Source organism: Homo sapiens, chromosome 8 (assembly GCF_000001405.40).
Source record: "Homo sapiens chromosome 8, GRCh38.p14 Primary Assembly".
Classification (NCBI taxonomy): Eukaryota; Metazoa; Chordata; class Mammalia; order Primates; family Hominidae; genus Homo; species Homo sapiens.
In genome coordinates, this window is record NC_000008.11 from 18,447,059 (window position 1) to 19,300,177 (window position 853,119).

Genomic DNA, 853,119 nt, shown 5'->3' on the forward strand with positions numbered 1-853,119 from the left:
AGCTGTGGTTCAGCGGAAGGTGAGAAAGCCTGAGTGGCACTGGGCCACAGCAGGCAGGTCAAGGATGACGAGCAGGAAACCACTGGCCAGCAATGAGAAGCAACACTCGCTGGTGGCTGAGCACCCTCATGTGCCCTGCAGGCAGGCAGCCGAACCAAAAAAAGCAAGAAATGAGAAAGCCCACTGAAACCCGGATGAGAAGCCCCTTCCTCCCAGAATGTGCCTCCAGTGGCCCCTACAGGCAAAAGCTCAGCATTGTGCCAGCTGGATAATGAGAAATGTTGGCAGGGTTCAGCTCTAGTAACACAAAGCAGGGAAAAGAACGGCAGACGTGGACCTAAAAGACAACACACAATAAATTGATAACTTACATAACCACCAACCATTTATTCTTCTTCTGATAATTGTACCCCAATTTTTCATATCTACTTTTTTGCTCTCTTTTTTGTTGAAATGAAGTCTTGCCCTGTCACCCAGGCTGCAGTGCAGTGACTCAATCGTCGCTCACTGCAACCTCCAACTCCCAGGTTCAAGCGATACTCGTGCCTCAGCCTCTGGAGTAGCTGAAATTATAGGTGTGCACCACCACACCTGACTAATTTTTGTATTTTTAGTAGAGGCAGGGTTTCACCCTGTTGGTCAGGCTGGTCTCGAACTCCTGACCTCAGGTGATCCTCCTGCCTCAGCCTCCCAAAATGCTGGGATTACAGGCATGAGCTACTACACCTGGCCCTATCTACTTTTTTAGTCAATATACTCCAACCAGATTATCACATCTCCTTAGCCATGGTGATTGGTGTGAAGATGATATGGGACCCAGGCAGAGATATCTACCTGTCTCTCTATCTATCTATCTGTCTGCCTGTCTGTCTGTCTTTGTATCAAAGCTTATTCTGAATCCATAGACTGAGTCATTTGCTGGTTGAACAAGGAATAATGTCAGTCTTTTGCTGCTGGGCACAGCACACAGAGCGATGCAGCTGAAAGTATGACACCAGAGGGTCCTGATGAGTTTGTTTAGGCCTTAAAGCCAGCCATCCATGGACTTTTCAGTTACATGAGCCAATACGTTTCCACTTTTCTGTAGCTCAGTTGAATTAGGTTATTACGCTTTCTGCTACTGGCAATGGAAATGGCCTTGACTAATACAGTTCCTCAAGTGTCCACCCATATTAGTCATTTTCAAAACTCTTAATTTATGTGGTCACGATTTTTCCCAGTAATGTTTGGACATGGCCTCTCAAATACGTCACTGTCAACATAGGGTACAGGTACGTATGACTCATTACTCATTTCATAATACATTAAATCATTCATTCAGAAAATATTGATTGAGTGACTGATATATGCCACATGCTCTGCTAGGCACTGGGAATTGATGTGTAAACAATAAAGATATTTTCCTTATTTTTCTGGGGTGTATATCTTGTGGGTATTATGGAAAAGCAACCAGCCAATAACAATACAGGATGAATGTCATGCTGGGAGAGCCCTAGGTGCTCATGGTAGCATAGAAGTGGGACATCCACCCAGACTAAGGAGTGAGGGTGAGAGAGAGGTTGAACAAAAACTTCTCAGAGAAGATAATGTCTAAACTCAGACTTTGAAGGTGCATTTTACTCCTTTAATAATCACTGATGTAGTCAGTACTACTCTAAGCACATTACAAATATAAACTCACTCAAATCCTCACAACAACATGTGAAAGGAAAATAAATCTTGGGGCTCCCAATTCACTAACCTAAAGGGAAAAGTCAAGCTGGGAACTTCTTAGGGCCAACCTGCCTCTGAGTCTATCCAAAGCCACCCTCTGCTCACTGAGATAAATGCATATCTTATTGCCTCCTTTGGAGAAGCTAACCAGAAACCCAAAAGAATGCAACCATTTTTCTTTTATCTACCTATGACCTGGAAGCCCCCTCCCCATTTCAAGTCTTCCCGCCTTTTCTTCGAGTTGTCCCACCTTTCCAGAGTGAACCAATGTTCATCTTGCGTATGTTGATCAATGTCTCATGTCTCCCTAGAATGTATAAAACCAAACTGTGCTTTGACCACCTTGGGCACAGGTTGTTAGGACCACCCGAGGCTATGTCATGGGCATGTGTCCTCAACTGTGGCAAAATAAACTTTCTAAATTTCTAAATTAACTGAGACCTGTCTCAGACTTTTGTAGTTCACAAATCCTATGACGTAGATACTATTATCCTCATTTTACAGATGAGGAAACTGAGGCATGGAAAAATTAAGCGGCTTTCCCCAGATTACACAGCCAGTAAGTGGCCAAGTCATAGTACAAGCCAAGGGAGGGTGAACTCCAGAGCTCATGCTTTTAATCAATTCCCCATGTTGCCCTTCAGAGGAGGATGAGAAGTATTTAATAATCAGTAGATGAAAGGAAAAAAAGGAATAGTATACATGTCATCCTGGTAAGAAAAAGGGAATGACATGGTCAAGAAGTCAAAAGAAGGGCAACAAAACTGGACCTAGAGTTGGTAGGTGGCACAGGAAGGTAGTGAGAGGAGAAGGCAAATGATGCATAGCTTTGTAAGTAAGATTAAGGAACTGTGGACATTATCCTAAGAGTGAGATGTCCTCCAAAGGCTTCATAAAAGGGGAGCAGCATGATCAGATATATGTTTAAGATGACTCTGGCTAGTGTGAAAGGAAATGGGGGTGTTCTATTGGGAGGCAATTCTGATAATCCAGGTACCTTAGGCTGCCATAGCAAAATACCATGGACTGGATGGCTTAATTTATTTTCTCATAGTTCTGGGGGCTGGGAAGTCCAAAACAAAGGTACCAGTAGATTCAGTTGCCGGTAAGGGCTCTTTGCCTGAATTGCAGGTGGCCACCTTCTTCCTGTGTCTTCATATGGCAGAGAGAGAGAGAGAGTGTACCCTGGTGTCTCTTCTTAAAAGGGGACTAATCCCACCATAAAGGCCCCACCGTCATGACCTCATCTAACTCTAAGGCCCCATCTCCAAATACCATCACATTAGAGGTGAAAGACTCAGTATATGAATTTGTGAAAGATACAAACAGTCAGCCCTTAACACCAGGTAAGAGATTCCAATGGAATCAATGAAAAGTATCAGGCCACTGGGGATGAGATGACAGATTACGGATGCCCAGATTTGAGACATATTTAGGAAGTAAACTTGACAGAACACTGAAATGGTTTGATATACTCTTAAGGAAGAAAGAGAATAAGGATACCTAGATTGGCTTGGCACCATTCACTAAGGTAAGGAATAAAGAAAGATGAACATGTTAATGACTTCTGTCTCTGATCCACTGGACATTGAGAGTACCTGGAGGAAATTCTAGTAAGAAGATGAGCACATGACTCTGAGGTTGAGGGTGTCTTGCACGGGAATAAAGATATGAGGCTCATAAGCAGATAGTAACTTTAGCAGTGAAGGAACAGGATGTCATTTGTAAAATTATTACTGAATAAAAAGAGAAAAAAGCCAAAGGCAATCAAAAAATGCTTGCAAAATGGTCAGATAAAGAGGAGCTCATTAAAGAGACTGAACAAGCAGGGATAGAGGTGGGAAGAAAGGGTATCAGTGAAGGAGATGGGCAACGGTGTCAAATCCCACTGAAAAACATACATTTAGGATTGAGCCTTGGAAATTAATTTAGCCATAAGAATTTCATTGTTGATGTCAGCAAGGACAATTTCACTAAAGTGAGGTGAGTGGGATCCACATTACATTCATGTGAAGAGTGAATAGAAGTAAAAAAGTGGAAATAAGTTAACATTTTTCTTTTAAGAAATTTCTTGTGAAACAAAGGAAGAGGTAGCTAGGAAGACTTGAGTTTGAAGGGGACATATTTAAAATACGTGTTGGACATATTTAAAAGTTAACAGGAAGAAGCCAGTTAATAGGGAAAGGTTGGATTTATAAGAGAAAAAGAAGGCAATCAATTGATAAGATCCCTGAGAAGACAGAGCTAGATGGGGTCCAGAGCAGAGATAGAAAGATTAACCTGCAACAGGAGGTGGGACATGCCCTTTGTGATAAGAGGGGGAAAAGGCAACGAGGGGGGAAGGAAGATGTCCGCAGTTTGGAGGATAAGAGATTGAAGATATCTGAGGACTCCTATTTTCTTTGTGAAAATGGAGGCCAGCCCATCTACTACGTGTAATGGTAGAGGGGGTTTGAGGAGTGTAGGGGAGTTTTAGGAGTGCAGGGAAGGCCTGAAATAATCCCTGAGGAAAATAAGCAAGAACTGATTAGAGAAACAACGGAAGGGCTGCACTGAGGACCCAATTGCGGTCAGGCCCACAGTTGTTGAGAGGCACAGGGAGCTTTAAGTCGAGGAATTTCCTCCAGCAGCCCTCACCAGCCTCCGTGCAAGAGCAAAGAAAACAGGCAAAGCATGTTAGTGCCGTCTTTAGATTTCCTACTCTTTGCTCAGTGTGATCATTTGTAGTTTTCTAAAAACTCAATCATCCACTTCAGTGAGATTTAAAAACTTAATTAGCATTAACCCTTTGTGGTAACTCTTTATGAATTTATAATGCTGTCTTTTGCAATAGTTTTGTTTTTTTTTCTAATTTCCTTTGACAACATTTCTGAAAAGCTGGGATATCCTGTGCATCATTTCCCTATGGCTTTTGTAACAAATCACCCCAAACGTGGTGGCTTAAAACAACACAAACTGATACTGTCACAGTTACCTAGGTCAGAAACCCGGCAGCAGTTTCACGGGTGTCAGCACGGCCACACTCACTCCAGGGTCAGTAGGGAAGAATCTTGTTTCCTTGCCTTTTCTAGCTTCTTAGAGTCCCATCCACTGCATTCCTCAGTGCATGACCCCTTCCTCATTCTCCAAAGCCAGCAGTGTAGCATGTTGCTGGAGTGGTCCCGTTGCCTTCTTCTGTCTAATCAAATCTCCCTCTGCCTTCCTTTCGTGATTGTATTTAGGGCCCACCTCAAAACTCCAGGGCAATTTCCCCAACTCAAGACTTAATTGGATCACATGTGCAAAGTCTCTTTTATGATATAAGAGTCACAGGTTCCAGAGATTAGGGCCTGGGTGTCTCTGGGGGTCATTATTCAGCCTTCCACATTCCATGGTCTGTGTAAGACCTGCCAGTTCTCCCCGGCACTAGAAGATGTCTGGAAACACTAAGCCCAATAGGAAACAGCTACTGATGGCAACCTGTCACCCTCTGAAGTCCCTGGGTGGGGACAAGGGACAGGTCATCAGGCTAGCATGCAGATTCCAAGAAGGGAGATGACTAGAAAGCTTGAATCCTATGAACTCATTTTGACCTGTGTTAAAGCCAACTCAACATGGCCTGAGAATGACTTCGTACTTCTTGAGACCTTGTGTATGAACTGCAACCTAGCTTAATAGGTAGGCAAGGCTGAAAACTTAACTTAGGAGTGTGTGTCTGTAACAATAGCTGAGTCTTGGCCAATCCCAGCGGCCATACACTGGGGACTGTTCAAACGGTGTTCAAATAAGGCAAACGCAGAGCAGTAACCAGTTGAGCCGTACTGTACCTTGCTTCCGATTTCTGTGTGTCATTTCCCTTTTTTTGTCTATAGATCTTCTTCCACCACGTGGCGTGCTGCAGTCTCTCTGAATCTACTGTGATTCTAGCGGCTGCCCGATTTGCGAATGGGTCATTGCTCAATTAAACTCCTTTAAATTTAATTTGGCTGAAATTTTTCTTTTTTTCAGCTACCTAAAGGAAATTAAGATACATCCTTTTGCGGGTGGAAGAGTGAGCTTGAGAGATGAAGAGAATGAGACATGACAGGAAAATAGTCACCTACACCCAGTAACGAAAACTACACTCCAAACTTTTCCTCTCAGTGCCTCTAAACGGTCATGGTTTATCTGCACCTTGGCTAGTTATTATCTCACATGTGCCTAAGGATTTGTTAACTTTAACAACAACAACAACAAAACATTATTATACTTCTAACATTTCATCCTTTTGAAACCGCCTTTGCAAAATTATAACTGAGGAAATTATGACCGTGAAAGAAATCAGACCTAACCGACTCCATCTTGCTTCTAACCCTTAAGCTGTCCTTGTTCATTCCTGGCTGTAGACCAAACTAGCTTTGGGAAGGAATTCAGTTTACGGTTTGAATCTGAAACAAAACTGATGGCAGACCTTTCTGGAAAAGACCTCCTTCTTCTCTGGGGTCGAGACTGCTTTTGCAGGACTAACAAATTAGCTTAGAAATTATAGTTTAGGGGTCACGCAGCCTCTGGCTCCAAAAGCCTGAACCTTCCCAGATTGCTCCTTGGGGTAACATCACTATTGTAAAACCTACAGTGCTTGAGCATCAGTGCTTGAGATATTTTGCACACTCTGCACTGGATGGATCAGCTGACACCACCCAGACTGGTAATGTGGCCCAACCAGTCCTGCCATCATACCCAGGAACAGAAGAACCAAGAAAAACTCACTTCCACCCCCTATGATTCCATCTCCAACCTGACCAATCAGCACTCCCCACTTCCCAAGCCCCTACCTGCCAAATTATCTTTAAGAACTCTGATCCCCGAATGCTCGGGGAGACTGATTGAGTAATAATAAAACTCCAGTCTCCCGCACAGCCAGCTCTGCCTTCATTACTCTTTCATTGCAATTCCCCTGTCTTGATAAATCAGCTCTGTCTAGGCAGCAGGCGAGGTGAACCCATTGGACGGTTATGCCCTTTTGACTTTCTCTCATGAAACTAGTAATTTTCTGGGACAAAGAAAGTACTTGACTGGCATTACCACGCAGTGGCTCTGCACCAATTTCAGCTTCCCTTCCATGTCACAGCACCCTTAAAGTCATGCAGTCCAGCTCTGTGTAATCCTTTACCGAGAGCATATGACAGCAGAGCACAAACCCAGAGCATTCCAAGAAACTCATCCTGGGCACAAGAAGGGCTAGAAATGAAAATTATTTTGATTGAGGAACTCTGACGTCATTGTCATTCTTATAAAGGTATCTGCTTTCTGTTCAATGGTTTACAGAGCAGAGAGGACTGGACAATTGCCAGAACCACCGCTTCTTTCTGTTGTTCTTACTCTTAGACAACACGAATTAGGAGACCCCAACCTCTTTGGTTTGTATCCAGAAATTTAGACAGAACAATCAGGGACAGTGATGTTTATATCTCAATCAACAGCTTTCCAAAAATTATTAATGACATAAGCTTATGTGTTATATAAACATAGATGTGGGCCATGTGAGATGGCTCACACCTGTAATCCCAGCACTTTGGAAGGCAGAGGTGGGCAGCTCACCTGAGGTCAGGAGTTCGAGACCAGCCTGGCCAACATGGCGAAACCCTGTCTCTACTAAAAATACAAAAATTAGCTGGGTGTGGCGGTGGGCACCTGTAATCCCAGCTATTTGGGAGGCTGAGGCATGAGAATCACTTGAACCTGGGAGGTGGAGGTTGTAATGAGCTGAGATTGCACCACTGCCCTCCAGCTTGGGTGACAGAGTGAGATTCTGCCTCAAAATAAAAACAAAAATCAATAAAAATATGCTAAACATAGATGCGTAAAGAGGTGGCTATTGACATAGAGGCAGGAGACCTGTGTTCTAATGCAATTCCAGCCCTGGCCCTAGCACTGTACTGTGCCATTTTGATAAAAATATTTTCTCCATCAGGACTTTACTTTTCTGGGTTGTAAAATAGATGAGTTGCACTAAATTATTTGAATGGTTTATCTCTCATAGGCCACTATTGCATGATTTTGCCTATGTGTCAAAAGACATTAGATTCAGGACAATTTAAAGGTCTGTAAAACATTTAGCTGGATTTTTCATAGAAAAAGTAGCTATCAATCAGATACCTCTGCACAGTCATTTGATTCTTACTTTGTGTTTGTTTGCATTAGTGAATATGAGCAAAACAGGCATTTCTGAAGCCAAAATCTAAGCATATTTTTCCTTTACAAGCCTTTTTATAATGAAAGTTTCCAAATCTTCCCAAGGTTTGTTTGCTACCTAGGGCATTTTTTTTGAAATGCTTTTGAAAATGCTTAAATACTTAAAAAATAAGGCATCATGTCCTATTAAAGCAAAGGCAATATTGTTTCTATAAAATAAATTTCATCTCTTTAGAATTGAAAAAGTTATCTTGAAGACAATAGCAACAGAATATATATCATATACTTAGCTTGAAAAATATCTCACAGGATTTCACAGCAACGGCTATTTAAACATTTGAATTATGAGAAGGTTTTCAAGTTTGTCAAGGATGAAGAGATGGCTAAAATCAGAGGTTGGAAACTGCAGGTCAGAGCCACCTGAGGTTATTTTAGTTTGGCCCACATAGAATCTTAAGAATTCAAAAATTTCACCAAAAAAAAAGTACATTTGGGCTGCTCTTGAAAAATGGAAAAATCAGGCCACCCTGGGGATGTTTTTCCTACTTATGCCAATCAGCAGCCTGGGTAGTGGGTGTTCTTGTTATTAGAAGCAGACAGACCAATGCCACATTCTGCATTCCCAGCACTCCCAACTGTACCACCCCATTTATTTCTTTTATTCACATAACTTTCTGCTCCTGGAGATATTCAGGTTTTCTCTCCATGCTTTGAACATACAAACAAGAAATAAACATTCGACTTTTATGAACGTGATCCATAGATGAGAACACAGGAATTTCTCCCCTATCATCACTTGTGGCTAGCTCTTTTAAGCTGAGAAATGCCAAACGGCCAGGGACAAACTACAAAAGACCTCCCAGGTGGCATGAGGAGGAAGGGAAATGGCAGAACAGCCTCAGTATGGCCAAGTGTTGAGGACTGACTGCATTCAGGGGAGGTAGCTTAACTACTACCCTAACATGAGCATCTCTGAGCCATGCATTGCAGAGATGCTTATGAAGACTGCAGTGGGAGTTTGAATAGCGCAGGGAAGGCCTGAAAGAGTCTCTGAGGAAAATAAGCAAGAACTGATTAGAGAAACAATGGAAAAGCTGCAGTGAGGACCCAATTGTGGTCAGGCCTACGATGGTTGAGAGGCACAAGAGCCTTAAGTGAAGGAACCTTCTCCAGCAGCCCTCACCAGCCTCAATGCAAGTGCAAAGAAAACAGGCAACGCAAGTTAGTGCTGCCTGGAGTGACAGCACTTGCGGAAATGATTCCCATTCCTTTATTTTCATTTCATTTTATTTGATTTTTGAGACAGAGTCTCACTCTGTTGCCTAGGCTGGAGGGCAGTGGTGCAATCTTGGCTCACTGCAACCTCTGCCTCCTGGGTTCAAGTGATTCTCTTGCCTCAGCCTCCCAAGTAGCTGGGACAACTGCCACGCATCATTGCACCTAATTTTTTTATTTTTAGTAGCGATGGGGTTTCACCACATTGACCAGGCTGGCCTCGAACTCCTGACCTCAGGTGATCTGCCTGCCTCAGCCTCCCAAAGTGGTGGGATTACAGGCGTGAGCCACCGTGCCTGGCCTCATTCCTTTAGTTGTCTCCAACTGGATGGGCCACATTCATGATGAAGCACTGATATCAGTTTCTCCTTCTGGAAAATTATGAGGACATGTGCTACAGGGGCTACAAAATGGATCTCTGAGTGGCTACAATTCCTAAGTAGAAGCGAAAATAATTCTGGAAAGATAGACGCTCATGTGTTTGAAAATATATGGCTTAAAATGAAACAGGTCCAGAATGCAAATGCTAGAGGAAGGGTAAATTACATTTCCATATTTTTAATAGCTTTAGCACAATTGGGCATAGATATTTTACTTGATTTTTTGGATAGGTAATACAGTTATGTGATTCAAACAGCAAAAAAAAAAAAAAAAAAAAAACCAAATCCCCCAATCCCCTTTCTCCCACTAAACACACATAGTTCTTGTTGGTTTTTTTGTTTGTTTCAGAGAAACTATATGCATATAGGAGCAAATAGAGATACATATTTTTTTCTTTCCCCTCCTTTTAAAAATAATTGAAACCATAATCTGTACTTTGCTGTACCTCGCTTCTTTTCCCCTAGCAATATGTCTTGGAAATTGTTCCCTGTTAACACACAAACAATCTACTTATTCCTTTTTACACTTATAAAGTAGCCATTGTATAAATGTATCATAATTTATTTAGTTATTTCCTTTTGATGGACATTTGGATTGTTTCCAATCAATCTTCTGCTACTACAAATAATGTGGCAATAAAAAACTTTAATATGCCTGGCATGGTGGCTCATGCCTGTAATCCCAGCACTATGGGAGGCCAAGGTGGGCTGACTACCTGAGGTCGAATATTCGAGACCAGACTGACAAACATGCAGAAACCCTGTCTCTACTAAAAATACAAAACATTAGCCAGGCGTGGTGGCACATGCCTGTAATCCCAGTTATTCGGGAGGCTGAGGCAGGAGAATCGCTTGAACCCAGGAGGCAGAAGTTACGGTGAGCCGAGATCGCACCATTGCACTCCAGCCTGGGCAACCAGCAAAACTCCATTTCAACAACAAATAAATAAATAAAACATCAATATGTGCCATTATATTATATATATATAATTGTGTATATAAATACACAGACATATACACACACACTGGCATTACTATAGAATAAAATTCTAGAATGAAATTGTCAGGGAACAAGATACATTCATTTGCTGTGCTACATATACACCATAGAATACTACGCAGCCGTAAAAAAGAACAAGATCATGTCCTTTGCGGCAATATGGGTGGAGCTGGGGCCATTATCCTAAGCAAACTAACGCAGCAACAGAAAACCAAATCCTACATGTTCTCACTTATAAGTGGGAGCTAAAAATTGACTACACATGGACACAAAGAAGGGCACAACAGACACCAGGACCTACTTGAGGATGGAAGGTGGGAGGAGGGTGAGGATCGGAAAACTACTAAACCTATTACTTGGATAATGAAATAATCGGAGCACCAAACCCCAGTGACATGCAATGTACTTATATAACAAACCAGCACACGTACCCCTGAACCTAAAAGCTGAAAAAAGATACATGCATTTGTGATTTTCATAGCACTGCCAAATGGCCCTTCATAAGGCTGACAACAACTTATCCTCTTACCACTAGTGTTTAAGAGTGTCTGTTTCCCCACTGCCTCACCCAAACACATGAACAAACTTTTGAAATTATCTTGCTCCAGCAGTCTGTCCTGACTACGTATTCGTGCACTGTTAATTTGTGGTTTCCATGATCAAAACTCAAGAGGTTTTTTTGTTTTTGTTTTTGTTTTTTTGAGACAGCATTTTTGCTCTTGTTGCCCAGGCTGGAGTGTAGTGGCATGATCTCAGCTCACTGCAACCTCTGCCTGCCGGGTTTAAGTGATTCTCCTGCCTCAGCCTCCCGAGTAGCTGGGATTACAGGCACGTGCCACCATGCCCGGCTAATTTTTTTGTATTTTTAGTAGAGACGGGGTTTCACCATGTTGGCCAGGCTGGTCTTGAACTCCTGACCTCAAGTGATCCACCCAACTCAGCCTCCCAAAGTGCTGAGATTACAGGCATGAGCCACCGCGTTCTGCCCAGGAGTCAAGAGTTTATTGTTTGTGTATTTGGTAAGACTATTCCCTAATCATTGCTCTCATTTATAGAACTTTTAAGAAAGTCTCAATTATTTCTTTCTTCTGTAGAAAGCTAGGTACCACCTTGACTGGCTCTTCTGGTTGGATGGGTTCTTCACTTCATGCTAGCTGTGGTGAAATCCAAACTCGGGTTGGCTCCTGAGGAACAAGGAGGCAGTGGAGAGCCACATCGATTCACCTGTGTTCTTGATCTTACAGTGTTCTTCCACTGCTTGTTTATGAGTTCGGTGTAAACTAAAGTAAAAGCAACCTAACCCCAACTTTCAATCCCTGTGCAGCGATGCTCTAAGGCGAAATTCACAAACCTTCCACAGTCCAGAAGGTTAGCTTAGGTCTCTCTTCTAGGCTCCAAAAACACTCTTGAATTCAGCACTTCTACCTGTAGTTATCTCTAATGTCTGCCATCCTCACTAGACCGTAAGCTTCTAGGTCTGTCCTAGGTTACAATTATATTACCATAGGGCTTCCCACACTATAGGTGCTCAATAAATATTTGTTGACGGATGTCCCCTCCCAAATCATAAAGCTACCAAATAGGAGAAATAGGGACTAGAACCCCAAAATTTCCACTCCATTTCAGCACTCTCCTCACTAAACCGCACTGCAACCCTACACCTCAAAAATCACCTCACACATAATTAGGAGAGGTATGGGAATTGGTTTCTCTGGAGATTCCTGAGAGCTCAAATTTGTTAACATTCAAAAAGCAGTATCTTATTAGATTTTCAATGAAAGAAAGTAAAGAAAGGATGGCAGAATGCATGTACCCTATATAGAATGTCTTTTTTTTAACTAGTGATTCTTTGCAAGAAATCTAGGAATTCGTCCAAAAGGCTTCAGTGATGGGCTACCTAAAATTGGAGAATTGAGAAAAGCTCAAAAAGCTCTGAAATGAAATGATACTATTGTGATACTGTTCCCTTAAAAAAAAAGAACTGCTTCAGCTACATTGATTTAAAGCATTTGAACGCATATCTAATTACTAATTGATAAACTATGATTTTATAAGTTTCCTCCACAGTGAATGAATCCTCAAGAATATAATGGTTTATATTATCATCACATCACTAGAAAAGAAAGACTGCATTGCAAGGGAAAGGGGAAGAAGTCTTCTGAGAATAATGAAGCATCCTAATTAAATTCAGAGGCCGAGCGTGGTGGTTCACACCTGTAATCCCAGCACCATGGGAGGCCAAGGCGGGTGGATCACGAGGTCAGCAGTTCGAGACCAGCCTGGCCAACATGGTGAAACCCCTTCTCTACTAAAAATACAAAAATCAGCCGGGCGTGGTGGCGCATGCCTGTAATCCTAGCTACTCAGGAGACTGAGGCAGGAGAAGCACTTGAACCCGGGAGGTGGAGGTTGCAGTGACCTGAGATCACACCACTACACTCCGGCCTGGGTGACAGAGCAAGACTCTGTCTCAGAAAAAAACAAAAACAAAAACAAAAACAAAAAAACACGGGCTGGGCGGGGTGGCTCACACCTGTAATCCCAGTACTTTGGGAGGCAGTTGATCACCTGAGGTCAGGAGTTCGAGACCAGCCTGGCCAACATGGTGAAACCCTGCCTCTACTAAATATACAAAAAAAAAAAAAATTAGCTGGGGGTGGTGGCGCGGACCTGTAATCCCAGCTACTCGGGAGGCTAACGCAAGAGAATCACTTGAACCCGGGAGGCAGAGTTTGCAATGGGCCAAGATCATGCCACTGTACTCCAGTCTGGGTGACAGAAAGTGACTCTGTCTCAAAGAAAAAACAAACAAACAAAAAACACAGTGCCACAGTGTTGGCACTGAGGGACCTCAAAAGATTAATATTAATAAGTGATATTCTCTGCCCTCACAGCTTGCAGGCTGTCGGGAAGAAGGGCGTGCCTGTGAATAACTATGATAAATAGTAAAACATAGTAAGTTCTATGATTGCACTGTTGGAGCATGCAAGGGAGAGATGAAATCTGAATGGGAGTCCCAGGAGACCCTGAGGAGAAAGAGGTGGCATCGGCTGGGCACAGTGACTCATGCCTGTAATCCCAGCACTTTGGGAGGCCCAAGCAGGTGGATCACGAGGTCAGGCGATCGAGGCCATCCCGGTTAACACGGTGAAACCCCGTCTCTACTAAAAATACAAAAAATTAGCTGGGCATGGTGGCACACGCCTGTAGTCCCAGCTACTTGGGAGGCTGAGGCAGGAGAATTGCTTGAACCTGGGAGGCGGAGGTTGCAGCGAGCGGAGATCGTGCCACTGCACTCCAGCCTGGGTGACGGAGTGAGACTCTGTCTCAAAAAAAAAACAAAAAAAAACAAAAACAAAAAAAACAGAGTTAGCATCTGGGCTGGTGTTTTATAGTAAGTAATTTGTCTGGTCTTTGTCTCAGTTTCCTGGAATGGAGTTTCTAAAACCCCTTGGAGAGGCTGAGGTAGGAGGATCACTTGAAGCCAGGAGTTCACGACCAGCCTGGGCAACACAGCAAGACTTTGTGTCTACAAAAGAAATTTAAAAATTAGCCAGGTATGGTGGTGCATGCCTGTAATTCTAGCTACTCAGGAGGCTGAGACAAGAGGACTATTTGAGCCCAGGACTTCAAGGCTGCGCTAAGGAATAATCATGCCACTGCATTTCAGCCTGAGCAACAGAGTGAGACCTTGCCTCTTTAAAAATAAAAATTAAAACAAGAATTAAAAAGTAAATAAATAAAACCCTTGGCATACCCTGAGTGATAGGAGTGTCTTTGTTATTCACGAACCTAATGAAACGTGCCTATATTTATGCTAACAAGATGATTCAAGAGGGAGCTAGTCATCAGAAAGACCAACTATGTAATTAGAAGGTTGGGGCTTTGAACCACATGATATCAACCTGACCTCCCAACCTCCAGCGTATGAGAGTTGGAGATTGAACTGAGTCACTTGGCCAATGAATCAATTGATTATAAGGGAAAAGAAAGGTTTTTCTCAACCTTCTTTGGGTCAATGATGGATCTGAAAATCAAACTGACAAAGACAGATTAACAGGAATAAAGCATACAATTTTCTTTAATATGTTTACATAAGGAAATGAAAGCCTAAAGAAACAGTTAAACTTTACTGTTTTTTAATAGGTTTGATGAAGAGTGGACAATTGTGGAGACATATAATAGAGCAAAAAGGGTATGATCTAATGGTAATAAACTGGATAACGCGGTTTTTTTGTTTTTTGTTTTTTTATGAGACGGAGTTTTGCTCTGTCACCCAGGCCAGAGTGTAGTGGCTCAATCTTGGCTCACTGCAACCCAGGATTCAAGCAATTCTCCTGCCTCAGCCTCTTGAGTGGCTGAGATTACGGGCGTGCACCACCACACTCGGCTAATTTTTGTAGTTTTAGTATAAGTGACAGGGTTTTGCCACGTTTGCTAGACTGGTCTCCAACTCCTGATCTCAGGTGATCTGTCCACCTTGGCCTCCCAAAGTGCTGGGATTACAGGTGAAAGCCCGCACACCTGGCTTAATGGTAGTAAACTGGAGGAAACTGAACAAGGCCTGTTTGTTCAGAATCTTCTCTGTGACCCTTTGTCTTCAGAAATAAGACTGTTCCTTTCTTTTCGTACAGAAAACAGATCAATGGTTGACTATGGATCAAGGCGGGTTGGGGGACTGACAGGAAAAAATTACAAAGGAGTATAAAAACTATTGGATGTGATGAAAATGTTCGAAATGTTCATTACCATGAATGTGTTTTTCAAACTGTATACTTTAAATAAGTACAGTTTATTTGCCGCAAATTATATTCCAATAAACCTGTAAAAATGTAAAATAATTAATTTTTTAATTACAGAAGACATTCTTTGGGGGCAAAAGAACATTATAATACTGTAATACTGTAGAAACTGTAGACAAGCGCCTGTAATCCCAGCTACTTGGGAGGCTGAGGCAGGAGAATTGCTTGAACCTGGGAGGCGGAGGTTGCATTGAGCTGAGATCGTGCCATTGCACTCCAGCCTGGGCAACAAGAGTGAAACTCCATCTCAAAAATAAATAAATACATAAATAAATAAAAGCTCTGAGGTACAGAAACTTCCTGATTCTCATGGAATAATAGCAGCAGTCTAGACTGGAATCTTTCCTACATTCCTACATCATATAAAAACTATACAAATCAGCAAAAAAGCACAAGTTAAACTACCCCAAATATGTTTACAGTGTGCTTTTCTCTACAAGAGAAAAAAAGTCTTAAAATTATATTCAGATGTAACCAGGAAGAGAAACATCTGAAATGAGCCAAGGCAATTCTAAAGTTCATGCAAAAGTAAAGATGAAAGTACAGAGAAAAGAGAAGACAATAACTGGGTGTGGGTGGGGGAAGAAAGTATAACATTTCCATATACCATCTTCTTCAAGTTGTTCACATTTTTGCTAGATTTTCTTAATCATTCTTTTTCTCTTCCCTCCATGTTATTTTTATGAAAATTTTTAGTATAGAATACATGTATCATGAATCATTAGCCCTTAGGTTTCACTGTGTATTTTCATAGAATAATGGTATTTTCTTTTATGACTAGAGTACAATTTTAAAATTCAGGAAATGTATATTTGATTCAATGACAGAATCTAATCATTGACAGTTATAGTTTGAGTTATATATGTCACTTCATAGTAATAATAATAATGTCCTTTAAAGTAATTTTTTATCCCAGCACACATTCATGTCTAGAATACTTTACTGCATTTAGTTGTCATTCTCTTTAGTTTCTTTTTTCAAAAACTTTTAAGTTCAGGGGCACATGTGCAGGTTTGTTTTACGGGTAAACCTGTGTCACAGGAGTTTGTTGTACAGATTATTTCATCACCCAGGTATTAAGCCTAGTACCCATTAATTATTTTTCCTTATCCTATTTCTCCTCCCACCCTCTAACTTCTGGTAGACCCCAGTGTGTGTTGTTCCCCTCTATGTGTCCATGTGTTCTCATCATTCAGCTCCCACTTATAAGTGAGAACATGTGGTATTCGGTTTTCTGTCCCTCATTAGTTTGCTAAGGATAATGGCCTCCAGCTCCATCCATGTTCCTGCAAAGGACATGATCTCACTTTTTTATGGCTGCATAGTATTCCATGGTGTACATGTACCACATTTTCTTTATCCAGTCTACCATTGGTGGGCATTTAGTATGATTCCATGTCTTTGCTATTGTGAATAGTGCTGCAATGAACATGGTGTTCGTATCTCTCTGTAACAGAATAGTTACTATTCCTCTGGGTATATACCCAGTAATGGGACTGCTGGGTTGAATGGTAGTTCTGTTTTTAGGTCTTTGAGGAATTGCCACACTATTTTCTACAATGGTTGAATTAATTTACAGAAACTAATAAGCATTTCTTTTTCTCTGCAAGCTCTCCAGCATCTGTTATTTTTTGACTTTTTAATAATAATCATTCAATTCTGACTGGTGTGAGATGGTATCACATTGTGGTTTTGATTGGATTTCTCTAATGATCAGTGAGATTGAGCTTTTTTCTATGCTTGTTGGTTGCATGTATGTCTTCTTTTGAAATGTGTCTGTTCTTCTCCTTTTTTTACTTTTTAATGGGGTTGTCTGTTTTTTACTTGTAGATTAAGTTCCTTATAGATGCTGGATATTAGACCTTTGTCAGATAAATAGTTTGTGGAGATTTTCTCCCATTCTGTAGATTGTCTATTTACTCTGTCGATAGTTTCTCTTGCTGTGTAGAAGCTCTTTACTTTAATTAGATACCATTTGCCAATTTTTGCTTTTGTTGCAGTTGCTTTTGGTGTCTTCACCACGAAATTTTTGCCTGTTCCTATGTCCAGAGTGGTACTGCCTAGGTTGTCTTCTAGGGTTTTTATAGTTTTGGGCTTTATATTTAAGTTTTTATTCCATTTTGAGTTGATTTTTGTATATGGTATAAGGAAGGGATCTAGTTTCAATCTTCTGCATATGGCTAGCCAGTTACCCTAGCACCATTTATTGAATAGGGAGTCCTTTCCCCATTGCTTGTTTTTGTCAGTTTTGTCAAACATCAGATAGTTATAGACGTACAGCCTTATTTCTGGGCTCTCTATTCTGTTCCATTGGACTATGTGTCTGTTTTTCTGCCAGTACCATGCTGTTTTGGTTACTATAGCCCTGTAGTACAGGGCTATGCCAGTACCATGCTGTTTTGGTTACTGTAGCCCTTTAGTATAGTTTGAAGTCTGGTAGTGTGATGCCTCCAGCTTTGCTCTTTTTGCTTACGATTGCCTTAGGTATTTGGGCTCTTTTTTTTGGTTTCATATGGTTTTAAAATAGTTTTTTCTAATTCTGTGAAGAATGCCGTTAGTAGTTTGGTAGGAATAGCATTGAATGTATATGTTGTTTTGGGGAGTATGGCCATTTTATTTTAAGAATATTGATCCTTCCTATTCATGAGCATGGAATGTCTTTCCATTTGTTTGTGTTATCTTTGATGTCTTTGAGTGGTGTTTTGTAGTTCTCCTTCTACAGGTCTTTCACCTCCCTAGTTAGCTGTATTCCTAGGTATTTTATTTTTTTGTGTGGTGATTGTGAATGGGATTGCATTCCTGATTTGGCTCCCAGCTTGACTGTTGTTGGTATATAGAAATGCTAGTGAGTTTTGTATGTTGATTTTATATCCTGAGATGTTGCTGAAGCTTTTTATCTGCTTAAAGAGCTTTTGGGCTAAGACTGTGGGGTTTTCTAGATATAGAATCATGTTGTCTACAAATAGGGATAGTTTGACTTCCTCTCTTCCTATTTGGATGCCCTTTATTTCTTTCCCTTGCCTGATAGCTCTGGCTAGAACTTCCAATACTATGTTGAATAGGAGTGGTGAGAGTGGGCAACCTTGTCATGTCCTGGTTCTCAGGGGGAATGCTTCCAGCTTTTGTCATTCAGTATGATGTTGGCTGTGGGTTTGTCATAGATTGGCTCTTATTATTTTGAGGTGTGTTCCTTCAATATCTAGTTTATTGAGACTTTTTAACCTGAAGAAGTGTTAAATTGTATTGAAAGCCATTTCTGCATCTGTTTAGATTATCATGTGGTTTCTGTCTTTAGTTCTGTTTATATAATTAATCACATTTACTGATATGTGTATGTTGAGCCAACGTTTCATTCCACGAACAAAGCCTACTTGATCTGGTGGATTAGCTTTTCGATGTGCTCCTGGATCCAGTTTGCCCATATTTTGTTGAGGATTTTTGCATCGATGTTTATCAAGAATATTGGCTTGAAATTTTTGTCGTTGTTGTTGTGTCTCTGTGAGGTTTTGGTATCAGAATGATGCTGGCTTCATAGAATGAGTTAGGGAGGAGTCCCTCTCCCTCAATTTTTTTGAATAGTTTCAGTAGGAATGGTACCAGCTCTTCTTTGTACATCTAGTAGAATTCAGCAGTCAATCTGTCTGGTCCTGGGCTTTTTTTTGTTTTGTAGGCTATTTATTTTTGATTCAATTTCAGAGCTCATTATTGGTCTGTTCAGGGATTCAATTTCTTTCTGCTTCAGTCTTGAGAGGGTGTATGTATCCAGAAATTTATCAATTTCTTCTGGATTTTCTGGTTTGTGTGTATAGAGGTGTTCATGTTGTTGTCTGATAGTTACTTGTATTTTTGTGGGGTCAGTAGTAATATCCCTTTTGTCATTTCTAATTGTGTTTATTTGTATCTTCTCCCTTCTCTTCTTTATTAGTCTAGCTAGCAGTCTATCTATTTTATTAATTTTTTCAAGAAACCAACTTCTGGATTCATTCATCTTTTGAATTTTTTTGTGTGTCTCAATCTCCTTTAATGCAGCTCTGATTCTGATTATCTTTGTCTTCTGCTAGGTTTGTGGTTGGTTTGTTCTTGGTTCTCTAGTTCTTTTAGTTGTGATGGAAGTTTATCATAACCCCAGAGATAATGACCTAATGGTCAGTTTTGTGTATATTCCTTCTTTCCGATTATTTTCTGTGTATATACCAACTCACACATTATCAAGGTTCATTATTAGATTTCACTAATGTGATTCTATTTTATGTCTTGTTTTGCATACTTTTACATTTAGCCAATAAAACTTAAATGTGTTTGAAAATACAGCAGAGTAAAAGTGTCCACTATTCTAAGCAATCAGATTTACTTCTTAAGATTTGGAGTTATTGAGCCAGAGTAGTTAAGCCAGCCAGGAAGAGAGGCAGGAGTTTAAATGGAGCCATAAGTCAATTTGAAAATAAAACAGATTAAAAATGTTGATGTCAATTGCAATAAAAAGTATAAAGTATCTAGAAACAGGGGTCCATTCCAAGATGGCCAAATAGGAACAGCTCCAGTCTGCAGCTCCCAGTGTGATCGATGCAGAAGACATGTGATTTCTGCATTTCCAACTGAGGTACCCGGATCATCTCACTGGGACTGGTTGGACAGTGGGTGCAGCCCACAGAGGGTGAGGCGAAGCAGGTTTGGGCATTGCCTCACCTGGGAAGTGCAATGGGTCGGGGGATTTCCCTTTCCTAGCCAAGGGAAGCCATGACATATGGTACCTGGAAAAACAGGACACTTCCGCCCAAATACGGCACTTTTCCAGTGGTCTTAGCAAATGGCACCCCAGGAGATTATATCCTGCGCCTGGCTCGGCAGGTCCCACACCCATGGAGCCTTGCTCACTGCTAGCGCAGCAGTCTGAGATTGACCGGCGAGGCAGAAGCCTGGCAGGGTGAGGGGCATCTGCCATTGCTGAGGCTTAAGTAGATAAACAAAGCAGCCAGAGAAGCTCGAACTAGGTGGAGCCCACTGCACCTCAGCAAGGCCTCTGCCTCTATAGACTCCACATCTGGAGGCAGGGTATAGCTGAACAAAAGGCAGCAGAAACTTCTGCAGACTTAAACATCCATGTCTGACAGCTCTGAAGAGAGCAGTGGTTCTCCCAGCACAGTGTTTGAGCTCAGAGAATGGACAGACTGCCCCCTCAAGTAGGTCCCTGACCCCTGTGCAGCCTAAAAGGGAGACACCTCCCAGTAGGGGCTGACTGACACCTCATATAGGTGGGTGCCCCTCTGGGACGAAGCTTCCAGAGGAAAGATCAGGCAGCAATATTTGCTGTTGTGCAATATTTGCTGTTCTACAGCCTCCACTGGTGATACCCAGGCAAACAGGGTCTGGAGTGGACCTCCAGCAAACTCCAACAGACCTGCAGCTGAGGGACCTGACTGTTAGAAGGAAAACTAACAAACACAAAGGAATAGCGTCAACATCAACAAACAGGACATCTACACCAAAACCCCATCTGTAGGTCACCAACATGAAAGACCAAAGGTAGATAAAACCAGAAAGATGGGGAGAAACCAGAGCAGAAAAGGTGAAAATTCTAAAAACCAGAGCACCTCTTCTCCTCCAAAGGATCACAGCTCATCACCAGCAATGGAACAAAACTGGACAGAGAATGACTTTGATGAGCTGACAGAAGTAGGCTTCAGAAGGTTGCTAATAACAAACTTCTCCAAGCTAAAGGAGGATGTTCGAATCCATTGCAAGGAAGCTAAAAACCTTGCAAAAAGATTAGACGAATGGCTAACTAGAATAAACAGCATAGAAAAGACCTTAAATGACCAGATGGAGCTGAAAACCATGGCATGAGAACTATGTGACGCATGCACAAACTTCAGTAGCCGATTCGATCAAGTGGAAGAAAGGGTATCAGTGATTGAAGATCAAATGAACAATATAAAGTGAGAAGAGAAGTTTAGAGAAAAAAGAGTAAAAAGAAACAAACAAAGCCTCCAAGAAATATGGGACTATGTGAAAAGACCAAATCTACGTCTGATTGGTGTACCTGAAATTGACGGGGAGAATGGAACCAAGTTGGAAAACACTCTTCAGGATATTATCTAAGAGAACTTCCCCAACCTAGCAAGGCAGGCCAACATTCAAATTCATGAAATACAGACAACACCACAAAGATACTCCTCGAGAAGAGCAACCCCAAGACACATAATTGTCAGGTACACCAAGGTTGAAATGAAGGAAAAAATGTTAAGGGGAGCCAGAGAGAAAAGTCGGGTTACCCACCAATGGAAGCCCATCAGACTAACAGTGGATCTTTCAGCAGAAACCCCACAAGCCAGAAGAGAGTGGGGGCCAATATACAACATTCTTAAAGAAAAGAATTTTCAACCCAGAATTTCATATCCAGCCAAACTAAGCTTCATAGGTGAAGGAGAAATAAAATCCTTTAGAGACAAGCCAATGCTGAGAGATTTTGTCACAACCAGGCCTGCTTTACAAGAGTTCCTGAAGGAAGCACTAAACATAGAAAGGAACAACCGGTACCAGCCACTGCAAAAACACGCCAAATTGTAAAGGCCATCGCTGCTAGGAAGAAACTGCATCAACTAATGGGCAAAATAACCAGCTAACATCATAATGACAGGACCAGATTCACACATAACAATATTAACCTTGAATGTAAATGGGCTAAATGCTCCAATTAAAAGACACAGACTGGCAAATTGGATAAGAAGTCAAGACCCAGCAGTGTGCTGTATTCAGGAGACCCATCTCACATGCAGAAACACATATAGGCTCAAAATAAGGGGATGCAGGAAGATCTACCAAGCAAATGGAAAGCAAAAAAAAAAAAAAAAAAAGCAGGAGTTGCAATCCTAGTCTCTGATAAAATAGACTGTAAACCAACAAATATCAAAAGAGACAAAGAAGGCCATTACATAATGGTAAAGAGATCAATTCAACAAGAAGAGCTAACTATCTTAAACTATCTTAAACATATATGCACCCAATACAGGAGCAGCCAGATTCATAAAGCAAGTACTTAGAGACATACAAAGAGACTTAGACTCCTGCACAATAATAACGGGAGACTTTAACACCTCACTGTCAATATTAGACAGATCAACGAGACAGAAGGTTAACAAGGATATCCAGGACTTGAACTGAGCTCTGCACCAAGTGGACCTAATAGACTTCTACAGAACTCTCCACCCCAAATCAACAGAATATATATTCTTCTCAGCACCACATTGCACTTATTCCAAAATTGACCACATAGTTGGAAGTAAAGCACTCCTCGGCAAATGTAAAAGAACAGAAATCACAACAAACTGTCTCTCAGACCACAGTGCAATCAAATTAGAACTCAGGATTAAGATACTCACTCAAAACTGCACAACTACATGGAAACTGAACAACCTGCTCCTGAATGACTACTGGGTACATCACGAAATGAAGGCAGAAATAAAGATGTTCTTTCAAACCAATGAGAACAAAGACACAACATACCAGAATCTCTGGGACACATTTAAAGCAGTGTGTAGAGGGAAATTTACAGGACTAAATGCCTACAAGAGAAAGCAGGAAAGATCTAAAATCGACACCTTAACATCACAATTAAAAGAACTAGAGAAGCAACAGCAAACACATTCAAAAGCTAGCAGAAGGCAAGAAATAACTAAGATCAGAGCAGAACTGAAAGAGACAGAGACACAAAAAACCCTTCAAAAAAAACAAAGAATCCAGGATCTGGTTTTTTGAGAAGATCAACAAAATTGAAAGACCGCTAGCAAGACTAATAAAGAAGAAAAGACAGAAGAATCAAATAGACGCAATAAAAATTGATAAAAGGGATATCACCACCGATCCCACAGAAATACAAACTACCATCAGAGAATATTATAAACACCTCTATGCAAATAAACTAGAAAATGTAGAAGAAATGGATAAGTTCCTGGACATACACACCCTCCCAAGACTAAACCAGGAAGAAGTTGAATCGCTGAATAGACCAATAACAGGCTCTGAAATTGAGGCAATAATTAATAGCCTACCAACCAAAAAGTCTGGGACTAGATGGATTCACAGCCGAATTCTACCAGAGATACAAGGAGGAGCTGGTACCATTCCTTCTGAAAACATTTCAATCAATAGAAAAAGAGGGAATCCTCCCTAATTCATTTTATGAGGCCAGCAGCATCATCCTGATACCAAAGCCTGGCAGAGACACAACCAAAAAAGAGAATTTTAGACCAATATCCCTGATGAACATTGATGCAAAAATCCTCAATAAAATACGGGCAAACCAAATCCAGCAGCACATCAAAAAGCCTATGCACCACAATCAACTTGGCTTAATCCCTGGGATGCAAGGCTGGTTGAACATATGCAAATCAATAAACATAATCCATCATATAAACAGAACCAACAAGAAAAACCACATGATTGTCTCAATAGATGCAGAAAAGGCCTTCGACAAAATTCAACAGCCCTTCATGCTAAAAACGCTCAATAAACTAGGTATTGATGGAACATATCTCAAAATAATAATAGCTGTTTATGACAAATCCACAGCCAATATCATACTGAATAGGCAAAAACTGGAAGCATTCCCTTTGAAAACTGGCACAAGACAGGGATGCCCTCTCTCACCACTCCTATTCAACATAGTGTTGGAAGTTCTGGCCAGGGCAATCAGCCAAGAGAAAGAAATAAAGGGTATTCAATTAGGAAAAGAGGAAGTCAAATTGTCACTGTTCGCAGGTGACATGATTGTATATTTAGAAAACCCATCGCCTCAGCCCAAATCTACCTAACTGATAAGCAACTTCAGCAAAGTCTCAGGATACAAAATCAATGTGCAAACAAGCATTCCTATGCACCAATAACAGACAAACAGAAAGCCAAATCATGAGTAAACTCCCATTCACATTTGCTGCAAAGAGAATAAAATACCTAGGAATCCAACTTACAAGGGATGTGAAGGACCTCTTCAAGGGGAACTACAAACCACTGTTCAATGAAATACAACAGGACACAAACAAATGGAAGAATATTCCATGCTCATGGATAGGAAGAATTACTATCTTGAAAATGGCCACACAACCCAAGGTAATTTACAGATTCAGTGCCATCCCCATCAAGCTACCAATGACTTTCTTCACAGAATTGGAAAAAACTACTTTAAAATTCATATGGAACCAAAAAAGAGCCTGCATTACTGAGACAATCCTAAGCAAAAAGAACAAAGCTGGAAGCATCATGCTACCTGACTTCAAACTATACTACAAGGCTACAACAGCCAAAACAGCATGGTACTGGTACCAAAACAGAGATATAGACCAATGGAACAGAACAGAGGCCTCAGAAATAATACCACATATCTACAACCATCTGATCTTTCACAAACTTGACAAAGACAAGCAATGGGGAAAGGATTCCCTATTTAATAAATGGTGCTAGGAAAACTGGCTAGCCACATGTAGAAAGCTGAAACTGGATCCCTTCCTTACACCTTATACAAAAATTAATTCAAGATGGATTAAAGACTTAAATGTTAGACCTAAAACCATAAAAACCCTAGAAAAAAACCTAGGCAATACCATTCAGGACATAGGCATGGGCAAGGACTTCATGACTAAAACACCAAAAGCAATGGCAATAAAAGCCAAAATAGACAAATGGGATCTAATTAAACTAAAGAGCTTCTGCACAGCAAAAGAAACTACCACCAGAGCAAACAGGCAACCTACAGAATGGGAGAAAATTTTTGTAATCTACCCATCTGACAAAGGGCTAATATCCAGAATCTACAAAAACTTAAACTTACAAGAAAAAAGACAAACAACCCTATCAAAATTGGGCGAAGGATATGAACAGATGCTTGTCAAAAGAAGGCATTTATGCAGCCAACAGACACATGAAAAAATGCTCATCATCACTAGCCATCAGAGAAATGCAAATCAAAACCACAATGAGATACCATGTCACACCAGTTAGAATGGCGATCATTAAAAAGTCAGGAAAAAACAGATGCTGGAGAGGATGTGAAGAAATAGGAACATTTTTACACTGTTGGTGGGACTGTAAACTGGTTCAACCTTTGTGGAAGACAGTGTGGCAATTCCTCAAGGATCTAGAACTAGAAATACCATTTGACCCAGCCATCCCATTACTGGGTATATACCCAAAGGGTTATAAATCATGCTGCTATAAAGACAGATGCACATGTATGTTTATTGTGGCACTACTCACAATAGCAAAGACTCGGAACCAACCCAAATGTCTATCAGTGATAGACTGAATTAAGAAAATGTGGCACATATACACCATGGAATACTATGCAGCCATAAAAAAGGATGAGTTCATGTCCTTTGTAGGGACATGGATGAAGCTGGAAACCATCATTCTCAGCAAACTATCGCAAGGACAAAAAACCAAACACCGCATGTTCTCACTTATAGGTGGGAATTGAACAATGAGAACACTTGGACACAGGAAAGGGAACATCACACACTGGGGCCTGTTGTGGGGTGGGGGGAGTGGGGAGGGATAGCATTAAGAGAGATACCTAATGTAAATGACGAGTTAATGGGTGCAGCATGCCAACATGGCACATATGTACATATGTAACAAACCTGCACGTTGTGCATATGTACCCTAGAACTTAAAGTATAATAAAGCAAACAAACAAAAAAAAAGAAAACACACTTCAGAATATCGTTAGTGTAGCTGATTAAAGACATATTAAAGACATATGCAAACCCAAAGTATAAAATGATGTTTAAATGTGTAGTTATATTTATCACCTTTAAGTAGAAAGGATTTCTCATATAGCTCACAGACATCGAACAAGTCGTGAAGCTGAAGACTAACTAGATGATGAATGGAGAGTGGGAGAAAATATTTGCAGTGTATACAGCAGAGCCAAAGTTTTACCCAGATCATGTAAAAGGCTTCCATCAGAAAAGAAGACAAAAGTTCTGATAAAAGAACAAAAGAAAGGAAATTTCCAGAATAAGTAACTACAGATGGCTACTAACATGTGAAAAGACATGCAATATTGCTAGTAATTGGGAAAATGCTAATTAAATGAATTAAACGATTGAATGAAATTAAAACAGTAAGACATTCTCACCCAACAGATCATCAAACTGGCAAAATTACAAGTTTGATACAATAGTATTGGGAAGATTCAGTGCTGGTGAACATGCAAACTGGTACACATTTCATTATACTGACATTGCTTATGATCCCAAATTCTATTTCTGTTTCCTAATTCATCTATGTAGGTGCTTCTTGGTCGCACTCATGCATTGAAGGATTCAGAGTAAAATTTCTAAAAAAGCAAGAGGCCATAAGCCTGAGGCTGTCTCTGTATTTTGAGTTCCTACATAATAAACTGTAATGTAACTTAGTATGTAAACAAAACAAAACAAAACAAAACAAAACAAAACAAAACAAAAAAACCTGAAACCTAACATAGGAGTATATATTTTTTGTAACAGATAGCGGTATTTCAGTCAATCTCAAATAGCCACGCTTCATTCCGCCAATTACAGGTAGCCAGCTGATCACACTGTGCCCAAATAAGGCGGATGCCCAGTTGTAGCCAATCAGGTGATATCTGTACTTTGCTTCCATGTCTGGCCTCCAAAAGCTCACGCTGCTAGGCAGAGCTTTGTGAATCTCTTCTGGTTCTGAGCTGCCCTCTGTTCATTAACTAAATTGTCCTTTACTCATATAAATTCTGTTAAATTTAATCTGTGTAAAGTGTTCTCGTTTAACAATGGCTAAAGATGTTTATGACAAAAATTTAGCAAAAGTTTAGAAAGTGTACAAATACTTACCAATAAAGGTAAATTATAATCTACCTACACCATGCAACAATAAGCAGCATTTTTTAATGGAGATCTTCATAGACTCACATGGAAACATGCCAAAATGTATTGTTGAGTAAAATGTACAATATGATACCTTTTATAGAAAAGAGTCAAGATACTATATACTTCTATAAGTGCCCATACTAAATGCATTTAAATGCAAAGAAAAAACTGTGGAAGACACTATGCCAAATTTATCATGACGGTTTTATCTGAGAAGGAAGGATTAACAACTAAGGAAGATAGTTAAAGGTCAATTTAGCTTGATCTAAATGTCTTAATAGTCTACAAACAAAAATGATTTATTACATATGTAACTAAATATTAATTTTAAAACATTACCTACAATTATAAGCCAAGAAACATATGACCACTATCATCACTCAAACTAGTCCCTGTAAGTGTATGAGGGGATACAAAAGCACACTCAGAACTTTTTAGAGGGCTCTGAGAGATGTAGTAGGAAGGCATTAAATCTACCCTCAAAACATGACATCTCAGTAAAGACTAATCTGGGGTCGGTTGTTATTTTCTATTAGAGCCTATAAGCCTCATATAGCCCTGGGGATGGGGATGGGTCAAAGGGCAAAGATACAGAGGAAAGGTAAGGAGCAACAGATGGAATATTAGTTATCCGTTATCCGTTATTGCATAACAAGACAAACGTAGTAGCTTAAAACATTTATTACCTCACAGTTTCCGTGGGTCAGGAATCTGGGTCTTCTCCAAGGCTGAAATAAAGGTGTTCCTTTGGGCTGAAGCATCATCTGAGGCTCAAAGAGGGAAGCCTCTGCTTCCAAACTCAGGTGCTTGTGGGTAGAAATCAGCTCCTTACAGCTGAAGAACTGGAGACCTCATTTTCTTGCTGGCAGTCAGCTGGAGACCACTGCAGGCTTGAGGCTGCCCTCAGCTCCTAGAGGCCACCTGTAGTTCTTTGTCACTTGGGGGTTCCCTAACATGGCCACTTTCTTCCTCAAAGCCACTGGGAGTGGGGAGAGAGACTCCAGCAAGATAGGTGCTTTAAGCTGATGTAATATAATTACAGAATCCCATGTACCTTATCAGTTTTACTATATTCTGTTGATTTGAGGTGAGTCAGAAGTCACATCCACACTCACGGAGAGGGGATTATACAAAGGCATGAATACCAAGAGGAAGGATCATTAGGGGCCTTTTTTTTTTTTTAATTTAAAGAAAAAAATCGTTGAGAATCTGTAAAACAATTCCTGAAAGATCAAGTTTTCCAGAAAACTAGCTACAAAAATGCATTGTGTTTATCACATTAAAACGTGCATTAGACCAAACGAAAATCATGAAAGAAGCAACCCTTCTTCAACAATGCAAGCAAAGATAAAATGCCTAAGGGACAACATGGATGGCTTGCAAAGGATGAGCTCTTTAAGCACCACTTTTCAAAAAATGATCACAAGTAGGTGAGTGTGCTCAGTTACATACACTGAATTGAACTTTTGGCACTAAGAATCAGAGTATTTTATTATATCGCACTAACTCATATTATAGAAGTGCATAGTGTGGCCCGGCACAATGGCTCACGGCTATAATCCCAGCACTTTGGGAGGCCAAGGCAGGCGAATCACTCGAAGTCAGGAGTTCAAGACCAGCCTGGCCAACATGGCGAACTTCATTTCTACTAAAACTACAAAAATTAGTTGGGCATGGTGGCGCTGTGCCTGTAATCCCAGTTACTCGGGAGGCTGAGGCAGGAGGATCGCTTGAACCTAGGAGGCAGATGCGGAGGTTGCAGTGAGCTGAGATACTGCACAACTGCACTCTAGCCTAGGTGACAGAGTGAGACTCTGTCTCTGAAACATAAAAAAAAGTGCATAGTGCATTGGGAGCCATTTTTAAAGCAACCTACAGCACATGTCTTCTCTTTTGCTCTGGCATAAACCTAGATATTAATCCTAATATTCAGAGCCATGCCCTATAAGAAAACTTCAGGATTGATAGGAGGGAGAATGAGTGCGGGTCATTCAAGATGATTATGTTTAGGAGAGAGAGGAGGCAATGGAGAGGAGTATCTTTTAAAAGAAATTGGGGCAGGTAATGCAGAGGACATCTGTTGTCTTCGCCTGTCGTTTCCATTTTATCTTCAGTTATCAGCTCCCTGATCTTTTCCTTGAAAATCACCCTTCCCTATTCTCAACCCATGTAGTTCAAGTAAGGAAGACTCAAATCCAAAGTCTTCCAACCAGAGTTACAGTGATGGGTTTAGAAATGGAAATGTTCTGGCAAAATCAGCATGTACTACAACCCAGGGCAGTCTGACTCAGGAATGGAACTTCGGTATCACAGAGAAAAAGGCTCTCAGCGTTCTGGGGTGGCTGAGCTGGTAGAAAGAATAACAGACTGGACCTGCTGGCCACCATCTCTGCCACCAGCTGGTGTGAGGAAGCCAAAAAATAGCTATGGAGGTGGAAAGAGGAATATTTTCAATTACATCATCTGAGTACCTGGTTCCACCTGTGTGTGAAGTTAGCCTAAGTTATGTAAGTCAGTCTCTCCATTACTACTTTGCTTGAGCTAATTTAATTTAGGTTTCTGTCCTTTGCAGCGGAGATGACATTCTACAAACAAAAAGAGCAATGTAAGGGGACAAGGAGATTGTCCTACTGGCAACATCCACTTCTCACCATTTTTATTTGCTCCTTGGAGTCTGAGCTGCCTTTTTGTCCACTTAGGGTAGAATCTAAGTGGCTGGTCCAGGCTTAGTTGATCTTGATTCTAAGAGTTTATCACCACAGCTATTGGTACCAAGTACTAGCTCTTGTTTGGAATCCAGTCTATGAGTTAACAGAGTTGGAAAATGAAGTCAAAGAAGTAGAAGATGTGAAAAACAGGAAGTCAAAGGAAAAGGGGATGTTTAACAGTGTAAAGTGCTTCCTACAGAATAAATAAGAACTGTAAAAAAAAAATCACCTTATCTTGGCCAGGCAGGGTGGCTCATGCCTGTAATCCCAGCACTTTGGGAAGCTAAGGCAGGTGGATCACATGAAGCCAGGAAGGAGCTCATGACCAGCCTGGCCAACATGGCAAAACCCCATTTCTACTAAAACTACAAAAATTAGCTGGGCATGGTAGTGCAGGTCTGTAATCCTAGCTACTTGGGAGGCTGAGGCATGAGAATTGCTTGAGCCCAGGAGGCGAGGTTGTAGTGCGTCGAGATTGTGCCACTGCACTCCAGCCTGGATGACACAGTGAGACTCTGACTCAAAAAAACAAAAACAAAAACAAAAACAAAAACAAACCGCTTTATCAATGATGATTAAGAGGCTGTTTGGCAACTTTGAGGAAATGTTTTCACTAGAGTACTACGGAGCCTTTAGCAGAAATAAAAAATCTGATGTGTGGTAGCAAGTGTATATTTCTCTTTTCTTTTGGCAAAAAAGGAAATGACAGAGATGGAAAAGTGGCTCAAAGAGAAGTATGAGAAGAAAATGTGTTTTTGCTTGACAGAAATATTTGTACAAGTTTATAATCTGAAGGAAGAGGAAGGAAGGAAGAGCTAGGATAATGGATGGAACAAGTTCATCTATGAGGTGAGGTCCAGGGAAACAGTTAAACGGTTCTCCTCAGTCTGGTATTCTCAAACCTGTCTGCACTTAGAATCACCTGGGAGGTTGTAAAAAACGAATAAAAACAATGTCCATGCCTCATTCCAGACAATGTAATAAGATTCTCTGTGGGGTGGGACCCAGGCAGAGATGTACTGATGTGCAGCCAAGGAAAGAGCACTCCTTACACAAACACGTCATTTCCTGGGTCAGTGGGAATGAATACAGTGTGAGACACTTAGAAACAAAGAGAGCTTAAGACAGATGGCATTGATCTCTTCAATAAAAAAGAAAATACAAGGTCAACTGTTAAGAACAAGTGGAATAATGGCCAGTTTGGAGCCAAAAAGGACAGCATAAAAGGTTTAGAATGGTCATTAGGTTAAAAAACAAATGTCCGTGGAAATAAATGCCTCTGTAGTGTTTCTGCTTACGTGCAATTAAGTCATGTAATGAATAGTTCTCAAAATGAAATACAGCTACTGCAACTGGAGAACAATTCAACACCTCATCAAGTCTGCAAACTTTAAAACTTAAGAACAAGGAAAGTGAAATGGTTACATCAACTTTGGAAAATAAATCACACAGAGGGTAACATTAGCTGTGAGGATTAAACAGTAGAAATATGTAATATCCACTCAAGCAGTCATTGAAATATAATGCTTTTTTTTCCTTCTAAGGAGTTCTGTGGATGAAATTACACTTCTATGTTACATTTTTATGAAGGGCTTTAATGATTCATTTTTTTTCATTTTTGAAAAGACTGTGGGAGTGGGTAGATGGGTACAGAAAATATGAGTTAATTTGTCCAGGTTTAAAAGGAAGAAAACATAATTCTATAAATTCAACTCAAACTTTTTCAGGGCTTAAGAAAAAAAGAAGAGGACACAGTGTCTGACTGACCATAAAATGCATTTAATCTATAGAGGGTTTAAAATATAACTGTAGAACATAATGAAAGCCATGAAAAAGATACAAGTGTTATGAAACCACAAAAACAACTCAAAAGACATTGCTTGCATCTGTCCAGTTTACCAGATTTTCCTGTGCATGATGATAATTCAGATAGGCCTTGAAATGTGTGGTGTATAAATCAAGGAGAGTGAGGAAGCTGAGACTGCCAAGTATGCTGTTGTGGGGTCAATTTAAGGAGTGTAGGGGCCAAGAAAAATCTTCCCCTCCAACCTCCAATGGTTCACTGAAAATAAACTGACAATGGGCAGACTAATAGGAGAAAAAGGCCTACAAATTTATTTAACATGCATAAACATAGGGGAATAACAGGAAGACAATTACCCAGTAATGCAATGCGGTTCAGGTACTGATTTACCCTTCTTCATAGGGAAGGGGAGATGGGGGAAATGTGGCCATTTTGAGGGGTAGTAAATAATTTTTAGAGGAAATGAAGAAGCCCAAAGAAAAATGGCCTGGGACAAAGTTCCTCTGAGCTCTAAGGGAGGTAGTGGAAAGGTGAGGGGTGGAAGTTCACTGTGAGCAAAGGTTGTCTTATTGTGGAGATGAAGTCTCCCAGGTGATTTCTCAAAAGCTGCCTTCAGAAGAAAAGATGAAAAGTCTTGGCATGGTACAAGATTTTTTGCCTCTTCTCTTCTGAGTGCTTAATCTTTCCAGATTACTTGATAAGAATCTTGGAAAGGGTGCAGGCAGATCTTAAGACAGACAATTGTATTTCTTTTAGAAAGAAGTTTTCTTAGTCAGATAAGGGAATTTCGGAAAAAGTCCCTGCCTGCCCTTTGGAGGTTGGGGGACAAACAAGAGAAGATTAGTAAATTTTTGGTTCTGAGGCAGTTTCTAAGCCTTTCTTATTTCTTTTAATTCGAAGTGCTCAGCATGCCAAAGCACCATACTTTGTGGTATCACTCTTTGCTCCCCAACAGGAGAAACTAGAATGTCATGTCATGGACTCTGTAAGCAACAGGGAGCCATGAAGACAGGCGAGCAGTGAAGCCATGAGATTGGAATTGTTACACTTGCAGGAATACTAATTGTGAGGCTATTGCAATGTTTGGGTGAGAGATGAAAAAGAGTTAAACTAGGGTAGAGGACTGGGAAAAAAAATCCTTGTGAATGACTGCAAGAGGCATTGCAGCTATAAAATGAGTGAATGATTGGATATGGATAAGAAAGAATCACCAAGGAGTCATGGGTGATTCTGTGGTTTGAATGAATGTTTACATTGTTCCAATTTTCATTATCATAATAATATTTACTCATTTTTTTAAAAATTAGAAAATATAGGGAAGTATATTTTAAAAAAGAAAGAACAAATCACCTGCAATGCTATTATCCAGAGATAATCACCATATTGTATTTTCTTAGTTTTTTTCTATGCACATTTCTTTTTAATTTTTTTAACTTTTTATTGACGTATAATAGATATACAGAAAAGTGAACAAATCCTAAGTGTACAGCTCAATGAATTGTTATGAAATGAATACAACTGTGTAATTACCACTTAGATTAAGAAATAGAATATTAACAGCATTTCAGAAGTCCCTCTACCCCCTCTCCCTAAGCACCCTACCAATCAACACACCTCTTCTACTTCAAAAGTAACCACTACTTGGACTTGTAACATTTGTGTGTTTTTTATATAAATGGGTTCAGAATATTATCATTAAATTTTTGTCTTCTTTTACCCAGTATTATTGACATAAAATTATCAATGGCTTTGTGTGTACTTGTAGTTTATTTTTCTTGCCATACTATTCCATTAGAAGTATGAATATAGCATAATTTATTCCTCCATTCTACTACTGATGAACATTTGAGTTGTTGCCAATCTGTGGCTATTAGGAATAATGCTATCTGTTCCTCTGCAAGTCTGTTGGAGCACAACTACATTCATTTCTCTAAATATAAACTAGAAGTAAAATTGCTGGTCATAGGGTATCTTTCACCTTCAGTACACACTAACAGTTTTTCAGGGTGGTTGTAACACCTAAACTCCCACCAGGATATAAGAGCTTTCCATAACCTCCGTTCCATAACCTCATCAATACCCGGGCATGTCAGCCTTCTTAATATTTGCTACACTGTGAATTCTCTAGTGGTATTTATAGTGGTTTTAATTATCATTTTATGTATTTCTAATAAAGTAAAGCATTTTTAATAAATTTAATGGCCATTATGTTATTCTCCTTTGTGAAGTTTCTGTTCACATCTCTTGCCCATTTTTTCATTAGGCTGTCTCTTACTTATTGGTTTGCAGGGAATCTTTATATATTTTGAATATGAGCACATTACCAATTCCACCTGCTGCAAAAATTTTCTTTCACTCTGCAGCTTGCCTTTTTATTCTTTTCATGCTGTCCTTTGAAGAAGAAAGTTTCTTGATTTTAAATACTGTCCAACATGTTGATCTTTTCCTTTATGTTAAACATTTTTTGGCTCTTGCTTAAGAAATCTTTCCCCAGCCAAAGGTTAAATTAGATTGTTCTAGCAAACTCTGATGCTCTGAAGAATCAAATCACTGCTCTCATTGATTAGTGATGCCTCTGGCAAATGATCCCAAGCTAGTAGGTTCGGCTTTAACCAAATGTCAAAAAAATGCATTAGTGCTATAGCTTAGTGTTCAGTATTTTAAGTAATAATCAAATCTAAGAAAAAAATTCCAAATAAATCTGGGAGTAAAAAATATATATCAAGATATAAATTTAGTTATATTAAGAACATAGAAAGGACAAAGATAAAGCAAGCAAATAAACGAAACGGTGAAAGAAGCACCACAGGAGAAATTTATCCTGAAAACATGATCCTCTGAATTTGAATTTGAACTCAGGAAGAAAAAACAGTAAGTTTTTTATGTGTTTTTTTTTTCCCCTTCTTGAGTTAATATTGAGTCATTACTAAAGTGGTGTATGTCTCCAAGTATTTTTTTTTTCTGAATTCTATTTTCTTAATGCCTTTCACCTTTGAGGATGTCTTTCAATCGCCTTGACACATCACATGACTAAATGATAATATTATTGGATCACTATTGTTTCTCCCCAAACTCTATAGATAGCCCTATTTTTAACATGCTAACTGTTGCAAAGTTGTCCGAAGTTAGTGTGATGTTTTTTTCATTTACTCTAAGTTTTTTTTTTTTTCTGGATGTTTACAGGGTTTTCTATTTGACATTATCATTGAAAAAGTCCACCACACTGTGACTCTACATGAGTCATTTTTGGTTGATTTTTGCCTAGAACATAGTGAACACACTTCTGATCTATATACCAAATTACTTTATTCAAATCCGGAACATTTTCTTCAACAAAGCCCTAATTATTCCTGCTTTCCGTTTAGTTTGGCCTTTTCATCCTAAATACTCATAGTTCTTTGGCTGATCCTCTGTTATCTATGCTCTTTACTTATCATCATTTCTCTGATGATTTCAATTTTTGTGTCTTTTTGTTCTGTGTTCTGGTCTCCAGGTATGCGCTTAACATCGACTCAAAGGTTCTCCAGTGTTAAGTTTGTATTCTTGCCTCCATTGAGGGCTTTAATTCTGCTACACCTTTTTATATTTCTTTACAACCCTAGAAAAAATCTTACTAATCTTATATTTTGTCTCATCTTATTGTTTTTTGTCTTAGCCTGATATCTGTTTCACAATGGCTATATATAAAATATATAAAAATTAAAAAATATATTTTTTAGTTTTTATTTTTAAATTTCCATAGGCTCTTGAGGAACACGTTGTGTTTGGTTACATGAGTAACTTCTTCAGTTGATGATTTGTGAGATTTTGGTGCACCCATCACCTGAGCAGTATATGGTGCACCGTATTTGTAGTCTTTCATCCTTCAGCCCCTTCCCACCCTTTCCCCTGAGTCCCAAAAGTCCATTGTGTCATTCTTATGCCTTTGCATCTTCATAGCTTAGCTCCACGTATGAGTGAGATCATATGATGTTTGGTTTTCCATTCCTGAGTTACTTCACTTAAAATAATAATCTCTAATCTCATTTATGTCACTGTGAATGCCACTAATTCATTCCTTTTTATGGCTGAGTAGTATTCCATCATATATATATATATATATATATATATATATATGCCACAATTTCTTCATCCACTCATTGATTGATGGGCATTTGGGTTGGTTCCACGTTTTTGCAACTGTGAATTGTACTGCTATAAACATGTGTGCAAGTATCTTTTTCGTATAATGACTTATTTTCCTCTGGGTAGATACCCAGTAGTGGGATTGCTGGATCAAATGGTAGATCTACTTTTAGTTCTTTAGGGAATCTCCACACTGTTTTTCATAGTGGTTGTACTAGTTTACATTCCCCCCAGCAGTGTAGAAGTGTTCCCTATTCATCACATCCATGCCAAAAACTATTATTTTTTTATTTTTTTATTATGGCCACAATGTCCATACATTTTTATGTTCCATTAAAGATGCCAAATAGTTTCCATGAGTTTCTTTTGGTTCTTGTAGTCAATCATTTTAAGAGACTCATTATTTGTCAGAGTTTTCAAGATGCTCCTTCCCTTCCTTGTCCTGACTACCTTTTCACAAACTCCGTGTTGTTCTTTTCCCTCGTTGTTCTCATCCTTGAACAAGGAGAGACTTTTCTCCTTCTTCAAAAGTTTCAAGAGTTATAATTGAATAGAACACAACTGTCTGACCTTATAAATCTAAAGAGTTATGGTTTCAGGCCAGTAATAGAGGGAGCTCGTGCAAAATAATTTAGGCTCTTACACATAATAAAATTTTCCACCAGAGTATCATTACAACTAACTTGTGCATAAGGCATTGGAAATGTAAAAAGCTCTTTAAATATTTATTTAATTGCATCTTCAACAAGTCTGTGAGGTACAGATTAGCATTGGAATTTGATGAACAAGAGAACAAGCTCAAGGATATTTTGTGATTTGCTTAAGATTACACAGCCAGCAAGCCCTAGAACGAGGATTCAAACCCAGCTCTTGGGAGTCCCCCAAACCCTTATCCTTTTGCATGGGATAAAGATATTCCCTTTTATATGAGATTTGCAAATTTTATAATTTTAATAAGAATAGCTTATTTTAAAAATCACAGGTGGGGAGAAAGCCAGGTCACTAAGATCATGAGCCCATAACCTAGGCACTTTCTCATGATGGTTACCTGAACAATGATCTCAGTGACTGTAAGGCAACTCGCAGAGCAGCAGCCCTGCAAACCCAAACAAGACAAAGACAGAAGGTTGCTGTCATAAAAATCAACCATTTAAATGGATCAGGGTTAATAAGTCATTCTTCATCTTGCAGGTTTGGGGTCATCAGACACGCTCACTTCACACTCCCAACAGTCTCCCAAAGTATCTGATCAAGCAAAACTAAGATAGCAAATAAATAGATTTACAATCCTGGAGTCTGTTTGACAGAAACAGTGAGCACACAGGAGAATGAGGCGGTGATATTTTCTAACAGTCCTCACAGATTCCTCCAGAATCCTCTCACTGGCTATCCGCCTCCCATCCTGTGCTGTATCTGAATGCCCCTGAACCAGGCAAAACGTGCCTTACAGTCTAAGCAGACCAGGCTGCACCATCACAGCCAGCTCCTCCCTGGACTTGCTCTCATGCTTGCTGTACCATCTCCCTCTTCTCCAGCCATTTTCTACCTTTCTGATTTGTTTGAAAACAATGAGATTGATTTTAGTAAATAATATTCCTTTACATTTGTCAAGTGTTCCACTGTTTACACAATGCTTTCATGCACATAATTCTCTGGGGACGTGGGTACATTCCTTTGGACATTAAAGAAAACTTGCTGACAATCAGAAATTGTGTGTTTAGAAAGAATGACATTATATGGTGGTGGTGAAATATTTTTGGAAACAAACAAACAAAAGACAACTCCTTAACCATGACCTCATCGGTACCAGAGCTGTCTATCAGTCTTTACCTATCCTCCCAGCAGATATATTCTGCTTTTTAACAACAACAAATGGGAAAAGGCTGAGATGATGTTTACTTGAAATTCCTTCCAGTACAAAGCCAAGAAGATGAAAAAGATTAATTTACACCTGAATTTTAATTTTTTTCTTGATGTCCAATGTCTGAACCTGTTTGTTGAGCAAATCTGCAATATTTTGCTCACCCCAATAGGATACATATAAGACAAGAATTGATTTCTTAAACAAATACAAATCCAGAAAATAATCAGATTGCTCCTTTCTTCACAGAAAAGAAGAAAAACCCAAAGGCTCATGATGTCTAAAGTGATGCTGCTCTTCCCATTAGGTACAAACTTTTCATTTCTGTGTTCATTTACAACATTAAAATTATTACAGGTCAGTTTCAATATATAACAAAAAATATACCAGAATATTTAATATATGTCATCCCTGGTACATATAATACAAATTTTAGGGTGATGACAATTAGAAATTGTTTATCTAATGTTATTATAAACATTTCTAATGTTTCTAATGTTATAACAATTCCATAGTTATAAGAACATAAGTTTCCAAGTTCTGTGTTACTGATTATTTTTCTTTAAATTCATATCCAACTGACTTCCAGTCTCTCCTGCCACTTATACATCAAAAGTATCTGATATTAACACATTGAATTATTTGTAGCTTCCCACATGTTCAAGAAGGTAGCAGAAAATAGGATGTTTCCTTCAGGTGGTAATTTCAAACAACAGAATTTCAACATACAAATGGTTGGGCTCTGACATTATAGAAGTTTCATTTCCAGGCAACATAGCCTCAGCCATAATATTTCACCCACAGTCCCAGCAGGGTCAGAGTGGAGCACTGGGTGTCTGGGTGAAGAGAAGAGCTTCTCCTAAGGGGTGGCTGTAAAGGGGTTTCAGCACAGGAACGGGTTAGACTAGCCAATGGCCAACACTGAAAATTGCCTCCAGTCCTGAGATTGTGATTCCAAGGACAGTGACGGAAGTGCCCTCACCACATGTTGGATGTCTACTGGCTTCTCCGATGCCTTCCTCTCATTCCTCTCAGGAATTTCCTAGAGTGAAGTAGAAGGCACAGAGTTGAAGATTCCTTAGCTCCTCGCCTGAGCTTCTAGGGGAGGAGAAGAATGAACAAAATGGGATTTATTTCTGTGCTTCTATAGGTATAGAAGGGATCTTGGAAGAGGCTCATGGAAGAAGGAAATCGAGGATGAGTGGTAGGAGCACTGGGTGATTTTGAAATGGCAAAATGAAGAGCTGGGTCTTATATAACGAGAAACCAAAATAAGCATGTGAATCACAGGAAATGGAAAAGTTCGTGTCTGTGGGAGCGCTCTGCCAGGCATTGCTCCCATGCAGGTTTAGAGGCATGCTGGAGTGGAGCAGTTCTTCCTCCTCATTGTCATCATCATCATCATCATCATCATGGTGAACGCTGACATGCACTGAGCATTTGCTGCGTGCCACCTTTCCCATCATGATTTCACAGTCACCATAGGTAATGTTATGTCCTGTGCCCAATTCACACAAGAAGTGGTGGGGCAGGAATTCAGCGCAGGTGTGTCTAATTCCAGAACTGACACTATTAACTGGCCGTGCTTGGTCGTGCTCCATCCTTTGCCAGAGGTACCCTTCCCCCAGGCTCCAAGCCAACACATCCCCCACAGTCCCTGAATATACACCTCTTCTCACCATACTTGTCACAATTCCAGAATAGGGACTGTGGTCTCAGTACTTCTGTATCCCCACCGATAAGAAAAGTCTGGGAAGTGTTCAGTAACTATGTGAATGGAATTCAATTGTGATATGGTTTGGCTGGGTCCCCACCCAAATTTCATCTTGAATTGTACTCCCATAATTCCCATGTGTTGTGGAAGAAACCCGGTGGGAGATAATTGAATCATGAGGGGGGTTTCCCCAACACTGTTCTCATGGTAGTGAATAAGTCTCACAAGATCTGATGGTTTAATAAGGAGTTTCCCCCTTCACTTGGCTCTCATTTTCTCTCTGGTCTGCCACCACGTAAGACGTGCCTTTCACCTTTTGCCATGGTTGTGAGGCCTCTCCAGCCACATGGAACTGTGAGTCAATTAAACCTCTTTTTCCTTCTAAACTACACAGTCTCAGGTATGTCTTTATCTGCAGTATGAAAACAATCTAATACAAATAGAGAGGAAGAATTAGAAACGATCTAGGAGACTGCCAGGACCAGGGCATAGGGATGGAGGGGGAAATATAAATGTCAGAAGGGGGAAGCAAGGCTGCTGCATACAAGCAAGCAAATCAGTGATTTTAAAATGTTGATTCTCACAGATAGAAACAGACTAAAAAAAATGAAAGCCCGTTTAGCAAAGAAGAAATACCATGGTTCTTCCGAACACTGCATATCCATTTCTCCTTTTGTTGTTGTTAATTTTTACTTTTAATTGCAAATTGACAAATTGTAGTTATATATATTAAAGGAGTACAAAGTGATGTTATGATTTATGAATAAAATGTAAATAATTACATCAAACTAATTGCATATCCATCACTTTTTCAGAGAGCCACTGTGGAAGATGATATTCATAGTTGCATCTGCCTATTTAATGCTATTCTCATTAACAGCAAATTTCAAGATCTATTTCAAATTGGTTTTGAAATTGCATACTTCTGAAAGACGGATTAATAATAAGACTAATTTTATATCTGCCCGGCTGCTTGAGATGGAATCTCTAAGATCCTGTGAGGAGAAAACTCACAAGCTCACTGGAGGTGAGAATCATGTTCCTTGACTGACAGCATCTCTTCTTTGTCTAATGTGCTTCCAGGGCCATGGTCCTTCTGTTTTGATGACCTTTCAGTACTACTCTTGAAAATACCAGATGGCCTCACATCTATCAGAATGGCTATCATCAAGAAACAAAGGAAAGCAAGCGTTGGGGAAGACGTGGGTAAATTGAAACCCTGTACCCTGTAAGTAGGAATGTAGGATGGTGCAGCCACTATGGCAAACAGTATTTAGGTTTCCAAAACATTAAAATTAGAATGGCCATATGTTCCAGAAATCCCATTTCTGGGTGTATATCTCCAGAAGAATAGAAATCATGATCTCCAAAAAAAATCTGCACCCCCATGTTCATTGTAGCATTATTCACAATAACCAAGACATAGAAACAACCTCAATGTCCATCAACAGATGACTGCATAAAGAAAATGTGATATATATATATGTGTGTGTGTGTATACATGTAATAGATGTGTAACATATACACACATGTATTACATATATATACACACCCATACATGCACAACAGAATATTATCCAGCTTTTTGAAAAGAAAGAAATCCCGCCACTTGTGACAACACAGCTGAACCTGAGGATATGGTGCTAAGTGAAAGAAGCCAGTCACAGAAAAACACTGCATGATTCCACCCACAGAAAGTATCTAAAATAGTCAAAAAGAAAACTTCAGGTCAATATCCTTGACAAAAATAGACACAAAAATCCTCACCAAAATACTAGCAAACTGAATCCAGCAGCACATCAAAAAACTAATCTATTACGATCAAGTAGGCTTTATTCTTGGGACAAAAGGTTGGTTTAACATACACAAACCAAAAAATGTGATTCACCTCATAAACAGAACTCAAAACAAAAACCACATGATCATCTCAATAGATGCAAAAAAGGCTTCTAATAAAATTCAACATCTCTTCATGTTAAAAACACTCAGCAAACTAGGCATAGAAGGTACATACCTTAAAATAATATGAACCATCTATGACAAATCCACAGCCAACATCATACTGACTGGGCAAAATCCAAAAGCATTCCCCTTGAGAACTGGAACAAGACAAAGATGCAATATAAGTCTTGGTTGCAGTTTTAAATAAACCTAGATTAAATAACCCCTCATTCTATCCTATTTTCTTTCTCTATATATAATAAATATGCATATAAATAGCTACATGTATATGCTTGTTAATATACATATGTATATGTGTATCACACACACAAAGTATGCCACTGTCACCACTCCTATTCAACATAGTACTGGACGTTTTGGCCAAAGCAATCAGGCAAGGGAAAAAAAATAAAAGGCATCCAAATAGGATTCTATACCTAGAAAACCTCATAGTCTCTGCCCAAAGCTTCCTAGAGAGAAGAGAGAGAAGAGAGGGAGGAGAGAGGGGAGAGAGAGGAGGAGAGGAGAAGAGACCAGAGGGGAGGGGAGGGGAGAGAGGAGTGAGAGAGAGGAGAGAGGAGAGGAGAGGAGACAGGAAAGGAGAGAGAGGAGAGAGAGAAGAGAGAGGGGAGAGAGGGAAGAGAGACTGGAGAGAGAGAAGAAAAGGAGAGGAGAGGGGAGGGGAGGGGAGAGGAGGGGAGGGAGGAGAGAGGAGAAGAGAGAGAAGAGGAGAGAGAGGAGAGGGGAGGGGAGGTGAGAGGAGGAGAGGGGAGGGAGGAGAGAGGAGAAGAGAGAGGAGAGGAGAGAGAGGAGAGGAGAGAGAGAAGGGAGAGAGACTAGAGAGAGAGAGGAGAGACAGCAGGAGAGGAGAGAGGAGAAGAGAAAGAGAGAGAGAGAGGGGAGAGAGATGAACAAACAAGCAGGAAAGAATTAATCAAAACAGGTAACCTGAGTGAGGGCACCCATAACAATATCCGAATGAATAAAATTTCCCTACTAAAAAGACAAAGACCCTGTAATTGGTGGGAAATTCCAAGAGCCACTATAAATCAGAGAGACAGTGATTCAAAATAAAAGGATGGACAAATACAAACCGAACAAATAAGATTAAGAAGAAAGTGGGAGTGCAACATATGTTAATACATTCATTTGTTCAAAACTATTTCCTGTGTGGATACCTATGTGCCCAGCCCTACTCGAGGTGCTGGTGACATAGACAGAATTTTGGCCCTCGACAAAAACCATGTAAACATATTAACAATATAATTTCAAAAAATATAGCTTCAAATATGAAGAAATATTATTCACGGAAACAGGATTTAAGGCAAATAGCATTAAGTTAAGAAAAAGTAGTATACCTTCTTTGTCTATAGTATTTTAAAAGCAAAAGATCCTGCAATAGCTGAATTTTAACATTATAAAAAGAAAACAATTTTTTTTTCTGTTTAGCGTATGACCCAACAATTCTACTCCAAGGCATTTAACCAAGTGAAATGAAAGCATATGTTTGCCCAAAACCTGTACACAAATATTTATAGCATCTCTATTTGCAATAGCTCAGAACAGAAAACAACCAACTACCTGTTAATTTGTGAATGGCTAAACAAATTGAGGAACATCCACAGACTGGAATACCATTCAGTGTTAGAAATGAATGAAGCAGTTATAGGTGCAGCAACTTGAATGAATCTCAAAGGTGTTATGCTAAGTGAAGGAAGCCAGACTCAAAGGATTGTAAGCTGTATGATTCTATTTCCATGGCATTCTGGAAAAGGCAAAACTATAGGGATAAAAAGCAGATCAGTGCTTGTCAGGGACCCAAGGACCTTTTTTGGGTGACAGAAATCTTCCACCTTGATGTCCATCAAAGAAATGTTTACATGACTGGACACATGGATTTGCAAATGACGGTATTTTCGTGCCTGCACATGTTTTTTCAAACTCCTTCACACTAAAAGGGTATATTTGCCCAGGCACGGTGGCTCACACCTATAATCCCAACACTTTGGGAGGCTGAGGTGGGAGGATCGCTTAAGGCTAGGAGTTTGAGACAAGTCTGGGCAACATAGTGAAACCCTGTCTCTACCAAAAATACAAAAAATTAGGTGCACTTCTGTAGTCTCAGCTACTTTGGAGGGTGAGGTGCAAGGATCACTTGAGCCCGGGAAGTCAAGGCTGACAGCGTGCCCCTGCACTAGAGCCTGGACAAAAGAGTGAGACCCTGTCTCAAAAAAAATAAAAATAAAAAATAAAATTAATAAAATAAAAATTTTAAAAGGGTAAATTTTAATAAACCTGCATTCTTTACAAACTGGAAAACTATATTATCCAAATTTAATGAGAAAGACTGAGCTGTGCAGGAGAAAGGCCTGAAGATAAATCAGAACATTTCACATCTTCATCTTTCTTGACCGTGAAGCAGCAGTTGGCAGGATGGACCACCACCCTTCCTCTCGAATTGTACGTCTTCTGGCTGATGCCATTTTAGAGTCTCCAGGTTTCAGCTCCACAGTGAAGCTTACATTTCCTACCCCCAGGATTCATCCGAGCAGGAGGTCTCTGGAATTCACGCTTCTGCATGGCATCCATTTATCTCCCACTGAATTTTCCACTGCTTGCCATTGTGCACATAAACTGTAGCTTGGCCTGAGAGTGGACCTTACCACTTCTCAAAAGGTACGTGTTGCCATGAAGAAGAAATCCAAGTTGCATGGAAAAGTTCCCAGAAACCATCAATTCAGTTTTGCTTTTTGAGCCTTCATTTGCGCAATCCATTGATGCTATAAATTACTGGTAAGGCTTATATGTCCCCTCATCTCCTCATTCAACAAGGAATTTGCATCCCAGAGGAAAAAAAACCATAAGATAAAAGAATAGAAGAATGGCAATGAATTCCTGCATGCTTCTTAGCAGTGAGAGGGAAGAATTGGGGATACTGAGAGATCCCCCAAACCATGCCATTTGGATCATAGCAGAGGTGATATCCAAAATATTAAACTACGTGTACATGATGGACACAAACAATCAGACAGATGCCATCTGAAACCTCCACTACAGCCCCATGATGTGAGTCCTGGCTGCCTATCCCCTCCGGACATTGGCTGGAGCTGACGAAGTTTAAGACAGCAACGTGCCCTCTGCTTATACTCACTCCAAACACTCTGCTCTTGGTAACAAATAATAATAGAGCTAATTGTTAGAAGTGGAATACTAATAATAAAGCATCCCACTGCTAAAATCACAAACAAACGACTCCAAACTCTACAAGTTATCAGCTACCAGGAATCATAAAAAGCAAATTGCATCACTCCTTTCTATCCAAAGTTTTTAGGTGCTTTTAGAAGCAGGACAGAGCTTCCGGGGGCCGCCAGTGACCATAAGCTACTACATTGTTGTTCATCCAGGACTTGCAGAGAAGAGAGCCCCAGGGGGAGAGTTCAAGAATTCTAAAAACTGGGGCTTGTGTGTGGTGGCTCCTGCTTGTAATTCCAGCACTTTGGGAGGCCAAGGCAGGCAAATCTCTTGAACCCAGGAGTTTGAGACCAGCCTGGGCAACATGGCAAAACTTCGTCTCTACAAAAAATACAAAAATTAGCAGGGCATGGTAGTGTGCACCTGCAGTCCCAGCTACTCAGGAGGCTGAGGTGGGAGGATCACTTGAGCCTGGGGAGGTCGAGGCTGCAGTGAGCTGCAGTTGTGCCACTGCTCTCCAGCTTGGGCAACAGAGCGAGAACCTGTGTCAATAACATTTTTAAAGTTAAAAAAGAATTCTGAAAACTGGAAGCGGGGAGTGGGCAGACCAGTTGAAACTCAACGAGGAGGCAGTGAAAGACAACCTGGCCTGTGCAATCAGGCACCTTTGCTGCCTCTTTTCCTTCTAAGACTGGCTGACGATGTGTCTATCCCCAGGACACAGGCCCAGTGTCAGGCTTCCAGAAATGCTCTACATCCCGAGATGTGGGTAAAAGGGAGGGGAAGGGCCAGTCCATTCCCTCTTCCACCTCCGGCCAAGAACATTTGCAATCCCCATCAAAAGCCAAATGGAAGGAGAATGCAAGCTCATGAGCTTCCTTTTGCAAGGGGTTTGGTGTACAGATTATTTCATCTAGGTAATAAGCCTAGTACCTAATCAGTAGGCTTTTGATCCTCACCCTCCTCCCACCCTCCACCCTCAAGCATGCCATGGTGTCTGTTGTTCCTATCTTTATGTTCATGTGTACTCATTGTTTAGCTCCCACATATAAGTGAGAACGTGTGATATTTGGTTTCTGTTCCTGTATTAGCTCACTTAGGATAATGGCCTCCAGCTCCATCCATGTTGCTGCGAAGAATGTGATCTCATTCTTTTTTATGGTTGTGTAGTATTCCATGGCATATATGTACCACATTTTCTTTATCAAGTCCAGCACTGATAGGCATCTAGGTTGATTCTATGTCTTTGCTAGAGATTTAGAAGGTAGAATTGTCAGGACATTGGATGTGGTAAGGAATAAAAGAGAAAGAAAATTGTACATGACTCAAAGTTAGATGGTGGATTACTCAGCAAAAAATAATAATGAATCGCCAACACAGTAACAAAGATGAATAAGCTACATAGTGTACAATTCTATTTATATAACATTCTGGAAAAGACAAAACTACAGGGACAAAAAACAGATCAGTTGTTTCCATGCACAGGGGCTTGGGACACAATTTGGGTACAAAGGGCATGAGTGAAGCTTTAGGGGTGGTGGAACCGTTCTGTACCCTGAGTATGGAAGTGGTTACATGACTATAAGCTTTTATTAAAACTCACAGAGCTGTGCACCAAAATGGCGAATGTTAATCTATGTCAATTATATCTCAATAAATCTGACCTAAATAAATTTCTGTCTTGGGCAAATGAGTAGGAAATGATGTCACCCATTGATAAAGAAAATACTAGGGGAGGAACAGGTTTTAGCTGTAGAAAGACAGGCAGAAGAGGCTTTCTATTTGGATTGTTTATTTAAAAATAGAGACAGGGTCTTGCTCTGTTGCTCAGGCTGGAGTGCAGCGTGTGATCACGGCTCACTGTAGCCTTGACCTCCTAGGCTCAAGTGATCCTCCCACCTCACCTTCCCAAGTAGATGGGACTGCAGGCGGGTGCCACCATGCTTTGGTGGCATTGGCTATGTTGAATTTGAACATCCAAGAGATTGGAAGCCATCAGCAGCTGGACACATGGGTGTGGAAGAGGTAGTGAGAGAGGTCAGGAGCCATAATACAGAGTGGGCAGCCATCAGCTCACAGGGACACAGCCATGAGAATGGAGAGCTGGACCTGGGAGAGAGGGTCATGCTTGGGGGCATTCGGCAGCCAGCTGTCTTCCCTCCATGTCTTCCCTGAAATACCTCCATCCTATGCCTATATATCCTTAAATAATTTAACTTTAATTTTTCCATTAGCATCTTTAAAAGCAAATATTCCTGGGAAAGGTAATGCAATGAAAAAAATAACCCTAATGTAACGATGGCTTAATGTACATTATAGAGGTCAGATCCTCTTATGAAAGTTGAGTTTGAATTTAGGGTGGTTGGCCAGGCACAGTGGCTCACACCTGTAATCCCAGCACTTTGGAAAGCCGAGGTGCAAGAATTGCTTGAGGCCAGGAGTTTGAGAGCAGCCTGGGCAATATGGCAAGACCTCATATTTACAAAAAATTATTTTAAAAAAAATTAGGGTGGTGCCCTTAAATACTTCAAAATGTAGAGCATATTTATCAAATTTGTCCAATGATTGTGATGTATTATCTCTCCAAACATAGTTGAAAATGGAACGTTTCTTATCCTATATCATTTTTTTTTCCTTTTTTGAAACGGAGTCTCACTCTATCTCCCAGGCTGGATTGCAGTGGCACAGTCTCAGCTCACTGCAACCTCTGCCTCCCAGGTTCAAGTGATTCTCCTGCCTCAGTCTCCTGAGTAGCTAGGATTACAGGTGCCTGCCACCACACCTGGGTAATTTTTTGTAATTTTAGTAGAGACAGGGTTTCACTATGTTGGCCAGGCTGGTCTCAAACTCCTGGCCTCAAGTGCCTACCTCGGCCTCCCACAGTGCTGGGATTACAGGCGTGAGCCACCATGCCCGGATACGCTATATAATATCTATTAACCTCCTAGAGAGGGTTCTTCTAAATGTTAGTTTGGGAAATTCTGCCTTATCTCAAAGGATGAGGATTGAGGCTGGCAGGCATTCCCCATGAAGTGCTGAGTCCTGGGTTAGACAAAAAAGCATGCATGCAAGACCCAGGCATCCCCTAGTCCTCAAACTGGGCATCAGACAGAAACCAGCTATGGCGGCAGAGCAGAGAGGGGAGCCAGCCCTCTCCCAGGTCTCCCAGCCAATCCTCGCTTAGCCATACGTCAGCCCAAAGGATAGTTAGCCCTGACTGCTGATTCTGGAATACTAACCTCAAAGGTTTTGGGTTTCAGATTCAGATAAGGAAGAAAAAAGAAACCGAATCATGAAATTCAATGGGAAAACAAGTAAAAATAAATAGATAAGTTTAAACTTTTACAGCATTTACATGATTAAACAAATGATGTTCATTGTAGTTGGTGATATTTTCCATACATAACTTATCAAGTAACAATCCAGTAATCTATAACTTCATTTAAAAGAATTAAATACAGATATATATATACATACATATAATATAGATAGATAGATAGATAGATATAGATAAAGTGAAAAGGTTTATTATGAGAAATAACGTAACAAAAGAGAATGTGCCTGTTGTTTCTTTTCCTCCTCTCTTAGTGTTTTTTTTCCCTGGGAGACCAAGTAACAACATGGGAGTGAGCTGATAGATGCTGATCTGAAGAAGTGGTGACCGTGCCAGTTAGCAATTTGTAAACGCCAGGCGGTGGCAGGTGCTTAATTATAATTGTACAAACTAACAATGTACATATTCCAGTTATTTTTAACTCAGTATCCTGAAATAATTGTAGACTCATAGGAAGTTGCAAAAATAATACAGAGAGGGTCCTGTGTACCCTTCACCATCCTGATTCCTGCAATGCTAACTGTACAGTACAGAATACAGCACATCAGCAAAAAGCTGCTAACTGGTCTATAAATCTTATTAAGATTTTACCACTCTAGGCCCGGCATGGTGGCTCACGGCTGTAATCCCAGCACTTTGGGAGACTGAGGAGGGCAGATCGCCTGAGATCAGGAGTTCGAGACCAGCCTGGCAAAAATGGTGAAACCTTGTCTCTACTGAAAATACAAAAACCAGCCAGGCATGGTGGCAGGTGGCTGTAATCCCAGCTACTCGGGAGGCTGAGGCAAGAGAATCGCTTGAATCCGGGAGGTGGAGGTTGCAGTGAGCCGAGATCACACCACTGCATGACAGAGACTCCGTCTGAAAAAGAAAAAAAAAAAGATTTTACCACTCTAAAGGGGAAATTGGAGTTTTCTTATTCTGATTTGCTTTGGTTTATTTCTCCTTCCTCTTCAGAAATACTCACTTCAGGGACTACAGGTACAATGCCAGACAGACCTGCAAAACTGCATTGTTACCTAAATTTTGACCTTACATCCACAAGGAGTCTTGGGGACAGAATCCAGTTAACTCCACCCAAATTTGGCTCCAGCTTTGTTTATATCTAAATGCCTATGAGCAGCTCAGGAGTTTCCTCAGCTAGAACAGGCGAATTCTGATTATCAGAATAACGATATTCTGGGCTAATATCATTGTAATGACTTGGCTTTTAAGGCAGTTTCCCTGTATATGGGGACACGTGGAGGCTGGAAGGCAAAAAAGGGCCCAATTTTTATCCTTCCCTGAATCACACCCTCTGCAATGTAACTTTCTCCTACCATCAAGGGGTAGCATCTATGGCCCATCTCTTGAATTTGCACTGGCCCTGCAACTTGGGTAGGTCAGTGGTATGTGAAGAAGTAACAGGGAGCCAGGCAGTTCTGAGCCCAGACCTCAAGAGGCTACAACTTCTGTACTTCTTCTTGAAGCCCCGCAGTCCCCATATGAACAAGGCCAGGCCAGCCTGCTGGAGAAGGACCATGAGGAGCAGGGCCGACACAGCCCATCTGAGGCCACCTTCGATCATGCAGCTGACAGCAGATTGCTGAACCAGCCCCGCCGAAAGCAGCCATGCCTAGCCCAGCAATAAACACCTCACCAGCCCATAGACTTGTGAAACTTATTTTGGTAAGTTACTGGTTTTGCGATTTTAGATAACTGGTACAGGCAAAGACTTACTTGAGTGGGGTACAGAAATGTGCAGATGAAAGAGGAATGAGTTTTTAGCTAAGAGCTGGACTAGCCAGGTTGCTCACTGGAGTTCATGTGACTGTCATGAACACCCCAGAACAGCAAATCAGTTGTGAACTAAATGTTTACTGCAGGCTGAAAATAAGAATGAAGTGGGAGGACCCCAGTGGTCCTTAGAGCTAGCTGAAAGGTTTTCTCCAGGGAAGAAAGAAAGTTTATACAAGGGCTTTTACGCTGGCCTTATGCTAGCCCCTGAGAGCCAGGAAGAAAAGAGCGAGCAGGAGACTGCTGAGCTATAAGCAGGGGGAAGCTGCATGGCTCCTTGGGGCTGGGGAAGTTTTCCTAGGGTAAAGGGATTTCCAGCCTAAAGGTAATAAAGCTTTTATCTCTCTTGTCTTGAGGTTTCATGCAAACAACAAATATTTGTTGAATGTCTACTGTTTTCATTGCACTCACCACTGCCCTTCCTCATGTCCTGTGCAGCGATTGGCAAGCAGTTTCTGCCTTCAAGACTCAGTCTAGTGAGGTGCTACCAGAAGTCTAGACAGGGAGCCAGGCTGGGGTAAGGCCCTACTGGTAGTGGCACCGCTGGAGGGGATGCAGAGAAAAGGCAGAGCCCTCTGATTACTTTCACTGACTCTCATGGTCTGAGGGCTGTTGGTAAAGTTCCTATTGAACAGAGAATGCAAAATCCTTTATCGTATGGTCATGCAAATTATTACTTCAATACAGAGCATTCAAACAAGTATCAACAAGGCAAAGCTTCCATGACCAATCACATGGAGGGACCTCCAGGTGTCTGGCTGCAGGGCCCCTTGGGGGAGAGGCAAGCATCCAACACGGACACTGATCCATCAATACAAGCCGGGATCACACCTCCTAGGGAAAGTGAAGGTGCTCTGAGCACATTGAGGAGCAGAAAAGCCTAGTCAGAAAAGACTTCCCATGAAACTGGCATTCAAACACATATCTGAAGGATGAGTTACTTGGGGAAGAGAGGGGATCCTTCAGGAAGGGCACAGAATGAGCAAGACTAAGAGGTGGAGAGGTTGTTAGGAGAATAGCAGGATCAAAAAGTATAGCCGTGAAGCTGGACAGAGAGTTGGGGGAGCCCGGTGGGCTCAGTCAAGAATATTTGGTCTTAGGCCAATCACACCTGTAATCCCAGCACTTTGGGAGGCTGAGACAGGAGGATCACTTGAGCCCAGGAGTTCGAGAGCAGACTGGACAATGTAGTAAGATGCTGTCTCTACAAAAAATAAAAAATTAGCCAGGCCTGATGGCAGGCACTTGTAGTCCCGGCTACTCAAGAGACTGAGACGATGATCACTTGAGCTCAGGAGTTCAGGGCTGCAGTGAGCTATGATAGCACCAATGCAATCCAGCCCAGGAACAGAGCAAGACCTTGTCTCAAAAGAAAAAAATAAAAATAAAAAAATGGTCTTTATTCCAAATGCAGTGGGAAGACTTAGAAGGGGAATCACCATCACGTCAGTTTGAACCATATGAAATTGACATTTTTGCTGGTCAAAAATGACCAACGCTGGCAGTTTTATATGGTTCAACCTAATACAGGTTTGAGCATCCCAAATCCAAAAATCTAAAATGTTCCAAAATACAAAACTTTTTCAGGGCGGACATGATGCTCAAAGGAAATGCACGTTGGAACATTTTGGATTTCAGATTTTCAGATCTGAGATGCTCAGCCAGTAAATACAATGACAATACTCCAAAATCTAAAAGTCCAAAGTCCAAAACACTTCTGGTCCCAAGCATTCTGTTCTATCCTCCATCTGTATTTCGAAAAGAGTCTTCAGCCCGACCCTTCCAAGGTTGACTATTTGTTGTTGGTCTTTTAATTCCAAGGTGATTTTCTCATTTCCTTTCACAGGCAAGTCAAGCCTTGGCACCAACAGAGCAGGGAGTGAGAAGTGTGGGGGCCGAGGCCAGATGGGCCCTGCATCCTACTTTCTGGAGCAGCAGCGACACTGTCATCTTGCTCACCTTTCTTCACAGCCTGCAGTGCCCCACGTGGAGGTGTGGGCTCACCAGGGAGGACTCTCACCTCGGACAGCTGATCCCTGTCCCCTGTGCCCAGGGACATTCTTCTTGCCAGGAGTTGATGAGTTCCCAGTGGAGGTGGAGGACTCCTAAGCTTTTCAAGGGATGGGCTCAAGTAATACAATGCCCCCACACACCCAGCCATCGGCGGCCCCTCATTCTCAGCTTTCAGTTGCTTCTGTGTATGCGAGACCAGAATCCAGGTCACAGCTCAACTGGACATCATGGCACTGACATTGTTCATTTTCATTTTGGCAGCACGCACAGAGCTGTTCAAGAGAAGGTCACAGTGAGATCATATAAACCAAATTTAGCCATCTGGGTACAAGGAGAGACTTAGGTGATTCGTGTCTGATAAGGAAAACCAGACTTTCACAAAGCATCCTTTAGTGGGAGCCTTTTAGAAACCCCAGAGATGACACCTGTCAAACTTCACAGCACACTTGGGCTTGAGGGGACCGGAGAGTGCACAGGCTCCCTGTGTAGATGAGACCCCGAGGAGATGGTGGTAGTTTTCTCATCTTAGACTAACTCCTACATCCCAGAGTCCCAGAGCACTTTATGTTCTCTGGTCACACGTTGAGGGAGGCAGTTTTAAACTAACTGGAGCAGAGGGGCTGGGGAAGGGCTTAGTTCACTTCCACTCATGGTCTGTGCTCACCTTGAAGTCACACCTGGCACTAAACCATTTTTGTAGAATAGGTGCCCCACTCTGCCACACGTTAATCCTGAAACTAAACAAGAGATTTGGTTGAGTATGGTGGCTCACACCTGCAATCCCAGCACTTTGGGAGGCCAAGGTGAGCAGTTCACCTGAGGTCAGGAGTTGAAGACCAGCCTGGCCAACATGGTGAAACCCCATCTCCACTAAAAATACAAAAATTGTCCAGGCATGGTGGCGGGTACCTGTAATCCCAGCTACTTGGGAGGCTGAGGCAGGAGAATTGCTTGAACCTGGGAGGCGGAGGATGCAGTGAGCCGACGTTGCACTACCACACTCCAGCCTGGGCTACAGAGCAAGACTCCATCTCAAAAACATATAAATAAACAAACAAGAGATTTGGCAGGGGTGGGGTGGAAATCAGGAAATCACACACCGGATAGCAAAATCTCACACAACTTTTCTTTCAATATCTCTCCTCATTTCCTGAAGACCCTTCCACCAAAATCTATCCCATTATTTCTTCCCCCTCTCCCACACAGTTCCTCAGATCACCTCCAACTGCCACCGCCCACTCAGCAAGGCAGAAGCCAGACATGTGGCCTCCTCATCTTCATTCTCCATCCTTGGAAGCCACTTAGTGAGGAATTGAGAGAGATGGGGTGGTATGGGATGGGGACAGGGGGAGTTTGATTTATCAAGTATTCACTCTCCAGTATTGGCCTCTTCTTAGAGGAGAGAATTTAAAATGTCCTATATTACTATTATTTCCCATATTATAATATTATTAGTAGTAGGCCAAAGAAAGCAGACTCAAGGAGACAAAAGGACAAAAATTTCAGTGTACAAACACAATCAAATAAGCATTAAGTGAGAACTGTTCACGGTCCAGGGTGACTTTGAAAATGGCCTCTTCAATGACAGAGGAAAATGAAGTTATCGGGAAAGCCATCACGTGTCACACACCGAGATTCTGTGACTGTTAAATTTTAATACGTTCGGTGCAAGGAAAATTGAAATTTCTGAAGAAAAGAAAAGCCAAAGGGCAAAGAGAAGAGAAATGAAACCAGCCTGGAAGTGGGGGAGTGGAAGCTGGGGGTGACACGAGGCCCTGGCACCATGACCTCTTTCTTGTAAGGGAGATAGACGTGCTCTCAATCACTGTGGGCGCAACCAGGGGGTCATGCCTTTGAAAAATGACAAAAACTACTGAAACTAAGGGGAAAACACAGAGCGAAGGCAGTTAACTCTCAGTTGTTCAAGGGCTGATGCTGAACTTGGGAATGATCTAGACTTTGCCTTTCTTTCTCCTCCTTTCCTGAATGTTGGCAAACTCACTGCTCACAACCACCTTATCCTGATGTTGAACAACCCTGCACCTAGCACATTAGTTAAATATTAGCATCTTTGATTAACGTTCTAGAGAGCCAGGGAAGAGTGTTTAAATTTTCAGTATAGCCATGAATTTTTGACAAATTTGAGAACTGACTCCATAGGAGTGAATGTGCTATTCCCAGGAACCCACACCTTGACAGCCGAAGATCGGCAACGCAGCTATTAAGTTCTGCCTTAAGGAATTCTCACCATCAGCGTGGAAGGAGATGTCCAGAAAAAAATGTGGGGGGATTAGGATCGTGCCAAGAATAAAAAGGAAAATACAGATAACATCTAACTACTTTTGTAGAGGCCCTTCCTCCAAATGTTGCACCACTTTCCCCAATACCCAAAGAAAAAGATTTTACTTGGGGAAAAAAGTCAGCAGCAGCACACACAAAAATGACCACACCACAAGGTGCAAGCATTAAAACCACGAAAAACGTTAATGTATATGATTGAGAACACAACTGAAATAATCAGTAACAAAATATTGATCACCTCGTCCGGGATCTGATAGGTAAATGGTTGAGTGAGTCGCGCCAGCCCTCAAAGAGTTTATAACTGTGTTGTAGGCTGTACAAAAAGACTAACACCCAGGAAGCAAAGAGTATTTAGGACAGAAGGTCATTGCCAACGAAATTGTTTCATGCCAATTGTAAGTTGCTGTAGTCCAGGGGCAGGGGTGGTTGATGGGGTTTTCTAGGCAATAAAGGGCTCAGCTTTGATTGGTGAAAAGAACAAAGGCCGGTCAAGAAAAGAGGGGAAGGAAATTTAAAGTAGAACAGCCGAATAGAACATCAGATGGGGGCTAGATACAGCTCCTCTACTTCTAGACAAGAAGTAATTACCAAGTAAAGAGAAAGCAGATGCTTGCCCGTGGACATACAGAAATTAAACACCCTGCCAGGTGCAGTGGCTCACACCTGTAATCCCAGCACTTTGGGAGGCCAAGGTCGGAGGATCACTTGAGTCCAGGAGATTGAGACCAGTCTGGGCAATGCAGTGAGACCCCTCAAAATTTTTTTCTCAAAAAAAGATTTAATTAGCTGAGTGCAGTGGTGCTGGGACCCCTGTAGTCCCAGCTACTCTGAAGACTGAGGTGGGAAGATTTCCTGAGCCTGGGAGGTCAAGGCACTGTGGGCTGTGATTGCACCACTGCACTCCAGCCTGGGTGACAGATCAAGAGCCTGTCTCAAAAAACAAAAGACAATGAAGAAAATAAATTAAACAACCAGCTAAGTCTCACTCTCCAGAACAATCTTTTTGGAAACTGAGGATGGAGGTGGAAAAGAAAGACCTTTTGTGGCTCTATTTTAGCCTACCCAAGAAAAACAATCTCAGCACTTCAAGTTTCTATTGAAAAGAAGATCGCTGAGTTTGGTTATCCATCCTCAGAAGGAGAGGATGGGACATCATAGTTTTGAGCAATGGTCGCCTCATTGGAAAAACAATTACTGCCATGAAGATCTGCACAACAGGAACTTATGATAATAGCACCTACTACATGGAGTGATTGAGAGGACTGCATGGAGTCATTTCTCTGAACTTTGCATCTTCCTCTGCAAAGTGAAAAAGCAGGTCAGGAAACTCACTGGAGGTCACGTAACAGGAAAGTCTTGTTGGACAAAAGTCTAATGATAAAGCCTGTATGTTGGGGCTGGGTGCGGTGGCTCACCTCTGTAATCCCAGCACTTTGGGAGGCCAAGGTGGGAGGATCACCTGAGGTCAGGAATTCGAGACCAGCCTGGCCAACATGGCAAAACCCCGTCTCTACTAAAAATACAAAAATTAGCCGGGTATGGTGGTGCACGCCTGTAATCCCAGCTGCATGGGAGGCTGAGGTAGGAGAATTGCTTGACCCCGGCAGGCGGAGGTTGCAGTGAGCCAAGGTCGTGCCACTGCACTCTAGCCTGGATGACAGAGTGAGACTCCATCTCAAAAAAAGAAAAAAAAAGCTTTTATATTTCCATGGAGATACTTCTAATTGTTTCAGTTAAGAGAGGCTCTGAGTCCACAGGACTTTCATGGAGGGTAAGAAACTTGAGAGGAGAACTGCGCTGGGGTGGCTAGTGTCTCTCTGGAATGGCCTTTGGGTCTTGCACAGGCCTCCTGCCCGGGACCACAGGAATAGTGGCCTTCCAGGAAGGCCAGAGGATTCAGGGGTTGCCTGAGGTGTGCAATGTGAGTATGGCTTTCTCCAACCACAACCCAACGCACAGCTTTATCTTGGCAAATTTGTTGCTCATAAGCTCTTTGTCCCAGTGGTGAACAACCCTGCACCAAGCACATTAGTCAAATATTTGCATTTTTGATCAAAGTTCCAGAGAGCTGGGGAAGAGTGTTTAAATTTTTATGACAGCCATGAATTTTTGACTATTTTGAGAACTGACTCCATCAGGAGTAAATGTGCTATTCCCCAGAACCCAGCCCCTCCACCCCGACGAGGCTGCCTGGGTGGGAAGCCCCATACTCAACAGAGAGCAGGCAAGGGCCAGGCTTCTGTGGAAGACTACCTGGGTCTCCATGGGACCCCCTGGAGCACTGGGCTGCGGGCTTACAAAACCCAATCCTGACCAGGTGGGGTGGCTCATGCCTGTAATCCCAGGACTTTGGGAGGCCAAGGTGGGAGAACTGCTTGGGCCCAAGAGTTTGAGACTAGCCTGGGCAACAAAGTGAGACACCATCTCTACAAAAATTAAAACAATTAGCCAGGTGTGATGGTGCCTGCCTGCAAATTCAGCTACTTGGAAGGCTGAGGTGGGGGGATCGCCTGAGCCCAAGAGGTCAAGGCTGGAGTGAGCTATGGTTGCACTACTGCACTCTAGCCTGGGCAACAAAGCGAGACCCTGTCTCAAAAAAACCAAAAAAATCCAATTCTCTCTATTTCCTTAGTCAGCAGGGAGATTAAAATGAAAACAACAGCCATACTACTACACTTCCACCAAATAGGTAAAGTGAAAAGACAGAAAATACTATTAATGAGGATGTGGAGCAAACAGGAAGCTCACACACTGCTGTGTATAATCGTTTCCATCCTAGGAAACCAATCGGCAGGATCTATTAAAACTGAACAGGCCTGGGCCACATGGCCCTAGAAATTTGACTCCTAGGCATGCACCCAACAAAAATGCATATACAGGTTCACCAAAAAACATGTATAAGAATGCTCATAGCAGCACTACTTACAAAAAACCCAAACTGGAAATGCCCAGCAACAAGAAAGTGGGTAAACCCATCATGCATCTTTAAACAAAGGGATATCGTGAAGTAAAAAGGATGAACAATCTGCAACTATATACATCAACATGGCTGAGTCTGAACAACATAATATTAAGCAAAGGAAGCCTGATCAGGTGTGGTGGCTCATGCCTGTAATCCCAACACTTTGGGAGACCAAGGTGGGAGGGATCGCGTAAGCCCAGGAGTTTGAGACCAGCCTGGGCAACAAAGCAAGACCCCGACTCTACAAAAATATTTTTAAAAATTAGCCAGGTGCAGTGGCATGCCCCTGTGATCCCAGCTACTTCGGAGGGTGAGGCGGGAGGATCGCTTAGCTCAGCAAGTCAAGATTGCAGCGAGCCAAGATCGCATCACAGCTTTCCAGCCTGAATGACAGAGTGAGAACCTGTCTCAAAAAAAAGAAAAAAAGAAAATGAAACCAGACACAGAAAAGTATTCACTGTGTGATTTCCCATTATGAAGTTTGAAATGGGCAAAACTAATCTATAGTATTTGAAGTCAGGATAGTAGTTACCTTTGGAAGTGAGGGAATAGAAGGAAATACCAGGGGGGGAGTTAAGGGATGCTGGCAATATTCTGCTTCTCATTTTGGATACTGGTTACGTGGACATGTTCAGTCCATAAAAATGTATGGAGCTGTACACTTATGATGTGGGCACTTTTTGTATATAGATGAAACTGTAAAGGGTGCAAACATAAGAGGCTGGGGAGTGGGCAGGGCAATCATGCTTGTAATTGGCAGCAGCAAGGGGTGGGATCGAGGGTGAGGGAAGAGCTGATGAACCAAAGAAGTAATTTAGGGTGGGCACAGCATTGCAGATGGTTAGGGCACAGTCTGACTGAGAGGGCAGGTTGGGCCCTCTCTTACTGCAGAGCATGTGGCCTCCCATGCTAGCCATGCTGAATGGGGACAACAGGCATTTGTGTGTGAAGACACACGCTGCCCACCACCATCCCACCCGGTGATGGTGTAGCTGTAGTCTCCCTTTGTCACTGCCATCTGCGCTCTTCTCTTTCTTCCACCATCAGACGAGGGATGAGATGTGTTTCTCAGGAAATGCATGTTTAGGGGAAAGTAGGAGAATGAACCTCACGGGCTGGCAGATGATATATATCTGAGAGCTGCAAGGATAAGGCAGGACATGTAGGTAAGGCCTGGTTCTAGAGGGACTCCAAAGTTAAGCAGAGGCCTCTAGACTTCATCAATGGGGAAACTGATCAAATGGAGATTTGATCTAGGAATGCTAAAACGGAAGTGGTGAAACCAAATATATTAGCTACTCTCAACTGAGTGGTCTCTCCAAGAACAGAGAAACCGCCCACAGGCCTGCCTGCTGGGATGTTATTAAAAAGCTACCACACATACATTAGGATTTCTAGGTTTTCAAGTAAGTTCCAAAACGCCCCAGCTGATGACTTTAAACCATAGTACAAAAGTTTCTAAAGTTGACGGAGAAATTCTATTTCAAAAACACTATATTATTTGAAAGAAAAATAGTGCTTTTTATAAACCAAGCTATACAATAAGCTTTTGAAATAAGCTTTTGGGAGGCTTGGCAAAATTGGAAAAGGAGGCCAGATGCCCTGCAGCTCAGGTCAACAGAAATCTATGACAAGGTTTAATGTCACAGAGGTGAACTCCATCCATACATACTTAAATGAAAGGCTTCACTTGGGAGCTCTGGAAATTATTTTCGTTTTATGTATATATTTATAAAATGCATGTTCATATAGAACACACACACACACACACACACATTCTGTACACCTAGCACCAAACTTAGCCAAATTTAGAGCATCACCTATCTTTGTTGCCAATGATACATTTGATAACTGCTTAGATGTGCAAAAGCCCTCAGGGAAGGGTTGTAAAGAAGATACTTGGGTTACAGAGAGAAATGGGAAAACAAATTATTTATAGGTATTTACCTGTGCACCAGGAATATCATTTATGCTAATCTTTGGTTTGGACTTGGATTTGAGCTCTATCTTCGGCAAGTTTCTGTGGTGTCTTCCCAATGTCATGAAAGTTGCATCATAATGCAGTGTGGGGAAGTAGAAAAAGCCTTGGGCTGAGAGTCAGGAGACATGGGTCTTAATACCCTAACACCTGGGACAGTCCTAGTTTCTATGCGTTGGCTTGATATAATTCTAAGGAACATCTCCTTTCATTCTCAAAAGTGAACCAGTTTAAGAAGTGAATCATATGACAGGGAATATCACAAAAACGGCTCCTCCTCCCTGAATCAACATCTTCTCCAATGAGACTTTTCAGCTTCTTCATCAAACAGTGGGATCTTTTTCCTTTGCCTTGAATCTGGACTCATCTTATGACTTGACATTGGCCAATAAAACTAAGCGGAAGTGGCTGGGTGTGGTGGCGCACACCTGTAATCCCAGCACTTTGGGAGGCCGAGGCAGGTGGATCACTTCAAGCCTAGGAGTTTAAGACCAGCCTGGCCAATATGGCGAAACCCCATCTCTACTAAAAATACAAAAATTAGCCAGGCGTGGTGGTACATGCCTGTAATCTCAGCTACTTGGGAGGCTGAGGCAAGAGAATCGCTTGGACCTGGGAGGTTGCAGTGAGCCAAGATTGTGCCATTGCACTCCAGCCTGGGTGACAGAGGGAGACTCTGTCTCAAAAAAAAAAAAAAAAAAGTGACAAAAAAACTCATAGTGGATGTCATGTGCCAGTTCCTAGCCAAGGCTTCCACATACCTTGCCTGTTTTTACTGTTTCTCTTGGAAGTCTGCCCAGGTGCCATGTGAACATGCCTGAGCTGGCCTCTTGGAGCCTGAGAGACCATGTGGAGTACAAACAAATCCTACTGGCTGAGGCCAACACAGGCCAGCTGACCCCAAAATGACCTGGTAGCTGACTGCAGATGCCTAGATGAACTTATTCCACAGCAGATACACTATCCAGGTGAGCCTAGCTTAAATTTATGATCCATTGAATCGTTAGCTAAATACATTTTTATTGTTTAAAACTAGTAAAATTGAGGTTATTTGTTATGTGTCAGAAGCTAACTGATACATATGGCCTCCCTAGTTCTAATGACCACTTTGTCTCTAACCATCCTCGCAAACTTGAGCAAATCCCTTAACTCTGGAGTTAAAAGTTAAGTGAAGGCTGGGCATGATGGCTCACACTTGTGTTCCCCGCATTTTGGGAAACCAAGGTGGGAGGGTCGTTTGAGGCCTGGTGCTCAAGACAAGCCCGGGCAACAGAGTGAGGCCCTGTCTATGAAAATAAAAGTTAAGTGAAAGGCAAATAAATCTTGTAAAGAGGTAAGTGCTGTCGCCTCTATTCGTTTCCTATTCCTATTGTTGCCGTAAAAAAATTACCACAAACACAGCGGCTTAAAACAACACAGATTTATTCTTTTCCGGTTCTGGAAACGAGAAGTCCCAAATCAGTTTCAATCAGTTTCAACAGCAGAATCTGTTCCCTGCCTTTTCTGGCTTCTGGAGGCCACCTGCATTCCTTAGCTCTGACCCCTTCTTCATTCCAACCTCTGCTTTAATTATTGCATGTCTTACTTCCTCTCTGAGCTCCTGCTTCTGTCTCATAAGGATCCCTGAATTTATATTTGGCCCACCCAAGTAATCCAGGATTATCTTCCCATCTCAGGATCCTTAATTTAGTCACAACTGCAAAGCCCTTTTGCTGTACGATATAACGTTCACAGGTTCCACGGATTAGGAACTGAATATCTTTGGGGACCATTATTCAGCCTACCACATTTCCCAGCAACTCTACATAGTAGGCACTCTCTTGAGAACTAGAGAAATAGAGATACAAAGAACAGTTCCTATGCAACAGTAGGAAGCGGACTGCAATGACTTTCATGTATTCTTGAGCAATAATACTCTGGTGTTCTTCATTTCTGTGTTGCCACAATTGCCCCTTGCATAGCATAAGCCATTGCTTGAGGGGTGATACAAGAATGAACATTGTTCATTAAGGGCTTGAGATCTAAGGATCAATTTTTTTCCCAGTGCCTCATCCTAAGTGAGTCATACGGCCAGAATGCATTACATATATATATGCATTACATTCTGTTACCTGCTATATAGTCCGTACCTGAGATGGTGATGGTTTAGTAAGTGCAGCTGGAAAAAATGAGAAACTGAACGAGGGACATATATTAACTCCAACCTGGGAAGAGAGATGCTGTAAATGGAAGCTATCCATACAAATTACACACGCTAGAGTAATTACCTATTTGTGGTCAAGGGTGCAAGAGAGGGTAGATGGTAACAATAGGGAGAGAGAGTGTGCAAGAAAAGGATGAGACCTCAGGAAAAGGGGACTGAAAAATGCAAAGGAGAAGAAAGGAAAAGCAGCTCCATTTGGAAGAATGAATCTTATAAAATACCAAATGGCACAGCGACCACATGCAGGTAGCGCAGGCTGAGTGAAAGGCGGAGCCACCCGCCCAGCCCTCCTGCTGGGACCCATAAGGCATGTGTAACCATTACCATGCCATCTGCTTCTATGATTAATTGCTTTTGAGGAAGCACTTATTCTCAGTGGGAAAAGATCAGAATATTACAAAAAGGATTTCTAGAAATGATAAAAATGACTGCTTGTCAAACTCGAATTGGGAAGTAAAACAGGGCTGGTATATGTGCTACTAAGAGAGAATCTAGAACTGAGACTCAGATGAGCTGTCCCTGCCAGGGGACCTTTGATGCATCAGGATCCTGGGACAGCAAGCAAAGTAGGGAAGACTCACAACATGAATCAGGATAACAATAACAACAAAATTTGCTGAGCACTTACTATGTGCTAGGAGTTCCATATGCATTAAGACACTTGGTACCAAAAATGACACTGGGAGGTAAGTTCTACACACCCTTGTCTTAAGATAAAAGTGGCCAGGGGAGGTGGTTCACGCCTGTAATCTCAGTACTTTGGGAGGCCGAGGTGGGTGGATCACCTGAGACCAGGAGTTCGAGACCAGCCGGATCTCGATAAAAAATTAGCCGGGCGTGGTGGTACATGCCTGTAATCCCAGCTACTTGGGAGGCTGAGGCAGGAGAATTGCTTGAACCCGGGAGGCGGAGGTTGCAGTGAGCTGAGATCGCGCCATTGCACTCCAGCCTGGGCAACAAGAGTGAAACTCCATCTCAAAAATAAATAAATACATAAATAAATAAAAGCTCTGAGGTACAGAAACTTCCTGATTCTCATGGAATAATAGCAGCAGTCTAGACTGAAATCTTTCCTACATTCCTACATCCTACAAAAACTATACAAATCAGCAAAAAAGCACAAGTTAAACTACCCCAAATATGTTTACAGTGTGCTTTTCTCTACAAGAGAAAAAAAGTCTTAAAATTGTATTCAGATGTAACCAGGAAGAGAAATATCCGGAATGAGCCAAGGCAATTCTAAAGTTCATGCAAAAGTAAAGATGAAAGTACAGAGAAAAGAGAAGACAATAACCCGGTGCAGGTTGGGGACTAATTGTGCAAAACGCTGAAAAAAAATCACCCCCAGAGAGATAGAGACCCACTCTGATTGAAGAAATTCTGAAAACAGGGCTGGTAGAGCAGAGCACTGGCTAAAGGAGACTTAGAAGGAAAGGAGTTGAAAGTGCTCAGAATACATGATGGCTATTTTGGAAAAGCACCGTTTCTGGAAGAGGGGGAGGCAACGTGGAGCAGAATGCTTGTAGGTGAAAGGAAAGGAAGAACCACGTGGCAAAAATTAAGGGGCCTTTAGAAAAAAAAAAAAAAAAGGAAATGACAGAATCAGTTAACATTTCCTTCCCAGAGGCACTATTTATTAAAAAAAAATTGTACCTTACTACGCCGAGAAAAAAAGTACTTAAATTAAGAACCCTAGTAAGTCCAGCCTGGCCAACATGGCAAAACCCCTTCTCTACTAAAAATACAAAAATTAGCCGGGCATGGTGGTGTGCGCCTATAATCCCAGCTACTCAGGAGGCTGAGGCAGGAGAATTGCTTGAACCTGGGAGGCCGAGGTTGCAGTGAGCCAAGATCACCCCATTGCACTCCAGCCTGGGCGACAGAGTGAGACTCCATCACAAAAATGAAAAAGAAAAGAGAAAGAAACCTAGTAAACCACGCAAACTCTTTACACCTACCTTTAAAATAATCACGTGTTATTACTGGTCTATGAAAATAACGTAATGTATTTCAAATAACAGAAAATTACAGCTGATATACATACAAAGTTACTGTAAGAAGAAAACACAGCGTGAGAATTTGACTGAAGTTTTCTAGTCCTCCTCCTCCCTCTCCCCACAAAAGGCAGGGAAGACTCACCTTTCAACCAGCATTAAATGTAACTCGCCTTGAACAAACATTTGAAGATATGAAAGACATCTCAAGATGTTCCATGAAATCGGGAAATACAAAAAAACAGTTGTGAAATAAGAGTTAACCAAACTAAAGGGAAAAAAGGAAAATCATCTCAAAAATTTAGATTACAAGAAAAAATACTGATTCAAAATATAAGGAACACTGAATAGAGGAGTAAAGATAGCCAAAACAAAGAAGACAAAATAAGAAAGAGGTGAAGGGATCCAAGAGAAATTAAGATAGCTATAGAAGGTCGGCAAAAGAGACTCAACATACATATAATTGAAGTTTCAGAAAATGGAAAAAGAACTGCACTAATACTTAAATATAATCCAAACCAATATTTCTGAAATTGAAGAACTAACTATACATATTGGAAGGATCTCCTGTGGACCTGGAAATTTTGAATCAGAATAGCCAACCATGAGATATCTCAGTAAAATAATCAGACTTGATAAAGGGAAAAAAAAATCCTTTAGTTCTCAAGGTTAAAACCCAAGCTGTTATAAAAAAGGAAATCAGCTTGGCATTAGATAGCCTGACAGCAACATCCAAAGCAAAACAAAAGTAAAAGATTTTTTTTTAAACTCATGAAAATGTGAGCCAAGGATTTTATATTTAGCCAAACTGTCCTTCCAATATTAAAGGTAAAGAAAAAGTTTTGAAAATGCAAGACATAGTACAACATTTGGGAGCCCCACCTAAGAAATTTAGTTGAATATGAGCTTTATCCAACCAAGAGAAAGTCATGGAAACGTTAACAAAACATCTCTTAGTGAGCACTGAATTTATTAATCTTTAAAGACTAAGACAAGCATAAAGACAAGAATGGAGAAACAATATGAAACTTACATACATATTCAAAGAAACAACAAAGCCGAAAACCTGGGAGGAGAGAGAGGAAAGTCAGTGTAAAATAAGTTTAGTAATTGCCAAATAGAAAATAGAATTAAAAGATTTGATTTACAACTGACAATTCACATAGAATATGTGCAAGTAAGGAAAGGGGAGGGGTGACTTATCTTTATAAAGAACAGTAGTAGAATAAAATAAAAAATGCCATAAATATAAAAATAAATATGCATTTTCTAGAGAGTGAAAAGACAACCCACTGAATAGGAGAAATGTTTTTTTGCAAATTATATATCTGATTAAGGGATAAAGGTTTAATACTCAGGATATATAAAGAATTCCTACAACTCAACAACAAAAACACAAAAAACAAAATAAAAGATTTGAATAGAAATTTATCCAAAGAACTTATAGAAATAGCCAATAAGCACATGAAAAGATGCTCAACATTATTAGTTCTTAGAGAAATGCAAATCAAAACCATAACGAGATTACACCTCACACCTACTAGGATGGCTGTAATCAAGAACACAGAAAATAACAAGTGTTGGCAAGAATGTGGAGAAACTGGAAGCCTCATACATTGCTGGGGGGAATGTAAAATGGTGCAGCCATTGTATAAAACAGTCTGGCAGTTCCTTAAAAAGTTAAACATAGAATGACCATATGATCCAACAATTCTACTTTTAGATATATACCCAAAATAATTGAAAACTGGGACTCAAACAGATACTTGTATGAGAATGTTCATAGCAGCAGCATTATTCACAATAGCCCCAAAGTGGAAAAAACTCAAGTATCCATCACCAGATGAATGCTGAACAACATATGGTGTGTACACATGGTATATTTCACCATAAAAAGAAATGAAGTTCTGATAAAGGCTACACATGGATGAACCTTGAAGACACTGTGCAAAATGAAATAAGCCAGACACAAAGGGACAAATATTGTATGATCCCATTTCTATGATGTATCTAGAACAAGCAAATTAATAGAGAAGGAAAGTAGAATAGAAGTTACTAGGAAGTGGGGGGAGGAGAGAATGGGGAATTATTGCTTAATGGGTATAGAGTTTCTGTTTGGGATTATGAAAAAGATTTGGAAATAATAGTGATGGTTGCACAACATTGCAAACGTAATCAATGCCACTGAATTGTACACTTAATGGTTTAAAATGGCAAATTTTGCGTTATATATATTTTACCACACACTCAGAAAAGCAACGGAAGATCTATAGAGACAGATTGCAGACTGGCGGTTGCCAGGGGGCTGAGGGAAAGAAGAAAATGGGGGTCAACTGCTTAATAGGTACAAGGTTTTCTCTCTGGGTGATAAAAAATGTTTTGGAATGAGATAGAGGTGGTGGTTGCACAGCATGGTGAATGGATTAAATACCACCCAATCGTTCACTTTAAAATGGTTAGTTTTTTTTTTTCAGTTTTGTTGATGGAGGTATAACTGACAAGTAAAATATATAAATATGTAATGTATACAAAGTGATGTTTTGATATACGTGTACATTGTGAAATGATTTCCATCAAGCTAATTAACATTTCCATCACCTCACATAGTTACCTTTTTTTCTGTAGTGAGAATACATCAGTTCCACCATCTCTGCAAATTTTACATATACATTATTAACCACAGCCATCGCAATGTACATGAGATCTTCAGAACGTATTCATCTCATAACTCCAAGATTGTACCCTTTAGCCAACATCTCCCCATTTTTCCTACCTCCCAGCCCCTGGAATAACTGCTCTGCTACTCTGCTTCCTTGAGTTCTACATTACTACATTTCATATGAAAGTGAGAGCATGTGTATTTGTATTTCTGTATCTGGCTTATTTCACTTAAAGTAATGTCCTCCAGGTTTATCCACATTGTTGCAAATGACAGGATTCTTTTTTTTTTTTTTTTTTTTTGAGATGGAGTGTTACTCTGTCACCCAGGCTGGAGTACAGTGGCACAATCTCGTCTCACTGCAACCTCCACCTCCCGGGTTCAAGCAATTCCCGTGCCTCAGCCTTCCGAGTAGCTGGGTTTACAGGCATGCACCACCATGCCCGGCTAATTTTTGTATTTTAGTAGAGATGAGGTTTCACCATGTTGGCCAGGCTGGTCTCGAACTTGTTACCTCAAGTGATCCGTCCACTTCAGCCTCCCAAAGTGCTGGGATTGCAGGCATGAGCCACTGCACCTGGCACCCACACTGCTTTTTTTTAAGTTGATTATTCCTGTGTGTGTGTGAGTGTGTGTGTGTGTGTGTAGACATCACAATTTCTTTCTTTATCCAGGGACACCTAAGTTGATTCCATCTCTCGGCTATTGTGAATAATGCCGCAGTGAACTTGGGAGTACAGATAACTCTTTAACAAACCAATTTCATTTCCTTTGGATAGATACTCTGTAGTGGGATTCCTGGATCAAATGGTAATTCTGTTTTTCATTTTTTGAGAAACTTCATAGTGTTTCCCATGACAAGGTATAAAGGATCCCTTTTCTCCACATCCTCATCAACACTTGTTACCTTTTGACATTTTGATAATGGCCATTACAACTAGAGTAAGGTTATATCTCACTGTGGTTGTGATTTGCATTTTCCTGATGATTACTAATATTGAGCACCTTTTCATATACCTCTTGGCTATTTATATATATTTTTTGGAGGGATGTTTATTCAAGTCTTTTGCCCATTTTTAAATTGTCCTATTTGTTTGCATGCTATTGAGTTGTATAAATTTTCAATATTGACTCTTTATCATATACATGGTTTGTGACTATTTTCTTCCATTTCGTGGAAGAAATATTGCCTTTTTATTTTGTTGACTGTTTCCTTGGTGTGCATATATTTTTAGTTTGATGTACTTTACATTGTTACACTGAAAGTCTTTAATCCACTTTGAGTTAATTTTTGTGTGGCCCGTAAGGTAAGGATCCAGTTTTTCTTTCTTTTTTTCTTTCGCATTTGGATATCCAGTGTTCCCAGCACCAGTTGGAAGAGACTATCCTTTCTCCATTGTGTCTTCTTGGTGCCTTAGTTAAGGATTAATTATACGTGTGGGTTCACTTCTGATGTTTCTATTGTGTTCCAATGGTCTATGTGGCTGTTTTTATGCCAGTATCATACTGTTTTTATTACTCTTGCTTTGTAATATAATTTGAAATCAGGCAATGCGGTGCTTCCAGATTTGTTCTTCTTATTCAGAGTTGATATTTGTGGCTTTTTTGGAATTTTGATGGGGATTGCATTGAATCTGTGGATTGCATTGAATCTGCAGATTGCTTTGGTATTATGGGCATTTTGATAATATTGATTATTCTGATCCATAAACATAGGATGTACTTCCATTTATTTGTGTCTTCTTCTATTCCTTTTACTAATGTTTTACAGGTTTTAGTGTATGGATCTTTCACTTCCTTGGTTTAATTTGTTCCTAAGTATTTTACTCTTTTTGATGCTATTGTAAATTGGATAGTTTTTTTAAATTTCTGTTTCAGATAGTTTGTTTTTAGTGAATAGAAACACAACTGATTTTTTGTATGTTGCTTTTGCATCCTGCAACTTTACTGAATTTATTTATTAATTCTAACAGTTTTATGATGGTCTTTAGGGTTTTCTATACCTAAGATTATATCATCTGCAAAAAAAAAAATTAAATTCTACTTTCCTATTTGGATCCCTTTTATTTCTTTATCTTGTCAGTTTCGTCTGGCTAGGACTTCCACTACTTTGTTGAATGGAAGTGGTAAGAGTGGGCATCCTTGTCTTGTTCCTGATCTTGGAGGAAAATCTTTTTATGGCAGCAGCAGTGGCATTGGTGTCAATGAGTGGTGCCTGTGGAATGGCCATGGAGCTGGAATCGTGAGTGCATGCATGTGTAAGGGGACGACAGCTCCAAGCTTTGCTGTGGCGGTGGCACTAGCATCTTGGGTGCAGGAGCCCTCACTGCCTCATTGGCAATGGTATGCAAGGTGTGGGTACTCTTACAGTGGCTGTGGAGTTGGACTCTGGAGTGCAGGTATGAGCAGGGCTACTGCTGCTCCAGGGACATGCCTGTTGGAGTGGTGGCTCCAGTGTCTGTCGTGCAGGTGTTCATGGAGCTGTCATGGGGCCAGGGGCTCCAGGGACTGGGGCGTGCTTGCTGTGGCATTGTCTCTGACGTCTGAGGCACAGGAGTTCATGTCGCAGTGGTGGAGGTGGGGTCTGGAGCATGGTGTGCACAGAGCAGCCACAGCTCTGGGGTCTGGGATGGGTAGAGGGTTGGAGGGGTGGGTGGCAGTCCTGGTCCCCACTGGCACAACAGTGTCTAATTTCTGTGGGAAGGTAAAGAGCAGCATCTCCTTCTCTGAGGGGTTCATGGCAGTGATGGCTGTTGGTTACATCAGTGGCAAAAGCTTCTGCTGTTCTCTGAAGAGCAGGCCACTGGGGGCTGTGACAGAACCGACTGCATAGCTGAATGATGGCCCTTCCCAATTTCTTTGTTCCTAGCCATCTCGATGTGCCACAGCTAGGCTGTCTCTCCAGTGATCCTTTAGCGGGGGTCATTATCCATCCATTGTTCCACTGTGTTGCTGGGCACATTCTTAATTGGACCCTTGAGCCCTCCAAAGGCTTTTTTCATTTGTGGATAGCTGCTTAATTGTTGCCCTTTGTGAGGAGATGAAGGCTGGTATCTCCTACTATGTCACCTTGCTGACATCACCCTCCTAAGATGGTTAAGTTTATGTTATGTGAATTTCATCTCAATTTAACAAAGCGATTAAAGAATGTAAAAAGCCAGGTGTGGCAGTTCCAGGGAGTCTGAGGCAGGAGGATCCCAGCTACCAGGGAGGCTGATGTGGGAGGATCACTTGAGGCCAGGAGTTGGAGACCGGCCTGAGCAACACAGCAAGACCCATCTCTAAAAAAAAATTTTTATTTATTTTTTCATTTACCAGTACCACTTGCCAATTTTTTTTATTTTTTTTTTTAACTTCTAAAAGGGATAGAAATAATCCAATGAAACAGATCACATATAGAGAAAAACACAGTAAATACACAATGTCATACGCATGCTAAAGATAACATTAGAAAAGATTACATATTTGAGACCAAATATACCAGTCACATCAGTGAGTATAAACGGAGTTGATTCACCTATTAAAAGAAAGTTTTCAAAAGTGCCTCACAAACCCAATTCTATGATGCATAGAAGAGACATACCTATAACAAAGTTATTTAGAAAGGTTAAAAATAAAGGTCTAGGCAAAGGTAACCCAGACAAATATAAACATTAAGGAAAAAGTGTTATGATTCCTATAGAGAACAGTAGAATTCAGGGGAAAACTATTAAACGATTAAAAATGATAAAGTTCAAACTTCAGAATGAAGATTTAATAGTTATCATGATCTATACACCAGCAAAATAGCAACCACCTTCATGAAGCAGAAACTATACTAATAATTGAGAGAAGCACACAAATAATAAGAGATTTGAATGTGTAACTCTCAGTCCAAGGCAGAACAAGCTAATGGAAAATACTTAAATATTTACGGACCTAAAAAACAAAAAGAGCCCACAATCACTAAGGTAGAATCTATCGATATATGTAAAACTTTAAACCTTAATATTATAGAACATACCTTCTCTTCAGGAGCACAAAGAACATTCATGAAGATTATCCATACTGTGTTACAAAGGGATATCAATCATCTATGAAATAGATATAATATAAACAATCTTCTCCGATCACAACACATTCCAATAAGACATTAATACTGTAGAGGAGGAAAATATAATTTTCTCTCTACCTTTAAAGTTCTCAGTTGGAATGGGTCCCTACAACAAAAAAGACATTAAGAGGAGAAAAACAAATTAATTAGCATGCATACTTCAGGTAAACATGGGAATATGAAAGGAAAATAAATCTTGGGACCACCAAATCACTAAGCCAAAGTCAGGCTTGGAATTGCATCAGGCAAACCTGCCTCCCATTTTATTCCGAAATAAGATAGCTACAAAGATAAGCTACATACCTCCCTCACAATTTGTCCACAAAGTAATTCCCCTAAAACAGTTCTTTTGAATTTCAGTTTGGCAATGTAAATTGATAGCTTATTTTCACAGGTGCAGGACAAAGGACAGAACTCAAAATCATCCCTCTACTCACCTAAGACAAATGCATATCTGATTGCTTCCTCTACCCTATTGTTCATGGAAAAATGCAGATTCACTGAGGCAGTCTAAGGCATAAGTGACTATTATTCTATACTCCTCTCACATGTAAATTGTGTATTCAGAGAAAGGATGACCAAAGACTCAAAAGAATGCAACTGTTTGTCTTTTATCTACCTATGACCAGAAGCCCCTGCTTCGAGTTGTCTTGACTTTCTGGACCAAACCAGTGTACATCTTATACATATTGATTGATGTCTCATGTCTCTCTAGAATGTATAAACCCAAGCTCTGCACCGACCACCTTGAACACATGTCATCAGGACCTCTTGAGGCTGTGTCATGGGGGTGTCCTTAATCTTGGCAAAATAAACTTTCTAAATTGATTGAGACCTGTCCCAGATACTTTTTGGGTTCACGGAGATACCCAGAGAAATGAGTAAATCCCAAAGTGGTGGCTGTGTGTATTAGTCTGTTCTCATGTTGCTAATAAAGACATACCTGATACTGGGTAATTTCTAAAGGAAAGAGGTTTACTTGATTCACAGTTCCACCTGTCTGAGGAGGCCTCAGGAAACTTACAGTCATGGCCGAAGGGGAAGCAAACACATCCTTCTTCACATGGTGGCAGGAAAGAGAAGTGCTGGGTGAAGGGGGAAGCCCCTTATAAAGTGATCAGATCTCGTGAGAACTCACTCACTATCATGAGAACAGCATGAGGAGAAACTTCTCCCATGATTCAATTACCTCCCACCAGGTCCCTCCCATGACAGGTGGGGATTATGGGATTACAATTCAAGATGATATTTGAGTGGGGAAACAAAGCCAAGTCATATCACTGTGAATTCAGGTTTTAATACCTTAGCCTACTGAGCAAAAAAAGAATGGAGTGGGAAAGGCCATTTACGGGTAAGTGCCCAGCACAAGCTTGGCAAACGAGGGTAAGGTGTGTTATGCAGATCAAGTCCATGCTTTCTCCATTGAGAAGACTCTCTAGTGATTCTCCTCTTCCTGGTACAGAGGGAGACACTCTTACAAATGAAGGTTTCCTTTGTACATGTAGATTTCCTCTACAAAAGGGTAACTTCTACCCGTTTTTGGAGCTTTTCCTCTGTCTGCAGTTTCTCAAAATAATCAGCTCAAAATAATCATCATGCTAAACAGGCTTATTTTGGGGTGGCATATTCTGGTCTCCTAGAGTCATATTTTGGGGTGGTATATTCTGTTCTCCCACAGTAACAAACATTTAACAAGGCCCTTCAACTTAGAAATGAAAAATATCTCTAACAAACAAGCCTGGGTTTAAGCAGAAATGGAAACCTTAATTGCAAAATTTTTTTTTTCAGTTACAAGAATGAAAACATGATATAATCACTACATTTCACAGTTAAAATGGAGATGACTCACTTATTAAAAGAAATAAATTTTTAGAGACAAAGTCAACAATATTTATTATTAAATGCTTAATAAATTATCTAATAAAATATTAAATACTTAATTCATTATATAATAACCAATATTTATTATTAAATACTTGAGAATAAAAGTAAAGGAATTAAACTTCCAATTCAAAAAGCGAGAAAAAGAAAATCCTATATAAAGAAAGCATTAAAAAAATACAGGTTAAAACAGAAATTAACAGAAAAACCTTTGAAAAAGGCAGAGAAATAGACAAACCAGACTCTAACTTAACTACGGAAAAATTGAAAAATCCACAAATTCACAAAATAAGAAATGTCATGGGGAAACTAGTGCAGGGGCAGAAAGGTGTGATACCTTTCCTCACCCATCGTAAAACTCATGGCCAACACTCCTATAACAAAAGACAGGTTAAAGGACAAAAGCATAAAAAATTTATGTAATTAAAATTTTAGGTGACACAGGACACTTCAGAAATAAAGACCCAAAGACCAAGAGAAAGCTGTCTATTTTTATACTTTGGTTCAATGAAAGCTAGCAGTGTGATTGGACAAAAAGGGTATTATCTAAGAATAGTAGACTGATGAGGAAAAAGCAGCAAGCCCTGTTGGGATTCTTCTTTGCCTCTCTGGGTAGCATTTCTTCCTCCTGGATGTGGGGCAGGACCCCTTCTGGAATGAGGGTCTTATGGTCAGATAAGGTAGGTTAGAATTTCTTTATGGAAAGGTGGGGGAAGGGTAGAGTAACATTTCTAGGATTTTTTGGCTTGCTTTGGGCAAGAGGGATTCTGGTTTCTATGACCCAACTTGGGGAAGAAGAACTCTGATTTCTATGGGTCAGTTTAGTGGGGAATGAGGGGAGAGAGCCAGGAGGGAAGAAGTTCAGAGAGACCTTGGTTCTGAGGCTGCTTCTAAGAGCCACACTTTGGCATATTATCTTCTGAGCCCCAATACTAGTCATTGAAACACAGGGTATTGAACAAAAACCATGAGAGCTTACTTTGCACAACTTTATGTAAAATACATTTTAAAATGTAGATGGAGTGTATAATTTCTTAGGAAAATACAATTAATCAAAATTGACCCTAGTAGACATTAATGCACCATACTGGACCAATTTCCATAAAGGTAGAGGATGTTATTAGACATCAACTCTGTAAAGAACTACTGTACCCAGATAGTTCAAAGAGGCAGCTTTTCAAAGTCTAGATAATTCTAACCTTCTGAAATATAGACTAGGAAATTCAAAATTCTTCTTATGACACAAGAATAACACTAATGAATAAATACAGATAAAGAATCAAACCAATTTTACTTATGAATATTGATGCAAAAGTCAAAAAAATTAGCAAAGAGAATCTGACAGCACATTTTAAAATAATGAATAATGACCAATTGGATTATTTTGTGTAGGTGTTAAACAAAATTATGGGAAGCCAGTGTTTGGGACTGAGCTCCTGCTTTAGACGCCAACAAACCAAACCAAAATGGAGCCACTCATGATAAGTGCCACAGAATAAAACTGAAACCTGAAGGAATCAGGTAGATCCACAAACAGAGCTGTTTTTCCTGAAAATAGGAGATTCACAGCAACCAATCAGAGAGGGCCCAGTCAACCTCAGACAGTGTCAAAAGGAAGTTTCTTCTGCTTTAACCCTTACATGAAAAAATAAACTGAAGTAACCTGTTGGTAACCAACCCACTTTTTTCTGTTTCCCTGTTCCCACCTTCCAAAAACCAACTGCTCTGTCATGCCTAGTTGGGCGCTCATTCTATAGAAAGAAATGCTGCCTGATTCTAAAATGGCAAACAAAAATCAGATTTTTAAACTATATTCCTTGTAATTGTGTCTTTTGACATAGGTTTGACCTAGAAATATAAAATGGTTAAAAATTAGAAAATTTGTCCATATAATGCACCATGTCGGTAAAGTTAGGGGGAAAATCATACAATTATCTCCACTGGTGTATAAAAAGCTTTAACAAAATGTAATACCCCTTGCTGATATAAACACTTAATAGGAATTGCAGAAATTAAATTTACCTGACTTGAATTTAAATTGTCACATGTGGTTAGTGGCTACCACACTGGAAAATGATGTTTCTAGAGGATCAAGATCTTAACAAAAATAGACAATATAAATGATAAATGATAATGTTCACCTCTATGTGCAAGCTAAGGGTTAGCAAAGTAGCCTTCTCCAAAATTCTGCTGAGTTAAATTACAAAGTCAACACACACAGTGGATGAGCCCAGGTATGTGCTAAAGGCATAATTCTTTCTGGGCCAGAAGCAGGAAAAAACCAGCTGACAATGATGATTAATGGAATGAATGATGTTAATAAAGTAATGTTAGTTAATACTGTTTACCATTATTATAGCAAGGGCTTACTAAGGGCCACGTGCTGGGCTGTTTTGTATGCACTGCCTCATTTAAGCCTCATAACAACCCTATGAGCTAGGTGTTCTCATTTTTGAATGTGAAAACAGGTACAGATCAGGTAACTTGCCCGAGATCACTTAGTCCATAAGTGGCAGAGTGGGGAGTTATAGGCAGGTTCTCTGGACTCCAAAATCTCTGTTCTTATTCTAATTTGACTTCCACTGTACATCTGCCTGAAGGAGAAAATGTTTGTCACCACAATACCTGTGTTCCAGGCCACGTGATGGTTTTACATCCATTACTGGCATTTAGCTTTACACTTCATTTCCTTCTGAGTTTGATCAGTGTGAAGAAGTTTCTGCAGGTGCAGAAACGGGGTGATCTGGAATTCTGGCTTCTATGCCGCAGTTTGGGTGAGTGTCAGGGTGAGAGACAGCAGGGCAGGAGGTAAGAGAGACTTGGATTGAGGCTGCTTCTGAGGCCTTCCAATCTCCCTTAGTTCAAAGCACTCAGCATGTCAAAGCGCCATATTTTAGGGTATCATTTTGTGAGCCCCAACACCTCCGTAAGTCTGAAAAACCAAAGATATTGCCAGTATCCCCTTTCAAGCTGAGAAAGGGAAAATTCATGAGGAAATGCTACCCTAGGAGGCCTCCTGGGTAGAGCTGCCAGATAAAATACAGGATGCTCAGTTACATTTCAATTCCAGATAAACAATGAGTACTTTTTTTTTTTTCTTTCATGAGGATGTTCCAAACATTGCATGGGGCATACTTCTGCTAAAAAAGTATCTTCTTTATCTGAAATTCAAGTGTTACTGGCCATCCTGTATTTGATCACAGTTGTATTCCCAGGAGACTACCAGGTAAGTGTTCCCTGGTTATACTCTTCCAGACCGTGAGTGCATTTTGCAAATTGTAGCGGTGTGGCCAGAATTCTGTAAACGGTGTGCTTACCAGAGAATTAGCTCTAAATAGCCAGGGAAGGTTGCCTAGAAAGGAGGAACAGGTTGTCCTTAAAGCATGAGTGGGAACATGCACTGCATTCCATTTCAGGAGGGCCAGGCCAGGCCAGGTGCCTCAAGGTGGATCCGTGGGGATAAGCAGCGAGGGAGGCTTACTTCTAGACGGGAAGAATGGGCCAGGGCTGAGTCTCCTTCACTCCTACATACAGGGAAGCCCTCTGGCCATCTAAGTAGCACTCTCCAGTTAACATTTCATTCCACAGTGGGGATAGCCTCGTCTCCCTTCTTCACAAGGACAGTTAAGAGATGCAAGTGACAGCGGGCAGCATTGCACCAAGCACAAAAATGGCGGAAAACTCCCTGTTGCCCTTTGTGAGCATGAAGGGCTTTGGTAGCCATGGAAGTTACTCTAAACAGTGTGTCTCAAACTTTAGGGGCATCAGCATTTCCTGGAGGGCTTGATCAAGCACAGATGGCTGGGCCCCATCCCCAGAGTTTGTGGTTCAGTACGTTGGGATAGGGCAGAGAAGTGCATTTCTTTGTTCTTATTTTTTAAAACTTTTAGGTTCAGCGGTACGTGTGCAGGTTTGTTATACAGGTGAACTCGTGTCACAGGGGTTTGCTGTACAGATTATTTCATCACCTAGGTACTAGGCCTAGTGCCCAATATTTATTTTTTCGGATCCTCTCCCTCCTCCCACCCTCCACCCTCAAGCAGGCGCCAGTGTCTGTTGTTCCCTTCTTTGTGTCTGGGTGTTCTCATCATTTAGCTCCCACTTATAAGTGAGAATATGCGGTAATTGGTTTTCCATTCATGTGTTAGTTTGCTAAGGATAATGGCCTCCAGCTCCACCCAGGTTCCTGCAAAGGATGTGATCTCATTCTTTTCTATGGCTGCATAGTATTTCTAACCATTTCTCAGGAGATGCTGCTACTGTTGCTTCAAGGAGCACACCTTGGGAATGCTTTAAAGCGGGGCTTCTCACAATTGAATGTGCGTACACATCACCGGGAGAGCAAGTTAAAACGCAGCATCTATCTGACTCACTAGGTCTGGGAAGGGGCGTAAGATTGTTCTTTTCCCACAAGCTCCCAGAGATGCAGCAGGAGCAGGCTGAGTTGCCAAACTCTAGGGAAGTGGTTTTCAATCCTGGCTGCGCATGTTAGAATGACCTGGGGATCTTTTAACATTTCCAGAGAAGCAAGATGTGGAGGCTCCCACGTCATCCCAGCGCTTTGGGAGCTCAAGGTGGAAGGATCGCTCGAGTTCAGGAGTACAAGACCAGCCTGGGCAACATAGTGAGATGCCATCTCTAAAAAAAATTTTGAAAATTATCTGGGTGTGGTGGCATGCACCTGTGGTCCCAGCTACTTGGGAGGCTGAGATGGGAGGATTTCTTGAGTCCAGGAGTTCAAGGCTGTGTGAGCTATGATCTATGATGTCACCACTGCACCCCACTCTGGGTGACAGAGCTCACCCCAGCCACAGTTCAGGCCAATTTAATCAGAATTTCTTGGGTGAGACCCAAGTATTTGGATTTTTAAATCCATGGGATTCCAATGCAGAGTGAAAGTGACTATTTTTATTGCCAGTTCTTCCTGGATGACACCCATACATCCTATTCCCGTGAGTGGAATCATTGCTTCTTCAATCTGAAGCTGACAAAGTTGGTGGGTCAGAGCTCTGACTTCTGTAGTTCAAAACAGAAGATGTTGAGGTGTGTTCAAATGCTGCAGCATGTCTGAAGAAGGGGGCCTGATGCAGGCTTTTCCTCTCTGTAAAATGGTGTAAATAATAGAGCTGCATCAGACTTACGCAAAAAGATTATGCCAAAAATTCATGCTAAGTGTTCAGCACAGTGCCAGGCTCAGAAAATATTTGTAATAATATTGTCTATCATCATAATAATCCAACCACTTACCCAAAGCCTCACTCAGTTCTCAGTATTTCCACCTGAGGTTGCCCAAGCACACTTGAACTGCTCCACTGGCTGACAACTTGTTTGTCATGGACAGCCTGGAATACTAGAAATGCCTCCTTTCTGTTGAGCTGCCATCTTATTTTTATAAGTTCCAATAACTAATCTAGTTAAACCCTTTAGATTGCTATAGGACAGTTCTCATGTCCCTCCCACGAAAGACTCATTTTGACATTGAAGACCAGTCTTCCCTGGTTCTGCATGGGTTAACCATTTCCAGGTCATACGTTTTCCATATTTCTCTCAATTGCTCCCATTTTTGGGGCACCCTGGCTGCTGCTTTTGCACATGCTCTGTTTCGTGTACGTGCCAAGTCTCAAGCAATTTACCCAGGGTTAGCCTTGGTGTCAAGGGCACTGCGACTCACCTTCCTTGTTTTAGAAGCCATACATACATCAGGCCGGGTGTGGTGGCTCACGCCTGTAATCCCAGCACTTTGGGAGGCTGAGGCGGGCATATCACGAGATCAGAAGATCGAGACCATCCTGGCTAACACAGTGAAACCCCGTCTCTACTAAAAGTACAAAAAATTAGCCGGGCGTGGTGGCGGGCGCCTGTAGTCCCAGCTACTCAGGAGGCTGAGGCAGGAGAATAGCGTGAACCCAGGAGGCGGAGCTTGCAGTGAGCCGAGATCGCGTCACTGCACTCCAGCCTGGGCGACAGAGTGAGACTATGTCTCAAAAAAAAAAAAAAAAAAAAAAAAAAGAAGCCATACATCAATGTAACCCAAGATCCCAAGATGGCACTAGTGTTTTTGGTGGTGCATCATCTGTTGACTTTCATCGAGCTTGCTATGGATTTCAGTTGAAGGCTTTCTTTCCCACTTACTCGCTATTCTGTGCGACACAATGTCCTATCCTGACCTTGTTTAATTGTTTTTTTTGTAACTGAAGTGTAAGACATTACACCCTCTTGCATTCTGCATTAATTTGCCCCATTTCTCTGCCTGATGAGATTTTTTTTCAAATCCTGATTCTGTCATTTAGTGTAATCATTTTCTCCCAGCTTTATGACATAACCATTTTTCATAAACTTGCCTTCTGCAGCTTCCATCAAGTTATTAATTAAAATGTTGAATGGATGGGGCCAAAAGGCAAGCTTTGCAGCGGGACAATAGAAATGCTCTTCCGAGTTGATACATATCCTTTAATCAGTGTCGTTCAAGTGGTTTCACACCCACCAACTCTACTAACGTCCAGATAATATTTCTGCATTTTGCCCAGACATATTTCATTAAAGACTTTGCCAAATCCCTTGTTATGGTCCAGATATTTTGTCTCCTGCGTTTTTCTAATCTACAGGTTAGTCTTATAAAATAGGGAATAAATGGAGTCTGAAAAGATTTCTTTTTGGGAACCCACACTGGCTTCCAATTAATTGCTGCTGCCCTTCCAATTTACTCTAAAAATATGCCCAAAATTAATATCAAGTTCACTAGTCTATAGCATACAGAACGCACACTCTTCTCCACTAATATTAGAAAGATGTATGCCTGTCTGCAATATTTCCTATTGCTTATAATTTATCAATAAAAATGGACAGTGATTGAGCAGTCTCATTGATGAATCTCAGTTCTGTGGAATAGAATTGATCTAGAGATGAGACATTTAGAGTTGCTTGTTGTATCCTTATTCTATTTATTCCTTATGCAATTTAATTTGCTCTACGTTTAATTTCCCCCTATGAGTTATCAAATATCTCTATAGTCCCACTGGTGCTGTTATTAACTGTGCAATACAGAGAATACAACAGGATACAAAACCCCCCACCTCCAGAGGACAGGCAGCTGACAAGGAGAGATTCGTATTTGAGTTTGTGATCTGAGAGACTGAAATAGACACTCTTTTATCAACTAAGATGAACCCTGAGGTTAAGGGAACAAATTTATCTGCTGTGGAGGCTTTAGGGCCTGACTAGCACGGCCCCTAAATTCCTATGGCTACAAGAAAAACCACATTCTTGATAAACTCCCTAACACTAAGAGCTACAGACAAATTGTCTGACCCTTTCTAACTCTGAATTATTAATACAACTACTACAATGCTGATTGGAAAGAAGACCAGCCTTACGAACATTCTTTCCTGGTAAGAAACTGCAGAGCTCAAACCAGTTTCAGCAGGTTCTAGAGACTGTGCACAAACTTAGTATCCTATAGGCCACCTTTCAACATGAAGAGCCAAATTACACCTCATTTTAATGCTAACACCTTGCCCTAAAATGAACGTAGGGTGTATGCTATGCATATATTTACCTATTGCACATGCGCTCGGCTCCCCACATACATATGGATAGCTTTTCCTCCAAACCCACTGCTGAATATGTATGACTCTATTGTGTAATACAGGCCCTGTGAGGCATAAAAACCAACCTTCCCTTCCCTCTTTGAAGAGAGAGGACCTTCGGTATACTTCGGAGACCACTCTCCGAGTTTGCAAACTGATATGGCCAATAAAGCTCTCCTTTCTACTAGTCAGCCATCCTGGTGGTCTTCAGACACATTTCACATTCCAAGCTGGAGTGAAAGCGAAGGGATGGTAAAGGATATAGCTCTCCCAATCCCCACAATGCTTTGATTTCTTTGAGATTTACACCTCATAGCAATTTTGATCTCTGCCATACATCATGTTCATTTGTGCTGGAGAGGCTGTAACCAGTGATCTTGTTTCAAAAAGTCCAAATCCCCCAACATAAGACATCCTTTCTAATATTTAGAAGTGAATAGGATGGCATTTTATTTTTGAATTTCCAAGTCAACGGATCTTACTTTTAACATTAGGTTTGATGAAAAGAGTAAAAAGGTACACACCAGGCAGAGTAAGGCAGTGATTTGGAGATCAGCATTTGCATTTTAGGACAATAAATAGCTGCATGGTCTCTTTGCCTTGATGAGAAATAAATGGGAATGCAAATGGCTCTTGAAATTGCTTCTAAAAGTTTATTTTCTCCTCCCCTGCTCAAAGCCCCTTAGTGAAGACAACAGATCTCTGAAGTGTTCAAACACAAATCTTCACAGAAATGTGTGGAGGTGAGTCGGTGTTAGTCTGATTTTCTCACCACTGTGTTCAACCACTCTGGTGGCATCTTTCAATGTGGGGCTTGCGGTTGTGTTTTTATGGAGGCAGGCAGAGTGTGGTGTTATTTGATTTTTAAAGGTATTATTATAGCTGCTTAAATAAGCAAATAAAAACATTCCCTCAAATGATTGAAATTTGTTGGATTTATTTCTTTCTAAAGTTTGTACATTTACATGTATCATATACATATTTTAAATCCTTCACTATTTTGCGTGATTTCTATTACATAAAAACCATTTAAATGCAATAAATTTTGTTGCCGTAAAACAACAAAATATCCCCAACTTATAAAAACACAGGAACAATTATATTCATAAACATTTACACAATAAATGTACTCTATATATCACAGCTTCTATACATATCAGATGACTCACTTGTCTACAAGGTTTAGATTTACTTGAACAACAGTGAAATAGGGTAATATTTATATACAACTATTTTAATAAAAAATAAAGCAATTGTAAAATGTAAACTTAATTGTCAAAATATTCTTTAAACACTTTAACAATATCCACACAAATTACTGTTCCTTTCAAAAGAAGACCACCACAAACGCCATCGTTTTCTAGAAGACGGCATTTCCAGAATCTGGTAGGTGGTGATGAGGAACAGGTTTCCAGTACGTGTTATAGTACCGCCAGCTTACCCAAAACTGCTAATGCCGACAGTTTCGCCATTGAAAAGGAGCAGGCTGCTATTTTGTCACTAATTACTTTCACAATTTGCAGGGGACATATGGCACCAGGACTGCAATAGAACTGAAATGATTGGTGGAGAAAACTTTGAAGGTAAAGAAATGTTCCACAATGCCAATTAGTTTGAGCCACAGTGAATATAACTCAGTTATTATAATAGGCTGGAAAAGTTAAAAGCTTCTTTTATATTAAAAGATACAAATTATCGCCTTTCTGCCTGTCCTATGGTAATCAAGGCTGACAATATAAATTCTCCGCTAGTGTACATTTAGAAATGGGTTCCTAAAGCTTGAGATATAAGAGACTGCAGGGAGGTGGTTAGGCCTTTACCTAACAGCTCTGATCTGGACTGAACAAAGCTGCTAAGCTAGCACTTGAGTATTCCTCGACCCTTCCCCTAGAAAGGAAACGTTAGCCATTTCCAGGAATCTGGGTGTGGAGGCAAAGATATCGTCCGTCCGTAGTTAGAACTCAGGGTGCCAGTTTGTTTTTTGCAAAGGTAAAATACGTGGTGTTAACTTCACTCAGAGAATCTTTGTCATGACGTTTGTTCATGTGCCACGCTCAGTGACTCAGTCACTCTCGGAGTTGATACCTTGCCTCAGCAGGGTCACGCTATCAGGACACCTGGATCCCTAAAGCAGGGGAAGTGGCATTTGAAACCCAGGCTGTCCTTGCTGCTCAGTAGAAGCCTGAGTGAAGTGGCGGCCGGGGGAGAGGTTCCTCTTTGCAGAGATGATGTGTTATCACCACTCTCTGCAGGGCTCTGGTGTTCAGGACTCAGAGCAGTGAGCCTCAGACCTGCAGTGTGGTCCTTAATCGAGCCTTGGGCTGGGACTCTTCTAGGAGCGCCTGAAGACTTATTTATGGCGACCGATGGGAAAATATTAAGTGAAACTCCAAAATTCTCTCCATTAACCAACATTTTCAGGAATTGAAGTTAGGGTGCTTATTTCTATAACACTATTCCTAAGAGCTTAGCTCTCTGCCCTGCAAAGGGAAATGCATTTTAGTTCGGTTCCTTTCCATTTCCATCCTCGCTGTTGTTGCTGATGGAAAAGTGCTCAACTGCTCAGCATGTTCAGTCGGAGCTCTCTTACCAGTAAAGCTCAGAGGGGAGTGTGGACAAGGCACATCAGTGCTCCTACAGGAAGTGCCTCCTTGTTTCTTCACTTGTACTCCTCTCTCAAAGGAATGATCTGCAGAGCAAGCAGCTCTGCCACCTTGGAAAATGATGCACACCAGCTTCTGGGACTTCACCCAGGCTACGGAGAGATGCTGGAGAGCTGCTGCTTGTGAATTACAAGAAAGCCTTCAATTTGGTGGTCCACAAGAAAGAATGTGATATGGATCCCCTCATTTATGTGTTAAAAATATAATGCATCTCAAAGTCAGACACTAGAGCTCAGATTCCACCCTGGCCCTTGGAAAACATCTGTGATGCAGTTTCCACCCCCTCTGTTCATCACCTCTTTAGAATATTCTGGCTCTTTGCATCTTAAGGTCTTATGTTTGTATAACTTAAAACATTCACTGTGTGTGCATGTGTGCAAGCATGTGTACACATGTCAGAGGTCCCAGACATGTCAACTTTTCTCCTTATACACCTAAGGGGACAGTCAACTGGTTCTGAATCTCAGGAGGAGAGGACTAACCACATGCATGGTTACCCTAAATGGAAAGCAACCACTTTACTGTCCCCTAAGCTTCAATTTGGTCTAATTACTCTTGTTCCTACAGTTTTACAAAAGTATCTTAACAGCATTAAAAATCAATGTGCATATATATACTCTCTCTAGAGTAGATATTATTATCCATATCAAATGGTTACTTGGCTTTATAAACTCCATGGCTTTATGTTTAAAGTCCAAACATTTCAAATGGTTAAGGCCCAAAAATGAAACGTTTTGCTTCTCCTACTCCTTTTCTACATGATTTTTGAATCAAATGGCTGTTTCTGCAGATCACAATAATTCTTAGAAGGAAATACTCTCGCAAAACTAAGACCCTGCCAATCATTCACAGAGCCAGTCCACTGCACGTCAAGAACCAATTAGGAAAAATGATATATTTGCAAAAATAGTTTGAGACTATAGAGTTAATTAACAACAACAAAAAAATGCCTCAAGTGTAACTACCAACACATTACTGCAGCCTGGAGCTGAAGTTAGTCTCCCACCCCACAATTCAAACTCTCTGAATCAGCTACAAAGACACGAGGCAGTGTGTTTAAACAAAAGACACTGCACTCAGCCACTCACTCAAACACACTCAGTCACTGCTTTAAATATACCAAACATGCTGGTTAATAAAATTTTAGTCTCTAGTTACCTATTTACACTCTATAATATAAGCAGTAAGCTCAAACAACTAAGGCCAGTGGCTCTTCTTTGGGGAGAGGCAGGAAAAAGAGACCTAAGTATAAAAATATTTAAAATAAAGTTTAAACCTGGTCCTGAAATTCTTTTACCTGTGACACTAGATGCTAATTTCTGCAACTGCAAACCTAGGATACAGTACCCAATCCTGGGATGCCCTGATATACTTTAGTGCTTGTGATATTTCTTCCAAGTCAAGCGAGTACGGATGCGGCACCACGAGAGTGGTTTGATCTCCCGTAAAACATACACAAATACATAAATGATATGGTGGGTACTTAATTCTTCCGAAAGCTATATTTTTTATGGACTAATTACAACAACAATAAAGAACGTGTGCTTTAAAGCATCACATTTTGTAATAAGCCCAAAATTGTCAGTTTGACTTTAAGTGCTCTTAATACTAAAGTTACTAAGACTGCACAGGCTGCCTTTTTTTTTTTTTTTCTTTTCTTTCTGTATTTCCCAAATTACAGGGAGCTATGCCCTTGGTATTGCACACAGTACACTGCAAAAGATTCACAAGGTTAGTTGAAAGTCATTTTTGCCCTGGTGATTCAAAGCTCAAAGAATTTTCTAGCATAAAGTCTTATTAAAAATTTTAATCAAAATATTATTTGAGTTTAAGTTTAATAAAACAATACCACTATATATACTCTCAACAACTTCATTATATAATCAGTCCTATGAGGTTGTACTTGCTTTTCATATCACACTGATTAAGGACAAAAATAATTTTGATGTACATGTACCATACACTGATATGCAATCTACACACTGATGCATTTACATACATACAACTATAAATACCCACAAATACAACAATGGCAGGTGACAGCATTTTCTTTGATGACTGACATACTGCCTGTAAGAATAGTCTCCAAAAGCCTGCAATACTACAGATACACACACAAATTACAAAGGATGAACCGAAGAGACTTAAGAAAACCTACTGTATATACAATTATGTAACTTGCAAAATTTTCCTGCTGTTGCATTCAAGTCAAACTGTCATGCAGATTCAAGTATTTAATGACATTCTCTCTATGAAGACATTCTCTCTGCATGCAATGGGCCAATTATTGTCATAAGCAGAAGGCTGCCCACGTGGGTTCTGGATACTGTAGGTACAAAAGGAGAATGCCTTTGGATTTCAGTCCTTCCTTTATGGATGAGAGATGGAAAAGGAATCTGAGAGAAAAATCAGTGACAAAGCCCCTCTCTATTGCTATCAATAATCTATCACGGGGTTATTCTGTGATGATTTGATCATGTAAGATGCTATAAGACTGGTGGAAAGAAATTTGCTGACATGTGGCAGAGCAGTGGCATGGCCTGGGAGACAAGATGGCCAGAAAGCTGTGGAGCAAGGTAGGAGGCCCAGAGGCGCATCTGCCTGCAAAGCTGACTTACCATTTTCTGTCAGAATAACTTAGATGCTTTGAGACAAAAGCAGATACTATTTAAACTCCAACTTGGACAATTCCTCATAAACTAGACTTCAGGTTTAACAACTCTTAGGATGCCACTTTGGTTCTTTGTTTTACAGTGCTAATTTTACAATTGGAAAAAATTCTGTCATTTGAAAAGTCAAGGGATGACTCACTGCTGAAATGAAGAGAGGTGGCTCCCAACCTGCTGAAAACTCGACCAAGTCCACGGGAGTTAAATTACAGAGATTCAAACCTGCAAAGCTAAACTTCTGTGAATTCAGGATGCAACATGCTTAACTGATGACTGCAAGGAAAAATGCCAAAGGAACTCAATTTCAAGGACAATTAATGAAACCCAAAAGGTTTTGTTAGTAAGACAATGGAGAAACTTCTTTAACGTCAATTTTCTTCCAATTGTCAATGATTAGTTAAAAAGAAAAGAGTGCAGCTCATGACAAGCAGGCCCTGCCTCTCATCCTTCCCAGATCTTTACATGATAGAGGGAGCAATAGGCAAAGGACAGTAGAAAAGCTCAGTGTAACTTTGTGTTTAGGCAGTAAGAGGCCTCTTTCCCTGCTGGTTGCAAAAATTCTTCCACAATCTCAGAAGTTCTGTAGCTTGGCCACAGGGTGAAATACAAACCTATCTTAGCCTTGGAAAGCCACCCAGATTTTCCTCTTCCAGAGTAAATTCCTCATGTCACTTTTGCCCAGGGGCCAGTCCTCATTTTCTAGATTAGGATAACAGTTGGAGACGCATAGAGGGTCTTGTGTTTGCCACAAGACCACTGCACCAAAAAATGCTTTCTATCCTCTGCATCTAAGAGGAATAAAAAGGTTACACATAATCCAGGGACTACATTTCCATCAGAGGACTCTCTCCCATCATGGTTTTGCTGAGATTAATTAAAATTCACAAAAGTATTGCTCAGTTTAATTAGACACTGCTGAGAGTTAGCAAAATGATGTTTCAAAAAAGTGCACTTCAGAAATGCCTACGGGCTGGCGATAAAGTAAGGACTCTGCATCCCAGTAATTAAGTTTTGATTGCTAATGAGGAATCCCAGACACCTCCCTGTAAAAGCCAGCATGCGAGGTGGGGACAAACCCCTAAAATTCAGATTTTATACATGGGCCACCTGTATGGTCAATTTTGCAACAACACTATGACCAAGGCATTCTGATAGCTGTCAAGATTTTCTGTACTAGAAATTAATATGAAGTGTATTGACGTGAAGAAGAATGATTTATCATATGGAAGGAAGTCCCAAGGCTCCTGGGCGCTGAGGTGGGCGACGGAGGTGGGTGGCGTACCTTCAGAGGAAAGGGAAGGGGTGCTCCCTTGTACCGTGAATTGGGCAACAGGCTTGGAGCAGCTGTGAAAGGAAACATCCTCAATTTCTTCTGGCTAGATGCCACAGGAAATAAATTATCCCAAAGGAAAATGTGGTTGGCTATGGGCCAGACTCTCAGAATCTAGGCAAATCAGTGACTGTTTCCTCCCATAGCATAAACTCTTGGCCTCCTTCATGCACTCATGACAGACAGCAACCTTCAGAAGCCTCAGGGAAGAGGTGTTCTCAGCCCATGCGCTAAAGATGGACAGCATCATGCTACGGCAGTCTGAGATCCTGGCTCACAAAAGAACCTTTAAAGTTGTTTTTAAAGATAAACTATGCAAACATGGTATACTGAAGCTTCAAAAGAGCCCTTCGTATCCAATGATCTATTAGCCTATCCAGAAGTCCCTGGAGTTAATATTAGTGACTCATATGACACGGACAGTGCTATAGTGGTGCTGATGCTAGCCGAGTATTTCAACACTACTCTAAATGTCAGAAATACTGTAGCAAGGTACCATTCAATGTATATTAAATAAGTAAAATACATACAGACATTCTATATACATAGATATAGACTGTGGGCAAACACATTCAAGCCACTCAGGGAAGTTCCTTTTTCTTTAGTTACTGAAGCTTGTAGATGACATGGTCTAGGTACCTCTCTCCCCTCGGCTTAGTATAAACATTTAGGCAGAAAACAAATATCCTGATAATTTAGATTATCAGGTAGAAAGACAGATAACTTGCTTGTGGATATGTTGGATTCAGTGAGAGGCTACAAAAATCAATCTGATACATGGGCCATATTGGTAACTATCCTGTTTGTTTTGCAGTTCTGAAACATAAACTTAGTTACTGCCTTTACCCAAACAAGGCAGAGAGTTAAAAGTGAGGTTTTTTTTTTTACAGGTGTGGCAAAATACTTATTACAAAGAAAGCAACTGCAACCCTAGAGAGGGGTAAGCCTTCTCTGGGCAATAGTCATGGACATTTACAGAGGGGAAGGAAGTAAACGTTAATAAATAATTCTGTAAATAAATGCTAGTACATCATAATAACATACCACTTAGACACTACCATGGCTTTACAGCAGGTTTTCTCTAATTCACTGGAACCATGCTATTCCTGTAGAGCAGCTGATTCTTTGGTCATAGTACCTTCAACAAATAAACTATAGAACTAGAGAAACTTTCTAAGGGAGGAAAAAGAAAAATCAAAGTGATACTATTAGTTCTGAAGTTGTGCCACTTGCGGAGATTTTAACTTTAGGGATTACAGAGTTTCAAGGTTAGGAAATCACAAAGCTCTAGGTCTCAGTGGGCTAAACTTTCACTCCTTTCTCTTCCTCTACAGAAGAATATTCTGTTTATCACCCTGAACTTCAAAGGGACTGTAACTGGAACAAGCTCATGACTGCAAAGTTAATAGAACCATTTTGAGTAGACAGAAAGAAAGGACTGAAAATAGATGAAGTATTTTTAGGAGAAAGTTGAGTAGTAGCAGAGTGAAGTGGCTATCAAGGAGACTGAGACAAGAATAAACAAAGTCACTTTGCACCTGCAACCAGAAGATTCCTCAGTTTTCCAACCATAATTCATTCTGACTACTACTTTCAGATATATTTTAAAGAACCAATATCCATCGTGGACAACTGCAGCTACGTTTTCCTTCCTTATTTTGTCTTAAGGACACAAGAAAAGCTGTTTCATTTTAGTATTAATTTGTTAGGAAGGAAGACCTCAATATCACAACCAGGACACAACCCCATGCCCACACACGCACACACACGCACGCACACACACATATGTAGAGTAAGAAAAATCTATTCCTGGATGGAAGGATATCAACGATAGAGATGATGGATTTCTAGTCTAGACCCTGTGGGAGTGAGGTAACAATTCCTGCAGACTGAGCACATGCCTACTGCTGCAGCTCCTCAAGGGCCGATTATTGCCCCCATCCTTTAGCAAACAAAATTAACTGGGTATCAATCTTTCCTCAGCCTTCAAAGGCAAAATGACTCCACTTCCTCTTTCCCTTGCTTGGCTGAAATGGAATCAGCACTTCAAGCAAGCTAATGTGCTTCCCTAAGTTCTCAATCCTACGATCTTCACGCTTCTTTTCCCTGCTTCCAGCAGGGTCCGATCTCAACAACAAGTGCTAAGCTGCACATGAAGCTGCCTCATATTGGAGCAACTAGATTCCCAGCACTGTGATTCTTACTGGAGCATCTGTGAGTGCTCAATTCTACCTCTGTGACTGGGCAAGATTTCACATATAAAGGCGTATATTAACTCCAGCTAGAATTTACTAAAACTACAGTTTGTCCAGTTAAGTGTTTCACAATGGATTAAATTCTTTAACCTTAAAAAAAAGTTTAACAGTTGATATGAGAATACATAAAACAACTGAGCAGACTGCAAACAAGAGAAAACCAAAAGAGAAGGGATACATAATTCATTCTGAAATCACGATCCCCTCCTCCTCACAGAAAAGGTGCATTAGCTATCAAGTTGCAAAAATCATCAAAGCAAAAGAAATCAAGAGCAAAGACAATCTGTACAGAAACTAACAAAAATATACAATAGAAAAAATTACTAATGCACCGTTTTGTCACAGACTTTTTTTTTTTAAATATATTCACGGATTACCAGAAAGATCTTGAAAAACCCTATTTTGCTCCATGACCAGCACTTCCTGGCCGCAGATGGACTCTAAGTAACTTTTTGCTTAATGCTTGGTGTTTCAGGTCGGTGATCCTTCCTCTCTGACACGTTACGCTTGACTTTGGCAGTGATTGGAGAAGTATCCGGGTTCAGCGAAGGACTCGAGTGCGACTTCTTCAGTCCTGCAGCCTCGCTTTCATCGTTACTCAGTAGCTCTTTGCCTCCTTCCTTGAGAATGCTGACATACATTTCATAGCGGGTTTTCTGAAGGCAAAGCCAGAGAACAACGGTAGTCAGAAAACTGTTCAAAATGCACGTGTGCAGCACACTTGTGTATTACCCACCTGGAGAGTGTGAATGGCTGTTGAAGACTTCGCTTCATTTCCCAAACTGACAAATTACTTGGGCACTTACTGGGCACATGAGAGGCAACTACAGAGACTGTCTTATGTAGATAAGAAATTAAGTTAGAATTTTAGTTCTCATTTGTTCTAGATTCTGACAGAATGTCAACTTGGAGTTGCTGGCTACCAGATGGAACACCATGAATCTAGAACACTCAGGCATGAGAAGGGTCTAAGTTGGAGGAGCTGTCACCTCTGGTTTTCGGCGGCTGCATGGCTCTTGTGGCTCTGTACCAAAGTCACCTGAGCCTCCCCAGGTAGTCCAGGCCTCACAAGAAACTGGCTTGGATATGGTTGTTTACTCTTTTTCTGACTCCCTGTAACCCTACAAAGGCTTGCCTTGAGGGACCATTCCGTGGCTAATCTCCTGGACAGTCAGTCCCCTATGAGACCATACCACCTTCTAGAAGCTGCTCTGGGTTTCCCTCCGTTGCTTTTCTGCAAGGATTACCCACTTCTCCGGTTATTATGAACAGGTGCTGCTATGAACAGTATGAAGCTGGCAGAATTTCAAGTTATTTTCTGATGCTTTTCCAAATCAACAATATTCATTACCAACTATGTACTGAGTACCTACTATGTTTCAAACAGTTCCTTGATTCCTCCGTCTCTTGGATATCTAAGATTTTTTTTTTCTTTTTCCATGGCTCTGGCACTTTTTTTTTCTTCCAGTTTCTATCCCAATCAATATATAGAACTATCATATATGTTGCAAATTAGAGAAGGGTCTCAGATTCTTAATTTGACACATTCTGGTAAAGTAAGTATTCCACCATCCTGCCTCAACGCATGAAGAATTTATAGAAAGCTTAAAGTGTTTTATTTCTAAACCAAAGAACATGTCAGATATAAACTGTCCCAACAAAGGCAGGCAAATTCTGTTTTGACTATACATCCGTCTTAGGGATTTTTCTAGTCAGATTGGGGTTTTGTACGTGTCAGTTTTAAGTTAGTAATTTAGAAGTGCTACCTTTTCAAGCTGCTTCGTTTAACAATGGGAAAAAGCTGCTAGACATTCAGTATGTTCTGGGGTTGGCCAGGATTCAAGTGGGGTGTGAGCGCTGGTTGCCGATGATGACATTTATTGAGTACCAACAGCTTAACACAGGTCATTCACACAATATTCATACACAACTGATAACTTACCATCCCTGCTTTACAGTTAAGGCAACAAAGGCAAAGACAAGTTCAAAGTCAAAGTAAGGAAGAAATGAAACTCGGATTTGAACCAAGGCAATCTGAGTTCAAAACCCACGGCTCTTAAGCTATATTACCTCCATTGATATGAAAATATAGATTATATGTATATAGATTTTAGGATGACTCCTCTGACAGACACTGTTGTTTGGCCAGTCAAAGGCCATTCTCAACTCCTTCTACTCTCATGTGCCTTTCACTACAAAGACTGATAAAACCAGAGATACTTACTTTCCCAGTCTCTCTTGTAGCTAAGTTGGGCCATGTGATATTGTGACCAGTAAGACGTAAGGAAGAGTCTTTTGGGGGGCTTCTGGGAAAGAGATTTTGCTTTCTGATAAAAGGGACAGACTTTAAGGAGAAGTCACTGGTGTTAGCCTCTCATTCTTTTTTTTTTTTGAGACAGAGTCTCATTCTGTCATCCAGGCTGGAGTGCAGTGGCATGATCTCAGCTCACCGCAACCTCCACCGCCTGGGTTCTAGCAATTCTCCTGCCTCAGCCTCCCAAGTGTCTAGGATTACAGGCGCACACCACCACACCCAGCTAATTTTTGTATTTTTAGTAGAGATGGGGTTTCGCCATGTTGGCCAGGCTGGCCTCGAACTCCTGACCTCAGGTGATCCACCCGCCTCGGCCTCCCAAAGTGCTGGGATTACAGGCGTGAGCCACTGCACGTGGCCTAGCCTCTTACTCTTATTCCCTCCTTAACATGGACATGACTCCTAAAGCTGCTGCCCCGTGACATGGGCAGTAGGTATGAGGAAATAGGACAACATGCTGCACCTGAGGAAAAATGGAAAGACGGAGAGAGCCATGTTGACATGATGAGCTGGATCCAACCCTAAGGCTACAACCTCTGGAATCATGTTAAATATGAATAATAAATATCCTATGGGTTAAACCACTGTTTATCAAGTATTGTTATTTGCAGTTTAAAGCATTACTAAACACACATTCCAATTTCAATAAAGAAGTAACAAAATACAGAATAGCATGCTAAGCATTATCTCAGAAGGCCACATGATAGTTTCATAAGGTTTGCTAGTAAAAAATGTCATCAGTATCACCCATCAGTAGATGCACTATGAAATCAGAGGACTGAACAAGATAATATCCACAGGACATAAAGATTCTAAACGCCTCTTCATTTTATGAATTTATTAATTAATCTACTCCTAAACTGCCTTGGTGGCAAGATTAAAAAACAGAAAAGAACTACCCCCAACAGAAACAAAGTTTGGTAAAATAGTCTAAAGGTAAGTTTAAAAATAGATTCAGGAAACCAGCGTAAGGCATACGATTTCATGAAGCTGGAGCGTTGACACAATGAAAAGAGAATGAAGAAAAATTGTTTAGATCACTTGAAAGGGGACAAAAGGAGAAAAGATGATAGGGACAGTTTTCCAGTAGTCTTTGAATAAAGTGATACTACTAGGAAAATCCACCTGAAAAATACATGAAGGAAAGCCATCTCATCCACTCATTTTACAGCTCCAGCTGCAAAGCTATTGTCTTAAATAAATTACATCAGTGTGTCAATCAACAAACAAAAGGCACAGCACAGAGGTGTGGCAGTGCATGAGTCATCAGATCAGAAGTAAAGACAAAGCAGAAAAAAGGGGGTGAGAGGGGCCAGAAAACAAAGCCTGCCCTGCTGTTAAGGAAGCCTTCGAGGGTTGATGAGTTTGCAAACGCCGTGCCCCATTTCTGACTTAAAAAAGGCTTATAGGGACACAGGTTACAAAACCCAGAAATGTAGCTTTGCATTTTACCAGTCTCTGAGTCTAGATTTTACTGAACCAAACCAAATATACCTCTTCAAAACATTTTAGGAAAACGTAACTTTAACTTCAGGACTAACCAGCAGGTATTAGTTTTAGCCAAGTATCTCTAGGATTACAGACTCAACCACATATGTAAATGCTATCCAGAGGATTTGAGGACAAAATAAAATTGTCTCAGAATAAAGAAAAATAACTCTGAATGATGCTCTGGAGAGCAAGGGCAAGAAACATAACTGAAATTTCTCTCTTCATTGATTTCGCCTCATATTCTCTTTCTGGGCAGTAGGAAGGTCATATTTCTTAACTATGCAACAGCATCATTTGGAGACTTTATTTCCTTTCTTCCTTTCAGAGAAGATGTGATTTGCATCTTTTTTCCTAAGACCGATTGTGAAATTTAAGTTTTAAATGAAAGCTGGTGTGTAAGAAAAAGTAAAGGAGCAGCAAGAAGTATATTAGTAAATTACTTTTTTTTTTTTTTTTTTTGAGACGGAGTCTTGCTCTGTCTCCAGGCTGGAGGGCAGTGGCGCGATCTCGGCTCACTGCAACCTCTGCCGACTGGGTTCAAGCAATTCCCCTGCCTCAGCCTCTGGAGTAGCTGGGACTGCAGGCGTGCACCACCAAGCCCGACTAATTTTTTTTGTGTTAGTAGAGACAGGATTTCACCATGTTGGCCAGGATGGTCTTGATCTCCTGACCTCATGATCCGCCTGCCTCGGCCTCTCAAACTGCTGGGATTACAAGCGTGAGGCACCACACTCGGCCAGTAAATTACTTTTTAAAGGTTTGACACACCAGCTCAGAGACTGAAAACAATGATCAGTGTTCAAGTGGTCATCATGGACCCAAGAAGCTCATCAATCATATTGCGGCAGACGGTGTTTCCTGCTTCCTGAACAGCCTCTTCTTTCGTACTAATGGAACTGTGCGCTTTATTAAGAATGCCAGCGTGCCCAGCCCCATGAGAGGAATTATGGTTTAAAGCAGGCGTGATGACCCTTGTCTCTGTTAGTTTCCACTGCTGCCCTGTGGCCTAGATTTGGCCCCTGACATGTAAGTAGAAGTCTGCTAGGACAGTTTATGAAAGCAGCTTCTTTTGCTATTCTGATAGAAGGTGGTAGGCAATAAGGTATTTTAAAATTAAGGTACATACATTGTTTTTTAAGACATAATGCAATTGTACACTTAACGGATGACTGTATGCTATAAACAACTTTTATATGCACTGGGAAACAAAAAAATTTGGGTGACTTGTTTTATTGTGATATTTGCTTTATTGCAATACTCTGGAACTGAACCTGCAGTATCTCAGGTATGCCTGTGTCTGTAACCACTTTCAGGTTCTAGGAAATGATTAGCACTCTAGTACTTAGGGAGAAAGCTTAGGGATAATTCTTAAGTGGTGAAGAAGGAAATTTGACAATAAAAGCTTTGCTCCTTCACTCTTCTTTTTCTCTAATGTCTCACATCCTTTCAGTCAGCAGGTTTTGTCCATCTATCTTCAGAACTGCACCATTTCTCAGTACCTCTCCCATTTCTAGTCTGGACCGAGCTCATCACCTTGCGCCTGGGTTCCTCCCACAGTCGCCTGACTGCTCTCCCTGTTCCCTCCTTGCCCTCCACGTGCACTCCTTTCAAAAGACACTGCCCTGTTAAAACACAAGACAGAGTGTGTCAGCTCTGCCCAAAGTACTCCAGTGGTTTCTCATCCTTAATTCTCATCCTTAAAACCCTTCTCAACCAGGAATCCTTAAAATGCCCTAGAAAACCCATGGGCCACCCCTTTCCCGTGGCCCAGTCTCTCAGTTCTGTCCCTGGGCTTGAATCTGCCTCCATGGCACACACTCCTATTCGAGGACCTGTGGAACTTGCTATTCTCTGTCCAAAAAGCTCTTCTTCCAAAAGCCCACAGGACTTCCTCCCTCCCCTCCCTCACCTCTTTCAGGTGTGCACTTTAACATCACTTTGACACTGAGGCCTTCCCTGGCCATCAAAATCTAAAACTGGAACACCTACTCTTACTGCTTTATGTTTTCCTTAGCACTTCTCCCCATCTGTCAGCCTTATATTTTACTTGAAAAAAAAAAAAAAACCTTTTGATTTCCTCCTTTGCCCCCCAATACTAGATACCATCACATGAGGGTAAGGACTTTGCGTTTGTTTACTAATATATCCCCAGGGCCAAGAACACACAGTGGACAAGGAATAAGCGCCACTGAGTGCATGAACAGAAAGAGGAGGAACACATTTTTCCATACACGGTAGAAAATATATTTTGAACTCGTAATATGGCAAATCCAGAAAAAGAAAAATAACACGGATACCCACGTTGATGGCAGATGCCTGATGTGTTCCTAATTCAGGATCCTCTGGGAACACACCTTTATCTTCAGTATCCCACCGTTCCAATGATGTTTTTCACAAAAATGCTAAGGTCTGACCCTGTCAGTATTGAAGCTCATAAGCCACCACATGACAAAGGCTTGTCCACTTCCACTGCATATTCTCTTGACCTCTGTTGTCAAGATGCCACACGTGTCAGATCCTCAACAGTGCACTGAGGTATAGCCTGCCTTGCTTAGGACTGGGGCTTTTTCTCTCTCTTTAGAGAGAAACGTAGGTTATATTACACTTTTGAGGTTCATAAAACATAGACCCATTTTCTGAGAATCTTTTTTTTTTTTTTTGAGATGGAGTTTCGCTGTTGTCACCCAGGCTGGAGTGCAATGGGGCGATCTCGGCTCACTGCAACCTCTGCCTCCCAGGTTCAAGCCATTCTCCTGCCTCAGCCTCCCAAGTAGCTGGGATTACAGGTATGCGCGCCACCACGCCTGGCTGATTTTGTATTTTTACTGGAGAACGGGGTTTCTCCATGTTGGTCAGGCTGGTCTCAAACTCCTGACCTCAGGTGATCCTCCTGCCTCGGCCTCTCAAAGTGCTGGGATTACAGGGGCGAGCCACCTCATTCGGCCCTGAGAATCTCTTACGTAGTAGTACATGAAAAATAGACTTTATTGCCCACTGTGAGCTTCAAAATAAAGTGAGAAACTGGACCACTGTAGGTGGACTCCAGTGAGTCCTCATTTGGATAATTACTAGGTCTCATTACAATTCATTACAACATGAAGAGAATGCTCTACATTTGTCTTCTAAAAGCATACATTAAAAAGATAAGGATTTGTCAAGGATTATTTATATCTGGAATCTACTTGCCTGATCATTCTCACATGAAATTGACATGTAAAGTATCAGGAGCTCATTTACCTTTGGATACATAATTCCATACTAACCTAAGATTCTAAGTTCTCTGGGTCAGAGGATATTAGCCTCATCAACATGAATTCAGGACGGAATCTGCTGTTGGTACTAAACAAATAATAACAATATTCAAGTATTATATCTTCGCTTTGATAATTTTTTATAGCCAGATGGTAGAAAAGGGAATCTGAAACAGCAACAATATGTTTTAACTAATATAATTTCAGGCCACAAAGTAATCACTACACAAAAATTAACATAGTTCCAGATAGGGCACATTAAAAATGAGATGGGATGTTTAATAATGAGCCCATGGAAAGCATGGTGGCGGTAAAAAGAAGAGTCTTGCAGTCAAGTAGCCTGTTGTTGACAATGCCTCTAACTAATAAGACTGGCCTTAATTCATTCTCTGAAATTGTTGTTTAGTCTTCATAATGTAGCCCTTTCAGGTATGTGTCTTTCATTTACAAGGACAAAGACAGTTCCAGAAAAATGCGTGCCTCAGGGTCAGTTTTGCTACCTTTGGTTATGTTATTAAAGATTTTATCTTTGTCTCTGCAGATTCATTCTCAGGTCAATTCTAAATAATTTCAGAGCCCCACACTCAGCTTCCTTCCTTAGGAATGCTCCAACAGGGTAAATAGAGTTCCAGCAGTGTAAGCATAATATAATTCCACTATCAGAAAAATAACTTGGGATGGAATTTTACCAAATACAACTGCAATGGCAGATCTCTGCTGACAAGAATCTACATACCGTTTTCTTGGACCTGGCCCATTCAGTGAGCTCTCTCTCTTAATTAACTAAAATTTGCTGTTTTGATAAAGCCTTTTGTGACCACCAAGAGCCAAAGGCAACTCAAGTGTTTAATGGCGCCTTTGTCTACTCAAGTAAAATTCTTTCTTCAGTGTGTAACCCCTCCTTATTACATTTTTTTGCTGTATTTCTTTATTAAGCTGATCTTCGATTATCTGTAAAAATACTTCCCAAATATGGCCAGGCGCGGTGACTCACACCTGTAATCCCAGCACTTTGGGAGGCCGAGGCAGGCGGATCACGAGGTCAAGAGATCGAGACCATCTTGGCTAACACGGTGAAACCCCGTCTCTACTAACAAAAATACAAAAAAATTAGCCAGGCGTGGTGGCAGGCGCCTGTAGTCCCAGCTACTCGGGAGGCTGAGGCAGGAGAATGGCCTGAACCCAGGAGGCGGAGCTTGTAGTGAGCTTAGATCACGCCACTGCACTCCAGCCTGGGCGACAGAGCGAGACTCTCTCTCAAAAACAAAAAAAAAAACAACAACAAAAACAAAACTTCCCAAATATGTAGGGAAAAAATCCCTTTTCACTAGCATCAATGTCTACGAGGGATAAATAAAAATTATCGTGTCTAAGACCATGTAAACTGCTACTTGGGTTGAATGTTAATTGTGTTTTGAAAAAAATTACAACTATTGATATTCTTTGAAAAGTAGTTTAATCATATCCACACATATATTTACATGGATCTCACTGAACAGTTTCTCTCTAGAGCCCTGCATACCATTTTATAGAATAATATCTCCTTTTGACCTCTGATACATGAATACGATAGTAACAACCTGAATGAAAATACAGCTGGGCTGCAATTTTAACTGACTGCTCCTATTTGCATTCAGACCTCACTGCTCTAGCAACCAAATCCTGAATACATATCCTCCTTACATTTCGTTTTCTCATGCAGACAGGGCAAAAGGCCATCTTAAGACAAAATGAGCAGAAAAGCAATAATCTCATGTACACAGCAATACACTTTGCTCCTAGATCTCTACAATGGAAAACAAAGAAACAAACCAAAAAAAAAAAAAAAAAAAAAAAAAAACCAAACAAAACAAGGAGCTTCTGAAGGAACTGCTTATTCAAGTAAGGACTGCTCATCTCCCTTCTGCGTACTACGAGATGATGGCAGAATTGAGTTGCAGAGACTCTCCTTGACCAGGTGGCCCACCCACCACTACCTACTGACTTAAGAAAGCATCTGCATTCAAAACAGAGTTCCTGTATGAAAGCTATGCTGGAAATAACATTTTTAAAAAGAAAATGTTCAGGTTTTTTTTTTTTTCTTTTCCCTATGCTACTCCCATGTCAGGCTTCAGAGTACAGTAGTAACCTACTGCCTAAATATAGCAAATAACCACACATTTTTATTTATATAGTTCGTGTTCGTGGCTTTCTGGGAAATCCAAAGAAAGTGTGAATTCCGTTCTTTTGATTCATTCTCCCTTTCTGCCCTATTGCTCTCTAAATGAACTCTGTGACTTTCATTTTTTTAAAAATTAAACATTAAAAAGCTTACTTTTTAATATAATGGTACAATCAGAGCTCAACACTAGCACAGTCCAGGAGGCCTGGGTCTGTAGAAAGTGTTCTGAGAACTTCATTTGTCTGCATTCTGTTCCCACACCTCGCCCCAGGAAGCTCTCATAGGAATCTGCTCTTGACTGTGGACTCAGCTCTATCTTACTCTTCAGTGCCCCTACGGAGTTTCCTGGACAGGCCCTTCAGAGAGGAAGGAGAGCTGAGTGACCATCAGTAGACGCTCCCCACCTCCAGGCCCTGCTATTCCTTTCCTCAGGGTCCAACCAGTTGCCAAGACCAGGAGTAGAAAGCAGGTGCTTTTACCTTTGAATAACAACACTGTTGTCTTTGTGGAGAAGAAGAAGGAGATATGAGTTGTTAAGAAGAGTATGCAATTCCTGTTGAAAACTCATTTTAAAATACTATGATTTCTCTCATTCTTTACACTGTTTCTCTAGCTCTCAAAATTCTTTAAACTCAGTCTGTATAAGTATTCAGCTTTTCATCTCTTTTTTGAAACTAAAATGAACATTCTGTAAGTCTACAAAGCTTACTTAGAAAATACCACACATTTTATTTTCTAGGTGGAAAACTCAAGAAATAAATTGTCCGGTTCCAAACCACAAACAGAGCAACCTTACGAAGATCTGCCACCCACAAGGCCTCTGGCTCTGGCTGTTTCCAAAGGTCCCACCCAGCTTGGCCTTGTGATGGTTTTGACTATAGCTGAGTATAAAATTAAAAAAGAAAACACACCCTGATTTGATTAATGGGATTACCGAGTTTGTTGTTCAACAAAATGGAAAAAAAAAAATTAGCCTCTGAAACACAAGGATAGAAGGTTAAGCTTCCACTTACCCAAGATAAGTAATCTGGGCTAAAGAGGTACTGCTATCTGGGTAAGAGACTAAATTTTGCCTAAGGATAAAAGTTTGTCACTCATTAAGTTTTTCCCTATGTAATTTACATCTTCTAAAACAAAAAAGGTAGCTTGTTATGGCAACATTTTAATATAGGGCACGTGGTTAATCTTTTGGTTTACACTTTGCTTTTCCTTCTGATTGTACTGGAATTCCCCGAAGTCATACCGGGTATCCCTCAGAAGCACATTCCCAGAGTTCTCCATGTCAGCTTGTGTGTCACACTCACAGCTCCAAAAGGGCTAATGCCAGTCTTAATGGGACAGGGTCAGTTCTTCCAGGAAATCCTTAAAGTGTGATTTGAGGAGCAGCTGAAGGAACTATGATCTAAACTACCTTCCCCAGTGATCTCCTAAGACATTTCATCACCTACATTTATTTATTCCTTTTGGACCTGAAGTAGTCTATTTATTCATTTATTTTTGAGATGGAGTCTCACTCTGTCGCCCAGGCTATAGTGCAATGGTGCGATCTTGGCTCACTGCAACCTCCACCTCCCAGGTTCACGCAATTCTCCTGCCTCAGCAAGTAGATGGGATTACAGGTGCCCGCCACCATGCCCGCCTAATATTTTGTATTTTTAGTAGAGAAGGTATTTTGCCATGTTCGCCATGCTGGTCTCGAACTCTTGACCTGAGATGACCCACCTGTCTCAGCCTCCCAAAGTGCTGGGATTACAGGCGTGAGCCACCGTGCCCAGCCTTGAAGTAATTTTAAACTTTCTGAATTTCCAGTTTAAGTGATCCTTTAAATGGGAAGTATCATAAGTAGTCATCTTACCAGTCCATGTCCAATTTTGAGCTTGTCTTGGTAAAGCGCCTTCCAACCCAAGGAGTCAGTGAGCCATAAGTTATGTGTGACTATGAGACATGCCAAATGGGGCTAGACTGGATTGAGCTATGCTGCAGGTGTAAAACAAACACTAGGTTTTGATGATTTAATATGGAAAAAAGAATGTAAAATATTTTGGACATATAATGTAAAAATTTTAAAATCTCACTACAATTAATTTCACCTGTTTCATCTATTTATTCATTATGTTGAGAATATTTAAGATCTATTATCCTCAGGAAATTTGAAGTACATAATACATTATTATTAAATACAATCACCATGTTGTACATTAGGTCTCCAGAACTTATGCATCTTATGACTGTACATTTGTACCTTTTGATCAACATCTACTTATTTCCCTCCAACCCCCACCTCAACCCCTGATGACCACCATTCTACCCTCTGCTTCTTTGTGTTTGAGTTTTTTAGATTCCACATATAAGTTGCACAGGCTATAACTGCTCCATGGTTCGGGGATAAGAATGCCAGGGACATATTTGCTGGCTTGTACCTCCAGCTGGAGGTGAGAGAACATGGTGGTTCTGCTGGCTCAAGAGCAGGTATGCCTTTGGTGGGTCATCTGGGCTGTTTCTCTAGACAGGGGCAGGAGCTTGCATTAATTCAGCCAGCCTGGGATTAATTTGTCTCGTGTGCAGGATCTGAGTCCACAGTTGTTCCTGGGCCCTAGCACTGGGCACCCACCCATGTAAGCCTGGTGGAATGACGGTGGAGACCCAAGATTGGTGGCACACAGAGGCTACCAACCCTCAGAGCAGGACACACTCTAGCAGTGGATCTGGTTTCAAGGTGGTGCCATATCATGGTAGCTTACATAAAGAGGGTAAAGTGAGGGATGCACAACTTGTGCTCCTAATCTGAAGCAATGTAGCTGTGTGAACTACAGGCAGCTCCCCAAACTAGGCTCAGGGCTTGCTGCGGCTGTGGTATACTCTTGTAGTAAGAACTGCAGGTCTCTTCAGTGGCAATGGAAGCTGGTGGGGATCTTTTGCTTACCTTTTCCCCTCAAGGGGGTAGTCCCTCTTGACTCCAAGCTAATCTCAGCAGGGAACATGAGCTGGCAGAGGCAGGGTGCCCCATCACCCTCACTATGCTGCCTTCCTGGGCTTCTGAACACTACAGGGAATCTCACTACTCTCTTGCTACACTTTAATGCTTTCCCTCTGACACTCTAATTGAGTTTCAGTTGTTTTTTGTGAGGGGCATAAGTGGCAGGTATGTGTAAGCCATCTTGCAGACATCACTTCTCAACTCCCTTTCTTTCCTGCTTTCAAGATTCTCTATGTTTAATTTTTGACAGTTTGATTATAATATGTCTTGGTGAATTCCTCTTTGGGTGGAACCTGATTGGAGGTCTTTGAGATTCATGTACCTGGATATTCATATCTTTCTCTAGATTTGGGAAGTATTCAGTCTTTAAATAAGTATTCTTTAAATAAGCTTTCTGCCATGTTCCCTCTCTTGCCCTTATTACAGTCTATGATGCAGCAATTGGCTCTGTTGATGGTGTTCCATGAATCCTGTAGATTTCTTTCTCCCTTCCTTTTCATTCTTTTTCCTTTTTTCCCCCATCTGATTAGGTATTTTTAACTGACATGTTTTCAAGTTCTCAGCTTCTTTCTTCTGCATAAGAAAGTCTGCTGTTGACACTTTCTATTGCATTTTTAAAATGTCATTCAGTATATGCTTCAGCTCCAGAATTTGTTTGGGTTGTTAAATAATTTCTCTTAATTGAACTTTTGTTCTTGTATTGTTTCCCTGATTTCATTGAGGAATCAATGAACTCTTGTATTCTTATCTTTGTATTCTGTGGCCTACTGAGTTTTCTTAAAATAATTATTCTGAATTCTTTTTCAGGCAACTCATAGATGTCCATTTCTTTGAAATTGGTTACTAGAATATTATTATTATTATTTTTTGATTTTTACAGGATTGTGTTACTTAACGTCTTGCACTGCTGTTTTTGCATTAGAAGAAGCAGTTATCTTCAGTCTTTACTGTCTTTGGGTGAGGAATACTTTCTCCAAACAGCCAAGCTAGGGATTTTGAGGCTCTCTCAGACCTTTTCTATGGACATATCTACTCTATACTTCTCATTTCAATTAGTGGGTAATTCTTACACTGTACGTGTTCTCTTGATCCTGCAAGGCTGAGTGCTGAGAGCCTCCCATTTGCGTGCCCTTGGCCAGTGTCCTCTAATGCTCAAATTTGTGTGCCCTCTCTGAATCCCACCGAATTGAGCTCAGTGACTGTATGACAGGTAGTTTGCACTTGCTATCTGCAGTGCATGCATTGGGAGCTGGCTTGGGGTGGGGATGGGAGTGTGAGGTGCATGGAGCATTTGGAGTGCCTGTGGACCACCTGGGGGAAAGGATCTGTAGGTGAGGCATCCCATGCAGCTTGGGGAGAACTTTCTGATGGAGGTCTACAGAGTAGTTAGAAGCCTCCATGGCCTCTCTTCCCTGCTTTCAATCTTTCTCAACCACTCAGCTGTGCTGGTTGCCTTAATATTCTGAGTGGGATGTCAAACAGTTTAGCCTCTTAGGCAGCATCCTACACGTCTCAGGGAGCCAGACACTCACTCATTACACTCCCACTTTCCCCAGTGGAAGAAATCACAGGTCATGGTTGCAGGGGGCTCTCTTGGCAGTGACCTTTCTGCCTTGAGGTAGGGGTGACATAGATAAAGTGAAACTGTTCTTCTTATACTCATTATTCTGTCTATTCTCAGTTTTTTTTTTTTTTTTTTTTTGAGACAGAGTTTCACTCTTATTGCCCAGGCTAGAGTGCAATGGCATGATCTCGGCTCACTGCAACCTCTGCCTCCCGGGTTCAAGTGATTCTCCTGCCTCAGCCTCCCAAGTAGCTGGGATTACAGGCATGTGCCACAACACCTGGCTAATTTTGTATTTTTAACAGAGATGGGGTTTCTTTGTATTTTTAATTGAGACGGGTTTCACCATGTTGGCCAGGCTGGTCTTGAACTCCCGACCTCAGGTGATCCACTCACCTCGGCCTCCCAAAGTGCTGGGATTACCAGGCATGAGCCACCACGCCTGGCCCTATTCTCAGATTTTATAATCTAATGGTGTGCTAAAACTTCTCCACTGGACTCATGGATTCCCACAAATGTACTCTTGTCTGTGGTATACGTCTAAATCAATGCTTCTGCAGGGAGACGACAACAGAAAGCTCCCATTCTGCCATCTTGCTGATGTCACCCTATTTACCTGTTTCTTTCAATTTTTAAATGTAGCTGCTAGAAAATTTAAATTCACACCTAGGTGGTTTACATTTATTTCTAATGGAAGGCACTGATCTATATCACCTGACATTCCTGAACTGAAATATTTTTGTTTTATGTTTAACACTCATAGAAATCTTTGTGAAGGTGACATAATCTAAAACAAATTGCTGTTAATGTGTCATTCTCCTAAAAATACAGAGTTGGAAGGGATCTTATCAGCTAATTCACCCAATCCCATCTCATTTCTATGACGAGGAAACTGAGGTTCAGAAAGGATAAGGTCATGCCAAATACACCAATTACAAGACTAAAATGGATTCCCAATCTAGTCCTTTTTCTAATTTTATGATTTTTGTCTCTCAGCTTTCTTGTCCTTTTCCTGAAGATAATACCTTTACCCAATAGAGTGACCCTTATCAGAGCAGGCATTTCAGTAAATGATTGATGAAGGAGGGATTTAAGGACAGGGAGTCATTTCAAATCACATGATTGGCTGCTTATTCTTCCTTCTCAGGAATGGCCCTAATTCTTTGCAATCATCTACTAAAAATGTGGCTCAAAGAATCCTGTTGCTAGGCTCCGCTTCTCTTCAAAAGCAGCTGTTATCATTTAAAGATTAAAATTCAGAGCTCTTAGTCCTCTTTCATTATGTAATACAAAATGCAATTCCAAATGACAAGGCAAGGATCATGTCTGTATTATTAACTGGACTCAGGGTATAAACTGTTGATCTTACATCTCTAGCTTTTGACTCATAATTGTAATACAGAATCTCTTTGACTTGCAATAGGGTTATATCCCAGATAAACCCATTCTAAGTTGAAAATATCGTAAGTCAAAAATATATTTACACCACCTAACCTACTGAACATCATTAACTTAGCCCAGCCTACCTTAAATGTGCTCAGAACATTTAATATTAACTTAGGTGGGCAAAATTATCTAACCCCAAAGCCTGTTTTATAATAAAATATTGAATACCTCACGTAATATACTAAAAACTGTACTGAAAGCATACCACTTTTGCACTATCATCAAGTTGAAAAATTGTAAGTCAAACCATCTTAAGTCGGGAACCATCTGTACTTAGTATCCCACGAAAAAAAGAAAAGTCTTCAATTTCCTCAATAATTCTATTAACCTACACTATCTCAGTTCCAGATCCAGATGTATAATCACCTCTGTCATGTCTTCTGTAAAGGAGATAGCATTTGATTCCACGCTAGACTGACTTACTAAGATTGAGACTTTTGCTACTAATCTTCTTTAACTAGTTTAACAGAATTTCTCCCTTGCTTTCGCTAGGAAGACCAAGGGAAATAATGGCTATCTTTGCACTTTTATGATCCAGACCACTTGCAGCTTAATTGCTAGAAAATTTTGTTTCAGAGGGTGGGTTTGCCTTGTGACAGTTGGCACTGTATTGAGATATGCCTCTGCACTGCTCCTGTGAAAGCAAAAGTGACCTAGATAATGGCCCCTACTATGAAAATTGCTTCCCCAATGTTGACAAATAAAAATAAACCATCTGAGGAATAAGGCTAGGATCACAACCAGAAAGTGTTCTCCAAAGGAAATATATCAAACTACCCAACGCTACTGACTATGCAACAAGATACTCAACAGTAAAATGAAAGGTTTACTATCTGAAATTTATATTATCTGTGCTTCCAGATATGAATGGTTATGGGCTTCCCTAATGACTTTGAATAGAATGTATTCTTTTTTTGCACATATATCAATTTTGGAAGGAATCATGCTGTTTTAAATGTCACCAAGAATTAGAAATTCAGAAAAAGGTGCATCATGCTTCAAGAATGTCCTAGATTTTTAAGAAAATATTCTGTCCCAAGAAATTTATAAGTTTTGTTATAGTGGACATTTGTTGTTTCTAAAATTGAATTTCCTAGCCATGTGGTTGGTGTGGGCTCTAACTGCCTTAAGCCATAAGCATATGCTACTCTGGGTCGCAATTCAGGAGTGGGTATTCAGCTGAATTCAAGCCCATTAAGTCAAGTGACCTTTATTCTAAGTCTTTGGTTTCAGTCATGAGGGAAGTGGACATTCTCTTTTTTCCTGCTGGATTGGAACCTGAAAACACATATACCGAGAAGTATCTTCCTTCCAAGCATGAAGGGACTATTAATTCCAAGCCCATGTTCAAAGATCTAACTAATACTTAATACATATAAAACTGGCTGCAGCCTCTAGTACAGGGTTTGCAAACTCAAAAGCCTTCAGGGACCAGAGCAATGACACTTACTGTAGAAAGTTATCAGATGTGATATATTAATAACAGGCAATGGTGAGAAGGACAAGACCTGTCTTTCCTAAACGCATTTAAATTACAATGAAAACAAATACAGTATTATGTTGGCCAAAGAAAACACGTTGACATTAGGTGGGCTGGCAACATACAATTCATTGGCATTGCGTCGGCTGGTTTTCTAACAGGCTTTACAATGACCTGAAAGCCAGCTATTAACCTGACCTTCAGCAATTCCCCTGTAGTAAATCTCTTGTAGCCCAGTCATGGATTTAATAGGCTTGGGCTGGTGTATCTTTTCCCTCTCCCTACTCAGGTCCAGCTTAATTTAAGGAGTATGTTAACATCTGTAATCATCTTAAACGTTGCATCTGTAACATCTTAAATGTTGCAGGAAAAATATCTTGAAATAAAAAGCGTCATCTCCTTCCAGTTGCTGTTGTTTTTAAAGCTGAAGAAACATAAAACCAAAACATTAGGGCCAACTGCATTGCTGTCAAGGGAATTTCTCTAATGGTGCTGTGTCTTAAGGGGCCCAGGTGTTTTCCAGAACAGCTCAACCAACTGTGCTTTGTTTGGAGCCTTGTAAACTTTTACATTGACACAAAACATCGATCTGCCCCAGAACTTGATCTGTTTCCCAATATACTAGAAGCACAGGGATCAATTAAATATTTTTAAGTAAAATGGGAACTGAATAAAATAGAAAAAAGTTAATTTATAAGGAAATGTGGCTATTTCTGATATTTATTTCTTGAAATTGGGAAATGATGGTGAGTTTCTCAATGTAGACTTGTCATGCTTAAAGCCTCTTTTAGAAGTAAGATTAGATTCCAAACCACAGCTTGGAGGTTACCAATTCAGTAACATCCCTTCGCTTAGAGTTAAGTCAATGAAGAGAGCCCATTCTGAGTAAAGTTTGCTGCTTTAAGTAAAAGTGAACCTCTTTTCTAACAGGCTAAGATGGAAGTTTCCTTGCTCTCTGTAAATTTTTTTTTAAACCCTGTATTTACCAGAATTTCTGATTATTTACTGTCAGTCAGAGTTTGGACAGTTTCTAAGGCATAGAAAGAGAGGTAAATTTGGCTCACCATGAAGCACTGTTTGTACTCAAAGCAACCTGGGATTTAAACAACTGGAATGCATACAATTAGTAACACTCCTGGTGTTATTACTAACAGCTTAATATTCTGCCAAAATAAAAGTATTTTTCCTTACCAAGGACTTGTGAAAATGGTAAGAATTGCTTTGAAACCAAGGGAGGCCCTGTTGAGGAGGACCCACCATAAGAGGAGGTGAGAGCACCCATTCATGCCTATGATCTTCCCTGGTGATTAAAGCTCCTCTTCCTGTCACTGCCCATCTGTGGGCTCCCACTGAACTGCAGACACTGCTGTCTGCTCTCACCTGGGTGAGAACAGTCACCAGGTTTGTTTTCATGGGAGCTTCTGGTCCTGTTAAAACAATGAATACTAAGGTTTCTCAGAGAATTACTTCCTCTGATGTTATCTTTTATATACAATAATAAAATTTCACGCATGTTGTCAACAAACGTGCGTCAATTAGTCAGTGTTCCAGAAACTGGGAAAAATGGTCAATAACTCTTATATCTGCTATGAAGCGGCCTGCTCAGGGAATGCTGCTTATGAAGCAAAGGATGCTGTGCAAAGACTCTCTGCAAGCACTCACGAGAGAAAAATTCCGGTGGCTGCAACAATAGCAAAGTGGACTCAATATGATATATGACTTCAATGTTAATTTAAATTACTGAAAAACAATTGTTCACTTCTTAAAAAGCACTACTTATACAAAACCCCTTTTAGATGACAGCTGAAATTTTCCCTCTTTCATGACATAAATATTAGCTGTACCAAGTCAGCTATCCTCGCGCCTTTCTGATAGACACAGGTGAAGGAGCTTGACAGACAAGTCAACCTGCTTGACATATTAGCATATGGGTCTGATTTTAATGAGTCCTGGAACGCAGTCTGCAAGCTCGCTGAGGTGACGATTTGATGAAAGCAAGACTTAATCCCTGCAAAACTTGGTCTAACTTCATGTCAGGGATTGAAAATGCTGGCTCTTGGTGGGTTACATTTTCAGAAAAGAGGTAGCGCTGTCGACTCAAAAGTAGGGAGGGCTCCTAGCAATGGCAAGCTTTCCATGGCCTTGCAGCCACCCCCCACCTCCTGGGGACAGGCTCTTCCACCTTCGGCATCAAGGGCTCCAGCGAGGTGCTGAGTGCTGGAAGCAGGGACTGAGGTGCTGGGAAATTTAATTAGCTTGTGTGAAACAAAACAGGCCTATGGCTTAAAGCCACTTCAGAAGTGTGAAGAATAATGATTGCTTTTTGAGAACTCCCATTTCCCAAGAATGAACAAGCCTGGGGAAAGATGAGCTGCCTAGTTTTTTGTTGTTGGTTTATTTTTATTTTTTATTTTATTTTTTCAAGCATTTTGCTGGTAAGGCTTCTACGGTTTTTGCTAAGAAACGTTTACCTTTACCAAAATAAATAGTTCTCTTAGTAGAGTTCTCCGCCCAGAGCAAGGATTTGCTTGACCATGAAGAAAACTAGTACATGGAACTGTAGTGGAAGTGTCATTTTTTTAATCAAATGCTACATTTGATAACAGAAATATTATAACTCAGAGACTTTTTAAGGCTTCTATGAAATTGTATCCAATTCAGCAAGCACACATAGCAAGGCCTGGAAATGAACTTAGGCTCATAGTTTTGGGTAGGGGGAGGTATTACGGAATCCGCTACAGGTAACAAAGACAGATGAAAATAACTTCAGCTTAAAAAAATTGTGCCAAGTACTGAAACAGATGAATCCCAGCTAGTATATCTGGATCAGGTTTTTCATAGGAGGAATTTGGGCTGTACCTCAAAAGACGAACAGGACTGTCAGAAATGAAGATGATGGGAAGAGCATCTTAGGCAGAGGAAAGTAAGTGAACAAAGGTATAAACGTGTGTTTGGGGAGAGTAGGCAGAAATGTGACTACCGTAGGGAGGCCAGTGTGGGAAAGACGGACGTTGTGGAAACGTGGAGACGCCAAATCCTCTCCAGTGAAAGAAATGAGACTTTCTTCAGGAGGTAACTGGGGGAGGGGAATCGGGGAAGCTGTAGGCAGCTGTCAAGCAGAGGAATGCCGTCATCTGGGTTGAACCTCAGAAAAACAACCGGCCAAAGGATTTAGGATGAACGGAAGGAGAGCGGAGTGAGAGGAGAAAGCCAGGGCTCAGCAGAGGAAGTAGTTATAAAGCAATACAAGGAAGGGACAGGTGTGAGACGCCACAGACACTGATCGCTAGGATGTGGACACTTAGAAGATTTTAAATTTCAAGCCTGAGGAGGAAATCAGATAAGATGAAAACAAAGGAGAGGAACAATGAGAAGTAAAAGGGGCCAGAGCTACAATGAAAAAGAACAGCTAAAGGCAGATTCAGCACACCCACCAGAAAAAAAAACAAAAACAAAAAACAACAGGTCAAATTAGTCGATAATTAATTCTTTTTATTTTGTATTGCATGCTACCTACTTTAAAAATAAAAAGACACTTTAAATGTCTGAAGGCAGAGGCTAAGGGACTCTAACCCTGACATTAATTTGGAAGAAAACTGAGCCATGGAAATATTTGGAAATATACTGTTTTCAACTTGGGTTTAAATTTTACACTTTTCCATGCCATAGCATATGGATCCTCACCATTCTTTTTAATAAGCACACTCACTGTATAGATGGATGTGCCACAACTTAATTTATCAACCCCCTTCTGAAGGGCAGTGGGTGACAAGAAGAAAAACGCATAGTGTTGCCGAACAGCAAGAATGTGCAGGGAAAAGCTGATGCCTCACATCAACTATGTGGCTCATTTCCTCCCTTGTGCTTTTTTTGACTCCAATTCTGCCGGAAGAGACACAGGGATACAGAAAGCAGCTGTCCACCCTGGTGTGTCCCTCTACTGTTCTTTTTCTTCCCCTCACAGCGGGCGCACACTATTCCAACCAGGCAGGCTATTTACTTTTAAGTGTATAAACTGGCAGGTTACTCTTTGATGTTTGCTTGGCACTTAAACAGAATCACAAACAAGAGGGGCCACCATGACCTTGCCAGGAGCTCCCAAATTAGAGCCAGGGGCAAGACACGCCTCTCTCAGTGACACTGCAAAGAAAGATACCGCCTCATGGACAGATCATAAGAAAACTCAGAAATCAGCATTTACTAACATTTGGGTGCAACACACCTCAAACTCCAGATAGTGGTCTTTCAGTTTGTACTCATCGACGTCCTTGGCTTTGACCTTCTTGTCGGGGGGATATGAGCGGTGCTCGGCCAGCTCGGTGGTGATCTGCTTCAGCTTACTTTCATGTGACTTCAGTTGCTCCTCCTGCAGGAAATCATGATGCCATTTAGCGTTCAAAAAAAAAACAAGTCAATAACAAAGCACAGCATACTTTAAAAAATCCCCTGTGCTGAATGACTTTAATTCACTAAAACAGCCCAATGTGCCTCTGCTGCCACATCCTTCCAGCTTTCTCACGCCCCTGTCCACATATTTCATATATTCCTTCCCGGGATGGCAATCAAGGCCAACCTCTTTAACTAGGTCCCTTGTCATAAAACCAAATGGCTTCCGAGCTCTTTATCAGGTGTAAATGCCCCTGAGTTGGGACCAGGCCTTAAGAGATGCCCTGACAGGCATGTCACCAGCTGAACAGTTAAGCAGCTAGCATGGAAGCTGCACACCTTGGCTTTCCCATTTCATGCCCACTCAGCAATGCTGCCAGCTTTTCCATCCATCACAATGAATGAATTGTAATTGTCTATGTGCATATTTTTTTTCCTTTTTGAAAGAAGCAGAGCTACGAAGAAAAATTTCTTCTCTGAAGCTTACCAGATGATATTCTAAAACATGCAGCTATCTCGCTTTTCTCTTACCAAAGCAGCAGAGTTCTTAGTTCCTTCAACTTGATTGGCCCAAAGCAACCCGTCAATTAAAATGTATCTACCTATTTAGCAATTATTGCCTTAGTAGCATTATTATAGGTACCGTGTACCAATGCAATATGGTTGATCCTACATCAAAGGATTTCCATTCTAAGGGTACCATTTATATCACCTTAGCAATAGGCTACCCAAAAAGATATGTTACTGAACCTTCTGCCAGCATTTTAAAAACATTCTTGGAATTCTCTTGCATTCTTGAAAATGTATGACTCCTTACTGTTCTAGTTTCACATGCAAATTATCCAAATTTCACAGGTACAATAAGATAAATGGGTAAAGGCAAATGAAACAGATCTGACTAAATTAGGTGATAAATGTATTTTATATAACACCAACATAATTGTAGAACACAAAAATCTTGTAGAATGAGGGGAATAATTTTTTACATAAACAGAAAATGAATAACTATGGACAGTAAATTACAAATATATAATATTGTTGTAAATTAGAAGAAAACGTGTCCAGAAATTATGAGCGTCACATATAATATCTTACGGACTTTTGTAATAATGTACATCTTAAAAGCCAAACAACAAAAACAAAATCCAAGTCAAAAACCATCAAAACAGAAGAAAACAATGACAAGTAAAAAGCAGAGGACACGAATGGAAAAATGAACAAGAAAGGTAGCATGAACACGTGGAGTGATCTAAAAATGACAAGATTCATTTCTAAATGCCAACTATAACAAAACAAAATGAAACACTCCAAGAAGTCCCAGAAAAGGACGAAGGAGAAAAGAAACCTATTTTGAGATTTTAGAAAGGCGTCTACATCTCCAAACCTATTATTTGTATACTGATAATGCTGAAAGTCAAAAATGCTTCAGGTAGCTTTTATTTACAAGTTCTTACTCATCTATTACTTTCAGGCAAGGAGACTATCAACTATGTTATGGATTGAATGTGTCCACTCAAAATTAACCTTCAGTGTAGCTATACTCGAAAATGGGGTCCCTAAAGAAGTAATAATGGTTAAATGAGGTCATAAGAGTGGGGCATATATCCAATAGGATTAGTGCCCTTATAAGAGGAGACACTGTGTGCAAGCACCAATGGAAGGCCATGGTGGCCATCCACAGCCCTAGGGGAGAGCCCTCACCAGACACCAACTCTGCTGGCACCTTGATCTTGGATTTCCCATCTCCAGAACTGTGAGAAAATAGATGTCTGCTATGGAAGCCACCCAATCTATAGTGTTTTGTTATGGCAGCCTGAGCTAAGACAAACTATATCAATAGTTTTTATTTCTTTCAAAGTTGTTTTCCTTTGTGTATTTATTGCAATATGTAAATTACCTAATAGACTTCTTGACAAATGATATTTAGTGACTGGACCACTTCAAAAAATAAAAGCATGATGTATTTTCCTTCTTTTCTAAAAAAAGTTTTAAATATATAAAAAGTCATATTGAATGATATATGAAAAACACCCATGAATCTAACATAGGAATTTAAGAAATAAAATATAAATAAATGGAAACTCCCTACACATGTACGTGCTCATCTCATTCCTTTTCAGTGTTATTCATATATAAAGATATGTAACCATAAAAATACAGAAGTGTAGCCGGGTGTGGGGTGCCTCACGCCTGTAATCCCAGCACTTTGGGAGGCTGAGGCAGGTGGATCACAAGGTCAGGAGTTTGAGACCAGCCTGACTAACATGGTGAAACCCTGTCTCTACTAAAAATACAAAAATTAGCCAGGCGTGGTAGCACGTGCCTGTAATCCCAGTGACTCAGGAGGCTGAGGCAGGAGAATCACTTGAACCTGGGAGATGGAGGCTGCAGTGAGTCGAGGTTGCGCCACTGCACTCCAGTCTGGGTGACAGAGCAAGACTCCATCTCAAAAAAACAAAACAAAACAAAACCAGAAGTGTATTCTCTAGGTTTTATACTTGATATAAAAACTAATTAAAGGCTTTCTTTTGTAATTTTTTTTTCACTCAACATGTTTTTAAGATTTATCTACATGTATGCTCTAGTTCCTGTCTTTTAAACATTGCATAGTACCCCACTGCAGGACACATTACAATTTTGTTTAAGGATATTTAGCTTGTTTTCAGGTTTCCTGTTGTGGGATTTTTTTTCCCTGTTATAAATGATGTTGCAACAGACATTCTTACACATGTCTCCTAGGGAATCTGAGCAAGAGTTTTTCTATAGTGTGTCACAAAGTGTTGGCATTTCTGGGTTTTAGAATATGCGCATCTTTAAGATGACTGTTTTCTAAAGTGTTTTTATCTGTTTACATTTCCACAGCAGGTCTGAAAGTTCTCTTTGTTTTACATTCTTGTCAAAATGTGATGTTATTATACTTGTAAATTGTTGCTAATTTCATAGGTAAGAAATGATAAGCCACTGTGATTTGAATTTATATTTCCCTGAATATGAATGAGGATGAGATTTTGTTCATAGGTTTACTGGGTTTCCTCTTCTGTGGATTACTGGACCCATTTTTCTATTGGGTTGTTTGCCTTTTAAAAAATAGATTTGTATCAGTATAGTTATTTATAATATATATGTTAAGAAATCAAACTCTTTCTATTTGTGGTTAGGAAATAATTAGAATCCAATAATTAGAATCCAATGATAGAATCCAGTTTATTTAAGAAAAAATAGGATTTTAGGTAATTTGGTAAAAGAATTTACAAACTTCTATTTTTTTTTACTTTGGATCTATGCAAATATGCTTTCAGATGTTTGCTTCTTCTAAAAGCTTTAGATTTAGGCTTTCCAATCTTGAATATTCAAATGTCTCTTTTTCTGTTGAACAAATCCCAATTTCTACTTATTTTAATGAGGAATACAGGCTAGAATGACAATATGTGCAACATCTTATGTTTTTCACTTTCCTCCCAATACCAGGGCTTGCTCGGGTTTGTTCACTGTTACCAAGCTATGGTACGTAAATCTGTTTCTACAGCAGCATAAAGGGCTAGTCATTTAGGCTATATTTTTACAAAGGAACTAACCGAGGAAGTGCTGATGTTCAATGAGAAATGCTTCACTACTATTTCACTGGCTTCATAAGGCAGGAGTCAATAAAGTAAGCTCAAAATAAAGCATTTTAAAATCACATCTCCTTAAATCTGTCCATTTTGAACAGTGAAATAGAAATGCCAAGTGGCTCTTACGGACACAGCTTGACCATGCAAATTATTCCAGTGCTAGAATCCCATGATAAGAAAGATACACATTTTACACACACACACACACACACACACACACACACACAAACAAAAAAACAACAACAGCAACAACAACAAAAAACAATGGTAAAAAACAACGGGAGAGAGGCTGCAGCCATGGAGATGTCACATTCTCAGACTCAGGACAACTACATTTGTAATAGACACGATGAAGAAAGACAAAGTAGGAATTTGCTTTTTTATTCCCCCACCTTTTGTCTTTGCTTTTACAGTTCTTTAGGGATGCATACATACTGTTTTTAGAAGACAATACTAGCAAAATAGATTTCAGAGATGGCAGAAAAATATTACATTTGACAAAGAAAAGGCATGGAGATAGAAAATACCACAAACTCATAAAATTGTTTTAAGTTAGGAAGTGATAATTTTTAAAAAATGAAATTGAAAATACTAGATACAAGAAAAGTTGTTGTGGTTATATGTCAATAGATTTAAATCAGTAAGACCTTTCATAATATATACAACAACATTTTATCTAAAAGGCAAGTTTTCGAAGTCACTTAGGATTTCATTTACTTATATTAGGGGTTAATCCCCAAAGTATATAAGGAACTCAAAACAATACAATAGCAAGAAAACAAAGCAATTAAAAAATGGGCAAAGGACTTTGCTATGGTTTCATTGTATCCCCTTCAAACTTCATATCGAAACTTAATCCTCATTGTGTAGTATTAAGAGATGGTGCCTTTTGGAAAGTGATTGAGTCCCTCATGAAGCGGTAAGTGTCTTATAGAAGTGCTGGAGTGATATAGGTTAGACCCTTTTTTGCCCCCGTCTTCTGTCATGTGAGGATACAACATTTATCCTCACAAATGCTGTCAGGAAAATCTGGAAAACTGTAAGAAGGCTCCTCAAAAAACTAAAAATGGAATTACCAAATAATCTAGCAATCCCACTTCTGAGTATGTAGCCAAAGAAATGAAATCAGTATCTCAAAAAGATGTGGCATTCTCATGGTGAGACCATGCCGTATCTTCTTCAAGAAGAGGGAACAGCTCTTGGCTGCAGCATTATTCACAATAGCTAAGATCTAGAAGAGATCTAAGTGTCCTTTGAAAAATGGATAAGGAAAATGTGGTATATATACACAATGGAGTATTATTTATTCACCCTTAAAAAAGAGGAAATTCTGTCATTTGCGACAACATGGACAAACCTGGAGGACATTTTGCTAACTGAAGTAAGACCGGCACAGAAAGACAGATATTGGATGATCTCATATATGGAATCTAAAACAATTGAACTCATAGAAATAAGGAGAATGGTGGTTACCAGAGGCTGGGGGCAAGGGACTGGGGACATGCTGGTCAAAGGATGAAAAATATCAGACAAGAGGAATAAATTCTGTTGTGTATCATGATGGCTAGAGTTCATAATAATGCACTGTGTATTTCAAACTTGCTCAAAGAATAGAATTTAAGTGTTCTAACCATAAAAAATTGATATAGCAAAACATCACAATTATACCTGGAAATACATATAATTATTATATGGTCAATTAAAATTGTTAAAAAAATATTTAATTTTTTTCCTATTTATATAGTACTTAGGTTTTGAGAACAATTTCAGAATTTCCTTTAAAATATTAAGCTCTAATGTCATCTCTATGAAGACAGTATTGCTTAACTGATCAGGCAATGGGAACAGGCAACTTGGCTGTTGAAGATCTTGCAGTGTGAGTCAAGGGCTGACTTGGAGTTACAGTCCTTCTCCCCCGGTGCAAAGCCCAGGACCAAGGGCCAGAAATTAGCTTTTTATCTTTTTATACCAAGTATAAGATTTACATAGTACTTATCATGGAGAGAAGGATGAGAGAGAAGCTGTGAAAACTTAAAGGAAACAATAAAATAGAAATGCAGATGGCTCCAAGAGGGAAAGGAGGAAGAATGAGAGAGAAGGCAGAGAGAATCGGGAAACAGAGAACACATTTATCCATCCGCGAACCTCACCGAGCGCCCATACAGCAGGCACTGTGCTGGGTGCTGGGAATAAGAAGAGGGAACAGCCACAGTGGCTGCCACCAGTCTTTTCCTCCAAGCTGTGGGATACAGAATCCTAGATGTTCTAAGGTGGAAGAGAACCTGGCCACTGTCCTTTCTACCCTCTTTGTCTTAGAGAAGATGGAGATCCAGAGAGTTCAAGTAATTGCTCCAGTTCAGACAAAAGGACAGAGTGGCAGAAGCCACATTCTCCCAACTTCTATCATGAAGTCACCTTGGAACAGCCTTCTGAAATCCAAAGGGCTGTCAACAACATAGCTTCAGCACATTGTCTTACTTGACAGATCAATCCTGAACTCAGCTTTCAGAGCTCTTGGTAAACTCCACTGCTGCCGGGTCTCCTCTGCTATAGCTCTCAAACGTGCAGGCTGGACTCAGGGTTACTCACCTTGCTCCAAATTCCACTCAAAACCTCTGTTACAGGCTGGGCCTGGTGACTCACACCTGTAATCCTAGCACTTTAAGAGGCTGAGATGGGCGGATCACTGAAGGTCAAGAGTTCGAGACCAGCCTGGCCAACATGGTGAAACCCCGTTTCTACTAAAAATACAAAAATTAGCCGGGTGTGGTGGCATGCGCCTTTAATTCCAATTGCACTGGAGGCCGAGGCAGGGGAATTGCTTGAACCTGGGAGGCGGAGGTTGCAGGGAGCCGAGATCATGCCACTGCACTCCAGCCTGGGCGACAGAGTGAGACTCTGTCTAGATAAAGAAAAAGAAAAAGAAAAAGAAAAAGAAAAAGAAAAAGAAAAAACAAAAACAAAACAAAACCAAACCTATGTTACTCTAGATCACACCACTTCTTCCTCTTCTGCATTACGGCAGCACTTAAATGTCTACGTCATATGCTTAGCACAAAATATACCCTGACCTTTGTGTGAGTTTTATCTCCTTTACCGATTACAAGCTCTTAAAAAGGCAAAAAAGGTCACTTTTTTCCTTCCCTTAAATCCTCCAGTATCCAGTAAAGTGTTGAGCAGAGAGATAGTATGTGGCAGCTTTTGGTTTATAGACATTACCTGCCTAACATGAACAAATACCTTAAGCTCTCAGAAGTTGAGGGCCAAGGCAATTGTCTCACCTGTTTTTATAATGCCCACAAAACCTAACATAGTACCTGCTATACAGGATCTTCGGTAAACAGTAGCTGAACAAATAGATTTTTTTTTTTAAGTGAAGATACAGAGGGGAGGGCTTAGACTGTTTCCTTTGTGCTGTCTTAAAGGAGACAGATGATTTTCAGGGTAATCATGTATCTAGGGATCCGCAGTGCAACTTAGAAGTCAAATTGCTAAACACTGGAAACTGTTCAAAACGAAGTGGTACAGAATTTAGAATACAGAACACCTGTCTTTGAGTCAGTTTGAGGGAGGCTCAATCCAAAAGATTGTTTCATAATTTCATGTTTAAGACAGCTTTAGACCTTAAACACAGTATTTAATGAGTATAAGCAAAATAGCTTCCACATGATTTAATTACTTGTTTTATTGGGTACTTAATATATATTAAATACAGACCTCGAAGAAATGAATTTTTAAAAATCTATCCATTCAGGAAAAGTATGGGTAACAATTAAGGCCACATCAAAGAGTTTGAATGTGAAAAAATGAATCAGTTAAGGGTAAGTGACATAATTAGAATCATATTTTAGTCAGAACTGTAAAGGGTGGATCAGAAGGACATAAGATTACTGGAAGAGAGATCACAAGTGGTTACAGAAATCATCTGGGTCAGATTATTCCAAAGTGGGGTGTGTGTAGCCCAGGCAAGATGACCCACTGCAAAGAGTTTTAAAATCAGTATTGAGATACAATTCACATACCATAAAAACACCCCTGCATGTCTAACAGTGCTGAACTCGTTTATGAGTTTTCAAAAATTTTAATAGCTCCTTAGGCACTGGGAAAAAATTTAAAGTTTTCTTCTTCTTTTTTTTTTTTAATCTAAGCACTACAAAATGTTAAGGTTTACTAATATTTATTACTGGGATTGACAGTGGAAAATGTAGTTTATTTTCTTTAAAAAAGCATCATATATTAAAAGATATCTGCTGAAATATTTAGTATTGGGATAAGGTGAATAGTCAAAAAAGTGAGTAGACCAGTGATCTAGGTAGAATATGACAAAAATCTGAAGCAGTAGGTGTAGAATATGAAAGACATTGGCCAGGCACGGTGGCTCACGCCTGTAATCCCAACACTTTGGGAGGCCGATGCGGGCGGATCACCTGAGGTCAGGAGGTCAAGACCAGCCTGGCCAACATGGTGAAACCCCGTCTCTACTAAAAATAAACACATTAGCTGGGCATGGTGGTGCACACCTGTAATCCCAGCTACTTGGGAGGCTGAGGCAGGACAATCACTTGAACCTGGGAGGTGGAGGTTGCAGTGAGCCAAGATGGCACCACTGCACTCCAGCCTGGGTGATAGAGTGAGACCTTGTCTCAAAAAAAAAAAAAAAAGATATTTAGAGGGTAGAAGTGACAGGACTTTATGACAGAAACTGTGGAAATGGGTGGGTGGGGGCGCAGTGAAGGAAGCAACTACAAGAATGACCTCCTCCCCTGAAATCCCACTGCCCGTAAGGTCAGCTCCACTCACCTGGCTCTGAGCACCACTGCCTTGTGGTCATACCACAGGACAAAAGGAGGGGTGGGGGTTACTTCAGCGTGAGAATCAAGCATAGGACTGCTTTGCTTCTGATCAGTATCCATCTTAAGTCTGACCAAAAAAGTATTTAGTACCCATGGATTCAAACTTTTATAAGACAATGGTTGGAATTCTAAGAAAAAAGACCTAGATATCAGGAAATGAAGATGTCCTGGGGCACCATTCTCTAAAGAAGCAAGGAAAGACCTAGGGTAGGCACAGGTTCCTACAGTGTAGGGTTTAAGTGGGATCTGGAGCCACCTGCCGGCCTGGAGTGGAAAAGAAACACACATGTGTCCCTGAGCCCAGCCTGGACCTGAACGACCTGGTGGGGCTGGGAAATGTGCATTTTCTGCAAGTCCCGACATAGCTGTTGTGCACACTGAAGTTTGAAAAGACTTCTCTGGTGGGCAGAAAGGGAGGTTGTGAGCAGACTGTGAACAGGGCCGGCCATGCATTTCTGTGTTTGGAGAGCTACACCAGAAGGAGAAGCAAAACTTGTATTTTCAAACAAGTCTTTCCACCCCCAATAGAAGAAAAATGTGCTCTGGCAGCACTGTCATGAAAAACAAAGAAGGCGACTCCTCCTACACAGCAGAGTTGTTCAGAAAGTACCACGCTGCACTGGCAATAATCAATTTTAATGATTAAGGCTAATGTGTTTTGCATAAAAGACAAGAATAAATTAAAGCAAAGCCCACAAATGACAGGGTGACAAACACTGTGTCTTGAAAAAGCACCAAACAATCTTTTAATTGAACGTCTAATTTTTCCCCACACTGTTTATCTTTCTTTATCAATGTTTCCAGCAAGGCACTCACATTTTTATACCTGTATTTTGTAAAGTAAAATTATCCAAAAAATTGTGGCATTTAGGGGAGTCAGAGCCAGGTTGTGGGAGTATGGGGAAAAAAAGATAGCTGGTCTCACGGCTTCACATCCACTGGCTAAAGCAGTGGTTCTCAATAGGAGTGGGTTGGATTTTGACCCCAGAAGATATTTGGCAATGTCTGGAGACATTTTTGGTTGTTAGAACTGGGGGGTCCCTATTGGCATCTAGTGGGTAGAAGCTGGGGATATCGCTAAACATCCTACAATTCACAGAGGCCCTCACGACAAAGAATTATCCACACCAAAATGTTAATGCTGCTGCGCTCGAATATGCCTGGGTTAAAGGATGAGAGCTAGTCTTTGAGGTACTGGAGGAATCCTAGGGGCAGCCAGACATCTTCCAGGATTTGCTGGAGGCACACTATGACCCCAGTATAGATATCCCCAAGAGCCTCAGGTGCTACTCCAAATACATGCTTAATTTTACATATGTGTTTCTCAAAGCTAAAAATCTTATCTTTAGAAACAAACCTTATGACTCGGCAAAGAAATAATACAGAGCTTTGGATAGAAAAATCCTTGCTGGGCAGGGTGGCTCACGCCTGTAATTCCAGCACTTTGGGAGGCCGAGGTGGGCAGACTGCTTGAGGCCAGGAGTTCGAGACCATCATTGCTAACACGGTGAAACCTTATCTCTACTAAAAATACGAAAAATTAGCTGGGTATGGTGGCGGGCGCCTGTAATCCCAGCTACTCGAGAGGCTGAGGCAGGAGAATGGCATGAACCCGGGAGGTGGGGATTGCAGTGAGCCGAGATCAAGCCACTGCACTCCAGCCTGGGCAACAGAGCCAGACTCTGTCTCAAAAAAAAAAAAAAAAAAAAAATTCCTTAAAAACATTCTAGAACCATCTCATTTTTCTAGATGGAAAGCTGAGGCCCACAAAGCAAATGCTGGGTGATGCAATTCAGTGGGGTGGCGGAGATCATCTCATTTCTTTCCAAATAAATTAAATTCCTGAAATGATACGGTTACCTTGTCTTACATGATACTGCAGGATATTTCTTTTTGGTTATTACCTTCTTATTTAAAATCTTCAATCCCTAATTGTGATTATACTACATATGCATGTTTTTGCATCTCTGTGGATTTATGTCCAAAATGAAGGAAAACATTTTTAAAAATTATGCATTCTATTTTTGGTTCCAGTGTAAGTCATCTGTTAGAAATAAGAGTGCCTACCATGATAAATGTGTGTGCTTGCCTGTTCTGGGGAAAACACGCAAACAGATGAACACATTCATTTTCACGTACATATCACTTACTAGTATACAGTCCCTAAATAGGAAAGCAGTACATTTTTTAAAGTATAAAGTAAACAGAACTGTAGATTTTAGTGAGGGAAAATCAAGGAAACACTCATATGTTGCTCTAAGTTACATTCACCTTCCATGAATGACATGCTTATTATCAGCCCTCTTTAGTTCAACTCACCTTCTCCCCTGGATCTTTTATAGAACTGAATGTGAGAAAGACCCAAACTACTGAAAAAGAACAATGGGAAAGTCCACCGTAAAATTAATAGAGCAAAACTCAATTTTGGAAGGTTTTTTTTTTTGCTTCCAGTTACTTGATTTTTTCCCTCCCCTTATATCGTGTAATGTGATTTACCTTTTATGCGACATGCTCTTTATGTGGTATGCTGCTTATGTTAAGTATGCATATTTAAAGCAGAGAAATGCATTTGCTTTAAGAGTTCATATTTTAGTTGGATAGATGGAGATGTCTGCCAACATACCTTCTGGTCATCAGTAAGAGCATTCCTTTTCTTTTAAAGTTGTAGTGTACTTATTACCCTTAAAAATTCAATGCCATTGTGTCCTGCAAGAACTGTACAGTAATAGTAATGCTTACAAGTAAGCATTCAATATATGTTAATGATAATTATGAATTAAAAACAGAAGAATCTTTCCTGAAACCACAGATTCTTCCTTCTTACTACTAGTCTTTCTGTTTTTATAACTATGGCAACACTTGAGCACATTTTCCTCCTCCACTTCCTTATTACCTTCCATTCATTCCCCCATCAAAGAAGGCCAATGTGGTTTGTCTTCCCATGACTCCACCAAAATGTTCTTGCTAAGGTTATCCAATGATATAGTTTGGATGCTTGTCCCCTCCGAATCTCATGTTGTAATGTGATCCCCAATGTTGGAGGTGGGACCTGGTAAGAGGTGTTTGCGTTATGGGGGTAGATCCCTCATGAATGGCTTGATGCCACGCTTATGATAATGAGGTAGTTCTTGCTTTATTAGTTCAAGTGAAAGTGGGTTGTTAAAAAGAGCCTGGCACTTTCCCTTCCTCTCTCTCTTGCCATGTGACACATCTGTTTCCCTTTCCCCTTCTATCATCATTTGATGCTTCCTGAGATTCTTACCAGAAGCAGATGCTGATGCCATGCTTCGTGTATAGCCTGCAGAACCGTGAGCCAAATAAACCTCTCTTCTTTCTAAATGACCCAGGCTCTAGTATTCTTTATAGAAACACAAAATGGGCTAAGATACCCAGTGACCTCCCAGCCACTAAATATCACATTTTTAAATCTAAATCTTCATGGAACCTTTTCCCCCCTTTCTTGGCACAACATTCTCCCTGTTTGTATTAAATCTAAGTAACTTTTTGGAAAATTGCTTATCAAGTGCCTTAGTCTGCTTCTGAGCTCTGGCCACTGCAGGAATTGGAGACAGAAAGAAGAAAATGATCCAAGAAAGGAGTCTAAGAAGCAAGGGGGGAAATCAAGAGACAGTGAGGTGAGACTCCAGAAGCAGGTCAGACACCACAGTCCCCAGCTGTCCAAGCCACAATGACAGCCTGTTTCCTCTACTTCCATGAGCCACCAGAAGTGTCCATTCTACACTTTCAAGGTCTCTCAAGCACTTTCACTACGATCCATTTCTTCTGCAGCTACCTTGGTTATCTCTCCTCTGGATTACTGAAAATTCCTTTAAAATGGGCCTTTCTGCTTCTAGTAGTACCTTCTTCTTCTTTTTTTTTTTTATTATACTTTAAGTTTTCGGGTACATGTGCACAATGTGCAGGTTAGTTACATACGTATACATGTGCCATGCTGGTGCGCTGCACCCACTAACTCGTCATCTAGCATTAGGTATATCTCCCGATGCTATCCCTCCCCACTCCCCCGACCCCACAACAGTCCCCAGAGGGTGATATTCCCCTTCCTGTGTCCATGTGATCTCACTGTTCAGTTCCCACCTATGAGTGAGAATATGTGGTGTTTGGTTTTTTGTTCTTGCGATAGCTTACTGAGAATGATGATTTCCAATTTCATCCATGTCCCTACAAAGGACATGAACTCATCATTTTTTATGGCTGCGTAGTATTCCATGGTGTATATGTGCCACATTTTCTTAATCCAGTCTATCGTTGTTGGACATTTGGGTTGGTTCCAAGTCTTTGCTATTGTGAATAATGCCGCAATAAACATACGTGTGCATGTGTCTTTATAGCAGCATGATTTATAGTCCTTTGGGTATATACCCAGTAATGGGATGGCTGGGTCAAATGGTATTTCTAGTTCTAGATCCCTGAGGAATCGCCACACTGACTTCCACAATGGTTGAACTAGTTTACAGTCCCACCAACAGTGTAAAAGTGTTCCTATTTCTCCACATCCTCTCCAGCACCTGTTGTTTCCTGACTTTTTAATGATTGCCATTCTAACTGGTGTGAGATGGTATCTCAATGTAGAAAAATCACAAGCATTCTTATACACCAACAACAGACAAACAGAGAGCCAAATCATGAGTGAACTCCCATTCACAATTGCTTCAAAGAGAATAAAATACCTAGGAATCCAACTTACAAGGGATGTGAAGGACCTCTTCCAGGAGAACTACCAACCACTGCTCAAGGAAATAAAAGAGGATACAAACAAATGGAAGAACATTCCATTTAAGTTTTCGGGTACATGTGCACATTGTGCAGGTTACTTACATACGTATACATGTGCCATGCTGGTGCGCTGCACCCACTAACTCGTCATCTAGCATTAGGTATATCTCCCGATGCTATCCCTCCCCACTCCCCCGACCCCACAACAGTCCCCAGAGTGTGACATTCCCCTTCCTGTGTCCATGTGATCTCATTGTTCAGTTCCCACCTATGAGTGAGAATATGTGGTAGGAAGAATCAATATCGTGAAAATGGCCATACTGCCCAAGGTAATTTACAGATTCAATGCCATCCCCATCAAGCTACCAATGACTTTCTTCACAGAATTGGAAAAAACTACTTTAAAGTTCATATGGAACCAAAAAAGAGCCCGCATCGCCAAGTCAATCCTAAGCCAAAAGAACGAAGCTGGAGGCATCACACTACCTGACTTCAAACTATACTACAAGGCTATAGCAACCAAAACACCGTGGTACTGGTACCAAAACAGAGATATAGATCAATGGAACAGAACAGAGCCCTCAGAAATAATGCCGCTTATCTACAACCATCTGATCTTTGACAAACATGACAAAAACAAGCAATGGGGATTCCCTATTTAATAAATGGTGCTGGGAAAACTGGCTAGCCATATGTAGAAAGCTGAAACTGGATCCCTTCCTTACACCTTATACAAAAATCAATTCAAGATGGATTAAAGACTTAAACGTTAGACCTAAAACCATAGAAACCCTAGAAGAAAACCTAGGCATTACCATTCAGGACATAGGCATGGGCAAGGACTTCATGTCTAAAACACCAAAAGCAATGGCAACAAAACACAAAATTGACAAATGGGATCTAATTAAACTAAAGAGCTTCTGCACAGCAAAAGAAACTACCATCAGAGTGAACAGGCAACCTATAAAATGGGAGAAAATTTTCGCAACCTACTACTCATCTGACAAAGGGCTAATATCCAGAATCTACAATGAATTCAAACAAATTTACAAGAAAAAAACAAACAACCCCATCAAAAAGTGGGCGAAGGACATGAACAGACACTTCTCAAAAGAAGACATTTATGCAGCCAAAAAACACATGAAAAAATGCTCATCATCACTGGCCATCAGAGAAATGCAAGTAGTATCTTCTTCTAACAATTTCTCATATTGTAATGAGAATAATTTTTAAAGCAAAAATGTGATCACATTACTGTCCTGCTTAAAACTATTATTATTATTATTATTATTATTATTATTATTGAGATGGAGTTTTGCTCTGTCGCCCAGGCTGGAATGCAGTGGCATGATCTCGGCTCACTGCAACCTCAGCCTCCTGGGTTCAACCAGTTCTCCTGTGTCCACCTCCCAAGTAGCTGGGATTACAGTCATCCACCACTGCGCCTGGCTAATTTTTGTATTTTTTACTAGAGACAGGGTTTTACCATGCTGGCCAGGCTGGTCTCAAACTCCTGACCTCAGGTGATCTGCCCACCTCGGCTTCCAAAAGTGCTGGGATTACAGGCATGAGCCACTGTGCCCAGTCTTAAAGCTATTATTTTAAGGATGCTGGGAACCACAGCAGCATCCAAAATCCTACACACGACAAACAAGGCCTTTCATGATTTGGCCTTTGCTGACCTCTGCAGAGGTACATTTCTTGCTTTTTCTCAACACTGTGCTCATGTCACAGTTAATAACTTGTGTGTGGTTCCTGCATCCAGCGCTCTCTTCTCTAGGCCTTCGTTCCTCTGATGGCTCTTTTTCCTATCTCGTCCCACACCTCACCTAACTGCCTCTCATCCTTTAAGCTGCACATTAGGTACCACATTTCCTCCTTCACCTCCAAGGCCAGGCTAGATAATGTCCCTTCCTTGAACCTCCACAGCTCTCTGGACTTATCCTTCCTGTACTTCTATCAAATCATTTTACAATGACTTCCTTATTTATATTTGCCACACCTTCAGCAGAGGATCTGGCCTTCATCTGCCTTTCTATCTCCAGGGCCAAAAATAGTCTCTGATGTACAACAGGCACACAATACATATTTATTAAATTAATCTATCATTGATAATTGCTCCCTCTCTTGCCATGGGACACATCTTATGATATCAAAGATGTATAGGGAGCTAGTTAATACCAACACTTGGTCGATCATAGTAAGATAAAACTGTCTCTATGTAATAAGAAATTCACAAAGACATCAAAGTAGCTTCCAAAATCTTTAACTAGTCAATGGCAAGGGGGTACTACAGACAGGTTTAAAATGAGCAAACCTAGCTGGTAGGTAGTGTCCTTAGAAGAGTTTTAAGTGAAAAAGGACATGATAAAATATGGCTTTTAGTAAGATTAATCTGACCACAGAAGGAGGCTTATGTAAATACACTTGGAGCAGAGTTCTGGTATACTTTATCTTCATTAGCTTGGAAAATCCAAATGTTCCATTCAGCTCTGCTCTGAGGGGTAGGGCAGGCCATTTCCCATTGTAATATGAACCGTGGATTCCTGAAAATATTTTTGTATTTCTAGCACTAAACACATCCTGGAATATGGTAAATGCTCAATAAAAATGAGCTAATAAATGAATGCAAGAAAAGCTTGTTACCAAGCCAGATTATGAGCTGGCAGTTAAAACAAACAAAACATCAAGTATTGCTCATAATGAACTAATATAAACCTTAGAAACTGAATCAAAGTACGTGTCCTACTAACTGAGACTCAATTATGTCAGCTTCCTACATGAAGTGTAAAACCCAGTGTACTGCATATCTGCCTCATTTATATGATACGCTCTCACAGGGCAAGGTCTCACACCTGCCCCCAAAACATGGACTACTATCCAAAGACAAATATTTATCACATTATTTTACAAAGTACTTTTTCCCAAGGTCAAAGCACTATCAAGATGATTACCTGAGACAGTTTTGTTGTAGTGGCAGGCAGAAGTGGGCGGCTAAACTTCTTCTGAGAGCCGATTGCTGCTGGAAATGGTGGTGCAGAAAATACAGCTGCCACACAATTGATTTTGTTTATCCACCCTTGCATTTCCTCTGGGCTCCTATGAGAAATAGATATGTTTATATCAGGATATTGCCATGTCTAAGTAGCATCACACTTTGCCTATTTCACGTTACTGATTTGCAATGGCATGTGAAAATCATTTACTCCTCCTGGTACAACTAATCCCTGACAAAACTTCATTAGAGATGAACATTGTCATTCGACGATCACCAAAGAAGCTATGATCATCACAGTGCCAGACTGTGATTCTCTCCCTAGGAAACAGAAGGGAAAAAAGAGAAACACTTGACAATAAATATTGATTAAACCCCTACTTTCTGTTTGATACGAGGCTAGGCCAAAAATAAATTATAAAATTTACTCATCTCTTCTAATTGTACTGTTTAATTTTAAAATCTAACTGAGGAATGCATTGGTAGAGGGAAGGTAAAAGGATTTATCTACTTTGGAAAACAGCTGACAGGTTCTTCGAAAGTTAACTGTGCATGTATCATACGTCCCAGCAATTCTACTCCTAAGTAACTATCCAAGAGAAATAAAAACATATAGATATGCCAGACGTGGTGGCTCATGCCTGTAATCCCAGCACTTTGGGAAGCCGAGGTGGGCAGATCACGTGAGGTCAGGAGTTCAAGACCAGCCTGGCCAACATGGTGAAACCCCATCTGTACTAAAAATACAGAAATTAGCTGGGCATGGTGGTGCACACTTGTAGTCCCAGCTACTTGGGAGGCTGAGGCAGGAGAATCACTTGTACCTGGGAGGCGGAGGTTGCAGTGAGCAGAGATCACGCCACCGCACTCCAGGCTAGGGTGGCAAAGTGAGACTCCATCTCAAAAGAAAACATACAGATACACAAAGATTTGTATGTTAGTGTTTATAGCATCATCATTCCTGAGTCAAAAAAGGGAAACAATCCAAATTGTCCAGTAAATGGATAAACAAAATGCAGTAAATGCACACAACTGAACAGTATTTAGCAATAAAGTACTGACACACACTACAATACAGATAAACTTCCAAAGCTTTATGTTAAATAAAAGAAGCCAGACACAAAAGACCACATCATATATTAGTCTGTTTATATGAAGTGTCCAGAAAGGGCAATACTGCAGAGGCAGAAAGTAGATCAGTGGGTGCCTGGGGCTGGAGGTGAGAATGGCAGTGACTACAAAATGCGCACGGGGATCTCTTTGGAGTGATGGAAATGATTCAAAACTAGATTGTGGTGATGGCTGAGCCATTCTGTAAATATGCTAAAAAAATCACTGAAATGTACATTTCAAACTGGTGATATTTTATGGTACGTAAAGCATACCTCAATAAGACTATTTAGAAAACCCACCTGAGAGGAGGTGAAAATCATCTGATGTGATCATATTTTTAATTTATGTGTCATTATATCCAGAAAGCCCAAGATTCACAGCACTTAATAAATATTTGCAAACTCATAAATGAATGGTAGAAATGATCATGAATCAGGACAGATTATCTACCATACACATAATCAATAAACAAAAAGTAAAAAAAAAGTCAGCCAAAGTCATTTCCTTCATCAATTACTCTGAGAGAAACCACACAAACAAACCTGAGACCACTCTAAATGTCAGCTCCTCACGGCACCCTCTCTAGGCTGATCTCTCTGGCTCCATTATTATTTCAATGGACTGTTTTTTGCATCAATTCTGTCCAAAGTAATTAGATCTCCTTAGTTATTACATCTGGTATTTTTGATTGAAAAAATCAGGGAACAGAATAATTTGAAAGTTTCTTTATGCCCAATAGCTGTAATTATACATCCAGCTATGGGTCCCTGTGTGATGTTAACCATCCCATTCCTACACTCAAAAACCCCGGGCAACTTGTTTCCTTATAACCTCCCCCTAAAACTGGCAATTCATCCCATTTCCTTGCTCACAGTAGAATGACATCTTTTCCTTCTAGTATAATCATGGACTACTAGAGCTCAGAAGGGAAACAAAAAAATAAACATTTACATTTATTGAACAGTTCCTATGTGCCAGGCACTGTGTGAGGTATTATACACACTTATCTCACTGACTTCTCACTAGAACTCTGTAAGATAAACGTTATCCCCCACACTAGTGACGAGCTGAGGTTCAGAGGTTAAACTATGTGCTAGGAGAAAGAGCTAGAGAAACAGTGTTATCTAGGTCTGTTTTACTCATTTTGCGATAAAACTTGTCTACTAAAACCCTCATATTTTATTGATGAGGATACTGAATTCTAGAGATGGTAAGTGGCTGACTAAAAGTCAAAGGGCTACTTTGTAACAGGTAAAAATGTAAATCCTGGGTTTCTATTTTTTTTTACTCTAATCTTCTTAGGCAGTTATTTCTCTAATGTAAGCAGTTGATGACTTTGATTCCAACTCAAAAAATTTCCCCTGCAGAGCTTGATTTTGTTCCTTGCAATAAAGTAGTGCTAAGTGAACTAAAACACAAAATCAAATAAAAACCAACAAAACATACTGAGTTTGAAAAAGCAAGACCCTCCAGTCGGCAGTTTTAAGTTTAAACACGTTTGGTTTCTTCTCATAGTCCGTGGCCTTGGATGCCAATGCGTGGTGCACACTCACAGCGTTTTTCAAGTCCTCTTCAGACAAGGCCTTTTCTGGCTTGTATTCATCCTATAGATGGACACAAAGAAAATAAAGGCAAAAATCACGATCAGATTTCAACTTAATTTTTTAAAAGCAAAAACTAAAAAAATAGTTTTTAGGAAATCCAAGTAAGTGAATGAAAAAAATGAAACAAACGGTGAGTAAAAACAACCTTATAAATGTTACAGAACATTATGTTGTTTGAAAAATTTGCTGAGAATGAGAAAATACATCTACCCAAGGCATTTTTTTAAAAATCAGTTTTTTTAAAAAACTGATATACAATAATTGAGGTAAATAGCTAAGTAAGGCCAAAGGCAGAAATAAATATCTATCGTACACATTTTATAATGAACAGAAATGAGACTTGGACCAATAGTGTGATTTGGTTTCAGGATTAAATGGTTAAAAGCACAACCTTACAGGTAACTGTCAACAGAATTATACCGAGGATAAAAACAATGCCATTGTGTTCTTTGCTCTGAAGATATTACATGTTCCTGTTACTTTCTGTTTAGACTAATATTATCAAAAGAAAAATGAATAGTAAAATAAAATAATTACTCCAGCTCTTCTGCTGAAAGAAAAGAGGAAAATCAATAATCAGGTGAAAGCTTAGCTTGTTATCAAAAACTGAAAAATAGGTAAATGCATATGCTACCAACTGTTAGATATTTTCTAGAGTTTAAGGCCTCCCTTCCTCCTTCCCATATTTTATCAAAAACAAGATAAACATGCATTCTGTAAAACACACACGTGTACCCCCGAACACACACACCACATCACCTTCTAATTAGTAGTAAAAGCCTAAAGAAAGATATTGTCTGTTTTCTTATCAGTCTGCTTTTACAAATTTTCACAAAAACAATGCCAGTCCTCCATACTTCCCCTCCCTTTCATTTATCCCCTCCAAAAACCAAGCAGTTCAAATGTACTATTGCCATCAATTCAAATTGAGTCAAAAATAATCCTTCATGTGACAATGCTGTGAGGCAAAGGTTTTCCCTCTACAATATGATGTAAATACCAGTGGTAATATAAAGATTATCCACATTTATAATATTAAACGACAAAATTGTTACTTTGGGATTGCAACAAGTCTTACTTTATTAAGCCTCCCAGGATAAGAAGTGCTATTGACAATGACAGTCTTCTCGAGTGGTATGATGAATAAAGGAGAATTTAAAAAACAAATACAAGGTATTTATATGTACCTGTTACTAATTCCCACTAATTCATAAAACTATAATCTAGTTATGTTTTAAGATCTGCCTTGTCATTTTTTAAATGAGATTTTTCTCAGTAATTTAGCATTCCAAATATTCACAAATCTCCTTCCAGGGAAATTTTCATCAGAGTAGGAATTTCAACTAGAGGTAGCATGACTACAAAACCCCTCTGGCCTTATAATTACGCTATAACAGAACCCGGCACATGTGGCTCTCCACGCAGTGTAACTTAGATTCCAGACAAAAACATGAGGTAGGTAAATAACTGGAATGAGGAGAAATGATGAGGGCCAAAATCACTTGAGGGAATTTATATGCCACCTCCATTTCCATACATACTGATCCCCTAACACACCTAATGATTGAGTTTGCACAAAGGTTAGCCTAGAAATTTGTGTGTACTTTTTTTTTTTTTATATTCTAGGTCCATGATTTAAGCTTTTATCTTAATTCCTCTTCCCTATTTTCTTTGAATTAATATTTTGTTGTTGTTTGAATTTCTTAAGATGATTACCTAGTTCTTTTGTTTTCCATATTTCTTCTTTGGTTAAGAAAGAATTTAAGGTTACAATTTTTCCTCTGAGTATGGGTTACACTGTGTAGCAGAGTTTGGGAAAGAAGAGTATTTTTTCATTGCTTTCTAGATAGTTTGTAGTTTTAATTTTTTATCTCTTCTTTAATCTTAGTAATATCAAATAATGTGCTTCTCAAATTTAAGGTAAAGTTTTAGTTATATATTATTAGATATTCATAATTTTATTGGCTTATGACCAGAGAATATGGTCTAGAAAATCTATTTTCCCCAAATTTGGTAAGGTTTTTCTTGTGGCCAATCACATGTTTGATTTTCGTTAATGTTCCATAAACATACAAAAAATTTATTCTTTGAGGAATGAATGTGTCTTTATATTCAAGTTTATTGACTCGGTTCCTCTGCCCTTACATCATTTTTTCTACTAGTTTATCCCCTTCAGACACGTATATTAACCTTTTCCACTTCAAGTTCTTGTTGCATTTCTGATAAGTTTTATACATATTTTAGTTGCTATGTTGTCTGGTGCATTTAGGTTTATAACTATCATCTTCCTTATAACTATGTGCCACTTATTACTTAAAATGTTCTTCTTTATCCGTTTAATGCTTAGTCATATAAGATGGAAATTTAAAAGAGTCTTTCTTTTACGAAAATGCTCTGTTTATCTATTCCTCACCCACATCAACAAGATAAGACTTTGAAAAATGTTTTGTTCTGCAATCTTACTAAAATTATCTTGTGTTATGCATTTTCTGTTTCAAGAAGCCTTATTTTGAATTTAGATTATACATTCTGAGTCTCCCCTCATAGATTTAACTGCATCTATGTTTCCTCGCTCACCTGCTTCTTTCTTTTTTCCATCTTGACCTCTCTCCTCTCATACCTTTGCTATTTTCTCTTCTCTCAAGTATTTTCTTTAGGTAGGTGGTATACTGTTTTATTCTTATCCTCAAGTATCTTTCATTTCTTTGATAGGTATAGAACTGGATATAGAACATATGGCTGCAGTCTTCTTCATTGGTTTTACTTATTGTCTGGAGATGCTATTCTACCATCTTCTAGCTTCCAGTTTAATACAAGTCCAATGCCAATCTAATTATTTTCTCTTTTTCTTGTTTTTTTCTCTTAGGAATCACATATGGGTTTTCCTTTAATCTTAGGATTCAGGATTTTTTGCTAGGCTATGCCTTACTTTTCTTAGCCATCCATTTAGTCTGAAACTAAAAAGTCCCACCCTTATTCTCCCTTATGTAACCATTCACTTGGGTTGATAATTGCTGACAAAACTAATAAACATAGTTGTGCAGACTGTAGCTAAGACAGATTTAAGGTCTCCAGCTACGGCTGCATCCAGTGCCAACCTACAATTCTTTTACATCTCCATGATTTGTGAAATTCTTCCTCAGCTTTTTGTTACAATACCCTCCTGGTTTCTCTCCTACCTCTCTGATCATTATTTTGCTATCTCTTCTTCTTCATGCCCTTCTATGTAACCGTTGGGATGGTTTGAACTCCAGATATATATCACAATGTCTAACAAACTGCTACAGGTGAATAGGAAACACAAAACCAATTGGTAGCTATTACTATTGAATGACTTAGACTGTCTCATTTGGAGCCACTATAAATATTCTTCGAGTATATTATCTGCTGATATCTTCATTTAAAATCAAGCTCAAAGGATGACATTCTTATGCTACTCTTAAAAATGCAAAAAAAAAAAAATTTAATGCTACATTTATTACAGACCCAGGAAAAAGCTAACAGTAATTGTCACCTTGGAAGAACTGCACCATTATTTTAAAAGAGGACTCTATTCCAAGGTAGTTTCCTAAACTCTAAGGTAAACTGCCAGATTACCTTATACTGGAAGGAGAACACTATATACGGCATCAGTGGAAGACAGGATCTATTTAATTAGGGCTAAACTGAAGTTGAAAAATTTTAAGTCTAGGAAGCTTCCGCTTTTCTAGTTGATAATACAATTTTACCATTTTTTCTTAAAAAGGCAAAATGCAAACCTTAAAATATTTTCAGCATTCTGAATTCCTACTAGAAAATAAAGCTCCAAGTCCACACACACACACACACACACACACACACACACACACAAAGGGCAAAACCAAGAGTAGAGTGGAAACATTAGGGTTGACAATTGGATTAAAAAAATGACTTTATCCTACTAAGTTCATTCTGACATCTTTATTTTTCACTAAAGGAGAGGATAGTGTTTAAATGGTAGAATTGGGCAGGAAGAAATAACGGATAAATCATCGTAATCAAACCATTTCAAACCAAGGACTATTTGCTGTGCAAACTAAATGTGAAACAGTGAGCAAGATAAATCCAATCAAGAAATTTTCTGTAAGAAAAGAAAATGCTCCACGACATCTAATTACTATCCATTTTCTCAAATAAATGAGGGGTGAAAATGATGACTAAAAACATGTTACTCTCTCGTGTTCCCTGCAATCTACATCGTTTTATGTAACAGGATTCATTAGAGCACTCCACCATCCCAATAAACACCAAGAATGTGATTTCACAATGCTATTTATTTTAAATCCATTAAAAGCATGAAATAAAAAGCTTTTTTTCCCTGAGAAACTTGTTAATTAAACCTCTTGTGAAGTTGAATCTTAACACACTAACATAAACATCATCTACATATGTACAAAAAATTGGCATCAAGTCTGAAAAATTGTACTTTCAGGTAATATAAACTACAATTTGGAAAATGACCAAATTGTAATTAAAATTCTTATCAATTTAAAAAGCATATTAAAGACTCCAGTTTTCAATGTACTATTTACTTCATGCCTCATTAAATAGGTAAAATAGCTACATGTACTTAAAACAATTTTAAACACAGTTGAAATGGTCTTGATTTCCACTGAGAGAATATAAAAAGGGAAAGTGAGACCACATTGTTACTTGGAGCTATGTGGAAATTAATAAAAATGTTAGTAATTAAAGCAAGCTGGGTCCTAAATTGTCTATTAATTCATGGTTTTGAAACTGGCATTAAAAATGTTTTTTATAATTTGATGAATATCTTTTTTAAAAAATGCTAAGTATGTCTGATTAGGCGTCTTTCTAAAACTCATTCAGCTTCGTCCTAATAACTATTTCAACATGTAAAAGAGCACAGAACCAGCAGTTTCACAAAAGGAAATAAAAACGCCATGAGCTCACAAGAAAGCAGGATGAGTGACAGGAGACCAGGCCAGAGATGGACCTGCTCCGGGTGCCACAGTCTTGGGCACATCAGCTCCAGACTGATTGCTGTCATCACAGTCTGGGAGGCCTTGAATCCTCAGTGGCTTCCTTCTGTGCCTGAACCAAGCCCTCCCCTGATGCGACCCAGTAAACTTTTACAAAACCTACTGGTTTTGTAAAAACCAAAAAGTTTAATTCCAATTAAACTTTTACAAAACCTATTGGTTGAGCCTAGGAGGTCAAAGCTGCAGTGAACTGTGATCGCACCACTGTGTTCCAGCCTGGGTGAAACAGTGAGAATCTGTGTCAAAAAACAAACAAAAAAACAAGCCCCCAAAACAAAACACAAACAAACAAAAACCCCTTATAGGCAGGTGGAACAAAATCTCTCTTCCGAGTAAGCCAGAGAATAAAGATGATTCTGCACCAAGGACACAGTTCCTGATCTGTGATAGTAAATGTACGTTTTAGATAACGAACTGATTTTTCACTTCTAAAGACAGGGTAAAGGTAAATAAATTCAGGTTTGAACAGCTGCTTTCTAGACCCTAAAGATAAAATCACATAGAGATTCTTGAGAGCCTGATCTGCAGACTACAATAATCAAGAGGTGAACTCTAAGTAATTCACTGCCATGCACTAACGAGCCACCTACACCCGTCGCTCTTAACCATTCCATCAATCATCTCTAGGGCAGTTCAGTTTTGTAACAACCAGAACTGGAACAAGAATAACATCACAAGCCTTACAAAAATACTTTCAAGAGAGAAGCAGAGACTGGCAGGGACAGACACAAAGCCCATGACAGAAACTGAGAGAGAAACTCTGAAGCTTTGTGATAGCAAAGGCTTGTCAAAGCACTTGGCTAGCGGATGACTCACTCTGTAACGAAGTGGATATGAAGTTACTACCCAAATGTCAACCATGATGGATCATCAGAACCAACAGGAATGGAATCATTTTAATGTCAATTAAAATGCACATTCAATTCATAGCACTTTCTAATTTTTAAAGCACATATGAACTATTAGTATTATATTAAAATAATATTTGTCTTTTCTTCCATGAACGCTTCACATTCCCATAGTAATAATTAACTACCAATAGGGCACACATTTTTTAGGTACTCTTGGGCTCAGGGGCACTGCAAGTACTAGAAAAAACACAGATAGGAGTGTGCTCTTACTTAGCTATAAAACAGACAGAAACACTGTACCATAAAAGTCCTATTATGCCAGATCATGACTGATACCTGGACTCTGGAACAGTTTTGAAATGTGCAAATATTTAAATCAGCCCCTATGCTGGTGTTGTATATCACAAGCTCTATCTCAGAGAGTTATAGCAAGTAGAAAGAAGTGTTCACCCGAATTTATTCCATTCACCCTGTGTTTTCTCCAACCTTCACCTATACACTTGGTTTACATCATGTTAACTGGTGCTTTTTCACCAGGTGATTTTAAGAGTCCACTAGCCATTCATTGCATAATACTGGTCTTCTCATCCACACTGTCAGGACAAGTGTTTTCAGGGACCAGACGCTATGTTTATTTCTCACATAGCTCCCAACATGACATTTTGTAAAGGGATCTGACATTACTATCGTGATACTCCGTGGATTTACTCTTTGCTTGAAAGTGAAAGGCATATGTGACTAAGTAACATTAAGGAAGTGGCCAGAAAGGAAAATGAGGCAAATGGTGATGAGGCAGATTGTGTGTAACTCAGAGAAGCAAAACAAGAGCTCTGGATAATGTAAGAAACTGTCTGGGGGAAAGGAACAAAGATAAGGACTTACTTTACTTTAGAGTTCAATCAACAACAGGAAAGAAACAAGATTCAATGGAAATGAGACAGACACCGGGGACTTATTATTTTCAAAAGTCACAGGAAGGGGAATATGAGAAAAAGAGGAGTGGAGTGGATCAAACTGGAAACTTCTGGGTGAGCTTCTCGAGAGTAGTTGTCTATGTCCTCTCTGCCTCTGCATCCTCAACTCTCCAATCTGCCTTCCACGCTCACCACTGCACTGAAACTGCTTTATCGATAATTTCCTACTTGCTGAATTGACGTGGCACTCTCCAATTCCCTATCTTACCTTTTCATGACAGGACACATTTCAAACATCTCTTAACATCTCTGGTACCAGTTTTCTCTCTGGCTTAGTTTTCTTCCTAGCTGTCTGGCCACATTGCACAGGCTCCTCCTCCTTTCTCTTCCTCCTAGGGCACATATGAGTATATGGTCCACTGGCTCTGTCCTCCATCTTCTCCTCACTCTTGGAGTGACATCATCTACTTGCATGGCTTAAATTACCAATTTTTTGTTAATGACTGTTCAGATCTGCATTTCTGGCCCCTTCATTGGCTCCAGATCAAAGTATGCATAATTGCTTACTGGACACATCCATTTATTATTCCACACACTCTGAATTCAACACCTCAAACTAAACTCTCCAAGTAGAGCTATGTTTCCCCCTCCATCTTACCCCTGCCCTTGTTCAAGTTAATCTGGTCTCTGTGTCTTTGATAGAACCTGTTTCCAAGTCATTCTCCAACCTGCAGCCACACTGATCTTTTTTTTTTTTTTTTTTTTTTTTTTTGAGACAGAGTCTCGCTCTGTCACCCAGGCTGGAGTGCAGTGGCAAGATCTCGGCTCACTGCAACCTCCACCTCCTGGGTTCAAGCAATTCTCCTGCCTCAGACTCCTGAGTAGCTAGGATTTTACAGGCACGTGCCACCACGCCTGGCTAATTTTTGCATTTTTAGTAGAGATGGGGTTTCACCATGTTGGTCAGGCTGGTCTTGAACTCCTGACCTCATGATCCACCCGCCTCAGCCTCCCAAAGTGTTGGGATTACAGGCGTGAGCCACCGCATCTGACCCAGATTGATCTTTTTAAAATACAAATATAAATGCTGTGCATGGTGGCTCACACCTATAATCCCTGCACTTTGGGAGGTCAAGGCAGGAGGATCGCTTAAGTTGAGGAATTCAAGACCAGCCTGGGTAACGAAGTGAGATCCCGTTTCTACAAATAATAGAAAAATTAGTCAGGTGTGGTGGTGGTCCCAGCTACTCAGGGGGCTGAAGTTGGAGGACTGCTTGATCCTGGTTGGGGTCAAGGCTGCAGTGAGCTGAGACACCGCCATTGCACTCCAGTTTGGGTAACAGAGTGAGACCTAGTTTCAAAAAAATAAGTAAAATAATCAGGTCACTCCCCATTTAAAACATGTGATAGCTCCAACTGCTCTAAGATAAAGTCTCAACTCTTTAACATGGTTCTCTAGGCTCTTCTGCCTCAAACACCACTGAACCTGCAGTTCCCCAAACACGCTGTATCACATCTAAGTATCCATACACGTTTGTCTCTGAGTTCCCTTATATGACTAGCTTCCATTTGTGTTTTTAAGTGTGGGGTTAGATATCACTTTCTTCATGAACTCTTTCATGAGCTTCCCTTCTCTTGCTCAGGTTAAGTGCCCTTCCATATGTGTTTCCATAGCACCCTCCTCTCTTTGTAGCATTTCTCAAATTGCACTGAATTGGCCTTTTGTTTGTTAATTTCTTCAGAATGAAGAAGAAAGCTCCTTTGGGCACCGTATCTTGCTCACAATCATATCTCTAGTATACAACATTCTAGAAGACGGGCAAAGTCCTAATCTTATATATGCACTCATTATTGACTTGCTTCCTAGGTAAATTTATGGCCCTCTGTATCAGAAAGGTAGTTTACTAGCCAAAGTTCAGCTGATACTGGATACTTAAGCCATATTTTAAGTGTCAATCTGAGAGATATAAAATAGGATGCCAACAGTTCCACATACTTCATGGTTTCTGGGAACAATAGACCTGAAAAAGGTCTATGTTAGAAAATCTCAAAGTTTATGTACTCAACTAATAGAAGATACGAGACATTTTCCAGTGAAAGAGTGGAAAGTCTCATATCCCAGTGAAAGAGTGGCTGGAGCCAGGCAAGTGCAATCAGAGAAAGGGCAAAGCCATCATTCTTTATTCAAGTCAGAGGCTGAAGGAAAGTTAATGCACAGTTGCTGTGCAGTGGCCAAGTTAGTTGAAGCTGGGTGAAGTCATAACAGTTAGAGACCTCTCCCCACAACAGCATTTTAAACTTCCAGTAATTACAAGGCTCTCACACTAGAGTGTTCATATTTACTTAAGAAGACACTAATGGGAAAAATATTAGCTTGGCTAGTACCATCTTTACAATACTGAGTAGGTTAATCAACTTTAGAACGCCAGCTTTTCAATTTAAAAAATGGGAACAGTATCCTTCTATGAGATTGTGAAGCTCAGATGGAAGAAGTAACCTACAACCTATTATACTAACAAACCAGTCTCATTTCTGGCTAAATGGCCAATGAAGCAAGCTGGCTCAGGCAATCTGCCAAGCCGTTTCCTACATTTGTGATGTATAATGCTCTGATCTGGGAGTGGTTATTCTTTTAGATATGAAATATACAGAAATGCTCTGCAGGGCTATGTGGGCTTTCTTTAATACGGGAATACTGCTCTTAAATGTCTCTTCAAAAAGGTGGGGGGCTCCTTGTGCTTATTTGTTTCATGTTTTTGCTACATGGAACGGGTATGTAGAGCCTATGGCTTATTTTTTCATAAAGGGACTATCTAAATATCCAGGGTTGAGGTGGTGAGAGGGAGAGGGAGCGGAGGCATGTGTCTGATCTTTGGTAAAATTTCTCTAACTAGAAGACAAGTATGTAGAAGTCATGTCATATATATAATTAATGTCTATGGGAATGAGGAATGGGGTGATATGGTATTTTTGACCTGTGTTTATGCCACATCGCTAGCTCCAGAACACGAAGCCCTCTGCCTTGCCTGGCACTAGTGCTAGGAGGATTTATGGAGGCATTTGTCTCCTATCTGAAGTGGAAACAAAGGTAGAAGAAATTACTTATTTTTCAATAAAGGTACCAGGGAAAGTAAGGGCCTTTATTTGGATGGTTGAGAAGGCCTAACTCTTAATCATTTCATACACAGACTGCTGTAGGAAGATTGTGAAAAGGGAGGAAAATAAGGTCTGAATAAAGCCAGTCACTTTATTTTTATTTTATTTTTGAGACAGGCTCTCACTGTCACGCAGGCTAGAGTGCAATGACCCAATCTTGACTCACTATAACCTCTGCCTCCTGGGCTCAATCAATCCTCCTGCCTCAGCGTCCTGAGTAGCTAGGACCACAGGCAAGTACCACTATGTCTGGCTAATTTTTGTATTTTTTGTAGAGATGGGGTTTTGACATGTTGCCCAGGCTGGTCTTGAACCCTTGGGCTTAAGCAATCTACCCACCTCAGCCTCCCAAAGTGCTGGGATTACAGGTGTGAGCCACTGTGCCCAACCACACCAGACACTTTATTCCTTATGAGATGACTAATAATCAAGAAAGGACTAAAAGAAAAAATACTCTCATTTCTTATAAGAGTCGTCAGGAAGGGAACCAATATTTACTATTAACCTACTGTGCAACAGGTGTTTTCATGTATTTAATCATTTCTTTATATCAACCATGCAACATCATTTCCCCTCATTTTACACAGAAATGAGTTGAGGTTCGCAGAGGATAATTAACTGCTCCAAATCAGCAATTAGTTAAGTGACAGACTTGGAGTTTGACAAGGCATGTCTACTTACTGGAGTATGACTCTTCGTAACTCTTCAAGGTGTGACTCTTCTTTTGGAAGAGCCTTTTAATGCTCTTCCAAGAGATATATTTTCCTAGGGGGATCTGAGGAAGCTGGGGAGAGCGATCCCCAGCCTAACAAAGCTCTTACTTTAATACCTAAGAGGCTGCCGACACTGTGCCCATGTGTTCAGGAGGCATGCAACATATGGGAGCATAAACACAGGGCGGCCACAACCTTAAGAGGCATGAGATATTATTTATTAATGCTTCAACTTCCTGTAGGAGTGGCCAAAAACCTTTGCAACAAGCCACTTTGGCTGGGATGGGAGTAGTGAAAGAGGTTGAGCGAATGGAGACTGTGAGGACTTGGCACTCGCTCCTGTGTAATTTCAGCTGTGCCTAGTTTTCCTTCTGATGACTATTGTGACTTTTTTGTTTATTTGTTTTTCGGAGGGGGAAAGCCTTTACTATTACTCTCCATTTGTAATGAAGAAATGCGAATTGAATTATTCTTGAATTGTTCTATATGGGTAAAAATCATTATACGCTATTACGTAGTTGAGAAGTCTTGATGAAAGGCTTAAAGTAACTGATGAGCAACTAATAATGAAATGAGACCCTAAACAGATTGTTATTCCAGTGGGTGGGGCAGGGGGTGGTTTGTGTATGTGTGTGGTATATATGTGTTTACAATGAAGGGAAGGTGGTCTTCAAAGCCAGCCATTATGGACTTCCGGAATGGCTGGAATTGCCAGCCATTATGAATTCTTTCGAAGACCAATTTGATTCATTTAATCAGGGAAGCAGTGGCCCTGTTTCCTTCTGTCTCAGGCAGTACTACCCCCCTCATTTATCCCCAAGGCCGAGACGTTGGCAGCCGCAAGGGGGAAAATGGAGGGCACTCAGGAGGGAAGTTAACTGGAAGCCCTTGGACAGGATTCCTTGATGCTGAGAAATGTATATGGGGTAGAAAGGTGTGGAGAAAGAGAGAATGGATGTAGAGCCTGAGTGTGCTAGTGAGGCCCTTAAGGATAGACGCCGGATCCTGGGATCTTTGCATCCCCATCTCTGGCAAAGCCCCTGTTACACAGGAGGCCAAATGAGTGAGCTTTTGTCAAACTGAATGACACTAACTTTGGGCCAGGGCTTTTTTCTCCTCTCCTCACCCAAATAGTGGGGGATTGGCTGAAGAAGGGAAGAAGAAGGAGAGACATTTCTGCTATACTGGAATCCTAGGAGTGTAAATACTGGCATCCTAAGAGCACAGAGCGGAGAACAACATGGCACTCCCAGGTCACATGCCCCACACAGGTCCTGTGAGGAGGGCTGCTTAGCATGGGGGACACTATGCCACCTAAGTCCTTTGAGTACCTGAGTATAGGTGGCAGCGGCAATGACCTCTCACTCAAAGAGCTTGAAATTCCTTGAGGGAAGAAAACAGTTCTTTCGTAAATGGGACACTTTATGACATTGTGATACCATCTCTTTAATTTTCGTGATACCTTCATCATTTGAAACATAATTTTTTTCATCATCTTTCTACTGCTTGCTACTCCCCCTCCAGCCTATAATGCAAATGTAAAAAGTAGTTTGCCACTCTTTGAATATGCCATATTCTCTCATATCTGCTATTTTCACCCTTCTCTTGCTAAAATGCTTTTTCTCGCCTGCCTGCCTGGCAAACTCCTGCTTATCTTTCAGGCATCAGTTCAAGTCATGTTAATTCCTCAGGGAGGCATCTTCTGACCTTTGCAAGTATGCTTAGGGGGCCTTCTTCAGTAAGATTTTTCCACGCCTCTATTAATTCATCTCATTGCTTAGTGAATGCTCAATTTATCTGTTTTCCTCCTATTTTGTGAGCTCTGTGTAGGCAGGGATTGTATCTTAGTTGTCTTTGGAAGCTTAGAATTTTGCACAGTACCTGATGTGATAAATAGCTTTGGGAGGATATAAAACCCAAACTGTATAAACCCCAAACCACCTTGTAATCATATAATTTACTTTTTGTGTAGCATCTGCTATCACATGCTGGTAGATTAGGCTTCCAACCAGGGGGACGGATTAACCAGCAGTGGGACATTAGTAACTCCCTGTAGGATGCACACATCACCAGGATTAGCCCTTAACACATGCTACAACCTGGCCAAGGGGAAGAAGTTTAACTATCTACTACTCCTGTTTCTGCTGGATGGCTCGATACCCCAAAGAACGCTATGATGCAAAAGTCTGCTCAGCAGCAGGCAGTATCCTATTAACCTAAGAGGGAGTGGCATTTCCAGATGTAGATGCCCATAAGGTCTTCCTTCTTGTACAGTCTACCTACCTTTTTAGTTTTTAGTTTTACAGATTAAGAAGAAACTACAGAACCAGGTAGAAACCACACAATCAGGTAGATATAGCCATACAAGACACAGAACTATGAAGTTTAAGCTTCCATTGATTGAGGAATTAGTCTCTAGGATCTGTGCAAGGTTTCCAGGAACATATATTAGTTCTGATTTTTTAAAAAAGAGCATTAAGAAGAGAGTGGAGACTGGTTATTAAACATGGCCACCCTTTTGCAGGCTTATTCTCATTGTAAGTAGATAGTTTACAGCTATGCTAGCATTCTTATGATTTAACTGAAATAGCAACCCGAACAATAACCCATGATTCTACTATTCACTCTTCATAAATGTATAATTTCCTTACTGCCAGGCTTTTCTCTTTATAAAAGCAATTTCACCCAACTTTGCCCAAATGCACATTTGCCACACTCCAGAGCTATCATAAATCCGGAGAAGCAACCTTCTTGGAGCTCTAATCCAAGCTGATGCTGAAGCTTCAAAGTTTACAAAGTTGTTCCCTTGTCAATACTAACCCATTCTCCATCTTGATGACTCAAACTCCCAATACATTTATCTGAGGGAGAGGACAGTGATGTAGGAAAAGCTGGTACCTTTGAAACAGCATCTTTCTTGGCATCACTCCTCTCAAATGTTGAATGTGAGAATAGTGTTCTCTTCCCAGGCCCACCCTGAGATGGAGTGGGTGGAAATCCGGTGGCTAGGTATTCAGAGAAACGGTTTTGCCAAAGGCAGCTATGCCCCTTAACACAGATTTTAGACAAAATAAAGAAGTGACCCAAGAGAGTGGAATTTATGCTGGGGAAATGGCTGTGATATGTGAAATTTAATTTCAAAGGGTTCTTCCTTGCAGAGACAAAGGTAGCTAAAAGGACCAGTGTGGGCCCAGCATGTACACACATGCTGATCTGGCAGAGGCCAGAGTAGCTGACTTATAAACTAGAAGCTTATAGGACTCCACAGGAAAACAAGCTTATAGACTCCATAGGAAAATAAAGACAGTATGAGATAGCCAGCCACCTAAGAGCATGGATAATCTCCAAGTATCAACAACTGCCTCCATTTCTCCCTTGTCATGACCCTCAAAGTAATGTGAGAATTTTAGAAGGATGCGGCAAATCATTTACTTTGTGATCTTTGGGTTTCAGCTAACTCCATATCTCTTTCTACAAAGCCTATTTTCCCAAAAAGAGATCATGGTCTAAGGTGAAGCATTCCATGCTCCAATATTCCTTACCTGATGTATTCCAAAAGGAAGATGACAAAAGGGTTTGTGTTAGATATGGTCCTTCCTAATTTGGACACTTGAAAACAGTTCAGATAAAAAATAAAACAAAAAATAATTATAAAAATGTTGTTTACAAAGCTGCTCTGGTAATATGTAAAATGTTAATGAAAGATATGGGTTTCCAGTGGCAGGGTCTGGAGAAGGGGTGGCAGGCACCAGATCCAGCCATCAAAGTGGCAAGAAGCAGCCCTGAAATGAGCCAAGGAGATGGGCGAGGAGGCGAGGGCTTCTAAGCAGAAACAAAAAGAAAAGACAAAGAAACTCTGGAGCTGAAAGCAAAGGCTGTGGGCAAGGGTCCCCTGCCCAAAAGGTTGATTTAAGAAATCTGTCCACAAGTAAGTTGTTCTTTGCGTCTGAGGTGATGGTGATCCTTGCCTTCCGTTCTTACTTAAACATCTGTATTCCCTGCCATAACATATTTTGCCACCTACAGCTAAAATGAAGTGCTGTCTTGGAATCTGTTGAACATTTAAAAATAAACTTTTGTAAAAAAACAAAAACAAGCAAAGAAAACAACAACAACAACAATAAAAAAGCAAAAAAGATACAGTATAGTTGAAATATAAAGTCCTTTAAATAAAGATCTGGGTGGACAAAGGAAGGCTAGTTTTAAAAAAGAATAATTCTTTCAATCTCATATATGGCATTATTATAATATTTTGAAAAATTTAAAATAACAATAAATCAAATGTATTCCTTCCCAGTCTCCATTCCAAAGCAGTTGATCATCTCAGTGGTGCAAGCGTGCATACCATGAGGGGTCGCCATCTGATTCAGTACTGCGGATAGTAAATCAAACGGGAGGCCTCTTTGCCAGAGAAACACAGGTGTGGAAAGGCAACTACAGCAGTGTGTAAAGAGTGGAAGGACATGTGTTCGTGGACAAACACCAAAAACAAGAAGTTCAAAATGAATCCTTTCAGATCCTTTCCTCTGAATACCCATATGTCAATAATACACTGAAAACAGACATGTTGTCACAAACTTCTGTAAGGAATGACATTAGGTATAATCTTTCTGGAGGTAATTTAGAAATATGTTTTCAGAACTGTAAACAGTTCCTACCATGTGCCCCATGACACCCCTAGGAATCTTAAGAAAATAAAAGAGATATGTGCATGTGTGTGTGTGCAGTGTTATTTTATAAATGAAAAACTAAAAAAGAGTATGTCTGAAAGTGGGGGAAAAGTTAAATTATGATAAATCTATTTAACAAAAAATACTACATGCATTTAAAAATGAATATGTTTATAAATGATCTAGGGACAGAAGAAACAAAACCATAATTACATATCATTTCACAGTCACCAAATACCAGATTGATGAAAACCAAAAATGTTTCTAAAAAACTTTTAATAAGAAACTGTTTATGATAACATACAGAGTGAAAAGAATAAGACGCCAAAACTGTGTTATACTATGATTCCACATAGATTTAAACAGTCTCTTCCTGGGAGTGCTGTTAGCAAGACAGCAGAATAGGTAGTCCCAGCTCCCATCTCCCCAATAAAAATATTGAGTAATCAATGATTTATGGACCAAAATACCTACTAAGACAATACCAAAATCCAGTGAAGAGGTTGTAGTACCCCAGGAGAGCACAAAGCCAAGAAACCCACGCTGAAACAGGTAAGAAGAGTGATTTCATCTTACCCACATCAACCCCTCCCTGAAGCTAGCATGCCTCAGCACCAGAAGAGAATGCCCTGGCCCCTGACATCTCTGATGGGGGAAAGGAAAGAGGTCTTTGCTATTCTGGCTTTTCAGAGGGCTGCCTGGGTAATGGCTTAATCTTGGTTCAATTGGAATACTGAGGGAACTGCAATAGTGTGGATACCTGGGCACTGCTAAGAACAAAGGAAAGTGGTGGGTGGTTCGCTGCAGTCAGCACAGCTTGATGCAATTGGGAGAAAAGGTGGTCAACCTGAAGCTTCTACTTTGGGAGGGCTGAAGAAAGGTAGAGTGTGTGGCCCTCATTTCAGCTCTTCTTGGCCCCAAGGGACTAATTTCTTTCTCACCTCACTCACAGCACTAACAGAACTAGCATAGCTTGGAAGCCTGAAGGACACTTAGAACAGAGTAGAGAGACAGGTGGCTTGCTGTGGCTGGCACACTTAGTGTACTTGATTTCTCCCTTGGGAGGGAGAGAGAGAGGAGCAGAGTATGCATCCAGCATTCTGGCTTTTTGGAGGGCTATCTGAGGGAGTGGTATCTGACTCTCCTGATTCAGGGAACTGATGGCATACACTTGGTGGCTGCTTAGAACAGGGGACAGCTGGGTAGCTTCCTGCTCTAAAATCAGATAACTTGCAGTGTTGCAGACAGACATCAAAGGGTGCAAGGATTATGGGCTCCTGAAAAAGGATTCAGAGTTCCCTAAAATCTGTTGCAAAGATGACTGGTGAGGGGCTTCTGCTGTAGCAAGCCAGTCTCTATACTGGAAGAGGTGGCTGATTCTTCAAATGTGCAGATCCCAATACAGCTACAAGAGACAGAACAAACAGGAAAACATGGTTCAATGGAACAAAATGAATTTCCAGAAATTGACCGTAAAGAAACAAAGGTATAAGAATTACCTGCATAAACACTGTAAAGATGCTCAACAAGCTAAAAAAAGATGAATAAACAAAATGAGAATATCAACAAAGAGAAAATATTTAAGGGAACTAAATAGATATTTTCAAGCTGAAGAATATAGTAACTGAAATGAAAAATTCAGATGAGAGGCTCAAGAGCAGAAAACAAAGAAGAAAGAATGAGCAAACTTGAAAACGGGCCATTTGAAATTATCCACTCAGAGAACAAAGATAAATAAGAATGAAAAAGAGTTAAGAGAGCCTTATACACATCATTATGCAGACCAACACATTATGGAAATCCAAGAAAGAGCAGAAAGAAGAAAGAGGGCACAAAGCTTATTTACCGAACACTTCTGAAATCTGAGGAAGGAAACAGACATCCAGATTCGAGAAGCCTAATGACAACCAGGATTAATGGAAATAAATTACACTGGGACCAATGACCAAATTATAAAAAGTCAAAGAAAAACAGAGGACTTTGAAAGTAGCAAAAGAAAAGTGATTGGTCTGTGTATTTCTCAGCATAAATGATCCAGGGCCAGAAGTGACTGTGATGATATGTTCAAGGTGCTCAAAAAAACAAACAAACAAACAAACAAACAAAAACACTTGCCACACAAGCATATTACATCCAGCAAAACTACCCTTTAAAAATGAAAGATATATAGACCAATGGAACAGAACAGAGCCCTCAGAAATAACACCACCCATCTACAACTATCTGATCTTTGACAAACCTGACAAGAACAAGAAATGGGGAAAGGATTCCCTATTTAACAAATGGTGCTGGGAAAACTGGCTAGCCATATGTAGAAAGCTGAAACTGGATCCCTTCCTTACACCTTATACAAAAATTAATTCAAGATGGATTAAAGACTTACATGTTAGACCTAAAACCGTAACAACCCTAGAAGAAAACCTAGGCAATACCATTCAGGACATAGGCACGGGCAAGGACTTCATGTCTAAAACACCAAAAGCAATGGCAATAAAAGCCAAAATTGACAAATGGGATCTAATTAAACTAAAGAGCTTCTGCACAGCAAAAGAAACTACCATCAGAGTGAACACGCAACCTACAGAATGGGAGAAAATTTTTCCAATCTACTCATCTGACAAAGGGCTAATATCCAGAGTCTACAATGAACTCAAACAAATTTACAAGAAATAAACAAACAACCCCATCAAAGAGTGGGTGAAGGATATGAACAGACACTTCTCAAAAGAAGACATTTATGCAGCCAACAGACACATGAAAAAATGCTCATCATCACTGGCCATCACAGAAATGCAAATCAAAACCACAATGAGATATCATCTCACACCAGTTAGAACGGCGATCGTTAAAAAGTCAGGAAACAACAGGTGCTGGAGAGGATGTGGAGAAATAGGAACACTTTTACACTGTTGGTGGGACTGTAAACTAGTTCAACCATTGTGGAAGACAGTGTGGTGATTCCTCAGGGATCTAGAACTAGAAATACCATTTGACCCAGCCATCCCATTACTGGGTATATACCCAAAGGATTATAAATCATGCTGCTATAAAGACACATGCTCACGTACGTTTATTGCAGCACTACTCACAATAGCAAAGACTTGGAACGAACCCAAATGTCCATCAGTGATAGACTGGATTAAGAAAATGTGGCACATATACACCATGGAACACTATGCAGCCCTAAAAAAGGATGAGTTCATGTCCTTTGTAGGGACATGGATGAAGCTGGAAACCATCATTCTCAGCAAACTATCACAAGGACAAAAAACCAAACACCGCATGCTCTCAGTCATAGGTGGGAATTGAACAATGAGAACACTTGGACACAGGAAGGGGAACATCACACACCGGGGCCTGTTGTGGGGCGGGGGGAGGGGGGAGGGATAGCATTAAGAGACATACCTAATGCAAATGACGAGTTAATGGGTGCAGCACACCAACATGGCACATGTATACATATATAACAAACCTGCACGTTGTGCATATGTACCCTAGAACTTAAAGTATAATAATATATATTATATATATATTATATAATATATATTATTATATACATATTATATAATATATATTATTATATACATATTATATAATATATATTATTATATATATTATATAATATATATTATTATATATATTATATAATATATATTATTATATATATTATATAATATATATTATATATAATAATATATATTATTATATATAATATATATTATAATATATAATATATATTCTATATATTATATAATATATAAATAATATAATACATTATATATAATATATTATATAATATATAAATAATATACATTATATATAATATATTATATTATTTATATATTATATTATATATATACAAAAGAAAGAAAGATAATATTTTCTTAGGTAAACGAAAGTTGAGAGAGTTCATCACTGCTGGACTTGCCTTACAAGAAAGGCTAAAGGGAGTTCAACTTGAAATGAAAGAATGCTAAACAGAAACAAGAAAGTATAAAGCTCAATAGCAAAAGTAAACAGAGACAGGACTTGGTATCCGTGGGAGATTTGTTCTAGGACCCCTGATGGACACCAAAATCCATGGATGCTCAAGTCACTTACATAACATGACACAGTATTTGCATATATCATATGTATATCCTTCTGTACACGTTTTACATCATCTCTAGATTACTCATGATACCTAATAAAAGGCCTACACATCACTTCATTGGCATAGATTCAACATAGTACTCAGCATGTAGAAAATTCAAGTTTTGTTTTTTGAAACTTTGTGGAACTTTTTTTTTCTGAATATTTCAATCTCAGGTTGGTTGAATTCAAATGCAGCAATCACTGATATGCAGTGCTGAGCATATGTAGGAAAAATATACAATGCTTTAATGTTGTAATAGTGGTGTGTAAATGACTTTTAACTCTGGTATAGAAATTTTAAAAAAAGTATTAAAATACTTTACCTATAAATATACATTAGTGGGAACAGAATACAAAAGGATATAATTTGTGACGGAGTAAAAGTATAGTTTTGGCATATGACCTGAAATCATTATCAGCTTAAAATAGATCATTATAACTGTTTTATGTAAGCCCCATGGTAAGCAAACAAACAAACAAACAAAAAAAACCCTAAAAGATACCCAAAAGAAAATGAGAATAAAGAAATGTTATTACAAAAAAAAAAAAAAAGGAATACTAATAAGAGTGAAGTAAAAAAGTGACAAGACAGAAAATAAATAGCAAAATAGCAAGAGTGTTTCTCTATCGATAATTACTTTAAATATGAATGGATTAAACTCCCAATCACAGCTGGGAGTGTGGTTGAATGTATTGAGAGAGAGAGAGACAGAGAGACAGAGACAGACGGAGGGAGGGACAGATGCAGAGAGAGAGAGAAAAAAAAACCCAAGTATAAGCTGTCTACAAGAGACTCACTTTAGATTTAAAGACACACACACCTGAACATGAAATAATGGAAAAAATATTGCATGCAATTGGTAACAAAAAGAGCAGAGGGGTAGCCATACTTATATTATACAAAATAAGTAAAAAACTGTCAAGAGAGAAAGAATGACATATAATAATGAGTCAATTCACCACACAGTTGTAACCATTATTAGTACATATGCATCTATCATCAAGGCACGTAAATATATAGAGTAAACATTGACAGGACTGAAGGTAGAAATTAACAATAGTAGGAGATTTCCACTCCCCACTCTCTATAATGTACAGAACTTCTAGACAGAAGACTAATAAAGAAACAGAGAACTTCAAAAATGCAATACACCAAATATCCTAGCAAACATATACAGAACATTCCACTCAACAGCATGAGAATATATATTCTTCTCAAGTGCACATGGAACATTCTCTGGGATAGATAAAATTCTAAGTTACAAAACAAATCTTACCAAATTTAAGAAGACTGAAATAATACCAAATATATTGTCCAATCACAAAGAAAGGGAAGTAGAAATTAAAAGCAGAAGGAAAATGGAGAGTTCACAAATATGTGGAAATTAAGCAACATGATCCTGAACAATCAATGGGTCAAAAAAAAATCAAAAAGGAAATTGGACAATAATTTGAGACCAACAAAAATGGACAAACAATATGCCAAAACTTGTGGAAGGAAACAAAAGCAGTACCAATAGGCAAGTTTATGGTAATAAACACTTAACATTAGAAAAGAAGAAAGATTTAAATAAACAACCTGTTTTTACACCAGATAAAGTAATGCAAAGTTAGCACAGGAAAGAAACAATAAAGATTAGAGCAGAAATAAACGAAATAGAGAAATGAAAATCAAAGTCAGCACAGGAAAGACACAGTAAAGATTAGAGCAGAAATAAATGAAATAGAGAAATGAAAATCTAATCAAAGATTAGAGCAGAAATAAAAGAAATAGAGAAATGAAAAAATAAAACTAAAAATTTCTTTTCAAAAGATCAACAAAATTGACAATCCTTTAGCTGGACTAAGAAAAAAACAGAGAACACTCAAATAAATAAAATCAGAAATGAAACAGGAGGTATTGCAATTGATGCCACATAAACTAAAAGGATTCTAAGAAACTGTTATGAACAATTATACACCAACAAATTGGGAAACCTAGAAGAAAGGGATAAATTACTAGAAACCTACAATCTACCAAGATGAATTACGGAGAGGTAGAAAATCTGAATGGATCTGTAATAATAAGGGGATTGAATCTGTAATGAAAACCCTCCCAACAAAGGAAAGTTTAGGAGCAGATGGCTTCACCAGTGAATTCTACCTAACAGTTAAACAACTAATGCCAATCATTCTCAAACTGTTCCAAAAAATTGAAGAGGAGGGAACACTTCCAAACTCATTTTATGAGGCCAGCATGACCCTGATATCAAAACCAGAAAACAGTACTGCAAGAAAACTACTTGCCAACATCCATTATGAGCATAAATGCAAAAACTCTAAACATAATGCTGGCAAACTGAATTCAACAGTACATTAAAAGGATCTACAACTATCTGATCTTTGACAAACCTGAGAAAAACAAACAATGGGGAAAGGATTCCCTGTTTAATAAATGGTGCTGGGAAAACTGGCTAGCCATATGTAGAAAGCTGAAACTGGATCCCTTCCTTACACCTTATACAAAAATCAATTCAAGATGGATTAAAGATTTAAACGTTAAACCTAAAACCATAAAAACCCTAGAAGAAAACCTAGGCATTACCATTCAGGACATAGGCGTGGGCAAGGACTTCATGTCCAAAACACCAAAAGCAATGGCAACAAAAGACAAAATTGACAAATGGGATCTAATTAAACTAAAGAGCTTCTGCACAGCAAAAGAAACTACCATCAGAGTGAACAGGCAACCTACAACATGGGAGAAAATTTTTGCAACCTACTCATCTGACAAAGGGCTAATATCCAGAATCTACAATGAACTCAAACAAATTTACAAGAAAAAAACAAACAACCCCATCAAAAAGTGGGCGAAGGACATGAACAGACACTTCTCAAAAGAAGACATTTATGCAGCCAAAAAACACATGAAGAAATGCTCATCATCACTGGCCATCAGAGAAATGCAAATCAAAACCACTATGAGATATCATCTCACACCAGTTAGAATGGCAATCATTAAAAAGTCAGGAAACAACAGGTGCTGGAGAGGATGCGGAGAAATAGGAACACTTTTACACTGTTGGTGGGACTGTAAACTAGTTCAACCATTGTGGAAGTCAGTGTGGCGATTCCTCAGGGATCTAGAACTAGAAATACCATTTGACCCAGCCATCCCATTACTGGGTATATACCCAAATGAGTATAAATCATGCTGCTATAAAGACACATGCACACGTATGTTTATTGCGGCACTATTCACAATAGCAAAGACTTGGAACCAACCCAAATGTCCAACAATGATAGACTGGATTAAGAAAATGTGGCACATATACACCATGGAATACTATGCAGCCATAAAAAATGATGAGTTCATATCCTTTGTAGGGACATGGATGAAATTGGAAACCATCATTCTCAGTAAACTATCGCAAGAACAAAAAACCAAACACCGCATATTCTCACTCATAGGTGGGAATTGAACAATGAGATCACATGGACACAGGAAGGGGAATATCACACTCTGGGGACTGTGGTGGGGTCGGGGGAGGGGGGAGGGATAGCATTGGGAGATATACCTAATGCTAGATGACACATTATTGGGTGCAGCGCACCAGCATGGCACATGTATACATATGTAACTAACCTGCACAATGTGCACATGTACCCTAAAACTTAGAGTATAATAAAAAAAAAAAAAAAAAAAAAAAAAAAAGGATCATATACAATGACCAAGTGAGATTTATCCTTGGGATGTAAAGGTGGTTCAACATATGAAAATCAGTCAAAGTGATAAAACGCATTAACAGATCAAATGATAAAAATTACACAAACATCTCAATGATGCAGGAAAGCGATGATATTAATATCCTTTCATGATTTGAAAAACCCTCAAAACAGATACAGTTTCAAATGATCTTATATGTAGAAAACCCAAAGATTCCCCAAAAACCTATTAGAATAAATAAATTCAGCAAAGTTGCAGGATACAAAATCAACCATCAGTTCCATTTCTATATGCTAACAATGAACAATCTGAAAAGGAAATGAATAATACCATTTACAACAGCATCAAAAACTATTAAAAAATACTTAAGAATAAACATGATCAAGAAGGCAAAAGACATATACACTGAAAACTATAAAACACTGCTGAAAGAAATTAAAGAAGACACAAATAAATGAAAAGACATTCCATCTTCAGGGATTCAGGATTCAAAGATTTAACATTATTAAAATGTCCATACTGCCCACAGCGACCTACATATTCAATAAAATCCCTGTGAATATCCCAGTGGAATTTTTTACAGAAAAAGAAAAAAAAATTCCAAAATTTATATGTAATCATAAAAGACTCTGAATCTCTGAATAAGCCATAAATCATACTGAAAAAGAAGAACAAAGCTGTAGGCCTCACATTCCTGATTTCAAAACATATTACCAAGCTACAACATCAAATCAATATGGTTCTGGCATAAAGACAGACACATGCATAGACCAACAGAATGGAACACAGAGCTCAGACAAATTCAACACATATATGGGGGGAAGCTGGAACCCTTATGTACTGTTGTTCAGGTATAAAATGGTACATTGCTTTGGAAAACCATATGGAGTTTCTTCAAAAAACTGAAAACAGAACCATATGACCCCACAGTCCCACTTCTGGGTATTTATCCACAAGAAATGAAATTAGGATCTTGAAGAGATATTTGCACCCCATGTTCATTGCGGCATTACTCACAAAAGGTGGAAACGACCTAAGTGTCCACTGAACGATGAATAAAGAATATGTGCTACAGTAGGCTCCCCTTATCTATCCATGTGGGATGTATTCTAAGACCCCCAGTGGACGCCTGAAATTTTGAATAGTACGAGACCCTATATATAGATGACCCTTAAAGAGAATGGGCTTGAACTGTACAGATCCACTAATATGCAGACTGTTTTCCATCAAATGAGGACTAATAATATGGCACTTGTGGGGCGTGAAACCCGAGTATGCAGAAGCCAACTTTTCTTATATGTGGATTCAACAGGGCTGACTGCAGGACTTGAGTATGTGGGGACTTTGGTATTTAAGGGGCGTCCTGGAGCCAATCTGTTGTGTGCATGGAGGGATGACGGTATACTATGTTTTCTCCTATACATACATACCTAACATAAAATTTAATTTATAAATTAGTCACAGTAAGAGATTAACCATAATAACTAATAATAAAATAGAACAATGATAACAATATGCCACCATCACTGTTCTCTGGGGCTAGTAAGTAAAATAAGGGTCACTTGAACACAAACACTGCGATAGCTGGACAGCTGATGTCATCACAGAGATGTCTATTAAGTGATTAAAGGATGGGCATATATAGGATGGCTATGCTGGACAAAGGGATGATTCACAGCTGGTCAGGATGCAGCAGGATTGAGAAAGATTTCATTACGCTACTGAGAACAGCATGCAACTTAAAACTTAAAATCGTTTATTTCTGGAATTCTCCGCTGAAAATTTTTTAACATCAGCAAACAAACTGCAGAAAGTGAAACCACAGATAAGGGAGACTACCGTACATACATATACTGGACCTCATGTAATTATTTCATCGAGTTTTGTGGATTTTTTATCTGCTTTACTTTTACCTTTTGCAAGTAAAGAACTGTTCCCTTCAGTACAGCATAAAAGGTTTTCCATCCTCGTTTTCCTCTTGGAGCTAGAAAGGGGGAAAAAATGTAAAATTTTATTTGACATCAGCATTTTAGAAAGAGAATCTAAATGATCAACATGGTGACAGTGTTTCAATATTCTACCTAGCTACCGAAAGTAATAACAATAAGAACTAAAATTTTCTGAGCCTTATGGTGTACCAGGCGGCATTCTAAAATGTTTTCCATATACGATCTTAATATTTACAATGCTCCTACCAGGTTGGTGCTATTTCTCTCTTCTTACAAAACTGAAACACAAGGCAATAACTTGCTAATGGTCCCACAACTAGGAAGAGTAGAAGGCTGAAAAACCAGGTAGCATGGCTGACAACAGACTGGGTAAGCACAGGAAGCATACTGGAAATACATAGCAATCCAAGAGAAAGCTTAAAGAGCTCATGTACCAGAGCCTTTATAGCTTCTTCAGAGACTCTAGAAATCACGAAGTAGTCTCAGAATATGAAAGGACCACTTTTGGCATTTCTCCCATACCCCCCTCAACCAGAGTGCAAGTTTAAATGTTATTACTCCTATTGCAACCTGTGCATATCTCTACTGAGGATCTTGCTGTAATGTACTATTTTCGTCTAAATGTCTCTTTCACTAGACTATGTATGACTTGACAGGAGGTATCCTTCATCTTTAGAATTCACCAAATCGAGTATACTGCAAGACAGACATTAAACACAATCATACAAATTATCCAAAATAATTAATTATTTCAGAAGTCCTTAGATTTCTTCTGTTTATATTTTTCTGGATATGAATTCTCTACTGACTTGTATAAACTCTTACAAATTGTTCTAAAGCAAAAAGCAATAGATTAGCAAAACAGTTTAGGATTTATTATCTTAATACAATTAAAATCTATAACTGGAAAATGTTATTGCTTGAATATCATTTTTCTAAACATGTCTGCTGAAATAGACAGGGAGAGCCATTTACTCATGCTCTTGTATCAAACATGTGGCTGTCTGTGGTCTGTCTTTAACCTGGATACCTGATTACATTAGAAAGTACATTATTGTCAACCAAATCCTTTAAATCTCTTTTGACTGAATACTCAAGAATTCTTAGACTTGGAACTAGGTGAATAGCCACTTACAGAACACAGGCAATCCTGCCAACACCATGCTGAGATATCCACCTGGCAAGAAAGGATTCAAAATATCCACCCTGCAGGTTTCCAAGGGAGATAATAAATATCATCCCTTCTGCCTCCACTAGGTGAGGCTTAAAGGTATACTAAAAATACATATAACCAAAAAAAAGCATACCATTATTTCCGTTATAAAGCAAAAAAGCAACTAAGATAAACAGATAACCATACATCACATATAAAATAAATATTCACTACATTGTTCAATAGATGTGAAATTCTGATACTGCCAACATGAGCACTGCGCACACAGAAGAGACCAGGGCTGAGAGGGCTGCTGCAGAGCAGGGCCTCAGGTGGCACAGTGTGCAGGAGGCACCTGACTTGAAAGCAGACCAGCTGGTTTCCAGCCCCTTCACAATCTCACCTGGTCTGAAAACTATCCTCCCACCCACCAGCCCCTAACAAGTCACTCTACTGCTGTACTTTTGCTTCATTTTAAAATGTGGGTAATTCCTAGAACTGAAGGCAAAGCATTGGCTAATGCTGGAATGGAACCTGGAGAAAATATTTTTGTTTTTAACAGAAGAGCCATAGGTCCTGAAGTACAAAGGCTTTCCCCGAGCCCTAAAACTAATTTATTGGCATCTTGCGATCCCTTTAGTTCAAAAATCTACACATCTACGTTTCTACTTTCGCAGTAGATCAATTAATCCAAGTACATGTTTACAAAATTTTAAACAGCTCTTTCTCATTACTACACTAAGCCTACTACAAAGAGATTCCAAAGAGCTCTCCAAGCGAAATGTGATTTTAAAAGTCACCCATGAGTGACTAATGCCCACTAAGTCAGTTACTTAGTAACTGACTTACTTATTGTACTCACTTACTGCAGTCTACTTTTCTATTTCCCACAGAAGTATAAAACTTAACCTTATCTTTGGCCAGTTACAATTTAGTAATCTAACACATGGATGAAACAACCTATAATCCTCCCAAAAAGATAACTAGGGAGCAATTATTCAACGGTATTTAGTTGGTGTGCTATAAAAGCACTGCTCTAAGTGCTCTGACACTTATTAATCCATTTAACTCACACCGTAATGCTAAGAGTAAGGTACTATTGATACTTCCATCTTACGTGAGACAGATGGGTGCAATCAAGCAGAATTCAGGGGAAGAAGGGACTACTGTGCACTAAAGTGGGCTGGGAAGGCTCTCTAGAGCAGGTGCAACTGCTCTGATTTGACAACCACACATACAGTGCCGCTGTTGCCACTGGACCCTTGGTGAGGCTCTTCAAGCAAAACACAATGAGCTGGATGCTAATGAATGACAAGCACTGGTCCTCATCATGAGGACTGTAGAAGGAGTTAAAGTGATTTCACAGCACGTGTGTTTTATTAAACACACAGAGGTCCGTAAAGAGTTGTAACTTCACATAATGAACTTGATGAGAGGAAGAGTGAAAAGATTACTGACAGGAAACCTAATGCAGCAACTGACAGGCTTTAACTACAAGGGCTGTGGGGAATCAATAGGCTGACATCCTTTAATATCCAGGTATCTTCCGTGAGAAAGTGTTTACTGAGTTTGATTAAAAGACACCATTTTACATGTGAGCCCATCTTTTCACTGCAGTTTTTACTGTGCATACTTAAGGTCCAAAGACAATCAATTGCTTTCCTTCTTGAAAATACAAGAAGCTTTTAGGGTTTTGATTCCAACAATCTGCCTCTAACCTTACTTTGGCTTTTCTTTTTTTTAATGCTATTGAAACAGGCATCATTGTTTTTCTATAACATGCTACTGTCAGTTTAATGTTTACTTTTATCTTTATTGATCACTTCTTTCTGTACCTCAGATTGCTTTTTGGAGGCCATTTTCAATTACTTCTTGAAGTCTATCCTTTAGAAGTTCCTTTAGTGAGGAGGGTCTTTTGGTGGCCAATCTTCTATTTTTGTTTGTATAATAAATGTCCTTATTTCATTAAAAATTCCAAGTTGATAACTGCTTTTTCTTATGAAGACATTATTTCACTATCTTTTGGCTAACACCATTGTTGCAATGTTGATAGTGTTTAGATCTGTGTGCCCACCCAAATCTCATGTTCAGCTACAATCCCCAGTGTTGGAGGTGTAGCCTGGTGGGAGGTGATTGGGTCATGTGGGTGGTTTCTCATGAATGGTTTAGCACCATCCGCTTCTCGTGACACTGAGTAAGTGAATGCTCGTGAGATCTGGTTGTTTAAAAGTGTGTAGCACCTCGCCCAGTTTGCTTGCTCCTTCTCTGGCCATTTGAAGCCCTGTTCCCCCTTCACTTTCAGCTATGACTGTAAGTTTCCTGAGGCCTTCCCAGAAGCTGAACAGATGCCAACATCATGCTTCCTGTACAGCCTGCAGACCCGTGAGCCAATTAAACCTCTTTTCTTATAAATTACCCAGTCTCAGGTTTTCTTTATAGCAGTATGAAAATGGACCAATACAGAAAATTGGTACTGTCAAGTGGGGCATTGCTTATAAAGATACCTGAAAATGTGAAAGCTACTTTTGAACTGGATAAAAATCAGAGGTTGGAAGAGGGTGGAGGGCTCAGAATAATACAGGAAGATGACTGAAAGTTTGGAAATTCCCAGAGACTGGATGAATGGTTATGACCAAAATGCTGGCAGTGATATGGACAGCAAAGGCAAGGCTAACAAGGACACAGATGGAAATGAGGAACTTACTGGGAACTGGAGTACAAGTCACTTTTGTTATGCCTTACCAAAGAACATGGCTTGCACTGTGCCTTTGCCCTAGGGATCTGTGTAACTTTGAACTTGAGAGTGATGATTTAGGGTATCTGGCAGAAGAAATTTCTAAGCAGGAAAAGTGCTCAAGATGTGGTCTGGCTGTTTCTAACATCCTATGCTCATATGTGTGAGCAAAGAAATGACCTAAAACTGGAAGTTAAATTTAAAAGAGAAGCCGAGCATAAATGTTTGAAAAATTTGCAGCCTGGCCACGTGATAGAAAAAAAAAAGGCCTATTTTCAGAAGAGGAATTCAAACAGACTGCAGAAATTTGCATAAATTAAAAAGAAGCCAAGTGCTATTAGCCAAGACAATGGGGACACGGCCTTGAAGGTATTTCAGAGACCTTCACAGCAGCCCCTCTCGAGGCCTAGGAGGGAAGAATGGTTTCATGGGCCAGAGCCAGGGCACTGCTGCCCTGTGAAGCCTCGGGACACTGCTCCTTGCATCCCAGCTTCTCCAGGTTCAGCCATGGCTCAAAGGGGCCTGGGTACAGCTTGGGCTGCTGCTACAGAGCATGTTGGCCACAAACTTTAGTGGCTTCCATGTGGTTTTAAGCCTGTGGCTACAAAGAGGACAAGAACTGAGGCCTGGGAGTCTCCACCTAGATTTCACAGGATATATGAAAAGTCTGGATGTACAGGCAGAAGCCTGCTGCAGTGGTGGAGCCCTCATGGAGAATTCCCTACTAGGGCAGTGTGGAGGGCTAATGCAGGGTTAAAGCCCTCACACAGAGTTCCAACTGGGGTGCTACCTAGTGGAGCTGTGAGAAAAGGGCCATTGTCCTCCAGACCTCAGAATGGTAGAGCCACTGACAGCTTGCACCATATATGCCTGGAAAAACCGAAGGCAGTCAATGCCATCCCATGAGCGCAGCTGCAGGGGCTGAACCCTGCAAAGCCACAGAGACAGAGCTGTCCAATGCTGTGGGAGCCTACCCCTCATACCAGTGTGCCCTGGATGTTAGACATGGAGCCAAATAACAATTTTTTGGATCTTTAAAATTTAATGACTGGCCTTCTGGGTTTCAGACTTCTATGGAGCCTGTAGCCCCTTTTTTTTGGTCCATATATTCCTTTTGGAATGGGAATATTTTCCCAATCCCTGTATCCCCATTGTATCTTGGGAGTAACTAACTTGTTTTTGATTTTACAGGTTCATAGGTAGAAGGAACTAGCTTTGTCTCAGATGACACTTCAGACTTTGGATTTCTGAGTTAATGGTGGAATGAGTTAAGACTTTGGGGAACGTTGGGAAGGCATGATTGTATTTTGCCATGTGAGAAGGACATGATATTTGGGAGGGGCCTGGGGCGGAATGATATGGTTTAGATCTGTGTCCCCACCCAAATCTCATGCTAAATTGTAATTCCCAGTGTTGGAGGTGGGGCCTGGTGGGAGGTAATTGGATCATGATTCATCAATGGTTTAGCACTACCTCCTTGGTGCTGTTCTCATGATAGTGAATGAGTGCTCATGAGATCTGGTTGTTTAAAAGTGTGGAGCACCCCCCTTCTCTTTCTCCTGTGGCCATGTGAAGTGGTGCTCCCCCTTTACCTTCCACCATAATTCTAAGTTTCCTGAGGCCTTCCCAGACACTGAGCAGATGCCAGCATCATGTTTCCTGTATAGCCTGTGGATCTGTGAGCCAATTAAACTACTTTATAAATTATCCAGTCTCGGGTATTTCTTCAGATGAGTGTGAGAATGGACTACTACAGATTTCTACCCTGAGTCTAAATGCTATGTCTAAGCACAGGTTTCTTTAATTTACACAGACTGCTGTTCTTTGAGCTTCCTGTGTATTATTTTGAAAAACCTGTAGACATTATAACTTTGAATAATGTCTCTCCTCTATCATCTTCATGATTGTAACCTGACACTCCATTCTAACTTCTCACTTCATTCCACTTGTGACTTATTCACTCTTTCATATTCTCCATCTCTCTGTACTTGTGTGCTAAATGCTGTGTAATTTTATCTTCAGTACTGGTAGGCCACCTAGATCCAAAAATGTCCTGAAGGCTTAGCATCCCCAGGGTTGGCCACCTCCCCACATTTGTACTCATGCTTTATTCCTGGCCTAACAGGATTTCCCTTTCATTGTTACAGGCTTATCCATTCAGATAAAAGTTATCTAAAAATATTTCATCTATCAGTTTTAGATGTTTTATTATGGGAGAGTTTCAGAATCTGTAGGCCATCACATTGCAAAAAATAGATTCTCTATTGCATTTTTCTTTCCTTCTTTTTATAAGAAGGGAAGAATTTATGCACAAACTTTGTTATCTAGGAAGAATTCATTTGGAGCAGGATGCAGGAGATATTGCAGAGTGAGAACAAGGAGAGAAACTGGAACAAGGGGAACCAGTAAGGAAATTATTACAGTAGGTGAGATAAGAGAAAAAGGCCAGAACATGAATAGAGGCATACGATACATTAAGATAAAATGGAAGGAAAGGGAAAGGCATTAACATTAACTAAGCACCTACACTGCAGCACTCTGAGTGTTGGGCTAACGTTATACCTATACGTTCTATGTGTTCCAAACAATCTTTTCAGGTAGGTATTATTGTCTCTGTTTTATATTTTATGCCCCCATTATTAACTATATTTACAATTCTGAAAGGTAGAGTATGCCCCCAAGGAAGCTACCCATCTAAGGATTTCAAAGCTACTGTACAGGACAATTAAGTAAATATTTTCTAAAGATACATTAAGAAATAGAAAATATCCAGGTGACAATTCTTTGCAGTGGTCGGTCTGCTACTCCTGTGAGGTGGGCACTGAAGGCAGGAAGAGAGATGATGAGATAAGAGGGAAATATAACCAGGTACTTTCTCTAATCTCACTCAACTATAGGACCTTCAAAGGCATCCCTGCTCATGACTACAGATCTCAGAACAGAGGCACAGTCTCTGTGCCTGCCCCCTCAGGTGCTCCCAGCTCCACATTTCTGCAGAATAGTTATCTAATATTACTAATAATTACAGAAGTAGTAATAGCACAGCAAATGATTGCTGAACACATACTGTTTTAGGCACTGTTCCAAGATTTGACCTGTATAAACAAAAGCCCGTAAGTCTATGAGGGATCCACGGTTATAACCTCCATCTCACAGATGTGGAACCTATGACCACCTTCCTCTCACCTCCTATGAACCGGCAGCACTTGTTTCTCCATAGCACTGGGCGTTTTCACTCTGGTTTCCATACAGAGAAAGGCCAGCTAAACTAGATTCGGGAGGCAATGTCTTGGATAAATCTGGGATCTAGGAGTGATATTAAAATTACTTAAGAGCTGAGGCTGGGCACGGTGGCTCACGCCTGTAATCCCAGCATATAACAAGACTCCACTGCTACAAAAAAAAAAAACAAAACAAAAAAAAAAAGGAAGTCAGGTGTATTAGTACATTCTCACATTGCTAATAAAGATGTACCTATGACTGGGTAATTTATAAAGGGAAGAGGTTTAACTGACTCACAGTTCAGCATGGCTGGGGATGCCTCAGGAAATGTACAATCACGGCAGAAGGGGAAATGATTATGTCCTTCTTCACATAGCAGCAGCAAGGAGAAGTGCCGAGCAAAAAGGGGAAAAGCCCCTTATAAAGCCATCAGATCTCAGGAGAACTCACTCATTATCATGAGAACAGCATGAGAGTAATGGCCCCCAACAATTAAATTACCTCCCACCAGGTGGGAACTACAATTCAGGATGAGATTTGGGTGGGGACACAGCCAAACCATATCACCAGGCATGCTGATGCATGCCTATATTCCCAGCTACTTGGGAGGCTGAAGTAGGAGGACTGTTTCAGTCCAGGAGGTTGAGGCTGCAGTGAGCCATGATCGTGCCACTGGATTCTATCCTGGGTGACAAAGTGAGATCCTGTCTCAAAAAAAAAATTATTTAAGAGTTGATTCAGGAGCTACCTTGAGCTGTTGGGAAAAGCACTGTTCCAGTCAGATTGAAGGGACATCCACAGTAAATGGTCTGTACCAGTACACAGTCTCTGAGTATCAGCTCTGGCTTGGGGGCTGCTTCCTGACCAGTATGGGTGAAATTAAGAAGTGAATGAAACCAACAAGCTGCTGTGATCGTTATTCTGAGTCAAACTCACATACACATGAAGACCACATTTCTGCAATAGAAAAATTGGCAGTTCCTCCAAAGATGGGTGATATTGGAGCCATCACTGAATCTTAAATATTACAAACCAGTTATTATTTTCTCTTTATTACTAATTTGAAGAAACATATTTGGAAATATAAAGTACAGTGAATAATATTTTGGCTTTAGTTATTACCACTGATTTTTGTAAAAGTGAAATGCTTAACGGGGAATGAAAAGACAGTATCACCCCTCTTTCATAAAGAGGAAGATATAAAATATTTCTAAACAATAAAATATTCATTAACGAGTAATAATGGATTTATGCCAGAAAAGTTTTTTTTTAATCCACCAAAAGGTATAAGCTTCATGCAGAAGTTTATATTTGCATGCTATACTCTCCAACTTTTCTTCTCAACTGAACTGGAAATGGATTGTGTTTAAGATTTTACTGTTCCAATTTTCTATTTCATTCAAATGGCAGAGCATTTGTTCCTACATCAAAATCTTGTCCTGTTTTTTGACCACTCATCTCTCTGGGTGCCCTGATCATCTTTTTTTTCCTTTTCCTCATGTTTACTATCAGAAAGTCATAATATGGATAGAAAGTCATAATATGGATAGAAAGACATAGTATGAGCATTGCCTATTGTTTTCATTTAACATATTAATCTTTACTTCCTGTCTGTTGTCTTGAAAATATTCTCCCATTGTTCCATGTAAAATGACAAAAAAACCATTTTATTCCCCTCAGAGTAGAGAGAGAGAATTAGCCATATACACATTAATGAGAAGTAATTTATTTTTCAGGGCCTCACCAAGAGTCTTGGCGTGAAGGCCGACAATGCAAATCCTGCCAGGCCAAGAAACAGGTATGTGGGGATGAGGTAGTTCTAATGCAAAATATCTTGAATTTCCTGAGGTTAACGGAGAAAGATATTCACAATATAAAGCAATCCCAATGATGGCATTCCAAAATAAACCCAGCACTTTAATGAACTTGAAAACAAAGATATACTTAGCAGAAGTTCTGTACTAATATAAGTGAGACATCATCTATACTAGCTGTAAAAAGCACAAGGCATTTTTAAGACTGTTCTATTTTCTCAGTGATAGAACTAAACAACTTAAAGTATCTTTAAAACAAAATCCTTAAAGTATGTAGCCTAAAGCATGAAGAAACAGGCTACCTTGATAAGAAGGGAGTTCTGAAGTTCTAATCAATGACACAGTTGAAGATACAACTCACGCAGGGAGGAGTCTGCTTTCTGCAATTGATGTGCAAAGAATTTAAATAAGTTCATAGATGACAGACTCACAGATGATTAAGTGAAGTTAAGGGTAATCCTGTATATTAACCTCTAACTTTCTTTTACAAAATATCCTCAGGCATCACAAGATATTCTATTACATCTTAATTAATAGAGCAGCTCAGGCACTTTTAGATTACTGCTTGAAGCAATCAAGTCCAAGCTGAGCAAAGGAAAATTTACCACTGGGCTATGAGTCACACAGTATTCCAGTATTCAGCAAGTGACAGTATTAATTATCCCTGGTTTATAGCAGCGTGGTAGCACTAAAACAGTACTATTACTACTATATATTCCTAATCACTTATCTTTGAAACACTTAAGGCAATTTACACATTACAAAAAAAATCACTTAATCCTTATAGTCTTTCTCTTTTATAAAAGGATGCTTTGTCAACTCTATTTTATAAAGGAAAAAAGTAGGGCAGCCTTGTAGGAACTGTTAAAGCAAACTAAATATGGCCTTAGGACTCTATACTTCTTTATTTGAGTCCTTGTGGATGAACTGCAACCTAACTTAATAGGTAGACAAGATTGAAAACCTAACTTAGGAGTATGCACCTGTAACAATACCTGAGTCTTGGCCAATCCCAGTGGTTGTACTTCAACCACTCATACACTGCTGAGTGTTCGAACTGTATTCAAATAAGGTACGTGCTGAGCTGTAACCAACCCAGTTGTTTCTGTACCTCACTGCTGATTTCTGTATGTCACTTCCCTTTGTTTGTCTATAAATTTGTTCTGACCACGAGGCATCCTTGGAATCTCTCTGAATCTGCTGTGATTCTGGGGGCTGCCTGATTTCAGAATCATTCATTGCTCAATTAAACTCCTTTAAATTTAATTGGGCTGAAGCTTTTCTTTTAACAGAACCTATACCTATTGCTTTTCCCAGAAAATTATTTCCTTTTCTTATATAATAGCAACCAATGCATATTTTGATAGAGAATAAGAAATGAAAACAAAGAGAGAATTGGAAGAATATTCTATTCAAAGTGTTCCCTAGTGGGGTGCTGTTCATTCTGGATGTGGCTCTATTCCTATAAGAGGTCTCAAGACTTTTACCCTAAAATGTTCTGAAATGCCAGAAAGTATCATAAACTGGGAGCTAGGCACTTAGATTTTATTCACACCATGATGCCCACTATTTCTCCGCTTTTGGACAAGTAATCTAAACATCTCTGGTTAAAAATCTATACAATGAATCTACTACGATGTGCCATAATTACTTTATAATGTTGTTGAGTTAATCTGGGTACATAAGATTATTAGGACACATACCCTACCCCTAAATAATTTACATATACAGGCAGTAACATAAACAATGAAAGTTAATTTAACATGATAAACTGTATAAACTAAATGGTAGCATGGCACTAACCTAAGACAATCACAGTGGGGATTCCAGGAGGTAAAACAAGGAGGAGGTCATTAATTCTGCTTATGAATAGGATTTAGAGGTTAGAGAACACTTTAAATGAGGGTGTAATTTAATGTAGGATTTTGGAAAAAAAAAAAAAAAAAGGTTTTTCTTTTAACCTTCACCTTTTGTACAGTATGTTAGCAGGAAGACATGGAATCAAAATGTGGATCCCAATTTTGGAAGTCTCAAAACATTGCAAATGATCATCATCCTTTAGCAAGACAGCCTAAGAACAACAGTTAAAACACATAATTTTTTATTTTTTAAGAGGACACATTTTAGAACCAGAGAACCTGGTTTGAGATACTGGCTTCACCTGAGTGACCTTGGACAAGTCACTTAGCCAGTCCTATGCTTTACTTTCTTCCTGTATAAAACAGTTTTTCTGAGACTTAGATGAGTTAATATATGCAATCCTTTGGATTTTTTTTTTAATTAAAGATACTGTCTGCTAAAGAAAATGCATCAAATTTTCATGCTAAAACACAAAGAAAGACTTTTTTTCTCACTTCTGTGAAAATAAGCTGTGAAAATAAGCAATTTAAATCTAAGTTGCTGGAACTTTATTAGAGCCTTAAGGGAATGTGATTAAGGGACCTGGATGGATCACATTAACAGGCAGCTGTAACCTAGGAAGCTGTAAGCTTTGCTTCTCTGATTGTTTGTCTGATTATAGATTAGCCTTTTTCCTTATCTACACTGTTTTGTAAAATGTTGCAAATGACTAAAAGGCAGCAGGGAAGACCCCTTCTTGCTTAACTGTTGATCTTCATTACAGATTAATTTCCCTCTTACCTTTCTCACACAAAGACTTGATGATGACTATCACATTGTCTAAGGTGGAATGTTAAATGAACTCTTTTAAATTGTGAAGTAAATGATAACAAGCTGTAAAGAAGAAAAACAAGCTGTACGGAAAAGAAAAATAACTAAATTATTATAACCCACAAAGCAGCCTTACATAAAAAAAAGTTACAATCCTACTAAATTTCTTTGTTTCTGCCCATATATAAGCAAGACCTTAAGTTTTTACTTCAGAGCACTGGCCTCATTTCTCTGGAGTCCATGTTTCCCAGATTCTTGCTTGAATAAACTCTAAAATTGGATTCTGATGCTTTCAGTTACTTCAGGTTGACATTTCATTCATGTATTCGGAATTTTTTTTGTAAGTCAATGTTTGAGAACACCGCTTTAACGTTACTGATGCATTTTTTTTTTTCTTTTGAGACGGAGTCTTGCTCTGTTGCCAGACTGGAGAGCAGCGGCGTGATCTCGGCTCACTGCAACCTCCACCTCCTGGGTTCAAGCCATTCCCCTGCCTCAGCTTCCCCAATAGCTGGGACTACAGGCGCCCGCCACCCGCCTGGATAATGTTGTTGTATTTTAGTAGAGATGGGTTTCACTATGTTGGCCAGGATGGTCTTGATCTCCTGACCTCGTGATCCGCCTGCCTCGGCCTCCCAAAGTGCTGGGATTACAGGCATGAGCCACCGCACACGGCCTACTGATGCATTTTTAACAGAAACACTTAGCACATACCACCCTTAACTGGGAAGAGAGCTAAGTGTGACACATTTACTCCGATTAATATATTTATTGTTTTCATTTTGTCCCAAGTCCTGTATTGACATTGGAGATATCAAACATGAATGCAAACAATAAAAGTAGACAATAGAAGAGACAAAAGCTGTTGGAGAACTTTCTACCCAAAAGATGAGCCACAGAGTCGCTCAGATCTAACTTAAAAACAAGTATCTTTCCCCACTTGGCCAGGAGACGGTTTCACTGGCAGCCATTACTAGACGTGCAGGAAGAATTTACATGGCTTGGGCTGAGGTTGGAAAACAGGTCAGAACACAAGAGCATGCATCATTAGCTAAGGGTTACCGGAAACGTGTGTGGGAAGCAACAAATCCCAAAATGACTCTCACTACATCATTTTTTTCAGGAAAAATATAAACACCAGTGATAGAGACAGGAGGCAGCCAAGGACCCCTCCTGCCCCCAACACCTGACGAAATGCCGCCTTCAAGCCTAAAACAGCATGAGGGATGAAAAACCAGACTGCCGGTCCGGATGAAGCCCACCCTTTTCCCCAAATGATTCTTTCTGAATAACGCCCATCTGCACATTGGGAGGAGGGGGTGGGGCCTTGGGAAGTTTGCACTGTTTGCAGGGGGGAGGAGCCTGGTCTCTCTCGTTTCTGTGTGGTAAGGTGGGATTTAATCCCTGAGATGGAGAGCCTGTTAGCAGGACTCTTATCTCACTTTGCTGATGCGTATTTCCTTTTTCATTTCTGCCTAATAAATTCCACTTGTCACCCTTCTACGTGTCTGCGAGCCTAATCTTTCCTGGTCGTGTGACAAGAACCCCGTTTTTTTTCCTGCAACGCTAGAGTCACAGAATTATTTTTTGAATCTTAATGAATGATACCTCACATTCTCTATGGCTAGAATGTTCCTCTCCCAGATACCATGACTTGGCCCCTTCACTTCAGTTAGGTCTCTGCTCAAATGTTATCTGTGAAACATAGAAAACGGCATCACTACAGTTCAGGGCTCTAAAGCAGAATCCATTCTCAGGGCTGCCTGCACCACTGGCAACCTTGCAAAACAACCCAGTACCTTGCCTTGAATCTTTGAAGTGCACCTAACCACCACAACCATGATATCCTGAAAAACAGCTGAATTTCACCAGCGCTGCAACTCCTAAACAGCAACAATAAATGAACTATGGACTTGTGCTAAGCCGGCCGCCTCCACCCATGATAATTCCTTCAAAACAACTTGTGTAATCCTTTAGTTTCCTTTGAAAAACCCTCACTTGGTTTGGAACACAATTTGGCTTACAGCCAAATCTGTGTCTCCTGAATTATAATTCCTAAGGGCCCAATAAATGTCTTGTCTTACTGCATTGCGGTCTGGTTTGTCATCTCTTCTTAGTTGACATGCCTCATCCTGGGGTTTCCTCTAATCACTCTCTGCAACATAGGACGTGTATGCTTCCTTCAGTATTTCCTAACCTTGACTTTACTTTTCTTTGGGTCAGTTAACAGCTGTGTAACTTATCACAAAGTTTTTATTAAGCTTCTCCAGCATTAGAATAAAACCTTGAAGGCAAGTACGTTGGTTTGTTGCTGCAACCACAGAGCAGATTAACCCCTTCTCCCCCATCCCCCCCCCAAAAAAATCAGATGTCCTAAACTAGCATGTAGATGGCATCATTCAACAAATATTACCGGGAATTTTTTTTTTTTTAGTGCTTAATCTTTTAGGTAAAACGCAGGATGCTTAAAGAGAAAAGAGGAGGTAGAATAAAACTGTGGTCGATTATTCCAATAAGACATTGAATATGGGAATAAGGTATCAGTAAACACCCAGGCTTAAAAGGAACAAATAAGGCTTAATACATTACTGTGGGTTTTCATGGGTTAATTAAAGAATGAACATTTGTGACAAGTGACTTCAAACTTCTATCAAACAAATGACATTTCATATACATATTTTTTTCTTTTGAGACAGGGTGATTACAGCTCACTGCAGCCTCCAATTGCCAGGCTCAAGCAATCCTCCCACCTCAGCTTCCTGAGAAGCTGGGACTACAGGTGTGCACCATCATGCCTGGCTAATTTTTTTTTTGTTTTGTTTTCATAGACACGGGGTCTTGCAATGTTGCCCCGGCTGGTCTCGAACTGCTGGGCTTAAGCGATCCTCCTGCCTCAGCCTCCCTAAGTGTTGAAATTACAGGTGTGAACCACTGCACAGGCCTCATAATTCTATAAAGTATATCTGACTGAAGGAATATGCTGGAGAACTTGCTGTTTTTAATAATCACTTCAAAAAGTTAGGCATAACAAAAATTTCCTGAAATTCAATGTTAGATATGAATTCTAAATTTCTTTTCAAAGAATATGTCAATATGTTCAATTCTTTGCCGTCTACTTTTAAACTTAACTTCCTCGTAAAGCAACCTTTTTCGATTACCTACTCCACCCTGACTCATTCCAATTACCTACTCCACCCTGACTCATTCTGATCACCTGCTGCACCCTACATTCCAATCACCTGCTCCACCCTAACTCATTCCAATTACCCCCAACCTGCTCTGCCCTGACTCCTGCCAAAGCACTCACCCAGTGACTCTCTTTAAATTAGTCAATCGGAATTAGTTTAGCCTGTGCGGTCTAACCCTAGCCAATAAGGGAATGACACAGCAGCAAGGGCCACGGGCATCAGGGATAAGAACCCCTTCCCCTCCCTTGTCCAAGTATGCGCTCACCATTGTTCCATCTGTAAGGGCGCACCCTTCTATATAGAAGTAACGTGTCTTGCTGAGAATTAAAAAGAAAATTTTATATTTGAGTGATATTTTCTTTTGCAGCACTGAAACTTTATATATAACATTTGATAAGTTCGTTTATGTGAAAGGTGTGAACATTGATCAAGAAAATCAAGCATACTATGATTTTTTTCATAATATCTAGAGCAGTTTCTAGACCTTTTTACATACCTTTTAAGAGCAGGGTGTTAAAATAAATGTAAGGTTAAATCATCGCAGTCTATCTGAGAAGGGCAGGTAACTGCTGAATCAGACAAGTGGGCTTGTCAAGTGACAGCAAATCAGGTTTCCTCAACCTCTGAAGCACCCCAGAAGCCAGGGAAGGACAGAGCGAAGACCCTGCTGTGCACGCATTTCTACAACTAGCAATTCAAATAAGCTATTGTAATTGTAAAACAGCCCAAGGCCCACGGGCATCTTTAAAATGCCTCCGGGCAAAAACAGCTGAAGGTCAATAAAAATAACTCAAAGTGGCTGATGAGCAGCCTCCAGACAGAATCTGTTCTCCAAGGAATATAACAGCCTCACTTGCTTTTCCCCAACCTAGGAGCTCCAAAAGTGACTTCAAGCTTTGCCTACTGATAGGTGTTCCTGGCCCTCATTACAGGGCGAGGGCTCTGGCTTACCACTCACGCGCAGGAGCCAGAAAACGGTCTGCTACAGACTGCACCTGAGGTGATGCTGCTCCACGATGGCCTCTTAGCTTTTCCCAACTCAGACCACGTTTCTTCCATTTATCAGATGTCCAGTGCGTTCAAGTGCTCTTCACTGAGGAAAACCAAAATACCCGACCCTACAATACATTTCTTTGACATATTTTTGAGATGGCCTTTCAGAGGCCCTGCAAACAGAAGTAGCTCTGCAAAGCTATCTTTTGTGGGGGAGATTTGCATCTGTGGAGAGAATCTGTATTGATGGTGGCCAGGCATTCTCCGAGGCCTTCCCTCGTCTGGATCTAGGAAAGATTAACTCAGTGTCTGACATCTTTAAGGGTCTGAAAGAAACATTCACCATCTATTCTCGCTCTCATCATGCCTAGGTTTTACCACCTACTTGTGAGATTTCATTTACTTAACAGGAACACCTTTGCTAGCCAGGCCTCATCTTCCTCTCTTTTCTTTTCTTTTTTTTTTTTTGAGACGGAGTCTCGCTCTGTCGCCCAGGCTGGAGTGCAGTGGCGGGATCTCGGCTCACTGCAAGCTCCGCCTCCCGGGTTCACGCCATTCTCCTGCCTCAGCCTCCCAAGTAGCTGGGACTACAGGCGCCCGCCACCACGCCCGGCTCATTTTTTGTATTTTTAGTAGAGACGGGGTTTCACCGTTTTAGCCGGGATGGTCTCGATCTCGTGACCTCGTGATCCGCCCGCCTCGGCCTCCCAAAGTGCTGGGATTACAGGCGTGAGCCACCGCGCCCGGCCATCTTCCTCTCTTTTCATAACCTGTTTTGATCCAAGCCCCCATTCTTTCTGTAACTTCAATTATAAGGTAAAAGTTTCTCTACTCCATTGAGGGTCGTGTAATCAATCTATGATTTTCCCCTGTGTGCATGTTAATAAATTTGTACACCTTTTCTCTCATTCACCTGGCTTTGGTGAGTTGATTTTTCAGTGAACCTTCAGAGGGTGATGGGGAAGTTTTTTTCCTGGATGACCCCTACAGTATAGAACCTTCTAATCATTTTACTATGTACACACATGCAAAACAAACTGAGATATTATATTTGTTAATTTTAAACTTTTCTACTGGCCGGGCATGGTCGCTCATACCTGTAATCCCACCATTTTGGGAGGCTGAGGTGGGTGAATCACCTGAGGTAAGGGGTTCGAGACCAACCTGACCAACATGGTGAAACCCCATCTCTACTAAAAATTCCAAAATTAGCTGGTCGTGATGGTGGGTGCCTATAATCCCAGCTACTCGGGAGGCTGAGGAAGGTGAATCGCTTGAACTTGGGAGGCGCAGGTAGCAGTGAGCCGAGATTGCACCATTGCACTCCAGCCTGGGTGACAAGAGCGAAACTCCATCTCAAAAACAAACAAACAAAACTCTTATATTTATATATCATACATTGTAAGCCCATAATAAAATTCTAAGCTCCCAACTGCCTGAATGAACCCTACTCTTGGTGAAGGGGATTCCAAAGGAACTTGAAAAACCAGTTTAGGACATGACAGAAAGGGGGTGTTGGACATGCCTCATTATGCCCTCCTCCCTTTGGAGTTTAGGCACAACTGACCAGCACTAACACTAAAATGGAGATCCCGACACTGACAAAACAGACTCTTAGTAGCACTAAGATACCAATTTCAACCTGACTCTAATATAGCATCACATGATGGATAGCAGGTCCTAAGGGAAATCAAAGTATTGTACCCCAAAATGCATTTTCTTTGACATATTTTGAAATGATCTGCAAAGCCGTCTCTAGTGGGGGAAATCTGCATTCTATAGAGAATCTCCCTCCCTTGCTAAATCTTTTCTGGAGAGTCTAGTATCTTTTAAGGTCCAGTAAGAGACATTTGACATCTATTCCCTCTGAAGTCTATTATTTAGAGACTTCATCTATATAACAAGAACCTTGGCTTCCACCCCACCACCCCCTCAACTTAACTCAAATATTTATTTATGCTGACTATAACTCTTCAGATAAAGCTTAAGTCTTTCAAGCAATTGACAATCAGGAAATCTTTCAATCCGTCTATGACCTGGAAGCCCCTGCTTCCAGGTGTCCTGCCCTTCTGGGCTAAATCAATCAATGCATGCCTTATATGTGTTGATTTATGTCTTTGCCTATAACTTTGGTCTCCCAAAAATGTATACAGACAGGTTATAACCCAACCACCTTGGGCACATGTTCTCAGGTCATCCTGAGGCTACGTCATGGGCCATGGTCACTTGTATCTGGCTCAGAATAAGCCTCTTCAAATATTTTACAGACTTTGGCTTTTTTTTGTCAACAATATCATTTTTAAAAATGATGGCAAATGATGAAATTCTATTGCTGTATCTATCATATTTTACTTATTAAACATTTTATTGGCCATTAAACTGTTTCTAAAATGATGTTATTTTGTAACTAAAATAACAACTGGATTCCTTCTATGTACCAGGCAGTGTACTACACACCATAACAGGTATTAGCCGTATTTGATTGCTCTCACCTTAAGGTTTTTGCATTTTTTTTTTCTAATGGGATATTCTTTTCTTTTCTATTTTTGTAAGACGGAGTGCAGTGGTGTAATCATGGCTCACTGCAGACTTAACATCCTGGGCTCAAGCAATCCTCCCACCTTAGCCCCCTGACTAGCTGGGTCTAGGGGCGTATGCTACCATGTTTGGCTAACTTTTTATTCTTTTATTTTGTAGAGATGGGGTCTTAATATGTTGCTCAGGCTGTGGTGGAATACGCTTATCCATGACCTTTGTGTCCAAAGATATCACGGAACTTCCTTTTGTAATTCAGTTCTCAGCCGAGTAACAAGGCATATCCTCTATCTCTACTCCTCCTCACCAAGAGTATTACTGGCATACTGCTTGAGCTCAAAGTGTTTTTTAAAAAATAAATCAATGATCTATCTTGCTTCAAAGCTCAAATTCTTAGGTCTATCTAGTGTAAACAAATAAAAAATCCTAAGCCCTCCAACCAACTGCATGGACCCCCTCTTGACCAAAAGAAACCTAAAAAACTGAATGCCTGCCACGATGGGATGGAAGTTCAGATGCACCTCCTTATATCCACTTCCTTTTCAAGTTCAGGCCCGACTGACCAGCATTACGGTTAAAATGCAGATCAAAAGACTGATCAAAACAGACTCTGTGTGGCAATAAGATACCAGATTATAAACAAGACCTAAGGCCACTGGGGTATGCTGGCTCATGCCTGTAATCCCAGCATTTTGGGAGGCCGAGGCAAGTGCATCATCTGAGATAAGGAGTTTGAGACCAGCCTGACCAACAAGGTCTGACCCACCTCTACTAAAAATACAAAATTAGCCGGGTGTGGTGGTGCGTGCCTGTAATCCCAGCTACTTGGGAGGCTGAGGCAGGAGAACGGTTTGAACCCGGGAGGCAGAGGTTGTAGTGAGCTGAGATCACGCCACTGCACTCCAGCCTGGGCAACAAGAGTGAAACCTCATCTCAAAAAAAAAAAAAAGACCTAAGGCCGTGTGGCCATGTGAGGCAAAGGTGAAGTCACACCCTAACCATAAAATTTCACTAAATGGATTTTTATTAACCTGGTATAACGTGGCTTACTCCCCAACCTGACTCTGGTATAGCATCACATGACAGCAGACCCTGAAAGCAATCACAATATTTTACCCCAAAATAAATTTCTTTGAACTATTTTGAAATGACCCTCCAAAGCCGTCCTTTGTGGGGGAAATTAACATCTTTGGAGAATCGCCATTGATGCAGCCAGGCCTTCCCTTTCTAGGCCTTTCCCAGATGTAGGAGAGATTAGCTAAGAGCCCAACACCTCAAAAGTCTGAAAAGAGACATTTATAGTCTGTTTCTCTGAGGGCTGCCACCCATGAGGCTGCTTCTACGTGATAAGGGCCGTGGCTCCCAGAGCCTCCTTAACTCAAGCATTCCTGTCTACTCTTCAAGTCCTCAGACAACAGCTTAACTCTCTCAACCAATAACTCAACCATCCCTAAAACCCACCTATGACTTGTAAGCCCCCATTTCAAGATGCTCACCTTTTGGGGCTGAACCAATGGATACCTTTCATGTACTGATTTATGTCTTTGCCTGTAACTCATCTCCATAAAATGTATAAAACCAAACTGTAACCTGACTGTCTCGGGACTACTTACTGAAGGGTTCTTGGGTTTGTGTTTTTTTTTTTTTTTTTTCCCCAGGCTGTGGTCACTCACATTGGCTCAGAATAAACCTCTTTAAGATATTTTATGGAGTTTGGAGGGCCAGGCATGGTGGCTTACACCTGTAATCCCAGCACTTTGGGAGGCCAAGCCTGGTGGATCACTTGAGCCCAGTAGTTTGAGGCCAGCCTGGGCAACATGGTGCAACCCTATCTCTATAAAAAATAAAAAATTAGTGGGGTGTGACAGCACATTCCTGTGGTCCCAGCTATTCAATAGGCTGAGGTAGGGGGGACTGCTTGAGCCTGGGAGGCAGAGGTTGCAGTGAGCCCAGATCACACCACTGCACTATGGCCTGGGTGAGTGAGCAAGGACCTGTCTCAACAAAAGAAAAAAAGAGAAAACATTTTGCAGAGTTTGATATTTCCATTAACATTAGTGATAACATCTTTTGCATATACATTCTTATCCCCATGATTAATTCCTTTAGGAAACTAGTACGGTATTTTTAATTTCAAATTTTCATCAGATTATTAAAGAATTTGACACACTGCATTAAATTACCACAACAGGGATGGAAGAATTATTTTCTTCTTTCTCCTAAATGTTAATTAAACCGAAATCATAAACAGAACGAGTCAGCAGTGAAAATAGAATAACCTCTAAAAATCACATGCACAGTGAAAACTGAACATTCCTCTTTCAGAAAAATACTTCAGAGATTCTGAACACAGATTTTTTGGTGCTATAAGATTGGCAGTTTATATTCCATTGTTCCTAGTCAAGAGTATTGCTTCCAGCCAGGCACGGTGGCTCACGCCTGCAATCCCAGCACTTCGGGAGGCTGAGAAGGGCAGATTACCTGAGGTCAGGAATTTGAGACCAGCCTGGCCAACACAGCAAAACCGCTTCTCTACTAAAAACACAAAAATTAGCCCGGCATGGTGGCACACACCTGTAGTCCCTGTTACTCAGGAGGCCACAGTAGGAGAATTGCTTGAACCAGGGAGACAGAGGTTGCAGTGAGCTGACATCGTGCCACTGCACTCCAGCCTGGGCAACAGAGTGAGACACCGTCTCAGAAAAAAGACTATTGCTCCTGATGAGAATGATGGCGGAGGACCTCTTTCAACCGACTTTATTGCCAGAAAGCATGGATTTTAAAGACATGAGCCATCATTACGGAATGTAAAAACCTAGAACTTAATCTTTTAGTCTAAATTTTGAATTGTGAATGGGGTATTTCCTATCTAAAACAGCCAATATTCCATTAAAACTAGAGAGTCACGTGACAAGGTGCTCCTGCGCGTTCACATGGCTGCCCTCACAGTGCTGTTGTTTGGCCTTGTATTAACATCTTAAACTGCTCCGTTACACACCCTGCTGCCAGAGAACAGCCAAGTGCCAAGGGAAGGGAAAACCTTAGCCTAGTTTTAAAATAATTGCTTGGCTTTGCCTGTACTTAAAGAGTCTTGCTCTAACAGGAGGACACAACTGTCTTTTGGGAAAAAAAATTCCACTTTTATTATCTCTTAATTATAGTGTCGCTGTTCCCAATGTTACACGATAGCAAAGAATTCTGCCTGCATTACCATTATAAACTATTTTCAGTATGGATGACTCAGAATAAATTCTACTTTCTTAAATTTGACATGTGGGACTAAATTTTCTAAACTTTTGATGACAGGCAGGTGTGTAAATCCCTCTAAAGTGAGTGAACCTCTCCAACCTTGTCAAGGTGCTCCACACCACTCCTTGTATCCACAGTATTTACAATGAGATTGAAAAGCTGAACCACACATAGTTCTCACCTCCTTAAAAAGCGATGAATATTTTAATATTTCAAATTCAGAACTAATCTCAGGACTGTACAATGACTAAAGAATCTATAAAAGAATGTGATTAAAATATTTTAAAATTATTAAAGTGATATGTCCACACAATTAGCCTCCTTTGATTCATTTCTTCCCACCTCCTCTGTTCCCATTTTACAAAAAAACCTTTTGAAACAAATTACTTCTCCGAGTCGTTAAGTGACATTATATCCCTAAACAATGTGCTTCTACCACTGTGTCATAATAGGCTGTAAACACACTCTCAGTTTTGTGCTGTGCTAGATGAGAATTTAACAAACTTAACTATGCCATTCCATCTTCCCAATATACTTACATAGCTTTTATTTGTATCTGTATTGATTACCTCTGTAGTTTTATGGAGCATAACATTATTATTATTTTAGTGAAAAATTTTTTCCCCAGCTTTAGTAAGGTGTTATTGACCAATAAAAATTGTACATAAGTGTACAATTTGATGTTTTTACATATGAATGGTGAAATAATTACCACAAGGAAGCTAACTGACATACTTTTCACCTCACATAGTTGCCACTTTCTTATGTATTAATTTGACAAATAATGACTGACATTATTTCTTCTTTCTCCAGTACAGGCAGCATCTTCTGACTTCCTCTCTGTAAGAGGAGCTTAACGGATCTCTCTCCCTGCTCCCTCTTAGTTCTATCCAGTTTTACCTCCCACCTTCTATCATCTGTACTCTTACAGGTTCAAGTTGCACAATATTTATATTTTAATGTGTACCACAATTAAATCTTTCACATATCTAAATGTGAGTAACCAAAATTCTATTACTATGGTAAGATTTTAAATTATTAATTATGCTATAATGATGGCGATCACAAAGTCATTTTTTCTTTTCAATTTTCATTCAAAAAATCTTTTTGTAGAGACAGCTATAACCATATGGTCCAGGCTGGTCTTGAACTCCTAGATTCAAACGGTCCTCCTGCCTTGGCCTTCCAAAATGCTGGGATTACAGGCGTGAGCCACTGTGTCTGGTCACCGTTTTCTGTCGCTACGGATTTTTGTTTACTGAGTTTTCTAATTGTAATTTTCCTGTGCAGATTTTAAGAAAAACATCCTTATATGTTTCTAAATTTTCCATGCAATCAGATGTTCTATTGAGTTTTAAAAATTTTATTTATAGGCCAGGAGCAGTGGCTTATGCCTGTAATCCCAGCGCTCTGGGAAGCCAAGGCAGGAGGACTGCTTGAGGCCAAGAGTTCAAGACCAGTCTGGGCAATATAGTCAGCCCCCGTCTCCCCAAAAAAAAAAAAAAAAAAAAAAGAAAAAGGAAAAAAAAAAAATTAGCTGGGCATGGTGGTATATGCCTGTAGTCCCAGCTATCTGGGTGGCTGAGGTGGGAAGACTACCTGAGCCCAGAAGTCTGAGGCTGCAGTGAGCTACAATTGCATGTACCACTGTACTCCAGCCTGGGTTACTGAGCGAGACTCCATCTCAGAAAAAAAAAAAAAAAATTGTAAAACATATAAGACTTCAAAAGGTTATCAAGAGTAATAAAGTAGGTATACATGTACTACCGCCAAATGTAAAAAATATATATTATCAATATAGTGAAACCACTGGGTACTTGTCAGTGACTGCCTGTTATTCTCCTTTCCAGAAGTAACAACCATTCTATGTTTAATAATTTCAATATATGAATGTATTCTTACTAAAAATAGTATTGTTTTGCATGCTTTCAAATGTTATCTTACGTGCAGATTCTTCTGCAAGCCGCTTTTTTTCATTCAACATTACCACTGGTGAGATTCCTCCATGTTGATACGTGGAACTCTAGCTCCTTCCTTTTCAATTATATGGATATACAAAATCCATTCAATCTCTTATTAATGGACATTTAAGTTTTTAAATTTTGAGCTATTATAATGTTGCTATAAACATGACTTCTGTAACACTAAGAGTTTTTATAGGTGTATACACCCTTATGACTAATTAACTGAGATATAAGAATAAACATTTCCAACTTTATTATTGCCAACTGCTTTCTGAAGTACAAATGATACCACTAATACTTTTGCAGGGTAGAAGAGGGCCCATTGCTCCAAATCCTTACCAACACTTGGTATTCTTTTAATTTTTGTCAAGGTAACATGTGAAATGACATTTCACTATATGTTTAATGAATATCCTTGAATATCAATAAGGTTGAATATGTCTTCATATATGTATTGATCATCTCAGTTTCATTTTCTGAGCATGGCCTCTTCAAGTTTTTGCCCATTTTTCTACTGAGTTGTATTTTTTATAAGTAATTTAAAATTTCTCGGGAATTGAACAATGAGAACACATGGACACAGGAAGGGGAACATCACACTCTGGGGACTGTTGTGGGGTGGGGGGAGGGGGGAGGGATAGCATTAGGAGATATACCTAATGCTAAATGACGAGTTAATGGGTGCAGCACACCAGCATGGCACATGTATACATATGTAACTAACCTGCACATTGTGCACATGTACCCTAAAACTTAAAGTATTAAAAAAAAAAGAATAAAAGAAAAAATAATGAAAAAAAAAATTTCTTTATAAATATTACCATGGATCCTAATCCTTTATTGGTAATATGCTACAAGTATCTTAATCTGTGAATTATCTTTCATTTTTAAGTACAATTTTAATATAAAGTCTTTACTTTTAGTGTAATTATACATATCAATTTTTTTTTACTGTTTTTGTAAATATGTATGTATATACGTATGCCTGTTTATATGTAGAGATGATGTCTTGCTATGTTGCCCAGGCTGGTCTTGAATTCCTGGGCTCAAGTGATCCTCCTGTCTTGGATTCCCAAAGTATTGGGATTACAGGTGTGAGCCACTGTACCCAGCTGCTTTTATAAATCTTAAGAATTCACTTTCTACCCAAAAGTCATGAAGTTACTGTCCCACATGTTCTTCTAAAAATCTTAGAACCTTGTTTCTCAAATTTTTATCTTTAATCTACGTGAAACTGGTTTTTGTGTTAGAACTGAGGTGGGGAATACACACACACACACACACACACACACACACACTTCTCAACATAAATTACGGAAGAATTTTTGCTTCTAATTATCTGACTTACTTTCTATATCATCCATCAAATTTTTATAAACACTGGAGACTGCTGCTTCTGGGTTCTCTTTTCCAACCCATCATCCTATCTGTATGTCTTATTATCTTGGAAAATGTCAACATGGCCCTACTGTACTTCTCCCCCTTAATGTATGAGGAAGTTTGGTATAAGGCTACAGGGAGCTGTGAAAACTATGGTCAACCAGAAAATGCCTACATCCAGGCAATTCAGTGTTTAAACAGCACTGTGTTGGCCAAGTAAAAGAAATGTTCAGGCTTCACTGTCCCTAGCTTGAGACCTCCAGTTATCTAAATACATGCTACACAGTGACAGACTGTCCCAACTACACAAAAAATGCAGAATTTAAACATTTCATAAGCATATTTTCTCATCGGAATTGCTTTTAACAATATGCTACTATTAGTTTGGTATAATCAGATTTTTGTTCCACCAGATACACTGCTATTCTATACTACATCCTTGGTTAAGATGCTTAGGATCAGTGTCTTCATGTATAAAATGAGGACAATAATAATATCTGCTTTATAGGACCAAGATTAAATGTATTAATGCATGAAATGCTTAGGATAAAGCTCTAATATTTAGCAATCATTTAATTATCACTATTGTTATTGTGTAGATCATTTATATTTTGGGTATGTTGTTTCCAGTTTCTTTCTTGATTTCCACAAGTATGTTACATCATATTGAGAAAACTAAGAGCTTATACTGAATTTTGTTTTTTATTGTATCTGACAAAACCCAGGAGATGCGTTTTGTTTTCCAAATTTGACTTTTCAAAGCTTTCCCTTAATGTCAGATTTAATAGGTCTTTGTAAAAATACATACTTCTAAGATAGGTACAACAATTTGTCTCCTGGAGGCAGAATTTCTGAACTGAGCATAACTTTAAAAGGCAAAAAATGAAGAAAACCTCCAAGGTTTAAAAATATGGATGCAGTCTGACAAACTGAATGTTTAAAGTTAATTAAAAAAAAAAGACACCAAATCTTGAGTGAAATAAATGGTCCATTTGAGACAAGTGTATCAGCATTTAAAACAAAATAACCTTTCCATGCAGCTTTGATTCAAATTTTCACTTATAAAACACTTTTTGTAATATTTGTCATCAGAGCACCTGGCCAGGTTTAAATTTACATACAAATGTAATATAGGTCTACCTATAGTGACCATGCTTAATCAAAGTAAGTATTTAGAAAATAAGTATCTACTTTTTGTGTCCAAAAAACAGCATTCAGGATTCTCAGAATTATTTGGAGCTCCTATTCCAGGAAAGCTCCACTGTTGTTTTCATTTTTTTCTGTGTAGTGTAAATAAAAAGTGATGTGTTTTATAGCAGGTTGTGTAAGTCCTTACTATAAAACATTTCTCTAATTTGTTTATAGTGACCATCTCTCAAAAGAAGAAGGCAAAAACATTCAGAAACAATTAAGGCATTCTGGTAGATTTCCAAGAAGGAGCAGCAGCCAAATAGTTAGATAAACCTGTTCAACCAGACATGATTGAAAATCCAACAAATGAGGTTGGTGGGGGAGACAGGATTAGACGGGAAGGAAACGAAAGCTTTTCTACATCTCCAAATATATAACTAAACTGTTTGCTTTTACTTGAATGCTTAGAATTCCTTATTAATTTCATAGTTCAGTAAATATTAGGTCTTAAAGCGGGAAGCAACTGGAAAGACGTTTCTTAACAAAAGGGATCATGAATCAGCTTAGTTCTGCTTATGCCCAAGAAACAGTAACTGCTATAGAAACTGCCCTACTATAATAACTTAAAAAGTCTATGTAAGTATATAAAACAAAACTTTTTAGACATTTCAAAACAGAAAACATTGGATTATAATTCTGAAGAGAAAGAAACAAATGAGTTAAGACTGGCTTACTGCTTAGAGAAAGAGTCTCGGTTCCAACAGTGGAAGAGGGTACCTAAACAGAGCCTGTGAGTCATGCTGAGTTGAGGAGGTAAGAAAGGAGTTTAGTGATGCGGAGATAAGAAAGGAGTTTAGTGATGCTGAGAGGGCTAGAATTTGTAGAGCTGCGTAAAACAGAGGGGAGAGTTACAAAAACAGATGGTTCTGAAGACCTGCAGAGGATACTCTGCTCTTGGCTGTAGCATCGATCTTAGCACTAGTGAAAGGAAATAATTCAAGGCATGGGAAAAATAAAGTAGTGGGATGGACAATTTCAAGGGCTCACACAGGGCTAAGAAGAATTTATGTTTTCATCAGCTAGAGTGGATAGACTGTGTAATACATGCCATATTGGAAAGAGGCTGAAGAAGAACAAGAATGCCTTATTAATGGAAATATTTAAATAAGTCCCAGAATAAAGACTGCTCTGGATCCACCAGAACAAAGGGTAAAGGCAAGCGTCTAAAGAATTCAGTTAATCTGCAAGTTACTTACCCGCACACCAGGAGAAAATCCAGTGTTTTTTTTAGATGAATACAACTAAAAGTAGCACCTGAAAAATGGAAAATTCACAATGTCTGGCACTCAAAAATTACAAGGAATGCAAAGAAAAAGGAAAAAAAAACCAACTATGACTAAAGCCAGCAGAAAAAAAATAATGCAACAGTTCCAGAAACGACAGAAAGGAAGGTTATCAAAGAGAAGAACCTTAAAAAAGCAATTATAAACAGAATAAATATATTCAAGGACATGAAGAAAAACATCAACCTGATAAGGAGAGAAACGGAAGATATAAAATAGACCCAAGTTGAACTTCAAAGATAAACATGCTGATTATGAAATGAAAAATGAAGTAAATGAAGAATAAAAACTATCAAATAAAGTACTGAAATGACAAAGAGTTAAAAATATTGGAAAGAGCTTCAGGAAACCCTTGGGATAGCACTGAGTATCATATAGCAAACAAGTCCCATAACAGGAGTGGAGGCTTTAAGAAATAATGGCTGAAAAAAACATGAACCTATGAATCCAAGAACCCCAATAAACACCAAATAAGGAAAACATAAAGAAAATCACACTAAGGCATCACATAATAAAATTGATGAAAACCAGAGATAGAAAAATCTTGAAAGCATTCATAGTAGCAGAAAAAGCCATCTTGGGTGCAGAGGAACAAAGATAAGAATGATAGGAGACTTTTTTTGTCTGAAATCCTGCAGGGCAGGGAAAAATGAAACATCATCTTTAAGTATTGAAAGGAAAAACAACCTGCCAAAGGATTCTATACCCAGTGAATATACATTCCTAAAATTAAGGTGAAAATAAAGATATTTTCACACTGATAAAACATGAGAAAAATTCCTGACAGCAGTTATGTGGGGGTAAAAGTAAAAAAAAGGTTTCTGCTTAAAGCAAAAATATTAACAATGAACTACTTTAAGTTTTAGAACATAGAATTAAAATATAGGACAACATCACAAAGGCTAGGAAGAGATAAGGGGAATTAACTTGCTATAAGGGTCTCAAACCATAAATGAAGCAGTACAATTTGAAGGTGAACTGTGACAAATTAAAGATGTACACTGTAAACCTTGCAGCAAACACTAAAATAATTAAAGAAGTACAGCAAACAGGCCAATAGTGACAAAAAACAGAACCACACACAAAAAATAATCCTACACAAGAAAGGAAAAGACCAGACGGAATAAATAAGAAACCAACAGTAAGACGGCAGATTTAAAGTCAACTATACTAATAACTACTATAAATGTAAATGGTATAGGCACTCTAATTAAAAGACAGATACTGTGATTTACAATAAAAAGCGAGACCCACCAATATTCCATATAATAGAAAGCAATTTTAAAGACACAACCATAAATTAACAATAAAAAGTTAGAAACAAAATTTGTATAGCATGCAAAAACTATGAAGGAAACTAAAGTGGCTGTATTAATATTAGACAAAGTAGACTCCAAAATAAGGAATATAACCAGGGGTGTCGGACGTCATTTCATGACAAAGGGGTCAAATCATCAGGAAGACATAATATATATAGGTATAAGGGATGCAAAATGATATAGAAACTTTAGAAATTTCTTAAAAAGTTAAAGATATATTTAGCATATGGTGAAGCAATCTTACTCTTTTACTCCTAGGTAACTTCTGAAAAGAAATGAAAACATATGTACGTGCAAAAACTTATATGTGAATGTCCATAGGGGCTTTATTTATAACAGTTCAAAACTGGAAACAACCAGAATGCTCAGCTGGTGAATCAATAAACTGTGGGATATCCAAATAATGGAATACTTATTAAGCAATAAGAAGAGAGAAACTATTAATTCACACAACACCTAACAATATACATGAATCTGCAAAGAATAACACTAAGTGAATGAAGCCAAACACAAAGCAGTCCCATGATTCCATTTATTGCAATTTTAGAAAAGGCAAAAGTATAGGGCCCAAAGACAGATAATCATCTGTCATAACCGTCATAGGATGGGAGTAATACGAGAAGCAATTACTGCCAAAAGTACAGTTAAACTTTTCTGGGTAATGGAAATGTTATTTATTTTAATTGTGTTGATGATTATATAACTATACATTTTTCAAAACTCAAACTATATACTCTAAATTGGTGAATTTTAGTTTTTGTAAATTATTAGAAACCATGCACATTCTGGATTGTAAGGCTGAATTATCTGCTAACATTAATGTGATTTGGAAACCTTGGGAAATTGAAATGGGGATATCCAGGAAGAGCCTGAGGAATTAAAGGCAGCTGAAACTTCCACGCTCCTCCTGATAGCCCCATGGAAAAACAGAGGTTAAAAGTCCTCCAGTGATAAAGCAACTGACAGGAAAGAAGCCTGGAGATGGGCACGTCTTAACCCATCCATATATTTTCCCTTTGGTTCTGAGGCAGGAACAGAGATAGAAACAAGCAGAGGCAGGTTCCTTTGGAAAGCAGGACGAACTTCCTAACTTGCTACAAAGACAAAAGCCCCATGACACTTAAAACTGCCTTGACCAATCAGAAATTCTCAAGACAGTTAACTAAGGCTTTAAAGGAGATACAATGGCAGAAAAACTTCTAGCCTGGTACAAGGTGTCTGTGATGTCTCAACTGCTAAGCAATCCTCAGGTTCTGTATCTATATTCATATGTATTAGGCCGCTGAGGGAGAAGAGCTTCTACCCGGAGAATCCTCCAATAGAGGAGGTTTCCTGGGCCACTGGGTCCAGGAAAACAGTGGACAAGGAAAATTTTATCAGTAGAATCTGGGACTTTGGAATAAACTAACCAATTAAGTCAATCCATTGCTAGGAAATGAATCAATGAAAAGATGCTCACATGGGTTAACTGTGCTATATACCTGTCTAGCAGGAAGTAGTAAATACTCCGAATAAGTGATAGCTGTTATACTTCCCCTTTTTGACTTTTCTTGAATTGAAATTATTCTTTTTTTTTTCTCTAGTACTTTATGTGAGGTATGTCAGATACAGTCAACCCTCCATATCTGTGGGTTCTGCAACTGTGTATTCAACCAACGGTGGATGGAAAATATTCCCTCTAAAATTCTGTCTGCATTGAATATGTACAGACTTTTTTCCTTGTCATTATTCCCCAAAGAATACAACATAACAACTATTTACACAGTATTAGATATTATAAGTAATCCAGAGACAGTTTAAAGTATATGGGAGGATATGCATCAGTTATATGCAGATACTATGCCATTTTATATCAGGGACTTGAGTGTCCTTGGATTTTGGTACCTGTCAGAGGCCCTGGAATCAATCCCCTACAGATATTAAGGGACAACGGTATTTTCGTATTTTTCACTTAGCCTATAGATTTCAGTGCCATCCATACCTGACTGAGGGGAATGAACACTATCAACAAATCTTAGCCTTGGAGACAGAAGCTGCAGTTGGGCAGGCATGTTACAGAGAGATGGTATATTTGTGGTTGTAAAAGGAAAACTGCAATGTTTGGCAAAAGTATTATTCAATGTATGAAGAAGGGTGTGTCTGCACACTGGAAAGAAACAAATGGGTATCTATTGCTTTGTGTGCCAAGAACTCCCATTCTCTGAGACCAGTATCTCATTCTTACTGTCATTGCAAGCAAGTGGGGGCTGTCAATCACAATATTCCATCCTCTCAGTGATACAAGTCAGAATCCTGTCCTAGAACAGACTAAATGAGAAGTTAGGGAAGAAGAACAATCCTCTTTGGTGTCAAAATTAAACACGTGATCTATAGCACTGCTAATAACCATGTATAAAGGACCTCATTCCAAAGAATAATGCTGACACAAAAAATCATGCAGAGATAGAAATGGAGAGTACGTCCTGGTGACAATCCATCTTCAGGTGTGCCCTTTTGCTAAGATGGATTCACTTGCTGTCACAACTATATGAGTGAGTTCTGATACAATGTTGTGGGATAAAATTAAGTAGTCTAGTAATCTAGTATATAAGGTGCACAGAAGATATGGTGGATGCACTCTTAAAGAACTTGGGAACATTAAGAAATTTGTTCAGCATTGCTAAGTCCATGTCAAAGCCACCCCACTGCAATGTTTCTCTCCATGTAAGCTAATAGAATATGCTAACACATTAAGAAAAAGGATCCAGCTACAGATAGAAACAGTGGTACTATCCATCTCTTCACCCCAAAGATAATTCTGAGCAAACATGTCACCTTATCTTACTCTGTTCAAGTATATCAAATTGCTATTTCACTCTGCAAAGATTATTCTAACTATATAAGCATGCTCTATTCTTCTCAAACTCCAAACACCATCATTGATCAAGATAATCATGCCTCACACTTCACAGAAAAATCAGAAGCCATCCAATTAGGCTCCTTCAATTTCCCAAAACTAATTATACTATGCTCTCCTACATCTCACCTGTCCACCTTCTCAAAGGCGAGTCATTCCACATATGTACTGGATATGAATTCCCTCCCTCCATCCTTTGTCTCTGGGACCTTACACCATTAATTTTTCTATGCGTTGCAAATTCAACCTTTCCCTCAACCACCAGAAATGTAAACTTCATGAAGACAGAAACCTTGTCCCTCCTGCTCAACCCTGTATTTCTGGTGGCTGGCACAGCAGGTAGTCAGTATTATTTGTTGAAGCCATGACTAAATAAATGAATGGATAGAGAATGAATAAATTGAAAGGAGTTCTCCCTTTCTAAAGTTCTATAATTCTGCTTAGAGAAGAGCAGGTGCCACATTGGATTTTTAATTTAGGGTTAGAGGCTTTATCCAATTTCAAGAATGTGTCTATAGATAAACATAATTTTTTCATCCTTGACTTTCAGATAAATTCCCTTTAAATTTTGAGCATAAAGATAAAATAAATGAAATAGAAAATGACAACGCATGATACTTACTCTTCTTTCCATCCATATCTGCATGAATTTTCCGAGCCAAGAATCCACTTTTGTACACAGCAGCATTTGGATCATGAGGAATGTCCAAAAATGGGTTAGTAGTACTTCCAATACGACTGATGGTCTTTGGATGTGTTCCGTTAGCTTTCTCCTCAGTACTTTCTGAGGGAGACTTTTTTTTCTCTTCATCATCTCTAAAAGGGAGAAAGCACAAAGACTGAGTCAAGCACCTATCATAATATTCAAAGAAAAAGGTAAGTTATTGTAAAAAACTACATTGTATTCCAATGGTGTATCACTTTTTATAACCACCACCATGATAATGACAGACACCATTTGTTAAATGTATTCTGTGTGCCAGGTGTTAATGATCATGGCAATATCTTATAAGACTGATATTAATATCCTCTATTACAGATAAGGAAATAGACTCAGTGAGTTTAAATGTACAAGGCCACAGATTTAGTGATGAACAGATAATGAAGATATGATCATAAAATCCCTAAAGTCATTGGTCTTTTCACCGTTTACAATGCTTTCATGTTTGTCTTCTTTCAAACAAGTGGGAGTTTATTGGCAGGAATTATGATTTTGACTTACGTATTTCTACAGGGTCTAGCATAGAACTAGGTGTACAGAAAACAGCAAAAGTGTTAGAGTCAGTCCAATGGACAATAGTAAACAATATCCCCCAAATAACCAGGCTAGTCCCTAATATTAAAACCCCAGGCAAAGCTACTATGGATTAGAATGGGGATGCCAGGCACAGTGCTTTGGCATGTGACAGCTGCTACTTTCTCAACCGCCATAAAAATAGTCCCCAACATCTATTGTTCCCATCTTTATGTCCATGTGTACCCAATGTTTAGCTTCCACTTTTAAGTGAAAATGTGTAGTATTTGGTTTTCTGTTCCTGTATTAATTCGCTTAGAATAATGGCCTTCAGCTGCATCCATGCCGCTGCAAAGGACATGATTTCAACCTTTTTCTATGGTTGCATAGTATTCCACGGTGTGTATGTACCATATTTTCTCTATCCAGTTCACCATTGAAGGGCATCTAGGTTAATTCCATGATTTTGCTACTGTGAATAGGGCTGCAATAAACCTATGAGTGCATGTGTCTTTTTGGTGGAATGATTTGTTTTCCTTTAGGTATATAACCAGTAACAGGATTGCTGATTTGAATGGTAGTTCTTTTTTATGTACTCTAACAAAGTACTTAAAAACTGCTTTCCACAGTAGCTGAACTAACTTACATTCCCACCAATGATGTATAAGTGTTCCCTTTTCTCTGCAGCCCCACTGGCATCTGTTAATTTTTTTGCCTTTTTAATAACAGCCATTCTGACTGGTGTCAGATGGTATCTCATTGTGGTTTTGATTTGCATTTCTCTGATGATTAGTGACGCCGAGTATTTTTTCATGTTTGTTGGCCATTTGTATATCTTCTTTTGAGAACAGTCTGCTCATGTCCTTTGCCCACTTTTTTAGTAAGGTTATTTAGTTTTTTGCTTGTTGAATTGTTTAGGTTCCTTATAGAAGCTGGATATTAGCCAGATTAACAGTTTGCAAATAACCACAATATATTTTAAATATATCACAAAACCAGAAGTGTTTGATAATGACGGTAATCAGAGAAAAACAGCCTTTTTTTTCTCTTTTGGTATTTTATCAGTAATTGTGAGATAAGTGAAAACAAAACTGGACTCTTAGAAGAAATGGATATTTTACTTTTATTTTGAAAGAATTTTAGATTTGTGAAGGACAGGATTCCCCTATGCCCAGCTTCTCCTAATATTAACATCTTATATATTAATAACTATCGTAAAAAATTTCAAAACTAAAAAATTAACGTAAGTTTAATACAATGAATTAAACTCGGCTTCATTTGGATTTCACTAGTTTACCATTTTTTTCTATTCTAGGATCCTATCCATGATCCCACAGTGCATTCTGTTGTCATGTCTCTTTAGCGTCTTCCAGTCTGTAACAGTTCCTCAGTCTCTCCCTGTCCTTTATGACCTTGACACTTTGAACAGTATTGGTCAGTTATCTTGTAGAATATCCTCAGTTTAGGTTTTTCTGATGTTTTCTCATGACTGGATAGACGTTATGCATTTTTTGGGGAAAGATTCCATATAGGTGATGCATCTTTCTCAGTGCTTTAGGTCCAGGGGATACAAGTTTTATTACTTGTTAGAATTAACCATGATCACTTGGTTAAGGCAGTGTCCCACAGGTTCCTCTACAGTAAAGTTACTATTTAACTTTGTAAGTGTTTTTGGGGAGATATCTTGTAACTATGCAAATATTGTGATTCTCCTTTACCCACTAACTTTATCTTGTAACAATTATTATTACGGTGTTTTAAAGGTTCCCTCATTTATTCTACATTCATTAATTGAAATTCTTCTGTAAGTATGGACACATGGATATTTGTTTTATTCTTTAGGTTATAATCAAATACTATTGTTATTTAATTTGTTGCTTAAATTTTTGCAGCTTTGGCCATTGGGAGTTATAATAAGGTGTGCTCCTATGTCCTGTGAACATGCCTCATCTTCTAAAGGACTTCTTTACTTTCAGGTACCACAGAACGCCAAGCTCATCTTAAATTTTCCTTGTCCTGGCCCTGAAATCAACCACTTCTCCAAGGAGCCTTGGTTCTTCTTACTGGAGAACAGTATTTAGAAATCAAATCTCGGGGCTAGGTGTGCTCATTGCTTTGGGGTCCTCCCAATAGACAAAGCTAGGGAGATACAGTTATGTATCATATAACAATGTGTGGTCAACGATGGACAGCATACAATATACAACCATTGTCTTGTAAAATTATAATGCAGCCAAAAAAAATCCCATTGTCTAACACTTACCATACTATGCTTTTCAGTGTTAGAGTATCCTACTTCTATTTATTAAAAAAAAAGTTAACTGTAAAACAGCCTCAGGCAGGTCTTTCAGTAGGTGTTCCAAAAGAAGGCTTTGCACTATTTACAACACCAAAGACTTGGAACCAACCCAAATGCCCACCAATGATAGACTGGATAAAGAAAATGTGGCACATATACACTATGGAATACTATGGAGTCATAAAAAAGAATGAATTCATGTCCTTTGCAGGGACATGGATGAAGCTGGAAACCATCATTCTCAGCAAACTAACACACGAATAGAAAACCAAACACCACATGTTCTCACTCATAAGTGAAAGTTGAACAATGAGAACATTTGGACACAAGGAGGGGAACATCATACACTGGGGCCTGTTGGGGGTGGGGTGGAGGGCAAGGGGAGGGAGGAGAGCATTAGGAAAAACACCTAATGCACGTGGGGCTTAAAACCTAGATAATGGTTTGATAGGTGCAGCAAACCACTGTGGCACATGTATACCTATGTAACAAACCTGCAGGTTCTGCACATGTATCCCAGAACTTAAAGTAAAATAAAATAAAAAAGGCTTTGTTATCATAGGAGATGACAGCTTCATGCACGCCCCTGAAGACCTTCCAGTGGGACAATACATGAGGCGAAAGACAGTGATATTGATGATCCTGACCCTTGTGTGGCCCTAAGCCAGCGTGTGTATTTGTGTTCTAATTATTTTTATTATTTAAACTCTTAGGCTATAAAGTCCCATGTGTTCTAATTTTTAACAATTTTTTTAACAAAAAAGTTTTTAAAAGTAAAAAAGGCAAAATTTCAAAAATAGGAAAACACTTATAAAATAAGGATATAATGTTTTTGTACAGCTGTATAATGTGTTTTAAGCTGTTATTACCAAAAAGTTAAAAAGCTAAAATAACGAGTTTATGAAGTAAAAAAGTTACAGTATGCTGATGTTAATTTATAATTGAAGAAAAGGTTTTTAAAAAGAAATTTCCTGTAGCCTAAGTGTACAGTGTTTAGAAAGTCTACAGTACTGTGTAGTAATGTCGTAGGCTTTCAAATCCATTCAACACTCACTCAGTCACTGACCCACCCAGAGCAACTTCCAGTTCTGCAAACTCCATTCATGGTAAAGTGCCCTAAACAGGAATACCATTTACAAAAAATCTTTAATGCCATATTTGTTGCTGTTCATTTTTTGATTACTGTTTGTTTTCTGTTTAGATATACAAATACCATTGTGTTACTACTGCCTATAGTATTTGGCACAGTAACGAGCTATACAGGATTATAGCCTAGGAGCAATAGGCTATACCATATAGTACACATGATGTTCACACAGTGATGAATTCGCCTGATGACACAGTTCTCAGAACATATTACAGTTATGAAGTGATGTATGACTGTATATATAAGTACACTCACGTGTATACACACATCTATATTTGTGTATCCATCCAACCATCCCAATTAATTTATATTAACACCACCAAACCTAAGCCAGCACATTCCAGCCTTCTCCCACTTGCTTATCTGTACATCTTCAATAGTGAGAAAACTGGCTTTCACGATCTGCAATATATTGATTTGTTCAATCTCAGTAAACATATAAAAGAGTTCCAAAATTGCTAGCCTACACCCATGTGAGGAACAAATTTATGTACTAGAGTACAGTGTTTGTGTACATTTCTTTTGTCTTACACTGTTTTCCAAAGTTATGGGTGAGCTCTTTTTTTCTCACTCTCATCACAATGGTTAGGTGAAAAACACATTCCTTCGTTATAGTCTGAATTCTACTTTGTGTTTATCATATCCTGACTGATTTTCTTAAAAAATAAGCATTTTTGAAAATGCATTTCTTGTGATGTTCAGATTTAAGGATTTAGATAATGTATAGAGTCATGTACCCACTACAATGCCAAATGGAACAGTCTTATCACCCCCCAAATTCCCTCACACTGTTATTTGGCCAACTCCTCTCTCCCATCGATTCCTGGCAACTGACTTCCATCCCTATAGTTCTGCCTTTTCCAGAATGGCATATAAAATGGTTTCTTGCATTTGGCAAAATGCATTTAAGATTCATCCATATTGTAATGTGAATCGATAGTTTGTTCCCTACCATTGTAAAGTACCATTTCATTTTATGGTCGTGCCAGTTTGTTTATCTATTCATCTACCGAAAGATACTGAGTTGTTTCTAGTTTCTATATTTTATTTTTACAATGAAAAACTATTTGTATCTACAACCAATACCATAATAAAAATATAAAAATACAGTACTGCCAGTCTCTCATAGATCAGAATCAATCTGGAAGAAAGATTTCTGTCCTTCAAATTGATTATTCTATTATCATCATTAAGATTCAGTACTGGGCCCAGCATGGTGGCTCATGCCTGTAATCCCAGCACATTGGGAGGCCGAGGCAGGTAGATCACAAGGTCAGGAGTTCAAGACCAGTCTGGCCAAAATGGTAAAACCCCATCTCTACTAAAAATACAAATATTAGCCCACTGCAGTGGCAGGTGCCTGTAATCCCAGCTACTTGGGAGGCTGAAGCAGAGAACTGCTTGAACCTGGCAAGTGGAGGTTGCAGTGAGCTAAGATCACGCCACTGCACTCCAGCCTGGGCGACAGAGCGAGATTCCATCTCAAAAAAAAAAAAAAAAAAAAGATTCAGTACTGTTACAGCCCACAGCTAACATCATACTCAACAGTCAAAGGTGGAATGTTTTTCCTCTAAGACCATGAACAAGACAAGAATGCCCACTCTCACCACTTTTGTTCAACACAGTTTTGGGAGTTTTAGGCTGAGCAATTAGGCAAGAAAAAAAAAAAAGGAAGTGACTGTCTCTGATGCTGACATAATCTTATATATAGAAAAACCGTAAAAACTACCCCTCCCTGACAACTGTTAGAACTGCTAAAGTCAGTAAAGTTTTAGATTAAAAAACCAACACACAAAAAATGAGTAGCATTTTTGTACACTAACTACTCAAAGAATTAAGAAAACAATCCCACTTCCAAAAGCATTAAAAACAAACAAACAAAAAAAAACAAGTAGGAATAAATTTAAGCAAGGAGGTGAAGATCTGTGTACTGAAAACCGTAAAACATTGAAAAATTCACAAATCAATGGAGAAAAAAATCCCATGTTAATGAACTGGAAGAATTAATATTGTTAAAATATACCTAGTAACCAAATTCCAATGTCATTTTTTATAGGGATAGAAAAAATACTAAAATTTGTAGGAAACTAGAAACTACTCCAAACAGCCAAAGCAATCTTCAGCAAAAAATCAAAGCTGGAGGCATAGTTTTTTGACTGTAAAATATAAAGTTACTGTAATCAAAACAGCATGATACTGGTATAAAAACAGAAAGCCCAGAAAAAAATCCCAAGTAGCTAAGGTCAACTGGATTTCTGGAAAAGGTTTCAAGAATATATAATGGGGGAAACTACAGAATCAGGTGCCATGGCATTGACCACTGCCCTTCCGTGGCTTGTGCCAGTCTGAAATCCAAACTATGACACCATCCCCTCTTCGATCCCTACTTTAGGCAAAATAGAAACCAGTCACATGGGCAGCCTACAGACAGGCCAGAATATTGTTATCAAGTCCCACTCTCTTCCTTGCATCCCAAGAGAGGGAGTAAGTAATTGGGCTGCTTCCTAAGGACTATGCTATACCATGCTGTGGAGGGAGTCGGGTAAGGGCAAATAACATTGCTTTGAAGTTTTCTACTGTTTTAAATGTGGCTTTTTTTTTTAATTGAGAGTTTGCCTGGTTGCTGTACATCTTTGGTTTTCAGAGCACATGTGAAGTTCTTTCAGATGGTCTTACTTGCTTATGGAATGTTTCCCTAAGAAAACAAGGGCCTGGAGCTTCCTAGTCCACCATTGTGCCCCATTTCCCTTTTATTGCTCTAGTCTTAGTGTTATGGGTTTAATTCAGTCCCCACAAGAGAAATTAAAGTACTAACTTCCAGCATTTAGGAATATGACCTTGTTTGGAAATAAGATGATTAAAGAGTGGGCCCTAATCTAACAATATTGATGTCCTTATTAAAGAAAGAAATCTGGACACAGACACACACATACAGAAGGAAGACCCTGAAGCTACCACAGGCTAGGAGAGAGGCATGGAGGAGACTCCCGGTCATGGCCTTCAGGAGGAAACAACCCTATTTTCACCTTGATCTCAGTGATCAAGAACCATGAGACAATAAATCTGGGTTTTTAAAGCCCATTTGTGGCATTTTGTTATGGCAGCCAAAGGAAATGGATATACTTAGATGCTACCTCACCACAGCTTCAGATTAATTTTATCACTTTTGCAGATGGGAGTGTGCCCTAGAGAAGAAAAACTGGGACAACTGTGTCTCAGTACTTGCTCTTCCATAAACTTCACTGTGATCCTGAATAAGCTGCAGCATCTCTCTAGATCTCAGCCTCCTCATATGTAAAATTTGAAGCTTGCTCTAAGTCAGTAAATACAAGCCATGCAAAGCCTGTCCAGGGAGTGGGAGCCCAGGATGAGTAGAAAGGTCTCTGGAATCCCCATTCACTTTCAAAAAACAGCTCTTGGAAGCAGACTGTGGTCGTGAATCCATTCTAGTTCTAGTATTTCATGATTGTAGAACTCCGTTGATATAGACCAATACAAAACCACAACAAAAGATCAGGATATTCCATGTGTCTCCACAGCATTGACCCTAAATGGAAACCTATGCTGCTAAGTGTAGGCTAAATACTGCAAAAAGCCTCTCCCCTAAGATATGGAGCAGGTACCCCAAGTTTTACCATGCAAACCCTCCACAACAACAAAACTGCATACATTGTTAAGTGATACGGTTTGGCTGTGTCCCCACCCAAATTTCATCTTGAATTGTAGTTCCTGTAATCCCCATGTGTCATGGGAGGGACCAGTGGGAGGTAACTGAATCATGGGAGCAGTTTCCCCCAGGCTACTCGTGTGATATTAAGTTCTCGTGAGATCTGATGGTTTTATAAGGCCCTTCACCTTCACTTGGCTCTCATTCTTCTCCTTCCTGCCACCATGTGAAGAAGGACGTGTTTCCTTCCCCTTCTGCCATAACTGTAAGTTTCCTGAGGCCTTCCCACCTCTGCGGAACTGTGAGTCAATTAAACCTCTTTCCTTTATAAATTACCCAGTCTTGGGCAGTTCTTTATAGCAGCATGAGAATGGACTAATACATCAGTAAGACTGGAGGGAAGATGGCAGAAGAAAGCCCTGTTCTTTCCTCTCTATTTAGGAAGCAGAACTAATTAGCCCCACTGACCTACCTTTGAGTGTCTCAAAAGAGAAACTCGACACTTGCCCCCACTACTTCTTTGGCATCAGGTAAACCGCTCTATCCCTTTTGCCTTACTATGTGGCAAACCCAGTGGGGCAGAGCTCACCTCTGCTCCTTTAGTTCTGATTTCACAGCCTGTAATATGGTTAGGCTGGGGAGCTCAGCAGGCTTGGTGGCCACTCAGGTCCCAGTCACATTCTCCAGTATAACTTTCTGCAGGTGCCTTGCACTCTGCATTACACAGCAGAGGCTTGACTTCATTTCACTCAGCTCTCTGCTCTGTGTATACACTCCTCTAGCCAGAACATTACAGAAGGGTAGGGGTTATAAATCAGGTCCCAAAGTCCACCTTGTACTGGCAATCATTACCATGATCCCTGTAATTTAATTTCCTCACCTTACAACCAGCCTAGAAGCTAGATGTTACCAAGTCCCTGCTCTCCTCCAGGAAGCAATGCTTGGGAACTGGTATCCCTGGGCATCAGGGCCAGCTGAGTAGTGATGGGAAGGAGCTCTAAGTTGCCAGGCAGTGTGTGCTAGGCAGTCCTGATATCATGATGATTAAGACCCCTCGAGGGGTTCATCATCCAGTAGGGGAAACAGATACACAAAATATTGGCTAAAACATTTTTTATAAAATACTATATGTCTCCACAGAGCTGTGTACAAAGCAGTACAGGATCAGAGAGGAGGGAAGAGTCTGTATCAAACATGCTAAATTATAATGCAAGAAATCCTTGTTGGGTGATGGAAATGGGGTGATAAACTACGGTGGTTGTTACACAAGTGTGCAAAGTTACAAACATTGGTGTAGCATAAAATTGGTACACTTAAGTGGGTGAATTTTATGGCATAAAAATTACACCTCAATAAAGCAGTTTAAAAAATAAAGGTGGTGGTTGAATGCAGGGGCAGAACACTAAGGTGGCTCACATCTCAATACTGTGATCAGATGATTGCAGGAAAATAAAGCGAAGAATGAACTTATAAAAAATGTGCTGAGTTATCATGGGGTTTCTATTATACCACATCACATTATACCACGAGGCAGGATGAGTCTAAAATGGATCTTTGTCACTTACCAAAAATAAAAAAGAAAGCATGTAGTTAAATTTTAAAATTCTGCTGAAAATATGAATTGCATTCTATTCTCTAAAAATACCTTATTTTGACACAGGAATCCTAAAAGTAAAAAAGAGACTATGCTTTATTAAAAATGTTAGGCTTCATCACTAGCCTTTTAATACCAAGAAAAATGCTGCCAGATATGAGAAAGATGTAGGCTAGTAACTTGGCTTTCTAAATAAAGGATCTGACCATATGTACAATGACTGTAGTATGCTTTCCAAACCAAGACAAACTTAACCAATGGTTAAAAAAGTTTCTGAAAATACACTGGGGTCAAGCCACATGTTAGGTATTCCCAAAAGATCTATTGGAAAATTTTTAAGGGGCAACTAAAAATAACTTCCTTGAGTATTCTTGATCTGGCTAAATTTTCTCACCTTTAAAAAATATACATATATGTATAAATTATAATGTACGAGTACATAAATGCTCAATGAAACAACTACTGTCTAAAATGCTCCTCATATACACATTAAAAATCATTCAGAAACTATATTTATTATATATCATCTTGTATCATTCCTCATCAAACATCAAGCACTTAGCAATTGATATAGAGGATATAAGATTCTCTATCCTTAGCATACTAAGAAAAATGCTTTCTTTACATCCCAGCCTCCATAATTCTTTGCTCCTCAGTGATTCTAAAAATGCTTTAGGACAAGTAGGCTACTAACATAATCACATTCCATCTGCTCACCAACCTGTCTGCTCTGAATATTCTGAAGATAATGTGAAATGAAGATAACAATATTTGTAAAGTACATAACTTTCATCATATTTAGAAATATTTAAGCTTTTCACAATAAAACCCTTAAAATTTCTAAGTATCCATCTCAATCTCATTATCAAGAGAAATGCCACTTAGACATGAAGCAAACAATGTATTGTCATTTTTTAAAAAAATTTGGCCTTTTAAAGCTAAGAACTGGGTGGCAAATCTTTCCAGTTTCCTATACACCTGAGTTCAGCTGAGAAAACAAGTACTTAAATCTTAAGTGTGAGCTCAGATTAAGTATGAGATATGCTTTAGGTTCTTGATAAAATTACATTTCACAGAGCCATATGAGAGAGCTGTCCTAGTCCATTTTGTGTTGCTAAAACAGAATTCCACTGGCTGAGGAGTTTATCACGAATGGTGACTTATTTCTTACAGTTCTGGAGACTGGGAAGTCCAAAGTCAAGGGTCCTGAATCTGATGAGGGACTCCCTTGCTACATCATCCCATTGTGGAAGGTGCAAGGGCAAGAAAGTGTGAGAGAGGAAGAGGGCTGTGAACTTGGTTTTATAAGAAACCCACTCCTGCAGTAACAACCTTAATCCACTCATAGCCCTCATGACCTAAGCACCTCTTATGAAGCCTTGCCTAATGGTTGGGGGACATATTCAAACCATAGTATTCTGTCTGTGGCCTCTGAAATACATTCATTTCATCACAGTGACCCCAGTTTTAACTCTTTCTAGCACCAACTCAGAAGTCCGAAGTCCAAACTCTGACCTAAATCAGATACAGGTCAATTTGAGGCATGATTCATCCTTAGGCAAATTTCCCACCAGCTGTGGGCCTGTGAAATCAAACAAGTTATCTACTTCAAATACTATGGTGAGACAGACATAGATGCTCCCATTCCAAAAGGGAGAAATAGGCAAGAAAAAAGAATGAACAAAACCCAACTCCAAAACCAAATAGGGAAAACAACATTAAGACTTAAAGCTGGAGAATAGTTTCCTTTGATGTCCCAAATCCTGAAAACACTGGAATTGGGGTTGGGCCCCCAAGGCCTCAGGCAGCCCCAATCCTATGACTTCACTGGGCTTAGACGACCCAGCAGCTGTCATGGAATATCCCACATCTTTTGAAATCTAGGTAAAGAAAGCCATGCCTCTACAGCTCTTACATTCTGTGTGCCTGCAGAATTAGCACCACATGGATGCTGCTAAGGTTTATGGCTTGTATTTCCTAGAACAGTGGGCTAAGCTGTAGCTAGGCCGGCTTACACCACGGCTGGGGTAGCCAAGGAATGCTGTGCCAGAATGTGGGGAGCAGAGAACTGAGGGGGCTCTGGTGGAGAGCACCCTGGGCCCATCCCTTGAAACCATTCTGCCCTCCTACACCTCTGGGACTGTGATGGAATGGGCAGCCTCAAAGATCTCTGAAATGTTTTCAGGGGTCATTCTCCCATTGTCTTGATCTCTTGTATCCATAACAATATCTTTGCAAATGGTTGCTTGGCCACAACTGTGGTTTGCTTTCCCAAGCATGCTTTATCATTCTTTGTAAGGCCAGGCTGAACATTTTCAAAATCTTTCTTCTGCTTCTCCTTTAATTATCGTTCTATCTTTAAGTCATTCCTCTCATATCTTACTGTATGTGGTTAAAAGTAGCTACTTAGCTCCATCAACATTTTGCTTTGAAATTTATTGCACCAGATATCTTAGCTCCTTGCTCATAAATTCTGCCTTCCCTAAAGCCCTTGGACAAGAATACAATTCAGCCAAGTTCTCTGTGACTTTATTACAAGGACAGTCTTTACTCCAGTTTCAAATACCTTGTTCTTCATTTCTACCTGAGACCTCATCAAAATGGACTTTACTATGCATGTTTCTACTAACATTCTAATTATGATCACTTAAGTAATGTCTAAGAAGTCCCAGATGGTCCTTAAATTTCTTGTCTTCTCCTGAGCCCTCACCCAACTGCCCACAATGCTCCGTTTGCAGCAGTCTAGGCTTTTTCTAGCATTCACTTCATAACTGTCCCAGCTTCTGTGGATTACCCAATTCCAAGGCCCCTTCCACATTTTCAGCTTATTGTTATAGCAACAGCCCTAATTCTCGGTACCAATCTTCTGTCGTAGTCTGTTTTGGGTTGCTGTGAAAGAATTCCACAAACTGCATAATTTAAAATGAACAGAGATTTATTTCTTACAGTATTGGAGGCTGGAAGTTCAAAGTCAAGTAAGGGGCCTGCATCTGATGAGGGCCTCCTTGCTGGGGTCTTCTCTAACCCCCACCTGCTCTCTTGTGCTTTGCTGCCCTTCTCCTAGTAAGGCAGAAGGTCAAGAAAGCGCAAGAGAGCGAGTTGGGGATCACAGTTGCTTTTAAAACAAAACTACTCTCACGATAACTAACCCACTCCCTTGATAACATTAATCCATTAATTAGGGCAGAGCCCTTTTCCCTTATGACCTAACAGTCTCTAATTAGGTGTTACCTCCTAACACTGCATTGGGGATTAAGTTTCTAGCACATGAACTCTGGGGACATGCTGACACCATAGCAAGAGTCTTCCTTAATTCTAACCACTGAAAATCTTTTTCCTTTAAATACCAAAATCCAGAAGATTAATTCATGTTCAATATCATTTTTAGCTAACAATTTTTTAATTTAAAAATACTTTACTGTAGAAAACTCTAATAATCAATAGCTAACAAAATTAAGTGGTCTCAACTCTTTAGTTCAATATTTCCTTCAAGTTAATGGTCAATTTTTCATAACTATGGCATTTCTGTTTCTTTTCTTACAGTCAGGGTGTCTTTGCTGAATATAAATAGAACAATCAAACCAATAATATCCTTTACATAACCACTATACATATATAGATTTAACCTTAGTTATTCTTCGTATAGATTGTCTTGTAAGTTTGTTATGCTAGTACTAACATTAGCATTATTATTTTACCAAGAGTCCAGCGTGACACAGTATCTGCCATGTTAGGAATTTGAGTACAGTGAAACAGAGAGCAATGACAATGAGAACACTAAATCTCATTCTAGAATTTCAATGAGGTGTAATGAGTATCTAGAAAAGTCATTTAATTGTATGAGCACCTCAAGTGGAGAACTGAGTTTTATTCCTTCTGTTTCTCCCAACAATAAATGAATGCATTATTCCTTCTTTGTAGTCAAATATCTCGTGCAAATAATTTTATCAGTTTTTCCATGGTGAGTTGTCTCTACCTATGACCCTAAATGCCAAGCTCCCTACCTCTCTCTGCACACACTCAAATTAAATTTTTGGTTATATATTTAAAATATATGTTTTATCTATACCATTGTCCAGCTTAATATTTTACCAAGAGTCCAGTATGATGTAGTTTCTGCTGGTTAGGAATGTGAGTATAGTCCCATAGACAGCAATGACACTGAGAATGTTATTCTAGTATTTCAAGAGGCACAATAGCAACTTCTTCTTGCCTTAGTTTTCTTGTTAGTAATGATTGCCAACCTACAGATGGCTACATTGAAGTTTAAAATGAAAATTACTTTCATTTTAAAGTTCCCTCATAAATGTCTTCATCCCAAATAACTTTTTCGAGCAAGAAAGTTTTCCTTCATTAATCTACATCTACTATTAAGAAACACTACTCTGATTAACAATTTTATATATCTATATTCACTAGGGATTAAGGATATACAGTTATTTAATGTAGTAAGTCATTGCAAAAAAAGGAAATTACCATGAGTTGCCTTTTTGAAAGAAAACCAAATAATTTTATGTCAAGGTAAAAAATATTTTAACTAAAATTAGGAAGAACTCTTTTCATTAGGATGTAAGTTCAATTCTAAAAAGTACACACAAGGGATTCCAACTTTTCTTCATGGCTGATTCTAATGTTGGCAAATAAACAAAATGAAGCACTACAACAAAAAAAATGAAAAACTTAAATGAAAGGCGACAAATTATATTAAAAAGTGTAAGGTGGTACAACTAAATCAGTCTAAACTAATAGAAAAACTCTTGGGTGAAAAGAAAACTATTCGTCCTTATGAGATTACCAACTCTCACAGAGAAACAACTGAGATTACATTTTAATTAATATGTATTAATACCTAAAATGAAATGAGAATCAATGCTGAGTTAAGTAAAATATGATAAGGGAACCAAATAATGAAAGTAAAAGAGCCCTAGAAGGCTTCTTTACTCGGAAAAAGAGTTTTCTTAAGAGTTCACAAAACAAAGAGACTTTGGAACTAGTTACCAATTTCATATTTAGGCCATTGGGTTGAATGAACAATCAAGGTACCCACATAAAAAACAGGTAATAGTAATCCCATTGCCTCTATCATCCCCCAAGAATACACACAGAGATGTACATGCACACACTCACACCTTCATGGGCAGTGTTAAACATAATGGCAAAGAAGTGGGAGGAAATCTTTGCAAAATTTTCTCTACTTCCTAATTTCAGCAAATCAGCCAACAAAGAGGCAGCACTGATTTCCTGAAAAGACCAGTCATGACTTAAATTTGCAACAAGGAAATGAAAAGCCAAACTACAAACTGTTGGTATTTAAAACCACACTTTCTAAAGCTCAGGGCTATCATAACACATGACTGGAAGGACAGAAAGATATCAATGTGCTACCACCTCACCTAATTAGCCAGAACAATTTAATATGTGAGGGCAGATGGGAAATAGTTTAACTTATTAGCAAATACAGCAAATGTTTTAAACTGTTATTGTTATAAAATGAGTTGTAGGGCAATATGAAATTGCAGGAAAGATTATTCCACGATGCAAAGTTGTAAAATGCTTATCCAGAGTTAAAAAGAACAAATGTGCTAAATGACAAAGCAAGGCCAATGCTGCTGTAACTAAAACATGGAGGGTGCACAAGTGCAGAGGGAATCCAGAAGTTCATTATTTAAAACTGTTTTTTTTTTTTTTTTGGCTGACTTTATTAAAATGAGCCAATACATGATTTTTTTTTTTTTTTAAACTAGGATAAGGGAGTGATTTGGTTTGGATCTGTGTCCCCGCTCAAATTTCATGCTGGATTGTAATCCCAAATGTTGAATGTGGGGCCTGGTGAGAGGTGACTCGATCATAATGGCATTACCCCCTTTAGTACTGTTCTCATGATAGTGAGTGAGTGAGTTAAGTCATCATGAGATCTGGTTGTTTAAAGGTGTGGGGCACCTGCCCCCTCTCTCTCTTCCTCTTGCTCCGGCCATGTGAAGTGCCAGCTCCCCCTTCACTTTCTGCTGTGATTTAAAGTTTCCCGAGGCCTCCCCAGAAGCTGAGCAGATGCCAGCACCACGCTTCCTGTGTAGCCTGCAGAACCATCAGCCAATTAAACTTCTTTTTATATAAATTACCCAGTCTCAGGTATCCTTTATGGCAGTGCCAGAATAAACGAATTCAGAAAAATGGGTCCCAAGAAGTGGGGAATTGCTATAAAAAATACCTGAAAATGTAGCAGCAACTTTGGGAACTGGGTAATGGGCAGAGGTTGGAAGAGTGTGGATGGCTCAGAAGATGACAGGAAGATGAGGGAAAGTTTGAGACTTCCTAGAGGCTTCTTAAATTGTTGTGACCAAAATGCTGATAGTGATACGGACAATAAAGTCCAGGCTGTGGAGGTATCAGATGGCAATGAGGAACTTATTGGGAACTAAAGCAAAGGTTATGTTTGTTATGCGGAAGCAAAGAACTTGGAGGCACTGTGCCCCTGCCCTAGGGATCTGTGGAATTTTGAACTTGAGAGTGATGATTTAGGGTATCTGGCAGAAGAAATTTCTAAGCAGCAAAGCATTAAAGAAGTAACCTGGCTGCTTCTAACAACCTATGCTTATATGTGCGAGCAAATAAATGACATAAAACTGGAACTTATATCTAAAAGTTTGGAAAATTTGCAGCCTGGCCATGTGAAAATTTGCAGCAGGCTGAAGAAATTTGCTTTACTAAAAGGCAGGCAAGTGCTGATAGCAAGAAAATGGGGAAAATGCCTCAAAGGCATTTCAGAGACCTTTGCAGCAGCCCCTCCTATCACAGGCCTGGAGGCTTAGGAGAGAAGAATGGTTTCATAGGCCAGTCCCCGGGAAGTTTCACTGCCCTATACTGCTCCCTGCATCCCAGCCACTCTAGCTACAGCTGTGGCTAAAAGGGCCAAGGTACAGCTCAAGCTGTCACTCCAGAGAGTGTAAGCCATAAGCCTTGGTGGCTTCCACATGGCGTTAAGCCTATGGGTATGCAGAATGCAAGAGTTAAGGCTTCGGAGCCTTTGCCTAGATGTCAGAGAATGTATGGAAAAGCCTGGATATCCAGGCAGACATCTGCGGCAGGGGTGGAACCCTCTTGGAGAACCTTTACTAGGGGAGTGCAGAAGAGAAATGTGGGGTTGGTGCCCCAACAAAGAGTCCCCAATGGGTCACTGCTTAGTGGAGCTGTGAGAAGAGGGCTACCATCCTCCAAACCCCAGAATGGTAGAGCCCCCAGCAGTTTGCACCCTGCACCTGGAAAAGCCATAGGCACTCAACGCCAGCCCATGAGAGCAACCGCAGGGACTGAACTCTGGAAAAGCCACAGGGGCAGAGCTGCCCAAGGCCTTGGGAGCCCACTCCTCACACCAGTGTGCCCTGAATATAAGAAATGGAGTCAAAGCAGGTTATTATTGGAGCTTTAAGATTTAATGACTGTCCTGCCGGGGTTTCGGACTTGCACAGTGCCTGTAGCCCCTTTCTTTTGGCTGCTTTCTTCCTTTTGGAATAGGAGTATTTAGCCAATGCCTGTACCCCCATTGTATCTTGGGAGCAACTAATTTGTTTTTAATTTTACAGGCTCATAGGCACAAGGGACTAGGCTTGTCTCAGATAAGAGTGAGTTAAGGCTGAAATGAGTTAAGACTTTGAGGGACTGTTGGGAAGGCATGACTGTATTTTGCAATGTGAGAAGGACATGAGATTTTAGAGGCGCCAGGGATGGAATGATATGGTTTGGATCTGTGCTCCCACACAAATCTAATGTTGAATTGTAATCCCCACTGTTGGAGGTGGGATCTGGCGGTAAGTGATTGGATCATGGGGGAAGATTTCCCCCTTTGGTGCTGTTCTCATGGTAGTGAGTAAGTTATTGTGAGATCTGGTTGTTTAAAAGTGTGGCACTTCCACCCCACCCTGCTCTGGCCATGTGAAGTGCTGACTCCCTCTTTGCCTCCTGTCATGACTGAAAGTTTCCTGAGGCTTCCCCAGAAGCTGAGCAGATGCTAGCATCATACTTCCTGTACGGCCTGAAGACTGTGAGCCAATTAAACCTCTTTTGTTTACAAATTACCCAGTCTTAAGTATTGCTTTGTAGCAGTGCAAGAACAGACTAAAACAGGGAGATTTCTTACAATTTGTAAACACTGTTGTAGAAAGCAGCAATAAACATGAAAGTCAAAGGATGAAAGAGAGGAACATTAATTTTCCTAATAGACAATACTGAACTTATTTTATTTTCCTATTTGTGTTAATCGTTGTATTTTCTGAAGATCCTCATGCAGATACATTTTAAACAATTCCAACATAAGATATAAACTCCCATATCCACCTCAACTCACCTCATCCTACGCCATCCCAATCACAAAGAGTAATTACTCACTTTGTTTATCACTTAGACTGGAAATTTTTTAAAGCCAAGAAAAATGCCTCAATGCCTTATATAGTTTTGTTCTCCCCAAATTATCAGCAGGCTGCATGATGCAAGTAGGTCAACAAATAGATGCTTCACTAATAATGAACAATTGAGCAAAGGAACTTGGAAAGGCAAATGGTCATGGTCCTATATGACGTAGCAGAGACCTTCCACAAGTCAATTTGACTCACTGCACTCTTCATTACAGTTTTTGTATTTTTATCTTTGTACAGTCCTCCCTCTCCCCTAAATCTCATGTTGTGTTCTCATTAGGCAAGGATCTGTGTCTTATTCATATTTGTATCTAGGGCACAGCACTGGGCCAGGCACAGGAGAAGCTGGATAGAGATTGCAGAATAGATGAATAAATAAATGATCCTTGCTACTAACTTAAGGAAAAACTCTAGTAATTCTATGAGCATTTAATGAGACTAGCAAATTAATACAACATTCTCTTAATGTGCACTGTATCAAAGGCTAGCACAGAAACATTCAGACTCACTCTCTGCTCTTCAAAGACTTTATAAGACGGGGTGGCTACAGAGATGCCAGGCAGCATGGTGGTGCCATAGGAGGCCATAACAGCTGGGGAAAATCCTGGCCTTCCCACCATACTGGACTTGGACCTATTGATGAACACTTCTTGACTTAATTTTCCTCATATATAAAGTAACAACAATGGACTACGTAAGTACCTTTCAAAAAATTTTTCAAGAACATATACCTTAAAAATATGAAATAGAACCCTATACATATATTCAAAAGAGATAAAAGTGGAGCTGTTTTGATCAGCTGAACTAGGCATAATACTTAAGGAAGCAGAACTGGGTCCCCAACAATTTTCAGTCACACTCCCAGGTAAGGCCCCAAGGCATCTCCCTGTAACCCAAGGTTACACTGAACCCAGTCAGAAAACCAATGATATAAAAACCTATAAGGTTTATAACAGTTATAACATTCTCCGGTTCTAACACTCAATAATTCTATCGTGATTTCCTCTAAGGTTCTAACATCCACATCAAGATGCCTCCTGCGCAAGTCTTCCATGCATTATCCTACAAACTTTGTAGCATCACCACCTTTCCTGTAACTATTTTCTAAACTACACATTGTAGGCTTATCTTTTAAGAAATGTGGTTCCTTCATTACCATTAACATCCTTTCTATAGCCTTTTATGGAGCCTTCATTACATATAAACACTATGATCAGCAACAGAGGAGATAAAGGGACAAATCCAGACATGTATCATTTCCTTAAAGAGCTTACAATCTAATGGCACATTACTACAAATAACCATAATGGGGTGTAGAAACTGCTGGTGTCATCAGATAAAGTAAAATGGAAGCTTAAGGCTGAGATCATACTTCTGGTTAGCAAGATCAGAAAAAACTTCAAGAAAACAGATGGAATAGGAGCTGGACTGTGAAGGATGATAGGCTTTGAACATAAAATGATTATGGGATACAGGTTCCTAGCAGAGGTGACTTCACGAACACTGAATGGAGAACAAAATCAATTATTGGCAGAACGTGAAGGGCCTAATTAAAGTTTTACAGCACATAGGAACTTCACAGAGGTTAAAGTACAGGGAAGATTGGAGACAGAAGGCCTTGTTGAGGAGGCAAACACTATAAATGCCTGAAAAACAAAAGAATGGCAGGAGTGAAGAGGAAAGATGCTGTTTGGAGCCATTTCTGCAGGGGTTCGAAGTGGTGGTGTGGGAGGGTGTCAAAGATGATGTAAAGGCTAAAATCCAGGTAAGCCGGAAACGCTGGTGTCATTAATAGAAATGGAGCACACACGACAAGTTTGGAGACAGACGATGAGCGCTAAGTGCCAGCAGAAACATCCTGCAGGAAAATGCAAACACTGAATTGAAACTTGGGAAAGAGGTCAGAGCTGTATATATATATAGGAAGAATTTTTACAGAAATGGCAGAAGAAGTTTTAAGAGTGAATTGCAATTGCTGAGGAGGAGACTACATTGGAAGAAGACAATTCAAAGTGTCCATCTAACGCTAAGGGATAATATGAGGAAAATGGGTCAGAGAAAGTCTAGTTAGAGAGGTATGGGAGAAACGGGAGAGCACAGTGTTATAAATAATTATATCCATGTACATACACTTTTATCAAGGAAAAAGCTTAGTTTTTTTTTTTTTTTTTTTTTTGAGACCAAGTCTCACTCTGTCACCCAGGCTGGGGTATAGTGGCACAATCTCAGCTCACTGCAACCTCTGTTTCTTGGGTTCAAGCAATTCTCCCGCCTCAGCCTCCTGAGTAGCTGGGATTACAAGTGCACGCCACCACGCCCAGCTAATTTTTGTATTTTTAGTAGAGATGAGGTTTCACCATGTTGGCCAGGCTGGTCTCGAACTCCTGACCTCAAGTGATCCAGGCTCCTCAGCCTCCCAAAGTGTTGGGATTACAGGTGTCAGCGACCGTGCCCAGCTGCTTAGCTCCTTTGCTAAAGGATCACATACACTGATAGATGTCAGTGTTCTCAGAAGTGTGTTCTAAATAAAAAGCACCAGTTTTAGTAGATGTTAAAAGGTGCTTTAAGACAAAAATAAGATTCAGTGATTTAATAAATTGGGGTATTGGCCATTTATTTCCTACAGAAATTCAAGATGTACATCAGGTTTTTAAATTCAAATTTCTCCTGCAGAAATTCAAGATGTACGTTGATTGAACAGGATGATAACAGAGAGATCTGTTTAATTTTGTTTGAGCTAGCATTCATTCCAAGACTTAGTTGACCCATAATCCCTTTGTTTTATATCTGCTTGATAGAGCAGTACTTCTTCCACAGGAGGAAACACTGAAATATGGCAAAACTCAGAAATTTACAGAATATTAGAACTAGAAAAAATACTTGTGATCATTTCATCCAATTCCTTCATTTTATAGGTGAAGATAGAAATTATACGATAACCACTATAGTGTCTTCTTCTAATTCTTGACAATGTATAAAAATGTAGTCTATGTATATGCATATGAACAAGAGAGAAAAAGAAAAAAAGACAAAAAAAAAAAGAAATTGGAGCTTTGAAAGCTACAGCATCAGGCATCAATTGAAGAGCAACTTGCTTTATGTTCAGTGTTTTCAAACATTTCAGTGTCATCCTGAAGGTTACATGAGACTCAATATTTGCTCAGTCTTGCAAAAGAGGAAACTGAGGACTACAGGTTAACTTGGTCAGTGAACCAGCTACTACATGAAAAAGCTGTAATTCACACCAAAATTTATCTGACTCTGAAATCCAGGCTTCTGAACAAGATGCTCTGCTAACTTCACAAGAAGAAACCAGTTACTGGGTAAACTCCCGCCCCTCCACCCTTGGGTAACACGCAAGATATAGCTTTCTTGCATCAAACTCCGACTACCTATAAATGAATAAATAAAATCTGCTGTAACAAATTAAAAAAAAAAACCTAGATTTACAAAACAGGTCCTCAAGAGTATATGTATTTGTTTTTTAAAATAACTTCATAAAAGAATCTTCAATGTATTCTCTTGCCCAGAGTGAATATGATGATGCCATTTTTATTTATTTTCTCTAGACTACATATTCTGCATATGTCAGGATGTCCTTTTTGCATTTCAGCAAGATTCTGACTATATCCTTCACAAAATTTTCCTATGAAACCCACTTTTGTTCATGAGAAATAAGCCTAAAGAAGAATGATCACCTTTGATAGCAGACCATGAATTCTTAATGATCAGTTTTCCTTGAAATGGCACGCTGCCTTTAAATGAGTCTCATCATGAATATACATACAGACACATAAGCCATATATATATATATGCAAATATTAAAGTCTTAACTTTTGACTCCCTAACTTGCAATAGGACCATGACTCTACAGTGAGTAGACGCAATTCAAGTGGTGCTGATACTTCAAAAATAAATTCCTGCACATTATATGTAATACACAGTCAACTATTAACCCATGTTCCTCCAACGTGCAGATAACATAACAAGTTTTATCTCCCAAGTTATGATTCTGTAAACCCGAGTTCATTGTAGAATGCTCTGTTAGGTCACGTGGTAAAACAATACTTATGAATACTTAGTAAAAATAAAAAATAAAATCCACGAAGTTCTAATTACAAAGAACACATTTTGACCTAATTTCCTGGTAATGTGATTAAAAATTTCATATTCTTCCATAATAATTTTATAAAAATTAAAATTTTGAACTGCTATATTGATTAGGGAAATTTTAACAACAGTGGTATTGTTCTACGTAGACCTAGGTGTAGCTCATCTTTAATAGTATTTCTCAAAGTATGTACCCTGAAACACTATATGTCACTGTCAAAGAGAGTCAGGAAACATTACACATTCTATTCCTCTCTTGGGGACTGATAACACACATTGGCATTGGATAAGCTCCTAGAAGTTCTGAAGTTTAAATAAAATAGCTTTATTCAATCCATCATCTCCCAAGCTTATTCCATTCAGAGAACCTTTTTTTGGTTGCTGTTGTTGTTTTGTGCTTAGTATCTATCAGTGTCCTAGTATGATTAGTATCATAGGAAATAAACCTGGAAAGCCATGATCTATGATGATAGGAAGGAGATAATTAAAATAAGTGGATGATACCAAAACCATTTGTATTACATTTTGCAATACACACTATTCATCAGCAGATTTTTCTTTTAGAATGTTACTTTTTAAAAGATAAATTTAAGGCCGGGCGTGGTCGCTCACTCCTGTAATCCCAGAACTTTGGGAGGCCGAGGCAGGTGGATCACGAGGTCAGGAGATCGAGACCATCCTGGCTAACACTGTGAAACCCCGTCTCTACTAAAAATGCAAAAAAAAAAAATTAGCTGGGAGTGGTGGTGGGCGCCTGTAGTCCCAGCTACTCGGGAGGCTGAGGCAGGAGAATGGCGTGAACCCGGGAGGCGGAGCTTGCAGTGAGCCGAGATTGCGCCACTGCACTCCAGCCTGGGCGACAAAGCCAGACTCCACCTCAAAAAAAAAAAAAAAAAAATTAAAAGACAATTAATTACCTACAGGTACAGCAACCATTTTAAAAGCAGAATAGGAACACACTGAGTACCAAAAAACCACAGGATACTCTGGGTTTACTTGTATAAAACCGAAATAGGTTTTACTTGTATCTGGGTTTACTTGTATAAAGCCACAAAGTAGGTAAGACACTTGGTGTAAAATGAGAATTGGCAATGCATATTTAATCCTTCTCTAAGATCACTTCCAAGGCATAAAGACAGTAGGAAAAAAGTGAGTAGTTCATTATTAAAAGGCTGACGTCCAGCACACTTACACTGCCCATTCAAGCTTCTCATTCTTGATTGAGTTGTACAGAGCCTGTAAAGAGAGAAAATGAGATCACATTATTCTTTCCATTCTGTTCCACATTTTGAATTCAGCAAATGACCAAGTAATTCCTTCATAAAAGGATAGGCACGAAGCCCCCCTTGTCAGTCACCTTGCTTTTAGAAAGGTGAAGAATACATGGGGAGGCAAATGAGCATTGGGTGAACAACGAACGTTTCATGAAACAAAGAAACTTTCACAAAGTTATAACTGTCTTTTATCAATAAGGCACAGTACTGTACTACATTTCATTATAGTAAAATATTAGGATGTGATTAAAATTACACTGTGCATGCTATTTCTCATATTGAAAATATGGTCTTGTAGTTTCACTCAGTTGGACAGTGGAGTACTCATACTTTTTTCTTTTCTTCTTTTTTTCAGACGGAGTCTCACTCCATTGCCCAGGCTGGAGTGCAACGGCACAATCTTGGCTCACTGCAACCTCTGCCTCCTGGGTTCAAGTGATTCTCTTGCTTCAGCCTCCCGAGTAGCTGGGATTACAGGCGTGTGCCACCACACCTGGCTAATTTTTGTATTTTTAGTAGAGACGGGGTTTCACCATGTTGGCCAGACTGGTCTTGAACTCCTGATCTCAGGTGATCCACCTGCCTCAGCCTCCCAAAGTGCTGGGATTAGAGGCATGAGCCACTGTGTCTGGCTGCTTTTTTTTTTTCGTTAATGAAAGAAATAGAATTGTTTTCATGGCAAATTAAAGAGTAAGATACTTGGTAGGGGGACTGAAGCCAGACATGGAAAAGCATCTTAGGATAGTTTTAGAGTTTCGATACCACTGACTTAATCCAGTTTTTATTATAAATGTAACATCCCAATTCTGCCTTACAGTTAAGTATTACATTTTGGGTGTGTGTGGTTGTGGCAGATTGGATAAAAAACTTCTTTAGACCCTTGGTAACAATAATGGTAAAGTCAGCACAAGACTGCTACCCTGATTCTCCCAGCTCTAGCATTACAAAGGTCCTTGTAGTCAGCTTGTTCCACTATACCAACTACCGAGAAACATTTTTTTAAGACACAGGGTCTTGCTGTGTTTCCCAGGCTGCAGTGCAGCGACTATTCATGACCATGATAATAGTGCACAACAGCCTCAAACTCCAGGGCTCAAGTGATTCTCCTGCCTCAGCTTCCTGAACAGCTGGGACTACAGGCATATGCCACAGTGTCTGGCTTTACCTTTGAATTTTAAGTAAGATGTTATAAGGAACACACAAATGCATTTCTAAGGTACAAAACCACAAGAGCAAATTATATTTAACAAAAGAACGGTATGCATAACAATATTATGATGATGTTGGAACATTTTTCCTCAAAGAATGACTTGGATCAATTAGAACTTGAAGGCTTAGCCAAGACTTCATTTACTCTGAGATAGAAAAAAGGGGGATCACATGTCATCTAACCTCTTGTCTTTCAAACAAGAAAAGGCAGGTTCAGAAAGTTGTCCAAGCAGCACAGCAGAGCAGAACTGCCTTGTATTTCTATCCTTTCGCCCTTAACATTGTCTCATTCAAGTGTTTACATGTGTGTAAGCAAACAATGCACACCAATAGTAAATTCACTTTTCAGCAAAATACTTCCAAATTCAGTACAAATTTATTTAAGTTGTAGAATTTATATTATTTACGACTCAATACGTGTATTCTTAGCCAGTATCTTGACAAACTTCATGAAAGTTCTCAATTGTGGCTTCATAGTCAATTCAACTATTGAAATATTACAGTAGCTAATAAAAACCAGGTCACATTTTATATTTTTCAGGACATGATAGGTATTCTCAAACACAAAAGGGATAGAACGTACAATTAAAATACGGAGTATACTGAGGCACAAAGACTATGCTATAAATTGCATATTTGTTTTGAAGAACTCAGGATTACTGAAGAGATCCAATCTATGATATAGTTAATGTATCAGGAGGCTGAACACCTATGGAAGTGCAGAGAGAGTTGAAAACTGGCTCAAGTCTCAGGAGGGCTTTCGTTGGATAAACGCCTTTTAAATGAATTATATTACTTGCATGAGCCATTTTGAACCCACAAGTAACAGTGGGCTGAGAAACTACAAATGAAAAGAGACAGATCATTAAAGGTTCTTTAGATGCTACTATCATACTCAATATTACCCAGAGTAATTCAAAATGTGGCAAAGATTTTTAAAAAATCTGTTCATAAAGGTAGAAAGTTTAAATGACCGCTAAACAGCTAAAATTTTTCTAATACATTCATTTCTGTTCTAGCACAAATTTTTTCAAATACTTTTTCCCTCAAGAATATTTTGTTCAAAGAGAAGTAGAATTGTAAATTTAAAAATTCTTGCTATTCAATCAGCCAGATATCTCATGAAGATAATCTATTATAAATCATCTTGCCGAATTCCACAGACTTGCAGTATTGCAGGTCAAGTCCTCTCACTGTGTAAACAACATAGAATAGAATTTTTTTTGTAGCATGCCGAATCCAGACAGTGGGTGTCATCCCTATTCTTTTCAATTGCAAAATTGCAAAGAATTTTCCTTGTTCTTTGTAGTGCTTTATCACAATTATTATTTTTCTTAATAAAAGGAAGACGCTTTACAAATGCATCCAAAACTTAAATACACTCTCAACACAACTTCCCATCTTTTTATCTACTCAGCCTAGTTAAGAAATGAATTCCCTTGATTCTTCTTTATCTCTAACCTGGCAGTCATTACTTCCTTTCCCGTGTAGCCTAGACGTCATAGTCTCTCACCTCCACCAGTCTAGTTAGTATCTTCGATTTCTTTGTTCTGCTGTTGTACATGAAAATATTAATAGATACTATATAATTCTTTTTTTTTTTTTTTTGAGACAGGGTCTTGCTTGGTCACCCGGGCTGGAGTACAGTGGTGCAGTCATAGCTCACTGCAGCCTCAAAATCCTGGGCTCAAGGGATCCTCTTGCCTTAGCCTTCTAAGTAGCTGTGGTTACACCTATATAACTCTTGATCAATCCTACTCTGATTTCTCCGTATGAAAATCCTACAGATTAGTTAAGATTTCTTTTACTTTCAAATGTCAAATACCTAAACACTACCTTAAGGGTAAGGAGGCCTAATAATTAATGTAGTCAGATCATAAAAAGTATGCTCTAGTAGCCTCAGGGATCCAGGAATTTCTCTCTCATCTCAATTCGCCTCTTTCTACCCCAACCATCTGCAGTCCTTGTTTCTCCACTACACAAGAAACACATCCAAAACAAGCAACACCTTTTCACAGCTTGTCTCTCTCAATAGTAACAACAACAAACTAGTTATTTCTCCCAGCTCCAGTATGAAAGTTCCCAGTAGAGGTTCAGTTCACCTATCCTTCCCATGGACAGATCTGCGTGGCTAGGAGAAAGTTCTATGACTCGGCCCATCTCTGAAGCCAAGGGGACTAGGGGGTTGTGGGGAGGTGGGTATTAATGAAGGGCAGCACTGACCTAGCCACTAATAATCCTCCTGAACTTCGCAGCCTCCCCTATTTGTATGTGACTAATTCAGCACTACTAGAGAAAATTAAACAATAGAACAAATTAATGCCATTGAATATTCATCAACTCAAACTTCAGCAGGGTCTTCATTCATGAGCCTCTCGCCATCTCCTCTAAAATGCATCTGCACTAGCACCTATTTCTCCTTTCTGATGGTAAGGGAAGAACCAACAAAATGGGATTTCAGAACTGAACTCAGAGATCATGAAACAAAGGTTTCCTTATACGGATGAGGAAATGAAATCCCATGTTAATTAACTTCTCTCCACATTCCATAACTTGTTTTTCACAAACACTGACTCAAGTAAATAACACTTCATGTTTACATCAACTAAGTACATTGTCTCCTCCTAAGACCAAACCTTATAGCATCGTATATGCCTGGCCAAAGTCAGAGCCCATTTGAAAAGATAATAAGACTTGTGCCTCTCTTAGAATATATTCAAATAATCTGGTAATGTTCTATTCTTAAAAGATGAGCTTTAAAGAGCCACCGTTGCTAGGACACATGCTTGAAGCGCCTTTGTTGGTGAGGATGATGGGCTGGCTGCACTGATCCTATACTCTTAGTCCATTTAGGACCAAAGGCATTTGTCATGAGAATGGCTAAAACTGGAGGCATAGTCTATGGCTCAGAAAAACAACTTATCTCCAGCTATGTGAGGGGTTATCTGGCCTAGCTGCAAGAGGGCAGGGTTTGGGGAGAAACATTGCTATGGACTGGTAGTTAGAGCTAAGTGGAGAAAGTTACCACATGGACCTTAATGGGACAGGGCAGCCCATATGAATACATACAGTGAAGCGATAACTCACTGTGGAAGGCTGAAGAATGGCACCCCTAATGTCCAGGTCCCAATCTCTAGAACTTGTGAATGTTACCTTATATGGCAAAAACTTTAAAGATGTGATTAAGTTAAAGAACTTGAGATGGGGAACGTACGTGGGTGGGCTCTAAATGCAATCACAAGTGTCTTTATAGAAGGCAGACGGAGATTTAAGAAAGAAAAGAAGGCAACATGAAGAGGAATATGGAAATTAGAGTAATACACACGTAAGTCAAAGAATGCTGGCGACCACCAGAGGTTAGAAGAGGCGAGGAAGAGACTTTTCCCCTGAACCCTCCAGAGGGTAAAAAGCCCTGTTGACCTCTTGATTTCAGACCTCTGGCCTCTGCAATTGTGAGAATGCATTTCTGTTTTTAAGACACCAAGTTTGTGGTAATTTGTTTCAGCAGCCCGAGGAAACTAATACTCTAGCGTACTAGAGAATAGCAGATACCTAGCAAAGAATGATGATATACCCACAGGTGGATTTCAGGAAATAGTTCCAGGGTCAGTCCCTAGGACAAACAGTCTTTCCCCACAGTGGTCTTATCTAAAGATGTGACAGTGCACAAGAAAATCAACCGAGGAATTTTTAAAAACACTGATTATTGTGCCCTGTCCTAGATCTACCACATCAGCTCCTTGGACGAGGAAACTGCATGAATATTTCTAAATGCTCCACATGTAACTCTGATTGGAAGCCTTGGTTAAAAAATCACTGCTTTGCAAGCTTACCAATCTTTTATCTAACTGTAATTTCTGTAACTTAACCCCAGAGCCAGATCACAATCACATACCTCTCTCGACACTAGCCAGGACAGAATGACTCTTTGAATTTGAAGATCATCATTTTTAAGAATAACAAAGCAAAGAAAATTGCTTAAATTACAGAGGTAAACATATTCTGGTCTAAATTTAATTTTAAGTCGTTGTTCCTCACTTTTGGTTGCTTCTCAGAGACGATAAAATGCAATTTTATTCAAGGCTTTAGTGCTGTCATTGCCAGCCCACACAGGGCTCTCTGAAGCTTTTCTACATTACCATGCATTGTGTAACCGTGAGTCTCTCTTTCTCTCTCCAACATATTTTGCACAGTTGATGGAATTCGTGTATTTTAGTTCAATCATCTCTAAACTCCAATGAATTTTTTTCTCTGTGGTTCCTGAATCATTATGAAAAGTATGGAGGATATCACAGCTTCCACTTTCAGTGAAACTGACAGTGACCGCAGTGGAATTTGTACTCAGAAAGAATTATGACACCATCCGTACCACAATTCTCTCTTTCAAATGCTATGCTGGCTCTCATGCAGATACTTAGATCAAGCAGACTGTTAAGTATAGAATTAAATATGCACCACTCTGGCAGTGTTATCAGAGAAAGAGCATGTTTGAAAAAGACACTGGTTAAAAATTAATGATAAAACCAGTTATTAGATAAATATCAAAATGGTTAGAAAAACTCAAAATACTTTGCAATGGTCTTCAACTTCTACTATCGTCTCTATGCCTTAAAATAATATTGAAAAACTGCACTATCTCTCACTATAGGAAGCTTCTCCAAAACTAGGATTTGGAATTGACTCTTTTTTTGCCCCCTCCGCACCAGTGGAGGTCCTTACACCTTGCGATGTACCAAATAAGGTTATAGGTGAGGGTTATGACTTTTTTTTCTTAAGTGGCAAAGGGCAATTGTTAAGCAGAGATGCAAAAGGAGAAATAGCCTGAAGGCTTGACCACAAGAGAATTCACAGGTAGATCCATTTTAGGGAGAAGTACATACAGAAGATGAGTTTCTGGAAATGGATTCCCTTTAAGCTATTTGTGTTCTCCCGTACCCACTGGACAGTTTTCACATGCCCAAGTTTAAAGAGCGCCACATTAGAGAATGTATATTCATAAGCAACCTGGTCAACATTCATCTTTTCAGCTCTTATTTAGGGTAATAGAACATGCTTGAATTTTTTTTTTTTCACTTCTATGGTAAGATGTAGTTTTGAAATCGAGTCAACATGTAAACAGAGCTGAAATCTGTATCTCGGGCAATTAGTCTTATGTTGTGATGTACTTCCAAACCCAGTCACAGTCCCAAAACCACCTAACCATGAATAGATGTCCCAGCACAAATTCGTATTAATGAACACTAGAAAATTACTCTTCAAGCCCTTATCTTATTGAAAGAGAATCTGAAGTATAATTAATATGTATAATTCATCATGTAATCATTTTTAAGCACATTCCAGAGGCTAGGGAGGCATTATGCTAGGTACAGATGAATCTGTTCTGTCTTCAGAGGCCTCTTATATAAGGAATACAAAATGTGCTGCTAACCCTGACTGAACTTTACCTAGTGAAGAATTAGTCAGCTAATGGAGTCAACTAATTTTTTTCCTACTTACAATGTGTGAGACACTTTCACACACAGTATCTAATATGTGACATTATGTTATACATATTTTCTTGAGAGAAAGATTTGATAAAACAGAGAACAGATCCAATCTTATGAGCAAAGAATTTGAAACGGGTGGGTGGGGCACCTATCACTGACTTGTACATTTAAGACAAATCAATTTACCTGGCCCTCATTTTCTTTACATGCAATAGGAGAGGGCTGCATAAAGTTAGTGTTCTTTGCCCCCTTCCAGATCTACTATTTTACAATTCAGCTTGAGAAAGACCTTAGCTATCACCCAGCCAAACTCCCAAACTAGTCCTTTCTTTAGTCTCTGCTCCCTTTTCCTGTGTTCCTCACTAAATATTTTTTGCCATGGTTTTTGATCAATAGCATGACTACCTGCTCTCAAATCCTAGGCACAGCTTTTACAGATTAATAAATGCACATTTTAAAATTGCAAATGAACGAACAAGAATAGGAGAGGGAGTGGGAGCTACAGCAAGAAAGCCAGAGAAATATTATGAGGTGGGGGAAGGGGAGCAATGGGACTCTGACTGCTTCTTGTCAAATGCACCTTTCTGAGCTACAACAGTTTGAACCACCATTTCTTCATTATTACTGAAGAAAAATAAGGTAGCCAAAGACAATACTAACTAAACACACCTGCCAAAGAATATGGCCAGCATCTCTGGGGATGCACAAAATCAAACCTGAAAGTGAAGGCCGGGCGCAGTGGCTCACAAATGTAATCCCAGCACTTTGGGAGCCGCAGAGGGAGGATCACTTGAGCCCAGGAGTTCGAAACCAGCCTAGCCAACGTGGCGAAACCCAGCCTTTACTAAAAACACAAAAATTAGCCAGGTGTGGTGACACGTGCCTGTAGTCCCAGCTACTTAGAGGCTGATGCAGGAGGATTGCTTCAACCAGGGAGGTGGAGGTTTCAGTGAGCCAAGATCATGCCACTGCACTCCAGCCTGGGCGACAGAATGAGACTTTGTCTCAAAAAACCAAAAAGCAAAAAAAAAAAAACCGAATAAAAATGTAATTGCTAATTATCTTTTGTACTAACATAATACTTCAAAGTTTTACTAATGTGTGTATGCATTCATTTATTTATTTTGGGGGTGGACTTGATCAATAAGATGTATTCAAACACAGCACATTTCTCCTAAACTACTTTTGCTTCACCTTGAGATTACCTTCTATTGAACTGGCTGTTGTGTCTCAGAGAAAGTGTCTTAACTATGCTAGTATGAATAACACTATTCTAAATGTAAACAAAACATTAAGATTGCTGCTAAGTTCTTTGTAGAGTAAAGGTTTTAAGTATAGGGATACCTCACTGTATTGTGCTTTGCCTCACTGAGCTTCACGTATACGATAATGCTTTACAACTTGAAGGTTTGTGGCTACCCTGTTTTGAGCAAATCTGTCAGTGACATTTTTTTCCAGCAGCACAGTTTCACTTTGTATCTCTCTGTCACATTTTGACAATTCTCACAATTCAAACATTTGATTATTATATTTGCTATGGTAATCAGTGATCTTTGATGTTACTACTGTAATTGTTTTGGGGAGCCATTAACCATCTCCACATAAGATGGTAAACTTAATAAATGTTATGTGTTCTGAGCACTGCACTGACCAGCTGTTCCCTAAGATACAACAATACTGAAATTAGACCAATTAGTAATCCTGCAATGGTCTCTAACTGTTCAAGTAAAAGGAAGAGTTGCATGTCTCTCACTTTAAATCAAAAGCTAGAAATGATTAAGCTTAGTGAGGCTAAGGCTACGCTGAAGGTGAGGTTTCTTGCACCAGTTAACCAAGTTGTAAATGAAAAGAAAAAGTTCTTGAAGAAAATTAAAAGTGTTACTCCAGGGAACACACAAAATATAAGAGAGTGAAACAGCTTTATTGCTGATATGGAGAAAGTTTAAATGGTCTGGATAGAAGATCAAACTAGCCACAACATTCCCTTAAGGCCAAAGCCTAATTCAGAGCAAGGACCTAACTGTCTTCCACCCTGCAAAAGCTGAGACAAGTGAGAAAGCTGCAGAAGAAAAGTTTGAAGGTAACAGATGTCGGTTCGTGAGGTTTAAGGAAAGAAGCAGACCCTGTAATATAAAAGTCCAAGGTAAAGCTGCAACCGGTGATGGAGAAGCTGCAGCAAGTTATCCAGAAGATCCAGCTAAGATCACTGATGAAGGTGGCTATACTAAACAACAGATTTTCAGTATATACAAAACAGCCTTTTATTGGAAGATAATGCCATCTAGGACTTTGATAGCTAGGGAGAAGTCAATGCCTGGCTTCAAAGCTTCAAAAGTCAGGCTGACTCTCTTCTTAGGGGCAATGGGGCAATGAAGCTGGTGACCTTAAGCTGAAGCCAATGCTCAAGTATCATTCTGAAAATCCTGAGGCCCTTACTCTGCCTTTGCTCTTTAAGTGTAACAACAAAGCCAGGATGGCAGCATATCTGTTGACAGGATGGTTTGCTAAATATTTTTAGTCCATTGTCGAGACCTATTGCTCAGAAAAAAGGATTCCTTTCAAAATGTTACTGGTCATTAACAGAGCACCTCGTCACCCAAGAACTCTGATGGAGATGTACAAGGAGATGACTGTTGTTTTCATGCCTGCTAACACAACATCCATTCCGTAGACCATGGATCAAGAAGTGATTTCTACTGCCAAGTCTTATTATTTAAATACATTTCACAAGGCTGTAACTGCCATAGATAGCGATTCCTCTGATGGATATGGGCAAAGTAAACTGAAAACCTTCTAGAAAGGATTCACCATTTTGGATGTCTTCAAGAACATCTGTGATTCATGGGAGGTCAAAATATCAACATCAACAGGAGTTTGGAAGAAGTTGATTCCAACCCTCATGGAATGACTTTGGGGGGTTTGAGACTTCAGCAGAGGAAGTCACTGCAGATGTGGTGGAAACAGTAACACAGCTAGAATTAGACGTGGAGCCTAAAGATATGACTGCATTGCTGCAATCTCATGGTAAAACATGAACAGATGAGGATTTGTATGGATGAGCAAAGAAAGTAGTTTCCTGAGATGGAAACTACCCCCGGTGAAGATGCTATGAACACTGTTAAAATGACAAAAAAGGATTTAGAATATGAAATAAACATAGTTCATAAAGCAGTAGCAGGGTTTGAGGGGAATGACTGCATTTCTGAATGAAGTTCTACTGTGGGTAAAATGCTAACAAACAGCATCAAATGCTACACAGAAATCTTTCATGAAAGAGTCTACAGCTGGGTGTGGGTGGCGTGCATGCCAATGGTCTCAGCTATTTGAGAGGCTGAGGTGAGAAGACTGTTTGAGCCTGGGAGATCAAGGCTGCAGTGAGCTGTGATCGTGCCACTGCACTTCAGCCTGGGTGAGACAGCGAGACCCAGTCTTAAAAAACAAACAAACAAAACTAATGATGCAGCAAGCTTAATTACTGCCTTTTCAGAAATTGCCACAGTCATATCAACCTTCAGCAGCCACCACCCTGATTAGTCAGCAGCCATCAACATCAAGGTGAGACCCTCCATAAGCAAAACGATGACAACTTGCTGAAGGCTCCAATGACACACATAATAAACTACAGTATAGTGTAAACATACCTTTTTTTTTGAGACAGTCTTGTGTGTCACCCAGGCTGGACTGCAGTGTGGCACGATCTCCACTTACTGCAACTTCTGCCTCCTGGGTTCAAGTGGTTCTCTTGCCTTAGCCTCCTGAGTAGCTGGAATTATAGGGGCACGCCACTGTGTCCTGTTTATTTTTGTATTTTTAGTAGAGACAGGGTTTCGCCATGTTGGCCAGGCTGGTCTTGAACTCCTGACCTCAGGTGATCCGCCCGCTTTGGCATCCCAAAGTTCTGTGATTAAAGGCGTGAGCCACCTCACCCAGCTGTGTAAACATAACTTCTAAATGCATACGGACACCAAAAAATTCCTGTGGCTTGCTTTATCGCGGTATTTGTTTTATTGCTGTGGTCTAGAACTGAACCTGTAGTATCTCCAAGGTCTGCCTGTTTAAAGAATTTTTCCCCTAGTTACAACTGTAAACATCTAATGAACTGATTAGAACATTAAGTCCAAATGCTGGTTCATCATCAAAAAACAAACTAAGAGTTACAACTCAAATATCTCGTAACAGATAAGTCAGGAAGGCCAGGGAGAGACTCCGGGGGTTTGGAGAAAGCTCCATGTACAAGGTAAGCTAGCACTCAGCTGTAGCCTGATTTCAACCAAGTGGGAATGTAGCTTCACTATTGCTTTTTTTTGGGGGGTGGGGGGAAGTAGCTGGAAGCACACATTATTCAAGGCTGGCAAATGTTCAAGTATGTCAACAGAGAGAGCAATGTAAACTACTGTGGGTGAGACAAGCACATCCACTATCAAAGAGGACACCAATTTTGAAACAGATTGGAATGCTATTGTGTCCAGAATTGGTGGGTTCTTGGTCTCACTGACTTCCCTCGCGGTCAGTGTTACAGTTCTTAAAGGAGACGTGTCCGCAGTTTGTTCATTCCTCCCGGTGGGTTCATGGTCTTGCTGGATGTGTTGGGAGTTTTTTCCTTCTTGTGGGTTCGTGGTCTCGCTGGCTTCAGGAGTGAAGCTGCAGACCTTTGTGTTGAGTGTTACAGCTCATAAAGGCAGTGTGGAAGGGGACCCCAGCGAGTTGCCACTGGTGGCTCAGGCAGCCTGCTTTTATTCTCTTATCTGGCCCCACCCACATCCTGCTGATTGGTCCATTTTACAGAGAGCCGATTACTCTGTTTTACAGAGAACTGATTGGTCCATTTTGACAAGGTGCTGACTGGTGCATTTACAATCCCTGAGCTAGACACAAAACTTCTCCACCTACCCACTAGATTAGCTAGATACAGAGTGCTGATTGGTGTATTTACAAACCCTGAGCTAGACACAAAGTGCTGATTGGTGCATTTACAAACCTTGAGCTAGATACAGAGTGCCGATTGGTGTATTCCCAAGCCCTTAGCTAGACATGAAGATTCTCCAAGTCCCCACCAGATTAGCTAGATACAGAGTGCCCACTGGTGCCTCCACAAACCCTGAGGTAGACACAGGGTGCTGATTGGCGTGTTTACAATCCCTTACCTAGACATAAAGATTCTTCAAGTCCCCAAATAGATTTAGGAGCCCAGCTGGCTTCACCCAGTGGATCCTGAACCAGGCGGCAGGCAGAGCTGCCCGCCAGTCCCGCCGTGTGCCTGCACTCCTCAGCCCTTAGGCAGCTGATGGGACCAGGCGCTGCGGAGCAGGGGGCGGTACTCGTCAGGGAGGCTCAGGCGGGGCAAGGAGCCCATGGCGGGGTGGGGGAGGCTCAGGCATGGCGGGCTGCAGAGCCTCCGAGCCCTGCCCCGCAGGGAGGCAGCTGAGGCCTGGGGAGAATCTGAGTGTAGCGCCGGCAGGCCGGCACTGCTGGGGGACCCGGTGCACCCTCCACAGCTGCTGGCCCAGTTACTAAGCCCCTCACTGCCCGAGGCCAGCGGCACCGGCCGGCCGCTCCAAGTGTGGGGCCCGCGGAAGCCACACCCACCAAGAAATCGCGCTGGCCCGCAAGCTCCGCGCGCAACCCGGGTTCCCGCCCAGGCCTCTCCCTGCACACCTCCCAGCAAGCTGAGGGAGCCGGCTCCGGCCTCGGTCAGCCCAGAAACGGGCTCCCACAGTGCAGCGGCAGGCTGAAGGGTTCCTCAAGCGCGGCCAGAGTGGGCAGAGAGGCCGAGGGGTTGCGGAGAGTGAGCAAGGGCTGCCAGGACTGCCAGCACGCTGTCACCTCTCACTGTGATTAGAAATTGTAAGGAGGAAACAGTAAGAATCACTGAACAAACACGGCAAAATTTCCAATTTTTGATTTATAGACAAACTTCTGAATATTTCATGTTTCGCCTGGTATTTCTGACGCTGCGATGATGTTCTAGCCATTTCAAATAACTGATCTTCCTCTGATAATAACTATCAATGAGGCCCCACTATGTGATACTGCTAAGAGCCTGACTTTCACTTGATCTCACTGAACTCTCACAGCAGCCATATATGAGAGAGGTAGTATTATTCCCACTCTAGAAATGCCACAGCTGATGCCTATGAAGGTTAAGTAGGCTGCCAAGGTCATACAGCAGAGCTGGGTATCTCAGACAGGTCTTTCCTAAGCCATAGTCTCTGCTTTTAACTGCCCTAATCACAACACAATATTGTCACCATGTAAGTATATTATTATGTGTACTGTTCACATACACACCTGTGTACATATATACATACTTTAAAGTCAGTATTATGTGTATTGTTCACATACACACCTGTGTACATATTATTTTAAATATAGATAATCAGTAATAAATTTTGCAACTCTGATAAATGTCTTGCCTAGAAATCAGAGTTAATAAAGTTAAAAGTAAACAATGCTATCCACAGTATTACATTTCTTAGCTTTTCCTTTTGTTATATCAGCTTAGGCCTTCTTATTAGTTTATTTAAAAAATAATGTTTTCACAGGGAAAGATATCCATCATCCTAAGTTCACGGCTAAGAAAACTTATGATCACAGTGCACATGAATTGATGGTTTATAGTTCAAATTCTCCTTTAACACATCACTGACTATTTATAACTTGTCTACTCCATCTCCCTACATAGCGTACCTTGCTTAATGCATCCTCATTGTATTAGTCTATTGTACAATGACCACAACAAATATTTGATTATAACACATGCTGATATATGAAGGGAAATTGTTTTTTGTAACTACTAGACACTAATTAGAATGTACTTTTTCTGATACAGTAGTCTCCCGATCCTTGGGGGAATATGTTCCAAGGCTCCCAGTGGAACATGAAACCACGAATGGGACCAAACCCTATATATTGTATGTTTTTTTCCTAGACTTACATGCTTATAAGGTTGAATTTGTAAATTAGGGACAGAAAGAAATTAACAATAACTAATAATAAAATAGAACAATGATAACATATGCCAGCTTCACTACTCTTGCACTTTGCAGCTATTATTAAGTAAAATAAGGGTGACTTGAAGGCAAGAACTGTGATGCTGTGACAGCCAATTTGATAACCAACTTAGCTAGTAAGTGACTGAGGGCAGGGAGCATCCACAGTGGGGAGGCACTGGACAAAGGAAGGATTCGCGTCCACATGGGATGGCACACGACAGTGAGATTGCATCGCACTACGCCGGATGGCATGAGATTTAAAACTTATGAAATGTTTGTCTCTAAAATTTTCCTTTTAATGTTTTTGGACGATGTTTGATGGCAGTTAAGTGAAACCATGAGTAACTACCTGAAACTGCAGATAAGGGGCGAATCCCGTAATGGTATAGCATATGGTATAAGTATTAATACAGTAAAGTATTTTATAACAACTAGAAGACTAATTCATGTTTGTAACACTTATAATAGTAAAAATAAATCCCTTAAAACCATTCATTTATTCATTCATATATTCAGTTGAACAGTTATTTATTTAGGCATCGTGAATCCAGTGGTGAACAACAGACACAGAACTTAGATTTGAGTGGGGTGGAAGCAGGTAATAAATAAGAAAAATAACAGATGACGATAATTCTGTCACTTTCTGGTAGGCTACCAGATAATTATTATAAGGTGATTCAAATAAGGTCACTGGAAAGAGTAGCCGTAGCCTGGATGGTCAGAGAAGGCCTCTGGGCAAGGAAACGTAAGACGTGAGTGACCGGGAGCAGCCACGCACAGGTGTGGGGAGCGAGGTAAGCAGCTCCTGGGCACCACTGAACCGGGTGGGTCTGAGAAACCCAGCGGGGCTGGTGCGGCTGGAGCAAATGGGCCCAGCTGTGGTGTGAGCAGGTCCCGAAGGGCTTTTAAACCAGAAAAGTTAGAGGTTTATTCTGTGCTGGCCGGGTGACCACTAGAGGATTTTAAGCGGGAGGGTGACCTGCTGTAATTCATGTTTTTAAAGGGTGGCTCCGCTTCTGTGTGGAGAAAGGATTATAAGAGAAAAAGGGAAACAGCAGCGAGGCAGGTGGAATCTGGGTGAGAGGTGAGGTAAGTTGACTGGGATGAAGGCAGGCAGTGGCGGATTAGGGACGGATCAGGCTGTTTTTCTAAATTATATGAGAAAGGTGGACCATTTTCACATACCTCAAGCACAAATAAAAAACTGGGTACAACGAACAGTTTCAACAGTAGCACCAGAAATGTATCATTATGATATTTAAAGTCATTTAAGCTAAGAAGGAGGTAAATACATTAAGAGATAAAGGAAAGAAGTAAGGTGCAAAACATTGTTACGGTATGTTTCCATTTTGTGGGGGAAAAATGTGTGCGAGTATCTGGGCACGAATAGAACATTTCTGAGGGGATACACACAACCCCACCGACAATGACTGACTCCGGACACAGCAACTCGGGGAGCAGGGTGGGGGGATTTTCAATGTATAATCTTCTGGACAATTTGAATGTTGACCACACAGTGTACACTTTGCTTCTTCGATGAAAAATAGAGATGACATTAGATTTTATGCTCCTTGCAGATGAGATCAAGTCTTCCATCTCCCTTTAGTCTCTATAATGCTTCGTAAGTTGTCTTAACCACAGCGAGGGTTTCATTTGCTGAGAAGGCAAGGGCTTCAGTGAGGACGATGCTGTATAACACAATTATGATGGGAGGCAGCAAAGGCAGGAAAAAAGAACAATAAACTAGAAAGCTGCAGACCTAGATTCACACCTGCTTCTACGTCCTAGGAAGTAAGTAGGATGACTCCACTTCGCCGATCTAGGAGCTGGAGGTTAGGCAGATTGTTGCTTGGTGTAGGTTGAAAGTTACCAGATCAAATGCAAGATGCTCACTTAAATTTGAACTTCAGATAAATAATAACATTTCTAGCATAAGCATGCCCTCCAATTTTACATGAGACACACTAAAAATTGTCTAAAATTAAAATTTACCTGGGTGTTCTGTATTTTTATTTGTGAAATCTGGCAACCCTATGCCAGCCACAACTCTCTTTCCAAGAGGTAATGTAGTTATGATCTGAGTGAATCACTTTCTTTCTTATACAATGAATTAAAGGTTAACTTCCAAGGTATTCCACAGCAGATTTAACTATTCTTCTTTGGAAGCACCATGATTCCAGAAGCCATTGTGTTCACAGTCATCTCCTGATTTTGTTTTTTTGTTTTTTGTTTTTTTTTTTGAGATGGAGTCTCGCTTTGTCGCCCAGGCTGGAGGGCAGTGCGCGATCTCCGCTCACTGCAAGCTCCGCCTCCTGGGTTCACGCCATTCTCCTGCCTCAGCCTCCCGAATAGCTGGGACTATAGGTGCCCGCCATGACGTCCGGCTAATTTTTTGTATTTTTAGTAGAGATGGGGTTTCACCGTGTTAGCCAGAATGGTCTCGATCTCCTGACCTTGTTATCCGCCCGCCTTGGCCTCCCAAAGTGCTGGAATTACAGGCGTGAGCCACTGCGCCGGGCCTGATTTTGTTTTTAACTTTTATACCCTGATCCTCTGAAACTGTAATTTATCAATTTATCAAAAACTTGTCTAGTTTAGACAGCTAAACCATATCAGTGAAAAACATAACCATAACCAGTATTTTCAATAAAGATTCTGGAATGTACTTGATGAAATTTGTTAATGTCCATCTTGTTGGTAAGCCTTAAGTGTTGGAAAGTAGCAAGCATGTACCATAATAAAAAATGCAATTTGAGAACATAGGAAAACATAAATTTAAAGTGACCTTGTAAATATATGCAATATTTTTTAAGTACCCAAGAAAAACGGTCAATTATATTTAATAACTATGGACATGATGAAGTTAACGTGCACAGTTTATTAAAAAAAAAAACTTGCTGGGTAACAAGCACAATCCTTTTAAATAAATGGCCTGTAAAAAAAACAATCCCTGGGGGACTTTGACATTTAGAGAGAATGCCAGGCCTGGCATTTGTTCCCTGTCATTTCCATGCATTAGACAAAGCAATGAAGACAAACCAAATGGAAATAGGTTTTATTCAAAACGATCAATACAAACAAATTAAATAATCTCACCCAGTGGATAGCAGGCTTCAAATTTCATAAACAGGAAAATTTGCAAAAGAAATTTTAGGGAGCTAAATAGAATTGCCAGTTTTTCGTTTAGCTAAATGAGAAAATAAATTTTTTAAAGAAACAAAGCACCAACTATTATCGGTATTGTTGCATAAAAATAAGTTGCATGGACAATCTCAGAAGAGACAACTGTTTCTCAAGAAAGGACCAGCCTTTCACTGATATTTTGCTATAGACTAAAACTGTGACAGCAACTAGCAGCAGAACATGGTCTAGTCTGATAACTGCTAGAGTATAAAGTCTTGGAAGAGATGAAACCTTTTGCTTTTCTTAAAAAGTAGTCTCCATTACCTGGCATTTGTTAAACCCAAAGTTAATTAAGATAAACAAAAGCCATTCTAGTCCCTGGAAATTATTCCAGTCTCGTATGTACCTATATATGCTGTCTACATTCCTTCTGATTCATTAAAAAAAATTTCTCAAGGCAATATATGTATATCATTTATATAATCAAAAATTACTAAAAGGTATGTAATACAAATAATCTTTTAACTTCACCTCTGATTCTTGCTGCTCAAAAGTCACCTCTTTCAATCTCTTTTTGGTTTTTCTATTTTCAATATGATCTATTGACTTTCAACTGCAGAACTCTGGAAAGTGAACATTTATTTGGTTCTCTTAACACACACACCCATCCACACACACACACACACCCACACACACCCTGCCCGTCTCTTTCTTTCCACTCCCATATTAAAATCATACCACAGTCACAATTTGCAGTTTCATGAATTTTCAGTCCTCATATTATTGTGACTATATAGACATTATTCATGGGGCAGAACACTAGGCTACGTTTCCATTTTTTGTAAGATTTTTGATTTCCCTGGAGTTAATCATCATCTTATTTTGTTGTTGTTTACTCAGTTTTCTACGAATCTATCTCTATGTCAACTTCACACCCTCCAGCAGGCATTCCTTCGGTGCCATGGTTGGAAGCATGTCTCTTGGCATCGTCTCTGCCCCCACTCCTCTAATCTGGCTGGTTTCTATCTCCGGCACAGCTGTTGTCCCAGGGTTTCCCTTTGCCATTGTCCTGGGGATTCCCTCTCCCCCTCTGCTCTACTGGACACCATGTCTTCTCTTTCACTTCTTCAAGCAACTGAGAAAAAGTACATGAGAAAGTAGAGAGGGAAGAGACGCCCTGCTGTGAAACGTTTATACCTTTCACTGAATCCTGCTATTTTCAACGTGGGGATCTCCCCGTGGGCCTCGACTGAGCCTAATTTCCTAAGTCCAAAACCTCTGGATTAAACTTATCAGAGAGAAAGAACAGAAAATTGTAGGGCGGGCAGGGGGGCATGCTGGCTCATACCTGTAATCCCAACGATTTGGGAGGCCAAGGCAGGAGGATTGCTTGAGCCCAGCAGTTAAAGACCAACCTGGGAAACAAAACAAGACCCTATCTCTACAAAAAAATTAAAAAATGAGCTGCGCATGGTGGTGTGTGCCTGTGGCTCCTGCTACTCTGGAAGCTGAGGACTTGGGAGGATTCCTTGAGCCCAGGAAGTGGAGGGTGCAGTGAGCAGTGATCGTGCCACTGCAGTCCAGACTGGATGAAAGAGTGAAACTTGTCTTAAAAAAAAAAAGAAAATGGTGGGAGGAAGGGTATGCGGCTATCAAAGCAGGGGAGGGCATTCAGAAGGTCGACTTACTAATTTTAGAGGCTTTAAAGGGCTGTCCTCGTTCGACTCACTGCCCTCAGAGGTAGCCAGTGGCCCCCAGTTCCTGGGCCTTCCCTGCGTTCTGTGGGGACAGATTGATCTATTTCTTTCTTTAGTATTTGGCATCCAGTTTTTTTCTGTGGAACTTAAATAGTGAACACGTCTATCTGGTTTCCATGTTTCAAAGTTTGCTGATGTTTTGAAAAATCCTCTCTCATTCTTTGGGTCCTTGAAGGTCTACGAATCCTACTGTCATTTTAGTGGAGTTTAGGTGGGTGTAAAGATAAAAGCACACTGTTACCTTAAATTCTAATTTAAGAGTTAAGTTTTTTTGCTATATGTAAATACCACTTAATCACAGTCTAAGAGATCACAGCAGGGGGTGGATGGGGCACAGAAAATCTCCTCAAAACACTGTCCAACCATAGTAAGAGTATTCCAAATGGCCTTTTTATTTTACCTGTTTTTAAGAAGATGTATTAAGAAAGAAGTGTGGCCAGATGTGGTGTCTCATGTCTGTGATCCCAGCACTTTGGGAGGCTGAGGTGGGAGAAGCATCTGAGGTGGGGTGTTCAAGACCAGACTGGGCAACATTGTAAGTCCTCTGTCTCTACAAAAAAGTTAAAATATTAGCCTGGAGTGGTGACATGTGCCTAGTTACTCAGGAAGTGGAGGCATGAGGATTATATGAGGCCAGGATTTCAGGGCTACAGTGAGGTATGTTCTTACTACTGCACTCCAGCTTGGGTGACAAAGTGAGACCCTGTCTCCAATTTAAAAAAAAAAGCAACAATAAAGAAAAGTGTCATCAATCTATATAAATCTGCTGGACCTTTATCTGTCCCTCGGAGTGACAGTCAAGAGCTGCTTCTCTCAAAGTACTTTCTTGTATCTGTACGTCTAGTTAGGTAGGACCTCAACCCTTTAGATTTACTTATGCTGGGAGACCTTAGAAGAAAACTGTAATGAAAAAGCTCAATAAGGATTCGTTCCCTTGTCATGAGCCACTGGGGCACCAGGATCTAGAGAAGGTCTTACTGCTTCCTGTAAACACCTTGGCCTGCCCCAGTGGATTTCTGAGTAGTAGAGCTGACGCTGACACCACTAAACTGCAGCTGAGTGCAAGAAGGAGATTAGACTGTTTGAGATAGCTTCGTAATCTTATTTATTTACTGGAATCAAACACACACTTGGCTCACCAGATTTGAATGTGGCAGTAACGAGTACACTAGTGTTTCCAGTGCCTTGGGGGGCATTTCATGTTGTAAAACTTAACTGCAGGCTACAAACAATGGCATGTCATAAGGGGAGTCAGGCTAGGACTAGAGCCTCAGCCAGCCCGTTCAGAAAAATTTTGATATTAAGCATTTCAAAGAATCTACCTAGAAAAACAAATTCCACCGATATCAGGTGATCTACGTGTCCAAACAGGTACACTAAATGTACCATCGGAACATGGTACAGTGGATTTTAAAAAAAGAAATAAAATCTGCTTGAATGATAGTTAAGGCAAAGCTTAAAAATCTTAATTAAAATTAATGTTAGAAGAGCAACTTCCATCATAAATTAATATCATAAATTAACAAGCAGGAAGCCATCTTGCACAGCTACTCTTGGTCTCTGCTTCACTATGGATGAGTAAATAAAAAATATTTTCCAAAAATCTCCTATTAGACTCTAAGCTGGACGCAATCCCTAAGCTCTAAGCCAGGCATGATCTAACAACAGGTTGCAGAATAGCTTGTCACCATACATATTCCCACACAGAAGCTCCTTATGGTCAACTTCAGGTTATCATGATGCTACGAAACTCCCTGATCTTCGGCAGTGACTATCTTTAAAATGCAAATATATATATATTTTTTTCTCTTTCGACTCCTATCATTATTGCATAGAGTTTTCTTTTTCCTTTCCCTGGATTCTGAAAAGGATATTACACTAAGCTTGCCAGGAATGACAGCATGGACCAGCATTTTCTCTACAATGTTCAAATACTGCATGGAAGTTCTCAAACACCTGCTTCAGTACACCTTCCCCAAAAGAATGTGTTCAAATACAGTCTACTCATAAATGGAGGGGAGCAAGAATGCAGTACGACCTTGGGAGTTAGAGATGACACAACAGGAGTGGGACGCGGCTTCTCCTTCATGTATTTCTTTCTTCTTCTCTTCACAAAACCCACACCTCTACCACCTCACTGATGCCATACCCGCTAACCCTGAGGACTTAGTCACACAAAGAAAAGAGCCATTCTCTCTGCTCTCATAATGTTTAAATATGTTTCACTTAGTCCAGAAACTGGCCTTAGGAGATTTAACAGGAAACCAAGATTGTGGAGTGTCCTATCCTGAGTAGGAAATGCCGAACAATTGATTTACAGCCTTGTTGCTGCTGGCCAGACCAGCGAGGAGCCCATCACTCGAGATAACTATTACAACCAGATATGCTGACCCGCATACCCTACCCCTCTTTTGTGCTTTGCCCAGCCAAGCCTGTATACTTTAGCCTTGATAACAATATCTGTGCTTTGCCTAATAAAAAAACACCTACCAGCTTCCCCCTGCTGCTTCCTGCAGAGCCAGTCAGAGGACCCTGTGCCTCACCTCCACTGTCTCCCTTGTGCTTGAGCACAAGCCCTGATTTGAAAGCCTCATCTGGGAAATCTGCTCGGCTCCATGTTAATTTCCATTACATGGGAAGCCAAAGAGCCTGCGGTCTGTAACAGAGACATCCAAACCAAACACATCACCTACACTTTACTCAAGTGAAAATGGGTAAACAGTGATCGTAAAGATCTGCTATTAATTAAATTCAAGGGTCAAGAAATATCACTCTATCAGGAGCATAGTGTGCTCAACATTTACTCCTAAGTAATCATTTGAGCAATCTTAAAAAAGACATTTATTTATATGAAAGTACCAGCAGGATTTGAGAAATTCACAGATACAGAGGAACTAGAGGAAGGAGGGAAATTAAGAGGTGGGCAGCAGGGGGTAGCTCTAACAAACCAACCCAGTAACAAAAACCATTGTCACTTTGCTAGGTTTCCTAACAAAAATAAAACCAGGTCAGCGCAGTGGCTCATGCCTTGAATGCCAGCACTTTTGGAGGCCAAGGAGTTCAGATCACACGAGGCCAGGAATTAAAGACCAGCCTGGCCAACATGGCAAAAACCCATCTCTATTAAAAATAAAAAAAAAATAGCTGGGTGTGGTGGTGCATGAGAATTGCCTGAACCCAGGAGGCAGAGGTTACAGTGAGCCCAGGTCAGGCCATTGCACTCTGGCCTAGAAGACAGAGCAATATTGTGTAAGGAGTGAAAGTTTTTATTTTGGGGCAAGTCTGACTCAAGTCATCAACTTAAGGGGAATAAACAGTTATCGATAATATGAAAATGATACAGATAATGATAATCTGTAGAACTACGTCCCTGAAGAAGTCAGGTCTCTTTTTAAGATCTCCTTTGGCTAAGGATCACAGTAAAACATTAGAACATGTTGACTGGGCACGGTGGCTTACGCCTGTAATCTCAGCACTGTGGGAGGCGAGGCGGCCAGATCACGAGGTCAGGAGATCAAAACCATCCTGGCTAACACGGTGAAACCCCATCTCTACTAAAAATACAAAAAATTAGCCAGGCGTGGTGGCGGGTGCCTGTAGTCCCAGCTACTCGGGAGGCTGAAGCAGGAGAGTGGTGTGAACCTGGGAGGCAGAGCTTGCAGTGAGCCGAGATCAGGCCACTGCACTCCAGCCTGGGCAGCAGAGCGAGACTCTGTCTCAAAAAAAAAAAAACAAAGTAAACAAAAAAACCCACAAAACATTAGAACATGTTAATCTGGCAGAATAATTAATACCTGGTGAAAAAGTATAACTTAACATAGGAGAGCCAAGAAAAGAAAAATAGGCTTCTGAAGATAAAATTGTTTTTATCTTTGCACTACCAGATTTACTTTGTTCAACACACCACCTCCCTAATTCCTTCAAATGCCAGGATTAGAACTAGTGCAGGAGGATGTTGATATTTTGACCTAATAGTTTAAGTTGTTTAAAAAAAATTCTCCTTGGGAGCTCATTAGACTGAGGTACCTCTGGCATTTTAAATTTTTACATGAACAAACCAAAGGCCAATGTAAACAGTAAATGGAAACTAGAAAATATACCAATCAGAAACCATCAACTTCTTTTAAAAAATTTATTTTTCTTTCTCTCTGCCTATCATTCTTTCCACCAACTAACTTCCAGCCAATCAAAACTGTTCTCTTCGCCTTGCTTCTGCAAATACTACATAAGAGTTTTCCCAGCTGGGCGTGGTGGCTCACGCCTATAATCCCAACGCTTTGGGAGGCCTAAGTGGGCGGATCGCCTGAGGTTGGGAGTTCAAGACCAGCCCGACAAACATGGAGAAACTCCGTCACTATTAAAAATACAAAATTAGCCGGACGTGGTGGCGCATGCCTGTAATCCCAGCTAACTTGGGAGGCCGAGGCAGGGGAATCGCTCGAATCTGGGAGGCAGAGGTTGCGGTGAGCCGAGATTGTGCCATTGCACTCCAGCCTGGGCAACAAAAGCAAAACTCCGTCTCAAAAAAAAAAAAAAGTTTTCCTTCTTGCACCTCTCATCAGAGTGCCAGCCCCTTGTGGTTTGGTACAACCCTAATTTATGCATCCCTGAATGTTCAAACTCTTGAAAATGTATATATGCTTAAGTTTTTCTTTTAATAAAGTCTATTCAGCTAAAGGATGAATTTATGAGGTTAAAAATGTACTCCTTCAACTTAGGAATAACAAAAATATGTAAAGACATTTGCAAGAAAATTTTCATATTATGACTAAGAATTTTCTCCATTTTAAAATAGGCAGATATCAATGTCCTGTTTGACCAGAATCTCCTTCCCAGGCTCTAGCCTTAGTCTAAAGAGCAAAAGTGGTCTAGGAAGAAATGACAACAATCTGCAAGCCTGCCACCAAAACTTCAGGTCGCAAAGGGCCATTGTAATGATTTCTTCAGGTTTCTTTGTGTATAGCTTTAACTCACAGAGGAAGCAATGATTAGCAGTTATCTAACAATGCAAAGGAAACAGCAAGTGAAGCCTAAGCAGAATGGGGAGAATAGAGGTGATGGTGCCTTTCAACATTATTGCAACACGTTTTTAAAAAGCAATGGATTAGGCACTTAGCAGAGCAGAGGTTTGGAGCAAAGGACTTCCATTTTCCTTTAACACGTTTATGGTTAACATCTCCTAGTACAGGAAGAGGTTTATTCAGAATACATATAAAACTACCTTTGTTAAATCTAGCTCAGTCTTTAAGGTTCCTTCCACAGAGGAAATAACCCCACCAACCTCGGCAAGATTTCTAAAATTAACAGTGTTCAGAACAAAGATATCATTTTGTCAAAACCCTGCATTTTAGGGATGAGTCTTGGGGAGGTGAAGTAACTTGTCTAGGTGAACATTGCTACTTAGAAAGCAAAACCAGGGTAGCCCGCCAGGATGCGGCATCCTGACTGAGAAACCAACAGGCCAATGTTTCACTATGCACCAACCAAAGTACCAGTACTTTACTGGAAGTTCTTGAAATTTCGGTGTCACAGAAATTGATTTCTTTGCTATATCACTGAATAAAAGCTTTAAACGGTTCACTTGAATCAACATTATTAACTAGAGAATTCTTGATCTAATCTCTAGCATCATGCTTATTCCTCAAAAAAGGCCTCAAGGATTCAGCCACGCATGTTATATTAATCCACTCATGTGACATTCACCTACAACAACATAAAGAAACAACAGTTTGAGATTCCGCCTCATTTAAACGGTATCACGTAGTTTGGCAAGAGATGGGGAAGAAAAGAGTGTTTATCAACATGAACTTTTACAGATTTATGTTTTAAACCATAAGTTAAAAATTAGTACTAGAATAATTTATATTTGACAAATATTTAGACTCAGAGGAGGACTGTGGAAATGTCTGGGAGAACTGAGGCTTAAATCAACATTTTCTAATACTGCACATTCCAAATTCTGGAGTACAGTTGGCCCTCCATATCCATGGGTTTTGAAACCCCAAGGGTACCCGAATACCCGGGGCTGATTGTATTCTACTTTTAGGAAATTGTTTCTAAATTAGAAATCAATTAGAATCTAATTGATTCTAAAATGTTACTTCTGTCAAAGGCAGAGCAACCAGCTGGATCTGACAGCAGGAAGGTCTGCACTGCCCCCTCATGGCCAGAAGCCTTGCTAGTAACTCTTCCAATAACAGACACCCAATGAAGAGCTGAGCTCAGTCAGACTTCATTAATTTTAATAATGAATGCCGGTCTCCACGAAACACATGTTCTTCCAAAACATATTCAGATTTGCATCCTGCCCATATTATGTGCTTCAGAGGTTGATACAAACATTATTATCGAGAAAAAGACAAAGCCACACTCTCTCTAGAGGAAATGGTAAGATTTAAACACAGAATAAAGAAAAAAAGTCAACACGGAGAAGGGGGTTTTAAAGAAAATAACATCTATAAGCTGAATTTTAGTAGGTTAAATAATATTCTTCAGACGAGGTCAATATGAACCATAAAGTACTGGAAAATTCAATTTTCTTAATTTAAAATATTTAGACCAAGAAAAGCATTTAAGATATCTCACTAAAATTAAAAGCAAAACTTCTAATCCTTTCCACAGTCCTTTAACACTTTTTTTCAAATGAATATGAATAAATCAGAGAACAAGTGAGGACTACAGATAATTAATATTTGAATAAACCATTATGTTTTAATGGCCAAGAAAACAAGCTGGAAACATCAAAGATGAAAGTTTCAAAGAATACAAAACATGTAATTCCAACTCTGACAAGGAGAAGCAATTATTACACCTATTCTAGAAAGAGCCAGAGTTCTAGAAAGATAACATTAAATCCCAGGAGCGAACCACGAGTTAATGGTATCTTATTTTTTACAGGTTGGGAAGATGACATGAGAGGGTGGAGAGAGGTGGCAATGGGGATCTTCTAATCATCAAATTAGACATCCTGCATTTTGGATGAAAGAGTCAGATAATCAAAAATGCTGTTTACATGATTAGCAAGAAGAAATACCAGCTGGGTGCAGTAGCTCGTGCCTATCATCCCAATACTTTGGGAGGCAGAGGTGGAAGGACTGCTTGAGCCCAGGAGTTGGAGACCAACCTGGGCAACATACTGAGACATTGTTTCTGTTTCAAAAAAAAAAAAAAAAAAAAAAGAAGAGGAGGAAGAAGAAACACTGATTTAAGGGCTAAAAAATACTACTAGATACAAGTAAGATCAATGAAAATTCTGATTAAAATTGGAGGAAAACGTGTAACTGTGGATAAAAATGGGAGAAGTGATGCTTAAATCAACATTTTACACATGTCTATTATAGTATAATTAAGTTCAGTAATTTAGGGTACAAGCCTGTCATATTATTCAGTTTATTTCATTTAGGGAATATAAATGGCTAGTCAATGATTAGGGTCACTCTGATAGAATATTCTATTCTACTGATTTTCTCTTAGCTCTGGTGTTCAATTTTAAGCCACTAGATAATCCTAAAAATATCTCTTGTGAGATATTGGGAGCTTGGCTATATCCTTGAACACATATTCTGTAACTTAGGGACCACATATGCCTCAAAAAAATACTAATCATCTCTTAAAAACCGACTATAATCTTTAAGGTATCATGTGATGGCCTACTGACTACAGTTCTACCAGTGGCCTTTTATACTGTTAACTCCTGCGGCGTTTGCAATATTCAAAAAAAAAAAAAAAAAGTGCTTGGCCTTCTCTTCCACAGATACATATCAAGTAAAAGTACCTGTACTGTGTGACAAACACAGAGGACAGTAGAGAATCTTTTCATGTGGTATCTATGCTGGATTCCAACATTACACTACACAACCATAATTCTGGGTGAACCCACTAATATTACAATGCCTAAATTATCATGAGGATAGGTAGTAGGACTACAACAGAGTTAAGGATGATGAGCTCTTAATTTCCCATAGCCTCTGACTGCATACCATGGGTATACTCCACATTAAAACATCCAAAACAAAATCCAGAGACGTCTCTTAGTGCTCTTATAGAAGCCAATTTTATAGCCATGTTGAGAATTACATACATGCTCACATACATTTATTTAAGAATATGATAAACCATTCTGGTCTATTTCAGCAGGAGACCGCAGTCCTGACACCACAGGTGGTCTCATAACACTTTCAGTAGAAGCCAACACATCCCTATACAGGTCACATTAAAGGACTTTGAAGACACGTTTCTCTCTAAAGATAAAGCTTTTTAAAAAAACAGTGAGGAGTAAAAAGCCAGATTTGAAGACTTACTGGAGCCAGGCAATTTGCTAATGACGGAGGGGGTCAGACTCCACTATGTCATAATGTAAGGGGGTGAATAGGAAGCCAACATATTTCTTAAAGTCACACTAAGGTATTTTGCCACCTGTCCCCTGCCATATTTTGAGGGGAACCTGTTAATGCCAAAGTCTTTCAATAATGTTATGTCACACAGGGATGGGGAGGTAGCAGAGGAGGAGGGCAGTGGGGAGTGGTGGGAGGGTGAAGAAAGCCTGATGTCACTCTCAGTGGGTCTGGATATAACCCCGAGAAGGCTGAAATGACACTGAGATCCACCTCCTGACGCTCTCTCTGCACATTATCAAGCCCATGAATCTCCGTTATAATCATCTCCATCTCCAGACCTGGAGTTCTGTGATCCTATGATTCTATTATTCCATTTTTAAACCTGTGGAGTGGGAGTGTTTCTGAGTACCCTGCTCACACAGATGGTGGTGGGAAGAATCTCAAGAATATGTTGCATGTAGTAAATGCCCACTTCACTACGTAATCACTCCCTTCACATTTCACACGAACAAAGATTATATTATCTTCAAGACAGCTGCAAAAACACGAGTGGTTTCATGGCAGCATAGCATCAGCACATATATGTGTAAGGAACATGAAAGAAGAAATTTCTCTTCATTACATATGCCTGGGGCTAACCACTCTAAACCTGACATGAATGTAGTATAATAGGACCAGGTCATACTTGTACATCAGCTCCACAGACTGGGGGCTGGGGGAAGACCAGGGGAGGAAAGGAAAAAGGAACTAACTGAAAGATAAAATCATACACAATATCTCTGTATTCCTGATGTTCTAAAAATACTCCGCACTGAAAAATCATTTGTCAAGGCAACCTTTCTGAGACCAAAAACAAGATCGATGTGCCAAACAACAGTTTCCCACAGTCATCTCATTTTGAGCACGGCTTTCGCCCATCTCTTCCACAAACTGGCTCTTTACAAAACTGACCCATGCCACAGCATCTTTGTATCTGGAGTTCAGGTCCCATCCGTTTCACCTGATCGCACCTGATTCTCTTAGAACCATTTTATACTCCTCGTTACTTTCTCAGTCTATCACTGCACATTAGACACTGCCAAAGACTATCCAATTCTGTTGCCCTGCCACACAGCTGTCAATAAGGTTCAATGTGGTATTTCTTTACCTTGTTCTCCTTAGCAGAAAACTCTGAGGAGTTGGAAATTTTCATGGACTTTGACCTGTGAGACTGCCGCCGGATAGAATCCTCCCGGGAGTATTTCACGGAACCTGAGGTCCTCACCCGTACCTTGCTGGCACTCTGGACACTATTCACGCCAATCATTTTCGAAGGTCAACTAAGGAAGGGGTTTAGAGAAATAAAAAGGCACTTTCCAACCGTTCCAAGGCTCTCACGCTGGAGGAACTCTGCGGGGTTGTGCCTGAGCAGCTCCTGAGCGCCGTGATCCGCGTTAGCTTAAGAAGCACCAGGCTGCCTCCCCCAGCATCTTCAACTACCCTGTTTGCAGCGAGTCTGATTGTTCCAGGCACAGCTCACGTCACTGGCTGCAAAGAGGAAAAAAATGCAATCCACCCCTGCTACTCGTCTCTCTTTTCCACACACACACACACACACACACACACACACACACACACACACACACCCCATCATATTCACACACTGGAACGAATGGCAATTGGCCAGGCAAGCAATTCATTAACATTCCAAAAAGCAACACTATTTCTCTTGTGATATTTGTGAAGTAAGCTCATTAATGTCAACAACCAAATAGAGATACCACAAATAAAAGTCTCAAGTAATCTCCAAGGCACCATGTGGGGTGGGAACGTAGCTGAATTTCCACAAGGAAGAAAAAAAATATGGATGGACGTCAAAAGGCTCAATTAATTACAGGCTAGTGAAACGATGCGAGACACAAAGGCATCTCAATGATCAATAATTTTCCTTTCTTTCCCGTTTCAGGCCACACACTGTTTGACAGCAATTCAAATTATGTTGCCATTCTGAAGAATTAAATGTTTCTTATGACCTTAGACTACGACAGCCAGATATTTCAAGAGGAATTATGTCAGTGTGTACGGCAAATCCAGAATAAAGATGTTCTGTTACCTCTCTAGGAGACTGAGAAAATGACTGGGGGGTTAGCACAGGTTAACTTTCAATATGGCACAGAGTGAGAGCAATAAAGCTAACTCCGGGCAACAAGCAGCAAGCAGCTTTTCCAAAAGCCATCAATGTTCTGTCAGTGTACACAGCAATGTGCAAGCCTCTGAGTACGAATCACAAACTGGAGATTACTAGAAAACAAGACCATTTTAGCTCCTAACATATGAAGTGAGTTTTGAGCATACTACTCAGGATTGCGATGTCTCACTATCTGGCATCCCAGGGACAGAGGCTCAGCCACATAAGCGTGTTCTCCAGATAAAGGAGGCTTTCGTGTTAATATAAATAACAAAACTTAAACATTGTTTACAAAGACCACTCTGGGAAAAACGTCAGCCTCAATCCATCCCACCCCTCAGATTTAAACTTTTCCTTTACAACTCAAGAATGTATACACTTTTTTTTACAATGTACCAATGTTCAAATTTTGCAACGCACTGGTGTTCTTGAGCATTATTTGAGATAATTAATTTTTTAAAAAATGGTTTAAAGTAATTCTTAAACTTTAATTACTAAAGTTATGTTTTAATGTCAGGTAACTGTTTCCCTCTACTGTCAACAGGCCCAGCAGAGGGTGATGTTTGACCCTTGGGTTTTGTTGCATCCTCATGACAGGGGCTTTCTTCCTATATCCTTTACATTTTTTTTTTTTAACTTTTCATCTCCTATTTTTAAAGCACTTAGTGCTTCTATTGTGCTATAAAGAAGACGAAGACATTAATATTGGTAAAATGTTACCATCTAAAATAATAATAGATTATTTTTGGAATAGGTTTTGGAAGATCTTGGGGACTCTCCTGTCCTTTGAGGTACATTTTCCTCTCTTCTTAGGAAACTGAAGCTACCAAATAACTGTTTCTCAGAATTAAGAAAAATTCTGTAAAGTTACTATTTTACAAAGCATATTCCAAAGACATAAAAAGTGGTGTACTATAGCAGTAAAATAAAATCGATCATTTGGAATAGACTTAGTTCTAACTTAAGCAGACGACGAGTCTACAGGTAAAGATCTCCAGTTAACAAAAGTAAGCTTGAGGTGGAACCCAGTAAGAAACTAATACCATAATAAAGATAAAAATTCAAAATGTCCCGTGTAAAAGACATGAGCGCCTGCCTCTGTGTGGGGATAAAGACAGTGCACGGGCTTAAAAGAAACATGCCCTTTGGATATTTGTCAGTCATCATAATGAGGAGTTATAAACTATCTCCTGATGAACTTTCTTTTCTCCACCAAAATGGTTAGATTAAAAAACAAACAAACAAACAACAACAACAACAACAAAAACTAAAACCATATGGTAGGATGTACAGAAATGGAATCTGATACATGTCATTTCTGGGAGGTTTAGCAGAAGGACGCCATCTTTACCCAAAGACTGCCCAATTGACGTTACTCCTGTACTGTCTCCACTAATAACCACTTTCATCGATCTGTTTAACACCTAATACCTTACAGAAGCCACTTGTTCTCTTGTTTTCACTCTCAACATGACAATTCTGCGAAGTGGGTTGAGGTAATATTGCAATCCCCACTTTCCTGATGAGGACGCTATCACAGAGCCAGCATGCAGATTCTCGCATGAAGTATACCAGGAACCACGCTGTGTCCCTCACACTATAGCTGTCTGCATTGCCCTGTCCTTTTTAAACCTGCCATGAGCTTTTCTGCAAGTCAGGGAGAGAAAGTTTTCTTCTGCTCCTGCCTTTTACTCTCTGTTGCAGAACACGTATTTCTACGTGGACAGAGTGAAGAGAACTCCTACAATGCTGCTAGCAGTCTCACAGCAGATGATCCCTGCGACATATCTGAGTATGTCTCAAGAGGTACCTGAAAAAGCTGTACAGACCTCAGCATCCAGGGGCCCTTGATGCTCAGGCCTCATCCTACTGACCTAAACTTAATCCCAACCGCTTCTCACTCTTCTTATCTTTGTCAGTCAGGCCTGACTCTTCATTCCAGGTGAGTGCGTGGCACTTTAGCTTCCACTCAGCCCATGCATGGAAGGCAAGCTTGCCTCCTTTCTGAAGCTTTCCCGAATGACCCTCCATCTGCTGTCATCCTGTCTGGAACTCTGTTGCCCCATCCTGATTCACTACTAAGCTGGCTTCTCCTCATTCAGCAGTCAGCTCAGTATCTTTTTCCAAAAGGACCTTCTGTGACCATCCTTCCTTAAACAGCAGCCCAGCTCCACCCTAGTCATTCATTTGCCACCAAAACCCCTACTTCTGTGACTTCAGGGCACTCATAGCTGTTTGAAATTACCTGCATCTCAGAGGCCAAAACAGAACCTGGTGAAGAGCCGGAGCTCAATGACCAGCTGTCAAATAAAGGAACTACTTTAAATATACAAGTTTCCCTTCTCTATCGGCTCTCACGTCATTCAACTTTCTTTTAAAGAAAATTCAGGATGGGTGCAGTGGCTCACTCCTGTAATCCCAGCACTTTGGGAGGCCAAGGCGGGCGGATCACATGAGTCCAAGAGTTCAAGACCAACCTGGGCAAAACAGTGAAAAACCCATCTCTACAAATAATACAAAAAATTAGCCGGGCATGATGATGAGCACCTGTGGTCCTGACTACTTGAGAGGCTGGGGTGGGAGGATCACCTGAGCCCAGGAGGTTGAGGTTGCAGTGAGCTGTGATCATACAACTGCACTCCAGCTTGGGAGACACAGTGAGATCCTGTCTCAAAAAAAGAAAATTTAGCAGTTTTTTTTTTTTCTGAAAAAATGAATACAATAAATACGAAATGATTTCCCCCCTAACTATACAAAAAAGTATGAAGTGAAATTTGTTTCCTTCCCGTACCATTTTCCTGTTCAGTCCCTCTGCCCGAAACAAGAACTGTTCCCAGTTTCCTATGCATCCTTCCAGAGATAATAAGCCATCCACGTGTGTGTGTCCACGTGCGTGTGTGTGTTTGGGTTTGTGTGTGTGCGCTTGCCCATCCCTTTTCTTCTCATGGACTATAAATGGAAGCATGATATATATTTTTGCTATTTTTTTTTAAGATGGAGTCTTGCTCCATCGCCCAGGCTGGAGTACAGTGGCATGATCTTGGCTGACTGTAACCTCCGCCTCCCGGGTTCAAGTAATTCTCCCTGCGTCAGCCTCTGGAGTAGCTGGGATTACAGGCACCTGCCACCATGCCTGGGTAATTTTTGTATTTTTTAGTAAAGATGGGGTTTCGCCATGTTGGCCAGGCTGGTCTTGAACTCCTAACCTCAGGTAATCCACCCTCCTCTGCCTCCCAAAGTGCTGGGATTACAGATGTGAGCCACTACGCTTGGTCTATTTTTGCTATTTTTATTTATATTTTAGAGATAGGGTCCTGTTCTGTCGCTCAGGCTGGAGTGCAGTGATGCCATAATAGCTCACTGCAGCTATGAGCAAAGATCCTGGACTCAAGTGATCCTCATGCCTGAGCCTCCTGAGTAGCTAGGACTACAGGCATGCACCTGGCACGATCACGTCAGGCTGTTTGTTTGTTTGTTTGTTTTGGTAGAAATAGGGTCTTGCTATGCTGTCCAGGCTAGTCTCAAACTCCTGGTCTCAAGCGATACTCCTGCCTCGGCCTCTCAAAGTGCTGGGATTATGGGCGTGAGCCACTGTGCCTGGCCTTCTTAATATTTCTTGCTCTTTTAACCCTTATCAAAATCCTGTTACATTATCACATACAAAGCCGCCTTACTCTTGTTAATAGCAGCATAGTATTCGAGCATGTGAATGTATCATATTGTAACAGGGTCTTATTATTGAACATTTAGTCTGCAATCTTTTGCTACAATAATGATGCAGTGAATAATACCCCTGCAATGTATCACATCCTAACATTGAAACAACATAGTTTTCCAATTGTTTTCTGAACAAGTCTTATTTTCTTCATCCTACATTATTTCTTATCACCCACAATCATGGTGTTAGGTACATATGGGGTTCACAACTAGATTCAATATGAAATAATCACTTCAAAGACGTGTTGGATGACCCTGTCCTGCCCCATCTGGCTCTGAGGCCTTGACCATTTATAGACATGAGCCAGCCTGTACAGAGACAGCCGAGCCGGCTTGCTATAAAATAAAAGCAGGCTTCCTGGAGAGAAGCAGCTGTTTAAAGGTACAAAATAACTTTCCACAAAAGCTTTAGCAGAAAGTGAAGGTGACTTCCATAACAAATCAAAATAGCAGGAGACATTTAATGAAGCAAACTAATTAAGCGGAAGGCTGGAAACTGGTGCTTCACCTTCTGATGCTTTCTCTAAGGACACCGTTTGGTAGATAAACCCTAAAAGGCTTCTAACAAGGGACCTAGTTAATGGTCATCAGAAAAACTCAACCTCTCAAAAGAGTACCAGAGAAATGAACTCAATACACTTCTTTGCTGTGTCTACTAGGTACCAGATGCTGGGGACACACAACGCTGATACCATCAGGCCCCTAACTTTGAGCAGCTCACATTCAGTCGGGGGTAGGAGGTAGAGAGAACAAGAAATTCTGTTGCCATAATTATAATGATGAATATCTTCAGAGTATCAATGAACTGAAAGGCTTTCAGATCCCAAGTGAAATCAACAGGAGAGTATCAAACGGCACCCAGGCAGACACTTCCCTCTTTGCTAAGAAAATCTCACAGAACCATTAGTAGAAGGAGGTGAAGACTGAGGTATGAACTCTGGAGAAAAGCTAAAGTGGAAATGAATTATAAATACCAATTGTCTAGAGGTACAATTAGCAGGATACCAAGAAGGACTGGGGAGGGAAGAGAGGCATGAGGTGTCAAGAGGAACTCAGCCTCAGCCTATTTTCAGAACAGAATGGCGGTTGTAACACTCAGTTAATTCAAAAGGCTCTCATGACTTTCCCTAGGTTCCTCACATTACATTTGCTTGTACTGAAACAGAGTAAAGTGACAGAGGCTGATTTGGGAGTGACAGGGCAGGGGCTTGCCAAGATTTTCTGTCCATGTTTGTCACGTAGCCCAACATATTCAAGAGGCTAGTGCTGCTGTTATAAAGATGCTAATGATTAATTGTTTCCTAGACTATTCATTTGGACTTATTATTAGAGCTGGGAGAGGCCTCAGCAAGAATCATCTTCAATCTCTTCATTCTATAGATGACTCCTGAGACACAGAAACAAAGTGACTTGTCCAGGAGCTCATAACTATGAAGTGACCAAACTGAGACTTGGGCCCAGGTTTCTTAATTACCAATATTGAGGTTTCTTTTTTTCCTCCTATGCTATTTGTTTCTTGAAAGCTAAATATTCCACGAACACATATCTCTTCAGACTACATTAAGGCCTGAAAGGTTATCTTGAAATGGAAAGTTCAAGGCTGGGAGACTGACTCTAGAAGTGAAATAGAGGCCAGCTACTCATAAGAACTACGAAAAGGAGACATGAAAGGACAAAATCAACTGTACCAATAGCGTAGGAACTGGTCTTGGAGTCCTGAAACGTATGTGACAGCTCCCTGTCCTTGACCTGGCAGGAGTGAGGTACGCAACCTTTCGTTCTCTGAGTGCTATTCCTTTCCATGCGGTAACATGACTACAAAGCAAGTTAATTTTGCAGAGAACGATAGCTACTACTGTTAAGGATACATAAACACACAAGGTATCATGAGGAAAACAGATACATTGGATCAAAACGTACTGCTTTATTTTTCCTGTCTTCTTCCAGGCCTTTCCAGCTAATACTTTTCTAGTCTAGGGATCTATTTTGAACCCCAGCAGATGGTGGCAGCCTAGCTTCTTCTAACACTCTACACCCCAGGACAGGATTCTTATCCCCTAGATGGTCCAGCCACATGAGGCCTGATACAGGCTCCACTGCCTGACATCTGAGCCTGCACCAGAACCCTGCTGCCATGTGTCACTAACCTACCACCTTGATGGACACACCACCGCTTTCCTAAACGGGACTCAGACCCTTTCTCCCAGAATAAACACTTGGCCCACAGTGCCGGGCTACCTCTTCCTCGCTGTCTGGTCCGTCACCCTTCGACCCCAGCCTGCTGAACCAGCTTCAGAGCCCCTTCCCTTGATTTCCCCTGCCCCTTCTCAGAAAGGTCCAATAAGGCTTGCCTTCACCCATCTCAATTGGACATAAAACTGCAAAGTTTTTTCTAGCAGTGGGGCTACGGATTTCCTTAGTCCATAAGACATCACTAGAATCTAAGCTAAATCAACCTTAATGAACAATCACTATAAGAATTGGCGGTTAGGAGTAAAAAAAAAAAAATCCTATGATTTGTACAACCTATGAGGACGCATCACCTCACTCCAGCAGCCTTCAATCTTCCTGGAGCATCACACGCTTTTGATTCCATCTGTTCCTCAAACATACAAAGCAACAGGATGGGGGGAAAAATCTTTAAATAGAACGTTCTTACATTGCAAATGAAATAACATTCTTAAGGCAGGGGGAACACCCGTATAAGTTAAACAGTTTTGAACCTGGAAAAAAACCTCATTTTTTCCCCCTCATGAACAAGACCAGTCATGTAAGATGTTTTAGACCAGAGTGATGCATTAGATTTGCTGTTTAGAAGTACGGACAATGCAGAACAAAGACGGCCTCTGTGTGTTCACACACTTAACTCTGTATAGCTGACAATGCCACAGTCAGCTCAGACCTTTCCAACCATCATATGGAAAACAAACACAAAACTGTGAAGCTACAGGGCCTTCCGGAGATCAGAAAAACTTACCCTATATACCTGAGGCATTATAAACTCTTCTTTCTGTGCTACAAGAAGGTATTCTTAATTCTAGCCCAAAGTAAACACAAAATGCAAATACAGAAATGCTATTTCACAGCCTCCAAAGCTGTTCATCCAGATGAGTAAACCAATAATTGTATATAAAAGGGTGAGTGCTGAGAAAATACTGTTTCAAAAGCTAATCCAATAAGCCCGTCCATAATTATCTCTAACATCTAGTGTCAACTCAACAAATATTCCCCAAGTGCCTAATACATGCCAATCATTGAATCTAGGAGGCAATAAAATGATCAGAGATCCCTGCCCTTGTGCTTCACATCAAAGACAAATTATTCTCTAAGTAAAAAACAATGCCAGTCGAAGTACATGACCCTAGGTGCATTTTTTCTAAAAAAAGATTATTTGAACAGAGACAGAGAGGGAGCCACTTTTTGCTGTCTCATTTTCATTTATCAAAAGTCCTCTAAAATTACCAACATTTCATTTTTCATTTCTTTGATTAGTTTGCTTGGTAGTCTGGGTCACTTATGAATTTCTATCAGTCCTTAATAATGTCAAGCCATATTTAGTTTCATCAAAAAAGGGTGACCATTTGGTACAATGTAAGAGTAACTGTAAGCTCTATAGTGCAAAAGACAAAACATCTGTTTAAATTCTGTTCAACATTTTAACTTCCCTCATTCACTGTGCCAGGCATGAGGAATAAAATATTATGCAAATCCAGAGAGATTCCTCTTCCCACTGAGCTGACACTGAGATAGACATTAATCAATCAATAAGTAATAATCAAATAATACCCAAAATAAATGTAAAACAGTAACTGTGCCAATACAATGGAAGAGAATCACAAGGTACTGCAGCTCTGGAAGTCTCTGACAGCAATTGGAATGGGCCTGGCCTTAAGGAAGTCTGGGAATGCTTCCCTGAGGACTTTAGAAAATGAGGCAGGATCTGAAGAATGAACAGGAGAAAAGAGGGAACAGCAGTCTGTGCCAAGGCCCTCTGACGGAGGGGTAAAAGGTAAAAGCAGGAGCAACCAGAAGAAAATCAGGCCATAATGGAGCGGGAGCTGAGAAATATATTTAAGAAGGATGATGAGAGGCTTTTTTAAAGATGATGAAAAGCTATCAAAGGGACTTTAAAAAGTAGTAACAGAACCTGATTGGAATTTTGAGGGGATTATTCATTTTTTTCTTCCCAGTAACTGATGTTTGGCTAGCTGCAAGAATTGTCACTTTGGGCACATTTTCTGTAACCAAATGTATCTTCGGCCTTTATATTCAAAAGGGCAGTAAACCAAACTGCCTATATTATATAGATGTTATTTTAACTCCTCACTGGATAAGGTCTCTCTGAAATTAAAGGATGGAGTACAGATAGTTGGGGAACAATTAAAATTCAAACTTTAATACCAAAGCTAAGCTCTGGGGCTGCAGAAATTCACTACCGGGGGTAGAATGTCCAGGTGGGAGTTTGGACTGGTACTAGCTCAACCTCAAGTAAATTCCTGAAGGGTTTAGAAAAATCTGAAACAGACGCTGACATATGTGAAGGCCGGGCTACATAAAACATGGAGATGATGAACTTCTCAAATGGAGCAGAACACCACAAAATTTGGAGAAGACAGGGCTATTTCAAACACATTTCCCCCAACTGCTGGTTGTACTGCTGCTACCCCTCAATGAGTAGGGATTCTATGAATCAGACCAGCTTGACACATACGACCTTAAATACAACAAACAAACCCAACAGATTTGCTATTTCATACTCTGCCTCATCCAAATTTCAATGTGGCCAAGCCCCAAATCATGGTTTCTACCAGGTCAACAGCACATAAGGCGGCAGCAAAGCGCAATGGCTATGAGCCAAACGGACCTGTGTTCATATCTTGGCTTTGTCATTGACTGGTCAGTGACATTGAATAAGTTCCTGAAATTCTCTATATTTCACTTAAAAACAGGGGGAAACATGCTGTATTAAAATTTGTTGATTTTAGGCTACTCACCAAAACAACATCCTGCTTTAGCGGAAATCTTCAGGTATTCCCTGTCCCTGTAAGCTGGAAACAAAGGTATAAGCCATGTGACCTAAGCCCGGCCATATGATGCTCTCAAAAAAGTGGCGTAAAGACTCAGAGTCGGTGACAGAGCCCCCCTGTTGCAGTTGTGGTGGCAACTGCAGGCTACTAGCCCCACACTTTTCCTACGGAAGCAACGTGGCACTTTCCTCTGCACTCAGCCTCCTTGGTTCAAGTCTATTTTTCTAATATGATCCTCAAAATAGCCTCCTCCTCCATTCTGTGAACTACCTGATGACCTTTCAATAGATTCCTTTTTACTCTTAAGTTATTAAAGGTCAGTTTCCATGTTTTTGGAGCCAGGAATCCTGGCTATTACAACTGACTTATATTAGATGGTGCAGGGCAAACAGAGATGAAGCATTAGCATGGCATCTGATAGGTAAGTAGTGATGATGGGTAGTAACACTGGACCCTGAATGCTAGGAAAGATCTGAAAAAAGAATTTGGGATCTGAAAATAGTCCTGTCCAAGTGTCATGAAACAGTAAGGTAACTAGAGCACCTCAAGCCAGTGTTTTGTTTCAGTGACAAAGATTAAGAAGACACTGGTACCTACTCAAGCCTGAGGCACCACACAGTAAATCATCATCAATAAAATGTTCCTGGTCCCTTCAACACCTGCCCACCACACCCACCTGAGCCCTAACCTGCCAGCCAACTCTCCTCATCTGCTACCACCACACTGTTCCCTAAGCCTGTGGAGAAAACATTCTACAAAACTCAAATTAACTAAATTAAAAATGAAGTTCCAGCCAGGCGCGGTGGCGCACGTCTGTAATCCCAGCACTTTAGAAGGCTGAGGCAGGTGGATCACAAGGTCAGCAGATCGAGACCATCCTGGCTAAGATGGTGAAACCCTGTCTCTATTAAAAATACAAAAAATTAGCCGGGCGTGGTGCTGGGCACCTGTAGTCCCAGCTACTTGGGAGGCTGAGGCAGGAGAATGGCGTGAACCCGGGAGGCAGAGCTTGCAGTGAGCCGAGATCGTGCCACTGCACTCCAGCCTGGGCAACAGAGTGAGACTGCATCTCCGAAAAAAAAAAAAAAAGTGAAGTTCCTTCTCTAGATGGAAGCTTCTTTCACTTCTTAAATAATAAATTAAAATTATTCTGATAGGCTGGGTGCAGTGGTTCACATGTGTAATCCTAGCACTTTGGGAGGCCAAGACAGGCGGATCACTTGAGCACTTGAGCTCAGGAGCTCAAGACCAGCCTGGGCAACATAGTGAAACCCTATCTCCACTGAAAAAAAAAATTATTCTGATAAATGAAACTGTTTTCATGTGGTAGTACTGATTCAAGGGATCCTTGGAGCTGGCCAAAGGTATGGAGGAAAATTATAGCATAAAAATACTAACTCTTAGATATTTAAAAAAATCTAATACATTTTTATATAAGAAGGAAACAATAAATGGATAGGAAAAAAGACCCTCTAAGACAGGAAGGGACCAGAGTTAGGCTGTGCAATTCCCAAATTCTCTAGGGGTAAAACTACTCCTTCCCCTTCTACTAGGGATCCTTAGCCTTCTAGACTTTTAGACTAAAGATCCCTAGCAGAGGGAGAAAGCTTCCTTGCAAAGAACAGCAACGACAAAGGCCTGATGAGAGCTAATGTTACAGTAATATTGAGATCACAACTTGGGCTGGCTATGTGAAGGCTGACAATCTAAATGAAATCTTAATCTCTCTCAGAGGAAACTGCAGACACAACAGTCATTGATACCTGTCAGCCCCAAATCAGCCTTGCAGACATAAAAGTGCATGCATGAAGTAAAAAGATAACAGCATCTTTGATGCCTCCTGTCATGTCATAAACCAAACTAGGTAGTATATCAAATACTGTAGAAACAAACTATTAGACTTCTTCCATGTATGCCAGAAGACCCCTGAAGGATTCCATAGAACTGTGGATAACTTTGATCTATTCCCCCTTAAGGGGCATTTTTATTATGTAATAACTGACACATACGAAACAATACATATAATATTTACACAAGATATTAGAAATAATAAAAAACACCCTTAAACATTCCTCCAAGTACATGAAACAGAACATAACCATCACCATTAAACTTCTTGAGGACACCAATCTCAACGGTTTTGCTCTTCCTGGGTATATACACATACCAGAAAATAATTTTGCATTATCTTGTAAAGTTGAATTTATCTACCTTGTAACCTCACAGTTCTTTTCCAAGGACTACACTCTAGAAAGACCATTACAGAAACTTGGAACAGATGAGTTAAAAAATGTTGTCTGTAACAAGAAGGAGTATGAAACAAGTCAAATGGATAAATTAACAATGATAACTTCATGTGACCAGAACAGTACCCTCTCTCATGTGTAATGCAAGCTGGTAACAGGAACGGGGGGAATGCACATTCCTGGGTAGACTCTGTGCTGAGCTGCCCAGACACCCCTTCAGGAATCAAGGGCACATCCAGCGTCACCTGGCAGCTGTCGCTGAGAATTGCCCTGAGATGAAAAAAGGTGCCTGGCCCAGGGTCATGGGAGACAGGACCTGCATCTGAGGATGTGTCAATGCCTCTCTAGCTTTCTCCACCGACCTCCGGTCCCAGAGCTCTGCAAGGATTCACAGAGGCCTTTGTTGAGATGGCATTGCCGTCCGTTCCTCTCTGCCCAATCCTGCTTCCTTTCCACCTCCTCCTCACCTCCATACGACTCAGTCTGTTCCCCAGGGAATTTCATACAGGCCGGAAACTTCACATTATCTCATTTAATACGTATGACAAACACTATTAGATAGATATTATCAGTCCCATTTTATACATGGTTTTAGAGGAAGTAGTTAACTTGTCTAAAGCTTTTCAGCTAAGACAGGAGCTTGGATTCAATGTTGAATCTACTTGGATCCTCAAGACTATGCTCTTTCAATTACTCTGTGTGGCCTGTTTTACTAAGCAGCACGTTGCTCAGCTTGTGTTAAGATACATTCCGAGGAGCAAATAAAAGTGCATTTCTTTTAAATTATTCTTTAATTCAGATATTACTAATTGCATTTTCCCCAGAATTACAAAGGTCTTAGTACATTATAATAAGTATCACAGTCACTCATCAAGATATGATGAGCTTCCTAGCTTGTGAATACAAATAAGAAATACTCCATTTTTACTGCACTAGTTCTAAGATATCTGATTCTCATAGGATAAGGGAGCAGTAGTGTGCCTCAAATCGGAACATCATTAGAGCTGGGGAAAAGTATAGAATGGTACTGTCCAATAGAAGTCTATAAAAGCCACATAATAACTTAAAATTTCTAGTAACCTCATTAAAATGTGTAAAAAGAAAACAAGTAAAATTAACTTTAACGATGCATCTTGTTTGCCCCATATATCCAAAATGTTACCATTTCAGGCCAGGCACGTTGGCTCATGTCTATAATCCCAGCACTTTGCCACTTTGCGGGGACAACGTGGGAGGATCACTTGAGCCCAGGGGTTTGAGACCAGCCTGGGCAACATAGTAAGACTCTCTTTCTATTTTATCAAATTTAAAAGAAGTTATTTCAACATGTAATCAATAAAAACAATGAGATATTTTACATTATTTTTTCTGCACGAGTCTTTGAAATCTGGTGTGTATTTTACACTCCCAGAATATCTCAATTTGGACTAGCCAGGTATTAACTGCTCGACAGCGACATGGGGTGAGTGGCGACAATACTGGGTATCACAGGCAAGGGGGAGAGGGTAGGAAACAACGGGCTAAGAATGAGATAAGAGAATTGTCAGTACTTTTACCATCCACTCCTGACTGGCCAACAAAAGTACCTGACAAGTGATAAGACTCAAAACATTTTCTCTTAAATATGGAGCCCATCTCCTTGACAGTCTATGTAAACAAGAGTGCTCTGCAGAACATTATAGAAAAGTGTTTCTTTTATATACAGTATTAAGGTCTGAGGTCCATGATTCACTAAAACATTTCGTTGCTATCAGAAGTCAACTTGGGAACATTTTATATTCTAGAACATTATTGTTACTTAAAGAAACAAAATGCTTTAAATGGAGTTCTAAGAAAAGAACATGGCACCTTCTCTCCTCCTTTATCTTAAAATCCCCAGAAGGTCCCAAAGCTCTGCCTGTGATTGCGTGAATTACCTCTGGGCAAGTATCTATCAATTTTTAGGGGTCCTAGATTCCTCATCCAGGAAATGTGAGTGTTGGATGAAATAACCTCTCCAGTTCCTTCTGGCATCAACATTTCGTCACTACACAGCACAGTCTGATCAGCAAATTGTTTTCTGAAAAGCAAACAAAAATCCATTTCATCGTTGCATCACTTTTCTCTGAGAAAAAGTCTGTACATAATTTATCTATTGTGGAAAGATGAATAATGGTCCCCCCAAAGATGTCCATGTCCTAACTCTCAGATCACAAGATTTTTATGATACTCTGTGAATATTATATGTCAAAAGAGAATTTGCAGATGTGAATAAGTTAACGAACTTAAGGAGAAGAGATTACCCTGGGTTGTCTCAGTGGGCACACAGGATGTATTTTTGTTTTGTTTTTTCAGAGACAGGGTCTCACTCTGTAGCCCAGGCTCAAGTGCAGTGGTGCGATCATAGCTCATTGTAACCTCGAACTCCTAGGCTCAACTGAGCCTCCTGCTTCAATCTTTCAAGTAGCTAGGTCTACAGGCACATGCCACTATGCCCACCTAGTTTTAACATTTTTTAATTTTTTAAAAAAATTTTTGTAGAGATGAGGTCTCATTACGTTGCCCAGGTTGGTCTCTAACTCCTGGGCTCAAGTGATCCTCCTGCCTTGGCCTCCCGAAGTGCTAAGATTATAGGTGCAAGCCATGATGCTCAGCCTCACAGCGTTCTTACAAAAGAGGTTGGAGGTTCAGAGTCAGAGAAGACGGGATGACAGAAGCAGAAGGGAAGAAGAGGTTTGAAGGTGGAGAAAGGGGGTCATGAATCAAGGAATAGACAGCTCTTAGAAGCTGGAAAAGACAAGCAAAAAGATTCTCCCCTCGAGCCTCCAGAAGGAATACAGCCCTGCCAACCCATTTTGGACTTCTGACCTTCAGACCTATGAGCTAATATATTGTGTTAAGACAACAAGTTTATGGTAATTTGATACAGTAGCAATAGCAAACAGATATACCTATAATCATACAAGTAACATCCAAGATGGTATATCTATGTGGCTTCTTTGTCAGAAGTAGGTGTATTGATTTCCAACTAATCTATTTAATTAGGATTAAGGAGTTCTGTGTTAGCTTTTATATGCAGGAACAATAATATGTGAGATAAGTTTCAATAAAAAAGTACTAGCTTTTTCTAGAAAATATGTAGAAACACTATCATTTAAAATTAACATTAATGAGAGATAGTAAATCTGTATTAATATTAATCATCTGAAGACCCAAAGATGAAACCCCACTCAACCAGGCTCATAAGGAAATGAATGAAAAGGTTACCTGGTGTGGCAGAGATGCCTGTTTGTCCACCTAAATCCCTTCTTCCTCCCATGGTACAGGGTTGTTTCTGGGAACATCCAGAGACTGCTTCTCAGCATCCCTTGCAACTAGATTCCTGCTAAGGAATGTGAGTGAAAGCTATGTGTGCCACTTCCAGGCCAAGCTTTTTAAGAGCCACTACTCATTTTACTTTTACAGGCCAAATACAGAAAAATTCATAAGTCCCCGAAGATGATGATGCCACAAAATGGAAAGAGGCTGCTGTATTTTTGCAAAAAGAAGCAATCTGTTCACCAGGAATATCTAGCTTTGACAACCATGTAAACAAGAAACAAACTTATACTGTGTTGGAGCCAGTCAACAATTTGAGATCATTTACTACAGTAATGTAGCCTACTCAGATGAAGACACCTAGTCACAGTCAGGCAAGACGACCCAACATTTCTTTCTTGAGCTTATTTTCAGGTTGATAACAATTCATAGAGTGTAGTGAAAACTGGGGACTTATATTGAATGAGTTTGACTAACCTTCTACTCACTTGACCGAATACTCTATATGAAGGATAGTGCCCTTAGAAAATATGTGCTGGAATGTCTGTCATTTCTGGTAAAAATTTCAGGTAGCGTAAAGACTGCTGGGCAATACAGGAAAAAGAATTCAAATGATATAAAAATAAATTAATTATAAACTTTTGGATAGGCATGGTAGGCTATAGAATGGTGGGTGGTCACACTGGGAGAATGAGCAGTTTTAGTTATTACCAGTATTTAAGCCAAAGTTCATTAGGGTTTTTCGCAGTAACACACATTGTACAAACAATAATGAGATCCCCACCCAAAAAAAAAAACCACAAAAATCAAGCTGCAGATTCCGCTCCTATATTTTCCTTTCTTTACTAAGCCCATTGGCAACTGATTAACTTTTTGAAATTATTCTCAACTATAAATTCTACCCCATCAGCAGTTAATCAACAATAAAATTCCTGGGAAAAAATTGGTAATGTGAGGCTTCCTCATTTGCAAGGACATTTGAACAGAATCTTATTTCAGTCAAACCTTATTTTCATTTTCCTAGGCCAAGAATTAGAGAAACAGAACCTGAAATTAGCAACCATCTTTTGGGACTGTTGTATTAACATTAAAGATAATATACAATATAAAAACCAAACCCAGACAATAATGCAGCAACTTTCCCTGTTTCCCTTTAAAAACAGACCTCCTAATCACTTAATTAGATGTACTTTAAAAGGTACATAAAGTCCAAGAATTTATCATATCGGTGGCCAAAAATAAGAATATTTTACAGATTCCTATTAATGAGTTATCTATACATTATTAGTAATAGGAAAAATGATGTACTTTCTAGAGTACGGTTGTTTCTTAAGGATCAAGCTCTTAAAGATATAACATACTGCTGAAATAGTGTGAACACTCGTGAGAGGCTATCTCCCATGCTTAAACCTTTCTGCTCCACTTCTAATAACCTGAAAACAATATTTGAGAAAATCAACAATGTGCTTCCGGAGCTAAGAATAAGCATAAGCACAACATGGTCTCTTAGCAGACATACTGGGGGAAAACCAGGAACAGAAGCCAAGCCTCGAGACCTCTCAACTCAAACACCAATGGGTTTCACACCATCACACTGAAGACCAATACGTAGAATACTGCAACTTCCTTTTTTTTCAGTCTTTTTCTTTCCTTTGGTTTTTTCTTTCTTTCCTTCCGTCTAGGGGTAAGCAAACAGTAGAGTAGAAAGGATGCAGGACTAAGATTCACAACATTTGAGTGAACCTGACGCAATGCCACCATCCTGTGATACAGCCTTGGAAGAGTCACTTTACATCTCCAGACCTCAGTTTATATATCTGTACTGATGTTATAATCTCCAAGGTCTTTGGAAATTTAAAACTCTATAATTTCATAAAACAATATTTTGTGTATTTATTTATTTTGAGACAGGGTGTTACTCTGTCACCCAGGCTGGAGTGCAGTGTTGTGATCATGGCTCACTGTAGCCTCAACCTCCTGGCTTAAGCAATCCTCTCACCCCAGCCTCCCAAGTAGCTGAGACCACAGGTGTGTGCCAAGAAGCCTGGCTGATTTTTTTTTTTTTTTTCTGTAGAGACAGGATCACTCTATGTTGTCCAGGTTGGTCTCGAACTCCTGGGCCCAAGTGATCTTCCTGCCTTAACTTCCCCAAATTCTGAGATTACAGGTGCAAGTCACTGTGACTGGCCACATGAAACATTTTTATCTTGTATACTGTAAGTAAAATAGTTTTTTTTGGTCACAAGAAATGCTGTGTCTCTTGAGTTGGTATAAATAATTTCAAACACAATACAAGTCTCATTCAGCTTGCTATAAATTTTAAACTCATATACAGTAACCTATTTCAACAAGCCCCTTTATGAAGCTTACACAATTGAAAACATACTATGTATCAAGAAACCTTTTATACAGAATGGAACAATCACATCGTTTATCAATAGGGTAAGCTGAACATTTATATTGCAGTCCAGTTAAACCAAATGTGTATGTACTAGTCTCATCATTTAAGTGAAGTCTTCCATTGTTGAAGGAAACAAAAAAGTGGCTTCCTAGTAGTGCAGAGTAAGTTCCAAGATGTTTAAAGGATATATACACGTGCCTGTCAATGTGAACTTTCTTTAAATGCACTGATTTATGCAGTAATATTTGGAGTATGACTTTAAGTGAATATTTGCTTTAATATTTACCAAATATAAGAGCTTTACAACTGCATAGCCATGAGCTTTCCTGAGGGAGTAAAAATCTACGTACAAAGTAGAGATTTATGAACACTATTTCATCTCAGGTTTTTTCAACCGACAAAAAAACATGAAAATATCACTGGTGTGAAATACTATGTTCACAGGACCATTTACGGCTCTTGGGATTTTTGCCTACAAATTATGTGAAATTACATGAAAGAGCTGAAAACAAAAAAGAAGCAAAAACAAAACCCCTTTAAGAGTGCATTCGTTTCAGCATTTTACTTCCCAAGGCAGAATGTTTTCCCAGGAATCCTGGGAGTGACTTCAGATACTCCGACTGATATTTACAGCTGCCATGTATTTACACCAATAACTTGTCCATCTGTAGAGGAAGGCTGAAATAATCAATTTGTAACCGACAGGTCTTTCTACATGTTTAAGATCATCTTGAAATATATTGGAAATGTATCTCTCAGATCCACATTCTCCCGGATGACTTCAAAACATCACCTGATTTTGGTGATGGAGGAAATTTTTTGGTGTGTGTTTATGTACATAGGTAACCTACTTTATGGGTTGTTCTAAGAGTTATGAGATGGAAATCATGTAAAATGTTAGCACATCTTTGGTAGCACATCTTTACCTTAATTGGTACTGTTTTCCCCTTTTTGTATTGTGAATCATAGTTGTACGTACTTTAGGGGTATGTGTGTTCTTTTGACACATATACACAACAATGTGCAATGATCAAGTCAGGGTAACTGGGATATTCATCGCCTTAAACATTTATCTTTGGTTTGTGGTGGGAGCATTACAATTTTTCTCTTCTAGCTATAGGTACTCTTTCTTTCTTTCTTTCTTTTTTTGAGATGGAATCTCGCTCTGTTGCCCAGGCTGGAGTGCAGTGGTGTGATCTCGGTTCCCTGCAAGCTCCGGCTCCCGGGTTCACACCATTTTCCTGCCTCAGCCTCCCGAGTAGCTGGGACTACCGGTGCCCGCCATCACGCCTGGCTAAATTTTTGCATTTTTAGTAGAGACAGGGTTTCACCATGTTAGCCGGGATGGTCTCGATCTCCTGACCTCATGATCCGCCCGCCTCAGCCTCCCAAAGTGCTGGGATTACAGGTGTGAGCCACCGCGCTTGGACAGCTATAGGTACTCTTTATAAGAGGCATTTTACTGCTTTGTGTAGTGCCTGCTATAGCCATTTTCATGTTCTCCTAAAATGTCTTTCTCCATGTCTTTTCTGGTATTATCTTGATTTTTGTGTTTTTCTGAGGCAAGAACTGTGAAAAATCCTAATGGGAGGAACTCTCCTTATTTGAGAGTGTCGAGAGCTGAAGGAAATGTCTTAACTTTTTGGTTAAAAAAGGAATACAAGAAAAAGAAGGCAACACCACCAGCAGATGCCACTGCCTCGTCACGAGGGCTTTTCTCCCCAATGAATTAATAGTCTACAAAGGGGCAGAAGTTTCCAGTGCATTCTGCAGCTGTAAAACACACTGAAGCCGCTCAGGGACCAAGATGCAAATGAGCCTGCCACTGATGAACCAATGTCTCAGCAAGGGCCTTCAGAGACTTACACAGAGAGGTCCCCTTAAAGGTATGAAAAGGTGCTCATTAAGCACTTTTAAGACGTCGAAATTGAAATAACTATCCTTCAGTTCTTCATTATCACTAGGTGGTTGGACTCTGAGGGGATCAAGCATTTACTTTTCAAGGAAAAGTTTAAACCAAACTCATAAGCACACAAACCTCTAGAAACGTACCATTTTGCCAGTGAAAATAAATCACCCAGAGAAAAGAGATCCCATATAGAGAATTCCCTTGGACATGAAATTCTTTGTTAAAGTAAATAACATGCAACTGACTTCCACAGAAGACTGGATGACTGCAGTACAATGGATGCTGTTAATATTTCCGAGAAGATGGTGGCTAACCTTTAGTTGTTTATTTTTTAAAATAAGTAAAATAACATGAATATGTTGCTAATGAGAATATATAACACTAAGCCTGAAAATATTCATTAAGCCATGAATAGAAATGGATACAGCTGAATCTCAATGCTATCATTTTCATAATTTGTCCTGAAGTATATTTGACAATGAATTTCACATTAACCAAAGTGCTTTTAACCCTGAAACTACTGCAGCATCACTGATTTGGTCCTAAAATTGTGGCATTGATTCCAAAAAGCAGCTGATCCACGAAAAAGGGAAAAAAAAGAAAAAAGGAACTTCCTGGCAGATAAGATCTTTAAAAAAGATGCCAAAAAGATGAAAAAGCAAGAAACAAAGCAAAGCATGATGTACCAAAATGCTACTTTCCAACTGAAAACAGATACATTTCTTTCCTCTCTTTAAAACGCTAGTAGTTCTTTAGACCATTTGGCAACTAAAGGGTAAGAAAAATGCCATAGCTTCACACAACCCTTTACTGAAATAAGAATGTGCTTTACTCTGGACATTTATTTTTCTTACTAGACTCTAAATGAAGAATCTCCCTTTACTAGAGGACCAGTTCTAGCAAGATGAACTTACACAATGGGGACCTTAAACTCCGTGTATAAAGGAAAATAAGAGAACCTTTTTTTGTGAGACAGAGTCTCTGTCGCACAGGCTGGAGTGCAGTTGTGTGGTCTCGGCTCACTGAAACTTCTGTCTCCTGGGTTCAAGTGATTCTCCTGTCTCACCCTCCCCAGTAGCTAGGATTACAGGGACGTGCCACCACACTCGGCTAATTTTTGTATTTTTAGTAGAGACAGGGTTTCCCCACGCTGGCCAGGCTGGCTGGTCTTGAACTCCTGACCTCGTGATCTGCCTGCCTCAGCCTCACAAAGTGTTGGGATTACAGGCGTGAGCCACCATGTCTGGCCCCAATAAGAGAACCTTATTGTGAGTTTCCATCTCAGTTCTGCTAAGTTGCTGAGACACTTCCTATCTAGTTCTATTGCTTTGTTCTTTTCATTCTGCCTTCCTACAACATTCATGTCTTTGTCCAGCTTATGATTAAAAACTGAAAGTAGAAAAATAATATGTTAAAAGACAAACCAGCAAAAATATAAGCAGCATATACGACAAAGGTAATAATAATGTTTAAAAAAAATAAAAAGGTTTTGGAGATCAACTAAGAAAAAGATGAATATCTCAATTTAAAAATTGGAAAAAATAAATGGGCAACCCCAAAATGAAGAAAGCAAGTTTTCCATAAACATAAGAAAAATAAAAATTAACTAGTACCAAAAATGCAAATCGAGACAATGAGTACTAATTTCATCAGTCAAACTGGCCCAGAAATAGTATGGAACACCCTTCCTAGATGACAATTTATTGTATTAATAATACAAATAAAAAGCACAAAAACATCTGCATTCATTCTTTGACTCAGTAATTCTTAAGGAAATGAAAAAATGTTTAGTTGAAGCAGTTGTTGAAAATAACAAAAAATGAAAACAATAACAATGTCTAAAAATGAGGGACTAGGCCAGGCGTGATGGCTCATGCCTGTAATCCCAGCCCTTTGGGAGGCCAAGCCGGGTGGACTGCTCAAGCTCAGTAGTTCGAGATCAGCCAGGGCAACATGGCTTAAGACGGTGCCTATACAAAAAAATAGAAAAATTAGCTGGGTGTGGTGTCGTGTGCCTGTAGTCTTAGCTACTTGGGAGGCTGAGGTGGGAGGATGACTTGAGCTTGGGAGGCAGAGGTTACAGTGAGCTGAGACCGTGCCACTATACTTCAGCCTAGGTGACAGAGCCAGACCCTGTCTCAAGCAAAAAAAAAAAAAAAAAAAAAAAAATTCGTTAAATAACATAAGGCATATAAAATGAAATCTAGTGTAAATATTAAAATTCTGTTGAAATACATATTGATATGTAAAGATCTTTTTAGTATATTAATAGGTAAAAAAGAAGACCACACTTAAATATGTGTTCATCTATATCTATATTAAAAAAGTCTTAAAGAAAGTGACATAGGCTATGTCTGGGTAACTATTCTTTGGGGAGGAGTTGAGTATATTCTGCCTTTGGAGGGGAATGAGTATTCGTGATCAAGAAAGTGGAATGTGGTTGTTGTATTGCTATATACAAACGTATTTTGTATGTGGAAAAAGAATATTTGTGATCAAGAGTATCAAAAATACTACTTTTCACAAATATCTACTGCATATCCTACTCCCAAGGTTTCCCAAGGAAAGCTTCCTACTCCATTGATGTTGACCACACCCATGTAACTTGCTTTGGCCAGTGGACTATGAACAAATAGGGCCCATGTCCCATTCCAGCAGCTTTAAATGCACTGTATAGGTTGGCTCAGCGTCCAGTTCTTCCCTTCCACCACAGGAAGGGCTTGTCACTGAGCAACTGTTATTTCAAAATGGATCTCCCAACGAGAAGACGCTTAGAGCAGAGCTCTGCCACAGCCGTTCTGTAGCCACCAAAAAGTAATTGAAAAGGGAAATGAATACCTGTTTCAACCCATTAAGATTTTAGGGTTCTTTGTTACTCAGAAAAGCTGTTTAGTAAATACACAATGCAATATTGTGCTGTAAATTGTCATTATGGAAGAATTTTTTCTCGTTTTGCTTATTTATATTTCCTAATTGTTCTATTATAACTATGTATTACACAAACACACATTGGTTAAAAAAAAGAAAACCTTAAAACAACAGGATAGGTCAACAAACTAAAAGGAATTGATTCTAACTTGACTGAGTCATTTCAATATCCAAAGAAATAATCATTGTTCACTATTTGTCAGCCAAAGAAGATTAGCAAAAAAGCCATATAGAAGAGCACTGGTGGTGCCCATCCATGCACAATCCAGGGGAGAAAAAGCCTTAGCTAATGGGCTTGGATATATTTTTCATCCAGCTGGCAATCACCTAGCAAGGAGATGGATATAGAAGCTGCATCTAATGAACTGTGAGGTTTGTGGACCTTTGGCAAACACATCCTCACTGGAAATGGCTACATCAAGCTGCCTAAGCTTCATGACATTAAACAGTCACCACCTCTAGCTTCCTTTGTCCTGATGCCACACCAGCTAAGCAACCTTCTGAGTATACCATATTATATGGTTTCTTAGTTACCTATTAGGAAAGAATGTCCTGGTTAAACCAGCTTAGACAGCATTTATTTAAATTAATAAACTGGCATTTAAATTTAATTTTTATAAGGGAATGAGGGAAGAAATAGGCAAAGATTCTTGACTACTAAGTCAAATTCTCATTTAGGAAATCAGGATTTTCCATACTGCATTCTATCCAATGCAATCTTGACTACTTCTCATTTGCAATTCCATGTTCCTATTACGCTTATTCCCATTCAGCTGCCACTCCACACATGTATACACATCATATACTCACTCTCTCGTTGTGCTGATTTTGCATATTCTTCTCTGCCTGTCCAAATCCTACCCATCCTTCAAAAACGCCTCAAAGCTCACCCTCTTCCCCTTTCCAGAAAACCTACCCGACAATTCACAACAGCAGCACTACCCCTTTATACTGCTCTGCTCCTGTGTCAAGTCTATGAGACTTTTCTAGATGAATATCAGCTCCTTGAAGTTTTCTATACACAGCCCACAGCAACAGGTAAGTAGCAGATTCTCAAGAAGTGTTCATGAAATTGATTTCTGACTAAATTAATCCAACAGCTTCAGGGCAGGGCTTATCCTACTTATCTTGGCAGATTGGAGGATTGGGATTTACAGTTGACAGCCCCACAACACACACACTTGCTACTACTGCCAGGCAGTTCTGAATACTTTTTAATCAATGATCTTATAAAAACAAAAAGTGCAAGACTATGAGATAGATATTATCATCACTCCCATGTTCCAGATGAGACAGCAAAGCTCATATGACTGATAACACTCTTGAGGTCAGAAGTGGTACGGCTGGGATTCAGGGCCCATGTTTGTTACCTCCTGCCAATTTTAGCTCATTATAATAAAATAAGGCTCATTAGAAACATAGTAAGCTAGGAAGAAATTCTTATACTTCTTCCCCGAAGAGTACAGTCTGAGATGGAAAAGTTTGGGATGGGAAGTAAGAGACGCAAAAAGGAAAGCCTGAATCAAACAGACAGATACTGATGTCTTCCACAGAAGACAGGTCACAATGACTGCAGTATGTGGCCAAGTAGGACATCAAAGTTTGGGGCTAGAGCTGAATTGCTCAGGGCAACAGAGGAAAGATTAGGCAATGCCACCTACATTTCCTTCTCTGCTCTTGTACCAGGTAATAAACCACCTTGCTTTTAAAGAAATGTTGGCCAATTATGTAAAGAATATTTATTCACAATCTCGGCAGAGGTACCCAGTCTGATCCTGGAGACAGGGGAGAAAGGGAAAACAGACAGAGGAATCCTGACTAATTTACAGTTTTAATGGGGCTCACTTTAAACCTCAGACTTACTCTTTCTTCCTTCTTTACACATATGGCAAAGAGGATATAAGGATAAAGACAACAGAAAAACCTTCCTTTTCTTTCTTAGGATTTAGGGATGAGAGTAACAGTAATTCCTCTACATTGTATGGAAGGGCCAAATAAGAGACTGTGGTAAAGCACCTAGCTCAATACAAGGGTGATTAACTGCTCTCTCTCCACTTTCCACCTATGTGAATACTGAATATAGCACCTCATGGCAGCTCTAGGCCTGGGATTGAAAAAAAAATTAGAAAATTTTTTTTTTCCACAGAAAAATTTCTAACTTTCAGTCTTAGCAGTACCTCTGAGTAGAGCCATCACTTATAAGTTACAGACCACACAGCTGTCTCTCCGTGTTTTTCCAAAAGTTTTTACTCTAACCTTCTGTAACAGACAACATTTTCGTCATGACCCAGTACATAAAAGATGCAAATATGCATAATACCCTCTATTTTCTACTGCATTTTAATAAAAGAAATGCTAGTCAAGAAAGAGGTCAAGATGGCCTACTAGAAGCAGCTCTCCTCTGTGGCTCCCACCCAGAGGAACAAAAACAGTGAGTGAATCCTGCACCTTCAGCTGAGGGATCCGGATTATCTCACTGGGACTAATGAGGTGGTTGGCGTGACCCATGGAGAGCAAGAAAAAGCAGGGTAGAACAATGGCCAACCTGAGAGCCACACGGGGTAAGAGGAACTCCCACCTCCAGTCAAGGGAGGTGGAGAGTGATCATACTACCCCACCAGGGAAACCACGCTTTTTCCAAGTATCTATGCAACCTGCGGATCAGGAGATCCCCTTGTGAACCCACGCTACCAGGGCCTTGGGTCCCATGCACAGAGCTGTGCAGACTCTCAGCAGCTGCTCGGGTTGTGGACAGCGGTAGCAGGCTGGAGACTAAGATGACCAAGTTCTTGGGGAAAGGGGTGGCTGCCATCACTGTGGCTCCAATTGGCCGTTTTCTCCTGCTGATGCCAGGGAGACTGGGCAGTTTAGACCAGGAGGAATTCCCCACAGTGAAGCACAGCGACTGTGGCAGATCATGGGCTGACTTCTTTAGGTGGGACCTGATCCATCCCTCCTCACTGGGCAGGGTCTCCCCACATGAATTCCAGCAACTCCAGCCAGGGATTTAGGATAAAACTCTTGATCCCTGGGATGGAGCCCCTGACGGGAGGGGCGGCCACTGTCTCTGGTTCAGCAGATTTAATCTCTCCCGCCTGCTGGCTCTGAGGAGTCTGGTCAGCTCAGAAAAGTGGGAATCCCCTCAGCCCACTGCACCTGTTCTGCCAAGGGGCAGCCAGGCTGCTTCTTCAAGAGGGTCCCTGATCCTGTGCCCCCTGACTAGGTGAAACCTCCCAACAGAAGTCATCAGACACCTCATACAGCAGAGTTCTGGCTAGCATCAGGTCAGTGTCCCTCTAGGACAGAGTTCCCAGAGAAACAAACAGGCAACCATCTTTGCTGTTCTGCAGACTCCCCTGGTGATACCTCCAGGTATGGGAGGTACCCAGGTGAATAGGGTGTGGAGTGGAACCCCAGAAACCACAGCAGCCCTATGGAAGAGGGACCTAACTATTAAAAGAAAAACAGAAAGCAACAACAACAATAACAAAAAAGACACCACAAAAACCCCAGCCAAAGGCCAGCAGCCTCAAAGATCCAAGGTAAATAAGCTCACAAAGATTAGAAAGAATCAAAGAAAAAACACTGAAAATTAAAAAGAAATAGGGTGCCTCTTCTCCTCCAAATGATTGCACCACCTCTCCAGCAAGGGCACAGAACTGGACTGAGCCTGAGACAGATGAAGTGATAGAAGTAAGCTTCACAAGGTGGTAATAACAAGCTTTGCTGAGCTAAAGGAGTGGGTTCTAACCCAATTCAAAGCGGCTAAAAACCATGATGAAACACTACAGGACCTGTTAACCAGAATAACCCGTTTAGAGAGGAACATAAATGACCTCATGGAGCTGAAACACACAACACGAGAACTTCACAACGCAACCATGAGTATCAATAGCCAAACAGACCATGTGGAGGAGAGAATCTCAGAGGTGAAGACTATGTTGCTGAAGTAAGACAGGCAGAAAAGATTAGAGGGAAAAAAAATGAGAAGGAATGAACAAAACCTTCGAAAACTATGAGATTATGTAAAAAGACAAAACCTACGACTGATTGGGGTACCTGAAAGAGACAGGGGGAACAGAACCAGGTTGGAAAACATACTCCAAGATGTCATCCAGGAGAACTTCCCCAACCTAGCAAGACAGGCAAATATTCACATTGAGGAAACCCAGAGAACCACAGTAAGATACTCCATGAGAAGAACAACTCTAAGATACCTAATCTTCAGCAAAGGTTGAAATAAAAGAAAAAATCTTAAAGGGAGCCAGGGAAAAAGGCCAGGTCACTTACAAAGGGAAGCCCATGAGACTAACAGTGGACCTCTCAGCAGAAACCTTACGAGCCAGAAGAGATTGGGGGCCAATATTCAATTTTTTTTTTTGAGATGGAGTCTCTCTCTGTCGCCAAGGCTGGAGTGCAGTGGCGTGATTTAGGCTCACTGCAACGTCCAACTCCCAGGTTCAAGTGATTCTTCTGCCTCAGCTTCCTGAGTAGCTGGGATTACAGGTGCCTGCCACCACACCTAGCTAATTTTTGTATTTTTAGTAGAGATTGGGTTTCACCATATTGGACCAGGCTGGTCTTGAACTCCTGGCCTCAGGTGATCTGCCCAACTCGGCCTCCCAAAGTTCTGGGATTACAGGCATGAGCCACTGCGCCTGGTCTCAACATTCTTAAAAAAAAGAATTTCCGACCTAGAATTTAATATCTGGCCAAACTAAGCTTTGTGAGTGAAGGGGAAATAAAATCTTTTTCAGACAAGCAAATGATGACAGAATTCATCACCACCAGACCTGCCTTGCAAGAACTCCTGTAAGAAGCACTGAATATGGAAAGGGAAAATGGTTACCAGCCACTACAAAAACATACTGAAGTACACAGACCAATAACACTATGAAGCAACTACATTAACAAGTCTGTAAAATAACCAGCCAGCATCATGATGACAGGATCAAATTCACACATAACAATATGAACCTTAAATGTAAATGGGCTAAATGCCTCAATTAAAAGACACAGAATGGAAAGCTGGAGAAAGAGTCAAAACCCATTGCTGTGCTGTCTTCAAGAGACCCATCTCACACGCAAAGACACAATAGGCTCAAAATAAATGGAGGGAGGAAAAGCACATGGAAAACAGAAAACAGCAGGGGTCACAATCATAGTTTTGACAAAACAGACTTTAAATGAACAAAGATAAAAAAATACAAAGAAGTGCCTCACATAACGGTAAAGGATGCAATTCAACACGAAGAGCTAACTATCCCAAATACATATGCACCTAATACAGGAGCATCCAGATTCATAAAGCAAGTTCTTAACAGACCTACAAAGAGACTTAGACTCCCACACAATGATAATGGGAGATGTTAACACCCCATTGACAATATCAGACAGATCGTCAAGAGAGAAAATTAACAAAGATACTCAGAACCTGAAATCAGCTCTGGATCAAGCAGACCTGACAGGTATCTACAGAACCTTCCACCCCGAAACAACAGAATACACATTCTTTTTATCACCACATGGTACTTACTCTAAAATTGATCACATAATTGGAAGTAAAACACTCCTCAGCAAATGCAAAATAACTGAAATCATAATAGTCTCTCGGACCACAGAGTGATCCAATCAGAAATCAAGATTAAGAAACCCATATAAAACCACACAACTACATGGAAATTGAACAACCTGCTTCTGAATGACTCCTGAGTAAATAATGAAATTAAGGCAGAAATTACGAAGTTCTCTGAAACTAATGAGAACAAAGACAATGTACCAGAATCTCTGGGACACAGCTAAAGCAATGTTAAGAGGGACATTTACAGTACTAAATGCCCACAGCAAAAAGCTACAAAGACCTCACATCAACAACCTAACATCACAACTAAAAGAACTAGAGAACCAAGAGCAAACAAACCTCAAAGCCCGCAGAAGACAAGATATGACTAAAATCAGCGCAGAACTGAAGGAGATAGGGACATGAAAAATCCTTCCAAAAAAAAAAAATCAATGAATCCCAGAGCTGGTTTTTTGAAAAAATTAATAGATGAACCACTAGCTAGAACAATAAAGAAGAAAAAATAATTGAATACACACAATAAAAATGATAAAGGGGTATCATCCCTGACCCCACAGAAATATAAACAACCATCAGAGAATACCATAAACACCTGTATGCAAATAAACTAGAAAATCTAGAAGAAATGGATATATTCCTAGACACATACACACATACACCTTCCCAAGACTGAATCAGGAAGTGGTTGAATCCCTGAACAGACCAATATTGAGTTCTGATATTGAGGCAGTAATAAATAGCCTCCCAACCAAACAAACAAAAAAGCCCAGGACCAGATGCATTACAGCTGAATTCTACCACAGGTACAAACAGGAGCTAGTACCATTTCATGCGAAACTATTCCAAAAAATTGAAAAGGAAGAACTCCTCCCTTACTCGCGTTATGAGGCCAGCATCATCCTGATATCAAAACCTGGCAGAGATATAACAAAAAAAAGAAAACTTCAAACCAACATACGTGGTGAACACCAGTGCAAAAATCCTCAATAAATGCTGGCAAACTGCATCCCGAAGCACATTGAAAAACTTATCCACCATGATGAAGTTGGCTTCATCCCTGGAATGCAAGGCGGGTTCAACATATGCAAATCAGTTAATGTAATTCATCACATACACAGAACTCCAGACAAAAACCACGGGATTATCTCGATAGATACCAAAAAGACCTTTGATAAAATTCAATATCCCTTCATGTTAAAAATTCTGAATAAACTAGGTATTGAAGGAACGTACCTCAAAACAATAAAAGCCATTCATGACAAACCCACAGCCAGTATCATACTGAATGGGCAAAAGCAGGAAGCACACCCCTTGAAAACCGGCACAAGACAAGGATGCCCTCTTTCACCACTCGTATTCAACACAGTATTAGACATTCTGGCCAAGGAAATCAGGCAAGAGAAAGAAATAAAGGGTATTCAAATAGGAAGAGAAGTCAAATTGTCTTTGTTTGCAGATGATATAAACCTATATCTAGAAAACACCATTATCTCAGCTGAAAAGCTTCTTTACCTGATAAGTCACTTCAGCAATGTCTCAGGATACAAAATCAATGTGCAAAAATGATAAGCATTCCTATACACCAACAACAGACAAGCAGAGAGCCAAATCATGAATGAACTCCCATTCACAATTGCTACAAAGAGAATAAAATACCTAGGAATATGGCAAACAAGGGAAGTGAACGACCTCTTCAAGGAGAACGACAAACCTCTGCCCAAGGAAATCAGATGATGCAAACAAATGAAAAAACGTTCTATGCTCATGGATAGTAAGGATCAGTATCATGAAAACGGCCATACTGCCCAAAATAATTTATACATTCAATGTTATTCCAATCAAACTACCATTGGCATTCTTCACAGAATTAGAAAACATCATTTTAAAATTCATATGGAACCGAAAAAGAGTCTGTACAGCCAAGACAATCCTAAGCAAAAAGAACAAACCTGGAGAAATCCCACTACCTGAATTCAAACTATACTACAAGTCTACAGTAACCAAAACAGTATGGTACTGGTACAAAAAACAGACACATAGACCAATGGAACAGAAAGAGAACTCAGAAATAAGACTACACATTTACAACCATCTGATCGTCAACAAACCTGACAAAAGCAGGCAATGGGGAAATGATTCCCTATTTAATAAATAGTGTTGTGAAAACTGGCTAGCCATATGCATAAAATTGAAACTGTACCCCTTCCTTATACCTTATACAAAAATTAACTCAAGATGGATTAAAGACTTAAATGTAAAACCCAAAACTGGAAAAACTAGAAGAAAATCTAGGCAATACCATTCAGGACATACGCATGGGCAAAGATTTTATGATGAAAATGTCAAAAGCAACTGCAACAAAAGTAAAAATTGACAAATGAAATCTAATTAAACTAAAGAGCTTCTTCACAGCAAAAGAAACTATCATCACAGCAAACATTCAACCCACAGAATGGGAAAAAATGTTTGAAACATCCGTTTGACAAAGGTCTGATATCCAGAGACTACAAGGAACTTAAATTTACAAGAAAAAAAAAAAAAACCAAACAACCCCATCAAAAAGCAGGCAAAGGACATGAACAGATACTTCTCAAAAGTCATACGTGCAGCCAAGAAACTTATGAAAAAAACCCTCAATATCGCTAGTCATTAGAGAAATGCAAATCAAAACCACAATGAGATACCATTTCACACCAGTCAGAATGGTGATTATTGCAAAGTCAAGAAACAACAGATGCTGGTGAGGCTTTGGAAAAACAGCAACGCTTTTACGCTGCTGGTAGGAATGTAAGTTGGTTCAACCATTGTAGAAGACAGTGTGGCAATTCCTCAAAGACCTAGAACCAGAAATACAATTTAATCTAGCAATCCCATTACTGGGTATATACCCAAAGGAATATAAATTATTCTGTTATAAAGACACATGCACGTGTATGTTCACTGGAGTGCTATTCACAATATCAAAGACATGGAATCAACCCAAATGTCCATCAGTGATAGACTGCATACAGAAAACGTGGCACATATACACCATAGAATACTATGCAGCCATAAAAAGGAATGAGATCATTTCTTTTGCAGGGACATGGATAGATCTGGAAGCCATCATCCTCAGCAAACTAATGCAGGAAAAGAAAACCAAACACTGCATGTTCTCACTCATAAGTGGGAGATGAACAAGGAGAACCCGTGGACACAGGGAGGGAAACAACACACACTGGGCCTTGTAGGGGGTGGGAAGACGGAGAACATCAGGAAAAATAGCTAATGCAGGCTGGGCTTAATACTTAGGTGATGGGTTGATAGGTGCAGCTAACCACCATGGCACACGTTTACCCATGTAACAAACCTGCACATCCTGCACATGTAAAATTAAAAGAAAAAAACATGCTAGTCACAAACCACTAAATTAACATAATGACCCATTAATAGGTTACAATCTACACTTTGAAAAGCATTGACCTAGATTAAGCAGATCTAAGAAACATATTATTAATGTATCCATGTATGTAATTCAACACTTTCAGGAAAGCCAATATTTTGCTATTCCTTGAATTATCCTCATTCAAATTATTAAAGAGTAAGTGCTCTACAAACTCTAACTTAATGACTTATAAACTGACAGAAATTTTAAAATGGAATGTTTTTCCTACAGACTAGAAGGCTTTAGATTTTGTCTCTGGAGCTAAATAAAACATAATTTTTAAAAAAGCAAAATCGCTTGGAAGTGTTTCCCAAACACAGGCATCAATGCTCTACCTCAGTTGTTATAATCTATGGCAGGCATAGCAACAGGGCTCTGCTGCTCTAGAACCCATGGCAAACACCACTTACTAATAATACTGCTCATTTCTTGAACCCCATTGCAATCTGCAATTTCTTCTTACTCCAACCCTCCAGGCAGCTACCAAAAAACTGTAGCAAATAAGTACATCCAACGCATATTTACTGAGTCCCTACTATGTGACAGGCATTGTTCTAGGTAGAGACAGACACAGCAGTAAAAATGCAAAGCATCTAACTTCATAGAACATAGATTTGAGTGAGGGAGCTGGCTAACAAAGGAATAAGCAAATACATTGGTTGCTTCAGGTTGCTCTGGGTGCTTTAACGAACAAAAGTAGGGTAAGAGGACAGAGCATAACGGCAGGAGTGGGTGAGTGCTATTTCAAAGAGGATGGCCATGGCCCAATTGTTGGTCAGGCCATGAGTGCAGAGAACAAAATCTAGTTAGCTAGCTTAAAACATGATTTATCAGGTATTAAACAGTTGATTGCTGGAAAGGTCAAAGAAAAACTTCAAGGCTGAATGTCTACGAAACACGCCCACATCCATACTTACCACTCATGGTCCACACTCACCTTACACACCTCATATGGTGTGTCTGACGGTGGCATCAAACCACAACCAGAACCTGAGCAGCAAGAGGAGAGGGAAATATAGTTTTTACCTTTCCGGGCTCTGCAGTGGAATAAATGGAAAAATGCCTCTATGAAAACACAACATTCTTGCAGGCCCCTGATTAATGAGGAGCCAATGAAAGGAAGTGTTCCAGGTGGGTGAAACAAAAGGCTGAGAGTGGGAATGAGCTTGGTGTATTCACACAGCAGCAAGATGGCCAGGGTGGCTGAAGCTTGGGCAGTGGGAGAGGAAATAATGAGAGATGAGGCAGGGAGGGTATTCAAGACCCAGTTCAAGTAAGTCTTGCAAGCTTTGATAAGGAGTCTAAATGTATTTTCCTAAGTGTAGAAGGATGTTATAGGATGAGGATTTTAAGCAGAGGAATAACATGTTCTGAATAACCTTTCTTAATAGACCATTGTAGTTCTATAAACTGTTCTCCATGCTTGATTTACATCAATAGCTTAAAAATGTACAATTTTAAAGTGACTTCATTTGATCTTCTATGGAGTAACTTTTTCAATTAAAAAAGGCCTAAAAGGTAATATTTCTCAATCTATAACTCCCTCACGGATACAGCACATGTGTGAGCATGATCATCTCTACCTTCTCTAAGACCAAGAGGAGTAGCCAAAGGTAGCAGGCCCAAGCCTGGACACCCACCTCTTGCCAGGCTCCAGGAAGATGTGGTTAATCAAGGGTAAGTTTTTTTCTAAAAAACAAAACTCAGACCTCTGGACTTAAAATCCTGAGATTCTTCCTAGTTAGAAACAAAAACGAAATTAGCTTCCAGCACTAAAATCAACCTATTTTAAACAGTCTTAAAGGTTTTTTTGTTCCCGTCTCCAATATGCAACCTAAAGCCAAAACATTTCAAACTCAAACAAGAGAATGAAATAAAAATAAAATTAACCAAATTACGTTTATTTTAATTTTTTTTTCAAAAAGTAACCATTTTATACTAACATCCATTTGCAACGGGCCACTTTCTTAAGGAGCAGAACCACTTAAAAGAAAAGGTCAATTTAAAAATTGTTCCAGAATGGGAGTGAGGAGTTCTTGCTATAAGTACATGCCTAGTTTAGCAACTATTATGCTTCTGCCAGGAGCATTTATTACTGTTATGAGGTCACCCATTATAAATGTGGTCTGAATGTTCTAATTTGCTTTTCTTTATACAATGTTAATGTTGCAAGCTTTTGAGCCAAAACATATTTTGCTCCAGTTAAAAAAAAACCAACCATGAAGCAAAATTGCAGAAAGGGAATCAATTTTAAACAAATTTGTTATATTATATATTTTATATGTTTGTATGTTAAATTTAATTTCTTTTACTTTCTCCAAAGCAGCCACAATACTGGCTTTGATGAAGGGTCACACTATAACCACTTGAGTCAACTCCTGACTTTTTGACTCAGTTAGAAAGATAAAAAAGCAAAACAAAATATTCCCTTTGCCTTCTCTCCATACAGCCTGCCTTGTAATTCTTTTCACACATAAATCTGAACTATTCATTTTCTTTGTATTTCATAAACTTTTGCCTGCTCTAGCTCCCTTACGAACATTAAATTCTCTGCGGTGAGACTTGGTAAATAGAACACAAAAAATGCTCCATAGGATTAGACTAAATGCTGAAGCTGGCTCAGTGGGACTGGTGATGGCCAGCTTCCAAGACGGCACCCAGCGGCCTGCCTCTGGGACTCATGTGCTTGTGTATTGCCTCCCACTTCTGTCCAAGGGTTTAACAGTCTTTCTTCAAGCACATTCGGCAGAAATGGAATTAGTTTCACCCTGCCCTAGTGAGCCCTTGAAGCTCTGACTGTATCTTACCTCCTGGAGCAGCTGCCACACCCCTACCCTGTCGCCATTTCCTAAAACAACACCCTCAACAAGGTTACCTTGTATGTAATAGTCTTCTACCCTCACAATCTTTTATTTTATTAATTCCTCTATTCATCTACATTCATCTAGAATCACAGCAATATTTACCTATTTTCCCATGTTATCCATTACATGCTCAAATTAACTTTACTTTTCCCCATAGGGAATTATAAAAGAAGATTTGTAGCTTTAGCATATTATTATGTGTGTGCTTTGGTTTGTTTGTTCTTGCAGTGAAGTAGGCAGAGACAGGGATTACAAAGAGGTTAGATCATTTAGCTTCATAGACAGATATACAGGACTAGAAGGGAATATTCAAACACAGTTATCTCAGCTTTGGGAATACTGATGCATTTTTAAAACTTTACAGATTTGCTAAAACAAATGTTTAATACATTTTATAATCAGAAGAATATTAACAAAAAGTATCACATGTATTCATGTATTAGCTGTGCTTTTGAACATAGCACTCTCCTAAGACCCGAAATGTCATATAATCTGAAGAAAACCGCTAAAAACCTTTAGGAGATGACATATGGTACAAGAAAAACAGGAAATGATGACAGAAGAGAGTAGGAGGTCAAGGAAATTTTATAATTTAGAGACATTAATAATGAGTTTGAAAGTCGTTTGGTGCAAAAAAACCCCACCTAAACTAAAATGGGAAAATCAGGTTTTACAAAAAGGAGGCAATGGGGAGAGCAGAGTTCAGCACAAAAGCCAAGACAACATTCAAAAAAAGACATCACAGACCTTCAGTCTCCACTTGACTGCTACAATTATCTGTGGAGCTGTCAACCAGCTGATGTAGAGATCTTGTGGGAATAAAGCATTAAAGAATGTAAGTGATAACAGAGTTATCCTAGATCAGGAGAATGAGGCTAAAAGGAAAAAGCTAAGACAGAGATCGAAAATTAGGTGGCTGTGACTTCGGATAGTCCCGCAGCCTGCTTCAGAAGCGCTCTGCTCTGTTTGGCCAATAAACGAGTGTCTAGAAGGCACCCTGGAAGATGGGTATGAGTGGACGCCACTGAGATTGTCAAAGTGAAAAGTTTCCTGGGTACAATACACAGAGTTCCTCTAAACAAGACTGCATTCTGACCTTGACTTTTTAACTGAAATTTTAAAAATCTGAAACTGAGTTTATGGCTTGTACAAACTACTAAATCCAGACTTTTGCTTTATTCCATGTTTTAGAGAACTCCAGAGAAAAAGAATTTTCTCAAGCCACATACACAACCCTGGCAGAAGCAAAAGACAGGTCAAGGACATTATCTTTATTATGTGCTACTAGTCATACTGCTTTAAAACAATATTCATATTTGTATAAAACTGTATCAAAACAGATACTATAGAATCTCACTTGAACAAGACTTTAAAAATCATTTACTCCAAATACTCATTTACTCGTTTAGCTGAGCCCCTTGTTCAACATCCTAATTGCACAACTATTCTTGAACATTTGCAGGTCAAGGAACCCACTATTTCCCGAGATAGTATGATCTATTCATGGACACCTCCAACTTTGAGAAAGCCTGACTTGTTTATTCTAGTTTATTTTATTTTTAATCTTCAAGTTACCTAAATCTATTCTTTAGAGCTGGTTTCATTTTAACCAGAAAGCTCTGTAGGAATATAGCATATATCTAGATAGCAAAACTCTGTATATTTTGCTTTGTCAAAGATTTTTTAGACAATAGTTCTTTTGTATATCAGGCTCTATAAACACGAAGGATTAAAGAATACCAACCAGGCCTCTTCTGTTCATAGCGATATATGCATCATATTTCTCATATCGAAACCCAAAAAGGTAAAGATACGTAAGTTTTCTTGCCCTTAATGCCCTAAAATGTAAAATAGAATTCCATGGGCAGTTATGACTGCCCCATTCTGACCCAACTCATTAGGGACTACTGCCATTTCCAATGTATGGGAAACTCATATATGTAGAGAAAATCTGCAGATATTCCCTTGCAAGCAGAGAAGTTGGAAAACAAAAACAAAAAAACAAAAAACCCTCAAAGCTCCTGCTTTGAATCCAAAAACATAACCATATTTTATTAAAATGGTCATTAAAGTACCAGGCACATTCCAATCATTCCTGGCAACATGAACCACCAGATGTTTACTGGATTACACATTTTACCACAATTGGATTCTCTGAGCCTCTTAAGGTGACTCTTTGGATTGACAACACATTTTAATAAAATATCTAGGAAAAGGGTATAATTTTATTAAGTCAAGGATGAGCAATCTAAGAAACCAGAGTTAAAAACAACAACAAAAGCAAACCTCTATCCATATCCTCAGACTACCTGGAATTATATGTGTTTACAGCAATTAACAATTGGCAAGAATTAGAAGATCTTGAGTGGGACATAAATACAAAATACATGCAAAATGACCAAAAAGTGAAATGAAAATTGATTCTTACAGAAGTACATACTGAATGTGCCAGTAAAATTAAAAGAAAAATCCAGTGTTTAGTACAAACCCATCCTCCCTGCCTGGCCACCCCCACAGTGCTCTGCAGATGGCATACAATACCAGTCACAGGAGCGCCGATGCATTTGCTCAGTGCGTTTTAAACACACACATAATTACAACAATCCAAGTCTTCAGGAAAATAAAATGAGGTTAAAGGGTCACATTCCAAAGCAGTGATTTATTATTTGTAGTGATGCCTTAAAGGTTTTATTTTTTCCTATTTGATATCACTCTCTCCCAAACCCCAGGATCTGAGGGCAAAAACAAGCCTCTATTTAAAAAAGACAAGATGAAGAAAAAAATTCATACTGAGGAGAAAGGTTCATCTGTCAATGTGAACAAGGAGTTTACATCACTAGCATTCTACTGGTTTTCTTGGGGAAAGAAGTCTCTGCAGAAAAGCCCACAATCCACATCCCACTCGGAGCAAAGGCCCTTCTCACCCGAAGAGCCCTAGTGATTCATGTCATCGCCATCTGTCCCACCGGACACCCCTGAAAACTCACTTCTGGCTAGCAAAACAAGGTGTGTGCAATTTCTGATACTGTTTTATCAATCACTGATTTCTCTTTAAGGATTATTTCATTAAAAAAAAAAAACCTGCCAATGTTCCAATACAGGCTCCAAAGGGGTGGGGAAGGCACCCAGGGGTGCTATGTAAGACTCATTTTGAGACATGCCTACAAATGTCTATCAGAATGAACTAACTGTATCCCAAGTAACTAGGACCAAGTGCTTGAGCCACCCAAGACCAGGAACTGCTGTATTTATCCTTTTGTTTTTCCTTGAAGTTCTATAGCATAGCTGGGACCATTAAAGCCTTAGAAGTTAAAAAGATTGACGTTTATTGAGACAATAATGCAATGTCTCATTTTATACATGAGGAAGGTGATATTGTATAAGGTTAGGTGACATGCTCAAGGCCATGAAGCTGTGTAACAACAAGACCAGAGATGGGCCTGGGTCTTTGGACTCCTGTTCCAGGAACCATACTGCATAAACCGATGATCATTCTGGAATATGTGTCCTATTAACACAGGGCAAGAGGGAGGCATTTGCTAGTGTAACTGTTTACTAAATCGTTCCCTAAAGACTGATCACACTTCTTTACCCAATAAAATCCAGCCAGTAAAGAATCATAGTAAGTATTTATTTAATGTGTTGATGTTCAAAATGTGTTGCATTAAAAGTGAGCTTTTTAAAAGGCCTACGAGACACCCAATGGCTGCACACATATTGTTCCCACTGAAGGGACAACCATTTTTAAGTAGGTCACACATAGTAATGCCACGTAATTTAAAGTGTGATGACTAACAACACATTTGAAAGCGGAAGCCAATTTATTGTTACAATTTCTAAACTGGTGCAGACATACAGACTATGATTGTTGAGCCTTGTTTTTAACAGTAAAAATTGAATTTCAACTCCCCTTTCTCCCAGCTGCGGTATTGAACTTAAAAGTCTACTAGATCGGTGGGTGGACGATCAAAGAACATTTAAAACATTTTAACTTTACTACCCACAAGGAGGTGGGAGTAATATGTCAGTGGGACTAAAATGTATGTGACAGAGTCTTAAGAGATTCCCTAACTAGACAAGAAGCTGGTTGTTCCCTTTTTTAAAGCAGCAGCACTCACCCTTACCTTTGCTCAGTCTACTTTTTAGAGCTGGCAAATAGAATAAAAGAGTTAAATCAGAATCTAAAAATATCCATGTTCTTATATGTTCTGTTTCCAGTGCAGTTGAAAACACTAATCACAGTTGATAATCTGAGATTTCTCTTATCTAGATGGCCTTGTAAAAGGTTTCCCTTCAAGTGAGTAATACGTAATCCACACTAAGAATAAACTTAATCTTTAAAAAATGGAAAACATTAATTCTTTCTCTCCATTTCCTCCCCCTTCATTTCCACCTGAAGGAAGTACAGATGTGAATAAATGTATCTAAATATAATCATTAGAGAAAGATGTCAATCTCATTTCCAAAAGACTGAAACCAAGTAGGAGGAGAAAGAAGAAGCAATAATGGATGAGGGAGAAAAGCATACTGACCTCTTCGGCCTGGGATGCCCTGAGGCTGCCTCTGACCAGCGCCCCCTTCCATCTGCCTAAATCTCATCTATCTATAGAGCCCATTCAAATTCTATCACTCCCAAGGAGCATTACTGGAGTACAATATGCCCTCCAAACTCTAATTTTCTGAACTATTTCAGCACCCGTTATGCGAACCCCACAATGAGCAACAATTATAGAATGCCGTATGTCCCTTGCTAGCTGTTTTACATGTTATCAGTTTTGTTTCCCTATTTAAACCATTAAGATGAAGAACATGCAACATAACTCATACTTTTAAAATGTTTTCCATAATACTGGCATGCAAATGGACAAACAGGTGCTTGAGAAAAACAAAGAAACAAACGAACAAACAAACCATGCTCCGTTGAATTGACACAGCAAAACTCATGCCTCTTAAGAGTGACCCACAGTATTTCCTCCGTGGGCAGTGCATGAACCCAGGAGCACATGAAGGACATGTGGCTGCAGATGACACGTGTGTTCTAGCTTGTTTGAAAAGCCCAGGTGTAACGATCAATATTACTGTTATTGTTACTCTCTGCATAGAAAGCTAAGTGCCATAAGTAATACTTAGGAATGAGCTGTCATGCAAACTCTGCAAATGCCTTTGTGCATATATGGATTTAATTTTTCTTTCATTTTTGCATTCATCATCCAGTGCACTTTCTCATTTTATAGAAAGTCATTAAAAAGATCTTCAGTAGCTATTTTAATATAATCTAAGTTAGTTCCTTAGGCGTTTCTCTACTGAAGATCAATTAAATGCTTAGCACAGAGCGACATCCTGAAAGAAATACAAAAAGACATATGACAGAGTTCCCTTTCTATTTTGAGGTGGGGGAAAAAAACCCTGTTCCTTCTGTATCTCCAGTACCATCTCTCCCGAGGCCTTCCATACACTAATGGTTCAAAGAATATGTCAGTGGCACTGCACTGTTTACAGATTAATGACACTGGTAAGTATAAACATAGCAAAGTACGGTAGCCTTTTTAAAATAAACTATCATATGAAAGCCAAGTACATAAAAATAAATACATTTTAAGAACACATTTTTAATTCTGACTTAAATTTCTAGAAGATTTGATTTTCCCTGACAGTGTCACTGAAAAATCATTTATTGATTTTAAATCTCTCATGTTTCCTGAGGCAGAAATTAATTTAATGTGATTGGCAACTTCCGTTTCCATACACAATGGAATACCTAAGGAAGCTTCCAGTAGTCACAGCAGTGAAACACTATCACAGCCATATGAACTCAAGTAAAGATCTGTAAACTTACATGTCTACAGTTATACAGAAAATTATTCTTTTGAGGGTTAATGATAATAGACATAAGAAGAATGAAAATACTAAAAAGAAGATGAAAATATGAGCCTAGGGTTTGGATTCTTTATAAGCAGGTAGGGGTGGAAGAATCATGTGGATTAGAGATCTCAGCATCAGGACGAGTAGAGGGGTAATGCCTGTCACCAAGGCTATTACAGCGGTCTATAAATGGAAGAAGAAAAATGAGGCAAAATCATATTGGGCAAAACAAATAGCAGTAATATTAAAGCCAGAAATCTCCTTAGAGTTCTTACTGTTGGGCCAGGTGTGGTGGCTCATGCTTGTAATCCCAGCATTTTGGTAGGTCAGGGCAGGAGCATCTCTTGTGGCCAGGAGTTCAAAGCCAGCCTGGGCAACATAGCGAGACCCCCATCTCAACAGAAAATAAAACATGAGCTGTGTGGTGGTGTGAACCTGTAATCCCAGCTACTTGAGAAGAAGCTGAGGCAGGAGGATCACTTGAGCCCAGAGTCTGAGGCTGCAGTGAGCTATGATCACTCCATTGTACTCCAGCCTGGGTGACAGAGTGAGACCCTGTCTCTAAAAAAAATAAATAAAAATAAAAATAAAAATAAAATAATTCTTTCTGCTGGTGGGGACCTGGCGGGGGAAGTGTAGAGAGTTAATGTGGGCACGTAATTCCTCATTTGAGAAAGATACATGGGCTTAACAAATGATTCAAGAACAAATAAGCTTATTAATAAATGGAAAAATAAATGAAGGCATGAATAAAAGCAGCAAGGAAATAACATATAACTAACTAACAGTCTGCGTCCCTGGATATAAGGAGAAATATGTGGTCAAAGAACAATCGTAACAACTAGATGGGAACAATGGGAGATGTGGAATGGGCAGGTGGGCTTAGGCAAAATTAGTGGCTCAGAAAAGAAAGAAAAAGAAAAGTCATGTAAAAGGATTTTAAAAGACAAAGTGAACAGAATTCTACCATGTTGGGAATCATTGAGCAAATCTAATTTCCTTGTTCTTTTCTACCAAATAAACTTCCATTAAAGTTTTCAGTGCAGCAAACAGGTTCTACGTATTGGCTCCCCATCATATTTCCTATGTAACCCATGCCTGGAGTAAGCCTCTACTCCAATCCACCCAAATTCTATCCATCCTTTAGGTCTAACGCGACGCAAGCCCCCCAAGAACTCTTTTATTTTTTAGGAAACTTAGAAAATAGTAATCTTTCTCTTTTCCTGCAGTCAGCTTTTGGAAGAGGGGCTACAAACAGACAAGGGACAGAAATATCAAAAGGAGAAAATATAAGTAGGATCAGATCTTCAAAGAACTGAATATTATAGATTTCCTTGGTTGGGGTCAGAAGAAAGATGAAAAACAAAGTATTCCAATCCCACTTTGTCCTAAAGGGGAGAAATCCATTATACTTCCTTCAAGCGGGCTAGCTTTTGATTTCTGGAACCACTGGGGACAATGGGCTTGGCATTCTTTTCTATCACCCTCCCACCTCATGTTCCACTTTCCCCTCTTTTGAGAGACGGGGACATCTAAAATGGAGTCAGTACATGTCCCAAAGTAAAGGACAGCCAGGGACAGGAAGAAGAAGACCCACTGAAAGGAACTTTTATTTTTCCTTTTTGTTTTATTATTATTTTTAATGAATTCCTCCAGCACTAAACCTGTAAGATGAACAGATATCATCTCCTAGGTTATTGGCCAAGAACACACTGCCTCAATACCAAATAAGATATAATGCAGAGACTCTAGGCAACTCCCGAAGAAACAAGTTATAAAAGAGAGGGGAAGCAAAATTAGTGGCACCAATGGCAATGACGCAAAGAAAAAGAAAAAGGAAAGAAATGCCAAGCTGTAGCCAGGCAATGCAATGTAAAACCATTGCTTCATGTCCCGCCCACTTCCACACCCACTGAGAGTGCTGTTCTTGGGGACTAGAAAACAGCTTGAGGTAACAACAGAAGAATCAATGCCAAGCCATACTTATCTCTCAGCCAAGACACTAACCTCACAGTTCATGGACGTTATTGAAAGACAGAAGACAAACACAAGAGGAGAAGATGAATGTGGTTCTCTCCTGCCTTGTCCACCACTTCCCTAAACCCAGAAAGGCACTCCTGTGCCAAATCTGTTTAAAAATCATATGAATCACTGGCCTCTGTTTCTTTTATGCATTTATTGTAGACCAGCCTACACTGACATCGATGAGCTAGTGAGATATTGCCAAGTAATAAGCAGCCAGAGACATTAAGTTACTGAACTTTAATGAAATAACAGCTTAGAATTTAAAGACAAAGAAATGTCTTTTATCGTCTTCCACATACAGAAAAGGAACATAGCTGCTTAAAAGATCCACTGTAATTCCCCAATATTCTCTTGTATCCTTATTTTAATATCAACTGCTGTATAGCTGATTATAATCATTACGTTATTATATCAAACCCTAAATATAGAGGTTTAAATAAACTACAGGATTATCTGCTACCTAGAACTAGGCCCAAATCTCCATCCATTCCCATGACTTTAATTCATGCTCATGGCGAAAGATTTCCAAACAATTCTATCTTCTCATCTCAGAGTCTATTAGAACATGAACTCGATGTCTGTTCTGTTGCATCTTTATAACCCCTAGAACATGCTTAATAGGTATCAACTGAATGAACCTAGGTCTAATGAAATCTCAGATTCAGCTTATGCAAAATACCTTCATTCCAACTAAACCAAAACTACTATCTTAATGTTCCAACCACGCTTCGGGGCTCTAACTTTAGATAGTCTTAACTCATCCCTGTCCTTTATTTCCACTATCCAGACAGTCCACCATCTAGGAAATTTTCTTTAGAAAATAAATTGCTAGGCTGGGTGCGGTGGCTCATGCCTGTAATCCCAGCACTTGCACTTTGGGAGGCAGAGGCAGGAGGATCACCTGAAGTCAGGAGTTCTAGACCAGCCTGGTCAACATGACAAAACCCCATCTCTACTAAAAATATAAAAATCGTCCAGGCAGGCCAGGCGCAGTGGCTCACGCCTGTAATCCCAGAACTTTGGGAGGCCGAAGTGGGTGAACCATGAGGACAGGTATTCAAGACCAGCTTGGCCAACATGGTGAAGCCCCATCTCTACTAAAAATACAAAAAACTACCTGGGCATGGTGGTGGGCACCTGTAATCCCAGCTACTCTAGAAGCTGAGGCAGGAGAATCGATTGAACCTGGGAGGCGGAGGTTGCAGTGAGCCGAGATCGCACTACTGCACTCCAGCCCAGGAAACCGCAAGACTGTGTCTCAAAAAAAAAAAAAAAAAAAAAAAAATGAGCCAGGCATGGTGGTGGACACCTGTAATCGCAGCTACTTGGGAAGCTGAGGCAGGGAGAACTCCTTGAGCCTGGGAGGTGGAGGCTGCAGTAAGCCACGATTGTGCCACTGCACTGCAGCCTGGGTAACAGAGCAAGATTCCATCTCAATCGATCAATCAATCAATAGCTAAATTAAAAAAAAATCCAAACACACACACACACACACACACACACACACACGCACGCACACACACACCCCTCTTATTCATCTTTACCTCTCTGCCACAACCCTCCCCTACTACACTATTCCAGGCTGGCTATCATTACCCATATTTTGGCAGTCCTGTCTAAGCTGGACTTTTTACTTTCAGTGTCTGCATACCAGTTACAGACGAAAAGTCTCTTTTGCTCAGAAGTTATTTATACTTCCCTATTACCCACCTACTCTCCCAAGTAAAATTATGCTCTTAAGGAAAACCATTCAAAGTCCAAGTTTGTAACATATCCCACCCATCGAGTTGGCCTCCTCATTGCCCTACTAGTCTACTAAGCTACTTTCTAGACTTATATTTAACCCATTTTTATCCATTTAGTCTATTAGAACACATATTCCATGAGGGCAGGGATTTTTCACTGTTATATCTTCACCACCTAGATCAATGCCTGAAGACTGGACCCTTAAATATTTGCTGAATGAATGAATGATTTTATGAAAAACAGAAAAAAAAAAGCGGAGAAAGGGAAGTAGAAGAGAGAGTGTTAAACTTCACAAAGGAGTTTATCATTATAGGTTCAGGTCAAGTCCCACTTTCACTCATCACTTCAGCCTTCACTGATTTCTCTCTTCTCTGATTTTCCATGGAATTTCTGCACCGTACAATTGAGCACTGAAATACTCATTGCAAGAATTCAATGAAAAGTTGAGAACCTCCTATCCACCAAACTCTGCACAGCACAGACATGGTTTATGCCTTCTCCAAACTTATAGTCTCATAGAAACATTCAACAAAGTCAATTAAAAACCAGCTACCACAGGTGCACATAGAAAGAACACTTAGACTTTGATGACAGGGAAGGCTTCTCAGAGGAAGGGACAGCTAACGGAAGACTTGAAGGGTGAGTATGAGTTACCCAGACAAAAAGGAGGGAGGAGTGTTTCAGGCAGAGGAAACAGCATGGATGGAGACTTAGAGGCAAGACAGAGTGTTTAGGAAAAGTGTTTGGGAATTGAAGGAAGTTCAGTGGTTCTGGAGTACATGGGCAGCAAAGAGCCAAAGCTGCTGGGGTGGGCAAGGACCAGACTTTCAAGGGCCAAGCAGTCACCTTGAGTTACGCTGCGTGAGCTAAAAATGTGAGTTATGTGAAGTCATGCATAAGTTAATTAGCTCGATTTAGCCATTCCAAAATGTATACAGATTTCAAAACATGTTGTACATGACAAATATAACCTTTATATGTCAATTTTGAAAAATATAAAACTTTTGAAAAAAAAGCTATGAAAATGAATATGAAAGGGAAGCTGGGAAGGGGAAGGGGACAGAGAGGGTGGACGCCTCACATGTCAGTTCTGCTTCTCAGTTATTCTGGAAGATTTCTTTTAAGAAAAGCAGAGATCTGGTTTCAGGCTTTCTCTGTATCTCAAAATGTCTGTTCAAAAAATGTGGAATTCACAAGAAAACCTGTTGATTTGAAAACTTTGATTCTTCCTGCACCTTTCCCACCCAAAGAAAAAGAACAGCTGTAAAATTTAACAACTAACAGAGACTAATAAGCAATTTTTAACGCTAGAGACTTCATCAACTATAAGAACCTTATGTCCCTTTCAATTTTCTTCCCCTTTGAGACTCTGAACTAGTCAGTAGAGATTTCTGAACCACACGTCCCCCACAATCCACAAACCTATAAATTTTCATAATTATGCATTCTGTAAAAGCTTAAGCAATGAGCTAAGGAAACAGCTCTAAGTGGTTCTGATTTCAATTTCTCTGTTGCATCAGATTAACTGACTCCTTTAACCCACAGCAGTGTCTAACATTAGTCCATACTCAATACCAAGTTCAAGTCAAATGTGGGACCTTGTGTAAGGTTCTTACCCAAAATTATTTCAAGATGAAGAGGGCTGTATCTAGACTTATGCAGTTCTCCTAAGAACATGCCACCACATTAAATAAAAGTAGCATGCAACAACCATAAAACGAATAAACAAAAGTCAAAGCTCCTAAGACAAAAAAGGGTACAGTGCAGGTTCCTATGTAAGGTATAGATTTTAACTGGATAATTTTTAGTAATTGTATATCAAGAAAAGATACCCAACATCTGTCTCATGTATTACCTTCAAAAACTCTTCTTTCTCTAAATAGCTTGCACTCTCTCTGGGCCATGAATGAAATGAGGCCACTGTGAGAAATTACAAATGCCATTCTGGAGGAAAATCCTTCACATCCCTATCTTGAGCCTACTACACAGGAGAAGGAAATAAATCCTCATGCTAAACCTTCCACTGAGGAAATTACTAATTCAATTTCTCTTACCAACGTTGCTACAATGCACTAAACATTTCTACCCAGTAAAAACTCTTATTTATCACATTCATTTATTTCCATTTTAATTAGAATAGCAAAGCCTACATTCCATAAAGACTGGAAAAGGAAGAAAGCATCATAAAGCAAAAAAAGCTTCCTCATTTTTGAAACAGGAATATCATACGGGATACTAGCTACTGACTTTCAAAAATAAGAAATATGCTCAAGTATTGCCTCTTTCTAATGACAAGTAATATGCTGTGTTTTTCCCAAGGCACCACTTCTTTTGAGATATTTTGACTATGAAATGTTTCCGTGGGACAGCTCTAAAAAATCTGCATTTATTCCACAATCACACAACAATAAAATGAGGACCTGACCTTCTAGGTATGAAGGTACCACAGCACAATCATCAACACTGCTACCAAATCTCATCTGCTAATATGTAAAATGTCTCCTTCTCCAGCTGACAAGCGGTAAGTATTCTCCAATATAAACAAACATATACACCCCACGTTATAACTAAAACATTATCTAGCTTTGACTTGTCATTGTGGAGGAAATACAAAAACCCTTTATATATAAATATTAATGAGATGACCATGCCTTATAGTTGAACTAGCAATCTGATCTTTAACGAAGTTGACCCTTAGTACCTCTGAGGAAAGATAAAGAAAAGATACACTATATCCATTGTTACATTCACTGGCCTTTCATCCATCCACTCAAAAAGTATTTATTGATCACTTTCTATGTGCCAGATACTGTACGCTATACACTGTTTACACATATTTTTGGCTTCTATCCCTTAAAATACCAGTAGCAGCTAATTGCCTCAGCTGTAACAACCAAATAGATCTCCAAACATTGCCAGATGTCCTTTGGGAAGCCTTGTCTTAGAGTTTAAGATTCTGTGGGCACTGTTTTTCAGAAATTTAAGATATAACTGAAAGACAAGATGTGTGTACTTAAAATATATGAAAACACTGAACAAATAAATAGCCGATAATAACATTTTAGAGTTGGCAAGATGGCTACCAAAAAAAAAATCACATGTACCTAGCTAAGGTCGAAAGTAATGTTTATTTTTAAATAAAACTTTAAAAAGATAATTTCTTTCTAAAAGTCATTCCAATCTGTCCTCTCTAGAAAATTCACCCCTTTACCTCCCCCACAAAATAAACACTCTTCACCAGCCTGGCCAACATGGTAAAACCCTGTCTCTAATAAAAATACAAAAATTAGCTGGACGTGGGGGCGGGCAGCTGAAATCCCAGCTACTCGGGAGCCTGAGGCAGGAGAATCGCTTGAACCCGGGAAGCGGAGGTTGCAGTGAGCAGAGATTGCACCACTGCACTCTTGCCTGGGTGACAAGAGTGAAACTCTGTCTCAAAAACAAAAAACAAAAAACCTTCTTCATCACATAGCAAAACATTTATTCTGACTATGGACTAATGCACTCATGGAGTCAGTGTTAAAAAATAAAGACCAGAAGGATGGAAACAGCAAACAAATCATGAAAGTGACATTGGAAGATTCTGCCAATTAAGAAAGGCAACTTAGATTCTCTATACCCTTCCTCTTTTATCTATTTGATACTTAAAATTTACTGCCCTGTATCAAACATGATCTCAGTAATTCTTTTTTAATCAACTGTTTAGGACAGCTTGAGGAAAGGAATTGCTAGGCAGAAAGACAACAGGAGAAACAATAAATCTTTTAAGTACAAAAAACTGACAACGAAATGAGAAAAATACTACCTTGTGTGCTCAAAGGAAATTGCTTATAGAAACTGAAACCAGGACTCAGAACAGTCATGTGTTCTACTCAGGAAATTAAAAGTTGTACTTTTAAAAAGGGTTTCAGATCCTTCCAGAAAATCTAAAATAAAACTAGGTAACTACCTTCCAGGTTTTCCTGGGAACACTTGCCATTTGAACAGAAAATACACATTGCAAACTCTCCTTGGAGTGTCTGGGTCTTTGCTTTTAAATAAAAATGTTTACCCTAGATCCTTCTGCTTTGTTTTCTGCCCATCAGTGAGTAGGATGCACAGCTATTTGAGGAGTCTGAGAGGTCACTATGGTTTAATGGGTAGCAGGAAATATTCTTTAGGGAAAATAAGTCATCTTTTTTCCACTGTTTTTCTTTTGAGAGAGACAAGTAATTTTCTGTCTCTCATATACAACTAGAAGAAAATGGTATCACTGTGCCCCTCAGAGAAATGTCCCCCTAGGAGCATTTCAGGAGAGTCACCTGCTTCAAGTGAGGACAAATATAAAGCTGGTAAAAAAACAACCCTCCTCCCCCCCGAAAAAAAAACCCACTAACTACAAAGCAAGAAATAGCGACTGAAGAATGCCTAACGAACTCGTACTAAAACAAAATACTGATTGTAGATGGACATACGGAGTCATAGAACTATCTGGACACACCGTAAACAGATATGAGAAAAGAAGGAAGATTAGGAAGCTACAAATCCTGTCTCAGTAATCTATTGCTCTGTAACAAGCTACCCCAAAAGCGAGGGGCTTTAAATCATCATCAGTTCATTTGCTAGAGATTCTGCACAAGTGCAGTCTGGGGCAGAACTCAGTGAGAACAGGATGTCTCAACCCCATGTGCTAATGGCCGAGCTGACCTGGGGCTGGAGGATCCAAGATGCCCCAGTCCAATGTATGAGCATGGTGCCAGCTGCAAGCTGGAGCACCTTGATGCTCCTACACATGGCTTCTCCCTCCAGCAGGATATCTTGAGCTTCCTTCCTTACATGGTGGCTCCGAAACTGCCAGGCCTCTTAAGGCCTGCCGTTACAACAGCACCACTTCTGCCACATTCTGTCACACAAACCAGCCCAGGCTTCGGCGGGAGGGGAAATAGACTCTACACTCCTGATGAATGGAACAACATGTTCGTGCAGGGATGGGAGAACTCCAAGTGATCATTTCTTCCTTTTTTTTTTATTTTTTTTTCACAGATATTCTACCACAAGCCCCACTATTGTGAACCACGATAATATAAAATGAAATTAGGAAAAAGATAAGATGACCGGGACGAAGTACCTTGCCTACACACGCCCCCTCCCTATCACCACCATCTTCTGCCCTTGACTCTTCAACCAACGAAGGAGAGAAAAGAAAGAAGAGAATGAAACGTGCAATGCAGACTATAGCATCACGGACAGCAGCGTTGGTTACAACATCTTATTAGGGTCCTTTAAAAATACAGAAAGAGAACAAATGAAGGAGAACCTAGAACCACCACTTACTGCTTTTTCTTATGACTTTTGGCTCAATGTATGTTTTACACAAAAAGAAATGCTACAAGGATTTGGTACCAGGTAAACAATATATAAATTGTTAGGGAAAAAAGGAAAATCTCTTTTTTTAAAAAATGAGAGGTTCTACTTTTTAGGGTCATAATTGTATAAGTTCAATGTTTCTAGCATATCTTTCTAGAAGAAAGACTAGAACAGCCACAGGTGAAAAAGGAAACTGATAAATGGAGGGGGTAATATAGTAGATCCTGTGACGACATCCTTTATCCTGCACTAAAACTGCAATGCTGCAGAATGCCATCCCCCTCTTGAAATCCTGACTCTTTGAGAATAGCAAATGGTGGTATTACTCATGCATGACCTTTGCCAAAAAGTGGCTGGCAGATGGGTTTGCCCAGCAAAGTGGAGATGTGATGAGATTATTCTGAGTCCCTATGCAAGTAGCCCAGTTGAGCCTGGACAAGAATTTCACTGGATCAGAGGCTTTTTACTTTCACAGAACGTAGACAAATGTGCCATGTCACAATGGCTTCCACTCACGTCCTGGTTTATCATCATTCCTCCCTCCACTCCTCAACAGAAACCAAAAAAAAGGCAATTATCTTTCTTCCAGCTACAGATGTTAATCCTCAACTAACATCCCATACCGGCAGTGTCTGCAATGTAGTAGAAAGGCTTTGAAGCCTGCAAATCATTTAGGACCAAAAGGAGGAAATCCAAGTCCAATTATGGGAAAATGAAAAAAAGAAAAAGAGCAGAAAAGCCCTTCAAATCAGACCACACAGAAGGCCAAAACCACAGATGAAAGGAACTGAGAAGCTATGGGTTTTTTTTGCTGCCTTTTAAATACAGACCCCTAGGCAAAGGCAGCACTTATTTAACATATCCACAGGTATTAAAGTCTATAACATATAAGGTGCTAGAAAAATAATTTCAGTGATTGTTACTTATGGGTCTAGATAATTCTTAATATTGACAAACATTGGTATCCATGTAAAAGACAAAAGTAGAAAATATCACTAAACTTGGAGGTAGAAACCAGACTTGAATTCTGCCTCTATGTATAGCCTTTGGAAAATTACTTTTTGTTTCAAAGCCCAAGTTTCTTCATCTATAAAAATATGGATTAAAAATACCTTCATTCAAAGAGTTGTACTATAACTTTTCAATGAAATTCATGTATATGTCTGAAAAACAGTATCTAATAAATATAAACTGTGTATGATTCTGATCTTTAATACAGATTAAGACTCCCAAGTAAAAGTCCTTTTTCTTTTTTTAAATCATGGAAAAGACACAAATTTTGTTGTCACAAGATGATGGTTCAATGGTTCTAGGTCAGATTTTGTTCCTCCTGGCAAGATGATCTTGGGTAAGTCTTTTCTCTTTCCAAGTCCTAGGTTCTCCATTTCATTTATTTGCTTGTAAACCTGAATTCATTTGGAGGCACTAACAGTAAACACGGCAAATAAAGTCCCCGCCCTTATGGAACTTAGCAAGTCATGAGGAGACCTAAAAGCAATGAATGTACAGTGTTGGCTACTGTTTTCTAAACGATGAGGTGACTGGGTTAGAATATCTTCAAGACCCTCTCCAGCTTTAAGCCTGTGAACCCGTAACTGTAAATATAAAAGTCAACAAAAAGAAGGAAGACCACAGTTTCTCATTCTGATGTTTTGTAAGGTGTTAAATCATTTTTTCTCAAGCCAAAATCAAAAGCTTCCAGAGAACAGCAATACCATTACAAAGGCTTTCTGAATTAAAAACGAACAGTCCTCATCTCAGTTGAAAACTTAAAATTCTACTGTTAAAGGGAAAATCAAGTCCTCACATCAAAGACTGTGCCCTTTATCCCCTTGAAAGCAATAATTCAGAGTAATATTGGCACATACGCCGAGGACCACTCATGCCTTAGCATACAGAATCAGAAACTGTTTACTAAAACTAGGGTCTGTTGATTAATCCTACATTCAGTAAGAGTTTGAGAAGGGAATAATCACCAAAAATCCCTAAGTTCTCTCCTCTGATCATCAGTGGGGCTGTAGTTCAACTCCAGGAAAACACTTTATAGAGATAAGAGGAGACTACTTACCGCCAGGGCAGAAGAGCATGTTGAGATACGGAAATAATGGTGCCCAAAAACAAGAGATGAAAAAAATTGGGAAAGCTTCACCTAAGAAGAGATAACTATGTTGAATCATAGAAGTAATCTTCAATTATCAGAATGGTCATTGAGATACTCACAATCAGAGTAATACACTGAATGGCGAATGGACGATAAACGTACCCAAGTGGACACACTACTCCCTAGGATAAGATTCCCAGGGGATAGGAATGCTTTCTTTGCTGCCTTTACACTTTATATTCTTTATTCGCCCTACAAACATATTTAAGGCTGTAGTAGTTAAATGGAGGGTAGGTTCTACAAGCACAGTTTTTCTCTGACAGATTTCTATCTCCTGGTAGCATGGTTTTTACTGGCAACCTCAAGTGGGTAAGCCTTACATAAAAAGCTTCAGTTTTCAGAATGAATCAGACAAGGACTAAGAAATAATGATCATAAGCAGTTAGAATCAGTACAAATTTATGAGGCTGATGAAACTATGGGAAAACAAAGGATTATTGGATACCAACAACAGTTCTTCAAATAATTTTTCAGTGACACAGCACCAGAAATTTTCTGTTTAAGTCAACTAAGAAACACGCACCTGAATAGTAAAATTAAGTTTTAGGAAACTTATTTGGCAAATTGAACAAAGATTGTCAAGCAGAATTCATTAAAAATACAAAGAATAAATAAAAACAATTGATTTTTATGGATCTAACTATAAATCTAACTAGATATATCTAACTACAAAAAACAATCTAACTATAAATTGTTTTTATGGAAAGTAGCTTCTGACAAATTTCAACTTTCTTAAAACAACGTAGAATTCCAACAAACTTGAGCACATCTCCTATGCTACAGTTTACCTATTTAAGTATAAGCATAAACCTTATATATCTCACGTAATTTCTATAACCTCCAACTTCCATACTTACAAACTCTGGAATAAGATGCCCTATATTATCCAATCAACACTCTAGCTCTGCCACTTACTGTGAAATTGAAGGCAAGACACTTAACTACTCTGCTCCTTAGTCTGTTTCTTCTTTATATCTAAAAAGTAAAATAATGGTACCTACCCTCAAGGGTTACTGAAAGAATCAAATGTGTTAATATATTTAAACACTAGAATAATGCCTGGCACACCATGAAAATTTTTAAATGCTGGGAATTTTATCATCAACTGTGTTTATTAGTATACATATTTATAGACGAGTATGTGTTAGTAAACACCATTTACTAAACTGTTTACTAAAACTAGAGTCTATTTATTAATCCTACATTCAGTAAGAGTTTGAGAAGGGAATAATCACCCAAAATCCCCAAGTTCCCTCCTTTGATCATCAATGGGGCTGTAGTTCAACTCCAGGGAAATATTTTATAGAGATAAGGGCAGATTACCCCAGAGCAGAATAGCATGTTGAGATACGGAAATAATGGTGCACAAAAACAAGAGATGAAAAAAATTGGAAAGGTTTCACCTAAGAAGAGGTAACTTTGCTGAATCATAGAAGTAATCTTCAAATATCAGAATCGTCATCAATTAAATCAGTAATTAGACTTATTATTTGTTTTTCCAAAGGTAAATTTGGCTGATGATCAGAAAAATCTTTTAAATCAAAGCTTTCTGATGGCAATGAGCATTCTTTCCAAATGAATGCTAACATTAAAAACAAAATGCTGCTTTTCAAATATAGAGAGATGATTATGCTGAGTGTGAGCCTGGACTAGATGACATAAAAAAATCTCAGAATTGTAGAATATTAAAATGTGAAAAGGACTTCAAAGTCATCTGCTTTTGTGGTTTAGTTGTCCATTGGAATCACCTGGGGAGCATCTGAAAAAATACTGTTCTCTTTCCAGATCAATTAAAATCAGAACTTTCTGGGGATAGAGGCTGTGCACTATTTTGCTGGTTTGTTTTCTTTAGTCTTTGTAATTGTCCCAGGTAGTTCTAACATATAGCCACAGCTGAGAAACACTGCATTAGTTCACAAATGAGAAAAATAGGGCCCACAGTTAGAAAATAATGGAACTTTAATTTGAACCCAGGTACTATGCTGTGCTATTTGTTTATTTGTGTGTGTGTGTGCGTGTGACGGGGTCTTACTCTGTAGCCCAGGATGGAATGCAGTGCATGCTCATGGCTCATGCAGCCTTGGCTTCCTGGGCTCAAGCGATCCTCCCACCTCAGCCTCCCGAGAGGTGGGACTTACTTTTTTAAATATATTTTTGTAGAGATGGAGTGTTGCCATGTTGTCCAGGCTGGTTTCAAACTCTTGACCTCAAGCAATCTGCTCGCTTGGCCTCCCAGAGTGCTGGGATTACAGGTGTGAGTCACTACGCTTGGCCTCTATGCTATTTTCAATAAATTACTCAAAAGGTCTATGGCTTTATAATATGCATAAGGCTATAAATAAGTCTTGCAAATATCAGTTTCGGAGGGGAAAGTATATACCTTATTTTTTTTCCCCAGGGTACAGACTGTTCTCTGGTCTATTATCACTTTCTAACTTTAAAGACATTATTTCACTGAACTTCAGTAGAAAATATACACAAAACTAGTCTTGCATCATGGGGTTTACTTCTAACTTTGATTTTGACCTACTTGAGCCTGATTTCCTATTGTTTTTGCAAGTATGCCCTTGCACAGATCCTTATCACACAGGCAGGAGGCAGAGGCTCCCTCTACTCAATTTGTGATCAAGAGAAACTGCTTATAAATTATTTTCTGCTTGCAGATGACACCAACTAGAAGCTATCTTTGCTAGATTTTAAAAGTCTTAATCAGTGTGAAATTGGGAGAAGGGCAAAGGAATGGAAATCAGGAAATCCGAATGGCTAACATGGGGTCACAGGGAAAGAAGAGCAAGCCCAGAACTGAATGTTAATTCCACAGCTCAGCCTCTACATCACAAACTGTTACCAGGACTTTCTGGTGACCAATTTTGCATATCATTTCAAATTAGAGGCCTCCTGGCAGGTGGGAAAACCATGGCAGTGAGAAGGACAAGTAGCTGTCCTTCTCTCTGTTCTGTCTTTACCCACACTAATTAGGGCCTTAAACAACTCACTATCTCTCTGAAACTCCTTTTCTCATTTATAAAATGGGAAGGTTCATCAAGATCATCTCAAGGGTGACTTCGAATTACAATGTTCTATGATGAGATAACATCTGCATTGTCAAGGAGGACAGGGCTGGCCTATGATGTTTATACTGTGAATAGTTGCTTTTCCTGTGGACAGAATCTACCACATGCTAAATAGAATCCACACAGCAGCCATATTATAAAAGGGATCTACCATACACATCACATGTTAAATTTTTAATACAGTAATCATTATCAGAAATGTGAATTCCATCACAGGTTAAACCTTAACACAAGTAGGCTGAAAATCAAACTGGCATCTTACTCTCAGCAATAAAGACTCGTACTAGCCACCTGATAACTCCATGACAGAGATATAAACAGCATACACATTCAAGGGCAGACTATAGCTTGAACTGACTGATCACTTTCCAGAAATGCTATTCTTGGATTGCTAAGAAGTAAGCTATACCACACCCGCTCCGAAAAAAAAAAACAAAAACAAAAAAAACACCAAGAAATCCCTTCACCTCAAAGAATATTCTAGAAAAAAATTCTAGTCATTTTTTTTGTTCTGAAATGTACCTTTTAATATATTTTAAAGACAAAAAAATACCACAAGGATTTCTTTTCCTTTTAAGAAGAACCTTCGGCTCTTAGGTATCACAGATTGTTCAGAACAACTTGGACTAAAGGCGGATTTCGCCTAGTGATTTAATTAATAAACATGTTTGTGGTTCAAAAATCATTTTGGAAGGCACATATGGAAAACTAGGAAAACTTCAGATGGATGAATATTTAGTAATAAATATATTTAAGGAAGAATATTAACCAACCAAAAATTAATTTAAATTGAAAATGCTTCCCAGTTATAATCAGTAACAAGGAAGCAGATGATTCCCCCACAAAAATATAGAACTGTAGGCAATAAACAGATCTTTGTGGAAGAAAAAGAGTAAGCTATTTAAGGGAAAAAATAGGTGTTCCCATACTTAATTATTAGTTATAAACTCGCTGTTGAAATACCAAGAGTATTTAAAGAAACAAGAGGCCGGGCAAACCTGGAAAACAACACATGTAAATACAGTGCCTTTGTCTGGACTCTATAGAGAACCAGAAAGTGTTCTAAAACATCTGTTTTATTATAGGGTTGAAAATAAAGAAGAAGGTAATATGTACTTTGAAATCTATTTTCTAATTTCCATTTTTCATGTGTCTAATAGCTAAAGATAACACATTCATTTTATAAATACAGTACCACTATTAGCTAGCATGGTCACAGGGCTCTAATTTATCCTATTTATAGTAGCAAAAAAATAAACCACATTTTTTAATTATAAATCAACAACTTATCATTGTATATATTTGAGGATACAAAGTAATATTATGATTTGAAAATTCAGTGTGAAATAATCAAATCAAACAAATTAACATGCCCATTACCTCAAATACTTTTTTGCAGTGAGAACATTTGAAATTGACCTGGCTTTCTGGCTAAGATCAACTATAGTATCTGTCTTCATCAGTCTAATTCTAATATTTGTAAAGAATATTAGAAATCAGATGAAAGTAACATTATCAGCTATCTTTAGAACATAAGTTATTTCTAAAAGAAATGTCAAGAACTCACAAATAATATAATATCAAATCTGGGATAACAGACTGCGTAGTAACTTTCTTGTGCATGGACAAGCTCACAGGGACAAAACTGCAAGATGTTCCTATCAACCAGAGTGGAGGCCAGCCAGCCTCCACGAGCAGGAGCTGCTGTCCATGGAGCTGCTCTGGACCCACTCCACATTCCCCTAGCACGGCGTTGCTTTCCTGTCTTCTGTTCCCAGGTCTGATCTCCGACTGGCCCGCAAAACTGGACGCTGACACGGGTTCCACAGTGACAGCTCCTGCTGTGTTAACTCAGCCTGGATCGCCCCCACACTGCTTTATGAGCACTAAATTTTGGCAACCTACTCTCTCTCTCCTCGGAATCTGACCTCAACTGCACCCTTTCTGTTCCACTTCACTTCTCCTCAATTCTGACAGCTTGCAGTGACCTTCCCTAGCTACAAAGAGAAAACTGTGTTGGGTTTCATTTGCAAAATTCTCAAGTAGAATCCATCACACCTTCAGTCCTGTTCTCTAAGGGCCCTTTTAGCAGTCACATTATTGCCCTCTTATTATTGGCAGAGAGAGTCTGAGTGACCTTGGATGAATCTCAACTGCTTTTTGAGCTTAACCTTGACAGCCCCTCGGTTTCATTACCTAATGATTTAGGAATATCAGACTATCTAGAAAATCTTTTAAGATTACTTCCATTTCTAATAACCTGCTCATATTCCTTATCTCAGTGAAATGACCCTACCAGGTACTTAAATCCCAAAAGTCACATGGAAATCCTCTCTCTCACTCATCCTCATATTCAAATGAACAAATGATTCCCTCTGTCCCACGACTTTGTCTCCTAGTCCTCCTAATGTCCCTTAAACCTCAGCTCTGTGAGGCTGACTTCACTTCCCCTACCTTCCAGCTGCTTCCGGGTTCAGCACTTCCACTAGACTTTCCCAGTGACTTCCGGCTTTTCTCTGAGTGTGGATTAACCTGGGTGCCTCCCTGAGGTCAGAGGGCTTATCTGACCCTCAAGAAATAAGTCCTGGTGCAAAGCCAAAAATGAATGAAGGAATGAAAGGGAGAAAGGAAATATCTAAAGATTTTCAGATCCTAACATAAAAAGGGATTAAAATATTGTTTTCTGTTGTCTGTTTTTTAAATCTTAGAAAACACAACACTGAGTAAGAGGGAGATGAGAGTAAGTGGTGGGGAGAAAGGAAGGAAGGACACTTACAGGTACGAGTTACGGTCCAGAGAACGAGCGAAGCATGTGACACATGTAATCTCATTTCCTCCTGTAACAACTGTTCACAAGATGCGATGTCATCTCCATTTTATGGTTAGAGAAAGTGGACTCTGAAAGCCTCCTTAATTTGCCCAATGTCACAATGCCAGTAAGTGTCAGGGTCAGAACTTTAACCAAGATGATGTGACTCCAAGAGTCCATTGATCTTTCCCTAGAGTTTGTTACCATGATGATCTCAACTTTACAACAGTGGTCCATGGGAGTAGCTTATATCATATTAAAATCTTAGAATTTCAGTGTGCAGGAAGAAGAGTTTAAAAACAATCCTAGAATTTAAGAAACCAAAGTATTTGGGAAATAGGAGGGAAAACTCCACCAACACTGCAGCTGTGCTATTCATCTATAGACTCTACTCTTGTACTGGCACTAGCTACATATGTCGGCACCTTTGAAATGCAGTATTTTAAAATCCAATCCTGTGCTAAGATTATCCGTCCTATCAGCGGCATGCTGCATTTTGGGATGCCCTCTCCCACCTACTTTAAGCTCTCCAGAGACTGTGATACAACAATATGGGCTTCAACACACTGCATCTAATTTTATTGTAAAAAAAAAAAAAAAAAAAAAAAAGGCTATGCCATATGGTTACCAACAAATGAAATAGTGACTGTTGCAAACAGAATAAAAAAGCAGGTGGAGCCCTGACAAAAAAAAGTACAACTGAAATGAGATCTAAAAGATTTAAAAATAGCTGGTCAACCAGTAATGTATACTTAAACGAAAGTGTTTAAGAAACCAGGATGAAAAATGTATAAAAACATTACCAGGAGTAATATGAGGAAAATAATGCTTTCGACATTTTCATTTTATCCTTGGAAAGCTTTGGTGATTCAAATTTAAAAGGACTATAATAGGGAAGATATAAAAAGGAATCACAAGTCCAAGAGAACAGAAGAAAGTTTCACCTTTTGTTCTAATTTCTTAGAATCATCTTCCTATTTCCTTGCAATATACCTCTTTAAGAAACCTGGTATACTTTGCTTTATATATGATTTACCAAAAAAGAAAAAAGAGAAAGAAACAAACCAACCAACCAAGCAACCAACCTAGTATCACCAAAACCACAAAGACAGACGGGCCTTAAATTTGCTACGTAACCTGTATACACTTAAATTAGAATGGTCAGGCTGAGTTCTCTAGTAAACACTATAAAGAACTTCAGAATGACACAGGCATCAAACCAAGCAAGGAAGAAAAAATCTTTATAATCGTGAAACAAACTGATGTTATATCCAAAATATAAATATAAGCATATTCTTTGAAAACATGTAGTTATTTCCATATATATTTTACCTACAGTGTATATAATCATAGATAGCTTTTGTGAAGGTATTAGTGAATTCCGGATCCCCCTGTAACTCAGTTGGCCCATCACCACCTAAAGATTAAAAAGCAATTGATATCTATCCTATTTTTAACTTCAGTCCTGGAGATTACATCACCATTTTGGTGCCCAACTCCAGGTTTTAATCACTCTAATAAAAATGTCAGGAATTATTTATTACTGGCAAAATGCTACAGTTTAGAAGCCATTTGGTTTATTTTTCATAAAGACAAAGAGCTAGTCATACCCATCCTTACCTAGGTTATCCATAACCTTTCACAACCTAGGATTATACACTAGAGTAATTAGTTAATCTTCCAAGTTAAGACCCACATTTCAGAGAACTGTAGACATCAACTAGTTTTAAGTGGCTGAGAGCACAGTCAGGTCTCTTACAATTTCCAATGTGAGGGACAAGTCATATGACCTTGGACACTATGCGATGCCTTTAGCTTTAGAAATAGTTTTCATGGCTGGTTTTACTTAATAAATATTGATAGCAGGCTTCTCTTAAAAGTTGCTATGCATACTTCTTCAACTGTATTGCAGGAACAAAGGGCAAACCTCCCCTTTGCCCTTTGAAGGTTCACTGAAAATCAACTGGCCAAAGGTAGAATAACAGCGAAAAAAGCATACAATTTATTAATATGTACAAGGGACAATCACAGAGTGATTCCCCAAATATTCCAATGGGGCCAACATACTCCTACAGCTTCTTTTCATAGAGGAGCGGGGAGATAGCGAATGCAGGGAACTCTGTCAAAGGGCAATAAATGATTACCAAGGAGAATGAACGGATGGGAAAACAGAGATGAACTTGTAAATGGTCCTCTTTAGAAAATGTTCGAGCATGCTTACATTCTTTAGTATTCTTTGTTACAATAGATAATGAGATAACAAGGAGGTGAAGGACAAACAGTCGTTCTCCTTGGTGGGTCCAGTCTTTACTTGGATGGGGGAAAAGTCTCTTCCCACATTTACTGATCTCTAAGAACCTTTCATTCAAAATACCTATTATACCAGGGAGCCATATTTTGGAGTGAAGTTCCCTGGATACCTTCAGTATACTTTATGCAAAATAAATTTTAAAATATTTAACTTAGAAAGTGGAAGTTCCTATTTGGGAGGCCGAGGGGGAAGATTACTTGAGGCCAGGAATTTGAGACCAATCTGGGCAACACAGAAAGACCCTGTCTCTATTAAAAAAAAAAAAAAAAGAAAGAAAATTAGCTAGGCTTGGTGGCACATGCCTGCAGTCCCAGCTACTTTGAGGGGGGAGGTTAAGGTGGGAGGATCCCTTGAGCCCAGGAATTTGTGGTTGCAGTGAGATATGGTTGCATCGCTATATTGCACTCCAGCCTGGGTGAAAGTGCAAACTCTGTCTCTCACCACCACCACCACCACCACCACCACCACCACCACCACCCAGAAGTTCCCTAATATGCTGCTCCCCTGACATCACCACTATTAACACATTCATCTTCTAGATTCTCACATATGAATTTTAACATAAATGGTATCATTCCATACTTAATTTTGTATTGATGTTCCCCACCATCAATTCCTTGAAAATAATAATTAGGTAATCATATTTTATGAAGTATTTTTTATGTGCCAAGTATCATCCTGTAGGCTTTACATGGATTTTCACATTTAAACCTCATTCCTGGTTCATAAGTAGGTATATTTACTTTTCCCAAGTTCCAGATGAGGAAGCTGATAGAGGAATAATTTCCCCAAGGTCACAGAATTGGTGCTAAGTATCAGAGAATCCAGGCAGCATGAATAAAGAAGCTATACTCTTAACCCCTTCTCTTCACTTTGCCATCCATACCACTACTCATAACTCTACGTGGTCTTTTTAACAACTGTATTAATTACATGAATAAAGTATAACTGATGTAATCCTTCACTGATCGAGATTTGTATTATTCTCAATTTTTTGCTATTGTATACAATGCTGCTTTTAATGTCCTTGTACACATACCTTTGTACGTTTAACTACCCAGCATCTTTCTTTTTTCTTCTGAAATAATTTTAGACTTACAAAAAGGTTGTACAAATGGTACAGAGTTCCTGTAAATCCTCCACCCAGTCTTCCCTTAATGTTAACATCTTACGTAACCATCAGTGCAATTATCAAAACCAGAACGTTAATGTTGGTATAGTATTAACTGAACTATACACCTTATTCAAATTTCACCAGTTTCCCCATTACTGCCCTTGTCCTATTCCATGATCCTCTCTAGAACCCACAAGGCCTTCAGTTACTATGGCTTCTTAGTCTCCTCCATTTGGTGACAGTTCTTCAGTATTCCCTTGTCTTTTATGACCTCGACACTTCAAAAGAAGATGGGCCAGTTATTATATAGAATATCTTGCAATTTGGGTTTGGCTGCTGTTTTCTCATGTTTACAATGAAGTTAGGCATTTTGGGAAAGAGAAGTGATGTTAAGTGATGTTATCTTCTCCTTTAGAGCATCAGAGGCTTCATGATGTTGAGATGCCTTGCCACTGGTGATGTTAATCTTGATCACTTGGTTAAGGTGGTATCTTTCACTGTCTACATTGTAAAGTTAGTATTTTCCCCTCATAATGAATAAATATCCTGGGAGAGATACTTTGAGACTACACAAATATCCTGTTTCTTCCCTAACTTTCATCTACTAAATTTAGTATCCTTCAATGGCTCTATCAACAACAATAATTACTGCGATATTTGCCATTTCCTCCTTTCCTTTCACAATTGTTAAAATTTTTCTGTAATAAAAACCTGTCCCTTCTCCACAATTTTTAAAATGTATTCAACGGATATTCATTTTCTTCTCTGAGTATAATCTAATACTATCACTTTGTTGCTCAAATTGTTCCAGCTTTGGCCATTAGGAGCTCCTCCAGGTTGGCTAGGTTGGCCTTCTGGCACACCACCCTCTTCTTTTGAGCACTTACTTTCTGGCACCACAAGATGTTCTAGGCTCATTTTATATTTTCCCTGCCCCAGGACTACAACCAACCAATTCTCCACAGAGCATTAATTCATTTTACTGGTGAACAGTATTTAGAAACCAAGGTCTGGAAGCTACGCTGCTCATTGATATTGAGATATCAGTGCTTCTAGATCCGCTCGGCAGGCAGAGCTAAGAAATATATGCAGGCGTATATTTACATGCATATATACATACCCATCATGCAAACTCACCTACGTTTCTGCATCAATCCATACATTAAAAATTACAAGTTCATATGAATAACGTCAACTGGAATCCAATACCACAGGGTTCCTTATTCATAATTTCTTTCTCCCATAGAGAGAAAACTGCCTCTTATCATCTATAGTATGTTTGTTTATTTGCATATCCTAGTATACAGATAAAGTAATGATAGAGGCAGACAAATGCCTAGACAGACAGACAGAGGCAGGTCCCCTGCAAAATCCTACCTTCAGGCCAAAGATAGTTTAAAGCCTGAAAGCTGAGCTACAAGTTAAATCTTTGGACCAAACTGAGAGTGTCTTCCTGTCTGGCATACTTTCCTCTGATGGGTCCCCACCCTTCACGTATTTTACATATACCCTTTCCTAATTGGTTTCCTACCCTTTCCTAATTGGTTTTTCTACACTGTCCTGCCCACCTTTGAGTGGTGTTTTTGCTTTAATCTTTTTTGCATACTTACAAACCAATCAGCATGCACTCCCCATTCTGAGTCCATAAAGGGCCCCAGACCCAGCCACACAGAGGAACCCCCTCCCTCCCCTGCTGACCCTTGCTGAAAGCCGTTTTCATAACTCGAAAACATTCTTCTCCATCCTCCTCACCCTTCCATGCCCCACGTGTCCTCATTCTTCTTCAGTGCAGTCTAAGAGTTCGGAAACACCAAACAAAGGTACAAGCTCTAACACAGGTAAGCTGGGGCACACCAGCGTGGCCAAGGGAGGTCCAGGGGGGGTGTTGCTGGTCAGGGGTCCCCACCTTGCGAAGTGACCAAGAAGAAAAATTCTGCATCAGTAATAGTTTCAGAATTAATAGCTCATACCCCTGTAAAAGACAAATTTACTAACTGGAGTACAGTGTTTGTGTACTGTTCTTTTTGTCTTCAACCACACGGCATACAGTTAAAAAACTGTTTTTCAAAATTATTTATGTTCGTTCTTTCCTTTTCCATTCCCTTTAGTGTAAATTACAAAATACTTAATTTGTAATACAATTAGGTTCATTTGTTACTGTTTATACTTTCCACTTTGAGTTTTCATGGACTGGTTGGTCTTAATTATTAATTTGTATCCTAAGAGGGTAAATGCCAGGGTTGTGATTTAATGTAGCAAATGAATAGAAGGGCACATTCAGTGAGGACTGAAAGAAATGCCCTTAGGCATGGATATTTTCTCAGCATGTTTGTGCTTGCATCCATGTGCCTGCTTGCTCTCTCTCTCTACCTGTGTATGCATAGCCTCAGTTTTTAAATGGCGGTGTCACCTTTGTTCATATGAGATAATGTGAAGCTTAGAACCCTATAGATTTTAAGATTGAAAAGGGCTTCTCAAACGTAAATAATGCCCCCACATCTTCAATTCTTAATACTAACGATTTAAAAATGTACCACAAATTGGAGCTTGGCCTTTTCATAAAAATGTATGTGGGTACCTGCAGGTGTACAGACACAGTTTACTTGAAGTTAACGACACTGGAAGGATCCTTATAATAAGCTTTTAATTAGATATTACAAACAAGGAAAATATAGGAACATGAGAGCTGGAAGAAATTACCTAAGAGAGTTTCTAAAGGTTTGGTTTCATTTTTAAAAAATCAATTTTCCCTACAGGAAAGAAACCAGAAGTGGACATGACTGACATAATAGATGGGCAAAGTAATGTATTCTCAAAGTCAGATGCATTGTGGAAACAGGAAGAGAAAACTACAGGTGAAAGCAACAGCAATCTTTCTGAATTATCAGAAAACATACCTTAGCATATTAAAGTGGGAAAATGAATGGAAAAAGAGGAAACCAGAAACAGTTCCCAGTGTCTCTGAATCTGAAAGCACAAAGCTTTAATCAGAACACCAGCAGAGATTATGGCTGGATAGTGACAAGAATGAGACTGCCACATGGTAAGGAAGGTAGTGCTTCCTTTCCAGCTGCTAAATAGTGCCAATTAACTACTATATGAATTACATGTGTACCAATGTCTGCTCAGTATGCAGAGAGCAACTCCAAGAAAAGGCTATTTTTCTTATCAAAGTGAGTAAAAAAAAAAGAAAAAAAAAGACACAGAAGAAGACGAGTTTCCTTTTGCAGGCCTCTAATCATCAGGACCAGCACTTCAGGTTTCGGTGGAAGGTGGGAAGAGAAGGAAGGAAAACAAACTCTGGCAAGAGAGAGGGAGAAAGGTTTGGAAAGACTACGGAAGTCTTCGTATGTACTAGAAGCTTTAAGGGCAAAATATGAGTCACCAAAGGCAAGTGAAATTGCTGATCTCTCATAAAACACCCCTTGGCTTTCTGCCACCATAACTTCCCCTTTTAATCCTATTTCTCATATGCAGCATGTGAAAAAAGGACCAGCTGGCTGCACTGGTTTTGTTATTTTAGCCCTTATGTATACACACTTTAAAAGGCTGAAGAAAAGCAACTGTGGGCAGTTACATCCTTTGTATTTTTCAAAGGTTGGCAGAAAGTATTCTGTGACTCCTTTGTATAGATGCATGCTTTCAAAATAAAAAGGTATATACAACTCTTTTTAAAGCTTATAAATAAATTAGGTGAAAAGGAAGGGAAGTGGTAGAGAGTAACGCTAATAAAGATTTTTCCAGGCTGGGCGCGATGGCTCACACCTGTAATCCCAGCACTTTGAGAGGCCAAGGCGGGCGGATCACGAGGCCAGGAGATCGAGACTATCCTGGCTAACACGGTGAAACCCCATCTCTACTAAAAATACAAAAAATTAGCCGGGCTTGGTGGCAGGCGCCTGTAGTCCCAGCTACTCAGGAGGCTGAGGCAGGAGAATGGCGTGAACCTGGGATGCAGAGCTTGCAGTGAGCTGAGATCGCGCCACTGCACTCCAGCCTGGGCGACAGAGCGAGACTCCGTCTCCAAAAAAAAAAAAAAAAAAAAGATTTTTCCTTTATGTGGAATTGTTATAGAAAATCAGTTATAATACGGCAGTAATGTTTAGAGACACCAAGGACCTGCCAACATGACCTCATCATCTCTCCACACAAGCTGGGACTGTGCTGAAGTTATCATCCACCTAAAGTAGGGTACAAAGCCCACTCAGAATGGTCACAGAGGTAAGCCCTGTGGGGCAATACAAAAGGAGAGTGGGAGACTTTTCCCAAAGGCCACATTCTCTGGTTTGTATCAGTAGATATGGAGCTTTTAAAAGTTTAGAAATAAGAAAATCAGATTTCACATTTTCATGTGTAACGCTACTCAGTTCTTTCTAACAGCCAAAGAGAAGGTGGTACAACAATCACACCACACAACTGTCTTAGTCCTTTTAAAATAATGATTCTGCATGCTACGTGTTGATTATCTTCTTGACGTTCCTCTTATTTCTACTTTGATCTAGAAAAATCTGATGTTAGGAGCCTGAATAACTCTGTAAATAGTAACTAACACATGGAGTACATTCAAGGGATATGGCTGCTCTTAGTGGACCACACGTTATCATCCTTCCTGTCTCCACACTGGCATCTAAGCTGTTACCCCACAACCAGAGTCCCTTCTACTCCAGCTCTATAGCACCCATCGGAACTACGTTTCAATAGACGACAAGGTGCTACCATCTCAAAGGGGCTTTTCCAGATGCTGCCCAGTTGAAAGTCATTTCTCTTTATTCTGAAATCCCACAGTATTTTATACGTAATTCCGCATTTATGCAGGATTTTAAAGATGCTGGCCCCCTAAGAGTCTCATCCCTTGATGATTTAATCAAATGTTCATCTAGCCACTGCTAAGAAGGCACACGGCAGATGGAACTAAGGTTACTCATCAACTAACCTTAATAGAGGGAGATTATTCTGGATTATCTGGGTGGGCCCAGTGTAATCACACAAGACCTTCAAAGAGGAAGGGAGAACAGGCACTCAGAAGATGCACCAGAAAAGGAAACCAGACAAAGACGAGGCAAAAAGAAGAGGATGAGGAGGTCAGACAGTACCAGAGAGTGAGAAGAACTTGGGCCATCTCTGCTAGCTTTCAAAATGGAGGTAGCGGACCACACGCAAAGGACTAAAGGTGACCGCTAGAAGCTGAGGAGGACCCCTGGGCAACAACCAACAAGAAAAGGGGGACCGCAGTCCTATGACCACACAGAACTTAATCCTTCCAACAAGCTTAATGAACTTGAAGCAGATTCACCTTCAGAGCCTCCAGAAATAGACACAGTCCTGCCTAAATCTTGATTTGGAAATGGAAAAACCAGAAGTAGAAAAACCAGCCAAGCAAACCCAAACCTCTAACCCACAGAACGATGAGATAATGATCAATCTGTGTTGTTTCAAGCCACTAAGTTTGTGGTGATTTGTTAACGACAGCAATATAAAACTAACACATTCTCCTTCATATTATATCCTATTTAATAGTTCAAGTCTCAGTGGGCATTAGAACTGTGTCCGGAATTGGTGGGTTCTTGGTCTCACTGACTTCAAGAATGAAGCCGCGGACCCTCGCGGTGAGTGCTACAGCTCTTAAGGTGGCGCGTCTGGAGTTTGTTCCTTCTGATGTTCAGATGTGTTCGGCGTTTCTTCCTTCTGGTGGGTTCGTGGTCTCGCTGGCTCAGGAGTGAAGCTGCAGACCTTTGCGATGAGTGTTACAGCTCTTAAGGTAGCGCGTCTGGAGTTGTTCGTTCCTCCCGGTGGGCTCGTGGTCTTGCTGGGCTCAGGAGTGAAGCTGCAGATCTTCGCGGTGAGTGTTACAACTCATAAAAGCAGCGTGGACCCAAAGAGTGAGCAGTAGCAAGATTTATTGCAAAGAGCGAAAGAACAAACCTTCCACAGTGTGGAAGGGGACCCGAGTGGGTTGCCACTGCTGGCTCCGGCAGCCTGCTTTTATTCTCTTATCTGGCCCCACCCACATCCTGCTGATTGGTAGAGCCGAGTGGCCTGTTTTGACAGGGCGCTGAGTGGTGCGTTTACAATCCCGGAGCTAGATACAAAGGTTCTCCACGTCCCCATCAGATTAGTTAGATACAGAGTATGGACACACAGGTTCTCCAAGGCCCCACCAGAGCAGCTAGACACAGAGTGTCGATTGGTGCACTCACAAACCCTGAGCTAGACACAGGGTGCTGATTGGTGTATTTACAAACCTTGAGCTAGATACAGAGTGCCGACTGGTGTATTTACAATCCCTGAGTTAGACATAAAGACTCTCCACCTCCCCACCAGACTCAGGAGACCAGCTGGCTTCACCCAGTGGATCCCGCACCGGGGCTGCAGGTGGAGCTGCCTGCCAGTCCTGCGCGATGCGCTCACACTCCTCAGCCCTTGGGCAGTTGATGGACCTGGGCGCCGTGCAGCAGGGGGCGGTGCTCTTCGGGGAGGCTCCGGCCGCACAGGAACCCACGGAGGCGGGGAAGGCTCAGGCATGGCGGGCTGCAGGTCCCGAGCCCTGCCCTGTGGGAAGGCAGCTAAGGCCCGGCGAGAAATCGAGCACAGCGCTGGTGGGCCGGCACTGCTGGGGGACCCAGTACACCCTCCGCAGCCGCTGGCCCGGGTGCTAAGCCCCTCACTGAAACGATCCTTACAAGATCACCCTGTGAAGTTGTTCCAGTTTCTTTTTTGCCACATAATATTTTGCTCAAAAGACATCACCAGAGGAAGTTAGAACATGACAGAAAAAGAGAACAACTTCTGGAGCAGAAGGGGAGCGGTGACAGGGAGGGGTGAACACTGGACACAGGCTCCAGAAGCCTAAACCGAAAACCTGAAAACCATAGGCACAGGCCAAATATCTTATTTTACAAATGAGGAAACTCAGGCACAAAGTGAAATGATCACCCGGAGGCGCCACCACTAGTCACTAGCAACACTAAGGCAGGCTTAGAGCCCAGCGACTTCCATAACCCAGTCAGAACAACTAGTGCATTCCACACGGGCACACTGCTAGCCACTTAACACACCTCATCATATTTAATTCTCCTAACCGCTCTTAGAGGAAGGTGTTTTTATCCCATGCCGTACCTGAGAAAACTGAAAAGGATTAAGTTGCTTGGCCAAGGTAAGATATTGGGATTACTTTCCAGATCTGTAACTACTCATTTTACTCTGCCACACAGCCTTCCATGACATTCAGCCTAACAGGCCAAATAAACATTAACTGGGATCTGGACGCGGTGGCTCACGCCTGGAATCCCAGCACTTTGGGAGGCCGAGGTGGGTGGATCATTTGAGGTCAGGAGTTCAAGACCAGCCTTGCCAACATGGTAAAACCCTGTCTCTACTAAAAATACATAAAAAAAAAAAAAAAATTAGCTGGGCGTGGTGGTGGATGCCTGTAATCCCAGCTACTCGGGAGGCTGTGTCAGGAGAATCACTTGAACCCAGGAGGCGGAGGTTGCAGTGAGCAACCATCTGAATATCTGATCATAGGTATAGCTCCTCTCTCTCAAAAAATAAAAAATTATGCATATACTTACACACATTAACAATTCTACATACAATATCAAGTTGTACATGCAGAATCACTGACACTGTGTTTTACGGAAAACTGAAATTATTTCTTTAATGAGTATTTGTTGAGTATCTGATCTGTTCTAAGAATTACACTAGGTATGAGGCATACTGTGGCCAACAGGAGGGTCTCTTGTCCTTAAGAATACTGGAAGGAAGGAGATCAAATGCAAGTGATAAGCAATACCACCATCTAATCAGTAAGTTCTCAAAATCCCTAACTTTTCAAATATATATATTATTATATATATAATATATATAATATATATAATATATGTAATATATATAATTATATATTATATATATTATATATAATTATATATATTATATATATAATTATATATATTATATATTATATATTATATATAATACATATAATATATATTATATATAATATATATAATATATATAATATATTATATTTGATATATATCAAATATATAATCATATATGATATAATATATAATATATATATATTTTTGTCTAAGTCTATACTGTATGACAAACAACCTGAAATGCAAATAACCTTTCGAGATACGATTTTGAGTATACATATTTGCCTTTCATTGCTGTTTTTGGGAGTGAAAGAAAGAGCATGGAAATGAGGCAAAAAGAGTAACAATGTACCTGTCTTGCATTCTCAAGGAATAATTGCTTTTGATTGCTTTTAGAATAGGTAACCTCATCGTGACATGATTTGCTCCAGGAGCAGGAATTCACTTCCCTCTGTGATCTTTTACAAATGGCAGTGGTTTCCAAATGAACAGGGTAAGTTCATTTTTTTCTGGGAAAAAGTGTGAAGGTATCAGGATTTTTCTCAACAGTCTGGGGTGATGATGAGCATGGTGGTTCACGCCTGTAATCCCAGCACTCTGGGAAGCCGAGGCAGGTGGATCACGAGGTCAGGAGCTTGAGACCAGCCTGGCCAATATGGTGAAATCCCATCTCTACTAAACATACAAAAATTAGTCAGGTGTGGTAGCGTGCGCCTTAGTCCCAGCTACTCAGGAGGTTAAGGCAGGAGAATCACTCGAACCCAGGAGGTGGAAGTTGCAGTGAGCCGAGATCATGCCACTGTACTCCAGCCTAGGGGACAGAGCGAGACTCCAACTCCAAAAAAAAAAAAATCCACACAAAAGAAAAGAATGTGTGAACTCCCTCTGACAAGATGGTATGTTGTGAAGAGGAAAGTTCATGTACCTGCATTATCCAGAAAATACTTCCTTGCAAGATCTGGATAATGTGGCTTCTGGCGTTTCTGCAAAAACAACAATTTAGCACAAAAACTATGCTGCTATCTATGGAAAGTTTAAGGGAAGAGTAAATGTTAAAACAATTAAAACAAGCAAATAAAATGTTTTAAATAACAGTAAAAATCCAACATTGACAGGGAACAGAGTTCAAGAATGGTTTTAGATAGAGAAATGAATTATCCTACATTAGCGCATTTTCTGATTGAAGGTAATTTCTTTAAATGCCAAAAAATCTTTATAAGATAGTTTTACTGGCAATCTTTCCAATCTATTTCACACTCCCTGTCTCCTTAATCAAACCAAGTAAACAAAATGTAACATTTTTGATGACTCACTAAGTACATCCATTACTTTGCAGTGCTGTAATGCAGCCATTCTGAGAGGCTACTGACGACACAGATTTGACTGCCTCTCTTCAAAACAACTCCAGATGTACCATTTGGAGACCTAGTGCCCTTTAAGGTTGCAACATTTTCTCTTTACCTCATTAGCAAATCACTTCTTGCTACTGCCCCTCTATCTGAGGAACATCACTTCCTTGAACTCCATTCTTCTAATTCATGGCCAAACTGAGAAAACAATTGTTTCTTTAAAATAATTTCAATTTAGGCCAGGTGCGGTGGCTCACGCCTGTAATCCCACCACTTTGGGAAGCCGAGGTGGGTGGATTACCTGAGGTCAGGAGTTCCGGATCAGCCTGACCAATATGGTGAAACCCTGTCTCTACTAAAAATACAAAAATTAGGAGGGCGTGGTGGCGGATGCCTGTAATCCCAACTACTCGGGAGGCTAAGACAGGGGAATCACTTGAACCTGGGAGGCACAGGTTGCGGTGAGCTGAGATCACGCCACTGCATTCCAGCCTGGGCGACAGGGTGAGACTCCATCTCAAAATTAATAAATGAATAATTTCCACTTAAAAATTTATGTAATAACCTAAATGTCTGTGTTCTATTAAATTCATCTTATTAAAATCAGTTGGATTTGGCTATTAACTTGCCCACGAACAGCTGGCTCGGTGATAGTCAGCAGTAACTTGTATGCTGGTATTTGCCTGTGTCTACAGGCCCAAGATTATGATATGCCAGGGGGAGGATCAGGTCAAAAATTTCAAAGTGAAAACTAATTGTGGGTATTATTAAAAACAGGATCTAAATACAGGTTGTGTGAAATTTGTGAGGTCAGTTATTAATACATGGACTCTGTAATTATTCTGGCTGTTGAGAGTTATTTTTATTTTTTTGCTTGTTTTCACTTTTTTTAGTCATTTTAAAAAAAGATTGACCTTTAGCTAAGTGAAGCATTACTATAACAACACACTGTTTTCCTTTATGGGATATTTTGACTATATAATTATAAATGCCTTTAAAATAAAATTTGTTTTTCTGTATCCTTATTGGCTAAGTAAATACCATGTTCAGGATAGAATATTTGCCATGGTAGTTCCACTTATCCTTGCATTGCTGGTCTGCTGAAAGGAGGGCATCAATCATCCCAAGGAGCTCCTCAGTCTCCTGACATATCATAAGCAAAAAGAGGATAGCTTTTATTCATGATGTGACCAGTTACATTCATATCAATAATACATGCTCATGTTAGTGAGAGGGGCAGCAATCTTGGACTGTTATGACACTTTAAACATGCTCCAAACAAGGCCGGGTGCAGCAGCTCAAGCCTGTAATCCCAGTACTTTGGGAGGCCATGGTGGGCGGATCACTTGAGGCTAGGAGTTCGAGACCAGCCTGGTCAACATGGTGAAACCCCTGTCCCTACTAAAAATACAAAAATTAGCCAGGCGTGGTGGCACGCGCCTGTAATCTCAGCTACTTGGGAGGCTGAAGCAGGAGAATCGCCTGAACCTAGGAGGTAGAGGTTGCAGTGAGCCGAGATTGTACCACTGCACTCCTGCCTGGGCAACAGAGTGAGACCCTGTCTCAACATAACATAACATAACATAACATAACATAACATAACATAACATAACATAACATAAAAATGCTCCAAACATACAAACATTCAAACGTCTATGGATGCATCTGAATAGGAAATTCTGTAGCACTTCTTCATGATCAAATTGAAAATAAATTTCAATATAAATTCCCACTGGGAATCATTAATATTCCATTACAGTACCCTTAATGATTACAACCACCACCACTCAAACTTTTTTCCTTTTTTCTTTTTTTGGGGGTTAAAAATCTGTTTGTACTCTTAAGCAGCATCTGTTCTGTTAAAACATTGTAACAGACTTCTTTTTGGTAATTTTTTTTTTTTTTTAAGAAAACACATGAACATGATTTGTGGATCTTCAGTTACTTCAAATATTACCCTCATTATCGTCACCATTTTTCATTCATGGTCTGAACCACACCAAAAGCAGCATCATTATTCTGCCCATGATGAGCACGTGATCGAAAGCGAAAGCAGGCTGCCAGACCTCCACGGGGAGGGCAGAAGCGGAAACACGCCACGCACCTTTCATCACCTAACTCAGCTTGATTTACTTTACTGAAAAAAGCAGCAATATTCCATATTTTAAGCCAGAACCTTTAAAGCTTTTCTCTTAAAAAGCTTGCAAACCTAGCTTTTCTCTTAAAAGGCTCTCCGACTTACACAGGACAGGCATCCAAGCCCTCTTCCTCCATGGATACTGTTGCTACCAGGTTTCCATGACCTTCTCTTGGAAAGAACTCACCTACTCTAGGCAACAGTTGATGCTCTTTTTTTAGCTACACTTAAATACCACCCATAAGTTCCTATTTTCAACTACATACTCCGAATATAACTCAGATCAAGTATTTTTGAGAATTCAGTTCAGGCTTTTCCTTTATAAAAAGTTCAGACCTTTTTCTGACTGAGGTCTGCTTCTTCCTCTTGTGTAGTCCTTTGGGAATAATCTTTTGAAAATGCTGCAATGACAAAAGCAATTTTCTTGGATTTAAATCTGAACATTCTCTGGTTTCATTATTAAGTATACACTTCTTTGTCTAAACCAGTAAATACAAGGTGAGAGCTAAGAGAGTTAACACTTTAGAAATGCGATTTGGATTCAAAATGACGTTAAGAAAATGCCCAGCACTTAGACTGAAACGATCCTTACAAGATCACCCTGTGAAGTTGTTCCAATTTCTTTTTTGCCACATAATATTTTGCTCAAAAGACATCACCAGAGGAAGTTAGAACATGACAGAAAAAGAGAACAACTTCTGGAGCAGAAGGGGAGCGGTGACAGGGAGGAGTGAACACTGGACACAGGCTCCAGAAGCCTAAACCGAAAACCTGAAAACCATAGGCACAGGCCAAATATCTTATTTTACAAATGAGGAAACTCAGGCACAAAGTGAAATGATCACCCGGAGGCGCCACCACTAGTCACTAGCAACACTAAGACAGGCTTAGAGCCCAGCGACTTCCATAACCCAGTCAGAACAACTAGTGCATTCCACACGGGCACACTGCTAGCCACTTAACACACCTCATCATATTTAATTCTCCTAACCGCTCTTAGAGGAAGGTGTTTTTATCCCATGCCGTACCTGAGAAAACTGAAAAGGATTAAGTTGCTTGGCCAAGGTAAGATATTGGGATTACTTTCCAGATCTGTAACTACTCATTTTACTCTGCCACACAGCCTTCCATGACATTCAGCCTAACAGGCCAAATAAACATTAACTGGGATCTGGACGCGGTGGCTCACGCCTGGAATCCCAGCACTTTGGGAGGCCGAGGTGGGTGGATCATTTGAGGTCAGGAGTTCAAGACCAGCCTTGCCAACATGGTAAAACCCTGTCTCTACCAAAAATACAAAAAAAAAAAAAAAATTAGCTGGGCGTGGTGGTGGATGCCTGTAATCCCAGCTACTCGGGAGGCTGTGTCAGGAGAATCACTTGAACCCAGGAGGCGGAGGTTGCAGTGAGCAGAGATCATGCCACTGCATTCCAGCCTGGGCAACAAGGCAAGACTCCGTTGCAAACAAACAAACAAACAAACATTAACTGCGTAGAGAAAATTCAGATTCTACTCTTTGTTTCTTTTCTACTTCGTTCAGGTAAGGGACAAAGGGGCAATGAGGAAACCAGTCTACCAGCAGAATCTCTAATAGGAAGCTCTAAATAATTCAATACTTAATATATTTCCTTCAATACTGTCACCACCAGCATCCGAGCCACCATCCTTCTCACATAGACAATTGCGATTTTACCATCTTTCCACTTCCACTTTCCTAAACAATTCTTCAAATATCCAGAGTAAAACATGACAATAAACATAGGATCATGTTACTTTCCAGTTTTCAATTCTTCAAAACAATTCCCATTGTCTTTTTCTTAAAACGTCAGTGTTTTTAATACTGTTATATAGTTATTTCTGAACTGTTGGTCATTACACTGTACTCAGTACTTTAAAAGAATGACCAAGAGTAGTAAAATTTCATTAAGCCTATTTTTATATGATGCCTAAAACCTCTGGCTGAATAGACAAACTGCCCCATTTTTTTTTTTAGAGTGGACTTGTCCATTATTTTTGTCATTGTTTTACTGACAGAATTACAAATTCACAGGCAGTTGTAAGAAAAGAACAGAGTCCTTGTGCCATTTACCCAGTATCCTCCAATGGTAACATCTGCAAAACTATAGTATGATAGCACAAACCAGAATGTTGACATTAATAAAACCTAGTCTTATTCTGATGTCTCCAGCTATACTTGTACTCAGCGATAATCAGGAAGTAAAGATGAGAGAGGAGAGAGCAACAATGAGAGTGGGAAGATCAAATAGGGAAAAAAGACTTCATGTTGCTTAGGTTAAGCCTTCTGGTAGAAAATATTGAAAAGTAGGGCAATTGTCAGTGTTAAATTTCCAATCTTCTCCCTGGCTGAAAGGGGTAGATGGAACTCAGAAAGAGAGATGGGTCAGTTTTACTCTTTTTTTTTTTTTTTTTAAGAAGAATCATTACAGCTTTTGCTGTCACTCCGTGTGAACAGATCCTTTTTGGGGTTTGAACTTACAAAAATGGCTTATCTCTAGATTTTTAATGGCTGATTCATCTGTTGTTCTTTACCCTTATATACAGCTGTAACTGATTAAAAAGCCTAATGGTTACAAATCTGAGAGCCTCACTTTATATTTTCTAATTATGTTTCTTCCTTATCCAAAAAGATGCATTAATCTTTATTTAAAATGTGTTTTATCTTTGCTGATCTTTTGAGTCTGTTTAAATTCTACCTTCTTGGCTAATTACTCCATCATTTTCACAAATTATTTTTCCTTAAGAAAACCAAATGAGAAAATTATGTTTAAAACAACATATATAATCCTTTCAGCTGACAAGATAGGTTAAAAACGGGATGGAGGTATCCTACATATTCTTGGAACTGTCTCCTAAGAGAATCTTGCCTAAACTCTGTCCTTTGAGAAAGCAAGGGAAAACAAATGTATTTGAATGACAACTTTCATTAAAATTCTAACCAACAGACTATGTAACAATTTAATTCACTGTTTTTTTATCACTCCATTCATGGAGTGAAGCTTATAAATCCTGCTAGGCCAAGCATACTGATTTACATCCTTTCAATTTAACCCATTCTTCACACACACACACACTCTCTCTCTCTCTCTCTCTCTCTTTCTTCCACATTAAAACTTTTGCTCTTCCCTTAAGGGAAGACGTGCTAATTTCAAAGTTCATAAATTCCCAAGTAAAGCAATTTCTATAAAAAAACTTAAAAATTTAAAGAATATTCTAATGTCAAACATCTAATAGCAAGCAATAACCTAAAAGACTGTCATATTGATTGGTATCTGTAAGATTTATTTCCCTACGTTTTTAAATGATTTCCAGTGACACTGTCTTCTAACTAGAATTATTCTTAGACCTACTTGTGTATTTAAATACATTCAAGGTATGTTTTTAAACATTCTGCAAATTGTGTTCAGTTTTATCACAAATATTTGGAACATTTTGTTTTGTTGTTTCTGTTCTTTCCATCAATAAGTTGGTATAAAAATTTTTAAAGGAGAGACTGTTTCAGCTAATTTCTTTCTACTCTCCCTTGGTACTTACTGAATTTAACTGCTGCTCAAAAAAGAAATAAAGATCTAACAATGACTGGAATAAAAATACTAAGGAGAGCAGTATCAGAGTATTAAATGGTAGATGGCAATGGGAAAGTGGGATAGAAAACAATTGGGTTCATGTCATATCAAAATCTACAGTCTAGATGTCTCTTCAGAATGAAATTATGGGACGGCCAATAACTGACCTTCCACCCTTTATGTTCCTAGACCATTTGCCAGGATCTTCTTGTCATTTATTTCTCAGTTTCTTCCCTTCTTTCATGTAAATACATTTTCAAATGGACAATTCATCTCTAAATATATAAATACCTGGTGACCATCACTGAAAGGCCCTGTGTCTTTTCTGTATATAATGAGAAATGGACAATTATCAACCACCAGAGTTAGAAATGCAGAGCAGATTCGATAGAAGATAGAAACGCAGCTTTTCTGTTACAAACAAGAACAAGGGTTTCCTAAGAAACTCAGTAGAAATAAAATTCAGGGAACAGAAATGCAGAGGATCAAGACACTGCATTTTGAACATTAAGATAGAGGAACTTTCAAGAAAATTCTTATTTTTAAATGTTTTAATTGACAAATGAAAAGTATATATTTGTGGTGCACAATGCAGTATTTTGAGTACACATACATACTGTACAATGATTAAATAAAGCTAATTAACCTATTTCTCACCTCACATACTGTTTTGTGATGAGAACATTCAAAATCTATTCTCCTAGTATTTTTCAAACAAACAATATGATGTTATTAACTATAGTCACCATGCTATACAACAAAGCTCTATGATTTATTTATATAGTCGAAAGGAAATTGTACCCTTTGTTTAAATCCCCACCATCCCCAGACCCCTGGTAACCACCATTTAACTCCATGAATCTGTGAGATCAACTTTTTTAGATTCCACTGTAAGTGAGATCATGCGGTATTTGTCTTTCTGTGCCTGGCTTATTTCATTTAGTGAAACGTCCTCCAGATTTATCGATGTCACAAATGACAGAATTCCTCCTTTTTAAGGCCAAATAATATTCCACTGTGCATATCTACCACATTTTATCCATTCGTCTGCTGATGAACATTTAGGATGATTCCGTATCTGGGCTGTTATGAATTTTCAAAGGTTATTCTACAGAGTGAAGAGTTTCAGAAATATGCACATAATCAAAAGCTAACACTTCACTAGTTGGTATCAGCCGCTGATAAGACTGGGTGAAAGAAGTCCCCAGGCTGACACAGTCAAGAGTCCATAAAAATTGCCCCGAGACAAAGCAGAATCCCAACAATTCCTGGACCTGATCCTTCAGACCAACGCCTCTCCATTAGGAAGGCACATCTCTAGCAACCCTTGTCTCCCCCAGGGATGTTTTAATCACTTCAAGTAATTCACATCTCCATCAATATTCCAGGATAATCTTGGGATCTTAGCAGAATATGAACTAGTTTGCTTCCTCAAAGGTTCTTCAAGATTCCAGGACCAGTTCAAGAGCCAATGCACCCTAGTACTTCCCCTCTTGTAGCATCAAAGAGGGAAGTCACTAAAAACGCAAATCAAACGTCAGGTTTAAAAATGTGGGAAGAAGGATAGGCCCAGGAGAAAGAGGCTGTTAACAAGGTAAAAAGGTAAGGGTTAAGCAAGATTCATTTTCAGTCAACGTCACAGGTGCTTCCTTTCAAAGAGCAGAGGCTATGTATCTTTGGAAAGCAGCAAGCTAAAAAGGGATGGTGGGTAGAGGTTTTGACTACTGCCGCTAATCTCACTCGCCTCTAAAAAGTCTTAAAACCAGATACCTGCAGGAAGGGATAGGGTCCTTCCAGCCCACTTTAGGCTAAGTAAAATAATATCAAAAATAAAAAGTTTTAATAGCTAACAGACAATACTTACTATATGTGAGGACTCTAAAATCTCCCATTTTATAGATGAGGATATTGAAATACACTATTTACTTGACGTAGTCCCCTGACTATTAAGAGACAGAACCTGGTATTAGAACCCAGTCAGTACAGTTCTCAAATCATAATCTCAATCCTCATACCGTACTGTCTCTCAAAACACAGCCTACAATACAGAGCTAGCCTGCATTCTACATTCTTATCCCTCTTTATTCACGTCGTTAGTACCTGTAATACTTATTAGAGCCTTACGAATGTTTTACAAAATCTATCAGACCCAAAGCAGAACCTCCCCTTTCTCTTCCATTGTCCCCAAGGATGCTTGAATACAAACCACATCCAACCGCTGGGATGGGTGGAGCCAGTAGAAACATGATCACAGGGTTAATCAGAAACTTGTAAGACAGTAGCAAATTTTTCTGTGTTTATCTGTACTATGTGAATCATACCAGATGATCTGGCCTATTTTGTTATATGAATGACTGTCTTGATTTGGTCATGTAGTTGAGAGGGGTAAATATGAGAATGTCTTTGGGTGAAAGAAGGGGCAGGAAATGCAATGGAATAATAACCAAGATAACAAGTCTTTTACCTATACTTCAAAAGGCCATCTGACATGGTTTGTGTCCCCACCAAAACTCATGTTGAATAATAATCCGTAGTACTGGATGTGGGGTCTGTTGGGAGGTGATTGGATCAGGAGGGCGGAGCTCTCATGAATGGGTTAGCACTGTCCCCTTGGTGCTGTTCTCATGATGACGAGTGAGCTCTCCTGAGCTATGGTTATTTAACAGTGTGCAGCATCTCCTTCCTTCCTCTCTTCCTCCTGCTCCGGCCACTTAAGATGTGCCTGCCTCCCCTTCTGCCACGATTTTAGGTTTCCTGAGGCCTCCCTAGAAGCCAAGCAGATGCCAGCATCAGGCTTTCTGTACAGCCCGCAGAACCATGATCAAAATAAACCTCTGTTCTTTATGAATTACTCAGTATCAGGTATTTGTTTGCAGCAGTGGGAGAATGGACTAATACACCATCTCAAACATCACCTCCTCCCAGCCTTCTGCTTTGAAGAACCTAAGTAATATGCTATCACTGGTTGTCTTCTGATATCCAACTTATTTCACTTTTATTACACATATCCATATCTTACACTGTAAACACCCTGTAGGGGAAAAAATGTCAAATATCGGTTTAGGTTATTTGAGTAAACAACGAAAGCTGCAATGGAATTTTAAACTAAAAAAAGGGCTCAATGTATCATCTATCCCTTCAATACAGTATAAGGCAAATTCAGAAGCAAAATATTAATTAAATCAACTGAATTGAAGGACTGTACACAAGCTTCTCATTTCTCACACATTTAAATATGTCAAGGTCTATTTTTTCTTAACCCTTTCTCTTCAGAAAACAACTACAACAACAAAAAAACAGAATTTGGCTTATACTTTTATTTCAACATGGAATAACTGTTTATTTTATGGAGAAAGACACCTCCAATATTTCTCAGTAGTCTGTGATCTCTGAGGACAGGTGCCCATTTGGTTTCAGCATCTTCTCCAATCCCACAACACCTAGTAAACACACAGCAGACCTTTAATAAATGTTTCCAGCTACAAAATGACATGGAACAACAGACATTCAAGTACAAATGTTACTTCTGGGCCAAAGAAATCTGAACAGACATAAATCCAAATGTTACTTTTGAACCAAATTAATCTAAAAGTATCAAGGTCAATACGTAACAATAAAAGCCTCAGTTTATGTAACTTTAAGCTTTTTTAATATTGAATCTAGCAGTTTCTATATATGATTATGAGGAAACCTAATAAAGGTCATAATTTTTCCTTTTATTTCACACAAAAAAAACTTAATGTCACACATGCCTGTAACATGGAGATTGGAAAGGTGGCAAAGAAAGAGAGAATGACCATGATATTAAAAACCTGTAAGATGACACCAAATTTTGAAAAGTTTCTATGTATGTATGTATCTGTGTAGCACATATGTAACAATATTTTCCCCCAGAATTCAAGTATATACTCCACCCAATAATTTATCTCAGCAGGGAATCCAGCGACAGCTATTCTAAGAGAAAGAGAATGAGAAAAAAAGACACCAAAAGAAAAATAGAAAGCCAAAGAGAAAGTAAAAGACAGAAATAAAAAGAAACCAGGAGAAAAGGAAGGCAGGAAGAAAGGGAGGAAAGGGAAGGAAAACCGAACAGCACACAGAATAGAGGAATGAAACCAACGTGGTTTAAAGAAAACCTTTTCTTACTGAAATTTTCAGTAAAACCCATTCCTACTGAAATGGAAAACTATCTTGGGTGGGTGAGCGGCTGGGGTTTGTTATGGAAGAGAATCAATACTTCACTTGACAATTACCATGCTAACCACCACCATTTTCGGTATCATTTCACTATCATCTTCTCACAACAAAAAAACAAATAATACATACTTTCCCATGAGGTTTATAAACATAATCTCATTGCACAACAGCAACAAATCATCTGGCAAATTCTTGGTAGAGGAAGTCAAAGAACACGTTTACTCAAGGTGAACAGTAGCCTCTGGACTGTATATTAACCATACACGGTTTCATACAGCTCCGCCAAACATGCTCTAAATTAGCCAATAATTTGCCAACCGTCATGCAGGTTACCATAAGCCTACCACTAAATTCTAAAAGCTTCACTATGAAAATTTTCCTGTCAACTTTCATTTCTGACATAAGTTGATAAAAGCCTCACAAATCCTCTCTTAGAGAGACTCCATAATTTTCCATGCAAATATCACTAGACTGAAAAAAGTCTTGTTAACACCATACGGATTCAATGGAAGATGTAAAACATCTTTATCACGTCACAATCCTGCACCATTTATCTCCCGCTCCCATTTGGATTTATACCTTTAGAAATGGCAGCACTTGCTGTACAAAGGACCTAAAGAAAATGCCTTCTTTACTCCATAAATTAAAGCTACTTTTCTTCCTGATTTTTTTTTCATAATTTCTTGTAATGTGCTGCAAATAAAGTTAGTAAGACTAAGAATGTCGTAATACCACATCGTAATGCCTTCTTTCATTTACCATAGTAGATAAGTCTTTCCAAATCTGGCAGAACTCTATTCTATGTAGCTTAAAGGTTACATAAAACACAACAAAGGACTTCTCTTTCAACATTTCCATATCATATCATACATTTCCATACCATAGCTGATTCAAATGTCACCTTTCTTGAAAATTCATTTAAAGAAATTGATTCCAAAAGAAACCTATACGTGTACTGTTTTTTAAAAGGCTAGAATCAAAAAGACAACTGTAAAAACCACATTCTCAATGTATACAATCTTACCCTACAACCCCCCAAATACTCATATTATCATTATTTTGTACTCAATCAAATGCCCATCTCATTTACAATGCTGGAGAATGCATGAATTCCAAAGTTGATTTTGTTGTCTCCTTGAAAACAATCTGATGAGGGGGAAAAACATCATGCTGATGTTACCAATAATAAAGCCAAATGCAAATAATTCAGGCATTCTACAATTACTGAGAATTTAATTTAATCTATTTCCAGAGACAACATGAGTGGCTCTGAGACTAGGGATTGAACACAGTTGGAACTGTTTCCATTATAGCCTGCAAATGCTACTCTGTTTCCGTAGTGCATATACCTTTGGGATCTTTCTTAAATTCTGATAGTCTATTTACAAATAAATCGAACAAAAACTGCCACTCACTATTTGTATCACCAACCATTCCAAATTTACTTACCTCAGTATTATTGATTATAATGCAGACTTCTAGAAATTATCAACTTAAGGTACTTTGCAGCACGAAAAATCAAGGACAAGGCTTAAAAGAAACATCACCAATAAAACCAAAAGCAAAAAGCAAAATACTTAAGTGATCCTTAGCCTACTTAGGATTAAGCTGTAAGCAGCAAACAGAAATACAAGCATACACTAAAAACCAATAGTTCCATGCTTACTTTCAGCAGATCCTTGGAGAAATCAACACCCTCATTTACCCCTTGCAGATTTGCAATGAACTCCTGACAGGTCATCTTCTTTCCAATATTCTGAAACAGAGGCAAACAGTACATCACTATGACATTCATGGAATTAAGACTGATTCATAAATATATGATGAGGCAGACCAATAATTTGTTTCTAAAAACATAACTAGGCCAGGTGCGGTGGCTCACGCCTGTAACTTCCACACTTTGGGAGGCCGAGGTGGGTGGATCACGAGGTCAGGAGATAGAGACCATCCTGGCTAACCGGGCTATGTTTAGCAGAAAGCCCGTCCACTACTAACATGTTTAGTAAAAACCCCGTCTCTACTAAAAATACAAAGAATTAGTTTGGCATGGTGGCATGCACCTGTAGTCTCAGCTACTCGGGAGGCTGAGGCAGGAGAATCGCTTGAACCCGGGAGGCAGAGGTTGCAGCGAGCGGAGATGGTGCCACTGCACTCCAGCGTGGGTGACAGAGCGAGACTCCATCTCAAAAAAAAAAACCAAAAACAAAAAACAGACAAACAAACAAACAAATAACATAACTAGACATCTATTTACAAATACAGGGCTGGGCACAGTGGCTCCTGACTCATGTCTGTAATCCCAGCACTTTGGGAGGCTGAGGTGCGTGGATTACTTGAGGTCAAGAGTTTGAGACCAGCCTGGCCAACATGGCAAAATGCTGTCTCTACTAAAAATACAAAATTTAGCCAGGCGTGGTGGCAGGCGCCTGTAGTCCTAGCTACTCGGGAGGTTGAGGCATGAGAATCACTTGAACCCAGGAGGCAGAGGTTGCAGTGAGTCGAGACTGCACTACTACACTCCAGCCTGGGTGACAGAGTGCAACTGTATCTCAAAAAACAAAAACAAAGCAACCACAGGTTTATATACACATACATACAATTTTACTGCACTAAAAACATGGTTTATTATGCTTTTAAAATTCTCATTAAATATAAATAGCAAACTTATACCAAAAACTTATTATAATGTAGAAAAAAACTTGAAAAACCGACGCTACATTTATACAATATATAATACAGTTTTTAATGAAAAACATGGGTAAAAACGGACATTTCTGAGCTGAACTCAGCTGTTTATGCATTTATTTGTGTTACCTACATACTATCAAGACCTGTGAAGGATCTGAGATTTACACTACTTTCAAACTAACAAGTTAGCCTGTCACAAGCTAATAAAATGCTGGCAGAGGAAAGAAGTCTCCTGGGTGAGAGACAAGGTATTTATTACTTACACTAACAGGGGCAGCCAGAATATCAACATTATCTTGTGACCACTGGGCTCTAGTTCCCCAAGTCCCAAATGTCACAGAGCAACCTGAATAGGGCCACAGGCCACCTGCACATGCAGTGTGTTGCATTATAGGAGAGAAACCCTAACCTTCAGGAGCTGGAATCTTTAATCATGGGAAATACGCCTATCCCTTTGCACTAGCGGGAGATACCAGCTCTACCTTCCAGGGAGATATGCAAACCTGACCGCTGCTGTGAAGTCACTACAGCATCTTCCAAAGCTACTCACTGTATATAGAAATAATCTTGAAAAGACAGAAAAGAACAAAGGCAGTCACAGCCTCTGTTCGCAAAACGTACAGGAAAGTGTGAGACCCATGGAAAATTATCTCCCAGCACGTCTCCAAGCTGGTTTAAGGACAATAAAGTTTAACAAAAGGAAATTGCATTAATAAAGTAATTAGAAAATCCAAACTACAAAAAGAGCAAAGATATAAACAAACTAAGAAAACTAACAAAATTGTTATCACAGAGAATCACCTCTTATTCTAGTTCCAAACAACTAGTAGAAGCTGCTAGCTGTGGAGGATTTTTAGGTTCCGTATAGACAGCAAGATACATCTGTTACGAGTGCAGGAGAGGAACGCAGAGCACAGAGAAGTGTCACAGGTATCATCTCTAGCAAAATGTAGTCCAAGTGAATACAAAGTGTACCAACATCGTAATATACCTGTGACCGGGCACGGTGGCTCAAGCCTGTAATCCCAGCACTTTCGGAGGCCGAGGCAGGTAGATAACGAGGTCAGGAGTTCTAGACCAGCCTGCTCAACATGGTGAAACCCCGTCTCTACTGAAAAATACATAAATTAGCCGGGTGCAGTGGCGGCCGCCTGTAACTCCAGCTACTTGGGAGGCTGAGGCAGAATAACTGCTTGAACCCGGGAGGTGGAGGATGCAGTGAGCAGAGATCGTGCCACTGCACTCCAGCCTGGGAAACAAGAGCAAGACTCCGTCTCAAAACAGATAAATAAATAAAAAATAAAAAAACCAACCAACCAAATAAATAAATATACCTGCATACACTACTACTATGCATAAATGTATGCTTTTCAAGGTCACGCTATTCTTTCGTAAAAGGCTAACAGAAGGGTAGAACAGCACCTAGTGAATTCATTTGAAAGTGAATTCATTTGAATACCTACGGTATTCAAAATGAGAAAGCAGACTTCTGGAGATAGACTTTTAAAAAGTAGCAGAGGCCGGGCGCGGTGGCTCACACCTATAATCCCAGCACTTTGGGAGGCCGAGACAGGCGGATCACTTGAGGTCAGGAGATTGAGACCAGCCTGGCCAACATAATAGAATCCTGTCTCTACTGAAAATACAAAAAAAAAAAAAAAAAAAAATAGCCGGATGTCATGGCGGGCGCCTGTAATCCCAGCTACTCAGGGGGCTGAGGCAGAAGAATCACTTGAACCCGGGAGGTGGAGGTTACAGTAAGCCAAGATTGTGCCACTGCACTCCAGCCTGAGCGACAGAGAGAGAGTCCAGTTCAAAAAATAAATAAATAATTAAAAATAAATATAAAGGAGGCCAGGCATGGTGGCTCATGCCTATAATCCCACACTGCCTGGGAGGCCCAGGAAGGAGGATCACTTGAGCCTGGGAGATCAAGACTAGCCTGGGTAACATCCCTCTCTAGAAACAATATGAAAATTAGCTGGGTATGAAGGCACGTGCTTTGCAGTCCCAGCTACTCTGGAGGCTGAGGGGCAAGATCGCTTGAGCCCAGGATGTTGAGGTTACAGTGAGCCATAATTGTGCCACTGCATTCCAGCTCGGGTAACAGAGGAAGACTTTCAAGAAGACGCACAGGCATCATTTTAAGGGAATATGTATACACAACCTCAAATTCAAAGACAGATTTGCCTGAGAACATACACCTGTGTGCCATAGGAGTCATCACTTCCCACCTCCCCTTTCCCAGCCACCCTTCTCCTGTTTCACAAAATAAAACAATTCGTCCCATTCAAGCTGTCTAAATAGTTACAATGACAGTGCTGACATTTTTGTTGTTGTTGTTAAAAACCTTGCCTCTTTCATCAGCAAAGAATGCATAGTTTGTATGAAACACTGAAAAAAATGGTTTGACAGAAGTGGCTTTGTCAGCTAACTTATTTAGTAGATATTTCTCATAAGTTAAATAAATTAAATCTGCAGTTTAAAAATTTTGTTGATAATTAGTTTAAAGCACAGAAAGGAACTTTAATGAAAAATATTGTTTTGCAACAGTATACTGAAGACGACAATAACTCAGTTTTCCCAATCCTTTCCAACTGTATCAGGTCAAACAAGGTGTCTCAAGGTAAAAAAATAACACATACAATGAACAGTCATTATGATATACCTTGGCAATACCTTTTTAGATATGTTCTGGGGAGATGAATAAATAATGACTAGGTAACAAATCTTTTTCCAAGTCAGGTGGTGTTTAATTCTTTGCTTTAAATGAAAATAAAGGAAGGTCTAATTTAGTCATCAGTTAATCACCAAAACTATTTTTTGATATGTGATCTGCAAAATTCAACTGCTTGTAACATTATCTGCTTTAAATAAATTGTTATTAATAAACTTCTTTGTAAAAGTACACTAAAATATGAGTATAAAAACGAAAATTTTTCTCTTAAAAAAGTGTGTTAATTTTGTTACATGATGATAGCATCAACTACTATAACTTTAAAAAAGTATCATCTTTATTAAAATACAATTCACAGTATATTCTTTCGAACCATATAATTCAGTGATTTTTAATAAAGGTGTGCAATCACCACCACTATCTACATTCAGAACATTTACTCCCTAAAGAAACTCCATACCCACCAGCAGTTATTCTCCAAATCTCTTCCACCACCCTCACTAGGGACCACCTGGCAAGCACAAATCTGCATTTTCTTTATACAGATTTGCCTATTCAGGACATGTGAAATAAATGGAATCATATAAAATGTAGCCTTTTATGACTAGCTTCTTTTACTTAACATGTTTTCCAAGTTCATCCATGTTGTTGCATAAATCAGTATTTAATGTCCTTTTATTTCTAAACAACATTCCATTGTATGGATATACCAATTGTGTTTCTTCATTTATAAATTGATGAATGTTTAGACTATTTTCTTTTTTTGGCTATTATAAATAATGCTGCTATAAATATTCATGTATAAGTTTCTGTGTAAACATGTTTTCATTCCTCCTGGGCATATATTTAGGAGTGGGATTATTGAGTCCTATGGTAATCTTGTTTATTCATTTAAGGAACTGCCAGACTCATTTTCAAAGTGGCTGCACCATTTCACATTCCCACAAGCAGCGAATGAGGGTTCCAGTTTCCCTCCAACCTCACAGACACTAACATCTGTCCCTTTTACTTTAGGTATTGTTATGGGTATGAACGGGTATGCTATGGTTTTGATTTGCATTTCCCTAATGACTAATGACCCTCAGCTTTTTTTCATGTGCTAATTATCCATTTGCATGTCTTCTTTAGAGAAAGGCCTGTTAAAATCCTATTTTCCCTTCTTATTGGAATATTTATATTTTTATTATTCAGTTGTAAGACTTCTTTACACATTCTAGATATAATTTTCTTATCACATATGTACTTTAAAAATATCTTTTCCCATTCTGTGGGTCTTTTCATTTTTTTCCTTTCACTTTCTTGATGATGTCCTTTTGAAGCAGGATATTTCCCTGACCCCTTCATGGGCAGATATGGGAGTATATGAGCACTGGAGTCAGCCAACTCCACTCACTCAAATCTGCTGTGTTCCACCCCTTGCTGGAGGGAGCAAACAGGTGAGTGGGTACGGCAGCTCGGGCAAATGCCTTCGGGCACCAGCAGGAGTGAACTCTGTACTGGTCCCGCAGCAACATCTGGGGAGGGGTGCCAGTGACCCCTGAAGTCCCAGAGGAAGTGTTTGGGTGCTCTTTTAGCTTGGCTGTCTGCATATGGCTTAAGTGTTAACAGCTCAGTGGATCCTCTGCCTTTTTGGGTGAGATGGCTGCCTTCTGCCAGCAAGGGCAAAGGGTCAGTGTGACAGCCTTTTGCAACCACACTTGGGGCACCTGAGCTCTTTACCAGCATCCAGGAGAAAAGAGGTTGCACAAACAAATTGGAGGATGGTAAATGCAGGAAATTTTATTGCCGATGGAAGTGGCTCTCAGCAGGAAGGGGAGCTGAAAAGGGGACAGAGTGGGAAGGTAAATGCCACTGAAGTTTGGCTGTCTCTGGCCAGATTCTTCTCAGAAGTTATGCTGTCAGACTGTCCCTCTGAAGTCAAGCCACTTCTCTCTGACATCCAGCTGTAGTCTCCAATGTCCAGCTGCTTCTCCTCTCTCTGCTGGCTGAGGCTGGGGCTTTTATGGGCACAGGAATGGGGGGCAGAGCAGGCCATGGGTGGTTTTGGAAAAGGCAACATTTGAACAGGAAATCAGGGATGTAAGTTCTCACTTTGGGCCACCGCATCAGGCTTTTCAGCTTGAGGGTGCAGCCCTCACTGGGGACCCATCCTCTTCTGCCCAGAATTTCCCTGCCTCTTGTCCCTATCACTTTGAAGCACAAAAGGTTTTAATTAGGTGAAATCCAGTTTACCTGTGTTTTATTTTCTTACTTGTGTATTTTATATCTAAGAAATCATTGCCTAATCCAACATCACAAAGATTTACTCCAAAAAATTTTGTAGCATTAGCTCTTATATTTAGATATTTGACCCATTTTGAGTTCATTTTTGTACGATAGAAAGCAGAGATTCAACTTCATTCTTTTACATGTGGATATTCAGTTGTTACGACATCATTTACTGGAAAGACTACTTTTCCCCCACCAAATTGTTTTGAAACTCTTTTTGAAATCAACAGACCATAAATGTATGGGATTATTTTTAGACACTTGATTATACTGCAATGATCTAGCTGTTGAGCTTTATATCAGCATAACTCTTGATTACTGAAGCTTTGCACTGAGTTTACCATGTTAACAGTTTTAAGCATTCAGTTCAGTACTGTTTCACATTAGTATATTCACACTGTTGTGGAACAGAATTCCAAAACTTTTTCACCTCACTAATCTCAAACTCTATACCCATTAAAGAGCTCCTCTTTTCCCCTTCATGCCAGCCACTTGTAACCAACGTTCTACTTTCTGTTTATATGAATTTAACAACTTTACTTACCTCAAACAAATGGAATCATATTTTTTCTTTTTGTGACTGGCTTATTTCACTTAGCATAATGTCCTCAAGGTTCATCCATGTTGTAGCATGTGACAGGATTTCTTTCCTTTTTAAGGCTGAACGATTTTCCATTTTATGTAGAGACAACATTTTATTTATACATAAATCTGTGGATGAACATTTGGTCTGCTTCTACTTCTTGGTTAATGTGAAAAGTGTGGCTACGAACATGGGTGGGCAAGTATCTCTTCAAAATCCAGCTTTAAACTTTTTATATATATACGTGCAGAAATGAGATTGGTGTATCACATGATAGTTATATTTCTCATTTTTTTGTGGACCCTCCAAGCTATTTTCCACAGTGATTGCACCATTTTACAATTCCTACAACAGTACGTTTCCAATTTGTCTACATCCTTGCCAAAAATAGTTTCTATTTTTTTTGATAGCAATGATCGTAGTGGGTATCAGGTGATACCCAACTGTAGTTTTTATTTGCATTTCTAGATTAGAGAATGTTGAGTATGTTTTCATATGCTTGTGAACACTTCTTTTATTCTTTTTTTGAAATGGAGTTTTGCTCTCGTGGCCCAGGCTGGAGTGCAGTGGCACAATCTCTGGTCACTGTGACCTCCGCCTCCCAAGTTCAAGTGTTTCTCCTGACTCGGCCTCCCAAGTAGCTGGGATTACAGGTGCCCACCATCATGCCCGGCTAATTTTTTGTATTTTTAGTAGAGATGGGGTTTTACCATGTTGCACAGGCTGGTCTCGAACCCTTGACCTCAGGTGATCTGCCCACCTTGGCCTTCCAAAGTGCTGGGATTACAGGCATGAGCCACTGCGCCCGGCCCTTGTGAACATTTCTAGACCATCTTTGGATAAATATCTATTAAAGTATTTTTCCCCTTTTAAAATCAGGATATTTGATTTTTAGATGTGGAAATATAGGAGTTCTTTACACAGTCCGATATTAACTCCTTATAGGTATATGATTTGTAAATATTTTATTCTATTCTGTAGGTTGCCTTTACACACCCCTTTGTTTTTAAGGCACAAACGTTTCAGTTTGATGTAGTCCCATTTTTGTTTTTGTTGCCTGTGCTTTTGGTGTCACAGTGAAGAAATTGCCGGCACATACAATAACGTGATGTTTTTCCCCTATGTTTTTTCTCAGGATTTTATAGTTTCAGGATTACATTTAGGTCTTTAAAACATTGAGATAATTTTTATACACTGTGTGATATAAGGGTCCTACTTCTCTTTTTTTTGCATGAAGATACTGTATTCACACTACCATTTTTTAAAAAGTCTGACATTTCCCCAATGAGTGGTCTTAGCACTCTTGTTGAAGATTTGAGGATTTGTGCACTCTATTCTATTCCATTAGCCTGTCCTTATGCCAGTTCCACACTATTTTGACTACTGTAGCTTTGTAATATGTTTAAAATAACATACGAGTACTCTAACTCTGTTCTTTTTCAAAACTGTTATGATTATTTGGGGTACCTTGAACTCTCATATGATTTTTAGAACATTTTCCATCTCTGGGATAAATGTTATTGAGATTTTGATAGTAATCGTGTTGAATCTGTAGATTACTTTGTATAGTATAATATATAAAAAAATTAAGTCTTCCAGTCCATGAACATGAAATATTTTCCCTTTTATTTGCATCTTATTATTCTGCAGCATGGTTTGATAAGTTTTGAAATGGAGAAATCAGGAGTCCTCCAATTTTTTGCCTCTTTTTCTATATTTTGACTATTCTGGGCCCTTTCCATTTCCACATAAATTTCAGGATTTGTCTGTCCATTTCTTTACATACATATACAAAGTGAACTTGGATTTTCACAGTGATTCTGTGGAATCTGAAGATCAGTTTGGAGAGTACTTCAGTCTTAACAATAAAGTTCCAATACATGACTATAAAAGATCTTTCCACTTTTACAGTTCCTTTCTTCAGTATTTTGTAGTTTCACTTGAACTTATTTTGTTAAATTTATTCTCTAATATCTTGATTTTTTGATGCTACTGTAAAATTATTTCACTTTTAATGTTCATTGCTAGTATATAGCAATGCAATTGTTTTGCAAATGCTCAACTTGTATTTTGCAGCCTTGCTGAACGTCTTTAGTCCTAATAGGTTTTTTCTTTTGTATAGTCCTGAAGATCCTCTACACACAAGATCAGTTCTCCCATACAGATTCCTTTAGTTATTCCTTTAATTTTGTTTTAAAGACACAAAATATTTTATTATGCTACATATAAACAGAGTTTTTAAAAACTGAAACATAATAGCTACATATATTTTTAGAGTACATGTGATATCTTGATATATGTATATATCGTATAATGATCAGAACAGGGCAAAAGAGACATCCATCTCCCCAAAAATTCACCCCTTCTTTGTGTTGGGAACATTTCAATTGCTCTCCACCAGTTATTTTAAGATATACAAATTATTGTTAACTATAGTCACTCTACTGCAGTACTGAACAATACATCGTGTTCCTTCTAACTGTATTTTTGTGCCCATTAACCTAACACCTTTTTTTTTCCTCCAGTTTGAATTTTGACTCAGCAATGTTCATGCCTAGACCTCTTACTTCTGTCGTTGGTACAGCCTGTTCCTGCTGCTGCTGCTTCTTGGTCTTCAGGTTCTCCCTATGCTTGTTCAGCCAGTGGCACATGATACAAGTATTCTTGGGCCACAGATCTGGGGGCTAGTATTTCTTGCCCTTGTAGAACTTCCTGAGGTTTGTTTTCTGAGTTTGGCTAATGACGGTGAGAACACAGGCAACAGATTTGGAAATGACTACAATCTAAGAGAACTGGAATGTCGGGCACCTGTCACTTCGGCGACATACATCTGGGACAGGTCTACCTTCAGGTTGTCCAGCTGTCTTAGCAGCTCCTCTTCCTTCTTGCCTCAAAGATCCTGAGCCTTAATCTTGGCTACGGCTGCAAAAGCCACCACCGCTGCCAAATGCCCCGAGGGAAAGAGAAAAGTGCCCATTAATCAACCTTTCAAAACCCTTTCTAAATCCCCTGTGCCCCTCCTCCTCCTACCTTCTGGTAACCACCAATCTACTCTCTACCTTCATGAAATCTACTTTTTAAGCCCCCCCAAGTTTGAGAAAGAACATGTGGTATTTGTCGCTCTGTGCCAGTTTACTTCACTTAACATAATGACCTCTGTGTTCCATCCACATTGCTACCAATAACATAATTTCATCATTTTCTATGGCCGAGTAATATTCCACTTATATTTATGTACCACATTTTCTATATCCATTCATCTATAAATTAACATTTAGGTGAATTCCATATCTTGGCTAACGTGAATAGTACTACAATAAACATGGGAGTGCAGACATTTCTTGAATATACTGACTTCGTTTCTTTTAAATATATACCAAGCAGTGGGAATGGAGAGTCATATGGTAGTTCTATAGTTTTTCAATGAGCATTCACACTCTTTTTCATACTGTCTTTTTCAGAGAGTGTATGAGTTTCCCTTTCTTTTCATTCTGGCCAGCACTCATTGTTTATTGTCTTTTTGATAAAAACCATTTTAACTCGGGTAAAATGATATCTCCTGTGGTTTTGATTTGCATTTCCCTGTAACACTGAACATCTATTCATGTATCTGTTGGCCATTTCTATGTCTTCTTTTGAGAAATACCTATTCAATCAAAAATTTTGCCCATTTTAAAATCGAGTTATTTGACCATTTGCTGTTGAGTTACTTATATATTCTGGTTATTAATCCCTTTTCAAATGGATAGCTCAAAAATATCTTCTACCATTCTGTAGCTTGTATCTTCACTTTGTTGATTATTTCCTTTACTGGGCAGAAGGGTTTTAGCTTGATGGGACACCACATCTAAATATTTTAGCATTTGTTGCTCATAATTTAGAGGTCTTCCCCTCCCCCGCCGACCCCCTGCAAAATCTTTACTCATCCCACCATTGTAGTGTTTCCCCAATCTTTTCTTCTAGTAGTTTCATATTTTTAGTTCTTACATTTAACTCTTTAATCCAAGTTGAGGTGATTTTTGTAAATTGTGAAAGTTAAGAGTCTAGTTTGATTCTTCTTCATAAGCATATCCAGTTTTCTGAGCACCATTTATTGAAGAAACTCCCCATTCCTCAAAGTATGTTCTTGGAGCCTTTGTCAAAACTAAGTTGGCTATAAATGCATGGATTTCTAGGTTTCTCTATTCTGTTCCACTGACCAATGTGTCTATTTCCATGCCAGTACCATACTATATTGGTTACCATGGCTCTCTCTCTCTCTCTATATATATATAATGTATAAATATATATATAATGTATAAATATATATAGTATAAAATATATATAAACTATATAAATATATATAGTATAAAAATATATATATCTAAATATATGTATATATATAATTTTTTTTTTTTGTTTTTGAGACGGAGTCTCGATCTCTTGCCCAGGCTGGAGTGCAGTGGCACAACCTCGGCTGACTGCAACCTATACCTCCTAGGTTCAAGTGATTCGTCTGCCTCAGCTTCCCGAGTTGCTGGGACTACAGGCCACCACACCTGGCTACTTTTTCTATTTTTAGTAGAGACAGGGTTTCACCATATTGGCCAGGCTGGTCTCGAACTTCTGACCTCGTGATCTGCTAGCTTTGGCCTCCTCAAGTGCTAGGATTGCAGGTGTGAGTCACCGCATCTGGCCTGGTTCTTCTTTAAATGTCTGACAGAACTGAGCAGTGAAACTGTCAGATCATGAGCTTCCCTTTGATGGGAGACCATTTTATTAGTGCTTTGATCTCGTTACTCATTACTGGTCTGTTCAAGTTTTTTCTTTCTTCAAAGTTCCCGATGAACTTCGTGGTTCTTGAATCTTCTTGGTAGTTTGTATGTTTCTAAAAATACCTCCACTTCTCGTTTTTCCAAGTAGTTGGGGAATACTTCTTCATAAGAGTCTCTAATGATTTTGTGTTTCTTTGTATTTCTGCGGTATCAGTAGTTATGTCTCTTTTTTTGTTTCTGATTTTATTGATTTTGGTCTTTTTTCTTAGACTAGCAAAAAGTTTGTCAATTTTGCCTTTTGTTTTTTTGAGACGGAGTCTACCTCTATTGCCCAGACTGGAGTGCAGTGGAACGATCTTGGCTCACTGAAACCTCTGCCTCCTGGGTTCAAGCAATTCTTGTGCCTCAGCCTCCCGTGTAGCTGGGACTACAGGCATGCACCACCACGCCCAGCTAATTTTTCTATTTTTAGTAGAGACAGGGTTTCACCATGTTGGCCAGGATGGTCTCGATCTCCTGACCTCCTGATCCACCCACCTCGGCCTCCCAAAGTGCTGGGATTACAAGTGTGAGCCACTGTGCCTTGCCAATTTTGCCAATGTTTTAAAAAACCCAACTTTTCATTTCTGTTGACCTTTTAAATTGTTTCTTAAAATCTGAACTTCACTTTTTATGCTCTGACCTTTATTGTTTCCTTCCACTAATGTTGAGTTTTTTTCCCATGCTTTTCTAGTTCTTTACAGTGTTTCATTAGATTGTTTATCTGAAATCTAAGTTTAAGAAAACATTAACACATAATAACTATACATATTTATGGGGTACATGTGATATTTTGAAATATGCATGTAATGTGTAATAATCAAATCAGGATATTTTGGATACCCATCACTTCAAACATTTACTACATCTCTGTGTTGGGATCATTTCAAATCTTCCAGCTATTTTGAAATATTCAACAATTATAAACTATATTCATCCTCCGGTGCTATGAAAGAATAGGACTTATTCCTTCTAACTATATGTTTCCATTCGCCTCCCTTTAATCCCACCACCACCACTATCCACAGCCTCTGGTAAATATCATTTTACTCTCTATGTCCATGATATCAACTTTTTAAACTCCCTCATGAGGGAGAGCATACAATATGTGTCTTTCAATGCCTGACTTACTTCACTCAATATAATGAAATGTAATTTTATCCACGTTACCGTAAATGCCAAGATTTCATTTTAATGGAAGAGTAATATTCTATTATGTATATATGTTACATTTTCTTTGTGTATTCATAAGTTGATGGACACAGATTAATTCCATATCTTGGCTATCAAGAATAGTACTGTAGTAAGTACAGGGATGCCCTATAACTCTGACATTAATTTCCTTCCATTTGGATAAAAACATAGTAGTGGGGTTGCTGGATCGAATGAAATTACTCCTGGGTTAAATTTATTCCCAGGTTTTTTCTTTTGTAGCTGTTATAAATGGGATTACTTTCCTGATTTCTTTTTCAACTAGTTCATTATTAGAGAATAGACACACTGCTGAGTTGTGTACACTGATTTTTTACCTTGAAACTTTACTGAGTTCATCTATCAGATCTAAGAGTTTCAGGTAGAGTCTTTAGGTTCTTCTATATATAAGATCATGTTATCTGAAGAAAGGACAATTTGAATTCCCCTTTTCAAACGTGGATGCATTTCTTTTGCCTGGTTACTCTGGCTAGGACTTCCAGTACTATATTGAATATGAGTGGTGAAGGTGAGCATCCTTATCTTGTTTTAGTTCTTAGAAGAAAGGATTTCAGTTCTGCCTCAGTATGTAGTTAGCTGCAGCTTTGTCATACATGGCGTTTACTATGATGTGTTCTTTCTATGTCTAATTTATTGAGTTTTTTTATTATGAAGGGATGTTGAATTTTATGAAACCCTTTTTTTGCATTTGAGATGCAAAAATATATAATTATATTAAAAATATAATTTTTGACCTTTTTGTGACGTATCATGTTTATTGATTTACATATAATAAACCATCCTACCATCCCTGGAATAAAACCCACTTGATCATCGTGAATGATCTTTTTATTGATTTGTTAGATTTGGTGTGCTGGTATTTTGCTGAGGAATTTTGCATCTAAGTTCGTCAGGAATACTGGCCTATAGTGTTTTCTTATTGTATCCTTATCTGGTTCTGGCATCAAGGTAATTCTGGCCTCATGGAACAAGCTAGGAAAAAATCCCTCCTCTCCAATTTTTCGGAATAGTTTGAGGAGAACTGATGTTAGATCTTCTTTGTAAGTTTGTAGCATTCAGCAGTAAAAATCTCCTGGGCTCAAGCTTTTCTCTGTTAGAAGACATTTTATTACTGAATCAGTTTCATTACTCATTATTGATCTGTTCAGGTGTTCTATTTCTTCATGGCCAAATATTGGTAGTTTCCTCATGTCCAGGAATGAATCTGTTTCCCGTAGGTTCCAATTTGTTCAGACAGTTGTTCACGATAGTCTCTAACAATCTTCTATTTTTGTGGGATATAAGTTTTACTGTCTCCTTTTTTGGTTGGGATTTTATTTGTGTCTTCTTTTTTAATCTTGGTTAGTCTATCCAGCAATTTATGAATGTTGTTTATTCTCTCAAAAAAAAAACCCAACTCTTCATTTCACTGATCCTCTGTATAGCCTTTTTTTCACCTCTAATTTAGTTCTGCTCTGACTTTATTATTTCCTGCTGTTAATTTTGTATCTGGTTTGTTCTTGCTTTTCTAGTTCCTTGAGGTGCATCAATAGGTTCTTTAAAATCTTTCTACTTTCTTCATGTAAGTATTTGTTGCTATTAAACATCCTTTTATCATGGCTTTTGCTGTATCCCACATATTTTGATATGTTGTGTTCCCATTTTGATTTGTTTCAAGAAACTTTTTGTTTCTTATTTCTCCTTAAATCCAGTGATGGCTCATAATTGTGGCTTAATTTCCTTGTATTTGTACAATTTCCAAAGTTCTCATTGTTGATTTCTAGTTTTATTCCATCGTGGTCTGAGAAGATACGTGATATTATTTCTATTTTTTTAATCGTTGAGACTACTTTTGTTGTATAACAAATAGTCTAGCCTCAAGAATGTCCCATGTGATAAGAATACTTGTTCTGTAGCTGTTGGACAATATGTTCTGTAAATGTCTATCAAGCGCATTTGATCTAAAACGAAGTTTAAATCCAATACCTCTTTGTTGATGACTTGGCTAGATGATCAGTCCAAGGCTGAGAGTCAGTTGTTGAAGACACCTAATCTGATTTTATTGGACTCAGTCTCTCCCTTTAGATTCAATAATGTTTGCTTTCTATATCTGCATGCTCCAGTGTTGGGCGCACAAATATTTAGAATTGTTTAATCTTCTTGCTGAAATGGTCCCTCTACCATTATAGAATTACCTTCTTTGCCGCTTTTTGGCTTAAAGTCTATTTTATCTGATACTAGTGTAGCTACTCATGCTTGCTTTTGGTTTCTGTTTGCATGGATTATCTTTTTCCATCCCTTCACTTTGAGTCTACGTGTCTTTACCAGTAAAGTCAGTTTTTTATAGGCAGTATATAGTTAAGTCATTTTTTTTTTGTTTTTCTATTCAGCCAATCTATATTTTTTAAGGGGGGAATTTAAACTGTTTACATTCAAGGTTATTATTCAGTACTTAATTCCTGTCATTTTGTGAATTATTTTTTGGTTTTGTGTATCCTCTCATCCTGTTCTCCTCTTATCATTGTGGTTTGCTGGTTTTCTGTAGTAGTAACACTTGCCTCCTCTATTTATTTATTTATTTTTTTGTGAGACCGACACTCACTCTGTTGCCCAGGCTGGAGTGTGCAGTGGTGCGACCTTGGCTCACTGTAAGCTCTGCGTCTTGGGTTCACGCCATTCTCCTACCTCAGCCTCCTGAGTAGCTGGGACTACAGGTGCCTGCCACCAAGCCTGGCTAATTTTTTTGTATTTTTAGTAGAGACGGGGTTTCACTGTGTTAGCCAGGATGGTCTCAATCTCCTGACCTCATGATCCGCCTGCCTTGGCCTCCCAAAGTGCTGGTATTACAGGCGTGAGCCACCGCGCCTGGCCCAGAGTTTTATACTTTTATGTGTTTTGATTATGACAGATATTGTCCTTTATCTTCTAAATGCAGGGCTCCCTTGACCTCTTCTTGTAGGGCCAGTAGAGTGGTGATTAACTTCAATTTTTCCTTGCTTTGGAAAGCATTTATTCTCCTTCATTTTTTATATCTTCCCCAGGTATAATATTTTTGGCTGACAGTTGTGTTTTTTTGTTTGTTCTGCTTTTCACCACTTTGGAGTTATCATTTCATTTACTCCTGGACTGCAGTGGCCAAAGTAATTCCATCCACCACGTTGATTTCTTATTAACCCCAGTTCCAAGAAGGCCTCTAAGATTTCCAGTTTATTTTTACTTAAGAGCATGTACTTACCATAAATCCCATTCCTAGGTCAAAACAATGTAAATGTTATTGTACTTGCTATAATCAATGCCCTTAAGCAGTTATCCTACACAGCCCTTCTGATGCATGCATATCCTTTTTCTATGGCATATAAGCCCTAGGTCTTGGGAGTAAAGGCACAGGGATCCACCATCTTTGTCTCTTGAAGTACCTCCCAAGACACAATCCCTATTAAATGTTCCTAAGTCCCTATTAAATGTTTCTAAGAAACTGAATTTGTCAGCCTCTTTCTTTGGCCTCTCATATTCCTTGAACTTTGGGGGTAGGGTTGTATAGACTTTTCCACCGTGGAACATGGCCTGGAAGGTTTCTGCTAAGAAATTTGCTATTAGTGTGATAGGGATACTCTTCTCTGTGACTTGACCCCTTTGCTGTATTTAGAATTCTCTTTTTCTTGGACTTTTAACAGTTCGACTATGAAGTGGCATGGAGAAGGCCTTTCAGGGTAGAATATATTTGAAGATCTTCGAGCTTCCTATATCTAGATGTCTGTATCTCTTCCAAGACTTGAGAAGTTTTTACCTATTATTTCGTTAAATGGGTTTTCTATGCCATTACCCATCTGTTCTCTTCCAGGAAAACTGAAAATTCCACTATTTCGTCATTGTATGTGTTACATAAGCTTTCTTCGTTTTTATTTTTTTTAAAAATGTTATCTGCTCAGGTTATTTCAAAAGACCTGTCTTCAAGTTTACAAATTCTTCTGCTTGATCTAGAGTCTGTTATTGAAACTGATGATTATATTTTTTATTTTACTCTTTGAATTCTTCAGTTTCAGGATTTCTATTTAACTTCTTTCTGACATCTTTGTTGAATTTCTCATACAGATGGTGAAATGTTTCTTTGCATTGTTCATCTGTTTTCTGTAGTACCTGGGTTTTCAGAAATATTTTGAATTCATTTTCAGGTATTTCATAGATTTTTTTTAATATTGGCATCTGTTGCTGGAGAATTATTGTGTTCCTTTGATGGTTTCATGCTTCCTTGATTTCTCATGTTTCTTGTGTCCTTACATTTATATCTATGCATCTGGTGTAACATTTGCTTCATCCAACTCTATGGATTGGGTTTCGAAGGGAAAGACATTTTTTTCTATAGAGCTATCTATAGAGTTGTTTGGGTAAGGCGTTTTGGCTTTGATTCTGGGTGGGAGAAGCAGTGCAGTCTCCATATGACTTCTTTGACTATCTTTAGCATCAGTGGTGTCTATGAGTTCCTCAGTGGATAAAGCTGTGGCTTTTAGTAACGGCTGTAGTGAGGCTTTGCTAGTGAAAGGGACATCAGGCAGGCCAGTTCTTAGGCAACAGTGATGGCAACTCTGGGATGGATATGCAGGATCTCGGTCAACACACGTGGATATTGGTAAAAGCAGGTCAGGAGGACGAATCCTTGGTCTTCAAGTGGATTGTCTGTGTGCTAGCAGTGGCAACAATGGGCTGAGTGAATGGGTCCTCAGGCCCTTAGATGGTATGCATAATGTCTGCGGCTGCAACAGCAGCAGAGGGCTAACTTGGGGCCCCAAGCTACAGCTTTGGGTGCCAGCAGTTAGGGGTACAAAGGGCCTAGTGGCCATCACCGAGCATCCAAGTGGCACGCAGCTGGGTGGCACATGGCCGTAGGCAGGGCAGTGGCAGTCTCACTTGGTCATGCTATATAATCCTTTTTATATTTTGTTGAATTAGGTTTGTTTTAGAATGCAAGAAATATTCATAAGGGATATCTTTATCATGACTTGTCTCATTTTGGTATCAGGGTAATAGTGCTCTCATAGAATTACTTAAAAAGTGTTACTCTTTTTTTCTGAAGGGTGTAAAAAAACTGATGTTAAAACTTCTTTAAATGTCGATGCAATTCACAAGTAAAGCCATTTGATCTTAGGCTTTTCTTTGTAGGAAGTTTTCTGATTACTAAACTCTTCACTTGCTAAGGATCTATTCAGGTTTTGTTTCCTTTTGAGTTTCAGTAGTTTTTATCTTTCTAAGAATTTGTTCATTTCATCTAGGTTATCTAGCTGTTGACAATATTCACTTACAGTAGTTACTTCCATAAGGCCAATAGTAATGCCCTCTTCATTACTGATTTTAGTAATTTGAGAGTTCTTTTACTCATGGTCAGTCTAATTCAACTTTTGTCAGTTGTTGATCTTTTCAAAAAACAAGCTTCTGATTTCATTGCTTTTTCTCTATTACTCTTCTATTCTCTGTTTAATTCATCTTTGCTCTGATTATTCTTTCCCTTCTTTGGACTGAGTTTGCTTTTGTTTCTTTCATTAGGTTAGACTGTAAATTTGACATTTTTCTAAAATACAGCAATTTAGAGCAATAATTTGCAATTTGGCAATTCATCAGCTGTATACCATAAGTTTTTTATGTTGTATTTTCATTTTGCTTTTTTTGTTGTTGTTGAGACGTAGTCTTGCTCTGTTGCCCAGGCTGGAGTGCAGTGGCACAATCTCAGCTCACTGCAACCTCCGTCTCCTGGGTCAAGTGATTCTCTCACATCAGCCACTCGAGTAACTGGGATGATAGGTGCATGCCACCATGCCTGGCAAATTTTTTGTATTCTGAAGTAGAGATGGCATTTCACCATGTTGGCCAGGCTGGTCTCGAACTCCTGACCTCAAAGTGATTTGCCTGCCTCGGCCTCCCAGACTGCTGGCATGAGCCACTGCAACCGGCCAACATATTTTTATTTTCATCACTATCTTTTAGTTCCTCTTGTAAATTTTTTTTGGACCTATTGGTTATTTAGGAGTATATTGTATGACTACATAAATGTCCTTTAATTGATTTCTAATATCATTCTATTATGTCCAGAAACATGTTTTGTATGTTTTCAATCCCTTTTTGCGAATTTTGTCCTATCCTTGAGCATTTTTCATGTACACTTTAAAGATTACTCTCCTGTCATCAGGTATCTGTTAGATCTAGTTGGTTTTTATGTTGTTCAAGTCTATTTCCTTGTTGATATCGTGCGTGGTGATTCTAAGCATTATTTAATATACGGTGCTAATTTCTCAATAAAACAATTTCTCCCTCCAATTCTGTCCATTGTTCTTTCACGGCTTATTATGTGTTCAGAAGGAATAAGACTTTTTCCCTACACTCATACACCACTCAACACAATAGTCACTGAAGTATGTGGGGGTTTCTCCACATTCACAACCAATTCTCCAGGAGACACCAGTTGGGTGTTTTATAATTCAATTATAATACTATGTATCTGCTGATTTCATGAGCTCATACAGGTTAAGGGCTCAGCCCTACAAGATCACCCCAAGTTTCGGGTGTCAATTGGTAGCAGTGGGTTGTCAGTTATACTTCTGACCAATCAGCTATAAATGGGGGTTTGCAGGATCATCTATCTGGGTTTAATTTACTAGGAGGGCTCACAGAACTCAGGGAAACATTTATCCCTTTAATATCAAAGATATTGCAAAGGATATAGATAAACAGTGAGATAAAGAGATACACAGAGTGAGGTCTGAAAAGGTCCTAAGTGTTGGGGCTTCTGTCCCTGTGATGTTGGGATGCCCACCTTCCAAGCACATAGATGTACTTGCCAACCTCAAAGCTCTCCAAACCCCATACTTTGGGTTTTTACAGAGGCTTTATAACACAGACATGGCTGATTAAATCAATGGTCAGTGGTATTAACTAAACCTTCACCCTATTCTTGCTCCCTGGAGGTGGGGTGTGTGCGGAAGGAGGGGAGGCTGAAAATTCCAACCCTCTAATCACATGGTTATTTCCCCTAACAACCTGTCCCCTTGCTGAGCTTATCTAGGAGCTCACCAAGGCTTGCCTCATTAGAATAAACAATGCTCCTATCATTCATCCAAGGCATCTAGGAACCCTGTGTCAGAACTGCTGTCACTCAGGAGGTCCATTTCAAGAACCAGGAGCAGAGACCAAATCTGTATTTCTTATTTGTCATAGTATCACTGGGGCTTATATTGATTGGAAGTGTTTTATCACCTTGATGAAATGACCCTTATTATAAAATGTTCTTCCTTGTTTCTAGGAAAAAATATCTTACCTAGACCTTCTGGATAGCTTGCCTCAGATTCTACATTAGCACTTGCTGCTCCACCAAGCATTTTAGGTTATGAAGACACTTTCTTTCCTAAAACTTCATGAACCAAGTTCTCCTAGCTTCCAACTTTTCTTCTGCAGCTTCCTCACCTCTCTCGACCTTCATAGAATTGAAGAGACTCAGGGCCTTGCTCTGGATTAGGTTTTGGTGTAAGGGAATACTGTGGCTGGTTGGATACCCTATCTACACCACCAAAACTTGCTCTGTATCAGTAATAAGGCTGTTTTGCTTTCTTATTCTTGTGATCACCGGAATGGCACTTTTAATTTCCTTCAAGAACTTTTCCTTTACATTACAACTTTATTAACTGTCTGGTGCAAGAGGCCTAGCTTCTGGCCTATCTCAGCCTCACTAAACTTAATCATTTCTAGGTTTTGATTCAAAGCGAGACGTATGAAACTCTTCCTTTCACTTGAACACTTAGAGGCCATTCTAAGGCTATTAATTGGCCTAATTTCAATACTGTTGTGTCTCAGGGAATAGGGAGGCCTGAGGAGACAGAGATGGGGGAATGGCCAGCCTTTGGCGCAGTCAAAACATATATATTTATCAATTAAGTCTGCTGTCTTATATGGGAATGGTTCATTGAAAAATGGCACTGATAAGACTCGCTTGACGCAGGGTTCCATCAACCTTCACTTTGTTAGGAAAAATGTTCAGTGACTGCAAAGTGTAATAAAGCAAAGGACAATAAAATGAGATACGCCTATACTTAAACTTACAATAAAAAGTTTCCCTGTGGTCCCAGCTGCTCGGGAGGCTGAGGCAGGAGAATGACGTGAACCCGGGAGGTGGAGCTTGCAGTGAGTCGAGATTGCGCCACTGCACTCCAGCCTGGGTGACACAGCGAGACTCCGTTTCAAACAAAAAGTTTTCCAATTTAAACTTGAAGAAGAGATACTATTTAAAAAAAATTCTTTTGGGAGATTCATGAACAAGATATTTAAAGGCTACAGAGTCAAAAGTGTTTTTTCAGGACACCATTAATTTCTACTTTAAGGAATTATTAAAAACATCATTTAAGTAATAATTGTCATAATTCATAACATTTTAAAACAGTAAAGTCTATGAAGCTATTTTGGTCTATGAAATCATACCTCATCCTAAATTCAGATTTACTTTAACTGCTTATTTGGCAGTGCCTTCTGTCCAATTTCAACAGTGACCATACCATTATCTATGTCAGCACAAAGATACCAATTTGACTCACGTGGACTTTGAAACAGCCATTAGGAAAAATAGCAGTTAGGTGGGCAAGATGGATATATAGATTCAGACCAACAAAAGCCAATTCAAATACTTGGAGTCCTACGCAGTAAGCAAGTATTAGTACAATCATCCAATAGACTGTACCTTAATTTTCTTTACTGGTTCAGAGAATAAAGATAATGTGGTTTTCTATGTGTTAAAAATGTCCAACAACTTCTCGAATGCTTGACTAGCTGAAGTTGCTTTTATCTGTTGATTGTACTCCTCTGACTCACTGATCATTCTTCTAGGCAAGAATTATTAGGAACAAAAGGTGAGGAGTCAGATCAGTCCATTTTGCTGCTTACTGGCACATATTTAAACACATTCCTTCCACTCAGGCGTTTATACCATTTCCAAAGGGAATAAAAGTAAAATGAAGTCTTTGTCATCAAGAAATACTCCTCACGATGTCTGGATTTTTTTCTCCTTGTCATGTACCAGGCTGTCTCAATTATTTTAAAATACTATTATTCAGGCAAACACTACTCAACGAATAAAGCAAATTCTAATCAGTGATTTTGTGGCTCAAGGCTTCATAAGTATCCAAGAGAAGCTCATACACTATCACAGTTCCATTCATTTTCTTCCCAAATTAGTTTTGGATAACTTTGCATAAAAGTAGTTCTGCTCTGAAACAAATGTTGACCAGTTGCATGCCAATAAAGTACTTTAATAATACTTTTTCATATTTTAAATTTCTTCCCATTAAATCAATAAAGCATGGAGATTTGAAAATGCCTCCTGATGCATTGAGAGGTACAGAAATGGTACCTTGAAATCAATATATTTTCTATCAAAACAGATGCAACTAAAGATGAAGCTCTGGATCATTACCTTTAAAATCAGTAGGCATTTTAATCAAACTTAAAAAATATCAAATAACAAAATAGATGACAAAGTGGAAAGTTTAAAAAAAAATTCTATTTGGAACCCCAAAATTCCAGGCAGGCCCAATTCTTAAATATTTGGCTAATCAAGGTATCATCCTTTATGGGAGCAAATATTAATCAAAAGTCAAAATACTCTCTATATCGGAGGCCTACGTCATCCCGCAACAATTTAAGGCTACTCTCTGCAGCGACAATATTACCATTTTCAAATGCTTTCTTATGATAAAAAGATGTTTTCTCTGTTTGTGTTCGTTTAAAGATACATTAAATGCCCTTTAGAGCAAAGTTCCTTGATAAATTTATCATTTCTGGAAGAACTTATCCTCAATATGTTTAATACATTCCCATAAACAATTTTTAGTAAAGAATTTGGGGAAACAAGTGTCCAAGCTCTAGCAGGTTTCGTGAACTAAGGGCAAGACTCCAAAACAGACAAATTCTGTAAATTTCTGTAAAGGACCAGAGAGTAAATATTTTAGGCTTTGCAAGTCATATATTCTGTTACAGTTATTCAACACTATAATTGGTGTGAAGATGTAAACAACTGGGTTTGGCTATTTACGATAACACTGATTTACAGAAACAAGCCCCAGATGGATTTTGCCTATGAGTCATAACTTGTCTACCCCTTGTCTTAAAGAAAACCAGAAGGAAGTGGTATTGGTACTGAGGACAACATCGTGAGCGAGCAAGCAAACAGGTTAGGCATCCTGATGTATTCTATTCTCCAAATGCAGGTTTTCGCTTTGTTAAAATAAAGGGCACTTTCCCCTGACCATAACAGAGAAGCAGCTCCCAACTTCTGTTGCAATAACGAGAGCAAAGGGGAAAATGAAGATGGAGAATTTCATTCATATCAGGAGCAGCCAGAAACCGTATACAAGCTTCGGCACCAAACTCAGCAAGCGGGTGACCAAATCTTTGAGCGTGCCATCCCTGGCAATCTGGGGAATGTAACCTACAAAGCTCTGACCATCGCCTAACTTAAAATCAGCCCTAGGAGAGCTGCGAATAGGGCAGCTGTGTCAATCAGGTATTCACTAGGAAAGCTGACAACAGCATATACTCTGATTCAGAGGTTGAAGAATTAAGCATAATGATTCTAAAATTCTTCATTTTTGATAGTGTCAGGTCTGGAAGCTTTGCGGAAAACGTGCTTTTGGAGAAACTAAAAGCCCTCATCATCCATTGGTAAAATCTGGCTTCATAAATCTCAGGATATTAAAAACACAGCAGGCATACTCTCCCATATGACAATTCCACCTCCTCCAACATGTTACAATAAATGGTGGAAAGGCATACTACTGATTTGGTAATTACTTCAGTTATGTGGCTCTGCTGAAAGCTCCTGTTTTGCTTTTATTTTGCATGCTTTGCTATCAAATAAGTTTGATTATGTCATGCTGCCCTCAGGTGTCCATTCCTTTTTAAATGTATGACTGGGGGGCAAAGGAGGACCCTTTGTAAATTTTAAAACCAGGACTACAGTGGATATTCAATGTGCTCTCTCACAAACCCTAATCACAGAGCTCATTTAAGTGCTAAAAGCTCAACATTTAGGAATATCTGATATGTCACTGGGACTTCTCCCACCTGTCCTATAATATCCTGCCTTTGAAAAAGGAATCAGAGTGGTAAAAAGAAAAAAAGGAACTAAAAATAGTACCACAGCACAGTGGTTCTCAAAGCGTTTCAGAGATACTGTTCCAGATGTCCATGAGGTCAACCCTATTTTTATAGTAACACTAAAAACATTTTTTTCATTCTCTCAAATATACAGTAGAGTTTTCTAGAAGATGCATGACTTCTGATACACTGCAACCGACTATAAACACAAACAGATATGAGAATCTAGCCATCTTTTACTAAGCCAAATATAAAAAGACTAGCAACAATTTTAAGTGCTATTCTTTAATATATTTCTCACTTAGGAAAGTATGACTATTATTCATAAATGTGTTATTCACTTAATGGGTTTTTAATGATTTAATGCAATTTAAAAATCTTATCAGTTTCAGTTCCAGATAAATATTAATATGTAAACAAAAGATTTTGGGGCTTCTCAAAAATTTTAAGAGTATAAAGCTATCCTGGGACCAAAAAGTTTTAGAATACTGAAATATCAGACTTCTATTGATATTTCATGGAAAGCACTTCCCCTAAAATTTGAAAAGATAAACACACCTAACTCACTGTCAAATTACAAGGACTAACCAAACAATTTTTAACTTGATTGCTGTAGCAGGACTGGCATTAAAGTAAGCAACAGGATTGGAAACAAGAGTCAGGGGTTTCAGCCACCATCATCCTCATTCCTCCCTCCTTCCTCCACAATCAATTTGCAGAAAGTAAGAAAGAGCGAAACTGACTTAGAATTTGACCTGCTTTCCTTGATCACGTTCTATAACAGAACTGTGCCAATGTAAAAAGCTTACAGTGATAAGAAGACTGAATAATGTGTAAGTTAGATAATATGAGGTCCCTCAATAAGCCCCACTGACACAACTGATTAAAGCTACCCTGAGGTATTTTCCATATATAAACCTGTTCTTAAAAAAGCAAAACTACCAAAAGTGGGAGGCTAGAGGGTGGGGAAAGGGGACAGGTGAAGGAACAGAGGATGGAAAAAAGGAAAGAAGGCTTTCATTCTAAGAGGTCATAGAATCCAACAAAATTGACCAGTGCATGATTAAACTATGGCATACTTAGATAAGGATTCCTATTAAAGTCTAGACCATTGGCAATATGATAGTAAATTATATTCTCAATTTCAATTTACAATTCATCATTTTTAGATCATAACATTTTTCTTTTTTCTTTTCTTTTTTTTTTTTTTTTGAGACGGAGTCTTGCTCGCTGCCCAAGCTGGAGTGCAGTGGAGTGATCTCGGCTCACTGCAAGCTCTGCTTCCAAGGTTCATGCCATTCTCCTGCCTCAGCCTCCCAAGTAGCTGGGACTACAGGCTCCCGCCACCATGCCTGGCTAATTTTTTGTATTTTTAGTAGAGATGGGGTTTCACCATGTTAGCCAGGATGGTCTCTATCTCCTGACCTCGTGATCTGCCCACCTTGGCCTCCCAAAGTGCTGGGATTACAGGCGTGAGCCACTACGCCTGGCCAACATTCTTCTATAAAAACATTTCAACACCTAATGGTTAGGTTCTCAGGCTATTCTCTATATCCTTATTGTGGAGACAGAAAGAGTATTGGTGAAAATGAACGCCAGGCCCCACTAGAAACCCTCTGCAACTGTGAGATCTAGCCCTGATCCTTCTCTTAGGACCACCGAGAAGCTGCAGGGATGACGGCCTTGGGGCCACTGTGTCTGGGAAGCTCCAAGTCAGGTAAAAACATAGACCAAAAGCTTCTCAAGGTGATAAGCAACCTTGGCGAAGTCTCAGGATACAAAGATCAATGTGCAAAAATCACTAGCATTCCTACACACCAAAAGTCAAGCCGACAGCCAAATCATGAATGAACTCCCGTTTATAACTGCCAACAAAAGAATAACATACCTAGGAATACAGCTAACAAGGGAAATGAAGGACCTCTTCAAGAAGAGCTACAAACCACTGCTCAAAAAAATCAGAGATGACACTAACAAATGGAAAAACATTCCATGCTTACAGAAGACTGGAAGAGTCAGTATCACGAAAATGGCCATACTATCCAAAGCAATTTATAGATTCAATGCTATCCCCATTAAACTACCATTGACCTTCTTCATTTAATTAGAAAAAAACTATTTTAAAATTCATATGGAAGCAAAGAACCACCCAGACAGTCAAAGCAATGCTAGGCAAAAAGAGGCAAGCTGGAGGCATCGTGCTGTCTGACTTCAAACTGTACTACAGGGCTACAGTAACCCAAACAACATGGTACTGGTACAAGAATGAACACACAGATCAATGGAACAGAATAGAGAACCCAGAAATAAGACTGCATGCCTACAACCATCTGATCTTCAGCAAACCTGACAAAAACAAGCAATGGGGAAAGGATTCCTTATTTAATACATGGTGCTAGAAAAACTGGGTAGCCATACGCAGAAAACTGAAACTGGATCCCTTCCTTACACCATATACAAAAATCGACTCAAGATGGATTTAAGACTTAAATGTGAAACCCAAAACCAATAAAACCCTAACAGAAAACATAGGCAATACCATTCTGCACACAGACATGGGCAAAAATTTCATGATTAAGATGTCAAAAGCAATTGGAATAAAAGCAAAAATTGACAAACGGGATCCAATCAAACTGAACAGCTTCTGCAGAGCAAAAGAAAGTATCAGAGTCAACAGACAACCTACAGAATGCGAGAAAAATTTTGTAATTTATCCATCTGACAATGGTCTAATACCCGGCACCTACAAGGAATTTAAATGTATAAGGAAAAAACAAACAATCACATTAAAAAGTGGGCAAAGGACACAAAGAGACACTTCTCAAAAGACATATATGCGGCCAAGAAACATGAAAACAACCTTAATATCACTGATCAATATCGCAAATCAAAACCACAATGAGATACCATCTCACACCAGTCAGAATGGCTACATTATTAAAAAGTCAAAAAACAACAGATGATGGCGAGGTTGTGAAGAAAAAGGAATGCTTTTACGCTGTTGGTGGGAGTGTAAATTAGTTTAATCATTGTGGAAGACAGTATGGTAATTCCTCAAAGACCTAGAACCAGAAATACCATTTGACCTAGCAATCCCATTACTGGGTATATATGTAAAGGAACAGAAATCATTCTGTTATAAAGATACATGCATGCATATGTTAATTGCAGCACTATTTACAGTAGGAAAGACATGGAATCAACCTAAATGCTCATCAAGGGCTGGATAAAGAAAATGTAGTACATATACACCATGGAATGCCATGCAGCCACAAAAAGAGAATGAGATCATGTCCTTTACAGGGACAGGGATGGAGCCAGAGGTCATTATCCTTAGTAAACTAAGGCAGGAACAGAAAACCAATTACCATGTGTGCTCACTTGTAAGTGGGAGCTGAATGATGAGAACACATGGACACATGGGGCAGAACAGCTCACAGTGGGGCCTGTCAGAGGGTGGAGGGTGGGAGGAGTAAGAACATCAGGAAGAACAGCTAATGAATGCCAGGCTTAATACCTGGGTGATGGGCCAGTTAGAATGGTGATCATTAAAAAGTCAGGAAACAACAGGTGCTGGAGAGGATGTGGAGAAATAGGACCACTTTTACACTGTTGGTGGGACTGTAAACTAGTTCAACCATTGTGGAAGACACTGTGGAGATTCCTCAAGGATCTGGAACTAGAAATACCATTTGACCCAGCCATCCCATTACTGGGCATATACCCAAAGGATTATAAATCATGCTGCTATAAAGACACATGCACACTTATGTTTATTGCGGCACTATTCACAATAGCGAAGACTTGGAACCAGTCCAAATGTCCATCAATGATAGACTGGATTAAGAAAATGTGGCACATATACACCATGGAATACTATGCAGCCATAAAAATGATGAGTTCATATGCTTTGTAGGGACATGGATGAAGCTGGAAACTATCATTCTGAGCAAACTACCGCAAGGACAGAAAACCAAACACCGCATGTTCTCACTCATAGGTGGGAACTGAACAATGAGAACACTTGGACACAGGGTGGGGAACATTGCACACCCCCTGTCGTGGGGTGGGGAGAGGGAGGAGGGATAGCATTAGGAGATATACCTAATGTAAATGACAAGTTAACAGGTGCAGCACACCAACATGGCACACACATACATATGTAACAAACCTGCACGTTGTGCACATGTACCCTAGAACTTAAAGTATAATAACAAAATAAAATAAAAAATAAAAAAATAACTCTGTAAGGTATCAAAATAGAAAAAAAAAACAAAACAAAACTGGGTGACGAGATGATCTGTGCAGCAAACCACGTTGGCATTTGTTTACCTATGTAACAAACCTGCACATCCTGCACATAGACCCCTGACCTTAAAGTTAGAAATCAAAAGATCTTTGCAAATAATAATTTAGGAAAAAAAGCCAGGTAAGACAAGACAAACACGGCACCAAGGAGATAGGAGAGAGGACTCCAAAGGAGAAGGCAGTGCTAGCACAGTAGAAATTATGACCATGGATGGAATCTACAGCAGGGGAAAGCTCAGAGAGAAAACTGAATGCCAACGATAGCTTTCATGGCAGATGGCATCACCTTTCAAGGCAGAGGGCATCACAGATACAGAGAAGCACAGACAGAAGAGGTATCCACAGGGAAGATATTATCCTGCAGGACGATGAGAGGATAGCCTGCAAATGTACTTAACAGCTGCCAGTTACAATAGTGATCATTACAGATGCAGAGAGTTCTTGAGGATATTAACTCTATGAGGTTCATCAATATCATGGAAGTCTGTGATGTTTTTGACAGTGAAAATATAAAATAGCACAATATGAAGCTGTGGGGAAAAGCAAGAGAGATCAGATTGTTACTGTGTCTGTGTAGAAAGAAGTAGACATAGGAGACTCCATTTTGTTATGTGCTAAGAAAAATTCTTCTGCCTTGAGATTCTGTTAATCTATAACCTTACCCCCAACCCTGTGCTCTCTGAAACGTGTGCTGTGTCAACTCAGAGTTGAATGGATTAAGGGCGGTGCAGGATGTGCTTTGTTAAACAGATGCTTGAAGGCAGCATGCTCCTTAAGAGTCATCACCACTCCCTAATCTCAAGTACCCAGGGACACAAAAACTGCGGAAGGCCGCAGGGACCTCTGCCTAGGAAAGCCAGGTATTGTCCAAGGTTTCTCCCCATGTGATAGTCTGAAATATGGCCTCGTGGGAAGGGAAAGACCTGACCGTCCCCCAGCCCGACACCCGTAAAGGGTCTGTGCTGAGGAGGATTAGTAAAAGAGGAAGGAATGTCTCTTGCAGTTGAGACAAGAGGAAGGCATCTGTCTCCTGCCTGTCCCTGGGCAATGGAATGTCTCGGTATAAAACCCGATTGTATGCTCCATCTACTGAGATAGGGAAAAACCGCCTTAGGGCTGGAGGTGGGACCTGCGGGCAGCAATACTGCTTTGTAAAGCATTGAGATGTTTATGTGTATGCATATCTAAAAGCACAGCACTTAATCCTTTACATTGTCTATGATGCCAAGACCTTTGTTCACGTGTTTGTCTGCTGACCCTCTCCCCACAATTGTCTTGTGACCCTGACACATCCCCCTCTTTGAGAAACACCCACAGATGATCAATAAATACTAAGGGAACTCAGAGGCTGGCGGGATCCTCCATATGCTGAACGCTGGTTCCCCGGGTCCCCTTATTTCTTTCTCTATACTTTGTCTCTGTGTCTTTTTCTTTTCCAAATCTCGCGTCCCACCTTACGAGAAACACCCACAGGTGTGTAGGGGCAACCCACCCCTACATGAAGCATTAAATTTTTAAAATAATTTTTATAATAGTCATTTTCCACTACTAATAAACCAAATATTTATCCACTATTTAAGATTCTAGGCTCCTAGAAAGCCAATGCAATAATTAAGTTTATAGATTAGAAAAGAAATAATGAATTCTTACAATCTATCTCACACTGAACTCCACATTTTTTTAACACTGTTCTGTGACAAAACCTAAACATACTTTCTTCCTTGATTATATTCTTCTCCCTACCAGTAAGTTGTACTAGATATGGTTTCAACCCTTTCCAAACTTACAACCCAACACTAAAAACATTAGTAAGGTCGTGCCTGATCATTAAACTCAGACCACAGGGCATGATACTCAACATGCTCTGAGTATGTCAAGGGTAAAGTATATGTAGGAGGCCCAGCCCGAGAAAGAGAGCTACCTCTAAGAACCACAACCAGGCTCTTATACCAATTGTACATGGTGGGCTGGCTTCTGCCAATACTGGAGAACAGAGGGATGCTGGACAAAACTGCTACTGAAAATCTCAAGCCTTGATGTTAAAAGGTACATTTTGTCAAAAAATCTTGATTAAAAACAATGCCCTGGCTACTGCCTCTTACCATGGCCTGACCTTGGCCAGCCACTGACTTGTGTATCTCTTGTGACTTTCTAGTTGTGGAACTGGCCAGCTGACTATGCTCTGATCTATCTCACTCCTCACTGCTATGCAATTCTATACTTAACCCTCCTACCACCTTAGAACACCAGCCCTGGGTGATAATCCTGCCAGGACGGTAGGAACCTGACTAAACTGTGACTGAAGTACAAGCAAGCTAGTTAGTGGTAGGAAACAGAACGCATTTGAAGATCCATCCAGAAAGGGAGTAAGTATAAACTTATTCTGACATATCAAATCTTATCCATACCATTTCAAACAAGGTTGAAGAAAAAGACTTTCAACTCTTACCTTGTTGATAGTTGAAACAATATTCAATAAAACTTAGTTCCAATATAGCAAAGAAAGAAACTCTAGAGTTTAAGAGAAATGTATCTGTATGTGTAGAAGTTTAATTTACATAAGTATTTTGTAGATAAAGAGGCATTTCAAAAATAAAACAAATTATATAGCAAATTCACCACACGACTACAATTATAAAATATTTAATTTAAGGGAATAAACTACTTGCAGACAAGTAAAAACAAGTAGATACTCTTGCTAGGAAAATGATATATCAGTCACATTTTTTTAAAAGCAGGTACTGAATTCTCCCCCCAAATATTGTATATACTTCAGATTGTTTTTTATCTAGCCTAATTAGAGAAGTTTAACATGATCCAACATGAAATTAAAACACCTCCCCAGTGTTTTCCCATCATAGCACCTCAGCAACCTGCTACCATGTCTTCAGTGAAACCTGACTAATGAGGTCAGCCTAGCCAATACCATCAGAGAGGATTATTTGGCTTCCATGAACATTGTCTCATTCACCTCTGATCCTTACCCAAATGGCAAAGAGTATGGAAAGGAGGAGGCACACGCATGCTATATACATGTTTGTTGAAGGGGAAAGTTAGAAAAAGAAAGGGATTTCAACATGTCACATTAGCTAAATGTAAGTAAAATATTAGTATACATTCCATTATTTTATTAGTAAGGAAATTAGCAGGCCAAACCAAGGCCCATATTAATGCATTCTCAGTGCCTCATTCCTCAGAGTAAAGGAAAGGTTCACCAAGAGCAGCCAAAACAAGTTAATCTCCCAAGAGGGGAGTCAGACCTCCTCATAGGGGAGTCACCCCTCCCCTACTGAAAGCATATGAGGACAAGCTGGTCTTGGCACTTCTTAGAAAGATCATGCTGCAGTATTGCTATTATGACACAACGGTAAGGAAAAAAAGAATAATGGTTGATTAGTGTATTCCCCATGAAGATTATTCTGGCATCGGATCAAGTAATGGGTGGTCATATTCTAGGTAGTATAGCATTAAGGAGAAGGTGAAAAGGAGCAGAACAGTAGAAATAATTCATTTTATCTCCTGCATGATTCGATTTCATAGGGGCCATGCTGACAAGTCAAACAGACACTAAAACAACAACAAAAAAATCAGGCAATCATGATGCAAGAGAAGCTACATCCAGAATTATGGATTAAAAACTTACCACCTAGAAGAATAATTTATTTTTAAAATGAATCCAGAGGAGAAAGATAGAAGAAACATATTTACATGGTTAGTTCTTATGATAGCTACTATATATTCAACAGACTTGTAACAGCATGCATTATGGAAAACTAATACATAAAACCTAAATAGACAATCCCAAGTATATCGCACACATTTTTAAAACAGAGAACTACTTATCACCAAACACATGATCCTGAATATGACAGAGATTCACTGTTATTGATAATTTTCTCCCTCTTCTATCAGTAATTTTGCCACGACTGCCAATTATTAATTATCCATGATTGGCCTAACTCAAGGTAATATTAAAATGTTAATTTATGTAAACTCTTTTCCATCCCAGTTGCCAAGAAGAAGCAGGATGCTTCATCTAATCTCCTTACAATTCCTTGTAAGTCTAAAGAAGAGCAAATGTCCTAGATTTGCAGCTCTAAACCTGTAGCTACTGAAACCTGGGTGTCCACAGCTCATCTAGACATCAAGCATGCTGAGATATCTAATAAAAAATAACATCTTTATTGGTTGCTACATTTCAAGTTCTTATGATTCAGATACATGCTTATGTAAAAGTATTATTAAAGCTATATTAGCTTTTTAAAAATGCAATCTAGGATTTAGTAGAAACAAATCATCAAAAATGTGACAAAAGCTCTAAGAGATCTGCAACCTTTAAAGAGAAATTGCAATATTACTGAATTTTTTTCCTCCCACCATTAAACTTTTCTCAGTTAACAGATGCTAAACGTACAACTCTTTTATGTTGATGGAACCTCAAAATATCTAGTGTGAAGGGAATTCTTCACGCTGGTGATCACTGACTTGATTCAATGTTATATGTGGCCAAACGCACTCAAAATTTTCTCCTTTGGCCAGAAAGGCTAAGGAAAAGAAGGGTGCAAAGAGCAACTGTTATCACCAAACAGCCAGACAAAGCAGTGAAAACTTGCTTGGCCAGTAACACGAAAAAAGTGGTCATGACAATCCACTGACTGGCCATCCCTTTAACAAGCTGGATGAACATTAGATTGCGGTAGTCATGTCAAGATTCACACTGTGAAATGCCTGCATTTCCACATGGTGTATTAGCCGTGCTATACTGCCCAAGAATGCTTCCTGAAAGTATTTTCTTTTCATCTGTATTATCTCTGGACACGTGCTACCTATGTTTACAAGCCACTAAGTGATTCTAAATTCACCTCTTATATATGGCAAAAGGAACTTTCTAGCTGAGTATTTTGAGATATGTTAAAATGATGTTAAAATTAGGATTCTATCACTATATCTCCTGTTTGCTTTCTGGTGGTGGAACCCTTTCTCCCTGAACCCCTTCCTCTTATAACAGCTAGTCCAACTTAATGGTCCCATAGAGCTCCATGGTTCCTTTCTTAAAAGGGAACACTATATTTTCCAAAAAAGGAAATTATGTGACTAGCAGAATATCTAAATATCAATTTTTTATATGTAATTTTTAAATTGTAAGATATATTACGGCAAATCAAGGGATAATATACTCTACACAGACACCTGATTTTCTCTTCAAAATACAATCAGAATTCGTTAAATATGGACTAATCTATACTTACTTAGAGCAAAAATTACTTCATAGTCCCAGGTTCATTTATTTTAAAGAGTATTATGAAGAGTTCGAGTAAATGCTAAAATTCTACTTCTACAAAACTTGCAAATTTATATATAATTATACATTTTAACACTTTATCTTGTATCTTAAGTAGATGATGAGACGGTAATTAGTTTGTTTTATTATTTCAACTAGTAAAAGACTAGATAAGCTGAGGGGCACAAGAAAGGCTGAGTTATTCAACTCACTATGGTATGTAGGGAAAACACAATTCACATTTTCAGATCTAATTTGTATTCTCTCCATCATTATCTATCAACTGTAATTCTCAACCAGAAAACAAAAATAAGTAAAAGCTCTGTCTGCCATCTACTGGACAAAGAAGACACAGAACACACACATTACTGCTAAAACAACTCCAGACACCAGGACGATGGATTTAAAGTCATACTCTGTGCTAGCATGTGAAATAAAAAAATTATTTCTTTTTTCAAAGATTTCTTTTTATTCACCTGCCATGGGAACCATGTAGAGAATGGGAAACGGGGAGGCAGAAAATAAATGTGTTTGAACATAAAAGCAGAGATAAGCCCGACATGTTTTGGATCTAAGTTTCACAAATCCACACTTACGTGGCCATGTAGATCGGTATTAAGAAGCATTATTGCACAGGTAAGGCAATGGACTCCATCTAAAGAAAGATACAAGAAAAAAAAGCATGAATTCGCTTTTCACTGTTGGACTCCACCTTATTATCACTAATAGGATACACTCAGAACCTATGAAAACAGTACTGTGCTAGGTACAATTAGTCCTGTTTTAAGAAACAAAAAATGGATAAGAATAATTTATAGAAAGAACCTCAATGCACAGAACTGGACTCCACTGTTGATAAGTTGTTCTTACCTCTCTGGAGGACAGTTTGGTAGTAGATATGTAAAGCCTTCAAACAATGTCTTTTGATACAACAAATCGGCTTCTAGGGCTTTGCACTACAGCAATAATTAGTGATCTATACATAGTACAAGGATATCCAGACAAGCATTGCTTACAATGGGAGACAAGTAAATATGAGCCTCCAAAGACACATTACTGTTAGGTTAAAGTCATATAAAAATGTTCTCCAAGTAGAGTTAAGATTCTCCTTTCCAAACACTACAATTAGTTGTTCTCGTTACTCTCACTCTGCTAATTCTCTACACAAGTACAGTAGACAATAGCAGTTTCAGATGCAGTAAAAATCTTTTCAATTTACGCTAAATTAGAAGGTCTAATTATTGCACTCATAAATTAAAGCCAGGGTATTTTCAAAAGTAAGTTCTTTAGTATAGTAGGTGATTTCTGTTATCAGTGTCTCTAAATAGACACTACCAAATGGCTAAAAGTATATTTATTCTAGTACCACTTTATTATCACAAGTTCTACATATATTTAAAACAAATTCTCGAAAGTATTTTAAGAACTCAGCAGCCAACTCTCAAATATCCTCATCAACAGCCAATTAAGTCACGAATCCATATTTCTTATTTTATCCAAGAATGTAAACATATTCTTAGATTTGAAGAAGGTTCTAATAAAAATGGCCCACTTTTATCTCCTTCATTCTCTTGTCAGGGCTAATGGTGACAGAGATAGTGAATAACTGGTCTGAATAGCATCAGTTTACCGATAGGAATGTGACCTTAATCAGGTGATAAACTAACTGTGACTGCAGCCTTGGACATGGAGGGGAGGTTGAGGCAAGCACCTTGGCCAATACCAAGTAAACTATCCAGGTTAACTGGCAATACTGAAGCTAAGAGGTAATTACTATTTCTTGGGAATCTAGTCTCAGTGATTTACTCCATCATCTGTAAGTTTATGAAACATTTTCCAGTCACAAGTCAAAGTGCTTCACTTCAAACACTGAAAAGTGTACTTTATTGCAGGAACTGAAATGGAGGAAAGATCTCTCTTCACAAGGTAGGTCCACAAACAAACAGTTTACCATTAAGTCACTTACTTTGTAAAAATAGTGTAATATGCATAACCTCATAGTTTATTAAAATCATCAACAAAAGTTTGTGGTCAGTATAGTACAATTAATATCAAACGAAAGCACCAGAGACACAGCGCAACCACCAGTGAGATTTGTTAATTTTTCCAAAACTAACTCCAACACTCAGGATACATGAGCTTTCATCAAGAAACATAGAGACCAAATGTATAAGAAATAAGAAAACTGAAATTTCATTCATTACATAAAATCTCAGAGTGACAAACCATGAACAATTTAAAGAAAGTACGCTGTCACACTAGAGAAGTGGAAAACAAAATAATTTAAGTAAGAGTAGAGGATATCATGCTGTCCTTAAATATTATGCTTTTAAAGAATATTTAATGACATGAGAAAATGCTCACAATGAAATAAAAAGGCAGCTAAAAACAAAACTCTAATTCCAATTTGACATTAAATATTAAATAGACTAGAATGAAGTAAACAGAAGTGTTAATAGTTATCACTAGGTAACTGAAGATACATAATTTCTCACAATAAAATTTAACTTTCATAATAAGGAAAATAACCATTGATATAAAAAAGAAATTCAAGGATTTGTATCAGATTACCTTGTGAAGCAATGGTATCTGGGTTACAATAAAAATATCTATTGGAGAAGTGTATTAAAACTCTCTCTCGTTCTTGAGTTTCTCCCACAAGAGAGAATGCTTTAAAGAAATACCTACAAGAGAATTAAAAATTTAAACAGTGAAATTTTCGAAAATGCTATCACACTCTTTCATAGTTAAAAGTCAATTTATATAAACCTAAGATATTAATTATACAAAGTAAGATATTATGAAGTTATCTCCCCCCAAAAAAATCATTTACTAGACAGCCATTCAATATAAATTGGTATTAGTATTTAAATTCTATAAAAAGCACTGTGGGAGGCCAAGGCAGGTGTTCACTTGAGGTCAGGGGTTCAAAACCAGCCTGGCCAACATGGCGAAACCCCATCTCTACTAAAAATACAAAAATTAGCCGGGCATGGTGGTGGGCGCCTGTAATCCCAGCTACTCAGGAAGCTGAGGCAGGAATCGCTTGAACCCAGGAGGCGGAGGTTGCAGTAAGCTGAGGTCGCGCCACTACACTCCAGCCTAGGCGACAGAGTGAGACTCCGTTTCAAAAGAAAAAAAAAATGTCCACTTAAAAGATGACAGGGTGATAACAGAGTGGTCAGTACATCAAGAAAGCCTTGGGAAGGTAGGTAATTTCCTCATTATGACCAAGTGTCAAGTAGCCAATTTTAAAAGGTCAGATTTAAAAAAAACAAAGACCGCTTAAGACTCAATACATCATCATAAAGGCTATGTTTTAAAACTCTACACGCATCAGGGTGCTTCTGTCATTTTGTTACATGACTGTCATCTCTATTAAAGCCACTATGGATTGCATTGCTTTGTGCACAGGAGATTTCTGTTAATTGTGTCTGTTATCACATTTTAATATTAATTTGTTATAGGAGGAGGAAATTGGGAGATATAAGTAATTTATTCCTTACATAATGGAATTAGTTTATGTATAAAAATATCTTTAAATTATAGGAAGTGTATCAAAAACCACACATTAATCTACTCGGAGTCACTAAGAGCACTGTTTATTTGAGATGAATCCAGATGACCCTCACTTGACAATGTAGATTCATTTTCCTAAACATGAGATGGGAAGGAAAAAAAAAATCATTCAAAATGTCTAAGAAATCTTACTATGGTAAAAAACATACCATGAGCCTCATTTCTATGAAAATTTTGCCTTCTTCCTTATTATAGGTATAATTAAGATTAACAAACTATATATTGACAAAACTTTAATTTTTCATAACTTTAATAAACTACATCAGAATGCAAGGCAAAAATACAGATCTTTCATCCACTGATAACTGTTTTTGTTAGAAAATCTGAGTACCTTTGCTGCATGAAAAGAGCCCCACGATAAATCACTGCAGTACTACACTCCAGTCCAAACATCCTCCCTTCACCTCCCAGACCTCAGTTTCTTGATTTGTAAAATTAAAGGGTTACACTAGATGATCTCAGAATTCTTCCAGACATGGACATTTTATAAATAGTGTTGAAAATTAAATGCTGACTAGGTTTTACCTTCAGCTACTTAGAAACTTGTAATACAATATAATGTAAAAAGTGAGAATCAGTGAGTTTTAGACACCTTCATTTGAAAAGGTCAGAAAAAGTGGATATTGTTGCAAACAGTTTTATAGATACTTTCTACTGATTATGCTGACATTCATTTTTATTCCACTGAAGAGTTAATTCCAAAGTATCACCTTAAAAGGCTATTGGGGCTAGGTGCGGTGGCTCACGCCTGTAATCCTAGCACTTTGAGAGGCTGAGGCGGGTGGACTGCCTGAGGTCAGGAGTTCGTGACCAGCCTGGCCAATATGGCAAAACCTCATCTCTACTAAAAATACAAATAATTAGCCAGGTGTGGTGGTGCGTACCTGTAGTCCCAGTTATTCGGGAGGCTGATTCAGGAGAACTGCTTGAACCTGGGAGGTGGAGGTTGCAGTGAGCCAAGATGGTGCTACTGCACTCCAGCCTGGGTGACAGAGCGAGACTCTGTCTCCAAAAAAAAAAAAAAAAAAAAAAGGCTATTGGGCTATAGTAAGCAAATATAATAAGCAAATACTTAGGAAAAAAATCTAATTCTAATTCTACAATCTATAAACTGTGTGTGTGTGTGTGTGTGTGTGTGTGTGTTAAACTCATCATTCAAAAACCAAACTCCCTACTCAAAACAATTGAAAACAGGGTCTTGAAGAAATATTTGTCCACTCATGTTCACAGCAGCATTAATCACAATAGCAAAAGCATGGAAGCAACCCAAGCGTGTCCTGAAGCTGACGGTGGTATATATATTCCCCATAATGGGGTATTACTCAGCCTTAGAACGGGAAGACATTCTGATATATGCTACAAGAATGAACCTTGAAGACATTATGCTAAGTTAAATGAATCACAAAAAGGCAAATAATGTATATATCAATTTACATTACAGTAGTCAAAATCATCGAGAAGAGAAGTAGAATAGTGTTTGCCAGGGGCTGGGGGAAAGGAGGGGAAGGAAAAAAAAAGTCATTGTTTAACGAGTATGGAGCTTCAGTTTTACAAGAAGAGAATCATGGAGATGGACGGTGGTGACGGCTGGACAACATTATGAATGTTTTTAATGCCACTCATTGTATACCTAAAAATTGCTAAGATGAAAGATTTTATGCTATCTGTATTCTAACACGATAAAAAAACGAAAAACAGAAAAACTCCTACAGATGGCATTTTTTATCCAGATTTGCTTTGCTACCAATTGTTTACCACCTGAACTCAGGCTTACCAGTAGGTGTAGACTATCAATTCATGTGTCATTTCGTTAAATGAATACGTTTTTCTTACTCTTTGCTGTGTTTAATATCTATAATACAATTTGAGCTAAGTTCACAAACTACAGGTTAAACGTCCCAAACCCAAAAATAAGAAATCTAAAATGCTTCAAATCAGAGATGCTCCAAAATCTACAACACTTTTCAGTGCTGAAATAAGGTTCAAAGGAAATGCTCCCTAAAGCATTTCAGATTTTCAGATTTGGGATGTTCACTTGGATAAGTATAACACAAACATCTCTAAACCTGACAAAATCCAAAATCCACAACACTTATGGACCCAAACATTTTGGAGAAGGAATACTCCACCTATACATGGAGGTTTAAAAAAAAAAAATAAGATTCTAGCTAGAAGACATTACTTTCTTCTCTAAGAACTAATCATTTGAAAGCAATGACGAGCAGCAAGGAGGCTTAGTCATACCTGAGTGACTGATCCAGCGTCATTCCTGTAAAATCAAAAAACTTCAGATATTCTTCTGCAACTAGTTTGCTAAATTCGTTGCTATAAGAAAACAGAATAGACTTGGTTATTGAAAGGTAAACTATTTAAAACACACACAAAACAGGAGAGAATTCAGACTCCAGCAATGGGTCAGAACGTACTTCTTGCCAAGGTGTTTTGCAACATCTGATCTTTTGAATCTGTCCAGCTGATAAAGGCGTTTGGCCAACCTTTTGGCTGCTTCCACATTGCTGCTGGTACCATTACTGAGATTTTCTGGGGTCTCCTTTTCCAAAATTTCAGTGCTCCCCATTTCAGAATGAGCTTCTAGCCGTGTTGTTTTCACCCCAGCATTGCTATGATAATTGATAAAGAGAGAAAATAATAGATTTTTCTTATATGGCAAAAAGGAAAATATCTGATGAAATATTGATAGTTTTCTTTTAGTTCAGCTACACTTAGATGAGATCACTGTATGTTTAAATATTCATAAAAATTTTTTCAGTTACCATATTTTAAAGAACTAAAGAACAGATTGCCTAAATCTTAGGCAAGCAGTTCCCAAACTTTTCAGTCTCTAGACCTTTACATTCTTAGAAGGACTCCATACGGCTTTCACTTATGTGGGTTATACCTACCGATATTTACCCTCGTAGTAATGAAAATAGAAACATTTTAAAAATTCACTCACTTAAAAATAAATCTGTTTTACATAACAAATACTATAAAGATACAACTATTGTTTTCCAGAAGAACTAAAATTCACTGTTTTTTTAAAACACAAATTTCTTTAACAGCTGGCTTACTACAAGACAGTTGAATTCTAAGAGCCATTTCTACATTCAATCAGTAACAATATATTATTTTGGTTGAAACACATTAAGAAAATGTGCCCTCACTCATATTTCATTGGAAAAAAGAAATATTTTAATATCCTTTTCAGATAATTGTGGATATTCTTTTTTGATACAACACCAAAGTGAGACAAGTGGTAGTTTCTTAAAGGATATTCTTACTTGCAATATGGAATCTAAATTTGTGTCGATTAACTTTTTGTACTCTTATATTAAAATCTATCTTATACTTTGAATGGATCTTTTAACCCTTACATGATTTTGTAACATCACACATTGGTTATCTGCAAAACATGTGTTGACACATTTCATTATATAACCTTAAAAAAATCATATTCACTAATGTCACCATTAATGAAAAGTCTAAGTATTGGGAAGCTGCCAAACCTTTGCGGGCAGATACAAGTTTTCCAAAATCCTAACTTTTGTTCAAAAGCTCAAATGTAATCATTTGCTACAAATTATTATCAGCTGTTTTCCTTAAAGTAATAGGCTTACTCCATTTTCAAGAAAATGTTTGCCAATAACCATAGTTTGTCAGTCATTCTCTCAAGGAAAAATGACATTCAATGAAAAAAGTGACTAGTTTTTAGCCCCAACTTAAATGACAGACGAATGTTTTTCCTGGAGACTACCAGGAACAGAAGTGCTTTATTCCCATTTCATCACACACAAAATTAAAAAGACATGATCTCAAGCGCTGAAATGAAATAAACTGTACTGGTTTCATCAAGGATTTTTTTAAAGGTGAAACTGGCCTATATTTTTATTTTGAGTGCATGACAGTGGAGAATACGATGACTAGAAGAGTTTGGTGCCGCTGCCTTAAGTTCTACTAAGACCTCCACTATTGTTTTTGCACCATAAGATATCAACGCAGTGAAAAACAAAAATAGTGTTATAATAATTAGTGTAAAACAATTTTGATCTCATAAACCTAACTGAAGGAAGAAAGCTCCACAGGCAACACGTTGAGAACTCCGCCCTAGAAAGGGCTTAAAGACTACAGCCTGTGGTCAGGTATAGAGGGTTCTCTTGTATTTATAACAGTGAAACTAATGAGGATACATTAATTTCCAAATCTTTATCTTAACTTGGAAGTAAGACATGCTCATAATAAAATGTGCTTACACGGCCTTCGAACACACTTACCACAGATGCTAAACCAAGGGCGGTCAGAATTTTTCCATAATGGATGAAATAATAAATATCGTAGGCGTGCAGGCCACATATGGCCCCTGTCACACATGCTGCTTTGTTGTTGTTGTTTTGTTACAACCTTAAAAAACCTAAGAGCCATGCCAGCTGGGCTGAATTGGGCCCATGGATGGGAGTTTATCTGCCCTTGCTCTATCCCATAGTTCTTTAACTTGGCTTGCATTAAGCACAATAACCATTTACTGTCTAAACCAGGACACTCTAAAGGGGAAACGGAGATAATAAATCCTTAAATATTCTATTATAATCATTACAAAATAAATAAAGAAGGCATTATCAATAAAAAAGCAGTACTGCTAATGGGCATTGTTTCTTTTGGGGTGATGAAAGCATCCTTAAGACAGTGGTAACGACTAAACAACTCTGAATATGCCCAAACCACCGGATTTTATACTTTAATAAAGCAAGTGATACAGTATTTCAATTATCTCAATGGTGTTATGTTTTTAAAAATCTGAACCTAAAAAATAGGTTGTAAACTTACATCACGAAATGACAAAAACCATTGTAGTAAAAATAAATGCATTTCTAAGCAGAACTGCTCCATCTTGTCACTTATTCTACCTCATTTACAAGTTCCCTTTTCCCACTGCTCTACCAAGGAAGCACTGGCCTTATGCTTCAAGGTCACTGAAAAAGCAGCCAGGGCTCCTGGACAACCAGCTGGTATAACAAGTAGCTGCAAAGTCTCATACTCCCTCAACCACCACAGGATTAGAAGGAGTTAACTGTCCTTAGCAACTCTTCTCCAAGCACACTTTATCGGCAAGCACCTGACATCCTGCCCTTGAAATGAAGCTCTAAGAATAGGGAAAAGAGAGAGAGTTTTTTAGACTCAACTGTGTAAAAATGTCAACTCACACATTCCCAGATGATACCATGGGAGAAGCTGGGAATACGAAGTTAGGTCTACCAAACCCATGCTGGCTTATTTTGCCATAGCTATTAATGGTAATAGTTCAGTTATTAAAACTCTAAGTCAAATACCAAACCACAGTCAATATCAATGGCAGAACAGCAGGCATTAACTGGAACTGACCCAGGCAAACTAACATGTATGGTAACCCTCAACACCTTGAACAGTTTCCCAATACACATGCCTACCAGTTAAAATAAATTGCTTCATTATGATAAAATCTCCATGAAAATACATTTTTAAATGCATGATTTTTTCATCCTACATCTTCCTTTATAGACTTAACATTACATGGCTGGGTGTGGTGGCTGAAACCTGTAATCCCTGCACACTGGGAAGCCAAGGGGAGGACTGCTTTAGCCCAGGAGTTTGAGACCAGCCTGGACAACACGGTGAGACCCTCCTGTCTATGATGTAAACATTTTTTTAAAAAGAGACTTAACACTACCATTCAGTTTTGTGAAATCTATCCCATCAGGAAACTGAATAATCATTATCGACAGTATAACCTATAATAAGAAAACTCACAGTAGAAATTTCTTTTAGGCAATTCATGGTTACTTTGTGTTTTCCCATACAAGTGACAGAAATGTAAAATATTTATTCCAAGAACTACGTTAATTACAATCAAGTACTTTTTATAATTATACAAAACACAAAACAAAGCCCTTGGAGTTGTGTTTCCATGTGTGCTTTTCCTATCATGTAGTAAAAACACATGTCAAAGAAAGGATTTTCTTCTTAATTAAACCACTACTCACTGCTCATTTCCCAGGGAAAATTCATGGCATTTATTTAATCATTCTGTGCAAACAATGTAATTATACCACATATACAGTACTGGCCCAATTTTGTTCAAATACAAGAGGCTTATTCTAATGAGAACACATTTTAAAAATTTATTACCCAAAATCATTCCATTCCTCATGTTACTCATTCTCCATATTTGCCCCTTTTCTACTATGCTGCCCAGTCCAGATGATTTCACCTAATTTTCCTCACATTCACCAAAACCATATAATTGCAAAATCTGTGTGCATCAGACTTTCTGGATCTTCTTCAAAAAGGTTTCAGTAAAAGGAGAAAATAAAGCACAAAGGATAAATATGTCCCTAGATGGCTTCATTCTGTCCATTTCACAGTTTAGGAGATTATTTGAACAAGAACCGGAATTGCTCCTTTTAAATCAGAAAGCTTGACAATATGATGGCAATATAAACTTACCAGCAACCATACAGACACCAAGAAGAGCCCATCGCAACCCCTGGGGTGCGCCTGGACCATCCTTCCTCTCCGAAGCCCCGTCCAGTATTCTTCAGCTCCCAAGTTCAGTGACTGCCGAGCCTCACAGCCTTCCAAGAACCTGGCTCCCTGTGAGGTCACACTACTATGACCTCACATTCTCAGCCGAGTGTTCATTGTTGCGGTTTCTGTAATGTTTCTGCAGTTCTAATAAAAACAGCAGCCAGAACACAAGGGCCACTGTCTATCGAGAACGTAAGAAACAGTGAGCCCAGCCTCGTTCACACTTGATAAAGCCAACTCAGTGATCCCTCTCGGAGGGGATAACACCCCATTTTGTTTTCTTGAATACACAAGACATTGCAGCTCTAGTCTGCTGAGCATTAGATGCGTTCTGTAGTTTGGATTTTCTCTTTTCTATGGTTGTTTTATTTTCCCTCTTTTTCTTGATCAAATCACTTTACAGCCTAGTAAGGTTGCAAATAAATAAATCCCTACCAGTCACTTAAATGTGTAAGAGACTTCCCAAAAGGTTCTCCCTGTGTTCTAGAAAATGCTTCCCTGGGGCCTTTATTTCTGACCTCCAAGTAAACATGGTAATAATTCTCTCATCAAAACACTGCATCATCAAATGAAGGACCAGATCATTGACTCTGATCACCATGCCTTCTCACAACCTTTTGAATCATACTAAGATTGGCAGATTTTCCAAATAAAAATAGGGTACCCAATAAAATTTGAATTTCACATCAAAAAACAGTGTCTAGTGTAAGTACGTCCCAAATACTGCACAGGACATACTTATACAAAAATATTATTCATCGTTTTTCTGAAATTCAAGTTTAACTAGGCATCTTATATTTTATCTGGCAAAACTTCCTGAAATGTTTTTTTCTAAACTTTATTTCAAGAATTCCAATAATGGTGTTCCATGATTGCCAACTGGTAGCTTATTCACAATTAGAATCCTTCTGGATTTTTTCACTTGTTTCTGCGATTTTATTCCTACTGTTTTTCTACAGTTTTATCAAGACTTTGTTGCCTATAATCTACTGATTCTTCTCTAACGTCCTCTAAATACAAAAAAAACAAAACAAAAACAAAAACACAAAAACCCTCCTCTGTGTTTTCATCCTTCTCTCTTGACCTGCATGCTACCACCACAAATGTGATAATGTAGCCACTTTACACAAATCCTACACAAGATCCATATTCTGTAGCATGTCCTAAGGCCTTTTCCAAGCTGACCCCAATTTCTTTTTTCAACCTGTCCTCTACCATTTCCCTCCTACTTGAACCACACAAATACAAGCTGTGCTCCCATGCCTTTTACGTATGTTGTTCCCTTTGCCACACTCATCACCCCCAGCCCTACCATGCCAAATTCTGTGAACTCTTAGTGCTATCTTTTAAAATCTCATCGCTTTCACCTACCACTGTCTTGAATTCTGGTTTGAATCCTCAACACAAGGGGCGGCTGAAGGTACTCAACAGCCATCTGCTAAGAGAATGCAAGAACACAGCCATCTGCCATGTCTACTTCCTCCACTGTCTTCCATGCTATGCTATCAATAATGGTATGTGGCACTAATTTTCCAATTCACTGTAGCTAATCCTGGAAAAAAACTGACATCAGTAGAATACTATTGCCTGTATAAAACAATATACTCAATAGTGTACTGTTTTACTTTCAATTTTTCCCAGAACTTTAATAAACAGTATACTATTGCCCGTTTCATACAGGCAATAGTATACTTTGAATTTAAATTTAAAATTTCTTTAAATTTTTATGTAATTGTGGTAATAAAACTAGGACCAAAAAGAAGTTAGGTTAAGGTGTCAAAGCTCCCTGTATGACCCTGTATTTATAAAGTGTACCCCAAGGGTTGTACATAGAAAATAATAACAGCCACCTAGTCGAGTTGAATTTTATACATAACTTAGGCAAAGGCAAATTAGAAGAATCTCAAGGAGTGAGAAGAAATGACTTCAGCTGCAAGTGGAATAAAAAGACCAGTGGGAACAACATGACTCCTTTGCCATTCTTCAGGCTGATGACATAGAAACACAGAAGACTGGAACCAACAGACAAGAGGGCGGGTACAAACGCACAGCTTCCAGGGCTGAAATACAAGTCAGAAGTAAGTACACCATCAGCAAAAAATAAGTAAAACCCTAAATCATAAATTGCCTCTGAAAAGGGAAAAGAAAATAATTTTGTCCATCATTATCTATGGCATTTATTTCCTAGGCATTGTAGAGAGCACATCATCTAATTCCCAAAGAAATGTAAATGAGAAGTTATTCAGAAGAGCCATAGCACCCACCATGGTACCATAAACCTAATAGGTTAACAATGGTTAGGCATTTACTATGTGCCAGCCTCTGGGCTTCTTCCTAGGGATTGAATTGTCAGTCTTATGAAACAGGCAATAGTATAACCCATTTTACAGATGGGAAAACTGAGGCAAGGAGCTGGACATGGTCAGTGAGACTCCAATGCTTTACTACTTTTATAAGCTTTACTACTATCCATTTTGCTCCTGCCAGTCATCTTCTGGTATGTCTGTCTTCAATGATTCAATGAATACGTATTTAATTCCCTATACTGTGCCACATATTTTAGGTGCTTGGTAGACTACAGTAAGCAAAACAGAATTAAAAACTTCTACCCTGGGTGGGGAGGGGAGCTAAAAATAAAGAATTTAATAAATAAGTAAATTCTACATATTAGAAGGTGACGTTTGCTCTGGAAAAAAATAGAGCAAAGATAGAAGAGGAACCCTAATTTGGGGATGAGGGTGGAAACATTTTTCTACGAAGTGGTCATGGTAGGCCTCATGGAGAAGGCAACATTTGAGCAAGATGTAAAGGAGATAAGCCTTGCAAATATGATAAAATAACAGCATTCCAAGCCCAGAGAAGGCCCAAAGGCTGCAGCATGTTAGATGTGTGAGGGCAAGCAAGAAAGCCAGAGTGGCTGGGGCAGAGGCAGTGAACGGAGAATACCCAGAGAGCAAATGGGCTTGTGGGATGGAGGTTCCCACATTTTCTCGACTCAGAGTCTTTAATATGTAAGTTTTTTATGACACTCCAAGGCCAAAGGAAATATATTCCATTTAGTAACAGAATAATAGTGTATAAATGCTTATTAAGTTTGGACCCAACAATTTACAGTCATTTGAAAAAACAATACATACAAATTGAAAGAAAAATCATTTTTATTATTAAATAACGATTGCTTACTAATAGATGTGTGTGCCTCTGGGCCATATGACTTCCTAAATCTCGGATCAGACTGAACACCGCCACTCATTTGTTTTCTCATAGCACTTAATTTTTATCACAACAACTGGTGAAAATCCAGCTCAAAGCTATGACGTCAAAAGGAATATAGCACAATCTGATGTTGACGCTGAACTAGCTGTTCACATGATGTTTGACAGATGATGAGGAGAGCTGTGTTTCCCTTGACAATTTAAATATCCTGAGAAACACCTGTGAGCTCACTGCAATGCCCCAGAACACCTCTGCAGAGTTGGGGAACGACTTTGTTGTTTAAAGGCCTTGGGGGCCACTATGGAGACTGGTTTTTACTCCTAGTGAAATGGTTAATATTGAAGGGTTCTGAGTAAAGATCTAACATTAATTTATATTTTTAAAGGATCACTCTAAGTATTGCTTTGAAAATAGACTGGAGAAGCAGGGTGACCAGTCAGGGGGTAATGCATGTGCCAGGGAGGAGCTGGCTTGGGTGGCAGTAGGGGCTATAGGTCCCGGAGGACCTGCCAACTGGTCCTTTGGGAGGGCTGAGAGAATAGTAGTTAAGTTTTAGTCCTGAGCAACTTCAAGGGTGGGGTTACCATCGACCAAGACATGAAAGACCAAAGTTAACACAGGTTGTGAGAAAAAGAAGTTCCATTTTTGATGTGTTCACCTTGAGATGTCCATTGGCTATCCAAGTAGGATGTGAGGACACGTGGAGATTTCAGGAAAGACACGTGCCAGGGTGCACTGCAGGGAATTCTCAGTCGCTGGCCTGCGGTGGGCCCTGGCATTCTTCTGTTTAAGGACCAAGATGATCCTGATGCACTGTCAGAGCTTTGAGTTACCCCTCTAACACACAGGAAGTCACTATAGGTCTAAAGAGAGGAACAACAATCAGACTTGGGTTTTGGTAAGATCAGTTTTGCTTGTGGTGTGGAGGGAAAACTGCAGGGACTCAAAATTGAGACAGAAAAACCAGCTACAAAAGGTATCAGAATAGTACAGTCAAGAGATGAGAAACTAAATTGCGTGTCTGTGTGAATATGAAGGAAAAGCCTCCTCCGAAAGCTATTTAGAAGGTAAAATGGAAGAACGGGATGAGTGGCTTGAGATGTGCATGGAGCTATGTTCAAGGGTGGGTACAAGACTAACCCTGACTTAAAAGCTGGTGGAAGGTGATGCCACCAAACAAGACAATGAACACAAGAGGAAGAAGAGGGAATGGGTAACAGTGTGCACACATGGAAAGAAACAAGCACTCGTGGAAGACCAGGAGTTTGGTTCGAAGAAACGATAGGTACAAGGTACACACAGGTTAACCAGGCAGAGCTGTCTGGTAGCAATGGCAACCATCCCCTGTCTGCAAGAATTCAGTAGATGTGAACTAGTCACCCTTATGTTGGTGGAGGGAATCACCTGGGAGAGGCTAGAGCACTCAACATGACCAAAGAACACCAAAGTGCGCCAAAGAAATATGTCTAGCAGTAGTGTATTCATTTGAATTCTGTTACAACAGAAGAATTCAGGGGTCTCCCTTCATTTGTTCAGGAAATTCTACCTGTGAGTGTTCAGTTTGCCAGCAAGCAATGATTATTAATTTAGAAGATGCCAAAAGCAATTATCTGCTGGAGAACTCCAGTTAGACCACCCAAGTTCAAACACTGGCTCCAGTGGTCACCAGTTCTGGGACCTTAGGTAGGTAAGGTCATCATTGTCTGTAACCCTTAAGGTTTTTAGCTATAAAACAGATAATAGTATCATATTCACAAGCTGTTGTGAAGATGAGATGAGAAGATCCATGTATGATGCTTGGCATGTAAGATGTCTGGCATACGGTAAACAAAAAACGTCTGCTCCTATCACCAGATCCATCTTCGTCACCAACACCACCAGCATCATTAAGGTTATGATGACGTGAGATAATACATGACAGCACTTTATTAAATATAAATCTCCATACAAATGTTAGTTAGCGCTCAGTAGGAATACTTAGGACAAACGTCTCAAATGAACCTGTTTTCAACAGTTACATAGAATACATTCCCTGGAAGGGACAGCCTCTTATGATTTAAGACTCTTTATAAAGGAAACACACAAAACCTAATTAGCAGAATTCCTAAGAGCTATTTCTCTGTTCAGCACAGAAGACAAAATTCAGTCTTCACCAATAAAAAATTTTAGTAAGCATCACATACAGATTCTGCCCCCAGCCCCACCCGCCGCATACCTTCCAAATCTCAGTCCTTTTTCTCAGCCTTGCTTTCACTATTCCAGAAGAGGGCACCCACATGCAAGGCAGTGCCATGGAAAATGACCCAAACTCACTGTATGAGTCGGGGAGTCTGCATTTGCTCCTGAGGCACTGGCTTCCAACATAACAACTGTACTTTTCACCCATGTAGGGGTTCAAACGTTTCTAGGGGCATGATGCAGGTTTTCACTTTTTGTTTTATTTACTTATTTATTTATTTTCCTATACTAAGTTGCTGCTCTTGTGGGATAGCTCTCACATGAGAATGTAATATGTGCAAGTCAATGTTAATAAACCCATATTACAATCATTTCAAATGAATAATTTGCAAAGAAACTCTTACTGGATATCCAGCTTTAGAAATAGAAATACATTTAGATGCAAACAAATGTATATGCTCATTGTTTGCATAGAAGCTTCTTTGGGCAAGGTAGGATCAGTGAGCCCCATTTCCGGTGGACAAGACAGGAAGAGTGACTCACTTACAGTCTGACCAACTCATTTTTCTGGAGTCTTCTTAAGATGCCATTGGACATTCTCTTCTGTCTGAATTTCTGTCAGGTTGAATTAGTATCAGTGTATATGCACTGGACATCAGAAGCTGGGCAGCAAAAGGCGGCACAAAGCACAAAGTAGACATGCCTTATGTGGATAAGAACTACAATTTTCATATCTTAAACAGTTTGTTTAGTGTTTATGTTAAAGAGCTGGGTACCCACACCACCACCAGTCCTTAGAATACTCACTTCCTGTCTAGTGCACAGGTAAAATATACTTATAAATATGAATTTAGTTTGATCAAATACTCTCCTTTCTTGATTAGGTAATAAATGCTACAATCTAGCCAGGGAATATTAGAGAAGTTCTGGCCTCCCATTGCTCCCACCCCCTTTTCTCTTCTAACTCTTCCATCTTCTGGGATACAAGAGGCTGAACAAATATTTTCTATGGTTATATAATGTCCAAATTTTACCATCTCTATTGGTATATTCTGCCCTTTCTTCAAATTCTTTTTTTTGTGGGGTTGGAGGTGTGGGGGATGGAGTCTCGCTCTGTTGCCCAGGCTGGAGTGTAGTGGCATGATTTCGGCTCACTGCAATCTCCACCTCCAGGGTTCAAGCGATTCTCCTGCCTCAGACTCCCGAGTAGCTGGGATCACAGGCGCATGCCCCCATGCCTGGCTAATTTTTTTGTATTTTTAGTAGAGATGGGGTTTCACCATGTTGGCCAGGCTGGTCTCGAACTCCTGGCCTCAAGTGATCTCTCCACCTCGGCCTCCCAAAGTGCTGGGATTATGAGAGGGAGCCACTGCGTCCAGCCCCTTTCTTCAAATTCTTACGACACCTTTTCCAGTGTCCTATAGCACAGGCGTTGCTGTGTTTCTCTTTGGCGTGTTTGGAACTGCGTATCTGTTCTGCAGTGTCCCTCTCCTGCTGACACACCCACTGACGACATGGCCGTACGGTCTCACCTTGCACATAACTTCACTTTCTCTTTATGCACGCTACAGGCAGTTTCTACAGCAGCAGCCTGACAACATATCCTCTCTACACTGAGTTTCCCCTAAGTGCTACCTACTACAACTACACTGAAAGCTGCTCTATGCGATATAGGGAAGGTTTCTTGGATTCACTTAATTTTGTGTGCAATGTTAAAAAAGAGGAAAGAATTAGTACCCTGGCAAGAATACAAGGAGTAAGACCCTCCCCTTAGGAAATAAAATCCTATCTCTGTCACTTCCTGCTTTCATCTCTTTAAAATATTCCAGCTCCCCTGGAGACAGATCCAAAGGGTCATCTTCATCTGGGGCTATGGGATTAACAGGGGACGTTTCCACTCTTTAGTACCCAATATGAATGAATTAGTAATAATATCAATAAATATTTTGTCTTAACATATTTTTATGAAGAATTCCAGAATGTTTACTCTGTTTAATACACTATTTTAAGCACTTTATACTAACTCACTTAATGCCCTTGACCTTACGATAGGTACTTCCATCATTCCCATTTTACAAAAAAGGAAACTGAGGTATGGTGCAGTTAAATAACTTTGCCATGACCATTCTGCCAGCAGGAGGTAAAGCTGGGATTGGGGCTCAGCAATGGCGGCTGCAGTTGTGCATTCAGCCTCTTAACTAATAAGCTATGTGGCTTTCTAACCGATATTACTACAGGTTATACTGCACGCATAACTTTGGTGTATATAGGAACAAACATTTCTACTTTTTAAAGGACATCTGTATATGTGTTTACTATGGTTGCATAATTAAGTATACACAACCAAACCTGCACAAATTTTCACTCCAATTATTTATTTAAACATTGACTATGTGCCAGCACATTTCTAAGTGCTAGGGGTGCAGCCTTGCCCTTGTGGACTTTTACCTTCTAATAAGAGAGAGAAACAATAAAATACATGAAGAGTTTTCCCTCTGTTCCTGCCTTTCACCCTCCCACAAATATCTGAACATGTTACGACTCACACACTGTTCCAGGTAAATATTAGGTCTAATAAAGCATCAACAGATGAAAGTCCTTGCTTTCAAGGAGTTTACACTCAGACAGTGACATTCATAAGTGCCTTGGAGATAAATATAGCTAGGTATGCAAGAGGAGAGGGAGGGGTTGCTATTTTATTCACAGCACTCAGAAAGTACCATGTGAGTAGAAAATAGAAGGAACTGAGGATGTGGCTTTGCAAGCTATCTTCAGATCATTTCAAACAAATGCAGGCCTGGGCAAGATGGCGTTTGGTAAGTTTTAAGTGATGGCCCAGAGGAGCCTCCATGGCTGGAGAGGAGTGAGCAAGGGGAAGAGGAGTTAAAGAGTCCCAAGGAAGGCCTGAATTCACTTACAATTTCAAAGTAGTCAATCACTTGGAAGCTTCAAAATTAACTGCCGATTCTCCAACTTCCACAATCGGAGAAGGTACAACAATTTACAAAAGGTTATTAGTATCATATATGTACTTTAGACACATGTTAGCTTCCAAAGTTCGTGGGCTGTTTCGCAGTTCCCCCTGTAATTCTGCAGTACCTCTCCATGACCATCACATCATCTAAGGGTCCAGACTCTTATCAATCACCTAATTCACCCTGTAGGTCATGGATTCAGAGCATACTCTCCCCAGCACTGTGCCCCGAGGGCTAGTCTGTGATTTTTCTAAGGCTGAATCCTTATCTTAATGAAATTTCTAACACAGCACCTTGGATAATGGCTGGGCTTTAACATACGCTCAGTACAACTGTCCTAAATCAAATTGCAAGAAGCTTAAAGGAAAAGTCAAACAACTGTGTACTCGTCTCAATGCAGCTATCAACTTGAGTAGAAGATGCCCAAAAGCAGTAATTCAAATGTTTTCTTTCATGAATCTGTATACAAAGCTGAAAGTTTCTGAGTTTTATTGTAAGCAATTTCCTTATTACGGAATCTAGAGACTCTGATCAGCGGAAATCATCTGCCAATGAGCTCTCTCTATGTTGCAGATCTTTTAATGCTTATCCCTTATTGTTGCCAAATGGGGAGCAACGTGAAAAAGTGGCAAAAGCAAAGTGGACAGAATGCAGCGGTGAAGAGGGGAAGGTCTTCAGCTCTTAATATCTAACCTAAGAAAACTAAAACCATGATTACTAAATAGATTATATGCATTACGTTTTTTGTTTTTGGTTTTGGTTTTTTTGAGACGGAGTCTCACTCTGTCGCCCAGGCTGGAGTGCAGTGGCGCGATCTCGGCTCACTGCAACCTCTGCCTCCCCGGTTCAAGCGATTCTCCCACCTCAGCCTCCCTAGCAGCTGGGACTACAGGCACCTGCCACTACGCTTGGCTAATTTTTTTCATTTTTAGTAGAGAAGGGGTTTTGCCATGTTGGCCAGGCTGGTCTCAAACTCCTGACCTCTGGTGATCCATCCGCCTCGGCCTCCCAAAGTGCTTGGATTACAGACGTGAGCCACCGTGTCCAGCCTACGTTACCTTTATGAAAGACAACTATTGTTGTCAGTTTCTACGCTTTTAAACTAGTTTTTCCTTCCCTTCATTTATTATATTTTAAAGTAGGGAGCTACTTTTTTTTTTTAGGGAGCTATACATGATCTTACTTTGCCCTTTGATTTCACACTAGCGCCTCCTAGAACCAAACTACCTGTAAGGCGAGGAGGGTGAGCGCTGTGTTCTTTAATGTGAATTAGATGTTATCTGCCATCTAACTCAATCTCAAAGTGTTTGGTATTTTAAGACTGAAATCATGGCATTTTGGAGGTAAAAAGAGGTTAGTGACATAAGCTGGAACAGATTCAGTTATTGGGCACAAGACAGGACAATCTGCTCTGCAAATAAACTGAGAATTAAAGAGACCCAGTAGACAACAAATTTAGTGAATAATGTCCTCTCCATACCCCCCCCAACAACCAGCAAAAAAAGGAAAGAAAGAATGAAGAGTCTTTAAAATCAGTTGGGAAGAAAAACATTGCATTTTCTGGCTTTCTAAAATGTGACAAGGCCTTTACATTTATAATCTTATATTAGTGACAGTCAGAACCTCCTAACAGATTGTTAGAGTAAATTTAAATAGGAATCCCCTTGGACTGATAAATGGGGGCAGGTGGGTTGGGGGGAAAAGTCATCCCTGCCAGGGCTCACAGGTAAACAAGCAGAATTCAGGGCATGTCTGCCTGTTACATCAGAGACCCTTGATGTGATCCAGAGGAATTGTGGAGTAATCTGGACAAGCACCTACCTCTAGGCCACAAGGACTTAAGAAAGTGAACTGGAGAACTTCCCGGCAAGACTACCTAACGACTGTTCATATCAAAACAACTGGTACCCAGAGACAGAACTCCTGACTCCAAATCCAACACTTTTTGTCCACTGCACCATTGTATACAGCAGAGATGACAAGGTAAACAGCTGTTGACAAAGCCAGGCTTTCCAGAGGGTAGGTTTAGTCAACAAATACTTTGACAAGTATTTTTCAAGGAAACTAAAAAAGACAGAGTCTAAAGGAGAGGATAAAGTAACAGGCAGCACAAACCAGCTTGAATCACCAAAAAGAATCCTTCAGAACCAGATCATGAGCCTTCATGAAGGGAGGGGATGAGGACAGAAGCAGCCAGAGATGCTACTCAATAGAAACAAAAAAAGCCCTCCCCAAACTCTTCCCCTGAACCTCTCCAGAGGGATAAGGCAAAAGTGCTGTTTTTGGCAAAACTATGTAAATACAAATTCATATTTCATTAGTTCCTAGACACATTTTTTAAATATTTCAAATTCTTTAAAATTAGAATGGATTTTTTTTTTTTTTTTTTTTTGAGATGGAGTCTCACTCTGTCGCTCAGGCTGGAGTGCAGTGGCGCAATCTTGGCTCACTGCAACCTCCGCCTCCAGGGTTCATGTGATTCGCCCACCTCAGCCTCCTGAGTAGCTAGGACTGCAGGCGCCCACCACCACGCCCAGCTAATTTTTGTCTGTTTAGTAGAGATGGGGTTTCACCGTGTTGGCCAGGATGATCTTGATCTCCTGACCTCGTGATCTGCCAGCCTCGGCCTCCCAAAGTGCTGGGTTTACAGGCGTGAGCCTCCGCACCCAGCCAGAATGGTTTTCTCATGCATCAACCAGTGTGAACCCTGGCAGCCAGGTGGCTGTCAGACTTTTATTACCTGTGCACAACGCAAAATTATACTGTTGGTTTAATCTTGATTTAATTGATGTTTACAGTGTCTTCAAAAAGATGCTATAAAAGGTACTGAGACAAAAGTATTATTTATGCAGGCAAGCATCGAGAATATGCCAAAGTCATTTGTATGTAAAAATCTGTAAGTTTAAGAATTATTAGAAACTCCAAGAGAAAGCACTGTGTCATAGTTAATTGCTGGCATTTTTTTCCTTTTTTTTTTTTTTTTCTTGATTTTGTATTTAACACCATTTTCTCCAAGTGAAATGGCATATTCTTTTCTGGCAGTAGCAGAAAATATATGAAAATATACTTTTAAATATGTAAAATATAAAATATAATAAATTAAGATACTGACTTATCTCCCAATCAATAGTATCTTAGATTCAAAAAATTTGATGTTGTTTGTTTTCACTAGTACTGTCATCCCTTGGTATCTGTGGGGTACTGGTTCTAGAACACTCCCCTACAAAATACCAAAATCCATGGATGTTCAAGTCCCTGATATAAACTGGCACTCAGTATTTAAATATAACCTATATACACTCTGCTGTATACCTTAAGTCATCTCTAAGCTACTTTTAATACCTAGACAATGTAAATGCTATGTTAATAGTTGTTATACTTTATTGTTTGGGGAATAATGACAAGAAAAAAATACGAACATTCTCAGTAGAGATGCAACCATTTCTTTTTTTTTAAATCTATTTTCCATCTCCAGTTGGTGGAAACTGCCAATGTGGAACCCACAAATACAACAGTCTGCTGTATGCAGTTGCCTTAAAACTCAGTAACATTTAATTCTGGTTTTCTTTTCTCTTTTGAGACAGCATCCTGCTCTATCACCCAGGCTGGAGTGCAGTGGCGGAACTGCAGCCTCAGCCTCCTGGGCACAGGCAATCCTCCCTCTTCAGCCTCCTAACTGGGACCACAGGCGTGAGTCACAATGCTCAGCTAATTTTTAAAATGTTTGTAGACACAGGGGCTCATGATGTTGCCCAAGCTAGTCTCGAACTCCTGGACTTAAGTAATTCTCCTACCCCAGCCTCCCCAAATGCTGAGATTATAAAAGGCATGGAGTCACTGCACCCAGCCTAACGTTTAATGTTTAAAAACAAGATTTTATTCTGTTTATTTTCATTTATAGGTCATGACATTCAAACAATGACGGCATAAAAATTCCTTCTGCTTTGGGCAAAACAAGGTATTTTGAAATTCTTTTTTTTTTTTGACATTTAATTCTAAAGTTTTATGGCCAATTCCTCAAACAAGACCATTCAAAAAGCTACAGAAATTCTCTCTATTCAACGCCTTTTAAAATGCTATTTTTCAGTGTAGCTAAATGAGAATGATATTTTGTAAGCACTGCTATTATTAGAGACTAAGAATACATTTGAGATTATTATTAGAATTTTACTTTTTCATTTTCCAAAAAAAATAATACCAGGTTCCAAAAAGCTGCACCTTGAGATTATAGGTAACTATTCCTCATGAAAAAAAATTACAGGTTGGATGAAATTTGCGTGAATTAGTTAAGACCAGTATTTATAATCAAGGCCTAACAAAATTACAAGCTCTTGAGTTTTTCCTAACAAAACTGAATAATATTGTTTCTCATTTGTGACCAGTTTCTATGGAAATGAACAATATTCCAGCTAATTCAAACACTGCTGCAGATAATATTAAATAGCAATGTCATTTTAATTCCAAAATTTTGACCCCCACAACACACACACACACACACACACACACACACACACCCCAATAACAAAGCTCCAATTCCAGGTGGCTCTTAAACTTCTATACCCATGGCTTCAAATAATAATTTTGATTTTAAGTCATAATTTAGCCTCTCACTTCAAGTGTTTTGAGAAGGGAATACCCACACACACATGCACACACATGCACACACACCACACACACACACACACACACACACACACAAATGGTTGCTTAGAGGACAACCTCCATCCTAAGAAAAAATAAGACTGGCAAGTAATCGAGTTCTTTAACTTCTAAGCCCCCGACTGCAGAGTCACAATGCACCTTAGTACCCTTAGCAAAGACAATAAAGACGTAAAAGTCCTTCAGAAAAGAAAAAAAATTTTCTTTGTTTCACCACCTTGATAATTTTTTGTTTACTTCCTATTTACTTTCTATCTTTTCTACATGCAACACACTCTTTGTGAAACAGGCATTCCAACTTTTGCTAAGCTATTAGATTTACACAATAAGGTTTTTTTCTACACAGAAACTTTGGTTGAGAAGGGGCCATGGGAAGGTCTTGTACATGATACAAAGAAATATCCTAAGAAGAAGTATGATGCATAGCCCTAAATAAAGTCTGTCCTGTGTCCCATCCAGTTCTCCAAAGGACATCATTCAGGCATCACTTGACAGCAGAACCAACCTGTGTTGTTCCTTTAGTAGTAGTACAGTCCATCCCCGGGAGTGTGTTCCAAGTACCCCTTCACCACCCCCTAAGCTGGACAAACATACTCTTAAGAGCAATACTCCACCTGGTGCGAGAATAAAGTAGAATCATCCTCAAATTCAACTCTTAAAATGGCAAAAGTCTGTGACCTGGCTGTGATGTCCTGTGTCAAACTGTCCCTCCTACGCCAATATCTCCCTAGCGACAGTCTCTGCCTCCTGACCTAAATGACATAAGCTATCAGTGTGAACCACTAAGCAATTCCCAACTATCTGCCTCAAGAAGCTGCATATCAGAGATGAACTCAGAAAACAGCTTGCACTCATGTTTTATGACTTTCAGAGAACACTGACATTTCAGAATGAAATTCACCACGGAAAAGTCATATGCTGACCTCCCTAGTATATTAACCCCATGTACATCTCATCTTCTCAAATAAAAAAATCCATGTCAGATGACCAGGTTCAGGTATTTTAAAGTTTACAGCACAAGAATATTTGCTTAAATGTGCTTCTCCTAGGTCCTGGCACTACCTCACTCCCATCCAGCACATGTGCTCACTCCAAAAATGGCAAGCCGATCCAATCAATCAGCTCTTGAAGTTTCAATTTAAGCTCCATTCTTTAATATTATTTCTAAAGCATATAATAGATAATATTAATCTGGTTTTATAAAGAAGGAGGAAAAGGGAGAATGGAGAGACAGGAAAAAAAAAAAAAAAACCTTATCACTTCAATAACTAGAAAAGCATACCTGAAGCCAAAATAGACCTGCCAGTCTGGAACTTCCCCTCAGAGGATACACTCCTTTCTTCGGAGTCTGCAGAAAATAAGATGCACTTTGGCACCATTCTTCAAGCTCGCTTTAAAATTTCTCCTTCAACTATAATCAAGTCATCTAGACAGTCTAAGTTTTACATTTTGAATTCCTATCATTGGAACTAGGGCTGATAAAATAAAAACTAAACATCCTTTAAATCAGTTAAAAGATCTTTACCCTAGCCACTCAAAATAAGAACAAAATACAAGTAAAGTGGCAATAATAGCAAAGGCGTGAATTCTCCCCTCCCCTTTATTCACTAGAGGTATGAAAAGTCCTGCCCTATTGATGATCAAACCGCCTTCTGGGTCCTGCCACAAGAGATCCTGAATTCCGCAACTTATCATTGAATTCTGCAATGTCACCAGCTGCAAGTCACCCAAGAGATGACGTTTCTACACCTTGTCACACAGTACTGTCACATGCTAGTCACTCCATAGCAACTAAAATACTTGCAGATGTAACTCTCATTGATACCATTTAAAACTTGCCTAAGTTTTTGGGAAAATGAGGACACCATACCTCCTCTCTCCTTACAATTACACATGGTGCTTTATCTTAAACACACTCACACACACACACACACACACACACACACACACACCCCATTCCATGTTCACAAGTGTTTCCTAATACGCTGACAAGGCGGCCTAGAAAGCACTATAAACTTAGTGGAGAAAAAGTGAGGTCAGGCATGGTAGCTCAAGCCTGTAATCCCTGCACTTTGGGTGGCTGAGGCGGGAGGATTGCTCAAGCCTAGGAGTTCGAGACCAGCCTGGACAACACCGTGAGACCTTGCCTAAATAAAACAAATTTCCAGGCTTATCTGTACATGTCTGTGGTCCTGCCTACTTGGGAGGCTGAGGCGGGAAGAGCACGTGAGCCCAGGACTTTGAGGCTACAATCAGGTATGATCATGCCACTGCACTCTAGCCTGGGTGACAGACATGGCCGTGTCTCTAAGAAAATCAGTAACTTTTTTAAAGTGAGACCCAGGCTATGTCAATTTTCCAAAGACACAAAGATACTTAGATATAAAGTTAGAATTAACCACATGTATCTGTCTTCAGTCCTAGAGTACCTTCCACAGTAAACATTCCACTGCCCTTATATAGTTGAAAGGAAGGCAACATGGTGAAGAGAAAAGAAATGATAAATTTGGAGGCTCAAGCCGACCAAAGTTCAGGTCTCAGCTCTAAATTATGTCACCTTTCTCATCCTTAGTTTCCTCATCTGTAAATACTAAGGATCAGAACACCTGCCTTACAGGGTTACTGTGGGGATTAAACAAAATCAGTAACTCAAAATTAGGTATTAGTCTTAAGATATTTAAGACTTTAATGGTTTCTGCTTCCCAGAATTCTTGATTTTACAAAATAGAAATAGAAAAATTAAATTCTGCGCAATTCCCAGAATAAATTCAGGGGCCATCTATCACTGGCTAAGGCATACACTTTATTATCTATGGTAAATGCTACAAAGAAATGTGTAGTGTTTGGGGGAAGCAGTGAATAAGAACAGAGATCAAGATGGCTTTGTCAACACCTGACTGCGATACAGATAACTAGAAGAGTCAAATTAGATCCCTAGGCAGAGTATCAATAACACACAGTACTTCAGCCAGCGTGCCAGGGCATACACGAGTCCAGCATCATCCTTTTAGTCAAGTATTTGAACAAACAAGAGGACAAGAATTGCCCTCTTTCCATAAGTCCCCCCAAAACAGTATTCTATAAAACCCTAGTGTGCTCTAGGCTCTGAAAAATCAAAGCTATAAAAAAATACACACATACAATGTTTTAACTTTCCAGCATTTCTCAGATTTATTTGACTATGAATCATTTTGTACCTAAACAGAATTTGAAAAACCCTGCCTTTCTGCAATACTACAATATACTAGTGCAGTCCCTGAAACTTATGTGTGTATTAGAACTACATGGGAAATTGTTAGAGGCAACTTTAGGTCCCATCTCAGACCTAAAGTTTGAGAACCCAAAAGTTAGTTATATTTCAAAAGGCATCCTAAGTTCTAAACAAATTTAGAAAACTACTGCACCAGTAGGTTTTTAGAGTTGTCAGTTGTGAAGACCACCAGACTCTCCAAATTCAGTGTCTGTAAGAGTCACCTGGGAAGCTTGTTAAAAACACACATGGCCAGGTACCACCCCCAAGAGTCAGATTCACAGGTTCTGGGGTGCAACCCGGTTTGAGAATCACAAATGGTCTAACTAGGCATTCAGTGTCCACTGGCTATAAGCATCCTCACCGTAACTACCTTGTATTTTATTAGAGGATAAATAATAATTAGGGATATGAGTGTTGAGGGGAAGAGAATCCTATTCACTGGTACAAATTAACTCAGAGGGTTTCAGTATTTTGAATGAAGATGATTTCTTCTTTTTCCAGTCCCAGCTCAAAGGAGAGGATGATTTAAGAAATTATGATTCATACTTTGAACATTACTGTTTTAACTGATCAATATTTTCAATGGACTGAGAACAACCTGTGAAAATCTGATCTCTTCCCTAACCTCCACACGCAACTCATTGCTGGCTTTAAAAGCATTAGCAAAATCAGCACATCCCACAGGGATCTATGTAGTCGATTCACAGTCTCTTCATTTGATCAGAATCAAGTTCTTCCGTATTTCCCCCTACAGCAAAAAGGTCCTGGGATGGTTAATTTTACGTGTCAACTTGACTGGGCCACAGGATATCTAGACACCTGGTTAAACATTGTTTCTGGGTGTGTTTGTGAGGCTGCTTCTAGAAGAGATGAGCGTTTGAGTGGTGGACTGAGTAAAGCGGATGGCCCTCCCCAATGTAGGTGGGTATCATCCAAAGCCCAAAGGCCTAAATGAATAAAAGGGTAGACAAAGTCTGAATTCAATCTCTTCCTGACTGCTAAACTGGGACATTTCTCTTTTCTGCCCTCAGAGCTCCTGGTTCTCAGGCTTTCATACTCAGACTACAATCTAAATTATCAGCTCTCTGTCGCTCAGGCCTTCCAACAACACCAGAGGCTTCCCTGGGTCTCCAGCTCGCAGATGGCCGATCGTGGGACTTCTTGGCCTCCGTAATCACGTGAACCAATTCCCTATAATGAATCTCATGATAGATAGATAGCACCTATTGATTCAATTTCTCTGGAGAATCCTGTTACAATTACACTACTCTCTACATGAACTGGACCCAAAGAGAATTGTATCAGTAGCAATTTCCCTTCTAACTTGCCTAGTCCAACTTACTATATGGCTCATCAAACAGCACATCTTATTACTTTATTATTACCTTATATTCCCTGTGATGTAAATAAGATTATTCCTCAAGATCTTTTGTATCTTTCCCTTGGGAATATAAATTGAAATGTTACCATCAAAGAAGGAAAGAGTCATATTACCTACAGCTGATTTTGGAACATCTACTGTGTTATCTTTGAAGTTTGAAGAATGCATGTCAGCCTCCATAAGTTTGGCAAAGGCCCTTTGGAAAGGCTTGAAGGTTTTGTTTTTGATTTTTAAAAATCTAATTATGGCTATAAACACCCAGGATCAACTTTCATTTTGTACTCAACACTGAGATGAATATTTCTAAAGCCAGAGGCAGTGTACTTTCTACCTTTCAAATGTACTGTAAGTCCTGGGCCTTAAGTGCTATAATATAATTAGTACCAGCTCATACCAAAGTGATATCAATGGTATGATAATATTATCAGCTCACACCAAAGTGATATGAATGGTATGATAATAGTATCAGCTCATACCAAAGTGATATGAATGGTATGATGGTTCTGACATTGTTTCGTACCAATATTAATGTCACAGTTAAGAGCAGCAGCTTAAGAGGAAAACAAAGTTCTCTCACTGATATCAGTTACCAAGCATGCATCCACACCTCCTGCCGGGCACCATATGAATAAAGAGCAAAATACAGCTCCCTATACCCAGAACTTCATAGTCTAGAGAGTGAACACAAACTCTGCACAGAAAACTATATGCAAGACAGAAATAATGGACCAACTAGTGCTTCAATGGGAAAAGGTTACACCACACACAACCCTGAACCAAAATGTGGCATTTACCAGGTGGAGAGAAAGGAAAGAAAAGTTTTCCCAGCACCAGGGATAGGTCACAGAAGACAGAGACGTGTAAGACTGAATGGCTTGTCCAAAGCAGTGCAAGAGCCAATGTCACTAGACTACAGGGTGCGAAGATGGGGCAGTCAGAGAGGGGCGTGGAATGCTTAGGCAAGGGAGCTAGGAAAAGACTTTAAGTGGGTACGAAAAATGGCCAGATTCAAGAGCGGTAACTAGGTGGTATTATGGAAGGTGACTGGATTAAATAGATAGATTAAATGAATTGGAATTTATAAAGTGCTTAAAGCAGTATCTGGCAAGTAAGTGCTATGAGAGTGTTTTTTAAGAGGGTGAGACTGAAGATGGGGGTAGGTCCAGTTAGCAGACTCCTGCAAGGGTCGAGGTGACAGATGAGAAGGATTCCATGTAAAGTAATCAATACAGGGTGGATGGAGCAGGATTGTGAGTAAAAAAGTAAAACCGGTTGAATTTGAGGCCAATTATATATGAGAGATGAAGAAGAGGGAGGACTCAAGGTAGACTTCAAGGTTTCTGACTTGAACACCTTGGTGAATCATAGTGCCTTTAGCCAACCTTTAAGCAACACAAAGATAAGCCAGACTTTTAGGAAGGCAGCAGATTAAAAAAAAAAAAAAGAAGCAAAAGCTAGTATTTCACAACACTTAAATCATTTGGGTCTCATAAACTCCATACAAGGTAGACAATTTATATATACATATACATATATATAATATATATATGTATATATATATATATATATATTTTTTTTTTTTTACAAAAAAAATGAGGTTAATGAGCTATTCCCTGAATTGCATAATTAAAAGTTGCAGGCAGCAGAGCTACAAGCTATGTCCTCTGGCTCCTTGGCTCATGGTAATTTCCATGTCACAGATTTGCCAAAGGAAACATATCATCCTCATACTCCAGCTTTCTACTTTTTCTCCTAAGCCAACTATAGAAAGCAGCCAAAAATCCACCCAAAAAATGACTTTAGTTTTATAGTTGCTGGTTCTTCCATTGAAGGCTTTGTTGTACCTCCTTATTAGTAATGGGAAATACCCACAAACATTCAAGACTCAAGTTCATTTATACGTTACAGCAACAACCAAGTGACCACATTCAAGCTTCGATACAAGAAAGCCATCTTACTCACAATTTTTTTTTTAATTCTCTTGACAAAAGGTATTTTTTACGATGAAAAGTCAAACTACTGGCCAGGCATGGTGGCTCATGTCTGTAATCCCAGCACCCTGGGAGGCCAAGGCAGGCAGACTGCTCGAGCCCGGGAGTTCAAGACCAGCCTGGGCAACATGGTGGACTCCCATCTCTACCAATCAATCAATCAATACAAAGAAATACAAAAGTTAGCTGGGGCTGGGCGAGGTGGCTCATGCCTGAAATCCCAGCATTTTGGGAGGCTGAGGCAAGCAGATCACATGAGGCCAGAAGTTTGAGATCAGCCTGGCCAACATGGCAAAACCCTGTCTCTATTATAAACAAACAAACAAAAAATTGGGCATCGGGGCACATACCTGTAATCCCAGCACTTTGGGAGGCTGAGGCAAGCAGATCACATGAGGCCATGAGTTCAAGATCAGGCTGGCCAACATGGTGAAACCCTGTCTTTACTAAAAATGAAAATATAAAATTCAGTTACTAAGAGGCTGAGGTGGGCGGACGGCTTGAGCCTGGGAGGCAGAGATTGCAGTGAACAGAGGTTGCTGCTACTGCACTCCAGCCTGGGCGACAGAGTGAGACTCCGTTAAAAAAAAAATACTGAAAATTTAAAAATTAGTTGGGCATGGTGGCATGTGTCTATGGTCTCAGCTCCTAACGAGGCTGAGACAGGTGGATCAACTGAAGGCACAGGCTGTAGTAAGCTGTGATCATGCCACTGTACAGCCTGGGTAACAGTGAGAGAGACCCTGTCTCCAAGAAAATTTTTTAAAAAACGGGCAAATTATCTAACATTTAGAATTTGAAAAGTATGTTCTCTATACCATAGAAAAACTAAAAACTCATTTAAAAAACACACACAAGGGAGAAAGTTTTAAGGTTATCTAGTAACCCAAGAATCTTGAGATACATCCAAATTCTTCCATAGTTCCCCAGCAATTAGAATGGATGTCATTCCCTTTATCTAAAACGTTCTAGTGCCTATAGAATCCCGTCCATCAACGCCCTAGCATGCTGTTCCAGATTTGCTGCGTTTGGCTGACCAAGTCTTGAGCCTCATTTCCCACTAAATTTTTCCCTTGTACACTATGTGGTCTTTGGCTCATGTTATTGTTTCCTAAGCTTCAGGTGTCCTCTCCCTTCTAGCACACACATCTACTCCTCCTGCAAGGCTCAAATCAGATGTCTCTATGAAGCCTGCGGAAACCCTCGACTGACATGACTTCACAATCTCGTAGCACTGTTGTTAAGCCTCTAATAGGGCACTTCTTTAACTGTCTTGAAATAAAATACATGAGATGAATTAAAGGATACTCTACCGTTTGAGAGAATTTTTACTACAATTTTGTAAAAAGACATTTTTAAAAGACAACCGTTTCACAGGGCCTGATAGTAAAAAATAATAAATAAAAATAAAAAATAATAATCACAACCATACCTTCTTCCCCAAAAAGCTCTGAAGATACCAAATCTTAATAACTTTATTTTATTTTATTTTATTTTTTTGAGATGGAGTGCTTTGTCAGCGAGCCTGGAGCGCAGCGGTACAATCTCAGCTCACTGTAACCTCTGCTTCCTGGGTTCAAGCAATTCTCCTGTGTCAGCCTCCCGAGTAGCTGGGACTACAGGCACGTGCCACAACTCCTACAAGGTTTTACCATGTTGGTCAGGCTGGTCTTGAACTACTGTCCTCAAGTGATCCACCCACCTTGGTCTCCCAAAGTGCTGGGATTACAGGTGTGAGCCACCGCACCCAGCCAGTAATTTTCTACTGAATGAAATAGGCTCCAGATCCCACTGAGTCCTCAAGCTCCAAGGACCTTGCTATATTAAAGCCTTTAGGTCCTACAAGTGCTGTTGCTGAAATGTGCTCAAGTTATATTTGGTGTTCCCAATTAAACTCCAATAGACCACACCTAAACCAGACTCATTGTGGGTGACTCTTGCCTTACAACAAGTTTTATACACCAAAACTTCTGGGCATCTCTTTTAGTCATTTCCCAGGAGGACACAGAACACAGGCACAATGCAACTTGTTTAAAAGAACAACAGAAATTATCTTCTGTCATTCAAAGCAGAGGAGCAGATATCAGGTATCAAAGTACACTTTGGTTATCCAATCAATCACTTTCATTTGTTGGCTTTTGGGCAAACTTTTTTAAAAAATGAGTTACCTAAAGAACAACATGGTCGCGAAAGGAGATAAAAAGACTGCAGCATAACCCGAACTCCACCCCTTCGGAAGGCGTAGCTGTCCTTTGGCTGCACTGCTCCCACTGCAGTGTAGACATGGAAGTATCTGCTTCCCGTTTCAGGGTTCTCTAATCACAGACTGGATTCTTTCAACCTAAACCATCTATGAGAACAGAGCATCTTGGGGAAAGGCCAATACCATTTTCAGCTATGGAAAATACCTACAAGAGCCATTTACTGGGGAAGGAGCTTCCCTGAAACCATTCATTCTAGGAGGCAACATTGTTAAGGGCAGAGAATAATGGACTGCCTATCCAGAAAGCGAGGCAGAGGCAAAACAACTTAGAGGTTAAAAGCAAGGACTTGTGACACCGACCACCTTGGTTCAAATCCTGACTCTGACGTTTGCTTCTGTGCCTCAGTTTGCCCATCTATAAAATGGGGTAGGAGTGCACCTAAGTGCATAAAATAGGGCAGCTACTATTAATCTGGTTCTGAAGCTAAACGCCTGCATGACCTCAATCAAGTCACTTAACATCTCAGCTTCCTCATCTGTAAAGTGAAAGTATTAAATACACACCCTTCTGCAGCTCTAGAATGGCTCTGAACTTAAGTATAGTACCACCTAACTCAATGTACCAGGATTAGCAGTCTCAACTTGCTTAATTTTATTAGTCATATAGTAATTTCACATAAAATCAGTTTGATCACCGTATTTTTAGTTCCAGTTCTCCAAGGTCAACCCTCAGTTCAACATGACATCAGGCCAGATGCCGTGGCTCATGCCTGTAATCCCAGCACTTTGGGAGGCCGAGGCAGGCAGATCACCCGAGGTCCGGAGTTTGAGAGCAGCCTGGCCAACATGGTGAAACCCAGTCTCTACTAAAAATACAAAAATTAGCCAGGAGTGGTGGCGGGCGCCTATAGTCCCAGCTAGTCAGGAGGCTGAGGAAGGAGAATTGCTTGAACTTGGGAGGCGGAAGTTGCAGTAAGCTGAGATGGCACCATTGCACTCCAGCCTGGGCAACAAAGTGAGACTCCATCTCAAAAAATAAACAAATGAAATAAAATAAACAAACAAACACGACATCAAACAGGTTCCCTCATGAAGACATGTTGCAAATAAATAAGCTATAGAAAATAGCCAAAAAAGGATTTGGTCTTGCTATTCATATTCAGTTCTGAGTTCAGTGTGTAATTTATAGTAACAGAATAAATATAACAAAAAAAAAATAGAAAAAGTATGGGAAGAAAGGTAAGTTTACTATAACTTGAGAAAAGTTGAAACAATGTCTTTGTATTAACTTCTGAAAACATTTTCATAAACTGGAACCATCCAGGCTCACAAAAGCAAAAACCTTCCTTTCTGTTGCCAACAAAACAGCACCAAATACTTTTATGTACATTCCTGTGTTTTCCTCCAACTGCCTTTTTCACTCTAGCTCTTGAAATATGGTCTTTATTATAGGTGGAGTTCTCATACTTTATGAGCCAGCCTGCCATTTTAGATGCTGTAAAAGCCCAGTGGATGTATCACTGCAACCCTAAAGAGTAAGGAAATTAAAGGATAAAAGTATAAAGTATAGGGTTATATCTTGCTTCACGTCCAAGGATGCACAGAGGTCATCTATGTATAAAACTGCTTTTTTTTTTCAAATTCCTCAAAACTGTGCACAACTCCAGTAAACAGAAGGCAGGCTTTCCCTTCAGTTCTGCATAGATTCACATCAGGATAAAACTCAAACGTTTTGGGCACAGGCTTATTGGCCACACTCCTTTCAACTCCAATTTCCCTACGCCGCTACTTCTGCCAACCAGTACAGCTCACTGTGGTTGCTCAAGTTCACCAATAACATGTCAAGCATTATCCTCCAACCCCCTTTTAACTGTTAACTTAGGAAACACTGAGTGACTATTGTGTGTCAGACATAATGGTCAACATATTAGTCCATTCTCACAGCGCTAATAAAGACACACCCAAGACTGGGCAATTTATAAAGGAAAGCCGTTTAGTGGGCTCACACTTCCACATGGCTGGAGAGGCCTCATCGTCATGGTGGAAGGCAGAGGAGGAGCAAAGGCATGTCTTACATGGTGGCAGGCAAAAGAGCAGGTGCAGGGGAACTGCCCTTTATAAAACCATCAGACCTGGTGAGACCTATTCATTATCACTAGAACAGCATAGCTCCCATGATTCAATTACCTCCCACCAGGTGCCTCCCATGACACACGGGGATTATGGGAACTACAATTAAAGATGAGATTTGGGTGGGGACACAGCCAAACCATATCAGTAAACAAGGCAGATATGCTCTCTGGCATGGCAGTTTGAGGTTATAATTGAGCAGCCATGAGAGATGATTTTTAAAAAGCAACTATGTTAAAGATGAATGTTATTTTTAAAGATTTAAAATGTTACTTTAAAGGAGCAATGCAATAGAACACATAGCCTAGTCTAAGGACATCAGCCTTCCTGGAGAAAGTGACAGCGAAACTGACACTGAGGACCAGGAGCAGGAAAGCCCCAGGCAAGATAACAAGACATATTTTAAAAAGCAAGGGACATTCACTCAGGTTGAAGCTTGTGGGACGGAGGTGAGACAGTGTGAAGAACACAGAGCAGGCAGAAGATGAAGGTGGAGGTGAGCAGCTGCTTCATTATGAAGGCTCACACTGACAGCACCATCAAAACACTTTTCCCTTTGCTTGAGGTCCATCTTGCACTTTCCCAATAGGCCAGTACCATTTATTAGAAAATAATCAGATAACTAAATATGTGACATGCCATCTTAGCAGGTATAATACATTTTAACAGGAACTTTGTGGAGGCAGTGCTTTGACCAGAAAGACTGATAAATGAGTGAAATTTTAAGGCTCCAAGACAAGCCAGTGGAGAAAATCTTTGGGGTTAAAATGAGTTTTCCACTAGTTTCATTCCTGTATTTGCTGTGTAAGTTACCAGAGCATTCCAGTTATCTAGACAGCATTTAGTTATCTAGTCAGAATAATTATCACTAAAAAATACAACAGTGTAAGACATGTGCTACCTGCCATTACAATTATTATCCTCATTTTAAAAGATCTAGCACAATAAATTGAGAAAAAGAAATGAAAGAAAAAATAGAAAAAGGTAGAAATAAAATAATTACTTGCATATAACTGTTGACATGTAAAGCCCAAAAATATTAAGCAAAAAATTACAACTAGTAAGATAGTCAGTTACAAAAATATAAAAACAATAGCTTTAATAAATCATGAGGGACCAGTTAGAAAACATAACTGAAAAAAATTCTACCAAGAATAAAATTTATGAAGTAGCTAGGAATAAACTTAAGAAAACTAAAATAAGGAAAGTACAAAATTTTGCTGAGAGAAGTGAATTACAGTTAAATAAACACTATGCTCCTGCAATAAACATTGTAAAGATGTTTCTCTCACTAATCCCTCTAAAATGTAATCCAATTCAAAGAGCACATGAAAGATAAGAATGTAGAGAACTTGAAGAAAATATATTTGAATGTATAATTTCCTCATAAAGAAGGTATTTCTAACCTAGAAACTAGCAGAAATCATGATTTAATTGAGCCTTGATTACATGGCAACACCACTAAGCAAAATTAAAATGATAAATGGATAGAAAAACACCCATTATACAAAAGGCAATACTATCCTTCAAATGGAAAGGGCTTTTGGGTACCCATAAGAGAAAGATTAATACAACAAATCAAAAAATCGGCAAAATACATTGTACTGAGCATTCTAATCACTGCATCCTTGTGTCAGGGCTAGAGAAGTCAATTCATCCACAGCCCCTGGCAACAGGCCCCAAGAGCCTCAGCTCTCTATGCTGACCTCAGCTGACTGGAACAGGAGTGACCAGCTGATAAAACTGATCCAACAGACTGCTCACCCTAGAAATCTGGGCCGCGGATACCCATGCACTTAAACTATGACTGGGTACGTGAACTGAAAGGTCACATAAAGTAGGGGCTGAACTAAGTGGCATGGCACACCAAAGCCAGGTAGAATGAAGAGTTATATAGAGGAACAAAGACGCCATGAAAAAAAGGGAGAGTAGAGATGGCAGAGAGAAGCAGACCCTTCAGTTCTTGTGTCTGGGAGGTCTCACTGTTCCTTGCATCCTGTTCTTGGATATAAACCCAACGCCTGTGACATCCATCCAATACAATTAATTCAAGTAGGTTTACAGTCCACTGCAACCAGAGTCTAGACCAAAACAGATGTGAGCAAGCAATTCGTAAAAAAAGGGTAAGCAGATAAGAATTAGACATGTGGAAATAAAGCTCATCCATGTCAAAGACATACAAATTAAGGTATTCAGATAGCTTTTTCAGCCATTAAATTGGTTAAGATAAAAAAGCACTTAGACAAAGGACAGTCAAGTATGCGAAGAAATACAGGCACTCATACATTAAAGGCAGAAGTACAATCTGATATATATTGGACTAGGTCTAACAACTCTTAAAATATGCATATCCTAAGAACCAGCAATTATATGTCTAAGCATTTATTTTAAGAAAAGAATCATAAACATACCCAAAAATTACTTAAGGGTATTTACTGCAGTGATAATTATAATAAGACCACAAAAGAAACAAATTTACAACATATCACTGTTTTTCACGCATTACTCATCACCTTTTTGACTTTTACAGATCCTTATACCTCATGTATTGATTTACTATTATTAAGTCAGGTCATGATTTTTATTTAACTTAGTCTTCCAACTAGTATTTATTGAGTGCCTACTACATACTACATTCCAGGAACTTTTCTAGATTCAGGAGTGACCAAAACAAGACAAAAATCCCTGCCCTCGTGGAACTTACATTTTAGAGGACAGAGAAGTGATAAGTAAAATACGTAGTACGTTGGTAATACAGCCAAGGGGCCGTGGGGAAGCAGGCAAGGAGAATATGAAACCGTGAGAGGAAAAGAGTTATAATTTTAGAAAAGGCAGGCAGGTAAGTGCCCAACAGAAGAGAATCATTAAAAATGTGAAGTGGGAGAGCAGGGCTCTGGGGATGAACACTTCAAGGAGAAAGAAAAGCAAAGGCAAAGGCCCCGAGGTGGAAGCATGCCCGGCGTGCTCAGAAATGGCCAAAGAGGCCAATGCAACTGAAGCAGAGTGAGCAACAAGAGTGGGAGGAGATGAGGCCACAGAGCGGTGTATGCGGTGTAGATGGGGGGGCGGATCGTGTAGGGACTTGGAGGTCATGGTAAAGGCTCTGGCTTTGACTCTGAGATAAGTCAACAAATTGAGAAAAGACTAAAGCAGGGTGTTAGTTGCAAAGATATGGGAATAAACCGTGCTCACCTGGATCACTTGAATGAGAGTAGCATTCAGAGTGGTAACACAGTTGAGATATGAATGTATTTTGAAGGTAGAGCTGACCAAATTGCTGACATGCTGAATACTGGAGACCTAGCGAAATCACCTGAGTGAGATGCCAAAAAGGTGCTGGAGACTCCCGCATTTAATGGGCTTTCAAAGTAACCGTAACCCTGAACTCACGTTTGATGCAGCAGTTAGAATTTCAAATACACATAAAATAAAAATATAATTATTAAAAAGCAAACATGCTCAGGTGTTCCCTACAGTTATCTCAAATATCATCAATGGTTCCTGCAACATACTTTCGGAATCAGTTATTTTAAATAAATCAGATTACCTTTACACCATAGAATACCAAAAGGACATTAACTTATGTGGATTTTATTTATCTGTGCACATGCAAACTCAAACACAAACACACAGAGGTTGGAAATGCATATATTAATACTAAAATGGTAACAATACTAATTTTTTAATAGTGGACTAATAGATTTATTTGCTTCTTTGTGCTTTTCAAGTTGTTTTCAGTGAATATATACATTTGTCCCGCCATATCCATGAGGGATTAGTTCCAGGGTCCTTTCTGGATACCACAATTTATGGACGCTCCAGACCTTTATATAAAATGGTGTAGTATTTGCATATAGCCTACACACACCGTCTGGTACACTTTAAATCATCTCTAGATTACTGATAATACTGAATACAATGCAAATGCTATGACAATAATTGTTTTTCTGCCTTGTTTAGGAAATAATGACAAGAAAAAAAAAGGTCTGTGCATGTTTAGGACAGAGGTAACCATCCTCCCCTGACCCGCCCAATATTTTTGATCCACAGTTGGTTTAATGCGATGTGGAACTCACAGATACCAGGGCTGACTGTACTTTGCTTCTAAAAAAAATTCAAGTTTCTTACGTGTTTTTTTTTTTTTTTAATACACATGCAGACCTTGCTCAAATCAAGTTTTGTTTCCGGTTTGATCTGATGGCAAGGCTTTTAACTAAATATCCAGAAGGAGAGAAAGGGACTGAGCTAGGAGCCTACAAGGTAGGAGTGAGGAGCTATGGTCAGAAACTAGAAACTGAATCCCAGATAGCAGTGACAGAGACAGCATATATATTCCCAAAAAGTGGATGGCTTATCACATGCAAAAACTCAAGATCCAGACAGTATAAGATAGACAGCGAATGTGAGACGCTCTTGAACCAGCCATGACCCAGCTCTGGGTCACTCTGTAGACCAGGGGCCAGCTCTCCACTGAGACTTCACTGCTTTGTGGTAAGCAAGTCTTCCTGACACAAGCCAATACTATGACACCATGTATTTATAAACTACTCAAATGCTTCCAAGTAAACGTCACTTAAAACAGGTAAAATAAACATTCCTATGCATACGCCAAGCTCAAGAGGAGTAGGAGCAAGTTCAATAAAAATCAGAGGGGGCTCTAAAAGAAACTAATCATGCTTCTGCTCTCTGTTCTAATAGTGTATTCCTCATAGGTAACTGGGATTAAGTGGAGGTTTTAGGTCAAACCATTTAGTTCTTGATGTTTTAATACTCACTGGCAAAAGATGATAAATGTAGATAGTAACTGAAATGAGACTAAACTCTAAAAGTACTCTAGGCCAGGCATGGTGGCTCCGTCTGTAATCTCAGCACTTTGGGAGGCTGAAACAGGAGAATCACTTGAGCCCAGGAGTTCCAAACCAGCCTGGGCAAGATGACAAGACCCCGTCCCTATATATTTAATTAAAATTTAAACATATTTAAAAAAATAAAAGCACTAGTCATCTCTGAGATGTTCAAGTAATTCTCCACTTGAATTAAGAACAAGGATGGCTGTTCACTAATCTCAATCAGACCCATGATTTGTTTGATCTTGAAGATGCCAGTTGTCTATCAGGCAGATGGCTAGTAGGTAAGGGGAGAGTCACTCTGGGATGAAATGATAGAGGACTGTTGTAAATACCTGTCGTGTACAGACACAGCTCCCTAATTTCTCTACTAAAGAACATAATTATGAAAGGTTTTAAGTTATCTCATTGATCAAATGAATCATATGGCTTAACTCATTAATAATTTGTGAAATCATATAATGCCATCTGACACAGCTCATACTGTATTCACCTTACAACCCTGAGTGGGACTTTTAATTTCTAAAACAATATTCTGCCAATGACAGTAGCGCTTCAGTTCTGATTTCATGTAGAGCGATGGCTTTATGTGATCAAGAAACATTAAGTACGAAAAATTACCTAAAGGTCAGCAATGCCTCACCATGCTTGGAAAGTGAACAAAACGGGTTTCCATGAAAGGAAATCGTCTGACCCTCCTTTGTGTCTTCTGCTTTACAAAAGCATTTCTGCGCTTCATAAATGTAAATATTATTCAGTAAATGTATCCTGTCCTCTTTAAAAATAAATAAATGAAGTTGGGGCAACTGAGTATGTGCAAACCAAAGTTCTGTTTTTAAAAATAATGTTCCGGCTGAGCGTGGTGGCTCATGCCTGTAATCCCAGCACTTTGGGAGGCCGAGGCGGGCGGATCATGAGGTCAGGAGCTCAAGACCATCCTGGTTCACATGGTGAAACCCCATCTCTACTAAAAATACAAAAAATTAGCCGGGCGTGGTGGCGGGCACCTGTAGTCCCAGCTACTTCGGGAGGCTGAGGCAGGAGAATGGCGTGAACCCGGGAGGCAGAGCTTGCAGTGAGCCGCGACAGCGCCACTGCACTCCAGCCTGGGTGACAGAGCGAGACTCCGTCTCAAATAATAATAATAATAATAATAATAATAATAATAATAATAATAATAATGTTCAAGAAAAAAGTAAGACTTCAGTGGCTCACAAGCTAGTAAACTGCATTTCAAAAGGTTTTGCCACTAGGTCTTATTTGTTTCTCAATCATCTTAATTGGTCTCTGAATATCCTATAGATGAAAAGCCTGAGGAAAAGGCTTATCATACAAATGGGATGACAGACAACTCAAAACCAACTTTAAAACAAGCAGAAGGGAGAGGCCTTTAAAAAGGGAACTAAAGCTCCAACACTACTTCCTGCACTGAGCTCTCTCCCAAACAGCCAGGCTGCTTGCAGCTCATCTTACCCAGAAGAGCCGCAATTGCTTCCCAGGATCCTAACTTGAGCACAGACATACCATTTACAAGTGTAAATGTGGTGAGTTCATCAGTTTCTGGCATTACCAATACAGAGCATGGACAGAAGAGACATTTCAAGTCCAAATTTTCTCCATCGAACTTTTAGACACAAACTCAGCTGAATGTTTCTATGTTTTTATAGGAAAATATTTTCTTAAGCATGAAACAGGATAAACACCAAAAACAGTGGGGCCAAGTTTGCCTTGTAAAAGATCTATTGTCCAAAGGTGAATTTCCCTGGCATCTCTTGCGACATGAGAACACCTCCCATTTGCTTTTCCTCCCACAACTCCTCAGCTCTTTAAAGGTGGAGTCTGTTTGCTGCAGCAAAGCCAAGGGGAATGATGGTTCCGGGCAGTCACAGAGGCGGCCTACTTTAAGGAGAAACACTTCTGCAAATGTAAGCAGGAACCAGGTTTACTCACCCAGAGAAAAACACGTTTCCTCAGAAGGTTTTGCAGCTCCAGTAGTTATAGAACACACCACTCACCACCAGCATCACCACTGTAAGTCAACTCCACGTGGAACTCAAGTAAGATCAGAGTTCTCCTCCAAGTATCTTACTCATCACGCAAAGCAACACTTGGGCTTGGCTATAACTCTCCCATGACACAGGGATGACACAAATTAGCTCCACACTGTGTCTTCCCTGCCTCCCACACAGTCGATGGCAGTGGACTGACAAATGTGGTAGTTACTTAGCAATACTTTGTGGTTATCTCACCCACATCATTCACAGAGACAGACAGTGCCACCCTTCCATAAAAACTTCTCCCCTCCCACAAACTGTTGAATTCTACATAATAACTTACATTATTACATGGAGGAACAAAATACTGGCTTGTGCTTAGTAGAAAGTAGTCATTCCATGGACCTTTAAGAATCCTAATGCTGATCCTGTTGTTCTCTAGGTCTTGAGCAAAATCACTCCACAGTAAATCAAAGGAATGTGAATGCCAAGTGAATAAAGCCAGAAGAGTTTAATGAGAACTACCACCCACCTGCAAATGTCCCCCCCACATCATTCTCAGCAGCTAAGCCTCAAACCCTCAATCACTCTGAGTAATAGGTGGGGAAGTTGTGTGGGGTGCATTAAACCAAAATGTCTCAAACACTTGTGATGAACATGTTGGCCTCCCAAAGATGACCTGAAGGGGGTTGGTAGGGTTGGTACAGACATTCTGCTGTCCTTAAATGAACCCTAGTTGGTCTACTCAAGCTGAGAAAAACATTTCAGTGGGATCTATCATGAGCTTTCATTTGTCCCCACTGTCATTCAAAGCATTCAGACAAAAACGATAGTTAGTGTGTACTAAGCACTTCCGATATTCCAGGTTGGTCTAAGACGTTTACAGGCATTAACACATTTAATCTTCACAACAATCCTGCGAAGTAGGTATTATTAGTATGTCCACCTGGCAGATGAGGAAAACAAAGCACAGGTGCTAGGTTTCCCATAACACGGCAGGCCAGTGGCAGAGCTGGAATGTGTATCCAGGCAGTCTGACTTTAGAGACCACACCCTGAACTACAGCTTATCCTGCCTCTCTGGGAGAGGTCTGTCAGGCCAGTGTGGGACAGCAGATTCACAGACAGCAGTCAGATTGGAGAGGCACATGATGATAATATTCTGGAATACAGAATATATAAAGGGAATTCTAGTTCCAATTTCACTATTAACGGTGTGACATTGGGCAAGTTGTCTTACTTCCTCGAGATCAGTACATTCATCTGGGTGTGTGTGTGTCTCGAGATAGATGAATGCACCTTGCCCCTCTAAAATTCTACTACAGTCTACTACACTTGGTAAGGTTATTAGAATATCATGCTCTATTTTAAAAGTACTAAAACAAGAACCTAAGTAGAGGATAGAAAGCAGAAGAAAGTCCCATGATTTCAGTTGGGTAAAAATCAAGTTTACAACCCAAACCACCTACTAAGCCTGCTGCCAGCATTGACAACTCAGGCCTAAGGCAGCTAGGTAGTAACCACACTAATTGGATGGCTTAGCAGACTGCTGTGTTTGTTATGGCTGGCTAGTGTGTATGCCAATATTCATGCATGCTCAGGCACTGCGTGGAAAAAAAGTCTGTTGTGTATTCTCAGCGAGGGCAGCCCACTAAAACACAGCACCTTGGGAGTGCTGGGGAGGCCCAGAGAGTGGAGCTCAGCAGCTCCCATTCAGGCTCTCAACAAAGCAGCTCTACTTTCAAACAGCTGATAAAACTTAAAGTTCTTAGTAAATCTTTATTTTTAAGAGTGTCTGCTATTTAAACACACACACACACACACACACACACACACACTGAATTTAAACACTCACTAGCATGGAGAGAGCAGACGGGGCTCTCTAGGTCTCATGTGGAAGAGCAGGCATTGTTTGAAGTGGGTAAGAGGCAGGACACTGGTGAATGTGTGGGCTTCTCTGGTCTGTGCCCAGCTAGTATCAACCAGTCATGCCTAGGCGACTCAAGTATAATGAAGATAGCCAAAATTCTTTGAGTTTTCAAGAGACCTCCATCTGGCGCTAACATGAATGAACCATCTTCAGGAAGTCTCTGAAAGACAGGCATAGAAAGATTCTTCTACACCATTCCACCTGGGGGAGAAGCCCTAAACACATGAGGATGACAAAATGAATCTAAACACATTAGCTAGTAAAGAGACCCTAATCCCTTCATTAAAGACTTTAAAAAAAACTAGACTTTTGATATAAAACCTACTCTATTTCTAAACAATACTTCAGACCAGTGGAGAGGTAGGGAAGGAAGAGCTGCCAGAAACCCTGCCCACGTGTCACAGGAGCAGAAAGGCAGTGGATGGCTCTCCTCTGCTGTTTCCAAGGCCAAAAACCCAGTAAGACCTCACCATCTTCCCATGTTAACCAGGATTTCCAAAGTCTTGGAATACCAAGAAGCAAAAAGTACCTACTGCTGGGTCCATAATGAGCCTGGCATCTGCTGACAGAGGATTACACCAACTAGCATTTGGCCCACAGCCAGAGCAGCTTAGACCAAAGCCACAGCTACTCTATGCGACATCACTATGTGAATTCCCATAAACCCAAGGCAGCTGAAGACTGCACAGTTCCAAAGTCTACATGGCATTTTATAACCCTTTTGCGCTGTAGAGACTACTTAGAAGTAGGACATAAAAATGCTCTCATAAGGGATTTACATGGGAAAAACAATTTTGGTTCTCTTTGAGAGCAATCTGGATAATTTAAGATAAATAGCTCTCACAAAATTGTATGGCTTTGGCCGGGCGCGGTGGCTCACGCCTGTAATCCCAGCACTCGGGGAGTCCGAGGCGGGCGGATCACAAGGTCAGGAGATCGAGACCATCCTGGCTAACACGGTGAAACCCCGTGTCTACTAAAAATACAAAAAATTAGCCGGGCGTGGTGGGAGGCACCTGTAGTCCCAGCTACTCGGGAGGCTGAGGCAGGAGAATGGCGTGAACCCGGGATGCGGAGTTTGCAGTGAGCCGAGATAGCGCCACCGCACTCCAGCCTGGGCGACAAAGCGAGACTCCGTCTAAAAAAAAAAAAATTGTATGGCTTTACTAGTATACAGACTATTAATATTCAGTGAAGAAGAGCTCTTCAGCAAAGGTTTTAGACAAACATCTATCAGGGATGAATGCACTGATTAAATGAAGCCTCATGCAATGTTAAGGTACAGAAGAAGCCTTCCTCAGAAGTTCCCTCTTGCCAGAACACATGGAACCAGGCATGGACTTTCCTTGAGCAAAAACCCATACATTTTCATATCATTCTTTTATAAAGATAAATTCATTTTCCATGTTATTTTTTCCACAGTCAATATGCCACTCAAAAAGGCTGCCTTTGCTATAGCTGTTAATAAAAACATAAAACCATCAGTAGTATTAGAGGAACCCAGTAGCAAGAGTTATTGCTCTCTTTGGGAGGCCGAGACGGGCGGATCACGAGGTCAGGCGATCGAGACCATCCTGGCTACCACGGTGAAACCCCATCTCTACTAAAAATACAAAAAAATTAGCCAGGTGCGGTGGCAGGCGCCTGTAGTCCCAGCTATTCGGGAGGCTGAGGCAGGAGAATGGCGTGAACCCGGGAGGCGGAGCTTGCAGTGAGCCGAGATCGCACGAGACTCCGTCTCAAAAAAAAAAAAAAAGAGTTATTGCTCTAGGTAGACAAGTTGCAGCATGAGGAATTAGAATCACCATACCTAAACATCTGAGCAAAATTCAAAGAATATTTTAATTTCTCCATTTTCTTCCCTTTCCCTTCATATAACGAAGTAATATAAGAGGTATTAGGAAAACCCCTCCTCCATGGAAAGATACTTCAGAGCACTCTGTATTCTGGGTTTATAATGCGTTCTCCTCTTCTAATAACAGCTTTGAGATACAATTTCAGTCCTCACCTAACACCCCTGACCCAAGGGCATCAAAAACGGTACAAAGAATAGAGAAGTAGAGAAGTAATGAGTGTGCCATACTGTTATTTGTTGCTAATCTGGGCTTTGTGATTAAGGGAACTAATATCAAAAGCATGGTAAAATAGAGGTATATTCCAGTACTGATGATGGTGGTGATGGTGATGAATGACAGTTGACAATATTTATTGTGCACTTACTGGTTCCAGGTACCATGTCAAGCACTTCACAAGCATTATCTCAATTGATCCTGACAATATCTCCAGGAAGTAGGTCTTCTATAACCACTTTATAAGATAGACTATTTTTTTTTTTTTTTTTTTACCCAAGGCAATACTGTCAGGAAATGGGCAAGCTGGGCTATGAAGACAAATATCCTGATTTAAAAAAACAAGGTTAACCCTACACAAGGTTCTGTCCATTGGGTTTTGAGTTCTGGTCCCACAAGACAGATGTCCAGCAGCTGGCTCTATGGGGTTCCAAATTTTAACATAATTATGGGAAGACTCCCATCAATACCCTTTAACTCATAAATTACCTATAATTATCTAAGAGCTGTATCTCCCCAGGATTAAAAACTCCAAGAGTTCTGATAATTAGTCTTCAAATACGAAGGTACCATGGAAAGAAAGAAAATAAAGTTCCCCTTCTCCCTTGGGTCCCCTGAGAATTCTAAAGATGGTGAAATTTTTTACAAATTGATCTTTTCCCTGTTGTATTTCATTAATATATAAATAATTTAAGATAGACACTTATACCTTCCATCAGAAACTTTAAAACTCTAATAATGAGTCCTAGGAGATCTAACACCTTTCCTCTTTTTAGTTCAAGGTCTTACATGGAAACAACTTAAAGTAGACTTTATCTTGACTAAACATGATCCCCCTCTTGTCTACTATATTTATAGCTCTTATTGTTCTCTACCCTTGAGCCCAAACCACATTAAGATTGAATCACTTCTACTGAAAACACACTGATGCTAAAAAAGAAAAAAAAATCAGACTAGAACATACTGGATTTGTTTTCATTTCCAACCACAACCCCTACTCCACATTAAATAGGATGGATTGCTTTCTCAGGGAAAAATAAGATTATTAGAAAAGTTAGTTAGAAGCACAAAAACCAATGTGTAAGAGAGACTGTTCACTTAGCAGGGCTCCTCTGCTATGGAAGATTTTAACCAAGAGAAGAATCGTACAGCCAAATTCCAGAATAAGCTACTCTGCATAGCATTTACTTTGGGTATAAAGAAAATGACATCACTACAGCGCTGGGATCCGAAACAAGTGTTTCATACAAAGCTGGTTACAATGATCAGTTCATTCCAAATTGGTGGGAAAGGCTTTGCACTAAAATCTGGGAATGTACAGCCATGGATGGCTCAAAGCACGTCATGGGAGTTCAAACTGGCCTAGATTTTCTAAAATCTTGTTATGTAAAGGGGATAAAATTTTAACTTGAGGATAAGTATATTCTAAAGGAAAAACATGAGGTAAAAATATGGTATCTTGTCTATTAGAATATTGCTTTGAAAGTAAAAAGAATATTTCATTACTACCATTCTGATTTGAGATTCTGTTACTCCAAGAAGCTGGCAGCATAAATTATAGGTAATTTATGAGTTAAAGGGTATTGATCATAGATATGACTTTGAAGAGGATGGCGAGAGGAACGGCTGTCATCTCAGTAGTGAGCTGAAGAAACCCTGCGTCTCCTGGAGTGGATGGGGTCCCCTAGGCCTTTGGCGGCTGCACTGTCCCACTCACATGGTCCTGTCTGCATTCTCAGACTTACTGACATAAGCAGGGTGGCAACTCCCTCATCAGTCCTTCACTCGTCACTTCCAGGTGCATAGCACGGCATTCGGAAGACAGGTGCGTCCACACTGAGAGTGCTCTGGGGCGGCCCCCACCAACACTGTGGGCAGTGTCAGCCACACCCATGAGGGCCGCTGGACCTCTTTCACTCCCTCTTCTCCCTCCCTGCTGCTGACAGCAGGAGTTTCACAGGCCTACTGCAGCATCAATTAGAAATAGCAGAAGAGGGTGGGTGTGGTGGCTCGCACCTGTAATCCCAACACTTTGAGAGGGCAAAGCAGGAGGATCATTTGAGGCCGGTCGTTGGAGACCAGCCAGAACAACATAGCAAGACCCCACCTCTACAAAAAAAATTAAAATAAATGGCGGAAGAAGGGAACTCAAACTGGTCACTTAGTCTCAGGATTTTATGGGAAAGAATACTGAAGTTACTGTTTGGAAGAAAATAAACACATCTAAATGAAATCCTTTATATTTCTTGACCAATAGCATGAATAATTAAATGCATTTGTAATAATCTCCACTCAATACTGTTCGCCTAAATCAATGGTATGAGCCTAGCGAAAGCATTCCACTCTCTGGGAGTGACTAGACTGGTATTCTTTGTAGAGATGGGATGTATATTAAATGCTTATCAATTTGACTATAAAGTTACCCTGTGGAAGCAAAAGAAAGAGAGATAGAAGAAAGATTTGCAGATTCCCTCATGATCAAAAAACATTCTTAATAAGCCATTTAACGCATGTGTTTGACCGTATCAGTAGCAATACAAATGTTTTGATTGTGATATCATTACCAAGAAGGCAAAGGTAAATATTTCTCTAGAGAAACAGTGATATTCCCTGCTAAACCTCACTCCAAGGCTCAAGGGCACAAGTAGGCCCTTCAACCTGAATGCCAACATTTAACAGAGGCTGTGGGGCTACGAATGTCCTTGAGGCTTTTGAAGAAAAATCAGATGAACAGAAACGTAGGGGGCGGAAACTAACGATAGAACAGTTTCTACCACGCCCTGCAGGGAAACATGTTCCTTGTGAAGGTACAGGGGTTCGAAGGTTCTACTGCTACTCCTGGGGAAACTCACACCAGGAAGCCATGAATGTCTCTGGGAGGTTGTATTCCTGGCAGAGAGGGTCACGGACTGCTGACAAATGATCAACAAATGCCAACAAATCAGTACACTGACCAAAAGTAACAATCAACTTTCAAACATCTTGTGGTAACCTGGACTTAGTGCTGTGCAGAAATTAAAAGACGGCCTCTGCCTGGATAGAAGTTGCAGGATGCACGGGAGGCGCCGGCAAAACCGACTGGTCTCAACTCCCTTTGCCCTCACTTGCCACATCTCTCTAGGGGTCTTGCTCATGAAGAGGGAAATTACAGATTATGGCAGGTTGGTGCTGGAAAAAACCCTAAATTGTTTGGCTTGGCCCAACAACCTCATTTTAAAGATGAGGTCAGCTCAGAAACGGGTAGGTGACACAGCCAAAGACAGAGCTCATGTGAAGTACCAGGAAAACCCCAGGCCCCACCCTGCCAATCCCATGCTCCCTTAACTCTAAAGGGAGAAAAATTCGCCTCAATTTGTGCCTACAATACCCATGTCCTGGATAAGCAAGAGTCAAGAAATTCCCGATTTGGCCTCGACACTGCCTTTCACCTCTTACATGCTGGTTTCACTTCCGCTGCTGAGGCGCACACTTCTGCTTTCATGCGAGAAACCAGGCCCCTCTGAAAAGGGATGGAGAAGAGGCACCATCAACCAGTCACTTGAGCCAAGGAAAAGAGACTGCAGTATGATCTCCTACTGTCCTGGTGCTTCCCTTCCTGGAAAAGGTGCAATTGGGGTTTCAAAGTAAATATCTCCCATCAGTCAACTCAGAGTGAAGATAACCAGTGGATGTTACTTCCATGAAAGAACAATGCAAAACGTCAAGCTGTGTAGGCAGCCCAGGAAGACTGCAAACCAGCCAAAAGCACTCTCTCCCTCCCTCCCCTTGCTCTGCCTTAATCACTGGGCAAGCTATGCACACTGTTGCTACTTTTTTGGTATATTCTACCTGCTCCAATCCCAGTATCCTCGTTGTTTTCAATTTGTTTTGAATAAACGATCCTAACTGGTCACAAATAACTAATCTAAGGAGCCAGAATTAGTATGATTTCGTACCGTCAAGTAATGAGTTTTCAGAGGTGGAATACACCATGTGAATTATTTAACCAAATCTAATTTTTCAGATAAGTAAAAGAAAGCTTCAGAGAGAGATGAAGAACTTAGATATAAACAGAGCTGGGGCCAGAGCCAAAGTCTCCTGACTCCCAGCACAATGCTTTTCTGGTGACCCTCTGTGGCACCCGCAAACACAAGGCTACCCTGGGATCAGAGTCACGCTGGCCTTGGATGTGCAATGGCCATAGCAGCATAACAACTTAAAGTCCTCCTCCATGAATGGCTAGTGAGAATCAGCAAGATAGGATGTGGGCTGCAGAAACAATCGGGGAGACATGAGCCTGGTTAAATATTCAGGGAAGAAAAAGACCCATGACAACTCAAAGAATGTTGAAGATAAAGCAGACTGCAAAGGCAGGGAAGAGAAAGAAAAGAGGGGAAGGAACACGTGTCATCAAGAAAGCAGGTGAAAAGAACAGCATCAGAACACAAAAAGGCTAGCTACTGATCACAAGATACACAAGCTTTCGAGAGTTAAAAAAAAAAATCCCTAAATCCTGTTACTTCCTTTACAGTGAAGTAACTTTCTCTAAAAGAAGGCATTCACTGTTTAACCATGTTGGTGTACAGTTACATCAGACAGTCTTCAGATGTGTTTTCCTAAAACTGAACGCAACACAACATAAATATGACTTCTACCCCAGCCAACAAAACATGGATTTTGATACTGAATACATACTGCGTAGGGCAACCCCACCCTTGGCCTGCAACCTAGCATCTGCAGATGGATCTCTTAGCCTCTTGCCAGAGCTGGTCCCCTGGTTGCATGGCCCTGAGACCTCCCAAGAAGAACTGGGTGCCACAGGAAGAGATACTGCTGACTCAGGAAATGGCCACCTCCCATGGAGAGGCAGCCAAGCCAGGCATGCAACTGAGAAGCAGCTTGTAGCAGTGGTGATTAAGTTTTAAACGCTTAATAAGACTGCGGCTCAAATCTAAGTGCTGTATGTTCTCTCTCATGTAGGGGTGCTTCTAGAAATATTCTTGTATGTATGTGTAGTGGTGGGTGCCTATTTTTGTTGTTACTAAAAATGTTTTTCTCCTTTAAAGAAAGAAATTACTATCAAAACACTGGCTTGTTGCTCACAGAGGAGTCCCAGAATGACCAGTAAACTCACCCTAGGTTGGGGCGGAATGCAGAGACGGTGGGGATTATGGTCTAGGTTGTTTATTGTCATACAAAAATGTGGCAACTGCCATTCTTTGGCTACATTTCAAGCGGATACTTCTTGGTTCCCTCATGTTTAAGCTTTTAAGAAATGCTCAGCTATGCAATTTCCACAAAGTCAATCAATGATGAATTCAAAGCTGTAATGCAAGATGAGACAGATTTGCTTCCAAAGGTCAAGATGTCAGAAAATCCAAGGCCAAAATCACCTTAGATCACCCTTAGGTTTATCTTCTACACCTGTTGGCCATATCGCTGCCTCCAGTCCCGAAGCAGCATTTATACACCTGGCAACTAAATAGGTATTCATCTACTTGTTAGAAAACTTATGCAAGGTAAAGGGATTTAGTAAAAAGTGCCAAGTCCTAAATCAACAGAATTTCCACTTACATTGCAAATGAAAGGGTCTAAAACAGAGAATTCCAATCACAGACAATTACTCATTCATTGATCTTCCCACACCATCTATCATTTCTATATGATGAAACTTCGGCTCACTTCTTGGTGCCTGTCTAACCCTCTAGATTATTACAGTACTATTTTTGGCCATGCACTATGCATCAGACACCTCAACTGCCTTCTCTTCAGTCGCTCATATCAGCCGAGATGTAAACTACGGCTGAATGGTCCGCTATTTTTATGCTAACAGCACTTCAATATTTTTCATCTGCCTCTTCTTACATGTTGGCCGAGGTCTATACTAGGTATCATTTACATTTCTAGAAACCTGAAATATCGGCATTATCCTCCTACTCACAACTATGGCAACAGCATTCATAGGCTACATGCTCCCATGAGGCCAGATATCATTCGGAGGCGCTACAGTAATTACAAATCTACTATCAGCCATGCCATCTATTGGAAGTGACCTTCTGCAATGAATCTCTGAGGTGGATTCTTTCCTCTTACTGACTGACCTTGTCTTTTGAAACTATGACTTCCCTCATGTCTAAGGTAAACTTTTCTCCTTATATCTAAGGTAAACTGTTTCAACCAGAAGCACATCTTCCATGGGTCTCCAACCCTTGGTCCAATCGATGAGTTCCCCAAGGGACTTGCTAGATGCACAAGTTCTAGCAGCCAGTGACTGTTTCCCACCACTAGAGCTATTAATGAGCCTTCTGGTTAATCAGCTGCAGAGACAGATTTAACTCTTCTTGTTTATCTTTTCAGCAGCAAAATACTGAAGAAATACAAATGTTATCCTATTACTGTCATCTAGGAATTCAGTCTTGCCATGGGAAAGCTAGACTAAAATGTCCACACAGGATAGATGTACTTCTCTGTTCAACAACATACAGATAATAAAGAGCTTGAGAAAACCAGGATGGATGAAAAGCATTGAAAACCAGAACCACAGCAATGCAAACATCTCCCACATAGCCTGGCAAAGGCCCCTCCCCTGTCCCAAAGGGATTGTTGCCTCACGCTGAAAGATATTCATTCTCCATGTCTTCTCATGGTGGCATCTCTATTTCAGCCACCAGCTGTCATGACATCCTTTCTCCCTGGCTCCTTTCAGGTACTCACAGCTCCTATAACAATGGATCTGAGACCCAGAAGCCCTGATCAAAGATGATCAGCTGTGGATGATTACAAAACAAAGCGATGTCAAGATCAGCAGATTATAGGCAAGACAATTTGATACTCATCCTTAACACCCTGTCACCCTTAAGAGATTTTCATTCATTTAGTTCTCAGAAGTCAACATGGCATCTCAGCTAGAAGTTCAGCCTCATTACTCACTTGTCCTATGTTTTCTAAGACAATTGTCGTAAGTTATTTAAAAGGAGGCAAAAATTGCCCAGTAAGACGGTGAATACAGCAAGGTAAAGGAGAAGTAGAAAAGGAAAGATAGTCACTATCTCTCCTCCCCATGCACAAAAAGGTCTTGTAGCTCAACCCCCTCTGCAGATGGGCAAACTGAGGGGTCATGAGAGGACGCGACTCTTCCCAAGTCTCACCATCAATAGCAGAGTTGGACCAACAGAGGTTCCCCTGCTAAAAAGCAGGGCCTCAATAAAGGACCAGCTGAATCAACAAAAGGGAGTGGCTTCCTTAAGAACATGCTGGGCACAGAAACTCTATTGCCCCCCCTCCCTTCTGAATACAGGTTCTTATGCATACCAGGAGCATTCAAGAACAGAGGGGACAAAAGATCTCCACAAAAGCGAGACAAAGTGCAAGGACACCAGAACACCAGACAGCTACAACTGTTCCTTGGCCTGCGAAGCATCAACAGTTCAGTCTATCTCAACAGGTAAGAGGAATAAGCCACTGTCCTTTGAACATCCAATAAGATAAACAAACCAAAAAATCCACAGAGCACTCTGCAGTCCATCTAGCACTTTCCCATAGTTATTTTGTTTCATCCTCACAATAGTCCCATCTTGCAAGTAAAGAAACTGAGGACCAAGGAAGTCTTACCCAAAGTCATAGCTGGTAAACAACAAGGCCGGAAGTTGAGCCTACATCTTCCAACTCCATATTCAGCACCTTCTACTCTACCTCCACCCAAAGATATTCATGACAAAAAGCCAAATATAACAATAGACCAAAGGGCCAACTGAACCACAGCCTCCGGCCAGCTAAACAATGACTAAAATCCCAGCTGGAACCCAAAGCAGGCTCTGTCTCCTCAGGACTTCAGGACAGGATTCCAGAGTGGATTCAGACCAGCCCTCTGCTACGAGGCAAGCTCTTCGCTCTCCTACAGGAACTCTGGGTTAATCACATGTCCCACAGCAGCATGGCTGGAGCTAGACCTGTCAAGCACATTCGGCTCTTGGTGACACAACCCAGCTGTGCAGGCGGTTCCCATCAAGGGAGCTCCAGACATTCCAGACACTGTGCCACGGAATTGCAGGGAGGGACCGAGCTGCACAGGGAGCTGGCAAGCCCGACAGAACTTTCCCTACCACATCTGTACTTCTGCAACAACAAGGCAGTTTCAAATCAGCTCCCAAAGAGCTACACAGATTCTGCCTTGTGAGGATAGACTAGAAACTGACAGTGGAGATTCCTTCTGGAGAGTGGGACCAATGGAACTTTTACCGTTGGCATTGTATTCCTTTCATAATATCTTTGAAAACTAGATCAAAATTCAATCTAAAACCCATAAGGATGACAGTCTACACTGGAAAGTGGTGAAGGCAAAAAGAAACTGACATCAGGTGACGTAAACTAATCACACAACAGTTTTAAACAAGAGCTTTAGAAACACTGAATTAAATGTAAGACCTTTATAAAGTATAACAAGATTCTTATTTACAAATTTTACAAAAATTTCCCTTGACTGTTAACAGAAGAAATTGAGCCATTTTTGAGGCAGGAAAAAAAAAAGTCTTTAGTACTTAATTCTTTTAGGCATTTTCACATACTTTATCTCATTTAATCTCAATAACCATGGAATAAAAATATTATCTACAAGTGATAGACCAGGAAACTCAGACCAGGCACTCAGAGAAGCTAAGCAGCTTTCACACAGCTGCACAGCTACCAACTCCTCGAGTGTAAAGACAGAAAGGGACAATCTAGGAATACAGACAAGTCCTAAAAAAGCTGCCACCACTGCTGGGCAAAGGCAACCTGCACCTATGAAAGAACCCAGACACAATGGCCAGTTTCTGACAGTCCTTTCTTGAGTGGGTCACATGCTGCCTATGGGGTACATGTGTACACAATGCTGCTCCCCATATTTATGAAACTGACATGCCCTCCACACTACATGAGCACACAGATGTTTTCACAAAGTGCTGATGGACCTGCGGTAATCTACCCATTTTCCTCTCCCAGCCCCCGTTGCCACTGAAGGCTGCATTTGAGAGATGCCCAACTGACTGAGACGAGAACAGAGGTGCTACCCTGGAACCTGGCCACAAGGAAGCCCTGATGTGTTTACAGTGTGAGCTTGCCCACAACTTCAAATTCATCACCATCATGCTCTAACATCGAAGTCCTCACGTGCCTCACATAAGGAAGCACAATTTAAACGTCATAATAGCCAATGATCATTAATGTTTACTGAGCTCTTTTAGAGCAGAAGGAACTATGGTAATTGCTTCCCATGCACTACACACTAGTTAATCCTCACAGCCACCACCCCTCATGTTAGATACTATTATCATTCCTATTTCATACACGAAGAAGCTGAGCTTCAGAAGTGGTTAAGTAACTTGCTAGAGACCAAACTGTAAGGAGTAAAACTGAAGCCTATGGGCCTATGACTCCTAAGTCAGACTCAGAGCCACTCTGCTTATGTCTCTCATAAAATATATTTCATGGCCTTTTTCCCTCAAATATTCTCTTTGTCATTTCTTATTAAAGTTATGAAACAAAATGTCCAAACAGAAGAGGCAAAATTGTTATACTGATGGGCTAGCCAGACAAATGGCATTATAAAAATACTGGAAATAGGAACTTACAATCCATAGTCAAGGCAAGCAATGCCAATGTTACCAATGCATACCCACAAATACACCTGTTATAATCATTGACTACCCTGGAAGATCAAGCCCTGGAGTTCTTGCTGGGTTCTGGATGGTCAGGAATTATTCTTCAATCCCAGGCATCTTGAAAATGGACATAATATCAACGGACTAGGCTCAATTCCCCTTCTTTAGCATCGTTGACCTCACTTATCCCCTGCCTGTTGAACATCACAACAGAAACTTTCCCAGAAAGAAACCGTGAGGCTGAAATTCCCTCAGCTCCAGGGGGAAAAAAAAAACTCCCTATGCCCTTTTCATTAGATAACTGGTTAATCTTTGAAGTTTCAGTAAAACGTTGAATTCTAAGGTGAATCACCTTTCCATACTAACAGCACAGCCAACTTTCCCTTCAGAGCAGTGATATACCAAAATAAGAATGATAGCCTTGTGCAGTAGTCATTACGGACCCCACTACATGACTAAGCTCAAATTAGTGACCTTCCACAGCCTGGATGAAGTTTCACAAAGGGTAGCTGGAGTTCACATGCAGTCTAGGAACACCAAGCTATGTCTAAGCGCCTCAAAGAGCAGCACAACTCCACTAGGGAAAAATCTCATTTTGCCCAAACATTGTAGACCCTGTAATAAATATACTCTTCATTTGTCATCCTTATTTAGAAATTAACATATGATCATTTTCCTAAGTCTTTCCTAGGATCTCCTTACAATGCTTTTCATTTGAAATAATCTATTTTCAAATCCAAGGAAGTTTCTACAATTACAATTATACATAATCCAGCACTGCCTAGGACCAGACAAAGACAATACACCAATTTCCAGTTACCTTCGTCAGCAAACAGTCTGCCCATAATTTTGTCAGGAATTGAAGAGCATTCTCCCATTCCATCTGCTCAGCAAACTTTCATCTTCCGCAAGGGCTCTTTTAATGTACTTCTAAAGCTGCTTCTGTTGCAAGTACAAACTGCTACACACTGACTCCGCAGTGACATTCTCCCAGAATGCCACTGGATCCCTCAGGGGCTCAGGGATACGAACTTGAAAGAAGTTGAAGGAGGACGTCCCCCTCTTCCCAGCCTCCTCTCTCAACACAGCTTCCCTCCAAGAGACCTGCTTCAAAAGTCCAGACCCAATGAAGTCACTCATGACCTCACAAACCTCTAGTTTAACTCTTTAAGAGCCAGATGGCAAGCTGACAGCAGTCAGAAAAGGCAACTGTCTAAGCTTATTTGGAGTGGTTGCCGTTTAAGGGAAAGGAGACATTTGTCCAGCATCGTTCAAAACAAAGTAACTTTGCCACTGATTTGGTTTAATAGCACTAAAGTTTTTTGAACAACTATTTTATAGACTGCAATTTCCTACAGCACACACAGCCTGGTCCTAAAGAAATGACTGAAATAGACAACAAAATAGATTTAAGTCATTAATATTATACACAATTTAGCTCTGTTAAATTCACACTTGACTGAAATAGACAACAAAATAGATTTAAGTCATTAATATTATACACAATTTAGCTCTATTAAATTCACACTTAATCTCATGTAATTTGTGATTTTCTATTTTCATTTCTAGTTTTGTTTTTTCTGCTCGTGGATGTGAAAATATTTATTGTCCTGTTGGTTGTCCAAAGCCTGCTTCAGACACGTAAGTGGCCAGGCAACACACACAGCTGTCAGACACAGGCAACAACTGCCACAGAGGCATCCGAGAAACCAGGGACAGCAGGAGTTGAGATCCACTGGAAGCCGTGGCCGCCAGACCTAACCAATGGATGCCAGAGTGTGTGTCAGCCCTAACAGGGATAGGAGACCAGCCTCACTTCAGTTTCTTTTCCATGCTTTTCCTGGGGATCCTGCTATTTTTGTTGGGATACGGGGATTATGAGGACCTGGAGATTTAAAAGACTAAAAATTACTTTCTAAACAGAAGTGGATAAAAATTATACACTCGAAGAACATGTAATATGCCCTTTCAAGAATGTTCTGGTTTACCAGAAAATGATTATACTTACCATGCAGTAATTTTATTCCTAAATATATACCCAGACTAGAGAAGTTCTTCCATGTGTTCCCAAAAAGCCACATGAAGGTTCTGTGCACATCGCCATGCTGTTTGACATAATATGACAGTCAAAATGCCCATAAATAGAAAAATGAAAAAAATAGGTTATAGTATGTTCACATAATGAATACTATACAGCAATTAAACTGATCAAACTAGGGCTGAGTCAATAAGAATGAATTTCAAATACTGAGGAAAAAAGGGTAAAGACAGAAAGGGACAATCTAGAAATACAGGTATGTCCTCAAAAAGCAGCCACCACTGCCAGGCAAAGGCAACCTGCATGTATGAAAGAACTCAGACACAATGGCCAGTTTCACAAAAGGAAACAAGATAGCTTGTATATGAAGCTGAAAAGTGTGTGAAACACTGTCTAATGATTACAGATGCACATCTCTAAAGGAATGATAAACATCAGCAGCTCATGGTTACTTCACTACGTAGGGAAGGAAAGAGAGGAATGAGATCTGGGGGCATAAAGAGGAGAGGAGTTTGCAATTCATCTGAAATACTTTTATTTCCTAAGTGGGATGATGAGATCACAGGTGTTTATTATTGTCTACACTTTTTGGTATGCCTCAAATGTTACAGAAGCTTTAGAAAGCCAACTGCATAATGACTACAACCTCTTTGAGTGCAGCAACACCTGTTCAGTCTGGACAATTAACAGAACAGGGGGCAAAGAGGTTAACAATTCCCTTCACTCTCAAGTCCCCAAATCCAAGCAGCTGCTGCTCCTTCTGCCATAGTTCAGCTCCTTCTCTCTGGCATGTCACCCTGCTCCACGCCACCCACAACCCTTTACACATAGCCAACTCAGCCTTCACAGCCCACCTCAAAATGCAGCACCCCCACAAGGACCTCCGTGACATCCCACGATGCAAGTAACCCCCAACTCAGAACCATGAAGCCTGGCTCTCTGGGCTCTGCACTAGAGTTATTTCTGAAGTTATCTGATCTGCCTGTTTGGGAGACACCTTAGTATCTACTATAGAGCAGCTGCTCATTAAGTTCTTCATTCAACAAAAACTGAGTGCCCAGTATGTGCTGGCCACTATGCCAGGGGTTCTCTGAGTCCCAAAACGTAGAACTTGAGAAGACCACGGCCTAACAGAAGAGACAGGCCTGTAGCGAAGTATAACACTATTAATACTACGTGCTGAATCCTCAAATAGTTGCTAAGTGAATGCCAACTACGAATAATGAAATTTTAGGATTGCTTCGCAATAGTAACTATTCAATACATCTTATTTTCTCTATACTAAAGACTTTATAATATTACTCTTGACAAGAAAATGTCACCTTGTTTGCGTTGAGGTGGGGCTTCTAAATAGAGTAATTATAAAGACAATAAAAGAAACTATCATTAAACCTCCTCAGAGTCAAGGAATTGAAGGCTCTTAGAATTATTATTACAGAAAAACAACATCTCAAGTCAATTCGATTTTACCACAGTCCATTCATACTGGGTGACTTTGAAGAGGTTTTAAAGACATTTCAAGCATTTCAAGCACTGTTATTACTGATAATAGCCAACATTTATTGAGTACTCATTAAGTGCCAGTAAATGATTACTGATTATGTGCCAGTAAATGACTTAGACAGAGAATTGACTAAAATTTGAACCAAAGCACTCCGACTTAAGAACCCACACTCTTCGCCACCAACCATACGTTTCCTAAGCAGGAAAATCAATCAATCCCTGCTGATATAGTTTGGAGGGACTCCCTATCACCACCACACCTAAGACAACAGAAGAAATCATTTCCAGGTTCACAGCCAGGAGCACTCACTTTCCCAAACCTCTGTTAGGAGAATCCTCCCCTCCAAAAGCGGAGTTACCTTTAACAGGCCCACATCCCCCTGAGAACGGGGACTGGCTCAACTTTGTATTCTGCCTCTAAGCAACTTGCAGTAAACGCCTCTCAAAAGCAGCTTCCAGTAAACGCTTCCCAAACTTCAACGTGATCATGGATCACCTGGGAATGTGTTAAAATGCAAATTTTGCTCGAGCAGGTCCAGGGTGGTATCTGAGAGACACATTTCTAACCAGGTCCAGGTGATGTCTGTTAGTCTGAGGCCCACACCTGGGAGTAGCAAGGTGTTGAGAACCTAGGCTGCGCATCAGAATCACCGGGGAAGCTTTTAAAGCTATCCATGTCCAGGTGCCACTCTAACAAATAGAATCTCTGACGGTGAAGGCTGGAGATGAGAAGCTTACAGAGCTCCCTGTATGATTCTAATGAGCAATCAAGTTTGAGAACTACTGTGCTACAGCTTTACTACTCAAGCTTTGCTCCATGGACCACCGTTGTAGACCAGTGCTTTGCAAACTTCCACGTGAATGTAAACCACTTGGACCTCTTGGTAAAATGCAGATTCTAATGTAGTAGGTCAGGGTGGGGCTGAGGATTCTGCAATTCTAATAAGCTCCCAAGTGAATGCTGTTGGGTGGCAAGATGGTGAGTAAAAACATCAGAAAATCTCAGGAGTTCAGTGTGTGTGATTTTTAAGGCTTTCCTTTTGTAATTTTAGATTCAGAGACCAGTAGAATACCTGCAAATAGAGCGTCAGGCACAGGCATAAGAAACAGCATATGAGGTATGGGGATTACAAAATGGAAGCATTTATCTAACATTAGACAGGACAGAGATTAATATTAATCCTCATTAGCATTCATGAGAAACTTATTTACCTTCCCTTGCACCATGACCACTGTCTGTCTCAAGTACTAAAAATGAAGGCTCTGCTAACAGCTTGAGCCAATTCAATAGACAGACATACCTTGGATATATTGCTGGTTCAATTCCAGAATGCTGCAATAAAGCAAATATCACAATAGAGCAAGTGATACAAATTTCTGGATTTTCTGGTGCCTATAAGAGTTAGGTTTACGCTGTAGTTTCTCAGTGTGCAACGGTATTTTGTCTAAAAACAACAGTGTACATACTTTCCTTTAAAAACAAACTTTATTGCTAAAAAATGCTAATGATCATCTGAGTACTCAGCAAGTCCTAATCTTTTTGCTGATGGAAGGACTTGCCTCAATGTTGATGGCTGCTGACTGATCAGGGTGGTGGTTGCAGAAGGTTGCGGTGGCTGTGGCAACTTCTGAAAATAAGACAAAAATGAAGTTTGCTGCATCAATGGACTCTTCTTTTCACAAAATATTTCTCTGTAGCCTGTGAGGCTGCTTGATCATCTTTTACCCACCACAAAACTTTTTTTTTTCAAAGTTAAAGTCAATCCTCTCAAACCTTGCCACTGCTTTATTAAGTTTATGAAATATTCCAAATCCTTTGTAGTCATCTCAATGAGGTTCACAGCATTTTCATCAGCAGTAGACTTCATTTCAAGAAACCGCTTTCTTTATTCACCCATAAGAAGCAACTCCTCATTTATTAAAGTTTTATCATGACACTGTAGCAATTCAGTCACATCTTAAGGCTCCACTTCTCGTTCGCCTGCTATTTCCACCACATCTGCAGTTATTTAATCTACTGGAAGTTTCAAACCACTCAGCCACTCATGAAGGTTGGAATTAACATCTTCCAAATTCCTGTTCATGTTGATATCTTGACCTCCTCCTCCCACAAATCATAAATGTTCTTAATGGCATCTAGAATGGTGAATCCTTTCCAGAAGGTTTTCAACTGACTTTGCCCAGATCCATCAGAGGAATCACTATCTATAGTGACTACAGCTTTACACAATATATTCCTTCCAAAAAAGCTCAAAGTCAAAATTACTCCTCGATCCATGGTTTGCAGAATGGATATTGTGTTGGCGGGCATTAGAACTACATCAGTCTTCTTGTACATCTCCATCAGAGCTCCCGGGTGACCAGGCGTCTTGTCAATGAGTAGCAGTAGTATTTTCAAAGAAATCCTTTTTTTTTTTTTTTTTGCCTCTAAGCAGTAGGTCTTAATAGTGGGCTTAAAATAGTCAGTAAATCATGCTGTCAGCAGATGTGCTGTTATCTAGCCTTTGTAGTTCCATTCCTAGAGCACAGGCAGAGTAGATTTAAGGATAATTCTGAAGGGCCGTAGGATTTTGAGAAGGGAAAATGAGCACTAACTTCAATTTAGTGTCACTAGCTGCATTAGCTCCTACCAAGGGTCAGCTTGTCCTTTCAAGCTTTAAGAAAAGGCGATGCCTCGTACTCTCTAGCTAAGAAAGTCCTAGACAGCATCTTTTTCCAATAGATGGCTATTTGGTTTACAGTGAAAATGTGTTGTTTAGTGTAGCTAGCTTTATCAATTATCCCAGCTAGATCTTCTGGATAACTCACTGCAGCTTCTACATCAGCACTTGCTGCTTCGTCTAGTACTTTTATGTTACGGAGATAGCTTCTTTTCTTAAACCTCATAAACCACCCTCGGCTAGCTTCCAGCTTTTTGGCTGCAGCTCCCTCACCTGTCTCAGCTTTCAGAGAATTGAAGAGAGTTAGAGCCTTGCTCTGGCTTCGGCTTAAGGAAACGTTGTGGCTGATTTGATCTTCTATCCAGACCATTAAAACTTTCTCTATATCAGAAATAAGGTGTTTTCCTTATTATTCATGTGTTCTATGAAGTAGCACTTTTAATTTCCTTCAAGAACTTTTCATTGCATTCACAACTTGGCTGTTTGGTGCAAGAGGTCTAGCCTTCAGCGTATTCTGGCTTTCAACATGCCTTTCTCACCAAGTTTAATCCTTTCTAGAATTTTATTTAAAGTGAGAGACATGAGATTCTTCCTTTCATTTGAACATTTAGAGGCATTGCAGGGTTATTAACTGGCATAATCTCAATATTGTGTGTCTCAGGCAATAGGGAGGCCCGAGAAGAGGGAGAGAGAGGGGGAACAGCTGGTTTCATGGAGCAATCGGAACACACAAAACTTATTGATAAGGTTTGCCACGTTATATGGGCATGGTTTATGGGGCCCCAAAACAATGACAATAGTAACATCAAAGATCTGGGACCACAGGTCACCATAACAGATATAACAGTAATGAAAAAGTCTGAAATATTGAGATAATGACTAAAATGTGACACAGAGACAAAAAGTGAGCACCTGTTATTGGAAACATGGCACCAACAGACTTGTTTGAGGCAGGGTTACCACAAATCTGTAATTTGAATAAAAAAAAAAAACAGAGTATCTTCAAAGAGCAATAAAGCTAAGTGCAATAAAATGAGGTTTGCCTGTAGCTCTGTATTTCAGTTTACAGAGGGCTTATGAAGTGAAAAACAAGATTAAAGTACTGTAAACAAGACCCTTTTGAGTTCAGGCAAATTTGTATTCCTGTGTAAAACACCTTCAGAGAACAATTTACTCAAGAAAGTTGGTGTCTTTTTTCCTCCCCAAAACAAGGCTCAATGGATAACATCCAATGTTGCAAATATGGTGCTAAGAGACCTCTGCTAAGATGAATATCACTTCCTTTAAAAGTTAAATATTGTACTGATATATGAATAAAAATATTGCTGTATCATCTCGATCAATTAAAGTATTAACCACCATTCCATTTTTATTTAGATCTATGATTCTCCTTGTAATCACTTATACCTCCAATGTCTGTTATCATTTGATGCCATTCTTTGATCAAAGCTCATCCAAGTAACAGGCGCCGCACCATGCTCTTCACACCAGTAGCCACCAATATCCAGGGAATTACTTTGGTTTGTTTGTTTTAAGGTTTAAACCACAGAATTAGAATGTCTCCAGGAATAGCTATTTGAAATCCAGGACCATTTCCTGAAGTCATCACTAATTTATAAAAGAGGCACCAAACAGACAGGGAGGGCACAAGACCACCAGGGCAAGGGCTGTCTGAAGGGCACTGAAAGAACAACCAATGACCAGTGCACTTAGCTTCCATCCTGGGCTCCCTGACAATCGACCCACTGCTGGAGAAGGGACAACACACAGAAGAGCTTCCAGGAAACTGACCTTACAGGGCACATTTTCTACAGAGATGGCATTAGAAGGACACATAAGCAAAACCCAAGTGCTCCTGTGTGAGCCCCTCCTCACAGTCCCATCCTCAGCCCACTCCTCACCCTTGAGAGCCCTCTCATAACCACAGCTGCAAGTCTTACATCTAAAAGGGTGACTCCAAAGTCTCTCCAGTGACCTTCAGTCCCATATTCCCACCAGCACTTCACAAGTAACCCTCTCTCTCCTCCAATTTGACCTCTTTATATCTGATCACACTAGGTGTCCTCCTACCAACCTGCTGCTTCCCCCAACTCCAGTGCAGGGTTTCTTGCTCCAGCCAGTCACCCATGCTTGAACTCTCACAATCATTTTGACTCAGCCCCATGTGTCCTAGAGTCAAACATTCATCAAATCCTTGCATCTTTCTTTTTACCAGGCTATTTCTTATCTATTTTCTTATTATTCCTTAGACTCTTAGACTACTACAACACCCATGATAGGTTTAAAATAAATATCCACAAATTAGAACTTAGCAAAGTCTTACCACAAAACTGCACATTGGTTGATAAGGCTATTTCCATCTTACCAATAAGCAATCAGAAGTTCCACGAATGAAAAGACCTCCCCGAGAACAAGCTGCCAGAAAAGAGGATGGCTTCACCTCTTCTCTTCAGTCTCAACCCTCCAGGTTTATTCCACCTACCACAGTGCACTGTGCTTCATAGACAGAAAGTGATTTCTAAGGAAGCCCCGTAGTAAGGGTCCGATGCAGGACTTCTGTCCATGGCCGAGTGGCAGAATAACTTTTCTTTGGGTTACTACTGTCATTGGTATTCATTTGTATTTAATGAGCTCCTACTGGGTACCGGACATTGTTAGGCCACTTGACTTTCTTTTCTTGATTTTTGTTCCATCTGATTAATCTCGTTTCCTCCTCCTTCCTCCTTTACGAGATAGGTATTATTCATTTCATTTTACGCTTGCAGAGGGTCCCAGATTTTATGTATTTATTCAAAAATACGCACCTAGAAAGTGAAACAATTCGAAACCAGGAATAAATGGCTCTGAGACCTAGAAGAGCCCCTAACCCACATCACTGAGCAGGAACTCCTTTGTGGTTTTTAAAAAAAAAAAATCAAATCACCATTACACTACTTTGGAAAGAAGCCAGAAAGAGAAAAATGAGAACCTCTTTTTTGACTGAACAAATTTAAAATGTAAAAGAAAAGGATTAAAGAGATTACTGGAGCAACAGCAACAGGCTCATGAAGCCACAAGGCAGCAGACCTTCCCAGCACCAATGGCAGAAAAGAAGCCCGGAGCTCCGTGGGCAGCCAGATCTCTCCAATTTCACAACATGAAAATGTTGTTCTCTGTCACCAGCTTCACTAATGTCACATTATTTTAAATTATTCTTTTAATATTTATATATTATATTAAAGTGACTTCAAGTTTAAACTGGGATGTTGAAACAGTTTTTCAAATCGCACTTCAACAAATTTCTACTTCTTATTTCACATGAATTCTTCCTAAGCGGACAAACAATACAGATAGAGAAAAACTGAGGAAGAAAGAGAATAATTTCCAAACACTGCATTCCATTTGAGAAGGAGGAGAAAGAAATAAGAGCAAGGCAAAAAAAAAAAAAAAAATCCCCACAAATATCAAATTCAGAGTGGGCTGAAGACAGACTGAAGCGCTTCCCTCAGGCAGATCAGCTGCACGCAGATGTAATTCACCTGTTCTGCCATACCCGTTAGTATCCCGAGCAAGATCTGAAAGGAAAACTTGGAAGCTTAGATATAAAATAGATCATCACGCTACAAAGGTTATTTCAAAAAGCAGCTTCATATATTCCAAAGAACCAAAAAAGAAGTTCCTGCCATGTCACGGTATTTGCTATTTCTTTTTCTCCTGTCCAAACCCAAGTTCAATGGAAATGGACAATATCCAGCTAATGGTCACAGTGACAACACTTGTGCCTTAAGAACTTACTGATTGAAGTTGTGGTCATCTGCTGATAAGCCGGCGAGCGAGAAGCACTCAGACACAAAGGAACCCATTGAAACGTGTATAATTGTAAGTCTCTAATTATCCTTTCTAATTTTGGAGCCATGTGACAGGACTTCACACAGCACCGCTGACCCCCGGTCAGCCTGAGGGCCATGTAGCTGGGCTACATGGGGAGGGGATGCTCCTCTTTGCTTCTTCATTGATATATTGTGTTCCATGCAGAGGCTGAGCTGTTTCCGGCTGACATGTGGCTCACTCATCAACAGGCAGGCAGAGCAAGCACCTGGGAGAATGCATTAGGCTGGTGCAAAAGTAATTGCAGTATTGCCATTGAAAGTAATGACAAAAAACTTAATTATGTTTGTGACAATCTAATAGTCCATCCAGATTTATTCCAGGATTTTAAGAGGCTTTTCACCTTACACAGAGTGAGCCGCTTGATGTCACAAAGGTATTTAATACTTTTAAAGACAAATAGACACGCACTCAAAAAAAAAACTGTCTTTCCCAACTGCATACTAGAATATTATAGATTTGGAATATTTTCTTCTTTGACTTGAGTAGAGAGAGTAACAGGGAAGAACAGTGTCCCTCTGGCCGCCAAAGGATGGCTGAGCCCAAGACTGGAAGGCATTCCTGAGAGAAGGAACTAAGTGCTACAACACCACAATCAGCCTTCCCAACCTCTTGCACCTTTCTTTAAAAGAGCAATTCAGCCGAGAACAGTGTCATCCTGTGCTCAAAAAAAAAATCACTGTCCAATACCGCCACTGAAATAATCTTTAATGACAAAGTAAAGACAGATCTTGAAACAGAAAAGGATTTAAGTAAATCTAGGCAATAGCAAAGCAAATACATTTTTGTTTTGTTGAAGATATCTGGTCTTGTTCTAGATCTACCATGAAATCATTACCACTTGGTCCAGTTCAGCATAGCTCAGTAAGAGCACGGGCTCTGGAGGCTGACTGCCTGTGTTCGAGGGCTGAGTATGCCACTTACCATCTGTGTGACCTTTAGCAAGTTACTCAACCTCTCTGTACCTCAGTTTCCTTATTCGGAAAATTAGAACACTAATAGTTCCTTTCTTCCCCCTATAGCTCATTATGAGAACGAAGCATCATGTGTTTACTAAATAAATCAAACCTATGGGCCACATATGACACACAATTATGTTCAGAGACTAGCTAAAGTAATAATATTTTTTACAAGCTAGCGACTAACACTTTATACATTAAAATCAATATTTAATTTCCTTGGTTCATGTCTACCAAATATCAAGGAGGCGCGATCAGGGGAGAATTCATTAGTCTTATTCCTTTTCTTTTAAGCCTTCCTCAGAGCTCACTTTATGCAATGTACTCAGACCCCCACCACTAGCAAGGAAGCAGGAGAGGCGAGTGAACACAGATGGAATGGAGGCATGGCCACTGCTTTTATTTATGACTTTTCTTTTGTAAATATATTAATACAATGGGAAATTTTTTTTCCTTTAATTCTAACACTTGGGCCCTCAGTGCTTGGCTGAAGGACAGGCTTAATACCTCAATGTCCACTTCCTTGCCTCGGCAGAGGGATGTTTTAACGCAGATGAAATTTTAAAAGGCCAGCTCACTGATTGCTTTAAAAATGTGTGGAAACGTGTGTATTATTGACCTGGTAAATTTTCCTTCAAATTGAATGCATACACCACCACCGACAACAACAACAAGCAGCTCTACATTTAGAACTTAGTTTCTTGAAAACAGACCATCTCAGACTTCCGGCTTTATCAACACATGGCATGAGAGAAATCCGATCAAAAGAAGAATAACAAAATAAAAGACCCAACACCTAGCACAGTGAATGAATCCGGCCTAGGAGCCAGACAACTTGAATTCTACTACGGTATCTGTCACAAGACAGCCACGTGGCTTTGGGTAAGATATCCCACCAAACTGGAATACAGATTCTATGTTATATATATATATATATATATATATATATATATATATATATATATATATATATATATATATATTTTTTTTTTTTTTTTTTTTTTTAAAGGCTATCTGAGGCCCCTTCAAGTAGTAAAATGTTCTCATTCTCTAACCCACAATAGTAACACAATTCTTCTTTGGTTACAACTTCTCCAAATCAGCAAGGAAGGTAGAAGGGAGTAAAGAAAAATATGGGTTTTTCAGTTTCCTTAAAATTTCTTAGGATCATTAAACCTGCCCTACCTTTTAACCTTGAATAGAGACATACATCACAAAATAAAGCTTCCTCCACCTGTAACCACTTATTATCATATGCCAACCTCAAATAACACAAAATGGGGGAGTCCTGCCAAGCTTGTCTGTCCAAGCCACTGGCAGTGCTCAGCACATGGTAGGATGACCACCAATCAGGAATTGTACAGTAGGAGTGCCCAGACTCGGGGAGAGGCAAGCTGGCGCGTCTCCAAGGTGCTTGTCACTCACCACTAGAACGTGGTCCTTTACCACTAGACAAGATCTCCTGGTTTGACAATGCAGGTGACACAGCTGAAACTTTATCTCAACACGGCCTGAAGAATACCACTGTCTAAATATGAGATGCTAAAATACTATGACCTACTCTAATATTCTCTCCCAACTCTGTCCATCCTCGTGACTGGCACCCATGCTGGCCCAAATGATGACAACCTCCTGTTCTAAGTGCACAAGCCGCACATTTAATAAACCTTTCACCCAGTTCCTTCACTGGTGTTCATCTCTCGGCTTCACTTACAACCACTCCCTGTGGCTTTTGCAGTGAAGCCTCTTAGCCCAAAACTCTTCCACTCCCCAAACCATGTTTGGTCTGTAATATAAACAACTTCCACTCACCCTAGAAAACTGAGTGGGAATTTCAGTGCAATTATCTGCATACCTTTCCTACAGCGTTTTATCACAATTTGCAGTCCTCAGAGACGAAGGTGAAAGGGGAGGACTAAGGTGGCACCCTCCACTGAGGAGCACCGCCTCACGGGGACACTGCTTTCAGGAATGCCTCCTCGCCAGTACTCTTCCACTGAGAGACACTCTGATCTCAGAGATACAAGAAGTCTAGATGTGGACTAACCAGGCAACCAGTTCATATGCACACACTTACCCAGGCTCTGCTTTGTACCATGTCCTGTGCGAGGTGCTTTAGTCTCTATTAACCCTTTAAATCTCACAGCCTCACAACACACTGGATCATTAACCCCATTTCGCAAATAAATAAATCCAGTTTCAGAGAACGTAAGTGGCTTGCCCAAGTACTTCAGACCAAAGTCTTGTGGTTTTGACACCTTGTTCTTTTTATTCTCACTGTGACCCAGTAAGACAACCAATATCCACAATCCATATTCACAAGAAAATGCATAGCTACAATGTCACAAGGAGCCAATCCTGAATTTGCTCATCTAATGAACTATAAACCTTCAAACTGGTTATAGAAAATGCTCAGCACAGGGCAGACTGCTCAAAAAGAGAGGTCCATTGAAAACCTGTAATATTAATACTGGCTTTTTTTTTTTTTAACAAAAAACACTGGTATTATTTAATACAGCTTTAAACAGCTTTAAAATAGTTGATCACCATTTAACACCTCCCACCAGCTCCACACAAACATACATACATACACACACACACACACACACACATATACCAAAACAAAATTCATAAAATTGTCACAGGTAGATAACCTGAGGATGACGAGCATGAAGAAATGAAACGCTGGATAATCCATAAATAGTCGCGGAATCCCCAAATAACAGGCATGGTGGATACAATGTACATAATTTGTCATTTTATCTCCCAGATAGATTAAAAATCCTAAAGTAGAGAGAGAAAATAAATACGGAGCCTAGACCAAGATATCAGCTCTCTCAAGCATCTGTCTAATCGGATCCTTCCTTCAACACGTCAGGAACAGGAAGACAGAACAGGAACTCTCAGAGCAAAGGGCTGGAAGAGACTTTGCTGACTGTATAGTCCACCACTTTAATTTCCAATGAAGGAATCTCTGAGCTAATCAAACAATCTTCTTGAAGTCTTCAACCACCCTCAGTGCCAGACTAAAGCTACGATCTCTCAGTGTTCGTTTCACAGCACCACGTCTCTGCCATCATCGGAGCTGATAACCTCACTCATCATCCCCAAATATTTGTTTGGTATCCAATTTATATATAGTCATCCAGGAAATCCCACAGACTAAAATGATCACAGTGTGCCAATGTGACAAACCACTAAGGTGTGTCTTTCCTGCCCTAAAACTCAAATTACTTTTTACTCACATCATTTGCTTATGTCCACAGAAATTGGCCAAATGATTTAAATATATATTCCACACTCAGATTTCCCAGAAAAGAAATCCTACAAAAACCACCAGCATGAAATGAATGAGAATGGGACGAGTACCTTCCCCAGAAAGCAATCTCCGGGGTGCCTTTCGTGTAGATGGAGTCGCTGGCATCATTCAGCCCATTGGTGACGCCACTAGAATAGCCCATCACGATGCCACCATCTGCAGACACACTCAGGATATCCTGATGTCCTCCCCCTGATGTCCTCTCCAAGAACTGACCACCTTCTTTAATGCGCTGTTGTATCATTGGAGTGAGGGGCATTTCAAAGCTAAAATAGCTATCAGGCTCTGAGTATAATGTCTCCAGGGACTCTGCACTGTAGTATAAAGAAGTGTTGTCCAAAATGGTTTCAAACTGGGAGCTGTACACGTCGGTGGAGTCCTCCGTATATCCAGGCCCAAGGATGTCTTCATCTTCCCCCTTAACGTGCTCCTCTTGTTCGCTGATCCTGGAAAGTAAATAAGAGTGAAGAATTCCAATATTAGGTTAATGTCTTTATTTCTCCCACTTCAACCATATAAAAAGGACAACATTCTGAAGATCTAACTCTTCTATTCATTGACTTATATCTTAACATATTTGGGAAGGAAGCTATGAAATATAATCAGGTTGAAAAATTCTTGGCATGCATGTGGCTAGGACACTATAAATACTTTAATAAAGTTTCAAACTAGTTTCCTAATGTGTGAATACATCTGGTCCAATGAAGATATGAATAAAATATTCAATTCTCATTTTAGCCAAATATACCGTACACATTCAGATTATTTGCAACTACCAGCATTCCTAATTATAACAGAAGCAGATAAATATATCATGGAAACTTGATACGGCAAAATTTCAGTAAAAATACACCAAACTTTCATCAGTTGATTAATACTTTCTGATTTAAATAAGGCCAAATGCTCTCAAGCAGATGACTGCATCAGAAGCCAAGAGCTGCCCCCTGCTGACAACAGAGCAGCACTGCAGAGAGATTTCACGTCCAAAATTAGATAGCCAATTAACGGCCTAACAAAAAGGCAACAGAAGCAAGGCTAACCAAAGCTTTGAGAGATTAGAAACAGCTCAAAAGTCAACATACAGGGTAGGGCATTCACTTTGGCACACAAACGTGAACAATTAATATGCAGCATGTTCTACAAATATTAAAAACGAACATTAGGATAACTAAGTAAAATTAAAAACTTGGGAGATAGATCACTACTAAGAGCAAGAGGTCAAGAGTTAGAAAAACCAGAAGCTGAATTTTGGCTGTCTCAATTACTAGCTATATCACTTGAAGCAACTTTACTTAACCTCTCTGAGCCTCAGATTCCTACAAATAGGAATAACATAGAATTAGGAATTATCTATTAAGCATCTCATAAGTCATCCACATTCCCAGGTATTACTGGAATCCACATTCAGCATTGCAATTGGTTTGTTGTTTTTAAATACTGAAGGTCACCCATGGGACCAAATGCTTGTTCTTAATGGCTTTCCACTGCACTTGGCATAAACTGGACCGTTCCTAAGATGATGCTCCTCCCTACCTCTCCACACTCACTGCACCCCACTCTCCCCTGCTTTTTTTTTTTTTTTTTGAGATGCAGTCTAACTCTATCACCTAGGCTGGGGTGCATTGGTGCAATCTCGGCTCACTGCAGCCTCCGCCTCCCAGGTTCAAGTGACTCTCCTGCCTCAGACTCTCAAGCAGCTGGGATTACAGGCATGTAACACAACGCCTGGCTAATTTTGTATTTTTATTGGAGATGGAGTTAGCCAGGCTGGTCTCAAACTCCTGACCTCGGGTGATCTGCCTGCCTCGGCCTCCCAAAGTGCTGGGATTACAGGTGTGAGCCACCATGCCAAGCCTCCCCTGCTCTTCAGGCATTAGCCACACAGGGAGAGTTTCAAATCTTCAAGCCTGGCACAGGCCTTGGCTTCACACATCTGCAGGAAGCACACACTAGTCAGGGAGCTCAGCAGCCTCCTGTGCACATGCTGTTCCCTCTAGCTGGAACATTCTTCCTACCCCTTCTCTGGCTGGCAAACTCTTTCCTTCCTCACGTCTCAGTGTAATTTCCATTTCCACAGAAAAGCTTTGTCCAAGCCATCAACTAAACTGGCCTCTTCCCTCCATCCAAATTATTCATTCTTGTAGGTCTCTGTTCTTTCCTTCACAGAACCTAGCACACTTTGTGATCCTATACCTATTAGCATGTTTATGTGATCAATGTTTATCTTCAGTGGTAAATTCCATGAGGACAGTATCCGTGAGCCACATCTATTTTGACCATTCCTTTACGCCCAGCATCTTGCAGTGTCAGGACATAGGAGACAATTGAAAATATTTGTGGGAAGAAAAGAGGAATGAATTATTAATCTGAACAACAGTAAAAGTGCATATTCCAGTGGGAATATAAACACTGGGCCACATGCCACATATCAAGGCCGCTTTGGAGGGAAGTCTGGAGAGCTGATGGGTTGGGGAGGGGAGTGGGAAGGATCCTGCCAGTGATCCCAAAGGAGCACCACTCTCAGTGGGTTTTTTAACTGCAGAGGAAAAGGCATTTCCTTACACCGAACAAAAAAACAAAAAACAACCCTCGGCCTTGACACAGATGCTCTCCCGTATAAACTATAAAATGTGGTGTCATGAGGGCTGACAGAAGAAAAGATGGTACCAATTAGAAGTACAGTACACAACAAATGACTACGATCAAAGGGAGTGCAGAAAGATGGGTCACGTCTGCCATTTATCCAGGGTCTAAGCTGGTGTAGATGTCAGAAATGCAGGGAAAGACCAGGAAATACCACATGATGTCAAGTTTCAATCATAAAGGCCATAAATCTCATAAGTAGGAGTTAAACAATGAGAACATATGGGCACAGGGAGGGGAATATCACCCACCGGGCCCTGTCGGGGTGTTGGGGGCTAAGGGAGGGATGGCATTAGGAGAAATACCTAATGTAGATGACGGGTTGATGGGTGCAGCAAACCACCATGGCACATGTATACTTATGTAACAAACCTGCACGTTCTGCACATGTACCCCAGAACCTAAAGTATAATTTACAAAAAAAAAAAAGGCCATAAATCAAAATATATGCTACTTGTGAGAAGAAGAAATTCCCATGTGAATACCAGGGAACAACTGAATTATAAAATCTACTTCTGACCCCCTGAGATGTCATTTCAAAACATAGGAAGGGCCCGGCACAGTGGCTCACACCTGTAATCCCACCACTTAGGGAGGCCAAGGTGGGAGGATCACTTGATGCGAGGAGTTTGAAACAGCCTGGGCAACAAAGTGGGACCCCATCTCTACAAAGAGTACAAAAGTTGGCCAGGTGTGGTGGTGCACACCTGTAGTCCCAGCTACTCAGAGGGCTGAGGTGGGAGGATCTCTTGAGCCTGGAAGGTCAAGGCCGCAGTGAGCCGTGATCACACCACCATACTCCGGCCCGGGGGACAGAACAAGACCCTGTCTCTGTATAAATAAATAAACAAACAAACATAGGAAATTGAGTGGGCCAAGAACCTCTGTGTTCATACATGTATGTCGGCTGGACTGAAGGCATTGGTGTTATACCCAGAAGAAATGCCAAGGTTGGAAGTACCAGCTATATAGGGTGTGTCAAAAGAGTCCAAACCTTTTCATATTACTAAAGATGACTGTGGGGTATGTTAGTTACCTTGACGTTGGGAAACTTGAAATCTGTCAAATGTTAAGAAAATGTCAGAAAAGAATTCACAGTTTAGTGTTCACAGTCTCTTCAGAACTCTGTTTCCCTGGTCCATGCCTAACGGATGACTTTATAACAAGATCACTTTAATATCTGAGAAGCTTAGGAGGAATCTTAGCTTAGAAGGACCTAGCTCACAGTAACTCATCTTATATTCCATGATAACAAGAACCCAAGGTATTGTGATTGAGTTCTCATATCAAGTACAGGATAACAGTTTTCTATGATATGTACCAGGCATCTGAGACAGCAGGGCTACTATGGGAGCTCACCTTTCCCTGTCTCTCTCTGGTTTAGGTGTCTTCTCAAGATGCTGTTTGTTTTCCTGTAGGAAGACTTCATCCTCTCCACTCTCATCAAGACGCACAGGGGAAAATGTCCCCGAGCTAGTGCCAGGCCTCTCTGAAGGAGCTTTCCAGGATTCATCCCAAACATTCTCAGTTAAACTACTTGAATTACACAAACCAGCTGATGAGATGAGATGGCGTGGCACTTTGGAAGACTCTTTGCTGTCAGGAGAGGCTGTTCTTTGCAGTGATGTCTCAAAATCTATAGGATGCTGGGTCTCTCTCTTGTCTCCTCCTGTCCACAGTATTTCCACTCCTTGAAATTCCACATGTTTGACCCGGCCTGGGCGTCCCATGGAGCTGCTTCGATCACATCCCCCTGGGTGCTCTCTCCCAAGAGCAGACCTCTGCTCTTTCAAGAAACCAACACTGCCTGCAGAGTGGCAGGTCACTGCTGAGCTCCCGAGGGAGGCCAAAGGACAAGATGGCTCCTGCACACAGACAGCCCCTTTCCTCCCATTATTCATTATCTGGGAAATCTCTGCCTGAGTGTCTCCAGTTAACAGCGCGGTGAGATCTTTCTGGATGCTCAAATAAAAACTTTCCTCCGTTGTTACTTCAGCTGAAAGAGGTATTTCTGGTAAATTTTTTTGGCCAGCAGGGAGCGTTTTGTTGACTCTCTGTGTTTTACGACTGGCAGTGTCCAGCTCTTTTTCCACCTGCTGAACTGAAAAACTAGAAACAGCATCTTGGTCCAGTACCTTTGTAGCCTGTAATGTTCCGGAAATGATTCTGGCTTCTGTGGCTTTCAGAGCTGAAATCAAAGAGTCAATGGGCTGTAAACTTTGTTCCTTGAGATGACTTTGAGAGGGGGCCTCTCTGACATCTTTTGGTCCTTCTGTAACACTGTCGAGCCCAGAGTGGCAGCCAGTAAGAGGCTGGACACCCTGCTGCTCTTGTGGGTGGCATGGCAGAGCCTCACCATCAAATTCCAGAGAAGCCCTTAGGCCTTCTCCACCTTCCTCCATGGTCCCATATTCTGGAAATTCATTTGTGACATTTGGTGGGAGTAAAGTGCTTCCTCCATGATCACCTGTGAAGAGAACACAATGGACATATGACTTGTTGTAGAAAGACAGGGCCCAGTAGGTAATAATGCATATTCACACAGATTAGGCACTCAATAATACTTATTAACTTGATTATTGCATTATATCAGTCCTCCCACCACCCTGTAACACACACTCCTCATGACACTACAGTGATCCCTTCTACTCAGCCTACGCGAGTATAACCACAAAACTTTCGGCCTAGAAGGCAATCTAATGACACCTGCCATATTTAACTTTGCTTCTGATGTCCCATACATGAGGATTCAGAACCTCAGTTGCTTCATATGCAAAAAGGGGTTACAATAAGGATATGTACCAACTTCCAAATACCACTCATGAAACAGCAACTAAAATGTGTATATTGGGCTTAACACTAAAGAGCCCTATGATCTAGCCAACAGTATCTGTGCAGTGCAAGCTCCGAGACAGAGCCTCTGCAAAATGCTTATGATCTATTTAAACTCAGTCAATATGTTTTTTCTGCCAGAAGTCTCCCCTTCATTGTTGGGTTTCTGTGGAGGGAAAAAATGCTTTCAAAACATCCCTGAAAAATAAGAATGAAGCCAACATGGAATGAGAAACTTAGTGTGTTGAGAAAGACTTCCAGGAACCCAACTACGGAAAATTCATTTTTCTCATTTTATTCATTTATTTTCCCAATTGACAAAAGTTTGTTTATATATCTAGATATATGTTTACATATATAAAGTTTATATATATATAGTATACAACATAATGTTTAATATATGCGTACCTTTGTAGACTAGCTAAATCAAGCTAATTAACAACATACCAGTACTGTACCTCAAATTTTTGGTGTGTAGTGAAAACATTTAAAATCTACTTACTCTTCTAGCAATTTTCAAGTATACAATACATTGTTATTAACTATAGTCACCATGTTCTACAACAGACCTCCTGAATTTATTCCTCCTACCTATCTGCAATTTTGTATCCTTTGACCAGCACCTCCCCAATCCCACCACCCACCAGTCCCTGGTAACCATCATTCTAGTTTCTGCTTCCAAGAGCTCAACATTTTAGATTCTACATATTAGTAAGATCACTACCTGCATAAAATTGTAATGGCATCTTACGAAGAACCCCAATACACGAAGTAAACAGTATTAGTATATATTCACTATATTGAACCAAATTTATAATATTTTCTTGTTAAAATGATAGCCAGTGAGAACTGAAAATGGGGACATTCTGACAAACCAAAACTTTCAATTGGGGGTTTACAGATAGCAGCTGTAGTCCTATCAGCCCTAGTATCCAGTCTTCTTCTGAACTTAGTTTTGGTTACTTTGTATCATGAAAACCCTCATCTATGCTGGAAATACAGTGTACTCACTTTTACTTTATGAAAGAGGACATTAGTTGTTACCATTTTTATTTTATTTTATTTTATTTTATTTATTTATTGAGATGGAGTCTCACTCTGTTTCCAGGCTGGAGTGTAGTGGTACGATCTCGGTTCACTGCAACCTCTACCTCCCGGGTTCAAGTGATTCTTCTGCCCCAGTCTCCAGAGTAGCTGGGACTACAGGTGCGTGCCACCATGCCCAGCTAATTTTTGTTTTTTGTTTTAAGTAGAGACGGGGTTTCATCATGTTGGCCAGGATGGTCTCGATGTCTTGACCTCGTGATCCACCTGCCTCGGCCTCCCAAAATGCTGGGATTACAGTCATGAGCCATCGCACCTGGCCATTGTTACCATTTTTAAACTACTGCAGAGCTACAACCTTCCTATTTAGTGAAATATTTTATAAATGTCTGTGTATATATATACACTGAAATGGCTGAAAAGACTTGATTCTGCCTGTAATCCCAGCTACTTGGGAGGCTGAGGCACGAGAATCATTTGAACCTGGGAGGCAGAGGTTGCAGTGAGCCGAGATTGCACCATTGTAGTCCAGCCTGGGTGACAGAGCAAGACTCCATCTCAAAAAAAAAAAAAAAAAAAAAAATTTGATTTCCAAGGTAACTTGGAAACATCAGTTATCCTAATAACTGATAATTATTAATTACTGATACAATTACTAATAATAGGTGTATTGCTATTGAACACACGGTATCCCCCAGTGTGTTAAATAGCAATACCTCTGAGAGTACATGCTGTTTCATATTCCATGTTGTAAAATAATTTGAAATATATACACTTTTTTCTCTTTTTTAAAGACAGGATCTTACTCTATCATCCAGACTGGAGTGTGGGAGTGCGAACATAGCTCACCGCAGCCTCGAACTCCTCGGCTCAAGTGATCCTCTCACTCCAGCCTCTCGGGTAGCTGGGACCACAACAGGCATGCACCATCATGTCCAGCTAACGTTTTTACTTTTTGTAGAGATGGGGTCTCACTGTGTTGCCCAGGCTGGTTTCAAACTCCTGGCCTCAAATGATCCTCTCGCCTTGACCTTGGGATTACACACATGAGCCACCATGCCTGGCCTGAAATATATTCTTAAAATTAAATCTGAATCAAGTGTTGATGGAATCTAACAAGCACTTCTCTGGGATAGTATTTATAACACCTTCTACAAGACAGAACTAATAAAATGTAGCTTGCTTACATCTGAAGAGGAAGTGACTTTTCAAACAATGAATTGAAAAAGATGATAGCTAAAAACAATAAAGAGCCTTCTTCCTAGGGTGGAATATTGATATTTTATGTCTTTCAGTAAAGAAGGCAGTAGGTCTTTTCATGGTTCCACCTTTTAAGATTCAGGCATTTTTAGTATATTCACAAAACTGTACAACTATCACCACTATCTAATTCTAGAACTTTTTTTTTTTTTGAGATGGAGTCTTGCTCCGTCACCCAGGCTGGAGTGCAGTGGCGCGATCTCGGCTCACTGCAAGCTCCGCCTCCTGGATACACGCCATTCTCCTGCCTCAGCCTCCCGAGGAGCTGGGATACAGGTGCCCATCACCATGCCTGGCTAATTTTTTGTATTTTTTTAGTAGAGACGGGGTTTCACAGTGTTAGCCAGGATGGTCTCGATCTCCTGACCTTGTGATCCGCCCGCCTAGGCCTCCCAAAGTGCTGGGATTACAGGCGTGAGCCATGGCGCCTGGCCATTCCAGAACATTTTTATCACTCCCAAAAAGAAACCCTGTATCCATAAGCAGCCAATCCCCATTTCAGCTTTTCTCAGCCCCTGGTAACTACCAATATACTTTCTATCTCTATGAAATGGTCTATCCTGGACACTTCATATAAATGCAATCATACAATATATGGCATTTGGGGTCTGACTTCTTTCACCTGGCACAAGGTTGTCAGGTGTACTCATGTCATATCATCTATCAAAACTTCATTCCTTTTATTTTATTATTTTTTACATGTAAAGAGAGACAGGGTCTCTCTATGGTTCCCAGGCTGGTCTCAAACTCCTGATCTCAAGCAAACCTCCCAGTTCAGCCTCCCAAGTAGCTGGACTACAGGTATGCGCCACTGAGCCTGGCTGAGAACTTCATTCTTTATTATTGCCAAATAATGTTTCATCATACGGGAGCAGTCTTTTCTTTGGCCATTCATCAGTTGATGAGATATTGGAGTTGTTTCAACTTGTTGGCTGCTATGAATAAAAAATGTGTATATAAGTTTCAGGGTCTAAATACATTTTTTCTTTTCTTCCTTTTTTTGAGACAGGGTCTCACTCTGTCACCCAGGCTGGAGTGCAGTGGGACGATCATGGCTCACTGCAGCCCTGACCTCCTGGGCTCAAGCCATTCTCCCACCTCAGCCTCCTGAGTAGCTGGGACTATAGGCACAGGCATGCACCACCATGCCCAGCTAATTTTTCTTTTTTTTTCTTTTGGCAGAGATGGGGTTCCACCATGTTGCCCAGGCTAGTCTTGAACTCCTGGGCTCAAAGGATACGCCTGCCTCGGCCTCCTAAAGCGCTGGCATTACAGACATGAACCACCGCATCTGGCCTAAATATATTTGTTATTCTCTTCTATATATACCTAGGAGTGAAATTTCTGGATCATATAGTAAACCTATGTCTAATATTTTAAGAAACTGCTGAACAGTTTTCCAAAGCAAATGCACTATTTACATTCCTACAAGCAATGTCTAAGATTCTATTATTGTCTGTTTATTGTTACAGACATCCTAGAAGTGGTATCTCACTGTGATTCTCATTTGCATTTCCCTAATGACTAATTATGTTGAGCACCTTGTCATGTGTTTTTTGGCCATTTGTGCATCTTTTTTAGAGACATGCCCATTTGATGGCTGAATTATTTGTCTTTTTATTACTGAGTTCTAAGAGTTCTTTATATATTCTGGACATAAGTTCTTTATTAGATGTACACTTTGCAAATGTTTTCTACCATTCTGTGAGTGGTCATTTTTCACTTAATTGACAGTGTCTTCTGAAGCACAAACGTTTTTACTTTTGCTGAAATCCAAATTATCCGTTTTTCCTTTGGTCTCTTGTGCTTTTTGTATCATATGTAGCAAATCATTGTCTAAACCAACGTCACAAAGATTACTTTTACGTTGTCTTCTAAGAGTTTTGCAGTATTTGCTATTACATTTAGCTCTCTCATCCACTTTCAATTCATTTTCGTACATGATGTGAAGTAGAAATCCAACTTCATTATTTTGTATGTGGATATCCAGTTGTCCCAGAGCTATCTGTTGAAAAGACTATTCTTTACCCATCAAAAAGCCTTGGTGCCCATGTCAAAAATCAAACATATACATATATTAATATATATGCAAAGGTTTATTTCTGGACTCTCAAGTCCATTGAGCTAGATGCCTATCTTTTTTTTTTTTTTTTCTTTTTGACAGGATCTCACTCTGTCGCCCTGGCTGGAGTACGGTGGTGCAATCACAGTTCACTGCAGTGTTGACCTCCTGGACTCAAGCGATCCTCCCACCTCAGACTTCCGAGTAGCTGGGGCTATACGCATGCACCACCATGCCTGGACAATTTTTCATTTTTTTTAAGAGACAGGGTCTCACTACATTGCCCAGGCTGGTCTTGAACTCCTAGGCTCAAGTGATCCCTCCCGCCTCAGCCTTCCAGTGTCAGGATTACAGGCATGTAGCACCACACCTGGCTAGATGCCTATCTTTATGCCAGAATAACACTGTCTTCACTATTGTAGCTTTGCAGTAAGTGAAATCTGGAAGTGTGAGTCTCCTCCAACCTTGTTCTTCCTTTTTCAGGTTGTTTTGGTCACTCTTGGCCCCTTGAATTTCCCATTACTTTTAGAATCAACTCGTCAGAAAGCTGTGATTTTGATAGGGGCTGCAATGAATCTATACAGTACTGGCTTCTTAACAGTATTACTATTACATCTTTCGTTCCATGACCATGGGCTGTCTTTTCACTTACTTAATCTTCTTTAATTTCTTTTAGCCATTTTTTTTTATAATTTTAAATGTACAGATTTTCAATTTATTCCCCTAAGATTCTATTTCTTTTGATATTGCTTTTCAAATTTCTTTAGATCATTCAGTAGCCATGCATAGAAATTCAATTTGTTGCTGTATGTGAATCTTATATCCTACAACCTTGCTTAACTTGGAGCATATAATAACATATTTGTAGATTCCTCAGGATTCTACATACCAGATCATGTCATCTGTGGATAAAAGCTTTACTTCTTCCTTTACAATCCCAATCCATCTTTCTAATCAAGTCTCTGTCAACCCCCTTTCACATGTTATACCATTGCCTCTACACTGAAGTAGGAGGCAGCCCATGAATACCCTGAAAAGATTTGTTCTAATCCTAATACACACTGGAAATAAGCTTAAGCATACATACATTCTGAATGCATAGACATACACACGCTCCTTTGCCTTTGTTCAACTTCCTTTCTCTACCTGACATACTTTTTCTTCTCATTTCAACATAAATCAGATTATTTTCACATTTCAACACCTAAACCAAATCCCCTGTCCTTAATTAAGCCTTCCCTTGCTCACCAACTCTTGAAAAAAGTCCTCTCCTCTGTATAAATAAATGTCAAAAAGACTTTTGCGGTATGGTATATATAGTGTAAATATACAAAACAAATAAGCATAATGTTACTCACGCCTTAAAGCTTCCAAAGGCAATAATGTTTAACCCATCATGAAGTGTTTTAAGAAAATTGACCATAGTGACTGCTGAAGCTGTATTTATAAACTGCACCAAAACATATAACAGTGAAATCCATTCAACAAAGGGAAGAAAAGTTAAACTTAGACACTTGGGAGCCCGCTTTGCTTTAACAGTTTCAACTGCCCTCTGGAAAAAACAAACAAACAAACACACACACACAAACACACACACACACACACACACACACACACACACACGCACACACAACTGAACACTGGCCCCAAGAGAAGTGACCAAAAGATATCAAGGGGCCTCAGAGAATTCTGATAATTCCTTCACCCCATTTTTAATAGTTTTCATTGAAATGTCCCTCAGAAAGGGGCAGCAAATTCAACAATTGTGGGCAAGTGCTTGTGATGTCTGATATAACAACTTGGCAACCGGTCAAAGAAAACGAGGTCAGATAAGAGGGAGACAGGGCAAGGCAAAGCCCTGCGTGACAGATTGCTTGCTTTACTATTAAATACTGGAGTAGTTTCTCGTGGTCTGTGTTTACTGTTCTAAGAACTGGAACAGACGGGGGGAGACAAATGTTCTGAGAGGCGAAAGGACCTGACCAAGGTCAATAAAATGATGTTCAATAAAGTATTGTTTTAGAACTCTAAGTCAGGACTAAATTTCTAGTCTTCTGTCTCTCAGGAGTAAAAGCCTGGGAGAAACTCAGGGACACTGAACCGTGAGAGATCATCATTCATCATTGCTTTTTTTTTCTTTTCTGAGATAGGGTCTCACTCTGACACCCAGCTGGGGTGCAGTGGCACCATCATAGCTCACTGCAGCTCAGCCTCCTCCGGTGCTTAAGTGATCCTCCAGCCTCAGCCTCTGGAGTAGCTGGAACCACAGGCATGTGCCATCTCACCCGGCTAATTTTTTTATTTTTATTTTTTTGTAGAGACGGGGTTTCCCTATGTTGCCCAGACTGGTCTCGAACTCCTGGGCTCAAGTGATCCTCCCACCCTTGGCCTCCCAAAGTGCTGGGATTACGGCGTGAACTAACGCATTTAGCCAAGACCATCATTGCTAAGAGCAGTAATGTTAACAAATATAATGAAGAATAAAACCAGAAGTGTTCTAGTTGTAGCTTCTGGGTAGAAACAGCCTTAATTATCATGTCCCTAAGGATTCAGCATAACAGCAAGAATTTCCTTTCAAATAAGGCACCCTCTGCCACACCCCATGAGCAGTTTATTTTTGCTGTTTGCATTGGTTATCACAACTTGACTGTGTTGTTAATCCTGACCTTTTATTTAGAATTTCTGATTTATTCCTTCTGTTTAAAAATTGGGACTATATGCTAAGATAATTATTTTTTTAAAAAAAGACCAAATTATTGTTTTAAGATTTTTTAAGCTGCTCCCTTGTAAAATAGGGCCTTAGATACTTCCTATTAAATGCCCATTGTTTCCAAAATTCATTCACGCATTCAGCAAATATTGATTACCTGCTATGTACTAAACACAGGGGATTCAAAACTGAGTATTTCCAGAACATGAAAAGTCTGTTTGGCATGTTAGAAAGCTCGCCTTGGTGGAATGTGAAGGATGTGTAGCAGAGAGGGCACAAGCATAGACTCAGGAATAACCACGCAGGCTTCTGACAATAGTACAGGTGAGAGACGGTGAGTGCTAGAGCCAGAACAAAGGCAGAATAGACAGGAACAAAGATGCAAGGGGTGCTGCATCTCCCACGACACTCTACTTGGACCGGCATCCATGCCCATCATCTCCTCATCTCCTCTGCCCCAGGCCCCTCTAGTTTCAACATGGCTTCTTCCAACTGCTGTGAGCTCTTACACCAAACTTGAAACTTGTTAACACTTTCCCTTTCAGTCTACATCTATTACTAATGTAAGAATCCACTGAAAACATTTCCCCTCCAGCGAGCCTTCCTGAATTAGTCCTACCTGAATTTGGTCTTGTATGTGTGACAAAGGGACTCAGGGACTTGTTAAATATAAAAAAAGAACTTTAGCACTTACCTAAATATAAACCACACACTAGTAGAATGTGAATTAATAAAGAGTTCATACTTTACTGCGTGTATTTTTCCCCTTAAAGAAATGAAAATGTAGTGTAGAGTGTGGAGGAGGGAAGAGAGAAGAGTTTTCACATTCATGTGAAATACAGGTACTTTTTGGAGGTATCTATTTACAGTCCATTAGAAGTCATACTTTTCTATCAGAGACTTTATCTGCGGCTTTGTGTATCTGGTTAGATTCCTAACAAATCGTGTTTCCTGTTGTTTAGCAAAGATGCTTTTCCTGCAATGACATATAAACCCACTGATTTTTTAAAGACCTTTTTTCTTTTGATTTAGTATATTGAGAAAGAAATGAGATACATTTGAATGTTAAGATGAATTTTAGGAGTGCTTTGGGTTATATATTAAGTAGTCATCTGTTTCTGGAACACAGGGACAGAGCTGTAATAAAATGAAATGAAATAGAAAGAAATTTCTTCAAATTGTGAGAAAATAAGCCTGTTCCATAAGATCGGCTGCAGAAAAACCAGGGTCTTTCTAAGAATTATCCTGTTTGAGGAGCAGTAAATCAAACTGGTTTTCTTCCACTCTGGCTAGCAAACTCCTGAAAAGACAATAGTTCAAGAAAAACAAAATATAAGAACTATTTGCCACATCTACCGTAGACTCGGTCACTGTAAGCTGAAATTTGAACCAGATAAAACCGTTTTCATGCGGGATTCTCAGCAACAGGACATACGTTTCCCCAGACTATATGGCAGTCACATCTATGCCTAGGTTCCTCAGGAGAGCCACAGTTACGGATTCTACACACATATATTTTCTAGAACCTGGGATCAGTCATGCCATTTTTTAGTAAAAGGTTTTTGTTTTGTCTTGTATTGTTTTGTTGCCACAAAAATATAAACTCTAAAAGGCAAGAACTTTATTTGCTTTCTTTACAATTATATCTCCAGAGCCTATAACAATTTTACCTAGCAAAATGGGTATTTTTGTTGAAGCAATCAATTATGAATGTCCCAGAACCAATAGGATACCAATTAATAGAAGGTGAAAGCCAGATGAGGTGGCTCACGCCTGTAATCCCAACCCTTTGGGAGCTTGAGGCAGGAGGTTCACTTGAGCTCAGGAGTTCAAGACCATCCTGGGCAAACAGGGAGACCCCTCCTCTACAAAAAATTTAAAAACTTAGCCAGGTGTGGTGGTGTGTGCCTGTGCTCCCAGCTACTTGGGAGGCTGAGGTGAGAGGACTGCTTGAGCCTGGGAGGTTGAGGCTGCAGTGAACTGTGATTGTGCCACTGCCCTCTAGCCGGGACAACACAGCAAGATTCTGTCTCAACAAACAAACAAACAAACAAACAAAAAACCTTAAGACAGAAGCAAAAAAGCAGCCTCCTTAAACATAAGCAAAACACTATATGTTAGTGTCACCCAAGTCCTACCCGTTGCTTCTAAGTCCAGGCTTGAAAAGGATTCAGGAAACAGTAGGGCGCTTCCTGATATTAGAGCCAGTTCATTCTCTCATTTACTCAGCCAACATTTCTTGTGGACCATGAATGCATCAAGCAGCAGAGAAAAGGGCAACAAACAAGAGCAACTTGGCCTCTGTCATCAAGGAGCTTACAATCCAGCAGCTCCATCTATATATACTGTCTGCTCGCAAACAAAGTTCAGGCAGTGGTAAATTTCAGTGGAGATAATCTCAGCCTATTCTAGAATTCAGCATGATCCTACATGAGCTGATACCATTAAGTATAAATTTCTCAATGGATTTCTCTCTAACACTGTGTTGTCCAATTTGGTAGCCATATCCACAGAAGCCTATTTACATTTACATTTAAGTTACTTAAAATTTAATAAAATTGAAATTGTAGTTCCTTAGTGCTCCATACCATATATAGCTAATACCTACCATACTCCACTATACAGATATATGGATATATATATACATATATATAGCTTATGTAGATATATATACACACACACACACACACGCACGCACACACACACAGATATCCATATATCTGTATAGTGGAGTATGTATGTCTGTATAGATACCTGTATATTTCTGTATCTGTCTATACACAGAGAACATTTCCGTCATCACAGAAAGCTCTATTTGAAAGTGCTGCCCTAGAGCCTTTCTACTCAGTGTGGTCTTGAGAAAGCAGCATAGATATCACCAAGGAGGCTTGTTAGAAATTCAGACTCTCAGGCACCACCTCAGACATTCCCAATCAGAATCCTGTTGGTTTCTAACGAGAATCCCAGAGGATTTGTATACACGTTACAGGATGAGAAACACACCTCCAGAAAACTACAACAATATCTACAAGTCATTCTGATTACATTTAATGCCTACTTTTTTATTTTAAAAGAGATCATAACTGCCTGCCTCCTAACTCAGAGGTCCAACTGTTCAATCAAATAGACATCAACTAAAGTAAGTTCCAAGAAAACAATCTCATTACTGCAAAGAGAAACACTTGATCATTCTGGTCTGGGTTTACCCTCAAATTACCAAGTAACCCCGGTCCCTTTCCAAGAGAGGAAGAGAATTGCCTCTGCTGTAATATGACCCCTTCTTGATTTTACAGCTCATAGTAAATTTCTCTCACAATGAATGGCCAATGACTCTCTACTTACACAAAAAGATCCTAAAATAACTGCAAATGTAAACTTGACCATTAGTCAAAACCTGTATATTATTATTTGTACACAGCCTTAAAAAAATTACTTTGGAGCTTAAAGAAATGGGCTCAGGGAAGGGTAAGGACTTTCCAATTTTTAAAAACCAGAATATTTTCCCAAGGTTTTTAATGTTCATATCTTTGGATGCGTTGCTTTTAAAATAGAAATGTACGGGGAAATTCAGTCTGATAAGATACTATGGAGAATGCACTAAGGGTCTTATAATCTATTTCCTATGACTATAGTTCATCGGATTTTCAATCCTTTATAAATTATGGCTAACCCAGCCACTAATAATCTGTTTTCCCTCCTTTCTACATGTGATATTCATAAATGCAATAACATCTTTGGTGTTCTCTGTTCCCTAATGAATACCAGTTAGTAAACACCTTAAAACATATTAATATTATGTTAGTACAAGAAAACTATAAATTAGTAAGCTATTTTAACACTTGAAAATTTATAGAAGCAAGCTTAAAATCACATTCCCCTCACTTGTCAGAAAGGAATTCAGTTCCAAAGACGAGGGCAGGAAAAAGAGTGACCACTCTGATCCCTTAGTGTGAAATTTCATAAATCTGTAAGATTGGAAGATAAATGCTTAATTTACAAAACAAATATAAAGAGCAAGCCTTGCAGAGTTAAAAAAAAAATCTCAAATGCATTTCATTTATAAGTAACTATAATCCTTAACTGTAATAATTATCAACATTTTTACGTTTAATAATCAATAAACTTCACCAGCAACACAGTGATACATGACTCAAATTTGCAATGCAATAGTAAAATTTGTATTAAAATAAAACAAGAGGATAATCTAACCCATTTTGCCCAGCAATAGAAAATAAATTTGGTATGATAAAAATAACGGAAAAATGAATATGAGTAATGAGAATTACTAAATGAGTAATCTAAATACATTATATTTTAAGACACTCTCTTCACCCTAAGAAAAGTCACATTTTGAAGAAAACTACGGTATGTAATCCAGGATGCTGGCTATTGCCTGGACACTGATAATGCTAAAGGCACAGATATTTAAGTTGTTTATGTGTTAGGAAAAAAATAAAAAAAAACAGGAAAAGACCTGCCAACCACTACACAAGCTTCTAACGTGTGCACACGAACAGAAAATATTCCATTAATTGGACACTCTTTCCCCAAGTGATTAATAGTTACAGCTGTGCTTACGGCAAACTAAATTTCACATACTAATGATTCAGAACCCAATTTTTCTTATTCAGCTCTAATCCCTAGAGAAATGATACTAGTTTACCATTCAGTCAATTTCAGAGGCAGCTCTGTGAGCTAAGGAGTGGCACCGCATACAGCATACCAAAGGGAAGCTTGAGTGAGACAGGGAACAGCCCATTAATTTTAAACCGTAGTCTCTGCAACTGTGCAGAGCACTGTTACCTGTTACAGAGAAGAAACACTAAGCTGTAAGAGCTGAATTTGAGCTCATCTTTAAAATTGCCGTTTTTCAAAGCTGGTTTCCTTTTTCAACCAGTGGGGTTCTCCACTCTTGTCTGCCTCTCTTTGTCATAACTTCTGGTTTTTTATATCCACATCTTGTGCTTCTCCTTTCAGCCTTTTACCTTCTGATCAGGGATGCCCCTCTGATTTCATCCATTCTGTCCACTTTCTACGATCCTTTCTGTTGGGGAATCCATACTTTTAAAAATCCAATTGTAAAATTTCTCTCTTTACTGACTCTTTAGTTTTAATTTTATTTTTAAAAGACAAAAAAAAGTTTAAACTAAACTTTTAAATAACCCCACAGTCTCGCTCACAGCAAGCTTTCTTCTGCTAAAATTAACACATATATGGTAAGATTAATATAAACTGTTTCGTATATATGTAGGAAATATTGGGACATTTAAGAATTTGATGTTTCAAAAAACCATACAATTCTTTTAAAAAATAATCATGAATGCCAAGCAGCTGGAGTTCTTCACAGTGATGATCAACTACAGCTGTGGACTTCTTTAAACTTCTGTCTATGAAGACAGATGTTAGGTGCAGTGGTAAACACGCCACCTCACTCAGCCTCCAGTGTGTAGCAGACTCAGGACTCAGCTGATCCACATTTGCAGCCAGTAGTTTTCATGCTCAATAAGAGACCCACAGTTTCACTAAGGATTCAGGCTACAATCTGACATAAACAATTGTCCCAAGTATATCTAGAAATGCAAATTTTGCAGAGAGTTGAAAGTCAGTTTCCATGGTGAGAGAGAAATAAATCTTGAATTACTATAAAAGCGACACTTTTAACAAACAGGAAAAACACATCCTTGTGTGTAAACTGAGATACCTGTTACAAACTTCCAGTAAAGATTCTATCTCAGCCTCAACTAGCGTGTTTCCAGAACATTTTTGGTGCTACCTTTGAGCTAACCTTGTTCCCTTCAAGGCTATTCAGATACTAAGCTGTACTTCAGGCACACAGATGGAAAGCAGTTTGAGCTCTTTAAGAGAAACTCCTCCCCTATTCCCATCCAGCACTACAACATTATGTCTTTCTAAAACTGGAGGGGTAGCCTGTTTTCTCTCTTTCTGTCTATATAATATATCACAAACAGGGAGCAGACATAGGGTGACAGAATTGTGTGTTCCCAGGAAAGCTTGTGGGGAAAAAAAAAAGAAAAGAAGTAAGATTACAGGTAAGAATAATATTTTGCTTTCTATATAAAAATAAAAATTTTGAAAAACTCAATGTCACATGCTGAAATCAACATTCCAGGTAAAGCCAGGTGAGGTGCTGGGCATAGGCATTCAGAGGGCAGCCGGCATCTCTCTGATGACTGGGAATTAAAGAATGGTTGGCGCGGGCATCCCCGAATAAATGCAAAATGCTCTCCTCTATGTCTGGATTCAGCAGAACCTGGTCTAGCCCCAGGGGTCTCCTACTGGGACGCTCGAAAGACAAGACTAGTAAGCAAAAGCAGTCAATAATACAGACGGATACTTTCACAGCAGCATTTAAAAGAAATAGATATATAAAAATATATTTGCCTGCATAGACCTACAAATAGAGGTTACTCACAGAGATTACTGTAGCTCCAGCAGTTACCCATTGATCATAGAAAATGCCCAGTTCATCAGTTTAACGCTTGAGAAAAGTTAGCTTAAAAAGAAGCAAGCTAATTCAAAATATGCTGTTCTAGTCAACTGGAAGCAAATTAGTTTCAGATTTCCTGGCAGCCCCTTTTGCCCTGCACTGCACACGGTGATGGAAATGGAAGCACTTTGAGCACTTGGAACCCGAGCCGAGAGGAGCTGCTGCCTCAGTCCCTCTCACAAAGGCGGAAGCAGCCTGTTCTCCCGTTTGCTCTCCCTGTCTGCCTCTGCCGCTCTCTACCTTGGTAGCTTACCGAAAACAGCCACCGTAGGGCGTTTTTATATTTGTGAAAACTACTTCCAAGGAGATAATTGAGATGACGGGAGTTAGCTTTAATGTAACCATGTCCCCCAGTGCAGCAGCAGGAAGCCCAGCAAAGGCTTGGAGAGGATTGTACCATCCTGGGTGACATCAGAGGTGGGGCTGTCATCTTAGTATTATGCAGCATTTTCTCTGATGCAAGAATGACACATGGGAAAGAGATGGGTAGGTTCTCTTTAAAAGGGTTTAATTCTTGTATTATTTTAACGGACAAGGGAAATGCAAACACATTGTTTAAAAGCTGCCACAGAATGACACAAATCCTGCTTTGCCAGTCCTTATCTCACTGCTTAGTGATGCTACCATTTAAAGTCATTTTAGTGACGATTGTATCTTGTTCCTGTGATTAAATTAATATTTAATGGGTGATTGCTGTTACTTGGAAATGTGACATGAGAAGACTCAAAACCAGTAACATCCATTTTTAAATATGAAGCCATAAACTTTTATATCACTTACAGTACCTTGTATGTATACAATGTCTTTCAACACAGTCTCAGTATAAAAGCACCAAATGTAAAAACTAATAGGTTTATACATGAGAAAAGTGAAGTGAGGTGGAAAGTAGCAGAAGATGAGTAAGATATTGTAATATTATTGATACTTAATAGTGATAATGGCTATTAATACAAATATTAAAAATAACATGAAGATTCCAATCTTCTGTAACCCTAATATTTCCAACCAGTATGAGGATGCATGGGCTGACAATACAAACCACTTCACAGTTGCTTTTATTCATTCCATATACATTTACTGAGTGCCAAACAGGGTGCTGAAAAATGTGTTCAGTTTAATTTGGAGAACGTTTCTGATAAGTAATAATATAAGCAGGATAGAAAGTATTTACTTATGTGCCAGGCACTATACTAAGCAGTTTTATTGTATTAATTCATCTATTTCTACCAGCAGCCCTGTGGGATGGCTACTATGATTAACCCATTTTATAGATGAAACTACTAAAACTCAAGAGAGGTGTGTGACTTGTCCAAGATCACACGGCTAACGCTGGCACAACCACGATTCAAACACAGGCAATGTGCCTCTAAAGTCCACCCTCCCTACCCCTAAGCTAAAGTGCCTCCAGGGGGATTCCTTGCCAAGTAAAAGAAGTCTAAAGAAAGAATATAATTTTCAGGATTCAGAACCATCGCAAGCCAAAAATATCCACCTCTCAAGAAGCCTGGCCCAAATATAAGAGGATATAGATGAGAGTGTGCACCTAGAGACAGCACCAGGGTAGTGGAAATACACCCAGAAACAGAAGCTCAGTGCCGACTACCGGCATGACCTTGGGCCAATGCCTTAAAACTTTCCAGCTTTAGCTTCCTTATCTCTGAGCTAGAGATGTTTAAATTACAGATCAGTATAACCACGTGGTTAAAGCAAACAATCTCGGCTATTAATCTGGATTCCGTCACTTTCCAATTATGTTACCTTGAGCAAGTTATTTAACCTCTGTGAGCCTCAATTTCCATCTGAAAAAAAAAAACGGGAATAATAATGGGGTTTTCTGAGGACTAAATGAACTGTACATAGAAATACATAAAGCACTCAGAGTAGCAACCAGTATAGAATAAAAGCTCAAGGTTTTATTACTGATACTATAATCACTATGACTTTTAGTAGAATTACATTTTTTATAAAACTACCCACTTCTTCCCTTTTCAAAATCCTCTCAAAGAAGAGCTATTTTTTGAGTTGGTTTCAACAGCAGAAAGGACAACCTTTGCTGGCTTCATACAAGCACTAACCAGTCCGTGAATCACCAATTCCCTATGAGATGTAAGCTGGATTTGTTGGGCAAGCCTTCTAAGACCGCTCCTTCCAAGGGGAGGAAAGAGTGGTAAGCGCCCTTTTGTTCTCCCTCTTCCTTATGCCTGGAATTCAGAAGATGGAGCTGGAAGTGAAGCAGCCCTGAGGAATTGTGAGCATCCCATAAGCTAGCGGGGCAAAGCTGAAAGCACCCCTTACCCACCACAGACCTCCCACCCCCACCCACCATCTTCACATGGGGGAGAAATTTACACGGGTCAGGTTACTGAATTCAAGTTTTCCAAATGTCTATAGCATATCGCATTAGGCTTTAGTTAACACTTACTTTGACTAACCCCCTAAAACACCATTTCAAAACGTAAAGCTCAGAAATAAATTACTTACATGTTCTCTAGTCTTTTACAGCACCATCTCTTAAAAACATGCACAAAAACAGCACCTGCTTAGCAGTGCCATCTTCAACTCCTCAATTGTTTTGTTTTGTTTGTATTGATTATATTCTCTTATTATCTGTGTTCTTGATACTCCCGTATTTGGGGCCTTGACTGTGGAGAGACTGTTCCTCCCTGGGCTGGCTAATTCCTAGAGACAGAAAACACCCCTGTGCGAGCGTGCCTGTGATATACAAACCAACCAATCCAGAGCCACAGCAGGTAATATTCCCCCATCCTAAATCACCCAGGCCCAGGTCCTGGACAACTGGGGGCCATCCCTATAGCCCAAAGCCTGCCAAAATTATTCAAACTAGCCAATCTTAAACTTACCCAGCTTGGCTACCCTGTCTTGCCCGTTCCCTTCTGAAAAAACAAACAAACAAACAAACAATAAAGGCTCTGGGCCATGCTCCCCCATCTCCCATCTCCGGCTCCCATCCCAACCTGGTGTTTCCCTGTGATCCCGTGCAATGTACTGAGCCTCCTGTGTCTAAGGATCTGTAAGCATAAACCTCTTTCATAACAGTCATTTCCATGTCTGGATGTCTCCCCATACCTGAATTTTTAAAAACCCCATGTACAAATTTTAGAACAAAATTTTGGGAGGAACAAATGATTACTCACTAATTATCAGGAACAAAATTTCAAATGCACAATGTATTTCCAGACTCGAAAGTCACTAGTGCTTTCCAAAGTTTAGTTTGGAAATGACAAACTATAGGTAATAAATTTTTATTTGATATAATGTGTTATTTCTAAAAAATTTCAAATAAAGTAATATAAACAGGCAAGCAAGCTATTATTGCCCAACCTGATATAAGATTTTTAGAAATACAACTTTTTCACAAATCAAGACTGACTGCATGATATCGAGTTTTATTATCATAACATCCTCTGTTTTATTGTTACCTTTTTTTAAAGCACGGGATCCACGTAGGAGACAATAAGATTACTGGAGGAACTGGTAACAATAATTCCTTATGTAAAGTAACTTTTCCTTCATTGAACAAGTTCCAGTAAACAAGAAATCAGTTTTCCTAGCTCAATTTAATACTTTTTCAGTCTGGTTCTTAGATCTTGAAAAAAAAATTCAATGCCAATTTAAGGCTTATAAAAATTGAGTTTTTGTATTTTAGTCTGTTGTCTCCATTACCAGGTACATCTAAATGTTCAAGCTTAATCTAGAGAGAAAATCAGAATTCCAAGAAGATATTATGTGAAATAAATCCAAGTGAGCCGAGAGGAGAGAGGTGAAAAGCCAAAACCTGTCAATAATGATAGTCACGCCAGAGCTCTGTACTCTAATACGCTGTTTTGAAAAGAAAACAAAACCTCAAAAGTGAAATTTAACTTATAAAGGGTATACATACGACCCTCCCGGTAAGCTCGTTGGGAAACATACAGTATAAAAGGTTTGTATGCTGGAAACATTACATGTAATAAAGAGGTAATTACAAGTCACCTGCAAACCTCTATAATTGTCCTAGAGCTACTTCACAGATGAACAAAGTAGCTAAGCTCATTGTCTTGAGTTACTGAGTGTGATCCCTCTCAGCACAGAAGTGATGTGTGTTCCCTGTGCTGCAAACTGCACTGGGGGTAAGGGTGGGGGAGGGGGAACAAAGAGAAAAGGGGTCGAGTGGCAGAAAGTCACAATGAACATTTTGAGATTCCTGTCTTCCAGGGACCAAGCAAGATGCTTTTCACCTCTCAGGCCTCCCCTGTCACTTTCTAAGAAACTCTCTACCAGTTTCTGTGTCCTAACCCAGCCTGTGATAGAAAGGAAAGATCAAAAAAGAGCAGGAAGCAGATCTCACAGCAGGTCTCTGTCAGTCCCTGTTAACCCAGAGCTTACTATGGATAATGCTTGCTACATCACACACACCCAATTAATTGTTTCATTTAATCCTTAAAAACCTCCCTACCAGGTAGATATCAGGTATACCTAAATATAAGGCAACTCTAAGTAACTGTTAGGTACTCTATAAATTCCAATGGGGCAAAAAGTTATTGGCCATATTGAATATTTAAATTTTTAGGATGGATGAAATAATCAAATGGCTCCTTATAATATTTTATTATGTTAATTTGCATATATAAAATCACATAATACATTAAAACAATAAATAAATGCGTTTTCGTTCGCTTCCACTTCAGGAAATGATTTTGTTCAAGATTTTCATGTGTAATTTGTCATAAGGATCTTTGCTACGACTACAGTCTCCTTATCTTGCATCTTCAGTTCTAAGTTATTTGAGATACAGCAATTTTTTAAATGTGTGATGGAAGTTCTATCCTAACCTACAGTATCCATTCACTAGCAGTGATCTGAACATCACTTACTGCATGTATGACCTAGAAAAGTCATCTTTAAGAAGCTGGTTTATCCAACATCCAACACCTGCACCTCCGAGAGCACTTCCCCAGAAAGAATTACTAAATGTGTGTTCAACTTGTTTTCTCCCTCTTTTTACCCTGTTTTAGTGATCTCCATAAGCATTCCAAACTGACATTATCTATAGTTATTTCAAGCTCATATGTTTTCTCCAAAGAATTCTTTGTTAATCAAAATAATCAAAAGAGGATCCCTAATACAGAACACTTTAAGAACTTAATGTAAGACCACTCCCTCTCTTCTGGTATCTTTTTGAGAAAAACATCCTCACCCTAACTTTGGGATATATTGAGTATTCATTCCTTTTTACAAAAGAAGAATATAGAGAAAGTTTAGGCAACCTGAAGCATATAGAGGAAGTTAACCCAACACACAGTTAAAAGAATAAGAAGCAACCCTCAGACCAAAGTTTACAAAAGGGGCATTTAGTTGGCAGCCCACATGTGAACATAAAGAAGAGCCGAAGAGAACAAAGTCACTCTTTTACATTATTTGCACTTTTTTTCTAGCACAGTTGGAGAATTTTAATCTTTCTTTCCCTATTGTTTGCTGTCACTTACTTACAATCACACACACACACACACAAACTTTATTTTCTATTAATATAAACCATATAAACTTTTTTTTTTTTTTGAGACAGAGTCTCGCTCTGTTGCCCAGGCTGGAGTGCAGTGGTGCTATCTTGGCTCAATGCAAGCTCTGCCTCCTGGGTTCATGCCATTCTCCTGCCTCAGCCTCCCGAGTAGCTGGGACTACAGGCGCCCGCCACCACACCCAGCTAATTTTTTGTATTTTTAGTAAAGACGGAGTTTCACCATGTTAGCCAGGATGGTCTCGATCTCCTGACCTCATGATCTGCCTGCCTCAGCCTCCCAAAGTGCTGGGATTACAGGCGTGAGCCACCGCACCTGGCCATAAACATTTTTAATGAACACACGATGTATCATCAGTAATACAATTTAGTCATTGTTGAGTAGTCTGGGTATTTCCAGTTATTTCCAATATTATCCTAATTTTCTTTTTTTTTTTTTTTTGAGACAGGGCCTCACTCTGTCATCCAGGCTGGAGTGCCGTGGCGTCATCTTGGCTCACTGCAATCTCTGCCTCTCAGGTTCAAGCGATTCTCACACCTCAGCCTCCCAAGTAGCTGGGATTACAGGCATATACCACCACGTATGGCTAACTTTTGTATTTTTAGTAGAGACGAGTTTTCACCATGTTGGCCAGGCTGGTCTCAAACTTCCGGCCTCAAATAATCCATCCACTTCAGCCTCCCACAGTGCTGGGATTACAGATGTGAGCAACCGTGCCCAGCCCCTAAGTAAATTCTTATACTGACAACTGGATAATATGATTCAGAATGTAATCAAAATATTAGTGCAACTGATGCAAATGAAATAAATGTCCAAGAAGTCAGTGATATGTATCTGTTTTGTGCACTATTGTATCCCCATGTCACTGAGAACCCCAGAAAGTACCAGCATCAAATTGCAAGGTCAAGATGGCATAAAACACGGTTGCATGTACTGGGCAAGAAGCACTTTGATGGTGAGCTGAGAAACTGCTTTCGCCATGTACTGAGCCTGGGATGGAATCAGAATCACAGGGTGCGGGGTCAGCATGGGAGCAGGAAGCAAACAGAGGGATGGGCTTAAGGGGCTGACCTGAGGGGGTTTATATAATATACCTCCAAAGAAAAAGCAAGAGCAAGTTCTGGGAGTAACTGAATCTCCCTAAAAGTAGAAAAGTCACTAAGCATCCAAATGGCATCTAAGTGGGCAACAGGAACCAGCCAGAAGGGCTCGATAAACTGTACTTATCGAGTTGATTTCCAGCTAGCCTTTGGTTAAATTAGGTTTGTAACTCTAAGCCGTTTCTTTTTATTTATTTTTTCTTTCTTTCAGTATAAGATTTTCTTCAAACAGTCTAGTTTCGTCTCAAGTATCAAGTAAAGTGAAATGTATCATTCCACCTCTCTGTAGGGATGAATGAGGGTATCGGTGGGCTAGAGGGCAGGGAAGCAGGATCGGAACTCCAGGCCCAGGCCCAGGAGCAGAGCACATCCATGTGCTAGAGGGCAGGGAAGCAGGATCAGAACTCCAGGCCCAGGCCCAGGAGCAGAGCACAGTCTGGCCAACTAAAGGAAAGGCAGGGTAAAGGATTTCTTTTAGAATCCCTCTCTCTCACTGGCTCACAGGCAACATGCTCTCCCAGCTGCGGTTCTGCCACGGCTGCCATTCTGCTCCATTTCCTTGGCCTGTTGTACTTCTCCCACTCCCCTTTAGTGATAGGTGAAGGCCCAGGGATTAGTTTTTCACCCGCTGTTCTTCTTATTTCACATTCTCTGCCTTTCAAAATGCAAGAGCTTGGAAGCAATATCTATCATCCAATCAACACACCGGTGCGGTGGCAAATGTACCCTAAGTCAGTCAATATATATAAATTGCTTAAAACAGTGCCCAGCACATAGGAAATATTCAGTAAGAATTAGCTGTTATTACTACCAGTGCTGGGAACCAGCCTTTGCTACATTACCATGTGATTTGGGCCAGTAATTCTGCCTTTCTTTTCCAGCCTTTTGTACTCACTACAAAGTACATTTGTACTCCCAGGCTTTTGTACAATTAATTTTGAACCTAATTCAAACAATCACTGTAGGCAAACAAGATGCTTACTTCACGGGTTTTTGTAAGATTAAAATGACAGAAGTCACATGAAGCGGCACATGAAAACCTCAAAATGACTAAATATAAGGCTCTACATCAATAATTCCATAGCTCTATGATGATAATTTCAGGTGTCCAGACCTGACATCTCCCCTAGGCTTCAGGCTACCTCACAGTTCCGTTGTGTGAGAAGGAATCACCAAATAGAAACTATTACACAGGAAAAGCAAAAGATGTCAGTAATTTAGTCCATTCAGAAGCAACTATGTCAATCAGCCAGAACAGACATCTGAGGCAGGAGTCTAAACTTGAACTGGGTAACAGAACAAGGAGAGATGAAAGCAAGATAACTGTAGATGAGATTGTATTCTTTTAACCCCAAGAATAAAGAAAGGCAAATACAAAAGAAATCTTACCAAGCAGAATTAACCATCTCAAAGCTACATTCGCATCTGTCTTGACAATCGGAACTCCCACCCTATGATAATAACGTAATGAGAAAAAAATACAAAGTAAACCATAACCAGGAGAAGCTCACACATGGTCTAGTTAGCTCACTTTGCGGGAAGGTCTGAGGAGACATCCGGAAGGGACAAGTATCTCATGTTTTGAATGAAAGGGAAGGATCTGAGTTTTGTATGAAGTGTTAAAGCTCTCAAGAGAGATTTTGGGTACTCTGTCCTGTGCATCTCTCACAGACAGTGGTCAAGTCATTGCCAGTGACAGGCCATGCTGTTACATATCTACATTATCTCAGAAGGCCACCCCACCCTTTGAAAGACACCAACGGAAAACAGGAATCCTGCACTGAGGACAGAGTCTCACTTTCCTGAGATCCTGTATGTGCTCTTGGCAATCAAGGAAGCCTGCTCTCTGAACTGTGTGCCCCCTGCACCTATCATCCCCTGGAAAGTTGGGCATATCCAGAGAAGCAGAATACAGCAAAGAGTCAACAATTCCCAACTGTCTGGCAGATGCCCCATGTCACACATTTAACATGTCAAAACCAAAGTGATTGCCTTCCCTGAAAAACTAGCTCATGGTGGAGAATTCCTATTTCAGATGCATCATTAACATCTCCTGTCACTTTACTGCCAAACTTCAGAGTCATCATATCTCCCCCTATCTACAGTCACCAAGACTATCATGACTTTCTGAAAGTCTCATGCATTTACGCATTTATATTCCTATCAGCATCTCTTGTCTACAGTGCATACAATTCGTTTTGGAATTAAATGCCAACCCTAACAAGTCTCCCTCCTCAACACTGGTTCATATCTTCCAATCCACTCTAAGCAAGTTTGCTAGATTAATTTTCCTATAGCACTTTTCCTTTTTTAATTTCTGACAAAAGCACAAAAGAAACCTGTGTGTTGGGGGTTTTTATTATTACTCTCAGTTTACAGATAGTAACTGCACATATTTATAAGATACAGTGTATTTCCACACACATATATGATGTGATATGATCAAAGAACAGTAATTAGCATATCTAACACCTTAAACATTTATCATTTCTTTGTGTTGAAAACATTAAAAGTCCACTCTTTCGGCTATTTGAAAATATACAATAAATGTTTGTAAATTATACTCACCCAGTCCTGCTATAGAATACTAGAACTTATTCATCCTAGCTAGCTGTACCTTTGTATCCTGTATCCGTTAACTAACCTTTGGCTATACCTACTCCCCTTCCCCTCCACACTTCCCTGCCTCTAGTAACCACTATTCTACTCTACTTCTATGAGATCAACTTTTTTAGCTTCCACATATGGGTGAGAACATGCGGTATTTATCTTTTTATGCCTGGCTTATTTTACTTAACATAATGTCCCCAAGCTAACTCATCCATGTTGCCATGAATAACAGAATTTCATTCTTTGTTACTGCAAAAGAGTATTCTATTGTGTGTATATACCACATTTTCTTTATGCTTTCATCTGCTGATGGACACATAGGTAGATTCCCCTTCTTGGTTATTGTGAATAGTATTGCAATAAACATGGGAGTGCAGATAGATCTTCAACATACTGATTTCCTTTTTTCTGGATATATACCAAGTGGTAGGATTGCTGCATAATATGAGAGCTCTATTTTTAGTTTTTGAGCAACTTCCATACTGTTTTTCCTTAGTGGCTATACTTTTATTTTATTTTTGAGACAGGGTCTCGCTCTGTCGTTCAGGCTGCAGTGCACTGGTGCAATCTTGGCTTGCTGCAGCCTTGACCCCCTGGGATCAAGTGATTCTCCCACCTCAGCCTCCCAAGTAGCAGGGACTACAGGCACACACCACCACCTCAGCTAATTTTTGTATTTTTTGTAGAGATGAGGTTTCACCAGATTGCCCAGGCTGGTCTTGAACTCCTGAGCTCAAGCCATCTGCCCACCTCGGCCTCCCAAAGTGTTGGAATTACAGGCGTGCACCACCATGCCTGGCCTCCTTAATGGGTTTACTAATTTACATTCCCACCTACAATGTGTAAGAGTTTCCCTTTTCTCTTAATCCCACTAGCATTTTTTTATGTTTTGTCTTTTTTTGTTTTGTTTTGTTTTGAGACAGAGTTTTGCTCTTGTTGCCCAGGCTGGAGTGCAATGGCATGATCTCGGCTCACCACAACCTCCGCCTCCCAGGTTCAAGCAATTCTCCTACCTCAGCCTCCCGAGTAGCTGGGATTACAGGCATGCACCACCATGCTCGGCTAATTTTGTATTTTTAGTAGAGACAGGGTTTCTCCATGTTGAGGCTGGTCTCGAACTCCTGACCTCAGGTGATCCGCCCACCTGAGCCTCCCAAAGTGCTGGGATTACAGGCGTGAGCCACCGTGCCCGGCCTATGTTTTGTCTTTTTGATAACAGCCATTCTAGCTAGGTTGATATAATATCTCATTATGGTTTTGATTTGCATTTCCCTGATGTTCAGTATTTTTTCATATACCTGTTGGCCATCTATATGTCTTCTTTTGAGACGTGATGTGTCTGCTTATTGAAGAGACTGTCCTTTTCCCAGTGAATGTTCTTGGTGCCTTTGTTGAAAATGAGTCGGCTATAAAGATGAGATTTATTTTTCTGGGTTCTATATTCTGTTCCATTGGTCTGTGTATCTGTTTTTATGACAGTACTATGCTATTTGGTTACTATGGTTTTGCAGTATATTTTGGAGTCCGGTAGTGTGATGTCTCAAGCTTTGTTCTTCTTGCTTTGGCTATCCAGGGTATTGTGTGGTTCTAGGCAAATTTTAGGACTGTTTTTTCTATTTCTGTGATGAATGACACTGGTACTTTGATAGGGAATGCACTGAATGAGTATACTGCTTTTTGTAGTATGGCCATTTTTACCATATTAATTCTCCCAATTCATGAAAATGCAATGTGTTTTTATTTTTGCATATGCCTGCTGCAATTTCTTACATCAGTGTTTTATAGTTTTCCTTGCAGAGACATTTCATTTCCTTGGTTAAATTTTTCCCTAGGTATTTTACTTTTTGTAGCTACTGTACCTGCAATTGCTTTCTTACTTTCTTTTTCTGCTATTTGAATGTTGGTATATAGAAACACCACTGATTTTTCTAAGTTGATTTTGTATCCTGCAACTTTACTGAATTAGACGGTCAGTTCAGAGGTTTTTATTTTTTGAAGCTTTCATAGTTTTATTTATATAAGATCATTTATCTGGCTAAAACTTCTAGTACTCCTGAAAAAAAATGGAGAAAGTGGTCATTCTTGTCTTGTTCCAGAGCTAGAGGAAAAGTTTGCAGCTTTCCCCAGTTCAGTATAATGTTGGCTATGGTTTTCTCATATACGGCTTTGACTGTGTCGAGGTATGTTCCTTCTTACCTAACTTGCTGAGAGTTTGATTAAAGTGCAGTTTAAATCCAATGTTGCTTTGTTTGTTTTCTGTATAGATGATCTATCTGATGCTTAGAGGGGTGTTTAAGTGCCCAACTATTACTGTCCTGTTTAAGTGCAATTTAAATCTAATAATATTTGCTTTGATTACCTGGGTGCTCCAGTATTAGGTACATATACGTTTATAAGTGTTATATCTGCTTGCTGAATTGATCCTGTTATCACTGTATAATGACCTTCTTTGTCTCTTTTTACATGAGTTTACTTAAAGTCTGTTTTATCTGATATAGGAATGACTACATTTGCTTGCTTTTGGGTTCTGTTTGCATGGAATGTCTTTTTCCATACTTTCACATTCAGTCTACAGTTGACCTTTGAATAAGATGGGATTTAGGGGCACTGAGCACCACCACCATGCAGTTGAAAATCCACATAACTTTTGACTCTCCAAAAACTTAGCTACTAACATATTAGCCTACTATTGACTAGAAGTCTTACTGATAATATAAATAGGGAATGGACACATATTTTGCATGTTGTATGTATTATATACTTTATTTTTATAATAAACTAGAGAAAAGAAAATGTTACTAAGAAAATGATGAAGAAGAGAAAATATATTTACTATTCATTAAGTGGAAATGAATCATCATAAAGGTCTTCATCCTCAATTTCTCATTGAATAAGCTGAAGAGGAGGAGAAAGGAGTTGTCCTCATCTCAAGGATGGGAGAGGCAGAAAAGGTAGAGGAAGAAGAACAGGAAGCAAGAGAGGCAGGCACATTCAGTGTAAATGTACAGACATAATCATAGTTTCTGTCTTTTTAACTTTTTCATTTCTCCAAAAATGTTTCTTCTATACAGTACCAATCCTTCTTCCACTGTTTGCTTTAGTTTCAGTGCCCATATGATAGAAGGGTCAACATCATAAAAGAAGTCAAAAACAGTCTGGAATCATGGGAACCATTCTGCCAGATTATCTCATGTCAATTTGTTTTCTAGAACTGCTTCTTCCACGTCTTTTTCCTCATCATCTGGCACTAATTTTGAAGCACTCATCTCCAGCAATTCATCTTCTGTTAACTTCTCTGGTGTGATACCTATTTGCTCTTGAATTTCTCTGATATCTACATCTTGAAATCCTTCCTCACCACCCCTCATACCTTTTTTCCCATATCTACAATATCTTGTCATGATTTTCTTGATTGGCTCAAATGTAAATCCTGTGAAGTCCTGCACAACATCTGGATAAAGTTTTCTCCAGCAAGAACTTATTGTTTCAGATTTCAAGGCTTTCACAGCTTTTCCTTTAACAATGGAATCTTCAACGATGCAATCTTCCAGACTTTCATGATGTTCTGTCAGGGTTCTCTTCCATAGCACTAACAATTCTTTCCATAAAACACTGTGTGTAGTGAGCCTTAATGGTCCTTATGACCCCCTGATGTAGAAGCTGAATTAGAGATACTGTGTTTGGGGGCAAGCAGATGACTTCGATGTCTTCACTGTTGAACTCATAGAGTTCTGGGTGGCTAAGGGTATTGTCCTATATCAAAAGAACTTTAAAAGGCAGTCCCTTACTGGCAAGGTACTTCCTGAACTTAGGGACAAAGCACTGATGGAACCAATCCAGCAGAAGAGTTCTTGTTGTTCAGGTCTTCTTGTTATATAACCCAAAGATTGGTATCTGTGTTTATCTTTTCTATTCAAGGCTCAGGGGTTAGAAATTTATAGACAAGGGCATTCCTCATCATAAATCCAACTGTATTTGCATAAAACAATACAGTTGGCCTATCCCTTCCTGCCTTAAATCCTCGTACTCACTTCCCTTCCTTACTAATAAATGTCCTTTGTGGAACTGTTTTCCAGAAAGGGGGCACTTTTTTTCTACAAGAAAAAAAAGAAAGAAACCTGCCAGGCAGATATCCATTCTTCTCAATGATTTTCTTAATGGTGTCTGGGAACTTGTCTACTGCTTCTTGGCTGTCTGCTGCTTCTCCTGTTATCTTGACATTTTTTAAGGCAAATCTCTTTCTAAAATTATCGAACCATCTTTTGCTGGCATTACATTCTCCAAGTTTAGATCTAACACCTTCCTTTTGCTTTAAGTTGTCATACACTAACCTCATTTTTTCTTAAATCATTGTAGAGTCTATAGGCATGATTTTCTTATAGGTATCCTGCATCCACATAACAGCTACATTTTCAATATAAAAAAGTTCAAGGTTTTGTGCCTACTGAGGGAGCTGCAGTGACAACAAATTTCCTTTTCTTTTCTTACAACGGTACTTACACTGCTGGATTCTTTTATCTTGAAATGGCAGGTGACCACAGCTGCAGACCTCAATCCATTTGGTACATATCAAGCAATTCACCCTTCTTATAACATCATGAATTTTCCCTGCTTCTTGGGAGCACTTCCAGCATCACTAGTGGTACTTTGTATGGGTTCCACGGTGTTATTAAGGTTTATAGTAGTGAACTAAACATGATGAAAAATACACAAAAACCATGAGAGACAACTCTTTTTTTTTTTTTTTTTTTTTTTGGGAGACAGGGTCTTGCTCTGTCACTCAAGCTGGAATGCAGTGACACAATCATAGCTCAAACTCCTGGGCTCAAGACATCCTGACACCTCAGCCTCCCAAGTAGCTGAGACTACAGGTGTGCACCAACATGGAGATCACTTTTTAATACAACACATAATTTACTGGACAGATGAATGGTTCACATGGAGCTGTTAGCATCACACAGTGTTTTAAGCAGATACAACACTCAAGCTCATTGCAATAGCAACAACAGGTGGCTTCAACATTATTATATAGTACAGTATGTACTACAGTTAATTGTATGCAGTTATGATTTAATACTGCATCTTTATGTTTCTTTACATTTCTCGGGACTGCAAATGGCACCATGTACAGTCTGGTGTATATAAGTTTTGATAAACTTTAACTTTTTAAAGTAGATGTGTTTCTATTTCATGGTAATAAATGATTAAACTAGTATCTACATATATTTTATGAATTCATGTCACAACTCTTGTTCATTTTTCCAGTATTTCTAGTCTACATGGTTTGTCTGCAAGTTTTCTCAAATTGTTGCAAATCTCCCAAAAAATTAAACAACATATTTATTGTTTAAAATATTTGAATATAAGTGGACCTGTGCAGGTCAAAACCTGTGTTGTTAATAGTCAACAGGTAAAGTGAGTTTCTTGTAGGCAGCATAGAGCTGGGTCATGTTTTTTCATCCATTTAGCCAGTCTATATCTTTTAAGTGGAGAATTTAATCCATTGACATTCAAGGGTATTATTGATAGGCGAGAACACACTCTTGTTATTTTGTTAATTTGTTTTTGAAGTTGTTTGTATATCCTTTGTTCCTTTCTTCCTCCTTTCGTTCCTTTCTTCCTCTTTTTCTATCATTGCAGTTTGGTGGTTTTCTGTAGCCTAAGTCTTGATTCTTTCCTCTTTCTCCTTTGTGTATCTGCTCCACCAGTGAGTTTTATAATTTTGCCTGTTTTCATGATAGTGATTTTCATCTTTTCACTTCCAGATGCAGGACTCCCTTGAGCACTTTTTGTAAGGTTGGCCTAGTGGTAATGAATTCTCTCAGTTTTTGTTTGTCTGGGAAATACTTTATTTCTCCCTCATCTCTAAAGGATAGCTTTGCTGGGCATAGTATTCCTGGCTGGCAGTATTTCTCTTTCAGCTCTTTGACTATGTATCAGCCCATTCTCTCCTAGCCTGTAAGGTTTCTGCAGAGAAATGTGCTATTAGTCTAATGGAGAGTCCCTTAGATGTGATTTGACTCTCCTCTTTTTCTGTTTTTAGAATTTCCTCTTTGTCCTTGACTTGTGTCAATTTGACATAAATGTGCCTCAGGCAAAAAAGAAAAAAGAAAAAAAAAGACCTTTTTGGGTGGAATTTATTTGGAGACTTTTGAGATTCCTGGCTCTAGATGTCCATATCTCTCCCCAAACTTGGGAAGTTTTCAGTTATTATTTCATTAAATATGCTTTCTATGCTTTTTTCTTTCTGTTTTCCTTCTGCAAATCCCATAACACAAATATTTATTTACTTAATGGTGTCCCACAAGTCTTATAGGCTTTCTTCACTTCAGAGATTCTTACGCTTGATCAAGTCTTCTATTGAAGGTCTCTGCTGTATTTTTTTATTTCACTGATTGAATTCTTCAAATACAGGATTTTTATTTAATTCTTTTTTATAATTTCTCTCTCTTTGCTGAATTTCTCATTCACATGGTGAATTGTTTTCCTGACTTCATTAAATTGTCTCTCTTTTCTGTTTTTCACTGAGTTACCATAAAATTATTACTTTGAATTCATATTCCACCAAGTCATTGAATTCTTTTTCACTGAGGTCTGTTATTACAGAGTTATTATGTTTCTTTAGTGGTGTCATATTTCCTTGCCTTTTCATGTCTTGTCTCCCTGTGTTGATGTCTGTGTGGCAGATATCTGTGTGTTGATGTCTGGTGGAACGGTAGCCTCTTCCAAACTTACTAGACTGGCTTTTGTACAGAAAGACTTTGACCTTCAGTAGGGTTTTACTGTGCTGGTTGGAAAGAATGTGGTAACTGTTTCCAGACAGGTGCAGTAGTAGAGTCTCTGTGCAGACTCTTCATCTGCATTCAATGTCAGCAATAACTGTGGGTGCCTCAGTGGCGTATGTTGTAGATGTTCGTGGCAGTGGTGACAGTGGCATAGGCTGCTAATGTCTTCAGTCCTCCTATTCTCATTTTCCACACAATGGGGAGACTTAGATGAGGGGATTTCTCTAGGTGTCAGGTCTGACATGGCCTACAAGTGGCTGTAACAGCACTGAGTTGCTTGGAGTGGCTGTGGGGCCAGGGTCCTAGGCTCAGAATCTTGTGAACCTCCTGTGGCACCTGCATCTTGGAGTGCGAACTTGCTGTCTGTGAAAGGATTGGATGTAAGTTGCCCCCGGAACCAGGATCTGTGACTCAGAGCTACTCCCTAGCAGCTCAGGCTCAGGGGGCCAGGTTGTAGCTGTGATTTTACTTTTAGGGTATACAGTGAAGCACTCACCCAACTCCAGGAAAGTGATACTCTGAAGGTTTAGGCTCAAGGTGCAAGGTATGACTGCGATTTGGGAACTTGACCCGAACGGCAACTCGGGTCCCAGGGAATGAGTCACCTTGTGGTAGTGACTCTAGACCCTGGGTTGGCAGTGATCGTCAGCATCTGAGCCTCTGTGAGGCCAGGTGCAGTGGCAGCAAGTACCTGGGAATGGCAAAGAATAGCTGTTTTTTGCAGCATGGTGGGGTGAAGAGTGTGGGGTCAGGAAATAGCACATTGATGATTCCATTCCTCAAGAACAGATGTGTCCCAACAGCTCAGACTCTAGGGCCTAGACCAGCTCCACGGAAGCAGGATACAAGAGCTGTTTGGTCTATAGGCCAGTGTGTCTCAGCTAAGCCACTGTTCTACTTCCCTGTTATATGGGGTGCTATGTCAGTTCAGCCCAGGGATGTGTAGCTACTTAGCTCAGCCAGGGCACTGATACCCCAGGGACCAATGTGCTCCTTCAGCTCAGGCCTGGGGGCCTTGACTGTTCTGGATGGCCCAGGCACAGTTTCCCTAGGATGCAGGCTGCTGCTTCAGCTTAGGTACTAGGATATAGGACCTTTCTGGGGGGCCAAGGCACCGTTTTGGGGACATGTGGCACCCTCCAACTTAGGCTGAGGGAAGGTGTGACTTCTCCGAGTAGCCAAAGTACTGTTTCCCCAGGAGAAAGGGCACCACTTCAGCTCAGCCCAAGAAGGCGGGGAGAGGGGTAGGTGATGTGGCTCTACTTCTGCCTGGGGAAGTGTATGATTCTGTTTTGCAGTGCTATAAAGGAACACCCGAAACTGAGTAATTTATAAAGAAAAGAGGTTTAGTTGGCTCACAGTTCTGCAGGCTGTACAGGAAGCATAGTGCCAGCATTTGCTTCTGGTCAGGACCTCAGGAAGCTTTTACTCATGGTACATGGCAAAGGGATAGCAGGCATGTCACAAGGTGAGAGAGGGAACAAGAGAGAGAGAAGGAGGTGCTAGGCTCTTTTAAACAACTAGGTCTTATATAAACTAACAGAGTGAGAACTACTCATTACCTCAGGGAGGCACCAAGCCACTCATGAGGGATCAACCTTATAGACCCCAGGATTGTACAGCCACTGCCAGTGTGCACTCTGAACTTCAGAAAAGCTGCAGGCATTGCACTCCAACCCAGGCTGTGCCCAAGAAAGCCATGAAGATGGGGCTGCCCAAGGCTTCAGCGGATCACCCTTTGTACCAGTGTACCCAGGATACAAGACATGGCGTCAAGGACTATGTTGGAACTTCAAGGTTTAATGTCTTCCCTGCTGGGTTTCAGACTTGTGTGGGGCCTACTACCCCTTTCTTTTGGCTGATCTCTCCCTTTTGAAATGGTAATGTGTACCCAATACCTGTACTACCATTGTATCTTGGAAGTAAATAACAAAACAAAATAAAAATTTTAAGTACATCTTCTGTAATTATGTTACAGCTGTAATTGTTTACTCAAGGTCAGCAAATTTTTTTCTGTAAAGGACCAGACAGTAAATACCTTAACCTTTCTGGGCCATAAGGTCTCTACATAAACACGCAACTTTGCCATTGCAACCAAAACAACCACAGACAATAGTAAATTAACATAAGACTGTTTTCCAATAAAATGTGATCTAGAAAGACAAGAGAGGAATAGGATTTAGCCCAAGGGCCATAGTTTGCCAATCTTTCCTTTAACTTGTTATTCAAGAACTTTTGCAATCTGGCTACTAACTCCCCACCTTATTTCCCTACTGCTATCTTGCTGGCACTGTGTATTAGGTTTTTCTTTTAAAATATAGCAAATACATACCATATTAAATTATAAGAAAGGTACTAGCTTTGCAAATTAAAAAACTGAGGCGAGAGTGTTTTAAGTAGCTTATAGCCAGGACTAGAAGCTGGATGAAGAATCCAAGCTGTTAACCATTACAAAAAGCTGCCTCTCCATTGGTCAACTCAGCATCCCCCCTAAGTTACATGATCACCTCTGCACTTTTGCTTATTAAATTATTTCCCCCTCTCTAATTTTGTCCTACTCATCTTTCATAACCTGAGCTCTCAATGAAGCTCTCCATGCCTCACCAACTCTCAGTGACTTCTCCTCTCCTTTTCTTCTTTTGTTTGAGACGGAGTCTTGCTCTGTTGCCCAGGCTGGAGTGCAGTGGCGCGATCTCAGCTCACTGTAACCTCCACCTCCCAGGTTCAAGCAATTCTCCTGTCTCAGCCACCTGAGTAGCTGGGACTACAGGTGCACACCACCATTCCCGGATAATTTTTGTATTTTTAATAGACGGGGTTTCACCATATTGGTCAGGCTGGTCTCGAACTCCTGACCTCAGGTGATCCACCCACCTCGGCCTCCCAAAGTGCTGGGATTATAGGCGTGAGCCACCACACCCGGCCTCTTCTTTTATTCTGAAAACATATATTGCCTATACTTTTCTATGCGTCCTTATATTTTCATAATTTCATACTGTCTTCCCTACTTACTTTTTATCTTACATTTTCTAGATCCTAAATACCTATCATAGTATTCTGAAGTCAAAAGGTATTCATTATTTTTTACTGGATGATATTAACATACAAATAATTCACGAATATAGGCCTAAAATAATTTTTACCACTCCCTATACTTACTAAGATTAAAGCAAGTGGTCTCTTTACAGTAAATATATCATTTTTCAAGATGAAAAAAGAAACAAAGTATAAATTGGTTCTTTGATCTTTCTAGAATGAGATACGCTTTGCAAAAACAATTATAACAATATATATTCAGTAACTGAACTACTTAGAAGAGATTATTTTATAGTAAACATCATATTAGTGTGATTGAACTAGGATAACAGTTGTATCTGAAAGACCGGCAAAAATATAATACACTGATTTTTCTGTTCTTTAAGTCTCAGAAAAGTGGTTTTCTTTGAGAAAGACATCCTTGAGAAAGCTACAGACCCTCTCCTGACAAAAAATATCAGATAAACATTTATACGAATTTTTCATCAAATATCTGGGTGCTCCAGATCCCCTAAAGTTAAGAAACCCTGCCTGAAAGGGTCTCATATTAGCTACTCACAGCTGTAACTCACCTAATAAATTTTCCTTTTAACACAAGACATTCAAAGAAATTTCAATGCACTAATAAGATGTGGCCGTGTTTTTAAAATTCATACCCAAATTAGAAGGTGTCGAAGATCATAAACATTGGAAATGGGGAAATTCATAGTTAGGAGCAAACGGGTGAGGGGAGAGCAGGAATATTACCAAAGACTTAAAGATTTCAATTTCATGTTACTACTTGCTAGGAAGGCTCTGATGGCCTGGTGATCCTGCCATGTATATGAGGGGCACAAACACAGGTTTTGTAGGGACAATATATATGATCTTATTGCTAAACTTCATACCTTCAAATCAGAAGTGGTAGTATCATATCCTAAAACAATAAATTGAACTAAGAAAAATTAGCATAAGAAAGTAATTGTAGTGTCTATTTAAAACTCAGATTTAGAAATAAAAACAAGTAAGTTCCAAATAAAAACAAATACAGTCATGCACCATATAAGAACATTTCAGTCAATGACTAACTGCATATACAAAAGATTATATACCTAATTATATACATACACGTAAGATTACAATGGAGGCAAAACACTCCCATTGCCTAGTGACATCGTGAAAATCCTGACCCTGGGTAGGTCCAGGCTAATGTGTGTTTCTGTGTCTTCATTTTCAACAGAAAGCTTAAAAAGAAAATATAAAAACTAAAACATTATTAAAAGCTTATAGAATAAGAAAATAAGGAAAATATTTTAGCATAGTTGTACAATGTATATGTATTTTAAGTATCATTACAAAATAGTCCAAAGGTTTTAAAAAGTTAAAAGTTTACAAAGTAAAATAGTTACAGTAATCTAAGGTTGTTACTGAAAGATAAATATTTTTTATAAATTTAGCGTAGCCTAAGTGTTGATTGTTCATAAAGTCTACAACAGTGGACAGTGATGTCCTAGGCCTTCATATTCACTCACCGATTCACTCAGAGCAACTTCCAGTCCCGTAAGCTCCAAGCATGGTAAATGCCCTATATGATGGTACAATTTTTTGTCTTTTCATTGTTTCATTTTATTTATTTTATTTTGTAGAGATGGGGGTCTCGCTGTGTTGCCCAGGCTGGTCTTTGAAATCCTGGCCTCCAGTGATCCTCCCACCTTAGCCTCCCAAAGTTCTCAGATTACAGGCATGAACCACTGCACCTGGCCTTTTATCTTTTCTATTGCATTTTTATTGTACCTTTTAAATGTTTAGATATGTTTTGACATACAAATACTTACCATTGTGTTACAACTGTCTACTGCATTAAGGCAGCAACATGTTGCACAGGATTAGAGCCTAGGAGCAATAAGCTATACCATATAGCCTAGGTGTGTCTCATATACCATATAATCTAGGTTTCTGCAAGTACACTCTGGTGTTCAAACAAGGGCGAAATCGCCTGATGACCTATTTCTCAGAACATATACCCATCATTAAGCAGCACATGACTGTACCAACAGAGTAACAACCCCGTGAATACAACAACAGACAAATAACAAACAGTAACATTAATGATACATAGTTGCCGCATTTCAATTTCCTTTCATTTAAACTTTTTTCAATAAGTTGAATTTATTAAATGTATTGCTAAGCTGGATTTAATTTTTATAATCTTTTGCACTCGGCACACAAGAATGACAGCAATATATCACAAAATTCTAAATTTTAAGTATGCAACGTGAAATGGTTAAAATCAAACTATCTGTAGAATATACATATATTGATGGATGTAGATAAACTGATGAATGCAGAATTGATAACAGGTAAATTAATATAGAATTTCAAAAATAGCCAAATGCCAATAAGATAACCAGATGTAGTTTCATCTCTGTTGGCAAAAGAAATATCTATAAATTTGTGCCTTTCAGAATGAATGATTGGTTCAACAATAGAGGCAAATTCTAAGGTGGAGTGGAGGCCCCCCAGAAAGAGGGCAGTCACCCAAATTAAGCAATTAAGTAAGACTTTTGGAAATATACACTTTAAATCACCATTTTTTGGATTAATATTTAAGGTCTTCCATGATCATATCTTAATTTACTTCTCCATCTTAGTCAATAATCTACTATCCTCCACAACATCCTGTACTCAGTCTCAGGTCTTTTTAGAACCAAATTCTCCCCATGCTTTCCATGTATTCAAATAATACTTACCTTTCAAGGCAAAGAACAAATGAGCATACCTGGAAAAAGCCTCTGATTACCCCTTTCACCCTGCACTGCTTCTCCCCTCCTGTCCATATGATAACCACATATCCCTGACTTCCCGTTCTGATCCTGATCATCTCAAACAGTCTGTCTCCTTATGAAAGCACGTCTGTCTCTGTGCAGGATCTTCAGCATGAAACAAGTCATCTGTTCATGAGATTCGTACCAATCATTTGGCACTTAATTACGTATCATCTTCTATTTAATGGTTCCTCGTATGAATGTTGTCTTGCTTGTAAGTTCATTATCTCCTTATAAGCAATGACTAGCAATATTGGGTACACAGCAAATACTCCATAATTATGTGCAGAAATTAGTTAAACGTCATTATTTCCTGCCCTCCCCTTTTTAAAACTATCTAAATATGAGAATCAAAACTATACAAATCTCAGTTCCCGACAAATTCTAGGAAACCTGCAGCCACACACAAAACAAGAGTCTCTAGTCATTTTCACTTTAAATAGAAAACTAAAACAGGGTCTCAGTCTACTTTAATTCTACTCATTTTAACCAACTCAAAGTTTACTATGACAAAGTTCACTATGACAATTGTTCCAAGGGTAACTAAAGGAATTACATTTCAGATATTTAGCAATCATCATCAAAAGGGCAAATACTCTAAGTTGCTTTTTCCTAGTGTAGTTGGGTATTGCATTGAGCCATCCCTATTAATTTGCTTGGGTTTCCCTAAAACCAACAAACATATTTCTGTAAAATAGCTTGCAAAGCTCCTGATGTACAGAAATGAACGTTATCTCTCCCTTAAGGTTTGACCGTGGCCCCATTAACACCACTGTCTTACCAAATGAACAAACTGTGACTGGATGCTTCAATATATGAACGGTATAGGCACTCACACACAAAATATTGTTGCATAAAGGCACAGATAACTTAGCTATGGATAAAAGGGTATTTGGTCTTGCTTCTCGGCTATTTTGTATTTTTCTTCTTCTTATTATTATTATTTTTAATTTTATTTTTTAAGAGGAAGCCTTGCCCTGTCACCCAGGCTGGAGTGCAGTGGCATGATCTCGGCTCACTGCAACCTCCACCTCCTGGGCTCAAGCAATTCTCCTGCCTCAGCTTCCCAAGTGAGCAGCTCGGACTACAGGCTCACGTTACCATGCCCGGCTAATTTTTGTATTTTTAGTAGAGATGGAGTTTCACCATGTTGGCCAGCCTAGTCTCAAACTCCTGACCTCAAGTGATCTGCCCACCTTGGCCTCCCAAAGTGCTGGGATTACAGGTGTGAGCCACCATGCCAGTCCTGTAGTTGTTTTTAAACTTCTTTAATTCTACAATGTTTTAAGTAAACAGAAATTGTAATTTATGTTTCTTTGTTTTTATATGTTTTTACTTCTATCGTATTCCTGACATTGTAATTTCCCTCCGCTGGGAGGCAGGGGCTTTAACTTTGGTTGCTGGAAGTTACAGCGAAAGGAAAAAGTGGCAGGCTGGTGCCCAATTATAACAGAGAAGGAATTTAGATGTTTCAGCAGCCTGAGACACAGAGGACTGCCCCACGAAGAGTTCGCTCCCCTCCCTGAATGCCCTGTCATTGGCACCCAAATGCTCCCAATGGAAAGGAACTTGTATTGAAAAGTCTCCATCCCATTACTGGGTATATACCCAAATGAGTATAAATCATGCTGCTATAAAGACACATGCACACGTATGTTTATTGCGGCACTATTCACAATAGCAAAGACTTGGAACCAACTCAAATGTCCAACAATGATAGACTGGATTAAGAAAATGTGGCACATATACACCATGGAATACTATGCAGCCATAAAAAATGATGAGTTCATATCCTTTGTAGGGACATGGATGAAATTGGAAACCATCATTCTCAGTAAACTATCGCAAGAACAAAAAACCAAACACCGCATATTCTCACTCATAGGTGGGAATTGAACAATGAGATCACATGGACACAGGAAGGGGAATATCACACTCTGGGGACTGTGGTGGGGTCGGGGGAGGGGGGAGGGATAGCATTGGGAGATATACCTAATGCTAGATGACACATTAGTGGGTGCAGCGCACCAGCATGGCACATGTATACATATGTAACTAACCTGCACAATGTGCACATGTACCCTAAAACTTAGAGTATAATAAAAAAAAAAAAAAAAAAAAAAGAAAAGTCTGATGCCCCAGGCCATATCCTCTTTCTCTTCCAAAGGAAAAATACAAAAAGCTGTTGTGGTATGCCAAGATCCATAAAGAAATGGTCAGCTAGATGGGAAAAATCATATAGTTTAGTGGTTTAAGTTTTGTTTTGTTTTATTTTAACAAAGAAATTGTGCCTTCAAATGGTATCTGACACAGAAGTCGAAAAAATAAAACAAACAGAAGTTCAAGGCCAGGCCAGGCTGGGTAACATAGCAAGACTCTGTCTCTACATAAAATTCAAAAAAATAAAAAAAAAAAAAATAAGTTAGCCAGGCATGGTGGTGTACTCCTGTAGTCCCAGCTACTCAGGAGGCTGGGGTGGAAGGACTGCATTAGCCCAGGAGTTCCTGGCTGCAGTAAACTATGATCATGCCACTGCACTCCATCCTGGGCAATAGAATGAGGCCATGTCAATCAATCAGTCAACCAATAAAACAGATAAAAGAGGGAGTGTTTTCGGTAGAGTGGGGGTGGGAGCACAGTTTCATAGCATTATCCCCTCTTTCCTCAAACCACAGGGAGACACAGACACAGACTTTGGTTTAAAGACTGAAATAACAAAAATAAAGCCAGAGAAGTTAAATAATGTATTCAATACTAACAATTAAGAACAAAGCCAGAAGTATAGCCTACTTTCAAGGAAAGTTAGCACACTGTCACTTGGGAGCCAGTGGCACTTCACTCCAATTTCCTGTAAGGCTGCAGGATATGGTGGAGAGACAGCCTTGATGTCATGCTTGACTGGGCATGGCAGACCCGTGACTTCCTTGCTGTGTAACCTGAGCTTAGTTAAGTTACTGGGCCTCAGTGAGTCTCAGGAACCTCATCTATAAAATGGGGGTGAGGGGAGAAACTGTATCAGAAGATCTGTCTGAGGTTCCAAGAATAATACAAAAAGTTCCTAGCAGAGTGTCTGTTGCATAATAATGATGTAAGAGCGTTCACTTCTGCAATTTGGTGTGATAAAACAGAAAATGAAATCTTTATGTTTGCTTTCCAAACAGCATTTTCATTTTTTATAATTCATAACTCAGGGATATATATATAGACATAGATATATAAATGTACACATACACCTACAGATACACACACACACTCTACCCCCCACCACACACATCACTAGTCATCATGAACACAATGAAGCAGAGAACTCAGGTTTGAACACCCCAAATTAAGAAAAATATCTTACACATTTTGTCAGCCTACACCGTAACTTAATACACACCAAAACAAATGCAACAACTCAAAAACTATCCGTCCACAAACAGCCAAGTTAAGTGGGACCTTTCACATTAGTCTTTCAATTATTATGACTCCAACAAGAATGATTTCTTCAGAAGGTTTTGAAAAATTTATACATGAGGAAAAAAATCAACCCACTAGACCAGGTTTCATATATTCTTGTTAACACATCTTGTCTTCTGGGGCCTACCAAAATGTCCATCTGAGAAGTTTTTGCCATGAAAATCCCAGATCCTTATTTCATAATGTCATAATGAGATTAAGATATAACAGGGAATATTTGTACACCACTGGGATTTTGACAAACCTCCAGATTAAATTAAGCAGAAAGAACAAAAGAGTATTAACTCCGAAACAAATCTGAAGGAAATCTGCTAGCAGGAATATCCTTCAGGAACAGCGCTTCACAATGTTAACCGCTACTGAAAAGTGTTGCAGGTTCAGTCCACCAGGGGGCAGTGTTGTCTAACTATTAACAGAACTGAGTTCTTAAAAGGAATAAAACTTTTGTACTTAAATTTCTTTCTAAGCTTTCAGAAGGAAAAAAATATATATATTCTTTGAAGGAAAACCTAAAAATCTTTAATTTAGATATCTTTAATTAGGTGAAAATCTAAAAGATGGTCCACTTCTCAAAATCATTTTGTGCCTGTTAATGTTTATCATCTCTGTGGCTAGGATTCTCCTAAAAGAAATGAAGACACTCACTCACCACACCTAGTTCCACAACCTGACCAGGGCTGCTTCAGTCCCGACCAGAACCCTCCTCCTCTTTGGCAACCTGATGTTGAAGTTCAGAGAAAGCAGTGAACAGTGACAGGTGGGACCCTATTGCTTCATCACAAATTTCAAGCTAGTTCATGATGGCCACTGTATTAAATATCTACCCACTATTCCCAAAAAACATTTTCATGCAACAGGAAATACACCCTAAATTTTAGCTTGAGAGAAACAGTTACCATGCTGTCACAATGACAAAAGCCCCAAGTGGGCTGCTGAGTGGCAAGGCACCCAGGGGATGTAGAGTACACTCCTAGAGCTACTTAAGAAACGGCCACCATCTACCCTGAGTAATTTCAATAATTGTGTGATCATTAAAAAAAAAATCTGGTTTAATCTAAACAACTTTATAAACACACACACACACACAAACACACACACACACACACACACACACACACACACACACTCTCCTTCTCCTATTTCAATGCATTCAATTACCTCCTAATTGCTAGATGCTTCAGTCTTTATTGGACTGGACTCATCCATGGCATGTCTCTGCAACTACTGCCACCTTTTGAAAATCCTCTCTCTCGTTTTCCAAATATTTTTCTGTTAAAGTTTCCCTTCTCTATCTCGGGTTGATTCTTCTAAATTTATTTTAAATACTACTTTGTCAACCTGTTCATTTTTTTTTTCTTTAGAGTGCAAACTTCAGATTTCCTGTCATTTTCCACATGATTCCTGGGCAATCATACCCACTTCCAAAATGTCTTCTAAGCCCCAATGGCCAAAGGCTTCAGACCTGCACCCACAGACCCAGAAACCAGTCTGGCCCTTGCAGATAGAGACTCCAGGCCTCCCAGGAGCCAGGCCAGCCTCAGGGGCCTCATGCTCTACAGAACCAAGGATCCAGGCCTGCTTCAGCAGACCCTGGGGCCACACAAGCTGCCACGAACCCAGGACCCAGGCCCATCCCTAGGGACCCAGTCTCCAGGCAGGACCAGTGCCAGCGGACTAAGGATCTAGGCCTGCCCCCAGTGAACCCAGGGTCTAAGCACCAGGCTGGCCTTCATGGACTCAGGATCCAGGACTGCCCGTACAGGCCCAGGTACCAGGATGGTCCCCACAAACTAAAGATCCTACCTCTACCACTACAGACTCAGGCTTTAAGCACACCCCAATGCCAGGCCAGCCACTGCGAACTCAGGCTCCTACCCCAACCCTATTGATCCAGGTACCAAGCCCATCTCAGCACCAGGCTGGCCCCTGCAGATCCATGCTCTGGGCCTGTCCTCACAAACTCAGGCTCTAGGCCCAACTCAACAGACACAAGCTCCGGGCCCATCAGAGTAAACCCAGGCTCCAGACTTGAACCTGAAAATCCAGGCTCTAAGCAAACCCCAGGGGAGCCAGGAACCAGCCTGCCCAAAGGCTCCAATAGCAAGCCTACACACATTCCCTTCCAGATGGGGGATTATAAGATCATCTCCATAGACTCATAAACAGCATTTGAGAAAATTCAACACCCTTTCATGATAAAGAAAAAAAAAAAAAACACCTTTCAACAAATCAGGTAAAGAAGGAATGTACCTCAACATAATAAAGACCCTATGTGACAAGCCCACAGCTAACATCACACTCTTGAGAAACAAGGCAAGGATGCCCACTCTCACCACTTCTGTCAGCACAGTACTAGAACTCCTAGCCACAGTAATTAAGCAAGAAAAAGAAATAAAAGGCAGCCAAATTGAAAAGGAATAAGTAAAATGGTCTCTTTTTGCAACTGACATGATTTTATATACAGAAATCCTAAAGAGTCCACCAAAAAAAATGTTAAAACTAATAAATTCAGTAAGGTTGCAGGATACAAAATCAGCATACAAAAACCAGTAGCAATTCTATACACTAATAACAAACTATCCAAAAAAAGATATCAAAAAATAATCTCATTTGTAACACCTACAAAAAGTAAAATACTTCAGAATAAATCTGACCAAGAGAGTGAATGACCTATACAATGAAAACTATAAAACACTAATGAAAAAAGTTGAAGTGACAAAAATAAATGGAAAGATATCCCATGTTCAAGGATTGAAAGAATTGTTAAAATGTCCCTATTACCTAAAGCAATCTACAGATCCAATGTAACACTTATAAATATTCTAATGGCATTTTTCAGGGAGATGGAAGAACAATTCTAAAATTCATACAGAACCAAAACAGACCCCAAATAACCAAACCAATCTGGTGCAAAACAAAGCTGGAGGCATCACGTTACTTGACTGCAAAATGTACTACGAAACTATGGTAACCAAAACAGCATGGTACTAGCATAAAAACAGACCTAAACCAATGGAACAGAATAGGAAGCCCATAAATAAAGCCTTACTTTTATAGTCAATTGATCTTTGACAAAGGTATCAAGGACACACAATGGGGAAAGAACATCAATGAACAGTGCTGGGAAAACGGAATATCCACATGCAGAAGAATGAAATTAAACCCTTATTTCACAACATATACAAAAATCACCTCAAATGGATTAAAGACTTAAATGTATGACCCAAAACTACAAAACTACTAGAATAAAACATAGGAAAAAAGGCTTCTTGACACTCGTCTAGGCCATGATTTTTTGGTATATAACACCAAAAACACAGGCAATGAAAGGCAAAACAGACAAATTGGATTGCATCAAACTAAAAAGCTAACACACAACAAAGGAAACAATTGTCAGGGTGAAAAGACACCAACAGAAGTGAGTAAATACGTGGCAAATCATGTATCTTATAAGCAGTTAATATCCAAAATATCCAAGATATAAATACATATATACATTTTATTTGTCAAACAACTCAATAGCAAGAAAACAAATAACCCAATTTAAAAACCTCCTATGGGCAAAGGACTGAAACAGACATGTCTCAAAAGAAGACATACAAATGGCCAACAGATATATTTTAAAATGCTGAATGTCACTAATCATCATCCAGAAAAAGCAAATGAAAACCACGATAAGGTATCACCTCGAATCTGTTAGAATGGCTAATATCAAAAAGATAAAGTACCAGATGCTGGAGCCATGTGGGAAGAAGGGGAACTGTGTACACTGTTGGTGGAAAAGTATGGAAGTTCCTTTAAAAAAATAAAAATAGGGCAGGCATGGTGGATCACGCCTCTAATCCCAGCACTTTGGGAGGCCAAGGCAGGAGGAATCACCTGAGGTTGGGAGTTAGAGACCAGCCTGACCAACATGGAGAAACCCTGTCTCTACTAAAAGTACAAAATTAGCCAGGCATGGGTGGCACATGCCTGTAATCCCAGCTACTCGGGAGGCTAAGGCAGGAGAATCGCTTGAACCCAGGAGGCGGAGGTTGCAGTGAGCGGAGATCGTGCCATTGCACTCCAGCCTGGGCAAAAAGAGCGAAACTCCGACTCAAAAAAAATAAAAATAAAAGTAAAAATAGAACTACCATATGATCCAGCAATCCCATTTCTGTGTATTTAGCCAAAGGAAATGAAGTTAGCATGTCAAAGAGATATCTGCATTCCCATATTCTTTGCAGCTTTATTCACAAGAGCCAAGATATGAAATTGACCTCAGTGTCTATGGATTGCTGAATGGATTTAAAAAAAGTGATATATATATATATATATATATATATATATATATATATATATATATATATATACACACACACACACACACACACACACACAAACAGAATACTATACAGCCTTAAAAATAAAGAAGAAAATCCCATCATTTGTGACAAAACGGATAAACCTAGAGGACATTATGCTAAGTGAAATAAGTCAGGCACAGAATGACAAATACTGCACGATCTTATTTACGTGCACAATCTTAAAATGTTGAGCACACAGTAGCAAAGAGTACGATGGTGGTTACCAGGGGCTACAGCAGGGAGGAGGATGAGGAGGTGTTGGTCAAATGGAACAAAATTTCAGTTAGATGGAATGAATACATTCTAGAGATCTGTCAGACAGCATGGTGCCTATAATCAATAATGTATCACACACTTGAAAATTGCTAAAGGAGTAGATCTTAAATGTTCCCACCACAAAAAAATAAGTATGTAAGGTAAAGAATATGTTAATTAATTTAATTTAATCATATCACAACGAATATATGTATGAAGATATAATACTGTATGCCATAAATCTATATAATTTTTGTCAATTATATCTTAATAAAGCTGAAGGAAATGAAAAAAAAGGAAATAAGGGAGAGAAGTCTTTAACATTTCTTTTTAAATAATATAAAATCTCTTCCCTCTAGCCCAGACCTGATACCCACCAGCCCACTGAATATCTGCATCTGAATGTGCCATGGGCATCTCCTACGCAACATGTCCCAAAGTGTCAGCATTCTTCCACCTTACCCCCAAATCCTCCCTCCCATCCACCCAGCTGCCCAAAGCAGAAACTACCCTCAATGCCTTCACCTTCTTTTCTTCCCGTATCATATCAGTAACCAATATCAGCAATCCCTGCAGTATGTCTCGTCTTCTGTATCTCCACTGCCTCAGTTCAGGTCTTCATTATGTGTCCCTCGCATTCCTGCACTACTTTCAGGCAGAGATGGAGATGGTTTACCCCACTATCCATTTCTCCTCTTCCCTTACTGATAGAACCCCTCCATTTTTAGCTAGGCACACGGCCGCTGAATAAATACTGTATTTTCAGCCTTTCTCTTACAGCTAAAAGTGATCATGGCACGACACAGGGGCAATGAGCTCTAACTAGAAGTCTTCCGTGGCAATTTCTCCAAAATAAAAGCAAGTCCTCACTCAACATTGCAGATTAGTTCTTGGAAACCAAGACTTTAAGCAAAACGACCTACAGCAAGTCCTCAAATAACACTGTTTTGTTATATTGATAACATAATTAGTTTTGTTACACATCCTATATGTTTCGCTTGAAGTCGCAGTTTCCAAGAACCTATCAAGGATGTTAAAGACTTACCATATCCTTTTATTACAGCTAGTGCATGCCCCTTTGCTCTTGCGATTTCCCACCCCCAACCCTGCCCCTTGCATTCCTGCTCTCAGGAACGTGGAGCTCAAGCAAACACATCAGAAGATGAGAAAATCTCCAAGGATGGCAGACCAACTAGCCCAAAGTAGCCAGGACCTGCAACACCGTGGAACCAACATACAAGCTGTGAATCATCTATCTGGATTCCTTTCATGGAAGAGAACTTTTATTTTGTCTAAGCCACCGGTGTGTGGGTGTGGGCAGGTGGGCGTGTGTGTTTATGTATTTATGTATCCTAACAAGGTTCACTGCCTCCAATCTCACCTCTCCAAAACCACAATCTATCTCTAGATTTCCTACTTCCAGAATGATTTCCAGACTGATTTCCTAAACCCTAAATGTGGAGAATCAATCCATTATTTTTTTAAAAAATTAATAAAATACACACTTACAGCATGCTTTAGCATGGCACGTAAGACCATTCATAACCTAGTCCCTGCCCACCTGAAGTCTTCTAGTTCATTGCTCCCTCTTGACACCAGCTGCTCTGACCAAGCCATGGTCTGCACAACACCACAGCTTTATATGTGCTTCTGCCACTGTCAAAACATCTTTCTTCCCAGCACCCGTTCTAAATTATCTTCAAAAACTCTGCTCAGATCTCAGATGTCACCTCTTCCAAGAAGCCTTCTCTCCATCCTGACTGAGGTACAAATTCACAGCCTCCCAAAGCCTCTGTTCTTACCTCTACTGTAGCAGGTATCATCCTGTGTCAGAATCATGTTATTACTTGCCTGTTTCTCCAACCAGACTTCACAGTCAGGCTGTAGGCTTCATATTTCTACCTCTAGCCCAGCAACTACAGGTATTCACTGAATGCGTGTTGAAAAAGTAAATACTTCCAGGAATGTACTGAAGGAAGTTTTTAGCATCTGGTACTTGACATACTAATAAACAAAAAACTAGGCCTCTTGATTCTTTGCCCAGGCCTGTTCCCAGTACATCAGCATTTCTCCAACTGTGTTCCAATAACATCCATTCAGAAAATGTGAATAATGTGTGGGTTTCCAGCTATGCAACACAGCTTCCAGTTCCACCAACCTGTCAAACTTCCACCACCCTCAAAGCCTCTCACCCCACCTTTTTGGTCTTCTACGTGGAGGGAGGGCACTGTACCTGTACCGTGCCCCTTTCCCTGGTTCCCACCATTCAGTCGTCATTCATAAGTGCCAGTTCAGACCCGGGGAAGACTATCTGGTCTTGCAATATTTTTAATAATCCTCTAAAGCTTGGCTAAAGACCGCCCTGAAACTCACCAGGCTCTACAATTTCCTTAATTCTCCTTTCTACAGATTAAGGTTTTGCCTCTTGGATTCTTTTTTTTAAGCACTAGTCCCTATCTTCATGATTTTCAAAGAATATCTAGAGTGGATATATAATTTACCTGCAAATATGCTCAGTTTCTTAGGATATTATGCCTCAGAGTTTAAATTCATACAAAAGGAGCCAGGTGATCTCTTCCGGGGCTTCAGCTTCTTCTAGCAGTGTTTGTTCTACCCTTTCAAACAAGCTGACTGTACTCCTTGATAGAGAAACGCCAGCCAGGAAGGAGTTTCGTATCTCTGCTTTATCTCAGAAATCTCTTAGCATTACCTCACACACCCTTAGAAAGGAGCCCCACCTTTCCTTTTTCTCTTTCTTTTTCACACACCACACAGTTATTGCCCCTGACCCGTGAGAACAGGATTGCTCAAGCAGCCATCCAAGGACTACCTGAATCGGGATCATCCGAGAGCTCATTCAATACTAGATTTCTGAGTCAAACAGAATCAGAATTACTGGAGTGAGGTTCAAGAATCTGAATTTTTAACAAGCATGGAAAGCATCCAAGGTGGAAACAGATCGTTGGCTTGCAAGGTGGGGCGGGGCAGGACTGGGGCGGCCAGGATCCCCAGAAACTGTCACCTGCAGCCCAAGACCACTGCTTTCCTTCACTTCCCTGCGCAATACAAAGAGTGTAATTTTCTATGTGCGCCATTTGTAGGGACATGGATGAAATTGGAAATCATCATTCTCAGTAAACTATCGCAATAATAAAAAACCAAACACCGCATATTCTCACTCATAGATGGGAATTGAACAATGAGATCACATGGACACAGGAAGGGGAACATCACACTCTGGGGACTGTGGTGGGGTGGGGGGAGGGGGGAGGGATAGCATTGGGAGATATACCTAATGCTAGATGACGAGTTAGTGGGTGCAGCGCACCAGCACGGCACATGTATACATGTGTAACTAACCTGCACAATGTGCACATGTACCCTAAAACTTAAAGTATAATAAAAAAATAAATAAATTAAAAAAAAAAAAAACAATCACAAAAAAAAAAAAGTTTCATGGAGTTTCTAGAATTTCCTAGAGAACTACTAAATTAGTATTTCTAGGGCAGGTTCACAATGATCATTTCCAAAACTTCTACAGGACAATCTAATGTGCCCTGATGCTTAGGAACCATCGCTTTAAAACAGCAATTCTCAACTCTTTAAGGGCAAAAATACCTTTTCGTAACATTTTGCAATGCCTTCTTTATTATCCTACAGTGAAATCCATCAACAATATAACTGCCTAAATATAAAATTCAAAATAATCCATATAATGCCCTAAATATCACAAAGGGGAAATAAAATTAAAATGATTTTCATTACATAAATGCTCAGGTTAGTCAGACACTTGCTTGTACCTAAAGGAGAATCATGCTGAAAGCAAGGTTCGAGTGTGGACAGATACAGCGGTATTGAAATGGTGATGCGGGAGCATGAGCGCTGCTTTCTTGGATGTGATACTTTGAAATAGTAAACAACTTTTAGTAAATTTGCAAACAAAACAAAGTATAATCTTCTCTCGATTTACATGGTAGTTACAGTCCTAGAAAACTCACTGATACTTAAAACCATTTAAGTAAAAAACCTTTTATTGACATATCCTAAGGCCGGATCATTAGAAACATATTTTTCTCCTACATGAATGTCCAACAGGACATTCGAGGCCATACAGAATGTAGAATAGTTCTTCCTGGTGTGGTACTATCCCAGGGACTAAAACTTGTCTAGCATGCCTCATCACCACCTATTAAAGGCTAGTAGCCACCTAGCCCTCCATCCCCAATCACTGTGATAACTAAAAATATACCCAACCATTCAACCTCCCCAAACAATATGAATAGAGGTACCTGTGTCAGGCTATAGTATTATTTTCCCTTGTGACACTATCATACATGATAGTGACTCCAGAATCTCTGCGTGATTCTACCTATACTTATAATATTTTCAAAAGCAAATATTTACATAAATTCTACCATAACAGAAATTGCTGGTGAAATTCTACATGAATGGAATGACAGTTTCACAGATATGAGAAACCTTCTTCAGAAATCCTTGAAAAAACAAATGTAAACTACTTTTTTTAACAATCAAATTGCATTTTCCTGTTGACATATTTCAATTTCAGAATTATCTTCTCACTATTAGTATTCAATTGGCAGTGGTTCCTAAGCAGTTCAGCTCTGCATGTCAGTAAAATATATCAAACTACAGTTTAAATGTATTAAATGATTCCAAAATGCATCCTTTTAGTGTTAAAATGGTTTATAAACATCTCAAGTAAATTATCTTTTAAAACACAATGGTTCTCGAGCCTGTATGTGCATGACAACAAACACTAGGGGAGATGCTTAAAATGTAGAGATGCTTGGGTCATCCCTTGCCCACAGATTCTAACTGCATAGGCATGGGTTAAGTAGAGCCTAGGAAGCTTTATTATTTCTTAAAAGGTCTACAGGAGATCCTCATGCTGGCAGAGGCAGATCTAGTTTTGTGGGTCCTGAAACCTACACACAACTGGGCAGGTGGTCACGGGGAGTCTCTTTAAGAAAAAGAACAAAAAAATGGCAGGTTTCTGGGAGCCTTGGGAATGCTTCCTGCATTGGCTTCATAGAAAATCCATCTCTGGATGCTACTTGGGGTTGCAAAGTGTGACATAATGAAACTCACAACTGGAACACATGGGCAAAAGTATAAAGTCATACACTATGTATGCAGAGGCCATAAGCCCAGTGTTCACGGGCTTCAGGAGATAATATAAATGAGTAAGGCAGGCAAGGTATGAGAACACAGGAGGGAGTGGTGACCAAGTACCTGTGCTCTGAAGGCACCAGCACTATTTCATGTCAATGCCAAGGCACACTCAGTGTTGGCATTCCTCAAATTCAGCAACAGAAGCTTCAAGTCTGGATTTTTACATGAAATCTCCCAGTTTTTAAAAGTTAGCTCAATATTTTAATAAAACATTGGTTAGACCAAATAAATCATAAGTTAAAAATGCCAGTATGTCACTTCTGCTTTATAGAAGGGAAAAGATATTTCCTACCTAAAAATAAAACTGAAGAGTAGATAGTTTATTCAAGGATCCATGAAGGGAGACTGCTAAAAACATACTTTGTGAGTCAGTTCATACACCTGACAATGAAAAAACGGTTTGTTCAGGGATTCTGCAACATCTCAAGGACCTAAAGTTTACTCTAACACGTCCTAACGGAACCCAAAGAGTTCTGTAAGTCAATAAAAGGCAAGCTCTCCAATATAAAACTCGTGAACAGGAAAATCTTTCAAAATGAATCATAAATGGCTAATAAGCACATGAAAAAAGTTTGACCTCAATTACATCTGGTGCAGCAAGTCTGTGGAGATTAAAGTTCTCAGTTCTAATTATGACATTCTGAGAACACAGGAATAAACTAAACGGAAGTGCTTTTCCTATTCTCTCACTCAACCTACACAGAAGACTTCTGTGACCAAATGTTTTCCCCACAAACCGAGCAAGCAATCAATTCTGCAGGATACACCACCTGGGTGTCCTGTAATTCAATTCAACTGCAATACTATCTAACTCGAGACAGTATTAGATCCCACGGGTTGGGGACTCAGTCTCCAAGACTGCCCCTTCCCTTCAGATGCCCATCTAAAGCCGTAGGTTGTTTCACCTGCGCTTCTGACTGGCTATAAATCAGGATTCTCACAGCCCCCTCCTTGGGTTCGATTAATCTGCTAAATCAGCTCACAGAACACAGGGAACCACTTATGTTTACCAACTTCTGATAAAGGCTGTTACAAAGGATACAGATAAAGGGATGCATGGGGCAAGGCATGTGGGAGGGGGCAGAGAGTTCCATGCCCTCTCTGGACACACCGCCGTCCTGGAACCTCCATGTGTTCGTCTTTCAGGGAGCTCTGCAAACCCTGTCCTTTTGGGTTTTTATGGAGGCCTCATTAGTAAGCATGATTCACTCAATCATTGGCTATTGGTGATTTCCTTAAACTTCACCCCTCTCCCCTCCCCAGAGGTTAGGGGATGGGACTGAAAGTCTCAACCCTCTAATCCAGGGGTGTCCAATCTCTTGGCTTCCCTGGGCCACACTGGAAGAACTGTCTTGGGCCACAGATAAAATACACTAACACTACCAACAGCTGATGAGCTTTGAAAAAAAAACCTCATAATGTTTTAAGAAAGTTTAAAAATTTGTGTTGTGCCACATTCAAAGCTGTCCTGGGCTGCATGTGGCCCATGGGCTGTGGGTTGCATAAGCTTGCTCTAAGCTTGGACAAGGTAGCCCCATTCTAAAGCCACATAAGGGTTGCCAGGCATCAGTTAATTCATTAGCATACAAAAAGACATACCACTTTGAAAATCCTAGAAATTTTAAGAGGAAACTCAGAGGGAAGACCAAATATAGTCATGTGCCACATAATGACATCTGGCTCACCAATGACCACATATAGGACGCTGATCCATAAGATTATAATGCCATATTTTCACTGTACCTTTTCTATGTTTAGACATACAAAGACCACTGTGTTACAATTGCCCACAGTATTCAATACAGTAATATGCTGTGTAGGTTCGTGGCCTAGAAAAAACAGGCTAAGCCATAGAGCCTAGGTGTGCAGTAGGTATACTATCTAGGTTTGCGTAAGTACATTTTATGATGTTTGCACAAAGATGAAATCGCTTTATGACACATTTCTCAGAATGTGTCCCTTTCTTTAGATGACACATGGCTGTATATACTTCACAGTGTTAGATGTGATGTCCACTGCTGTTCCAAAGCTGATTTGATCCTACTCTCAAAAAAGTCAAATCCTGCTCCTCAGCTTTTCAACAGCTACTTTAAATATATATATATACATATATGTGTGTGTTTTATATATATATACATATATTAAACACCAATCTAAAAAAATAGATCTTGTAGACAAAAACACTGAACAGACAGTAGAAATATGCTTTTCAGTATGCTCTCCTGGTTGATTTCTGCAACACTTCTTAGTTATCTTAGTATATAAAACACCAAGTAATTCCAAAGAAGTAGTTAAGGCTACCAGCATACAGCCCATTCTACAGATACGTGGGCCAGTGTGGAATAAGGTGGAACCTCTAACTTACTATACCAAAAACCCTAGCCAAAGAGAAAGTTATAGTCACTTCCTGGCCCACTTTGTCAAGCCAAAACAGACCATTGGAAACTACTGCGTATCAAGCAGAGGCTGTGGTACAGCTAAAATAATGGAGAACATATGGTCAGTTTAATAACGGCCAAGGAATAGTGAGCAAGTCTAACACATACTTGTTATTATACTGTAAAATCATTTTTCTGCTTTCCATAATGGGTGGGAAGGAGGCTGGAGAGTGGAAAGAAAGGAGCAAAATAAATAAAAATGGCCAAACATAGAAGATTTTCTAAAGGACTAGCCACAAAATTATAAACCAACTTCTATCCGTGGTGAAAACAAGAAAATAAATCAACAGAAAACCTGAGAATTAGCAGATTTGTCATTTCTTCCTTTGTTTATTTGTGGTATTCTATCCCAGCCCACATTTTTCCTAAAGCAATAACTCGTAGGTTTCCTGGGTCCTGCAGCCAGATGCAAAGATCTGAATAGGCATGAGTAGGGGCTGAGCTGCCATGCTACTTTTTTCTTGTCTTGCTCTCCAGGAATTCCGTGTGTATGGTGAGGCGTCTACCTAAAGCAGACGCTCAACATTCACCCAACACATTCTATCTGTTATTCAGAATTATTCAGCTTCTTCTTTGCACTAAAAAGAAAAAATAACTAACTCAAAATGGGCCACAGACATAAAGGTAAGAGTTACAACTATAAAACATGGAAGGAAATACAGGACTAAGTTTTCTTCACTTAGGCAATGGTTTCTAAGACATGACATGGGAAGTACAAGCAACAAAATAAGAGATATAGATAACTGGACTTCACCAAAATTAAAACCTTTTGTACTATAAATGATGACTATGAAGAAAGTGAAAACATAACGAATACAATAGAAGACAGTATCCAGAGTCATACAATTAAGAAGGGGCTTGTATACAGATTATAGAAAGAGTGCTTTCAACTCAATCATAAACAGACAAATAAGCCAATTAAAAAACACAGCTGGGCCCTGTGGCCAGGAGTTTGAGACCTGCCGGGGCAGCACAGCCAAACCCCATCTCTACAAAACATTTAAAAATACAAAAGTCAGCCGGGCATGGTGGCGTACACCTGTGGTTTCAGCTACTCAAGAGGCTGAGGTGGGAGGCTCACTTGAGCCCAGGAGTTCAAGGCTGCAGTGAGCTATGCTATGATTGTGCTACCACACTTCCAGGCAACTATCTCTAAAAGTATATATATATATATATACACACACACACATATACATATAATAAAAATTCTCTAATTTTTTGGAAAAATGTTAAAAAATGGGCAAAGAATCTGAATAGACATTTCTCTAAAGATATACAGGTTGAGCATCCCTAACCAAAAATCTAAAATTCAAAATGCTCCAAAATCTGAAACGTTGGAGTGCCAACGTAACACAAGCGGATGATGACATTAATTAACACTGCAAAAAAGTGCCCATAGACAACATGATGAAAATGTGTGATGGGTTTATTCAAGGACTACAGCAGGGTACATTCATAATAGAACAAGAAATCATGCCAGTTTATAAAATTCGAGAGAGAAGTCGAAGTCAAAAACTACTGTTAACGAGGAAGATGACTGGAGGACGCATTTAAAAAGCCATCCAGCAGAAAGCCTCCTCATCCTTAGAGGACTCACTTCCAGGTCCCTCAACTGCTACTGGTGTTTCTGCTCAACTCAAAAAACAAAACCACGTACAGTGAATTCTTATCTTTTTAAAAAAATTTTCTTTCTTTTCTATAACCTCATTTTAGAAATGATAGAGTTTTTAATCAAAACACAGCATGGCAGAGGAAGACGGAAAGCCTACCGTTGTTTGTTCCTGCCACTGTCCAGGAACTAACATAGGTATTCTGGTGATGCTACTGTACTGCTTAGCTATCCTGAACACATTTATTTTTTCACCATATTAATGGTATGTTGTTTTTTTTTTTTACTGTTAAATATGTATGTGTGAATCAGTGTTAGAAAATGATCGCTTCTTAGAAGAATATACATTCAGAGGCAGGAATGAGGGTGATGCCACACAACCACAGACTGTCCACATGGGTGGCTGAGATAGTGACCTCTGCATTCTGATGATTCAGCATACATGAACTTTCTTTCATGCACAAAATTATTTATAATTTATAATTATATAATTATAATCATAATTATAAAACAAATGAATTTCATGTTTAGACTTGGGTGTCATCCTCAAGATATCTCATTATGTATATGAAAATATTCCAAAATTCAACAAAACCCAAAAAATCCAAAATCTGAACTCCTTCTGGTCCTAAGCATGATGGGATATTTAAGCTGTACAATAAACCATAAGCACAGGAAAAGATGCTCAATGTCATTAGTCATTACAAAAATGCAACACAAAACCACAATGAGATACTACTTCATATCTCCTAGGATAATTATAATTTAAAAAGAAAGACAGAGAATAACAAGTGTTGGCAAGAGTGTGGAGAAACTGGAACCCTGTAAGTAAGAAAAAACACACAGATAAGCAATTTTTCCTCTGATCTCACACCACAAGGTGTGGAGATTTTCTCCACACATGAAGCAAGCAATCAGTCCTACAGAGGATACCAGCTAGTTGTCCTCTAATGCAATTCATTTCCAACACTATCTACCCGGATATGGCATCAGATCCTACAGGTTGAGGGCTTGGTCCCTCTACCCCACCCCTAACCCCATGCCCTAACCCCACCTCACCCCTGCCACTTTAGATGCCAGTTTCAAGCCCCAGGTTGTTTTATTTGTGCTTCTGAAAGGGTCTAGATCAAGGATCCCACAACCCTTTCCCTGGGCTCAGTTAATTAGCTAGAGTGCCTCACAGAACTCAGGGAAACATTTACTTACATTTACTGGCTTATTATAAAGGGTATTACAAAGGACGCTGAAGAGATGCATATGGTATGTATGGGAAAAGGGGCACGGAACTTCCAAGCCCTCCCCAGGCACGCCACCTTCCAGAACCTCCATGTGTTCAGCTACCCAAAACCTCTCAAACGCTGTCCTTTCGGGTTTTTTTGTTTTGTTTTTTCTGAGACAGAGTGTCACTCTGTTGCCCAGGCTGGGGTGCAAGGGCGCAACCTTGGCTCATTGCAACCTCTGCCTCCAGGGTTCAAGCAATTCTCCTGCCTCAGCCTCCCGAGTAGCTGGGATTACAGGTTCACGCCACCATGCCTGGCTAATTTTTGCATTCTTAGGAGAGACAGGGTTTCATCACGTTGGTCAAGTTGGTCTCGAGCTCCTGACCTCGTGATCCACCCTCCTCAGCCTCCCAAAGTACTGGGAAGACAGGGATGAACCACCACGCCCACCCCTTTGGTGTTTTTATGGAGGCTTCATCACACAGGAAGGAATGACTAAATCATTGGCCAACTTAACCTTCAGCCCTTCGCTCCTCCCAGGAGGCTGCTCACTGCTGCTGTGTAGCCACTGACCCGGGGGCTCTGGGCTGCTGCCATGCTACTTAGTTTCCCTGAACACACGTAGGAGAAAGTCCGAACCCTCCAATCCCGCTGTGTCCTTCTGGTGCCCAGCCCCGTCCTGAAGCTACCTAGGGGCTGACAGCCATCAGTCAACATATGAGCACACAAGAAGACATCATTGCGGACATTCTAAGGATTTTAGGAGGTGTATGCCAGGAAATGGGGACAAAAACCAAATACATATTTCACAATATCACACCCTCATACACTACTGGTGGGAATATAAAATTGTACAACTGTTGTGGAAAACAATTTAGAAGTTCCTCAAAAGGTTTAATGTAGAATTGCCATTCAACTCGGCAATTCTACTTCTAGCTGTATACCCAAAAGAAATGAAAACCTACATCCACTCAAAAACTTGTACAACAGTTCTCCTAACAGCATTACTCACACAAGCCAAAAAGGAAAAGCAACCCAAATGTATGGTTTGGCTGTGTCTCCACCCAAATCTCACCTGGAATTGTAATAATCCCCACGTGTCAAGGGCGGCGCCAGGTGGAGATAATGGAATCATGCGGGCAGTTTCCCCCATACTGTTCTCATGATAGCAAATAAGTCTCATGAGATCTGATGGTTTTATAAATGGGAATTTCTCTGCACAAGCTCCCTCTTGCCAGCTGCCATGTAAGACATCCCTTTGCTCTTCCTTCGTCTTCCACCATGATTGTGAGGCCTCTCCAGCCATGTGGAACTGTGAGTCCATTAAACCTCTTTCCTTTATAAATTACCCAGTCTCAGGTGTGTCTTTATTAGCAGCGTGAGAACAGACTAATGTATTAAATTTCCCTCAAATGGTGAACAGATAAAATGTGTACCATCCATATAATCGACTATTATTCCACACAAAAAAGTAGTGGTAAATTTTACAGCAAAACTAGTCATAACAATGATTCCATTTATATGAAGTGTCCAGAATAAGAAAATCTCTAGAGATAAAAAGCAAATTAGTGGTTGCCTAGAATGACAGTCAGTGGGTGTTCTCTCTCTCTTTCTTCCTTCCTTCCTTTTTTTCTTTTTATCTTTCTCTTTTTCTTTCCTTCCTTCCTTGTTTCTTTCTTTCTTTCCTTCCTTCCTTGTTTCTTTCTTTGTTTCCTTCCTTCCTTCTTTCTCTTTCTCTCTCTCTCTCCCTTCCTCTCCTCTCTTCTGCCTTTTATCCTTTCCTCTCCTTTCCTCTTCCTCTTGCTCAAGACAAGGTCTCACTATGTTGCCCAGACTGGACTTGAACTCCTGGGCTCAAACAGTCCTCCCACCTCCAGCCTCCCAAGCAGCTGGAACTACAGGAAGGAGCCACCAACAAGTCTTTTGTTTTTAAGATGATGAAAATGTTCTAAAGTGGCCTGTGGTGATGGATGATGCACAATTCTATGAACGTACTAAAAATCCACTGAATTTTACACATTAAATGGATGAATTGTATGGTTTACAAATTGTATCTCAATAAAGTTATTTTTTAAAGTATTCAGCCTTCTGGGTCACTATGGCAGACAAGGATACAGATTTGTTTAATCTTCTCTAAGTCATATGAAAATGGCAACAACCAATTTCAAAAGAAAATAAATTCACAACAGTGCTAAAAAAAAAAAGAGTATAACCATAGACAAAATAACCATAGACAGAAGTCACAACCCCAAACAAGCCCAGAGGGCCACAGTTATCCTAACAGTAGAGCCACAGAGAAGCTAGAAACCCAGAGTTGGCAGGTCTCCAGATCTGGAATGGGAAGCAGAACATATGTCACCATGATTAACTGAAAAATCATCTGCAGAACAGCTTCCCATCCTAGCCCCCTCCCACCCTGTTCCCCAACCCAGAGGCTTGCCTGCAGCAAGGCAGTTAGCATGGGTCTAATCCCACCTGCACTTGTGCCAGTCCATACACCCCACCTCGTAGAAACCCATTCCAGCCCTCTTCTATATGAAGGGAAGAGGCCTGCTAAGGACACACACTCCACACAGCCAGAGCAACTCCACCTGTCTATATCTGGGAACCCAAACTTTCATTCATGCATATGAATGAAAAAAACAAACTCCAACAGACATTTGAGGACTAACGGTGGCTTTCAAAAGAAGTTCTAAGATTTAATGAAACAACTGACCCTCGATGAAGCAAAAATCCAGGAAACAGAAGATAATCTCAGGGGGAAAAAAAATCTAATTGTTTATTTAGAGAGATTCAAAATAATGCATCCATAAAAAAGCAGACTGCAATGAAAATTGAGTGACCAGAGAATGGGAAAGAACTCTTGAAACTATAAATAAAACTATAAAAATGTTGTTAGAAAGAGTGGAAGATCGTACTTTAAAATAGGAAAGAAAAATTAAAAGACATAGAAGATTGATCTAATCCAGGAGAACCAACACCTATCTAATAGGAACTGCAGAAGTAAAAACCATTTTTAAAAAGTAGAGAGGACAAATATTTTCAGAGCTAAGGAAAGACATGACTGAAAGGGCTCCACAGGCACCATACAGCAAGAACACAAGACTCACACTTCCAGAAACGTGAGTGGGTAGGGGTCAAGAGAGCCCTGAAAGCTGTCCATAGAGATAGAGCCAATTACCCACAGGTGAGATCTCAAAGGTCTTTTCATTTAAGAGACTCCAGTGCATACTGCATACTAAATCAAAGCCAATTAAGGCAAAAGAAGGGATTAAATATTTTGAAACGCACACTGCAAAGTCTACCACTTGTGTTATTCATTCCTCATTCAGTTACCTAATTCCTAATCTGCTTAATTTCCCAAACAGTGAAACCGGAGGACAGGCCATGAACTTTCACGTACAAGTCTTTACATTGGCATACGCTTGGGTATCCTGGGTAAGTATCAAGAAATGGAATGGCCTAGTGGTACAGAACGTATATCTTTAACTTCTTAACTAACTTTTTCAATTTTTTTTTTTTTTTTTTTGAGATGGAGTCTCGCTCTGTTGCCAGGCTAGAGTACAGTGGTGCGATCTCAGCTCACTGCAACCCCCACCTCCCGGCTTCAACCGATTCTCCTGCCTCAGCTTCCTGAGTAGCTGCGATGACAGGCATGTGCAACCACACCTAGCTATTTTTTTTATTTTTAGTAGAGACGGGGTTTCACCATGTTGGCCAGGATGGTCTCCATCTCTTGATCTCGTGATCTGCCCGACTTGGCCTCCCAAAGTGCTGGGATTACAGGCATGAGCCACTGCGCCTGGCCTTCAACTGTTTTTAAATAATTGGACCTTTTACATTCCTGCCACCAGTGTGTACGAGCTCAGTAGCTCCACTTTCTTACCAATCACAATATGGCCAGTCTTTTTAATTTTAGCCTTTCTAGTAGATTTTATTAGTATCTCATTGTGGTTTTCATTTCCATTTCCCTAATAACTAATAATGTTGAGCATCTTTTCATGTGCTTACCTGCCATCCATATATCTTCTTTGGTGAAGTATCTGTTACAATCTTTTGCCCATTTTTTTTTCCCTTAGGGGATTTTCCTTCTTGTCATTGAGATGTAAGAGCTCTCTATGTATTCTACATACAAGTCTTTTGTTGGATGTCCAACACACAATGTCAATAGTCAAACTGTTGCGAAACCCTGATCTAGTTAATTTTGCTGAAAAGAACCACATTATACTGCAAGGAGTCATGTATCTACATATGATTCACTTTACCTTTAAAAAAAAAACAGGTAATTTTTAAAAAACTGACATGAGACACTTCTTAAAATCATATGCTACAGCATCCATTCACATCTAAGTCCAGCAAGCACCTTAGTTATTCATACTTATGACCATAAATCATCATAAAGAGAAAATTTGCTTAGACAATACAAGTTAGAATGAGCTCCAACTAAAAGAAAATTAACATTTTAACAAAATTTTGGTATGTCTTTCAGAGGCTTCCAAGCAACTAAGCTCTCACTACACAATCACTCTAGAACCTTAAAATTATAACACATTTCCTATGGCTTCCCCACTAGTGCCACCCGACTCTTTTCTTTTAATGATGGGCTCTGAACAGTTCAGGTGACGGCAGCAGGGAGGCAATGTGAAAACAGTTCTCCTCCTTCCTCCGTTAGTCATCAGGTACCTTCTCCAACAGAAGAGTCCCCGAAGGCCTCCCTCAGAGCCTGTTTACTCTGATAGTGGTTGCCTTTCTAACACAGCACATTTATAGCATATTTCAAGGGAGTGGGGTGATGTGACTTTTACGTCTTTCCAATCTGAGAGTTGGTTTTCCTACAGGAACAGATGATGTCACATTTCACACATGATTCAGAGCAGAGGAGCCTGGATCATGGTCTCAAACCTACCAATGAGTTTGGGCAAATTAATTCATTCTCTTGAGTCCTCAGTTTCCACATCTATAAAAGGCAAAGGTGACTTCTACTATTTCTTCCAACATAAAGATTCTGCTACTTTAATACATAAGCGGTTTCCTAACAGCTAAACACTGATTGGGTACCACGTGCCAAACCCTGAGCTGTGTATTTACAATCTCATTCGATTTCCAGTACAACTCTATGAAGAAGTTACTACCATTTTCCCTATTTTACAGATGAAGAAACTGAGGAGGCTCAGTGTTGTCCACAGGCACCTGTCGTAGGCTGGGACCCAGGCTCTGCTGCAGCTGCCATCAGCACTTTGCATTCAGTAAAGTGGGAGGAACAAGATACAGCTTTATGCCAGCCCACAGACAGCTGTGAGAAGTAATTACAGTCAGAGAGTTTCAAAAACACACACAAACTCTAAAAAGCAAGTTTAGGACAATTTATGAAGTTCTACAATTCTCCACGCAACTGAATAACCCATGAAGATACCTATCTTACCTCATTACATCAAATAACTTCCAATTACTGGCATGCTGTGCCTACTAAGAGGACTGCACTAAAGCTGAGACTTCTCATGGGCTATGAGAGAGACTGGATTTTTAATCGGATTCTAAATCATCTCAGCTATGTGCCTTTAGTCATGTTCTTTAATACCTCTGAAGCTCATTTTCCTCACCTACTTATTTTTAAAAGTCTGTAAACTCTTCAACTTGCCTTAGGAGGCCCTACATGATATGGCCCTTTTCTAAATGGTAATCTTTCTGAACTTATCTCTCAGTGATGATGTCTGCAGACTAACCAGGCTAGTCTTCCCCAGTTCGTCAAACAATTTCTATTTCCTGCTCATACCATTTCTGCAATTTGAAATGCTCTCCCCACAAAACTCTAATATTCAGAATTCTAGTCATCCTTCAAGACCAAGTTCAACTTCCACCTCCTCCATGAAGTTATCACCAGACAAACTAAATGTGATCATTCTTCCTTGCTAGTCACTTGGAGACATATTGTTTCTTCTTAGCTAAAGAATAAGAAACTTATGAGTAAGAACCATGTCTTCCACGTCTTTGCACCTTCAATGTGCCCAACGCAAGTAACCTGCACAAAGGTGCTCATTAAATGTATTTGTTCAACAACGCATGCATCCTGTCACACCTACAGCATAACATCACACCAGGAGCAACTACTACCAACCATTTTTACCAAGGCAAATAAGAAACAAAAGGTTTAAGGTGTCATTTTGGTTTGCCTCGGCTATGATATATCTGAGCTGCTGATACAGGGAAAACTACTCAAAACCCACGAGTAAGGAAGAACCAAACTCACTCACCAAATAAGGCAGAGAACTATGTAGACATTTGGTATTATCTCTATATAGTTAAGGAAAAATCAGTTTTATTATAGCCAAAAAAAAAAAGCTTAATTAGCAAAAAAATCACAGTGTCACATTCAAAGTTATGTCTATGCCAAGGAGTTTTATTTTTTAAATTTTTTGTTTATTTTTTGAGACAGAGTCTCACTCAGTCATCCAGGCTGAAGTGCAGTGGCATGATCTCGGCTCACTGCAACTTCTGCCTCCTGGGCTCAAACGATTCTCGTGCCTCAGCCTCCCGAGTAGCTAGAATTACAGGCACATGTCACCATGGCCAGCTAATTTTTATATTTTTAGTAGAGACAGGCTTTCACCATGTTGGCCAGGCTGGTCTCAAACTCCTGACCTCTGGTGATCCATCCGCCTCTGCCTCCCAAAGTGTTGGGATTAGAGGTGTGAGCAACTACGCCAGGCCAATGCCAAAGAGTTTTCAAAAGTCTGGGGATAACTATAATCAGTACCCTGTCAGGGAAAGAGTAAACAGATGATTAGGTACCTCAAACTTCAAGCCCAGAATAGTTAGGTACTTATGATGCATGACAAACAGCATAAATGGCTACAATACATGTTAAGTATAAGAGATATACTACGAAACACATTCTCCTCTAAATTAGGACACTGTGATAAAAGCCAAATGATTTTTAAAAATAATTTAGCTGTTTTTTTTACTGTATCTAAGAGTCCCCAACTATTAAGATATCTAATAAATATTCACTTTTTAAGCTAAAAGAAGTTATTATATGGCTGTGTATACACTGCCTTCTTGGTATCCTCAAATATTCTGGAGTTATTAAATAATCCCATCTAACATGTGAGTCAAAAATGTGTAGTTCATACCTGGGTTTCTTCAGCTGAGCAACAGCTGTATGTATTAAGTCAGATTCTTGGTCTTCCCAAAACAAAAATAAGTATCAGATAATAATAAAGCTGAAAAATTAAGGATTGCACTTATAATATCGGCCTCAAAGGTCAGGGATATGATGATGATGGTGATGGTTATCACAATAATTAACAGCAGCCAACACTTTTATAGCACTTATTACATACCAAGCATGACTCTAAGATCCTTTTTTTTTGAGACGGAGTCTCGCTCTATCGCCCAGGCTGGAGTGCAGTGGCGTGATCTCGGCTCACTGCAAGCTCTGCCTCTCGGGTTCATGCCATTCTCCTGCCTCAGCCTCCCGAGTAGCTGTGACTACAGGCACCTGCCACCGCGCCCGGCTAATTTTTTTTTTAGTAGAGATGGGACATGACTCTAAGATCTTTATAAATGTCAACTTATTTCATTCTCAAAATAATTCTAAGACATAAGTCACTATAATCCCATTTTACAGATGAGAAAACTGAGCCGCAAATAAGTTGGATAGCTTTGCAAGGTCACACAGTTTATAAGTTCAAGGCCAGGTTCAAACTCAAGAAGTCTAGATCCAGAACTCAGAGAATATTAACCACATGCAATAGCCTTTTCCAATCTAATTCTCAAGATATGCTAATATCCCCTTTATCATCGGTTTTCCATAAAATTACACGTTTTGAAATTCAATACAAAGCTATTTGCATTTTTATCTTGTACCTCCTTCTAGGAAAATGCCTTCAAAAAAGTATTGCATTAACAGGATGAGCTCTGCGGTCAGGCAAACTTGCCTTATACTCCTGGCTCTGCTGTGTGAGTGATTGTGACTGGGAGAAGATTACTTCAGATCCCTCATCTGGAAAATGGGGATAACGGTACCAACTTATAAGGTGATTGTGATGATTAGCATAGTGCCTCACCACACAGTAAGTAATCTAGTAGGTTAATTATTACTGTAATTAGCACTAGTAATAGTTCTATTTGTTCTAAATTTACCTGTTTCAAAGTGAAAAATGTTGCTTCTAGTTCCAGAAGACTAAATTTGATAACTAGATTAGGCCAATACTAAAAAGTATTAAAAATAAACAAGAGCTACAATAACCTCCAAAGTAAAGACTGCAGTGGCTGAAAATCATTGTGGAAATGTTTCCTAATAATATATTTTGTTAGTGAAAAACAAGCACCAAGGGCTGGGCACAGTGGCTCACATCTGTAAACTCAGTGTTTTGTGGGGCCGAGGCAGGAGGATGGCTTGAGGCCAGGAGTTTGAGACCAGCCTAGGTAGCATAGCCAGACCCTGTCTCTTAAAAAAAAAAAAAAAAGAAAAAAAGTATTTTTTTAATTAGTCAGGTGTGGTGGCATATGCCTGTAGTCCCAGCTAGTTGGGAGGCTGAGGCAGAAGGATCATTTGAGCCTGGAGGTCAAGGCTGCAGTAAGCTAGGATGATGCCACTGCATGCCAGCTTGGATGACAGAGCAAGACTTTGTCTCAAAAAAAAAAAAACCACCAAAAATACATTAGTCAATATATATAACAATGGTAACTATGGAAAACTCTTATGAAAACTGGTTAATTCTTGGAATTTCAAATATCAGAAGCTGAGAATTCTTCAAACCAAGAACATGACTTGAAATTACCAAGAATAGGCCACAAGAATTACATGAAATATTTGCGGATTCTACATCTTGGGAAGATTGTTTTGATGAATAATTAGGGAAAGCAGGTTTCACAGAGGGAAGAAGAAAGTAATGCAGGTGGAGAAAAATCACTTTGAAATCACAGCTCTTCATATAGTTTACCTGGGAGAGGGATATGAGGAAATACTTACTAGTATCTGGAGCTTTCCCTTCAGATCTGCCAAATAAAAATTCATATTTGGCCTTGGCAACACTCTGGGAATGTGCAGATGCATTGTTCACCCAAACAAATGTCTCTGCCTGCAAAATAAGAACAAAACAAAGACACATTTAAAATACATCATTAAAAAACACATCATAAAACAAATTATCCAACATGAGATTGGTAAAATAATTATGACATATGTACTCAAAGCTATCTAACCATTCAAAATGAAACATGAAAAGTGTAACATGAAAAGAATCAGAATACAAACTATCACTGCATGATTATAGCTATATAAAAAATGTATACATATAAACATCTATAGGGAAGTCAGAGGAAAATAAAAAGGATGGCTTGATTGGGAGGCTGAATTATGGTCGGTTTTTAAAAAATTAACTTAATGTAACTTTTCTGCAATTAGAAAACTATATTTTGGCTGGACGCGGTAGCTCACACCTGTAATCTCAGCACTTTGGGAGGCCAAAGCAGGTGGATCACGATGTCAGGAGTTCGAGACCAGCCTGACCTACATGGTGAAACCCCATCTCTACTACAAATACAAAAATTAGCCAGGTGTGGTGGTTCCTGTAATCTCAGCTACTCTGGAGGCTGAGGCAAGAGAATCACTTGAACCAGGGAGGCAGAGGCTGCAGTGAGCCAAGATCGTGCCACTGCACTCCAGCCTGGGTGACAGAGCTAGACTCCATCTCAAAAAAAAAAAAAAGAAAACTGTATTTTGTTTTTAAACACATCATTTTCCAACTGATTATCATCACCCACAGTCCATAACAAGAATATTTCTTTGTGTGGCTTCTGTTAAAGTACACCAACAAAAAAACCAGTCTTTCCCCAAAATAGATCACATTTTTATATAATCAGGAACACCATTCAGCCGAACAGGGCATGGAACAGAACTGCCAGGCATCCCATTTATACTGATTGTCCTACATTTCAACATCTGTCCCAGGGTCCTGTGTAACTCCTAAATTCCCTTATTTGAAACAAGAACTACAAAGGTGATGGTGAAAGTGGTACATCCTAACTCTGAACTCCTAAGACCTCCTTCCTCGCTGTTTTAGGCAACTGTCAAAAATCAGGAGTGTCTCTGTTCTCCGGCTGAGGACTAATTAAAAACAAGTAGCAAGGAAAAAAATTTCAAGACACAAAGAAATTTGACCTAGCACAGTCAGGGACGCCTTCTTTTGCCTCTTTACTATGAACCTAAACATTAACCAGGATACAGATATCACCGGTACTGGTTTCTACCCACTGGTTATGAGACATCATCTTTTCTCATGTCTGAACAGTGACTGACCATTCACTTTGGGGGAGAGAAGCGTGAAGGGTTTTAACAGCAACGAAGTAACTATTTCAAAGAGGGAAATGTTAGTATTTCTATTCTATGCTTTGGAGTAGAAATGACTGACAATACTAGGAAGACCCAATCACACCTCCATCACCCCACTGGAGACAGGTTCAGGGGGCAGACCCCACTTTGTTCTTTAATACCAAGAGCTAGCGTGCACAACATTCAGACAGCAATTTCTTAAAAGAGCTCCACAATCACTTAATGTTCATAACGCGTCAAATGTATCGGTCTGAAAAAAGGTGCATACTCCTCTTGGTGTTACGTGTTTGATAATCACAGGTTGTTAATTATCCTTTTCCCCAATAGAGAGGAAATATTAATTTTTTGAAGTGTTTGGGGAGCTTCAGGCTAGTAAAAGAGGAACTCGGCCAAGGGGCTGCCACGTAAGGTGCCCTAATTTGGGCAGGTGGTTAGGGAAAGCTCTCTGAGAAACTAACGCCTGCAGAGATGAGAAATATGACAGGCTGGGGAAGGTCAGCGACATATTGGCGGGAAGGCCATACGCATGGCCTTAAGGAATGGAAGGATGGATGAGGCTACTCAGATAACTAAGAGAAAGCCAAAGTGGCCACAGAAGAGCAAGTGAGTGGGCAAGTTTAGAGATTTGCAGGATGAAGAGTGTAGCTCAAGGAAAGGACGGAGCATTTTGATGGGTTTGATGGGAAGCCACTGAAGCGTTTTATGGGATACAGTGATTCATTTGCATTTTAAAAGATTATTCATTTACACTTTTAAAAGATCATATGGGTGTTATATGGAAAATGAATTGGAGTGAGACAAGAAGCAGCAGAGATATCAGCTAGAAATCCAAACGAGAACAGGGAAGTTTGGAGGAATAGGCAAAAGTGGATGAATTAAAATATATTTTGTAGGAAGAATTACACAGTTTTCTGATAAACTGGATTTAAAGAATGAGGGAAAGGGGCCAGGCACAGTGGCTCATGCCTTTAATCTTAGCACTCTGGGAGGCTGGGGTGGGCGCACCACTTGAGGTCAGGAGTTCGAGACCAGCCTGGCCAACATGGCAAAACCCCGTCTCTACTAAAAAATACAAAAATTGGCCAGGCGTGGAGCCATGCACCTGTGATCCCAGCTACTCAGGAAGCTAAGGCAGGAGAATCGCTTGAACCTGGGACGTGGAGGTTGCAGTGAACCGCGATGGCGCTATTGCACTCCAGCCTAGGCGACAAAAGCGAAAATCCGTCTCAAACAAAAAAAAAAAAAAAAAAGAGGGAAAGGGGAGATTAAGGTTAATTAGAATAGATACTAACCACTTACTCTGTGCCAGGCACTGTTCTAATGTAATACATGGAATATCTCATTTAATGCTCAGAACAATCCTATGAGGTGGGGGCTACTGTCATCCCCATCTTATAGGTGGAAAAAAGAAGGCAATGAGAGGCTAAATAACTTTTCCAAAGATATATAGATCCTAGATTCACACCCGAGCAGTCCAAATCTAGAACTCGTGGCATTGCGGATGACTCCCAGGAATCTGGCTTGAACAACCAGGTGCATGTATTGAGAATGGGGAGACTAGAGAAGAAACAGTATCAAGAGCCTACACTGGGGCTTCCAAGTGATGCCCCAAGGACTCACTAAAACATCAGAAAGAACATTTTTAAAAAGGAATCCATTACAGGGGTGCTAGAAAATAAGAAAAGATGCCATCTATACAGCAAAAGTTTCAAGAAATTCCAAGAAGATAAATTTTTGCTTAGAATCTCAACTTTAAGGCCGAGAACTGTTCTCTAAAGCAAGGTTCCCCTTGAGCAAGGATTCTTAACCTCAGGTCCGTGGGGAAGCAATTGCCAATCAAGAGAATTCTGGAAGTTCATGAAGCTGGGGAGGGGGTGATTTACATATTTATTTGCATTTACCTTTAGATGAAATTTAGCATGTTTTCAAATACAAATGTAAGCAACAAACCAGAGTATTGGTAGCAATAACCATAACTTGTCATCAATAGAAATTCATCATTTTCATATCATCTAACAGTTACTACAGATATTTGGAAATATGTATACTCGTCCCTAGTTTGAAATGATAATAGTTACTAGACTCACCATTAAATCTTGTTATCAATAAAGAAACATAGCTTTTTTTTTTTTTTTAGAGATGGGATCTAGATATGTTGCTCTGACTGGACTCAAACTCTTGACCTCAAGCAATCCTCTTGCCTAAGCCTCCTGAGAAGTTGGGATACATATATTATCATACCACAAATGTAATATTTTGGTAGCCAATCAAATTGGTTTCTTTTGCAACTCTATCTACATTATTGTATGCATTTAAAATGCACTATTCTGACAAAAGATCTAGAATTTTATCAGACTATCAAGAGGAGCCTGCTCAAGACTATTGTTTCTCAAATTGCAACTTATGACCCATTAGTGGCTTGTAAAATCACTTTAGTGGATCATGACCACATTTTTATATCAATAAGTTTATACACACATATCTATTTAATAGAATATAAGTAAAAATACCAGAGCAGAAAACACACTGTAAGATAAGCATTGTTTCATGGAACGTCTAAGTCACACGTGCATGTGAGTGTGTGTGCTGAGTCATGATTAAAAGTGTATTTCTCAAGGTTGCTCATGACCTAAACTGTTGGAAACATACTACCCTAGAGTGGTTCTCAAAATTTATCATGAATTAGCATTACCTACAGCACCAAGTAAAACACGTACTGCTGGGGTCCATCCCAGAGTTTCTGATGCCGTAGGTCTGTGGGGCCTGCGAATCTGCATTTTCTAACAATTTTTCAGGTGATGCTGATGTTGCTGGTACAGGAGCCATCTTCTTTGTGAACCACTGCTCTCGACCAATGGTCTTCGTACTCTGTTGTATATACGAATCACCTGGAATCTTCTTAAAACAGAAACTGAGCAGGTTAAGGTGGGGCCTGGGACTCCGCATTCCTAAAAGTTCCCTGGTGACCATGATCCACAGACCAGCTTTGAGGAGCAAGGCTTGAAGGCGCTAAAGCTTCCGAATGAAGCCGTGTTCAAAGTACGCTCAGACTATCACAAAAGTGAAACATTTTTTAAAAGGGACTGCTCGACCTAGAAGTAAAATTCACTAAAGGGCTCTGCTTAATAAAGTGCTCCATTAACATACTCCACCTTGCTAAATAATATAAAATTCATTCTGCTTGCATTTGTGTGGAGGCTAAAGTAACTCTATCTTGGAAACTAACATGCCATGTTGACTTCTGATTAACCCCAGTTCTGGGAATGCCTCTGAGATTTCCAATTTATCTACTGTTTCTTGAGTAATGGCACATACTTACAGTAAATCCTGCCCTTACATCAAATTCCTACCTATTCCCTCCGAAGCATGTGTGCCCCTTCCCTAGATATAATCCCTGGGTCTGGGGTATAATGGCATGGAGATCTATCCGTCTTGCAGTTGCCAAAAACCACGCTTCTGTCTGTCAGTTCCCCAATAAAACACCCTATAACAACAGTCTGGACCTGTCTGCCTTCTCCTTTGGTTTCTCAGCTCCACCTGCACTGGGGGGTTATTCTTACCAAACAATTAGTTATTCTTGAAGCTGTGAGCCCCTATTGATACATCCTCTTCCCATAGCAAGGCTTATAAATTTTTACTGATCTCTCCAATAATTAATGCAGGTCTTTGAAAACTGTATTGTTAAAACAATCAGATTAATGACAGACCCACAGAATTCAGACTACTATTTCCTTTGGCATTACTAACTGAATAAAATATATTCTTTTGCTTCATCACAGTTGTTTTTACGAACATAAATCTCCTTAAGAAGTATGGAACATGAAACATTAGCAGCTGGACTGATGGTCAGGTGATCAGACTTAAATCTCGGCTCGATAGTACCACGCAGTCTCACACAAATGCTTCAAGTTTGGGCTTCAGCTTCCCTATTGATAAAAAGTGTTACTCAAATTTATCTCTCAGCTCTCCTTGAATTCTGAAGCACAATGATTCTTCACACTTCTGAACCAGCTTCACAGACACTTCACTACGGGAGCAGTAACATCTTTTCCTTGTGATAAAATTACAATGGCATGATCCCCAAAACACACCCTGTATTTAAAGATGCAAGCCCACCATTAAATGGATGGGACAAACAAAATCTCAACCTTACATTTGATATGACTTTTCACATTTACAAAGAATTACATTCACGTTATCCAACTCGCAACATTACCGATTATAATTACCAATTTTAGACACAAGATAAGCACTACTGATGTAGAATGACTTTTTTTTTTTTTTTTTTTTTTGAGATGACAGATTCTCACTCTGTCACCCAGGCTGGAGTGCAATGGTACAATCTTGGCTCACTGCAACCTCCGCCTCCCGGGTTCAAGTGATTCTCCTGCCTCAGCCTCCAGAGTAGCTGGGATTACAAGCACGCATCACCATGCCTGGCTAATTTTTGTATTTTTAGTAGAGACAGGGTTTCACCATGCTGGCCAGGCTAGTCTCAAACTCCTGACCTCAGGTGATCCGCCCGCCTCGGCCTCCCAAAGTGCTGGGATTACAACAGGTGTGAGCTGCCACACCCAGCCTAGAATGATTCTTTTAATTAATTGTTTAGCTGTAAAAAAATCAAAAAGACGAAGCAGAAAGCTACAGGCAAATTTTAGAAGTAAAAGTGGTTTTCAGTTGATTTGGGAAGGGAATGATGGGGCTAGAGGAGTGAGGAGGGAGAAAAAGGTTAAGAGTAGAGTTTGAGAAAGGTGGCATGCTCCTTCATTTCCTTAATTATTTCAACTTCAGTATGATTTTCAGAGAATCTGAAAGCCTCCAAGTCAGCCAGTGAGTATTATAAAGAAAAAATTAAACACTAAATTAAAGACTATAAAATAATATTTCATGACTCACTCAAAACTAACACTTGGTTCCAACAGTCACACTCTGCACTTGATCCTGCTCAATCCTATCTGCTCCCATTGCCCAGCAGAAGCCAGGCCCATGGAAGCAGGGAGCCACGCACAACTTAAGTGCAGACAGGGACAAGAAGCTCAAGGCTAATGCTGCAAAAGGCAACAGTTAGGCGTTATGGGCTGAATTGTGTCCCCCCAAGATTTATATGTTGAAGTCCTAACCCCCAGTACCTCAAATGTAACTGTATTTGGAGATAAGGTCTTTAAAGAGATAATTAGGTTAAAATGAAATCAGTAGAGTGTGTCCTAACTTAACATGACTAATGTCTTCATATGAAAAGATGACGACAGGCACACACTGAGAAAAGACCATGTGAAGACACAGGGAGAAGGTGGCCATCTGCAAGACAAAGAGAGAGGCCTCAGAAGAAAGCAACCCTTCCAACTTTGATCTCGAATTTCTACTCTCTAGAACTGTAAGAAAATTAATTTCTGTTGTTTCAGTGCCCTGTTTATGGTACTTTATTACAGCAGCCTAGTTAACTATTACTTTAGGAAAGGCTACAGATTAGAGGGCAAAAGGAAAATTCTCCAGGATGACAGGTAACAAGCCCCTGCTATTCCCTTTTAATAAGCAAAAGGGTCTGGATGAGAAGGTATATCCTTGCACCAGCCCACACAGGAGGAATGTGGGTTTGAAGACATGCAAAGTTGTAAAAGGAGGTGAATCTTTCACTCTAGCCAAAAACAGCGATGTATAATACTCTAATCCAGTGGTTTTCCCAGCTGTGTACATGAGAATCCTAAGATTCAAAGAAGCTGCCTGGGTATAGAGACAGGGTGGCTGCAAAGATCAACAAAGGAGGCATGGTGAAAAAGACTCTTGTTCACTCAACCCCACACCACTTTTGCAACCACAGTAGTTCCATTTCTGTTTTAAAGATTCAAGTTCTATAACAGGTTTATGGGGAAGGGAGACGTCCAGTGTAAAAAGGAAAAAGAAAAAGTTTTAAAAAATCACTGTTGTTTATTTCTGGGTAAGATGGCAAAATAAATATACACATTTGCATTTGCCCTCATCCAAAGCTACTAAAAGCACAGTAAAGAGATTCTTCTTATAAAAGCACAAACCCACAGGAAATAGAATAAGAAAAATGACATTTTTGAAGCAAATGATCTAGTGATAACTGACACAGGAGACCACAGGAAAACCTGGAGAAGGAAAAGAACAATTCAATGCACCCCACAAGACATCCAAAGGACAAGGGAATGAGGGAGCCTGGTAAACTCTTGAAGTGAAGGAAAAGGGAGTGGCTTAGATAACAGAGGACTATTCACAAGGAATGGTTATCAAGCACTTAAGTCCTCAGATCCCTGCCTCCACTACACTGGGAGACAGCCCCTCCCCTACTCAGGTAAAACAATAGTTTTATTAACTAGAGAGATTTTTCAAAGAGCACTCTGGCCTAGGGGACACCACACACTACTGAAGTTAAAGATACCATAGCGGAAACTGGGATTTGTATGCTGGATGTTAAGATGCTTAGATTTCTTCACTCACCAAGCTAATGAAATTATGGCACCCTATACTTCACCATGCAAGCAGGAGACCGGAAGAGTTTTCACTGAGGAATGCAGCTAGACCAAGAAGGAAAACCTACAAAATTAAGTCACGACTCTATTAGTAAATAACTTAACCAGATCCTCCTACAGTGAAGCTTAGAGCTTCCACGTGGCTATTACCACCCCACTACTATATCACATTATACTCCTTAACTTTCATGACTATGATGGTTTTGAAAGTTTCAGGCCAGTTATTTTACAGAATGTTCTTCAACTTGGGCTTATCTTCATGTTTCATGAGGCTGTTCTTCTCTTTGCACCCTATCAGTGGCACATGCTTTCACTTTGTCCAATTACAGATCACATTCACTTTGATCTGCCAGGTTTCACCACTGAGAAACCTTTTTAAGTTGACTTAAAAAGTTTAAGCCAGCCAGGCATGGTGGCTCACGCCTGCAATCCCAGCACTTTGGGAGGCCAAGGCGGGCAGATGACCGGAGGTCAGGAGTTTGAGACCAGCCTGGCCAACATGGTGAAACCCCCATCTCTAATAAAAATACAAAAATTAGCCAGGTGTTGTGGTGCATGCCTGTAATCCCAGCTACTTGGGAGGCTGAGCGAGGAGAATCACTTGAACCCAGGAGGTGGAGGCTGCAGTGAGCCAAGATTGAGCCACTGCACTCCAGCCTGGGCGACAGAGTGAGACTCCATCTCAAAATAAATAAATAAATAAATAAATAAATAAATAAATAAATAAATAAATAAAGTTTAAGTCAGCTTAAACTTTTTCTCTTAGTAACGAATTATTACGCTGTGGAAAGGCACTTAGGAACTATGTAAATATCTTGTTTCACACCAAACTTTCAATTTATAATTTTATTTATTTTTATCAGAACAGGCTGAATTTATTGCTTTTTTATTTCAGTGCTCAAATTGCCCAGTTGGGACTGACAGAAGCCTCTTCAAGTTGGCTTCTGTGTCTTTTGACCTGTCCCCATTATTCTCTGAGCATTTATTTACTTTCTCACGCCACAGAATGTTCCATGCTTCTCTTATATTTTCCATCTGCCCTAGAATGAGCCATTTTATTTTAAAACAAAACTGGTTCCTTTCGATGAAAAATATTCTTTAGATCTAAGACCTCAACACTAGCTGTGCTTACTGTTATTGGAGAGTAGCTGCTTATAGGTCAGCTAGGGAATTTCAGACAGACACACACACACACACATACGTACACACACACATTCACACTCACTGTGGTAGACTAAATAAAGGTCCTCCCCCACAAAATGTCTACATTCTAATCTCTGGAACCTGTGAATGTCACCTTACATGGCATAGCCTTTGAAAATGTGATTAAATTAAATTTCTGGGCATGGGAGGGCTATCTTGGATTAGCCAAGTGAACCCTAAATGACATCACATGTATCCTTATAAGAGGGAAGAAAAGAAAGATTATGAGGCAGAAGAGAAGAAAGTCATGAGACAGAAGCATAGAAAAGTAGAGCCAGAGATAAGATACTACAACACTGGCTTTGAAGATGGAGGAAGGGGCTGTGAGCCAAGGAATGCAAGAAATGTAGCTCTAGAGTCTAGAAATGGCAAAGAAACAGATTATCCTCTGGCACCTTGATTTTAGCCCCTAAGACTCCTTTCCGACTTCTAGTCTCCAAAACTTGAAGAGAATAAATCTCTGTTGCTTTAAGCCACCAAGTTTGTGATACTTTCTTCCAGCAGCTATAGGAAACCAATACAGATAAACAGAAATATACACAAATACACACTTTATATCTACATTATCTCTACATCTACCTTATCTAATAAAAAACCATAAGTCAGCTGGGCGTGGTGGCTCACACCTGTAATCCCAGCACTTTGGGAGGCCCAGGTGGGCGGATTACTTGAGGTCAGGAGTTTGAGACCAGCCTGGTCAACATGGTGAAACCCCATCTCTACAAAAATACAAAAATTAGCCAGGTGCAGTGGTGCACACTTGTAATCCCAGCTCTCAGGAGGCTGAGACAGGAGAATCGCTTGAACCCGGGAAGTGGAGGCTGCCGTGAGCCGAGATCGCGCCATGCACTCCAGCCTGGGCGAAAGAGTGAGACTCCATCTCCAAAAAAAATTAATAAATAAGTTCACATTCATATTTTTCCATAAATGTATTTATGCTGCTTTCAAGTACAAATGAGTCATTAATGAGATAATCACAAGACTAACATGTAACTTGTTACTCCACCTGTACTGTTCCTTTTTAGCACAGATCATCCAAATACACTTTGCTCTCCCTCTATAATTAAGACTTTCCACTATAATTAAAAATTTTTTATTGCTGAAAAACAAAGAAAACTATCCATTCCCTCAGTTTATCTGGCAATAAAGAGGAAGATTCAAGTCCTAGCATGTGTAGCATTTTTTTCCTTTAAAAATATATTTGAGGCCAGGTGCGGTGGCTCATGCTGTAATCTCAATGGTTTGGGAGGTCAAACTGAGAGGATTGCCTGAGGCCAGGAGTTGGAGACTAGCCTGTGCAATACAGCCAGACCCCTGTCCAAAAAAATAAAAAATAAAAAAATCAGCCAGGCAGAGTGTCATGCACCCATAGTCCCTACTACTCAGGAGCGTGAGGGAGGAGAATCACTTGAGTCCAGAAGGTTGAGGCTGTAGTGAGCTATGATTGTGCCACTGCACTCCAGCCTGGGCATGGAACAACACCTTGTTTCAACAAATAATAACATTAAATAATAAAATAAATAAAATTTTCCAGGCACGGTGGCTCACGCCTGTAATCCTAGCATTTTGGGAGGCCGAGGTGGGTGGATCACCTGAGGTCAGGAGTTCAAGACAAGCCTGACCAATATGGTGAAACCCCATCTCTACTAAAAAAAAAATACAAAAGTTAGCTAGGTGCTGGGGGGAGTGCCGGTAATCCCAGATACTTGGGAGGTTGGGACAGGAGAATTGCTTGAACCTGGGAGACGAAGGTTGCAGTGAGCTGAGATTGTGCCACTGCACTCCAGCCTGCGCAACAGAGCAAGACTCCATCTCAAAAAATAAAAATAAATAAAATAAAATAAATAAAATATATTATAAAATAAAATTAAATAATAAAATATAAATATATATTTGACATACACCTGCACATAAACAAATGGGGAAGATGCTCGTGCTTGGGCCAAAGGGGATGGCTCACGTATGCCCTACAACCAGTCCCTCGTCCCCTCACAGACTAACTGGATAGATATTCCAAAAGTCAGTAACAACATCAAGTAAAAAAGTAAAACTGGGACAGAATGCCTCTCAAGAGTAGAGAGCTTCACGGACAAAACAGCCAGGAAACAAACCAGGTAGCTGAAAGGCCCCATCTTTAATTTGTGAAGGTTAGAAACAGCATGGAAACCAAAGGGCAAAGCAGGAAATGGACCACCAGCTTAGGGAGAAGACGTCGGCAAAAAGCAAGCCTCGGTCCTCACCCAGTCATCATGCAGCCCCGCTGCCAGCTTGTTTTTAATTGTGTGAGCACAAGACCAATAACTGAATTCATGGCCTTGTTAAAAGCCCCTGGAGGTCCATTCTCATTTTCCCACCAGCTGCTCTCTTCACTCTGTCCATTTCCAGTGTGAAAGACGCTCCCCTGGGACAAGGGGAAGCCGGGGTTCTGCTGCTCCTCCAGGCAAGGGGTCAGGGAGCGGCGGCCATATGGGGTGGCGGGGGGCCCAGAGCAGAGCCGCAGTGGCACGAGCTGGCTTCCATCGACACACATGTGAAGGCAGAGGAAAGGACAAGAAAGCATGCCTTTAACAGGTTCAAATGAATCTTCCTTTGGTAACCTTCATGTTGGACCCATTTTCGTTGTCTTTTAACCAGATGGGAAGATTCTATCCCCCTTCTAGGAACCGTGCCTGGCCTGGGCAAGGTTCTGAATTCATAATACCCGAGGGCTTCTTACCAATGGTGGTAGCTGCTTTATTTTTTTTGAAGTGTGACATAGAAAGCTGGGAGCTAGAAAGCTAGGACGGTACACATTCATTTGTAATAAAGCCTCCCATAAAACTAAAGTAGGATAGAGGGATCAAGTCTTCTTCACAACTCCTTCACTAACACAGCAGTAACTAAAGAGCTGGAGACCTTCAATGAAAGAATTTGAAGAAAATTAACAACCGACTATTATGAGTTCACAGCATATCCTCCGCCTTTGCCACCATCTCATAATCAGTAATGACAGACTGAGAAGACGGGCGGACTTGGACAGCAAACAATAAACCTAGTGATTCAAGACTTCATCTCGCCTTTTCCCCTACCTATTCCTGACCTTTTTTGCCTTCCTCAGGTTCTGGACCTGTGTGCTTCTGATAATGTTTAAAATTCACAAATGAAGCAGATAGTATAAATATTTGCATTTAAAAAATAAAAACATTGTTAAACCTTTGAACACATCTTACTGGCTACAGACTCTGGATTCTTAACAGGAGGATGGAGCTCTCCACGTTGGGAGAGCACTTGGGGATTTAAGTCGGGTCACATGAGGAAAAGCTGAAAACTACACAGAACTTTAAAAGTCAGCCCAGCATAATCAGGATCCCTATGAGGAAATCAACCAGACTGAATAAATAACATTCATAAATGCTCCTCTACTTCTTTCTCAAAAAAATGGAGGTGGGTCAGGTACTGAGAACAATCAAAACAAGTACTATGCAAAGCAGAGACTACAGGCTCACACGAAGTGTTCAATAAATATTTTTCCTGAATCCTTATAAACTAGGAAACCTCAAAAAAGCCTTGAAACCTTGGAAAAGGTTAGGAAGAAGTCCTACAAAGAAATTGCATAAGCATCAGCCTTAGTCACCTAAATCTGCTTTGCAAATATCATGGTATCTTTGGTCATTTCAGAAGTTCCAATAACTTCTGAAACAAAGTGAAATCCACTCTATATTTTTAAAAAACATAATTTGTCACTTTGACAAAGAGAAAAACAGGTGCTAAATGTGATTTTAAGGTGGGAATCATGAGAAGTAAGTGTCTTCTCACCTTAGTTTGCTATATCTCTAGTTCCCTTAACTTAAAAGTGACCTCTTGGTGGCAACTGTGTATTTAAGTGAAACATGTAATACCTAGAACTGCACCTTACAAATAAGACAGGCAAAAGATTGCTCTTGATTAAGATAAGAATATAGTTATACACGGTGAAACCCCGTCTCTACTAAAAATACAAAAAATTAGCCGGGCGTGGTGGCGGGCCCCTGTAGTCCCAGCTACTCGGGAGGCTGAGGCAGGAGAATGGCGTGAACCCAGGAGACAGAGCTTGCAGTGAGCCGAGATTGTGCCACTGCACTCCAGCCTGGGCTACAGATCGAGACTCTGTCTCAAAAAAAAAAAAAAAAAAAAAAAATATATATATATATATATATATATATATATATATTTATAGTTTTCTTCTCTTCCAAGGAGTTAAACCAGTGATCAAACAAATTAAATCAATGTTATTTTCTACTTACACAGTATTAATCATTTACCCAACCTACATGCATGCAGAAAAAAAATAATCTCCTAGGCAAATATAAACATTCTGAAACTCATGAAATCCATGTTGTGATTTACACTAAAATAACACACGAAATATTTAAAATAATATAATCATTGCATTAATTTCTGTAAGAAATACATGTCCCACTTAAATTTCATTAAAGGTAAATATCTCCAAGCAAATGATCATGAGCTTCATATCACAAAGAAAATCTGAAGTCAGGTCACTCAGTGGAAAGCTTTTGGTTCTGTGTATAGGACATAAATCGTGACCAGATCATACCAAGCATTTCATCCCTGGCTGTTAATAAATGAATATTATGAAGAACTGTCCATAAACTGAGCTCAGAGCATCTACAAAACACATGTCTGTAAGGACAAGGTAAAGAGGGGCACCAAAGAGAGCATAAGGTCCTGAAAATATAAATTTAGCAAAAAATTTCACATCAGTTCTCAGACGAATAACACTATCTCTCGTCTTGATAAATTTTTTCATCATATTTTAAATTTTAATTTAAAATGATATAGAAAAGTAAAATACATTATATGGGTGCTTAATACTCCTGTCAATTACCAGTAAAGTCATTCTTCAAAATGTCATGACAAGACAAGATGCATCAACTGCCTGACTTTCCACTGCGAAATTCTTACATCCCAGCTTCAGGGAGGTTCTGAGGGCAGTCAATAGGTGCCCAATAGCACCTATTTAAACTATAGCTTTGTCACGATACTCATACTACCTGCAATATGAAAAAGTTCCCATTATACCTTTTTAACTTTTATAAAGAAACAAACTATTTATTTGTAATGAATATTCAAAGACACAAACTATTCGTTGAAAGCCAAAAGGAATAAACTTCTCAGAAAGGAATTGTTTACAGAAGCATATTAAAAGTGGTTATTTTATTAGTTTTTTTGAGGAACTCTGTTACTTTTCCCTTAACACATCCATCACCTCAAATACTTTTTGTATTTTGTGGTAGCAACATTTGAAATTTACTCTCAGTGATTTTGAAATGTATAATACACCATTATTAAAATTATATTCAAGGTGCTCTGCAATAGAGCTCAAAAAAGAAACAAACAAGCAAAAAGAAACAACGTATTCCTCTTGTCCAACTGAGGCTTTGCACCCTCTGGCCATCATCTCCCGATTTCCCCTACCCCAGCCTCTGGTAACCACTATTCCGCTTTCTGTTTCTATCAGTTCAACTGTTTTAGAGCCCACATACAAGTGAGAACATGCAGTATTTGCCCTTTTATGCCCAGCTTATTTCCTTTTCACTTCATAACATCACTTTGTACCCCATAAATATATACAACTATAACTTATCAATTTATAATTCATATATTTATATATACATAATATAAAATTCCACGACCCATTTGGTCACTGACCTCTCGGGGAACATCAGGTTGTTCCCTGGTGCCTTGACAAGAGTTTATCGGCCTCACCCACACACGCAAGTGATCCAAGAACTGTCCTGTGTCATGCACTTGAGAAAGCCAACACAGGAGACACAGTATTTCTGTTGCTCTAGGGCCGAGCTGCAATGGGTTACCTGGGGTGCTTGTGGATAAACTGCTGATTGCTAGATTGAATCAGATTCTTAGGAATGGAGCTGCAGAACCTGCATTTTGACTTGACTCCTCCATGTGATTCTTAGGCATGCTGATGTTTGAGGAATATTCATTCTGGAACTATATGAGTATACAACAGAGCCCTCAAAAAGAAAAGGGCATGGTGGCTCATACCTACGATCCCAGCACTTTGGGAGGCCGTGGTGGGAAGGTTGCTTGAGCCCAGGAGTTCAAGACCAGCCTGGGCAACATAGTGAGACACCATCTCCACAAAAAATTTAAAAAATAGCCAGGTGTGGTGGCACATGCCTGTAACCTGTAGTCCCTGCTACTCAGGGGGCTGAGCAGGGAGAATCGCTTGAGTCCATGAATTAAAGGCTACAGTGAGGTATGATCACACCACCGCACTTCAGCCTGGGTGACAGAGCAAGACCCTGTCTCAAGAAAACAAAAAACAAACCAAAAAGGACCACGGAACAGCAGGGCAGTGGAAAGCAAGGAACAAAACCCAATCCTCTAGGGCCACAGCCACCATTCCTACAACACAAACCACAACCACAAAGTACCTGGAAAAATGCACTGACAAGTTAGGATTTCTGGCTTCTTGAGGGTATTTTACAACTGATGTTAACATTGTTAGTTGCTTTTATCAATGGCTTCAAATTTGTGCAATTAGTGAAAATAATTAGCCATGAAGTTGCTTTTGGACCCAAACAATCAAGGAATATAATACTGGGAAATGGGCCAGGCACAGTGGCTCACACCTGTAATCCCAGCACTTTGGGAGGCCGAGGCAGGTGGATCACCTGAGGTCAGGAGTTCGAGACCAACCTGCCAAACATGGTGAAACCCCTCCTCCACTAAAAATACAAAAAATTAGCTGGTGTGGTGGTGGGTGCCTGTAATCCTGAGGCAGAAGAATCATTTGAACCTGGGAAGCGGAGGTTGCAGTGAGCCCAGATCACACCAGTGCACCCCAGCCTGGGCAACAAGAGCAAAACTCTGTCTCAAAAAAGAAAAACAAACAAACAAACAAACAAAAAACTGGGAAATGTTCCTTGCTACATAAGACTGATTCAGTCTCACAAATACTGCATTTTCAACAGACAATGCATGAACTAAAGAATAATGGGTGGATGCCAGTCACCTTTGTTCTTAAATACAGAACACTGGAGAATAAATGATTCACCAAGAGGTGTCCTCAATTTCATAGTTTTAAAGACGTCTACATCCTACTCCTCCCCTACCCACATGCCTACTCCACGGTCAATGATCTCCAGAACTTCTGAAGATTATAGGCTTATTCTTTCTATCTTTACATCCATAATTGGAACATAAAAATAATGTGATAAACTGTTAACTTTAAGAATGCTTGTTTGAGCTTGCCAGAGACCTAAAAACGGACTTGTTTCTGGGGAAAAATAACAGAGCTCCAAATAATTAAATTTTAAGTAAACTTTTGGGATTCACATGTGAAAGTCAGAGATCACCTATACATTTTATTGATACACATGATAGTAAAATCTGGTTCAACGCGGTTAACAGCTTACATCAATTTACAAAGACTACTGATGTGACTCTGATTACAAATCCCTAATTGTGCTGTGAGAGACTGATAACAAATCATCTTGTGAACAAGAACAAATGAATTAAATATACAAATTATAGGACTGTTAGAATAACAGTTCCATTATTTAGAGCACAATAATCCAGCAAACATATTTGGAATATAGAAAGCAGATTTTCAGAGTGGCCAAAGCATACATGTTTACAAGTCCATGCAATTAAATACACTTTATTCAGGAGAGCCCTTCGAAGCTCTTACATATGGACAATTTGGAGACATTTAGTTATTTTTCTAATTCTTGTAAGAATCCAAACAACTTATTGAGGAGACGAGGTGATGGCCAGCAGGTACTACATAAAATCGAGAATGACCACCACAGGTCTGACAGTAAAAACAAATGATAAAAGACAACATAAGCAAAGATAAAAGACATGTATCAACTGTGAGTAAACATCTGCAACATATATTTAAATATCTAATATATAACAAACTCCAACACATCAATAACCCAGCAGAAAAACAGGCAGAAGATAAAAACAGACCATTTAAGAAACAGAAATACAAATGGCGAATACACATTAAATGATCTTCAACCTTCCTAATGATCAGTGAAACACAGGTTAAAACAAAGTCACCAGTTTTTACCCACAATAGTGGCAATGATCAAAAAGACTGACAATCAATTTTGAAAGGCTATGAGGAAACTGATAAACTCCTGGTTGGGGTATAAATTAATGGTGACGCGGCATGTTCATATATATCTGTCTCTCTCCATATGTGTGTGTATGTTGTGTGTGTGTGTGTGTATGTACATACATATGGTTTACAAACATTTGAACAGATACTCAAGGCAACACATATAAATATATCAATGGCAGCACTGTTTGTAATAGCAAAAGCTAGAAACAATCTGTCCATCAATATACAAATGGCTAAATAGGCCGGGTGTGGTGGCTCACGCCTGTAATCCCAGCACTTTGGGAGGCCAAGGTGGGTGGATTACCAGAGGTCAGGAGTTCAAGACCAGCCTGGCCAACATGTTAAAACCCCATCTCTACTAAAATTACAAAAATTAGCTGGGCGTGGTGGCAGGCATCTGTAATCCCAGCTACTCGGGAGGCTGAGGCAGGAGAATTGCTTGAACCCACGAGGCAGAGGCTGCAGAGAGTTGAGATGGCACCACTGCACTCCAGCCTGGGTGACAGCAAGACTCCATCTCAAAAAAGAAAAGAAAAGAAAAGAAATGGCTAAATAAACGATAGGATGGAATACAGTGGAGCAATTTTTTAACATGAGGTAAACTCGCATATACTGACATGGATGTATGCCAACATATATAAAAAACAAACTGAAAAAAATATGTGTAGTATGACACTTAAGACACACATATATACATATATATGTATACACTCCTCACACACATACATAGTACAAGTACAAACTGCAGGGTTGATACTCAAGATATCAAACAGTGACACAGGGCTCTGAGCAATTTCAGCAGATGCTTGCTCAGTGAGAATGGATACCAGCTGTATTGGTACAGGCCATTTAATGTATACACTTGCTCCTCAACTTATGATGTGGCTACATCCCCATCATAAGTTGAAAAATATCTTAAGTCGAACCATCTTAAGGACCATCTGTATTAGCCATAAATATTAACACGGCACATAAACATGCATAGAAAAAAATCTGGAAAAAATAAAAAACCAAGATACCTGTGGCACAGTGGATATGAGGGGCCCAAGATTTGGGGAGGGGTTCAATGCTGAATTTGACCTCATCAGTAATGCTTTAAATTTCTATGAGAATGTACTCATGAATTAATTATGTAACTAAAATTTAATTTTTATAAGAAAAAAAAAGAGTAGTATGGAAAAAGTATATCAGTTGAGGTACTCATTCATTTTACTTGTCAAGTGTTATGTAGTTCTTGAATCAAATCTGGCTAAAATTTTCTCATAAAGATGACCAATGTTTAGTTCCCTAATCTAGAAGCAATCAACCATCCATCCATCCATCCATCCATCCATCACAAAAAAGAGTTCTGGTCGGAGAAGAATACCAAGGGACACTGTCTATCATATTCCAATTTCAGTGGTGGAGGGGATGCACAAAGTAACATCCTGATGTAGTATTTGTCTAGCTTCAAGTCCAGTGTTTCCTAAACTTGGGTATATCTGAGAATTCCTTGAAACCTCACCCCAAATATTCTGTTTTCGCAGGCCTGCAGTGGGGGCTCAAGATTCTGTATCCCTGCCAAACCCCACAGGATTCTGATACAGACGGTTCAAGGACCACACACTGAGAAACACTGCTCTAATCCAAGGGAATTACAACATTAATCTTTCCACCCTCATCCCAAGTTCAATGAACTGCATCAACTTTGTAAGTGACGTCACGTTAGGATGGACAGACGCCAAAAAAAGAGATAACATCAAGGTGCAGGCAGACAACGAGGGAGTCAAATAAGCAGAGTACACAATGTGCTAGTCAGCTTTCACTAGATTAGTTGTGGCAGTAGCAAATCACCTTCAAATGTTAGTGGCTTAAAGTGAAGGTTTATTTCTTGCTCAGATGTTGTGGCTGCTTGAGGGCCAACTGTGGCTCTGCTCCAGGTGTGGGTAGGCTGAAGAAGATTCCCCCGGCATCTCCTTCATTCTGGAATCTATCTGAAGGGGCAGCACCACACTAGACACCTGATATACATGACGTCTCTTTTGTGTTTTTAGAGACAGGGTCTCACTCTGTCACCCAGGCTGGAATGCAGTGGCACGATCATAGTTCACTGCAGCCTTGAACTCCAGGACTCAAGGGATCCTCCCTCCTCAGCCTCCTGAGTAGCTGGGACTATAGGCACACCACAGGGCCTGTCTTTGTCTATTTTAATAATATAATTGTTAATGTTGATATATTTTCATTTTGGTTACATATATATTACTTTCTTGGCTATATAAAAGTTTATGCATAACAATTATTCATTTATCAATTTTTTACTATTATAGTGTTGCAACAATCAACCTTCTACACATTTCTTTACATTCTTTTCTGATTATTCGTTTATGAAAATCTCCTAGAGGAGACAACATTGAGATCAAAGGAAATGCATATTCAATACTCTTGATACACGTTGCTGAGCTGTCCTCCAGAGAGGCTGTCCCAGGAGTGGACAGGGACTGTGTTTTCAGTCATGTCTGAATCTCAAGCCAAATCATCGTTCTTAGCATATTTTATTTATTTATTTATTTATTTTATTTTTAAGACGGAGTCTCATTCTGTTGCCCAGGCTGGAGTGTAGTGGTGCGAACTTGGCTCACTTCAACCTCCGCCTCCCGGGTTCAAGTGATTCTCCAGCCTCAGCATCCCAAGTTGCTAGGACTACAGGCACATGACACTGCCTCGGCTAATTTTTGTATTTTCAGTAGACAATGAGTTTCACCATGTTGGCCAGGCTAGTCTCGAACCCCTGACCTCAGGTGATCCACCTGCCTCAGCCTCCCAAAGTGCTGGGATTACAGAAGTGAGCCACCATGCCCGGCCTATATTTTAGACCCCTAATCAACTGAATGAATGGAAGGAAGAAGGAAGCTGAAAGAAAAAGACTTTTCTGAGGAAGCTGTATGATTTAAGGAAAGGCAGATCACTGGAGAAGTGTAAAACACGCTTAGAAAATGAGAGCTAGGCCCGTTCAGCAGATTGTATCACATGAAGGAAGGCTGAGGAGAATGAAGTATAAGAGATCAGGGCTTCTCAAACTGGGGTGGGCATGCACAACACTGGTATCCCGCTAAAACTCTGGTTCTGATCCAGCAGGTCTGGGGTGGGGCCTGACAGTCTGCATTTCTAACAAGATCCCAGGTGATGGTGATGCTGCTGGTCCATGAACTTCACTGCAAATCATAAGAAAGTAGATGATTACACTGGAGAGGCAGATTCTCTCTAAAAAGTTTCCAATGTCAGGCTCAAGAGTTTAGAGTATATTTAGTTGGTAGTCAATTTAAGGAAAGGGGTGTGATGAAGGTTTCTGAGCAAGGGAGACCTAATCACCTTAAAAGAATCAGATTAATAAAAATCTTTATATACATTACCAACCGAGTCTTGCTTAGAGGACCACTTATTTTGTTTTGTTTTTGTCACTTTAATATTTTCTCAGTTTTGGTAAATATAGCACACAACCTTGAGGCTATTTTAGCAAAGTTTCAGTGCTTTACATATATCCCTCTCTAGCTTAAAAATGATTGTTAATAACAGAAGGGACAATTAACAAAGGATCCATGGTTTGGCTTTTCCTGGCCTCCCTACCCCTAATCTCCTCTGACCTCATCAGCTGAGGCCACACCCCAAGGCTCCTGGGTGTTGCTTTCTCACTGTTTCTGGTGGCAACCAGGACTCCAGTTGGGGATCCTGTTTATAAAAATAACATAGGGATAACCAAGAGTTACATGCCCCCATCACTTCTCCTCTCCCAAGATGAAATCTTAACTACTTATTCAGTAAGCAGTGACTGCCAATTCTTGGGGCATCTATCACCTCAACACACCTGGATTTAAGAGTAAACAATCGGCTGGGCATGGTGGCTTTCACCTCTAATTCCAACACTCTGGGAGGCCAAGGTGGGCGGATCACAAGGTCAAAGAGATTGAGACCATCCTGGCCAACACAGTGAAACCCCATCTCTACCAAAAATACAAAAATTAGCTGGGCATGGTGGCGCGCGCCTGTAGTCCCAGCTACTCGGGAGGCTGAGGCAGGAGAATCACTTGAACCAGGGAGGCGGAGGTTATGGTGAGCGGAGATCACGTCACTGCACTCTAGCCTGGTAACAGAACAAGACTCCGTCTCAAAAAAAAAAAAAAAGAATAAACAACCACACAGGAAACAACAGTGACTGTACAATGTGAGCAATGACTTCAACTCAGGCAAACAGTGAAAGGTAAGAACACCCTAGACAGAATCCACGGGCCCAACAGCTAATTCCACATCTCATCCATCTCTGTTCCCTCCAGTCACTAGCATTGGAATGCTGACAGAAGATGGCCAGCATTTGCTACAATTCTTTCACCTATTCCATTACAGCCTAGACAGGGAGGGCTGTAAAAAAAGACTCAGGAATAAGGTAGGCAGAACGGCCTCAGTACCTTATGTCTGGGCATTTTGCCAACATCCTCTCAGATCCTGCTCATCTAGAACACAGCAGTTTCCGAGGTTCTTATGAGGCTCTCTAGCAGGAAGCCACTGCTTGCCAAAGCTCATGAGATCACCAAGTTAATAATGAATGCACTTGTGGGTGGGGTGAAGTGTGGTGCAGCTAGCATGACTGAGACTTCAAATGACCTGGGCTGTGGGAAATGAGTCTTGGCCAGAACACTTCAGATATTTGCCACAGCACGCTCATACACTGTTAGAGTGTAAGGAGGTATAACCTTTTTCGAAGATAATTAAGCTATTGCTACCACAATTTGAAACACATATGCCCTTTTATCCAGCAACTCAACTCTTAATAATTTATTCCACAGACACATACCAAAGAGGAAGGTACAATGATGTTCATTTCAGCAAAATATGAGAACTTAAATGTCATCAAGGGCCTGGCTAATATACAAAAATATAATAAAATATAAGGTAGATATTAAAAAAGAATGAGAAAAACCTTGTGTGCTACACTGAAACTACCGCCAAGATATACTGTTACATATATAATAATGTATGCATATAATGTATCATCTACATAATTATGTATGCACACAAACACACAGGCTACCCTCTGTTAACAGAGATTGTCTTAGGGGAACTGGGTTTCTGAGGTTAGAGAAAGGCCTTTGTTTTATAGCTCCTGCCCTTTTGTTTTATTTATTTATCATACACATGTATTACTATTTCCCTTTTTTGTTTACTTTCTTTTGGGGGAATATCTATTTATTTACTTTTGGGTTCCCAGGACATAGATTCTTTCTGAGCACTCAAGGAATTACAGAAAACATTTACAATGAAAAATGCAGGTCAAGCTAGCAAGATTAAATGCAAAAATCTTAAGATATTAGCAAAGTTAATTCAACATCAAAAAGATAATCTATCATGACCAACTTGGCTTTATCCTAAGAATGCCAAGCTGTTTTAATTTTAGAACTCAATCAATATAATTTACCACACTGATAGATGAAAAAGAAAAACCCATATGGTTAGCAGAATACATGCATAAAATTATATGCAATAAATGTGAATGTCAATTTATTATTTTAAAAATAACCTTAGCAAACTAGGTATACAAAGAACTTCTACAAATCTGCTTAAAGCACTATTTTAAAAAATCCAGAATAAACATCATACTTAATGGTGAAATTTTGTTCCAATAAGTCCTATATACAAACAGGATACAGAGGAGTTAAGTGGTGTTTTTTTTTTTTTTCTTTTGAGACGGAGTCTTGTTCTGTTGCCCAGGGTGGAGTGCAACGGTGTGATCTTGGCTCACTGCAACCTGCACCTCTTGGGTTCAAGTGATTCTTCTGCCTCAGCCTCCCAAGTATCTGGGACTACAGGCACACATCATCACGCTCAGCTAATTTTTGTATTTTTAGTAGAGACGGCATTTCACCACGTTGGCCAGGCTGGTCTCAAACTCCTGACCTCAAGTGACCCGCCCGACTCGGCCTCCCAAAGTGCTGGGATTACGGGCGTGAGCCACCACGTCCAGCTTAAGTGGAGGTTCTTAATCCCTTTCTGAAAGACGATCCCTTTAATATATCTTACATATCATTTCAGGGTGTTTCATATCCATCTCCCTTCCGAACATCCAAAGCCAGAAGATGCATGAATTCCAACTGAAAAAGCCCTGGGGAATCCATTCTCCAGCACTACTGGATTCATACTACCAAAATAACCCGCTGTACACTTTACAGCATTTTAAAACCTTCAGCGGGTCCTCAGCCTACAAAATAAAGCTCACACTCTAGCTCTGCACATCTGACTCCAGTCTCCTATTCCAACTTTCTCTCTCATTGCTCACGACACTAAGCAACGGTGCTCATCTCCTTGGTGTTCATGTCCTCGGTATTTAATGCCTATGACTCCACCCACCTTGCCTTTCTGCCCACACTCACATTCCACTAAGAGAACTGGGAATCAAGACATTACTTTTATTACTGATAAAAGCTGACTAGGGAAAATGGCTAAAGATCAGTGACAAGAATTAGCCAGACCTCCCCAGCCAGTCACTGGCACAGCTAGACAAACTCAAGCCACGCCAGCAAGGCCAGGTCTGTTAACACAAGGCAGAAAAGGCTGTAGTACAGAACCAGCTCTGAACAGAGAGGCCCTGCAGTGCCGAGCTGAGGATCTCCTTCTTACAAATTCACCAATCAGATAAGCCACTCTTTTTCCCATTGTGGTCCCTCAGGCTGGAAACATGAGGCCAGGGAAATGTCACCTCCTTCACTAATATTCAATCCTTGTTTTCAAAGCACAGTACAAGTCCCACTCCAACCTGAAAAATCATTCCATCCCCAGAAAAATTACCCATTATCGATTCCTTGGAATTCCTAGGGAACCTAATGCCTGGGCACTGTTTTGATTCAACATCTACAATAATGTCTCGTATACTGATAGCAGTTTCTCTATCAAGAAAAACCGAGTCCCTGTCTAGCTCTCTGAATTCTCATCATTTAGATGCATGCTCAGAACAAAGACGATGCTCAACTATATGAATTTTGAAAAATTATGAATGTCAGAATGCAGAGTGTGGTCTTTAATAGGTAAGAAGGAATCTTAAGAAAGAGAACGCATGACCAAAGAAGTGTCTTCTGAAGATGAGTAATCGATGGCATGTCTGATTAGAATACAAGACACAGACACAAGACAAGAGAAATGGCAATAAAGAAAACTATTATTTAGATGTGATTTAGAAAAGGGTCCTCAATATCAGAGTAATAAAGCAGAAACCATAAAATAATAGAAAGCTGTCCAACAAAAAACTGAATAAAAACAAATCAAGAAAAGAAATTAGGAAATGCGTAAATGTACTAAGGGTCACAATAGATCACCAGCTGACAGTAAACTGCTGCTTAGTGACATTGTTCACACAACAGGGCTGTTACAGATGGGAAGTAGTAAGTCATTTTTACACTTTCTATGTATAACCAACAGATCCCAATTAGATCCTAACTGAAAAGAATAACGAAGACAATTTAAAGAGCTGAAAATGAGGCTTCTAGAAGGAGGAAAACAGCAATTTATTTATTTATTTATTTAATTCTGAGGGGGTAATCATACTCTTAAAGACAGGCTGGGCACAGTGGCTAATATCGGTAATCCCAGGACTTTAAGAGGCCAAGGGGGCAGATCACTTGAGCACAGGAGTTTGAGATCAGCCTGGGCAACGTGGTAAAACTCCATCTCTACAAAAAAATACAAAAACTAGGCTGTTGTGGCACTGAGCACCTGTATTCCCAGCTACTCAGGAGGCTGAGGTGGGAGGATCTACATGAACCCAGGGAGGTCGATGCTGCAGTGAGCCGTGAGTAACAGAGTCACTGCCCTCCAGCCTGGGTGACAGAGTGAGACCCTGTCTCCAAAAAAACAAACAAACAAAAAGACTACTGGTGAAAGAAAAAGTGCAACTAGACAGTTTACTACTCTACTGAAAAACAGAGACATTCAGTAACAGAGAAATTTTACCTAAATCTGAAGAACTCTTAATAGAATCATTGTTAATAAAGTGATGGTGGAAACAACACTCTTTTTTACTTTGACAACTCAATACTTACGAGTCCACAGTTACTAACACAATGACACAGCAATATAGTACACAAAGAAGGTTACTAGTCAAGCTACTTAAGACAAGGAGGACAAAAATAACAGAAGAGCCATAAAAATAAATATATGCAGGCTGGGCGCGGTGGCTCACGCCTATAATCCCAGCACTTTGGGAGGCCAAGGCGGGCGGATCATCTAAGGTCAGGAGTTCAAGACCAGCCTGGCCAACATGATGAAACCCCATCTCTACTAAAAAATAGAAAAATTAGCTGGGCATGGTGGCACATGCTTGTAATCCCAGCTACTCGCGAGGCTGAGGCAGGCAGAATTGCTTCAACCCAGGAGGCGGAGGTTGCAGCGAGCCGAGATCACGCTACTGCACTCCAGCCTGGGTGACAGAGCGAGACTCTGCCTCAAATAAATAAATGCAGAAGGTATTTGTAGATATAAATATTCCTCTAAAGAGGTATTTAAGATTACCATAAAGATATTTTATTTGTCCTGAGTCAAGAACATGATAAATCAGATATACCGCCTAACAAAACTATTCCTAAATCCTGGCCAAAAGTATGTGTGCTTCCTCCACTACATAGCACTCACTCCCTCCAGCCCATAAAGGACATCATTAATTGATGGCTTGCTTTCCTGCGAAAACCATGTAAAATCTATGACATCGGCTTTCACTTTGCAAAAATTTTATATTTAAAAATAATGAATCCCAGCACTTTGGGAGACCGAGGCATGCGGATCACTTGAGGTCAGGTGTTTGTGACCAGCCTGGCCAACATGGTAAAATCCCATCTCAACTAAAAATACAAAAATTAGCCGGGCCTGGTGGCGGGCACCTGTAATCCCAGCTACTTGGGAGGCTGAGGCAGGAGAATCTCTCGAATCTGGGAGGCGGAGGTTGCAGTGAGCCAAGATGGTGCCACTGCACTACAGCATGGGTGACAAGAGCGAGACTCCATCTCCAAAAAAAAAAGAAAGATAGGTCCATTGCAATTCTTAAAATCTTGTTGTAGACTAAAGTTATCAACAGAGAAGAAAAGGAAAATAATTGATGAAATAAATTTAATAGCTTGTTGTAAATACCACGAATTGCCTTTAAAAATTTCCTCAACATTAAAAAACTTAGAAATCTTTGGCTTTCATTAAAGTTGGGAATATATGACAACACACACACACAGCAAAAGGTATTTTTGGTGGGAGGAGGAGATAATATTTTGGAAAAAAAATGGCAAACTATATTGCTAATGCAGCTCCAGTGAAATGCCTTTTTTTACAAAGTAAAAAGATCAGTGTTAGGTTGAGAATGGGTTAGAGTTATTCCAATTCACTATCAAGCTCTAATTCCCTCCACAGCATCCTGCCCAGAAGTTTAAATACCTCCTCCCACTGTGAAGAATTAACTCTGCCTAGAGAGCTTTTGTTGTTTTAAATCTTTTTTCTTAAAAAAAGAAAGTCATGCATGACTATATACTATGAGCCAGGCAATGGGCTAACAACTTTATCTTGCCACACTAATCTTTACAACCACCTGAAGATCTAGGTTCTCTTGTCACTCCTATCTTGCAGATAAGGAGACACAGAAAGGTTAAAGGTCACGTCAGGCCATTGGTGGAACCAAGATATGCCATGGTCCTTGGAAGAGTTCTTTCAGCCTACACAACATATGTATTAGTCCGTTTTCACGCTGCTGATAAAGACATACCTGAGACTGGGGATAAAAAGAGGTTTAATTGGACTTAAAGTTCCACATGGCTGGGGAGGTCTCAGAATCATGGTGGGAGGCGAAAGGCACTTCTTACATGGCAGCGGCAAGAGAAAATGAGGAAGATGCAAAAGTGGAAACCCCTGATAAAACCATCAGGTCTTGTGAGACTTATTCACTACTATGACAACAGTATGGGGGAACCGCCCCCATGATTCAATGATCTCCCACCAGGTCCCTCCTACAACACATGGGAATTATGGGCATACAATTCAAGATGAGATTTGGGTGGGGACACAGAGCCAAACCATATCACCATATATATTTCCATTTACTAAAAACCACAGAATTTGACTTCCTGAATTTGTGTTTCTAAACTAAAAATTTCCTTCAAAACTTTTCTCATGCAAATACCAGAGCCTCTGACGTTTCTGTGGACTATGGATTCCCACTCAAGAATCTTAGCATTTTCTCTTTTTTTCTTATTTTATACATACTCGACTCGCCAACTAAATTGCAAAGCATCAACAAGACAAATCCAATTTTCTTCTCTCAAACCGATTCAGAGGGGTAAGCAGAGACCACCACAGTGTTTAAAAATTAGAATCACTGATTAGTTCCTTACATTTGTCTTGCACAAGAATTTCTGCTATACAACGCTAGCTGGGAGAAAATAAGAAATGGGGGGAGAGAATGAATGGCCAACAGCAATGTTTCAGGTATAAATAATTTATTAACAGTACTCCAAATTTAATGAAATAGCAATATTTTAAGACTTTGTTCATAGTTAAAATATAGACACCACATTATCGAAACATGAAGCAAATATGTCATTGAAAAGAGTGAGAGGTATAATGCTTGCCCAAACAGATCAGATGGGTCATTTACCCTACATATTCTATGCTTATCTTGCTTACTTACTGTCTCTCTGTGAATGATGGTGTTTGTTTCAGGTAATTTAGCCCCAGTAGGCAGGCTTTCTTCACGAAGAGAAGAAATAATGTCTTAGTAAGAAGACAGCGCACACATGCATAGTTTCTACATATACTTGCCTATATTTATAGGCAAAATACCTCAATTAAAGTAAGAGTTACAAGAAACACCATTCTCTAAATCTAATGAATAACTCGGGTTTTTTTTGTTTGTTTGTTTCTGTTTTTGAGAGTGTTGCTCTGTAACCAAGTCTAGAGCACAATGGTGTGATCATGGCTCAATGCAGCCTGGAGTTCCCAGACTCATGTGACCTCCCACCTCAGCCATCCCAGTAGCTGGGACTACATGTGCCACCATGCCTGGCTAATTGTTTTAACTTTTTTTTGTAGAGGTGGAGTCTCACTATGTTGCCCAAACTGGTCTCAAACTCATGGGCTCGAGTGATCCTCCCACCTAGGCCTCCCAAAGTGCTGGGATTACAGGTGTGAGCTACATTGCCTGGCCATTAATAACTCTTGTTACACAAAACTAATAACCTTAATGACTTTTTTTTGCACAAAACTAATGCTTTACTCCTTAAAACCTGGAGCATTTTTTTTTTTTACTTCAAAGATTGTGTTGCCTCAGAACCAATTCACAAGAGAGGCAATGATTATCTCCTTAAAGTGTGGTCTCATGAACAACCAGCTACTCTTGACTTCTTTATGGAGAGGCCTTCCTTGATCTCCAAAGCTGCTGGAATGTCCTGAGTGGTTCCGAACTGCCTAATTTTCCCCAGAGAGGCACAAAAGATCCTGCGTCTACCACTGCTCTCAACTCGCTCAAAGCCAGTGGCCTCCTTTTTACATCCAAGCCACCCTTTTACTTATTTTGAAACTCAAAGGAAGTAGATTATAAACAAGGTGGCATAGATTTGTTCACAGGGCTATATTTCAGGAACTATAATTATTTGTGTGGCCTTCAGGTCAGACTTTTTGCTTTTACAGCTCTAAAATGTTATTTGTTTAAATCCCAGCCCTAAAATATTTAATATAAACTATTAAAACACCATTTGCATGACCAACTTATTCTTCACTGAATCTCGGCTCATAAAAAGGTTCATTCATGTTAAAAAGCTATTTTTAAATGCGGCTAACTCATTGCTTAGAATATGCTAACAATTAAGCATTATACTTCACTGGAATTTTTATAGTTTAAAATTATATTTCTCCCATCTCATTTCCTCCCCCACCAATTCTGCCATCCCAAATAGCAACATTATTTTAAACTTTGCTGTTTTCTATGACAATAACCTCATTCACTGGTCATTCAGAAATAATGTCCTTCTGAAGATGCTGGCAACTGACTTTCACACTCAGTTATATGTCAGGTTTTGGCTACCTAAAGATGTATGAGCACATCATGCCAAGGCCCAAGAGAAGTTCCTCCAGCTGAAATCAAGGGAATAGGTTGCGCCCTTGAGGAACCAGCGTCCCCTCTATGGAGCCATTCACAGGCTGTGCTGGTAAGGCCTTGTTCTCTCATCCCATTACCCCGTTCGGCGGGGGTGACAGTGACAGCAAGCATCACACACGCTAGTGAGAAAGGACCCATGCCCGGTTGCCACTGTGACCATTTACTACTCAAGTAGAGCACAAGGTTTAAACAATGCTCTCAAAAATTACAGCCTAGAGTTATTGAAAAAGCTGAGTCCCCACAGATAGACTCGAAGCTGCAAAATGCAGTAAGTGGTGTACATAAAAAGTGTCCAATCCAACAAGCTGTAGGTCAAGCTTGCAAGATTCTGGAGATGGATGGCAAGTGAAAACATGTGAAGCCAACAGGCCCACTCTTGATTTTGACACGTGGATATTTTCACACCCATGAGATGGATCTGAAGCTTAATACAGAATTGTAATGCGAAAAGCAACACGTGAACAAAATAAATGGACACATAACAGCAGCGTAAATGCCAGGCCTGAGTTAAGCTCCTGGTAATATAACACCCGGGGTTTGGGCTTTTCCGTGCCCATTTCCTCTTGTGAGTTTAAGGCACATTACTAAAATGATCTCATTAATCCTCACAACACCTGATGAGGGGAGTAGGCAACAAATATTTTAATCTCCCATATAAGATGGAAAAAACAAATCACCAATGTGCTGTATAACTTTTCCCAGGATTACAGCTAGCACTCAGTCAGAGAAAACAGTCGACTTGAATCTCAGTAAAGAGTTGACTATACCAGGCTATTTGAAAGAAAATGCTGCTCACTAAGATGGATTTCTTAATTAAGCAGCTGTATACCACATACATTCCAGGTGGACTGCCATTCCACTTCTCACAGAGTTTCCACACCTATACTAGGCTGTCAAACAGAGTCATTTTTCAGGCCAGGTGCGGTGGCTCAGGCCTGTAATTCCAGCACTTTGGGAGGCCGAGGCAGGTGAATCACTTGAGGTCAGCAGTTCAAGAACAGCCTGGCCAACACTGCGAAATCCCCATCTCTACTAAAAATACAAAAATTAGCTGGGTGTGGTGGTGCACGCCTGTAATCCCAACTACTCGCAAGGCTGAGGTAGGAGAATTACTTGAACCTGGGAGGTGGAGGTTGCAGTGAGCTGAGATTGCACCACTGAACTCCGGCCTGGGCAACAGAGAGAGACTGTCTTAAAAAAAAAAAAAAAAACCAAAAAACACAAATAGAGTCATTTTTAAAAATACTTCCCTAGACCTCCTGGCTTCCAGTTATGCCCTACAACTGTTCTTCTCAAACAGGGGACTCCTCAGATCCCCAGGGTCACAAACCAGTGTGCCCCAGGAGGACGCAACGTTTCCGGACCAACGGGCACATCTTCTTGGGGCTCAATTTGAATAGATGGTCATTTAAAATCTGATTTTGATATTTAAATATATTTTTAAATGAAATGCAAAATTGGCATAAAATTTTCAAATTAGTCTTAAAATAAATGATACCTAAAAGCATGCTGCTTTAGGAGATACTCACAAGCAAGGCTTGGGTAGGGGGAGAAGGGATGGTAGGTGCACTTTGCTATTAAGTGTAGTTCAGGGAAAACATGTCCAAAAACAGAACAAAGCAACTTAAGAGGAAAAACAATTCCAATCTGCTTGCCTGGTCCAAACCATTCCAGGCAGACAGGAACATTTCCTGCCATAAAAGCTTTTACTTGGCTTTCTTTTCACGTGGGCTGTAAGACCTATCAGCATGGAATCCCACTTAGGATTTTCTTTTTTCTTTATTTATTTTTTTTTTTTGAGACGGAGTTTCACTCTCGTTGCCCAGGCTGGAGTGCAATGGCATGATCTTGGCTCACGGCAACCCCTGCCTCCCAGGTTCAAGTGATTCTCCCGCTTCTGCCTCCCGAATAGCTGGGATTACAGGTGTGCACCACCATGCCCGGCTAATTTTGTATTTTTAGTAGAGACGGGGCTTCTCCATGCTGGTCAGGCTGGTCTCAAACTCCCGATCTAAGGTGATCCACTCCCAAAGTGCTGGGATTACAGGCGTGAGCCACCGCGCCTGGCCAGGATTTTCTATTAAAAAATCTTAAGATTACTAGTAGTAAAATGCTATTTCCATATTAAACCTGACAACATCAAAGCTACCTATTGACTCACTTAACTATTTCCAGAAAGCCCAGCAGATACCAGACTTGCCCTGCTGAAGGCCTTTATGAGCTGGTCCACAAAACATCTTAGAACCTTTGACCATCAGGGTAGGGTTCTCTTTACTATTTCAACCAGAAAATTAGAAAATCAAGGAAAGGCAAATGACCTCAGATGTTGGTAGGAGGAATTCCTTTATATTTACTAAAAATATCTACTAGCTGCCAAAAGAGTCACATGATAAAGTTGGTAACCAGAAATGGAGGCATGTGAAAGATACACACAGGTTATCAGGAAAATCAGGTGACGGAAGATACAGGCTTCTCCCAACACAGACTTTTTCCAAGTGCTCAGAATTAGAATTGGGTATCGAGGGCCCATTCACATATTCCTGGGAGCTGCGAGGAGAATTGCTTCCAATATCCAAGTTCTACAAAAGGCTAGCAAAAGATCCAAACCTAAACCACCAAAACCAGACTGGTAACTGCTTTGAGGAACTCACTGAGCACTCTGACCACAGCAGACATTCATCTCAAGCTCCTCACGGTGGCTCCAGATTTATAAACAGAAATTTATGTCCACATTTCTATAGTTCCTGAAATTGCCAGAGAAGGAAATTCTGCACACGCACACAAAACTGTGCACCACTTCAGGGCAGCCACTGGCTTCAATTAAGAAAACCTTATGTTTCTACCCAACATCTGAGATTCTCCAACTCAGAAAACCTCCCTGCAAGTCCAATTCTGACTCATCAGGATTCTCTGACACTGAGGCAAAGTTTACAGGAGACCATAAACTTTTCAAGAAGACTTTAAACTTTATTTTAAAAGCAGAATGTGTATATCTAAATCAATTGTCCTCGTTCAAATGGTCACCTTAGAAAACCACACACGTTATTTCAAGGAATCCTGAGCAAATCATTTGGAATTCCTATTCTGAAAGAACCTTCGACGCCAGTTTTCACATCACACGATGCACGCTTCTTTATAGACATCTCAAGACTAAAGAAAAACTATTTCCCAGCTTGCTGTCACCTAGCTTGCAGAGCATACTTTAAAATGTTGTGGCCTGGGCCAGGTGTGGTGGCTCACGCCTGTAATCCCAGCACTTTGGGAGACCGAGGCAGGCAGATCACGAGGTCAGGAGTTTGAGACCAGCCTGACCAACATGGTGAAACCCCGTCTCTAATAAAAATACAAAAAATTAGCTGGGTGTGGTGGCATGTGCCTGTAATCCCAGCTACTCAGGAGGCTGAGGCAGAAGAATCGCTTGAACCCAGGAGGTGGAGGTTGCAGTGAGCCGAGATCGCGCCACTGCACTGCAGCCTGCGTGACAGAGCAAAAAAAAAATGTCTCCAAAAAAAAAAAAAAAAAAAAAAACTCCACCCACAAAAATATAAAGGCCCAACACCACTGGGGATACGTTTTTAAAATGCAGTGGGGGATATGAAGACAATTCCAAAGAAAAAAGATTTAGTAGCATGTATTGAGTTATTATAACATCACAGAAATAAGTATATAGCCTTCCAAAGTGTCTACTATGAAAAGGAAAATATTCTTTTAAATCTTTAAATTACAACATAAAACATATTAACTTAATAAACATTTCTTGAGGGGAAGGAGGTAATATTCAGAAATGCCTTCCAGAATGACTTACCTTACTGGAATCTACTTTAATAACAGCTGTAAAGTGCGAAGCAGTCACATCATAACCATACATTCTCTTAAAAATCCCTCTCCCACAAATATTCGTTGACAAAGTGTCCTACAAAGCACATATTGTCTTAATTCAAACCTGAAAATAAGACATCTAAATTTCGATGCAACAGCAGCCAGCAATAAAATGACTATAACATTAGCTTCACGTTCAATTGCATAGAAATCAACGGTACACCATAAATTTGTGTTAATAACCAGAAAAGTTCTGGGTGACAGGGGACTCTGTAATGACAGACAATGTATGCATGTTTTAGGCCTTGTTAAAAAAATTATGTTATACCAACAACTTTTTATTAGTGGCCATTTCTAAAGAGAGGTCATATACCTTCTTTGTTTAGCAAAATAATTTAAGACTACATTAATGAAATGCCCTTGATCTTTTGAATGTTCATCTTTAGGTAAATTCAGTATTCAAATTACTATATGGGATGTTTCATAACTATTAGCCTTGGCTATCTTACTCCACAGACCTGAATTCCTGTAAACATACCTGTAAGTTAAAGTAAACCCAAGGATCTTTCAAAGTCCAAAAATTCTAGTCACGAGGAGCAAATATTTAGGAGGAAATAATAGTTCCATCATTATGGGTCTGTAGACACAACAGATACATGTTCTCCATATAAATATTTAAAAAAAAATCTCCCCACAAGGGATTTTTTAAAACAGTGCGCAAAATACCTATAGCTTTAAGAATTTTAAAAGTTTATGTATATTCCTGCTTGCACAGTAAAATTAATAAACACTATCTAGTTTTTTGAAGAAAGAAAGAAACGCTAGGTAAAAGGAAAAACAAGAAACAACCTCGGCCAGGTGCGGGCTCACACCTGTAATCCCAGCACTTTGGGAGGCCAAGTTGGGCGGATCACGAGGTCAGGAGATCGAGACCATCCTGGCTAACACGGTGAAACCCCATCTCTACTAAAAATACAAAAAATTAGCCGGGCGTGGTGGCGGGCACCTGTAGTCCCAGCTACTCAGGAGGCTGAGGCAGGAGAATGGCATGAACCCGGGAGGCGGAGCTTGCAGTGAGCCGAGATCGCACCACTGCACTCCAGCCTGGGCGACAGAGCAAGACTCTGCCTCAAAAAAAAAAAAAAAAAAAAAAAACAAAGAAAAGAAAAGAAACAACCTCATTTCCCCCAATATATCTAATTACCGGCAAACCAACATTCCTTATTTTCTTTTATTTGCAATTCGATGAATTCCCTAAAGGTCTGGAAAAACTTCAGCATTTCTAATTAGACTGTAATTTTTCTACCAGACAATCAGACATAGTTTCACCTTTATACAACTTCCCATGTCCTAAATGCCAACATCCTGGCATGCTCCCCGTCCATCTTCCTTCTCTTAACAGCACCTGTTTTGAAAAGGTGAAAACATTTAGTCTTTCCTAGAATTGTCCTCTGAAAATCAATCAGTTAAAGATGAGAGGTCTGGATGCGGTGGTTCGTGCCTATAATCCCAGCACTTTGGGAGGTGAAGGTGGGAGGAACATATGAGGTTAGGACTTCGAGACCAGCCTGACCAACATGGTGAAACCCTGTCTCTACTAAAAATACAGAAATTAGCTGGGCGTGGCGGTGTGCACCTGTAGTACCAACTACTTGGGAGGCTGTAGTCCCAACTACTTGGGAGGCTGAGACAGGAGAATCACTAGAACCCAGGAGGCGGAGGTTACAGTGAGCCGAGATCACACCACTGCACTCCACCCTAAGTAAAAGAGCGAGACTCTGTCTCAAGAAAAAAAAAAAAAGACAAAAAATTCCTAACTGCCACATAAATAGCAATTATCCACCCCAGGGAATGCATTCCTTAATGAGACCATGCAGACCTCACATGTGCTTAGGCAGGAATGAAAAAACCCCAGAATCCTAGGCCACAAGTTTAAAACAGTCAAATAAGGACCTTCCTATGTAGATTACAAATTAAAAACAAAATGGACTCAAGTTAGTTTAGGTAGAAAAGGTGTGTGTTTACTGGCAAGGTTTGGGGAAGCTCCCTGTCTCTGGGAGGGCCGGACACCCAGGCTCAGGCGGGAACAAGCAGGGCAAAGCTCAGCCAAGGTCCTGCCACACCACAGGCTGACCGAGTCACTGCAGCCACCACGGCCTCCCCTCAGTGGACAGTCCCCTCCCATGCGCCTGGGCTCTGGACCCTGAATACTGTCATGAGGACAATACCCCATCAACTGGCCTAGCTGGCCCCAAGAGTCTTCACAAACAGAACCACTCTCCTGAGAAAATACCAGAATGGGTGGGGCTGATTGTGCTCAGATCACAGGCCCAATCTGATGGCCAGAGGTAGGGGAATGAGGCTGCAGCCCCCGGGCTTCAGCACAAGGAGTTTGAGTCCCGCCTCACATCTGCCTTTGAGTCCCTCAAAAAGGAAGGGGACCTGGCACATAAAAAGATAATTCTGCCATGGAGGGATGTGGAAAATAGGATTCGGAGGGTCCCTTCCTGTTCTAAAATACTATAAACAGGCCAGGTGCAGTGGCTCACACCTGTAATCTCAGCACTTTGGGAGGCCAAGGCAGGTGGATCACTTGAGGTCAGGAGTTCAAGATCGGCCTGGCCAACACAGTGAAACCCCGCCTCTACTAAAAATATAAAAATTAGCTGGGCATGGTGGCGGGTGCCTATAATCCCAGCTCCTCAGGAGGCTGAGGTAGGAGAATCGCTTGAGCCTGGGAGGCAGAGGTTGCAGTGAGCCGAGATCACGCCACAGCACACCAGCCTGGACAACACAGCAAGACTGTCAAAAAAAATAAAAATAAACAAAATACTATAAAGAGTCAGATGAAGATTTAATGCCTATCATCCTAAACAGAAAAGAAAGGTATGACTCTTACTAATTCAAATAATAAGGAATGAATAGCCTATTTCCTCAATCTATTTTCATAGAGTATGATCTGATGAAAGCTATTCATTAAAACAAACCAAATAGAGTGTCCTTCTGTCAACTAGGCTCCTACTTTATTTATGTACTTCCAGATCCATTTGTCTAATTTCCACTTGTGAAAAGCAAATGGAATTGATTTTCTGCAATGATACTAAATACAACGCTGTTATAATGTTCAGAACAGGTAACAGGAGGGGAGCAGGGAGTCTGTAAGAGACTGCCAGGTGCAGGAATAACAAACAGACAGATGTGATCAAAGAGCAGCAGTTATCACAGGGTCAGATTTTGACTCAACATAGCTAATTCCTGGGAACATTTGAAGGAATCCAACCCCGGAACAAGTTTCACAACAAAACAGTACCTCCACCAATGGAGGCAGCCACTGCTAGGAAGAGAGCAATGTGCTGAATGTGTTCCCCCCAAATTCATACATTAAAACCCTAATCCCAGTATGATGGTATCTGGAGGTAGGGTCTTCATAAGGTAATTAGGTCATAAGGGTGGAGCCCTCATCAATGGGATCAGTGCCTTCATAAAAATAGGCCAGAAAACTAGGTAACTCTGTTTACACCATGTAAGGACACATGTAAACCAGAAAGAGGACACTCACCAAGGATTCTAATCTCAAACTTCCAGCCTCCAGGACTGTGAGACACAAATGTTTGTTGTTTAAGCTACGCTGTGTATGATAATTTGCTACAGCAGCTCAAACTAAGACACACAGCATGGAAAGCATCACTGGGCAAGTAGGTAGGCTGGCTGGGCCACCCTTCAAAGGTCCTGTCCAACGAGGTTTTAAAAAAATGATTTTCTAGATTCTGAAACAAATAAAAGCTGAAATTAACAAGACAAAACTTCGAATTTGGACAAAAATAACAGACCCAATATAGGATAATGTAGACCTGAGTCTTGGGGGTTTATTCGATGGACTACCTCACACAATCTGCGATTCCACTGTAAGGGCAGTGTCCGGCACCCAAAATGCTTGGACCATCTGGGGGTTCTGAGTTCATCTCCAGGTTTCCCATTTTGAAAAGAACACTGACACGTGAAAGTATTGAGACAAGGGTGACAATGATGAAGAGGCAACTGAAAACCCCCTCAAGATGGGGATGATGACATAAGAAAAGAAAAGGGATCTAGATTTGTCTGCTTAGGCTGCTATAACAAGACAGAAGACTGAGTGGCTTAAGCAACAGACATTTTTCTCAAAGTTCTGAAGGCTGGAAGTCCAAGAGCATGGTGCCATCTGGGTTGGATTCTGGTGGCGGCCCTCTTACTGGCTTGGAGACAGCCACCTTCTTGCTCTTGTCCTCAGATGGTCTTTCCTGTGTGTATACACTCTGGTGTCTCTTCCTCTTCTTGGAAGAACACCAGTCCTACTGGATTAGGGGCCCATCCTTATGACCCCATTTAACCTTAACTACCTCCTCAAATGCCCTACCTCCAAATACAGTCAGCACACTATGGGTTAGAACTTGAACATGTGAATTTTAGGGAGATACAAGTCAGTTCATAACAGGACTCAATCCTAAGTATATGAAAGGCCATATCTGAAAAGGATACCAATTGGATCTCTATTGCTCTAGATGGCAGAATTAGACATGAAGTGGGAGTATTAGAGTTGGACTAGATGAAGTTTAAGCTTCTTTCATTCTGCTGTTATTATTAAACTATAGAATATGAGTTACTAAGGACTTACTATGAACCAAACTTTGTGCTGATCAAATCTTTCTGTCCATTCTGAGGTCGATACTGCTATTATGACCATTTACTGTTCTTTACAAATGGAGGCCTGCTCTTGCACAGTGTCACATTGCTGTTAAGTAGCAGGACAGGATCCCAGACCATCACACTCCAAAGCCACCCAATCTAGCTTTTAACCATTGAGTAGCCTACAATACAAATGATAAAATAACTCCATTTACCAATAGAAAATCACACAGAAGAAAACGAAAATACTAATAACCATATTACCACCATCATTTATTTTTCTATGTACCAGTTCTCTCCATAGATTGTCAGAGTTAATCTTCACTTCAAGCCAAGGTAGGCATTATTATGCCCATGTTACAGATAAAGAAAAAGGCTCAAAAAGCCTTCCTCAAACTCAGACAGTGACTAAAAACATGTGGGGAACAGGATTCAAACCAACCTCTGAGTTATTTCAAATGCAAATCTTTTATGTCAATTACAATGCACTCCAACTAGGCTCTGACTTGGCTCAGGCCCTGGGATCTGATAGACTTCAAAATCCTCTGAAACTGACATTTCCCAGGGAGGGCCACATAGAATGCAGACACTGCCTTTAAGAGAGAAAAAGACGCAAGGAGAGCAAATTCTATGAAATGAAATCAGGCTTTCCACTACCAAATCCTGTGCCATTCGGCAAGAACTCAGGGAGCCCCACTACGCGCTAGTCCCAGGGAACACACAGAGCAACAAGCAAAAGGAAACCCCACTCCCCTGGACCCTACATTCTAGTGCAGGGAGACTGAAGGAACCAACCTCCAATATAACACATCAAGTCAAAAAAAAAAAACAAAAAACAGTGAAGGGGCAGGGGAACAGGGGTGGAGGGTTGAGTGCTGTTTCAGAATCAATGATCAGGCTGGGCTTGGGTTTAAACTGCTGCAAAGGAGCACAGAAGACCTGCTAGCTATACATCCAGCAGGTCCTGCAGTCTTGACTACAGCCTGGTATTTCCTTGCTTTTCACTGGAGGAAAGGGTGGACCGCAGTGCTAATTACAAACAGGTCAAAGGGAAAAAAAAATACAAAATCTTTTTCCTTGACCAGAAGGGAAGCAGTTACCATGCACTGTTGCCATGGCATTGGAGAAAGAGAAAAAGCGACATTCTAAGTACCAGAGTATGAAAAGAAACACAACAGTGAGGAAAGGACAAGAGGCTGGCAGAGGTTTCACTCCCTGCAGTGCTGAGGCCTGCTGGGTGGCAGGTGGGAAGCAAAGCTTTCAAAAGGGACAAGGGTTGGAAGGGTGGGGAAGAGGAAAAGCTCAGAGCTATTAAGGAAAAGGTCTCTGCCTAGTCCCCCCGTTTTCTACATCCCTAATATATCAGGGTACTTAATAAAATAGTTGCAGAAAAATAAAAATAAAAGAACACCAAGTTTCTGAAATGCACAGAATAATTCTAGATAAACATTTTCTGAAATTTTTTTTTTTTTTTTTTTTGCCAATATGTACCATAGGCTTCAGCCAGCTAACTTACTACTGATGTGATTCTGTATGGCTCAGGAGTAGAAGGCTATAATTGGTGGGATGGAAGGCATATGCTAAAAGTCACGCAGAAGAGCGTTTGTAGCCGATTTCTGCCATTTACAACTATGGAACTAGAGATAAGTCACTTGGCTTACCCAAGTCCCTCATTCTTTATCCATAAGATTAAAATAGAAAGAGTAAAAGAGATAACAAGTATAAAGGTTGACTTATGATAGTAAATTAATAAACATTCATTCCTTTCCTGCAACAGTTCCAGTATCTTTTGCTCTAATACCATCAGTGTTGGGAAGGTTCATTCCACTGTTAGATAACTGATTTTACAAAATTTTAAAAATTGCACATATAGTCAAAATCCTTCTTAAGGCATGAACAGGCAATTCACAAAGGAAGAAATACTAACTGCAAATAAACATATGGAAAATGTCTCAATGCTAACTCATAAAAAAAAATACACATTGGCCAAGAGTTTTAAAAATAATATTATGTAATATCATTGGTTATTGAGAAATAGGCACCCTGACATACCCTGATGGTCAACCTACTTTTATCATTCTTCTAGAGAGACAGAAAATACGAATCAATGCCTTAAAAATGTATATTCCCTTCCATCCACCATTTACACTTCTAAGAAATTTCCAGAGAAAATAATAAATGGATGCTCTTGACAGCATTGTAATGAAAAACTGTAAGCAACAAAAGTCCCACCATTCACATAAACTATAATATCACCATAAAATGTAAAATACAGTCATTAAAATGCTTATACTAGAAAGACATTTGCAATGCATAGGAGAATTCAAAATCTAATTTCTTTATTTTACAGAGAGCTTATAAAAATTATTAAAAATAAAACTATCCAATAAAACCACGAAGACAGTTCACAAAAAAAGAAATACAAATGCCCAATAAAGATACATTGTATAACCTTATTATTAAATAAATTACAAATTACATTGAAATACTATTTTTCACCAATTAAAAATTGTAGCATCTGTGATACCCAGGACTAGAAAGGTACAGTGACACAGGCAATTTCATACCCTTGTGGTAGGAGTATATGTGGACATTACTAATGTTTACCAATACCAAGGCTTTCTCCATCTCTGACCCCCTTGAAGCTGGGAATATGTAGTTAGCAGTAGCCAAGTTCCAAAAGGGTCCAAATCACAGATTTCACTTACTACATGACACAAGAACTATTTAACCTCATTATGTCTTAATGTCTTCAAAGGTAAAACAGGGATAATAACAATAATCTACCTCATAGGGATATTTTGAGAATTCAAGCATAGTGCATGGCACGCAGTATTACTAATAATAATATAAATCACAGATCGTACTATGTAGCAGGCACTGTTCTATGCATTTATCCATAGTAGCTGATTTTATCACTCAATAAACAGTACCATTAGTATGACAATATTGCCGCATTGCTTGTAATTGCAAATATCTGAAAACAATCAAATTGTCCATCAATAGTTAAGGGGACAGTTAAACCAAAGTATACAAAGGACGTATATGTGGCTGTTATAGAGAATGAGGTAGTTCTGTACATGCTGATAGAGAAAGATTTTTTAAAAAATAGAGAAAGACTATTGTTTGACTTTGTTTTTAAAGTCTAACGGTATGAGTGTGGTTAAGAAATGGTGGGTGGATCATCTGAGGTCAGGAGTTGGAGACCAGGCTGGCCAACATGGTGAAACCCCATTTCTACTAAAAATACAAAAATTAGCCAGGTGTGCTGGTACATGCCTGTAATCCCAGCTACTTGGGAGGCTGAGGCAGGAGAATCGCTTGAACACAGAAGGCGGAGGTTGCAGTGAGCTGAGACTGCACCACTGCACTCTAGCCTGGGCAACAGAACAACACCCTATCTCAAAAAAAAAAAAAAAAAAAAATTGGGTTCTTGAGCCAGACTATCTGAGCTCATTTCCTACTAGCTGTATGGCTTTGGGAATTAAACACTTAGCCTCAGTATCCTCATCTGTAAAACAGGATTAATAATAGCAACTACTTCTGATGGCTTTTGTGGGGATTAAAGGAGCTAACAGATAAAACAGTCCCCCTGGCATATAGTCAGCAGCCAACTAATGTTATTTGCTTTATTACTAATCATTTTAACATGTCACATGGACTGAGAGATAATGGGCCTTTTTATTTTCTTTATGCTTATCTGTATTTAAAAAGATAGAGAGATTTGTCTTTTGAAAATACAAAATTGTATTCTGATATGAGAGATGTATAGAACATGTCATATGAGAAATGTTAGTAAAAAACAGTATATACAGCCCAAAGTCATTTTTATTAAAATATATTTAATGTTATGTAAATAAGTGTACATTAAAAATTTAGACATGCACTAAAATATTACCAGTGGTCTCTCTGGGAGATGGATTATAAATTATTTATATTTTCTTCTTTTTACTTATCCCTATTTTCTGATTTTCCTAAAATCAACACACATTACTTATGCAATAAGATTTTAACTGTCGTAATTTATTTCCAAGCATAGAAGTCACAAAGGAAGAGGTTAAACTGAGAGGCTTCCAATGATGTAACCAGAGATGGACTTTTGAGCAAAAACAAGTGAACAATACATGATTTACTGAGAACCCATACGTTCGATATCATGACGCTAGCAAGGAAAACAGCAATTGATCATCAGTACCTAAGACTGCCATTCTCCATTGGGCCAGGCTCCCACCTGACTTTAGGGAGGAATTTGAAAGCCAGAATCTCGCCCCAGGTAAATGCAATAGGAGCCAAAGCAGGTAACACAGCTCAGAGCTGAAGTTTGCTGAAAAGGCCAGAGGGCACTGCCTGCAAGGCTAAAAGCAACACTGCACGTCCACACGCTGGGTTTCAACACTTTTTTCACAGCAGCAAATCCATAACGGACTCTGAGTGAACTGGGAAAGAATAACTAAAACATTCAAAATACTTCCAGAAAATCATTTTGCATGATGACTTCTCTTACTATGTCCAGCTCTGAGTAAGCAAGGAAGGTCACAGGATTTTGTTCAGATTTGGAAGTAGAAAGGGAAACGTGAGGTTATACTCAGGAAATCCTTTTGCTAAGATTCAAAAAATCTGAAAATTAACAAATTCTAAAACATGCACCTTTCAATTTGCCCCTCCTCTCCTTAACATCTCTCCATAACCTGAGATGGCTACATCTATGGTTGGACTGGACTAGAGGCAATAAACACAGACACAGTAACCTCAACATGGGGTTTACAGCGCAGGAATGAGGAGGAGCCAGTGGCAGGTATAGAATGTTCCCACACCTCAACCACTGCCAGGCTCCGCAGCTCACTGATGCAGCAGACACTGCTTCAGAGCACTGCTTTATTGGTACCACTTCTGAGAAGCAGCAAAGCAGACATACGTCTTTCTCTATCATCTTCTCTGTCTCTCAATCCCTCTCAATGACAATGACTCATTCTCTCTTTCAACCTCTCTCCCTTCCTCTCTCCTACCCTCTACCCTCATTCCCACCCCCTTATCACTACACTAAGGCCAGCAAGAAGCCACAACCACAGAAGAGCTTCCAGGCAGCAGTGAAGCAGTTCAGTCTCAAAGAAAGCCAGACAGGAGTCCAGATGCCTGTGTTCCTTCTGGAGTTCGCTATATGACCTCACTATAATCCCTTTACCACTGTGGGCTTATTTTCTCATCTGGAGGACGAATGGGTAAGAAGAGACTTCTGAGGTCTTTTTCCTGCTTTAAAATTCTGTGATTTCACAATAACTGAATACAGTCACTAAACGGGAAACCACCAAGACACTGGGGGGCGGCCAGCACATAGCCATCTTTGTTGTATTTTTCATTGCAGGCTTCCAAAATGTCTGTTGCCAAGAAGTATATCCAACTAGACCCTCGGCCCATGTTTTAATTTTTATACACTGTAATTAAAAGCAGAATGACTTGCTTTCACTTTGGATTATGTAATTTCTTTCTATTCATAATGAGCAGCTCTTACATGATGCCAAGTGAGTTTTCTCTTAGGGAGCACATTCTTACTCAACCAGAGAACTGTTGGCATTTGGATTAATAGAATCAATAGTATCTTTCATTCCAAAACCAGAAATTGCTGTTTTGATATGGTCTGCCCACAGTTCTTCCAAGGAAAATATTTTTATTATTTTACTACTAATATCTCCTTACAGCTTATACATGAGTGAAGCATTTATTTTTATATTAAATAAATCATGCTCTTTAAAATAAAAATGAATATATTCTTCTTGTTAGAGCTCGGAGTTGAGGCCAGTGACTGGCCAATGAACTCACAAGTGTAGACAGGGTGTTACGCAAGGGACAAGTTTTTCACTAACACCACAAGAGTCTCTGGCCCAATGAGAGGAGTTTAATAGAAATTCTTGCTACAACTAAAAGAAAGAAAAGAACAAATAAAAGAATATACTCTCCTACTGTAAAATCTACTTAAGAAAAAGTAGGTTATCAGGTCTTTATTGCAGAAAGTGGTTTTTATTTCTTCTCTGCTGTGGAAACAAACCTCCAAATCATTGAAAGGTGGAACAGTATCCTTCTACAGAAATCAGATTTAATCTTGACAGAATTAAATAAGAATCACTCATTATACACTGATCTATGTTTTGGCAATTATACACTGATCTATGTTTTAGCAGATATTATGGAAAACTCAAAGGTGTAACAGGTTCTCTGCCCTGCAAAGAGTTTACAATCTCATATGGAAATCAAATGTACACACATGATAAATGCTACTTAAAGACCTACTGTCTGCCAAACACTATGGAAGGCACGAGGTATGTGAGTGAGACTCCACCTCTGCCAAAAAGTTCCTCACAAGCTGGTGAGAAAGCCAGACCTGAGTAACCCAGACAGTGCTAATCTCCCAGGATCACCTCCGCTGCACTTAGAGTGGGAAGTCCAGTGGCTTTCCTAAGAATGTGGTGGCTTCCAGGGTAGACAGACAGGGAAGGAGATGGAGGTAGCTTATCTTATGGTCACCTCTTGTCATTTCTCATCTCCTGGAGGTATTCCCTCTCTGTCAAGTGAAAGTAGCACCTAGTTGGGTTGGTTGGTTGGTTCGTTGGTTGGTTGGTTGGTTGGGTTTTATCAGTCTGACAATCTTTTATCTTTTAATTGGTACATTTAGAACATACACATTTAATATAATTACAAATACATTAGGGTTTACATCTACCATCTTATTTGTGCTATTCATCTCATCTATTTTATCCTTCTCTCCTTTCTTGCCTCTTTTTGACTTAGTTTTGTTTTTATTTTTCCCTCTCTCCCTCCACACACGCTCAAGTTTAGATGCTATATGCTGCTTTTGGGCTTTCATTATCCTAGAAATTACAATAAACATATCCAACTGATCAAAGTGTAAAGTTAATCAGTTATTTGACGCTTCTGCCTGATCTTAAAACACCTGAATACTATTTACACCCTTCACCATCCCCACTCCTAATTCGGAACACTGAGTGCTTCCGCCACAGTGAACCTCTTTCAGTTCCCTGAACTCTTTTCACAGCTTCTGATCGCTGGTCTTCGCACTTAGCTACTCCCCCAACTGGAATACCACCCTCTTCTCCTCACACCCTCTTCCCAACCTGGCTAAATCTTTTACACCTCTCAGGTCCTAGTTTCAGAGTTATTTGCACCCTGGCTCCCCTGTCCCTGCTCCCCTCCCCCGTGAGTTTCCCTTTGTTATGTCTGTCTTCCCTCCTAGACATTAAGTTAAAACAGTCAATGACTGCTGGGCACCTAGGCTGTAACATAAGGGTCCACCAGGACACTGCTAGCCCTCAGCACCACATAATGGATACTCAATAAATATTTGTTGAATGAACAGATGAATGAAATATAGTGGTTTCAAGACATGTAAAAATCAGGAAAGACGCAAGAAAAGTCACAGGTCACCCCCCAACACACATACAAAAAAAGTCCACTCATTATTGAAGCAGAAAGACTACTATGGTGATTTAAAGAGTGCAGGCTCCAGTGCCAGACTAAATGAATTGAAGCCCAGATTCTATCACTTACTAGTGGGTGACCTTGGATAAGGTACTCAACATCCCTGTGTCTTTGGAAAATAGAGATAACCATAAAACAAACTCATCAGGTTGTTATAAGGAACAAGTAAGCTAGCACTTGAAAAGTATTTAGAAGACTTCCTGTTAAGATTCTGTATATACAGGCATACTCTGGAGATTGTGTGGGTTCAATTCCAGACCACAACAATACAGTGAATATCACAATAAAGCAAACATCACAATAAAGTGAATCACTCCAGTGATTCACTGTGAATATAAAAGTTGTTGACACTATACTGCAGTCTATTAACTGTGGAAGAGCATTCTGTCTAAAAAGAAAACAATGTCAATGTACACATCTTGATTAAAAAATACTTTATTGCTAAAAAAAATACTGACAATCATCTGAGGCTTCAGTAAGTTGTAATCTTTTTGCTGATGGAAGGTCTTTCCTCATTACTGATGGCTGCTGACTGATCAGGGTGGTAGCTGCTGAAGGCTGAGGTGGCTGTGGCAACTTAAAAAATAAGACAAAAATGAAGTTTGTCACATCAATGGTCTCTTAAGACAAAAGATTTCTCTGTAGCATACAATGTTGTTTGACAGCATCTTACCCACAGTAGAGCTTCTTTCAAATCTGAAGTCAATCCTCTCAAACCCTACACTACTTTATCAACTAAGTTTATGGAATATTCTAAATCCTTTGTTATCATCTGAACAATGTTCACAGCATCTTCACCAGGAGTAAATCCCATCTCAAGAAACCACTTTGTTTGTTCATTCATAAGAAGCTACTCCTCATCCACTAATGGTGCATCCTGGAATTGTAGTAATTCAGTCATATCATCAGGCTCCATTTTTAATTCTAGTTCTCTTGCTATTTCCATCAAATCTGTAGCTACTTTCTCCACTGCAGTCTTGAACTCACCCCTAAAGTTATCCATGAGGGTTGGAATCAACTTCTTCTAAACTCCTGTTCATGTTAGTATTTTGATGTCCTCCAATGAATCACAAATGTTCTTAATGGCATCTAGAATGGTGAATTCTTTTCAGAAGGCTTTCAATTGACTTTGCCCACATCCATCAGATAAATTACTATCTATAGCAGCTACAGACTTATGAAATATATTTCTTAAATAATAAGACTCAAAAGTCAAAATTACTCCTTGAGTCATTGGTTGCAGAATGAATGCTGAGTTAACAGGCATGAAAACAACATACATCTCCTTGTAGATTTACATAAGCGCTCTTGGGTGACTAGGTGCATGGCTGAAGAGCAGTGATATTCTGAAATAAATATTCTTCTAAGCAGCAGGCCTCAACAGTTGGCTTCAAATATTCAGTAAACCATGCTGCTAATAGACGTCCTGTCATACAGGCTTGGTAGTTACATTTATAGAGCACAAGTAGAGTAGATCTAGCATAATTCTGAAGGGCCCTAGGATTTTTAGAATGGTAAATGAGCAATGGCTTCAACTTCAAGTCACCAGCTGCATTAGCCCCTAACAAGAGTCAGCCTGTCTTTTGAAGCTTTGAAGCCAGGCATTGACTTCTCTGTAGCTATGTAAGTTCCAGACGGCATCTTTTCCCAATAGAAGGCTGTTTTGTCTACATTGAAACTGTGATGTTTAGCATAGCCTCAGTCATCAATGGTCTTAGCTAGATCTTCTGAATAACTTGATGCAGCTTCTACATGAGCAATTGCTGCTTCACCTTTATGTTATAAAGATGGCCTCCTTCCTTAAACCTTATGAACCAATGTCTGCTAGCTTCCAATTTTTCTTCTGCAGCTTCCTTACCTCTACCTCTCTCAGCCAAGAATTGGAGGCTTGCTCTGAATTAGGTTTTGTTTTACGTGAATGTTGTAGTGATTTGATCTTCCATTCAGATGACTCAGATTTGCTCCATATCAGCAATAAGGCTTCTGCTTTCTTATCTTTCACATATTCACTGAAGAAGCACTTTGAATTTCCTTCCAGAACTTTTCTTTTATATCCACAACTTGGCTAACTGTTGGTGCAAGAGACCTAGCTTTTGGCCTGGCTTCAACACGCCCTTCTCACTAAGCTTAATCATTTATTTGATTTCAAGTGAAAAACATGCAACTGTTCCTTCCACGTGAACACTTAGAGGCCATTATATAGTTATGAATTGGATTAATTTCATATTGTTGTGTCTCAGGGAATAGCGGGACAGGGGAAGGACCAGTCGTGGAGCAGCCAAAACATACGACAATTTTTAAGTTCTCCATCTTACATGGACACAGTTCTTGGTGTCCCAAAGCAATTACAAGAGTAACATCAAAAATCACTGACTGGTGCAGTGGCTCATGCCTGTAATCCTACCATTTTGGGACGCTGAGGCAAGAGGATTGCTTGAGTCCAGGAGCTGGAGACTAGCCAGGGCAACATAGCCAGACGCCGTCTCTACAAAAAAAAAAATGTTTTAACCGGCTGGATATGGTGGCATGTGCTGTAGTCCCAGCTACTAAGGAGGCTGAGACAGGAGGATCATCTGAGCCCAAAAAAGTTCAAGATTGCAGTGAAATATGATTGTGCTACCATACTCCAGCCTGGGCAACAAAGTGAGACACTATCTCATTATTTAAAAAAAAAAAAAAAAAATCACTGATCGCAGATCATAACAATAGGTATAATAATAATAATGAGAAAGTTTAAAATATCGCAAGAATTACAAAAAGGTGACAGAGAGACACAAAGTGAGCACAGTGGGAAAATGATGCTGAAAGACTTGCTCCACACAAAGTTGCCACAACCCTTCAATTAAAATAATAATAATAATAATAATAATAATATCTACAAAGCACAATAAAACAAGCTATGCCTACATGTTTACAATAGAGCTGACTCTCTAGTTGTTAAACCACATAACTGAACTACACAATTCTCAACAGATCCTTACTTAAAGCCCAGGTATTCATACATTAAAATGATCCTAACATAATGTCTTTACATTATGGTACAAATTTATAGCCCATGAAGACAACATCACTGCATTAAAATATTTGAAAACAATCAACCAGAATTATTTTAAAAAGTTAAACAGTATTAAGTGCATACATTAAAAATACCAAAAAAATGGGGCAGTAATACATTTTTTAAAGAATGCTCTCAAAAAATGTTATCAAAGAAACTATTTGAGCATTTGAAGGAACAACTTTCAGTTTTTAAAATGAGGCCACAATATAATTTTGTGAATTTTGTAGTCTTACCAAATTGTATTATAATTCCTTAATTGTAGCTACAAAAATGTTGAGGTTTTTAAATTTTTTCACATTTGAAATTTTCCAAATAATAAAAGTAAATATTCACTATTATCCCATAAGACAGACAAAAAAGATCATACTTCTGCCAACCTGACTGTGGGGTAGTACGGCCAAGCTGCAGTGCACAAGGCAAAGACCTTGGAGGCTGTGAAGGCAGCCAGTTTCCCCTCATAGATCCACCAACTTAACCAGCTCAATGTCACCAGGAAATGGTCCTAACCCTGACCCATCACGCTTCGCTTTTTTGTTTTGGCGGTGGGGGGACAGAGTCTCACTCTGTTGCCCAGGCTGGAGTACGGTAGCGTCATCTTGGATCACTACAACCTCTGCCCTCCAGGTTCAAGCGATTCTCGTGTCTCAGTCTCCGGAGTAGCTGGGATTGCAGGTGCCCGCCACCACACCCGGCTAATTTTTATATTTTTAGTGGAGATGGGGTTTCGCCATGTTGGCCAGGTTGGTCTCGAATTCCTGAGCTCAAATGATCTGCCCGCCTTGACCTCCCAAAGTGCTGGGATTACAGGCGTGAGTCACCGCGCCCGGTCATCCTTTGCTTTTATAGAGTGGAGGGCTGCCCTGTCTTTACCTGGTTCTGGAACTGAAACACTATACCTCCTGTAAAATTATGAGCCTTTGGAGTCTCATTAAAATGAACAAACACAAGCACAGAGGTCTGCATATAGAATATCTGGGGCCCTAAATTCCCTAATACTTAAGAATACAATCACTGTCCTATTGTGTTTCTTGCTTATTTATCCTAATAGGAAGGCACCAGGAATTCCCTAGTTAAGAGATGATATAAAACATATTTTGAATGAAAGCTGCAATAAAGCTACAAACTATGATTTGGGGTCTTTGCTTAAGTCTGAGATACTTGGGGACTTTATCATGAAACATTAGTTTACTTGTCTTTTGTCAAGAGTAATTGCCTAAACTTGAATAGAAATATGAGCTTTTTCAGTTAAACATACTCCTAAAAATAGCATTTTCTTCTGGGATTTGACTACTAAAAGCAGGCATTTCAATGAAGTCAATGGCACTTATCAGTAAAAAATCATTTTTTAAGTTGTAATGAGATCTTTTCTTTCTAAATATTAAAATATTAGAATGATGTATTTCATTTTCCTAGAAGCCAAATAAATATTTCCTATTTAGTTTGGACATTCATGGATACTTTTTTTAATGGATACTTTCTAACTCTAAATTAATAGTATTATATTATAATTACATTTTATTATTATAGTTTGCTGTCAATATCCTACCTCACTTTGTTACTCAAAGTTCTATTTAAAGACCAAGATTACAGTTGTATCTAAAATTCCTAGGTCACAAAATGTAGGGTAGCACAGCAGTAGAACCTTAAAATACACATTGGATAATGATGTAACAAAACCTCATTAACTTAGATTAATTGTGCAAGGTCAAAATGAATTTAGGAGTTTTATCTTAAAAAGAAAATAATTTTGATGCTTTCACATACAGAGAATAACTGAAATTGGATTAACAGTAGAGGTCCCTGGAGAAACTGCATTAATGAATAGATATAAATGACTGTCATTAGAACTTCAGTTATCAAGTTTTCAAAGGCACATAAATTGTTTTCGCCCCTTGGTGTTAAGTTTTTCACTTGTTTTTGTTAGTGCTTTTATTTTGCCTTTACTGTCAAATACTGGGTACCTCATATGAGTTGCACTGTGTTTCTGATTTAATTCCCAGAACACGCTTGCAAGGTTGGTATTATTACCCCATTTTGTATCCGAAAGATACACTCAAGGATCAGGGAATTCAGTAAGGTCTCTCTGGCTTTTTCTGCTTCACTACACATTCTCAGGAAGTCCATAAGCTCTTTCTTGAGATAAAATGGTCTCAGCAAAAAAAAAAAAAAAGTTCAATGTTTGAAAAAAAAAATCTCACAAGCATTTTATTAATGGTGCTGTATTTCCTTATCCGGTCAGCAGATATATTACTATGGCTCTTTTTGAAGAGTTAGACACTTCACTTATCGCTGAATGCCCCTAAAGTATTCTTTAAACCCAACGGGCTAACGTAGCCATTTGCAAACTGGGTACAAAAGAGAGTACTCCATTAAGGGAAGACCAAGATGAGGCAGAACAAAGAGCCAGCAGTGGGCAGATAAGGAACTTCTTCCCACGCCTAATCCATGAGGACTTGAGGAAAAAAATCAACTCACTTTTCTGGACCTCACACACCGTGGGCCTACTTTAACCCATTTATGCTTAGTGTTCCATTAATGGAACGCTAAGCTTGTGGGAGTTATGTATATCCTACTGCTCAAGGTCATCGCCAAGGTCTGATCTTTTCACAAAAAAAATTTGCAACCTCCGGCACAAATGGGTTAATGGTGCCGTCACAGGGAGGCGAACAACATACTATGCATAATAGTGCTTTGCAAACTATACCTAATAATTTGGTAAAACATTTTCACTCCACCCTTTTGTTTTTAAAAGATATACAACACTCACGGTATTATTTATTATGTTTTAGAAGAAAATTTTTTGAGGTTTAGCTTAAATTTTAAAACTACCAGGAAATAAATGAGATTTATTTTAGAGAAATTTATTTTCTTTTTTATTTTTTTTTTTATATATATTTTTTTAAGACGGAGTCTCGCACTTTCGCCCAGGCTAGAGTGCAGTGGCGCAATCTCGGCTCACTGCAAGCTCTGCCTTCCAGGCTCACGCCATTCTCCTGCCTCAGCCTCCCAAGTAGCTGGAACTACAGGCACCCGCCACCACGCCTGGCTAATTTTTTGTATTTTTAGTAGAGATGGGGTTTCACTGTGTTAGCCAAGATGGTCTTGATCTCCTGACCTCGTGATCCACCCGCCTCGGCCTCCCAAAAATCTCTGCCTGTAATCCCAGTACTTTGAAAGGACAAGGCAGAGGATCATTTGAAGCCAGGAGTTCAAGACCACCCTGGGCAACACAGTGAAACCCCATCTCTACAGATAATTTTTAAAAGTCAGCCAGGTGTGGTGGCACGTGCTATAGTCCTAGCTACATAGGAGGCTGAGGTGAGAGAATCACCTGAGCCCAAGAGGCAGCAGTGAGCCGTGACTGCATCACTGCACTCCGGCCTAGGCAACAGAGCAAGACCCTGTCTCAAAAAAAAAGAAAAAGAAAGAAAATAATAAATCCGTTTTGCAAAATGAGCTGCAATTACATAATCTAAATCTGAGTGTACACAAAAAATACAAAACAAGGGCCTAGGCTTTAAGTTTTTCATTCTTTCAACAAATATTTACATAGTACCTACCATAAGCCAAGCACCATGCTAGCAATGGGGCAATAACACCGAACAAAACAAAGCCCTTAATTGCTAGATATACTTGAATCCCTTGCATTTAATAGTGCTTGGCACAAAGTAAGCACCAATGAATGTTAGAAAAAATAAATAAATAAATACATATATATATATACACATGAATAAGTTAGGTGTATAAAGGAGACCAGAAAGCAGCCTGTCACTAGAAAAGCTGCTTGAATTGAATTCTGAATACATAAAACATGTGAGTCCTTTGCAAAGATTTGACTAAAAGTGCCCTGATAAATCTGCTCCACTAGAATCGTGTAGTAAAGGGAATGAAAGGAAAAGCACGAAAGCCCTATTCCCAAACTGCGAATAAGACACTCCTGCCTCTCTGTTATCTTGGAAATAAAACTGTAACAGATGAAAATGAGACAAACAAATCTCTAATTTAAAAAATAAATAAGCCCGCAAGTGGAAAACCTGCTTTTCATCAATCAAATAAATCAGGGAAGGCGGCATTTCTAGGCCATTGCCCTTGGGTCTACCACAGCACTTAGGAAATGGTTTTCCTAATTAGTCTAATCATCACTTCTGTTCTACATGGTTGTAGCTGACTAATTACCCAACTCAAAAATGCTCACCCAACCCCCAATGCCAAGCTCCTCCAGAGCTCTATTTCCAATCACACTACTTAAGCCATTGTTCACAAGAACATTAATGACACTATCACATGTTTAAAAAGTGTTGATTTGAAGGTGTGGAAGAGAGTCCCCAAACTTGGGGACTTTTTTACCTTAGAAACTTTTAAGGAACAGAAATATGCAAATAAGAGCAGGGAAAATAACTTTGGTTTCTGAAATTCTCTTAACCATTGTTTTACAAGTCTACAGCAATGGAAAAATGACATGGAATAAAAAGCGTGTGTTTGTCCGGGAATGTAAGCGCTTGCCATTTTGCCATGGGGGCTTCAAAGCTGACTGCAAGCCAGGGCCGAGCCCACCATGTGACTGTCACTGTGTTCTAATAAACAGCAGCCTGCATGGTCGGGACTCCAGGTAAAGATAAATTGGGTTCCGTAGGTATTCTTTTTTCAGACGGCCTCTATTCAATTCCTCCAGTTTTAAAATTCTCTTATGAAGAAATAAATAGCATGCCAGAGATGACAAAGGCCATGAATGTAAAAACACAAGGTAGCGGGGCTGAGTCTCAATAACCAGTGAGCACCTCCTGTGCACTGGAGCTAGACACTGCACAATGTTCTAGAAGCCATTTTTTGTTCTAGGACAATTTTTGAAGTGGTTTCATTTGCCTTATTACCTCAGATAGGTGTTGCTGAGTGACTGGACAGATTTCTTCTGCTTTCAGTCTCTTTTCATGGGTCCTTCAGAATGAGTTTTGGAAAGGAGAAAAACAAAAAGAGACCAGAAGGAACTGAGAAGCTCAAAGCATCAAAGGTGAATAAATTTGGTATTTGGTTTTATTTTTAACATGTAGAAGAGCATCAAAGAAAAAAGAAACACAGATTTTAGTCAGGAAACAAAAATTACTCAAAATAGCAAGTATAGGTTAGATGATTTAATGAGAATACTAGGGATTAGAGAATGTCCCAGCTCTATTAATAAATTATCTTGGGCAAATCTCCTTAGTTCTGAGGTCTGATTACATTTTCTATGCTCATAGTACCTTCTTCTTACATAACTTGCATCATCTCAAACAAATCTAAAAACCAACAACAATAAATATCCTAACAAATGGCACTTTTTATTCCTTTAAGCTGCCTCTCAAGAGCCACCCTGCAAGTGGGGTTTGGATCAACTTCCCACCTGACATATGCCCAACCAAGTGGCTATTCTAATGCCTCAGCACTGTGCTAGAATCAATGGTGAAGAAAGATGAAATGCTGCCTTATCTTTGATCTAAGAAGCTTATAGTCTAGGTGGAAGGATGTAACACAAAGCAATATCCAACAAGAGTGCTACATCTCAATAAATGGCAACTCCAAGAATCCCCATTAATTGAGGCAGAAATCTATGTCATTCTTCCTTTCCTTACACCCCATCAATCATCAGGTTCTGTTGATCTACACAAAATGTGGCTCATTTATCTTTCCACTTGTCTGTATCACAGCTGCCACCATCCCTGTCCAAGAAATCTTCATCTCTCACCTACAAAAGCTCACTGATTAATCCCTCTGCTTCCTTTCTTGCCCTCTTCAATCCGTTCTTCACAGGGCATCCAGAGTGATTTTTTTAAAAGGCTAAACTGCTTAAACCTCTTCAGTGACCTTCCATGTTCACAGGATAAAATCCAGGTACCCTCCTTTAGCCGTAAGGCCCTGCATGGTCTGGCCCTAGCTTATCTTTGCAATCCCATGCCTTCATTCCTACCGCTCCACCCACTCTTCCTCACTTGGCTCCGCCGCCTGGCCTTCTCTCAGTTCTTCATATGCGACGCTCTTTTCTGCCCATGGCCATTGTGCTTGATATTCCTCTGTACGGCATATGCTTCCTCTGGCCAGCGCCATTTCATCTGCCAGGGACATCTGCTGTTCCTGCCTGGCCAGCAATCCTTCTCCTGGTAACAGAACACCTTTTTTCTTCTTGAAGTCACCTTTCCCTCATTCTCACTCCATGTGGTTTGGCTTAAACTGGCAACTTCTCCTCATCCCCACCCGGGCAATCTACAATTACCAGGATATTTCTGGTAATAAGGAAACAAATTTTAATTGAAATTTTTTAAAACAGAATATTTTAAAGTAATTACACAATCAGAAAAGGTTGCCTGTGCCTATGAATACCTTCTCCAGAGGCCTGTCCTCCACCTACCTTTCCATGATCTGTAATTCCCCTGATGATCACATTCACGAACAGATCAACCAAGCTGCAGTGTTACACTAACAGTCATGCAGTGATCTCAGTTTTGCCAAAGTGCTTTCAAATAACTGAGGAGTGGGGGAAGCAAAATCCTGCCTCCAAAGACAGTTAAAAGGACCAGATGATCCTCTTACTCTCTCCTATTAACCCAGATAAATTTATCAGCTCAGCTAGCTGATACTTCAGCCCCAGGAAAGTGAAATACATAACTGGGGTAGAAGAAGCTGCCGGCCAGAGCCCAAGGAAAATGGGGCACCAGAAACACGGGTTTTACATGGGCCCAATTCAGTTTTACATAGGGTCTCTCCCTCATCCCGCGTGGAGATTAGCAAGTCAAATTTAATACTTTTGACCACACACTGGTTTAGATGCAGTATTGAACTAAGTCAGACTGAATTTCAGTGGTAAAAATACACAAACAAAAAATTACTACAGAAGTGAACTTGGCTACAGAGTCATAAGGTGATGTGTTTACTCTCTCGGACAATAATCTTGGGCAACAGAAAACACACACACACACATACACACACACACACACACATACACACACACACACACACACACACACACTCCTGAAACTCCCTGGGGAGGTTTCACAGTACACCACTTCCCTGGGTGTCCTGTGGCTAGGGTCAACTGTGACCTACAGGCAGGGCCTTCTCTGACTGCTTTTATTGATAGCTGAACCACCAGAATTGGTCCAAAATTGGTAATACCTGTGGAATGAGGGAGGGAGCATTTGTCAATTTGGGACACCACCAAAACAGCCAGTGACACTTAAAAAGACTAATTCATATACATGCAAAACAAACAGTGTTAATTAAGTTAGAGGTGTCATTTTAATGCTTGTTTCAATGTCAGGACCTTTAGACAAAGGCATTAAAGACATTTTGTCTGAGCTCTAAAGTAAAAATAAATTAAGGGTCTGAATTAGCACCCTCAATCTAGCTTCAAAACAACTTTTATCCATGTTTAAAATCCCCTTGACTAAATTATCAAAATAATGGCTGTGCTTTTATTGAATATTTACAATGCGCCAGACATGGGGCTGAGCATTTCACAATCACGATTTCCCTTAAATCATTCAACCCTCAAAAACACTCCTACGTAACAAGTTTTACCCTCATTGTACTAATGAAGAAACTGAGGCTCAGAAAAACTAATACGTTTGCCCAAAATTGAATCATCAGTGAAAATGTCCATCAAACCTAGGTCGGTCAAATTCCATCATGAATTCATAATGGTTTCCAAACCAGTCTATGGTAGAACATTTTTAACAGGTTTATACCCTGTTTTTATGAAAAAGTTTCAGGCTTTATTGTGAATTCAGTTATATAACTAATAAGGATCAGACCTCAAACTGCAGTTAATCCCAATTGTGTGCTGAGATCAAAAGGTATGTCTCATTAAATCAAGGCAAGTGGGACTATAGCTTGCTGAAACTCCCAGGGAATCCTTTTAATTTGTTAGTGATACTTAAAAAAAAAAAAAATCTTCTAATCTTCTGTTCAAAACAATTTGATGGTTTCTCATCTCACAGTAAAAGCTAATGACCCTACAGTTGTGCTTGGAAGTGTCTGGCACACACCTCAATAAATACTTGTTGAATGAATGGATAAATTCAGAGAGCCACTATATCCTTTCTTATCCTTTCAATAAAAAGATGCACAAGTTTCCAGGGAAATAAAACACTAACAATAAAAGAAGTTGACGAACTGAAAGCTTTTCTTTAGGAAAATCACTGAACTCCAAGTTCAGATAAGATAACCAAAAAGGACTCAAGTGTGCCCTAATTAGAACAAATGAACTTCAGGCTACTTCATTTTGTTAACTCTGAAGAAGATTCAACAGGACCTTTAAAAATGTACTAGAAATGATTCAGTCTTCTTCATCCATACATTAGAAACCATAATTTTTTTTAAGTAGTGGACTTGAAGTCAACACCTGAGTACTTGTCCAACTTTGTCCTTAATTCATTTTCTTTCTGTTTCCTCATTTGCAAAATGACATGAGACTCCAAGATTTCTAAGGTCCGTCTGAGCTCTGATATTGTATTATTAATCACAATCTCCAACTTAATTGACAAAACAACTCAATAATTATTTCTATCATAAAAATAATCTGATTAAAGGACGCAATTTATTACAAAATCAGAAATAGACACCTCATCCAAAGGTCAATTCCTAATTTCTTGTATAATCCAAATCTTCCAAATGCAATAATTTAATCCAGAATATCTAGGGAGTGACATAGCCTCTGTCCCATTAAAATTGGATTAAAATCCAAAATAAGAAAATCTTGTAAATGTCTTTTCTGTAGTCCTCAGAGAAAGACAGAGTGAGTGTACTCCTTTTGCCAGAGTCAGTTTTCTCTTTAGATCATATTCTTTATTCCAAACACTTACTGGTAACTATTACGTCCACTAAGTCTTCTCTCCTTAGGTTAAAGATCACAGTTCTATGACCTCTCCTGACATCACATGATTTTTTCACCACTCACATACCTGTTCACTGTTAATGTCCCCCTTTAAATGTGACACCCAGAATCCAATAAAATAATTCTCAGAGTCTCATTGTTTCAGAGTATAGTGGCACTGTTTCTGGCACTTATTTATTGATGAAGATAAAACCAACTTGACAGCATTGCTTTAACAGTTAAATAAGATAATGAGTGTAAAGTCTTAACACAAGGTTTGGCAGATAGTAACCTCTCAATAAATGGCTACTGCTGCTGTGATTGCTAGTAACAATAAATTGTAATACTATTTCATGAGTATTAGAGCTTATCCCCCCAATTCAGTTGTATGCTTTAGCTCTCAATAACACTGAAAGTTTGCCTTATACATTATTAGCTGTTTTTCCCCACATCAGGGATAGGTAGAAAAAATGCTGAGGCTCAATTTAAATCGAAGATCAATCAGAAACCAAGATAAAGTAACTCTGAAATTAAGACTTAAATTAATGGCAAACAGGGTATGATTTATTTAAGGAGTTAATTTATCCTCTGTTTTCCAGAACAATTTGATTATATCAAACAATTTGATTATATCAATATAATTTGATTATATCAATCACTTTTTTCAGCTAAAGAGCACTATCCCTCAATCATACCATTTAAAAGATGAAGCAAATGTATGTATCACTGACATGTGCTGAGAAGGCAGTCTGGCACAGAGTTGAAGGGAGTGAGCTCTGGAACCGGACTGACTAGAGTTCCGTATCCTAGATCTACCACTTACCCACTGTGTGATCTAAGGCAAATTACTTAACCTCTCTGGTCTCAGGCTTCACATCTATAAAATGTGAGTCATGACAGGACCTATCTACCTTATGAGGGGCAGTAAATTATCCTAAACAACATTGCTAAAAATGTATTATCTGGAAGTCTCAGACATTTTCAATTTTTATAGGTCCTCATCTCTGTTAGCCATTGCTGAAGTCAATCAACATGTTTGTATTCTCTGCATATTTATAATTATCTATTTTCTGAAACATCCATTTGTTTTTACGGTAGATTTTAAGATTACTGTAAAAAAATCCATCTTTATTTTAATACTTAACTAACCATATATGCCTCACTACAGCAAATCATGTGTTGGTATTAACAGAGAATTATGAGATAAAGAAACAAATAAAACTGTGCTTGTCATACCTGCAGCTGCTCTGCATATACACCTGTGCTGTCTAATACGACAGTCACATGGGGCCATTTAGCACCTGAAATATGGCAGATGTGCTGTGAGTGTAAAATATAGGCCAGATTTCTAAGTACAAGCAAAGAATATAAATTATCACTAAGCTTTTGTCAAAATGACAATATTTCGGACACAGTAGGTTAAATAAAATATATTACCTACATTACTTCCATTGATTTCTTTTTACTTTTTTTTAATGTGGCTACTAGAAAATTTAAACTTACTTGTGAAATTCTCATCATATTTCTATTGAATAGCACCCATACAGAAGATCCTAAAAAGTATGCCTCATTAAAATCAGGACAAGATCTATGGTCTAAAGTATAGCAGAAACTAAATGTAGAATTTACAGGAATTTTCAGAGTTCAGATAATTAATTTCAAACTCTTCTCCAACCCCCACCGAGACATATCCTTTTATAGGTACTTTTTAAGTACCGCGTCCAGTCTAGAGCCATCTAAGAAGCTTTCATTAGCCAGTGGTGACTTTCAAAGGTTTATTCTATTTTCCACAAGCTGACAAAATTTATTTATAACAAAGCCAAAGGACTGCTTTCCAGCAAGGGAGCTGTTTACTGAAGAGATTTGGCCTTAGCAAGTAGGAATCCAGAGAATTTAAAAGCTGACAACTGAACTGGCAAATTGGCCCCAGTACTGGGACTTTGCCTATAGCTCCAAAGCATGTACTCAGAGGTCTAGGACAAATATGGCCTTGGGATGTGAATGAGACCCAGAAGTCTGGCCTTCCCTACATAATGCAAATGAAACTTGGCCTAGTCTCTTCAGCTATCTAATTACTAAACAAAACTCCCAGACGCCAGTAGCTTTTTTGCAAAGATCAATAAAAATGCAGAGTGGAAAGCGGAGATACTGAAATGCTATCAACAAATGCTACAACAATATATTGTTGTTCTGAGTCTGAAAGTTCCAGCTGGAAAAGGCCCAATGTGGCAATAATAGAGAAGTAGAGGAAGAGCAGAAGCAAAATCTAAGGAGGAAAAATAAACCAGGAAGTATTACCCTAAGATCTCTTTCTACTCAAAATGAGGTGCACCAGTGTATTAGTCTGTTCTCAGGCTGCTATTAAAGACATGCCCGGGACTCAGTAATTTCTAAAGGAAAGAGGTTTAATTGATGCACAGCTCAGCTTGACTAGGAAGGCCTCACAACCATGGAGGAAAGCAAACGGCCAAAGGCACATCTTACATAGTGGCAGGCAAGAGAGCATGTGCAGGGGAACTGCCTTTTATAAAACCATCAGATCTCGTGAGACTTATTCACCATCAATAGAAACAGCAGGGAAAAACCCACCCCCATGATTCAATTACCTCCCACCAGGTCCCTCCCATGACACGTGGGGATTATGGGAGCTACAACTCAAGACCAGATTTGGGTGGGGACACAGCCAAACCATATCAGCCAGCATCCGTAGCATCACCTAGTAGCTTGTTAAACATGCAGATCTCAGGCCCCACTCCAGAACTAAAGAATCAGAATCTTCACTTCAACAATGTCCCCAGGTGATTTCCACAGTAATGTCTGGGAAACAACTGGTCATCCACACAAGATCCAAGGACACCGGTTTCTTTAAATTCTTACTCTTATTACCCATCTGTTGCCCTGTGGTTGCTACCTGGAAACATGGGGCCTTTTGTGTTTAATGCATGCAATGAACATTTAGTTGACTGAATAAATTCTTGGAAAATGTGATCTTATACATGCTTAATGGACGGTGGGGAATCTGTGCCTCAGATGAGAGCTAAAGAAGTCATCAGTTACTGAAAACATGTGGACAGAGTGTACCTCAGATCCATGCATATTGCATAACTATTAACAGAACTAGGGACTCCCTGAGGTTGAACAAGATGAGCAGACACAATTCATACCCAAAAGACATTTATTTAACGGCTCAGACAAAAGAAACAGTTTTGATTTTTGATGGAGATGGGAAGATAAGGACTTTATGTTGAAAAAAATCAACAGCATTAACAAAAATTAGTGTTTACAACAGTAAGCTAGATGATTTGGGCTGTTTTAAATTACACCAAAGGTCCTTTGGGAATTATGCTACTACATGAAGCATCATATTTTTTTCCTCTTTACTGTCTTTCCCATTGGTATTCGAACATGCTGTTACTTCCTGCATTTTTAAAACATCTCTTGACCTCATTTCTCCCTGCAGCTACATTTCTCACATTCTCTTTACAGCAAAAATCTTTGCAATATTTTTCTACATTTGATGTTTCCGTTTCTCTACTTCTGCGCTCTCTTACATACCCACTGATCAACATTTGGTCCCCACTACTACACTATAATCCCAGTTGGTTATCAACCTCAGCAATGACATCTCCATTGCTAAATCCCTGGGTCAAATCTCATTTGCCCCTCATTTTACTTTACTTCCCGGGAGAATCTGACTCATCTTGCTTGAAGTGGTTTTTTCACATGGCTGGCAAGACCTCGCACTCTCGATTCCCCTCATTCGCTGCTTTCCTTCATTCTCCTTTATTGGTGCCTTCTCATCTCTTCAATCTCAGTGTGGAAGCAGCCCAGGTTTTGGCCCTCAACTTCTTTTCCTTTCTATTGACATTCGCTCCCTGTGGATTTCATCCAGTTTGTATATTCTGACAACTCTCAAATGTTCACCTCTAACCCAGCCCCTTCCTCTGTAATCCAGATAAATATATCCACCTGCCTACCAGACAGCTCCCTGACTGAGCTCCTGATCCTTTCCAAAATCAGCTTCTCCCTATCTCAGTTAATGCACCTCCATCCTTCAAGATGCACAGGCCAGTATTTTGCAAGTCACCCATGCTTTCTCCCACTCACATCCCACATTCAGACAATGAGAATATCCTTCCCACTCAACCTTCAAAACATACCATGGTGGTCCAAGCCACCACCCTCACTCACCTAGGTTACAACAGCCTCCCAACTGGTTTTCCTACTTCCACTCTTCCCCGCTTCAGTCTATTCTCATGAGACACAGCAGCAGCATGTCCTCCAAGAACATCAGCCAGATCATGTCCCATCTTTATTTGAAACTCTCTAACAGGCTTCTCTGCTCACTCTCAGTCCAAACCGAAGCCCTTGCAATAGCAACAAGGCCCCACAGGACCTGGCGACGGTGTCCGGTCCGACCCCACTGCTCACTGTGCTCCAGTCACACTGGTGTCCCTGTTCCTGGAAGGCAGGAAGTATGGCTCTGCCTCAGGGCTCTGCACCTGCTGTGCCCTCTTCCCGGTGCACTTACCTTCCTTCTTCAGGTCTTTCCTCATGCGTCACCTCAACAAGGTCATCCTTGACCACCCATTTGTAACTGCAACTCCACCCCCTCCCAAACTCCCTCCTCTGCCTTATTTTTCCCTGAAGGGCTTCACACTGTCAACATACTACACACACGCACATGCAGACACAACTCATACACTGTCTGTCTTACCTTGTAAGAACAAGGATTTTTTTCTTTTTTAATTTTTATTTTACTTATTTTTTTGTCTGTTTTGTTGACCACTGTATCCCTGGAACCTAAAATAATGCCTGCCTCATAGGAGACACTCAAACACCATCTGTTGAATGAATGTATGAATGAAGGAAAAGTGACTGTGACACAGAACTGCATATGACCTATTACAGTACGCCCTGTAGCCTTTTAAAAGAGTTGTATTTTAAATAAGTCACTTGGTATGCACATATATTCAGATACCGTGGAAAAGACAAAGCTGCGCCAATTTGATAATTAAATTAACCACATACAAAATCTGGCCCATTGTAAAGAAAAAGCTCTCTTAACTGAGAGATGCCCTGAAACACTCCAAGGGTGCTAGGCTTTCTCAAAACCCTGGACCTTGCTTCACCAGAGCTCATTTAAAAGATGGGTCCTGGGCCGGGTGCGGTGGCTCACGCCTGTAATCCCAGCACTTTGGGAGGCCGAGGCGGGTGGATCACAAGGTCGGGAGATTGAGACCATCCTGGCTAACACGGTGAAACCCCGTCTCTACTAAAAATACGAAAAATTAGCTGGGTGTGGTGGCATGCACCTGTAGTCCCAGCTACTCAGGAGGCTGAGGCAGAAGAATCGCTTGAACGCGGGAGGCGGAGGTTGCAGTGAGCCAAGATCTTGCCACTGCACTCCAGCCCGAGCAACAGAGCGAGATTCCATCTCCACAAAAACAAAAAACAAAAAAATGGGTCCCAAAAGGTCCACCCTTTCTGCAAGCAGGTGAATGTAGCCAGGCTAATATAATGGACTTTGATTTCTTTAGATGAAAGAGAAATTATGATGCAAAGTACAAAGCACTTTATAGTTATGATACATAAATTCCAGGTGTAACCCATTTTCAGTGAACTTCTGGACTCAAGTACAAGACAGAAAAAAACGTTTTTGTTATACTTTAGTAACTCACTCACTCTGTAGATGGACATGGTGGGTCCCATTTTTATAAACCACATTTCTTAAAAACCTAAAATTATCTTCCAGGTGAAAGGAAAGCAAAATAATCTCAGCAAACATTTTAGATGTAGAAATAAATTATTCAGGAGGGAAGCAGCTTTGTACACAACATAAGTGATGTGAGGCAGACAAATGCCAAAAGTGATTTTAGAACAAAATGGAAAGAATGTCCTAATGTCTCTACCTTATAATAACCCTTTTCATTCCTTAGACCATAACAGGTTTGCTTTTGTTTCTGAAGTTATGTATACAGCAGAAATTCTTAACCACCCTCCAATTAACCAACTCCAGGATGTCTCACAAGGTGACACAAGTTACCCGGGAAGACATGCTGGCTGATGCCCATTCATACCTGCTGCTCACAGCTGGTGACAGATAAAGAAACAGAATGAAAAAATCAGTACCTGGCGCTCAGGCTGTGGTCTTAAGACTACAGCAAGCTCATGAAATTCTGCCCACATGACTGAGGTGGCGATTACCAAGAATCAGTTGTGTTTGCACCTGAATGGATTTGTCCTGGTTGTACTTGCTACCAAAATTATGTAACTTAAATATTATGTAAAACAAACATAAGCATAATGAGAGAGAGAGGTGTATTGCTAAATGGAATGCTTTAGAAAGAAGCCATTAAATGGCCACAAGAGAATTCTACTGACAAATTTTTTATTTTAAAATTATTTTTTACTAAACAGAGGCAAAATAAAACTTTACAAAATATTTATAAAATACAAATATTCATGAAGGAAATACCTCTGTATACTAACTACACCACCCAAGTTTTTTAAAAAATGGAATTACCATTATCTTTCTAACTCCCCTCTGAATCTTACTGAACTTCCCTCTGAATCATTACTTAATGATTTTATAAATGATAATATTTTCTCACTGACTAATCACAGATACATTTGTTTTAGTAACGCTTCTAAAATTTCGGCTTTAATTCCTCTAGGCCTGTCAAGTTCTTTTAAATCTATAAACTATATTATCTTTACATAAGCTCCAGTTTTAGAATATGATATTGTATTTTATTAGACTTTCTTTCCCAAGCAGGACACAGCAATATGAGAGGCCAACAACTGATATACAAGCCACACCGAGAAGGTAGGAAGAATTGCACCCAAAATGAAAAAATATGACTTGGCACAGTGACTCACACCTGTAATCCCAGCACTTTGGGAGGCCAAGGTGAGAGGATCACTTCAAGCCAGTGGTTTGAGACCAGCCTGGGCAAGATGGTGGGACCCCATCCCTACAAAAAGTTAAAATACAAAAATTAGCCAGGCATGTTAGTGTGTGCCTGTGGTCCCAGCTACTTGGGAGGCTGAGGTGGGAGGATAACTTGAGCCCAGGAGTTCGAGGCTGCAGTGAGCTAGAATCATGCCCCTGCATTCCGGCCTTGCTGACAGAGCAAGGCTCTGTCTGAAAAAAAAAAAAGAGAGAGAAAAAAAACCTGATACAATCAAAAGAATGAATGAAACAGATCTCTGAGACTGCTACATCACACCCGGTGAACACAGCCTAAGCCTTTATCTACTTCTATCAGAAGTCTCTGCCAGAAGGGAAAGAGCTGGGTGAGGAAATCCATAGTAACACATTACTCTTATCTTTTATGTCCTAGATTGCCATTTGCAAGAGAGCTATTAATGAAAGTCACACACCTGAAGCTCTAAAAGCAGCCCAGGGAATGGGGAAAATTCCCTGTCTCCAAAACAGGAGATGAAGCCACTGTGAAGCCAATAGCAAAAAAGTGATCAGGCCAGAAATCCTGCTGACTCAGGAAATTCTATTCTGCCGTTAGACGAAGCTAAATATCAGAGCACCTACTCTGCCGTATATTCTTAATAGGGTTCCTGTACTTAGCTATGTAACAGCCTATGGGGTTTAACTCATTCGCTAAAGAAACATATTGAATGAGGACCCTGGGCCAAAGCACCACATATAGTCGTCCATCGGTAAAGTGGGGCATAAGTGGGGATTGGTCATAGATTTGGGGATTCAAAGGTGCTCAAATCTCTTATACAAAGTGATGTAATGAGTAAGAAGGAACTAAGCGCACACATTCTCTGAGCACCTGCCACGCGCAAACACAGTGCTAAATGCTTCCACATGTATTATCTTTTTAAAATGACTTTTTTTTTTAGATAAGATCTTGCTCTGTCACCCAGACTGGAATGCAGTGATGTGATCACAACTCACTGCAGCCTTGACCTCCTAGGCTCAAGCAATCCTCCCTCCTCAGTCTTCCAGGTAGCTGGGACTACAGGCTCGCACCATCACATCTGGCTAAATTTTTTCTTTTTTGTAGAGGTGGGGTCTCACTATGTTGCCCAGGCCCGTAGACTTTATTTATTAGAGTAGTTCTAGGTTCACAGTAAAATTAAGCTGAAGGTGAGGAAATTTTCGATACACCTCCTGCCCCCAACACATGCACAGTTTCCCCCATTATTATCAACCCCCACCAGAGCGGTACATTTGTTGCAGTCAATGCACCTACACTGACACACTGATCTTATTTAGACCTTAGTTCCAGCGTCTCTGGAAGAGTGGCAGTTTTCTCATTGGCTGACCCTATTGCCTGGTCTCGCTGCTCGGTGCAAAGGCCTTTAGAAATTCTCTGCTTTGACTGACTGGCTAACAAGTGGAGATTTGTACCCGAAGCATCGAATCTGTATAGGAATCAAGCACATGGAAAAATCTTTGATTCCTCCAGTGTCTTGGATCTCAAGGAAAGCTCCAGCCTCAGCCTTGGTGGAGGCAGCAGCCCCGGGCTCAGAGAAGGAAGGTATTCAGATGACAGGATTCAGACATCTCAGGATGACCAAAGAGTATCCAACCATTCACCAAGGAGCAGAAGCTTCCCTATCACTGACAGACAGTACTTCCTGCGGTGTCCCCAGCATCCCCCAGAAACTGTGGACAAGGCACAAGAAGAAGTCTGAATATGTGAAAGCCAGCAACAGCGCCTTTGAGGCCGACTAACGGTGACCCTCCCCGGGTACCCTGCACTGGCTGAGGTTGACTAGACAAGGGGAGAAGGGCCAGGACTGGAGCTGAGCCACACTCATTTCTGCTAGCAGCTTGGTGCAAACATATCATCCTCTCTCACTAACTGATCACCCTGCCTTAGGACACAGAAAAGGAACATCCCTTGAAGGCAAAATGAAACTGTTCCTTCTTAGAACTGCTAAAGCTGTTGGCCAGAAAGTGACTTTGAGAGGTCATAAAGTTTATATCTCTATCTTCAAGCAAAATCACACCTACATGGAACTTTCCCAGCCTAAAGACCTCCAAGGAAGGAAGGCGACAACTCCCCCGTCTTCCTTGTGAGTTGCTGGTGTTCTAGGGTGTGTAACTTTCTGGTCTTACTGTAAGAGCTTGACCCTGAGGCACTTATAAACACATGGTTCTTACCGTTCCTATTATCGCATTTATTTCACCTTGATGAGGTATACTTTTTAAGGAACAAGCATATATCAACTTAGTAGTTCTAGTATCTACTGAAGAGTACCATCAAGATTGATTGTGATGGTCATTTGGCATGACTGCATGAATTCTTTATTCTTTTATGTGCAGTTTTTCTATAGAAAAACACTGAAAGTTAAAAGTTGAAAAAAATAAAACCATGTAGCATTTGCACATAACATATTTACATCTTCCCATATACTTTAAGTCATCTCTAGGTTTCGTATAATACCTAATACAATGTAAATGCTATGTAAATAGTTGTTATACTACATGAATAAATAATGACAAGAAACAGATGTCCATACATGTTCAGACACAACATTCTTCCACATATTTTGATCTGAGGTTGATTGAATGCATGATGCAGAACCCATAGAAACAGAGAGCTAAGTGTATTAGAATTTTTCTCCTGGCTTCCATAAAGCACACCTGTAGGCAATCACAGTCTAGGGTACAAGAAAGTCCAGTTTTGCCGTTTAATAGGTGTGTGACTTTAAGAAGGGCAATAATAATTCCAGTTCCCACTCAGCTAAGTATAACCTACCATCCAGGTCACATTTACTGCCTACTTACTGTCTTTCCAAAACTGTCTAAGCCCCTTCTAACCACTAAATGTTGGTGAGGTATTCCATGAGGTAATGATGCAGTGAGGCACAGAGATGTTAAAATAACTTGCCCAAGGTGACACAGATAGAAGCAAATCAGACTATCCAATTCAAGGGCACACTCCAACCACTATGCTGCACTGCCTCTGGTAACACAGAATATCCTTTAAGAGAAGAACAGGGCCAAGTACAATGGCACCCCTGTAGTTCCAGCTATTTGGGAGGCTGAGGGAGGAGGATTGTTTGAGGCCAGGAGTTGAAGGCTGCAGTGAGCTATGATGGCGCCTGGGAGTAGTCACTACACTCCAGCCTGGGCAACTGAGCAAGACCCCGTCTTTAAAAAACAAAAATAAAGAGGTCAGGTAAGTGAGTCTCCCCCTCCCAACTTCACACTTCTCACTCTCCTGAAATTCTTCAGGAGATCCTAATCAACCACATAAAACAAGCAAAGTGTAGAGATTATGTAAAATGTTTATTTTTCTTTCCATGCCCTTTTCTCCCCATTGAGTTTCATGGAGATCTGTGTGACTATGGGAGGCCTCCAGAGATTCAGCAATGGTAAGAAAATATGAGCACATTTTAAAAGAGGAGGGAAGAAGGAGGGAGGATTCCTCCCAAGAGAGTGGTGGCAACTTTACAACTTGAAAATGTCTGTGAGCCTGGCTTAAATTTTTATGACACATCTCTACCACACTGGCAGGGGGTGGGGGGTTGGGGACTTGGGTTGTCTTGGATCAAGACCCAGTGCTGAGGTAAGCAATGTAGCCAGACTGGCTTGATCAGCTCCTTGTAATCTCCCTGGCGAGGGATGTTTGTCAACTGGAGACCACACCCACTAAAGAGAACTAATTAGGTTCTAGGGGCAACCACTAAGGTCATCATTATTACCAGGTGAGATCAGTTTCCCAAACATTCCGATCTTAAGACTTGCATGGGGTGATTAGGAAGACTGCTCCTTCAGAACCACTGTACCAGAATCTTCAGGCAGCCCTAGAAATCTGAAACCAGGTAATTCTTGACAGACAAGTTTGGGAAACACTATTTAGATCATGACATTACAGTATCTAAAAAGATCAAGAAGGGTCTTCTAGGTAGGGTGTCCTCCTTTCAAGCAATTCTCTGTCTAATCCAGGAGGAGAAGACTATTTTCTATACATAAAAGTCTCCAGAGAACTGGCTTCCAAAATTTCCTTTCAGTATACATAAGAGTCTCAAGTCTGCAGAGCTTTGTGGTCCCTCTCAAATAGCTCAGGCAAAGGTTAAATCTCCATCCTTCTTCCAACCAGATATTTAAAAAACAATATTTGTTACACAAGTCATCATACTGAAAGTTTTGTTAACTCACTTTGGAAAATACGTGAGGGCCTAGAACTGTGCTAAGCCCTCTGGTGCTCTGTTTAAGATAAAGAACTTCACTTATTTCAAAGGTCAGGAAGAAGAAACAGAAAAGACAACCCACAGAATGAGAGAAGCTATTTGCAAAGCATATATCTGATAGGAGACTTCAACCCAGAATATAAAAACAATGCTTAAAATGTAAGAGTAAATAGACAAATAATATAATTTAAAAACGGTCAAAGGATCTGAATAGACACTTCTCCAAAGAAAATATACAGATGGCCAATGATATGGTTTGGCTTTGTCCCCACCCAAAACTCATCTTGAATCGGAACTCCCACAATTCCCATGTGTCGTGTGAGGAAGCCGGTGGAAGGTAATTGAATTACCGGGGTGAGTCTTTCCAATGCTGTTCTCTTGATTGTAATAAGTCTCAAGAGATCTGATGGCTTTAAAAATGGGAGTTTGCCCACACAAGCTGTCTCTTTGCCTGCTGCCATACATGTAAGACATGACTTGATCCTTCTTGCCTTCCACCATGATTGTGAGGCCTCCCCAGCCATGTGGAACTGTAATTCCATTAAACCTCTTTCTTTTGCAAATTGCCCAGTCTCAGGAACGTCTTTATCAGCAGTGTGAAAATGGACGAATACGAGCCAATAAGCACGTGAAAATATATTCATCATCATTAGTCATTAGAGAAACGAAAAGCAAAACCACAATGAGATACCACCTCACACCCACTAGAATGGCTACAAAACTTGTATGCTTGTGTTCAGAATGGCATTATTCCTAACTGTCAAAAGTGGAAACAACCCATCAACTGATGAACGGATAAATAAAATGTGACCCATCTAGTCAATGGCATACTATTCAGCAATAACAAGGAATGAAGTACTAACACATGCTACTTCATGGATGAGCACTGAAAACATGAGGAAAAAGCCAGCTACAAAAGGCCACATTTTGTATTGTTTCATTTACATGATATGTGCAGAACAGCAAAATCCAGACTCAGAAAATAGATTAGTGGTTGCCTGTGATGAGGGATAGGAGCAATGGGGAGAGGTGGCAACTCATGGGTCTGGAATTTTTGGGGTTTTTTTGTTTTCTTTTGAGACAGGGTCTCATTCTGTCACTCAGACTAGAGCACAGCGATGCAATCACGACACACTGCATGCAGCCTCAACCTCCTGGGCTCAAGCAATCCTCCTGCCTCAGCCTCCTGAGTGGCTGCGATTACAGGCACACATCACCATGCTCAGCTAATTTTTAAATTTTTTTGCTATTAAAGGGGTCTCACTCTATGTTGCCCAGACTGGTCTCAAACTCCTGAGCTCAAGAGATCCTCCTACCTTGGCTTCCCAAAGTGCTGAGATTACAGGTGTGAGCCACTGTGCCTGGCCTGGGCTGTTTTTGAAGTGATGAATATGCTCTAAAATTGACTATGGTGATGGGTGCACAACTCCATGAACATACTAAAAATCAATGAGTGTACACTTTAAATGGGTGAATCGTATAGTATGTGAATATCTCAATAAAGTTGTTTAAAAAAAGGATCCCATTTAATCTCCATGAGCCTCAATTTCACCCTCTGAAAATGGAGACACCACCTACCTTTCAATACTATAAAGGATATATAGGCCAGGTGCGGTGGCTCCCAGCACTCTGGGAGGCCGAGGCAGGCGAATCATGACGTCAAGAGATTCAGATCATCCTGGGCCAAAATGGTGAAACCCGTCTCTATTAAAAATACAAAAATTAGCTGGGTGTGGTGGCACGTGCCTGTAATCTCAGCTACTCGGGAGGTGGAGGGAGGAGAATCACTTGAACCCGGGAGGCGGGGGTTGCAGTGAGCCGAGATCACGCCATTGCACCCCCGGCCTGGGTGACAAGAGCGAAACTCCATCTCAAAAAAAAAAAAAAAAAAAGAATATATAAATACATACAGATGCATGCATGTACACACTCACACATACTATGTTTCACATAGTACCTAGCCCATAATAAATACTAAATAGATGTCATTCTTTCTCCTCTTCCTATCCCCACGCTTTTGTATTGTTATGCCTTGATACTGTGGTTCCACCACAAATTACAAAACTCAAAATTAAAATGTATTTCAACAGAGGTCTAACCATGAGAATTTCACACTGCTATCCTCAAGACTACTCCTACATGGCTAACTCTGAAGAAATCCTGGAGCCTGCGAATGTGACTGTCTACCTTCCAGACTTGTCACTACAGAGTATTTGGGGATAAAGAGTAAGACCTTTTTCCTCTGTTCCACTGCCTTATTAGAATGTTCCTTATTTCTAACCACTGGACACGGGCACCTTCACTTACCTATCTTTAAAACTCAGCACAATCCTTGCCAATACAGATGCTATTCAGACATTTTTCCTGTCAATTTCATCTACAATGAAAATCAACTGGGCCTCCAAGACAGCTCTGCAGGTGTCCCCAAAACACCTTAGCTTTGATATATAGCACTGCCCACCTGATTATTCACTGTGATACTAGGCAGATTCAAAGAGGGCTAGAAATTAGGGAACCACCTACAGCTTGCAACAAAAAGTCAACTGCAGCCAGCTGGGCCCAGTGGCTCACACCTGTAATCCCAGCAATTTGGGAGGCTGAGGGGGACAGATCACCTGAGGTCAGGAGTTTGAGACCAGCCTGGCTAACATGGCGAAACCCCGTATCTACTAAAAATACGAAACAGCCAGGCATGATTGGTGCACACCTGCAGTCCCAGCTCCTCTGGAGGCTGAGGCAGGAGAATCGCTTGAGCCCGAGGCAGAGGTTGCAGTGAGCCGAGATCTTGCCACTGCACTCCAGCCTTGGCGACAGAGTGAGACCCTGTCTCAAAAAAAATAAATAGAGAGAGAGTGAGAAATGACAGCCCAGGACAGATAATGCCATCTATTAAAAAAGCACTTTTGCTGTAAAGTTGCCCTAATATAGTAGTTACTAGCGGCCTGAAGCTATTTAAATTATCGAAATTAAATAAAATTTAAAATTCAGTTCTTAAATCTCACTAGCCACATTTCACATGCTTAGCAGCCACATGTAGCTACTGACTATCTTATTGGACAGGGCAAATATGGGACATTTCCATCATAGTAAAAGCTCTATTGAACAATGCTGATTCAGGCAGTAACTGCATCGATTCTATAAAGTTCACAAGTTCTGAGTTCTTAGGTACTGTAGTTTCAGTATTTGCTGATTGTGAAGTTTGACTCGCACTAGTACGATCCAAGTGAGGTTTGCCTAGGTCAGTGGACAAGGTTTTTTGGAGTGTACACTGAGCTCAGCACGAGGTAAGCACTTAATATTTGCTGAATGCTTAAATCAACAGCATAATAATATCTGTACTTCAGACTCTGCCTTGATACTTTCAGATATTAGCTCATGGAAAGCAATGGTTAATTTTTCTTCAAGGGAGATTTTTTATTTTTATTTTTATTTTTATTTTTGAGAGGGAGTCTCGCTCTGTTGCCTGGCTGGAGTGCAATGGCACAATCTCTGCTCACTGCAACCTCCGCCTCCTGGGTTCAAGTGATTCTCCTGCCTCAGCTTCCCAAGTAGCTGGGATTACAGGCACCTGCCACCATGCCCAGCTAATTTTTGTATTTTTAGTAAAAACAAGGCTTCACCATGACAGCCAGGCTGGTCTCAACTCCGCTGACCTCAGGCGATCCACCCGCCTCGGGCTCCCAAAGTGCTGGGATTACAGGCGTGAGCCATGGCGCCCGGCCAAGGGAGATTTTTATAGGGAGATATAAGCATCAGCGGGTGGGGAAGGTGGCTGACAGACCTTTTGTAGCCACTAGAAATGAATCGGCGAAACATAAAAATCTGCCCAAAAGTAACTTTGCTATTCAAACAAAGTTTCAGATGCAAGAAATATCTTGCCTCTTCAAACACTCACTACTTGCACCTTGTAGGGACATGAAGGCAGAGTCAGAGGAGACACTCTGGAAGATCACAAAGCCTGCTGTCAATTTCCAAGCATTTTTCCAATATAACTTCGCCAGAAAATAACACAGTCACGAAGACAGCAGCCATCTAATGGCATCGTCTGTGCCATCACTCTTATACCTAAATTTCCACTCTCCTAGTGTCCTATGACTCAATCAAAACTGTGCCTATCAAATAACTTCTTGAAAGTACAAGTTTTTGAAAATCTACATTCAAAAAAGCATGTAAGTTTCCATATACAGAGAAAAGCAGTTCCACTGGCCCTTAACCAGTAATCTCCTAGAGGCCAAACAAAAGAAGCTACAGCTGCTTCTATTAAAATTTTCTACTTCTCTTGTCCACAGACCAAACAGGCATAAGAAAACCAAGCTGCTCGATTTCTATAATTCACTTTTTCTTAGCAAAGGTCTGAGAACAGAAGGCCAGGGAAACAGGGAGCAGCTGCCGCCTGGTCTTATGAATGCCCTCGGCTCATTCCCCATCCTCCTCCTCATTGTTTCAAGCTCCTTTTCTTAACAATCTCTAAGCCCCAGCTCATGGGAAGAAATAACAAGGAAAAGCAGCCTTCACTGTGTCAACACCCTCTGTGGTTGAAGCATCTAGATCACTTCTCTGAGGTGATGCAATTAGAAATTAAATTAGAAATTAAAAAGAAATTAAAATACATTCCATTTTAATTTGTTAATCTGCTTTATTGTGAATTCCAATTAATGACACATAACTACGTGGAACTCCTTACATGTGGTCCTACAGAGATCCTTTTAGACACCCCAGGGGTTTTGTTGTTGTTGTTTAATTACACCATTTCTATCTCTTGAGCCAAACAACAAATCTGGTCCCACTATTAAGCCAACAAATGTATAATGGTCGGTGATGAATTAGTCATCCAATATTCAGATTCCAAGACTCGAATAATCTAAATATTAGAGCCAAAGAGCTCAGTTTCTGCAACACGCAATGCTAACTTTGAGACATAAAAACAGAATGGTGGTTAAGAAAATTGGATGACCTGAGTTTAAAGTCTCAGCTCTGCCACTTACTCACTGTGGGATCTTGAGCAGGTTCCTTAACCTCTCCTGACTTCAGAATGGAAATAATGACACTACTGACCTCATGGGTTGTCATGGGGAATAAGGGAGACAACCCAAGTAAGAACTCAATAAACATTAGCTGTGATTGTAAAAACGCCCCATGCCAGGAAAATATCACTCGAAATAAGCGTTTTCCAAAAGTTAGGACTTGGCCGGGCCTGGTGGCTCATGCCTGTAATTCCAGCACTTTGGGAGGCCAAGGAAGGCAGATCACCTGAGCTCAGGAGTTTGAGACCAGCCTGGGCAACACGATGAAACCCCGTCTATACTAAAAATACAAAAATTAAGCTGGGCGCAGTGGCGTGTACCTGTGGTCCCAGCCACTCGGGAGGCTGAGACAGGAGAATTGCTTGAGTCTGAGAGGCAGGGGTTGCAGTGAGCTGAGATCGCACCATTGCACTCCAGCCTGGGTGACAGAGTGAGATCTTGTGTCAACAACAACAACAGAAAAATCAGGACTTAACAAGAAACTTAGAAAATGCTGCTTTCTCAGAAGACCCGTGTGAAAATACCATGTAAGAAAAGAACACCAGCTTAGGTCAAAATGTTAATTTTCCCAGTTATCCTAAATCCCTAACTCCAATAATAATCTTTTAAAAATATCCTTCAACATGTATAAATTATTCTGATTCATCTCACTGATGTACACTCAGAGGAAAGGGAATTTCAAACCAGATGGCTCAGGAGTGAGTGGTCCTCAAGTAAGCCTCAAGGAGTGAGTGGTCTGCCATGGCCGCAGCCTGACATGCAGGAAGGGGAGAAGAGCGGGCGGATCCCTCACACCACCGGTGTCACCAAGAGAGAAAATGCTCTGCCACCTCTGTGCCCTGATGTGTCAACAAAGTCCCTCCCCACTAGGCACCAACTGGGCCCAAGTTTGTTGACCTTCTGGGCGCAGTGAAAAACCTTTCTTTTGGTAGAGCAAACAAGCACTGCAGGGACATGCACTGTTTTTATATAAATAAGATAGCACACGCAAAGATTCATTATTAATGTTGAGTTATGCCTTATTTTCAAATGAGGCATGGACATTTGGTAATTTGGATTTAAGAATAACTTGTTAACTATATGCTGCAAATTATCCTTTTTCTCCATTGTAAATTGCAACAGCCACTACAACACTACTTAATTTGGAGCTTGTGAAAAATGTCCTTGAAAGATGGTCAACGTAACTCAGAAACACTCTTTGAAAAAATAATGCCACCACTTAAATTCTTTCCAGCAAATCCCTGAGTCTGCATACAATATCACAAACAACACAAGCTGTCAAGATATGGGCACTCCGAACAAATGCTCTGGAGAATTTCACATGGATCCTGTACTCTCCTAAATGAAAGCCAGGCTGGTTTAACTGTAAAAGAACTAGGAAGAACTGAGAGGCAATATTCAAAGTGAAAACACTTCCACTCTTAGCAAAGGGAAGCCAAGGACCTCTGTGCTTGGCCCAGACGGTCCGGGAAGAACCCCTAAATGGTGAGAATCACAACAGCAGTAATTCAAGGTCACACTAGATCCCCAGCCTCCTATAAGCCTGATTCACATACTAAACTCCACAGACTTTGGTCACCAGATTATTTTTTACAGTCTGACCCAACTTCAATCATGTCTGAATTCCTTTCCAAAAATTGGAAACGATCACTATCCATAACTCACCTCCCAATCCAACCCAAACCCAAAGACACTCTTTTCATAATGTCCAAATGACATTACCCCATGTAAACCTCAAACAAACCAGTCTTTAAGCCAAAGCAGATACACATTTTAATATTCACATGGTTTTGCCTCAGCATCTCTTAACCAAGACTGCAATTAACCTATCACCACACTGGTGTCTTAGTTTATGAATAATGCATGACAAATCACACCTGAATTTCTATAAAAGAAAAAAAATCACCTCCAAAAGTAGTAGTACCATGGACATGTTTTTTCAATGTAATGCCACGCTAAATTCCACTCAAATAATTTTCCATCAGGGCTGGCAAACAAATATGTAAATATCAAGGTTTTAGAAAGAGGGCAGAGCCATTGACTGAAAGTACCTTTAAATTTTTCTTTTTCAATGAGCTACTTCCATCTTACTTTATTTTTTTATTTCCAAATTCCCAAGATTTACTAGCCTGTAAGAATTTCCAAGGTTACTCAATTTTTTAAATTACTAGTATCTGATTAAAAGCAGAATTGAATTGCTTAAGTGCAATGTACATAATAAGGTATATGTTATTCTTTGGTCACAAATGAACAGTGTCAACAAAACTTTCTTTAAAGAAAACACACATTAAGATTGGCAAATCAAGCTTCTTATGCTCGCATTTAAAAAAAAAAAAACAACAACAACATTCAACCACGGAATTTGGCCGTAATAAGGTTATTTTAGCTTTGTAGCTCTAATCACTCTCCCACATTCAATGGTCAGGATAAGAGTGCTGATCCATTCACAGAACACACAAACAGATATTTAGAATGTGAAATTAAGAGTACATCACTGAATAAGTAATGCATAAAACGTGTCTAGGCATGGAAATATCAAATGGTAGGGCTAGAAGGCTCTGAAAGAGCATCTACCTAATCCCCTCACCCTACCAGGAAACTGTAGCGACAGAAGTTAAATAATTTGCCCAAGACGGTGGCAAAAACTCACCCAGTCAGTGGCAAAGCCTCTAAGCTAGGTGTCCTACCTACAGATCCAAGTCCCTTTCTTGATACCACTCTACTCCTTTTAGTACAAAAAGCTTCTATTAATGAAATATCTTACAAGACAAATCACTTGTGGATGGATATAAAAAGGTTGTGGAAGGACATCCAGCCAGCCACTAAAAACTGGTTGAAAAGGTGCTAATTTATTTTGCATTTGCTTAACTGGTGATGTTGAGCATGTTGCACTTTTAACTGCTGAAGAGGAATTTCATGACTTTTTGAAAAGAAAACCTCTTGGTTTGTAAATACTCTCAGAAAAGAAAGGATCATTTCTTGGAAAAGGGTAGAAAGTGAATTCCCTTTCCTTTAGCAGGGGACATCCTTTCCCTCACATCTCACAAAAATCCAATCAACCCCTCCCTTTCAAGGTCCAGCATAACTGCCAGCTCCTCTCTGAGAACTTCCAAGCCCGGAGGCCAGAAGCTTCCTCTGAGATCCTCCATGGTAGCCTACGCATAAGTCTCTCCCAGGCAAGCTCTCAAGCACGCTTCTTGAAAGCAGAAATCCTATCCTACTTACCTAGCTACCGGGCTTTGCAAAATCCTTTGCACATACTCAATTACAACGAACGCATTGAGGCATTTGTTGCCAGAATCCCACTTACAGTAATTTTCCAGATCTCCGTCTTCCCTACACCAACACCTGGACCCACTCAAGAGTTATTCTGGAGCGGAAATCCTGGATCCCGCTATCGGGAGAACCAGTGTCTAGAAAATGAAATCGTGGTGCCCATTCCATCCTCTGCCTAGTGGGCGTTTAACATCCTTTGACATCGAGGGGAATGGCAAAACGAAACATTTATTATTTAGGTCACCAACAACATTCTAAACCCACGTCCTCTAATCGGTGTTAATGTGTTTAAAAAAAAAATTCAGAACATCATTCGCCAGAACGGAAAGCTGAAAACGGCGGATAAAGTTAAATGCATGTAAAACAGAATGACTTAAACATCTGTAAAAGCTCCTGGGAATTGCACCGAATAATCTTCCCTTGTCCGTTTGCTCGCTCAATTCAAGTTTGTTTAGTTTAGTCTTTTTTTCTTTCTTTCTGACAGAAACGTGATAGTCCCTAAATACAAGCTGACCGGGCAAAGAAAGATCGGCATACGAGGTCCTCTTTCATGTTGCCTTCTTTTGATAGCTTTTCTCCAAAGTCTGAGGTTTTCAAAGCCGAGGTATGAACTAAAACCCCTAAACCTTAACACCACAAAGTTGACCCTGCTGGGCTCCTAAAAAACACAAAGCAAGCAAGCGCGAAGAGAAAAATCGCACCCTGCACCTATCCAGACAGCACAAACCCAGGTGGCCCCGGGATCCTGGGGGACAGAGCGGCGACAAAGCAACACAAACCCCACGTCGAACAGCGGCGCCGCGTGCGCACCCCGCGCCCGCGCCCCGGCCCCGGAGCTCACCGCTGCGCTCCTTCCTTCCATCTTCCATCGCCAGCCCGGCCGCGCGCCGAAACCGCCGCCGGGCGCTCCGGGGCCGCAGCCTCAGGGCGCGAGTGCCGGCGGCCAGCGCCGCGTGCTCTTTGTTGAGCTCCCGGGACTGCCGAGAGGCGGCGGCCCGCGCGCACCCTGGCGGAGGCTGGCGAGGCTGCGAGCCCGCGGCAGCCGCCCGCCCGGCCCCCAGTAACGTCAAAGCGAAGGCGGCGCAGGCGGGCCGGCGGTGGCGGGCCCCGGGGGCGGAGGGCGGAGGGCGGAGAGGCGGGGCCGACGCCTCGGGGAGGGGGGAGGTGGCTGGGCCTCCGAGGCGGGGGCGGGGTCTCCAGGGCAGGGGCGGGGCCTCCGGGGGAGGCTGGAGGCGATCCAGACCCTCGCAGTGCAGCCCTCGAGCGGCCCGGACCGTCCGCTGCCTCCCGCAGCCGCGCGCCCGCCCTGGGCCCAGCCTCCAGCCCGCGAGCGAAAACCTGCCTGTTGCTTTGTCTTCTTCCTTCACAGTTTTCCCACCCTGAGAAAAGTGAGAGGTGCTTTCCCTGGTGTTTCCTCTCAGGAAGGGCCGTGTGACTGGAGCCGCGAGTTGGGCGCCGTCTCGCCGGGGCTGGAGGTACGCGGGCTTCGGGACACGCACCTAGGCGTCCCTCGGGGTCCCGGCCTCTCTGACCGGGCTCCCCCGGCACCGATCCGCGGCCGGAGCGTTTAGTCCCGGGGACCCGTCGAGCCCTGAAAGGGCCATTTCCCCCTGAGGCGAGTCCCCCCAGGCGCCCCGCAGCCTGGCCTCGGGACTGCCCCCACCGACAGTGCGTGCGCGGGGAGAGGTCACTTAAAACTGCATTTTCGAACATTAGTGCCCCGGACCCGCACCTTTTTTCCTCCGTCCTTTGATCTGTGCCGCAGAGGCAAGGGCTGGAACGGCGCCCTCCCCTGGTAGAGGGACGGAGAGACCGCAAATCTTTCCCCCTGGGAGGTCCGTTAAGTAGATCCAAGCACCTGGAGGCGGAACCTGTGTGGCCGGCTACAGGGTGGTCCTGTGTATGTGTTACCGCCTTATTGTTCCAAAGAACAGTCTTTTTCAAGTGACAGGTAGAAGACGCCCCAATAACGAGAAGTGACTGACTTGGCCAAGCTTAGAGATGGGAGTGGAGTCAGGTTCCCTGGTGGCCCCACGATCTCGCCCACCATGTCAGCATGGGCTGCCCGGTGAGCATAGCTGAGATGCACCAAGGCCACATAAGTCACCTACTTTGCCTTGGCTGCCCCATCTGCATCTATCAAAGGAAGCCTTGGACACCCACCAGAGGAGCCAGCATGAGGGAGTGTATGCCTTTATACAAATTCACTCCAACTTCAGAAAAACGTCCGCAGCTCATGCTCCCCCTGCCAGAGCAGCAGTGTGAGCAGCTGTGTAGGTTTGGAAGCACCCCAGTCACTTGGGCATTGATATGGTTTGGCTGTATCCCCACCCAAATCTCATCTTGAATTGTAAGTCCCGCAGTTCCCAGGTGTGTGGGAGGAACCTTGTGGGAGGTGATTGAATTATGGGGGCGGGTCTTTCCTGGGCTGTTCTCGTCATAGTGAATGAGTCTCACGAGATCTGAAGATTTTAAAAATGGGAGCGCTTGTTGCACAAGCTCTCTCTTGGCCTACTGCCATCCGCTTAAGATGTGACATGCTCCTCCTTGCTTTACGCCATGATTGTGAGGCCTCCCAACCATGTGGAACTGCAAGTCCAATAAACCTCTTTCATTTGTAAACTGCCCAGTCTCCGGTGTGTCTTTATCAGCAGTGTGAAAATGGACGAATACAGGCATATTTCTCGTTTGTGATCTCCCTTTACCCTTGCGTACATACCCTACAGAGACAGTCCCAGTGTGCCTATTCCCAGTCAACTCCTGCCTTCCTTGACGGTTTTGTTGGCAAAGCATCAAAAGTAAGACCCAGTACAAAATGTAGTTGCTACCCTGAGGCTTGACCACTGGCCTACTGGCCTTTACCTGGGAAATTAACCAACTCATAAACAAACAAAAAAAAGTAATCATATAGGAGGCAGGGTGGACATAGATTTACTTGATATTTCTAGTTAAGGGACTTGGGCATAGACATCTATAATCTGAGCCTCTGTTTCCTCATTTATAAAATTGGGTTAATAATGCCATACAGAAGTGTTATTAGCATGATAAATTAAGGAAAGCTCCTGGCCTATAGTGAATGTTCAATAGAGGAGCATTTCATAAGTGAAGCCACAGAAATGTGTTTCCAATTTCCATCGCAAAGGAAATTTTTAATTGGTTTTATCCCTGAAGCCAAAATATTTTAAGATTGTACTTATAAAGCTGATCACATCTATTAAATAATCATTCATTCGTCCAGTTATAAATAATCAAAGATAAAATGGTTAGAGGTTCTGATCAGCATAAATTAGCCAGTGTTACCACTACTAAGTCAATGAAGCCTAAAGCAAATCAAATAAACATTGACATTTCATTTTTGCCAGCATGTATTTTGTGTGTAAATATTTTGTTAGGCTTTTGGAAATATTAAAAATGAAGTAAGAATCCCCATTTCTGCTACCATAGCCCCCAGTGCTCAAGTTCAGTGTCAGAATACACAAGCACCCGCCTTGGTAAAAAAAGAAAGGAGGCACGCAGACCACCTAGGCATGGGCTAGTGTATATTTATCCAATAACATATTCCTCCCCCACCTCTTCCCATGAGCCCTAATGTATGTGGTGTGGAGAGACTATATAGTAGGCAAGACATTATATACTGCAGGTCAAAAGAAGAAAAGGAAGATGAAATTCCATCATGTATTATTCATGCATACAGTTAATCCTTCCTATTTCTGAAGGTCACTGAAAAGCCCAGATTATTGAATATTTATTTTTTAGTACAACATGAACGTTTATTTAGAATGACAAAAATCTCAAATACAAATTTCTAAGAGTTGACAAATCCCACAAACATTACCAAATCCAGAAAAATCACACAATAGTTTTATCTACCACCTACATAATATTTTGTAGTAATAAACTTCCTAAAACACTTCAGTAATATTTGTCTTCACCTGTTTTCTGCTGCTATAAGAGAATACCACAGACTAGGTAATTAATAAAGAAAAGAAATGAATCTCTCACAGTTCTGGAGGCTGGAAGTCCAAGAGCACAGCAACAGCACATGGTGAGGGTGGTTCCATGGTGGAAAGCATCACATAGCAAGCAAGCACAAGAGACGGGAAGCAAATGGGGTCCAAACTTATCCTTTTGTCAGAAGCCCATTCTCTAGATAACTGACTCACTCTCTTAATAACAGCATTCATGAGAGCAGAGCCCTTATGACCCAATCACCTCTTAAAGGCCCCACCTCTTAGTCCTATTACAATGGCAATTAAATTTCAACATGAATGTTGGCAGGGACATTCAAGCCATAGCAATACTTTTTCCTCAAGTATTTTGGCTACATACTTTTTTTTTTTTTTTTTTTTGAGACAGTATCTCACTCCATTGACCAGGCTGGAGTACAGTGGTGCAATCACAGCTCACTGCAGCCTCTACCTCCCAGACTCAAGTAATCCTCCCACCTCAGCCACCCAAGTATCTGGGACTACAGGCACACACCACCAGACCCAGCTAACTTTACATTTATTTAAGATGGGGTCTCCCTATATGGCTAGGCTAGTGTCCAACTCCTGGCCTCAAACAGTCCTTCTGCCTCAGCCTCCCAAAGTGTTGGGATTACAGGCATGAGTGACCGTGCCCAGCCTGGCTACATACTCTTGATAATCTCATTGGAAAGATTTTTTTAAAACAGCTTTATCAAGATCCAATTCACATACCACACAACTCACCCATTTAAAGAGTACAAATCAATGTGTTTACTATATTCACAGATTTGTGCAATCATCACCACAGTCAACTCTGGAAACTTTTCATCATCCCCTAAAGAAACCCTATCCCCATTGGCGGTCGCTCCTCTTTTCCCTCCAAACCCCTCAGTCCCTGGCAAACACTAATTTACTTTCTGTTTCTACAGATTTGCCTATTCTGGACATTTCATATAAATGGAATCATAAAATATGTGGTCTTTGTGACTGGCTTCTTGCACTTATCATAATGTTTTCAATGCTCATCCATATTGTAGCATATATCAGAACTTCATTTTTTATTGCTAAATAATATTCCATTGTGTGGATAGGCCACATTTTATTGATCCATTTATGAGTTCATGGACATTTCAGTTGTTTCTACTTTTTGGCTGTTAGGAATAACACTACTATAAAAATTTATGTACAAGTTTTCATGTAGCTGTTATGTTTCCATTTCTCTTTTCCATTCTACCTAGAGTAGAAATTGTGGGTTATATCGTGACTGTATAACTTTATTTCCAATCTGTTTTCCACAGTGGCCGCACCACTCTACATTCCTACCAGAGCAATGTATGAAGGTTCTAATTTCTCCACATCCTCACCCACACTCATTATTGTTTTTGTGTTTGATTACAGCCATCTTAGTGGGTGTGAAGTGGTAGATTGATTGTGTGACATTTTCTATGGGTTGAATAGATAGCCCAGTCTTTTCTCTAGCATGGTTGATCACAATTTTATTATTGACAATTTAGGAAAATCCCACCCTCGCATTTATTACTGATAATAACATTTACACTTTTAATATGTTTTCAAATTTTGGAAGACCTCTCAAGTTTCTTTCATATATAACTGTAGGATTTCAAGGCATTTCATTTTTTATGCAATGATTAATATTAAATGCTCTTTTTAAAAAAAAAAAATGAGGCATAAGGGATCTTCCTAAGGTGATGCAGGTGTTCTATTTGGGTGATGTTACATTTGTCAAAACTCATAGAATTTTACACTTAAAAGCTGTGCATTGCTCGTATATAAATTTTACTTCAATAAAAGAAAAAACATATAATTTTGAATCAAGAGAAATGTTCCAATAGTCAATTCATTGTTTTAGACTGAAAGCTTAAGAGATATGTAGATGTGTGTGTACATGAAAGCACGCATGCGCTAATAAATCTGAAGCTGAGAACATCTTGCAAAAGGTAGAGGTGGAGAGCCACTTGGAATTTGTTTGGGCATTAAAGATAGAGGTGTTGATCCAAAACCAGAGAAAATACTTTTTCTTGAATCAAGTGTGTCTGAACATCAAAAATTTGACTACCCAAGTCTATCCTCATGAGAGTCAGAAGATAAGTTTCTTTTCTGTTTTGAGACAGAGTCTTGCTCTGTCGCCCAGTCTGGAGTGCAGTGGCTCAATCTCAGCTCACTGCAGCCTCCGCCTCCCGTGTTCAAGCAGTTCTTCTGCCTCAGCCTCCTGAGTAGCTGGGACTACAGGCGCACACAGCCACACCAGGCTAATTTTGATATTTTCAGTAGAGATGGTGTTTCACCATGTTGGACAGGATAGTCTTGATCTCCTGACCTTATGATCTGCCCACCTCGGTCTCCCAAAAGGCTGGGATTACAAGCGTGAGCCACTGCGCCCAGCCAGAAGATAAGTTTCTTATTCCTGGTGAAAGCTTAGGTAATTTACTTAGCTCTGGAAATAAATGCCAAGCAAAAAAAACAGAGATGGAAGGAATCATGAAAACAGATGAGTTCCCCAGGCTTCAGGTTAATGCTTTAAACTTAAAACTCATCAACTCATTTTTTTTTATCTCTATTATGAGTTTTGCCATTTCACAGATGTGAGTCATTGCACGTCAAAAAAGAAAAAAACTAAGTATTTTTCCATTGTGATCTATGGCTCACTCCTCTTTATTATCAATTCTCAAGCAATCCAAGAGTCTTAAAATATGCATTTAAAGGAAAGGGTTTTTATTTTAAATACATAAGCAACTCTAACCTCTACAGTATTTTCAATAAGCGGGCTGCCTACAACTGCTTAAGTGCACAGATAGGATGCCTTATAGATCATATAATAACTGCATACAAACCACTGATATATTAGAATACAGAACATAAGTGCCAGTCTTATTTATTTGTTATTGTATTCCTAGCTTCCAGAACTGTGCCTGGTCTGTAGTCGAGGCTCAACAAAAAAATTTTTCAATTAAAATTTGCCACTACCCAATGCAGAAATAGTCAACATACCTAAAATCATGATATGCTTGGATTTCAAAAGCTCAAGATGAAGCTGAGAGAATACGTCTGACACAAAATTCACCACGGTACTTGCCTGGTGGGACTCGACTGAATGCTGAGTGTATGCTGGGTGGGTGAGAGGGATGGGAGACAAGAAGGAAAGAGCAGAAATGTGGTTCATGTCCTTAGGGGTCGGAAGAGAATGGAGAAAAGAGGAAAACTGAGGAGGGAGTATAGTAAGTGCACAAGAAATGTTAGACCAGAGGGTGGTCCGGGGCATAGGGTAGACTCAGCTCACCTTTCCCCCAAGACCCGAATAACTGAGGTTAAGTCTCTATAATAAAGGTTCAGTTTATTTTTTATTATCCTTCTTATGGGTAGTTATTCTTTCATTCATTCATGTGACAAATATTTATCCAACATCTACCATGTGCTAGGTATAGTTTACTGACTCTAGCGGAGCACAAAGCATCCCTTCCCTCATGGAGCTTGGGAAGACAGAAAATAAGCAAGATAAGTAAATATATGTGATGTTATATGATGCTGAGTGTCTTGGAGAAAAACAAAACAAGGAAAGGGATAAGGCATAAGCAGTACAGCGTCAGGAGAGTAGATGATTGCAAAGGATATTGAGAGAAGACTTCACTGAGAGGTGAAATTTGAGTAAACACCTAAAGGAGGTGAGGGGGAAAGCCATGCAAATATGTAACTATAAGTGCAAAGGCCCTGAGGTCTTGCCTGGCGTGTTTTGAGCACAGCAAGGGGTCAGTGTGCCTAGGGCTGAGTGAGCCAGGTGAAAGGTATTCAGAGATGTCGTAAGTGGGACCTTATAGGTTGTTGTAAAGACCCTTAACTGCCCTTGGTAGATTTTGAGCAGAGGGGTAGGATGATCGACTTAGATTTTGCCAGAATCACCCGGTATTATGTATTGGAAGCAAGGAGGTAAATTAGGAGGCTACTACAACAATTCAAGCAGGAGATGATGGTGGCTTGGGCCAGGGTGGTGGCAAAGAAGGAGGTAAGAAATGTTGAGATTCTGGTCATATTTTGAAGATTGAGCTCACAGAATTTGCTGATGCATGAATGTACATTATAAAAGAGAGTCAAAGATGACTCAAGGGTTTGGGACTGAACTACCAGAAAAATGGAGTTACATTAACTAACTGGGGAAGACTGTGGAAGTAACAAGATTTAGGATGGGAGATCAGGCTGTAATTTTTGGACATGTTAAGTTAGAGTTAACTTTTCAACATTCAGCAGAGGAGTGCCAGGCAAGCCACTGGATATACAAAACCAGAATTCAGGGGACAGGTAGGAGTGGGAGCTGTAACAGAGATGATATTTACATCCATGAAACTGAATGAGATCACCAAAGGAGTGGATGGTAAAGAGAAAAGAGGAGAGCCTAATGCACTCCAATGCTCAGAAATTAGGGAGATGAGTAAGAACATGCAGAGGAATCTGAAACGAGCAGTCAGTGAAGTAGGAGGAAAACAAAAGAATGTTCTTTAATGGAATATGTTCAGATTATTTTTACATGAAACCTTTTCCTTTCTACAGTTTTCAATCAGCAGTGTCTGCGTTCTGCTCTCTCCCTACCTCCTGCAATCATCACTTCTCTTTTTACCAAAACTGTTCTATTATTTTCAGGAAGAATGAAAGAGATAGTGCTATATGCCTGTAATTCTAGCAATCTCAGTTTGTCTCAAGCTATGTTTTATGCCCAACCCGGTGTTACTAATACTCACTCCCAATTTTTTTTTTGCATAAATAATGACGTCTGGAATTAACTAAAAAGACAGATTTGGTCAATATACAGGTTTCCAAGCTGACAGAAATTGATTTATATTTTATTTGCTTTTTTGTTACAAAAAAAAAAAAAACCCATAGCTTCTTGGAATTGTAAAGAGAAAATCTAATGAAATCCATGTAAGTATCATAACCAGGATTTTGAATAAGTTCCATTCCTGGTTGACCAAAACTATCTGCTGTGATCCTTTTATTCAGTGGGAGAAACTTTCCCCTGGCATTATGTAAAAACTTTGCAGGCCCAGTTATTCAGCTTACTTGTAGGTCCTCTAAGCATAGTGTCAATTCAATAATTAAACTATGCAGTCCTTAGTCTAAACTTGACTTAGCATTAAATCTTCTCCTCTGCTTCAACTGGAAGAGTGCAGTTGTGAAAGGGAGGGTGGATGATATATTAATCTATTTGTGTTACTATAAAGGAATACCTGAGACTAGTTACTTTATAAAGAAAAGAGGTTTAATTGGATCAAGGTTCTGCAAGCTGTATAAGCAGAGCACCAACATCTGCTCAGCTTCTGGCGAGACTCAGGAAGCTTATAACTATTGCAGAAGGTGAAGCAGGGACAGGCATGTCACATTGTGAGAGCAGGAGAAGGGTTGGGGGGAGGTACCCCACTTTTTAAAACAACCAGATCTCATGTGAACTCAGAGCAAGAACTCACTTATCACCAGGAGGATAGTGCTAAGCCATCCATGAGGGATCTGTCCCCATGATTCAATCACCTCCCACCAGGCCACACCTCTGACATTGGGAATCACATTTCAACATGAGATTTGGAGGGGACAAACATCCAAACCATATTAAGTGGGGTCCTCTATTCCAGTTCCTCAGTCCTATGTACCCACTGGAACATTTCTTCCTGCTGAGCCTTGCCCTCTCTCACCCACCCTACTGGGTGGACCCCAAGAAGATAGACTCCATGCCAACTCTATTGCATGTGGCCCACATCTCTTCCACAAGAGACACTCACACATGCCCCTTGCCTCAGCAACTCTGGGAGTGTGGGCTGATCCCATCCACATAGCAAGGGCTTCCCTAGTCCCTATCCCAAAGCGGTTGGTCAACCCTCTCACTCTAGGTTTCGTGGGAAGAAGCAACCTCCATTGGTTTTCTGGAGCATGAGCGAGGCCACCATCTTCAGTGTTTTCCAGGAACCATTTGGGATTTCTCCAACAGGTCTCTTTGAACTCCTTTTACTAGGCTTGGGGCTGGAGAGTAGCACCCAGCTCTCTTCCAGTGGAGAGTAGAGCCAGGCAACAGCTGTCATCACCATCTCCTCATGTTCTTCTCTCATTAGCACTTATTTTTATAGTTTTGATTTGACTGACAAGGGATCCAAGATTGTAGAACAAAGTCTCAGGACCCTTTTTTTTTTTTTAATCTGTGCATGGGGTAGATGTTGTCCCAAATCCACTTGGACGTACTTTGCTGTGTATTACACTGTCACCTCAGTAGCACCCAAGACAGAAGGGGTCCCACTCTACCATCTTCTCATACTTCTTAGCTTGAAAGAGTCATAGCATTTTGTTTACTCACTGTAGATATATGTGCTCATAGGATATCAAGTTAATCACCTCCATCATAGAGTCTTATATTTGAAGGTAATAATTCTGAAAGATGGGAGAGATGTCCTTTGTGGATAGATATTGCTGGAAACAATCCTCCATCCACATCTAGCTCAATCATTTACAACCACATTGTGAATATTCAGGCACTTTGTATTTCCTATTTCTCACAGCTATGCTGTCTAATTCCATAGCTAGTAGACTACGTGGCCAGCCAAATTTAAATGGATTGAAAGAAAATTAAACTTAAAATTCATTTCTCAGTCTCACTAGCCGTATTTCAAGTGTTCAGTAGCCATAGGTAGTTAGTGGCTACTGAATATAGCCACTATTTATTTATTTATTTATTTATTTATTTATTTATTTATTTATTATTTCTTTAGAGACAGGGTCTTGCTCTGTCACCCAGGCTGTAGGGCTGTGGTGCAGTCATAGATCACTGCAGCCTTGACCTCCTGTGGACTCAAGCAATCCTCCCACCTCAGCCTCCTGAGTAGCTGGAGACTACAGACATGCATTACCGCACCCCACTGAATATTATTTTAATTTTTTTGTAGATAAAGGTTCTCACTATGTTGCCCAGGCTGGTCTGGAACTCCCGGCCTCAAGTGATCCTCCAGTCTCAGCCTCCTAAAGAGTTAGGATTCCAGGCATGAGCCACTGAGAATGGCTACTGTATTTAGACATTGCAGCTCTAGAACGTTTCCATGAATACAAAGAATTCTATTGACAGCACTGCTTCACAGTCTTTGGCACATAGGATACACCGGATAAACGACAAATGAAAGTTTGGTCCCAAGGTATCACATACATGATTGCCCTGATTTAATTTTCTGTGAGTGTAAAGCTTTTTAGCACAGCACTATGCACTGTACTGTACTGACTTGACCATTAAAAACAAAAACCAAACCTTTTCCTAAGTACATAGCTGCAGCTGCTTTTCTGTTTCATGCCTGAAAAATTATCTGCATCCTCCCAATCAGAAAATGCTTTATTATCAAAATAATTCCTGTAAACATTTGAGAAGAAAGTCCCCATTTCCCTCGGAGCACAAATAAATCACTTTTTCCAAATTATTCCAATAATAAAATGTTTTCAAAAGCAATATTTCTATCAAAGGGGGATTCCATAGAAAACATTCCTTTGCTGAACTAAGCATTTCACTTATAATCTTTTTTCCCAAAGATACGTTATTTCACGTATAACCTGTGGAAATTACCTATGCTTGCATGTTTTTAGATTGTAAAAGTACCCTGGAATGTCTCCAAGAGGACAGCAGGGCTTAGAGACACTGCTGCTCTGCAGGGAGTGATGAAGGGAGATAATGAAGACCATGCCAGGGGCCTCTGAAATGTTGAATCAGAGTCAGAAGACAGAAGGGGTCCCACTAACTCATTGTCTAACTGTGTGGGATAAAACAAAATATATTTGGTCTTTGTCCTGGTTTCTAAAACCCTTGGAATTTCCTGAGTCCTTCATTTTTTATTCATAAAGAAGCCACTTACGATGACACCTGAGCTTATGTTAATGAGGTGACTTAGGATGGAGCCCCTAGACTGCCCAAGGATGGAGTTGGTTATCAGAAAGACGACATGATTAGAGGGGTAGAACTTTCAGCCACACAACCGACCTCCAGGAAGGGGAGAGGGGGTCTGGAGATTAAGCTCTATAGAAGGTCTTGAACTGGGAGACTTATGAGCTTAGGAGTTGATGAATTCATTGAGGTGCTGGGAGAGTGGTGTGCCCAGAGAGGGCATGAAAACCCTGAAGCATCCCCAGTCCCCTGTCCTATGCATTCCTTTCATTTGGCTGTTCCCGAGTTGTAGCTTTTATAATAAACCAGTAAACATAAGTAAAGTGTCTGTGAGCCTCAGTTCTGTGAGCTATTCTAGTAAATTATCAATCCTGAGAAAGGGGTCACAGTGAGACAGGATAGTCATAGCAGAACAGAAAATTCCAAGCAGCAGTCTCATGACTAGCAAAAAGGAGCTGTTGAAAGAGCTGCATATACTAGGGACCAATAAGACCCTGAAAAGCAGGATGAGGGCCAAGTTGACTAAGACCAACCAGACTCAACATGGTGCTGGATTTGGCGTAGGTTTCACCTAGGATCTCATTACACACTCATTAACACCCTAAATCACACACCCACTAGTGCCATAATAGTTCATGGAACACCCATATTTGGTGTAAACATGGGTGACACCACAGTTCTGAGAAATCTTTATCTTTTTCTAGAAATCTTCATGAATAATCCACCCCTTGGTTAAAGAAACCCATAAAGGTAGAAACTCCAAACCCCGTTGGGCATGACTCACTCTCTTGAGTACACACACTCACACTCCCCTTTCTTGAGTGTGTCTTTTCACTTTGCCACAAAGCTCCAGACTTTCACTATTTTCTGACTCGTCCTTGAGTTTCTTGACGGTGTCCTTGAATTTCTTGATGGTGAATTCCTTGACTTGTCCAGGTGTCAAGAGCCTGGGCACTGGCCAGGGTTGAGGTCCTGCCATCATTTGGGGTTACCTCTCCTACCCCCCAGTATCAATGGGAACCTCTGATTTATGGCCACTTGGTCAGAAGTACTGGTGGCAACCCCAGACTTACTGTTGGCATCTGAATTGGGGAAAGTCTTGTGGGATTTTAACTTGCGGGTATGACGCAAATTCCAGGTAGATCATGTCATAATTTCAGGATTCCCAGTTGGCATCTTCAGAGAATTGGACAATTACTTGGTGTGGTAAAAACCCATACATTTAGTGTCAGAAGTGTAGTGTGAATAGAGAAACTGTTTTCTTTTACCATGGTGTGTTAGTCTGTTCCCACACTACCAATAAAGACATACCTGAGACTGGGTAATTTATAAAGGAAAGAGGTTTAATGGACTCACAGTTCCACGTGGCTGGGGAGACCTCACAATCATGGCAGAAGACGAAGGAGAAACAAAGTCACATCTTACATGGTAGTAGGCAAGAGCACCTGTGCAGGAGAACTACCCTTTATAAAACCATCAGATATTGTGAGGCTTATTCACTATCAGGAAAACAGCAAGGGAAAGACCTGCCCCCATGATTCAATTGCCTCCTACTGGGTCCCTCCCACAAAATATGGGAATTATGGAAGCTACAATTCAAGATGAGATGAGGTTTGGGTGGCGACACAGCCAAACCATATCCCATAGGACCGTCATATTCTTAGGCTTTCATTTCTTTTCTCTGAATAGGAAGGATGGCCTTTTTGACTGCCAAATTACAACATTCTAGGATTTAAAGAGCTTTATTAAAAGCAATCTTTATCTCCATAACTCTCAGAGGTTTTTTTTTGTAAGTTTTCAGTGACAAGGGCTAATCGCAGAAGCTGTCTCTCAGTGTTCTGAATTGTGAATGCAAAAACCTAAGAGAAGTTAGAGCTCTCCAGAAGACAGAGACAACACTTTATTTATATATTTACTTTTAGTTTCCAGCACTGGGTATATTGCCTATCATGCAGGAGGCAATTAATAAATATTCACTAAAGGAGACCAGGTGTGGTGGCTCATGCCTATAATCCCAGCACTCTGGGAGGCTGAGGTGGGAAGACAGCTTGAGGCCAGGAGTTCGAGACTAGCCTGAGCAACATAGCAAGACCACATCTCTACAAAAAAAAAAAAAAAAAAAAAAATGCCAGGCTGTGGCAGCACACACCTATAGTCCCAGCTACTTGGGAGGCTGAGTTGTGAGGATCGCTTGAGTCCAGGAGTTTGAAGCTGCAGTGAGCCATGATTACATCACTGCACTCTAGCCCTGGGCCACAGAGCAAGAGCCTGCCCCCCCACCCAAAAATATATATATATACAAAGAAAGAAAGGAAAATGTTTACTGAATGAATGAGTGAGTGAAAGAATTCTCTCTTCTTATTTTGGGCAAGAATAGTATGTTGTTTAAGAATTTCTTTGATTTCAGTGGCTCTAAAGAGAGAAATGTTGTAAACATTGTCGACAAAGTTGGTAAGAGGACTGCAAATAGAATTCTCATTGCACAATACACGCATTATGAACCCTTACATTGGAAAATCTCTGTACATTTGTTTCTGAAAGGAAGGAAATCTATCAGCTCTCTCTCAATTTTCCTATTAAAGACTCTCATTCTGTCAGATCAGAGGTCTCCAAGGGAAAAAAACAAAAAAGAAAAAGAAAAAGAAAAAGACTCTCATTCTGGACATAACTGCTGAGTTACCTGCAAGAGGTAACACATTTCTAGGGCTGAATTCTGACAGAGTGGAGCTTTTTGAGCCACTTCACTTGTAAGTTCTGGGAACCCAGCTGTTTGGTTTTTTGATTTGTATTAATCCACAGTCAGAAACCCCAGAGAAAAATTTTTGCCTTCAAAATCAGCTTTATTGAAATATAATTTCTATAGTGTAAACCTCAACAATTTTGTGTACAATTCAATGAGAGTTGACAAATGTATAGAGCTGTGTAAGTTCCACTACAATGAGGATATTTCACCCCCTCCTCATGCTCCCTGCAAAGTTCCACGCCCCTATGTCAGCAATCCCATCCCTGTGGATGCTGAGATCAGAGCAACTGCTGACAGAGTTTTAGCTCTCCGTAGTTTTGTCTTTTTTATAATTCTGTATTAATAGATTCCTATGGTATGAGCTCTTTTGTTTCTGCCCTCTTTCATATAGCATAATGCTTTTGAGATTCATCCATATTTTCACATGGATCTTTAGTCATTCCTCTTTATTGGACAGTGTTCCATTGTATGGATACATAATTTGTTTTTCCACTCACCAGTTGATGGACATTTGAGTACTGTCCAGTTTTGGCTATTGCAAATAAAATGCTATGAACATCTATGTTTAATTTTTTGTGTGTACATGTTTGTTCTTGGATAAATACCCTGGAGTGATATTACTGGGACATATGGTTAATGCATGTTTAACTTAACTTTTTAAAAAATCTGCCAGTTTTCCAAAGTGGCTATGCTATTAACACTGTGTTGCATTCCCATCTGCAATGTATGAGAGTTCCAGCATTCTATATTGTGGCCAACATTTGGTATTGTCAACTTTTAAAAAAACATTTAGCTTTCTGAGCATTTCATTGTAGTTTCTCTGGCATATCTTCATGATAAATGATACTGAGCATCCATCCTTTCATGTACTTATTTTCACTTTGTGTGTCTTCTTTCATAAAGTGCCTGTTTCAATCTTTTGCCACCTCTCACACCACCCCCCCCCCCCGGCCCACCCTTTTTTTTTTTTTTTGGAGTTGGAAGATTGTGAAGATTGTGTAGATTGTGAAGCCAATCTACCTTTTTTTGGAGTTGGAGTCTCTCTCTGTTGTCCAGGCTGGAGTGCAGTGGCGTGATTGTAACTCACTGCAGCCTCAAGCTATCACTGGGCTCAAGCAATCTTTCTGCCTTGGCTTCCCGAAGCGCTGGGATTATGGATGTGAGCCATTGTGCCCAACTCCCATTTTTTAAGATGCATTTTTTATACTATTACTGATTTGTAAGAATTCTTTATACATCCTGGATACAATTTATGTATCAGATATGTATTTTGTAAATGTTTTCTCCCTGGCTTTGGCTTGCCATTTAGTTTCTTGGGTGTCTTTGAAGAACAAATGTTTTAAATTTAAATGAAGCCAATCTGCCATTTTTGTTTATGGTTTGTGCTATGTTGTGTCCTGAGATATCTTTCCCTAATGTCATGCCACAAAGATTTTCTTCTATGTTTGCTTCTAGAATTGTTATAGTTTTAGCTCTTATCTTTACATTTATGAGCCATTATGTGTTAATCTTCACATGTGCTATGAGTTAAGGGTGGAGTTTCCTCTCTTCCCAGATAGATGTCCTGTTGTTCTAATTCCATTCTTGAAAAGATTATCCTTTTGCATTTACCTTATTGAAAATCAATTGACCATTATATATGTGAACTACTTTTGAACTCTCTCTTCCATTTCATTGATCTATGTCTCTATACTTACAATAATGCAAAGTCTTCATTACTAGCTTTATAGTAATATTGAGATCAAGTAGTGTAAGTATTCTAAATTTGTTCTCCAGTTAAAAATTGTTTTGACTCCTCTAGGTTCTTTGTATGTCCAAATAAATTGAGAATCAATATATTAGTTTCATTAAAAATGTCCAGTATGATGTCAATTGGGATGGCACTGAATCTGTAGGTCAGCTTGGAGGGAATTGAAAATCTCAACAATTTGTCTTCTAAAACATGAACACTCTATATCCATTTATTTATATTTCCTTTGATTTATTTAAGCAATGTTCTACAGTTTTCAGTGTATAGTACTTGCACATTGTATTTGTCCATTCTCATGCTGCTAATAAAGACATACCCGAGACTGGGTGATTTATAAAGGAAAGAGGTTTCATTGAATCACAGTTCAGCATGACTGGGGAGGCCTCAGGAAACTTACAATCATGGCGGAAGGGGAAGCAAACATGTCCTTCTTCATATGATGACAGCAAGGAGAAGGGCAGAGCAAAAGTGGGAAAAGCCCCTTATAAAACCATCAGATCTTGTGAGAACTCAGTATCAAGAGAACAGCATGAGGGTGAACATCTCCATGACTAAATTACCTCCCAATGGGTTCCTCTTACCACAGGGAACTACAATTCAAGATGAGATTTGGGTGGGGACACAGCTAAACCATATCACACATATTTTAAGTTTATACCCAAGTATTTTCATGCTTTTTGATGCTACTGTAAATGGGATTATTTCATTAATTATTATTTCAAAATTTTCACTAATAAATTTTATTTTTGTATGTCGATCTTGCATTCTGTGACCTTGCTAAACTCACTTATTAGTTCTACTAGTTTCTAAATTAAAATCTTAATAATGATTTTCTACATAGCTGATCATGACTTTTGTGAATAAAGAGTTTTATTCTCTGTAAAGAGCCTTTTTGCACTGGTCAGGAATTTTAATGCAATATGGAATAGTAGTGATAAGAACAGACATCCTTGCTTAGTTTCTGATCTTAGGGGAAAAGCATTTAGTCTTTCCCTATTAAGGAGAATGTTAGCTTTTGGTACATGCCTTTTGTCGAGTTGAAGAAGTTCCTGTCCATGCCTAATTTGCTGAAAGTTATTTATCATGAATGGGTATTGAATTTTGCCAAATCCTGTTTCTGCATCTTTTGAGATACTCATATGATTTTTCTTTTTTATGCTGTAATTTTGGTGAATTACACGATTAGTTTTCAAATGTTAAACCAAATTTACATCTTGAGATAAACCCTATTTGATCATAATGTACTATTGTATTAGTCTGCTGATACAGTTTGGATATTTGTCCCCACCCAAATCTCGTGTTGAATTGTAATCCCCAGCATTGAAGGTGGGGCCTAGTGGGAGGTGTTTTGATCATGGGGTGAATGATCCATGGCTTGGTGTTGTCTTTCTGATAGTGAGTTCTCATGAGATATGGTTACTTAAAAGTGTGTGGCACCTCTGCCGACCACACTTTCTCTCTTGCTCTTGCTTTCACTATGTGACTTGTCCTCTCCCCCTTCACCTTCCACCACGATTGTAAGCTTCCTGAGGCCTCCCTAGAAGCCAAGCAGCTGCCAGCACCAGCTTCCTGTACAGTCTACAGAACTGTGAACCAATTAAACCTCTTTTTAATTACCGTTTATCATCTATGAATTATCATTTATCCTGTCCATCCCCGTATCAACTTAATTTCTAACCTTCTACCACTCCATTTCTAGATCATCCAAGGAATTCAATATGGTCTTTGTCACAGCCTTTGAGAGCGATCCTAATTTTGGTTATGAAAAATATACCTGGATAAGCTGCTTTCTCTTTCAAGTCCCTCTTCTTCAACTCATTTCTAAACGTAACTCCTTGCTATAGAAGATCATAGCAGAAACAGTCCTGTGTGTTTCTCAAACCATCTCAATTTCCTCCTAGGCACAAAGGAAGACTACATTTCCCAGTCTGATTGTATCTATGTGGGGCTATGCTACCAGTTCTGGCAAATGGACTATGTACCAGCAGCACGATATACCACTTCATGCCTAGCACCTACAATCTGCAAGACAGCATCTGCATTCTCCTCTCTGTCTACTGTAGGATTATCAGTGTCCAGCAAAACCAGGACATTCACCAACATATTTTGTCAAGTAAGCAAGAAATAAATTTCTATTGTGTTCATGTACTGAAACTTAAGGGTTTCTATTAAAGTGGGATGATTACTTCCGTTGACTAATACCTAGCACAAACTACACTCAATCAAGTATCAATAATAAGCATATTATTTATTATACGTTTGAAAGCTGGAAGAGAATTATTTTGTTCAAAGAAATGTGGATCAAGTATCTTGAAAGCATTTATCAGTTTAATAACATTTGGCATACTACTTTGTGGAGAAAAATCACATAGGGAACAGAGTACTATACGGTAAATGCAAAGTCCTTCTATAATATTTTCTGTTGAGCTGACCTCTGCTTTTTGATATGACAAAGTCAAGAACAATCTGAAAAAAGTATCAAACACATATGTAGGTGAGGGTGTTCCCTTCCCTCCCAACAAATGGACTAAAAGGCTCTCTAATAAGGAGACTTAGGATGCAAATCCATTAACAACAACTATATTTGACTCATCATAGTGCTGCTGGGTGCTACTTGGGAGGAAAATGGGTGACATTCTGATGATCAATTTGTTTATGTATGTTAACTAAATAGGGGCAGAAAAATAAACCCACGAGCAAAACACTTAGTCTCATAGAACTGAACTAAAACAGAACTAAAAGAGGCATTAGACATTATCTAACTCAATCTCAGTTTACAGATGAGAAAACCCTTTTAAAGACTCTTCCTGATACAGTTGTTTGGATAGAAACATCATAATATTTTACTTTGAAAATTTCCTAATTAGACGCATCCCACAATCTCTTCTATTTTGGAGAAATGATAGCCTGCTTAGGGAAATCCTTTCTGCACACTGAACATGACTTGGGAATGGGATGCTCAGGCCTCTGAACACCTGGAGCGAGGGGACCAACACAGGATGCTAATCTGAAACCAATGGACCCTACCTGGTCATTTTACTCTAAACACTGTCTTCATTTGTCAAACAGTTAAAAATAATTTCCTTTTATTTTATATAAAAGACATAAAGTTTGTTGAGGAATTTTTATTTTTAAAAGTTCAACAGTTCATCCACTTGCACTACCCCCCAACAAACACACACACATGGTAAGTGAGATGTGGTTTATCTGCCTATCACTCGTGTTCATATGTTAAATAAAATATTTAGAAACAAATTAAAATTGAAAGCAGCTGGGTGTGGTGGCTCACTCCTGTAATCCCAGCACTTTGGGAGGCCAAGGTGGGAGGATTGCTTGTGCTCAGTAGTTCAAGGTCAGCCTGGGTCTTGAACTGGTAGTGAGACCCCATCTCTACAGAAAATAAATAAAATTAGCCAGGCACAGTGGCACATGCCTGTAGTCCCAGCTACTCAGAAGGCTGATGTGGGAGTATTGCTTGAGCTCGGGAGGCCAAGGCTGCAATGAACTGAGATCATGCCACTGTACTCCAGCCTGAGTGACAGAGCAAGACTCTGTCTCAAAAAAAAAAAAAAAAAAGAAAGGAATCCAAGTTGATTTATGTTGTAATGTAAGCTACATTCATCTGCTATTAAAGTTTTTCAGGTAGGAAAATATTTCCAAAGAAAATATTAGTAACTTATAGCTGATGAACATTAAACATTAATGTTAGAGTGTAGAAATTACATCTCACTTTTTGTGAATATAAGTTGAATATGCTCATATTATTGTTAAATAACTTCTGAAAGTATTAAGAAGGCTAGTTTAATGGTCAAAAAAGTTTTATTTGAGGAAAATGCCACATAAATGTCACCAGTAAAAAACAAAACAAAAAACTAACTAGGCATGGTGGTACCTGCCTATAATCCCTACTTGGGAAGCGGAGGTGGGAAGATCCCTTGAGCTCAGGACTTCAAGACCAGCCTGGGCAAGACTGAACATAGCAAGACCCTATCTCAAAACAAACAAACAAACAAACAAACAAACGGAACAAAACCACACACAGAGAGACAAACCCAGGAGCCTATTCTGAATCCATTTGGTTCAGAAAAAAAGATGTTATGTGATTTTTAAAAAGTTATTTCATAGATAGAGAAAGATACACAACCAACATTTTTTTTATGTGAGATTTTCTACTTTAATTTTTTTCACATGGAAAGTGCACATACCGGACATACTAGTTTATTCCGCCTCTACTGTTATAGTTCCTCTAGTAAATGATTGATTATAGAACAGCTAACAGCAAACTGGTATTTTTCTTTTGTCTTTTACTACCTATTTTATTTTTCGAAGTTTACTTTTGATTCTCTCTAAGAATAGTGTTTCTCTTCCATTTCCAAGAACTATGTAGATGTAATGTGAAAATCAGGACAATTTAAAACGTCTCTTCCTTCCTTCTCTGCTTTGAGCTCTTTTTTTTTTCTTTTTTTAAAATCTGTTTTTTTTTCTTTCCTTGTACCATTTATGTTTAGCCCTTTCACCTCCCTAGTACTCATTTTCTCATTCCCTTTTCCCTTGGCTCTCTCTCAGCTTTGCTTGAAGGTTTTTAGTGGGTTCCTTGCCATTCATACCCAATTATCTTAGTGATAGCAGCACTCCCAGGAATTGAAGTCTCATAAGTGGTTGGGATGGAATTGACACCACAGCCCCACAAACAACTCTATAACTGTATGGATTTTAGTGGTTTCTGTACAAACGTTCAGCAACTGGGCAGAAGCTGGTCATCATACAATGTTGTTAAAGAAAAAGAAAGATACATGAGAAGGAAGGTCATGTTATTTAAATCTAGATTGGTTCATTGCCCTCTCACTGATAGAGGGGTTAAGCAACAAGGTAAAGATAAATAAATATCTAGGGAAACGTGATTATATACAGAAAACATTCTGAATATGAAAGGAAATAGTTTGTAATGTGAAAACACAATGGGCCACAGACTTAGGAAAGCTAGTTGAGAAAAAAATCTCTATTTGTAAAGGATCTAATGGATCTCAGAGGAAAACCTGGCAGAGACTGGGGCGTCAGAATTAGTGGCTCTTTTTCCCAGAGTTAAGGCTAGTTCAGGATAAAAGTCTACAAGAGAAAAGTTTGCTCTCTATAATACCATTTCATCAATAACATTGTGTTACAGCCTAGATCCCCCAGGTATCACATTATAGCAAGAATACAATATAGAAAAGGTTAAAGGATTAAACTAGACGTCCTTTCTCCCTTCCTTCTGCAAAATTCATGGAATCATATGGACCTGGAAATCATTGATTTCAACCTCACCCTCAAAGCAGGAAACCCTTAGACAATATTTTTAACAGGTGGTCATCCAGTTTCTGCTTCATTACTTCCCGTGCCAGAGAAGTGAGTCACTGCCTTGCAAAGCAGTAATTCTACATTTAACATCCTTTTAAAGACAAATACTATCCCATAAAGAGCTGACAGTCATGCATCACTCGCTAGGTACCAGGTGAAGGCCTCAGTGCTTTACTGGGTGTGTTATTTTGGAAGTTCCCAGATGACCCCCTGCAACAGGCTTGTGGCTTAGAGTGGTTAGGTAGCCAGACTTGCAGAAGGGACAGAGTCTGGATTTGGGCCCAGTCTTTTTGACTCCAGACGAGGCCTTCACATCACGCTGAATCACACTTGCCTCCCTGTAGCTTCCACACGTTCACTCTGGTCTGGATCCCAGAGGACAAAGCAAAACTCCCGTTCTTCCACTTCAAAGCCCTCCAGATACGTGAAGATAGTGACTGTCTCTTCTCCCTGCCCTCCCTCTGCATCCCCTCTCCTCACAGACTAACCACGAACAGATCCCTCTGTTAATTCAGAGGCAAATTTTTTTGAGGCCTCTTTCATTCTAATGCCACTCTTCTAGAGATGGATGCTCAGGAGCAAACATAATAGATAAGATATGAACAGAGTAATGATTGCAGATGAAATGTTCATTTTTGACTATCAGATTCAGTAAAGGAAAATCTTTTCTGAGTAACAAATATAAAAATTGTCATCCATAAATATTTGATATTGCATGTGTCTATGTATACTTGCAAATCTTTTCATTATGAACATAGTAATTATCATCTTAAACATATTATAGCACTACATAATAATGATTTATTGCCCAAACTGAATTATGTTTCAGGAATTAAGAATGAATTTGATGGATACAACCATTTCTGTGTATCTCTATTTACTGCCATGGCAACAAATTAAAATAGTTTCGTTTAATTAGTTGTTGGTAAAGCACTATGAACATGAAAACTGCTATTAATGGATACACAGTGTTTAGTGTTAATGCTAGTGTTATCATAAATGGCACAGTGTTTATGGACAAAATAAACCAATTTATTTTCCATTAATAGTAATAATTTCATCTTTGAATTAGGAAAAGGATTTGTTAAAAAAAAACAACAAAATTGTCTAGTCTCCCTTTTATGTTTTTTGTGTTTAAAGGCAGGTTCTTGTTATGTTGATCAGGCTGGTATCAAACTCTGGGCCTCAAGCAATCCTACAACCTCAGCCTCCCAAAGTTACGTTTTTTTTGGCCAAATTTTAACCAACATTATACACTCAGGCAGAAGAGAATATGACTGCATATAGTGATGACCAAAATATCCCAATGAAAACAGGTATACTTTTTTTGGGGGGGGTGTGGGGGTGACTGGATTTCACTCTTTTGCCCAGCCTGGAGTGCTATGACCCGATCTCAGCTCACTGCAACCTCCACCTCCTGAGTTCAAGCCATTCTTCTGCCTCATCCTCTCAAGTAGCTGGGATTGCAGGTGCATACCACTATGCCTGGCTAATTTTTGTATTTTTAGTAGAGACAGGGTTTCACCATGTTGCCCAGGCTAGTCTTGAACTCCTGGACTCAAGTGATCTGCATGCCTCAGCCTCCCAAAGTGCTGGGATTACAAGCATGAGTCACCATGCCCAGCCAAAAAAAATATATTTTCTAATGGCTGTTGCAATGTTCAAATCACCACTGCTGAGCCTTTTAGTTTCCTAATACAGAAAGGAGGACGGAGATTGCCGGCAATGCAGAGCTGAAGGAATTAACCACATCACCCACCAGGAACTATTTTCAGAATGGCTCAAGGAGTTGCTTGTGGAGAGCTTTAGATCTCCCCAAATCTTGTCAACTTCCCCAGTGGCCCCCAATGCTTATGCAATCTCAATAAAAACAGCTGCTTACCAGGAAGGTGCAGTTCCATGCCCAGTCCCCTCCCTTCTCCTCCAACCCTAAGTCTGTCCTAGGTTGAAATTTTGAAGCTCCTTTAGACCCGCCTCCTGTCATTGACCTCTCAAGTCTTGGAGGTCCCATAGCTGATATCATACAATTTAGAAGCAGAAAAACCCACCAGAGATCCTCTAATCCAGCTCTCTGCCTTCTAATAGGTAAAGTATTTTACAGATAAGGAAACACAAAGTACTAAAGAAACACAAAGATAAGCAAACCAGTTGAGCTCAGAGAGTGCTGCAGATGGAGTGAATGGGCTGGACTCCATCTGGATTGTGGTAGGGTTATGTGGCTTGGGTTGGAAATCTTATCCATGCGTAAACTGAGAATGCCTTCAGCTATCCTCACTTAGACCAGATTCATGAACCCCAGGCTGAATACTATGTAATGAATTAAATGGACTATCTCATTGCCAGTCATTGAAATGTCCTCTTGTACGTGGTGGTAATGAATCAGACCAGGGCTCTTCTTTAGACACTAGTTCACCTCAATACTCATCTAGGGCCAGAAGAGGCCAAAGATGTGAAGAAGGATGAATTTGACTTCAACATTAATCTTCCTCTGAATATCCTGTGTATCCATGTTGCAACTCCCCAGGATTGACCCTTTCAGCCGTGTCTTATTGTCTTCAGCATCCCCTGTGTCCTAGCCCCTACTCCCACCACTAATTAGAATTTACCTATCCTTGGGATCATCCCATGTGACTGCCAAAGGACTCTCTTACAGTCCTTACTCTATTGCCAGGTAACGTATTTGTGGTTTAAAGGGATATTTTGATCGCTTAAGCCTGAGGAATGATTGAAAATGGCAATTTCAGGCCCTATGGCAAATCAATGATAGAACTTTCTGTGCTGAAGAATCTGACCTGAGAAAGGTCTGCTTGCAAGATGCCGAGAGCCACCAGTGGGGACACTGTCCAAATACAGCTGATACAAAACTGGCTGCTGGAGATGCTGTCCAGGGAATTTGGGTGACATTGGGCCACATGGCCTTTCAGACACCCTCCAACCCTGGGATTCCAGACTGTGTCAAATGATAGATCCGTGGCAACTTACAGGGGCTTTCCTATGGTTACTGGAAGGATTTGTGATGGCCGATTTCATGTATTAAACAGACAGGACTAAGGGATGCCACAAAGCTGGTAAAAAATTATTTCTGGGTGTCTGTGAGGGTGTTTCCAGAAGAGATTCATATTCAAATTGGTAGACTGAGTACAGAAAATCATCCTCACCAATATGAATGGCCATCGTCCAGTTTGGTGAGGGCCTGAAGAGAACAAAAAGGCAAAGGACGAGTGAGTTCCATCTCTATTTAGGCTGGCACATCCTCTTCTGCTGCATTTGGACACTGGTACTTCTAGTTTCTGGGCCTTCACACTCAGAACAGAACTTGCATCATGGGTTCCTGATTCTCAGACCTTCGGACTTGGACTGAATTATACCACCAGCTTTCTTGGTTTTCCAGTTTGCAGATAGTGGATCATGAGACTTTTTGGCCTCCATAATCACATAAGACAATTCCCATAATAAATCTCTCTACATATATTTAATATATATAATCATATAGATTTTAATATATATTAAAGTTATATACACATTAAAAGTATATATATATAATTTTAGGAGAAAATTTATATTATAGATTATTTATATATACAATCTCCTATTGATTCTGCTGGTTCTGTTCCTCTTGGACACCCTAACTAATCCTTGAATCCTGATCTATCCTTAGCCCTGTGCAGTGCTTATCAAACCATATCACCTCAGATTGTTGTAATTATCAGCCAACATGTGGCATGTCAGAAAGAGGGACTCAAAAGCTCTTAATAAGCTGGGCTATGAACTGATCTAACAAGGCGACTTTAGAATACATGTCTCTTTATCAAACTTTCCAGAGCTCCTCTCATCCCCATAATCTGTTTTATGTTCCTCTCTTACCGTCTAATTTCTTTTCCTTAAAACTAACCACTTTGCCTGAATTTGGGGTCCCTTTTTCTTTCTTTTACAGGACTTTTATCACTCAAGAGAAGTCTTCTTCCTGTTAATCTTTCAAATTTATGTCTTACCTTTCTATTCCCCCTAGACCCCACATTTATTTATTTATCTATTTGTCTATCTATTTGTTTATTTAAGACAGGGTCTCTTTCTGTTGCCCAGACTGCAGTGCAGTAGTGCAACTTACTGCAGTCTTAACCTCCTGGGCTCAAGCGATCCCCCTGTCTCAGCCTTCTGAATAGCTGAAACCACAAGCATGTACCACCATGCCCAGCTAATTTTTTTATTTTTTTGTAGAGACAGGGTCTCGCCATGTTGCCCAGGCTGGTGTCAAACTACTGGGCTCAAGTGAACCTCCCATTTTGACCTCCGAAGGTGCTGTGAAGGTGTGAGCCTGGCCCTTAGATCCCACACTTCTGTCAAGAGAAATAATACCTAAATTTATTGAGTAGTTATTATGTGTTAGACACTGGGCTAAGCAATTAAAATAGGTTATCTCATTTATTTCTCACAACACCTTTCTGTGATGGGTATTAGTTTTATTCCTATTTAGTATATGAGGCAATAAAGCATAGATAGATTTAAAATCTTGCCCAAGGACAGACAGTAAATGCTGAAGTCTGGGTCCAAATCCAGGCAGTTCAACTCCAGAGCTCTTAACCACTAAGCCCCCTCATCTTCATTATCTTAATCCCCGGCAATTTGACCTTTAACTCCACACTGCTGAAACTGCTTTCTACCTGCTAGTCCTTGTCTTACTTGACTTTTCCTCGACGGACCTTTTTTCCCTTGGCTTTGTGAGACCATGGGAATCCTTTTTTCTCTGCAAACATCTTTCATATGCAAAGGTTAGAGCCTTTGCATTCTTTTCCCTACTCTTCTTTTTCTTACTTTTTCCTGTTTGCCCTTGAAAATCTTTTTCCATAGTTTCAATTACAAAATCAGTGCATGTATCTGTGCTCATTTCTGGGCTTCAGTTTTTCATTCTAACAGCACATGATATCTGTATCTGCATGTCCCAGTGACATCTCAAGCTCAGCATGTCCCAAGCTGAATTTATCATCTTCCATTAACTACTTTTCTGTATCCTGACTTCATCTCCTCCTCCTGACTCTTAGAGATGCTATGATGTCATGGAAAGAACACCAGCCAGGGAACTCAGAAGACATGGACTCCAGTCCCTGATATGCTTGCTATATGACCTAGAGGTCTTCATCAAACCCTTTCTCTAGGCTAAGGGAGTCTACTGGACAATATCATGTCCCTCCCAACCCTTCACACCTGTGGCTCCTGATGTCCCATTTGCATCATTCTTTCAATAACCCAGGGATGAAGTCTTACATTCATCTCTCATCCCACATAAACAGCCTTCAAATGGAAAGAGAGTTTTTCTAATAATTAATTTATTCCTCTCATTAATGTATATTCACAGAATACCCTACTATGCAACAACACTGGGAAATAGTGGAGAATGAAGGAGAAAAGTCCCCTCCATCATGGGGCTTACAGTCTAGTGCAGGAGGCTGACAATAAACATCTGCACAAATAAACGTATTATATGGTATCAAGGAACAATAAGAACTGTGAAGAAAAATGAAGCAGGTTAAGGGTTTATCAGTGACTTAAGGGTTGGGGGGTATTTATTTTAGTTAGGATGGTGTAAGGAGATGATATCTGGGCACCAACCTAAATGAATGAGGGAATGCACCACACAAACATGAACGGAAACAGCCTTTCAGGCAGAAGGAAAAGACAGCATGGGTTGTGAAACAGGAACGATCTCAAGATTCCTCTCAAGAGCCAGGACCCTAGGCCTCAGAGGCCATGGTAAGGCTTTTGCAGTTAAATTTTATTTTATTTATTTATTTTTTGAGACAGGGTCTCGTTTTGTTGCTCGGGCTGGAGTGCAGCGGCATGATCTTCGCTCACTGCAGCCTTAACCTCTTGGGCTCAAGTGATCTCCCACCTCAGCCTTCCAAGCAGCTGGGGCTACCACAGGCACGCGCCACCACCCCTGGCTAATTTTTGTATGTTTTGTAGAGACGGGGGTCTTGCCATGTTGCCCAGGCTGGTCTCGAACTCCTGCGCTCAAGTGATCCACATGCCTCTGCCTCCCAAAGTGTTGGGATTATAGGCGTGAGCCACTGCATTTGGCCTGGAGTTAGATTTTAACTGTGATGAGATACCTTAGAGGATTTTAAGCCCACGAGTAACTTGGCCTGATTACATTTTAAAAGATCACTTTCTGCCCTGTGGAGAATAAAGCACGGGCGTTGGGGCAGGACAACAGTGACAGCAGGAAGACTGCTTACGATTCAGAATCTGCTGCAATCAGCCAGGTGAGAGATCACAGTGGCTTGGACCAGAATATATTGGTGCAAGTGATGAGCTTACTGAATAAGCTAACTGATGAGGTGTAATATCCCTTTAGAAAAGGGAAGAAATCAGGAATGTTGTCCATGAGTTGTTCTTGGACCACAGGTTATCCAAGGTCTCTTACTCTGAGATTCTACACACTGCGAAGCTTGATCCCATTTTATTTTTATTTTATTTGTTTATTTGAGACAGGGTCTCACTCTGTCACCCAGGCTGGAGTGCAGAGACACGATCATAGCACATTGCAGCCTTGAACGCCCAGGCTCAAGTGATCCTCTTGCCTCAGCCTCTCAAAGAGCTGGGACTATAGGTGCACGCCACCACATCCAGCTAATTTTTAAATGTGTTTTTTATAGAGACATGGTCTCACTATGTTGCCCAGGCTGGTCTCCGACTCCTGGGCTCAAGCAATCCTCCTGCCTCAGCCTCCCAAAGTGCTGGTACTGCAGGTGTAAGCCACCACACCCAACCTTGATCCCATTTTATATAGAACCTTCTTCATCTACTTTTATGGCCCACTACCTCCTGTAAACCAGAGGCAAACTGCGAAATGCATTAACTCAGAGAAGAACAAAGTTAATTGGAGCTGGCTGAGCTAATATCCTATCTATGGGAGTGCCATAGGGAATGTTGTACGATACTCATTTTAGTTATATGTGTAGTCAGAATTCCTTGGGCCTTAGACTCAAGGTAAAGGGATGCACTTTGTGAAGATTAAGTGAGAGAATGTGTATGAAAACCACAAAGCTATAAAGTTCTATGGACATCCAAGTGACCATGCTTCGTTTAAGTAAAATTCAGTGCAAATAGTGCAAGCAAATGTTTTCCAGTGTGCTATGTCACTTTTCAAAGCTGTAACTACTGGAAATGCTACATCTCTTGCACTTACCTGGGTTATCCACAAAGACGGCTAAAATAACTGTAAGTCAATATGTATCAGGTAAACACATTGGACTACGCCCAGGCAGCTTTCAAATAGATGACACAAGACTAGGGATGTGTCCAGACATGTTCTGAACAACAAGCATTCCTCTGTTTTGATATAATCTGCAAAAGTTTTCTGACGCATTATTTATCCTTGTTAAAAATAAACCAGAAACCTTAATTGCTAATATTATTTCAAAACTGTGCCTTTCCTATGTGGCTTTACAGAGGGTTAAAAGAATGAAGGAACATATTTGAAAAGGGGAGACAAGACGAAAGACACAATCAGAACTGCATTTTTTAAAAAATTCTATTTTGGATTTTTTTTTAACTTTTTCATAATTCAGAGTTTTACATGAATTCCACTATCAAAGAAACTTTAAGAGAAAAAACAATTTATCTTTATTAAAATTGTTTTTATTTTGTGTGTATGTGTTTATATGGGAACAAAACAAAACTGATGAGAAACAGCTGAATGAACATGTGGCTTTTAAAACGTTACATAATAAAAGGGAAGGGAAAGGTCTGGAGTCCTACATTGCACATATGATATTTTGTCCCTGTAGGCTCCTTTTTGTTTTCTTAAGGATATCAAATGCCAGTGTGATTTCACAGGTGACCCAGCTTCTAGAATTACATTCTGCAAAATTGTTTCCCTTCCAGAGGCTCAGTGAAATGTGGGGTGATGGCTTCCACATGAGGATAAGTCCCCAACATGTTCTCCAAGCAAACTCAGGCACACGTTTCAAACCAAAGTGACAGATACACTAAATCTAGGTCCATTATATAGAAAGTAAAGAAAATGATATGTAACAGAAGAACGTTAGTGATTGAAATATCAAAAAACTTACATTTTCCACTAGCAAAGTAGGGTTTTTGTGTTTTGTTTTTCAATAAAGTTGACCATGTCTGGATACCAGTGAAATTTGTGCAGTTTTCTTTCTAAATAAAATCCTGGGATATAAACAAAAAGCACCTCACAAAAATGCTTTTGTCTTGGTCGCTGAAATACAACTGAATTCAAAATAACTGAATTCATGAAGAGCTTGAAGGCATATCACAAACCCATACAATGCTATTGAGCACAGACTTGGGCATCTTAATTTCACTTATAATGTTTGAGTTTGCTGCCAAAAGTTCAATTCTCTCCCTTTTTTAATTGAAGTACTTATGAAAAAACTGTACTTCCTAAAAAGAAAGCACAACCTTATAAGAAGAAAATTAATTGCTCTCATCTCCAGTTAAACACAACTTCCATCGTTATAAAATCAAAAAGATTAATTGTACCAGTGAGCTGGCCAACAATACGAATAGGCTGGAGGTACTGACAAAAAGAAATGTTCCTCAATTCAACCTACCTCCTCTCCCCAATAATCTGGTTCTTATCCATAAACTACTTTGACCTTACAGAAAGAAGAGGCTTATAAAAAATGGGCAGAACAGAAAAGAGTAGAATTCCTGTAAAGACCCAAGACTTGAAGCCTACTAACCAAGAGATCAATTCCATGTTTAGCATCAGGCCATATCTTGCCAAATATGATAGACTGGCAAATAGGATATTTGGCCAAAATGGCTGTGGTAAAAATTTGTACATGCAGAATGACTCCATATAAACAGATTTTGGAACAGTTTTAGTGGTAGTTCAAGGTCAAAAACCTTTCCATACATACTATGATACTCAGCTGAACAGAGCTCACAAACAACTCTCTCGTCTGTTAGTGTTTTTGGAGGGCTGATGTGCTGCAGTTTCTGTACAGTTGTCAATATCCCCTTGAACTTAACAAATTCTGGCTGGGAAAGAAACTAGTAGATTGGGGTCCAATCTATTGCTTTTGCAGGTTACCTTTAGGTTTAGAGTTGTTGGGGGAAATAACATGACCACATATTGTATGAAATCTTGAATAGGCATTTCTATGGTTTGAGCGTTTGTCCCATCCAAAACTTATGCTGAAGTTAAATTGCCGATGGAATGGTATTGGGAGATGGGGTTTTTAAGAGGTGGTTAAGCACTAAGAGCTCCACACTCATGAGTGGGCTTAATGCCTTAATAAAAGGGCTTTTGAGAGTAGGCTCCTTCTTTTGCCATTTCCCCTTTTGCCACAGATGACACAGCAAGAAGGCCCTTACCAGATGCCAGTCCTTTGGTCTTGGACTTCCCAGCCTCCAGAATGGTGAGACAATACTTTTCTGTTCAACATAAATTACCTAGTCTGTGGTATTTTGTTATAGCAGCACAAAATAGACTAAGACAGGCTTTAACTGCTTTCTGATATTTTCTGCAGGATCTGAGTCTTTGTTTTCTGCTCAACAAGCTGCTGAGCAGCAATCCCAGCCCCAGGGCCCAGAGCACCTTCCTCTGGGAGTCCAGCCTCAGGACTGTGCTCTGCCTGCCCCTACTGCACAGGCCTCAGAGCCACCCACCTCAACTCTGGTTCAGCCACAGTCAGAAGCAAGTAAGATGCTGTGCTACACTGATGAGCTCTACGAATCTGCTTTTCGTTTTCAGGACCTTTCCATTTGGCTCCTGCTTATCAATATTTATCACTTTCATTGATTGTTCTCTATTTATTAATCTTATTTAGGCCCTCATTGCCTTACTATTGAATTACTGCTCCGGTCTCCTAGCTGCTTTTTCTCCTCAATCCACGCTATTTACTAATGCCAGCCTGTACCTTTGATTATATAATTGCCCTTTCCTGAGCCAGCCTGGTGTAATGCAAGAGCCTGAGCTTTGGAGCGTCAGATAGGATTCAATTCTAGGCTCTTCCTTAATTAGTCTAAATAAATCACTCTATCTTTAAGCCCATTGACTAATCTGTAAATGTGTTAATCCCTACATGATTGTTGAATAGATTAAATAATATTATATCAATTATATCCTAGAAAGCATCTACTACAGATATTAAATGAATGTAAAGTATCTTTTGTTCTTTTTCACTGTAAGTCATTCCATAGTCCTTAATCTTGTCACTAAGACTTTTAACGCCAGGTAATTGTTTCTAGGAGTTTGCTGTCTAATGAGAACAACGACATACAAATATAATTAAAACACAAATGTACTGTGAGATTGAAAGAACTATGGAAGTGCTATGAGAACTTTGCTCAGTGGTACCATAAAGCCTTACAGAAGAGATTCTTCAAGGATGAATAGGAGTTTGGTGGAGAGACGGGAAAGATTGTATAGAAAAATGTGAAGGCTTAAGCATGTTCCAAGGTGGGATGGAGATGAGACTTTTAAGAAAAGTAATGTCCAGGCTGGGCATGGCGGATCATGCCTGTAATCCCAGCACTTTGGGAGGCCAAGGTGGATGGATCACCTGAGGTCAGGAGTTCAAGACCAGCCAGTCCAACATCGTGAAACCCTGTCTATACTAAAAATACAAAAATTAGCTGAGTGTGGTGGTGCACACCAGTAGTCCCAGCTACTTGGGAGGCTAAGGCAGGAGAATTGCTTGAACCCCGGAGGCAGAGGTTGCAGTGAACCAAAATCATGCCATTGCACTTCAGCCAGGGTGACGGAGCAAGACTCCATCAAAAACAAAAAAACAAAAACCCAGAAAGAAAGAAAAAGAAAAAGAAAAGTAAAAAAGTAATATCCGAATTGTGAAAGCTTTGAATGTTTGGACTTTATTTCTTACAGTCAGTAAAGGGAAAATTTTAAGGAGAATATGATATGAAACCAAGAGATTCACAAGACAATAGAAAAAGTTGACAAGGGACCTGTATATCCCTCTCATATATCTCTCATTTTGAATTTAACAAAAGTGTTAAGGGAGGTGAGACTGACAGTAGCCAGCCGCCCTTGAACACAGCCAAGCTTCTTTCCTGGACAAACAATAAGCATTTCTAAGCAACAGCACAGATCTCTTGAAAGCGGCAGTGCTCAGTAGCTGGTTTCTAGGACCGATTCTACAGAAGTTTACCCAAGTGATTAGGAAATTCTTTGCTCTGGCAAAGATTAGATCTCTTTACAGAATGATAGTAAGTAATTATCCCTTACTTCAGGAACACCTTCTCCATTTAAAGGGGAAGGAAATCCTAGAAATGGAAGGAAGGAAAAGAATCCAGCCATCTGATTTAGCCAAAAACCAGCTAGTGTTGGGAGGGTGGAGAAGATGCTGTTAACATTTGTGGGTCACCTCCTAGGTCCTAGCATTCCACTAGATGCTTTATAAACATTCTCATTAAATCCTCACAATAACCTGTCAGGTAAGTGTTTTTATTCCCAGTTGAATTCAGGGCTTGCATTACGTCTAATCATCACTAGATTCTCAAGTCATTTCTTTTAAATCTCCTTTCTGGCTATAACCATCATCCCTTATCCTCTGCCCCTAAAAGATGATTACCAAGGATGGTTGAAATTAATTTCAAGTTAAGTTTGGGGAAGCAAACTCTTATAGGGATTACACAATAAGAAACAAGAAAACATTGTATAGAACAAGGGTGAAGTAACTAGATCTTTTGTTGTTGGTGGTGTTTTGAGATGGAGTCTCACTCTGTTGCCCAGGCCAGAGTGCTGTGGCCTGATCTCGGCTCACTGCAACCTCTACCTCCCAGGTTCAAGCGATTCTTCTGCCTCAGCCTCCAGAGTAGCTGGGACTACAGGCACGTGCCACCACACCTGGGTAATTTTTGTATTTTTAGTAGAGACGGGGTTTCACCATATTGGCCAGGATAGTCTCGAACTCCTGACCTCGTGATCTGCCCGCCTCAGCCTCCCAAAGTGTTGGGATTACAGGCTGAGCCACCGTGCCTGGCCGGTAACTAGATCTTATACTTCTGACCTTTTCATCATTTTAGCAGCAACCGATTTCCTTTATTGGGCCATCACTTATTCATTCAACAAATGAGTTAAGTTCCCAGCATCATGCATCTGGCTGAGGTCAGGCTCAACAAAGGGCCATGCCTATTCTTACTCAATCTTGGCACTGTATTCCTTACCATTTCTTTCTGCCTTTTGAAATGCCCAAGTATAACTTTGCCTTGAGTTTCCAAGACAAGCTCAAGCTCCTTTGTCTTCTGAGTTGATGCAATGTTGGATTACCAAATAAAGCTCCAGATGCCAATCCTTTCAGTAAGATCTGATGAGGTTTTGTTAAAGCTGACAAAAGAAATTTCAAAGAAATACTGTCGACACTGCTGAACAGTAGTTAATAATGAAGCTTACATCACTCAAGCCTTGGCAAGTGAAATAGTTTGTCCTGCAGTGAAAAAAAGGCCTTAAACTGGGTAGTGACAGCAGCAAAATTCTCAAGTTTGCATCTCAGGTGAACACTTGTCTCTCATCAAGAGTGGGTTGTACCATATACTACCTGGAGAGTTAGGGGTTAAATCTTAGGGCTGGCAGCCCTGGGACCAACAGCTTCCAGCAATTACATTTATCAGTGTATCCTCTGCATATCCCACTCCCTCTCCGGGGCTCGTTGCCAGCAGGCCTCTTATTCCTCTGCTACACAGGGACATAAATCTCTTTGCAGGAAGCAGAAACTAAACTAGGTGCTTAAGAGCCTCGGCAGAGAAATTCAGTGCCACTCAGCTGTTGATTTGCTGATGATAAAACGCACTCCTGATTTGCAAGCCTGGAGGTCCCTCTCTAACTCTGCAGTTCTCTGTGCCCTGGGACAGCCTTCATGTGGCCTCCCTGTGGCCTCCAGGGTACAGTAATGCATTGTATAGATTTCACCGCAAGTAAAGGATTCAGAATCCTTGCCTTGGAGAGGCCACAAGATGCTCATTTATTATAAAATATCCTCTAGTCAGATGATAAAATTCCACCATTAAGGATTCATGCCCTAGGATAAATGTCACTCTCTTCCTGCAGCCTTCTTTCTAGGATGCAAACCTCTGGGAGGTAAGAATGTGGAGGGGGTAAATGAATGGAGGAAAGGACAAAGAAGAGGGAGCTATAGAGTTTGAGTTTTGGGGGAGGGAAACACAATCTTTGCTTCCTTTACAACTACACCATCAAGCCCCAGGGTCAGGGACCAGGTTTCTCTGTTAATTGCTGTTCTGCCACACCTTATGTCATACCTGGCACAACACGGGCACTCAGTAGGGATGTGTTGAATGATGTCAATGAACAAAGCAGACACCTATCCCTCTCCTCCCTAAGAATGGGTGTGCATTAGAACAAGGACGACAAGGTGTCTGTCCTCCAGGCAGAAGCTAGCATCTCACACTGCACGGGAGCCTGTTGCAGTGGCCAGGTGGGCCTCTTAGTCGGAAGCCCCTGCTGTCAGATGATGCCTACTCACAGCTAGGTTTGGCTATTGAGTGTCTCCTGGCTAGATTTCTTTTTTTTTTAATGAAGCAGCATGAAAATTCACCTTCTACCTTTGCCTCTTCAGCAACTCCAATGACCAACTTGTCGGCATTCCTGGCTCGCCCAAACCTAGAAACAAGGAGTATGTTCACATCCAAAGACTTCAAAGAGCCAGGGCAGACAGTTTTCAAGTCATCCTCCTGAAGCCTCTGCCACAGTTGGCAGCCAGGGTGAGGCCAAGCTTCACGGCTGCCCTCTGGGGCTGAAATAAATCTGAATGCCAGGGAGCCTGGTAGGACAATGGAACTAACCTCTTTGGCTCTTTAAAGAGAGGTGGCCCCACCCTCTCCCACAGGCTGCAGAGTCCTGGCCGACATATCAACTCGGTGGTTAAGAGCACCTAAAGATGTTTTTTATGGGACCTTTTACAAGGGCAAAACTCATTTAAAGCCTGCACCTTTGAAAGTCAGATTCCTGGAGAAATGGTTTACAGCCTTGAGCATGGTAAATGGTAAAAACCATTAAGCTTGCAAAAATATATGGATAAAATAATGAAAGGGGGCTCAGCTGCTGAATTAATACCTTTATGTACTCAAAGCAGTTTAACTGCCAAAGTGCTAGCTTGTATATCCGTGGAAAAGAAATGAGAAAGAAGTAAGGGAGATGGAGACTCCAAGTTATCAAGATGGCCAATAAACATGAGAACTGTGAAATGCTGAGTTGACAGCCGTAGAGATACACTTTGCCTGTGAAGCAGTAATCAGCCTCATTCACAAAATAGAACTGTCACTGTTAGAATCCAATGGATTCTATATGAGCAGGGAAGCAAAGAATCTTAATGAAGCTTCCTCATTTTACATGGATTTGGTAGAGCTCCTTAGGTTCTGTATTTGTTTGCTAGGGCTGCCATAACAAAACACCACAGACTGGGTGACTTAAGCAACAGAAGTTGATTTTCTCACAGCTCTGGAGACTAGAAGGCCAAGATCAAGGCATTGGCAGGTTTGGTTTCTTCTAAAGCCTCTCTCCTTTGCTTGCTGCCTTCTTGCTCTATCCTCACAGGGTCACCCCTCAGTCTCTGTGTTGCCTGTGTCCTAATCTCTTTATAAGAACACCAGTCATGCTGGATTAGGGTCCAATATGACCTCATTTTGCCTTAATTACCTCTTTAAATCCCTATCTAATTTTACCTAATGACCTCATTTTACCTTAATTACCTCCTTAAAGGCCCTATCGCCAAATACAGTCACATTTGGAGGTACTGAGTGTTAGGAATTTAATACGCGAATTTTGAGGAGGACACAAGTCATCCCATAATAGGCTCCAAAAGGAGGTGATATCTTGCAAGGTGGAGCGGAGAGACTATCTCCCATCGTCGTAGTCCTACACACAAGGAAGAGGTCAGAAATCCCTTAAATCTAAGCCATATGTTTGAATGAGCTCCCTGTGCTTCTAAGACCTTCATGTGCCTTTACAATCTATGAGAAAGGATGATGTGCCAGGCACAGTGGCCCACACCTGCAATCTCAGTGCTCTGGGAGGCCACGGCAGGAGAAATGCTTGAGGCCAGAAGTTCAGGACCAGCCCAGACAACATAGCAAGACCCTACCTCTGCAAAATTTTTAAAAAATTAGCCAGACATAGTGGTGCAAACCTGTAGTCCAAGCTACTTGGGAGGCCAAGGCAGGAGGATCACTTGAGCCCAGGAGTTTGAGGCTGCTGTGAGCCACGATTGCTCCACTGCAGTCTAACCTGGGTGACAGACTAAGACCCTGTCTCAAAAAAAAAAAAAAAAAAAAAAAAAAGACAATAGTGAAGATGTCTCTATTTTCTCCTCTAATGAAAAGGTAAAAACATAGGTTATTTTCTCTCCTCGGCCTCCTGAGCCTGCATTGATTAGTGAGACACAGAGCAGCATGGCAAATTCGAGTCTGAAGCCAGATTCCCTGACTGGAATCCCATCCCTGCCACTTACAGTGTAACCTGTTAACTGACAAACCCATTAATAAAAACCAATCATGACAAGGGAAGGAATGGAGCAATTAAAATTCCTAGTTCCAACCACTTTTCAACAGAAAGTTGAAAGTCTCAAATAAGCCAGGGCTTTGAAAACATAACACTTTTGTTCAAACATGCCAATCAACTCGTGATGGAGACTGCATTAATTCTTAGATCAAGAGCTCATTACTTATAATGTAGGTCAAGGAGGCCATGTCAGCTCTGCTAAGTTAGTCTTTGAGGACTGCAATTTGCAAATTAGAAAAAAGAAAGTGTTCTAATTAAAATGACTCTGTCATTTCTGGGCCTTGGAAGTGTGCCAGAATGTCCTTTCTGAGCAGAAAAAGAACTAGCCACAAAAATGCAGTGGGCTTCACAATCTACGCCCATGCCCATATCCCCGCCTGTCAAGGATATAATGGCTAAGAGGCTTAGAAAATACAGAAAAATCATGCTGCTATAAAGACACATGCACACGTATGTTTATTGCAGCACTATTCACAATAACAAAGACTTGGAACCAACCCAAATGCCCAACAATGATAGACTGGATTAAGAAAATGTGGCACATATACACCATGGAATACTATGCAGCCATAAAAAATGATGAGTTCACATCCTTTGTAGGGACATGGATGAAATTGGAAATCATCATTCTCAGTAAACTATCGCAAGAACAAAAAACCAAACACCGCATATTCTCACTCATAGGTGGGAAGTGAACAATGAGAACACATGGACACAGGAAGGGGAACATCACACTCTGGGGACTGTTGTGGGGTGGTGGGAAGGGGGAGGGATAGCATTAGGAGATATACCTAATGCTAATTGACGAGTTAATGGGTGCAGCACACCAGCATGGCACATGTATACATATGTAACTAACCTGCACATTGTGCATATGTACCCTAAATCTTAAAGTATAAAAAAAAATACAGAAAAAGATAAGGAATTAAACAAGTGGGCTGAAAACCTCCCGTGAGCCAGGAGCTAGTCACTCACATTCTCTCCCAACTGTCATGGTGTCCTGAGGCAGAAACAGAGCCTCAGAAAGGAAAGAGAGTTTGCTTAAGATCTGTAGGCTCATAGGATTTGATGTTAAGACATATGACTCCAGATTCCAATTCTAGTGCTCTTCCAACATCCTCAGAGTCTATCCAAACCTCTCCACACTGCAGCTAGGGTGCACATCTGATCATGTCTCACCTCTGCATAAAGACCTTCAGCATCTCCATGGCTCTTAGAATAAACACACAGCTTCTTAAGCTGGTCCAAGAGACCCTCCTCCCTCTGGTCCCAATCGGGGGATGCTCATTCCTTCCCATCTTTGCCTCGATAACCAGCGCTCGTCCTTCAGTTCTCAGTTTCAGTTCCATTATCCAGGTCCTAAGAAGGCTTTCCTGCTTTCTGGGATCAGACTACACTCTCTGTTACATACTCTCATATGACTCAGTGTTGCCCCTTTTTAGCTTATACTTATTCGTGTTATCAAAACTTGTCATCTTTAGTTATCTATAAACTCCATGAATGCAGTTTCTTAGGGTGTCTCCATCACCCCACATAGTGCTGGCACATACTAGGCACTCAATAAATATTTTCTGAATGGGTGAATGTTTTAATGAGTGTGTTTGCATGAATTTTCTTCCTTTCTATTCTTTCTGCTCCTGGAGTGTGGAAATTGGCTCTGAGGCAGCAGAGGAAATAAAAATCCCCAATCAGAATAATTGCTCCTTCCAGTAACTACCTGCAGAACGATTTGTCATTGTGTCATGCTGATTTATAACAAAGTTGGGGGATTAGCATGTTACCATCTTCCCCTACTAGACTGCTGGCAGGGGTTACATTTGGTTCATCATTGTATCCACCGTACCTAGCATAGTACAAGAGCTCACACATCTGTTTCAGGGAGAAAAACACAAAGAACTAATGAAAAATTACAGTCTACAGGAGTAAGATCTCTTAGCTCAGGCGTGAAGAAATTCAGAGCACAGGTAGATTAATTAACTCCAGGAAGGAATAGGAAAATATCTTCCACTGATACTACAAGAAAAAGAGAGGACAGATGTAGAAATAAAATTAGATCAAAGTGATGGAGAATGAGGAAGGGGGCATTTGTGCCAGGGTCCACAATTTGCCCAATTTCAGGCTTTCCATGGCAAGGTCTGCAGGGAGGAGCAAGATTGGATGGAAGCAAAGGTGGAGGCTGGAAGAGAGCAAGGATGGTCCAGAAAAGCCACTGTGGTGAGAAAGTCAGAAAGTTCATTAAAGAAATACAGAAAAGTGGCCGGGCACGGTGGCTCACGCCTGTAATCCCAGCACTTTGGGAGGCCGGGGTGGGCGGATCCCAAGGTCAGGAGATTGAGATCATTCTGACTAACACAGTGAAACCTCATCTCTACTAAAAATACAAACATTAGCCAGGTGTGGTGACATGCGCCTGTAGTCCCAGCTACTCAGGAGGCTGAGGCAGGAGAATCACTTGAACCCAGGAGGCAGAGGTTGCAGTGAGCCGAGATCGCACCACTGCACTCCAGCCTGGTGACAGAGCGAGACTCTGTCTCAAAAAAAAAAAAAAAGAAAAAGAAAAAGAAAAGAAATACAGAAAATGAGCAAAGCAAAGTGTCAAGAGCTGAGAATTGGTTTAGTCTGGAAACTGTTTCTTGTAGTTTCTCTAGCTGTGCTTTATTACCTAAACTCAGATCTTGAGGAATGGGGTGGAGGCTTCATTGTTAATTCAGCTAATTCGGAAGTCCAAGTTGGGAAAGGAGTTCGGTAATATCAGAATGGGTCAGATTGTCTACACAAAGGGGGAAGGAGTCTAGTTGCTGCCAATCTTGGTGACGGCTGAAGGTCAGGACTTGAGCCCCCTAAGCTGTGGGTGGGTGGGTCCATTGGGTGCCCCCAAGACTTGAAAATCAGGCACACTGGGGAGGGACAGGTGCTTGGGTGCAGCTTTGAATGTGAGTAGGTAGAGGAAGTCCAGCCAAGCTGCCCAGGCTTACTTGTAGAGGGCCTGCTTGTGTCACTTCCTACTGACAATGACAAATTCCCCACCTCGAGCCTTCACACTGTGGAAGGTCAGGCAGGAGATGAGCAGCCTGGAGCCAGGGCTTTGGCCACACAGGTAAATTTAGGGAAATTCCCTAGGAGGGTGAGTGGCTAGGAGGTTGTAGTCTTGGAGTGACAAGGTGACTTACTGGGCAGGCTTTCACCACAGTGGTTCACTATAAATTCAATCAGACAGAAATCCCAAGTGTTAAAGTCATCTTAGGAAGGTGAAAGTGGGTCTATGGCGCACAGGGGATGACTGGAGTAACGTCTTAAAGGCAGGTGGTGGGAACAAATGGGGATGTGTGGTGGCTCTGGAACAAGTGCTGAGGACAGAATCATCCCTCCGCACTGCGTCCCCTGCCCCCTGCTGCACACACCCACTCCTCTCTTCTTGAAAGAGAAAAAGAATAAAATGAAATCTCACAGGAGAGAATGCTGGGACAGAGTGATTTAGAGAAAGCTTCATTTCTTATCAAATGAGGAGATGAAGTAAGGAAACAAAGAGACTTAAGATGAACTTGGAAAAACATCTGAAGCCTAATCAAGAGGGAACACAGGCCGGGTGTGGTGGCTCACACCTGTAATCCCAGCACTTTTGGAGGCCAAGGCAGCCGGATCACTTGAGGCCAGGAGTTCGAGACCAACATGAGGAAACCCCGTCTCTACTAAAAATACAAAAATTAGCTAGGTGGGTGGTGGTGGGCGCCTGTAGTCCCAGCTACTCAGGAGGCTGAGGCAGGAGAATTGCAGTGAGACTTCGTCTCAAGAAAAAAAAAAAAGTGACATGCTAATGGTATCTTAAACTTTATCACTAGATCTGTGAGGGAAGGATTTTTTTCTGTTTTGTTCACTGCAGTATTCTGTATACCTAGAAAAGTGCCCGGAAGAGAAGGCACTCAATAATTATTTGTACAAATGAATGAATGAAATTTTGATTTTTGTTCACCTAAGGAAGGTTGCAGTCTTGGAGTTACAAGACTGCTTACTTGGTTGGCTTTCACCTTAGTGGTTAGTTAAGCCAAAAGAGGACTCCTTGAGCTTACTTCTTCCTGTCCTTTAAGTGTCTTCTCCTCTGACTGTAAGTTGTACTGGTACTTGGGCCTGATGTACAGCACTGCTAGACCAGGTCCCTGAAACTCCCCTTCATGGGATCCTCTAGGGCCTTTCTCCTGCCGCGGGCTTGTTGCCATCCAGTGCTTTGGAAGCTACATGTTGAATTGATGGAGTCATGTAAGTGAGGGAGGCTAGCCCCTGAATTGCTGATTGAAAACATCCTCCCACAGCTCAGAAACACACATTTTGGACTGTACAGGAATTTAAAGGAAACTGCCATTCTGTTAAGCCCTTGAGATTCAGGAGTTTATCTGTGAGAGTATCCCGTGTTACCCAAACTAATGCAGGGACAATGGCTACCTGGTTTATGATCATCTTTTTGGTGCCTGGAAGAACTTGTAGCATATGTCAGAGACTGAATAATGTTTGTTGAGGGAAAGAAAAAAGAAAGGAAAGGAGGAAGGGAAGGAGAAAATGATATTCCCAGAGCTCTATAATCATCTTGTCATGGATTCAACTTATTTACTTATTTTTACCATCTCCATTTTCTTCCCCACATCTGCCGTAATTTTTTATATGCTGAAAATGCAGTAAAGAATCTACCTTTGGATATCTGCCAGATTTATTCCAAGGAATTCATATTTTTGGTAAACTTCATATTAATAATACCTGTGAGGTAAAACTATTTTGTAAAACTGAGATTAAAGAAACTATTCTCAAAACAGAATCATAATAACAAATTTATCGCTTGATAACATCTGATAGCACAAACAATATTAAATCCTGATAGACCTGAAATTCTAGGCTTGGAGAACCTTTAAACTAAGTCAATTAGAAAATTAGAATATCATATACATTATACACTATAGACATATATGTTATTATTTATTACCAGCAGAAAGAAAATTTGTGATAGAAACTTCTAGTGCTCACCTGGGCACAGGGAAGACTACCTGTTCACCCCTGTACAGGTAGACAAAGCACTGTGACTTCTCCTAGACAATGTGAGATGCATTTGTCACTTCTGGGCCAAGGCAGTGAAAAGCTCTGATTCCTCTACTTGATCTCTCTTCTCTTTACTTGAGTTGCATGAGCAAGAAATAAGCCTTTGTTGCATTAATCCACTGAGAGCCAGATGTTGCTATGTTGCCATAGAATAGTCTTGCCTAGCTTAATTTAGGATGGTTACCCAAGAGGCAGTTCATACAAAACTAATGACATGTTTACGTCCTAGATGATTTATAGACTCTTTTTTTTTGGACAGAGTTTTGCTCTTTTTGCCCAGGCTGGAGTGCAATGGCAGAGTCTCGGCTCACTGCAGTCTCCACCTCCCAGGTTCAAGTGATTGTCCTGCCTCAGCCTCCCACGTAGCTGGGGTTACAGGCGCCCGCCACGACGCTCAGCTAATTGTGTATTTTTAGTAGAGATGGCATTTCACCAGGTTAGCCAGGCTGGTCTCGAACTCCTGACCTCAGGTGATTCACCCGCCTCGGCCTCCCAAAGTGCTGGGATTACAGGCGTGAGCCACCGTGCCCGGCCGATTTGTAGACTTTTTTTTCACTGGTCTGCATCATTAATCCTTGGGAGAAAGGACTAAGCTATGGTTTTTAAGGTCAAGATACCAAGAATAGGCAAAAGGTTTAGAAAGGGTAAGTATAGTTGGTGTTCATGATACAGACTGTTGACAAAGCAAAGTTACACAATTAAGACAAGTGCACTGAAATGTCAAACCTCACTGAATTCACACCTCCTGCTGTGACCTGTGGCGACAGAGATTTCATCTTGGCAGTGATTCCTTTTCCTGTATTCAGATTACATTAAACTTGATTGGAAAGCTGTTCACCAAAGGTAGACACAGAAATCAATGCAATTCAACACTCAGCCTTGCTGATGCATATGTCAGGAGAACACACTACTTTCCCAGGTTATCTGTTCTCTTATTAAAAATGCTGCTACACACCTCCTTAAAGACACATTCTGCTGTAACATAACTCTATTATCTTGAAAAATCTTTATGTCAGTCTGACTTCTTTTCTTCTCCTTAGTGTTAAATACTCTGCCCCTTGTTGCTATTCTTTGACTTTTAATCTCATTGAAATGCGATCACTTGCAGTAACGTCTTCGTGGGATAACTTCCTTTTCTTTGATCGTTTTCAAATACAGGCAGACAAAATATATTATTTCAATGTAGAATCTATAACTTAAAAAATAGTCCACAAAAGAAACCTGTCATGGCCTCCAGGCAGTTAATGGTTGCAGCTTTGCAAATAAAACTGACCCTCCTATAACATAATTGATCGAGCCAGTCAGAAACTGGGTCTGAATATGTGGATTTAATTTAAAAAAATTTCTTGGAACTGTTCCTTTCAGTAGAAGAGAAGTCAGAGTTTTGACACGTTGTACAATTATAAAGAAAAAAGAAGGCTCCTGATGGAAAGCATGGACAAATTCCATGTACACAATCTAATTAGCATGAAAAATGCATGGGCAAATGAAGATATGTCTAAGTTGAAATCATATTAGCAAAGCAGTTGCTATCATTTCCAAATTTCAACAGGCAGCAAACATTCCATTAAGGCTCCAAACTACATATTATGTCTGTGCACATTTTCCATTATCAGTTTGGCTCCTTCATCAACTATTCCAAACTCTGTCGCTGGTTTTCTAGGTTCCACATTGGGAAGCTAAGTGAACCCTGATTACATGTCTGGTGCAAATATATCCAAATATCCCTTGCTGACCCCTTCCTTAGTGGCAGGAATTCAAAATAAGTGAACAAAGACAAAAGTAAAAAGAAATAGAGATAAAAAGAATACAATAAAGGGATTCACTGTGTAAGAATTCACAAGAGGTTAGGTAGAAGCTTGTTCTGCTCTAAAAATTCCCTCTAATCTCCCAAGCTGTGGGTGATGAGCTCAGCTTACACTTTTATTAAGAAAATAGAAGCTGTCTGATAAGGGTATGAACTTTCATCTTGCTATCACCAAACCTATACGCCGGTTTGCCTCTAGCTAGCTTTTGATGAGCTCTTGATGCTACTTCATCTCTTTCCTTCTTAAAACTGGTTCCCCTTGGTTAACCCCTCAATCCTGCATCAACAGCACATACTCCCTGTACTGCTCTCACTGGCATATGAACATGTTTGACTATCTCTTTATGCATTCTTCCACCCGCTGCCTCATTTCTCTACTCTTGTTCATAATCAAATTTGAACAAGAAATTTCTCTACTCTTGTTCATAACCACTCTCGTTCACTCCAAGAGTGGTATACACATACTGCTCTTCAGCCTACTAGAATTTGGTTTCACCCCCATCTTTCCATGGAAGTTTCTCTTGACCTCTTGTCAAGGTCTCCACATGGCCTCATCTCAGCAGCATGAAACACAATTAACCCTTCAGTTTTCTATGACACGAAAACCTCTGCCCACCACTCTGGTCACGCCTTCTGTGTTCTTTGCAAGATCCAGGACTTACATTCAATGATCTCTACTAGTTTGGCTATACCAGTTGTTAAATATTGAAATATTTCATACTGGTTGTAAATAGTTACCATCCTTAGCCACCTTACCCCACCTCTCCTCCTATCTTGGCCCCTTCTCTGGGACCCTGCTAAACATTTGCTTCATCTAGCAACTAAAGAGTTATGCCCCCAAAGAAGAGGGCCTCCAAGACCCCAAATAGGTTATAAGGACACCTATTAGTGAAATAAATTCCAAAACCATGATGAGATACCACTACACATTTATTAGAATGGCAAAAAAGAAAAAGAAAATATCAAATACTGGCAAGGATGTGGAGAAACTAGCTCTCGCATACATTGCTGGTGGGCGTGCAAAATGACAGGGCCACTCTAGAAAACAGTTTGGCAGCTTTTTATAAAAGTTAAACATACGCTCATCATATGACCCAGCTATCCCACTCCTATTTTCCCTAGAGAACTGAGAACTTCTATTCACACAAAAACCTCTACAGGACCACTTACAGCCCCTCTATTCATAATCACCAAAACTTGAAAACAACTAACATGTCTTTCAAAGGATGAATGAGTAAACAAACTAAGGGTCACCTGTAAGTGGAATATTCAGTAGCAGAAAGGAACAAACTGTTGATACATGAAATAACTTGGTTGAATCTCAAAATCATTGAGATTTGCTGAGTGAAAGAAACAAGTCTCAGTGGGTTACGTACTTTGTGGTTTCGTTTGTTTTGATATTCTTGAAAGCACTAAACTACAGCGATGAGGAACAGATCAATGGTTTCCAGGGATTATGGGTGGGGAGAAAGTATAAGTATAAAGGGATAGCATTAATGAGTTGTTTTGGGTGATATAACAGTTCTGTTTCCTGATTTTGGTGATAGTTGTACAAATTTATATAAATATATTTATAATATAATCTATAATGTAAAATTATATGATATATTACATTGTAATATATAATATATAATAGCATATACAATATAAGTATATAAAATTTATATATAATTTATATACATTTATATTATATGTGTGTTAAAATTCATAGAACTGTACATACACACACACAGACACAAGTCAATTTTACTGTATGATAATTTTTTTAAAAAAGTGTTGTCTACCCTACCAGCTAGGCCCAACTTAAATTCTACCTGTATCTCTTCCTTTTCCCTAAATTGGGTGATTAAGCACATTGTACAAAAGTTTCTTGAAGTTTGGAGATGTTTCTGGAAATTAGAGAACAGTGCCAGCTCCTTATCTAGCTATTTTTGATGGTTAGTGGCTCATCAGTACCGAGGCCTGTAGGGTGAGAGGGAGCCATCACGTGGAGCACCTTGGAAAGAGGAAGTGAGGATGTTGTCATTGTTCTCCATGGCTTTGGAAATCAAGGCAAATATTCAGCTGGTTTCTGTGACCCAGGTGAGGTTAATTGAAGGATGGGCACCCATAGCTGGCCCTCGCGTTCACTCTTCAAAGCAGAGCTACCCAACCTGAAGAGATATAGCATATATGGCTGGCAAGAGCCACAGGAAAGATTGACTGTCCCCCAGTGATCTTTTGGGCTGGTTAGCTGTATTGAGGCTGAACGCTGCCCATGGAAATTCCTTATGCCATCCACACAGAAATCTCCACTTTAGCAGAGACATGAAAAGCAGAATCACCAGAATCTAAGTCATCGGAAAGTCTCTCATCCAAATAACACCCAGTTGTGGGTGAGTCTGCTTCACAGTGCCAGGAATCAAACCAGGAAATGGTGCCACAACAGGGGCCAGCAGAGGAGGGACCACACCCAAGCTTCTCAATTCCTTAGACCCCCTTTACCTGCGTAGGAAGATGTCCCTCTAGCCTCCATCTCTGTTGCTACTTCTGCGGATGATGGAACTCAAAGGAAAAAAAGGAGAGCTCATGAGAAGCACAAGGAAAGCAGGGTACACCAAGCTCTGAAACACACTATTTCCAGCAGCACCAGTAGCAGCTGGTGCAGAACAAGAAACTAGCCCCAGCAATCTAAACTTTTAGAAAAGTCTAAGATTTAAGCCAGTATCAGGTGGGACCAAAGTACTTTATTGGGTAACATCAGATCCCTCCTTCTCCTACCCCTGTGCCTAGACAGGGAGATTATGAGAACAAAAGTTTGCTATCAGTTAGTCAAGAAATTTAAAAAATTTCTACGTCTGTAAAGCACTGAGTTGAGACCTTTAATCATTCCCACAAGAAAAAGAAGAAAGGTTAGAAAATAAATTGTAAAGATAAAGGAGACAGGAAATAAACAATTCACAGAAAGTTCATGGCCTTTCTCTTGGATCATTTGCTTTTTTCCCAACCTGCCAGGGTGCCCTTCAGCTCTATCTGCCCAGCCTCCTCTCCAGGGCACCTACCAGGCTCTGTCTTCTATAACCACTGGAACTTCTGGCTTTGCTCTGTGCAGAGAGCTGCATCCCCAGCAATGGGGCAGGACTTGGAAATCAATGGATGAGCAAGCCTGCACGGGCTGCTGTCAAATCTGGGCTTGAAATAAGTGCTTTTGACAAAAGTCCACCCTTAAATGTCACTGACCTTTCAAATGACAGCTTTTATGTCGTATTATGTAGGAAGGGCCCTAACTCTGAAAATCCAGGTTTTTGCTGAGATGCAGTTTCTCTTCTTCCTCACCTGTGAATAACATCAGCTGAAGGAAATGAATACATTTTTAAGTTTTGGAATTTAAGGATTATGTGGATTCAGGTGACTAGAGGAAAATTGAAAAAGAGAAAAAAAACTTTAAAAATGAAATGAGTTTCCAAGAAACAGTTTTAGGAATATTTGTGAAGAGATTTTGCTATCAATACCTCCTATTTACCAATATATAGGTATCTACAGTTTACTTTTAGGTTTACTGATTTCCTTATATCTGTAACCACAGAGGTCTATAGATCTTATATATAGCTCCACTCTAACATATTAATGTCTCAGTCTGGGCAACATAGCAAGATCCCAACTCTTCAAAAAACAAAAAGCTAGCCAGATGTGATGGCACACACCTGTAGTCCCAGCTACTCAGGAGGCTGAGACAGGAGGATTGCTTGAGCCCAGGAGTTCAAGGCTACAGTGAGCCATGATTGCACCACTGCACTCCAGCCTGGGCAACAGAGTGAGACCCCATCTCAAACAACAACAACAACAGCAACAAATGTCAATAGATCTTGGCAGTGTGAAATATGCCTCCATGCCAAAGTCTAATCAATAATTCTTCCACTGTTATACCTGTTTTCCACTGACAGGATGGAATTCTTCTTTATGATTCCCTCAATTATAAAGTTAGCTGAAGGGGGAAAGAAGGAACTGAAAGATGAGACATGGAAGCAACCAGTCATGCAAGGGCACGAGCTTTAAAACTGGCAAGTGGCTTTGACGGTGCCCATCCCTGGTTATCTAGGCATCTTCTTTGGCAGGGTAACAACAGCCCCCTTGTTGAAGGCTCCTGGCTCCTACCTTCTCTGACTGGCCCTTTGACTTCTTTCAGCCAGCCACAAAACACAGTGGGGCACATTCATTAGCCAGGGTTTCCTTCACAGCCTTGGCATGCTCCATGGGCATCAGCCAGGTGCCAGCCTCCACCAGCAGCATCTGCTTGTGCCTCATTTATCCTCACCCCTTCCCATTTTCCTATAACTACACAGACAGTTTAAAAAGAAATATATAAAATCGTAGTTGACTCCTTGAAAATAAGCACAAACACTCATGCACATGCACACACAGCCACACCACATTGAGAAAACAAACAAACAAAAAAGATGAAGTCATTCAGTTGGTCAAGATCCTTATAATTAGAGAATAAAAATAAAAATATTTTGGGAAATTAAAAAAGGATATAGTGAAAAATTTAATCACTGGCGACAAGACAAAACAAAACACGCTATTATTAACAAAATGACTCAACCCACAAGTATGTCGATTGCAAATACTGTGCTTGAATCAGGAGCGGACAGGTATTACTATCTTGTTTGTTTGCTGGTGAACTTGTTAAATCATGCATTTAAAAAAAAAAATCACTTCCCGGCCAGGTGCGGAGGCTCACGCCTGTAATCCCAGCACTTTGGGAGGCCAAGGTGGGCGGATCAAGAGGTCAGGAGTTCAAGACCACTCTGACCAATGTGGTGAAACCCTGTCTCTCTAAAAATACAAAAATTAGCCAGGTGTGGTGGGGTGTGCCTGTAATCCCAGCTACTCAGAAGTCTGAGGCAGGAGAATCGCTTGACCCCAGGAGGCGGAGGTTGCAATGAGCCAAGATTGTGCCACTCTACTCCAGCCTGGGCGACAGAGTGAGACTCCGTCTAAAAAAAAAAAAAAAATCACTTCCCAGACTTTACACACATGATGAACCCAGCTTAGAATGTTCTCCTTCTTCTTCTTATCCTTATTTTAGCTCATCTTCCTTCAAGGTCATGTCCTATATTCTACATAAACTTCCCAACAACTTTCCCTCCCCATCTGGGTAAAATTTATTACACCCAATTGTACTGATTATCTGTCTGGCTACTTTGTCCTCCAAGCGCCTTCCCAATGAAACTGTGAACTCTTTGAGGCCATTCTTCACTTTCTAGACTTCTCTTACTTCCTTTATGGCACCTAGTTCATCCAGAACACAAGTAAACTCAATCAATGGTTTAAATATTCAAGCTGATGGCTACACAATGTATTCCTACCAATAAGCAACTGAACAAAAATGCTAACTAAGGACATAGAATTAGAGGGATGTTTGAATAGCAGAAGCGGCGGGGTCTCAGTTAATTTATGGAATCCTGGCAGTCAAACATTGAGGCAGACTGGTGTTCCTCTCAGTGTGTTTTGCAGTTGGGATAGAAAGATGAATAAAATGCTGTCTGTTACCTTAGAATGCTTACAGTTGATGGGGTGATCATCAAGTCCAAACCCCATTTTGCAGATGAGGAAACTGAAACTCAGAAGAGTAGAGACTTGTTCAAGTCATGCAGTTAAGAACAGCAAGAGACCACTGTTTCCCCAGTTAACTCCACGACAGACCATCTACACAATTTTTGTCATATATGAATAACAACCATTCAATTCCTAATGCTTTTTCTACTTAAATCATTTAAAAAAGAATCTTTAGATTTATTATTAATAAAGGGAAAACCAGTATTATTTTCTATAAGTAAAAGACACATACTAATATGCTTTAAAGTAGATGCATAACTTCTAAAATAAAAATAATAGAAGTTGTGTTATCACTTAAAGTCCACATTTTTGGGAAACGCTACATTACATCAAAATCCATATTGACCAAAATCAGGTAGATTAGCATGCATTTCATGTAAGATGTTACTACAGACATGTGATCACTCACGTATGAAATATCAATCTTTTTGCAGAAATCATATCTAGCTGACTTGATCAGTTTTACCTCAAATGCAAAAGAAAAGAAAACTCAGGGCCATTAAAAACTAGTCAAGAAAAAATGTCTATCCAAAAGTGAAGGTGCCGATAGGTATTTGTTAATTAAAAAAAGAAGAAATTAATTAGAAGTCATGTGTGAGACAGTTGGACTTGAAGAATACAGATTTAATTAGTGTAGAAAGGTAGAGAAAAACAGCACTAGTTTCTAACTGTTATTTCAAATTTGCTAAAATCAGAGTTGAGAGTTCCATTGAGTCTGTAAGACGCACCTGTTCTCTGTAGAGAAAACACTGTAGTTTCTGAATACAGGACAATCAATCTTTTATTAACCTGGGTATTTTCTAAATTGGGCACACTGGTTAGCTGATTTTAAAAGTAGCTTACCAAGAGTTAACCAATTTATTAGCTAACCAAAATATTTCAATTTTAACTGTCATTGTTAAAATCATCTTTTGAAAATATGAAGGAATAATTTTCTGCCAGAGGTAGTACAGAATAGCAAATGTAATGCCACAGTTCTTTGGATATTTGTGATAATTGTGGTGGCTCAGGCTAAATCTAGATTTTTAAATGCTTTCGATTTCCTTAGCGCCTATCACGGACTGGCCCTCTGTTTTCCTTACACAACCCCGCGATCTGATTCTCACTACATCGTGGTGAGACAGGTATTACCATCCCTGTTGGGCAGATGAATGAATGTAGCTATCAAGAAATTAAATATTAATAGCATGTCTGGAGATCAATAGCGAGTATAGTAAAGACTTTTACCCAGGTCCACCTGGTTTCCAAGTTCATGTCCTTCTTCCCTAGAAGTGTGGTAGTGCGTCAGAACTGGAGGACACAGAATCCTGGCCTGAAGGTGCATAGTCAGAAAGGGATTCCTTAGTCTTAAAATAAGAGTTGTTTTTTTATTTTTAGCATCTTATAATCCGGCAATTTCCTTGAAGCCTTAGATACAGCACAAAAAAGAAATTCAAGGCCGGGCACAGTGGCTCAGACCTGTAATTCCAGCACTTTGGGAGGCCGAAGTGGGTGGATCACTTGAGGTCAGGAGTTCGAGACCAGCCTGACCAACATGGTGAAACCGTATCTCTACTAAAAATACAAAATTAGCCAGGCGTGGTGGTGCACACCTGTAATCCCAGCTACTCCGGAGACTGAGGCTGGAGAATCACTTGAACCTGGGAGGCAGAGGTCGCAGGGAGCCAAGATCGTGCTACTGCTCTCCAGCCTGAGTGACGAAGTGAGACTCTGTCTCAAAAAAAAAGAAAAAGCAACAACAACAAAAAGAAATTCAATTAAACGAGAACTCCAAGTACCTGAGTTCTAGTTAATTAAGCTTTAACAGCATGTAATTCCTAATAATTAAAGACACCTTTAGTGTGTACCTAAATAGAGTAATATTAGACATGAGAATGCTTAAATGGCTTCTTTTTTCTCCGTTTTTGATTCGTTTCTTAAAAAATATTTTTAATTATTAACTATGTTAATTATCTATTTTTAACTGTTATTTACACAACAGTTATACCTATTTATGGGGTAAATGCGATATTTTGATACAAGCATACGATGTGTAATGATCAAATGAGGGTCACTGGGGTAGTCGTTGCCTCAAGCGTTTATCATTTCTTTGTGTTAGGGACATTCCAATGGCTTCTTTTCAAGTAAAGGGAGAAACATTCTAATAATACCGAGATAATCTAAACGCTGCTCAGCAGATTAATCTTCTGAATGTGATGAGGTCCCCCCTAGCAAAAAATGTTCAAGATTAACCTTTCTGAATTATGCTTTAAAAACGTTAGGAATAAAATTCTTCCCACTCAGCATTCTAGTATTGCTTCATTATTTGGTCTAAACATGAAATTCCAGGAATTAAAAACAAGAACTTGCTAGAATTATTTGGTCCAAACATGAAATGCCAGGAATTAAAAACAAGAACTTGCTAGAATCAATGCCTTTGTGATTTTAGCTTGAAGTAAAGCAGTGAACATTTACTTCCATTGTATTAAATAAACTTCATAGGAGGCCATTGTTTTGGACTGAGCTCCTGCACTAGGTCCCAACAGAACAGACCAAACCAAAATGGAGTCATTCATGCTAAGTGCCACATAATTAAACTAAACTTTAAAATGGGCTAGTTTTCCAAAAAAACCAGGAGATTCACAGCAACCACTAGGAAGGGGTGCAGGTTACCTGAGCCGGCATAAGGAAGTCCCCTCTGTTTTAACCCTATAAGGAAAGTAATTTTGTAATGACCAGTCTGCTTTTTGTTCCTTGTGTCTGCTTTCTTCCATCTTTTTCTGCCTATAAAACTCTGAGGGGAAAAAACACAAATTAGGTTTTTTTCTGCTCTTACCATAACAATAATAATCTATACAGAAGATTTCTGTGACCAAACGTGTGTGTGGTGGGAAGTTTCTCCTCTTTCTCTCCATCACCAAGTAAACAATCAGCTCTGCGGTGGACATCAGCTGGGTGTCCTCCAATTAAATTCTGATACTATCTACCTGGAGATAGCGTCAGATCCCACAGCTTGAGGGCTCAGTCTGACAAGACTGCACCCCCTGACCCTCGTCACAAGACACCAGTTTTATGTCTGGGCCTCCAGAATTTCTGACAGATCAGCTTGAAGTTAGGGTTCCCATGATCCCCTCCTTGGGTTTGATTAATTTGCTGGAACAGTTCACAGAATTCAGGGAAACACGTTCGCTGGTTTATTACAAAGGGTATTACAACCTATACATAGGAAGAGATGCGCAGGGCAAGGCACGTGGTAAGGGGCATGGATCTCCCATCCCTTACACAGGCATGCCACTCTTCAGGAACCTCCATGGGTTCAGCTATCCAGAAGTTGCTCAAGCCCTAACCTTTTGAGTTTTTATGAAGGCTTCATTATATGGCATGATTGATTAAAACACTGGTCACTGATGATCACTTTAACCCTCAGCCCCTCTCCCATCCCCAGAGGCTAGGGGGTGGGGCTGAAAGTCCCAACCCTCTAATCCTGCCTTGATCTTTCTGGTGACCGCCTCCAATCTGAAGCTACCAGCCATGAATCAACTTGTTAGCATACAAAAAGACCACTTTGGAAATTCTAAAGATTTTTTAAGAGTTCTATGCTGGGAAATGGGTTTGAATACCAAATAAATATTTCACAGTAACACAAAAACTCACCTCCCTTGGTCAAGTCATGGCAGCACCTTTCTAAATCCTTAGATGGGATGCTGCCCAATTCATGAATTGCTAATAAAAGCCAACTGGATCTTTAAACTAAATTTGTTGAATTTTTAAAAGCAGTTCCCAACTGGTAGGTACTACCAACTGGTAGATACTAGTTAGAACGTCATTAAAATCATTACAGAGTTTTATAACTTAAGGCTTATTAGAAAATTTGATTACACAATCCATCTCAGTTCTGAGAAAATTTTTCTTTAAAGAAATTTTAATTCTAACAAACCCTTATACCTCTGGCTGGATATAGGCCATTTTGTCTCCCTCTTTTTTGAATTAGAAAGTAGCTTGTTTTTTCTTTCACCAACACACTACTATCTTAGGGAGCAGAGGGTCAACCAATAAATGCCCTCCCAAGTTTACACAACCAGTTGACACTTTCTTCCAGGGTGCTTTTTGCACAGTACATCAGGTACTGCAGAGTCTGACTCAGTCTTTATCTCCAGACTCATCCAACTTCTCTTCTACTCCACAGTCAATACAGAACCTGGTGTGCAGCTACCTGTACTCATATTCAGAGGTTATCTCCAACTAGTTGTGAGCCTTGGGGATGTTTTTACTTCGTATGCCTTGATTTCTTTTGTCTATAAACTAGAAACAATAATAGAATCTATCTGATGTTGTTCTTTCAAACATTAACTGAAATAATGCACACAACATGCCCACCCACCCATAATAAATGCTCAATAAATGTTAGCTTATACTATTAGCCTGGAAGTCACTTCTGGCCGGAAGCTTTTCCTAACCATGAAAACCAGGCTGGGTGCCCCAATTATTCATTTCCATAGCATCTTGACATTCTTGGGGACACTCATCATTTTTTTATTATTTATTCAATGACTGTCTTTTCAGTCAGATTATAAACACCTCAAAGAAAAGCCTTATGACTATTATTATTAGTTATAATCACAGGGTCTAGCACAGAGCATAACAATGAATATTTATTAAATGAGTGAAAGCTATTTACCAAAGATGCAAGACTGATGAGTTCTTTGGGCAGACTGTCATTTAAAAAAATTGATCAGTTTGCGGGAACTGTAAACTGAGAGAAATCAGTATTGTGCTGTGCCTTCGTTTGTGAGACAAGTCAGAGGAAAATATGATAGTAATAGTAACTAATAGTAACTACAGTAGTGCTACCTGAAATTTCCATGCCCTCTTGCGTGGTACAGTATGTTCATATCTATCATTCCAGCTCAGGCTCACAGAATCTGAGAGTTGGGAAGAAATTCAAGCATCACCTCATCCAAGGCTTCATTTGAGGGATAAGAAAATGGAAAGACATCATTGCACCAAGAGTCATTGCATTCTCCAGGATGCCTCCCACAGAAGGCACCAGAACAGCCCTTGGACTCTGACCATGTGTTCTTTGAACAAAAAAGTCGGGATCATAACTCTCTGAGTATAACTCGAACAGCTTGTGAAAGGATGGGAAATCCAACATAAGTGGGCTGGTAGAACCAGAAGGTGGAACCACAGTCGGGTGGTTCAGGCACAGAGGCTTCCCAGGGTGTCACAAGCCAGCAGCAAGGGGTGTCACTCAAGGCTCAGGATGGAAGCTGTTGTCTTATGAACTGCAGGGAGCCACAGCAGGGGTCAATGAAGCAGGCAGGAGCTGTTCTCCAGAGACCCACAGCAGTTGCGTCTGCATGACTCATTTCCTCCCACTGGAGCCAACTGGGTGACTACTGGGCTTATCAAACCCAGCCCTCTGGACCTTTTTCTGGCCACCTTGGAGGAATGTTCCTGGCATATCTACCCATGCACTCTATCTTTTCAGCTGACCGCAGCTATCTGCCTTTAAATTTCCAACGTGGGACCCTTGTGGGTACGAAGGAAAATCCCTCCATCAGTCAGGCACATGGGAAGTGATTTCTGATCAAGATGTGGAAGAGAGTGATTTTCCACAAGCCTGAAAGTTCAACCCAGCTCATCAGTTCACAGCTCAGGTCTGTGTGCTGGGAATACAGGACTGGCTGCACAATCCCTTGGTTTTGGCTCCCCTGCAGCCTACATAGAGGTGATATCTGCCAGAGTCCCCAGGACACATGAGAAGAGGATACAGCCCCTTGAGATCCTTAGCGATGGTGGAATTGACATGGGGGAAGCTAAGGCTGAGGATTTTAAAAAAAAATAGATTCAGATGGCCTTTCTTCTCGCTCTACTCTTCCTCCTCTTTTTTTTTTTTTCTTTTTGAGACAGGGTTCACTCTGTTGCCCAGGCTGGAGTGCCATGGCATGATCCTGACTCACTGTAGCCTCGATCTTCAGGGCTTGAGAGATCCTCCTGCCCCAGCCTCCTGACAAGCTGGGACTGCAGGTGTACACCACAATGTCTGGATAATTTTGTTTGTTTTTTGTAGAGACAAGGTTTCACTATGTTGTCTAAGCTGGTCTTGAAGTCCTGGCCTCAAGCAATCCTTCCCCCTCGGCCTCCCAAGGTGCTGGGATTACATGCGTGAGCCATTATGCTCATCTTCCTCTTCCCTTTTGATAGCAAGGGGTGGCAGGACAAAGAACTGACACGTCCTTGCGATAGTTTGCTGAGAATGACGAGTTAATGGGTGCAGCACAGCAACATGGCACATGTATACATATGTCACAAACATGCACGTTGTGCACATGTACCCTAGAACTTAAAGTTTAATTAAAAAAAAAAAAAAGAACTGACACTTTAGACCAGGGATGTGCTTGGTGCTGCGATGTACAGGCCATCTGCAGTTGGGCTGGCTCTGACTGTGTGAAAAATGGAGTTGCTCTTTTTTGCCCACATCTGCTTCCTTTCAAGGGGTGGCCTGGAAAGGTGAACAGTCCAGCAAGTCCCTTCTACCATGCCCTGTCACTGTCTTTGGGCTCCCCTCCCCCAAATCCTTATTATGCTTCATAATACCTCAGCTTCCATCGCACCCAACTCACAGTTCTGATGGGGCTATTCAAACTAACGTCAAGCTCACATAGGGCAAGTTGTTTTAAACTGTCTAAATTCAGCAGAAAAATAGCCACCCAGTGCGGTAATTATTTACTTTCAGCAGCGTGAATGCAAATGTCATTAAATCTTTACAATGGTTCTCATAAATGCTATTCATTTTCATCTGCAGTTTCAAAGAATGACACAGGGGAGTTTTAAAATCTAATATAACAATAAATCTTATTCGGGCTGTGGGATCCCCTGGCCTACAAAAGCTGAGTAAGGCAGTTTCCACAAGGGCTTAGCTTGCTTGAAATAACTTCAGAACAAAACACCATTCTTCCAATGGGGGAAGGGAAAGGAAAAGGAATAGAATTGGAAGAGGGGGCCAGCCAAGTTGACAGTCAACTAGACTCCCTAAAAGTGCTTGGGCAGAAGCTGAATTTATGCAAAATTTGCAGATTATGCACCCATTACATGTACATCTGTGCAAACGTGGATCTTCCTTTCTAGTAAGGGAGATAAGATTTGTACACAAATACTTGAAACGGTGTTGAAAGGGATAGGGTCATCATCGTGATAATACCTACGATTTAGTGAGAACGTTTTCTACGATGTGCAGGAAGTAGCTAAGGGCTTCGAATCTTTTGTAAAAAGAATGTTCACTACAACTAAAGAGTACAAAGAAAGTGAGGCTCAGAGAAGTTAAGGAATTTGCCCTGAATCACTCAGCTAGCTGGACTTCAAAACCAGAACTGACTCTAAACTAAGGTTGTCAGATAAAATACAGGACACCAGTTACATCTGGTGAATTTCAGATAAACAACAAATCATTTGTGAGCTTAAGTATCTCCCCAATATTGCTATTTTTAGTTGCGAAATCTGGCAGTTCTGCACAAACTCTCATCTCAAAAAGCTTTTCTTTTTTCTTTTTTTTTTTTTTGAGACAGAGTCTTGCTCTGTCACCAGGCTGGCGTGCAGTGGCATGATCTCAGCTCACTGCAACCTCCGCCTCCAGAGTTTAGGCGATTCTCCTGCCTCAGCCTCCCAAGTAGCTGGATTAGGAGAGGTTTCTTCTGGTTAGCAGTGTCACAAAACAGACTGTTGCCCATAGTTCGGGGTACTCAATCCCTATTTCAGATGAATTGTTATGGCTACGAGAGGCATAAAGACTTACAGAAAATTGTCCTGTAGATAGCATTCGTTTTTAATGTGATACGCCTAGCAAGGTTTAAACCTTTTATTTTCCTGCACTCCATCAGCAAAAAAATTTGGAGCATTCACTTTCAAAATATACATATTGATTTATGACTGATGTATTTACACTATTGTATTAGTATGTCATGTGCAAAAAAAAAAAAAAAACCCACAAAAATAAAGCTAGAGAGGCAAGATATAAAAATATAAACAGTTGGGAGGCCGAGGTTGGTAGATCACCTGAGGTCAGGAGTTCAAGACCAGCTTGACCAACATGGTGAAACGCTATCTCTACTAAAAATACAAAAAAATTAGCCAGGCTTGGTGGCACATGTCTGTAAACCCAGCTACACGGGAGGCTGAGGCAGGAGAATCGCTTAAATCTGGGAGGCGGAGGTTGCAGTGAGCTGAGATCGTGCCACTGCACTGTAGCATGGGAGAGAAAGTGAGACTCTGTCTCAAAAAATAAGAAATATATATATAAACAGAAGCACTACTATTTTCTTTCAGTACCTAGTACATTGTCTTGTACACCTCACTTTCCACACTGCTGACCCACAGCCCTTTGACTGATTCTTTAAATCACTGGAACTCAGCACTAACCAAGCAAAGTTGAATCCAGGACATTGTATCCAGATAATCAATCTAGGTGTATTCATCCATTTTTGTAAAATTCAAATTTTCTTTAACTCTTTTCTTTAGTTAGGCTAGGCAGGCCTGGCTTAGTGTTTTATTTTTATTTTTAAACCCTCTTCAAAGAGTTCTTGAGTGTCAGGATAACTTACAAACTTGTGGATTTTCTCCTGATCATTTTTTTCAGCTCTCCTCTCTCTTTCTTTTTTTTTTGGAAGGGGGTAGGGGGGTTGGAGTCTTGTACTGTTGCCCAGGCTGGAGAGCAATGGTGCAATCTCGGCTCACTGCAACCTCCGCCTCCTGGGTTCAAGTGATTCTCGTGCCTCAGCCTCCCGATTAGCTGGGATTACAGGTGTGCACCACCATGCCCGGTTAATTTTTTATTTATTTATTTTTTAGTAGAGATGGGGTTTTGCCGTGTTGGCCAGGCTGGTGTTGAACTCCTGACCTCGAGTGATCCTCCCACCTCGGCCTCCTAATCTTTTTTTATTCTTTATTTCTTAATGAATTACTGTAGGTACATAATAATCATATACGTTTATGGGGTACCAGCTCCCCTTTCTTCCTGCCTAACCCTCTTCTGCCCTGTTTATGGCTCAAGATGCTTCCCTTCTGCAGAAGACATAGAAGAGGTTAGAAATGTTCTGGGTAGAAGAAGAGAAACGGGAAGGCTGTTGAGAATCCTGAGGGGAGAGAGGGCCTTGGCTTGAGCCTGGAAAGCGGGGAGAAAGACAACCCTGATGAACCCGGGGAGCTGCCCAGAGGCAGCACCCTGAAATAAGGGAAGGGTGGGTGCATTTATGAGATGACTTTTATAGAGTTAGTCAGAATTTTACAGGATTTCACGTGTCTGCCTCCGACTTCTTCTTCTTCTTCTTTTTATTTTTGAGACGGAGTTTCACTCTTGTTGCCCAGGCTGGAGTGCAATGGCTCACTGCAGCCTCCGCCTCCCAGGTTCAAGAGATTCTCCTGCCTCACCCTCCCGAGTATCTGGGATTACAGGCACCTGCCACCACACCCGGCTAATTTTTGTATTTTTAGTAGAGATGGGATTTCACTATGTTGGTCAGGCTGGTCTGGAACTCCTGACCTCAGGCAATCCACTCGCCTCGGCCTCCCAAAGTGCTGGGATTCCAGGCGTAAGCCACCATGCCTGGTCTGCCTTCTACTTTTTAACCTTGTTAGAGGACCCTGATGCACATAACTTCACTCTTCCAACTCTACAGAGCTCTTTTGGTTTCCTGAATATTTCTTCTTTTTTTTTTTTTTGTGACGGAGTCTCCCTCTGTCGCCCAGGCTAGAGTGCAGTGGCACGATCTCTGCTCACTGCAGCCTCCACCTCCTGGGTTCAAGCAATTCTCCTCCCTCAGCCTCCCCAGTAGCTTGGGTTACAGGTGCCCGCCACCACGCCCAGCTAACTTTCTAGTGATTTCACCATGTTTGTCAGGCTGGTCTCGAACTCCTGAGCTCACGTGATCCGCCCACCTCGGCCTCCCAAAGTGCTGGGATTATAGGACTGAGCCACGGAGCCCGGATGGTTTTCTGAACATTTCTAAGCCTCAATAATACTCTTGTTTTCAAAGTCTCACTTGTTCTGAACTGCAGTGGATGATGAATTTATGGAGAATTAAGACATTAGGTATACAGAACACAGAATTATGATTAGATGAAAATAATACATTTCGTCTTTCTATTTCAAGATGAGAGAGGTGGGTAAGAAAAATCATTTCTATTCAGACATGGAGAAAAGAGAGAAAACCCAGGCCACGGGCTCCCAGCTGCTCAAATGCAACCAGGACACAGAAGCAGTGGAACTGTTGGACCTGAAAGCATGCAGCCTAGGGTGAGAGGCTGTTGAGCCAAAATTCGGGTGGATGGAGGACTGGCAATCAAAGCAGGGAGGCTCTCCAGGGTCTGCATATTCTGTGCTAGGCTCAATTCCAAGTTCTTTACATATTATAACTCACATAATCCTTATTTTCCATCTGGCTCTGAAGTCTGTACTGTGCTGAGTTCATGTGGAAGGACTCAAGTGAACGTGAAAATGCATGAATACTTTTGTACCGTTGAAATTTCCTGACCCTTGGCCCAACTATAAAGGATGGGGAACCCTGAGACTATCCGAGACTGAATTTCTTGCTGGTCCAGTAGTACGAGGATTTGGGGCTAGATTTTATTAAAGATAATAAAATGGTTAATTATCTGAGAATGTTGATTTTTATACCTGCTATACTTGTAATTCATGAATAACTTATTTTGTTCTTTTTCTTGCCTCTTAACAGAATGATAACCCATTTTTTTTCCCATAAGGCACAGACTGTTCCACCTGCAGCAAAGGCCAAGCAAACCTGAAAAGGGATGAGGTGGGGAATTAATGCTACAAATTCTTTGGTCAGGCTTCATGATTAAGACAGGCCTGGCAGGGCACGGTGGCTCACACCTGTAATCCCAGTACTCTGGGAGGCCAAGGCGGGCGGATCACTTGGGGTTGGGAGTTTGAGACCAGCCTGGCCAAAATGGAGAAAGCCCATCTCTACCAATAATACAAAAATGAGCCCAGCATGGTGGCACACCCATGTAATCCCAGCTACTTGGGAGGCTGAGGAACAAGAATCGCTTGAACTCAGGAGGTGGAGGTTGCAGTGAGCCGAGATCACGACACTGCACTCCAGCCTGGGCGACAGAGTGAAACTGTCTCTCAAAAAAAAAAAAAAAAAAAAAAAAAAAAAAAAAGATAGGCCTAAGAGGTCTTAATAATTGTCTTGTCTGAGAGGGAAAAAGGCAGAAAAGCCAATCTGTACAGGACTGTTGTGAACTGACATATTATAAGAGGGGTCACAAATTTCTAAATGGCATTTTAGTTCAGGGGTCACAGCCTGCTTATTCTCAACTGAATCACCTGCTCTGATTTGCTATTCAAACATCAGAATTGTGTTTTTTTCTTTTTCTTTTTTTTTTGAGACAGAATCTCGCTCTGTCGCCCAGGCTGGAGTGCAGTGGTAGGATCTCGGCTCACTGCAAGCTCCGCCTCCCGGGTTCACGCCATTCTGCCGCCTCAGCTTCCCGAGTAGCTGGGACTACAGGCGCCTGCCACCACGCCTGGCTAATTTTTTGTATTTTTAGTAGAGACGAGGTTTCACCGTGTTAGCCAGGATGGTCTCGATCTCCTGACCTCGTGATCCGCCCACCTCGCCCTCCCAAAGTGCCGAGATTACAGGCCCGAGCCACCGCGCCCCGCAGCCCAGAATTGTTTATGTGCTGCCTCAAGATTGCAGTCTTGCGCTGGGATCCTCATCCAAAGCAGTATCCCCAAAGCAACCTCAGCTCCCCAACTCCCAGTACGGTCTGACCAGCAAACAGCTTCAAATCACTGGCTTGGATCGAGTTTACAGAACCCATTGCGGTGTTTCTGCTGTCTCTTAGCAACGTCTTGCAGGGTGGCCTTATTCAGTTGCCATCACTGCCTGGCACCTGGGAAGGGAAATCTTCCAGGATGAGGGGAAATCTCCCGGGTCCGGGGGGTGCCACAACTCTGTGATGTACAGACACACAATCTAGGTCCAGATTTTCTAATCCGGATTTCAAATTCTCCAGTGTTGTCTTAAATGATGCATATTTTTTATGCTGAAATATGTACTTCATTTCATGACATTGTATTGTTTTCCAAACATGTAGTCTACTATTTTTAGTTTATTTTTATGACTTTGAATAAAAGGTATAATTTTACAACTCAGATATATACATATATATATATATATATATTTTTTTTTTTTTTTTTTTTTTTTTTTGAGATGGAGTCTCGCTCTGTGGCCCAGGCTGGAGTGCAGTGACGCGATCGCAGCTCACCGCAAGCTCCGCCTCCCGGGTTCACGCCATTCTCCTGCCTCAGCCTCCCGAGTAGCTGGGACTACAAGCGCCCACCACCACACCGGGCTAATTTTTTGTATTTTTAGTGGAGACGGGGTTTCACCGTGTTAGCCAGGATGGTCTCGATCTCCTGACCTTGTGATCCGCCTGCCTCGGCCTCCCAACGTGCTGGGATTACAGGAGTGAGCCACCGTGCCCGGCCTAACTCAGAAATACTTTTGAAAATTAATTACTATTTTTTTTTTTGAGATGGAGTCTTGCCCTTTTTCCCAGACTGGAGTACAGTGGTGCAGTCTCAGCTCACTACAAACTCTGCCTCCCAGGTTCAAGCAACTTTCCTGCCTCGGCCTCCCAAGTAGTTGGGATTACAGGCACAGTACACCATGCCCGGCTAATATTTTTGTATTTTCAGTAGAGACAGGATTTCACCATGTTGGCCAGGCTGGCCTCGAACTCCGGACTTCAAGTGATCCGCCCACCTCGGCCTCCCAAAGTGCTGGGATTACAAGCATGAACCACCATGCCTGACCATTAATTACGAATTTTTAAAGTAGATTTATTTTCCTTGTAGAGATAGTCTCTTACTCAGTTGGCCAGGCTGGTTCAAACTCCTGGCCTCAAGTGATCCTCCCACCTTGGCCTCCCAAATTGTTCGGATTACAGGCATGAAGCACTGCACCCAGCCTATAAACCTTTATCTTAATTTTCAGGTTTCAGACCAATTCACTGCATGTATGTATGATTACATTGTTGCTATATTCTTTCCTAATGAATTATGAAATTCACACATGAACTCAGGAGAAGTCCAAAACTCAAATCCTCTTTACATTCTTTCAATTCACCAAGCTTTTTCCTCTTTCACCCTGATGGCCCCTGAAGTGCATCTCTACTGAGGCTCTCTTCTGACTCAATGGAATAAAAATGGTCACTTTTTTCCTTAAATTACGATGTGCAGATAGTAACTTGGACAGTAATTACCCCATTGTAGGCTTGCAGTGACTAAAGTATTAAACCTTTGTAAATATACTGCCAGTGTTTCATGCCGTATGTTTCAAAATGCCTCTTTGCATGTATGTTTATCTGCCCTAAAGGCTTATAGAAAGCAGAAAAAGAATCTTCTGTTGTATGGATTATAAAGGACCCAGAGAAACATTTAATAAGTTAATTTAATAATGAATATGGTAACTTACACGTAATCAACAATGTAATTCCTGCACTCACTTTGAATATATAGCTTCTAATTGGATTTATGTAATACTTTTTCTCCAAAGAGCTTCACAGGCTACGAACACAAGGCAACCTAATAAATGAAAAAAAGGCAGGCGCCAGCCAGAAGTGGCTCACGAAACAGTATAAAAAGATAGGTTGTTATGGAGGATGCTCTCAATAAAAATACGGTGGAAGGGCAGTTTGCAGAGTATGCTAAGAAAAATTTCACTTACAAATAAAGATTGAGGATGAGAAAAGTAAGAATTTTTCCATGAGCTTTCTCAAATGGCATGAAAAGTAGGAATGATTTATTTCAGTTGAAAATATTTATTTTATAGGTTGTTTAAAGCACAGAGTAGAGCTGGATCTACTTGCCTTGCAATAGAAACAAATTTGTTTTCTAGTTTCCTGGCCTGTAGTGGATTTAGAAAAGGATGTTAGAGGTAGGCATAGGAATAATAGTGAGAGGAGATAGGCCAGAACAGAGGAAACCGAAAAACTACTAAAAATAAAAAAGAGCTCAGAGAGCAGAGTACTAGTGGGAGAGATGCAAATATAAAATTTTATTAAATATAAGGGCAAATAGTCTGAAAGACCTAAGGGTACCAGCAAGCAATACTTGGGTACCAGCAGCAAGATTAGAGTGATTACTTATATTATCAGATTAAATTATGTTATGTGTATGATGTTTAAAGAAACAGAAACACAGTGAATATGAAATGCTCATTAGAAAAGTTTTTATCCAAAATGTTGTTTTTAAATTGTTACTTTAAAGGTCAAGCAAAATTTGTTTTTTAAAGAGAATTTCTGTGGGACATGTTAAAAGAACCCGCATGCTTCCTCCCTCCCTTCCTCCCTCCCTTCCTTCTCTCCTCACCCTTCTCACAATTAGAGCTATACAGCTACTGGTGCGACTCTTTGACCTTGGGCAGGTAGGAAGCACGGTGTTAAGTCTGAATGTCAAACATACCAGCTTTGTAGGAGGCCTTTATGGGATGGACTTTTGGGTTGCTTTTCTAATCTCAACCTCATCCTTCCTTGACCTTGACTTTTATTTATATATTTTCCTAGTCTTGATTGTTTATTACCGTCTACCTTTCACCATTGTTTTTATTTATTATTTGTGCTGTTGTTATAGGATATTGGAAATGCTTTATGGGGAAGATTGAGTCTATGTTAACAAAGTCTCCTGAGACTTCTCTGAGATATCTCTGACCTGAGATAAATGGTTTAATATTTTCATTGATACTGCATCATACAATCAGTGAGAACTCAATGAAGAGCAGCCAAGCTCCTTGCAGATAAAATGAGATTTTCCAATGATATAACATTGTAAGTGCTTGAATAATTCCCTGGAGCTTTTTACCTCATAATCTGCTGGACCTGGTTATTGAAAGGTTAATGCAAAATCACACATCCTGAAAATTTAAAGTTAAATTCTAAAAAGTTAAAATGGACTAAATATAATCACAGGAAATATGCACAACATGAAGGGCAGCCAAAAAACAGTCATAGCTGCTGATGACTTTAGAAGGAAGGAAGGTGGACGTCCTTAAAAAAAAAATGCAGCCCTGCCATTATCTGACAACGTCAACTCCATGTAGCCGTCATTCTGTCATTTGCCCACCTTTTTCGTTTGCCTAGAAACACTTGCAGAGAGTTGTCAGCTAAGAGTGTAAACCGATTGCTTTGTATAAATGTTTTATCAGAGCTCTCTCAAACTTTAGGGAAGCTAATATACATTTTATAGCTTTTGGGAGATTTTTAAAAACAACATCCTTGAACTTTGTAATATATTAGGATCAAATCATTGCGTGATGTGATTTATAAATAGATTTGCTTATTTATGCTTATTTAATAGACATGCTAAGTCATAAGGTACAGTTCAAGGTTCAGTATAACCCAATTCAGGGCATGTGGCTAATCTCCACCTTTTTGGTGTTCTGACTTCTGGAATACTGGGTCAGGAGTCCCAGAGAACTAATGTAAAGTTGAAGAGACCACATGCGGAATCCATGATAGTCATTTGATTACCATACAACCTGCTTTCACTAAGTCTTTGTAAGTCTCATTGTATCCTATAGTCTATAAATCTACAAGGAAAAAAAAATTTGTTCTTTTTGAGACACAGTCTTGCTCCGTTGCCCAGGCTGGAGTAGAGTGGCACAGTCACAACTCGCTGCAGCCTCGAACTCCCAGGCTCAACTGAGATTCCTTCCTCGGCCTCCCAAAGCGCTGGGATTACAGGCATGAGTCACCGAGCCAAGCCAGGAAAACAAAAGTCTTTCAAAGATAAAATTTTTACCGTATCATAACCTGTAGCAGATTGTGGAAGCAAATCTATTTATAAATCACATCAGGTAATGATTTGATTCTAATATATTACAAAGTCAAAGGATGCTGTTTTTAAAAATCTCCCCAAAGTCTATAACATGTATAATTTTATAGTACATTTATAGATTCTATATTAATTATACAGTAATGTATAATTTAATCTCAAAATGTTAAATTGGAGAGAGCTCAGATAGAATACTTAAACAAAGCAATCACTTTCCACTCTCAGCTGACAACTCCCTGCAAGTGTTTCTGGGCATTGACTGGGTTGGCTGTCTGTATTTTCTCCTCTGCTCTCTGCTCCCCATCAACCTTTATGAGTTGTCCCTTTCCCAGACCTCCATGGTGTAACCATCTTCAGGATCTCAGCACCCCTGTTAGCACAATGTGAGCCGCACCTACCTCTGTGCCCACCATAGTAGACTTAGTGGGTACCAGCCCACATCAGAGCAAAAAGTCTCCTCCCAGGGATGCAGGCCTAAGAGAATTCAGTGTTAGCCTGGATTGTCTTCTAAAGAAAGAGATGTAAACCTGGGAGTGGTGCTGGTCAAATTCCTCCCTGTGGAGTAGGGAGATGAGCAAGCAGATGGGCAGAAAGAGAAAGAGGGATCAGAGAAGACTGAAGAATGGGCAAGCAGAAGATAGCAGAGGAGAGATGAAAAACAAGACCTATTGGAGTTGCATTGAGCCCCTGTGTCCCAGCTCCCAATCCAATTGCTTTTCAACATGTTGCAAGGGACACAGCTGTAAAGGTGTCCTTGCACTCTTGGCCCTCTGCTTCCTATAGGTGGATCCAGATGCTAAACTTCCAGGAGGATTGCACCTATACAATGATCCACAGGACTCCTGTGTGTGAATGTTGAGGATGGGGTAAGGAGAGAAAAAGAGCAAGAGAACGTTGTCATGGGAACACTAAGGCAAATCACAAGATGAGAAAGGATTGAAACCCATTCTGCTATCTCAGGCTTTATTTATTCAAGTAATAAATCAAGACATCTGTGTCAAAACCAACGTAGCGTAAAATGAACTAAAGATAAGCTTTTCAATCCCATCAATACTGACTCCTAAATACCACATTCTTTTAAAATGGATGTTTCACTGCACATTTAATCTATATATCTGTTAAAATTACTATGTGAGCATTTGTGCATGCTCTTTCTTTGTTCTAGTTTCTTTTATAAAATTCTAAATGACTCACCAAGTAGAATTAATATAAAGACAGAATTATCTAGAATACTATTTTATGAGAAAAACAACTTTTAAACTTATGACAGACCAGAAGTCAAACAGGCTTGAATAACGAAATGTTTACCTTTAATGAGGTAAGTGACTGCTTCCTGGGGGTTAAGTAGACCAGGGAGTCAATGTTCAACTCGTAATAGGGGACTTTATTTAACTAGAACCATTACAGGACAGACGGCTTGCAATACCGGTCCAAAATTCTGTGGTGGGAATTTGTATTACTGTTCAAAGAAAGCACTGACTCTTTCATACCTGAATGTCTTGCTCCTCATGGAAATCCCAGTTTTCCCTAAGAAAGGTAAGCTCACTCTATAGGTAAGTTTCCTGTAGTGAAGTCATTTGACAAAATAATGAATCTTTAGAGATAAGCTGAGATAGAAGAAAATAGCTTTTTTTTTTTTTTTTGAGACAGAGTCTAGCTCTGTCATCCAGGTTGGAGTGCAGTGGTGCAATCTTGGCTCATTACAACCTCCACCTTCTGGGTTCAAGCGATTCTCCTGCCTTAGACTCCCCAGTAGCTGAGATTACAAGCACCCACCACCATGCCTGGCTAATTTTTATATTTCTAGTAGAAATGGGGTTTCACCATGTTGGCAGGCTGAACTCAGACTCCTGACTTCAAATGATTTGCCAGCCTCAGCCTCCCAAAGTGCTGGGATTACAGGCGTAAGCCACCGCGCCTGGCCAAAATAAATTGTTTTAATACTTATCTTTCCTTAAAGAGTTTCATTCCCTTTCTGTATTCATAGATGCATAGGTATTATAGAATTTTTGAGGTAGAAAGATTTCCTGGAGACAATGAGAGAAGCTAGCTTTGTTCAGGGAGATGTCAGAGGCCACAGAACTAGTTTGTCAGCAAAACCAGAGCTTCTTTGTTATCTTGTGAACTAAACAAAAACTTTCTACCCAAAAGGTAATGTACTTCATAGATTTACATTTCAGACATTAGTTTGATTTTAAGGAGTAACAGTCCAAGACAGAGAATTCACACTATTTTTCCTAGTCTGCTAGACAGGGTCTGCACATGAGAAAATAGACCTCCATTGCATTTCCATTGATTAGGTAAATGAATGATGTCCCAGTGCCTGTCTCCCTCTCACACAAACCCCCTGGCTGGCTCCTTGCCTGTCATGCTCATTTCCTCGCTGTTTCCTAAACCCTGAACAGTCTTACAAGCTAGTGATCAAAGCTCAAAAAGTGAATTGGTTTTGAGGACCAACGGTGAGGTAGGAAGGGAGAAAGGAAGACCAAAATAGAGCAGTCAATCTTTTCGCAAATTTAAGGCCATAGATAAAATTGAGGTCAGTAAAAATGAGGGACATTAAAAAACTTATTTCACTAATTTTCTAAGGCTGCTTATATACCAAAAGTCACTGCCATTTTAAGACACAAAATATGTAAAATATGAAGACCTAGCAAAAAAAAATTTAAGATGTGGAAATGTCCCGAAACGATGATAGAGAAAGCTTTTCCCCCCTGTCTTTTGAGTTGGGTCTGCTTTCCTTATCCTCTTATCTTTAGCCCCAAGTTCAAATCAAATGTGAACAGTTCCCTGGGTTCCCACAGAGGGGCAGCAGCACATGAGGCCTGGGAGATGGTTAGGGCAGGCTCTGGTCCCGGCCCATAGAATATTCTCTGATTCACACTGACAGACTCACCACAGAAATGTTAGAGCCGTCCGTTGGCACCACCCTGAGCTGAGACTCCACGTCCCCAACACCTAGGCCTTCACTGCTTCTAGAAAGCTGGCTGGACTCATTCGTACAAGGTTAGGTCACTAGACCTAAAGTCTTGAGTGTCTTTCTCCCACCCTCTCCACCAGAGGAATTAGGAGTGCAGTACAGACCACCAGGCCTCAGGAAATGTAGGGTTACTTCCAAGGAAATTTTGCCAGCTGGAAAGACAGTGAAAGAAGGCAGACAGAGCCCTGGACTGGGGGTAGACAACTTGAGGGCTGGGCCCAAGCTGCTTCATCCTAGTCCCATGGAGTTGCTTACTATCTGCAAGCATCTGTCCTTTCACGAGTGAAGTGGGGTGATAATAACATACATCCTTGCAGAATTTCGAGATTTTCATAAGAGGAAATAATGCAACGGAAGCCATCCAGGTCACAGAACGCTCTGATTACTTTTACTAAAGCCTGGTCATAGAACAAACTAAGAACCAACCAATGAAGATTTGTTCTTCATTCCTTATAATACTTGGAAAGATGCAAGCCAAGATTTTTTACTATGGAGCCTGTGATGTTTCATCACTGAGAGAATAAATTCAGCCATTTTGAATCCTGCAAAGAAGAAAGTTTACTCTTCAGATCCAGGATTTTCCAAATTGACACTAGGACCTCAACTCTACTGTACACGTGTAGGAATGGAGTTTCCTTCCCTGTAACCAACGTTTCACTTTAATAAACATAACTGAGCACATTTTCCATAAGTTCATCGACTGAAAGCTTCCATTATGGGGGATCGAGGGCATTAGCATCCACAGTGGTCAAGAAGATATTATATTTTAATCAGCTTTTTGATACTTTGCGACAATTCATATAGCTACATTCTAAAACATGAAAGGATTGAGTAATTCTCACACACTCATCTTTCAAGTCTAGATAGCACCTTAATCTGTCCAGGGCTGGACACATGGAAAAACTATTGTGCTGCTTTGTTTAACACCCAACCCTGGGCAGGGGTTCCCTGGTTAGTGATAGCCGTACGGCACCTACAGGATCTAAGGGTGCTAACTTCCCAACTCCTCTCTCCCCATGGCAGAGGGAATCACATTGTCTGACCACCTCTGACTCCATGGGTTCCCTGGTCCTACCTGGTGTCTCACTGATTTGGCTTCTCCTCTTTTCTCCCTTAGGACTACTGAGGGCCCCTTTCACTTTAGTCCGCAAATCTCCATTGCAATGTGAAGCAGGGGACGTCATCAGTGTTTTCATGGTGGAAAAACTGAGCCTCAGAGAGCTCTGGCGGGTTGCTCTCAATAAGGACTTGGACTTGGGGCTTCTAACTTTTTAGCCAGAAATCCTCCAACCTTTAACTTAGACCGAGCAGATGTCGGGGTCCCATTTGCAGCCCTCTGAATTAGGTGGACAAGGGTGAGATCCACACACTTGGACCAATTCCCAAAGTGCCTCTTCCCAGAGAAATGGCAACAGCTCTGAGGCTTCAGCTTATCCCCCGAAGGCGGGAGGGGAGAGTGGGAAAAGATGGGGTTTTCAAGTCATCAGGCCAGCACTGAAGTACACAAACAATAACTGTGTGACCCCACATACAGAGATGGGCTCTGATGCAGGAGTATGTCATTCCTCCTAAATCCCGGTAGGAAATGAGAGATGCAAGAATTAGGATGGAATGTGAACTATTTCTTAAGGAAGCATGCTAGCATCTCTTCCTCCAAGAGCGCTACTCTGGAGAGCTTTCTCCCCGTTTCTTAACTGTGGCTACGCAGGCCCTTGTTAAAAAGAGAAAAGGGAAGGAAGGGTGCTGTGAGAAGCCTGCAGGAGAGGGCATGGTGTTTGGATGACGCAGTACCCCCTCTAAGCCCATGGGAGGCCCCTGCCAGATGCTGTGAATTTCATTCATTTCTTCTGTGACTTCCCTGAGATTCCTGTCCATGCTAACCCTCAACACTCCAATGACTCCCTCTTCCTTCCGTCTCATCCCACCACCCTCCACACCCTTCCTCACCTCCACCCTCATGCTCACACACATGCAAAGGATAGCAAGATGCCCACACTGTGAGAAAAGAAAGCTGAATGCATAATTTTAAGTTTTGTCCACCCAATTTGAGAACAGTGCACCTGAGCTGGGTGGAGAGGGTGGGCTGCAGGCACAAGAACAACGGGAAGGCTGGGCCAGAAGTGCGGAGTGTGAGATGCTAACAACAAGGGCAGGCAAGGCCATGATCAGAGGCAGAGCCCGTAGAGCTGGAAACAGGAGCCCACAGAGCTGGAAAAGACCTTGGAGGCCACACAGGGCTGCCTTTCCCTTCCTGATGGGGAATGGAGGCTCCTGTCCCAGGCTGCACATCCATTTGGTGGTGGTCTAGGTGTGTTGGGGAGATGGAAGGTACATGAGAGCCCTAGAAAGTCAGGTGTTCATGGATGACAGTAGGGTGTGGCTGAGTTCCAAGGCTGTGCTCCGGTTCTGGAAACCTCCACAGCTCCCTGGAGCCTCCCCCATTGTTCCCAATGCCCATTCTGGAGAACAAGCTTTGCTTTTGCCCTTGTGTTTCTGCAAGGGTGGGGAGGATGTTTGCCCAGTCACATCTCCATCCCCTCATCTGAAACTGGAGCTGTGGAGCTCTATTTCTCAAAGTGGTTAAGATGAGTAAGGGGATGTGAGAAAATGCCTAGCACATCACAGGACCCAATAAATGTCTGGGTACCTCCTTTGTCCTTCCTTCTGGTGTTCCCCTATAAAGTATGCCTGACTTTTCTTTTCCCATCTTTGGCAGAAATCTTGGGAAATAGTTAATCCTTGCCTTCTTCCAAACAAAATGTTTCTGGTGGCCTGGAAGGTGGCAGAGGACAGAGCAAATGCCAGGCCTGGGAAGGCTGCGGCTCGTGGGTACCTCTGCTGTTGAGGTGTGGCCCATCTAAGCAGAGGAGAGAACCAACGCCAGAAATTGGAGGCCAGGGTGGCACGTCTGTCCCCTGGCTCCCTTTCTTCTGCTGGGATTCAGGACATGCGAGTTCTTACCTTGAGAGGCAGAGTGGCAGGCGGGGCTGGGCAGCCCTTGCTGGTGTGCACAGCTGGACAGTACCTGTAGAGCCATGCCCTTGTCGCCTGCGCTGTGGTACCTGTGGCCTCCTTACAGCTCCTGGGGAGTATTTGGCAGGTCTCGGCGCCTCTCCTCAGCACAGTCCTTTCCGCTCCATCTGCAGCGTGGACCAGGACAGCCCTTGGAGGGGAGCATCCCAAGGCATCCCTGCATCGGGGGTCCATGCCCCACAGATCCTGGGTGGCAGAAGTGACTGGCCAGTGCTTCCAGCCCATGGAGGGACTGCTGCTTTCATCACTCATGATGGGAGCTGGGCTAGGAAGCCTCCATGCCAGGGGCTGTAGCCAGCCCAGTGTCTTGGAGGCAGGGGCCTGGCAATGCCTGTGATGTGGGGATCTGCAATCACCACCCCTGCTTACGTCCGGATCCTGGGATTTTTTCCTCCCTTCCTTCTTTTCCTTTGGAGCAGAGCAAGTGAAAGCAGCTGATTCCTCCGTCTCAGGGCCTGCCTTCTGCAGCAGCCTCAAAGGAGGGGCAGCTGAGCCCTGTGTGCGCCTGAGGTCCCAGCCTGCCAAGAGGCCTGTCCTGGGACTTGGGAAACTGTGTCCCTCCTCCAGGCCCCCTGGGGTTGCCGCTGGAGACGGGGCGGGGAGAGTGCAGGCTGGAGGAGCCCGCAGCTGGATGAAGAGGAAGGAAGTTTTCATCTGCTGCTGCTGAAACTGCCCGGCCATTTCCTCCAGGGGGGTCGGGCTGGTCCCTGCCAGGGTGGAGTTTCAGGCCTCAGTGCCCAGGGATGCGAACAGCAGCAGCTGTGGGCAGACGTGACTCAGCCCCATGGTTCCACCGACAGCCTGAGGAAGCAAACAACATGTCTTCAGCACCCAGGGGAGTCTTAAAATAGGGGGGTCAGATAATGATCTTGGCCATGGAGCTGGACTTTGCACTTATATCACAGAATCACAAAAAGATATTAGTGGAGAATAATCTACAAGTGAGGGGTGACAGTGAGGACAGTCAAGACAACCCTTCTCAACTTTGTTTTTGTTTTTGTTGAGACAGAGTCTGGCTCTATTGTTCTGGTTGGAGTGTAGTGGTGTGATTTCAGCTCAATGCAACCTCCGCCTCCCAGGTTTTAGTGATTCTGCTGCCTCAGCCTCCGGAACAGCTGGGATTACAGGCACGCGCCACCGCACCCACCTAATTTTTGTACTTTTTAGTAGAGACGGGGTTTTGCCATGTTGGCCAGGCTGGTCTTGAACTCCTGACCTCAGGTGATCCATCCGCCCCACCTCGGCCTCCCAAAGTGCTGGGATTACAGGTGTGAGCCACTGCGGCCGGCCCCCTCTCACCTTTGTGTATCTACATGGAATCACTTTTTCTTCACTGCCCCCTTCCTCCTATTTGAAATGAAAACACTATTCATTTCATAATTTAATCCTAAATTCTGTGTTAGCTGTTCTTGTTACTTGGTGACTGACCTGTGAGACACTGGTTTATAAATGAAGCCTCCAATAAGCTTTGAAGTGTACTTTTCATCTACTTTGTCTGCATTATTTTTACTAAATACTTTTAAGACCTCTAGGATAAAGTGCGCAACAAACAGTTGTAAGCAACTTTAATGTTTTCATGAGTTTGCACTTTAAATCTGTGGTCATTTATGGGTTCTGTAGGAGAGGTCCCACATCAAAATACTTGGTGTCATGGTTTGTGTCTCCTCCAAAATTCTGGTGCTGCCAATGTGATAGTATTAACAGGTGGGACCTTTCAGAGGCAATTGGATCCTGAAGGTGCCTTCCTTCATGAATGGGATTAAGACCCTTATAAAAGAAGTTTCACACAGCTGTTGAGCAGTAGGTTGCCCTTCTGCCTTCCACCCAATGAGGACACAGTATTCCTCCCCTCCAGAGGACAAAGTCCTCACCAGACGAGGCACCAGGTGCCTTGATCTTGGACTTCCCAGTCCCCAGAACTGTGAGAAACCAAATTTCACTTCTTTATAAATTACCCAGTCTATGGTATTTTCTTAGAGCAGCATGAAAGAAATTTGGTATTACCCCACAAAATGAAAAGAAAGTGGTATATTGTTGCAGCTGTGCAGAAGACACTTAGCATCAAAGAAAGTAAGAGAGAGAAAAGGAAGAAAGAAGGAAGGAGGGAAGGAAGGAAGGAAGGAGGGAGGGAGGGAGGGAAGGAAGAAGGAAGTAAGGGAAAAAGAAAAAGAGAGGAAGGAAGGAAGGAAGAAAAAGAAAGAAAGAGAGAGAAAGAAAGAAGGAAAGAAAGGAAGAAAAAGAAAGAAAAAACTAAGAAAAAAGAAAAACATGAAAGAAGAGAGAAAGAAGAAATAAGATTAAAAAAAAAAATCCAGGTAACAAATCAGGCTGGAAGGGCTTTTTGTTGTTGTTGTTTTTGTTGTTTTGAAAAATAATTTAGCCCATCTTAATTAGAGGAAAGAAAAAAATAATCTAATCTTTTAACTTGTGAGAACATGGCAGTGCTTTTTAAAAATGGAGATCATTTCTTTTTAGCAAATTGTAATAGGCAATTGAAAAGTATAATAAATAAAAAATGAGACAAAAGGAAGAAGAAAAGAAATCACCTTAAAATTCAGTTGACTCACTCACATTCAGAGTATTTCTATAGGCTCAGTACCTCTTAGGGGGAAAGGAATCTTTTTGAGTCATGCTGACCCTGTACCTGAGGAGGAAAGAAGGCAGGTGTGAGAAAGCTCTAGTCTTCGTCAATGTGAAATAACTTGACTAAAAGGGAACCAGGAAATCATCCTCCAAAACAAAGTGAGCATGTGGTCTAGAACTTCCTTGCTCTGCATGCAGCATCATGTGAAGCCTGGGTGAATTCTCCCTCCCTGACTCCTCAGTATCCCCGCACACGGGCAGCACCCCTGAGGCATCAGGGGCCACTGGCCTTGGCTGACCGTGGCTGACCAGGCTGAATCCTTGGAAATTCTCAGGATGCCAGGATGCCCAGTTGGAGTCTTATGATAGTTTTCCTTGTTAAACGTCTTCATACTTTAAAAGTTTTTTCACCAAAGGTCAAGGAGGTTTTGCCCACATTTCCAATAGCTGGCAAGTGACTCAATCTACATCTCATTTAGAAATGTGCTCAAATCTGTTTAGGCCAGGCACCGGCTGCTATAATCCTTTTTATCACATCTACAAAGAAAATTTTGACAAAACCATATTATGTCTAACTGTAATTGTATGTTGATCTCATTACATTAATGTTCATAAAACATTTTACATAAGTGATGACTAGTCCTCTATAGGTAATTTTCACACTCTTCTATACAAGAACTTGTCTGAACATTGTAATCGCTCAACAAACAGTACTGCGTGTTGACTGATTAACTGCCAGTAACATGGGAAACTATGTCTTCATAGGGAACAGGAATTTGGGTGAGAAGAAACCTTCTGAAGGTACCAAGCATGACATCAGGGGCTTTGCATAGTGTATTTCATTCAAGGCACAGCACAATCCTGTGAAGTAGGTGGCATCATTTCTATGTTGCAGTTAAGGAATGTGAAGCTCAGGGAAGGCACAACTGCCCCAAGTAGGCAGGGGCTTTAAAAAGCTGTCGGATGAGAAGTTTCACTCCTTCACCTCTTTCCATTTCAAACATCCAACTTCTAAACCACATGAAGTAAAGTACCAAGGAAACCATGGTGGTGCTGGTAGCGTGTCCAGGGCACTTCTGTCTTCTTTTTATTTGCAAGCTCACCACAGTGGGGATTACTGCCCAATATTTCATTTCTGGGTTGTGTGGACTGAAATAGGAGAAGGGTAAATAAATGGTGGATGACACTTGAGAGCTGACAGGAGGGCTGACTTGGAGGATTCATGTAACGCATTTCCTTGGGACACCCTTAAGTATTAGGAGGCGCATTTAGGGGGTGGGAGCTCTGTGTGAGATGTGGGGGAAAGTGCCAGAGAAACATGAGTAAACAGCAGAGTGATTTGAGAGCACAGACTTTGGTGCCACACAGACATTTCTTAGCCCTGCTTCCACTGTGTGGCTGTGTGACCTTAGGCAAGTGTATTAGTCTGGTCTCATGCTGCTGATAAAGACATACTAGAGACTGAGTAATTTATAAAGGAAAGAGGTTTAATTGACTCACAGTTCTGGAGGGCTGGGGAGGCCTCATGAAACTTACAATCATGGCAGAAGGGGAAGCAAACATGTCCTTCACATGGTGGCAGCAAGGAGAAGTGTAGAGCAAAGAAGGGAAAAGCCTCTTATAAAACCATCAGATCTTGTGAGAACTCAATATCACGAGAACAGCATGGAGGTAACCACCCCCATGATTCCGTCACTTCCCATTGGATCCCTCCTGTGACACATGGGGGATTATGGGAACTACAGTTCAAGATGAGATTTGGGTGGGGACATAGTCAAACCATATCAATAATTTACTTGGCCTTTTTGACAATCAGGTCCTCTTCTCTAAGATGAAGTAACAATAGCTACTTCCTTTTTAATAATAGCTATTCTGACACATGTGAGATGGTATCTTATTGTGGTTTTGATTTGCGTTTCTCTAATGATCAGTGATGTTGAGCTTTTTTCGTATAGTTGTTGGCCACATGTGTGTCTTCTTTTGAAAAGTGTTCATATACTAACACAAGAACAGAAAACCAATTACTGCATGTTCTCACTCATAAGTAGAAGCTAAGTGATGAGAACACATGGGCACATAGAGGGGAACAACACACACTGGGGCCTATTGGAGAGTGGAGAGTGGGAGGAGGGAGAGGATCAGGAAAAATAACTATTGGGTATAGGCTTAATACTGGGTGACAAAATAATCTGTACAACAAACCCCCAGGACACAAGTTTACCTATATAACAAACCTGCACGTGTACTCCTGAACTTAAAATAAAAGTTAAAAAAAAATAGCTACTTTCAAGGGCTGTTGTGAAGATTAAGTGCAGGTGCAAAAGGCTTCCTTAGCATATTGCCTGCTACCTAATCGGTTCTGTAAAATAAATGTTAGTTACTTTTAGAATTTAGATCCACATGTTATCCTGGAGAAAACTTGTTCACCCAACAGAACAATTTGAGTTGTTTCATGAAATGTATAATTTTTTTAACCTGCAACGGGTAATTACATGCATGTTTTCATGCTTCCTGTCTGATGGGAAAGCACCTAAGGGCTGAGGAATTAATTGGGATGTAGGAGGGTCAGCAAGGGAGTTGGGGTCGGGGAAATGGGTCTGAGTTCTGGAGTAACTAATCTTTAGCTGTGACTCACAACAAATTTGAACCTCAGTGGACATTATTTTAACACAATGGAGTAAATTTCTGCCCTTCCTACCTTATGGAATTGTTTTGCAGGTCAAATGGGATAATCTATGTAGGAATACTTTGTAAACATAAAACTGATGTAAGGTCACACACCACATGACATTTCGGCTAGTGATGGGTGGTCCCATAAGATTAAAATGGAGCTGAAAAATTCCTGTCATCTAGTGATGTGGTCACTGTCGTAATGTCATAGCACAGTGCATCACCGATGATGCTGGTGTAAACAAACCACTATGCTGCCAGGCACATACAATTGTATGCAATTATGTATATTACGTAATACTTGATAATACGTACTATAGTATGTAACACTTGATCATAAACAACTATGTTACTGGTTTATGTATTTACTTTTTTATCATGATTTTAGAGTGTACTCCTTCTACCTATAAAAAAAGTTGGCCGGGTGCAGTGGCTCAGGCCTGTAATCTTAGCACTTTGGGAGGCCGAGGTGGGCGGATCATTTGAGGCCAGCCTGGCCAACATGGTGAAACCCCATCTCTACTAAAAATACAAAAATTAGCCAGGCATAGTGGCAGGCACCTGTAATCCCAGCTACTCAGGAGGCTGAGGCCGGAGAATCGCTTGAACCTGGGTGGTGGAGGCTGCAGTGAGCCGAGATTGCACCACTGCCCTCCAACCTGGGTGAGAGTGACACTCTATCTCAAAAAAAAAAAGTTAACTGTAAAACAGCCTCAGGCAGGTCCTTCAGGAGGTATTCCACAAGAAGACATTGCTGTCCTAGGAGAGGACTGCTCCATGCTTGTTTTTAGCCCTGAAGACCTTCCAGTGGGACAGGATTTGGAGGGGGGATAGAGTGATAGTGATGATCCTGACCCCTGTCTAGGCAGTTGTATGTATTTGTGCCCTTGTCTTTGACAAAAAAGTTTAAAAAGTAAGAAAAAAATGTTAACAGAAAAAAGCTTTATTATAGAATAAGGATATAAAGAAAGAAAATATTTTTCTACAGCTGGAAACTGTGTTTTAAGCTAAGTGCTACTACAAAAGAGACAAAAGGTTAAAAGAATAAAAGAGTTTATAAAGTAAACCTGTTACAGTAAGCTAAGGTTAATTTATTATTGAAGAAGGAAAAATATTTTAAAAATAAATTTGTTGGAGCATAAGCGAACTATGTTGATAAAGCCTACAGTAGTGTACAGTAACGTCCTAGGCCTTCACAGTCACTCACCACTCACTCACTCACTCACCCAGGGCAACTTCCTGTCCTTTAAGCTCCATTCATGGTAAGTGCCCTATATAGTTGGACCTTTTTTTCTTTTCTTTTCTTTTTTTTTGAGACAGAGTTTTGCTCTTGTTGCCTGGGCTGGAGTGCAATGGTGTGATCTCAGCTCACTGCAACCTCTGCCTCCCAGGTACAAGTGATTCTCCTGCCTCAGTTTCCCAAGTAGCTGGGATTACAGGTGTGCGACACCACGCCTGGCTAATTTTGTATTTTTAGTAGAGATGAGGTTTCACCATATTGGTCAGGCTGGTCTCAAACTTCTGACCTCAAGTGATCCACTCGCCTCAGCCTCCCGAAGTGCTAGGATTACAGGCATGAGCCACCACACCTGGCCAGGTGGACCATATTTTATCTTTTGTACTGTATGTTTACTATACTTTTTCCACGTTTAGATATGCTTAGATACACAAATGCTGATCATTGTATTATCATGCCAACAGTATTCAGTAGAGCAATATGGTGCACAGGTTTGTACTCTGGGAGCAGTAAGCTAGACCAGAAAGCCTAGGTGTAGGCTATACCACTGAGGTGTCCAAAAGTGCACTCTGTGATGTTCGACAATGACAAAATTATCTGAGGATGCATTTCTCAGAACATATTCCTGTTATGAAGCAACACATGACTGTGTATGTTAGATCCTTGAATTGTGATGAATGTTGTTATAATAATATTATTATTACTAACAGTAATTCTAAACTAATCATCGTTTGTGATTCCTCTGAAGTCTCAAGGTTTCTTGCTCTGAAATAATGCTAAGTTGAGGCCCTATTTTTTTGCTAGCACCACAGACCTTCAAGATTCATAAACTATGAATGCAAACAACAGATCATTAAAAGTATACTTTGTGCTAGTGATTTCTTCTCATCACTTCAACAGAGAAAAAGAACATTCTAGAATCCTAACAATGGTGACAAGGGGTGTGGACACAGCGTTGTTAGGAGGGGGAGACACCAGAGCACCAACTTCTCTCACTTAAACCTTATGACAACCTTAAGAAGTAGGCAGCATGATCCCCTTCTTGGAAATGCAGAAAGAGAGAATGGGGGAGATTGAGAGGCTTGCAGAATGTGACATCATTAGGGAGAACAGTGGTTGAGGTGGGTATACAGGTCTGGCTCTTTCCTCTCCTCTCTATGACCAGTGAACTTAATGTAACCAGCATGTCCAGCCTGACTGTACTTCCTGGCCTCAAAGCCCAGGTTCCCAAGAAAGATCCACCCATCCCACATGAGCAACCTTTGCTCATCAGGGAGCTTTACCATCTCTAATGTTGTTTCCCTAATGTTTTTAAGAACTCATGTGATTCAAGATTGTATAAAAACGGTACTTTATCAAGACCATTGATTGAAGTGAAGAAAAACAGTGATCTCAAAGGAATGATAATTCCAGAGAACAAGTGTTAGAGGCTTAAGACCCAGGAAATCCCAAGGATTCCTGGAAATATTCCATTCAGAGTTTTAGATCAAAGGAGGCACAACCTGCCTCCCAATTCTCATTCATTCTCTCATATGGTGGAGTCCACCACTGTCTGTCCTTGGCATTTATTTGCAGAGCTCTTTGGAGTCACTGTGCCCAATTTGGTTGTGACCTGGTGGGCATTCACAGCTGATAGGAAGAAAAAAATGTGGTAATCTTAGCCATTTCCTGCTGTAAGAATTGTGTTTGGAAAATGACCTGCATTCTTAAGTCAAGAAAAAGTGAGACACAAGGTACAGCTGGAATGGGACACAGGACTGAGGGAGAGTCTGGCGGAACTGAAACCTGAATAGCTAGGAAGGTATGAGCGTGTTAAGGGAGTGTGTGTCAAGGGCATAGATGAGGTGACTGAGCTGAGAGATGACCTAGGAGAATCAGAGCAATGGTAAGAACTAGCACTGACCATCCCTACTCATGCTTTAACAAATAAAGCTTCAAGATGTTCTAGGATATTCTATCTGCTGGTTAGAAATACATCTTCAGAGTCAGAGCTTTAGTTTTTTCCACTATTATAAGGAAATTTCTGTACATGTGAGCTTCATGTAATATTGGTATTGACAATGATGATGATGATTATAGCTACTGTCTTAGTCCATTCAGGTTGCTACATAACAAAATAATATAGACTTGGTGACTTACAAACAACAGAAATTGATTTCTCACAGTTCTAGGGGATGGGAAGTCCAAGATTAAGGTCTCAGCAGATTTGGGGTCTGGTGAGGGCTGCTTCCTCCTAGACAGTGGTCTTCTTACTCCAACCTCACTGGGTGGAAGGGGTGGAATGTTTCTCTGGAGTCTCTTTTATAAGGGAACTAATCTCATTCATGAGTGCTCTGCCCCCGTGACCCATCACCTCCCAAAGGCTCCATATCCTAATATCATCCCTGGAGAGGTGAAGATTTCAACATTTTACATTCGTCACTTCTAATCTTTAGAACGAAGTAAATATTAGAATCTCTGTCTCAAAGACATGGACACAAGTCTGCAGAAGTGAAACTCTTTCCCTGAAGTGACAGCAATGGAGTGGATGCGGGTCCACGTTGTTCAGGCTCCAAAGTCCAGCTGTTTCCATGATGCCAGGCTGCTTCCTAATTAGTATATTTAGGAGATAACTGTATTTTAGAGATAAAGACCTGAGATTTGGAGAGGGGAAGAAAAGAAGAAAACATTTTCACCTCCTCTCCAGGAACCAGGGCCCGTCATCCCCTCAACCTCTTAAACTCGTGCTTTTTCCAAACTGAGTCCCTGGTGACCATTTTTTGCCTCTCCCTGAAAAGCAAGCCCAGTTCATTTCTTCAGGAGATGACACTGTGTCAGATATTTCCCCTTGTGATGATTATTTCTGGAAGAACCAGATGGGAAAGCTTGGGAAACATTCTAATTAGAAAGAGTCTTTCATTTCCATCCGGTTTCTATTTCCCTTCCAGCCCCGATCCCCATCCCATGCACACATTGGCACGTTCTGAGCACTTCTTTGTATTTCAGGTCGATATGTGCCTACCCTGGCAGCTGATCACACAGGCAGACTGCTTTTGAAGTAAATGGAAAGACTGCCCAAACAGACAAGAGTACTGAGCCACGGGGAGTTTGAATGCCCTGTTCTGTGTCAAGCCCAGACGGCCGGTTCTCTTATTCATGGTTACTGAAGCTCTTTATGCTAAAGAGTGCTGGGCAGTGAGAGACAGGGTCCTTTAGCCAGGCAGGGCTCAGGTTCCACACCATGAAGTGAGTGGGAAGCTGCGGTAGATGCCATTTGAGTGTGAGGAGTGAGGTGTGGGGTGGCTGTGCTCTAAGCCACCCAGGCAGGAGCCAGGGGCTGTACCTCCTCCCCTTAACCTCTCATTGCTCCTCAGTGAGGTCATCCTCACAGTGTTGTGCATTTACTGGAAGCAGCCTTCACAAAACCTTGATTAGATGAATAGGAATTACTTCTAAGAGCACATTTTCTAAGTAGTCAGCTCATGTCTGTTGACCTTGGCAATGGCTGCAGTTGTATCTAGTGCCCCTGTGAGACAAGCAGTTCCCATTGGCTGCTCGATTTAATACTCCCCGGGCTACAGCGATGAAGTAACTGAGGCCTGAGAGCTGAAGCAACTTGCCCAAGGTCACTAACAAGAGGCAAAGCCAGTTCTTGAACCTTTTTTGTCCTAACTCCAACCTGGGGCTCTGAAGTCCTGCCGCTCCACTGGAAGGGCCCTCAGTGCCGTCTATGCCCAGGGCGGGGCACTCAGGTTGGGTGGGGATGCAGCCACCCTGAGTGGGCCCGTGATCTGCTTCACCTCTGCCTGGCAGAACTGGAGGTATGGACAACCTTGGCAGGGTATGAGTGGGATAGGAGCACATGTGCTCAGCTCACATGCTCTATGCCTTTCAGAAGCAAATCTCGCAATAGTGGAAGGATGGCCTTATTTATCTTAAAAAGTCACACCAAGTAGATGAAGTGTGACACGTAGTGGGAGGAAAGCAACAATTAAAAGTACAACCATGGCTGGGCACAGTGGTTCATATCTATCATCCCCACACTCTGGGAGGCCAACGTAGATGGATCACTTGAGTCCAGGAGTTTGAGATCAGCCTGGCTGGCCGACATGATAAAACCCCATCTCTACAAAAACAAAACAAAACAAAACAAAACAAAAATTAGCATTAGCCACGTGTGGTGGAGCATGCCTATAGTCCCAGCTATTTGGGAGGCTGAGATGAGAGGACTGCTTGAGCCTGGAAGTTCCAGGCTGCAGCAAGCTGTAATTGCACCACTGCAATCCAGCCTGGATGACAGGAGACCCTGTCTCAAAACACACACAAAAAAATAAAAAAAGCAACTGTTTGAAGCATAAGGCTTTTCTTTAGGTCTTCTTGATGGCAAATGACTGCTTATTCCCTTGAGCACATACATGCAGTTGAGCTTGTTTTTCAACCTGTCTTCCTTCCCCTCTAGTGAAAAAGCCGTGTAAGTAGGAGAGGAAAGGGTCCTTCCTCTCTGGGAAATGCACCCATCAGAGTGCCATAGAACCAAGAGTTCTACCCTTACAGATTGATTTTTCTGGGTTAAGCATTGTCTTGGGGGGTAAGAGCAAATTCTCCTTTAAAATATTAGCTACTCTGGGAGGAGAAAACCCTCTATCCCTAATATCATGCTTCAAGTGGTTTTCTGAGACTGCTTCCTCCTATACTGCCAGGTCCAGCAGCTCCTGCAGATGGGTGGTGGTGGAAGGAGGAGAGAATGGGCCACAGGCAGGCCAAGGGCAAGCTTAGCAGCACTCAACATCCTCCATGAACTCAACAGAAGTCAAGAATGCAGGCAGCTCATGATGAAGACCTGCAGCGGCCCAGGTTTACCAAGCTCATTCACAATTGCAGTTGGAGAATTCGTCTTTGGTCATTTTCTACTTTGGAAATACGGTAAATAATGTAACAATGTTTTTAAGAACAAGCTTCATCCCTTCCAGGTCCTTTTTATAGCAAACATTTGCATCTAAAGGAAATATACTTGTGTGTGTACACACGTGACTGTGCTGTTTGTTTTCCATCCCGCCATAGGAAAAAAACAGTTCACATGCTTTAAAAAAGTCATCCAAGCAGAAAATTGGGAAGAGCAGCAGCTGTGAGAAGAGATGTGTGCAGGGGTTACAAATGATTTCTCATTAACTCCAGACGCTCTTGTTCCTGGTCACCACAGCCCCATCTGAGAGGCAGATGTGACAGCGCTGGCAGTGACAATGACAGAGGAAGAGATGGGAGGGAGAAACGGTTAGCTTATTTGTTTTAAAAGAAGCTGCTCAAATGTTTTGAGTTCTTCCATGCCTCGTGAGTCACAAACCCACAGAATGGGCAGGGCTTGGCTTGAAATTGAGGACGGCCTGCCTCTGCCATTTCCTGAGCGGGTGATCTTAGGCAAGTCACTTGGACTCTCTAATGCTCATTTTCTCACTAATAAAATGATGATGATAATACAGTCTGCTTTACAGAACGGAAGCAAGAACTAAGGGAGATAGTATGTAAGAAAGCAATTTATAGAATGGAGATTACTATGTACAAGGGAGTTATTTTTCTGAACAAATGGCTTGACTCAAGGTCACTAAATATCCATGACAACATGCCCTTTAGGGTAATTCTGAGTAACATGAATCTTAAAGGATAATTAGGAATTGGGCAGTTAAAGAGTAGGAGAGAGAGCAGTTAGCTTTTGCATGAGCAAAACACACACACAAAGAAACCATGAGGCGTGTAATCTGCAGGGCAGGCTGGGGCATGCAGACTTGAGGGGTGGTGGGTGAGCAGGGGTGGGCAGATGAGCACCCAGGTGGTTTTGCTCAGTAGCAACTAAGTCTGAAGCAGACAGTGGCAGAAGCCTGATCCTAGAGGCATTATATACCTTCTCAGGAAGCTTGAATTTTATACCCTAGAATGATGTTGTATCTATTATGTTCAGTGAAACTTTAACAAACATATCTTTTAAAAAAAGTTTCTTTAGTCAAGCAAGTTCTAGAATGGTGATGTAAATAGTTAACCGTTTCTCTACTGCAGGACTAGTTGGAGGCTTTAGTATGCTAACATGAACCACAAATCTTCAAGAAGGAAGTACTCTGGGATGTTTCTTCAAGACCTTTGAGCACAGGACTTTTCTTTTTTTTTTTTTTTTGAGACAGCGTCTCACTCTGTTGCCCAGACTGGAGTGCAGTGGAGCAATCATCACTCACTGCAGCCTCGAACTCCTGGGCTCAAGCGATCCCCCCCACCTCAGCCTCCTGAGTAGTTGAGACCACAGACATGTGCCATCACACCCAGTTCATTTTTTTAAAGAAGTGTTTTTGTAGAGACAGAGTCTCTTTCTATTGCCTAGGATGGTCTTGAACTCCTGGGCTCAAGCAATGCCCCTGCCTGGACCTCCCGAGGTGCTGGGATTACGGGTGTGAGCCCCCAGGCCTGGCCAGCACCTTTTGTTGGTCCTCACTCCCTCTTGCCCTCCCACTGCTCCAGGATTTCCATGTTCTTACTCCACAAACTGGGGAACGCTAGGACCACGAGGGGCCATCAGTGAGCTCACTACAAGTCTGTGCTCGTAAACGCCACTGTGGTTTCGCCAGCTTTTCCTGATTTCCCATGCGCCTGCCAAAGACACCCTTCCCCAGCTCCTCTTCACACAGTCTACTGCTTCTTCCTCTCCATGGATGAACTCACCACTTCCGCTGTAGAAAGGGTGACATCCAAGCTGTGGGCCAGCCTTCTGCTCCACTCCAACACATCTACATCTACAGACTCTGTCTTTGCCAGTCCCTGAGATGTTGGTCCTCCTTTCTAAAGTGAAAGCCATATTCTAGTCTAAGATGAGAATAAGTGTCAGAGAAGTGAAACTACCTGTTCAAGGTTGGAGAGTTAGTAAGAGGCAGAGCTTTGGCTAGCATTCAAGTCCCCTGAAACCTGGATGAGGACCCCTTTCCTTGGCTCGTCACTATCTGTATCTTCCATTCTGTAGTCTTAATCCAAGAGGTTCAAGTACATGACAGATGAATGTCATTAACACATTTTTAAAATACTGGCATAAAATCACTTAAACACATTGTGAATGCCTATTGGCTTTAATCTGTCAAGTTTCTTTTACTTGAATTATTTTTTTCCTTTCTTTTCATTACACTATTTCTTTTTGTTTGTTTGTTTTGTTTTGAGGCAGGGCCTTGCTCTGTTGTCCAGGCTGGAGTGCAGTGGCATGATCATGGCTCACTGCAGCCTCAACCTGCCAGGCTCAAGCAATCCTTCTACCTCAGTCTCCCAAGTAGCTAGGACCACGGGTGTGTGCTACTACATCCAGCTAATTTTTTTTTAAATTTCTTGGTAGAGAAGGAGTCTTTCTGTGTTGCCCAGGCTAGCCTGGAACTCCTGGGCTCAAACAATCCTGCTTCAGCCTCTCAAAGTGCTGAGATTATAGGCGTGAGCCATCACACCCAGCCTGCACTCTTCCTTCAAGACAAATCACTCCAGTCCTAGAACTACCTAGGGAATAATATAAAACCTTCTGTACTAACAGTGAAAACTGAAGTTAATGAAATTCAGCTGCCTTTCACAGTAGTTTCCATTTTGTTTCCCTACATTTTCTCTGAGTTTCTACTGTGCTGGGGATGCCAACTGAGGGTGGGTGACAGTTGTGCTGGGTGACAATCAGGGAGGCTCCCCAGCTGCAGAGCCTCTGAAGCAGGTACCTGAGTTGCAAGGGCATTTCAGCAGGTAGCGGACCCACTTTCACCCCTGTTATCTCTTCATGCATTGCTGACATGGAACCAAATGCATCCACTGGTTTGCGCCACTGAAAATGTTTGGATTTAGAGACAGCATCTGAAAAAACGTCTCTCTAAAGCCCTTTGCTTTAAAGAAGGCCTCTTGGCATAAAGTCAACACCTTTCTTTCTCCATTGCCTATTTCTCCTGGTGTTTAGAGTAAAACTCTTCTTTGCCTCTTTCTTTTTTTCCTGAGTACTTTCGGTAGAATTAGTTTTTGTTTGGTTTGTGTTAAACCCATCTTTAAAACCTGTACGGCTATTTTCTAAGTTTTCAAAACTCATCCACTACTTTAATCACATTTTCCAGGCACTATTTCAGTCCAGATAATTTGAAGGCACCAGGCTTCAGAACTCAGAGCTGGCACACACATGACCTGAGAAGAGGGCTTGCTCACCAAGTTTACAGCAATCAGATTTGGAAGGAGTGAATGGTTGATTGTGTTTAAAAATAGTCAGTTGAATATGGGAGGCTTTTTCCAGTTACTGTGGAGAGAGGCTTTTAGGCCTGATTAGCCCCCAAACCACAAACTATAAATGCTTTATAGCTTGTGGGAATACATATATTCTGAGATAACCTGGGACATTCATTCCAAAGCTATAATAATATGGACACAACAAACCTCAGGCTGAATTATTAAATGAAGTCTAATAATGTTAATTATTAATAAAATATTACTATATATAACTTTTATAGTTATATATAGTACTACTTTTATATAATCTACACTTTTATATAATCCTTTTTCCTTCTCAGAGTATATATATCTGCTGAATCATTTTATTTTTCCAGAGCCTTGCCTCCAGTTTTTTTTTTTTTTTTTTTTTTGCTTGTTTATTTTTGAGACAAAGTCTCCCTTACTCTGTCACTGAGGCTGGAGGGCAGTGGTGTGATCTTGGCTCACTAGAACCTCCTCCTCCCAGGCTCAAGTGACTCTCCTGCCTCAGCCTCCTGAGTGGCTGGGATTACAGGTGTGCACCACCATGCCCAGCTAAATTTTGTATTTTCAGGAGAGACAGGGTTTCACCATGTTGGCCAGGCTGGTCTCAAACTCTTGACCTCAAGTGTACTGCCTTCCTTGGCCTCCCAAAGTGCTGGGATTACAGGTATGAGCCATCGTGCCCAGCCACCTCCAATTTCTTTCTAATGTAATCTATCCCTTATATTGTTGCGAGGGATATTTGTCCATAACACAGATACAAGCAATTTGGTTTTTTTGGCTCAAAATATTTCATGTTTCTCTATATCCATTAAGTCTGAACTCTCCACTATGACATTCGGTACTCCCCACAATCTGGCCTCTCACTTTCTAGCTTTCTGTGCCTCTAGTAACACTTTACCATTTCAGCTACCTCCCTCTCAATAACGAACATCAGCAAATATTTATTAAGCATCTATATTACATGCCTTGAACTTTGCTAAGTGTCAGGTTAATGTTGGTGAATAAAAGAGTTATGTCTCCAGGTCTTGTGTAGCTTTCCATCGAGTCACTAAGGGAGAAGATAATATAATTAAAAAACAAACCAATTCATACCAATTCATTGTGAGAAGTGTCACGAAGCAGATGCCGTAACGGAGAATCACAGGGGAAAGGCACTTCACTAGGAATCAAGGAGGACTTCCCTAAAAAGATTACAAGGTGAAACATGGACCGTACATTCCAGGCAGAGGGACTAGCATGTGTGAAGTCTCTGATTCAGACCTGTCTGCAAGGTGGGCTATGTAAAGTGAATATTCACAGCAGAGGACAGTATGACGGGAACATCTCGGGGCAAGGGGCGTTATGTAGCCTACCACAGGCACTGACTAGAAAACTCACTGTTAGATTTGGCATCCTGGGGTACATTGGGTTGAGAAATACAATTTTGGCAGAAAACAGTTTGGCATTGGCTGAGGAATGAATGAGAAACCAAGGAATGAGAAACCAAGGAATAGAAGGATCATAGACAATCCTTTAGAGAAGTTCTGCTTTGATAGGTGATAGCTTAAGGGGTTTGGGGAGGGAGATACTAGAATGTGTGTCTATGCCAAGACTGATTGAGTAAAGAGAGGGAGATTGATTCTGCAGGAGAACTGGAAGTTGAGCTTACCAGAGAAGTAGAAGACCACTGACAAGCAATTGAGAGCTCATTCGAAGTCTAAAGTCATTAATTTGGAATGAAAGAAATAATATAACTTTCTGCAGTTGTGCTCATGCACAGAGAAAGAAGGCTGAGTTTATCCATGAAGCTATGGAAGATAAAGGAATTTATGGTCTTCGTAAAAAGTAACTAGAATGGTGGAATATGGAATTGAAACTAGCCAAGAAAGGAGGCATTTATGAGGATATCGATGAACAGTGAGAAAGTGAGAGAATGGATGGAGTGGAGGCCGTGAAGAAACTGAAGGACTTTTCTAGTAGGGATACTTGAACAAATAAACTAGAAGGTTATGGAATGGCCCAAGAGCTTGATGTTGGCCTTCAAGATTTTAGAGGTTGTACAATGGTCCAGTGGGCAACTATTGGAGTGTGTGACTGAAGTAGACAGAAATAAAAGATCCCTAGAGATAAGGAGGTGAAGAAGCTGAGATGCCAGGGGACTGAAATGGCCTTTCCTGGGAATGCTGAGGTTACAAAGAGTGATGACAGAATTTGGGGTGGAGAGGAAGACAGGGAACCAGAAACTAAAATCTTCAGTGAATAAAGAGGAGTGGTGGGGAGACGGTGGGAACAAAGGAGACGGTGTATCCAAGTCACACAAACCCAAAAGGGCAAAGTTTCTGCAGGAAAAGGGGGACAATGGTCTGGTGGTGACAGAGGAAAGGAAGGAAAACACCCACCTTACATGGTTACTTGGAGTATGGGAAATAAAACAGCCTTTGGTGGCCATGGGAGAAGTGGTTTCAGAAAACCACCGCATTTCAGAATGGAGATGAAGAGAATGTTACAAGGGGAGGCTGTGAGATGGAAACATTTTATGGTGGAAGAGAAGGAGAACTTGGTCGAAGAGGAGTAAACAGAGATGTGTGAGAGTGAGAGCTCTGTTGACAGTGGATGATGGGATGCTGGGACCTCTTCCATGGTTGAGGCAAACGGAGATTTGTACAGTGAGATTTGGCTTGATGGCCTCTTACAGGAGTCTTGGTTCTGGTGGTCTGGGACCACAGTCCTGCCCATGTGGCCCAGGGTGGCAGCTCCCCTGGGACACCCTGCATGAACGTCTTCCTGCTGGATCCGTGGCCTCGCAGACCTCCAACACATTCTAGATTTTCCCCTTTCTGAGCTTGGCCCCCAGTGCTCCTCCATGTAAGATGCTCTTACCTGCTAGTGATACCTAACTTAGTCTCATCTGTCTTTAATGCCTGACATGAATGTCACTCTTTCTGCAACATCCTGCAAGATCCTTTCAATCAAGAGACCACTGCTCCCGCTTCTGAATTTATGTAAGTGGAGTGGGATATGCAATTCAAAATGGGATGTTTTAAGACATTTTTTTCCCTCTTCAGAAAACTTTTTTTATGTGCATTTTTGAGGCAGGAGGTATATGCTGAAGGGAGGTCCCTGTAGTTCTAAGGACCCCCAAACCTCCCTTCCAGGAAGGCTAAACAGGATTTGTGTTGTATTGCCAAGGGTTTGGGCTCTAATTTTTGTCTTTCTTTTCTTTCTCTTTCTTTCTTTCTTTCTTTCTTTCTTTCTTTCTTTCTTTCTTTCTTTCTTTCTTTCTTTCTTTCTTCCTTCCTTTTCCTTCCTTCTTTCCTTCTTTCTTTCTTTTCTTTCTTTCTTCTTTCTTTCTTTCTTTCTTTCTTTCTTTCTTTCTTTCTTTCTTTCTTCCTTTTCCTTCCTTCTTTCCTTCTTTCTTTCTTTTCTTTCTTCTTTCTTTCTTTCTTTCTTTCTTTCTTTCTTTCTTTCTTCCTTTCTTCTTTCTTTCTCTTTTCCTTCCTTCCTTCCTCTTTCTTTCTTTCTTTCTTTCTTTCTTTCTTTCTTTCTTTCCTTCTCTCTCTCTCTCTCTCTTTCTTTCTTTCTTTCTTTCCTTCTTTCTTTCGGGTCTTGCTCTATTGCTCAGGCTGGAGTGCTGTGGTGCAATCACAGCTCACAGCCTTGAACTCCTGGGCTTACGTGATCCTCCTGCCTCGGCCTCAAAGCAGGGGGCTGTTGTTTGAGAGACCCCTGAATTCCTGATTAGGAAAGAGACAGAGAATGAGGCTTTGGTGAAGGAAGGCTAAATAGGGTGTGGGTAGAAGCTGTTTGCGGGGAATCTGAGAAGACTACAGGAAATCGGCAGAAGGGATCTGAGCTTGGAATGTTCAGACGCCAGGGGCCATCCAGGAGGCCATAGAAGCCCATTCTTAGAAAGTTCTAGGGTGAGGGAAAAGAAGCAGGGACTGTACAAAACCAGAACCCAGATCCAAGGCCTGACTGTAGTCTTCTCCTGAGTGAACGTCACTCATCTGTACCAGAGCCCTCACCTGTCCACAGATAGTGCCTTACAAGAGTTGCAGTTTCTGGCTCAGTTGCTTTCCAGTCCCTAGCAAGGAGCCTTGTGCATATGTGGTAGATGCTCAAATAAGTTTATTGAATTAACGGACTATCTTCTGAGATAAGCAAATGTGTTAGTCCATCCTTGCATTGCTCTAAAGAAATAACTGAGACTGGGTAATATATAAAGAAAAGAGGTTTGATTGGCTCATGGTTCTGTGGGCTGTATGGGAAGCATAGTGGCTTCTGCTTGGCTTCTGGGGAGGCCGCAGGAGACTTACAATTATGTTGGAAGATGAAGCGGGAGCAGGCACCTCACACAGGGAAAGCAGGAGCCAGGCAGGGGGAAGTGCCACACATTTTTAAACGACCAGATCTCACAAAGACTCACTATCCTGAGAACAGCACCAAGGGAAGTGGCGCTAAACCATTCGTGAGAAATATGCCCCGGGATCCAGTCACTCCCCACCAGGCCCCACCTCCAACATTAGGGATAATATTTCGATTGGAGATTTGGGCGGGGACACACACCCAGACTATATCAGTAGGTTAATCACCTCAACCTTGTTATACTTTAGAATCTCCAGGACTAACTTCATACATTACTCCTGGAGATTCTGAAGTACAACAAGGTTAAGGTGATTTCTTTGTATTTACTTAAAAAGCAACTGACAGAGGAAGTAAGAATTCAGGCTACTTCATGTATGGGTATCTTTGCCATTTGTTTTAGCCTCAGCTGTGCATCTCCCCTGAAGGAACAGAATGAGAGTCTGCCACTAAGGTGACAACTTGCAGAAAAGAAAGGCAAGATTCTATGAATCCATAGTAACATTTTCCCTTTGCAAAGAGCTTGCATAAACAAGGCCATTTAAAAATAGTCTTCTGATATGAACTCTACAATAACCATAGTGTACAAAAATTGGAGTCCATATGGACGCAACCTGGGAGACAATATGCAAAAATTAAAGTCGTTGTAGAGTTAGGTTGAGACGATGAGTAATGGCCCCTGACCTTTCTTCAATCACTAGCTCACTATTTTTATATTACATTTTCAATACAAATGCTTCAGAAAATTCTCCACTTTAGAATAAGACACCTTGTTATATAAAGTCATCATAATAACTTTATAATAATAGCATTCATTTAATTGCTATTAAAAAGAATCACAGATAAAAAGTATTTTCTCAGCTCTGCTCCTGGAACACAGAAAGAATGCTCTTTAGGGTAGAGCAGCATCAGAAGCCCTCCCATGGTGGGGGACATTCCAGTTGGCATCCAAAAGACCCTAAGTATTAACAGGGGGACTTTAGGGTTGAATGCCACAGCTGCAGGTGCCTTTTGTCAAAATGCAGTGAGTAGGAAGCTGAAGAAATGACTAAGGAGCAGAACTGTGGAAGATGGGAGGGAGGTGAAGTCTGTGATATTAGTTTCAGATCATCGTCATCAAACCCTACCCACTGCCAGTCTCCCCGTGCCCAGTGCTCATCAGCTGTCACCCTGATACCTCCAGCTGGCAGTTCCTGAGTAAATTCTGAGTACAGCAGATGAGATCTCAGGACACTCAGATCCATCAGTTGCATGACCTTGAATTAGACTTGCCGCTGTAGGCTGCAAGGTTTGGAGGGCCTGAGGCATCATGTCCCCCACATCAGAGCCTTCTCCTGAGTGCTGCACGTAGAAGAAGTTTATTCAAAGTTAAGCCTGATCAAATTAACTTCTGCTCTTAGAAGTCAGGTTAGTGGTTTCCTTGAGGATGGATGGGTGGCAGAAGAAAGAAAGAATTCCTGGAGTGGTAGTAAGTTTCTCTTTCTTGATCAGGGTGTTACTTGCGTATGTTCACTTTTTGCAAATTCATTAAGCTGTTGTACATTTATTCTATGTACATTTTTTCTTTAATGTGTTATAATTTAATAAAAAGTTAAAGGAAGAAGAGAGGAGAGAGAGGGAGAGAAGAAGAAAGGAGGGGAAGAAGGAAGGAAGAAAGAGAAGCTCGATGATAAAACTAGATCGAGGAGCTTGAGCCTGATTCTATACGCAACTGAGTGCCACTCTAGGTTGTTTAGTCGAGTATGACATGATAGTTGCATTATTATAGGAAGATTAATTTTACCGTGGAGAGCAGTTGAAATGGGATGAAACTGAAGGCAAGAAAATGAGGGAAGAGTTACAGTGACCTAAGTCTGCATGATGAGGGCTGAGACTAGACTGGGAGGATGGTGATGATAGTTAGAAGGGTAGTGAGGGACATTCACCACATAAAGAGACAGTTTTCAGATAAGCTATTACATAAGTGAGCCGACATTCAGCACACACTACAGGTTGTTTACATATATAATATTTAATATCGTGTTGCACACTCACTTTGCTTAAATTGTAATAAGAAATCTTGCTGTTATCAGTTGGCATAGGACAACTCACATAGACTCAAGTCCATGGCTGAGGGCTACAGCTCTGGGTCTAACTAGTCTCTATTCTCAGATATGGACCATTTGTCAGGAGGCAAGAGCAAGGGCCTAGGAGTGACTCTAGCACAGACTAACCAACTGATTGGCAACAAGAGCCTTGCTTTTTTGCTTTGTTACGGTTTGGTTTGGTTTTAATGCATCAGGATAATACTGGTGTCAAATGCTTAGCTTGCCAGATCAAACTACTACACTTTCTGGGAGCTGTTCAAAAGATTAATACAATGGCTATATGTTTGAGATTAAAGAGGTAATTGCTTTCTGCAGCCTATAAAGAAGATTTTAAGAGACGAGATCGAACAGATTGATGCGTATCCTTCTGCAAAACAATATGAAAAATATATTGGCACAGGGCCCTTAGTACAACTTAGATTTATGCAAAACTTTCATTTTTCACAATCCAAAATTAACAAACTCAGAATGACACAAATGTGTTGAAATGCAATGCAAACTAAACATTTTAGTACATCGTCCTATAGTTCAACAGAATGTTGATATTTAAATTCACAATTAGGCACCTCATTTAATTTCTGCATGATGATCCAATGGGCAGAAAAAGATGAATTGCTGACACACTGACTTTTTTTGAACTCCCAAAAGGGAAACAAAAGTTTGCAGTCAGAGACGAGTGAGGAGTTCATCTGGTTCATTAGTTGGCATAAATCTGTAATTATGTACAAAAATAATTTGTATGTACTGTGCTAACTGTATGATTATTATTATTTAGCTTTGCTCTGATGCCAATCATTGAAACATAATCCAATTTTATTAAGTTCCTCAGAGCCTTGGAGAATGTTAGTTACAAGCCCGTTCTCTGCTCATTAGCGCTGACCTTTATGGTTTGTTTATTTGGAATTTTTAAAAAGTTTTTTTGGCCTCCTGCCCCTAAGTTAACTCGCCTTTGTTTAATAATCTATACTGTCATTACACCCTCTTGACCCAGAAGAGAAGCAGATGAATGGGAGTACTGATGCCAGCTTTACAGCTTCTGCACACAGGCAATGTGCCTGAATTCCTATCATTTGTCTCTGATTTCTTTTGAAACAAAGGGATCGAAGAGAAAGAGAAGAACAGGTATTCAAGGTCTTTATGGACTCATAATTAAGCACTGTTATATAATGTGATTAAATAGCACAGGGCATATAGTAAGTCCAATGTCAATATCATTTATTATCATTGTTGTTGATGGTGTTGTCTCTTCATATTTTTGAGCACCTCCACTTCAGTCTTGTGCCCCATCTTGAGGCTTTGTTCAAAGGTCTTGTACCCCCAAATCTAAGTCCTACCCAACAGAGCAGCTGTTTTCTTTCTACCCTCTTCAAAAGGAACAAGAAAATGATCAGACAAAATGATCAGCCAGATGGGTGGAGCTAAGTGAAGACACGCTAAAAGGGAAGAACACTTCAGCCTGCAAGATGTCCAAACAGTATCATGTTCAAAATCTATCAAATCTGAATGGCATGTGTAAGCTGAATATGGGTAGTCCCTAAATCTACAGGTATTCAGATGACAAGTGGACTCTGAAGTTTAATGATTGAGAGCTTAAGACAAAATGAATTTTTTATTTCACATAGTAGGTAATAAACTTAATAAATTAATTACTGAAATGGTCAGGTAGGAAATATACCTTTTTTTAATTAAAAAAAATTTTTAGAGATAAGGTCTTACTCTGTGGCCAAGTCTGGAGTACAGTGGCATGATCATCGTTCACTACAACCTCAAGCTTCTGGGCTCAAGCAATCCTCCTGCCTCAGCCTCTCGAGTAGCTGGGACTACAAGCATGAACTACCACACCTGGCTAATTAAAATTTTTTTACTAGAAACAGGGTCTTGCTATGTTGCCAAGGCTGGTCCTCGAACTCTTGGCCTCAAGCAATCCTCCTGCCTCAGCCTCCCAAACTGTTGGGATTACAGGCATGAGCCACAGTGCCCACAGGAAATATAATTGAATTATAAAAAGGTCAGGAACATTTAACAATCATTATCTAAGTATCTATTATGAAATGATGCAAACTACTAGCCAGGGATGGTGACATGTCCCTATGGTTTCAGCTACTCAGGAGGCTGAGGCTGGAGGATCACTTGAAGCCAGGAGTTCGAAACCAGCCTGGGCAACACAGCAAGAGCCCATCTCTACAAAAAATACAAAAATCAGCCAGGCATGGTAGTGTGCGCCTACGGGCTCAGTTACTTGGGAAGCTGAGGTGGGACGACTGCTTGAGCCCAGGAGGTTGAGGCTGCAGTGAGCTATGATTGTACCACTGCACTCCAACTTGGGCAACAAAGCAAGAAAGTGAGACATTACCTCAAATTAAAAAAAAAAAACTACCTAAAAATTTGGGAAATGATTATATTTTAAATAATTATATTATATTTAAAAGAATATATTTTAAAAGAAAAAACTTAAAATTAAATGTATATCACAAATACAGTAATACAAAAATATGGAAGCTTGCAACAAAAGAATTTATTAAAATGAAAGTAATTCTGGTAGGATTGGGGGCAGTTTTCTTCACTCAAAGAGTTATTTAATATGATTTTGCTTTAAATTAACATTTTTCCATTTTACCTTTTTCTATGCTTTTATTTCGACCTTTTGATGTTATGTTTTAGGTGTGTCTCATAAATAGCGTATAGCTGGAATTGTTTCCTCAGTGGTGACAATCTCCCTCTCTCATGGTTTACTTTGCTTTTAACTTGTAAAATGATATAATTTACATTCATTGTGCTTATTGATATAGTTAGACTTGTTTATAACACATTAACTGATTATTTTCATTTGTCCTACTTTTTCCGCGCCTCTTTTGTCATCTTCCTTGCATTTAAAAAAAATTTAACAAGGTTTTTATTTATTTATTTTTATCCCCTGGCTTCTTTTTTTTTCTTTTGGTTTGGAAGCTAAATATTCTATTGTTATTCTTCTGTCACTTTCCTTGAAATTTAAGTTAAAAAAGCCCAAGTGTAATCAATATCTTAGTCTTTTTCTCAAACTAAAATAACCTTGGAATACCTTATTCCACAATTAGACATCATAATTTTTATTATAAACAACATGCTTTCTTTTTTGTTTTTTTAAGAGATGAGGTCTCACTCTGTTGCCCAGGTTAGAGGGCAGTGGTGGAGGGTCTTGCAGCTGCGGTTGCTCACTGCAACTTCAGCCTCCAACTCCCGGGCTGAAACAGTCCTCCAGCCTCAGCCTCCTGAGTAGCTAGAACTACAGGCATGAATCACCAAACCTGGCTAATTTTTTAAATTCTGTAGAGATGGGGTCTCACTACATTGCCCACACTGGTTTTGAACTCCTGGGCTCAAGCAATTCTGCTACCTTTGCCTCCTAAACTGCTGGGATTTACAGGCATGAGCCACCATGGCTTGGCCAATAAACTACATATTTTCTAATATATTTGCTCACCATTCCTTCTTGTGTATCATACAATCCTTCTGAAATCATTTCCCTTTATCTTGAAGTAGAGTCTTCAGAAGTTTCTTCAGTAAAGGTCTGCTGGTGGCAACTTCCCCAGCCTTTCAGTATCTAAAACGGTTGTTGTTTTGCTCTCATTCTTGAAACAGTTTTTTCTGGGTTTTCATTCAGCTGTTGATGATATTGTTCCACAATATCTGACTTTGTCTTTTATTTTATAATATCTTATTGATGCATAACAGGTACACATCATTCTGGCTTCCTTTCTGTGTGTGTTGACATGTCTTCCATGTTTCATTGTCACACCTCTGTAAGTGGGCCACCTTTTTTCTTTGGCTGCTTTTAAGATCTTCTCTTTGCTTTTAATATTTTGCAATTTCACTAGGGCTTATCTAGGTACAGTTGTATTTTTATTGATCTTGTTTGCTAAGTTTCTGTACATATACGTTTTTCATCAGAAACCCATTTTGCTTTTCAGTCACCACCTCTCTTCCGTTCTTTCTATTCTCTACCTCTGTGGCTCTGATTGATAATATGTATGGTAGAAGTCATCATTCCATCCTCCATATTCCTTCCACATATTTCCTGTGTCTAGGCTGATGTAGTCTCTCTTCAGTTGCCATTAATTCACTATTGAATCTGTTCATTGAGTTTTTATTTTAACAATTATATTTCTCACTTTTTTTCTACTCTGTGCTTATCCAATCCCTCCCTCCCTCCCTCCCTTTTTTCCTTCCTTCCTTCCCTCCTTCCCTTTTTTCCCTCCTTCCTTCCTTCCTTCCTTCCTTCCTTCCTTCCTTCCTTCCCTCCCTCCCTCCCTCCCCCCCTCTCTCTCTTTCTCCCTTTCTCTCTTCCTTGTTTTTGGTTGTTGTTTTAGTTTGGGTTTTTGTTTGTTTGTTTGAGACAGGGTCTTCCTCTGTCACCCAGGCTGAAGTGCAGTGGCATGATCGTGGCTCACTGCAGCCTCAGCCTCCCAGACTCAAGCAATCCTCTCACCTCAGCCTCCTGGATAGCTGGGACTACAGGTGTAAGCCACTATGCCTGGCTAATTTTTGTATTTTTTGTAGAGATGAGGGTCTTCCCATGTTGCTCAGGCTGGTCTTGAACTCCTGGCCTCAAGGGATCTGCCCGCCTCGGCCTCCCAAAGTGCTGAGGTTACAGGCATAATCCACTGTGCCTGGCTGTATTTTTTCATTTTTGAAAGTTCCATTAGGCTCTTTTGTAAATCTACCTATCATTTGGTTTTTTGATCAAGTTGTTTATGATACCATTCTTTATTTCTACAAATACTTCCCACTTAATTATTTTATGTCCTTTAATAATTTTTAAAATCTGAACACCTTGGGGTCTAAGTCTGTTTACTTCCTTCTTATTCATCAATCTGACTTGTTTCTTTGTGTTTTTTGCTGATCTTTGATTGTGAACTCATATTTGCTTGATATTAATCCATGCAAATGATGCCGATTTCTAAAAAGAGAACTTGTGCCTGTTTTTGCTGCTACTGAAACGGGCGCTTTTAAAGTCCTCTTTGGAGTTCTCTGGTTTGCACCAGAATAGCAGGTTTAACTCACCCACCTGCTGCTGGCCTGACGCTTGAGCTCCTTATTGCAACGGCCTTTGCTCTCAGGTAAACACTCATGTCCCATTGCTGACTGTTCCCAGCTCCCGTTTCTGTTTTTACTTACTTTATAGTTGGGAGACAGAAGTGGGGACTAGAAGCTGTGGGGGTAAGAAAGTCCTTGAAGATTTCCTTTACCTCTCCTGAGTCCTGCAGTATATTAAAAGATGTAATTTGTATCAAAGGAGATTTTTTTTACATTTCTAAACTTCTTAAGCAATTAACATGGTGTTTGATACTGTACTTATTTAACAAATGAATAAGTAATTTTAAAAATGTATAAAAATAATAGCAATAACATTCATGGGGCATAGCCTTATGCCAGACCCTATGCCAGTTTTAATCTTCCCAACAATCTTACAAGGTCAATATAATTAATGTGATTTGTTTATTTTACAAATGGTAAATGGCTGTTATGACTTTAACCCAAATCTGTCTTGTTCCAAAGCCCATGCACATAATTGCTACGTATATTGTTTTGGCATAAATAAATGAATAAATATAAAATTTCACCATTAAATTAATAAATATTTCTTGAGGATTTATAAGTAAATAGTAATAAATTTATTATAAATAAATAGTAAAATATCTAAACATTGTTTTGTAAATACTGGGATACAGCAACGAACAAAAGAGAAAAATATTTCACCTATGTGGAGCTTACATTATAGTGGAAGGAAAAAGATACAACAAAAATATGTAAGCACATTTAATATATGAAATATGTAAGGAAGATTGAGTTTACCAAGAGCTGGGCAAGACTATTACTATTTTACTTTAAGTGACCAGGGAAAACCTCATTTGACAGGTGACATTTGAGCAGAATATATGAATGAATAAGTTTAAATTTTAGCTGTCTTGGTACAACATGAGACACATTACATATAATTTAAACATAAAACAAAATTGGATTTTCTTTGATAAGAGTCATGTTCTCGAACAGTTATTTTTTTTTTTATTTTGTTTTTTTGAGATGGTGTGTTGCTCCATCGCCCAGACTGGAATGCAGTGGTGGGATCTTGGCTGACTGCAACCTCCGCCTCCCAGGTTCAAACGATTCTCCAGCCTCAGCCTCCCGAGTAGCTGGGATTACACACATGCACCACCATGCCCAGCTAAGTTTTGTATTTTCAGTAGAGATGGGGTTTCACAATGTTGCCCAAGCTGGTTTCAAACTTCTGAGCTCAAAGTGATCTGCCCGCCTCGACCTCCCAAAGTGCTAGAATTACAGGCGTGAGCCAACATTCCCAGCCTCTAAGAGATTTTTGTTGTTGTTGTTGTTTGAGATGGAGTCTCACTCTGTTACCCAGGCTGGAGTGCAATGGCACAATCTCGGCTCACTGTAATCTCTGCCTCCCAGATTCAAGCGATTCTCCTGCCTTAGGCTCCCTAGTAGCTGGGATCACAGGCATCTGCCACCACGCCTGGCTAATTTTTCTATTTTTAGTAGAGACAGGGTTTCACCATGTTGACCAGGATGGTCTCGAACTACTGGCCTCAGGTGATCCACCCGCCTCAGCTTCCCAAAGTGTTGGGATTAGAAGCATGAACCACCAGGCCCAGCCAAGAATTATTTTTAATATTAACAATGTATTATACTATGCTTTCTATTTAAAATAATCAAATATCATTGTATTATATTTTTTGACCTTATCCTGGAAAGCTAATGGGTGAAACGTCAGAGTGAAATGGTTATTAACATGTGTTTGAATTCGAATGCATTTATACCTCCCTGTGTGATCTTGGGTGAGTTACTGTACCTTTTTGGTCTCAGTTTCTTAAAGTGGGAATAAAATACAATGTCTTCTTCACATGGTTATTGTGAGGATTAAACAAATCAATAAATGTAATACACTGAGAACAATGCCTATAATAAGTGCCAGCTGTTGTTATTATTATTCTCATTTTCTAGTTGAGTAATTCTAGACGCAGAATGATTGCTGAAAAACAAGACTGTAAAATGTAAATTCCCTGGTTTCAGCAGGGAAGCAGTCTAATTGCCTTAACAAGCTTAAAGTCTATTTTTGAATCATTTCAACATTCACTTCCTAGCATCTCTTTTCATGCATTGTGCTTTCGTTAGAGCAATTTAAGTTGCTACTAACAGGATTTCAGGGTTAAATTCAACAGAATATATACGATTCTGCAAATGTTTTTTCAAAAAGATAGATGGGCAGACCCTTTCTTATTGCAGTTTTCTCCCATTTTCTTGTTTGTTTTTCAATTTTTAATTATATTTTTTAAAATTTTTGTGGGTACATAGTAGGCATATATATTTATGGGTACATGAGATGTTTTGATACAGGCATACAATGTGAAATAAGCACATTGTGGAGAGTGGGGTATCCATTTTCTTAAGCATCTATCCTTTGAATTACAAACAATTCAATTATATTCTTTATTTTAAAATATACAATTAAGTTATTATTGACTATAGTCACGCTATTGTTCTTGCAAATCATCTCATTTATTCTTTTTATTTTTTTGTACCCATTAACCATCCCCACCTTCCCCCGCCCAACTCTCCAGTACCCTTCCCAGCCTCTGGTAACCATCCCACTACTCTCTATGTCCATGAGTTCAATTGATTTGATTTTTAGATCCCACAAATAAGTGAGAACATACAATGTTTGTCTTTCTGTGCCTGACTTATTTCACTTAACATAATGATCTCCAGTTCCATCCATGTTGTTGCAAATGACTGGATCCTATTCTTTTTCATGGCTGAGTAGTACTCCATTGTGTATACATACCACGTTTTCTTTATCCATTCATCTGTCGATGGTCACTTAGGTTGCTTCCAAATCTTAGCTATTGTTAACAGTGTTGCAACAAATATAGGAGTGCAGACATCTCTTCTATATACCGATTTCCTTTCTTTTGGGTATATACCCAGCAGTGGGGTTGCTGGACCATATGGAAGCTCAATTTTTAGTTTTTTGAGGAAACTCCAAACTGCTCTCCATAGTGGCTGTACTAATTTACATTCCCACTTACAGTGTACAAGGTTCCCTTTTTTCCACATTCTTGTCAGCATTTCTTATTGCCTGTCTTTTATAGTAAGCCATTTTAACTGGGATGAGATGATATCTCACTGTAGTTTTGATTTGCATTTCTCTGATGATCTCAGTGATGTTGAGCACCATTTCATATGCCTGTTTGCCATTTGTATTTCTAATTTTGAGAAATGTCTATTCATTATCTTTTGCCCATTTGTAAATTGAATTATTAGATTTTTTCCTATAGCGTTGTTTGAGCTCTGTATGTATTCTGGTTATTAATTCCTTGTCAGATGGGTAGTTTGCAAACATTTTCTCCCATTCTGTGGGTTGTCTCTTCACTTTGTTAACTGTATCCTTTGCTGGATACTTGATGTGATCCCACTTGCCTTGGTTCCTTGTGCTTGTGGAGTATTGCTCAAGAAGTCTTTGTCCAGACCAATGACCTGGAGATGTTTCCTGATGGTTTGTTGTAGTAGTTTCATAGTTTGAGGTCTTAGATTTACATCTTTAATCCATTTTGATTTGATTTTTGTATATGGTGAGACCTAGGGGTCTAGTTTCATTCTTTTGCACATGGATATCCAGCTTTCCCAGCATCATTTATTGAACAGACTGTCTTTTCCCCAGTGCATGTTCTTGGCATCTGTCAAAACTGAGTTCATTGTAGGTGTGTGGATTTGTTTCTTGGTTCTCTATTGTGTTCTATTGGTCTATGTGTCTGTTTTTAGTTTCCTCAAATTTTGGATTCAAATTGTGACTCCTATTTAACTAAGGAATGATGTACAATTCTCAGCACAAATCTAGTGTATTTTACTGATTTACAGGAAGTACTAAAAATAAAATTATTTTTACTAACGGATGGTCTTTATTTCAGTTTATAATATATAGTAGAGTAAATATGAAAGAAATTTCAAAGTAGAGGCCATTCTTTTTCCAGAAGAATCACAGATTGCTGAGGATTTGGGCACCAGCTCTGCTTTCTAAACATTCACATTTCATGAACCTTCCAATAAGGTAGCTAATAGCTATACGTAGCTATTGAGCACATGGAATGGGCCTAGTACAAATTGAGATTATCTCTAAGTGTAAAATACACATTAGATTTCGAAGTCTTTGTATAAAAAATGAATATGTAAAATATTAATTTTTACATTAATTATATTTTGGGATCTTAATGTTTTGGATATATTGGTTTAAAATATATTATTAAAATTAATTTTACTTGTTTCTTTTTACTTTTGTAAATGTAGCTGTTAAAAACTTTTAAATGATAAATATGACTCACATTATATTTCTATAGAATGGCACTGGTCCACACAGCCTTAGTAAAACCTTTCTTTTTCTTTTCTTTTCCTCTCTCTTTTTTTTTTTTTTTTTTTAATATAGAGACAGGATCTCCCTCTGTTGTGCAGGCTGGTCTCAAACTCCTGCCTTCAAGCGATCTTCCTGCCTGGCCTCCCAAAGTGTTGGAATTACAGGCATGAGCCACTGCACCCGCCCAGTAAATCCTTTCTGATACACCCTTAGTACTTCCAACTAAGTACCAGTCATCATTTTCCTTCATTTCATGGGTATGGGGACAAAGAAAATGGCATATTCAGTTCCCAAACTGTCATTTCTGCCAGTCCTACCTAAAAAATTGGTCCATAGCCAAAAAGATGGTCTTACTTCATTTTGACTACGTTTACTATGCTTAAGACAAGGTGTTAGTTATTTCAGTACCCAAAATAAAGCTTTTCAGAATTTGTTCATACTTTTTTTTTAAGAGATGGAGTCTATATCTGTCACGCAGGCAGGAGAGTAGTGGCGCTATCTCGGCTCACTGCAACTTCCGCCTCCCAGGCTCAAGCAATTCTCCTGCCTCAGCCTCCTAAGTAGCTGGAATTACAGGCATGCACCACCATGCCCGGCTAATTTTTGCATTTTAGTATAGACAGGGTTTCACCATGTTGCCCAGGCTGATCTTGAACTTCTGACCTCAGGTGATCCACCCGCCTTGGCCTCCCAAAGTGCTGGGTTTACAGGCGTGAGCCACTGTGCCCGGCCTTGTTCATACTTTTAAGTTCATTTAACTTGATTTGGGGGCACAAAGTTCAGTGGGATGAGAAAGAGAATAGAGAAGGAGAAAAGACAGGGATACCTCGCCCATTTAAATACACTAGGAAATTAAACAATTTTAAATCATCAGATTACGGAGGACTACTTAGATGCTAACATATAATTTAGGTAAAGGTGGATGATAGAGGAAAAGATTCCCCAGGGTAATTACTTGGTTACTGACATATTCACCATGATTCACCAAATCCCACAGTAATTACACTCCTTCTCTTGGGTGTGTTCCTAACAAGAATCTATTAATTTGACTAAACGTCAAATCCACCTCGTACAGGGCACACTGTTGGGGGCACCACATAGAGGTAGCGGCCTCCTGTTTGGCGCTGCTGTCTCTTGCCCATGCTCTATTGTGAAGGGTTGTGGGGGCGACAGAGGACAAAGAAGACGCTGGAGAGGATTTTCCACCGACAGCCTAGGAAGGGATTTCCCTCTCTGCAGGAAGAAGAGGGCAGAGTCTCTTAAATCATCTTCGTGAAGTCCAAAACCCCTGGGAGTTTGAAATACACTTGACCCCATGAGTTTCAGATACAGGGTTGGAATCTTGCTGTGGGCTGCCACAGCTTGGGAGGCAAGGCAAGGAACTGGGCCCTTCATCTACTCACTTACGCTGCTCTGAGCCACTTTCCCAAAGGTTACTTTTTCCCTTCTGTGCTTTATTTGCGTATTCACACAATCATGCCCTAACTCGAAGACAACTCAGTGGGTGCTATAATGGTTGCCAGATATGTCTCAGATATTCTGGGATAATGCATGCTGTCTCTCTATGATGTGGGCCAGTCTTTGCAAGTCTATATACAATTATAGTAATTAGATTTACCTTCTCTAAATCTACTAACACAGAAAGAAGATATGTAGAATCTTTTTAGTATAACTGTAAAGAGAAAATGAATTCCATGAATTATGAAAAGAGTAGTGCGTGTAAATATGTGTTCATGTTAAGATTATAACTTATTTTGAGAAACTGTGCAACAATCTAATGTATTAAAAAGTTTATTTATCCTCAAATTTCCTACTAAGAATTATGGTTTAAATTCATTTTCCTGAAAGATTTCAAGGATCTGGGTAGAAATTGGCAATTAAAAATGTAATTAGATGTAATTTACCATAACTAGGACTTAAAAAAAAAACCTACACTGTTTCTTTAACACTTCTAATTATCTGGCTTTGGTGAAAGCATTTATGGTTCCTTTCTTGGAAACCTTTCCTTAGTAACTATTCACATACCACTCCAGATGGGTGTTTCATATTTGTTACTGCTTACTGCCCTTTGTACCTAAATTTCATTTTGCATAAAGCTAGCACATGAGAAAACTAATGAAAAGGATGTATAATTTCTTGTCTCTTAGAAAAATCCCATTTCTTTTCTCCTGAGAGTGAGTGAAATATGTAACTCTATATATAGTTTACAATATGCAGTAATTATATTCAAATGTCTTTCAAATTACTATTTTCTTCTGAGTACTATTGCTCTAGTATAAGTTCAGCACTCTAGTATAGCCAGCTTACATGATACACAAGCCGTAATGTACTTCCCAAATCTTGCATACCACATAGAATTTCTACATGCCAGTCTGTTTGGGACACCCTCATTCCTTCTGCCCCTATGGGACCATCTGAGTCATGACTTGAAAATCCAGATGAGGTTCCCTCATGCTCAGGGTCCCTTGAAAATGCCACGTTCCCCAAAGAAGGTGACACCTGAAGCTACCGCTCCACTTTCAATGGCCAATGACTGTATCCCATTGCTTGGTGTGTGGAGAGCCATATTTCTGAAAGTTCCTTGACTCTGTGACAGGTCTGTCTCATTTTCCCCTTTGAGCTTCCACCTGCAGCCTGAGTTTGCCACTGCTTCCCTGTCTCAATCGGGGTTCTTCCTCCAGCAGTAGATCTGGGAGCAGCTTCAAGAAAGGTTCATCAGACATTTTCTCCTAACACTTAAACCATCTGACACCATCAGATGGGTTTCTGGATAATGAGCTTTTAATTGGCTCATATGTTTTTGAAAATGTCATCTTTTTGCCGTTAAACTTGATTCTCTTACCATTACGTTCTTCTTTTGGGAGTGAATTCAAATGAGGGCTGGTTTAATTGGGTCATCTATCCTAAACCTCCATGAATGACCAGAGAAAAGGCACTCCATGCATAAATAATTTGTTGATGATGTATGAGACCCACGTGCTTTTTTTTTTGTTATTGTAATAGTGTTGTTTTGGTTTTGTTTGTTTCTTTCTTTTTTTCTCTTCTTTTCTGTTTTTTTTTTTTTTTTTTTTTTTTTTTTTTTTTGAGACGCAGTCTCACTCTGTTGTCCAGGCTGGAGTGCAGTGGCGTGATCTCGGCTCACTGTAAACTCCGCCTTCCCGGGTTCAAGTGATTCTCTTGTTTCAGCCTCCCGAGTAGCTGGGATTACAGACGTGGGCCACCACGCCTGGCTAATTTTTGTATTTTTAGTAGAGATGGGGGTTTCGCCATGTTGCCAGGCTGGTCTCAAGCTCTTGGCCTTAAGCAGTCCTCCTGCCTCAGCCTCCCAAAGTGCTGGGATTACAGGCGTGAGCCACCGCACCCGGCCTGTTTCCTTCTTTCTATTAGCTAGTTTTCTTTGTGCCTGAGCTTTACAAGAACATATGAGAAAAGTTCTGCCCTAACTCAGGCACCCTTAGACTGGCCTATCTATACTTTCTTGTGGGTTTTCTTTTGCCACAACAACATCGCGTTCATTCAGCTTGAACAATCGCAATTGCAAACATGGAGCATGTCAGCCGTCGCCCGGGGAGCGCAGTGACCCAAGAACTCAGTTCGACTCTGCTTATCTGGGAGGCCCACTCAGTCTGGCAACAGGAATCCTCTGCGCATTTCTCCTCAACAAAAATCAGCTGTACAGGCTCCTTTATCCATTTATTTTTCTGGATCACAAAGTTGTCTCTAAAGCTCCAAATAATAATTTCTGGAGGATACCTTTTTATGTGGTAATGTTTAATTGGGATATAATTCATATAACATGAAATTCACCATTTTAAAGTGGTTTTTAGTATGGTTAGTTGTTTTTAGTAAATTTGCAATGTTGTACAATCATCACCACTATATGATTCCAGAACATTTCCACCATTCTGAAAAGAACCTCTATACCTGCGAGCAGTCATTTTCCATTCCCTGCTTCCCCCATCCCCTGGAAGCCTCTAGTTTACTTTCTGTCTACGTGGATTGCATATTCTGGATATTTCATATAAAAGGAATCATACAATACTTGGTCTTTTGTGTCTTGCTTTTGTTCCACTTAGGTAACGTTTTCAAAGTTTATCTATGTTGCAGCATGAATCAGTACTTCATTCCTACATGAATAATATTCCATTTATGGCTGGATAGTATTTCATTTATACATACACCATATTTTATTTATCTATTCCCAAGTTGATAGGCATTTGAATTGTTTCTTTTTTTTTTTTTTTTGGCTATTTTGAACTAATGCTGCTATGAACATTTGTGTACAAGTTTCTGTGTGAACATATATTTTCAATTCTCTCATCTATGTACCTAGAAGTGGGATTGCTGGGTCACATGGTAACTCTAGTTTCACTTTTTGAGCAAATGTCAAACTGTTTTCCACAGCACTACCATTTTAAAATCCCAGGAAGAATGTATGAGCATTTCAACTACACAGCATCACTTGTCATTATTTCTGTTTTTAATCACAAGTGTGCAGTAGAATTTTCCATGACATCATTGTTTTATCAGCTCATGGAATGTGTACTTGTGTATTCTCATGTTTCACAACATTCTCAGACTTAATTTATAACATATTTACATCTAATATACATACATATCTCATATATCTAGCTAGCTTGCTAGCTCTCATAAAAACAAAGCCAGAATCTCTTAGGGATTCTCAATAATTTTTGTTTTTAGAGTGTAAAGGGGTCCTTACACCAAAAAGTTAAAAAATGCTCATCTAAAGAGATTAAGCAACATAACTATGTTTTCTGTGACGTGTTTTATTTCTACTATTCTGGAAAGAAAACAAAAGATTTTTTTAAGAGATTGGGTCTCACTATGTTGTCCAGGCTGACCTGGAACTCCTGGGCTCAAATGATCCTCCCAGCTCAGCCTCCCAAGTAGCTGAGACTATAGGTGCACACCACTGTGCCTGGCTATATATATATATATATACATACACACACATATATATACACACACACATATATATATACACACACACACATATATATACACACACATATATATACATACATATGTATATATATATATTAAATTCTAGGGTATACAGTTGCATAGTTGTTTAAAATTCATTAACCTGTAAGAATTGCCCAATTCATAGAATTATGTGAAACTTTTGTAAGATTTGATGCCTTACTGTATTCATGTTATACTTCAATTTAAAAGTAGTTTCAAAACATGGACATTAAATAATTCTGGTGAGGAAAGGAATTAGAAAATAAATAGCTCTGCACTAATCCCAGATAATTGTCCAGGTTAAGATTTTTATAAAAGCATAAGTGATTTTACAAAACCAAATTTTACCTCCCTGCAATTATTATCTCATTCCTAGAGAATCTTTACCTTAGAACTTCCCTCTCAGAAACTAAAGGAGAGAGTATTTCAAGAATGATGGGAAGGTTCTCAAAAATAAAATTCTGCCAGTGTACTGATACATAAACTGGATTGCTATTTAAAAAAACGGAAAAGATTCATGTACAGAATAGAGAAGACAGGACCTGCAGTAAGAAACAAATTCATGAAATTATATTTTTGGTTTTAACCAGCTTGTTCTGTCTGTCTCCTACTCTAACCTGACTTGGACTATGTGACACAGAGCAGCACTTTCCCCAGAAAAAGTAGTTGCTAGAAATAAAGCAAGCTTTAAGTTTTATTTCAGTGACGATCTGGCCCAAACTGATGGTGACTATGTAGAACAGGGCCCTTCCCACCCCTCTAACTTGTTAAATAGTTCTAAGATTGGAGGAGAGAGAGACAAGGAAGAGGAAGAATACAATTAGAAGTAGTGGCTGGGCATGGTGGCTCACGCCTGTAATCCCAGCACCTTGGGAGGCTGAGGCGGGTGGATCACCTGAGGACAGGAGTTCGATATCAGCCTGACCGACATGGAGAAACCCCGTCTCTACTAAAAATACAAAATTAGCCGGGCGTAGTGGTGCACGCCTGTAATCCCAGCTACTCAGGAGGCTGAGGCAGGAGAATTGCTGGAACCCGGGAGGTGGAGGTTACACTGAGCACAGATCGTGCCACTGCACTCCAGCCTGGTGACAGAGGCAGACTCTGTCTAAAAAAAAAAAAAATAGACGTAGTGTATGGACCATGTGCTCTGCCCCCATCTCCATCCTCCAGAAGAAATTGGGAGTGCCCAGTGAAATCTTTTTTAAAATTTGAGGATCTGAAGGAGAGAAGACCTGGGTTATAGCCTAGGGTAAGAAATAGCCAGCCTTGAGAGAATGCTTACCCCTGCTCCATGCCATTCTGGTGTAGAAATGATGACAACGTATATACTCCTCAACAGGTCACTTCATTCAACTCCATAGCTCCAAACTGTGGCTGACGTACCAGCAACTACCAAATGCCATCTATCTCCAGGCCAGACTTCAATTCGTAGTTTTAGACACTAAGATACCCAACTGCCCACTCAACACATCCATTCAGGTCTCTCACAAGCACCTCAATTTCAACATGTTGAAAACCCAATTTATAATTTTCCCTGTGCAAACTGCTCCCTTGCCATTGTTTGCTATATAAGTCAGTAATATCATTTCCTAGCTCAGTAAAATTGACATCTCCACCTAGATGTTTAATAGGCATCTCAAATTTAACAAGGACAAAAATAACTCTTTACTTTTGGTACTTATTATTTATTATATCTGTTAATGGTACTACAAGACACCCAATTGCTTAGGCAAAACTTTCATTGCTGTATTGGATTTTTCTTTTTCTTTTCTTTCTTTCTTTCTTTTTTTTTTTTTTGGAGACAGAGTTTTGCTCTTGTTGCCCAGGCTGGAGTGGAGTGGCACAGTCTTAGCTCAATGCAACCTCCACCTTCCAGGTTCAAGTGATTCTCCTGCCTCAGCCTCCCGAGTATCTGGGATTACAGGCGCCACCATGCCCGGCTCATTTTTGTATTTTTTGTGAAGACAGAGTTTCATCATGTTGGCCAGGCTGGTCTGGAACTCCTGATCTCAGGTGATCCATTCGTCTAGGCCTCCCAAAGTGCTGAGATTACAGGCCTGAGCCACTGCACCTGGCTGGATTCTTCTCTTTTACTAGCTCTCCACCCACAGTTCCAAAATAAAACTGTAGCTTCTGTCTTCACTTCGGAGATCTGACCACTGCTTTCTACCTCCTCTGCCACCAACTAGCTCACATTAGCTTTTGCTTGGGCTGAACCAATAACCTTGTAAACATCTCTGGACTTCCACTGTAGGAACCATCTATCCTCCCTACAGCAGCCAGAAAGAATTTTTAAAATACTGACCTTTTCAGAGGCATTTCATTACACATGGGAGGAAATAAAAACCTTCCTCTGGCTTTCAACGTCCCTATAATGTGGCCTGTCTCGACTTCTTTAAACTCACTCCACTTTCCATTCACCCACTAGATACAGCCACACTGGCCGCTCTGTTCCTGGGGTTGTCAGATAAGGATTCCCGTTAAATTTTTTTTCAGTTAATTGACTTTTATTTTTACAGCAGTATTTGGTTTACAGAAAAACTGAGCAGAAAGTACAGACAGTTCCTATTTACCCTCCCCAATCCATATACAGCTTCTCTTATTGTTAGCATTTGGCATTAGTGTGATACATTTGTTACAACCAATGAACCAATATTGACACGATATTATTAACTCAAGTCCATAATTTACATCAGGATTCACTCTTTATGTTGTACAATTCTAAGAGCTTTGGCAAATGTGTAATGACATGTGCTTATCAGCTGTTTGTTTATCTTCTTTGGTGATTACAGTATTTATGCAGCATAGTTTCACTGCCCTAAAAATTCCCCACACTACTCATTCAACTCTCTTCCCACTCTCCATCAATCCCTGGCAACCACTGAACATTTTACTGTCTCTATAGTTTTGTCTTTTCCAGAATGTCTTGTAGTTGGAAACATACAGTATGTAGCTTTTCCAAACTGGCTTCTTTTGCTTAACAATATGCTTTGAAGGTTTCTCTATGTCTTTTTGTGGCTTGCTTGACAGCTCATTTCTTGTTGTTGAATAATATTCCATTGTATGAACAAACCACAGTTTGTTTATCCATTCACCTATCGAAGGACATCTTTTTGCTTCCATGTTTTGGCAATTATGAATAAAACTGCTATAAACATTCATGAGCAGGTGTCTTAGTCTGTTTTTGCTGCTGTGACAGAACACCTGAGACTGGGTAATTTATAACAAACAAGTTTATTGGCTCATGGCTCTGGAGGCTGGGAAGTCCAATATCAAGGTGACAGTATCTTGCAGGGAACTTCTTGCTGCATCATTATATGGTGGAAGAGATCAGATGGCAGAAGGGCAAAGAGAGGGAAAGAGACAGAGAGACAAATGGGGGCAAACTCATCCTTTTATAAAGAACCCACTTCTGTAATAACAAACCCATTCCAAAAATAACCACATTAATCCATTCATGAAGGCAGAGCCCTCATGGCCTAATGACCTCTTAAAGGTCTCACCTGTTAATACTGTTACAATGGCAATTAAATTTCAACATGAGTTTGGGAAGGAACAAACATTCAAACCATAGCAGCAGGTTTTCGTATGGACATAAGTTTTCAACTCATTTGGATAAATAGCAAAGAGTGTGATTGCCAGATCATATGGTAAGACTATGTTCAGCTTTGTAAAAAATTGTCAAAATATCTTGCCAAGTGGCTGTACCATTTTGTATTCCCACCAGCAATGAATGAGCGTTCCTGTTGCTACACATCCTCACCAGCATTTGCTGTTGTCAGTATTTTGGATTTTAACCATTCTAATAGGTATATAGTTTGTTTTAATTTGCAATTCCCTGATGACATGACATTGAGCATCTTTTCATATGCCATTTGCCATCTGTAAATCTTCCTTAATGAGTGGCTGTTTAGATCATTTACTCATTTTTAATTAAATGGTTTGGTTTCTTATTGTTAAATTTAAGGCTTTTTTGTATATTTTGGATACAAGCTCTTTATTAGATATATGTTTTACAAACACTTTCTTCTAGTATGTGGCTTGTCTTTTCATTCTCTTAACAGTATCTTTCACAGAAAAGAAGTTTTAGTTTTAATCACCAATGCAAGGTTACTTAGTTTTTCTCATATGTTATTTTCTAGAAGTTTTATAGTTTTATGGTTTAGGTTCTGTGGTTTTGTAGTTAGGCCTATGATCAATTTTGAGTTAATTTTTATGAAGAGTGCAAGGCCTTTGTCTAGATTTGTTTTTTGTTTTTTCTTTTTGCATGTGAATGCCCAATTATTTTAGCAATATTTGTTGAAAAACTATCCTCTTTTCATTGAATTGCCTTTGCTCGTTTGTCAAAGATCAGTTAACTGTATTTATGTGGGTCTATTTCTGGGCTTTCCATTGTGTCCTATTGATCTATTAATCTACTCATTTGCCAAAACCACACTGTCTTAATTAATGTAGCTTTATAATCAATTTTGGCTATGTCAGTCCTCCAACTTTGATTTTCTTCCTCAATACTGAGTTGGCTATTCTGGGTCTTTTGCCTCTCCATATAAACTTCAGAATTAGTTTGTCAATATTTTCAAAATAACTTTCTGAGATTACGATTGAGATTGCATTGAATCTGTAGAACATATGGGAAATAAATTATATCTTAACAACGTTGAGTCTTACTATCCAGGAACATGGACTATCACTCCATTTATTTAGATATTTTTTATTTGTTTAATCAGAATTTTATTGCCTTCCTCATATAGATCTTGTACATATTTTGTTAGATTTACATACGCCTAAGTATTTCCTTTTTTGGTGCTAATGTAAATGGTGATGTGTTTTAAATTTCAAGTTCCAATTGCTCATTGCTAGTATATAGAAAAGCAACTAATTTTTGTATATTAGCCTTGTATCCTGTACTCTTGATGTAATTACTTATTAGTTCTAAGAGCTTTTATTTGTTCTTTGGAATTTTCTGCATATTCTTAGTTAAATTTGTATTTCAGATAAACAACAAAGTTTTCTTTTCTTAGTATAGCATGTCCCAAATAGTGCATCATACATACTTATATTTTTAAAAAATGTTGCTTCTCTGAAATTCAAAATTAACTGGGTGCCTTGATTTTTATTCATTAAATATGGCAACTTGATTTATCATCTCACCAAGCCCATTTCTGCTTCAAATAGTTTCATCAATTAGTACCTCTTCTGGGAACATTCTTTTTCCTATTTTGCATGGTTGGCTGCTTCTTGTTGTTCAAAATTAAATTTAAATGTTATCTCCTCAGACGAGCTTCCCTAACCCAATCCAAAGTGGCCTCCCCGTCCTTCTCTCTTACATCTGCCTATGTTAATGCTTTGCAATGGCAGTCATTCCTTAACAATTTATTGACCAATTGATCAATTGTTTCATGATCTGCCCCCTCCTCTCACCAGCCCATCTCACTAACATGAGTTTTCTTGCTTGGCATTCTCCTCTCAACACTTAGAATACCTGGCTCATAGTAGGTACTGAACAAACACTTGTCGAATTGATGATGGAATGAACTTAAGCCACCAAGCTTAGTAATCCTTTAATCCTTCCTCTTTTCCTTAATGTTTGTATCTAATTAATCACAAGTCGTGTCCCCAAATCCCACCAAATATATCTTAAACCCATCCTCTTCTCAGGTTTCCAGTGTCAGTCCTTGGACCATGGAGGAACTAGGATGCCTTCTAGCATCCTGAAGATAGTGCTGACTCATACTCCCACCCAGTAGATTCTCACTGAGTGTCTGTCTTTTCCATTTCTCTAAGCTCCACCAAGCAGGGATGGTGTCTGAATGCTGCAGTATCCTCTCTGTCCTGCACAGAGACTGATGCATAGTCAATATTCACTAGGTGTTAGCTGTGATTATTTTACAGTAGTTACAATAAACATTTATTAGAAACCCATTTGATTTCACTGAAAGATGCATACTGATTAGAAAGAAATGTAATCTTACCAATGACAAAGCACTACAGATATTCCTGAAATTCTCTGTTTCCTAGCAAACTCAGTTACCTAAAATGAGCAGTTCTCAAGTGTTTTGGTTTCAGTACCCCTTAACACTCTTAAAAATTATTGAGGGTGCCAAAGAGCTTGTTTATGTAGATTATAACTACCAATATTTACTGTGTTAGAAATTAAAACCGGGCCAGGCATAGTGGCTCATGCCTGTAATTCCAGCACTTTGGGAGGCCGAGGTGGGCAAATCACCTGAGGTCAAGAGTTTGAGACCAGCCTGGCCAACATGGTGAAACCTCATCTCTACTAAAATTACGAAAATTAGCCAGACGTGGTAGCGGATGCCTGTAATCTCAGCTACTCGGAAGGCATAGGCAGGAGAATTGTTTGAACCTGGGAGGTGGAGGTTGCAGTGAGCCGAGACCATGCCATTGCATTCCAGCCTGGACGACAAGAGCAAAACTCCATCTCAAAAAAAAAAAAAAGAAATTAAAACTGAAAAAATTTTACAATATTAGCTTATTTAAAAGCTGCAATAATGAACCCATTATATGTTAACATAGGCAACATATTTCATAAAGAATAACTGTATTTTACAAAACAAAAAATGTACTGAGAAGATAGGCATTGTTTTTCATATTAGCGAATTTCTTTAGTGTCTGGCTTAATAGAAACATAGTTGAATTCTGATATCAGCTTCTGCACGCATTCTGTTATGTACAACACACTGTTTTCGCTAAGGTGTGTTTTTTAAAAACTGAGCCTCACACTCATATGAATAGCCTTTTCAGATAATTGGGAATATTCTTTTTTAATTTTATACCAAAGCTGAACAAGTGGTACTTTTGTAAAGCAACTTGTAAAATCTGAAACCATATCAATAAACTTTCTAAATCTCTTTACAACAAACCCTTCAGTACATTTTCTACCTTGAATGGCTGTTTTATCCATTCGTGATTTTGTTTCATCATTTGCCATTTGGAAAATATTTGTTTGCTACATTACAAAAACATTCTAAATGTTGACACATTTCATTACATAACATTGAAAAATCTTATTAGTCAACATCACTGGTGATCTCATCAGAAAAGTTTCATGTATGGAAACTATCAAACGCATGGTGGCAGATATTAGTTTCCTAAAATGCTAATTTTTACTTGAAACCTCAAATATTATTATTTGCAACAAATATTGCCCATTGTTGTGCTCTAAGTGATCTGCTTGACTCACTTTGCTCATTTTTGAGAAACTATCTGTGAAATATCCAAGTCTAAATAACCATAATTTGTGAGTCATTTGTTTCAAGTAAAAATAGTGTTCCATTTTAAGAAGTGGCATGTTTACCTTGCAACCTGAATAATCATACAAGTACTTCTCCCTGAGAATCAATCAAGTGCATTTTTGGTTGGCAACAGAACTTTATGTGTATTTTCCCCTTTGTCCCACAGAATAGTAAAGATATGTGTGCTCAAGGGGTTGATTTAATAAAATTAATAATTATTATTGCTTTATTAAGTAAATTTTATTTTTTGAGATGGAGTTTCACTCTCGTTGCCCAGGCTGGAGTGTAATGGTGCAATCTCTGCCTCCTGGGTTCAAGTGATTCTCCTGCTCAGCTTCCTAAGTAGCTGGGATTACAGGCATGTGACACCATGCCTGGCTAATTTATTTTTTGCATTTAGTAGAGACAGGGTTTCACCATGTTGGCCAGACTGGTCTTGAACTTTTGATCTCAGGTGACTCACCCACTTCGGCCTCCCAAAGCACTGGGATTACAGGCATGAGCCACCAGGCCTGGCCAAGTACGTTCTTAAGTAAAATTAGCATTTCCTTCATTAAAAGTGCATGGTAGCGAGGAATACTATGACAACTAATACAGTTTGGTGCCATGTCATTGTTCAATGTGCCAGCAGTTTGACACCATTATTGCTTTTGCACCATTAGTGCCATGACAAACACAGCAAAAAAGGGCAAATAATGTCTTAGTATTATTACGAAGATAGTTCTGATCTTATGGATCCTCTGAGAGGATCTTGGAGATTCCACAGAAGTCTACAAACCGTGTTTTGAGAATGACTGAACTGAAGGTCTATACACTGATAGACTTTTGATTTACATTCAATTCCTTCAGAGGCTCTAGGCAAGTCCATCACACTTTGGAAGTAAGAGGTGAGCTTTGTACATTCTTTTTTTCATGGCCAAAAACTCTAGCCTAGTGCTTAACACACTGTTTAAACTCTCCCATAGTATTCAAAACAAGAAAGATTTGATGGTCCATTATGAGTCACTGATCAAATTTGGCAATAGGATTGAGTTCCAGATCCTACACATTGAAAGGGATTGTAACAAACCAGAAACCCTGATGCACAAGAAATGAGGAAAGATACAGAAAGACTTTGTCCCCGAGAAGAGAAAATGAATGAAAATGCATAACTATTTTCAACTAATATATGAGTTGTCATATGTAAGAGACAATGAACTCAGCCTTTGTGGCTTCAGAGGGCAAGATATCATAATGACTAATAAGGAGGTACATTCTTACTCAACCAAATAACTTCCTAATAAGTAGGGTTACTAAAGAAGAACAAGCTAGTTCATGAGGTCACTGGTTCCTGTCATTACAAGGCTATAAACTGAACTCAAGTGACTGCCAAACACCAAACAGGACATCCTTGGATAGGGACCAAGTCCTGTACTCCAAGCGTAACCTTGGGAGTGGTGAGTGAGCTTCCAGGAAGCAGTTATCAACAAGGCTGGCCACTCACACTCTGAGGTCACTCTCTCAAGGTGAAATCAATGCCTAACTAAAGGCATTTATGCAATTATTGGAATAATTCATGTACCACACAGCAGACATATTGGATGAAAGTCCTGCCATAATCCAGTATGACCTCATCTTAACTAATTGCATCTGCAACCACACTATCTCCAATAAGGCCACATACTAGGGGCTAGGACTTGAAAACATCTTTTGTGGGGGACACAATTCAACCCGTAACAATTACTAGTGAAGAATAGGTTCTAGTGAGATTCCTTATTATATTTTAATTAATGAAATCTGTTTCTCTTTTATTTAAATTACAGAAAAACCTAGGCAACATTGCCTATATTCCCTTTCCCTCTTATCAATCCCCATTCAATATGATTTTTAGAGTATGGATGTAATCATTGCATAGTAATTGGATTCCTAATACTACCTGATGGCAAAATGCTTCCAATGTGGACACTAGAATTGAGGTAGTGTGTAGGCTTTGTGACCAGATGCATCTATGTTCAAATTCTAGATCAAAATTTGGGTTGGGAGGCTTAGATTGGAGAAGACTTGGATTTATGAAATTCGAGTAAGCCTTTCATTCTCTCTGAGATCACTACAATATTAGAAAGAGAAGATGATAAGACTGACTATGTCACTGGGTCATTATGAAGTCAAGCGAGAGAACGGACTTGAGGCTCAAGTTTTACGAACTCAAAAACAGGTTCCAACTTAGACTGAAGCCCACAGATGTATTTAGTTTTTGTGTCTATTCTTGGCCCACACAGAGCTTTAACATGTTGTACTTGCTTGTTAACCTTTTCAAAAGGGAGATTTTGTAGGAAAAACTGCATTTCCAGCTTCTCTTGGTAGGCCTGTACTGACATTCCTGGAAGCACAACCAGCAGGACTATGAGCTGCGATGGGGACCAAGAGACAGCTGCCACTGATCATTGGACCTGCTTCTCCATTTTATTACACTGGAATTTTTCTTGTGATGGGACAAAGAGAAGAGTGAAACATTTCTTAGGTTCAGGATTCTATCAAAAGTTAGAAAACGAAAGCTATACTGAGAGAATCACATGGCTCAGGATAAAAAAGAGGAAGCGTATTTCTTTAAGGAAGCTAAGAATATTCTTACATTTAGTATTCAAGTAAAGTCTATCTGTGTTCAAAGCATATGTCCTAGGGTGCCTTTATAGAACAAACTCAGCCTGAATAATTGTGATTCTTACTCTAATATGTTATACAACGTTAGCAAGTATTATGTCAGCATCTACTTAGCTGTTATTTATTTCTCTTCCTCTCTTCTATTTAGCAGTATATGAATTGCTTTTATGTTCATTAAATTTCTCTGTGATGTTAAAGCACTCTATCCTATAATTTTGCAGTATTATCTAATAAGTTCCAAGTATCTCCAATCTAAGTATGAATTGCTTATTTTTATCTCCCCATATTTCCAGGCTTAGATTTAAATCCATATTAAAATGCTTAACACTTGTAGTGATTTTTAAAGTTTCGTAAGTGGAACCTCATCAATGAGCCCAAGGCAACATTTCTAAAACATCAAACGCCCTGACAGAAACCGAAAGATGTCGTCGCTCTCAAGACGCATGGTGTCACATAAACACACAAAAGATGTGCCGGGTGCTTCATTTTCATCCAGATGTCTTGGCATCATGCAGACAGAACCTTTAAGGAACTGAATGATAGGTCATAACTAGCATGTCCACCATCTGCTGCGGGACACCACTTGTGCGAGATTTTAAAATGGACTCACAGCATAAGATCAATTATAATGTCTGGAAGCCAGCCAGTTTGCCTTTCCTCCTGGAAGACACCACCATTGGCTTTTATAGCTTCCTCTGAGGTCAAAAACATTCTAACTTCATTTAGTGGCATCCATACGTGCCCAAACACCCAGGCTAGAAACTCAGATTTACTTTTGGGTCAATGTTCTCCTTCACCTTCCTCATTAATTTAGCTACTAAGCTGCATCAATGCTGCTCTACAATGTCTGTGGAATTCGTGTCATTTTCTCCATCCTCACAGTGTAAATAATTTTGTTTTTTTTTTTTGAGACGGAGTCTTGCTCTGTCACCCAGGCTGGAGTGCAGTGGCACGATCTCGGCTCACTGCAAGCTCCACATCCCGGGTTCACGCCATTCTCCTGCCTCAGCCTCCCGAGTAGCTGGGACTATAGGCACCTGCCACCATGCCTGGCTAATGTTTTGTATTTTCAGTAGAGACAGGATTTCACCATGTTAGCCAGGATGGTCTCGATCTCCTGACCTTATGATCCGCCCGCCTCGGCCTCCCAAAGTGCTGGGATTAGAGGTGTGAACCACCTCGCCCGGCCACAAATAATTTTTTTAACTTTTCAGTTTTCTGCCTCCCCCCACCTCATGCTGTATTTATGATGTGTGTATATTTTTATATTATATGTATGTGTGTATATTATATCTATATTTTCCCCACAGTTTTCTATTGTCTGATAAGGTCCAAAGTTCTTACCAAGACACCTTCTGGAGCTGGGCCCTTGTGTAGCGCTTTAACCTCAACTTCTATCATTTCAGACCCCATTCAGACCTCTCTCATTCATTCACAAATTTCACAAATATTTCTTGAACACCTACAATATTCCAAGTGCTATTCTAGGTTCTGCTGATGCAGCAGTGAACAAAACAGACAAAAATCCCTCCGTTTCCAGAGTTTATATTCCAGGGATGGGTTATATGTGACAGATAATAAACAAAATAAACACATAGAATATAGAATGTATTTGATAGCGATATGTGATATGACAAAAATAAAAGAGAAGAGGATAGGGTGTAAGGGGGAGACTGCCATTTTACAGAGGAGGGTGAGGGACACATTCCAGGAAGGATCATCGCCTAGAGACTGTAGGTGCTGGAACAAGTCGGTTGGGGAGGCTGGAGGAAAAGCTAGGCCAGTGTGGATGCAGAGGTAGGCAAGAGAGAGGAGTAGAGGGAGGAAGGTGAATTAGGGAGGGGGAGTGCCAGGTCAGGCAGGGCCTTGTTGGCCATAGTGAGGACCGGTTTTTACAAAGAGTAGAATGAGGGCCACCGGAGGGGTGGTTTGAGTTAGAGAATTGCATGATCTGTCTTGCAGTATAAATGGCTCACTCTATCTGCTATGCAAACAGATCACACTATCTGCTATGTCAAGGACAGATTGAAGTGGGGCAACCCTACAAGAGATGAGAGGGACTTGGACCATGGTGGAAGCTTCTGAGCTGGTGAGATATGCTGGGTTCTGGATCTAATCAGTGGAGCCAAAAGGATTTGCTGATACCTTGACACCTTGGCTGTCGCTATAGACAAGTGTCAATAGTGCCTCCCAAGCATTCGGTCTGAAGGATGCACTTGCCATGAACTGAGAATAGGAAGGCCATGGGAGGCACCTATAGGGGTGGGGCATGGAGGAATAAGAAGCTCAATTTGGTATACATTGACTGTGAGTTACTTATTAGATATCCACCTGGAGATGTTAAATAGGCAGTTTGAGATATGTATCCTCCCCACCTAGGATTTGCAGCATTCTTGCTAAATACCTCATTCTTTCATGTCTCTATGCCAGTTTATACAATCTCCTTTTAGGGCCTCTTCCTCTTCTTTGCTTGCTGAAATACATTTTCTCGTTGGCCTCTACCACTTATTGAAGTGCATTTGCAATGATATTTTGTGTGTGTGTGTGTGCATTTGCGTTTTGAAATAAGGTCTCACTCTGTCTCCCAGGCTGGAGTGCAGTGCACAATCATAGCTCCCTACAGCCTCAAACTACTAGGCTCAAGCAATCCTTCTGCCTCAGCCTCCTCAGTAGCTGAGACTACAGGCACGTGGCACCATGCCCTGCTAACTTTTTACATTTTTTGTGAAGGAGTCTATGTTGCCCAGGCTGGTCTCAAACTCTTGTCCTCAAGTGATCCTCTTGCCTTGACCTGCCAAAGTGTTGGGATTACACGCATGAGCCACCGTGCTTGGCCTGTAATGGTTATTTTAACTTATTTATTCTGTTACCATACTGTTCTGTGAGTAATTCTCAACAAGATGCCTGATACAAATAAATAATCAAGAAAAGCTCATTGAATAGTTGAAACCTATGGGGGGGCCATAATCTCCTGCATTCAGTGGTTAGATTTCTTGAAATACGTTGTTATTTCTCCTCTTCCATAAAAAGAACTCTTTCGCGCATATTGTTTTAATCAATGAGAATTAAATTCTATTTTTGTTGATGTGCTTTTTTTATATTCCCTTGGGCATGCAATTTATCAAGCATGAGTAATATCTGGCACACAGAGTCTCTAATAGCTTCCTTTTTATTATTAGATCAATGATTGTCTGAATTACTGAGAAAGGAAATATCTAGGAAGAAAATGCCCCTAAATTCCTTGAAATCATGCTAAAAAGAAAATATGGAAGTACAGAAACATTAACAATGAAGTTGCTTTGGGGCACTTGAATCCTTATTTACGGAAACTTGGAACAAGTTTAAAAGTGTATTTTCAGCAGTCAGTGACTTAGTAATGATAATTTGGTTTCTGAATATTAAATGCATTTATTGTGTCTTTAATGTTTGACATATGTTAAAAGATGCATTTAGAAGAAAACTAATTTTAACCAACTAATTCTTTCTTCTACCACTCTATTTCTACCAGCCCACCAGTCCCTCTCCTGAGCCTAATCCAGTTATAGCTATTTTTCCATTTTCCAGAGACTGTCTAAGCCTTAATATAGACTTATATTTATGTCTATCTTATTTTTACATAAATGGGATTCTACTACGTATTTTTCTTTTTCTTTTTTTTTTTGATGGCACAAAACCAACATTGTCTGAGTTTTATTATTTGATCATCAGAAATTCTGTTGACAGCACAGGTCAGAAAACTGATTAGTTCACTTAAAATATCTTAAGATGCTTAAAAATAATAGTATTTTATAATAGCATGCATGCTCATATATATATATCAATGTACCTTTTTCTTGTCAACAGCTTCAAAATATCCCATCGTACAGGCATACCATAATCTAATTAAACAATATCCTACAGTTAGGCACTTATTGTTGGACATTTATTGTTGTAACCAAAATGTTTCCATGGGCCAGGCATGGTGGCTTATGCCTATAATCCCAGCACTTTGTGAGGGATTCTAAAAAAAATGAAAAAAATTAGCAGGCATAGTGGTGTATACCTGTAGTCCCAGCTACTTGAGAGGCTGAGGTGGGAGGACTGCTTGACCCCAGAAGATGAGGCTTCAGTGAGCTATGATCATGCCATTGTACTCCAGCCTGGGTGACATAGTGAGACTCTGTCTAAAAAAAAAAAAAAAAAAAAAAAACCACATATGCAGTTTGAACAATTTTGTGCATATACGCACTTTGTAATCATATACATACACACACACACACACAGATATGTACTTAGTGCTAAAATAGCTAGACTTAGATAGGCTCACGCTCTGTTGCCCATGCTGAGTACAGTGGTGAGATCTCGGCTCACTGCAACCCCTGCCTCCTGGGTTCAAGCGATTCTCCTGCCTCAGTCTCCCAAGTAACTGGGATTACAGGCTCGAGCCACCATACTTGGCTATTTTTTTTTCTTCTTGTATTTTTAGTAGAGACAGGGTTTCACCATGCTGACCATGCTGGTCTCAAACTCCTGACCTCAAGTGATCCACCTGCCTCAGCCTCTCAAAGTGCTGGGATTGCAAGCATGAGCCACCCCCGGCCCGGCCAATTCAGACTTTTTAAAAATACCTTTGCTATTATAATTTCCTACATACAACTGACAACTCTGAGAAACCCAGTAAAATACACTGGAGTCCACAAACACATGCTGCATACAGTCTAATCGGGACCCAGATTTCTATTATCAAAGCCTCATTAATGAAGCCATCCACACTCATTGTCGAGATATTGCTGCCTGGCCAAAAAGCAAGTAGTAGATGTTGACCTTGCAAAGGTTAACTTAATAGAGTTGAATTTGATTTAAATCCAATCACCGTTTCCACAGCTGCTCTGTGGGCCCAGATGGAGACTGTGGGAGTGATGTCACAGTGTCGCATGGCATGGCTTGATGCTCTGGCATGACTCACACCCATGCTCTGAAAGACTCCATTGTCGTTTTGCTCCTGGGTGGAGTGGGATTTGACTCACACACTGACTCAGTCCCCTAGCGCACCCCGTATCTGCTGTTGGAACTTTTCATTCGGGTCATTAGCTCCATCACAACCTCCTCCCTGGCAAGTAGGTAAAGGTACAGAGACCCCTCATCCACAATGGTCTTTTGCTGTGAGAGCCCCACTGCAAAATCCAGCTAATTCTTGGGGTCCCGTATCCTTTCCTCCTCTCTTCCCCAGCCTCCAATCCCATCAAAATTTAGCCATGTTTTTTACTCAGCTCCCTAATGATACTTTAAATGCAAAGGGGTCATGTAAGAATAAATCATCAAGCATGGTATGGGCAGTATTATGAGTAAACATTTCTGTTAAATTGACGTTCTTAGTTATGGATACGTAATTTATTTGTAAATAAATTATGCCAGAGTGGGCACAGTTTAAGCTCTAATCCCTACTCACTAGGGAGATGAGAGTTTTACAACTTGGGAAACAGTTTTCAGATTTTGGTTGGGTTCTTCATCATCAGTTAAAGCTTTGTGTTTTTCTTTTTGCTTAGAGTCATTTCTTTTCTTTTCTTTTCTTTTTTTTTTTTTTTTTGAGATGGAGTCTCACTCTGTCACTGAGGCTGGAGTGCAGTGGCACTGTGTCGGCTCACTGCAACCTCTGTCTCCTGGGTTCAAGCAATTCTCCTGCCTCAGCCTCCCAAGTAGCTGGGATTACAGGTGCCCACCACCACGCACAGCTAATTTTTATATTTTTAGTAGAGACGGGGTTTCACCATGTTGGCCAGGCTGGTCTTGAACTCCTGACCTCAGATGATCCACCCGCCTCGGCCTCCCAAAGTGCTGGGATTACAGGTGTGAGACACCATACCCGGCCTTTGCTTACAGAGTCATTTCTTTACATGTTTTGGTTGACACGGTTATGCCTGTTATAAAACAAATTCCTTGCTGCCAATTCTTGGTCTTTTAATGTATTCCTTTGCTTTCTCCTTCCTTTCAAGAGATGCTCCTGCTTCTCCCCAAACACTGCCTTTTATTCCCTATTTCCTGGGTGGTGCCAGCATCTGCCTTAAATCAATGTCCATTTTATGTTTGTTCAGATCTTTCTCTCTCACTAGAGATTTTTCTGCAATTGGCCCTTTTCATGGTGGGAGGGGTGATTTCTCTGCCCTGCAGGAAACTCATTAGTGAGTCAGGAAAGTCTGGCTCTCAGGCACAGTCATAAGGATGAAAGTGCTCCCTGACAACACACACACACGCACACACACACAAACGCACACACACACACAAATAAGTCTCTGTGCTAATTGCCACTTCTGCATTTTAAAAATGACTGGAGCCTGGCTGAAAGGTCCCCTCAGGGCTGGGAGTGGTGGTTCATGCCTGTAATCCCAGCACTTTAGGAGTCTGAGGCAGGTGGATCACCTGAGATCAGGAGTTCAAGACCAGCCTGGCCAAAATGGTGAAACCCAGTCTCTACTAAAAATGCAAAAATTAGCTGGGCGTGGTGGTGCACACCTGTAATCCCAGCTACTTGGGAATCTGAGGCAGGAGAATTGCTTGAACCTGGGAGGCAGAGGCTGCAGTGAGCTGAGATTGTGCCACTGCATTCCAGCCTGGGTGACAGAGCAAGGCTCTGTTTAAAAAAAAAAAAAAAAAGGTCCCCTCAGCATCTTCCCTCTTTATTCCTTTTAAATCCTGTATCGCACACTGGAGTTGTCCTAAGCTGAGGTTTGGGAAGTTGGCAAGTGGAAAGGATGGAGCAGTTGTGCTCCCAGTAGAAGAGGCGAGGCAGGAGGAAGGCATGTGAATCTCATCATCCGGGTAGAATGTTGTTATAAGGCCGTGATCCTTTTCCTTGGAGTGATGCTTATTTATTTTGAGCCATGGTTTTTGGTTTTAGCTGCCTTTCCTAAATTCTTCACAAATTGGCCAGTTAGAAGCACAATGGGCCATTCACAGGAACCATGTTTTATTCCATCCTTACCCTTTCATTCTATGCTTTACAGGTACAACTGGTCAGGGAGAACCAATGGCAGACATGTGCTATATCCCAACACACCTTGACTCTTGCTCTCACCGGAAGCTCAGCTTAGGGAAAGGAGATCTTAATAGGAGACAGAAGACCCGGACGCTGGTTTTGATTGTGCCCTTCTCCAGCTGTGTGGCCTTGAGCAGGTGACTTCACCAGTCTTGTCCTCCTATTTGTGAACAAATAGCCCCAACTGTCTGAAGGCGGAAGCCTGGTTCACGCCTCTCAAGGTCCTTTCTCACTATGATATCTATGAACCAAGTAGTTATTAGGTTGGTAACAGAAGTAATTGTGGTCTTTGCCATAAAAAGTAAATTTACTTTTTAATAGATTTTGGTTGGGCTCTTCATCATCTGTAAAAGCTTTGTGTTTTTCCTTTTGCTTTGAGTCATTTCTTTTTTTTTTTCTTTTTTTTTTTTTAAGATGGAGTCTCACTCTGTCACCGAGGCCGGAGTGCAGTGGCAGTAAATTTACTTTTAGTGACAAAGACTGCAATTACTTTTGTTACCAACCTAAATAGTTAATGTATTACTGCCCTCATTGTAGCAAGAAAGAAAAAAAAAGAAGTTCAAATAAGTGATTTCTCAAGTCTCATGAAGTAAAGAAGATACATTAATGGAAAATTTGCTATAAGTCAAATGATATAAGTCAGACCAGATGACCCCCACCACTGTCCCCCAAGCCAGGAGATTTGTTGAGTACATTACTTTTACTTAGAAACAATGGCATAATATAAGGGAAATGAGATCATGTAAAATGTGCTCAGCATAGTGCCTAGGACACAGTAAGATGGCAGTCCCTAACCTTGGGGTCACAGACTAGTACTATTCTGTAGCCTGTTAGGAACTGGGCCGCACAGCAGGGGGTAAGCAGCGGTAGCGAAGTGAGTAAAGCTTCACCTGTATTTATGGCCATACCCCATTGCTTACATTAGCGCCTGAGCTCTGCCTCCTGTCTGATCAGCAACGGCATTAGATTCTCACAGGAGCACAAACTCTATTGTGAACTGCTCATACAAGGGATCTAGGTTGCCCTCTCCTTATAAGACTCTAATGCCTGATGATCTGTCACTGTCTCCCATCACCCCCAGATGGGACTGCCTAGTTGCAGGGAAACAAACTCAGGGTTCCCACTGATTCTACACAATGGTGAGTTGTATAATTATTTCATTATGTATTACAATGTAATAATAACAGAAACAAAGTACACAGTATATGTAACGCATTTGAATCATTCTGAAACCACTCCCTCCCAACCCGCCCCAGTCCCTGGAAAAATTTTCTTCCATGAAACCAATCTTTGGTGCCAAAAAGGTTGGGGACTGTTACAGTAAGGCATGAAGAAATGAATGCCTCTAGTGAAAATATTGACAGCTTCATTGTTATCTTTTTATACAAAGCACTCCATGGCCAAGCGCGGTGGCTCACGCCTGTAATCCCAGAACTTTGGGAGGCTGAGGTGGGCAGATCACGAGGTCAGGAGATCGAGACCATCCTGGCCAACGTGGTGAAACCCTGTCTCTACTAAAAATACAAAAATTAGCTGGGCATGGTGGCATGTGCCTGTAGTCCCAGCTACCTGGGAGGCTGAAGCAGGAGAATCGCTTGAACCAGGGAGTCAGAGGTTGCAGTGAGCCGAGATCATGCCACTGCACTCCAGCCTGACGATAAGAGTGAGACTGTCTAAAAATAAAAATAAAAAAAAGCACTCCATATGCTGTATCTAATCAGGTGTCTTATCTATCTATATGGTTTCAACTCAGCAAACAGGCACATACATTTTAATTTAACATTACGTACTACATCTCCATGAATGATGCCTCATTTTAATTCCACATAATTGTGGTCTAATTTGACTATAATAGATAAAAATTGGAATAATATGCTTACTTGGAGACAGGATGGTCTAATTATAAGAGTACAGGCTTTGGGGCCACGTGAAGTTTTTCCTTGCCACAAAAATTAGAGACTACGGTTTGACACGGTGCGTCTTCAGAAACAGGGACATTTTCTGCCATCCTGAGATGCTACTTGTCACATAAAGCTTCAATTTGTAGCTAACCTAATCCAGGGTATATCTGTCTTTGGAATGCAAAATCAAGTCTTATTCACAGTGAACTTTCGCCTTTGTTCCTTCGTCAGTTGGTTGCTTTTCAATGTAGAAAAAAAATGTTAAAGATTTGGCTTGAGAGGTACCCAAACTCAAAGACACAGAGCTCCAAATTTGATCCTAAACCGTCAAAAGCAAGCTTCTTTACATTTGGCTGTCTCTCTCAGTGCTTGCAAAATGACCTGCCATCTTTAGGCTCACCCAGGTGAATATTTATGCCAAGAGAAGTCTGACCTTTTAATACACTGGAGCTCCCATTGTATGAGCAAGTGGGCTCTGGAAATGTTTGCTGTCCGAAGTATGGATCCCAGGGGCTGAACTGAGTCCCAGATGCCTGTGTGAGTGAAGACCTGCAGTGCCCCTACTCAGCCTTCACAAGAAGCATGTCTCTCTGTTCTGTCTTGTTATGGAGTTTCACTTCATTCACCTGAGACCTTAACCAACTTTTCCAATATCTACTAGTCTATTCTTCCAGGGCTGGACCCTGTTTTTTAATGGTTCCTGCCTCCTCAATGTCTGCCCTCCATCACCAAACTCTGGTCCTTGAGCACACCGAGAAAAACTCCCTGAATCTGACAGTCACCTGATTCTGAAAGCCACAGCTTACTCAGTGCCCCAGAAGCCCCAAGCAGGGGATCTCTGTCTGGGCTAAACCCTTGGACTTGTGATTCCTGATCCTACCCCCACCTGACCGAGCTATGTAAACCAGGGTCAGCCACTTCTCCACACATACCTCCTTGCCTTCTGCCCTCACCCGCCCCACTCTAGGCCCACTGGCCTTCTTCCTAGCCCCACTGGGACTTTTTAAACTTCGTTCTACTTTTGGTACTTCATGTTAGTTGAGGCCTCTGCTCAATGCACTCTGTCCTCCTAACTAACATGATTTGCTACTTCTTATCACTCAGATCTCAACTTATGTCTTAGTTCACATTGCTATACCAACAATACCATAGAGAATTATAAACAAGAGAAATTTATTTCTTATGATTCTGGAGGCTGGAAGTCCAAGATCAAGGTGCTGGCAGATTTTCTGTCTGGTGAGGGTCCGCTTCCTGGTTCATAGATGGCCATCTTCTTGCTGAGTCCTCACAAGGTGAAAGGAGTAAGAGAGCTTTCTGGGGTCTCTTCTAGAAGGGCATTAGTCCCATTCATGAGGGCTCCACCCTCATGAACTATTCACCTCCCAAAGGCTCCATCTCCTAACGCCCTCCCACTGGGGGTTAGGATTTCAATATATGAATTTGTGTGTGGGAGGGTGGATGTTATAGATCATAAACATTTGATCTACAGCAGCTTGTATGTCACTTTTTCAGAAAGATATTCTTTAATGACCTCAATTGCTTTCACATCACCTTTTAAAAATCATTACACGGTGCTATGGTTTAAAGGTATTCCCTAAAGTTCATGTGTTGTAAACGTAATCCCCAATGCCACAGCGTTGGGAAGTGGGGCTGAATAAGAGATGATGAGGTCATGAAGGGAGAGTCCTCATGGATTAATGTCATTATCACAGGAGTGTGTTAGTTATCTTAAGAGTGGGCTTGTTATCAAAGCAAGTTTGGCTTCCTCTTGCTCACTTGCACTCTCATACTCTCTGATCTTTTCACCTTCTGCCATGAGATGATGCAGCAGGAAGGCCCTCACCAGATGCCCCTACCTCTAGAACTGTGAAGAATAAATTTACTTTATAAATAAATTATCATCTATTGTGTTCTGTTATAGCAATACAAAGTGGACTATGACACTTAGCATTTAACAGTAACTGACATGTAACTATTTATTTATTTTCATTATCATGTGTCTTTCTGTCTGTTTCTGGCCATTAACCTCCTCCATGCCCTAACAAGCCAATTTAAGTTCCATGAAAGCAGTAAAATCCCAGACATAAAAGATTTAGCCTCATCTGTTTCAGCCTCTGCTATATTCCAGCATGGAGGATAACTCTTGGCATACAGAAGTTGCTAAATAAATGTTTACGAAATGAGTCAGTGCTAATCCCTTCCTGGGTAGGAGGGAGGACACAAACCCTAACTCTGCTAATTTCCTGACTTTTGCCACCACGTAGTCACCTCAGTTCACTTCCTCTTCCTCACGGGGGCATTCCTAACACCTACAGGGGTGGGATACACAGCGTTAAATAAATCTTCTGCATTTTGATGCAAGAGTACTACTGTCCTTACTTTTAAAATTAAATTCAAGTATATCAATAAAATTATGAAGCTTTTCCTATATTCCCTTTAAAGAACTCCCCTCTTCAACATGTTGCTAAAATTCTCCTTTCTAACTTTTCACAGTTGGTTTATCACCAATAAAGTAAAAATCTCACCCCAAGACATTCCTGTTTCTCTCTCTTTCTCTGTCTCTATCAGCCCTGTTTTTCCTCTGCCAAGCCTGAGGATCCCCAGGAAGGGCGGTGCTGGAGCAGAGATGCAGGGGAAAGGCACTGACGGATGGGGCTGAGCCAGGGAGCAGCCATTTAGTGCTGCCCACCCGACTATAACAGGCTGTCACTGGGTGTGACAGGCAGTATGAGACATTGTAGGAAACTGAGAACTGCCCGGGGAAGGCAATGATGAATGCCAAGCTGGGGTGGCCTGAAACAGCGATAGAAATTCTGAAGCATACCTTGCGGTGATGTGGCTTTGCTGAGCACTGCTTGAAAACAGGCTGGAAAGCCAGCCTCCCAGGTTGCCATTAGGAACAGAGCTGCTCAAAATAAAGGCAGCTCTCAGGAGAGTCTTGACTCACACAGATGAGGTTGGGCACATGGCTGTTATTCCAACCACACCCACACACACGTACACGCACACACCCAGAGGTGGTAGTGACTGCCAAAGGTCAGCCCCTGATATAGAGTATGGAATATCTGTGTAAATGGTATATAGAATATAACAGTGAAACTGGAAACAAGACTTAGGACATTTCAAATGAAATCCTCTGCAATGCTATTGAAATACTATTTGTAATTCTAATTCCTAACACTTAAAAATTTTGCATTGCACAGAACATTTTCTCTGCATTATCTTGCTTGATCCTTATAACAATATCATGTAGCAGGCGGAGCAAATAATATCACACTTACAGTTGAGAAAATTGAAATTCAGAGTGGTCAAAAAAATTACCACAATGTCATACAGATTGTCAGATATTCTTGGAGGGTTCAATAGTATCTAAGAAGCCACATTTTTTTTCTCTTTTAACTTGGAGCAGCTTACATTAGCCTAAAGAAATTTTCATGAATCTATAATTTTGATTAAGTTAATAGGTAAAATTATATTCCCAGAAAAGAGAAAATTGGGATGGGAGTAGTTTTATTCACTTTACAAAAGAAATATTAATTTAGCTAAAGAATGTGATATGGCTTGTTTAAATCACAAATGAGAATATTTTAAAATAGCTCTATTGAGGTATATATACTGGTGCATTTAAACAATCAAAATTATTGTATAAATAAATAATCAAATCTAGAGCACATGAAGGCTTCCTATGAAACAATAAGGAAAAAAGCAAAATTAAAATGGGCACAATGTATTACCAGCCAAGTCACGGAAGAAGAAATCCAAAACGTCAACAAACATCTGCTTGGGAAGGAATGCTAGCACTTTCTCCATTCCTTCCTTTTCCTTGGACATGGCTGCCCAGCCAGACACATATATTTCCTATTCGTGAGACTAAGTCCTTGCCGATGAAATGTGACTGGAAGAAATGTGTGCAACTTCTGCCTTATTTGTCTGCAAGGAAATTGCTTTTCCTGAGCTTGTCTTTTTTTCCAAAAGCTGGTATGTGGCAACGACCTGACTTCAACCAGGAAGACAAGGTTGATGACCTAAGGAATAGCACTGTAGCAAATGGAAGGATCCCTGAGTGACTGTGTGGAGCAGAGCCCTCCTACCAGCCTGGACTAGCCAACATAAGATTAAGTAAGAAAAAGATCTTTTTTATTGAAATTCTTACCTAGATTACTATATCTGGAGATCTCTTTGTTACAGCTGCTTAGCCTTTACACTAACTAGTACAATGACCAATCTAACTAGTAGTCTGGGAAATCAAAGTCAAAAAAAGGTATCATTTCATACCCTAAGTTTGGCCACACTTTAAAAGCCTGGTGATATCAAGAACAAGGATATGGGAAATGAGAAACTCTCATATATTTCTGGAAGGAGTGCAAATTGGAACAACTACTTGGAGAACAATTTGTCAGTATTACTAAAGTAGAAAATAAGTATTCCCTGCAACTCATTCATTTCAATTCTAGGTCTAGTAACTTTATATACTCAGACATGCCTCAAAGGTCATTAAAACAACATTTGTATTAGCAAAAAATTAGTAACAATATGAATGTTCATTGTAAGAGGATGGATGAATAAATTGTGATATTCATACAATAGAGTACAGTCAACAGTTAAAATAGATGAACTGCATCTGCATGTATTAACATGAATAGATTTTTAAAACATATTATTGAAGGGGACAGGAAGTTGAAGAACATGAACAACATGATAGCATTAGATAAAAATTTAAAATATGCAAAGCATAACTATGTATTCTTTTGCATACATATACATGTAGGAAGAGTACAAAAACATGGTCTAAAAGAATACATACCACATTCTTGATAATGGTTGTTGCTGGGGGAGGAAGGTGAGGAAATGAATCTGTGCAGAGACACAGAGTACCTCAGCATTATTACGGTTTTATTTATTTTGTAAAAAAAAATCATGCAAAACTGCTAAATTATTAACATTTATTATTTATGGTTATTGGGTATAACCAGAAATGCCCGGATGGGCATGGTGGCTCATGCCTGTAATGCTAGCACTTTGGGAGGCTGAGGCAGTTGGATCATCTGAGGTCAGGAGCTCAAGACCAGCCTGGCCAACATGGTGAAACCCTGTTTCTACTAAAAATACAAAAAATAGCCGTGTCTCTACTAAACTCTGTCTCTACTAAAAATACAAAAAATAGTGGTGGCATGTGCCTGTAATCCCAGCTATTCGGAAGGCTGAGGCAGAAGAATTGCTTGAACCTGGGAGGCAGAGGTTGTAGTGAGCTGAGATCACGCCACTGCACTCCAGCCTGGAGCTGGATCACACCAGGCAAACTGATCATGGGTATCTCTTCCCCATCTGCCCATTTAATGGTGTCAGGGGGGTAGCTTGGAATCAGTCATGGTGGAAGCATTTACACCAAAGAAATCAGCCAATGCTACAAACCAGCAAATGCTGTGTTTTCCTCTGGAGAGTTAGGGAGTGCTAGTTACTAACACTGACTAGCACACCACTGGGTTCAATGTATTTTTTTTTTTTTGAGACAGAGTTTCGCTCTTGTTTCCCAGGATGGGGTGCAGTGGTGCGATCTCGGCTCACCACAACCTCCGCCTCCCGGGTTCAAACGATTCTCCTACCACGGCCTCCAGAGTAGGTGGGATTACAGGCATGTGCCACCACTCCCAACTAATTTTGTATTTTTAGTAGAGATGGAGTTTCTCCATGTTGGTCAGGCTGGTCTTGAACTCCCGACCTCAGGCGATCCGCTCACCTCAGCCTTCCAAAGTGCTGGGATTATAGGCATGAGCCACTGTGCCTGGCCCAATTTATCTATTAAATTAATCTTGGTACTTCTGGATGCTTTAAAATCTTTTCCAAATGTAAAAAATTAAAATTGTTTCATTTTATTTTTCAGGATATTTTTTACATAAAGCATACTGCATGGGTGTCCTACTGGTGATGGAAAAAGAAATGAAAGCATCTCTCAAAAGGGTCAAACCAAGGCCAGGTTTTATTTGGTGTTTGAGAAAACCTGGATTATTTGGGTCAGGAGAAAATTTTGGACTTCCTGCTAATCACAGGATTTCAACAGCAAGCGTCTTCAAATCATGTGTGACATCCCCTGGCTGATAAGAGCCTTCCCACCTCATCTCAAGGAAGGCAACACCTTTCATAACTACTAGAATGACTACACTTGCCTCACTAAATTGTAGTTGTTGAACCACAAACTTGATTCCTACTTCTGTAAAAATAAATCAGAATTAAAATGATTAAGATATGGAATTGAGCCTCCATGAGGTTTCAGCAGGCATCCATAACCTACAGGGTTATGACAGTCATATTTTCTGAATCCCAAATCAGGACATGGGACCATGGAAATAGAGAAGACCATCAAGCAGAACGTTTGACTTCAGTTCTGTCGTGAAGATTCTGGGTTTTCAATCCTTCTAACTACAGTACTAGATGACAAAGATGATTTATTGCACATTAAGCACTCATGAGTGCTCTATTAACCTCATTCCTTGGAATGATTGTTTTAAAACAACTTTCCATTTTTGCTATTAAAATACCTACTACTTGGGAGACTGAGGCAGGAGAATCACTTGAACCCGGGAGGTGGAGGCTGCAGTGAGCCGAGACTGCACCACTGCACTCCAGACTGGGCAACAGAGTGAGACTCTGTCTCAAAAAAAAAAAAAGTAATGCATATTAATTGAAGAAAATATAGACATGGAAAGGAAAGAAAATCATCCATCCATAATTTCACAACCCAGAGATAACAACCACTAACAGCTTAATAAATAGCATTTCAACTTTTTTGTGTGTATATTTATATATTTTCCACAAAATAATATTAAACTATGTACATTGCTTTAACTGTCTCTTTCCACTTAAGATCTATCATTAATTTATTTCCATGTCATTAAATTTTCTTCAAATGTATTATTTTATAGCTTCATGCTGTTACATTACATAACTGTAACTAAATTTATTTCACCCATATTCCCACTGGTAAATATCTAGAGTATCTGCAATTCATCCACATAAATAGGATGAAGTGATCATCACTCTAGTAACTCTTTGCATACATCTCCGTTCCTTTCTTTGGGATAAATTCTAATAAGTGTAATTCCTGAGTCAAAATTTATAAAAAATCTTTAAACTTTTTTCTATCTTTATGGAAATAAGTTATTCCTGTAGAAAGCTTTATACCATACACAAAAGTATGTTTGGAGTAAAGATTCAAAGTTAAAAGCAAAAACTAGAACTTTAGAATAAAACTTACGAAAATATTTTTACAACATTGGTTAGGGCAGAGAGAAAATACAATAAAAAAGGTAACAAGAGATATAACTTGAGTATATTAAAATATACAATTTTGTGTAACAAAGGACTATAAAAGGCAAAACAAAGACTGGGAGGATATATCTACAATGATATCTGTATCTATATTTACCCCTATATAACACAAAAAGGTTAGGATTTCGAATATAAGATCTCATAAATCAGTAAGAAAACAGGCCAGACACAGTGGCTCCTGCCTGTAATGGTAGCATTTTGGGAGGCTGAGGCAAGAAGACTGTTTAAGGCCAGGAGTTTGAGACCAATCTGGGCAACACAGTGAGACTCCATCTCTACCAAAAAAGAAAAAAAAAATGAAATTAGCTAGGCATGGTGGCACATGCCTGTAGTCCCAGCTACTCAGGAAGGCAAGGTGGGATGATTGCTTGAGCCCAGGAGTTCGAGGCTGCAGTGAGCTATGATTGCACCACTGTATGCCAGGGTGACAGAGCAAGATCCTGTCTGAATATTAAAAAATATATATATATGTATGTATATTTAAATATGTGTTTGTTTATATATATATATACATTTTACGTATATATAAATGTGTGTCTGTATATACACATATTTCTTAAATATAAGAAAAAGATAGGCAATACAATAGAAATTGGCAGAGAATATGAAAGGCAATTCACAGAAAAGGAAACCTGAATGGCCAATAATATCATGCTCAAATTGACTAGTAATAAGTGAACTATAGATTAAACCAACACATCCATAAGATTACCAAAAATTTTCAAGTATTCCATCACACTTAACAAGAATGTGGTATGACTGGAACTCTCATACATTGCTGATGAGACCATAAATTGGTTCCAACATGCAGAGGGACAATTTCTGAAGCAATTATTAGAGTTGAAAGTGTATGCTCAGAAGCGTCAGGACCTGGGTGAGTCAAGGAGGTGCCTGGGGCTTCACATTTAAGGAGGCCCTCACTCTCAGGATCATGCAAGCATACGGTTGCCACCTGAGAGGGAAGTCCTCCTTAAATTTTGCACTCTGTGTCTTTGATTGCCTTATCCTGGTCCTGGTTCTGAAGCACGTAAACTAAAAACCAATAATTCCGTGTTTATAATATATATTAATATAATTCTGTATATAGAATATCTATTAATATACCTACAAATATACACCCCTCTTCCAAGAAATATAAACAAGATAGAAATAAGAGTTTCATTGTAGCATTGTTCACAAAAGTGAAAATGGAAAACATTTCCCAATTTTCCAAATGTCTTCAATAGAATGCACATATATAAATATGGCATATTCATGAGATAACGGTATACAATAATTAAAGTGAATAAACTAGAATTACATGTATCAACATGATTACATCTCAAAATACAATGTTGCATGAGCAAAGCAAGTTATAGAATGATACATTTGGCATGATTCATTTACATAAGCCTAAAAACATGCAAAATAATATTATCTATTGTTTATATTACTTTCATACACAGTATGAAAAAACAAGTCATGGGAATGATAAACAACAAATTTATGGTACTACTTCTTTCTGTAAGAAAGGGAGGAAGGAAGGTTCAGAACAATGTAAAAAGAGGTCTATTTATTAAGTTTTTTTTTTTTTTAATGAAAGTATCTGAAGCAAAGTCAACAAAATACCAAGACTTGTTAGAGTCGGGTGGTGAGAACTTGGGTATTACTTATATTATTCTCCAAAGTTTTTTGTATGTTTAAGCTTTTCATAATTTTTTGTTGGGCATAGTGGCTCACACCTGTAATCTCAGCACTTTGGGAGGCTGACGCAGGAGGACCACTTAAGACCAAGAGTTTGAGACCAGCTTGGGCAACATAGCAAGATCCCATCTCTATTTTTAAAATAAACATTAATAAAATAAAAATTTTAAAATTTTGTAAGTTTTAAAAATGAGAAAAATAAAAACCGTTAACGAAATAGATATTCATGTCCATAGCTGGTAACTTTGGGTAAGCCAGTTAACTTTTCCAGAATATTAGTTTATTTTTTTCTAAAATAACAACATTAATTTCAAATTCGGAGGGTGATAGCTGTTGTGTTTTCTAACTCTACGAAGGCTTTCCTGCTATATATTCAACATTGTTGTTATTGAATGACTCCTGACTGAGGTTTGTGGGCTTAATTATTGGCTAGTGGAGCCCCAGATGGGTCCTATGTCATGAGATTCAGAATTTGGAATGTCTATGGTGCTCACCAAAATATAATCCCACCTTCACCCCATTAGCCTCATCTCTGTGTTTTAAGTCCTCATGTTGGACATGGTGACACACCACCCAGATCTCCATCAAGGAAGGACTTCTTGCCTTTTTCTGGAAGGACTATTAGCAGAAAACCTTCAACCGTCAGTGCCTTCAGGGATTACCCCATCTGCAAAGAGCCACCTAGTTCAAGGTCAAGCCTTTCCCAGGGCATCCCATATCTGGTGACTGATAGATATGAGTGAATAAACATCCAACCATTCCGGCCCAACACAGGCCAATTCTGACCAGCGATTTTAGCTCCAAAACTCCCTCTGCGGTTGCCTGGGGTGGCTGCAGCTTCACTTCTCCCACTGCCCAATTTGGCATCTCCCCCTGGCCTTCCACAGGCGTTGACCAGGGAGCATTTCCTAATAAACAATCTGCAGGCTCAACAGTCTCAGGGTCTGCTTCCTGGAGAGACCAACTGATAAAGTTGGGTAGGTGAAAATGTAATACGAGGCTTGGGAACTGGGTCACTTGCCACCTCGCTGGCAATAAGGATTCCATCACCGGTGGTAAGTTGAGCACAAATAGCTCCTGACATAAAGCGACCATCTATATCGGGTTGAATAGTGTCCCTCCAAAATTCATGTCTACCTGGAAACTCAGAATATAACTTGTTTGGAAATGGTGTCTTTGTAGATGTAATTAGTTACGGTTGTTGGGATAAAATCATCCTGGATTTAGAGTGCGCTTTAAATCCAGTGACTGGTATCCTTATAAGAAGAGGGGAAGACACACAGACAGAGAGACATGGGGAAGACCCTATGAAGATGGAGGCAGGGATTTGAGTGATGTGTTCACAATCCAAGAAATGCCACGAGCCACCACAGTCAGGAAGGGGTAAGGAAGGATTCTCCCCTTACATGTTTAGAGGGACCATGACCCTGCCAATACTTTGATTTGAGATTTATTGCCTCCAGAACTATGAGAGATTAAATGTATATTTTTTAATCCACTTAAGTTTGTGGTAATTTCTTATGAACAGACTGTGCAAGGAAATTAATACACAGCCTAGTTCTTAAAACTGTCACCAGTGGCAAATGGAGATGGTATAGTAGCAGAAGGAAATGCAGTGGCTGGTATAAAGTATTAGATATTTGAAAACATTGGAAGAATCAGTGCCTATAATGACAATGGAATCCAACTCTACTGCCTTAACGTAGTCTGACACTTTAGAAAATAAAATGAAAACCTGACAGCAATTTACAGGCCATGGGAAATCAAATGTGGAGAAGCCAGTGGGCCTTCTTGCAGCATAGAAAGAGGCTCTCCTCTCCTAGGTGAAGGCAGAGAAAGCTGACCACCAGTCTTAGGACCTAATTGTCAGAACAGCAGGGCTCCAAGGAAAGCTAAACTCCCAGCCAAGATAGATCTGCTCTGGCAAGGTCAGGACCCTGGTGTGAAAGAACAGTACTCTGATACTAGGATGGGGACATCCAGGTTGATTCCAGAGCCTTCCTTTCCTCAATCTTGGAACTCCTAATTCTCTAAACCCTCTGGGCCTGCAGAGGTGGGCCACCCCTCCCTAGTAAGAATGTAAGAATACTTCATCCCCATTGCTGGAAGACAGTGTGGGGAGCCTCTACCCACAAAACAAAATGTGTCCCCCACCTCCTCTCTTGACCCTTAGGCCTATAAATACAGTTACGTTGCTGCCTAACCTAGTCCCTAGCCGAGAGGATGTGCTGGGCCTGATAAGGAGAGAAAGGGATTATACACCAGGGGATGGTCAGGACCTCCTGACCCATGTACCAGCCACAGCCTGAGGACAAACAAGAGACTTGACGCTGAGAGTGATGATCAAGGGGCCAGAACTTTAGACTGGATGACGGAAAGGATGTAAATTTGAGAGTGCTCTCTCGAGACTGAGAATTGAGCACCTTGGAAAGGCCTGGAGATAGTGTGAGCTGGCTACTAAAATGGCTTCCAGAAGCACAGAAGAGGTGATGGCCCAGGCTAAGGAGGCTGAAATGCAAGAACCGCCAGGGCAGATGGCGGAGAAAGAGATGGAGAGGCTTGGGGAAGTAGACACACTGGATTGCATATACTAGGTAAGACCAGACGGCCTACAGGTGATCAGTTTCTGCAGGAGACCCAGATGCAGCCTTACAAAGGTCATCAGGAGTGTGCTGATGGAAGGGTACCAGGTTCTCTATGAAGTTCAATGATGGCCTCATCTGTGGGCCAAGGCTGAGGTAGTGGGGGCTGTCACAGACAAGGTTCATGTGCAGCAATGGGGAGGAAACAAGGCACAACAAGACATTAAAGAGCAAATTGAACTACACAGTTACCTACAGTAGACACCTGTGTGCGATGTGGGTTTGTTGAATGAATGTCAATCATCATGAAAGAGAACTTCTGAGAATAAATATTGGACCCTAAAACAAAAATAATAGATGTTTGCATTTAGAAGTTATTAATGTAGTTCTGAGAACGATCTCTTTCACCAGCTGCCATTGGCCCTTTCCTCTGGGCTGTTGAAAGAACTTTAGACTAATTAAATTTAACAGAGTGTAATTCAGCAAAGAACGATTTATGAACTGAGCAGTCCTCCAAAGCAGAATAGGTTCAGAGCCACTGCAGTGCTGCCACTGGATTGCAGAGGATTTATGGGCAAAAAAAGGAAAGTAAGGTACAGAAAACAGAAGTGAGGTACAGAAACAGCTGGATTGGTTACAGCTTGGTGTTTGACTTATTTGAACACGATTTGAACAGTTATCCACCTTTGATTGGCTGAAACTCTGTGACTGGCACAAGAGTAGGTTACAGCCTGTTCACACATTCAGTTAGGCTACAGTTCACTATGTACTATATGTGGAAAAACTTTTAGCCTGAACTTAAAATATATATGGAGGCAGCTTTAGGCTAAAATTAATTTATTTTTAAATTTAAAAAAATTTTTTTGGAGACAGGGTCTTGCTCTTTTGCTCAAACTGGAGTGCAGTGATGTTATCATAGCTCACTGCAGCCTTGACCTCCTGAGCTCAAGTGATCCTCCCACTGCAGCCTCCCGAGTAGCTGGGGCTACAAGTATGTACCACCACGCATGGCTTAAATATAACAGGTCAAAACCCATTACTTTTGTTCAGGGAAAATTCCTACCTTGCTATGAACAATATAAAAAAAGAAAAACAAAAAGATGGCAGATGATGGAGGAGGGAATGAAGAGGCTTGGGAAATAGACATGCTGCGGTGGGTGTCCTCCACATCATTGATGGCACTGCAGCCTACAGCATGAGGCACAGGTGGTGTGTGGTGGAGAGTGACGTGCAGTCCATGTGTCCCTGGGTGGACCAAGGTACCCACTCCCCCAGCTGCCAGAAGTGTTAGTGGCAGCTCCCAGTTGAGTTTCTCCCCAGGAACTGCCTAGCTGCTGCCTAGCCCAAAGTCAACCCCTACCACAGGGCCAGCCCACATTCAATGATTGGCTCACGCTAGGTACAAAGATTCAGCCCTCTTGCCTGATTAAGGATAACCGGAAGGGCCTTTCCAGCTGCACTCTCCCCGTGGGGTTGACTGAGGCCTCTGAACAAGTACATCGCAGCTCATCTTCCTTCTGTGCCCAGGCCTGGAACCTGCACTCCTTTGCAGATGTGGTTCCTCAGAACACTATTAAAAAACAGGTCTCAGGACCTGTTCCAGAAACCTACCTAAGATAGTAAGTGTTGTCATCAATCATGGAGTCCGCCCAACTGCACAGAGTTTCAAGAGTGGTGAAACTAATATTTGTAAGTCTGTCCATGGCAGGCCCGGCAGCTCTGAGAATTCCATAAACGGCTCCTAATTTCTGTGTGCTTTGAGTCAGTTTTAATAATGAAGTTAAGAACATTTGACCTTTAATAGCTCCCTACATGCTTACATTTGCTAATTGAAAGACTGCCTGAAACTGAAAGCAGGCTTTGCACACCAAAGCCCTCTCGCATATTGAAAACAAAGGGATCTCCAGAGATTTTAGGTTTACAAAGGCACATTCATGCTTGGGAATTCATGGGTTTAGCATTTTCAATTAGGTCATTTCATATAGAGGGAGGACTGAGAATGTGCAGGTATGGTCATGGAACGTTAACTGGAAATAATAGAGTTTTTGGGGTACCTCTGAAACAACTCCAAGAGAGACAATTGATTTAAAGTCCATGCAGTATAGTGTGCACGGTGCCTGCCAACCCTTTTCTAATTGGATTATCTGAGACTAAATGTGAAGAGTTAAATAATTTCGTAACACAACACAGAACAAATATCATGGTGATGTGACCCAGAGAAGGAGCACCTGAGCTTTTACTCTAATCTGAAAGGCTTTGGCAACCTTGGCTCCAGCTGGGGTGCAAAGGGGTCCATCGAAGTGAAGCAGAAGTTGCCCCAAAGGCTGTTGGCCAGGCCACAGCTGGGCTGACTCATTGTTCGGTGACTTGTTCAGGACTATAGCTGCTATGCAAACAGAGAAAGTGGGATTGCTTTTGCTTTTTATGGAGGTACAGTCACAGTCAGGGCTAATTTAATTCCTTCATGCTGACAAACTGAACACAGAAGTCAAGATCTGGGGACAAAAGCATGCAAGGCCATAGCTTTCAGCAGCCCCAGACCCAGCATCTTAGTGCAGCAGAAGCAGCACAGAGGCAGTGCCATGAAAAAAGTCAATTCCAAGAGCAAAGACAGGCGGGTTTTGGTGGCTCATGCCTGTAATCCCAGCACTGTGGAAAGCCAAGACAGGAGGATTGCTTGAGCCCAGAGTTCAAGACCAGTCTGGGCAACAAATGTGAGACCCTGACTTTAAAAAAAAATTTAAAAAAGTAACCGAGTGTGGTGGTACACACCTGTGGTACCAGCTACATGGGAGGCTGAGGCAGGAGTATTGCTTCAGCACAGGAACTCAAGGCTGTGGTGAGCTGTATGATCATGCCAGAACCAGCACACTCTAACCTGGGCAACAGAATGAGACCCTGTCTCAAAAAAAAAAAAAAAAAAAAGAAAGAAAAAAAAATGGTAAGACAACAGAAGAACTTCATTCTATGAGATGATCAAGAAAATGAAAAAGCAACCCATAGAATGGGACATGCTGGGGTGGGTACCTCCATGCCATTTATGACACTGCAAATACTTGCAAATCACTTATTTGATGAGTGGCTATTATTGGGAATACATAAAGAACTCTTACAACTCAATAATAAATAACCTAATTGAAAATGAGCAAAGTCTTTGAGTAGAAACTTCTGTAAAGAAGATATATAAACAGTAAATAAGTAAATGAAATGATGCCCAACATTAGTCATTAGGGAAATGCAAATCATAACCACCATGATATAGCACTAGCGAAACTGCCTTTCCAAATTTTAACTGAGGAAATTATGACAGTGAAAGAAATCAGACCTGACCGACTCCACCTTGCTTCTAAGGTTTACGCTGTTCTTTTTCATTCCTTGGTGTAGTCAGAACTAACTTAGGGAAGGAATTCAGTTCATGGTTTGACTCTGAAACGAAATTGATAATACCCCTTCCCAAAAAGACCCTGTTCTTGCCTGGGGACCAGTCTGCCTTTGCAGGACTAACAAATTAGCTACAAGATTAGAAATTATGGTTTAGGGGGTCATGCAGTCTCTGGCTCTAAGAGTCTGAACCTCCCCAAATTGCTCCTGGGGATAACATCACTATTGTAAAACCTAAGATCAGTGCTTGAGATAATTTGCAGACCCTGCACTCAATGGATCAACTGACACCACTCAGACTGTAATCTGGCTCAACCAGTTCTACCATTGCACCCAAGAACAGAAGAAGCAAGAAAAGCTCACTTCGACCCCCTATGATTCCAACTCCAATCTGACCAATCAGCACTCCCCAATTCCTAAGCCCCATCCACCAAATTATCTTTAAAAACTCTGATCCCCAAATGCTGGGGGAGACTGATTTGAGTAATAATAAAACTCTGGTCTCCTGCACAGCCAGCTCTGCATAAATTACTCTTTCTCCATTGCAATTCCCCTGTCTTGATAAACTGGCTCCCACTAGGCAGCAGGCAAGGTGAACGCATTGGGCAGTTACACTAGGGTGGCTGGAATCAAGAAGACAGATAATAACAAATGTTGGTGAGGATGTGGAGTCATTCAGAAACCTGCACAATGCCGATGAGAATATAAGATGGTGCCATTGCTATGGAAAACAGTTTGGCAGTCCTTGAAAAGGTTAAACGTAGAGTTAGCATACAACCCAGTAATTCCACACCTTGGTATATACGCCAGAGAAATGAAAATATATGTTCACTCAAAATCTTGTACACAAATGCTCATAGCAACAGCATTCATAATTGCCAAAAAGTGAAAACAACTCAAATGTCCATCAACAGATGAATGGATAAGCAAAATGTGGTATAGCCAAACAATGGAATACTATTCAGCCATAAAAATATATGAAGTACTGGCTGGGTGTAGTGGCTCATGCCTGTAATCACAGCACTTTGGGAGGCAGGGGCAGGCAGATTATGAGGTCAGGAGTTTCAGACAAGCCTGACCAACATCGTGAAACCCTGTCTGTACTAAAAATACAAAAATTAGCCAGGAATGGTGGCACGTGCCTGTAATCCCAGCTACTCAGGAGGCTGAAGGTTGCAGTGAGCCGAGATTGCACCACTGCACTCCAGCCTGGGTGACAGAGCGAAACTCTGTCTCAAAAAAAAAAAAAAAAAGTATGAGGTATTGACACATGCTATGACATGGTTGAGTCTTGAAAACATATGCTAGGTGAAAGAAAGAAGTGGCAAAAGACCACATATTATATGATTTGTTTTTTAAGCAAAGTTCATAATAGGCAAATTTATAGAGACAGAAGTAGATTAGTGATTACCTAGGGTTAGAGGGTAGTTAATAGGGAAAGGTCACTGGTGGGTATGGAATTCTTTTTTTTTGAGTTGATGAAGACGCTATAAATTTAGATGGTGGCAATGGCTGCACAACTCTGAATATATTAAAGCCACTGACTTGTACGCTTTAAATGAGTGAATTTTCTGACATGTGAATTATATCCCAATAAAGATGTTTTAAAATTTTTAAGAAGAAACATCATTCCATTAAGATTGTGCCCTCCATTTCTTCCCTAAGCCTGGGTCAGATGGGGAAAAGAGCTATCCATTCTGAGTTCCCTGGGGGGAAAGGCTGCATGTTAGTCTCTTTTTTGTTATGAACCCCAACCAACATCCTGAAATGTAGTTTCATTTTCCATTTATTAATAATATATCACACCATATAGCATGTTTAACACCACCTCTTAATGGTGTGGCAACTCACAGAAGAAAAAGAAAGCCCAGAGAAGGGGCAGGAAATAGATAAAGCAAGTAGCAGGAAGGAAAAACGCACAATGAAGTATGATAAGGGGCAAAATAGCTGGAGAACCATTGCCAATGACCCTGACAAATATGTGCATGCTATTTGCTTTTGATTGGAAGCTGTCAGCAGGAGAAATTGTTGATGTAATCTCTGAGTTACTTTGTCTTTATCTTCCAAGAAACATGGATCCCAAATAGATTAGCCTTCTTTTTCATTTCTCCTGGATCACTTCACTGAAGGATATCAATTCCATTTTTATTTTTATTTTATTATATTTATATTTTTTACATGTATATACATATTTACTTTAAGTTCTGGGATACACGTGCAGAATGTGCAGGTTTGTTACATAGGTATACATGTGCCATGGTGGTTTGCTGCACCCATCAACCCATAATCTAGGTTTTAAGCCCTGCATGCATTAGGTATTTGTCCTAATGCTCTCCCTCCCCTCCCTGTGTCCATGTGTTCTCATTGTTCAACTCTCACTTATCAATGCGTTTGGTCTTCTGTTCCTGTGTTAGTTTGCTGAGAATGATGGCTTCCAGCTTCATCCATGTCCCTGCAAAGGACATGAACTCATTCGTATTTATGGCTGCATAGTATCCCATGGTGAATATGTACCACATTTTATTTATCTAGTCTCTCATTGATGGGCATTTGGGTTGGTTCCAAGTCTTTGCTATTGTAAACAGTGCTGCAATAAACATATATGTGCATGTGTCTTTTTGGTAGAATGATTTACAATCCTTTGGGTATATACCCAGTAATGGGATGGCTGGGTCAAATGGTATTTCTGGTTCTAGATCCTTGAGGAATTGCCACACTGTCTTCCACAGTGGTCGAACTAATTTACACTCCCACCAACACTGTAAAAGTGCTCCTGTTTCTCAACAGTCTCGCCAGCATCTGTTGTTTCCTGACTTTTTAATAATCTCCACTCTAACTGGTGTGAGATGGTATCTCATTGTGGTTTGGATTTACATTTCTCTCATAACCAGTGATGATGAGCTTTTTTTATGTTTATTGACCGCATAAATGTCTTCTTTTGAGAAGTGTCCGTGCATATCCTTCACCCACTTTTTGACGCGGTTGTTTTTTTTCTTGTAAATTTGTTTAAGTTCCTAGTAGATTCTGGATATTAAACCTCTGTCAGATGGGCAGACTGACAAAGGGCAAGCACTTTGTCAGCAGTGCTTGTGGGACAAAAATTTTCTCCCATTCTCTAGGTTGCCTGTTCACTCTGATGATAGTTTCTTTTGCTGTGCAGAAGCTCTTTAGTTTAATTAGATCCCATTTGTCAATTTTGGCTTTTCTTGCGATTGCTTTTGGTGTTTTAGTCATGAAGCCTTTGCCCATGCCTATGTCCTGAATGGTATTGCCTAGGTTTTCTTCCAAGGTTTTAAGCCTACATGTTTTTCTATAGCTGATCTGTATTTTCCTCCACATGTGTATATTTTTTCAAGCAGGCTAAAGCTACATGTATGACAACTCTCCAACTAGAGCATTTATAAGGATGGACATTCAATGTGAACAGTTTTTTGGAGGGCAGCTACTTAGCTTGGTGGCACCTTTGCTACAGCACTGAGTCTCCTCTCTGGTTCTGCTTCTTTTCCACTCCAAATTCTTCACTATCTTTGGGGTGAATTGTATTATTTTTCTGCAAATATTTCCTCTCCCCTCTGCACCTGTCCTGCCCCTACCCCCAGGAGGAAAGTACTTCCAAGCGAAGTTGCGTTAGGCTGGCTGACTTGCTGTGGCTAATGGAATGAAGGAAGTAGCAACTCCTGCTAGTTGCAGGCTTAAAGAATCTTGGAGGCTGGGTGCAGTGGCTCACGCCCATAATCCCAGCACTTTGGGAGGCTGACACAGGCAGATCACAAGGTCAGGAGATCGAGACCATCCTGGCCAACATGGTTAAACCCTGTTTCTACTAAAAATACAAAAATTGGCTGGGCATGGTAGCACATGCCTGTAATCTCAGCTACTCAGGAGGCTGAGGCAGGAGAATCGCTTGAACCAGAGTTGGAGGTTGCAGTGAGCTGAGATCGCGTCACTGCACTCCAGGTCACAGGAGGAAAAAAAGAAAAGATTCTTGGAGATTTTTCACTAATCTTCCATCCACTCTCCATCCACTATGGAAAGTGCGCATTCTAGATAGAAGTATCTCCATCAGCCTGAGTCCCAGACTAAAGACACAGGAAGCATATGTGAAGCCAAAGGCAGCCTGGAGCAGCAGTACTGCAGACTGCCCATGACCTCCAAGGGAGAAATAAATGCTTGTTGCTGCAAGCCACTGAACTTTCTCTTAAAACACAACATTATCGTAGTGAAGGCTGATTAACACAATCATTGCATTCATTCAGAAAATATTCCGAGCATTCACACACTCAAATCCTATGGTTGTTCTTTAATGAATAAGACTGAATGTCTTCTGTTCTCAGGCAGCTCGCAGTCTAGAAAGTAAGACAGAAAAGGATGCAAATAACCCAAATACAAAATATATAGTGAGTGATATGAGAGAATCAAGTATACTAAGAGGTTTGGCACAGAAACAGATTATTTCTGGCTTGGAGGAATCACGGAACTTCTTGGAAGAGGTGACATTTGAGGTGGAGTCTTGAAGATTTATACATATATATATAGAAAGATATGGGTAAATAGTATATATGTTACTCCTGAACTGTTCATTCTACAATCAGCTACTTTAGATGAGGAAAACGCAATCGTATATAGATAGAAAGCAAAAGAATACACTTTAACACAACATATCTAGTTATTAAGGTAGACAGGTATACGGGTACAAACAATATATTAGAATAAGAGGAAGGTAACTTAAAAAAAATTTTTTTTTTTTGAGGCAGAGTCTCACTCTGTTGCCCAGGCTGGAGGGCAGTGGCGCTATCTCGGCTCACTGCAAGCTCTGCCTCCCAGGTTCACACCATTCTCCTGCCTCAGCCTCCCAAGTAGCTGGGACTACAGGCGCCCGCCACCACGCCTGGCTAATTTTTTGTATTTTTAGTAGAGACAGGGTTTCATCGTGTTAGCCAGGATGTTCTTGATCTCCTGACCGCGTGATCCACCCGCCTCGGCCTCCCAAAGTGTTGGGATTACAGGCGTGAGCCACCGCGCCGGTGAAAAATTTTTGTCACTTTATTTAATGACATTAAATAGTTTAAGTTTCAACTACTAAACAGCACTTTGAATGGTGAAAGCACAGGTAGTATATCGTCAAACTTTAATGCTTTTCTTTAAAAACACAATTCTAGTCCTTATCTATATTACAAAACACCCTTAAAGGAAGAAGTGGGCCGGGCACGGTGGGTCACGCCTGTAATCCCAGCACTTTGGGAGCTGAGGCAGGCAGATCACAAGGTCAGGAGATCGAGACCATCCTGGCTAACATGGTGAAACCCGTCTCTATTAAAAATACAAAAAATTAGCCGGGCGTGGTGGCGGGTGCCTGTAGTCCCAGCTACTAGGGAGGCTGAGGCAGGAGAATCACTTGAACCTGGGAGGCGGAGGTTGCAGTGAGCCGAGATCGCACCACTGCACTCCAGCCTCAGCGACAGAGTGAGACTCCGTCTCACAAAAAAAAAAAAAAAAAAAGGTAAGTGACATCTTTTCTACAGTACTTAAGATACTCAGTACAGAACTGAAAAGCAGTCTAACAGAAACAAAGGCGAGTCTTGACAGCTGTATGATTTCAGCAGCCAAAGCTGGATGATGGACTGAAACATTACTATACAACTGGGAAAAAACATGTACAATATCACAATAGCAAGCAAAAGCGCTTTACACCCAAAGAAATAAAACAGGTTACAAAATGTGGAGGATTTAGCAGGCAAAACTGTGTTACAAGCAACCTTTTAATCATCATTTTTAATCCATTGCAAGTATTTAAAACATCTAAAACAAATATAAAATGAGCCTTTTAGTATTTTATTGATGTGGTTTCTTTGTCTTTAAATATTTGTTAAAGCTTAACGTTATACTCAGAGTACATATTATGCAGCTAAAACGTCAAGTAAGAAGAGTGTATGCAAAGTGGTCCAAGTTTTATTTCAAACTCTGATTTCCAATTAATCCTTCTAAGTATTATTCTTTAAGTTATAGTTTCATCCATGGTGAAAAAGGTTTAGAAGGTTGCCTAAAATTTTCACATCTATGTCTTTGAGTAAATAATTAGTCCACGTTGAAAAGTCCCAGGTCTAGTAAATCAGGTTTAAAATATTCTGAACTTGTAGAAACACCAACTGATAAGAGTTGGCCACAGTTTACTGCCTTCAAGTATTTCTCATAAATCTTGTCTTTTTCATTTTTTCTAAAGTAAATACACACCTGCTCGGCCCAATTAAATAAATCTGATTACATGGCTGGCATAATATCTAAATATCCAGAATTTATTAGTGATAGCTCATCATGGGAAGGTGGTGCGGGGGTGGCGGTGGATCCACCAAACCTCACAAATTCTTTATCACAATCCTAGTGCTCTTGGATGATTTACCACTAGTGCTTTCAAGATAAATATGGCAATCTTAAGTATCCAAACAACTCAAAGCAGTTTTAACTAATGTTAAACTCATTCTAATCCAGTGACATCTAGAGCAAAGCCTACATCAAGTTTTCTTTTGTTTTTCTTTTCTGGAATTCTTAAGCTGTTTCACTACCTGTTATATCATTATCTCAAAAATGGTTTTGCTATGTTGAGTTGACTCCCATAGTCAAAAACAATGTTTTCTTTAAAAATTCAAGTAACCAAAATTATACACGAATAAAATTACAAGACATTTTTACAGAACCGGATTAAGAAAAAATAAAAGCATACATTTTCTAGTAAAACTTCTAATAAAAGGGTATTGGATAAATTAATTTTGATTTAATAATTGTCTCACAGTCTAAAATAACTCTGAAACAATTTAAAAAAATGTAAGGAAACTGGGGTAAAAGAATATGACGATGAGAGAAAAGAAGCGCCTAGAAGCCAGTGATTCTTATCTTTCAGAGGAATTATTTCACAATACTGATAGTACTGGGAATTGTTAAAGCACATTCTTCCTGTGAACCGTAAGTCAGCAATGGTTCTGCCATTTTGATGTTGTTCATAAAACAGGGTGTGTGCCGGGCGCTGTGGCTCATACCTGTAATCCCAGCACTTTGGGGGGCCGAGGCGGATGGATCACAAGGTCAAGAGACCAAGACCATCCTGGCCAACACGATGAAGCCCCATCTCTATGGAAAATACCAAATCAGCCAGGTGTGGTGGCATACGCCTGTAGTCCCAGCTACTCGGGAGGCTGAGGCAGGAGAATCGCTTGAACCCGGGAGGTGGAGGTTGTAGTGAGCTGAGATCGCACCACTGCACTCCAGCCTGGCGACACAGCGAGATTGCGTCTCAAAACAAAACAAAACCAAGAATCAGGGTGAGAACCTAACAACCACAACTTCAGCATTAAGCTCCTAAAATGCTAGAACTTGATTTTCGAAGTCCGCATCCCACTGCCAGGAACAGGATGAAGCACCAGCATGGCACCATGCAGCTAAAAGATGTGCTTTCTATTCACGCCAGGAGACAGAAAATTCATGTGTGGAAGATAATCCACAACCTGATTCATCTCACAAGTTGAACTCTAATGTAAAGTTATTGCTGCCATAGATTTCTAGTTGCTTAGAAGACTTTGCTTCTTAATTGTCTGTGGATAAACTAGTTCACTTTAGTTTTGTTTTGTTTTTAAGGTAAGCTCACACCAGCCGTGCTTGCAGGGGTGAGGGAATTACTTCACCCTGAGCACAGAGGTGTTTCATGGCAAGTAGTTACATCGAGTCCACTTTCATGAAAACAATCCTGTCTGAGGAAAGAGTTCAGAGGAGAGGCTGGCCCATCAGAAAGGTGTCTCATCCGATTTCAGTATGGAAAGAGGTCTTCACGTACCCTGATCCCACCCCATCATTATATTGGTGAAGCATAGAGGCTCAGGGAAGCTGAGGGACCCTCTGAAAGTCACACAGGCTGTTTGTGGCAGCCGTGGGGATTGTAGGCGGGCCTCTTGATTCTCTATCCTCTTCTTACTTTTATTTCTAACAATTATAATGAGAGAGAGAAAGAGAGAGTGCAAGTTAGACAAATAGATATCTACTTACCTATCTATCTATCCTTCACTGTATATTTGTGCCCTGCCTTGTGCTAAGTTCAGTTTAAAAATAGAATGTAAAAGTGAGTTTAGGGCCCATGTCACAAGTGTCTACAGGGTCTAGACCATTCCATAAGCCTAGAACAAAGACAGCAGCTGTGGGTATACTTGGACAGACTGTGGCCAGAGAGGCAGAAGGGCCCACTGTGGCCAGAATTTATGATATTTTTCATTTTGGATATTGTTTTGAGGCAAGATTATTGGGGTGGGAAAAAACCTTTACAAATAGAGGGAAGAGTGTAGATAAAGATAGAAAAAATGGCCAGGAGCAGTGGCTCATGTCTGTAATCCCAGCACTTTGGGAGGCTGAGACAGGTGGATCACGAGGTCAGGAGATCGGGACCATGCTGGCTAACATGGTGAAACCCTGTCTCTACTAAAAATACAAAAAAAATTAGCCAGGAGTGGTGGCATGCACCTGTATTCCCAGCTACTTGGGAGGCTGAGGCAAAAGAATCGCTTGAATCCGGGAGGCAGAGGTTGCAGTGAGCCGAGATCGCACTACCGCGTTCCAGCCTGATGATAGAGTGAGACTCTGTCTCAAAAAAAAAAAAAAAAATTTAGAAAAAATGAGAAGAGTACTTAGAAAAAGGCCAGGGTTCTGATTTGGGAGACACACAAAGTATCTCCTGGTCAAGATAAGGGAATGCACCTGGCAGCCCATGAAGAGACAGAGATGAATTTACCCCCAGTAGGTACAGACAGAACCACACTCAAGGACCAGATAGGATTGTTCTCACTGGATGCCACAGTACAAAAGGGAACAACTAGAGAACACACACTCTCACCCGTGCCATCCCTGCCCTGGCTATGGTGCTAGACAAGCCCCTGGAATGTATATCATTTTTCAGGGAAAAGAAGAAGGGGGCAAGGAAAATCCTAAAATGACTGGAAAACCCTTGCCGTGATAGGTATGCTTGGAACTGGCTAGACTTTCTATCTTCAGGAAGAATGGAGGTTTAAGATAGGCTTTAGGTTTCATTATAGAAAAATTTAGGTAGATTTCTGCATACTTAAGTCTGTGCCCATAAAAGTCGTACTCACTGCACACAGAGGAAGGGAGTGGCGATTCCAAATGAGGCTAAGTATCTTAGAAAGCCGGGTGCTTGGGTTCCTGCCTGGATGTCTTGTTTCTTTGGATAACTATTCTATTTCATGCCCTTTGCTAAAATAACGTCCTATGAGGTTTCCATATATTGTGCTATGACTAAGACCCATGCAGAAACATCAAGCCCAAGGGAAAAATCAACACATTTGTTTTTTTCCATGTTGACAGTATGCTTTGGAAATGTGGAATTTCCTCCCAAATGTTTCTATTAAAACAGCCCTACCCACAAATGCCTTCTTATTTTAAAACTACATGCAAAATAAGGGAAAACGGAATGTACCTATACCAAAATCCACAGAAAGCAGTCCACAAATACAAGAAAAGGCTCAAAACCATGGTGTAGCTTTGACAGTCTGAATTTAACTTTTACTTAAGTAAATCTTTATGAAAGCAAAACACTAGGAAAATATATCCTCCAATTTCTTTAGGTTTTAGCCTAACCATTAGATCTCTAGAAGGTTGCAGTACCTTTCATTGCAGCAATGGATTTAAGGAGAAGTTGGCATCTCCAACAAACTCCAATGAGGGCATTGCAGTGACCCGGGTGCTACATCTGGACCTACCAATCACTCCCAGTGAGGCTTAGGAAATGAGGTGCAGTGCCTCTCCTGAACCTTATTTAATCATCTTTAAAATGAGAGGACCCCATGCCAGGCGTGGTTGCTCACGTCTGTAATCCCAGCACTTTGCGAGGCCGAGGCAGGCAGATCACCTGAGGTCGGGAGTTCGAGACCAGCCTGACCAACATGGAGAAACCCAGTCTCTACTGAAAATACAAAATTAGCTGGGCGTGGTGGTGCATGCCTGTAATCCCAGCCACTCAGGAGGCTGAGGCAGGAGAATCGCTTGAACTCGGGAAGAGGAGGTTGCAGTGAACCAAGATGGCACCATTACACTCCAGCCTGGGCAACAAGAGCAAAACTCTGTCTCAAAAATAAAAAATAAAAAGAGAGAGAGAGAGAATGCCTAGATGATTCTAGGCCCTTTCCAGCTTTCACACCATTTGATTCTACTTTTTATTCATGCAACTTCTAGATATACAGCTTGGCAAGTCCTTTAGAATTTAACATTTTTTCCTCTTAATAGTGCGTGTTTTGACCAGTCTATCAGAGCTCATTTTGTTCATCTTCCTAAAGGTTGATTCAGAATTGATCTTTATACTTACACGCACAAAGAGGGTGTCAATGCTGGAAGAATTCTACCATCCTATGCAGCCTTTAGATCAAGTAATTCCACCTTGGGCATGGCAAGGGACTATGGATTACTCAGAAAAGAAAAGTATTAACCCGTGGAAGGAGAAAGCATGATTTTCCATTTGAAAGAGAACAGGCATATTCCAGCACAGACTGCTCACTATAAACCATTGTCTAATTTCTTTATTTCCATACAGCTTTATTGACAGATACATAAGCATTTGAGGGCAGTTCACAGCATTGATAGTTTGCTTTCAAGCACAGTATTGATAAATAGAGAGCTCAGGAAACAATCACAATCAGTAAAATTCTGTAAAAGCATGACATGCCAGGAAGGAACACCATAAGATTACAGAGAAGAAAGAGAGAACCAGAAAGAAAAATAAAACAATTTTTAAAAGATCCCAGAAAGGAAATTTTACAGCCTCTAAAGTCTGAATGGAGAAAGGCATTCAACTAGCAGTAGAATATGATCTAAAATTAAAAGTAAATAGAAAATAAGAAGAAAGGGACCGCGTGCAGTGGCTCACACTGGTAATCCCAGCACTTTGGGAGGTAGAGGCAGGCAGATCACCTGGGGTCAGGAGTTCATGACCAGCCTAACCAATCTGGCGAAACCCCGTCTCTACTAAAAATACAAAAATTAGCCAGGCATGGTGGCACACACCTGTTATTCCAGCTACTCGGGAGGCTGAGGCAGGAGACTCCCTCGAATCCAGGAGGCAGAGGTTGCAGTGAGCTGAGATTGTGCCGCTGCACTCCAGCCTGGGCAACAGAGGGAGACTCCGTCTCAAAAACAATAAATAAATAAATAAATAAATAAATAAATAAATAAATAAATAAATAAAAAGAAAATAAGAAGAATAAGAAAAAAGAGATGAATTTGGAGAACTGAAAGTAAACAATGGAAAATGAGTAATTACTAGTCCGAACAAAGGACTTGTACTGAAGAAAAATAAAGTGAAAAAATTTCATGTGTGAATATTCTTTTCATCAGCATTGTTGGCTTAAACCTATGTCACTATATTTATTCTCATCTTGGCCATTTATTTAGCCCAGGACTATGTGGTTACAGTATTTAAATAATTTGTTAATATACTCTTAAATGGAAGACAGTTAAATTAACATATGAACAGTTGTTAGACAACATATACATATATAAATTAATTAATATAATAATATAAGATGGAACTAAAGATGATTCTTGAACTTTTCTTCACAACAATATTTTTTCTAGGTCCACTCACATAGAATATGCAGATTATAAACAAACTTATGAATGTAACATTAAAGATTAGTTATCACCACTTATAGCTATCAAATATTTTTAAAATGATAGTCAAATAATTATGCCAAGATTCTTAAAGCATTAGAATCTGGGCCATATTGAATACTTTGAAGAAAGTTTGAGAACTTTCACTAGAAACATCCACATTATGATGACTAAACAGAGTAACAGAAATGAATGTAATATGAATGTAATGCTTTAAGGTTTCTTATTTTTTAAGTAAGAGCTTTCTCAAAGAGCGCTTAAACATTTGCTGCTATTGGTTTATTCATACAGGATTTCACATTTAAATTCATCAAAGCCTTTAAACAAAATAACTTGAGGTAAAGAGTTCAAAGTACATGCGTTTAGACAACTCCAATTTTTCTCTTTCTTTCTTTCTTTCTTTATTTTTTTTTTCAGAGACAGAGTCTCACTCAGTCACCTAGGCTGGAGGGCAGTGGCATAAGCATAGCTCATGGCAGCCTCAAACTCCTGGGCTCAAGCTATCCTCCTGAGTAGTTGGGACTACAGGTGTGCAACACTATGATCAGGTATATTTAATTTGCATACTCTATTTGAGCGGATCTAAGAAAAATATTGTTTTGCAGAAAGTTCAACAAAAATTCGCTTGAATTTGTCTTGTTGTACAAGAGACCCATTTAAAGCAGGACTCAATCATCCAAGGGGGTTTTGAGTGGATGCTACTCCACAAATCTAAGTCAAAAAGCTACATGCTCTTTCTTCAGAGAAATAAGGAATGTAATTGCTTACTGAAAGAAACCCAGACATCTCATGAAACCGTGGGAGAAAGATTAGAAGAGTGACATGGCTTATCCAGGGCCATGTGGCTCATCTGAACACAACCGCAAGTGAGATGGGCCATACCCTTTTCACCTCCCAAAGCTACTATTATTGTAATTTCTCTTACGATTGCAGTAGGCGGGAGTGTTGCTCTTACAAGTGACCTCTTTTTTAGGAAACAATGCAATTAAACACATATTTCTATGCTGATCCTCAGACCTCCTGATCTATACCCTCACTGTGTGATCTTTCAACCAACCTTTATTGAGGAAAATACTTTGGACAAGGATTGAGCTCAGAATAATCGTTGTTCTTATTTTTTGAGCACTTACTATATGCCAGGCACTGTTCTGAAAATTTTCCATGCAGTAAGTCATTTAACTCTCCAAACAATCACACGAGCTATTATTTTTGTTTGCATTTTACACATAAAAAAGAAGAAAGAAAAACAGACACAGACAGGCTAAGCAACTTGTGTAAGATCACTGAGTAAGTGGTATAGTCAGGATTCAAATCTAAGTAGGAGAAAATCCCCCCGTGCCCTGCTGAATGCAAAGGCTAAGTGGGAGATAAACTCAAACAACAGGGCCAATATTTTGTATTTTGTGTGTAGGTACATTGGGGAGTTTACTGTATTTAACCTTCTTTCTTCATCTGCCTTGAGGGGATTTAAATTGTTGCCAAAGAAATGAATGCCAAAAACAAGAAAACATTAGCAGTCAAATTCTAACATTCAAAATAGAACTTTTCATTACAAAATCAGCTTGAGAGCCAGGCACTATTGAGATATGATGTGAAGGAAAGAACGGGCTAGGCTTGGCTGTCCAGACCACAGAGCTTCACAGTACAGCCAATCAGGGAGAAGAGGAGGAAAGCCCCTTTCTCTTCCAAGGGATTGTGGGAATAAGACGGTTGGCAGAGATGGTTGTATGTGTGATGGACTTGAGAAATATTGGAGGATGGAGGACTTAGGAGTTTGGCAGGGGGTCCTGGGACAACCTTGGTATCCCAGGATAAAGCAAAGGGCAGAGCAGCCAGTTCGGGCAGAGGAAGGTTCCAATCTGCCCTCCTAGGCTTCCCACACCCAAGTCATACAGCAGGGATGCTAAGTTAGGGACAGCATCATTGCAGGAGTGCTGGGAGTAGACCACCTGAAATAGGGGGAAGAATGGAGAACATACAGCGTCATGGAGGAGTCTACACCTTGGGGGACTAAATAAGCAAGAAGATGATTCCTGAGTTGAGAAAGAGCTAAGTGTGAGTCAGTGGTGGTAGGCCCCAGTAGAATGCAGGAACATCCTCTCTCAGCTGGGGAAACAGAGGGTGAGAGAGTGTGGCATGGATCGAAGGACCCTGTGATCCTCCATCAGAGGTAGGCCATCCTCCCTCCTTGTCTCTGTAAACCCCAGAGGGTAGAATTGGGGGCATGCAAGTAAACAAACTTCCCAAAGACTGGATGTTGTCAATGAGATGCTTAAATTATTGGAACAAACTCAGTTTGCAAAGCCAAAGTAAGTTTGGTTACTTTATCTCTCAGAGAAAGAGGGATGGAGGTGGTAGTTGTCAATTCATGAGGAAGCCCAGAACAACTACAAACAAGTTAAAGGGACTACACTCTTCCTACATGACTGAGTTATGGTAGTACTTAGAAAAAAAAAAAGGTCTTGCTGTATATAAAAACTGTTAACAATTATCAGAGGAGTGTGCACCAGAGCAACTCCATCTTGAATAGGGGCTGTGTAAAATAAGGCTGAGACCTACAGGGCTGCATTCCCAGACGGTTAAGGCATTCTAAGTCACAGGATGAGATGGGAGGTTGGCACAAGATACAGGTCATAAAGACCTTGCTGATAAAACAGGTTGCAGTAAAGAGGCTGGCCAAAACCCGCCAAAACCAAGATGGTAATAAGAGTGACCTCTGGTTGTCCTCACTGCTACACTACCATCAGCACCACGACAGTTTACAAATGCCATGGAAATGTCAGGAAGTTACCCCATACGGTCTGAAAAGGGGAGGTGCTAATCCACCCCTTGTTTAGCATATAATCAAGAAATAACCATAAAAATGGGCAATTAGCAGCCCTCAGGGCTGCTCTGTCTATGGAGTAGCCATTCTTTTATTCCTTTACTTTCTTAATAAACTTTCCTTTCACTTTACCCTATGGACTTGCCCTGAATTCCTTCTTGCACGAGATCCAAGAACCCTCTCTTGGGGTCTGGACTGAGACCTTTTCCGGTAACATAATGAAGCACGGAAAGGTTTGTAGTAGAATAACAACACTGCTTCCTATATGTCAGACGCTGTCCTCAGCAGGTTATAGCTATTAATTTATTTAAGGCTTACAACATCCCTATGACAGGTGCTATTATTATCACAGTTTAGCAGATGAGGAAACTGAGACACAGAGAGGTTACGTAACCAGGCTCCAGATCACATAGCTGATAAATAACCGAGGTGGGATTGAACCTAGGTAGCCTGGCTCTCAAGTTCATGCCCTTAACCTCCGTGCTACACATTGCATGGAGGCAATACAAAGATGAGAAGACCCACTCTGCCATTTGCAGAGGAAGCGCTGTTGGGGGTTTGGCCTCAGAGGTGGGGAAGGGAAGCAAAAGGGTGAGAAACAGGAGCAAAGGCACTGAAGCCTCAAGGCACACACATGCAGGGAAGAGCAAGGCAGTAGACTCCTAACGTGCAAAGGGATTCGTCTGCAGGGCTGCTAGAATATTCTATCCGTGAATACCACTATGGCTGCTGCAGCGTAGCACATTTGATACCCAAGATTTCTTTGTTCTGGCTGAGAACCAAAAGTTCCTAACACTTCCATGCTTTGACTTAACTTCCACTTCATGATCATTTTGTAAAAAGAAACACCTTTTATTACTTTATGAGAATGCCCTAACGATGAATATGAAACAATAAGGCTCAGTCCATTGAGAAGGCTTGAAGCCAGCGAGGCTCACTCACTAGCTGGGTGACTCACAGCTCATACCCCTCATACGTCTGTAATATGAATTCATGCCTCAGCAGAGCGGCTCACAGATAGACAACACCAGGAAAGTGAAATCTGGGAATGTGAGGAGCCTACCATGTCCTGCGGGCTGGACCACACGGTATGGAGGAGAAGAGGAGGAACGGAAGCTGGCAGGTCAGCAGAGGCTGAGTTCTGACAGGCCTCGCATGCCCAGCTCAGGAAGACATGGGAGTCAGAGGAAAACGGGGGCCAAGAAAGGACCTGTACAGCATGGTCATTCTCTCGATCTAATGATTCCGGATAGTTTTTCTTTCTTTGAATATTTTCCTCACATTTATTGGCTTCACATTTGTGTTTCTTATTTTCTGAATTTTCAATTTTGCCTTTGTTCATTGAATATTCATATGTTAAAACACCTTTAAAGATGCTTTTGTATTAAAATATTAACCGATATACCGTGAAAGTTATTGGAATTAAAATGGAGTGACGAATGTTAAGAAAATCCTGAGAAAGGCCGGGCATGGTGGCGCACGTCTGTAATCTCAGCACTTCGGGAGGCCAAGGCGGGTGGATCACCTGAGGTCAGGAGTTCGAGACCAGCCTGGCCAACATGGCGAAATCCCATCTCTACTAAAAATACAAAATTAGCCAGGTGTAGTGGGGCACACCTGTAATCCTAGCTACTTTGAAGGCTGAGGCAGGAGAATCACTTGAACCTGGGAGGCGGAGGTTGCAGTGAGCTGAGACCGCACCAATGCATTTCAGCCTGGGCAACAAGAGGAAAACCCCATCTCAAAAAAAAAAAAAAAAAAAAAAAAGAAAAAGAAAACAAAATCCTGAGAAACAGAGCCAGGGGAGGCCCTGGAAAGTGGGTTCTCATGCTTCAGTGTGTGATAACAAAAAAGACTACAAAAACCACAACCTTGCACAAAGGCCATCACAATCTTACACACAAAAAAATACTCCTGCAAGAACATCTGCCCAGCAACTGGCCTCTCCAAACTCAGACTGGCGTCACCCTTGTTATTGATCTTTGTAGCCAAGGATAATGATTTCAAAACAATTATGTAATCCTCCTCATTTTTCTCTTTGGAAACCTTTGTCTTTCTTTACCTCCCTGAAAATGCACATAGTTCACTATGACATGCCTATTCCCATTGCAAAGCTCTATTCTTAAGTAACATCTCCTCTTTTAGAGAGGCTCTGCGATTTAGGTTGACAATATGTTGTGAATATTTTGCTCATTGTGGTGTGTTATTTACTTCTGAAACTTATTTAAACTGCTTTTTATATGAAAAGTTAAAAAAAATTATGTGGCCAAGTCTATATACTTTCCTTCATGGTTTCCTTCTGGTTTCTTATATTATTATTTTCTGAGCAGAAAAGCAAACCTATGGTTTTTTATGTCTGCCTCATGGTTCCATTACAGCTTAGAGGTTAAGAACTCAGGTTCTAAGTCCAATGAAGGTGAGGTTGAATCCTGGTTCTGCTCTCCACTGACTGTGAGCCATTTTTCTTCCTATAGTTTCCTCTCCAATTTTGAGCCAGGCACTCAATAAACCAATGAGAGACATAGTCTCTCCATTATGCAGATGGAAAAATTAGTATTTAGAGAGGTGAAGTTAATTGTGCGGTAAGTGGGAGTTAAAATTGGACACGAGTTTTCCTGTTTTTAGAGGCTGGGCTCTTACCAGTTACACTTATTCTATACTCCCTCACATGGGACTTGATTGTTACAGTCCTTTACTATCTTGTAGAATAAGTTTTGCTAGCATTTTGCTTGGGGTGTTCACATTTATGGTCAGAAGTGAGAAGATAGTACAGTTTGTAGGAAGTCTGCAGGTAGTTTGAACAGTTTATAGGTAGTTTGAACAGTTTGTAAGTAGTTTGAACAATCTCTGGGCTCTGGCTAATATTCAGAACCTGGTGATGTCATCTGAAGCCTTAGTTATCATATTTGGCCCATGTCAAACACCACACTGGACTACATGCCCTGGCTTGGCACACAGTCTCTCTAACGAGACTTACAAAGAAAAGGGGGCTGAAGAGAGAAGAGAGCAGACTGGCTTAATCAACAGTATTTAGTAGTTACCCTCTCTGTGAGGAACAAAAGTATGCACTGTAAACGGACACTAAGAAGATTCTGCTCCCCTGGGCTGCTTAAAGCAGGAACAATGATGTCAGGCGATGGTGTGAGTTCAGTTCAGAGCATGTTTTTAAATTAGCATTTAAGTTGATTAGAAACAGCTGGAAAATCAGAACGCTTGCATAACCTCTGCAATGATGCAGAGGGAAAGAATGCCCACTGCACAACCACAAGTTACCATCCTGAGTTGTTTTAGACAGGGAGATAATTCGCAGTCATTGCAAATTATTTTGCAAGCCCCGAACTTTTGGTCCCTTAAGTGTTCATCTTTATGTCTGTTCAGATAATATTGCTGCTCACTGCTGACTAGAGTCACAGCACTAAATACAAAATTAACACCCATTTCGTCTTTACGAAGTGTTTTTTAAAAGTATTTAAATCAGTAAGAGATTCTTAACAATCAAATATAATTCTTTTCATTATTAAGTCATGGGCAGATGAAATAGAATATTCTCCAGAGAGTTGAGGAGTCAGATGTAAATCTCAGCCCTGAACATATAGGAAGAAATGTAAGTCTGGGTGAGCAGCACTGATCCTGGGTCTGCTGCATCCTGATTTGCCTCCATCCTGGTGGCAGTGACGGTGGCCTATGCCCAGCCACCAAGCTCCATCCCCAAGGCCAAGCTCCACTTCCTAGGCCAGGCTCCATTTCCCCAAAGCCAGACTCCACCCCCAAAACCAAGCTCCACCCCCAAGGCCAAGCTCCACTTCCTAGGCCAGGCTCCAGTCTCCCAAGGCCAGGCTCCACCCCCAAAACCAAGCTCCACTCCCAAGGCCAGGTTCCATTCTCCCAAGGCCAGGCTCCACCCCCAAAACCAAGCTCCACTCCCAAGGCCAGGTTCCACCCCCATTCCCTGGAGCCCCGCCTCCCCAGCCTGCCTGGGCAATTGTCCAAACTCTAGCCTCAGATCCTTGATTGAGTCTAGTGTTAGTTTCACTGAGAAATTGGAATATTTTGCTGGTCTTTTCTGTTCTTCATTTGTGTAGTGCAAAAAATAATCAAAATGCTAGGTGTCAACCCTACAGAGCCACTGTCAGAATAAATAGAGGAACCTCTGATTTGTTTCAAATAAAACAATTTGCCTTTAAATGAAAATGATTACTGCTTAAGTATAAAATGGGAGAATACAGAAAAAAGGCAGTAAAATAACAGAAAAAGGCCGGGCACAGCGGCTCACACCTGTAATCCCAGCACTTTGGGAGACCGAGGCAGGCGGATCAATTGAGGTCAGGAGTTTGAGACCAGCCTGGGCTACATGTTGAAACTCTGTCCCTACCAAAAATACAAAAAGGAAAAATTATCTGGGCATGATGGAGATTGCTTGTAGTCCCAACTACTCAGGAGGCTGAGGCAGGAGAATCACTTGAACCTGGGAGGCAGAGGTTGCAGTGACCCGTAATTGGGCCATTGCACTCCAGCCTTGGCCAACGTGGGAGCCTCCTGCTCCGGGAAAGGAAGGGAAGGGGAGGAAAGGGGAGGGGGAGGGGAAGGGGAGAGGAGAGGGAGGGGAGGGGGAGGGGAAGGGGAGGGAACGGGGATGGGGAGGGGACGGGGAGGGGGGAGAAGGGACGGGAGGGGAGAGGGGGAGGGGACGGGGAGGGGAGGGAATCTATAATCCCACTGCCTCTAAACAACCACTATTAACATATTGTCATGTTTTATGCCTTTACCCTGGCATAAAGTAGTTTGTTCTGTGTCTCTCTTCTCTCTTTATGCCATTCTTTCTCTGTCTCTTTTTTGTCTCCTCTCCCCATATGTTCTGCAAGAAGTCTTTATCTTTCAACCAGAGGCCACTGAGTTAATTTTCACTCACAGAGAGGCCAGAGAGGTAAAAGGGGAAGTACGTACAGCAGGATCCACATTCCTGAAAAGTCCATATCTGGCCGTGGCCTTGCATCTCCACAGGCCCTCCCAGACCCCACCAGACCTAGAATCTCCATCAAGTTACTTCTGTTAAAAGAAAAACCTTAGACAAATTAAATTTAACACAGGTTAATTGAGCAAAGAATGATTCACAAATCGGGCAGCCCCCAAACAAGAACAGGTTCAGAGAGGCTTCATCACAGCCACATGGTCCCAGAAAATTCATGGACAGGAAAAGGAAAGCGATGGAAGGAAAAAGGAAGTGAGGTACAGAAACAGGCGGATTGGCTACAGCTTGCCATTTGCCTTATTGGAACACAGTTTGAACAGTTGGCTACCTCTGGCCGAAACTGTGACTGGCACAAGAGGAGGGTACAGGCTCTTTACACATCCAGTTAGGTTACAATTCACTATGTACAGAGACACTTTAGGCCAAACTTAAAATATGTAAAGAGGCAGCTTTAGGCTAAACTTAACACTTCTTAATTGCCCACAACTGCCTACGTAGAGGGCCACTGACAATTATCTATGGGCAGCGCTGAAAGCAATGGATGGGACACAGAAGGACATATTTTATAGGCATCACCACTTTCTCCATGGCTTTTGTTTTTTTTTTGAGATGGAGACTTGCTCTATCGCCCAGGCTCAAGTGATGTGGCACGATCTTGGCTCACTGCAACCTCTGCTTCCCGGCTTCAAGTGATTCTCCTGTCTCAGCCTGCCGAGTAGCTGAGAGTACAGGACCATGCCACCACGCGCAGCTAATTTTTCGTATTTTTTTTTTAGTAGAGATGAGGTTTCACCACGTTAGCCAGGCTGGTCTTGATCTCCTGACCTCGTGATCCGCCCGCCTCAGTCTCCCAAAGTGCTGGGATTACAGGTGTGAGCCACTGCGCCCAGCCTTTCCATGGCTTTTTGGCCCAAGATGAGCTCCACAAGTTCTAAGTGTTGTATCCAACCCCACCCCCACTCTGCCAGTATCTCTTAAACTACCCTATCTTGATAGTTGAATTTCTTTTTCTATTGGTGTGGCAGAGATGGTTATAGCTTAGCAAATATTCCATTCGCTAGTCAACCATCCCAGCTCTTCTGTGGTTAGGTAAGACCATGTGACAAAAGCTTTCTTCCCTTCCTGACTTGAGGCCTGTACTCCATCCAGATGGTGCAGCTACAAGACAGCCTGTCAAGGGTCCATGTGGAGCAAAGACTGACCCACATGGGACATGGAGTGTGTGAGGGAGAGAAAGAGACTTCTGTTGAGCTTTTGAGGTGTGCGGTTTGTTTATTATTGAGGTACACTCTAGCATATTTTGACAAATGCAATTGGAGAGGCCCTTAGATGGTGCTATACTCTGATTTTTAAATCTCCCTAAAATATGGATGTGATCATATTATTTTCTTGTTGAAATATCATCAAGAGCTAGCCATTATCTAAATGATGAAACCTAAATGCCTTACCCTTGCAGGTAATCTGGTCCCACCATTAATCTGGTGTTCTGCGTCTAGCCTATATCCTAAATTGCAGCCACATTGACTCCTAAGCTATTTCCCAAACACTGGTTTTCGAATATCCCAGTCCTTTAAATGGTAGTGATAGGTGTGGTACATGCTGTTCTGTCTGCTGAGATGGCCCTGGCTGCGGTTCTCCGCTTGGCATAGTCTCACAGATCCTACAAAACCCAGCTCATATGTGATACATGTGAAGTGGTACCCAACTCCAGAAGATATTGTCAGCTCCCTCTCCCATGTTGCCACAGGGCTTGGCAGGGTCTTTCCATCAGAAAGTCTCCTACCACATGAGGCATTTACATGTCCATTATTCCAGCCAGATGGTCAGGTTCTTAAAAATGGTGTCATATCCTATTCTTTACTAGCACAATACCAGGTACGTAGATATGTATATGCATTCCCTGTTATCCTAGAGCTGTGGCCGCAAGGGATGGATTAAGAGGGGTATTAGCCCCTCCATGGTATCTGTCAGTCTACCCTCACAAGTCTTTGGTATATTCAACCGATGTTTCTCAAACAGAATGTTTTATAGACCAGCTTTAAGACAAGTCCTTTGCCTCCTCTTCTCCCTACACCCAGAATGTCACCCCAAATATCTCCTGCATCAAAGTTTTAGAGCCCATACTGAGTAGCACTAACAATGTCTGACATAATAGGTGTTCAACAAAAATGTGCTGATGATAAAAAGACTACTAGTTCATGGTTACAGAGCATTTACTATGTGCTAAGCAATAAACTAAGCATTTATACCCATTATTTTATCCAGTCCTTAAGAAAACCCTATGAGGTGGGACATTATTAAAATCCTCATGTTACATCTGAAGAAACTCAAACTGGTTAAGTGTGCCCGGGTTGACATGGTGGGTAAATGACAGAGCGAAGATGTGAACCCAGGCTCTCCACCTTTAGGCCTTTGTGTTAATTAAAGAATGAATGCTCACAGTTTATATTTTTCTGTTTTGAGACAGAGTCTCACTATTTCACCCAAGCTGGAGTGCAGTGGCACGATCTTGGCTCACTGCAACTTCCACCTCCCAGGTTCAAGCGATTCTTGTGCCTCACCCTCCCAGGCAGCTGGGATTACAGGTGTCTGCTACCATGCATGGCTAATTTCTGTGTTTTTAGTAGACATGGGGTTTCACCATGTTGGCCAGGCTGGTCTTGAACTCCTGAGCTCAAGTGATCCACCCTCCTTGGCCTCCCAAAGTGCTGGGATTACAGGCGTGAGTCACTGCGCCCAGTCCAGAGTTGATTCTTATGATCCCAAACAGTAACATTCAAGTATGAAAATGACCTCCCGGGGAAAAAAAAATTGACTCAATAGTCAGGTCTCTAAAGACAGTGAGATGGACCTGAAATAATCTTTTTGTAAGAGGCACGTTTGCCATTTTATACTACAGGGCCAGCGTGATGCTAGGACGTTGCATGTCCAGCCTGTAGCTCCCAGTGGTAAAAGCTCTTTTTGTTTACAAAACTGGATCTAGTCCCAGTTCTGCTACTCACTACTTGAGTGAACTTGAACCAAGTTATTTAACCTCTCTCTTTCCCCATTTCCCCAAGAGAAAATTGGGGAAACACTAGCCCTATCTCATAGCGTGTGAGGATTGTGTGGGCTGATGCACGTAAGACACTTAACAGAGGCCTGGTACATTTTTACTGCTTAATAAATGTTGACTATATTTATCACATAATCATTACAACAGGACAAAACTCCTTGTCAGTATCAGCTGCCATCTCTGATATATCTGTGAACCTAGGATTTCTCTCCATGAGCTGAGAACCAAGCCATGCTCAATGGAGGAAACTCACATTAGAAGTCCGGACCTAAGTCAGTTCTCGGCTGTGCTATTAATTTATGAGAGGGCTCAAGCAAAATAGCGTGATCTTTCAGGGCCTGGGTCTCTGTCTCTGGGCAATGCAGATAATGATGTACCAGTCACTAGCAGTGAGCCGTATACGTAGACAGTGTCTTAAAGTTGCTCTATATGACCATGCCAGCAGTGGCCACATAGATCAGTGACTAATGGTCATGCTAAAAATTTTTGACTTTAAGTCAGGTATGTAAACTAATGAACGCTATGTGGAATGGGTTAAGTTTTGGGTTTTGTTTTTTTGTTCTGTTGTTGTTGTTGTTGTTGTTGTTTGTTGTTGTTTTGAGGCAGAGTTTTACTCCGTCACCCAGGCGGGAGTGCAGTAGTGCAATCCGGGCTCACCGCAACTTCTGCCTCCGGGGTTCAAGTTATTCTAGTGCCTCAGCCTCCTGAGTAGCTGGGTCTACAGGTGCGCACCTCCACGCCCGGCTAATTTTTGTATTTTTAGGAGAGACGAGGATTCGCCTTGTCGGCCAGACTGACCTTGAACTCCTGGCCTCAGGTGATCCACCCGCCTTGGCCTCCCAAAGTGCTGGGATTAGAGGCGTGAGCCACTGCACTCGGCCAGATTAAGTATTTTTAATGATAAATTGACATAACACTTAGGGAAAAATCCACATTTAAGTGATAAGAAAAAACGTTTAAAATGCTCAGAAACAGAAGGGCCCAGGAGGACATAATGAGCTTTTAATTACTTAGCTACTGTTCATTCCAATTGAGATCAATTACGTATGCTTTTAGTTACATTTAGAAGCATTTTCCTGTTTAAGAAGCCTATCTATCAGAGAGAGAGAGAAAAGGTAAGATTCATAAATTCCACCTACTTAATTTTTTAGGAGAGCTCTTGGAAACAAAAAGTCAGAGTGAAATAAGAGTTGTGCTGCTTCAAATGGAATTTAGGAATACTGAGCAATGTAGGTGGTCCCCGCTGGTATGATGCAATGCGTTTCTAGAAACCAGAGCATGAGAGGAATCCTTATAAGGCCCGCCAAGCAGCTGCTCTTGCATTTGTTTGCACCCGGCCACAGGGTAATCCTTAATTTCCCAGGCCATTCTTGATCCAAAGCACAGTGGTAACAAGAAAACCCTCTATTTTTCAGGCAACGCCAGAGGTGAGGACGTGCTTATCAAAGTGTGGGAGTCATTTTTGTGTTTTTGATTCCTGAGACCCCCAGTGGAACACCACACTCTCTGAAAGGGGTGTTATGGCACAGCGTGGAGTGTAGAGGCTTTGAAGCAACACGGATCTGGGCTCCAATTCAGATTGCACTCCTTGCTGCGTGATGTCAGGCAAATTACTCAGCTGTCCTGAGCTTTTCTGGAGTTGTCTGTAAATTCAGGGTAATGACACCTAAACTGCGGTTTGTTCTGAGGCTCGGTGAGTTGTCAGAACTCAATATCAAGAACTCAGAACAAAATATCAAGTGGGTGCCGGGACACCCTCATTGGCCTTCAGTAAAGCTAGTTATGTCCTCAGTGGCCCCTCTTTTCCCTCATGTGCTTTGGACGTCTCCTCTATAGTCTTGTAACCTTTGCTCAGGGTGCCCCCTTTAAGAGCCTGTGGCTCAGCTGCTTGGTCACCAGCTCTCACTGCTGCCCCAGTGTTGCTACTCTTGCCCGGCTACCCCTCTGAGGGCGCCAACGAGCTACACTTTTCTGATCATCTTCATCACGTGTGGCTCCTCAAGTGACACAGGAGACACGTGCAGGCCCAGAAGTCAGCCTGGTCCCTGCATTGAATTTAGCTCATTATTCGCTTACACCCCTTTGGCAAAGTTTGAACAACTTTATAATGGGCAAACTGTTTCACCACATTTGCATCCATTAAAGAAAAATCCAAGTTGGCATATGTGTTTAAAACACACAAACTACTATACCTGCACTGTCCAATGTGGTAACCATGAGCCACATGTGAAAATTGATCCAACGAACTGGGCCATTCTGGGCATATCCAAGTAAAGCAGAGTTGAGAGGCCAAGGGGAGAAAGCACTCAGGAAATACCACTTGGCTCCAAGAATGTAATTCCCTGCAAGCCAGGCTGCTGAAACTGCCTTCTGTAACTGGAAACCAGTTTTATCTGACAGCTACTGAAACAACTTGCTACAGCTCTAAGACTACTTTTACCCACCACCGTAGTCTGTCACCAATCAGAACTTGTCAGCTTCCCAGAACTTGCCTGGTGCCAATGAACTTTTTTTCAAAACAATACATAGCATTTCTCCTTTCTATAAAATCTCCAACCTTCTCTTTGTTCTTCAGACAGAATGAGGACCACTGGTCTGTGTATATGCCCTGAATTGCAATTCTTGCTTCCCAAGTAAAATGTTTTAAATTTAGAGATTCATTTCTATATTTTATTTGACTTCAACAGATATTTAAAATGTGGCTGGTGAGAAGTGACATGCCTTGAAATAAAATACACACTGAATTTTGTGCAAAATACAATTAAATGTAATCATTAAATATACTTTAATTATTTAACTATATTTTTATTGATTATATAAAATGTATCATTAAAATTAATTTCAACTGTTTTATTTTATTTTATTTTATTTTATTTTACTTATTTTTTTGAGACAGAGTTTCACTCTGTCTCCAAGACTGGAGTGCAGTGGCGTGATCTTGGTTTACGGCAACCTCTGCCACATGGGTTCAAATGAGTCTCCTACCTCAGCCTCCTGAGTAGCTGGGATTACAGGCATGCAGCAGCATGCCCAGCTAATTTTTGTATTTTTAGTGAAGAGGGGGTTTTGCCACATTGGCCAGGCTGGTCTTGAACTCCTGACCTTAGAAGATCTGCCTGCTTCAACCTCCCAAAGTTCTAGGATTACAGGCGTAAGCCACTGTGCCCGGCCCTATTTCTTTCTTTAATTCTTTTTATTCATCTTAATGTGACTAGAAGAAAGTTTTAATGGTGGCTCACATTAAATTTCTATTATACTAGACAAATCCCAAAAGCAAACATATTAACTATTTTAGAAATACTGCAGTAATCAACAGCTTCAGTACTGTGGAGACAGGTTTTTCTTGGAAGAGATTACGGAATGTAATTATTCATGTTTTGAAAGAGTGCTTGCAGCCTTTTGTATTTGCCTTTCATAATGGCTATGTCATCATATGATTGACTACTTGTTTACCTTTATCGATTATATTCGCAGATAGATGATTTTCAATTGGCAAAAAAAGTTAAAAACCATGCATAAGGTTTTCTGTCAAAAAAGTAATGCACGATTATCACCAACTTATAAGTATTTGTCATATCCAATGTAGATTTACAATAATGGAGTAGTATCTGGTTTACTGATTTGATTGTCTAACTCATTTTGTATACAATTCCCAGTTACTTGGTCACTATTGTATAAGCTATTTTGGATACATACGTAACTTTGTTTTAAAATGCCTAATTGCTCACTCAAGAATGAATCACCTTCAGTAGCTGGCTAAATGATTCCTATGAAATTTCAATTATTTGAAGAAAGCCAGTCTTCACTGTGACATCAGAAAAACAAAGCTTCCACTAAAAAAGATTAATAAACATAACTCTTTTTAGCAATCAAAATAATACTATGTTTCTTTGTCTGGTCTTTAAGACATTGGCCTAGTACATTTTTATTTGTTCAATATGTGATCCAAGTAAACATAGCCATCTTATGCTTTATGACTTTTGAAGGTTCTCAACGTATTCACCCAATCTAAAAACTGACCTGATACAGACATCTGTCTCATTGAAAACCACTTACAAACAAAAATAATACAGGCTGTCTTGGAATAGGCCAGCCAGAATATCACCATAGTTTGATCATCTTTAGTTTTTTTTCCAGAATACCTATTTTTAAAACTTCTTTTCAAAAATTGCCTGTGTGTTCTGTTTAATTTTCTGTATTATTGGGATAATAATTTTGGAGGGAAAAACCTACTACATTTTCATTAAATGGTGTAACAAGCTGTAAAGGGAGATCACAGTATTTGTCAAGGTCAGTGAATTTGTCAAATGAAGCTGCTATTGGCTTCTGCGTATTGTTTGACTGAACAAATTGTGTTTTACTTCACTTTTATTTTAATATTTAATATTCTGGTATTTTTCTTTCCCATTTAAGAGTGTCCTGACCATCATCATCTTTTTAAATTCTTCTGTGTCATTTTGATTACCTATATATTCTTGCCATTCTTAACTTTTTTCTGTATCCTCATGAGTTTTAACCAGCAGAGTTTTTGTTTGTTTGTTTGTTTTGGTTTTTCAAGTTTCTACTGTGACATATAGGAGAGTTTGTGACATTTTCAATTCTGTCAGTCTTCTCCCTTTCAGTTTACAGTTTGAGCTTCCACTAGGCTATTTCTTTCTTATTATTTGAATTTTAACATGAACATAAATCTGAAGAAATATCCCAAATTCATCTGAAATTAAGGCATACGGAAGAGCAATTTTAATGCATTTAAATCGTTACAATGTTGCATGGTTGTATGAAGCTGCATTACTGTTTAATCAAATCTTCTTCTATATACCTTGTCTAATTATGAATGATGGAGCTCAGGAGTTTTTATCAGTGGATCATTTGTGTCAGTAACTATTTTGCACACTGTTTCCTCTGGAACCACCAGACTTTGTTAAGACAAGATAAATTAAGATATTCGGAGATGCAACGCAACGTGCTGAGTTGCCTAAGGCATATGACTTTTTTTTTTTTTTTTTTTTTTTTTTTTTTTTGGAGACAGAGTCTCACTCTGTCACTCAGGCTGGAGTGCAGTGGTGTGATTTTGGCTCACTGCAATCTCCTCCTCCTGGGTTCAAGCAGTTCTGCTTCAGTCTCCCGAGTAGCCAGGCTAATTTTTTTGTATTTTTAGTAGAGACAGAGTTTCATCATGTTAGCCAGGCTGGTCTCGAACTCCTGGCTTCAAGTGTTCCATCCGCCTTGGCCTCCCAAAGTGCTGAGATTAAAGGCATGGGCCACCACACCCGGCCATAAGGCATATAACTTTGCACACGAACTCACTCCCTGTTTGTAGTACTGGCATAGGTCTGTGCTCTACACACTTGAGAAGCCTGAACAAGTCATTTCACTGATGTCCATTAACAAAGAAAATATTGTACAGGACTTTTATTGTTTTAGACAGTGGATGATGGTGTCTACTGACAGGAGAGCTCTTCCGTTTTGAGCAGGTGTTTTGAAAACAGAATCCTCTGCTTAGCTTTGTACGTGTCTGATGATAGGGAGAATTTTCCACAGACCAGTTTTGGTCTGCACATGTTTATCCTAGCTTCTCTTCCACTATCCAGCCGTACAGTGCCAGTACACAGGCCACGTCCTGATCACGGTATGACCTGGCCCTGTACAATCACATCACTGTAGGGCAGGTCAGCACGGGGGCCTCAGGAGTATTCCTGGAATCTACTCCATACTGGGACAGCTAGCAGTAACTTAACCCGACACAACAGTGACTGTGAACCTCACAAATATATCCCATGAAACCCAGCTAACTGGATCTTCCATTTAACTTCCTCTTAGATGGAGCCTCAAAGCCCCCATGATCTCCAAACACACTCAAGGCAAGAAGAAGAAGGATGGAGGGAAGGCAGAAGTGGACAGAGGTGTTGAGCAAGCATATTTAAGATATCTCTAAAAAAATTGTTTGCATATAAGAACATCAGACCATGTGAGCATATTGCTAAGCCCTTCCCTGGGGTCTTGGGAAAGGCCCATGCAACTGAAGGGCCCCGAAGTGGAAGCTTTACCAGCTGCACAGCAAGTCAGCTTCTAATTTATTTCAACACCAAGCCAGGGTTCCAGGACATGGCTCCCATATCTCCATTCTCTTCTGTGTCAAGGTCCGTTCCATGCCCACCAACTGGGCTCCTTATCCAGATGTGGGGACTTGTGGCCTCCCCTTTATTCAGGAGTGTTCAGCAGAACTAAGATGCCCTATTATCAAGTCCTTCCTCATTCTCAATTTCTCCCAGATGATCTGCTGCATCTTCATGAAAACCTGCCTCCTCCTCAGACAAGGCCTCCTCAACTGTACTCGCTACTTCTCATTGTCTTGGTTCATTGCTGTGAATTATGGAAGAAACTATCTTTGAGTCAGTAAAGAATATGAAAAGTTAAACAAGTTTTATTAGGCAAAATTCAAAGTGGCAGTGAATGGGAATCAAGAATATACACAAACTTTGCATGTTGACAGTGATAGAAAAACGTCCTAGTGTAGGATGCTATGGTAATTATAGCATGGATCACCTGGAACTGATTCCGGAAAGAGTATCAAAACATTAGAGTCGATGATGTAAGACAAGCCCAGGAGAATTTTTAACCCAGTTGTGACTTACAAATCCAGAAGAATTTTTAGCTCAGTTTGGGTGGGGATGTGACAGCTGCCTCTCAATAATTGTTACGTGTACCTACAAGGACGGAGTGAATAATGTAGCTGGGCACAAAGCAATCTAAATTAAACCAAGTAAGTTAAATTAAGTAAAAGATAATGAGAGCCAGATGTTGTGAAACTCCGTTAGGCTATGGAAATATCCCGAAAGAGATGCAAGTAACATCATTACTCAGAACCAAGAAAATAGTATTATCACGGAATGTGTTATGAGTAACTTCAGGATGCTTCTTCCAGGGGACTAACTGGAGGCCCAACACGTTTCCTGTTTCTCTTGCCAAATGCCACAATTCTGTGATCCTTGTTTACCCAATGCCAAATTATGAGGACAAATTTCTTCATTAATATAATACTTAAAAACAAAGACTATTGCCTAAAGAGTTCAATCACTTAAAGCCCTACTTTTTTTAAAAAATGTGTCATCTCATAGAATAACTGAATTTCCCAAAAAATCCAATTAATTTGGATGCTGTACAATGAAGCCTGTTAAACTGGAAAGAAAGAGACAAGAGCAGGGAAGACAGGTTTCATCTAGTAAGCTTACTGTAATTAATTAATAGCATTTGCTTGGGGCTGTGAGTGGAGAAGGGTTTTGAGGAAAATAATATCATGATCCATCAGTGATGTCTGCCATGGTATGTGATAAGCCAGCAACAACTTGTCTGCCATTTGCAAAACTCTCTTAGACCAGAGCTAGAGGTCAGCTAACCACAGACTCATCAGAATCCAAGAGGCCCCAGGCAGTGTAGACACAGCCCTGGAGCTGAGGCTTTCTGCTCCTCCCTTAAAAGATTCCACCAGTGGCAAAGAAACCAGGAAGCCATGTTTAAGGGCCCACTATCTTAGGCTATGAGAGTCATGACTGTACCCTCTGGCTTTTGAGAATGCTCTTGGAGGCAATTTTGCACAACTGTGTCATTTTAATCGTGAGGAAGCTGAGGCCAGAGAAGCTATTTCACTCACCTGTGGCCATAAGACAACTTAGAGGGAGAGTTGGGACTAGAACCAAGGCCCCCTGGCTCCCAGACCTGTGACATGAAGTTCTATGGGAACAGCCGGTCCCTTTCCTGCTCCTGCTCTGCAGCACTCTCCCAGGTCCTGGGTAGCCACATGATGCTAGTCTTAGAGCTGTGTGGATGCTTGTCAACCTCTGACCTCTTGTTGCCCACCAACTTCGAAGGTTGTACTCCTGCTTCCTTTTGGGGTCTGTGGTCAGTCTTCTCTTGTTCTTCAGGATCAGTGACTCATTGGACACCTTAATTCAGGAGATAACAACAATGGTAGCTCCTGAAATGCCCCACGAAAGCTCAGGTGGACTATAGTGTTCCTCCTGACGTAAGCCATAAAACAAAACATGCTTGACCTGGGTATAGAGAACCCTGAATGAGCTTCAATATTCCTTTTTGGTTTGTTAGTAACAAGAGCCAGCCAAGGGCAGATATGAGTCAGACTATGGTGTCACGTACATCCCAGGCTGACCTTGAACTTGCTCTGCCTGTTAGAGGCCCAGGGACAGCAAAGAGAAGCTTCCCCTGCCTTGTTCTGGGCATGATCACTTTGCAGAGGACAATCTAATCCTTTCAACTTGACTTGTTTTCATTTGTGATTTTTTTTTTCCCTCTTCCTATCAAGGCTCCTAAGGACATCTGACAGCCTGATGACAACCACCTTAAGGTTCATCAAGACCCAGACAAAACAGAATTTCACATCAGCAGAAAGCCGAGCACCTCCTGTCTTCTTTCCAGGACTGACATGTTTAGTCATACACCCTTCTAAGTTTTCTTCTTGGTTTTACTTACTTGTGTGGTATGGCCAGGGGCCAAGGCCAGGGAGATGCTCAGCAGGTTGCCCCAGTGGGAGGGGTTTGATGCTGCCCCGCTTTTCTCCTCCTGCAAGGACATAAACCATTCCTGGTGCAAAGCTGCAGACATTGTTTTCTTAATACATGAAGTAGCTTTGGCTTGACTGCAAGGACAGTGTTGCTCTGGCAATAACTGGTATTGTATCAAATGAACATGAAACTCAATACAGCAGCGTGGTCTTCTCCATCTTTGGCCCATTTATACCTGGTGTTCCATTATTGGAACACTAAAAATGTGGGAGTCATTTATATCCTACTGCTCAAGGTCATTGCCAAGGTCTGATTTGCAAAAATTCAAAAAATTGCAACCTCAGGCATAAATGGGTTAGAGCCTCTTATTTTCAGAGTTCCTGAGCAAACGGCAACTATTCTTCCAAAGCTTGTTGGATTTGCACGTATACACCCAGGCCTCTGTGAAGGGGTCTGTGTTACTGCGTTGTTATCCAATAGTCAAAAAGGATACATCCAGCTTCTCATGTAAAGCATTTATCATAGTACCTGGCACATGGTAAGCATTTAGTAGAGTTAACCATTCATATAATTATTATAACTTTTGTTGTGTAAGTAGCACCATGCTGTAATGTGCAGTACTATATGGCTTAGTCTTAATAAGAGCTGGCATACTGTAGAAGTTTATAGCTATTAAATAATTTTCAATCATAATTCCACTTAATCCTCAGAAAAATAGCTTAAATTGCACCTCTACATACAATTTTCTCCATTGGGTCCCCATCTATTCCTTCTGTGAACTACCACAGCGCTGAATTTGCTTCTGTTTGTTCCCTCTCCCCCACTTAACACACACAGCCCTGGGAACCCTCTCCTCCTCTGCTCTGCTCTCAGCCCCAGGAAGTGACATCCCCCAGGCTCCCCTGCCAGCTGGGAGGCACCAGCCGGAGATTAGAGATGTAGTAGTCAGGGTTGTTCAGAGAAACAAAACTAGTATGAAGAGATGTATTAAAAGGAATTGGTTCATTTGATTATGGAGGCTGACAGGTCCCAAGATCTGCACGGTAATTCAACAAGCTGGAACCCCAGGAGAGCTGATGGTGGATTTCCAGGCTGAGGGCTGGCAGCTTAGAGACCCAGGAAGAGCCAATATCTCAGTTCAACTCCAAAGGTAGTAAAAATGTTGATGTTTCAGCTCAAAGGTCATCGGGCAGGAAGAATATTTTTTTTCTTGGAGGAGGGTCCAACTTTTTGTTCTTTTCAGGCCTTTGACTGATTGGATGAGGTCTGCTCACATAAGAAAAGGCAACCTTCTAGGGTCGGGCACGGTGGCTCACGCCTGTAATCCCAGCACGTTGGGAGGCCGAGACAGGAGGATCATGAGGTCAGGAGATCAAGACCATCCTGGCTAACACAGTGAAACCCCGTCTCTACTAAAAAAATACAAAAATTCAGCCAGACGTGGTGGTGGGTGCCTGTAGTCCCAGCTACTCGGGAGGCTGAGGCAGGAGAATGGCGTGAACCCAGGAGGTGGAGCTTGCAGTGAGCGGAGATCGTGCCACTGCATTCCAGCCTGAGCAACAGAGTGAGACTACGTCTCAAAAAAAAAAAAAAAAAAAAAAAAAGAAAGAAAAAGAAAAGGCAACCTTCTTTGCTCAGTTACCAATATAAATGTTAATCACATCCAAAAACACCCTCCCAGAAATACTCAGATTAATGTTTAACCAAATATCTGGGCACCTTACGGCCCAGTCAGGTTAGTGCATAAAATTAGCCATCACAGAGGGTAAAGGAGAGAAAGATCTCAGCATTTCTTTCCTTCTGCCTCCCTGCTTTGGGCGCAGCATCTCCGAAAGCTGACATGTTTCTCTGGGATGACAGATCCAGTGGAACAGCCCCCACTGCAGGCTCCAGCTCTATTTACTCATTTCGTACCATCGTAATAGCTCCCTTTCTTATTAATCTTTGGGCACCTGAGTAACCTTTATTGATTCTTTAACCCAGGACACACCAGAATGATCCCATCCTTCAAGCCTCTTCATCTGAGTCTTTGGGGTGAATGTTGTTTCCTCCTGAGATTCAAAGAGACAGAGCAGTATTCATCTTTCTCTCCATTTTATAATTATAGTAGAAATACATGTTGATTGCGGAAGCTTTTGTAACTAAAGAATACGTTTTTAAAAATCAACCCGAATCCTACCAAAAGGAGATCACCGTTATTGACCCGTTATCTCCCACTGGTGTGTGTGTGATGGAGGAACCTTATAAAAATAGCTTGCTGTTGTCGTCTGTCTCATTTCTTTAAACATTCTTCAAGAATGTAATTTTTAATGGCTGCTTGTTGTTCTATGATATTTATAACTCTCTTGTGGCACTTGGATTATAAAATATTTTCTGCCCCTAGAAGATACTCACAGAAGGCAATTTGCCATTCAGCTAGCTTTGTACTTTGCACATTAATGTCATTTATTCAAAACCACATCATGCACCCCACCCTGTCAAAGACAATAAATGGTTTACAGACATAAATAAAATATAGCAAGAGAACATACACTTAATGTATGTAAAAGAGTAAAAGAGAAAATAAGCATCAGCATAGTAAAAGGAGATGGAGCCAAGACAGGTTAAAATCCACTAACGCATGCCAAGAATCTTATACTCTTATTAGAAGTTGGCCACAAACTTGGCTGTAAGTCCATTCAAAGAGGAAAACATTAGTAGTTATTCAATCACAGTTTCCATAAAATAAAAACAATCCAGTTACTTGGGAGTAGTCTTAGCAAATGGCATAATGTAGTCTTCAACAATATCCTTACTGCCAAGGCCGAGAGGGGATTTTTATGGAGCTGTTTCTTTTAAAGTCTGCCTATATAAGCCGAGGGTATTGTGCCAAACTGCAAGTCAGGAAAAGCAATTCTACCAGGGCCCTGGGGAGATACATTCTTGGTACATAGCTCTTCATCTGGCTTAAGCTAGGAGTCGAATTCAGAGACTGTAGACAAAAGGATGGTTTGCATATTCTTCAGGAAAATCTCCATGCTGGCTCTCTTTACAATATCTATAGATCTATACCTACTATATTAAGTAGCAGAGTTCTGGCTCCAGCAATGTGGTTATTTGAACTAAACTGGACTCCATCCCTTCTAGAAACATTTAAAGTATCACAGAAAATTATAAACACATAATCAAAATTGAAAGAACAAATGAACAGTCTCCAGGTCTCAGCAACAGCAAGAAAGGTCTCAGGTAGAGGGATTAGGCTTACCAGCCACCTCTCCTGGCCCAGGGGGACATGGAACCGCAATACAGATCCAAAAGGGTGAAATTTTAATACGTCAAGAGGGGAATTTGGTGTGATCTCGGGCCTCTGCAAAGTAGGGAATTGAGACTGGAAAGTTCTGTACGCAGCTAAGTCCCTGGAAAGAAGGAGTAGAAAAGCTATTATTAGCCCATCACTGATTAGGGCTCTGATTTAAAAGAAAAACATCAGATAAACAAACAAACAAAAATTATCCTACAGAAATGAAACCCCAATTTCAAGACACTTGTAATTGTAGAGCCCTGATTTACCCAATCATAGCTGCAAAATTAACATAAATATGGTTCCCAAACCAGTGAAACCCACAGAACATTTGGCAAAAGGGAATGCAAAACAAATCTGTAGTGACATTTCCCCTGCCCAGGCTCCTGGGACAACCACAGGAACAAACGACTTCAGCTGAGGATGAGCTCACAGTAAAAAACTTACAAACCACAAGACAAACAAAAAACTGAATCACGTAAGGGAAGTCAGCAGATACAAAAATACAGAAAAATAGGTGCTCCCCACCAAATTGAAATATTTGGGATGTTGGGGATGTTGGAGGTGGTGGGATTCCCTTGCATCTTTGTAGATCTCAAGACCTCGGAGATCTTGGGCTGTTTAGGTGAAGATGGTGGCACAGGTGCAGGAAGAAAGAAGAAACTCTTCAAAAGCCCTTTACGTCAGAGTTCCCACTTTTACTATATTAAAATAACGTTACAAAGTGAACTGAGCCATGAAGCCAAGTCAGAAAGCTAGAGAGCCCTGAAGTTTTCACCAAATGTATGGACATAGGCAAGTTTCCTCACCTCCTCAGTCTAAACCACCTATTTACCATCTATTTACCAACCCCAAGACGTAGGCAATTACTAGAACCCTTCCAGAGTCACAGAAAGCAGGGCAGATGGGGCTGTGCTGACTGACAAGAGATGAGCTCTGAGGTTCTGCAGTGAGCAGGTCTATGCAAATCTACCCCTAAATTCTGAGGAAGCTGAGAGGCCAAAGAAAAAGGCTGACAAATCTAGTTTCTTAGAAACTATTAAAAGGGGCCTACATAATAACTATGTTTAAATGATTAAAAATTCTGAGAGAGAAGAGAATCAATACGATAAATTAGGCCAGTAAAGAAAGCAGAATCTATACAGAATTAGAAATAAAAATATAGCTACTGAAGTTAAAAACCCAGAAGATGGGTTCAATGACAGACCTAGATCCGATTCAAGAGAGGAAAGACCTGAGGAAATCCCCCAGAATTCAGTTCAAAGACACAAAAGGATTCTAAGATATGAAATGACAGTGAGCTCAAGATCATATTTAACTTTACATTTACACAGCACTTATGTAGGTAGCCTCTGTCCTGTTCTTTACAAAGATCATCTAACTTAATCCTCTTGACAATCCTCTTTTTCAAATGTAGCTGAGGTACAAAGAGTTTTATGGACTTACCAAAGACACACAGGTAACCTTGGAGGTGGCAGAGCTTGCGTTGGACCCCAGTAATCTACCCTTTCTGACTACAGTACAATGAGCCTCAGAGACCCTACTGCTTCTGTACTCCTCTCTCTGCTGCACTAGCCACCTCCCCCTCTCCACGGGACCATTCCTATCAGCATATCATAATGCTCTTGTATTTCCCAACATTAAAAGAAATCCTTTCTTGATCTCATACCCTCTGTCAGCTACTAATCCCATTATTCTGTGATTTATCACAACCCAAATTTATAGATTTTTACAAAGGCTGTCTTGACTTCCTTACCTACTATTTTCTCTTCAACTCACTCAATCTGTCATCTGTCTTATAGCATACTATCTTAGAGAATCTCTCTGAGCTTCAAATGGATATATTTGATTGCCTATTGAATTCCAAATTTAACTTGTGTAAACTTAACTCTTGACCTCCACTTCTCCATTATATAAATCCAAAAATATATGAAAGTAAATTATATCCACACAAGATGCTTAATTTTTATTTATTTATTTTGAAACAGTCTCGCTCTGTTGCCCAGGCTGGAGTGCAGTGGTGCCATCTCAGCTCACTGTAACGTCCGCCTCCCAGGTTCAAGTGATTCTCCTGCCTCAGCCTCCCGAGTACCTAGGACTACAGGCGCCCACCACCATGCTCGGCTAATTTCTGTATTTTTGGTAGAGATGGAGTTTCGTCATGTTGGCCAGGCTGAGATGTGTATTAATAATAAAGATAAAATACTACTTTCCTGGCATAAATAACTTTAGTCAAGTAAAGTTAATCACCAATAATGTGACAAATAGATCTTGTATGACTCTTGATAATATGCACTGGGAAGGACACAACATCACTCTGTGTTCCTTCCAAAAATATATAACCTAAGTTGAATAAAAAGAAACATCAGGCAAATCTAAACTCAAGGACATTTAAAACAAACAAATGGTCTATAGGTTTTTTACTTTTTATTTTTACTTTTTTGAGACAGAATCTCACTCTGTCACCCAGGCTGGAGTGCAGGGGCACGATCTTGGCTCACTGCAGCCTCCACCTCCTGGGTTCAAGTGATTCTCATGCCTCAGCCTCCCGAGTAGCTGGAACTACAGGCATGCACCACCAAACCCAGCTAATTATTTTATTTTTTGTAGAGAAGGGGTTTCACCATGCTATTTTTTGTATTTTGTATTTCACCATGGTGGCCAGACTGGTCTCGAACTCCTAGCCTCAAGTGATCTGCCCGCCTCAGCCTCCCAAAATGTTGGGATTACAGGCATGAGCCACCATGCCTGGCCTTTGTTGCATCTTTACCTATACCTGATGCTCCACACCGATATGGGGCTGTAGTCCTGCAACATTTTCACAAACATGATTTCATTCTGAGCCTCACAGCACTCCTACAAGAGGAAGGGTAAGAATTATCCTCTCCATTCGGTAGATGCGGTGGTTTAGACTGAGGTGGTGAGGAAACTTATCTATGTCCATACATTTGGTGAAAACTTCAGGGCTCTCTAGCTTTTTGACTTGGGTTCATGGCTCAGTTCACTTTGTAACATCATTTTAAAACAGTAAAAGTGGGAACTCCGACATAAAGGCTTTCGAGGAGTTTCTTCTTTCTTCCTGAACCTGTGCCACCATCTTCACCTAAACAGCCCAAGATCTCCGAGGTCTTGAGATCTACAAAGATGCAAGGGAATCCCACCATCTCCAACATCCCCAACAGCCCAAATACCACCTTTTAGGTGGAGAGTACTCTGTCCCTTGTCACCGCTACCTTTCCAAGGACATCTTCATTATTCTTTCCTTTTTGCTCTGACATCTTTTTGCACAGGCCTTTACTGTAAAGTTTTCACTTTGTATTACAGTTGGTTCTTTGTATGTCTCTCTCTTTCAGCTAGAAATTGATTTCCTTGATGCTGAGTTCATATCGTCTCTGTGTCTTCTTCATCTGTCAGTGTCCTGGCACCCACACATTAGTAATTTGGAGAGAGTTTAAGAAAGGGACTATTTACAAAGATGTGAGCTGGGATTTGGAAAATAAAAGCAATCATAGAGTGTTCCCCCTTCCCCTCTCTCACCCCCCCTCACCATCACTGACCCCCACCTACTTACCAACCCTAAGACCTGGGCAGTTACTGGAACCCTTCCACAATCACAGAAAGCAGGATGGATGGGGCTCTGCCAACTGACAGGAGATGAGCCCTGATGTTCCACAGTGAACAGGTCTACGCAAATCTATTCCTACAGTCTAAGGAAGCTAAGAGGCCAAAGAAAAAGGCTGACAAATCATTCTTAGTAATATTTACTAGGAACTTACAGACAGAAGCCATGTTTGTGTGTCAGGTGGCAGTGAGACGAGATGGTGGATTCCTGTGCTATCAACCTTCAGACCCAGGGCTTATATACCATGGGGAAAGAGTGATTCAGAAGGGATGCATGGGACAATTGAAGTACAATAACATCAAGGTTGTTTGACCTAAGGGCAGGATTTACAGTAAGTACCTGCTCTTACACAAGGAACAGATAAACTGGAAATCTCAGAAGATTCCCAGAACTGGGGTTAACCAGAAATGAACATGGTGGATTAACATCCAAGATGGAGTTACTTTGGCCTGTCTAGAGGGTGAAGCCAGGCCACGAGATCCCCAGTGAGGAGCTCCTGTCTGCTGGCCCATCCTGACTAGAAGCCAGAAGGCAAGGGAGTCGTCAGTGGCATCATCCCCCTTGCGTGCAGAGCAGGGAGAGGCAGAAAATTGGACAGACAGAGAATGTGCCCACATCTTTGCATTCCCAGTGTGTAACAGAGTGCCAAGCACATCATTGCTGCACAGAAATATTTTTAATTGAATTACTGAATCTTAGATGTTGCTCATTGATATCCCTTAGAAATAAAGAAAACTTTTTTTCATTGCTACATGTTTAGCACAGTTTAAGCCAGAGAAATACCAGACATATTATCGAAGTTTCCAGCGTTTTTGCACTGTTGTGATGAACTCAGACTTCTATACCAAAACATAAAGCTAGCTGCTCTATTTAGGAATGTCATAGTCAAAATATAGAGTACTGTAAGATTATGAAGTTATAATTCTTTCCTACTTCATTCAGTTAAAGATCTTATGTACACCTCAATATTAGAAAAACGTATTTTTGTTCTACTTTTCTTACCCAAATGCTAAGGCTCTTCAGCCTGTTTAATAATTAAAGCAACATGAGACTTCGAGTGAATGGCAAATAGTGCAGCTAATGATAAATGTGGACATGTGTGTTAGTTATGCCATCTCTGAAGAAACTGGCGAGTTGGCTTCCTGATTATCCACAGTGACGGCCAATATTCCAAAACAGACACTGCTGCTCCTTCAGGTTTCCATAGCTCTCTTTCCCCAACAGTCAGATTCACTGCTGTTATTAATATCTCAGCATGGTGATGAGTGTAACACAAAATCCTTGCTTCAAAGGCCACTCAGTATTCAATTTTCTAATTGGTTCTTTTAACAAAAACACCCCAAAATGTCTGCAGCATACACTCAAACTCCTTGAACATCTGTAATTAATAAGCTGAGATTGTGGCTCCAATACAAAATCCCAGTGATGACTAATTTGCCGAAAATTTATGGCTTTTGATATTAATCACACAGGGAAGCTGGCCCAGGAGAGGCATGGTTTGTGCCTGGGGTCCAGTTGTATTCATTGGTAGTCCCTGCTTCTTTTCTCAAAAGTGTGCTGATTTGGTCAATAAAATATATGGTAACCCTACATAAGGCCCAGCCTCAGTCTCATTTCAGGACTTTTGGAATAAGTAGATGACAATACTTCTGCAGCAGTACCAACACTAACATGAAAGTTACAACATCCATGCTATCATTTGCTAATTCACTGCCATATTTTGTTAGTTTCCCGTGGGTTCCATAACAGATTATCACAAACTTGCCGGCTTAACACAGCCAACATTTATTAATATTTGCTCACAGTTCTAGAAGGCAGAAGTCTAAAATCAAGGCATGGCCTCCCTGTAGAGGCTCTGGGGGAGAATCTATGCGTCTCCTTTTCTGGTGGCCACTGGGATTCCTTGGCTTGCCGGAGCCTGGTCTCAATCTCCATGCTCTAGGTCACATTGCCACCTCATCTTCTGTCTGTGTAACTTCCCTTTGCCTCAGCCTTATAAGGACACTTGTCACTGTATTTAGGTCCCACCCAGATGCTACAGTAGGGGTCTCCAACTCCTGGGCTGAGGACTTGTACTAGTCCATGGCCTGTTAGGAACCAGGCTGCACAGCAGGAGGTGAGAGCAGCAGGCGAGCGAGCATGATCACCTGAGCTCCACTGCCTGTCAGATCAGCAGTGACATTAGATTCTCCTAAGAGCGTGAAACCTATTGTGAACTGTCCATGCGAGGGATCTAGGTTATGTGTTCTTTATGAGACTCTAATGCCTGATCTGAGGTGGAACAGTTTCATCTCAAACCATCCCCTCATCTCCTTCCCCTGTCCAAGGAAAATTGTCTTCCGGGAAACCAGTCTCTGGTGCCAAAAAGGTTGGAGACCACTGCCCTAGAGTATGATCTCCTCATCTCAAGATCCTTAGCTCAATCACATCAGCAAAGAGCATTTTTTAAAAAATATCATCACATTCACAGGTTTCAGTAATTAGGACATGGACTTATCTTTTTGGAGGACACCCTTGAACCCACTACCCAAGTTAAAGTCAAGCTTACGTTTCCTAGCCATATTTTCGAATATATAAAATTTCTGTTTTACATTTTCAAACATCCTGTGAGTCATTTATACTTGACATAATTACACCTCAGACGTCCCCAGTACAAATTAAAAACCAGTTCAGGACAGCCTCCCTGGCCCTTCTCTGAGAACTCTGCTTTTATTTTATTTTATTTTTATTGAGACAAGGCCTTGCTCTATTGCCCAGGCTGGACTGCAGCGGTGCAATCTCGGCTCACTGCAGCCTCCACCTCCCAAGCTCAAGAGATTGTCCCACCTCAGCCTCCAGAGTAGCTGGGACCACAGGTACGCACCGCTGCACCTGGCTAATTTTTGTATTTTTTTGTAGAGACAGAGTTTCGCTGTGTTGTCCAGGCTGGTCCCGAACTCGTGGGCTCAAGCAATCTGCCCACCTCGGGCTCTTGTGCTGGGATTACAGGTGTGAGCCACTGTGCCCAGCCTGAGAATGCTGCTTTCTATAACCCTCTTCACAGTAGATTAATTCTCTTCTTCTCATGAGTCCAATCCATGTAGAGAGTCCCTCCATGGGACCAGGAAGAGGCAAAGGAGTCATCTGCCTTGGACACAAAATTTAAGGGCATGCCAAAAGTTTTAGTCATCAAGATAAAGAAGAAGAATGACGAGGGTTTTCATCACCCTCTTAAATAAATTTCACATCTATTAAAATATTATTTATCTGGATGACTGAACTTATTGGTATCTCTTGGAAGTTGGCACCAATGGTGAGTACCTCACTCGCCTCCCCCCTGGAGTCTACAACTGCTCCTTGCCTGTGAAATAGCAGGTATCACAGCTTCTGGGTCTGTGACATTCTCACATGGTGAGTGTGTAATATCTGCTCTTTTCTTTCCACACTCAGTATGTCTCAGTATCAAAAATCTGCATTATAGGTAAATAGAATGGAAATGTTCTTAAGGATTTGGGGTTCTTCAGTTACCTGCTCCCTTCCATGTTCCTTACCACCAGCCTGCCACAAAGGCTCTTCCAATCCTTAAGTCCACAGGAAAAAACAACAGGTTTTCTAATTTTTTCTTTTTGAAGCAGCCGTAAAACCAGTGAATGCCAGATTTTTAAAAAGTTTTTTATAGAGACAGGGTCTCACATTGTTGCCTAGGCTGGATTGCAGTGGGGCAGTCATAGCTCACTGCAGCTTTAAACTCTTGGGCTCAAGCAATCCTACTGCCTCCTAGCCTTCTGAGTAGCTGGAACTACAGGCATGCACCACCATGCCTGGCTAATTTTTTTTGTTTGTTCTTTTATAGAGATAGGGTCTTGCTCTGTCATTCAGGCTGGAGTACAGTGGTACAATCATGGCTTATGGCTGGAGTACAGTGGTACAATCATGGCTTATTGCAGCCTCAAACTCCTGGGCTCAAGTGATCCTCCATCCTCAGCCTCCTGAGTAGCTGGGACTACAAGCATGCACCACCATGCCTGGCTAATTTTGTTTGTTTATTTTGTAGAGATGGGATCTCACTAGGTTGCACAGGCCAGTCTCAAACCCACAACTCAGGCAATCCTCTTGCACTAGGAGGCCTCCCAAAGTGCTAGGATTACAGACATGAGCCACCAGGCCAGCCTCAGGTTTTTTTTTAATTAAAAGGTACATTTAAATCAATCAATATGTAGTTGTTGAGTAACTGTTAAGTGCCTCCCCACACCCTGAAAAAAAACTCTCATTTTTCTTTGTATTGAAAAACCCATGTTTGATATATACCACCATGATATCTCTTTCTGACAAGTTATATACAAAGTTATGAAGACCCCAAGCCACTGTCCCGAAAGGCTGGCAGGACAAGCAATGTCTTCTAAGTCAAGCCAGCAGGATCGGAAAAAGCCTTGATCAAAAGAGCTCAACCCGAGCCCTGTATATGCACTTGAGTATGTGTGAGTGTGTGTGTGTATGTATCTGTATATATATATACCTGAGAGTGTGTGTGTATATATATATAGCTGATAGGTGTATATAGGTTTATATATAGCTGATAGGTATACATAGGCATATATATACCTAAGTGTGTGTGTGTGTATGTGTGTACATATATATAGTTGATAGGTGTATATATAGCTGTGTGTGTGTGTATATATACACACACGCGCGCACACACACACACATATAGAGAGAGAGCCTGTTTCCTTAAAATATATTTTCTATAAAATTCCAACCTATTCCTACATTGCCCTCCATCACCTTTCAGAGCTCTCAGGAGCCCCTTTTCCACAAACATGGGAAGGATGCCCTTACCACATGGGAGGGTGTGACATGAGTCTAACTGGCCATGGAGGACGGCACCACCTGCACCTCCCGCAGTGCGTCCTGGGAGAAGCATCTGCCCAACAGTGATTGTTCAGAGTGATTTTCAGAACAGGATAGAACACCACGGCTGGTCTCCTTCCTGAGTAATTACTCCTACAAATTTTCTGTTTAGGTCTGACATCAAGCTGGAACAAAACTGTAGATTATGTGGAGATAAGCTGAATTTGTTATGGGATGTTTATGTAATTCCACATATAAATGATTACAAAAGAAAGAGAATTTCTTGCCTTGTCTTTCCTACTTCAAGCACATATGTATGAGCTGGTGGCTATTTTCTATTTGTTAATAGCTTATTAATAAATCGAATCCATGTTATTTCAGTTTTCAGCTGGCTTTGTTCACTAGTTTTTAGTCTTAGCACACTCAAAGGATGTTGTTTTAAAATAACTGTAAAACTGTAGCCTTAGAATTTGTAAGGGAAAATAATTTACCCTTTTGTCAAGTTCAATAAATATTGTTACAATGTGGTTTACTAAATAAACCATTGGGTTAAGAACAAATGTTAAAATACATTCACAATCTTTCAGTTTTTACATTAAACTAGAAGGGGGGCCGGGTGTGGTGGCTCCCACTTGTAATCTCAGAACTTTGGGAGGCTGAGGCAGGACGATTGCTTAAGGCCAAGAGCTTGAGACCAGCCTGGGCAACATAGTGAGAACGCATCTCTAAAAAAACATTAAAAAAAAACAAAAAACTGGGCATGGCGGCGCATGCCTGTAGTCTCAGCTACTCAGGAGGCTAGGGCAGGAGGATCACTTGAGCACAGAGTTGGAGACTGCAGTGAGCTATGATTGTGCCACTGTACTCCAACCTGGTGACAGAGCAAAATCTCTGTCTCTAAGAAAAAAGACAAGAAAATCATACACACTTATTGGCTTTTGTTTGCAATGTTTGCAGATAATTTAACTTTTAAGTTATGTTTTGGAGAGGCTAGTTGTAAGAGACATTATTTGAGCATACACAGTTGTGTAACAAAGAAAGTAACCTGGGAATTTGTTGGAAAACTGGATAACAGTCCAGTGTGAAACAGAAGAGAAAGAAAAAAGGGAGAGACTAAGCCTGGAAAATATAATTGAGAATACATCCATTCTATTGATAGCTATAAAAGAAAAGGATTGTTTCTTATTTGTGGTTTGAACAGTGTATGACTTTGTAGTCATTTTACATGTTACAAGAGGAATTGGGTGGTGAAAGGAAGAGTTAGAAGGCAGAGCAAAAGAGATTTAAAAGGTGAAGAAAAGAGAATAATGTTAAGATGACTTCCTTTGCGTTGTTTGTTTCTTCTTGACGACAGTTGTTACCTTTGCACTCAATTCCTACTTGAAAAATGAAAGAAAGCCATCCAGATGGGGCAGGTCAAAGAAGAAAAATGCTTGACAGTCATAACCCAATGTAATAACGTCTCATTGTTTCTCCAAGTTTTACCTCAGGTTACTTTGCTTCCATAGACCCAGGTCTAAGCAATAGGAACTACGCAGCTCTTTTAAACTCTTGTTATAGATTATATGACAGAAAATGATCAGAAAAAAACTATATTTAAGCACATCGGCTGCTGGGTGCATTTCATATTCAAACCAGCTCCATTGTTGTCCATCAGCCCAGTATGGCAAGTGCCAGAAGTGATACTGTAGTTCCTTAAGTTGCTTAATCAACATGCGACAGATGCGGCACAGCTTCCTGCTGTTGCACGCTGCTACCAGACTGATCGATGGGCAATCCAAAGCCACACCCTTTGGCTCAATTACACTGATGCTGTCTTTGCTTTCTCTCTCTCTTTTTTTTTAATTATTATTATACTTTAAGTTCTAGGGTACATGTGCACAACGTGCAGGTTTGTTACATATGTATGCATGTGCCATGTTGGTGTGCTGCACCCATTAACTCGTCTTTACATTATGTATTCCTCCTAATGCTATCCCTCCCCGCTCCCCCGACCCCATGACGGGCTCCGGTATGTGATTTTCCCCGCCCTGTGTCCAAGTGTTCTCATTGTTCAGTTCCCACCTGTGAGTGAGAACATGCAGTATTTGGTTTTCTGTCCTTGTGATAGTTTGCTCAGAATGATGGTTTCCAGCTTCATCCATATCCCTGCATAGGACATGAACTCATCCTTTTTTTACAGCTGCATAGTATTCCACAGCGTCTATATGCCACATTTTCTTAATCCAGTCTATCATTGATGGACATGTGGGTTGGTTCTCAAGGATCTAGAACTAGAAATACCATTTGACCCAGCAATCCCATTACTGGGTATATACCCAGAGGATCATAAATCATGCTACTATAAAGACACATACACACGTATGTTTATTGCGGCACTATTTGCTTTCTCTTTTTATTATGTTTGAGCTTGCAATTGGGACAGCTCCTAAATCTCTAATCTCTTTTAAGAAGAAGCTGAAACATTGTTTGGAGTTAACATTCTCCAAACAAAGAGAAGACTGGCATCCTTAAGGTACTTCAAAAGCCATAAATACCTAACATTTTTTTAAAAAGTGAAGTCAAACAAACAAACAAACCAAGAACACACTCTGGGTCACTCTTGCCCTACTCCTTTAAATAGTGACACAGGGGATCCTAGTTGTGTTTGAATTCCAAAGGTAACATGTTCAGAGAAAGACACATAGGGTCCTGTACTTTGGCTGCAGCAGAATGCACTGATGCAATCCTTTCGTCCGGGTAGATGATGGTTCATTAAATATGGTGAGGTTAAATAGACCCACCAGACTGAAGATGCAGCTGGACTCCTGAGTGTATACCAACACCTCCAGCCTCAGCGAGAGCCATCTCTTGGTCCATTCGCAAAGGTGAAACCAGAAATATATCCCCTAGCAGCATGCCAGTGAGCAAAAGATGATTTGGCTTCTTAGCCTCAGATGTATTGGATATGCTGAAGTCATAGGAGATACTAGGTTTTTAAAAATATAATTTTTCTCAGTACATATTCTTTATCAAAATTGTAAATTTCCACATTAATCTTTCAGTTTCTCTTGCAGAAGTAGAGAATGAAAATATAAACTGATTTAAAGCACCTTGTATAATTATCATACTGTAACACTGTAATTAGAATAGTGGTTCTCAAAATGCAATCTCTGTACTCACAGCATCAGCACCACCTGGGAACATGTTAGAAATGCAAATTATCAGGCTTCTCTAGAACCACTAAGAAGCTCTGGCGAGGCCTAGCAATCTGTGTTTTAACAAGCCTTCCAGGCAATGCTGATACAAGGCCAAGTTTAAGAAAAACACTGTCATTATTTATGATTGATTACAGTAACTTCATTATAAATTAAGCAAATGAAAACCACCAAAGTTTACATGTTTTGTCTGTTCTCAGATCTGCTGTTCAGCAAGATAACTGATTTTGAAATTGCTATGTCCACAGGTATTTAAAACATAAATCTTAAATTAATTCCACTGAAAACAGAACTCAGAAAGGATAAATTCTCTGCTGTCTGCTACTGAATTTCTGAAGAAACGTTTGATTCTAGAAAAAAGACATTGTGTCCGTGTTGTTGACATTGTGAATTATTCTAAAGGATGGATGTTATGTGGCTTCAGACTCTCAATGGCATTTGATTAGACTGGGCAAGTTAAATTCCCACAGCAATTAGTGACTGCTCTGACCAAAAAAAGGAATGTGAAACAAAACTAAACACAAAGAAATAAACAACAACTTTTTGTTTGGATATAAATGGGTAGAAATATTTGGGAGACTGATGGAAAGAATAAACAATATACAATAGCATTAACATGACCCACCCCTTCCCACCCAAGGCACTTCCATTTTAAATTAGAGCTGTGTTTTATTCTACTGTAAACCCTTGAAATCACCTCCAATACACAAAGTAGAAAATAAGGCAAAGCAAGGGAAGAGTCTTCAGATCAATCTCTTAAAACCTAAAAGCATGACTAAGTAAATGCTCCTTGGAAAGTTATCAAGGGTTCACATTTTTCTAAAAATTAAGTCTACGAAAAGGAAAACCAAAGAGCATTAAGCCTTATATAATTCAAATATTTACTTCTGCTAAAAAAAAAGGAAACCAGTAAACTGGGCTTTTAATAAGTACTGGAAATAAACTTTACTAAGACATGTGATCAGCACATTAAATTAATTTTAAAACTCTCAGCTACCTATCTGGGGTTGCTAGGTTTCTTTCTTTACAGATAACATCGGGACTGGAAAGGACTTGGGAGCTACTAGGGCTTCTCTGATCCATTTTCTGCGTTTCTTCTCCTTCAGGGTCTGGAGATGCACATAGTCTTACTTCCAGCTCAGGCATTTTATGCGGCTTTTCAAGAAGTTTTTCCTTTTCAGTCCAGTATTTGTACCACTGCCTTTTCTTCTTTAGAAGAAAGTTGAACGTGAAAATTTTCAAGAGTTATTAATGGTTTCCCATAAATAGCCACATGAGCAGGAAGGAAGAAAGGAAAAGGAAAGAAGAAGTAGAAGTAGGAGGAGAAGAAGAAGGGGAGGAGGAGGAAGGAAGAAAGACGTGGCTGAAATGAGACGTAGGCAAGTAACTATGGTCCTCACACACAAATCTGTAGCATAAATGAGTCATCTGACTTTGAGAAGCCTTTAAAGGGAATATGCTCAGAGAATACAGGAAAGCTTCTCTGAGTGATTTCCTGGATGTTTCTCAATGACACACTAAAAATGTATTGCGTACCTTGTAATGAGAGTTGTGCTTCAAATATATTTTATACAACGACTACTGGAGTGGAATATGCTGCCCTGTCCTCTACTGAGAGATGGGACACCAGCGGGCTCATGGACTCTATTAGCACAGTGTAGCTCAAATTCTTATTGGGAACTAATATAATAGGCCCAGTAACAAGAACTTTTCCAAGCATTTACTTTTCCTCAGAAAAACCCTTTTATATTCTGACCCATTTCAACAGGCAGCAGACAACAAAGTGAAAACCAAGGCCTTTATCACCACAAGTAACTTCCTTCCTTTATTAGGACAAGGCAAAAAGAGAAATGATATAGTTTGGATATTTGTCTCCTCCAAGTCTCACGTTGAAATGTGATCCCGAATGTTGGAGATGGGGCCTGGTGAGAGGTATCGGGGGCATGGAGGAGGATCCCTCATGAATGGCTTGGTGTCATCCCATTGGTAATTAGTGAGTTCTTGCTCTATTAGTTCATGCGAGTGCTGGTTGTTTTAAGTAGCAAGACACCCCTACCTCTCTCTTCCTCCCTTTCTCACCATGTGATGTCTGCTCCTCTCGCCTTCTGCCATGAGTGGAAGCTTCCTGACACCTCACCAGAAGCAGACGCTGGTGCTATGCTTCTTGTACAGCCTGCAGGGCCATGAGCCAAATAAACTTCTTATCTTTACAAACTACCCAGCTTTAGGTGTTTTTATAGCAACACAAAATGGACTAAGACAGGAAACAAAAATGGCAATTTCTGGACTTGGATTTCAGATATTTTGAAGCATTTTAATTTCTCTAATGCTCTCGGGAAGAGGGGAAAATGGAAACCAAGTGATGACCCATGTCTATACGTGTCACCAGAGAGAACACAATAGGAGCCACTGCCAACTCCACCTCCCCAGCCCTGCCTAACATCAACCCCGGGAAAGATGGGTTACATTTAAAAAGATGAGGGTGAGACTAGGAAGAGTGAGAGGACAATAAGAAGAGGGCTGTCTCACAAACCCAAGGGAGGAACCCCAGTGAGGTTCTGTGAGATGACCACCCAAATATAATGGATTTGGCAGTTAGGACATGGATGACCTATTCTATCCGATTTCAGCCAACTGGTGAGGGCTAAAATCAGGTTTCCCAGGATTGAGAAGTAAGTGAGAGATGAGATATTTCTTCCAGGAAGCTTGGCAATGAAACAGAGGAGAAGAAAAGGGAAGTAACTTGGTGGAGAGTGTGACACTAGAGAAGGTTTCTATACAATAGTAATATTTGTGCATGATTATAGGAAGGAAGAAAGGAATAAAGAGAAGAGAGAAATACGGTAGAAAAAATAATGAAATAAATCCCCAGAGAAAGTGGAAAAGAAGGAAGATCATTAGCAAAGTTGAAAAAAAATTGATTTTTGAAGAAAGTAAAGATTCCTTCTGCCTCAGATAGGAGGGAGAAAAGGATGGATGAATATATGGTAACTCTGAAAGTGGACAAGAGGGAAATGGAGGCATTAAGATATTTCATAGATTTTTTTTTTTCTGAAAAACTGGGAAGCCAGGCTGTCTGCCAAAAGCAGATATAACTAATGGAGATGTGAATTAGACTGGACTGATTTTACATGGAGAGCTCAAGAGATGTTATGAAAATTGGTCTCTAAGGACAGAAGCTTAGAAAAGGGAATAATAACTCCTATTTATTTACTGTCACTTCTTTAACCATTACACTTCCAGGAAAAATAACACTTTAAAATAAGGAAATAAGGAGTGACACTCGGGCAGTAGTAGAAACATTGGCAACACTTTTGTCTGAAAGAGAAAGTGCAGCTGACTGGTATCTGAGATCTGAACGCGGAGCATGTCAATTGCACTCATAAAGCAGAAAGGTAGCAGCAGCCCAAGACAAGGTAACTATTACTTTCATTCTTGGATTCTCAGGCAGAACTGTGGAGAGATGCCTTCATAACCTCAGGTGTCCCTGACTTGCCTGTTTGGCACAAAAGGGGGAAGCAGAGTGTTACCCCAAATGCTGCATTTATATCGCTTCCTCAGCTCTAGTTGTCAGCACCTGTCAAGGCAAGAGAAAAACAATGCCAAATGAAATAGGGAGCTGAAGAAAATAAACAAGTCTCAGCAGAGCACCAGGTAACACAGACTGCTTCCTGGTTGCTTCCCAAGTTTAGAAAACAGTAAGTTCTAAGAAACTAGAGTTTTATTAGAAAAGGAAAAATATTTAGCTTACACTGACCCAACATGTGTAACAATTCTTCATAAAATTGTTGGCCAAAAATGGGTGATACTCCAAAATGTTTAAATAAACAAATATTAATCCAAAACAGTTTATGTTTCCAAAAGAGTGATGCTTTGAAGATTGGATACACAAGTGAACTATGTATACTCTCCAGCTAAGGAGTCAAACACCTAATCAAAATTTAGCCAATTATTCTTTACTAACGATATATTAACTCAAGAAAATCATAACCATGAAATTATGATTATATGAAAGCATTGGCTAAATATAAATCCTGTCAACAGAAGTGCATAGGACTACAGAAGCAAAACCAGAAGACCCTGTCCAGCATTCACTACAGTCACATTCCCTACACAGGGAGGTAAAAGAAAGGAAAAGAAGAAAATATATACAGGGAAATAAAAAAACAAAAAAATGGTACTTGCATGAAAATAATTGCAAAGACTAGAAATGCCAGCATCTCCAGATGAGAAGGAACCAGTGCAAGAATTCTGGCACCATGAAAAATCTGAATGTGGCACCACCACCAAAGGATGGCACTAGCTCCCCAGTAATGGTCTGTAACCAAAATGGAAACTCAGAAATGACAGATAAAGAATTCAGAGCGGACTGCAAGGAAGTTTAACAAGATCCAAGAGAAGGTTGAAAATCAACACAAAGAAACTTCTAAAGCAATCCAGGAAATGAAGGAAGAGATAAACATCTAAAAAAGAAAAAAAAAGAAAAGGAAAAAAAATTTTAATGGGAGTATATAAAGCGACCAAATGAATGGATTATTGGCATTCCTGAGAGAGATGGAGGCAAAGAGAACAACCTAGAAAACATACTTGAGGGGATAATTCAAGAAAATTTCCCTAATCTTGCTAGACAGGTAGACATCCAGATACAAGAAATCTAGAGAACACCTACAAGATATTATACAAAATGAACATTACCACAGCATACACTCGTCAGACTGTCCAAGGTCAACACTAAAGAAAAAAATTGTAAAGACACCTACAGAAAAAGGTCTGATCACATACAAGGGCCTACCAGGCTACTAGTGGACTTCTCAGCAGAAACCTTACAAGCCAGGAGAGACTGGGAGACTATTTTCAGCATTCATAAAGAAAAGAAATTCCAAGCAAGAGTCTCACATCCCACCAAACCAAGCTTCATAAGCAAAGGACAAATAATTTTTTCCACTGAAGCAAGCGCTAAGGAAATTTGTTACCACTAGACCAACCTTACAAGACATCCTTAAGGGAGGTCTAAACATAGAAATGAAAGAATGATACCTGTTACCACAAAAACACCCTTAAGTACGTAGCCCACAGATCCTATAAAGCAACCATGCAATAGGAACTACAAAGCAAACAGTTGAAAACTTCCATCTCATTCTATGAAGCCAGCATCACTCTGATGCCAAAACCTGGCAAAGACACAAAAAAGAAAACTGCGTGTTACTATCTCTGATGAACAAAGATGCAAGTCCTCAACAAAATGCTACTAAACCAAATCCAGCAGCACATCAAAGAGTCAGGCTTTATTCCTCAGATGCAACTTTGGTTCAAAATCAATAAATGTGATTCAACACATAAACAGAATTAAAAACAAAAACTATATGATCCTCTCCATAGGTGAGGAAAAAGCTTTTGATAAAAATTCAACATCCCTTCATGATAAGGTTTTTTTCAGGAAACTTGGCATCAAAGGAACATACCTCAATATAATAAGAGCCACTATGACAAGCCCATAGCGGACATCATGCTGAATGAGTAAAAACTGGAAGCATTCTCCTTGAGAACTTTGACAAGACAAGGATGCCCACTCTCACTACTCTCATTCAACGTAATACTGGAAGTCATCGCCAAAGGAATCAGGCAAGAGAAAGAAAGAAAATGTATCCAAACAGGAAAAGAAGTCAAACTCTCTTTGCTGATAACATGATTCTATACCTAGAAAACCCAAAAGACTCTGCCAAAAGGCTCCTGAAACTGATAAATGGCTTCAGTAATATTTCAGAACACAAAATCAATGTACAAAAATCTTAGCATTTCTATACATTAATAATGTTCAATCTGAGAGCCAAGAATGGAGTCCCATTTACAATAGCTGCAAGAAAATAAAATAAAATACCTAGGAATACATCAAATCAATAAAGTGAAAGATCTCTACAAGGAACTACAGAACACTGCCGAAAGAAATTATAGATGACACAAACAAATGGAAAAATATTCCATGCTCATGGATAGGAAGAATCAGTATTGTTAAAATGGTCATAGTACCCAAAGCAATCTACAGATTCAATGCTATTCCTATCAAGCTAACAATATCATTTTTCACAGAACTAAGAAAAAACTATTCTAAAATTCACACACAACCAAAACAGAGCCTGAACTGCCAAAGCCATCCTAAGCAAAAAGAACAAGGCTGGAGGCACCACACTGTCCAACTTTATCCTATTAAGCTACATTGACTAAAACAGCATGGCATGGCACTAGTACAAAATCAAACACATAGACCAATGGAACACAATAGAGAACCCAGAAATAAAGCCACACACCTATAGCCATCTGAACTCCTATGAAGTCAACAAAAATAAGCAATGGGAAAAGGTCTCACTATTCAATAAATGGTGCTGGGATAGCTGGCTAGCCAGATGCAGAAGACTGAAACTGGACCCCTAAGTTTCACCACACACAAAAATTAACTCAAGATGGATTAAAGATTTAAATTTTAGACCTAAAACTGTAAGAACTATAGAAGAAAATCTAGAAATCTAAGAAAAACCATTCTGAACATCAGCCTTGGGAAAGAATTTATTACTAAGTCCTCAAAAGCAATTGCAACAAAAACAAAAATTGACAAATCAGACCTAATTACACTAAAGAGCCTCTGCACAGCAACATAAACTATAAACAAAGTAAACAACCTACAGAATGAAAGAAAATATTCACAGATTATGGATCTGGCAGAGGTCTAATATTCAGAATCTATCAGTAAATTGAACAAGTGAAAAACATATAACATTAAAAAACGGGCAAAACATATGAACAGACATTTCTCAAAAGAAGACATACAAGCAGCCAACAAACATATGAAAAAATGCTCAACATCACTAATCATCAGAGAAATGCAAATCAAAACCACAATGAGATACCATCTCATACCAGTCAGAATGGCTAGCATTAAAAAGTCAAAAAACAACAGATGCTAGTGAGGCTACAGAGAAAAGGGAATGTTTATGCACTCATGGTGGGTGTAAATTAGTTTAACCACTGTGGAAAGCAGTTTGTAGGTGTCTCAAAGAACTTAAAACAGAACTGCCATTAGACCCCACAATCTTATTACTGGATGTTATAGATATATCCAAAAGAAAATAAATCATTCTACCAAAAAGACACATACACTCATATGTTCATTGGAGCACTATTCACAGCAGCAAAGACTTGGAATCAACTTACACCCCCATCAGTGGTGGATTGGATATAGAAGATGTGGTATGTATACACCATGGAATACTATGTAGCCATAAAAAGGAACGAAATCATGTCCTTTGTAGCAACATGGATGCAGCTGATTATCCTAAGCAAATTAATGCAGGAACACAAAACCAAGTACTGCATGTTCTCACTTATAAGTGGGAACTAAACAATGGTACTCACGGACATAAAGATGACAACAATAGACACTGGGAACTACTAGATAGGGGAGGGGAGGAGCATGGCAATGACTGAATAACTAATTATTGGATAATATGCTTAGTACCTAGCCGACAGTATTAGTTGTACTCCAAACCTCAGTATCACGCGATATACCCAGGTTTGTTACCGGGGGTACATGGTACAAAGCACATGTACCCCCTGAATCTAAAAGAAAGTTTGTAATTATTTTTTAAAAAAGAAAGCATTGTTATATGAAATCATAACCAATAATCTGATATAGAGCAAGCTTTGAAGAAACTCAAATACCCAGGTTATATTTTGGTGGAATTCATGTTTAATATTTCTGACTTTTAAGAAAAGACTCACTAAGCCTAAAGATCAGAAATTATCTCAGACATATACATTATATATACAAAACAATCTGACTTGACAGGAAACATTATACATATATACATCATATATACAAAATAACCTGGCTTGCTTTCGCTGTCTGACCTTTAATTACCTCCTTACTCTAATTACTAGGACTTCCTCTTTCTCTATCTTCTAATTAACCCAGGAATTTGAATTCCCTGAATCTTCTGCTCTAGGAGAAAGCTGCTTTTCTTCCTCTGTGCTCCAAGACTTTAAGTGCTCTCTTCCTTATGGCTAGCAGAAAAAAAGAAAAAGGATAAAAACCGTGGCACGCACTATATTTTCCCATGTCTTCCTTTTGTTCTACCATGAAAGAGTTGCAATTCAGTTACTTCCTTTGAATGCTTTCTCTAACTTCAATTTTTATATTGCATCAAATAACTTGTTTGCTTATCTTCGTAACTTTTAGCCCTAAGAGACTTCTTAAATGGGTGAAACCATTTATTCCTGAATATTTTGAAATCGTGTCACACCCAAAATGTGTTTTTAGCCAAGCAATACCGTAGTTTCTTAAAATATCTGTTTAGATAACGCAGGAATGGAAAACCAAACACCGCATGTTCTCACTCATAAGTGGGAGCTGAACAACGAGAACGCATGGATATGAGAAGGGGAACAACACACACTGGGGCCTATCGTAGGGGGAGGGAGAGCATCAGGAAAAATAGCTAATGCATGCTACGCTTAATACTTAGGTGGTGGGTTGATAGGTGCAGCAAACCACCATGGCACACGTTTACCCATGTAACACGCTTACCTGTCTATGCAAACCCACGTGTTCTGCGCGTGTACCCCGGAACTTAAAATAAAAAAGAAAAGAAACACAGTGAAACCCCGTCTCTACTAAAAATACAAAAAATTAGCCAGGCATGGTGGTGGGTGCCTGTAGTCCCAGCTACTCGGCAGGCTGAGGCAGGAGAATGGCGTGAACCCAGAAGGCGGAGCTTACAGTGAGCAGAGATCGCGCTACTACATTCCAGCCTGGGCTACAGAGCTAGACTCGGTCAGAAAAGAAAAGAAAAGAAAAGAAAAGAGAAGAGAAGAGAAGAGAAGAGAAGAGAAGAGAAGAGAAGAGAAGAGAAGAGAAGAGAAGAGAAGAGAAGAGAAGAGAAGAGAAGAGAGAAAGAAAAGAAGGAAAGAAAGAAGGAAAGAAAGAAAGAAAGGAAGAAGGAAAGAAAAGAAAGAAAGAAAGAGAGAAAGAGAGAGAGAGAAAGAAAGAAAGAAAGAAGGAAAGAAAAGAAAGAAAGAGAGAAGGAAAGAGAGAAAGACAGAGAGAGAGAAAAAGAGAGAACAAACAGAAGGTTAAGAAAAACCAGTTTAGGAAATACATCCACCCTGAAATTTTAATGGGCAGGAAATCTTGTGATCTTAGCTTTTGATGACATGTGCTGTTAAAAAAGCACATGTAGATTCATAAATATGGCGGTGGCCAAATAATTAATGAATCAGAATCCAAGCACCTATCTCTGCCACTTGGAGCTTTACGGTGAGTTATATAACCATAGCAAGCTTTAGTTTCCTCATTCAAAAAATAAAAATAACGATATTGAAAAAAAAAATTCTTTACAAAAAAAATTTAAGATATTTTGTTATGCCTTCCATTATTGTCTCACCATCAAATTGGCTGAAATACCCATTTTACACATGAGCATATTAAGGCAAGTTTATTTGTCTCCAAATTTATTTAATTTTTATCTCTGATCATTATTTAGAGTCTCTGCCTCAAAGATAGTTGTGAAAGTTACATGATTAATGTCAATTAAATTACATGTAATATAAAACACTTAGGAAAGTGTCTATGAGAAAGCAAGTAGTATAGAAATGTTAGCTGCTGCTATTATCATTTTAGGAGTGATTAAGCAGATAATGATTGATTACTCTAATAGTTGGCCTGTATTTTCTGCCTAAGAAACCTGTGGGATGTGGCTTTCTTTTTCAGAGAAGTCATGTGAAAGTCAATATTGTAAATATATTAAACTCCTTGTTTAAATGTGCATAGGGATTACTATTAACCAAAAATTTCACATTAAAACTTCAGACATATGAATGTATATTGGAAAAGAACAAACTGCAAAGCTGAACATGAGACGGAAACTGTAGAGGAACTTTATGTTTGCTTTCATTTCCTACATAGATCTCTTGAACTTGAGAAGCTTCTGTTGAGGTTTCATCTGTCAAAATGTTGCTTCGTTCCTATTATTCATAAATTTCCCTGACGTAAGGCTCCAGTAAAAACTGTGAGTCATGGTCCACTCTTTTGTAACTGTCACAAAATACAAATTTCTGTAACAATTGTAAAGTAGTGCCACATTTTACCATACCGTGCTGAGTTATACAGTCTTCAGGATGTGGGGAACGAGGAATGCAACTGATTGTAAGTGGGAATTGCATGGTTTAGCAAACAAGTTGATGTTTCTAGCAAAGGACAAGCTATCACCAGGACTACATGTAAGAAACAAGAAACTGTACAGAAGCCCAAATATGCGGTCTGTCATGTTGATGGTGGGGATATTTTTTTGTGTAAAAATCTACTGATCATACCCCAGTATTTAAAAAGACCATCTAAAAGCTTTACATAAATTCAAATTAATTTCAAGAGAAGAAATATAAAATAGTCCAATCACTTCATAAACTAAGAACAGATGATGTAAAACCTGACTCACAAATGTAATAAAATATATATTTAGAAAGGCAGAGAAGATGGTGTAAAAGATAAAGCACCTACAAAGGGGATGAATCAATAAAAGAGAAGGAGGCTTGGCATGGGGCTGACACCTATAATCCCAGCACCTTGGGAGGCCAAGGTGGGAGGATCGCTTGAGGCCATTTCTACCTTGGGGAACATAACAATACTCTTTCTACAAAATAAAAATAAAAATAAGCTGGTTGTAGTGGTGCATGCTTGTAAACCCAGGCACTGTGGAGACTAGGGCAGGAGGATTTCTTGAGGCTAGGTGTTTGAGACCAGCGTAGGCAACACAGCGAGACCCTGTCTCTAAAAAAAGTTTTCTTTCAATTAGCCAGGTGTGGTGGTATGCACCTGTGGTCATAGCTACTTGGGAAGCTGAGGCAGGAGGATCCCTTGAGCCCAGGAGGTTGAAGCTGCAGTGAGCCATGATTGCACCACTGAGCTCCAGCCTGGGCAACAGAGTGAGAGTCTGTCTCTAAAAATTAAAAAAAAAAAATTGTGAGGAAGAAGAGGAGGGAAGAAGAGGTCTACAAAGAGAAATACTTCCCAGAATAGGGAAGAGAATGTAACTTCAGGAAAGTCATAACAGAGGCATAGTGGTACCCAGGGAACAATTAAAAGAGCTCCTTCTACATTAAATAAGAAATTGGAGGTGAAAAGTTTTTGCATATTAATTTTCAAATTTCAACATCTATTTTAAAGTATAGATTCACTCTCTGATCACATTCTGTAGATTTTTCATCGCATTGGGTCATAATGGTGTATGTATAATCATTAAATTTGGATCATGGATAATAATATTTAGGGTAATTTTTTATGTTTCATTTTTATTGGCTTTCACTGCAGTGGAAGTATAAATATGATTCTTATGGAAATAAAGAAAACTTACTCTGTTTGTTCTAACCAAAGGGATTAAGGGAATATATGAGGTCTCATTTGAGTTGGACCTCAACCTCCTGAATTGAAAAAATAAAGCAAAACAAACTTATTATTAAGGAAAATTACAAATAAACATAAATGTGAAGAGAATAGTAAAATAATTTCATGTACAGCTGCTCCCCAGTGTTAGGGGGAGGAGCGGCTCCAGGACAGACCATGGACACCAAAATCCAGGAATGCTCAAGTCCCTCATAAGAAATAGCATAGTTGTAATCCCAGCACTTTGGGAGGCCGAGGCGGGTGGATCATGAGGTCAGGAGATCGAGACCATCCTGGCTAACAAGGTGAAACCCCGTCTCTACTAAAAATACAAAAAATTAGCCGGGCGTGGTGGCGGGCGCCTGTAGTCCCAGCTACTCGGGAGGCTGAGGCAGGAGAATGGCGTGAACCCGGGAAGCGGAGCTTGCAGTGAGCCGAGATTGCGCCACTGCAGTCCGCAGTCCGGCCTGGGCGACAGAGCGAGACTCCGTCTCAAAAAAAGAAAAAAAGAAAAAAAAAAAAAAAAAAAAAGAAATAGCATAGTATTAGCATGTAACTTGTGAATGCCTGTATACTTTAAATCATCTCCCAGATTACTTGTAACACCAATATAATGTAAATAGTTCTTACACTGTATTTTTATTTGTATTATTTTTGTTGTTATATTGTTATTTTTTAATTTTTCTGAATATTTCCCATCTGCTGTTGGTTGAATCTGCAGATGTGGAACCTGCAGCAACAGAGGGCTGACTGTACTCACCACTCAAATTCAAAGTTGATCAATGCCTTGCCAATTTCATTGTAGCTATTCCCTTGTTTAAATACACGTGCACACGCGTGTGCACACACACACACACACAGATGGAGGCAGAGAGCCGACCATATGTGTCCATGTATGTCTGTGTACATATATACATATGTGTAGTTTTATATGGGGGCATACACACATAGAGCTGAAGTGCAGTGTTTTCAAATAGTGCTACTCAAGGTCAGTCTGAAACCCAGCAACATCAGCAGCAGCAGGAACCCTTTGGAAATGCAAACCCTCATTTCCACTACAGACCTCCTGAATCGGAACCTCTGGGTGTGTGACTTGGTATTCTGTGTTTTAATGGGCTCTCCAAGTGATTCTGATGCATGCACAAATTTGAGAAGCAAAGTTTGAAAGCAAATTCCATATATTATGTCATGTCATCTGTGAAAACTCCATTATGCCTCTATAACTGATACTACTACGTCCAACAAAATTATGAGTAATTCCTTAATAACATCCAACCTAGGGTAGTCACAGGTCCTGGCTGGCCCAGGCCCGTCCAGTTGACACCTGCTGTCCTGGAATAATTATTAACATCACTCCTTTCACACTCAGAAGTGTCCCAGTTAGGATGACAAACGTTACGGTCACTGTTTTCATACTTCTGAAGATTATAAACCAAGATTCACCTTTGTCCTCTCTATCCTGTTCCCTCCCCTCCCTTTGGTAACCATTTTTTATTGGTTTTATTTATTCTTCATTTGTTTATTTTTGAAACTGTGAATTAACTCATCTGAGTTTCACTTGCTTTCTCTTTTAACACGATTCCACAGCTCACATTTTTAAACTTCGCAATATACAGGAGAGATAACTCTATGGCAGTGTACAGGGACCTTTCTCTTTCCTCTTACAGCTACATAATAATCCTTTTTGTGAAAGTTATAGTCATCAGACTGTTATTGATAGACATTTGGGTTGTTTACAGTCCTTTGCTATTTCAAATAGTACAGCAATGACTAACATTGGCCATGTGGTCATTTCATAATTTTGCCCATGTGTCTGGGAGAGATTTCTAGAAGTGGGGCTGCTGGGCCAAAGTGTGAATGTACATATAATTTTGCTAGATACTGCAAAATACCACTGTATGGGGATGTGCAAATTGGATATTTGAGTTCCTGTTTTCCCACTGCCTCCTTTAGAGGATATGTTATCTAACTTTGGAACGTCTGACTCTCTGATAAGCAGAGATATGGTATCTCAGTGTAGTTTGCTTTTTTAACTTCTTACTGACATAATATCCATATAGAAAAGTGTACATATATATACAGATGGAAACTTCACAAACCAAACACACCTGGTAACCAGCACACTGATGAAGAAACAGAAAATTATCAGATGTCTAGAACCTCCCACAGACTCTCTTAGTAAACTGTAATGTGTCTTTCGCTTACTTCGAGCAAAGGTAAGCTCCTTTTCATATATGTCAGGACTTTTATGCATTTCCATACTGAATATCCCAGTACGGCTTATTAGTTTTTAGGCAACTTGTGCTAGCAGAAACATCAACTGGGACAGAAAAGGATGGAAACATTATAAAATAAAATGAGACCTTTGGGCCCAGAGACTTCTGCAGACCTCATCCTCCCATGTCGCTAGGACTACCTAAACATGCCACCACATCTGGCTAATTTTTAAATTTTCTGTAGAGATGTGGTCTCACTATGTTGCCCAGGCTGGTCTCAAACTCCTTGCCTCAAGCGATCCTCCTGCCTTCCAAAGTGCTTGGATTACAGACGTGAACCACCACACCTGGCTGACTGCCTTTTGGAATGGCGGCATCCATAGCAGCTATCCTATGCTGTCCTCCCTATCGTAGGTTGCATGTGGAGAGCAGATAAATTGTATCTTTAGCTCGCAAGTCTTTAGATTGAGAAGAAGTAGCCTCTGGAGCTCTGAACCACTGTGTAAGAAGCTGAGGTTGCCCTGCTTGTGAGGAAACAGAAACTAATCAGGAAGAGAGACCACACCAAGAGAGAGATGCCTCACCCATGCCTGCATGCATCAGCACACCGCTGATCCCACGGCAGCCACCATCACACTGCAACCTCGAGAGCGGAGGTGAGGCAGAAATACTCCATTGAGCCATTTCCAAAGTCCTGCTCACAAAAACCAAGAGGAATACTGCATGATAGTCATGGCTTTGAAATACCACTTGGGGGTCATTACGCAACAATAGATAACTGGGACTGATTTCGATCCTTGCTCATGAAGTTAAAAAAAATCCGATTTCCTACTGAATGTAACTCAAAAAGAAACTCAGGAATCGCAGATAAAAAACAGTTTAAGTTTTGGAAATTAATTCTGGAACTCAAGAGATGTTTAATTTAATACAAATCATTTGTAATTTCAAGTTACCTGGCTGCCTCCTCACACTCTAATTTGCAACGAGACACAGTGCCTGCATTTATAGCCAACAATTACTTAACTACGAGATTTTAATTGTTCTAGGTTTTAAAAAATCTAGTCGCTACAAGTGAAGATAATCAATAATTAAAAAAACCATACTATCAAAAGCAAACACACTCTGGGAATAAAAATGGAACTATGATTCTCAGTTCTCCATCAGTTGTTGTAGCTTGGCTCTGAGTGGAAATGTCAAAGAAGTCATTGGACAGAAATTATTCTGTGGGTCAAAACAGTGTTCCTTTTAAGAACAACTGACCAATTAAATTTATCTAAAGAAAATTGGGACTTGAAAGACATTTTGAAAACCCGAATTTTATCATTTGATATTTAATATTGCCAAGGCCCAAAGCATCACCATTGGATATAATTTCCGATTATTTTATTCCATCATGTTAAAAATAACACCAAACTCTCTCCTTGATTGAAGTAGTAACCAATAATAAAAATATTGAGTTATATACTTTTTATAAAGAAGAGCTCTCTAAGCTGACTTGTGAACGTAGGTGTGGCATTGAATTACTGAGCCAATGAGGCATAACTGCTGCTGTAATTTGATTATTGAAAAATTAGTGTTTGACTCGCCTTTTAGATGGTAAATGTGGTTTTCCTCTGAAAGCGTGTGGAGTCTCAGCACATTTCATCATATTTAATGGCTGTTTCCCTTTCTCTTTAGTGGTTTTTATTTTTAATTTTCACAGGGTATCAGGATGTGACCTGTTTTGTTTCAGTATTGCCTCAAAGACTGAGAAATAAGGGGTTCCAGGCACTGTTAAATTCCAAAGAGCACCTACACAAGGCATGTAAGAGCCAGAAGCAGATTTTACAAAGCTTAACCCTTCAGCCAACCGGAGCCGTAAAAGGACTGAATGCAAAGAGGAAGAGAGAGTGAGGATTTCTTTGGACCATGTTGTGATGTGCGGGGTCTTCCCCTCCCACCTTTGTCCCACATGCGGGAGAGGGGAGGGGAGGTTCACCCCCACCACCGTGGGAAGGAGGCTGCAGTAGAGCTGAGGCAGGAGGTGGGATTTGACTCCGGAGGTGGGATTTGACTCCGGAGGTGGGGCTCAGACACCGGACCAAATTGAGGACTAGCTAAAACAGAGAGGGGACAGAAGTACTTTCCATGACACTCCTACCAGTATGCCATGTCAGTTTACCATTGCCATGGCAACACCTGGAAGTTAGGATCCCTTTCCATGGCAACAACCTGATGACCTGGAAGTTACTACCCTTTTTGGAGAAATTTCTGCATAATCCACCCCTTAATTTACATATAATTGAAAGTGGGTATAAGTATAACTGCAGAACCGCCTCTGAGCTGCTACCCTGGAGAAACTGCCCATGGGGCAGCCCTGCTTTGCAAGGAGCAGGACCTCTGCTGCTGCTGCACACTGCCGCTTCAATAAAATTTGCTGTCTAACACCACTGGCTCACCCTTGAATTCTTTCCTGGGTGAACCCTCCCAAGCTAAGCCCCAAGTTTGGGGCTCTCCTGCCCTGCATCAGAACCAGGTGGAGAGCTTGGCACAAGCATAAGGGGTGGGCCGCAACGGCGAGGCCAGGTCAGCCTGATGTGGTGCTTGGTGTACAGCACGTTCCACCAGTGGCAGGCTCAGGAGCACATTCTTCCATTGGGCCAAGGGGGCAGCCCACAGCTGGACGTGGTCATTTACAAAGGAGGATGGTTTTCAAAGGCCTTCATCCAGGGCAAGCCTAACTGCCCCCCACAGAAAGGACTGGAGGTATTCCTTAGTCAAAGGGACTCAAGGTTAAAAGAGGTTGAAACTGGCCAGCCAGGAAAGTCAAGATCTACCTCATTTGGCAGGAATTCAGCCAGAGGTACCCAGAGGGGATTCCTTACGAACTCATAAAAGCCTCCTTATCTCCCAGAAAAGGAGTGGGTTGTGGGGATCCACCACACTCAGAGAGCGCTCGCATAGATGAGCCTGGGGCTGAGCCACCAGGAGCTGTGCTGTGCCTCAGCTCCCCTTCCTGGGGCCAAAGGGATGAGTTATCTAGGGTTGGGGGGAGTCAGGGGTCTGGGCAGGGATCAAGCAGGAGAGCAATATGGGAACAGAGAACAGAACTGCATTCATCTAGATTTCTGACGCTTTGACACCAGGGGTCTTGCTGACTGCCCCTTCCAGGGTTAGCCAATTCCTAAAAATAGTAAATGAGGCTGGGTGCGGTGGCTCATGCCTGTCATCTGTCATCACAGCACTGTGGGAGGCCAAGGGGTTTGAGACCAGCCTGGGCAACATGATGAAACCCCATCTCTACAAAAAATACAAAAATTAGCTGGGCATGGCGACACAAGCCTGTATTCCCAGCTACCCGAGAAGCTGAGATGGGAGGATCACTTCAGCCCAGGAGGTCAAGGCTGCAGTGAGCCATGATCTCTCCACTGCACTCCCGCCTAGGTGACAGAGCCAGACTATGTCTCAAAAACAAATAAACAAACAAACAAACAAAAGATAGCAAATGACTCACCTGGGAACGTGCCTTTCATGTGCAAACCAACCAATCCAAAGCCCTCAGCCTATCACCTCCTCTATCAGACTTTCACACTCTGAGCCACTAGCCCGTTGCCCTAATCGCGCCAGCTCCTGGGCCCAGAAAACTAGAGACAGCTCTCATCACCCCAGAGCCTTCAGAAATTGCTCAAACCAGTCAGCCCAAGCCTGCCCACCCTGCCTTGCCCATTTCCACAGAAACTAGAACAAAGGTGCTTGCTCACATTTTCCCTTCGCTCCCTCTGCCTTCAGACCAACCCTGGTACTTCCTGGCATGGCCTGCCCTGTCTCCTGCTTTGGGGGAACTGTGAGTAAACAGTTCCTCTTGCCTGACAGTCATTTCTGCATCTGCACATCTTATCATACCCGAGTAAATCAAAATCCTGGTACCCTACTAACAGGAAGCCACCCCATTGTAGGCTTTCCAGATGAAGCAGGCTCAGGAGAATAAGAAACTTTTCTCCCAACTCCCAGACACCCCCTTTTTTTTGAGTCAGAGTCTTGCTCTGTCACCCAGGCTGGAGTGCAGTGGCACAATCTTGGTGAAGCTTCCCCTTTGAATGAGGCTTCAGATTTGATTGTCTCACTAGATTGGACAATGAATTACTGACATGAGACTCTCCTGGAAACTAGTATTTTTAGAAGACTTTTTGTTCTTGAAAAATAAGAGGGCCTGGAAAAGCTACAGTACCCGTCTGAGTCTGCAAGTTTCTGGGAAGAAACAGTAAGTTTGAAGGATACAGTGGGTGGAAAGAATCAAGTTGTTTTCAGCTTGAATCATTTTGAGTCAGTTTATTGAAGGCTCTGGTTACATAACAAAAATGCACAAATATATCACCATCAGGTTATGTGAGAAAGGAAGTTCTTACTGACAATGTAATATTTTAAGTAATGATATATTTCAGAACATTCCAGAGAAAAGCATTTTGAGAAACAGTTGTTTGTAGTGACGTTTTAAAGTACAATCTCACACTAGTAGTGAATTTATTAACCTTGGTAGTATGAAAAAATGTCTTCTCTTTTCTCTAGTTATAGGTATAACTAGAATTGAAAATTTCTCTGAAAAATGCCTGAATTAGAGGCCTGACTACATATTGAAAGCCTTGAAATATCCGTCAACCTTCAGTTCCTTTTCTGGCAATTGCTCTTAACAAAATAATTGAAAAGATGCAAAAAAATATTTACTGTAAGGATGTTTATTGAAGTATTGTTTATAGTGCTATAAATTGGAATCATCCTCAATTTTCAATAACAGAATGTCAGATAAATAAATCATGGTGCATTCATCCCAAAGGAATGCTGTCCTGTTATGTAAAATGATGTTGTTGATCAGTGTTTTTCAAAATTTTTAAATTATTGTCTCTCTAAAGAGCCTGGTTTAGTCTGTTCTCACGCTGCTAATAAAGACATACCAGAGACTGGGTAATTTATAAAGGTAAGAGGTTTAATGGACTCACAGTTCCACATGGCTGGGGAGGCCTCACAATCATGGTGGAAGACAAATGAGGAGCAAAGTCACATCTTACAAGGCAGCAAGCAAAGACAGCTTGTGCAGGGCAACTCCCCTTTATAAAACCATCAGACCTTGTGAGACTTACTCACTGTCAGGAGTCAGGACAGGAAAGACCCACCCCTATGATTCAATTACCTCCTACCAGGCCCCTCCCATAACATATGGGAATTATGGGAGCTACAATTCAAGATAAATTTGGGTGAGGACACAGCCAAACCACATCCGAGCCTTTTCAGACTCTTTTTTTCCCTAATTGTCACCCACCAACCCCTTCTTCCCCATGAAATTTTAAGACCACAAATATATATCTGTTACGTACTATGGCCCTTTGGAGGAGTCACAGATCATTGTAATATCTAAGTTTTTTCACCCCAAAGAACCCATTTTTTCCAACTTGGGGATGATATGAAACCCATTGAGAATGCATGTTGTTGATGAATATTGACATGGAAAAACATTCATGATATTTTGGGAAGTAAAAAAAACTAGAACACACAAAATAATCTGTTTTCACTTATTTGTAAATAGGTATAGAAAAACTTATAGAAGTTTCTATATAAATATATTAATACTGGTTATCTCTGGGTGGAAATTAGACCTAGTATATATTAATCTCCTATTATATGTGGGTACTTTTCATGTCATTTAACACTTATAATAATGCTGTGAGAAGCTGGAGACCTACTGGGAGACCAGTGTCGGGTAGCGAGCACCGTGTTTGGCATAAATTGACATTTAGTAAATGGTAGCTATTTTTATTATTATCTTAGAGGTTATCTTTAAGAGACAGAATATGTTTTTAATTAATATGGCAAAGATGAAATGGTATGATGACCCATGGGGCCAGATTGCCCAGGTTCAAATCTTTGCTCTGTTGGCTAAGTGGCCTTGGAGAGTCACTTAACCTCTGGCATTCAGCTTCCTCACTCATTAAGTGACTATGATGACAGTAATTATAGCTACTCACAGGGTTGTGAAAATTACATACATTAGTCCTTATAAATGCTTGGAATAGCATCTGGAATATAACTAGCAGTCAATAAATGTTAGCTTTTTATTCTTACTTAGTCTTTGCAATGAATCTGTGAGGGAATATAATAATTTCCATTTTCCAGATGAGAAAATTGAAGCTCAGAGAAGTTGAATAATGGAATGATTGCTGAGGGTCAGGACCTCAGAAAAGGATGAGACACCAGGTGTCCAGAAGTAAGGCAAAGGACCCAGCAGTTGGGTCATAAGAAGTGAAAAGGTACCAGAGATGAGTTTTTGCATTTCCTTTCCGTGTCTATAGTGGATATTGCCTACATGTATGTATAATATATATTTCACGTATCCACATACACATCTGCCATGTGCTCTGCATGGTCCCTCCAGGAGACCACAGATGAACAATAGGATTGGGGAAATTATGTGACCTTGGGGTTGAATTCTGTCTCTGATGCTCCCTGGTTAAGTGGCCCTAAAGGATACATCCTTTCTCTGAGCCCTAGTTTCCTTACTTGTCAAAAAGGTGATATGATATCCACCTCCTGAAGTTAGCAAAAATTAATAAGAACATAAAAACAGCCACCATGTAAAGAGTTCCAGGCATGCAAAAGGTACCATGCAAGCTATTTTACATGAATAACACAATAGACCCTAAAAAAATACTACTTTCCCTTTCCAGCATCTTTCCTTGCCCCAGTTGAATGACTCATATTGCATGATAATGAATAATTCTTGCCTAATGCTAATCAAGGAGATACTTTATTTATTTGCTGTTCACCCAATAGGTCCTTGCTGAGTTGCCTCCAGGTGCCTGTACTTGGCCAGGCTTGGGGACGGTAAGAGGAAAAACATCTCATCCAGCTTTGGAGCAGTGTTTGGTCTAGTGAAAGGAACAGTAACATAAGTCACTAGAGTATAATGTGATGCAACATGCCATGTGATAGTCATATGATATATTTAAGTGGCTTTAATAACATTTGATTTCAGCTACAAACTCTCCTGAATAAGCCTGACCTCTTTCTGCCTTCCACTGACAAAGGATACTATATTACTCCGTTTTCAAATTGCTATAAAGATACTACTAGAGACTGGGTAATTTATAAAGAAAAGAGGTTTAAGTGACTCACAGTTCCGCATAACTGAGGAGACCTCAGGAAACTTACAATCATAGTGGAAGGGAAGCAGGCACAACTTACATGGTGGCAGGCAAGACAGCATGTGAAGGAGGAACTGTTAAACACTTATAAAATCATCAGATCTCATGAGAACTCACTATCACAAGAACAGTATGGAGGAAACCACCCCCATGATCCAATCACCTCCCACCAGGTTGACACATGGAGATTATGGGGATTACAATTTGAGAGGAGATATGGGTGGGGACACAGAGCCGAACCATATCAGATACTGTCTCTGAGATTTGCAACTATTGCTAGGGATCATTAGCACTTGCTGGTCTCATTTTCTAGGAAGCTCTTGTTCCAATAAATTGCAGTTGTTCTCTTCCCTCCAACCTCTCTGTTACAGACACAGAAAACAGTGTCATATTTCTCCTGCAAGTGACTTCCTTTCCCTTCTTTACAACCTTTCTCAAGGGCTAGAAACTCTAGAAACCGTAAATTAGGTTAAACAAATCCAGAACACAGCACTTCAAGGGCTGAGAAAGTGGTCCAACAAATCTCTTCAGATTTACAATACATATCTGCCCCCAGGTTGACTAAAAAGAATGAAAAATTTGCAGCTAAAATTTAGTTAGGTAAAAAGAAGACATGCTATGACCAAAGGCTTTAAACAATGGAGAGGGTTATCTTCCTTACAGAAATTCCCTGGAATGATGAAGTAAGAGTTGCTTCCAATAAATAAAGAAATGTACAACTTAACTTTTTCAATATCTCCCTTCTCCAACTTAATGGGGAGGCATAGACCGATAACGCTCAGTTCATACAAGTATTTATTGAGCATCTACTCTGCCAGGGTCTGGCACCTGAAACACATCAGTGAAACAAAATCTTCAAAACCCCTGCCCTTGTTGGGCTTACATTTCTAGTTGGAGGAAGCAGACATAAACTTAATAATAGGTAAAGCTATCTTAAAATGTAGTAATCGCTACAGAAAGAATGGAAATAGGGCTAGCTGGGGCAGGGGGAATAGGGAAATTTTAATTTTAAATGGAGTAGTCAGAGTAGGTTTTACTGAGGTGCTATTTAAGCAAAGACCTGAATTAGGTGAAGGACAAAGTTTTGTTAGCAGCTGAGGCAATGAGATCCAGGCAGATAGAACAGCCTTATGAAAGCTCTGAGGTTAGAATGTCCCCAGTGAGTTTGACAGGTCATCCATGTTGTTGAAGATTGATGCAGAGGGAGACAGATGTTGTTCCAATTTATCATTTATCGTTGTGGGTTCCAGTTTATCCTGCTTTCTTCCACTTCAGGTCCAGTCCTTCTCAACTACCTGTCCAGGTGACCTACAACAACTTCAGGTCCACCACCAGATGCCAAGCCAATAGCTTTTCATAAACTTCTCCAGCACCCCCGACACCTAGATAGGTTCTAATCCTTGCAATAGTTCCCTCATTTCCTACCACTCATAGTGGTTCTGATCTTCTGATTGAACCCTAAGCAATACTACATCCAAGTGAGATGTCAGGTAGGTAGCTAGATATAAGAGTCTCAAGTTCAAGGGAAAGTTTCCAGCTGGATGTATAAAATTGAGAGTTATCAACATATAACTGGTATTTAAGGATATGAGGCTGGATTGTGTCACCCAAAGAGAGAGCAATATAAGTGGAAGGAAGAAGAGGTATAAGAACCACGCCCTGGAGCACCTGTAGTAAAGAAGTCAGGGAAGAAACAGCTAAAGAGACTGAGAAAGAACAGCCAATGAGGTAGAAGGAAAACAGAAGAGTACAGAAAATGTAAAGGGAAGAAAGTGTATCAAGGAGGATGCAGTGATCACTTGGGCCAAATGCTGCCAATTGTTGAGTAAGACTGAGAACTGATCATTACGTTTAGTAATACCAAGGTTATTATTGATATTTTCAAGAGCGGTTTGCTGAAGTGGTATGAATAAAAGTCTGATTGCAGTAGACTTCAAGAAGAGATAGGATGAGGATTGGAGAAGATCATTCTTTTGAGAAATTTGTAAAGAAAATCAGAGAACTGGTGAGGAAAAAATGAGGTCAATTCAGAGTTGTCTTTTTAAAACAAGAGAAATAAAGCCTGTTTCCTCTTGGGAAGGATTCAGTAAAGAAGTGTAATAGTGGTGAAATTGGAGAGGAGGAGGATAATTTCTGGGGAAATATCTTTAAGTGGTGATAGGTGATGGGATCTACTTCACGTGCACAGGTGTTAGGCTTAGATAGAAGCACGGGGACCTCCTGGAGCAAGGAGTGTGGGTTCACATCTTACTGGTTAGATGAGTAGAAGGATTTCAGAAGGTCTCTGCTAATGGCCTCAGTTTTCCAGTAAGATAGAAAACAAAGCCATCAACTGAGAGACAGCTTAGGGGAAAAAATGTAGGTTTTAAGAGAGAAGCAAAGGCGCAAAATAGTTCCCTAGGAGAGTAGGAGAATATGTGAAGTAGGGAAATATAGTATAATGACCGGCAGTATTAAAGGCCTGCTTGAGGATTGTGGTCATGAATTTAAAGTGAGACCATGTAGTATGAGTATGTGTGAGTCAGGCTCAGCGGCACAGATGCAGGAGCAGAGCAGAGCAATGCGAGTGTTCAGCCAGACTTATGATTTTCACAAATAAGGCGAATAAAGAGAAGAATATGCAAGTGAGGAGGAGGCTTTATGCAAAGGAGTGATTGTAACAACTAGCCATAGAATTTTAATTGGGTAAATGGGGGGAACGACTAGATGGGAATGAATAAAGAAAAGAACAGGTGATAAAATCAATGGAATGGAGGTCTCACTGGGGGGTCTTCATTTTGGAATGAAGGTGCTAGACGGACTGAACTGGAAACATAGGAGGTAGAGGTTGGAGAATGGGATGTGTGAGATGCACGGAGGTCTGGATTTGTTGGTAACAATATGGAAGTGAACAGCTGAGATAGGGCTGAGGACAAGATCAGTAACTAAAGGTACTGACAAACCAGGATATTGCAAGAATCACATATGCATATATTGACATCAAAAAGAAGTAATGTGGGGAAAGTGCTGAAAAGAGTGATAGTGATTCAGGAGCTAAAAGTGATCCAAAAACTGGGGAGCTTGACTGTTCTGATAAGCTCCCATTCACTCCACTGATGAAAGAGGGCTCTCCTGCCTTAAATAGTATGAGGTACCTGAACACCAGATACCTAGCATTGGACAGATGGGATTGGCAGCACTTTATTAGTCACGTATACTCACAGCCCTGGACACTGCATGCCTTCCAGAACAGGGCCACACAGGGGTCCAACTCAGGAATTGAGTGAACCAGTAGAGACTGTGGGAGGCAGGCTTTGTAGTAACAGAAGGATGAGGTGCCCCTTTGTTCTCATGGGAGGACGTAACTGGCTTATTTGAATCACTCACAGGCTATCAGGAAAATGAAACTTGTGAGGTTGAACAGGTGGAGTGGAGCTGTTTGGCTGGTAAGGGAACTAGAGAGATGGGGAAGCTTTCCCACTGTGGGAGGGGTATATCTGGTGAAAGCAGGGTCATTCATGGTCAGGCCTTTGGGGCCCTGTGAGATTCAGAGACGTCAAGGTAGCACTTGAAATTTTACCTTACAATATACTTGACCCAGGTTGATGACTTCAGCAACGAGAGGTAGTGGGTGACATAGTCTGATGGTATGGGATTCAAAGCAGTATGACGGCATGGACTTCAAAAGTGGGAGATCTTAGGGTAAAAGAGAAAGTGTGCAACAAGTAATGAGGGCAACAGAGGACACCTTCCCCACCCACAAAGTGAGAGAGGTGCAGGAGAAGCAGAGCCCTCGAAGGAGATGCAGATTTCAGTTAAGCAGTGAAAGGAGCATTCAGAAGAACACTGTGAGCATATGGAGAAGTCAGCTGATGATGAATTGTGAGTTCCAGGGGCACATAGTAGAAGGATTTTAGGAGTTTGGGAGAATGAAAGATGAGGGGAGAGAGAGATGTGCAAAACTATATGGTGAGCAGTTACAGGAGATAACTGGTGACCCAGGGGTCTGGGGCTTCCCATGATGACAGACACAAATAAGGATGAAAGATCCAGTGAGGTTGGGCATAAAGGTTTCAAGGTGAATACTGATGACAAAGCTGACTATTTAATGGATAGGGAGAAAGAGACAGAGTGTGGTCGGCTCTGTCCCTTATTATTTATTAAATCTTGAATTAATACTTGGGCTTCACTCTCTCTGTGTGTGAAATGAGGGAGTTGGAATAGAAGATTTCATAGATACCTTTTAGCCCATAATATAAGATTTTAGGTCTGGCTCAGTGGCTCACACCTGTAATCCCAGCACTTTGGGAGGCTGAGGCAGGTGGATCACCTGAGGTCAGGAGTTCGAGACCAGCCTGGCCAACATGGTAAAACCTAGTCTCTACTAAAAATACAAAAATTAGCTGGGCATGATGGCACTCGCCTGTAATCCCAGCTACTTGGGAGGCTGAGGCATGATAATTGTTTGAACCCAGGAAGCAGAGTTTGCAGTGAGCCGAGATTGTGCCACTGCACTCCAGCCTGGCGGATAGAGGGAGGGTTCCTAAAAAAAAAAAATACTTTAGGCAGAGTTTGCACAGCCACGGTATTGGGAGAATGACTTGCTCAATCTGGTGTAGCACTATTAGGCCACCATGGCTATGCTTAGCCCGCCCAGTATGTAATGCACATACTTTCTGTTAGCAAAGCCAAGTCAGAGTCATTCAGGGCCGTTCCTTCCTTTCAACTTGCCTCATTTTGCTTCTGACTCTTTTATTACCAACTTTACTTCTGGCTTCCAACTTCTCTCCTTGCCTTGATCGTTGGGTTTTCTGCACACATCTGTCTTCCCTGCTATGATTGTAATGCTCCAGGGTTCTGATACCCCACTTGAGTCTTCATCTCAACCTTGTTGGATCCAACTCAGATTCACCCCAGAAAACCTCAGTTCCTCCACAGCCAAGACACTCCCTAGCCCAGCTTGGGCAAGGCTAACCCAGTTACCGCATTCTTAAATCTCCCTGGCTGACCTGTATTTGTTTACAAAGGGAAGGAAGTCTCTCTTTCTCCAAACACAGACACCCTTTACAAAGCACAAGCAGGGAGATTCTGTTCATGAATATCCTGAGAGACAGGGTGTAAGCCCTGCAGCAGAAGCAGCCCTGGTCTCAAAGGCAGGCTTAGTTCAAAGACTTTTCTCTCCTTCTCTTGAGCCAGTGCTTTTCCTTCCAACAGCCTGCTGATGCAAGGAGTGGTTCCTCAGCTAGCAAGTCTGCATAATATTGCCGGAAGTTCACAGGCTTTCTCAGACCCATCCAAAGATGGATCCTTTAAAATCCCAGAGACATCTTACAGTTTCTCTGATTGGGCCAGAATTTCTTCATGGGGATTTCATGTTCTCCTTTTTGGAGAGAAGATGAGCACCCAAAAGAGGGTGGAGAGGCTCCATTCCTTTCCCCATCTCAGGAAAATGAAATTCCAAGGGCAGAGATCAGGGGGGAAATCACATCTTGATCGTTGGCAAAACGGAAACTATTAGGCTTAGCATATCCTGTTTTGAGTAAGGAAAAAAATAAAATTCTCTATTCCACACCCCACCTACCCCTCCCCCCCAAAAAAATCCTATCCTCATGACTGAAGGAGTTATTCTGAGAAGCTTATCTTTTCATATCTACAAAAGTACATCAAATATTCCCCAGACAGTCCTACCACCTCATCACCTCCAACCTTGCCAGCTCACACTCATTTTTAAAATCTCACTCCTAGCTTATATCCTGCCCATTAACAGAATTGTGATTATGGAATTAGGCTGAAACAGTGTCTACATTCCACACAATCTCTAACACACTGATACTTGGTCATTGTTATTAATGACATTAATTGTAACATTTATTCTCCTTAAGAATGTATAGCATGACATGAGGTTGCATGCTTTCTAATCTTTTTTTTCTAATTATTTATAAACGTTCACATTCTGTGTGGTCATCAGTTGTCTTCAAAGGAAACACTGACATTTTCTGTTAGCAATTGCTCTGCATGGAATTGGTTATCTAATATGTCTGGTTAACAAGCCTCTCTTTGACATTTAATAAGCTGCAATGATTTCACATTCAGGTAGTTCCCTGTTTACTTGAGGGCAAAGGGCTGTATAGAAGCTAAGTTAGGGGATTTGATTACAAAAACAAAGATTTTTTTTATGGATAAGAGGAAAGTAAAAGTTCTTTTTTTCTAACTCTGTCTTTCGAAGTTTCATTGTCCAGCCTTTCTTTGGAAACACATGGCATCTTAATACTTTTACCGGTCACAGTTTTCTTTGAAATGCATTTGTCATCAACTCAATGCTTTCGCCATGACTCCATCTCTGTAACCATGAGATATTAAATGAAGGGCAAAGAGCAAAGTTTCAATTCCATTTTATTAAAACAGAACTAGATCTTCTGAATCAAGATAAACTTGAGTTTTCTATTTAAAAAAAAAATTATCCCTCAGTGTATGTTCATGAAGACTGTGTATCCAACCAGCCAATATTTCAGAATATATTGAAAGAAAAGCATAATTCACAGGTCATTAAGCTGCCTAAATCCTCAAATACTGTGCCACTGGTCATTTGATTTTATGCTTGAGTAGGTTTAGATGGTGAAACAAATATTTTCCTGATTCTCCTGCCTCCAAAGGAAAACATGCCCCAAAGCCGCCTAGCAAAATACCCCAAATTACCTCTGCTATTATGCAAGAATTCCTATCTTTGCAGTTATGGATAAAACAAAGACGGAATTTTGAAGGACCCAAACACTTTCTCCTAAAATATATTCTTGCTAGTATTCCGCTTCAGATGAAAGTTCAAATCCTAAGCAGTGACTTACCAGGCTTGCATCTCTCAGCTCCTTGAAGAGGTTCTGCTTTGGTTTTGAGGGGTTATGTCTGAAACTTAAAATATAAAATGCTTTCAGTTAAGCTGCCTGGCATGATCGACTTTGTTTATTCCAGTCATTCCATTCCAGTGAAAATTTCAATCCCTTCTCCCTGTAAAATCTTCAAATTATTTTCTTCCTCATCCTCCTTCTCTCCTAGACTCCAAGCCATGGATGAAAAAACACACGATCTTGGCTCACTTGCTAAGGAAAAGGTGTAAAATGTACATGTAATCAAGCAAATGAGGAATTGACAGTTGAAAAATGATTTAAAATTCTTCAAATAGATATAGCTAACCCTGTTAGCTCTCTGCTTATATATATTTGGTAAGAGAATAAGCTTTTTCAGCACAGGAATGATATAAGGGCAGGAAGGGACACTTCTGCAAGTCAAACAGAGAGAGAGAAGAGGAGAGGATTCGAAAAGGTGCCAGAGGGTAATTGGACTCTGGCTCTGACAGTTGATCCAAAGCACGCTACAGGAAGCACACTGGTTAGCTAAAGTTAGAGAAACAGTGGCCTCTGATGGAGCCCCAGATGTCACACCAATTACACATGGTACAGAAACTTGCAGTTTATTTTGACAGTCATTCAAGTTAAAACATGAGATGAGAAGTTTGCAACAGAAAAGCCATCTTGGGCCTAATTATTTCATTTATATAAACAAGGTCAAAAGGTCTCATTTTATTATTATCTTCTGTCCTTCCTTCCCAGCACTGTTTATTTTCCACCTCCTATTTTAAAGGTGCAAACATATTCTAACAAGGTTCATCTTTAAAAATTTTGTATCAAAATGGAAACTTTTGTTTTCTGGCTCCCTCTATGTTGATATAAGCAAACAATCTTACAGTGTTTATTTTGATAATCAGTATTGAGCAAATATCTTACAACTGGGAAAAATCCTCCTGCTCTGTAGAGAGCAGTTTTGCCCACTGGTCACATACAATATAGGCTAGAATTACAGACACTGGGTAGTGAGAAAGTCAAGTTCTTCCTCTAAGCACTATGTTCATTTATTTTCTTTTTTTTTCTTTTTCTTTTTTTTCTTATTTTAAGTTCTAGGGTACATGTGCACAACATGCAGGTTTGTTACAGAGATATACATGTCCCATGTTGGTGTGCTGCACCTGTTAACTCGTCATTTACATTAGGTATATCTCCTAACGCTATCCCTCCCAGCTCCCCTGACTTTTGGGTATACCCACATGTGCTAATTTCCTCGGCTGTACTCATATTTGTAAAAATGGCAGAAAAGAAAATAAACGGTATTTCTCTGGGTATACCCAAAGACTAATGACAAGCTGATCCTCAAAAAAACCAGACAGAAAGACTGAGCCCTTGATACAGAATTTTTCTTGGCCCTTTGTCGGACTTGCAGCAGGGGGAGCCTCATCTACTTGGCCCACGTGCTCAGCCCCTGGTGGGAGGGAGCATGTGAGTAAGCAAGTGCAGGGTCCAGTGGGCTGCTTTGAGTGCTGACACAGGAGCAAACTCCATGCAGGGCCTGCGGCCAGACCAGGCATGTCACCCTGAGGGGAATGCAGCAGCTCCCAGGCAGGGGTGCCCGTGATTCCAAAGCCCCAGAGGAGGTGTTAGTTTGCTAATTAGCTCTTTTAGTTCTGCCATCCGCAGCTCAATAGACTGCGGTGTATTAGCAAGCTCAGTTGGCCCCTTGACTTGTTCTGGCCCACGGCTCTGGGACTGTCTTAGCTCTGCCACTGCTTCTGTTGTGTGGGGTGGCTGCCCTCCACCAGCAAGGGCAAAGGGCAAGTGTTACAGCCCTACTGGGTACCCCTGCTTGGTGGGTCCTGAGCTCTTGTCCAGCGTCCAAGAAGAATGAGGTCATGCTGACTATTGAAAGGTGATGAGAGCAGAGAATTTTAATGAGTCACAAATCAGCTCTCAGCAGAGAGGGGAACTGGAGAGGGTTGGGAAGGTCAGGTTGTCTTTGCCAAAGTCAGGTCATCTCTTCTTGATGTGGCTGAATCTGGGGCTAGGGGTGTGCATGCTGATTGGTGTGTGAGTATGGAAAAAAAAGGTTAAAACAAAGGCACCAGTAAAAGGTGGGCACAGCGTAAAAACAATTAGGGAAGGGTAGGTATATGTAAAATCGTTGAAGTTTGGGGCTCACTCAAAGGAAAGCATGCCAAATGGAAGACAGTTTCTCAATCCGGTCTGTGGATTTGGCTTGTAGCTTGGCCTTCAGGCTTTAAGTCATTTTTGACTTGAAGGTGGGGTTTCACTGGGGACCTGACCACCCCTGTCTACCTAGGATTTCTCTGCTTTCTGCCTCTATCACCCTGATTCTTTCCAGATTTGGTATTTATTGGGTTTGCAGAGACCTCTAGTGTGCTTCATCTAGTGATAAGGTGGGGTAACACCCAGAACAGACAGTGATGGTGAACTTGGGCAAGGCCAGTGCAAATTGCAGGGAGGAAAAAAAAACATCTGGGGGGAGTTTCCTGAACTTTGAATAGCAAATATTTGGTGGAATAACAACAATAACACACAAGTAAAAGTAAAATAAAATCAAAGATAATTAAAGTGGAAGGCTCTATTTACCAGAAACTTACCTGTTAAAGATAGTTTCCATGGTTTTCATTTTAAGTAATAGTGAAAAATCGTGAAAAATACATTTAGCAAGAAACTGAGTCACGGGCAGTTTTGCTATTCCATATTCCCTCAAATGAGCAGCCCTGTTGTCTTATATTATCTGCTCTCTAAGCACAAAACTGAATTACCATGAATCAATATCAAGATATTAAGATAATTATTCTGTTGAGTTTCTATTATTATTCTCCTCAAGCATACATTTGTGGTCTCATTTCCTAGACATATTTTATGTGGTTTTATATAACTTCATGAAAAATTCTCAACACATGGATGTTTCATAATGTCACTGGATGGTGGATTTTCCTTTATGCCTCAATACACATTCATTGAAAACATTGTGCAGTCCTAATGGAAAACCAAGAGGAATCCTAGCAAAGGTCTCCTTGAAGTTAGCAAACCTAATGAAATATTTTGTGCAATAAAACATTGTTTTCATTTGTGACATAAATTCATTCTTATCTACTTCCTGAGTTGATTTTGTATTTATTGGAGCTATAAACAGCTCCCAAAACTCAGCCTACTTCACTGACAAGGACTCTGATTTCCGTTCAGTTAAAGCAGCTATCTCAGCTTTGTTACTGCAGTATTTGATCCTCTTCTCTTTTCTGCTCTCTCTCTTCTATGAAGGTCACCTCTCTCTCTTAGCCATGTGTCAGAATCTATTCCACTTCTCTCATATTTTCTAAGTCAGATAGAGAAGGATGCTACCTCTCTATTCATTCTGATATTTTATTTTGAAACAGTTATAAGGGACACATCTAAAGATTTTAAGTAGTAGTAGATAATCTCATGCCTTTTTTCTTTTTTCCTAAATTTTTTTCATGATAAAAGTAATAAAGGCTTATTGTACAAAATTTGGAAATTCCAGAAATGTACAAAGTATAAAAATGGTAGTGCAGATCAGACACATTACCATCAGCCAGAGATAATCTCTCTCAACCAATTCTTTTTTTCCTATTCACATATTTATTTTTAGTAATATTTGGATAGCATTGTGTCCTGTTCCACCTACCATTATATTATGAGCATTTATGTCCCCATATTCTTCTTTTTTTTTTTTTTTTTGAGACGGAGTCTCGCTCTGTCACCCAGGCTGGAGTGCAGTGGCGTGATCTCCGCTCACTGCAAACTCCGCCTCCCGGGTTCATGCCATTCTCCTGCCTCAGCCTCCCAAAGTGCTGGGACTACAGGCGCCTGCCACCATGCCCAGCTAATTTTTTGTATTTTTAGTAGAGATAGCGTTTCACCGTGTTAGCCAAGATGGTCTCAATCTCCTGACCTCATGATCCGCCTGCCTCAGCCTCCCAAAGTGCTGGGATTACAGGCATGTGCCACCGCAACCGGTGGTCCCCATATTCTTAAATGTGATTTTAATTTCTACATAATACTTATAATTTGTTTCATTCTTCCCCCATTATAGAGCATTTAGATATTTTCCAGTTACTATTTTAAATAATGTTATTGAGAGCATCTTTCTTGCCATCTTTAAGTTATCCTTCTTCATTAAGAGAAATAGATTATTCCAATAATTCTATGCACATAATTTCAGTGACCTAGGGGAGATGAGGGGCCAAGAGAGACTCTATGACTTGCCTGAGGCCATATAACTACTTATTGGAAATGCGGAATTCTTTGATATTTTCAGTTTCTTTATCTATCATGATCGAACCCTAGGCTTTTTAATTGCCTTTTTTTAAACCAGTTTCATTCCATTTTATAACAACTCCTGCCACTGCATTCCCATCCTTTCCTTGCAGCCCCACCCAAAAGCCACCTGCCTGGTCCTTAGGGCTTCCCTCTTCCCATTTGCCCGGAAAACCACTATCAGGTGATTCCGATGATCCTCCTTATATCACTATCAGGCTCAAAAACTTCATTGACTTCTTAGTGAAACCCTGCATGAAATATAAACAACTTGCCTGACTCTCAAAGCTCCACTTTTCCCTTCAATCTTTCCTCATCCACTCCCACTTGTCTGCTGTTCCCTATCACATTCCCAGCTTCCTGCCTTCTTCTTATATTTCTTTCTTTTTCTTTTCTTTCTTTCTTTCTTTTTTTTTTTTTTTGAGATAAAGTCTCACTCTGTTGCCCAGGCTGGAGTGCAGTGGTACAGTCTTGGCTCACTGGCACAGTCTTAGCTCACTGCAACCTCCACCTCCCGGGTTCAAGCGATCGTCCTGCCTCAGCCTCCCAAGGAGCTGGGATTACAGGTGCATGCCACCACTCCCAGCTAATTTTTGTATTTTTAGTAGAGACGGGGTTTCAGCATGTTGGCCATGCTGGTCTTGAATTCCTGACCTCAAGAGATCTGCCCGCCTTGGCCTCCCAAAGTGCTGGAATTACAGGTGTGAGCCACTGCACCCAGCCTTCTCCTTATATTTCTTAACCAGTCAGAATACTCCTTTGTTCCTCCTAATCTCTTTAACTTCATGCAGTCCTCTAAGGACCAGTGTGAGTCTCATATATTCCATGAAATAGAATGAACTTCCTATTGTATCTGAAATTGTTCCATTTGAGTTGTAGTCTGAAATGAACCACTTTCACTGGAAAATGTGGGGGCAAATAATTAACTCTGCTGAGCCTATTTCTGCATATGCAAAATAAGAATAATTTCACTAATACCTGCCCTTTCAACCTCCCAAGATCCTAGGAAGGATTGGATATGTGTTATAAAGTTTTGGTGAGCTGTTAACTGGTATACAAATGAGGGAAAATATTCTCCACTGTGTCCACTCATAGCTGTCACTTTAAACCATTTCAGTATCCAAGTCTGTACAACATATAACACAACACTGAGTTATGTTTCATCCCATCAAATTCTCTCATTGTCTTATGGATGCTAATCATTTTTCCTCAGCTTGGTTGTGAAGTCTCTCAATGTAATACAGTATCTAATATTACCTCTCTAACCTGGGCATTGCTGTAATGACTACCAGTCTAATCTAGATAAGTCCTAGCTGGTAAGGTCTGGATGGGGTCATAATGGGATTTAGACATAAGTGGATGAGTCAGTGAGGCATCGGTGTTCCAGAATTTTTCTGGAGAAAAAAAGTGTTACACTTCAGGAGTCCAGGAAGACTGGGATTAAGGTTAGCATACACCTTGTGAAGTCTATGTACTCTCAATTTAGATTTTGTTTCTTGGATATATTTACTGAATTCTTATAGCAACCCATATTAGGCATGCTTATTGTTGGAAAGCAGAAGCAAGAATGTCCTTCAGACACCTAACCCAGCCTTTGGTTACCCCAGTCAGAAGGGTCAGGCTACCCAATCATGATATGTTGTTAAACATGGCCTCCTGATGATCTGCTTATAGATTATTCATTTAATCTGAAATTTACTTCTCAGTTTTAATTTTCTAGTTTCTAGAGTCCTAAATAATATTTTTTCCTAACAGGTCTACCCTGAAAAAAGACAGTTCTAAGGTAAAGATTAGGACTAATGACAAGAGATAGAGATAAGGCTAGAGTTAGGGTTAGCACTACCTTTAGGTTCAGAGTTAAGGTTATGATTAGGTTTATGGTTAGTGTTGGATTAGGGTTCAGTTTAGGATGATGGTGAGATTTAGGTTCAGGCTTAGGGTTAGCATTTATGCTAGGGTTAGTGTTTGTGTTAACTCTACCCTTAAGGCTACAGGTTAGGGTGATGTTAAGGTTAGGATTAAGTTAGATTCTAGGATACAAAGGACAGTTTTACAAAAGATATTCTTGCAAATGTTACTTCATATGATAAAAGAAAACATCTTCCACATTTTTACCCATTTCCTTGGAACTAGCAAAAATACTATTGTAGTAGAATGCCTATTTTATAGTATTCCACGATTAAAAACAACTATAAAGTTTTCCATAGTTGATCAGAGTATTTTTAAATCTCTAGTACTGAAAAGGCAAGTAACACCTTTAATGTCAATGTTAACACCCGAGAGGTCAATTTGTCAAGGGTATTCAATTTATACTACCTTCTTCCCCTGACATTCTCAGCCACCAACATAAAAGCTGATACCATTAAAGTAAAATGCCATGATCTGAAATGCACTTACATTTTATCTGAAAACATTTATATATATATAATATACAGACATTATTGCCTATTATATATGTAATATACAGACATTATTGCCTATTATATATGTAATATACAGACATTATTGCCTATTATATATGTAATATACAGACATTATTGCCTATTATATATGTAATATACAGACATTATTGCCTATTATATATGTAATATACAGACATTATTGCCTATTATATATGTAATATACAGACATTATTGCCTATTATATATGTAATATACAGACATTATTGCCTATTATATATGTAATATACAGACATTATTGCCTATTATATATGTAATATACAGACATTATTGCCTATTATATATGTAATATACAGACATTATTGCCTATTATATATGTAATATACAGACATTATTGCCTATTATATATGTAATATACAGATATTATTGCCTATTATATATGTAATATACAGATATTATTGCCTATTATATATGTAATATACATATATTACATATTATATATGTAATATACATATATTACATATTATATATGTAATATACATATATTACATATTATATATGTAATATACATATTAATTTACATATGTAACACGTATTACATATGTATTATATGTAATATATGTATATATGTAATATTATATGTAATAATATTACATACAACTAATTATTGTAACATGTAATTATATGTAATATTATATTACATATAATATTACATATTACATATTACATATATTATATGTAATATTACATATAATATTATATATTATATGTAATATTACATATAATATTATATATTATACATATATTATATGTGATATTACATATATTATATATGTGATATTACATATATTATATATGTGATATATATGATATATGTAATATATGTATATTACATATATTAATATACTTATGTAATATACATATTAATATACATATATATACACATACTTTTGAAGTACCAGTCACTTGTCAAGCACCATAAACCAAAACACAATCTGTTTAATAAGGTTTCCAAATCATTAGACGTCACTCAAATAGATACTTTCAGCTAGACCTCACTCTCCAACAACTTTAAGTGTCTAGTGACTGAATGATGTCCTCACATAGCACCTGAACTTCAACAGGTCCAAACATGGTCTCCACAGCCCTCGCCCAACACACCTGCTTCTCCTTCTGTTCTTCCATTTGATTTAATGGCAGCACCATTTACCAAGTGCTCTAAACCAGAAACTTTTCATCAACTCATTTTTCCTCACCTCCCCCTGTCCCATCCTGTTGTGAAAATTACCTCAAACCTTCTTTCTGCCCCTCTCTTTATTTCTATTATTTCTTGCCTAAACCATTTGCAACAGCCTCTCAAATAACCTTGAAATAACTTTCCTACCTCCAAGTTCTTCCTTGTCCAATCTGTCCTCCCCACACTGTCACCAGAATGTGCCATCTTTGCTCTACTACCCACCAGTTGAAAATCTTTGCTAGGTTCTGTTCTAGAGTCTCTTTCATGAAAACTTTCTCATTCCTCTGTTGGCCTGGAATTTTCCACTTCCTTCTTTGCACCCTCCCATACCTTGTACATCTATGGTTGCGCTTACCATAGTTGATTACACGTGTTTCCCTTGAGTAGATTATAAACTTCTCAAAATCAAGATGATCTCATTCACTCCTGTACAACCAGTTCACTGAACAGTGCCTGGCATATGGTAGGTGCTCACAACATTTTGCTGAAAAAAAGAAAAATAGCTTACAAGACCAAGTAACACTCACAGATCCTCTTTATATAATAGTGTGTCCGGTCCCAAAATAAAACTTATGCTGTGTAAGGCTTCTTAAAAAAGTACACCCTGCATCTTAACAGGAAGTTACAGATTAATAAACAGCTGACAGAATGAACTAAACAGCATCCAGTGACTCACCAGGGGACCGTTCAATCGCTGCTCACTAGATTCAGGGAGAGAGAAGATGGGGCCAAACCATCATTCCCCATTGACGGGAAGATTTTGCAAAGATGCTTGAAAGCCCTGGGTATCAGGGCGATGCCTATTTGCCTACACTGTAGTGGAAATTCAGGAACAGAAAAAGGCCATAGCAAAAATGAATTTGGGGGGCTGTGTGAATACAGACACCAGATAAATACCAAATATGTGGCCACAGAATGTCTAACACACCCTACTTCATCCCTTGTGTAACATACAGTCTTGCATGAGGTATATGCTCAGTTTTTAAGTTACTCTTCATGAGAATATGTGGTGAATGCATAGACGAGACATGGATTTACCCTGGATTTTCTTCTGCCTTTGCCACCTCTGCAACAACACCAAGACCAACCCCTTATCTTCCTCCTCCTCGCCCTACTCAACATGAAGACAAACAGAATGAAGGCCTTTGTGATGATCCACTTCCACTTAATAAATAGTAAATATATTTTCTCTTCTCATGATTTTCTTAATAGTTTTTCTCTAGCTTACATTACTATAAGAATATTTTATGTGTACAATACACATAAAATACAAAATATGTGTTAATTGTTTATGTTATCAGTAAGGCTTTCAGTCAACAGTAGGCTATTAGTAGTTAAGTTTTGGGGGAGTCAAAAGTTATACTCAGGTTTTTGACTTCAAGAAGGGTGGGAGGATGTGGGGGTAGGAGGGGCTGTCTCTAACCTCCTAGGCATTCAAGGGCCAACTCTATATGGTTTTCTGTAACTACCGGCTGTCCACACTGTGCGGAACTAAGACGAGGTTGAGGAAGCTGGCTTCACAATTTTAAAATCCAAGAGCTCAGCTGCCGGTCTTCATTACAGAGCTGAGGGCCCAAAAGGCACAGCCTTGGGCTCAGGCTGCCTGGAGCAGATGCCTCCCATCTGAAGCATTTCTCGCAGACATAATGTTAAAACCCAGCACCTTGGAAGGTTAGATCTGATTGAGAACTCCCATTGGCAGCTCTCTCCTGGAAAGGTGTATGTGGCCAGAGGAAACAGGAGAGGAGGACTGGCCAGCGACAATATACACACCCATCATGGCCAGACCATATATAAAAATAGAACTCTGACCCGTGACCCCTGCAGCAACCTGACCCAGAGCGTCAAGACTTGATCAATAACCACAAGCTTCCCTAAGGTTTGCCCTTCCTTTCCCCCTTCCAACTCAGGACCAACCCGAGAAAGCCAAATATGTTTCCCAAGCTAATTGCATGGGATACCTGCCTCCAGGTCCCCGACGCCAGCAGCCTCCAATCGGGGCACAACTTAAAGCCTTCCCTTCTCCACGATGAAGGGTCCCCACTCCCCGGCCTGCCTCTGAGTCTTGCCACAGCAAGCTCTGAATAAACTGCCTCCCACTACCGTGGCCCTGGTGGATTTCCACCTGGGCGTCTGGAGCACACCGGGAGCTTGCCTACTGTGATGGAAGGCGCCTCTCCCTTGGTGGGGTTAGAGAGGTGGAACTGGAATTGGAAGGGTCACGTTCCAGTTCGGTGGGAGGAGTTGGGTGCAGGTAGATAGCCAGGGTGACGCCTCAGGCCAGGAGGTGGAGGTAGCTGGAGAAAGGAGGAAGGAGGCAAAGAAATCCTCCCTGCAGCGGTCCCCTGCGCCGGGCGCGGGAACAAGGGATGTGCGCGGCTCGTCCTTCCCCGGCCCGGCTGCTGAGGTGGCGGTGACTGTGGGGCAGCCGGGCCGTGCACGTCTGGAGACCGCCCGGGCGCTGGCCGCGGCTGGACCCCGGGAGCCGAACCGCGGGAGGGCGCTGTGCGGAGCCGGTGGTGGCCTGCTCGACGGAGGTGGCCGCCGTCACCCTACTGGTCCTGTGATACGTGCCCAAGGACTGCCCGGGAGCCAGACCTGCCAGCGGGTGCAGGACACCAAGGTCAAGACTGGAGCAGGGAGAAATAGTGCTGCGGCCTGGAGAAGCGCATCAGCCAGGACCAGAGGACATCTGCGAGCTGCCGGGCGGCCAAGGGGAGGAAGTCCGGCTGGTGAACCTCGTGGTGGCGATGTGGCGCAGGTCCCCTAGGGTACCATGCTGCCTGCTACCACAGCATCTTCAGGGAGGGTCACAGAAGAGGAGGAAGGCGCTGAACCCAGATTCCCGCCTGCTGTCAGCGTCCTAGGCCAGGGAGGGCTCTGGTTATAACTCACAAGCAGGCCTCATTGTTTTTCTGCTGGTTTTTTTGAAACTAAGAACAAAGGGAGTTAAAACAAAACAAAAACAGATTCTCATGGGACCAGCTGGGACACAACAGCCTGAGAGGGTGAAGGCAAAATGCGGCTGATTCAAACATACACCAAAAAACATATAATAATAATTTTGCAAGACAAACTTATAAAATTATCCATAATGATTGGCAAGTGTGGTTGGCTCATGGCTATTTTCCTCATTGTCTCCTTAATGACAAATTTGGCAATACAGACTTTTGGGACTTGAGACAACCAAAGAATTTTAGATTGCATTGCAGTTTATACAGAATATATTATTGAGTTTTTCATTATGAGAATAACAATCTTGGTGGTGACTGTTCCTGAAAGCTTTTCTTTTGCAGTTCCCCTTTCCTTGGTTTATTCTGTAAAGAAAATGAAAGCTAATCACTCTGTGAGACATTTGGGTGCTTGTAAAACTATGGGAAATGCAACAGTCTTCTGTTCTGATAAAGCAAGCACATTACTATTCCAGGAGTCCAGGCTTCCATTGGTAAAGCTCATTGTGTAAGTCCCATATCCATTTAGAAATACGTTTTTGACAGGTATTGCTGTTCATTGTTCTTATAACAATTTTTTAGTTGTTGAGGGTCCACCCAAACAGATTGGCAATATAATAGAATGTGTCTTTTTGGGATTTCTTCATCATTTCAGAATAGATGTTGAGAAAGAAAAGAAAAAAGAAAGTAAGGGAGGGAGGGAGGGAGAGAAGGAGGGAGGGAGGGAGGGAAAGAGAGAGAAGGAAAAGAAAGAGCATACCACAGGCTCATGCCTGTAACCCCAGCAGTTTGGGAGGCTGAGGCAGGCAGATCACTTGAGGTCAGGAGTTCGTGACCAGCCTGGCCAATATAGTGAAACTCCGTCTCTACTAAAAATACAAAAATTAGCCGGGTATGTTAGCGGTCACCTGTAATTCCAGCTACTTGGGAGGTTGAGGCATGAGGATCACTTGAACCCGGGAGGTGGAGTTTGCAGGGAACAAAGATCATGCCATTGCACTCCGGCCTGGGTGACAGAGTGAGACTCCATCTCAATTAAAAAAAAAAAAAAGCATACCACATAAGAGTTTATAGCAAATATTAGCATATATCTTCAACTCAGAAAATCTATGACTACTGTCTTCAAACTGCCCGACGAGAGTTTTTGGTTGTTCAAAGAGGGAGTCTCAGAACTATCACTTAACAGGGGTGTCAAATCCTGAATGAAGAGGGAATCCCTGTGTTTTCCAAAGTGTCATGAAACCAATGGCTTGTGCAGGGCTAAAAATACTGTGCCTGATATTCAGAAATTCTGCAGATACTGACAACAAACCTGGCTGAGCAATGCATAAGATATTACTACAGATCTTGCATGAATTGCTTTTGTAGGCATTGAAGATGCTATGAGAGCCAAGGTGTAAGTTTCCTGTGGCTGCTTCAACAAAGCTCTGCAACCTGAGTAGCTTGAAACAACAGGAATGTATTTTTATCCAGTTCTAGAGCCCAGAGGTCTCAGAGGCCATGTTCCTTCTGAAGGCTCCAGGGAAAAATTCTTCCTTGCTTTTCTCACAGATTCTGGTGGTTGCTGGCAAACTTTGGCATTCCTTGACTTGGAGCTTCTAGCTTCATATGGCCTTCTGTCTTCTGTATTTCTGTGTCCAAATTTCTATCTTTTTTTCAGGCCAGCACTTTACTGGATTAGGGCCCTCCGCAGTCTAATGTGACTTCATCTTGATTACATTTACAAAGACCTTATTCCAAATAAGGTCATGTTCACAGGAACCAGAGTTCGGACTTGAATACATCTTTTTGGGAGACATATTTCAACCGTCAACACCTGAGGTGCCAAATGCAGTTTCATAATGCCAGCATACTAGATTCACTGCGTGTGTGATTCTAGTGACAATCTCCACATTGTAAGGGCCGTTGCCCTGAAATATAGCATTGTAAAGGTCCCTGAAGGTTACCCATGTTTAGAGGGTACAGATTTCAAGAAACTAATGCGTAAAAATGACAATGGAGAAATTGAAAAAGAAAAAGGGCTCAAAAACAAGCGTTGGTCAAAATTTCATGTACTTGCAAGATCCAGCTGGTGATAGTTAATTTTCTGTGTTCATTTGACTGGGTTGAGGGATGCCTAGCTAACTGCTAGAAACATTGTTTCTGGGTGTGTCTTTGGGGCTGTTTCTGAAGGGGCTGTTAGCATTTAAATCAGTATACTAAAGATTGCCCTCACTTAATCTTTTGAGGGCCAAATAGAACTAAAGGGCAGAGGAAGGGTGAATTCATTCTCCCTGTTTGATCTGGGACATCTGTATTCTAATTCCCTGGGACATCAGCACTTCTCGGGCCTTCTTGGACTAGGAATTATAGCAGCGGCTCTCCTGGTTCTCAGACCTTCAGACTCCGACTGAATTACACCACCAGCTCTCGTGGTTCTCCAACACACAGAAGGCTAATTGTGGGACTTAGCACCCTCCATAATCATGTTAGTCAATTCCTATCATGAATCTTCTCCTATATAACTTGTTGCTTCTATTTCTCTAGAGAACCCTGGCTGATACCCCAGCCTTGCTGTTAAATATACTATTACTTAGTTAAAATGTGTAATGAATAATGTTTCAAGACAGAGGCAAATTGTAACAGTTACTGGTGATGGTCCTCGTGATGGCCCAGTGTTAAAGAGAGCAGATGTTGGATCTGCAACGGGATTAACAGAAACAAAGATAGCTAAAGAAGTTTCCTATATCGTTCTTACCGATGACGACCTTGCAAGTATTGTTAAAGCTGTCACATGCGGTAGAAATGTTTATGACAGCATCTTCACATTCCTTCCATTTCAGTTGGCTGTCAGTGTCACACTTGTCGCCTTCACAGCTGCATGTGTTGTTGTCCAGGATTCTCCTTCTAAAGCTGGTCAAACCCCTCTGGTGAATCTCATAGTGGATGCTTTTACTTCCTTCGCTCTGGCAACTGAAAAGACTATGGCATCACTTCTGCTTTGTAAATCTTATGGTGGAAAAAAATCTTTCCTGTCCATTTATAAAATTGGTGTATAACAATTTTATATACAGTGTATAGTTACTTTTAGTCTTATGTTTGCTATAAACTCCTTTTTTAATTTTGAAAGTGGAAGAAACACCATCCTACATGCTCTTCCTTCTCTCCTTCTACCTATTTTGTAATGATATGTTTATAATGATATATTTATAATTTAGTACTTCTGTTGGATGCAACATATATATGTATATATGTATATGTATATATGTATATATGTATATGTATATATGTGTATATATGTATATGTATATATGTATATGTATATATGTGTATATATATGTATATGTATATATGTGTATATATATGTATATGTATATATGTATATATGTATATATATATATGGAGTTTCATTCTTTGTTACCCAGACTGGAGTGCAGTGGCACGATCTTGGCTTACTGCAACCTTGCCTTCTGGGTTCAAGCGATTCTCCTGCCTCAGCCTCCCGAGTAGCTGGGATTACAGGTGCCCACCACCATGCCCAGCTAATTTTTTGTATTTTTAGTAGAGATGGGGTTTCACCATATTGGGCAGGCTGGTCTCGAACTCCTGACCTCAGGTGATCCACCTGCCTCGGCCTCCCAAAGTGCTGGGATTACAGGCATGAGCCACCGCACCTGGCCAACTTTTTAATGAAATGAATGCCAGGAAGCTTCATTGCAAAACAAACATATTTGAAAGACTTTTCGGTAATATCTTTTGTCTAACGGTCAGGTGAACATTTGCTATATCATGTGGTATGGTGCAATACTGGAGATAGGTGTTCCACTGTACAAATCTTAGTCCAGACATATGACCATGGTGCATTTTCCAAGGAGTTTTACTGGGGGTTCAGCTCTTTTTTTTTTTTTTTTTTTTTTTTTTGAGACGGAGTTTCGCTGTGTCGCCCAGGCTGGAGTGCAGTGGCGCGATCTCGACTCACTGCAAGCTCCGCCTCCCGGGTTCACGCCATTCTCCTGCCTCAGCCTCCCGTGTAGCTGGGACTACAGGCGTGAGCCACTGCGCCCGGCCTCAGCTCTTAACTATAGTTCCCAATAATTGTGTGGAGCCCATCATAAGACTTTCACTGGGGGAATGATTTAGTAAGTTATTTACTTAATTTACTAAATATACGTCAGAGTCAGAATTAAAAATGCAAAGCAAAGATCCATTTTGGGTGCTGTGCTGAGGTAGAATCAGAGATCCAGTTAGAAAGATAGAAGCATGGCCGGGCATGGTGGCTCACACCTGTAGTCCCAGCTACTCTGGAGGCCAAGGCAGGAGAATTGCTTGAACTCGGGAGGCAGAGGTTGCAGTGAGGTGAGATCATGTCACTGCACTCCAGCCTGGAAGACACAGCGAGACTCTGTCAAGAAAGAAAGAAAGAAAGAGAGAGAGAGAGAGGGAGGGAGGGAGGGAGGGAGGGAAAGAAAGAAAGAGAAAGAAAAGAAAGGAAGGAAAAGGAAAGAAAGAAAAAGAAAGAAAGAAAAAGAAAGAAAGAAAGACAGAAAGAAAGAAAGAAAGAAGGGAAGGAGGGAGGGAGGGAAGGAAGGAAGAAAGGAAAGGAGGGAGGGAGTGAGGGAGGGAGGGGATGTATTTCTTCCATTCATGCACTCTGTCAGGTCACCCAGTATAAGGAAAGGAACCCTTTCCAAATTTATACACATTTTATCTTAAATACTTAAAATATCCTAATACCCCCAAAACAACTTCATTTTATCCTTTTCCTAAAATCTTAGATTTTGCTTTTATAATAAATGAATGGAGTTGTCATCACTTTTACTTTTAAAAGCTGTTTTTTGGAAGTGAAGGATACACAGAGAGCTGTATTTTAGACAGAAGGGTAACGTGAGAATTCCATATAACTAAAGCATGGACAAGAAAAAAATATTCTAACTGTTGTATTTCCTTTCATCTTTTAGCAGAAGTCCAAGAACAAAATTATGAATAAGTTAATATATTAATATTTGCTATTAATAAAAATCAACTATCTACATTATATGAGACAAAGACATGTTTAAAAGGCCAAGTAATTTATTGAAACTATTGTTATTATATACTATAGATAAAGGATACATGTTATTATAAAAACACAGGCAAGTTAGGTGCTTTCTAAAAAATATAGGCAGCTATGTTCCAATGTAACGGCTTTTGAATTAAATTGTTCTTTAAGTGCAGATACCCTTCGTGATTACTGAAAAGAAAAGGAGAAAAAATCTGAACCGTGTTTTGTCTATTTGTTATCTGGCCAAGCTACCATTGTAACTGGGTCCTTGCAGTTCATCTGAAACATAACAAGGTCTCCATAGGGAAAATGAAGCACGGGACCAGGGAAAAGTAAGGTAAACAATGGACTTTTTGCTTTTGTGACAATTTTTTTTCTTTTTTGAAGCAGAGTCTCACTCTGTTGCCCAGTCCAGAGTGCATTAGCGTGATCTTGGCTCACTGCAACCTTGGCTTCCCGGGTTCAAGTGATTCTCATGCCTCAGCCTCCCGAGTACCTGGGATTACAGGGGTGCATCACCATGCCCAGCCAATTTTTTTTTTTTTTTAAGTAGAGATGGGGTTTCACCATGTTGGCCAGGCTGGTCTTGAACTCCTGGCCTCAGGTCATCCACCTGCCTCGGCCTCCCAAAGTGCTGGCATTACAGGCATGAGCCACTGCACCTGGTCTTGTGTGGCAAATTTAATAATTGGAATGTGAGTCATCTTATATTTGGACACTTTTGCCTTAAAGATTTAGCTTTAAGGTTACATTTGGAAGATTTCACGTTTGGATTTGTCACCAAACTCCAGAAATTTTGCTCTTAATTATCCATTATGGGGAACAATAGACTCTACCCCTTTCCGTGTTTCTGTTTGATTGTTCTGCATAACAAACTTACGATGAAATGATTTTAAAATATAAGGTCTACTACACATACAGAGCCAGGGAATTTGGCCCTGTAGTTTGTTTACCTCCTTGTCTGTATAGATTCTTTCAATAAATCAGGCATTTGTTTGAAAGCTCCAGTGTCAACAGCACTGTTCTAAGTATTTTAGAGCGTTAGGGAGAACAGAGATATGCTCTCTCTCTTAGAGCAAATTTTTGAACAATAAACTTTATAAAGCAAGAATATACTTAAATAGACGCTTTTTGCTTACTGGAGAACCCACTAACTACCAAATTTACGGTTCGTAACTTCATATGCACTAGAGAACCCCATGAGAATTCAGGCTTCCCAAAGTTTAAAAAGCTTCTTACTCACTTATGATTTTGCTTTCTTTTGTTTTTTTTTATCAGTCACAACAAGCCTCAGACTTTTACTAATGGATATTGCTATTTTCTAACAAGGAGGGAATCGCTTCTCATTACCACAGTTGCAATTTGTATTTATGAGGACATAATGACAAGAACCATCTAAATATGTCTAGTAATCTGACGAGCCCAAACCCGAAGATTCTTAAGAAAATGCTTACTTTAATTCTAACATAAAAGTTAGAAACACGTCTTTTCTGAATTATTTGAATGCCTGCTAAAAGAATCAATGGATTAAAAAAAATCATTTGCTGCTTTCTTTGATTAATACAGTTAAAATAATCAGTGATTAAAAAAAAACCATGCTGTAATTGAGCTTCTATTTGAAAGTTTTGGAGAATTGTTAACTCTCAGATATCACACAGTGGGATATGCTTTAGTTTATGGGGAAGTTATATCCAAGAGTGATCGTTACTTATTTCTGATTTCTAAACAACAATGTTTGCTACTATTTTTTTGAATTATGATGCAATAATTGACTTATGAAATACATTTTTATCAACCTTTGTATAATATCAAGGCTGTTAACATTCTGAAAAAGAAAATGATATTAACAGTAATGATGCTTCTTAATTTCCTCCTTGTGTCCAAAGAAGTTGCTAACAGGACATCCTCCTGAGAAGGAAGGAAGGACTTCTCATTCTGACTCAATTATTATTCGCTTCTTTCTCTAAGCAATCCGGAGTCAGCTTTGAAAGGGGAGAATTCCTCTCTGGCCACAGCCCTGTGGAGCTGGGATGTTAGCCTGTTAAATTCATAGCTCATTTGTCCGTACCTTTCCCCACCTTCCAGCTGCAGGAATTCAATCTCCAGGCCTGGCAATAACTCGGAGGAACTAGTTCCAGGGCAGAAGAATCTCAGCTGGCACTAAAAGAAGTTACGTGGCTCCCAACCACATGGCGGCAGTCTTCGTGGTCACAAAGAGAATGGGGCTGTCCTCTTTTCCTCCACTCTTTTCTAGGACTGCTTTTCTCTTTCAGGATTGCCTCAGGTGATGATTTAAATCCAATTTATTTCACTAGTATGTGTCTGTCTTGGGGAGAGGAGTTGGTTCACCAGGACTTGAGGCAGAATCTGTTAATCCTTCCTTGCCCCTGACTCATCCCCTCCAATCTTCAGGGGAAGCTCTGCTGGTTGCCATTGGCAAAAGAACTTGCTTGCATCACAATTAGTACTCTATAGCCAAGTCTTTGCCAATAGGGTTAAGGCAACAAAAAAGTGAACTCCAGAAACATCAAGGAGAGTACTAGTGGGTTTTTTGACAAATGGGATATAACTAGCTTAGTGACCTTGTCCCACCTCATTTATTTTATGTTCTCTATTATTAGAACAATTGTCCTTCGTAAGTGGTTTTCCCTACCTGTTTTCCAAAAACTATCAGTGGATCATATTTGCTATGACATTAAATGTAACTGTGACTTGGCTTTTAAAGCCTTTCAAAATCCAGCTCCACCATGCCTTTCTGAATTCACTCCCTAAAGCTCCATAATCCTGAGTAAATTCTCATTTCAATTGGAATCATTTCCATAAATATTCATTGAGCACCTAGTTAATCCCAGACACTGTGCTATGTACTAGGAATAAATAAGATAAAGTCCCTGCCCTATAGGAGTTCAGGACATATCAGGAGAATTAACACGAATGTAGCTATAATATAATCATAATAATAACAATCATTAACTTTATTGAGCCCATTCGTATAGTCCAGGCACCGTTCTAAGCATTTCATATCAATGTCTTTAATCCTCACAACAAACCTATGAGGTGGTATCATCAGTATCCTCATTTTATAGCTGAACCTCAGAGAGGTTGTTTTCCAAGATCACACAGTTAATAAATGAGTAACTGAATCCAGACAATCTGGCTACAGAACCTACTTCCTTAACTACTATTATTATATAGATATTGTGAAGAGAGCTGTACTGGAAATGGAACAAAGGCTACAGGAACAGAAAGGATGCAATTCATTCAGCTTGGGGATATGGGAAATGGTGTCACAGAGACAATCTTGCTCTATTCCTTATTTATGTATACCCCTACCTCCTGGAAAGGAATCAGGACAGCTCACACTGGGAAAGGTATGCATTAAAGTAATGATAAAATTTAGAAATAAGGAGTCAGAACCAGGGACAATGTAAATATTGTAAGAAAATCAAGGCCAGAGGAAAAGTAAATTTCTTCTTAAAGGCATAGCTTAGTTGGCCAGGCGCGGTGGCTTATGTCTGTAATCCCAGCATTTTGGGAGGCTGAAGTGGGTGGATCATAAGGTCAGGAGTTCAAGATCAGCTTGGACAAGATGGTGAAATCCCCCTCTCTACTAAAAATACAAAAATTACCTGGGTGTAGTGGCGGGCGCCTGTAATCCCAGCTACTCGGGAGGCTGAGGCAGAGAACTGCATGAACCCAGGAGGCAGAGGTTGCAGGGAGTTGAGATCACGCCATTGCACTCCAGCCTGGGCAAAAAAAAAGAATAGCTTAGTTACACCATGCTTTAGCATCTAATTTTGCTATGAAGTTTCTGGTAGTCAAAGAGAAAAGCAAGTCAAGCTCAATTGCATGTTTACTGTCATAAAGGAAAAAGCAAGCCAGTTTATCACAGGAGAAAACAAGCCTTCCTTAGAAGTATGTTCTAAAATAAAATTTTCAAGAGGGATTACTGAGAACTGTAGTAGAAACCATGTCCCCTACGATGCTCCTGTAACAAAATAATAGAAAAATTTATATGGCAGTTTCTTAAAACATTTGTTGATAAAAGCCAAGGATATAGCATTAATGTAATTTAGCAAAGATGATTCCATTAAGGATACTACTGTCTGAATTCAGAATTTTCTGGTGGTAGGATTTGGAGCTAAGTTTAGAAAAATGAGGATTTTTCTAGGTTTAGAAGCAGGGTGAAGTCATGCAAGGAGGAAAAACAATATGATGTCCAGTTTAGTGTGATTTCCCTGGTACCTATGTGTGTGGAGGGAGGAATGGAGAGAAAGTCGGTCGGTGAACAAACCTTTATTGAGTGCCTCCTCTGTGTCAGGTCCTGTGCAAGCTTCTGGTATATGAGAATGACTAGGACAAAGTCCCTACCCTCAAAGAGATTACATTCTAGTGTGTAGGTCTAGTGAAGGGGTGGAAACTAGAATAATAAAGTTGGGAACAAATAAGTAAGTAATCTCACATGAGTGCTGATCATTATGATAAAGAAAACAGGGTAAAGTAAAGTACCTGGGGTGGAGGACTGCTTAAGCTGGGACCTTCAGGAGACAGCATTATAAGTACCGGCTGAAGCGCTTTTTCAGACAGAAAACGTAGCAAATTTTAAAGACAGAAAACAAGATGGATTTTCTTTTGAGAATAATGAAAGCCAGTGGAGGATTTTAAGCAGGAAGCTGACAATGTGATTTACATTTTTTTTTTTTTTTTTTTTTTTTGAGACAGAGTCTCGCTCTGTCACCCAGGCTGGAGTGCAGTGGTGCAATCTCGGTTCACTGCAACCTTCAACTCCTGGGTTCAAGTGATTCTCCTGCCTCAGCCTCCCAAGTAACTGGGTTTACAGATGCCCGCCACCACACCCAGCTAATTTTTTTTTGTATTTTAAGTAGAGACGGGATTTCACCATGTTGGCCAGGCTGGTCTCAAACTCCTGACCTCAGGTGATCCACCCGCCTCAGCCTCCCAAAGTGCTGGCATGAGCCACCACGTAAATTTTTAAAAGCTCACTTTGGCTGAGATGTGGAAGATGGAGCAGATGGATATTGAGAGAGAAAAATGGTGGCAGAAATGCCAGTTGGGAGGCTACTTAGAGAGTCCAGGGGACATGATGGCAGCTTGGACTAGGGTTGTACATATTTTGGAAATAAAACAAATGTGGGGTATGAATGAGAGATTTTTGTATCAGGAAAGAAAGAAGAGTACGTGGATCAAGTTACAAGTATGTTATTGGGTTTGGTGATAAGGAAATTGATTAGTTATCATTTGTGTCTATTTTTAACGTAATGCAGAAGGCAAGACTATCACCTAGTAATGATGAAAAGAGTAGATGATAGAGATTTAATCAAGGATGATGCATAGTCGTGTTGCCGAAGCAAGTAGGTGAATGATGTGCCTTTTCTTTTCTTTCTTTCTTTCTTTTTTTTTTTTTTTTTTTGAGACGGAGTGTCGCTCTTTTGCCCAGGCCGGAGTGCGGTGGCGCTATCTCGGCTCACTGCAAGCTCTGCCTCCCGGGTTCACGCCATTCTCCTGCCTCAGCCTCCCGAGTGGCTGGGACTACAGGCGCCCACCACCACGCCCGGCTAATCTTTTGTATTTTTAGTGGAGACGGGGTTTCACCGTGTTAGCCAGGATGGTCTCGATCTCCTGACCTGGTGGTGATCAGCCCGCCTCGGCCTCCCAAAGTGCTGGGATTACAGGCGTGAGCCACCACGCCAGGCCACCTTTTTTTAAAATAGGCACATTTAAACTTAAACAAGACATGGAAATGGGGGAGTAGGGAAATAAGTAGTTCTGTTTTGACCAAGTTAAGTTTGAAATGACTACTGGACATCCAAGTGGCAGTGGCGATAGAAGTCAGGAGCTCAGCTGAGAAGGCAAGAATAAACTGAAAATTAAGGGGAATCTAAAAGATTTTAAATAAATACAGAGAATATATTTTTAAAATATGCTAATAACATTTTCAAATGTACCTCTGTTTTCTTTTATCTTTGCAGACAAAGATTCTCTTTAAAACCCTGAGTCCGTTCATTCATCTGGGCAAAAAAGTACAATAAATAAATATTTTCCCTGTTTCCTCTTTTTCCAAGATTCAGAGCATACATACAAAAGCCTTGAGACTGGAAAGATTATTTGGAAGTTGGGCAGAAGAGCAGGTCACAAATAGACTAAGAAAGAGAAGCCATGTTAACAGGAGGAATACCAGATAAGACAGAGGGCTTCCAGATTTATTGGTGTGATAAATGTAAAAACACTGTCACAGAGTCTGGGGAAGAAAGTCTTTCAAGAAGAAAGGAATGGTCAATCACGCAAAAATACTGCTGAGAGGGTGAGTAAAATAGGAAGCGAGCATTGACCACTGGCTTTGGAGAAATTTAAGTCATTGGTGATCTTGGCTAGTATTTTAGAGAAGTGGTAGGAAGAAAAGCCCAATTGGTGTGGGAGGAGTGAAAAATAAGAGGTGAAGAAGCGGAGACAGCCGGGAATACAAGTCTTTTAGGTAGGTCTGCTGTGAAAAGAAATAGAGACATACGGTGGCAGCTGAAGGGACACGAGATCATGGAGGATCTTTTCCAATGATGGGTGATATTAAGCTATGTGTATATATAGATAGCAATGACCCAGTGAGTGGAAACTGATGACGTAATAGAAAAATTATATACCTTTAGAAGCGTGGTCCTTAGGAAGGGAGAGAGAACAGAACAGAGAATTCTATAGAAATTGAATGATGGAAAGAGGAGATGAGAGAAATTTAAGGAGATGTCAAGTAATCATCTTAAAGAGTAAAAAGGCAAATGTACTACAGCAAAGGAGGATTACCCAAGAGTGTTGCATGCTCATTTGATATTTGTGGATTTAAATAAAAAAACAATTGAAGGGGCTGGGCGCAGTGGCTCATGCTTGTAATCCCAGTCCTTTGGGAGGCCACCGTATGGATTACTTGAGGTCAGGAGTTCGAGAGCAGCCTGGCCAACATGGTGAAACCCCATCTCTACTAAAATTACAAAAAATTAGCTGGGCACAGTGGTGAATGCCTCTAATCCCAGCTACTCATGGGGCTGAGGCAGGAGAATCACTTGAACCTGGGAGGCAGAGGTTGCAGTGAGTGGAGATCATACCACTGCACTCCAGCCTGGGTGACAGTGAGACTCCATCTCAAAAATAAATGAAAATAAATAAATAAATAAATAAATAAATAAATAAATAAATAAAAAACAATTGAGGTATTATGAAGGAGGGCTCAATGTCTTCTTTACTTCAGTCACTCATTTCCTAAACTCATATCTTGAGTTCCCTACATCTATTCTACCTATGAAATTTAAACTCCAATATCCCACTCTCTAACCACAGTCTTTTATCATTCAAGTTTTCATCCACTTGGTACCAATATACCATGTATCTATTTAATGTCACAATGACCTTGTCATCTTCATTTCTCTTGGGCTATTGGGTCTCATTCAGGCTTTATTTCTCTTTATGTGTTGCTTAGATTCCATAGTTCATTACTTCAGTCATTTTCTCTGTAATGTCTTAACTTTAATTTCCTTAACCTATTGTCCATTCGTTGTGCACATTCTACAGAATTCAAGATGAGCCAAGTGATCTGCCTTTTCTATTCTTACACCTGTGCTGTAGGGCGAAGCAAGGAGAAGAAAGAAAAAATATATGAATGCTGCCACACACATCCATGGTTTGTCAATGCCCAGCCATCCTTGGTGTGCATTCTTAGTGAGTTTCTACTCCAATTCTTCCTGAGTGATTACATTTTCATCACATTTCTGAAGGTTTTGCCACTTCTGCCATCACAATTTGAAGGTAACATAGCCTTATTTATGATAGAGAAGACAGAAGTAATCAGAGGAGAACCTTTATAAATTGTCGTTCCCCTCCATCAACTTTACTCTCCTTCCTTGTTTCCTTTCTGCTTCAATAGAAGTGACAGCTCGAGTCCCATTCTATTTTAATTTCCTCCTTGAATGTTTTGCCTCCCCTATATTGTCCCTGATGGTTTTGTTTGTGATAAACACCTAATTCAAACTAACGTAGGCAAATGAACCCCAAGGATAGGGCTGGCTTTAACCACAACTAGTTCCAAGAGTTCAAATTCGGTTTTCAGGACTTTGCCTTTTTCTTGTCCCCTCTGAGCTTTTCTTTCCTCCATCCCTCAGCACAAGGAAGGTCACCTCCAGGTGGGTGGTAAAGATTGCCACCAGCAATTCTAACTTTTGTTGTCTTTACAAATAATGACACCACATGAAATAAAATTTCATTTTCTTGGTAACTGAAACAAAAGTACCAAGAAGGACTCTGATTGCCAAACCTGAGTCACACATCCACCTCATCACCAAGAAAATGGTCAGCCACCGTGGGTCAAGTGCTCATCCCAGGACTCAGAGAGTGGAGAGGGAAGTGGGGACATGTGAGCGACAGCCTTACCAGGTGGGAAAGTAGCATTTCTTGAGCAAAAATATGCTCAACAGACAAAACCTTATCGTATTTACACTGCATATCCCTTACTGGCCTTCCTAAGAGTTGAACTCATGAAGCAGCCCTTCTCATTCCCGTATCTTCAAACTCTTCTACTGACATTGCCATTTGTTATATAATAATAATAATGCTTAACACAAATGCCTGGCACATAAGTGTTCAGTAAGTGTCAGTAGTAGGAATAGTAATAATGATAATAACACCAACTGCTGTCCCAGCTTAAGCAAATTCTTAGGATCCTCCTCTGCCTTCCCTCTCCCTCCATCCCCCTGTGAAAGGAAAGTAAATCTCCGGACTCCAAAATCACCAAGCCCAGGGGAAAAGTCAAGATGGGAACCGCATTGGGCAAACCTGCCTCCCATTCTGTTCCTGAATAAGACAGCTACACAGATTAAAAAAAAGAAAAAAAGAAAAGCTACATACCTCCCTCACAATTCACCCACAAGGAAGTTCCTTCTGGACCAAAGACAGAACTCGAAGTCATCCCTCTCCTCACATGAGACAAATGCATATCTGATTGCTTCCTTTGCCCTATTGCTTGACTAAGCCAGACGAAGGCATAAGTGACTATTCCTGTAAATTGTGTATTCAGTGAAAACGCTAATCAGAAACTCAAAAGAATGTATTTTGTCTACCTATGACCTGGAAGCCCACGCTCCACTTCAAATTGTCCCGCCTTTCCAGGTTGAACCAACGTGCATTTTACAAACATTAATGTTTCATGTTTCCCTAAAATGTATAAAACCAAGCTGTGCCCTGACCACCTTGAACCCATGTCATCAGGACCTCCTGATGCCTCCACAGGCATGTCCTTAACCTTGGCAAAATAAACCTTCGGCAAAATAAACCTTCAAAATTGACTGAGACTTGTCTCAGATACCTGGAGTTCACACCCATCTTCCCTGCTAATCATCTGTATTGGTGTATTAATGCTGCTATAACAAAATACCACAAACTGAGTAATTTATAAACAACAGAATCTGGAGGCTGGTAAGTCCAAGATTAAGGCACTGGCAGGTTTGACATCCAATGAGGGCCTGATTTTTACTTCCAAGAAGGTGCCTTGTTGTTGTGTCCTCTGGAGGGGACAAACATTGTGTTCTCAAGTGGTGGCAGGGATGGAAGACAAAAAAAGGGGGCCAAACTCAGGCCCTTTTATAACAGTACTAACCCAACCCATGAGGGTGAAGCCCTCATGGCCTAATCACTTTCTAGGGGGCCCCTCCTCTTAATACTACTGTGCTGGGGATTAAGTTTCAACATGAATTTGAAAAGGGACACAAGTATTGAAACCATAGCAGCATAACTATGTCTGTCCTTCCCCAACATCCACTTCCTCAGCTTACTACAGTCTGTCTTGCCCCTGTACCACTTCCCTGACACATCACCAATAGCCTTCACCAACCCAAGTCAGATAGATACTTTCCCAATTTGATTTCACTGAACACCTTCAGTTTTTGATACTATTGACAATTATATTCTTGTGACTTTCCTCCCTTCCTTTTGTAACTCTTTTCAAACAGCTTTCCTCCTTAGCATTATTCTTGTCTACCTTAATGGCTACTTCCTGATTTCCACCGTGAATATGACTCTAATGATTTCCAACATCAGCCCCGTCTCTTTACTGAGATGGAGTTCTCTGTAATACAACTTCCTATTGAAGAGTTCCATTTGGATGTCCCACAGGCACCTAAAGCAAAGCATTTAAAAAACTGAATTTATCATTTCCCACAGCCTATAACAAAAAATAAGTTCCCTTAATTATATTTCCTAATTTTATTGAATGGCTCTTTAAACACCTATAACTGCTAAAGCCGCAGGATTGGGAGTTATATTTTTCTCTCCCTCGCAATATCCAGAATCAAATTTAGTAAATGCTTTCTTCTAAGAATCAAATCTACTCACTTCAAATGCCACTTCTCTAATTCAGCCCATGTCATCTCTTGCCCGCATTATTGTCAATGATCCATAACCAAATCCTCTACCTCTCCTGCAAATCACTCGCCGTATCTTTACTAAAGCAATTGTTTTCATTAAAAGCAAATCTGGTCACATTGTTCTTTAGTGGCTTCCTATGGCATCAGTCAGATCTAGTCTTCTTGCATAGGAGACCGAAAGTTCTGGCTGGCCAAATTTAAGGGACAGTTTATTTGCGTGTAGCTTCTAGAACAAAGATATTCATGTCTTTAACCTCTTCACTTTCCCAGTGCCCAAGAGAACCTCATAAACTTGACATCAACAGGCTTAGCAATAAGCCATATTCATGAATAGTCAGGGAAAGTTACAGCTCTTTCTAAAGGGGTGGGAGGGGTCTCAGTAATTTAGGGGAGGAAAGTCTTTACCTTCTGGTATTCACATCTTTATGTAATCCCCTCCCCTTGAGTATGGGGAATCACTTCTGAATTAGTTATAAATCGACTGTAGCTCTGACTTAGGTACACTCTCTTGGGTCCTCATTCTGGGGGAAGCCAGCTGCCAGGTCCTGAGGCAGTCCTGTGGAGAAGGCCACGTGACTGAGCTTGGCTATAGATTCTCCCATAGCTTTGAGATGACTGCAGCCCTGGCCAGCATCTTGACTGTAGCCTGTAAGAGATCTTAAACCAGAACCACTCTGCTAAGCCACTCTCAGGTTCCTGACCCACAGAAACTGTAAGATAAGAAATGCTTGTATTTCCAACTATTATATTTTGGAGTACTTTATTATGCAGTGGTAGATAATGCAAAGTCTAAGGCGGAGGGCATCTCACTGCAAAAATACTGAAAAAGAAGAAAATTTAATAAAAATAAGAATCTCAAATAGATGCAATTAGATTTCTTTAAAAGATTCACTGTAAGTACAAATTTGGATTTAAAAGTTCACTAGAAACTAAAAACTTATGGTTGTGGTAAGAACTAAATTGATGGCACAAGACTGAAAGGGATAAATAATTCTCAACATACAACACAGAGTAAAAACAAACAAAAATTACAAATCATGAGGGAAATTGTGAAAGACTTGGAAGGCAAACCTAAGAAAACTATTATGCAAATGAAATTTTCAGGAACCAACAGAACAAACAGAGAAGTAAGAATAAAGGAAAACATAAGAAAAAAAATGTTCTCAAGTATAAAAATACAAAAAGTTATATTGAATGGGAGCAGAGTCTCAAGTAGGATTGAGGGGGAAAGATACATACAAGATTTCTGAACTTCTTTGGTTTTAAAAGCATTGTATAAACTTCCGGCCAAAAAGAGCAGAATACTCTAAAGAAAAGTGGATTCAACTTATCCTCTGTAGTATCAGCAGCTAATAGATAGTGAGCAATCATTTTAGGCTACCAAGGGAACAGTGCTTAATCGAAAAGTCCTATGCATGCTGAAGACATAATTCTTGACATTTACACATTTTCGAGCTCTCAGAAAGCATACCGTCCACATATCCTATGAAAAGAAAGCACTTCAGGAAGTAACCTAACCACAAAGACACAAAAAAATCAGAATAAAAGATCTTAAATCAGAAAATAGAGAAGCAAAACAGTATAAGAAACACTGGTGAGAACTGAATTTTGTAGTACCTGTGGCTACATCGAAAGAAATGACTGTAAAATTTCTTGATGTTAAACATACGTATTAGGAGAGTAAGAACAGGAGACCTCCAGTTTCCAGTTGGGCATGTAAGTAGTATAGAAGTCATCACTCCGTCACAACAACAAGTACAAAGCCAAGCAAACTGGAAAACCAACAACTTTTCTTAGATCCATTAGAAAAGTGAGCTCTCAGGGCAAACCACTCTCCTCAAAATTGGAGAGACAGACAGGCTAGATACAGAGAGTCACAACTTAGTGAAGCAGAAACCCATGAGCAGAAACCCTCACTGGACCCAGTACGGGGGTCGAAAAACCTGAACTGTAATTTATGAATTATAGGAAGCTTAATGTGGACAAGTCTGAGAGTTAGAAACTGCAGGGGACCCAGCCATGGGAAGGCTTCTCACACTTCTGTGTGTTTTACATCAGGAGCTCTATCAGGTTCTCAGAGTGAAGACCAAAGAAAAACCCTTCATGCTTCCATTAGGAAGTGAGGGGAGGTCGCCATTTTGAAATCCAACAAAGCATTGTTGTTAGCAAGGCCTCCTGCCCTCAAGAGAAGCTGTTTTACCAGAGTCCAGCCTAATGATAGCACTGCAAGGGGAAATCAATAAATTCATACTTACAGTTGAAGATTTTGACGTTCTTCAATCATAAATGGACAGATCCAGCAGACAGAACATCAGTAAGGACATAGTCAAACTCAACAGCATAATCAATCACCTGGATATAATTGACATCTATCAACTACTTTATCCAACAAGAGCAGAGTACACAGTCCTCTCAGGCTCACATAGAACATCCACTAATGTAAACCACATACTGGGCTACAAAACACAAATTATCAATGTAAAAGCATAAATCTTACAATATATTCTCCTTCTGACCACAATGGAATTAAACTGAAAATCAGTAACAGAAAGATAGCTGAAAAGTTTCAAAACACTTAGAAATTAAACAACATACTTCTAAATAACACATGAGTCAAGGACAAATCCTCAAGAAAAAATTTAAAATACTTCTAACTAAATGAAAATGAAATACAACTTACCAAAATTTGTGGGGTACAGTGAAAGCAGTGCTTACAGCGAAATTTATGGCCTTGAATGCATATATTAGAAAAAACGAAAGTTTAAAATTAATGATCTAAGCTTTCACCTTAGGATATTAAGAAAAGAAGATATAAAGGTAAATAAGCATATTAAAAGATATTAAACATCATATGTTGTTAGGAAATTGCAAATTAAAACAAGTTACCACTACATTGAAAACTATGTCCACCAAAAAACCTGCAGATGAATGTTTATAGCAGCTTTATTTATAATTGCTAAAAGTTGGAAGCAAAAATAGGACCTTCAGTAGGTGAATGGATAAATACACATTGGTACATCCACACAATGAAATATTACTCGGCAGTGAAAAGAAGTGAGCTATTAAGCCATGAAAAGACATGGAGGAAACGTAAATACATATTGCTAAGTAAAAAGTGTCAGTCTGGAAAGGGTATGTACTGTATGAATCCAACTATATGACACTCTTGAAAAGAAAAAACTGTGGAAACAGTAGTATAAACGGATCAGTGGTTTCCATGGGTTAAAGGTGATAGAGGGGCTGGGCGCGGTGGCTCACGCCTGTAATCCCAGCACTTTGGGAGGTTGAGGTGGGCGGATCACGAGGTCAGGAGATCGAGACCATCCTGGCTAACATGGTGAAACCCCATCTCTACTAAAAACACAAAAAATTAGCCGGGCGTGGTGGCAGGCGCCTGTAGTCCCAGCTACTCAGGAGGCTGAGGCAGGAGAATGGAGTGAACCTGGAAGGCAGAGGTTGCAGGGAGCCGAGATTGCGCCACTGCACTCCAGCCTGGGCGACAGAGCGAGATTCTGTCTCAAAAAAAAAAAAAAAAAAAAAAAAAAGAGGGATAAATAAGCAGAATAGGAGGGATTTTTAGGAAGTGAAACCCCTCTGTATGATGTTATAATGGCGGATGCACGCCATTGTTAATTTGTCACAACCCATACAATGTCTTTAATACAATACCAAGAGTGAACACTACTGTAAACTACAAACTTTGGGTGAGAGTGATGTGTCCATGTAGGCTCATTGATTGTAACATAACGACCACTCTTGTGCTGGATTTTGATAGTCAGGCAGGCTATGCATCCCTGAGGGCAGGGTTTCCATAGGAAATCTCCGTAGCTTCTGCTCAATTTTGCTGTGGATCTACAAATCACTCTAAAAAATAAAATCTATTTTAAAAAATGAGTCCCAAGCCATGAAAAGATAAAGAGGGATCTTAAATACATGTGAATTACTAAGTGAAACAAGCCAATCTGAAAAGGCTACATACTGTATAATTGCAAGTATATGGTCCTCTGGAAAAGGCAAAACTATGGAAATAGTAAAAAGATCAGTGGTTTCCAGGAGTTGTCAGGGGGATGGAGGGATGAACAGGCAGAGCATGGATTTTTAGAGCAATGAAAATATTCTGTATGATACTTTAGTGGTCAATACATGTCATTACACATTTGTCAAAACCCGTAAAATATACAACACCAAGAATAAACTTTAAAGTAAACAATGAACTTTGGGTAATAAGAAAAACACAGACTAAAGAAACAAACAAACAAGCAAACAAAACTATCTTTTATCTAATAAAACTCTTGGCTGGGTGTGGGAGCTCACGCCTGTAATCCTAGCACTTTGGGAGGCCAAGGTAGGCAGATCATTTGAGGTCAGGGGTTTGAGACCAGCCTGGCCAACATGGTGAAACCCCATCTCTACTAAAAATGCAAAAATTAGCTGGTCATGGTGGCACATGCCTGTAATCCCAGCTTCTCGGGAAGCTGAGGCAGGAGAATTGCTTGAACCCAGGAGACAGAGGTTGCAGTGAGCCAAGATTGGGCCAGTTGGGTGACAGAGTGAGACTCCATTAAAAACAAAAAAAAAAGACTCTGAAAAAATCCCAGAATGGGGGTGGGTAGATAGGGGTAGTGTGGTGCCTCAGTCTGTTCTCACACTGCTAATAAAGACATACCCAAGACTGGGTAATTTAGGTTTAATTGACTCACAGTTCCACATGGCTGGGGAGGCCTCACAATCATGGCGGAAGGCAAATGAAGGGCAAAGTCACATCTTACATGGCAGTAGGCAGAGAGAGCTTATGTAGGGGAATTCGCCTTTATACAACCATCAGATCTCGTGAGACTTATTCACTATCATGAGAACAGCATGGGAAAGACCCACCCCCATGATTCAATTACCTCCCACTGGGTCCCTCCCATGACACATGGGAATTATGGGAGCTACAGTTCAAGATGAGATTTGGGTGGATGGGGACACAGCCAACCATATCAGCTGGGTGCAGCAGAGAGAGCTACAAGTTGAGAATACGAACATCCAAAGGTCTTGTATTGATGTAGGGGAAATGGCACTGCAGATGAGTAAAACATGTTGGCAAAAGAGCACAGTTAATATTTATTATTAGTTTTTATGCTAGTAGTAAGTTTGAGGTTTACACATAGATTCAAGATGATAACATAACCACTATGGTTGATGAGGTGTGATAGAAATTATAACTGGAGGAAGGCAGAAGGGAGTGAAAAGAAAAAATATCAAACTAGCAAAAATAAGGAAAACAGGCAAGAGGAAACAACTCTAAACTTTAGGTAATAAACATTAAATATAATCAAACTGAACTTGTTTCACCAAAAAGCGTGAATGGGGTAAATTCTCTATTAAAACATGAAGTGTCACATTAGGAAGGAACAGAAACAAAATCTAGTTATATATTGTTTGCAAGAGTCAGAAAAAACTAAAGGGATGGGTGAGATTTCTATTTCTGAAATTTATGATGGACTGGATTCCTGGAAAAACCCTCCTGATGAAAATAACAACAAACTTGTTTTTATATGAATCTCACAATTTGAAAATAAGAATTCCACAGAGGCCTAAAACAAGAGGAAAACAACAGCCTTAGGCAGTGGGGCTGAACGCTGGAGAGCTTAAAGAGCCATCTGAGGGCTCCTGCAGGCCAATAACCCCAGAGCCTCCCTGAGATCAGAAGTCCTAAAGGAGATTCCTGTATAAAGCAGGGGCCAGGGACCTTAAAAGGCTACATTCTCCGTGTAATGCTGAAGAATAAACCTATTATGCAGTACGCAAGAGGAAGGAGCTTGCCTCTCTTGATCTTGATTCTCATTGGAAGCAAACAAACAAACAAAATCTTCCTGGTAATTCACAACTGCAAGCCAGCCTTCCACGGTTTGAGACCTGAATTCATGGTCTCCAATATGCTGAAATGAAATAAGAGTAAGCCTGAAATTCTACATCCATTGATGACTGCAGGGTGAGATTCCACTGAGAACCATACGATTGTCAACTTTAATGATGTAAGAGTTCTAGGCCGGGCACGGTGGCTCACGCTTGTAATTCTAGTACTTTGGGAGGCCAAGGTGGGTGGATCGCGAGGTCAGGAGATGGAGACCATCCTGGCTAACATGGTGAAACCCCATCTCTACTAAAAATACAAAAAATTAGCCAGATGTGGTGGCGGGCGCCTGTCGTCCCAGCTACTCGGGAGGCTGAGGCAGGAGAATGGCGTGAACCCGGAAGGCGGAGGTTGCAGTGAGCCGAGATCGCGCCACTGCACTCCAGCCTGGGTGACAGAGCGAGACTCTGTCTCAAAAACAAAAGAAAAGAGTTATAAAACTTAGACAACCCTGGGAAGAGAAAGACTCCAAATTAACAAAGATTAAGATTCTGCTCCCTGGTAGAAAGGAGGCTTGGTATGGAAATTCAGTTGACTTATTTTTAAAATCATTATATTTCTTACATGCCTGAGTTGTGGATTCAGATTTATATCTGCTGCTTTATTTAAAAAGGAAGACTAAAAATACATTAAGTATGCCCCTTGAGACAGTTGGAAAAATACACTGAAAATAAACATTAAGATAGTACGTATAGGAAATTAAAAAGATAAAGGGCAGAACTGATTAAAAATAAAGAAAACAAAAATAGTAAAAGGGGTAATAGAACCAAAATCTCTTTTGTCTGCATAAATAGATAATTCCCATTACATCTCATTAATGAAAAATGTGAAAAAGCAAATACAAACATATCACTATTGAGAAAGAGAAAAGATATGCCCACAAATTCAAATAAGATTAGAAACATTATGAGAAACTATCAGCCAGGTGTGGTGGCTCACACCTGTAATCGCAGTACTTTGGGAGGCCGAGGTGGGTGGATAACTTGAGGTAAGGAGTTCGAGACCAGCCTGACCAACATGGTGAAACCCCATCTCCACTAAAAACACAAAAATTAGCCAGGCGTGGGGGCGCATGCCTGTAATCCCAGCTACTCGGGAAGCTGAGGCAGGAGAATCCCTTGAACCTGCGAGGCGGAGGCTGCAGTGAGCCAAGATCGTGCCACTGTACTCCAGCCAGGGCAACAGAGTGAGACTCCATCTCAAAAAGAAAAGAAAAACTGTGAGAAACTATTACATACAACTCTCCAGAAATATAAATAGAAACCAATAAGAAATGGAACATTTTGTAAGAATAAACAAATTAATAAAATTTTCTCAAAAGGACACAGAAAAGTTGAACAAATAACTGAAGAAAAATGAAGGCACCTAATTCGGTTAGTTTTGCAATAATAATTTCTACATTGTTTGAACTCTTTCTTTCAGCTCATAAAAAAGAAAGCTCTATGGGCTGCCATGATGGCTCATACCTGTAATCCCAACATTTTGGGAGGCTGAGGCAGGAGGATCCCTTGAATCTAGGAGTTCAAGACCAGCCTGGCCATCACAGGGAGATCTTGCCTCTATAAAAAATTTGAAAATTTACTGGGCATGGTGGTTTATGACTAGTAATTTCAGTTACTCGGGAGGCTGAGGCAGACGGTTGGCTTTGAGCCTGGGAGTTTGTGGCTGCAGTGAGCTATGATCATACCATTGCACTTCAGCCTGAATGACAGAGTGAGACTCTGTCTCAAAAAAAGAAAAGAAAAGAAAAAAGTAAGGAAGCTCTCAATTCATTTTAAAAGCCAACAATTCTAATATCAAAACCTGACAGAGAAAAAAAAACCTAACATAACTTAAATTTACTCAAGGATATACATGTAAAGATTATAAATAAAATATTAGACAAGCAAACCCTATAGTACATTAAAATAATAAAACACTACGATGAGAAAAAGTTTATTCCAGGGTGTTAATATTAGGAAATTATTGGCAAAAAATGTATTACATCAACAAATTACATCAACAGAAATAATATTGACATGGTCTAAAAACGGTTTTGATAAAATCCAGTGGTAATTTCAAATAAAAACTCTAAGTAAAGTAGGAACAAAAGAAAAATATATAAAAGTGATACAGATTAACAAAAAAGAAGAGCAAACATCCTATAGAAAGGTAACATATTAAAGCCATTAAAATTAAAATGAAAATTAAGAAATGTTTTCTTCACTTGACTTCCAGGAAGTGGTGTACTTTGCTCTGAGTCCGCTGGTCTGCCTTTCTGTTTTTTGTTTTGTTTTGTTTTTGAGACAGAGTCTCACTCTGTCGCCCAGGCTGGAGTGCAGTGGTGTGATCTTGGCTCACTGCAACCTCTGCCTGGCGAGTTCAAGCGATTCTCCTGCCTCAGCCTCCCGAGTAGCTGGAATTACAGGCATGCGCCACTACACCTGGCTAATTTTTGTATTTTTAATAGAGAAGCGGTTTCACCATGTTGGCCAGGCTGGTCTCCACCTCCTAACCTCAAGTGGCCCACCCACCTCGGCCTCCCAAAGTGTTGGGGTTACAGGCGTGAGCCACCTGGCCCGGCCCCCACTGGCCTGCCTTTCTTAATCATCTTTACTGGTTCCTTCATTTCTCCCTGGTATTCTTAACATTGGAGGTCATTTGGGTTCAGCCCTTGACCTTGCTTCTTCTCTCTCTGTGTATTTACTTGATACAGTACTCACAGTAGTCTCACAGCTTTACGTACCACCTGTTTTCCCTTTCCTGCCACATTTACATCTCCAGCCTAGACCTAATCCTTGAGCTCCAAGCTGTGATGATGTCCTCCTGCCCATGGAAACCACTGCTTGGATGCCTAATATTGACACATCTCACACACCGGACCCCTGATCTTTTCCTCCTTCCAAACCTGCTCTTCACACAGTCTTTCCCGTTTATTTTGTTTGTTTGTTTATTTGTTTGTTTTTGAGACCCAGACTGGAGTGCAGTGGCACAATCTCAGCTCACTGTAATCTCTGCCTGCCGGGTTCAAGCAATTCCCCTGCCTCAGCCTCCGGAGTAGCTGGGAGTACAGGCTCTCACCACCAAACCCAGATAATTTTTTGTATTTTAGTAGAGACGGTGTTTCACCATGTTGGCCAGGATGGTCTCGATCTCCTGACCTCGTGATCTGCCTACCTCGGCCTCCCAAAGTGCCGGAATTACAGGCATGAGCCATCGTACCCAGCCTCTTTCCCATCTTAGTAAATGGCAGTTCATCCTTCTGGTTGCTGTGACCCAAAGCCTTAGAGTCACGCTGACTCTTCACTTCCATATTTGCCCTCTTAGAGGCGAATCTCAACACAGCAGACAGAGTGATTCATGCAAGATATGAGTCAAAACCCTTCAATGGCTACACATCACTTGGACTAAAAGCCGTTTCCTTTTCATGGCCTATGTACTCCTGAATAATCTGGTCCTCGGTGGACAGAGCCCTCTTACGTCCTTGACTTCATCTACTCCTCCTTCATTCTGCATCTTCTACTCTGCTGCAGCCATGCTGGCCTTCCTTCCCCAGGGCCTTTGCACTGCCCATTCTTCCTGTCTGGCTTGTTCTATTGCTCTTTTTCCAATCCCTTGAGTTAAACTTGTAATTTCTAACATTTAAAAACTTTCTGTTAAATATATTTAAAGTTATAATTTTATGTAATATTACTTTTTATACGGTTCCACATATTTTGACATAAATGTTATCATTATCCTTTAACTATAAGCATCTATTAATTTACTTGATTTCCCCTTAAAACCAAGACTTACTTAATAAGTTGTTCATCTTCACACATAGAGGATTTTTTAAATTTTTTATTTCTGTAGGTTTTTGGGGAACAGGTGGTGTTTGGTTACAAGAGTAAGTTGTTTAGTGGTGATTTGTGAGATTTTGGTGCACCCATACCCCGGACAGTACACACTGAACCCAATTTGTAGTCTTTTATCCCTCACCCCCTTCCCACCCTCTCCCTTGAGTCCCCAAAGTCCATTGTGTCCTTCTTAGGCCTTTGCATCCTCGTAGCTTAGCTCCCACTTATCAGTGAGAACATAGGATATCCAACATAGGGGATTTTTTTAAAAAAGTTATACCTTTGTGACTAATTTCTAATTTTACTGAGTAAACTACAATTTCTACTTTAATAAATTACAAGTTGCAAGTTCTCTAGGGAGATTTTTTTTTTTTTTCCTCTCCAGAGCCTCAGCAGAAACCATGCATGTCCTTGATCTCCTCCTGGGTGAATTCGGCCCTCCCCAAGCCTGGCTTGTGTGAGAGAGCTCACTTATTCCTCCAGCCTCTGCCCCCAAGGCAGCTGTGGCAACAGGCAAAACCGCTCTGGTTTTCAGTACCCCTTTAATTCTTAGCACCTGATTACTTTCCCCTTTTATTCCTGCAAGCTCAGCTCAGTCTTGAAAGGGATGTTTGTAATATACTAAACAGCACTGTAAAGGTCTTGAAGTGGCAGGATTTTCAGGTAATCCTGTCTTCTGTGTTGCGTATAACTGGAAGAAATTCCAACTACACAGATGGGCATAAAAGAAAAGTCTACTCCTGCCCAGGGCAGTCATCCCAGTCTCCAGTGCTAACCAGTGGGAACAGTGTGGTCTTTTTCCCAACAGCCTTTTCCTTCATATTTTGCAGACCTGTGTGTTTCAGGGAGTGGTAATAGAAAGACCAGATCCAGTCCCAGCTCTGCCGCAAAAGACCTATGTGACTTTGAGAAAATTCACTGACTTCTGTAGGTCTAGTTTTCTCCCTCAAGGGTCATGAATAATAAGATGTATTAGTATTAGTAAGCTTATTTTTTCTTATATAGTCTGTTTTTTTGTTTTTGTTTTTATTCTCTCTTTTTTTTTTTGGCTTCTGTACTTATTTCAGAAAGTAGATTGTGGTTAGTAACGTACAACTTTCCTGGAATTAAAAAAGAAGAAAATATGAGGATTCAGACTATATCTAAGGTCTTATTTTATTTAGCACTAAAAGCCCTCTATGCTTATCTACACGAACAACCCTGATAACCTACACAGGTACTTCCCAAACCTGCCTATGCTTCAGAATCACCTTCAAACACTTGATAAATATGCAGGTTTGTGTTCAAAATACAGTCCACTTGTTTTGAAAAAAAGAGCCCTTGAGGACTTTGACATGCAGCCAGCTGAGTGCTGAGCAAAGCTCTGGCTTTGGGGAGTGTGGCCTTGACAACTGCACAGGGGACTGCACAAGGGCATTGTTTATGTCACTACTGAAGCCATTTTGCACTTGGATTGTGAAGTCCCCACACTGACCTTGGCCAAGAACCTTTCCCGCCCCTGGCCTCTGCTGCTGCTTCTACAAAAGGAAGGGTTGGATTTTCTTCCAACTTGGACATTCTACTAGTTCATCATCCAGTGCTCCCTTGTACTCAAACCTGTCCTATTTAGTAGAACATTTTTGCCTAGGGGTCGTCCTCTGCAGAATTGTGAGGTGACACTGTCTTTTACACCCTGAGTTCCCAGGGCATGGTTCTAATAGTCTCTTTTCTTAATAAAAGTAAACGAAATCACTAATATCCATATGTTACTTTTCTCCTACTGTGAACAGATTTAATTATTCCTTTGAGAAATCTCTGATTTCCAAATCAATTCTGAAACCTTCTTGCCTAGGAAGAAAATATTTTGCTATCACATTTATTTTAAGGGGAGTGGTCCACCCTGCCTAGGGAGGTTCATATTTTCAAAGAGGCCCTTAGGCATGGACAATATTTAAGCCGATGAAATAAATTATTGGCAAAATTAAATATCTGCTTGGCTGATATATGGGATGTGGGGGAGCTCTGATGTGTTGCAACACATACTCCTTAAGTGACCACCCGTATTCCCTGCAGATAAGGAAAATTCTATTTGTATATTAATCTTGTGTCACTAACTAGTTCATTCAGATATTCAAGCTACTTTGAGTGAGCCAGAGTCCCCTCTCCAGGGAGCTCACACTTTAAGGGAAAGACAGATATTTACAGTATAAGTGAGCCTGAGAGGCAGGATCAAAATGTGGAGAAGAGGTGGAGACACCACACAGAAGCCGACCTTTGATTTCCTCTTGAAGGGCGTGGAGGAAGGTGTCAGGTAAAGAGAGTTAAGGGGAGGCAGGGAACGATTGGAGCTTAACAGAGGTGGCCAGTTTTAGCAGAAGGATGGGCTGTCACGTTTGAGAAGATGTCAGTTGGGTGTTCCCCAAGAGACTGTCTACCCTGAGTGTTCAGAGGTTCGATGTCTTTTCAGGGAGTCTTTCTTCTAGTAGTCTCTTTTCTTAATAAAAGTAAACAAAAACACTTATATCCGTATGTTACTTTTCTCCTACTGTGAACAGATTTAATTATTCCTTTGAGAAGTCTCTGATTCCCAAATCATTAAATAATTAGTGACCTGATTGAGCACTGTTTTGAGACTTATTTGCTACTTCTTAGACTACGAAATGAGAGAGGCTCAATTTCCTAACACTTACAAACCTTAGGGAAAGGACCAAGTTAATTCTGGCAAGGACCTCACTATATTATAAGTGATTACTGAGGAAAGGCAAAGATCTGAAGAATAGTGATGTCTCTCCAATCGGCATAATCACAATGCACTTTTTTGGAGGGCTAGGGAGAGAATGCATGGATGTGGGGAGACTGGGCACCTGGTCATAGCCAATGTTTGGACACTGGGTTAGGAAAACTAGTCCATTTCTGCAACTTGGCCCATTTTACAGAAGAGCAAACTGACTCAGAAACATGAAAGCTCACGTAAATATGACGTGTTTTCCCATTACATCACACACAGTGGACGGTAGAGTAATACAAAGGGTCTTTGCAGCTCTGTACTAGATGCTAAGAGAATGCATTCTATGCAACTTCAGAAAATACAGACTCCCAGATCCTATTCAGACTTAACCAACACAAACATTCAGAAGTGGGATCGAGGAATGTTTTCCTGTTTTAAGCTAGGGTGATTCTAATGAGTATCTCTGATTAAGAACCACTCTATTGAGTAAACAGACAACCTACAGAATGGGATAAAATTTTTGCAGACTATGCATCTGACAAAGGTCTAATATCCAGTATCTATAAGGAATTTAAATTTACAAGAAAAAAACCAAAACCCCATCAAAAAGTGGGCAAAGGACATGAGCAGACACTTCTCAGAAGAAGACATACACATGGTTAACAGTTATGTGAAAAAAAAGCTCAACATCACTGATCATTAGAGAAATGCAAATCAAAACCACTTTGAGACACCATCTCACACCAGTCAGAGTGGCCATTATTAAAAAGTCAAGCAATAACAGATGTTGGCAAGCTTGTGGAGAAAAAGGAGTGCTTTACATTGTTGGTAGGATTGTAAATTAGTTCAACCATTGTGGAAGACAGTGTGGCGATTCCTCAAAGACCTAAAGATAGAAATACTATTCAATCCAACAATCCCATTATTGGGTACATACCCAACGGAATATAAATCATTCTATTATAAAGACACACACATGTGTATGTTTATTGTGGCACTACTCACAATACCAAAGACATGGAATCAACTTAAATGTCCACCAATGATAGACTAAAGAAAATATGATACATATACACCATGGAATACTATGCAGCCATAAGAAAGAATGAGATCATGTCCTTTGCAGAAACATGGATGGAGCCAGAGGCCGTTATCCTTAGCACACTAATGCAGGAACAGGAAACCAAATACCACAATGTTCTCACTTATAAGGGGGAGCTGAATGATGAGAGCACATCAACACACAGAAGGGAGCAATACACACTGGGACCTATCAAAGGGAGAAGAGTGGGAGGAGGGATAGGATCAGAAAAAAGAACTAACGGATACTAGGCTTAATACCTGGGTGATTAAATAATCTATACAACAAACCAACACGCATGACACATGTTTACCTAGGTAACAAACCTGCACATCCTGCCCATGAAGCCCTGAACTTAAAATAAGTTTTTTTTTTTTAAAAAAAGAATCACTGTATCATCAAATGCTCTATTTATACTTAAATCGTTTGGTTTGCTTGGTTCATTGATTTGTTTTCCCCCCTTTAGTCAGCCCAGTTTCTGTTAACACAGCATATCTGAAACCACTAACATTTGGAGTTTTGCCAGGCTTATTCTCAATGCATGCATTTGGCAAACTCATTCTTATTTATTCAGGATTGCAGTACTTAAGAAGGTTGTATTCACCAATTTCCTGCATGGCCTCAATTGAGTCTTGTCTGTAAAAGGATCATATGACGCCGCTGTTGGATTCCAGGATAAAAACCCGGGCATGCATCTCTGTCCTTGAACGAACTGAGAAAGCGGGTCTCCTTTCCGACTGTAGCCCTCAGAGGACTTCTGTGTATTCCCGGAGCCGGTGGCTTCCAGAGCCTCCAGAAGCCTCCAGTGCCGCCTGCTGGAAGAACATTTTATTTCATGCAACTTTACGAGGTTGAATGCGGTGAACCCGGGAAACTTGGAAATTCCCATAAAAAGGCAAAGGCTGTAAGCCACCCAATTCATATTCTCTTAATGTCAGCAAATAGAGGCCCACCCTAAAGGGAGATTCTGCAAAAAGGAGAGAGGGAGGAGAGGGCTGGAGAGAGGGAAGCAGGAAGAAAGGAAAAATCAGTTGCTGCTCTTTGGCTAGGCAGTCACCTGGTTAGGTGCCCTACATACTCTATCTCTCAGCCAATGCACAGCTGGGCAGCTTTATGGGATGCATAGAAATAACAATATCAATATCATATGGAAAACATATGCCCTAAAACAACAAAAGCAAGATATTAGAACCCATGGACCTGATCCACATTGAATAAATATTATATTGTATGCCAACATCGGCTCTAAGCCAATCAAAACAGCTCTCAACTCAATAAGTCTTCCATAAAATAACTACAAGGAAGTTATAGGACCCTAGGAACTACTCCAGCTAGAAGCAAAAATGAAGGGCTCTGGCAAGTTTTGACAAGGAAGATAGAAAGACACTATTTCAGGAGGGTGGCCTGGTAACACAGCTACTTTATACCTAGGAAAATTTTAATCTTGGGGTAAATCAGAAACCATAAATAACATACAAATGAAGATCCTGGGTATTTTAATCTGCAGTTTTTCGGTTCTGTGAACATAAGTAAAAGTTGGTATCAGTCCCCGTGTGAGGCTTGGGGTCACTAGGCCCCTTTGTCACCGCCATTGCCACCCACAGCAGTAATTTTTTGACAATGATGATTCTTTGTATAGGTATAGATATAGGAACATACAACCCTAGTTTTAAAAACTGAAAACGTGTGACTCTCTCATCCTACATCTCATAAAGTCACTCATTCTGTTTATTCTTCTCAATAGCAGAGATTTTCTAAGTACAACAACAATAACAAAATTGCTGCAGGTAAGACTGATCATGCCATTGAGAATGGAGTGGCTTAGGGAAGGGAAAATTGTAGCAGAAGTTTTCAAAACAAAGGACTTTTGGCTCTCAGTGACACACCAGGAAAGTCTAAAGTCCTTCAATTGTCCTTTAAAGTTTCCTCAGGTGGGGGCTGGACACAGTGGCTCACACCTGTAATCCCAGCACTTTGGGAAGCCGAGGTGGGCAGATCACATGAGGCCAGGAGTTCAAGACCAGCCTGGCCAACATGGCGAAACCTCTTCTCTACTAAAAATACAAAAATTAGCCAGCCATGGTGGCACATGCCTGTAATCTGAGTTACTTGGGAGGCTGAGGCACAAGAATCACTTGAACCCGGGAGGCAGAGATTGCAGTGAGCCAAAATTGTGCCACTACACTCCAGCCTGGGTGACAGAGCAAGACTCAGTCTCGAAATAAATAAATAAATAAATAAATAAATAAATAAATAAATAAACAAATAAAATAAAGTCTCCTCAGATGAATTGTTATTTAGAAAAAGGGTCAGAGACTGAGATTTCACTAAGTTCCTGTTGTCTCTGTAATGTCCCCTGCCTCACAGACTAAACCATCTGATTTGTTTAGAAGGATCTGGAATCTCTCTTGGGTTTTTCAGCATCATGCAACAACTTAGGACATTTAGTCGTGTTGCGAGAGCAATTCCAGCCTTGAAAGAAAAGGCCAGGGCAGATGGCTGAAAACAACTTTAAAGGTTGACTGCGTGTTTAATGGTATTTATTTCCTTCCTCTGCCACTCTCAGCCTAATTGGTTCTAAAAGTCGGTATGAGGTAATATACAGAACATGAGCTTTGAAGTCAGGGAGACCTGAGTTCCAATCCCAGCTCTTCCGTGTGTCAGTTGAGCAGCACAGGCAGACTTAACTTAACCTTTCTTTTTTTTTTTTTTTTTTTTGAGACTGGGTCTCAGTCTGTCTCTCAGGCTGGAGTGCAGTGGCACAATCTCAGCTCGGCAACCTCTGCCTCCCAGGTTCAAGGGATTCTCGGGCCTCAGCCTCCTGAGTAGCTAGAACTGCAAGCAGGTACCACCATGCCTGGCTAATTTTTGTATTTTTAGTACAGATGGGGTTTCACCGTGTTAGCCAGGATGGTCTCGATCTCCTGACCTCACGATCCAGCCACTTTGGCCTCCCAAAGTGCTGGGATTACAGGCATGAGCCACCGCACCTGGCCCTTACTTAACCTTTCTGAACATTGGTTGCTTCATGTATAAAATGGGAATACAATGGGCCTATCTCATAAGCTCTTCCTAACAGGTTGTAGAAAGGAAAGGAGAAAGTGTGTGATCCCCTTAGCCTGGTGCCAGCCTCCTCGGAGGAACCCAGAGAATGAGCATGATCATGGTGCTGAAGATGAGATGTTCATGTGGGAAGAGGGAAGAACTTGGCAGTGCTCTTCTCCCACCTTCTAGGGTGGAAATGACCTAAATGTCCTAAAACCTGGCCTCTGCCCTGCATGGATTAACCCGCCCAGCCACTAGAAGGTGGAGGGAAAGACCGAGGCTCCAAAAGGAAAATGTTTGAAAGGCTCAGCATGATGATGAAGGATGGGACCTCGTAGCCTGCACTGTACCACCTGCTTCCTCAATGTCATTTCTGGCACCTCGCACGATGCGTGGGACATGGTAGGCATTGCATGAATATTTACTGAGTGGATCCTCTGGCCCCAGGCATGTGGATGAGCAGAGAGAGCCAGGCCCTGGGCAACTCTGTTGCTTCCTTTGTGCCTGGCCACTCATGGTGGCAGTAGCTTCTGTGCCCTGTCTGTGCCCTGGCCCAACCACTTACTAGCCCTGGGATCCCAGGCAGATTAATGACCCCCCTGAGGCTCAGTTTGCTAATCTGCAAAATGGGGATAACAATTTCACATAGCTGTTTATAGGATTAAAATGTAAGATATAAAAGGCACATCTTACAGTACCTAGCACACAGTAAAAACTTAATGCCAGCTGTTTAAATTGCCATCTTCACTATCATAGTGTTATTACTAGAATTATTATTCTGGCTACATGCTGATTGTTATGTTATTCTAGAACCTGGCTTCTGGCCCCCGGGTCACCAATTTCAGGCCACTCTCAAGCATAGTAATCAATCTTGTTAAGGGCAGTGGCATCTGTCACTGTTCTGAGCTTCCTCCATTGCCAATGAGTGGTTTTGTGGGATTCCCAGTACGAAGCATATGGCCGAGTGGGGTGGCTCATGCCTGTAATCCCAGCACTTGGGGAGGCCAAGGCGGGCAGATCACCTGAGGTCAGGAGTTCATAACCAGCCTGGCCAACATGGTAAAACCCCATCTCTACAAAAAATACAAAAATTAGCTTGGCGTGTTGGCAGGTGCCTGTAATCCCAGCTACTTGGGAGGCTGAGGCAGCAGAATCGCTTGAACCCAGGATGTGGAGGTTCCAGTGAGCTGAGGTCAGGCCATTGCACTCCAGCCTGGGGAACAAGAGCGAAACTCCATCTCAAAATCAATCAATCAATCATAAAAAGAGAATCCTGTGGTTAGAGGACGCCCTCTTCAGGTAGTGACCCTTCTCTTGCAACATCATGTTTATTCAAGGTTGCTCATTCCTGTTCATCCATGTGTGGAATGTCTCTTGGACAGCCTGGGAGTTTGAGGGCTGAAATTGAAGTGAAGCTACTATGTGTCCAGTCATGGGTGGCTGATAAGAGCCTGGGATTTTATTTTATTTTATTTTTTTTGAGACAGTCTCCCTCTGTCGCCCAGGCTGGAGTGCAGTGACACAATCTCGGCTCACTGCAAGCTCCGCCTCCCGGGTTCATGCCATTCTCCTGCCTCAGCCTCCCGAGTAGCTGGGACTACAGTCGCCCGCCACCACGCCTGGCTAATTTTTGTATTTTTAGTACAGACGGGGTTTCACCATGTTAGCCAGGATGGTGTCGATCTCCTGACCTCGTGATCCACCTGCCTCGGCCTCCCAAAGTGCTGGGATTGCAGGGGCCGGGATTTAAATACATCTTCTGCAAAGGGGCTTCCACGTGTAGAAATTTTCTGTCATGCCTAAAATTCAACCCCCAGAGAGTCATTCCTTCTGCATCTGGAGAACATGGTCTTCCAGGGAGCATTATTACATGGCACTACTCCTAGAGAAATCACTCCTGAAGGTGCCATTACAATAGCAGCAGCATAAGAAGAGAAGTGAATATCATTTGCACATTAATATCATTATCTTATGCCAGGCACAGCGCTGAGCCCTTTATGTGCATGATCTCACTATATTCCAACAGTTTGAGGTGGGCATGGCCAGCCCCATTTTTATACATAAGGAAACTGTGCTTCAGGGAGATTAGGAAACATGAGCTAAGTCATGCAATTAGTAGGTGGTGGACCTGGGCACAGTGCCAAAAACTGGGTGGGTGAAAACAATAGCAATTGTTTTTCTGACAGTTCTGGAGATTAGACGTCCCAAATCAAAGTGTCAGCGGGGGAAACCTACCTGGGAGAAACCTTCTGAAACCTGGAGGAGAGACTCTTTCCTTGCCTCTCCCTAGCTTCCCGTAGGGGTCAGTAATCCTTGGTGCTCCTTGGCTTGCAGCTGCCTCGCTCCAATCTCTGTCTCTGCTGTCACATGGCCTTGCCTCTGTGTGCCTGTGTCTTCACCTGGCATTCATCTACCTGTGGGTCTCTCTCCTCCTCCTTTAAGGACACGAGCCATATTGGATTAAGGAGTCACTCTCCTCCAGTGTCAGCTCATCTTAATGTAGGTAATTACATTTGCAATTATCCTCTTTCCAAATGAAGTCCCATTGTGCGGTACTGGGGATTAGGACTTCAATATATCTTTTTGCGGAACCACAATTCAACCCATAACATTCAGTAAAATATGTCACGTGTCATGTGAACTAAAACATGCTCTTACCAAGCAAAAATATGATACCTTGAAGTTCATATTCTATTTCACTCTTAAATTTTTAAAAAACCATATAAAAGCTCCAGGTGGCCACTTGAAGAAGGACAAAATTGAAGGACACTTTCAGTTTCTTTGTCCTTATAATTCCTGTGTTAGCTTTATTTTAAATCTACTGTTTAAATTCAAATAAGTGTATTACTACCAGGGTTGTAGACAAAAACTGTGCCTCAGGTGAGTTCAAATCACTCACAGCTGTGATAAACTTGTTCTCTGAATGAAAGCATGTATTTGTGTTCCCATGTATAATTAGTAGACTTGCCAGATGAAATACAAGACATCTGTTAAATTTAAATTTCAAGCAAACAACAATGTTTATTTTGGTATAAGTATGTCTGAAATAAACATGAGGCATATTTATACTAAAAATCATTTGCAGTTTACCTGGAATTCGAATTTAACTGGGCATCTCTTATCTTTATTGTTAAATCTAGCATCTCTAGCTGAGAGACCTTGGAATTAACTTTCATGTGGAATACAAGGCTTATTAGAGGTTAAGAAACAAAAATGTGCTAAGTTGAAGCTTTCACACATATCATTAAAATTCAATAGTAACCATGACAATTATTTGCAATGGCGACCTACAAAATAATTTTTCAGGAAAGACTATTTTATCACTGACATGATTTAAAACTGCCAAACACAACAATAACAAAAGCAACCTAATTTTTAGTCAGTTTTATAATTGTTTTTACGTTTTCAACAGATAATGCGGCCTCTTATTGTTTGCATGGGAAGCTGGTGGTATCCACTGTCCCACCGTTAGTCCATTACTGACTGTGAATATTAAACATATAACATGAGCGGAACACAGTCTCAAAAGCCCTCTTTCACATCCATTATTCAATTTAATCCTTGTAGTGGCCCTTTGGATAGGCCGATGTGGTTTAAAAAGTATGTAAATGAGAAAGCTTGTGTGACTGACTTACCCACAGCCATGCACTTCCCGCAAGGTAGATCAAGGGCCAGTGGCCCTGTCTGTTAACCTTTTGCCCGGGACACCTTGGTTCTAATGCTAGTTTTACCACAAACTAAACTGACTTGAGCCACTTTATTTATCTTGGCCTCACTTTCCTCATGTATAGAAAAAGACAGAGTTGAGCCAGGTGACTTTTGAGATGTCTTCTAGCTCTGAGATTCTACAGTTCAGATCTTGGGACCAGTTCAGACCCAGGCATTTAGCCTCTTACCGTTGGCTGGGAGCAAGAGAGGAGAGCCGGGACACAGCACAGGGATGTGGGAGTGGTGTCGAAGCATCCCAGACTTTACCTCTGTCATCATTTGGCCCTGGAGCAGTGAAGTGCCGCTGTGCAAACAGCAAACAATACACACTGCACTGCACTCGCCCCTAAAACTAGAGAATGGTGCCAAGGAATCTTGCTGGGAACGCCCTTCTCATCAGCTCACACTCACACACGCCAAGAGCATGTACGCACACCGTACACACAAAGTCAAAGGACCGAGACTCTTCAGGTTCTATATGAGAGCCTTATTAAGGACGCTTCAAAATTCTCACCATCAGCCAGTGGACAGGGGGTCAGCAGCCCCATTAATCTACTTCCAGGGTGGGTCTGATCTCATTGACACCCATGTGAATCCAGTGACTTGGTCTCTAGCACAGAGTTTTATTCAAGCCTCAGTGCACTTGCTATCTCTGCCACTCAGTTTTTGTGTTTTATTATTACCTTTGTGAATTTTTAAGATATTATGTGGGTGTGCAGGCAGATGAGGCCTGGAGAGTGTGCTGGGCTGGGAGAAGACAGAAAAGCAGGTAAGGAAGAACATTAAAAGCAAAGAGAAGAGAAAGGCCTGAGGAATCCTCTTATTGCCTGCATCTAACATATATATGTATGTATGTATAATACCTATAATTCATATACATATATATCAAAATAATAACTGCAGCAGTAACAAATAGAACAATAGATATATTTAATTGCAAGACCGAATAGAGTAACATACTTTTTTCCTTCCAAGTTAATTTACGGATTTAACACAATCCCAGAGCTGGAAAAGGCTCTATGAAGCAGACTATCTGCTACGTCAGGGGTGACTTCATAAATCAGCACAACACTTCGAAAGCAAGTTGGAAATATGTGTAAAGAATTAAAAAATATCAAAGCCCATTGGCCATAATTTACCTCTGGGAATCTGCCCTAAAGAAATAATCCAAAATAAAAAAAAACCTATGTGTTCATAGATGCTCAGTACAGTATTTATAATAATGAAAAACTGGAAGGAATTTAAATGCTTACTAATGGAGAATGGTTATGGAAAAACATAAAAGGGATATTATGCAGATATTAAAATTATTGCACAGCAAATAATGTTAAGGAAAAAAGTACAACATAAGTCTCTATTGTTATAACTGGCAAAAAGCTTAGAAGCAAATGTTTTTAAAAGTTGCCTTTTTGATTTGGATGGTAGGTAACTTCTTTCCTTTCTAAATATTCTGTAATTTTCCTGTTATAATAAGAGAAAAGTAAAATGTAGACCAAAATTGAGTTAGTAAAGTGTACTTTATTTTTTATGACGCAACTAACCACATCCCATATTTGGCCTGCCAAATATCACTACTCACCTGGTAGCCTTTTTCCTTAATTGTGGACACAGTCCCTGAGAAGAAAAATATTAATCTTATAAACTAAAACAATTACACAAGAAGTATTTTATCTCAAAGCAGCCCCTGCATAGAGCAGGCCTGGGTACACAGTTTACCGCAGTGAGTCAACCTGCAGGGCTGCACTGGCTCTGGAGCAGGCTCAGGGGAGGGCAGTGTCTATAAAGAGATCTGGCCCATGTAATGTGTTTGTTATATCTCAAGAGGACAAGTTATAGGAAGAACCCAAGAAAGAACCGTAAATGAGATGAAGGCCATTGTTTTTAATCCCCCTGTTTTAACCTGTTCTCATGCTGCTAATAAAAATATACTCACTCAAGACTGGGTAATTTAAAAAGGAAAGAGGTTTACTGGACTCACAGCTCCACATGGCTGGAGAGGTCTCACAATTGAGGCTGAAGGCAAAGGAGGAGCAAAGTCACATCTTACATGGCGGCAGGCAAGCGAGGGCATGTGCAGGGGAGCTCTCCTTTATAAAACCATCAGTGCTCATGAGACTTACTCACTATCACCAGAACAGCACAGGAAAAACCCTCCCCCATGATTCAGTTACCTCCCACTGGGACACTGCCACGACAGGTGGAAATTATAAGAGCTACAATTCAAGATGAGATTTGGGGGGAAACAGCCAAATCATATCACCCTTTCACTACAATTTCTCCATTCAGACACTGGTTTAATCTCCTGCTGAACTATGTGTATTTCTGTAAGCCATCTCAAATTTATATTGGAACAAGATGATTATCTACATAAATAAAACAGTCAGATTAAAACAACATGAGAATCAACTCTACATGCAGCACTATTGAAGGCATATGGGATGAGGGGCGAGCAGTTAGAATTCTCAGACATGGTGCCTCCCGCACAAGAGCCAAGCATCTAGTCGGGGATATATGGGGGGAAATGGGGCCATGAGATATGAAGGTAAATTAAGAGATGAAGGGGTCCAGGCACAGTGGCTCATGCCTGTAATCCCAGAACTTTGGGAGGCCAAGGCAGGTGGATCACCTGAAGTCAGGAGTTCCAGATCAGCCTGGCCAACCTGGCAAAACCCTATCTCTACTAAAAATACAAAAATTATCAAAGCGTGGTGGTGGGTGCATGTAATCCCAGCTACTTGGGAGGCTGAGGCAGGAGAATCACTTGAACCCGGGAGGCGGAGGTTGCAGTGAGCAGAGATCACATCACTGCACTCTAGCCTGGGTGACAAAAGTGAAACTCCATCTCAAAAAAAAAAAAAAGAGATGAAGGGGAAAAAAATTATAAGAAAAGAGAAGGATCAGGGAACTGTAGGTCTGGGAGAGATACCAAAATAAAAAAGACATCCCAAGGAAGACAGACTGCCTTGTGGACCACAGAACACGTAAGAACATAATAGCACCACTATGAAATAAATTGAGTTTTGGTTTGGCTTCATATTTCTGCTTTCTGGTTGAGGTACTGGGGAACCTCATTTGGATTCAAGTGCAAACACATCTTGTTCATTTTGATTTATCTGAGAAATTTCAATCAAGTATCTTAGCACAGCACAGTACTCAGGCTGTCATTCCTTTGAAAAAGACAGGTGATGTATGGGTGCAACCACCGCAGGGTCTTCTGCACGCTGGGCTTTGCGGCTGCCCTGGAAGCTACTAAGCTTATCAATCTTGGCCCTTGGCTGGCACATTCAGCCTCTATTGTTAGAGGCTGCTGAACATGGCTTAGGTCCTGGTCAAAAGATTATGTGAAAGTTTAAACAGACACTGAAATTATTCTGTTTTTCTTTGCTTGAATGATGAACTGAGCTATTATTCCTGAAGGGTATGGCCTGGGTTTTTATTACTATGCAGATGAGCTAAGGTTATTTCACTCTGCTGTCAAATTAAAAAGCTGTGCTTTCTTTTTGAACAGCTCACACGATGCTGGGACAGGGACATCACTGAATTTTTCTGCAGCAAATTGAAGACCAAATGGGAATTTCTGCCTCAATCAGCATCCATTGGGAATCAACTTGATGTGAGGCGTTATGCTAAATAAGGCAAGTTAAAGAGATATATACAGATGACATGAGCCCTGCTTCCAGGTTGCTGAGAAGGAGCACCTCACAGAGATCAAACAGAACATTTACGTACGAAAAAGAGTTCAATAATGGCATGAGGAGGCAATGTGAATAATTTCAGGCTGGAGAGTAGGAAAGTCATTAAAATATATTGATTGCAAGCCCTACCTGATCTGCCATCCAGCCCCCACCCTCAGCTCTGCCTTAATCTCCTCCAGTTCTGCCTTCTCCTCCCTATGCTCCAGGCACTCTGGCCACCTCCCTTTTCCTGGAGCATGTCAGGCAGGCTCACATCCAAGGGCCTCTGTCCAGGCTCTCTCCTTTGTCTGATAGCTCTTCCCCAGATGTCTACATGTCTTCTCCCTCACTTCCTGTAGGCTTCTATGCACAATTCACACTGAGAAAAGCCTTCCCTGACCACCCTATCTACACTTGCAACTCCCCTTCCAAGACCCACTCTCTGCATTATTTTTGTCAGCACCTACTACTGTCTAACATAATGCATGATTTACTTGGCCATATTGCTTTTTATCCTGGTCCCTCTCTTAAATATAAGCTATAAGCTTCAAGAAGGCAGGAAATTTTGTCTGCTTTTTTTTTTTTCTTGCTCTGTCGCCCAGGCTGGAGTGCAGTGGCGTGATCTCAGCTCACTGCAAGCTCTGCCTCCCGGGTTCACACCATTCTCCTGCCTCAGCATCCCGAGTAGCTGGGACTACATGCACCCACCACCATGCCCGGCTAATTTTTTGTACTTTTAGTAGAGACGGGGTTTCACCGTGTTAGCCAGGATGGTCTCGATCTCCTGACCTCGTGATCTCCCCGCCTCGGCCTCCCAAAGTGCTGGTATTAGAGGCATGAGCCACGGCGCCCAGCCATTTTGTCTGCTTTGTTACTGCTACATCTCCACAGCCCGGAGCAGTGACCAACACGTGGTGGATATTCCTGAATATTTCTCACATGAATGAACTAATTGCCTCTTGCTTCTCTTGCACTGTGCGAAGTGCTTTATGTAAGACGTGTATTTGAACACTCTTGGCAATTCCATGAGGCAGATGTTATTTGGAGGAATTACAATGTGTCCCCTCGGGCCCACAGCAATGTTTTAGAGTCCTCATCAGGGCAAGGTCTGTTGGATGTTTCCCATAAGGTTTCACAGGGCAGTGTTCCTCACTTTGGTAAATTTACTCTGGACCAAGGTGTATGGACTTTGGCCTCGCTGGATCAGAAACACTTTTTCAAATTGCCAACGTTTTCATTAACAGTGAGAGAGAAAACTGCCCAATGAACAGGCGTGAACACCACGTGCTGAGTATATTCCTTTCTATGAAGTCAGACCCACATGGGAAGCCAACCGAACAACAGCACCACTGCAAGCCTCCAGCATTTATCTCTACGTTAGGACTTTCCCCCACAAAGCTCAGCCCAAGTCAAAGCTCCCTCTGCTTTGGGCAGAGCTTGGTGAGAGAGCTGATTCATCTCCTTTGCTCCTGTTTTCATTCTCCATGCTTCTCTTTCCTGCTCTGTGCCCCAAGACCCCAGCCTTTACAGCTTGCCTGCTGGGTTTATTTCTTTTGACTTCTGGTCAGACACCAGTGGGAGTCACCAGCAGGACAGTTGATGAACAGGAAGAGAAGGAATCGGGATATTTCCCCAAACTTCCCACTGCAGGCTCATCAATTTGGCGGTGGCTATTTTCATGTACAGCCGAGCTCTATCTAGCCAGGTCCAGTGATGTCATTTCTCCTTCCAAGCCTGGGGCAGCGGCGGAGGAGGGGATAGCTCCCAACTGTGCAAAAGCCCTGGAGGTTCCACCATCTCTTGTTGGTTCTCTTAGGTCTATCCACACCTTTGTTAACCTCCTTATGAAACTCTCTTCAATTAATCTTTAAGTGTGCTACCTGTTTTCTACCAGCACCCAGACTGATACAATGTCACTGCCAGGGATTGACTTGAAGGCTTTCCATTGTCTGTACTTCAAAGATTAATCAACTCACCAACTCGTCTATGAATTAACTAGTGCTTTTCTTGAGCAGTGCCGTCCAACAGACCTTTCTGTGTTGACGGAAATGTCCTCGATCTATGTTGTCCCACTAGCCACATTATCGGTGGGCACTTAAAATGTGACCAGTGAGACTGGGGAACTAAATTTTTAACTTTGTTTAAATTTACTCAATTTTAGTTTAAATAGTTACACGTGAGCCACCATACTAGCTGATGCAGGTCTGGCCATGTCATCAGTCAAGTACTGTTGACCTGGTAGTTATTTTTCCTTCAAATGACATATCTGTGTCTCATCATTTATGGGAGCAGTCTTCCTAATTTCCAAGATATTGATGGAAAACTCACCATAGCCCCCAGGAACTACAACAATATTATCTAGAGAGATTAAGCAACTTGCCAGCATGGGCTGCATGACAATACTTATGACAGCGTTAGTTAAACAAGAGAACAGTGTTACACAGGAAACTATTTCATGGGTTCCCTGTTTCTGTAGGAGAAGTGGAACAAAACTTTCCCCCTTCATCCCGATAGCAAAGAATTCAGCAGCAAGCTAACAATATCACAGTAGCATGTAAGTTCCTGGCGGATAGTGACTTGCTGATAGTGAATTAGGAAGGGGAATTGGACATGCACAGGACGGGCTTTCTCCTCCTCCTAGGAACCAGCTGTCTGTAGGAAACCTACGATCAGCTCTGCTCCTCCAAGGAAAACTGCAATCAGCTCTGCTTCTCCATCAGGAAACAGTATAGGGAAGGCTGCCAGGTGGAGAGCCTGAATTGACCTGAGGTGTAGGTGTGTCTGATCCGGGGGCTCAGTGCCCAAATTCCTTCTGGTCAGCAGGTACAAACTGCCCTAGCATTTATCAGTAATAAAAGGGTCATCTAGGTGTTCCATCTGCCTTCCTCTTGTCTAATTTTTTAAAATTTTACTTTAGTAGCTTTAAGGGTACAAGTAGTTTTTGGTTACATGGATGAATTATATAATGGGGAATTCTGATGTGTTAGTGTCACAAGAGTAGTGTACATTGTACCCAATATGTAGTTTTATATCCCTCACCTCTCCACCCTCTGCACTTCTGAGTCTCCAAAGTCCATTATACCATTCTGTATGCTTTGCATACCCATAGCTTAGCTCCCACTTGTATGTGGTAACATATGGTATTTGGTTTTCCATTCCTGAGTTACTCTACTTAAGGTAATGATTAACTCCATCCAAGTTGCTGCAAAAGACATTATTTCATTCTTTTTTATGTCCGAACAGTATTCCATAGTGTATATATATATTTTCTTTATCCACTCATCAGTTAATGTGCACTTAGGTTGGTTCCATACCTTTGCAATTGTGAATTGTGCTATGATAAACATACATGTATGGGTGTCTTTTTTAATATAATGATTGACTTCTTTTTCTTTGGGTAGATATCCAAGTAGTGAGATAGCTGGATAGAATGGTAGATCTACTTTTAATTCTTTGGGAAATCTCCATGCTGTTTTCCACTGAGGTTGTACTAATTTACATTCCTACCAGCAGTGTATAAGTATTCATTTTCACCACATCCACACCAACATCTATTATTTTTGACTTTTTAGCAATGGCCTTTCTGGCTGGGGTAAGGTGCTATCCCATTGTCGTTTTAATTTGCATTTCTCTGTAGATTAGTGACGTTGAGCATTTTTTATATGTTTGTTAGCCATTTGTATATCTTCTAGAAATGTCTATTCATGTCATTTCCCACTTTTAATGGGATTATTTGTTTTTTTCCTGCTGATTTGATTGAGTTCACTGTAGATTCTGGATATTAGTCCTTTGTCAGATACATAGTTTGCAAATATTTTCTCCCAGGTTGTGGGTTGTCTATTTACGCTGATGACTATTTGTTTTGCTGTGCAGAAGGTTTTTAGCTTAATTAAGCCCCAATTGTTTATTTTGATTATTGTTGCATTTGATTTTGGGGTCTTAGTCCTAAATTATTTGCATAGGCCAATGTCTAGAAGAGTTTTTCCTAGGTTTTCTTCTAGAATTTTTATAGTTTCAGGTCTTAGACTTAAGTCTTTATCCATCTTGAGTTGATTTTGTATATGATGAGAGATAGGCATCAGGTTTCATTCTTCTACATATGGCTATCCAGTTTTCCCAGAATCATTTGTTGAATAGAGTGTACTTTCCTCAATTTCTATTTTTGTGTGCTTTGTCAAAGATCAGCTGGTTTTAAGTATTTGGCTTTATTTCTGAGTTCCCTATTCTGTTCCATTGGTCTATGTAGCTGCTCTTATATCAGTACCATGCTGTTTTGGTTACTATATAGCCTTGTAGTATAATTTAAAGTTGGGTAAAGTGATGCTTCCAGATTTGTTCTTTTCACTTAGGATTGCTTTGGCTATTCAGGCTCTTTTCGGTTCCATATGAATTTTAGTATTGTTTTTCTAGTTTTGTGAAAAATCTTGTTGTTATTTTGATAGGAATTGCATTGAATCTGTAGATTGCTTTGGGCAGTATGGTCATTTTCACAGTGTTGATTCTTCCAATCCATGAGCATGGGATGTATTTCCATTTGCTTGTGTCATCCGTGATTTAACTCAGCAGTATTTTGTAGTTTTTCTTGTAGAGAACTTTCATCTCCTTAGTTAAGTATATTCCTAGATTTTTTGTTTATTTGTTTGTATCTAATATGAAAAAGATTGAATTCTCAATTTGATTATCTGCTTTGTCATTGTTGGTGTATAGCAATGCTACTGATTTGCATATATTGATTTTGTAGCCTGAGACTTTACTGCATTCATTTATCAAATTTAGGAGTCGTTTGGAGGAGTCTAGGGTTTTCTAGGTATATGATCATATCATCACCAAACAGAGACAGTTTGACTTCCTGTTTTCCAGTTTGGATGCCGTTTATTTCTTTTGCCTGACTGCTCTGGCTAGGACTTTCAGTACTATGTTGAACAGAAGTGGTTAAAGTGGGCATCCTTGTCTCCTTCCATTTCTTAAGAGGAAGGCTTTCAACTCTTCTTCATTCAGTATGATGTTGGCTGTGGGTTTGTCAAATATGGCTTTTGTTATTTTGAGGCATGTTCCTTCTATGCCTAGTGTTTTGAGGGTTTTTATCATAAAGTGATGCTGGATTTTATTGAATGCTTTTTCTGTGCCTATTGACATAACCAGATGGGTTTTGTTTTTAATTCTGTTTATGTGGTGGGACCATATTTATTGTATAGTGTATATTGAACCATCCCTGCATTCCTAAGATGAAATCCACTTGATCATGGTGAATTATCTCTTTGATGTGCTGTTGGATTCACTGTGCTAGTATTTTGTTGAGGGTTTTTGCATCCATGGTCATCAGGGATATTGGTCTGTAGTTTTCCGTTTTTGTTATGTTCTTTCCTGGCTTTGGTATCAGTGTGATACTGGCTTCATAGAATGAATTAGGAGGATTCTCTCTTTCTCAATCTTTTGGATTCATTTCAGTAGGATTGGTGCCAATTCTTCTTTGTATGTTTGGTAGAATTTGGCTGTTAATCCATCTGGCCCTGGGCTTTTTTTTGTTGTTGGCAAATTTTTTATTACTGATTCAGTCTCACTGCTTGTTATTGACCTACTCAGGATTTTATTTTTCCTTGATTATTCAAGCTATGAGAATTGTATGTTTCCAGAAATGTATTCATTTCTTCTAGATTTTCTAGTGTGTGCCTAAAGATGTTCATATTTGTCTCAAAGGATCTTTTGCATTTCTATGGTTTTAGTTGTAATGTTTCCATTTTTGTTTCTAATTGAGCTTATTTACATCTTCTTTCTACTGGGTTAATCTAGTTAATAATCTATCAATTTTGTTTATTTTTTCAAAAAACCAATGTTTCATTTCATTGATCTTTTGTATTTTTTTGTTTCAGTTTCATTTAGTTCTTCTGTGATCTTTGCTATTTCCTTCCTCCTGCTACTTTTGGGTTTGGATTGTTTTTGTTTCTCTAGTTCCTTGAGGTATGACATTAGGTTGTTAATTTGTGATCCTTCAGACTTTTCGATGTAGACATTTATAACTACAGGTTATGAGGTTTTGATAACTTGTGTCACTGTTACGATTCATTTTGGAGGATTTTTAAATTTCCGTCTTGATTTCATACCCCAAAATCACCTAGGAGCATACTGTTTAATTTCCATATGTTTGTATAGTTTTGAGGGTTTCCTTTAGAACTGATTTCTAGTTTTAGTCTGCTGTGGACTGAGAAGATACTTAACATAATTTTGATTTTTTAAAATTTACTGACCTTGTTTTGTGGCCTATCATCTGGCCTACCTTAGAGAGTGTTCCACGTGCTGATGAGAATAATGTATATTCTGCAGTTCTTGGGTAGAATGTTCTGTAAATATCTGTTTGGTCTATTTGTCCCAGAGTGCAGGTTAAGTCCAGTGTCTCCATGTTGACTTTCCCCCTTGATGATCTGTCTAGTGCCATCAGTAGAGTGTTGAAGTCCCCCACTGTTATTGCATTGTTTAATTGATCCTTTTATCATTATATCTTCTTGTATAATTGATCCTTTTATCAGTATGTAATGTCCATTTTTGTCTTTTTTTACCATTGTTGTTTTAAAGTCTGTTTTATTTGATGTAAGAATAGCAACTCCTGCTCACTTTTATTTCCATTTGCACAGAATGTTTTTTTACTCATTTACCTTGAATCTGTAAGAATTCTTATGTATTAGGTGTGTCTCTTGAAGAGAGCACATATTAAGTTTGTGATTTTTAAAATCCATTCTGCCAATCTGTATCTTTTAAGCGGAGCGTTTAGACTACTTACATTTAATGCTGTTAATATTGAGATGTGAGGTACGGTTCCCAAAATCATGTTGCTTTTTATCTAGTTACTTTGTTTTCTTCATTTGTTATTGTTTTATAGGCCCTGTAAATTTTAGGCTATCAAGAGTTTATACTCTAGTGCATGTGAACCTTTTTTTTTTTCTTCAAGATTTAGAACTCTTTTTAGCACTTTTTTTTGTAAGACTAGTCTGACAGTGACAAATTCTCTCAGTATTTGCTCATCTGAGAAAGACTTTATTTCTCCTTCATTTATGAAACTTAGTTTTGCTGGATACAAAATTCTTGGCTGAGAGTTATTCTCTTTAAGGAGACTAAAGATAGGAGCCCAATCCTTTACAGCTTATAAAATTCCTGCTAAGAAGTCTGCTGTCCGTCTGATAGATTTCCCTTTATAGGTTACCTGATGCTTTTTTGTCTCACTGCTCTCAGAATTTTTTCTTTCATGTCAACATTAGATAATCTGATGACTATATGCCTTGGTGATGTCCTTCTTCATAACTCTCTCAGTAGTTCTTTGAGCTTCTTATATTTAGATGTCTAAATCTCTAGCAAGGCAAGGGAAGATTTCCTCAATTATTCCTTCAAATACATTTTCCAAACTTTTTGCTTTTCCTTCTCCTTCTGGAACACCAGTGATTCTTAGGTTTGGCCATTTCACATAATCCTGTATGTCTTGAAGACTTTGTTTCCTTCTTTAAATTCTTCTTTCTGCTGTCTGATAGGGTTTATTCAAAAGCCTTGTCTTCAAGCTTTAAAATTATTTCTTCTACTTGGTCTAGTCTATTGTTAAAACTCAACTGCATTTTGTAATTTTCTAATTGTATTTTTCATTTCCAGAAGTTCTGATTGGTTTTTCTTTAAAATATCTATCTCTTTAGAACATTTTTCATTCATACCCTGAATTCTTTTAATTTCTTTACGTTGGTTTTTGCCTTTATTTTCCATCTCCTTTAATAACTTAATAATCAACCTTTTGAATTTTTTATCTAGTATTTCAAAGCTTTCATCTTGGTTTGGATTCATTGCTGATCTTTTGAGGAGAGTTATAGAACCGTATTTTTTCATATTGCCAGAATTATTTTTCTAGTTTCTTCTCATTTGGATAGACTATTTCTTCTAATCATTTTGAAATTTTTTTTCATTTGACTGTGCTTTAAAAAAAATTTCAGGTTTTTTTCCCCCCTTAAGGATGTGGCTTTAATATTTATAGTTTATTGTAACCTAATTTGGCTCTGGGTGCTTTCAGTGGTGAAGATTCTGTATGAGTTCCTTGGCTATAGAGAGTCTCTGTGTGATCACATTCTCAGGTGCTAGTTGTAGTAACAATGTGCTCTGTGTGTGAGTGGCTTCACTGTCTCCTGTGAGGCTGAAATGGCAGAGGTCTCATGAAGCTTATCTCATTACCCAGTGGTGTGCACTTATTTATTTATTTTTCCCCATTTATTTCCTCACTGGGTTGAATAGTTTAGGCTTCAGGCCAGTAGGAAGTTTCCACAGGTAAAAAGTAGCTGTGGCTAAAGCAGGTGGGTAAACATAACACCCAATGGTGGGCAGAGGACCCAGCCTTGCCAGAGGCAGCTGGGGAAGCTCTCAGTGACATGTGTTGAGACCTTTTTGGGGAAAGGATGGGAGCCACTTTAGTTCTCCTACTAGGCCAGCAGGAAGGTGATCCACCTGTCAGTCACACTTCTTACCTAGTGTTCTAGCCATTCAAATCAAACAAGCACTTCTTTTTATCTGCAGGAATGCTGATGTTCCACATAGATGGGTCTTGTGACTGTACCCCTCATGCAAACTTAAACCTGGATGGCACTCCTCTTATGGGGATGTAGTCACCCTGAAGTGTTACAGAAAGGCTGTCTACAGCTGCACCCATGCTGAGCTCCCATGGGCGAAGCCTCCGCTGTGTCTGCAGTGGTGGGTGAGAGGAAGAAGAAGTCTCCTTTTCCAAGATGCTTCATGAGCCTTGGGGCTGCCTGAATGTTGGGGTAGAGCTGCAGACTTTCCCCACTGAGCCCAGCATTCCACTTGTGTCTCTGCTGAAACATTTTGTAAGCAGAAAGTTCCAGGACTCAAGTCCTACCGACTGGATTCTGTTATCCCACAGTATGCTCCCTTAATGTGGTGCATTCTCCCTTCCCTTAGAAGTAGGAATCCCTGAGAGCTAGACTACTGTGAATCCTGCTGCTTCTCTGGGTCTAGCTGTGCAGTGGGACTGCCACACTTCAGGCTGGTGCTAGGGGATGTCCACAAAAGATCCAGTGATGTGACCTCTCTTTTAGCCTTCCAGCAGCAGGTACCAGCAACAACTCTGATGGTGTTGGAATGGGAATGATGTAGACTCTGTGAGATTTCCTTCCTTATAAATCACCTTAGTATGTTGTTCTTCTCAAATGCCAGGTGTACTGGTAACGTACTGGTCATGTAGACAGAGTGAAGCCTTCCTGGTTAGGCAGGGTGATGCAGGCTTGGGTAATAGCTAAGGTTGTGCAAAAGTGTACTCGTTCCTAGGCACTGTGTTACTGTACCTGCAAATGTTGTAATGGCATGTATTGGTTGGCCTCCAGCTAGGAGGTGGTGCGTGCTTGCAAAAGAATGCCAGTTGCAGTGGTACTGGTGGGATTTGTGCTTGCCTTATGTTATCCAGGGGAGGTATTCTGGTGTCTCAGACAATGGGTGGCACCATGGAGCTCTCAAAATTACCTGTCCTTTATACTAAGCTACCAGGGTAGGTAGAGGGACAAAATCAGGTGGCGCTGGGCCAGGCAAGGCTGTATCCTACTTTCCCATGTACAGGTGCAAGCAGCGGCCCCAGTGGAGATTGGAGGGCGGTTCCCTGGCTACTGGGGTAATAATCCAGGTGGACCAAAGCTGCCTCTGCTGCACAGAAGAATCTGCACAAGGAGTGGGGAGGAGCAGGCAGCAGTAAGCCCTATCCAGCTCCCATGCGCTTGGCAAGGCAGGTCTCACACATGCAGTGTTCCACCAGCAGCAGCTAGCTGGGTTGGAGTTAGCCTGCACTCTGAACCCAGAACTGCCCCAGGCTATAAACCTTCCCTATCCAGACAGAAACTGAGGTTTTCCAACTACACTTCTCCTGGTCTGCCTGTGAAACAGCACAATCAGCTCCTGCACGTGTGGCTAAAGCACACACACTGCTTGTGCCTCAGTTCTGGACAAGGGGGTTCATCACCACTCAAAATTATATCACAAATCTCAGTTGGGAGCTTCTCTCAACCTGTGACCACCACCTGAGTTAGCTGGCTGATTTCTGCAAGGTCCCCTATTAGGTAGGATCATGAATGGCTTCCTTCTGTCCCTGCTGGAGTCTGGGAATGCACAAAAAGCACATCCCAATGCTGCTCCTTCTCATACACTCCCTACCGCTTACAAAATCAGCACTGGGCAGGGTTAAGGCCTCACCCCATGGCCTGGATTGCCAGGCCCCACAGTAGGAGTGAATATCATGGAGGCAGCGTCTTCCACCTCATGCTCTAGGGACTCACAGTTTTCTGCCTGGCTCATTCATGGTGTAGGCTGCCGCCTTCTGCTTCTTTCAAAGGGTCTGTAGTTTCTTTCCGTTGTTTTGTTAAGTTCTTGTGTTGCTTCTTTGAAAAAAGTTCACAGCATAAATCCCTACACTCTATTTTGTCTTTCCAAGGGGAGAGGCAGGCTAACAGTGTCTCCAATCCGCCATCTTGGAAACAAAATGTTTTCCCCTTATTTTTTAATTAGTTCAGAACTTGAGGGGGAAGAAAAAGAGTGGCACTATTTTGGGGGGACTCTTCAAGAACTCCAATTTAAGACTTTGGCAAATATTTTCTGATGATGAAACTACTATCTGATAGAGCAGAGGGAGAGAGCTGTCTAAAGAATCATGTAGCCCCAAGAGGAGGCTCTGGAAAGGAAGTGTATACAGGAAATGCAGGAAAAAGAAAATAAGGCAAGACTTATGATCGTCATGTATCTGAATTAATCATTGTTCTGATTCCTACTTTACTGATTAGGTATCAATAAAGCTGCACAAGGGAAAGCAGTTTGTTTTGTTTCATTGCTGAATTTTTAGCGCTTAGAGTTCTGCCTGGCACATAGTAGTTGGTCAATGAACACTTTTTAAATAAACAAATAAAATGCAATTGCCCGTGGTGGAATTATAGATTTCTTTTACAGGTGACTACACTGAAGCCAAGGGAACTTGATTACCCAAACAGAAACTGCTAATTCATGGCAGAATCCAGGCTTCCTGGACGCTATTAAAATGCTTTTTCCATTATAACATGCTGCTCCCCTGGGTAGCCTCCCACCTACAAGCCCTTGCCAAATTATCTTACCTCTAATCTAATTAACTTTAAAGCTCTTTATTCTCTGACTTTAATGTTTTGGGCTACTCCAGCAAAGTGGTTGCTCTCCCCAAAAAAATGACTCTCTGAGTCTCTGTGCATTTTCTTCCCTCTACCTGGAATAGACAGCGACTCATCAAATCTTTAAGTTTCCATTCATAAACCTTCTTGCTTCCAAGAACCTCTTCCTGATCAACCTTATTCATCTTTAGTCATACGTTAAGGCATTTATTTTACCTACTTGTAAATATTTTCATAACTACATTATTTTTACTTAAACTTTAGGTAGAACTAAAAACATATTGGAGTGGGCACCCAGATCTCATCTATTTGCCTTTCTCTGGAAATTGTCACCTAGCTTCATTCCTACCCAAAACACAGGGTGAGCCAATAGCTATGGCTGTACTTGAAGATCCAATCTTCCTGGTCATAGTGATGAATCCAGGTGTGAACAGCTGACCCACCCTGGGCTGAGCAGACTGCCTGTTCTAGAAATTGAAAATTCCAAGTTGAGAGACGCAGAGGGAAAGAAGGGGATTGGAGGGAGGGAAGGGGATTGGAGGGAGAGAAGGGAATGGGAGGGAGGGAAGGGGATTGGAGGGAGAGAAGGGAATGGGAGGGAGGGAAGGGGATTGGAGCGGGGAAGGGGATTGGAGGGAGGGAAGGGGATTGGAGGCAGGGAAGGGGATTGTAGCTGAATCCTGTGCACAGCAAGATGCTTGAAAGAAAACCACAAATTCAGCTTTCTGGAGCTTTCTGGTCTCTGTTGCTTCTGTGGCCTAGTTTTCCACCCTTCTTTGGATTCTACATGTTCCAGCATCTTTCCAGTACATTCTTGCTTTTGCAATGGCCTGCTAGAGTTAGTTTCTGTGAGTTGCTATAACACTGAGAAATAATCCACTCTTCTCATTTTGAAGCTAAGAAAACTGAGGCCTGGAGATGACTTGCCCAGAGTAGCTTTCTTTAGGTTTCCTTGGGAATATCTGTCCTTTCTCTCCCGCTAGCTTGTCATGCACCTCTTCTTTGTCTCTCTCTATGCCTGTATCTTCACCACCCTGCTTGCACACTGGTGAGAATGTGCTTCTCACCCCCGAGCCTGGATTCCCTAATAGCGTTGTATGTTTCATCTCATGCCTCTCTTCACCTGTTTTGAGAGAGTCATTGTATAAAACATTCATTGCCTTTTTGGCCTTTTTGCCCTTGTCTTTCCACAGCCGTCTATCATGGGTCATTCCTCAAGGTCATGTGTATGCTAGCTTCCAAGTTGAAGACCAGTTATGTGAAAGGCACTGTTTAGGAACATGATACTGGCTGGACACAGTGGCTTATGCCTGAATCACAGCACTTTGGGAGGCCGAGGTGGGTGGATTGCTTGAGCCCAGGAGTTCAAGACCAGCCTGGGCAACACAACCAGACTCTGTCTCAACAACAACAACAACAACATAAAAAAATACAAAAATTAGCCGGGCATGGTGGCACATGCCTGTGGTCCCAACTATTTGGGAGGCTGAGGTGGGAGGATCACTTGAGCCCCAGAGGCAGAGGTTGCAGTGAGCCATGATAGCACCATTGCACTCCAGCCTGGGCGACAGAGGAAGACTCTGTCTCTGAAAGCAAACAACAACAACAAAAAAACCAACTAATACTAAAAGATAAAACTGTTCATCATCTGCATTAATATTGCCAGACATCACACCAAAATCCCCAAAATTAAAACCCTTGATTTGGACTCAGTAACAATAGAAGGTGATCGCTGATGCTTCTGGCTCAAAGATTTAGATTTTATTTGTGGGTCTGCCTCTTTGTACGGCTGTGGACAGGACATGGATTGGGTATAGACAGCCCTCTTGTGAAGGCCACTCTCAAAGGCTTCTAGGTCCGCCGAGGTTGGGAAGCGAGGGTGCAACATGGATGGGGATAGAAATGGCCTTCTTTGTAATAATAATGTAAAAAATACAAACATAAAGGCTGAGTACTTTATTTTAAATTCTACTGTGGGAAAGACAAGTATATTTGTTTATGGAATTGAATGTCCTTCAGAAACTCATGTTATTCTTTTTTTAATGCCCTATAAAAATAACTATTCCATTATACTCATGAAGATGTGTCATTTAATTTTAACTACAACATAAATAAAAAGGAGGCTGCACTCGCTTCTCGCTTGGGGATTAAATAGTTTTTTCCAAAATAAATTCTGAAATGTTGTTCATCATTTAAAACTTAATTTTTAGGCCGGGCACGGTGGCTCAGACCTGTAATCCCAGCACCTTGAAAGGCCGAGGCAGGTGGATCACCTGAGGTCAGGAGTTCGAGACCAGCCTGGCCAACATGGTGAAACCCTGTCTCTACTAAAAATACAAAAATTATCCGGACATGGTGGTACACGCCTGTAGTCCCAGCTACTCTGGAGGCTGAGGCAGGAGAATATCTTGAGCCCAGGAGGCAGAGTTTGCAGTGAGCCGAGATCATGTCACTGCATTCAAGCCTGGGCGACAGAGTGAGACCCTGTCTCAAAAAAAAAAAAATTAATTTTTAGTACCTAATGATAATTTAGTATCTGTATATTTTCTATTTGTTTTGGCAACAGTATTTATTAGGTTTTACACTTATTGTGTGCTTAGCTGTCTTGATATGTCCTTAAGGAATTTAAAATCTGGATGTACAGTCAAGATTTACACATGTGAAACAATCAAACGACCTAAGACAGCATAGATTTACATCCATGAAGGTCAAGAAGCAGGAAATGATTACTATTAATAAATACGCTTACGATTTTCAGAGAATGGTTTCCCTTTCAAAAGCATTATACTGATTGACCATTCAACAATCCAAATAATGAAGCATACTTGACGGAGGCAAAACATTTTGCAATGACTAAAAATTGTTATGCTTCATTCACTACGTCTCTAAGTATTTAAATCAAAGAATACTTTTCAAGCTGTGTTTCATAACCACTCAAACAATACGACTATCCAAGGAAGTTATAAAAGTAAAGAGTCGCCTTGAAAAATTATTTCCCCATGCGATGTCAGTTGAAAAGCTGGTTAGACAGCTTCACTTTCAGACAGGCATGCTGGCTTGGAAACAGTAAGTGCTAGCCAGATGCTCACGCCAACAGTGACTCAGAGATATGCTGTTGCTTCATGGCAGGGAGGCCAGCGTTGCAGATAGATTAGATTCTGTGGATGATGCTGTGGATGCCGAGCATACTTTAGGTTTGCAACTTTGCTGACACAAATTCAAGAGGAATGTGAAATGTGACAAAGAAGACTCCTAATCCATTTTTCATTCCAGGAAGGCATAATGCATAAAGGTTAAGGACACAAACATGCGAATCTAACAACCTGGACTGATATCCAAGCGCTTCCACTCTTAATCTTTGGCAAGTAACTTCTCTGCCTTCTTTTCCTCATCTGTAACACAGATATAACAAAAGGTTTACTTTGACGGTTAAATGAATTAAAACACGTAAGATACTCAGTGTCCAGCACATAGTAAATGTTCAATTAGTGTAAGCTTTTCTTGTTTCATGGAAGGCTACTTGAATTGTTTCTTCTCCCCCCACCCCCCACCCACCGCCTGTGCCAAGTGGAGACTCGTTCTGTTGCCCAGGCTGGAGTGCAGTGGTGAGATCTCAGCTCACTGCCACCTCTGCCTCCTAGGCTCAAGCAATTCTCCTGCTTCCGCCTCCCGAGTAGCTGGAACTACAGGTGTGCACCACCATGCCCGGCTAATTTTTATACTTTTGGTAGAGACAGGGTTTCATCATATTGTCCAGGCTGGTCTCAAATTCCTGACCTCAGGTAATCTGCCCTCCTCGGCCTCCCAAAGCGCTGGGATTACAGGTGTGAGCCGCCGCACCCGGCCTTGAATAGTTTCTTAAAGGATACACCAATTCACATAAAGCAGTGGTCTCTGAACTCTTTTCCTCAATCCCATATCCAGTTGTACGAAGCAGCTGGAGAGAATAAAAGGGGTGAGGAATGAGAAAGTCCACATGGATATATGCTGCGCATAAGTTACATGTCACTTACACCTGCATGGAAGCCAACATTGTGTTGTCTATCTATGCCATGGGATCTAGAAACACACACAGCTCAAGGCAGATGGAGGTAATAAACTGTGGATGGAAGTAATAACCTGTGATCATTATGTCCATTTTCTTTCTTTTTTTTTTTTTTTTTTTGAGACGGAGTCTCGCTTTGTCGCCCGGGTTGGAATGCAGTGGCACAATCTCAGCTCACTGCAAGCTCTGCCTCCTGGGTTCATGCCATTTTCCTGCCTCAGCCTCCCGAGTAGCTGGGACTACAGGTGCCCGCCACCATGTCCAGATCATTTTTTTTTTTTTTGTATTTTTAGTAGAGACGGGGTTTCACCATGTTAGCCAGAATGATCTCAATCTCCTGACCTCATGATCCACCCACCTCGGCCTCCCAAAGTGCGGAGATTACAGTTATGAGCCACCGCACCTGGCCCATTCTGTCCATTTTCTTAATTTCAAAGTATACAGTAGTCAGAGGACAAAATTAGAGCCAGGCAAAGACAGAAGAGGGAGCAGACTCCCAGGGAGATAAGAGAAGAGGATACTTCATTCGTGTTTTGAGTGTTTAAATCCATCCTGTCATGTGTGGGGTTTCAGGTAACCACATTGGGGAGAGAAGGTGATGGGCAGGACGCTTAAAGTCTGAGTGATGTTTTTGCCCTAATAATCCTGGTCTTCTGCAAATAGGAGCCTGGCAGAAACCTATTAAAATCTTTGCTTGATCAATCGATTTTTAGTCCCTTACCCACTGGACTAAAACCTTGACGGCAGAAGCTTCTCTATCTTGCTTTTTCACATATTCCCCTACCAACCACTGTGCTTAGAACATACTAGCACTTGACATGTATTTTTTATTTTTACTGTTGAATTTGATCTTAGAAACTTGTCATTGAAAAAATTCAAACATATCAGCTCCATATGGGTGCCCATGCATTTGTAACACTTATTTTGAGAGTGCTGGACAACAAGCTGGGAATGTAGGAAGGATTTGGGAAGGCTGCACAGGTGTGGGAATCCCATCACCGTGTCTAATCTCCAAAGTCTCCTCTGCATCAGCTCTCACTAATCACCACTAGCCGATGGGCAGTGGATCAGACCTCATTTGACCTTCGGTAGACGGCAAAGCAGTTTTGAAATTCATCTAGATGCTGCATCACGAGAAACACAGGAGGGCATTTATATCCTTCCAGATCCTTGATTTGTGTGTGTATGTGTGTGTGTTTGTGTGTTTTCTGAGACAGAGTCTTGCTCTGTCACTCATGCTGGAGTGCAGTGGTGCAATCATAACTCACTGCAGCCTTAAACTCCTGGGCTCATGTGATCCTCCCTCGTCAGTTTCCCAAGCAGCTGGGACTACAGGCACGATCCACCTCACCTGGTTATTAAGAAAAATTTTTGTAGGGATGGGGTCTCACTACATTGCCCAGGCTAGATAGAACCTTGTTCCTTTGAGGCTCCAGCAAACTGCCATCACTGTGACACATCAATGCTACATATAACTGGCCTGCCTGTGGATTTCAAATTAATCTTGAAGAATGAAAATAAAAAGTTAAGCGATTATAGGAAAATGCCTCTAGTCCAACTGACGAACCAGAATTTTTAGTCTTGAGTCATTTCTCACTTAAACCTCAAACCATTAGGTGCCTAATTTGTGAGAGAAGAAAAGGCATAGATTGATGACTGGATAAACCTTGTCAGGAGCTGGAAAAACCAGATTGTTGGCACTATTAAAATCTTTCTCATTTATTGCTCTTTTTCATTTCTCATTTGTTCTTTATTATAAACATAAATATTTGCTGAAATTTAGAAACGTATAGAATATGCTTTTAATCACACTTAACTCAGATTCTCAGGCTAATTTGTTGTCTGATTCTCATGATTCATGGAAGGGTCAAATTTTGGACTTTTAGATTCCTTTCCCTGCAAGTTTTTCATTGTGTAGATAAGGACATTGGGGCCGGAGAGAGGATTGACTGAGCCATGGTCCCCTTGTTTGCTCTGTTAGAGCCAAGATAGCCTCCAGGTATCCTCACTCTTCTTCCCATTCCTCAAGTATTCTTTGTTCTGTTCCAAACAGCCACCCGTCTTTCAATTCCAGGCCATGTCTACAAGAGAACTGAGTTTAGCTTGGAGGGGATCACTTCCAGAGCCATCAGTGTTTTAGTTAATGACTAATTCACCACTTCCAAAAATGGAGCTGCAAAAAAGTTTCTTCTGTTCTCTAATGAATTTAATTCCCTGCCAAAAACACAGCCATCCCCTACATGTGGAACAGAAACCAATCCTGATGCTGCCTGTTGTCACACTGAGACCCACATAGGGAAGGGGAGGATCCCTGGCCAGGAAGAGTACAGGGCTACATATCCTGACAGTGCAGGGAGGAGTGGTTGGTGGCCTCATGCCAACAGCTGGCAAGACCCAGGACAGCAGTTCCCAGGACAGGGGTTCCAATAAAGTTAACAGAACAGCAGGAACCATTCCATAGGCTGCCCTAGAAGGATCACAGGATTCCCTCAGTTACGGGCTCATGGGTGTAGCCATGGCTCTCATTGACAGTGACCAGTTTATCATGAACTACACAACTCAAAATTAAAAATAGCCCACCTACTATTTCTATCTTAATAAAAGTCAATTGTATGCTTGTAATTCAAACCTAGCATTTGTGCCTACAAAAATTTATACTACTGCGCTGTAACACATTTTTGTCATCTTCATTACACTGTAATGTCTATAGCCTGCAGCCTGTAGAAGGCGACAGTTTATTAAATAAAGAGGAAAAAATATTTTTACCTGGTGGCATTTACTCTGAGAACCCATATTCTACCTTTGGGAAAAGTTTCCCTGGGGACTCACATGAATACAGACAATTAATGAACATCAACTCAAAATTTTCCTTTGTTAAAATAAATATACATTTAACTTCCCAAGATTTCTGGCTATCTGGCTGTTTTGGGGGTCTGACAGTACTTTGTTTAGCAGCAGATAAAGTGGTCTTCACTGTTCCATTTTCACTTCACAGAAGGAAGGAACACATCGGTCCCTGTGAATCCTACTTGGTATCCTGGTAACTTACATAGTGGCCTTCAGTTCTGCTTAGCAATTGCCTACAAGTGGATTTCAAAATAGTTCCTTAACTAAGGGTTAGACCATTTAAGGACTGAGCGTGTCAATTCAGGGAACTTACAAGCCTTTAAATGTTGCGCCATTGTCAATGCATGCAATAAGGGCTTCTTTCCTTTTTGGGTGTCTAAAGAAAATATATTTATTTCACCGTACTATTTATTCCAATCCCCCTTCCTAATGATTCATTTGTCTTGTAGTTTAATAAGTATCTTTCAAACTCTCACTAGCTCTAATTTCAGCCCAAAGATTGCAAATGCACTGGATATTTGACTTTCTGTTGGTGTAGTCTTTCTTCTCATTTTGCCTTCCAACATTGGACATGCTCTAATCATCCATCCAGCGGGGCTCATGGGTCAGTGTTAGGGTTGCTTCTTAATTTTAAACAAGGAGTACTCTTTACTGTGCTAGGCTTCTGATACTGATGATACAACTGTGTAAACACCTTTTAAAGTGCTATTAGAAATGTCTTTTGGTAGCCTTGAAAATCTTAGATATACACAAGGTTATTAAATGACAGAGCCATTTTTCATACAAGGGACCATGAGAGGATTCGCATCTAGGTACCAAAATTAGACTTCAGGGTTTGTAAAAGTAATCTATTATTTTATTGATTTGTCAGTCATGCATAAAGTGTCTACTGGATGCCAAGTACTTTACCAAGTTCTGGGATTACAACAAGGAATGAGACAAAATTTGCCCATAAGAAATTTAGTCTTAATTCAAGTGTTTCTAACATAAAGAAAAGACAAATACTTAAGGTGATGAATAATCTAATTATGCTGATTTGATCTTTATAAATTACATATGAATGTATTGAATTATCACAGATACCTGGAAAATATGTAAATCTATTATGTGTCAATTTTTAAAATAACATAATAAAATCACTCCATTAAAAAAGACATTTACAGTCTAACAGGGCATAAAGGCCTATTACAACTTGATATTATAAAATATTCAGTAAGTACTTTGAAGAGTACGTAATAGGTATTATGGGAGCTCTCACAAGGGGGCATATCTCTACAGGGGAGGAGAAAAGAGGTCAGGAAAGGCTTTGTGGAGGATCTGATGACTGAGCTGAGTATTAAAGGATGAGAAGGAGTTAGCTCCTGTTTTGTTTTTGGTTTGTGGAGTGAGGGTTTGTCCAGTGCAGGAAGGAAAAAGGAAAGAGGATTCAAGGCAAAACAGTATGTACAAAGACAGAGAAGCCAAAAAGAGCATGGGAGGTACAAGTACAAGAAACTGGATACATTATTTACTGTTTTGAAGCCAAAAGTGAGAGACAGATTAAAGGATGAAGCTGGAGAGAAAGACGGGAATTTGCCTTGGGTCTATAGAGCTTTGACTTTACTCTTTCAGTGATGGGTTTTGAGGTGCTATAAACACAGTTGGCTTAACATTTTTTTTAGCATATTTCTTCTGTGGCTCCATAGAAGATGGATTTGGAGAAGATAAGATAAGAAGAAGGGAGACCAGTTGGGAGACCATACAAGTTAGAAATTAGGAAATAGATGATGAGACCTTGGTCCAATGACAGCAAAGCTGTAGAGGCTGGGAAGAGTTCAAGAAATATTTGGCCATTAGAATTCACATCGCCTGATCAGAATTGACATGAGATGACAAATAGTGAAGGGGAGGGGAAGCCAAGAATAGCTTGAGGGGCTGGTTAGTATAACCAACTAAAAGAGATTAGAGTGAAAGAGAAAATATGAATTCTGTTTGTGCTGTGTTGAGTTGACACTCATATGGAATGCTCTTGTGGACATATGCATCAGGTATTTGTTATCCAAGTCACAATTTCAGGGAAGAGATCTGTACTAAAGGTAAAGACTTAGGAGGCATTGACATGTGGATTTTAAAAGGGTGTGCAGATGAAGTCACCCAAGCAGGGTTTGTGGAGTCATTATAATCAGAGGAGTCAGAAGGGAGGGTACTACTCTTAGGAACTCCAGCATTTAAAGGTAAAGAGGCAGATGAGCATTGCAGGAAGAAGCATTAAGGACTGATTAGAAAAGTTCAGAAGACCAGGAGAGTGGGCACTCACAGGAGCTGAAGGAGAAGTAAGTTTCAAGAAACAGGCATCATCTCCAGGGTCAAAACAAGCAGATAGGAGCTGTGAGTTAGAGGAATTAATCCATGTGCATTAGGTGTGACAAGCTGATGGTCATTTGTTTGCCACAGTAAGAGCAGTTTCAGTGGAGAACAGGTTTGGGGCACTGAATCATGGGTCAGAATCTGATAACAATGGGTTGGTGGTGAATTGTAGATGAAGACATGGGCAGTGTTAGTTGAATCTATTATTTTAAGAAGTTCACCTGAGAAGCAAATGAGAATGTACTGAGGAAGTCCAGGGAGGGATTTCTAGGATAGGAGAACCTTGAATATATTCGTAAACTAAGAAATGTCAAAATGGGGAAAGATTCAGAATATAGTAGTGAGAGGATAGAGGACACAAAAGCAGAAAGGGATGAAGTTAAGCATAGAAATTAAGAGGATGAACTTCAAAGTAGAAGGCATTGTGATGAGAGGAAAGGAGGTAGGAATGGGTACGCAGGAGATAAAGTTTTTGGTCAAAGAATGAGAAGCTAAAAGATTATGGGAGATGTTTATCATGTTTGCAGCTCTGAAGCATCTCTTGAACACTCCTATACTTGAAGAGTTTTCCACATTATGAATCCTGATTCCCCAAGGTAGAAACTAGAACTCATTCTCCTGGCATCATTTGCCACTAAAGTGCAGGCATGTGAGGTCACTTCCATCAGTCAGATGCTTCGGCATGAGATGCTGACTTGGAAGGGAACAATGTCAGGAGGTAGGTGCATGGAGACTCCATATTCTGTTCAGACACAATAGGGACAGAACTTCCGGTTTCCAGTTCTAAGCATTAGCAATGCATGGTTCTAGCGAACGTTTGGATTCCGGCAGTGGTGCTCACCACAACAGCCCTCTTGGCATGGTTGGGGCTGGATAGCTCCGAAGCTGGCTTTCTGGCTTTCCTGGAGATTCCTGTAACAACTGTGGCATTCAACCAGCAGACTGGGTTCTGTTGTTTATTATGAAGAGTGCTGACTGATACAGCAACCATGTGTAAAGTCATCAATTTTCTCAAGAAGGGAGGCAAGGTCATCTGCTGAAATTGAGAGGGAAAGGGCATGAAGAGAATGATAATGGGTTGGAGTCACTGATGAAATCACTGGGAGAGGAATCTGAGCCACAGATAACTGAAGAATTAATGGGAAACCCAAGGGTCTGGTATTTAAGGTCAAGTTGAAGTTAGACCCATGAATCTGCAGTAGGCTTTATCTTCATGGATTGCTTGATTTTCTTTTCCTAGAAGAATTAGGTAGGGGAGGAAGGGAAGTGAAAATGGCAGTAAGAAATCAACCAAGGAGGTCTATTCTGGGGAGAAAAAAAGGAAAGGCCAGAAGTGAGCTGATAAGCCAATAAAATGGGAAGAATCAAGGGATTAAAAATTCATTTGAGTTAAAAGAGCAAGTATAGTATGAGTGAGTTAATGAGAAAGCTGAGAGCATAAGAGACTGTCTCCAGAAGTTGCAATCTTCAAATATTATATTTTAGAGGTAGAGAAGATCCAGGTCTTGAAGAGATTCAAGGGGGTAAAGAACGTCTCTGGCATTAAATAAACTCAGGAACCTCTAAGCTAAGATATAGGATGAGTTGTCCATTAACATTGATGCTGAAATTTCTTAGGATGATGGTAGGAGTTGGAGAGAAGAAGATTTAGTATCAGATGCCAAAGTTTATGAGTGAGGGAGAGTGCTTGGGAGCTGAGTAGGTGGCAGTGGGTGAAGGAGATAAATGACAAAGCCTGCTGGTCTCAAATGCATCATGGAATGAGCTTTAGTACAATAGTTCAATAGTAATAGACTAGAAGCAGCAGTGATTCATAGAGGGTGAAAAGATCTAGAAAGAAGGCACACTCATAGCTAAGCATGGTAAAACTCAGTACAGGGCCAGGAGAGGGTGAAGGTGGCAGTGTGGTCCTCATTTGTCCTTCATTTGCTAGGTAATGACTGCCTCAAAGAGAGAAGACAGGCTTGGTGAGAAATAACTGGTCTCAAATCTCCAATGTCCTAACTTTGTCCAAGGAATTTGTAGAGCGAAAATGAACTAAGTCACATCCACACGAGACTCCTTAAGATACTTGGAGATGTCCCCACATACCCACAAGACTTATTTTGTCCATGCTAGACACCCTCAGTTCCTTTAACTATCCGCCATTTCACTCATTCATTCTTCTCTGGAAAAAAAATTGCCACTTTATTGTTTTTTTCTTGAGCTTTTACTCATGGCAGAAGGTGAAGCAGAAGCTTGCACGTCACATGGTGGGAACAGTAGCGAGAGAGATGTTGGTAGGGGGAGCTGCAACACACTTTCAACCAACCAGGTCTCATAAGAAGTCGTTATGATCAATGTCATCTTAAAATGTG

General features: G+C 40.3%; 1 protein-coding gene, 10 long non-coding RNA genes, 1 other non-coding gene and 2 pseudogenes across 49 annotated transcripts, besides 24 other annotated features; 10 read left to right on the forward strand and 4 right to left on the reverse strand.

Annotated features, from left to right (window-relative positions):
* Positions 68,301-68,853: an enhancer, noted in NCBI's record as "H3K27ac-H3K4me1 hESC enhancer chr8:18372869-18373421 (GRCh37/hg19 assembly coordinates)". NCBI's record gives its function as "activates a minimal SCP1, AML or CMV promoter by ChIP-STARR-seq in primed H9 embryonic stem cells {active_cell/tissue: H9 hESC(primed)}" and the evidence as "EXISTENCE:reporter gene assay evidence [ECO:0000049][PMID:30033119]".
* PSD3 (pleckstrin and Sec7 domain containing 3) lies at positions 80,245-637,747 on the reverse strand. Of its 35 annotated transcripts, none has more exons than NM_001412866.1 (17): positions 637,148-637,747; positions 488,976-489,084; positions 424,568-425,675; positions 420,616-421,011; positions 357,646-357,840; positions 357,464-357,544; positions 354,212-354,324; positions 352,237-352,295; positions 318,391-318,480; positions 288,177-288,257; positions 208,584-208,627; positions 185,555-185,748; positions 153,306-153,376; positions 128,070-128,227; positions 125,470-125,614; positions 109,151-109,294; positions 80,245-88,900 (listed from the first exon to the last, which is right to left on the reverse strand). In NM_001412866.1, exons 1-17 carry the CDS (start codon positions 637,469-637,471, stop codon positions 88,685-88,687), a joined length of 3,528 nt encoding a protein of 1,175 aa, NP_001399795.1. In that variant the 5' UTR covers positions 637,472-637,747; the 3' UTR covers positions 80,245-88,684. The 35 variants fall into 35 exon arrangements, 34 of the variants coding, with proteins under 34 accessions (NP_001399795.1, NP_001399803.1, NP_001399804.1 ...); NM_001412874.1 differs by lacking the exons at positions 288,177-288,257; positions 637,148-637,747 and adding exons at positions 441,383-441,423; positions 566,505-566,645; NM_001412875.1 differs by lacking the exons at positions 288,177-288,257; positions 637,148-637,747 and adding exons at positions 493,055-493,235; positions 566,505-566,645.
* Positions 90,241-90,804: an enhancer, noted in NCBI's record as "H3K27ac-H3K4me1 hESC enhancer chr8:18394809-18395372 (GRCh37/hg19 assembly coordinates)". NCBI's record gives its function as "activates a minimal SCP1, AML or CMV promoter by ChIP-STARR-seq in naive H9 embryonic stem cells {active_cell/tissue: H9 hESC(naive)}" and the evidence as "EXISTENCE:reporter gene assay evidence [ECO:0000049][PMID:30033119]".
* LOC124901896 (uncharacterized) lies at positions 161,941-185,550 on the reverse strand. The gene is made up of 2 exons (XR_007060838.1): positions 164,905-185,550; positions 161,941-162,644 (listed from the first exon to the last, which is right to left on the reverse strand). It is a non-coding gene; the product is annotated as an uncharacterized LOC124901896 (long non-coding RNA).
* Positions 168,542-169,086: an enhancer, noted in NCBI's record as "OCT4-NANOG hESC enhancer chr8:18473110-18473654 (GRCh37/hg19 assembly coordinates)". NCBI's record gives its function as "activates a minimal SCP1, AML or CMV promoter by ChIP-STARR-seq in primed H9 embryonic stem cells {active_cell/tissue: H9 hESC(primed)}" and the evidence as "EXISTENCE:reporter gene assay evidence [ECO:0000049][PMID:30033119]".
* Positions 218,185-219,384: an enhancer, noted in NCBI's record as "BRD4-independent group 4 enhancer chr8:18522753-18523952 (GRCh37/hg19 assembly coordinates)". NCBI's record gives its function as "activates an origin of replication core promoter dependent on BRD2, P300/CBP, MED14 and CDK7 cofactors, and independent of BRD4, by STARR-seq in HCT116 cells {active_cell/tissue: HCT116}" and the evidence as "EXISTENCE:reporter gene assay evidence [ECO:0000049][PMID:35650434]".
* Positions 231,972-232,534: an enhancer, noted in NCBI's record as "OCT4-NANOG hESC enhancer chr8:18536540-18537102 (GRCh37/hg19 assembly coordinates)". NCBI's record gives its function as "activates a minimal SCP1, AML or CMV promoter by ChIP-STARR-seq in naive H9 embryonic stem cells {active_cell/tissue: H9 hESC(naive)}" and the evidence as "EXISTENCE:reporter gene assay evidence [ECO:0000049][PMID:30033119]".
* PSD3-AS1 (PSD3 antisense RNA 1) lies at positions 273,847-287,347 on the forward strand. The gene is made up of 3 exons (NR_199011.1): positions 273,847-274,135; positions 283,082-283,283; positions 285,785-287,347. It is a non-coding gene; the product is annotated as a PSD3 antisense RNA 1 (long non-coding RNA).
* Positions 300,889-300,948: an enhancer, noted in NCBI's record as "active region_27053". NCBI's record gives its function as "activates an Ori minimal core promoter by ATAC-STARR-seq in GM12878 lymphoblastoid cells {active_cell/tissue: GM12878}" and the evidence as "EXISTENCE:reporter gene assay evidence [ECO:0000049][PMID:35858748]".
* Positions 320,024-320,834: an enhancer, noted in NCBI's record as "H3K27ac hESC enhancer chr8:18624592-18625402 (GRCh37/hg19 assembly coordinates)". NCBI's record gives its function as "activates a minimal SCP1, AML or CMV promoter by ChIP-STARR-seq in naive H9 embryonic stem cells {active_cell/tissue: H9 hESC(naive)}" and the evidence as "EXISTENCE:reporter gene assay evidence [ECO:0000049][PMID:30033119]".
* Positions 323,401-323,695: a silencer, noted in NCBI's record as "tiled region #772; K562 Repressive non-DNase unmatched - State 24:Quies". NCBI's record gives its function as "represses a minimal TATA promoter and a strong SV40 promoter by Sharpr-MPRA in K562 cells {active_cell/tissue: K562}" and the evidence as "EXISTENCE:reporter gene assay evidence [ECO:0000049][PMID:27701403]".
* On the reverse strand, positions 327,489-327,905 carry RPL35P6 (ribosomal protein L35 pseudogene 6; annotated as a pseudogene).
* Positions 392,205-393,404: an enhancer, noted in NCBI's record as "BRD4-independent group 4 enhancer chr8:18696773-18697972 (GRCh37/hg19 assembly coordinates)". NCBI's record gives its function as "activates an origin of replication core promoter dependent on BRD2, P300/CBP, MED14 and CDK7 cofactors, and independent of BRD4, by STARR-seq in HCT116 cells {active_cell/tissue: HCT116}" and the evidence as "EXISTENCE:reporter gene assay evidence [ECO:0000049][PMID:35650434]".
* Positions 399,412-399,912: an enhancer, noted in NCBI's record as "H3K27ac hESC enhancer chr8:18703980-18704480 (GRCh37/hg19 assembly coordinates)". NCBI's record gives its function as "activates a minimal SCP1, AML or CMV promoter by ChIP-STARR-seq in primed H9 embryonic stem cells {active_cell/tissue: H9 hESC(primed)}" and the evidence as "EXISTENCE:reporter gene assay evidence [ECO:0000049][PMID:30033119]".
* Positions 399,747-399,906: an enhancer, noted in NCBI's record as "active region_27054". NCBI's record gives its function as "activates an Ori minimal core promoter by ATAC-STARR-seq in GM12878 lymphoblastoid cells {active_cell/tissue: GM12878}" and the evidence as "EXISTENCE:reporter gene assay evidence [ECO:0000049][PMID:35858748]".
* Positions 399,913-400,413: an enhancer, noted in NCBI's record as "H3K27ac hESC enhancer chr8:18704481-18704981 (GRCh37/hg19 assembly coordinates)". NCBI's record gives its function as "activates a minimal SCP1, AML or CMV promoter by ChIP-STARR-seq in primed H9 embryonic stem cells {active_cell/tissue: H9 hESC(primed)}" and the evidence as "EXISTENCE:reporter gene assay evidence [ECO:0000049][PMID:30033119]".
* Positions 407,418-415,857, forward strand: LOC124901897 (uncharacterized). Its single transcript, XR_007060839.1, has 2 exons — positions 407,418-407,500; positions 407,789-415,857. It is a non-coding gene; the product is annotated as an uncharacterized LOC124901897 (long non-coding RNA).
* LOC124901895 (uncharacterized) lies at positions 444,246-445,970 on the forward strand. Its single transcript, XR_007060837.1, has 2 exons — positions 444,246-444,597; positions 445,592-445,970. It is a non-coding gene; the product is annotated as an uncharacterized LOC124901895 (long non-coding RNA).
* Positions 457,218-458,041: an enhancer, noted in NCBI's record as "OCT4-NANOG hESC enhancer chr8:18761786-18762609 (GRCh37/hg19 assembly coordinates)". NCBI's record gives its function as "activates a minimal SCP1, AML or CMV promoter by ChIP-STARR-seq in primed H9 embryonic stem cells {active_cell/tissue: H9 hESC(primed)}" and the evidence as "EXISTENCE:reporter gene assay evidence [ECO:0000049][PMID:30033119]".
* Positions 466,609-467,120: an enhancer, noted in NCBI's record as "H3K27ac-H3K4me1 hESC enhancer chr8:18771177-18771688 (GRCh37/hg19 assembly coordinates)". NCBI's record gives its function as "activates a minimal SCP1, AML or CMV promoter by ChIP-STARR-seq in naive H9 embryonic stem cells {active_cell/tissue: H9 hESC(naive)}" and the evidence as "EXISTENCE:reporter gene assay evidence [ECO:0000049][PMID:30033119]".
* Positions 492,514-493,713: an enhancer, noted in NCBI's record as "MED14-independent group 3 enhancer chr8:18797082-18798281 (GRCh37/hg19 assembly coordinates)". NCBI's record gives its function as "activates an origin of replication core promoter dependent on BRD2, BRD4, P300/CBP and CDK7 cofactors, and independent of MED14, by STARR-seq in HCT116 cells {active_cell/tissue: HCT116}" and the evidence as "EXISTENCE:reporter gene assay evidence [ECO:0000049][PMID:35650434]".
* Positions 514,557-514,760: a silencer, noted in NCBI's record as "fragment chr8:18819125-18819328 (GRCh37/hg19 assembly coordinates)". NCBI's record gives its function as "represses an EF-1alpha promoter that drives an FKBP-Casp9 reporter gene in an ReSE screen in K562 erythroleukemia cells {active_cell/tissue: K562}" and the evidence as "EXISTENCE:reporter gene assay evidence [ECO:0000049][PMID:32094911]".
* Positions 528,263-532,260, forward strand: LOC107986868 (uncharacterized). Its single transcript, XR_001745649.2, has 2 exons — positions 528,263-532,016; positions 532,160-532,260. It is a non-coding gene; the product is annotated as an uncharacterized LOC107986868 (long non-coding RNA).
* Positions 532,561-532,714, forward strand: LOC124900256 (small nucleolar RNA SNORA62/SNORA6 family). The gene has a single exon (XR_007061198.1). It is a non-coding gene; the product is annotated as a small nucleolar RNA SNORA62/SNORA6 family (small nucleolar RNA).
* On the forward strand, positions 542,204-559,815 carry LOC105379303 (uncharacterized). The gene is made up of 3 exons (XR_949546.3): positions 542,204-542,354; positions 552,967-553,017; positions 553,535-559,815. It is a non-coding gene; the product is annotated as an uncharacterized LOC105379303 (long non-coding RNA).
* Positions 554,597-554,874: a silencer, noted in NCBI's record as "fragment chr8:18859165-18859442 (GRCh37/hg19 assembly coordinates)". NCBI's record gives its function as "represses an EF-1alpha promoter that drives an FKBP-Casp9 reporter gene in an ReSE screen in phorbol 12-myristate 13-acetate-treated (for megakaryocytic differentiation) K562 erythroleukemia cells {active_cell/tissue: K562(+PMA)}" and the evidence as "EXISTENCE:reporter gene assay evidence [ECO:0000049][PMID:32094911]".
* Positions 566,529-566,628: a silencer, noted in NCBI's record as "silent region_18967". NCBI's record gives its function as "represses an Ori minimal core promoter by ATAC-STARR-seq in GM12878 lymphoblastoid cells {active_cell/tissue: GM12878}" and the evidence as "EXISTENCE:reporter gene assay evidence [ECO:0000049][PMID:35858748]".
* Positions 566,699-566,788: a silencer, noted in NCBI's record as "silent region_18968". NCBI's record gives its function as "represses an Ori minimal core promoter by ATAC-STARR-seq in GM12878 lymphoblastoid cells {active_cell/tissue: GM12878}" and the evidence as "EXISTENCE:reporter gene assay evidence [ECO:0000049][PMID:35858748]".
* On the forward strand, positions 566,945-584,187 carry LOC124901898 (uncharacterized). Its single transcript, XR_007060840.1, has 2 exons — positions 566,945-567,138; positions 583,935-584,187. It is a non-coding gene; the product is annotated as an uncharacterized LOC124901898 (long non-coding RNA).
* Positions 636,709-637,502: an enhancer, noted in NCBI's record as "H3K27ac-H3K4me1 hESC enhancer chr8:18941277-18942070 (GRCh37/hg19 assembly coordinates)". NCBI's record gives its function as "activates a minimal SCP1, AML or CMV promoter by ChIP-STARR-seq in naive H9 embryonic stem cells {active_cell/tissue: H9 hESC(naive)}" and the evidence as "EXISTENCE:reporter gene assay evidence [ECO:0000049][PMID:30033119]".
* Positions 637,503-638,296: an enhancer, noted in NCBI's record as "H3K27ac-H3K4me1 hESC enhancer chr8:18942071-18942864 (GRCh37/hg19 assembly coordinates)". NCBI's record gives its function as "activates a minimal SCP1, AML or CMV promoter by ChIP-STARR-seq in naive H9 embryonic stem cells {active_cell/tissue: H9 hESC(naive)}" and the evidence as "EXISTENCE:reporter gene assay evidence [ECO:0000049][PMID:30033119]".
* Positions 644,681-698,335, forward strand: LOC105379301 (uncharacterized). 4 transcript variants are annotated; one of them, NR_188132.1, is made up of 5 exons: positions 644,681-644,830; positions 648,389-648,611; positions 689,620-689,788; positions 695,528-695,671; positions 697,434-698,335. It is a non-coding gene; the product is annotated as an uncharacterized LOC105379301 (long non-coding RNA). The 4 variants fall into 4 exon arrangements; NR_188134.1 differs by lacking the exon at positions 695,528-695,671; NR_188133.1 differs by lacking the exon at positions 689,620-689,788.
* Positions 730,196-731,125: an enhancer, noted in NCBI's record as "H3K27ac hESC enhancer chr8:19034764-19035693 (GRCh37/hg19 assembly coordinates)". NCBI's record gives its function as "activates a minimal SCP1, AML or CMV promoter by ChIP-STARR-seq in primed H9 embryonic stem cells {active_cell/tissue: H9 hESC(primed)}" and the evidence as "EXISTENCE:reporter gene assay evidence [ECO:0000049][PMID:30033119]".
* On the reverse strand, positions 736,616-798,464 carry LOC100128993 (uncharacterized). Its single transcript, NR_038919.1, has 5 exons — positions 798,090-798,464; positions 788,406-788,534; positions 780,110-780,173; positions 737,515-737,604; positions 736,616-736,970 (listed from the first exon to the last, which is right to left on the reverse strand). It is a non-coding gene; the product is annotated as an uncharacterized LOC100128993 (long non-coding RNA).
* Positions 746,914-748,113: an enhancer, noted in NCBI's record as "CDK7 strongly-dependent group 2 enhancer chr8:19051482-19052681 (GRCh37/hg19 assembly coordinates)". NCBI's record gives its function as "activates an origin of replication core promoter dependent on BRD2, BRD4, P300/CBP, MED14 and CDK7 cofactors, with strong dependence on CDK7, by STARR-seq in HCT116 cells {active_cell/tissue: HCT116}" and the evidence as "EXISTENCE:reporter gene assay evidence [ECO:0000049][PMID:35650434]".
* Positions 764,331-764,487: a silencer, noted in NCBI's record as "fragment chr8:19068899-19069055 (GRCh37/hg19 assembly coordinates)". NCBI's record gives its function as "represses an EF-1alpha promoter that drives an FKBP-Casp9 reporter gene in an ReSE screen in K562 erythroleukemia cells {active_cell/tissue: K562}" and the evidence as "EXISTENCE:reporter gene assay evidence [ECO:0000049][PMID:32094911]".
* LOC442382 (ATPase plasma membrane Ca2+ transporting 1 pseudogene) lies at positions 791,379-793,815 on the forward strand (annotated as a pseudogene).
* Positions 798,465-798,997: 533 nt separating the features above from the next.
* On the forward strand, positions 798,998-830,323 carry LOC105379300 (uncharacterized). The gene is made up of 5 exons (XR_949537.2): positions 798,998-799,090; positions 799,217-799,392; positions 802,105-802,343; positions 803,651-803,830; positions 830,203-830,323. It is a non-coding gene; the product is annotated as an uncharacterized LOC105379300 (long non-coding RNA).
* The last annotated feature ends 22,796 nt before the right edge of the window (positions 830,324-853,119 follow it).

Bases quoted from the DNA above. Each gene is read 5' to 3' on its own strand.
- PSD3 (NM_001412866.1), bottom strand. From the start codon at position 637,471: ATGAGTGATGAAAGCAGCAGTCCCTCCATGGGCTGGAAGCACTGGCCA. The intron at 318,481-352,236 runs GTAAGTGTGGAT...CCTCTGTTTCAG, and splicing joins ATACCGATCTACATGGCCAC to AATATTGGAAAGAAGATGAC. The intron at 288,258-318,390 runs GTAAGCATGGAA...ATCTCTTCTTAG, and splicing joins TCTCCAAGGATCTGCTGAAA to GTGAAGCTTTCCCAATTTTT.